Source organism: Daphnia magna, linkage group LG1 (assembly GCF_020631705.1).
Source record: "Daphnia magna isolate NIES linkage group LG1, ASM2063170v1.1, whole genome shotgun sequence".
In the NCBI taxonomy this organism is placed as follows: Eukaryota; Metazoa; Arthropoda; class Branchiopoda; order Diplostraca; family Daphniidae; genus Daphnia; species Daphnia magna.
The window spans coordinates 244,046-1,280,827 of record NC_059182.1 but is presented as its reverse complement, the minus strand read 5'-3'; the positions used below and the strand labels follow the sequence as shown (position 1 = coordinate 1,280,827).

General features: G+C 40.3%; 186 protein-coding genes, 43 long non-coding RNA genes, 3 other non-coding genes and 1 pseudogene across 483 annotated transcripts in view; 109 read left to right on the top strand and 124 right to left on the bottom strand.

Moving 5' to 3' along the window:
• Positions 1 to 10,283, bottom strand: part of LOC116918203 — a 12,878-nt gene extending 2,595 nt beyond the window's left edge. The window contains 6 exon segments of the mRNA XM_045167516.1: positions 41 to 391; positions 705 to 4,519; positions 4,521 to 4,714; positions 5,323 to 5,787; positions 7,274 to 7,481; positions 9,908 to 10,283. Coding sequence (XP_045023451.1) covers positions 41 to 391; positions 705 to 4,519; positions 4,521 to 4,714; positions 5,323 to 5,787; positions 7,274 to 7,330 — 4,882 coding nt within the window. The 5' untranslated portion in view covers positions 7,331 to 7,481; positions 9,908 to 10,283.
• A 2,147-nt stretch (positions 10,284 to 12,430) lies between these two features.
• On the bottom strand, positions 12,431 to 24,678 carry LOC116918261 (serine/threonine-protein kinase CST20). The gene is given in 12 exon segments (XM_032923942.2): positions 12,431 to 14,406; positions 14,408 to 15,048; positions 15,050 to 17,095; positions 17,097 to 17,462; positions 17,592 to 17,771; positions 18,359 to 18,556; positions 20,961 to 21,137; positions 21,713 to 21,885; positions 21,985 to 22,024; positions 22,986 to 23,426; positions 24,078 to 24,378; positions 24,458 to 24,678. Coding segments are annotated over 10 exon segments (4,833 nt in total). The 5' UTR covers positions 23,064 to 23,426; positions 24,078 to 24,378; positions 24,458 to 24,678; the 3' UTR covers positions 12,431 to 13,472.
• Positions 24,679 to 31,670: 6,992 nt separating this feature from the next.
• LOC116920130 (fatty acid hydroxylase domain-containing protein 2) lies at positions 31,671 to 33,810 on the top strand. Of its 4 annotated transcripts, none has more exons than XM_032926214.2 (6): positions 31,671 to 32,156; positions 32,235 to 32,341; positions 32,411 to 32,550; positions 32,627 to 32,811; positions 32,878 to 33,272; positions 33,363 to 33,810. In XM_032926214.2, the coding sequence occupies exons 1-5, from the start codon at positions 32,059 to 32,061 to the stop codon at positions 33,260 to 33,262; spliced, it is 915 nt and encodes a 304-aa protein (XP_032782105.2). In that variant the 5' UTR covers positions 31,671 to 32,058; the 3' UTR covers positions 33,263 to 33,272; positions 33,363 to 33,810. The 4 variants fall into 4 exon arrangements, with proteins under 4 accessions (XP_032782105.2, XP_032782114.2, XP_045023400.1 ...); XM_032926223.2 differs by having other exon boundaries at positions 33,346 to 33,810; XM_045167465.1 differs by having other exon boundaries at positions 32,878 to 33,275; positions 33,346 to 33,810.
• Positions 33,811 to 33,895: 85 nt separating this feature from the next.
• On the top strand, positions 33,896 to 35,548 carry LOC116920177 (fatty acid hydroxylase domain-containing protein 2). 5 transcript variants are annotated; one of them, XM_032926300.2, is made up of 7 exons: positions 33,896 to 33,930; positions 34,006 to 34,112; positions 34,196 to 34,348; positions 34,425 to 34,531; positions 34,590 to 34,699; positions 34,845 to 35,002; positions 35,067 to 35,548. In XM_032926300.2, exons 3-7 carry the CDS (start codon positions 34,251 to 34,253, stop codon positions 35,434 to 35,436), a joined length of 843 nt encoding a protein of 280 aa, XP_032782191.2. In that variant the 5' UTR covers positions 33,896 to 33,930; positions 34,006 to 34,112; positions 34,196 to 34,250; the 3' UTR covers positions 35,437 to 35,548. The 5 variants fall into 5 exon arrangements, with proteins under 5 accessions (XP_032782191.2, XP_032782180.2, XP_032782169.2 ...); XM_032926289.2 differs by having other exon boundaries at positions 34,818 to 35,002; XM_032926278.2 differs by having other exon boundaries at positions 34,590 to 34,729.
• A 45-nt stretch (positions 35,549 to 35,593) lies between these two features.
• On the bottom strand, positions 35,594 to 36,261 carry LOC116920235 (protein jagged-1). Its single transcript, XM_045179813.1, has 3 exons — positions 36,189 to 36,261; positions 35,795 to 36,121; positions 35,594 to 35,706 (listed from the first exon to the last, which is right to left on the bottom strand). Exons 1-3 carry the CDS (start codon positions 36,259 to 36,261, stop codon positions 35,594 to 35,596), a joined length of 513 nt encoding a protein of 170 aa, XP_045035748.1.
• Positions 36,262 to 38,248: 1,987 nt separating this feature from the next.
• Positions 38,249 to 39,105, top strand: LOC116920943. 2 transcript variants are annotated; one of them, XM_032927133.2, is made up of 3 exons: positions 38,249 to 38,407; positions 38,496 to 38,583; positions 38,664 to 39,105. In XM_032927133.2, the coding sequence occupies exons 1-3, from the start codon at positions 38,390 to 38,392 to the stop codon at positions 38,837 to 38,839; spliced, it is 282 nt and encodes a 93-aa protein (XP_032783024.2). In that variant the 5' UTR covers positions 38,249 to 38,389; the 3' UTR covers positions 38,840 to 39,105. The 2 variants fall into 2 exon arrangements, with proteins under 2 accessions (XP_032783024.2, XP_032783015.2); XM_032927124.2 differs by having other exon boundaries at positions 38,251 to 38,407; positions 38,661 to 39,105.
• Positions 39,106 to 39,485: 380 nt separating this feature from the next.
• Positions 39,486 to 41,937, bottom strand: LOC116919681 (SEC14-like protein 2). The gene is made up of 8 exons (XM_032925697.2): positions 41,584 to 41,937; positions 41,135 to 41,204; positions 41,012 to 41,055; positions 40,609 to 40,948; positions 40,220 to 40,500; positions 40,019 to 40,158; positions 39,806 to 39,954; positions 39,486 to 39,727 (listed from the first exon to the last, which is right to left on the bottom strand). Exons 1-8 carry the CDS (start codon positions 41,629 to 41,631, stop codon positions 39,630 to 39,632), a joined length of 1,170 nt encoding a protein of 389 aa, XP_032781588.2. The 5' UTR covers positions 41,632 to 41,937; the 3' UTR covers positions 39,486 to 39,629.
• A 214-nt stretch (positions 41,938 to 42,151) lies between these two features.
• On the bottom strand, positions 42,152 to 44,337 carry LOC116919554 (SEC14-like protein 4). The gene is made up of 8 exons (XM_032925574.2): positions 44,002 to 44,337; positions 43,709 to 43,778; positions 43,592 to 43,635; positions 43,183 to 43,522; positions 42,823 to 43,103; positions 42,623 to 42,762; positions 42,417 to 42,565; positions 42,152 to 42,348 (listed from the first exon to the last, which is right to left on the bottom strand). The coding sequence occupies exons 1-8, from the start codon at positions 44,047 to 44,049 to the stop codon at positions 42,236 to 42,238; spliced, it is 1,185 nt and encodes a 394-aa protein (XP_032781465.2). The 5' UTR covers positions 44,050 to 44,337; the 3' UTR covers positions 42,152 to 42,235.
• Positions 44,338 to 47,121: 2,784 nt separating this feature from the next.
• Positions 47,122 to 48,022, top strand: LOC116920963. Of its 2 annotated transcripts, none has more exons than XM_032927162.2 (3): positions 47,122 to 47,327; positions 47,413 to 47,500; positions 47,582 to 48,022. In XM_032927162.2, the coding sequence occupies exons 1-3, from the start codon at positions 47,148 to 47,150 to the stop codon at positions 47,749 to 47,751; spliced, it is 438 nt and encodes a 145-aa protein (XP_032783053.2). In that variant the 5' UTR covers positions 47,122 to 47,147; the 3' UTR covers positions 47,752 to 48,022. The 2 variants fall into 2 exon arrangements, with proteins under 2 accessions (XP_032783053.2, XP_032783046.2); XM_032927155.2 differs by having other exon boundaries at positions 47,163 to 47,327; positions 47,579 to 48,022.
• A 1,130-nt stretch (positions 48,023 to 49,152) lies between these two features.
• On the top strand, positions 49,153 to 49,960 carry LOC116920562. Of its 2 annotated transcripts, none has more exons than XM_032926713.2 (3): positions 49,153 to 49,311; positions 49,400 to 49,487; positions 49,569 to 49,960. In XM_032926713.2, exons 1-3 carry the CDS (start codon positions 49,294 to 49,296, stop codon positions 49,742 to 49,744), a joined length of 282 nt encoding a protein of 93 aa, XP_032782604.2. In that variant the 5' UTR covers positions 49,153 to 49,293; the 3' UTR covers positions 49,745 to 49,960. The 2 variants fall into 2 exon arrangements, with proteins under 2 accessions (XP_032782604.2, XP_032782597.2); XM_032926706.2 differs by having other exon boundaries at positions 49,156 to 49,311; positions 49,566 to 49,960.
• A 1,912-nt stretch (positions 49,961 to 51,872) lies between these two features.
• Positions 51,873 to 56,811, top strand: LOC116920551 (rab effector Noc2). 5 transcript variants are annotated; one of them, XM_045167434.1, is made up of 6 exons: positions 51,873 to 53,269; positions 54,196 to 54,403; positions 54,516 to 54,689; positions 54,825 to 54,892; positions 54,955 to 55,037; positions 56,205 to 56,811. In XM_045167434.1, exons 2-6 carry the CDS (start codon positions 54,333 to 54,335, stop codon positions 56,343 to 56,345), a joined length of 537 nt encoding a protein of 178 aa, XP_045023369.1. In that variant the 5' UTR covers positions 51,873 to 53,269; positions 54,196 to 54,332; the 3' UTR covers positions 56,346 to 56,811. The 5 variants fall into 5 exon arrangements, with proteins under 5 accessions (XP_045023369.1, XP_032782596.1, XP_045023381.1 ...); XM_032926705.2 differs by having other exon boundaries at positions 51,875 to 53,269; positions 55,579 to 56,811; XM_045167446.1 differs by having other exon boundaries at positions 51,875 to 53,269; positions 55,137 to 56,811.
• A 4,147-nt stretch (positions 56,812 to 60,958) lies between these two features.
• On the top strand, positions 60,959 to 68,691 carry LOC116918371 (transmembrane protein 132C). The gene is made up of 7 exons (XM_032924077.2): positions 60,959 to 61,498; positions 61,628 to 62,720; positions 63,790 to 63,939; positions 64,054 to 64,321; positions 64,431 to 64,574; positions 64,737 to 64,991; positions 65,097 to 68,691. Exons 1-7 carry the CDS (start codon positions 61,456 to 61,458, stop codon positions 67,365 to 67,367), a joined length of 4,224 nt encoding a protein of 1,407 aa, XP_032779968.2. The 5' UTR covers positions 60,959 to 61,455; the 3' UTR covers positions 67,368 to 68,691.
• On the bottom strand, positions 68,020 to 69,134 carry LOC116921660. Its single transcript, XR_004393490.2, has 2 exons — positions 69,025 to 69,134; positions 68,020 to 68,875 (listed from the first exon to the last, which is right to left on the bottom strand). It is a non-coding gene; the product is annotated as an uncharacterized LOC116921660 (long non-coding RNA).
• A 154-nt stretch (positions 69,135 to 69,288) lies between these two features.
• Positions 69,289 to 73,274, top strand: LOC116919520 (signal peptide peptidase-like 3). 3 transcript variants are annotated; one of them, XR_006641778.1, is made up of 10 exons: positions 69,289 to 69,592; positions 70,038 to 70,334; positions 70,758 to 70,835; positions 70,924 to 71,039; positions 71,098 to 71,217; positions 71,313 to 71,391; positions 71,459 to 71,574; positions 71,648 to 72,225; positions 72,313 to 72,450; positions 72,541 to 73,274. XR_006641778.1 is itself a non-coding variant. In XM_032925539.2 (9 exons), exons 2-9 carry the CDS (start codon positions 70,288 to 70,290, stop codon positions 72,379 to 72,381), a joined length of 1,203 nt encoding a protein of 400 aa, XP_032781430.1. In that variant the 5' UTR covers positions 69,290 to 69,592; positions 70,038 to 70,287; the 3' UTR covers positions 72,382 to 73,274. The 3 variants fall into 3 exon arrangements, 2 of the variants coding, with proteins under 2 accessions (XP_032781430.1, XP_032781439.1); XM_032925539.2 differs by having other exon boundaries at positions 69,290 to 69,592; positions 72,313 to 73,274; XM_032925548.2 differs by having other exon boundaries at positions 69,292 to 69,592; positions 70,924 to 71,027; positions 72,313 to 73,274.
• Positions 73,100 to 75,997, bottom strand: LOC116919571 (SEC14-like protein 2). Its single transcript, XM_032925594.2, has 10 exons — positions 75,865 to 75,997; positions 75,014 to 75,083; positions 74,896 to 74,939; positions 74,692 to 74,812; positions 74,410 to 74,628; positions 74,258 to 74,338; positions 73,961 to 74,160; positions 73,760 to 73,899; positions 73,529 to 73,677; positions 73,100 to 73,467 (listed from the first exon to the last, which is right to left on the bottom strand). Exons 1-10 carry the CDS (start codon positions 75,910 to 75,912, stop codon positions 73,349 to 73,351), a joined length of 1,191 nt encoding a protein of 396 aa, XP_032781485.1. The 5' UTR covers positions 75,913 to 75,997; the 3' UTR covers positions 73,100 to 73,348.
• Positions 75,998 to 76,122: 125 nt separating this feature from the next.
• On the top strand, positions 76,123 to 80,150 carry LOC116921543. Of its 7 annotated transcripts, none has more exons than XR_006641789.1 (9): positions 76,123 to 77,061; positions 77,124 to 77,185; positions 77,251 to 77,307; positions 77,369 to 77,533; positions 77,622 to 77,932; positions 78,002 to 78,503; positions 78,763 to 79,405; positions 79,479 to 79,566; positions 79,628 to 80,150. It is a non-coding gene; the product is annotated as an uncharacterized LOC116921543 (long non-coding RNA). The 7 variants fall into 7 exon arrangements; XR_006641788.1 differs by having other exon boundaries at positions 77,246 to 77,307; XR_006641796.1 differs by having other exon boundaries at positions 77,124 to 77,307; positions 78,002 to 78,085; positions 78,161 to 78,503.
• Positions 80,151 to 83,080: 2,930 nt separating this feature from the next.
• Positions 83,081 to 85,873, bottom strand: LOC116919654 (SEC14-like protein 2). 3 transcript variants are annotated; one of them, XM_045167397.1, is made up of 11 exons: positions 85,657 to 85,873; positions 85,446 to 85,598; positions 84,881 to 84,950; positions 84,766 to 84,809; positions 84,578 to 84,698; positions 84,300 to 84,518; positions 84,110 to 84,190; positions 83,856 to 84,055; positions 83,655 to 83,794; positions 83,437 to 83,585; positions 83,081 to 83,375 (listed from the first exon to the last, which is right to left on the bottom strand). In XM_045167397.1, exons 2-11 carry the CDS (start codon positions 85,491 to 85,493, stop codon positions 83,266 to 83,268), a joined length of 1,182 nt encoding a protein of 393 aa, XP_045023332.1. In that variant the 5' UTR covers positions 85,494 to 85,598; positions 85,657 to 85,873; the 3' UTR covers positions 83,081 to 83,265. The 3 variants fall into 3 exon arrangements, with proteins under 3 accessions (XP_045023332.1, XP_032781563.2, XP_045023334.1); XM_032925672.2 differs by lacking the exon at positions 85,657 to 85,873 and having other exon boundaries at positions 85,446 to 85,625; XM_045167399.1 differs by lacking the exons at positions 84,881 to 84,950; positions 85,657 to 85,873 and having other exon boundaries at positions 85,446 to 85,581.
• A 238-nt stretch (positions 85,874 to 86,111) lies between these two features.
• On the bottom strand, positions 86,112 to 88,587 carry LOC116919584 (SEC14-like protein 2). Its single transcript, XM_045167391.1, has 11 exons — positions 88,410 to 88,587; positions 88,102 to 88,296; positions 87,872 to 87,941; positions 87,766 to 87,809; positions 87,587 to 87,707; positions 87,302 to 87,520; positions 87,104 to 87,184; positions 86,843 to 87,042; positions 86,642 to 86,781; positions 86,422 to 86,570; positions 86,112 to 86,357 (listed from the first exon to the last, which is right to left on the bottom strand). Exons 2-11 carry the CDS (start codon positions 88,147 to 88,149, stop codon positions 86,239 to 86,241), a joined length of 1,191 nt encoding a protein of 396 aa, XP_045023326.1. The 5' UTR covers positions 88,150 to 88,296; positions 88,410 to 88,587; the 3' UTR covers positions 86,112 to 86,238.
• A 148-nt stretch (positions 88,588 to 88,735) lies between these two features.
• Positions 88,736 to 92,602, bottom strand: LOC116919622 (SEC14-like protein 2). 2 transcript variants are annotated; one of them, XM_032925644.2, is made up of 11 exons: positions 92,455 to 92,602; positions 92,269 to 92,360; positions 90,595 to 90,664; positions 90,479 to 90,522; positions 90,281 to 90,401; positions 89,981 to 90,199; positions 89,695 to 89,775; positions 89,427 to 89,626; positions 89,229 to 89,368; positions 88,995 to 89,143; positions 88,736 to 88,922 (listed from the first exon to the last, which is right to left on the bottom strand). In XM_032925644.2, exons 4-11 carry the CDS (start codon positions 90,488 to 90,490, stop codon positions 88,810 to 88,812), a joined length of 1,035 nt encoding a protein of 344 aa, XP_032781535.2. In that variant the 5' UTR covers positions 90,491 to 90,522; positions 90,595 to 90,664; positions 92,269 to 92,360; positions 92,455 to 92,602; the 3' UTR covers positions 88,736 to 88,809. The 2 variants fall into 2 exon arrangements, with proteins under 2 accessions (XP_032781535.2, XP_032781528.2); XM_032925637.2 differs by lacking the exons at positions 92,269 to 92,360; positions 92,455 to 92,602 and adding an exon at positions 91,084 to 91,227.
• Positions 92,603 to 93,209: 607 nt separating this feature from the next.
• Positions 93,210 to 95,651, bottom strand: LOC116919772 (SEC14-like protein 2). The gene is made up of 8 exons (XM_032925802.2): positions 95,208 to 95,651; positions 94,806 to 94,875; positions 94,698 to 94,741; positions 94,285 to 94,624; positions 93,933 to 94,213; positions 93,725 to 93,864; positions 93,500 to 93,648; positions 93,210 to 93,438 (listed from the first exon to the last, which is right to left on the bottom strand). Exons 1-8 carry the CDS (start codon positions 95,253 to 95,255, stop codon positions 93,365 to 93,367), a joined length of 1,146 nt encoding a protein of 381 aa, XP_032781693.2. The 5' UTR covers positions 95,256 to 95,651; the 3' UTR covers positions 93,210 to 93,364.
• A 324-nt stretch (positions 95,652 to 95,975) lies between these two features.
• On the bottom strand, positions 95,976 to 99,013 carry LOC116919495 (SEC14-like protein 2). The gene is made up of 8 exons (XM_045167385.1): positions 98,561 to 99,013; positions 97,901 to 97,970; positions 97,783 to 97,826; positions 97,372 to 97,711; positions 96,738 to 97,018; positions 96,536 to 96,675; positions 96,321 to 96,469; positions 95,976 to 96,258 (listed from the first exon to the last, which is right to left on the bottom strand). The coding sequence occupies exons 1-8, from the start codon at positions 98,606 to 98,608 to the stop codon at positions 96,113 to 96,115; spliced, it is 1,218 nt and encodes a 405-aa protein (XP_045023320.1). The 5' UTR covers positions 98,609 to 99,013; the 3' UTR covers positions 95,976 to 96,112.
• A 1,456-nt stretch (positions 99,014 to 100,469) lies between these two features.
• Positions 100,470 to 102,541, top strand: LOC116919113 (nucleolar complex protein 4 homolog). Its single transcript, XM_032924995.2, has 8 exons — positions 100,470 to 100,665; positions 100,744 to 101,058; positions 101,125 to 101,365; positions 101,423 to 101,614; positions 101,677 to 101,848; positions 101,910 to 102,073; positions 102,145 to 102,341; positions 102,407 to 102,541. The coding sequence occupies exons 1-8, from the start codon at positions 100,525 to 100,527 to the stop codon at positions 102,524 to 102,526; spliced, it is 1,542 nt and encodes a 513-aa protein (XP_032780886.1). The 5' UTR covers positions 100,470 to 100,524; the 3' UTR covers positions 102,527 to 102,541.
• A 202-nt stretch (positions 102,542 to 102,743) lies between these two features.
• Positions 102,744 to 106,034, top strand: LOC116918955 (solute carrier family 15 member 4). Of its 2 annotated transcripts, none has more exons than XM_032924779.2 (9): positions 102,744 to 103,738; positions 103,803 to 104,427; positions 104,488 to 104,726; positions 104,789 to 104,863; positions 104,951 to 105,077; positions 105,143 to 105,224; positions 105,283 to 105,401; positions 105,459 to 105,709; positions 105,773 to 106,034. In XM_032924779.2, exons 1-8 carry the CDS (start codon positions 103,553 to 103,555, stop codon positions 105,707 to 105,709), a joined length of 1,704 nt encoding a protein of 567 aa, XP_032780670.2. In that variant the 5' UTR covers positions 102,744 to 103,552; the 3' UTR covers positions 105,773 to 106,034. The 2 variants fall into 2 exon arrangements, with proteins under 2 accessions (XP_032780670.2, XP_032780660.2); XM_032924769.2 differs by having other exon boundaries at positions 102,745 to 103,738; positions 105,459 to 105,705.
• On the bottom strand, positions 102,967 to 103,057 carry Trnai-uau. The gene is given in 2 exon segments: positions 102,967 to 103,002; positions 103,020 to 103,057. It is a non-coding gene; the product is annotated as a tRNA-Ile (tRNA).
• On the bottom strand, positions 105,978 to 109,134 carry LOC116918692 (sphingomyelin phosphodiesterase 4). The gene is made up of 11 exons (XM_032924431.2): positions 108,990 to 109,134; positions 108,787 to 108,927; positions 108,561 to 108,719; positions 108,395 to 108,497; positions 108,104 to 108,326; positions 107,808 to 108,048; positions 107,625 to 107,746; positions 107,257 to 107,563; positions 106,790 to 107,191; positions 106,480 to 106,734; positions 105,978 to 106,419 (listed from the first exon to the last, which is right to left on the bottom strand). The coding sequence occupies exons 1-11, from the start codon at positions 109,077 to 109,079 to the stop codon at positions 106,054 to 106,056; spliced, it is 2,409 nt and encodes an 802-aa protein (XP_032780322.1). The 5' UTR covers positions 109,080 to 109,134; the 3' UTR covers positions 105,978 to 106,053.
• LOC116918756 (twinkle protein, mitochondrial) lies at positions 109,062 to 114,808 on the top strand. Of its 4 annotated transcripts, XM_032924532.2 has the most exons (11): positions 111,340 to 111,486; positions 111,558 to 111,862; positions 111,933 to 112,087; positions 112,157 to 112,286; positions 112,354 to 112,560; positions 112,643 to 112,787; positions 112,859 to 112,978; positions 113,059 to 113,437; positions 113,505 to 113,699; positions 114,223 to 114,351; positions 114,517 to 114,808. In XM_032924532.2, exons 2-11 carry the CDS (start codon positions 111,814 to 111,816, stop codon positions 114,709 to 114,711), a joined length of 1,704 nt encoding a protein of 567 aa, XP_032780423.2. In that variant the 5' UTR covers positions 111,340 to 111,486; positions 111,558 to 111,813; the 3' UTR covers positions 114,712 to 114,808. The 4 variants fall into 4 exon arrangements, with proteins under 4 accessions (XP_045023295.1, XP_032780406.2, XP_032780397.2 ...); XM_045167360.1 differs by lacking the exons at positions 111,340 to 111,486; positions 111,558 to 111,862 and adding an exon at positions 109,062 to 109,173; XM_032924515.2 differs by having other exon boundaries at positions 111,293 to 111,862; positions 112,157 to 112,283.
• An 11,917-nt stretch (positions 114,809 to 126,725) lies between these two features.
• Positions 126,726 to 126,972, bottom strand: LOC123467380. The gene is made up of 2 exons (XR_006641745.1): positions 126,839 to 126,972; positions 126,726 to 126,784 (listed from the first exon to the last, which is right to left on the bottom strand). It is a non-coding gene; the product is annotated as an uncharacterized LOC123467380 (long non-coding RNA).
• Positions 126,973 to 127,830: 858 nt separating this feature from the next.
• On the top strand, positions 127,831 to 132,600 carry LOC116918853 (cytochrome P450 306a1). Of its 2 annotated transcripts, none has more exons than XM_032924641.2 (9): positions 127,831 to 128,071; positions 128,157 to 128,261; positions 128,411 to 128,785; positions 128,867 to 129,009; positions 129,130 to 129,335; positions 129,427 to 129,551; positions 129,707 to 129,909; positions 131,788 to 131,958; positions 132,060 to 132,600. In XM_032924641.2, the coding sequence occupies exons 1-9, from the start codon at positions 128,065 to 128,067 to the stop codon at positions 132,480 to 132,482; spliced, it is 1,758 nt and encodes a 585-aa protein (XP_032780532.2). In that variant the 5' UTR covers positions 127,831 to 128,064; the 3' UTR covers positions 132,483 to 132,600. The 2 variants fall into 2 exon arrangements, with proteins under 2 accessions (XP_032780532.2, XP_032780534.2); XM_032924643.2 differs by having other exon boundaries at positions 127,833 to 128,067.
• Positions 132,601 to 133,836: 1,236 nt separating this feature from the next.
• LOC116919046 (cytochrome P450 18a1) lies at positions 133,837 to 137,050 on the bottom strand. Its single transcript, XM_032924914.2, has 6 exons — positions 136,303 to 137,050; positions 136,075 to 136,196; positions 135,733 to 135,999; positions 135,215 to 135,642; positions 134,791 to 135,127; positions 133,837 to 134,686 (listed from the first exon to the last, which is right to left on the bottom strand). Exons 1-6 carry the CDS (start codon positions 136,688 to 136,690, stop codon positions 134,573 to 134,575), a joined length of 1,656 nt encoding a protein of 551 aa, XP_032780805.2. The 5' UTR covers positions 136,691 to 137,050; the 3' UTR covers positions 133,837 to 134,572.
• Positions 137,051 to 150,240: 13,190 nt separating this feature from the next.
• Positions 150,241 to 151,860, bottom strand: LOC116920527 (transmembrane protein 17). The gene is made up of 4 exons (XM_032926654.2): positions 151,721 to 151,860; positions 151,537 to 151,640; positions 151,136 to 151,475; positions 150,241 to 151,061 (listed from the first exon to the last, which is right to left on the bottom strand). Exons 1-3 carry the CDS (start codon positions 151,830 to 151,832, stop codon positions 151,155 to 151,157), a joined length of 537 nt encoding a protein of 178 aa, XP_032782545.1. The 5' UTR covers positions 151,833 to 151,860; the 3' UTR covers positions 150,241 to 151,061; positions 151,136 to 151,154.
• A 1,485-nt stretch (positions 151,861 to 153,345) lies between these two features.
• LOC116919945 (derlin-2) lies at positions 153,346 to 154,768 on the bottom strand. Its single transcript, XM_045167306.1, has 6 exons — positions 154,396 to 154,768; positions 154,261 to 154,326; positions 154,022 to 154,189; positions 153,834 to 153,956; positions 153,614 to 153,777; positions 153,346 to 153,546 (listed from the first exon to the last, which is right to left on the bottom strand). Exons 1-6 carry the CDS (start codon positions 154,486 to 154,488, stop codon positions 153,411 to 153,413), a joined length of 750 nt encoding a protein of 249 aa, XP_045023241.1. The 5' UTR covers positions 154,489 to 154,768; the 3' UTR covers positions 153,346 to 153,410.
• A 164-nt stretch (positions 154,769 to 154,932) lies between these two features.
• Positions 154,933 to 158,727, top strand: LOC116919035 (high-affinity choline transporter 1). Of its 5 annotated transcripts, XM_045167274.1 has the most exons (13): positions 154,933 to 155,081; positions 155,566 to 155,723; positions 155,809 to 155,970; positions 156,235 to 156,444; positions 156,527 to 156,637; positions 156,724 to 156,891; positions 156,962 to 157,110; positions 157,176 to 157,455; positions 157,531 to 157,625; positions 157,697 to 157,819; positions 157,898 to 158,001; positions 158,080 to 158,210; positions 158,285 to 158,727. In XM_045167274.1, exons 4-13 carry the CDS (start codon positions 156,249 to 156,251, stop codon positions 158,608 to 158,610), a joined length of 1,683 nt encoding a protein of 560 aa, XP_045023209.1. In that variant the 5' UTR covers positions 154,933 to 155,081; positions 155,566 to 155,723; positions 155,809 to 155,970; positions 156,235 to 156,248; the 3' UTR covers positions 158,611 to 158,727. The 5 variants fall into 5 exon arrangements, with proteins under 5 accessions (XP_045023209.1, XP_045023210.1, XP_032780795.2 ...); XM_045167275.1 differs by lacking the exon at positions 155,566 to 155,723; XM_032924904.2 differs by lacking the exons at positions 154,933 to 155,081; positions 155,566 to 155,723; positions 155,809 to 155,970 and adding an exon at positions 155,977 to 156,129.
• Positions 158,728 to 158,792: 65 nt separating this feature from the next.
• On the top strand, positions 158,793 to 160,525 carry LOC116919637 (3-hydroxyisobutyryl-CoA hydrolase, mitochondrial). The gene is given in 7 exon segments (XM_032925660.2): positions 158,793 to 158,885; positions 158,978 to 159,535; positions 159,600 to 159,678; positions 159,745 to 159,845; positions 159,912 to 160,118; positions 160,120 to 160,234; positions 160,291 to 160,525. Coding segments are annotated over 6 exon segments (1,185 nt in total). The 5' UTR covers positions 158,793 to 158,885; the 3' UTR covers positions 160,416 to 160,525.
• LOC116919075 (proteoglycan Cow) lies at positions 160,453 to 163,773 on the bottom strand. Of its 2 annotated transcripts, none has more exons than XM_045167292.1 (10): positions 163,499 to 163,773; positions 162,868 to 162,922; positions 162,677 to 162,779; positions 162,501 to 162,612; positions 162,279 to 162,394; positions 161,796 to 162,220; positions 161,616 to 161,726; positions 161,394 to 161,553; positions 161,096 to 161,331; positions 160,453 to 161,018 (listed from the first exon to the last, which is right to left on the bottom strand). In XM_045167292.1, the coding sequence occupies exons 1-10, from the start codon at positions 163,607 to 163,609 to the stop codon at positions 160,903 to 160,905; spliced, it is 1,545 nt and encodes a 514-aa protein (XP_045023227.1). In that variant the 5' UTR covers positions 163,610 to 163,773; the 3' UTR covers positions 160,453 to 160,902. The 2 variants fall into 2 exon arrangements, with proteins under 2 accessions (XP_045023227.1, XP_032780839.2); XM_032924948.2 differs by having other exon boundaries at positions 162,459 to 162,612; positions 163,499 to 163,772.
• Positions 161,651 to 168,125, top strand: LOC116918583. Of its 6 annotated transcripts, none has more exons than XR_006641728.1 (7): positions 164,251 to 164,643; positions 164,752 to 164,920; positions 164,993 to 165,296; positions 165,356 to 166,144; positions 166,220 to 167,661; positions 167,742 to 167,848; positions 167,981 to 168,125. XR_006641728.1 is itself a non-coding variant. In XM_045167267.1 (6 exons), the coding sequence occupies exons 2-6, from the start codon at positions 164,756 to 164,758 to the stop codon at positions 167,772 to 167,774; spliced, it is 2,733 nt and encodes a 910-aa protein (XP_045023202.1). In that variant the 5' UTR covers positions 161,651 to 161,773; positions 164,752 to 164,755; the 3' UTR covers positions 167,775 to 167,896. The 6 variants fall into 6 exon arrangements, 4 of the variants coding, with proteins under 4 accessions (XP_045023202.1, XP_045023196.1, XP_032780207.2 ...); XR_006641727.1 differs by having other exon boundaries at positions 167,951 to 168,048; XM_045167267.1 differs by lacking the exons at positions 164,251 to 164,643; positions 167,981 to 168,125 and adding an exon at positions 161,651 to 161,773 and having other exon boundaries at positions 167,742 to 167,896.
• Positions 167,981 to 168,793, top strand: LOC116920732 (UPF0545 protein C22orf39 homolog). The gene is made up of 4 exons (XM_032926834.2): positions 167,981 to 168,061; positions 168,117 to 168,203; positions 168,272 to 168,436; positions 168,509 to 168,793. The coding sequence occupies exons 2-4, from the start codon at positions 168,129 to 168,131 to the stop codon at positions 168,698 to 168,700; spliced, it is 432 nt and encodes a 143-aa protein (XP_032782725.2). The 5' UTR covers positions 167,981 to 168,061; positions 168,117 to 168,128; the 3' UTR covers positions 168,701 to 168,793.
• A 161-nt stretch (positions 168,794 to 168,954) lies between these two features.
• On the top strand, positions 168,955 to 181,360 carry LOC116918306 (mucin-17). Its single transcript, XM_032923987.2, has 16 exons — positions 168,955 to 169,210; positions 169,287 to 169,396; positions 169,458 to 169,678; positions 169,743 to 169,931; positions 170,003 to 170,146; positions 170,227 to 170,323; positions 170,514 to 170,675; positions 175,143 to 175,942; positions 176,103 to 176,973; positions 177,825 to 177,964; positions 178,049 to 178,567; positions 178,636 to 178,728; positions 178,796 to 179,079; positions 179,147 to 179,619; positions 179,719 to 179,901; positions 180,009 to 181,360. Exons 1-16 carry the CDS (start codon positions 169,032 to 169,034, stop codon positions 180,215 to 180,217), a joined length of 4,674 nt encoding a protein of 1,557 aa, XP_032779878.2. The 5' UTR covers positions 168,955 to 169,031; the 3' UTR covers positions 180,218 to 181,360.
• Positions 181,361 to 193,170: 11,810 nt separating this feature from the next.
• LOC116919447 (probable serine hydrolase) lies at positions 193,171 to 195,070 on the top strand. Its single transcript, XM_032925449.2, has 4 exons — positions 193,171 to 193,690; positions 193,763 to 193,894; positions 193,959 to 194,401; positions 194,472 to 195,070. Exons 1-4 carry the CDS (start codon positions 193,294 to 193,296, stop codon positions 194,754 to 194,756), a joined length of 1,257 nt encoding a protein of 418 aa, XP_032781340.1. The 5' UTR covers positions 193,171 to 193,293; the 3' UTR covers positions 194,757 to 195,070.
• LOC116919271 (28S ribosomal protein S5, mitochondrial) lies at positions 195,002 to 197,009 on the bottom strand. The gene is made up of 9 exons (XM_045167170.1): positions 196,757 to 197,009; positions 196,571 to 196,696; positions 196,280 to 196,507; positions 196,185 to 196,219; positions 196,007 to 196,124; positions 195,868 to 195,945; positions 195,602 to 195,804; positions 195,371 to 195,511; positions 195,002 to 195,299 (listed from the first exon to the last, which is right to left on the bottom strand). Exons 1-9 carry the CDS (start codon positions 196,962 to 196,964, stop codon positions 195,075 to 195,077), a joined length of 1,362 nt encoding a protein of 453 aa, XP_045023105.1. The 5' UTR covers positions 196,965 to 197,009; the 3' UTR covers positions 195,002 to 195,074.
• A 1,343-nt stretch (positions 197,010 to 198,352) lies between these two features.
• LOC116921212 lies at positions 198,353 to 198,637 on the bottom strand. Its single transcript, XR_004393101.2, has 2 exons — positions 198,496 to 198,637; positions 198,353 to 198,425 (listed from the first exon to the last, which is right to left on the bottom strand). It is a non-coding gene; the product is annotated as an uncharacterized LOC116921212 (long non-coding RNA).
• A 619-nt stretch (positions 198,638 to 199,256) lies between these two features.
• On the bottom strand, positions 199,257 to 202,287 carry LOC123467253. 2 transcript variants are annotated; one of them, XR_006641710.1, is made up of 3 exons: positions 202,045 to 202,287; positions 200,117 to 200,294; positions 199,257 to 200,052 (listed from the first exon to the last, which is right to left on the bottom strand). It is a non-coding gene; the product is annotated as an uncharacterized LOC123467253 (long non-coding RNA). The 2 variants fall into 2 exon arrangements; XR_006641712.1 differs by having other exon boundaries at positions 199,257 to 200,034; positions 202,045 to 202,283.
• On the top strand, positions 199,944 to 201,476 carry LOC116919228 (serine/threonine-protein kinase Nek3). The gene is made up of 5 exons (XM_045167197.1): positions 199,944 to 200,343; positions 200,411 to 200,700; positions 200,823 to 200,873; positions 200,958 to 201,020; positions 201,089 to 201,476. The coding sequence occupies exons 1-5, from the start codon at positions 199,944 to 199,946 to the stop codon at positions 201,320 to 201,322; spliced, it is 1,038 nt and encodes a 345-aa protein (XP_045023132.1). The 3' UTR covers positions 201,323 to 201,476.
• A 34-nt stretch (positions 202,288 to 202,321) lies between the features above and the next one.
• On the top strand, positions 202,322 to 203,446 carry LOC116920033 (syntaxin-18). Its single transcript, XM_032926091.2, has one exon. The coding sequence runs from the start codon at positions 202,463 to 202,465 to the stop codon at positions 203,411 to 203,413; it is 951 nt and encodes a 316-aa protein (XP_032781982.2). The 5' UTR covers positions 202,322 to 202,462; the 3' UTR covers positions 203,414 to 203,446.
• On the bottom strand, positions 203,426 to 204,517 carry LOC116920280 (heme oxygenase). Its single transcript, XM_032926462.2, has 2 exons — positions 204,293 to 204,517; positions 203,426 to 204,225 (listed from the first exon to the last, which is right to left on the bottom strand). Exons 1-2 carry the CDS (start codon positions 204,393 to 204,395, stop codon positions 203,555 to 203,557), a joined length of 774 nt encoding a protein of 257 aa, XP_032782353.2. The 5' UTR covers positions 204,396 to 204,517; the 3' UTR covers positions 203,426 to 203,554.
• A 214-nt stretch (positions 204,518 to 204,731) lies between these two features.
• Positions 204,732 to 207,027, bottom strand: LOC116920325 (ubiquitin-conjugating enzyme E2 R2). Its single transcript, XM_032926542.2, has 6 exons — positions 206,437 to 207,027; positions 206,290 to 206,376; positions 206,124 to 206,221; positions 205,791 to 205,932; positions 205,640 to 205,727; positions 204,732 to 205,560 (listed from the first exon to the last, which is right to left on the bottom strand). Exons 1-6 carry the CDS (start codon positions 206,611 to 206,613, stop codon positions 205,433 to 205,435), a joined length of 720 nt encoding a protein of 239 aa, XP_032782433.1. The 5' UTR covers positions 206,614 to 207,027; the 3' UTR covers positions 204,732 to 205,432.
• A 157-nt stretch (positions 207,028 to 207,184) lies between these two features.
• LOC116918610 (long-chain-fatty-acid--CoA ligase ACSBG2) lies at positions 207,185 to 217,089 on the bottom strand. 3 transcript variants are annotated; one of them, XM_032924353.2, is made up of 20 exons: positions 216,941 to 217,089; positions 213,126 to 213,227; positions 212,212 to 212,354; positions 211,799 to 212,128; positions 211,587 to 211,714; positions 211,434 to 211,522; positions 210,887 to 211,068; positions 210,585 to 210,739; positions 210,265 to 210,460; positions 210,028 to 210,129; positions 209,783 to 209,929; positions 209,556 to 209,624; positions 209,317 to 209,453; positions 209,204 to 209,248; positions 208,944 to 209,109; positions 208,685 to 208,822; positions 208,473 to 208,622; positions 208,197 to 208,337; positions 207,790 to 208,090; positions 207,185 to 207,698 (listed from the first exon to the last, which is right to left on the bottom strand). In XM_032924353.2, the coding sequence occupies exons 3-20, from the start codon at positions 212,350 to 212,352 to the stop codon at positions 207,628 to 207,630; spliced, it is 2,688 nt and encodes an 895-aa protein (XP_032780244.2). In that variant the 5' UTR covers positions 212,353 to 212,354; positions 213,126 to 213,227; positions 216,941 to 217,089; the 3' UTR covers positions 207,185 to 207,627. The 3 variants fall into 3 exon arrangements, with proteins under 3 accessions (XP_032780244.2, XP_045023038.1, XP_032780235.2); XM_045167103.1 differs by lacking the exon at positions 216,941 to 217,089 and adding an exon at positions 213,606 to 213,861; XM_032924344.2 differs by lacking the exon at positions 216,941 to 217,089 and adding an exon at positions 213,611 to 213,861.
• Positions 217,090 to 217,549: 460 nt separating this feature from the next.
• Positions 217,550 to 222,529, top strand: LOC116918878. 10 transcript variants are annotated; one of them, XM_045167129.1, is made up of 6 exons: positions 217,550 to 217,697; positions 217,759 to 217,832; positions 218,016 to 218,112; positions 219,542 to 219,983; positions 220,540 to 220,988; positions 221,218 to 222,529. In XM_045167129.1, the coding sequence occupies exons 3-6, from the start codon at positions 218,060 to 218,062 to the stop codon at positions 222,251 to 222,253; spliced, it is 1,980 nt and encodes a 659-aa protein (XP_045023064.1). In that variant the 5' UTR covers positions 217,550 to 217,697; positions 217,759 to 217,832; positions 218,016 to 218,059; the 3' UTR covers positions 222,254 to 222,529. The 10 variants fall into 10 exon arrangements, with proteins under 10 accessions (XP_045023064.1, XP_045023058.1, XP_032780601.2 ...); XM_045167123.1 differs by having other exon boundaries at positions 218,011 to 218,112; XM_032924710.2 differs by lacking the exon at positions 217,759 to 217,832 and having other exon boundaries at positions 217,566 to 217,734.
• Positions 222,530 to 222,671: 142 nt separating this feature from the next.
• LOC123467009 lies at positions 222,672 to 243,507 on the top strand. Its single transcript, XM_045167072.1, has 11 exons — positions 222,672 to 222,942; positions 238,247 to 238,503; positions 238,583 to 238,838; positions 238,914 to 239,288; positions 239,341 to 239,469; positions 239,531 to 239,760; positions 239,830 to 240,613; positions 240,736 to 240,849; positions 240,910 to 241,041; positions 241,107 to 241,322; positions 241,447 to 243,507. The coding sequence occupies exons 2-11, from the start codon at positions 238,247 to 238,249 to the stop codon at positions 243,322 to 243,324; spliced, it is 4,371 nt and encodes a 1,456-aa protein (XP_045023007.1). The 5' UTR covers positions 222,672 to 222,942; the 3' UTR covers positions 243,325 to 243,507.
• LOC116918350 lies at positions 222,937 to 228,299 on the top strand. The gene is made up of 10 exons (XM_032924045.2): positions 222,937 to 223,199; positions 223,279 to 223,534; positions 223,610 to 223,984; positions 224,050 to 224,178; positions 224,237 to 224,463; positions 224,534 to 225,320; positions 225,401 to 225,517; positions 225,581 to 225,712; positions 225,782 to 225,997; positions 226,087 to 228,299. Exons 1-10 carry the CDS (start codon positions 222,943 to 222,945, stop codon positions 227,959 to 227,961), a joined length of 4,371 nt encoding a protein of 1,456 aa, XP_032779936.2. The 5' UTR covers positions 222,937 to 222,942; the 3' UTR covers positions 227,962 to 228,299.
• On the bottom strand, positions 223,283 to 244,723 carry LOC116921410. Of its 2 annotated transcripts, XR_006641704.1 has the most exons (16): positions 244,448 to 244,723; positions 244,212 to 244,367; positions 239,602 to 239,908; positions 239,093 to 239,452; positions 238,587 to 239,016; positions 238,452 to 238,529; positions 236,643 to 238,394; positions 236,406 to 236,561; positions 231,796 to 232,102; positions 231,287 to 231,646; positions 230,781 to 231,210; positions 229,491 to 230,723; positions 229,015 to 229,422; positions 223,789 to 223,972; positions 223,390 to 223,712; positions 223,283 to 223,320 (listed from the first exon to the last, which is right to left on the bottom strand). It is a non-coding gene; the product is annotated as an uncharacterized LOC116921410 (long non-coding RNA). The 2 variants fall into 2 exon arrangements; XR_004393248.2 differs by having other exon boundaries at positions 223,283 to 223,712.
• LOC116936354 lies at positions 230,450 to 235,701 on the top strand. The gene is made up of 10 exons (XM_045167076.1): positions 230,450 to 230,697; positions 230,777 to 231,032; positions 231,108 to 231,482; positions 231,535 to 231,663; positions 231,725 to 231,954; positions 232,024 to 232,807; positions 232,930 to 233,043; positions 233,104 to 233,235; positions 233,301 to 233,516; positions 233,641 to 235,701. Exons 1-10 carry the CDS (start codon positions 230,450 to 230,452, stop codon positions 235,516 to 235,518), a joined length of 4,362 nt encoding a protein of 1,453 aa, XP_045023011.1. The 3' UTR covers positions 235,519 to 235,701.
• A 1,675-nt stretch (positions 244,724 to 246,398) lies between the features above and the next one.
• Positions 246,399 to 250,661, top strand: LOC116918342. Its single transcript, XM_045167091.1, has 9 exons — positions 246,399 to 246,644; positions 246,720 to 247,094; positions 247,147 to 247,275; positions 247,337 to 247,566; positions 247,636 to 248,419; positions 248,542 to 248,655; positions 248,716 to 248,847; positions 248,913 to 249,128; positions 249,255 to 250,661. The coding sequence occupies exons 1-9, from the start codon at positions 246,399 to 246,401 to the stop codon at positions 250,659 to 250,661; spliced, it is 3,633 nt and encodes a 1,210-aa protein (XP_045023026.1).
• Positions 250,662 to 250,681: 20 nt separating this feature from the next.
• On the top strand, positions 250,682 to 251,314 carry LOC123467222 (ankyrin repeat domain-containing protein EMB506, chloroplastic-like). Its single transcript, XM_045167239.1, has one exon. The coding sequence runs from the start codon at positions 250,682 to 250,684 to the stop codon at positions 251,129 to 251,131; it is 450 nt and encodes a 149-aa protein (XP_045023174.1). The 3' UTR covers positions 251,132 to 251,314.
• Positions 251,315 to 255,028: 3,714 nt separating this feature from the next.
• On the top strand, positions 255,029 to 260,588 carry LOC116918833. The gene is made up of 10 exons (XM_045167084.1): positions 255,029 to 255,276; positions 255,356 to 255,611; positions 255,683 to 256,048; positions 256,133 to 256,258; positions 256,321 to 256,550; positions 256,618 to 257,401; positions 257,509 to 257,619; positions 257,681 to 257,812; positions 257,878 to 258,093; positions 258,221 to 260,588. Exons 1-10 carry the CDS (start codon positions 255,029 to 255,031, stop codon positions 260,096 to 260,098), a joined length of 4,347 nt encoding a protein of 1,448 aa, XP_045023019.1. The 3' UTR covers positions 260,099 to 260,588.
• Positions 260,589 to 261,692: 1,104 nt separating this feature from the next.
• LOC116918709 lies at positions 261,693 to 264,499 on the top strand. Its single transcript, XM_032924454.2, has one exon. It carries the CDS (start codon positions 262,124 to 262,126, stop codon positions 264,386 to 264,388), a length of 2,265 nt encoding a protein of 754 aa, XP_032780345.2. The 5' UTR covers positions 261,693 to 262,123; the 3' UTR covers positions 264,389 to 264,499.
• Positions 264,500 to 264,811: 312 nt separating this feature from the next.
• LOC116919031 (rho GTPase-activating protein 21-A) lies at positions 264,812 to 266,920 on the top strand. Its single transcript, XM_032924891.2, has 4 exons — positions 264,812 to 265,148; positions 265,213 to 265,685; positions 265,749 to 265,886; positions 265,954 to 266,920. The coding sequence occupies exons 1-4, from the start codon at positions 264,895 to 264,897 to the stop codon at positions 266,775 to 266,777; spliced, it is 1,689 nt and encodes a 562-aa protein (XP_032780782.2). The 5' UTR covers positions 264,812 to 264,894; the 3' UTR covers positions 266,778 to 266,920.
• Positions 266,921 to 267,972: 1,052 nt separating this feature from the next.
• Positions 267,973 to 269,419, top strand: LOC116919292. Its single transcript, XM_032925273.2, has one exon. The coding sequence runs from the start codon at positions 267,973 to 267,975 to the stop codon at positions 269,326 to 269,328; it is 1,356 nt and encodes a 451-aa protein (XP_032781164.2). The 3' UTR covers positions 269,329 to 269,419.
• Positions 269,420 to 269,587: 168 nt separating this feature from the next.
• LOC116920012 (putative exonuclease GOR) lies at positions 269,588 to 271,156 on the bottom strand. 2 transcript variants are annotated; one of them, XM_032926077.2, is made up of 5 exons: positions 271,019 to 271,156; positions 270,684 to 270,955; positions 270,131 to 270,620; positions 269,942 to 270,062; positions 269,588 to 269,883 (listed from the first exon to the last, which is right to left on the bottom strand). In XM_032926077.2, the coding sequence occupies exons 2-5, from the start codon at positions 270,944 to 270,946 to the stop codon at positions 269,804 to 269,806; spliced, it is 954 nt and encodes a 317-aa protein (XP_032781968.1). In that variant the 5' UTR covers positions 270,947 to 270,955; positions 271,019 to 271,156; the 3' UTR covers positions 269,588 to 269,803. The 2 variants fall into 2 exon arrangements, with proteins under 2 accessions (XP_032781968.1, XP_032781973.1); XM_032926082.2 differs by lacking the exon at positions 271,019 to 271,156 and having other exon boundaries at positions 270,684 to 270,981.
• Positions 271,112 to 272,495, bottom strand: LOC116919997 (putative exonuclease GOR). Its single transcript, XM_032926051.2, has 4 exons — positions 272,167 to 272,495; positions 271,631 to 272,105; positions 271,441 to 271,561; positions 271,112 to 271,376 (listed from the first exon to the last, which is right to left on the bottom strand). The coding sequence occupies exons 1-4, from the start codon at positions 272,397 to 272,399 to the stop codon at positions 271,303 to 271,305; spliced, it is 903 nt and encodes a 300-aa protein (XP_032781942.2). The 5' UTR covers positions 272,400 to 272,495; the 3' UTR covers positions 271,112 to 271,302.
• Positions 272,496 to 274,075: 1,580 nt separating this feature from the next.
• On the bottom strand, positions 274,076 to 275,764 carry LOC116920689. Its single transcript, XM_032926790.2, has 3 exons — positions 275,318 to 275,764; positions 274,863 to 275,021; positions 274,076 to 274,790 (listed from the first exon to the last, which is right to left on the bottom strand). Exons 2-3 carry the CDS (start codon positions 274,983 to 274,985, stop codon positions 274,440 to 274,442), a joined length of 474 nt encoding a protein of 157 aa, XP_032782681.1. The 5' UTR covers positions 274,986 to 275,021; positions 275,318 to 275,764; the 3' UTR covers positions 274,076 to 274,439.
• Positions 275,765 to 275,915: 151 nt separating this feature from the next.
• LOC116919216 (serine/threonine-protein kinase Chk2) lies at positions 275,916 to 278,115 on the bottom strand. 2 transcript variants are annotated; one of them, XM_032925164.2, is made up of 7 exons: positions 277,838 to 278,114; positions 277,413 to 277,769; positions 277,169 to 277,343; positions 276,862 to 277,098; positions 276,566 to 276,791; positions 276,347 to 276,489; positions 275,916 to 276,275 (listed from the first exon to the last, which is right to left on the bottom strand). In XM_032925164.2, the coding sequence occupies exons 1-7, from the start codon at positions 277,972 to 277,974 to the stop codon at positions 276,261 to 276,263; spliced, it is 1,290 nt and encodes a 429-aa protein (XP_032781055.2). In that variant the 5' UTR covers positions 277,975 to 278,114; the 3' UTR covers positions 275,916 to 276,260. The 2 variants fall into 2 exon arrangements, with proteins under 2 accessions (XP_032781055.2, XP_032781046.2); XM_032925155.2 differs by having other exon boundaries at positions 275,916 to 276,489; positions 277,838 to 278,115.
• A 204-nt stretch (positions 278,116 to 278,319) lies between these two features.
• On the top strand, positions 278,320 to 282,656 carry LOC116918423 (RNA exonuclease 1 homolog). Its single transcript, XM_032924132.2, is given in 8 exon segments — positions 278,320 to 278,556; positions 278,624 to 279,915; positions 279,986 to 280,005; positions 280,007 to 280,815; positions 280,892 to 281,228; positions 281,289 to 281,766; positions 281,844 to 281,964; positions 282,026 to 282,656. Coding segments are annotated over 8 exon segments (3,282 nt in total). The 5' UTR covers positions 278,320 to 278,420; the 3' UTR covers positions 282,115 to 282,656.
• LOC116918933 (CAP-Gly domain-containing linker protein 4) lies at positions 282,535 to 286,487 on the bottom strand. 2 transcript variants are annotated; one of them, XM_032924742.2, is made up of 13 exons: positions 286,234 to 286,487; positions 285,590 to 285,793; positions 285,303 to 285,518; positions 284,830 to 284,946; positions 284,465 to 284,747; positions 284,178 to 284,406; positions 283,987 to 284,108; positions 283,805 to 283,924; positions 283,494 to 283,743; positions 283,239 to 283,433; positions 282,995 to 283,170; positions 282,838 to 282,881; positions 282,535 to 282,760 (listed from the first exon to the last, which is right to left on the bottom strand). In XM_032924742.2, exons 2-13 carry the CDS (start codon positions 285,653 to 285,655, stop codon positions 282,740 to 282,742), a joined length of 1,839 nt encoding a protein of 612 aa, XP_032780633.1. In that variant the 5' UTR covers positions 285,656 to 285,793; positions 286,234 to 286,487; the 3' UTR covers positions 282,535 to 282,739. The 2 variants fall into 2 exon arrangements, with proteins under 2 accessions (XP_032780633.1, XP_032780625.1); XM_032924734.2 differs by having other exon boundaries at positions 282,838 to 282,909; positions 286,234 to 286,486.
• Positions 286,488 to 287,121: 634 nt separating this feature from the next.
• LOC116920393 (putative defense protein 3) lies at positions 287,122 to 288,402 on the bottom strand. The gene is made up of 6 exons (XM_032926618.2): positions 288,205 to 288,402; positions 288,071 to 288,124; positions 287,916 to 287,985; positions 287,740 to 287,852; positions 287,578 to 287,669; positions 287,122 to 287,514 (listed from the first exon to the last, which is right to left on the bottom strand). The coding sequence occupies exons 1-6, from the start codon at positions 288,316 to 288,318 to the stop codon at positions 287,316 to 287,318; spliced, it is 642 nt and encodes a 213-aa protein (XP_032782509.2). The 5' UTR covers positions 288,319 to 288,402; the 3' UTR covers positions 287,122 to 287,315.
• Positions 288,403 to 288,617: 215 nt separating this feature from the next.
• LOC116920451 lies at positions 288,618 to 292,000 on the bottom strand. Of its 3 annotated transcripts, XM_045167230.1 has the most exons (8): positions 291,862 to 292,000; positions 291,658 to 291,801; positions 290,866 to 291,087; positions 289,656 to 289,846; positions 289,329 to 289,591; positions 289,095 to 289,267; positions 288,954 to 289,017; positions 288,618 to 288,894 (listed from the first exon to the last, which is right to left on the bottom strand). In XM_045167230.1, the coding sequence occupies exons 5-8, from the start codon at positions 289,491 to 289,493 to the stop codon at positions 288,745 to 288,747; spliced, it is 552 nt and encodes a 183-aa protein (XP_045023165.1). In that variant the 5' UTR covers positions 289,494 to 289,591; positions 289,656 to 289,846; positions 290,866 to 291,087; positions 291,658 to 291,801; positions 291,862 to 292,000; the 3' UTR covers positions 288,618 to 288,744. The 3 variants fall into 3 exon arrangements, with proteins under 3 accessions (XP_045023165.1, XP_045023161.1, XP_045023170.1); XM_045167226.1 differs by having other exon boundaries at positions 289,329 to 289,846; XM_045167235.1 differs by having other exon boundaries at positions 288,618 to 288,891; positions 289,329 to 289,846.
• A 2,237-nt stretch (positions 292,001 to 294,237) lies between these two features.
• Positions 294,238 to 297,388, bottom strand: LOC116919123 (extensin). Its single transcript, XM_032925005.2, has 7 exons — positions 297,250 to 297,388; positions 296,938 to 297,184; positions 296,611 to 296,829; positions 296,269 to 296,522; positions 295,996 to 296,201; positions 295,742 to 295,840; positions 294,238 to 295,674 (listed from the first exon to the last, which is right to left on the bottom strand). Exons 5-7 carry the CDS (start codon positions 296,011 to 296,013, stop codon positions 294,409 to 294,411), a joined length of 1,383 nt encoding a protein of 460 aa, XP_032780896.2. The 5' UTR covers positions 296,014 to 296,201; positions 296,269 to 296,522; positions 296,611 to 296,829; positions 296,938 to 297,184; positions 297,250 to 297,388; the 3' UTR covers positions 294,238 to 294,408.
• Positions 297,389 to 298,656: 1,268 nt separating this feature from the next.
• LOC123475002 (F-box/LRR-repeat protein 20-like) lies at positions 298,657 to 300,761 on the bottom strand. 2 transcript variants are annotated; one of them, XM_045177509.1, is made up of 6 exons: positions 300,372 to 300,761; positions 300,104 to 300,285; positions 299,866 to 300,026; positions 299,469 to 299,805; positions 299,339 to 299,408; positions 298,657 to 299,275 (listed from the first exon to the last, which is right to left on the bottom strand). In XM_045177509.1, exons 1-6 carry the CDS (start codon positions 300,631 to 300,633, stop codon positions 298,719 to 298,721), a joined length of 1,569 nt encoding a protein of 522 aa, XP_045033444.1. In that variant the 5' UTR covers positions 300,634 to 300,761; the 3' UTR covers positions 298,657 to 298,718. The 2 variants fall into 2 exon arrangements, with proteins under 2 accessions (XP_045033444.1, XP_045033443.1); XM_045177508.1 differs by having other exon boundaries at positions 298,657 to 299,408; positions 300,372 to 300,757.
• A 77-nt stretch (positions 300,762 to 300,838) lies between these two features.
• Positions 300,839 to 304,365, bottom strand: LOC116920200 (heat shock protein beta-1). Of its 3 annotated transcripts, none has more exons than XM_045177514.1 (5): positions 304,223 to 304,365; positions 302,209 to 302,434; positions 301,811 to 301,915; positions 301,397 to 301,667; positions 300,839 to 301,308 (listed from the first exon to the last, which is right to left on the bottom strand). In XM_045177514.1, the coding sequence occupies exons 2-5, from the start codon at positions 302,421 to 302,423 to the stop codon at positions 301,231 to 301,233; spliced, it is 669 nt and encodes a 222-aa protein (XP_045033449.1). In that variant the 5' UTR covers positions 302,424 to 302,434; positions 304,223 to 304,365; the 3' UTR covers positions 300,839 to 301,230. The 3 variants fall into 3 exon arrangements, with proteins under 3 accessions (XP_045033449.1, XP_045033448.1, XP_045033450.1); XM_045177513.1 differs by lacking the exon at positions 304,223 to 304,365 and adding an exon at positions 302,917 to 303,111; XM_045177515.1 differs by lacking the exons at positions 301,811 to 301,915; positions 304,223 to 304,365 and adding an exon at positions 302,917 to 303,111.
• Positions 304,366 to 304,753: 388 nt separating this feature from the next.
• On the bottom strand, positions 304,754 to 313,626 carry LOC116918250 (E3 ubiquitin-protein ligase UBR2). Of its 2 annotated transcripts, none has more exons than XM_045177506.1 (21): positions 313,194 to 313,626; positions 312,902 to 312,973; positions 312,641 to 312,831; positions 312,314 to 312,559; positions 312,140 to 312,251; positions 311,843 to 312,079; positions 311,587 to 311,778; positions 311,373 to 311,519; positions 311,106 to 311,301; positions 310,799 to 311,040; positions 310,308 to 310,739; positions 309,876 to 310,238; positions 309,133 to 309,804; positions 308,840 to 309,059; positions 308,360 to 308,780; positions 307,913 to 308,294; positions 307,032 to 307,241; positions 306,790 to 306,969; positions 306,080 to 306,721; positions 305,842 to 305,980; positions 304,754 to 305,776 (listed from the first exon to the last, which is right to left on the bottom strand). In XM_045177506.1, the coding sequence occupies exons 1-21, from the start codon at positions 313,455 to 313,457 to the stop codon at positions 305,577 to 305,579; spliced, it is 5,760 nt and encodes a 1,919-aa protein (XP_045033441.1). In that variant the 5' UTR covers positions 313,458 to 313,626; the 3' UTR covers positions 304,754 to 305,576. The 2 variants fall into 2 exon arrangements, with proteins under 2 accessions (XP_045033441.1, XP_045033442.1); XM_045177507.1 differs by having other exon boundaries at positions 308,855 to 309,059.
• Trnap-ugg lies at positions 307,394 to 307,465 on the bottom strand. Its single transcript has one exon. It is a non-coding gene; the product is annotated as a tRNA-Pro (tRNA).
• Trnap-cgg lies at positions 307,822 to 307,893 on the bottom strand. Its single transcript has one exon. It is a non-coding gene; the product is annotated as a tRNA-Pro (tRNA).
• A 158-nt stretch (positions 313,627 to 313,784) lies between the features above and the next one.
• LOC123475194 lies at positions 313,785 to 315,816 on the top strand. The gene is made up of 2 exons (XR_006649980.1): positions 313,785 to 314,633; positions 314,882 to 315,816. It is a non-coding gene; the product is annotated as an uncharacterized LOC123475194 (long non-coding RNA).
• On the bottom strand, positions 315,330 to 316,100 carry LOC116921429. Of its 2 annotated transcripts, none has more exons than XR_004393287.2 (3): positions 315,768 to 316,099; positions 315,546 to 315,710; positions 315,330 to 315,470 (listed from the first exon to the last, which is right to left on the bottom strand). It is a non-coding gene; the product is annotated as an uncharacterized LOC116921429 (long non-coding RNA). The 2 variants fall into 2 exon arrangements; XR_004393289.2 differs by having other exon boundaries at positions 315,335 to 315,491; positions 315,557 to 315,710; positions 315,768 to 316,100.
• A 616-nt stretch (positions 316,101 to 316,716) lies between these two features.
• On the top strand, positions 316,717 to 317,676 carry LOC123475184. 3 transcript variants are annotated; one of them, XR_006649973.1, is made up of 3 exons: positions 316,718 to 316,981; positions 317,036 to 317,188; positions 317,390 to 317,448. It is a non-coding gene; the product is annotated as an uncharacterized LOC123475184 (long non-coding RNA). The 3 variants fall into 3 exon arrangements; XR_006649974.1 differs by adding an exon at positions 317,616 to 317,676 and having other exon boundaries at positions 316,720 to 317,188; positions 317,390 to 317,511; XR_006649972.1 differs by having other exon boundaries at positions 316,717 to 317,188.
• A 12,645-nt stretch (positions 317,677 to 330,321) lies between these two features.
• On the top strand, positions 330,322 to 334,668 carry LOC116919510. Of its 2 annotated transcripts, XM_045177512.1 has the most exons (4): positions 330,322 to 330,461; positions 331,444 to 331,596; positions 332,657 to 333,322; positions 334,199 to 334,668. In XM_045177512.1, exons 2-4 carry the CDS (start codon positions 331,483 to 331,485, stop codon positions 334,466 to 334,468), a joined length of 1,050 nt encoding a protein of 349 aa, XP_045033447.1. In that variant the 5' UTR covers positions 330,322 to 330,461; positions 331,444 to 331,482; the 3' UTR covers positions 334,469 to 334,668. The 2 variants fall into 2 exon arrangements, with proteins under 2 accessions (XP_045033447.1, XP_032781420.2); XM_032925529.2 differs by lacking the exon at positions 330,322 to 330,461 and having other exon boundaries at positions 330,501 to 331,596.
• On the bottom strand, positions 334,590 to 340,363 carry LOC116918381 (myb-binding protein 1A-like protein). The gene is made up of 15 exons (XM_045179654.1): positions 340,289 to 340,363; positions 339,946 to 340,134; positions 339,649 to 339,876; positions 339,395 to 339,580; positions 339,155 to 339,331; positions 338,877 to 339,092; positions 338,625 to 338,810; positions 338,357 to 338,564; positions 338,151 to 338,286; positions 337,839 to 338,082; positions 337,373 to 337,771; positions 336,641 to 337,304; positions 336,149 to 336,576; positions 335,056 to 335,827; positions 334,590 to 334,932 (listed from the first exon to the last, which is right to left on the bottom strand). The coding sequence occupies exons 1-15, from the start codon at positions 340,361 to 340,363 to the stop codon at positions 334,781 to 334,783; spliced, it is 4,260 nt and encodes a 1,419-aa protein (XP_045035589.1). The 3' UTR covers positions 334,590 to 334,780.
• Positions 340,244 to 341,970, top strand: LOC116919908 (eukaryotic translation initiation factor 4H). Its single transcript, XM_032925962.2, has 5 exons — positions 340,244 to 340,396; positions 340,652 to 340,826; positions 340,890 to 341,157; positions 341,227 to 341,628; positions 341,694 to 341,970. Exons 1-5 carry the CDS (start codon positions 340,362 to 340,364, stop codon positions 341,852 to 341,854), a joined length of 1,041 nt encoding a protein of 346 aa, XP_032781853.2. The 5' UTR covers positions 340,244 to 340,361; the 3' UTR covers positions 341,855 to 341,970.
• A 524-nt stretch (positions 341,971 to 342,494) lies between these two features.
• On the bottom strand, positions 342,495 to 348,383 carry LOC116918388 (integrator complex subunit 2). The gene is given in 17 exon segments (XM_032924092.2): positions 342,495 to 343,077; positions 343,079 to 343,575; positions 343,652 to 343,874; positions 343,939 to 344,049; positions 344,119 to 344,368; positions 344,437 to 344,617; positions 344,685 to 344,837; positions 344,910 to 345,065; positions 345,132 to 345,696; positions 345,765 to 346,013; positions 346,078 to 346,254; positions 346,319 to 346,468; positions 346,529 to 346,717; positions 346,785 to 346,915; positions 346,971 to 347,187; positions 347,250 to 347,388; positions 347,460 to 348,383. Coding segments are annotated over 17 exon segments (3,795 nt in total). The 5' UTR covers positions 347,762 to 348,383; the 3' UTR covers positions 342,495 to 342,972.
• A 143-nt stretch (positions 348,384 to 348,526) lies between these two features.
• Positions 348,527 to 351,275, bottom strand: LOC116919468. Its single transcript, XM_032925469.2, is given in 4 exon segments — positions 348,527 to 350,101; positions 350,103 to 350,807; positions 350,877 to 351,037; positions 351,133 to 351,275. Coding segments are annotated over 3 exon segments (1,236 nt in total). The 5' UTR covers positions 351,012 to 351,037; positions 351,133 to 351,275; the 3' UTR covers positions 348,527 to 349,705.
• A 291-nt stretch (positions 351,276 to 351,566) lies between these two features.
• On the top strand, positions 351,567 to 353,498 carry LOC116919297 (putative glycerol-3-phosphate transporter 5). Its single transcript, XM_032925280.2, has 2 exons — positions 351,567 to 352,695; positions 352,799 to 353,498. The coding sequence occupies exons 1-2, from the start codon at positions 351,567 to 351,569 to the stop codon at positions 353,011 to 353,013; spliced, it is 1,344 nt and encodes a 447-aa protein (XP_032781171.2). The 3' UTR covers positions 353,014 to 353,498.
• Positions 353,499 to 353,687: 189 nt separating this feature from the next.
• LOC116919394 lies at positions 353,688 to 372,824 on the bottom strand. Of its 3 annotated transcripts, XM_032925376.2 has the most exons (9): positions 372,694 to 372,824; positions 372,561 to 372,612; positions 371,891 to 371,945; positions 360,945 to 361,276; positions 359,288 to 359,575; positions 359,111 to 359,207; positions 355,546 to 355,712; positions 355,304 to 355,469; positions 353,688 to 354,355 (listed from the first exon to the last, which is right to left on the bottom strand). In XM_032925376.2, exons 4-9 carry the CDS (start codon positions 361,257 to 361,259, stop codon positions 354,180 to 354,182), a joined length of 1,209 nt encoding a protein of 402 aa, XP_032781267.2. In that variant the 5' UTR covers positions 361,260 to 361,276; positions 371,891 to 371,945; positions 372,561 to 372,612; positions 372,694 to 372,824; the 3' UTR covers positions 353,688 to 354,179. The 3 variants fall into 3 exon arrangements, with proteins under 3 accessions (XP_032781267.2, XP_045033446.1, XP_032781259.2); XM_045177511.1 differs by having other exon boundaries at positions 372,561 to 372,809; XM_032925368.2 differs by lacking the exons at positions 371,891 to 371,945; positions 372,561 to 372,612; positions 372,694 to 372,824 and adding an exon at positions 369,263 to 369,705.
• A 620-nt stretch (positions 372,825 to 373,444) lies between these two features.
• On the bottom strand, positions 373,445 to 374,827 carry LOC116919898 (cilia- and flagella-associated protein 251). The gene is made up of 2 exons (XM_032925959.2): positions 374,677 to 374,827; positions 373,445 to 374,612 (listed from the first exon to the last, which is right to left on the bottom strand). The coding sequence occupies exons 1-2, from the start codon at positions 374,698 to 374,700 to the stop codon at positions 373,581 to 373,583; spliced, it is 1,056 nt and encodes a 351-aa protein (XP_032781850.2). The 5' UTR covers positions 374,701 to 374,827; the 3' UTR covers positions 373,445 to 373,580.
• A 4,554-nt stretch (positions 374,828 to 379,381) lies between these two features.
• LOC123476792 (glutamic acid-rich protein-like) lies at positions 379,382 to 380,140 on the bottom strand (the record flags this gene model as incomplete). Its single annotated transcript, XM_045179501.1, has 2 exons — positions 380,042 to 380,140; positions 379,382 to 379,843 (listed from the first exon to the last, which is right to left on the bottom strand). Coding segments are annotated over exons 1-2 (561 nt in total), but the record flags the coding sequence as incomplete, so codon positions are not given.
• Positions 380,141 to 382,978: 2,838 nt separating this feature from the next.
• On the bottom strand, positions 382,979 to 385,131 carry LOC116919535 (transcriptional regulator ATRX homolog). The gene is made up of 2 exons (XM_045168229.1): positions 384,956 to 385,131; positions 382,979 to 384,852 (listed from the first exon to the last, which is right to left on the bottom strand). The coding sequence occupies exons 1-2, from the start codon at positions 384,956 to 384,958 to the stop codon at positions 383,341 to 383,343; spliced, it is 1,515 nt and encodes a 504-aa protein (XP_045024164.1). The 5' UTR covers positions 384,959 to 385,131; the 3' UTR covers positions 382,979 to 383,340.
• Positions 385,132 to 389,730: 4,599 nt separating this feature from the next.
• LOC116918814 (calcium-dependent protein kinase 5) lies at positions 389,731 to 393,326 on the top strand. Of its 3 annotated transcripts, none has more exons than XM_032924593.2 (11): positions 389,731 to 390,094; positions 390,190 to 390,680; positions 390,751 to 390,876; positions 390,983 to 391,230; positions 391,302 to 391,469; positions 391,549 to 391,782; positions 391,850 to 391,924; positions 391,985 to 392,130; positions 392,246 to 392,411; positions 392,492 to 392,602; positions 392,682 to 393,326. In XM_032924593.2, exons 1-11 carry the CDS (start codon positions 389,838 to 389,840, stop codon positions 392,715 to 392,717), a joined length of 2,058 nt encoding a protein of 685 aa, XP_032780484.2. In that variant the 5' UTR covers positions 389,731 to 389,837; the 3' UTR covers positions 392,718 to 393,326. The 3 variants fall into 3 exon arrangements, with proteins under 3 accessions (XP_032780484.2, XP_032780475.2, XP_032780493.2); XM_032924584.2 differs by having other exon boundaries at positions 391,549 to 391,785; positions 392,682 to 393,321; XM_032924602.2 differs by lacking the exons at positions 392,492 to 392,602; positions 392,682 to 393,326 and having other exon boundaries at positions 391,549 to 391,785; positions 392,190 to 392,324.
• A 1,994-nt stretch (positions 393,327 to 395,320) lies between these two features.
• On the top strand, positions 395,321 to 400,144 carry LOC116936060. Of its 11 annotated transcripts, XR_006645285.1 has the most exons (13): positions 395,321 to 395,440; positions 395,503 to 395,778; positions 395,864 to 395,987; positions 397,377 to 397,443; positions 397,498 to 397,621; positions 397,718 to 398,084; positions 398,147 to 398,271; positions 398,361 to 398,479; positions 398,585 to 398,690; positions 398,751 to 399,348; positions 399,410 to 399,481; positions 399,601 to 399,873; positions 399,953 to 400,144. It is a non-coding gene; the product is annotated as an uncharacterized LOC116936060 (long non-coding RNA). The 11 variants fall into 11 exon arrangements; XR_006645311.1 differs by having other exon boundaries at positions 395,891 to 395,987; positions 399,601 to 399,977; XR_006645315.1 differs by having other exon boundaries at positions 397,797 to 398,084; positions 399,601 to 399,977.
• A 324-nt stretch (positions 400,145 to 400,468) lies between these two features.
• On the bottom strand, positions 400,469 to 407,230 carry LOC116921255. 15 transcript variants are annotated; one of them, XR_006644680.1, is made up of 18 exons: positions 407,117 to 407,230; positions 406,779 to 407,054; positions 405,937 to 406,693; positions 405,294 to 405,881; positions 405,107 to 405,231; positions 404,888 to 405,013; positions 404,677 to 404,782; positions 404,444 to 404,616; positions 404,142 to 404,363; positions 402,733 to 404,078; positions 402,002 to 402,128; positions 401,823 to 401,937; positions 401,601 to 401,736; positions 401,419 to 401,542; positions 401,289 to 401,360; positions 401,140 to 401,181; positions 401,001 to 401,081; positions 400,805 to 400,908 (listed from the first exon to the last, which is right to left on the bottom strand). XR_006644680.1 is itself a non-coding variant. In XM_032926819.2 (5 exons), the coding sequence occupies exons 2-5, from the start codon at positions 401,328 to 401,330 to the stop codon at positions 400,557 to 400,559; spliced, it is 513 nt and encodes a 170-aa protein (XP_032782710.2). In that variant the 5' UTR covers positions 401,331 to 401,360; positions 401,419 to 401,594; the 3' UTR covers positions 400,469 to 400,556. The 15 variants fall into 15 exon arrangements, 1 of the variants encoding a protein (XP_032782710.2); XR_006644679.1 differs by having other exon boundaries at positions 404,142 to 404,616; positions 405,294 to 405,660; positions 405,757 to 405,881; XR_006644688.1 differs by having other exon boundaries at positions 404,142 to 404,616; positions 405,937 to 406,003; positions 406,263 to 406,693.
• Positions 407,231 to 409,302: 2,072 nt separating this feature from the next.
• On the bottom strand, positions 409,303 to 411,149 carry LOC116919503 (microtubule-associated protein RP/EB family member 1). Its single transcript, XM_032925517.2, has 2 exons — positions 410,966 to 411,149; positions 409,303 to 410,855 (listed from the first exon to the last, which is right to left on the bottom strand). Exons 1-2 carry the CDS (start codon positions 411,056 to 411,058, stop codon positions 409,746 to 409,748), a joined length of 1,203 nt encoding a protein of 400 aa, XP_032781408.2. The 5' UTR covers positions 411,059 to 411,149; the 3' UTR covers positions 409,303 to 409,745.
• Positions 411,150 to 412,637: 1,488 nt separating this feature from the next.
• LOC116920212 lies at positions 412,638 to 414,496 on the bottom strand. Its single transcript, XM_032926360.2, has 3 exons — positions 414,193 to 414,496; positions 413,797 to 414,039; positions 412,638 to 413,701 (listed from the first exon to the last, which is right to left on the bottom strand). Exons 2-3 carry the CDS (start codon positions 413,818 to 413,820, stop codon positions 412,871 to 412,873), a joined length of 855 nt encoding a protein of 284 aa, XP_032782251.2. The 5' UTR covers positions 413,821 to 414,039; positions 414,193 to 414,496; the 3' UTR covers positions 412,638 to 412,870.
• A 193-nt stretch (positions 414,497 to 414,689) lies between these two features.
• Positions 414,690 to 417,218, bottom strand: LOC116918739. Its single transcript, XM_032924482.2, has 2 exons — positions 417,069 to 417,218; positions 414,690 to 416,988 (listed from the first exon to the last, which is right to left on the bottom strand). The coding sequence occupies exons 1-2, from the start codon at positions 417,090 to 417,092 to the stop codon at positions 414,838 to 414,840; spliced, it is 2,175 nt and encodes a 724-aa protein (XP_032780373.2). The 5' UTR covers positions 417,093 to 417,218; the 3' UTR covers positions 414,690 to 414,837.
• Positions 417,219 to 418,208: 990 nt separating this feature from the next.
• Positions 418,209 to 419,832, bottom strand: LOC116920344. The gene is made up of 3 exons (XM_032926564.2): positions 419,404 to 419,832; positions 419,014 to 419,326; positions 418,209 to 418,927 (listed from the first exon to the last, which is right to left on the bottom strand). The coding sequence occupies exons 2-3, from the start codon at positions 419,176 to 419,178 to the stop codon at positions 418,382 to 418,384; spliced, it is 711 nt and encodes a 236-aa protein (XP_032782455.2). The 5' UTR covers positions 419,179 to 419,326; positions 419,404 to 419,832; the 3' UTR covers positions 418,209 to 418,381.
• A 243-nt stretch (positions 419,833 to 420,075) lies between these two features.
• LOC116920534 lies at positions 420,076 to 421,006 on the bottom strand. Its single transcript, XM_032926666.2, has 2 exons — positions 420,867 to 421,006; positions 420,076 to 420,794 (listed from the first exon to the last, which is right to left on the bottom strand). Exons 1-2 carry the CDS (start codon positions 420,888 to 420,890, stop codon positions 420,285 to 420,287), a joined length of 534 nt encoding a protein of 177 aa, XP_032782557.2. The 5' UTR covers positions 420,891 to 421,006; the 3' UTR covers positions 420,076 to 420,284.
• A 416-nt stretch (positions 421,007 to 421,422) lies between these two features.
• On the bottom strand, positions 421,423 to 422,753 carry LOC116920050. Its single transcript, XM_032926105.2, has 2 exons — positions 422,597 to 422,753; positions 421,423 to 422,492 (listed from the first exon to the last, which is right to left on the bottom strand). Exons 1-2 carry the CDS (start codon positions 422,618 to 422,620, stop codon positions 421,569 to 421,571), a joined length of 948 nt encoding a protein of 315 aa, XP_032781996.2. The 5' UTR covers positions 422,621 to 422,753; the 3' UTR covers positions 421,423 to 421,568.
• Positions 422,754 to 423,867: 1,114 nt separating this feature from the next.
• Positions 423,868 to 425,123, bottom strand: LOC116920067. The gene is made up of 2 exons (XM_032926134.2): positions 424,964 to 425,123; positions 423,868 to 424,892 (listed from the first exon to the last, which is right to left on the bottom strand). The coding sequence occupies exons 1-2, from the start codon at positions 424,985 to 424,987 to the stop codon at positions 423,975 to 423,977; spliced, it is 942 nt and encodes a 313-aa protein (XP_032782025.1). The 5' UTR covers positions 424,988 to 425,123; the 3' UTR covers positions 423,868 to 423,974.
• Positions 425,124 to 426,147: 1,024 nt separating this feature from the next.
• On the bottom strand, positions 426,148 to 429,578 carry LOC116918635. Its single transcript, XM_032924370.2, has 3 exons — positions 429,276 to 429,578; positions 426,760 to 429,186; positions 426,148 to 426,694 (listed from the first exon to the last, which is right to left on the bottom strand). The coding sequence occupies exons 1-3, from the start codon at positions 429,297 to 429,299 to the stop codon at positions 426,515 to 426,517; spliced, it is 2,631 nt and encodes an 876-aa protein (XP_032780261.2). The 5' UTR covers positions 429,300 to 429,578; the 3' UTR covers positions 426,148 to 426,514.
• Positions 429,579 to 429,727: 149 nt separating this feature from the next.
• On the bottom strand, positions 429,728 to 431,325 carry LOC116919239. Of its 2 annotated transcripts, XM_045175911.1 has the most exons (3): positions 431,166 to 431,325; positions 430,796 to 431,098; positions 429,728 to 430,726 (listed from the first exon to the last, which is right to left on the bottom strand). In XM_045175911.1, the coding sequence occupies exons 1-3, from the start codon at positions 431,187 to 431,189 to the stop codon at positions 429,866 to 429,868; spliced, it is 1,188 nt and encodes a 395-aa protein (XP_045031846.1). In that variant the 5' UTR covers positions 431,190 to 431,325; the 3' UTR covers positions 429,728 to 429,865. The 2 variants fall into 2 exon arrangements, with proteins under 2 accessions (XP_045031846.1, XP_045031843.1); XM_045175908.1 differs by having other exon boundaries at positions 429,728 to 431,098.
• A 916-nt stretch (positions 431,326 to 432,241) lies between these two features.
• Positions 432,242 to 436,418, bottom strand: LOC116918396 (mucin-22). The gene is made up of 2 exons (XM_032924104.2): positions 436,267 to 436,418; positions 432,242 to 436,161 (listed from the first exon to the last, which is right to left on the bottom strand). Exons 1-2 carry the CDS (start codon positions 436,360 to 436,362, stop codon positions 432,523 to 432,525), a joined length of 3,735 nt encoding a protein of 1,244 aa, XP_032779995.2. The 5' UTR covers positions 436,363 to 436,418; the 3' UTR covers positions 432,242 to 432,522.
• A 1,290-nt stretch (positions 436,419 to 437,708) lies between these two features.
• Positions 437,709 to 439,171, bottom strand: LOC116919939. Its single transcript, XM_045175916.1, has 2 exons — positions 438,743 to 439,171; positions 437,709 to 438,669 (listed from the first exon to the last, which is right to left on the bottom strand). The coding sequence occupies exons 1-2, from the start codon at positions 438,827 to 438,829 to the stop codon at positions 437,800 to 437,802; spliced, it is 957 nt and encodes a 318-aa protein (XP_045031851.1). The 5' UTR covers positions 438,830 to 439,171; the 3' UTR covers positions 437,709 to 437,799.
• Positions 439,172 to 439,851: 680 nt separating this feature from the next.
• Positions 439,852 to 443,114, bottom strand: LOC116918574. 2 transcript variants are annotated; one of them, XM_045175885.1, is made up of 3 exons: positions 442,928 to 443,114; positions 442,680 to 442,833; positions 439,852 to 442,616 (listed from the first exon to the last, which is right to left on the bottom strand). In XM_045175885.1, exons 1-3 carry the CDS (start codon positions 442,952 to 442,954, stop codon positions 440,047 to 440,049), a joined length of 2,751 nt encoding a protein of 916 aa, XP_045031820.1. In that variant the 5' UTR covers positions 442,955 to 443,114; the 3' UTR covers positions 439,852 to 440,046. The 2 variants fall into 2 exon arrangements, with proteins under 2 accessions (XP_045031820.1, XP_032780193.2); XM_032924302.2 differs by having other exon boundaries at positions 439,852 to 442,833.
• Positions 443,115 to 443,470: 356 nt separating this feature from the next.
• Positions 443,471 to 446,280, bottom strand: LOC116918663. 2 transcript variants are annotated; one of them, XM_045175902.1, is made up of 3 exons: positions 446,121 to 446,280; positions 445,882 to 446,044; positions 443,471 to 445,815 (listed from the first exon to the last, which is right to left on the bottom strand). In XM_045175902.1, exons 1-3 carry the CDS (start codon positions 446,142 to 446,144, stop codon positions 443,618 to 443,620), a joined length of 2,385 nt encoding a protein of 794 aa, XP_045031837.1. In that variant the 5' UTR covers positions 446,145 to 446,280; the 3' UTR covers positions 443,471 to 443,617. The 2 variants fall into 2 exon arrangements, with proteins under 2 accessions (XP_045031837.1, XP_032780289.2); XM_032924398.2 differs by having other exon boundaries at positions 443,471 to 446,044.
• Positions 446,281 to 449,370: 3,090 nt separating this feature from the next.
• Positions 449,371 to 450,977, bottom strand: LOC116919876. The gene is made up of 2 exons (XM_032925937.2): positions 450,818 to 450,977; positions 449,371 to 450,727 (listed from the first exon to the last, which is right to left on the bottom strand). The coding sequence occupies exons 1-2, from the start codon at positions 450,839 to 450,841 to the stop codon at positions 449,807 to 449,809; spliced, it is 945 nt and encodes a 314-aa protein (XP_032781828.2). The 5' UTR covers positions 450,842 to 450,977; the 3' UTR covers positions 449,371 to 449,806.
• Positions 450,978 to 452,428: 1,451 nt separating this feature from the next.
• LOC116918652 lies at positions 452,429 to 455,771 on the bottom strand. Its single transcript, XM_032924384.2, has 2 exons — positions 455,664 to 455,771; positions 452,429 to 455,577 (listed from the first exon to the last, which is right to left on the bottom strand). The coding sequence occupies exons 1-2, from the start codon at positions 455,769 to 455,771 to the stop codon at positions 453,121 to 453,123; spliced, it is 2,565 nt and encodes an 854-aa protein (XP_032780275.2). The 3' UTR covers positions 452,429 to 453,120.
• Positions 455,772 to 458,308: 2,537 nt separating this feature from the next.
• Positions 458,309 to 464,533, top strand: LOC116935378. 6 transcript variants are annotated; one of them, XM_045175861.1, is made up of 12 exons: positions 458,559 to 458,720; positions 458,785 to 458,934; positions 459,090 to 459,251; positions 459,406 to 459,729; positions 459,806 to 460,064; positions 460,129 to 460,491; positions 460,555 to 460,677; positions 460,738 to 460,964; positions 461,033 to 461,822; positions 461,883 to 461,996; positions 462,058 to 462,291; positions 462,358 to 464,533. In XM_045175861.1, the coding sequence occupies exons 4-12, from the start codon at positions 459,479 to 459,481 to the stop codon at positions 464,200 to 464,202; spliced, it is 4,206 nt and encodes a 1,401-aa protein (XP_045031796.1). In that variant the 5' UTR covers positions 458,559 to 458,720; positions 458,785 to 458,934; positions 459,090 to 459,251; positions 459,406 to 459,478; the 3' UTR covers positions 464,203 to 464,533. The 6 variants fall into 6 exon arrangements, with proteins under 6 accessions (XP_045031788.1, XP_045031796.1, XP_045031794.1 ...); XM_045175859.1 differs by having other exon boundaries at positions 458,785 to 459,251; XM_045175872.1 differs by lacking the exon at positions 458,785 to 458,934 and having other exon boundaries at positions 458,561 to 458,720.
• A 3,340-nt stretch (positions 464,534 to 467,873) lies between these two features.
• On the top strand, positions 467,874 to 469,738 carry LOC123474033. The gene is made up of 4 exons (XR_006648647.1): positions 467,874 to 468,087; positions 468,145 to 468,930; positions 468,988 to 469,185; positions 469,273 to 469,738. It is a non-coding gene; the product is annotated as an uncharacterized LOC123474033 (long non-coding RNA).
• A 7,703-nt stretch (positions 469,739 to 477,441) lies between these two features.
• On the top strand, positions 477,442 to 479,365 carry LOC123474031. The gene is made up of 4 exons (XR_006648643.1): positions 477,442 to 477,555; positions 477,756 to 478,645; positions 478,708 to 479,152; positions 479,225 to 479,365. It is a non-coding gene; the product is annotated as an uncharacterized LOC123474031 (long non-coding RNA).
• Positions 478,913 to 479,453, bottom strand: LOC123474037. Its single transcript, XR_006648654.1, has 3 exons — positions 479,312 to 479,453; positions 479,107 to 479,234; positions 478,913 to 479,032 (listed from the first exon to the last, which is right to left on the bottom strand). It is a non-coding gene; the product is annotated as an uncharacterized LOC123474037 (long non-coding RNA).
• A 7,392-nt stretch (positions 479,454 to 486,845) lies between these two features.
• Positions 486,846 to 489,076, top strand: LOC116935375. 4 transcript variants are annotated; one of them, XR_006648585.1, is made up of 7 exons: positions 486,846 to 487,006; positions 487,097 to 487,274; positions 487,413 to 487,580; positions 487,642 to 487,743; positions 487,803 to 487,890; positions 487,980 to 488,135; positions 488,460 to 489,076. It is a non-coding gene; the product is annotated as an uncharacterized LOC116935375 (long non-coding RNA). The 4 variants fall into 4 exon arrangements; XR_006648586.1 differs by having other exon boundaries at positions 487,803 to 487,903; XR_006648584.1 differs by having other exon boundaries at positions 487,803 to 488,135.
• Positions 489,077 to 489,207: 131 nt separating this feature from the next.
• LOC116921170 lies at positions 489,208 to 500,435 on the bottom strand. Of its 12 annotated transcripts, XR_006648599.1 has the most exons (16): positions 500,196 to 500,435; positions 499,668 to 499,995; positions 499,108 to 499,496; positions 498,601 to 499,045; positions 498,347 to 498,528; positions 497,725 to 498,258; positions 497,554 to 497,624; positions 496,775 to 497,047; positions 496,578 to 496,675; positions 493,269 to 493,537; positions 490,741 to 493,215; positions 490,473 to 490,650; positions 490,167 to 490,334; positions 490,003 to 490,105; positions 489,856 to 489,943; positions 489,208 to 489,786 (listed from the first exon to the last, which is right to left on the bottom strand). It is a non-coding gene; the product is annotated as an uncharacterized LOC116921170 (long non-coding RNA). The 12 variants fall into 12 exon arrangements; XR_006648601.1 differs by lacking the exon at positions 499,668 to 499,995 and having other exon boundaries at positions 490,741 to 493,537; positions 500,196 to 500,240; positions 500,306 to 500,435; XR_006648600.1 differs by lacking the exon at positions 499,668 to 499,995 and having other exon boundaries at positions 490,741 to 493,537.
• Positions 498,300 to 498,840, top strand: LOC123474038. The gene is made up of 3 exons (XR_006648655.1): positions 498,300 to 498,441; positions 498,519 to 498,646; positions 498,721 to 498,840. It is a non-coding gene; the product is annotated as an uncharacterized LOC123474038 (long non-coding RNA).
• A 194-nt stretch (positions 500,436 to 500,629) lies between the features above and the next one.
• LOC123474036 lies at positions 500,630 to 501,427 on the bottom strand. The gene is made up of 3 exons (XR_006648651.1): positions 501,285 to 501,427; positions 501,030 to 501,227; positions 500,630 to 500,943 (listed from the first exon to the last, which is right to left on the bottom strand). It is a non-coding gene; the product is annotated as an uncharacterized LOC123474036 (long non-coding RNA).
• Positions 500,873 to 501,531, top strand: LOC123474007. Its single transcript, XR_006648626.1, has 3 exons — positions 500,873 to 501,007; positions 501,067 to 501,256; positions 501,352 to 501,531. It is a non-coding gene; the product is annotated as an uncharacterized LOC123474007 (long non-coding RNA).
• Positions 501,532 to 501,929: 398 nt separating this feature from the next.
• Positions 501,930 to 503,313, bottom strand: LOC123474032. The gene is made up of 2 exons (XR_006648646.1): positions 502,128 to 503,313; positions 501,930 to 502,070 (listed from the first exon to the last, which is right to left on the bottom strand). It is a non-coding gene; the product is annotated as an uncharacterized LOC123474032 (long non-coding RNA).
• A 453-nt stretch (positions 503,314 to 503,766) lies between these two features.
• Positions 503,767 to 505,748, bottom strand: LOC123476789 (probable GPI-anchored adhesin-like protein PGA18). Its single transcript, XM_045179493.1, has 5 exons — positions 505,739 to 505,748; positions 505,569 to 505,654; positions 504,310 to 504,904; positions 504,109 to 504,241; positions 503,767 to 504,013 (listed from the first exon to the last, which is right to left on the bottom strand). Exons 1-5 carry the CDS (start codon positions 505,746 to 505,748, stop codon positions 503,914 to 503,916), a joined length of 924 nt encoding a protein of 307 aa, XP_045035428.1. The 3' UTR covers positions 503,767 to 503,913.
• On the bottom strand, positions 505,731 to 567,907 carry LOC116933765. Of its 9 annotated transcripts, none has more exons than XM_045175706.1 (16): positions 512,370 to 512,703; positions 512,152 to 512,288; positions 512,045 to 512,086; positions 510,521 to 510,863; positions 509,939 to 510,420; positions 509,726 to 509,878; positions 509,455 to 509,668; positions 508,895 to 509,385; positions 508,668 to 508,799; positions 508,381 to 508,601; positions 508,048 to 508,206; positions 507,358 to 507,642; positions 507,100 to 507,266; positions 506,373 to 506,535; positions 506,113 to 506,235; positions 505,731 to 505,997 (listed from the first exon to the last, which is right to left on the bottom strand). In XM_045175706.1, exons 4-16 carry the CDS (start codon positions 510,841 to 510,843, stop codon positions 505,839 to 505,841), a joined length of 3,072 nt encoding a protein of 1,023 aa, XP_045031641.1. In that variant the 5' UTR covers positions 510,844 to 510,863; positions 512,045 to 512,086; positions 512,152 to 512,288; positions 512,370 to 512,703; the 3' UTR covers positions 505,731 to 505,838. The 9 variants fall into 9 exon arrangements, with proteins under 9 accessions (XP_045031641.1, XP_045031644.1, XP_045031633.1 ...); XM_045175709.1 differs by having other exon boundaries at positions 512,045 to 512,103; positions 512,192 to 512,288; XM_045175698.1 differs by having other exon boundaries at positions 510,521 to 511,492; positions 512,370 to 512,702.
• Positions 513,429 to 516,096, bottom strand: LOC116936000. The gene is made up of 2 exons (XM_045175719.1): positions 515,938 to 516,096; positions 513,429 to 515,861 (listed from the first exon to the last, which is right to left on the bottom strand). Exons 1-2 carry the CDS (start codon positions 515,962 to 515,964, stop codon positions 513,573 to 513,575), a joined length of 2,316 nt encoding a protein of 771 aa, XP_045031654.1. The 5' UTR covers positions 515,965 to 516,096; the 3' UTR covers positions 513,429 to 513,572.
• Positions 517,622 to 523,567, top strand: LOC116936163. Its single transcript, XM_045175642.1, has 11 exons — positions 517,622 to 517,768; positions 517,827 to 518,291; positions 518,446 to 518,769; positions 518,846 to 519,104; positions 519,171 to 519,533; positions 519,597 to 519,719; positions 519,780 to 520,006; positions 520,075 to 520,864; positions 520,925 to 521,038; positions 521,100 to 521,333; positions 521,399 to 523,567. Exons 3-11 carry the CDS (start codon positions 518,519 to 518,521, stop codon positions 523,241 to 523,243), a joined length of 4,206 nt encoding a protein of 1,401 aa, XP_045031577.1. The 5' UTR covers positions 517,622 to 517,768; positions 517,827 to 518,291; positions 518,446 to 518,518; the 3' UTR covers positions 523,244 to 523,567.
• On the top strand, positions 524,681 to 525,928 carry LOC116920004. Its single transcript, XM_032926066.2, has 3 exons — positions 524,681 to 525,230; positions 525,291 to 525,401; positions 525,465 to 525,928. The coding sequence occupies exons 1-3, from the start codon at positions 525,095 to 525,097 to the stop codon at positions 525,911 to 525,913; spliced, it is 696 nt and encodes a 231-aa protein (XP_032781957.2). The 5' UTR covers positions 524,681 to 525,094; the 3' UTR covers positions 525,914 to 525,928.
• On the top strand, positions 527,010 to 535,319 carry LOC116918324. 4 transcript variants are annotated; one of them, XM_045175627.1, is made up of 13 exons: positions 527,010 to 527,159; positions 529,325 to 529,518; positions 529,577 to 529,724; positions 529,835 to 530,040; positions 530,195 to 530,518; positions 530,594 to 530,852; positions 530,920 to 531,282; positions 531,346 to 531,468; positions 531,529 to 531,755; positions 531,824 to 532,613; positions 532,674 to 532,787; positions 532,849 to 533,082; positions 533,148 to 535,319. In XM_045175627.1, exons 5-13 carry the CDS (start codon positions 530,268 to 530,270, stop codon positions 534,993 to 534,995), a joined length of 4,209 nt encoding a protein of 1,402 aa, XP_045031562.1. In that variant the 5' UTR covers positions 527,010 to 527,159; positions 529,325 to 529,518; positions 529,577 to 529,724; positions 529,835 to 530,040; positions 530,195 to 530,267; the 3' UTR covers positions 534,996 to 535,319. The 4 variants fall into 4 exon arrangements, with proteins under 4 accessions (XP_045031562.1, XP_045031575.1, XP_045031571.1 ...); XM_045175640.1 differs by lacking the exon at positions 529,577 to 529,724 and having other exon boundaries at positions 529,879 to 530,040; XM_045175636.1 differs by lacking the exon at positions 529,577 to 529,724.
• Positions 535,453 to 537,965, top strand: LOC116936288. Of its 3 annotated transcripts, XR_006648572.1 has the most exons (3): positions 535,777 to 536,891; positions 537,188 to 537,549; positions 537,828 to 537,965. XR_006648572.1 is itself a non-coding variant. In XM_045175737.1 (2 exons), the coding sequence occupies exon 2, from the start codon at positions 536,330 to 536,332 to the stop codon at positions 536,933 to 536,935; it is 606 nt and encodes a 201-aa protein (XP_045031672.1). In that variant the 5' UTR covers positions 535,453 to 535,871; positions 535,937 to 536,329; the 3' UTR covers positions 536,936 to 537,157. The 3 variants fall into 3 exon arrangements, 2 of the variants coding, with proteins under 2 accessions (XP_045031672.1, XP_045031678.1); XM_045175737.1 differs by lacking the exons at positions 537,188 to 537,549; positions 537,828 to 537,965 and having other exon boundaries at positions 535,453 to 535,871; positions 535,937 to 537,157; XM_045175743.1 differs by lacking the exon at positions 537,828 to 537,965 and having other exon boundaries at positions 537,188 to 537,584.
• On the top strand, positions 544,400 to 546,587 carry LOC116921119. Of its 5 annotated transcripts, none has more exons than XR_006648632.1 (4): positions 544,410 to 544,557; positions 545,060 to 545,350; positions 545,422 to 545,521; positions 545,948 to 546,587. It is a non-coding gene; the product is annotated as an uncharacterized LOC116921119 (long non-coding RNA). The 5 variants fall into 5 exon arrangements; XR_006648630.1 differs by having other exon boundaries at positions 544,414 to 544,557; positions 545,060 to 545,326; XR_006648635.1 differs by having other exon boundaries at positions 544,415 to 544,557; positions 545,060 to 545,521; positions 545,948 to 546,220; positions 546,276 to 546,587.
• LOC123474000 lies at positions 547,200 to 550,257 on the top strand. 3 transcript variants are annotated; one of them, XR_006648621.1, is made up of 7 exons: positions 547,200 to 547,214; positions 547,270 to 548,713; positions 548,804 to 548,981; positions 549,120 to 549,287; positions 549,349 to 549,450; positions 549,510 to 549,597; positions 550,230 to 550,243. It is a non-coding gene; the product is annotated as an uncharacterized LOC123474000 (long non-coding RNA). The 3 variants fall into 3 exon arrangements; XR_006648617.1 differs by lacking the exon at positions 547,200 to 547,214 and having other exon boundaries at positions 548,535 to 548,713; positions 550,230 to 550,254; XR_006648625.1 differs by lacking the exons at positions 547,200 to 547,214; positions 549,510 to 549,597 and having other exon boundaries at positions 548,550 to 548,713; positions 550,230 to 550,257.
• LOC123473961 lies at positions 561,246 to 568,580 on the bottom strand. Of its 7 annotated transcripts, none has more exons than XM_045175654.1 (16): positions 568,272 to 568,580; positions 566,843 to 567,185; positions 566,272 to 566,747; positions 566,074 to 566,211; positions 565,803 to 566,016; positions 565,243 to 565,733; positions 564,729 to 565,147; positions 564,391 to 564,549; positions 563,703 to 563,987; positions 563,477 to 563,631; positions 562,754 to 562,916; positions 562,474 to 562,611; positions 562,024 to 562,358; positions 561,811 to 561,908; positions 561,610 to 561,742; positions 561,246 to 561,514 (listed from the first exon to the last, which is right to left on the bottom strand). In XM_045175654.1, exons 1-13 carry the CDS (start codon positions 568,282 to 568,284, stop codon positions 562,167 to 562,169), a joined length of 3,186 nt encoding a protein of 1,061 aa, XP_045031589.1. In that variant the 5' UTR covers positions 568,285 to 568,580; the 3' UTR covers positions 561,246 to 561,514; positions 561,610 to 561,742; positions 561,811 to 561,908; positions 562,024 to 562,166. The 7 variants fall into 7 exon arrangements, with proteins under 7 accessions (XP_045031589.1, XP_045031603.1, XP_045031585.1 ...); XM_045175668.1 differs by having other exon boundaries at positions 561,811 to 562,358; positions 564,729 to 564,949; positions 565,019 to 565,147; XM_045175650.1 differs by having other exon boundaries at positions 561,811 to 562,358.
• A 756-nt stretch (positions 568,581 to 569,336) lies between these two features.
• Positions 569,337 to 571,980, bottom strand: LOC123473975. The gene is made up of 2 exons (XM_045175727.1): positions 571,837 to 571,980; positions 569,337 to 571,760 (listed from the first exon to the last, which is right to left on the bottom strand). The coding sequence occupies exons 1-2, from the start codon at positions 571,861 to 571,863 to the stop codon at positions 570,177 to 570,179; spliced, it is 1,611 nt and encodes a 536-aa protein (XP_045031662.1). The 5' UTR covers positions 571,864 to 571,980; the 3' UTR covers positions 569,337 to 570,176.
• A 1,400-nt stretch (positions 571,981 to 573,380) lies between these two features.
• LOC116921577 lies at positions 573,381 to 574,358 on the top strand. Its single transcript, XR_004393404.2, has 3 exons — positions 573,381 to 573,482; positions 573,594 to 573,770; positions 573,835 to 574,358. It is a non-coding gene; the product is annotated as an uncharacterized LOC116921577 (long non-coding RNA).
• An 844-nt stretch (positions 574,359 to 575,202) lies between these two features.
• LOC116920397 lies at positions 575,203 to 576,171 on the bottom strand. The gene is made up of 2 exons (XM_032926620.2): positions 576,019 to 576,171; positions 575,203 to 575,930 (listed from the first exon to the last, which is right to left on the bottom strand). Exons 1-2 carry the CDS (start codon positions 576,040 to 576,042, stop codon positions 575,337 to 575,339), a joined length of 618 nt encoding a protein of 205 aa, XP_032782511.2. The 5' UTR covers positions 576,043 to 576,171; the 3' UTR covers positions 575,203 to 575,336.
• Positions 576,172 to 577,518: 1,347 nt separating this feature from the next.
• On the top strand, positions 577,519 to 581,477 carry LOC116918509. The gene is made up of 4 exons (XM_032924232.2): positions 577,519 to 577,779; positions 577,952 to 578,213; positions 578,274 to 578,574; positions 578,649 to 581,477. Exons 2-4 carry the CDS (start codon positions 578,049 to 578,051, stop codon positions 581,198 to 581,200), a joined length of 3,018 nt encoding a protein of 1,005 aa, XP_032780123.2. The 5' UTR covers positions 577,519 to 577,779; positions 577,952 to 578,048; the 3' UTR covers positions 581,201 to 581,477.
• Positions 581,478 to 584,013: 2,536 nt separating this feature from the next.
• Positions 584,014 to 585,216, top strand: LOC116920709. Its single transcript, XM_032926806.2, has 2 exons — positions 584,014 to 584,168; positions 584,255 to 585,216. The coding sequence occupies exons 1-2, from the start codon at positions 584,148 to 584,150 to the stop codon at positions 584,684 to 584,686; spliced, it is 453 nt and encodes a 150-aa protein (XP_032782697.1). The 5' UTR covers positions 584,014 to 584,147; the 3' UTR covers positions 584,687 to 585,216.
• Positions 585,217 to 586,596: 1,380 nt separating this feature from the next.
• On the top strand, positions 586,597 to 587,857 carry LOC116920596. Of its 2 annotated transcripts, none has more exons than XM_032926737.2 (3): positions 586,597 to 586,750; positions 586,904 to 587,386; positions 587,567 to 587,857. In XM_032926737.2, exons 1-2 carry the CDS (start codon positions 586,730 to 586,732, stop codon positions 587,384 to 587,386), a joined length of 504 nt encoding a protein of 167 aa, XP_032782628.2. In that variant the 5' UTR covers positions 586,597 to 586,729; the 3' UTR covers positions 587,567 to 587,857. The 2 variants fall into 2 exon arrangements, with proteins under 2 accessions (XP_032782628.2, XP_032782631.2); XM_032926740.2 differs by having other exon boundaries at positions 587,485 to 587,857.
• Positions 587,858 to 591,167: 3,310 nt separating this feature from the next.
• LOC123474042 lies at positions 591,168 to 591,743 on the bottom strand. The gene is made up of 3 exons (XR_006648664.1): positions 591,690 to 591,743; positions 591,442 to 591,526; positions 591,168 to 591,332 (listed from the first exon to the last, which is right to left on the bottom strand). It is a non-coding gene; the product is annotated as an uncharacterized LOC123474042 (long non-coding RNA).
• A 1,331-nt stretch (positions 591,744 to 593,074) lies between these two features.
• On the bottom strand, positions 593,075 to 594,937 carry LOC123474039. 2 transcript variants are annotated; one of them, XR_006648663.1, is made up of 3 exons: positions 594,503 to 594,937; positions 593,892 to 593,994; positions 593,075 to 593,306 (listed from the first exon to the last, which is right to left on the bottom strand). It is a non-coding gene; the product is annotated as an uncharacterized LOC123474039 (long non-coding RNA). The 2 variants fall into 2 exon arrangements; XR_006648662.1 differs by having other exon boundaries at positions 594,543 to 594,937.
• Positions 594,938 to 597,797: 2,860 nt separating this feature from the next.
• LOC116921316 lies at positions 597,798 to 599,819 on the top strand. 13 transcript variants are annotated; one of them, XR_006648642.1, is made up of 4 exons: positions 597,901 to 598,434; positions 598,586 to 598,607; positions 598,782 to 599,170; positions 599,233 to 599,819. It is a non-coding gene; the product is annotated as an uncharacterized LOC116921316 (long non-coding RNA). The 13 variants fall into 13 exon arrangements; XR_004393200.2 differs by having other exon boundaries at positions 597,898 to 598,202; positions 598,333 to 599,170; XR_004393184.2 differs by having other exon boundaries at positions 597,898 to 598,202; positions 598,285 to 599,170.
• A 790-nt stretch (positions 599,820 to 600,609) lies between these two features.
• LOC116918501 (tyrosine-protein kinase HCK-like) lies at positions 600,610 to 646,986 on the top strand. 5 transcript variants are annotated; one of them, XM_045175554.1, is made up of 12 exons: positions 600,610 to 600,896; positions 602,018 to 602,360; positions 602,457 to 602,938; positions 602,998 to 603,135; positions 603,193 to 603,406; positions 643,955 to 644,440; positions 644,536 to 644,676; positions 644,743 to 645,017; positions 645,192 to 645,356; positions 645,887 to 646,049; positions 646,186 to 646,308; positions 646,424 to 646,986. In XM_045175554.1, the coding sequence occupies exons 1-7, from the start codon at positions 600,884 to 600,886 to the stop codon at positions 644,582 to 644,584; spliced, it is 1,725 nt and encodes a 574-aa protein (XP_045031489.1). In that variant the 5' UTR covers positions 600,610 to 600,883; the 3' UTR covers positions 644,585 to 644,676; positions 644,743 to 645,017; positions 645,192 to 645,356; positions 645,887 to 646,049; positions 646,186 to 646,308; positions 646,424 to 646,986. The 5 variants fall into 5 exon arrangements, with proteins under 5 accessions (XP_045031489.1, XP_045031491.1, XP_045031490.1 ...); XM_045175556.1 differs by having other exon boundaries at positions 600,611 to 600,896; positions 602,998 to 603,111; XM_045175555.1 differs by lacking the exons at positions 600,610 to 600,896; positions 602,018 to 602,360; positions 602,457 to 602,938; positions 602,998 to 603,135; positions 603,193 to 603,406 and adding exons at positions 641,072 to 641,366; positions 642,498 to 642,840; positions 642,937 to 643,418; positions 643,478 to 643,591; positions 643,672 to 643,885 and having other exon boundaries at positions 646,424 to 646,694.
• On the top strand, positions 603,504 to 607,345 carry LOC123473945. The gene is made up of 9 exons (XM_045175602.1): positions 603,504 to 603,971; positions 604,067 to 604,195; positions 604,263 to 604,489; positions 604,664 to 605,433; positions 605,529 to 605,589; positions 605,681 to 605,832; positions 606,251 to 606,410; positions 606,547 to 606,669; positions 606,785 to 607,345. Exons 4-9 carry the CDS (start codon positions 605,120 to 605,122, stop codon positions 606,830 to 606,832), a joined length of 858 nt encoding a protein of 285 aa, XP_045031537.1. The 5' UTR covers positions 603,504 to 603,971; positions 604,067 to 604,195; positions 604,263 to 604,489; positions 604,664 to 605,119; the 3' UTR covers positions 606,833 to 607,345.
• LOC116929504 lies at positions 609,664 to 614,296 on the top strand. Of its 5 annotated transcripts, none has more exons than XR_006648494.1 (10): positions 609,664 to 610,052; positions 610,111 to 610,501; positions 610,556 to 610,765; positions 610,842 to 611,612; positions 611,689 to 611,935; positions 612,041 to 612,137; positions 612,204 to 612,389; positions 613,572 to 613,790; positions 613,857 to 613,973; positions 614,255 to 614,296. It is a non-coding gene; the product is annotated as an uncharacterized LOC116929504 (long non-coding RNA). The 5 variants fall into 5 exon arrangements; XR_006648495.1 differs by lacking the exons at positions 612,041 to 612,137; positions 614,255 to 614,296 and adding an exon at positions 614,022 to 614,155 and having other exon boundaries at positions 609,830 to 610,052; positions 611,689 to 611,789; positions 611,863 to 611,935; positions 613,857 to 613,952; XR_006648492.1 differs by lacking the exon at positions 614,255 to 614,296 and adding an exon at positions 614,022 to 614,155 and having other exon boundaries at positions 609,830 to 610,052; positions 613,857 to 613,952.
• LOC116919081 lies at positions 614,219 to 616,364 on the bottom strand. Its single transcript, XM_032924961.2, has 7 exons — positions 616,209 to 616,364; positions 616,014 to 616,130; positions 615,660 to 615,901; positions 615,443 to 615,597; positions 615,173 to 615,374; positions 614,841 to 615,092; positions 614,219 to 614,760 (listed from the first exon to the last, which is right to left on the bottom strand). Exons 2-7 carry the CDS (start codon positions 616,022 to 616,024, stop codon positions 614,273 to 614,275), a joined length of 1,350 nt encoding a protein of 449 aa, XP_032780852.2. The 5' UTR covers positions 616,025 to 616,130; positions 616,209 to 616,364; the 3' UTR covers positions 614,219 to 614,272.
• On the top strand, positions 616,679 to 620,587 carry LOC116918945 (phosphoenolpyruvate carboxykinase, cytosolic [GTP]). Its single transcript, XM_032924754.2, has 13 exons — positions 616,679 to 617,480; positions 617,546 to 617,691; positions 617,751 to 617,963; positions 618,027 to 618,257; positions 618,327 to 618,459; positions 618,521 to 618,653; positions 618,714 to 618,774; positions 618,839 to 618,858; positions 618,938 to 619,038; positions 619,131 to 619,234; positions 619,635 to 619,983; positions 620,053 to 620,176; positions 620,240 to 620,587. The coding sequence occupies exons 1-13, from the start codon at positions 617,415 to 617,417 to the stop codon at positions 620,425 to 620,427; spliced, it is 1,869 nt and encodes a 622-aa protein (XP_032780645.2). The 5' UTR covers positions 616,679 to 617,414; the 3' UTR covers positions 620,428 to 620,587.
• Positions 620,614 to 624,532, top strand: LOC116918542 (puromycin-sensitive aminopeptidase). The gene is given in 11 exon segments (XM_045175617.1): positions 620,614 to 621,027; positions 621,180 to 621,263; positions 621,265 to 621,422; positions 621,488 to 621,638; positions 621,702 to 621,996; positions 622,059 to 622,207; positions 622,285 to 622,554; positions 622,620 to 623,280; positions 623,342 to 623,694; positions 623,759 to 623,992; positions 624,060 to 624,532. Coding segments are annotated over 11 exon segments (2,910 nt in total). The 3' UTR covers positions 624,201 to 624,532.
• On the top strand, positions 624,776 to 627,139 carry LOC123473927. The gene is made up of 7 exons (XM_045175565.1): positions 624,776 to 624,911; positions 625,012 to 625,093; positions 625,204 to 625,484; positions 625,548 to 626,082; positions 626,154 to 626,452; positions 626,541 to 626,803; positions 626,879 to 627,139. The coding sequence occupies exons 1-7, from the start codon at positions 624,861 to 624,863 to the stop codon at positions 626,997 to 626,999; spliced, it is 1,632 nt and encodes a 543-aa protein (XP_045031500.1). The 5' UTR covers positions 624,776 to 624,860; the 3' UTR covers positions 627,000 to 627,139.
• On the top strand, positions 627,759 to 637,327 carry LOC116918518. 3 transcript variants are annotated; one of them, XM_032924240.2, is made up of 18 exons: positions 627,759 to 628,409; positions 628,907 to 628,968; positions 629,336 to 629,409; positions 631,047 to 631,131; positions 631,890 to 631,981; positions 632,101 to 632,342; positions 632,722 to 632,808; positions 632,873 to 632,980; positions 633,047 to 633,202; positions 633,270 to 633,479; positions 633,597 to 633,713; positions 633,842 to 634,070; positions 634,142 to 634,423; positions 634,830 to 634,961; positions 635,144 to 635,281; positions 635,395 to 635,538; positions 635,604 to 636,079; positions 636,149 to 637,327. In XM_032924240.2, the coding sequence occupies exons 1-18, from the start codon at positions 628,326 to 628,328 to the stop codon at positions 636,434 to 636,436; spliced, it is 3,006 nt and encodes a 1,001-aa protein (XP_032780131.2). In that variant the 5' UTR covers positions 627,759 to 628,325; the 3' UTR covers positions 636,437 to 637,327. The 3 variants fall into 3 exon arrangements, with proteins under 3 accessions (XP_032780131.2, XP_032780138.2, XP_032780143.2); XM_032924247.2 differs by lacking the exon at positions 633,597 to 633,713; XM_032924252.2 differs by lacking the exon at positions 635,144 to 635,281.
• Positions 637,057 to 639,090, bottom strand: LOC116919476. The gene is made up of 5 exons (XM_032925473.2): positions 638,948 to 639,090; positions 638,496 to 638,883; positions 638,131 to 638,433; positions 637,924 to 638,064; positions 637,057 to 637,851 (listed from the first exon to the last, which is right to left on the bottom strand). Exons 1-5 carry the CDS (start codon positions 638,957 to 638,959, stop codon positions 637,463 to 637,465), a joined length of 1,233 nt encoding a protein of 410 aa, XP_032781364.2. The 5' UTR covers positions 638,960 to 639,090; the 3' UTR covers positions 637,057 to 637,462.
• Positions 638,958 to 640,848, top strand: LOC123473949. Its single transcript, XM_045175610.1, has 3 exons — positions 638,958 to 639,099; positions 640,347 to 640,475; positions 640,598 to 640,848. The coding sequence occupies exons 1-3, from the start codon at positions 638,958 to 638,960 to the stop codon at positions 640,798 to 640,800; spliced, it is 474 nt and encodes a 157-aa protein (XP_045031545.1). The 3' UTR covers positions 640,801 to 640,848.
• On the top strand, positions 639,437 to 654,274 carry LOC116919181. 6 transcript variants are annotated; one of them, XM_045175585.1, is made up of 17 exons: positions 639,437 to 640,058; positions 649,167 to 649,293; positions 649,389 to 649,527; positions 649,585 to 649,710; positions 649,776 to 650,065; positions 650,140 to 651,073; positions 651,224 to 651,411; positions 651,524 to 651,611; positions 651,929 to 651,957; positions 652,030 to 652,058; positions 652,125 to 652,317; positions 652,411 to 652,538; positions 652,670 to 652,868; positions 652,937 to 653,129; positions 653,197 to 653,447; positions 653,546 to 653,860; positions 654,005 to 654,274. In XM_045175585.1, the coding sequence occupies exons 7-17, from the start codon at positions 651,391 to 651,393 to the stop codon at positions 654,017 to 654,019; spliced, it is 1,461 nt and encodes a 486-aa protein (XP_045031520.1). In that variant the 5' UTR covers positions 639,437 to 640,058; positions 649,167 to 649,293; positions 649,389 to 649,527; positions 649,585 to 649,710; positions 649,776 to 650,065; positions 650,140 to 651,073; positions 651,224 to 651,390; the 3' UTR covers positions 654,020 to 654,274. The 6 variants fall into 6 exon arrangements, with proteins under 6 accessions (XP_045031520.1, XP_045031517.1, XP_045031514.1 ...); XM_045175582.1 differs by having other exon boundaries at positions 639,439 to 640,058; positions 650,140 to 650,287; positions 651,377 to 651,411; positions 653,546 to 654,274; XM_045175579.1 differs by having other exon boundaries at positions 639,440 to 640,058; positions 650,140 to 650,287; positions 651,230 to 651,411; positions 653,546 to 654,274.
• A 619-nt stretch (positions 654,275 to 654,893) lies between these two features.
• Positions 654,894 to 656,496, bottom strand: LOC116921472. The gene is made up of 3 exons (XR_004393307.2): positions 656,263 to 656,496; positions 655,740 to 656,204; positions 654,894 to 655,679 (listed from the first exon to the last, which is right to left on the bottom strand). It is a non-coding gene; the product is annotated as an uncharacterized LOC116921472 (long non-coding RNA).
• Positions 656,497 to 660,046: 3,550 nt separating this feature from the next.
• On the bottom strand, positions 660,047 to 662,732 carry LOC116934060 (thioredoxin domain-containing protein 3). 2 transcript variants are annotated; one of them, XM_032941691.2, is made up of 8 exons: positions 661,853 to 662,732; positions 661,669 to 661,768; positions 661,476 to 661,579; positions 661,346 to 661,417; positions 661,148 to 661,264; positions 661,004 to 661,061; positions 660,677 to 660,932; positions 660,047 to 660,608 (listed from the first exon to the last, which is right to left on the bottom strand). In XM_032941691.2, the coding sequence occupies exons 2-8, from the start codon at positions 661,766 to 661,768 to the stop codon at positions 660,335 to 660,337; spliced, it is 981 nt and encodes a 326-aa protein (XP_032797582.2). In that variant the 5' UTR covers positions 661,853 to 662,732; the 3' UTR covers positions 660,047 to 660,334. The 2 variants fall into 2 exon arrangements, with proteins under 2 accessions (XP_032797582.2, XP_032797581.2); XM_032941690.2 differs by having other exon boundaries at positions 661,669 to 662,732.
• A 144-nt stretch (positions 662,733 to 662,876) lies between these two features.
• Positions 662,877 to 664,566, bottom strand: LOC116920362 (pleckstrin homology domain-containing family A member 3). The gene is made up of 5 exons (XM_032926586.2): positions 664,184 to 664,566; positions 663,863 to 663,979; positions 663,628 to 663,786; positions 663,437 to 663,570; positions 662,877 to 663,372 (listed from the first exon to the last, which is right to left on the bottom strand). Exons 1-5 carry the CDS (start codon positions 664,221 to 664,223, stop codon positions 663,157 to 663,159), a joined length of 666 nt encoding a protein of 221 aa, XP_032782477.1. The 5' UTR covers positions 664,224 to 664,566; the 3' UTR covers positions 662,877 to 663,156.
• A 241-nt stretch (positions 664,567 to 664,807) lies between these two features.
• Positions 664,808 to 667,512, top strand: LOC116919820 (thioredoxin domain-containing protein 3 homolog). Of its 3 annotated transcripts, none has more exons than XM_045175189.1 (9): positions 664,808 to 664,963; positions 665,023 to 665,070; positions 665,578 to 665,685; positions 665,781 to 665,884; positions 665,951 to 666,022; positions 666,089 to 666,205; positions 666,272 to 666,329; positions 666,394 to 666,652; positions 666,721 to 667,512. In XM_045175189.1, the coding sequence occupies exons 3-9, from the start codon at positions 665,586 to 665,588 to the stop codon at positions 667,082 to 667,084; spliced, it is 1,074 nt and encodes a 357-aa protein (XP_045031124.1). In that variant the 5' UTR covers positions 664,808 to 664,963; positions 665,023 to 665,070; positions 665,578 to 665,585; the 3' UTR covers positions 667,085 to 667,512. The 3 variants fall into 3 exon arrangements, with proteins under 3 accessions (XP_045031124.1, XP_032781785.2, XP_032781802.2); XM_032925894.2 differs by having other exon boundaries at positions 666,391 to 666,652; XM_032925911.2 differs by having other exon boundaries at positions 664,824 to 664,963; positions 665,011 to 665,070; positions 666,391 to 666,652.
• On the bottom strand, positions 667,247 to 668,619 carry LOC116920354 (solute carrier family 66 member 3). The gene is made up of 4 exons (XM_032926575.2): positions 668,366 to 668,619; positions 668,014 to 668,236; positions 667,824 to 667,944; positions 667,247 to 667,737 (listed from the first exon to the last, which is right to left on the bottom strand). Exons 1-4 carry the CDS (start codon positions 668,515 to 668,517, stop codon positions 667,595 to 667,597), a joined length of 639 nt encoding a protein of 212 aa, XP_032782466.2. The 5' UTR covers positions 668,518 to 668,619; the 3' UTR covers positions 667,247 to 667,594.
• Positions 668,620 to 668,691: 72 nt separating this feature from the next.
• On the top strand, positions 668,692 to 669,382 carry LOC116920783 (39S ribosomal protein L42, mitochondrial). Its single transcript, XM_032926895.2, has 2 exons — positions 668,692 to 668,943; positions 669,087 to 669,382. Exons 1-2 carry the CDS (start codon positions 668,750 to 668,752, stop codon positions 669,307 to 669,309), a joined length of 417 nt encoding a protein of 138 aa, XP_032782786.2. The 5' UTR covers positions 668,692 to 668,749; the 3' UTR covers positions 669,310 to 669,382.
• Positions 669,290 to 671,558, bottom strand: LOC116919781 (cyclin-dependent kinase 10). 2 transcript variants are annotated; one of them, XM_032925813.2, is made up of 10 exons: positions 671,441 to 671,558; positions 671,252 to 671,362; positions 670,866 to 670,938; positions 670,628 to 670,802; positions 670,452 to 670,554; positions 670,293 to 670,392; positions 670,081 to 670,230; positions 669,711 to 670,007; positions 669,524 to 669,645; positions 669,290 to 669,452 (listed from the first exon to the last, which is right to left on the bottom strand). In XM_032925813.2, the coding sequence occupies exons 2-10, from the start codon at positions 671,339 to 671,341 to the stop codon at positions 669,420 to 669,422; spliced, it is 1,143 nt and encodes a 380-aa protein (XP_032781704.1). In that variant the 5' UTR covers positions 671,342 to 671,362; positions 671,441 to 671,558; the 3' UTR covers positions 669,290 to 669,419. The 2 variants fall into 2 exon arrangements, with proteins under 2 accessions (XP_032781704.1, XP_032781713.1); XM_032925822.2 differs by having other exon boundaries at positions 671,454 to 671,483.
• Positions 671,559 to 671,684: 126 nt separating this feature from the next.
• LOC116934063 (ubiquitin-conjugating enzyme E2 E1) lies at positions 671,685 to 673,608 on the top strand. Of its 3 annotated transcripts, none has more exons than XM_045175357.1 (5): positions 671,685 to 671,753; positions 672,203 to 672,457; positions 672,534 to 672,584; positions 672,653 to 672,785; positions 672,861 to 673,608. In XM_045175357.1, exons 2-5 carry the CDS (start codon positions 672,240 to 672,242, stop codon positions 673,104 to 673,106), a joined length of 648 nt encoding a protein of 215 aa, XP_045031292.1. In that variant the 5' UTR covers positions 671,685 to 671,753; positions 672,203 to 672,239; the 3' UTR covers positions 673,107 to 673,608. The 3 variants fall into 3 exon arrangements, with proteins under 3 accessions (XP_045031292.1, XP_045031276.1, XP_045031287.1); XM_045175341.1 differs by having other exon boundaries at positions 671,707 to 671,868; XM_045175352.1 differs by having other exon boundaries at positions 671,718 to 671,951.
• Positions 673,609 to 673,633: 25 nt separating this feature from the next.
• Positions 673,634 to 675,775, bottom strand: LOC116934064 (CD63 antigen). Its single transcript, XM_032941694.2, has 4 exons — positions 675,530 to 675,775; positions 674,700 to 674,888; positions 674,463 to 674,639; positions 673,634 to 674,389 (listed from the first exon to the last, which is right to left on the bottom strand). Exons 1-4 carry the CDS (start codon positions 675,587 to 675,589, stop codon positions 674,084 to 674,086), a joined length of 732 nt encoding a protein of 243 aa, XP_032797585.2. The 5' UTR covers positions 675,590 to 675,775; the 3' UTR covers positions 673,634 to 674,083.
• Positions 675,776 to 677,150: 1,375 nt separating this feature from the next.
• Positions 677,151 to 679,286, bottom strand: LOC116934061. Its single transcript, XR_006648313.1, has 6 exons — positions 679,064 to 679,286; positions 678,623 to 679,007; positions 678,321 to 678,558; positions 677,860 to 678,255; positions 677,713 to 677,797; positions 677,151 to 677,638 (listed from the first exon to the last, which is right to left on the bottom strand). It is a non-coding gene; the product is annotated as an uncharacterized LOC116934061 (long non-coding RNA).
• Positions 679,287 to 682,496: 3,210 nt separating this feature from the next.
• Positions 682,497 to 683,913, top strand: LOC116920188 (bis(5'-adenosyl)-triphosphatase). The gene is given in 7 exon segments (XM_032926314.2): positions 682,497 to 682,646; positions 682,706 to 682,848; positions 682,975 to 683,102; positions 683,192 to 683,336; positions 683,403 to 683,578; positions 683,668 to 683,793; positions 683,795 to 683,913. Coding segments are annotated over 6 exon segments (720 nt in total). The 5' UTR covers positions 682,497 to 682,646; positions 682,706 to 682,745; the 3' UTR covers positions 683,837 to 683,913.
• Positions 683,914 to 685,087: 1,174 nt separating this feature from the next.
• LOC116918624 (eukaryotic translation initiation factor 4 gamma 3) lies at positions 685,088 to 688,421 on the bottom strand. Its single transcript, XM_045179422.1, has 14 exons — positions 688,143 to 688,421; positions 687,964 to 688,082; positions 687,751 to 687,860; positions 687,593 to 687,693; positions 687,530 to 687,537; positions 687,155 to 687,221; positions 686,957 to 687,087; positions 686,802 to 686,867; positions 686,339 to 686,476; positions 685,945 to 686,279; positions 685,711 to 685,885; positions 685,360 to 685,604; positions 685,214 to 685,287; positions 685,088 to 685,154 (listed from the first exon to the last, which is right to left on the bottom strand). The coding sequence occupies exons 1-12, from the start codon at positions 688,252 to 688,254 to the stop codon at positions 685,371 to 685,373; spliced, it is 1,596 nt and encodes a 531-aa protein (XP_045035357.1). The 5' UTR covers positions 688,255 to 688,421; the 3' UTR covers positions 685,088 to 685,154; positions 685,214 to 685,287; positions 685,360 to 685,370.
• A 150-nt stretch (positions 688,422 to 688,571) lies between these two features.
• Positions 688,572 to 690,701, bottom strand: LOC116919152. Its single transcript, XM_045175122.1, has 7 exons — positions 690,541 to 690,701; positions 690,353 to 690,440; positions 689,927 to 690,288; positions 689,645 to 689,857; positions 689,303 to 689,575; positions 689,053 to 689,232; positions 688,572 to 688,959 (listed from the first exon to the last, which is right to left on the bottom strand). The coding sequence occupies exons 1-7, from the start codon at positions 690,628 to 690,630 to the stop codon at positions 688,693 to 688,695; spliced, it is 1,473 nt and encodes a 490-aa protein (XP_045031057.1). The 5' UTR covers positions 690,631 to 690,701; the 3' UTR covers positions 688,572 to 688,692.
• A 2,610-nt stretch (positions 690,702 to 693,311) lies between these two features.
• LOC116920700 (heme transporter hrg-1) lies at positions 693,312 to 694,608 on the top strand. The gene is made up of 5 exons (XM_032926796.2): positions 693,312 to 693,713; positions 693,773 to 693,867; positions 693,925 to 694,003; positions 694,057 to 694,099; positions 694,154 to 694,608. The coding sequence occupies exons 1-5, from the start codon at positions 693,566 to 693,568 to the stop codon at positions 694,254 to 694,256; spliced, it is 468 nt and encodes a 155-aa protein (XP_032782687.2). The 5' UTR covers positions 693,312 to 693,565; the 3' UTR covers positions 694,257 to 694,608.
• On the bottom strand, positions 694,319 to 697,418 carry LOC116933863 (elongation factor 1-alpha). 2 transcript variants are annotated; one of them, XM_045175140.1, is made up of 7 exons: positions 697,272 to 697,418; positions 696,390 to 696,573; positions 696,151 to 696,330; positions 695,743 to 696,091; positions 695,445 to 695,684; positions 694,967 to 695,385; positions 694,319 to 694,903 (listed from the first exon to the last, which is right to left on the bottom strand). In XM_045175140.1, exons 2-7 carry the CDS (start codon positions 696,531 to 696,533, stop codon positions 694,844 to 694,846), a joined length of 1,392 nt encoding a protein of 463 aa, XP_045031075.1. In that variant the 5' UTR covers positions 696,534 to 696,573; positions 697,272 to 697,418; the 3' UTR covers positions 694,319 to 694,843. The 2 variants fall into 2 exon arrangements, with proteins under 2 accessions (XP_045031075.1, XP_045031080.1); XM_045175145.1 differs by lacking the exon at positions 697,272 to 697,418 and having other exon boundaries at positions 696,390 to 696,595.
• A 304-nt stretch (positions 697,419 to 697,722) lies between these two features.
• On the top strand, positions 697,723 to 698,537 carry LOC116920742 (28S ribosomal protein S14, mitochondrial). Its single transcript, XM_032926845.2, has 3 exons — positions 697,723 to 697,812; positions 697,873 to 698,034; positions 698,309 to 698,537. The coding sequence occupies exons 1-3, from the start codon at positions 697,729 to 697,731 to the stop codon at positions 698,489 to 698,491; spliced, it is 429 nt and encodes a 142-aa protein (XP_032782736.1). The 5' UTR covers positions 697,723 to 697,728; the 3' UTR covers positions 698,492 to 698,537.
• LOC116920222 (uncharacterized RNA-binding protein C365.04c) lies at positions 698,231 to 699,935 on the bottom strand. 4 transcript variants are annotated; one of them, XM_045175263.1, is made up of 4 exons: positions 699,811 to 699,935; positions 699,075 to 699,744; positions 698,782 to 698,996; positions 698,231 to 698,505 (listed from the first exon to the last, which is right to left on the bottom strand). In XM_045175263.1, exons 2-3 carry the CDS (start codon positions 699,708 to 699,710, stop codon positions 698,790 to 698,792), a joined length of 843 nt encoding a protein of 280 aa, XP_045031198.1. In that variant the 5' UTR covers positions 699,711 to 699,744; positions 699,811 to 699,935; the 3' UTR covers positions 698,231 to 698,505; positions 698,782 to 698,789. The 4 variants fall into 4 exon arrangements, with proteins under 4 accessions (XP_045031198.1, XP_045031208.1, XP_045031193.1 ...); XM_045175273.1 differs by lacking the exon at positions 698,231 to 698,505 and adding an exon at positions 698,525 to 698,716; XM_045175258.1 differs by lacking the exon at positions 698,231 to 698,505 and adding an exon at positions 698,525 to 698,562.
• Positions 699,936 to 700,091: 156 nt separating this feature from the next.
• On the top strand, positions 700,092 to 703,905 carry LOC116918870 (MAGUK p55 subfamily member 7). Of its 5 annotated transcripts, none has more exons than XM_045175059.1 (11): positions 700,092 to 700,283; positions 700,354 to 700,682; positions 700,745 to 700,879; positions 700,967 to 700,990; positions 701,104 to 701,271; positions 701,346 to 701,468; positions 701,543 to 701,616; positions 701,684 to 701,808; positions 702,280 to 702,537; positions 702,599 to 702,801; positions 702,859 to 703,905. In XM_045175059.1, exons 1-11 carry the CDS (start codon positions 700,262 to 700,264, stop codon positions 703,174 to 703,176), a joined length of 1,779 nt encoding a protein of 592 aa, XP_045030994.1. In that variant the 5' UTR covers positions 700,092 to 700,261; the 3' UTR covers positions 703,177 to 703,905. The 5 variants fall into 5 exon arrangements, with proteins under 5 accessions (XP_045030994.1, XP_045030991.1, XP_045031003.1 ...); XM_045175056.1 differs by having other exon boundaries at positions 702,274 to 702,537; XM_045175068.1 differs by having other exon boundaries at positions 700,093 to 700,283; positions 702,361 to 702,537.
• A 188-nt stretch (positions 703,906 to 704,093) lies between these two features.
• LOC123476710 (trichohyalin-like) lies at positions 704,094 to 704,945 on the top strand. Its single transcript, XM_045179421.1, has 4 exons — positions 704,094 to 704,124; positions 704,187 to 704,239; positions 704,300 to 704,406; positions 704,468 to 704,945. The coding sequence occupies exons 1-4, from the start codon at positions 704,094 to 704,096 to the stop codon at positions 704,943 to 704,945; spliced, it is 669 nt and encodes a 222-aa protein (XP_045035356.1).
• A 298-nt stretch (positions 704,946 to 705,243) lies between these two features.
• On the bottom strand, positions 705,244 to 797,720 carry LOC116920420. The gene is made up of 16 exons (XM_045174899.1): positions 797,623 to 797,720; positions 746,371 to 746,716; positions 746,055 to 746,295; positions 733,919 to 733,997; positions 733,401 to 733,761; positions 732,844 to 733,325; positions 732,646 to 732,783; positions 708,982 to 709,195; positions 708,401 to 708,912; positions 708,174 to 708,305; positions 707,888 to 708,105; positions 707,555 to 707,713; positions 706,876 to 707,151; positions 706,622 to 706,784; positions 705,641 to 706,066; positions 705,244 to 705,525 (listed from the first exon to the last, which is right to left on the bottom strand). Exons 1-15 carry the CDS (start codon positions 797,627 to 797,629, stop codon positions 705,888 to 705,890), a joined length of 3,507 nt encoding a protein of 1,168 aa, XP_045030834.1. The 5' UTR covers positions 797,630 to 797,720; the 3' UTR covers positions 705,244 to 705,525; positions 705,641 to 705,887.
• On the bottom strand, positions 712,376 to 712,975 carry LOC123473856. Its single transcript, XM_045175408.1, has one exon. The coding sequence runs from the start codon at positions 712,937 to 712,939 to the stop codon at positions 712,490 to 712,492; it is 450 nt and encodes a 149-aa protein (XP_045031343.1). The 5' UTR covers positions 712,940 to 712,975; the 3' UTR covers positions 712,376 to 712,489.
• Positions 714,069 to 726,697, top strand: LOC123473814 (MAGUK p55 subfamily member 7-like). 2 transcript variants are annotated; one of them, XM_045175193.1, is made up of 7 exons: positions 714,069 to 714,304; positions 724,169 to 724,238; positions 724,313 to 724,386; positions 724,454 to 724,578; positions 725,061 to 725,324; positions 725,386 to 725,588; positions 725,646 to 726,697. In XM_045175193.1, the coding sequence occupies exons 1-7, from the start codon at positions 714,285 to 714,287 to the stop codon at positions 725,961 to 725,963; spliced, it is 1,074 nt and encodes a 357-aa protein (XP_045031128.1). In that variant the 5' UTR covers positions 714,069 to 714,284; the 3' UTR covers positions 725,964 to 726,697. The 2 variants fall into 2 exon arrangements, with proteins under 2 accessions (XP_045031128.1, XP_045031127.1); XM_045175192.1 differs by lacking the exon at positions 714,069 to 714,304 and having other exon boundaries at positions 723,917 to 724,238.
• On the bottom strand, positions 715,438 to 730,961 carry LOC123473819. Of its 2 annotated transcripts, XM_045175220.1 has the most exons (5): positions 730,290 to 730,951; positions 730,044 to 730,198; positions 729,332 to 729,491; positions 729,078 to 729,197; positions 727,381 to 728,962 (listed from the first exon to the last, which is right to left on the bottom strand). In XM_045175220.1, exons 1-5 carry the CDS (start codon positions 730,671 to 730,673, stop codon positions 728,804 to 728,806), a joined length of 978 nt encoding a protein of 325 aa, XP_045031155.1. In that variant the 5' UTR covers positions 730,674 to 730,951; the 3' UTR covers positions 727,381 to 728,803. The 2 variants fall into 2 exon arrangements, with proteins under 2 accessions (XP_045031160.1, XP_045031155.1); XM_045175225.1 differs by lacking the exons at positions 727,381 to 728,962; positions 729,078 to 729,197; positions 729,332 to 729,491 and adding exons at positions 715,438 to 715,683; positions 715,821 to 715,983 and having other exon boundaries at positions 730,290 to 730,961.
• LOC123473833 lies at positions 722,240 to 723,154 on the bottom strand. Its single transcript, XM_045175303.1, has 2 exons — positions 722,852 to 723,154; positions 722,240 to 722,788 (listed from the first exon to the last, which is right to left on the bottom strand). The coding sequence occupies exons 1-2, from the start codon at positions 723,152 to 723,154 to the stop codon at positions 722,354 to 722,356; spliced, it is 738 nt and encodes a 245-aa protein (XP_045031238.1). The 3' UTR covers positions 722,240 to 722,353.
• LOC123473897 lies at positions 734,982 to 735,752 on the top strand. Of its 2 annotated transcripts, none has more exons than XR_006648297.1 (2): positions 734,982 to 735,587; positions 735,658 to 735,752. It is a non-coding gene; the product is annotated as an uncharacterized LOC123473897 (long non-coding RNA). The 2 variants fall into 2 exon arrangements; XR_006648298.1 differs by having other exon boundaries at positions 734,982 to 735,591.
• LOC116935393 lies at positions 735,550 to 737,373 on the bottom strand. The gene is made up of 5 exons (XM_045175161.1): positions 737,036 to 737,373; positions 736,837 to 736,966; positions 736,704 to 736,780; positions 736,310 to 736,618; positions 735,550 to 736,246 (listed from the first exon to the last, which is right to left on the bottom strand). The coding sequence occupies exons 1-5, from the start codon at positions 737,237 to 737,239 to the stop codon at positions 735,812 to 735,814; spliced, it is 1,155 nt and encodes a 384-aa protein (XP_045031096.1). The 5' UTR covers positions 737,240 to 737,373; the 3' UTR covers positions 735,550 to 735,811.
• Positions 748,576 to 750,254, top strand: LOC123473823. The gene is made up of 4 exons (XM_045175248.1): positions 748,576 to 748,694; positions 748,762 to 748,890; positions 749,033 to 749,403; positions 749,465 to 750,254. The coding sequence occupies exons 3-4, from the start codon at positions 749,251 to 749,253 to the stop codon at positions 750,251 to 750,253; spliced, it is 942 nt and encodes a 313-aa protein (XP_045031183.1). The 5' UTR covers positions 748,576 to 748,694; positions 748,762 to 748,890; positions 749,033 to 749,250; the 3' UTR covers position 750,254.
• On the bottom strand, positions 750,962 to 752,661 carry LOC123473805. The gene is made up of 5 exons (XM_045175165.1): positions 752,327 to 752,661; positions 752,128 to 752,257; positions 751,995 to 752,071; positions 751,601 to 751,909; positions 750,962 to 751,537 (listed from the first exon to the last, which is right to left on the bottom strand). The coding sequence occupies exons 1-5, from the start codon at positions 752,528 to 752,530 to the stop codon at positions 751,103 to 751,105; spliced, it is 1,155 nt and encodes a 384-aa protein (XP_045031100.1). The 5' UTR covers positions 752,531 to 752,661; the 3' UTR covers positions 750,962 to 751,102.
• Positions 756,186 to 757,415, bottom strand: LOC116933425 (serine/threonine-protein kinase/endoribonuclease ire-1). The gene is made up of 4 exons (XM_045175287.1): positions 757,259 to 757,415; positions 756,953 to 757,196; positions 756,401 to 756,891; positions 756,186 to 756,328 (listed from the first exon to the last, which is right to left on the bottom strand). Exons 2-4 carry the CDS (start codon positions 757,159 to 757,161, stop codon positions 756,219 to 756,221), a joined length of 810 nt encoding a protein of 269 aa, XP_045031222.1. The 5' UTR covers positions 757,162 to 757,196; positions 757,259 to 757,415; the 3' UTR covers positions 756,186 to 756,218.
• On the bottom strand, positions 759,846 to 798,042 carry LOC116936145. Of its 2 annotated transcripts, none has more exons than XM_045174997.1 (14): positions 797,868 to 798,042; positions 797,059 to 797,419; positions 796,509 to 796,984; positions 796,336 to 796,449; positions 796,045 to 796,255; positions 795,497 to 795,975; positions 764,699 to 764,839; positions 764,412 to 764,632; positions 764,079 to 764,237; positions 763,407 to 763,673; positions 763,164 to 763,315; positions 761,621 to 761,864; positions 761,342 to 761,482; positions 759,846 to 761,226 (listed from the first exon to the last, which is right to left on the bottom strand). In XM_045174997.1, the coding sequence occupies exons 2-14, from the start codon at positions 797,397 to 797,399 to the stop codon at positions 761,071 to 761,073; spliced, it is 3,102 nt and encodes a 1,033-aa protein (XP_045030932.1). In that variant the 5' UTR covers positions 797,400 to 797,419; positions 797,868 to 798,042; the 3' UTR covers positions 759,846 to 761,070. The 2 variants fall into 2 exon arrangements, with proteins under 2 accessions (XP_045030932.1, XP_045030936.1); XM_045175001.1 differs by lacking the exons at positions 795,497 to 795,975; positions 796,045 to 796,255; positions 796,336 to 796,449; ... (1 more) ...; positions 797,059 to 797,419; positions 797,868 to 798,042 and adding exons at positions 764,936 to 765,435; positions 765,505 to 765,718; positions 765,800 to 765,913; ... (1 more) ...; positions 766,544 to 766,885; positions 767,335 to 767,899.
• Positions 759,888 to 760,605, top strand: LOC123473845 (meiosis-specific nuclear structural protein 1-like). Its single transcript, XM_045175376.1, has 3 exons — positions 759,888 to 760,030; positions 760,097 to 760,300; positions 760,372 to 760,605. The coding sequence occupies exons 1-3, from the start codon at positions 759,947 to 759,949 to the stop codon at positions 760,603 to 760,605; spliced, it is 522 nt and encodes a 173-aa protein (XP_045031311.1). The 5' UTR covers positions 759,888 to 759,946.
• LOC123473914 lies at positions 767,039 to 767,663 on the top strand. The gene is made up of 2 exons (XR_006648372.1): positions 767,039 to 767,127; positions 767,237 to 767,663. It is a non-coding gene; the product is annotated as an uncharacterized LOC123473914 (long non-coding RNA).
• LOC123473901 lies at positions 771,485 to 771,827 on the bottom strand. The gene is made up of 3 exons (XR_006648349.1): positions 771,814 to 771,827; positions 771,681 to 771,757; positions 771,485 to 771,595 (listed from the first exon to the last, which is right to left on the bottom strand). It is a non-coding gene; the product is annotated as an uncharacterized LOC123473901 (long non-coding RNA).
• LOC116934990 (MAGUK p55 subfamily member 7) lies at positions 771,864 to 775,458 on the top strand. 5 transcript variants are annotated; one of them, XM_045175094.1, is made up of 10 exons: positions 771,864 to 772,186; positions 772,249 to 772,383; positions 772,471 to 772,494; positions 772,608 to 772,775; positions 772,850 to 772,972; positions 773,047 to 773,120; positions 773,188 to 773,312; positions 773,885 to 774,061; positions 774,123 to 774,325; positions 774,383 to 775,458. In XM_045175094.1, the coding sequence occupies exons 1-10, from the start codon at positions 771,953 to 771,955 to the stop codon at positions 774,698 to 774,700; spliced, it is 1,581 nt and encodes a 526-aa protein (XP_045031029.1). In that variant the 5' UTR covers positions 771,864 to 771,952; the 3' UTR covers positions 774,701 to 775,458. The 5 variants fall into 5 exon arrangements, with proteins under 5 accessions (XP_045031029.1, XP_045031024.1, XP_045031022.1 ...); XM_045175089.1 differs by having other exon boundaries at positions 773,804 to 774,061; XM_045175087.1 differs by having other exon boundaries at positions 771,865 to 772,186; positions 773,798 to 774,061.
• Positions 776,319 to 785,061, bottom strand: LOC116918682. The gene is made up of 15 exons (XM_045175014.1): positions 784,885 to 785,061; positions 781,863 to 782,205; positions 781,277 to 781,766; positions 781,178 to 781,196; positions 781,003 to 781,116; positions 780,709 to 780,922; positions 780,149 to 780,639; positions 779,922 to 780,053; positions 779,634 to 779,854; positions 779,304 to 779,459; positions 778,593 to 778,898; positions 778,344 to 778,501; positions 777,573 to 777,768; positions 777,314 to 777,436; positions 776,319 to 777,198 (listed from the first exon to the last, which is right to left on the bottom strand). Exons 2-15 carry the CDS (start codon positions 782,183 to 782,185, stop codon positions 777,160 to 777,162), a joined length of 2,982 nt encoding a protein of 993 aa, XP_045030949.1. The 5' UTR covers positions 782,186 to 782,205; positions 784,885 to 785,061; the 3' UTR covers positions 776,319 to 777,159.
• On the bottom strand, positions 785,784 to 787,796 carry LOC123473764. The gene is made up of 6 exons (XM_045175083.1): positions 787,510 to 787,796; positions 787,122 to 787,446; positions 786,923 to 787,052; positions 786,790 to 786,866; positions 786,396 to 786,704; positions 785,784 to 786,332 (listed from the first exon to the last, which is right to left on the bottom strand). The coding sequence occupies exons 1-6, from the start codon at positions 787,779 to 787,781 to the stop codon at positions 785,898 to 785,900; spliced, it is 1,548 nt and encodes a 515-aa protein (XP_045031018.1). The 5' UTR covers positions 787,782 to 787,796; the 3' UTR covers positions 785,784 to 785,897.
• Positions 789,568 to 791,362, top strand: LOC116920857 (stress response protein NST1-like). The gene is made up of 4 exons (XM_045175400.1): positions 789,568 to 790,537; positions 790,599 to 790,842; positions 790,909 to 791,112; positions 791,184 to 791,362. The coding sequence occupies exons 2-4, from the start codon at positions 790,702 to 790,704 to the stop codon at positions 791,289 to 791,291; spliced, it is 453 nt and encodes a 150-aa protein (XP_045031335.1). The 5' UTR covers positions 789,568 to 790,537; positions 790,599 to 790,701; the 3' UTR covers positions 791,292 to 791,362.
• A 446-nt stretch (positions 798,043 to 798,488) lies between the features above and the next one.
• Positions 798,489 to 799,141, top strand: LOC123473909. The gene is made up of 2 exons (XR_006648361.1): positions 798,489 to 798,818; positions 798,913 to 799,141. It is a non-coding gene; the product is annotated as an uncharacterized LOC123473909 (long non-coding RNA).
• Positions 799,142 to 799,160: 19 nt separating this feature from the next.
• On the bottom strand, positions 799,161 to 801,828 carry LOC116918977. Of its 2 annotated transcripts, none has more exons than XM_032924802.2 (7): positions 801,232 to 801,828; positions 800,887 to 801,173; positions 800,499 to 800,823; positions 800,300 to 800,429; positions 800,167 to 800,243; positions 799,773 to 800,081; positions 799,161 to 799,709 (listed from the first exon to the last, which is right to left on the bottom strand). In XM_032924802.2, exons 1-7 carry the CDS (start codon positions 801,439 to 801,441, stop codon positions 799,275 to 799,277), a joined length of 1,773 nt encoding a protein of 590 aa, XP_032780693.2. In that variant the 5' UTR covers positions 801,442 to 801,828; the 3' UTR covers positions 799,161 to 799,274. The 2 variants fall into 2 exon arrangements, with proteins under 2 accessions (XP_032780693.2, XP_045031010.1); XM_045175075.1 differs by having other exon boundaries at positions 800,887 to 801,163; positions 801,232 to 801,371.
• A 512-nt stretch (positions 801,829 to 802,340) lies between these two features.
• Positions 802,341 to 819,420, top strand: LOC116918359 (serine-rich adhesin for platelets). Of its 2 annotated transcripts, XM_032924066.2 has the most exons (11): positions 802,341 to 802,483; positions 802,562 to 802,800; positions 808,292 to 809,465; positions 814,767 to 814,870; positions 815,007 to 815,076; positions 815,645 to 815,878; positions 816,015 to 817,287; positions 817,394 to 817,522; positions 817,596 to 818,584; positions 818,652 to 818,736; positions 818,803 to 819,420. In XM_032924066.2, exons 2-11 carry the CDS (start codon positions 802,736 to 802,738, stop codon positions 818,895 to 818,897), a joined length of 4,218 nt encoding a protein of 1,405 aa, XP_032779957.2. In that variant the 5' UTR covers positions 802,341 to 802,483; positions 802,562 to 802,735; the 3' UTR covers positions 818,898 to 819,420. The 2 variants fall into 2 exon arrangements, with proteins under 2 accessions (XP_032779957.2, XP_032779948.2); XM_032924057.2 differs by lacking the exons at positions 802,341 to 802,483; positions 802,562 to 802,800 and adding an exon at positions 803,944 to 804,627.
• A 189-nt stretch (positions 819,421 to 819,609) lies between these two features.
• LOC116920196 lies at positions 819,610 to 859,188 on the top strand. 5 transcript variants are annotated; one of them, XM_045174920.1, is made up of 19 exons: positions 819,610 to 819,761; positions 819,840 to 820,140; positions 820,222 to 820,346; positions 820,407 to 820,529; positions 820,594 to 820,711; positions 821,901 to 822,255; positions 822,334 to 822,836; positions 822,895 to 823,008; positions 823,089 to 823,299; positions 823,369 to 823,859; positions 823,955 to 824,086; positions 824,153 to 824,373; positions 824,548 to 824,706; positions 825,112 to 825,241; positions 857,376 to 857,548; positions 857,640 to 857,797; positions 858,314 to 858,497; positions 858,634 to 858,756; positions 858,872 to 859,188. In XM_045174920.1, the coding sequence occupies exons 4-19, from the start codon at positions 820,464 to 820,466 to the stop codon at positions 858,929 to 858,931; spliced, it is 3,198 nt and encodes a 1,065-aa protein (XP_045030855.1). In that variant the 5' UTR covers positions 819,610 to 819,761; positions 819,840 to 820,140; positions 820,222 to 820,346; positions 820,407 to 820,463; the 3' UTR covers positions 858,932 to 859,188. The 5 variants fall into 5 exon arrangements, with proteins under 5 accessions (XP_045030855.1, XP_045030872.1, XP_045030861.1 ...); XM_045174929.1 differs by lacking the exons at positions 819,610 to 819,761; positions 819,840 to 820,140; positions 820,222 to 820,346; ... (9 more) ...; positions 824,548 to 824,706; positions 825,112 to 825,241 and adding exons at positions 853,344 to 853,564; positions 853,809 to 853,977; positions 854,051 to 854,401; ... (5 more) ...; positions 856,291 to 856,508; positions 856,683 to 856,841 and having other exon boundaries at positions 857,246 to 857,548; XM_045174921.1 differs by lacking the exons at positions 819,610 to 819,761; positions 819,840 to 820,140; positions 820,222 to 820,346; ... (9 more) ...; positions 824,548 to 824,706; positions 825,112 to 825,241 and adding exons at positions 853,344 to 853,564; positions 853,666 to 853,977; positions 854,051 to 854,401; ... (5 more) ...; positions 856,291 to 856,508; positions 856,683 to 856,841 and having other exon boundaries at positions 857,246 to 857,548.
• LOC123473837 lies at positions 825,248 to 827,409 on the top strand. The gene is made up of 5 exons (XM_045175323.1): positions 825,248 to 825,450; positions 825,542 to 825,699; positions 826,271 to 826,424; positions 826,561 to 826,695; positions 826,811 to 827,409. The coding sequence occupies exons 1-5, from the start codon at positions 825,259 to 825,261 to the stop codon at positions 826,868 to 826,870; spliced, it is 699 nt and encodes a 232-aa protein (XP_045031258.1). The 5' UTR covers positions 825,248 to 825,258; the 3' UTR covers positions 826,871 to 827,409.
• Positions 829,062 to 829,833, bottom strand: LOC123473908. Its single transcript, XR_006648360.1, has 2 exons — positions 829,447 to 829,833; positions 829,062 to 829,367 (listed from the first exon to the last, which is right to left on the bottom strand). It is a non-coding gene; the product is annotated as an uncharacterized LOC123473908 (long non-coding RNA).
• On the top strand, positions 829,893 to 831,731 carry LOC123473840. Its single transcript, XM_045175328.1, has 3 exons — positions 829,893 to 830,898; positions 830,966 to 831,050; positions 831,117 to 831,731. The coding sequence occupies exons 1-3, from the start codon at positions 830,383 to 830,385 to the stop codon at positions 831,209 to 831,211; spliced, it is 696 nt and encodes a 231-aa protein (XP_045031263.1). The 5' UTR covers positions 829,893 to 830,382; the 3' UTR covers positions 831,212 to 831,731.
• On the top strand, positions 849,208 to 851,549 carry LOC123473782 (cyclic nucleotide-gated cation channel beta-1-like). The gene is made up of 5 exons (XM_045175118.1): positions 849,208 to 849,439; positions 849,548 to 849,676; positions 849,750 to 850,738; positions 850,806 to 850,890; positions 850,957 to 851,549. Exons 1-5 carry the CDS (start codon positions 849,241 to 849,243, stop codon positions 851,049 to 851,051), a joined length of 1,497 nt encoding a protein of 498 aa, XP_045031053.1. The 5' UTR covers positions 849,208 to 849,240; the 3' UTR covers positions 851,052 to 851,549.
• On the top strand, positions 851,772 to 868,392 carry LOC116918476. Of its 10 annotated transcripts, none has more exons than XM_045174981.1 (5): positions 851,772 to 851,914; positions 864,820 to 865,061; positions 865,131 to 865,398; positions 865,458 to 865,903; positions 865,966 to 868,392. In XM_045174981.1, exons 2-5 carry the CDS (start codon positions 864,882 to 864,884, stop codon positions 868,177 to 868,179), a joined length of 3,108 nt encoding a protein of 1,035 aa, XP_045030916.1. In that variant the 5' UTR covers positions 851,772 to 851,914; positions 864,820 to 864,881; the 3' UTR covers positions 868,180 to 868,392. The 10 variants fall into 10 exon arrangements, with proteins under 10 accessions (XP_045030916.1, XP_045030908.1, XP_045030913.1 ...); XM_045174973.1 differs by lacking the exon at positions 851,772 to 851,914 and adding an exon at positions 863,979 to 864,132; XM_045174978.1 differs by lacking the exon at positions 851,772 to 851,914 and adding an exon at positions 864,027 to 864,132 and having other exon boundaries at positions 864,755 to 865,061.
• LOC123473858 lies at positions 860,126 to 860,981 on the top strand. The gene is made up of 3 exons (XM_045175420.1): positions 860,126 to 860,499; positions 860,569 to 860,655; positions 860,746 to 860,981. The coding sequence occupies exons 1-3, from the start codon at positions 860,272 to 860,274 to the stop codon at positions 860,860 to 860,862; spliced, it is 432 nt and encodes a 143-aa protein (XP_045031355.1). The 5' UTR covers positions 860,126 to 860,271; the 3' UTR covers positions 860,863 to 860,981.
• On the bottom strand, positions 861,127 to 861,653 carry LOC123473904. The gene is made up of 2 exons (XR_006648359.1): positions 861,512 to 861,653; positions 861,127 to 861,432 (listed from the first exon to the last, which is right to left on the bottom strand). It is a non-coding gene; the product is annotated as an uncharacterized LOC123473904 (long non-coding RNA).
• LOC123473780 (cyclic nucleotide-gated cation channel beta-1-like) lies at positions 861,454 to 863,442 on the top strand. The gene is made up of 5 exons (XM_045175112.1): positions 861,454 to 861,667; positions 861,774 to 861,902; positions 861,976 to 862,964; positions 863,032 to 863,116; positions 863,183 to 863,442. Exons 1-5 carry the CDS (start codon positions 861,469 to 861,471, stop codon positions 863,275 to 863,277), a joined length of 1,497 nt encoding a protein of 498 aa, XP_045031047.1. The 5' UTR covers positions 861,454 to 861,468; the 3' UTR covers positions 863,278 to 863,442.
• LOC116921667 lies at positions 863,641 to 864,375 on the bottom strand. Its single transcript, XR_004393493.2, has 2 exons — positions 864,237 to 864,375; positions 863,641 to 864,069 (listed from the first exon to the last, which is right to left on the bottom strand). It is a non-coding gene; the product is annotated as an uncharacterized LOC116921667 (long non-coding RNA).
• A 51-nt stretch (positions 868,393 to 868,443) lies between the features above and the next one.
• LOC123473797 lies at positions 868,444 to 871,400 on the top strand. Of its 4 annotated transcripts, none has more exons than XM_045175154.1 (9): positions 868,444 to 868,569; positions 868,672 to 869,707; positions 869,772 to 869,873; positions 869,929 to 870,121; positions 870,200 to 870,356; positions 870,421 to 870,584; positions 870,634 to 870,808; positions 870,875 to 871,047; positions 871,154 to 871,400. In XM_045175154.1, the coding sequence occupies exons 3-9, from the start codon at positions 869,788 to 869,790 to the stop codon at positions 871,310 to 871,312; spliced, it is 1,107 nt and encodes a 368-aa protein (XP_045031089.1). In that variant the 5' UTR covers positions 868,444 to 868,569; positions 868,672 to 869,707; positions 869,772 to 869,787; the 3' UTR covers positions 871,313 to 871,400. The 4 variants fall into 4 exon arrangements, with proteins under 4 accessions (XP_045031089.1, XP_045031085.1, XP_045031086.1 ...); XM_045175150.1 differs by having other exon boundaries at positions 869,772 to 869,886; positions 869,949 to 870,121; XM_045175151.1 differs by lacking the exon at positions 868,444 to 868,569 and having other exon boundaries at positions 868,577 to 868,684; positions 869,499 to 869,707; positions 869,772 to 869,886; positions 869,949 to 870,121.
• Positions 871,401 to 873,140: 1,740 nt separating this feature from the next.
• Positions 873,141 to 876,630, top strand: LOC123473726. Its single transcript, XM_045175033.1, has 4 exons — positions 873,141 to 873,370; positions 873,460 to 873,677; positions 873,747 to 874,020; positions 874,079 to 876,630. The coding sequence occupies exons 2-4, from the start codon at positions 873,513 to 873,515 to the stop codon at positions 876,352 to 876,354; spliced, it is 2,715 nt and encodes a 904-aa protein (XP_045030968.1). The 5' UTR covers positions 873,141 to 873,370; positions 873,460 to 873,512; the 3' UTR covers positions 876,355 to 876,630.
• Positions 876,631 to 879,536, bottom strand: LOC116918927 (G8 domain-containing protein DDB_G0286311). Its single transcript, XM_032924724.2, has 6 exons — positions 879,382 to 879,536; positions 878,437 to 879,316; positions 878,237 to 878,368; positions 877,443 to 878,148; positions 877,294 to 877,371; positions 876,631 to 877,224 (listed from the first exon to the last, which is right to left on the bottom strand). The coding sequence occupies exons 1-6, from the start codon at positions 879,442 to 879,444 to the stop codon at positions 877,095 to 877,097; spliced, it is 1,989 nt and encodes a 662-aa protein (XP_032780615.2). The 5' UTR covers positions 879,445 to 879,536; the 3' UTR covers positions 876,631 to 877,094.
• Positions 879,537 to 880,660: 1,124 nt separating this feature from the next.
• Positions 880,661 to 881,405, top strand: LOC116920578. Its single transcript, XM_032926725.2, has 2 exons — positions 880,661 to 880,818; positions 880,881 to 881,405. Exons 1-2 carry the CDS (start codon positions 880,735 to 880,737, stop codon positions 881,307 to 881,309), a joined length of 513 nt encoding a protein of 170 aa, XP_032782616.2. The 5' UTR covers positions 880,661 to 880,734; the 3' UTR covers positions 881,310 to 881,405.
• Positions 881,406 to 881,522: 117 nt separating this feature from the next.
• LOC116918549 (DNA topoisomerase 2-binding protein 1) lies at positions 881,523 to 886,600 on the top strand. 3 transcript variants are annotated; one of them, XM_045175027.1, is made up of 6 exons: positions 881,523 to 881,678; positions 881,758 to 882,941; positions 883,007 to 883,655; positions 883,722 to 884,449; positions 884,511 to 884,725; positions 885,513 to 886,600. In XM_045175027.1, the coding sequence occupies exons 2-6, from the start codon at positions 881,779 to 881,781 to the stop codon at positions 885,545 to 885,547; spliced, it is 2,790 nt and encodes a 929-aa protein (XP_045030962.1). In that variant the 5' UTR covers positions 881,523 to 881,678; positions 881,758 to 881,778; the 3' UTR covers positions 885,548 to 886,600. The 3 variants fall into 3 exon arrangements, with proteins under 3 accessions (XP_045030962.1, XP_045030956.1, XP_032780158.2); XM_045175021.1 differs by lacking the exon at positions 885,513 to 886,600 and adding an exon at positions 885,028 to 885,236; XM_032924267.2 differs by lacking the exon at positions 885,513 to 886,600 and adding an exon at positions 885,028 to 885,234 and having other exon boundaries at positions 884,529 to 884,725.
• Positions 886,601 to 887,300: 700 nt separating this feature from the next.
• On the bottom strand, positions 887,301 to 917,080 carry LOC116918436. Of its 2 annotated transcripts, XM_045174907.1 has the most exons (16): positions 916,877 to 917,079; positions 896,221 to 896,226; positions 893,405 to 893,546; positions 892,322 to 892,795; positions 891,740 to 892,221; positions 891,257 to 891,470; positions 890,694 to 891,187; positions 890,579 to 890,620; positions 890,270 to 890,401; positions 889,983 to 890,203; positions 889,635 to 889,808; positions 888,957 to 889,229; positions 888,703 to 888,872; positions 887,983 to 888,148; positions 887,719 to 887,844; positions 887,301 to 887,603 (listed from the first exon to the last, which is right to left on the bottom strand). In XM_045174907.1, exons 1-16 carry the CDS (start codon positions 916,947 to 916,949, stop codon positions 887,538 to 887,540), a joined length of 3,255 nt encoding a protein of 1,084 aa, XP_045030842.1. In that variant the 5' UTR covers positions 916,950 to 917,079; the 3' UTR covers positions 887,301 to 887,537. The 2 variants fall into 2 exon arrangements, with proteins under 2 accessions (XP_045030842.1, XP_045030844.1); XM_045174909.1 differs by lacking the exons at positions 887,301 to 887,603; positions 887,719 to 887,844; positions 887,983 to 888,148 and adding an exon at positions 888,432 to 888,634 and having other exon boundaries at positions 916,877 to 917,080.
• LOC116920983 lies at positions 893,747 to 895,567 on the top strand. The gene is made up of 4 exons (XM_045175417.1): positions 893,747 to 893,896; positions 893,976 to 894,172; positions 894,595 to 894,835; positions 894,920 to 895,567. Exons 3-4 carry the CDS (start codon positions 894,815 to 894,817, stop codon positions 895,337 to 895,339), a joined length of 441 nt encoding a protein of 146 aa, XP_045031352.1. The 5' UTR covers positions 893,747 to 893,896; positions 893,976 to 894,172; positions 894,595 to 894,814; the 3' UTR covers positions 895,340 to 895,567.
• LOC116921217 lies at positions 895,794 to 903,427 on the top strand. Of its 19 annotated transcripts, XR_006648294.1 has the most exons (13): positions 895,794 to 896,036; positions 896,121 to 896,865; positions 896,944 to 897,145; positions 897,212 to 897,636; positions 897,728 to 898,344; positions 898,406 to 898,491; positions 898,563 to 899,217; positions 899,276 to 900,197; positions 900,297 to 901,129; positions 902,226 to 902,260; positions 902,400 to 902,619; positions 902,682 to 903,158; positions 903,226 to 903,427. It is a non-coding gene; the product is annotated as an uncharacterized LOC116921217 (long non-coding RNA). The 19 variants fall into 19 exon arrangements; XR_006648287.1 differs by having other exon boundaries at positions 895,794 to 896,006; positions 896,121 to 896,229; positions 896,299 to 896,865; positions 897,728 to 899,217; XR_006648286.1 differs by having other exon boundaries at positions 896,121 to 896,229; positions 896,299 to 896,865; positions 897,728 to 899,217.
• LOC123473727 (flocculation protein FLO11-like) lies at positions 898,669 to 901,897 on the bottom strand. Of its 3 annotated transcripts, XM_045175046.1 has the most exons (9): positions 901,431 to 901,897; positions 901,153 to 901,377; positions 900,248 to 901,076; positions 900,049 to 900,183; positions 899,762 to 899,971; positions 899,663 to 899,686; positions 899,290 to 899,458; positions 899,052 to 899,213; positions 898,669 to 898,946 (listed from the first exon to the last, which is right to left on the bottom strand). In XM_045175046.1, the coding sequence occupies exons 2-9, from the start codon at positions 901,204 to 901,206 to the stop codon at positions 898,808 to 898,810; spliced, it is 1,722 nt and encodes a 573-aa protein (XP_045030981.1). In that variant the 5' UTR covers positions 901,207 to 901,377; positions 901,431 to 901,897; the 3' UTR covers positions 898,669 to 898,807. The 3 variants fall into 3 exon arrangements, with proteins under 3 accessions (XP_045030981.1, XP_045030980.1, XP_045030975.1); XM_045175045.1 differs by having other exon boundaries at positions 899,663 to 899,971; XM_045175040.1 differs by having other exon boundaries at positions 899,290 to 899,686.
• Positions 906,255 to 910,182, bottom strand: LOC116936133 (lactosylceramide 1,3-N-acetyl-beta-D-glucosaminyltransferase). 3 transcript variants are annotated; one of them, XM_045175233.1, is made up of 10 exons: positions 909,956 to 910,182; positions 909,800 to 909,886; positions 909,674 to 909,709; positions 909,398 to 909,538; positions 909,084 to 909,304; positions 908,201 to 908,995; positions 907,858 to 908,115; positions 906,881 to 907,796; positions 906,664 to 906,757; positions 906,255 to 906,575 (listed from the first exon to the last, which is right to left on the bottom strand). In XM_045175233.1, the coding sequence occupies exons 6-7, from the start codon at positions 908,973 to 908,975 to the stop codon at positions 907,913 to 907,915; spliced, it is 978 nt and encodes a 325-aa protein (XP_045031168.1). In that variant the 5' UTR covers positions 908,976 to 908,995; positions 909,084 to 909,304; positions 909,398 to 909,538; positions 909,674 to 909,709; positions 909,800 to 909,886; positions 909,956 to 910,182; the 3' UTR covers positions 906,255 to 906,575; positions 906,664 to 906,757; positions 906,881 to 907,796; positions 907,858 to 907,912. The 3 variants fall into 3 exon arrangements, with proteins under 3 accessions (XP_045031168.1, XP_045031173.1, XP_045031163.1); XM_045175238.1 differs by having other exon boundaries at positions 907,899 to 908,115; positions 909,956 to 910,181; XM_045175228.1 differs by having other exon boundaries at positions 906,881 to 908,115.
• On the bottom strand, positions 910,379 to 913,456 carry LOC116936134 (F-box-like/WD repeat-containing protein TBL1XR1-A). The gene is made up of 8 exons (XM_045175172.1): positions 913,370 to 913,456; positions 913,044 to 913,264; positions 912,697 to 912,864; positions 912,031 to 912,300; positions 911,786 to 911,943; positions 911,043 to 911,205; positions 910,775 to 910,897; positions 910,379 to 910,659 (listed from the first exon to the last, which is right to left on the bottom strand). Exons 2-8 carry the CDS (start codon positions 913,230 to 913,232, stop codon positions 910,579 to 910,581), a joined length of 1,152 nt encoding a protein of 383 aa, XP_045031107.1. The 5' UTR covers positions 913,233 to 913,264; positions 913,370 to 913,456; the 3' UTR covers positions 910,379 to 910,578.
• Positions 914,342 to 915,525, bottom strand: LOC123473815 (serine/threonine-protein kinase/endoribonuclease IRE1-like). The gene is made up of 3 exons (XM_045175202.1): positions 915,202 to 915,525; positions 914,606 to 915,105; positions 914,342 to 914,545 (listed from the first exon to the last, which is right to left on the bottom strand). Exons 1-3 carry the CDS (start codon positions 915,522 to 915,524, stop codon positions 914,367 to 914,369), a joined length of 1,002 nt encoding a protein of 333 aa, XP_045031137.1. The 5' UTR covers position 915,525; the 3' UTR covers positions 914,342 to 914,366.
• Positions 917,081 to 917,387: 307 nt separating the features above from the next.
• Positions 917,388 to 918,289, bottom strand: LOC116920817 (glycine-rich cell wall structural protein). The gene is made up of 3 exons (XM_032926954.2): positions 918,130 to 918,289; positions 917,828 to 918,044; positions 917,388 to 917,747 (listed from the first exon to the last, which is right to left on the bottom strand). The coding sequence occupies exons 1-3, from the start codon at positions 918,145 to 918,147 to the stop codon at positions 917,578 to 917,580; spliced, it is 405 nt and encodes a 134-aa protein (XP_032782845.1). The 5' UTR covers positions 918,148 to 918,289; the 3' UTR covers positions 917,388 to 917,577.
• A 479-nt stretch (positions 918,290 to 918,768) lies between these two features.
• LOC116920436 lies at positions 918,769 to 919,798 on the bottom strand. Its single transcript, XM_045179420.1, has 4 exons — positions 919,643 to 919,798; positions 919,441 to 919,579; positions 919,187 to 919,357; positions 918,769 to 919,119 (listed from the first exon to the last, which is right to left on the bottom strand). Exons 1-4 carry the CDS (start codon positions 919,796 to 919,798, stop codon positions 918,908 to 918,910), a joined length of 678 nt encoding a protein of 225 aa, XP_045035355.1. The 3' UTR covers positions 918,769 to 918,907.
• Positions 919,799 to 919,987: 189 nt separating this feature from the next.
• Positions 919,988 to 920,776, bottom strand: LOC116920861 (metacaspase-1). The gene is made up of 2 exons (XM_032927021.2): positions 920,589 to 920,776; positions 919,988 to 920,504 (listed from the first exon to the last, which is right to left on the bottom strand). The coding sequence occupies exons 1-2, from the start codon at positions 920,607 to 920,609 to the stop codon at positions 920,151 to 920,153; spliced, it is 375 nt and encodes a 124-aa protein (XP_032782912.2). The 5' UTR covers positions 920,610 to 920,776; the 3' UTR covers positions 919,988 to 920,150.
• Positions 920,777 to 921,156: 380 nt separating this feature from the next.
• LOC116920774 lies at positions 921,157 to 922,038 on the bottom strand. Its single transcript, XR_006648368.1, has 2 exons — positions 921,557 to 922,038; positions 921,157 to 921,489 (listed from the first exon to the last, which is right to left on the bottom strand). It is a non-coding gene; the product is annotated as an uncharacterized LOC116920774 (long non-coding RNA).
• Positions 922,039 to 922,181: 143 nt separating this feature from the next.
• LOC123466522 lies at positions 922,182 to 923,012 on the top strand. Its single transcript, XM_045175383.1, has 2 exons — positions 922,182 to 922,343; positions 922,440 to 923,012. The coding sequence occupies exons 1-2, from the start codon at positions 922,323 to 922,325 to the stop codon at positions 922,917 to 922,919; spliced, it is 501 nt and encodes a 166-aa protein (XP_045031318.1). The 5' UTR covers positions 922,182 to 922,322; the 3' UTR covers positions 922,920 to 923,012.
• Positions 923,013 to 923,230: 218 nt separating this feature from the next.
• On the top strand, positions 923,231 to 925,248 carry LOC116920274 (3-oxoacyl-[acyl-carrier-protein] reductase FabG). Of its 3 annotated transcripts, XM_045175299.1 has the most exons (10): positions 923,239 to 923,374; positions 923,459 to 923,565; positions 923,626 to 923,735; positions 923,803 to 923,952; positions 924,014 to 924,176; positions 924,260 to 924,353; positions 924,501 to 924,570; positions 924,642 to 924,678; positions 924,756 to 924,819; positions 924,905 to 925,248. In XM_045175299.1, the coding sequence occupies exons 3-10, from the start codon at positions 923,696 to 923,698 to the stop codon at positions 925,061 to 925,063; spliced, it is 777 nt and encodes a 258-aa protein (XP_045031234.1). In that variant the 5' UTR covers positions 923,239 to 923,374; positions 923,459 to 923,565; positions 923,626 to 923,695; the 3' UTR covers positions 925,064 to 925,248. The 3 variants fall into 3 exon arrangements, with proteins under 3 accessions (XP_032782338.1, XP_045031234.1, XP_045031229.1); XM_032926447.2 differs by lacking the exon at positions 923,459 to 923,565 and having other exon boundaries at positions 923,231 to 923,374; XM_045175294.1 differs by lacking the exon at positions 923,239 to 923,374 and having other exon boundaries at positions 923,441 to 923,565.
• A 146-nt stretch (positions 925,249 to 925,394) lies between these two features.
• On the top strand, positions 925,395 to 927,040 carry LOC116933865 (postacrosomal sheath WW domain-binding protein). The gene is made up of 4 exons (XM_045175389.1): positions 925,395 to 926,067; positions 926,173 to 926,363; positions 926,442 to 926,540; positions 926,624 to 927,040. The coding sequence occupies exons 1-4, from the start codon at positions 925,975 to 925,977 to the stop codon at positions 926,712 to 926,714; spliced, it is 474 nt and encodes a 157-aa protein (XP_045031324.1). The 5' UTR covers positions 925,395 to 925,974; the 3' UTR covers positions 926,715 to 927,040.
• A 1,184-nt stretch (positions 927,041 to 928,224) lies between these two features.
• On the top strand, positions 928,225 to 929,167 carry LOC116920886 (cuticle protein 6.4). Its single transcript, XM_032927050.2, has 4 exons — positions 928,225 to 928,404; positions 928,499 to 928,665; positions 928,751 to 928,879; positions 928,964 to 929,167. Exons 1-4 carry the CDS (start codon positions 928,369 to 928,371, stop codon positions 928,977 to 928,979), a joined length of 348 nt encoding a protein of 115 aa, XP_032782941.2. The 5' UTR covers positions 928,225 to 928,368; the 3' UTR covers positions 928,980 to 929,167.
• A 1,457-nt stretch (positions 929,168 to 930,624) lies between these two features.
• On the top strand, positions 930,625 to 931,728 carry LOC116936132 (glycine-rich cell wall structural protein). Its single transcript, XM_032943328.2, has 2 exons — positions 930,625 to 930,824; positions 930,895 to 931,728. The coding sequence occupies exons 1-2, from the start codon at positions 930,798 to 930,800 to the stop codon at positions 931,606 to 931,608; spliced, it is 741 nt and encodes a 246-aa protein (XP_032799219.2). The 5' UTR covers positions 930,625 to 930,797; the 3' UTR covers positions 931,609 to 931,728.
• A 130-nt stretch (positions 931,729 to 931,858) lies between these two features.
• LOC116936131 (translocating chain-associated membrane protein 1) lies at positions 931,859 to 933,741 on the bottom strand. Its single transcript, XM_045175183.1, has 4 exons — positions 933,411 to 933,741; positions 933,162 to 933,341; positions 932,652 to 933,093; positions 931,859 to 932,588 (listed from the first exon to the last, which is right to left on the bottom strand). Exons 1-4 carry the CDS (start codon positions 933,537 to 933,539, stop codon positions 932,203 to 932,205), a joined length of 1,137 nt encoding a protein of 378 aa, XP_045031118.1. The 5' UTR covers positions 933,540 to 933,741; the 3' UTR covers positions 931,859 to 932,202.
• A 315-nt stretch (positions 933,742 to 934,056) lies between these two features.
• LOC116919458 (meiosis-specific nuclear structural protein 1) lies at positions 934,057 to 935,955 on the top strand. Its single transcript, XM_032925459.2, has 6 exons — positions 934,057 to 934,384; positions 934,453 to 934,576; positions 934,636 to 934,868; positions 934,930 to 935,173; positions 935,240 to 935,443; positions 935,515 to 935,955. Exons 1-6 carry the CDS (start codon positions 934,299 to 934,301, stop codon positions 935,875 to 935,877), a joined length of 1,254 nt encoding a protein of 417 aa, XP_032781350.2. The 5' UTR covers positions 934,057 to 934,298; the 3' UTR covers positions 935,878 to 935,955.
• A 366-nt stretch (positions 935,956 to 936,321) lies between these two features.
• On the bottom strand, positions 936,322 to 963,002 carry LOC116919760. 6 transcript variants are annotated; one of them, XM_045174952.1, is made up of 14 exons: positions 962,627 to 962,990; positions 962,216 to 962,553; positions 961,633 to 962,114; positions 940,409 to 940,546; positions 940,144 to 940,351; positions 939,584 to 940,074; positions 939,348 to 939,488; positions 939,065 to 939,282; positions 938,618 to 938,776; positions 937,881 to 938,174; positions 937,656 to 937,810; positions 936,940 to 937,102; positions 936,674 to 936,802; positions 936,322 to 936,553 (listed from the first exon to the last, which is right to left on the bottom strand). In XM_045174952.1, exons 1-14 carry the CDS (start codon positions 962,795 to 962,797, stop codon positions 936,542 to 936,544), a joined length of 3,099 nt encoding a protein of 1,032 aa, XP_045030887.1. In that variant the 5' UTR covers positions 962,798 to 962,990; the 3' UTR covers positions 936,322 to 936,541. The 6 variants fall into 6 exon arrangements, with proteins under 6 accessions (XP_045030887.1, XP_045030881.1, XP_045030893.1 ...); XM_045174946.1 differs by having other exon boundaries at positions 936,322 to 936,558; positions 962,627 to 962,986; XM_045174941.1 differs by lacking the exons at positions 936,322 to 936,553; positions 936,674 to 936,802; positions 936,940 to 937,102; ... (6 more) ...; positions 940,144 to 940,351; positions 940,409 to 940,546 and adding exons at positions 957,420 to 957,717; positions 957,833 to 957,961; positions 958,098 to 958,260; ... (6 more) ...; positions 961,164 to 961,377; positions 961,459 to 961,572 and having other exon boundaries at positions 962,627 to 963,001.
• Positions 943,061 to 944,030, top strand: LOC123473898. 4 transcript variants are annotated; one of them, XR_006648302.1, is made up of 4 exons: positions 943,061 to 943,313; positions 943,368 to 943,520; positions 943,644 to 943,845; positions 943,954 to 943,998. It is a non-coding gene; the product is annotated as an uncharacterized LOC123473898 (long non-coding RNA). The 4 variants fall into 4 exon arrangements; XR_006648301.1 differs by having other exon boundaries at positions 943,062 to 943,313; positions 943,973 to 944,030; XR_006648300.1 differs by having other exon boundaries at positions 943,063 to 943,313; positions 943,950 to 944,010.
• On the bottom strand, positions 954,250 to 955,026 carry LOC116936544. The gene is made up of 4 exons (XR_006648259.1): positions 954,870 to 955,026; positions 954,689 to 954,761; positions 954,468 to 954,623; positions 954,250 to 954,351 (listed from the first exon to the last, which is right to left on the bottom strand). It is a non-coding gene; the product is annotated as an uncharacterized LOC116936544 (long non-coding RNA).
• Positions 963,003 to 964,324: 1,322 nt separating the features above from the next.
• LOC123466523 lies at positions 964,325 to 965,094 on the bottom strand. The gene is made up of 4 exons (XR_006648258.1): positions 964,945 to 965,094; positions 964,761 to 964,833; positions 964,540 to 964,695; positions 964,325 to 964,423 (listed from the first exon to the last, which is right to left on the bottom strand). It is a non-coding gene; the product is annotated as an uncharacterized LOC123466523 (long non-coding RNA).
• Positions 965,095 to 966,366: 1,272 nt separating this feature from the next.
• Positions 966,367 to 969,108, top strand: LOC123473827 (annotated as a pseudogene).
• A 3,791-nt stretch (positions 969,109 to 972,899) lies between these two features.
• Positions 972,900 to 973,951, top strand: LOC116936537. Its single transcript, XM_045179405.1, has one exon. The coding sequence runs from the start codon at positions 972,900 to 972,902 to the stop codon at positions 973,914 to 973,916; it is 1,017 nt and encodes a 338-aa protein (XP_045035340.1). The 3' UTR covers positions 973,917 to 973,951.
• Positions 973,952 to 974,192: 241 nt separating this feature from the next.
• LOC123473864 (glycine and tyrosine-rich protein-like) lies at positions 974,193 to 976,372 on the bottom strand. Of its 3 annotated transcripts, XR_006648203.1 has the most exons (7): positions 975,978 to 976,371; positions 975,613 to 975,881; positions 975,524 to 975,538; positions 975,260 to 975,414; positions 975,078 to 975,192; positions 974,718 to 974,830; positions 974,193 to 974,633 (listed from the first exon to the last, which is right to left on the bottom strand). XR_006648203.1 is itself a non-coding variant. In XM_045175429.1 (4 exons), the coding sequence occupies exons 1-4, from the start codon at positions 975,999 to 976,001 to the stop codon at positions 975,363 to 975,365; spliced, it is 411 nt and encodes a 136-aa protein (XP_045031364.1). In that variant the 5' UTR covers positions 976,002 to 976,372; the 3' UTR covers positions 975,292 to 975,362. The 3 variants fall into 3 exon arrangements, 1 of the variants encoding a protein (XP_045031364.1); XR_006648202.1 differs by having other exon boundaries at positions 975,260 to 975,538; XM_045175429.1 differs by lacking the exons at positions 974,193 to 974,633; positions 974,718 to 974,830; positions 975,078 to 975,192 and having other exon boundaries at positions 975,292 to 975,465; positions 975,978 to 976,372.
• Positions 976,373 to 987,994: 11,622 nt separating this feature from the next.
• LOC116927727 lies at positions 987,995 to 990,331 on the bottom strand. Its single transcript, XM_032934772.2, has 8 exons — positions 990,190 to 990,331; positions 989,807 to 990,042; positions 989,583 to 989,746; positions 989,302 to 989,517; positions 989,014 to 989,227; positions 988,753 to 988,933; positions 988,440 to 988,576; positions 987,995 to 988,378 (listed from the first exon to the last, which is right to left on the bottom strand). Exons 1-8 carry the CDS (start codon positions 990,272 to 990,274, stop codon positions 988,031 to 988,033), a joined length of 1,581 nt encoding a protein of 526 aa, XP_032790663.2. The 5' UTR covers positions 990,275 to 990,331; the 3' UTR covers positions 987,995 to 988,030.
• Positions 990,332 to 990,680: 349 nt separating this feature from the next.
• On the bottom strand, positions 990,681 to 993,570 carry LOC116927490. The gene has a single exon (XM_032934538.2). The coding sequence runs from the start codon at positions 993,179 to 993,181 to the stop codon at positions 990,683 to 990,685; it is 2,499 nt and encodes an 832-aa protein (XP_032790429.2). The 5' UTR covers positions 993,182 to 993,570; the 3' UTR covers positions 990,681 to 990,682.
• A 639-nt stretch (positions 993,571 to 994,209) lies between these two features.
• LOC123476136 (serine/threonine-protein kinase ATG1b-like) lies at positions 994,210 to 996,611 on the bottom strand. Its single transcript, XM_045179402.1, has 6 exons — positions 996,532 to 996,611; positions 995,971 to 996,461; positions 995,747 to 995,875; positions 995,463 to 995,680; positions 995,130 to 995,288; positions 994,210 to 994,368 (listed from the first exon to the last, which is right to left on the bottom strand). Exons 1-6 carry the CDS (start codon positions 996,609 to 996,611, stop codon positions 994,210 to 994,212), a joined length of 1,236 nt encoding a protein of 411 aa, XP_045035337.1.
• On the bottom strand, positions 996,590 to 998,531 carry LOC123473822 (serine/threonine-protein kinase/endoribonuclease IRE1-like). Its single transcript, XM_045175243.1, has 5 exons — positions 998,378 to 998,531; positions 997,985 to 998,134; positions 997,569 to 997,911; positions 997,001 to 997,473; positions 996,590 to 996,940 (listed from the first exon to the last, which is right to left on the bottom strand). Exons 3-5 carry the CDS (start codon positions 997,889 to 997,891, stop codon positions 996,792 to 996,794), a joined length of 945 nt encoding a protein of 314 aa, XP_045031178.1. The 5' UTR covers positions 997,892 to 997,911; positions 997,985 to 998,134; positions 998,378 to 998,531; the 3' UTR covers positions 996,590 to 996,791.
• Positions 998,532 to 999,542: 1,011 nt separating this feature from the next.
• LOC116921613 lies at positions 999,543 to 1,006,260 on the bottom strand. The gene is made up of 5 exons (XR_004393455.2): positions 1,006,246 to 1,006,260; positions 1,005,601 to 1,006,122; positions 1,001,124 to 1,005,535; positions 999,725 to 1,000,115; positions 999,543 to 999,616 (listed from the first exon to the last, which is right to left on the bottom strand). It is a non-coding gene; the product is annotated as an uncharacterized LOC116921613 (long non-coding RNA).
• Positions 1,006,261 to 1,007,846: 1,586 nt separating this feature from the next.
• Positions 1,007,847 to 1,009,755, top strand: LOC116919265. Its single transcript, XM_032925231.2, has 4 exons — positions 1,007,847 to 1,008,009; positions 1,008,081 to 1,008,901; positions 1,008,978 to 1,009,019; positions 1,009,088 to 1,009,755. Exons 2-4 carry the CDS (start codon positions 1,008,736 to 1,008,738, stop codon positions 1,009,588 to 1,009,590), a joined length of 711 nt encoding a protein of 236 aa, XP_032781122.2. The 5' UTR covers positions 1,007,847 to 1,008,009; positions 1,008,081 to 1,008,735; the 3' UTR covers positions 1,009,591 to 1,009,755.
• Positions 1,009,756 to 1,010,565: 810 nt separating this feature from the next.
• Positions 1,010,566 to 1,012,646, top strand: LOC116919162 (translation initiation factor IF-2). The gene is given in 6 exon segments (XM_045175463.1): positions 1,010,566 to 1,010,727; positions 1,010,811 to 1,011,230; positions 1,011,331 to 1,011,658; positions 1,011,738 to 1,011,992; positions 1,012,063 to 1,012,150; positions 1,012,152 to 1,012,646. Coding segments are annotated over 6 exon segments (1,485 nt in total). The 5' UTR covers positions 1,010,566 to 1,010,679; the 3' UTR covers positions 1,012,498 to 1,012,646.
• Positions 1,012,647 to 1,016,195: 3,549 nt separating this feature from the next.
• Positions 1,016,196 to 1,022,765, bottom strand: LOC116921685. The gene is made up of 3 exons (XR_004393510.2): positions 1,022,633 to 1,022,765; positions 1,020,142 to 1,022,554; positions 1,016,196 to 1,020,077 (listed from the first exon to the last, which is right to left on the bottom strand). It is a non-coding gene; the product is annotated as an uncharacterized LOC116921685 (long non-coding RNA).
• A 44-nt stretch (positions 1,022,766 to 1,022,809) lies between these two features.
• LOC116920872 (neuropeptide-like protein 30) lies at positions 1,022,810 to 1,023,745 on the top strand. Its single transcript, XM_032927030.2, has 3 exons — positions 1,022,810 to 1,022,967; positions 1,023,051 to 1,023,174; positions 1,023,299 to 1,023,745. The coding sequence occupies exons 1-3, from the start codon at positions 1,022,950 to 1,022,952 to the stop codon at positions 1,023,508 to 1,023,510; spliced, it is 354 nt and encodes a 117-aa protein (XP_032782921.1). The 5' UTR covers positions 1,022,810 to 1,022,949; the 3' UTR covers positions 1,023,511 to 1,023,745.
• Positions 1,023,746 to 1,025,238: 1,493 nt separating this feature from the next.
• LOC116921031 lies at positions 1,025,239 to 1,028,680 on the top strand. Its single transcript, XR_006648260.1, has 7 exons — positions 1,025,239 to 1,025,396; positions 1,025,509 to 1,025,611; positions 1,025,691 to 1,025,844; positions 1,025,911 to 1,027,808; positions 1,027,931 to 1,028,081; positions 1,028,151 to 1,028,357; positions 1,028,433 to 1,028,680. It is a non-coding gene; the product is annotated as an uncharacterized LOC116921031 (long non-coding RNA).
• Positions 1,028,681 to 1,031,304: 2,624 nt separating this feature from the next.
• LOC116921417 (shematrin-like protein 1) lies at positions 1,031,305 to 1,033,871 on the top strand. Of its 5 annotated transcripts, none has more exons than XR_004393252.2 (7): positions 1,031,305 to 1,031,465; positions 1,031,575 to 1,031,849; positions 1,031,923 to 1,032,643; positions 1,033,002 to 1,033,122; positions 1,033,226 to 1,033,331; positions 1,033,445 to 1,033,589; positions 1,033,670 to 1,033,871. XR_004393252.2 is itself a non-coding variant. In XM_032927097.2 (3 exons), exons 1-3 carry the CDS (start codon positions 1,031,442 to 1,031,444, stop codon positions 1,031,948 to 1,031,950), a joined length of 327 nt encoding a protein of 108 aa, XP_032782988.2. In that variant the 5' UTR covers positions 1,031,305 to 1,031,441; the 3' UTR covers positions 1,031,951 to 1,032,183. The 5 variants fall into 5 exon arrangements, 1 of the variants encoding a protein (XP_032782988.2); XR_004393250.2 differs by having other exon boundaries at positions 1,031,923 to 1,032,896; XR_006648241.1 differs by having other exon boundaries at positions 1,031,923 to 1,033,122; positions 1,033,673 to 1,033,871.
• The last annotated feature ends 2,911 nt before the right edge of the window (positions 1,033,872 to 1,036,782 follow it).

Here is a 1,036,782-nt window from a genome sequence, read left to right as displayed (position 1 = left end):
ATTGACGCACCAATCACGGTCAATGATGCTCAGTACTAACCGGATGGTTTATGATGGACAACGGGAATGGTTGGCTCAACGTCGTGATGTTCGACTCCCGAGGTCATCACGAACGATTGCCGCCTCTTTTGCCCTGGGCTTGTTTTACTGGTTGGAATCTGCGACGTCGTCGCGTCGCCATTTTGGTTGATGTGGCGGCCCACGTTAGGGTTGGTTTCGTTCGGTTGGTTCAGTCTGGCATTGACGGCCAACTCCGCCCGCAGCTGCGGATGCCCTTCCGCCAGTAGCTTGGTGGTTTCCCGCAATCGCTGCAGCTGATGATTAGTCGCTTTGATTTCAGGCGCTTCCGCGAGTCGGCCGCCATCCGCTGAATCACGGCGATTCGAAGCCACTATTTAATTCGAAAGAATTAACCAAAAAAAACACAAGACTTTTATTTAAGTACAACTCATTTTTCCAGACATAAAAAATGGTGCGGAGAAAAGACAATTGGGGTTATGACTAACATCCTGGTAATTATATACACGTCACCTGATACCGTGTCACACAATACCGTAACAAGCCACCGTTATTATAATTTTCTTTTGAAATCATCTGATCTATGCGTCTCTCGTTTCAATTACCTCCCTCCCCTCTAATTCGGTTTAAATTCTGCGCAATTGCTGCATTTTAAATCATTGAAGGGATAACCTTAATCAGTTTACCTGTTGAACGATGGTGCGTCGTTTCGCCGGATGCCGTCGACTGGAAGAAAGTACGAGCCTCCTGGACACTGCCAGAAGGTCGGATTTCGCGAACGATGAACCGATTTTCCGGAATTTTGGAACCGCTCTTGGAATGCGGAAGTGCTGGATAAAAGGCACTCGGCTTATCTATTTTGATGGGGTAAGGACTGCTGCTGGCCGACGGATTGCCGATCTCCATTTTGGCGGCACAGACAGGAGCCTGAACGGTCGGAGTTGAATTGGTGCCGTTTCGTTCGAATTCCGCTTCCGGGCGGACGACGTCGAGCGAACGGATCTCTTCGATGGTTTCGTTAAGCTGCGCAATTGTCTCGTCGATTGTTCTCGTTTCATCCACCGTCGTCTGCTGCCGAACGGAAGACGATTGCTGCCTCTTGATGGCGCTGGATTCCGCTTCCGGCTCTAGGGAATGGTAGCCGTGGTCAGCCCTGACGGATGAAGGATCCGATTCCAACGGCAAAATGATCGTCTCCGGTTCCAGATCCGTGGAAACTGTTGGCCGGAAGACGGATTCTTTGACTTGGCAACGAGCCACCATCATGACGGGGTTGGGGCGGAGATTGCGGATCAGCTCGGCCGCCGACATGCCCGGAATGGTGGCCGTTGAAGACTCGGATGTCGTGGAACACGGCGATCTTCCGCGCGAGAAAAAATTGTCCGGCGTCGGAGCTCTGGCCACAAACGGCGGAGTCTTCTTCCGGTTGATATCCATCCTCCACGGAGGCGCGGTGGCTTCCGGCTCTGGCTGTTGCTGCACCGGAATCGAGTGTATCGTTGGCGGTTGTTCCACGTGCTTCAAATGAATCCGCCACGGTAGGATTTCCTGGTGCTCCGGCGGAGGTTCTTTCTTCTGATTGGTCATAGAAACGGTAATTCCGGAATGAACGGATTGACTGGCCGTCATCAGAACCGGAATGACCGCTGCCTGAGTAACTGCAATAACGGCCGGCTTAACTACAGGCTCGTTGGTGTTCCGCTCAATGTCCAGCAAATTCTCAACGCTCCTCTTTTTCAAGATGCTTTTCGGAGCCGGAATTGTTTCCTTTTCCTCCAAAATGACGATCTTCCGCTCCACGGACGAATCGAAATTGACGATTCCATTGCGGATGACCACCGGTGCCGGCCTGGACACCGGAATTTCTACCGAAGATGACGTAGAATAAGCTTTCATCATGGGCGGACAGCTGTCGACGATCACCGATTCCTTCACTGGAACAGCTGGATTGCCAGCCGGAGGGACAATGGCGTAGGGTTTCCTCGGCTGCAGTAAAGAGCGGAACGTGTCGCTCGTCGTGGAAGACGTCGCGGTCGAGCTGTTCGTCTGCGTATTCGATTCCGGAAGATTTTTGATGTCGTCACCGAACCGCCGCAGCGGCAAACCGCTGCCGGATGCCGTCGGATTCATTCCTGTTCCAAACTCGGTCGGCTGATGGACAGCCCCGGCTTGGTGGTGGTGGATAACGGTCGATTTGACCTCCTCCAATCTCTCCTGCCATTCGCGGAGACGCGATTCCGGGCTCCTGGAACGTATCCGCCGAGGTCTCGACCTCTTCTGATCGCTCTCCTCCTTGACGTCGGCGCCGAAGGCCACTTTTTTGGCCTTCCGCTGGCCTTCCGATTGATTCATTTGCGTCAGATCCTCGTTGGAATTCTTGACGGATGCGACGGCCGAGCTGGATTCCGTCCAGTCGCCCATCGAATAAACGGAACCCGTTTCCGTGTTGACGGCGGAGGCCGAATCCGTTCGATCGTGTCGCAGCGGAACGCCGTTAGTAGACACCAGGGGCGTCTCTTCCAGCATCCGCATCAATTCGATGGATCTGTGATGATTCAATTTACTGCTGGACGCCGTTTCGCACGTAAACGACGAGGACGAATCCACCGTGCCGACGCTGTGCAAACTCTCCCTCGACGAGTTGACGATCACAATCGAACTGGACGCCGCTTTCTGGCTGGACTTGGCCGGCACCAAGCGGAACGTGGTCGTGTTGTTGCTGTGACTGGATTCGATGACCGTCTGGGCCGTTTCTTCTTTGGATTCGCTGGAAGACGCGATGCTCGAAGCGGAGAACGTGCTCGTCACGGCCGCTTGCCTTTCTTCCGATTTCCTGCGGTTCGATTCCGGTGTCCGCTCCGCAGAGCTGCTGCAACTGGCCAGAAGGTTTTCGCGGGAGTTGCGCAAGTGCTGCTGGATCTTGCTGCTCGTTCCGGTGTTAGTGAACGTGAATATGGGCGTGTAGTGATGCGGTTTGGTAGGGGATGGTAAGTTGCAAGTGGAGGAAGCGGGTCCGACGGAAGGATCCGGATCGACGAGAGAAAGTCCGGTAGGACGGAGTTTAACGCCCAGCCAAATGGGCGTTTCCATCGGGGGTGGAGACTTGATGACGGGCGGTTTCCGGCGTCCATCGCGCAGACTCCGCCGGATTCTCAAATCTCGCAGCCAAATCGGTTCCGCCTCTTCCAGCACATTGGTGGCCGAGCGGCTGCTCTCCGAGCGCTGGATGGAAGTCGGCGTAGGCGTCCGTCTCGGCTGGCCATCAGGTTTGCGATCAGCCGTCGCGGATGAAGGCGCGTCTTTCGTCTTCATCCGGTTATCTTCCGACTCGTCATCAGCGGACACATCGTCCATCGATTGCTCGAAATACGAGAGACGGGACGATCCGCTGGGCGATTTGCCCGTCTCCTCTTCCGCCTGTTTGGGCGATGGATTCTTGATCCATGGCGGAATCATTTTCTCGATGGCGCTGGACGTCGAACGGACGGTGGAGCAGAGGCTGTCACAGGAGCGACTGACGGCCGTTCCAGTGATGGAAGGCACATCCGAACTGCCGGAAGTGTTGAGCAAACTCTGAAGCTTATCGGCCGCTTCGAATCCGTACGATTGGCGGCGTTCGTACCACGCTTCCGACCTGTTCCGGCCGCCCGATCGACGTTGCTGTTCCGTGATGGACGCGTTGCTATTCGACTCGTCGAGATCGTCGAACGACATCGAGATCGACATGGTTCGCAACGATGAACCCCCGAAACTGGAGGCCGGACTGCCCCTTTCGCCATAAAGGTACGTCGACGCCGGTAGGGTCTTGACATTGGTCGCCGCCGGTTCTGAACGTTCCGGTTCTTGCATTTCCTGCTCTTCTTCTTGCTGCTGTTGCTGACGTCGTTGCTCGATGGTTCGACGGGCATTGAAAGCGCTGGCCCGAGCATTGGAGCGGTGCGTTTCGTCCAGCGTTGTGCTCGAAACGGCCTGTTCCGTCACAGGTTTCGCTTTGGTCGCAAGCAAATCGCTCGACGGACTGGATGTGACTGGCCCGCCGTTGAGCAAAGTGATGTTGATGCTACTGGAAGATCCACCAGCGGCGGATGGAGATCCGCCAACCGTTCGCGGGCCTAACGTGATGATGGTCCGTCTTCGAACAACTTCGCCGTCCTCTCCAACCGACTCCTTGTCGTTGATTTCAACGACATCCGTCATGCCCGGATGTGGAGTGGACGAAGACTCGGAAGCGGAAGAGGACCCTTCATCCATGACGAAATCCAAGTCTTCCCGATCGGGAAGAGGTGGTGGGCTGTTGGCCGGAAGAGAAGGCGGAGTGCCGGATCGACTGCTGTTCCAGTCGGTGGCCGGTGGCGCTAAAGTCGGAATGACTGGAGCTGGTAACATTGCGCTTTGTTGTTCCAGCGGTTTCTGCTGGAACTTTGGCGGCGGAGGTCGAGGCGGAGGTGTTCTATTTTTACCGCTGCGGATGGGATCCGTTCCGTTCGTCGTTGGGACGGACAAGTGCCGTAGAAGGTGCCGCTGCAACGACTTCTTGTTGTTGCAACAGCTGATGTTGTTGCTCGTACGGCAGCGATCCTTGACTGTTAACTCGACGATATCGGACAGTGGGCGGCCTCCTTCCGCCCAGCGATCCCTTCCGGGCGATCGATCCTTTACCCAACTGGGCTGCCAGGTCCAGCTGTTGCGTCGGTAACTGCAATGGGACAAGAAATTGCGTCAATTATTCATCGTGTCGGAATGCCGTTTTCATCATGACGGATGTCTTAGTGACGTCAAACAATCACCGGACCTGGATGCCTTCCAATTCGTTGATTATAAGACAAAACAAAACAAAAACCCCGGATGCAAATTTCCCTTAGCTGATTGCTTCACTTAGGCGCTTTAAAACATTCCACCTCTTCTTATCGGTGACCTTGTCATTGATTAAATTCCTCGATTTGCATCATTTCGCCGAGATGATGATGGAATGTTTTGAGGGTCTCACAGGTCGTCCCAGCAGTTGTTAATTGAACTGGAACGACACCACAACAACAACAACAAAAAGAAAAACAACCCAGAAAAAGAAAAAGAAAACAGGTGTGTTCCAAATGCGATCTTGATTGCCATTCGGCTGTTACGCCAGCGGCAATACGGCGCTAACACACACGGTCACGCTCCAACACGGTCAGCATTCCCGTTCGTTTCGTGCTGAGCGCTGTTCGTTCTCTTCCGTCACGCATTCTTTTTCTTTCCCTATCTCTTCCGCATTTTTTTAAAACACGCATGCGCACCTGGAACTTTATCTTTCCCCTTTTTTTGTACCTGTAAGTCGTCCAGGTATTGAGCCGAAGACATTAGCGTTGGATTGGACGCTGCTCCAGTTGTGGACTGGGTGGTGCTGTTGCGTACCGTCTGGAACTGAGTGCTGGAACTTTGGCCTTGAAAGAGCCCCTCGGTCAAAGTTGTTGAATATTCGCTCCACTGGCTCGTGCTGACGGTGGCCGTAGTCGATCGGACAATCAGCCCGGGCGCCACTGTCGTTTTCGATTCCGCCCATTGGCTCGCGTGCTGGACGTGCCTGACCGGCCTCACTGGAGGGGTAGGGCCGTCCACCATGAAGACTGGTAGCATTGGATTGGCACCTGATCCTGCGTCCTCTTCGCCGTGTTGAGATTGGCCAGCACGAAATTGATGGCGATCCGCAGACGATGCACCTGTCGTTGCTGCCGCTCCAAACGCTGGCGCTGTGAAACCCTTCAAAGTCGACGCTCCGCCGGGCGGGAACATCTGCAAGTAAAATGCACATAATAATGCATTATTGATAAAGCAAGAACAAACGAGATGGGCCGTTTTGGGTCATATTTTTTTTTTTGTGTTTTTAAGTTTGAAAAATCCGAAATGCCGAGAGTCATGGAACAGGGTGGAGCCGTCAAACCGGTGAACAAAGACACGAATGACGTCATGACCATCACGTCCTCTGCCCATCTTATGAGTTCTCTTCCGTTTTCATGAATTTTCCATGAACAAATATTTATTCAAAGACAAGAAAAAGGAAAACAAAAAAGAAGGATGGGCTTATAGCTTAACTGACGTAACTAGCAGTTTATCTGTAAATGCAAATGAGAACAAACAAGAAACGCGACCCTCTTCGTCCTGTTCAATCATCATTTTATTTTTTCCTCATTGGATTTGAATCAATGTCATAACGGGGTCCCCCCTCTTCTTGTCAACGTCATCATTGCGGTACAGTCTCTGTCGTGGCATAACAAGGAAGTTAAAACTCGTTGCGTACGAAATAAAAAATAAAGCGAATGACAGGTGCAAGGACGAGAGGTGCGGACTTCACGGAACGGTGCAGCTCGATCGAGTTCGACATTCCGCCATTTGAATACGGGAATGCAGTCGCAACGTCATTGATTTCTCAGCCTCGGCTTCCCACCCGTTGCGATCGTGCGGGAAAGCCAAAAAAAATAAATACAAAATTCCGTTCAACATTGACCACAATCTTTCCAATCGTTTCTTTTCAGCGTCTCACGCGTAAACGCAACTGACGTGATCGTCTACACAAACGAAAGATTCCCGTTCGGTGCGTTCTGACGGATTGCTCGTGACGATCGTTCATCTGGAAAAGCCCAACATCCAAATGTTGTTGATTTGTTTTGCAGCATTTGACGGCGTCGCACACGCCTGATGACCATCCATTCTGAAAACATTGTCCTCCCAACTCTCGCGGCTTGCCATCAACGACTCAATCCATCACGAAAACAAAACGCGACCGACACAAGAAAATGGACTAGACATAATAAGTAAAAAAAAATCAGGGCTGGATTGAAAACAAAAACAAAAGAAAATCAAGGTTCCAGTTGAACTGGCGGCGTTCATGATTAAACCTGCCTCTGCGCGAACACGTATAGAGCTGCATTGCCCAAATTTGGGCACGGCATTAGATGAAAAGAAAAAAACACGATCCTCTTCCCTTTTTATTCCGCTCGATTTGATCAACACGATCCGACATTTGAGAAGGAAGATCACAAATTGGCCCATTTTTTCCTATTCTATTCAATTAAAAAATCATCGTTCCACAAATCCATTCGAATGAATGCTGATTATACTGTACGTTATCACTGCCAAAATTGCCCAACTACTCCTCGCAAGTAGACCAGTAAAGAGATGATCATAATTGCGTTGACATTCATAAAGGTTGAAAAAGAAGCCCAGCCAACAAACGCCCCTTAAAGAAAAGAAGAAGAAGGAAAACAAAAATACAACTGACCGTGAAGAGTTGAAGCGGCTGGTTGGTCTTAGTGGCCGTCGTTGCGAAGGTGGTCATGTTCCCGTGTGCCCGCAAGACGTGCTCGAATGTCCGAGACGTCGAGTTCGTTCACGACTCCAAGGACTTGTCCATAAGAAGATGTAGAAGCCAATTGGATCCTCTTTTGTGTATTGTTTGATTTCCTTCTTCTTCTATTCAAGAACCTGCGCTGATGGTACATGCACGAAAAAAACAAAGGCCAGGTGAATAATATTTGGGGAGTTGATCGCCTAAAAGGCAGCCAAACGTGAAGAATGAAACGGCTAATAGAAAAGAATGCAACACGCAGACAGCCATGTGGGAGAGAGAATTGGAATCTCGAGATTCAGGCCCCCCAAGGCCCCTTTTCGACTTCTTTTGTCTTGAGCCGCCGATGTTATATTCCTCCGCTGGTTTTTATTTATCCCTTTCGTTGCTTTATTTATTGATATATATTTTTCGTTATGAATTCTTAAGTAGAATGGAAGGGGGAAAGGTCGCCATGCGATGAATGGCTTTTTTTCTTCATTTCGGCAATAGTCATTTGTATTAAAATACTAAAAGGCTATTACTAACAAGTTTGCAACAATAGAGACGGAAAAAAAAAAATGAAAAGTTCATCGGTGAAGCGGCCGGTTTTTTCACGCGAGTTCAATGTCACTAGCATTCCATTTCGGGACTGTTTCCTTATGTAGCCAAGAGATGCTTTAGATGCTTATCGAATAGAACCACCTTTAATTCCCCCCCCTTTCCACGACTCTATCCTCACGGCTATTTACCTGGAAGTCACTCTTCGCAGAAAATAAGAAAATGAACGCCATCATCATCGTGTGTATATATCCAGCAGCAGCGAACTCTCACGGCCGCGCGCCTATTCGTCGCCACTAACGACGTCATCATCAACCAGAAAAAACGCTGCTGTTCTATTCAAGTTCTATACTCTTTTTTCATCCCCTCCATCTTTTCAAGGTTCCGAATTGAGAGAGAAAAAAAAAGAAAACCTTTTTTTATTTCAGGATACCGCCAACCAGCGATGGGTTCACGCGGGAATCTCACGTAGTACATCATCGCGCACGAAGATCACGCCGCAAAATTACGTATTGAACTTCTTCCGCATTGCACGTTTTTCTGGTGGCCCTGGGATCTTGTTTGATTTTTCGAGGCGACAATTTAAACTCTTGTTTGCGTTTTTTTCATGGAACATTTCCATTTCGGGATGAACGAAAATTACAAATCACTGAGATTTTTCTTAAAGGAACAACAAAACAGTTTTTTTTTGTGTTTTTTCCTTTTGGGTAATCAGAGAAGTTTTAACTTGAAGTAACACCAAGAATTAGAGAGAAAACAAAAGAAAACCGGTTGATTTTGCAAGCGCCGACGAGACGGACTGTGTGTAAACGTCACAGACTTTTTCTTTTTCGCTGTTCTCTCCGTCTTCTTTCGTTTTGCAATCGGACACCGCCGCATTATAACAAACCGGTAGATTTAAAAAATAAATTAAAGGCTAAATAAAACAAAACTTTTGCGTTCGTTTGTGCAGCAACAGCAGCAGTATAGTCTATACCTTTGATTGTGTTGATTAATCGCTGCGAGCGTGTTTAAACTGTCATGACCATAGTTCCACTTGTAACCCCCGTAGGAATGATTTCCTTTTTTTTTTTTTTAAAGCTGTGCTGGTTTTCCCCTGACCACTTTCAGATTTGGGAAAGAAAAACTCATTTTTTCTTAGAAATAAAAAGGGAAGACTGTGTGCATATATAACCACGAAAATGGTTAAACTAAAAAAAATGATCCTTTCTTCCTTTAAAGCTTATTTTTTTGATGACCGGAAGGGATTGGTGTTTGTACAGAATAACCACACACACAAACATAGTCGAGTTATTAAATAGCAAACTTTGCTGGTGTGGAGGACACGGCCTTGAATTTCTTTGAATGCTTTTAACATGACACCTTGTTTTTTTGTTATTATTATTTTTTTAATAAGAAAAAATTTTTATACAGAACAGGTAGTTTTTTTTTTTTGTTTTTGAAAATACAAGTGAGGCAATAAAATGAACTCCTTTGGTACAAAAGACGTTCGAAATTGTCTTTCATTTCTCGGTCATTTCGTCTTGTTTTGTCGCTATTATTGCTGTTCTTAAATGCACCGAAAAGGCCCTCCCCCCCCCAAAAAAAAACAAATGAAAAACGCAATATAGTTCGCGATTGTTAGTCTACCCAAACTCTAATTTCGCCAGTAAAATGGCGGCAAAGAAAAGGCGGGTTTTGTTTTATAGTGGTAATACGTAACACCGTCCAAAAGAAAAAAAAAAAGTCCAGGTGTACACAGTAAAAAAAAAGAAAAAAGGTAATGTCTCCCTGCCTCTGGCCACCTTGACTACCCTACCTCCTACCCGCACGCCATTTTCGTACATATTTTTTTTTTTTTACCTGGCTTTGTGGCACTCACGAATCAACGACTTGACGAGCCTCTGCCAAATGTAGCCGAAAGTTTTGAAAGGAAAAAAAACGGAGGATCAGCACGATAACCAATCGACCACACGCTTTCTCTTTATTCTTTTAAATTGCGCCCCCTCAAAAAAAAAAATTGAAAGGGAACTCTAGAAAAGGACTTACCTGTCATCGTGACGACCTGTCGTACATCCAAAGGTAAAAAGAAAACCCAAAAAAACGTGCGACGACGTCACTCGTTTGCACAAATTCAAATTGCAAAACACACAAAAATTGGCTACGAATTGAGAAACAAACTGAAACGCTGCGGCCGATGAACAGCAACGAAATGAATTCGTTTTTCGAGCTAAAATGTGCAACTTTGTTGGCCAATTGGCAATGGACGATGAACGAACACGGAGGAGAACGGGCGCGACGGCGCGGCGGGTTTTTGTGTGCTTCTTTTCACTTGGAACTCGGTGAGGGTAATAAGTTGGTTCGGCTATCCTATGCTCCGCTGCTGCTGCTCTCTTCGCTTCTTCTTCTCCTCCCAGGTGGAGTCCGAAGGCGAACACAGAGAAAGAGAGAGAGAGAGAGAGAATAAATTGACTCAAATATACAAGAAAAGGAAAGGAGAGAAAGAAAAAAAAAAAACATGCAAGGTGGGACTCCTCCCCCCCTTTTTTTTTTCTTCTGCCGGGAATGGTAAAAGAAAAAAAGAAAAAACTGAACAATCAAGGACAAACACTCACCTGTGGACGAGTCATCAACAGCCATCTAGTGAGTGACCTGTCAAACTTGGCGAGCATTTCGAATCGGCAAATGACGCGGAGCAAAATGAAAATTGGACATTTTCTCACTTTTGCCGACACGAAAATTGTTTGAAAAGAGACACACGCGTTTCTTTCTTTGATATACTGGTCGAGTACAAAAGTGTCAGCGTCTCATTCAAGTGAAATCGGCCGTCGCCAATGGAGAAATTGACGCTGGCGCGATCTCGACCCCGAAATGGGCAATGATTCGCCTTCAATTGCAATTTGCCATCCGAAAGTGGCAGCATATCAAAAAGAAGGTAGAGATGTATTCACGCGTTGGCTTGGCAAATAAATAAGGACGCTTCCTACGCCAGACGCACACGCGGTCAACGCCATCTAGGGTGCATACGAAAATGGAAACAAAGAAAAAAAAAAAATGGGTAAACAAAAATGTGTAATCATAATAATAATACAACAACAAACTATTGAAAATGCACACATGCCAGACGAAGGCTGTACACCATGAAATAAGGCCTTTCACTTTTGACTCGGTCTTGATGGTCTTTACCTTTCTCGTCACACATAAATCCTCGCCCTTTTTTTTACCTAAACATTTGTCGGGTCCCGCCCTAGAAAAAAAAAGAGTGAAAGTTTATGTCTCCCTTTGTGGTCGTTGGTTGTTTTCAAAAGAATGTGTTCGTTTTGCCTTCCCCCCCTATAATAGATCAAACGGGAAAGGTTGAATGCTTATCAGAACAGCCATCCATCGAACCTTTTTCGTTCCGTTTTGTGCCAACATGTTGGAGAACGGACAGCGCAATCCATTCGCCATTGGTCACGCCACTCGATTCGCACACGCCGCTCTCATGCGCGTACAGTTCTGCTGATCTCGAATGTAGCCGTGAATCTCTTATAATTCTTGGCCTTTCAACAGCACCCACTCTCTCTCTCTCCTTCAGCTAGATCAAAGCAAAAAATAAAAGGAAAGAAAGAAAGGCATGTCCTTAAAAGGTAACAACGTTTTCCCGCATATACAACTCACACACGCACACAACAGAGATAGGATAGCAGTGGAACATACAACTAACTCCCCTTTGGAATACTTTGCCCATTTAAGGTGTACCACTTCATATATATGCAGCTCTCTCTCTTCTCTCTGTTCCCTCTTTGATTTTTCTTTTAAAAATAAAATATATATACAGTATAAACACAGTTTGCGCGCACGGGGAAGAAAGACTTGTAGGCTCTGACGTTGGGTCATCATGGGAGTCTCCCATTTGTTGTCGACATTTTATTTAATAGTGTATAACGAGAGAGGGGCGATGAACACACCTTACGTTTGGGCTTGTGGTATTGGCTGTGTTAAAGTCTACCGATCAGCCGAAGAGAAAGTTTCTCTCCTCTGCAAGTTTCGGACGTCATAAATCTGAAAATGTGCAAGAATGGGCTGGAAGAAGAAGCACCTTGTTGTGTATAATCCATCTGTAATAGGCCGTCCGGCCATTATCCAATATGCTTGCGGTGTATAACAAACAACATCACACCACACACAAGGGATGATGGAAAAAAAAATAATAAAATAAAACTGATTTGAAGGTGAGGAGAGAGAGAGAAAAAAAAGAAAATGAGCTGACGGACCTTGGACTGACCATCTTTAGACATGGCAGCTCATCGCTTTCCACATGGGATGGTGCGTTGATGTCAACGATTGGCCGCCTTATATATCCAGTTTTATTTCTTATTTTCTTTCCTAACTGGCAGCCAATACAATTTTATTTTTTTTAAAGGGCTGAAATTCTTTTATTTATTTTTTTCTGTTTGCTCTTCTCATGCTACCATTTTAGATACATCGTCCAATCACGGACTGAAATCCAAATTTCTACAGCGCCTTATTTGTCCGTTTTGTTCGTTTCCCTTTTTCTTTTTTTTAAAAATTAATTGAAGGAAAAAAAAAAACAGCTGGAGTTCAATGTATTTGTTTAAAATCGGAATCCAAGTCGGGTCAATAAATTGCCAAAAAAGATTTTTGAAAACAAGAAACGGAGCAAAAAAAAAAATTTAAAAGAACTGGTATGGTGGGAGAAAGGAGAAAAGATAATAATAAAAGAAAATGAAATAATCCAACAGAAATCACAAACAAGTTTATCGATGCAGGCGAGCATTAAACTTATCCAGTTTAAATTTTTAATTAAGAAAAAAAAAGCGCACGCGCCATAACCCGGTTAAAGAAGGAAAAGAATCATTAAAAAATTAAGAACAATGCGCTTGTTGTTTTTAAAATTAGCATGTCAACGTAATTTTGGGCAATGGGTCAAAAGAAGAAGGTGGAGCATTTAAAAAAAAAGGAAAATGCTTTCGTAACTTATTGATAGTTGTGTTCCAAAAAAGCTTCGTTATACGACCGTTTTGGGGTTGGGTTGTGCTTTTGTTAATCGTTTCCTATGTTAACACCTGTTCGCAACGAAAATTACCATAAAGCAGGAAAAAAAACAAAAAAACCTTACATACAATATTTATAATATTTAGCTTTATATTCAAATGCTATGCCGTATTCATTATGAATTATTGGGCGTTTCTTTCGATCTGTTTAGGTCGTCGCTGTCTCCTTAAAATGCATATACATTTGCTGGTATAAGTAAGAGCTGTTTGGGTGTACATCATCCAAATTTATATATACTATTTATTTATATTAAAAAGTGATTAAAAAAATTTGTTTTTTAAAAGGCATAAAAAAAAAAAAATTTAGAGCCAAACAGAAAAAAAGAAGCTGAAATTCTTAATCCACCCCCCTTTCCATTTTAATGACGTTTTTAATGATTGTGGATCTGCTGTTGGATATTTTCTAGTAATTCTCATAAGCGATTCATTAAAAATTAAAAACGATCGAAATTAGAAAAAAGAATCGAAGGAATTAAAAAATAACAATTTAAAAAAAAAATAAAATATGGTTGGTGTAAACGTTAAAATGGCACGCTTCATTTAATTTTTGCTTTTCTTTACTGCCCATCGTTACCCCGAACGGTGATGATGACGCCACCCGACTGCTGCGGCCGGATCGAGTGGTAGATGGAAGGCGACAGGCGCGGCATGTCGGCGTGATCGCTCGGCCGATCGGACGTCGTGTACTCGGAACGGCTCATCGTCGTCTGCTGGCTGCTCTGCTTCGTTTCGCTGCTGAATCCATCGACGAACGGCTGCACCCGCTTAGAGTAGCTCTGAATCGAGTCGCTTTGGCTGTCCGGATCCTGGTTGGATTTGATGCGCACCGTCTCCGAGTAGTTGACCGGAGCCGGAATCTTGACAGCCGGAATGATGACGCCGCCATTGCTGCCGATCGAGCCGGCGTTGCTGAGCGTCAGCGAGCCGCGACGCAGCGGCGTCAGAAGGTCCCGTTGCGAGCCGAACGGACTTCCGCCGGAATTGTTGCGAATGAGCAAAGGAGGCGGAGTCAGCGGAGCTGGCTGGTTGATCTTGCCGCCGGCCACCGGAGTGCTGGTGTAGACGCGGTTGTTGTTGAATCCAGCCGCCGATTGGCTGGGCGGCGACGGAGTGCGCGGAAGGCGGCCCTCCGGCGATTTACCGTCGATCACATCCTCTCGATTGATGCGGATGTCTTTCAGGTTCTCGTCTCCGTGGATGTGCATGAAGAGTTCCGGAGCCGAGTTCAGCAGTCCCTCCAAGAATTTCTGCCTTTTCTCAATGGATTCCACTTCGGGCGATTCTTCCTTGGTCGCCATCCGCTCCGCTTTGCTCATCCCCGGCGGGGCGGGCGAGTTGTAAGTCTTCGGCGGAGTGGCCGGCGGAGGCGGTTTGGGTTTGCCTCCAACGACGCGGGGCAGCGTCTGCGCCGGATTGGCGTAATGAATGCCGGCGTTTTCCAGGAAGGCGATCCTATCTTTCAAACTCCTCGCTTCCGGTTCCAGTTCCGGGCTGTTGGCTCTCCTGCGTTTTGGTGTTGAGGCCTGCGCTTTCGTTCTCCTCTTTGATGGTGTCGCTGGTGACGCCGCGGAAGCTGCGGTGCGTCGATTTGGTCGAAGACTGGAAGCTCAACGGCTGAGCTGGCGGTTCGGTCGGTTGCGGGGGAGGCGGCGGAGGCGGCGGAGTGGAAGGACTGGCGGAAGAAACAGCCGCAGCGGCTGCCTGCATCTTGCGTCGATGCAGCGACGAGTAGCTCTCGCCTCTGGTCGAATCGTCGAGCGTCGGCGACGTCGGTGGTGACGACAGTTGGGCCAGACGCTCGCTGATGCCCGACTGCACTTTGCTGGACGTCTGAGCCGACTGCGACGGCTGGACGTCCACCGGCTGTCTGACCCACTCGGCGTCGGGTTCGGCAACTTTGGGGTTAGCGGCGGCGGTGGTTGATGTGGCGTTACTTCGACGCCTCGGCAACGTGTACAGCGCCGAACTGGAGTAGGGCTGCGGTTGCTGGAAGCTATTCAACTCTGTGGTCGATTTGTTCAGGTCCAGTTGACTCTTGCTGATGCTCGTCACGATGCCCGGACTCTTGAGCGATGCGAACGGCTGCTCCGCGCCGCTCGTCCGGTTCAAGAACGACGTCGACTTGTAGAGCGGGACTGTTCAAATTGGAGCCGCGGATCGAGACGGAGCGCAACGGGGTCGAACTCAACAGACTCGATCGCCGCTGTTGCAATCCGCCGGCCGGATTGTTATTGGCCGTCACGTTGGATGCGGTCGACGTGCTCTGATTGTGTCCCACTTGAAAGCTTTGGCTACGGTTGACGGCCGACGTTAAGTTGGTGACGCTCAAACTGTTGTTCCTGTTGCTGCTGATTGTGTTGTTGTTGTTGTTGTTGTTTGGAACGCTCTTGGACGGCGTGATTGGCACGATGCGGCTCGTTGATTTGTTGATGCCACTCGGGTTCAAAGCGGCGCCAATCGTCTCGTTCATGCTGCGGTCCTGGTCGGAAAAGAATCGCGAACTGCTCAGATTATTCGTCATGTTGTTGCTGATGTTGGCGCTGTTGTTCATCGACGTGTCGGACAGCAACGGCTGTTTGCTCGGCCGTCGCGGCAGCGTCTGAGAACGGACCACTTCATTCCGGGCCGCTCGATTCGGTTGAACGGGCGACAGTTTATCTACTTCCATTTTGCCGTTGACGACGACGGCCTTGCTGGCCGTGAACGGATCTTCGCCCATGTAGTACTTCTTCATCGGTTTCACGCCGGGCCTGTCCAGCGTTTGGCTCTGGTATTGCTGTTGCTGTTGCTGCTGTTGTTGCTGGAACGTGTCGTTGCGGATCGTTTGTGGATTGCACTGAGTTCCAGAGTCCGTTTTGACGGTAGTCGCATTGATCCTTTTCGATTGTTTGCGTCTAACCGGACGCACGGGCGGACTGGCCGGCTCTTCCACAGCGAACATGGGTGGCGATTTGGGGCTGCGGAACGATTCCGAAACGCGAACTTTGTTGTTGTTGTTGGGTCCGAGAAACATCGACGTTGGACTACCGTAGTGATTGGAAGATGGCGGAGCCGGCCTCGGCGGAGGCGTTTTAATTGCGTAAGACTGGATCCCCTTTGAATTGACGCTCGTGTTCGATCGGTTGAGGCTCTGGAACGATTTCTCCGTGTCGACGTAATAGCCCTGCGATTGGGACGAGTAATTATTGGACCTCTGCTCGCGTTCCGGCACCGACTGAAGCGAAGAGTTGAGCAAATTCATCCGGCTGGTCGTGTTGTGTTGTTGATTGACCATGTTGTTGCTGACCGGAGAGGAATACATCCTCTCCGGAGTGGCATCCTGCTGACTGAACGGCTGCTGCTTCGTTCCAGGCGTGTGCAACAAACTCTGCGTGCGAGTTATCCCCGAATTGGGGCCGGGCGGTTTGCGGCCGTTGCTGGACGAATAATCCAGCGTCGGTCCCAATCGGATGATCGTCCCGCCCGATCGGTTCGGAGTCTGATGTTGATGCGGGGCCTGGTAGACCGGAGTGGACGTGCGCAGATCTTCAGCGTCGTCATCATCGAGAGGTTTGACCGGAGGTGGCCATCTTCTGACTTGGCTGTTGGGGGCCGCGTATGTCGGCTGCTGGTTCATCTGCTGGCCCGCACTGGCAGGAGTGTGGTACTTTTCAGCCGGCATCGGCTTGTTCATGGATTGCAGGAATGATTGACGCGCAGCCAGCGGATTGCTCTGGTGACCTTTCAATTCTTCTTTATTCATCCACGAATAAGTTCCGGTGGCCCTTCCGGCCGAATGGTTGAACGACGTGGCCCGTTTCACCGGCTCTTGATCCCCGGCCGATAGGTTGCGGTACAATTCCGGTTTGCCATTGTTCACAGGGCTCTGATAGCTGGGCGGCGACATCTTCTTGTAGCTGGGCGACTGCGGTCCGGCCTGAATCCGCTGGGATTGTTGTTGCGTCGACGACCGGTTGAAGCCGGTGGAATAGATCCGCGCGTTGGCCAGCGGTTCGTTGGCTAATGGCTGCGATGGATCGTAGCGATCCGAGCCGGAAGGATCGGACTTCATCGTCACGTTGATCCCTCCGCTGGAGACTTGACTGGGCATCTTCTCCTTGGACGTTTTGCCCGTTTTCGATCCGGCTAGTCCTATTTTACTGCCTTTTGCGGATCCGCCTCCGCCGTCCGTCGAACTCGGGAGTCGACGATTCGCTGCCGAAATGGCTGTCCAGCCAACGCGACGTTTCCAACTTCCTCGTCTCCTCTTCGGCTTCCAAGTCGAGCGGTTTTTTGGTCAGCGCGTCCGTCCGCTCGGCCGTCTGCTCCGCAGTCTCTTGCGGAGTGCCAACGGGAGCTTGAGCCACCAACTTGCTGGGCTGGACGGGAGCAGGAGAAGCGAACTGCTGTTGCTCGGCAACGTAGCCGTTCAACCTGCTGGCCTGTTGGCCGTCTACGACGTCTGGATCGCCGTACTGCACCGTTTTCTGTGTCGTTTGAAGCGGCCCGTGTCCTAGTTTCACCCCGCCAGAGATATGGCCGCCCTTTGGCACCACAACGTATTCCACCTGAGGGCAAAAAGAAAGCCATTGACCATCTTGGAATCCCGAACGTTTTAGGCCAGCACCCCGAAACGGCCAGCCTCGAGATAGGAAAGAAAAAACGAATTAAAAAGGGCCAATCAAATAGGAATGAACCTGATCTTCGTCCTGGTGGGTCGTGTAATTATTTCGCGATTCTTTGACCACCTCGTGAATGGACGAAGTGTCGGACGCTGGACGTTCGTCTTCTGGCTCTTCGTTGTCGTCAATCTCTTCGTGATGTTCGTGACGTTTCGTTTCCGTTGTAATGCGACCGTCTTTTTCCTCGCTGCGCTCCTGCAATTTTCGCAATCAAACTCGATGATGAAATGCGCGTCCAACAGAAAAACAACGACATGTTTCACAAGATTTCACCGCCAAAGGGATTTTAAAATTTGGCGCTCAAAAAACAAACACAAACTCAACTTTTTCTTAACTAAACGAGATAACGTCGTATACTAGTCTGTTAACGTGGATTAATCGAAGGTCAAATCGGGTAACCAACTTAGTCGCCTTTTAAGGAATGCCTCCCCAAACGGGATTTTTTTATAGGGGGGGGGGGAGGATAGAAAAAATAAATAAATAAATAAAATTAAATAAAGAGAGAAAGTTGTCGACTTTTTTTTTAAAAAAAAACAAAAACAAAATGGCGTCTAACGGCAGCACATTCGACATTTTCGAAAACGTTTTGGGTGGGGTCGAGAGAGTCTATTGGGTTATCACGCACAGATGATTACGTTTTTCGGTGCCGACTCTCTTTTGTTTTGTCCTGGTTGAAGAACGAAAATGTCCGCTATCCAATCTAATCAAAGGTGGCAGACGAGGTGGAATAAATGCCATTCTGCATTCACTTACACGTTGCCAATTGGTGAACAATAGTTTACCTCAGTGTTGTCTTGGTCGATGATGCGCTTGTGCTTGCGTGACTGATGAACGATTCGCTTGCCCGTCGAATAGGGAGCCACCAACTGCCGTTCACCGCTCTCACTCCCGCTGCTCCCGCCGCTGACGGACGATTGACGCCGACGACAAGTCAACGCTTGGCCCGTCTCACGCTGCCTCTCCAAAGCCTCTTCCAATTCCTTATTTTGTTTCCGATGTTGTGTGGTTGTCGGACGTTAAACAGAGGCCAATTAGAGAGAGGAAAAAGAAAACGAAAGAAATTAATTGTCTTGTTTCTGTTTCAAGAATAGAATTCAAATGAGCTTAAAGAAGCACAAATGCAATCACGTTCATCGAGTATGCGTCACGCAATAACGAAAGTGGGAACGCAACAAAGGAAACAACAACAGACGTACGTAACGAACCTGTCGATAGAATTAGCATAAAATCCAATTTGACGCGAGGCTGAATAAATACGCGAAAGAAATGATTATTTATTTATTTTCTTTTCTTTTATCGGCTCGTTGAATTTTTTTCTTCCTTCAAGTTTTTCACCTGTGGCGTTTTGTTTAGGGCACGGCCGCAACACAAGTGACCCTCAACGATGGACACACAACACGCACAACCTTAACACACCTGTGGATGCTAGTGATCACGTCACTCGACTGCAGACCCCGTTCGCTTTGCTATGGCACCAACGTTCAAAATGAAAAATCTTAAAACACAAAATGAAAAAGGGCAACCTCGAAGGTGGAACACGGCCACTCGCGCAACACCAGTCCGGGCGGCCCTGTTTTCTTAACTCTCTGCGTGTGTGTGTGTGTGTGTATCGAAGCCCCAAACTCTCCAGTGGTAAAGTCTGTCGGAGGAGGGAGGCTGACTGCTGGGCCAGAAGCAGCTCAGCCAAAGGGAAGGAGTTTTAAAAATAAAAATAAAAAAAAACCCACTTTCTATATCCTCCCGCTCACGGCGATATCATATAGTCGTTGTTGTTTTCACCTTGCACGTTCGGCTCACGCCATGTAGGAGGCGGCCCAACGACTAACAGAGCAGCAGAGGGAATGAGAAATGCCATAATTGACAAAAGACGGCATTCCACCCAGTGGCGTCTACAAAATAATAAGGACAAGGGCCCTTTTTTTTTGGTGTTCTTTTGAAAAGAAAAGGACGAGCTTTTGTCTCGGATGAAACACTGCAAATATTGCGTCATCATTTCCATATTCAGTTGGCAACAAAGCGAAGAAATGATTGCAGCTTTTCGAGACGTTCAAGCAATTAACGCTCGCAATTGGCGCAGTTAACCGGATCACATGTGATAGGGCTCGTTAGATGGCTCTCGATGCGGGGCATCAAGAAAGACGTGCGCCAAAGTCATCCGGCCGGATGTCGATGTCAAACGGGCCGCTCGAAATCGCAGGTGGTCAAACGTTTTTGTTACGTAAAAACAAATGCCATCTTGCTGCGCGAGCGTTTATCCTTCACGTTTTGTTTTTTCTTTTTTGGCCAGACACGTTGGTCGTGATTGGACAGTTTGTTATTGGGGCCTCGCTGTTAGTCGTCCGGCCTTGATGCCAAAATACTGTTCAAGTCAAACGTCAAGGTCTTCTTTTAACAGACATGCAAAGATACTCGAGAGAGAGAGAGAGGATAGATCTCTCTGGTTGTACTTGTATGGAATCAGAGTCACGGACATTGGAGGAAAGTTGAAGTCCCTATGCGATCCTGTTTACGTCGAATTTTTTTGTATTTGTTTTGCATTTCTTGGCTCTATCTGCCTGACGATTGCCATGGGTTAGTTGGTCTTGACCGACAGACATTTCCAAAAAATTGCATTTTTTGGGAATTCCTTATTGGTGGAGTCGTGTGCACACATGACAGATTGATCGGTTTTGACTAACGATCGACGCGCTCTCTTTCATGTTGCCATTGAAAAAAATCAGAAATCTGATTTTTCCTTTCGGTTTTGTGTGCATCACGAGTAAACTTTCTAGGCTATTCAAAATTTAAAAAAAAAAAAACTATTCACAATGTTTCTCTTCTTGGCCGAATGCAATTCCCTATTTTTGGTGGCACATAATCGTGAGATAGTTTTGTTTTTTTTTAACGTTGAATTTCAAAAACTCATTGGCTATTGCGCAGCGTGAGGTGTGTCATATTTGAATAAGAATAATCAACTTAAAAAGTTATCCATTTTTTCTTTTCCCGAGCGACCACAACCGTCGATCAGCGACATCCTGGCTCAGGAAAACACTTTTCTTTGTCGGCAGCGGTTAGCGCCTTTTCTCTTGCCGACACATTTCGGAGAAAGTTCTACACACTTTCCGTTCTTTTCTTTTTTTTCTTTTTTTGGAAAAAAAAAAAAACAAACAAAATAGATGATGATGGTATCGGGTTGAAACAAAGTACTCAAAGATAATGGGACGTCTCTAAAACGCAATATAAGCACGCACGGAAACGCCTGAACCGGTTCTGTTTCGAACGCGCACACACACAGAGGGGGCACTCTTAAAATTCTTCGTGACACGAAGGAGGAACGTGAGAAGAGCAGGTGCTCCTGGGGCGTGATATAAATAATCGAAATGGCAACAACGCGGCGTACGATACCTGGTTAGTGAGATGACCCAAATGATGAACTTCTTCGGTTTCTAGTCGCTCGTCGATTTCGTCGCGAGTGTTGGATTTCTTTTCGTGCTTCTCGCGGACGATTACGGCACCAGGAATGGCCACCCAGCCCTCTGGCGGCAATGTCGCCACCGTCCCGTCTTCGTCACCGCCCGTTTTCTGAGAAAACCCAAACGAAACTAAATGGATAACGTAACAACCAAAACAAAACAAAACAAAAAAAGGGCAAAACAATTGGGGCCATCCGCCTCGTTCGTGTTGTCCAGTCGTTCACCTAGCGGTCGGTGTCTTGACTAGACAATAGACCAACATTTTCACGCAATCTACAAGTTTCCCGCCGTCATTAGACTGCGATCGTTAACGTAGACTGGCCCAATGATTGGTTAACATTCACTGACCCCGTAGGATGAACCTTCAAACAAATTTTAAAAAAAGGGGGGCCGTGACATCGATCAGCTTATCGCAGTCATCAAGTCAACAAGGGCAATTTGAATACCCGACTTTCCGTCTTGGCTTGCGGATGGTAAAAATATGGGTCACCTTTGCCTTTATTTCTTGTCGTCTGTTCTCCTTCTGCCCCCCCGTTTACTATACGCCGAATGACGCAACGACACGTGTCATTTAGCAGTTGCTCACGTTCTTCCCGATTCACAATTTTCGGTCGGTTGCGTTTGTTTACTGGGTGTTTTCTTTATTATTTTTTTAAAATTTCGTTATTAACATCAAATAGGTACCTCCGTGTGCTCCTCACGTTTGGTTTCCGTGTCTTCGGTCGTCCGGGTGGTCACCTGTGGCCCACTGTCGTCCAATACCTGACCATCTTCGTTGACGACCACTTGTCTCTTGACTCTCGTTTCGATTTGTTTTGTCGTCACCTGCTCCACTTTGCGTTTCTTGATCCATTCCTCTGCACACACACACACAGACACACACAAAAAGAAAGGTAATCAAACGATCGAAGTAGTTTATGAAAGAAAACAAACGACATGAAACCGTTATGCCTTACCTTGTTTCTCAATGGCCATCGTATCAAAATCGCCATCGTCCTGTCAAAAGATAAACAGAAAACAATGCAAACGAGACATTGTTTGAGATAAAAATCTGAAACTGAATCTCTGACAAATGGAAATTGGAGGAGAAATCAGGTTTTTATGAACGACAATGAAAGGCCAAGTGAAATGACAATTTTTATTACAATCAAGGAAGTAAAAAAAAATCAAAACAAATAAAAGAAAGAAATATCACGATGCCCATTCATGGTTATAAAACTATTTGGGCTGTCCCGAGAAAAAGCAAAATCCGATCAAACGATTTTCATTTGTTTTTATTTTTGGTGCTAATATTGTAAAAGAGCCAAGTCTTTGCCCAAATTTGAGAATACTACACATTGGTGGGGCAGGAACTGATTGTTATACATTTATACGTTTGTGCGTGTGTGTGTGTGTTAGAATTTAAAAAAAAAAAAACTGGAACCCTCCCAAAAGTTTTCTTTCGTTCAAAATAATAAAAGAAAAAAAGAGCCCAGAGCGTAAAGTTGTTGAGCGATGGATCAACACAGAGAGAGAGAGCGAATACGACGCGTACTCCACCCACACGGAGAAACAACGAAAATAGCCAAAGATAAAAGCCCAAAAACACACACACACACACACGGAAAAACACATAGGTGTGTCGCAATACACCTTTAGCCACAACGATTCACCAAATTTATCGCACAGATTTTGTTTTGTTATTTCCCACATCGTCTGGTACCTTTTTCTACGACAAAACATTTGATTTTCATTCAATTTCTCAATCGTAATTTTCGATTAGGTTTTTCGCAATGACGACAATGCGTTTACTCGAAACTAACGGCCAAAAGTGTGAACGCCGTACAATCAACTTTAATCGATTCGTTTTCTCGCTTTTGCAGACTTTCGAATTTCACGAGAGCGTGAAAAAACGTTGGGGTCGAGGGCGTGTGAAGTAGGTACACAAACGAATGTTGAGATTGAGATTTTGTTTTACCTTTAGAACGAGGGCTAACGGCGGGCCCGATGAAAAGTGTTGCGTAAAAGCGACGGCCTGGCCGTCGTTGTTGTCCATGTTGCCACTGATGGGCACGCGAGCCCAGTATCACGCACGCAAAAGCAGAACGTCTCGCGTTAGTGAACGCAACTATAAACCGAACTGATTGAACGATTGAAACGATCTAAAAATCGCAGTTGTGCGGTTTGACTGAGCTCGAGACGCCACCACCGCTGCCGACACCACCACCCATGTCAATCCCGGTAGAATGACGTCATACAAGACGTGTCTTGTGGCAATGTAAGAGAGTGAGGAGAGGGGGGGAAGGGCTCGCTTTTCAGCGGTGGGTGGTGGTCGCCGGACAGACGGGACTCTGCACACATGTAAAAACAAAATGCAGGAAGAAGTTTCTTGGCTGTTGCGAAAAGGAAATGGAACAACCTAGAACACCAACAACAACAATATTAAACAACAACCCACTTTTTTTTTCCAAAGGAGAATAAGAAAAAGAGAGAGAGATGAAGCACAGCAACGTCGATGTTGCTCCATACGCTAGCGGAGACTGGAACTCTGTAAGCCCTTGACAGGACCATAATTGGCGCTGCCGGAGCTCTCCTCCTTCTTGTTTCTCTGCCATAAGAGGCGGACGATATATAAAAAAAAATAAAATAAAAATACGTAGTCTCTCCCAACTCCCTCCCTCAAGGTCGGCACTTCATGTGTGTGTGTGTGTGTGGATAAGTTTTGGGGAGTTTTTGAGCGCATGGATGTGTGTGTGTGTCTTTATGCGGGAGGTCGAATCTCGGGAGAGAGAAAGAGGATTCAATGAGGTACCGGGACGAGCATCCCAAGTCTCTCCCCCCTTGTTCAGGTGTGTGTGTGTGTTGTGGGTTAGAATATTTTTGAACGGGGCTCTCCAGCGTAGACGAATAAGAAGGCGATGAGGGAGGAGGAATGTGCTGCAGCAGCTCTTAACAGGTACAGCGCCACAGGGCAAACGTCTTAAATATAATCCCCTTTCTCTCTCTCTCTCTCTCGGTTGGTCTTTTTTTTTCTTTCTCTTGTGCGTGTTATATTCAACCCACTTTATACCTTCTGTATTCGAATAACCCTCCTTTTCCTCCTCCTCGGTCGTGGGGGAATGGCGTATGACGCATCGTCAGGTAAGGTGGACTATAGCAAAGATGATGACGTGATCGGACGTCTTCCTATTCGTAAAGACAAAAAGAAAAGACGAACGCAAATTCTCATTTGTTTTGTTTATGTCATTTGACCGACCGGTTTTTCTGGTTGCAGATTGACATTATGTCGACATTTTCTCTTTTCCTCGTGTACATCTGCTCGTTCGTCTTTTTTAGTGGGGAAATTCCAAGTTTGAAAGGACACACACAGTCTGCAAAACACAAAAACAAACACAAAAACTTGACCAATTATTGAAAAAAATTCATAAAGTTGAATGAGCTTTTATGTACCGACGTAAATGTTCCATATTTGTAATCGGCGAGCTGCCTAATTAGTTTCCTTATAGTGCTGGCTGTGGGGCGTCTTTATAGTTAACTAGCCGTTGCGTGCGCATCGCCCATTTTGCATTTTGGCAACACTTTTTATCGATTCTTTATTTTAGAGTGGGGGAGCAGGGTATTGAAGATATTTTGTTTTATTATTATTTTACGATATTTCCTCTTTTTTTTCTTCCCGAAATGGCGACGTTCGTGAAAATGTCGAAAAACATACAAAGACGCTAAAAGAAGATGAATATCTCTTTCCGAGAGACGAGAAAATAAAAAAATCCGCACATAAAAAAAAAAAAAAGTCGGAATTTTTTTAAGACCTTTGATGGAATATCCGGAAATAGAAGAAAAAAAAACGGTTTTACTTGTGTACAGAAATGTCTTTATCAAATATATTAATATCTTGATGCAAAAGCGGTTTGGAATCCTAGATCTCCATTGTGACGTCTTGGCTTTTGAAACAGATGGACAAGCAAAAAGGATAGAAATAATCTGCGTTGTGGTAAAATTGCGAAACAAATATGGCCATTCGCCATATAGAAAAAGCCAAGTGCATTTGCATATTAGGCAGCTTATGCACACATAGATTAAGCGAGTGGGAGAATGTACACACACGAAATTTTGGCGGCATTGCATCATTGGATTATTTGGTATTACCATATTCGCTTGCGCCGATTTGATGGAAGAAGAAGAAGAAAAAATAAAACAGACGCATTTTTTTTTTTTTAATCTGAAAAGATCAAATCCATATGGCCACTGCCGACGGGGGCAGGCATCCCATAAAAGGCTGGAGATTTGAATGCAAGTATTTGAATATGATTATCAACATTTCTTTGAAATCTGTGCCGAATTTTCCTCACGTACGGCTACCGTGCAGAATTGCACCAACATCCTTTGTTTTGCCTGTACTGTGCCCTATGCAAATCTACCACCAAAAATTGCAAAAACATCCCTACAATTAAGAAAATGGGGGCTGTTATCCCATTTCGACCTATTGACGAGATGCGTGAAAAACGGGAGGTTGAAAAGATGTTAAACAAACACGTTATTTAGCCAAAGAAAATGGGTGTATGAGTTCAGAAGAAGAAAAAAAAAACTGCCAAATTCCCGTTGTTCCTTCTTTCATTATAAAAACGAAAAAATCCATCATGTCGTTTCGTCTAACTGCGTGGAAACAAGATAACTGAAGGGCAAGAAAAAGGAGGAGTTAACGACATTTCTAGCTGAATGCACACGCACGCGATTTTTTTTGACGTAATTCTCAGAGCGGGAACACAGCCGTTAAAACACACGAGGAATTGCAGTGGGCACAGTGACTTGTGCATAACCCTGTTTTCGACTGTTTGTTTTTTGGACGATATGAAACAGATTTTGACTTACCTCTTTGATAACGAATGTCGGTGAAAACAGATGGTTGAACAACGTAAACGATGCACACACAAAAAAAAAAAGTCTAAAGGAAAAACACGACGTATGAAAAATATATCGGTTTGTTATGGCAGAGGTAAAGCCGACATGCTTTCAATGGCTGCCATCAGATAAATGAGGTTGTCGAACAGGTGTTCACCATCTAACGGCTGTCTCGCGAAGCGCATGCCTTGCGTTGCAATCATCATCTAGCGATCTTCGGCGTAACTGCACGATTCGGGTTGCTTCAAGAATTCGATTGGGCATATCGTAAGATCGTTAGACAGTTGATCAAATTCGAGATCAAAGACTGGTAGGATGGCGGTCATGTCGCAAGAATTTCTTTTGATGATAACAATCTTTTTTTTTTTAACAAGACATGTTGACCGTAATCTGCCAAAATACGGAAATAATGATGTTTGGAAGTTATTTTCCCATGTGAGACCCGATAAAGCGATTATTAAGCTTGTCAGTTGCCATGTAACACTCGTTAGGCTTTTGCCGATAAGCACGCAACCTGTCCCAAGGTCAAAATGGCTCATATCCAATAAAAAATATCCAATCAATGTTGGAAACAAAAACGAAAGGTAAAACAAATTATCGAATGCGGGCCTCGCAAAAAGAAAAAACATTTTAAGCAACATAGACAAGGACACCCGGCAGGCCCACTTAAGGCCCACTATTTTGATTTCAAAAGGAAATGAGGGAGATGGGATTTAAAAAGGGGATTTAGAAGAAAGATAATTAAAAATTATTTGGGTTTGGCCAAAGGCCAGTTAGATAAAAAGATCATTGGAAAGAAAAAAATATTATGGCATGGGCAACCTTCCAAATACGCCACTCGCAGTGCTTCAGTGCAGACGACAGTTTTGTGTCAACCAGTGCCATCGCCCCAATCGGAATTGGGCGATCTCAAATATGAGAATCAACCATTTACATCATGTAGGATTTCATATTACTGCGATCTCTGATAGAAATCTCGTTCGATTTACGGATCCAGTTATGAGGTTGTTACTATGCTACATCCGGAAAATGCGCGAAATCTGAAACCTCGAACACTGAGTGCATTATTTGAAAGATTTACGGTTTTAAATAAGTTCTGTGATCGTTTAAAAACCGAAAAAGAATGGAATGCTCATGCCCTACTCCCTACGTCTGCTTTCGGGGTTCTAACTGAGTCCGCAGTTTTTCGCTTGCCTGCGGAAGAATATTGGCAAAAAGTTTTTGCAAATCACGAGGCCACTTTCGCTAACTTGTGCGTTTGCGTTTCAATGCTTTTTAGTTTAATCGTTAGTAACGTAATAGCAAAAAGAAAATTCAGTGAACTTAACAATACTAAAGCGGACAAAAGAACTAGTATAGATGATGATACCGTAGTTAGTCTAATGAGAATAAAGTCTTGGTTAAAAGCTCATGATAAGAGTGCTGATGAAGTCAATATCACCGACGAATTAGTCCAGGCCGTTATTAAAGTAAAATCCAATGCCACCATTCCAGATTCTAAGTCATTTTAAGTTTTGTGCAATAAACTTTTTACTAGTTTTATATGATGCGAAATTTCCCTCCCATGTGCCATGTCCTATATATTCCCTATGCCATTTGTTTCACCAAGACAGTTTAACGCTCGATAAATAAAATACAATTTAACCCTGAGTCAGAGACTTATATTTTGAAATAAAATTTTGGGAAAATAGGTGGGATTTCAAAAAAAAACAGGCGGGAAACGTTGGATTTTATAAAGAAAAAAGGTGGGATTTCCTTGGGATTTTTAATCGGAAAATGTGGGAAAATTGGGATTTTTTACATGGTTCCAGGGGATTCCGGGTTTTTTGGCGTGGCAGCACTGCTCGTCGGTGTAATGCTCTCTTAGTAGAAAATATCCTTTGCTCGTTAACCAGTTTTATTCCAAAAACAACTCCACACGGATTTCGTATACTGCAAGTGAAAACTTCGTGATCGGCAATCAAAGTGTCGATGTATTGCCAAGCGGCGATTTCACCTGAAGAAATCAAGTGAGAAAACCAGAAACATTAAAAAGCGGTTTTCGTACAACCAGCTGCATTCATGCGTAATGTACGACGCGTGCCCCTTTTTGGCAGCGCACAGCAAATTTCTTAAGATGCAATTTATTTAAGTAGATGTCAAAGGCTTCGCTTTTTGTTCCTCCGCCATCGTCTTATTCGCTGCGAGTGAAATGAAAAGCGGACGACTGTACCCAGCTAATTTGAATAACAGTTTGATTACCGTTTGGTGACACACTTTTGTTTTTTTTTTGTTTTTTTTAAGAGAAGAAACAAACTTTCATTCTTGGCTGTTAACGTCTATAATTGTTTCTTTTTGCCAAAAAAAAAATTACAAAATAAATGCTGCGGTTTGGCTGTTTAAACCGAGAGATTTCTACATCAGCTTTTAGCTATTTGTCTTTGTTTTCTTTGTACGTGATAAGCCACACGACTATATTTTGAAACATTTGCATTCGTACAATTGCGAAATGTGTTGATATTAAGCGCATAACCGGACAGGGAAAAAAAAAAAGAGTTAAAATAATTAGTAAAAAAAAAATTTTATTTGCAAAAAGCTATTCGATGTATTTTCATCGAACCTAAAAAATTCGAAGAGATCGCCAAGAATAATGGATCCCAATGTGTAAAACACGGCAACGATCTTTCAACGTCAGCGACGACAAGTTGGGGATGACGTGAAAGAATAGCGACACGCGAACTGCTCGCTTGTATAACATCAGCAACCAAATAACAATAGGATATTGCTCATTTTTTCACGCCATGCTACCGAATGACTGGTCTTTACTATACACGGTTGACAAGAATATATAAATGAAACCTACGACAATAAAATGGAATTCAAAACTCCCAAAAATTGGAAAACTTTTCGCGTGTGGATCTCTTGATGGACATTGACAACTGCCATGCCATTGATGGCCCTGGAATATGTTTTAAAAAAACTCCCCGTCTTGTTATGGGCGTTCCTTAAGACTCCAGCTTTCACTCAAGTAGTAGCTAGATTTTGTGACGTCGATGTGCTCGACACATGCGTAGTTTGTTGAATTATAAGTCGAAATTTCCCGCTCCGGATGGGCCGTTCTTAGGAAAATGTGTGGCCTACGTGACTAAGGTCACGTCATCTCTGTCTGATAATCATCTATAAGGATGAACTGTTGGTGCTGTTCCAGCAGGTTGCAGCCTTAAAAAAAAAATCAGGGAAATCTAGGTTATCGTCTAGAACCTGTGGCCAATGAGAGAGAAAAAGGAAGGTTCTTTTTTTTTGGCTCTTCTTTAGACATTTTTGTTTATTAGTTTTCTATATGACTCGAGGAGCTTTTTATCTGAATTTGCTGTATTTTTGTTTTGAAGTGAATTTGATAGACACGTTTTTCTTTGATTTTTTTTGGTTTCGTGCCAGTCCTAAACTATATACGAGTAGTATACAGAATCAAACGATCTCGGATTACAGCCAAGTTTGTTTACGATCGCTACACCTGACGTGTGTGTAATTTACTACGTTACTGTTTGATTGACATAGAAAACGAAAATTTTATCTTATATTAACTGATGTTGTATTTAAGTGCGCATTTTACTATTTGGCGAAGGGATAGAGTCTTATGCTCACTTGATGCAAGTAAATGTATTAGCCTATTAGTGTATAGAGTATTTACGTAGAGCAGCATTTAAGAGGCCGAATGTGAAAGTTAGAAAGAGAGAGGAGGACAAACGTGTAGAATAAAATGAACTAAAAATTTAGAATATCTATAAGGGACGTTCATTAGTGACGTACGGTGAATAAGGGTAGACTACTAGATATTGCCTAATCCGAGAAAAATTTGATCGGGCGAAATGTGCAAGTGAACGGCAGTCATCAACTTCTCGTTACGGGAGGACGTTGCGCAGCGCTTGCTACCTCGTACATACCTGCTGAGCTTTCACTCTCTATAGGATATTCATTCCACCTGCATCCTCACACGGTTCTATAATGTAAACTCACCTAGACTTCTAATAGTAGCTAACCCTTTCTATAGCCACCTCCCCCTTTTTTGTGTACTCGTTTTGCCTTTAAATAGCAGGGCAGTGTTCCAGCGCCGGTATCAGTGAGTATCCTACAGTCAGCCAGTTCATGTGAGACAAACCTTTTTTTCTTTGCTTTTTGGGCTGAATGCAAAAGCCGTTCCAAGAAGGATCGCTAAATTCATCCAAAGACATTCTTTTGGGTTCTTTTGAATAATTTTCTTATCAAGTTGGAGGGGCCCAATCATCAAACGCCGAGGAGGGCAGCAGAAGTTGGAATAATGGAAGCCATTTTGGAATCCAACAAGTCCCTCTGGAAGCGTACAGGAAACATGGCTCTTGTCGTCGTTGGGGCCCTCTCCATTTTCCTTGCTTCGGTGGAAGAAGTCCACCTGTATGTCAAGAAAATCCTATTTTTTAAAATTCAGATTTTTTAAAATGTCATCTATTTATTATATTCCAAGGGATCTGGAACAATTCTGGACAGATCTAGGAGTGCCATCTCTACTGCAGCGCATCTTACCCTACGTAGCGGCTGGTTAAATTCAATTTTTAAAAAACCAACGGAGGAAACCAAAACAAAACACACATTTAAAAAAATGTTGATTGGAAAATCACGTGATATTAATTCTTCAGCCAAAAACAAAAATAGTTAAATGACGAACGAAATACAATCTTATATTTTACGAGTTTTGATTTTTAGACTATATATCGATTGTCACTGCAAACAGCGTGTTGTGGGAAGTTGATGGAACTTGAACGCGAATACGTGAAACAATAACAATCGAAGGCGTTTTCTCTTTTGTTTTCTTTTCGACAATTGTAATGTGTCGAATCACGAAACACCAATTAAACGATGGCAATAATACGTCATTCGGCGACCCGTGCGACAGGTGTTGCAGCGGATACAACTCGTTATTTTCTCAAGCGTGCATAAAAAAGGCGACTTTCTCTTTCAAAAAGTAGAGAAACAATTTTTTACACCATAGCCCGGAAGGATTGGTGCAAATGATTCATGGAAACTCTTTGAGACGGATCGCTTTTGAAACATGACGGATTATTCTTGAGATTGTTAAATCAACCGCCCACATTGATTTTTTTTTTATTATTACGTGAATAAAATCTGCACGATCTAATATGTGCGGATCTTAGCTGTTTTTTGTTTTGTTTGCTTTCGGGATTCCGTAATTTTCTACATCCGGAGGCAGATATTAAAATGCTGGCAAACGCTTTTGACGTTTCTTGTATACAAAACCGTGTTACATTAAGGTAACTGGGAATACGTTCCCAGAAAAAAAATTTTCACCAAATATTTATCATCGTTGACCGCATTCCTTCCGGCTGTCACGCAGTTAAATTATTTTTTTTTTAATTTTGAGGCCGGAACGGCGCGTCTTTCCCGACAATGTTCAAAGAATCATTCCATTGCCGACGAAAAACGGGTATTTAGTGGTGGGTGGAATTAGTCACAAACACAAATGTATGTAGAAATGCAATTCAATCGTGAAAGGGAAATAAGGAAAAATAAAAATTGAAAAAAAAAAAAAAATGTCTACGTTGCCAATTTCCATTGTTGGATATATTGTGTTTCTAATCACGAAGCTAGACGTCTCTGCGTACATTAAGACTGGCGGCAGCAGACGACGTGTCTTGATTGTAAAAAAGAAAAAGAAAATGCCCGAGGAGAGTATCGTAAAAGGTTCCTCGAAATTGTGTTATTGTGTTAACATTTCATCCCTTTTTGTCTGTCTTGCATTTCCTTTCTTCGATTGAGCTACAGTTTAGCATTGGAACTGTTTAATATTCCGCAGATTTCACTGGCCAAATTTCCAAGAAAATTCCCGTAGAAGCAGACAACAGAATGGAACAAGACGATGGACATCAGGTGATGTCTATGACCTTTATTCTTCCCCTTTGACCTCAATAGAAGGAGGAAATCCCTTAAAGGGAAAAAACTATAGAACCACCGTTACAGGCAACCTATCCTTGAACAATACCCCGAGTTGCTGGAGGCCATTGTTAAGGTAGCAACAGCTGTGGAGTGCGTATCTCTCTCATTTCAGTCTTGGCTTCAGTCCCATGGACGTCAGTTTTCTGGTGGGGGTGCGTTCACGGTAACTTGTCGACCTTTACAAGATGAAAAACGGTTGGTTTTCATCGAATTCCAGTGACAAGTGGCGAGTTTTTTACGGCATTGTTCCTCTTATTCTCCTCTGCGTGGGTATCCCGTCATTGTGAGCTAAAAACGTTATTTTAACTATCCCAATGTGTTGTTCTCTTAACTCGGTTTCTTGTGTGGATGTACGTTATAGGAATCATGTGGCGAATGAGTGGAGCAGCCTTGGATTACGGATGCAATCTCGTTGGGAGAGAATACTCGACTTGATCGGAGACGACAGTTTCTATCTCTACGTTTACGGTATTTATTCAATGACAGAATATAAAGCAATCGATTTAAAATGAAGGATGAACACTTGGAGGAAAACAGGAATGAACGCGTGGAATATCATTTTGTATTGGTCTGTCGGGCTGACCTATTTAATGGTCGAGACTTGTACTTGGCCAAAGTGGCTCCAACTTTGCAAAATTCAACCTACGGCCGTCATCGATAAGAAACGTCTTTACTCGGTATTTGTGTTTGTTTTACTTGTAGAAACACACTGGTTTTATAACAAACCATGTTTTGCATGTGATCGAATCGCAGTTGATTACGGCCAATCTGTTCAATCAGTTTTTCGTTGCCGTTCCGTTCTCAATCTTAGGCTACTACGTACTGAAGTTTCAAGGAACTTCACCATCAATTCGAGAATTGCCAACATTTCTACGATTGATCACTACATTTGCCATTCTCATTCCCATTCAAGAAGTTCTAGCTTATTACACCCATCGGTAATGACAAGCACAAATCATCAAAGTCCCTCACATATCCACATGTTTTCTTCAAACTTTTCACAGGATGTTCCATCACCGACTGCTTTACAAATGGACCCATAAATTGCATCACGAATGGACGGCTCCCATAGCCTTGTCTTCCTATTACAATCATCCACTAGATCACCTGATTGGCAACATATTGCCATCCACTTTAGGCTTATCGCTGACGAACGCCCATTTTTTCACGTCTTGGCTATGGTTGACGTGGGCGACTCTTCGCACTCTGTCGGATCACAGCGGCTATCACGTGCTGCCCTTTCCGTCGCCGAGACGTCACGATTTCCATCATCTTAAATTTACAGAATGTTTCGGTGTTTGGGGACCCCTGGATTACCTGCACGGCACGGAGACCCTCTTTCGCGCTAGCCTATTGGCTTCAACCGAAACAACTAAGAAAAACCACTGACAATAAGATGGTTGTACTTAACCAACCAAATTAACCTAAAAGGAAATGAATAAAATTTTTAATTTGTATTTTTTTTTGTTTAGATTTGTATTATATTTAGATATGTGATAGTCCAACAGCACTTACGGAAGGATATATTGCGTTTGGGAATCCAAGTAAATTACACAATTTTTGTGGGTTCTTAATCCATAAGGCTCGTTGGGTTTGTTCCGGTGTCTTCACATGCGCATTGTATAGGGATAGAAGAAGAATTAAAAGGGGTGAATTTGTTCCAAAAAAGGGACATTACGGAAATGGAACACGAAAGCGGTTTGACTGTTGGAAGATCCCCAACGTGAAAGCAAAGATAATGTGCAAACACGAGCGACAAATGATTTTCTAAGGGACATCGTAATAACAGGAATTATTTTCCCACATTACATCGAGATCTAAATGTTTAAAAATTGTGAATTGTATGTCAACCCTTGAAAGTCGGATCGAACTAGAAATTATGCGGTTAATCGTGCTGCAGTAAAATGCGATCAAATAAATGCCAGTTAAGTATCTTATCTGACTGCATTACAAATTAGAATATCTTCCGAGGAAATGGAACTGAAAATTGTGTTTATGTGTCAACATCCCGTTTCTTGTTATCGCACAGTTCCTATTCTTCAATTGAAGCAATACAGGTTAAGTATATATTTGACTTGTTTCATTTTCCTCCAATTTCCATTTATTTATTTATTTTTTTTTTTGTACAAAAGGTTCTAGTACAGCAATCAGAATCATGTGCCTTTTACCTCCTTTACCTCTTTGGCCGGCCGTAATATGTGGAGAACTAGATAAACTACTTGGTCATCCTATACCCGTTGTAAGAAAACTGTCCTTAAACTAGAGCACAATGTAGTGGAAGACTCTTGAAAATTGTCATGTTTTTAAAATTTCTAATGTCAGTCTAGGCTCCAATCCCTCAAAAGGCAGTTGTCGTTGATGATTACGTTGTTTCAAGATGAAACGCGCTTGGTTAACGATGAATTCCAGTGACAAGTGGGGAGCTTTGCACGGCCTTGTTCCTCTTCTATTTCTTTGCGTCGTTATTCCTTACTGGTGAGAGCTAAATCGTGTTTCATTAGGGATTTTGTTTTTCATTTTAAAATGTTCAATTTCTGGATCATCGTTACAGGAGCCACGTTAAGAATGGGTGGGGCAACCTCGGATTAAGGATGCAAACTCTCTGGGAGCGAATGTTCGACACGATTGGCGATGACCAATTCAATCTCTACGTTTACGGTATTACATTTCATACTTAATTTTTAAAAAATAAGTCAATTGCAACGGTTAAGAAAAGGACTGAACGGCTGGACTTTTGTCTTGTACTGGTCCATCGGTTTGGCCTTTTTACTGGCGGAGACTTGTGCTAGGCCAAAGTGGTTGCTTCGTTACAAAGTTCAACCGAAGGTAATCGTCGATCAAAAACGTCTTTACTCGGTATTTATTTTTAATTAACATAAACACCTTGCATGAAAATAAATATTGTTTTATTTTGAATTACACCTCTGTCTATACCGAATTACAGTTGATAACGACCGTTCTGTTCAACCAGTTTTTTGTGATGCTCCCATTTTCAATCGTCAGCCACTACATTCTAGAATATCAAGGAACCTTACCACCAATCCGTGAATTGCCGACATTTCAACGATTTCTTGTCGTTTTTTTTATTCTTATTTCAACCCAAGAAGTTGTAGGTTACTACACCCATCGGTAATGAGAAGAACAAATCATCAAAGTCCTTCACATCCACGTGTCTTCTTCAAACTGTTAACAGGCTGTTCCATCACCGACTGATTTATAAATGGACCCACAAATTGCATCATCAATGGACGGCTCCCATAGCTTTGTCCGCCTATTACAATCGTCCATTAGATCACCTGATTGTTAACCTGATGCCGGCCACCATAGGATTGCCGCTGACCAACGCTCATTTTTTCACGTCTTGGCTATGGTTGACGTGGGCGACTCTTCGGACACTGTCGGATCACAGCGGTTATCATGTGCTGTCGTTTCCTTCACCCAGACGTCGTGATTTCCATCATCTCAAGTTTACAGAATGTTACGGTGTTTGGGGGCCTCTGGATTACCTGCACGGCACGGAGACACTCTTTCGCGCTAGTAAATCTTCAAGCAAAACAAACTAAGAAACGTCACTGACAATAAGATACTACCATTTTCTTTCCTTACTTTATTCACTTGGGTAATGCGAGCCAATGTATTGACCAATTAATCAATAAAAGGCCAATAATAACAGAAGAGACGAATAACCAATGCCTAAAGGCTACTCTAATTTGAGTCCGTTCAGCAAATTTCACACGATTTCTTGCAGTAATTGTGCATGTAGATTGGACTGCTGCTACAGTACCCTGCAGTTGCCAAGGATGAGCAATAGACGTTGTCGTCTTTGCAAGATGCTGTACAAAACAGTGCACGTCGAGTTAATTACAAACATATACAACGTATGGAGGTTTGTTGAAACGTTTAGTATAGAATCGTGCTTACTAGATATAAGGTGACAACCAGTTAGCGGATCACCACTCCTTCCAGACGGACAGACGCAAATTGGATTGTGGTTGACTACTTGACACTTTGCATCACGGCCACATGTCCCAGGACAAGGATCTTGGCATTTGAGGTTCACGCAGGCCTCAGACGGGGCGCACTCTGAGCTCGAGACACATTCCGGTCTACATTCTGGTGGTATTCCGGAATAACCCGGCTGACACGCACAAACCGCAGCGATGTCAACGGATCTGCATGTGCTATGCGGACCACAAGGAGAGGGATCACATTGTTTAGCATGTGGGGATCTTGGGGCTCTTGGGGGTACTAAATATGAGGTTGTAAACAAATCAGAAATGTTTCATCACGTAATCGCTCGAATTCATGTTCTTACCTTTCACGGGGATTGGCCTGCAAAAATCGTATGGATCTCCGTTGTACGATTCTTTGCAACTGCAGACGGGCATATGATTGGACACCGTGCAATTGGCATTTATCCCACAATACTCCACACAAGGATCAAACACAGTGGTTGTAAGAGCAGCGCAAATTATGAGGACAGTCCGTGTTCAGAACACAACCAAACCCATTCGACAGCTCTGCCAGTCGAACGACTTGCCAATTCAGCCCTTCAATCCTATAATGAAAACGTTGAAACTAACCCACCGTATTTGCTGTCTATAACGTACGGAACAATTCTGTTTGGCCCAAGGTTCGGCTTGTCATCCACAGATTGGCGATTCGTAGAATAGTCCGCGATATGAGATGAATTCACCAAGGAGAAAATGGAAGAAACACAAAGAAAAACACGAAACCCAAAATCCATTTCGTCCTTATGAAATGAATCTTACGAGTTATATAATATCTAGATGTAAAAAATGGACTCAACCCTGTAAAATTATCGAGTATTGTGTCAAGTGAAACTTACACGTTGGGTAGCACCTCAGTAAATGCCACGCAGATGATTTCAGGTAAGCATATAATCTGCCCAGCTATATGACGAATTAGTGCATCCGGGAATGGGATTCGTTTCGTTGACAAAAGGGAAGAGAGCTGACACGTCGCAGTGTCTGAAAAGGCACACCTGTTCGAATTGTGCATCAATGCCACTCTTTAAAATTCAGGTGTCTTACACCTGCGATTCGTCGCTCGCAAAGGCATGTCCAACCGAACGACCCTAGGATCCGTCTCAACCATCCAGCTATTATCTTGGATGTAATCCAAAGCTTTTAATAAGATCTTTAAGGTGTTTAAGCAAAACTTAAATGGCACTGTTATTCAAGCAATTCATTTTGCTATATTGACAATTATACCAAGAGAACAAACATAGCTAATCTAATGTTAGTCCATTCAGCAAATTTCGCAGATCCTGATCAGGAAGGCCGACCTCGAATTGATTTAGTTAATGTTTATATTTCTAATTTGCCTACTGGCGTTTCGTTGATGGTCGCCTTTCTGCATAGCACCTTCGGCAATCCTGGAGGGGGGGGTGCAATATTTTTCTTTGTCTTTTTGGCGTCCATATACTTCAATTTATTACTCGTAAAATGCTATTCTAGTTTCCAGGAAGAAGCACAGCTAAAGGTGGGCGTTAAAAATTAAGGACGGGGCCCAGACTTTCTCCTAAGAACGAAACTCAAAAGACAAACCGATGATGACAGGTATATGCAGGTGTTTCACTGAGTTTGGCTAGATCTGCTATACTCTGTACACAATCAGCCACGTAGGGTTCGGATAATGAGATACTTCACAGTTTTATGTAATTGAGTAGTATTAATACCTGCTGATATTGGGATGGCGTTCTCAATCAGGTGAAATCCAGCAGGTAAACGCAGTTTTCACGATGAACAAAAACTCTAAATAGTCGTGATGACTTACCAAACGCTTTTGGCAACACGAAGTTGTAAGGAAAAAAATTGTTTTCATAATTCCCAACATGTTTTTGCAATTCCTTCGCAAAAAAGCTTCTTCGCATTCTAGGAAAACTACTTGCGTATTGCATCGTAGGTCAGAGACTAAATTCGTGATCGTGACGAAAAGAACGAGGACAAGAAACTTCACGCGTCTTTTTCTCTCTCTCTCTATCTCTTTCATCTGCTCTTTTAATACGTTCAGATGTATGTCAATTGTGCTTCTATACTTCTACAGCATTTCAGGTAAAAGAAAAATGCCCAATATGGTCTGCCTGTGCCTCGGCTTTACCTATAAAACGAATATTAATGATCATATGCTAATGGATCCTCTAATATACGAGGAAAGAAGGAAAAAAATAATTGTAGTGTTTGCGAACAAGGACGAAAGAAGAACGTCTGGGCAAGCAGTGGCGTGTTTGGCCTTAAAAAAGAAGCTCATAACACGAACGTCTGAAACAAAGAAATGCGAGGAGTCCCGCGCCGATAGGAAGAGAAGTATACCGTGACCAACAACATACGGTATTTTCTAAATTACAGCACTGCAGGGCAGAGCATTCGCTCTTTGGAGAAAATTAGGTTTCCGTGCAGAAAATGTAGGCTGAAAAGCTGGGTATATAAGCAGCGGCTTCAGTTCTACATTTTCATCAGTCACTCGACGATTCAACGCAAACAACAAACAACAATGGCTTCTATCAAGATGGTAAGTCCCTCTTTTCTTGCATTCGCTGTTTGAACAATTAGGGATGATCATGTTTCGTGCAAATGTTTCATTCTTGCTATTGACGTAGATCGTTCTGTGGGCCTTCTTGGTCGTTTTGGTTGCTGCAGTCAATGCCGCTCCCCGCTATTTCATCATCGATGATGGCGAAGTTGATGGTAAATGCTATTCCATGATGTCATAAGGACAATCCATTGCTAACACTGTATCGTGAACAAACTTGATTGTTTTGCAGTAGCTGCTCCTGCTCCGTTGGTTCGCGTCCGTCGCCAGGACAAGTACGTTGCATCGGCCAGCGGTGGCAATTACGGCAAGGGAACTGTTGGCCCCGTCTACACATTCGTCAAAACCGACCCTAAGGCCAACTTCAAGTGGGGAGTCCGCCACAAGGCTGGAGTCCAATACGGTCGTTAAATAGCAATAGCCAGGCCGACGTTCCCCTAACCCAGATAATCTTCCTCAAGCTGGATCTTGAAACGATGAAAAAGACTTACATTTCACGCTATTTGTTCACCCATCCATTCATTTTTGTTTTTTTAAGTCACCCCGGCCTTAAAATCATAACACATGATCATTCATTTCAATTCTTTTGGATTGTCTGTCGTGAGTAACCCCTGTTATCTATTGTCAGTTGTTACTGTCTGCAGCGTTAAAAAAATACAAACCTAAATTTAAATTCATTTTTCTAACATCTCATTCCACATCAGTTTGATTTTCAAAATTTCGTCAGAGTTAAAATTCCAGAAAAGTTCAAGAAACTGTACGGAATGTTTTTGTTTTTTTCGTGTGCAAAATATTTTTACTGCGGGGGCATTGACTTTTGCGAAAAAGTAACGGATTCAAAAGCGCAAATAGTTATGGGCTTCTTCTGCAGGCAATTACGTATTCTATACAGAAATCCAACCACGGCCTGAGCTGTTGATTCTCGTTGGAATCCGCAGTTGCTTCTAAATCGAAAAGCCCATTATTTAACAATGATTTAAATAGCTTCAGTTCCAGTTCCACTTCTAAATAGAACATGCTGGCCACGATAGAACTCTATACATAGTTAGAAATCTACCACGTTTCATTGCGATTTATTTCACGCTGTAAATGTTTACAATGTACGAAACTAAAGTGTGTAAGATATTTAGGTTATTGTGTTCCATCACTCGCGCAGACTGTACGTTTAACTGCGATTCTTCTTCTACCCTAAAATTATTTATCATTCTAACGGACTGGTATCGAGGAGTTCAATCGTAATGGCGTACCAGATGTTCTTCGAACGGAAGTAACTGAAGCTATTGTCAAACTCAACGACATCTGCAGGTGTACATGTAGAATGAATCTTTTTAGATGAAATGAAACAGTTTGATTGGAAAAGAAAAACAACAAACTTACAGACACCGGTGCCATCGCAATGGATTTCGCCTTCTTCCGATGAAACATGACAATCCACACGTTCGTGAGGAACGACCGGAATCAACTGGCTATCCTCTTTGCGGTAAATGGCAAATGCGATATCGCCCCCTTCCGAATGGAAATCCCACCTTGAAGTAATAATAGTATAATATAAGAAATTGACTTCCGCAATTTAAAAAGAATATTTGTTACTTTAAAATGTCTCCGGCTTGTGTGACTTGAAATTCCAATTGCTCTTTGGATCCGCTGGAGATCGTCAAGCAATTCTTATTGGTCGCATCCAGTTTGCTCGTACGGTAGTAACACTTTGGAACTTCCCCACCCATATTCACCTGAAAATCCATAATGTTCTCATTTTAAAATTTTAAAGAATAAATAGAGCATTACTATCACCATAGTAATGCAATTGGGATTTCCATCGGGATCGGTCAGAGTTCCTCCGTAACAAGCAGGTAATTCTTGGGGATGGAAGTCTTCCAAAAGAGCTGCTTTCCATTGGTCAGCATCGTGACCGTAGATTCGAACTTTATTCCTCGTCTTCTCATGCATAAAAGGTTTCGACAACGAGTAGAGAATGGAATAAATCTTTGGAGCGTTGATCACGAAAACTCGTCGTAGAAATTCCGGATAGTTTGCCTCGTTCATCTGCAGCATTTCAAAGCTAATGTCGAGGGCTATACGCATATATAGATAAAAGCAAACTCGATTCATCTAAAATTCCTATAGCTTTGATCAAATATAGCAACTCAATTTATCTTTAGAAATGAATAAGAATAACGCACCCGGTTTGTAAGTGATGTGACGCATTGAAAATCCGGTCATGTCCAGGATGAGCGTACACTGGCCGATGGACGTAGGGGATGGAGTGTATCTCTCTGGATTGTTTTTAATTTCCAAGATGCTCTTCTCGAAATTCCGAATCACGTACATTAAATAATCTTTCTTCTTAAGGGAGAGGAGGAGGCCCTTCAAGTCCATCGCTCCGTACCGAACGATCAACGTGTAACTCTTGTACTTGTCGGCACCGGTGTGACCAACGGCGAAGTATTTAATCATCACTTCCGGTGACTCTGAATCATCTTTCATTGCGTCGATTCGATTTTTTTGGCGCCATTTCAGCGACTGGTTTAAAAAGATTTTATTTTGCGAACAACATGTCAAGGAGTTCGAATGAAATTTGCTTACGTTTCGCAACATCTTTTCGGCCTTGGCTACATCGAAATCACGAGCTACAAAACAAAGGATAAAATTCGTTGTGATCATTTTGGGCTCGTCCAATTTATGGTGGGGATAAATCAAACAATATACCGATAAGCCATCGAAGAAGGTAGACATCGTCCGAGTCCGGCAGTTTGCAATCTTTAACGGCCTCCCGAAACTGTGGGGAAAACGACGCAATATGACATCTATTAGAGTATAAGCAAATCGTGATGTTCAGCCAGACTAAGATTTACTTTCTTTAGGCTACCAATGAATCGTAACAGAATCGGTATTAAAAATCATCCCATTATCAAACATTTATCGTGAACCCCATCGAAAGAACGGATGGGATTGAGCATCCCAGATCATGTCCCTGGCAATTTAAAATGTGGGACGAATCATGTAATACACGTATCTTCTTATGAGGGAAGGTCATGCATTCACCTGATAATTCCAACCAAATAACCACACTCGTTTCTCGTTAGTAGATGAAAACATATCACACCTTTAGATCTTCTGATCTGCCACCGTAGAAGGAAAAATGAAGAAAATAGTACCTGCTTTAGGGTATCTCTTTGGTCGTTGTTAAGCTGCCTGAGATCCATTTTCTATACAGAAAGTAGAACTCATCAACGATGGAATGGGAACGAACGATGAACTTACAGGAAGTATATACGAGGCTGATAGAGACACTATAGACAGTGCGTTAACACCCCAAAATATTAATGAAGACGAGCAATTAAGAGAGGCTTGTACAAATCAAGAGGAAGAGAATCCCAGATGTGTATACCACCAAGGTATTAACAGATTGAAAACTAGCCGCCAAGTTCAATACGTTGCGACAGGGAGAACAAATGCCCCACAAACTGAGGTGACTGTTTCCCTCCAACTGAGGAATCACAAAAGAAAAAACGCGCTGCACTTGAAATAATCAACTTGTGCGAAGCAAAACCTGTTCCAGTGAGCGAGTTGTGCTTGTATTTTAAGGATGTTGCCCTACCCAGTTTGAGAATTCCCGAGATTCTTGCCTAGAGCGATCAAAAAAGGGCCCTCCAGAAAAACTAGTGCCCATCACGCAACAGAAAACACGTTTAGATGTGGACAAACAAATGAAAACAATTTTGGTTTAATATATTGTAAGCAGTTTATTATTTAGTGACATAGTGTTATGTTCTTGTTCGCATTTGATTAAATTGAATTTACTCCACGTTATTGACGGGAGCCATTCTGGTAACCATCAGGTTTCGCGGATTGTATTGAAATCGAATACCAAATCTTCTTTGAACGGAAGTAGCTGAAACTGTTGTCGAATTCCACAATATCTGAGAATGAAAAATGTTTGCTATTAAAGGTTAATTCGAATCTATAATCGTGTGTGAGACAGACTTACAGACACCAGCGTAATCACAACAGATTTCGCCTTCTTCCGGTGAAACGTGACAATCGACACGTTCGTGTGGAACGACCGGAATCATTTGGCCATCTCCTTTGCGGTAAATGGCAAACGCGATATCGCCTTCTTCCGAATGGAAATCCCACCTTGGGTAGTAATTAAACAATAGTATGAAATTCTCTTCTTCAATTCTTAAAAATTACTTTAGGATAAATCCAGTTTGAGTGACTTGAAATTCCAATTGCTCTTTGGACCCGTTAGAGACGGACACACAATTCTTATTGGTCGTATCGGGTTTGCTCATCAGATAGTAAGACTTTGGAACTTCACCACCCATATTCACCTAGAAATTCATCATATTCTATAATTAAGAAGCTTCAACAGTAAATAAGTCAATCATCACCATTGTAATGCAGTTGGGATTTCCATCGGGATCGGTCAGAGTTCCACCGAAACAAGCGGGCAATTCTTGGGGATCGAAATCTTCCAAAAGGGCTGCTTTCCATTGGTCAGCATCGTGACTGTAGATTTGAACTTTATTCCTCGTCTTCTCGTGCATGAAAGGTTTCGCCAACGAGTACAGAATGGAGAAAATCTTTGGAGCGTTGATGACGAAAACGCGTCGAAGAAATTCCGGATAGTTTGCCTCGTTCATCTGCAGCATTTGCATGGCAGTGTCAAGGGCTACGTCCAAAACGAAAATAGCGTGCAATTCAAACATTTTTTTTTGTGCAATAAAACATGGCAATGCTTTAAAGAATACCCGGTTTGTAGGTGATGTGACGCATTGAAAATCCGGCCATGTCTAAGATGAGAGCCGCCTGGCTGATGGTCGTCGGCGATGATGTGAACCTCGCCGGATTGTTTCTAGCTTCCACGATGCACTGCTCCACAATTTTAGTGACGTGCGTTAGATAACCTTTCTTCTTGACGGAGAGGAGGAGGCCCTTCAAGTCCATCGCTCCGTACCGAACGACCACCGTGTAACTCTTGTACTTGTCGGCACTGGTGTGGCCAACGGCACAGTATTTAGTCAGCACTTCGGGTGCCTTCCAGTCTTCTATGATTGTGTCTATTCGGTTTTTCTGACGCCATTCCATTGACTGATTTAAGCTACTTATTAATCGACAATTTAATTGAAAAAGATATGTGGAAAATGAAAACACGCTTACGTTTCGCAACATCTTTTCGGATTTGGCCAAATCAAAATCACGAGCTAGAAATGTACAGAGTGTCGTCATTCATTTCACATTAGAGACATTTTTAAGGGGATAAATCGTATACGATACCGACAAGCCATCGAAGAAGATAGACATCGTCCGAGTCTGGAAGTTTGCAGTCCTTAACGGCTTCACGAAACTGTTGGAGAAAAGAGTTTTTTAAAATCTTACTTGCTTAATATCAATGGAGTTAACAAACTAATGGAAATGGCGTTAGTTTATGATCTGTTTGCAACATTTTTATTCTTAAACTCATATCAAAATGCAACGTTTGAGATTTGGCACCTCAGGTGATGTTATTGAACAGAAAACTGTGCGCACGAAATGATGAATTAAATGGGAATGGTGTGTTTAATTAATACCTGCTTTAGGGTAGCTCTTTGGTCGTCGTTGAGCTGGCTGAGATCCATTTTCTCAGAACTGGAATTCAACGATGAAATGGGGACAAATGTTGACCTTACAGGAAATACAAGGGCTATATAACAGAGACACTAATGAATAAAACAAGTCGAAATATTAGTGACAAATATCAAGGTCGGCTTGGATAAATCACCACAGGAAAAGATTCACACTAATTCCAGGTAATGACACAAATTTAAGAAAAAATAGCCTTTGACTTTCAACGCGCTGACAGCGGGAAAGAACAAATGCCCTACTAACAGAGTCCACTGTTTATATCCTACTAAACAACGAGTAGAAGGAAAATAAAACACAACTGAAAACAATCAACTTGTACGAAGCGAACAAACCTGTTGCGTCGAGGTGTTTCAGGTTTCTTCCTCTTCTTTTTGATTTGTTTTGAAGGATCTTGTTATTCTATCTAGGTTTAGACTTTCTGAATTTCTTAGAGAACAATGCCCTGCAGAGCTCAAGCAGAATTTCAAAAAAGAAGAGAAGGTAACTGTTTGATGACACTCACATCACGGAGCATTTTTTCACCTTTTAATCAAATCAAAATCGTGGGATTTAATTGAATCGGAGGAGATAGTCATCGTTAGAGGATGGTAGAGTGCGATCTTTTAGTTTGATGGTGTGCAGAGAACGACCTTACCATCATCCAGCCCTCTAAGTGATGCGAATTCATTCTCGGAACTGCATGACTTTCTTATATTCGTAAGTCCATTTTTGATAGTGGAAATATTGTGTTATAGCAATCACACCAATGTCTCGAAACTTGTGCTGCATATAGGCAAATAAAAAGCTATAGGCTACTCGTTTTAAAGCCATTAGAAATCGGTGTCAAATTTAGTAACGTCATCGAGCCATCGTTTCATAGTGGAGATCTTGCTATGGCAATGCCCAGTTGGAATAAACTGTTTCCGTTCCAACTGAAAAAGTATTTCGCGGTTGACAACTTGTTGCAATCACGAATCCAAGGCGGGTGCGAAGCCAACGCGGAGTTGGTTATCCACTATCCTATACTCCTCCCAGCGGGTCTATTCAAATACTGCTTCAAGTGTCATTTTTTACCGCTAGATGGTAAAGCTAGTTATCTATTTATTTAGGAAATATACGGTCAACCACGATATAATAGGAATCAACTATGTAACAACAGGTGTCTACAAAAAAGTGGGTCAAACGGCGTACAATAGATCTATGCTCACCCATTAAAAGTCGTTTATAAATTTGCAATTCAACATACTGTCTTGGTTTTCTAGCTGGCAAAAAGCATAAAGAGTAAAAAATAAAGTTCACTGTTTCTTTTTGCTTCCATGTAATTCCAAAATTATATTCATCTACTTTTATACTGATATAGTGGCGATTTCAGCTGCAACGTTTTAGACCCTTGGATTCACGGTATGTAATTGGGTGACTAAGGAATCTTCCTTGGTACAATGGGCGACTGAGTGGAGATTGAAAGGTAAGGCTGGATGTGTGATCTGACGCGCAAAGTACATTTGGGCCCACCGTGGCATGTGGTGAGAAAGGGCTAGGTCGGAGACCGTCCAGACGCAGGCTGGGAGACATGATCGAATTTGTCGAGGATCATTTCCGTGGGATGCCCCCATCCATTACTGTGATATTCGTGAAGTGTATTAAGTATAACGCATTGATATGATGGTAAATCCCGTGACTATGTGAGAACAGATATTTATTCCGGTGGGAATACCCGGAAACCATCTGACTCCTGTGAGGATTACTACGCACACACTACGGTGGATCACTCAACTTTTGCGAGTCTAGTTTTAAAAAAAAACCCCTTCCTTAAATATTTTTCCTAGAAGCATTTTTTTTTTTATTAGGCCATATCCAGTTTCAAGCAGATTCTATCCTTTTAAATGAGTGTAGGTTTAGACTTTCTGAATTTCTTAGAGTCAATGCCAAATAAAAAAAAACTGTTTGCCACTGACACTGAATCGCAAGCAAAAATGTGCGTAAGTTATCGTTTAAAATGAACGATTGATTTACCGATCATCCATCGGAGGAGATAGTCATCGCTAGAGGATGGTAGAGTGCGATCTTTAGTTTGATGGTGTGCAGAGAACGCCCCTAAAATTCATTCTCAGTGACTTTCTTTTTTTTAAGGGATACGTAAGTCCATTTTTGATAGAAAAACATTGCGTTATAGCAATCACACCAATATCTCGGAACTTGGGCTGCATTAAAGCAAATAAAAAGCTATACTCGTTTTAAAGCCATTAGAAATCTAATGAAGTTTAAAGCATCATTCAATCCTGACTGCCAAACATCATTGGCTATATTATTCTTGGGCAATCTTTGATAATTTTGGGTTGCTGTACAGTTTTTTCTTTTGCTTATGAGTGCTATCGCAGGCCAGGTATGATTATGAGGTACAGTATGTATATATATATGCCCTCTCGGTCGTCTCGCGTCTTTGGTCGTTTTCATTGCAGTCAACACCAACGTCGAAAACAAGCCCAAGGCTAACTTTACGGGACACAATCACTCGTCCCGCGGGAGTCCAGTACGGTCGCTAAATTTATAAGAAATAATTTAAAAGATAAGATTAAATTTAAAAGATACAATTAAAAAGCTTTCATCTCACGCTAATATCTTGTACGTTCATACCGTCGTATTTAAGAATATCCGATATCTAAATCACGAGGCATCATCATTCAATTCATAATCAAACGCTACCATAAGCTGTGTCACTTTCCCGTAAGATTTCTTTTCTTTTCTGCGACCCCACTGGAATGCAAGGGAACAGCAAACAAACATGACGTGCGATATGACGAGTAAGCGCATCCGGGAATGAGATTCGTTCCGTTAAAGGGAAAGTGACCTTGCCACTTAGTGCATTTTAAACGCCATGCAGTTGTGTCCTTGCAACGTAGTAAGATATGCACCTGTACATATGTTCCAAATGTTCGCTTTTGGTTGGGAATTCAAGGGCCTTACACAGTCTGCAACTGTTCAGCTGGTTCGTTTTTTTTTGCCCAGCTGAACGTAACACTGTGGGTGCTGTAGTAGTACGTTCCATGCCCTCTATCATGTGTTTGTGGCAAACGTATTAGAACTGAAACAATCTCACGTGTTTGTGGTTAATATGCTCCCTGCAGGTTCGTTCGTTTTAACTCTTTTTTTCTTCAGGAAATATAGGTTTGCTGTGTGTGCACACACACAAGGAGCGAGGTATAAAAGCAACCGGCTCGGTTCCGAATTTATTTTCACCAGTCACTTGCCGATTCAGCACAAAGTACAACCAACAATGGCTTCTCTCAAGATGGTAAGTTCCCCTCTATTCCACCATTCCCTCTGTTTGCCAATTACATGTCGTCTGTGCAAATATTTGATTCTTGTTATTGACATAGATCGTTCTGTGGGCCTTCTTGGTCGTTTTGGTGGCTGCTGTCAATGCCGCTCCCCGTTATTTCGTTATCGACGATGGCGAAGTTGATGGTAACTGCTATTCCATAATGTCATAAGGACAATCCATTGCTGACACTGTATCGTGAACAAACTTGATTAATTTTACAGTAGCTGCTCCGTTGGTTCGCGTCCGTCGCCAGGACAAGTACGTTGCATCGGCCAGCGGTGGCAATTACGGCAAGGGACACGTTGGACCCGTCTACACTTTCGTCAAAACCGACCCTAAGGCCAACTTCAAGTGGGGAGTCCGCCACCGTGCTGGAGTCCAATACGGTCGTTAAATAGAAATAGTCCGGCCGATGTACCCTCAACCCAGATAATCCTCTTTCAAGCTGGCTCTTGAGAGTTGAAACGATGTCGAAGACCTACATCTTACGCTGTTTATACTCTCATTCCGTCCTGGATTTTATTTTTGCGAGTTCTGCACTAAATGTATGAGACGTCATCGTTTCAATTGCTTTTCAGTGCCTTTTGTGATACGTTGTTATCGTCTTGACATTTGTTACGTTTTTTTTTGCACAGCTATAAAATACAATTCTTTATTGAAGTTAATCTTTGTATTGTGAACGTACATTCTGTTTTGAACCGATCGGTTTGGCCTGGTATATTTAGACGTCGCCGATGGCACCGCTGGTAGACTCTGCTATAAGCGAAAAACCCGGAAGGAGTGTAGTCTTTTGATAATTGGTGCTGTGCAAAATTTTAGCCGGAGGAGTTGGATTTGCAGAAAACTAACGGTTTTTAGGTACAAGAATAGCTGAAGGTGAATCTTACAAGTATATAATGATTCGCATACGTACAGCATTAAAAAGTCAGTTACCCAAAGAAACTGAAATTTCAAACAAAGAAACATGAAACGATGGTGGTGTAGATTGCAAGAAATTAGTTTTGCGAACGTCGACGACTTGAGCTAAGATCTTCAAAGAAAAGTCGTTCTAACTGTAATTACACGCTAGCCAGAGTTAAGACGCCGTGAGCTACGATGAATTTAAAGAAGCAAATCATTAACCCCCACCACGTCCGTTTCGCTTTTCTATAACTTTGCGATGTCACCAAGACAACAGGTCTGATCAAAGGTCGTCCGAGCCGTCGGAGAAAATGTGCACTAAAGATCGTTTCATTACCGTCCAACCTTAGAATTGGAGCTGCTTTCTTCTAATCACTAAGTCTTTGCAATATCGAGAAGTACTAACCATTTTATGAAATGAACGATGGATAACAGCTCTGAACTAAATTTGTCGTGGATGTTACGGACTCAGCACATAACGGGAATTTTGAAAAATTCGCAATTCATTTTCGTTTGATTCTGACATTGCCATCTTCCCCTCTATCCTTGCCTTCTCGAATGCCTTTCCATCTTTACACGTCATGCATTCCTAGCGAGACGCTTGAACATTTAGGCGCTATATGTTAAGCCATCGCTTGATATCTTTCTGTTTAGAAAAATTTTACGTCCAGCAGCTTACGAATTTGAGCTGTTTCTCCTCTAGACTCTTCGTTTTTCTACGACTCCCTCTTGACTTTTTGAATACCTTAATTAACAGTGCACTTGGGCTGGGCTTAACTATCGGTCCAGCTCCAACCAGCTGATACAAACGCCAATGGGCACGGAATATCTTCCATACCCTGTATCATCTCTTGCGGCAAGCGCGTTTGGAAGTAAACTATCTCACATGTTTGCGGTCGATTTTTCCCTGGAGCTTCAGTTCACGTTACTAGCTTTTGGCAGAAAATGTAGGCCGCAAAGTTGGGTATATAAGCAGCGGCTTCAGTTCTACATTTTCATCAGTCACTCGACGATTCAACGCAAACAACAAACAACAATGGCTTCTATCAAGATGGTAAGTCCCTCTTTTCTTGCATTCGCTCTTTGAACAATTAGAGATGATCCTGTTTCGTGCAAATGTTTCATTCTTATTATTTACGTAGATCGTTCTGTGGGCCTTCTTGGTCGTTTTGGTTGCTGCAGTCAATGCCGCTCCCCGCTATTTCATCATCGATGATGGCGAAGTTGATGGTAACTGCTATTCCATAATGTCATAAGGACAATCCATTGCTGACACTGTATCGTGAACAAACTTGATTATTTTTACAGTAGCTGCTCCTTCTCCGTTGGTTCGCGTCCGTCGCCAGGACAAGTACGTTGCATCGGCCAGCGGTGGCAATTACGGCAAGGGAGCTGTTGGCCCCGTCTACACATTCGTCAAAACCGACCCTAAGGCCAACTTCAAGTGGGGAGTCCGCCACCGTGCTGGAGTCCAATACGGTCGTTAAATAGCAATAGCCAGGCCGATGCTCCCGTGACCCAGATAATCTTCCTCAAGCTGGCTCTTGAGGTGCTGAAAAAGACCTACATCCAATGTAATTCGTACATCATACCTTCTCTGTGTTATCACCACTTGCCCCACTTTTGTGAATCGTCTTTTCTGCGTGATGGGTGCCCCATTTGGTACTTGTCAAGCAATAAAAATCAATCTTTAAGTTCACTGACATCTTTGTTGGTCGAAGAATTTCTTTTCGTTGTCGAAGAACGTGAGTTCATTTTACAACCGACGATGTAACGAACAACGCAACAAAGATCAACTACTTTCTTGGTGGCCAACACGTTTCTTGTGGAAACACCAATTCAGACTGCATCAGTAAGAATCAGTCAGTTGGAACTGACTGTGGCCAGACGATTATCGAATATCACGTCCGAGCTAATGGATGTTGATTGAAAAACACGAGTAAGTCGATTCCCTCCTGTCTGATCCAAGGAATTCCAGAAAAAACAGCTCCGATTTCGCAGCGTATATAGAAGCTCTGAATTACGACCATCGAAAAACGACATATTACTAAATTAACATTCAGTATTTTTGAAGCCATTTTTGATGTTCAACTGTGAGTGGGTTGCCAGTAGGTCACGACTGAATGGATTCCAAGTATATATAGTTTTCGCCACGTAAGGCAATTGTCGTTTTGATTTCAAACACGATATCCCCGTTTGGACATAACGCCACGTAACGATCTTGACATCTATATAGACAGCCAACATGGGGCGTCCCTCTCTCCTCATTCAAACCAATGAAATGCAAAAATTATGTCTTACCATTTAAGGCCCAAATTTTGGTGAACCCGATTCAATGTTCATATAAAGACAGACGTTCCATCCCAGAGATATTTTCGCTGGCAGACTTCCATTTTTAGTAAGCGCCGAGTTTCGATTTTTCCTATTCAAAGAAAGAAATGGCGCTTGGCTGTTTTGAATAAGTTAACCATCACGACAACGCGTATACGTCATTCAAACCGCACGTCAGGATGGATCGATTGGATGGAAACTTGCGCATCTCCAAAGGAAAGTTCAATTTCCACGAACGGTTCCAGCATAAACGGAGGTTGGTGTTTAACCTAAACTATACTTGTGGTATAGGCTATATTGAATTAAATATTTCGTTATCATCAGCCATTTCATTGTCGAAATAGAATTCAACGCGTAACTGAAAGGCTATTTGTAAATGTCAGATGTTTGTCACCTGAAATTGTTAGTCACTGGGGGACGAGTCAGAGCAGCGCATCTCTATACCTGTGACGGTTGCGTAACAACCTAATCTTTAACGATCCATCGTTGAATTTTTTTAACCCAGAAAAATTCCTGGATCGTAGAGATACGATTCCAACGGAAGGCAATAGATGGCCTTCATGGGCTATGGAATCAAAGAAACAAGAAAAAGGAAACGCATAAATTTAATGCATTTCTAGTGATCTCTTCTGGATCGTGACATACTCGGGGAGGGAAAAAAAAAAATCGTTACTAAGCAAAAGCAAAACAGAAAATATAGTCATATACCGGTCTCTGACACAGAAAGTTGATTGACCCGTTTCTTTTTTTTTTTTTTCCTCTCAACGCTATCGATTTTGCCCCGCGCTTCAGTCTATGTACTTATTAGCTTTGATACGTACATCCGCTTTTTATGGCCACGAAATATAATCGTTCGTCGGGGCTGTATATACCAATCTCGTTTCCCTTTTACACAGAACCCACCGCAGCATAAAGCGTCTAATCTTCCACAGCATATTTCCCGTCGGATACATATATATATAAGTTATAGGAGCTATACAGAATATTGCAATATATCTATTCGCTGACTTTTACTTATGGATACAGATAATACAATCACGTCCATACGATGTTTTCTTATATGTCGTTGACCCAAGCATTTTCTTTTTTGTTCTTTAACGACACGTCTGTTTTTTTTTTAAAAAGTCTTTATTCTGAACGTACCAAATTTTCATGTAAATGAATTGCCCATTTCATCGAGAAAGGAAAAGCCTTTGAAAAATATAGATAGCTATCGGCGTGCGCATCAGTATAGATATATAGTTAAACCAAATTTCTTGATTAGTATAGAGCGTGCGCTGACCCTTTAAGGAAGGAAAGGATTGCTCGCCCGTGTGCCTCGTTGATTATAATTCAAAAGTTTGTTCGTCCCCTCTCCGAAAAGTGGCAAGACGCAGTGTTCGAGATCAAAGATGGATGCATTACACTTTGTATTATTAAAAGGGAAAAGTGGTTGGGGGAGGGGGTGACATGTAACCACTTTATTAAGTATGCTACCCTGAAAAGAGAACAGTCGCAAGACGCGTCCGGGATATAAATCCATCGGCACTCACGATGAATCCATTTTCAGTGCCTCTATATAGATGGCAGCTATACCATATAGCTCCTTCTATATCTGTCTCTCACGCTGGCAGCCAATAATCGATAAGTTTCTTCTCTGTGTAATAGAAGTAATTGTAAGAACAACCGTCTTTTTGCGAGTGTCTTTTCGCTTTGTTTTCGCTAGACGGCTTCGGATAATGTTCTATACATTTTCTTGCTCCCTCTGATATCAAACAAAGCGATCACGCGGGACGAGTGTGTCTGACGAAGCATGCGTGTTTCTGCTATCAAATAATAACGCCCACCATATCCGAGAACCGTATACACACAACACCAAAGCCCGTGCGGTTGAACTCATTCTCCTTATTGATAACACACAAGTGACGTCATGTATGGCGCAGGCGCGTGACTTGATCATCACTCTGATTTATTACACCTAACAATAACGTTAAATTTCACTTAAAAATAAACAAATTCTTGTTTAAAGAAAGTATTTCAACTGTTCAACTCCTCCCACCCGTATTTTCCTACATGCACAGTGCACGTTTTCTAAAAGAAAAAGTGAACCCAAACCCGTAACTAAATCTCGTCGGGTAATATATACTAGATTTTGAGATTAAGATAAAGTGGGGGACCTTCATCATACATACAAAGCTGTTAAGTACTATACGGGCATTTAATATATACGGGATAAGATTATAGAAGGATGGTAGATATATACATGAAAGATTGATATATACCGGCGTGCGCGCGGGTCTATAGTAAACACACCGCACACGCACAGTGTGTAAGTCCTGACTATATAGATGACAGGACGTGCTGCACGAAGCAACAGATGTTTACCCGTTCGTCCTTTGCATGGGTTGGATCCACCACCAGCCTCCTTTAAAGTGCTCCAAACCCTCTTGTGTTTCTTACATGTACGTTCATTGTTTTTCGTATAGTTTGACACGTTTATGTAGTCAAATAGAGGATTTGCTTTCGGTTTGTTTTGCTTTTGTGGGACATGTTGTTTTTTTTTGTAACTAAAGGTGTGATGCAAACTCCCGGAACCTCATCGTTTTTGTTGTTCATCCGGACATCGTATAGTAGATGTCATCAAGCACATCGGGATTTGACTTTGTAAACGCACCATCACGTCACCTGTGCCACATTTTCGTGTAAGTCTCTCTCTCTTTTTGTGATGATTTTCACATTTTCTTTTGTTACTCTGATGTTGATTGAGTGTCTATCACTGGGCGGCCTTTGGTGGTCGGATCCCGTCCTTTCGTTTTGAATAACAAATGAATGTAAAGATAAATTCAATGTTTCAAAACAAAAATGTAAACAATTTTACTTTTGTGCGCGCCAAGAATTGTGATTTAAAAAGGGGGTCTCACTTTAAACAACAACAAAAAAATGCTGTTGCCATCACGACTGTGATAAGCCAACTATCTTTCTGGCAAATATCCGGTTAAAGTTAAACAGTAACGAAGATAAATCCGTCGCTGACTGTAACACATTTCACGTATAGTAAATATCAAAAAATTTGGTTTTCTCGTTTCTCTTCTTTCCAATTGAACGCGTGTGGCATTTTTTCCCCCATACCCCTGTGTAGCTTCTTTTCTATATAACCCGACGTCAAATGGTTGACATTTTTGTAGCACGAAATTACTCTGCTAGCTTCACCGTAAAAATAATTGGGTTGTGACAGCGCGGCACGACAAATCAGTGTTGGACAGCCATAGGAAGGCTTTGTTGTTATGTAGGCCAATATATATACAGAAGCGAAAAAAAAAAAGAAGAACAACAACAACTACAACAAGGAGTGAACGCAATTTCCCGAAAGATATTTTTAGGATCAGGAAAAAAAAAAAACAAAGAGCCGAAAAAAGAAAAATCGTGTTATCTAAACGCCATTTTGTTTTTTTCGGCTCTTTGTCTCTGAAAATTGAGAAATGAACGTCAGTGTATTTATTATTATATATATAGGTCTATACAGTAGGTAACTGGGAAATAGAAGAATTTTATTGTAAAATGAAAAGGTTCTTGTATATACGAACGTTCTTAATTAACTTTTCTTCTAATGTTTATTTGTTCACGGCAGGAGGGATTAAAGAGAATTGCACTTACGCACAAAGCAGCTCTCCCGCTGTTGTTTGTGCGCTTCTCGAAGTGCTGCTTCGCTGGCCAGCCGAAATAGCAAAAACTATACAATAAAAAGAGAAAAGAAATTATATAATAATGGAGGATGACGGCAATGCTGGCGATGCGTGGGTTCCACCTAACGACCGCCAATTAGCCTTGAGAGCCAAGTAATATTGCGTTCTGCCTACCGTGCATTTAATCAAACTTTTTCAAGGATTTTCAAAGGCTTTTCCACAATGTTCCGTAAATATACATTTATTTTGTGCGATTGGTCATCAGATTACATTACGGATGGTCTTCTGCTAAATCGAAACGGATCGATAATAACGCCAGCAAATGCTGGTCACAGCCGACGGGCGCAAGCGAACCGCTGACTCGAGAGGAACAGGAAAAAGTCGTTCAAGTTATTCGGCGAGCCGAGGAGGTTAGCGGGAACGAGCAGCTTAGAGTGAGGTAAGTGTCTTTTTTTTAGGGGGGGGGAGGGCTAGTGAATTGATTTGGACTAGAAATCAGCCAACCGATGTAATGGTAGGCTAATATAATAAACAAGATTGTGCGCTCTTCTTTCCTGTTCGCATGATTTTGCAGTAAACTTGTTGATCGAGTGCGAAACATCCAGAAAAATGCGGTCGGAAGCGACGGGACCAATCAGTGCGGTAATTCGCCCTCAGGCATTTTCACGTGAAAACGGCTTCATTTGATTATTGGATTCCATTAGTTCTCTGTGGTGATTACGCGAGTGTCTTCCTCTCCTGGTCGTTGACATCAGCGCGTCACGTCACTTGCAAAGACTGCCTCAAGGTAATCCTATAGTTTAATTCTATATGCACTTTGACGATCGTTGAAACATTCGAAAATGGCCGCCAATGCAGTCCAGAAAGTTAACTGTCGTCTGTGTAGTTGAATGACGCGGTCATCGGACTTTTGACTTTCGAAATGTTGGATGAATAATTGTGGCTCCTTGTGACCAGTTCAGACGCATTTAGCGATCCCTTTGATCGGCTTGACCACATCACCGTCCATCAGCATCAGTTCAAAACATTCGCACGCGCGATAACGCACAAAGGGCCAACGTTTTGGCCTCGAGTCCTTTCTCTTTTAGCGCAGGCCGCTTCTTCTGAAATAGAAACAATTTTTTTTTTTAGCCACTTATGTGGCTCATTCCAATTCCATGGCACGTCCCTTGTTTAGTTTTTTTTTTTGCCTTTTCTCTTACATAGAGTCTGCGTCTGTGTGTGTGTGTCTATAATATCACTTAATTCTGCAAATAGAGAGACACAAAATGAAAGAGCGCCCCGCTGCTTGTAAGATGAGTTTATCGATTTTGTTTTGTTTTTTTCAGGCTCTTCTCTTACCATTGGTCCGCGTGAATTAGATTTTGTTTAGATAATTTGTGTGTGTGTGTGCCCTGGTATACTTTGTAGCTTCCATAATGTTGACAGGGTCCTATAGGAAGTGCAAAGCTAAAATTAGGGGAGGTGGGTTGCTCATTTTGAAGCCTTGAAACTTTTCTCGGTACAACTTCCATCAATCGATGACTGCGCTGTAGACGTCATATCGTATAGTTTTTCTTTCCGGGAATTGACGAAAAATGCTGGTTGTTATTGATCCAACTTGCCCTATGCCGACTGTCAACCTCCGTGTGCAGTTTAATCGTCTGAAAACAATTGTTTTCGAACACACACACACACACAAAGAAAAGACTTTTGATTAGCGATCTGGCAATGAATTCGGCTTTGTTCTATGTAAGTGAAGTACATTTATTACGCGGAGTATATATATAGCGATATAGAAAAGGCTCTTACGCGGCCGATGAATAAAACATGAGGCAACGATATAGCAAACAATTTCCTGGATCCCCCTTTCTTTTTTTTTCTTTCTTTCTCCATTTATATTCTACGATGGTCGTTCTTATTTTTCAAAATAAATGAATACGTAATGTCGTGTGTGACACATTTGTACAGTCAGTGTGCCAAAAATGCTCGGTGGATACATCCGTTCATCCGCGGGAACCCACTTACCTCTGCAAGTTGTGCTCGGAACGACGCGAAACATGGAAGAAATCCGGCGCTTGGTTCTACAAAATCACTTGATCCTTTTTTTTTTTAATCCTGTCTATATAGAACTTTCATTTGTCGATGTTATGTCAGAAAAAAAGCCGTCGTCCATGTCAATGTAATACGTGCCCTATCACCGAAGAGCTACAAAAGCTTCTTTCTAACTGAATTCTATACGAGGATTCTTATAGACTATGTGAAGAGGTTTAAGACAAAAACAAAAAAATATATATGTTTTTTTTTAATCCTCTGGCTTGCGGACAGTTCAAACGGTCACACACACAAAAATCTACGATGTAAAAAAAAAAATTATGTGGTTTGCAAAAGCGGTTGGACAGCATGATTGCGTCATTGTTTGCTGCTATCTAATTTATCAAAGGAAAATTTAAAAAAAAAACAAACGTATTTTTTAAATCTTTTTGATTCTCCATGTCCGGCATATTATGCAGCATCAGTGCTATATTTATATATTCAAAAAAAAAAAGGTACATAATAAAATACACGTGAAATCAATGTGATTGAAAATGTAGTGTCTATTGTGTATATACAAAGATGAGGGCACGATCTATAGCTACATGGCGTTGTAAATAGTTCTTTTCGACACATCGAACGGGAACAGCGATGATGATCACGCTTCGTGATATCATCTGATGGTGGAAGACGTATGGCCGTAGCTCAATCACGTTCGTATCATCGGACACACGTTTTTTTCCCCGACCCTATCTGTATATACACATGTTATCGTGTATAAAGAAGACGGGCTGTATGGTGTATTTTTAATATGGAATGAATAATGAAGCAGTCGGTCATCGTTGCCCGTCTGTCCGTCGAAGATTACAATCTTCTTCACGCAACGTGGAAAGAAGGAGGGTGATTCATGAATACATATCCACCAACACCACGAAGAGATAGATGATTGCGGGTGATAATCCAACAGCAGCACATCACTTTACAGAATTGACGGAGGCAATAAAACACACGAGTGGATTGTGTTACACGGTGTGGAAAAATGCTGAATAATATACCACCTAGATAATTAAATATAGACTTGATTCATGTAAAAATGAATCAGCGTTTTGTTATTAGTCGTGAGAAATTTACAGATTGGATGTAGTGTGTAGCAGTTGAGGTGTGTGTATAGTCTACCGCACGTGCGGGATTTTCTTTTCTCAAAGGCATAGTCTAAACACAAAACAAAATAAAATAAATTCTTTGGGTGTCGGAGGTATTTCCAGTATGTCTAGTTTCCTGCTGGAAGACGGGGGGATCGTATAGATATTGTGTATATTAAAGAATGTCCACAAAAAGAACTGATACTATGCAGGCAAAAAATAAAATATAAGAAGCAAGAAGAGAAGAACAGAGACGCCATCAGCTGCATATGTCTCTTTTCTTTTTTTTTTTTTTCGTCTTTTGTGTGTCGACACACAAAAGAGACGCCAACGAGGCAATCCGACAAACAGCAAAAACAAAAAGCAGAAAAACAAGAGAATTTTTTTTCCAGCAGAAATAGGAAGGATCTTTTCCATAAATTCTTCAGTTGAACCTCCACTGGAGTCGACGCTTAAAATAAAAAAGGAAAAAGGATTAAATTCAAACATGGATGAAAAACAAAGAAACACACAATTCCGACATTTCGTGTTTTGAAGGAATAAGAAACAAAAAAATGGGATGGTGGATTTTTATTTCTTTATATTTAAATCGGTCGATACAAAATAAATACATTTTTGTTTTGCTGAAAACATTCGATTTTCAAAAGGTTTTTCTTTCCTTTTCGGTACACCCGCATATCGATACTTTGTGTTTTTTAATCCTGTGGTGACAAAGGAAAGGGGGACACGAAAGACCTGAATTGACTGGCCCCAAAAACAGAAATGCCAAGCGCTTGATGATCTTTGTTAGTTCTATTTGCACGGGTTCTTGAGTGCAGCAGCAAATATGTACATGACCACCTCCCTTTTCTTCTTTTAATAATCCTCAACTCTTACGTATGTAGGCAGAATTCAACCTAATCCAGCAGCCGGCATTTTACGTCGTTAGAGTCTCTCGAGTTTCTTTAAACTTCTATATCTTTCAAGGAAACTTGAAACACGACAGTTTCCAATCTAAACCCCCCCCCCCCTTTTTTCCGGCATTTCGTGCTCTGCCAAATCGACCGATCGATAGTCTATAACAGCAACTTACGAGGTAGAAAAGAAAGTGTATGCCTTTCGTCATGGAAACAAGGCAACAACATTATAGTATTATGTATAGAAGAGCATCAATTCCATCCAATTATTGCACATCCGATGACATGGTGTATTCGGGTATCGTGTAGAATTTGCGCACTAGCAAAAGCCAAAATGCAAACAGTCGGATGTAATAATAGAAAGACGACAGGAAGACGCACTTCAATACGATGAGACTATATATACCGAAAATAGAATTCCACCGGCCAATAGGGAAGTCTTTAAAGTGAACAGCTGCAAGTCGCACGTTCTTTTAGCCGAAAAGAGAGAGAAAAAAAAAAAAGAAAAAAGGCAAACCAAAGAAAATAATTGGCTCGTAGGAACCAGAAATTATATACACAGCAGAAACGTGTGTAAATGCGGGCTTTTGTACTGGCGCCCGCCGCTGAAATCCGTTTAGCCAACGGTCATTTTCTTTTAATTTTTTTTTTATTTCGCAATTGGATTTAAAAAAAAAAAGAGAGACTGGATTATATAAAGCCACTATATACGTATGTAGGTTATATCTAAAAGACTTTGTGTGTTCGTAATGGTGAATATACATTTCGTGTCCGCTTTGAGTGCGATGAAACTGATGCGGGACACGCACTGCAGAGGTTGCAATACACGAGTCCCGGTATATTTTCATGGGGTCTCTTTAGCTCATAAAACATAAGTAGTTAAAGTATAATGCGTTGGTAAAATATATATTTTTATTTGTCCCATACGCCTTCCTTATTTCTTATATACCCTCTGAAAGATGATGATGATGACGTGCTTCTTCCCTTCATCGTTCACTCGTTCGTGATATGACATTATAACCTCAATCAGAAGCCGGAGGCGGGCAAGGCCCTCGTATTATTTATTTTTTTTTTTTTGTGTGTGTGTCCTTCATTGTGTGCCAAACAGAGGGGGGATGCTGTTTGCTTGTCTTCTCTGAGAACAAAAGGAGCTAAAAGGGAATAAGGGAAGGAGATTCCTTCCATAATTTATATAGACACACACGTGTATAAACACACGGCATATCACGCTAACTACCAATTAAACACATGCGGTAGTAATCGGGTAGAAAGATCTTTTAAAAGTTTAAGCATTTTTCAGAGTTTCTTTTTTGTTTCATTTGCTTATTCCATGCATCATTTTCTCTTTGTGTGTGTGTGTGTTGAAAACGGGCCAAGCTTAAAGAAAAGTTGTTCATATGGCGAGAGGCTTGTAGTGTACAACTTTAAAGAGCAGATGGTTCTCGTTGCTGCGAGAGGCAGTTGATAACACTTGTTTTTCTCATTTCCGAGAAAAGATGAAACGAAACAATTGGTGGAAAAAAAGAAAAAAACAAAACAAAAGGCGAGAAAAATGGTGCAACGTTTCTAACGTACATCTAATTTCATTTGTAATACACAAGGACCGGTCCGCTTCCTTTCTCGTTTGCTGCATAATAAATGACGAGGTAGGAGGCGGGACACGCCCGTGACACATCAAGGATGCGCCCACCAGCCTCCGAGCACGGGAAAGAAAGGCGAAATAGATCTCTCGCTATGTCTCCGTGTTACGAGCATCATTAAAGAAGAAATCAATACCTTCGAGTTTCGGAGAAACTAACCCACCCAACGGCAGTAAAACTTTATTTTACATTTAAAACAAATGAACTTTTACACCGAAAGTGTCCCTCGGTAGTTAAAAAAACTTTCACACACCCGAAGGCGAGAGAGAGAGAGCGATAAAACTTCAGAAGAGTTCTCGTTACATCTAAGCTACTTGTCCCCTCCCCTTGAACGAGAGCTATTATTATACGATTTCAGATGATTGCGTAAAAAAAAAAAAGTTGTGTAATACGTGAAAAAAAAAGAAAGAAAGAAAGAAAAACTTTGCATTCCGTCACGGATAATCATTGGGATAAATGTTCTTTATTTCATTTCTGTATGTGGGATTGATTGACTGTTGATTTTTCTTTTTACGTAGCTGGAATAGAAGAATGTGTGTTTTCCTTGAAAACAGAAACAGGAAAAAAAAAAAAAAAGGAAAAGAAGAGTTGACGAGAGAGACAAGCGGAGCCCCGCTGACGCCACACAGCAGTCGTCGTCGGGCACGGCCGCCGCCACCGCCGACACTTCCCTAAAAACACGTCGAAACATAAATAAGAGAAAACGTGTCCTCTAAAACTTTCATTACACACATTTCTAGGTCTTGTTGTTTTTCCCGTCTCTTTCCCTTTTTATTTTTTTATTTCCCTTTTCAGTATATTCACGTACTACTTGCGAGTCAGCTCAGCCGAATCGATTCTTTTCCTTGTTTGTTCGGCCGCTAGATGTCAGCGCGCCGAAGTTATGAATAAAAAAGAAGGAGAGGCATCTGATTGTTGGCTTTCCTTCCGTTGACCGCCATCAACTGTTAAGGCGCTGCAATCGCACACTGACTAGACTCCTTTACATTCATTGTCCGTGTGTATTCCAGCTCTGTGTGTGTTACTCCCCCCCCCACTGACAGTCTGTAGTCTCAGAACTCGAGAGATAGAGTGGCTGCTTCGAACTATTCTCTCACCCTCCACCCTCCTTTTTCAAGCACCAAGAAGGCCGAAAATTGTTGTGTGGCTTCTGTGTGTATGTGTGTGTGTCGGAATATCCAGGTGTTCCCAGCTCGTTTCATGAGATTTCAAGGAAAACCTATTCTACTTCAGTAACCACATCAAACGAGCAACAACAGCGACGACACAGAGGATTATAAAGTGTTTGGGGTCGAATCAAGAGACTGCATAGCTGGACATTTGAACGATATTTGGTGTTGTTTCAACTCCCCACTCCTAGAGCCTGTGTGTGTGTAAGAGACTCGCCTTCATCGATCGGGTGTGAATGTCAAACCCTGTGCTGCAGCGAGAAACTCGGTGCTTTTCGTTTTCACTTGGTGGCCTTTGTGCCAATATGTAACAAAAAAAGAAGGAAGGATAGTGATCTTACTGTCATGAAGGTGTTGTGGTTGGTGCTGTTCTCCGCTTTGCACTTTGGTGAGGGACTTCCCTCTTTTCAGAATTGTTCTCTTTGATTGACTGCATCATGTGGTTCCCTTTTTTTAAATATTTTTTACACATGTTGTGAATAACAAGTTTTCTTTTCTTTTTTTTCTTTGCATGCAGGTGCCTGTCTGGCTCTTGATCTCCATCTTGAAGGAGCAGATGCCGGATTTTTCTTCCAGCAGAGCCTGGGCTCTTCCCAGCAACCTTTGCTGAAATTCCCTACACATTCCTACTCATCTAATGCCTCTGCTGCTGACCCCCCGCCCCTGCTGAGAGAGAGGCTGGCCGTTTTGGGACCTTCTGCTCAGCCAGGCAGGATCTTGGTCACCTATGGCCCATTTGAAGCGAAACAGAGCCTACCAACCAAGTACCTCACCTTGTCGTTGGAGAATGCAACTGAAAGTGGTGCCGAACAGGCCACCTTGATGGACATAACAGCCCATGTGGTCAACTCTGAATTAAGAAGGGAGAGTCCCGTGCTGAGAGTCCTGTTCCACAGTGGCAGGCACTTTCATTCTCCTGGGCAAACTGTGGAAGAAGATCCAGACAGGAGTGCTGGCCCTGTAGCCCCTGAAGAATGGGAAGACGAGCCTAATGGCCGGCTGATGGAAACTTGCATCGCCTTGCGGGTCCACAATCCCACCGGTGGTACCCCATTGACGGGCACATGTGTTCCACAGGGACTGGATGGCGTCTGTCTTGCTTATCTAACGCTTCCGTTCGACTGGTGGGCATCTTCGCCCATCTCACCTACTTTTCCATCTCTCAATGCTGGAATTTTGGGTCTGCAACAACATCCGATAGTCACAGCCAAGCCAAGCAAAGCCGTCCGTAATGTGGTCGAGTTAAGTTACGCTGTTTACGAGACCAAAGCCGGACAGTGCGGATATTCCGATCCATCATCGTCCTACAGCGTTCGTGCCGGCCATCAAAAATCTCAACAGCAATCAAGAGCTTCTTCTTCAACAGCCAGCAGTTTCCCACCACCGTCCGCTGTTTTGATCCAGCCGTACAGACCCATCAATTCTATTCGTTTGTTGCCCAACGTGTACGCCCCTCGCGATCTACTCGTCCACGAAGAAGTCATTTCGCTGTCTCCGACGCTGCGCTTCATCGCGTCAGCCGCCCCCCTCTACCCACATTCGTACTTTTACGTCACGGTCCTGCTGGACTCGACCACGGCCAAAGACGAACCATACGCAGTCATTGTCAGGTTAGTGTAGCATTTGTGTGTGTCCCCCCTCTTTCTTTTCCTGGGCCCACTCTCTCTCTCTCTCGCTCCCCTTCACTATTTCTTTTGTTGCTGAAAAAAAAAAAATCTGAACGCGACAGATGTTATTGTTGTTGTTGTTGTTTCGCCGCTTGATGGTCGTAGCAGAAATGGCTGCCTCAAACGACTCTCTCTCTTTTGGAAAAGGGAGGTGGAGGGGAGAGATTGGAAAAACGAGTGCCCAGTAATGGTCATGAAGGAGGAGGAAAAAGAAAAAAAACGACCTCATTCATTTTTGAACCTTGCCCAGTTTTGGTCAATTGCCTTGGGCTGATTTATAACTCTTCATAAAGGGGAAAAAAAAAAAATACCGGCCAAAGTTGTTTGCCGGCACCGAAGAAAAGAGAGAGAGAGAAAGCCGGTCTTTTTTTTTTATTATTATTTTCTTGATTAACATCTCAAGTCAACTACCATTTGGAATCAGGCCGGCGGCGAGGATTCTTGTTCTCGTCCATCACATGGACACCCAATAAAAAAAAAAAAAAGATGTCGTCAACTTTAAACGGAAATAAAAACTTGATTTTTGTGTGTGTATCCAAGTTTCTCGTCGAAATCAAACCGAGGGAAAGAAGAAAAAAGGGCTCTTGTTATTGTGTTTGCTGACACAGGTGGTTTCCTTGTGGGATCGTAAAACGCGTCTTCCCCTTCACTTCAAGAATTTGTTGAGTTGCCTTTTTCTTTTCGTTGATGGATAGCGACAAGGAGAGGGGAAGGCATTCTAAAGAATGAAATAAGTAATCACTTTCTATGCTCTTTTAGTTGTAACCTTAGAGGCGTTTTAGAGTTTCCCCCACAAGGTTTCACCCCCTACGATCAAACACAGGAATCTCTTTTCTAATCTCATCGTTCACTTCTCCGGTTTCACACCCCATGAGAGGCGGAAGAATCACACACACGTTCTCTCTCCCCACGTTTGAGTGTGTGGTGTCACTCTAATGATTTTCTTTCTTTTTTTTTTCCTGTACCGAATTCTGTTTTAAAACGAATGATTTATTTTTCTCTTTTTTGACAGGGCCAAAGTTAAGAATGGTCTAAAAATCATCTCGACGCAGACGACGAATCCAGCTTGGTCACTCAATTTTGATGTCAATGGCAAACACATTGCAGCTGCTGTCTCGGCCGTCCGTAACTTTTCCGTCTCGACTCAACCTCATCAGCCGAGGTTCGTTATTTGTTCAGACACGTTGTTTGTTCTTGTTGCGGTTTTCGACTTTTGTAGGGCTTTTTCTTTCAATGATTTCCGGTTGCGTTTGTTGTTTTTCCTCCTCTTTCGCAGTCAGGAACTGTTTACATGGCTTCTGGCCGTCAACGTGGACCATCATCGCGATAGCTCCGAACTGGGTGATGGTGTTCGGGCCCTTTGGAGTTGGACCATCCGGACGCAATCGGCATCGCCGCCTTTGCCCTCTTCCATCTCCGGCCATCACCACCACTCCAACAACAAAGATTCGGCTGGTGCCCAGCTGGACGAAGTCAAAGGCAAACTGACTAGCCGCTTTGAAGTGTTGAAAGACGAAGTTCAGTCTGTCTTCCCCATCATCAAGGTGACGAATCTTTTATTGGCAAACTCTTGAAACAAAAATGTAGACAAAAGGTCCTTTGTTTAATCAATCATCTAAATCGATTTAATTCCAATTGTACACCGTTGTATAGCGTCGCGATTTGGTCAACACGGCCATTTTGACGTCACGCCAAGTGTCTGAACCGCTGCGGGTCTTCATGGTGACGCAGGCCGGTAAAGTGGCCGACGTGACTTTACAGGCAACGTGCTCTTCTGTCGACGAAAGTGTCCTCAAGGTATGCGTGGAACACACACACAAAAAAATGCCAAGTGGTAAACTGTAGAAACATTTTCTTTAAAAAAAAAAGTTTAATTCGTCACGAAACTTGCCAGCCAAAATAGGCCTTTTGTGTTACGTGAATGTTTGACATGGTTCAAGTTTCTTTGTTGATTTTTAGGTGTCGTCGTCGTGCACGTCCGTCTACCTGGACGGATCGGAGGTTCGTGGTTCGACCAATGCCACTCTAGTGGCCCGTTATGGAAATGTTGAAAGCACCAGCTCGTTGACCGTGTGGGTCCCAGAAATGCCATTAGACATCCAACTGGACGATGTCAAACTGAATCAAATTAGCGGATGGAAAGTAATGGCCAGCAATAGTGGAGCTACTGGTAGCAATCAATGCCGATTACGATATCAGCAATCGTCTTTCGAGGTCCGATTTTTTCCCCCCTTCTTTATTTCCGTCTTTAATTGGCTCATGAATTATTCATCGTTTAGCAAGTTGTGTGAACTTTTGCATCTCATTTACTCTCATCAGGTTTTCGCCCGTTTCTACGCCGAGGATCACGATTCGGGCCGCGTTAGTTACCTGATATCGCGCAAAACTTACTTACTCATCACGGACTTGGTTCGCAAAGTGATGCGCGTGGCCGATCCTCGCGTGGCCGTGTTGAAGATGATGACCGGCTACATCGAAGGTCTGAAGCCGGGCAAAACGGAAGTGCAAGTCTTGTCGCCCATGTCGGGCCACGTCATTGCCGCCCGTGAAGTTCGTGTTCTATCGGACAAGGTGGACGTGTCTAGCCTGTCCGTCCGACTCATCGCCGGCCTGTCTCTGAGTCTCACGCCCGATCCCGACCTCGATTCATGTTTCGTCGCCCAAGTAGACGCCAACGATCGGCTCCATTCGCGGTATCAAGAAGCCATTTTGGACATGACGGTGCATTTTAGCGACGGCACAGCCTCGCCCCTTCGCTTAACCGACCGCTCCCATTACAACTTGGTGGTCGAATCTCACAACACGACCATCTTGGCGCTGACGTCACCTGCCCGCGCCAACATTCCCAGGGTGCTGGCTCTCGGCGAGGGACGCGCCAGTCTGTCGGTGACTTTCTCGTCGGCCTGCACGGCGACGACCACCAACGGCCAACAGGAGGGCGATGGTAGTCATCATCGTCAAGCACCCGCCCATCCATTAGCCACGACCGTGGCTGTCATTCAACTAGCGCTCAACGGCCATCCAGCCACCAGCGTGCAGAATGACGCACGCACCGAGTCAAGCGGTCAGATGTACACGTTGGCTCACGGCGGCCATGTTGGCAACGCCAACCAAATCAATGGCGACTCGAGGCGCAATGGTGGCGGAGGCAAAATGGCGGCAGCATCGGCCGGAAACGCTGGCCGCTTAGGCCAACCCAATCAAGGCCAGCTGACCTTCTCCAAGCCGGGATCTATCGAATTTGGAGTGAATGAGAATCAATTGTCTTTGAAAGACGACAGTAACGCCGTGATGATGTCGAACGCGGGACGTGACTTGCAGCACGCCCATCCAGCCTATCCAGCCTCGTCGCATTATCCGGGAGGTGGCAGCGGTTTTTCGTCATCCAGTTTCCAGCATATGGGCCCATTGGAAATTGGCATGTACGTCCTATTGGCCATCTTTTGCGCCGCCATTGTCGTCTTCGTCGGTACGTGTATCGTTTACGCTTCGAGGGCTCGCAAAGGGCTGATCCCGACGGAGGACAGCGACCGTCACATCGATCGGCAAGCCCAAACGATCGATCCGTGGCCGTCCCTGTGGAATCGTCTCAAGAAAATGAATCCGAAAGGGGCCATCGGAGGAGGAGACGGCCACGACCGCCAAAGAGCCACGGCTGCGGATGAAAATGAAGACGAAGAAGAAGGAGCAGACAAGGGGTGGATTTGGTTAGGCCGCTCGACGCTGGATCCTGAAGTCCCTAGGCGACCTGTGTCGTCTGCAGCCACGAGGCCCGTCTCTTTGTCTGCCAATCCGGATCCCAGTCATCGATTGAGCGGCATTTCGTACGCCGGTTCGGAGGTGAGCGTCCGAATTGTCGGTCGACCCACTGGCCCGGACGGAAGCCGCCTCTCTTACAAAGCCCAGCTTTGTTTTGAGCCGTTGAAAGACACTGCAGATGATGGCGATATCGATCACATCGGCGATGCCAATCATCCGAATAGCTGGCCCGGATCGGTCGATTCCAAGACTTTCACCAAGAACAATGCGGGTGCAAGTCACCATCATCCCGGAGCGTTGCGGATCACCACCAATCAGTTGGCCGCAGCTGCCGCCGAGGAGCCGCTGTTGTCTGACGTTGTCCGTCGACCGAGCAATAACCGACGAGCGGCCAGACGTGCCAGCGAGCAAGACACTCGACGCTACGCCCGTTCGTGGCTGATGGCAGGAGAGGCCATTCCACGCGATTTCAATTCGAATCCGTCCATCATCACGGACTCTGATGCGGAAGAAGAGCTCGAGCATCAAGTACCCAATTCGAAGAATTTCAAGTTGGAACTGGACGTAGATGATACTGACAACGAGTACAACGTAGCGACGTTCTTGCGTCACGGCAGCCCTGATATCAAACAGGCCAACATCATCGAAAATCCTCGTTTCTCACCCACCACGACGTCGACCACCATCGACCCTGAAAACAATACAGAACTGTGCGAGCGCGCTGTCGGCGGCCAATCGGAGTCTGCCCATCCGGCGGCTACGTCTCCATTGGACGTTGACTACGACCGCATCATCTCTTATTTAGGAATTCTCAAAGAAACGAGCACTTGAATTTAAAAATCTAATTTTGAAAAAGAAACAAAAATCTCTTCTCCCTATAACCCCCCCGAGTTCAACAAACTAATAATGTTCGTTTGCACGTGTTGTGTCTACGACACGCGCGTGAGTAGAAAAATCATGAGTACGCTTAACGACTAAGCATCCGATCGTTTTCTTCCCCCCCCCCTGATTCCGTAAAGAGAGAGAGAGAAATCATTTAAACAAAAACAAACGAATAAAAAAAAAAAAGGGCAAAAAAAGAATTTAAAAATTTCTAGTCACATGTAAAACTCTTTTTTAAAAAATTACGCGCCATTTTTATCTACCCTCACGCCTGTCCACCTTACTCGTAACCTCCGCAAGCAGCTAGCCTGAAGTTATTATTCTAACTATTTTTTTTTTGTTATTTTTTTTTATTGTGTTTTTTTTTTTTTTAACGATGAAAATTCCTACACACACAATGCACGCTGGTCCATCCCTTTTATACATAAATATTCCCCTCGTCCCCCTTTTTGATTTCTTTATAACTAGAGAAGCAGGAGATTCACAAAAAGACAAATTAACCTTTGTAATACTTGTACGTGTGTGTGCTACAATAATCCTCCATGATGCTTTTTACCACCACCTTTCTCACTTCCCCTCGAAATTGTTGTTGATTATTATGTTTTTAATTAACTACTATTGAGACATTCGAATCGATATCAAAGAAGAATGTTGCAAAAGAAATTAAGTACCGCTTATTATTTTGAAAATTTTCCGTTTTTTTTTTGGGCTTATCTCCTTCTCATTGAGCCATTTTAAATATCGCCGTGTGTTCGTGTGTGTATGTATAACAACGTGTTTAGCACCGTTCTCTCCCATAGCATCTCAAAAACAACTTAACTAATTTTGAAAACATAACGCGTATTTGATTGTTTGTTTGTGTGTGTGTGTATTATTATTTAAAAAATCAGAATTCCTCGATCGAACAAGTTGTGTTAGTGAACACACGTCCTCGTAAAAACCCGCCCGATTTCTCGTATCACGTTCATCCCAACAACAACAACAAAAAGAAATTATGTATTCATTCGCTGTTGCTTTCGTATATATTTATCACTATTAAAAAAACAAAAAACAAAAATAATAATTACTGACGGATTGGGGAAGGAAAAAAATTACGCGAAAAAAAAAAGAATAACTTAAAGACAAATTTATTTTGTTCACTTGGTTTTCTTGAATTTTTTTTATATTTTTGTCCTGCCGTCAACCTGTGCACATTATTGACTTTCCTCTTTTTTTCCACTATCTCCCGCTCCATTCGGTCGAAACACTCAATACACGCATATTTGCCAATCGATTGGGGGTGCTGTGTATGTGCCCTCTTTGTTAGCAATGTAACTTGCTTCTATTTACCTTCGGCTTGAAGTGCATCCAAGAAAAAAGGGTGGTCACATTTCGAGTGAAATTCTCTTCCACCTTAACATCGATGTCAAACGAGATTGCTGCAGGGGAAAGATTCAACCATTGGCGACACTTTGTCACTAGCAAACAAGGAATTAAAAAAAACAAATATTTGACCTATTCTGATATCTCTTTCTCTTTTATCAAGAAAACAAAAACAGAGAAAATAGAACACGAAAAAAAAAAAAGAGAAATCTTGTATTTGTTAAGTGCAGACTTCTCTCGTTACCATGTAACAACCGACGAATGAACAACCTTTCTCCACGCTAATTGAGAACGAGATTGAATTATGCACGGTCGTGAAATTCATCATGAACTCGTCGTGACTCTTTGTTTGGTTTGAACTCAAAGAACGTGTTTCGAGTCGAATTGCTGTGTTTTTATTATTAAAAAAAAAGTAGGGCACCAGGCCAAATAGCAAATGCCATCTATCGGCAATAATGGTTATCTACGTACCTGACCACACACAGTCTCTTTGATGGCTTCGTCTTGTGTGTATGGCAATGATTAGATCGAGTCTTTGTATAGTCGTGTAAGAAAACTGTGTCGAGTAATTGCATTAAAAAGTCTTAATGGGTTCATCCTGATGAAATCATTACGATAGAGTTTTTGACGTGTTAGACGAGCCGAAAGCGTTTGCTTGTCTTACTTTTCGTTGTTGATCGAAGCGAATCAAATTGAAAGGCTCCTTTACTCTGCGTGTTGTAACAATAGTTCTACCGGAATGTAAACACTAATTCCACAACATTTCAAAACTGATGATCTGCAAAGGGTCTACTAAATATTCTAGGCTAAAGGTAAGCAGCGTGCCATTACACTGATTGCTACTAACGGGATAGCTTTTTTGCAGTTGCAGGATGTTTTTGTTGATTTAGTATCAGGACATGATGTAGCTGTAGCTTTCGTCTATAATGCAACTAACTTTGAAGATGAATGAGCAATTTTTGCTCTGTGGAGTGTGTCAAACCCACAGTAGGAGAGAGATACACTCAACTGGTGCAGAAGAAAGAATCGAGGAGAAAGTAGCTTTTACTGGGACGTTCTAACCCACTTTCCTTAACCAGTCACAGCCCACTGGTTCACTTTTCAGCATTTCAGAATGTTTTGCTTGCAGGAAAGAGAGGAAGGCTTCAGTGAGAGACTAGGGGGGGTTTTAGCTTGTTTGAACAGCTAGAATTCTTTCACTTCTTTCACTGCACAAGGAGAGACATTTATTCAATTTTCTCTTGTTCTCTTTGCCAGAAAGACAACAATCTGGGTTCCAGTAGTTGGCCAGTTGCTCTTCTGCCATCCAACAGTCAGGATCTCTCTTCATTGCCTCATGCCAAAGGAGAATTTCTTGCCCTGGATCATCATTTTGCTGATTATGTGCCAGTGAACTTTGCCACTTGTGGTTGTCACATTTGAGTTTCTGTGTATGTGAGTGGCTCATCATTTCTTCATCCTACAACTACATCATTTGAAATCAGTCAAAACAATCCATACTACAAAGATGAAGCCTGGTCTCCCTGCCTCAGTTTCTCCCGCCGAATACCAATGGTAAAACATCGCAACTTTTCAAAATCAAAACAAAAGTTCCGTTTATTGTTTATACATCGTAAACCCCTTTGTAAAACGAACGCGGTTCCTTCCTCGGGGTTATATACGTCAGTGTACCAGTAGGTCAGCGGTAGTTATCATGCAAACAATGTAAGCCCTCAATAGTGGAGGAAACAGGTTTTGCTTTCAAAGAGCTTGAGGCCAAATCTGCTGTTTGCTGGCCTGAATATTAACTCCATGACCGCTCGCAACGCTAGAGTAGTCTGGTTTTGTTTTGTTTTCGCCTTTCGCTTCCGGGTAAAGACCAGATATCCCTTTTCTTCTGTTTTCTCCCGTTGTTTTCCAGGGAGGAAATGAGAAAGTGCTCGTTAACGTTTCAATTGGATGACGCTTGCCATTTCTAAAATGCCTTTCATTTTGCAGGGCTTACTCGATTGTCGATTCGTCGCGAGTTTCTACTTTCCTCATCTCCATCTTGCTCATCGTCTACGGGAGTTTCAGGTAAATCCAGTTTGATTAGTTATTGAATATTTTAAAACAAGAGATAAGAACCTTTCACAATAATCGTGTGGCTTGTTTCGTTTTACAGATCGTTGAATCTGGAACAAGAAGCTCAAACTAAACAGTTGGAAAAAGACAAAGAACGGGCCACCTTGACGGGCATCACGACACCCACAGTTCCTTCTGAACCCAGTATTTATAGCTGTAAATATTAAAGCTCAATTCTTTTTGATTCGCTGATGTTCTTGCCTTTTCCAATCAGATGTTCAGACGTTGGATACGATGCAAGCGCTGTGCTTACCGCTTGGCGCATCCGTTTCCCTCCTTGTCATGTTCTTCTTCTTTGATTCGATGCAGCTGCTTTTCGCCGTCTGTACGGCCAGTAAGTTTTGGCATCTCGATCGATAGAACATGGACGGGCTAGTCGCCAATTTCGGTTGTTATTCTTCTTTTCTAATTGCATTTTTTATCGCACAGTTATCGCCACGGTAGCTTTGGCATTCCTATTGCTTCCCATGTGCCAGTATCTCAGCCGGCCGTGTACTTCTGGAACAAAGTTCGTTCGTCTTTTTGTGTCAACCGAGAAAATCGAGATTTAAATAAAAATTTCTTTTCTTCTACAGTAAAATCTCCTTTGGCATTTGCGGCCGTTTCACTGGCGCCGAGCTACTGTCCTTCAGTATGGCCCTGACTATCGTCTGCGTTTGGATCCTTACTGGCCATTGGCTGCTGATGGATGGTATAAAAGGATGACGATTTCTTTTCTGTCATGTTGTGGTTTTTCATTCGCCTCTTTGAATTATTCCATTTAGCTATGGGCATGGGTTTGTGCGTGGCATTCATTGCTTTCGTCCGTCTGCCCAGCCTCAAAGTGTCCACGCTCTTGCTGACTGGCCTGCTCGTTTATGACGTTTTCTGGGTCTTCTTCTCTTCGTACATCTTCAACGCCAACGTGATGGTCAAGGTAGCTACCCGCCCTGCTGATAATCCGGTTGGTGTCATGGCCAAGAAGTTCCATTTTACGTCTGGAATGGCCCGTGACGCACCCAAACTCTCACTGCCCGGCAAGCTCGTCTTCCCTAGCATGCATAATGTTGGCCATTTTTCCATGCTGGGCTTGGGTGATATTGTCATGCCCGGATTGTTGTTGTGCTTCGTTTTACGCTACGATGCCTACAAGAAGTCGCAATTGCTCCACTCTGCCGAAACGGGAGTCCCTCCGCCTAATCACTTCAACCGAATCACATACTTCCACTGCTCGCTGATTGGCTACTTTCTTGGCCTGCTGACAGCCACGCTCTCGTCCGAGTTCTTTAAAGCTGCCCAGCCTGCGTTGTTGTACCTAGTGCCATTTACGCTATTGCCGCTGCTTGTTATGGCCTATCTCAAGGTAAAAACGATGACAAATCTGGTCTTTTTTTATGCCAACAATGATAATTTAAGAATCAATTTTTATTTATGTTTTTGTTTTATTCAGGGTGATTTGAGGCGGATGTGGGATGAGCCTTTCATTGCTCCCCCGCAACCTAAACAACTGCATGTCTAAATACTAAAAACTCCTTGGTTATGTATACGGAGGTATAGCATCTGCATTTTTAATACCTGTGTGTGACTGGTATGTGTAGACGAGAAATCACTGGCGATTTCGCCTAGTGCCGGAATTTTGTTGTTCAAAATTTTTGGCTCTGATCGATTTTTTTTTAAGACGTTGGACATGAAGCAAAGAAAAGGTGAATCGTTTTTTCTTTTCGATTTGGAAACGCAGCGGACTCCTAGTCAAAAGCCCAGCCGCCGGACCGACGTGTCTTTCGACTACGGTGAAACTACAAAAAGTTTTTTCTTTCGTTTACAAAAATTGAAGTAGCTAAGCTAACGGTGAAAGTGGATGCATGCCACACTTGCCGACATTTTAATACCACACCCTCTTTTTTACTTTCTCTCAAATGAAGAACGAACAAAAAATTAATTAAGTCTTACAAATGAAATTGCGCAACTCAATGGTAAAATAGGACTATCGCAAACATTAGTGTGCATAAATTAAAAAGTAGAAAAAGCGGTCTTTTTTAATTACTTTTGCATGACCTTTTCCTCCTTGGAAATTCATTTTTTTTTAAATCCTTGCAACCAGCGACAAATGTATGGACGTTATATTATATATACTCGTGTGCGATGTTTTTATTTTCATTTTCTGGTACCCAACAGATGTTCTCTCTGGACCACAATCAATTCTCTTTTTAGCGAAGTAGAAACTTTGAAAAAGAATATTTCTCATGTTGTGTCAAATCTCACAACATCATCCGTTTTCTCATTTTATTTGTCTCGAAACATTTTGAAGATAATGTAGACATTTCCCTTCGATACCCCCGTTTCCCTCGTTTTTTTTTCTATGGTTTTGTTGCCCCCCGGAATATGGAAAATATAAAATTAATTGTCTTAAAACTTCTTGTTACAGATTCCCCCCCTCTTGACTATTAAAACAATATTCTCATTTCCTGATCCAGTTGTTTTTGCAGTTAAATGTTATCCAAGTCAGTGCCGTTTGCGCCTCTCGTCGAAGCTGCCGCTACCGAAATCGAATACCAAATCTTCTTGGAGCGAAGGTAACTAAAGTGGTTGTCGAACTCGATTACATCTATTAATGGCAGAAATAAGACCATCAATTAAACGCAATATTATGTTTGGCGGTGACTTACAGGTCCCGGCTTCGTCGCATTGAATTTCTCCCTCTTCAGCAGCCATGTGACAATCGACTCGATCGTGAGGTACAACGGGAACTAATTCGCTGCCTTTTTTGTAGTACACAGCGAACGCTATATCGCTGTCTTCGGAGTGGAAATCCCATCTGTAAATGGATTCAAATGAGATCAGGTTACATCTTCTTTTCCATCAATTTAATTAACTGTAAAAAGTAATGTTATGTGTACTTGAGTAGGGCGCCAGCGTCTTTCACTTGAATTTCCAAGTGCTCTTTGGAGCCGCTTGAAATCGTCAAAGACTTTTTATTAGTCGTATCTGGTTTGCCACTAAAATAGTACGATTTCGGGACCTCTCCTCCCATGTTGACCTATATTTTGCGGCTAAAATTTAGAAGGGAGAACTCAAGCGCAAACTAGCAATCAAATTACCAATGTAACGCAGTTTGGATTTCCATCGGGATCGGCTAAAGTTCCTCCATAGGAGGCGGGTGTTTCTTCGGCAATAACATTTGCCAAAACGACTGGTTTCCACTGCTTGACGTCGTGGCTGAAAATCTGGATCTTGTCTCGGGTTCGCTCGTGCAAGAATGGTTTTAACATGTTGTAGCAAACGTAAAAGATTTTTGGTGCTGCAAGGCAAGAAAAATCGTTGAAAAAGGATAGTCGGTCAGTCGTTTTGGGGTTAAATCAAGTAGAAGTAGCTCAACTATAACTAGCAGCACATACCGTTAACGATCAAAACACGACTGAGAAACTCAGGGTAATTCGCTTCGTACACCTGAAGAATTTTGATGGCAGAATCCATAGCTACGAGGAATGAAAGAGGCACATTTCAAAAGATGCTATATTATTGATAGTAAAGTAGAACATGTATATACCTTGTTTGGTAGTAATGTGAGACATGGAGAAACCCTCCATGTCAAAGATGATGGTCGACTGCACTATAGCCGTGGGAGAACGTTTGAATTTCTTGAGATCGGCGTTGACTCGGGCAATGCTGCTTTCAACCAGGTAAACGACGTACATGACGTAGTCTTTCTTCTTGACTGACCGAAGGATGCCCTTTACATCCGACATTCCGTACCGCACAATCCACACTGACAAAAAGCAGAATTTATTTAAATGTGGAGGGATTGGTTAATGCTGAAAGTTTTCCTTACGAGGACTTTGCGTGATGTCGCGACCGACGAAACCAGCCGAGAAGTACTTTGTCAATACTTCCGGCGGTTTGAAATCTTCTAGGATTCTGTCGATTTTATACTGGCGGCGCCATTCCAACGACTTGTTTTTATATTGGTCAATAATGCAAAAACGACGAGTTTTATTATTAACTAATTGATTTCAGGTTATGATGTTTTACTTACACTGCGGAGCATTTTCTCTGCCTTTGGGATATCGAAATCTCGCGCTAGATTGGAAAACAAAATCGATCAGACTTTTGGAAAAGGCAATAGTCCAAGCCAATGTAAACATGTAGCATACCGATGAGCCATCGTATAAGGTAGGCATCGTCTGAGTCAGGTAGTTTGCAGTCTTTGACAGCCTCACGGAACTGTTAAAGAAAACGATATGTAGGGTAAAATCATTGACAAATTATTGTATGCAGAGAAAAAAACAGTATAAAGTAAAAGTTAGGCATGGCTGGGTGACCGTATCACTTACAGTAAACAAAGTTTATGACTCCGTGACTTTGATCCACTATCTTGTTATCATTTGTATTGTTATGTACACAAATAGGTTTGCCCGTTTAACTTTATTTTTGTTGTTTCAACGATAGCCACACGTCAATGTTTTTGACAGTTTTCTAATCAAGGCTCGTGTTGTCTGTATCGAACCAACATAAACCGAAATGCAAGCGAATACAACCAACAATGGCCGTTTCGTGTCACTCTTTGGTTTCTCTTATATTATCCATCGTAAAATAGCTGCAGTCACGATGCTCTTTCTAGTACGTCTCATAAAATGCAAATAGAAAAAGCGTGAAGCGCAAGTTAAAGAAATTTATCATACCCGGACAACGGAATGAGTTTCCCCACAGTACTTGGTGGGAGAGATTTTACGTGTTTGTAATTGCTTTTTGTTAAAGTAACAAAATATTTGCCATCTTATAAGAAATAAATTGTAAACGGCTTTTCGATTATTATTACGTTTGATTTGCTGTGAAATGAGACTGAAGTGAAAAGGGACTTTTTCGTTTCAGTCGTATTTCAACTATAGTACCGTCGTTTATCATAATTCTTTATTTTATTAAACTTGAGTGACCGAATTGCATCCTATAATTAACGAAATCTCGTTCCGCACAATTGTAACAACAACAAACAAAAAACATATACCTGTTTCAAAATAGCCTTTTGGTTATCGCTGAACTGATTGAGATCCATCTCGTAACAAAGACACTGCCGTGACTGATGTGAACGCAAATGCGACCCTTTACTTGTTGAATTTTTTCTATGCTCAGCGATATTGATTGTGTCCTTGTTTATCCCGCACGTCAAGAAGATAAGATTATACCCTTTTATTTGTTGACCCCAGGATAATAAATGTTCGAGTTGTGTATGGCTGGTTTATTGGACTTTTATCCGACCTGACGCAGCTGACTGACTATTCTAATTCCGCCTTTAAGACTCAAATCTATATTGTTATCCCAATATAGATTTGAGCTGGAAGGGAAAAGCATCCTTAAAAACATCGATAAAGGATGTCTCAGTCCAAAAAATCCAAAAAAGGAGATTGTATTTACCTGGGTTGAGGCATACAATATTATTGACGTTTGTTTTTCTTTCTATCTCGTACATGTTATGACGGCTAGAGAACAAGTTACAGAAAAAAAACTAGAGGGTGTTATTATTCCCTAATGTATGACTGATCATTTGTAACATGTTTGTAACAAGCCATTAGCATGAAGTATATAATTTTCCGATAATGATTCTGTCTAGATGAACTCATGAGTACACCACCGACTACGATTTTTATTATATTTCTCTCAATAGGGCGTTAGCTGTAATAGGGATGTAACACAGGTTTGAGGCTTGAGGTAGTTCAGATATGTTTTATAAGTTTTGTGGGTTGTCGCACTGCCTTCCCGAACTAGTGTTTTTGTAAAGCTGACATAACGACGAATTGGACGGTCATGTTTTTGCGAGTTTTAGGCTTTTTAGTTACGAAGGAGAAAGCAATGAAATCCAATTTTAGGCTTGTATTCGTCGCTAGATGGCGTTCGGGTTGAAAAACGCACGCATAGTAACCATAGTAACCACAGGTGACAGGTATGAGAGAAAGAGTTTGTATATGCCTGTAACGTGTTTTTATGAAATAGATTTATTAATGATACAGTCTTTTAATTGGAAGGGGAAACGGGTATTAGGACTACACAGTATTAAAAGACTCTTCCCTGAAGGAAATTTGCAGTTGTGGACTTTCTTTAGATGACTCTTCTATCATAAATATTTTCCTGCTTCTTGGAACAAAAAACATATGATGTCTTGATGCCAACTAAGTGGCATTGGAAAGATTGTAAAAAGATGTTAAAGGTATTTGACAAATCTTTAATCATGTTAATAAAGTGACTTTTTTGGTACTCTTAAATTAAAAGGAAAAACCTAAAGTTGGAGGACGATACATTTGTTTCCTGTTACTAGTTTTCTAAAACAAATGGTAAATTGGTAAAATGAAACAACACATGACCTATTCCTTTAAATCAATTATTTTCACAAGTGGAGATGATTGATTCCACAATCTTCAGCTTCCCAGGCAGACACCCATCCACAAAGCCATGAGTGATAGATGATGTAAAAATGTACTAATTAAAAAATTTAGATTTTATGTTATTGATTGCAGAGTCAGCAACCAATGTGTGGAATCTGATATCCTAGCCCTCAAAGTCCCAGTTTATTAATATGCTTAGGGCTTCTTCGCGCGCTAATCCCATAAAGACTCATCATAACGATTCCGAAATGGTTCGTCAGTTGCGCCTTCACGGCCGTGTAGTAGAACCTATTAAAGGTAATTGCATTAAGGTGTTACCTGCTTTATGGCATTCCAGTAAGATCTTTAGTCTTTTCGCAATCTCTCCCAACATACTTCCATAAAGATGAAGTAAGGTTTTAGGTCGCGAGCTGGGTCTGTCCGCAGAATTACTGGAACGTCACCCGTTTCCTGGTCCCGGTTTGTCAATTGGAAATCATTTACGCCAAAGAACTGTTCGTGGAAGCTGATTTCGGTGAGACGCAAGTGCTGATTCGTTTGATGGTCGATTATGCTAACATTGCAGCCAAGGAACATGCGTTGCTCAATCGGATTGAAATCGTGACCTCGGAAGAAGAGCGTATACTTCTGGAAGAACCGTCCAGTCGCAACCAGTGTGTTGCCACGTTACTGCCTATTCGCACTGCCGGTGTTCAGGTACTTAGAGTTTCGCAATTTAGACGTTTTGTTGGCGGAATTTTATAAAGATTGTTCTTTTCCTTGCAGGGAGATTGCCGATCTTATAGCTATTGCGTAGCACTGAGCTCTGATCAGACACAACCAAACTGGAAAGTATTACTGTAGGAAAGGGTACGTAGGCTTCTAATAGTGAAGTACAGCTCTGACGTCTTTAGTAAGCGGAAAAGGTACTACTGTATATTGAAGTTTTAGATGACGATTTTAAGAATGGACTCTTTTAGCAGTGGCACCCAATCTTTATTCTTAAAACCCAGAGGTGTTCTTCACTATTCAGGATGATTGATTGATGATACTTGTTGGTTAAACCATGAAGAACACCAATACATGGATAAGTGGAAGGTTATAAAAGTATAAAACTGTAATTCCTTATGGCATTTTCATTCACGCATGCGCGGCAGTTCGTGAGCAGACGAAGCATCGAAAGAGCCTAGCGCAGTCTAGCTGCATCCTACCAGATACTAGTAGAACCCGAAACATTGTTTTGACAAGTACTGTCATATTTCGGTTGCAGATTTTCACTAAATACCAAGTAAGTCACGTGTTTAATCGTGTTAAATGTATGATTTTTCGATTCAAGTCTATTTAGGTGTCCGATTTGAAATTGTACTTTTAGAACTTCTAAGACACCACATAACTTTTATTACCAATAATTTACTTTTACGACTATCAAATCTTGTTAACCATTTAAAGGAGAACAAAGTTCATTTTTTAGATTTTCGGAATTTCAACTTCCGGTTTTACTGTCGATTTTGTAATGCTAAATAATTCCTTATTTGTTGGTCTTTCAGTAAAAAGATTCACATTTTCGTGATCCTCGTCAAATTTGGGGCCGACTCCATGTATCAGCTCAAAATACCCGAAAATCGTCAAAGAATCGCAAATTTTCCTGAACAAAAATAAAACGAAAACAAAGTGCCGATTTTTTGTACAAAAAAGTCGGGCTTAATAGCTGAAATATATTTCAATAGATGGCAGTGCATCTAAGGTCTAGTCGAATTTACATTCGTCTGAAGTGCGCCATCGCCATCGTGAACGAAGCATGGGTCACTACAAATCATCTTCTGATACGTGGTCCGGTTTATAAAAATCTTTTATTGCTTTAATATGTCATTTTGTAATTCCTTGGGCTTAAACACTCTCTAGTCAACAAAGAAACTGCTTTTCTCACTTTACTTTTACCAATTGTTTTTATACTCGTACATTTAGTTGATTATAGAAAACATCTTGCCATTCACACGAATGCCTTTGTCTTATCTGATCGTGTTAACATGCTAATTCGTTCTTGCCACTGACCGAAGCTTTTTTTTCAAATTTTGCATCTTTCTAAAATTTAATCACACACGAGCATTCTGGCATGTGTCAGGCAACAGGTTTCAGGAATGGCATGGTCCCCTGTTGAGCCTGGCCTACACCCTCGGTTATTGAAAAATGGTTATCCATGTTATAACTTTGCCATCATGAAGGATTTTGTTCATTTATTTGTTCTTCTTTTTCTTTTGTTTAGGTATTGGAACAAGTAATTACATGGAGCTGGAGCGTCAATTTGGGACTTGATTTGTCATCTTTTAGTTGAGGTGGAAAAACACAGATTGGTGAGAGTGGAAAGATAGGATCATTAACACCTCAACTCTTGTTATTTTGTCTATTTTCCAGGACTCACCATTTTATTCCCACACTTATCATTGGAATTCTGGGATGGTAGCTGTTGTTGCAGGACACTCTCCTTGGTTCGTTAGTGAAGTTCCAGAAAGCAGCATTCCAAGAGCAAGAATACAATTTGCCAGCCGTCAACTCAATATAGATTGTTTAACTTTGTTTTCTTGCCTTGATGGTGAAATTGAATTATATTGAGATTTAAAAAATTTTGAAGCTATTTGCCTACTAGTGAGAAAACATGTGAAGAGTTGCTGAAATGTGTCAACAGAGCAAAATGCTAAACATGGATTAAATTCGAAAATAACTAGTTTGAGTTGCAGTGGCAGAAATTTAAAGTTGGTGCCAGGATAATGGCTATCCATGTTGAGAATTTGAATTGCAAATTCTAATTCTACCTATAGGTAAAAGTATATAAGTACTTGTTGCCTATAGATTGCTCAATGTGAATCTAAGTTTGCATGTCTTGAAATTGGTTTTCTTCTTCAATTATAAAATTCAATACACAAAGATATAAATGGAATTGGTTTTGTATTATCCCACCTCCTCCCACAATTCCACCACAGTTTTACATCACATGTTATACAATATATACAATACATACATGCATACAAAAACAAACACTTAAGTTAACCCGTTGGCTGCCAAGCCATTACAACCCGTAGGTTGTTTTTCTACATTCGCTACGCATCGTTTCAGAGGGATCCGATGAAAGGGGGACTTGTCCGAAGACAAGTCCGGGCTGACTTGATGATGGAGACCTTTGCGGGAATGCACACCCCAGGTACTCCACCATCGCATCGACAAGGGGAAGTCCCTACTGGTGCATTGCCTACGGCGCCTTAAGGCGCAAGGCGACTGCCCCACCCCATGGGTGATCAACCATGGGGCAGAACAGCGCCGCCGGTCCCTACAACTAAAAAAAAAAGGGGAGCAAAATGGGTGGCAGCCAACGGGTTAACTTTAAACACACAACAATACAAAACAAAACAAAAAATACCAACAAAACAAAATACCAAAAACGCGACGTTCCACGATGAAACGGCGATGAGGAGAAGCCGGGCGCGAGCAAAGACGGTAAGGCGAGGATGGCGCTGCGAGGATGGCGTGGCGAAGACGGAGAGGCGAAGACGGAGAGGCGAAGACGGAGAGGGGAAGACGGCGAGGGGAAGACGGCGAGGGGAAGACGGCGAGGGGAAGACGGCGAGGCGAAGACGGCGAGGCAGGTTTGGTCCACACAACTGGTAGGATGCCCTTTTCAGCCTGGGTGAATGTTGCCTGAAGAGAAAATTGACAAATATGAGAATGACAACGCAATTTTTAATGCAAAAAACCCTTTTTATTTTATTTTTTTACTCACAGGGAAATTCCATGAGGAATCTAAAACTGCATGACTCGTACGGGAAGACGATTTGGCAGCAGGATTAACAATGACATTAGATGTATAAATGAGAAATCCAGATAACCCATCAAATGAAAACACCATGGTATGGCAATGGAGATGAACCTTTATTCCTGTCTGCATTTGGCAGGCTAAGAAGAGAGGAAGAGAAGCCTGTGTAGAGAAAATTGTTACAGGTGCATGTAGTGGAAGATAAGTAATATTCTGTAATACCATAATGAAGAGCTTAAGTGTATGGAGGATGGCTGGCTGAGCAGAGAAGCTTTAAAATCTGGATACATGGGATGATGAAGGCTGATGGTTAGCAACACATAGTAGACGAAGACTCTGTTGTTTAGTGATGAGAGAACACATCACGAAGCTAAAACAAAAGAGTTCAAGTCCATTAACAATACCTGAACAGGATGGTGATGTTCATTTCTCAGGCATAGTGGAGCCCAGATATGCACTTCAATTTATAAAAATGTTTATGTTTTATCTTCTAGATGAATCAGCGACTAAAGGTAACGTGCGGGTAGCGTCCTTTGAAATTTCTTCATGCCTTTCTAGCTGTTATCGTTTTAAAATCTTGTTCAAGTATGTACCTCTTTTGATTCAGTATTATTAACCTATGTTGGCCCAAAGGAAACGAAAAATTAATCAATATATAAACGATTGCCTATAAATATGTATTCAATAAAATCGTGCAATCCTTCCTTACCTTTTGTTCTGGAGATAGTATTCATTGTATTCAGCTAATGGTTCTCCAGATCTCCTTGAATTTTATCTTGCATTCATCTTACATTCTTACATTCATCTTGCATGGAAATCGTACAGTCGGCATTTGGTCATTACTTCCCTTGATTAATACATTCTGTTGCTGGATCGTAAGTTGCCGGACAAGGCGTATCTTAAGCGTTTGATTTGTTTGGATGCGGATGACTTGCTAATGCATAAAATTTCAGTTCTTTATGTCAAGGAAAAGAATACCATCTTCCGATTTGCCTTTACGAATCGATATAACTACGAGATAAGAACAATGCATCAAAGTTTTCTATTAAAAATTGAAGATTAGTATAACGTTTTTTGAAGCACAATGTTATTACATTACGTGAGCAATGACGTCGAGGAAGTGAACACCATTCTGATTGATGCATCTCTGATGGCATAGAAACTAAGCAAAAAGCGACTACTTTCTTAATACCTGTGCAAACAACACAATAAATTGCATTTCAATTATTTGAAATCATGGGTGTACAAGTAGAAAAAACCCACCTAGAATTTCAGCTTTGTCCTGATATGGTTCAAAATGTTCAACTTGATTTCAAGAGTTCTGCATCAGAATGACAAGCTGGGGAGGTCTGGTGTCGCAAACGGAGAGAGCCAATTTTGTTGAGACACATGATCTCTTTCACAGTAGACCCTTGATCTAAATCTGCTGTCCAATGAAGCAAAGAAGCAACATAATTCTATACAAAAATATTTTAAATGCCCTTTTGTTATACCTGTTTGGCTTTGTAAAAGTGATACCAATTTACAACACAGTCGTGCCCGCTGTGAATATCATCTATCACCCACGACTTTGTGGATGGGTGTCTGCCTGGGAAGCTGAAGATTTGGAATCAATCTCCACTTTTGAAAACAATTTATTTAAAGTAATAGGTCACATGATAACACAAAACACAACGACCTAACGTAAACGAAATTACTCATATACACGGCCTTTCATATGTTGCTAGGCGACGGCCGATGGCGGAAGCCCGGCCTTCTAATCTAAAGTAAGTTCACGGCCTGATTTTGCCTAGTCTTCGTGATTTTACTAAACGCCATCTATCATTTAAAAAATCATATCCAAAACTCGGGTCGGCCGTCTAAATTGCTCGGCAATCTCTCACCGTTCAGCCTAAAATAAAGGGGTACTCGACATTAACTGCAGCGTTATCTGCTCTACAAGACGATACCAATGTCCGCGTTCTAACTAGGAAAGTAAGAAAACGTATAATAGGATCTTTGCGAACGACGTCATCTATCGGGGAAAATCTCGGAAAAAACGTATGAAATGAAATGAGGAATTCCGTTTTGCAAGAATCCCTATCGGGAAATTTTGTATACACTGACAACCCCGTGGTTTGATAGAATCCCTATCGGGAAATTTACATACGTAAACAAACAAAATATAAATGTCGTAAAGTCCCTTTAAATTTCTTCTAAATTTCTTCTAAAAATTCTTCTAAATTTCTTTTTTCACTCAATAAAGTTAGTCCAAGTCGGTGCCATTTTTCATGGGTGAGGCCAATTCCACTTTAACTGAATACCAAATTTTCTTCGAGCGGAGGTAACTAAAGTTGTTGTCAAACTCCACCACATCTTTGACAAGAAAAATCGTCAATTAAGAAAAAAATGGCAATAAATGATGGCATTAACTTACAGACGCCATTTTCATCGCAGCGTATTTCTCCTTCTTCCGTTGACATGTCGCAATCGACTCTGTCGTAAAAAATGACTGGAATCATTTCACCTTCTTTCTTCCGATAGATGGCGAAGGTAATGTCCCCCTCTTCTGAATGGAAATCCCATCTGGAACAACAGAAAACAAATAAATAGTTAAATTCAGCCCACTCCATCGCTCCAAAAGAAATCTTTTACTTAAGGACGGATCCAACTTGCGCGACTGGGAATTCCAACTGCTCTTTGGAACCACTGGAAACCGTCAAAGACTTTTTATTGGTAGAGTCAGGCTTGCCGGCAAAATAATAAGATTTTGGAACTTCTCCTCCCATATTAACCTGCAGTTTAAAGACGAATTTCACGGAAAATGTAGAGGGTTATAACTCGTGAAAGTCATACCATTGTAGCGCAATTGGGGTTTCCGTCCGAATCAATCAAAGTTCCTCCGTATGCGAGAGGTAATTCTTCCGCATTTACTTCGGCTAATATGGCTGCTTTCCACTGTTGTGCGTCATGGCCATGGATTTGAATCTTATTTCTGGTTCGTTCGTTCAAAAACGGCTTTATCATGGAAAACCCAATGGAAAAGATGGTCGGTGCTGCAAGCGATCAACAATTAATAAATTTCTCTTTTAATGTTTTCTGAAATTTACCGTTAATGACGAAGACACGATGAAGATATTCGGGATAGTTTGCTTCGTAAATCTGTACCAGCTTGACAGCCGATTCCATAGCTAAAAGAAATTGATTAAACATTTAATACAATCACGTTAAAAGCACAAGACGTAATGCCAACTTTCGTTTCACGAGCAAGTTTCGCCTCTCCAATTAGTCGTTACACACCTTGCTTGTTCGTGATGTGTTGCATAGAGAAACCTTCCATATCAAAGATGATGGTTGATTGCACTATGGCGTCGGATGAACGCTTATATTTCTCGGGATTGGACTTGACTAGCCAGATGCTGCTCTCGACCAAGTGAATAACTTTCATGACGTAATCTCTTTTTTTGGTTGAACGCAGGATACCCTTCATATCCGTTCTTCCATACCGGACGACCCACACTGAAATTAAGGGCTAGTTAAGCTTTCGAGTTTCTGTGTTGCGCTGTAAAGATTCTTACGAGGATTTAAAAACTTGTCCCGTCCGACAAAACCAGCAGGGAAATATTTGGCTAACACTTCCGGTGGTTTGAAATCATCAAGAAGCGTATCGATTTTGTATTTACGCCGCCAATCCAGCGACTATCATAAAATTTTAAAATGTGTTATGCTAAGAAAAAATTTAATTAGAGATTATCAGAGTTCTTACATTGCGCAGCATTTTGCCAGCTCTGGCCAAATCAAAATCTCGGGCTAGAAAAATTAAAGAAGAAATATGATTTATAAATAAATAAACAAACGCAGTTTTTTTTCCTCTACCGTACCGATAAGCCAACGTATAAGGTAAGCATCTTCTGAATCGGGAAGTTGACAGTCTTTTAACTCTTCCCGAAACTATAATTGAAAAAAAAAAACAAAAAACGAAAGAGGATAGACACACGGATTCACGAAAAAGTACAAATGTCGTGAGGTAGAGAAAAAACAGGTTTGAAATGATTTCCCCTCAAGCGTCTTTTTTTTTAAATTGTTTTTTCCTGAGGGCAAAACACTTTAATCGAAACCAGGAAATGACGCTGAGATTTCACATCAGGACTACTTTCATCTATTTTGTTTTTAATAAATTGTCACCACCGTGAGAGAAAAAAGAAAGCCAAATTGATAGCCACAACTGTTTCCGAAGCGAATAAAGACGGTAGTTGCATCCCGTCGTGCGATAAAAGAAAATTCAAAACACAAATTTCACTAGTCTAAAAACTGAAGACGCAATACAAAGCTGTGCCACAAAAACGAAAAAACTTGCTACGTTTAACGGATGGCTAACCTGCAGCTGTCGGTCACGTGTGAATACACACAGTCCCTATACGCACATTCAAGAGAAAAAACACTTACCTGCTTTAAAACGGCCCTTTGTTTGTCGCTGAACTGATTGAGATCCATTACGTGTAACGGACGTGCATTGACTTTAAATCATGAACAGCAAACGTCGCCTTTCCGTATTTCGGTTAGATTTCTTTGGTCGTACTCGTAGGAACTTTCTCCTGCCTGCCCAAAGGGAACTACACAATAACCGACTTTCCAAAATGGAACCATCTACCGGTACCTGTTTGAGTTTGTTTTCGATCCGGAAGGGTTTGAGTTGACTTTGTCCTTATTTAACTCCAGATAAGATTGCAATTGCGCGTTAGGGTCAAATATCAAAGGTTGTAACTACTCTAGACGTCTAGTAAACTTTGCCTTTAACTAGTTCTGCTGACGTTACTTGGTGATTACTTTGAGAAAATTGATAGACGCGAATGCACTACTACACTGACGAAAAGACACACTCGTCTTGTTTGTAAACCTTTACGCAGAGTTGCCAACCCCAAAAATGCCCCCCCTTCGACTTACCTGAGGGAGAACAGAATGGTTCTTCTATCTGGGCAGGTGTATCAGGATGATCGAATATGTAGTTGACTCTCGGGATACAAAAACCAGGTATTGCTAATGGGATAACCTTCGAGAACATAAAGTCCTTGTGCTCTCAACCCTATTTTGTGGCAGGTTGGACAGTAGATCGAGGGTTATTTACTTTCTATATATTTCAGGTGATTGATACAATAAATAGGATAGACGTGTATCCAATTCTAGCTAGAAAAAAATATGAGCAAAACATTATTTTTCATGTTAAATAAAATTTGGGCGTTTAGAGCGAGTCGTAATGGTTGCCATTTTCCATCTTGGATGAAAAGGATTCCACTTTAATCGAGTACCAAATCTTCTTGGAGCGGAGGTAACTGAAGTTATTGTCAAACTCGACCACGTCTTAGAATATTCATCAATTGTTCAAGCATCAATTCAAATTAGGTCATTTAAAAATTAAACTTACAAACACCGGTTTCATCACAGTTGATTTCACCTTCTTCGGCTGACATTTGGCAATCGATCTTTTCGTGAGGGACGATCGGGATTAATTCGTTGTCTCTTTTACGATACACGGCAAAACATATGTCGCTATCTTCACAGTGAAAATTCCATCTTGTGTTTTAAAAGAAAATGTATTCAATTTCCCTTAATTGAAATACGTTTCCCTAATCAAGACGACTTACTTTAAGACATCACCTTGATGATCGACTTTAAATTCAAGGTGTTCCTTGCTCCCGCTAGTAATCGTCAAAGACTTCTTATTAGACGTGTCAGGTTTACCACTGAAATAATATGATTTTGGAACTTCTCCTCCCATGTTGACCTTCATTTAAAAAAAAAATAATATTAGTTAAATGTGTGGACTTTTTAATTTAGAAACTTGCCGTTGAAATGCAGTTGGGGTTTCCATCCGCATCGGTCATAGTTCCTCCGTAGCAAACGGGCAACTCTTCCGGATTGACTTCCGCTAGAATGGCAGCTTTCCATTGTTTCGAATCGTGGCCAAAGATTTTAATTTTGTTCCTCGTCCGCTCGTGAATAAATGGTTTTAAAATCGGGTAGCCAATGCTAAAAATCTTGGGTGCTGCAATAGATCGTTAAAGTATGTTTAATAAAACAAACTTACGTATTTGATATGAACTTACCGTTGATTACGAAAACACGACTGAGACATTCCGGATAATTTGCTTCGTATATCTGAATGATTTTAATGGCAGCATCAACAGCTATGCAAATAGACCAATATCAATTCTTTTAGTTTTAAGTCCCCGGAAGACATAATCTCGTTTCAGATAGAATTGATTTCGAAAATTGAAAACCAACACCAAACAAATGGTTTTTACCTTGCTTATTAGTGATGTGTTGCATGGACAAATCTTCCAAGTCGAATATGATGGTGGTTTGCACGATAGCACCGGGTGAACGCTTGTATTTCTGTGGGTCCGACATGACACGCCAAATACTCGTTTCCACCAGATAAACAACGTACATGACAAAGTCTTTTTTCTTGCTAGAACGTAAGATGCCCTTCATGTCCGACTTTCCGTACCTGGTAATCCACACTGAAAAATGAATCATATTATTCGATATTCCTTTAATTTAGCAAACGATTATGATGTCGTAGGTACAAGGACTTTGTAGCTTGTCTTGGCCAACAAATCCCGCAGAAAAGTATTTCCTCAGCACGTCTGGTGGCTTAAAATCTTCTCGGAGGCTGTCGATTTTGTAGCGACGTCGCCATTCTAATGACTTCATATGCAAAATCTTTCAATATTCAATTCTCTTTTAAGACTAGAATTTCACTTACATTTCGTAACATTTTTTCAGCTTTGGTCAAATCAAAATCTCGGGCTAAAAATAAAAACAGAACGTAAATTCCGTGTTATGTGAACGGTAATTGCTAATCATTGTACCAATAAGCCATCGCGCGAGGTAGGCATCTTCGGAATTAGGTAATTGACAATCTCTGACTATCTCTCGAAACTGCGACGAAAACGTGAAACAATTGAATTAATAAAACATTTATTCACGTTTATCTCACCCTGCCCATCCACCTTATCTATTCACCGAAAAATTCTTTTGTTTTTCAGACACAAATTTCAGTGTTAACATCTTGACAATTACATAGTAAGGAACTGTTTACCTGTTTCAGAATAGCCAATTGCTTATCGTTGAACTGACTGAGATCCATCTTTGCGATGTGAACAAGAATAGGAGCGATCGATTTGAATTCAAATCGACAAATGCGACGTTTTTCTCACAACTGTTTGTTACGATTCTCTTTGGAGAAATGAAGCCTTGCGCAAGGCGTAAGCAACAAGTTTCTTTTTTTTCTCCCCTATGAAAAATGAAAACTGGAGCTTGCACAACGAGCTTACCACATATTGCAACAGGTCTTTGGTACGGGATCTCAACGAAATCTTCCGACAACAAAGAAATGAAACAACTCACTTGTTAAGGCGGATACACCAGACTGGGCAAACAACCGTACGACATTCGTGGGACAAAAACGGAACTATGGTAGCATTGCTCTTCCTTCGGTAGCACCGGACACATCGTGCATCCAAAAGCGTGATCGAAAATCGTGAGGATTCAGGTGTAAAGAGGGTTGGAACACGAAACATTGTCAATGTTATTGACACAACCCTTAATTTATCCGGATTAGTCATTAACATTGACCATTGATCATTAAATACCAAGGTATTGCAAAAATAATGTGCAGATATTATCAAGTTATTTATATTCGCACCTTTGTTTGAATCTTGTTTGAAGACTTGTCTCTACTCGTCTATTGTATTAATGATAATAACCAGAACGTCTATTGCCAACAGTTTTTCAACATGTTCATACCCTAATCCAAAGAAATGCCATCCGCACCTCTTACCGTGGCTGATTCCACTGAAATCGCGTACCAAATCTTCTTTGAACGAAGGTAACTAAAGCCGTTATCAAACTCGACGACGTCTAGTAAAAAAAACCCGACAATTCAATTTAAAATGAAAACATGCCGCTAGTAGAAAATGCAGTTATACTTACAGACGCCGGTTTCATCGCAGTCAAGTTCTCCTTCTTCAGGTGACATCTGACAATCAACTCGATCGGCGGGAACAATCGGAATCAGGGCGCTTCCTTGTTTCCGGTACACGGCGAATACAATGTCGCCATCTTCGCAATGAAAATTCCACCTTGGATTAATCGTTTAGAAAGAAAATTATGAATTGGATTATCCTGTGACGTTCCTATAAAAAAAAAGAGGGAAACTGATTTTACTTCAAAACGCTGCCAGCTTTATCCACTTGAAACTCCAAATGTTCCTTAGAACCGCTCGAAACGGACAAAGTTTTTTTATTGGCCGTATCCGGTTTGCAACTAAAATAATAAGATTTTGGAACTTCTCCCCCCATATTCACCTGCATTTGTCGGAATGAATAATTGGAATAGCAGAACGTGTTTTTAAAGAAAACTTGCGATTGTTATGCAGTTCGGGTTGCCATCGGGGTCGGTCATACTTCCTCCGTATGCAGCCGGCAATTCTTCCGGATCAACTTCAGCCAAAATTGCAGCTTTCCATTGTTTCGAATCGTGACCAAAAATTTTAATCTTATCCCTAGTGCGTTCGTGTATGAATGGCTTTAGTATGGGATATGCAATGCTGAAGACCTTGGGCGCTGTAACACGTCGTTTAAAAAAAATACACGTAAAACAGGTAAGCAGTTCCAGCATATAAACTACGCACCGTTAATGACGAATACACGACTGAGATATTCAGGATAGTTGGCTTCATAGATTTGAATAATTTTTATGGCAGCATCCACAGCTAAATGACAGCAAAGAAATTTTCACAATTAAATAGGGTTTTTTAAGCGTGAAGCACGTTCAAAAATCACGCACAGTTACGAGAACTTTCCAGCTCTATACTTGTTCGTCGTAGAAAGCGTAAGAAATTATACTACAACGTTCTCTAGCTTTTTGTTACGTCACTCGTTTCAAACGTTTCGACATACCGACTCAGACGCATTTACCTTGCTTGTTAGTTATGTGCTGCATTGATAAACCTTCCAGGTCGAATATAACAGTGGTTTGAACCATGGTATCCGGAGAACGCTTATACTTTTGCGGATCTGAAATGACTCGCCAAATGCTGGTCTCTACCAGGTAGACGACGTACATGATGAAGTCCCTCTTCTTAGCCGAACGTAAAACGCCCTTCATATCCATCCTTCCGTATCGCGTAATCCATACTGCAAGGAAGAGAATGTTACATTTCCGAGCGTCAAATAAAAAAAAAAACTTAAGATTTAGTTTTAAAGATTATTGATTACAAGGACTTTGCGTTTTGTCCCGGCCGACCAGACTCGCAGACACGTAGTTTGTGAGCACTTCCGATGGTTTAAGATCATCCCGAATAGTGTCGATTTTGTGCTGACGGCGCCATTCCAACGACTGGAATTTAATCATTAATATAAGCAAATTAGTTTAATGTCGAAAAGAAAGATTCTTAGAGATTGTAGACTACATACATTTCGAAGCATTTTTTCAGCTTTAGGAATGTCGAAATCGCGGGCTGAATAGTTTTGTTTTTAAATCAAAAAATTAAAGTTATGAAAATTTAATTCAATCAGATAACGCATTATACCGATTAGCCAGCGTGCAAGGTACGCATCTTCGGAATTAGGCAGTTGACAGTCTTTGATCGTCTCACGAAACTGTTTGAAAACGAAACAAAGTCAACAAACACTCGCATGCGCGCAAAGATTAGATTGTAACATTAAATAAAGTAAATAAAGTTAGTTGGATGTGATCTAAAGTCCGTCTAACATTAGATGCTGTGTTATCTCCATGGTTTTAAACTGGGAAAATCCCAATTTACCGAGCGATTTCAGGTGGTGATAACATAGTGCACAAATATCGAACCCAATTCATGCGACTTACAGTAAGTCATTTCAAACACTAAATTAAGACATTTTAGCCAATTAACAGAATAAAATTTTGGTATATTCACGATTATAATTAAATACTACTGTTATAGAAATTATCAATTAAGCTAGCTCAAACAACTTTACCTATTTCTCACGATGCAAATTGGATTGAAAAGACGTAACAAATGCCAAATATAAAAAGATACCTGTTTCAAAATGGCTTTCTGGCTATCGCTTAATTGATTGAGATCCATCTCTTGAGACAGCACAAAGCAGTGACTGAGACAAAAACGGCAAATGCGATTCTTATTTATTACGTTTAGGTTGTTTAATGTAAATATATTGATTGAATATCCTTATCCATCGACGCGATTAGATATGACTGTCTAGTTTGTTGGATACATAATAGCAACTGTCCCCAAGTTTATGTTCCATCACTTTATCTATTGTGTATCCTTGCCATTTCACAAACTTAAATCATTTTTAAATGCAACAATTAATTATTTTCATTTAAAATATACTAGGCTACAAAATCATCTTTGATCTGAAGAACCTGCAACTACCGCCGAACAGGACCTGCATCGGGAGTCCGTTTGAAACTTCAGTTTTCTTTAGGGACCTTAAGAAGATACAATTACGTTTCGCAATTACAAGCAATTAATGCAGGCATTTTTAGATTCTATTGTACGTACAAGAAATACGGTGCATTCCCCCTCGGAATCACGTGCCAATAGAGTGCGTGGGAAAAGAAGAATGTAATGCAGAATTTAACACTTGAAATGCAATAAAACGTAACGGCGACTGTAGTCGTTTACTACATAACGAAACTGTTGAGAAACGGCAAAATTGAGCCACAAGAATAAGAAAAATTTTTAACGGATTTTGAGGTAATTACACCAGAATAATAGGCAAATAAGAGGTGCTTAACTCTCTACATGACTTTCACAATTCTTCCTGCTTGGCTGCATTTCTTCCAACAGCGAAAGCAATGTCGCACGCAACGATTGCAAACAAAATATGTAGAGCGAAAAAAAAAAGAGAAACTGAAACATGACGTTACGGTTTCATGATTTTATATACAAAGACTGTAAAGAATGGGATGAGCTCAGACGCAGATGAGAAACAAGTCCAATAGAAAGCAAAAAAAGAGGCAAAACGACATCCATTTTGAAACCATCCGTGCTATAAATGTGTTTAGTGCAGAAAAATATGAAATGGCTTTTAAAAGTTAGATGCAAGTCATTCATTGAAAACTGACTTATTATGGAAATGGTGTGATGAAAATTTTCTAAATCGATTTTAAGTACTACTATCTCACAAAAAACTTTAACCCCTTCTTGGTTAGCTATACTCAAAATTCCTTACAAGAGAAACGAATGTCAAAGATTTACCTGTTTCAAGCAGTTCTAGCTGGTGCCCGTCCAGCTGTTCTAAATCCATCCAGTGCCATCCAACTTTGACTTGATAGACGAACAGATAGTACCTTAAAACAAACACGCATAGCCTTAAAAAAAAGATTTACACAAAGAGAAACATCGAAAACTATGTGACTTTGGTACTGGTTTAATAAGACGTACTGTTAGATGTAATCTATTGACAGCGTTGAAACGAAAACATCGATCAGTTACGACTACGAGGAAAAGACATGGCGTTGCACACGTCTCTCTCGAAACAATGCGATAATTTTAGTACGTTCCGACAGAAGTAAACAAAATACAAACCTAACCTCTTTCTTTCAGAAAATGATAGCCTATCCCCTACACGTGTTTATATCTAACCTTGTGCGCATTTTCTGCAAAAATGAAATTTTTAGGGGAACGGTACGAATAAATAAAAGGGCTTTTATGTCGTGTTTTTTGCCGAAATATATTTTCTTATTAAATCAAATTCTTTTTTCCAGTTGTCAGTATTATTTTGATGCAATTAGATATTTTACGCTTTAGGGGATACTACGTTATATGTTTCTCCACCTGCCACGGGGCTTTAGAGCATCATCCAAACCAGGATTTCTCGGCTGCAGATTTTAATCCGCCACTGTTATCCACCATGACACGCACTACAAAATTGCACGCATCATGTCATAAATTATGTGATTGTTGTGTTTTACCACTCACCCTTTAGCGTTTCGTTTAGCTATAAGCTTGGACGCAATTGGAATTCATGTTAGCCGTGGGACACGTTTGATACAATGGGAATGTATACGTCTGCCCGCTGCGCAATAAACTTTTTGTTCTTGTGATTCGGTTGTAAAACAGCTCAATACAATACAACGGTTACGTTATATGTTCGATGCCAAAGTAATATAATTCATAAAAACTTGGGCACAATCGAAAACAAAAAAGAATTTCGTTTATTGTACTTTATTGCATTAATTGTATCATCTTATGGTTATGTGGCACCCATCATCTACAGTTTTACTACGTAACCTCCAAAAATTCAATCGCTTTTCGTAGTTTAAACATACCGTTCACGTTAATTTCCTTCTTGTTATTCGATCGTAATCGAATACCAAATCTTCTTTGAGCGAAGGTAACTGAAGCTATTGTCAAACTCTACCACATCTACGCAAATCAAAACAAAATCAATGAAAATAAAAGAGAATAACTGACCTAGATCACTTACAGACACCGCTAATATCACAATCGATTTCTCCCTCCTCGGAAGCTACGTCACAATCGACTCGATCGTGAGGAACGATCGGGATCAATTCACTGCCCTGCTTCCTATACACGGCGAATGCGATGTCACTATCTTCAGAATGGAAATCCCATCTGGAAAAAAATTAAATTTTTTTAAAAAGAACCGAAACTCTCAAGTTCTACCCGAAACGAATAAAAGTGTGTGTACCTTAGAACAGTGTCAGCTTGATTGACTTGGAATTCCAATAATTCTTTGGCTCCCCTGGAGATTGACAATGGCTGCTTGTTCCTAGTGTCAGGTTTGCAGCTAAAGTAGTACGACTTTGGAATGACTCCACCCATGTTAACCTGCCCGAAAAAAAAGGGGGGAATTTAGTCAGAAGATTAAAGATAAAGAGTCTTAAAGTCAAATCAACTTTTGTAGTGCAGTAAGGATTTCCGTTGGGATCGGTCATTGTTCCTCCGTAGCAAACGGGCAACTCTTGCGGATCAATGTCTGCCAAAAGAGCTGCTTTCCATTGGGTGGAATCTTGATTGAAGATGAGTATCTTATTCCTAGTCTGCTCGTGCATAAAAGGTACCAACATGGAGAACAGTATGGAAAAAATCTTGGGTGCGTTGATAATGAATACACGCCGGAGAAATTCCGGATAGTTTGCCTCATACAATTGGATCAATTGAATAACCGTATCGATGACTTTACGCAAATCGAGAATGTCAAATTAATGTAATGTTTTTACATATTAAAAATATGTATATATATTATACCTGGCTTGTAGGTGATGTGATTCATGGAGAATCCTTCCAAGTCTAGGATGACAGTTGTTTGGGAGATGGCATCTGCCGATCGCTTGAATTTAACTGGATCATTTTTCACGACTGAGAAGTAGTTCTCCACTAAAGTAAGCACATGCATAACACAATCTTTTTTTTTGGCTGAAAGGAGGATGCCCTTGACATCCGTCAATCCGTATCGCATGACCATCAGATAGCTGTGAAACTTATCGACGCCAATGTGGCCAGCAGCAAAGTATTTGGTCAACACTTCCGGAGACTGGTAACACTCTCGCAAAGAGTCGATTTTATACTTGCGTCGCCAATTCATCGACTTTTCGTGAAAAAAACAAATTGATTGTTTTTGAAACGGGAAAATTAAATGTCTTCATCAATGTATCACTTACGTTACGTAGCATTTTTTCAGATTTTGCCAAATCAAAGTCACGAGCTGTAAGAACAAAATGAAACGTTAACTGCAATCGAATTGCTTACAAACGTCGTGTATACGTTACCGACGAGCCATCGTAGAAGGTACACATCGTCCGATTCGGGTAAATTGCAATCCCTGACCGCTTCGCGAAACTATAGGAATACAACGAAGAGTCAATGTACCGCGTACTCCAATTAAAGGATAATGCGATAAAAACAAAAATTGATTGGTCAAAATCTCTATAGACTCAACGGCTGCAATTGCCTTGGCAATTAACTTCTTTCCTCGTGCAGAAGATCGAATTAATCACAGCACCTGGGATCGGACCAATTATTACTTAGAAAGAAAAGGTCAACCGCAGTCAAATCGCTTTGGATTACGCTGAACAAAACGACAACACGGTAGCGTATGAAACAAAATTTTTCATCAACGAAAACACAGTTGAATGGTAATACCCCAGTAATACCTGTCCAAAGGTCAGTACCTGTTTTAAAATGTTTTTCTGGTCAACGCTAAGCTGCCGTAGATCCATGATGAAGAGGTTACTGAGATGCGATAGATGTTGTGCGCGAATTTGACCTTGTAGAGTTCGTTCTTTACTGAATTTTTTCGCAGTTTAAAGTCAACAAATGGATTGTTGTTCTCGCAAATGTCGTTAAGCTGTTGGGTTTCTGCAAACTGCAACGAGTTTCTTCAGCCGCACTTCACGACCCATGCCACAGAGCCAACGACAATAACACTAAACAACGCGCCTTCCCAGAAATTTTTGAAGGTCGAGCAAGATACGTAGTATCGTCTGATAATGACGGAAGACACGCACATTAGATTTGGATAAAACAAAATAGACGATAGCTAGCGAGCCAGTCAAAGCCAAACAGACGTGGCGCAGCACAACAGACTTTGACGGCAGTTTCTTTCATACTGAAGAGTCTGAATGCGGAGTAAAATTGCATAAACTTGTTAATTGAAAAAGAAAACAAAATTATGCGCTTGTCACAATCATGTCGATTTTCCAGATGGAGCCAAATCGGATATTCGATATTTTCACGGTCAAATGCATGCAAGATGTTTTTTTTTTTTTTTAAGAAAACAAAGTCCAAAGGAAATCGTCCGTTTAAAAACAAAACTTCTCTGATTGTTGCAATCGGATCCATGAAAGTGGTGACAACTACAGTTTCAATTTCCATATCCGACTAGTTGATTTTCACACAAAATTAAACGAAAAGAGTAACACGAGAAAACTTAACTATAATTTTGGCAAATAACAAACGATGATGTATTTGTCCAACGTTATACAAGGGAAAAAAAAATATAATATCTATTTCATTCATTTCTTTTTTCCAATTTTTATTATGTAGTCCATTATACCCAATTATTTTATTATGGAGATTATTGATTCGCTTGAATTTCCGCATCCAAGTAATCCAAATTGTTACCGTTTAAGCAGACCGGTTTGGACGAGTGATCAACGGTGATCGAATACCAAATCTTCTTCGAACGAAGGTAGCTGAAGCTATTGTCGAATTCCACGACATCTAAACAATAATAAAAACATAATTGCATGATAATCAAAGGAGATGATGAATAAACAACTTACAAACACCAGCGTAGTCGCAATAGATTTCGCCTTCTTCGGGAGACATGTGACAATCGACGCGATCGTGAGGAACGACGGGAATCATTTCATTGCCTTGCTTCCTGTACACGGCAAAAGCGATGTCACTCTCTTCCGAATGGAAATCCCATCTACGAAAAGTGAACAAGATAACGTAAATGATCTCATTTCAAAGGTTGACATCTTTTGAAAGTTACTTTAATACAGTTCCAGCGTTTTTAACTTGAAATTCCAAATGTTCTTTGGAACCGCTTGGGATAAATAAGCACTTCTTGTCGTTGGTGCTAGATTTTCCATTTAGATAGTAAGACTTGGGTACTTCACCTCCCATACTGACCTGTAATTTATTTTAAGGGCGTTAAGATTAAATAGACAGCACGTTTTTGAAAGGTTAGTTGCCTTTGTGATGCAGTTGGGATTGCCATCGGGATCAGTCATTGTTCCTCCGTAGCAAACAGGCAATTGGTCCGCGGCGATATCTTCCAGGAGGGCTGCCTTCCATTGTTTGGCATCATGGCTAAAAATTTGAATTTTGTGTCTGGTTTTCTCGTGCATAAAAGGTTTCAGCATAGAGAAAAGGACAGAGAAAATCTTGGGGGCATTGATAATGAAGACACGTCGTAGCAGTTCCGGGTAGTTTCCCTCGTACAGCTGAACCAGTTGAATGGCCGTGTCTAAGGCTACGCAAAAATTGATTAAAAAAATAAATAAAAATTAGTTTGTACCGATTGACCTACATACCCACAAAGGTGAGCTAATAGTCTAAAGTTAGAGGCATTGGCCCAGTTTGTGGTTTTTTTAGTGGACAATTCAACAATTGTTTATTTTTTGCTTGAAAAAAAAAAAACAGACAGTTGTACTGTTGCATTCTCACACATCTGGAACACGCTGGACGTGTCCAGCAGGCAAGTCATCTTACGGAGACTTTCTACCGGAATCAGCAGCAATACTGGATTCCGTTTCACCGCTAACGGTTCGTAACGTGTAATTATAGTTGGCCGAAATTCTAAGCTACTAGAACAAGAAGAGATACCTGGTTTGTACGTGATGTGGCGCATTGAAAAACCGGCCATGTCAAAGATAACCGTTGACTGGGCAATGGCATCGGGAGAACGCTTGAATTTTTTTGGATCATTCCGAACTCTTTGGAAGCTCCTCTCAACTATTTCAATCACGTACGTAAGGTAGTCTCTCTTCTTGGCTGAAAGTAGGATGCCCTTCAAATCCATCAATCCGTATCGAACGACCACCGTGTAGCTATTCAATTTATCCACACCAATGTAGCCGGCAGCAAAGTACTTGGTCAACACTTCCGGCATTTCGTAGTCCTGTAGAACGGCGTCGACTTTGTATTTGCGGCGCCATTCCATCGACTTTATTTTAAACAACAACAAATGTCAAAATTAAAAATCTATCAGATTTTTAAAAATATAATTCGACTTACATTCCGGAGCATCTTTTCAGCCTTGACCAAATCGAAATCGCGAGCTTTTTGGAGAAAAAATAAAACAGAAAAGTGGAAATAACTTGAACAAGTGAAAATAAAAACAAGGTGTTATTACCGACAAGCCATCGCAGTAGATAGACATCATCAGATTCTGGTAGTTTGCAATCTTGAACCGCCTCGCGAAACTGCATAGAATGACAAGAAAAGTCAGCATACACTCGAAACAGATTTCAAAACAAAAATCAACAAGGGCTGCTCTTAACCTGATTTAACTCAACAACAGGAATATTATGCAATAACCTGGGCAACTGGATTTTTATTTAGGCTAGAGCGTCATGATTGTGATTGTAAAACTTGATTCAGAAAGAAAGAGAAAAGCAAGGTAACGATTTATGGTTTTATAGGACACTGTAAAATCGATTGAGGTAATAAAGCAATCAGACGAACAAGTGAAAGTCTACATGTGGGTAAGAAAATAGGCATACGCTTAAATTTTCTGCAAATTTTATCATCCAAAAACAAAGCGGGTAGCAGGTGTTAGTTTCGGATACGAGGTCACGCCGTAATAATGTAAGCCTCGAGATTGGGGATGAGAACTTTCAGGAAACGGAATGCGGGTAACCGCCTTCAGCCTTTAAAATGCTTTGACCACATTTCTTCGATAAGTTATTTAATTAATAAAGTCTGTCGGTTTCATTTGATCATCTTTTGATGTGCCACAGGCAAAATGTCCCAGATATCACGAGAAAAGAATGAGAAAATAAGGCCAGCATACCTGTTTTAAGACAGTTTTCTGATCATTGTTGAGCTGGCCGAGATTCATCTCGTGAAAGTAGAACCACTATGACGGAAATCGTATCTAATATGCTTGATAACGGTGTTTTCCTCCGGCGCTTTCTGTGCGATTTTCAATCTTAAAACAACAATTTTATTCTTCTCGTTTGCAACTAATTTCCTTTTCTCAAAACTTTTTTACTCAGAGAATGCAATACAACTGCACTCGCAACTTCGATGCAATCAAATACTTGAAATCTAAGCAATCAGATCGAAAATAAATCTTTGAACACGACCACAGTTTTAAAAAATCGATCAGGGAGAGCACGAGGTAACACACACGTAAAATGATGGACTAAAAACAAGCACTAGAATCGTAGACGTCGAGAAAGAGCCAAAGAGGCAACACACTGGGACGGCTGTTTGTATCCTACTGAGGAGTCTGGAGGAAAAGTAACACACTTGTAGCCTGACCAGCAACAGGTACACCTGCACCGGGCACGCATGCAACTTACATTTGCCGGAGGGTGTGACGAAATTCTTGGATAATCCTTAAAGGAACCCGTGTTTTATATCTCAAAGACAAAACTATAGGGTGAGCATAGACGCATATGCTGCTGAAAATGGTGATTTCAACAAGTTCTATTACTTCTCAATTGACTAAGTTTTAAAATGTTAGATGATCGTTAAACAATTTAATGCAACACAAAAAGTCGAACGACAAACGCATTGGGGCCATATCCAACTCGTTTTTCTTCTTATATTTTTTCTTTGAGCGAAAGCTGTATGATGTAGAGTAGATCACTAGACCAATCCTGCTAACAATGAGCAAAAAGAAACGTTGCCAGAAAACAACACGCGAATAATTGAAAATGATAAATATTAAGTTACGTTGCCTGTGACAGATTTAAAGCTAAAGAAACATAACAGAAATTGTAATGGGCAAGTAGTTGTGGAAAATATTACCAGTACCAGCATCGAAATCTCGAAGACCCTTGGACAGCATGCAGAGAAGGATTCCGAGGGAGTGGCCATCAGAAGTTCCATTTCCGACCGAAGAACTCTGCATTTCTTTCAAATCTTTCAACCTAATAAACGGAAGTCACAAGGTTTTTAACACGTTTAGAATTAGCCGATAATAGAACTCTTTGTTTCTAAAGAATTTCCCCCGTTGTGTTTAGGCAAAACTTCGACCTCAAATTGTATGATGACTACCGTCCAATAAGCGACCAACATCTTGCTCCTTTTTCATCCTTCATCATGCAACTACCGTTTTGCCACGAATAGACCAAATCAAAACATTGGTTAAACTTTTCGTACAAGATTTAATATGTTGACTAGCCATGTTTTTGCTGGTCAATAACAAAATATCCCCAACATCAACTGTCTGTGTCATGCCACCTCTCCCAAATCATAGAGAATGGAAATCAAGTCTCTTGTGGTTTGGAGGAACCAATTGTGTTCCCTGTGGTAATTTTTGCAGATCATAGGAATCTGTGGCCAGGTAACAGTCAAGCTCGTAAAAGTCTCAAAACCATGCTAAAATGAGAGATCAGACACCAGCAAAAAATGTTTTATGGGTGCCTTTTGCTTTCAAATAATGTAGCAGTGTAGCTACTTGCTGGCGTCCCACCGATGCTTGGTTACAATCCACTGGCTGAACTAAATTTCGCCAATTACCATACCAAACGCAGCTCTAGCTAACGCTAACAGGATTTCGCATTTGTTTTCAGCAGGGCATTGTTTTATTTTACTTAGTTTTAAGCGCAAATTTGCACATTGTTAGCCTGTGGCTTTGTGCCTTCTCTCCGAGTCTGGACTGGACTCGGCTTGCCGCTTTGCCGGATATGCGTGCGTTGCCGCCTTGCCGGACTGCCGCCTGCCGGTTGCCATCTTGCCAACTTTTCAAGTGTCGTGCGTAAGTGCCAGAATTTCAAAACAGTTGGCAACGGCACATCTAAAAAAATGGCGGCCTCGTCAACAAAACGTGAAAAATCCAAACAAAATCAACGTGAAATATTTGAAACCATCAAATTCCAAACTAAAGAAATTATTCAAAGTCGAAAAAACATCAACTACATCATTGACATTCAATCAAATCTAGAGGTATTTAGCTAAGACGAATTTAGTACCACGTGATCAAAATGCGCCTCATCCATAGCATTCCACGTTTTGTTTGTTTAGAGTGAAGAGAGTGCTGTCGTCAAAGCCAGTGTTAAAGCTCTTGATAAAATATTTTGTCATTTGACTTCAAATGGCTCGCTGTCTGAGCAAGGGCCCCCATTGGAAACAGAGGCAGACAAGACAGTCCGAGAATGGAGCAGAGAGCGGTATCAAGAATTCCAAGATCATGCTTTGAAACTTATTGCAGCAGAGCAAATAAGTCTTCAAGAACAAGCACTTCTTACTCTCATGCACCTTCTGCAAGCTGAAGGTCAGCATCCTCTTCAAAAGCTACCTGAAGGGAAGGAACATATGTTTCCACTTGACTTATTAGAGGTTTGTTTATTGAAATATAATTCATTTTTGCTGACCAAATCACCAAATCCTATTGTAAAAATGCAGAAACTAATGGTTCACATGCTGAGCCTTGAAAGAGAAGCTGCCCCAGTGATTACACGTTTCCAAGAATTCATGGAATATGAGGATGTTTTGTTCCATCTTCTTCGTGTGCTAGGAAAAATTCTAAAAGCACAAAACAATGTTGATGAAAAATTTCTCAAAAATCTTATTCATATCCTTGAACATATCACATTGCATAATTCACCCCTAAAGGAAGAAGAGAAAACTAAACTTTTTTGTTCTAGTAAGACTATATACCAATTGCTTCTATTGTATTGCAACCAAACTTTCTTGTTTATAGATAAAAAACACTTCAAGTGGAATTATGGACAAGCTAAAAAATACTTCAGTACCATTTGGCAACAATTACTAAGGCATCCTCTGACTCCCAGTCTCTACAAAAGAGTACTTGTTATTCTGCCTGATAAGGTTCTTCCTCATTTAGAGAAGCCCTTGTTACTCACAGACTTCCTTATGGAATCCTATCGAATTGGTAAAGAAAGACCTCAGCATTTCAACGTCAAGTTTTAGAATAATATTTTTATCGATTAATAGGCGGAGCTGTAAGCATCCTTGCTCTTCATGGAGTTTTCCTGCTAATGCAAAACTACAATTTGGAATACCCTGACTTCTACACAAAATTGTATGCCTTGTTAGAACCTGGCGTACTTTTCGTTAAATACCGCGCCCGCTTTTTTTATCTTTTGGATCTGTTTATGACCTCAACGTATGCTTTTCTTTTTTTCAGGGATCCTTTTCATTTCACTAATTTTAATTCGTTTGATCAGACATATTCCAGAATATATTGCCGCCGCCTTTGCAAAGCGCCTCTCTCGGTTGGCTCTCATTGCTCCGGCGAACGTCGTAATCTTGCTTCTGCATTTCGTAGGCAACTTGATGATTAGACATCGTGGACTGTCACGGTTGATGCATCATCCGGAGGATCAAAATGGTATCTTTTCTTTTTCCGCTGCAGTGTGTACCAACAATGTAAATGTCACTGACATTTCTGGATAATTTTAGATGTTACTGATGACCCGTACGTGATGAACGAGAATGATCTAACTGCTTGCAAAGCAACGGATAGTTCTCTGTGGGAAATCAAAACGTTGCAGTCACATGTTTTACCGGAGATAGCCAATACGGCCAAATTTATTGAAAGAGATTTGCCAAAGCTTGAATGGGATGTAAAGCAAGATCTAGAAACCACTTTGGAAGATGTGAGTCTTTTTAACAATTCTTGTTTTTTTTCTCGGTGTTTTATATAATTTCTCTTTGGTTACAGTTACTCGAGAAAGAGTTGAAACGTAAAATCCCGACTGACGATATACCGATCAACTTCGAAAAGCCAACCAAATTTGCTTGTGTAAAGCATGAAAAACTATCTGTTTACTTTGAATTGTGACTTTTCTCTTACATTTAAAATAAACCCTTGCAACAAATACTGCCTTATCATAAACGAGAATTTTGAAACAAGAAAGTCCACAACATATCGGTCTTCTCCTTGCAAATTTTTTGGAATACTTCTGTAGAGCAACAACAGGTTTTGCCTGACCTATTTCTGCCCCTTCCCTTTCCCTTACAAACCAAATTAGTATAGTCTGAAAGTAGTCGAAGCGGGGGCACGAACATTTACGTGTGAATCAAGCTCATTGTATTTTTTCGTACGTAACGCTACTAATTGGCTAACTGTACCGAGTGTGAACGAGTCGTTTAGTAAGTTCAAGATTGTAGTCATTTGGACATTAGAGCTCAAAAATAACCAGTCAACAGGAAGAATCATGTGAACTTTAGAGAAGCTGTCCACAGCTGGTGGTTGTTGGTGAAAATGTTATTTAAAAAGTTTGCCCTAGGTGAGGCTCGAACTCACAACCACGGCATAGCATAGAGTACTGTCATATAAGTACCGTGCGCTAACCAATTGCGCCACTAGGGCCTGGGAATCTTCGGCAAGTTGATCTACAGTACCATGAGATTTGGGGAAGATTCACGATTTGACTTTGAACTAAACTGTGCAGTAAAACTGACCTATTAACTAAAGATGGGTTGATAATGAATTCCCACTACTTCTATTGAACGATATTTGCCATACATGCTGAATTGCACCCCTGACGTAGATATGAAATGTCACAAAATAGAAAGTACACCATACAGAGATAATAATTGCTTTAGGTCTCTTTGACATAGGTATTAATGACACTGCTATTGTCTTTGTTGAGCCAACCTGTTAGGCAAATTAAATAAATAAAACAGCAGCCGAGGCATTTACTTCTCAAATTCTGGACTTCTGGTCTGTCATGTCACGGTTTGTGTCGTCTGCAAGGACTGTCTACGTGTTTGTTTATATTGTATTATTGGCAACCGGTCGAGAAGGATTCGCGAGCGGGTTCCAAATGGATGATTGTCACATTCTCGTGATAAATTAAAGATTATGGAAGGCGAAGTGCGACCGCTTCTTTTGGATTCACAATGCAGCCCAATGTTCATTCTTCCATGGGATCCTTTACGCGCAAAAAAAAGTGGTATTATGATTCTCGTGTCCGTCACATTGGAGAGGTTGGCATATTTTGCAGTTGTTATGAATTTATTTCTTTATCTCAACAAAGGTCAACCTGAGGTATGTATATTAGGATTTGCACAGTTTCATCCGATGAATTAAGAAACAATAATTATCTTTGCAGATTCAATCATGGGAACCTATTGAAGCTCTAACTGCAGTATATGTTATTCATGGTGTTTCTTGTATTTGTTCTCCCATTGGTGGCTGGTTATCAGACTCATTCATTGGGCGATACTGGGCAGTCATTTTAGGTTCTTTAGTTTACATAACAGGCTATACTTTTTTGACAGCCCTTTCTGTTAATGGGTTAACATCAATGGGCTGTGACTGGAAGACTGAAAATGATAGCCTTATTAGCAATACCAACTTTCATTGGCTAATTTTGGGCAAAGAATCCCATCCTTGTTCTGCCCATGTTTATGTCACCCTGGTTTTGATTGGTTTCGGAATAGGTTTCTTAAGAGCTAATGTTCCACCTTTTGGGGCAGAACAAGTCAGAGCTGGAGGTGACCATGCTGTCAGACAATTTTTTAATGCATATTACTGGTGTGTTAATGTTGGTGGATTCATTGGAATTGGTGTGTTGGCATACGTGGAACAAAATGTGGAAAATGGGTTTTTCATCTCATATCTCGTGGCAACTACTGCCTTGTGTGCATCTCTCGTAATTTTCTGTGCCGGGAAAGGTTTCTATATTGTGCATAGACCGGGGAACGCGGTGGTTATCAATTGCTTTCGAATAGTTGGTACATATACATGTTCGTTCGAAATTGGAATGTATTGATAAACTCTATATTTTGTGTTAGGTGAAGGATTGTACAATACGTGCAAGAAACAAGACAGTGTTCAAGGTTCTCCTATGTTTCGACGGCAATCCCACCAGCCAGTCTCCCTTGTTGCGCTTAAGGGCTCGTGTTGGATCGATCGGGCAAAAATTTCTCATGGGGGTTCTTTCCACGACACCACGGTAGAAGATGTGAAGTCGTTTTCCAAAACTCTGGTCTTCATTTTTGTGCTACTGCCTTACTGGTTAGTCTATTTCCAGGTAATTTGCATTTGGAACAAACAAAATGGTGAAATATTAACTCATTTATTTCTATACCGCAGATGTCCACCAGTTTTCAAGCCCAAGGCCTTCATATGAATCTTCACCTTAACAGAAGTAGCGCGACTGACTTTCAGGTAACGCAGGATGCAAAAAAAACATAAATACCAAATACTGAAATGCTTTAAACCATATCATGATATGGTGCATTTGCTGATAAGCAGATTCCTGCAGCTTGGTTAACCCTGTGCGACGATGCATTTGTCATATTGCTGATTCCTATTTTAAACCTGGTCGTCTACCCGTTCCTGGACAAGAAAAATATAACAACGGTTCCCTTATGTCGTATAGGTATTATTCTGTTGCTGCACATTTGTTGTGTTTTGAAGTTTTTGATTTCCTTTATCCTGGAGTAGTTGTAGGAATGATTATAAGCTTGATCGCCGTCATTGTGGCTGCTCTTGTTGAACATCTTCGCTTGGAAGACTGGAGACAAGGGTAAAATGCGAACGTTATATTTTATGAACCGAACATTTATATACTCCCCTTGGCATAGGAATTCTATCAACCAAATTATAAGTAATACCAACTACAACGCAAGTGCCATGTCCATCTTGTATCAGATACCTCAATATTGTTTGATCGGAACGGCTGAAGTTTTTGCCGGAGTTGCAGGTTAGTTCTCATGTCAGGTTAGTTCTCATGTTCGAATACTAATCTATGTTGGAATAGGACTGGAATATGCCTATACAACAGCTCCACGTACTTTCCAGGGCATCGTACTCGGTCTCTATTCAGCAATAGAGGGTCTGGGATCCTTTCTTGGCATTCTACTTGTTCACATAACTCGTTCTTTGCAGCTAGGCTGGATTGAAAGTGAAGTTCGCTTTAATCAAGGTCATTTGGATTACTTCTTTTACCTCCTTGCAGTCATTCAGTCAATTGTTGTCGTCGTGTCCGGACTAGTAATGTGTTTAAGGTAGGTGCGTTTCTGGTATTTGTGGTTTTAAAAATGTGAACCGGTTAGACAAACCAATTTTTTTTAGGTGGGAACCGCCTCGACGAAATGTACACGTGGAAGAAACTCTTGTCGCAAGTGCGTTGCATAGCGAATATTACCAATCTATTGAAACCCAACCCGTCCCAGAATCGCCAGTGACCTAAATGTCAATAATTGTTATGCATTTTGGACGTTTTTCCTCGTTTTCGTTATTGTTACTACTTTAAGCGCAACTATAACATGAACTCACGTACTCTCCTTTAATTGTAATTTGCCATATAGGGAAGAAAAAGGATTTGTGATTTAAATTGTTACATGGGATTTTTTTCAGTAGTGATCTGCGTCAGTATCCGCGACATCGATACAAATACGGCCCCCGGATTCTCGCCAAGTTTCATAGGAAGCCCGAACAAAGATTACAGCGCATGCACAGGATACCACCAATAGACATAGAATTTCTGGTGCAAATCCAAAGGTATACGACAAAACCAAAATGCCCAGCGTGTAACCAACCACCTGCTGGCTCGCTAACTTACGGAGACAGAGACGGGGGCCCAGCCGTTTCTGGATTACTTTTGGGGTACCGTATTTCTTAATAACTTCCTGGTACGTAGCCGGAGGTGTCAATAGCTGCCGAACTACTCGCCCAAGAAAATCGTGTCGCTCGTATGACTGTTCCAATTCTGGTCCAAACTAGTAGAAAGTCGGGGATAATTGCAAACTCTCTTTTAGTTTTTTCTTTGAAAATAGTACCTTGTCATTGATGTTGCTACAAATTTGATGAAACGTGCGGACTAGGAATGCTATTTCGTAGCTGCGTATGGGTTGCGTGTCAGGATTACCACGGTATGTCAAATCATATCGCTTTTGCGGACTAAGTGGAGATGCTAACAGCGACCCCTCTGAGGTCGAATTTTGCCATCCACGAACGGGAGTCCGGAAGATGGATGGACTTCCGTATGTCGTTTGAAGTACAGAATCCGGTTCAGGTTCGGAAGGAATTTCCACCTAAAGGTGAAATGTATATTGGAGGATTCGGTCAAGAGATCTCTAAACGACTTACTTCAAACAAGGCGGCAAGCTGTGAGGATGACTGTTCCAAGTGATTCAAAGCCTTTTTTAGATCTTCTCCATTTTCATCGGAGTCGGAGGACCCAGAAAGCATGAACCAATCAGATAACCAAGATAGGATGCTTCGTTTTTTTCCAAGCTTTTCGGGTTGAATTGATTTCCTTAAATTTGACTTCACTCGCGCCGAGCACGCCAATATCGTACGAATCTGTAGTGTGGTTTCTTGTCCAAAGAGAGGGACATAATTGAAAGACGGATTCTCCAAGTCATTAATATACTGGCGGACATTCACAGCGATATGGGGACTAATGCCACTTTTAAACGGTGAAAGGCTATCGCTCAATGACCGCTCTACAATAGAAATCATTTCTTTAAGATTCCGCTGAGAATAAACCTGCATTCGACACAAGCGAGAGTCATTAAATTAGGCCGTAAGGAATTCAATCTTAAGCGTATTACTTTTGAAATTCTGTAAAGCATCAATGAATTCTTTGGAGACGAAAGTTCCACCCGTAGAAATCTCAGTATGATTTTTTGTAGGAAAAGTGTATAAAAGAGAAGATTTTCAGCAACGAAATTTTGCCATTTCCAGTCGACCACTTTATCCCCGTCATTTCCTTTTTGTGTACTGGAAACATATCGCCACGGCTGAATATAGCTCAACCATGTTTCGAGAAAGAGGCGGAAAGACGCGTCCAGTGGCCAGTGTTCAAGCGTATGGCGTAAGAAAACGTAAAGCTTTTTCTGGAAATAAGTCCACACCGTACTGTAAAGAAACAACATTCAGAATAGCCAAGACAACCAAAGGATGAGAGTATTAAGCTTACCGCTTCAGTTCATCCATTCCGGATATGATGTTGGGCCCGACACTATTAGCAAAATAATGGAGATGCTTTACCAGCACTCTTACGGCTCTTAAGTGATCCAAGCTAGGAAGAAAGACGACTGCCTGAAAAGATTTTTAGCTGAAATAGAACTGATTTACACAACCAACCAGCTGATTTTCAAACCTGGAGGACATTGATTTGAGTTCGTGGAGGGCTTCCAGCTTGCAAGTTGGAATTTTCCTTTGAAGTTACGTGGCTTAACCATAATTCGTTGATCGCTTGCAGTATCATCATGGTTCGCCATGCGTCGTGATGAGACGTTCTTTCGGCTGCCAGCGAACTCGTCCCTGCTCCACTACTGCTCGGTGTGAGTGAGGATTTTTTGAGCAATGAAGGAGTCATTTGTCGCGTGGAGGTTTCGTATCTATGTAGGCTTCAATAAATCAAAATATTTCGGGTTTTACTCGATGATCGGCTACCGGGATTTTGGTGGAGTAGCATAGCCCGTAGATCCATACGACATCTGAGATGGCACTGGAATCATTTCTGGGTCACATCCATTGCAAGGTAAAAAGTATTGCAAGTAGTCTTCAAGTATTGTAAAGTAAACAGAATCACTTCCACATGAGTTTGTGGCATATTTCTGAAGATTTGGATTGACGAGGTAGTATAGAAAATTCATTATATAGTATTCAAATGCGTCTATAATAAGGGAAAGGCTGGTTTAATAATTTAAAAAAACATATGACAGAAACAAGTTTGTTTTATACTTAGAACCAGGGAAGATGGAACTCTCACGTGGGGATGATACTGTAGTTTTCCTACATAGAAAGAGGGCACCACACCTTCTTCAAGCAGATGTCTTATTGCAGCCTAGATAAAGCACAGTGTTTAACCAGAGCACAAAAATGATCTAAAATTTATATTATTTTGTACAGGTATGTAGCTCAGTGGAAACTCATATTTTATGGTGCTATCTCCTAGTAACTTGTAGCAAAGATGTACAACAGGTCCTCTGGGAGAAAGTAAATGAGCCACCATGTCAAAATCACGAGGGTTGTTGGCTTTTGTCAAGGTTCTCAAACTCCATCCTGACTGGGGAATGATAAGATCATCCATTTAAAATGCAGTTAGAATACGATTGCAAAGTACGATTGTCTACCTGAGCGTGTAGTTCAAAGAGGGTGTCGGTTAACAATGGCAATACGCTTTGCAATTCCTTGACACCGTATTCTTCAACAATTCTGCCTACTTCTTCGCACCAGTGATAGACCGTTGTTTTCGCTGCATTTTCTAGCCTAACCTGAGAAAGAATTGTTGGTTTAAGATATTACTCTCATATTTTATCTTTATAAAACGTTATACTATTGCAGGCAATTGCAGAGACATTTTCATGTTTGAACTGCCAGAGACGAATAGCAGACGACTGCCAAGGGAAAGCTCGCGTGCCAGCATGCGAGCAAGTATTTTAACATTCAAATTCAGTTCCTCGGTCTAGAAAAAATGAACACCTGATTATTCGATTCCAACAACACATTTGAGATTGAAGGTAATTCTTGCTAAACATCTTCCGACAACCATAACACTAGAAGTCAAATTTAGGTAAGCATGATCATCTTTATCTGTCGCTTTTATCATCATTTCCATTTGTATTTACCTTAAGTTCTATCAAAGGAAACCCTAGCATTGCCTGATCATTACCTTTTCTGAAATTGACCTGACAAACATGATAGTGTTACAGCAGTAAAATAGGAAAACCTTTTTTTTTAAATATTAGTTAAATTAAATCCAACCAAAAAAGAACGATTCTGACATGTGACGATTTTTTTAAACTGTAAGCCTAATGGTAACCGACTGATGGGCATTACGTCGAGGGACATTCCTTAGTGTCTGATGGTTAGAAGATTTTTGGACAGAACCACCAAAGAAAGATCTCCGATAACTAAGAGCTACACAGTTGGGCTTTGGGTGCACATTAATTTATAGTTTCCCCTTTTGGTTTCTACAGTAGAAGCAGACATTTTCGTTCGTCAACGTTTCAAAACGAAAATTCCTAATTAATTGTTTTCGTTCCGTTTCGTTAAGTTGCAAAATATGTTCGATTTTGTACGGTGGCAAGGGTAGACAGAAGTCTTTTCTCTCTTAATTTCTTTTCCTAATGTAATTCCGCAGTGAAAGGCGAAAAATATTCTATGGTTTGTCACGTACGCGTTTGCATACAAAATATCTCTTCTCTATGTAGAGAGCCCGTGTAGGATGCAATTTCGGTCATAGCCTAGACTTTTATGCCATTTTCGTCCATCACGTGACGATGGGCCGAGGAAACGTGATCACGAGATCACGTGCAAGTTAAAAGAATAGCATGTTAGCATAAATCTTAGCCGGCCAACGTACCTTATTAGATGTAACGTAATACACAAATGGACGGCGTAGTTTGGCTCACTGCCGGACGACCGGAGAAGTGACATCCAATCTGATATTATGCAATACTGCATACCATTGGCTCCTGTATCTATTAGGTACATTATACTGTTTACTGAAAGTTGGTTATAACAGAGTTTGCATACAAGTTAAACTTTCTCTCATTGCACAATAATCTGATTGTTACCGAATAGACTAGCCTTTCCTGGTTGGAATCTCCCTCCTTCTTTCCCGACCAAACCAAAAAAGGGCAACGTGTCATCCACCGCGTCCGGGAAAAACGTAAAGAATTGCGTACACGTGAGGTTTCATCTGCAATAGGTGGGAAGATGCAGTTGCTGGGGTCGTCCTGTTTACCGAATCGGCTAAAAAAGAAAATCAATGCCGACGTTGACGGCCATTTCGAATATTTCATCACCTTTTATAGGTGGCATCGTGTTGGCACAAAGAATCAGACACGTGCGGCACGTGTTCCAAACTAACCTTATAAAACTTTGTAACCTAGCTATCTTTTGGAATTCATCCCCATTTGATGGTTGGACAGAAAAGGAAAGGGCACAGAAAAAGAAAACAATCCCGAAATGTCCACGTTTGAATAAAATAACTGTTTTTACAAGAACTTTGACGCTACTAGAAAAAGTACTGTAGCTCGATTTGCAACTTGCAGTCAGTAGTTCTTTTTTTTCCGGTAGGTTAGGTTTTAAGTTTGACATGATGGCATATTGCACTAGGACGTTTGACTTCAATTTTGTGTTCGTATTGATCATTTGATTATCATCAAACAGAGCTGTAAATCGTGTCATTCATCACATGACTCCAGAATATGTTTTAAAGAAAGATTACCTTTTTCTGGAAACCTTTTTCTTTGATGACTAATTCCGATCGCCGAAATCCACGAACTGCCACATATATTTTTTTTTTTATGTTGCCTTTCTGAGGGTGACGGATCTGCTAATGGGAAAGATCATCCGCTGATCGATTTACACGTCCCGAATAACCTTTTTTTTTTGCAAAGGTGAATAGGGCAACACTTTGGCCAGCATTTCAACAAGCAATAATTGAAAATAACTCCAAAAGAATTCAAAATAAAAAAATTATGATTGCTTATCTAAAAGTTACTGCTCGGAATTGCGTATTTTTTCGGTAGTTCATTTGGTTTCATTTCCCAAACACGGTGAAGTAAGTTAAGTAATCAAAATTCCAGACTTTTTGTGAGTGTCGCAACTCTGGTAGCAGACTATATTTTCTCATCTTTCGTTATTCAAAACGTAGACGCTTAATGCACGCAAACGTGTTTATATTTTCTTAAACCCGGCGTCCTAGAATGAACGCTGTGTGTAAAGCTCATTTTCAGTCATTGAGCTATTCACGGAAGTTGGTGGTTAATCGGATGAAACGTGAACCTACCAGATTTGGTAGAATCTTGAGCTTTAATAACCAAGTATTATTATTGCCTTCTAGTCATACGTCATTCTCGAAATTAATTGTACCAAGTTCCGCCACCACTCACAGCCTTCATGTATTAGCTGATGAAGATCGATACGATATTTCATCCACTGAAATTCGAAGAGTTATTAAATCTCATTTTGGTGGTTACCAAGAAGGATTCACTTGTGTGACTGTCAACTGCCCATCATGCAACACACTGTCATCCACCAACAAAGAGGCCAGCAATGACCTTGGCAAATTGCACATCAATTTGAGAACAGGCTATTCTTTCTGCACACGTTGCTTTCTGTCTGGACCTTGGTCTAGTTTAGCATCATACATGAAAGCCCTAGGTGCATCTAAACTAAAATCTGAGAAGACAAAAATATGTAAAGGAACTGACATCAAATCATTTGATAGCGCTGACTGTGTATGACTCCCTTATTCCTTATCTTTCAGGTCCACCTGGCATCACCCAACACCTGTCACAGTACACTCCCACAGCCAGTACGGCAGAGGCAAATGAAATGAGACAGCTTTGGAATTCAGCACAACCAATCCACTCCTTGTCAGAAGAGACCCTGGTTCCATTTCTAGACAAATTACGTCTCGGGGTCGGTCGACGAACTCACCAACGCAATAATTGGCTACTAACTTAGGTAAATTTTTGGTTGTGTTTGCAGGACCTATCGATGGACACGCTGGAGAAAGTGGGTGCCAAAATCAACCTTAATCTCGAACAGCTCATTCTTCCATGTCTGACGACCAAAGACGCCCCATTTCATAGCATAAAGATAATCACGCCTAATCGTAGTACGTTATCCTTCTCGCAAATGGATCGGGCATGTCACTCACGGCACGTTTTCCTCGATCATTGCAGATCAATCAGATACGATTGAACCTGATTCCGGTCCGGAGTTGGACGAATACTACAGGGTAGAAGAGAAAAACATCCCTAAACAACATCCTTGGTTGCTGGGTTACCACCTGGCTAAGAATAAAGATGAAGTTATTGTGACCGCGACGGCCGCTGATACGCTGACCGCTTTGGACTGTTTGGCCGTCCCGGCCGTTTGCCTGCCTTCTGGTAATAGCGCCACTAGATGGCATTCGCAATCTAAATTTTTATTTTATTTTATTTTTTTGCTTTTCTTTCATTGGGTCATTAGGGATATCCAATTTACCGCTAGCAACGATGGCTTTTCTGGAATCCTTCCGTAAAATTACGCTTTGGCTAGGTCACGGGGTACAAGGGGCTGACTGTGCCCGAGCCTTTGCCAGGAAGCTCGGCGAAAAACGTTGCCGCTTGATCAGGTCCCAGTTTTCATGAATGATTTAAAAGAACGAGATTTTATTGGAAATGCCCTGGATTTGCATCTATACAGATCGTCAGAAGAGACACCATCGGCTCTCCAATGTCGGATGAAAGGGAAAAATGTGGCGCAGGTTCTCAAAACAGCCTTACCCATGACGCACAAAGCGGTGACGACCTTCTCCAGTTTAAGGTTGCCCACTTGAATTAGCCCAAATTTCGATTTTTTTGTTTTCAAGAAAGAGGTGAACCAATTGATTTGTAACCTTTTAGGAAAGACGTCTATGCTGAGATCACGCAGAGCAGCACAGTGGCCGGAGTACGTTGGCGTCGTTTTCCCGTTCTTTCCGACCTGCTGAAGGGCCACCGTCGCGGCGAATTGACGGTGTTCACTGGGCCGACGGGCGCTGGCAAAACGACGTTCCTCAGCGAGTACTCGCTCGATTTGTGCATGCAGGACGTGCGCACCCTGTGGGGCAGTTTTGAAATCCGCAACGTCCGGCTGGCAAAAATGATGTTGCAACAGTTTTCCGGTTTGATGTTGGAAAGCGAAACTCGCGAAATGTTCAACGTCGTGGCCGACGAATTTGAAAAATTGCCAATGTATTTCCTGGCATTCCACGGCCAGCAGGATGTCACGTCTGTCTTGGAGGTAAACAACGAACAGCACCAAATCAACAAAAAACGGAAAACGATTGATTGATCATTGAATTTTGCAGGCCATGTCGTACGCCGTGTACGTGCACGACATTTCGCACATCGTCATCGACAACCTGCAGTTTATGATGGGCACAAGTTCCAGCGAACATTCGTCGATGGACCGCTACTACAGGCAGGACCAAATCATCGGCTCGTTTCGCCGCTTCGCCACAGACAACAACGTCCACGTCACTCTAGTCATCCATCCGAGAAAGGTTTTCCTTTATTATTTTCGAGTTTGTTTGGCTTTTTTCTCCGTTGCATGACTGGCCTGTTTCCTCCCTTTTTCTTTTTTGTTTTTTGTTTTTGTGTGTGTGTGTGTGTGTGGATAAAATGAAAACAATACCGCTTCCTTTTCGAGAAGAGAGAGAGAAGAAAAGATAAGATAAAAAGGAGAAGAAGGGAGGAAAAAAAAGAATTACAACAAAAGAAATAGGACGAGATAGACACCACATTAACATCGACCACTCTTTGGTGCTCTGCCGACCAACCGACCAGTTTTCTCTTTTTGGGATCACTCACCTGATGTGGCGATGACGTGATTGTTGTCTTGTGCCACCTATCGCCCCCCTTTTTTTTTTTTTCCTATCTCTTTATTGTATTTTGGTTTTTGTTTTTTTAACGGAAAAACGGAAGAGTTTTGGATCGTGAGTTGAAATGAGTATAACAACGTTTTAATTTTGTTTTCCCTCTTTTTTATTGATTTCTTTTTGGGTTTCCACGTCGACCTAACATCAGGAAGCGATGGACGAACTGTCGGCCAGTTCCATCTTTGGTGGAGCGAAAGCCTCGCAGGAGGCGGACAACGTATTGATATTGCAGGATAAGCGAACGAACGATCCCACCTGTCGCCGTAAATACCTCGAGGTAAAAACTATTCATTTATTCAATTGATTTTGATTTGATTTTTGAGCGGCAAAAAAATAAGAAATGTAACGGATTCATTTTTTTTTTTTTTTTCATTTTGGGACTTGGGATTTGAAAATATCCTCTGAACTTGCCCCTCTTGTTCATTCCCCTTTGCTCGGACAGGTAGCCAAGAATCGGTACGCCGGAGATCTGGGAGTAATGCCGTTAGAATTCCACAAAGAGTCGCTGAGTTTCGCCCCGCGCAATAAGAGAACCGCATCCACCAAAGTGGCAGCAGCAGCCGCCGCCAACAACAACAACAAAGTCAACCAATTTACCTCATCATCCTTGCAGTCCGGACGAGGTCGAGCGCAGTAGTTGACCACTCCATTTAGACGACTGACTACTAATAAAACTCGTTTTGTACAGTATTATTATTATAATTTTTTTTTTTAAATATATACATTGAAAAGAATCATTTCATCTTTATAATAATTCATTTTCTTTTTTTTAAAGATTAGACGCGTTGGTGACTGACAGAAATTGTTATACAAAATCAAGAAACAAGTTTTTTTTTTTATTTAATTTGAAATTATTCATATTTAATTTTGGAAAAAAAAAGAAAAATTCAGGTCGAAAGACGATAAAGAGAAGAGACTTTCTCCTTTGGTATTTTCGTTGTTTCACTCTGTGAATTTTGTTTGACTGTATATGGGATTCCTAGCGAGCGTTTCTGTCCTGCGGAGATTTTCAAAGGACTCCACTTCAAAAACCACACAACACAATTTCCGTTGGGTGTTGTGGTTGTTGTCTGCCTCTTTTTTTTTTCCTTTTTTTTTTTTTTGCACGGTCAATCTCTCTCTCTCTTTTCGTCTATAGATTATAACCCCCTTGCACACAGACAGTGTGTTGTGTCTGTGAGGCTATATAGCAACAACAGTCTATATCTTCTTCTCTACACACTTGTGTATCCTATCCCTCAAGTCGCCGCCCCACTGTCTCGTCTTTCTCTTTTCTTTTTCAGGTGTCTATAGCTTTTTTGTTGTTTAATTTTCATTTATTTTCTTTACAAAAATAAAAATGAAATTCTTATTTCTCTATTGGACCACGACCATCCAGTTTGTGGTGTGTGTTGACTTGCTGGCCCTGTTTCCCTATATATACCGGTTCAGGTCGATGACCTCCAGCAGCTCACCCATATCAACTATGCACCACTGCTGGACTAATGTCCGTCTGTACAGCCGCATTTGGAGCGAGCAACCGTCTCTCTAGTGGACCCCGAGTCATTTCTCAAAATTTTATTTCGTTTTTTCTATTTTCAACATCTCGTCACCTTTGAGAATGAACGATAGAAATTCATCGCGCAGTGGACTCGCATCCATCTTTTTTTTGTTTTGTTTTTTTTTTTAGTTCTGGGAATAGCCCACCATTGGCGGGAATTTTTCGGGCAATTCAAAAAACAAAAAAACTTTCACCCAAAGAAAAATTATTCGTTGGCCATTTACGTCTTTTTTATTGTTCTCTCCTAGTCACCTTCGATTCGTCTGTCCCCCCCTAACAAATGCCGTGTGTGCACACCCATCTGATCCGATCCCACGATTGACAAGGAATACCTTTTTTTTTTTTCAAAATAAATGAATAATAATAGCAATAAAATCACGGTATAACGGAAAGATCGGACTACAATTGAAAGAAACGGTCAGTGTCTACTTTATTTTATTATTATTATTATTATTTCATTTCTTTCTTTAAAAATAGAAAACTTTTAAAGTGGCATACAATATGTTTTGTCAGGGTGGAGGGTTTTTTTTTTAAATAGCCTGAAAGGGGGGGTCCGGGGGCAAGCGCGCGGTCATTGCCTCCGCCCTGCCGCTCGCGCATAGCGCACTTTCCCTTTCGTCCGCGCGCGGGCGGCGCTTTGGCTGCGATCTCTTTATATATTTTTATAAATATATATTTCTCCCTTTTTTTTTTTTTTACATTAGAAAATGATTACTATCTTAACGTCTCTCCTCTCTCTCTTTTTGCTTTTCTTGCCCGCCCTTTAAGACCCCCGTATTTCGTGTAATAGCCGCCCTATTGTTTTGCGTGCGGGAGCGCATAATCGTTCCCTATTTCGACTGTTCGCGTGACTGTACCGCCCTATTTTTTCGCAGTTTCTCAACACTAGACCATTACAGCTATCTCTTTCTCGCTCATTTTTTTTTTTTTAAGTTTTTGGCTTGCCATTTTTGAACAGTGTTACCTATACGTCCTATCGTGGCGAATCTAGCGCCAAAAATCTTATTCTCTCTTTTTTTTTTTTTTTTCTCCCCTTTCTGTTATCGCCACGGAATCACGTGGACAGGTGGCATAAAGACAATTATTTTCGCCGATATCTCTTTGGCTCATCCGGTCCGGGAGAGTCAAGTCAAACGAGATAACTATAAAGAAGAGACATTTTGTTTAAAACAAAAAAATAGAAAGAGAGAGAGCTGTTGGAATATATAAAGAGACTATACTATCGAAGCTCTATACGGGAATTTAAAAAAAATACAAAAAAAAAAGAGTTGAATGAACTGCCAAGGTTTTTTTTTTTTTTTTATTATTATTTTTTGTCAGCGAGCTCCGGATCCAGATGCCTTTGCACTCTAAGTGTGCCAAGGATGCTGACTGCCCCTCATGCTTCGTTATGTGTTGCCTCCCCAACTGTTAAAAGAGCCACCCCGTGCGCACCGCGCGTCCCCAGCGCCAAATGGCAATGGCACAAAAAAAACACAAAAATCCCCAATTTTAAAAAGAATATTCAAAAAAAAAAACAAAAAGGATATGCGCAACAACGGAATTACAATAGAACAAAAAAGGGGGTGGACTCCAAGGACGCCTGTTGCGTCAAGCCAAAAAATCGACCAATATGGGCCAAAATGCAAACGGGACGGCATTGTTCGATTCTTTTGGTTTTTCAGCATAAAATTTCAATAATCAAACGACGGGCCAAGTGACGCACACTTGCCAAATGACATAAACACACTGCGCGTGTGTTTGTGTGTCTCTGCGTGTAACTGTGTGCTAATAGGATGGAAGTAGTCGTAGTAGTCGTTTGTAGTACTATACGACATACTACACGACACGGACAGGTCGATGAACTCTGTACACAAAAAAACCGCCTTTTTTTAAAATTCTCTATCTGTTATGGAACCATGCGTCTCTATACGAAGCTCTTTCATAAGAGCCAATGAAATTCGATTGTTTGTTGTCTGTATGCAGCGGGTCATTTCAAAGTGCCACTCAAAATAAGTCGGGAACACAAATCCCGAAAAATTCTAATAATATTAAATTGCGAAATATAAGAACGAACTCCTTGACCCAGTCACGCACATCGTTGCAGACGTGCTGATTATATACAGCGTGATTATAATTAGAAACGGTCACATTTGTATTAGCTTGTCTACACGTGGTTGGACACGAAGGTGTTGCCTTTCCAATCGTTTCGAATAGCGTCTGAAAATCGGTCTACATCATTGGCGATAATCAATTTGAATCAATTGCGAGGATCATTTCATTAATCGATAGGCGAAAGAATGAAATGAAACAGATTGACCGAAAAGGTCTTGGTGCATTTTTGGGCTTTTGCTTCACTTTATTTCAATTTTTGCTGTCCAGAGTTCATTGAACTCTGAAAGCACATAGAAGAGGAAAAAAGAAAAAGAAAAAAAAAAAACCGGTTCGGTGTTTTTCTGTCTCTCTCTCACCCAGTCATTAGCATAAATATACGTGTAGCTATCCTGCTAAATCAAAAGCAAAAACAAAAAAAAAGAAAATAGGAAAAGAAAACGTCGCTTCTTTACGGCGCGTATTGTTTGAAAATCTCTACAAAAGCAACAACGTTTTTGTTACATTTCTTTGTACCCTGCCCCTTGATTTCATACATAGGCTATATTCACCTCTATATAGACGTGTTTATAAGATAACACGTAAGATTTTCTCTTTTGTGATGTTTCTCTCTCTCTCTCTTTCCATTCGGGTTTCGGCGATCTTTTTGGCAATCGAACAGAAAACGAAGGCGATATAGCGATCGCCAAACGGAGAAATATGCACGGTCGTCCGTGTGTAACTGGGTCTCTAATGACACACACACACACACGCATATATTAAATGTCTAATTCAAATGATTTGGACTTGAAGTCAGTAGGTCCGGGAAAAATGGCCCGTCAATTGCAATTGAATTCGCTTTCCAAGAAATAGAAACAATATGCGTCTATTTTTATGTGTGTGTAGACCCTTTTTTACACACGTCAGTGTATATATAGCGGGACTTGTCATCACACAACCATCACTTCCGCTTCATCGATAAATTCGAATGTCTCGTTTTGAATATTTTGGTTTAATCAAAGCGTCAGCAGAGCCAACTGCTTTAGTTTTCGTTGCGAACGTGTCAATAGAGAAATGTATTTAAAACAAAACAAAACAAAACAAAACCAAAAACTTTGATTTCATTTGCGGGAAAGTGGGTCACACGTAAAGTGAGGCGTTCGATCACAAACCGAAGAAACTAAAGACACCACGATCACAGTTCAAACGCAGTCAAAAAGACTGTCGACACCCAGTGCGCAGACGGACGATGGCCAGATCATTGGCCAGCATTAATTTCCATTAAAAAAATAAAATAAAATAAAATTTATATGAAAACGCTTGGCTCGGATGTTTCGTTACGCACGAGTGCACGACCGGCATCTCAAACGATTCGCTCAATTTTATGTTTCGTTATAGACCTGAAAACAAGAACCCAGAAATCAATGTACATAGCGAAAATAAAACATTAAGAGATAAACATCAACTTGGTACACATCCGCTTGTGCGTATGCTTTTGTAGACACAGGAGAAGCAGCAGCAGCAGTGCAGTCCGCAGAGTTCAATGAACTCTGTCCAGAGAGGCTCTTTCTCTCGGCGCTGGCCAAAGAGCTCGTCCCATCTTGTGAACGTATTATTACAATTTGAATACATTATATGACCATGTGCTTTGTTTTCTTCTTCTTTCTTATTTTTGTTTTTCACACATGAAATCAGATAGAACAATGAAACGCCAACAGCCCATCGATGAAGACATCCCTACTCGGACGCAGAGGAGGACACAAGATGTCTCACACGAAGGACCGCATCGAGTCGTATATGTTTGACGATAACGTGACCTCTATTTATACGTCTATTTAAATGTCGTTGCTGCCAATCGAATAATCGTCCAACAATGTGACGTATATTATGTAACAAAAGACGGCGATCAATTTAAATATTTCAAATCAAATCAGTTTGGGGCTCGTTATAGTTTTCCAAAAGAAAAAAAGGGGATTGATTTCGTAATTCTTTTTTGGTTGGAAAACTGAAAGGATCGATAAGACAATTGACGTCATTAAAGGATCGGATGGATCTGGTCCCAATAAATATTATGAATTCTACATTTATTTTCTTGCCTCGTAAATCGTTCCCAGTAAATGTACACATTTTTCTTCGCGTCACGATCGTATCAAATGTCGATAATATCATCATTGAAACATAAAAAAAAAAAATATATAATCTTACTAACCTACATTTGCATGTACATTCAATGCGCTACGCGTTCAACAGCACGTCAATTCCATGCGACTGCGCGAGAGGTGTGTAGAATCAATGTCTTGATTATGATATACATACCGTCATTATTGTTTAAGTATCGATACATTATGGGCGGACGGGCAATATCCGTCCGTTTAACGCAAGTTTTTTTTAAATTTTTTTAAATTTATTTCTCCCTTTATTTTGTGTGTGTAAGTGTGTGTTGTTTCTTACGTATATACAAGTCATGATCGTTGCAACGGCCATCAAAGAGTTGAATGAACTTTCGAACGTTGCGGTTCGACTGCGGGCGTTTTGGAGCGATCGGTGCTGGGATTCCCGTGAAATAAACAAAAGAAAGCGCGACACACGCTAATCAATTTTGGGTTTGTTTTCCCGCTCACCATTGACTAACCTAGAAATCACATAACCCGTATAATGTTGTAGGCTATATATATATAGAGTATAGCCCAGCGTAGGCAGCATGTATTGTGAAAATGTTAGATATAAATGTGTGCTGTATATTGATAGAAATAAGCAGAGAGAGCATTTCGGGGAAGGCTGGAGAGAGTTAATGACGTATCTATGCGTATATCATTTATATAGTCATTACTGTGATGCCAGCTCATTATATATTCATATTTATATATAATAGTCTATATACGTTAGCCTATATTTTCACTTGTGTTCCACGTCGAGCTTTTCATAGGTCGTTGCTTCAGTCCTAGTTCAAAGACCCCTATCTCTCTTTTTATTTTCGAAATGTTGATTTATATATAGTATAGAGCTGAGAAACGTTACAGTCCATACCTGCAACACACGTTGGGTTATATAGCGTGTATAGACTATATAATTTCGTTGCTGTATATAACTATATATTATGTATAATTGTATCTATAGAGAGAGAGAGAGAGACTTGCCTAGGCCTGCATATATAGGTCTATACATACAAATTGTGTATATATAGCTATAGTGTTTTTGATTATGTATATATGGCATGACCCAGTTTGTTTTTTTATATGGTTCATTTTTTTTTTCTTTATAGAGAAAAATGTTATAGCGGTTTCGTATTTCGTTGTGATTTCTAAACGTATATTAACTGTCGCCTTTTATTTTTGAACCATTAAGATTTTGAATTAACGGGTGATTTGAGATGGCCCAAGAAGTGCTGCGTCATGGCGAGCAATTAGTCAATTGAAATTTGCATACACCAGATACATCCGGCCAATGTCGGACTCTTATAGTACACACATAGCCGCGAGGCTATTATTATAAAGTAGGCTATATATGTGTTGCGAAAGTGGCTAATAATAGCCCAACAGTGTAATGTAATCAACTCGTTTGTGTTCCTCCTTTCGACAACAACAAAAACAAGCTATAACCGTATTTTCAAATAAATGAGGTCTTGATTTATTTTCAAAACAATAATGATACGAAAGCACACACACACACAGTGTCCGATGCAAACACGGAATAAAATATAGTATATGTATATCTATACTGTGTACATAAAGGAGAAGGAAGAGCATTAGAAAATTAGGCCAAATCAGTTATATATATATAGTTTTAAAGCTGCAGGTCAACGAAAACCTTGCGGGCATTTCATTTTATTTTTCTCCCCTTTCCGACTCTCTTTTGGCCGGATGGTCTCTTTTATTCCGTCCTCAACTATAACCCTCTCTTTTTTATCTTTTCCCAACAGCTATATACCTTTTGTGCGGGCTGTTATTATGTTCCAAGTACCTGGCAATATAGGCCCTTCTATGTAGGCCTATACATATACTATATGCTGTGTGTGGAAGGACGATTGTGAGCAACACACAAAGAAGAAAAGCTGTTTGGGCCTATGGCTCGGCTCTTATTTTTTATTTTTTTTCCCCCATCGCTGTGAGGAAACACAAGTCAAAATTGGGGCGATGCCGGAATCATATCATCGGCCTCCATCTGCCGTAAAATCACGTTCCACTGGCCCTCTATATGTATTATAGACCTATACAGATAACACAACATGAACTTTGTTGTCTTATATATACAATCCCCTCGTCAAATCATAAAAATGAAATGTTTAATAGCTAACACGTTGAATTAAAGATGATTCCATATGCAAATTGAAAGAAAATGATGTCTGGGAATTCATCGACTTTTTGCTAGAAAAGACAAGGTTAATGTTAAAGACACACCACACACAAAAAACACACATCTTCAAGGTGATCAAGGTGATTATTGTTGATTAGGTTGTCATCCTTGATGGGACAAGAAAGCAGCAGCTGAATGATTAATTAAGGTTACTGGATCTAACATTCCTGTCTCTTTTTCTGTTTGCGTTGGTTGACATTTTATCTGCGTCTTTATTTACACAAGTGAAAAGAAACGCACGAAAGGTGTGGTCGCACACGAGACAAACGCATGGGCCGGCCAAATTTTATGTTTCTGGAAATCATTTGGAACATCACGTTGACGAGCAACGTGACCATAGGGAAAACAAAAGAAACAGTTGACACGAAAGAAATGGAATTGTCTAGAAACGCGTTCGATTTATAGACTGATTCCACAAAAACCAACTTTCCCGCTGTGTCTTTTTTTGAAGAGACACAATTTTATTTCGATACTTTGCCGGACTGACATCGATAGAATATAATCAATCGTAACACCAGTCCTTTTTGATGGGCTCTCTCTTATTTAACACAGACGTATATTATAGGGCGGTTCTATATTCTAAATAGGCACAATAATTATTGTGCATTAAATGGCAGCAAATTGAAAGTTTCACACGGACGGGCGAGTTCACAACAACAACAACAAAAAGAAAATAAATTATACGACATTCTTCTATATGCAAAAGAGAAGGGCATTGTCGCGACATGTGAATCGGAGCCACATGTGTCCGCGTGAGTCTAATCCTCGCTCACGTGGCGAAACATTGAGACTCGTTATATCGTATAGAGCCTCACGCTGTTGCCCACGTTCCAGCTGTTCACCTGTCGCCGTTTTTATTTTCAAAGCTCGTTTCTGCCGCTCACGTGGCTTTCAACGCAAGAAAACCTGAATCGTTCCGTTGCAAAGGTTGCCCCCACCCGCGGCCACCCAGCATCGCGGAATTATAAGCAGCAGGTGATCAAATCAAGTGGAACGGGAGATCATCAAGGTGGAAGCCGTTCACGTGCACCGAACAAAACTGGTCTGTATCTACATTTATAGGAAACATTTTTTTTTTTTTAATTTTTGGAAATGCAAATTTCATCGTCTTTTCGTCGAGTTCTTCCCTCGTGTTTAGCAATATCATTTCTAACGATTTCTAATTACTTGTACTAAGAACTTGATTGCGTTACGGACTGGTATATTTGGATGGCTTTAGAAAGGGAGAACAGTTTCATTTGTAGATCACGTGGTTGAATCCGTGGGATTGCCAAGTTGTTGGATATCGACTGATGTCGAGTCTGATCCATCGTCCACGTGAGCAAATGAACACGTTTGCGAGCAGCGTGTCAGCACGTTTGTGAGCAACGTGTCAGCACGTTTGTGAGCAACGTGTCAGCAACAAGTCCGTGAGCAACGTGTCAGCAACAAGTCCGTGAGCAACGTGTCAGCAACAAGTTCGTGAGCAACGTGTAATCACGTTGCAATATGGCGGAAGCCTTGAACGACACCAGTCTTCGGGATGGTTACAGTTCGCTCCTGATTAGTCTACATATATTTTAATTTCCGTTGTCGCAGTTTGGCAAATAGGAAGGCGTCGCCCACGCCATTTCAGAGCATCAAGGATTTTGCGATGCCCATATTTCGATTGTCCTTTCCTACACCTGTTCACGATCACGAGAAACAACGAAACAAAATGCAGCTGCTGTGTGTAATCAAATTGACATTGAACGAACTGCAATTTCTATATTGACAAAATGAAATGAATTTCTTTGCAAAATCGTTGCGCACTGATGATGTGGTCCTTGTTATTCTCTTCATCAGAAGCGACTTGGTGTACGTCGGAACCTTGGAGAGTTTATTCTTTTATTTATTATTAGGACGACCCTGGGAACGAATGAATTAACTCATTTTTATTTATTGATTTAACAGCTGCTTGCATCAGCAGTTCGATAGGGACGCCACTAGCGGCCATTTGGTCGTTAAAACAGTGTTTTATTGGTATATGGCTAGAGGGTGTTCTTCAAACGCGTCTATAAAATTAAAAATAAATACATTTATATTTGTCTCCTTCAGTCTTGAGTAAGATTGGCTTTCGGTGCGAGATGGCCGTTGGACTTATATGTAACAATAGAGAAAATCATGTGAGATACAATCACGACTTTGAATTCAAATAATTAAAAAAACTATAAATCCCGCGTGAAAACAAAGTCGATTTTATTGATCCTCGTTCGATTTCGAATCAAAATCATGTATTTTTAACTATTTTTCGATTTTGGCCAAAAATTGAAAAAGTGGGAAGGGTATAGCCTTACCACTTTAGTGAAAATCAGCCAAAAATGACATCTCTTCGAATTCGATGAAACTCACCCCCTACATTCAGAATTGAACGCTGATTCAGAATATGCGAGTAGTTTTCTCGCCAGTTGTTTGAATAAAACGCAATCAAAGTGGTTTTTAGCGCAACCCCTTTCAATTCGTTTAACTCAAAAACTGTAAATCCCGTGTAAAAACTAAGTTGATTTTCGTGATCAACGTTCAATTTCGAATCGAAATCATGTGTATTGATAGCTGCATCGGCGTTTTTTTGGTCAAAATTCAATTGCACGATTGAATTGACACATTTTGAATTTTCGCGCTCAAATGGTTCGATTCGATTAATTTTTTTTCTCGTCCTCCAATTTCACATTGTGATGCAATTTGACATTTCCGGGCGAGTAGTGCACGTGAGTGAGGTGGGGCATAAAACGCGTTGACCACATCCCAAAAGAAATGATTAAACAGAACACATGACATTTAAATAAAATCAACATTTTCTTTGCACTAAATAATTAAAACATATTATCCGTACATAGACTATAATTATACGATTGCAATTTGCGTTGTTGTCCTATATTAGATGTACATAGCGGAAGGCCGACACGCGGAATGATAACGACCAACTCCGGAATTCCGTTCGCTTTTCGTGTGTGCGTTATGTATCTAAACAAATTGCGTCATCTATACTACACGTTATATGGCGCTCCTTTCACTTTTGACGATCGCCTTATTATATATCGTTAAACAGCGTATTAGTCTATTATAAGAAAGAAACAATTGCGAAGGAGACCTAATATACGCAGATGGATAGACTACGCAACGGATGAATGAATGAGTCGGCTGAAACATTCCAAACTCTCCAGGCTTTCAACAACCAAAAAAACAGCAGAACAACAAGATTCGCTCAAGGTCAGCACTACGTTAGTTATTTTTTATTACACTCTCCATTTGCAATTGTGCATAACTGCCGCTCTTTTCAGCACGGGAGATGCGCAATAGTCGGCGTCTATATGCTGGTGAGAACCTTCACTTTTTCCTGTTTAAAAACCATCACGGCATTCAGCTGCTTGATTTTTCTTGGTATAACCACCCGTTAACGGCCTTCCTCGTGCGTCCTTGACGACCATTACACCTGCTGGGCGGGAGCACCCGCTGGTACGAGCCAAAAATGAAAGAAACACCATTTTGTTTTTGTTTTTGTTTTTTTTGTATATGTTTTATGAAAGGAAGAAATCATTGCGCCTGAGGGCGAAATAGCGTGTGATGCAATCCATAAATGCGACGCGAAAAATATCAGGTGCTTATAATTGAGCGGGACTGTATGCCAACGTTTTTGGCGGGAGTGCGCAGCATTTTCTAGATTCAAATAGAAGCGTGGACGCGTGAAAACAACAAAAAAAAAAGGCCGACCTTGACATTCCTGTATGATTTGTTTTTCTCCGTTCACTTTGTGATGGGCACAGGATAGAATTGCATCACCTTGTTTTCAATGGAATTTTCTCTTTCAAAGGCGTTTGGAATTGACCATACCACCCCCCGCACTCATTGCATCATCAACACGGATGGTGTCGATTTCGTCAGCGGTTAAATCTCGATGTTATTTCACCATCACCTGGTGTGGGTCTATAGCCCTCACCTTGAAGAAATTCCGCTTTCAATTTCAGTTTCCCTTTTGTTTTGTTTTCTTTTTATTTCATCGAATATCGCCATTAAACATTGGAAATCCGTTTAATTTAAAGACAAAGTGCACGGGAGAAGAGGGGGCCTTGAAAAATCGTCCGCACTTTGACGCTTAGCTACTTGGATCAATTGCACACCTGTGTCGATGTCATCGGGGTCGGTGTACGACCTCGCAAAAAACAAAAAAAATGGCCCTTATTCGTATACGATTAGCGCAAAGAGCAATGCATTCGAGAGAGATAAGACACGAAACAATTGAACAATTGAATGTGTGCACACACAATCGAAACTATTCCGCGCACATTGCGACTGTCCGTTGCGAAACATCACGTCCGGTTCGGTTGGCATATCCAAAAAAATAAAATAAATAAGTCAATAAAAGGGAAAAAACTTGGATGCCTGTGAGATGCAAATGACCTATAGTCAATTCGCCTTCCTCTCAAATGTAATTTGCGTAATGGAATGTAATGCGCGTATATATGCAGAGCGGCAACGAGTTCTTTTGCTCGAATGCATATATAATCATTTGCTGCGAATGGACCCTGAGCTTTGTTTGGTCTGCGTGTGTGCTAAATCTCCTATCCAATAAGCAATTCGGTAGAATTGATCAAGGATGTGGGCTACAGTATCTGGAAAACAAATGAATAACACATTATTTGATGTAGCAATTTAAAAAAAATAAATCAAATAAAGGAAATCTGTTTCTTGTATTTGCATATGGCGCTATCTCGTTGATTCGTCTATTGACCTTGTCAATGTAAAAAAATAAAATAAAATAAAATAAAATAAACAAAAAAACTACTCGAATGTTGGGGAAAGTCCGAAACGGAAATTGACGGGATGTTTCCGCGGGGATCGCATTTCCCGTCGTTGGGTGGCGCGACGACACGTACACACCGAAATCCAATTTTAATGTTTTTTGTTTTACAATTTTTCTTGTCCTTCATAATAAAAAAAAACATTTCAATGCAAATTTCAAACAAAATTAAACATTCATTGCATCGAATATTCTTTTCGTATTTGTTCCGAACGTTTTTGTAACATGACAACTAACCCGGGCCAGAATTCCAATCTCGTTTTCTCTATTTTATCAGAATCCAACCCGATTATAGAACTTTAAAACGGATGTTTATGATATTCTATCCCCAAATTTTAGTTTTTTTCTTCTTCTTCTTTCCCTCCTGCCCTGTTCACTGAGACACATGCAACAACTTGTTGACAAGTATATAATTCACCAGTTCCGGTGTGACTCACGACCCTGAACAAGAGTCGCATTCAAATCAAACAGGCATATATTTATAAATACATAACTCTACCCGTTTTTTTATTTTTTCGTGATGATTATCGTGTCGAATTGCGCCCGGGATTCAAACTCGCCCTATACATTTTTATTTTTTTCACGCTTGTGTAATTTGATTTAACCAACGGATTTTTTTCACGCATAGCGGATGAGTTCACGGTCAGAAGGAATTGATAAGTCACCAACCGGCAACTGGAAATAGTTATTGCAGTATCTGTACAGCGAAAAGGCCGCCATGTTTCAATGAACCATTTTGTCCAAGTGATCATTTGAATATTCAGCTCATTTGCATAATCGTTTCTTTGTAGGTTTGTTGTTTCCCTTTCGAACAGAAAAATGTTCGGCCATCGACTGTGCAACGATGGCAAAAGAAATTTTGGAAGTTTCGAATCGTTAGTGTGGAAAGAAAACACTTCGAATTTGGAGTAAAGATGGCGGATGAGTCGTGCTTGCCCAGGGGGGCCTCTAGAAACAAAAGAAGAAGAAGAAGAAAAGAAAAGGAAATGTCGTGTTTTGATTTTTGACTTGGCTTCCACCACTAGTCCACTACGTCTGGCACTGGCTTTTTTTTTTCTGTTTCAAGGTCCTTTCCTTTAACGTTAGTTTGCCCAGTTACCCAGTTGTGTGGTGCCATCATCCCTTTCCAGCCTTCCTACTCGGGACGGTCTAATTCAACTAGAAATCAACGTGGCTGACAAAACGAACAACTTGCTCTCGCAATTCGCCGTATGGTGGGTAATCATTTCTGCGTGGGTGCATAGAAAAAAACAAAAACTTACCAAGGCACACACACACTTTTACTTTGGTTTCTTGGAAACAGTTGCAAGGTCGCCCTACCCAAACGTAGAGGACATTCGTGACGTTTCATTCTTATTCTCTCCTTGCAAACTGAAACGGGAAAAGAACAGACACGTCGATCGTTCAAGTACGCCAAACTCCTTTTCTTTTTTATTTCTTTGAAAGCAGTGAAATCATTTTTTATTTGGAATTGCACTTGTCCCAATAATTTAAATGTTGGCCAAAATGGAATGTTTGATTTGATTTGTATTTGATGTGTTCCCCATTGTGTTGCAGGTGGCAAGAACAAGAAGAAAGAAGGAAGGAAGGAAGCCTGTTCTGACGACATGTGGGTCTGGCTGTGCCTGTCGAGTCTTCTGCTTGGATTGGTGGCGTTGCTATGGTTACGCGACGCCGCCAAACAACAACACTTGCCACCAGGACCGGTGGGCTTGCCTTTTCTCGGCTATTTGCCGTGGATCGACAGCGTGGCACCTTACGAAACATTTGCCCGTTTGAGCCACCGTTACGGCCGCATTTATTCTCTCCGATTGGGCAACATGTTGGCCATTTTCGTCACCGATCCGCAGCTAGTCCGCCAGGCTTTCAGTAGACCCGTTTTCAGCGGACGAGCACCGCTCTACTTAACCCACGGCATCATGAAAGGCCACGGTACAATAGCATTTTATTTCCTTTTTCATTTTCTGTTCTGCATAATCGAAAAGAGAGAGAACATTTCAATTTTGGCGCCAGGTTTGATTTGCGCTGAAGGCGACTCGTGGCGAGAGCATCGACGTTTCGTTATCAACGTTATGAAACAACTGGGCATGGCCGGACGTCAAGGCGCCTCACTGATGGAGTCACGTGTCATGGACCGTGTCCTGGAATTTGTGGACGTAATGAAAGAAACAAAACAAAACAACAAAAATTCCTTTTTTTTTTTTTTAATATTTGATTTTATTCTTTTCAACAACAACAACAACAACACACAATGTCCAAAACGTGTTGCATCAAAGGGATTGAAGAGCAAAGTGTCATCGACCAGCGGCGTCGACTTGGTGCCCGGCTTGCGTCACTGCATAGGCAACATCATCAACGGCGTCGTTTTCGGCCGGACGTACGCGGCCGACGATCCGACCTGGATTTGGCTGCAGCACCTGCTCGATGAGGGCGTCAAACAGGTGGCCGTCGCCGGGCCCATCAATTTCCTGGCCGTCCTCAGGTTACACTTTGCGCGCGAAATTCAAATCATTGCAAAATTGACGTGTTCATTTGGCTGTTTTTTGTTTTCTTTGGTTTTGGATCAATCGAAGGTTCTTGCCCAGATATCGCAACATCATGTCGTTCATCATTGACGGCCAAGTGGCAACTCATCGCCATTACCAAGAGATTATCGACGATCACGAGCGCCAGCTCAATCAGCTCGCCGACAATCAAGGTCATTGATTTCTCTCTCTCTTATTGATTTATTTCTGTTTTAATTTCAACATTTCAAGGGACCAGTTGCGTCCTTGCCCCTTTGGCCAGTCACGTTCATTTCATTTTCAAATTTATTTTTTTTTTGGGTGGGTCGGGGGTCTTTGAAATGTAAAGAATCGAGTCATGGATATACGGACGTGATCGAGGCTTACCTCATTGAAATGTCTCGTCGACGTCGTGCCAATGAAGCGGCTGGAACGTTCACCATCACTCAACTGTATCACGTGCTGGCCGACATGTTCGGTGCTGGAACAGACACGGCATTGACGACAATCAAATGGATCATCCTCTACGTCATTCTCTACCCGGACGTGCAAGTAAAAACATTCTTCTTTTACGTTTCATTTGTACAATTGGCAAAGGGGGGAACGGCGCTTCAGTTGAATGACCGCCTTAATCAACATCACATCTTGCCCGTCGTGAGAAAACAAAACAAACAAATGATTTCCTTTTTTTTATTTTCTTTTTTGGCATTGGCTGGAAGTTGAGTGCACTCAACAACAACAACAAGAAAAAACATTTCATATGCATTTGACTGCTAATGAGCTGCTTAGCTCTACAGTCGATAAGGAAGGGAGAAAAAATGTTTTTCTCTTTAATTTGTTTTTAAATATTTTGGTCAAGGCAGCTAGTTTAGCTGGTTAGAAAAAAAAAAAGGGGGGGAGGGGAAGTAGTTATAGACGTGTCGTTGACTCGTTCATTTTGCCAATCTCGCACACCCCGAAAATGCCGCAGAGAGCGTCGTCCTTGGTCGTCCGTCTACTCTTTCACGTTCTGCTCCGGCCATTGCAAAGACGCACGTTAATGGCCTTTCCTTTTTATTTTTTTATTTTTTATTTTAGCCTGGGCCATCCAACTCGGGACGGTTGAACCTTTTTTTGTTTTTGATTGGGTTCGTCTATCATCGGCACACTGGCAACGTTGGCACGAGAACAAATGAAATGGAATCAGTTGGACACAGGAGATTCTTTAGGGACAGTCTGGCCGGCAATGAAAAAGACCTTCGTTTTGAACGAAGGCCGTTCATTCGCCTCTCTGATCGTTTGGCGGCCTGTGTGTGCGTCGTTTATAGTTGGGGGGGGGGGGCACCTACGCCTTCGTAACACATCCATCTGGAATGTTCCACGCTTCTATGGGGGCCTCCCATGAATGGCCAAGGACGAAATGAATCTTTGATTTGTGTTTCAAAAAAAAAAACAAAAGACGAAAAATGTCGCGCCCTTTTTGATGTTTGCCGGCCTTGATGATGTCCATCTAAACATGGGCTGATGCAAATGTGTCCGCTGCTAACAAGCAGCAGCCCCCAACAATACAGAAAGGTTCGAGGCCATGATGGCTGGACCTAAACGGCGTTTGTCATTTTCTTTTTTAAAAACGCCAAACAGGAGGAGAAGTCCATTGGCTCGTTTCAATCCGTTTTCACATGCAAGCCGAAAATCTGAATGGGTTTTGAACGGGAAAAACCTTGGGACTCGGAAGAGGAGATTGCAACGAACTTTGGCCGTTTGCCTGGCCATCAGCGCACTGCAACCGAGCACTGCAGAGATCATTGCACTGTTTCATGGCTATTTTTCGCCGTGTCATACACTAATCTGCAAGATGATGGCCGTCCAGCAGAACCGCATTCGCTACAAGGTTGTCAACGACGCTCCATCGGATAGCCAATTTGCATGCCAACCGAAATGATCGCTAATTAAATCTATGGTTGGTCAGACGTTTGCCTTTGATCTCATTGACTTTTTCAAAAAATGGTGTGGCCAAGCGTCAAAGGTGATCTGACCTCATAGGTTCTTGTTTTGCTTTTTCCTATTTCTCATTTGCATTTGTGCGTGATTAATCAGAAAAAAACAAAAATGAAACGTCCTTGTGTCTGTCCGATGTGTTTGAAACGGATCGAATGATCAGCCGGTCATCGCACTGCAGTTTGATGCTCCTCCTGTGCCTTTTTCATCTTTCTAATTGGGAACGATTGGATGGAAATCTGCATTCGTAACGGGCCTTTACGTTTGGACTGAATGACGCACGAACGAAAGCCACGTGTAGTCGACCTTGACGTTTGGTCGTTATCGCCAACTGCGAGGAAAACAAACGGGTCGGGGCGCGCTGAATTCGTTTCGTTGTGATGCGACTCGTCTGAAAAAACAATTGCCAACCAGTTTGATTTTTGCGTCACTTTTCTTTTGTTTTTTTTCAAGACTCAAATTCACGAGGAAATCGATCGCGTCGTTGGCGAGGATGGCAAACGAGCCGGGACTCTTTGCTATGCCACCGATGCCCAGCGGATGCCCTGGACGGAGGCCGTCATTTGCGAAGTGCAGCGCATCAAGACCATCTTGCCTCTGGGAGTGCCTCATGGAACACTGGACGTATGGTTGTCTCCTCTTTCTGTTGTTGTTGTTGTTGTTGCTTTCATGTGGCATTCGCGTTGTTCCTGGAACAGATTCAATGTTTCAATGTTTGTTTCAAGGATTGTGAATTGGCCGGCTATCGTATTCCTAAAGGGGCCATGGTCGTGCCCGTCTGGTGGGCCATGAATCTCGATCCGACCTTGTGGAGCGATCCGTTGCAATTCCGGCCGGAGCGTTTCCTAGTGCGCGCATCGCACGGTGAATGGACGCTGATCAAACCGGACCATTTTCTACCGTTCCAGTCCGGAAGGCGGATGTGTATTGGCGATGAGTTGGGCAAGACGATCATCTTCCTGTTCACCGTGACGCTGCTCCAGCGCTTCCGGCTGACGTTCCCTCCCCAATTTGAAGATTATCAGCCCGTTGTCGCACCGGATGGCAAACGGACGGATGAAATGCCTCGTCCCGACTACGGGTTCACGCTCGTACCTCACCCATATCCAGTGGCTCTCCATCCGCGCTCTCCACCAACAACTGGATGAGTTCTCCAATTCCATTTTCTTTTTTTTTTGTGTGTGGCAGGGGGTTGGCCTTCTTTTGTTTTGATTTGTCTGTTTGTTTGTTTTGATGTTAAATGAAATAAATTGAAGGGCACACGCATTCAGGTAGTCCATTTTTTTTTTGGGTTTGTTTTTCATGTCCGGAGGGTTTGTTTTTTCCAATTTTATTACCCCTCCCCCCTACGTAAATGAATGGGCGTTACCTTTTTGAATTAGTTTATTTATTTATTTATTTTTTTCTTTCGAATTTTGTTTATTTTATTTATTTATTTTTTTTTTCTTCATTATCCACTGATTCGTTAACATTTCCAATGGGTTAGGTCACGTTGGCTATTGTTCCGGCGTTCCAGTTTCGTTCGTTCTTCCGACCAGGTAAAATGTCCATGTGACATTCCCCTTTTTAATTTAATTTTTTTTTTCCATTATTCTTCCACATTTTAATCAGTTCATTTCTATCAACCAAAAGCCAAGAGTGAAAAGGTCGGTTATTCAAATTTTCGATTGAAATTTGAATATTTTTACATTTTTGTTGGTGAACTTTGTCAGTTTTCCGATTCGAATTTGCCAAAACCTCTTTTCATTTTTTTTTTTCAATTTCGCTTTGATTTTGCGTTTCGAATAAGAAAAGATCGCAATTCAAAAGCACTCGGCAACACATTGGCCTTTACGTTATCGTTCATTGTAAACGATTCTATTTTTTCTTTCACTTGTTTTTGTTTTGTTTGGTTTTCTTTCAATTTTCGTTCTCATTAGAGAGACGTGCGTTCGTTAACGCAACGAATCTCTTTTGCAAACGGAAATTGACTGGCCAGGCCGCCCATCTGTAGACTTGAATCATCAAATTCAAAAGACTTGGATGTCCATTGAAATCGAGATGGTTCCTGTCTGTTCGTTTATGTTTTTTTTTAAATCCCCTATTCAAGGTTTTGATGATTGGACTTTACGATCTTAATTGGTAGCCTTGCCTGCAATATCCGTCAATTTTGTAGAATTTCAATTTTGAATTAAGACGTTGGCGGGAAAAGGGTGGCGAAAGAAAGAACTTTCAATTCGATCAAAGTGTCGACTGTGATCCGATTTATTTGGCTCCAATTGGTTTAATTTAAAATGAGATAATAAGGCGATTTCCTAAATGGAATGAACTCAATTCGCCTAGCGAAAGATTTGTTTTCAAATCAATTCATTTCAAATTCATTCATTTCATTCATTCAAATCAAACAAATTCATTTCCAATTCCATTTCGCATTCAAAATCGAAACGTTTCGGCTTATGTGCAAAGAAGCCGTGATGATGTTTTGTCGAAGGAAAAAAAGAAATCGAACGCGGGACTCGGTAATAATTGTGTGGTTCCTTATAATATGTACAGCCAACAACAACAACAACAACATTTTCTTTCTTTCTGTTTTTTCTTTTTTTTTCAAATGAATTCGCAAAGGGGAGCACTGACGTGGCGCATGTGAAAAGAGAGAGACAGAGCAGACACACACAAAAAGAGACGACGACGGTGACCGGTGAAAGAGGTAGAGATCGTCGTTGAAAAAAAAAACAAATTCTCTCTGCGGACTGGGGGAGGGGGAGGTGGATTTTTTTTTTTTTTTTTTTTTTTGTTAATTTAGAAAAAAAAAAAATCGGATGAGGAGAATGATACAAAAGAAGTACAAGAGATCCGATCATATATAAATGTGACGTTTTATATGTACAACTGGAAATTGAATTTTTTTTTTTGTTTTGAATAATGGCGGGTCTTTTTTTTTTCTCTTCGTTCGAAATGATTTTTTTCAGTTGGCCAAAATCAAAATCTTGCGTCTGTCGAACACAAAAAACAAAAAAACACACAATCACAGCGAATAGCATTTTTTCCTTTTTTTAAGTTTAAAAAAAAAAAACACAATTTTCACATCGCATTTATCAAAAAAAAAAAACATTTCACACAATTTTATGTACAAGAGAAAAGAATTCAAAAAAATTCGAGATTTGAGCTCTGTTGATCGCCATCACTCAAACGTCTTTATCTTCTTTATAATTATATAAGTTTTTTCAAAAAAAAAAACAAACTAAACAAAAAAACCGAATCACTGCACTGGACAGCTCAAATATGGAAGACACGGGAAAACGTTGAAAGGCTCTCGACTCGATTGCGTTTCACCTTCGACTACGTTCTCGACGTATCGAGCTTTTGCACACACCTGCCAATGGGCGATTTAAAAAAAGGACCCCGGTTAATATTTCAGCCAGAGTGACGTCATTCAATCGAATAGATCTAAAATCAAAAATCAAATAAGATAATGACCTGGAACGTTTGCGGAGAAACGGTGACGCCCGCTTGTCCTCTGAGGTCTGGAACGCTGGCCCCTTGCGGTACGGTCAACGTGAACGTGTGCAACAGGCTGGAGAAGAAGAGGAAGAGCTCGGCTTTGGCCAGGACGTCGCCCAGGCACACCCGCCGCCCCACGCCGAACGGAATGAAGTAGTCGGGTTTGACGACTTTGGTGCCGTCGGCGCTGAGGAACCGCTCCGGATTGAACACTTCCGGATCCTTCCACAAGGCAGGGTTCATGTGAACGGCGTGAATCAGCGGGATCACCTGGGTGCCTTTCGGTATGGTGAACCCGTTCAACGTTGTCGTTCTGTTTTTGTTTTTTTTTGGTTGAAAGAATGGAAAATTCGAAATTCAAATTTGGCGCGCAATTTTCAAACAAATACCCGAAACTGACCTGGACGTTGAATGGGTGGTGCCGAGGGGGACGGCAGTAGCTCGGCGCATCACTTCCAGCATGAAGGCCTCGGTGTAGGGCAAGTTGGGCAGGTCGTCCAGCATGGGCATCCGGAAGCGAGTGACGACGCGATCGAGCTCTTCCTGGACGCGCGCCTGCATGTGCGGCTCCCTCAAGGCGAAGACGGTGGCCCATTGGAGCGTCGTCTTGACCGTCTCCGTTCCAGCGCTGAACATGTCGCCGATGATTTGCTGCATCTGGCGGTCGCCGTTCTTGCCGTTGAACAGCTGCTCGCTGCGTCCCTCCTCTTTGGCGTTCTGGATCTCCAGGATGTAGCCGTCGATGATGTCGCGGATGTTGTTGGCGTCGAACGATCGCTTGTGGTCATCGACGATCTCCTGATAGAAGTTGCTGATTTCGCCGAAATTCTACACGTCGAAAGAGAAAGATCAGATCAGTCACGAGCCACGAAAAATGGTTTGGAAAAAAACAGCAGCAGAGCGAAACGGATGCGCTACCTGGCGGATTTTGTTGAATGCGTAATTGAACGCTGGCAGCAATTTGAGAATGGGGATGAAACCAGCGGCGGCCGTGACGGTGAACAGTTTGAAACCGTCGTCAATGAGGTTGGTGAATCGAATGAACTTGGGGTCGTCGTGGCGGAAACGGACGGACATGAGCAGCGAACAGATGACGTTGGAGACGGCCGACGACAGGTACGATCCCAACTCGACGGGCGCTGATTTCTTGTCGGCCAGCTCGGTGATCATTTGATACACTTCGATCTATTCGAATTTTTGTCATACAATTTGACATTATAGCCATCGATTGGACAACAATCAATCAACTAAACAACTCACCATAATTCGGTTCTCCATTTTCTCACGGCCGTCGCCCATGTGCTTCATGCCAAAATGGCGCAGACGTTCGTGCAAGAAGCGGCGTTGCTCCTTCCACATTTTGCCTTCCGTGTTGATGATACCTGCAAAGCGGCCAATCAAACGGATGGTTAGTAAATCAAACAAACAACAAGTCATGCAAGGAACACACACACACACACACACACAGAGAGACACACACACACGCACCATATCCATCCAAGAGCTTCATGAAGTCGTTGTCGGGCCGGCAGGCGAACTCTTCGCGGCGGAAGGCCTCGCGGATGATCTTGTGATCGCTGAGGACGACGATCAACTCGGATCCGAGTCGGACGCTGAAGACGCTGCCGAACTTGCGGCTGAGCGCCGTCAGCTCTTCGTGGAACTCGCGTTTGATGCGCATCAGGTAACCGACGATCGGGTAGCCGTACGGGCCGGGTGGCAAATTGCGCGACGTCCGCCACCACCTCCACAGGTACGAGGCCAACCAGGCGACGACGACGAACAACAGCGTCGTCCACAGCGACTCGCTGCACGACGTGTCGATGATCAGGTGTAGCATCCAGGTGGCCAGCCGTCCCAAACTCCACACGATCATTTTTTGTTTTGTTTTGTCTTTTGTTTTTTGTTTTTTTTTCAAGGTGGTCTCTTCTTTTTAGCCGAGATTGTTGTTTAGCACATGAAACGGTTCGATTTCGGTACGTGTGTCAAGCGCATTCAAAAAATTTTTCAAAAACAAATTGGCAATTGGCAAAAATCAGGGGGGGATTGGTAAAACAAATTTGTTTGGTTTGTTTTGACTTTTTTTTTTTTTTGAACAAAAACAAATCAGTGCGCTAACAAAATCAATGAGAGGGGGGGTGTGTAACAGATAAAAAAAAGTTTGGACTTTTTTTTTTTTTGCTTTCTCGATTTTGAATGGAGGAACGAGTTTTGAGTTGGTCAAGCTACGGGTGAAGCGCAAACTTCTATCGGACTCGATACTGGACCAACGGCTCTTTTTATACGGGCCGGAGACCCGGACCCCCTCCTCCTCCTCATTTGCCTCCTCCCTCCTACCGAGATACTGTGGGAGGAGGAGAGAGAGACACACACACACAAGGAGGTGGTGCCGATGGTAGAGGGAGAAACTCTTTTTTTTATTTATTTCTTATTCATTTATTTTTTATTATCTTTTTCTTAAAGGAAAACCCATCTTGAGGTGGATGGGGGGAGGGGGGGGAGGAGACGGCCACCAGACTGCGCTCTTTGACGTTGTGAGGTGGGTACACAGCTCCTTTTTTTTTTTATATTTTTGATATTTTGGCTGGACCCCCGTGCGCTGGACCCTTGATCCGACCTATCAGATGGACCGCCCTCTCTCTCTCTCTCTCTCTGCTCTTTCTTTCTCTCTTCTGTTTAGTTTTTATTTTTTATTTTTTTTGCTGGCGTCCCCATAACTCAACTCAGTGGCTCCTCCCCTTTTCGATTGGGACCTTTTTTTTTTAAATGAAAAATATTTTATATCTCTCTTTCATACGAACAGCTCTCCAGTGTCTTTTGATGACTGGCCATGTGAGGTCAGCACACAAACTGATCATTTATCTTTAAAGAAAAAATTGTTTTTTTTTTTTTTTTCAATTTTTGCCGTGATGTCAATCTCCTCTGAAATATTTGATGAACGCGCGATTTTTTGTTATTGCCATCATTTCTTTTTAAATTTTAATTCATTTTTTGTTTGTTTTTTAAATGGAATTATATATCGCAAAATAAAATGTATGTTTGATATTATTGCCTACACTCTGGTGCAAATTTTGTTTTTGTGTCTTTCCCAGCCGCCATTTCGCAATGAACCAATCGCAATTCTTCTATTCGAATTCGAATTTTGAATGAATTTTCCCGGCGCTTTCGACACATAATTAATTTATTGGCCGCGTTTAATCACTGTTTTTTTTTTTAATAAATATAATATAGTAAACACACACACACATAACAGGATGTGTTTAACTATAAATGTGTGCGTGTGTGTGTATACAGAAATCGACGGCGATGATGACGGGCCGACTTTTGACGCACATATGACGTCAATTGAAACCTCAATTTCAATTTGTTTTTCTTGTTCTTTTTCTTTTAATTTCTCATTTGCCGTTTGCTTTCCTTTAATCGGCTGCTGTGTATTTTGCTATCAATTTCCACGTACCGGCATCTATGCACAGGAATCCGCACAGAAACGAAGACATGAACGATGGACACACGCGTCCACGTGACAATAGCCGATTTTGCCTAACATTCGTGGAATTCAATGAACAAGGAACGTTTGTGTCCCCATTTGCCAGCAATTGATATCTCCTTTATTTTCTTCTTTCAAAGAAAAACAAACAAATGGACAAAGCAAATCAACACAAATGAATTAGCACATCAGCCCCAAATTATTTGATTGTGTTTCTCCTTTGAGGCCGAAGATTGAGAAGAAAAAAAACGGCGCGTGTCAACCAGATTTCAAACATTTTATTTTAATTTTTTTTTTATTTTGTTCCATTCCCAATCTTACGTGGAGGGGGAAATCAGTTTAATAAAAAAAACGGCGCGTGGCCGGACAAGACTCAATTTTCTAATAAAAATTGAGCTCAAAAAAAACAAAACAAAAACAAATGATTGAAATCCATTGGGGCATTAAAAAAAAACGCGCGTGGCAAGAACTTTTAATTTTTAAATCAATTTATTTATTGATAATTTAAAAAAATGGAAGCACAAAAAATTACATCACAACAATTCAAAGGATCCAAGTTCACTGATCGATCGTCGTTTTACTACGCGCCAAGTTCAAAAGGCGATTGCCGAGAAATGAGACAAAAAACGCACGCGCGTGGCTCTTCGTTTTCCATATCAAATCACACGATTAAAGCGTATAGCATTTAATATAAACGATATCCTCCCCCTTTTCTTGGGACAAAGACTCGGATCTTTTCGAAATGCAAACCCAAAACGTCTCACAACATCTCCAAATTTAGGTGATTTATTATTATTTTTTTTTTTAAAATCATTGTTATCGTATATTTGCGCACGAGAAGGAAGCAAAGTTCATCGGGCACGAGTCCATACACTTACGACATCGTATTGTTTTTATTGACGCATTATCGAAAAGGAATTAAAAAAAAAACAAAGGGGGACACACGGGCGCCTTACATTATAAAGACATTTCAATTTCAAATATACACGCGCCTTTTGTTTTTTGTTTTCTCGTTCAATAAAATCGCAGAAAGAGGAAGTCTTGGCCAAGTTTTCAAAATTTCGATTGATACGACAGCACGTGTGTGTGTGGGGGACGTTATATACCGAAACCAAATGTCATCATATCATTTCGATCATCACGGCCTACATTGAAATTCTATTGGCGAATTGCATTATGTATAGGTGTTGTAATATATTTGAATAACGTATATAGTCTACACAGGTATATAGATAACACACACACACACACACACACACAAAATATTTGAAAAAAAAAAGGTACGACAAAGAGGAAGGCCCTTTCTTTCCGATGGTGCCCTGCAAATAACTGGGTCACAGACAGCACCGGGCTGATGCCCTCTTCCTTATATTATCTCCCTCTATATATACTATGTAGATGTTTACCTTGATTATTTCGGTTTCCTATATAACACTCTGCTGCTTGCTGTGCGTTTCGAACCGTGTGGCCCTTTATTTCGTTCTCATATTCGCGCATGTTTGGTATGTTTTGATTTCGGTTAACGTCAGTTTGTGTTTGCCCGATGTGCATGCAAATCAGACGTCGAATTTGACCTACACACTTTCTTTCTTTAAGCAGTTAAGGCTGGATTTTTCTTTCTTTAATGACAGCCATTTATATAGAGGCTATAAATAGAAGTGCTGGCTATATCTATACATTTGTTATAAGCGTATACGGTTTCTATTTAAATCGTCAAAGACTTTGGCTTTCACGACCGATCGCGTATTTAGAATTTTTTATACGGTGGCCTTCTGTATCTATATAAAACATTTTGAATCATTAATGATTGCCATATATCTGATGTAGATGGAGAACGAATGTGATTTCGGTATCAGTCGGTATCAGCTTATGTATTTCCCCTTATTTAGATTGCATTTGGAAGAAATGACGTCGTTGCTTCGAGTCAGGGAAAGTCTCTATGGGTTTTCTTTTTCTCTTTCTCTCTTCTCTCTACACGAAAACATTTTTATTTGAATGTCAAAACCTTATAGGGGCGACTATGACGTCAATGCCTACAACACTGTTCTGTTTGTTTATTTTTTATGCGCCTATTTTTAATGGCATTTTGTGTAGATGGCGTACCCTTTTACCTTTGGCACATGACGTTACGCAACGCACCTTATTTAGTCCGAAAAAAAAATGATTCATTCCAACATGTTTGGTTTATGATTTATTTATAGTCTACGGTGTTATAATGTACAGACGTAGGGCAACAACTTTCCCAGCATGCCAAATGCATACGTGTCAAAAACTTTCTTTCTATTTTCAGTCGTTGACGTCATATTCGAGAAACGAAGAAAGAAAGAAAGAAAAAGGGAAAATGATGATCCATTGACATTTTGAAAGGCTATTTTACCTTATATACAAGCAGATGTATAATGTGTACTACGAGTGAAAGAGTCTGGGATGGGATGTATAGAGGCAGAAAAGACACGTAGATATATAGAGTATATATAACAACAAAGAGTACATAAGGATGCAGAGTAGGCCAAAGGTGAACGGCCTGTTTTGACCTAGTCTGTTAAATGAGCCCTTACACACACACACACACACCTGCACACAGCAAGTCAATATAGGCCTATACATATATACAACACTAGATAGATGTAGGCCTTCTTTTCAGTTCGGATAGCCTGGATACACATCAGCACAAACCCTCATTTCTTTTGTTTTTCAGGATAAAGGCATTTCCTCCTTTTCTTTTTAAAGGTGTTATATATTTGAAGGCATTTGTAAGAATGAATTGGAATAGGGAGAAGGGTATATAACAGAATTTCCTGGCGTTTTTTTTTTTTTTCAAATGAATCGTCTGTTTTGATGAGGCCATTGACCAGTGAAAGTGAAACTATTCATGATTTCAAATGCGTATGTATCGATCAATCTATTTTCTCTATCTATGCGTATAAGGATATAACGGATGGACTGAAAAAGGTATCAACGAGAAATCAAGTTTCTGTCTGACCCATTGAACTTGAGAATCCCCCATCGTTCGTACAGCAGGTCAATTGCCCCCCCTTCTTTTTTTTTGTGTTTTCCTTCTTTGTCCTATATATATATATATCTATTTAACTCAAAAATATATACATATTTATTTACTACCTTTTGTGTGTGTCTCTCCAAACGTCTCAACTTTGAACACGAGATTAAAAACTGAACATTTTCCAAACACAAAAAAAAAGGGGGGGGGGGATGTTTCGAGCCCCCATAACAATCATCCTATCACAGACCCGAGACACCAATAAAGAATCAATAAAATCTCTCACTTTTTTTTCTTTCTCGGTTGTGTAGCGCGTGTGTTGACCCCAGATGACCTCTTGAAAGCTCCACAGATGGTGCGTGTGTTATGACGGCTCAACCCCCTTTCTCTTATACATTCCCCCCCTTGTTTTTTGTGTTTTTATTTAAAAAAGGAAACTCGTACCTGATAAGAAATAAGAGACGAGTTTAAGAGAAGAAAAGAAGGACATGGCCTCAATATCTAATAAACCCCCGTGCATATATAGATACAAATAACCCTTGTACGAAACAAGCGTTCAAGCAGCCGAAATTTCAATGTTTTTTAAAAATAAAAATGACAATAGAATATTGTTAAAAATAAAATAGAGGAAGGAAGAGAAAGGTAGATCGTGTTCCAGCTGCTGCCGAACTTGACCTTTTCTCCGGAACATTCACACACAAAAATATTAATAATAGAAATATGGTGATGACCCGGATTGAGTTCCATCAAACAGTACAGGCTCTATACATCGGATACAGGCCGAATTATTTGTGTGTGTCCTATTTTTGAATGGTCCTATTTAAAGCGACCTTGAATGGACTATATTGCCTGTGCATAGCTATGTGTATTTGTAATGGCTTTCTTGTATTAAAAAAAAAGAAAAATACAGGAAAGAATTCAAACTTGTTGCGAACAGCAAGTTTCTCGGAAACGTAATAGATGTAGGAAAAATACTTTTAATCGGAAATTGAATCAGAAGAAAAAAAGGCGATTCGATTGCGAATGTGTCGACACAGATTGTTGAATGCATCAGGTATACGTGAAAACAAGGTTAATCAACGTTGAGTTTGTGGTGAATTTTGTGAGTGTGTTGGTCCATGTCGAGCCATAATTGCATAAAAATGCTGCGCACATGAACTGCAATGTCTTATTGTATGTAGAGAAACACAAAACGAACGAGATTTACATCAAACAGCCTTTTATAGAATGCGCTCAGGTATTCTAATTAAGTCGCTTCAAGGTTGTTCCGCGTGCGTTGTCAACGACATCAATCAAAACAGTTTGGACAATTCGGACCGACAGCAAGTGCGCAACGAAACTCGTATCATCTCAAACAAATGGATCTTTGTTAAATGGTGCGGATTGACACGAGGCTAGGAGTCACGTGACCTTCGTATTGTATATTTTTTTGAATTATTATTCTGTAAAATGATAGATGTCAATGCGACAATGCGAGTTAAAATCATTAATTAAAACAGGTAGTTACATCCAAAAATTGAGCATGGGCGTTGCGACCATAATTTTATACAATTCCTGGTATTTTCTGATCAATTTTCTTTATCTTTAATGACGAAGCATTTTGTTTTTTTCTCTGTCGGTCATTTTGAAAAGCCAATTCCCTCGTCTATTAAAAAAAAAAAAGAAAAAGTGAAATCTTGTAGATCGCGAAATGGAAAGAAGAAAAAAAACCGCAAACAATCCAAAGATTTATTTTGTAATCAGCGGCCATTATTATCAACCCTATTTGGAGATAGATGTAATTTCTTTAATTTATCGCCCTTTTCTATTACGAAAAGACGGCGGCCCTCTACATGTTTTTCTCTCCTAATATTTCATAATTTTTGGCTATATACAATCTTCTGTATAGAGGAGTCTGTTCAAATATCTAACACACACCGTGTGTGTACAGAATATTTTTGCATACATTGTGACATGGCGAGTCTCTCTCTCTCTTTTTCTTATTCAACACAAAATATTCTTTATCTATTTCTTGAAAATGCTGTTATCCTGCAGTCCAGCCGTGGCTTGAGGCAGGCCAGCGCATTCCAAATGTCGGTCACTCGGCCAAGGACTGGGACTAACCATACTATATACATACACGTCTGTGCGTATCGAAATCTAGGAGAAAAATACAAGCAGCAAGCAAAATTTCATAACGTTTATTAGAATTGATCAAAGTCCAGTGTCTGTCTGGCGTTAGCCTATTTAGCAATTGACGAACGCGCATTTTGAATGTTAAAAAAAAACAATGCTCAATACATTCGTTATAGTTTGATTAGCCTATTATACAGAGTGTGTTCAAACATTTACTTTGTTCGCCTATTTTGTTATAATAAAGAAAACACGAAACAAACGCCTGCTTTTTTATTAGACATACTCCTCCTCTGTCTTGTTTGATATGTCTTGTCCTTGCCCTACTATCGCGGCGATTCGCTCTCGCAAACAGCAGCAACATCCAATAAACAAGCGGCCATCTAGTCGGGCGCCAAAAAACATTCCAAGAATATATGTTTGAATTAAAACACACACAAAAAAAAACAAATATATTTTCTTTAAATCTGTCCTGGTTAATGAATGATTAATGAATTCGTACATTTGCATCTATAAGGTGCATGTTTATATGGGGCGTGATTGGAGGTGACCCAGTTCAGCCCCTCTAATATACAGACGCTGTTTCGCACACATTTATTATAACTTTATGTATGCAAAATTCTTTTTCTTTGTGGGGAGGGGGGGGTTTATTGGCGCTGGAAAGTGAAAGTCTACCTGCGAATCCCTAGCGTTTTGCCAATCAATAGGATTTTTTTTTTATCTTGTTGAATGTTTTTCTTCAGCAACATGTGGCCTGAAATGTATAAAGAAGATGTTATTTTGCGTTTTGCCATTATTTTGAGCTTTCATTTCTGCGAAATTCGATTCGATTCTATCGTTTCATCGTGCACCGTGCAATGGGAATTTCAAAATACAAGAGCCTCTCTCATTTTTTTTTCCCGTAAAAGAAACCAATCCCTTTTTCAAGAAAGAATAATAATTTTTAAAAAAAAGGAGGTTATCTTTCTATATAGCCCCCCCCCCCCAAAGTTGAAACGTTTAAAGGGCACCCATACAAGTTTATAGAGATGTATGGAAAAGTGCTGGTGGAGGAATAAACCCCCCCCCATCTCCTCCCCCTTCTTCTCCCAAAACAAAAACAAACAAAAAACTTTCACTCGCGTGTGGCTGATGTCAGTCGGGGGCCCGGTCGTGTCTGTGCTGTATATACATGCATTTGAAAAGATTCAACAGGTCGGTTTCTATGGACCTTCCCTCTAACAGAAAAAAAAGAGAAAGACGCAGCCCTTTTTGTTCAATTTGTCTATGTCTGTGCGCTTGTCTGCTGTTTCCCTTTCATCAGTCCTGACCTTTTCTTCGATTGTTCTTCATTAAATATAGCTATAGCTATAGAGTGACACATGTAAACGAAATGGTTAATCACATCTCGAATATATAGACCTATACCTGCATGTGCAACAATCAATGCACAACACAAGCAAGGACGTTCAATCACCTTTTTTGGTGGGGGGATGATCATAATTCCTGCCATTCATTAATGATTCCATTAACTGTTGTTGTTTGTTGTTATCGAAAGAGCCTCTCTGCCGTTTAAATTTGTTTATTATCGTGGAACTATGTGGCGCTCGTATATATATATATATAAAGAGCATTGACCACCAAACCTGATGTGCACAAAATGTGTAGACAACAACAACATGTTATAGGCCTTTTGGGTGTCTCTCTCTATCACAGCAGCGTATATATATACGTAGAAAGAGAAAATGAAAGAAAACCTTGAACTAGATTGTTCCAGGAGCTGTTATCTGTTTCACATTCTATGTATATAATGGACAATGTCAGTTGGGTATTTCCTCTTTCTTTCAATAAACGCGACAGGTTATCCCCTTTAACAAAAACAAAAGTGGGGGGGACGAGAATAAACACATTAGAACGAAAATGGTGAAAGTGTTGGAACATCTTCTGCTGTTGGATGACCTTTATAAAGCGCGACCTCAATCGCCCCCCACCTTGTTGATCATCATTAGCATTGAAATTTGAAAGAAACATTTCGTTGCTCCATAGAATCACAACTGAAATTGCATTTGATTTTTAAATGATTGTTTTTGTTTTAAATGTGCTATGAGGGGTGTGCAAATAATTTTGTTTTGTGGAACCAAGTTGATCTGAAAATTATATCTAATAGTTCCATGTAGACTTTAAGTCTCGTCCCGTAAGGCTTTGAATTTTCCGAGAATTCCGTTTGTGTGTACAGGTTTTTTTTGTTTGAAAAACGTGTACATTTTACACAAGGGGCAGCACAGCAGCAGCTGCTTGTGTTGATAGATTTGGTTTTTCTATTTAGGGTTCGTCTGGGAAGTATATAATATATCTAAGAAAATATATATAAGTGGAAACCAATGACAAAAGTGCACTTTAAGTTGCAATTGCATGTATAGGCTATAAATATAGTTATTCGTCTGCCTGTCTATATACTTTGAGTGCCCTTATTATTTCTCTATATATACATGAAAATAGATAAGCTTTGGTGGGTGGGTGATGTTTTCTTCATATAGGGCCTATATACTCAAGTATATACAAGAAAGACGAAAATAATTTTCGTGCCTGTGTACATTAACTGCTGTCGGTGCACATGCACAGAGGATGTCGTCTGCCTTCACTTCTTCTCTCATTGCTTTATAATTCCCAGTAATTTTTTATTGCAAAATATCTTCTTAGAAATCTATAAATGTCTATAAGAAAGTGTATATTGGGCAATCGCTGTTAAAAGAAGATTGCATTACTTTTGAAGTCATCAACTTGACGGGTATTTAAAATGATTCATCATATTGGGCACATCCTACATAGGATGTCACATCACGATACGTTGATCGCGTTCTAATCAGTATCGGTGTGCACGTGAACACCAAGAAAGAAAAACGCCCATGTGGCAATGCACGTGCAATCACGACGAAGACAAAGCCTCTACATTTTTCTAAATATAAATAAATAATGTCTACATATAATTTACAGCAACCGAAAAATAAAACTCATCACCTGGGGAATGGTGGTATATTATCTATATATTCTCTCCTATTCCCTAAAGGACACACATCAGTTCGCATTAAGTGGGTTCTTTATTCTTTCTTCTAAATTGAACACACCACCATTAACCGTGATGGATAGGCCTTATAGAAAAGAAAAAAATAAAAGGGTTTTAATTTCGTTCATTCTCGAATGTTCTCGATATAAATCGTACGAAATGAATTAAATAGACGGACATGCTGTATAACAAGCAGTGCACGAATATAAACAGGAACCTCTGCAACAACGAACGCAGACAGAGACGTCGTCCTTGACACATCCACGGCCATCCGCATCGGGTTTGTTTTGTTGTTTCGTGTCTGATGGGGTTTGTGACCGCTGCGACGAGTTCACCTGCACCACAAATGGATAACGCAATCAAAAGGTCGAGAAGGAGAGAGTGGTTTAAAGAGCCGAGATACCCACGTAAACTTAAATTTTTCTAAACTTGTACAAGAATATGTAAATTTATACCACGAGGAAATGAACAGCCGGGTTATAAATCATCTTGTATATATAACATTGTGTTTAGGGGGTTGCATGCATAAGAGGCCTAACCCGAAAATGGGATGGCCGGTTAGTCCCGCGTTCAACGGGCTAAATAAAAGAAGGGAAATTACTGTATAAATCACAGGGTTGATCAACCTTTTTATAAAAATTCGTCTGCGCATAGAGTAGACCCTGTGTGATGTGGATGGCCTGATTCGGGATCGCCCCGTTTTATTACACGCCCTACATTTAATCAAATCGAAAGCCCACGCGGCTAATTTAACCTTGGAAGAGGATCGCATTCAGCCTGTCGTGATGTCGTAAACGTTTGCCGAATGAATATATGGAACGGAGAGGTACATACAGGAGATGAAAAACGCGATGCGGATGTGTCTATATATACTAAATGGAATCGTATATGCAACGATTAGACACCTGTCCAGCGTGACAGACTTGGACGTTCACGCATATAAACGGACTGGATAAACTGGTTCCCCTCGACGTGTTTATCGGTTGACATCTTTTGTTGTCACTCGGCCAGTGGGGAAAGAGACAAATCAAATAACTGAAACTGAAACAAAATAATTAACACATTTCTCGGAATGTTCGAGAGTTGATACGGTTGGTTATAGCCTAACACAAGTGATTGATGGATCACAATTTCTGTTCCGATTCGAAAATTGACTCACAAATTAGGGTGAATAATCTCAGTCGACATTGAAACTCTTTCATTTTGAAAAGGCGGGGGTAACATTTGTATTCAATATGTCTATAATATAGGGGTGCATAGACCCGAAAGAGAAATGTTGTGTTTACGTAGAAAAAGGTATGACTTCCATATCAGATTTAACAAGAAAACGAATTTTTGGAGGACACGTAACGTCGGATGACCCAACAACAACCCTTTCCTTCCTCGTGTTTTTTGTTGTTTTGAAAGCCACCATCATTCTTCGTATGGGCTATATAAGTTTATATTCTGTTAGCCCCTTCTTTTCTTCTGGAAATCCCGCTCGACGGCTGTTACACGATCATCGCCCCCAATTTAAATATCTCGGACACAGCAGTAGACCTGCGACGGCGGTCAGATCGCTATAAGCTCACGCGTGCATCCAAGGTCTCCCGTCTAGTCCCGGGTTGAACGCACTCGTCTACTAGACTACGCTATTTTTTATTCGAATACATAAATCCTTTTCTTTTTTTTTTTCTTTTTTTCCCCCCCGATTTAAATGTACGCCTTCCAAGATTTTCCCTTATGATATCGATCGATATATACGACGCTCGTCACGTAAGCCTACACGGACCTGAATTTTACTACAAGGCGAAGGTATTTTAATTCATTCGGGAGGTTAATTCGAAACTTGGCACGAGATATTCATTTGTTTTGCGAATAGGGGAACTCAGGGTCCGATGACAGATAAATGAATAGCGGACAAATCAAGTGTGAGCTTAGTGATTTAAAAAGAAATGTGGGCCAAGTAACGAGAGAGCAGTTTGCGCATTTCCTGCAAAATAAATTCACCTAAAACGTCGACTTCACGTTTTTGTTTTTTTCTTCTTCTTCTTTTCCGAGGGAAGAACAAAAAGAAAATAAAAAATAATACTCAGAATTTCATTGAAGGAATGTTTCTAAGGGCGAACGAGGGCATTGGGTCGACAACATTGTTGGTCAATTTTAATAAGTTGGTTTTTGTTTTGTTTTTCGAAAAAATAAAAAAATTCTTTTTATTGGGGGGTATTCGATCGAGAATTTGCCTACGTGTATCGAAGCTCAGTGGATTTCAAACGTCATGGACTCTATGGATTTCGGACAAGTCATCGGTCCTTGTTTCTTGTCCACGTTTTTATCCGTGCGCGATGTATTTCAATCGTTTGTCACAATCATCTTGAGGGAATCATGCAAAGCGACGTAACCCCCCCGCGCCAAATGTCTGAAACTTCTATTCTAGAATTTGAAAATTGTCCCAGATCGGCGTCGGGCCGGCAATGCCGATAATCCGGCCGTCCTTTTCTTTCAAAGTTGAAGATAAATCTTAGAATAAATGCACCTCTAGTGATTTGAGATTGCGGCTGTGCGCGTTAGCGTGATAAAATATGTTACATAAAGAATAAAAGAAAGGAGGAGGCTTTAAAAAAATGAAATGAAATTATGTAAGTTTGGAAAGAGATTTGACGCCTTTCTTTTTCTGGGCGAGAGACAAGATACCGAGGCTTAGTAACCAAGGCCCGAAATAGGTTATTCTAACCACCCCAAACGGTAACTATGTGTGGTCAAATGCAATCGTTTGACAAACTCTGTTGATGCATAGTTCTCAATGTTATTTCAAGATCATATTTTGCTTCCATCCTGGGAATTGTCCTTTTTGTTCTTCTACTTTTTGTTCTTCTTTTTCTTTTTGGCGCAGACCCACGTGTATGGTAGTGTACCAGCACAGTATATAACTCAATAAATGCCGTATGGGAATTTGATTTTAATTCACCTTGAACTATCAGTTTTTCTTCTGTTTATTGCTTTTCCGCGTTTTTTTTCAGCAAAATGGCACGTAGTTTCAATTGAATTGACGACCCACCTTTTGTTTTTTTATTTTGAAGTCACGTAGCTTCAAATTAATCTTTTTAAAGTAAACCACGATCAATAACCTTTAAGTACTATCCACCCATCAATGACAGCCATTTTGCAAAACCATTTTTTTTTACGAATGACGACGCGTTTGGACACGTCACAACCTGTTTCCGCCCACCTGAAAGAACCCCCCCCCCCCTTTTTTTGGGGTCCCCTCCTGTAGTGTCCCCTAATTAATGTCGCAAGTGGATAAACGTGAAGAAAACTAGAGAGAGCGTAGAGAAAAGGCAAACACCTTTCGTACAGTCACCGACGTGTTTGAAATGTTGGAATTTCCACACACTCCTCGGGGAATTTTTGAGAGAAAACAAACACAAATGTTTTTTTTTAATTATATGGAATTAAAAGTCACGACCTCGTGTTTAAAAGTTCACTGGCCGGTTGGCCCTCAAAATCGTCGACTGTTGTTAAAAAAATAAATTTTTTAATGTTTCCAGATTTTTCCGAGTTGATTTTGTTTTCATCAGCAATTTCAATAATTGCAACAGCGGAATAGCGCGTCTCAGGTGGATCATTTTCATTTGAAGATGCCCGTCTCTGAGCATTGCTCCGGCATCATCCATCACACAGACGAGAAGCCATTTTTTTTTTTTTTCTCTCCATTTTCACTCTCTCTGTATAATATATCCACGTTATTGTGGCTGTGTAGTGTATGCATACAACTGGGAATTTCCCTCCTGCACAAATGACGTCGTCTGCCATGGCCAACGATGTATTTACATCCAAAATCAAAGCAAAAAAAAAAAAAGGGGAAAAACTCAACTGAAAACGATGAGAAGGCAAGGTAAAAACTTATACAAGTTAGAAGAAGGAAAGCAGGTCAAGGTATCATGAACAGGTCACACGGGCCATCCAAGAGTCCTTCAAAACTTCTTGTATAAGACGAAGATGAACTGAAGGCGAAACAGAATTTCCCACAAAACTCGTGGTGACCTCGTCGTGTACAGATGCCGATGACCTGTCGAATTGGTTTTTTACACGGAGTAAATTAAATGAACTCTTCAAGAAGTTGTTGTCCTTTTTTTTTCACACCGCCTCACCTCCCCCTACATTCCTCGTCATCCTTCCACGTTTCTCGGATCAATAGGTTTAAGAAACAATTTTTCACAACATTCCAATGCGATTAAACATTTTCTCCTCCCTTTTTTTCTCTTTCTCTATATACTCGGTCTCTATGATACCATATAGAGTGTTTTTTTTTGTGCGTGTTTACTACGACGACTATACTCTACTACAACAGCAATATGACTCATCGGACCTCCTTTCACTTATTGGCTGTAGTAGAGTCTATGTGTTTGCATCGCACCCATTCAGCCGTGTCAAGGTCGCTGGTTATTCGCCAGAAACTTAAATGAAGCAGAAGAATCAGTCCTCTCAAAGAAATTGAATCAAAAATAGTAATAGTTTCGGCAAGGGTTTTGCACGCATGTCCTATGATTAGATTACAGGACATTTTATTATCTCTATTCGTTTCGAAATGGATTGTCTTGTAACGCGTGATGCGCTTAATAAAATGCCTGTCAAAGGATAGGAATTATTATGAGAAAACTCCATGCTTTTAAGTGTGGTAGCTTATATGGCTATAACGTACTATTCGTTTCGTTTTTTGTTCAAGGTTTCAAAAATTGGCGCAGGCGGGAGACGTTGCGTAGTGTAGTAAACGAGACGCATAATTGGACCGCCATTAGAGATGTGGAAATTGACAAGGCGACTACCTCCATGACTTGGCTCAAGCTCAAAGCCACTATGAGGATGATGGCAACCAAAGGCAATTGAACAAGCAGCGTAGTGAACCAGAATGTGGAAAGCTCAGTCACTTGCTCGCTCATGTTGCCTGACATGCCAAGGTAAATCCTAGTGGCTTCCATTATTAGCATGGTTGACACCCCAATACCGAGGAGTAGATAAGAAAACCAGCCAAAGCACTGGGCCTGAAGATGCAAATGTGAAAGTTAACCAGAATAAAAAGATTGATCTGCCATTTCAGTGTACCTTTGTTACAAATGAAGTGAAGATGATTACCAACCACACTGGGTAATAGACCAAATTGAAATACAGTGACATTTGCAGTACCAAACTCGATTTAACATCGTATACTAAAATTGAAATATTCAAATAACATTGAACGTAAATTATCAAGTTTAGATTCCCACTTTGGAGAGATCTGATATGATACCTATGTCACTTTGGCCCGATACGAATGAGAAATCTTGGGGTACATCGGATAAACCTGGAAATATTTTATCATTGAAAGAATCTACAACATTTTGAACTGATTGTCGGCCCATTTCGTTTAAATTTTAGTGGTGTCCCAACAAAAATGTCAGTTGATTGTTTTGGGCATTTTAAACGCGGCGCCATGGCAACGGCTAGCAGAACAGAATTAAGCTCAGCTGTTTTCATTGCGTGACTTTCTCCCGCCACTGCACATGTGCTACGTTATTATCCTTGAGTTAAACTGTGTTTCCCGAATAAAGGCTTTTTGAAAAAGTGAAAATTGAAATATTTATTGTTTCTTCTCACCAATAAAATCAATTAACAAAGTTTTTCTTTCTATCAGATTACTGAATCTAAACATGGGAGGTTGGCAGCTAGAAGCAGCCAAAATGGCCCTGTATATGGTTTTCCCAGTTGGGCTGTTCTACTACTTTAACCAGGCAGAATATTTTGAAGATTGGATGATAAATCTGAGAAGAGAAATGTATCCTACTGAAAATAGAGTGAACAAGAAGGCCTTTGAGGACACTATACGTGAGATGAAGGAAAAGCGTGAACGAGAATATCTCAGGCTACTTGAAGAGAAAGAGAGTGGTAAAAGTAGTCACTGAATTGTTGTACAATCACCCATAGAGTTATGTATGTCAAAAAATGTATTAATTTCAATTCATGTTTGTTTGCATATTCCATCATTCTGCAGGATCAGTGTTTTGAACTGCAGTTTCAACTGAATGGCTGTCTGCTAACAGTCATTGGATGTTTTGAAGCTTTTAAGTGAGCTTCAGTCCTTGAAAGCGGAATTAAGCACTGTGTGTGATAAGGGCAGCGAACTTCTAGGTTAGCCTTCTAAAATTCAATTCCATGGAATGATTCAATGCTATAGAGTCAGGTTAGGATTCAAATAGCAAAATAAGCAGAAACAACCAAATAATCAAATAAGCAAACAATCCCCCCTCCCCCCCCCAAAAAAAAAAATCAAGTCGACTTAGTTTGACAGATTGGCGACCTTCGAGTTTGTATTTGGAAATCTTTGGCGCACTCCGAACAAGGCGCAGTACTTAACCAGTTATTTGGACATTTACTGGGAGTGGAAATGTATAATTTTCAAGGTTGAAAAACTGCTCCTTCCTCTTGATTATTTTTATGCACAAATCATGTACAGCGGTGTTTTGACGAAAAACAAAGATGGTTTGAAAGACCATCATTAGCAATTAATCATTTATCTACTAGAAATGTTTAAAAAATAATAATAATAATAATATTTTTCCCATTGCATCTTTGACCTGCAAGAGGAAAAGTATTGGTTTATTATTTAAAATACTTATCTGCTAATGCGCTCCGGATCGAATGTAGTGTCGTTGAATATTGGGATTTTCGATGGGCGAAGAGCTGCACCATGGACACTACGGTTGATTGCGTGTAAACTTGACACGCTTAAAAGATGGCCATAAAAGGAGAAAGGGGAAAGCGCCGGATAAATGTAAACGTTGCAACAAAGCAGTATGTCAATGCTAGTCGGTCATTGATAAGCGAAAGAAAACCGGGCCACAGTGAAGCACATAATGAGGGCAAACACCAGCTACATATTTAACAAATTTCCATTTATTTAGTTTTCTTTTTTATCATGTAGTAATTTTGAACAGATATTTTCACTGATTTTCGTTCTCTCTTGGTTGTTCTGCAGCTCCAGGCGCCCCTGCTGCACCCCAATCAAAACCTCCAGGACGCTCATCAGGGGCAGGATTATAAATGGGATCCTCGATGTGCGTGTCGAACAACAGTTTCCTAGAAATGCAGTAAGCCGAATGAAGTCACCAAATTTATAGCGAAATATGTTAAAATGTGTGAATACAGTAGGCGGGGCGTGGCCAAAAGTCTTCGACCACCTGGTTGATTGGGAAATACGTCTTCTAGGAAGAAATACAGGTGACCGATAGCGATTCCAAGAATGTCCACCAACACGCTGTTCCCCAATAGAACGGAAAAAGCCACGAGAACCCAGGGCAAGTATGGGGCCTGAAGATGGACAATTTTTTTAATGCGACACAGACGGATTGCATTATCTTATTTACTCGAAAAGGTAGAAGGCCGAAGAAATTCATCCTAACGTAAGGATTTCGTCGAGCCCATATATAGACAAACATAGTGGTAAGTGAGTGTCCCAGAAACAACAAGTTTACAAACCAGGCACATATCTAAGAAAACAAACAGTTAAGCATTAGAATGAGATATGTTGTTTCTTTTTTAAAAATGTAGTTACCACTGTAGTGATGCAGCCAAATATGAACATGTAAACAAAATCAGCTGTTCTACCTCTGAACGAGCCTTCCTCTAGCATTCTACAATAGCGATAGGTAAAAATCATGTTGAACAGAAAATTGAAACTGAAAGTCCCAAAGAAGAAGAAGGGAGTTAGTAGTCTCCATATCTAGAAAAAATTAAATCTTTTTCTTCACATTTTGAATAATAATAATTACAGATTTAGAATTTTTTTGCTACCTCAAACTTTTGAGTGATGAGCAAAGGATTGAAATATAGTTGGAAAGGTGATACTACATCCAGTTGCTAAAGAATAGAATTATTTGCAATTTAGTAGACACTATCTCAAGCTGGATTCAAGTATGTATTACTTACAACTGCAATGGAAGTGAGCAAACAAACAGTAGTGTAAGCCCGTGTTACTGGGGGCATCAACATATACTCTTGGCGTAATGTATGGTAAGCCATTTTATATAATTTTTTGCTGTTGTTGATTTCATCAACAGTAGAGATGGGGGGTGCCACTGATTGTTTACACCTTAAATTGAGTTTTGCCTACTCAAACGCGAACGTTAATCAATAGAAGAGTACAAAAACAGCTTTGAATAGCCACACATGCAATCAGACGAGCTATTATCCAAATTTGCAAGGATTTCATGGAACACATAAAATCATCGTTTTCAAGGATCAGATTAGTTTGTTTTGGGTAGTTGGGCAGTACCATACGTTGACGTGGACGAGTAGTATAGGCAGCGAGCCTGATCAAGAATTCAACAGAATTCAAGATGTCAAAAACGAAAACCCTGACAAAACCACCGGGTTTTCGTTAGTTTGGCAACCATGCCAATGGCCGCCACTTTTTGAAATATTCGTTGCAGACAACATTTCGATCCACACCATTTTGAAAATTGAATTCGAACAACTCGGATTTTGGATTATGTTCGTAGTTATTTAGATTAAGACTTTTAAACGAGTAATGTTCACACGATTTTTTTCTTGGTGTTTTGTATGATATTGTGAACAATAATATATCACAATTTTAATCGGGAATTCAAATGCAGGTATACAGTAGCCATTAATAACTAAAAAGATATGTTGGCTAGTGCTGATTAAACGCTTTAGGTACATATAAGCGTTGTGTTGCAAACTGGGTAAGTATAGTTGTTCGCTGAAATTTGCCGTGGTTATTAACGTTTGCGTATCTTGGTAAGTTCTGAATGTGAAAGGATATATATGTAACTTGAGCACCAACCCTGTCTAAAATGTGAGTTGGGAAGTAAGGAAAACCAAAGTCTACGATTGCATAACAATCTGAAGTTTGTTTCCTTTTGACTATTGTAAACCTGTTGACCCTTTAGATAATATCTACTATTTTCTAGAAATAGATAGTAATGGTAATACAGAAAGAGAATGGATCGGTAGTCATAAGATATATAGGTCCCAGAAGCTTTCATTCTTTTCTCTTTTTCTCCCCCCAACACTGTAATTGAGTCTGATGTAAGGACTTCAAGCTAAGAAAAAGTTTTTTCTTTTTCAATCTGGCAGAGCTGAATTGCATTGGAACAAGTCCAGCATACCTTCAGAAACTCTATTTTTAGTATAGCTATACCCTCATTTCTCCATCAAATAAGGGTCTCTTCCAACTGGTTTTTGCTTAGTCTGAAAAACCCTTCCTGCTTTTCTTCATATCGCCAATGCCAAACGTAAATTTTACACTACCATTGTATTTTCAAACTGCAATTTTTTAAAACAATAAAATCAATCCTAATCGATTTCTTAACTTTCTAGGAATATTGCATTAGGTCAATCAACTGTGTCGTTGCCGCCACGTCCGTGTGCAGAAAAGTGAACAAAGGAAACTAGTCAGTCGTTACTCCTGCTTCAGATATCACCAGCGGTACTGCATAACCTTCTAGCTGCCCATCACTAGATGCAAAGATCACGTGACAAGTGAGTATCGTTTACGACAACCGACTCGTCGCGACGGTCTAACATCCGCCGCACGTGCGCAGTCATATAGAGGGAGGACGTCACTAGCACACGCACTTACGCCGTCCAATCGGTTTTTGTTGTCTGCCCAAACTAGCCAGTTTGATAAGTTAGCCTATCGTAGGATATCTTTTGTTCTTTCTTTATTGGCCCTACATTGTTGTTATTGTTTCAGTTTTGTTTCACCGTCATAAAGCTTATCTTCGTCAATTTTTCGTTCTACAGCTTCGTTTGCACAGATGAACGTTAATATAGGCGGTGTAATTTCGGTGGCCCTGTTTTACTGTTTGATCCTTGCTGTCGGCATCTGGGTCGGATGGAAGCAAAAGAGGAAGTTCGAGCGAATGCGGGTCGTAAGCGGCGCCAACCGGTCCGAGAACATTATGCTAGCTGGACGTGACATGGGATTATTTGTCGGAGTTTTGACTATGACGGGTAACGATCAAATCTTTCCACGATTCAGTACACAAGAGGGGTAAGTTTGGTGTACAATGAACAGGTTTTTAACAACATACAGCCACATGGGTGGCGGGAGGTTACATCAACGGAACTTGCGAAAGCGCTTTCACCGGTGGCTTTCTCAAGTGTTCCACAATGGCTTTTGGATATTCCATGAGTCTTTTACTTGGTACGTATTCAATAATTAGTCCCTAAGTGTCCAAGTAAGGCGACGAACCAAATTTTGATTTTTATCTTCTTCAAACTGAACGTAAGGTGGAATGTTTTTCGCCAAACCGATGCGCATGGCTCATAAAGGTCGAGGATACGTTACCATGCTCGATCCGTTCCAGGAGAAATACGGATCCCGTGTTGGTGGACTATTGTTTTTGCCTGCCTTGTGTGGAGAGATATTCTGGTCCGCCGCTATCCTCTCAGCTCTAGGTAACACATCAGAAATACATTTTCAAAAATTTTTTGGCTGTCAAAATGTTTAATTTTAGCTGTGTTGAAGGATCCATTTTCACCGTTATGTTGGGACTGGACAATACTCTTTCGATAATTATCAGCGCAGCTGTAGCTGTTACCTACACACTGTTTGGTGGCCTTTACAGCGTTGCCTATACGGATGTCATTCAGCTCGCCTGTGTCCTCTTTGGCCTGGTATTAGATATTAATCGCACCCCGAATTGTTTTTATACAACGCAATTATTTTTTGTGTGTAATAGCTATTCTGCATTCCATTTGTTTGGACTCATCCAGCTGTTGACCACGAGGCTATGAGCCAAGTGGACTGGTTGGGCACCATTCCACTGTCTTCTGTTGGTAGCTACGTCGATATTTATTTGCTCATCATCCTTGGTGGCATCCCTTGGCAAGTGTACTTTCAGCGGGTGTTAGCATGTCGTTCTCCTCAACAGGCGCAGTACCTGTCCTACATTGCAGCCTTTGGCTGCCTTATCCTGGCCGTCCCACCGGCCATTCTGGGTTCCGTTGCTCGTGTTACTGGTAAAAAAATGAAATAACAAATTCCCAATGTTATCAAGAAAACATTAACGACTTTTATCCATTTTGCCTTTGCAGATTGGAAAAACGGGACGGAGTATGGCCAAGACATCACGACACCCGAAGAAATCAAATCGATTCTACCGTTGATTCTTCAATACCTGACGCCAAAGGTATTCACGAATGGATTTCTTTTTATTGCGTAATTTTTAAAAGTGTGTTTTTCCCATTCTTTTTCTCGTAGTGGGTATCGTTTATCGGTCTCGGCGCCGTGTCGGCAGCCATTATGTCGTCAGCAGATTCGACCGTGTTGTCCACTAGCTCCATGTTTGTTCATAACATCTACAAAACTGTATTTTTTCCCAAAGTAAAGAATGATGAACAAACGTATCTTTTTTCACATCTCATACGTGCTCAATAACCCTGTCTTTATTCCTCTTTCTAGTCTTCCGAGCATCATTTAGTCCACGTTATGTGGGTTTCAATCGTCGTATCAGCAGGTCTTGGCACTGTAATGGCTATTACAGTCAACACTATCTATGGGCTGACGTAATGTTTTGCTTGGCTCGCACCAGATTTTTGTTATTTTGTTTACTATGTGTAACAATAACAATCATATCTCAACAGATATCTGTGCGCCGATGTGGTCTACGTGGTTCTATTCCCTCAACTCCTCCTTGTCATTTACGCAGGAGACTATACCAACACTTACGGATGCATAACTGCTTTCGTAACAGGCTTTACCCTCAGGGTTTTAAGTACGTCGCAACCCATTTTTTTGTTTTTCTCTTTCCACTTTTATCTCTTGAATGATGAAAACTTTGAATTTTAGGCGGCGAGCAACTTCTAAATCTTCCAGCAGTCTTAAAATTTCCATTCTACGACGAAGAAACTCTGGAACAACGATTTCCTTTCCGCACGTTTTTAATGCTTGCATCAATTGTGCTGCAGTTGATTGTGTCAGCTGTCGCCAAAAATGTCTTCGTTCAGGGCTATTTGTCTCCAAAGTATGATGTCTTCAAGTGCTTTGATAGCAATAGTTCAATCATCGTTGCGATTGACAGTAAATTAAATTCGGGTGATGCTAAGGATATTGATGAGGAGACGTTCTTTTTGAACGATTCCCAACCCATTCCTCTACGCCAAAGCTCAAAATGATCATGTGATGGCATATGTAATTACACATCAAATTTTTAATGCAATATGACGCCAATTGGGCAATCCAGAGCTTAATTTGTTTCTATGTGTTTAATATACGGAAACGTTAAGAAATGATCAGTCGGAACTTTCTGCACATCTTAATAGATGGCGTAGATGAATACAATTTATTATCACTAGGTGGCGTTTAAGGTCAGGCAACAACAACTAGAATTTTTGAAGTTTATTCATCCGCTCCTAATTCGTAATCACCCACTTGTATTAAAAACGGTAAGGTAAGGACATTGAGAATTAAATCTTTCATTGTGAATGTTCGCATTAAAATTAAGTAGTTTTTATTTGTTAATTTTGTTTGGATTTTACATAGATGCTTGGGCACGCAGGAAGACTCTGTTTTTCCCGTAGCGTAGCCAAAATATCAACTAATGGTTACCGAAACTTAATCTCTAGGCAAATGAGCCAAGTTCGTCACGTCTCTGGTAACTCCAGTAGCAGCGAAGACGAGGTAATTTTAGAAACACATGGCAACAAATGTGTCATCACCCTCAACAGGCCCAAAGCATTAAATGCTTTAAACCTAAACATGATCAGAAAGATTACTCCTGTCCTGAAACAGTGGGAAAATGAAGAAAAAGTTTTGATAATTATTCATGGTGCTGGTGAAAAAGCCTTTTGTGCCGGTGGTGATGTTCGCAGCATCATTGAATCGAGAAACCAACCCACAAGCACTCTGTTCAGTGACTTCTTCCGGGAAGAATACCAGCTAAATTATCTGATTTCAACACTGCAAACACCCTATATAGCCCTCATTGATGGCATTACCATGGGTGGGGGGGTTGGACTGTCTGTGCATGGATATTACAGAGTCTCATCTGAAAAAACACTATTTGCTATGCCAGAAACAGCAATTGGCTTTGTGCCAGAGGTAAAAAACCTATGGTAGTCTAAGTAAAAAGAAAAGGATTTTATCTGTTTAAAGTTTGGATTAGGTTGGAGGTACATACTTCCTTCCTAGACTTACTGGCAAACTTGGCATGTTCCTTGCATTGACAGGCTACCGCCTGAAAGGTAAAATTTAAGCAAAGCTTAAACAGAAATGGACTAGAATCTAAATACATTTAAAATGGCTTTTAGGAGCTGATGTCTACCATGCTGGCATTTCCACTCATGCTGTGAATAATAAAGAAGTAGATGACATTAAGGAAGAACTTCTATCTTTGAAAATGAATTCACAGGCAAGATTTGTCAATGTTAAAACTCTAGTTTCTGGTCTAAGATTTTTTTTCATATTTTCTTTTCAGAATGTTGAGATTGAAGGCTGTCTAGCGAAATTTACGAAGTCAGCATCGTTTTTACAGCAGCCCTTCTCACTAGAGCCCCATCTGCCACTAATCAATGATTGCTTTTCAGCCCCTTCCGTCGAAGAAATAATTTCTCGATTGCAAGCTTCTAGCGACCCTTTTGCAAAGGATACATTAGTGACAATTCGAAAAATGTCACCGTTTGCGCTTAAAAGTCACGAAACGGGCCCTAGACGAGGGTTCGGAACAGACTCTCGCCGAATGCCTGCAAATGGAATACCGACTATCACAACGATTCGTTGCCGACCACGACTTCCCTGAAGGCAAAATACCTTATAATTTGTTTTGGTAATCGTAGCTCAATCATTTTTCCTTATAGGTGTCCGAGCCCTGTTGATCGATAAAGACCAAAACCCTAAATGGAAACCGTCCAGCTTAGAGGAGTGCACCCCTGAAAAGATCGAGTCTTATTTTGAACCGGTCAAGGATGAGTTGCATCTGTAATTATGTCCATATAGTTAAAAGAAATTAAAACAATCTATTTGGCGTTACAACTTAATTGTATTTGAATTAGTGATGCCGCCAAGATTAATTAAAACAACTGTCACACGAGACATATTCAAATTATGGAAATCATTGCTATGGATATAGAATGCTACGATAGTTAGGAATAACTCGGCAGAGACGGGCAGCAGCATGTCGGGTTACAAAGAGTATTGCATATTTGTTTCTCAGGGCAGGATTGATCATGGCGATGGTGAAAATTCGTGAGGTGTGTACAACGGCAGAAATGTTCACCGTGAGAACGCGGAATGCCTGATTTGAGATTCGAAACGGGTACTTTCAAATCATCTTAAAATTGACGTCTAGCCTAGTAAAATGAAATCTCATTACAAGCTGCGCGAACAAAGCTAGAGTTATAGTTTTAAAAAAGGAAAGGGGGACTTTAACAAAGAAACAAGGAACGAGAAACAAGCCTCTAAATATCTATTTAGTAATCTCCACTCCCCTCTTCCATCTCGTCGGAATCGTCAAGTTGGCTAATCGAATCTTCCTTATCATTGTCACCTAATGAATTCATAAGGCCATTCCTCTGCAAAACTCGTTCTATAGTAAAAAAAAAAAACAAAAATACAGGTAATTGGATTACTGTAAAAAATTTAAATTGTAATTATAAAATATACCGCAATCAGGTTTGCCTCTAGCCCGCGAACCGTTCTGCTCAACACCATGCTTATCCACACACCAGCAAGTACCAACAGCCGTGTGACACTGGGTAGGTAAAAAGAAACCGTCTGAATCGCAAGTTGGGATGTAAGCGCCCAACAATCCGGGCTTAGAACGCCTTCGCATTGCAACGCATGGACGGTCGGCTTTGCTGAAGCATCGGCACCATTCAGAGCTTGTTAAGAAGATATCCCTATTCGGTGAAAATGTTTACAGTAAGCATCGGTTATAACATTTTACTTTCGAAATGATTACCTATTGTCGTCGCATTTATCCAAGAAAGGTTTTAGACAGCTTTCACGTTCATTGTGTTCCAGATCATACAGCTCACTCATTGAGAGCTGATTGTCTTTATTGCTGTCCAAATAACCGAACATCCAAACGACTTCTTTGGCACAAGCTGAAGAGAAATGAGCTAAAACGACAGAAAAATCAGGTGGGTTGATAAACAAAAAGTACTTGGGGAAGAGGATCTACCTCTTGATTTTATGTGCTTCTTCTGTCCAGGTTGAGCCATGAGCACGGAAAACCAATCCAAGAGCCTGTTACCCATAGTGTTGAAAGTTGTATCGCTACATTCAGTGTCCACTGGGGAAGAAATCGATTAATGCTTACGGACGATGATAACCAAAAAGGTAAGGGCTATTTTTTAAATACCAGATGAAATTGGGGTTTCCTTCTTCTCAATCAAGACATCATTGTAACCTCGTTTCCTATATTTGTCAGTCGACGCATCAAACATTGATGCGGCATCGTTCACTTTAGACTTTTTCTTTCCAAAGAGCTCTTTCTTGAATTTGACCACATCGGGAGCAAAAATTACTTTGGGTTTAAAGGCCGAAGGCTCTTTAGCACCCTCGATGGTAGACTTGTATTTGCTCTCAAACTGCGAAAGTCGCATGGCCTGTTTTTCTTTTTTGAGCTGCGAGGCGGTGGGACAGGGGCAAAAACCCTTGCAAGCAACTTTGACGAGAGTGTCGTGCATGCAATTAGCGTAATCCATCTTGCAAATGGAGCTATATGTGGTGTTATCTGTTGCACAGATGTAGGACGGCTTAACAACCGGGCAAGGTGTACATTTTCTATAAGCAATATAGCGTTAAAATAATTATTTTAAGGCGAGAAAGAAGAAAATGGTACTTTAGCAGGGCCGAAGCTGGGGTAGTGAATTTCAGTTTTCGGGAATTGTTGTCTTCTCCTCCGTCAAGATCATAAAATTCCAAGCCGAGGTCATCATCTACATTGTTTTCTTCGTTCTACACCGAGGGATGTCAGGAACAAGAATAGTCGGCAACAATAATTAAAAATTTAGATTATTACCTCATTCAAATTTATTGTATCTTTATCGTCGATATCCATTACGTCATCATCTTCTTCATCGTCCTCGATATCGTAATCATCGTCCTCGTCGTCCAGCGAACGAGCAGTTGTGGTCGAGCTACTGCGGCTTTCGCTTTTGGGGATTACTACATCACTATAAAGATATGGCGTCAAAACCGGCAGTTTTAAAATTGACCATAAATTGAAAATAGCAATACCCATTTCGTTTTATCTCTGCTCGGCTGACGCAAACAGCGGTGTAGTCGTTCTCCAAAAGACACCGCTCCTCTTTGCGGCATTTCAATGCTTGGCACAGTTCACCTGTTTATTATTCAATGCAAGCGGGTGTTGAAGCTCTTGTTTTTATTTTTAAAACGAAATTTTCTTTGAAGGAGACAAAATGTCTTACTTTCGGGATCAAAAATCCACGTCTTCTTATCACCATTCCTTTTGGCACCGTCCAGCTAAAAGAAACCGAGAAAAAAGAATGTCAAGGAAACGTTATACATCTTCAATCTTAAATGGACTTTATCGATCGCTCGTTCGGTTAGCTGGATGAATTCCCGGGAGTCGACCCGGTTTTCCGAGTCCATGACATACACATCTTCAAGATCTTGGTTTCCCTGGTTGCTTGAATTTCTTTCTATCTATATTTATTTTTATACTAGACTATAAAATATATGACCTCCTTATATGACCTTTTAGATCTCTTTATCTTCTTTAGGAATCCTTTGCAATACTTTGTGCTATCACTATTTTGTTAAGTTCATTACAAATTTATAGTATATATTATTACCTAAACAGGCTTCCCCAATAAATGCATGGTGCTGTAAGCTGAAGCAAACTTGACAGCCTTTATATTCCTCAAACTCGTTTGCAAGGACTTCAGTTGACAAATATTTCAACTATCAACATCTTACACGAACACATTAACTAAACTACTTAAGGCAGGTAATCAGGAAGGTTTTGTTTGTTAAGTTTTCTTGTAAAGAGGGTGATAGTTAATACGTAAAGCTATCAAGGAATAATTTGGTAACTACCGCGTCATCTGCAAACTCGAAGTCGCCTTCGAACTTCTTCCGTTTCTTGGCTGCGTCTCCACAGCTTATGCTGAGAGCAAGAATGACGATCACTAAACAAACTGATCGCATTTCTTTGCGAATAAGTATGGTTGCTTCTATAATTGAACGCTATTCACGGATAAATTGAATGTAGGACAAGGTTGCGAAACAGAAACTCCGCTCAGATCAGGAACCACACACAACAACACACACCTGAACAGTGTTCGTGTCCCCGCTTCGGGGCGTTTTTTAAGAGGGTAGGGAGAATTGGAACTATTTTGACAACAAAAGAAAGACCTATGCGAAGCAGCGTTGCCATGACACTTCTCGGGATATTGACAGATTTTGATCTACTCAGTTCAGTGCTCACGACTCACGAGCTTCGATGTAATCCTGTTAGTGGTGCACTGAATTGAATAACACACAAAGCCGACTGCATTAGATTGAGCCGAAAACACATTATCGATTCAGAAATGCAAATAGACCACAGCTATTGGGTATTTTTTGAAACACCATCCGTTTCTATTGATTTGTCAAGACTTTAACATCTAAGGCGTTTGCAACTTTGCATCACACATTCACATAATCACATCTGCATACTGCATCTTACAGTCAGTTCACATGGTAAGATGGTATAATAACACGTGATTAAATTACAAACCTAAAAATATGACAAACTTTAGCATGTAAAAAATCTGCATAATCGGTTAGAATTCTTTTACTTTTACCTAAGGTTTTTTACTTTTAAAACGGTAATTGATAAATCGACAAACGATCAAATTCAAACCGATGTACCCATCAAACCAGAGTAATAGAATACGATGATGGTGATGATGATGATGATGAAGTCGATGATGGTTAAAAACGTGCCCATTTTACTGATCTGGCAACAGCTATATTTTGTTCGTACCTTCGGTGTTGGATTTTCGAACGGGGAATTCTCCTGGGATCAGATGAATCTTGCTGCTGTTCTCACTGATCCTTCGTTGATTACACATGTTTTTACTTCGTGAAAACAAGCTGTCGGTATTAGTTTGCTAGTATCCGCGATTTCAACTGAAACAAATTAATGTAGCAAAACTGTTTGAAATCAGTATTTTATCAGTTCCTTGTATAGACTACTTGTAAGTCAAACCTAATTACAAGTGCTAAATTTTTAATCATAAAGAATTTTTCAAATTTGGTGGGAAACTCTGCTTCATGTAATTGAGCTAACATTGTTTGTATTATAGAGCAATGAATGTGGATGAGGAAGGCTTGAGAGATGTTTTAAGAAGAGTTGAAGATGCTGAAAAGAAGAACTTTGAGTTTGCTGTTGGAACCCAAATGGTTGAAGAAAACATATTGCCCATGTTTAGCGTAGAAGGTTTGGGTACCATACCTGTGCCGGTAACAATTAAGGTAATCCCTGAAAATAATATTATGTTATCTTTACAATTAGTACAAAATAATTCTGCAAATTAAAAATTGCAGGATGTTAATCGTTTGAAAAAAGTTAGTGAACCCACCCTTTGCTGCAAGAGTAGTGATGGAATGATGTCTGGCAACAAGGGGAAGAAAGCCAGCTGGCAAATGGATGCAGGTCATATTATTCGTCATGGCGACATCGCGGAGATATTTTTTCGTCAAACGGTACCATCTTTGGCTGCCGTTGGGCTGCAACAATTAGGTTTGGTTGAGAATGAGCTTCCTCTAGTAGAAGTCCGACCACATAGTGTTTTAATAATTGAACGTGGTGGATGCGCACCTCGCCATCGCGACGCTGAATGCGAACCAGGTATACATCACTGCCTCTTAATTTAGCTGTAAAACGCATTACCATAAATCTCTATGCAGGAACATTTGGCGTGATGTTCCTGCAAATCCCCGTAAAAAATGGCTATGAAGGTGGAATTTTAAAAGTGAATCATCAAAAAGAAAGTCGTATCTTTGATAATTCTCAAAACAGTAAACGTTGCTTTTATACTACCATTTTTTTCACTGGCTGCGAACACGAGTTAACCGAGGTGAAGCAGGGCTGGAGAATTGTCTTTACTTTCAGCCTTGTCTGGAAATGGACTCGCTCACTATTTGTGCCGTTACCAGCTGACGCGTCGCTCCTTTTCGCAGCTAAGGAGATCGAACGGATCCTGTCTCCTTGGCGCCTTCCCGATGACGCTCAGCGGAGATGCTTGGCCATCCCGTTAGAGCACAATTATACAGTTGCCAATCTTTCATTTGCCGGACTTAAAGGTCGTGATCGCCTGACAGCCAGTCTTCTCCGATCTGTCAACTTTGTAGATCTCCATTTGGCTAGCGTTCGCCATCGCATGAAGCCTCCTACAAGCACAATTTCGAACACGGACAATCCTTTATTACAAAGAGTTTTGAAGAAAGAAGAATATCGTACCGAGTGTTGGGTTTCTTCTCACACGGACGCTCCTCTTGCGTACCAAGGTCTAGAAATCGATTTTGATTCGGAGGTGGTGTATCCTCTGTTTAGCCGTTTGCAAACCAACTGGGACGACACGGAATCTCGGAATTCAACGAACCACGAAGAGGAATCGTCATTGGATTGTATTTACTGCCAGGCGTTTCTAGTAGTTTGGCCGAAGACGAGCACTATTGATCTGGCTTGCCGAAGTGGTGCGATATCTATTTTTTTATTATTATTTCTTTTTAATGGAAGATAAAGTTCTATTTTAAATATACTTTACGTAGAGTTATTATTATTTATAGGTTTCATGGGAGCCCTAGACTTGCTCGAATGTTTAGCAAGGACATTACCCGCAGAAGAAGTACTTTTTGTATTGGGTAGAACCATGACTTTCTGTTGTGCCAATCCCCAGCTTGTATGGTGTCCTAGTAGGAAACCGTCCTCACCGGCCGGCCAAGTAACGTATCGCCTGCTGCAACTTTGTATCGATTTAGATGCTATCGACCAGGGACTAATTCTGCTCAACTTGATTACCGACGATCTCCAGACTGTTAGAAGCAAAATGTTGGCGAAGGATCAGCATGATATTGCAACGGCAGAAATTGAAGGGCTACAGACTAATGAAATTGCTGTCACCTTAGCTAAACTTATTGCCCTGGCAGGCTGGGATTCCTGTGAAGAAGCCATTAGGCGTTTTCTCACTCCCGTGAGGATGGCTAAACAAATGGAACCGTTGACTGTCTTCGTAACGTCGTTGATCAGTCACGGACTTCACGCAAATGCTGTCTACGTAGCCAACCATCTCTGCCCGGTTTTATTTGCATCTCCACTTTGTTGGAAATCGTCGACGTATAACACAGCAGCTGAAATGGTGTTTCGGCTCGAAGAATGGAGTGAATCAAGTAATCTATTGCGCGTTGAAGGATATCTAGAACTGGCTCGAGCAATCGAATCCACACATCTTTGTCAAGTCATTATCTACGTTCATAAGAAGTTAAGTCAGTTTGTGAAAAATATTCCTGGAATGAAACATTTCTACCAAGCACTTAGCCAAATTTTGGTTGAACGGGATTTTTTCAGCCTTCGGTCCGTTTCAGAGAAAGGCGAACCAATCGTCGTCAATGTATTCAAGTGTTTGCTCTGGCTAAATGATTCCGCTGTTCTCAAAGCATTTCTAAGGCAAATTACAATGCCTACTGGACGAAACAATTATTGTTTGCAAGTAGTGCTGGCTTCCTCAGCCATATGGAAGGTATGTTTAGCTTCAGAAGATGGCAAGAATGTTTTGCAAATGTTGATAGACAGTCGACTTCGAGAGCTTAGCCTTTTGAAACCGCCAGTCTTTTCTTGGCAGCAAATGGAAGCTGAAATACCAAATTGTCCGGAAGTGGAATATTTTCTACGATCACATCAGCTTTCAACGACCTTTTCTCGAAGATTTCCCACCGTCAACGAAGCGCGTCTTTGGGCTAATGAAATATTTGGATTCGGCTTTGAAGTGCTCGCCAGCCCCGATAGTCAATTTTTTGTCAACCATCGTTATAGCGCAACTGTTCATGTCAAGAAGATTGCCGGTGGATTTGCTGTTTGCGAAATAACCAAAAACCGACGTCTTTTCGAGTATGATGTCCGTCAATTTGAACTAAGGCAGGAGGAGATTGCCGAATTGATTGAGCGACGCCAAATGGAGATCCCTCATGAACCGACCGCTCGCCCTCAAAAAAGAGTGAAATTTCATCTTTCTTGAATTCTTATTTACTTTCCAAATTCTGAAACATTTAATGCAAATCCGTTCTTTTAATCTAGAGGAAGACAACGAATCAAGAAAGAATTTGCTGAAGAAATTGCTTTTGCTGTTTACCTCAGTTACAAGTCACCTTACAAAGAATGGCTTTTGGGTGACCTTTGATCTAGTAATGTTGTTTTGTTATTTAATAAACCAAGAAATTTTTTATCGCTTTTAATGGTGCGTGCATGTTTTAACTTTTCTAATTGAAAGAAATTATGCCCGCTAGATGGCTTTATAATGCGTTGCTGTTTTGCAGACGATCTCCTGACAAAACTTCACTCTGGGGCAAAAGGGAATTATTTCCGAAAAGTTCATTGGTTTAAATCCAACTTTCGACGTAAACAACGCATTTAAACGTGTACATTTCATTATAGCATAATTTTTTATTGAAGGTAAATAAAAGGATGTCTGAAGGAAAAGAGGAACCGAAACCTAGAACAGAGTATACTGATGGAAAAAATATTCCGAATGTTTGGTTGGTAGGTACGACGATATTTCGTATTTGGCCGATACCTCAAATTTTTTTCTATATCCTCTCTGTTTTCAGGTTCGGCCATGCGAGTCCTACAAAGATGAATATACAGAATGTGCATCGATTAGAGGGCGTTTTCACCAGTACTTTATATTTGGGGAAAACAGTGATTGCACACAGTGGAAGACAGATTATGAAAATTGCATGAAATATCGTCTTCATAATGACATCCCTGCATTGGTAATCCACAAAAAAATGGTACAAGAAATGAAACTATAGATTGGTTATCATCCCATCCTTTTTTTTTCTTAGGAAAGAGTCATTCAAAGTGAATCGAAACGACGTTACGAAAGATTGGCCCCTCACTATTATAATGATGTTTGGAAGCACCGCACGAGCCCCCCGGAAGATTGGAACAAACCACTGCCAACGAAAATGCAAGAGGAATACAAAAACACCTATCTTGATCACAAAGCTCGTGAATATAAAGCATCCCAGACGTGATGGCAACTTTTACTGCTGACAGCTGTTCATAGTTTTCTATAGTAGTACAAAATGTATCCTTGATGAGACAAAAAAAAAACACAAAAAGCTTTATCTGCTCTCCATTTTTTGTTTTTTGTTTTTTTTCGTCTTCATTATCGTAACTTCACGATTTGTTTACCGGTTTTACCCCAAAATCCGAAACCCGCCACTAGGAAAATGTTAGTTTGTATTAGAGCATCCCCAAAGTCGTGGGCATTGTTTGGCAGACGGACAGTGGGAGTGGTTAACACGGTTAGCGTTTTTTTTCTCTTGATCGGCTCAGCGACGGTTTTTTGTTTTTTATTTGACGATGGCGTCCAACGGTTCGACAATTGTTCCGGCGGATTTGTACAGACATTTCTTTGAAACTTTTCAATCGACAGTTAATTTAAATGACCCTCTACCAGTGAAAGTTGGTTCGCATAGCATCCGAGAGAATGAAGTCGATGGGGAAATCGTCGATTGGACTCTTCAGTACCTTCAGCAAAAGTACGGTGTAGATAAAAATGTCATGAGTCATCGATCTTATTAAATAATTTGCTTCTTTTCGTTTTGCTTGGTACAGAAATTGCCCTTCTAAACTGCTTGCCCATCTTGTAAGTCTTATATTGTGGGAAGTACGCTTTTGTATAAGCAAAGATGATGTTGATGGTGCTGTGAACAGAGATGTAAAAGGTAACCAAGATTCCATCACAGCCTCCTGTATATTTTATGCTCAATAGTTATTCTCGTATAGGATATGAACCTGTGAAGCTAATGCAGCTAGTGACATCGAAAATCAACAATGTCTGTTTTGAATTCCTGAACAACCAAAAGTTTGAGAGTCTTTGCACCGAATTATCATTCAGCAACAGACAGCTTCACCCAGTATCTGTTCATGCAATCAGAAATGGCAGGAGAAAAATGGAAGATAGGCATGTAGTCATTCAAGACCTGAACACAATTTGTTCCATCAGGGTAAGTGGGAAAATCCTGTTGGTCCTGCAAACAAAAGTAATTTAATAGGAATAAAAATTGACAGGATGATGTGCCCACAAGCTACTATGCGGTATTTGATGGACACGCGGGTACAGACGCCGCATTTTATGCAGCCTCTCAGCTTCACGAAAAGTTGGTTTCGAACGCCAAATTTGCCTCGGAGCCGAGTGAAGCCTTAAGAGAAGCCTTTTTAGCCACTGACTTGGCGTTTGTTACAGAACATGAAAATGAGGTAAGCAACATACACCCGTGTTGTTTAGTCCGATGGTTCTAATGCGTTTTCCGTTTTGGACAAAAACCCAGAGATTGAAAGGTGGATCGACAGCGGTGGTCAGCTTGATTAGGGGAAACTTACTTCTAACGGCTTGGTTGGGAGATTCTCAGGCTGTTTTGGTAAAAGATGGCGTCGCCACTCAGTTGGTCAATCCACACAAACCGGATCGAAGTGTAAGTTACTTCAACAGTCACAACAAAACCAAAACCCACTCTTTAGTCACGAAATGCTTATTTGGTTTCAATCATTACAGGACGAAAAGGAAAGGATCTCAAATCTTGGTGGTGAAGTGATTTTCTGGGATGGGGCCTACCGCGTTAACGGACAACTGGCTGTGTCTCGAGCCATCGGTGCGTAAAAAATCATTATTTTTTTCTTCTTTTCTTTCTTTAACCAACTGCTAGCCGCCACTAATAATTGAATCAGCGTTTAATGTAGCGTGTCGCTCAGGAAAACAAAACAAGTTTCCCAGCCCTAATAGACTGAATGATGTGTACAGCAAATAATGTTCTTCTTCCGTTTTCTTTTTTGGTATGGCAGGCGATGCCAGTTACAAGCCTTACGTGACGGCCGAGCCAGACATGGTGGCCATCACGTTGGATGGCCAAGAAGACTTCTTGATTATTGGTTGTGACGGCCTCTGGGACACGATCGGCGTGGATGAATCCGCTTTCATTGTGCTCCAATACTTACACCACGAGAGTAAGTGCTACATCTTTTTTTATTTTTACATACATATTTCCTTTTCCAGTCGCTATGCTACACCTGGAAATAGCCCACTCCCTCTATCTCTTTAAAAAAAGAAACACCTGGCTGACGTCAAGCTTCCGGTCCAGCCTTATTGCAGAAGAAAAAGAGGGGATAGGTGGGCCGGCGTAAGGGGGGAGGGGGACGGCGAAAAATATCCCTTGATTGATCCTATACATAAACCGCACACGGTCAAATTGAAATTATTATCTCCAGCGGGTATATTCGGTCCCCCCTTCTTGCTCGACCCCTCAGGGTTGTTCCAGCTAGACGTGGGCACTCGAGTGATTTTAAGCGTGGTGTGTATATTCTACGTTTTATGCGTAGTAGCCTGGGATGGGAAATAAGATTTGTCTAAAAATGTGGAAAAGTCCCGGACGTGGCAGTTGATCCCCCACGGAAACATTTGATATCAAAAACATTTTGTTTGCATGGCTGGCGGGGCTTTTCGATAGATTGGAAATGGGAGATGTCGCACGAGAGAAAAAAACTTGGGCGTGTCCCGCCCACGTCGTGACTCACTACTGTTCCCCTTCATGTATCCCGGCGTGCCTATAACCGGCGGGGCAACAAACATGGCATCATTTTAGTACCGTCTTTCAATTTGCTGATTTATGTTGATTGAAGTACTTGCTGAGTTGGCACCGTCGTCACTGATGGGAACAACTTTTACATTCGTTTATAAGTCTTCCTTGATGAATGGGATGTTTCCAAACGACCTACGACGGTTATTTTCGAGACAGTCTCGATTCTTTTCGTCTCGCGTTAAGCAAAAATGCGAAGCCATTTCGTTTAAGAACTGCGTTAGTTATTTTTTTTTCAAAAAAAACAAAAATCTTGTTTGTTTCCGTTCATTCATTTCGACTTAGCGACACGAAACGGGAGAGAAGATACGTTCCGGTGGGCGCATTTGCCTTCCAGCTCGAAAGACAGTCGTCGTGATTTAAAAAAAAAATCTCTGGAATTTCTTATAGCAGTACAATAAGGGTAAAAACCCAGTCGTAGTTGCATTTGATCGATGCTAAAACAAAATTATGGATGGGTCGGGGGGGGCACACGAAGAGACTCTTCCCCTTTATTCACGTTGAAAGACGAGAGGGGAGGGTTGAGACGGCGCGATGGCGTCGTTCGCGTTGCTGCCGTCGGATGGCTTCATGGCGGACGGGGGGGTTCCGCCCTTGAGCGTGTGTCGGACCCGGCCGGCTAGTGCTCTCCCCATCCCTCCTTTTCAGTCGTTGCCTGGGTGTGGTGGATACCGCTAGTCTCCCCGTCTTGGTCTTGTTCAACATTTCAACAACGCCGTTGTTTGTTTGCTTCTGACGAATCGACGATTCAATCGCCATTTCAACATCGCCAGTGAGAAAAGAGAAGGAAAACTTAATTCCGTGCCACCAATCCGATCCCGAAATTCCAACATCCGAGGGTGGCCTTTCGCAGAAGTTTTAGCGTTCAAAAAAAAAGGAAAGAGAAGGGTGTGCGTGTGTGTGTGTGGTAAGTGGCTCATTTTAAAGCTCCGTTTACGAAATTTAGCTTTTTGCCAATGTTATGACAGCGTATGAGTCAACATCAAAGATGGTGGTAGGTGAAGCTGCCGGTTTTGACGAATGGGTGTGGATTTAATTCTCTATCATGTTTGACTTGTCTTCCTGATAAATTTCTCATATTTTCCATCTATTCCTTAAATATTATTTTATTGCGCAGTTGACTTTAGACCTGTAGATGTAACACGATTCTTGCTGGCCAACAAGAAACTTAAAAGCTGCTGGTTACCAGTCAGTGCAACGTCCCCTTTTTTTTTTCCCTCTGGTTTGACCTTGCCCAGCGTGCGGAAAAGGAATGGGCTAATATATTTTATGAGCTGGAAGGCGGTAGATGTCGAAGTTGTCTCGACACCGGTCGTTATTTCAAAGAATTTAAAGAAAGAGAATTCCTCTTTCTTTTGAATTTCAATAGACTTTGGTGAGAAGTGGAAGAAGGAAAGTGTCAGAAGAACCCCACCTCAAACCACACACTCGTAATCTTTAATAATAACCCAACCGTGATGGCGTAGTAGTAGTAGTCGTTGTACACCGGTGTAGTTGTTAATAGCTCGGGCTGTATGTCGGGAATGCTGAGGTTCCAGATGGCCCCGGGTAGTAGTGACATTTCAATATGTGCGGGATTTGTGTGTGCACATAATTTTCTGCTAGAATGCGGTTGTAGGGGAGAAAGAAAAATAGAAAAAAAAAAGATGAGCTACTTTGGAATTGGGATGATTTAAGTTATACGACACGTCATCGTGATGGCCCCCTCTTCGTCAACGAGGGAGACTTCTCCGTTTACCCTTCGCTCTTCCTCTTTTACCCACTTTTTCTTTTCGTATGCGTCTCGCACTGCAAGGGAGAATCCTTTTTGGTGATGCCCCAGTCGTAGACATCCTTTTTGGTGATGCCCCAGTCGTAGACAGAGTTTCGAAATAGAGGGAGTCTTATTTCTCTCCCCTCCGTTTCTGCTCCGGCTCTCTCTCTCTCTCTTTCTCCCCCCCTCTGGCTCTTTTGCTCTTCGCCCGTCTGTTCAATATGGTTTCTACTCCGTCAGGGAAAGAAAGAAAAGAAAACGAGAGAGAAATGGGAATGAGAGGGGGATGTAAAAGAAGATCGATGAATTCCATTCCAAATGAGATGATGATTCACCGTCTCTCTCGTTTTTCTTTATGTGTATACGTACGCAGTGAAACAGAAGGAAAAGTTTGTATATGTACACAAGTCGGACCAGATATCCTTATGCTGTGCAGTGGAAATCGGTATTTTTAGATGCTGGACACGAGCAGGCGCAGCTGCCCATCCGCATTTTGCCTCCGCCTTCTATTGTTTTGGCAAATTTTAACGCTAATTATGTTGGTGTTAAACGCACGCACACACACAAAGAGGGAGACAAATGAGCTCGTGCTGTAATAAATTACCATATCCTTGATTTAGTTTGTCGGCTACGTTCTCCTTTTTTTTTTTTGGGCCATCCGGAGTTAATCCATCATCCGGATCGCTCAAAGACGGAAGAAGATGGCGCCTCCTTTTGTTTTCTTTTTTGTCTCTTTCTTTTTACTTCATTTGCAACGTCCTTATTTCTTGTCTCTCTCTCCTCCTTCATTTTGTTTTGAAGGGGGGAATGTTTTTGTGCCCTTTTTTTTCTTTTTCTTCTTCTTCTTCTCTTTGCTAAGCCAAGGTGACCGGATGCACTGGAGCCCGACGGTTCCTCCTTCCTAAGTAGCTTGAAAGTCGGTGGTGGTTGAAGGGAGGTCCGCCTTCCGGCCATTGGGCATCTTACAAGTATAAAAGTAAGAAAAAGAAGAAGAAAGTAACTAAAATCAGCCCGGTCTCCTTGTCCTTTTTCGGGGGGGGGGGTGTGTAAGGAAAAGAGTGGAAGAAGCGAGTCACGCACCACTAGATGCGTGTATCCATTCCGGCCGCAAAGCCTCTTGTCTTTTTTTCTCTCCATAATCTCCATCTAAGTTCATTTTTTTCTAGACACCCAACGCGACATTACTTAATGTGTATATTCACGTTTTGCGACGTGAAGGAATAAGATGGAATATTTAAGTATATTTCACAGTCGAGTTACTCCGCTGCTGGAACCATCACGCGCTGCTTATTCTTTTTTTTGTGTGTGTGTTTTTTCCCTTCTTTTTGCTACGTTGGTGTGCGTATGTCTCCCGCGAACATGCACACACACGCACTCGCAGCCACCGCAAGGCCTCGTTTTCTCCGCCGTCTTTTGTTTAGTTTGCACGCGGAAGTTGTTGATGCGGAGTTTGCGGACCCCCGGTTTTTTTTTTTCTCTCTCGTGTCTATTCTTGGAGGTCAGAGGTGTCGTGCAGAAAGACACACCAAGCATAACCACCAGGACGTCGACGCCATCGTCACCGTCTCTCTCTCTTTTCTTCTTCTTCTTTTTTCTTCTCCTTTTTTTCGATTGGAATTTGTGATTGGAGGTGGGATAGTGGTGAATGGCCAAAACCACACAATGGGGGGCAACTAGCGCTGGGCCCTTTTAGAATAAGAAGGGGAAGAGAGGAAGAGAGAGAGAGAAAAAAAGTCACGAAGCACGATGTGTCTGTTAACCATATGTGGAAAGATGGTGCCGAGCATGTGGTTTTCTTTTTCCTTTTTCACGAAGAAGAAATTCCATCGAGTTTTCTTCTTTTGTGTGTGTGTGTGGTGGCCTTGGATCAGTGAGTCCCGCATCGCGTTTCAACAAAATTACGAACCGGTGTTTTGTTTTTTTTTCTCTCTCCCGGCCATCTTGTCACGGACCATTTGATGCGAAAGATTGACATACGTCGTGTCTTTTCATTCCCCTCCCATGCCTTCTTCATATGTTATAGTGTCATTTCAATAATTTGTGTCTTATTCCTCGTTTCTTCCTTCTGTCGGGGTTTTGTTGCAGCTGACATAAGCGGACTTAGTGGCCGGTTGGTGCAGGCCGCCAAACAGAAAGGCTCTAGCGATAACATCAGCGTTATTGTCGTCTTCTTCCGTGAACCGGAACTGATTGCGCGCCGGCCGCTCCCACCCGCGCCGACCTCTGTCCTGGAAGACAACACACCCAGCATGGAACAACAGCAAGAGGAATACGAGAAATTGGCCGCCAAATGGGGATGGAATGAGTCGCAAGGTGGCGCCGTCTTTGCCGATGGAACGTCATCGTGGCAGCAACAGCAGCAGCCGGACGAGGAAGACGGACACCATCAGCAGCCGCAAAATCCGTTTGATTCGAGCAGCGGCAATCCGTTTGGAAACGGCGATCAAGGCGGCCTGATGATGGCCGAAGAGGAGCAAGACAATCATTTCTACCAGGGAGCCCATTCGTCGTCCGAATTCGATGCTGTCCATTCGCCTTCCGAATTCCACGCCATCAATTGGCAACAACAACAACAACAACAGCAACAAGATCACGCCTTTGGCGATTCGTTTAATGGCAGCGATTCGGCTGAAACGCCAGAAGTTTATGATGGATCAACGGCTCAATGGGGCTGGAAGGACCCGGAAATCGATGCTCTGGAAATCGAGGCTGGTCGTGACTCGGCCGAGCAACCCCAACATTTTGCCGCCACGTCCGTCGTTCCGCTACCCGATGCAGGCATCGATTTGGACGTAGCCCGCGATCAGTACGAGAAAGTTGCGGCCAAATGGGGACGTGAGCTGGAACTAGTTGATACCGACGTCGTGACTTTGGAGTCGAAATCGGTGAGTTTAATCAGAAAGTTAATCAATAATCCCTTTCCCTGTGCGTGTTGGGCCCATTTCTTCCCTTTTAAGGCAACAACAACAACGGGAAAAAAACAAACAAAACAAAGCGACTAATTATTCAGCCTCGTTTTGTCTGGGTTTTCCTTTGTTACATTAGGATTTCCACTTGAGCAGTGATGGATCGACATGGGACCAGACGCCTGGCAATACCCAGCCGGCAGGTGTCGACTGGAACCAATACGACGAAGAGCTCAGTGGCCAGCCTAGTCTGATCTTTGTAGACCAATCGGAAGAGACGGCATCCACCGAGCAAGTCATTAGTCCCATCGAAGATTTGATTAGCGTCAGCGACATGAACGGCCGTGCCATAACCGAAGCCGATCGTCAAATGTGGGCGTCTGAGGAGAATTCCGTCTCGTTCCCTCCAGTTACCGACCCAGTAGCCGAAGATGAAATGGTAGAGGAAGAAGAGGATGACGAGGAGGATGTGCAACAGGTTCATCGCGAAATGCAACAACCAGCCGCGGCCGTGTTCGATGATGGTTCGTTTGTGGACGAAGGCATCGCCGGAGACGAAGCGGATTTTGTTGTTAGCTCGTCGTGCATCGTCGAATCCGATGTTGCTGATTGTCAGCCAGATATCCTTGAAGCGACTGCAGCAACAGCAGAAGCAGCAACGACAGAGGCGGCTGTCATTCCTGCAACAGAAAACGATCCGGATTTTCACTGGAATCTACACGCCCCCGAATTCGAATTCCGCCCTACTGAGTCGTCGCCATTGGAAAACCAACAACAGCAACAGACCGAAGTGGAAGCGGAGGCGGCGGCGGCGGCGACGGTGGTGAGCTCCACTGAGCGTAAACTCTCCGCTACAGAATTGCTGATTCGCTCGTCCAACGATGCCGAGCTGGCCGTTCTTTTGGCTGCTGCTAACGACGACCCTGACGAAATGGAACCTCAGGAGCTGAACATTTCGCCTCGCTCCGACGCACTTGACGATATCCACAACGCGTCTAATGCAATTAACGGTACTTGTTCTCTTTTCCTTTTTCTTTTTTATTCTCAGACCCCCCCGTTTTTTTTCGTTATTGACCAATAGAAAAAGGAATCTGGTTTTAAATCACGTTTTATATAGCCTGTCGTGCCGAGCCGAACCGGCGTCCGTCTAATGGCTTGCTATTTATTTTCTTTTTGAAAATATTTGTTAATTTATTTTTATTATATCGTCTGACAGCTTGCTTCATACTGATTAATTCTAAAGCGGTGTGACATTCAGGTTAAGCAACTGGAGAAGAAATGTCGATTTTGGAAGGTTTCCGCGTTAAAATCAAAAGGGTGGGGGACTGACGATAATCTCTGTTTGTGTTGCACACGATGCAGCGTTTGTCAACTGCCAAGCTACCCCTGCCTCTGTGTTGAACGTTAAGCTTTTTTGCCACTTGCGCTTATCATATTTTTTTACGCGTTATTTTTACTTCGATATTTTTTGTTTTGTTTTCAAAGTCACCTTAGTCGTTTGATAAGCATTTAGCGCTTTTCACGCTAGGTGGCTTTTCACCTTCCATCATTTCCATTCGACTGTTCTCACCAGACTATTCCAGATACCGATTTCTCACAAAGCCGGCAAAGTGTCAATTACATCCCTGAACGTTATCCTTTTCTGTAGTGTTAAATCATGTCAGCCACGCAGAAAGTTGTTTTAGGTAGCTTTACCAGAAATCCTCCAAGTCTTTTGCCACTTAAGATCGTACTATGTTTTCCATAGCTTGTTGTCTAGTCTTGAAATGTTGCCATCATAGTCCTAGGGCGGTTGCCCCGCAATAATGTATTTGTATTTCTCGTTTGCTGATAACGTGACTCATTTTCTTTAATATCTCAGAGTCGAAAGCAGACGGTACCGTTGACGAGGTGGAAGATTCTGAGGACGATTGGACTTTCAGTGATTATAGGCAACCAGAAACCACAAAGGAGGAAAGTGTCACCAACATTGAAGCAGCAGATACAAGCTCTGGGCTTGAAGTAGGATTAACTTTTTTTTTAAATCATGGATTGTTAATCTTGAGCTTGATGTTAATATATTTTTTCTTTTATTCAACTGTCTAGTTGGAATCTGAAAGCAAGATGGATGAAACTTGCATCCAAACCAATTGCCAAGCTGGTGATCTCGGCAATCAACTGGAAAGGTTGACTGTTGAAGATGTTGAACTGGAGAACACCATTCCAGTTTCTGAGCAAGAAAAGGCTGTAGAAGTTGACACTGTTTCTCAAACTATTGAAGTTGAGGAAGCTGATGTTCCTCAGCCTACAGAAATTGTTCCTCAGCCTACAGAAATGGTTTCTCAGCCTACAGAAGTTGTTTCTCAGCCTACAGAAATTGTTTCTCAGCCTACAGAAATTGTTTCTCAGCCTACAGAAATTGTTCCTGAGCCATTGCAAATTGTTTCTGAGCAATTGCAAATTGTTTCTGAGCCAATGCAAATTGTGTCTGAGCCATTGCAAATTGTTTCTGAGCCATTGCAAATTGTTTCTGAGCCTGAAGAAGCTGTTTCACAGCCAGTTGAAGTTGAAGAAGCTTATGTTCCTCAATTGAAAGAAGAAGAGACCCCAGCAGCCATCCAACAGGTTTGAATAACAAAGAACAGGTTTTCATTAACACTAGACCTTTGTCAAGCCTGTACTTGCATTCTCAGGTAGAAGAAACTCAATCTACCGTCATTTCGTCAACTGTTCAAGAACCTGAGCCAGCAGCCGCTGTTGTTGAAGCCGTTCCGGAAGTCAAAGAGGTGACAATGATTACATGACTTGGCAAACTCAGTATTATGTAACTCTTCCCTCTCTTAACTCGGTTAGGTGGAAGTGACCAGCACGGAGGAAACGATTGAACCTCGACTTGTAGAGAGCCCAGTTTCCGACTCTGCTACAATTGGTTCCGAAGTACCTGCTTTGGTTGTTACCGGAACTGCAATCGGCGTTGCTACTGCGGCCGTTGCAGCAGCGAAAGCCAAGTCTCCTGCCGCTAAGAAACCTATAGCAGCTGCAAAGAAGACTTCAACAACCACTGCGAAATCGGCCTCCAGTCCAGCTGCCAAACCAGCTGCAAAGGAACCGGCCAAGAAACCGGAACCGACTACGCGGTATGTCGACATAGATAACATTGTCGGAATCCAGTGAATGTAAATTTTGACTTTTTTTATTCCATAGCCGAGTTGCGACCACTGAAGCCAAAACTTCATCGGCAGATGCTGCTAAACCAGCGCGCCCGACCAAACTGTCCCCATTGAGAAAGGCCACCCCAGCAGCACCGTCTTCAACGACTCCTTCCAAAACGACTAGCACGGCACCAAAGGCAGCTCCAGCAACTACTAGACCTGCTACCAAACCAATAGTTTCCGCGGCAACATCGACTGTTAAGAAGACGACCACCACCACTACAACGACCACGACTCGCACCGTTACCGCTGCCCCACCGAAGAGGGCCACATCGGCAGTGAATGGAACGTCCGCTGCATCACCGTCGAAGACTTCATCGCCGGCCAAACCAGCCGCGAGTACTTCAACGGCTCGTCCCGCGTCTGCCACCTCTTCCACGCCTACCCGCCGTGTCGTTTCCGCTCCTGCAAAAACTTCCAGTGCTCCTAGTCGCCCTGCCGCCACTTCGGCCGCTAAAACTGCTGGTAATTGTTTGTGCCTGTTCTTCTTATGTTTTTTCATCAATCTTTTAAAAATTATTTGCATTTTTCTAACGTGTTTGTATTTGAAATTGAAATGAGCAGCAGCTACTACCAATGGCGATATAAAGCCAAAACCCACTGCTTCGGCGACTCGCACTCCGACCAAACCCATTGCTAATGGTACAGCCGCTACGAAAACCGCTGCTCCTAGACCCACCGCAGCCAGCACGAAAACTGCGGCCGCTAAGCCCGCCACCGCCCCAGCACGCCCGGCACCTCTGAAAAGTAAGGCAATGTTTTTGCTGATGTACCTGCAGCAGTCAAACAGTGTGTGTGTGTGTGTGAAAGGGCGTTTTTTTAATTGAGTTTTAACGTATCTGGTTCTCCCTCAGGTGTTGCAAGTAGAACTGCCACGCCTGGTAAGCCGATCGCTAAGACGGCTGCTCCATCCAAGCCTGGTGCCACCAAAACCGGTGCGGGAACTCCATCTCGAGGAGGAACCAAATTAGCGACTACCACTTCGACTGAAACAGCCACAACCGCAGCCACCCCTCCTCCTGTGCCAGCCGCAGACATTAACGTAGAGGAAGTTAAAGAGTAAAAAGGAAAAATAATAAGTGTATTTCAACTTTGGGAGAATGGAGTAAAAAGAAGAATATTTGGGGAAAAAAATTTAAACACACAAAAAAAAATGAAAAAGAAAACGCCCAACCATTTTATAATACCCCTCCACCCTTTGCCTGCTATGTAAACCGCCCGTCTCTTTCATTCGCTCATGTTTCATTGTCCGCCAGCTTTGAACGTCTCGTTTTTAATTTTTTATCACTTGCGATTGCTAAAGGCAGAAAACAGCAAAAGAAAAACTTAGAAAAAAAAAAAAAATTGAAATAGTTGAATCCGAGCCGAAGGAGAGGAAGAAAGAAAGAAAAAAAACGAACAATTTGTACGAGGAAATGGAGAACGCCACGTGGAATTTTGTGATTGCGGGCCCTCCTTTTGTAAAGATAATAAGTGAGAGATTCAAGAATCATCAATCATATTTTTCCTGCGTGTGTAAGCGTGAGTGAGAGCGTGTGCGTGAGTTCATGTACTATTACCCAGTCGAATCCCCTTTCCCACATCTAATTTCTTTGGCAACATACACAACGTCGACAATGTGTGAGGACTGAAAAGCCTCGTAACCCCTCCCAATGGCTAAATATTACTGCCGCACGCCCCATCCACCCACCAACGCTCTTTCGGCTAATATTCACCTGTTTTATTAACTGTACGTGTCAAAGTCATGAAAAACAACAGAAAAAACAAAAATATTGTCTATTCGTTTTCCCCCTATTGCTCGATTCCACTTTCATTTTGTCTTTTGTTTATTCGTGGGGTTTCATGATTTTCTCTATCACATTCGCCACGCACAGCAATGGTTTGCCTTTGCTTTTCTTTTTTATTTTAATTTTTCTTTTTGTTGTTGATGATAGTCATGCCAATGCCCAGCCGAGGTGATTGTGTCCACTGCTGCCCCTCTCGTTCTTCTTACAGCCTGATGGTAGTTAATTTAAGGTACTGATTGCGCTTAAGTTTTTGTCGATTTTTTTTACTGGATGAGTTTCTGTTTTTATACTTATGAGGTAATTGTGTCTCCACGTTTTCTTTCCATATTTTCTTTTGATTCAAATCTTTTCACGGTCTGTCATCCAACGCAGAAGTGGAGTTACAATATTGTAGCGCAAATAAATTGAACAGCAATGGGGATAATAATCCTGATTCTTTAGTTATCGATAAATAAATTATGCAGATGAACACGAAGCGTAAAGTGCATCATTTCGATGGAAGCATGGAGCACTTGTGCCGTTGTGTGCGACATATTGATGGACACAGTAACGTGAGCCATAGGTCTTCATCTCTACCAATCATAATTGATCATAGGTACAAATTAAAAACAATTGTCTATTCTTCTTCATTTCTATTAGTTAATATCTATAACACTTCGCATTCTTAGGGCATGTTAATTCTTTGTTTTCTCATGTTAAGCATGCCCGTAAGCATGCCAGTGATGTATGTGTAATAGTGATTAAGATTACTGTCTCCGACCTTGAGAGATCATATACCACTATTGGAATTCATGAAGAAGCTGGCAAATGTTTTGAAACTTGTAGTGAAATGTCTTTACAGTAGAACAATCAAAACTCATAAAAGATGTTAAAATTGGTTTTTAAAAATGACAGTGAACATGTCCTCGACCATCAGTGTCTCCTGATTACATTGGCTGATAGATGCCAGTTAACCGTTATTGGTTTTCTTCTCAGATCATTCATCAGTCATTTCTGAAACAAAGGTAACTATAACGCAAAAATGAATGCAAATAACACTTTTTAAACAAAATTTAACGTTGATTTTGATACAATCATTTGTTTTCTTCACAAACCAACCGTTTTAGAAATAATTGTAATAAAGTTGACTGTAACGCAACATATCGGTTCATCCGTTTTTTACATTTATTTAAAAAACTACGAGTCCCATTCAAAAATATAGTCGATTGTCGTGATCCTCGTTGAATTTTGAATCGAAAACATGTATTTTTAACTATATCTAAAATTTGTCAAAAAATGGAAAAATGGGAAGGCTATACCCTTACCACTTTTGTCAAAATCCGCAAAAAACGACATCTCTTGGAATTGAATGGAAATCACACTTTTTAAACCAAATTTAACGCTGATTTTGATACAATCATTTGTTTTCTTCACAAACCAACCGTTTTAGAAATAATTGTAATAAAGTTGACTGTAACGCAACATATCGGTTCATCCGTTTTTTACATTTATTTAAAAAACTACGAGTCCCATTCAAAAATATAGTCGATTGTCGTGATCCTCGTTGAATTTTGAATCGAAAACATGTATTTTTAACTATATCTAAAATTTGTCAAAAAATGGAAAAATGGGAAGGCTATACCCTTACCACTTTTGTCAAAATCCGCAAAAAACGACATCTCTTGGAATTGAATGGAAATCACACTTTTTAAACCAAATTTAACGCTGATTTTGATACAATCATTTGTTTTCTTCACAAACCAACCGTTTTAGAAATAATTGTAATAAAGTTGACTGTAACGCAACATATCGGTTCATCCGTTTTTTACATTTATTTAAAAAACTACGAGTCCCATTCAAAAATATAGTCGATTGTCGTGATCCTCGTTGAATTTTGAATCGAAAACATGTATTTTTAACTATATCTAAAATTTGTCAAAAAATGGAAAAATGGGAAGGCTATACCCTTACCACTTTTGTCAAAATCCGCAAAAAACGACATCTCTTGGAATTGAATGGAAATCACACTTTTTAAACCAAATTTAACGCTGATTTTGATACAATCATTTGTTTTCTTCACAAACCAACCGTTTTAGAAATAATTGTAATAAAGTTGACTGTAACGCAACATATCGGTTCATCCGTTTTTTACATTTATTTAAAAAACTACGAGTCCCATTCAAAAATATAGTCGATTGTCGTGATCCTCGTTGAATTTTGAATCGAAAACATGTATTTTTAACTATATCTAAAATTTGTCAAAAAATGGAAAAATGGGAAGGCTATACCCTTACCACTTTTGTCAAAATCCGCAAAAAACGACATCTCTTGGAATTGAATGGAAATCACACTTTTTAAACCAAATTTAACGCTGATTTTGATACAATCATTTGTTTTCTTCACAAACCAACCGTTTTAGAAATAATTGTAATAAAGTTGACTGTAACGCAACATATCGGTTCATCCGTTTTTTACATTTATTTAAAAAACTACGAGTCCCATTCAAAAATATAGTCGATTGTCGTGATCCTCGTTGAATTTTGAATCGAAAACATGTATTTTTAACTATATCTAAAATTTGTCAAAAAATGGAAAAATGGGAAGGCTATACCCTTACCACTTTTGTCAAAATCCGCAAAAAACGACATCTCTTGGAATTGAATGGAAATCACACTTTTTAAACCAAATTTAACGCTGATTTTGATACAATCATTTGTTTTCTTCACAAACCAACCGTTTTAGAAATAATTGTAATAAAGTTGACTGTAACGCAACATATCGGTTCATCCGTTTTTTACATTTATTTAAAAAACTACGAGTCCCATTCAAAAATATAGTCGATTGTCGTGATCCTCGTTGAATTTTGAATCGAAAACATGTATTTTTAACTATATCTAAAATTTGTCAAAAAATGGAAAAATGGGAAGGCTATACCCTTACCACTTTTGTCAAAATCCGCAAAAAACGACATCTCTTGGAATTGAATGGAAATCACACTTTTTAAACCAAATTTAACGCTGATTTTGATACAATCATTTGTTTTCTTCACAAACCAACCGTTTTAGAAATAATTGTAATAAAGTTGACTGTAACGCAACATATCGGTTCATCCGTTTTTTACATTTATTTAAAAAACTACGAGTCCCATTCAAAAATATAGTCGATTGTCGTGATCCTCGTTGAATTTTGAATCGAAAACATGTATTTTTAACTATATCTAAAATTTGTCAAAAAATGGAAAAATGGGAAGGCTATACCCTTACCACTTTTGTCAAAATCCGCAAAAAACGACATCTCTTGGAATTGAATGGAAATCACACTTTTTAAACCAAATTTAACGCTGATTTTGATACAATCATTTGTTTTCTTCACAAACCAACCGTTTTAGAAATAATTGTAATAAAGTTGACTGTAACGCAACATATCGGTTCATCCGTTTTTTACATTTATTTAAAAACTACGAGTCCCATTCAAAAATATAGTCGATTGTCGTGATCCTCGTTGAATTTTGAATCGAAAACATGTATTTTTAACTATATCTAAAATTTGTCAAAAAATGGAAAAATGGGAAGGCTATACCCTTACCACTTTTGTCAAAATCCGCAAAAAACGACATCTCTTGGAATTGAATGGAAATCACACTTTTTAAACCAAATTTAACGCTGATTTTGATACAATCATTTGTTTTCTTCACAAACCAACCGTTTTAGAAATAATTGTAATAAAGTTGACTGTAACGCAACATATCGGTTCATCCGTTTTTTACATTTATTTAAAAAACTACGAGTCCCATTCAAAAATATAGTCGATTGTCGTGATCCTCGTTGAATTTTGAATCGAAAACATGTATTTTTAACTATATCTAAAATTTGTCAAAAAATGGAAAAATGGGAAGGCTATACCCTTACCACTTTTGTCAAAATCCGCAAAAAACGACATCTCTTGGAATTGAATGGAAATCACACTTTTTAAACCAAATTTAACGCTGATTTTGATACAATCATTTGTTTTCTTCACAAACCAACCGTTTTAGAAATAATTGTAATAAAGTTGACTGTAACGCAACATATCGGTTCATCCGTTTTTTACATTTATTTAAAAAACTACGAGTCCCATTCAAAAATATAGTCGATTGTCGTGATCCTCGTTGAATTTTGAATCGAAAACATGTATTTTTAACTATATCTAAAATTTGTCAAAAAATGGAAAAATGGGAAGGCTATACCCTTACCACTTTTGTCAAAATCCGCAAAAAACGACATCTCTTGGAATTGAATGGAAATCACACTTTTTAAACCAAATTTAACGCTGATTTTGATACAATCATTTGTTTTCTTCACAAACCAACCGTTTTAGAAATAATTGTAATAAAGTTGACTGTAACGCAACATATCGGTTCATCCGTTTTTTACATTTATTTAAAAACTACGAGTCCCATTCAAAAATATAGTCGATTGTCGTGATCCTCGTTGAATTTTGAATCGAAAACATGTATTTTTAACTATATCTAAAATTTGTCAAAAAATGGAAAAATGGGAAGGCTATACCCTTACCACTTTTGTCAAAATCCGCAAAAAACGACATCTCTTGGAATTGAATGGAAATCACACTTTTTAAACCAAATTTAACGCTGATTTTGATACAATCATTTGTTTTCTTCACAAACCAACCGTTTTAGAAATAATTGTAATAAAGTTGACTGTAACGCAACATATCGGTTCATCCGTTTTTTACATTTATTTAAAAAACTACGAGTCCCATTCAAAAATATAGTCGATTGTCGTGATCCTCGTTGAATTTTGAATCGAAAACATGTATTTTTAACTATATCTAAAATTTGTCAAAAAATGGAAAAATGGGAAGGCTATACCCTTACCACTTTTGTCAAAATCCGCAAAAAACGACATCTCTTGGAATTGAATGGAAATCACACTTTTTAAACCAAATTTAACGCTGATTTTGATACAATCATTTGTTTTCTTCACAAACCAACCGTTTTAGAAATAATTGTAATAAAGTTGACTGTAACGCAACATATCGGTTCATCCGTTTTTTACATTTATTTAAAAAACTACGAGTCCCATTCAAAAATATAGTCGATTGTCGTGATCCTCGTTGAATTTTGAATCGAAAACATGTATTTTTAACTATATCTAAAATTTGTCAAAAAATGGAAAAATGGGAAGGCTATACCCTTACCACTTTTGTCAAAATCCGCAAAAAACGACATCTCTTGGAATTGAATGGAAATCACACTTTTTAAACCAAATTTAACGCTGATTTTGATACAATCATTTGTTTTCTTCACAAACCAACCGTTTTAGAAATAATTGTAATAAAGTTGACTGTAACGCAACATATCGGTTCATCCGTTTTTTACATTTATTTAAAAAACTACGAGTCCCATTCAAAAATATAGTCGATTGTCGTGATCCTCGTTGAATTTTGAATCGAAAACATGTATTTTTAACTATATCTAAAATTTGTCAAAAAATGGAAAAATGGGAAGGCTATACCCTTACCACTTTTGTCAAAATCCGCAAAAAACGACATCTCTTGGAATTGAATGGAAATCACACTTTTTAAACCAAATTTAACGCTGATTTTGATACAATCATTTGTTTTCTTCACAAACCAACCGTTTTAGAAATAATTGTAATAAAGTTGACTGTAACGCAACATATCGGTTCATCCGTTTTTTACATTTATTTAAAAAACTACGAGTCCCATTCAAAAATATAGTCGATTGTCGTGATCCTCGTTGAATTTTGAATCGAAAACATGTATTTTTAACTATATCTAAAATTTGTCAAAAAATGGAAAAATGGGAAGGCTATACCCTTACCACTTTTGTCAAAATCCGCAAAAAACGACATCTCTTGGAATTGAATGGAAATCACACTTTTTAAACCAAATTTAACGCTGATTTTGATACAATCATTTGTTTTCTTCACAAACCAACCGTTTTAGAAATAATTGTAATAAAGTTGACTGTAACGCAACATATCGGTTCATCCGTTTTTTACATTTATTTAAAAAACTACGAGTCCCATTCAAAAATATAGTCGATTGTCGTGATCCTCGTTGAATTTTGAATCGAAAACATGTATTTTTAACTATATCTAAAATTTGTCAAAAAATGGAAAAATGGGAAGGCTATACCCTTACCACTTTTGTCAAAATCCGCAAAAAACGACATCTCTTGGAATTGAATGGAAATCACACTTTTTAAACCAAATTTAACGCTGATTTTGATACAATCATTTGTTTTCTTCACAAACCAACCGTTTTAGAAATAATTGTAATAAAGTTGACTGTAACGCAACATATCGGTTCATCCGTTTTTTACATTTATTTAAAAAACTACGAGTCCCATTCAAAAATATAGTCGATTGTCGTGATCCTCGTTGAATTTTGAATCGAAAACATGTATTTTTAACTATATCTAAAATTTGTCAAAAAATGGAAAAATGGGAAGGCTATACCCTTACCACTTTTGTCAAAATCCGCAAAAAACGACATCTCTTGGAATTGAATGGAAATCACACTTTTTAAACCAAATTTAACGCTGATTTTGATACAATCATTTGTTTTCTTCACAAACCAACCGTTTTAGAAATAATTGTAATAAAGTTGACTGTAACGCAACATATCGGTTCATCCGTTTTTTACATTTATTTAAAAAACTACGAGTCCCATTCAAAAATATAGTCGATTGTCGTGATCCTCGTTGAATTTTGAATCGAAAACATGTATTTTTAACTATATCTAAAATTTGTCAAAAAATGGAAAAATGGGAAGGCTATACCCTTACCACTTTTGTCAAAATCCGCAAAAAACGACATCTCTTGGAATTGAATGGAAATCACACTTTTTAAACCAAATTTAACGCTGATTTTGATACAATCATTTGTTTTCTTCACAAACCAACCGTTTTAGAAATAATTGTAATAAAGTTGACTGTAACGCAACATATCGGTTCATCCGTTTTTTACATTTATTTAAAAAACTACGAGTCCCATTCAAAAATATAGTCGATTGTCGTGATCCTCGTTGAATTTTGAATCGAAAACATGTATTTTTAACTATATCTAAAATTTGTCAAAAAATGGAAAAATGGGAAGGCTATACCCTTACCACTTTTGTCAAAATCCGCAAAAAACGACATCTCTTGGAATTGAATGGAAATCACACTTTTTAAACCAAATTTAACGCTGATTTTGATACAATCATTTGTTTTCTTCACAAACCAACCGTTTTAGAAATAATTGTAATAAAGTTGACTGTAACGCAACATATCGGTTCATCCGTTTTTTACATTTATTTAAAAAACTACGAGTCCCATTCAAAAATATAGTCGATTGTCGTGATCCTCGTTGAATTTTGAATCGAAAACATGTATTTTTAACTATATCTAAAATTTGTCAAAAAATGGAAAAATGGGAAGGCTATACCCTTACCACTTTTGTCAAAATCCGCAAAAAACGACATCTCTTGGAATTGAATGGAAATCACACTTTTTAAACCAAATTTAACGCTGATTTTGATACAATCATTTGTTTTCTTCACAAACCAACCGTTTTAGAAATAATTGTAATAAAGTTGACTGTAACGCAACATATCGGTTCATCCGTTTTTTACATTTATTTAAAAAACTACGAGTCCCATTCAAAAATATAGTCGATTGTCGTGATCCTCGTTGAATTTTGAATCGAAAACATGTATTTTTAACTATATCTAAAATTTGTCAAAAAATGGAAAAATGGGAAGGCTATACCCTTACCACTTTTGTCAAAATCCGCAAAAAACGACATCTCTTGGAATTGAATGGAAATCACACTTTTTAAACCAAATTTAACGCTGATTTTGATACAATCATTTGTTTTCTTCACAAACCAACCGTTTTAGAAATAATTGTAATAAAGTTGACTGTAACGCAACATATCGGTTCATCCGTTTTTTACATTTATTTAAAAAACTACGAGTCCCATTCAAAAATATAGTCGATTGTCGTGATCCTCGTTGAATTTTGAATCGAAAACATGTATTTTTAACTATATCTAAAATTTGTCAAAAAATGGAAAAATGGGAAGGCTATACCCTTACCACTTTTGTCAAAATCCGCAAAAAACGACATCTCTTGGAATTGAATGGAAATCACACTTTTTAAACCAAATTTAACGCTGATTTTGATACAATCATTTGTTTTCTTCACAAACCAACCGTTTTAGAAATAATTGTAATAAAGTTGACTGTAACGCAACATATCGGTTCATCCGTTTTTTACATTTATTTAAAAAACTACGAGTCCCATTCAAAAATATAGTCGATTGTCGTGATCCTCGTTGAATTTTGAATCGAAAACATGTATTTTTAACTATATCTAAAATTTGTCAAAAAATGGAAAAATGGGAAGGCTATACCCTTACCACTTTTGTCAAAATCCGCAAAAAACGACATCTCTTGGAATTGAATGGAAATCACACTTTTTAAACCAAATTTAACGCTGATTTTGATACAATCATTTGTTTTCTTCACAAACCAACCGTTTTAGAAATAATTGTAATAAAGTTGACTGTAACGCAACATATCGGTTCATCCGTTTTTTACATTTATTTAAAAAACTACGAGTCCCATTCAAAAATATAGTCGATTGTCGTGATCCTCGTTGAATTTTGAATCGAAAACATGTATTTTTAACTATATCTAAAATTTGTCAAAAAATGGAAAAATGGGAAGGCTATACCCTTACCACTTTTGTCAAAATCCGCAAAAAACGACATCTCTTGGAATTGAATGGAAATCACACTTTTTAAACCAAATTTAACGCTGATTTTGATACAATCATTTGTTTTCTTCACAAACCAACCGTTTTAGAAATAATTGTAATAAAGTTGACTGTAACGCAACATATCGGTTCATCCGTTTTTTACATTTATTTAAAAAACTACGAGTCCCATTCAAAAATATAGTCGATTGTCGTGATCCTCGTTGAATTTTGAATCGAAAACATGTATTTTTAACTATATCTAAAATTTGTCAAAAAATGGAAAAATGGGAAGGCTATACCCTTACCACTTTTGTCAAAATCCGCAAAAAACGACATCTCTTGGAATTGAATGGAAATCACACTTTTAAACCAAATTTAACGCTGATTTTGATACAATCATTTGTTTTCTTCACAAACCAACCGTTTTAGAAATAATTGTAATAAAGTTGACTGTAACGCAACATATCGGTTCATCCGTTTTTTACATTTATTTAAAAAACTACGAGTCCCATTCAAAAATATAGTCGATTGTCGTGATCCTCGTTGAATTTTGAATCGAAAACATGTATTTTTAACTATATCTAAAATTTGTCAAAAATGGAAAAATGGGAAGGCTATACCCTTACCACTTTTGTCAAAATCCGCAAAAAACGACATCTCTTGGAATTGAATGGAAATCACACTTTTTAAACCAAATTTAACGCTGATTTTGATACAATCATTTGTTTTCTTCACAAACCAACCGTTTTAGAAATAATTGTAATAAAGTTGACTGTAACGCAACATATCGGTTCATCCGTTTTTTACATTTATTTAAAAAACTACGAGTCCCATTCAAAAATATAGTCGATTGTCGTGATCCTCGTTGAATTTTGAATCGAAAACATGTATTTTTAACTATATCTAAAATTTGTCAAAAAATGGAAAAATGGGAAGGCTATACCCTTACCACTTTTGTCAAAATCCGCAAAAAACGACATCTCTTGGAATTGAATGGAAATCACACTTTTTAAACCAAATTTAACGCTGATTTTGATACAATCATTTGTTTTCTTCACAAACCAACCGTTTTAGAAATAATTGTAATAAAGTTGACTGTAACGCAACATATCGGTTCATCCGTTTTTTACATTTATTTAAAAAACTACGAGTCCCATTCAAAAATATAGTCGATTGTCGTGATCCTCGTTGAATTTTGAATCGAAAACATGTATTTTTAACTATATCTAAAATTTGTCAAAAAATGGAAAAATGGGAAGGCTATACCCTTACCACTTTTGTCAAAATCCGCAAAAAACGACATCTCTTGGAATTGAATGGAAATCACACTTTTTAAACCAAATTTAACGCTGATTTTGATACAATCATTTGTTTTCTTCACAAACCAACCGTTTTAGAAATAATTGTAATAAAGTTGACTGTAACGCAACATATCGGTTCATCCGTTTTTTACATTTATTTAAAAAACTACGAGTCCCATTCAAAAATATAGTCGATTGTCGTGATCCTCGTTGAATTTTGAATCGAAAACATGTATTTTTAACTATATCTAAAATTTGTCAAAAAGGAAAAATGGGAAGGCTATACCCTTACCACTTTTGTCAAAATCCGCAAAAAACGACATCTCTTGGAATTGAATGGAAATCACACTTTTAAACCAAATTTAACGCTGATTTTGATACAATCATTTGTTTTCTTCACAAACCAACCGTTTTAGAAATAATTGTAATAAAGTTGACTGTAACGCAACATATCGGTTCATCCGTTTTTTACATTTATTTAAAAAACTACGAGTCCCATTCAAAAATATAGTCGATTGTCGTGATCCTCGTTGAATTTTGAATCGAAAACATGTATTTTTAACTATATCTAAAATTTGTCAAAAAATGGAAAAATGGGAAGGCTATACCCTTACCACTTTTGTCAAAATCCGCAAAAAACGACATCTCTTGGAATTGAATGGAAAGCACACTTTTTAAACCAAATTTAACGCTGATTTTGATACAATCATTTGTTTTCTTCACAAACCAACCGTTTTAGAAATAATTGTAATAAAGTTGACTGTAACGCAACATATCGGTTCATCCGTTTTTTTACATTTATTTAAAAAACTACGAGTCCCATTCAAAAATATAGTCGATTGTCGTGATCCTCGTTGAATTTTGAATCGAAAACATGTATTTTTAACTATATCTAAAATTTGTCAAAAATGGAAAAATGGGAAGGCTAAACCCTTACCACTTTTGTCAAAATCCGCAAAAAACGACATCTCTTGGAATTGAATGGAAATCACACTTTTTAAACCAAATTTAACGCTGATTTTGATACAATCATTTGTTTTCTTCACAAACCAACCGTTTTAGAAATAATTGTAATAAAGTTGACTGTAACGCAACATATCGGTTCATCCGTTTTTTACATTTATTTAAAAAACTACGAGTCCCATTCAAAAATATAGTCGATTGTCGTGATCCTCGTTGAATTTTGAATCGAAAACATGTATTTTTAACTATATCTAAAATTTGTCAAAAAATGGAAAAATGGGAAGGCTATACCCTTACCACTTTTGTCAAAATCCGCAAAAAACGACATCTCTTGGAATTGAATGGAAATCACACTTTTTAAACCAAATTTAACGCTGATTTTGATACAATCATTTGTTTTCTTCACAAACCAACCGTTTTAGAAATAATTGTAATAAAGTTGACTGTAACGCAACATATCGGTTCATCCGTTTTTTACATTTATTTAAAAAACTACGAGTCCCATTCAAAAATATAGTCGATTGTCGTGATCCTCGTTGAATTTTGAATCGAAAACATGTATTTTTAACTATATCTAAAATTTGTCAAAAAATGGAAAAATGGGAAGGCTATACCCTTACCACTTTTGTCAAAATCCGCAAAAAACGACATCTCTTGGAATTGAATGGAAATCACACTTTTTAAACCAAATTTAACGCTGATTTTGATACAATCATTTGTTTTCTTCACAAACCAACCGTTTTAGAAATAATTGTAATAAAGTTGACTGTAACGCAACATATCGGTTCATCCGTTTTTTACATTTATTTAAAAAACTACGAGTCCCATTCAAAAATATAGTCGATTGTCGTGATCCTCGTTGAATTTTGAATCGAAAAGATGTATTTTTAACTATATCTAAAATTTGTCAAAAAATGGAAAAATGGGAAGGCTATACCCTTACCACTTTTGTCAAAATCCGCAAAAAACGACATCTCTTGGAATTGAATGGAAATCACACTTTTTAAACCAAATTTAACGCTGTAAGGGAAGGCAATTATGCACACTGGGTGTTGCATAAACGCCTTCTAACGTCCAAGAAATCCAAGAACGAAATAATCCCGACTTTTTAAGCCCGACCTTTTACACAGTGAGCAATGACTACTGCTGTTGTATACAAACGCCATCGGGCTTATTTCGTTTTTGGAGGCCGTGAGATGGCGTTTGTGTGCAACACTAGTAGTCACTGTATTCTGACATAAGCGGACAGGAGAATTAAGCAACCTTCTCACTCACCTTTTGCTTAGTCATGAAGTGATAAAGATTTAAATTCTTTCTGATAATCAAGGCTTCTATTAAAATGGTGAACTGGGTTTCATCTTCCGCAATCGGTGGCTTGAAGCGATTATTGATCGGTGCAACTTTATTGCGGGGCAAGTCCAGTAGACGACAGTCCTCTGTATACTATAGCCGGGATTCCCGGGATATTTGGCAAGTTACGATCAATACGACAAGGAGGCACCCGGTATCATTGGTTAGTTCTTTCTGGAAGCCGGCAGTCGCACCCTTCTACGTTCTCAATCGGCTGTCTTCCTTCACCTTTTGCAAGTCTAAGATGGTAAATTCAGTAGAAGCTGCATCAGTAGCAGAATCTAATGGTTATGATAATGGGCATAGTGCTGGACAAGAAGATCTAGTTGACAGTCCTACCTTATTCAAAGAAATCCAGATTCCTTTGTCTTGGGGTCATTTAGCAGGTATGTAGGAAGGTGGCTTTTTTTGTTTGCAACAAATAATACTCAAATAATCTATGCCTTTTTTTTTTCTAGCAAAAGTCTGGGGAACACCCAATGATCACCCCATTTTGGCATTACATGGCTGGCAGGATAATGCAGGCACTTTTGACAAGCTAATTCCATTGCTTCCGTCTGATTTGTATGTGGTATGCTTGGATTTCTGTGGTAAGTTAGAAAAGTTTATTGAAATATCTTAAGATAAAATAAAAGCTAAGTTTGCTTTTTCTAGGTCATGGACTATCAAGCCACTATCCTAAAGGCATGATGTACCATTACTGGGATCACATTGCTCATATACGCCTGGTGGCTGAATATTTTGGTTGGTCTCGTTTCTCTATCCTTGGTCATAGTCTTGGAGGAATTGTTGGTTCCATGTTCACTGCCATCAGTCCATCGATGGTTGAAAAACTCGTCATGATCGATATTGTTAAGCCTATCTCTACCCCAGCACGGTTCCAGCCTGACAAATCCGCTAAAGCTATAGAAAGCTACATTCAAGTGCTGAAAAAACTTGAGCAATGTCCTCCCTCTTATACGTATGAAGCGGCTCGTGAACGACTTGTTCAGGCAAACAATGGATCTATTGATGCCGAAGCAGCTGAGGTTTTAATGTGCCGTGGGACTAAAAGGCACGAAGATGGTGGTTATTATTATTCTCGTGATCTCCGCCACGTAAGAATAAATATTAATATACTTTTTAATCCTTCGGCGTCTTAGTAATATACGATTTCCTTTCTTCTAGGTAATCCCTACTGTGGCTTCTTACACTGCCGAACAACATGCTGAATACGCTAAGCGTGTCCACTGCCCTTTACTTCTGATCACGGCAAAAGGTGGATTAATCTACGAAGATAGATCCGTCATTGAAGACTTTATCAAGATTTACCGAGATGTTAGCAAAGGAGGATTTCAGCACGCACACGTCGATGGAACCCACCACGTCCACCTCGTAAATCCAGAAAACATTGCTTCCATTGTTGGCAAGTTTTTGTCCCATGATGCTCAGAAGTCAACCCTGGAGAATTGAAAATAGTAATCGGTAGATTATACCGATCGAATTTTACGTTAGGAAACAATTTATGAATTGAATTATTTACTGATTCCCTAAGCGCCAAGTCTGTCTAGTTCATTCTTCCTTAAAAGCACTTGCATCGTTATGCAACGATCTTCTAAAGGTCGCATTTAAACGCAACTGTTGTAACAAATATTATTACTCTTTAGCATTTAACCTTCGTTGACATTCTGTTAGATTTCGAAACATAATTCACGTGGTGTTGAAAAATCTTCAAATTGTACTATCCATTCTATAGACTCAATAAACAAGTACGAGTCGCATAATAACTCGTTAACTTTCTTCCATTTTCTTCATAAATTTGACTTGTCGACATTCTGGATATTTGTCAGCTAAAAAACTGCGCACTTCGCCGTGTTCTACAAGAAGATTTACCCTAACTTGATCTCGGTTGCGGAAACGTTCCGTTTTTGAAATATGATTTTTCCATGACGGATCTGATTCGTTGGGCTGAAAGCCCTTCTTCCTCTTGGAAACAACCTTGCCAGCGTTTAGGTGCTATCAAAGAAAATAAAGACGATACCATTTTGATAATATTTTAAAAAAAGAAGACTAAAAAAGATACGAACCAGATTCAAATCCATGTCATCAATCGCTTTTGTAGTCTTGACTTCAGATGGCTTTGCCATTATTTGTGGAAAGTAATCACGTTCTTTACGAAACTCAACAACGTGCAATTTCGTTTCTTCGGCGATCTTCTCGAACGTTTTCTGAAAAATGTTCACATAAAATAAAAATAATAATAATGATAATAATCTACTCAGTGTACAAAAATGGTCCCACGCCTTCGTGCTCTTTACCTGCCGAAGCAAGCCTACCATAAAGGCTTTGGCTACGTGCTGTACATTCTTGGTCGAACCTTCAACTTTGGCATAAATGTCCTTGATACCAATCGCTTTGCAAATCTCTCTGATGGCTCGATGGCAGACAAGTCCATAACCTTCAGGCTTCTTTTGCACGAAGACCCTCGTTTTGCCGAAGGCAGAGAAAAAATCGTGCAACACTGAATGAATAATTTCGTGGTGTTACATTTTGTTATGAATTTAGGGGCGAAAACAATGCAAACCTGTGTGTTCATTATATCGTTCCACGTACATAAGTTTCTGGGCGGCACGATTTTTAGCCTTCCTGAGTGCGGTCATACCTAGTGTGCAAATATATATATATATATATATAATATATATATTTATCAAATTCGATCATACCCATTTGAGCTTTTCCTGTAGCGAAGCCGGCAAGACCATTACCGTTACCCGTAACAACGAACGCACTCGTCCGTCGGGTGCGTCCCAAATTTCCTTTCATGTTGCACACTATTTTGAACTGTGACGAAACAGATGAATGAATACTTGAAAATAGAATCTAAAGAAAATTTAACTGTACTTCGAGGACGATGGTGTCAAATCCTTCGAAATTATCTAAGGGGTAATAAAATTCAGTCAACTGTGGCTTTAAATGATGAAAAAATCTGAGAGTACCTTCTCCAACAGGATCAGGAGGACCTACACTTCGACCAGGTAGCTTTGGACCAGACCAACCCCTTTCCAGAGGACTTAATCTCAGTAATCTAAATGCCCCCATTTCATCCCGTAGCTTCAACAATTTGGCCTCCCTGTCAGGATCATCTGGTAGTTTTTTCTGTTGGATAAGCTCTTTCCCCTGAATGATGGGGCTGTTCAGTCCAGGCCACAGCATATTTGTTTTACCTTTTAATGATTTGCTATTACTTCTGTACTATATATTGTATAATATTATCAAAGGGTTATTACCAACACCAACAACTTGTCCTTTGTTTAAATTTTTTGCCATTTTTTTTCCAACAGCCCTGCCTCTTCCACGTTTTTTACCAGCATTACTGACACTGGTTACTCCCTTCCATAAACTTTCAGCTGGCACTAAAAACAAACAAAATGATTTTAAAATACGAAAAAAAACTAGTTGGCGATTTGACTAACGTTTGTTGAAAAAACTCGTATTCCGTACGGCCGAAACGACTGGGTTGAACCGCTTAGAGGAAGTTATTGATGGAGTTGATTGAACCGTAGAAAATAATGTTATAGGTTGAATTGTAACTCCAATTGGTCTTAAAGACATTCTCAAACAACACACGTAATTGGGGGATAACTGAAGGAGACATTTTGCGGCATTCCAAAGTCCTGCCATGTTCTAACACTTTTGATTTCAGTCTAGAAATCGTCGTCTGCTCGAGCGGAAAGGGACTTATTTATTCACAGATGGTTTTTTTAAAAGGTTTTCAGCGGAATCGACGAGTTACCCCGAAAGTCTAGTTTTCACGAGTTTGATAGAAAAAACATTGGTGTAAACTTTAGAGCTGTAATGCTGTCGCAGTTGAAATTCGCAACAACGATTACATGATTCTGAACGTTTTTTTATTTTATGGGATTCTAAGTTGAAACTTGAAAGGCCCACAATTAGGGCTCGGTCCCGATTGGCCGAGATCGGGTAAACCGATCTGATCTACCCGAAAAATGATCGATCTGTTGAGATCGGTTCGGGTTCTCCAGAAACAGATCGGTTCCAGTGCGGTTCTTCGGTGCGATCGGTTAGATGTGCCGCCATTTTTTAAGATGGCGGCTTAAAAGAAGTTGGGTAAAATGTCCGGGTAAACGGGTAACAAACCGGTGTAACTAGTTTTTAGAACCGGGTCCAGGAACTGGTTCTAGGATCTGGGTCCTTTTTTTGTTTAGAACCGGTTTGGATCTGTTTACCCATGGGTAAGAAAATGGACGATTTTCTTTCTAACTGGATGGACGATGCGTCTTTAAACCGGGGCAACGGAAAGAAGATTTCATTCAGTTTGAATCAAACTTAGCAGTTTTCAGTACCTCAACAACATTGCAATAAGTTTACTGTAAATTAATTATTATTTATAATTTTTCTAAATTTTTCTCCTACTTGATCCTATTACAATCCATTTCAACCACGGAAATAAAAGTGCTGGTTTAAAAATTAGTACGTTGTTCACACACGATGTTCACTTTGATTCCTTATTGGTATTTTCACCCCATATGAGCAAGAAACCATTAAGCATTGACGTTTTATTTTTTTAAAATTTAGTTACGTGTGACAAAGCACGCTGTCGCTGTAAGGGACACAGGGTTCTAGCATTTACGCCCTAACCCCGAATCAGATGCCATCCTAACGCAGACAATTAAATTTTTGCTAACCTGTGCAAGACATGTTAAGATTTGTTATTTCCATGGTTTTATATTACAAAGCCTGGACTGGAATCATTGCAATTGATTTATTCTAAAATAATAGTTTTTCAAGTAAAGTATGACTACAAGGCAAACCTAGATGATAATCTTGATTACAGCGTATTCTCCTTTAGGATGGTTCATGCAGTTGTGAAGTACTTTTAACACTTTGCCTCAATGTAGTGGTATGTCTGTACACCAGGATTCTCTGGAAAATAAATACCTATTTTCAGTAAAAATATAGAACATTATAATCCATAGTCCAACTTTGTTTATTTATTTTTTTGCGATCAAAGTTTTACCTAGCGTTGGTGAATTACACTAAATGTTGAATCCAAGTTTCCTCATACATGTTAAATGGTCTTGAATGAGGGATGTACAATTTTCCTCGCCGTTTTCGATGATACTAAGAACAAGAACAGTCTGTCTTAAAGGAAATTCTTTCTAGCAAAACTGAATACCGGCATGGTACATACCACTGGTCTCTCGCTCTTTTGGTCTCAGGGCATGCACAACATGGCTTAAGTTTCTTCGCACCCTCTTCAGCAAGGCTCTTTTCTTTCTCATCACCTTTAGGCACAGATATTGGTTGTTCCGACATTTTATTCTACTCTTAGAGAATTCGAAATTTCCCAATCCAATGTGTATCAAAAACTTCGACGTGACTTGTCTGATCGTCTGCTAAATTTTACATAATTTTAAATTTTTTACAATATTACACCCAGCGCCTCTAGGGAGATAATCCTTTACTGCGTAGAAAATCAGACTCTCCGGCAACTTATAATAAGCAACACTTTGACAAAAACGACGATACCTGTGTCTTTTTCTCTATACTACAACAACCTTGCAATGATGAAGATAATTTTTTTTTCAATGGCCTTAAGTTTGTCTTAAACCTCAAGTATGTTTCTGCCGATCTATGGCTCAACAGTTGAATATCTCACGAAACTATCTTCATCATTTCTAGCCAATTCACCGCTGAAAAGTACATACCACAGTAGCAGAATTTCCAATGGAATGGAAAAAGCAAATGTTACATTTAACAAAAAACGCTCATCGGCAATTGCAATACGAAAAAATTTATTTTGATTTGTCCACCATTCAAGAAGTCTGAAAACGCTAGGACTTTCCGGAACGCGAAAGTGACATCAAATTAATTTTTCTTTCGTTTTTTTTATCTCATTTTCTAATGTACAAAATTCTTGCCAAGCTTCGCATCCGAACTTTACCAATGGGATTCAAGCACTTAATATATTTTTTTTCAGACAAAAAATAATAACATTAAAGCGCACAAATCATTATTTGCTTATATCTGTTGGCTCCAACATTTTCCCCTGCTAAGAAAGTTTTTGAAAAGGTTATCAAATTGAAGATTGTGAACATGATAAGTTATGCATTTAGCAGCTAAAGGACGATAAAGGTTGGGCTATATACACCGCTTTCAATGTTGATTATACTCAATTCTAACAAGTGTTTTCGTTCGCTCTCAAACCTTCACAAGTGTTACAGTTCTCTTACGGTAAAAAGATTTGAAATTTATTTGTAGTGGATTGCAGTGTTATGGGGTCGTATAAAGAAATCAGCGATACGGGAATCTTTTACTCGAAAAACGATGTGCTAGGTAAAGGCACTTATGGGGATGTTTATCGCGGGTTTTTCAATGGCGAAAGCGTTGCTGTAAAAAAAATCTTATTGAGTCGTTCGGAAAAAGAAGAGCGTGAAGTCAGTTTGCAAAATTAAACTTGATCACACGAACGTTTTGGCCATTCGGAAAGTAGCAGAAGATGACGATTTTCGGTATCTACATTCCTTATTTCCTAATTATCCAGACTTTAATAACAAGTCCTTTGCATTTAGGTATATCGTACTGGAACTTTGTGCGGGAACCCTTGAAGAAGTCATAGACAAAACGTTTGAAGGTCCAATGTTGCCGCCTGACCAAGTTGTTCTGTGCGAAATCGCAGACGGCCTTGATTACATCCACTCACAGAAACTTGTCCATCGCGATATCAAACCTGAAAATATTTTAATTTCTTCATCGGGTAAAATGAAATTGTCAGATTTTGGATTAAGCAAACAAATCAGCACACGGGATACCTGTTCGATGAGTGGACTTAAAGGAACCCTTTTATGGATGGCACCAGAACTGCGAGGTAATAACGAACCCAATAAAGCAACGCCCAAATGTGACGTCTTCCCGTGTGGATGCGTCTTTTTTGTTTTCCTCACGCGTGAAAATGGCGGTATTCATCCGTTTGGTGATAAGAAAGACCACCTGCAAGTACAGATCAATATCCGTGAGGGTAAACCAGTTAACATTGACGGTATGATCAGTTTAACTATAAACGCCTTGATGGTTTCTATAAAATTCGACCTAATAATTGTTTCCAGAATTAAGACGTGATCATTTTGCGACTGCTGTCATCCGACAAATGCTAGAAATTGATCCGTCGATTAGAACGTCTTCGGAGAAGGTTAAACGTTCGTTTCTAAAACTTCTACCCCCGCTTCTACCAAACTCTTTTATCCCTAATGTCAATATGAGCTCAAAAACGGATCAAATGCAGCAGCAGAAAAAAATATACGACCGACAGTTTCTGCTGGAACTACGGAACAAAACGGGAAACGAAAAACCGGAAGGACTACCCAGTCTGGAAATTGTTCGTGATAGACCAAAAAAAGTAATATTTAATTATGTCTCACCATCTTTTACGGTCCCAGCAGCTCTCAATCATTATGTTAATAAATCTTAAAGCGATTATTAATTAAAAAACTTAAAGGTATACTATTTTAAATTTTAAAGGTAGGGCTGACTGGCTCCATACCGGGTAGACCAACTCAGGGAAATAACCAGGTTTGTTAAATATCTAACTAGTCGCAGTGGATTTGTGTGTGTGTGTGTGTGTGTATGTAAAACGTTACTTAATTTTTGGTGCAGTTTTTTGGTCGCCCAAAAAGTCAAAGGAATCCGCACCTTACTTATGGTTATGGCCCAATTGTAGTACGTAAATATTTTATTCTAAGCTTTCATTATGGGTGGTTGGTTGATTCCTGCTTTTCATATAACAGCCATCTCCAGCGATTCCGGTGTTCATTGGAGGTTTTCAGCCTTTTTCTCAAGCCTCACGGAGGGGAAGTTCACCCGCATTACGTATTGTTGACCCCAATACGAATAGGGATGTTCTCACCGGTGAGATAGTGCCTCCGTCAGCCGTGGTTACTCCGACCACCACGACATCCCCTGAAATTACGACACGTGGTACAGGGGGTGCTGTACCGCTGTTTCTAGTGGATTCAGATTAAATTGAAGAATAATCATTGTTCTAGAGGTGAAGGGAACAGCTGCAACTCAAAACGAAAATGTTTTATTCTCCGCCAAAAAATTTAAATGTTAGAGGTGTTGAAAGAATTGCTGTAGAAAAAACTGTACCAAATATAAGAAGGATGACGGATCTAGTATCTTAGTATCTAGTATATTTCATGATGAATTGAAAGAGAACTTACGGAGCCAGCTAGGAGCCATAACGGAGTCGCGTTTTACTGTGTTTTCGCCATTTTGTTTGTAAAACTCTTTCGTGATCAGGATGTATCTCTTTAAATGCGTTTAAATGTGTCTATTTTCTTTAAAAGGGGAACCTCCCCAAAATAAATTATTCTCTGACGGTGATCTAACTGCAATCTTATGTTATTTTACAACAAGACATTATGTATAACTACAGTAAAAAAAATAACAGAAAATTTTAATCACAGAAAAACTTCGGATTCACGAGACCTACTTAAAAACAGAGAACCAACACACGCCGTTACAACAAGCCAACCACAAAATGGCCCTTTATCTGCAATGTCAGCCCTTAGTTATTGGCTGTGGAATTTGATAATAGGTAATAATATGTCCACAAGTTTGGCCAAAAGGAATATTCATTTCTCTAATTATCAATCAATGTAATAAAATTTCCTATTCTAGTCAACCAGATCTCTAATGATAAATTTCATATTGGATTGAAGGTAAACAAGTTATGACTTACATTACAGACATGTTCTCTATCGCCGACGACGACCCCACACCCAGGATTTCACAGTAAACACCTCTGTTTTTGGTATGGCTAAGAAAAATGCAGAAATACGATACTTGAAAACTGTTTTGAGAGAACATTAGCTCTGGAGAAGACTAGAAACTTGAACTCGTACAGGTCTAACTGGCCATCAAAACTTCAAAAGGTCTCTGACCATTTCAAATGTCAATGGTTGTCGGCTTGAATTTAAAAAATAAGCGCTAGATGGCGTATTGCTTCAACAACAAACTAGTGTGACGTATGAAGTGGACGACTGTTGACCAAGGGAAAGTACTACATGCTTGGCAATTTTGTAATGGTGATTAAACTGACCGTAACAAGTCTGAATTCCAACGAAGAAAAATCCTCTGTAGAGTGAAAATCATCCACCATGATGGATATAACATCGCTATTCAAAGCATCAATCAAGACCGTTCGGACACGCAATAAAGCTCTGGGATTAAACAGCAAACCCGAGGACCCAAACCGCATATTTCCACGACCTTCGAAAGACTTAACCAAGTTCCAGACAAAAGCGAAGGAGATTGTCTCCAATGTGGCCAAGCTAAAGGAGTTTTTGACCGAGAATCGTAAGGCATACCTAGACACAAGTGTTCAACTTTTCAATCAAGTTCCAAAGTTAAGTCAAGCTGATCGTGCAGAGTTTGATCACACCACTCAACTTATCATAAAAACAAGCAATCAATATTTACAGGAACTTAAGAGAGAAAATGCTACTCATAGTCATGCTAATGCTCAGACAAAAGAGCATCGCACAATTGTTATTAACAGCATTGAGCAATACTTCAAATCTGTGTGTAAAACTTACACTGAGTTGAAGGAGTTGTACTCTAAGCGCCAACATGAACTTAATAAAGTCACAAAACTTGAGGGAGATGGCATGGCAAGTTTCAGAAAATCCAGCTTAGGACTTGAAAGTCCCAGTGACAGTCCAAGGATCTATTCCAGCTATGATGATGATCACCAAAAAACTGATGAAGAAAAAATAAATTTTACTGTAGCTGAAGTTCAATTGTTTGAAAAAGAAAATTCCCTTTTGTTTAATGAACTCAATAGTCTTACGGAAGAAGTCAACCAGATTCAAGGACGTGTAGTCAAGATTGCCGAACTGCAGCAGGTCTTGACCGAGAAAGTTCTTGATCAAGAAAAGGACATTGAAAGGATCGCCACCACCACCGTCTCGGCAACTGAAAATATACGCGAAGGCAACGAGCAACTTCGACAAGCATTACAGAGCAATTCTGGCTTTCGAATCGCCATCATCTTTTTTATTCTTGTTCTGTTCTTTTCCATACTTTTCCTTGATTGGTATAATGATTGATCAATAGATAAATAAAGTTATATACTGACTGTATTTTTAGTTCATCGACTATCACAGTTTCTTTTTTACGATCCGTTAAAATTGACACAGTTTTGGCCAAGGAAATTTCGAGCCATGACCATGAATTTATTAAAAGAATGCCTAACTATTACTAAAATTACTAATCATTTTATAGCCAAAATAGATAGCAGCAACTGTAGGAACAACTATTAAAGCAAAGTTGCAGAATTTCTTTAAAACTATGCGGTTTGTGTTGATGGTTCGTATCATCTTGTTATTCATCCGGAAAACATTTTTGCTCTCTTCAATTAATTTCCATCTATCTTCTTCTCCAAGCTGTTCCGCAATATGTTCCATTGCTTCTACCATTTGTTTTTTTAATTTGAAGAGAGGAATATCCCCAAAATCAGTGACAGACTCACCCTGTTGTTGACTGCTAATGATAGTGGATGATTGGAATTTTAGACTAGCTTCAAGTGATCGCTTTTTGCGTAGGATTTGACCTCCCGAAAATAGTCCCATAAACAAATGATAAATGTAGGCAGCTAACATGTAGGGATTCTCTTTCTCTAGGCAAGCAAGATATTCAAGATAGGCAGTCACTGCACCATTTGGCTGATAGATGTTTTCAAGCCATTGTGCTCCATAATAGAAATGCAGGTCTTCTTCAAATGCTTTGGTTCTTCTCATCCCTTTTATATCCAATTCACTGAGCAGAGTATGGCTGAGACGATCTAAGGCCTGTTCAAGGAACTTGAAAATTTCATAAAAGCACAATAGCCCCTCAGCCCAAATTGAGTTGTCACTCATCGCTGTAAATAAATTAACTCGAGTTAAGAGCTATAGTAATTGAAATGATAAATTCATTAATGCAAATACCTATTCCAAGTTTTGCATTAACTAGGGCATCACTAATATCATGGATTTCCCTGGTTGCCTTCCTCATTTGCTTCGTAAATTCGAGTTTTCCTTCAGTTGCCATTACTCAAATTTTTATTTTGTTTTCCGGGCGACTTAAATAACAACTCGAACCCAATAAGAAGATCACCACAAGGTCTATTTGTAAACAATGCTCCAGAACAATCTATTATACTACTCTGCGGATTCGCGGAAGCCCCTTCTTTGAGGGCCAGTGCCTGACCTCTGGCTATTTGTTCTGTAAATCTGCAAATTTGCAATTTCAATTCTTAATTTCTTATATTCTCAACTCTATTTATTTTAGATTTTAAATTTTGTCAAAACTTTTATATCTAAGCTAAGATGCCAGTTACAACTCTGTTGCGTATTATAAGAAAAATAATTCTACATTCTCGACTCATAACGCACTAGATGACATGTATTTTCAGTGAAAACCCACGGGAGTAAATAAAGGACAAGAATACCAGCACAAATACAAAAAAGACCTCAAACGAGACGTTATCGAATAGCCATTGGGTTCATTATTTTTATTTTATTTTTTTTTTTTAATTTTGTTCTCTTCTTTTTGTCTTTTTTCTCACAAAAATTTTCTTTGCTCAAAAACGGGAGGAAATAAGTTTTTTTTTTCTTTCTTTTTTAAAACTGTAAACCAGCCTCTCCAAAATCCATCGATACTCACCAAGATTATTTTGCTAATATATATACGGGCGGAACGACGAACACGAATGCGTGTCGAGGTCAGTATAAAGGGATCGACTGAAACCAAGAGGGAAATTCATTATTATTGTCGTCTTTCTTTTTTGGGGGAGAGATGGGGCCTCATCCGCTCAGAGCAAATCTATAACACAAAAAAACCAAAAAAAACAAAAAAAAGGAAACCTTATGTGGGCTGTTTCGTGTTTAAACTAAGAAATTTCCACAGAACTTTTAGATCCGTACACTAATCACTTTAAGTCAGCAAGAAAAGACAATGAAGGTGATTTAAGATGTGTTGTGGAAGAATGGGAGTGTGGGGTGGGACAGTGGTGAACGAATGTTGATTCCAAATCGAGAGGGAGTGGAGGTGGTGGCATTAAGAGATCCGTGGGGCTAAGAGTCACTTCAAGCGTTTTCATTTCCGCTATCATCCGCTCCATCGGCCTCGTCATCTTGATCGGCATAGTCGGAATCTTCATCATCAATATCATAGCAGTCATCGTAGAAGTCATTCATGTCCAATGATTCCGTCACTGGAAAGATTAGTAATAATTAGTAAATTGAAAGGTTCGCACCAGAACTGGATTTCCATGAAAGCTAAAAAGAAAATACCTGGAGGCTTTGATTTGATGCAGTAATCCTCTATGGTCATCGGGACCACTACATTGTCTTTTTCAGCCTCTGCCCGGGAACCAGCAACCTAACAAAAACCCAATAATTGAAGTGGGGCAGCTACAAGTAAGAGGACGAGTAGAATTCCAACCTGTTTCTTGATGATATTGGCGTATTCGGCGTCTTTGCCTTTCGAGTCCTTCCACCTGCGGTACATAACCGATGCATCCACATTCGCTGGGCTGGATGTGTTGGGCTCGTTAAATAGAGATATTACCGAGAGTAATATTGTTCTGTTGGTGAGGAAAAACCAACAAAAAACAAAATAATAAGGACTGGAGAACAGGTGAGTAATTGGAAAGTATTACACCACACACAAGTATTGCACCTTAAGTCTAACTGTTTAAGAAGTCCTTTCAGTTTACATCTGTGTTTAGTTCTATTGACTATCAAACTATTGCAACGATAAAAAAAACCTGAATACCTGACATTCTGGGTAGGATTCCACCTTTCACAAGGCAATTCTCCACTCTGTGGATCATCCACTGGGGGGTGAAGGATAGAAATGCACAAGTCTCCGTTCTGCAATAAGCAACCCCAAAATACAGGTTTAACCAAATTTCAAAATTTTAATTTTGCTAAAATCTTACCTCATACACATTTGGATGCCAGACTTTGGTCAAAAATCTCATTGAAGGTGGTGAATAAGGGTAATCAGGTGGAAATTTGAGTTGAGCCTGTAGGACAAAAGAGAAAACTTTGGAATGAGAAAGTGAGTCGGAGATCTACAGAAATACCTTGAAATATCCTCCTTGGTAAAGAGTTTCAGGTGGGCCAAAAATGGCCACTTCCCAATCAAAGAGCACATCATCATTTGTCAATTTAATTCTGAATCCTTCAACAGGCTCTTCCTGGATTGTTTTGTACTCCAAGGCCAGAGCCCTGACAGCACTACTGCTGGGCTGGGCAGCCATATTCTTTTGCAAGTTTATTAAAATATAACTAGAAACTTCTTGTCTCAATACAACTGGTGTTGGGATGAGCACAACGTAATCGAAGAATAAAATAACAAGGAATACTCGGAAATATCCGAGCTGCGATTAATTCCTTTGTTACTCCTGGCGACGTGATGTATACGACGACACACAAGGACAGGAAACTTAGGAGCTCTGTTCCATATAGACTTTCAACAATAACTGCAACGTTTTGAGCGAGAGAAAAATAGGAAACCAGAAAACGAAAAAGAAAATGCAGGTGATTAAGACACGAAAAAGAAAACCGAGCACAGGACAGTGGATTTCCTCACAGTGGGACTTTTTTTTAGTGTTTGTTTCTACGTTTCTCTGGTGGACTGGTGGTCAGACCAGCTATTTTCCCTTCCCCCAGTGTTAATAAGTATCGATGTACAAAACCTTGATAATCGATATTGAAAGAACGACGTCACTACTTTCACGTTTCACCCTTGATTTGACTTGTATGTTCATTCCTTTTAGCTCAACCTCAACCATTTGTAGACGAATAACGTTTGGAATACTATTTTTATGATCTGCTTGTGCAACATTGTATTCAAAACGGATAAATGTATAACAGTTTCTCAATAGGGATTTCTTGCAACGTTATGGATTTGGAGATGGGGAAACAAAACTTGGTCATGGATAAACTGTCGAGAGGAACATGTAGTAACTAGACGAATTGCATGTAATTTCTTCTTTTCGTTGTTGTAGCAGCAGTAGTATCGACATCATTGCAAGATTCGAGGCGACACTATTGAGCAATCCTCTGACGCGTCTTGACGGACTAGAAACCTTTCAACAAAGAGAAAACAAATATAAAGCCCCAACATGTGATACAGCACCCAAATTCCTCCCCACGCCTTTATAGTTGAATGACGAAGGTCCCCCCTAAAGGAAAACAACAAAACTAGATTCATTTTATAAAGGCTGATTCCGTTAATGCGATTTCCCCAAAATGGCAGATTTTTTTAAAATTCAGTAAAAACGTTCGATGACGTCAGCGTATTTTTTGGCAACATAACTCCTCTTTACTTTCATAGTTGGACCTGAATCGAATCGAGCAAAATAATAAAGAGTTAAACGATTTCACACCGATAAACCGTGAAAACGGCTAATGGCTATTATTATTGTAAATACCAAGTTCTCCACCAGGAATGGAGAAATCGACTGGCAAAATGGTCCATTTTTGGACACGTTGCGCAGCCGAAATGGCTTTGCGGTTGGCCCGTTCAATGGCAGCGTCAATGACTTTAACAAATTTGACAGCTTCAGCATCTTGCCCGGTCACGGCACCCGCTGGAACAGTCATACCCCGCTCTGCCGCACTGATGACGTCCGTCACCGTTTCGGCCAGCGAAAGGCCATACTCTTCACACAGATCCCGAGTCGGCCGGGTCAAGATGGGCAGCGGCTCTTGCGTGTCTGAATCTACTTCCGTCTTCATTAATAAACCAAAATTAAAACCGAATCAAATGAGAAATTCCGTTGTTCAAGTTGGATCAGGAGCCTTGATTCTTTCGACAATGATTTTTTTCCCCACTTACCCTGAGAGTAAGGAGAACGGAAAGGAATTTGCGCCTATCGCCCACCACCATAGCCTGACTGACTATGGGTAATTCCGCTTTAATGTTATCTTCAATGAGAACCGGAGCCACGTTTTCGCCTCCGGCCGTAATGAGAATTTCCTAAAATTGCCGTCGCCACCACCACCACCGAAGAAAATGAGCCAGAAACACAAGAAAAATACAAAAATAAAAACCCAACGTTAATAATCAACACGAGGGATGTGATGAATGAGGTGTGGTAATATATCTACATACTTTAATGCGGCCTGTAATGTAGACGAAGCCAAACTTGTCCGTGTGACCAACATCACCGGTGCTGAGAAACCCGTCAGCGTTCACAACAGACGACGTGTTGCCAGGGTCATTCAAGTAACCCATGAAGACGTGCCGTCCGCCCATCAAAATCTTGGAAAGAACAAAACAAATCATACAAAATTCTTTATATTCTAAAAATAAAGAAACCCAACCTCTCCGTTGCCGTCCTTGTCCGGGTTAGCAATTTTCGTGATACAACCGGGCGCCGTTTTTCCAGCACTATTGATATGAAAACCTTTCGTTATATTGTTGATGGAGTGTGGCCCCGTTGACTCGCTCATTCCATAGACCTGCGGGAGAAACATAAAACCATAAAAAGAAAAACTCGAGCTGCCGCCATGCTCTTCCCCTTCTGTTGTTGCAAGTCATAATAATACGTTAGTTACATATATATATGTCTGTATACCATACCTCCATGATGGGAATATCCAGACTCGTAAAATATTCAGCCACTTCTCTGGAGAGAGGCGCGGCCCCCGACAATATCACCCGTGTTCTATCCAAACCCAATCCCTCACGCACTTTCTTGAAGACTAAAGCATTGGCAATGGAATATCCAAAAGGTCTCGAAGACCTCCTGCGTGTCATTGTAAAATAAAAAAAATTCAGCCTTTAAGTTCCGACCATTTTCCTTGATTTAGTTGTAAAAAGAATGTTTTTGCAGTCATTACCCTTCCATTCGACGCCGATTATAGGACGAGCCAACGCGTTTTGCCCTAAAACAAAATGAGGGGAAAATGACCAACAGTCGGCCAGGAATTTTGCTTTAAAATTTTTAACGAACCAAGTGGCAATCGTCTTTTTGATGCCCGTCGTCTGTTTGCCAATCGCTTGCATTTTCTCGAAGATTTTCTCCCAAACGCGAGGCACACCGAAAAAGGTCGTGGGCCTCACTTCACGCAACGTCTCCGCCAAACTGCCCTGTATATTTTTAACCATCATTATTTTAATGACCCCCTTATCAAATGGAATACAACCGATGAACGGTTTGACTTGCCTTGAAAATAAAGAAATACAACTCACCTTCAAAACATCGGGTTGGGCAAAGTAGACCGTCCCGCCTACAGATAACGGAACGTAGATGTCGGTGATCTGAGAGAAAACAAGGAAAATATTAAAATTGCCGCGCCATTTACTAATGGCACACCACGAACGCGGCACCCGTAATTAAAAAAAAGTTTAGGTAGAACAGAGCAAAATTCGTGCGTTGGTGAAACAGCCAACTAAAAAGCTATTTGTTAAGTACATACCTGAGCTGCTACATGACTGAGCGGCAGGTAACTGAGAAACGATTCTTTGCCGTCTCGCATGCCCATATAAGTGGCTAGGTTATGAGAAATCCATGTCAGGTTATCGTGGTTCAGCATGACGCCCTTTGGTGGGCCAGTCGTTCCAGACTGGTAAGAAAACAAAAGTACAAACGGTAATTTAGTTGTTCGGTATGTCCCGGAAACGAAAAATACCAAGTATTAAAAAAATATATATTTAAACTAACCGTGTAGATTAGTGTGCAGCATTGATTGACGGCCATCCTTTTTAAACGATCCTCGTAGACGTTGTCAGGCGTGGCGTTGCCCAAATGCATCAATTGAGACCACTACAAGAATTTCGAGTGTAAAGGAAGATATAAATAAGAGTTGCGCACGACTTGCGGTTGTTTTTGGAAAAAAAAATGCGTCGTTTTCTTTAGAGAATGATACGGAAAAGAAAAGGTGTGCATAAGTCAACTGACGGTGATGACTCCTTCGACGTGCGGTTTTCCGGTGTACTGGACGATCGCCTTCAAAGTCGGAATCTGGTCCTTGATGGAAAGGATTTTCTCCAGTTGTTTGCGGTCCTCGACCACGATGATGTCGGCCTGTCCATTTAGTGCGCAATGCAGACACGCCTCCGCCGAATTGGTCGTGTAGATCCCCGCGGCGAAACCACTGAACAGAAGAAAAAAAACATAAATCAAATGTGCATCATTGACATGAAACCACCAGAAATGTGGAATAAATAAGGGAAAAAATGGGTCAAAGTAAAAAAAAAAAAATGTAAATAATAACAAACCCAGCGTGAATGGCAGCCAAATCGGCGATGATCCATTCGGGTGAATTAAAGCCTAAAATGCAAACCGAATGGAAACGTTCCAGCCCCAAGCGGATGAAAGCCTTGGCACAGACCGTCACATCGTGCAAGTACTGCTTGTACGTCCACTTGATCCACTGTGATTCATTATCCCACGGCCGTAACAAAACGATCACATGAAACAAAAAGGGAAAGTTTGGGCATTATTCTTTGGTTTTAATTCAAATAGCGAAATTTACGATACTGTAGATGAATAAATAATATCCACGAATGAAAGTACGTACCTTTCCATCACGTTTGACGCAAAGCGCAGGATGATCCATATGTCTGGCTACGGTGCGCTGCAGTAAGGTCGGTACTGACAGCGGTGGAATCGACGCCATTCCTCGTTCATCAATCTTCAACTTGACAGCACCCATCGCTGTAGTTGTCGTGTAGGAATCGGCCGGGAAAAGTTGGTCGGGACCTGAAAAAGAAAAAACCCAGGCCAAGGGTGAAACACCACCAGAGTTGAGGTCGTTTTAATAACACGCTCAAGTCTCGTTCGTCATATTCCACACGAGTTTGATTATTAACTATTAACAGAAAAGACAATGTCGTTTCAAGGCCCTGTCGTTGCTAAGTCAGTTAAGACACGATGTCATCGCTTTTCTCAAAAGAAATGAAAAGACCTTTTTAAAAAATACATACACTTAAATACCTGGAGGCCATGTGTCTACAATGATGAATGGCTCTTTTTCAAAGCCTCCGTTTTCAACTAACCTCTTTATTAAGTCTCCGTGACCGAATACGGCCAAACCGGACAGGAAATAATACTCAATGTCTTCATACCTTTAATTAATTCCTTGTGTGGTTGACGAATTTCGACAGTAGCAGGTTTTGATTCGCTAACTTCTAGAACACTACTCGTTCTCTTTTTGCTATAAAAACATTGTGATTCATTGAAAATTGAAAAAAGAAATAGTATCAAGAAATGTCTTGTACCCCAAATCAGCGCAATCTTCGGCGACGTCAGCACTGACGATCGACGGCAGTGGAGTGCTGTGCAAATGTTCCAGCAATCTATGCTCCATCTTGCTTGGCGGTGTGATATTAATCACAGTCGTTCCACTCTTTGGTGTGTAAAACCGAAACAAATGTTTAAGCAACGCCCAATCACAAAGTGGGTCTACATTCCCGAGAGAAACATGGAATACCTTTTGGGTCGTGACGGTCATGTCGACCGGTGCAGCGATATCGGCAACATCGTTGGCAGCGGCCGTCGTGTTGGCCATTATCTTGATGCTAGAAGAATCGACGTCCAATTGAAAGCCGCTATCTTCACTCTCTATTCCATTATTACTATCCTGTTCGTCTTTGACCATCGTCAAATCCCAATCAGATCCTCTGGATTTCGATGAAAGTAATATAACACGTTTCGAGTCGCCAGAAGGAACAATCTTGTGAATGTGCGGATCTTCGTGATGGATCCGCTTCGATTCAAAAGACGTCTTGTTATTCATTTCACTTATGACGTCGCCGTAAGCCTAAAATTGAAGCGGCAAAAAAAGAGAAAAGTTTCACACTCGTTCAATTTCTTGGAAAGTATTCCTCTCATTCATCATTTTACCTGTTTTCGGCGTGGAGTCATCTCGACAACAGAAGACATTGGCTGTTGGCCCTGTAATGAAAGGTCGGCTGCTGAAATAACGTCTGCTTGATCGTGACTCGACGTCAACGAAGGCATGCTGCTCAACTGCTGCCTGGACATGCCTGTTTATTGTTGTTTTCGGTGGAGGTGAAATATACAAAGGAAAAAACCGCAAAATCAGATCGTGACACGCAAGAAAAATCACAACACTAAAGAATACACAAGATAGAGAACCTCCCGCAGTGTAAACACAAGGGAGAGACAAAAAAAATTCAGAAGAAAAAAAAATTTATAAAAAATGAGCTTCGATCTCAATTAAACGCTGATCGCCCACCAGGTGGAACAACAATAACATCTAGGAATGAAAAAATGTTCAAACCGAAAAACTTTCCCCGCTCAAACAAAAATGGGCGTATGACGCCAGCACGCAATACAACAAAGATTCCCACAAAAATTATTATAAAAACAAACCCAATTGTGGGATTAACAATTTAAAAAGTGCCAACTGGACAATGCAATCACTGTTTTTCTTTGTCGATTGGATTAAACCTCCATAAAAAGCTGAGACGACATTTTTTCTTTCACCCGACCCAAAAAGTCAACAACGAAACAATAACCCGCCAAAACCTCAACACCTCAAGAACCCACAATTGTGCATTTTCCGCCAATTCACGCTGGCCAGAAAGAAAAAAAGACAAGCAGCTGAGGAACTTCAATTAAAAATGGTCGACGCGTGGTTGCATAAGTACTGAGATCGGTTACGATCGTTAAAACAAAGAGACCGTAACGCGGGAACTCGATCCTCTTCCACCATTTTCTTTTTTTTTACGAGAAAAACACCTGCACACAAACATTCACGTGTTTCTTTACAAAATTAAAAAAAAATTTCTTACCTGTAGAAAAAACAAAGAATCACCAAACGAGAAAACGTTGTATGGACTTGTTTCGCACGACGTCAAGCTCTGTTGATCTTTCTCCACAACTGGCAAGTCTCTCTAACAACAAACATAAAAAAGAAAGAGAATTTATTAAAATTGCATCACACTAGCAAAACATGGGAGAAGCACTTAAGGACGGGGTAAATAATATGGGGTCGGCCATTTTGGATTTCACACACTTGCTCAAAATAGAGGTAGAGACATAAAACAGAATAAAAGAAATTCGATCGGCCATATTTCTTTTTCTGAAAGCTTATAACGAGGTAGAGAAATTGTAAAACAAAAGACGTGACGAAAAAGGCTAACCAAATATTAAACCACATATGGATAGATTAATGCCCTATGGCATCACAAAAATCCCCACGTGGTCGTCACATAAATTTCAACCTACTGACACACAAATTGATTGGGAAAAAAAGATTTTTTTCGTTTTACTCAACAATTGGGTGATGCTCCTTTGCACGTTTGCTTATTCAAACCAAAAAATCGAACGACGACACACAAAGGAATCCAAAGTTTAGCCGATGCTGCTGACGCAGAATCCCGCAGTGCGTGAACGTGTTCTTTTTTCTCTTGGGAAATTCAAGAAAAAAATAACAACGAACAGCGTATGCTCTCTGGACGGGATTCCGACTAGGACTGAAGGCAACAAGAAATTTTAAGTAGTTATGAAAGGGCTCTCTGCTTTAGGAGCCACTCGGAGATTGAGAAAGAAAGAACGTTTTGGCGGTTCTTAAACTTAATAAGCTCGGAGCAACGTTGCACATTTTTCAATCACAACTTAAATAATTTTTTGTTTTTTTTTCGCCTTTTTTTTTGTTGTCAGTCCGCGCCAAAATGAATTCCCAAAAATGTGGAAGGAGGAAAGGTTAAAAAAAAGAAAATGAAAAAATTTTCTTTATCTTTTTCAATTACGAGGCTACCAGTCTGACACGTGTCGATGCCCGTCGGCCAAAAGAACAAATCGACATGAGAAAATCGGTAGAAAGGGTAATTTCCAATTGCTACTTTCCATCCTAACGACCCCATGCAAGGCGTCTCTTTCAATTGCAAGTAAACAGTTAATTTTCTTTTTCAATTTATTTATTTTTAACGACGTGTGAGGCCGCCACTAATCGTCAGACACGATCACTTCTGCTAGTGAGACCCAAAAGACGAAAGCGATTGCATACGACTTGATTTTGATATCTTTTCAGCTAGTCATTTTAGTTTTGCCGATGAATGCATCTAACTTTTATGGTCGGTGCCATTTGCACTCATGAAAGAGTATCTCGTTTCGAAAAAAAAATGCAGTTGATTACAGCCAACCACACGGGCCATGTAAGTGACGAAAAACTGGAAAGTCATTGCTCGTAAATCAAGTCAAGCGTAGGCTAAGGGAAGAGACATTTTGTAACGGTTGTACATTTTTACTAGTGCGTCAGCTTAATCAGTTACAAAACTTGATTTTCCATGATAGTAGATAATGTTAGCCTGTAGTAAAACGTGAAACAATTTGAACACGAAAAAGAGAGAACGGAATGCGTACGATACGAATCTTGTTGAAAAAAACAAAACAAACAAGTGCCGAGACCGAAATAATATGGAAATTCAGCAACCATCACGGAATGAAAATCAGATATAATATTGGGACAATTTTGTGAAACTATTTGGCCGAGTACGAAAACGTTTTTCTTCTCCAAATGGCGTCCTTCTTTGCAGAACAATAACGAAATTCCCTTCACCTTCTCCGGCCATGCCTATACACCTTTCATTCAGGTGAGATTCCCGCAGGGCCTTCTTCTTGTAGTTGCTTTTTTTGAGAAAATAAAAACCAGAAGAAATTTTGAGATATCTATAAGAGGGGCGGGTCAAGGCTCGTCAGATTTGCATTGAGCCGACAACTGCACATATTTACGATTAAATAAATAAAAAAGGAAGAGTACTTACAACTATTGAGATGGGAAAACAAAAAGAACTCTTGGCAAGTTGATTACGAAAACAAAACGAACTTTCTCTCGATGGTTTAAACAAACAAAAAATGCAATTTTCTGGAATGAGTTTTTTTCGTATACACCTCGACTCAATGTCTATACGATGATCCGGTTGTGTTTATCGAACTTTTCAATCAGATAAGGGCGCGAAATGAGGAGCTATATATTTCCATAACGATTATTTCAATCGGTATATAGTAATAACATGAGCGTGCGTGTATAGCTCCTTCTATTGTTGTACATACAAAAGAAACTATGTGTGTATGTATAGACCAGATTTTCCAGACACTAAAAAGCCGAAAGGCACAAACTTCAAATTTTCTTGGTTATTCAAAATAATGATGCTCGGGCTGACGAGCAAAAACAGCAGCAAAAAAAAGTTCATTGATTTGAAAAGAAAAAAAAAAGGGCAATTTCACCTGTGGACTCATTTTCTAAAAGGAGAGCCGACAGAAGAAAAACAAAAAACAAATCACACAGCGCACCTGCCGGTTGAAAAACAAAATGTATAATGAAGTTTTAACTGATTCCGAACGCCATAATAATATGGGAACGCAGAATAGTGTGCAGTATATTACGCTAATGACGTCAACACACACGACAGATGGCGGTTGACGAGGAAAACCAAAAATCTGTGTCTCTTTCTGTTGGAAAGTTCCACACCGAAAAGAAAACCAAAGGGTCAAGACCTTCCCTGATTTTGCCACGAACCGGCGATGATGACTCACGGTCCAAACACCATCTTCAACCATTTTTCTAATCTAATCGGATGTCTATGACACACATTTTTATCAAGCAATTGTTCTTTTTTCTAGTCACGTAGACGTCAACAAGAGTTCTCTGCCAAAATGGATGGCCTCGAGCTGCTGAAGAAGATGTTCCACTGGTAATTAAATGGCTTATACTGCAGGTGTAACGTCATGCTTCATATGGTTGACAAAAGCTCTCAAGTTTTATTATTTCTTTTTTTTTTTTTTTACAACCTCTTTTGAGTTGGAAGAATATTAGAAGATTGGGGAGAAACTATTTCGCGCACGCTGCCCTGAAATGATCCCCAACAAAAATGGCGACTGTGGGCAATTATTTTTTCGCTGGATGGAATTGAGGTCTCCAAAAGGACATTGTAAATTTACTTTGGTCTCCACGACAGGTTGAAATATTGAAAACAAATCGAAGCAGCTGCGGATATAAATCACTTACAGAGTCGTAATGTCCTTAAAACTGAGTCTTTGGGTAACGGGTTTTTTTCCTGCGTCGGACGTAGTCTACCTTCGAAAGGTATAGGAAAAACAACACACACACAACTCATTAAGGCAAGCCCGTCTCATTGATATGCATAACCATCGTGTTATACATGCGTGGGACCGTGTAAAGTAAAAACCAGTCTCTAGAATGACGTCACGTAATGAAACGCAAGGCGGATAAATTGGGATCTAGACGAAAAATCGGAATGAAATTAAGTGTTTTTTCATTAACAAAGTAACTGGGACGACGGGATCTCAAAGACACCAGTTTTTTTTTTTTTTTAAATCCTCGTGGCAGACGTAAAAAGAGTTGATGTTACGCAATCAGGTAAGCTTTTCCATTTCCAAATCATTTGCTGCATTAAATTCGAGCGCAAAATGAGCGCAAAAAAAGGAAGCGAATTTGTACTGATCCGTCAGCTGACTTACTAATCAAAGAGTGGCTCAATGTCTAACATTTTCCTTATGCATTGTTGAATGTTAATGAGACTGATGTATCATTTGTTTGTTTTTTTGGGTTAATTTTTAAATTTTATTTTTTTTTTGCATTTACCTGGTTGTTGGTAGGTGAAATTTATTTGATGATGATGGAAGACGCCCAGCACTGTTAGATAGACGCGTTCCAGTAGAATAATTGGAGGTCGACGGAAACAGGAAAAAAAAAATGTGTTCTTCAACAATTTTCTCCCGCTGCGTTTTCACCTTAGATACAACACTGGTAACACGATATGTTGAAGAATTCAAAAAAAATAATAATAATCGCACAGGTGGATGTAATTAGACGCGGATGCTGTGGGCGCTTGTTTGGCACAAGCCCTCGTGTTCTTTTTCTTTTTTTTGTGAAAAAAATCGATAACTACACACCGGAACAAAACAAAAAAGAGGAGAGAAACAACTACACCCTAAAAAAAAATTAACCAAAGAGGAAGGAAACGTACACACAGAGGCACTGAAAAACCCCAAAAAATAACTGTTGCGTTCTTCGGGGTTTTTTTTATTATGATATTCTGAGGCTGACGCAAGTGGCGATGGCTTCATTTATATAGTGAAGTATAGCTCCGCTGTGTAGGAGGGGCTTCGCATATACCGCACAGAGCCATCTAGGGGTGAATTTCTCATTTTTTGAAAAATATTTATTTATGAGAGATTGTGCAACACAATAGGAGGGCGTGTGTCGCTACCATAACTAAAATGCGCATGATCGAAACCGGACATTGAAGAACATCCGGTTTGTGTTCAACTCACCGTGACAGGTGAGCTGTGAGGCCAATCGCACACGACACCCGGGGCCCAGCAACAAGCTCCTCACCGTAAGCTATCCGACAGTATATAATTTGGCCTGTGAAGGTACAGTTGCTTCATTTCCCGTAGTTTCACGTCATTCGACAAGAACCCGCACCATATTCGCCTGGACGGACACACAAAGACATTAATTAAGAGCCAAGGCGTGTGTTCTTATTTTTAAATTATGCGTATCACCTTAACATAGAAAAATTGTTATTGATCGAAAAAGAGGGAACCCAGGGTATTTTGAAAACAAAACAAAACAAAAAAAATACCTTATTTTCATTTCCGTGTTTAATATTGTAACCTTGTTTCTCATTTATCTATTTATTTTTTAAGTAAAGAAAGGTGGACACGGTGAGAGGGGGAGGGCTGGGGTTTTTTGTTTATGGAACTACCGGCTTTCCAGGAGAAATGCATTTGCCAAATCTGCACATGCGGGTAAGTGAAAAAATTTCCTTTTTCTCTTCCAACGTCGATTAGGTTACGTGTTAAAAACATGGACAAAGTGTAAAATAGGAAGTGGACACACCAAACATAGGAGGAAGGTCGTTTATACTGGCAAGACATTTCTGGATGATCACGAACTAGCCACGATGGCCTCTCGTGGACTCTGCGTCCTCGTGTAAATGTCATCTGATCTCTTGAAAGATACGAAACAAAATTCTTCCTCTTTTAGCTGTAAAAAATGATGGCAAACTGCGTTTTATCTCGACTGTTGGTGCGAGATAGAAACATTAGACCTTGTCACTTTCTCCTTTCGACCTCTTTCACTGCTCGTGCTTCAGTAACACAGAAATGGAAGATTAAATTTAATCAATTTATCTAATCGCGTATAGCACATGTGCTATGGCATAGTTAATTTCATGTCCAGTACTGAGTTATTTGTCCACACATTTGGAAAGATCAATGACGAGGGGGGGATGTAACACAGTTTGATCAATATTTAAAGACAGTGATAGATAAGGAGGTGGGGGAGTAAAAGCTACCTTACGTTTGAAATTGGCTTTTATGTGTACTTCATAAACACTAGCCACTGTGGTCCAGCAAAGGGGTGGGGCACTTGATTGAACGAAAAAAAAAGAATCCCCCCCTTCTTGTGTTTTACAGCTGACACACATACGGACTTGTTATGAAACGATGGCGAGTTGGTGACCATTTCTAAAAGAAGAAAGAAACGATACAGAAAAACAATGATTCTTTTTTTTTCGTTTTGACTGCCGAGAGGGTGGAATTCTTTTGGATCACGCACGGTAAGGAGAAGGCATCACGCAAGTGTATTTTCATGCGTTGCGTGACACGTGATGATGATGATCGCGAGAGAGGGGAGGCAAAAAAAAAAAGTTTCCAACTGTTTTTCGTTTTCTTTCTCGGTAGCCTATTTTTTTCTCGTTGAAAAGAGAAATCCGTAAGTCAATCATTTCGTTCTCTCCCCCTCGTCATGTGAGTCGTCCATGTCCTAATTCAATTCGACAAGTTTTAACCAAATTTTAGTGTTTAATTCGAAATGACTTGTGTCTCGTCATTGCAATATAGCCTCGATTATTAACCACTACATAAAAAAATTAACTAAGAAACACAACAAAAAACGCAACTAAATTCAAACTTGCCAACCGCACGTCGTTACATGGTTACAGATCAGTCAAGAAAATCTAACCAAAGTCCGGCAGAGTCAGGGTCGTCCTTTCTGGGGGCCATCATTGATTTATCGGTCCAGCAAAGGATCAAACTTGATTAATATTCTATCAATAGACGAATAGATTGTCTATGCAGCAGAGTCATGTACGTGTAAATGTTTAAAAAAAAAATAGTCTCAACAGACTGATTGAATTTCATTCGACTATCGGCTGGATCGACATTCGAATGACAGACGCCATCGTTGTCGCAAACATCCACAGCAAGCGACCTTGGATCTTGGACCTGTTACCCGATCTGCCGAATTGTTGATGAATTCCAGTCTGGCCCAAAACGACTACGCCCTGCCGGCCAAAGCAACCGAACGGCCCGTCATTAAGAAACTGGTAGACAATCTGCAGGTCGGCGGGCCTGGTGTCACTATGGAAGCCAAGCCTTCGCTCAGGACGGATTATCCGGAATTTCAAGTCAAGAGACCCGTCATTCATCGATTGGTCGATCAACTGAAGACGTCAGGTGGTGCGGCAAGTGAAGGCGAATTCGCCGCAACGACGCTCAGCCGAGATCAGTACAGGCCGTTCAGCAACGTCAAACGGCCGGAAGGTGGTCGAAAATTGCGCTCCTCGTTGAAAGTCAGAGGCAACCTTGACGCCGTGTCTACCAGTCATGATTATCAGGTATACTAAAATGTAAATAATCGAATCAAACGACCTCACCCGATCGGAGCAATTGTTTATAACTGCCATGAAAACGTCCAATTTTTGGTCCAAAATAGCGCAATCCAAACAATGGGCTGACGCTTTCGAAAGTAGGGAAGTTCAATTTGGGTCAAGTTCAAATTAAAGCTGATTTTTATGCGCAATCCTGCGCGCAATCAGCCCCTCGGGCTTGGCAACCGATCCATCAGGGTCTTTGAGTTTTTGTTCTATCGTGTAGGCCATAGGCTATCTGTATCGTCTACATTTGGAATTAACCGCCAATCAATCCAAAACAAATCAGAACAAAGACAAACAAACCAAAAAAAAATTATAATAATAATAAAGGAAATGTCTAAATTGATACGCTAGTCGACCTCGTCCTACTCTTATACCATCAACCGGTTCACTTCCACGTCTCCTTTTTTTGATAACTCGAGCCAATCAGTTCAAAAAAGGACTCCGCCACCGAATTGATAAAACCTAATTAATTAATGAAAGAAAGTAATTTTGTTTTGTTTACCTTTTCAATTACGAGGATCACGAGAATTACGTCCGGCCAGCCAATCACCGGATCCCCGACAGCATTCAAATAGAGAGCGGTAACGTTATCGACTCATCCGTGTCCAACGCCGATTTTCGTCAGTTCAGCGTGGAGCGTCCGACGATCCGTCGGCTTCAAAGTTCGTTGAAAATCCCTGCTGGATCGATGGAGCAGAATCAGTCTCTGTCGCAAGCCACTTACAAGGAGATGCCCGTCTCGCGACCTAAGCGCCATCTGTTGGCCGATCAAATCACCACCGGTGGTAACGGGCAGGAAATGGCTAAAGCTGGGCATCTGCACGAAGACTACAGGCAATTCACGGCCGAGCGTCCGGTCATCAAGAAATTGCAGGACAATCTCGCCATACCGCACTTGGCTAAATTCGAAGCGCACAATGTCGATTACCCGGAACATGTCGACTACGCCAAACCCATCCGCAAAAAGTATATAATATATATTTTTTTTTCACTTTCTCCTTTTTGTTTGTGGTTTAGTTTGAGACGGTTCAAACACCCGCCCTTTTTCTGAGGTTTTGTTTATAGCAGAGAGTTTACCGATTGGGTAGAACTGTTTTGTTTGTTATTTTTTCAACACACCCGAAATGTTAAAATGGCGTGTGCGGATCCATCGAAACTTGTTGCATTTCTCCTTTTTGTGTGTGCAAAATAATAGGATGGAAGACACGTTGAAATTCAGCGGATCCATGGAGCAAGCCTCGCAGTCACGCAAGGATTACGTCGAGTTTCACGCCGAGCGACCCGTCATCAAGAAACTGCAGGACAACATACCCGTGCATCCGACCAACGGCTACACAGACGGGCAGCAACAGTCGACTCAGCGGGACTACGGCCAGATGGAGGCCAAACGGCCCATTATCAACAAACTGCACGACAACCTGAAAATGGAAGGTGACGTCGACTTGCAAACGGCTTACATGCAATCCTACGTCCAAAAAGCTGATCCCGTGCGTCCAGAAATTAAGCGCATGCACAGCACGTTGGCCGTCGCCGCAGGAGATTTCGCTACGGAATCTGTTGTCAAAGCGGATTATCCGGAACATCGGGTCCAGCGGCCGACCATCGCCAAACCCGTTGGTCAGTTGCAGAGTAACGATTCATCTTGGGGTAGTAATGGGGCATCCCGACCAGCAGCCGGAGTTCGTCGAACGAGTCAACACACTGACGCTCCAGCCGGAATGAATTACTTTCAAGCCGGGCCCAACATGAATCGCGTCCGCCAGATGGAATCTTCAATTCAGTTCGGATCGGGTAATTCGCCGGCAATGATGAGCGAAGCCCAGGATTCTTTTATTCCGCTGGATGGCGCTCTGAAGAGTCAAATGATGAGGCCACGTACCAGCAATCGACTGCAAGATTGGAACGTTGGCGAACCAACCGCTAGGGGTCGGAGCCGAATGAACGCTGCCAACAACAATAGGCAACAATCACCGCCAATGACCAGGGACCAAGTAGTTGCCCAACAGGCGAGGAGGAAGCACCAAGCGACCGAATCGTCGTTGTCGTTCAATCAGGGCGGACAATCGGCCGTCGAGACGGACGGATCTCTTTACAAAAAGAGTTTCACGTTACCGGCCATCGAGCCATGTCCTGCCGCTGTGCTGCACGTTGATGACAAATCAAATTATCAGTTCACTAGAGAATTACATAATCATCGTTTCTATCGGCCCATCATTAACTCGATGGGTTGATAATTGAAATGATTTTTTAAATTAATCCCATTTAGAAATGACTTGATCATTAGTTTTCCATCCTAAAAAAAAAAAGTAGTGAAGAATCTTCAAGTTATTTACTTTTCCAAAATACTTTTTCGTATTTCCGGCTCTTAAGAAAAAAAAAAAAAAGGAAACTTAAATCGCCTTTTGACTTTTGTCTGCTCGATGTTTTATCATGCACTCTAACCGACCACAATACACTTCAAACTTGGAATCCCAATTCCAAATAAAAAAAAAAACTAAACAAAAAAAGGTAAACTTTGGATTTATCTAATTAAGAACAAATGAAGTAACTTGGTTTGATAACAAACTCCCAAATTTTGCTTCTACGCTCCAAATAATAATTAAGAAAGAATACAGACAAGTCAAAGTCAATTTACAATGGTACACTATAGTTGAACTGACAGGGAATATCAATACCTTCAGTTACCAGCTTCTTGAAAGACCAACTTAATAATTTTACACGTGATATTATCGTGATCAGAACTAGAATGTTCTGTTATCATAAACAAACTTACGTCTTAACTTTAAGTGGCGTATGGCGTGTTATCTTAAGATAAAAGAAAGAGATAGCGAGATTTTTAAGGCGCAGTACAGGGAAACACTTCCAGTCCCGCATTAGAAGCGAAATGAACTTAGTTCAAACTCTGTAAATTTGATTCAAGATGGCATTCTTCAGAAAAAAAAGTCAACCTTCTCCGAGTCTATTCAACCGCCGTTCGACTAGTTTTTTTACCAGCGCCAACAGCAACCGAATTATTCCCGGTTGGGATAAAGGTGAGAGAGTCGCTTTAAAAATAATTCCGTTTAAACCGGGCGAGATTGGGGATGAACAAATCGAGCGCTATTGGGAAAATCTAATCAAGTTACGTGATGATAATCTGGTCCAGTATCGCAGTTTTACGCTACAAAATGATGGCAGGTAATTGAAAACTTTGGTTTCTTTTTCTAAATTTTCAGTTAGAATTCAAGTTAACTGCACAATTGATTTGTATTAATAGATACCTTGCGATGGAGTTGTGTCAGGGATCAATGCTCGACTACTGTCGGGGGACATTAGACAGCGCAGTTGCGTCAATCGTTAAAGCAATCGACATTATGTGGCAAATTACCTGCGCTGTTGAGTACCTTGATCGCCAAAAAATTGGGCACGGAGATTTGAAACTGGAAAGTGTGCTCTTCAAAACAATCGATTCTGAACCCCGGCGGGTTGTTGCCAAGTTATCCGGCTATGGATACAACATTCTCCAGTCTGGGGTAGGAAAATGCATTATCTTTCAAGTCTCAAGTTAAGTAAATATTTTCCTTTTGCAACTGGATAATCTTCCAAAGAATAACGTCAAGACTGATTTCTCCAAACTCGGCTTCTTGTACATTTCCGCTGCAACTAAAAAGGAGATCAGACCAAGCGGAGCTCTCGCCACTTGGAATTTGACTGAAATCGACATAAACGCCCAAAAGCTTGCATTAGAATTGATTAATCTTGTGAGTAATGCCAGCAATCCGTTTACTTTTGCAGCTGGCACATTACTGCGCCACCCGTTTTTTATTCGTTACTGCCAATTTGCGTTAGCAAGGCTAATCAAAGAGCAGACGAATGAGGATATTAGAAGTGGATTGAACAATAACCACAACTTGGAAAAATGGAGGAAATCTTTGGGTGACGGCCAGCTCCCAAATGAAAATTTCAGTGACCTAAAGAAAATTGTAAGTTAGAATGTTTCACGTTTTTTCTTTTAATTACTATTACTTATTTATTATTTTTATTTTAGCTACTCTCTGACGATAAAAACTTAGAAACAGCGTTAACAGAGGCGTCAAAAATCGCCCCACAATTACTCGCACAATATATTTGGCATCTTTCTACTACCCCGGCCGCTATCCCTAAAGGAAATGATCAAGTAAGTACCCAAGTAATACGGTCCGCAGAGCAGTCAACTTAAATCACTGGATATTCAGAAATCAAATTTAGAGATAGTGAAACCTCTAGGGGAAGGAAGCTATGGAAGAGTGTACGAATGTTATTACACCAACAAAGATGGAATTAGATTTCCAGCCGCCTGCAAAAAATTTAAAACAAAAGCCGGCAAAAAGAATTCGTTTGATCGTGAAATCGCTACCCTTTCGCATTTGAACCATCTATTCATCATCAAGTACCTCGACGTCGTAGAAATGGATGACAAAAAGTAAAATCTCAAAAATCCTTATCGCAACGTTCATGCTAATTGGGTACGATTTGTCGACCTTCTGCGACAGGTATATGGTAATGGAACTATGCGAAGGATCCTTAAAAGAGTACGTTGAAGGAAAACTGGAACAAATACCTCAAAACTCACTGGATGACAAAATAATCATAAGTCAACTGGCTCTCGGCCTGGCCTACATCCACAGGAAAGGAATTGTCCACAAGGATTTAACTCTCGAAAATATCCTTCTCAAACGTCCATCACCGGAATCGCATGTCGTGTTGGCCAAAATCGCTGATTTCGTATTGGCTAGAGAACTGAGGCCGGATGCATCCGAATTTAGCGTCACGAAGCATCTTGGTACAGAAACTTACATGGCGCCTGAACTTCTTAAAGCTCCGATGCATGCTTATCCGGCCAATTTTGCTACCGACATTTATGCCTTTGGCATAATAATTGCGCGGATAGCATTGAAAGGAGATCATCCTTTCACTTCCGACAGACATTATCGATTCGCTTGCATGGCGGAGGGTCTGGTTCCGCCTAAACTTCAACATCTCAGCTGGGATCTCATTGATTTGATCGTCAAATTAACGGACAAAGATCCAGCGAAACGTCCCGTCATGGGCTTAGTATTGTACCATCCCTATTTCGTCTTGACCAATGACAAGACCAAAAGACATTTCGTCGATCATCTATGGGCACACATCAATTCAAAGGAGAATAAAAAAAAGTCAATGAAACAAATGTTCAACAACCACAACTTCCAAGGGTGGTACAAAAACATCATGGCTGAGACGTCATACACTGTCGAAGAGATTGCAGAAAGGGAGAAAACGCTTCGAGAGTTAATACAAGTAGGTGTTGGTTAATATTGTAAATAACATCATGCAAATTAAGTAAACATTGATGGAAACCACAAACCTGACTACTTTAGATTCAACCCGATTGCACAGTTGAAAGTTTGTACGGTCCGGCCGAACATTACAAACAAAAAATTCAAAACGCTTTGAAAGCGGAATACAATGATAAGATTGGAAATCAAATCAATCGGGTATATGCCAATTGTATATCAGCTGAATGTCAACATCAATCTGATTTTAAGCCAACATTTCAGATGTTTTCCAGTCACGCTCTGTTTGCTCACGATCATTCCCAAAGTCGCACAGTTTCACGGTTCGCTGCCGAATCGGTTCTCCATGCAGAAACATCGGAAAAGAATGCAAACTCCGGAAATGAAATTAATGAGGTATTCGTTACAGAGATAAAAATAACCTACTTTGATCAATTAAATAATGGCAAAAATGCCACATTTTAGACGAGTTCAGCGCAGTTTCTACAAAATCAATTTTCCCGAAAACGCTTGCACAACTTGGTTCAAAGCAATCCAGCGCTTTTGGTGTCGTATTTCTCGTTCTGCTTATTCGACGTGATCAACAACAAACCTGCCAATCCATCGGCGACTGCAACCAATCAGCAGAAACCGATTGCTTCTGGCAAAAGAAAGTATCAACTGGGGCAATTCAAACGATTGGTATTCAACCAATTTTTCTAGTTTAAATAAAATAAATTAATTGAGAAGATCATTGCCCCTTTCTAACTTGGTTGCAAATGTCTGCGCAGATTACCAAGGAGTTGCAATGGATCAATTTGTTCTACGACGATGACGAACAAATCGCCGACGAGCTGTGGAATATGAAGTATCCAGAAATAAACGAAATCTGGCAAGATGCCAAAAAAGAAATTATACGAACAGCGGCGAAATGCAACATCTCGACAGCTGTTTGGTCAAAATTGCTGAATTGGATTGGAGCAAGTGCCGATTCAATGCTGCTTCACGAAGTAGTTCAAAGTCACGTTCCAAATGCTCCGAAAATTGCAGAGATGATTCTACAAAAACATTGGTTCAAGGAAGAGAACCTATCGTCGTTTCATTTGGCGGCCTTTAATGAAGGAAACTACGCGGATGAAATCATGAAAGCGCTTTTCGATAACAACAGAATTCCAAAAGTGACTGAAGACGGACTTACTCCGGCACACATCGCAGCCCAAAACGAGTCCAATTGCGGATGGAGGCTGTTGAAACTTCTGCTGGATAACAATGCAGACCCAAACGCGAGTTTCCAAAACGGAACAACACCCGTCCATTGGGCAGCCATGAATCAAGGAAATTACGCAGCCGAAATTCTAAAATACCTACTCGATCACGGTGGCGATAGCGAAAAGATAGACAAAAATGGTCTCAAGCCAATTCATTATGCAACGTTGAATACTAATGATTTTGCATTCACACTGTTGGACGTGTTCCTTAAAGAACGAGATGCCAACGTCACTGACAGCACTGGAAGAACGTTACTACACTTTGCAGTGTTGAACGAAGGAGATCATGCACAAGAAATCGTGAATAAATTACTTGAAAATAGACAAAATCCCAATGTCGGAGATAACGAAGGACGTACCCCCCTTCATTTAGCAATAAATGACGAAAGGATTCAGCAAGTTGAAACTATTGGACTTCTTCTACGATACCGCAGCAATGCGAATGCTGTTGATCAATCAGGATTGACACCTGTTCACTACGCAGCAGCTAATGAAGGAGAACATGCTTCTAAAAACCTGCAACTTTTGTTGGCTTTCAATGGATCTTTGGCTATTAAGGATAAAGACGGACTCACCCCTATTCATTATGCCATAATGAATAAAGGAAAATGTGGGGACGAAATGAGAAAACTAGTTGGCGTAAACCCAGAAAAAACAAACGCTCACCTCAACAACAATGGTGAGGCGTTGCTTCATCACCTTGTCGGTAAAAATAAGACTCAACTGGATCTTGTTCAAATGGTAATCGACAGTGGAGGCGATCCGAACGCAACAGACAAGTTTGGACGTTCACCTGTCCATTCGGTCGTCCTGCTGAACGAATCACTTGCGGGACTAGACATTTTGCGTCTGCTGCTTGCAAAAGGAGGAAACGTTAACCTTCAGGACAAGGGAAAACAATTTACACCTGTACATTACGTGGCATCCAGTTTGAAACTGAGAGTACCTGAAAAGATGAAGATTCTCCTTAACAGCGGGGGCAATGTAAACATGCAAGGCAATGATGGGATCACGCCATTACATTTGGCGGTTGCAAATCCGGGAATTTACGGACCTCAACTGACGAGGATGTTACTCGAATTTGAAGCTGACGTGAATGCCATTGATGCTCAACAGCGAACGCCCTTGCATGTAGCAATCAGAAATGAAAACGATGACATTAGTTTCGACGCCATTCTGCAGTTGATCGAAAAAGGAGCAAATCCGAACGCTCCTGACATTAAAGGATGGACACCGGTCCATTACGCCATTCAACATAGAAGACGTAATTCGGTTAAAGTGGTGAATCTTCTGTTACAACACGGAGGAAGCATGAAGATCAAAGACAATAAAGGGATGACGCCACAACGTCTTGCCGAACATTGCCTGCCCGAATGCTTGACTGCTGATAAAATCTAAACAGCAGAAGGCGAATTTATCAACTTTACTTTAACGTAGTCGCTTTATTGGATTAAACCTCTCCTTGGTTATGCCAAAAAGCTGGAGCTTTATCGATATATAACTTCTTTCTTCAAACAAACATAATACTACTCCCATAAAAAATAATTCTGTTTAATCTAATTTCGTTGTACCACAACAGATAGCAATTCCGTTCTCAATTCGAACGTACAGGGCGTGGTTCAGCAACAAACCATCTTCATTAAAATTCGATTCAGAGTGCAGAATGCATCTTACGTGTAGCAACGATTTCTCTTTTTTCAAAAACAATTATAACTCAATACAATTGAAAAAGATAACGTTGGGCTGAATCGAAGCTCGGAGTATTGACTTGGCCATGCAAAACAGTGACACATCAGCTGTAATATCACAATACTCTAAATCAACACAAAATGCGATAGCTATCTCTATTCTCTTGCTGAACAGGCAACCATCAAAAACAGACTTCACTTGTTATCTCTTCGCATTCCTGATTCCCGCCACCTCCTCCCTTATCTCCGCCTTTTCCCCATCCCCCTCAACGCCCCGTCCCGCCGTTGGTTTTCTTACTTGTTGCTTATTCATGCCCGGATCAAACGTCTTTGTGATGGAGTCGACATACAACTAAATCAACAACTGCATGAAAACATCTATGCAACAATTCGATACGTGACAGACGCTGCCAACTCGATCTAGCAGTGCCGTTCATCCCTACACCCAATAACAATCAAACCCGTCAAGTTGGTAGAGATTGGGTAGTACGTAGGTTGTTCATTTTCCGACGAATCAAGAGATAAAGCACACCGGTCTCCCAGCCTAGGAGGTGGGCAGCTAACCATCGAATTATCACCCAACTGAATAACCTATCCTCACAATTTCACCCATTTACTACGATCCGGCATTCATCTATATGGAGCACTTAAAACCCTTGTGCAATAAACAGAGCAAGCATAACGTTTCGTAATCTAGAAAGCTTGCATCTGCGTCACAAACAAGTTCCCTAACTACACTGAACTATTCGAAATAACCACTGACCTTGCTAACGATGCTGGCTTCGCAGTACAATAGCCGTTCCAGTTTGACGTCCATGCAGCGAAGTGCGGCCAGCAGATCTCGCTGGCTGTCATTGGATGAGATTTTACTGCGGAATCTGCAGTCACAGCGGATCATCCGGAACATCAGACTCCAGCGACCGATCATCGCCAAACCCGTTGGTCAGTTGCAGAGTAACGATTCATCTTGGGGTAGTAATGGGGCATCCCGACCAGCAGCCGGAGTTCGTGGAACGAGTCAACACACTGACCAGCCGGAATGAAATATTTTCAAGCGGGGCCCAATATGAATAGCGTCCGCCAGATAAAATCTTCAATTCAGTTCGGATCGGGTAATTGGCCGGCAATGATGAGCGAAGCCCAGGATTCTTTTATTCCGCTGGATGGCGCTCTAAAAATTCAAATAATGAGTCGACATACCATCAATTGAATGTAAAGTTGGAATAGTGGGCAACTCACCGCAAGTGTCCGGAGCCGAATGAACGCTGCCAACAGCAATACACTACAATTGGACGTCGAGACGGACGGATCTCTTTACAAAACGAGTTTCACGTTACGGGCCATCGGGCTGAGCTCCACGTCGACGAAAAATCCAATCACCAGTTCAATAGAGAATTAAATAATCACCGTTTCTATCGATGGGTTGACAAGTTTTTAACATGGTTCATAATATTTAAAATACATTTTCCTATTTCCATCTCATAAAAAAAAAAAAAAAACCTCCTTTTGACCCGCTTTTGACCTTCGTCTGCTCGATGGTTTATCACACGTGCTAATCGTCCACAATTCACTTTACATTTTGAAACCCATTTTGAAAATAAGAAACAAAATGTCGAAACACCAAGCTTTGTTACTGATAGTTACGCTAAATCCCCGTGATAGATCAAGGTATTACATAAAAAAGATCAAATGAATTCAGAGCTTGGTTTCCTACAAAGCTATTAATTACTATTCTGAAAATGCAATAAAAAATGGAGAACGATTAAAGGTAGGTCAAAAATCAAAAGCCGGACATTGTTGGAATAAAATAGGATGTCAAGATCTCCAGTTTCCAGCTCTTTGGAAAACGAAAGTGACACGCGTAGAAATTATCTCGCAAAATGATCGTGAAACCTTTAGCTTTTATCAGCAAGGCAAAGTTTACAAACGATTTCAAATTTTAAATATAAAACTGACGTCAAATTTGCTTTATCTTTCCACCTTATTTTCGAACGAAAAACAAATAAATATACACGTAGGTGTCGTATTATTTACGCTACATAATAAAACCTAGCCTATTGATCGTGTTTGCTAAAGATAAAGGTCCAAACCGGGGCTTTTAAGACGCTGTGAAGTGTCCAAAAATTCGATTGTGTTACAGTCGCTCAACCCAAGCGGACTGCGTTCAATTCCAAGTTTTAATGTAAACTTCATTCAAGATGGCATTCAGAAATTATCCTCCTTGGAGTACATTCAACCGCCCTCCGGCTGGTGTTCTGGCCAGCGCCAACAGCAACCGAATTATTCTCGGTTGGGATAAAGGTGAGAGAGTCGCTTTAAAAATAATTCCGTTTAAACCGGGCGAGATTGGGGATGAACAAATCGAGCGCTATTGGGAAAATCTAATCAAGTTACGTGATGATAATCTGGTCCAGTATCGCAGTTTTACGCTACAAGATGATGGCAGGTAATTGAAAACTTTGGTTTCTTTTTCTAAATTTTCAGTTAGAATTCAAGTTAACTGCACAATTGAGTTGTATTAATAGATACCTTGCGATGGAGTTGTGTCAGGGATCAATGCTCGACTACTGTCGGGGGACATTAGACAGCGCAGTTGCGTCAATCGTAAAAGTTATCGACATTATGTGGCAAATTACCTGCGCTGTTGAGTACCTTGATCGCCAAAAAATTGGGCACGGAGATTTGAAACTGGAAAGTGTGCTCTTCAAAACAATCAATTCTGAACCCCGGCGGGTTGTTGCCAAGTTATCCGGCTATGGATACAACATTCTCCAGTCTGGGGTAGGAAAATGCATTATCTTTCAAGTCTCAAGTTAAGTAAATATTTTCCTTTTGCAACTGGATACTCTTCCAAAGAATAACGTCAAGACGGATTTCTCCAAACTCGGCTTCTTGTACATTTCCGCTGCAACTAAAAAGGAGATCAGACCAAACGGAGCTCTCGCCACCTGGAATTTGACTGAAATCGACATCAATGCCAATAAACTTGCGTTAGAATTGATTAATCTTGTGACTGATGTCGACAATCCATTTACTTTTGAAGCCGGCACATTGCTGCGACATCCATTTTTTATCCGTTATTGCCAATTTGCGTTACCAAGACTAATTAAAGAGCAGGCTAACGAGGAAATTGTGCAAAGGTTAAAAATTAGAGGAAACCTTTTAACGTGGAAGAAATCTTTAGGTAATGGCCGGCTCCCAAATGAAAATTTCAGCGATCTAGAGAGAATTGTAAGTTTAGATGTTTCTGATTGCTCTATTAACATATTAATTCTTTTGTTAGCTCTTTTCTGAAAATAGAGACATGGAAACTTCGTTAACTGAGGCGTTCAAAAGAACACCTCAATTACTTTCGCAATACATTTGGCATGTTTCCACCAACTTGGACGCCATCCCTGAAGGAAATAATCAAGTATAAAAGTTTTTACATTGATGGTGTACAGAGCAGCAAGCTTAAATAATTAAATATTTAGATATCAACTTTTGAGAAAGGGAAGTTTCTAGGAGAAGGGAGTTATGGAAAAGTATACGAATGTTATTATACCAACAAAGACGGAATACGAGTTCTGGCCGCCTGCAAAAAAGCGTCATTCCGGGTAGACGACGCAGGCAAAGTATTTGAACGTGAAATCCGTACCCTTTCGCAGCTGAACCATTTATTCGTCACCAAGTACCTAGAAGTCGTAGAAAAGGATGGCAAAAAGTAATATCTCATACTAACTACTGTAACTTTCATGTTTATTGGATGTAATTTGTTCATGCTCCGCGGCAGGTTTCTTGTTATGGAATTGTGCGATGGATCCTTAAAGCAGTACGTTCTAGGAAAGCTGGAACGAGTTCCTGCAGGCTCGCTGGACGACAAAATAATAATAAGTCAAGTATCCCATGGCCTGGCTTACATGCACAGCAAAGGCATTATCCACAAGGATTTAAAGCTGGAAAACATCCTTCTCAAACGTCATTCACCTGCATACCGTCTCGTGTTGGCCAAAATCGCTGATTTTGGATTTGCTAAAGAACTGAAACCAGAGTCGTCCAGTTTTAGTGCCACTGACCACCCAGGCACAGAATCTTACATGGCCCCCGAACTTCTTCTTGCTTCGCCTGGCACTTACCCGGCCGATTTTCTCAGCGACGTTTATGCTTTGGGCATGACAATTACGCGGATTATGTTGAAAGGAAAACATCCTTTCACCCCCAACAAATGTCAACAACTTCTTTCCATGGAACAGGGTCTGGTTCCGCCAAATCTTCAACATCTCAGCTGGGACTTGATTGATTTGATCGTCAAATTAACAGATAAAGATCCAGCAAAACGTCCTATCATGCCTCTGGTTCTGTGCCATCCTTATTTCACCTTGACAAATGACAAGACTAAAAGACATTTCGTCGACCAGCTTTTGACCAATTTAAATTCGGAGAATAGAAAAGATCAAATGAAAAAAATATTCAACAACCACAATTTCCAGGAATGGTACAACACCATCATTACTGATAAGCCAGAAACTGACGAAGAGATCATAGAAATGGAGCAAACCTTGCAAATGTTCAAAAGTGTAAGTATCATTTACTCAGATTTTTTTTTTTTTGCTTAACAAACTGCCATCGTAGCCTACTGAAATCAGTCATGCATTAACCATTTACGCAAATCCCAAACGTTTACTATTATGCATTTCAGATTCAACCAGATTCTACAGTCGAAAGCTTGTATCCGGCCAGACAATACAAGCAAACGATTAAGGATGCTTTGAAGGCGGAATACGATGCTAACGTTGGAAACGAGATCGATCAGGTATACAACAATTGCACAAGCTAAGTGTCAACGTACTTGTTATTTTACCCACCATTTTAGATCTCTTCAAATCACGGTCTGTGTGCTCACGAGCATTCCAAAAGTCGCACAATGTCGAGGCTTGATCCCACAATGGTTTTCAAAGAAGACAATTCAGAAAACGAAGACCACTCCGGAAACCAAACTAATCAGGTATTTTTTGTAAAGACCATAATGACGTACTATCGTCAACGTATGACAATATTACCATTTTTCAGAAAACTGTCAAACACTATCTTCAACAACAATTTTCCCGAAATCGATTGCACAAGATGGTTGAAAAGAAACCGGTGCTTATGGTGTCGTATTTCTGGTCTTGCTTAGCCAACATGATCAACAACCCGCCCATCAATGTGTCGACGACAACAACTGGTCAGCAAAAGCCGACTTCGTCGGGCGGAAGAAAACATCAATTGGCGCAATTGAAAAATTGGGTATTGAATAATTTTTTTAAAAATGAAAACTGACCAAAAAAAAAAAATACAATTAAACAATGGAATTTAAAATTGACAAGAATAATCTATGCCATTTCTAAACTGTTTGCAAATGTTTGTGCAGATTACCAACGAGTTGCAATGGGCCAGTTTGTTCTACGGCGATGACGAACAAATCGCCGATGAGCTATGGAAAATGAAATATCCCGGAACTAACGAAACCTCCCAAGAAAAAAGAAAAGAAATTATACGAACAGCGGCGAAATGCAACATCTCGACAGCTGTTTGGTCAGAACTACTCAAGTGGATGGAAAAAAACGCTGCAGCTCTGCTTCGTGAAGTAGTTCAAAGCCACGTTCCAAATGCTCCGAAAATTGCAGAGATGATTCTACAAAAACATTGGTTCAAGGAAGAAAAACTTTCTTCGTTTCATCTTGCAGCCTTTAATGAAGGAACTTGCGCAGACAAAATAATGGAAGCATTGTTTGATAACAAAAGAATTCCAACCGTGACTGAAGACGGACTTTCTCCGGCTCACATCGCAGCCCAAAACGAGTCGAATTGCGGATGGAAAATGTTGAAACTTCTTTTGGATAACGGAGCCGACCCAAACGCTAGTTTCCAAAACGGAACATCACCCGTCCATTGGGCAGCCATGAATCAAGGAAATTACGCAGCCGAAATTCTAAAATACCTACTCGATCACGGTGGCGATAGCGAAAAGATGGACAAAAATGGTCTCAAGCCAATTCATTACGCAACGTTGAATACTAGTGATTCAGCGGTGAAACTGTTGGACTTGCTCCTCAAAAATCGAGGTACCAACGTCGTCAAGAGTACTGGATCTACGTTACTTCACTTGGCAGTGTTGAACGAAGGAGATCGCGATCAAGGAATCCTGAAAAAGTTACTTGAAAATAGAGAAAACCCCAATGTCGGAGATAACGAAGGACGTATCCCTCTTCATTTAGCAATAAGTGACGAAAGAATTCAGCAAGTTGAAACTATTCGACTTCTTCTACGATACCGCAGCAATCCGAATGCTGTTGATCAATCAGGATTGACACCTGTTCACTACGCAGCAGCTAATGAAGGAGAATATGCTTCTAAAAACCTGCAACTTTTGTTGGCTTTCAATGGATCTTTGGCTATTAAGGATAAAGACGGACTCACCCCTATTCATTACACCATAACCAACAGAGGCAAATGTGGGGATGAAATGAGAAAACTAGTTGGCGTAAACCCGGCAAAAACAAACGCTCACCTCAACAGCAATGGTGAGGTGTTGCTTCATTACCTTGCCGGTAAAAATGACGGCCAACTGGAACTTGTTCAACTGGTAATCGACAATGGAGGCAATCCGAACGCAACAGACAAGTTTGGACGTTCACCTGTTCATTCAGTCGTCATGCTGAACGAATCACTTGCGGGACTAGACATTTTGCGGCTGCTGCTTGCAAAAGGAGGAAACGTTAACCTTCAGGACAGGGGAAAAAAATTTACGCCTGTTCATTATGTGGCATCTAGCTTGAGAGGAAGATTACCTGAAAAGATGAAAATTCTCCTTAACAGCGGTGGAGATGTAAACGTAGAGGGCAATGATGGGATCACGCCCCTACATTTGGCGGTTGCGAATTTGGGAATTTACGGACCTCAACTGACGAGAATGTTACTCAAATCTGGAGCTAACGTGAATGCCATTGATGCTAATCAACGAACACCATTGCATGAAGCAATTAGAAATGAAAACGATGACATTAGTTTCGACGCGATCCAGCAGCTGGTCGAAAAAGGAGCAAATTCGAACGCTCATGACGGCAAAGGCTTGACACCGGTCCATTATGCCGTTCAATACAGAAGAAGCAACTCGATCAAAGTGATGAAGCTTCTATTACAACACGGAGGAAACCTGAACATCGCAGACAATAAAGGGATGACGCCACAGCGCCTTGCCGAATATTTCCTGCCACCTGCCAATAAAAATCTAAGCAACGAAGAATAACAAAATTCTTCGTACATCTAAAGTGGTGGGGCAATTGCCTTGTTTTAACGTAGTCATTTTGTAGTATTGAAAAATTCATTCTTCATTATGCTAATAAACGACGAAGGATTTCCCTAGTGCTTAATAAGTTGAACAGTTAGACCCCCATTTTCTGATTAATACAACTCTATGCTCTCTCTTCTAGTTTATCCCGATTGATACACTTTATTGTTTGAGAATAGACGTTCTCGTTTCAAACCCAAAGGGAATGGTTCAGCAACAAACAATTTGTCGCTGTTGTCCCAGTGATCGTGAAAAATTTTACCAATTACTACATCACCTACAATTTGAATCAAACGAAAACGCAGAAGGTAACCACTTCTTTCGGCTAACACAATCCAAGAACTTCCCGACCCAAATTGGCAAGACTCTTACTGGAACAAAAACGAAATTCCAACCGCTAATGATGCCCATCGAAACATCTACGTCCTCCCGACACTTCAATGCAAAAACCAGGCAAGCACCTGTTGACAAACGACCTGAGTTAGTCAAAATGCTAAATCTTACTAGTCGTTCGTGGAAGACAAACCTTACACACAAAAAAGGCAAAGAGCGACACAAGAACAAATTGCGTGGGAAAAGGTTGTCGGATTTCCAATTTAAAAGAAAAACTTAATAGATTGGATGTAGCTAGGATGTTAAATAAGTCTCTAATTTACGGATTGGGGCAGATAATGGATTGTTGGAATTACGGGCAACAAACGGTATTCATGGTCATCAATTTTTCGTTTCGTCAAGTCATTAATTTTGACAGAACATGTCTTTCTATTTTGTAATCCCCAAAATGCTACCGAATACGTTATTGTTATCTCTCTAACTAAACAAAACTAATCGGCATGCCAACTGACCTTTTGCTGACGATGTTGACTCGTCGACCGGGTACTTTTCCAGGCTTTCGATCACCTTTCTTCTGTGAGCACCCGCTAGATGGGGTGACGAGACGAACACATGAAAACAGTTTTATGTCCAAATCCCACAGTATTCTTTTACATCGGGTCTTGTTTCTTAAAATGTTAGGCAACGACAACAAAATCAATGAAAAAAAAAAATACTCAATAAAAAATGTCTACGTTAGTGAATCTTACATTTTGTCAATTCTAATTAACTACCACCAAGGTCCATAATGTTTAACATCAATTGTAATGTATCGGACGTATAGTATGAAACACTGAAAAATTATGTTATGACTGAAATTCTAAACTTTGACAAACCCGTAAACACTCAGGCTTTAATTACGTCAAGTAAGTTCACTAAAGTAACATAGATAAAGCAATTGAACTACCCAACCGTTGCACATCTTACACCAACAAAGTCCAAAGTTCGACTGGTTGAATGGTGTAGCGACTGTAGAGCGAGAAAGAAAGCGGCCATTTTGATTTTTTTTCACTCTTCCCCCAGTTGACAAGTTCTTTTTCTGTAAACCTCGCTGTTTCTTGGAACTGTCGAAACAATAAAGGCAATCGCTCGAGGCGATTAAACAGGTGGACAATTATAGAATCACGCCATTGCATTTGGCGCTTGCGAATTCGGGATTTCAGACCTCAACTCACAAGAATGTTACTCGAATTTGGAGCTGACGTGAATGCCATTTATGCTCAACAGCGAACGCCCTTGTACAAAGCAATCAGAAATGAAGAGATTAAACCTTTTCCTAGTTCTGCTAAAAAGCTGGAGATTTATTGATATATAACTTTCTTCTTCGAATAAACGTAATGCTAAACCTAATAAAACAAAAACATTTCTGATTTATTTGCTTCCGTTGTTCGAAAATATATAACAATTCCGTTTTCCATAGTTCTCCTAACCATATTGTATGAAATCTGAATTGAGTCCAGAATGCCCATTACTTCCTCGCCATCGAAAAACAATTGGGTCTCAACTCGACTGAATTAAATAAAAAATTTAGTTGGCAGGAATCAAAGCCGGAGTAATGACGTTACAGTGCAAAACAGTAACACCTTGGCTATAATATCACAATACTCTAAACCAACAAAGTGTGACAGCTAATAAAAACAGACTTGTTATCTCTTCGCATTCCCAATTCCCGCCACCTCCCGATGCGCCATTATCTCCGCCTTCTCCCGAACACCCCATCCAGCCGTTTCCATGGTTTTCTTACTTGTTGCTTATACAAGCACGGATCAAACGTCTTCGCGATGGAGTCAACATACGACTAAATCAACAACTGCATGAAAACATCTATACAATAATTCGATACGTTACAGACGCTGACATCTCGATCGGTAGTGCCGTTCACTAAACCAATAACAATCAAATCCGTCAATTTGGGACAGTTTGTGTAGCACGTAGGTTTTTCAGTTTCCAGCTTCTTGGAAAATAAATGTAACTCGCGTAGAAATTTTCCCGCAAAATGATCGTGAAACCTTTAGCTTTTATCAGCAAGGCAAAGTTTACAAACGGTTCCCAATTTTAAATATAAAACTTACGTCAAATTTGCTTTATCTTTCCACCTTATTTTCGAATGAAAAACAAATAAATATACACGTAGGTGTCGTATTATTTACGCTACATCATAAAACCTAACCTATTGATCGTGTTTGCCAAAGATAAAGGTCCACACCGGGGCTTTTAAGACGCTGTGAAGTGTTCAAAAATTCGATTGTCTTACAGTCCCTCAAGGCGAGCGGACTGCGTTCAATTCCAAGTTTTAATGTAAACTTCATTCAAGATGGCATTCTTCAGAAAAAAAAGTCAACCTCCTCCGAGTCCATTCAACCGCCGTTCGACTAGTTTTTTTACCAGCGCCAACAGCAACCGAATTATTTCCGGTTGGGATAAAGGTGAGAGAGCCGCTATAAAAATAATTCCGTTTAATCCTGGAGAGAGTGGGAATGAACAAATCGAGCGCTATTGGGAAAATCTAATCAAGTTACGTGATGATAATCTGGTCCAGTATCGCAGTTTTACGCTACAAGATGATGGCAGGTAATTGAAAACTTTGGTTTCTTTTTCTAAATTTTCAGTTAGAATTCAAGTTAACTGCACAATTGAGTTGTATTAATAGATACCTTGCGATGGAGTTGTGTCAGGGATCAATGCTCGACTACTGTCGGGGGACATTAGACAGCGCAGTTGCGTCAATCGTAAAAGTTATCGACATTATGTGGCAAATTACCTGCGCTGTTGAGTACCTTGATCGCCAAAAAATTGGGCACGGAGATTTGAAACTGGAAAGTGTGCTCTTCAAAACAATCAATTCTGAACCCCGGCGGGTTGTTGCCAAGTTATCCGGCTATGGATACAACATTCTCCAGTCTGGGGTAGGAAAATGCATTATCTTTCAAGTCTCAAGTTAAGTAAATATTTTCCTTTTGCAACTGGATACTCTTCCAAAGAATAACGTCAAGACGGATTTCTCCAAACTCGGCTTCTTGTACATTTCCGCTGCAACTAAAAAGGAGATCAGACCAAACGGAGCTCTCGCCACCTGGAATTTGACTGAAATCGACATCAATGCCAATAAACTTGCGTTAGAATTGATTAATCTTGTGACTGATGTCGACAATCCATTTACTTTTGAAGCCGGCACATTGCTGCGACATCCATTTTTTATCCGTTATTGCCAATTTGCGTTACCAAGACTAATTAAAGAGCAGGCTAACGAGGAAATTGTGCAAAGGTTAAAAATTAGAGGAAACCTTTTAACGTGGAAGAAATCTTTAGGTAATGGCCGGCTCCCAAATGAAAATTTCAGCGATCTAGAGAGAATTGTAAGTTTAGATGTTTCTGATTGCTCTATTAACATATTAATTCTTTTGTTAGCTCTTTTCTGAAAATAGAGACATGGAAACTTCGTTAACTGAGGCGTTCAAAAGAACACCTCAATTACTTTCGCAATACATTTGGCATGTTTCCACCAACTTGGACGCCATCCCTGAAGGAAATAATCAAGTATAAAAGTTTTTACATTGATGGTGTACAGAGCAGCAAGCTTAAATAATTAAATATTTAGATATCAACTTTTGAGAAAGGGAAGTTTCTAGGAGAAGGGAGTTATGGAAAAGTATACGAATGTTATTATACCAACAAAGACGGAATACGAGTTCTGGCCGCCTGCAAAAAAGCGTCATTCCGGGTAGACGACGCAGGCAAAGTATTTGAACGTGAAATCCGTACCCTTTCGCAGCTGAACCATTTATTCGTCACCAAGTACCTAGAAGTCGTAGAAAAGGATGGCAAAAAGTAATATCTCATACTAACTACTGTAACTTTCATGTTTATTGGATGTAATTTGTTCATGCTCCGCGGCAGGTTTCTTGTTATGGAATTGTGCGATGGATCCTTAAAGCAGTACGTTCTAGGAAAGCTGGAACGAGTTCCTGCAGGCTCGCTGGACGACAAAATAATAATAAGTCAAGTATCCCATGGCCTGGCTTACATGCACAGCAAAGGCATTATCCACAAGGATTTAAAGCTGGAAAACATCCTTCTCAAACGTCATTCACCTGCATACCGTCTCGTGTTGGCCAAAATCGCTGATTTTGGATTTGCTAAAGAACTGAAACCAGAGTCGTCCAGTTTTAGTGCCACTGACCACCCAGGCACAGAATCTTACATGGCCCCCGAACTTCTTCTTGCTTCGCCTGGCACTTACCCGGCCGATTTTCTCAGCGACGTTTATGCTTTGGGCATGACAATTACGCGGATTATGTTGAAAGGAAAACATCCTTTCACCCCCAACAAATGTCAACAACTTCTTTCCATGGAACAGGGTCTGGTTCCGCCAAATCTTCAACATCTCAGCTGGGACTTGATTGATTTGATCGTCAAATTAACAGATAAAGATCCAGCAAAACGTCCTATCATGCCTCTGGTTCTGTGCCATCCTTATTTCACCTTGACAAATGACAAGACTAAAAGACATTTCGTCGACCAGCTTTTGACCAATTTAAATTCGGAGAATAGAAAAGATCAAATGAAAAAAATATTCAACAACCACAATTTCCAGGAATGGTACAACACCATCATTACTGATAAGCCAGAAACTGACGAAGAGATCATAGAAATGGAGCAAACCTTGCAAATGTTCAAAAGTGTAAGTATCATTTACTCAGATTTTTTTTTTTTTGCTTAACAAACTGCCATCGTAGCCTACTGAAATCAGTCATGCATTAACCATTTACGCAAATCCCAAACGTTTACTATTATGCATTTCAGATTCAACCAGATTCTACAGTCGAAAGCTTGTATCCGGCCAGACAATACAAGCAAACGATTAAGGATGCTTTGAAGGCGGAATACGATGCTAACGTTGGAAACGAGATCGATCAGGTATACAACAATTGCACAAGCTAAGTGTCAACGTACTTGTTATTTTACCCACCATTTTAGATCTCTTCAAATCACGGTCTGTGTGCTCACGAGCATTCCAAAAGTCGCACAATGTCGAGGCTTGATCCCACAATGGTTTTCAAAGAAGACAATTCAGAAAACGAAGACCACTCCGGAAACCAAACTAATCAGGTATTTTTTGTAAAGACCATAATGACGTACTATCGTCAACGTATGACAATATTACCATTTTTCAGAAAACTGTCAAACACTATCTTCAACAACAATTTTCCCGAAATCGATTGCACAAGATGGTTGAAAAGAAACCGGTGCTTATGGTGTCGTATTTCTGGTCTTGCTTAGCCAACATGATCAACAACCCGCCCATCAATGTGTCGACGACAACAACTGGTCAGCAAAAGCCGACTTCGTCGGGCGGAAGAAAACATCAATTGGCGCAATTGAAAAATTGGGTATTGAATAATTTTTTTAAAAATGAAAACTGACCAAAAAAAAAAAATACAATTAAACAATGGAATTTAAAATTGACAAGAATAATCTATGCCATTTCTAAACTGTTTGCAAATGTTTGTGCAGATTACCAACGAGTTGCAATGGGCCAGTTTGTTCTACGGCGATGACGAACAAATCGCCGATGAGCTATGGAAAATGAAATATCCCGGAACTAACGAAACCTCCCAAGAAAAAAGAAAAGAAATTATACGAACAGCGGCGAAATGCAACATCTCGACAGCTGTTTGGTCAGAACTACTCAAGTGGATGGAAAAAAACGCTGCAGCTCTGCTTCGTGAAGTAGTTCAAAGCCACGTTCCAAATGCTCCGAAAATTGCAGAGATGATTCTACAAAAACATTGGTTCAAGGAAGAAAAACTTTCTTCGTTTCATCTTGCAGCCTTTAATGAAGGAACTTGCGCAGACAAAATAATGGAAGCATTGTTTGATAACAAAAGAATTCCAACCGTGACTGAAGACGGACTTTCTCCGGCTCACATCGCAGCCCAAAACGAGTCGAATTGCGGATGGAAAATGTTGAAACTTCTTTTGGATAACGGAGCCGACCCAAACGCTAGTTTCCAAAACGGAACATCACCCGTCCATTGGGCAGCCATGAATCAAGGAAATTACGCAGCCGAAATTCTAAAATACCTACTCGATCACGGTGGCGATAGCGAAAAGATGGACAAAAATGGTCTCAAGCCAATTCATTACGCAACGTTGAATACTAGTGATTCAGCGGTGAAACTGTTGGACTTGCTCCTCAAAAATCGAGGTACCAACGTCGTCAAGAGTACTGGATCTACGTTACTTCACTTGGCAGTGTTGAACGAAGGAGATCGCGATCAAGGAATCCTGAAAAAGTTACTTGAAAATAGAGAAAACCCCAATGTCGGAGATAACGAAGGACGTATCCCTCTTCATTTAGCAATAAGTGACGAAAGAATTCAGCAAGTTGAAACTATTCGACTTCTTCTACGATACCGCAGCAATCCGAATGCTGTTGATCAATCAGGATTGACACCTGTTCACTACGCAGCAGCTAATGAAGGAGAATATGCTTCTAAAAACCTGCAACTTTTGTTGGCTTTCAATGGATCTTTGGCTATTAAGGATAAAGACGGACTCACCCCTATTCATTACACCATAACCAACAGAGGCAAATGTGGGGATGAAATGAGAAAACTAGTTGGCGTAAACCCGGCAAAAACAAACGCTCACCTCAACAGCAATGGTGAGGTGTTGCTTCATTACCTTGCCGGTAAAAATGACGGCCAACTGGAACTTGTTCAACTGGTAATCGACAATGGAGGCAATCCGAACGCAACAGACAAGTTTGGACGTTCACCTGTTCATTCAGTCGTCATGCTGAACGAATCACTTGCGGGACTAGACATTTTGCGGCTGCTGCTTGCAAAAGGAGGAAACGTTAACCTTCAGGACAGGGGAAAAAAATTTACGCCTGTTCATTATGTGGCATCTAGCTTGAGAGGAAGATTACCTGAAAAGATGAAAATTCTCCTTAACAGCGGTGGAGATGTAAACGTAGAGGGCAATGATGGGATCACGCCCCTACATTTGGCGGTTGCGAATTTGGGAATTTACGGACCTCAACTGACGAGAATGTTACTCAAATCTGGAGCTAACGTGAATGCCATTGATGCTAATCAACGAACACCATTGCATGAAGCAATTAGAAATGAAAACGATGACATTAGTTTCGACGCGATCCAGCAGCTGGTCGAAAAAGGAGCAAATTCGAACGCTCATGACGGCAAAGGCTTGACACCGGTCCATTATGCCGTTCAATACAGAAGAAGCAACTCGATCAAAGTGATGAAGCTTCTATTACAACACGGAGGAAACCTGAACATCGCAGACAATAAAGGGATGACGCCACAGCGCCTTGCCGAATATTTCCTGCCACCTGCCAATAAAAATCTAAGCAACGAAGAATAACAAAATTCTTCGTACATCTAAAGTGGTGGGGCAATTGCCTTGTTTTAACGTAGTCATTTTGTAGTATTGAAAAATTCATTCTTCATTATGCTAATAAACGACGAAGGATTTCCCTAGTGCTTAATAAGTTGAACAGTTAGACCCCCATTTTCTGATTAATACAACTCTATGCTCTCTCTTCTAGTTTATCCCGATTGATACACTTTATTGTTTGAGAATAGACGTTCTCGTTTCAAACCCAAAGGGAATGGTTCAGCAACAAACAATTTGTCGCTGTTGTCCCAGTGATCGTGAAAAATTTTACCAATTACTACATCACCTACAATTTGAATCAAACGAAAACGCAGAAGGTAACCACTTCTTTCGGCTAACACAATCCAAGAACTTCCCGACCCAAATTGGCAAGACTCTTACTGGAACAAAAACGAAATTCCAACCGCTAATGATGCCCATCGAAACATCTACGTCCTCCCGACACTTCAATGCAAAAACCAGGCAAGCACCTGTTGACAAACGACCTGAGTTAGTCAAAATGCTAAATCTTACTAGTCGTTCGTGGAAGACAAACCTTACACACAAAAAAGGCAAAGAGCGACACAAGAACAAATTGCGTGGGAAAAGGTTGTCGGATTTCCAATTTAAAAGAAAAACTTAATAGATTGGATGTAGCTAGGATGTTAAATAAGTCTCTAATTTACGGATTGGGGCAGATAATGGATTGTTGGAATTACGGGCAACAAACGGTATTCATGGTCATCAATTTTTCGTTTCGTCAAGTCATTAATTTTGACAGAACATGTCTTTCTATTTTGTAATCCCCAAAATGCTACCGAATACGTTATTGTTATCTCTCTAACTAAACAAAACTAATCGGCATGCCAACTGACCTTTTGCTGACGATGTTGACTCGTCGACCGGGTACTTTTCCAGGCTTTCGATCACCTTTCTTCTGTGAGCACCCGCTAGATGGGGTGACGAGACGAACACATGAAAACAGTTTTATGTCCAAATCCCACAGTATTCTTTTACATCGGGTCTTGTTTCTTAAAATGTTAGGCAACGACAACAAAATCAATGAAAAAAAAAATACTCAATAAAAAATGTCTACGTTAGTGAATCTTACATTTTGTCAATTCTAATTAACTACCACCAAGGTCCATAATGTTTAACATCAATTGTAATGTATCGGACGTATAGTATGAAACACTGAAAAATTATGTTATGACTGAAATTCTAAACTTTGACAAACCCGTAAACACTCAGGCTTTAATTACGTCAAGTAAGTTCACTAAAGTAACATAGATAAAGCAATTGAACTACCCAACCGTTGCACATCTTACACCAACAAAGTCCAAAGTTCGACTGGTTGAATGGTGTAGCGACTGTAGAGCGAGAAAGAAAGCGGCCATTTTGATTTTTTTCACTCTTCCCCCAGTTGACAAGTTCTTTTTCTGTAAACCTCGCTGTTTCTTGGAACTGTCGAAACAATAAAGGCAATCGCTCGAGGCGATTAAACAGGTGGACAATTATAGAATCACGCCATTGCATTTGGCGCTTGCGAATTCGGGATTTCAGACCTCAACTCACAAGAATGTTACTCGAATTTGGAGCTGACGTGAATGCCATTTATGCTCAACAGCGAACGCCCTTGTACAAAGCAATCAGAAATGAAGAGATTAAACCTTTTCCTAGTTCTGCTAAAAAGCTGGAGATTTATTGATATATAACTTTCTTCTTCGAATAAACGTAATGCTAAACCTAATAAAACAAAAACATTTCTGATTTATTTGCTTCCGTTGTTCGAAAATATATAACAATTCCGTTTTCCATAGTTCTCCTAACCATATTGTATGAAATCTGAATTGAGTCCAGAATGCCCATTACTTCCTCGCCATCGAAAAACAATTGGGTCTCAACTCGACTGAATTAAATAAAAAATTTAGTTGGCAGGAATCAAAGCCGGAGTAATGACGTTACAGTGCAAAACAGTAACACCTTGGCTATAATATCACAATACTCTAAACCAACAAAGTGTGACAGCTAATAAAAACAGACTTGTTATCTCTTCGCATTCCCAATTCCCGCCACCTCCCGATGCGCCATTATCTCCGCCTTCTCCCGAACACCCCATCCAGCCGTTTCCATGGTTTTCTTACTTGTTGCTTATACAAGCACGGATCAAACGTCTTCGCGATGGAGTCAACATACGACTAAATCAACAACTGCATGAAAACATCTATACAATAATTCGATACGTTACAGACGCTGACATCTCGATCGGTAGTGCCGTTCACTAAACCAATAACAATCAAATCCGTCAATTTGGGACAGTTTGTGTAGCACGTAGGTTTTTCAGTTTCCAGCTTCTTGGAAAATAAATGTAACTCGCGTAGAAATTTTCCCGCAAAATGATCGTGAAACCTTTAGCTTTTATCAGCAAGGCAAAGTTTACAAACGGTTCCCAATTTTAAATATAAAACTTACGTCAAATTTGCTTTATCTTTCCACCTTATTTTCGAATGAAAAACAAATAAATATACACGTAGGTGTCGTATTATTTACGCTACATCATAAAACCTAACCTATTGATCGTGTTTGCCAAAGATAAAGGTCCACACCGGGGCTTTTAAGACGCTGTGAAGTGTTCAAAAATTCGATTGTCTTACAGTCCCTCAAGGCGAGCGGACTGCGTTCAATTCCAAGTTTTAATGTAAACTTCATTCAAGATGGCATTCTTCAGAAAAAAAGTCAACCTCCTCCGAGTCCATTCAACCGCCGTTCGACTAGTTTTTTTACCAGCGCCAACAGCAACCGAATTATTTCCGGTTGGGATAAAGGTGAGAGAGCCGCTATAAAAATAATTCCGTTTAATCCTGGAGAGAGTGGGGGGAATGAACAAATCGAGCGCTATTGGGAAAATCTAATCAAGTTACGTGATGATAATCTGGTCCAGTATCGCAGTTTTACGCTACAAGATGATGGCAGGTAATTGAAAACTTTGGTTTCTTTTTCTAAATTTTCAGTTAGAATTCAAGTTAACTGCACAATTGAGTTGTATTAATAGATACCTTGCGATGGAGTTGTGTCAGGGATCAATGCTCGACTACTGTCGGGGGACATTAGACAGCGCAGTTGCGTCAATCGTAAAAGTTATCGACATTATGTGGCAAATTACCTGCGCTGTTGAGTACCTTGATCGCCAAAAAATTGGGCACGGAGATTTGAAACTGGAAAGTGTGCTCTTCAAAACAATCAATTCTGAACCCCGGCGGGTTGTTGCCAAGTTATCCGGCTATGGATACAACATTCTCCAGTCTGGGGTAGGAAAATGCATTATCTTTCAAGTCTCAAGTTAAGTAAATATTTTCCTTTTGCAACTGGATACTCTTCCAAAGAATAACGTCAAGACGGATTTCTCCAAACTCGGCTTCTTGTACATTTCCGCTGCAACTAAAAAGGAGATCAGACCAAACGGAGCTCTCGCCACCTGGAATTTGACTGAAATCGACATCAATGCCAATAAACTTGCGTTAGAATTGATTAATCTTGTGACTGATGTCGACAATCCATTTACTTTTGAAGCCGGCACATTGCTGCGACATCCATTTTTTATCCGTTATTGCCAATTTGCGTTACCAAGACTAATTAAAGAGCAGGCTAACGAGGAAATTGTGCAAAGGTTAAAAATTAGAGGAAACCTTTTAACGTGGAAGAAATCTTTAGGTAATGGCCGGCTCCCAAATGAAAATTTCAGCGATCTAGAGAGAATTGTAAGTTTAGATGTTTCTGATTGCTCTATTAACATATTAATTCTTTTGTTAGCTCTTTTCTGAAAATAGAGACATGGAAACTTCGTTAACTGAGGCGTTCAAAAGAACACCTCAATTACTTTCGCAATACATTTGGCATGTTTCCACCAACTTGGACGCCATCCCTGAAGGAAATAATCAAGTATAAAAGTTTTTACATTGATGGTGTACAGAGCAGCAAGCTTAAATAATTAAATATTTAGATATCAACTTTTGAGAAAGGGAAGTTTCTAGGAGAAGGGAGTTATGGAAAAGTATACGAATGTTATTATACCAACAAAGACGGAATACGAGTTCTGGCCGCCTGCAAAAAAGCGTCATTCCGGGTAGACGACGCAGGCAAAGTATTTGAACGTGAAATCCGTACCCTTTCGCAGCTGAACCATTTATTCGTCACCAAGTACCTAGAAGTCGTAGAAAAGGATGGCAAAAAGTAATATCTCATACTAACTACTGTAACTTTCATGTTTATTGGATGTAATTTGTTCATGCTCCGCGGCAGGTTTCTTGTTATGGAATTGTGCGATGGATCCTTAAAGCAGTACGTTCTAGGAAAGCTGGAACGAGTTCCTGCAGGCTCGCTGGACGACAAAATAATAATAAGTCAAGTATCCCATGGCCTGGCTTACATGCACAGCAAAGGCATTATCCACAAGGATTTAAAGCTGGAAAACATCCTTCTCAAACGTCATTCACCTGCATACCGTCTCGTGTTGGCCAAAATCGCTGATTTTGGATTTGCTAAAGAACTGAAACCAGAGTCGTCCAGTTTTAGTGCCACTGACCACCCAGGCACAGAATCTTACATGGCCCCCGAACTTCTTCTTGCTTCGCCTGGCACTTACCCGGCCGATTTTCTCAGCGACGTTTATGCTTTGGGCATGACAATTACGCGGATTATGTTGAAAGGAAAACATCCTTTCACCCCCAACAAATGTCAACAACTTCTTTCCATGGAACAGGGTCTGGTTCCGCCAAATCTTCAACATCTCAGCTGGGACTTGATTGATTTGATCGTCAAATTAACAGATAAAGATCCAGCAAAACGTCCTATCATGCCTCTGGTTCTGTGCCATCCTTATTTCACCTTGACAAATGACAAGACTAAAAGACATTTCGTCGACCAGCTTTTGACCAATTTAAATTCGGAGAATAGAAAAGATCAAATGAAAAAAATATTCAACAACCACAATTTCCAGGAATGGTACAACACCATCATTACTGATAAGCCAGAAACTGACGAAGAGATCATAGAAATGGAGCAAACCTTGCAAATGTTCAAAAGTGTAAGTATCATTTACTCAGATTTTTTTTTTTTTGCTTAACAAACTGCCATCGTAGCCTACTGAAATCAGTCATGCATTAACCATTTACGCAAATCCCAAACGTTTACTATTATGCATTTCAGATTCAACCAGATTCTACAGTCGAAAGCTTGTATCCGGCCAGACAATACAAGCAAACGATTAAGGATGCTTTGAAGGCGGAATACGATGCTAACGTTGGAAACGAGATCGATCAGGTATACAACAATTGCACAAGCTAAGTGTCAACGTACTTGTTATTTTACCCACCATTTTAGATCTCTTCAAATCACGGTCTGTGTGCTCACGAGCATTCCAAAAGTCGCACAATGTCGAGGCTTGATCCCACAATGGTTTTCAAAGAAGACAATTCAGAAAACGAAGACCACTCCGGAAACCAAACTAATCAGGTATTTTTTGTAAAGACCATAATGACGTACTATCGTCAACGTATGACAATATTACCATTTTTCAGAAAACTGTCAAACACTATCTTCAACAACAATTTTCCCGAAATCGATTGCACAAGATGGTTGAAAAGAAACCGGTGCTTATGGTGTCGTATTTCTGGTCTTGCTTAGCCAACATGATCAAAAACCCGCCCATCAATGTGTCGACGACAACAACTGGTCAGCAAAAGCCGACTTCGTCGGGCGGAAGAAAACATCAATTGGCGCAATTGAAAAATTGGGTATTGAATAATTTTTTTTAAAAATGAAAACTGACCAAAAAAAAAAAAATACAATTAAACAATGGAATTTAAAATTGACAAGAATAATCTATGCCATTTCTAAACTGTTTGCAAATGTTTGTGCAGATTACCAACGAGTTGCAATGGGCCAGTTTGTTCTACGGCGATGACGAACAAATCGCCGATGAGCTATGGAAAATGAAATATCCCGGAACTAACGAAACCTCCCAAGAAAAAAGAAAAGAAATTATACGAACAGCGGCGAAATGCAACATCTCGACAGCTGTTTGGTCAGAACTACTCAAGTGGATGGAAAAAAACGCTGCAGCTCTGCTTCGTGAAGTAGTTCAAAGCCACGTTCCAAATGCTCCGAAAATTGCAGAGATGATTCTACAAAAACATTGGTTCAAGGAAGAAAAACTTTCTTCGTTTCATCTTGCAGCCTTTAATGAAGGAACTTGCGCAGACAAAATAATGGAAGCATTGTTTGATAACAAAAGAATTCCAACCGTGACTGAAGACGGACTTTCTCCGGCTCACATCGCAGCCCAAAACGAGTCGAATTGCGGATGGAAAATGTTGAAACTTCTTTTGGATAACGGAGCCGACCCAAACGCTAGTTTCCAAAACGGAACATCACCCGTCCATTGGGCAGCCATGAATCAAGGAAATTACGCAGCCGAAATTCTAAAATACCTACTCGATCACGGTGGCGATAGCGAAAAGATGGACAAAAATGGTCTCAAGCCAATTCATTACGCAACGTTGAATACTAGTGATTCAGCGGTGAAACTGTTGGACTTGCTCCTCAAAAATCGAGGTACCAACGTCGTCAAGAGTACTGGATCTACGTTACTTCACTTGGCAGTGTTGAACGAAGGAGATCGCGATCAAGGAATCCTGAAAAAGTTACTTGAAAATAGAGAAAACCCCAATGTCGGAGATAACGAAGGACGTATCCCTCTTCATTTAGCAATAAGTGACGAAAGAATTCAGCAAGTTGAAACTATTCGACTTCTTCTACGATACCGCAGCAATCCGAATGCTGTTGATCAATCAGGATTGACACCTGTTCACTACGCAGCAGCTAATGAAGGAGAATATGCTTCTAAAAACCTGCAACTTTTGTTGGCTTTCAATGGATCTTTGGCTATTAAGGATAAAGACGGACTCACCCCTATTCATTACACCATAACCAACAGAGGCAAATGTGGGGATGAAATGAGAAAACTAGTTGGCGTAAACCCGGCAAAAACAAACGCTCACCTCAACAGCAATGGTGAGGTGTTGCTTCATTACCTTGCCGGTAAAAATGACGGCCAACTGGAACTTGTTCAACTGGTAATCGACAATGGAGGCAATCCGAACGCAACAGACAAGTTTGGACGTTCACCTGTTCATTCAGTCGTCATGCTGAACGAATCACTTGCGGGACTAGACATTTTGCGGCTGCTGCTTGCAAAAGGAGGAAACGTTAACCTTCAGGACAGGGGAAAAAATTTACGCCTGTTCATTATGTGGCATCTAGCTTGAGAGGAAGATTACCTGAAAAGATGAAAATTCTCCTTAACAGCGGTGGAGATGTAAACGTAGAGGGCAATGATGGGATCACGCCCCTACATTTGGCGGTTGCGAATTTGGGAATTTACGGACCTCAACTGACGAGAATGTTACTCAAATCTGGAGCTAACGTGAATGCCATTGATGCTAATCAACGAACACCATTGCATGAAGCAATTAGAAATGAAAACGATGACATTAGTTTCGACGCGATCCAGCAGCTGGTCGAAAAAGGAGCAAATTCGAACGCTCATGACGGCAAAGGCTTGACACCGGTCCATTATGCCGTTCAATACAGAAGAAGCAACTCGATCAAAGTGATGAAGCTTCTATTACAACACGGAGGAAACCTGAACATCGCAGACAATAAAGGGATGACGCCACAGCGCCTTGCCGAATATTTCCTGCCACCTGCCAATAAAAATCTAAGCAACGAAGAATAACAAAATTCTTCGTACATCTAAAGTGGTGGGGCAATTGCCTTGTTTTAACGTAGTCATTTTGTAGTATTGAAAAATTCATTCTTCATTATGCTAATAAACGACGAAGGATTTCCCTAGTGCTTAATAAGTTGAACAGTTAGACCCCCATTTTCTGATTAATACAACTCTATGCTCTCTCTTCTAGTTTATCCCGATTGATACACTTTATTGTTTGAGAATAGACGTTCTCGTTTCAAACCCAAAGGGAATGGTTCAGCAACAAACAATTTGTCGCTGTTGTCCCAGTGATCGTGAAAAATTTTACCAATTACTACATCACCTACAATTTGAATCAAACGAAAACGCAGAAGGTAACCACTTCTTTCGGCTAACACAATCCAAGAACTTCCCGACCCAAATTGGCAAGACTCTTACTGGAACAAAAACGAAATTCCAACCGCTAATGATGCCCATCGAAACATCTACGTCCTCCCGACACTTCAATGCAAAAACCAGGCAAGCACCTGTTGACAAACGACCTGAGTTAGTCAAAATGCTAAATCTTACTAGTCGTTCGTGGAAGACAAACCTTACACACAAAAAAGGCAAAGAGTGACACAAGAACAAATTGCGTGGGAAAAGGTTGTCGGATTCCCAATTTAAAAGAAAAACTTAATAGATTGGATGTGGCTAGGATGTTAAATAAGTCTATAATTTACGGATTGGGGCAGATAATGGATTGTTGGAATTACGGGCAACAAACGGTATTCATGGTCATCAATTTTTCGTTTCGTCAAGCCATTAATTTTAACAGAACATATCTTTCTATTTTGTAATCCCCAAAATGCTACCGAATACGTTATTGTTATCTCTCTAAATAAACAAAACTAATCGGCATGCCAACTGACCTTTTGCTGACGATGTTGACTCGTCGACCGGATACTTTTCCAGGCTTCCTATCACCTTTCTTCTGTGAGCACCCGCTAGATGGGGTGACGAGACGAACACATGAAAACAGTTATATGTCCAAATCCCACAGTATTCTTTTACATCGTGTCTTGTTTCTTAAAATGTAAGGCAACGACAACAAAATCAATGAAAAAAAAAATACTCAATAAAAAATGTCTACGTTAGTGAATCTTACATTTTGTCAATTCTAATTAACTACCACCAAGGTCCATAATGTTTAACATCAATTGTAATGTATCGGACGTATAGTATGAAACACTGAAAAATTATGTTATGACTGAAATTCTAAACTTTGACAAACCCGTAAACACTCAGGCTTTAATTACGTCAAGTAAGTTCACTTGAGTAACAGAGATAAAGCAATTGAACTACCCAACCGTGGCACATCTAACACCAACAAAGTCCAAAGTTCGACTGGTTGAATGATGTAGCGACTGTAGAGCAAGAAAGAAAGCGGCCATTTTGATTTTTTTTTCACTCTTCCCCCAGTTGACAAGTTCTTTTTCTGTAAACCTCGCTGTTTCTTGGAACTGTCGAAACAATAAAGGCAATCGCTCGAGGCGATTAAACAGGTGGACAATTATAGAATCACGCCATTGCATTTGGCGCTTGCGAATTCGGGATTTCAGACCTCAACTCACAAGAATGTTACTCGAATTTGGAGCTGACGTGAATGCCATTGATGCTCAACAGCGAACGCCCTTGTACAAAGCAATCAGAAATGAAGAGATTAAACCTTTTCCTAGTTCTGCCAAAAAGCTGGAGATTTATCGATATATAACTTTTTTCTTCGTATAAACGTAATGCTAAACCTAATAAAACAAAAACATTTCTGATTTATTTGCTTCCGTTGTTCGAAAATATATAACAATTCCGTTTTCCATAGTTCTCCTAACCATATTGTATGAAATCTGAATTGAGTCCAGAATGCCCATTACTTCCTCGCCATCGAAAAACAATTGGGTCTCAACTCGACTGAATAAAATAAAAAATTTTGTTGGCAGGAATCAAAGCCGGAGTAATGACGTTACAGTGCAAAACAGTAACACCTTGGCTATAATATCACAATACTCTAAACCAACAAAGTGCGACAGCTAATAAAAACAGACTTGTTATCTCTTCGCATTCCCAATTCCCGCCACCTCCCGATGCGCCATTATCTCCGCCTTCTCCCGAACACCCCATCCAGCCGTTTCCATGGTTTTCTGTTGCTTATACAAGCACGGATCAAACGTCTTCGCGATGGGGTCAACATACAACTAAATCAACAACTGCATGAAAACATCTATACAACAATTCGACACGTTACAGACGCTGACATCTCGATCGGTAGTGCCATTCACTACACCAATAACAATCAAATCCGTCAATTTGGGACAGGTTGTGTAGCACGTAGGTTGTTCAGTTTCCAGCTTCTTGGAAAATGAACGTAACACGCGTAGAAATTTTCCCGCAAAATGATCGTGAAACCTACAACAAACAAGTTCCCTAACTACACTGAACTATTCGAAATAACCACTGACCTTGCTGACGATCCTGGCTTCGCAGTACAAAAGCCATTCCAGTTTGACGTCCATGCAGCGAAGTGCGGCCAGCAGATCTCGCTGGCTGTCATCGGATGAGATTTTACTGCGGAATCTGCAGTCACAGCAGATCATCTGGAACAACAGACTCCAGCGACCGATCATCGCCAAACCCGTTGGTCAGTTGCAGAGTAACGATTCATCTTGGGGTAGTAATGGGGCATCCCGACCAGCAGCCGGAGTTCGTCGAACGAGTCAACACACTGACCAGCCGGAACGAAATATTTTCAAGCGGGGCCCAATATGAATAGCGTCCGCCAGATAAAATCTTCAATTCAGTTCGGATCGGGTAATTGGCCGGCAATGATGAGCGAAGCCCAGGATACTTTTATTCCGCTGGATGGCGCTCTAAAACTTCAAATAATGAGTCGACATACCATCAATTGAATGTAAAGTTGGAATAGTGGGCAACTCACCGCAAGTGTCCGGAGCCGAATGAACGCTGCCAACAGCAATACACTACAATGAGACGGACGGATATCTTTACTAAACGAGTCTCACGTTACGGGCCATCGGGCTGAGCTCCACGTCGACGAAAAATCCAATCACCAGTTCAATAGAGAATTAAATAATCACCGTTTCTATCGATGGGTTGACAAGTTTTTAACATGGTTCATAATATTTAAAATACATTTTCCTATTTCCATCTCATAAAAAAAAAAAAAAACCTCCTTTTGACCCGCTTTTGACCTTCGTCTGCTCGATGGTTTATCACACGTGCTAATCGTCCACAATTCACTTTACATTTTGAAACCCATTTTGAAAATAAGAAACAAAATGTCGAAACACCAAGCTTTGTTACTGATAGTTACGCTAAATCCCCGTGATAGATCAAGGTATTACATAAAAAAGATCAAATGAATTCAGAGCTTGGTTTCCTACAAAGCTATTAATTACTATTCTGAAAATGCAATAAAAAATGGAGAACGATTAAAGGTAGGTCAAAAATCAAAAGCCGGACATTGTTGGAATAAAATAGGATGTCAAGATCTCCAGTTTCCAGCTCTTTGGAAAACGAAAGTGACACGCGTAGAAATTATCTCGCAAAATGATCGTGAAACCTTTAGCTTTTATCAGCAAGGCAAAGTTTACAAACGATTTCAAATTTTAAATATAAAACTGACGTCAAATTTGCTTTATCTTTCCACCTTATTTTCGAACGAAAAACAAATAAATATACACGTAGGTGTCGTATTATTTACGCTACATAATAAAACCTAGCCTATTGATCGTGTTTGCTAAAGATAAAGGTCCAAACCGGGGCTTTTAAGACGCTGTGAAGTGTCCAAAAATTCGATTGTGTTACAGTCGCTCAACCCAAGCGGACTGCGTTCAATTCCAAGTTTTAATGTAAACTTCATTCAAGATGGCATTCAGAAATTATCCTCCTTGGAGTACATTCAACCGCCCTCCGGCTGGTGTTCTGGCCAGCGCCAACAGCAACCGAATTATTCTCGGTTGGGATAAAGGTGAGAGAGTCGCTTTAAAAATAATTCCGTTTAAACCGGGCGAGATTGGGGATGAACAAATCGAGCGCTATTGGGAAAATCTAATCAAGTTACGTGATGATAATCTGGTCCAGTATCGCAGTTTTACGCTACAAGATGATGGCAGGTAATTGAAAACTTTGGTTTCTTTTTCTAAATTTTCAGTTAGAATTCAAGTTAACTGCACAATTGAGTTGTATTAATAGATACCTTGCGATGGAGTTGTGTCAGGGATCAATGCTCGACTACTGTCGGGGGACATTAGACAGTGCAGTTGCGTCAATCGTTAAAGCAATCGACATTATGTGGCAAATTACCTGCGCTGTTGAGTACCTTGATCGCCAAAAAATAGGGCACGGAGATTTGAAACCGGAAAATGTGCTCTTCAAAATAATCGATTCTGAACCCCGGCGGGTTGTTGCCAAGTTATCCGGCTATGGATACAACCATCTGCAATCTAGGGTAAAAAAAAATAACTTTCTAATCTCTAGTAAATTAATTTTCTTAATTCTGACAATTGGGTTTGGCACAAGGATAACGTCAAGACTGATTTCTCTCAACTCAGCTACTTGTATGTTTCCGCTGCCACTAAAAAGGAGGTCAGACCAAACGGAGCTCTCGCCACCTCGAATTTGACAGAAATCGATATTGAGGCCAAAAAACTTGCGTTAGAATTGATTAATCTTGTGACTAATCCATTTAGTCTTGAAGCTGGCACATTGCTGCGACACCCATTTTTTATCCTTAACTGCCAATTCGCGTTACCAAGGCTAATCAAAGAGCAGACAAATGAGGATATTAGACGTGGATTGCAAAATTACGATAACTTGAAAAATTGGAAAACATCTTTGGTTAACCCCCAGCCCCTTCATGAAAATTTCAGCGTTCTAGAAACAATCGTAAGTCAAAACTTTTCGAAATGTTTCCTATAGAATCCTCTTCAACAATTTTATTTACTTTTTTTGTTTTTTATACTTTTATAGCTTTTAGACAATGATAACATAGAAACATCGTTAAATGATGCGTTCTCAAAAACACCTCAACTTCTTTCGCAATACATTTGGCATGTTTCCACTACCTTGGCAGCGCTCCCTAAAGGAGATAATCAAGTATAGAAGTATTACGTACATGCGGTGCGCTAAACAGTGTGCTGAAATCATTTAATATTTAGAGATCGCGTCTGGAACTAAGAAAGCCTCTAGGACATGGGAGTTTTGGAGAAGTGTACAAATGTTTTTATACCAATAATGAGGAAATACGATTTCTGGCCGCTTGCAAATATAGTAAACCGAACGACGACGACGCAGGCAAAGTATTTAAACGTGAAATCCGTACCCTTTCGCAGCTGAACCATTTATTCATCATCAAGTACCTAGAAGTCGTGGAAATGAAAAACAAACAGTAAATCTTCATACTTATACTACTGATTCATGTTCATTCGATGTGATTTGTTCATGTTCCATGGCAGATATATCGTAATGGAATTGTGCGAGGGCTCCTTAAGGGACTACGTTGAAGGAAAGCTGGTACAAGTTCCTGAAGGCTCGCTGAATGACAAAATAATAATAAGTCAAGTATCCCTTGGCCTTGCCTACATGCACAGCAAAGGAATTATCCACAAGGATTTAAAGCTGGAAAACATCCTTCTCAAACGTCATTCACCTGCATCCCGTCTCGTGTTGGCTAAAATCGCTGATTTCGGATTCGCTAAAGAACTGAAACCGGAATCTTCCAGTTTTAGTAACACCAACCATCCAGGCACACTATCTTACATGCCACCTGAACTTCTCTCAATTTCGCATGGTACTTATCCAGCCACTTTTGATAGCGACATTTATGCTTTGGGCATGACAATTGCGCGGATTGCGTTGAAAGGAAAACATCCTTTCACCCCCAACAGACAACAACAATTTGATTCCATGAGACAGGGTCTGGTTCTTCCAAATCTTCAACATCTCAGCTGGGACTTGATTGATTTAATCGTCAAATTAACAGATAAAGATCCAGCAAAACGTCCTATCATAGCCTTAGTTTTGTGCCATCCTTATTTCACCTTGACAAATAACAAGACCAGAAGACATTTCGTCGATCGGCTTTTGACTGATTTAAATTCGGAGAATAGAAAAGATCAAATGAAAAAAATATTCAACAACCACAATTTCCAGAAATGGTACAACACCATCATTACTGATAAGCCAGAAACTTTCGAAGAGACCCAAGAAATGGAGAAAACCTTAGAAATGTTCAAAAGCGTAAGTTTTTTTTTTTTTGCTTAGAAAACTGCCATCGTAGCCCGATGTAATCAGTCATACATTAAACATTCACGCAAAACCCAAACATTTCCTATTATGCATTTCAGATTCAACCAGATTCTACAGTCGAAAGCTTGTATACCAAACAATACAAGCAAACGATTAAGAATGCTTTGAAGGCGGAATACGATGCTAACGTTGGAAACGAGATCGATCAGGTATACAACAATTGCACAAGCTAAGTGTCAACGTACTTGTTATTTTACCCCACCATTTTAGATCTCTTCAAATCACGGTCTGTGTGGTCACGATTATTCCAAAAATCGCACAATCTCGAGGCTTGATCCCACAATGGTTTTCAAAGAAGATAATTCTGAAAACAAAGACCAATCCGGAATACAAACTAATCAGGTATTTTTTGTAAAGACCATAATGACGTACTATCGTCAACGTATGACAATATTACCATTTTTCAGAAAACTTCCAAACACTATCTTCAACAACAATTTTCCCGAAATCGATTGCACAAGATGGTTGAAAAGAAACCGGTGCTTATGGTGTCGTATTTCTGGTCTTGCTTAGCCGACATGATCAACAACTCGCCCATCAATCTGTCGGAGACAACAACTGATCAGCAAAACCTGACTTCGTCGGGCGGAAGAAGACACCAATTGGCGCAATTCAAAAATTGGGTATTGAACAATTTTTTTTTTTTTTTTTTTCAAGAAACTGATCAGAAAAATAAAATTAAACAGTGGAATTGAAAATTGACAAGAATAATTTATGTCATTTTTAAACTGTTTGCAAATGTTTGTGCAGATTACTAACGAGTTGCAATGGACCAGTTTTTTCTACGATAACGAACAAATCGCCGACGAGCTATGGAACATGAAGTATCCCGAAACTAACGAAACCTCCCAAGAAACAAAAAAAGAAATTATACGAACAGCGGCCAAATGCAACATCTCACCAGTCGTATGGTCAAAATTGCTGAATTGGATGGGAACAAACGCTACTTCAATGCTCCTTCGTGAAATAGTTCAAAGCCACCTTCAACATGCTCCGAAAATTGCAGAGATGATTCTACAAAAACATTGGTTCAAGGAAGAAAATCTCTCTTCATTTCATTTGGCGGCCTTTAATGAAGGAAACTACGCGGATGAAATCATGAAAGCGCTTTTCGATAACAACAGAAGTCCAACAGTGACTGAAGATGGACTTACTCCGGCTCACATCGCAGCCCAAAACGAGTCGAATTGCGGATGGAGGCTGTTAAAACTCCTGCTAGAGAAAGGTGCAAACCCAAACGCTAGGATTCAAAACGGAACCACACCCGTCCATTGGGCAGCCATGAATCAAGGGGAACAAGCAGCCGAAATTCTAAAACTCCTACTCGATTGTGGTGGCGATTACGATAAGATGGACAAAAGTGGTCACAAGCCAATTCATTATGCAACGATGAATACCAGTCATTCAGCGCTTAAACTATTGGACTTGCTCCTCAAAAAACGAGATGCCAACATCGTCGACAGCACTGGAAGGACATTACTTCACTTTGCAGTGTTAAACGAAGGAGACTGTGCACAAGAAATCGTGCAAAAACTACTAGAAAATGGGGGAAGTCCCAATATCAATGATAATGAAAAAAGTACCCCACTTCATCTAGCAGTAAGAAACGACAAAATTCATCAACTTAAATTGATGCGAATTCTTCTACAAAACAGCGGCGATCCGAATGCTGTTGACCAATCAGGATTGACACCTGTTCACTACGCAGCGGCTAGTGAAAATGAATATGCCCATGAAAAACTTAAACTTTTGTTAGCTTTTAAGGGAAATTTGATTTTTCAAGACAAAGACGGACTCACACCTATTCATTATACCATCATCAACAAAGGGAAATGTGGGGACGAAATGAGAAAACTAGTTTGCGTCGACCCGGAAAAAACAAACGCTCACCTCAACAGCAATGGTGAGACGCTCCTCCATCGCCTCGTCAGTAAAAATGACGGCCAACTGGAACTTGTTCAACTGGTAATCGACAATGGAGGCAATCCGAACGCAACAGACAAGTTTGGGCGTTCACCTGTTCATTCAGTCGTCCTGCTGAACGAATCACTTGCGGGACTAGACATTTTGCGTCTGCTGCTTGCAAACAGAGGAAACGTTAACCTTCAGGACAGGGGAAAAAAATTTACGCCTGTTCACTATGTGTCATCTAGCTTGAGAGGAAGATTACCTGAAAAATTGGAAATTCTCCTCGACCACGGCGGAGAAGCAAACACTCAGGGAAATGACGGGACCACGCCCCTACATTTGGCGGTTGCGAATTCAGGAATTTACGGACCTCAACTGACGAGAGTGTTACTCAAATCTGGAGCTAACGTGAATGCCATTGATGCTAATCAACGGACACCATTGCATGAAGCAATTAGAAATGAAAACGATGACATTGGTTTCGACGCGATCCAGCAGCTGGTCGAAAAAGGTGCAAATCCGAACGCTCGCGACAGCAAAGGATGCACGCCGATCCATTACGCTGTTCAACATAGAAGACGCAACTCGGTCAAAGTGGTGGAACTTCTGTTGCAACACGGAGGAAACCTGAACATCGCAGACAATGAAGGGATGACACCACACCGTCTAGCCAAATACTGCCTGCCCGAATGCTTGCCCCTCCAACAAACATCTAAATGACGAAGAATAAGACAATTCTTTGTACGGAAGGTGGTGCAGCAATTACCCTTTTTTAACGTAGTCATTTTATAGCATTAAAAATTCAATTTTCATTATGCTGATAAACGGGGAAAAAATTTTCTAGTGCTTAATCAAAGACAATACAATAACTGTTAACCGACAAATACTATCCAATAACTTCTGAACCTAAATTGGCAAGAGACTTACTTGAACACAGACGAATACCCAATTGCCCCTGATACCCATCTAAGTCCTCCCAACGTTTCTAAACGAAAAAGGACAATATCCAAGTAAAAATAACTGCCGGACAAATGCAAAAACCTAGCACGGTAGTGATAACTAATGTTGAATAAGAACCCATTAAGCAGTTGTTGACAAACGGCCTGAGTTAGTGAAATTGCCCGATCTCACTAGTTTGTGGAGTTTAAAAATGCAAAGTATGAGTGATTTAAGAACGAATTCCGTGGAAAAAGGTCACTGGATTTCAAATAGTAAAAATAAAATAAATTTTTGGGTGTGCTTCGGATATTTAAATTAAATTTTGATTTGCGGATTGGGGAAGATAATGAAATGTTTGAATTACGGGCAACAAACGGTCTTTGATTTCATGTTTTCTTAAGTCATTGATTTTAATACAAAATAAATTTCTATCTTGTTATCCCAAAATGTACCAAATACGTTACTGTAACTCTTCTAATAATATAGAACTACCGGGCATGCACACTGACCTTTCTCACGATGACTGAATTTTCCAGCTACCCAACAGCTTTCATATCTGGCCAGCTGTAGCATGGAGAACCGAGACTGTAGCAAAAGGGAGCAGTCCACATCCCACAGCACCTCACGTTTTGTTTCTTAAAATGTTATGAAACGATGGCAAGAGCAGTGGGGAAAAAAACAAACAATGTAAAATGTCCACGTCAGTGAAACTTGTCCTGTTGTCAGCTCTCAATCAACACCAGCATTGGTGTTATCATTTGACAACAATTGTAATGTGACGGGCGTAATATGACACAATGAAACAAAACGTCTGAAATTCTAATATTTAGTTGAAATACACAAATATCCATGAACACTCGAGCTTCAATTACATCAGGTTAATTCACTTGATTAACAGAGTTTTAAACAAATTAACCAGGCTACACCTTTCACCGACAGAGTCCAGAGATCGACTGGTTGGATGATGCAGAAAATGGGAAATGCAGGTGTAAAAAAGAAAGAAAGCGGCCATTTTGATTTTTGTTCACTCTTCCCCCAGCCGACAAGTCCCCTTTCTAAAAACTGTTTCTGGGAACTGTCGAAACAAAAAAGGTCAAACAGCAAATGACCGATGGGATGAAGGGAAAGGAAACCACTCGAGGCAATGAAACACATGGAGAAAACTAAATTACTAACAGTAAATGCCAACATCAATTCAAATTGTATTCAAATTTATTATCTCGTCCTCGAACAAGGACCCTGACTACAACCCAATTCTTGTTCGTGTCAACACCCAATATCTAATACGGATGCTGTGGTTGTCGATTTTTGTGGGCTTCCTTTACAACAATAGAGAACGATATATAGCAGCTTTCATCAAGATCCGTGTCGTTGAGTACGAAGTATTTTTCAATTTCAGTCTTTCTCCAACATTCTAAACATCGAAAAGTTTTATTAATCGCTACAAAAACTGTGTGCATTGGAATGCGAATTATTCTGGTGTTTTTGGATTTTCTCATGAAATTGTTCGACCAGTTTGATAGCCACTGATTGTGCAGACAAAACGTTAGGATTTGTAACTAAGTTGTTTACATACCGTTGACTTTAAAGAGTCAATCAGTTTCAGTAATAGTATTCGCGTTTTTCCAAGTAACAGCCGGTGAGACCTTGTCTTAAAAGCAATTATCTAGTGACCAAGTTGATGATGATGAACAGACTGATCGTTGAGTGGATTACCATGCAGTTGGAAATAATTAACTGAACATTGGAATTATTTGTCATTGCATTTATTTGCACATCACCAAGGATATATTCAAAATATCACAAATGAATTGCAGCAAAACGGGTGGAAAAAACAAAATGAATTGCAATCATACGGAACTAGAAATCAACACGTCAAACTGCACGAATACAGACGCATACGCTTACGGCATTTCAATCGACATTGGATGGTTTAACGAATGGATTGTATGGGAAGGTGGAATCGCTTTCAACACTGTCTATTGGCTACTCATTTTACTCATTTCCTTCATTGTTCTCCATATCCTCCGCTGGAAATTCAATTGCCGGCTCCTCACCGAACGCTTAGACGGACTAGAAGATCCCCCACCACCTGTAGAACGAACCAGCCATTGGGTAGATTGGCTGAATTTCTCCATCGATGAAGAAGCAATCGGCAAAGATGGAGCCACTTTTCTCTGGTTTCAATACCGATTGATCCAAATCGAATTACTCAGAATGGCCCTCAGCATCGTTCTGATAATTATGCATTTTCATAGCGACAAATTGGGTGAAAGGCCCAACAAAACTCTTCGTTCTACGGGTCTTTACAACAGTGGCATTAATGGGACTCACGGTGTCATCTGCAGCGCAATTCTAACAGTGTTGGCTTGGCTGATGAGGAAGCACGGACAACATCGCTTTATCCGCGCATTGGCCAGTCACGACGTTGATAGCTTTTCGAGCATTTGTAATCGCAGGTGGCTCATGATTACTGGACTTCCAATTAGCACAACTGTCGATTCGCTATTGGAATATTTGATGTGCACGTTTGAAAGCAGTTTTAGTGCGAAAGGTATTCACAGGGAACAGATTGTGATGGCCCATGATCTGAGTAAGTTGTTGCCTGTGGTCGATCGGTTGGATTTCATTAGGAATGTTAAGTTGCAGATAAATCGAAAAGCAAACAAAGGAAAAATTTTTCAACGAAGATTTTGGGATTTTAAATCTTACTTTAAAAAAGTTGACGCCTTTTCTTACTACAATAAGGCGGAAGAAATGCTCGCAATAGAAAAAGACAAAATCATCAACAATTTGGAATTTACTGGAACAGTTTTCATTCGTTTTGACAGCCCATCCGAAGCAAAAGCGACAAAGATCGCCATCACAAGATACCAATCCAATTTATTTTGGAAGAGAGGACAGCTGAAGAACAATCAATTCCAACCATCTCGATGGACAGTTCGATACGCTCCGCCCGGCTCGGATCTCAGTTGGATCCACATGAAAAAACCACGACCCATGTGGATGACGATGGCAGTGTGGCTCAGATTGGCCATCATTTATTCAATTTACATATTCATGATGGCCGCACCTGCCTCTATAGTCCGCTGGCTCCACCTGGAAGGTCACGGCCTGGATCACGGTTCAGTTTTTTGGAATCGATTCGTTTTACCCACTTTGGTCTCATTTTTTACCACCAAATTGACCAACTGGGTAACGCAACAAGATCAACACAGACGTCATTTAACTGTGACTAAGGCAAGCCTGGCCAGTTTTCGATCCATCTGCTTTTTGGAGATCATTCTCTACCTGGTGCGAATGATGGCCAGGAAACCCCTGCCTTTATTACTGGCGGGCGACTTCCACAGAGACGATTTCCGGCTGGAGTGCCTCTTCTTCCCAGTGCACGGTAGTTTCGTGGCCTGTTGCATCATCGTCAACACCATCGGTGGAATATTACTGAATCATTTACGCTTCGATTTCCTCTTGTCTTATGCGAAAAAATGGTTTACATTTCGATCAGAAGAAGAAAAGAATGTCTACATTACCTCGTATAGAGCCGAATATGATTTTGCATCCAATTACGCTGAATTAGTCAGCAATTTCGCTCTGACGAGTATTTTTATTATGATTTTCCCAGTGATCAGCCTAGTCTCGTGTGTCTTTTCGATCCTGCGATTCTTAAGCGACAGGGCAGCGCTAACTCAAATTTATCCCGTCAGTCAAATTGGCCACAATTTACATCGGGAATCGATTAATATGGCGCTGAAATTCGGCATTGCTTCACCATTGACCTTACTTATCTATCGAAGATTTCAAATCGGACCCAACAGAAACTTACTCGATCCTGGCATCGTAGCTCCGTTGTGTTTGACGATCCTCTATTTAACGTATTTGATTTATGCTCACTTTAAATCGAGGGGTGTCCTGCCGAAATGGTTCCGTCGTTTGCTGAGAATCCGACCGAGAAATGCACGTGCGAATGAAGAAGATGAAGAGGACGTGATTGATTCAATGAGTAATACTCAGAACGAGTATGATCCATTAGCCCAAATTCGAGAAGACGACCTGTGCAAGGCTCAAGTTTAGTTTAGAAAATCAATTTGTAAGACAAGTTTGCCGTATATGGCCAGATACTGTGTAAAGAACAGTTTGTTTTTTTTCGATAACAAGTTGTAATACAAAGAAATTCACATTTTGTTTCATCGCAAGGACATTTTCATAATTTTGATTTAAACATTTTATTTTGTTACGTTTGTGCATGTTTCCCTTCAGCACTGCCTTTAAGATCAACCCTTACCCAACCTTTACATAACAAAATTGCGTACACCCTTTTCCCCCCAAAAAAAATATGCATTCATTTAAATCAGTTTCTTTTTACTTGTTTACTATTCAAACCGTTTTTTTTTCCTCCCGCAATTTAATTCGTAACGGCTTCAAAAGATAACACGTTATCTTGTCGCCTACAACTTCGCTATCTATAACTGACAGATTTACGTGCCAGATTATTTAATGTCGAATTTTTACTAGTTTGGTCTTACACGATTTTCTAGTCGTCACTTGCGTTTCATTAGTGGACACCCACATCGTCTACAATGGCTTTCTTAAGCTCTTTGCATCCAAAAACTTTGAACAAGAAAACCGGTACTTACTACGTGAAAAAGGACGTCCTTGGTGTCGGTAGTTTTAGCATCGTTTTTCGTGGTTCTCATCGCGGCCTTGATGTGGCTGTCAAACGAATCGAGTTGCATCGGCTGGATCCAGACGACCGTGAAGCCAAGTTGCAGATGAAACTCGAACATGAAAATGTTTTGAAAATTTTCGCTGTAGAAAAGGATGACGATTACAGGTAACATATTTCGATTCAAAGCGTTTTCAAATCTTGTTACGTGCTACATTTTACGCTTTATCAGGTATATCGTGTTAGAACTGTGCGTTGGAACCCTTGATCAAGTGTACGAGAAGGGCAAAGTGTACGCAGGACCTGCCCTGCCACCTGATCAAACAGTCATGTACCAAATTGCTAACGGATTAGATTACATCCATTCGAAAAAGATGATCCATCGCGACGTCAAACCCGAAAATATCCTCATCTCCAAAACGGGTGAAGTGAAGTTATCCGATTTCGGTTTGTGCAAACAAATCTGCCCGAGGGAAACGTTCTCGATGAGCGGATTCAAAGGAACTGCGTCGTGGATAGCACCGGAACTTTTAAAGGCGGTCGATAACGAGGGACAAATTCCAATTAGAGGTACAACAAGTAGCGACATTTTCTCAGCGGGTTGCGTGTTTTTCGTGTTCGCTAGCCGCGGGACCCATCCGTTTGGGGACGATCACATCGCAGTGCAAATCAACATCCGCAATAATCAACAAGTCAACATCGACAGTCAGTACATAGGACATAATTTCTTTTTAATTTTTTTTAAATAACAGAAATTTATTTTTCAAGAATTAAATTCGGATCACTTTACGAGTTCTATCATACGTAAAATGATTGAACCTGAACCTTCACGCAGAATGCCTCTCACGCAAGTCAAAGAATTGTTCAAAATGATCCCGCGCAGACCTCGCGGGCTTGGCTCTTTAGGTGAGAAACAATTAAAAAATGCGGAATAAAAATTATCTTTTAATGATTTCTCTCTAACCAATGACAGGCTCGTTCAATGAGGCTGAACATCGGAACACGACGAGCAACAAGGAAGGCATTCCGCATACTCCGCCAGCAAGGCGGCGCACGAAATCGATTCAAAGTGAAAGACGCAAACTATTGACGCATAAATTTCACGAAATCCATTTAAGCAGTTCACCTACCACCGATGCTGGACAATTCTTTCCGATTGCCAAAGGGGCCACTTTAGGAGTCCCGCTGGAAAATTGCCCGCGTTCCACCAAACACGAGAACATTCCGAAGATAGTCGAAGTGTGTATCAGCATCATCGAAGACAACGGAATGGACAGTGTCGGTGTGTACCGTGTTCCAGGTAACGTGTTGGTCGTCAACGATATCTCCGATTCCCTCAACAACGGAGATTTCGATCAATTGCATCCGCGCGGGAATGAAGTCAACGTCATCTCGTCAGTCATCAAATCTTTCTTCCGCAAATTACCCGATCCATTGGTGACGTCGGAGCTTTACAGTTCTTTGATCGAAGCCAGCAAAATGGAACCGGATGAATTACGGTTGATGGCCATCAAACGGCTGGTGGAAGAACTGCCCGATCCTCACTACTCGACGTTGCGTTACCTCATCGTTCACCTGTCACGCGTGGCTCGTATGAGTAGTGTCAATAAAATGGATGCTCGAAATTTGGCTACAGTTTTTGGACCGACGCTGATCAGGCCAGGTGATAACAGCATGACCACCATGATGAACGATATGCCTTACCAATGTCGCATTGTTGAAATGCTGATCGATAAAGTGGACTTCTTTTTCCCGCCGCCATCCAATCCCGTGTTAAGCACTTCCCAGCCTATTTGAATGAATCTAGACTCACTCCAGTTTGCTACCTCAAATCACTCAAATCGAATATCCATGTTCGTGTGATCGTCCACAGCACCTAGTCCCATTGATTAGTATTACCTTTGTAAAGTCCATCACGCTCAATAAACTGTTGAATTATGTTTGATGAATTGGAATTGAATTAAATGTATCGCAATGGTCATCTCTACTACCTAATTCCCGTTGGAAATCAGGTGATGATAGCGAAAATGGCGGTTTGCTGACCAATGATTTTTAGATTAAAAGTTTACATAATCGATAATGACAAGAATGGCTCGAATACGCGGAGAAAATGAATCAAACGATGAACGTATCCGTAAATCCCGAACTACAAGTTAACACCTCAAATTGCTCTCAGCCAGATGCTTACGACATTTCAATTGAAATCGGTTGGTTCAACGAATGGATCGTCTGGGAAGGTGGGATCGCTTTTCACGCTGCGTACTGGTCCATCATTTTACTCATCTCTTTTTCTCTACTCTACTTCCTTAAATGGAAATTCAAATGGTGGTGTCTTTGTAAACGATTTGACGGAGAATCACGTCCACCGACGCACGTGAAAATGAGCTGGGCCGATTGGCTGAGTCTGTCCATCGACGAAGAGGCTGTCGGCAAAGATGGGGCTACTTTCCTCTGGTTTCAATATCGATTGATACAAGTTGACGTACTCAGAATTTCTCTTGGCATAATCTTGATTATTATGCACTACTATGGCGACAAGCTGGGCGAACGACCTAACAAGACTGTGCGTTCAACGGGACTGTATAACATCGGAGTTAACGGCACTCACGGTGTTTTCTGCAGCGCTATTCTAACGATGTTGGTTTGGCTGATGAGACAGCACGGACAAGATCGCCGCATCCGCTCATTGGCCAGCCACAAAGTCAATAGCATTTCGAGCGTTTGTAATCGCAAGTGGCTCATGATTACTGGAATTCCACTTAGCGCCACCGTCGATTCGCTCTTTGAATTCATGAAAAGTAGTTTCGATTTAAAGGGAATTAATCGTGAGAACATGGTAATGGCCAAAGATGTCAGTCAACTACTGCCCGTTGTGGATAAAATACATCTGATTAGGAAGACAAAGCAACATTTAAATGGGCCAGCTTTCATCCGACGTCCATTTTGGAAATTTTGGGATTGCCACGCTACTGACGATATAGTTGACACAGTTATGCACGGACCAGAGTTTAAACAACATTTACCTGAAGACGAGATGTCCAGTGATCAGGAAATCGATGCTGCTACGTACTACAACTTGAAAGAAGAGGCACTTTTGGTCAAAAAGGAAAGTCTCATCAACAATTTGGAATTCACAGGGGCAGTTTTCATCCGTTTCGACAGTCCAGCTGATGCAAAGGCCGCGAAAATGGCGCTCACTAAACGCACATCCAAATGGTTTTGGAATCGTAGCAATGAAGAAGATGCAGAGTTCCAGCCGTCGCAATGGACCGTACGATATCCTCCACCCAGCGCTGACATCAACTGGATCGATTTCAAAAAACCCCGCTCCACTTGGAGAACACTGGCCCTCTATCTGAGATTGGCACTGACCTATTCGATTTACATATTCCTAATGGCTGCACCGGCCAGTGTCATCCGCTGGCTCCATGTGGAAGGACACGGTTTGGATGAAGGCTCAATCTATTGGAAGCGATTCGTGTTGCCAACGATTGTATCTTTCTTTACTACCGAACTCACCGACTGGGTAACGGGGCAGGACCAACAACGACGTCATTTAACCGTAACTGCCATGTGTTTGGCCAGTTTACGATCTATCTGCTATTTGAACGTTATCCTGTACTTGATACGAATGTTGGCCATGAAACCGCTTCCCTTATTACTAGCGGGCAAGTTTTACAGCCAGGACTTCCGCCTGGAATGTCTTTTCTTCCCAGTGCACGGTAGTTTTGTTGCTTGTTGCATCATCGTCAACACGGCCAGCGGAATATTGATGAATCACTTGCGCATCGATTGTGTCCTTTCTTATCTCAAGAATTTGTTAACCTTTCGGTCGGATGCAGAACAAACGGCCTTCAAAGATGCGTACAGAATCGACTTTGACTTCGCTTCCAGTTATGCGGAATTGACTAGCAATTTTGCTCTGACGAGCTTTTTCATGATGATATTCCCCGTCATCAGCTTAGTCTCTTGCTTCTTTTCCATCCTGAGATTTTTGAGCGACAGGACTGCCTTAACTGAGATTTATCCCGTGAGTCATACTGGTCACGATTTACACAAAGAGTCGATCAACATGGTGCTGAAATTTGCAATTGCCTCACCTTTGGCCTTGATTGTGTACCGACGAATCCAGTTGGGTCCCACCGTTCAATTATTGGATCCAGGTGTTGTCGCTCCTCTGTCCTTACTCATTCTGTACGTTCTGTATCTGCTTTACGCTCACGTTAAATCACGTAGGAAAGAGGATTCCACTGAAGACGAGGAAGTCGATTCCATCCGAATTACGGCACACGAATATGACCCAGTAGCTCAAATTCGAGTCGAGGCACTTTTGGTGACTCGAGTTTAACTTGCAAATCAAAGGAATGACGTTGTGATTACCGACGATAAAAATGTGTTCACGTATCAATGTGCAATTGTATACGATTAAATAATTAATAAATCCGATTTGAAAACAAATTGCTGTCCCCTTTTTGTAATTTACTTTGCTGAACACTTTACAGTCGTGGGGGGCGTATCTTTCACTATGTTTTAAAACAGATATTTCTTTTACCGTTCCTTCTCTTGTCACTGAACAGACTTAACTAAAAAAAAAACGGGAAAAAAGAAAAGGAGGAGAAAGATTTATTTTCGCGCAAACGGATAAAAAGAGTTGGGGCGTGGTAATGAACAAAGAAAGGTGAAAGGCACGGTGAAAATCATTTACAGTGAAAGATACCCAAGGCTGTATATTAGTATTAGAAAAGAAAGGGGGAGTGGGTTGAATTACACGACACGTGGAAAAAGACCTTTACGTTTATGTAACCTATAAAACATAATTTCATTTACCCGAGGAGATATTTCACCTTCCATATCATTAGCTCCATGCACGCGATGGCGTCTTCCGTGCTGTTATGTCCACCGACTGATTAAAATGAATCATTTGACCAGCATTCTTAAAATAGATGAAAGATCTTTATTACCTTCTTTCTGAATGTCCTTTTCTAAAATATCGAGCGCCAATTTCTTCAATCCCTTTTTAAAGGGTGGCCCTCGAGCGTGCGGAAATACGATGCTCGTATCGACGACCGTGTCGTGGATCAACTGGAACACCATAAATCGAATTACTATTTCACAATGTAGTTGCCATTAAATCTAAGTCAAATATTAACTTTAAGGGCACGCAAATCAGTGCCGAAATCGTGTCCAATTAAAATAGCTTTGCTGGAAAGCAAATTAAGGAGGAAGGCCTGGACGTCTTCCAGCGTCGTTGTCACATTCCTCAAATCATTCTCTGTGATGCCACTGAAGCGTGTGTTGTAGTCGAGCACGGGATTGCTAGGTTTAACCAGCGTCTCGTAAACAATCCTGCAATCGGACGAGACAACCGTAATGCAAACCAAGTCGCTACCGGCTGTGGTGTAGCACATTTCGCAATCCAGCGCGTAGACACCGTAGTCGCCGTCGGCGGCCGACGGTTTTTCTATCGTTTGGACGTAGCCTTCCAAGTTGGTGAGATTTCCAATGTTGGAAATGTGCCATTTGCCCACCGTGCAACCTTTAGCATCACCATTTTGACCACAGCAGGTAAATGGAGATGATGTTTTGGTTTCAGGATTGCGGAAGGATCTACCCCAATGATAACAACACGCGCCTTGCTCCCTACAGGAAATTAGAAAAAGAAATATTAATTAAATGACAATGACGTTTAAAATTAGAAACAACCCTATGGGTGATCCTCGGGAATTCACGTTGTAACGAGTATTGCAGCGATCGCAAATACATTCATACAGTGCTAGAGAAACGGCAGGTTTCGAACGCAATTTGTTTAAATTGGCCGCGTTGATGATGGCACGGCTTTTGCAGTACGGATGCGGTCGTGGAAAACCATTTAATTCCTGTTTCGTTATGCTAATGACGTGACGTTGCATCACTTTATAAAAAGCAGGTCCTTTCAGAAGATTTTTGTCGATATTCGTCCAAGACATTGTCGCTGTCTGAGTTCAAAATAAAAGACCACTTCAATCTATTAGTACATTACATGATCAATGTTAACTTACCAACTGCGTTCTAGATTCTAAAATGCGTTTCGCTGGATAGGTGCGACTAGTCTAGGACCGAGAAATTAAGTCACTTGCTTTCCTTGTGTAACGAACGTTTTAACTGCGATTCTTTATTAGGAAAACATCGTCCAAACAACGTCATTTGCACTCTCTGGTGCTACAGTATAACCTTGTCGGAAGAGATCAACATGTTCTAGGAATAATACAGTACTACTAACCGATTAAGGGGTAATTCCACTACATGCGATAAAATAAAAGTATAGATAATAATGTTTAAGACATCAACAACTTTTAGCTTTCCACATCATGAGTTCCATACATGCGATAGCATCTTCGGCACAGCTATGCCCTCCACCTATTTAAAACGACAAAATTAAAAAAATACCAAATTCGCAAATTTGGAATTTGAATTGCTTTACCTTCTTTCTGAATATTTCTGCTCAAATATACCTGGCAGAGTGTCTTTAGAGCTCTTTTGAAAGGCGGACCTTGGGAATGCGGGAAAACGACACCAGTATCAATAACCGTATCGTGTATCAGCTGTATAATTCATTACGGAAAATTTAGAAATTAGACATTCTAACATTAAAAAGAGGCAACTCATATTACTCGTAAAGCTCGCAGGTCTCCATCTAAGCTATGCCCAATCAGAATGGTCTTGTTAGAAAACTTGTCGAGTAATATATCCTGCACATCTCGTAAAGTCGTTGTAACGCATCGTAAATCTTGTTCTGAAATTCCGCTGAATCGGGTGTTGTAATCGAGAACGGGATTGGTCGGCTTCACTAACGTGTCCAGGACTTTTTCGCATTCGGAAGAGACGACCGTCACGTGCAACACTTCGCCACCTTCGGTAGTGTAGCACATTTCGCAATCGAGCGCGTATACCCCGTAATTTCCATCCGCCGGCTGGGGCTTGTCCGTCGTGCGGATGAATCCTTTCAAATTGTCTAAATTTTCACTAATGTGCCATTGGTTTACCGTGCAGCCAATGGAGTTTGACTCGCGAGAGCAGCAGGTGTAGGGCGTCTTGTGTCCACGACGTTGATACGATCTACCCCAGTGATACGAACAAGGATCGTCTCTAAAATCAAACGAGTCAGAATTCGCATGATAATTTCAAAGTCTAAATTCAATTTATTTACCTTCTGATGGGCATCCCTTTGCAATCAACTCTAAAAACGGTAGTGCAACGATCGCAAATCCGTTCGTCAGGTGCCAATTTGAGACCTGGCATTGATTTTACTTGAGTGATGTTTTTCGAATTAATTACAGCACGATCCTTGTCGTAATGTGGCCGAGGATAACCATTAAATTCTTGTTGTTGTTGTGTTAAAACGTAATATTTCAGCGATCGATAAAGTGCACCTCCGTCCATTTTGGTCAAATAAAATACTTTACTTATCAGTTTTGGTGATATCAGTCCATTACCTGCTCCCTGAAAACAACAATAGCGACTAAAATGAGAAACAAATGACGACTAGCTCACCATATCCGATACTAAGTGCAAAATATTGGTTTACAGATGGCGCGGCATACAAGTTGGAAAAGTTTTGTTTCTAGAGGGCATTTCCTTTTAAATGACTGTAATCGAAACATTAACAATAATCTAAATGGAGTTGTGTCATTACGCATCAACAAGTCTACAAAAAGATTTGCTGTTTTGGCAAACGAAAATAGATGCGAAATTATTCCGGAGGCCACTGTTCATTATAATAATGATTGACGTGCGTAGCAACGTTTCGGCATTGTTATTGTGAAAGTACTTAGTGCAGCCGGATTCGTAACCATCAATCAACTAACTATACGCAATAATTCAGCTCTACCATAAACGATAGTTACAGCGGAGGAAAAGAAGAGGGTTCATTTGCATGCGATTACCATATAGTTCAACATTATAGAGCATCTTGCTCCAACCGAATCCACGTAGAAGGTCGTGCAATGACTTAACTTGCCAGGGTTTCCGGATTTCCTGGAACACGGTTAAAAGAATTTCAATTTTTTTTTTTTTTTACTTTCTTTTTTTTTAAATAAGAAATTTTACATCCGACAGGAGTGCCCGGACATTTCAACGTGTCCACACGAAAAAAAGAGCCGCCATGGACATCTTGCCCAGTTTCCGTATAGCGGAACTGCTGACGTTGCGCAAGTTTTCAACGTATAAGGAATTTTTGGAAAGTCATAGTCGCTGACTTTGATGTTGTCTAAGATACAACCAGCATGTAATTGTGGGTGCGACTTTCTTGTTTAGGATGGCACAAAAAAAAAAACGAAAGAATTTTTTTAATTTTTTTTTTTTGCTTCTTCCAAACCATTTGTCATTTCCTGAGCGGAAACGACGCGAATTTTTGCACCTGTAAGTAAAAAATGTAGGCAGATAAAAATAAGGTGGTTATTCAGTTAATCATATAACAGAAAAAAAAAAACAGTTAGGCATCGTTGGTTTTGACAGCTATTTCACAACCCAAATGCTTTTTTTTTATAGTGAAAATCTTCGCCGAGGTCTGATAGTTTTATCCGGATGAACACCACGTTGTCGATTATGACTTTGCCATAAGGCAATGCGCTGAAGGTCATAAAAATAAACGAAATTTAACACAAAACTCGAGGAGTCAAAGCTTACAAGACAGTAGCTTCTATTTTTGATGAGCCCAGATCCGTAAAAAAGACGAATCACGAACCGCAAAAACGAGGTCTTTCCGTGTCTATGGCGGATGAGACCACGTTTATGATGTCTTCTTTTTCCCTCGTCACCGCCCACTCACAAAGATACCGCCGGAAGCAAATTTGCATTTTCTTCCCCATCTATCAAAAACAAAAGAAATGAAGAGGTATTTGCCCTTAGTTCAATAGGTTTCATGCTATTCAAGACAGAAGCTGTTTGAGCCGGATGGTTGTTGGACTCGTGACGTAGGTTGCAGAAAACTCGAAACATGAAAGCCTGCATTCGTGCCTGCACGATAGCTGTTGAATTAGACATTCAATCCATTACATGGTTGACCGATAATGGAAAGAAACAATAGCAACGTTCTTTTTTGTTTTTCAAGCATCACGTTAAAAGGAAATATTTATATATTTTTTTTTTGTTTTCTATTTAAAAAATTGTAATAACATTTGAGATAATAGTATTTGACATAATTTTAAAATTCCGGTTATTACATACGTATGACGTATACATATAGGGTGATGATCATGTTATCTCGAGCCTCATATTGGTCAAGCAAATTTTAAATGAGATTTCGAAATGACGAGAACCAATACGTAGTTAACGGTGGACTTTTTCTGGAGAGTAAAAAGCTTCGCCTTTGTTTGGAAACAGCCCGATTGAAGCATTAAAAAAAAAAAAAACGAGTATTACGACCACTGGATGTTTCGATCTTTTTTGTCTGGTGTGTTGTTTCGCCTTTCTTCTTTTTGTTTAAATCACTTTTTCAGTTGAATACACTTCGGATGCACCCGGTTTGTTATCAACACTGGCAATCTCTTGTTGAAGGATTTGTCTCGGGGCACTCGTTCCGTTGTTGCCAACTGTTGTTAACGGCGTGACAACCCGCATAAACGCCTTCACGTTCTTCAGAATGATGGACTCTGCCGTTTCTGTTGTGACGCTGGCTACAGCAGCGGCAGTGACAGGCTGACCGATGAATCGCGGATGGCGGAGTTCTGTCGCTAATGAAGCTGCATTGTTTTCATATTGTTCCTGTCTCGTACTGTTCCTCGCTTGAGACGCAACCGTTACGACCAACACAGCCACGATGCTAACCACTAACTGTTCAATGAAAGTACAATTTGTTATTTTCCTGCATTACATTTGGGAACAAAATGGAAAAGTTAAACTTACCACACTAAAGACGGCGACCAAATATTTCGGTTTTCTCGTCGTTACCGGCGTCGGGTTTACTGTTTTCTCGACGGTGCTCGTCATGGTTTTGTTGTCGGATGTGGAATGATTGGTAGGAAACATTGTTCGGTGTGGTTATAGGTGGACCTACGTTCCTTTCTTTATAGCAAAAGAACAATGAGTCATCAGAATTTTGGCAAGAATAAGAAAAAAATCAGCAGACTATGACAGCAACGGTAGGAAGAGTCAAAGTCCACAATGTGGGCTTTTGTTTTTGAAATGTAAAATAAATTTACGCCCCGGCACGACACTTCCGTCCAATGAGTCACGTGAATCGACTCGGGAGTGTACATCACACGCAATGGGCATAGGCAATTAATTTCGTAAAGCGTACAGACACACACCATTCGTTTATAGCTATGACTTGGCTCCAATCAAAAATGGAATTCACTTACCAGCGTGAAAAGTAGTTGTCACGAAGGTTGTTATCTCCGTCGCTGGGAATCGTGTGCGGCTGGAATGACTGTTGGAGGTCGAATGGATCGTGTCTTCCTCCTGACGCTCGCTTTATTTCAGTCTTTCAGGAGGGAAAACAAAAATATCAATAAAGAACAAGAAAGGAAAGAGAAAAACCTGTTCCGTAGCGCTTCAGGGCAGGGGGGAAGTCCCTTGGCTCAGATATCTGCAGGTACGTTGAGGGAGAAGATGGATAAGCGACTGCTGCTGGAGAATTCAGCCTCGAAGCCTTCTTTAGTACAGTGTAGCGTGAGAACATTGAAAAATCTTACTTTCTTTTCGACAGCAGGATATACATAGCGCCCACTCATGCCTTATGGGCTCCAAACCATCAATCATCTTGACCTCCTCGCCCACCTCTTTCTGTAGCTTTCACTGTATATTTAGCCAAGCTATCCGTTTGAAGGGGATTCCGTTAATAGTTCCGGTGAATTTGTCAGATGAAAAACCGGTTGACCTGTTCCCAACTTGTTCTAGGGATTTTCCTTAATCCCTTGACTACCAGTTTTTCTTCAAATCTACGTCATACACATGATCTTAATACTGACTGCTTTTTTATTCCTTCCGGCGCAGAGACCAAGAAAAATATTTAAAAAAAAAAAGAAATTATAATTAAATTCCTGACTGAATTGAAACGGATCAAACTGACGAAAGGCCACGTCAACGAATTAATGTAACAGGGGGGAGGGAAACATGGGGGGGACAGGCGTCTTAAATATACAACTGTTTAATGACACGAGATCGTAGTTAGAACAAACAGAAATAAGCCACAACGGTTTTTATAGGCAATAATCCGAGCACAGCCTTTCAGGAGAACAAAAAGGACGATATTTTTAAAGTGATACTACCCGCTGTCGTTTACACCGAGGTTCATCTTTGGTCTCATTTTCTTTGAGACTGGCGAAGGGCATGGGAAGCGTATCAAAATCACTGTTTGCAAAGATTAATTCGTATACTTTGCTAATCACCTCGTCGTCCATCATCCAGGGATCCTCTATTATAGCCTCTAATGTAGGACGTTGAATGGGGTTGACTTCCAGCATTTTTCTGACCAAGGCTAATCCTTCGCTAGTCACTTTACTCCATCGTTCTTTTCTCAGCAGATAAGCTCCTACATTTAGATTGTTTAACCATGTAAAACGAAGCGGATGGAACGGAATTTTTGAAAAAGGATTAGGGGAACTAACCTTTCACAATGTTATCTTCAGCCGGATACGAATGAATAAATGGGTGGTACCCGGATAAGAGGAGAAACAGGATCACCCCTAGGCTCCAGACGTCAACAGCGCTGGTATAGGGTCGGTTGATGGTCCTGTTACAAATCACTTCCGGCGCCAAATACAGTGGCGTACCGCAGTATGTTTTGCATACCGTTTCTTCGTCAACGAATTTGGATAAACCGAAATCCGAGATCTAGCTCAAGGTAATACATTTGGTGTCAACGCTGTGCGCTAGTTTGGGCTAATATTGCGATATTATGTACTTTAAGAATGGCGTTATCGTCCTGACTAGACATCAAAATATTTTCCGGTTTTAAATCGCGGTGGACAATCCCTTGTTTGTGCAAATACTGGACGGACAACAACAACTGGAAAAAATAGTACTTTCCCGTCGATTCTTTGATCTGAGTTACACTCTTGATTCTTTTCTGCAAATCCCCTCCGTTCATCAATTCTAAAACGAGATGGATAGATTTGGCTTTGCAGATGCTATCTTCTACCTGATTATATAGACAGGACACAACTATAATTGCTAGAAAAATAAGTCGATGAATAAGTGAACATCCATACCTTAACAATGCCAGGATGTTCCAAAGTGCAGAGTAAATCAGACTCGTTCTTCAATTGTTGTACAGCGTCGGCACGTTTGGCTTCATTGTAACAATTCGTTTGGTGCCGTACACTTTTAATAGCATATTTTTTGTTTGACCTTTTATGAACAGCCAACCATACTTCACCAAACGACCTGGCGAGCCGAAATCGAGGCGTGAAAATATGTTAAAACCCAACCAAATTCATTTAACAAATAAAATACCCTTTTCCGAGATTTTCGACAATTACAAATTTCTTGTTTATGTCAGCAGGAAAGCCAGGATTTCTGTGCTGGGTGTCCAAGTAGATGAAGACTTTGCCCTTAGAACAAGTCATAGAGATTTCGTCTCCATGAGTCAGCAGCTTATTCTTCCCTTTCCCAATTTTGACACCATTTACAAATGTCCCGTTTGCTGAATAATCTTCTATGATTGTCTGATAATCAGCTGTCACATCCTTGATTCTTTTGAAACCACAGTGAACCCGACTAAGGTTATGTATATTAATTCTACAATTTTCTTGGCAGATAATAATATCATTCACTACCCCACGTCCCACTTTGTACAAATCTTTTCCATGTCTGGAATTATTAAAATAAAATTAAACATAGCGTACAATCATGCAAAAATATTGTCTAAAAATACAGACCTTAGCCTTTCGGTTTCCAGATCACGATTACTGGTCCAAAACAATAAACCCCACGAGGTTGAATCGTTCGTCGGTGCTACATTTTCTGCATCTTCGTCCACGTTTTGGCTCATTGGCTGCGTATCTTTTTCGGTCATCGTTGAAGATGATAAAACCAATTATGAAAGCACTTTTCAGACATTGAACAAAAGAAACTTGAGATGGGTCAAATTCGACGTTTAAATATTTCTTAAATTTTTGTATGTCCTTGAATCTTGAATGAAATGGGAAAACATTGGTAAAACGGGCGTTGCCAATTTTAGATGATTAAAAATTAAAAACGAAAAAAAAATTACCTTGACTTGGAGCAGGATTTAGCCAATAATAGTCACGTTCATTTTATAATTTTATTTTAACTAATTATATTTTACGCAATTTTATTTTGGCTTTAGACAAAAAACGCACTTCCACTGTTGTTATTGTCTAACGTTAGCGCCTCCTCTTTTCTACGCGCATTGATTTCGTGTGTAAAAAACTTTTTATTGTCATATTATTAATCGTCAAGAAGACCTTTATTGTAAATTAATATTAACCAGGAGGAAGCATGCTTCCGTCAGTTGGTTACTTTAAGAGTATCGTTTGTCCCTATTTCGAAAATGAATCGTGTGAGAGACCATACTGTCAATTTCGGCACGAACATTTGCCCGTTCGCCCAGCTAAGCCAACTGTCGTGCTCAGAAGTATGCATGTTTTTGTCTTTAATTCGGCCTGAAAAAGTCACTACTAACTGGATTTTTACGTTTTCAGCCCACGATCCTGGCCCGTCTCAAGGAACTCAGGAAGGAGGCAACTCATCAGCTATTGAGCAGATAGTTTCTGAAGCTGTCAAAAGGGTTCTAAAGGAAAATGGACAGCTTTTGGAGAATTTCGATGCCTCCAAAATCATGGAACTTGTGGGCCAACAGAAACTGGTTGAAAAGGTTGTGGAAAATCTTGCCCCTCCTTCAAGTCCTAAAAAAATTGATGGAAACTCTAAAGAATCTAGCCATAAAAGCAAAAATCACAAAATCTACAACATACCTGTTGGAACTCCTGCCTATACTCCCACACCTATTGCTGTCCTTAAGAAAACTATGACAATTCCCTCCAAGGTTGAAAATTATGAGCCTTCCAAGTCTTCTACTACTGGTTGTGTAGCCACCTATAAGCCCAGCAGTAAAGTTGCTTCCAAATCAGAAGAAACCTATGTACCAACGGCTCTGGAAAGTACTTCAATTCCATCTAGAGTTGATAATTATGTGCCTAGAAATTCATCCACTAGTTCAACTGCAACCTATAAGCCTAGTAAACGTGTCTCAAAATCAGAAGAAGGTTATACTCCACCCTCCACGTTGGAGAACATGCCCGACGTCAATTACACACCGAGCAGTAGAGATTCTGACAATATTATTAGCGATCGATACACGCCTCCATCCAATCTGGATTGTGACGTCGATTACCAGCCTACAACTCGGGAATTGATCTCCGTCGAACCGTCATATTCCCCTAGCTGTTCGACATTTGAATCGGGAATTGCTGATTATTCCCCCAGCTCAATCTCGACGTTATCCACTGAACCGAGTTATAGTCCTGCACCAACGAGTGGTAGCGTTTCATTGGATGTGGACTACACGCCAAGCTCTTTGACCAGCAGTCAACAGCTAACGCCTGAAAAGTACCTCGAATTGTTTGAAGATGGGGAACAGCCCAGTGAGGCTGAAGAGAAGAAAAAACACAAGAGCAGCAAAGAGGAGGATAGGCGGAAAAGAGAAAAGGAGAAAGAGCGTGAGAGAGAAAGGGAAAGACGTCGACGGAAAGAGAAGGAAAGAGAAAGAGAGAAGAAAAAGAGTCGGTCAAGCTCAGATCAAGATTCCAAATCCAAGCATTCAAGCAGCAAAAAGTCGAGCAGCTCCAGTCCTAGAAAAAGCAAATCGTCAGATGTTAAATCTTCAGACTCGCAAAAGTCAGAATCAAAATCATATGAATCTAAGTCATCGAAAAACGAAGTGGAAATGGAATCGGATTCTGACGTAGACGAGGAATGTTATCGAATATTCAAGGTGAGATTAATTGCCTTTTGTCATGTGCAACCTAAGAAATTAACGCAATTGTTGTGCGCAAACCATTTAGGAATACCAACCGAGTACGACGAAGCAGCAATGGGCAAAATGACGACCAAAAGAAGCGGAAATCGGAAGATGTCCCTCCTGTTTCCGAGGCCATTATTCCCGTGAAGAAACAACGGGTAGCTCACACATCCGTTGAAGCTCCGATCCGATCATCGAGCCTTGTTCCTCCTAAGCCTGCACCACGCCTTACACCGGGAATGATGATGATTGATCGTTACAAGGCTTTCCAAGAGGCCAAAACAGCCTCTGCGAGTGGGGCGCAGTCTTGGCCACAGCATTCTTCAACGTCACAACGAATCGCCGCTCCATCTTCTTCGTCATCTAGTGCCGAGAAGAAGCGAATCGCCCATGTTCCTAATGTGATGGGCTTACTTACTTCCAAACCTAAAAATACTCCGGCCGTAACTGCCCCTGGTCTGTCGGTAAGTTCTGCCTTACCGACTGGCCAACAACAACCAACAGCGCAACAGAAAGCCGTAGGAGGCAATGCTTTCCGGCGACCTGTTCCGAACAAAACGACCACTCCCACAGCTTCAACCGTTCCAGCAGTTAAAGCTCCACCTCCTAAACTTCCACGTCCTATGATAGCCATCGAATTGGGTTGTCGAGTGCCGGCCAACATTCGGCAAAAGTATCTGAATATCTTAGTGGATGAAACGCTCAAAATATACGATCGAGAGGAAGACGCCTACGAAAGAGCAGTCGAAGAAGAAAAACAGTCCTATGCAAAATGTAGCAGTAGGATTGTCTATGCTAACGTCATTACCAACGTGGTGCAGCGAATCCGCAAAGAGGCTGAAAATAGCAATAACCCGACGTCTGCTAATCACAGTATTTCAAATGATTTTTTTCGTTTTTTAAATTAACAATGAGTTTCACAGTTTTTAACGTTTTGTTTGTCGTCCAGACGAAAAGAAGACGATGTCTCACTCAGCTGTGTTGGCCGGAAAAGGAGGAGCCACTGTGTCTTGGAGTATTGAGAAACCAAAGTCTGCTAGGATCGACTCGAATCTATTAAGAGGCAGCACGTTGTACAAATTGATGGAACGATATCTCTTGACTCTTGAGCAACAAGATTTCAATGGCTATCCTCGGCCTGATCCCAGTGAAAAGGGTCGTGCAATTGTCAATCCGATTAATAAATTCCGCACAAAGCCTAGTGTCAACCTCGCACCTGATCAGCGCGTTTGCGATAGATGCAATACAATCTACAAAGTCAATAGCAAAGGCCTAGCAGTCAAAGAGTTGAGTCAATTAATTTTTATCACTTACTGAAATTCTTAATTTTTTTTTTCACGTTTTAGGGATGATACCTGTTCCTACCATTGGGGCAAGCCTTTTGCACGTCGTGGGGAAACTCGTTATACCTGCTGTAAAGGTGAAGCCAATTCCGACGGTTGTTCAGTGGGAAAATGGCACGTCAGCGATACCGGAAGTCTGCTCAATCTGAAGGGGTTTGTCCGCACGATGGCGAAAACACCACCACCTGACGGCAACTACGGGGTCTACGCCCTCGATTGTGAGATGTGCTACACAACAGAAGGGCCAGAACTAACCCGAGTCACTGTTATCTCATCCGATTGCAAGACGGTTTATGAAACGCTGGTCATGCCGGACAATCCCATTCTCGATCACAATACTCGATTCAGTGGAATCACAGAAGAGGACTTGCTGAACGTCAAGACGACCATTCGAGATGTGCAGGCCGTCTTGCTAAGCAAGTTTTCTGACAAGACCATTTTGATCGGGCACAGTTTCGATAGTGATTTACGAGCCTTGCGGGTAAATACGGAAAATTTCTTTTCTAATTTTCGTTTTTTTTTTTAACTCTCTCTTATGTGACCATCATCGTATTTCAGATGATACACGACACTGTTATTGATACTAGCGTCGTATTTCCGCATTCGAGGGGCCCGCCTTACAAGAAAGCTTTAAGGACATTGTGCGGCGATATTCTTCAAAAGATTATCCAGAACGATGGTATACTCGATTTAAGATTTTCCTATTTTAACTGAATTAAAACAAACACGTTTAAAATTAGTTGGAGGTCACGACAGTGCAGAAGACGCTATTGCGTGTATGGAACTAATGATGTGGAAAATCAAACAAGATTTAAAGCAACTCAAGTAAAGAGCTTAAGTCGCAAACAAAGACAAACTTACCGGACAAAGGAAAAGACAAACGTCGCCATTTTTCTCTCCCTCTCCTCCAACTTACAATTTTTTTTTTTGTTCCGTGGCGTTTATCGATGCAGGGTTATCACATCTTTAAAAATTTTGTGCATTCATTTTGCAGCTCATCATTTCCAATTTATTTTTTTTTTCTCCTATCTTTATTCAGAATTTTGTGCTTCCTGAAATAAGAGCCCGTCTCTGTTCGTGTTTTTTTCTTTCCTTGTTTCCAGTTCGATCTCCCGCACATAGTGTTGAAATTGGGAGATGCTCGTTTGTTTTCCTGTAAACCTATTAATACTTCATAATTTATCATTTAAAACAACGTACTACTGCCCGTCTGCTTATCGCTTCGGTTGGAGAAAAAGGAACTAAGTGATCGGTCCAATTTTCTATTTGTAGGACAACAAGCGTCAAATTACGAGGATAAAAGTATGTTTGTTACAAACGTCTCAAAAGAGTGAAAAGTGAAAAGCAAATAAAATAATATTAAAAACAAAACAGCTTAAAATAATGTTATCGTTACTATTCTGGTTTGATTAGTGTGGCGCCGTTGATGCCCCGGACGGTGACGGAAGATGGCCTCACCATAATTCCGCGATTAACTGGAGATACAAGGATTTCAATGAAAATGTTGGTTCATCAAGTGACAGAATAGTAAAAGATGGATCCAGTTTCTTACCTTTGCAATTAAAGTAGCGATGACCCTGAACGCAGCCATCATGCCTACCGACGTGATCACGCATTTCAAGACCTAATTACGTTAGTAGTTCATTTCACACGGAAACGTCATTTCATGGCTAATGTATAGAGAGGAGAATCAAATTATTGATTCTTACCTAACCAGATGCCTTCAGCGAATTGCACACGACCGATGTATTTAATAACGCCCACCTGGTGATTAAATAGAACGTTCATGCCGACGTCTAGCCAGTGCTGATTGGTCTTTTTCTTTGATGGCTTGATTGTTTCGATGGCCGTGATGCTTTGCCATCCTGGTTTATTGCTGTCAATCCTTTGTGTAAATAAAATAAAAAGAAGATTAGTAAAGAAAAAAATTCATTGATTTTGAGTAATTATTACTTGGAGCCAAGTGATCTCGGTTGGGACGTTGATGGCGTGGGATGAAATGGCGATTCATTGGTTCGATGTTGGGTCGAAAGGCTGCGTCGCATTGTAGTTGGGGCTGAGCTCGGTGAAGATTTCGCTGGTAAATTGAGACTAGAACGACGCGTAAGCGTCGTTGCCCGTCGTGGAGTTTCCGGCTCGACATGAATCCTGATGAGTAATTGCTCTTTATAAAAACACAGGCAAAGATTTGGGTCAAATGAAATTTACTTTTGAAGTTTGCTTGCTGTCGCAAAGACGCCGTGTTTATCTGGACAGGTGAAATAGCCAACACCTTGCACTGAGCCACTATTACGCCCTTCCGGCTTGTCCAGTTCAACACCGTACCACACCCCTGTAGCAAACTTGGTCTCCCCGCGGAAGCGGACAACTCCCCGATGACGAGTACCGTTCAGAGTCGTCACCATCACTTTATCTCCGACGTTAATTTCTTCCTGTTTTCCTGTTCCTTTGGTTACATCTGAAGTTGCAAATTACTATGAGAATACCCCGTTTTGCATAGAAAGTCTATCTGCTCTTACTAGTAGAACTTTTGGATACATTCAACTGGCGGCTGCTGGGCGTTTTTAAGATGCTGGCGGACTGAAATCCACTGGTAGAACTTGGGAATTTGGACACACGATTTAAAGGGACGAACAGACCTGAAAACAAAAAGAGAGTTTAAAGCAAAGAACATCATCACATAAACAAAATTAAGCAAAACCATGATTGGGTGAACACTTGAAGTAGATAGTGTCCTGGATTATGCCATCATTTTTCCCTTCTGGAGTGTCAAGCTCTACGCCAACCCAAACTCCGGACGCAAAATCAACTGTTCCGCAATACCTGCAACAACGTTAACAAACAGCTAATCGTTAGCAAATTCTCAATAACAGCAGCTGAAAAATCAAAAACCTGAGCGTGGCTCCTTTGGCTTTATCTACCAAGATTCGGTCCCCTACGTTCAACCACATCGTTTTGAGCATAGCCCTTCCGGCCACACTTTCCGCAGCTTTCTTGTAGCCATTTCTGCCTGGCGATTTGTTGTTCGACTTGATATCTCTTGACAGAATGTCTCGCAGCTGCACGATAATCTCTTCTGTGTGTGGAATGTGCTCGTATTTCGATCCATCCGGAATGCATTCTAAAAATCGTACACAAGTTCAATCACATCTAGACAAAAACAAATATGTCCCTAATACCTAATGGAGTGCGTCCTAAGTTATCTTTCAGCTTCGTGTTGGCCCCAAATTCGACCAGAACGAGGGCACTGTTGACAGCCAAATTATGAGCAGCGATATGGAGAGCAGAACCATTCTCGTACTCGTTACAAGGACTGTCAATATCGACGGATTGATTGGCATTGAGCAAAATCTTGGTGATGGGCTCCGAGTCGAACAGGGCGGCATAATGCAACGGTGTCATTTGCGTCCACCTACACCGGGCGTAAATATCAGCACCACGTGATATCAGGTCTTGAACAACCTTAACGATTTTGAAACAAAATAAATCCGTTGTTTTCATCCGACAACTAGAGTTCAAAATGTTAAAAGCGGACAAAACCAACCTCAGCAGCAACCTGGGGATCTCCAATACCAGCGGCCCCGGCTTTACAGGCGAAATGGAGCAACGTCATATCTGAGATGGAGTCACGGTCATTGACGTGCCCGTTACGCTCCAACACCTAACGACAATTGATCCATTGTTTTATATAGTCTAATATAACCTGATCTACCATTCAAAATTTACGATTTTGTTGACAATTGAGGTCTACGGCTTCGGATCGGTGCGGCTAACAAGTAACAACAGTACACGAGAAAGAAAGGAAAAAGGAAATCGTAATGGGCTTTTCCCTCCTTTAGCGTTTTAGATCCCGTTAGAGGGAAACAAACAAGACAAGTCCGACAGGAAGCGGAAGGCATTACAATTAATGGTTTATCTTTTCTTTAGACTGTTGGGAAAAGAAAGTAACCAAAAAGTCTTCCAGCCCGTTATTACAACTAAGTTGACTTTAGTAAACAGGAAAATTTCGTTTCTAACCTGTTGAATGCAGAATTTGATGGATCGTTGAGTGTGAGGATTCCATTGCCGCATGACGGCGAATATCTGCGAAATGGTGGTGTGCGGATTGACAAACACTTGCAAACATTTCAAACAACTAAGGTCGAAATAGGCTGCATCCGTCAACTGACACTGAGAGCAAAGCGGAGCCTCGGCTGGCGGATGGGTCACAGGATACGATCTCGTCTGATCAGCCTATTAATCAATTATTCAAATTATTTACCATTATAAGTTTAAACAAACATAAATCAATGATGTGATTTTACCTCGCTGTCGAACGAAGAGTCCACGTCATAGTCTAAATGAAGTGGTCGCTCGGACGGAATAATCATTTTTTTAAACGTTCTTATCGACCTCCAACGACGGTGTGAATGAGATTCGTGGTCACCGCACCTCAATATATACAGGGGAGAAAAAATCGAACGGCGTAGTCGGCGCTGCAGTCAGTCGAAGGTCCGTTCCAGGTGGTTCTAAATAATGTAGTATAAAAACAGCATGTATACGTTATACAGCGGCGAAAGAAAAGACAGGGAAGAAACTGCTTCCGCCGCCTCGAGCCGTCTGATTGTCTTACACACCGACCCAGGTGTTTCTTCGTCTTTTTCTATAACAATTGACCAGGTAGGTGGAACGATAGTTAAAAAGCGTGCAATTTCCCCTCTTTTTTTTGATTTTTTGGATAATCAAACAAGCAAAGGAATAAAGATTGTTTTGTTTCGACAGAAATAAAATGACAGTGAATTGTTTAGCGACCTTAATGGTTGGGGAATCAACTCAGTCATGCGTCATCTCTCGAGATTGTGTGTAAGTAAGAAGGGACATACGTTGGAGAGAATGCAGACGAAGCAAACAACATTCGACTATTCAATTGTAGGCCACTTGTTGATGAAAAGATTTTTAGAACACATACCGAGTTTTCCATGACTGTAGAAGAGCTCAACGCACGAATGATGTCACTTCCCAGAATTGATACTAGGTTTGAACTTGTTTTAGTTGACGTGAGCACATGAGATTGAAACTACACCTCACGATTCACATACACACCCAAACCGAGAGCTTGGAAAGTAAGACCGTGAGACGTGGAATCAAATGAACAGAGTGAATGTAAACACCAGCGGACAAGGGTTTTACTTGAAAGTTCCAATCCCCCTCCATTCGGCCATTCCCAAGGACGTCCGGGCGGGCCCGGCTTTTTCCAACTATACTTCCCGTCAAGCGAACACAGTAGCAGACGATATTTCGCTCTGTCGAAACATTAGCCGCATCAGCGATTGCTAATGGCGGTATTTGTTGATTGTTGGGTAAAAATTTAAACAGAATGACAGATTTCCACTGCGCTATCCAATACAAAATAAAAAAGATGTTATCACAATGACTAATTACGAACAGGGAAAAGTCAATTGAACAAAACTTGGAATATTTTCACGTTGCCTAGGTCGGTTGAATGAAATACTGGGAGTAGTGTTTCGACACTTTTAAACGTCTACGTCAAGTCAGTTTCGTGTAACTTTACTTTAATTTGGTGACATAAAAAAATCCATTTTTACTGGAGGTCTACTAATGCCTAGCTTGCCACCATTTTAAAGCAAGCCATCAGGTAGTGTATGAAGACATACTTGACAAACTCAGTAGAAACAAATAACCGGAAGCCCAAATCAGAAAAGAAGTGTTTTTCTTTTATCTTGCTACGTGGTTCAACACTGAATCTTTGTAGCCCACAAAGATATGAGGACAACTGCAATGATGTGAGACTGTTTTCAATCTTGCCGGTTGAATTGATCAGATCAACACAGCAATATGTCATTTAATTGGGACAGTGGGTTGCCTTGTATTCCAATAAATGTAGGTACACCTGGATGGCAAAGAAAACATTACAAATTTTCTAGAAGCTGAATACGCACGCTGTTTTCGATCCAACCATCCATCCCGCCAACCTAACCACATCTTCCTGTGTTAGTTTTGGTTTGTATTTGGAACGAAAAACCGGTACGGTTAAGGGTTTATATTGGCATTTGGTGTCCAGAACCAAATGCGCCATACAAAATAGTCGAATACAGTAACAAGAGGAATCAATGAGCTGCTGATCTTTTCACTGCCGCTCTTTTCATTGCTGGCCGGCTGACCAACTTGAACGCGTGTCGATGACGGAACTTGTACCCAGAAGGTTGTGAAATCGCGAAGAAACGTGCACCTATTTCCATCAAGCAGAATTTAGAACACAGAAACGGTTGTGGAAAAATTGAAATTTGCAGACCTGAATTCAATTTCGCCCTCGAAGTCTGGTGGCGCTACCCATGTGAATTCCAGCTTATCTTTTCCCTTGGCATCTCGGTGTGTCAGCGCATTCTGGTTTGCAAAATAGACACATGCAAATCAGTACACAAGAATCGGAATGCAAATGATTCGTCTATCAAACCGATTGTCCTGGACGGCAGTCGATGGAACGCGCTGGACGTGGACTATTCATGAAATGTCCTAGTGGTTGAGATGATGGCGAATCGCTTGGATTCACTGCCACAAACATGAATCCTGAGGTAAATTTAGCATTTAGTGGTAAAAATTAAAACATTTTATCATTTAAATCTTTTAAACCTTGAAAAGATCCTCTAGAACTTTTGGCCTCGATTGTAACCTTGACCGTTCCACCCTTTTCGATAATGCTCTAAGAGTTACGTGACAAAATAAAGAACTGTCATGTTATTAGGACATAAAATTAAGTTAATTTTCATTTCAGAATATCTTTTTACCTGTTGAGGAGTCACTGAGAAAGGTGCTGGTGTAGTTTGAGGTGAAGGACCGTGCTTTTTTTGTTGAAGAAAGAAAAATGATCATTATTCAAATTTTAAGCACACATAATTCTTGGATAACGTTCAAAATTTACTTGCGGTTCCATGGTGAGACAGGCTTCTTCAGGAGCACCTCGGCTATACGCATCCGCATATTTGCTGGCATTTGCCACTAAAACCAGCATCACCAATTTAACGAATGGCGACATTTTCTTCGATTAAAACTGGGAAAGCACAAGCGCCTTCTATTCGGCGAACAAGACAGCAACTAACTGTTAACTAAAGTTCACTAGAATATCTGTTTTCCGCACTTTACTGGCACAAACGCTGGTAGGCTACGTGATGCCGATAAGTCTGACTCCAAGTCAAAGAAGTCACAAAGGTCAGGCAGTACCAAAAACAAGAGATAAACATGATTTACCAATTCGCTGCATGACTGTCGGATTTTGTTTCATTTGTGGGCTGTATCTTTTATTATTTTTTAAAGAGTGCTCATCTCTCGTGCACGTTGATTTGCAGAAATATTTTATTGTTACATTAAGAACGAGGACGTTTCGTTTTCTACATCAAAACATTGCCTTAATTGGTCGCTTTTCTGCTGCAGTACAAATAAATTATTGGTGTCATTTAATAGTTCACAGGCTGTTTTGTATAGAACTATAGATCACTGGAGGGTGAATGGGCTGTGAATACACGGGATTGCAGATTTCCTGCTGAGCGTTCCCGTTTACAAGAAAAAACGCCTCGAACTTGAGTCTGACTATATCGCGCATTTGCCACATCTTCTAAGAAGAGAATAAGCTCAGTATTCCCGTATGCATAAAACGCCTTCAGATAAACTCACTTTAATCACCTCACGGTCGCCATTATTTGGTATTTTTGTGCGGACGATCGACAATTTGGGAAATCTGCGAAACACGCGTATCAACTTACGTACACGTATAAGTGAAACTAACTGTTCTAATTTCAACTGAAAAGCCCTTACTTGGCAATAAGGCAATCGTTCATTTTCAACACCTCTCCTTCTTGGTATTCGTTGATTTGAATTTGACTGCCAATTTTCTTTGCCAGTCGATGGAAGTGGGGCTTACGTTCGGGGCTGTCACTGACGAGAGAACACCTGACGCTGACCTCCTCTTCTCCTCGCCAATGTTTTAACTTTTGGAAATAAACAGATCGATTAAAACGGATAGATGTTCTGCAATTTGTAATGTCATACCTGTACATGTATCCAATTCTTGTCTGCGGCAGGATCGGCGTAAAGATATGCGTGATCTTTTCTCACTTCACTTTCGTAAAGAAAACTGTAAATCGGTTGTGGCTCTTGAAGAATTTTTAGACGAGCTCCTACGATCGAGTCACAGTCTTTATAACAAGATGTCATTTCTGAGAGGAATTCTCGCTAACTGCAAGTACATCCTGTGAAAACACGAACCACACTGCGATTGGCAAATGCCTTTTCATCGATCCGGTTTGAAAGGGCTAGTGCAAGTCACGACAGTTAAACTCAGAAACCCCAAACCTCTTTTTTGCGTATGTTCAATACCGGTTCACAATTTCGCGAACGGTTGCTCTATGAAGAACAGGAAATCCTATGCTCGGGTATTTCAGCGTGACTTGATAGGGTTGCAACAACATTTTACACGCAAATTTTGTGACTTTCCGCCGAGCATTTCGCATTCACATCGCAGCCAAGATATTCTTCGATGTGGATAAAAGAGTTTCACATTCTACCACCTTGAAGAGAAAAATTTCTTTCAAATCGATGCAATCGTTAGCATTAAAAACAAGTATAACGAACTGGTTTTTTTTAAAGAGCCCCGCTGCTGCGTCCCAGCGTTTCAATGCGACAATTTTGTTTACTACTTTTTCTATGTCCATTTCATCTAGCATTTGCAAATATTGCTGGGACCAAACACAGATCGGTGGTCGGAGAGGCCTTTTTTGGACCATATTCAGAAAAGCTTCAACGCTAGTTATTTAGTTAATCATATCTACATCTCGACTTTCACCGCTGCCCCCCTAAAAGAAAAATGCTGGATTTCACCATCGTGTGTTTAACTGATGGCGGCGTTGGTACGAAAGGCCAAAACTCTTCTTTTGTACAAAGAATGCAAATGCATTATTTCTTTCTCCTGTATTTTTATTCTATTGGTAGAGATCACGTTCAATTCGTTAGCTAACGAGCCCAGTGTAATGGCTAACCGCCAGACTATTTAAGAATCAGTTGGCTGCTGATTAGGTACACAGTAATTTCAGCTGATTAGCTAAACGAAAAAAAGAAAGCGACCCCCTTTTTCCCTTAAAAAACGACTGTCATGTTGTGGTAAGCGATGTGATGTTGATACGATAGATAGATCTCCCGTTGTTTCATTTACGGTGTTTTTCCAGAGATATTTCAAGTTGTTAACCCACATTTCAACACAAATGTTTGCCGCAATTTAAGCCACACACTAATCTTGTTTTTTTCAGTCTATTGAATGTGTCAGGCTGGGCAAATTACGGTCTTCAACAGACCTGAGCGTGTCCCGCCGTGAAATAGGCTAGGCATCGTGGGCAATGAAGTACAACAATCAGCAAATCTTGACTACGTAAAATAGGATTGAGAACCACAAGTAATCGTTACAGTCATAAATAAAGGTATTGTCAAACAAACGGCAAAGGGTCGGGCGAATATGGTAGACACATGATATTTTAACAAATAATACCCGTAACCATAACAGGACTGGACAGATAACTTAAAGATTCTCACTTACCTAACACGCAATGACGATCACTTTCAGCTTCTTGGTGTGCTGAACAGAAGGCCCGCCAAGCGACTATTCTTTCGGTTTACTTGCTCTTTTCAGATCATGCAGGAACTAACGAATGAGATCTTGTTTCTCTAGGATTCAATGCCAAATTGAAGAAAGACTGCAGTTCCCAATTATATACGCGTAATTCTTGTTGCCACATCCTGATGATCGACACGGCTCATTCTGCATAGTAAAAACAAAAACACGAGTTTAAAATGTAATATAAATGGATTCAATGGACAAATATGAAGTAATGCAGTTATTCACGCCTTAATTTGCTTCGATTCAAACAACACGTAAACGGATACAGTCAAACATATTCCCTTCATGGTATTTTACATCTTTGCAAGATTCCATTTTCACTTGGTAACTAACAAAACATTTCCCATTACATTTCCATAATGCTCCGTTCTTAACATTACATTTTTTTTTTTTTTTTTACAATCCAACTCCTTTTTTGTAGTGTTACACCAGTTACAGTTATGTAGGCAGTCCGTTTGGTGACTGGCCACAACACAACATGGACAGGCAAAGAATTTCAAATAAAAGAAATTCTTAAGAATGTGGTACATTTTAATGCAGACTATATACATCGATAAGATTGCCAAGGACATTTTTTTTTGCACTATCACTAGGTACTATTTATTTGGGAACTGCTCACAAAATCTATTTAGAAACTAAAATGAAATCAAATGTCTCACAAGTTTCACAACTTAAAAAAAAAAAAAAAAGGAGTGAACATGAATTTCCTACCGAGCTTCCCTGCTACGTTCTTTTAAATTCAAACCCAATTGGGATGGAACGAAAGTAAGAGTTGAAGGGCGAAGGACGAATGACGAATGACGAATGACCCTTCTTCACTGGGTAAAAAGTCTGATGCACTTTGGTGCACATTATCTAAAGAAAAACTAATTCCATAACCTATTTTAGAAGCTATTTGAAAATGCTTTTCCTTACCTAGGTTTTTGTCACATGTTAGGTCGTTGCAATTATTCGGGGCAAAATGAACGTATACAAGTTGTTTGTTTACGTATGTCGTTTCAACCTTTTCCCTCCTACAGTCCTACTGTAGGTCTACCTATCCTCTCCCCCCGTCTTCTAATCTTATTGGCTAAGAGTCGTAAGTCGGCCATCATGGATTTCAACAAGAGGTTGAGAAAAGGTTTCGGCAACAAGAGTTCAACTGATAGCAATTAGCAAAGAAAAAACATTTTCGGCTCTTGATATTGCCATAAAATTTATTAATTTTCAATTCATTTTACTAGTTGGCTATAACAGCATTACAAGGCTTACACGTAAAGACGTAAAATCTTTGCAACTCTAGCAGTTGTTGGGAAGCAGCTGCGAAATTTAACATGGGCTATTTAGTATACTGGACTCAATTACTACACAAGGTTTGTTCCATATAATGATAGGGAAGTCAAGGAGACTCGCAAAAGTTTGAAAAAAAAATGTCTTCATTTAATACGCACGTGTGTTAATGGTCGGGCCTGAATGATTGGAATAACTTATGTGCTTTCTGTTTAAACATTCTTGGAGTCCTCATTGAGACAAGTTAAGCCAAGCGTGGAAGTTCTTTGGGTTTTGTCTATTTTTAACTTTGCAGCTGCGTTTGTAATCTGTTTGTAATCTAGAAAGCTTCGGTCAGGTCGAAACTATACGTCTAACTAAAGGAATTTGTATAGTTTACCAAAACACTGTAGGGGCCTAGACAAAGAAGATTTTTTTTCTTTCTATCCCGCTACGTTAATCAGCTCTTTTTGTAACTGTTATTGGAATTTCTCATTTCATTAGTAACGCTGAAATCCCCTGTAGGTATAATCAGCTCATTCACCACATGATGGGAACTACATTCTGCCTTTAATCTTGCAGATAGAATCTCATCTCCTCCCTGGCCGAATCCAAGGTTGGAACAGTGGGCCAGGCTGGTGGTGAGCAAACGTTGTATCACATCTTCTAGCAATATTTTCTTTGGCATTTCTTACCTCTAACTGCCTTTTTGGTGTTGGTTTTCGGGCATTATATCGAACTGTAGTTCAACCTTGTAGCTCAGATTCTTTCTTGACGAGATAATAAGATTTGGGTCTGTTACTGTCAGTGCCAACGTCTGTTTTATTAGGAAAGGAACTGTAATTCAAAAGTCCCGTTTATTTCTTCAATTAATTCAAGAACCGTGCAAAGGTGTCAAGCAGAAATGGTTGGCTGCCATTGATTTATACCTGATGATCATCGCCCAAATAATCAGCCTAAGGGAAACGTTCGTTTCGTTCTTCCTGATTGCGAGGTGCAGAGTACCGTCGGAGTTCTGAAAATAGAAAAGCTAATCGACGGTTTCACCTTAAATTATGAAAAGAATAATTCTTACTGAATTCCACGGCAATTCTTGCGTGAAAAGCTAGCGTGAAAAAAAAATTCATTTTATCATGAGTCGCGTTCGTGACATGTGTTTCTTTCCACGCAAGATCAACAGTCGGATAAATCCAGTAAACGCTAACGGCCAACTTTTTCAATGTAATTAATCTACAAATGACACGTAGGCAATTCTGGGTAGTCCACCTGTCTGCCTTCACGTTACTACTTTAATTGGTAGTCTATGCTTGAAAGCCCTTTCTTCATCACATGTTGTAAGGGAAATGCCCGATTCGACTGTTGTCTCACATGAGCGTTGCGCTTCTCCATGCCCATTTTCAAACTCGGGAATAAAATGAAGGTGGGAAACGAAACCTTTTTTCATTTACTTTACTCATAATGGCAGGAGACTTACATATTGGGTATGGCTCACGAAGGAGCTGCGGGATTAACGGACGAGCTGCATGGAATAACAAAACTATCATCCCAGGATTTGTGAAAACAATTTCCATAAAGTTTCTCCCAAATACAGCAGAAGATTCAACTCTGACGAAGAAAATCTTCTGACTTGTATGGGTGTTTAAGCAGCTCTAACTTACGTGCACGTTGCAGAGCTCACTTTTCAACTGATGTCAACCTTCAAACTGTTAAAATTCCAGGCACGTCGAATCCAAATTCCTAATTCTATCTGGTTTTTTTTCGGTATTTCTCCTACACATACGAAAATTGAGGAAGAAATTTGGCGTACCTATAGAATCACACGTTTCAACACGCATAACAGAAATTAGTGGACAAGGCCGAATTCTTAATAGCTAATGTTTCCGCAAATATCTTCTTCAGCGACTACTAATTTCTACATCATAAATACCTTGAAATATTAGACGTAAGCTGTGTTCACTTGCATGGTCGGCCAGTCCATTGAGTTAAATGCCTTATAACATAGTGCAACTAGTTGGCCACATTCCTCTTTCAAACACCAAAACATAAAAGTAAAAACATGGCGCTGTATTGAGAGGGATCCTCACAATAGCATTGAACTGAGAGGATCAAGAAACGTCAAACCAAATGGAAGGAAAATAAACGAATGTCATGACACCCTGAAAACAATGTTAAGAAAACGAAAATCACACAAACAAAGTGACAAGATTAAAGACATTATGCTGATGGAAACGTATCGCTCAGTCTGACGTGCCTGGTAAACATTGTCCCATCATACGGTGATCCCGAGCTTGGACCAGCAGGCTCGAAACCAGGCTGATGCTGGGCAGATGCTAACGCGGCAGCAGATTGGTATAACATGGGCAGGAGATGTTCGGGATAAGATTCCTGTCTAACAGGATTGGAACTGACTTGTGATTGGCTTTGCTGGTACTCTGAAGAACCTTGCTGTTGAGACGGAGGTGGAATACCGAAGATTGGCACTTGCATGTCATGAATGGATGGACCTTCTACTTGTGACAGTCCTCCATTTGAAGGGGCGTAGGATTGAGCAGATGACGCAACGGCAAAAGATTGGGAGGATGAAGATGGACCAAACGTTTGCTGTGATTCAATGGGAGCAAACTGAGGCTCTACAGAGGTGGAAGATTGAGAGGTCTGGTAAGATTGAGCCGGGCTGTATGACTGGGAAGACTCAGACGGGCTGAATGATTGTTGAGGTGCTGGAATAGCAAAAGACTGAGGGGACGAAACGGGACCGAATGATTGGGATGACATAGAAGACACCTGGAACTGTTGGGGTGTTTCCACAGATCCATAAGATGAAGGGGCAGACGGACCAAACTGAGACGGACCGTAGGACTGAGCAGATTGACCATTTGAAGTCAGCTCCCTTTGAGGGATATTGCCGAACGAGAAAGACTCAGGGTTCTGCTGCATTTGCATCATAGAAGGTCCATTTCCATAGGTCGGCATAGATTGGGTGTACTGGTTGGGTTGGGCAACAGGAAACGATGGTTGCATAACAGGATTACCAGTAGGAACTCCAAATTGAACGGGAGCTGGAAACGAAGGCGGTGGAGGCGGAGAAAGGAATTTGGATGGTACAGATCCGAAAGAAGCCGTAGGTTGCTGTAAGTAAATGGAAGGAACTGCGTAGGATTGTGGCACACCTTGTTGCATAACAAATGGGGCGAAACTCATCTGCGGGGCTGGGATCGAACTAAATGAAGGTGCTGGTTGCCAAGGACGTTGGGATTGGAACGATGGTTGAGGTAATTGCTGGAAGGAGGAAGGCAATCCATTGGACTGACTTCCGTACGAGTAGGAAGGGCCTGACATTTGCCCAGCAGGTAAAGGTAGTGGACCTAATCCCGATGGTACAGGCAACGGTCCTAATCCAGCGCTCGGTTTGAAAATCGGGACAGAAGGTGCGAATGGTTTGTGTTGTTGTTTCTTGGGAGTTTGTCCGCCAAACAATGGCTGTGATAATCATGAAGAAAAGTTAAATGTTACGTCTATGAATTATAAATTTGAAGAAACAAATTACAGGTGGTGGTAGATGAACTGGATGTAGTTGAGGAGGCAGTGGAGCCGAACCGTACTGGGCAACGACCGCTGACAAAAGCATCGAAAATAGTAAGGCCCTCTGGTATGAAAGAATCGAATTTTGTCAGTAAATCATTGAACAGAAAAGTAGGAATCCAAAAGTACATAAAGAATAAATTTTAAGTAATTTAACGTAAAGGATGCAAGGTAAGGAAGCAGGTTAGCCAAAGTCTATACAAATATTGGACGTTTTACCTGTTTCGTGTGCGACATGTTGATTGTTGTGAAGCTGAAAGTGTTGTCTTCCTCACAGCACCATACGACTCCGTATTTATACTTTCAGCTCAACCGGACCTTTCCCTTTCCAATGGAAACTATAAGGTGAAATGTGAAAGGGCAGTAGAAAAAACTGAGTTGACCCCATTTTCCATCAACTGGTTGGGTCGTCTTCACTTCCGGATCTTAGATTTCATCAACACAATGCACTGAGATACTTATAAAAATGAAAGAAAAACACATTTTACAAACCTTCACATAAAGAAAATACTTACAGCAGCAATGGAATTCAATTATTTGAATGAAATCGAGATTAAATACATTTTCCCTTGATTCAAAAACATATAGGTTACTCTATTCAGGTTAGTGTGCCATGAGTAAAGGCAGGTCAGGTATCCAAATGGTAGGTCGGGTATCTTCACTTTTACAAATCCAGCTAGGTCAACAGGTGGTATTGCTCAGCACCGTTATTCTCCATTTCGTAGCTGTAGATTTCAAAAGGAAAACTGAAAAAAAAAAATAGGAAGACACATACGAATACACATAAGCTATTAAATAATCGATTTACTTTAGCTTTGAAATTGGGTTACTAACTTTAACAAAATAGAATTTTCTGTCTGTACAGGTAGCGCCCGTTCAATTGGCGGATGTTGGACTGTCTTCATTATGTTTGCTGTTCTGATGAACTCTATGAACGACCACGCACGAAACGAAATTTCCACCCACGAACGTTGATGGACGACATAGTCAGACTGCACAATTTAAAACTCTCGATCCTTAAGGTCAATGACATAACAAATCGAAAACCGCCAGCTGTGTAGATAGGAAAAGGTAAGGGGCGTTTTTTGCATCCGTTAATTATCAAGACCTTGAAAAAACCGAAAACGCATAAAATAAAGGGATGAGGTTTCAAAAGCTTACCTATCCCCGTCGTATTTCAGATAATGTGTTGTTGGGCTAAATTCCACGAAACAGTAATTTTTTTTCTTCCTTTTCGTATCTATGCAAATAAATATATAAAACCACTAGACCACGGCACATCATGAAATCAAAAGAGTTTTTTTTTTTGTGAAGAAATCCGTTCTAATCGTTGTGGGTATTCGTAACCAATGGGAAAAGAGGAACGCTCGAAAACTCTAGAAAAACCACTTCTTCCTTACTGATAAACCTGTAAGAAAAGACCGTACAAATACATGAAAACGGCATGTAACATTGTCTAATAAATGAGCTTACATAAAATAGAAAGGATGCCATCATTCGGGATTGCCATGCCAATCAATCGTCCATTTGGGCGTTGGTCAGTGTTGATTTCTTTCAGTGACGGCAACGCTCCGATTCTTATCGATGCCGAAGACGCTTATCTTTGTCGGCCGTCACATGTCGTAAAAAAGTTTCATTATGGAAAACACAAAAAGTGAACCGTTTGACAGCTATTACTAGCGAATAATTCAATTTAAGAAAAGTGCTACTGTGCTTTCCCATTTGCGTGAGTCTACACAAGATGTTGTCATTCACCTGTTGCAAGTACAATTGGTTTAAGCCTACCAACATTTATCATCGAAATTATTGGTTATAAATAACCTGTAATTGTGACCTTGCATTGCATAGCGATGCAATGTTGGATTTGATCTATAAATAAATGTAGGACATGGCGAATATATTGCACGACGAGGTGCACAGAGTACGTGAATAAGATCACGTAAATTAGTCGTTTCCTATGGGATGACGTACGTGCGTCTCGCCGTGTCTAATGTCAAAACTGGAGCAAATACCTGAAGACCTGGATTTATATATTTAGACGTTTGTCATATACTGCTGTCACATGCAGACGTCCAGACTGTCAAAAAGCCCGAGAGTCCATAAATATTAATAGCTTATGTCGTTGAAAGACGTTCACGCTCAACATTAGATTAGAATAGTTTGCTTTGATGTTTTCACAATTAACTTTCGGTTGATATAATTTTTAATTCAATTTTTCAACTTCTAAAATAAAAACTTGTTTCGAAATGATAGGAGTTGCTGTTTTCTAAAATTCCATGATGGTTCACTTTGCATTTCTACTGCAGCTGCGGATAATTTTGTGTTATTTTCGACCTCTCGTTTCACTCCAACATCTTTAATGTTCTCTTCTGAGGGAATACCACGTTGTCGAAAGAATGGGCTTCGCGAATTTCACAACGCTATACAGGCACACAACAAATTCATTGCGAAATAGAGTCACGTTCGCCGTCCGTCAAGTTCGTATACATCAATGATCTGGTTCAGTGTCGAGGTCGAATCAAACGACAACACTCCTCTCTATTACGTGACAAAGATATTCCGCACTGGATTTTTCTACTTTTATTCTGTTTCATCACCTGTCGTCGAGTGTAGACGGGAAATATGGAACCAACAAAAAACAACAACCGTCATCGATACAGCCACAACGACTACAAATCGTCCGTGCATGCTAAGTACAATGCAAAATTGCATTTTAATTAGAAAATGCTACCTCCTAATGATTTGAGTAAGTAAAACGCATTTTTCAAAACAAGTAAAATGTCTTCTAATTATTTCAGGATCTAATTCAACAATTGAACTTCAATTTTACGGCCTAGTGAAACTAACCCGAATAATTATTTCTTTCGCTTGAAGTAAAAATTTAAGAAAAGGTTTATTTTCAGGAATTTTTAGGAAATAAAAGAAAAATGGCACACTTACATTTAATCATCGCTATAGTAATCTACATCCAGGTCGCAATGCTGCTCATTGATGACTGCATAAAGTTCGGCGATTTCCCGATAGTTGACTAGTTGACATCGATACACTTTGAGGTTGGACAAACGTTCCGAACGTTCAGTCACGAGCCAAAGACTTTTCATCGAAATATTGGAACAAGATTCCAGTTCAAGAGTTTCAAGATTAGGCCCGACTAACGCATTGACTAAAATATCGTCATCCAGCGTCTGACAGGCTCGTATTTTTATCTGTTTCATGTTTTTGGATGAAATAAGAGCGCTCAGACACGATCCAGGGACGTCACGAACTGAATCATCCACGTCGACACGTTCACGATCGCGTATAATCACGTGAAACTTGGACAGACATTGGATGGTCTCCGTCGACGTCTCTGTATGGTCGTAGCTGTGATTCGATTCGAGGGATAAGGATGTGAGTTGGCGGCAGTAACGAGCAATCTGTTGCAGATTGACATTATGAATCCGACCAAGCGATAAGTGTTCCAACGTCGGACCGTGTTTGAGCAAAATTAAATCGAAACCTTCACGAAAATTCAATTGGAATTCGGAACTATTGTTACTGGCCAGTAGGACGTGTAGCTCACGGAGACAAACCAAATGTTCTAGGGATTGCAATTCCTTGGCCAATAAAAGAGACGGGCCGTCAATGATAACCTAGATGCACAAGGAATGGAAATGGTGATTTCTTTTTTAAATAGAAAAAAATAAACTTACCTGGACGGCGTGGCGGCAAAGCTGGACGGCTCCTGGAAGACTGCAAAGTCGATACGAATGATCACTGATGAGTTGATGGAGGGAAAAGCTGGGCGGGGTAGTCAATGACCTGTTGCCTGAAAGATCCCGATAAATTTGTCCTAAAACGTTAATCGTATTACGCCATTTAAGGCTTCGAAGCCCTGGGCAACGCTGTAAGGCAGAACGAATGCCCCGCTCGTCCACCTGTGTTTGCATCAAGTCCAGGTGTTGCAATTTCAGCCCCTCTTCAGCCTCCTCGCACAGATAGGAGATGCTCCAATTCGTTACGCGTTCGCAAAGCGAAAGGTCCAATTCCCTGAATGAATGAATAATTAAATAACAACTTCTACTAGGATAATCAACGTTTTACAAACACCTTAGATTGCGACAATGTTTAACGATCGTGAAAACTTGTTGATCACTACAGTTGGTTGAACGAAGACTAATGATTTGAAGTGAGGTCAGTGATTGTATTATGTGAGACCAAAAAATATCCGGAATGCGGAGGACGTTGGAAAAATTGATCCGGATCAGGTTCTTGAATTTGAATTTGAAATAAAAGGGAACGTTTAGATGATTATCTAATAACTGATGAAATCGGGATTATTGCCTACCGGTTTTCTAACACAAATAATATCTAGCACAGAATCAATGTACGAATCCCATTTGTCATGTTGATAAGGATTCGAAAGGTCAATGCAATTTACATGATCCGTTACAACCAATTGGAAATGCTCGACAGTTAAATCCGGCCTAGTTTTTAAGCGATTGAAAATCCGGCTGACCAAATCACTAGCTTAATTCAATAAAATACACACAAAAAAAAAAAAACAAATCGTAAAAAAAAAGAAGCAAAACAATTGATGAAAAACGAATGTTTACTGAGGCAAACAAATTGCTGGCGATGATGACTTGCGAACCAATCGATTGAAGAGCAAATCTCCTTCAAACACGTTAACACAAGCGTGGACGGTGAACGGCGCTTCGGCATGACTACACGTGATTCGGGCAGGTAATGCATTAAAGTAACATTTTTCACTATCTTTCTACGGGTGCTATCACGACACCAACGATGAGAGACACCTCTGACGACTACCACACACTGAATGAAAATGAAAAAAATAAAACCTGTTAACGCGGGCATTTTAGTATCCCTCCCCCGCCTTTTTTTTTTTCGAGTCGTTCATTGGACGACTATCCATGGGGAATCCCCGCTTTTTTCTTACGTTTTAATCTGTCCTTGTCTTTCGAAGAAAAGGAAAGGTCCCTCTAACGGACACTGTGTAAAAGATGACACGGTAAACACAGGGTAGGAGACCCTCCTTACAAAGAATAAACAGGTCTATTCGTAAGTGGGTGGTGTATGTGTATTTTGGGCAGTGAAAAAATACAAAAGAACAAAATATCATAACCTGTTTTGCAAATGTTTCTTATTTTTTCACCACCAACACTGACAGAAAGACAAAAAAAAAAAAAGTGGGTGGCTCCATTGGGTAACGAAGCACGTGCATCTTGCGGTTCAAACGATAAAAAGCGGAAAAAGTTTTTCATTCCAATTATGTAACCCCTTCCCCTCCATAAAAATGAGATTCCGGAGATAAATAAAGATTTTTTTTTCTTTTTTTTTCTTACTTAAAGCTGCTGTATGCGACCCCACAAAAAAAAAAGAGTCACATTTTTCAAAACGGTTGACATCAAAAACTGAAAAATTTTTCTTGGGGAAGGGAGATTCATATTTGCATCAATGCTGAGCAATGGGGATCATTTTTTCACCTGCAGCGATGGCTGGTAGAGGTGCTTCAATGGTCAGCACACCGTCCTAGAATATTTCAAAAAATAAGAAATCAATGCAAAACAGGTTTTCTAAAAAAAAAAGGCTAAAACTAGGACATAGAAAATGATTTTACCTTGGACAACGACGAACGGATCAATTCGGGATTGGTTCCCTTCGGCAAAAGGAACTCTCGGTTGTATTCTCTGTAGACGGATTTCGATTCGGATTTCTCTTCGTGTTTGGCGTGAACCAACAACTTGTTGTCCACCGTTTTGACGACAATCTCTTCGGGCGTGTACTGAGCCACGTCGAAACGCAACTTTAATTTCTTTTCTTCGCCATCCTCTTGAATCAGCGGAGAGTGGAGACCAGTCAACCAATCAGAGGCCGGAGCAGCCAAAGCACTAACATTCAAACGTTATTGCTTTAATCCATTATTATTAGATTTTTTTAAAGGAGACTATACACAAAGGGTAGTCATTTCAAGTCCCAATCAAAAAGCCCCTTTTGGTTATACACCTGTTTTTTTTATTAGTCGCATTTTTACCTGTGCATGTGAGAGGAAGAGGCAGAAGAAAGAGAAGACATTTGCTCCTTGACATCACCGATCCATTTGCGAGCCTCCGACATGTGCATACCCGGCAGCATAGAGCTTTTTATGTTGGTGTTACGCGTAAGAAGGTTAAAATAAGAAGCCATTGGTAAAGATGCACCGCGCGCGCGTGTATAAAGTTATGTTGTAGAGGTGGGGTTAGGTTTCCCAGCCAAGAGAAAGAAGAAATGAATAGTTAATGAGTGTTATTCCATTGCCAACGGCATCAGTGAATATCTAAGCGATGCCTAATTTTTTTTTTTCTTCTTGAAAGTCCCGGAAGACAACAGGATGATGGATGATGGAGGGGCTGGGTCCCCTCCCCCCCCCCCAAAAAAGAAGAGGTGGTTTACCTGTTAGTGCTGGAAGAGGTCGTGCTGCTAGAGGTGGACGAACGTGAAAAGAGCGACGATGATTGCTCGCGATTGAGCAATTCCGAGCGGAAACGAGTCATTTCGTCCTCCATTTTGCGCATTTCAGAGTCGAAACGCTCACGAATCGAATTGAATTCAGAATCAAGGACGCTGAAATCGCCCAGCTTGATGGGAATAATGTTCTTGCCGGCCATATTTGTTATACCTGTACAAACGAACACACACACAAAAAATGAATATATGCAATGACGTCAGGTAATTACGGGGCGGTGGCGGTCGACTGTCTCTCACAAAGAAATGGGAAAACGAAAAGATGAGAGAATTAATCCGACCCGACAACGGGCCAGCCCAGCAGGTAAGAAAATACCCGCTGTGTTTGTGAAAGAAAAACAACACCCAAATGTCTTTCTCCGCCAAGGTTACGTGACCATAAAAGGCGTTGAAAAGAGACACGGCCGGGCAAACACTCGGGGTGGTAGGCGAAACCCTCTCCCTATTCAAATATCCACGACCTGTTTCGTCTGTTTGTTTAGCTGCTAAACGAATAAGCCCACGACGTCAACTCTCACGTTAAAAAAAAAAAACCCATCGGCATATTAAAAAAATGAGTTTCAGTTGCCATAGCAACTGTTTACTAGAAAACTGTTTCAGCTATGCAAAACCTAAAATTCCCGATTGATTGTTTACCTGTATACTTGGAGAAAAAACACACACGTGTGAAATCAAATTAAAAGCTTGAATAAGCTGCAATAACGAATCGCAGAGAGATATGTAGTAGATACTGGGAGAGAGAGAGAGCGGGAGCACTGACTACGTGTGTCGAGGGCAGCGGGCAACTGAAGCACTTTGTTGTTTGGAACTGTCTGGTTGTTAGTCCCGGGAGTTCTTCTCCTTTTTATACATAGAAGAAAAATGCGCTGGGGGAGCCTCAGTCTCGGAAATAGCCGGGCGACGCAGCGGGAGAGAGTGGGGTGGGTTTATAACACAGAAACTGAGTGAATTGGGTAAGTCCTGTAGTAAGTGTGTAGCGCGTAGACGAAGCCCGTCTTTGGCGCTGGACCAAAATGAGAGACGCCCTTTTTGCCTTCCAGCAAATATTTTTCTTTCTCGCACCGTCTAGTAAGTTCGATCCAAACGGGATTCCAGCACCGCGACGTTTAAACCGGACTTGCCGAATGAAAACAACAACTTATTTTTTTTTCTTTCTGAGAAATGCGAAAAACTAAAAGAATGAATCATTGACTCATCGAAAACTCCAGAATTATCAAAATGACTCAATCAAGAGAAGGATATGCATCTTCTTTCAAAACAAAACTGGAGCAGCTGTTTGGGGTCAGGCTCTTTAATTATAATTAGAGAAAGAGGGCTGCTCTTTAACTTGTCACAAAAATAAACCTCAGACACAATAACGAACGGCACATACCAGACAACGCCCCGACTCGTGGAAACGCACACACGCATCAATTGATTTGCGTTTGCTTATCGTAAACAGAAAAAAAACATGTAATTTTTTTTTTGTTCAAAAGGCGTTGATGTTTCTAAAGGAAAAATTCTGATCGGCCACCGGTTGATGGATGCCAATGTCTAGTCGTGAGAGTCCACACCTAAAAAAGGTGTTGTTCTTGTCATTTCGTATGTAGATTTTCATGAATTCATAAGATGTGACGTCACGTGACGAGGTGTGATGTCACTGTACCAAGAATAGGTGGACGACGTCAGCGTTCAAGCCAACCGACCAATAGGTGAGCTGATCAATACCCCAAGGGAGGTAAACACACAGTGTGTATGACCCAAACACTCGCTTGAAAGAAAAAGACTAACGGAAAAGGGAGGAGTCGTCAAAATAAACGAATGTTGAATCAGAACCGGTCAGCCCGTGTCCACTGGGTTTGTTTCTGGTCCAAGAGTCACAGACAAACGCTTGATTCTCCCCAGAGGTTTTTTATACAACACAAAAACGAAACTTAAGTTGACATGCACGAATCAGCCTCACCTTAAATGGATACTTGCTTCACCAACTGTAAAGATTCAACAAAAATTTTATTTTTCGACGTGAACAAAGCAGACGGGGACAAGTAAAACGCTTTTGTTTACGGTGTAGTTGTCACTCGTCTGCTATGCAACCAATGTTGCCAATTTTTCAGGAATTTCATTACTTTTTTTTTTTTTTTCGTTTTCTTTGTTATCATTTTTTATTTTATTCATGCGTGATCGATCCGCCGTTCTTGGAACAAAGCCCGAAAATTATGCCGTGTCTCTAGACAATAAAAAAGAACTGACGAATGGTCCTTTCATGACTGTCACTATTTTTTGCATTGTTGTTATTGTTGTTGATGATCAGCTGTAGAAATTGCTGTTGCGTTCGTGTGTAAAATTGCGTTTTAATGACGATGAGTCCTGCAACATAACCAAATTTCCTTATGGGGGATTGAGAGAATTTTACGTGGCTGTAACACGGCCATCATCATCGACAGTGGGTGTGCGATGATGTCAGTTGTTCTCGATTGTCGGTGAAACACCCAACCACACGCAATAAGTGTATTCGTTTTTCTTCTTTCATCACCATCTTCAGTTTTTTTTTTCCATTTTATGCAAGTTAACTGATTTTGTTTTTTCACATCAAATTTGAAACAATATTTAAGTGGTTAAAGAGATAGAGAAACGGAGAAGGGGCCAAGAAATGGAGCAATAGGGAAAACAAAAATTATCATTTCTTAATTTTGCTTTTTCAAGGAGAAAACTTAAGCGCTTTATTCACGTTTTTAAATTCTACTAGATGTTTTTTTCTTTTTTTTTTTAAGATTTAAACTCAAAGTTCAAAACTTTCCAAAATGGTACGAAAGTACGTAGATGTTTTGTATGTTTCTATGCTTATCGAAACCAATTACCTAATAAGTGCAAAAAAAAAGGGATGAAATCGAGAATTAACTTTTACAAGAAAGCAAAAACAACATTGTCAAAAACAAACGGGGAAATAGAAAAAATAGATGGAGAGATGCACAGAAAAGAGAAAGAAAGATGAAGAAAGGAGGGTCAAACTTTGGTGGTTTTCTTTCCCTCAACAGCCCCCTTTTCCGCTTCTTTGCCCGGCATTGATTTTGCATTCAAACATTTTCCATTTTCCAACTAAGTGTTTCAGATCAAGGGAGAAGAAATCAACTATTTTTCTCTTATTGTTTTTTTTTTTTCTTTCTTTTTTTTGTTTTTGTTTTGCGATACGCACAACAAGACAAGCTTGTAGAAGTATAAGAGAGACAGAGAGATAGAACGTGAGAAAAAAGAATGAGAGGCGAGAGATTTGGGCGATTAAAACGTAGGGTGTATGTGTATGAGGGAATATGGGAGGATTAGAGGTGGTGCCACTCGGTCACGACGAGAGCCTGGGAGTTCTCCATGTATTTAGCCGCTTCGTTGTAAAGGCCGTGAGAGCGCCAGAGGAGCTCCAATTTACGGCGAGAGGCATCACAAAGATGAAGCGGATCGCCCCGTCTGAGGCCCTGATCCGTCTCGCCGTAGGCATCAACGTAAGGCGGAGGTAGGAAACAACCTAATCAAAAGACTCTTTGATAATCACCAACCAAATTTTGAAGTGAAAACGAAATGAATTTTCACCTTTGCTTTTCCCAGCCATCAAGAGAAGTTTGCATTCACGGACTCGTAAAAAGAGACAAGCTCCAAATCCACATAGTTGAGCGTGAGCCGTACAGGCACCCACTTGCTGCCCGTCCAATTCCGTTTGGCAACAATAGCTCTGAAAACACAAAGAAAAATAATTATAAATAAATTTTAAAAAAATCAATACATATTTTTAAAACATAAGAATAAAGAGATTTGTGTTTGATAGCATTACCTGAGAGCAAAGCATTTTGCCAGTCACGAGGCACATGGCCGGGGTACGCGCCTCGTCACCTTCGCTATTGGGGCACGTGAATAGAGAAGCTGCGTTAATGAGCTCACTATAGTCGGACGGAAGCGTAATGAGTCCGGAAGAGATAACGGGAAAGGTCCACGGTGGCCTTGGTTTGGCTAATGTCGCCTCTACTAACATGACGTCACTGGTGCTGGCCAATGGTGGAACAACCGACACGTTCCACAGAGACAGCAATGCTTTGGTCCAGCTTTCGGATACCAGCTGGCTTAAAGATTCGACGCCTAAATAGTGTAACCACAGGACGGCTTCGGCATAATTATCGTAAGCATCATCCAATTTCGGGTAAGGGATGTTGGTGATGAAATGGAAAAGGATGGCCGACGACCGGAAAAACGGAAGGCATTGCTCCGTGACCCACTTTTCCGTGTGATTTGTGTGGCTGGCAACATCAGGGCGGCCTAGCAATTGCAGGTAGGTCTGCCAACTTTCACTTGCCGAGGTTGTAAAGGTACTGCTGCTGCATGACGGCTGATCCATATCCATATGTTCGGATGCGGGCGCCATGGTAGCCGCAATTTGCGTCACGTGACAGAACAAACACAAACGGAAAACGTGCCAAGCCTAAATGAGACAACCCATTAGAGCGATATGATATAGCTGACCATTGTAATCAACGCGGCTTTAATTACCAGAATTGGGTTGAATTGCGGAACTCCTCGGACGTCACTTTCGAACGATGGCTCACTAAGTGAAGGTAAGGTACTAAAGAGACCAACCAACAGACCGAATGCGTCGATCTCCAAGACGGAAATTGTACTACTGGGGAGAAGAACCATACGCAACAAATGAAGGGCATAGTTCTTCATCACCTATTGAATAACGAAAATGTTATTTTGCTACTAAAACTATAATCGATTTATTGACGAATTACTTCATGTGAAGTGACGATAGACTCCATGGAAACCACCAACCGTAAAAGGGCTCTAAGACCCTCCTCTTGGCGGGCGGCCAGTCCAGATGAAGGACTGTGATTCTGATAGGCAAGTAAAGATTCCGTTGATAAGATGGTGAAAGCGGTCGCTTGGGCGATCGCCATGGGGACTCGGATATCATCTGCGTTAGGATTAGCTGCTACTGCCGTCTATATACACAAACATGGACATAATATTAAAATATTAATCGAGCGGATGAAGAAATCTACAAGCAATTACTTGTGATGAGTTTAACACGAAAAAGAAAATGATCAAACTACTCAGTAAACATTCAGAGGGAAAAAAAAGAATGATAAAAAGTGGGCCTGTCCGGGATTTGAACCCGGGACCTCTCGCACCCAAAGCGAGAATCATACCCCTAGACCAACAGGCCACATACTACTTCTGTTTCTAAGTGATGTAGTCGCACACTTGGTATAGTTGCTTCAACTTAAACAACAAATAAACGGCCAATGAAATAGTCTTTACTTTCATCACAGCATCAAGTAGACTGCAAAATATTAAAATAACGATTAAAAACTAATGGGGAAACTCTACAGTGATAAAAAAAGATTATCTTAGACAACGCTGCTTTACGATCGAGACATTGAGCGAACTACCGCTATTTGAACGAAACTGAAACAATAAAGAAACTTAAAAGAGTATTTATAAAATCCTATAAATAATAAAGAACTAAATTCTTGTCTAAAATGGCTTATTTAAAACAAAAAAAAGCAAAAAGAGTCGACTGGGCCTGACCGGGATTTGAACCCGGGACCTCTCGCACCCGAAGCGAGAATCATACCCCTAGACCATCAGGCCGATACAAAAGTAAGCTTACCGTGTATACCGATTGGACGAACAATGAAGCCATCTCCTTCAGAGTGGTTGCTATCTTTGGTCGGGTGCGAGCCATCAGCACATTCACAAACAACTTGGATTTCATGGATCCCAACTTAGTTTCCAACTCAGTGGGTCCGCATGTTTCGTAGATGTTGGTGTTATCCGTTTTGCTGTATTTAATTTCCCGACTGTTGTCAGCCAAGAGCTGCAGGCCCTCCAGCCAAATGCTCATATCAGCCTGGCCGGCTTCTGATCCATTGGGACGCACGCTCGACGCTGAACGATTAGGTAGAATGGGTAACACCGCATTGGACAAACTTTTACACAATGGGCAGAGAAACTCGTGGCGTTCCACGTCGAAACTGGCACTCTGTCGAGGTCTGTAATGGGAGAAGAAAACTTTTATCTCCGTGACGGAAAAAAGTTTATTCACACTGATTTTTACCGATACGATCTTCTGCGTTCCCGGCCCAGAAGAGAGTCGAAATGTTGCTGCCAGCACTGAAAATGCATGACGTGACCACACGTTGATATATGGGTCCCGATCCGCCGACCGCCATCAATTAGCATCGGCCACGTTTCAGGCAGCGGTTCTTCCACGGCATCCTTGTCATTCTTCCACCGTAAGACGGCCGATAGTTGGACGAAAGATGCCAATACCATGGCCGGTTGCTCGCCCGTTTGACGATGTTCTTCCTGGCAAACGATACACGTGTAGCTCGTATCTGACGTTGAAGGAGCCACCGTGAAGCCTGGACCGAGGCAAACTGGGAAGATTTGAGCCGTAGGCGGCGATTCTGACAAATCCATGGCTGATCCGCTCATAGTAGACCCGAGATTTGAAGTAGTCGACGCACCTCCACTCTCTGCAAGTTGAAAACGTCAATGAGAAGATGTGGAAGTGAGAGACAAGGTGACAAGAAACCTGAAATAGATGAACCTGTTTCTTGGAACAGTTTTGCATGCTCCTTGATAAAGCTCTTTTGCTGTGCTGACATTTGGGCCAAAATGGCAGCACGACGGGCTGCAGCCATTTCTGCTTTCCGCTGACGAGCAGCTGCTTCGGCCGGTGATTCTTGCCCAAGGCCTTCGGATGATTCGGCCTCCATCGTGGCGCCACCAGCTCCTTCTGCAGAACTGCTTGACTATTGAGAGATGAAAAAAGAAAGAAATTCGTGGCCTGTTCAGTCCCTATGACGTGATGGGATTGATGAATACCTGGGCAGCGGAGTGTACTGAACGGAATTTCCGAATAGTCCACATCAACAATGGACGATGAACGTCCACTCTGCCGTTTGTCTGCAACGACTCGAGCACGGTGAGCAATCCGAACTGTTCTTGAGCTTGTACGCTGAACGCAAAGGGCGGTCGAGTTTTGTCCTGCTGGCACGACTCTTCTTCGCGAAGCGCCAGACCAGTCAGATGCAAGGCGGCCTGCAGCTGGCCTTCCGAAAAGGTGCGCGAACGCAAGTCATAGGTCCTCGTCAAAACTTGGTGAATGAGGTGCATTGTAATCTGGCAATTCATCAATCCGACTAGACCACGCAGGGCAGGCGCCAAGACAATAGGTATGGGTGGCGGGCAACAATTCTCCTCGTTACGGGCACGGCGGATCTTGCGGACGTTATCTTCCGATCGCGACTGATCCTCGCGACTGTAGTGATAATGATAGACATTGTAATCACCGTAGAATTCGGGTTTGAGCGAAAAAACACCACGGCCTGTCCCTTGCAAAGGTTTTCGGAAGACGGCCACCTTGTCAGCTACGCGCTCCAATCCCGTCTCGTGATGCGCGTCTTCTGGAAGTGCTCGATTGAGAGCTGCGTGACCCTGGGATTCCACGCACAGCAAGTGCAACACCTCGTGGCTCAAACATTCGTCTTCGTCCACCTAATTTCAGACAATTTAGTCATCAAGTAAAATCAACGCTTGTGATTGTGCGGTCTCAAAGCAATTGTTACCTGTCCAATGCCGGGCGTAAATCTCTCTAGGGACAAGATGATTATGAGACGCAGAAACTCTTCGGCGATAAAGATTGTTTGGCGGAGCATGTCCTCTTCGGTATTGCTTTTTTTGGTCGAAGAGGAAATCTGTTTGGCCAGTTGCTGCTGATTAGCATCGAAATCCGCTTGCGCCCAGTTGAGCAGATTGAAGCGGTGAAGACAGGCCAGCAAAAACGAATTAGGAGAGTCAAAGAGAGCGGCGCTTAGCTGCAACAAGACAATATCGCGATCGTACATCTCTGTCCGGCATCGAACATTCTGATAAAAATAGAGCTGGTTGATCAGCGAATAACCGTTATGGCGCCACATCCCAGCTTGGACCTATACAAAATAAACAAGAATCAAGACATGTTTTCACTTGATTGGCTGCCAAAAAACTCAAAGACAAACCTGTGCCATCAAAACTTGAAGACGGAGAGGCGCTTCCATTAGTTGGAGCAGAGTCGGTTTCGAGTCCAATGCCATCTCCGAGCAATTCCAATCCAATCCGTGTTTGGGTAAAGCCAACAAGAGGCCAGAAATCATTCGCGACAGTGGAAGATGAACGCTGATCGGTTGCGATGATACGTCATAATCATAGCAAAGCTGCGTAAAGTTCAACAGCGTAACAGCGTTTTTCGGTTGCTGGTCCATGGGTTGCAATTCCTGGAATTTCTTTAGGGCAGCTCTAGTGGACTTGAGAAGGACTTTACGGTCTGATGCACACCACTGGACAATAAGCGTCAATACGGGCGCAAGTTTACAGTGAAGATTAAAGGCCGCTTCCCATTCAGCTTCGAATTCCACATGCTGACCCGTCTGACGAACGACACTGTCCATTCCCTATTAGGATTCGTTTGATTAGAACTGTTAAAAGATTTTTAAAACCAAAATTTTATTACCTCCATGGAAGCTAGCAGGGAAAGCAACATGTGAAGCCCGTGCAAAAATCCCTTGCGTAATGGCTCGCTCCACCGTCCAGATGTCGAATCAGTGTCATCAGCCAACTGCGGTTGCATTTGCGAACCTTCTTCCAACTCCGGCAGAGGCACCGCTGACAATAGGTATTTGATATCGTACAAGACGTACATGGCTCGTCGGAACGACTGCTGATTCCGGCTTCGATCGAAAGATAAAAGGCCGTCTACAAAGCAAACATTTCACATCATTTTTATAACAAGATGCAGTTACGTGATTGCGACGATTTACCCGAATTCTTTCGGCGATCAATCTCGCCAAGAAAGCAGCGCAATAATGCCGCCAAAGCTTCATGATGGCCCATCAGGTACTGGGCGAGCGTCGGAACCGTGAAGAGCTGGACTGATAGGGATGTCACGCTATGCGAATGATCATGATCATCCGAAATAAAGTCGCTCATCAGTCGTCCGTAGTGTCGAGTGAATATCTACAGTTTTTAAAATTGTTGTAGTCATTTTTTTGGGGGGTTGGGGGGATCATAATCAACCCAAAACTTACAGTGGCGAAATCCCGTTTCGCGTCAGGATCCATCAATAATCCAGCAATAAACAGTCGATGCCAAGCAGACCGCGCAGCTTTCCATAGCTGGGTGTCGGATAGAAGGACGGATTCCAATAGCGATACCTCAGAGTCCCGTGAGATGGGCTGAATTACAAAGAATTTGCACAACGTTAACAATTAGTGCTAACGAACGTATAGCGCTGTTGTGTACCTTCATAATGATATCGGCTAGGAGAAGGCGGAAACCTTCACAAATACCCATTAATTTGCGAAGCCAATTGAGGAGACGGAGGGCATGTCCCTGGTGAGCCAAGAAGGGTCCAAGAAGGACGCAGACTTTCAGAGCACGTGGAGGCAAACGTGACGTGTGTCGCTCAATAGCTGAACGTGCTTGATTGCAAGCCTGATTAAACAACTGGATTCATGCTGGCAATTCAGGAGTTAAGTTCGAATGAAGGTATGTTTACCTGAAATGATGAACAACGGACTATGCTTCTACCCTCACGATCAATGCACGTGGCAAGATCGACTGCTTCGCGAGAACTGACATCCAGCGAACGCTGTAGAGCTTGAATGACCTGCTCGAACGTGTGTGATTCGTCATTATAAACGGCCGTGGCGTAGACGGATGTGTATAACTCTGGTCCACAGGGGCCGAAATCACGCCGATCTACTGGCATCGATCCACTATCGCCTTCTTTGATCTAGATCAGAAATTGAAGCAAATCTCTTGATAATCGTCAAGCAAGATAATACCAACGCACTTTTAAGTCGGCTGGTAGATTGAGATTTGTGTTGGATCCTAACAACTCTTGAGCGTAATTCAGCACTGCCTCGATGACAATGCGGCAGCGATCACCCATGTTGACGGCAGCTCTGTAATCGATATAAAACATACTTGATCGGTGGTTGGTGGGGGGGGCAATTTAGTTGTTTACATTCGATCTAGACGATCTAAAGCTGCTTTCTTCCTGGCGGTAGGGTCAAGCAGTAGGGCGGATGCTGTGGCATCACACTGATGGAGTGAGCAGCGAGGAGCTTGACGCCAGGCTTCCGTGTCACCACAGTCACAATAACCCCCTCCAACCGACGTACTCAACTTGTAGCGATGTTGTTTGTGCTCTGAATTACGGAAACAGTCGGCGCATAGAACGCATGTGGGATCAGCTCCACAATCCCGACAGCTGGCAGCGAAGAAAGTCATTGTTATCCATATCCAAATAGCTAGATAATTTTTTTGTTCTCTAAATGTTAAAGTTAGTTACCTGTATGTGGGTTCTCCCATACGGAAAACACGCCCGCACAAAGCAGGCGGATTGTCATTTTTGGACAGTTCTTCCCACACTTTGTTGGGATCTCCAGTGGGAGCTGCACACAGGAATTGCTCAAGCGGAAGGATCATTTCTCTCACTACTTGTGCTTCATCATACAAGGACTCCATGCAATTATGCCCAGGCTAATTATAAATAGATTTTAATATTTTCAAAGTCTGAAAACACAACAAATTTCCTATTGTTTTCAATTACCACTGGACAAAAGTTGGGTGGGACAACCATTTTCCAAAATTCTCGTAGACACTGTGTGGTAAATGTTCCATCCTGCAATAAAAACACACCATCTTAATGACAAAACTGAATTTAATACATTAATAAAAGAGAAACTAGGTTATCTCATCAGTAAATTATAATATATTAGAGAGAGAAAAGGATTTTTTTGTCCTTTAATGTAACTTGTGTTTTCCAATGTCGACATAACCTTCAAACATTCTTGGGTATTTTGCCAAGAATGACATCAATGGACAGGGATAGTGAGACAAACCTGGTACATTTGGAGCCACCGTTCAACAACTTTAGGTTTGTCGTCCCATGGCATGTTGGGGCAGATTCCTGTATAGTGATCTTCATTGTCTGAAGGTGAAAACCGAAGTTCGACACTGGGAGATTCTGAGCTTTTAGTCATGTCAATCCCGCCGATATCCGAATTGGTCACATATAACTCGTCATTGCTATGTTCAAGTTCCATATCGTCTGTACTGTCTTCATCGCTGAACGAATGCAAAATCAAGTCCTCGATGGGATCCATGCTGGAGATTTACTAACGCAAATCGCGGGCCAACAAAGAGAGGATCTTGAGAAAGCCACAGGGAGAGTAAGAATCTCCTGTTTTGGCTGATACTTTACCTTACATTAAAACTTCACTTTCAGTTGATTTTGGCCTCGTTTAGAAATCGTCAGCATATAATCACTTTCACTAACCATCAGCTGTTGGGCTTTTGGATTGGACTTGATACTTGAACCGGTAGATGGCCTATGTCAATATATCGCGGCGGACGACGCACATAAACACATACGTTCTGTATCTAGCACCGTTATCGACTAAAAATCTTGCCCTACGTTACTAACACGTCTATCGGGGCTCTTTGGGCAATGAAGAAAAAACAATTATATAATCATAAAGCATCAAAGAGTCCTATCAAAATGAAAAAATACTGGTTTTCTAAACGAAAACTGTCTGGGTGACGAAAGCTAAGCCGTCGTGACGGCAGAGAAGCCACTGAAATAAACAGACAGATTGAACCATTCACTCTCCTGATTTCAAAACACTCTCGATTACAAGCTAATATAAGTGAAAAGTGAAGAGAGCGTTACGTCAATTCGACTCTATTTCTGTGGGTTATTTAAATCATGTTCTAGATTGTTCTACCTTGCTGTCTGTCGAAGGTTTATGTAACCTAACATTTCAGCCAAAAGTAATCACTTCGGGATAGTATTAAACCCAAAACAATACTGCTCTGCTTGGATTATACTGGTAATCGATGAAAAAGTGTCAGGAACATCATAAACTCTTTTTCCACGTCTTATGTGGTTTGCTATAAAGATTTACTAAATGTAGACGAGTTTTTCCCACAGCGTCTTACTCTTATGAACCTCATTATAATTTTCAGTCACGACCGACCAACCTTTTTGTATTTGATTCTGATGGTCTACGTGCAAAATACGGTAAAATGTAGTCTGAGCTAGAGAGCAATCAGCAATCTAATAAATAAAAGTTTTACTTCTTTTCTTCTATGCTTAATTCCTTACAGCTAGCAATAAATGCGAATGTATGTAGTGACGACTGTAGCGTCGTTTTGTATTCTCCGGGTTAAAACGTAATAAACAAATTGCTGAAATTGTTGACTACCAGCCAGTATTTATTGTCGTCATACTGCGTTCTCAATACCCTGCCCACGAACTTGCACAACAGAACGGAATCTTGGTAATTTCTTTTCAGGTTTATTTGGGTGATTCGTAACCTTTTTTTCTATTTATTTTCTATTTCTGAATTAATGGCCCTTTGATCTAACAAGCAAGATAAACATTTTTAAGGGTGGAAAATCTCGTTAGTTCTTTTTTTATAGGACGACATAAATTACAATATTTTTAGTTGACATTTTTTTCACTTCATTTTTACGGACCACAATGACGCCACCTATTTGCTTCTTCTTGGATTACGTTGAACCGTAGCTCTAGGCGAACGTGATTTTTCCAAGGCCTACTCAAAGGCCTGTAAACTTGAATATATTTAATGGCGGCGTTAGCTGTGGCCTGCGAGAGCCAATCAGAGCAAAAAATGGACTACGACTGCGCTATCTGGCGCTCGCTACTGCTACTGCATCGAAAATCTAAGTGCTAATTCAAGTACCAAAAAATGTACCTTTACTAACATGATTACAGATTTGTCAAATACCTTTAACATCTTTTTACAAATTTCCAACAATACTTAGTTGCCATCAAGCTATCCGCTATGTTCCTTGTTCCAAGAAGCACGAAAATATTTACTCTTTCTAAGAGTTACCTATCTAAAAAAAGTCAACAGATGCAAATTTCCTTAATGGAAGAGTCTTTTTGTGTAGTCCTATGTTCTATAACAGTGTAGCTAATATAAATATTTGTCATAGAATTGCATATAAAAGCCATATATAAACCAAAATTACTGTTGATAGGTCATTTCAAGATTGCTTACATGAAGCTGGCATGTGCACATCAGCACGGTGATCAGATTTTGTCCTCTATCTATTTTTGCACACTGTAGGGCTGCAGATAGGAATTGCACCTAAAGATATGAAAACATTGTCTGACAGCAAAAAAAAAACTGAAATAAATAACATGCAAATATACTGTACTGTACATTCAAATTACGTCGTGTGAAAATCAATCTTTCAAACAGTCGTGTGTCTAGTGTCCCTCATGTTGGTACGAAAAAAAGGCAAATTTCAATGTATTAACGAGTAGCGAAAAGAATGTTTAAAACGGAAACGGAACGCACTGAACACGTCTTGAATCTCTCGACTCACTATTGGAAACGATGAAATTGATAAAAACTTTAAAGGAAAATTTGAATCGATAGTACTTCTGATTTGTCCTATTCGTCGCAAAATAAATTTATTGTCCTTCCTGGGGTGCTGAAAATTTAGGTGTGTAATTTGGCGTTCCCTAGGCTTGACGAGAAAACCAATAACTTAAGCGAAATCTATGTTCAATTTCGATAGTACTGTGTGATTGTTTTTCTCGAAGGCTATCGGGAACTTCACGAACACCGGGAGCCGTTGAATTACATTAACGAACTGTTGGTGGCAACCTAGCTATGGTATTACTACCTAGTTTTGTCAAATTGAAATTTCCCGATAGGGATTCTATCAAAACTCGCATTTCCCAACCCCCTGATACAGGCACCCTTACCTTTCTACAACGACCGGTGGATCGACCGACACTTTTTCTGAGACTTTACCCCAGAGATGGCGCTGATGGCGCGGCGATTTCAGCATTTCGTAATCTTTCGTTCGTTTTTTTTTTAGATGCTGTGCCGCTGTGATTGGTCTCCATTTGTAGAGGAAATAACGCAGCAGCTCCCGGTCGAGTCCCCGTTTTTATCGGCTGAACGACGAAGGAGTGTGGAGCAGTTTAGTCAGCCAACTCGAGTCGATTTCAGGGTCTCGTACGTATCCTTTATACGTTTTCTTATTTTAGATGCTGCGTCGCAAAACTTGACGTCGTGTTGTAGAGGAGATAACGCGGAGATTAACGAAGGGGTCCTGTCAATTATCGGCTCAACAATAAAGGAATGCGGAGCAATCTAAGAGCGACTCGACATTTCTGGAGATTTTTTTTCAGAGAGATGGCGCGTCGGTCATGAAGATAGGGAAAAATCAGGCCGCGAAGTTATTTTTCAAGGCGAGGCTTTGTGCGTCGCCTGGCAACGGACAGGTTTTTTCACAGGCCGTGTGAGCTCCATTGTTTCGATCATGGTCGTCTACATAAAAAGGGGCAACTACGGAACGCCGTTTGATCCACTTTTTAATAGTTGTCCGTTTATTTAGCAAATAAATAAACAACTTGTACTGCCATGTAGCGATTTCGATAGACGACGCCTTCAAGGGAGGAGGAGTCTACAACATATTGAATTTATCGATCGATTGTTAGGCCGATTTCGATCAGCATTGTATAGTTAATGAATGACAACTTGACGAGATCTTGACACGCACGTTGGAAGTGTACGCGTGTTTGCACCTCGATGAGCGTTGCACAATAACAAAGCTCCGTTGGTGAGCGTATTGATTAATAAAGGTATTTAAGGCATTATCCAATTAGTCATGCCATAATGTCTCACTTTGTTGGCAGCTAGGTGAAGTCCTTGAGTGCCCCAAGGACTTTGTTTTGTTTTAGCAGTATTTTTTCCTTCAACAATTAATCTTGCATCTCCAACCGTGGAATGAGTTACATGTGACTCGAGACAAACAAACAGTGCAATTGCAACAATATAATTAGTCAGCGGTAAACAACACATTCTATCTGAGAATAGTTTAGACTTTTTGAGCGTATCTTTTGTTTATCACATGTTGCATTTTAATTACTGTTATTTTTAAATTTATATCCATGGTTTTTCTTCGACTAGATATAAATTTGCCATATCTTCATGCCAACCACTAGGATTCTGCTTTTGCACACACCTTCATTATTAATGTGTTTCTTCAGGTATGGTCACTATCAGCAGCTTTACACACAGTGTGCATCGTGAATACATCAATCCCAGAGAAAACATTCCAATGGAAAATATTGAGAATTTCTGCCCTTCTATCCTGAACTAAACAATGCTGGTTTGTATAAATAGGCATAAAAAAACCTATCAACAGTATTTTTAGTTTGCAGTTTGCTTTAACATACAACTCTATGGCATGTTGATATTGTCGCGGGTGAAAAGGGAGATTGGTTATCTCTTCACAGAGATGAGTCATCCGCTCCTTGGACAACGCTGCGATCGTGGTGAAGAAATTATCGGGAGAAGTCCGCTCTAAGAAAGATACGCAGATATGCAGTCCGGAAGGGGAGTAATTCGCGCGACGGTATAAAACGCTGCCCCGAATCTGCGTTAGATGAGTCTCCATCGGGTGAGCTCCCGGAGCTGGGCTCCGTAAGAGGAGTTCCCTGGTTTCTCAAGAGGTCTTCAGACGCTTCTCCAACTTTTGGTAATGGTTATCCCTTTTGTTTGAGTTAAACCATTGTTTAGAATTGATGTCATCACTTGTTGTATTCGTTTGTTCTTGTCCAAATACAACTCGTGTGACAATATTAGCTAAATTTTTATTATTTATAGTATTAGACGGTAAAAAAAATTCTTCTCTCGGAAGTTTATGACTTTGGACTTGCTTGAGATGACCCTTGAGCCAAGAAGCTTTTCCTGCTTTGTGTGGACAGGAATATTAGAGGCATTGATGTCTGAAACCAACAAATGTCTTGCAAAGAAAGTAAAAAGAAACATTGATGTTGGTCATCCTCTGAGTGATGCTGAAGCCTGGTAAAAAGAAAGAAGAGTATGAGTATTAGTGAGTGGTAAAATACATGATTTAGATTCAGAATTGAATGAAAATCACGGAAATCAGGTTTATTTTTCTATTGGTCTTATAGTTTTTCATTTACATTTTAAAAACCATAAATGAAGTTGGTGCGCTAACAGAACTGTTTTCGTTAATTTTTTAAACGGATAGTCTAAAGAGAAAACCAATGACTAAATCGAAATCAGCGTTCAATTTCGATTATACCGTCTGATTTTTGGAGAATTTCAAGAGATGTCATTTTTGGCCGATTTTGACAAAAGTGGAAAGGCTATACCCTTCCCACTTTTTCATTTTTGACCAAATTTCAAATTTGGCTTAAAATACATGATTTAGATTGAGAATTGAATGAAAATCACGGAAATCCGGTTTATTTTTCTATTGGTCTTATAATTTTTCATTTACATTTAAAAAACCATAAATGAAGTTGGTGCGCTAACAGAACTGTTTTCGTTAATTTTTTTAACGGCTAGTCTAAAGAGAAAACCAATGACTAAATCGAAATCAGCGTTCAATTTCGATTATACCGTCTGATTTTTGGAGAATTTCAAGAGATGTCGTTTTTGGTAGATTTTGACAAAAGTGGGAAGGCTATACCCTTCCCACTTTTTCATTTTTGGCCAAATTTCAAATTTTGCTTAAAATACATGAATTCGAATCAAAATTGAATGAAAATCACGAAAATCAGGTTTATTTTCCTATTGGTCTTATAGTTTTTGATTTAATCCTTAAAAACCCTAAATTAAGTTGTTGCGCTAACAGCACTGTTTGGTTAATTTTTGAAACGGCTGGTTTAACTTGAAAACCAATAACTAAATCGAAATCAGCGTTCAATTTCGATTATTCTGTGTGATTTTTGGAGAATTTCAAGAGATGTCGTTTTTGGTAGATTTTGACAAAAGTGGGAAGGCTATACCCTTCCCACTTTTTCATTTTTGGCCAAATTTCAAATTTTGCTTAAAATACATGAATTCGAATCAAAATTGAATGAAAATCACGAAAATCAGGTTTATTTTCCTATTGGTCTTATAGTTTTTGATTTAATCCTTAAAAACCCTAAATTAAGTTGTTGCGCTAACAGCACTGTTTCGTTAATTTTTGAAACGGCTGGTTTAACGAGAAAACCAATAACTAAATCGAAATCAGCGTTCAATTTCGATTATTCCGTGTGATTTTTGGAGAATTTCAAGAGATGTCGTTTTTGGTAGATTTTGACAAAAGTGGGAAGGCATATACCCTTCCCACTTTTTCATTTTTGGCCAAATTTTAATTTTGCTTAAAATACATGAATTCGAATCAAAATTGAATGAAAATCACGAAAATCAGGTTTATTTTCCTATTGGTTTTATAGTTTTTGATTTAATCCTTAAAAACCCTAAATTAAGTTGTTGCGCTAACAGCACTGTTTCGTTAATTTTTGAAACGGCTGGTTTAACGAGACAACCAATCACTAAATCGAAATCAGCGTTCAATTTCGATTATTCCGTGTGATTTTTGGAGAATTTCAAGAGATGTCGTTTTTGGTAGATTTTGACAAAAGTGGGAAGGCAATACCCTTCCCACTTTTTCATTTTTGGCCAAATTTCATATTTTGCTTAAAATACATGAATTCGAATCAAAATTGAATGAAAATAACGAAAATCAGGTTTATTTTCCTATTGGTCTTATAGTTTTTGATTTAATCTTTAAAAACCCTAAATTAAGTTGTTGCGCTAATAGCACTGTTTCGTTAATTTTTGAAACGGCTGGTTTAACGAGAAAACCAATAACTAAATCGAAATCAGCGTTCAATTTCGATTATTCCGTGTGATTTTTGGAGAATTTCAAGAGATGTCGTTTTTGGTAGATTTTGACAAAAGTGGGAAGGCTATACCCTTCCCACTTTTTATTTTTGGCCAAATTTCAAATTTTGCTTAAAATACATGAATTCGAATCAAAATTGAATGAAAATCACGAAAATCAGGTTTATTTTCCTATTGGTCTTATAGTTTTTGATTTAATCCTTAAAAACCCTAAATTAAGTTGTTGCGCTAACAGCACTGTTTCGTTAATTTTTGAAACGGCTGGTTTAACGAGAAAACCAATCACTAAATCGAAATCAGCGTTCAATTTCGATTATTCCGTGTGATTTTTGGAGAATTTCAAGAGATGTCGTTTTTGGTAGATTTTGACAAAAGTGGGAAGGTTTATACCCTTCCCACTTTTTCATTTTTGGCCAAATTTCAAATTTTGCTTAAAATACATGAATTCGAATCAAAATTGAATGAAAATCACGAAAATCAGGTTTATTTTCCTATTGGTCTTATAGTTTTTTATTTAATCCTTAAAAACCCTAAATTAAGTTGTTGCGCTAACAGCACTGTTTCGTTAATTTTTGAAACGGCTGGTTTAACGAGACAACCAATCACTAAATCGAAATCAGCGTTCAATTTCGATTATTCCGTGTGATTTTTGGAGAATTTCAAGAGATGTCGTTTTTGGTAGATTTTGACAAAAGTGGGAAGGCAATACCCTTCCCACTTTTTCATTTTTGGCCAAATTTCATATTTTGCTTAAAATACATGAATTCGAATCAAAATTGAATGAAAATAACGAAAATCAGGTTTATTTTCCTATTGGTCTTATAGTTTTTGATTTAATCTTTAAAAACCCTAAATTAAGTTGTTGCGCTAATAGCACTGTTTCGTTAATTTTTGAAACGGCTGGTTTAACGAGAAAACCAATAACTAAATCGAAATCAGCGTTCAATTTCGATTATTCCGTGTGATTTTTGGAGAATTTCAAGAGATGTCGTTTTTGGTAGATTTTGACAAAAGTGGGAAGGCTATACCCTTCCCACTTTTTCATTTTTGGCCAAATTTCAAATTTTGCTTAAAATACATGAATTCGAATCAAAACTGAATGAAAATCACGAAAATCAGGTTTATTTTCCTATTGGTTTTATAGTTTTTGATTTAATCCTTAAAAACCCTAAATTAAGTTGTTGCGCTAACAGCACTGTTTCGTTAATTTTTGAAACGGCTGGTTTAACGAGACAACCAATCACTAAATCGAAATCAGCGTTCAATTTCGATTATTCCGTGTGATTTTTGGAGAATTTCAAGAGATGTCGTTTTTGGTAGATTTTGACAAAAGTGGGAAGGCAATACCCTTCCCACTTTTTCATTTTTGGCCAAATTTCATATTTTGCTTAAAATACATGAATTCGAATCAAAATTGAATGAAAATAACGAAAATCAGGTTTATTTTCCTATTGGTCTTATAGTTTTTGATTTAATCCTTAAAAACCCTAAATTAAGTTGTTTCGCTAACAGCACTGTTTCGTTAATTTTTAAAACGGCTGGTTTAACGATAAAACCAATCACTTAATCGAAATCAGCGTTCAATTTCGATTATTCCGTGTGATTTTTGGAGAATTTCAAGAGATGTCGTTTTTGGTAGATTTTGACAAAAGTGGGAAGGCTATACCCTTCCCACTTTTTCATTTTTGGCCAAATTTCAAATTTTGCTTAAAATACATGAATTCGAATCAAAATTGAATGAAAATCACGAAAATCAGGTTTATTTTCCTATTGGTCTTATAGTTTTTGATTTAATCCTTAAAAACCCTAAATTAAGTTGTTGCGCTAACAGCACTGTTTCGTTAATTTTTGAAACGGCTGGTTTAACGATAAAACCAATCACTTAATCGAAATCAGCGTTCAATTTCGATTATTCCGTGTGATTTTTGGAGAATTTCAAGAGATGTCGTTTTTGGTAGATTTTGACAAAAGTGGGAAGGCTATACCCTTCCCACTTTTTCATTTTTGGCCAAATTTCAAATTTTGCTTAAAATACATGAATTCGAATCAAAATTGAATGAAAATCACGAAAATCAGGTTTATTTTCCTATTGGTCTTATAGTTTTTGATTTAATCCTTAAAAACCCTAAATTAAGTTGTTGCGCTAACAGCACTGTTTCGTTAATTTTTGAAACGGCTGGTTTAACGAGAAAACCAATAACTAAATCGAAATCAGCGTTCAATTTCGATTATTCCGTGTGATTTTTGGAGAATTTCAAGAGATGTCGTTTTTGGTAGATTTTGACAAAAGTGGGAAGGCTATACCCTTCCCACTTTTTCATTTTTGGCCAAATTTCAAATTTTGCTTAAAATACATGAATTCGAATCAAAATTGAATGAAAATCACGAAAATCAGGTTTATTTTCCTATTGGTCTTATAGTTTTTGATTTAATCCTTAAAAACCCTAAATTAAGTTGTTGCGCTAACAGCACTGTTTCGTTAATTTTTGAAACGGCTGGTTTAACGAGACAACCAATCACTAAATCGAAATCAGCGTTCAATTTCGATTATTCCGTGTGATTTTTGGAGAATTTCAAGAGATGTCGTTTTTGGTAGATTTTGACAAAAGTGGGAAGGCAATACCCTTCCCACTTTTTCATTTTTGGCCAAATTTCATATTTTGCTTAAAATACATGAATTCGAATCAAAATTGAATGAAAATAACGAAAATCAGGTTTATTTTCCTATTGGTCTTATAGTTTTTGATTTAATCTTTAAAAACCCTAAATTAAGTTGTTGCGCTAATAGCACTGTTTCGTTAATTTTTGAAACGGCTGGTTTAACGAGAAAACCAATCACTAAATCGAAATCAGCGTTCAATTTCGATTATTCCCTGTGATTTTTGGAGAATTTCAAGAGATGTCGTTTTTGGTAGATTTTGACAAAAGTGGGAAGGCTATACCCTTCCCACTTTTTCATTTTTGGCCAAATTTCAAATTTTGCTTAAAATACATGAATTCGAATCAAAATTGAATGAAAATCACGAAAATCAGGTTTATTTTCCTATTGGTTTTATAGTTTTTGATTTAATCCTTAAAAACCCTAAATTAAGTTGTTGCGCTAACAGCACTGTTTCGTTAATTTTTGAAACGGCTGGTTTAACGAGACAACCAATCACTAAATCGAAATCAGCGTTCAATTTCGATTATTCCGTGTGATTTTTGGAGAATTTCAAGAGATGTCGTTTTTGGTAGATTTTGACAAAAGTGGGAAGGCAATACCCTTCCCACTTTTTCATTTTTGGCCAAATTTCATATTTTGCTTAAAATACATGAATTCGAATCAAAATTGAATGAAAATAACGAAAATCAGGTTTATTTTCCTATTGGTCTTATAGTTTTTGATTTAATCTTTAAAAACCCTAAATTAAGTTGTTGCGCTAATAGCACTGTTTCGTTAATTTTTGAAACGGCTGGTTTAACGAGAAAACCAATAACTAAATCGAAATCAGCGTTCAATTTCGATTATTCCGTGTGATTTTTGGAGAATTTCAAGAGATGTCGTTTTTGGTAGATTTTGACAAAAGTGGGAAGGCTATACCCTTCCCACTTTTTCATTTTTGGCCAAATTTCAAATTTTGCTTAAAATACATGAATTCGAATCAAAATTGAATGAAAATCACGAAAATCAGGTTTATTTTCCTATTGGTCTTATAGTTTTTGATTTAATCCTTAAAAACCCTAAATTAAGTTGTTTCGCTAACAGCACTGTTTCGTTAATTTTTGAAACGGCTGGTTTAACGATAAAACCAATAACTAAATCGAAATCAGCGTTCAATTTCGATTATTCCGTGTGATTTTTGGAGAATTTCAAGAGATGTCGTTTTTGGTAGATTTTGACAAAAGTGGGAAGGCTATACCCTTCCCACTTTTTCATTTTTGGCCAAATTTAAAATTTTGCTTAAAATACATGAATTCGAATCAAAATTGAATGAAAATCACGAAAATCAGGTTTATTTTCCTATTGGTCTTATAGTTTTTGATTTAATCCTTAAAAACCCTAAATTAAGTTGTTGCGCTAACAGCACTGTTTCGTTAATTTTTGAAACGGCTGGTTTAACGAGAAAACCAATTACTAAATCGAAATCAGCGTTCAATTTCGATTATTCCGTGTGATTTTTGGAGAATTTCAAGAGATGTCGTTTTTGGTAGATTTTGACAAAAGTGGGAAGGCTATACCCTTCCCACTTTTTCATTTTTGGCCAAATTTAAAATTTTGCTTAAAATACATGAATTCGAATCAAAATTGAATGAAAATCACGAAAATCAGGTTTATTTTCCTATTGGTCTTATAGTTTTTGATTTAATCCTTAAAAACCCTAAATTAAGTTGTTGCGCTAACAGCACTGTTTCGTTAATTTTTGAAACGGCTGGTTTAACGATAAAACCAATAACTAAATCGAAATCAGCGTTCAATTTCGATTATTCCGTGTGATTTTTGGAGAATTTCAAGAGATGTCGTTTTTGGTAGATTTTGACAAAAGTGGGAAGGCTATACCCTTCCCACTTTTTCATTTTTGGCCAAATTTCAAATTTTGCTTAAAATACATGAATTCGAATCAAAATTGAATGAAAATCACGAAAATCAGGTTTATTTTCCTATTGGTTTTATAGTTTTTGATTTAATCCTTAAAAACCCTAAACTAAGTTGTTGCGCTAAAAGCACTGTTTCGTTAATTTTTGAAACGGCTGGTTTAACGAGAAAACCAATAACTAAATCGAAATCAGCGTTCAATTTCGATTATTCCGTGTGATTTTTGGAGAATTTCAAGAGATGTCGTTTTTGGTAGATTTTGACAAAAGTGGGAAGGCTATACCCTTCCCACTTTTTCATTTTTGGCCAAATTTCAAATTTTGCTTAAAATACATGAATTCGAATCAAAATTGAATGAAAATCACGAAAATCAGGTTTATTTTCCTATTGGTCTTATAGTTTTTGATTTAATCCTTAAAAACCCTAAATTAAGTTGTTGCGCTAACAGCACTGTTTCGTTAATTTTTGAAACGGCTGGTTTAACGAGAAAACCAATTACTAAATCGAAATCAGCGTTCAATTTCGATTATTCCGTGTGATTTTTGGAGAATTTCAAGAGATGTCGTTTTTGGTAGATTTTGACAAAAGTGGGAAGGCTATACCCTTCCCACTTTTTCATTTTTGGCCAAATTTCAAATTTTGCTTAAAATACATGAATTCGAATCAAAATTGAATGAAAATCACGAAAATCAGGTTTATTTTCCTATTGGTCTTATAGTTTTTGATTTAATCCTTAAAAACCCTAAATTAAGTTGTTGCGCTAACAGCACTGTTTCGTTAATTTTTGAAACGGCTGGTTTAACGAGAAAACCAATTACTTAATCGAAATCAGCGTTCAATTTCGATTATTCCGTGTGATTTTTGGAGAATTTCAAGAGATGTCGTTTTTGGTAGATTTTGACAAAAGTGGGAAGGCTATACCCTTCCCACTTTTTCATTTTTGGCCAAATTTCAAATTTTGCTTAAAATACATGAATTCGAATCAAAGTTGAATGAAAATCACGAAAATCAGGTTTATTTTCCTATTGGTCTTATAGTTTTTGATTTAATCCTTAAAAACCCTAAATTAAGTTGTTGCGCTAACAGCACTGTTTCGTTAATTTTTGAAACGGCTGGTTTAACGAGAAAACCAATTACTAAATCGAAATAAGCGTTCAATTTCGATTATTCCGTGTGATTTTTGGAGAATTTCAAGAGATGTCGTTTTTGGTAGATTTTGACAAAAGTGGGAAGGCGGGATGAAGGCGTTGATGATCAGCGCACGCCTCATAGGACATGTATACGGAGTCTGTTTTGCCGGAAGAGCAAACGTTTTCCGAGATATTATGGCGAATTGGCGACCAGGCCGTACCCTATCGGGAACTTCCTGAACGGAGTGAGGGCCCCTAGTTGACTTGGCTTTTCCCTTTGTGTAACCTCCAAGTTATTGTTACTTTTAGTTACTTTTATTTTTAAAGTATAGTACATTTTTGTCAACCGTAACAAAAGCGGCTGTAATGGAAATAGTTGATTGGAAGATATCAGCCGCACCGATTCGTATTTGTCAAAACTAGGTACCTAGCAATGCCACCAGTATTAACGAACACATTGAATCGCACAAGATGCTATCCTGTTGTTTGTTGCATTGTAAGTTTCGCCACAATGAGAAAATTCACTGTTGAGTGTTTACTTTTAGCACTAGGTGGCGTTTACGTTCATCAATTTTCAAATTTAATTACTACTCACATTTGTTTCATTTGAATCATTTATTCCTTTTGAAAAGCAAAACATGAAACGGAATGAAAAAAAAAAGAGACCAGTTTTGTTTCTGATTTACCATCTTATTGATTACTTCCTTGTGTTTGATTACACGCTCTATCCGTCACATTGGAAGCAACATCGGTTTGTGTAATACAAAACCCAGCGTAGGCAACTCGATTTGCTTTTCTCCGTAAATTGCGTGAGGTGCCCTCCTTCATCTAACCGCGTCCTCCAACCGGAGTAAAAAGAGAAGACTGACTCAGTTGGCGAAGAATAAATGAGAAAAGCGGTGGAAGTTTTTTTTTTTTTTTTTTCCTTTGACAAGGGCAAATAATAATAACTCGCGTCACAGCCAGCTGACTCTTCGTGCACAATCATACAGTATACAAACAAGCTTGTTATAACAAACGTCCGATAAGACTTGGACCTTGAGGGGCCACAATCAGTTGATGCCCTCTATTAAAAAAAGCTCTATCGGCAAAAGAAGAAGTGATTATAAAAACATAATAACAAATGTTCTCCCGCTGATGCCGCATCAGTCGACTATGTTCTGCATGAGAGAATTCTTGATTTTACAATTTGTTCTATCTACGGCTTCCTGTATTCAAATGCCAAACGTGCAAGCGGGTGGAGATACATATCACTTTGATGGTTTAGATCAAAGGATATTCTAAACGTATCTATGTACCACTGTCTGTATAACCCCTTGCACGAATCTTGCCTCCAGAATGAAATATTAAGAAGGCAGCGGAAATGCCACTGTGATCTGCATGCAGACGATGTTGCATGCGGATAATCCTCGGGCTCCGTTATAATGACGAAATAATAAATTACCCATGAAAGAAAATTCGATACGAGTTAAAAATCCATCATTTCAATTGAAGTTTGGATTCGGATAAAAAAATGTGGAGTGGGCGAGTTTGACGACAGGTCTTTAGCTACACAGAAAGGGAAGCCATGTCAAAGACACAATACGTAGCCAACAACACACAAAATAAAAAGAGCAACTATCTCGGATCGATTTATCTCAATTTCATTTTCTCTGTGTAAAAGTTTTTACACAACAGAAGCCGAACCCTGGCTCTTTTCAAAATCATCGAAAACTTTTGTTATTTTTATTTCTGTATAGTGTACGTGATTTTTTCTTGTCCGCACGAAAAACACGGTCAGAGAAAAGAGAGTTTCGACCCAAAGTTGTTGTCGTTCATCAAGGTTGCCCTTTCTACAGACCATTTCAATCTCGCTAAAATGTTTTTTTAAAGGGAAAAATAATGATTGATAATAATAGCGAGCTACAACAACGATGCGCTGTATTTTGTGTGTGTAGTCTCTAGCCATGTGAATTAGCATCATAATGAGCTGGAGCTGAGCTCAGCATAGTTTCTCAGCCGGCGTGCTGTTGGAGTCTAATGGACGAACGTGGGGGAGGTAGAATCTGACGGCCTTTATTGGACCCGATATGAAACGAACGAAGATAGAGACTCTGCACAGCCCCTCTGTTCTATAGAGATGTGCACACACAGACACTATTAATCAATAGAATAATCCTCTCTATATATCCAGTAGTATTTTCCCCGTTTTGCTCCAAACCTCTTGCGCCACCGCGAGCGCGTGTCGTGATTAGTGAAATACCTTAGGCTATATTGCAAGAAACGGAGCGGAACGGATGGCAAAAAAAATAAAATGGAAAGGCAAGGGTAACATAAGAAATACGAAACCTACCTTACAGTAATAATGATCCGAGGAGACAACGTGTGCAAGGCAAATCGAACACTTCTGAAAATGTATAACATGCGGGGGCTTACGGATGTTGCCATACCGGAAAAAAATAAAAATAAAAACGGATTTTTTATTCCGACATGTGATTTGAATATATTAGCACAAAAAAAAATATGATTCTACCGTGTAAAATGTTTAAGTGCGGGAAGAAAAATGTTTTTAAATATTCAAACCTCCGACAATTTTTTTTTTCAAGTTGCGCTATACATAACTGGCACATCAATCGATAGGTATCACTAGAGAGCAGGCAAAACAGTTTTGATTGATATTCTTAGCTTTATAGGAGAAAAAATATATACAGATTTTCCCCGAGAAGGTCATTTTCATGCAATGACACATCAAATATTAGGAGGTCGGCGGAAATTTCCTTGTGTTCTTTATTGGAATAATAAAATTGAATGATGGATGTATAATATACTGGCAAGCAATTTTATACTGGGAGGGTATATCTGGCGGAAGCAAGCACAACCATAAATATAAATCCCCCTCAGCTTTCAAAAGAAAAGAAAGGGAAGTTCAGCTTCACAGAATTCAGTTCAACAAAGAAACGATCATTGCACAAAAAATAAAAAATAAAGTATTTACAAGAAAAGATGTTCATGTAGAAAGGGGACAGTGAGATCCTATCGATCTGGCAGAACGATCTTTTCCCGCTTGTCTTCTTTTTTTTTTTTTCGTTCCGTGTTTTTCACGCTGCTCTAACGATGAAAGAAAAATTAGATTCACGACAAGCTCAAGGTGGGTCACGCATCCCTGAATTTTCTTATTCCCAGCGGGCAGAAGGTAACGATCGACTCAAATTCGCACCTCTCGAGAACAATTTCAACAGGTTACACATAATTGAGCGGGTAAAATATGCAAATAATATTTACTAATGATTTCAACAGCTTTTAATAGACGGAATAGTAAACTCACAATAGTTACTATAAGTGATAGCAATAGAAGGTCAACAGCTGGGAATTTTCATATCAGCACTTGAAATTTGTTATGCCAGTCAGGATGTTACGTACACCCAAGAGTGTGGCACAGCACCATATTGTCCCGTACGAATGTGTATATCTTAGGGGGTTTGTGGTGGTGATTTATACTTCCAATATTGTCTCGCCATATTCTTTTCAATTATTTGCTCTTTGCACACTTTTATCGTCCCACCCTACATCCAAATTAAATAAGAGCAAAAATACAGGGAAAAAGTATTAATTAGACAACGAAGAAATAAATCGATCTATTATTACTTGTGAATGGACATGCCACAGACCACATTATTTATAGATTCTTTCTTTTTGGCTGACGAACAAAAAACAAACGAAATGATAAATAGGTCAATCGGATTTGGCGCTATATGGCAGCCGTTATAATACGCTTAATAGCCAAATATTTTACTATCGATAGACCTATATTCTTTTACGGCAATTGTGTCATCTAATTCTGTCCTGCTGCTTGCTGCTATATAAGTGAATTTATTTAACTAGTTTTATATTTGATTGGTCGATCGCGTGATGGACCTTTTTTTTCCAAAAAAGAAACAGGAAAAAATCAAGCTAATCGATTTTTCTTCCCTTTTTCCCCCCGTATCATCTCGTCAACGTTGGAAGATTTTTTATAAAAGGGGCCTTCCATGACAACAAGTTCCGACGTCTCTGGCTCGTCAATATATAATCCTATCACGTCTTTCGCCCGCGTGCGCTCCCGAAAAAAAACAGGGGGCCTTTTTTTTCCCCTCTTTTACATTTATCATTCCTCCAACTTTCTGATGGTAGCATATCATTACACAAGACCATCTATTGGCAAACTGTCAAATACGATAGAGGATTACATCAGACACACACAACAAAAAAAAAGAAATTCAGATGACATTTTTCAAATGTCTTTTATCTCATTAGATTTTGGATCGAGGTTTTATGGGGGCGTCATGGGAGGCTCTCAAACATATCAACTTGTTGTTTGTTTGTTCACATCTCTCGTCTTTCCCCCATGTCCAGAAAAGTTCACAGAGGCTGTAGAAAATGGCCTGAAAAGATGAAAAGGAAATCTATACATATTCGATAGGGACGGAAAGAGGCTCCTCCTTGCTTTCGTCATGTTAGGTGTAGGTGTGTATAGTTCTTTCCCCTTTCCTTTTTCTTGCTTTAAAAGATATCTATAAAGGGCCTCTACGAGCAACTACATTGGCTCAGTTCCGGCTCAGCCTCGTACCGAGTCACAGCTCACAACTGTTTTCTTTCACTTAGGAAAATAAATTTAGTTGTTGTAACAGTGACTTGTTTCCAAGGATTTTTTTTATAAAAAGAACTTTTACTCGTTCAGATCAAGCGCATCAGGTATGGCTATTAATTACATAAGATGTTACGTAAACGATTGTGTTATAGATGAACGTAAATGTAATTTAGAGCTTTGGGAAAGTAGCAGATGGAGGACAAATAGACGTCGTCTAGGGGATCTCATTAGATCATGAAATAGTTGATGAGGACCCCATTTTTTAAATTACAAAATGCGTAGATGACTGGTCACCTTTGCACGGATAGTTTGCCCAGCTCTACGTTACGCGAATAGCCTCAAAAAGCAGTGGAAAGGAACATTTAAAAAAAAAGGAATTAATGTCACAGATCTTGTGTGTTGAATACTAAAGAATTTGGAGGCGAAAATGTATACATAAACACGTATCTAATATCGTCACATTGATGTAGAAGAACATGGAATTGCACTTTCCAGCCTCTTGCGGATCGATAGCAAAATAATAGGCTACATTACCACATAAATCCTAAATGCCTTTATGAACTATACACATGGAGTGAAATGCGAACGATGGGATTTGACAGCATAAAGTCATAACAGGATCATGTGGCAAAGATGATAGATAGGTGAAATAGTTTTCCCTTTTCTTCTGAAAAACAAACAAAGTTGATCAAATCCTGCAAAAGATAATTTTACCTCCGCCGAAAATCGTTTTCATCAATTGTTTCTTTTTCTATCGCTCTCTGCCATTCTTGTTTCCAAAATAAACAGAGTTCGAAGAGTAAAAAAGAAAGAAAAAGAAACAAGTGTGTAAACACGGAGATCTCAAGAAGCTCAAAGATGCCTCCCACTAGGATATAAACAGAATCCATTTGAAATACGCTATATAGCAAGCCAGTCCATAGCGAACGGAAGTAAAAAGCGGAAGAAGCTCTGGGTGGAAATTGGATCATGATAGCGATCTACGAAGCCGAGTCTCAAAGAAAATATTGCCCTTATCAAAAATACATTTTCTCCTATTTGGTTCGACTTTTTTTTTTTTACGAATTTCTTACTTTCCCCTTGAAGCATTGCAAGAAAAAAGAAATCAAGAAATCTGCCTCGTCAATGGCCGGAGGGTGCGATTTGAGTGGCGAAAATGGTGGCGGTACAAATAATACTAAAAGAATGACCATCGCCTTTATCGGTGCCAAAAGCGTCGGTAAGACTTCAATCATCCGCGTAAGTCCCAATCGCCTTTTTTTTTTTCTTCTTCTTTTTTCTTTCTCATTTCTATACCTATTTGATTTTTGGCCGCATCCCACTTTTGTGTGCGTGAATCGTGTCACTGCAGAGATGAAAAGACCGTCATCACAAAAGCTTCATCCTTTTCATCAGCTTCAAATCGAGGCGGACAATTCCTCGTCAGAAAAAGATGAACACAATTGTATAGATAATACCAGTTAAATCGGCGTGCGTTTTAAATCGGTATAACAATTTCCCGCAAAATGAAGACGAATTTGTCGGTGAATTCAAGACGATTTAAATAAAAAATTTAGGAGGGGGGTTAGTAACGAAAATGGGACCAACGCCACGAACTCTATCTCGGTAAAGTCATTTCTCTATATTCATTGCCAACTTTATCGTTAGACTATATACACAAGTTGCAAGACGCCTACAGCATCCCATGATGAATGGCTTTATTTCGCTTCTTATCGCCCCGGCAATAACAAAATTAAACTACAAGAAAACCGCATCAGATTGAAGATTGGTTTCGCCGATTTAAACGCAAAATAGCCCAATGCGAATACGATTTGGATAGGAAAAAAAAAAAAAAGAGAAATGACTTTGCCAATAAAACGCGCACAAGTGATTGACACAAGCTTTTGGGATTTTTGCGCACAAAAGATTTGTGTATAGGGAGCCTATTTCGAGCGTTTGATTGGCTGTACTCCAATCGATTGATTGACGCAACGAAGAAGGACGTGATTGATGTCCAACACACAGTTTCTGAAAAATAAAAGATTTTTCTAAAGAAAAGAGAAAAATGGATAAAAGGATTTCTACATCCTCATTTCTCTTTTGCGGGGTTTCGCTTGACGACATCCGACCCCAGCGACATTTTCCATTTACCAAACTGTCAACCGATTTATCTCTTACACATTCATCTCTTTTTTTATTTATTTTTTTTAAATCTTGCGCGCGTACTTTGTGTGTGTTAAGTTGCTTGCACGCCAAAACAAAAACAAGCCATTTACTATCTCGCAAAAAAAAATTTAAAAAAATGTTTCTCTTTAAATAGCAATTTGTGAGCAATCAATTCAGCAATGTTGTCGGACCGACTGTGCACCCGCAACGTTACGCCACCAGTTTGGTTTTATCCAATAATCGCATCGTTGAAATTCACATTTCCGATTTCCCGGCCATCGACACATTTCCGGAAGATTCGCTTCAAGAGTGGAACCTCCATTGCTCCTCGTCCGGCGCGAAACAAAACAGCAAAACAGTTCACAAACCTCCGCAATCATTTTGTCGATTAAGACAAGCATCCGCCTACGTGCTCGTATTCGACTCTTCCAGACCGGCGCCCACGTTCCAGTACATCCGTCAGATGCGCGATCAGATTCTCAGTCACGGTGGCAAAGATGTTTACAAGAAACCAATGGTCGTGGCGGCAAACAAACAGGATCTCGTTCACATGGCCAGAGGTCCGTCAGCTAGCGCCACATCGACATGGTCTAACCGTGGACCTTTAATGAAAAGCCGTCGACGAGGAGCACATGTGACTCACCAGCAGACGCCCGCTCACAACAACAACAACGGAATGAGTCACTCCGGCGGAGGTGGCAATAACGGCGGCAAAAATGGCCACAACGGAGCGAACGCAACATCCAGCGAATGGAGTTGCATAGTGCGAAAACAATGGCGCTGTCTCTACGTCGAATGCAGCGCCAAATTCAATTGGCAGGTCAGTTTCTTTTTCCCCACTAACTAGCTGCCATTTTTTTCCCTTTTAATTCTTCTCCCCGCAAGTTTCTTATTGATCCAATCAAACACACCAACCTCCCAGCCGTGCCAACATTAAAAGAAAAAAACGTAACAAAAGCTGCCCTTCCAATTTAGGCAGTTCCGATAGGTTATGAATTAATTGATACGAATGGCAGCGTAGTGCGCGCACACGGCTCATCAGCCACCAAATAAATAAATAAGAAAAAAAAAAAGAAGACTTTATGCGTAGGTCGAGTCTTTTCCGCACAAAGCTTTTCCCTAGAAACTACTGCGCAGACGGGAATTTACTCAATAATTAGTAACAGAGTTGATACGCACGGCTTATTAATCTTTAATTTGTTCCGGTCGTCTTTTTCCTTACTCCCTTGATAAATCGAATTTGCGTTTAAAGATAACGAGCATGACGGACATGTTCGTTTGTTATCTGGTTCGACCAGACTTAATTTTTGTTTTTTTTGGGTTTAAAGCAAATTAGAAAAGAAGATCGTTTGCAAGGGGACATTAAAAGCAGCTCCAACGTAGGTAGCCATTTTTGCTTCCATGGATCCCACTAATTAGCGCGCACGATCGATACAACTCTAGGAGAATGTAGATATAAAAAAGACTCACTCACCCACTATCCATCCTTTTTTCTTGTTAATATAGCGCAGCAAGAAAAAAAAAACATCTGTTGAACTCCCGCCTTCATGGTAGGTATCCCTTGGCACGATAACAAACTTGTTTATCCCGCTCGCAAAAGTTGTCCTACTAAAACGCGCACCTAATTACCCTAACATCAAAACAAGTGTCTCAAAACAACAAATGAACTTAGCTTGGTTTTATTTGGCGAGTATAGGTGGTGCATCTGTTCCAGCAGGTGGTCAACGCGATAGAGAGCTGCTCCGCGGATGGTCATCGGCATCAATCGGGGGGTGATCCATCGCGTCACCAATTGCCGCACTCGATCGCTCAACTCGTACATCTTGGTCAATTGGCTCATCTGGGTGGGTTCATCAACGTTCCTGGAGCGCCTCCCGTTGTTATGCCGTTGCCACCTCCGCCGAGAGCGTCTTCACCCGAACGACGTCGAACAATTGCCAGAAGATTACAATGCCCAGTCTGTTGATGAAATCCCCCCCTTTTTTTTTCTTTTCAACAAATTTAATTCTAAAATGATTTTCGCTTGTTCGCTGTGAATAAAAAACAAAAAGAAATTGAAAATGTAACTATGAGCAAAAAGACCTGTCTTTCCTAGAATTCCTTTTTTTTTCTTCTCTCATCGTCCGTCGCGATCCATTACACACAACCGTCAAGAAGAATACAAGGCAAAAAAAAAAAAAAAAGAAAGAAAGAGAATGTTTTTGTTGGGAGTTGAAGGGAGGGAACATCAAGCAAAAAAAAAAAAAAAAAGGGAAAAATATTTGAAGAAGAAATCCAATCAATCGATTGTAGACTTCCTCTTTTTCTTCTTTTTGGCTGGACTGGGTGTTCCGTCTGTGGTTTCGTCTCGTCGATCATCCGTTGTCGACTCGACTGTCGTCTGCCTCTTTTTCAGTTTTTTGGGTGTTGTAGACCCTGCCGACGCGTCTTCTGCAATCGATGTTAATCAAGTTGAAGTAGTAAAAGAGGGGCGACAAAAAGGAAAAAAAAAAGTAAATGATTTGAAAGTCAAACAGGTTTTTTTGAATAATAAAAAAAAAGGGGCTAAATTACCGGCAGCTGTAGGCACATCTTCCGAAACTTCTTCCACACTATTTTTATCCTTTTTCTTCAATTTTTTCTTCTTTTCCTTCTTCGATTTCGCTCCCTTTTCTTCTTCGCCAACCTCCTGCTCCACTTGATTGCCGTTTGTATCGTGACTTCCTGCTTTCATCGTCTCAGAATCCTTACGCCGTTTCTTCCGCTCGCCAACCTTTTCCTTCGCAACCACCGACGAAGATGGTTCCGCTTCGGGTGCCACGTCAATGTCCATATCAACTTGAGCAAAAGTTACACCGCCGAAACCCTCCCCCGACGCTGTCATCCGCCGCTTCTTAGCCTCTTTCTTTTCTTTGTCTCCAGGACGATTGGATTTCAGCTTTTTTTTTGTCGCCATCTCTCCCGCTTTCGATCCATTTGTAGTCGTCTTTGTCGATTTGGCTCCATCAGCTTCCGGCGACGAAGAAGAAGATGTCAATCGTTTTGAGCCACCGCCGCCGCAGGCCTGTGCCGGTTCGATTTCGTCAAGAGCCAGACCCATCAGTCTGGCCAGCATAGAGTGATTCTTTTTCAAGTCCTTTTGTTTGCCCAATCCTTTAGCTGTAAAGACCGTCAGCGCGTCTTTGAAAGGCTTCCAAGGTTCGCCGTCGTCTGTACCAACACCACCAGAAGTAGGCGAGCCTCCCCTCAGCTTGGCAACTTCGGGACAAAGCAGCACAACACGCAGCAGAATAAAAAGCTCGTTCAAGTACTTGGGTTTGGAATCGCTACCAGCTTCTTCGACGACCTTCGGGAAAAAAAAAGGGGGAGGAAGAGAGAAAGAACAAAAGCAAATTCAACATGTTAAAATCCTGTCGCTGTACTTTTTTTAACATATAAAAAAAAGATTCGAAGGAACTCAGACCCCTCCACAAATCGATCGATCGTTAAAGATCCCCCTCCTCCACACGAGATACCGATCGATCGGCAAACACACACTACACCCTCTCCATACAAAACGGAAAAGAACGCGAAAGCAGACAGCTGCAAGACGGTGCAAACGAAAGAGAAAAAAGAGAAGAAAATCGCTTTCCTCTCCTTTCACTGAGTCTACTGTAAGTGTAATTACCCGCTGAGAGCATTGCAACAGACTGTGTAACCGCTTTGTCAGTAGTGGCTCGCCTATGGCTGATACGGCAGTCGAGTTCCGGAAGAGCGCCGTCAACAGCTGGACGGCCAGCAACTTGCGATTCTTCAGGATCGTCGGACCGAAAGCGTATTCAATCAATGACTCGAGCAGGAATCCAGCATCCGGCCAAGGAAAGACAAGAGCTCGCGAAAAGACACCAAACGGGACGTGAGAGTCGCGTTTCAAGAAAAATTTCGATAAATTCGAGCGATACAGTTGATATACTCCGTCAACCTCGACGTGAGGTTCTTTTTGCTTCTTCTGGCCGCTGGTCGAATCGTTGACTCGACTCAGGTGCAACGTACACCTGAGAATAAACGAGCAACATTGAACCAAATCTTCACTGATGTAAGGCATCAGCGTTTTCTCTGCAAAACGAATTGAAAAATTCAATGAATTCATTTGAGGAGTGAATATCAAATCGTTTCTTACTGGCATAGGGTTTAGAGAAAAGAATCTGCAACAATTTGACCAAGTCTTCCATGACGACGTCTTTGGAATCGCTGAATCGTCGAATATTGGTCAATTTACGGAGGACGGATCTCGTACGGTCCATCAAGGGCTTTTGTAACGGTTCCTTGACCGTGACCTCTAGTAATGAGAGGAGCGGCATCATGGCGGCAGCTGATAAACTGATGCTCAATTCCTTGTCTGTCAGCACCTCAATAAGATCGAGACAGCGGAGGCGAAAGTGCATCAAGGCAGTTCCTTCTTTGGGTAATTTGTTCACATTCTTGCGAACAGGACGAGCTTTACGGAATTCCTGGAACGCCGAGCCGAGCGCTTTATCCAAACTCTCCATTTGGCCGTCTGAGAGATCGTCGATATCAACCGATTCCGTGTCTGTCAGAGCGGCGCTGTCACCTAGAGCCTCGTGAATCTTCATTCGAAGTTTGTCTGTAATCGTTTCTTCTTCGTCCATTCCGTCACTACATTCGTCGTCGCCGTCATCTTCCTCCTCAATTTCCGATTCTTCGTTCGCTTCTTTTTCTCCATTCGGACTTTCTTCTTCATCGCTCAGGTCGCTGTCTTCTAAATCCTCATCCTCCTCGTCGGCGTCGACTAACGGGGTATCCTTCTTCGATGGATCGATAACCTGTCAACGCAAGGCGGAAAAAGATATTATAGGAACTCTGCATCGAGAAAGAGAATTTTTGTTCCTACATCCAAGACTTGCTGCAAAGCGTTGGGGGTCACGTGTTCGGCCAGTAGCGACCAAACGGACACGACGATGCTGCGGAGCAAATGCTGATTCCGTGAAAGCAATGAAAGGAGAATATCGGTGACGACTTCCAACCAATGAGGATCTTCGGGCGTCTCCAACTGCTTCGCTTTAGCTGCCTTCGTTTTTCTATTGCTGTTCTCGGTGGCTTTACTATAACAGGTATCCAACTCGGCAATGATTTCAGAAGGCAAAGCCGGCTGGCGGAGCAATTCAAAACCCATGTTGATGTACAAGACCAAAAAGACCTGACCAGTCCAGCTGTCAGTTTCTTTAGTCGTCCGATTCTTCTTTTGAATCTTTTCAACAACTTTTTTTAAATTTTTCCAATATGCTTTCACCTATTTTGAATGGCGTCGAGAAAAATAATTTTAATGCGAGATTTACAAGTCTGAAATGAAAACGTACCTCATCAGTGATTTCACCGTCGACGTCGACAAGTTTGTTAACTTGGTCGAATGATTTGGACAAGAAAGTTGACAAATCTTCCAATTTCTTACATGGGTGATCAAGCGCACGGTGAAAAGTTTCTTTGGCCGCGGAAGAGAAGACTTTAGAGGCAGATGGGGTAAAATAGGCCCACTGAGCTAGAAACACTAACTGTGAAGCTTTCCACTCTACGTCGCGTTGCATAGCAGGGTGACTTATCAACCTGATTGAAAGATTAACACTTTAAATCCAGACAACGAATGAATTTTTTTAAAAATTATCACTCCATACTTGGTTAAATGTTGGATGAGTGTGATTTTGTCTTGCGTTCGACTACTGTCATTGACAAACTGGCGATACATTTCGACAATTTTCACAATTGTTTCCTTCTTTAGAGAAAAACTCACGTTTGCTATAAATCGAGTATCTACAAAAGAAAAAGAAATGTAAAAAAAATCATTGAAAAATAAAACTTCGTTTATCGAAGATATCCGTACTAGTGTTTTTGTCAAATGCAACGTGACCAGACAAGTTGAACAATTGCTCAATAATTGATATTTGCGAATCAGGAGAAATATCTTCTTTGGCCAACACCGTTTTGATTGATTCTAGAGTTTTATCCGCTAATTCAAAATTAGAATCCTCTTTTGCTTGTAGAATTGTTACCAAAATCGAAACGATGCTTTTCAAAAGCAGCTTGCCAACCTATTTTGAAAAATATTTTAAGCATGGACATTTAAAAACTGGAATGCTTGAAGTACTTACCATATCGTCATCCACGATTTTCAGCAGGCTATTAAACATCGTCAGGGCGGCGACTGATTTTAAATTGGTGGGAAACTCAAGAGCAGGATCAAAATGATCTGACCAAAAATCAAGAAGTTTTCCAGAATCGAACAAAATTTTGGCGATTTTGGCGAAGAGAGGATGGTCCCCCGAGGAAGAGTTAGTCTACAAAAAAACAAATGTGTTAAAGTAGGAGTCGGGAAAACCCCAGGTAAGCTATAAGTTGCTTACCAAAATCAATGTAGTCAGTTCACTAAAACACTCAGGTTTACTGATGTTAGAGGAGCCAAAAGTCTCCTTCCAAAAGCGTTTATCAACTATTTTCGGGAACTTGCTCTGCGCGACCAACAGCAAGTTCAAAGTGTCAAATGTTTGATCTCCCCATGGCAGAGAAAGTTCTGGTTTCAGAAGAGGCCAAACAGTTCCTTTAAAGGTTTCAGCATCCACCTGGTCGTGGTAGAGGTCAATAAAATTTCGCGTTCGTTGCAATCTTAAAAAAACTTCTTTACTTTTTGACAGAGCTCTTCAAGAAATCCATAAGCAACTGGTTGAATGTAGTTTTTAATCTTGGAACCAATAATCAACTGATTGATTACTAGAAGCATCTCTTCCTTATCATTTAGTCGCCCAGATTTCAACAACGCACCATAGGCTAGAACCTGACCCACATGTTGATCAATTCTTTCCTTGAAAAGGAATGAAAGCCTTAATATTGTTTAACATGGTATAGACAAAATTAATATTTTTACTTTTTTATTGCCTTCAGCCCCAAGTCGATTTTTGATGGCTTCATGGATTATTTGATTAGTTAGCTGTGTTGCATCTAGTGCTTTAAGAATACCAACTAGTGTGATGTAGTACCCATGTCTGGCACACTCTCTGTTTGAAGCAAGTCCTTGAACCAATCTGCCAATGGTGTAATTCAGCTGTGATGCCTGCAAGAAAACAATAAAATATTAATTAATAGTGTTTCAACAAAGAGACAGTAATTACTAGAACATACAGAGGAAAGAGCACTTTCAATATGCTTGATAATTTCCAACGAAGCAGTTAGTCTTATGCTTGCTTCCTTGTCAGCTAATTTCCAAAACAGATCCAAAAACTGCTGGCTCAATCCTTTTGATGATTTGGTATTAATAACAGGCTTTGAGGTTGTCAAAACAGCATTCGGCACATTATCAGACGCAGCTGTATCGTTCTCCGACTTGCCATCGAGCGTTCGCGCCTTTTGCTACATAAATATTAATATACATAAAATGGTTTAGCTTTTTTCGTTCTCGCAGAATAAAGCAACACATACCTCTTTATTGTCAGTTCCATTTAATGATGTGTCAATTTCTACTGGAACAACAGTCTTCACCGTCTTTTTCTTCATTTTCAAGAGGTTTGATTTCGAGCACGCGGCGAATTGGTCCAAACCTCGTGTGTGCTTTCCTCGTCTGCTTTTCAGGCCGTAATAATCAGCATTTAGCAAAAAGTCAGATTTATTCTGCTCAAAGTTTCAAACACTTTTATTTCCTCTGTGTTTGAATTTAGATTTTTTTAATTCAAAATTTTTTATTCTTTAATATATATTTGAATTAAATTTTGCATTCATATAGTTTTAAAGAAAGATTATTTTTTTTCCTCTCCCCTTCCCCCACCTCAGCAAAGTATTCCGCATAATTTTGCGCTCTTGGTGCAGTACAAGGGAGATTCAAGCTTGAAGCCTTCAACATGGCTGGTCGTTTTGAAGATGATTTCTCTGGAAGGTGATTACAAATTCGAATACCTGTTAAACCAAGCTGCGTACTTTTTCCACTTACCACAGTATTGTTCGAATGGATCTAGTGCATCGCTTTATAACGTTTTATCACTATTCTCTGACTGGATTATTTGTTACCTTTACCGGCATTTCCCTCCCCCCAAAACCTATAGGCATGGCAGATTGTGTGTGAATGGCGGAGTTGGCTCACTTGTCAGCGTGTATAGATATCCTAGTTTCTCACGATTCTATTTTACTTTAGGTCTTCAGGTTACCGTGATCAAGGAAACAGAGGAAGCAGGAGTGGAGGACAAAGTTACCGCAGTGGTAACTCGGGCAAGCCCCTCCCTGAGGAGCCTCCTTACACAGCTTACGTAGGAAACTTACCTGATGGAGCTGTACAGGGAGATTTGGAAAATATGTTCGAAAATCTTACAGTAAGTTCAAAGAAATTGGAATTCTTATAAAACATGTTACAGTTAAATTCATCTTTTTTTCAGGTAAAGAATGTGAGGATGGTTCGTGATAGAGAGACAGATCATTTCAAAGGTTTCTGTTACGTGGAATTTGAATCCCAAAAAGATTTGATTCATGCATTAGACTTGGATGGTGTACTGTGTGAAGGAAAAACCCTTCGTGTCGACATCGCTGAGGGTCGCAAAACTAACAACAGAGGAGGTGGCGACCGAGGTGGTGGTGGCGGCAGCAGTGACTGGGGCCGCGGTGGAGGCAGAGGGGGTCAGCGTGGTGGTCGTGGTGGATATGAAGGTAAGGTTTTAGCAATATTTAATAACCCCCTGTTAAAAAAACAAACAAATATTACATTTTGTTTTGCAGGTGGTGGATTCAGTGACGGCGGTCGAGGGCGCTCCGATCGTGGCGGTTATGGAGATCGAGGTGGAGGCTACAACGATCGTAGAGGAACCTCTTACGGAGGTGGCGATCGTGGAGGCGACCGAGGTGGTCGTTATGGAGACTCTGACAGAGGTAGTGATCGAGGATCATATGGTGGTGGTGGTGGCGGCGGCGGCTACAATGATCGTAGAAGCGATGCTGGTGGTTATGGTGACCGTCGTGGTGGTGGTGGAGGTCGCGGCGATGGAGATGGCAGCTATGGTGATAGACGTGGAGGTGGAGATCGTGGCGGAGGAGATCGTGGCTATTCCAATTTCGGAAGCCGGCCTAGGAGAGATTCGGATCGCAAAGCTCCGACAGAAGAATTCCGTGAGCCCAATGCTGGTTAGTTGTGTACGACTAGTTGTTTCGTTTTTCATTTTACGATAAACTTTTCTTACTTTCCGCAGAGGAAGCGGCAGCTCGTCCCAGATTGAATTTGCTTCCGCGCTCAGTTGGGGCCCCTCCGGCCGCACTTGCACCTACAAGCCAGACAGCGAGCATCTTCGGCGGAGCACGTCCACGAGAGGAAGTTTTGAAGTCCCGACCCGATGATCAAAACTCTTCATAAGAAAAAAAAGAAAAAAAAAGACGTCATAAGGAGGAAACGGAATGAAAGATAATTCGCACCCACCTATAAAGACAAGAAAACAACAACAAAAAACATTAATAAAACGAATTGAAATTATAAAAAAATGAAAATCTTAAAAAAAAAAAGCGCGAAATAATTCTCCTGATTAGCTAAACAAAAACATAGAGACTTGACAAACAAGTTTCTCGTGGCGCGGAAATTCTCTTTGCTGCTGCCGTGCCACCCTTCCACGCAATTCGCCGTCGTTTTGTGTACCTTTAGAAAAGAAAGAAGAAGAGGCCCCATGCGTTGTAATTCTCAAATGATCATGCTAACACGTAAACAAGTCTCTATTTTGACTCTTCTGGAGCCTATCGTGCTATGATGTTTGATTCCCTACCCCCTCACCAATAGAAGAAGTTTGATAGGAAAATTTTAATTTTCCATTCATGGGTGTTTTTCTCCAATTCCTGATTTATTTTGGTTTTGTTTTTTTTTTTTTCTCAATTCATGGCTGTATTGATATCATCTGGATCCTTCTACAAAAATCCATCAACCAATTTTCCTTTTGTATGTCTGGTAGATTTTTAAAGGACGACTGAGTTGATTGTTCACAAAAATCCTGTTTTTTTTTTTTGTTTCGTTCTGTTGGAGTTATTCTATCCTTTCTTTTCATTCACCTTTCCCTTGTGGAAAAAGGACGGCTGAAAAAACGCGGAAGAAAGGCTTCTGTTTGATACTTTTCTCCCAACATCTTTTTTTTCCTAAGTATTTAGTAAATGGGTCGCGTAATAATTTTGGTAAATCAGCACAACCGCTACCATAAAACAATCTGCCAGTTAACGTTCATTTCGGTGCGGTTTTTTAAGACAATTTCCCCCCTCTTGTCCCACGTTTCTTGCGAGTTGTTACTTCATTTTTTTTTCTTCGAAAAAGAGCACACGTCACTTCATGTTCTCGAGAAAAAGAAGGAAATTTCCTCCAGTTTTTTTTTTTTTCATAATCTTTTTGATTGTATTTACTTTACAATACACACGATTGCTTGTTACTCGACGAAGTAACAGGATCCATAAAACGAGCAGATTTTCTTCATTTCTATCCATTGTGCTGAGTTATTCTTAGTAGATTTTTTTGTGTAAAATGGCTTTGTTACACAGCTGTGAAAAAGTCCGAGATACTTCAGCACCCATTAAGCTCGATTCCGGAAGCAATTTAAAGAGCTGGACGGATTTGTGTTGGTGTGAAAGGTACAGAGAGGTCATTGGAGGTTGCAAAATCGAACGATTTCACTGTTTTGTTGTCCGATTGAATACGGTCGACGGGCGCAGTCGAGTTGCTGAGCACGTTATTCATTTTCGCGTCTGGCAATTCGCCCTCTTCCAGTTCTCCTTCCTCCCGTTCCTTCTTGATATCAACTTCCATAGGACAATCGTCCTGTGGAAGCGCGACGACTTCTTCTTTGACTTTCACCGGAACACTTTCTTCCTCCTCCTTATGTTCTTCCTCGTCGAGGACCATTTCTTGATCTAGTTGACGGAGAAGTGAGCTGACGATGCGGTGATCATACGAGCCGTGCAGACAAGACTGTGACAGACAAACACGACCCAGTTGAACTAAGAAGCTCACGATATCATCCACTAATGGTGGGAAAGCTGTGGCTATCCTCACTAGAGCAGGAAGAGCAGGCAGGTAAATCTCCGTCCTCCCATTACTCGGCAAAACTAAAGCCACAAAACAGATTGTTAAATGGAAAGTAACAATCACAAAACGTAGTGGCCTAAATTTTTTTTTTTGTACCACTGAGAAGCGTTGATAGGGTGTTGACTGCCAAACGTGCCACGTTAAAAGACCGGGGCAACGCATATTGCAAAGACAGGTGTGATATGAGATCAACAGCAAACAGTTGCTTAGCCAAGTCTCCAATAATAGGCTGGGCTAGCAACTCAGGTAAAAAATCAAGGCATATGTGCATGGAAGGAATACCCTGTGTCGTCAACGGCAATAGAGCTGATGGATAACCCTATTCAACACGAGGTAAAAGTATTAGCCACATTTTGCTTTAACTTGATAACCACTTAAAGTACCTGGAAGTGGACTAATTTGACCAAATTCGGGTCTGCGATAAAAAGCTGATGGAGGAATGAACACACAATGCTCTGGATCTCGCGCAACTCCGAAAGCCTTTGGTCGCTTGCCTAACAATTGAGGAGAGTCTTCCGTCAGATCCTTAGGTTCTATAGGATTTGAAATACGGGATGCCTTACCTCGTCCTCATCGGTTTGCAGACAAAGCTCGAGAACGATCTGAACAACGGAACTTTCCTGGGCAGCGATCAAGGCCATTTTGAGTTCTTCACGCTCACTGTCAGACGTGACTCCTGCCAAATTACCAGGGCCTTGGGCAGCAACTGGACCGCAAAGAGGTTTATCGAGTAAATGGCGCGATAAATGAGTCCGCGATGCACCTAACCATGCTTTGAGCATGTACAAAACAATTTGCATGGCCGGTGGACACCTGATGAAAACAAACGCGAACCGTTACTATTTCGCAAAATACAGAAACAATTTCGAAAATGAAATTACCGAAAGACGCGTGGGTCGCATCGCAATACATGAAGCGGGTCGAATGTCAAGTGATCCTGCGTCAGAGTAGGAGGAGGACAATCTTCTAACGAAAGCTGTAGCCGGACAGCGTTGGCCGTCATTACCCATAATTGCCGTGGGAGGATCGAATTGAGCTTTAACCACACTTGTCGATACATTTCTATGAACGAAACAGTACTTGTTTCATTTCAAGGACGATAAATAAATCTAAATAATTGTGTAAATACCTTGAACTTGTCGAGGAACAGCTTCACCCAGAATAGATCGAAACTGGGAGATGAAGGTGTGCGCAATTTGCCACAATGACTTGGAGGGCATCGCCAAGAGTTTTTGCATCAAAAGCATAGCCGGAGCTGGGCAGCCAACTAGGTCAGTAAAAGCTTTGGGGATAAAAAGAAAAAAAGAAGGATGACGATTTAAAAATTTTTCAGTCATCGCTTTTAAGTTCTTACCTTGAATAACGGTCTGCGATGAACAAGACGGAACGGATCCATGCGGGCTACATAACGAAGAAAGGCGATTATCGCTCGTTTCATACATCCAATCTTCAACCAAGCAGAGCTGGGGAAAATGAGTAGCCAGGAGTCGTAACAGTGGGGAAAAGAGTCCTGTCCATATTTTCAGAAAAATTTGTTAAACATTCATATCGATGAAATACAGTTCTTTAAACTTACCAGCATAAAGATGTTGTTCTTTTTCTGCTTGACTAATCAAATATCGAATAGGCAGATTGGCAAAAAACGACTGCGAATAAGATTTGACGTTGATACCGGCTATCATATAGTTCTTTACTTGGGTCAATCGCGTATCTTCGTAGAGTAGAGCGTAATACAAAAGCAGGAGCTGGGCCGTGACAGAGTATTCCTGGACATCTGTGCTAGCTCGACAAACGTTTTTTGAAAAAGAGTTGGCGAAAACAATTCGAATTTCTTCTTCACTGATTGGGTCATGGCCAAGATCGACTGAGCCAGTCGGTCCCGATTGGTTCTGGTTGTTCTTCGGTGGAGCTAAGGTCAAGATTGAGCTAACGTAGACTTCAACCAGGCTAGGAAGTAGTGGATGTAGTGGAGGACGACTCTCGCAGAGTTGTCGATAGACCCAAGTCTTAATTGGTACGCGATACTTGCTAAAAGCTCGGCTTTTCAATAATTGATAGATGCAATGAACCGGAAGAAATCCAGCAACGTCCGCGTTTAAACCGGGAGTGACTGGTACACGGACAGCATGGGAGGTAACAACCTAAACCATACCCAAAATTGAATTGAAGTTAACGCATGATTTTTAAAGTTGGTCCAGCTCGCACAAACCTGCTCTGGGAATATGTCTTGAGTGAAGGCTACCTTCATACGAGCAGTAGAGGCCGGCCGAAGTAACAGCCTCATGCCAAGCGTCGAACAGACCAGATCGCAAACGGCGCTCAACTGGCCGCTATGAAAGTGGATTGCCATTAACAATAACATTTCACCAAAACTACTGCGGGCTGTTTCCATACACTTGCCAGAAGAAGATGCTGGTGATTTTTCGAAATAGCTCTCTTCTCTTACCAACCACTTGACCTTTAAAATACAATGAATGAGTAAACAAACTGAATTGCTATTTAATATTGAAACATAGTTCTACCCATTGGAAGCCGCGCTGTTCTTGATCAGGGAGCGCGATTAGAGATGGACAAGCCATCAGCATGCACAGTCCAAGAGCAACAAAACGGAGGCCAGCTTCAGTTGGCGGTGGCCGGCAGGTTATTAATTGTAATAAAAGTAGACCTTCTTCGTCGTACAACTTCATTCCTGCTATACCCTGAAAATGACATATAAATTCTCAATTGAGAGGCCTTTTTCGAGACAGATGGTAAAACAATTACTTTTAGAGCACAATAAAGTCGTAGAAGGGCGGATGCATCAACAGCACAACGGTCAGGTAACGGCTCATCCACTGCCATTTGAACTAACGATTGTAGGCTTCTAAGGAGCTCTTCGCGCAATGTTTGCAATGCCGTAGCGCGATCATGGCGCTGTTGAACAAAAAAGAATTAAACATTGCGGGATTACTTCCCACAAATAAAAACGTTTACCTTTTGTCCATTTCTAATGAAAAGAGAGAACCAAGTGCGAACATTAGCATCACCTCCCAATAGTAGTCCAGAGATAAACGGTACAACATCTCCCAACTGGGTGTCTTTTTCTATTTTCATCATTTTTTGACAAGATGCATAGTCCAGGCTAAGTAAAACAGCAAGAGCTGGCATTCTGCACATCTCCACCTTATTGCACAATAAGCAAGGATGCTTTAAATTGCAGACTCTTATGAAAACTTTGACCAAACCTTACACATTTCAGTCGAATCATTAACATTTGATTTGGACACATCCTACAAAGGGATCGAAGTGTTTCTAGTCTTGCCCTCCCTAGAAAGGATTCCTCTTCATATCTTTCACCATTGCTAATTAAACTTTGACAAACTGCAGAAAAAAGTTGGTACTTTAACAAGAAAACAACATACTGATTAACAGTTACCTTCATTAAAAGTGTCAGGCATATTGGCCACTATTCGACAAATAAAAGATGGCCCATGAAGTGTTCTTAAGAGGGCCTCTGCAACTTCTGCTATGGGTAGAAGGATTGTCAATTCTGCTAGTGCAACACACAGAACATCGGCTACTTCATCAAAATATATTTCCTGATCTAGCAATTCACTGCTTTTAAAGGTAGTTTCTGGTTTCATTTCTTTGCTCTTGAATGAAACACAATTTAGTTGTTAAAAACAGTGAGAAAAATACAATAATGTAACCATACCTGAGCCATAAGTGTAAGAAGCTCACTGAGAAACAACCTTAACCTCCTGGTAGGATCACTCTTCTCAAACTCGAGAGCATAACTATGTGACAGTGACTGAATCAAGGCAGAATCTTCTGTCTGGTTGCCAAGCTTTTGTCTATTAAATAATATATATTTTTTTTTAAAGAAATAACAAAAACATAATATTTAGAAATGTGAATGACATACCGTAATGTTTGTTCTTTTTTTACATCAACTTCAAGAGCGTGGAAATCAATTGAAAGCAAACCAACTATAGAATTGACGGTTTCACGTCCTGATAATATTTTGAAAACCATTCTCCTGGATAGAGCACATTCAGGGGACTGGTCCAGAGGTCCGATCAAACTCATTCTGGCCAAACATGGCATAACGGCTCGAATTTCTTCTTCAGTGCATTCGGATAAACTATCCACATCCAAATTTTGCAAAGCTTGAAAGACACGCGGGGAAATATCCCGTCTTGAAACTGGTCGATACATTGGCGTCATCAGGATCTGGTGGACAGGATACAGTTTTTGTGGGGAAGTGATCTCCCCAAAATTCAGTTTACAAGTTCGATCTTCGATGGACTACAAGCCAAAGTCAGTCTAGCCGTAGCAGACTAAACATTTGCAAGCGCCGCGTTTTATAAAAACGTATGCTGTTTTGATCGACTGAAGGAGTTAATTAATCGACAGTAACTAACTACTAAGTACTAACCTTTGATCCATTAAACCGCAAAGGAAATTTTAAAAAAGAGTAGTAGATAAAGAAAAAAAACGAGTATCGTTATAAAAATATCTTTGGGAAGCAAATAAAATAGTCTATCTGTGTCAGTGATGACCTAAAACTATACACGGTGCACACCAGAGAAGAAAGGAAGGTTAAGTCCCTTCATCTCTGGTGCACACAGATCAATCACACTATTTTCAATCGAAACCTTTTTCAGTTTAACGCGTGAGTGAGATTTGAGCACATTGTTTCAATTTCCATAATCACCATCCTTGAAAGAATGAGAATTTTACTGGTCGTACTGTCTATATACGACTTTCAAGTACGACGTGAGCGAAGAAAACTTACAACAGATGACACATTTATACCGACTTACGTTCAAAGTATAAAAACAAATTAGCCTTTTGTTTATATTTTTTAGAATCTGGACGCAATTTTTAATAGGGGTTGGCACGTCATCTAAAGCTATAGGGAAGACAACACTTGGTTAAATGAAGTGTTGTATACTGAAATTTCACGTTCATTTTAACCGTACTGTAAAAGTCACTTAAATCACTCTTTATGTTACTATATCGTTGGAAGGAAAGAAAAAAACATAGCAAAATCGATCCGCAACATACACAGTTCACAGCATTCAAATAAAATTTACTAAGCCATATTGTGCAGTATTGTTTGTTTACAAAAATAATACCCGACAAGGACAACGATAACGAATAAACTGTTGTTTTCCAACGAAGACCCCTTCAATCGAAGCTTCGCAAAGTTCCGAGAAAATAATGAAAATATAGCCAGCTCATGATGTTTAAAGAAAAAAAAAAACGAAACGAGAGTGAAGGAGAAAGACAAAACATGAAAACAGATTTAAGGTAGATGTAAGAAGATGATATTCCTCTTCTGAAAATGTATATGAGAAAGAACCCTAGAACCCTCGTACGGCAACGTGAGAGCTTTTTACCTCTTTAAGTTTTAATTTTTGTAAACATTTCTTTTTTTTCCAACTTTTCGATTGGAGCCATTAGTGTAACAGGGAGCAGTGTTTGGCTTAGTTGTCGTCTGAGAATGAAAGTCGTGGAAGAACAAGCTTGTTTTATTTATTGGACGCGATATCGTTGATATGAAATAGCTCGTAGAGGTCCTCCAAATGATTTATGGAATCCATAAAAATAGCGGCGAAAGATTGCAAAGCGTCTACAATTTTGGATAACACCAGACAACTGCCTCTCTACTTGCTTGTTAAACATAACACCCCATCCTCTCCAAACGATTGTTTATTATGTGTCAAACTAAATTAGACACGTTTCGGGTGTCTAATGTTTGCCATCGATCGCGTGCGAAGCAGGCGCGCGCACCTGGAGAAATTTATCTGTTTCCAGTGATACAACTTAGTGTGACAGAGCTTCATTTCACACGCGAACAATGACAAAGCAGATGAAAGAGAGCTTTAAAAAAAAGGGGAGAGACAAATAGAGCTATAAAAAAACAAAAACAGAAACGGGCAAGACAACAGTTGCGTTTTTGGGACGAGGGTAAACGACGAACTGCATCTCCACTATAATCTATTAGCAATGCGTTTGACACATTACGTATGTCTATTGGGACCAAAAGAAGTTCGCTTTCCTTTGTTATAATATAGCCCGGGATTTCATCAGTTAACTACAGTCCTAAACGCTTGCGAGAGATATATTAAGAAAAAGAAAGAAACAACACTATCTTACCACCAGCTAATTGGTACTTGTCGTCCGACGTGTCATGCATTCCCAATCGAGTGGGTTTTCGAGTCCGGCCATAGCGCCAACTGCAGTAGCTGTCCGGAAACAGGAAGCTGAACAGAATAGTAAAGAGCAGACCACTGGCATGAGATCGTGGCCAGCACGTTCGTATTGAACGATTATTTTAGACAGGAAAACCGGATAAGCCGGTCCCCGGAAGATGAACGTTCGGCACCCAAGACAGATGGCGACAGGGCCATCCCGCAAGAGCTGAATCAGGGTGGACGGCAAACAAAATTCTCCGATTCGTTGATCGTAGCTGTGGTGATACGAGGATTCGAAGCGGTGGAGGTTCTGCTTCCGATCGAAATTTATGTTTAGCGGTTCGTTAAAGATCCGTGACGAAATTGGAACGCAAAGTGAGCTCAAGCAAGCTAGGAGGCGCATAAGTACAAATTAGGTCGATATCTGGCAGAAAACAGAGCGCTGCTGACGGTGAGTCTTTGACGAGGACGGTGGCTTCCTTCCGGTTGGACGGGTTGAAACACCCGAACAGGGTTGATATATGTAACACGTTACGTGTTGCCAGCGGCTGGGCTGGAGGTCGATTCATCTGACAAGCGAGCGGATACGGGAGGTAGGATATGCATGGATTGTTATCGCAATGAAAACGCTCGATACACGCAAAGGGTAGGTGAGGCAAATGAGTCAGCTGGTTTGAGCAGACGGATAAGCGTTTTAGTCGTGAAAGCCGCGTTAAAAAGTTGGGCAGACTAGTGAACTGGTTGAAATCAAGGTGGATCTGCTCTAGATTCTGGCACTGGTGAAGCGATTCTGGCAACTCTGTCAACTTGTTGCTGCTGACAAGTAGTGAAACTAGGCAAGGAAGACTTCCCAATGAGCTTGGTAGGCAAGCAAGTTGGTTTTGTGTCAGGACTAGAGTCTTCAAATTCACAAGCTTTCCAATTGATGAAGGAATTGTGGTTAAGTGGTTTTGGCTGACGTCAAGCGTTGTCAAACTTGTCAGGAATTGAATGGCTTCAGGCAGCTCTGTTAAGTAATTTGCTTGTAGGTAGATATTTGTCAAGTTGGTCATGTTTTCAATCCAGTTTGGCTACAATAAATGCAGAAACAGGTTAGCCACAAGAAAAACTGTAATGTTACTATATATTTCTATTTATACCAGTTCAGTAATGTTGTTGTATTTGAGATAGAGTTCACATACATGGTTACCACAGATGCAGAGCTCTTCTGGCAAGGAATAATATCCACGATAGTTCCAATGAAGAATAAGCCGTTCTGAAATTTCTTTGACCATTTCTGCATCGAATGCGAATTCGCGATCTAAAGAAAACATGACGATTAGACACTGCAACTGTTGCCATCCCTGAATTTGCTGGCTGATCATCAAGTGGCAAAGCTTAAATCTCTATATTTACCTAGGTGGTTTGTTTGTCTTATTTGCTAAAATTAGATGAACGTCACGCTGCAGCACAAATGTTTTGCTGGTTAACGTGCTCACTTGCGCATGCGTTTGTTTTGATATGCAGACGACCTTTAGTTGAATGCAGTCCGTCCGTCGTCATTCCGTCAGAGCCTCATTTTAAAAGATGTTAATAAAAAGGTTTATTTAACGTTTAGAACTTTGAGATTGTCACATGTTTGTAATATTAAGACCTCCGTTTGTAAAGTTGTAGTTGTATTCCCTAGTCCGCTTCATAGTGAGAACATAGTCAACATTTGGTAAGCTGTTATATTTCTCTCGCATGCTGTTTGCTTTATTAGAAGGCTGAATGGTTGCGTATTTTGCACGAATAAAAAAAAAAAAAACGTCGAACTTATGATCACCTTGCTCTGCCTATTACAGGATGATATGGAAATCCTGGCAGAGAGTCACTGGGCGTTGGTCCACCCCCTGCAGTCCATTTCGAAGAGAACATATCGAATCCTAGTCTTTATTGTGTTATGGGTTGGCTTTGGCTCCACGTACCTCTTGAAAAAGCCTCTGGGTGTCATCAAGTCAGACATAGCCGAGGACTTGCACCTGTCCAAATTCGAATTGGGCATGTTGGATACAGCTTTGCTCTTACCTTATGCCGCAATGCAGGTTTTTCTAGGGCCACTGGCAGACTACCTCGGCCCAAGGAGAACTTTGGCTTTTTGCCTCTGCTCTGCTGGAGTGTTTATGAGCTTTTTTGGGCTGACAAATTCGTTTCATTTTTCCCTCTTCCTACTCTTTCTCTGCGGTACGTGTCTTGCACCCACTTGGCCCGCGTGTTCCAAAGCATTAGCGTCTTATTTCGAGAAGCAGAGAGACACTGTTTTCGGCCTTTTCTCGACATCGGGCTCAGTCGGTGGCATATGTGGAACTGGGCTGGCCGTTTGTACTCTAAATGTTTACGGTTGGCAACTGTCTTATCTGGTACCATCCGCCTTCTCGATTGTGATGGCCGCGTTAACATTCGGCCTCGTTTATAGCCCAGAAGAGATGGGGCTGAGTGCTGGACATTTACAGCCGAGCAGTGAAACGATCACATCTTGTAAGAAATCCCCAACGACGATTAGAAGCTGGTTGAAATTATGGGCCATTCCGTTGATCCCGGAAATAACGTTGGCCGTTTTCACGCTCAAAGTCGTTCGCTATTGCATGTACATGTGGCTACCCTTGTTCTTGCTCGACTACTTGAACTACAACAAAGTTCAAGCCGGTTTGATGTCGACCGCCTTCGAAGTGGGCGGCGGACTGGGGAGCGCGGTGGTGGGTTTCTTGACGTCCAGGCTCTTTTCCGGCCGCTCACTTCCCACGCTCTGTCTATTGACTATCTTGAGCAGTTTATCTTTACTCTTGTTCGCCGTGACGGCCCACTTTGGAGCCACAATCAATATCGCCTGCCTCGTACTAGCTGGAGCCACAAATTGCGGACCCGATTCCCTACTCAGCGGATCCATACCGGCCAGACTGGGCGAACGCAACGGACTTGGAGCCGGAGGTGCCTTGACAGGTTCTGTCATATTTAATGGCACTTTAATTACAGAAAGAAAGTAAAACTTGAGCCTCATGTCTTGTTATTGTTCTCTTTTTGTTTTTGCCCTTTATTGTGTAAGGCCTCGTTAACGGAGCTGGAAGTGTAGGAACGGTTATAGAAGGCCCGATCATCGGTTTGGTTGCCCACCAATGGGGATGGATGGGTGTTTTGCTGCTAATGGTCGTGCTGTCATCGCTCGGAGCTCTGGCCCTGTTACGGGCCGCCTTGAGCGTTTGGAGCCTATCGCTGACGGCCAGTAACGACGACCAGAGTGAGCAGAGCTGGCCCGTCTAGCACTTGAACGAGAAAACTCGAGCAACAATTTAAAGAATACAATACCATCCGAACTAATTTGCCATGACAAATTCAAAAGATCTCATTTTGTTGTTCTATTTCCTTCGAAGTAAGCCCCGAAATTTCCTTTACTTGGGCGGGAGGATTTTCGCAACGCCATTTTCAATTATTCATGAGAGAAAAGAAAGGCTTTCGGTTTTATTTATTATTGTTTTTTTGGTCTACCCCCCTAGCGAACCCCAAAAACTTGTCCACAAAACAACCCGAATGCAATGCACAACAGAAAGGGACGGAGTCTTTGTTTGATGTGTTTCTTTGTTGTTGTATTGTGTACAGTATGTTATGTAAGTTTGAAGAAGAAGAAGAAAAACCTTCCGTCCCTAGTCCCTATAAAAATAAAAATAAACAAATCTAGTCGGCACGTGACGAGCAATAATGCTCTCCCCCCCCACCACTTCGATTTGAATAAATCACAAAAGAATGGATCACCATGAATAATCGTATTTCGTCATTTTAAATCGAGTTAAAGTTGGTGAAGAAAAAAGAGATAGACGCGCGTATCGTTTGTTTTTTTAAAGAGTGTTGTTATTATTATTTTTTTGGTTTTGTTTTTCGTATTTTTCTTCGATTCGACATCATCCGTTGTGTAATACAATATGGACCATCAAAAATTGTTTGAGGGGGGCCGGGATTTATATTTATTTATATATAAATATTTATGGATTATAAATGTAGGCTGGTGGACTGTTCAAAATGAATTTAAAGGAGAAAATGAAAAGAAAAAAAAACGGGAGGCGATGATGTTCCTCCGCGTAACAAACGACATGACAGTCAGAACACGCAGCGGTCCCTTCTCCCCAAATTCATGTGTACCGTATTTGGTAGATTAAAGGACGACCTTATTTAGTATAATTATATTCATAAATACTCACAGCAAAAGAATATCGATGACTGTTTTGTTTTTTTTCAGGAATGAGAAATTCGACTTTGAGGAACATAAATTGAAAAAAATAAATTAATTAATAATGTGTTTAAAAATCATTTTTTTTTTGTTTTTTGACTTGAATCTAAAATGAGAAACATTGAAAACGAATACGCGTAGAAAGAGCAAACAAAACAGAGTTGACAAAAACTTCAAACTTTTATATGGGAGACGACGACGGTTGTCAAGTGACATCACAGAGTTGAGATCGAGTTAACCAAGACGACGAAACGGCCAATGTGAGCAGAGCCGTCCAGCAAGAGACGGTAGACGTGCGGGCAACTATGCCCGGCAATGAAGTCCACCAAGGTGTCACAAGGCATGCAGCATTATCTCTCTGCATGGCCGCCGGTTGTTCACCTTTCGTATTATAATTTATTTTTAAAAAAATTAATCAATTAAAAATGAAGATGAAAACAGAAATCTCTTCCGGCCGGAATTCATTCCGGAAGACATTTTTTTTTTTTTCAAATCTTTACAATACGTAATAAAACAATGTACATCCATTTGTATGATGATGCGTCGGGGAAAATGGTTGAATGGCGGCCTTCGATAAAAAAACAAAAACTGAAAAGAAATAAAGACGGATGGGCGAAACTATCGAGCACCAAGTGCCTGTTTCACGTCCAAATGGTGTCGTTATCCATCAGAGAAATACGACCGAGCCCCCCCCCCCACTTCATCCTCTTTAACTTGCCACCCTATAAGCGATACTTGCCATCGACGAACTCAACGTTAAAAAAATGGCCAAAATCCTTTTGTTTTTTCTTCCCAGGATATCCTGTTATCAGATTATACTTATTGTTTATCGTTGTTATTGTTTTCCTCCCCCTATCGTATTGATCGTCCGTCTTTATTTCCGACTCCACTCCATCTAATAACTAAAAAAGGTAGCCCCCCTCCCCTCGCGGCGTCGACATGCGTCCGACTTTCCATCTGACATTTACACACAACATTAGAGTCGGTTGTTCACGCCAACCGCATTCCCTGATTGCCGATCGTATAACCGATTAGTGAGATTATAGAAAAAAAAAAAGAGAGAAACCAAACGTTCCTCCGAAACGAAAGATAAACACAAATATAAGGGGGGGGGGGAGACAGGAAAGTTACGTAAAGTTTGGCTCGGTAATCATCCTAAAATAATAGGGCCATCTGTTCGTTTCTTTCTTTGTGCCATGCGGCCAAAATCGAACTGCACTTTGAGCTGCTTGCTTGATATCGCCATACTCACATGATGGCGAAACACACACACACACACAATAACAAAAAAAAAGGCAAGGCAGGCCGATATTGTAACACATCAATTACCGTTGAGGACGTGGACGGTGACAGAGGCCGGTGTGGCTCCCGGGCCTGGCACGCACGTGTAATTGCCAGAATCACGAGGTGCCGCTCTGGCCAAGAGCAGACGACTCTGACCATCGATCGTGTCCGTCGTCACGCTCATCCCGCCGCGAGCCGAATAATTCAGCACCTTAGCACAAAAATTCCAACAACATAACCGATGCGAATGACAACGTTTTTAACGCATTTGCTTTGATTTTGTTTACCTGTCCGTTGTGGTGCCACGTGAAATAGTGCGGCGTCTTGTTGACGCCCATCGGCGCATTCTGCGAAGGCGGTTGATGCTCTTCAGTCAGCGTCACGCAAGTCAAATTGATGTCGCTGCCTTTCTTGACAAAGAGTTCGGCGCTGCCGAGAATCGACGCTTTCGAAACTGTCGTCAGAAAAAAAAAACAAAGTAAATGACACGCAAAATCAAAAAGAGAAAACCAATTGAAATAAAGTTTCTCCTTTCCCCCCCCCCAAAAAAAAAATTGAAACTTATTACGATTGAGATAAAGTTAGACTCGGCGATCTCCACGACGACGGAGATTTAAGGCAACACACAAAGTTGGGCATACTTTTATGTGTCGACTTTGATGACGAATTTCATTACGACTGAATCAATAATTGAAGAGCAAACGTCAACAACAACAAAAAAGTCAACCTTATTCTTCCAACAGCAAATCACATGTGACATTATAGAAGAGATTAAGAGTTTTTGTGTGCACTGCATTTAAGAACAATGTCAACCCCTCATTTTCTCTCGGCCCCGCGTCATCCTAACTTTCCATTTTCATTTCATTTTTATTTAGTTTCTGCATCGTTAAATAATTTTTTCTTAGAAATTATGCCCGGAACGTACTGTACATACATTATGCATAGCAATGTGCGTCAAACGAGCCAAAAAGAAAAATAAGGGAAAACATTAATCGCAATCGTTCGTCAACATGACGGTCGGTACTTGAAAGCCAATGCGAAGGGAACCCAAATGGGACTCGGGATTTGCAGTTAAAAACATTACCTTTCGCTTGACAAACGCTGCGCCCCCCACCGTATCCAACCCATCACATGTGGAATTTTTTAAAAATTTAAAACAGAATGGGCCACCGCATGTTAAAAGAGGCACAAATCGAGCCAACTTCCCTTGCTCTTTATTGTTTTTTATCAAGCAATAAGACATTTCCTTTTGCTCTTTAGAAACATGGACCTATAACACACACACACACACGCGAGAATAGACTCGCGTTATAAGACGATAAGACACGGGAATTAAATTCAATTGACATCTAAGAGCCTCTCATCTCTTTCTATACGATCCAACTACTTGGCAACACACACGAGATCTCTCTCTCTCTTTCTATAGGCAGACAGATATACACAAAACCCATCGCAAGTCCTTATGCATTTATCAAACTTTGTTTTTTTGTTGTTGTTCTTGTTGATAAACGCTGAAAGAATAAAAAAAAAAAGGTTTCATTAATAAATAAGAGATCCGTGCGTGGATCGTGAACAGTCTCTTGCCAGTTACAAAAAGGGGTGCAGGAGGGGAGGGATTGCACAAGGAGTAATAACCCTCTTTGGCTTAGAATATGATTAGCTCATAAAGCTCTAGACGCTTCATACATATCAAGTGTGTGTGTCTATAAAATGCAAGCACAAAAAAGAAGAAGAAAAAGATGAAAATGATTTTTCATCCATCCTCTTTGTGTGTAGAGCAGACGACAAGCGGAGTAGGTGGATGGGATCCAATCAATTTCATAAAAGCACTTTATAGTGGCGCACGTGCCTTTAACAAGCGCCGACCCCCCTTTTATTTGCGACATATTCAATAAGAAAACCACAAAATGCATGGCATAAAAAAAAGGGGGCTTTGAGTTTAAGCAGATCCGACTTGATTTTCTGCAATCCCTTTTACCTTGTAATTGAATTTGTTTTTTCTTAAGATTGCCATCAATGACGAACGTGCGTCAGCCATAATTATTTAGTCAGACCCCCCCCAAAAAAAACAAACACACGCGGATATAACAATTGCGTTGGCACATGTTATTATTCTTTTGGCCTACCCCAACCCGCCAACAAAGAGAAAAAGAAAAAAAAAAAGAAGAAATATGCAATTATTGATTGATTATCTGCTAAACAGATCGACTGGTACACGACGTTTATTTGGCTGGCGCTACAGTCCTTTTTTATGATGACGATGTCATTAGGCCACACAATAAGTCAAAGAAACAAATCATTGCGTGTCTCGTGATTTGGGAGCGCAGCTGCCACGACCTAATTGATGGGCGCAACACGCAAACTGTTCTCTCCCTCTTTTGACTCTAAACATTTGGCACTCGCCCCTCTCTCCTTTCGGCGAAACAAACAAAACAAAACAAAAATGGAAAGGCGATATAATTACGGCCCAAGTTATTGTCGTTTGGTGTACTCGACTTCGTCGGCTGCCTATCGCGTGGCACAAAGAAATGTGGGCGCGTCCGGGCCGGCCATCAATAAAACAAAAGGCTATTGGCTTCTCTCTCTTTCTGCCTGTCTATAAGAAACACAAACTTTATAGCGCCGAGTGTATCTCGTTTTTTGTGTGTAGAGAAAAGAAGAGGAAGAACAACAACAACAACAACAACAACAAAACAAGTGAAGGGCCAATAAATCGATTGGCTGTGTATCGCATTAACACCACTATATAGCCACAAGATGCGAGAAGGGTGAAACAAATGACCTGTACACGTTCACGTTCGTAACGTTGAATATAGATTTGGCTTTCGGAAGAGACCGATGGACTGGGCGCTGTCGAAACACAAAGAGATCGAACGTTACACGCCACTACTTATGGCGCGTACACAACTACTATCAAATGCAAGGCATTTCTTATATTCTTTTTTTCTTTTTGAAATACGATCTGTGCATAAAACGAGAAGCTGAAGCAAAGAGAATGGCATTTTGATGCGACTGCTGAGCTTGTACGACGAGAGATGGGGTGTTGAATGATTCACGAAGAAAGCCCCCACCCACCCCCTTCTGAATTCTGCGTGGAAATGATAAAAATAAAAGGGAGAGACAAACTTTGGGAAAGGGGGGCGATGTTTGAGAACGATGGAACTGAAAACATTTACGATTAGTCTTTCTCTGTCTACATGTGGGTCTTACTTTCTGTGCGCTTGCCATTCGAAATATGACACAGCCCACAAAACACGTGCCGACTAGCGATCTTTCAACATCAATAAATAAGAACGAGCGCCATCTTTAAATCCCGTCCAATGTTTTTTTGTTTTATTCTTTAAGTTTTTTAGAAATAAAAAGAGAAATACAAAGAAAAGTCACGCACAGTTTTCGTTTCGATATTATTGTTCTGAAATAAATGAATCAAAACGCAGAAGCGAAATGGCGATCATAATCCGGTAAAAGATTCATGTCCAAGCCGACGATAGCGAACTTTCCGCCCCACTTGTCCAGTTGGTGTCGTCGCTGTTCCTCGCGAGAATCAAACGCAGAAAAAGGGACACGCGCACCCAATGAATAATCGACAAACACGTCCGTACTTTTTAGATTGTTCAACGATCCTGTTTTTTTTTTTTTAATCTTTCTTTCCCCTCTTTGTTTGCCTAAATCTTGTTATTATTATTCGTATGATAGGACAACGCGTGTTCCAGAGAGCCTCGCGCGCACAAACTTTCGTTGTCTTTGATATCATTTTGAACGCAAACGTCGTATTGAAGCGAAGGTTTAAACACAAATTCGCTACTGGATGCAGAAGTGGATGAACGTAAGAGAGTTCAGAGGGCGGCTTACCGACAACGTGAAGTCGGTAGATCTTGGAGATTTTGGGCTCAGTGCTCACTTGACATTCGTAAAGGCCGGCGTCTTTGGCCTCTGTCGAACGGATCCTCTGCCCATGTCAAATGAAAACATTTTTTTAAAAAACGAAAATCAAATCAAAACAAAACAAAAAAATCATTTGAAAGTTACCAGAGTCCATTCACTCCAGACGCCGTCCTCGTCGTCCCAGACGGAGGAAGACGAATCTGCTGGGCCGGAAGCGTTTCGAGATGCAGACGATGCCATGGCCGCGTTGCCATTGGCCACCGGCGCAAACGACGGCGATGAAGAGACATCCTCTCCATTAGCCGGAACGACCGGTCCGCCTTGCGGTGGCTGACGGACCGTCACGTGAACGGCCGAAATTCGCCAATCGTTGGTGTACGTGTGAAGTCCAGACGTCAGTATATGCAAATCTCTTTGCCTCATCCAAAGTACCTGATTTTTGATTGTTTTTTTGTTTTTTTAAAAGAAGAAAATGAAGCGCCAAAATTCAAATTGGTTTTTGAAGGACACAATGTCAATAGCAAGGGCTGGTCAGGTACGGTGGACAGGTCAACAGAAATCGCTTGACAAAGGGAAGCCCATTCTCGTCTGTGCGCTGCGATCTATCAATCGGAAATCCCGCCAAGTTTGACGTCACGTGAACGCTCTAGCGCATTTGATGCGGCTTTTTCTTTTTCCCTTCTTCTTCTTCGTTCAACTCGCCGTTCCCAATCACACACACACAATAAACTTGGATTTTGAATCACATCAAAGTTTAGTGTCTGCTAGGATGGATCGGAAAAGGGACATGACGGAATGAAGGGCAACAACAAAAAGCGAAATAATAAAAAAAAAACTCATCTAGATATCGGGTCACGATGGTAACGGCGTTGCTTAGCAACGCTGGTCAAAGCCGACTCTATATATACGTAAGTCAACCTGATGTGTATGCCATGAATCACCCAACCTGTTCTCCCATTTGATTTTTATTCTGGAGTTTGTCCAGGGATGGACTAAACAAATCAGAAAATGAAATCCAATTTTTTTTTTGATTTTTAAACTTTAACACAACGTTGGCCTTTTTGTCGACAGATTGAACGCCCCCGATAAAGCCCAAACTCTTTTAACCGGATGTGTTCTCTCCCACTCTAGACGACAATAACGCAGAGTTGGAAATATCAGATGATGTGACACACACACACACAAAAAACACGTGGGAGAAATTAGAAAAGAAAAAAAAATAATAAAGTTGACAATTGATGCCATCGCATTTCGATTTTGATGCGAGCGGTTTTCTTTTACCTTCCTGGCTTCTCTTAGGAGACGCCACAAAGTTCTCGATCGCGTGTTGCTCAGCGGCGTCCTTCTTTTCTGTGCATGGGGGGGGACTATTTCTCTTCACTTAAAAAAAAAAAATTGGGTGTCAAACTGAAATTGACTCCTCCCTTAAAATAAAAATATACAACTTCACTTTTAAGTTCGTACATCTTCCCCCACCCCCCATTATTTTTTTATTCTGATGTTCTACACCCCTCCCCCCCTCCTTCCAAGAACTTTTTGATTTTATTTTTGATTTTTTTTAAATGGGCAAAATGGATCAAATAACGGCCATCCATTTCCAAGGCGACGTATATAGTTAATGACATTCTTTGTGACTCTGCCTACGAAATGAGATTCGAAATGATCGTGAGTGAGGGGGGGGGGCACTTTAGCACTCTGGTGTGTGTGTGTGTGTGTGTACCCTCATTTAAAAAAAAATTTAAAATTCAAATGAAAAATAAATAAAGGAGGTCCAAAAGCGAATGAAAGTGTGAAAACTTACTCGTCTGTCGGCCAGGTAGCGAACACGACAGTGAAGAAAAGCCGTTTGGCCCAAAGTGGTCGTCACTTCTTGAATGCGTTGATGTCCGTGTTCGGCGTGTCCCGTGCGCAACGAGTCCATCGACGACGACCAACTCGGCAATGGACTCGATTCCCAGTCAAAGAGGGGCGCTCTTTGATGTCCGGCCGCTTCGCTGCTTCCATTGGCGTAGCTCTTGTCCGCAACGTTATTAGCATCCCAATGGCCGAGCAAAGTGGGTCCTGCTGCCGCCGTTCCTTTAGAGTTGTGATGTCGTCCCTTGTGCGCTTCGATCATCCACTGCCAACCGAAACCTTTTCATTTCCATGTTTTTAAAAAAGACGTATCAATTCAGAGAAAGAAAAAAGAAAGAAAAAAAATCGAGCGTTGCCTATTCAAACTCATTTGCACACGACGTCATGTGAAATTGGTGGCTAGACGCCAAAAAGCCGACGATTTGAATAGACAAAATTGAACGGTGAGAGGCGGGGAGAAAGGGGGGAAGTCTTTGACGGCATTCGGTCGATGCCAGACGCGCTCAGAGTTGGGAATAAGGTTGCAAAAAAAAAACACAGAATAAAGGGGCAAAAATCATTTCATGATGAAAAGGGAAAAGGGAAGGAAACAAAACAAAACAAAAAAATTGCTATTCGATTGACACATTCAAATTGACTTGATTCGACATCTCTGCTGGCGTTCGCCTATTGCAAGGGAAGCAACAATTTCCGCATCACTCCCGTGCCATGAATTATTCATAGGCTTCATTAAATCAAAATAGCCTCAGACAAAAGACGAAGCAGGAAAATCAAATTCCTGGGCGGCACAACATCAGAAAATGGAAGAAGAATTTGAAAAAAATAAAAATTGGGAACAAAAGAAAATGAAAACTTTTTTGTTTTCCTTATCTCGGTTCTGTCTAATGTTTTCTATGACTGGGCGGCAGAACCCGAATGTACAACCAGAATAAAAGTTTGTCAGCCAAAAGAAAAAATAAATAAATAAATGCCGAGGTACAGACACGAGCAAAACAATAAAGTTGTGCCCAGTTATGGCGATTCGGCGAATTCCCAAAAGCCACTCAAAAAGAAATTCTGTTTTTTGGCTATAAAAAAAATGAAGAAATTTTGCATAAAAGTTAGTCGCTATTGTTTCTTGACGTGCACAAAATCCCCAACGCATCGAACCGTTTCAATAAACAAAAGCCTTTGGCACAAAATAAAAAAGAAAGAAATGCACATCGATCCATCATTATAGACGCGAATCGCAGCAGCCTGGCATTCATTATAAACGCAACGGTTGACTGGACGCTCAGATACGAGCAGAAGTGACATATGGTCCAGGAAGAGAGACACACACACACAAAAAAAATGAAGCCGAGCTGGAAACACGACACCAACCACCCCCCCCTAAAAAAAACAAACAACATCATCGTAAAAAAACATTATTTTGATTAGATTAAAGCTGACCAAAGAGGACTCTCTTTTTAAACGTCTACATCTTTCAACCAGGGGCCGTTGTGAACGTTATCCCCCCCCCCATTTGTGTGTGAGTGTCTTTGAAAATGATATTTTTTAAACAATTTTTTTGCTGATGATGATCGAATTTAGAGAAAATAAAATGATTCAACTTAGAAAGGCAAGTACACGAAGATTGGGACACCTAGCAATACGAGTGATCCTATTTATTGCTTGCCAAGGCCCGAACGACTCCGTTTAAAAAAAGAACTAACTTGTCTGATCTTTTGATTCGTTTCGTATTGATTTGCAAGTAGCCGACCAAGCTGGAAAAAAATGAAAACATTTTTTGGGGCCGAAATTCGATACATTGAGAAAAAAGATAAAAACGGGACAGAAAATGAATCGATATCGTTCCATGACGAAATGAGCAAACAAGTCGAAAGTATCGTCTTTCTCTTCTCTTTCTACCACAACAATAACAACGTGAAAGACTCTTTTTCTTTTCTTTTGAAAATAAAAGGGCAAAATGATTCGAGTTGTTTACGACATTTGTTCCGTCCTTTGGCCTTCCCCGTTTTTGTGTTCCTGTTTTATCAAGATGATTATCGTCATCCGCTTCGACTTCTTTCCAACCCCCCCGTCCGCCCTACTTGACTCTTGACAGTCAACTTGGCCGAGTACCCCCCCTCTCAAAGATTTATATCTAAAACATTTCTCACCCGTTTAACCCCGGAGACCCCAAACTGTTTGGCAAAAATAAAAAAAATTGCCGTCTGTGCAACGAAAATCAAATGAGCAAAGAACGTCCATTTCTCTCTCGAGTGTTACATGGCCCAGAAATTACATTCCCACAGTCATTACCTTAAATAAAGATTGTAAACCCTCCCCCCAAAAAATAAATACATATTCGTATATAAAAAAAAAAAAGGGGGAGGGAATAAATTCTCTGGAAATAAAACGATATGCTCATGACGACAGTTAGAAAAAATAATAACCATAATAATAACAAAAAAGGTCGTAGGGCTTTAACTGCACCATTCACGCACGATGACGTCATCGTGTACTTTGTTTCTTTGTCCTACATCGTACACAAATCCCTTTTAATTTGATTCCGTTCCACTAATCATTTAAAAAAATATATATCCCTTCCCCCAAAAAAGAATTCATGGAAAATCGTGAATGGATTAACTGAGATTTAAATCAGCGCACACATCAATTTGCTCCCTTTTCTTTTTAAATCTTTTTTTTCATTAAACGATTATTGCCGCATCGATAGAAATCTGTTGGCAGCTTTGATTACCCCCCCCTTCCATTTTCGCTTTGATTGTCATTATTTAAATAACGACGACAAACTGAAAGGGAGGACGGTTATCCGGCAATGTTTTTTTGTTTTTGAACGTTTCCATGGTGACTGGAGCACAAACCGAGTCTTTTTAATCCCGCCACCCACCACCCCTTCAAATGAGATGATGATGGATCATCATCGTCAGCACGAATGGGGAAAACGGGGGGGGGGCAAATCCTCTTTTTGGGGGTTTAGAACTTAACGTCCAGCACAAACTCAACAGACCCCTCCCCTTTCCTCAGGGGAGGGAGGTATTTGTTCCGTGAACTGGAATAACATTTCATCATCATTTCCGTTTAAACAGAAATAAAAAAAAAAAAATCCTCGTTTCGTTGCCATAGAATCAACGGCCTTGTTTTACACGAACCCTCCCATGTAAACAAACCTAATAGCCATTCCCCCCCCCACTCCCTCATTTTTTGTTTGTCTTCATTAATTCATCAACTTAAAAACACAAGTGGCAGTTTGCGATAAAAGCTCAAATGATTTCCTCTCTTCTCTTTTCTTTACCGGACAAAGCGAAATAGCGAAAACGTGGGCCCATTCGTCAATGATAAGTCAAGGGCAGCACTTATTTGATGCGGATCTCAATCGACGCCATCTCTGTGTACAAAATGACGGCAAAAAAAAAATAAACTATTGACAAAGGAACACAAATTTCCAATTCAAATGTGCCATCCCGTCGAAACCCTTGCAACTCTATACATATAACAACATCATACGTGTGCGTGCGTGCGTGCGTGTGCGTAAAGATGCCAACATTTCCCTACACACAACGGTAAAATAAAAATAAACATATTCCACATTTGCTATGCAATTGCAACGCACTAGTTCCTATTTCAAAAAAAAAAAGGCCAAAGAAAACGAAAGGGAAAATGAGAAGAGCGCAGCCAAATTTCATGAGAATCCGACCGGATGCGACGACATCGAAAGAGGGTGGGACGGCAAAAGAATGACACACACACACGTCCGTCTTGTGTGTACCGTGGCGTTCGCTTATCCAGTGATCGGTTACATGCTGACCCAGGCAGAGGCACTAGAACTATCGACCGGAAGCCGGAAATCGGCATTGCTCGCAGTTGTGCATCTCAATTGCGGGAAAAAAAAGATGAAACAATGGCCTGCGACAAAAGGGGGGCGGGAAAATCCACTTAAAAATAGATCATTAAAAAAAAAAGGGGGGCCGCGGTGGTAGCAGAGGATCTGTAAAAGAATTTGCATTTGACAATGTAACATCCGTGTAAACTGTGGAACAGGCAGGAAATGTGATTAGGAAGAGGCGAAATCCTTCTGGGAAATCGAACGAAAATTTGAAGCATTTAACTTTTTTATTTTGTGTTCACTCGTAATTCGATTGGACCGAAAAGAATCAGTCGAGTGGAGAGAGTCCGCCAATTGCGCAAAGTTTGCCATCGCATCCAGCGCTGGAAGAAAGCAAAAAAGGGAGGGATATCTATAACAATACGCTAACCTTCGTGTTCTATCCCGTTACACACGTCCAACCCTTCCCATCCCCCCTTTTTTTTTTCCCCCATCCCATCGATTCGAAATCCCGTCCCAAAAGGGAACGAACAAGAAGAAAAAAACAAAAACAAAAACAAAAACTGGACGGGTCAAGCCCGTCGCCGGTGGGTGCCCGGAAGGGAAGACGGATGATATTAGGCTTTGCCTATGCAATCGGACAGCTTTACGGACAACAAACAAAATCAAATAAATAAATAAAAAAGAAAATGAATAAATAAAAAATGGCAAATATTTCCCCGCCCGATCCAATCTGCTCTTGGTGGTGACGGATCGATTTCTTTTGTTACGGCACGTTATACGTCAAGGCCCTCCATCTTTTTTCTTGAACGTGTATCGATATACTGTCTATAAATATGTTTGCCATTGGTGCCCGTTGCCGGCCGTCTCTCTCACTTCGTCTTGATCCAAATGCTTTACAAAGTAGAGAAGGCGGCGGAGGCCAGGGCCGGGTCTAATCCATCATGCGGATGGATGAATTCGGGGAATATCGCATAAATACGGCAGGAATTCATCTGTGCGCCCTGCGTGCTGGTCGCAGCCAAAGGGAAGAGGTCGGCGGATGGCAGTCGGCCGAGAGAAAAGCGCGTAGCTCAAAAGATAAATCGAATCAATCAATAAACGAACACAACTCGCAACGCGCATCCGTCCAATATGCGGGGCACAAATGAAAATGAGAAATACATATTTACACACATAGTTTAGTCAAATTATAAAAAAAAGGGGAAAAGAAAGGGCTTTACGGAGAGACACCATCTGTTCCGTTACGATGGATAGACACAGTTGCACCGTTAAACTGGGTAGCATTTTCAAGTTTCTTTTTTTTTTAATCAAATCTTTTGTTTCATCTCCAATTCTGATAACGGCGTTGTCAGGAAAAAAACAAAAACAAACAAAAACAAATCATTTTTGATTTGAAACCAATTTTGTGTTTGTTTACATGAAATGCGGGCAAAAAGGGCGGCAATTTCGAATGTTTGAAATTTGTGTGTGCGTGGTGCAAAATCAAATCGAAAATGAATAAACATCAAAACTAAAAGTTGAAAATGCAACATTGACGTTTCTTAAAAACCACAAACAAAAGGAGACACACAGTTGGTCTACTGCGTCTAATCAAAATATTATGAAAAGCCTCCAGTTACAAACAGAAAGCAAATGAAACAAGACAAACTGTCTGTTGTCCTTCTTCCTTTCTATTTCTTATTTTTTTCTTTTCTTTTAGCCCATCATCCCCGACATATAAGAGGATTAAATGGATGAAGGAATGATTCTTTCTGTTTCCCCTGACCGAGTCTGGTTCGTATACATCACAAAAGCTCCAACAGAGAGGAGACTTTTATCTTCCGTCTTTCTTATCCATCAACCCTTTTTTCTTTCGATTTTCTTTTTGTTTTTTCCTCTTCATTTCTATTAAGAACAAACGCTAGGCAACGGCCTGTCCCCATCTTTCTAACGAATTGATGGAAAGTGATGAAAACAAAAAAAAGATTTTGACCCACCAATCATTTCAGGTGAATAGGAAGGAGATGAAAAAAAGGTACATCCATCACATCGCTCTTTTCACCGATGTGATGGATGATGCCGACAAAGACACACGGAGAAGAGTATTAACAGGCTCTACTTCATATCGATGTATATATATATATATATATCTACTATTTATATACGATTTGTTTTTAAATAAAATGCATTAGAACTCCGTGACTGGCGCACACGGACCATCTTTGCAGGGACGGCTCTATCCGGACGACGATGGATAGAAGCCTCAAGGAAAGAGAGATGGTGAGGATAGAAAGAAAAAGAGAAGAGAGAGGAGGACCTTAATGTCGACGACGACAACGTTTTTCGATGGCTGAAACGTAAAGAGAAACGAGATCGATGGATTTCTCTTCTTCACGCTCTCAAAGCTACCACTCCCGATCGATAATATCGGCGTTTTTCATAGACAGACAGGAAAGAATAAATTTTTTTTTTTGTATTTTTGCTTTATTCATTCACATGTTAAGGTCTTTTGTCGGATCATTTTTCCGACTTTTTTCTTCTTCTTCTTGAAAACGAGAGAAATGCCCTACATTACCGTCGTATTTCTATTCAACATTTTATTTAAATATTCGATTTAATAAATTTAAAAAACGCGCCTTTTTTTGTTGTTCCTTCCTGGCGCCCAAATCGAATCGTGCCGCCTTATACCTATCAAGGTAAAACTGTCAACTCGACCGTTACAAGTTTAAAAAAATAAACGCACGTTTTGACTGTTATTGAAAAAGAACGTCGATACGTCAGGCCGTTCATTACTATACGTTTGTAACATTTTCGTTGCCATCAAACGGGCATTTCGTTCTTCTTCACCTATCGATCTGACAGCTCGTTCCAAATGATTATGCCGAAAGAAGGTTGGGGGAGGGAGGGGGGAGCAAACTTGTTGATTTTTCTTACTGCGACTTGAGCTCGACTTTAGCCTTCTCTTGTTTCATTCGTAACGAAGAAGCTCGAAACATTTCACTTTCGACGTAAATGGATTATTGCTACTGGAGCCGTTTCCCTCTGCCAGCATATCCTGGAAAAAAGGAAGGGAAACTTGCAAACGCATTAGAAATGCCTCCCAGGTAACGACGTCAACGTCTTCTAATAATTCAACCCAACCCCCGTACTCATCATGTCTCTCTCTCTCTCCTTCATTTCTTTCCTATCCCTCCCAAGAAAAAGAATATATATTTTTTTTAAACTCTGTTAATCCAATTATCGTCAAAAAAACACGTGCGGGGCGGAAAGAAGTCAATACAACGGCTATATCGACGTGGCAAAAAGGCATAGTGTTAAAAAATGGTGTGTGAGATCGAGAGCCACTACCTTGCGATTCACTTGGCCATTGTTTACATTGGGAAATAAAAGAAAGCCCATCCACTCCAAAAAGTCCGTGCGTTCATAGTGGCAAAGATAATCGATCAAAACGTAAAAGAGCTTATTGTATACAGTGCTGCAGTCTCTTACTCGTGTTACTAGACACTGTTTATCAGGCCGTGTGTGTGTGGTGACTCATCGATCACACAGCAAGACGCAACCACCAGACAGACAGACACACGTAGACACACATGTTCCTCTTAAATAATAATAAATAAAAAAGAAACGTTTCCATTTCTGTTTCACTTGCAGATGACATCTATATATAGGATTCCGGTCAGTCCGCCATTCCTCTTTTTTTTTATACGTCCATGAAACAACTTCCAGATTGGAAAGTGCCATCGCAACGAGCATAAAAGAAGAGGAAGTGACATGGCGGATCGAACTCTGTCGCCTTGGAACGCACCCCCGTGTCCCTAATAGCGGAACCCCACCACCTTTTGTTGCGAGTGTCTATTGTATGGGAGATCTAATACAAGCGATTGTGTGTGTGTGTGTCTGTGTGTGTGTATTTGTTTCTTTTTCGTCGTCCAATGTCGACGAGAAATTTTGTCCTATCCACTAAGAGCAAAGTAATTCGTGTAATTTTTCGATGAAAATTGGCAATGATGTTCAAGTCAAAGGGGAACAATGGCCGTTTTGGTTGAGCCTCGTCCAAATCGAGTTCAACGAGACGTGAAAAACTAATTGGGACGTTAATTTTTACAATCAGTTTGTTTGTTTGTTTTTTTTTACAATGGCAACATCGCATTTCACCTAAGATTCCTCAAAAAATGTCCCGGAAACGAAGAAATTCACGGGGATGTCCGTGCACACGCGTCGCGATCTCCTTTTGTTCCATTCAACACCTCACCCCCCCCCCCACCCCTCCACAACGAACATTCGGCAATGGCATTTTCCCACAGACGTTCAACTTCCGATCAAATCTCTGAAAGCATCTCGGCAATGGCCACATATGCTCTCAGCCACAACTGTCAATGCGCCCCCCCCCCTTCCCATCCACCGCTTTTTAATTAAAACCGCACCGTCGAGTCAGCGAGCGAATTTTCAATTGGAATGAGACGAAAGCCACTGACCGATGATGATGAGGAAGAAACGCAGGAAAACGGGCGTCGACGACCAGCTGTTCATTGTGAATCAAAACAATAGAATTGCAAACTTTGCGTCCAAAAGTGATGCGATTTCAAACGACTTTTCGCAAGGCTCCGATTCAATTCGAATCCATTCCGAAATTCACATTTTCATCCCAATCACGCGTCACTTAGATGGCACTAATCTTTTTGTTTTTTTCTTTTTTAACTTGAAAAGAATCAATTTTTTAAACAAACAAAACACGGCGCAATTTTTTTTTTCAAACCACCCCCTTCCCCACGAAAATAAACAAAAATTAAAAATAAAAAAGCGACACAAGAACCGACACGGGGGGAAAAATGTTGAAGCGACCGGTTCGAGCTGCGTCACGTTGACGACTGCGGGCGGAAGTAAAAAAAAATAAATAAATAAAAGGGATGGGTGCGCGTATATACACACACACAAAAGCTACCCACCTCCCCCTCCGCCGGCGCGCGGTTGGAAGAGCACGAATCCTGCGCTCACCTTTGCCTACACACATCGAAAAACGAAGCTCAAACGATTGTAAAAAGAAAAAGAACGAAACATTTGAATTTGAAGAGAAACTCGTACGTCAAAACTTTTGCATCGAGAGTTTTCTTGAACGAGACGTTTCACGTTTGATCGCGCACTCGGTGGCATCGAGACTCACAAAAAAAAGGGTGGGGGGGAGGTAAATTGAATGCAACAAAGACTTTGATTTCTAGGCACAAGTAAGCTCCGCCCACTGCTCGTTTACTCCCGTTTCGCCACTCGAACATGTTGAAAGCGAACAGCTTTTGATCTCGCGGCCGTGATACTTGGTGCGATGCCACCCTCATCGTCCGTGCATAGAATAGGCAAATGCCACTCGTGCGTCTGTCTAATTGAGTATAGCCAAAAACAAAGTTGCTGCTCGAATCTCAAAGCCAGTCCATTCGCAATTGATGGAAGCGATTTAGAAAAACAATAAATTCGAAAAAACACATCGAGATTAGACGGAAACGAGAGAGATGGAGGGCGAGAAAGCTTCGTCAAGTTTCTGCTTTGGCCATTATCGGCCGAGACGTTCGGTCAACTGTGAAATGGGAAACGAGAGAGACCGCGGCCATAGACACACACACACACCAGGGACAATGAAAGGACCAGTGCCCTTGACGTCACTTATATATAGCAAAACAAAGGAAGACACGCCAGTAGAGCAGATGGCCGGTTTCGACGAAATTCACAATGGATACGCACCGATGCCTTTGCGAGTCTAATCGATTGACAATCCAATAGTTCCAGTATAGCAGCAGTAGTCGACAGTTAAGAGTCTTCCATGTTTCTACTACACCCTTGCCAACCCCCCTCCCCAAAAAAGAAAAAGACGAATCCCTTCCATGTGTCTTTCCTGCTCGTGTATCGTGTCGAGGCGGCCGAGGGAAAAGGAAAAAGAAAGGCAGACACTTATTTTCACACGAGCTGTTCATCTTACTTAACGGTGCGGAATCACCCAATAGCCTATGAGACCATCGACCGGCTGCAGGGCGGGCGGGGGGACGCAAGAAAATCGAGAACGAAAAAAAAAGCAAAAGAATCGATGCAACAATAAATTTTGAAGAAAGAAAAGTCTGTGATGTCTTCCGTGTTCCATTTGCAAATTGCAAATGGAAAATCAACAGTCAATCTTATACGACTCGAAAAGATATTCAAGCCATTGGAGATGGAAAACTAAAATTGCCTTTCCCTTATTTCCTAGTGTTGTGTGTGTGTGTGTGATGTATCGTATGTAAAAGATGTTGGTATAGTACCACCATAGATAATGGCCTGGAGAGGATGGATCCTTGAATTCTCTTTTTTGCAGCAGCAGCACAGGCAACGGCAGATCCCTAATTGATGCTACTATTCGTGCGGCAACAATTTCGTGGTGGGTCCTAATGAGAAAAATCCCTTTTCTATTTTTCAAGAGGCTCTTTGTCCCGATATAAAATATCTAAAAAAAAAAAGGGGGAGAGGGAGTTGGTCTATAACAAACAAGAACGTCTGCTGTCCCATTTTTACGAACTAAACTGAAGCTTTTCAGATGGCATATGTGTGTATGTATAGGCCTCTATAATACATGTCGAAAAAAAATAAAAGCAGGGCACATATATGCACTCGAAAGTTGCATCTATATAAATATATGCTTTGGGTAGTAGAATAAAAGAGTGTTATTATTATTCTCTCTAGCTGCTTTCTCTCTAGTTGATACTTATTTGCAACAACCCTAAGACGAAGAGTTTTACGACGCCCTTTTTCCCCACTCGTATGGCTTTTTCCTCCTTCATTCTCTCGTTTTTCTTTTGTTTCCAGCTTTTATGTACATATGGTGCGCACATGTGTAGGCAATATATGATATATATATTCCATGTACACGGGATAAGCCCTCTCGTGCGCACAAGTCATGCAGGCAACTTATTCAAAGATTCATGACGAAGCGACAACAGGGAGGCTCAATAAGTTTTGATTTGATGTCACATGTTTTTAGCGCAAAGGGGAATTGACGAGGGGACGCTAATATGCGGAACAATGTAGCACGACTTGACCCAAGTCGTCGTGGAAAACAATGGGATACATCATAATAGTGGCCCTACCTTTTGGCTGCTCACTTTGGTTTGGGATGTAGCATCAGTTATTGACCCAGCAGACCTGAAAGAAAGTTACAGTTTGTTAGGTGACATGTCAAAGTCTCGTATTTGCAAACATGCAAAATTCTGGGGAAATGAAAAGTTGGGCTACTGCTTAGTTGGACACAGACTATCTGAACCAGATATAATACTGTGTAGCACAACTTTATATCGTATTAGCCATAGCTAGGTTTGCAAACACAAATCCACTACGTCATGATGCAGGGTGGTTGTACAAATAAAACAAGCATGTTGTAATGTTTGTTTCATGTCAACTTGGAAATGCAGGACAAAGCAAAGTTTTCATTCTTTACAGTTTAGGCTCAACATTTTTCTATGGTCTTCTTTTTACTGTTGTTGTCACACACCTGACTGGGTTCGAAACCTCACAGAGATGATGGAATAAACTACGGTTAAGAAAACAACTTGTTTTCCATGATTGACATGAAATAAATATTCAACATGTCTATGATTACTTGTGCTTCCTTTCAAGGAATCAATTACACGAAAGATGTGAAAATCTAGAACTGGCTTACTATAATAAAATGGGATGAAGGTTGGTTATTTCATCTTTGGGAAAGAAAAATAAATACTTACTTTCACCCAATTTGTTCTAGGTTATTCAAGACTATTTTACCTGATACCACGTGTGAGAATTGGAATCCGAATGCCAGGGCAGGTCTATCGTTCTAGATATTAACAAAACGTGGTTGCCCTTCAACCGATTCACATACTCGAGAAATGCCAGTTTAATAATCTGTAGTGTCAACCTTTATGTTTTTTCTTGGAAACCTCGAATACCTCCGGTAGCTCTCAAATTCATCTACAAGCAAAACACAATCTAGAAACTAGAGAGAGCGAATTCCACGTTTTCAAATTATTTGGAAAAAAAAAGAAAAAATTTCTGGAATTTTCTGCCAACAACGCCATCCATCGGCTAAGATTAGAACGCAATGTCTTTATCGTAAAGAAAATAAAATCCCAAAACGTCGTGATCGTCTCGGTATTTCGTGACTCGTGGCGGATAATTAGCGCATCAACTATGGTAGAGGGGGAAAACAGATGACTCCACGAAGCGTGATGGTCAAATCAGATGGCACAAAAAAAACCACCGCCCCTGTAGCCACCCCAGAACACTGAAGGCCAAATTGACGCAATAAGCTAACCAGTGCCACCCAATTGTTTCGCAAACAACAATAAGAAAACACGAACAAAAGAACCAAAAGCCAGGAAACGTGCATTGAATCAGTCACTAGAATTCTTTCTTCAAGGTTGACAAAAAATAGAAGAACATCACAAAGAGCAACCGCCATTCAAGATCGCGAAGGATAAACCATCGTGATATCACCACCAATTTAAAAGGGGCGACTGCTGGGCGTCAACAGCGGATAATAATGCACGAGCACATTGAAAGAAACACAACGCGAAATCCTTTGTCTTCTGTCAAATTAAACACTGGCCTTGCTAATTAGTCAAGGGCTAATTTTACACGAGAAACGGAGAGCTGCAGAGCTAATTTCGTTCATGTTTTAAGCTCAAAAGAATTTTATTTTAAAAAATTGGAAGACAAGTGACATACAGTTTTCAAGCATGTAAATTCATAGAACTCTATATCTAAATAAACTTTTAAGTGTTTTGTTTTTTCAATGGCGGCTTGCTACAATTTCGCCCATAATTCCGCCTCTATTTCTTGTTCCAGTAATTTTTTAGCTTCGGCGTTGTGCAGACATTTACCGTATTTGCATACGTACGTTGTGGATGACCCTCCCAGACTTTTGGTAGGGCCGTTTTCTGTTATTTTGGGCGCGTCAGTCAGCATCTCTTCAACGATGGATTCTGTTTGTGATTGTGTCGTTATTTCCACAATCAAAGCCAAGCTAGATTCTTGACTAGGAGATTCCGTAGTTGGTGAATCTGTTGTCAGAGTTTCTTCCTCTATCTCGGATTCTTCTGTCACGGATTCCTCCTGCTCGTGTTCTGCCTCTTCCTCAGCTTCTGCTTCTTTCTCCGATTCACTCGCCACCTGTTCAGATTTTTTACTTTGCGATTCTTCTTCTTTCGGGGATTCTACGGAGGATGTCTTTTGTTCCGTTTTGGAACTCACTTCAGACTTTGCTTCTTTCAGACATTCTTTCTGGGGTTGCTCAGCTGATGGCTCTTCTTTTTTAACCACGTCTGCGACGCCGTCTGATTTCTTCTTCTCATTTTCTGTTTCCACTTGGAGTTTATCTTTAGCATCGTTCAAACGTTCGCTTTCCGTGTCTTCCCCTTTTTTGGATTCTGTTTGACTCACCTTTTCTCTGTCCTTCTGCTCCGATCGTTCTTCGTTTTTCGAACTGTCAGCAGTTGATTTCTTCATTTCTTTTTTGCCGAATTTCGATCCCTCTTTCGCTTCCTCCTCCATTTCTTCTTCAAGTTCTTCCTCTTCTTCTTCTTCCTCCGACGATTCGTCAAAAGCTGACCACGACGCTGGTTTGATCATACGCTGGAACGGACTGTTAAACGGAGACACCATTTGGTAGTAGACGAACGATGGCATCATCATCATCGTTGGGACGGCAGACACGTCGTCCATCGAACCGATCAAATGGTGGAAACCAGCGAATGGCGAAGAAGATCGACGTGCTGGAACAGGCTTAGCTTCCGTCAAGCGGATGGCAGCCATCAGGGTAGACGCACCTACCAAAAACTTGGCAATAAAAGGGTCATGATGAATATATTATAGGGACAATAGGTGCGAATTGCCAACTAACCAGAAGAAGATGATAATGAGCCATCACGTGGATCCAAATGTTTTAACGATTTTCTCTCTATTCTACTGCTGCCTGTCGTCGAGACGGACGCTGACGTTGGAATGAATAACACTACAGCGAAAGACGTTTCCGTATATAAACCTTTTAGCGAAGAGGGCAAAAAAATAACCAAACACAAAGTTGAACTTTCCAAATCCTTGGAAACAAGAAAATCCTCTCCCCCATCATCTTTGCCCATGTGGCAGGCTGTTTTGCGTATTGATAATATGTGCAACAACACAAATTTGATTATTTCTTTTTTAAACCGGTCGGTATTGTATATCTACGCACGTATTGTTTTATTCCCTTTATAGTTCAAAATGGTGTCATTCATTGATACGTGGACGTCAAACAGCAATGCGCCAGTGCCGTGCGTCTTACCTTGACGCTCGCACATTCGAAATTTGTCACTCCGACATGTGTGTGATTGATGAACGTTATGCCCTTCTTGCATTGATTATTTAATTCCTCGTATAGTATATCAAACTAAAGTGCTGTTCATTAGGCAAAGATAAACTGAAAGAAGAGGGGGGTGCTATAGTTTTTTTTTTTTGAGGGGAAAAAATCATTTTGATTAGATTTGAAAATATATATTTCTTTATAATAAGAGACCTGTATATGGATGCATATCGTATGTGTTTGTGATTAGACGGGAAATCCGACCGGTTTTTTTTTTTTGTTGTCGTGACCCTCAACAAAGGGACACATATGCTGGGCTGGGCCGTGATTGAGGCTGTGATATATGAAAAACAAAAAGAGAGAGAACGACGTCAAAAGATAAGTTTCAAGGATTTCGAAAGTTTCGCTTACATTTGTATGACGATGATTACGATGAAATGCAAAACGGAAGCTGATTCACTCCTGTGTAAAAACTCCCCTTTTTTTTTGTTAAGAAATTTAACGAAAACTCACACAATTGACATGTTTCCAGGTAAAAATTGTATTAGAGTATATAGATGTAGCCCCGTTTATCGCGAATGGGGGGCCCGTGCTGATCATCAGTTTGCCTCGAAAATGTCGATATAAATATATAAATACGACGCATTATAAATAGGACCCATTATTTCCAGCACGCTTTATATACAAGAGGTCACCCATATCGTTTATATAACCTAAATGCTTTTTTATTTGTCCACCAACAAAAGAGCGCAGACATGCCTGCCCCCTTTTTTTTTTTTCCTTTTTTCTTTTTGTCCAATACGGGTGGACATTCTTCTAGATGATGTGGCATAGTCCTTGATCTATTTTTATTCTAAACAATCTCGATTTACTCCTGCCAGCACCTCATATTTTGAAGATATGTCAGATTCCTTCCAAACGAAAACGGAATGGGATCAAATCAACGAAACCTTATAAATATTATAATGGGAATAACATAACATTCGAAACTTGTGTCAAGGGTATATGAATCAATATTTTATTGGGATGAAAAGAATGGTTGAAGAAGGTCCTCAAAAACGATTCCGTGAAACGTATGCACCACATAATTAAAAAGCAATCCAAAAATCACTGCGTGCCTTTTTCAAACTGCGTATATAGAATTCGATAGAACAATATCGATTTACATGTTCGCCTTCCTACGAAAAATCCTTGAATGCCAAAGTGTTTCTTTTGATCAATTCAATTTTATCGCAGTCTTTCTATAGCACGACTTTCAACATTTTTTACCCCAAACAATTGCGGACAGCATCTGTCTATTATCATTAGCGTCAACGTATATACATGCCGTTATACAGCTACAACATATAAGGTGACATTGGAAAATAAATGCATCCAAAAACACGTTAACGTTAACCTTGAACTTGATTCCATTTAAAACGACACCTTAATCAACTCGTCTCATGCGTGTTAAAATATTTAAAAAAAACCAAACTCACGGTGACCCTGTGAGTCGGCCGAAAATTGTTATAGTCACCTCATTCACCTTTTATGTCTCAAGGTGTATATTTGAAACGATATCCTGTTCAAATGTTGCTGTACATTTTCTTATCGATTTTTCTTGCTATTTCTTGTACATACTTGTGTAAGGTATATCCATTTATTTTTCTAAAAAAAGAAAAAGAATCACGGCGAATGGTTGAACCGGTTTTTTTCCTTTTCTTTTCTTTTCGGACATTCGTCGAAACGCGCTGCAACAAGGTTTCCTCTTTTACACCCGTCTGTTCAACAATTCGAGGTTGTGTGTATACTATTGAAAGTAGTTCGGCCCACAACAAATGGCTTCTATATACAACCAGGAAAACTGTCAAGATCTTCCAGCGCTAGATTATATTTTCAAAAGAATAGTGTGAAGGCTACGAACCCATCGAAAATGCACCAGCACACCTTACGGCAGTCCTTTACGTCTAATGCCTTTTTTTTTTCTTCCCTTAAAAACGGCATTGAAAAGTCTGCCTAAACTGTTCGAGGAACCGCCCTGCTCCTGACATTTTTGTTATAGCTGTTCTGTACACTTTCTAATATATAATGCAGGCCCGGACAATGAGCTGTGTATACACACAAGAGGTTCGTCTACAGAATATTTTGGATAATAAAAAGAATGAGTGTTATATTACCTGTGTAATAGAGGGCAACTATAAAGCGTATAGATAGCTTCCTGGAAATTTGCATACATCATGAATGTGGCTATACGGATGTAATGCCACCAACAGTTGGTGATTGCGCTGGTCGGTCAAAACAGATTATATACATAGAGTTAGTCATAAAGAGAGGGATGTTTTCTTAATCGACCGTAGCTCTGGCCGTTTGTATGTACAGCACGACCAAGGACAAATGATCTGTGATCGCGAAGCAGAACAATCGGCGGTGAAACCAGTGAACCGATGCCATCAGCAACATTCCCATTTAATTGAATACAGCCAAGGCATCAATTCAAAAATTTGCTGAATGGCACTTGGGTTTTATCTTGGCCAAAGTGTGTCGTCAAAAGACATCATTGAAGATGTTGTGACGTCAAAAGGGGACATTTTTGGGTTGGGTGCCGGGAGAAAACGACGTATATAGAATACGTACAGTATATACGTATAGGTTATATACGAATAATCACGTCTGCTGTCTTCTAGGTCGTTGTTTTTGTAATGCTCAGATTCTTCGTTCAAGGTTATAGCGCACAAAGAGTGCAGGTGATGGAGGCTATCTACACAATTGTCTTTATACTTTTGTAGTATACTGATGTATACGATCCCAAATGAACTGGCAATGTTATCTGGACCGTGACATCCTGTTCAATAGTCGATTATAGGCTGCCAATCGTGATGGCAACGCTGTCTTTGTTCACCTTTTGTGAAGAACATTTGTCACCCCTAGATCGACACGAATAACTCACACACCAAAAATGGAAACTTGATATATAAACCGACTTGTTTATTTGCTTTGACTACAAAATAAAATGGGCCTTTCGAGCATTTACATCACTCCTATTTGTTCTTACTCGCGTGTAAGTGTGCAGAATTATAGACATGAGTCATTTACAATATCATTATAGATGGAAAGATCGGGGAAACATTCAGAGCCGTTATACAATCGCGCAATTTAGTCCTAAAGGAAAACGGGAATTCGAATGTGTCGACAAGAAAACGAATTATTTCGAATGGTAATTGACCTTGCAGTTAACCATTTTTCTGTTCTCATCGCTCTATACGTTTTCTCGTGGCTTGCGGTGGTTTAGGTGCGGAATGCGGGTGGCGCTGCGGAGCGGAAAAAGTGCAGGCCGTTGCCTGCTGAATAATCGGCCGGTTGGTTGAAGGTGCTGGGCGCAAAGAAATCGACGACGTCATCCCAATCACCTAATTGCGTTCCGCCTGGCGTTACCATCGCGGATGGCTTCTGCATGGCCGATTGATTCACTTCGGCCGCCACGTGTTTTTCCGGTGCGCTATGTTCGGGTTTTGCCTGCACCGCCGAGAAAAACGAGTGTTGAGGTTGCACTTTGGCGATGGACGACGCCGCAGGGCTGTTGCTCTTCGATTGGAATTCCGGCAAGGATTTCAGCCAGGCGTTGAATAGCGCATTGATCGGTGCACGTGTTCCGGTCGGTTGTCGGATGCTAGCGGCCGGCGGCGGGGTACTATTAGTCATTGGAATGGATTGCATCCCTGATGCAGGTTCAATGGTGGATGATGAAGTCTTGTCGTCGATCAGATTGGATAATGGGTAGATTGCGGATGTGTCGAATAAAAGCTGATTTCCTTTCGTCTTGGACTCGAATGTCTCGTGCAGGCGTTTCATTTCAGAGAAAATGTCCATTGAGTCGGTCATGAGTTGCGTTCCGGCTGGTGTTAGGACGGCAGGCAATTGGTTAGGTTGCATCACATTGGGAGAATCAGCTTCTTCTTCTTCTTCTCTTTTTCGACTTCTTCTTCTTCTTCTTTCTCTTTTATTTCTTCTTTGTCGACTTCATTCTCCTTTTCTTTTTCCTCCTCTTCTTCTTCTTCATTATCTTCGTCTTTTTTCTCTTTTACTTCTTCATTTTCGACTTCATTCTCCTTATCTTCTTCGTTTTCAACTTCATTCTCCTTTTCTCCTTCTTCACCTTCTTCTTCACCTTCTTCTTTATCTTTATCTTTTTCTTCTTCACCTTCTTCTTTTCTTTTTCTTCTTCACCTTCTTCTTTATCCTTTTCTTTTTCTTCTTCACCTTCTTCTTTATCTTTTTCTTCTTCTTCTTCACCTTCTTCTTTATCTTTTTCTTTTTCTTCTTCACCTTCTTCTTTATCTTTTTCTTCTTCTTCTTCCTCTTCTTCCTCCTCTTCCTCTTCATCCTCCTCTTCCTCTTCATCCTCTTCTTCCTCCTCTTCCTCTTCATCCTCCTCTTCCTCTTCATCCTCTTCTTCCTCTTCATCCTCTTCTTCCTCCTCATCCTCTTCCTCCTCTTCCTCATCATCCTCTTCTTCCTCCTCTTCCTCTTCAGATGCTTCTTCTTCTTCGGATCCACCGTTCTCTTTTGAAGACTCTTCAGAGGATTCATCCGACGAATCAGCGGACGAAACACCTGTTTTTTCCCCTTCAGATTCTTCCGACGATTCTTCCGAATGAACTGCTATCTTCCGAAGATTCTTCCGATGAACTGCTATCTTCCGAAGATTCTTCCGATGAACTGCTATCTTCCGAAGATTCCTTCCGATGAACTGCTATCTTCCGATGAATCTTCCGAAGATTTCTTTTGAGCCACTTTCGATATCTTCTTGGACCAATCGAAACCAAACATTTCTGGCACTTCTCCAGCAAAAATGGCAGTCGATCCAATCGACGCTTCTTTCTTCACCTCATCAACCACGTTCGACACCTTCCCCAGCGTCGCAACGTCCGGAAACGTTGGACTTGGTCACCGTCGCCGGCGTCGACACGACAGTCTTGTTCTGCTCACCTGGCGCCGTCCGGTCTTTGAAGAAAGTCAGACGGTAGGGTCCCGTTTTGTGGCCGGCCATCTTCACCGTATCGGCCGCTGCATTCGTGATGGCCGCTGCCGTTGATCTGAAAACTGGTATCGCCTCTATGATCGGACTGGCTGTTAGCGCAAACACGAACAAAAGGCCCAATACTTTTGAGAGCAGCTGCAGCACATAATTAACATAGAAAGAAAAAAAAGAGAAACAAACAAGAAATGCAGATGAAACGAACGTGATGTTTTGAACGATTGAAAATGAAAATGGCCATTTCTTTTTGTAAGGAGATTTTGGTTATTGATGTGTTGCTGTAATGGCATTAACTGTGTATATACCATGATGGGGCTTTGGGAGACACGGTTACGTCCGCTTTTTTTTCTGCGTCTCTAAAACTCCCGAAGGAAACCGCAACAGAAGAACGATTGATCTCGTTTCCGTGCTATGCTCACACTTTTATAAGTTGCAGCACTGCCTGGTCTGCTGCCTGTCACGGAGGGCTTAGGGTGGGCCGTTTGGACAACTAGAGTAAAAATGTGGATCGAAAATGTCCTTGATGGACCTTTCTCTCATTTTTTTGCGCTAGTCCATGCTCTGCTATGGTCGAATATGTACCCACCTTGGGTATTGTATTATCGTTGAAAAAGAAAAAAGAAAAACTGCTTGGCCCACCCCGTCCAATGGCGACTGTTCTATAGACAATTATTTTTAAAAATAAACAAGAAAAAAACCCCCTTGTCGGGGGTTCTGTACTCCCGGAAATCTTTCTGGAATCGCCCACTTTTTCTTTCAGTTTTTCTTGTTAAACAATTTTTTGTTTTGATTTATTTATTTTTTATTTAAATAAAAATTTCTTGAATTCCTTGCTTGTTAAACTACGTGACATTACCGACGTTCTTGTCAGTTACAGACTTTTTTGCAATGATCGATGATGATTGGTTAAACTGAGGGCCTTTACAAGTTTTGTTATCCCGCTGTTCAGATGGAACATATTTATCTAATCGATTGAACGAGTTTCCCTCACTCGTGTGAGAGAAAAAACAAGAAAAAAACTCGTGATGTTCCAATCACGACGATATTCAAGTTCAAGGTATTTCTCCCACCGCAGTGGGAATCGTTCGTCCGTACAGGAGATATGGGACACGCACCTGTACGCACGTACTTGAAATGGCAAAACTAATACAGGCTATATACAATAAGCAAAGTCTTTGTAAACGAACACAATCAACAATCCGAAGACATTCATTTCTTGTCAAGTGCTATGATAGCTTGTTTAGCTGTCGGAGAATGAATCATGCGGGAAGTATATGCACGCATGTTGAGGAAGAATAAGAACGTGCTGGTCATCGTGAAAACAATCGACAATCAAACAGAAATTCGACACACACAAAAAGGAATTAAACGTTATTAAGTAGCACTTTCGAGTGTTGAGGCCTTGAAGAACAATCAACGCATATATTCACGTAACGTATTGTATATACATCGGTATACGAATAACATCATCTTTCGTGTAATCAACTTGCCTTGGCGTACGTGTATATAAAAATATGTTCACGTCATTATAGCCGGACCCCGCCATGCTAATTAAACTACGAAATGTGTTTAGATACCTGCCGGCTAAGAGCACCTGACCAACCAGCTGATGAAACCATTTTTGATGAAAAAGAAAGAACAAAACAACAAAAATGATCGTATAAATTCCGGACATGCCATCGCCTTTATTTTTCCTGGACGTGTCACACCCAATGTCATGGCCGTTTGATTGTTAGGCAAGCAAGGAAACAATACATCATTGCTCTTGCCTTTTCTCCCTGCTCAAAAAAGAAAAGAAAATCCAAACTTTCAATGTCGCGTTTATTAGACTCTGTTTTAGTAAGTTTATGGTAAGCTCCTCATTTCGCAACGTTTTTATTGGTAAGGCGAAATTTTTCAAACTAATTTGAAAGAAAAGGCGGGGCACAATCCATTTTAGTGAGACCAACAAAAAAAAATAACGGAAAAACCGAAAATTCTAACGAGAAAAAAAGGAAATTCTCAAAATCGGATAAGGATCAAGGTCTGTACCCAAGAAAAAAGCAGCTCATCTAATGATGAGATATGCATCAGACTTGTCCGTCAATCCGGTTCGGATTGCAATATATTAGTCTACCAAACTCAAATTTCTAACGAAATCACGAATAATTAATGAACCAATTTTCTTTTTTTACTTCGCTTTTCTGATTTCTTTATGTTCATAGTGATACATTCCGCCGTTGGGTGTATTGCTACACACATACGTGGCATTCGGTGTAATTCACAGTTGCCAAATGTATATATCTAATACGCACCAACGAGACAGACCGTGTTTTGTTTTTTTTTCTTGTTTCAACAGCAACGGGACGGAAAACCGGTTAATTCAACTGAGCATTTCGACGAAAACTGGGTTATGCGATTTTCCTTCGTGTATGTTACGTGTGCATGCGATAACACCTTTTCCTTGTTTATATATCTATGCTGTATATGCATTTTGGGACTATATAATTAATAACCGATGGCAAAGTAACCATTGTCTGCAGCGCGCAAAAATGTGAAAGCAATTGCAAGTGATTTGAAAACAAAACAAAACAATTGAAAGACATTTGGCACAGCAACAATCCTGTTTTCGACCTGGACTCGTATAAGCAGTCAGTCCGATCGTGCGTGAGTGGATTACAGCTTCTCGATTTCGATGATTTCTACAAAAAAAAAAAAAAAATAAAATAAATCAATCAAAATAAAATCTGTTTCATTTGTTTGTTTTATTGGGTGGGTTTCAACGACGAAAAGAGCGAAAGCGACGCGGCAATGGAAGGGAATGAAACAGATGGCAAAACATCAGCTCTTTTGTTTTTGTTTGGATGTATATACTGTGAAATTCGTTTATTGTTTCATTACAAAAAAATAGAAAAATTAAGCAAGGGAATGGTGAACTATTTTTTGATATCAAATAGAAGTAATTTATCCAAAATGTACAACGCAATTACATCGACGAATGTTTCAAACTCTCCACGTCCTTTTGAAAAAAACAAAAACAAAAACAAATTTGGTTATTATATACTCCAATGGCTGGACACATTTTGTTTTTGAAAAAAATGATCCAGCAGAGCATCAATAAATATGATACCAATAAAAATGCAAATTAAAGCAAATAAAAATTTGTCCTAGATATTACGAAAAGGTAGGTGCTGCTGGATGCCGCTAGACGGGGTGAAAGTCGACCTTGTCTTTCAACCAGTTTTCGCTAAAGTGCGGGCCCTCGTAGCCGATGCGGTTGAGCGGAAAAATCGCAACGCATTGTTATTGACAGGTTTCGATATGGATGGGAAGAAATCATCGTCCCAATTCGCTTGATGCGTCCCACCAGGTGTCAGGACGGTCGCCGTTCTCTGTCTCTGCTGCGAGGAAGGTCTTCCAGCCGCGTTCGGAGCTTGTACCGAGCTGTAGATACGCGCGTGCGATGTTGCCGCTTTGCTGGTCGTTGCTGCCTTGCCTCGATTCATCGCCGAAAAGAATAAATGTTGAGCGCGCACTTTCGGCTTGATTGGCACTTCAATCTGTTCGCCATTGGCTTTCAGGTCGGATGGCCATGGCACTTCAATCCGTTCGCCATTCGCTTTCAGGTCGGATGGCCAGTCCATGCGCCGTGTCTCATCCACCGCCGGTGCAAGGGCTTGGCTTTTCTTCTCGCTGGATTCGGTCGTAGACGTTGATGGCTGATTGTCGGTGGTGGAAGCGATCGATGGCTGACGGACGGCTTTATCCTTCTTTTTGGCTTCAGTAGGCCTAGTGTTTGACAACGATTTGTTATTGGATTGTTGCGATGGATGCAATCCAGAGATGAACAAGAGTTGAGTTCCCTTCGTCGTGATGCCGAATTTCTTGTGCAGACGTTGCATTTCGGGGAAGACGTCGGCCGAATCGACCATCAGTTGCGTTCCAGCTGGCGTCCGTCCCGATGTTTTCGATCCATCCGACTCTTTTTCTTCTTCTTCTTCTTCTCCTTCTAGCGAGGATTCACCTGAAGATTCTTCGGAAGACTCTTCCGACGACTCTTCCGAAGATTCTTCAGAAGATTCTTCCGACGATGAAGATCCTGATCCTTCTGACGATTCCTCCGAAGATTCTTCCGACGATTTGCCTTCCGCTTTCTCTTTGTCGGGTGATGATTCTTCTTCGGATTCCTCCTTGTCGGGTGATTCTTCCTCCGACTTCTCCGATTCCTTCACTTCAGTCAATTCCAACGGCCTTTGAATCGCCTTACCCTCCGTCGAGTTGGTCGATACCTTGACGATGGATTCCTTTTTTTCGGCGACATCGGCCGTAGGTCTCACTCGCGTTTGATTGGCAGCCAACGCAGCGGATGATTCTCTAAAGAATTTATCGATTTTTTTATGGTGATGATGATTCCCTTTCTTCAGCTCCACTAGATTGGCCTTCTTCGTTAACGTGTCGACCATCTCCGTTTTGTTGCGTCCGCCAGCCGGTTTGCGTTTGAAAAACGTCATTCCGTACGGTCCTGTTTTGGGCTTGTTAGTGACGACTTCGTCGTAGATCTTACCCGAGGCTGCCGTAGCCGAACGGTGCTGGGTGGGCTTGGCCGTTGTCGGCACCATTTCGTGATTATAGAGCAACTTGTTGCTCCGGCTGAAATAAGAGAATCCAGGAGACGGACGAGACACTGGATGCGCCTGACTGGCCATCACAACAAACAGAACAGCCAGTAGCACTTTTGTAGATAACTGCGTGCAAATTGAATTCAAAAAGAAAACCAAAAAATTATCCGTGAACGATCCAATCAGCGCGGGATCATTTGATTTGTTTGTTTTCTTATATATACTTTACCATGATGGAGTTTGAGACGACACTGTACGTTCTGGAACTTGCGTTGAATGCGACGGCTAAAGAACGTTTGAATTCATTCGCTAGAAACTCACACGTTTTTATAAATTTACGTGTCACGCGCTTGCGGCAGGGCTGTGGCTGTTGCGGCCGTAGCGGCGTGCCTTTAATGTCCTTGGTTCAGCCCTTTCTCTCTCTCTCTCTCTTGCTCATTTTTTTTTTTTTCTTTTCGATTACATGTGCGTCGCCGTCGCTTGTTGGCAAATAAGTTCCAATACAATGTGAAGCCCTCAAACATTTCGTCGCCAGCTGGGGGGCTTCAATTATTCGTTCAATCAAAGAAATCGGACATGCGAAATTGCGATGGAATTCCCCACCAAATGTCCATCACTCCCGGAAATCTCACGCATTGTTTTGTGAATCCAAGTTTATTTCATTTGTGCATCAGCGACGTATAGCGGCGAGAGGAAATTTTATTTGCGTTCAAAGTTCAAACGGGTTGGGCAACCCCAGACAAATGACGAAGTTCGATGCGGCCAAAGAAATTTCGCTGCCGCACATCAGAAAAAAAAATCAAAAACAAAAAAAGGGAAGGCCGAATGTTTTCACTTGCACCACCTTGATCCGTTTACCGTTGAACTGTTAAGTATGTACTGGATCGGAGATGATTGATACACGCTTTCAACAGGCTCATAAGTGTTGCTTTTTCGTTTGCTTTCTGAACCGTGTGTCTATATATAATGCGAGGTTATTATCAGATGGCCACACCCGCTGGACAATCGCCTTAAGCTACACGTAATAAGATTTTGAGAGTATAGACCGGACATATCGCGTCCAGTGGCCATCACCATCACTCTCTCTACGACCTCCGCAACCGCTGCTGCAAATAAAATTCCCTTTGTTTTTATTTTTGATTGTTATAGACTATTTCAATGTCAACGAGCTTTTTCAAATGTATTTGTTTTGTTTTTTTAATTCGCGAATTCTGTTTCTGGTTTTTCCGATGGTTTCATCCATACACGCTCATTATATATGGTGGCCGGCTGGGGTTTTGGGGTGTGGTGGTTCGTTAATTTTCTACGGGATAATGGCATTTATTTTATTCACAAAAAATAAAAAAAAATGAAATTCCTGTGGTTTTATTATATAAGGGGATCTCTCTGTATATGCCGATGGTTTGTATATATCTTTTAAACTTCCCGTTTTCAACCGAAAATGTCTACCGGTTGTCCGTGAAATTGCTCTGATGTCCAGTCCACCTGCTGCAGGAAAACCATTTTCATTTTTTTTATTTTTATGATCGACCGATTTATTGCTTTAAAAAAAAAATGTAGAGTGGCGCCAAAGTTCCTTGTATACACAATATCAAAAACCAAGAAAAAAAAGGGAAACCGGTTCGTGTTTTTTTTTCCCATTTTTGTTCAAGTTCGTTTTCCTTAAACTGGGTCAATTTTTTTTGTTTTGTTTGGCGCACTCCCGTTGATTTGTTGGTGCACATTACCCCACCCAAACAGCAAACGCCTGTTCTTAGACACGCATGATGCATCGCTCTCCTTTTCCAGTTAGACATGCGTAATATTTTTTGTAAAGACTCGCAGCAGGAAGGTCTATGGTAATAATGGCCAACTCATTCACAGAAGCGCACCGGCACCAGAAGCCCCTTCTGCAAAAATTGGAATAATGAAAAGGTAAACTGTTCTTATTTATTTTATTCTTCTCAAAATGGCTGAAGTAAAATAAAACCGGTGAGCTGGACAAAAGTCACCAATGATTTTCTCATGGCTTTTTGCTACTGTGTTTGGAGTTTGCATAAATCTAAATAGGAAGAAAATTTGAGAAACAAAAAACCAGTTGTTAATATCGTCCACGTATATAACGCAAAAAGTTTGAAATCAGCAAAAGAGAAAGCGCCCAGTTAATTGAATTGAAAAAAAAAGCGGGGTCAAACTAAAAAAAAAATTCTCATTATACCATCAGCCTATTTCGTGTGCAACACGCAAATGTTTGGAATATATATATTTTTTCTTGTTCACGCAGACGTGCTGTGATGGAACATTAATTTTACATATACGGGTAAAGCACGCAATATACCCCAAACAAAACAAAAACCAGATCATCGTGCTTTTGCCCTATTTATTTATTTATTTATCATTTTAGTTCATGCAAATCTGAAATTTCTTTCGCAAAAAATAAAATACAAAGGCATATATAAAGAAATCAGTTCAACAGTAATTGGAAATGATGGGCGGCGGCATTGAGAATTACATTTAAACACACACACAAAAGAATTGTCTGGGTGCTGCACAGCATTCATTTAAAATGAGCCCAAAGCAGAAACGTTAGATAATTATTCCATCATTCCTGAAAGAAAACAAGGCCAGCATATATATATATGTTAAGAAAAAACACTAACAGAGTCTATATATCTTTGTATATAAGAACAAGAACTGCCCGTGAATTCAGAGAATGTCTTGCGTTCGTTCATTTCCTCCGGACCCTACAGCGCACGCTGTGAATCGTAAAAGGAGAATCGTGTTGAATAATGTTGTGCTTTTATATCGGGCCGCCAGTGAAGACAACTCTACTGTATAGTTATATTTTCAAGGCCGATGAATGCCAACTGTGCCAATCATGAACAATGAACGCTCCACCAAAAGTGGCCCGTCTTATGTCCAAAGAAAAAACTTCATTTCTTTTCATGTCAACCGAATAAATGATTGAATGTATAATTGACTACTCATCATCCAGACTATTTGATTTTTACCATCCTAAAACCGCGTCAGCCTTGCACATCGCACGAAGACGAACGAAAAACAGTTCGATTCGTCGTTCGGATAACACGGCAAACGAAAATGTTTTTCATCTCCCGCGAGTCTTTGCGGTTAGACCACAGGATTTTTCTAAAAAAAAAAAAAAAGAAGCGTGTCTGCGTGAGGGCCATATACTTTTATAGGCTACATGTATATGTATATATTATATACTTTGAAGGAGCGACCTGGAAAAAAAAGGGACGTTTTGATGTGCCTTTATTGTCATCCATTTTCACCTTTCAAGGCGAAACAGAAACCTAACATACTTTTTGCGTGTCTGCTGTTATGATCGTCTCGCTCTTTTATTCCTCACCGATTTTGTTTTTTTTCTTCTGTCGGTGAACGAAATTATTTGGTGAGCCCTCGTTCCTTTTTTTCCGGCGAAACATAAGACAATATTAAAAATGGCACCGCCTAAAGAAAAGGCTCAGGTGTAGCGCTAATGATATGGCCAACCGTTAGTAGAGCAAAACTGCTGATTGCATACATTTTGTAGGCAGCCTAAAGGCCGTTTGGAGTTGAAAATCTTTTTTTTTCTTTTTCTTTTTCGGAAAGACAACCGTTTCCAATCAAAGACACCCCGCCTTGTGGCCTCTCGGAAGCCAAGGCTGATGCTATAAGGGACTTGCAAATTGTTGCTCTTTTCAGTCAAACAGCGATTTACTCTTTTTTCAGGATTTGGCTTTTTGATATATTCTTTTACAACGACTAAACAGCAAATTTCGCCGCCAGGCAATCGTGATAGGGCGTGTACGATGGCTGCGCTGACCCACAATGGAAAAGAAAAGAGAAAAACTTTGAATTTTCTGACTCAAAAGTTGAAGGTTTCGTGGGGTGTGTCAATCGATTGGAATTTTTGCATCTCTTTTGGACGAATGCTCAGCACCTTCAAGGCTGGATTTAATGAATATGGAATAAAACACTCAGAAAAGAGACCGCTGTATACTCTTGTAACAAGTTAATCAGGCACCAATGAATTGAACCAAATTGTATGAAGGAATAATGTCGCACTCAATGAATCGCTGCTCAAACCTTGGATTGTTTACAATAGTTGCACGTTTGTGGTGAAGAAAAGTGGACCCCCTTTGAGTTCACTTTCTGGTTTACGTGTAGACACGAGAGCAAATCGTTTGGTTAATCGAATTCGACCGAATTGATCTACCGTTCAAGATGTTTACAAAGGCTGTTATTATTTGGAGCAGGTGGGTAACCGTATATAGATTGATTGATAACACAGCCAACCAGATCCAATTTCTCACGCTGAGAAGTCATATTCAAGTCAATTGTTTTTGTTTTTTTTTCTTTCTTGCTTTGAAAGTAAAAATCGTGCATTCTAATGTTCTGAAAATAATAAGCGCCTTGTATCCGAATTCGCATTCCGAAAAACGCTATCGTTTTCCACACGTTGATGTGTATCGTTTTTCAAGAAAAATGGTGGTTGAGTTCACATGCTATATAGAAAGAGAAAAAAAAAAACGCGACCGCAAGTTGATTCTCACGTTACCTTTTCGTGGAGGTTGGAAATAGTTTTTGCGCGCGTTATTGAATATTTAGGCTCGGGTTATCTGCTATAGCCTACTTACCAAAGTCAGAATTTTTCGGTAATTTGCATTGTTGATAATAACTTGCGCCACCTGACAGAACAAAAATATATATACGCCATTGTTTCAGATTTCAAATGAAAAGCTCGCGATTGAAAAGGAATTTGGTACAAATCATGATGGCGATGTGATTGAAAACGGTGAGTTATATAACATCTGAAAATCGTATGTATAAGGAAAAGGGGAGCCAAAATTTCAATGCTGAAAAATGCCTAAGAACAGATAAGGCATTGAAATGTCTAATAAACTTATCTTGGGTCTTTGATAACTCGGCATAGATTTGGAAGGTAAATCGCAAAGATATACAGGAGCATATTCGAAGTAGATAAAATAAGGTGTTAACGCATTTGACAAGCATTTTCCCGCTTCTCGTATTATCGTGAAGTGAAAATTGCTTCGTCGTCAGTTACAACACGATTCATTGGTCATGATAGTATAGGCCTATACACATTTCTCTCAACAAACTGAAAGAGTATGGCACTTTCGAAGGCCGTTCAATGCGATTTCTCAAAGCCATGGTCGGGTAATATCGAATTCGAGAAGACCGATGTGCTCGGCAGAGGTGGTTTCGGGGTTGTGTATCGTGGCACTTACAACGGCGAAATCATCGCTGTTAAGAGAATCATTTTGGAAAATGTGGATCCACTTAACCGGGAAGTGATGTTGCAAACTCAGCTGGACCACGTAAACGTCTTGAAGATATTGACAGTCGAACAATCTAGTGATTTCAGGTAAATATATTTAAGCACATTAATATACAAGTCTATACTCGCGTATATATGTAAAAGAGTTGAACAGCAATTATTAAATTCTGCGCATTCATTAGGTATATCGTTCTAGAGCTGTGTACTGGAACATTGGAACAACTTTGCGATGGGACATACGTCGGTGCAGAATTACCGTCGGATGCCAAAATTTTGCTTCAGATCACGAAAGGGCTTCGTTACATTCACTCGAAGAAATTGGTCCATCGAGACATCAAGCCGGAGAACATTCTCTTTTCTAACAAGACGATGCCCGTGCTCGTTAAACTGTCCGATTTCGGATTGAGCAAGCAACTGAGCACTAACGATACATGCACAATGAGTGGATTCAAGGGAAGTCAACTGTGGATGCCGGCCGAATTGTTGATGTTAACCGACAATTCGTTGCAAATGAGCGTCTTGTTTGAAGCTAAAGGTTCGCCCAGTAGCGACATTTTTGCAACGGGGTGTGTCACTTTCTATTACGTCACTCGCGGAATTCATCCGTTTGGCAGTGGTGCTATTGAAGTACCCAAAAATATCCGCAAAAATAAGCCAGTCAACATAGAACAAGGTCTATATTTATTGTCTACCTTTCAAGCAAAATTGGTTTTAGTTTTACTGAAATGATTTGATTGAAACAGGCGATCCTGGGCTCAATTTTTTGCTCGACATCGCACGTGAAATGATCAAATTCAATCCGAAAGAAAGGCTGGGACTTGATAAGGTCTTGGAAAAACTCCGGTCACGCCAGCGATTAAGTTACACGTGTCAGATGAAGTCTATATATGCGGATAATGGCGTTCTTTTAATAGACCGCCATTAACCGAATTGCATATTTTATCGTCATTGACTGTATTACTTTTATATATGCAGGTAAAACACCCGAGTTTCACGTGAGGTCTAAATTGTGCAACCAGCAGCCGGTGCCCGATAATAAAGTGACGACATGTGTTTTTCATCCCATCGATCCCGTTTTAGCCGTTGGCTTCCACGATGGAAGTGTAGTTCTCATTGCAAATGAAACTGACGATCCACTTTTCCTGAACTGGGATCGTGAAACGTTGTCTGCCGTACATGATCACCTCCCGAATGCGTTCGCCCTGATCAATATGGAATGGAATGTGCGCGTTTCCTATATATACATTATATAACGTGAATTTTTCATTTCATTTGTTGTTTGTTTCTGATACAGATAAATGGAACTCTGCTAGCAGCTAGCACTGATAAAGGATCCGTCATTTTATGGACCTATCAAAACAAACAAATTCTTTTCGATAGCGTCCAGAATGGCGATGGCGTCGCAAACATCTTTTGGAGCCCATTTGCCACCCATTTGTTTGTGGCCAATTTTCGTCTAGAGGTTAATCCATTTGATTGATGTTTGATTGTCACGATTCTCTTATTTTGGACTCTAATCAGTTTTGATCTCGTTTGAAAAGACGCGTCGGAGGGCCAGGCGTGATTCCGGACGTAAGGGAGGACTTTTGGTTTGGAACGGAGCAATCGAGGAGGAAGAAACAGTTGAAACCAAATTAAGAACTACTTATAACATCAGAGATGTTGCCTGGATCTCGGACGTTGAAGTGGCCCTCGCTTGTCACGACGGAATCATCCGCATTTTCACCATTATGAACGGCACCAGTTTATCGGCCAGCCACAAACAGCTGCCTCACGTTGTAATTTTGAACTATATCGACAAGTATATCAATGATTTGTTTCAACTTATTTTTTAATATATAGGGTGAGGTTGGGGTTGTTGCTTGGAACGAACGCTCACAAATGCTGGCCAGCGGATCATCAGAAGGCACCGTGAAGGTAATCAATGACATTGTTGTTATTGATCTATTATGTCACCTTGTTGTATGCATAATACAGGTTTGGAAGAAAGATGGCACGCAGATTTCTCTGCGTTATGAGTTCAACGCGAAAGCCAGTTGCTTGTCTCTTTCGTGGTATCCATGTTCGGAAGCGAATACATCCTGTGCCGTGATGGATGCATCAAAAAATCATTTGATTGCGTGGTACGTTATACGTAACCTGACTATTTTAGGATGTGAAATAGTTTCTTTCTTGTATATAGGATTTGAAAGTGTTTAAGTGTTGGGGGTGCTGTTTTTGGTTTCTTTCTATATATAGTGGTCTGGGTAGCGGATGCATCACCGTATGGAAACCGGAGCTAGACTCCATTCCGACTACATTTCCGGCACACAATCAAATGGTACACGACGTGTCGTTTTCACCGAACGGTCAATTACTAGCAGCTATCGGTGCTGATGACAACCTTCACATATGGTCTACAAATGTAAGCCATTTCCACTTATTAGTATTATTTAATATCCATCAATTATGAATTAACATGGGTCATTTTTGCTGTTTCGCAAGTCGTGGGAGGAAATCGGCATTTTTGAAATGAAGAAGGAAGGCCCAAACAGACGCAAAATATCGTGGGATTCCACCAGTCAGCGATTGACAACAGCCTCGGAGCTTACCAAAGTATTTCGCAGAAATTTGATATATTTTCTGGACACGAAGTATATTAAATGAACTTCACTTTAACGTGCTTTCAAATCAGATTATCGTGGTCGAGTCTATCGCCGGAGTCGATTGATATTGAACGCCCTGATCAACAGAAGCCAGTCAACAATTGCCGAGTGAAAGAAAATGGTATTAATAAAAGGCAACAATTAAATTAAAGAATTTCCTGTATATTAGCTTATCAAACAAAGAGGACGTCATCATTTATATTACATCATTATCGGTTTAAGTAGGCTATAAATGTTGTAGATTGTGCTGCATTAGTGGCGTTATCGGACAATGACATGTTACATCATTCGTAAAAGCTTACGTTCGTAATAATCACGTAGACGAATAGCCAAACAAACAATAGGACAACAATATAAGATCTTTCTATATATTTGTTCACTAATGGCTTCTGCTGACAGTTGTTGATTTCTTGATTATACGTTTGCCGTCTGACAAGTGAAGTCGGATAGTTTCGTAAATAGTAAAGTCCACAAGAACAACCAGTTGCTTTCGGTCTGAATAGAAATTTCGATTGCAACAACTCAAATCGCTTTAATCCATTTAGCCATCGGCCGTTCTGAAAACCAATGAAAGTGAAAACTGTCGTCACGTAAATTTGCGGCCAGCCTACATAATATTTAGCGAAATGAAAAAACTCGGCGTGACAGTGCGCGTTGTTTACCAATCGGACGGACGTTGCGTCCGCATAAAAAGCTGATTTTGCAACAACGTCCGCTTCTGCTCAAGTGTCAGCAGTACTTTTGTCATGAAACATCTGCAATAAGCAAATGTTAACGCGCCCTTTACGAAAGAAAACTGGTGGATGTGACTATGTAAGGCTTATTTTGCATATATTGTAATGAAGCCAACCGGTTTAGGAGGAGACGTCAATATAGAGGAGACGTCAACGGCCCGGGCCAAAAGAATTTCATTTTCTTCAGCATTCTCACCCAAAAATTGCGTTCCCCTAACGGTCGATAGAGTAATACGAAAATATAACCTGTTTCCATAGTGCCGGATTCGAAAGTCACCGGTTGAAGACCTCATTAATTATCCAGTCAGCACCTTTTTACATGTGTAATGGTATGCGAATCGATGTTCTGTAATTACCATTTCTGATAGCAGGTAGTATGCGCATCACTTCATTTAATTTGCCGCCTTGTCAAAAATCTTTTACTTTCCCTAAAGCTCTTTTGTCAATGCCAATTACAGAGGTATGCTGTGACTCTGTTCAGCCATTAGTCATAAGGATGCATATTTGTTGAGGGCCTCTCAAAAGCCTGAACAGAGAGCGCGTCTGAGAAATCCTTGAAGCCAAATGGAGACGTAAAAAATGTTCACTAGAGACTATTTTTTACTGACATTTGTTATTGTCCTTAAATTTTAATTGTGTTCTCATGTATACAGGCGGACCGAGGCAGACTGGACATTTAACCAAATCTTTTTTTCGGGTACCAACTCAAACGTTGTGTGAAAAGTTGGAGTAATAACAGAGAAATATGAGAGCCCTAACTTCTACGTCATTTGCTTTAACCTTTTTCCTATGAAAATTTAAAGGGAAAAATATATAGGCTAGACGTAATTTAGAGTTGCCAACGCCTATACGTATATAGAGTTGTTTGTTACGCACGAAAATGCCGGCGGGATCTTTATTGGGAACGCGGCAATCGAACGCCATCTGTATGTAATGTTGAAAGCTCATTCGGGAGATTGTGCCGAATAAGGTATATTGCCATTCCCCTTGATTATGACTACTATTCACATACCTCCCTCTTTTTTCTTTTTTGGATAAAAATTTGAACCCCCTTCGGAGTTATATAAAGCCTAACAAACCCACATATCACCTTTAGTCTTTAATAGTGATTTTTATTTAGGTATGGCAACAGTCTAACCTGAAAACAAAGTCCATATTCATGATCCTCGTTCAATTTCGCGAATAACTTGAAAAATTAATTAAATCGAAGAGAAATTTGGCTTATTTTGTCGGGTTTGTTTTTTAAACAGAGTTTTATTTGAATAAAAGTACGAATTAAAATTACAATGAAAATTGACGTGTTATGACAAAATTTTAACGCTGGTTCCGAGTAAAATATCTATTTTCCCGTTAGTTTCGCAGTTCCCGAATAAAACGCAATCAAAGTGGTTTAAGTGCAACCACTTTGAATTCAAATAACTCAAAAACTATAAAGCCCATGTAAAAACAAAGTTGATTTTCGTAATCAGCGTTAAATTTTGAATCGAAACCATGTATAGTTAACTATATCTAGATTTTTGCCAAAAATTGAAAAAGTGGGAAGGGTATAGTCTTCCCACTTTTGTCAAAATCAACAAACCCGACATATCTTCGAATTCGATAAAAATCATGTTGTTCACTCAAAATTGAACGCTGAATTCGAAAATAATATTAGTTTATTCGTCAGCTAAGTAGATTTTGAAATAATTTGAACAAAAGTACTTTCAGCACATTAACTTTGTTCTTCCGTTTTCTAGGTTTCTACGGAACGCCGTTTGATTCATTTTTTTATAGACAACTCTTATCGCTAGCTGAACAAAAAATGTAAATTAATAGCTAACTATCATTCGCCATCTAACGGTAAAAAATAGCACTAATAGGAGGAATTTGAATAGACCATGCCTTCAACGAAGGAGGAGTCCACTGCATATAGAATTTATCGATCGATTGTTAGGCCCATTTCGATCGCTACTGTACAGTCAATGGCGGCATGGCGGAGTCGCGCATTGGAACTTGGAAGTGGATGCATGTACGACTTGAGGTGGCGTTGCATGTGGGAGGCCCCGTCGGTAATGGTAAGCGTATTAATAAATTAGGGTATGTAAGGCAATTAGTTATGCCATAATATCTCACTTAGTTCGCAGACTGGTCATTTGATGATACGTGTGCACAGTGGTAGTGATTGGGTGCCTCAAGAGGGAATCGCAGAGCATAACCACCCATAGAGCTAAAAGTCATGGAAGATTTTTAAAATTGTTATTTGATTTTGTGTTGTTACAGCAGTAGTATGTCCTTCAACAATCTGTTATGTCTAACCATGGAATGAGTTGCATGTGACTAAGTCAACCAAACGGGGCAACAACAATTAGTCAGCAATGGAATTAGTCAGTGGAGAACAACATTCATTCCTGAGGTTGGTTTTGGGTTTATCTATGCTTATCGTATGTTTAATTTTTAAGGGTAATATTTAAAAATTAATATCTGAGGTTTTTCTTTAGCATGATTGAAATTTGCCATGTTTTCAGGCCAACTGGAAGGATTTTTCTTTTTCACAGAACTTTACCATTTTCATGGTATACTTAATTGCTTGTCAGTGGATTGTCACTTGGCATCGTTTGAATGGTACAGTATATTTGCACATTATTTCTTTTAGTTTTTGTTTATAATATGTATAAACAAGCTTGAAATAACAAACCAACAGTATTTTTGGTTTGGCTTACACATGCAGCTCTATGACATGTTGATGTTAGCTAAAATGTTATTATTCATAGGACTAGGTAGTATGCAGTGTTGTCAAAATCTATTGCGATTTAAATCACAAATGATTTAAATCGCGATTTAAATCATTTTTTCATGATTTTGATTTTGATTTAAATCATTTTTAAATTTTGCGATTTTTGATTTGATTTATGCGAAAATAAATCGTTTTTTTAAATCAAAATCAGCGTTTTTTGGAAAAATATAAATTTTAATACAGATTACAGAATCTTCATCATTCTTTCTAAAATATAACGATCATTGTGGGAATTGCGCCTGATACTTTTAGTTTTGTACTGATTTTGTAGAGAGCATGGGGCCAATTGAAACGCGGAGTTAATTGAAACAAAAATCTAGCTCTTGACGTCTGACAAAAATTTTGAAAAATTGTTAAAGAATAGATAATTTTCTACAAAATTATACACTTTTTTGTTGAATTAAATCAGTACTTTAGTCAGAGGGACAAAAAATACACGAAGTGTTTCATTCTACCCTACACTAATTTCCCCCTTGCTATCAATCAATTGCAAAAAAAAAAAAAATACAAAAAATAATTACGAGTTTGTGAATGAAAATTACGAAAAGATTTCCCATTGCTTTGCTAACAAACATATGGTTATATTCAAGCAAAAAATGTTGAAGTGATTTTGATTTTGATTTTGAAATCGATTTAAATCGCGATTTAAATCATTTTTTTCATGATTTTGATTTATGATTTAAATAGCGATTTAAATCAATTCTAGAAAATGATTTGATTTGATTTAAGATTTAGATTTTAGCAATTTTGGCGAAATGATTTGATTTTGATTTAAATCATTTTTTCATTTGATTTTGACAACACTGGTAGTATGAAATGAAATATCTTCTCTTCGAAGTTTGTCTTTATGGATCTGTTTGAGATGACTCTTGGGGCAGGAAGCTTTTCCTGCTTATTACGAAAAGGGGTATTGGATGCCTTAATATCTAATACCAACCAAGTATCATTGCAAAGATAGGTAAAAGATATATCAATATAGATTATACTCTGAGTAATAGTGACATGGCAAAAAGAGAGAGCTGTATGAATATTTGCTGCATCATTTACTTCTATTATTTATATTTTCAAGGTATCTTACTGACTTCTATTGGTTTTATTTGTGGGAAGAATATCTTGAGTGGGAGAATTGAATCACAATTGACTAGATGTTTTACTATTTAAAATTAGTTTATCACAAAGAATTTTTTACTAATTCATGTTCTGTTTCTGTAATGTAGGTAGAATAATCGCAATGTCGTGGTAGTAATTCACGAGAGATATGCCAATAGGGTTTCGCTATTTTCAGTAAGTGTCTTGCAAGAATATTATACTGAAGCATACTTAATTTCTTTAATATAGATTCACAATAGTAATGGATTCGAAGAGGATATTGATGGAGTTTTGGTATAAAAAAGTATAAGTATATGTTCGTTGGAAGGGCAACCGAAGAGTTCCGGATCCTTTTACTATCGCACATGTTACGGTATTTTTACAAAATCATTGAAGTGCTTATCTGGACCCCTTTGATTTCTGTGGCCCCGTTTCTCCTTGACTTATATTATTTTTTTTAACCCTTTAGTGTGTGTAAAACTAAAGGCTAAAAGAAGAATGATTCAAAAATTGTGGGAGAGAATCATCAAAGAATTATACTCGTTTAGGTAATCCAAGGAAATAAGAAAGAGTATTAACTCGGCGTAGTCTTCGATTCCGTCTTTTTAAAAGCTGTTTTTTCTGTGCGTGGAACTTTTTTGGTCGAGACGTTATGGGTGTCTTAAAGGCACTGAAGGTTGCATTAGGTCCCAAACAAAAAGGGAACGCTGAAAATCGATGGCGATGGGAATTAGTGGCAATGTTACTGTGTAGATAACTTCAGAAAGTGTGACTCCAGCTAATGTAAACCGCACCAGCTCTGCTATTACCAAGTCTGTCTCACTTTTGCCGCCTAGGTATGTTTTCTAACAAAATATGTCTTATCAAATTTTCCTCTTGTTAACTGATTCTCATTTAGCAGGAAAAGGTTGTGAGAGTAGCAGAAGAATAGGAAATTGCAGTAAACCCGGTTTTGAAAGAAGCCAAACTTTCCGATGATATGGGAGCCCAGCCTGTGGAAACAAAAACCCTATGTTTCAGATAGTAAGCTATCTCGACATTCGACAAACCTAAAGTTTCACACATAGATCTGCTTAAACATTCTTTGTTTCTTAAATTTATATCGACATCAGGAAAGACAAAAGGAACACATCGTTCATAAGCTACTTCTGAGGACCACTGTCACCGAAAGAAAAATCACATCGCTTATAGACTCGACAGCGAGACCCAAAAACTTGCAACAACGAAGCAAGTAAAAAGTTTTTTGGCAGATTATCGTGCACGCAAAGCTAAATAGTCTTTCCAATAAACTTTCCTTAACACATTTTACATGACCATTCGCTTAAAACGATTTTAGGTGCTCCACTGTTACAGACCGCAATGTGTAAATGCGTCACATCCGGGAAATTAATACTGCAGTAACCAGAGCGGTTAAAAAAATGGCACCAACTCCTACATATCAGGTAGACTTATCCCATTCGAAAGCATTCGGAAAAAAAGATTTGTAGAAAAGTTCTGTGTAGATGATGAAAATCCTACTCGTTTTGTCATGGGATCACTATTTCCGGAGATATTGGCTACTTCCGGTTACTTCCGGAAAATTTTTGTGACAATCAGCAAAAAGGAAAAAATAAGCTGTATTTTTATAACAATTTCAAATACTTTTCTCGTATGCGTAAGGGTGTGGTAGCTATTATTCCATGTTTTTCTTGCTTAGACACTACAGGCTGATCCTACGAGCTACGGCAGTTTTACCTACAAATGTTTAGCGTTTCGTGCTGCAACTAGAGTTGATATTCCAGGATGTTATGCCTAAATTTGGAATTCAGCTATCAGAGATTAGCAAAATTGAAGTACTTAAACGCAAGTATTGTTCTTGACGGGATAGTTATATGGGACAGCTGACATACCTATACAAATTCTACGGAGTTAGTTATTTCTCCCCTAGATGTCTTGTAAGACATATATGATACGTCAGTTGTCCTGTCAGCTGTTCCATTTCGCGTGGCTTCGGACTGAGGATGTCTGCTGAAACAAACTTCTCTCTTCTTGAAAATTTTCCACCGATTCCGTCTGTTTTGAGTTGCATCTTGTGAATTCACTCAAGGCAGAGTCTTCAAGGTATTATGGCAAAAATGCATGTCAAAGAATCATCATACCACGTATAAATTAAATTTTTAAGGAGGAACATGGCTTGGCTTTGCTATCACATTTTTCCTCTACGTTAGTCTAATATACCCATTTTGCACCAAAGGTGATACGTTAAAAAAGTAGTTCATTATAAGCTTTTTCTCTATCTAAATATGTCAGGTGTCATCAGGTGATGTTAGAATTTATTGGCAATAGTTCAAGATTTTTAAATTGTGCTTTCAGGTCTTTGGGGGTGTACCTGATGTACTGTGGTGGTCGTAAAATCATTCAGTGATTTAGTTCAATCCAGGACTTGGTTTTTCGATAGTGGTTTACAGTTTTTATTTGCAGAGATCCTGGAGCCATCTGATGTGTTTCATTGACGTTGGAGTCAATCGGTGATAGAAGAGAATGCCGCTAAGGTTATGTTGTCAGTGTAAATAAAACATATCCAGTATCATTCTTGTATTTGTTGAATTATCACCTCATTCAATGGAAACAAAGAAGTTAAAGATGGTAATGGTTAATTCCTTTTGTGATGACACTATGTGAAGTTAGTTTTTTAAAGTCATTTTTTCCCTTTTTTTTTGCCAAGTGATTATACTTGAAGTCAAATGGAACAAAGAAAACAACTTATCCACTGATGTTTCACCGACCGTGAAATCTATTGAATTAAGTATTAGTGAGATGGCTGGACTTCGATTATTTATTTTCCAAACCTTTTTCACTCCAAGTTTATCTTTGATATGCATACATTCGAATAAGGCGAAATAAATTAAACATCAAGAATAAATTAAAATTGAAATTGTTTTTATTGTCCCACCTCCTCCCAACAATTCCACCACTTTTTATACAACAATAAATATACACACAAATATTTACACAAACATACATACACTTAACTAAATTAACCCGTTGGCTGCCAGGCCACGCAACCCGTAGGTTGCTTAAACTACAGTAACTAGATATCGCGTCTTAAGGATCGCGAACAAGGTGGGACTTGTCCGAAGACAAGTCCGGGCTGACACGGTGACGGAATCCATTACAGGGAATGCACACCCTCAGGAATCCGCCAACGTATCGACAAAGAGAAGTCCCTACTGGTGCATTGCCTAAGACGCCTTGCGGCGAAGGCCATTGCGGCCGGTCCCTATAAGCTACAAAAAAAATGGGACGCAAACGGGGTGGCAACCAACGGGTTAACTTAAACATAACCATTCAAAATAAAACAATACCAGGACGACGATCCACGGTGAATTCCCTACGTGAAGGGCGAAGGGAGAAGACGGCGACGAAGTGATGGCGTACAAAAAGACGACGATGAAACAAAGGCGAAGATGACGATGAATTAAAGGCGAAGACGACGAAGAAACAAAGGTGAAGACGGCCAAGACGACGATGAAACAAAGGCGAAGACGACCAAGACGATGAGACGGAGATGAAGGCGAAGACGACCAAGACGACGAGACGAAAATGAAGGCGAAGACGTCAACAAAGACAACGATGAGGTGAAGTCGTAGACAACAACAGGAAGACGAAGAAAATGTAGTTCTAAATAGATTAAATGAGGCAAAAAGAAGTAAGTGATTTTGAGCGGAAAATGCATTTGTCTGATAAAACGGTGAGAAAGACAAAGAACTTACCCGTGTGGTTCACTGGGGGCGAAACTACCGAAATTGTCAAAACGGCAGTGTTGTACCGAGGGAAGATGAATATTTGCGGTCCTATCACAGAAGTTTTTCTTACAACACAAAAAGTCCATAACATAGAAACTTAAAATACCAAAAAATGGAGATTTTGTTAAAGCCCATCCATGTGAGCTGGCTAAGTAATGGTGAGAAGAACAGCAGATTAACGATGAAGATTTTCCATTTATACAACAAAGATTTATTAAAAATGAGAAAACCAGATAATCCACCAAATTAAAATACCATGGAAAGGCAATGACGAGGAACCTTATTCAATGTTGGCATTCAGCAGACTAGGAAGAGAGGAAGAGAAGCCTGTGTAGAGAAAATTTAACAGATGTATGTAAGGAAGATAAGTAATGTTCTGATATACCACACTGAAGAGCTGAAGGGTATGGATGATGGTTGGCTAATCAGAGAAACTTGGAAATCTGGATACCTGGGATGCTGAGGGCTGATGATTAGCAACACAAAGTAGAAGAAGACTCTGTCGTTGACTGACAAGAGAACACGTCACTAAGCTTAAACAAAAGGCTTGAGGTACATTAACAGTACTTGAACTGGATGGTGATCTTCATGTAAGCAATAGTGGCCTTCTTAAAGTGTCAAGATCTCTTGTGGTACATTGATAGCAGAAATCCAGGCTGCTGGTTCAGCAGCTGGCATAACTGACAAGGCGAAACACCACCACCTACAAAAAAGCAATCTATTTCAAGGGTTTCCTTTTCATTACATATCCAACGATAGCAATGCTGAATAGATAACAACATTCCGTACATTTTTTGACGAAAAATCTTTTGAAACACAAAGCAGGGTAACGTAACACACCCATTTAACTTGTCACTCCTGATCTTCATCATAAACGCACATCAACGCCATCTAGAGTTTCTGCCTAGAACCAAAAATTACATTTTACTTCGAATGTTGAAATAAGTACAATACTTGCTTTTAAGTACTTCAATTTTGCTAATCTCTGATAGCTGAATTCCAAATTTAGGCATAACATCCTGGAATATCAACTCTAGTTGCAGCACGAAACGCTAAACATTTGTAGGTAAAACTACCGTAGCTCGTAGGATCAGCCTGTGGTGTTGAAAGCAAGAAAAACCTGGAATAATAGCTACCACACCCTTACGCATGCGAGAAAAGTATTTGAAATTGTTATAAAAGTACAGCTCATTTTTTCCTTTTTGCTGATTGTCACGAAAATTTTCCGGAAGTAACCGGAAGTAGCCAATATCTCCGGAAATAGTGATCCCATGACAAAACGAGTAGGATTTTCGTGATCCTTATTAAATTTGGGTTGGGAATGACTTGTTTTCAGATAAAAGTCGGATTTGACCAAAATCGCGATTTTCGGGTATTTTGAGTTGATACATGGAATCGACCCCAAATTTGACGAGGATCACGAAAATGTGAATTTTTTTCTGACAGACCAACAAATAAGGAGTTATTTGGCATTTTAAAACCGGAAGTAAAACCGGAAGTCGAAATTCCGGAAATCTAAAAAATGAACTTTGTTCTCCTTTAAATGGTTAACAAGATTTTGATAGTTGTAAAAATAAACTATTGTTAATAAAAGCTATGTGGTGCTTTAAAAGTTCTGAAATTACAATTTCAGTTCTGACACCTAAATAGACTAGAATCGAAAAATCATACATTTAACACGATTAAACCTCTTACTTACCTGGTATTTAGTGAAAAGCTGCAACCGAAATATGACAGTACTTGTCAAAACAATGTTTTCGGTTCTACTAGTATCTGGATGGATGCAGCTAGACTGCGCAAGGACCTTTCAATGGTTCGTCTGCTCACGAACTGCCGCGTATGCGTGATTTAAAATGCCACGAGGAATTACAGTTTCATACTTTTACTACCTTCCACTTATCCATGTATTGGTATTCTTCATGGATTAACCAACAAGTATCATCAATCAATTCCACTGAAAAGTGAAAAGCACCTCTGGGTTGTAAGAATAAAGATTGGGTGCCACTGCTAAACGCCACCTGCCAGTTCCAAGCATAGATTCATTGGGCAAAGGAAAGAGTCCCTTCTCAAAACCGTCATCTGACGCTTCAATTAGCAGTACCTCTTCCTCTTACCAAAGACTTCAGAGTTGTTCTTCACTTTTAGAAGCCGACGTACCCTTTCCTACAGTCATACTTTGTGGTACCACTCTGAATAGATCTTAACAATTTGCGAACATTTACATTTCCTGAATGTTTAATCTCAGGAAATGGCATAACGCCTTGAATAGCCTTTGGAGAGCAATAACAACCCACCTAGCTGCACATTAACAATGTTTAATTTGTTCCACGAAAACCAAATGCACCCATTATTTCCGACAAGTGTGCATGTATATTAAGGAATACTCAACAAGTCATCACGTGAATTTTTCCTAAGAAGCGAGTTTAAGAGATTTTCACGAGACGACAAAGCCGATTAATTTTTCAATTTCAAAAGTCTATATTGACTCCACTATTATAATATATACCATCTAAATCTGGTCAGTGATACAATTCCGCATCCGTGTCCTGTAAAGAGTGGCGGAGATCATTTGCCTAAGCAATGATAAGACGGCTTCAACCATCTTATCTACAACCTAATTAGCTGTATCCAACTATCCATGGTTACAGCAAGATCTGTTTAAAAATGTACCCATTTTTTACGTAACTCTTGGGGCAAATGGGTATCAGGAATTGCAGGAAGAAGAGCTGAATGGTCCAGAAAAGTATCTCAAGTTACCCGAAGATCGAGCTTGAGTTACTGTAAACTAGTGACGACTTGCTCGGATTCGTCTTTACGCAGGAAACCGTTATCGATTTGGATGTTCGTCACTCTGTAGAAGTGCTTTATGGAGAAGAGCAGCACAAACGGCGGAGATCGAATCCGCCACTTACCAGCATGAGCACGATCTTATTACGTCCGACCGTAAGCCGGACGTATGGATACACTGCTGCTCGCATTTCTCCGATGTGGAAACTCCTTGCAATCCACAGATGTCGAACAAGAAGTTATGCACCATTTTTCGTCCTGTAATTTTACACCAGCATTAAGATCAATGTTTCGCACTCAATGAAAAGGAAACCAACATACCGTTTTCAGTAAAATCAACTTCAGGATGGAATTGGACTCCGTAAAGATGGCGTTCAGTATCAGCAATGACGGAAATAATATGACGCGAATATTTTGCGACGCAACGCAACCCTTCTTCAATCTATTCGACGCTGTCACCACGGGTCAGCAATACCAGTTGCCGAGTCTCTGACCCTTTAAACAATGGGCACTCCTTTTCTTCTTGGATCTCACATTGCCCATCTTCGCGAAAATCTTTTCTCTTCATCATTCCACCTCAACAGAACAGAAATAAAAATTTTATATACAACAGAATTGGTTACCTAATTCCTTGTTGAGCAATTGCGTGCATAAAAGCATAACAAATTCCCGCCACTGGAAGACCGCAAGTAAAGATTGCTGGGTCGTATATTAAGAGCATCTGCTGCGTAATCTTAGTTGGGACCGAAGCCCTGCAAGTTGTTAAGCCCCATTCTTGGATGCGTTGCGGCAAAATCTACACAGAACTTTTCTACAAACCTTTTGTTCCGAATGCTTTCGAATGGGATAATTCTACCTTATATGTAGGAGTTGGTGCCATTTTTTTAACCGCTCTGGTTACTGCAGTATTAATTTCCCGGATGTGACGCATTTACACATTGCGGTCTGTAACAGTGGAGGACCTAAAATCGTTTTAAGCGAATGGTCATATAAAATGTGTTAAGGAAAGTTTATGGGAAAGACTATTGAGCTTTGCGTGCACGATAATCTGCCAAAAAACTTTTTACTTGCTTCGTTGTTGCAAATTTTTGGGTCTCGCTGTCACCTTCCGAGTCTATAAGCGATGTGATTTTTCTTTCGGTGACAGTGGTCCTCAGAAGTAGCTTATGAACGATGTGTTCCTTTTGTCTTTCCTGATGTCGATATAAATTTAAGAAACAAAGAATGTTTAAGCAGATCTATGTGTGAAACTTTAGGTTGATCGAATGTCGAGATAGCTAGCTTACTATCTGAAACATAGGGTTTTTGTTTCCACAGGCTGGGCTCCCATATCATCGGAAAGATTGGCTTCTTTCAAAACCGGGTTTACTGCAATTTCCAATTCTTCTGCTACTCTCACAACCTTTTCCTGCTAAATGAGAATCAGTTAACAAGAGGAAAATTTGATAAGACATATTTTGTTAGAAAACATACCTAGGCGGCAAAAGTGAGACAGACTTGGTAATAGCAGAGCTGGTGCGGTTTACATCAGCTGGAGTCACACTTTCTGAAGTTATCTACACAGTAACATTGCCACTAATTCCCATCGCAATCGATTTTCAGCGTTCCCTTTTTGTTTGGGATCTAATGCAACCTTCAGTGCCTTTAAGACAACCATAACGTCTCGACCAAAATAGTTCCACGCACAGAAAAAACAGCTTTTAAAAAGACGGAATCGAAGACTACGCCGAGTTAATACTCTTTCTTATTTCCTTGGATTACCTAAACGAGTATGATTCTTTGATGATTCTCTCCCACAATTTTTGAATCATTCTTCTTTTAGCCTTTAGTTTTACACACACTAAAGGGTTAAAGAAAATAATATAAGTCAAGGGGAAACGGGGCCACAGAAATCAAGGGGGTCCAGATAAGCACATCAAGGATTTTGTAAAAATACCATAACATGTGCGATAGTAAAAGGATCCGAAACTCTTCGGTTGCCCTTCCGCCGGAACATATACTTATACTTTTTTATACCAAAACTCCATCAATATCCTCTTCGAATCCATTACTATTGTGAATCTATATTAAAGAAATTAAGTATGCTTCAGTATAATATTCTTGCTGATACACTTACTGAAAACAGCGAAACCCTATTGGCATATCTCTCGCGAATTACTACCACGACATTGCGATTATTCCACCTACATTACAGAAACAGAACATGAATGAGTAAAAAATTCTTTGTGATAAACTAATTTAATATAGTAAAACATCTAGTCAATTGTGATTCAATTCTCCCACTCAAGATATTCTTTCCACAAATAAAACCAATAGAAGTCAGTAAGATACCTTGAAAATATAAATAATAGAAGTAAATGATGCAGCAAATATTCATACAGCTCTCTCTTTTTGCCATGTCACCATCACTCAGAGTATAATCTATATTGATATATCTTTTACCTATCTTTGCAATGATACTTGGTTGGTATTAGATATTAAGGCATCCAATGCCCCTTTTCGTAAGAAGCAGGAAAAGCTTCCTGCCTCAAGAGTCATCTCAAACAGATCCATAAACACAAACTTCCAAGAGAAGATATTTCATTTCATACTACCTAGTCCTATGATTAATAACATTTTAGCTAACATCAACATGTCATAGAGCTGCATGCGTAAGCCAAACTAAAAATACTGTTGGTTTGTTATTTCAAGCTTGTTTATACATATTATAAACAAAAACTAAAAGAAATAATGTGCAAATATACTGTACCATTCAAACGATACCAAGTGACAATCCACTGACAAGCAATTAAGTATACCATGAAAATGGTAAAGTTCTGTGAAAAAGAAAAATCCTTCCAGTTGGCCTGAAAACATGGCAAATTTCAATCATGCTAAAGAAAAACCTCAGATATTAATTTTTAAATATTAACCATAAAAATTAAACATACGATAAGCATAGATAAACTCAAAACCAACCTCAGGAATGAATGTTGTTCTCCACTGACTAATTCCATTGCTGACTAATTGTTGTTGCCCCGTTTGGTTGACTTAGTCACATGCGACTCATTCCATGGTTAGACATAACAGATTGTTGAAGGACATACTACTGCTGTAACAACACAAAATCAAATAACAATTTTAAAAATCTTCCATGACTTTTAGCTCTATGGGTGGTTATGCTCTGCGATTCCCTCTTGAGGCACCCAAGCACTACTACTGTGCACACGTATCATCAAATGACCAGTCTGCGAACTAAGTGAGATATTATAGCATAACTAATTGCCTTACATACCCTAATTTATTAATACGCTTACCATTACCGACGGGGCCTCCCACATGCAACGCCACATCAAGTCGCACATGCATCAACTTCCAACTTCCAATGCGCGTTGCCGCCATGCCGCCATTGACTGTACAGTAGCGATCGAAATGGGCCTAACAATCGATCGATAAATTCTATATGCAGTGGACTCCTCCTTCGTTGAAGGCATGGTCTATTCAAATTCCTCATATTAGTGTCATTTTTTCGGTGAGGTTCCGTACGTAGGTTTCTTTCAGAAACTATAAGCCAAACGCAAAAACTAAATTTATTTTCCAGCTCCTCGTTCAATTTTCAATCGAAATCGTGTATTTTATACTGAAACTATAATTTAACAAACTTTGCACCGTTGGGCCATCTACCGGGAAATCCTTAGCTTTTATATAAAAAACCGCAACAAATGAAAATCCGACCTTTTGGTGAACAAATTTTGACTTCTAACTTAATGAAACTTAACCTACCATAACCAAGATTGAATACTGGATCCGAATGAAATATTAATTTTCCCTTTAGTTAAGCAGTTAAAAAAAAACGAAATCAAAGTGGTTTAAGTGCAACCACTTTGAATTCGAATAGCTAAAAAACTATAAAGCCCATGTAAAAACAAAGTTGATTTTCGTAATCAGCGTGAAATTTTAAATCGAAATCATGTATAGTTAGCTATATCTAGATTTTTGCCAAAAATGAAAAAGTGGGAAGGCTATACCCTTCCCATTTTGTCAAAATCCGGAAAAAATGACATCTCTTGGAATTCGATGAAACTCAACAATAACAATCAGAATTGAATGCTGATTCCAAATATAGGTTTGGTTTTTCCGTTAGTCATGCAGTTTTCGAATAAAACGCGATCAAAGTGATTTTAGTTTGTTTTCTGTCATCAACGCCATCTATTAACCGAAATATCATAATAATCTGCGTCGGTGCTGGAAATATCAATCTATCTAGAATCTATACAAAATCCCTATCAAGAAATTAAAAAAGTGAATGAAACTAGATTTTCTACAAAACTGCAGCTGCAACTGTTGAATTTCCATGAAAGACCACATAAACATTAGTTACGTCTTTGTTTTTAAATAGCTAGAATATTGATCGTCTGCTTTTAAAATTGAATCCATTAATATAAATCGAACTGTTTTGATCCAACAAATACGACCCAATAGCTTATTAATAAGGGTTTCAGGTTTTCGTATAAACTACCTGTCAATCAGATCATGTTTTCCCGTTAGTTTTGACAGACAGAATATGGTGGGGGGGCTGCTGGCGGAACTAAATTACAACGAGAAAACAAATTCAAAAGATTCCAGAGGCCAGAAATTTGGTTCCAACCACACAAAATAGCCCAGAGCTTTTACATGTAGAAGCTCGCTCGTTTGAATTGTCTTTTAAAACATGTAAATTCTTTTAAATTGCTTTTTCGACCTCGAACCAGATTGATGTGTCTAAACTTCGTACTAGACAGAAACCCAAAGCTACCTCCACTGTCCCGAAAAACTGGGACAAACTGGAATTAGTTTTGGAGCTACTTTGGCAAGGAGAAAATGCTTTTTTATACAGACACGATTTTCCTATAGCCATTTGGCATTTTTATGTTGTTTTTTTTGTTTAGCTATAATAATTGTGCCTAATACGGGCTGACTAAACAGCTGATTTTACATTCACCGTACGTCAGCCACATCAGGACTGTTGATAGAAATCATTCGACACTCACAAAGGAAACAAAAGGGCGTGGTCCGCAACAACACGATTCAATATTTACCCACATCTTTCACCGACACGAATTACAATAAATATTTTGGATTCTATATGGACATGCATGAACGGGTCTTCATAATTCAAACAATGCCTCTCTTTTCGTAATACTGTTAATCTTTGTGTTTTCCAATGCAGACAGTTATGAGTCAGTGGCTATGACAAAGTAACTTGACACAGAGAAGACTATATCCAAGAGCAATATCTTGTTTCCACTCTAACGTTGGAATTTGAAAGATACCTTCTTGCCATTTGGTGTTCCATAAAAATTCTTTTCTGGCCCAAAAAAATTGCTCCCTCCAATTTTTATTTTCTTTAATCTGGATGATAGAATTCGTTTTTAAAAAGTCAATAATTAGTGGTAAAGCCGTTTACAGAGGACGTTGATGCTCCGCAGTAAAAAAAAAAGACATTCTTTAATCGACGATATGATGTGGGTCATTAAGAAACTGTATTGACCATAACGAGACTTTCGAGATTTTACCGCTCTTGTTACACAGACCGAGACCACAATAAAAAAGATATCGTTACACACTGAATAGACGCAATCGTTTCTCGTGGCTTTTTATTCAGCCTAAGCTCTTTACAATATAGTAGATATTTATTTGATCAATTGCACTTTTTTAAACCTTTAGCCTTTAAAAAAAAAAAATCTACGGGGCTACTAAGAAGAATATACGTCTGAACTACAAAGAATCGGACTAATGGCCGACAATAATTTTATGCTAATAAATACTGTAGATTATGTTCTAATTGAGGTAAAATAAATTATGAAATAAAATTATGGCCAAATAGTAAAAGCATAAAGAATCTTCATTGAGCATCCTTTTCCGTCGAATTCTATACGAATGTCTTCGTGTGGCAGGTGGAATAATTTATGCAGAGTTCGGTTTCGACCTCATCTTTTTAAATGCCAAAAACACTGGTTTCGTCTCCTTATTCTTCTCGTGAACGCTTTGAACGCCGTTGACGGTAGGCTTAGGAGAAGGCAAAATTCCAGTTGGTTTCTGTACCGATTTGACGTCCACTTTATCCTTGGGTTCTTCATTTTTAATTATTTTTTCGTCTTCTTTTTTATCTTCTTCCTTTCCCTCGACATTTTCCTTGTCATCTTCCTTTTCCTCCTCGTTCGATTCATTTCCCTCCTCGTTCTCTTCACCTTCTTGCGATGCCTCTTCCTCGCCTTTCTCCTCGGACGTACCCCCCTCTTCCGATGTTTCTTCCGACGATTCCGATGAACTTCCTAATCCACGACTTTCTTGCGACGATTCCTCTGACGACGACGATTCCTCTGACGACGAATCATTGGAGCTCAACTTGGCCGCGTGATTATCCAACGTAGGGACTTGAGTGGGAACAATGGCCGGCTTCTCCTTGAAATAGGTATTGGTGTACGACACTTTCTTCGCTGGTTTCACACCACCTTCGTTAACTGGCTCAGAGATTTTCACTGGACTAATTACCACCGACTTCGTTGTTGTCGCGGCTGTTGTTACCTTGTTGTAGTTGGTATCCACAGATGCCTTCAGCTTCTTCTTGAAAAACGTGTTGGCGTATAATTCGGTCTTCCCCTTTTCCGATGGATCAGACTGGACGTTGTTTCCAGCTGACGGAGGAGTATACTTCGTCACGGCTGGTGCTTTGGTCGGTTTTTCTAAAGACGTTCCCGCCGATTTGGGTTTGAAAAAAGTGTTTTTCGCGTACGATGCAACGATGGGAGCCTTTGATTGTGGGGATGTGACGGGCTTGTACGTCGTCGTCGGAAGCACAGTTACCGCTTTGTAAGTAGGCACGATCGTTGTTGGCTTCTTGGTTGTCACTGATGGAACAGTCGGTTTAAAGGTGACCGTTGGAACTGGTTTGTAGTCGGTCGTCGGTTTTGCGGAGTAGGACGGAGTCGATTTGTTTCTGAAAAAAGTGTTCGGATATGTCGTTCGAGTTTCTGCTGGTGCACAGCTGACCATCATCCCGCCCATAAACATTAACTGTAAACAGAGAAAGAAACCATTTTAAAAAAGATTAATCCGTTGAGTTAATAATCGAGCAAATATTATGAAGTTAATTGCTGATGCCGTGTGTTGTCTAATATACGTACCGTGAAAACTAAGCTGAACGAACGACACATTTTCTTGGCCGATGTTTGAGCACAGTGATTGCAGCACAGTAACCGAAAAACGATTGATCTCATTCTGAACGCTTGCTCCTACTTTTTATAAGTCGCACTGCTTTCAGCCACTGCCCCTTTTTTTTTTTCTCTCTTCGGGTTTGTCACCTGTTAACTCGTTAGGCGGTTCACCTGGTTCTGATCGTCCTTGGGTTGCGGATCAACCTTCCTCTCTCCCTCGCACCTTATAGCGACATGCACACCTATGCCAGCACACGGGGAGCTTTACCTTTCCAACAGATAGCGCGAGCTTATCCAACATCGAATGTAATTGTTTTTTGTTTGTTTGTTTTTTTCCTTTTGGCTCTGCCTCAAGGTAATGGGAACGAAAACTGAACACCCGTTTTCTATAGTGTGACTATTGGGTGGGATATGTATCGGCGTGTAAGAAAAACAAAATAGACGATCGCTTTGTTGATGGCCTGACCTCACCTTTCCTTTAATAGGATTTCACATTTTTATAGCTTTTTGCCAAAATTGCGATGGTCGTTGTTGAGTAATGAGCAGACGCCAGGTAAACTAGGTTATGATTTTATGTTCCTTCGCGTTGATTGATAACTCTCTGAGTTTTACCACGATCTCGTTGCTGTTCATACACGTACAAAATAATCCCGAAAGATGTCCATAAAAAAAAAACTGGAGCGTTTAATTCCGCGTTAATCCGCCTTGAAATGTATAGAAATTATTGCAACGTCGCTCCCGATATTTCAACCATGTGCGCTTTTGAAGCGAAATTGTTCAAAATCAAGCGTGACCTCACCCTTACGAACTTTCCCAAAACTATTTGGCAGGTTATAAAATTGGAATCGACGACCCGAAGAACTAGGTTGTAATTTTTATGCAACTCAAAATGGACTGCTCTTAAAAGATCAAAATGTTACATTGCGATAAAGATTCCAGTTCACATAATTCGCCGTCAGTTCGCTGAAAGTAAGAAAGGCGGCCATCCATTACGGCTGTCTCTTGTGCTTTACGACTAGCGCTCGCACTTTATATTGTTCATAAATCAATTGCTTACATTGACCATACTGAAATGGTCAGACGCCATGAGGGCGTTGGTTCATCGCGATGAATATATATTTGATCTTAAAGGCCAAACACGTAGACCACTTAGCCTTCAAAAAAGATTTTACTGTAATGTCCTCTAAACATTAACCCGTCGGACGTTGCGACGAACTCTGTTTTATTATTGAACATAAAAGTACAAACAAAAAACAAACAAAAAAAAGTAAATATGCGCAATATTTCATCAAAGGTGGAGGGAAGAACCCTGACATACTATAAGATAACTGGCACCTTAGATTTTTTAGGGCGGAGGCGGAGAGAGAAGGAAAACGAAAAGGAAAAGTGTGCGATGGCGGCGCCTATTTTCTCAAGTGTTAGATGTATAGATCACGCGGGCTAGAAGAGGTACAAGGTCTTCTGCTTCGTGCCCAGTTTGGTGAAAGAACAAACACACGCTGGGTTAAATGAGAAACTATTCAAACTCCTTATGTCGTCTCTAACTGCCCAGCATCTTCGTGATTTCATCTTGTTTTTGGAAAAAAAAACATCACAATTTTAGTCAAAACAAATGATTTTGTCTAATATAATTAGACTATAATAATTAGTCAATTTGTAATGTTCGTCGTACATACAATGACACGAAGAATTATAGGAGGAAAACACATGAATACATACAACCGGTCGAAAATCTGTAATTTACATAACGGAACTTGGTCACGTAATAATATTCAATAGACGTCTAAAACTTGCTGCAGGTTTTCGTCGAGAGCGTTATATATAGGAACCATCCCGCACATAGTTGGCAGACACTAAGTGGGCGTGCGTAATGAATTAATTCGACTCGTTCGACTCCTCGGCTGATTCTGAATCGAGTCTCTTTGAATGTTTAACCGGTTGCCAGAAATATTCTCCAGCCAATTCTTCGGCCGCGTTGCGAAAGTAATCGTCGTCCATGTACTGTTTGACAAGGAACCAGTCTTCGGATTCTGGCTGAATTAAAAATTCATTATCACGACGGTTATGGAAATCCGTCGCATCTAAACTAATAGGCGATCGTTCGTGTTCCAGCGGAGAAAGTTGATTGCCGTCTTTGACTGGACGTGCTCTTATAATATCTTCCAAACTGTCGTCTTCATCGTCACGTTCGTTAGAATGTCTTAAACGAACAACGTTCAATTGTGTGTCCTTGTTTGAGGCTCGGCCGTCAGCCACTTGATTAACGGGAAATGGAACACGATCGCCAAGTTCAGAGGAAATGTCAACAAGGACACCAAATGGCCTGGCAATGGATTTCCTGCTGTCGGCTGCCGGTGATTGAACGACGGCCGATTTCTGGGTAGTCGCCAAAAAGCTGTCGATTTGCGAACTCAAAATAACGTTGGAGAATCCCTTTTGTTCAACAATTTGCCGGAAAAACGGTCCGTCGATTATCTTTTTGGCATTGTCTTGCTCCGTTAACTGATCGCCCACTTCTGAAAACAAATCACCATCACGAGTGTTATCGCTGTCTAGAGGGGCTGGCTCCTGGGCACGTTCCACCTTATCTGTCGGGCCATCGTGAGAATTATGATCATCTAGATTGGCGATGAAAGAAACATTCCTTCCGAGATTAAAAGCTTGCGATTCTTTTAATCGTATCACCAGCACCGCTGCTCCGAAAAACTTGCATTCACAAATTTGCGTTGGCATTATTGGAAAGAAAAGACAATTAAACATGAAAGCTTGGTGATGTTTTGTTTTGAAATAAAATACTTTACCGTCAGAAAATCTGTGAAATGCATGACGATTGTAAGGCACTAGTCGCTTCTATGATTTGTGTGTGAATACGAGAATCTGTGCGAGGAGCTCCGTCTATTTATGCGAATGGCTTTGTCCTATGCTGTGATTATCAAAGGCCTTGGAGGTGGACGTATGCAAGGCTATCAATTGCCTTTGCTAGCGGCTGAGTTATTGTTGATGTTTTTTTTTTTTCAGTACAAGAAATGCGCCATGAAGATGACCTATAATTGAGCAACTGGTTTTTTTATTCTCGTTTTTTTCTTACTCGTCATTATCTCATGAATAATAACTCAACACTTCTCGCAAGTGAAAGTGGTGCTAAACGTCACTGACCTTTTCTTTCATTTCATTTCGTTTTCTTTTCTTTTTTTTACCTGCGGTAAGAAGACGAAGTCTCACTATTGAAATAGAAAGGATGAGTACACGTAAAAGTTCGCTCCAGGTAAAACAAAAATCGATCAAAAATGGCGGTAGCAAAACTTTCACCCGAGGCGCTTGCATTTGAAGTGAACATTGCGTGGAGGAGGTAAGTGATGGTTGCAGCACTTTCACTCTTACGCGAGCAATGTTACGTACACCTGATCGTTCTCGACTAACTTCACTGAGCGTTAACCACATCAATCGATCGGCCGTTAAGCACTTTGTTCAAAGACGTGTCGGCTTAGAGACACGAATATTTGGAATTTTTAAAAAATCGAGGACATATAGTCACTAATAAAACAGTGGAAAAGCAAATGAAAACTAGTCGACCTCGCCCTGTATAACGTGAAATAACAACGCCATCTCATTCGATAGTCGAGAACCCTGTATAGAATCATTGTGAAAATGTTGATCATTTTCTTTTTAAAAAAAAGAGAGAGAGACGCCAGAATGAAATAGAACCCTTGGTTTATTACAACATCATACAACCGAATTGAAATATTTAAATTAAAACGAAACCAATTATATTAATTATTCGTCTGGAAAGCTGGTGGTTGTCAGAAACTGACGTCACGGGGGGAGATCGCGCTCATTTCATTCTAGGCCGTTTTATCATCGGCCACGTCCGTCTTCTTGCTCGTGTCTTTCAGTGGTTGCCAAAAATATTCTCTGGCTAAATCACCTTCCAATTCCTCCGAAGAATAATCGTGATTCATGTACTGTTTGACGAGGAACCAATCGTCAGACTCTTGGACTGGATTTTCTTTCAAATTCGGTTCTTCTAAATGAACGGGTGTCAAATTCTTTTCCAACGAATAGTCATCGTCGTAATCTTGGGCTTGTTTTCGATTGTTCACGCTGCGCACCGATGGGGCCCGGTTAGTGCCCGGCTGTAAAAGGAAATCGGTTGCTAGGAGACGGAAGCCGTCGGCATTGCCGAGTTGATCTTCCAGAAAGAAAGTGTTGTCGTCATCGAAATCATCGTCACGGTCATCCTCCAGTGAGAAGTCGCCGTCAAATCGCTGGACAAATTGCTGGCCTTGATTGCCCGTCGTCTGAGCAGGATTTACTGCGGCCGGTTGCGCAACCAGTTGGGCAGGTGTGGCTCGTTGATTTTGAACGGGATTAATCAGTTCCAGTTCCACGGAGACATCGTCAAAGTCCTGGGAAAGAACCGGTCTGCTGATTACATTAACCGTTTGAGTTTGACCGTTGTTGTTGTTGTTAACCGGCGAGAAAACAGTCCTATCTCTGACTTCAATGGAATCGTCATCTAAATCAATCGTTTGTCTGAAAATTACATTTCGGAAACCCATGGGTACTGGCAATCGATCGGGTAGACCCACGGTTTGAGTGGGGACAACCCGATTAACAGTTTGGGTGGCGACAATTTGTGGAACATTTTGAGTCGGGACAATTCGGTTAACTGCTTGAGTAGGAGTCACTCGGTTAACCATTTGATTGGGAACGATTCGATTAACCGTTTGGGTAGGGACATTTTGACTAACCGCTCGAGTTGGAGTTACTCTGTTAACCGTTTGAATGGGAACAATTCGATTAACCGTTTGGGCGGGGACATTTCGGCCAACTGCTTGAGTCGGAACAACTCGGTTAACCGTTTGGGCAGGGACGATTCGACTAATGGGAGTGGGCGTAGCAGTGACGCGGTTGACGTTCACGTTCGATGGCCTTGCGTTTTGATTTATGAAACCCGTGGGTATCTGTAATCGGTTTGAAGCAGTTGCCGTTTGGGTTGGAGGAGTTGGCGTGATCGGTGTGGCGAAAGAGGCCAAGCTGGATCGTATAATTTCGTCGGAGAAATCATCGCGTTCGTCCGAATTCGTGAAAACTAGGTCGACGTTAGTAACGGCTGTCGTAGGCGTTCGAGTCACGACCGCAATTGGTGATTGCAATTGAGGTGTGGCGGTCACGACGACTCGGCGGACATTTTGAATGGGTTGAGCTCTGTTGTTCGTTGCCTGGACAGGACGCAGTGCCTGTTGCAGTTGACCGTTTTGATTGACAGTGAACACTTCCAAGGAGATGTCGTCACGTTCATCAGATTGCCTGAAAATGTTGGGTCTTCTAGCATTGACCACGCGATTAACCGTTTGGGTTGAAACGATTGGCTGAACGGGTGTGATGAAACGGTCCGTTATTTCAATGGAGTCATCGTCGAAATCGATTGTTTGCCTCAAAATTGGATTCCTGAAGCTGATCGGTACTGGAAGTCGATTGGGTAGACCCGTCGTCCTGACTGGAACAACTTGCTGGGCTGGCGTGGCAACAACTCGAGTCCTGATGATCTCCCTCGAATCGTCATCATCAAACTGCCTGATTCGTAGATTTCTGAAGCTGATGGGCACTGGCAGTCGATCAGGGAGGGATGGCGCTCGCGTTGGCGTAACCCGCGTGATTTGCGGAGTTGCCACAATGGATCGTACCGGTTGGGACGTTTGGGATGGGACGTTTTGCTGGAACCTGCGACGATCGTCGAGTTCAAATGAAACGTTGTCAAATTCATCGGAATCCCTTGAAAACTGAGCACTTCGCTTGACGATGTTGTCTTGCTCTTCTTCCGAAGAGTCACGACCATCTTCAGATTCATCCGAATTTTCCGTTGAAGTTTGATTGCGTGTCTTCTCCACATTTTCTACGGGCTCACGACTAGCGTCGCCACTGGCGTTGCGATCGAGAGCGAAAGAATCGACACCTTTCAAATGCGCCACTAGCAACGCAGCTCCTATGAGCTATTCATTTTAAAAAATAAAGAAATAAATAAGAAAAATTAGTAAACGCAAAATGTTATTGGAAATGTGTGATTCTTTACCGTGAGGTAAGTTGGAAGATGCATGAGGAATCGCTGTGAGTACTAGTCGCTTCAATTATTGCTGTGAGAATAATACCAGTTTTGGTGAGCGCTCGTCTATTTATTCGTTTGCTCTCCAGCGTAACGAAAATGCCACAGATTATTAGCGAAGGCCTTGTGCTCTACGCAAGGTCATTGATTGCACCGCTTACGGCTTTACACTGGACGCGTGATGAAGGTGCTCACAGCAAAGAGCGCCTTGGTTTTTATTTTGAATCATGCAACACCATTTAGAAGGGGCCTTTTCGGTTATCAATCAGTAATCCCTTGTTTCTAAACTGATTCAAATGATGAAATTTTCACCTTCTCCACACACACACACACACACAAAATATTGTTCCGATGTGTTCCCGAGGGGCGTTGTGCAAATGTTGATCGGGAGTGAGAGGCAAACTTTTGAAATTCAAATTGATATCGAAACAGTGGGAATAATCACATTAGCAAACAAATAATTCACGAACAAACAGACGGCCATCGGATATTGAGATTGAGGACAACCCGGATTCCAGCTGTGCAAGTCGAAAGGGAAATCAAAACAAGTCGACCTCGTCCCCTATGGAAATGAGCCATCTTAAGCATTACTTAAGAAAAAAAAATAAAGAACAATCCGCTGCCTCACACTCGAGTTTGTATTGAGCGTATTAAGAATTCTTTAAAAAAAAGGGAAATAAGAAAAAAGAGATCCCAGTTTATGCTATACTAGATTGGGCGGCCTGTTATATAATTCGCTACTGTACATTATTAGGATAGTATTTATTGAAACATTTGATATATTTCACAAGTACATCATTTCACTTTCGTTCACACACACACACACACACACACACACACACAAAAAGAGGTAGACCTTCTGTACAAAAAGCCTTGAATTTCCTGCGGAAACGACTTGCCCTACAAAATTCCAAGGCCTCCCACATCCTCACCCGTCCCGTCGGAGTTCAGCATCATTTGCAATTACGTAAAAAGTGGTGATGAAAATAAAGAAATGGCAGCTACTGTCACTAATAATTCCACCACACCCCCCGTCCCCCACACAAAGAAACGGATCATTAGTTTAGTTCAACACTCTTATCTCAAATGCCCTATTTGACTAGCATCACATAACAGAGAAACTGTTTTGTATTTCGCTTGATGTAATACTGTACAGAAAAGTGAGACAAAATATTTGTACACAATCAGATTCACGGTCACGTGGCGTGATGATTGGCTCGACAGGAGAACGCCCAACACTCCACACGATGCAGTCTAATAAATAAATGACAGCCAATTGTATTTCACCTTGTTTGCTGACTCAAAATCAAGCCAGTCAATATCCGTTGCAAGAAAAATTCTCTCGCGGACGAGTCCAATTCTCCAAACAAATAATCGTCCATGACGAAATCCTTAACAAGCAACCAATGCTCTGGTTCAATGAATCCTTTCGTTGGAAGATGACGTAATTCTAAATCCAGCGCTTGATTCGGTCGTCCGTTATTATGAGGTTCCAATGAGTCAACTGCGTTATCGTCTTGCTCGATGATTAACCTGGTGTTGGCTGATTTTTGAATATCCTCTTTGGTGACTTGAATGCTGATGACTGCCTCCACTTCGGTAGGAATTGAATCATCACGCAACGGAAACTGGTAGGTTCCAACTCGGGCAAGGTTCTTTGCCTTGTCATCGTATCCGGCAGGTCGATGGCTGTCAGCCAATAATGGACGGTTAACATCACCCTTAGCCATTCTTAAATTACGAGATTCATTGACAAGCGATCTGCTCCGACCGACGGGGAAGCTCTCTGTTCCTCTTAATATTGTCACAAGAACCGAAGCTGCAAAAATCTAATTTCAAAATGAAAAGAAACCAGTTTAAAGTAAAGACAATATAGGCACATTTTTTTTGTGATCCAGTTTGTGTTATGGCTTACCATTGTATTTAACACGCTAGTCATGGCGGTGTTTATTGCACTGGTCGTTTCATCTATATGGTTGTGGAAATAATGAGTCCTTTCTAGCGAGACTGTCCGAGTTTTATTCCGAACGCGAGAGGCTAATAGCGTGCTTAGTGTTTTTGATAGTATCACTATTACCATAAGGCCTTGCAATGTCTACCTTATCTAATTCGCAGTGGCAAGGCTAATACGCAATGGTCCTTTTTTTGGCATCGGTTTATGGCCTGAGAATGTGAACCAAAAAGGATGACCTAGGTGCGTTTCAGATGAAGTGGGAAACTGGTTTTGCCTTGTCCGGGACAAAACATTAAAACAAAATGATTAAATTTCTTTCCTGTTTTAAAAGAATATACTGTAAATCCTTACTTTTCATACGGATAATACGTAAAAACTCTTGGACGGTAGATATATAGTTATAAGACTGTTGAACTTTACGTGATTTCGTGACACATCATTCCTAGCAGTTTAATCGATTTCAATTGGCTCAACTTTGATCAATTGATTTGAATTAAGGGCACAACCTAAGAAAAAGGAAGTGGAACGAGTTTAACCTTGGCGGAATTTTGTCGACTATCCTTCAATAACCTCGGCAGTGCATGTGTAGATTATCACGCGAGAGTTACAGTGTTTTGGCCTGATTGCGGCTTACGACGCAGACGTGGAACAACAAGTGATACACTGACCTCCTTTTCCGGAAATTTCAATCCCAAGGAAAAAAAAAAAAGAGGTTTTTTCAATGCCTTTAAATTCACAATTTGTTGAATTGCAGACATTTCGTAGACTGTTATTACGACGCACAAGGTAAACACAAGAAAGAAAGAAAAAAACATGGTTATCTTTGGAATGGTACCACAGATCTGAAGGCCAGCGATGGATAGGTGGAAAAGATCGTGACCCGTTTCGCAGCAGATTATCTAACTGGTTATCATCATGTAGAAAGATTAAAAAAAAAAAAAACGGTTCCCATTTGACTTTGAAATTCAAAACAAAAGTGAGATTCAGTTTTACTAGTTTCCCACGACCGATTATACACATAAATAGATTGTAAACTTTTCTGTATTTAATGCAGCCTTTATCAGATAAATATTTTTAAACAAAACGTGTTCAAAAGTCAACTATATTTGTACAGAAATGAACACACTAGTGTAATGGGGGGGGGGGATAGTTCGCAGACCGCATCTTGAAATTAAGTTTTATATACATACAAGTTGAAGCTTCCAGTGTTTAATCGTTCGTTCTTCAAGTCTTCAAAATCTAGGAAACTCGAAATTCAAGCCATCCGTGCCGTCTTTCACCGGTTGCCACGAATGTTCTTTGCCCATTTCACGACCCATTTCACGAAAGTAGTAATCGTGCATGTGCTGCTTGACGTGGAACCAGTCGTTCGATTTCGCTGGTTTAAACATTCCAGTAACTGGCCGATGATGGAAATCACTTATGGCTGGTTGAATGGCGTCTAAATCGACGAAAGGGACGTAATCTTCCGATGAATAATCGTCGAAATTCTTCTGCGAAGGCAACAAAGTGCTGCTATCTGTCTGCGACTGAGCGTTCCGTCGAATTGAAACTTTCTTTCCGACGTCCTGAATAACAACATCATCTTCAGCTGAGCTTTGCTTTGCGGCCAACTCCGCACTTTCATCGTCTACGAGCGACGCCCGTGAATCGCGTCGATCGTTCTTTCCGGCGGCACTGCCGGAAGCGCTGCGTCCGAGCGGATAACAATCGGCAGCCAACAAAACGGCTGCTCCAACAAGCTATAATTTCCAAACAAGACGCAATAAAAGAAAAGGATTGTGAAATACGTTTTGATTGCAGGTGATGCATACCATGAAATAACCCAATGAATGCATGGCGATCCGATTTTATATAGTCAACTAGTTACTACAACTACGGTTGCTAGAAGAATAACTGTAGTCACCTGTAGTGTGTGGTTCATATTTATACGTTTCGTTGTTCAACCAACGTCAAGGACATTTTGATGCTGACAAGGTTAAGTCTTGCGTAATATAGACACGATCGTGTAACAACTCTGAGGAAGACGACCTATAGGTAGAAAGAAAAACATAGACAAACGAGTTCTTACATAGCTGATTATACGCAAAAATCATCACGATTTGAAAGTAGTGGATAATGGATTACCTTTTAAGAGTGCCGACAGCAGCTGATTGAAACTTTAAATCAGGTGCGTCAAGAATTAATTAAAAACTGGTCGACCTCGACAACCGGCCAAAACGCGAACCAACAAAATGGGTTGTGCAATGAAGTTGTAAACCAACAAACTGTCGGAAGTTTCATAACAATTAATTAGTGACAAAAGCCAAGCCGTTTTGCAATGTCACGTCTACTTTCGATTGAAAAAAAAAAAAACGTGAGTAGAAAGACTGAACACGAGGCAACTGTATTGACAGATGTAATAAAAAGCATACAGTCATAACGAAGCATAATTATTTACACTACAACAACCCTACGTAAGAGAACTGGCTACAAGAAATAGCAAAGAGATAAACAAAATCGCACCGCTCTCCATCTTAGAGCCGATCATCCCACAAGGATCGCACAGGTGTTAATTGCGCAACCTCATCTGTGCTGACTGTAACAGGTGAGCCTGCATTCAAATTATAACTGGATTTAACAGGTTGCCAGAAATATTCTTTGGCCAACTCGTCTCCCAATGCCCAGACGAAATCATCGTCCATGTAGTGTCTCATGAGGAACCAATCGTCCGAAGTCGGATGGGTAAACAAAGTGGCCGGCAAATGATGGAAATCCATTTTCGTTAGCTGCACAGCGTGTGGATTGATGATCTGGGCGTAATCTTCCAAAGAGAAATCATCGATTTGATCGTCGTCCTGGAACACGAGACGGACACTAGTCGTCTGCGGGACTTGACCGATTTTACTCGTCTGGACGACAGTCTGCTGGATCATTTTCACATCCTCCAACGAGTGGTCATCGTCCGGCGTTGATGATTCGACAGATGCGGGTTCGGTAGATGTTGGGATTTCGACGTTTAGATGGTCTGCGAGTTTTTCCAGCACATCTTCTAAAGAATCATCGTGATCTACCGTGACTTGAGCAACCTGCGTTGTTGATTGGCTCTTGTCTGGAACATCCACCTTCGCCAAATCTTTGACCAAATCATCCCACGAAAATCCGTCTCGTTCGTGAACGTTTAACTGCGGAACAGCTTGTTGCGTTTCAGCTGCAACCGCACCCACCGCTGGATTATTAGCACTAGCCATAACGTTAGCCGCTTTTACTAAACGATCGTCTTCAAGCGAATCGTCCTCTTCCAAGGTCTTGTTTAACGTCGACTCCATGCTATCTGGGAGGTCCATTGTAGTCGATGTTTCGTGAGAATCATCGACGTCTATTAAAATGGCAGCGTTGCGGTTTAGAGGGAAGCTGTTGGTTCCTCTGAAATGAGTCACGAGCATCGCTGCTCCGACCAGCTGGAAAAACAGAAATTAATTGTTCAAATAGCATTGAGAAAAACGTTTAGAACAATTAGCCATTAGTTCGGAAGTCACGAATTTTTTTTCAAAAAATAGTTTACCATAATAAAACTTAAAGTACTCATGGGAATAGGGTCTGCACAAGTTGCTAGAACAATCGCTGTGTAAAGAATAAAGCTATGATTATTGGTATTCCTCTATTTATACCATTCAGGGGGGGGGGATGCGGAATGAAAAAGCCTCGTCTCGTTCGCAAGGTTCCTTATTCTCTATTGCCTTATTCATTCGTTTAAACAAGGCATCAGGAAGATGACCTAGCGCACCATAAAACTTGTTTCGTTTTTTTGGTTTGTTTGTTACACAATGGCCTTGTTTAACTGAAGAACTTTGTTTTATGGAAACGCGAAAAACGAATTCGAGTTGGAGACAGAACTAGTTTACTCCGCCGATTGGCAGGGGTTGAATATAGGTCTAACCTTCGTCACTAATCAAATTCAGAAGCCTCGCGATGATTTTTGTATATGGAAAGATTTGTTCAGGAAACACAAGGCGTGTCTCATGGAATTAACATATGGCTATCACTGTCTTTCTGGGACGAGACATGTACAGCCAACTGAGTTGACATTGAATTTGACAAAAATTAAATAGAAAAGACAGGAACTCAAAGAGGAAAACTTGCCAACCTTGTTCAGTTTAGTAATTTTTAACACATCACCTATAAGTACCAGCCTTCTTACTTGGTCACCAACAGGAATGAGTTGACGTTGTAGGCCATCAGTAGAAAAACAGGTAATGCGATGGTATAGCCATTCCTTGGAATCAGCCAAGAAAGAAAATGAAACTGACGCAAATGTCAGCTCATTGGCCATGTATTAAAGCGTATAGGAAAGCGAAAGTTAAAAACACTGTTCTAATTCTCTTAAAAGTTAAACAGGTAAGGATAAAACAGAATACGGAAAATCCAGATTGGACTTGTTCATTGACTTTCCGTGAATTTCCTGGTTAAGAAAAATACGTTTAATCCCTCATTGAAATGAATTGAGAAACCAATAACTTGTTAGTCCTGTGCTACTAACCGTTCACTCTCTGTTTGTTCTGACGTAAATGCCAGCCATCGAGCATAGTCGTTTAATTTCCATATATTATACCTCTTCGTGCGAGTTCACTATAGCGCAAAGCTTCATCTTTCAGATGACATCTGTCACGTCTAACACGGCGTAGCGATTTTAGTTCGTGACTGCAATACATATATTATGTGTATTCTAGTCTTTGCGACTCTTCTTTTAGAACTCAGTCGATGTCAATGGCTAACTTTAAGTCAATCAGTTTTTTCCCGAAAGTTCTAATGAAATAAACACAGTGCAACGAATCATAACGATAAAAACATGAAATTGTATTCTTGAGAAACGTATGTACAAACAGTTAAAATAACAACCTGATGTTTAACAAAGCTCGTCACCCAATGAAAGATAACATAATTCAAACTGCAGCGGTGGTCGTTGGGAATCGATCATCCCACAGCGATCGCACCTGCGTAAACTTAGCAAACTGGGCTGCGTCTACTTTAATGGGTGAGTCAGAGTCCAACTTGATCACGTCTCTTACCGTTTGCAACAAGGAATCTCGAACCAATTCATGTTCCATTTCCCAAAAATAGTAATCACCTAAATATTCCTTAACGAGATACAAATCGTCGGATGCTGGATGGCCGAAAACTCCGATAATCGGCAGATTGTCGAATATCGATACTGGCGAAGGAAGAACGACGACGCGAGTTTGCAGCTGGTCAACATTTGCGGCCATCGGGACAATCTGTCGGGCAAGTTGATCTTCCAAAGAATCATCTTGAATATCAAAACGCTGGACGATGAGTTGCCCTTCAGTTGGCGATTGAACGGGATTTGCATCCGCATGGGGTGCGTTACGTTTCTTCACCAATTCATCTCGTACTTCCAACGTGTCGCTTTGCAGCTGAAACTCGTTGAAAACGTGTTCTGCTGTTGGGTTAGTTTGTTCGTGCTGGACGAAAACGACGTCCTCCGACGAGTGCGTGTCGTGAATATCGTCGTGATCTACTTCAAATGTTGTGCCGTTCACGCCGACAGAGTGAACTTCCAAGGAGACATCGTTACGACCATCGCCAGCCAATATTTGAGCCCCGTTTGTTTGGTTAAGGACTTTAACAAGCTGCAAATTGCTCTTGATTTCCAGCGAATCGTTATGGATATCGTCTTCTGCAGACGTCTGCTTTTGGGCGTGTTCCACGCTGTCTACGTAGTCGTCAGTTGCTGTCTCGTGAGAATCGCCATCGTCGATTAATATGGACAAGTTGCGACCGATCACGAACGAGTGGATTCCTCCGAAAAGAGTCAAGAACAAAACTGCTCCGACCGTAAGCTAAAGACCCAAAAAATAGATTTTAATTTGGGATTGAGAACGAATGTTAAAGATAATCAAGTGCCATTTACCGTGACAGAACTAGAGAGACGCATGATGATTGTGTTGTACTAGTTGCTGGAACTGTAAAAGTGAGAATAATGACAATCCATGATGTGGATGGCGTATTTATACGATCCCTTTTCAATGTGGGAAAACTAATGAGCGTATGGTAGGATAATAACCTTGTAATTTCACGCAAGGCTATCGAATCGTTCGTCTGAATTGCAAAATAAATTGTTCTCACAAGAAACATAAAACGAAGGATAATCTAAGGGTAAAGCAAACCATTCCGTTTCGCCCCAGGAACAGCCATAGTCAGTACATGATAAATTGTGTCAATTATTTGGATCTTGAAATATCTTAGACCACAACAACTGGTTTGCGTGAAATTACCTTTTTTTGGTTATCATCGATCGCGTGAGAGGAAGGAACTAAAGCATTCAAATTTAGGCCATCAAGGATACAACGTGACACAGAAACGAGGCACAGCAAGTTGCAAATGAGCACGTGAAACGACAGAAAAAAACAAACAAAAACAGCCCATTGGGATGCAACTAAGGACGGGGCACAGGAAATGCAAATGGAACGTGAATAATTACATCGCGATGACCTCGCGAAGGTGAAATGAAAAGTTTCCAAGAGAGCTGGAACGTTCGTCCTGAATCTACTAAATAACACATCGGCACGCCTAAATGAATTCGGCTTAACCACAAAGGCCGACAGGAGGTCATGAAAAATGGTCGAAGGAAAATAGAAATGTCTCTACCTTGGTACAAGGGACAGGGAAAGCAAATACACAGTGGATGTTTTAGAAACTCGGTGGTCCTGATTGAAAATCGAAAAACGTTGAATAATTTATGCATTTTCTCTTTTAGATGGACCACTTAGTTCTAGAGTCGTCTCGTCTCTTCTGACAGACGACAACTCGAATCAAATGTAACTCTGTGCAGAAGGAATTCGAATTTGCGCTCCATCTAACGTACAGTACGTACACACACTTTGACAACCAAACCACCATGTTTTTGGTTGCTGGTTTGGAAACTTTGTTTACCTTATTTTTTTTTGTTTATCGGTTAAAGTAACCATGACCCATTTTCTTTTATTTTTCACATAGTTTGAAATGTATTAGTACGGGTGCCGGAGGCAATCAACATCTTGCGTGGAATTCCATTGGCCACTACAGCGTAGAGATAGAAGGTTACGTAACAAAAGGTCTACGTATAAATAAAATGCTTTATTATCAACCTGCCGCACACGACAAATAGTAACAGACCGACATTGTCCATGGACAACTTTCACATTTCATATAAATACTTCAATAAATACTCTACTTGTTTGATCAATATAAACATTTGTTTTATAGCTTTATCACGTTACGGTTTTGCTTGATGGCGAGCCCCAACACGTAAGAGTTGTATATGGATGCCCAACCTGTGAGAGCATCCTTCCTTAACAGAATAGCCCGGAATGATTAACAAAGAATTTAAGTGCTAGTGAAGTTTACAGTTTAAGAAAACTGTTGTTGCATAGCCTGCGGCTAATTGGGGAACATATAAATAAAGATCGCTCCAACTATTCTGTCACAACACAAAAAAAAGGAATAACACAGAACCGACTGAAAGTGGAAGATTACATGAACTTGAAGCCAACGCGTGCGATGAGTCATAGTGGTAGTAAAAGTATGGGGATTCCTTCCTGGTATCACCTCGTTGGCCGTCGATTCTTCTTTCGTCATCATCCTCATTGACGATCACAACTTTCTGTTTGAAACAAGCATTTCAATAAATATAATTTCGCCCCCCTGTCGGACTGTATTGCCTCATACCTTCTTCTTGAAGTTGATTGGGTTCACCCTCATTAGTTTTGGCTCTAATGGAACGTCGTCTTCTTCATCGACGGGACGTAGCAAAAACACACCTCGCCTTTCGGAATTGCGGGAACTTGGTCTACGGATGCCAATTGCACGAACGCGGTCAACTTGCTTCTTTCTGGTTGTTACATCGTCATCCACCTCTATGGAAATCTCTTTGTCCGAATCGTTGGGCCTTCTGCGATCTATTGTTGTCGGTAATTTCACTGCAATCGTGTCAGCGTGTGTTCCTCCAATTGCCGGTATGTCTGCGCTCTCTTCCCGTACTGAACTCTGATCCGGAGTGGACGTAGTTATTTGCATACGAACCTCTTTATCAGATTCTTGATTCATTCGCATTTCATAGCCCAGTTCTGTTGAATCTTTTTCGGGCTCTTGAGAAGGTATTAGCCGTAATGGATTGGTTGTTGTTTGCAGAGGAACAGTAGCAACAGTTTCAGTTTTATTAACCAGCACTTCGGCTGTCGATTGAGCTTGGCCGTCATCAGCATTCAAATTTGGGGGCTGATGGACACTCGGCTGTTCTGTGGAGCTGAAACCGTGTTGCTCAAACCGAGGGTATATCGGATGGTAGGCCCTTGTTTCCGGACGTTTGGTCGTTTGAGTTTGAGTTCTGATGTTGACTACTTGCTTTGTTTGGGGATCCATTTGAACTTCAAAATCACCTATCGGGTCCCAGGGAAGCTCTCGGGATTCTTCAGGATGCAGTGAAATGCGAATGTGGCTGGTAGCCATAATGAAATGCACGCCGCTAGTCGTTTGAGATTTGATATTGACAACTTCCTTCGTTTGGGGGTTCATTTGGATTTCAATATCGCCTATCTTCTTCCAAGCGTTGGGATCTTCATCCTTTGAAGTCGCCATTGGTGGTTGTATTTCTGTAATAGGCAAGACATCCATGACAGCCTCTGTCGTAGCAATTTCATCAGAGACGTCAGGCTCATTAACAGCTGGAATGTGATCTAATAATGTTGGCGAGTTAACAGCCAAATTATTGGGTTGTAAATGACTAACTTCCATGACGGATGTCGTCAAATCACCAACCGGAGTTGTAATTTCGCTGGAGAAGTCACGATCAGCAACTGAATGTCTAAAAATAGGTTCATCAAATTTGGCTATTTCTTCTAGTTGGCCTTCGTTAAAAGAAAAAGCAATAACTGAACAATTACTGGCATTTACCGATGGAGCGTTATCGGTTTCCATCGTTGGTTTTGTTCCAGTTTCTTCGTTCTTGCCAAAAGAATCGCCTTGTTTGTTCTCTTCGTTTGTTTTCGATTTCCCCTGCTCGTTATCATATCCTCCATCTAACAACTTGTCGTTTTTCAAATGCCTTGAAACCGGTTCGGCTGTTGCTGTTGAATTTTGGGCAACTTGCGCAGTTAGCGTTCCCTTCACATGGAATTCTTGTCCGCCGGACTCCGGAGTGGGTGGCTTTCTCCTGTTTAATGGCAATGGTAACTTAACATCAACTGTTTTTGTAGGGATAATTTCTGCAGTCGGTTGTTGTTCGACGGCGAACTCATGTCCTACGATCGCCTGTCGAAAAATAGGAGCCTCAACTTGCTGCTCTTCTTTCAAATGACCATCTTGTTTAGAATGGATAAGGTCCGAGTTATGGGCATCATCCGATTGAGTTTCGTTTACCTTCACCTCATGATTTGCTGCAATTCTCAAGTTGATGACGTCAACATCTTTTGGCTGCTCTTGGAACACTGGCACTGTATCATTTGCGATCGCCGCTGGCTTTTGAATTTGCAGTGCCCTTGATTTATTGCGGCCATTATCAAATCCCTGTTCTACTAGTGCGAAATGGGTTTTCCAAGAATCCGTGGAAACAGGACTGCGCAATGTAGTTGTTCGAATTCGATTGATTCGTGGCCTGGAGCTCGTCGGGACCGTCTTCTTCAATGCCGGCCTTATTGATCCTTTAACATTTTGAGTTTTACGCGAGTCCCATCTCAAATCGTCCTCTTCTGCCGAGTTTTTCGATAGTGGGTAGCGGGCCGTTGTCGTTGATAAACGATTACCAAATCTATTCTTAGGGCGAGCTGTTGTTGTCCGTTTCACTTGACCTTCATTTGCTGATCGGTTTTTATTAGCCTCTTTAGTTCGAATTATGGCACCTCGATCCGCTAATTGCAACGAGAATTCCTCTTTGAAAGTAGCAGACATTTCTTTCCGATTGGGTCTCCGTCGATTAGCGAAAACCGTCCGCCTTCGGACAATTTCTTCTTCCGTCGGTTTAATACTCACAAGTAATTGCACAGTGAATTTCCCATCGATAACGAAAGTAGCCGCTTTTGAATTGTCCACAGTTTTAGGGCTTCCAAAATCCAGTCGTTCGTTAGCGTTTAACGAGTCGAGCGCCAACGTTCCGGCGAGCTAATGAAAGGAAACCGTATAGGAAATAGGCAGGACAAAGTCGTAAATGTTGGGCAATCATTTCACGGACGAATAATAACAAAACTTACCGTCATAAAAAAAATGAGTCGCATCGTTGCTTGTGACTTGTCTATGATAGTCGCACAAAGTCAACCCACAGTCTATATCACAGACGAAAGAGAGAGACGTGTTGTCAGCCGTGTAACTTAATATAGAATCGTGTTTTCGATAGGTGCACAACAAAAATTTATTTAGTGGACCTTGAGCTTGTCGAAGTTTAGAAAGGTTAGACCGGATCATTCCAAGCCTTATTTTCCTAGTATATATATACCACGTAGACACGGTAGATATACGTGTAAAATGACACACTAACCTCATTGGCTTCGTGATTAACTTGTACAGGCAATTCAAAGAATAAGAGAGACACATAATTCAGATTATTATTAAAGCGAACTGTTTTACACCACGATAACCAGTTCGATGAGAAATGTGAGGCTCTTTTGTTTGGTCGAATCAAATAAGAACTTGGAGCTAAGAGGAGTTATTGTTGTGTTGACCTGTATTTCAGCATACTATTAATAATACAATCGAACTATAGTGTAGAGAGAAAACCCAATGGGCAGAGAGGGAAAATGGTTCATTAAAATTGGAACGCAATGTACAACTGCTCTCGCCCCAGCTACGAAAGGCGAGCCAAAAGACAGGTGATAAAGAAGGGGAGGAAACAGGAAAACGTGACAGAAGTGCTCGCCATATTGAGGGACGGAGTTGAGTGAACGGCAAGAGCTTCAGCGTATTTCTCCATTAGACGCTTGCCGTTCGCTCCTGACGCCCTTTTCAAACGGTTGTCGATTTCCTGCATCTTTTGCTGGAAAATGGGATTTTCTAAGATGTCTTGCGTGCCCATCAATAAACCGCCGCCAGGCTCTTCGTAATGATTTATTACTTCTCCATGCCCGATAGTCGGTTCTAGAAAGCGTCGTATCTCAGGCAGCAAATCATAGTCCACTTCCAACGACATGTCTTGCTCGTAAGAATGATCGTAATCATATTCATCAGAATCGGTGATGACGTAAACACTTCTGCTGGATGGGGCAGGTGTTTGGCTTCTTCCTACGACGTGTTGCTTGGCAGCTTGATTTACAACGGGATGGGCTTCATGTTGGTCAGTCCTGACACGATCAGTCGGCGTGTTGGTTCGAACAAACTGCTTGATTTGGGCGAGCTGGACAGGCATCGGCATTTCGTCAGAGATGTCATCATCTTCGAAGCTATGGCTATCTTCGTCAGAATCATGAGAAAAAAAATACCGGCCGACTGTTCTTGGTGTTGGATTGCTAACTTGCACTGGGCTGGGACTCGCCGATTCAGTGAAAACACTGAAGAAAGATCGAATCATTTCAAAGAAGCCAACGTCTTTGGGAGGATGGCTCATTGTTGGCTCTTGATCTACGTCCGTCTTGGGTTGAATTTCTTCAGCAGGTGTGTCAGTCTCAACTGGAGAATCATCTCCCACATTGGGTTGTTGATTGGGTTGAATTTCTTCAGCAGGTGTGTCAGTCTCAACTGCAGAATCATCCCCCACATTGGGTTGTTGATTGGGTTGAATTTCTTCAGCAGGTGTGTCAACTGTTTCTACATTTTCAGCTGGACTCGGTTCATCATTGGTCGTCTCTAATAAAATCTCTTCTTCGGTTCCAGCCTCACTCCTCCCAGCATTTTCACCAAAGAAGACACCGATTTGATCTTCAGTTGTCTCCGATTGAGTCCCTTCTCCATCGACTTCTCCAACGTTAGGTTCTTGAGTTTGAGATTCTTCTTCAATCGTTGTCTCGGTCTGTACTTCATCTCCATTGGAATTGAAGGGATCAGCCTCACCGAAAGCAGATGCGAGCACAAATGCTCCGAAAAGCTATAGAATTGGAAAAAAGAAATATAATTGAAAATGAACGACGTGGAAAGCTTAAGATCAATCTTACCATCGTGTAGAAATGATGACGCATGGCGAACGAACTTGCTGGCGAAATAAAAGAGAGACAATAAAATCGCTCTGCTGGTTGCCACGTAGATTTATACCTTACGGTTATTGCAACGATTTAAACAGGAAAACCTTCGTCGACTGATATAGCAAGGCTATCGATTGTTAAACTCTCGCCTAGGTGATTTTACAAACATTTTTTTGTTTTTGAATTTCGAAAAACTGCAGTAGAACGGTCCATATTAGAAGCAGTTTCGTGTCGTAACCTTGCTCGTAGTGTGAATTTTCAAAAAAAACAAATACAAATTTAGCAAGCCATTTTTGTGATACTCGGAACGCGGAAACATCGAAATTCAATTGTGGGCTCAGCGTTACAAGTATACAGCTAAAGAAACAACAGTGAAACAACACCTTTTGATATCGTCCGCTTTGAAAGTGAATATGGACGGTTATGGAATTGATCAACGTGCATATTAAACAGGAAGTGAAAGGCAAGAAAAGCAGCTGACCTTGTGCATACCCGGTGACATATTACTCTAGACCTCATGCACATTACACATCAACACGGATCGAAGGACGTTAGCGTATTGGTTAAAGACGAAGTAAGAAACAGGTTGGTCCTAATTTTTAATGGAAACCGCCCAGTCTTCGGGGAATTGCAGAACCTGATTCGATGCAAATGAAAAATCATTAGTTTTCTATATAGCTAAGGAAATGGAAAAAGTGAATGTAGATTTTCACGCGCATGCGCGACCATAAACTTTTCCCCCATTTATGGCCATCGAGGCAATGATCAAAGTTGATGGCACATTGCACTCTTTAAACATCACCATAGTTGATATACACATTCCCATTTGATTGCCAGTCCAGCTGCCGGCCAATCAACTGGATGTGCTGCGTCCAGCCTGAGAGAGAAAAATACGCACCTTTCACATGCCCATAGGAGTTGTCGCTGTAACCTGTTGGCCACGACTTTCCAATTGTCAACTAATTGGAGGTTAGTGACTCTGCATTTATGCATTTTTTTTTTTCCAGCCTGAAGTCACACGAAAAGACACTGCTTTCAACGCATAAACATCTATCGTAGCTGAAACTGTATTTGAAATGTTTAGGAATGTGAAAATATGAAAAAGCAGGTTACAGAAATATCAAACAATACCACGAGTCCGGAGGGCTGAAAAAATAAAAACCTTGAAGGGTAGCCAATTTAATAATTATTTGGAAAATGAATAATATTGGTATTTGAGCAAGACCGTTATTTTTTTTTTTGTGTGTTTTTTTTTTTTACAGGAAACAAACAATGAGAGCAAACTGGACAGGAATGTACAGCGAGCAAACTGCTCGTTAGGTCGTTTAACTTATGAAAAGCCAAGCAAAAGACAAGTGGCCATCAACGGAAGGAGGACAGAGAAACTGAAGGATGTTGCAGAATTGGAAGATGGAGATAATTTGGCCAAAGCGGCCAAATATTTCTCTATGAGACGCTTAACTCTTGCGCTTTTCGAGTCCTTCAAACGACCGTCGATCGCTTGAAGCCTTTCCTGGAGCCTCTCCTGCACTTTCGGGTTGGTCAGCAGTTCTCTGATTTTCATGTTGACCTCTTTCTTCTTATTGGCTTCTTCGATTAGAGTCTGATTTGTGCTTCTGGCTGGTGCCGCCGTTTGGTTGTCGACATCCAATTTGAAGAGCTTCTCGATATCCGGGAACAAGACGTGACTTTCACTCTGCACCGCTGCTGTTTTGTCTTCGGCTTCTGTTGAGGACTCTCCGACGTCAGTCAACAGCCGTTTAATGTCAGGCAATTTACTGACGTCAACTTCCAAAGAGGATTCGTCTTTCTCGTCGGAATCCTGCGCCAGTTCGGCACTCGTTTTATTGACATCCTCCCTGTTATCGCTTAACGCGCCATTGTTGACCTCGACCTCCGCAGACGTGGTATTGCCCTCATCCGATTCCGTGACAAGATCAACATCTTGTTCAACAGACTCCGTTTGACTTTCCGTGTTCATCTTCACGCCGTGTTTGCTGCCCGACACTTCAGCGTCCGTCGAAACGTTGCTCAGCTCTTCCGATTCAACGATGCTTTGCTCCACCGGACTCGTTCGGTTCGTAATGTCACGTGATATTTCAGTCTCGGCAGAAGCGTCATCCCCTTCGTCAGACACAACACGAGCGTCTTGCTGTACTGGTGTTGTTTGATATTGGTTGATCTCTTCATTTGCAACGTCACCCGATCCTTCACCCTCCGTGGAGACGTCATTACCTTCGTCAGAGTCCATTAAGAGCTTCGCACCTCGAAGGAAGGCTGCTGTTTTGTTTCGGGTACTTTCCGAGTTGTTGGTGACCACGATAATGAATTCCGCTGAAACATCGTCACTTTTGTTGGCCGTGGAAACATCCTCGGGGGACACGATCGCAACCCGGTCATCGCCTGCGGCCTTGTGTTCGGGTTTCTCGGTGACCGAGTCCTTTGATTCCAAAGAAAAATCATCGACTTCTGCTGAATTGTCTTCGTCCACCTCACTTGCGGTTGGTAAGGCAGTCGTTCTAAATTCGATGTAGGTGTAAAGAATGCTGCTGATGTCTTCATCGTCGGAATCATCATCCAATTCGTCCGAATGCCGGGCCATAAAGTAGTTTTGAGTTATTGGCACCGATGTCGTAGTCTCTAACTTGTCGGGCTGGTTAACGATGACGTTGGTTTTAGCGTTGTAAATGATGGCACGGTCTTTCCTCTCTAGATTCGCTATTTCCGACGACACAGTGGCTTTATCTGCGACAAGTTTTGAGGCTGGCGTCAGAGGCGTAGTCTTCGTAGTCGATGGAATTTGAAAACTGCTCGTCATTTCGGTTGTACTAACCGAATCGTCCTCTTGTTCGTCGGAATTTTCCAAAGTCAAATTACGGACAGTTGTTGTCCGATAACGATTGGAATATTTTAAAGTCACTTGGCTACGATCTGTGGTTGTTTCAGTCCCGTTATTCATGTCGTCTTGCTCGTTGGAATCGCTAGATGTGGCTGCTGGTGTTTGACTTGATGGCGGAGTCGTTTGCGTTTCGGAATCGACTTGTTCGTCAGAATGGTCTGCAATTGGGATGCTGGTTGTTGTTGTTGTTGTTTGTAAACGACTCAATCGATTCCTCAAAAGGGAGTTACGCGCGTTCGTTTGAGTGCTGTTAACCGAACCGACTTGTTCTTCCGAATTTCTGGATGCTGGAGTTGTAATGCGGAAGCCTTTGAAACGGTTTGCTGCCGCCAAACTGCGAGCGGTGGTCGTTAGAGTTGCATTAACAACATCAATTTCTTCATCAGAGTGTTGGGAAGTTGTCGTTACCGATCGAAGAGTTGTTGTTCGTATAAGACCGAACCGATTCCCCACGAGAAACCTGCGTGTTGTTGTTGTTTCTGTCTTGTTAACGACATCGACATCCTCGTCGGAACTGATTGAAATTCGGGCAGGGACAGTTACCGTTCGAGGAAGACCAAACAGCTTTCTGGTTGGCAAACTGCGGACTGTCGTCGTCGATGTTTTGTTTACTAAATCTTCTTCTTCGATAGAATCTCGGGAGATCGGAGAACTTGTTGTCGTTCGTGTCCGACTGAACAGATTTCTAAACGCTGAAGGGCGTAATGTCGTCGTAGAGGTTACGTTGACCACATCGTCCTGCTCTTCTGAATCTTTCTTGGACGCTGGAGCAGACGTGGTCCGGAATCGGTTCAATCGGCTGCTGGATGTTGAAGTGCGTGACGTAGTTGTCTGAGTAACGTTAACCGATTCAGCTGTTTCGTCCGAAGTGTCGGAGATCGGGGCAGCGGCAGTGGTCGTGCGGATGCGATTGAATGGATTGCCTATTAATAATTTAAGAGGAACTGACGTCGAGGTAGTGACATTACTACCTTGCTCTTTAGACTCTTGCGTCACTGGCTTGGCCACTGTTGTTGTTTTGAAACGATTAAATCGATTGTTCGGTAATGGAGGACGGACGGTCGTCGTCTGGATTTCCTTGACCTCTTCATCTGAATCTTTGGAGACCGGAGTTGTGGTGCGGACACGACCGAATCGATTACCGAACGTTAAACTGGGGGCTGTTTTCACCTCACGAACCGATTGAATTTCTTCAGCAGAAGCATCGCGAGTTGAGACAGTTGTTGTCTGTACACGATTAAATCTGTTGCCGGTAGTTCGGACTGTCGTCGTTACAATTGGCTTCGTCAAACCGATTTCTTCATCGGAATTATTAGAGACCGGGATGGCGGACACGGTTGTCGTTCGGAAACGACCGAATTTTCCAGTTATCAGATTCCGTGTTGTTATTGTTGATTGGATGGGTTTTACGGTTGTTTGAATTGTTTTAACTGAATCGTCCTGCTCGCTGGATTCTTTGGAACTTCGGGCTGTTGTGATGCGGGAACTGCCAAATCGATTTGTCCGGGCTGTTGTTTTCCTATCGAAATCATCGCCCTCTTCATCCGAATGTCCAGAGATTGGATTAGCGGTTGTTGTTGTTGTTCTACTGCGATCTAATCGATTTTGCAACAACTTATTAGTGGCTATTGTTCTTTGGCCTTGGGCGCTAATTGCCATCCTCGTCTTGATTGCATCACTGGACGTTGTTGCGTTGACCACCTGCGCTGCTGGGTCAACTGTTACGCTCTGATTAACAGACGCAATCGTATGAGTTTCCAATTGAAGTGGATTGCCTTCCGAAGATAAGTCAAACGCCTCTTCTGAATTCTTCGAGTCTTGGTCTCCTTCGTTTGCATCTGAGACTTGAGGGCCCCCGCTGTCAATTGGAGGTAATTTAATTCGACCTGTTTGCGTATCCTTTGAAACGTTAACAGGTGAACGTAAGAAACTTTCAATTGTTGCCAAACTTTGCGCGTGGATCACTTTCTCGTTGTCGTCCGTTTGATCGTCGAACGTGGACCTTTCTAGACTTTCGCGCGTGGAATCGACCTCTCCGGATACATTGGCCAACACCAACGCTCCGAGTAGCTAATACATAAAAAAAAAACAAGAAAAAAGAATTAAAATGATGTTACACTTACCATTGGAAATAGTCAAAACAAAACAAAGGCCCAATAAAAATGTAGACGTTACCACTATGTTAAATAGAGAGCGCATGATGATTGTGAACGAACTAGCTGCATCGAGAATCGCAGAGGAAATAAAATCACTCGTGGAGCGGACCCACATTGTGCGTTGTCGTCAGTGCAAAAGCAAAAAAGGAAAAGTGAAAACCTTGGAGCTGCCTGAGCATTGCAGCCCGCGAGGTTTTTTTTGCCTTCCTTCGCTTTCAGTAACTATCTCTATACTCTAAACACGAAACAGCGCACTCGTACATGCTAAGGCAAAACCAGTTCCAGATGCCCGGTATTCGGAATGAATTCGTTTATGTTTGCGCATTTTTTCAGCCATTTGGAATTGCCGTGCATGTTTTCAAAATGACACGCAACTCTCTTGGCTATCTGCAGAGGTTTCTCAGTTCATTTACTTAGATGCAAAAAAGATTTCTAATTTAACTCACCTGCGTGCGTTTGTTTTTTTACTACGTTCGTGAACAGCACAAGGTTTCAACAAAAAGGTTGATCGTAAAACTCATTCTGATTTTGTTCCGATGGAACGTCAAGGATATGAGATGACGCTGTTTGGGCCTCTCCCAACAAAATCTGGAGTAGAGGTCACGCATATGATGGGCGTTGGATCACGACAGGCTTGCTAGACCCACTGCATCGAGAACTGACATTGAATTAAACGCGTTCCACACAGGGAACTAGAACGGCGAATGACGAAGACCTCGCCTCCGACGCCGCCAGATTGAGCAAAAAAGTAGGCCTTTCCTGGAAGGGAATGGAAAATTCCTTGAAGTCCTTGCTTCCCCTTTTTTTTTTTGAATTTCTAAGTCGATGTTGCACAAGCCTTTGCCCCAAATTGAGCGGATGTTAAAATTCAATGAAAAGTTAATGACCGAATAATGTAGTGCAGTTTCTTAATTTTGAGCCACAGTTTTTAATATGCGTGTATTCTTGTGCAATAGATGGAATTGACATATCAATGGAATAACCGGAATCGAACGCGAAAAAAGAAAGTACCAATGGAAATGCGGTGAGCTGTTTTACCCACGTCAGCCAGCACAAACAAATGAAGTAAAAAAGGGAAAGTTTTTTTTAAAATTTAATTCCCAATTCAAAAAGAAAAGAAATACGTAACTTCGTATGTTTATAAATTTTTTTTTAAAGATGATGAGATATGGTCGGTCTTGCAATAAATTATCGCGTGCACCAACTTTTCCTTGGATTCCAGGTCGTGATCCACCTGATAAAACCCCTAAAATATTGCAACTGTCAATCTGCCGTGAAATTGGAACACGTTGACAAGTCATTGCACCACGCGCGACTATTATGGGCGCACTCGACGACTTCAGCAACAAGTTGTCAAAATGGAAAAGGAATTCAACCGACAGACATTTCGTTAACACCACCAGGTAACCGGTTACCCATTCAACAGCATCGGCTCAATTCACAATCAACTCGAATCCAAAATAAAAGGAGCACGTGATTGTATTTTATATATGTACAACATGTAAAAAAAACCCAAATTTTTATACAACGGGATTCGTGAAATGTGCAACATCTAAAGTAGAGTGTGGAGCCGTTGATTTGGCAGAGATCGCACCGGCGTGAACCTGGCGAATTGATCTGCCTTCACTTTCAGGGGTGAATCAAAATCAGTTTTCGGAAAACCTTTGCCTGGATGCGTGAAATATTCTCTAGCTGAATCGTCTCCCATTTCCCAAACGTAATAATCGCCCATGTACTGCTTGACGATGTACAGATCGTCGGACGCTGGATGGCTAAACACGCCGATGACGGGCAGATGGTCGAACACCGACACGGTTGGCAAAGCCACACGTTTCGGCGAGTCGTCCTTGTTTTCTAATGATACGTCATCGTCATTAGCATCGGCAACATCTTCCGTCGATGTTTGATTTTTCACGATTTCCATGCTGTCCACCAGGTCGTCGAAAAGATCATCGTCGGTGGTTGTGCTTTGCATTTCATCGGAAATGTCGGCAGTGTGACCTTCCAACGAATCGAAATCAAAAAGCTGATGGCCGTTATCTTGGCTAGAGGCGATTGGGACGTTTCGTTTCATTAAACTATCCGCAATTTGCAGAGAATCGTTGGTAGCATCGAGATCGTCTTCGACCGATGTCTGATTCTTCAAGATCTCGACGCTATCGATAGGGTCGTCTTTGGTGTCCAATTTTTCCTTTGAATCGTCAACGATGCGGCCGTCAGGTTTGAAATTCCGCTTGATTAATCGACCCTGGACCTCTAATGAATCGTCTTCCGTTGAGGTTGCATTATTTTGACCGTGTTCCAGACTAGTTAGTGGGCTGTCTGTGGTGTTCTCGAGAGAATCGTGGTCGTCGACGTTGCGGTCGAGCGTGAACGAACGCGTGGCTTGAAAATTCGTTAAAAGCACTGCGGCTGCGATGAGCTAAATTTGAAGAAAAAGATCAATACCAAATGAAACCAATTGATTTGAAAAAAATGAGTGAAAATGTTTATACCATCACGTGGCTGAAGAGATGCATGATGATTGTTGCTGTACTATAGTCACTCGAATTGTCGCAGAGAGAATGATATCGAATGGCCATACAAGCGTCGTATTTATTCGATTTCTAAGGCGGAAAATAATTAAAGAGGACCTTGTTTCTGCAAGGTTACTACTGATAGTAAAATGAAGTAGACGATAGTGGTGGAAGACTGGTTTTCTCTTTCGTCCCGCCACGGCACGTTTCGATCGCACGGGTTCCTCCAAGGATATCACGCGATGAGAGGGAATCTATCGAATCAATCCTAAAATAGATGTCAAACTAGGGGGGGAATTTCGGCAAGTTTGGGCAGAACAATAAAAGTGAACGAAATTTGGAACTGGTTGGCCTCGCAAATTCATTTCCGTTGGCAATGGTTCGAAAAATCGCACAGTAAGCAGAGCTTTTGAACAACAGCAAAATGTTCGTTCTAGGGCTTAACGAAAATGAGACCATAAAGGTTGTTTGCAAACCGCAAGGTCAAACGAACCAGAGGTAGGGGGAGCAAATTGAAAAACGTTGAAAACGAAAATACTAAAATGTGGGGAAGGGCATAGAAAAAAGTTTTTTTTTTACATACCTTTTTATGTAAAACAGCTTTACCCCCCATGGGGAAAATGATCTCATTTTTTAGTTTTTTTTGTACCTACCATTTTATGTAAAACAGCTTTGCCCATGGGAAAAAGGATTGTTTCTACCTTTTTATGCAAAATAGCTATGCCCCTATTCTAAGGTCATTTATTATACAGTCGGTGCATACGCACAAGGAAGGCAGGTCCAAACCTGTCACGTCACATGATAGATTGTATCCATCAGTTACGGAAATATGATTAACAGGAAGCGGAAATAAACAGAACGAACGCAAATGTTGATCTGACTGGCCTCTAAAATAATAGCAATAGGGGGGCAACAACAAAAATTCTAAAAGGAATTCCTTATCCCGAAACATGTTTATTAGCCTTTCAATCACTTTCCTTGTCACGAAATTTTGATTTAAATATATAGCCCATGTGACTTTTAGTTGATCTACTTTCTCCTGCCTTCAACTTGCGGGGGCTGCACGCAATTCCATTAAATTATGGCTGTCATAGTTCCAGCAGTATATTTTCATGCATAATACATAAATATATCAATCATTTCATAAAACGTTCATACATTAGAGTTACGTCTGCTTTGAAATCAAATCGTTCCAACGAGAATATATTAATTTTTAAGAACATGTCTTTAATACAATGGCGTATAGATTGAGACGCGTAACAAGGAATATTCATAATTGAAAACTATGAAATTAAAAAGACAAGACATGCTACTAGCAACGCTGGATAACACGACAAACTAAACAATACGCTTGAACTGTGACTGTAATAGAAATAAGGAGAATCCCTTCCACGCCCACGTCTAGAAGCAATCCAGCTGTTGTCGTCGATTAAAACCAATTTTGCGTCACGATGAAACTGTTCTACTTCCAGCTGTTCCCACAGATCGTCGGCATAGCGGAAATAAAGAACGCCGTCGGCGTCAGAATGGCTAAAAATAGGCCTACGCATTTTCGTTCGTGAGCGGCTCACCGCCTTCCGGATGGCATCCTCGTTCGGATTCGGGACGGCCAAAACAGCGATGCGTGATCTCTGACCATCATCCAGCAGTTCATCGTCTATCCGGGCGGCATGTCCTCCGACGTCCTTTCGTCGAGGAAGGACCAACGTTTGGATTTTGCTATTCGAATTGCGAACATTTCCGGAAAGTTCCACAGAGACGTCATCATGTTCATCGTCGAGTGTAACAAATTCACTGATTTCAAACGTTCGCGTACGATCTCTAGTTTGAGATCGAACACGATCTCCATCAGGATCGTTAGCATCGTCAAAGTGTATCGATTTAGAAATCGGAGTGTGTGCTGTTGTGGTCGTTTGCAGACGAATGTTTACAATTTGTTTTGTTTTCGGATCAACTTGAACTTCGTAATCATCTCTCTGTTCCCAAGGAAAATCTTCTTCGGAAAGTTCAGCTATTGGAACAACAGTAGTCGTCATGTGGCTGCCATTTACTGGAACACTGAAATCGGGCACTTCTCGTGTCGGTAAATTCACTTTAGAATTCAAATCGGGTGTAGGAAATGATTCGTCTTTCTCACCATCCCCTTTTTGGCTGTTCGTTGTTTTCAACGTGATTGGAGTGGTGTTTGATTGTGTCTCATTCGTTTGAATTATGTCATCGCCTTCGTGTTGCTGTAGGAACACACCTGGATCTCGACGAGTTTCAAAAACCAATGTAGGTCCAGTAGTTGGTTGCGTGACGCTGTCCTGAACCGTTGCTTGTTCAACGTGAATGTTATCGGGAACGTAGCGTGAATGTTGCACAATTCGGACATTAACAACTTCTTTTGTGATGGGATTCATTTGAACTTCAAAGCCATCTCTCTGTTGCCATGGCAACTCGTTGGGCTCTCTAAGAGGCTGGGGTGTCGAGTAAGAGTTTGTCGTCGTTTGGACCGTTTCACTTTCTTTCGTGACTTGGTCAGGATCACGGCTGATCATTTGCTTTCTGTAATAAAACGGTAGTGGTAAAGGTGCTTCTCTAGTTACCATTTGCGTCCGAACAGCAGGTCGCTCTTGTGTTTGGGCGCTAGGACTTTCATAATAAGATGTGGGGCTTGTCGTTGTAGGAGTTTGCGTGCGGATATCGACCACTGGTCCCGTTTTGGGGTCTATTTGGACTTGGTGATGATCTCTCTGTAACCAAGGAAGCTCTTCGTGTTTGGTGTAGGTTTGTGGCAAAGCTCCCGATGCAGGTGTCACTGGTTTCTCAGCACTAGAATGTTCATACTCTACGTGAGGCCTGACAGCTGATTTACCTACTTGATCTGTTTTAGGGTTTATTTGGACTTGATAACCGTCTCTATGTTGCCAATGAAACTCTTCGTGTTTTCTAGAAGAGTCGGTTGGTGTTGTCTCCATTTTTCTCGAGTCTTTGTACTCGTGAGACGGCCCGACTGGTTTGCTATTTGGCTTCATTGTAGGCACACGAATGTTGACTATTTGCTTAGTTCTCGGATTGATTTGGACTTCAAAATTAGCTCTGCGTTCCAAGGCTTGCGGAACCAGATTGGAACCAGCGTAATTTCGATCCGGGTTTAAGTTGTCTTCTTCTGCTTCGGGTTGCGTAGTAATGGATTCAGGGCTGGTCGTTTGACTCAGGATATCGTCTGAGTATATCGTGATGGGTTTCTCAGAATCCCTAAAAATCGATTCATTAAATGGAGATGACTGTACCACATCGCCGTTTTTATCCGAATAATTAGCAACGGAATCATGGCTCGTTGGTTGACTCTTACGGTTGCCGTTCGAATCAGTTTCGTTTTGCTTCTGATGGAATAGATTGTCTGGTTCTTCGGCTCGTGATTGATTGTAGTCACCATTATCACTTGATTTCAGTAAAAGGAGATCTTCTTTAGCATTAGTCGGATTACGGGCTGTAGTAGTTTGGACACTTGGCTTGCGAGCTGACGTTCTACGGGCCCATTCGCCATTTACTGTTCGGGTTCTGTTAACTATCTGCTTTCTCGATGGTGATGTAGGTAACGGGTAGCGAACTGTTATCCTACTCGCCGACGTGCTATTTATCACTGGCTTATTCAAATAGCGGGGTGCAGCCGTTACACGTTTATCATTTTGAGTGTTTACCTTTTCATCGGCTGTCGTTTTCGATTGACTTTTGCTGATTGCAGGTGAGTCTACTGTTTGAAATGACAAGGAATAGTTACATTGCCTGCCTTGACAATGTCTCGCGTTCGGATGTGGCGCTGTGTATCGTCCACCGTTAATCTGTTGTAGACTCGCTTGTCCTGTAACTGGATCAACACTCACAATCAGCTGCACGGTAAACTTTGCATCAACAGTTGTCGTAACGGTACTAGTTCGCTTCTGTCGCTGCTCTTTTTGATTCCCTGTTGATTGTTTGTTTCCATTTAAGTAAATATTGACGCCATCTTGGAAATCAAATTCTCTTTGCCAGTCAAAAGAATCGGAGACTTGTATGTTAGTGACGAGCATCAACGCCCCAATCAGCTAAAAAAACATTTTTTTAAATGCAATAAGAAAAACAACAGTTAGATGTCACAGTTTCGTATGTATGGAAGCAATAGAAATGACACGCGCTTACCGTTACGTTAAAAAGTCCAAACATCATTCGTTGAACTTGTGTCCAGTGTCACAAACGAAACAAAATGACGACTACATTTGAATAGACCTTTAAAAAAAACAGATGAAGAAGGAGACGCCTAATATTGATGTTGATCATTCGAGGTTTCAACGAGAAAAGAAACGAACCTCTTTGCTGCATCTCACTTATAGCGCAGTTTCACCTGTGCGCCATCAAAAACCTGTAGACCCTAACAGACTGCCAAGGTTTAGAAAGGTCTATCGCACTTCGTATTCGCGCGAATGTTGGATGTGATACAAAACATTGACACACTTTCCCATAATTGCATCAGATATTGGTTAAGAAACGAACATGACCAAGGGCAATTGTAAATGATGCATGATAAAAAGAACAATCTGCATATATAAATTTACATGGAAATTTACAATTTCAATAGCCTTTTATTACTTAATTTCTTTTTTAAATGGCCCACTAGTTTATTACAATTTCGCAATGTAGGTTATGGAAGAATGTAATTAGACTTCCATGGCCAAAAAAGTGGGCTAGAGAATTGAATTCCATGTATTGTCGATACAAATTGCTACAAAAGTTAAACAGACTACATGAAATGATTTAAACGCCACTGGGAAAGCAAAGAATTGATCGAATTGAGAAAAATGTACAGTGAGCTTGTAGACGTGCAATTTCTGATTACCAACAAACTAAAAGACAAGCGATGAAGAATGGCAAAAAAGAGTTGATGATCGGAGACGAACTACTAGAAGATATCGCAAGAGCTTCGGCGTATTTCTCTATGAGGCGTTTACCTCTAGCTTCCGGCGCCGATTTCAAACGGCCGTCCATTTCGTGTATCTTTTGCTGGAACAAAGGGTTCTTTAAAATGTCGTTCAACTCCAAGGAAATGTCATTTTGCTCTTCCGAGTGTTGGAAGAATTCCATTTTAGGTCGTTTTTCTTGTTTGCGCAATTCAGTCCTCAAAATTCGTTTGATTTTCGATAGCAATCTGACATTGACTTCCAGCGAATGATCATCCTGTTCGTCAGAGTTTTGGGAAGGTGCTCTCTCTGCCGAACTATCGTCTCGCATTTCGTCGGAATGTTTTTTATTAACAGCTGCTTGAATTTGCTCAATTGTCACCGTTCGTAATTTGCCTTCCTGCCGATTTCCACCGAGACGTGCAGCTTTCATTGAAGGCCTTTCTTGCTGTTCTTGAGTTGGTCGGGAAAGATGAATCTTCCGATTTTCATCAATGTGGCCGATAATTTCGCTGGACACAAAGCCATCGTCCACTTCTACCACGACAGTTCTATTCCGGTGGGTAGCTGCCTGATTTGCTCCAACGCGGTGATTGGGTTCCCGGTCCAGGAATTCAATGGAGATGCTAGGCTCATCAACATCTCCGTCGATCATATGCCGATTAATTGGTCTTTGGCCATTGTTTGATCGTCGGCTTGAACTCGAAGCAAATGCGGATCTCATTGCTCTTTCGTCGGAGATTTGATTCTGTCCATCTGCAGGTTGATCCGTTTCAGTTTGATAACCAGTTGTATCTGTCATTTCGGTTCTCGGTTCGGTTTGACCTACAAAACTGTCAGTAGCCGTATGACTTTCGCCAATGTTCGTTTCCGGCTGGTACAGAGTTTCTTCTTTCATCTCAGTGTTATTCACAAAATCATCAGCTCTTCCTTCATTCATCTCAGGTTGGATTGGAATAGTTTGACCAACGTCTTCAGCAGTTTGGAATATGCCAGTGGCTACATTTGCCTGTGGTCGGATGGCGAGGATGACGCCCACATCCGTATCTTTATTATGAAACTGTTCCGCACTGCTAATGACGATGAAGCTATCGGTTCCGCCGGAATTGGTTCCTTGCTCGGCCGGACTTACCTGATCAACGACCGGATCAATTGGCACTTCATCTGGCGTCCCGATAACACGGTCGACGTCTACATTGATGGGCTCTACCTGGAATTGTACAGGTCCAGCGATATCTTCAGGTACGAAAGAGTCTACGTTACCTAAACTAGACTCTTCTTCAGTTCGAGCTAATCCGACAGCGTCTGGAACTTGAGGCTCTGGTTGAAACGGACCTGTTTCCAGCTGCACAAATTCCACAGATGAGTCGCCTTGGTTCCGTTGTGCTATGGGAAGTGATGGTCTAAAGGGTTGAACGCGGATGTTGAAAACATGTTTCACTTTTACCATCGGCAAATGTCTCCCTGCTCCAGACAAGTTCAAGTTGGTTGCCGTTTTGCTTCTCACGTTGACCCGTTCGTTAGTGTTGGGATTCATTTCTACAGCAAAATCACCTTTGTGTTCCATTTGAAATGTGCCAGGTTCTCCCGAATTTGCGGGAAATGGAGCCAAGTGATCACCGACGGCAATTTCAGTTTCTTGGACGTGAGTTATGTGATGGCCATCCGTTGATTGCCCCGTTTCTCCTGTTGTTTCGCTGATGACATCATCGGTAACGAAAGAATCGGATTTTTCAACATTTGTTGTTTCGTCGAGTGGAGAGACTTGCCCGCCATTTTGAATTTCTGGTGAGGATTCATCAATTCTGCTAATGGCGATCAATTCTCCAGTTGTTTCGTCCTGGACGTGGTCGTTTGGTTCAATGATTGAATCCAATTGGCTTTCAGCAACCGATTCACTCACGCTGTCGACGATTCGTGAATCTCCAGTCGGTTCTTCAGCATTCGGCTGTGGCTGAAGTTCGAAAACTGGAACTTCTATAGTCCCTGCTTGGACTTCTTGTGAAGGTTCGTTAGTAGTGAGGATAATAACAGAAGCGTCCGCAGAATGGTCAGTTCCTGCTTCTTGGTTTGTCAGTAGGGTACCGAACGTGTCTGCCGGGAATGTTCGACCATTGTTGGCGAACGAATTGGCTTCCCCGAAAAACAAATGAGTTGTTTGATCGTCTATTATTCCCTTTAAAGTTTCTCTTCCATTACCGGTGACAACGTCGTCGATTTGTCTGACTTTCGGCGATTGCACAGCAGCAGTTTGATTGGCTGTCGTCTTCGCGCTTGCCTTTTGTTCTCCCTTCGCTTTGCTGTCGATGGCCAAAGAATGAGTTCCTCTTAAATCGATGAGGACTACAACAACTCCCAGTAGCTGGAACGATTTTTAAAAAAAGGGAATGAAGATTTCAAAATGATTTGAATTGCAAAACGAAAAGTGTTATGCTTACCAATATGTAAAACAGACGGGGCATGGTGTTGGGAAACGAACTAGTCGCCGCTAAAACCACGCAGCATTTAAAATGGCTAGTTCGATTGTCAGTTCGGTTATAACCAAACGTTTCAACGCAATAAAAAAAAAGACAAGAAAACAAATATACAGCAAAAAACCTTGGCAAGTCTGATTATGGAAATATGGCAAGGTTAAGGCCTTTAAGCAACGTTCATTCCAGTCCAGCATTTGACAGAGATTGGCAAAGGACCTTATGATATTCCAAGTATCCCCGTTGTTGTTAACTTTCTGTTACACAAAAACGCCAGTGACCGTGACGTGTAATACGTAGCTACGTGGAAAATGTTTAACCCCTTCTTTTTTTAAAGAAAATTAATGTACCTACTGGATAGACAATACAAACCGATATTTGATATCGAAAACATGTCGCTGCGTCTAGAGTTATTCAGCAACAAAAAATGTTGCTGTATAAAAAATTGCATTGCTCTAGTATAATGCTATACCTTATATGTACATTGTTGACCTACCTAAATCAAAACAGATTTGTAATCGTTCGCTTTCGGTTTTGGAACATGAAAAAAGGGAACGTGAGTCATTACTACTTAAAATCGATCTATAAATTTCATCAACTAGTTCTATAAATGTTTTCAAACTTACACTGTCACGTACTTTTTATTGAACGGCTCAAGTTAGCAACGTCCGATGAGAAGGCAGCGCATAGTCAACTCACCCAGATTTCGACAAAGGGAAAGTTTAACTCGTAAACTGCAAGTTTTTTTTTTTTTTTCATAACCTTGTGCTTGACTGGAAATACGTTCATTTCTGGGCATTTTAGGTTCCCGCTAATTTCTTTTTTCGTAGAAGGACAATGCCGAAAAGGTTATGATTAGCTACATACGCCGGTGGAAAAGGTGGGGCAAACATAAAAAAACAAAAAAACAGGTAGCGTGATAAGAAAAATCAAATCGGTATATGTAAAACAGAATGTTTTTTCTGGAAGTAAACAGTCAGCTTCGCAACACCTTGGCCCACTATATAGAAGTAAAAATGAAATATTAAGAAACTCCCGATTATTTTTTAAGAAATATATAAGAGATCAACGAAAAAGGATTGAAATAAAACATTTATGTCTTTATGATTGAACGATGATATGAATACGTTAGAACACAATTGCCCGGAGATTTATAGAAGCCACAGTTTTATGTGACGTATATAAAATAAAAATGATTGTTCAAGTTTCACTGAACGAACGAAAGTATGTTCCTCCCTATTACAAACATCTTGAGGAACGAGCGGTTTTTACCAACGTTTTTAACGAGAAAGTGGAAATAGAAGCACATCGAATAAGGATGTTGACAAGCATTTTATTAATCGAAACATTCTTGTTTGGAATGAAAAGCAAAAAAAGAGGTTGCAGTTCTCCGTTGCTGTTTGTTATGATTTGTAGTTTTTCGATGGGCGATAGCTCCCAAATAATTTTTGACTTTCATCATCAGTCAAACCCAATTTTCGTTGTAATAGCTTTCCTTTCTTAAACGCAACACGCCCCGATCGAAAATTGACTATATATAGAATAGCACCCAACCCATAACGATTGAAGGCCATTTCTCTAAAATATTAGTTTGCTTTAAGCGTTTTGTTTAGAGTTATCGTACCCGGATATTAGACAGTGAAATCTGGGTTTTTCAGCAGAATTGTTTCAAAAGTTGATGTCACCTTTATACGTTATTAACTCTTTATACCTGTAAACACATGAATGCCACTGTCTACTCGTTACAATAACAAGATTTCTTTTCAAAAAGAATGTTAGAGTATAAATCATAATCAAAACCCTTTTTTGTTTCATGTCTTGTCATCTAAAACTTAAATTTAAATGGCTTGAATAAAAGAAAGAATCGGCGAACTGGTTTCAAGTGCCAAGGTATATTTTGCTATTTTTTATGTCTACTTCTCACGACGTAATTCTATACACGATCAACGATTTTCTGTATCAAATATAGCTAAGCTACTCTGTGCGGCCATTAAAATAACAAGTTGGTGCAAAAGCCCCCCTTCCCCCCAAAAAAAAGTCCCCTTCCTCCTGAACAAAGAATAACAATAAAACTTAATAAAAAAAAACAGAAATTTTTATACTAACCCCTTCATTTCTGGGCGTTTCCCACCCAAGGTTATAGTTATTCGTGAATAACACCGATGATGTCGATGATTGTTCTACTTATAAATAATGCTGCGCACACTTCTAATGTTTTACAAAGAAAAAAATATCGTCCCATTCGAGGGCTTGAGTAGATTTGTGTTTCTCTTTTGCCTTTGTTCTCTTACAACCAGAAACAGATTGGATTTTTGAAGTGGGTGCCTTTTGTGTTCGTTATAGCCTCACATACAACAACTCAGCATAATGGCATGCACAATCAAGGTTGCAATACACCCATAAAGAATTGAATGAATTAAAACAAATGGCTGTGGTTGTAACAATGGATTTGGTTAAAGGTCTTGCAATGCCCCACCCCTTTCATTGCACGTCGTTTGTAATATGTAGGCAGTATACTTGCTTGGACGATGCTGGCCCTGTTCAGACGGACAGAGTTTATAGCAAATTAGCAATGGTGTTTCACTCCAGACATTCAGCTGATTTTAAACATCCAAAACGTCCACAGAAAATATTGGCTTGTTCGTCCAAACAGAGCTATGTATACCGTTTTTGGAATCGACAAGATGGCCGTTAACTGTTGCATCACTGTTTCATCACGAGATTACGTCGAGGTGTATCAGCTGTTAGTCAAAATCAAAGAAGGAAACAGAGACTGAAATGCTTTTAAAAGCTATGCCTGTAAATGTTAATTAACCAATTCAATACGTAACATACAGCAATAAACAGATCATGAAAGAGATACACACGTACGTAATTTGATTGGTGATAGCATCTCCACGACTTGGAAATGCTGAAGGAACAAAACACAATTAGAGTTCAGGAAATGCACAGCGTGTCGTGTATTGCGACATGTTCAATGTCGTTGTTATGGAAATTCCATTTAGATGTTATCTCACATCCGTGAACATTGTCATTGCTGGAAGCATTATAATTCAAATGAGACTCTTAAAAATTAAAAATCAATCTTAATTCACGACCGAAATCAAATACGGGCACGTTCAAACGTACCCGGATTTCGTTTGGCATCAAAGTCAGTGCTGGACAAAGAGCTGGTCATTCTTCAGATGAGTAGAATTATGTTAACAGCAACGTTATATCACACAGAATACTGTGTATTTGCATAAAAATTTCAATCCCCCATAAAGTAACAATTGAAAAACAAAGGCGTTCATCCTATAGCAAAATGTTCCTACCCAATTTCCCAATGAAAATAACAATATTTAAAATGTTTATTTATATCGCTCTCTAATTCGTTCAAGCTCGCCTCTTTGTTTCGACGCATTATATACGCATTAACCATACTAAAAATTGTTGATCATTTTCTAGTGCTCGAAATAGGAAACAGAGTAAAGCAAGACCGTTGCACAATCCTTGAATAATTACAGTTGCTACAACCAACTGTTTTAAAGAAAAAAAAAAAACAAAAAAGTAAAAAATGAAAGTGTTGAAAAGAAAAGGAAGGAAGGAGAGGGAAGAGGCCAATTTAAAAAAAAACCCAAAAGATTTCGCTAAACCATATAAGAACAAAAAGGCTATAAAAACCACGCCCAAAAACAGGCAATCAAAAACGAAAGGTAGAACGATGAACTGACGGACGGGCTGGAATTTTCGCCGGGCGGGCTGGAATACACCGCAAGAGCGGTGGCGTATTTCTCGATCAGACGTTTGCCTCTGGGTCCGGAAGCCCTTTTCAGACGGTCGTCGATTTCTTGGATCCTTTGCTGGAACGTCGGATTGGCCAAGATCTCGTTAAACTCCAGGGAGACTTCGTGATGCTCGTTGTAATGCTGGTTGGGTGGCTGGGCCAGACGCTGGCCTTGACTCGGTGCCGCTGGCGTTGGGCTATGGACAGTCTCTTTGATGAGGCGAAGTAATTCCGGAAGTAAGTTGAAATCAACCTCGTACGAGTCATCGTCGTGTTCGTCGGAATCCCGGAAGCGACGGACGCCTTGCTGAGTTGCCGCTTGTTTGTTCTGCACATGTTGGCGATTGGGATTGCGGCCAACAAGGTCCTCCAAAGACAAATCTGGATGCTCATGACTTTCGATGGAATCGTCGGAGAAACGAAGACCTTGGCGGACTGGAACGATTGGCGGCCTTTGTTGAGCTCCTTGGGCTCCAACCATCGGCCGGTTGGGATTGCGGCCAATCAAGTCTTCCAGAGACAAGTCGTGACGCTCGTTAGAATCACGAGAAAATAGGACAACTTTCTGGGCTGGACGACTGGACGGTCTTTGCTGGCCTGTGGTCGTTTGTACATTCTGAGGGTTGGCAACACGCCCGATCACTTCCATCGAGATGTCATCGTGTTCGTGAGATTGGGACACGCTGACGACGTGCCCGTTTACCGTAAACGTTTGGCCCGGCCGCATTCCACGGTGATTAGCGGCCCCCTGAGTCGGGTTGCCCGACTGGCTGTTTACCGTAGTCAGAAGCATCAACGCTCCCACCAGCTAAACAACGATGCAATAGCGAGAATTCAATACTCTGTTTTTGAGAGGAGAAAACAATGATGTTAAGAAATTGTTAAGACATTGATATACCATTGTATTGAAAGAGGCGAACATGGCGGTTGTCTGGATCGAACTAGTCGTGTCAGTTTGACTCAACAACCTCAGTGGAAATAAGATCTCTTGTTCCCAGCCACAGCTTAGATATATATGTACATAGAGTTGCTGTAACCGAGATCGAATGCGGAAGACCTTGACTCGCTTCTGGGTCTACAAGGCTACCATCAATGCTGGTGTGCTGTTTTCTTATTCTGCGTGTTTTATGTTCAAGCCCATTTTGCTATACCTTTTTTCACACAGACATTCTGTTTACCCTGTTTGCACACGAACACACACACACACACAAAAAGGGGGTTTTCTTAACTTGATTAGGGTGGCGCCGTTAGGTTTTTTTTTCTTTTTTAACACATTGATGGCAGTCAATCCAATGAGAGCATAATGTAGGAAGTGAAAGGTATACTGCAAGCTTGTTGACCTTGCAGTCAGGTGCAGGTATCAAATGTTAAAAGACAAAAGTATTATTCTGCTGAAAAGAACAAGAACCTGTTGATTGGTGCTTGTTGTCGAACATTACATGCGCGCTAACGGGTTCGTTGGGTGCGCCCATATTTAATTGGAAATGATTGATGTCAAAGTGGCATCCAAAAGGACAATGGCAATCGTCTTGATGGCTTTGCCCTTTGTTCACGACGCAACACGAGCTAATAAATGTCGGAGATTGATCATTTTTTTTGTTAATTCTAGTCCATTTTTTGTTTTGCTGGAACATTAGACTTGTATCTTCCAAGAACATCTATATTTAAAATCGGAAGTTTAATGCTAGTCATTTTGTTGGCGTACGTCATTCATCACTGTTGCGTGTTGAGATCTCGTTGGAGAGACGGTGTCTTGATGGAACAAGATTATAAAGCCCTTTTCATTCTCAGAAATGAATTCTATCCGTGGAGGCCCTTTTGAGAAGGGGACAAGGGGAAAAAAGAGACGAAACTGGTTTGAGATGTTGAGAAATTTCGAATCGTTGTTTCAATTTCTGAGAGAATGGTCCTTTTGTTTCACGGGCACGTTCAATATAGTTCCCCCACCACCCCCATCTATGTAATAACAATGTAGTTATTGGCACAATTAAGCCAAACAGGAATTGAAACGAAGAATGGCCTTCAAAGAGAACAACTCTCACGCTTGCCCATATGTAGACTCGAAACTAAAATGATTCCGTTTTCCACCTCATTTCAATTAATGTTCGCATTCTGTTAGTGCCAGTTTAACGCGGCGTTAAATACGTTGTCCTGAAACCTGAGGTCCTCCGGTGCAAACCAAATCGAACTAGAGTGAACTGCATTAATATATGCGCGCATGGAACAGGGAATACCAGTTTGAAATGAACGAAAACCAATGACATTGACAGCTATGATGTTTGCTGTTAGTTAACCTTCAACTTGATACGATTATTCGCACAGACTGGCGAATATCCAGAGAAGAAGTTCGTGCATATAACCTGTTCTTATGTATACCTGTAATTATGCTACCCTTTTCGGGGGGGCAAGGGTGTGGCTTTTTTATGGGGGAATACAAACAATTCAAGTACTGGCTTTAATAAAAACCCTTTATGTTATTAGAAAAAGAAGAAATAAAATTATATGCAAATTTGATGGACGAATATATTTTTTGCCAAAAGGAGATTGCGAAACAAGTTTGCAAGAGAAACGAAACGTGTGCATCATTCTTTCAATTTCAAGGGGGGGAAACAAATTTTCAATTATTCAATAACCAATTGTTGACGATCGCTGTTGAGAGCGGGCAAGTTTACACCATTGACTAACTTTGCCATCGACGTCATGTAAATGTTTGTTTTGTTTGTTTTTTTTCTCTCTTTTCTTTGTCCTTTTAAATTTCCCATCTTCCAGGAATTGGTTATCGTGGCTGGAAACGTCATCCGCTATACCTTGAATATTAAACTAGTATTACTTTTTTAATTAGAAACGAAAAACAAATCATCACCGTTATACATGGCCCTTCCTATAACAGTCGGTGGTTTATCGCTGAGTCTGGTGTTTTTTTTCAGCACTAAAGTTTGGCTGTTAATTTCTACACACACACACACACACATAATAGACCGTGAATCCAATAGCAAGAAACACTTGTTTAAGATGAAACGAGTTGCATAGCTAAAACTGTATTTAGCTTTCTTGCTGGAACAAGAGAAAAAGAAGAAGGCTACATACCGCAATCACCACACCCAATGGTTACAGGGATTGAAAGCTGGCCAAGATGATATCCCTATATAGTTAACTGGTTAAATTGGTTATAGAACGAAAGGAAATAAAAAAGAAGGTCGTCTACGAAAACCAGACCAAAAGACAAGCGAATAAAAGCGGAAGGTAAAAAGACGATTGAATTGGGGCTGGTGCTGCGTTGAACGATGGAGAGGACAGAGCAAGAGCTTCGGCGTATTTCTCAATGAGACGCTTGCCCCTGGCGTCCGGCACCGATTTCAAACGGTCGTCGATTTCTTGAATCTTTCGCTGGAACAGCGGATTGGCTAGGATGTCTTCCAACTCGAGCGAAACATCCATTTCGACAGCTTTCCGAACGGCCTGATTTTCATGGCTTCTTCCAGCCACCGATGCCCCTACTCCCTCGTTCTGAACAGCTGATGCTGGTGCGGCCACCGCGTCCGTTCTCACGTCTGCGAAAAGCCGCTGGATTTCCGGAAGTAAACTAAAGTCGACTTCCAAGGACAGGTCTTCGTGCTCATCGGAATCGCGGTTAAGATGTACGGTCGTATTGATTTGACGGCCTTGGTGGTTGAGAAGGCGCCCTACCCTTTCCATAGAGTCATCGTGTTCATCAGAGTCTTTTGAAATGCGACCACCTGCTTGGACTGGCGCTGCTTGGATGCGACCATTCAGAGGCCGATTGCGGATGCCAATCACGTCTTCTATGGAGACGTCGTGTTCATCGGAGTGTCTTAAATGATGTCCCACACGAGCTGCTGTTGGAAGAAGGCCACCAACGGTAGGTGGCCGTTGACGTCCGACATGGTGAACTTCTAAAGAATCGTCATCGATTTCGTCAGAGTGTCTAATTATATGACCGCCGACCACCGTTGTTTCGGCAGGCGTAACAGCTGTCTTCCGCACGAGGCCGATCATTTCCATGGAATCATCACGCTCGTGCGATTGTCGTGACATGACACGTACCGCCTGCTGGCCTGTTGGCCCATTTCGGAGACTGCGACCGATTCCCACCCTTTCGTCAGACATGTCGTCACGTTCGTCGGAATGCCTCATCAAAGGCATTCTCTGGACCGTTGCCGTTCCGTTCCGGACATGCAAAATCACTTCCACCGACGTGTCGTCACGTTCGTCAGAATAGCTGACGAGGTGAACGCCTTGGCTTGAAGATCTCGTTGAGTTTCGGCCGTTTTGTTGATTGAGAATTCTTCTCACCACTTCCGATGACAGATCTCGTTCGTCAGAATCAATTGGAACGCCGCGATGAACTGCTGGAGTTGTTCGCGTTTGGCCGTTTCCTAAGCGACTGTGGATCACGTCCTCTAACGAGACATCGTGTTCGCTTGAATCGCTGAAAAGATGTAGCACATCCGTTGACCGATTGGCAGGCATGCCTACACCAGGGGCACCGGCCTGTGTTGGCATTCCAGACCGGACGTGATGGATTTCCAGAGAATGATCATCGACTTCGTCGGAATGATCGATTACGAGGCGTCCGACGACGGCCCGACCAGATCCAAGTGTTTCCGGTCGGATTTGAACGTTTTGTGGGTTCGAAACGCGCGCCCTAGTGTCAAATGTTTGCTGGGATAGCAGACGTCCGTTAATTGGTGTTTGAATTGCAGCGTTTAATTGGATCGGATTAGCTTTTAAGGCCGGTGTAAGCGATGAGGCGATGCGGGACCTTATGACTTCGTCGGAAAACAAATCGTCGTGTTCGACCGAGTCTTTCTGTTCGGCTCGGATGTTAACCACCTGTTTCGTGATGGGGTCAATTTGAACCTCAATGTCGTCACCGTGTTCTCTCCATGGCAAATGAGCGTGACCGCCAGAGCGCAGCCGATCAATGGCAGCTGGTTGAGGATTAGTCGTTTGACCAAGGCCAGCCCGATTGGCCGTTAGTGCTGGAACACTCTGAATGGAGGGCTTGTTCGAAACCAGAATTCTCGACACGATTTCATCAGAGTCATCGTCACGTTCGTCAGAATGTCTGAACATGGCCTTGTGGATCGGCGCGCTTTGAACGCTGACGGGAGTCGTGCCAGTTCGGATAATAACCTGTTTGCCCGGTTGCGCGGAAACAATTAGACGCTCGTCCGGATGCTTGGCAATCCTCTGGCCTGCTTGGCTTCCGGCATTCGGCGTCGTTTGAGTTGATACAGCCTGCTTATTAGGACCGAAAATACGAGCAATGGATCTTACTTCGTCGGACAGATCGTCGTCTTCGTCGGAATGGAAGGCGACCGGATGCCGGACATTGGCCGTTGGAGCTCGAGCCGCTTGGTTAACAGTACGCATCGTCGGCTTACGGGCAACAGCCGGTGCAGCAGCGCCAACAGCAATGTGGAACTCTGATGAATCATCATCTTCGTCGGAATGCCTGGAAACGACGTGTCTGTTAGTGGCCGGACGTTGAGGGGCGACCCTTCTCAGATGATCTTCTGCGGATGGGAACAGCTCACGACTTTCGTGAGACTCAAATCCACCGACTCCATCACTCGGAATAGCGAAAGAATCAGCTTCTTTAAAATTGATTACAATGAGTAGCGCGCCAGTCAGCTGCGGAAATGAAAATGGAATCATTAAAAACGAAATGCATATACGTTAACTTTATTTAAAGCACAATAATCAAATTTGCATTTTACCACTACGTAAATTTGACGGCGCACGGCAGTCGTCATCGAACTAGTTGCTTCAAGTATCACTGGGGGAATAACATTGCCTGTTCCGGGCACACCTGGATTTATACACATTGCGTGATACAGCGGAAAAAAACAATGAGAAAAAAAAAAATCAAGACCTTGAATCCCTCGGCATGTTACAGCGAGTTGTCAAGGTTAAACTGCCACGCGTTGTTTTTTGAACACCAGGTTTTTTACCCTAAGAATATTAGCGATAAATTCAAAAAAAACGAAAATGGCTGTATAGCGCTGCGTGTATATACATACCGGGACACGAGTATAATAGTTCCAAGTATACATTGGATTTAGCAAGATTTTGTTTGCTATTGGCACATTTCGACATCACGTTCCAAATCCGTTTCCCCATCACAGAAGAGATCAATGATTTTTGGAGACTTTCTGGAAAATCAGCATATCCTTGAATGACGTCAAACTGTTGTTTATATCGATACACCTTTCTTGTTGGATGGAATTCACCCAGAAATGAGACGCCGACGTTAGAATGTTCTTATACGGCATTAGAGGGCCTCATAAAATCGTGAACCTTGGCCTTTTTTGCGCGCTTGCTTATCGAGATAATAGCCCGTTGCAAAACGTCACAACAAAATGACAGCAAGGATTAGTTTTAATCTCTTTAATCCCCCCCATCATCCAGACATCTCAATTGAACTTTCATCCCACGCGGCGTATTGATGGTATATACGCTAATAATCAAAATGGTTGTTGCAGCACAGACAGGAAGTGAAAGGAAACTAGATTCCGGTGGCCTTGGCCGTCGGGCCTACCGACTTCTGCGGTGTAACGGTAGCATTGGCCGTTACAGAAACGTTGGCGGGTTACTCACACAAGGATACGATTATAACTATAGCGGGGCGACGTCAGCAACTGCCCCGTCATGATACCGTGAAAGGTGACACACCGAAAAAGAAGGTGTGGACAAAGGGCAGTGAGGCTGCAGATCGTTCGTTAAAAAAAAAAACAGGTCGTATTAACACGGTATTTTTAAAACTAAAGACCCACATTTATCTTGTCCTATTGCCCTGCATAGAAAATTGGCAACCAATTTAGAAATGAAATCAACGTAAACAATGAACTGAATTGAAGACGAAGGCTATATTGGGTTTAGCCTTTTGGTGTGCTCCAACAATAACAACAGCAATGATCGAATTGCAGTTGTGAATGTAGTTTTAAACAATCAGAATGACTTGTTGCAAAAAATTGAAACAAAAGGGTGGATTGCCCTTGCCGGACCTTTATCAATTCATTATCTCCCACTTTTATGAAAGGCAAGTGTAGCAAATCGTGTTGTGTCCGTCGGAGGTCACACTTCTCAGGTTGGTTGGGTACGAAATCGACACAACTGTCACGGATGGTAATGGAAACACGGAAATGACGGATATGCATCTGTATATCAGACAAAACAGATCTACGAATAAAGGCGACTCAAAAACGTTGCAATTCGGACACGGTCATAGTTCTTTTTAACCTGCTATAGAATCCTAGTCCAATTCGTTATCAACGCCAATCCGGATTTGCTCTGCGCTTGCGCATAACGTTCGAGAAAAGGAAATTTGGCAAACTACATCAGACTACACCAACATCTCAGCAGTAGACTGTAGGCGTTTTTCCTTGACGAAACAATGAAAGACAAAAATTGTTGTGGACAGTGTCGACCAAATGAAACGAACTAAGCCTCAGTCGAAACTAAAAACATGACGTGTAAGTGTAACACGAGGACGTCAAATCTGCGCAGTGGGGATCTAGAGGACAAAACGTGCTCTGCGGCGGTATGTTAGGTCCTTGACTTTTTAAAAATCTATCAGACAATAAGTCTATGTGTCCACAGTGCTGTTATATGAAAGAGACGTCGTTCAAGGTGTCCCAAGATTTTAGAGGTCGTTAAAACGGGGCATTATTCCATGATAGAAAGGAAAAGGTGCGCTGTAGGTTAGGGCGTTTTTCAACAGCTGACATGGCTTTAAGGCTTGATGACCTTCGAAACGATATTGTTACATTATCTGTGCATTAGTGAACCAACGAAAACAATATCAAACCCCGTAAAATAGAGCAATTATATGCCATTTTAACTGAACGTCTGGGAAAACGTTTTTGATTTGTGTATGGAATCGGCTAGAAAATGTGGTAAGATTCAATAGTCAGAGGCCATTTAAACTTTATGCTTAAATAATGGAGTATGAGTACCTATTCTGAAATATTATGGACTTCTCTCTTGGCCTTTAAGTTAGTGCTTCTCTCCAAACACTTAAGTGTCCCGTCCAAAGTCATAAGAGATGTAGAGTGATGAGGAAAGACAACGTTAATGGCAGATGTGGACGCCAAAAAGCAGATGAGCAGCTTTTTATACGACATCGTGATTTAATTAAGATGCACAATTGTACATCGTAGTCAGGCGTCTTCTTTTTGTGCAATAACCTATGCAGTATGCCTATCCTTATTGAATGTTGAATGGACAACATGGCGAAGCAATATACACTACGGCAGTTTGTTTGAATCTCCGAAGTCTACGTCTCAATAGAATTTTGTGCCATTCCCATACGTAGCTATTGGTCAATGCAATTTGTTTTTCAAGTTAACATAAGTAATTTCAAAAGTGAAACTTATCTGTTGTTTGTGATTTTGTACATCATCCCAGTTCCCTTAAGAATGATCGCCTATCCTCTACGTATTTATGTCTGCTTCCTTGCATATTACCTCCAGCACTTTAAGGGTTGTGGAACGGAAAAATTTGAAAAGAAAAGATGGTCTCTGTTGTTTTTCTTGAGGATAAAATTTAGTTTTCATCCCCATCCCTGTCTCATTGCCTAAGGACTCAAACGAGGTCATTTTCAGCTTTCCCTGCTGCTATTGTGCAGTCAGACTTTTGAATCGTGCAGGGAAGGTTCTACAGGAGGTGGGCAGATGGGTCGAATTGGCAGAAATGTTTGTGATTCTTCATCAATCATCAGGTACAGCAACCTTCCCGTCGTTGGCATCAGTCCGGAATCGTTCACCATTCACACGGTTAGCCACGACAACGTTTAGGTTTAGGATTACCGTTTTGCTACATTTCACTGTTTCTCACCAGATCTGCTCATATGTTTTAAGGACTACTCTAACTTAACAACCAGCCGCTGATGTTAAGTACCTACGGTCTGCGTCTATCAGTTTATATTTGATGATGTTTGCAGGAAAGTCTTGTTTCCCTAGTTACCCTAGTTTTCCTTTATGTCTTACGGTATGCTTACTGTTTACATTTTTTTTAAATTATCTGTTCGTTTTCAATTGTCATGATGTTTGACATGGCTTTACTCTACCGCTATTAAGACACGACATTTTCTTATTTCAGCACACGAAACCTATTTTCAAGATGCGTCAAATTTGTATTGGTAGTTTTTAGGTGCACGATTGCGGCCATACATGCCCCAGTCTTCTGAGATACGTCAAAGCACGAAACTGGTTTAAACAATTTGTTTACTTTTCCCCCATTCGTGATAACCAGCCGCATACGCGAACGATTGGGACAAAATGCGAAGAATAAAAGAAAAAGAAAAGGTAGGTCCCTTAATCTTTGTTTATTAACAAAGTTTATATTGACGGTTTATCAAGCATTGTGTGGTGAAACATCTTGAAATTCACACGGACATGTTCGGATAAGAAAAAGATATGATATCTTTGCCACTGCCTCTAAAACATTTATTCTTTGCAGAGTCCTACACGTAGTACACGCGTTGTTCTCACAGTCCCTACTTCTGAAACGAAAACCTTCGTTTTTATGGAACATGGCAGACAAGGGTGGTGGTTCTCTGTGCTTCGAGGACCAGCAGCTCATCTCTTTTTCTAGCCTTCAATGTGACGGCAACAACGAAAATATTTTCCTTAGGAAAATTAATGGTGAAACGCTCGCTATCAAGAAACTTGCACCCACCTGCGATGGTGTTGGCCAACAGGAGGATCAGTGGGAAAAGTTAATCAAGTTGCGCGATAACCACATAGTCCGTTATCGCCAATGTGTCGTCCATCAAGACGTCAGGTATTTGGCCGTTAAAACTTTGTAGCTCGTTAAAAAAACGATTTAAGCCATTTCAAAATCTAACATTTTCACGTAGATATCTAGTCATGGAATCATGTCAGGGATCGATGCTGAATTATTGCCGTAAAAATCTGGATGACAGTGTTGCATCCGCTGTCAAAGGCATCGATATTATGTGGCAAGTAACTTGCGGTGTTGATTATCTTCATCGCAATAAAATCAGCCACGGTGATTTAAACCTTGAAAATGTTTTGTTCTGGAGAAGAGATTTGAAATTCAAACGAGTTGTCGTTAAAATAACTGGTTACGGATACATCAAGGATTTCCAACCTCGGGTATGTAGAATGTGTCAATATTCCAGCCATGGTGGTATTAACCTTTCTTTTTTTTTTTTGCAAGGATAATGTCAAAAGTCGGCTTGGTATTTTGTATTATGCAGCTGCAACGAAGGAAGAAGTCTTTCCAAATGGGCCCATTACGCTGGAAAGTTTGACTGAAATTGACGAGAAACATAGGTCCCTTGCATTAGACTTAATCAGGGTTCCAACCAAGGCCGATTTTAGTGACTTGGAAGTGACTGGGTTGCTGCGACACCCATTTTTTATTCGTTGCAGTGAGGAAAGTCGATTGAGGCTTTTCAGAGAGCTGCAGATGGATGCGGAACTCTTCCGAGTACGCAACCAAGACGCACTTCAAGCGTGGAAAGGCTGTTTGGATAAAAGCGAATTCCCCGATGAAGAATTCGAAGAGTTAAAGGACACTGTAAGCATTAAGAGTTTTCGATGGTTAATGGTACTATTAACTATGCTCCTGTCCTTTTTCTAGATGCTTGCAGATAATGATGAAATTACATCATTGCTTATTGAGGCATTCAAAACTACGCCTCAGTTATTCTCGGCATATATTTGGCATATCACCACTAGCCTCAAAATTAGCAAGGACAACAAAGTAAGTAAAACTGAATCGTCGGCCGTGTTGCAGTCTAGTAATATTACGAATTGCTTTCAGAATCAATCCGTTGAAATTCTAGAAATATTGGGAAAAGGGAATTACGGCAAAGTCTTCAAATGTAATTATACCGATGAAAGTGGAAAAACGTATCTGGCAGCATGTAAAAAATGCAGCCCAAATCCAGACGCAGTAGATGTGTTCAACCGAGAAGTTCAAACCCTTCGTCAACTCAATCACCTGTTCGTCGTAAAATACCTGGATTTAGTAGAAAATCAATCCAAGAAGTATGATAAAATAAGAATTTTTATTGTCTGGAGCCATTCGTGTTAATCTGTTATTCTTTGTTGAATAGGTATATCGTCATGGAGTTATGCGAAGGCTCTTTAAAGGATTACGTTGAAGGAAAGCTGGAACGAATACCAATAGATTCGTTGGATGATAAAATCCTCATAAGCCAAGTGGCTCTTGGTGTTGCTTACATCCATAGCAAAGATATCATCCACAAAGATTTGAAACTTGCCAGCATCTTGCTCTGGTGTCAAACATCCAACTCCCGCCTAGTTTTGGCCAAAATTGCTGATTTTGGATTTGCTAAAAAACTGAAGCCAGGTCAAACCGAGTTTAGTTACACTGCTCATCCTGGAACGGAAAACTACATGGCACCTGAGCTGCTCAACGCGCAAGGGTCTGCCTATCCGGCATCTTTTGCTAGCGATGTTTACGCTTTTGGAATAATCATTGCAAGGATAGTTAAAAAAGGCGATCACCCATTCTCCTCGGGGGACGTGTGGCGAAAAGCGTCTATGGTTCACGGACTTCTTCCGCAAAATATTCAAGATCTCAGCTGGGATCTACAAGATTTGATTATCAAATTAACCGACAGAGATCCGGGCAAACGTCCCATGATGGCATTAGTGTTGCGCCATCCTTATTTTGTCTTAACAAACGAGCGAACTAAAAAATATTTTCTTGACCGACTTTGGGTCAATATTATATTGTGTGACGATGGAATCGATCTGTTCGCAGAAAAAATACTAAGCGCTCAAAGTTTGGACGAATGGTACCAGGGCTTGTCTGGTGATAAGCAGTTCACTACTGAAGACATTGACAGATTGGCAAAAATCTTTCAATTCTTCTGCGACGTAAGAAGTTGACTTTCCTATCGCTAATCTTACATAATTTAAACATTCTTAATATTTCAGCTTAAGCCAGATAGTCTGCCAGATATGGTATATCCTGAAAAAGAATATTCCCAAGCCATTAAGGAAGCTATTGCGATCGATTACGATGCTGATGTTGGATTCCAAGTTGATAAGGTTAATGGATTTTACACATTCTCGTGACACTGATGCCTAACATCCCTCACATGTCCCTTAGTTGAATCGGGGAATTTTCCTTACGCGCTATCGCTTGGGAAAATTGATTCTACAATCGCCAATACTTCTCGTGTCGTATTTCTGGGCACATTTACCTTTTATCCTTAGCCTTAATAAACCACTGGCTTCATCGGTAACGGGTAGGGAGGATGATAAACAGAATACTACCAACACCGCTAGTCGACCACAACGTCTGTCGAGAGAAATGGATCCTGAAGTGGAAAGGAATTCCAAAGTTTGTATTTAAGCTTTTTAAATATTCGTTTTGACGTTTATCTAGTTAACCTATGCCTGCACACAGCTTATTTCGGAAATCGAATGGAGTAGTTTGTTTTGTGAAGAGGAGGAATTCGTCAACGAACTATGGACTATCAAATATGGGGGGCAGTACAACAAATCTCCAGAAACAGCACGAGAAGTCATTGAACTAGTGGCAAACTGTAAGATAACGGAAGAAGTTTGGTCTGCTATGCTGAACCAATTTGAAAGCCAATTAGAGCTTCTGCTATTAAAAATAATTAAAAGCTCCGCTTGCAACGCACCGAAATTGACTCGAATGCTTTTGAAACGGAATGGAAGTCTCCTAGAGCTACAAGTGATGGATTCTTCTCGTTTCACTCCTTATGATGGCTTTGATGTGCTATACCCGGCTAATGAAATAGTGCGTATCTTTTTTAATGAGGTAATGAGGCGTATCCTTCTTGAAGCGGATGTGAACGCTACGGTTGATTCAGTGAAATTGGGATATCTTGCTATTCAGTATGCAGCTACTAAAAATTTCTCTTCATCACCGAAGATAATCGAGGTTCTTCTAGAACATGGAGCAAGTCCATCTAGTAATGGCTACACGCCATTTGTTGCAGCTGCCAGAAACGAAGGACATTACGCCCTTGAAATGATGAAGCAGCTGCTAGATTACAGAGGCAGTAGTAACGCGAATGAGCTTACTTTATTTCTCTGTTGCGCTTTGATCAACTACGGCGAGTGTGGCGTGGCATTAGTAGAACTGTTGCTCAAAAACATAAAAACCGAAGCAATCCAATTTCACGAAGAATTACTTATTGCGGGATTGGCTGATGAAGTCCACGGCCTAAAAAAAATGAAACTGATTCTTGAAAAGGGAGTGAAACCTAATCCCGCGAGTAAAGATAAATTCACAATACTTCACTTTGCTGCTTTGCACCAAACCACGCAAACGCTTGCTATTATTGAGACCCTGTTGAAATATGGTTCTGATCTTAATGCCTCTGATGAATCTGGCAACACGCCGATTCATTGTGCAGCCATCAATGAAGGAGAACATGCCTATGAAACGATGAAATTTTTGTTCAGCAAAGGAGGAGATGTCAACATCAAAAGAAAGGATGGGCTTGCCCCTGTTCACTTTGCGATGTTAAACAGGGGAATTTGCGGAGACAAAATGAGGAAATTACTTGGTGTCGATCAAGAAAGCTTTAACGTTCCCATTGACAACTCCGGGTTTACGCTACTTCATAACTTCGTGAGTGCCGATCATGCTGAAGTTGATGTCGTTCAACTGATACTCGACCATGGAGGGAATCCTAATACTGAGGACAAATCCGGAATTTCACCACTCCACTCCGCTCTCCAGAACCACAGCCAAATCGGACTGACCATTTTGCAGTTGCTGCTTCAAAAAGGAGGAAATCCTAATAGCTATATGGGTATTAAAGAGTTAAGACATCAACCTGTACATCACGTAGCCATGTCTCTAAACGAGAATGCAGGTGAGCAGATGGCGATCCTCCTTGAAAACAACGGAAACGCGAACGCAAGTAACAAAGACGGCTTAACGCCTATGCATGTGGCCGTCTATAACCCTGGAATTCACGCACCCAAGCTTGTGAAGATCCTGCTTAATCATGGAGGAAACCCAAATGCTGGTGACGCGGCCGGTCTCACACCAGTTCATTATGTCATTTCGAAGAAAAATAGTAATTCGTTGGAAATCTTGAAGCTTTTGGTGGAAAATGGAGGAAACATTTTTCAGCTCGATAATTGCAGAATGTCCCCGTTCATTTTTGCCATTCTACAAGGAAGTGAAAAATACTGTCTGCCCGAAGTAAAAAATTACCTTATGGAAAAGGTTTCTGGAAAATGTTTTCAAAGTCCTAGTGGAACGTAAGGGCTAAGAACAATTTCTAAACATGTAATGGTTGCAAACCTGGTAGGCGGGCTTTCAATTGTTATTTTATTTTAAATTGCTGTGGTATTCTTTATTTACTTCTATCTGCTATATTTTGTAACACTTTGGTCCTTGGCAGGAGAAGTTGTGTGGTGGGATATTGGGTTCAATAATTAAATTGGCTTGTTGTCTTTTAATAGTAACTCTACCCCAATATTAAGGTGTATTGTACTTCCCTTGTGCACAGTAGATTTGCACTTTTACATGCATTTAAACGTAGTCCTATGAAAAAAAAAATCACGGTTGAGTTACTACACCGTTCGTAAATTTTCTTTGAATTTCACCTTTTAGCTTTTACTATAAAAAAAATACTAATGCAAAAACGATGTACGGGAGGAGTACAAACTCGTATGATGCTACCAACAACTCTGGGTACCGTACGTCCGAAGCAGATAAGGTAGGTGGTGCTAGTGCTAGAGCATTTTCAAGGCGTTTGTTTCTTTGTGGCTGGTGACGGAATGATGTCACTAAAGTCCTATCCACTTTTCTTTATGGGGCCCTGTAAAAACAAAGAGATAATTCACGGTTGAGCGCCATGGGTCATACCCGTGATTCAAAGTAGGGAAACGGTTGAATGAGGTAACAACGGAATCAGGACTAGTGATGATAAAATTTCGACCGTCGTGCGTTTTGCATGTTTGTGTATTTTGTTGATGTTTTGAGATATCATCTCCGGATAATCGCTTTCGTTTTGTTGGGCTAGTTTAGGTTTTTCTAATCACATTTTTAGCCGCTTAGTGCCGGCTAAATCTGACCGGACACTGGCGTCCAGTACGATCGTGATCGTCAACTCGCCCAGGGAGAGTTTGCACAGCGTCGACACGGTGGTTTCTTCTTCTTCTTTTTATACGTGTGAAACGACGTCTAGTAGCAAACTGAATCGCACATATGCGTAAATACGATACACTGTTTTGCGTCCACCTCTTTTTCCTCAACATGAAAACGCTGTAATGAACTGATCGTAATCAGCCGGACCTAACGTGGCCCAGCTGCGAATGGCCGTCGTAAATCAAAGAGAAACTCGCGTCGATATTTAGAACCATTGCTCATAAAAAGATTCTCCCCTTTTTTGGCAAAAAGAAACCGAATTATGACTTGATTTCACTTAGACGCGCTTCGCTAATTGCACGTAATGATGTTTTGCTCATTTGATTATTGGCAGAATCGACCGAGATGAGAGACGACGCGAGCGTCGAAGAATTGATGAGCAAATTCGACGCAACGATAGATGAAGCTCTCTCGGATAATTGACGAGTTAAGGGATTCCATCATCCGCAAGAGCAGTTCGGTTAAATCGATGACGTCCACCACGTTCAGCAGCCGATCCAGCACGGCCGTCACCCGATTGCGGACGGCGTCTCCAAACAAAACGACGCAGTTTACGAAAGAAGAGAACACATCGTCCTTCACCTCTAGTTGAACACCACTTTCTTCCGGCAGAAGCAAACCGCAGCCGGCTAAGAGATCGAATTCCATCGAATTGACATCCGGCATGCCGGAAGAGAAGGCCGCTCTTTTAGTGCGTAAATTCTTCTGCAATTCCGTCATTGAGACGAAGATGTCGCGCATCGCAAAGACGGAAACCATCATGGAAGAATCCAGCGAATTCGGATGCTCTTCATCTTCGTTTAGCGAAGAGAAAACTCTGCTGGCGGTGGAAGCGTTCTCTTCTCCATCGCCGCAGTCGGCGGAAGCTTACGAATGTGACGTTTTCTTCCATCGTCCATCCAGCGAGGCGGAGGGGATGAGCACGTCGTCCTTCGGCTCCGTCCTGGACGTCATGGAAACGACGACCGATGATGAACGGAGCATCCGCACCACGTCTTCCACGACGATGACCAACACGACGCCCTTCGACACGAACTCAGCGACATCATCAATCGTCCGGATCGGCCGTCGTTGCTGGATTCGGCCATGTCCTCTTCGTGCGCCACTCCGGTGACGGATGAATTTCCTTGTGCCACTTCGGAATCGGCTTCCATCGCCATTAGCGTTTGTCAGACGACGACCGACTCATCGTCTGTGGGATCTGACTTTTCCAGGTCGGGATCGAACAGCATCCGCAGGAATAAAACTCAACGGCATCAAACTGTGATCAGGAAAGACAAGAACAGTGTTCCGGCTGTTTCGGTCAAGTCTTCGACGAGAACACCGCCCAGCAGAAGTCGATGCGGGGCTAGTAGTTCTCAATCGAGGGGGCCAATCATCGATCCAGCGCATCCCCTTCGCCATCTACCAGCTCAACGTCTGGACTCCGACGCCGCTCCAATGGCAGCGGTAGCTCGTTGAAAAAAAGTTTCAGGTGAGTGGTGAATTATTTTTGAAAAATTGGAGGAGAAAATCCGATTTGCGTTGAAGGAAGGGAAATTCCTTGTCAAATGAACCAAGCATTTCCGACAATCCAGGAAACGAGTTTCTTCGCCATCTGGAGTAAAGGATTTTCGCCTCGGAACAGGTTACGTTCATTTGTTCGTTGCTTTTATTGATACTTGCTTCTACGCGGTTTCCATCATATCCATCCGAGATCCGTGGAATGTGGAGGGGTGAAAGAGCATTTTTAAGGCGTTTGTCTCTTCGTCGTTTGCGAAAAAATGCCGTCATATTTGATTTCCCATCTCTATATGTAATCCTGCGTTTTCAAACACATTAGTCACGGTTGAGCGCCGTCGGGAACTTCCCCCTAGGCCCTGCCCGTGCTCCTTTTTGGTCCGTAGACCGAGGCGGAAGTTAGTTCCTCAAATTAAATCACATCAATTAAAATACCATGGCCGCTATGGCCTGTTGTTAAGTCCGTTGGAGTGATATCTACATGCTCGACGCGATACTATCACGACGGGCCACACGTACAATCCGTCTGCTCGTTGAGCGGCTCATACCATCCCTTGACTTAACTGGTATACTTACCTTTGGTAAAAGGCCGATTGAGTCCAGACGATACGTGTGTGCACTGGGATCAGTGTTTAACCTATTAGCATTGACCTAAAGACGATTCCCTAGGCCGATGTCGCATGTAGCCTACACTCATGTCCTTGTTGGTCCACCTATATCACCACGAGTCAAAAGGCAGGCCTAAAAATGCTCAAAAGAATTAGGGCCGTTTAGGCCTTCGTTGGGGAGTGATAGACGCACATGCTCGTCCTGATATTATCAAGACCGGCCACCGTAGCGCCATACCCATTGAACGACCGTTACCATTGACTTACCAATTGCTTATTTTTGGGGGTAACAGCCGGTTGGTGTATGAACGATACTAGTGTGCACTGGGACAGTGTTTAACCTTTCTACTTTTTATTACCATGTAGACTTCGGTAATATCGCATGCACGTTATCATTCCCATCATCCTCCTGCAAAATAAACATTTCGGATTAATACCGTAACCGAAAGCCTAATACCGTTTACAGAGTTTGGGAATCCCCGTCAAACTCATCTCCGACCGTAGCGACTCGCAGTTTGTCATAGGAGCGGACCAGGCTCGTGGCTACCATAATGTTTGGGAGCTTCTGGCGTCTGCCACCAGGGGGATATCGAACGTAGGTAGTCTTTTTCACACAACACAACACAGAACACCATTCAACACTCACCTGGTGGCGACGTCAGCAGTTACCCAACGTTATTGGAGACTTGGAGTCACGCTCTCAAGCACGCCACGTCATATAGGGCTGTTCGACATCTTTTTTAAGATTTGTTGAAATCGTGAAACGCAGCAACTCATGTATTTTTTCGTCTGCTACGAGTGACTTGTGTAGTTCTGCGAAATATTAATTTTTTAAAAAACAGTGATAGAAAAGGGGGTTAAGACCTCTTATGAACTCAGATACTTCAATGTAAGTAACAATACTGTTTTTAATGTCGGCTTCATTACTAATTATGAACCTTATTAGATCAACAATGAGGAAAAGGATGATGATGATGACAAGGAATAAGTTCGTCTCCCCGTTGTTTCGTTTTTGCTGTAAAGTAATAAACGATGACCATTATATTTGTACAATTGTTACTGCATTAAACTTGACACCATTCCTTGACACATACTTTCAGGGTTATTTTTACATAAAAAAATTGTCAGTTTAAGATTATTTGTATGGAACGTTAGTAGGCTGTGTACGAAGGGAATTATAATTTTGCATTAAGAAGATTCCAGGTTATGAAGGAACTTGGTCTAAGCATTTGCTAGTAAGATGTCGGATCCATTCATGTGGTTGCATGTTTCGATTTGACCAATAATTCATATCAGACATGAAGGCTGGGAAGACAGTGAAAGTGAAGTAAATGCATTCTGCGTAAAGCAATCGACCTTCAATACAACTGTTATCAAATTGAGGCAAGTAAAATATAATTAAGTGAAACTAAGCTAATTTTCTAGATCTCGAGTAATATTTTGTAAATATTTATCTAAACTCAAAATTGAAAGCCAGACAACAAGTAATGGAATGTCATGTATATTTCTCAATTAACAAAAATTTCATCACTTGAATCATAACAAAGAGCTTTATCGACGATTCAAATCTAAATCTTCCATGAAGTAAGTTAAGTTCAGCCGAATCTTTTTACTGCCTTGACTTACGCATTGAAGAAGATTCATCATCTGCCTAGGAGTATATTCCTTCAACAAAGGCATAAACAAAATTATTAGCTGCTGACGACGCGAATTTCTTAAATTAATGACAACGGTATTAATACTAAATTTGATTGAGTTACCGTTTGTTCTTGAATCCATTTTTCCAAAGAATTTTCAGGTAAATAATATGCCTTTATGTATGTTTCGACAATATGTGGGTCAGGAAGAGGTCTTAGACGTGTCAAGCTTTCCACTTTGACTTGAAAATGCCTGAAGTCTAACTGCATTAGTGCACGACCTTCGTTCGTGCATTTTCTTACAGCGGAAAATCTAAAGAATTTCAAATCGGATACGGTCTTACATAAAGGTGCGTAAAAAAAGGCCGAATACCCGTCAAGTAGTGTATGGTAACAGGCACGAAGAATTTTATCCCATAAAATGTTGCAAATTTCAGGAGGCAGAATCTGAGGGTAACAGACACGAAGGACACTCAAGTCGTAGTCACTGAGAACCTGCGAAAGAAATAAGAATTACATCATAGATGGAATATGATTTTGATAGCTTTTCGTTTCAACAAGATATATGAAGATATCTGAGGGAGCAATTTTTGGAACAATTGGACAACAGTCTAAACCGTGTTTCCACAGAGAATTAGGAATACAATATGGACAATCACTGTTAAACATTTGTAACTTTTCCAAATAACGTGTTTTGGCCTCAATACTAAGTCCACTGGCATAATTAGACAGTGACATAGTTAAACACTAACACTATAACGAACTAATATATAAAGAAAACACATCAGAACTTCAAAACAACCCCGTTTTCTATCACTGTTTTTTAAAAAAATTTATATTTCGCAGAACTACACAAGTCACTCGTAGCAGACGAAAAAATACATGAGTTGCCGCGTTTCACGATTTCAACAAATCTTAAAAAAGATGTCGAACAGCCCTATACGCGTCTCTGGTTTTAGTCATGATGGCGGGGAAAGTTTTCAGCAATCTGTTTCGCTTTTTCTTCATGTATGTGGTTGTGGCTTCTAGTGGATTATCAATAATCGTGCAGGGTGTTATTGTTGCGGATCACGACCCGCCACCTGACGGACAATTAACTAGGTCGGGCCGACTAGTTCGCAAGCCCACTATTTTTGATTTATAGTATGTGTAAGGCCGCCAGGGGTGCTGTGTTCAGCGTCTTCTTGGTGGCCGATCTCGGTTAATGTTCCTTCTTCGCAATTGTTCAACAAGGTAGAGCAGACGCTATTATAAGTTGTGTCAGAGTCTGAATAAAAGCTAGAGAATCAGCAACAATTTACCTGAGTCAAGTGTCTTCAAATCAGTAATTACTTATCAGGTATTATCAGTAAGAGTAATTATTGTCAATGGTCCTTCGAAACTAACTAGTTTTTAAACAGAATTCTGTACAACTCGATTAAGTAACACTGCTAATAGGTCAAGCCACGCTACAGTCGTGTCAAAGAAAGAGTGTTGAGCACCTTGCGTAAGCATTAGTTTTAATATACTTGATAATTTACACTTATTTAAGTATTGTCGTCCTAACTATCACTCCCTTTTTGAAAGAAGTTAGTCTAAAAGCTGAATTCAGCCACTCCAGGGATGTACCCGAGAAGAACTCCAATTAGTCATGAAGTATCTCAGCGTATCAATGTAATCTAAGTTACAAGATAGTTCTAAGTTAGTGTGTTAATCCTTCTGCAAACAGTATCTCAACAGAATCAGAAGACTTGGGGCATATCATGCTCGCATCAAATTTGGTGAATTTGGCCCAAGTCTCACCGAACCTGTAGAACCTGAATACAGGCCATTGCCCCACGGTGTAACAATTGATGCAAAACTAGGTGCCTACGAAGAAGGTTTCTATAGCATTGCAATCAAGTATCTTCCCCGTGACGAAGCTGTTGCCATCACCAACATCAGAGTGAATGCTGACTATAGAAGATATCTAAACTTCCTGAGAGGATTACCGACTCGTGAGCCAACGCCAAGGGAACAAATTCATCCAGAGATTCCCTTGCCAGCTGTGCTCCAGCACCCAACACCACGTGAACCAGACTACGGAAGCACTCCGATTGCAAGGTTTTACGGGTACCAAGGACCTAGAAGCCATCCGAGGTCGCGTGGTCAATCTACCGTTGCAGAGCAGTCAACATCTCTAGCAACCAGGAACGTGGTCGTTCGCAGCCTTCTCGAAAACGAAAGAAGAAGAGAGGCTGAGGTTATTGAACAAGAAGTCGGTGCAGAAGAAACTGAAGACATCACTGAAGTGGAGACCAATTTTTCGATCAGAACAAACGATTCTGAGACTATCATTCAAGAAGAAAGTGAAGTAGAGGAGACAGTGAAAGGAGAGAGTGAAGAAAGCGGTTCGACCACATCTGAGGAATTCATCTTGTCCATCAACGAACGAGAATTTTGAAAAACCTCAGCGAATTCGCTCAAGAAGAGGCTTCATTTTTTGTTTTAAGTTCCCTTCGTATTATGTTAAACTAAGATCTTAGCCATCTAGTGGTAACAAACAAATTTTTTGTAACTCGACGAATACGTCAATAGACTGGTTTTCAACAAGCATATTTTCTTGTTGCTTTCTGAGAATTTAAAATACTGCCTTGAACAACTTTAATTTCCTTTTCCTCAAGATCGATTCTCAAATTCGTAGATTACTGAAATCAGTCTAATTCCAAACAATGGCGACCGCAAACAAAAAGCAACAGGCGCAGACTTTAACGCTCTTAACAATAGAGACATTGGAAAGGGAATTACACAAGAATTTGAAAAGTTATGATGAAGCTTGCAGAGACAATTTGTTGGAAGCAGCAGAAACAGCTTACGAACTAGCTGATGACAGAGCGCTAAGGCTTCTTAAGCATTATAGAGATGTCATACCCCAACTAGACGCCGAGATGCAAGCAAGATATGTCGACAAACACGAAGAGTTTGTAGACCGTCATCATACAATGGTTATCGATTGGAAAAGAAGAAGGCCAACTGCACCTTCGGAAAGAGAACCCTCTGAACATTCGGAAAATTCGGATGAAGAGGAGACAACTCCGACAACAACAGGAAACGTTGCGCAAGCAACAGGTGTACAAGCAACCAATACAGTTGCACTGCAACAACAGCAAAACTTCATGAGCATTGCTCATCTGCTACCAAGAATTGAATTAGCCAAATTTGAAGGGGATTCAAACAAATGGAGAGATTGGTGGGCGATTTTTCGAACACTTATACACGAAAATCCATCACTACGACCCATCGAAAAATTCAGCAGATTGAAGATGCACATGAGCGAAGACGCTGCTGGTGCAATATCATACCTGGACTTAACAGAAGAAAATTACACCAAGGCAATCGACATTTTAAATGGGAAATACAACAGGCCGAGATCAGCAAGAGCAGACCACTACATCGCAATTACGGAATTGCCTAGGGTAGATCGAGTAGAAGACTACAAGGCAATGAGGAAGTTGCACGACAGAGCAATGGGTCACGCCTTGAATCTTGGCGACTTAGAAAAGAATTCTGCACAAAATGAAGCAATTTCAGAGATAATTACAAGAAAACTACCTCTTGAATTAGTTTCAAGATGGCATGGGGAAACAAGAAGATCCCGTAAAACGTTAAAAGATCTCTTTACCTTCATCGACAGTGTAGCAGAAGATTGGGAATATGCGTTCTCGACTGAAAAGAACGAGAAGAAAAAACCTAAGCAAGAGGCTACTGAAAAAGCAAATCGAGTAACATTTGCATCCACACCAACGGCAGCGGAATTAGCAGTGACAGGAACTACAACAATACATCCGAAAGATCGAAAAGAGAAGACCTCAACAACAATAAAAAGACCATGTTTGTTCTGCAAAGACAAACACCCCACGTACAAATGCGAAGTCGCAATAGAGAAGAAACTAGAGCAAGTTCGGAAGGAGAAAAGGTGTTGGAGGTGCCTCGGACAGAGTCACCAAGTGAGAGCCTGTTGGAAGACAAGCAATTGCGCCAAATGTGGCAAGGGTCACCATACAGCCATCTGTAATCAGACAGTTCGGGCGAAAACAGTGACAGCTACGGTAGCAGCGTCCCCAATGTTAAAGGCAGCAGATGACGCTCCACTCTCAATAGAAGCACGCCTATTCGGTGGCGTGTACGTCCAAACAGCAACTGTTATAGTGGAAGGGCCAAACGGTTGGCACAAAGCTATAGCGTACATTGATCAAGGATCAAATGCAACACTGATCCGAAGCGAACTCGCTCAAACTCTAGGACTTCAGGAAGTGGGAAAAATCAAATTGAAACTTCAGGCAGTGGGTCATCTACACCCAGAAAAGGAACGAAGTGTAAGAAAGTTACGACTACGCGGGATAATTCCGGATGCCGAATCAATTGATTTAGAGGCGATTGAGCAACCCGAAATAGGAAAGGTTGCTGGATCGACAAAGACCGAATTCGTCAGTGAACTCTGGAACCAAGGTTACAAGTTGGCTGATGATAGAATTTTGAGCGGGACAGCAGGACCTTGCCAAATAGACATTTTGATTGGAGCCAATCAAGTCTGGAAGGTACTAGGCTCAAAACAGATCGTTTCGAAGACTGGAATTAGAGCCATCGAAAGCAAATTGGGTTGGTTACTACTTGGGCAGGATGAGACAGTTGCGATTTCCACCACTACGGCGATCGGCTTCCTCCTAAAGGCAAAAGAAGGAACACCACAATACCCAATGCAAGGCCCGAATTCGAACAGAAACGATGAAATTGATTTTGCGAAGTGGTGGAAATTAGAAAGTCTAGATCCACTAGAAAATGTGCCACTTTCGGATCGCTGGAAATCTTATACAGACTCCATCAAACAAGACGAAGATGGACATTATGTCGCACCGCTCCCATGGAACGGGAACAAAAAATACCTCAGCAAGAATGACGCCATGGCAGAAGGTCAGGCAAGGGCGCTGATGAAAAGGATGGAGAAGGATAACGAGATGAAGACTTCATACGAAGCTGAGTTCAGAAAACTGAAAGAACTTAGATTCATCTCTAAAGCAGACACCAATTTTAAGGGTATCTACACGATTCTACCCCATCACCCAGTTGTCCGTAAAGACAAAATCACCAGCAAAGTGAGACCTGTTTTCAATGGTTCTGCGAAGCCGAAAACAGGATTCAGCGCCAACGACTGTCTCGAAGAAGGACCCAATCTGAATCCTGACATTCTTGATGTTATCCTGACGTTTAGGCTAAATCCAATTGCCTGGACAGCTGATATCCGACAAGCATTTTTAATGGTAAAATTGCTAAACGAGGACGCGGAAGCGTTAAGGTTCCTTTTAGAAGACGAAAACGTCCCAGGAACGCTGCAGACCTACAAATGGAATAGACTACCATTTGGGCTAACATGTAGCCCGGCAGTGCTCAGGACCGTCCTAAAGAAACACCTCGAGTCATACAAAGGCGAACTAGCAGTAAGCAGTCGCCAAATGTTACGGCATCTATATGTAGACGACTACTTGTCAAATGCGCCTACATTAGAAGCAGCAAAGACCGTAATCGGTACGGTACTCAAACTTTTTTCAGAGGCAAAGATGGAATTGAGAAAATGGGTAACAAACGACCCGCAGCTGCGAGAGTATCTACAACAGAGCAATTTGACAGACGACTCATCCGATTCGTACTCGTGTCTTAATTTAGACCCACAAAAGGTACTAGGAGTGAGGTGGAATACCAGCACAGATTGCTTCTATTTCAAGTCTGACGTAATCGTAGATGTAGCCGCAAAAGTAAAAGTGCTAACAAAAAGATCGTTTGCTAAAATCTCGACCAAGCTTTTCGACCCCCTTGGATTCATTGGACCCATAACACTACAGTTCAAGCTACTCTTCCAGGAATTGTGGCAAGAAAAAATCGGATGGGATGACAATGTGAATTCACAAACGGAGAGTCGATTCAGAGCTATAGTGGAAGATTTGAAAGGTATAGACAGAATCCAAATACCTCGCATGATCTCAACAGCACCGACAGATGTAATTCAAGAATTACATGTATTCTGCGACGCTTCAACAAAAGCGTACGGAGCTGTAGCATACGCCAAGTCAAGAAATCCTGGATTCATCCGACTTGTTTGCTGTAAAACTAGGGCAGCACCACTCCCGAAAAACGAAGTTTCACTACCAAGGCTAGAACTGCTTAGCGCCGAACTCGGCAGTGTCTTAGCTGAACGAATCGTAAACGCAATTGACAAAGTGAAGTGGGAAGTGACACTATGGACTGACTCTATGGCAGCGTTAGGTTGGATCAAAGGAGATCCAGGGCGATGGAAACTATTCGTACGGAATAGAGTAGAGACAATTCAGAAGAGATTCAAACCAGAACACTGGAAACACTGTCCTGGAAAAGACAACCCAGCGGATTTCGCATCTCGAAGTTGCTCCGTCAAGAAGTTGACAGAGGCTTTTTCCTGGTGGGGAGGTCCCTCCTGGCTGAAACAAGAATCGTCTGAATGGCCTCAGCAAGACAACCCAACTTCGGATGACCTACAATTAATGGAAGTCGAAACGAAATCCAAACAGAGAATGCAAATTCTAGCAGTTTTCAACATGCCAGATTGGTTGGATTCACTGGTTTTGAGAGTAAGCAGTTATCTGCGATTACTGAGAACAATAGCCTGGATGTACAGACTCATGAAGAAGTTACCGCCCGGTAAGGCAATAGAAACAGTCGGAGTAGCAGAAATTCATTGCCTCTCTGTCTGCGAAATCAGCACCGCCGAGAACTTCATTCTAAGGACTATTCAACAGAAAGCGTTCCCAGAAATTTATGGATCCCTTAAAGAAGGAAAATCCAACAAGAAACTGCTACGCGATCTCGACACATTACGACCAATTTGGGACGAAAAACAACAACTGATACGAGTGACAGGTAGAGTAGGTCCAGCCTTAAGAGATCTACTTATTGAACCACCGATACTTCTCCCTGCAAATGAGAGAATAGTCGACTTGCTGATCCACCATCATCATGTCAAACGGAAACACACCGGTGTTCAATCAACATTAACCTATCTCCGTAATCGGTTCTGGATTATTCGTGCTCGACAACGCATCAAGAGTGTCATCAAGCATTGTGGGAAATGCCAACGAGCTCAATCGCGCCCTTTCGACGAAGAAGCCGCTTCCATGCCTTTGGATCGTACCAAGAAGGCACAGCCATTCGAAATCATTGGAATTGATTATTTCGGGCCGATGTACGTTTTGGAAGAGGTCCTTTTGATTGAGAAAGACAAGGAAGGGAACGATGTCGAGAAAACTCGAATTGGTGAAAAGAAGGTGCACGCGTGTTTATTCACTTGTGCCGTCACAAGAGCTGTACATCTTGAGCTCGTGACAGACCTTACCACGAAAACGTTCATGCTCGCTCTACGCAGAATGATGTCCAGAAGAGAAGATTGTAAGACAATCTATAGCGATAACGCATCAACATTCACATGCGCCGCTAAACTTGTAACAGAAGACCCTACTTTAGCAAATTGGCTATCAAGTAAGGGAATTGAGTGGAAATTCTCTCCGAGCTTGGCACCCTGGTGGGGCGGGTTTTGGGAGAGAATGGTGCGTTCGGTAAAGGAACCGTTACGCAAGGTATTAGGGAAAATGAAGGTGAGCTACGATCAACTTCACACCATCCTGGTGGAAATTGAAGCAATCGTGAACTCACGACCCCTCACATATGTTTCCGGAGACGCACAAGCGTATGAAGTGCTATCTCCACAAAGACTTTTGACTGGAAGACAGCCTGGCGCCACGACGGAGACTTCCGAGCTGACCACAATGAGCCGCAACGAGCTGATCGACTTAGATAAGCAACGTAGCGAACACGCTCTAACTTGGTGGAGGCTATGGCAAGAATCTTACTTGTCCGACTTAAAAAGATTCCATTGTCGCAAGGGAAAGGGTACTAGAATCCCCCGCGTTGGCGAAATCGTCCTGCTAAAGGAGCCAAATATCAAGCGTGTTTCATGGCCTACGGCCATTATAACGGAATTGATTCCCGGCTATGACGGCAAGATACGAGCTGTAAAGTTACGTCTTCGTTCAGAAAAGGAAACAACACGAGGTCTCCAGACCATTTATCCATTGGAAATTCAACATGACGTGGATCCGCCCGTCAATGTTTCCGTAGACGGATCTAGAGAAGCCGAGGCTGGCCAAGAAGAAGGAGGTGCATCCGCGCCTAAGAAGAAACCCCCTGCAAGAAGAAAAAGGAATCGCCGAGGAGGACTCGCGATTCCGGCGGGGGAGGATGTTGCGGATCACGACCCGCCACCTGACGGACAATTAACTAGGTCGGGCCGACTAGTTCGCAAGCCCACTATTTTTGATTTATAGTATGTGTAAGGCCGCCAGGGGTGCTGTGTTCAGCGTCTTCTTGGTGGCCGATCTCGGTTAATGTTCCTTCTTCGCAATTGTTCAACAAGGTAGAGCAGACGCTATTATAAGTTGTGTCAGAGTCTGAATAAAAGCTAGAGAATCAGCAACAATTTACCTGAGTCAAGTGTCTTCAAATCAGTAATTACTTATCAGGTATTATCAGTAAGAGTAATTATTGTCAGTTATTTCAGTTCTATTTCATGTAATCTCCTTTAAAAACGTTTTTTCCCACTTTCTCATTTTTGCTCGAGTTCATCGTCTGACCAGGTCTGACCAGGGCTGACTGCCACACAAGGCTGGAAACTAAACCACGTAAGCAAATTCTACTGTAGTGCAAAGCTGCATATTTTGTAGACAGAGAAGCTGGCATGGTAATTAGGATTTCAGTTATTTAGTGCATCGTTAGTGGAACCAGCAAGTAAAGTACATCGTAATTTGTTACAATTTAATAGAAAAGAAAAGAAAAATCTTTGGTTTTTTACTGATGATAAAAATTTTTGGAACCTTTTTAGTCAGTGTGGATGAGCTAGTTGAATTCACATGTCCAAAATTGAATTGCAGATTCTCTGTACCACAGACTACATCTGTACAAATACTGCACTGTAAGTAAATTTGAATTTCCATCATGTTGGTTAGCACTAGCATAGACAACGAAGTGGTCTATGGTCGTTTTTTCCCAAGTCCACTTCGTTGTCTATGGCACTAGTACTAGCTGATAAGTCAACGACAGAAGAGTTGCTTAAAAGTAATTTTTAATTTCTTTTTCCAAGAATGGTTAATGGTGTAAAGTTTTAATTAAAACATTTTAGCTTCTACAGAAAAACCAATTCCGACAATCATGTGAGTGAACTGCTGATGGATATCTAATTGAAAAAATTTCTCTTCAGAATTCTTTTAAAAAAAATAAGACTGTAAAAAAAATAGTGATTTCCAATATTATTTAAAAGCTTTACCATGATGTAATAACAATTTGGTTCAGGACAGCCTTAAACAAAACTCTTCTTTAACCCCAGGTTTTTAAAATGAAGTGTAGCAGATATGACTTGGTTAACATAGTTATGGCTACGTCTACCCATGGCGGGAAAAGGTGAACAGCTGACTGTTGTATGTGTGACAGTGTGAGATTGAAGATTTCCTAGACAGAATTCTGGCTACTTGTTATTCGGTACCACCTTTTATGTAATTTTAGACAACATCCAGTAAGTCATATCAATTAAAATTGTAATCCTTATTATAAACACATCTGTGAACAAAGAGTTAGCTTCAGGATTGAGATTCCTCAACACATACAACAAGGACCCCATTTCAAGTTGTAGCATCCAGCCTTTTCTCAACTGCCATGTAGCTTCTTTTTACAGGATAGAACAAGGATTCTCCATTGCAGTTGGAGATGTTACATATGGTAATGCTTTTTCATAGAGTTAGTTTGGTTTTAATATTTTAAGCAAACATTTGTTGTATTAGGGCTGTTAGGCAGAGCACTGCTTAAGAAAGCAGTACAGTGGCAATTTGGTAAGTATGACTTCGGACGTTTCTGCTAGGAGTTCAAGAATCGCGAAGCAATTGAACAACCACATCTGTACTGGAATTAGTATGATGGGATATTGGTATGTAAATGATATTGCAAGTTTATTTCTTACAGGGTGATCAGAATAACCAAAAAATTGGGAACAGTGACCAAAACACGGAAATGTGAAGTTTATTTTCATGGATTCAAAGAAAGGCTAAAAAAACAAATAACCTATATATTGTTGAAAGCTTCCTTTGTGTAGTTTCAAATGCCAACAACCTTATTTTTGAAAAAGAAAAAAATAAGGCATTAATAAGGAATAGTATGTTGGAAGGAATGACTTTGGTCTTTACTCCTCTGTTGGAATTTGCATGCTACCATTGTCTTCGTCCGTCACAGGTATCTGGCCTTCTCAACCAGATTACGTGCTATTTTACTTATGGTTTTTATTCATTGTTGTTCAAATGCTAGGACAAAATCACTTCACAAGTAAAATCGGATTGTGATGTGATGAAATTAGTTCTCAATGTAGATGAGGATCTTGAAAAATCTCCATACCTTATGTCAGCTGTAAAAGTGTTGAAGGTGTTGGTGAATGGACATATTGAGTCCTAGAATAATGTCAATGACAGTGTAAACTATGAGTCAGCAAGGTAATTATCTTTAAAGCAATAAGCCATAGTTTCAAAATAAAGTTTTTATATCCCCATCAAACTCGTCGCTGACCGTTGCAACTCGTAGTGTTCTTCATAGGAGCGGACCGACTCCTACATTAGAGGAAATTGACACGCGTGATTCCAATAATGTTTGGGAACTTCTGGCTTCAGCCACCAGGGGGATGTCGAATGTTTCTAGTCTCTTGGATCACTTACATTAGATATCAGATTAAATCGGCCCTGTTCTTCTATTCCCATTGTTTTGTTCATCTGTTAATATTAGTTTTAAAAAAACGAGAAATAGATTTTACTATAAAGATAGCCGTTTATCGCCACACAGGCACAAAAAATTCAAACAAAAGGATAATAGGGAACTCTGAGAACTCAATATATTCGACGTCCCCCTGGTGGTGGACGCCAGAAGTTTTCAAACGTCATTGGAATCACACAAGACACAACTCGATTTCCTTGTTTTCACTCAGGTTTCAGGGTTTCCTTATTTTTAGATGATTCGTTGTTCGTTTCTCTCAATATGGCGCCAAAAGGTTTTCAACAATCTGTTTCGCTTTTTCTTTCGTTAATATGGTTTTGGATTTTGGTGGATCATCAATAATCGTGCAGGTATTCACATGTTATCTCAGTTTCACGTGATCCAATATATCTCCTTTAGATTTTCCCCCTCTTTCTCTGTTTTGCTTAACTTTATCTGACTTCACGGAAGGCTGAAAACGACGTAAGGAAATTCTACTGTAGTGCCAGGCTGCATATTTTGTAGACAGAGAAGCTGGCATGGTAATTATGCTTTAAGTTATTTAGCCAAATAGTTACAGTTCACAAGGGAATATCTGTTGTGGAATTCAATGTTAAATCCAACCTTAAACTGGAGGGGTTTTGCACCTCTTACACACAAAGACAGCTTTGATTGGTGCTCTGAATCAGCATTGTCTTGAAGAAATGGCTGCCCACCAGTAGCTTTTCTTTCTCTTAGGTTGTTGCACAGCGTGTAAGTGTTAAACAATGCAAAGATAGAAATTTAAAATATGTTGTTGATGTAAAAAAAAAAAATAGAAACATGGCCAACAGATTTCATACTGAACAGAAAACTTAAATTTCCATTCGAATGATTTACTAAAACTGACTATTTTGACATCTTGCATCAATAAAGGGCTAAAGGTTATTTTTATTGCAGATTTTCAGAGATTTAAGACATTTTAAAATCACTCGGCATCCAACCAAACCATACTTTTCAGGAATTATTTCTTTTAATATTTGTAATCATTTTCTTTATTTGTTAGCAGCAAAGAAAACCTGAATGCTGATGTAAAAGACCTTAAATGGATCTGATTAACACCAAAGAATTCCAGAGGAAGAATATTGAACTTGAGTACCATTATTGAAATTGTCAATGGTTCATCATCTCCGATTTTTAGCATAAATGATGTGGCAGTCGTTGTTAGTTATGGAGTAACTATATTTGGACGTCAAAGCGGCTGATGTTAGCGCCCATTTTTGGGCAATTTTGGAAGAAAAGCAGTTCCAACTAAGCCATTAGATGGTATCATCACTATCATGTATGTATGTAGTTCACAACAAAGGTTCAGTTATTAATTAATTAATTAATGGAGGAATCCAAACATTTCTATAAAACTGTACATTGCTTTTTAATGCAGGAATAGACAAACACAGAATAAGTGTTAGCAATACAATTGCTGTTGGCGAAAACGGATCTGGTTTGATGAGATGTCATTCTCGAGGATCACCTACATGGGTACGTATTGTAACAGATTCACTGGGTTTAAGGGATGTATTCAGTCATAGACAGCTTACACGACACACACACACAGCATTACACAGTAACAGCACTGACAGCACTAACAACTAGTCTGAATCACTACATTGGACTGCCCCTCTGGCCGGTCATAGACGGGCTTTTGAGTCCTCTGACATCCGGCCAGAGTGGCAAAGTCCATTGACATCGCACATTTGCATCTCCTAGCATCCGGTGCTAAGCGACAAAGTACATTGGCGCTACATCCCCCCTCCTACCTACTGACATGGGTTCCCTAAACTGGATAACAAACCCCACAAGGCATAACAAATAGAGTCCCCTATGTCTTCTACTTTACCATTTGGTAAAACTAATCCGGGTTAAACACCAATATTCAAACGACTGCATTCGGATCGGGCTTGCCTTGATCCTCTTCTTTCTCCTTCCTCTTCGAAGGATCTCCTGCCCGGGCTAGCTCGTCCCTCAGTTCTTGAATCTGGCGCTGTAGGTCTTGCACCTTGTCAAGGCCTACTGCCCCGACTGCCGGTTTCTCGCACTCTCTACGCGAATCCTCGTACCCCCTCTCATAGGCTGTTTTTACGGCATCTGCGTGAAGTCTCGCCTCCTCCAGGAATTCTTCACACGATTTAATGCCCAACACGTAAAGCCTCTCGTAGAGAGCCGGGCTCAATCCCCTGAAAAGGTGGTCTATGCGCACCTCTTCGGCCATGTCTGGCTGAACCATGCGACACATGTCCATAACATCATGGTAGTATTCCGTGATGTCTTCCTCCTTTCCTTGGACCCGCATGCGCAGCTTCCTTTCCGTCTGCCGCTTCAGGTTTACCGCCACGAACTGCTTCAGGAAAAGCGTCTTGAGCCCACGCACCTCTCTGTAGTGTGCTGGCTCGTCCTCAGTTCCGGCTACTTGGACCTCCCGGTCCTCCCAGTGCTCTGGGCGTGCGTTTCTCGCCTCAAGGCCTACAATCCATTTGTAGGCAGCACCCTCGAGCGAAACATCAATAGCCCTTGCAAGATCGTTATTCGACCAACGATTATGGCGACCAATCCTTTCGAACCGGTCTATCCACTCCATTGCGTTTTCCTTTGGCGTGCCCCGGAACTTTTCCGGCTCCTTGTAGTGGAACATTGGGCGTTCCGCCATGTCTTCCTCCTCTTCCAAAAACGGGTCCCACTCGAGTTCAGGATCTTCCAGAGACTGTCGGCTTGGCGATCCTCCTACGCTGAATCCGCCGCGTCCCTGTCTCACCGTTGCCGCTTCCTGTGGAGTACTAAACGCTCTAGGCCGTAGGCCTTCGCGCAGGCTTCTTCTTTCCAAGCCCACCCCTCGCTGCTCGTCGTTCCTCGCTTCCAACGGCTGTCCGCTGTCGCTACCCGACGATCTGTTGATGACCCCGGAGGTATCGGCTTCCACGCTAACTATGCGTTTCCTGTCGGCAGCGCCTTCCGCCCACGCCGACCCCTGCCACACCTCTCGGTTTCCAGTCACCGACCCCTGCGTTCCGAGCGAATTTGGGTCGTACGACTTCCTCCGCTGCTCGTCGATCCTTTCCTGGACACTGGAGACTGACACCTGCGGGATAAGCGACTCGCGGTCGTCGAACTCCGCCTGACGCGTGCGTGATCCCTGATCACGATCGACGACCCGCACTTCCTGCCGCTTCTCGTTACCCGCCCCGGTACGTGCGTTAACCCTTCCTTCGTTCCCTACCTCACGAGCCCCCTCGTGCTGGCTACGATGCAGCTACGGACTCGTATGCCCCTTCCGTCACCGCACCCCCTGCTTCCGGATTCCCAGAATCCTGGTAGCTCTGTGCGTCCTCGAATTCCTCGCCCCGTGGCTCGGAATCAGACTGGAATTGTGACGGATCTGGAACCTCCCGCGGTAGGGAAACTTCCCTGGACAACCACGTACCTTTCTGTCCCAAAGTGAGGTCACTCACTTCTCCAGGAGGGCCTCTCGAACGGCCCTTTGACCGAGCTGAAGCAGCGCTTGCTGCCTGCAATCCTGTTGAAGATCGTGCTAGAGGTGTTGCCGCCCTCAAACCCGAGTAATAGGTCTGAATCTCCTTGGCGGCCTCTTCAGCTGCTCGTCTACGGCTCCTTTCCCCAGCGTCTATTATCACACCTCTCCCGTGTGACATTCACACGAGGATCCGCTGCGATCCCACTTCCCAAATACACGCTCTCCCAGACCGTTGCTGTGGTCTCGTGCCCGGCAATAAATTGCCGAGTTCGATTTCCAGAGACCCCTCACAGCGAACGCCTACCTGAGTTAAAACGTGTACCTGATCAGTGAACAACGCAGTAGCATCTCCACCATGTAACAGATTCACTGGGTTTAAGGGATGTATTCAGTCATAGACAGCTTACACGACACACACACACAGCATTACACAGTAACAGCACTGACAGCACTAACAACTAGTCTGAATCACTACATTGGACTGCCCCTCTGGCCGGTCATAGACGGGCTTTTGAGTCCTCTGACATCCGGCCAGAGTGGCAAAGTCCATTGACATCGCACATTTGCATCTCCTAGCATCCGGTGCTAAGCGACAAAGTACATTGGCGCTACACACCTACATGGGTACGTATAATCATATTACGAATTGATATTTTGGTACTTCACTAAAGAAAAATTCTTTTAAAATGAAATTTAAAATTTCTGTTCATTCACAATCTGGCATAAAGGCAAATTTCTTATTCTGTGTTTGACTCACGGGTAAGCCTTCATATTTGTCGAAACAGTTTTTGCGAAGAGGAACTCTTTCTTAATTGAATATAATTCTTGTCAATTTTAGTAGCAAATTTCAGTTCAAATGAGACAAACTGGTCAGTTTGATGCATGCTTTTAAACTTTCTATTTGACATATTGATTACCGTATTAGTTTCATATCTGACGTAATTAGTCATGAATATTTGTAGTTACCATTTTTATCGTAAGCTGAGTGAGTCAATACTGTGTATAAATACTTGTTGGTAGGTACAGACATTTTCATATATTTTTTTCTCAGCAGCTTCTCGTCAAAATTTTCTACTGGAACCATTTGCCAAAGCGTGGATTAGCTTGACAATTGACTTCACAAATCACAACGACCAAGATTCTGGAATCAAGAATTAAAAGAGAACCGTCTGCGTACGTGCGTAGAGGACATTAGATGTGGATTCAACCGTTGGCCAATCGACTTTTGATTGATCGGGTTACTGGCCTTGGCTACGTGGATCTTGGGTCACATACCTGGAATTCAGAGAGAAACAGCTGTGATCTTTGGGATATGAAGTTATCAGGTATGTTTTTAGTCGCAATTGACCAAAGAATTCTGCTTATGTACAGTTGACAGAGCACAACAAAACTCGCGGTAATGAAGCCTGATTAACGTAAGCTGCCAAAATTCAGCAAAAATGCAACAGGGTAAGACCAGACTTTGGATGGAACAAAGAGCCGTTCGTCAGTGATGTTGATGGAATAACCGGCATCCTGATGTCTTCGCTGCTGCTATTTCTGCTATTATTGTTGCTATCCTGTGTTTAATGAGGTTTTTCCAGCACATTGGTGCGGTGACAAAATGTGTTTGATCATGTTGCATTCGTTACGTAACTTCTGAACAAACAGCAGCAGCTTCCGTTACGCCTCCGGTAACCAAATGGGTTATTACACCACATAAATTCCAACGGCTGCGAGATTTGCATGTACTATAGAACCGCAACAGGTAATTTTCGAAAGCGAGTTGAACGCTTTTATCCAAACACCCTAGCTATCAGCGGAGACATTCCCGAAATGGTGCAAGCTCGTGGGAAATTTGTGACTCTTATTGAGGAGGCGCGAAATCGCACTAGATTGTAATTAAGTTGTGTTTGCTTGACTGACAGGTTCGCGATCTGCATCCAAAAGAGTTGCAGTGTGTGCATGATAACCGCTTTCTTATTTTCTCCTAGCGTCTAAATTATTTCAAAATGACGTTGCCATAAATCCCGAGAGCAGGTGAATTACCAAATGTGCTGCAAGCCCAAGAGAGCGTCACTGGCCAAATATGCTTGAAATCCTAAGAGATGGCGTTATCGGCCAAATATGCTAGAAATCCTAAGAGATGGCGGTATGGTAAAATATGCAAGAAAGGCTATAAATGGCGCTAAGTACGGAACGGAATGAAAGCAGCAAAGATGGCGTTAACTACAAATGTGCCGAAATCCCAGAGAGGGCACTAACTACCATACGTGCAAGAAAGCCCAGAGATGGCACTGATGGCAAATGCATGGTTTCAACAATCCTTGAAGTTTAACAGTCGCTTATCGAATATTGCTTGGAATCGAAGTGTAAGTGAGGTTTCCACCAGCGCTCTTGAATCAAATCATTAAGAAAGATTAGCTGCTTAAATTTGTAGTAAAGGGGAATTATGTGTAGCAGCGAAGGGAGTATGCACGCACGTTCTGCACTTCAATTTGTTTGTTTGAAATACTTGTACATGGAAGGTGATGCAAGGAAAACTGCAATATCCAGTGTATGATCAAGCAAATTGTTTTCTGTGTAACGAAAGTATGCACAGAAATCAGAAAGCCTATAAATTGCTGCAACTGTTGCGAAATAAATAATGCAGACTATCTCAGGTCAATCAGGTGTATGTGGAATAAGAAGAATATCTCAAGTGAAGATTGAAACCTGCAAGTTAAGGAAGAGGCTCTCAATGTCCTCTATGGCAGATGCCCAAAATTTGGAAACAATGTTCAGCAACGAATTCTAGTAATTTGTTTTGCGAAAAAGTTGCAAGTATAACACCAGCTTTGAGATAACTCCCAGCTATAAGTTTTAGGCCAACAAAGTAGAAAGATCGTTTTGTTTGTTCGTAGTCTTGTTTGTGCAGTAACCTTATTCGTGAAGTTGGTATATGTGATACGAAAACTTGATTTTTTTCTTTGAATTTGTGGGTTTACTCGATTCTACGCTTCTATTTCAATTCCTTTGTTTATCTGTTAATATAAGATACAAAAATAGATGTGCAATAGTTTTAATATAAAGATAAAGATAGCCATTTATCGCCACACAGACACAAAATTCAAACAACAGGATAAGGGGGCATTCCAAAGTCCAGACCACTTAATACATTCGACTATTCTCCTGGTGGCGGACATGAGAAGTTCAACATGAATCTTGATTTTGTTTTTAATTTTTACGTGGAACCTGTTATCCACGTAAAAATGAAGTCGATTTTAATGATAGCTGTTAAATTTTGAATGAAAATCTAGTGTTTTTAACCAGGTCTAGAATTTAGTCAAAAATGAAAAAGTGAGAAGGCTATACCCTTCTCATTTTTGCCAAAATCGGCAAAAAACTAAATCTCTTGGAATCCGTTTAAAATCACACGTTATACTCAAAATCAATTGCTTATTTAGGAAAATTTATTTGTTTTCTCGTCAATTTATCTGTTTTCGAAATATTTTAAATAATTGACGCTAGTGCTACATTGTGCTAGCGCGCCAGCTTTTTTACCAATTTTTAACGTTTATTTTAGGAGTTTCAAGTCCCGCGAGACAACGAACTCAATTTTTTGAATTCTTGTTAAATTTTAAATGCAAATCACGTATTTTCTCATTAAACTGATGTTTAAAAAATACAAAATTGGCAATAAGTGGGGCTTATGTTGTCGGGCTTATTTCGAAGCTTGATATGTGATTGGGTTACAGATAGAAAAACAAGATGGCGTTATTGTTCTTCCAAGATGACTGAAAAGGTGTAACGAGTAAATTAGCTGTTAGCAAAGTTTCTTAACTTTCTTTTGCTTGAAAGGATTTCTCAAGTGAAAATTAACAGTAAGTTATCTACCATTCGATGTTTATAAGATTGTTATTTATGTGTTGGAAGTGTAACACTTCAACAAAATTGCTTTTTGTATCAAACAGGGTTTCCCTCATTATCAGCTATTCAGGCTGCTGATCCAGAAAATACTAAACTACCGATGTCTTTTTTCTGTTATGTCATCTCTCATTGAAGATGAGCTCAGCCCTTTTCAGTCTCCCATTTAACCAAATGGCATATCTCATTTCATTGAAATCATGATCTTTAAACTAAATGCACAAGGTGGGCTGTTGTTGAAGGAAGATCAATGATGAACATAGTTCCTTCGAATTAAATACCACCATCTTATTTCAATATTGTTTGTTGGCTCATAGTATTGAGTTAAAGTTTATTATATGAATTTTGTTTTTTTAATTTCAGTCTTCACTTACTTTGCATTGACATCTGATCAACCATTATCTAAATTATCCAGTCTACAGCAGTTTTCCATCCTAGCCAAAAATCAAACAGTAGTATCTCAATCATCCAGCCATCACTACTTCCGAACTTAAGTCAGCTATCGTTTATAGACTTCAACTTCTTTTCACGGTATCTTAGAATGGTCTATTTATCTGGAATTACAACAATCTGGTGTGATTTGTCCTCGTAGAACTTCGAAATTTTGGTCGTTGGATCCCGTCTTGACCATATCTTCACCTTTTTCCGTAGCTGACCAACACGCATAGACTTTAATGCTGTCGCCTTCATTGAGGTACTTCAATTTGATCTATTAGGACGTATTCTAATTTAAGGTTAAAATTCTCATCGTAGATTGTCAATTGTCCATCATCATCATGTCTGCCGAAAAATCGCTGTTCAATTCAAGTCATCAAGTCATGCCTCCTTACGGATCTTCCAAGTATGTTTAACTGGTGCCGTATTCAGAATTAATTACATTAATAAAAAATTTTGAGGTTGATTTATGGTTATTAAAATTTTAAATTCCAGCTTCCAGGTGTTTTTGTTTTCCTCTAAATCTCGTGTTTCTCTGCCTCAATTTGGCAAAGTCACAGAGAGACCATTCTTTTTTAGTGTTTCCGCCATGATTGTGACTAAAGGTTTCCTTTAGGTACGATCGCTTAATGCTCTGTCATATAGTCTACGGTAATTTAGTTTTCCTTTTTGAAATTTATTAGCTCTATTCTTATCTAGCGCCTGAACTAGTTTTAGTTTTTAATTGAGATATTCATTTGAACTTAAATTATCTGGGCACCCAAAATCATCAAGCTGTAAAATTTCTAGCACGAGGTATAGTGTTCGTTGTTATCTGAGAAATGTGGCGAATTTCTACTTTATAGACGAATTATTGCATTATGTATTGTGTTCTTCATGGTATGTGTTTTTACAGATGAGTATTATAGTTGGTTTTCTTTACTTGAGCTCAACATGTCTTTTCTAAAGTTCACCTTGTTTATTTTTTTGCTTTAGGCATCGGAAAGAGCAACTACATAGAGATAAACTGAGGATTTGGAGCTTGACATGTCACCTTGAAATGGGGACAGGAAAAAACAGCATGTTTCGTTAAGAATGGAGGGGAACCATCTTTCACATCTGACTTCCAGTTAAACTGGTCTGTTTTCCGAAAAAAAAGGCAACATTTTTTATTCAGACATTCTTCATTGGAATTCTCAAGTGATTGTGTTGGAACCTGTCACATACTCTGTCGACGATTTCCGTGGAACCTTTCGACGGCCTTCGAACATCGAGCCGATGTGACTGAACTGAATGAGGTTTCCGAAAGCAGCAATTGAAGAGTACAAATTTAATTTGAAAGTTTGTTAAGACAAAACATATTGTTGAACTTTGTTGGTTTTTTCTTGCCTTGATGGGTAGGGGGGTTGATGAAATGTACTACTAGAAAGTTTGAATTCTAAAAAGCGCTACAGCCAATAGTGAGATAACAAATTTTAGAACTTGACGGAATGTATGAACGAGTTGACTTGTAAACTTTGCATCGGCGTCGAGATAATAGCTATTGATATAGTAGCCTGAAAAGTGTAGTTGGGAATTGCAGGAAGTGCAAATATAAATTATGCTGCCAGCAAGGTAAATGTTAAGTATTTCTGATTCAATTCAAACACTAGGTGACAAAGTCCTCGTTCCTCTAGAATTACTAGAGGAAATATTTATTTAACTTCTTTTCTCTCGTATTATCTTTTAATAAATAGAAAATCTATAAATGGAATTAATTTTGTATTTACCCACCTCCACCCACAATTCCACCACTATTTCAAATTACATTTACATACACATACATACAAATACACATACATACATACATACATGCATACAATTAGTTAACCCGTTGGCTGCCACGCCATACAACCCATAGGTTGTTTTTCTACTTATTACGCATCGCGTCTGAAGGATCCACGAACAAAAGGGACTTGTCCGAAGACGAGTCCGGGCTGACACAGTGACGGAAACCTTTACAGGGAATGCACACCCTCGGGAATCCGCCACTGCATCGAACAAAGAGAAGTCCCTACTGGTGCATTGCCTACACGCCTTTCGGCGAAGGCCATTGCAACTGCCCCACCCCATGGGGTAGGACAGCGCGGCCGGTCCCTAAAGCTACAAAAAAAAGGGGAGCAAAATGGGTGGCAGCCAATGGGTTAACTCACAACCACAAAACAAAACAAACAATACCACAGAAGAAAGGGACGTTCCACGTTGCTCCGTACGCCACCACCATGAGTTTTTCGGGGATCACAAACCTTCCATAATGTTATCTACCAGTAGAAGTGGGCGTCACCTAAATAGCAAATACATAAATTTGAATACTGATGTAAACAATTCTTGAAACGGAGCCAGTTAAACTTACGTGGAAGATCCGTAAGGAGGCATGACTTGATGACTTGAATTGAACAGCGATTTTTCGGCAGAGATGATGATGATGAACAATTGACAATCTACGATGAGAATTTTAACCTTAAATTAGAATACGAGCTAATAGATCAAATTGAAGTACCTCAATGAAGGCGACAGCATTTAAAGTCTATGCGTGTTGGTCAGCTACGGAAAAAGGTGAAGATATGGTCAAGACGGGATCCAACGACCAAAATTTCGAAGTTCTACGAGGACAAATCACACCAGATTGTTGTAATTCCAGATAAATAGACCATTCTAAGATACCGTGAAAAGAAGTTGAAGTCTATAAACGATAGCTGACTTAAGTTCGGAAGTAGTGATGGCTGGATGATTGAGATACTACTGTTTGATTTTTGGCTAGGATGGAAAACTGCTGTAGACTGGATAATTTAGATAATGGTTGATCAGATGTCAATGCAAAGTAAGTGAAGACTGAAATTAAAAAAACAAAATTCTTATAATAAACTTTAACTCAATACTATGAGCCAACAAACAATATTGAAATAAGATGGTGGTATTTAATTCGAAGGAACTATGTTCATCATTGATCTTCCTTCAACAACAGCCCACCTTGTGCATTTAGTTTAAAGATCATGATTTCAATGAAATGAGATATGCCATTTGGTTAAATGGGAGACTGAAAAGGGCTGAGCTCATCTTCAATGAGAGATGACATAACAGAAAAAAGACATCGGTAGTTTAGTATTTTCTGGATCAGCAGCCTGAATAGCTGATAATGAGGGAAACCCTGTTTGATACAAAAAGCAATTTTGTTGAAGTGTTACACTTCCAACACATAAATAACAATGTTATAAACATCGAATGGTAGATAACTTACTGTTAATTTTCACGTGAGAAATCCTTTCAAGCACAAGAAAGTTAAGAAACATCGCTAACAGCTAATTTACTCGTTACACCTTGTCAGTCATCATGGAAGAACAATAACGCCATCTTGTTTTTCTATCTGTAACCCAATCACCTATCAAGCTTCGAAATAAGCCCGACAACATAAGCCCCACTTTTTTGCCAATTTTGTACTTTTTTAAACCTCAGTTTAATATGAAAATACGGGATTTGCATTTAAAATTTAACTAACAGATTCAAAAATTGAGTTCGTTGTCTCGTGGGACTTGAAACTCCTGAAATAAACGTTAAAAATGGGTAAAAAAGCTGGCGCGCTAGCACAATGTAGCGCTAGCGTCACACAGTACAATTATTTAAAATATTTCTAAAGCAGATAAATTGACGAGAAAACAAATCAATTTTCCTAAATAAGCAATTTATGTTTAGTATTACGTGTGATTTTAAACGGATTCCAAGAGATTTAGTTTTTTGCCGATTTTGGCAAAAATGAGAAGGGTATAGCCTTCTCACTTTTTCATTTTTGACTAAATTCTAGACCTGGTTAAAAACACCAGATTTTCATTCAAAATTTAACAGCTATCATTAAAATCGACATCATATTTACGTGGATAACAGGTTCCACGTAAAAATTTAAAACAAAATCAAGATTCATGTTGAACTTCTTATGTCCGCCACCAGGAGAGTAGTCGAATGTATTAAGTGCTCTGGATTCTGGAAAGTCTGGAATGCCCCATTATCCTGTTGTTTGAATTTTGTGTCTGTGTGGCGATAAATGGCTATCTTAAGTATCTTTATATTAAAACTATTTCACATCTATTTTTTATCTTATAAAAACAGATAAACAAAGGAATTGAAATAGAAGCGTAGAATCGAGTGAACCCATTAATTAAAAGCAAAAAAAAATCTAGTTTTCGTATCACATATATTGACTTCAGGGATAAGGTTACTGCACAAACAAGACTACGAACAAACAAAACGATCTTTCTTCTTTGTTGGCCTAAAACTTATAGCTGGTTGTTATCTCAAATCTGGTGTCATACTTGTAACTTTTTCGCAAAACAAATTACTGCTATTTTTTGCTGAACATTGTTTCTAAATTTAGGGCATCTGCCATAAAGAACATTGAGAGCCTCTTTCCTAAAGTTGCAGGTTTCAATCTTGACTTGAGATATTATTCTTATTCCACATATACCTGATCGACCTGAGATAGTCTGCATTATTTAATATCACAACAGTTGCAGCAATGTATAGGCTTTCTCATTTCTGTGCATACTTTCGTTACACAGAAAACAATTTGCTTGATCATACACTGGATATTGCCTTTTTCCTTGCATCACCTTCCATGTACAAGTATTTCAAACAAACAAATTGAAGTGCAGAACGTACGTGCATACTTCCTTCACTGCTGCACATTATTGCCCTTTACTACAAATTTTTCTTAATGATTTGATTCAAGAGCGCTGGAGGAAACGTCACTTACACTTCGATTCCAAGAAATATTTAATAAGTGACTGTTAAACTTCAGGGATTGTCGACACCATGCATTTGCCGTCAGTGCATCTCTGCTTTCTTGCACGTATGGTAGTTAGTGCCATCTCTGGGCTTTCTTGCACATTTGTAGTTAACGCCATCTTTGCTGCTTTCATTCCGTTCCGTACTTAGCGCCATTTATAGCCTTTCTTGCATATTTTACCACCGCCATCTCTTGGAGTTCTAGCATATTTGGCCGATAACGCCATCTCTTAGGATTGCAAGCACATTTGGCCAGTAACGTTCTCTTGGGCTTGCAGCACATTTGGTAAATCACCTGCTCTCGGGATTTATGGCAACGTCATTTTGAAATAATTTAGACGCTAGGAAAAAATAAGAAAGCGGTTATCATGCACACACTGCAACTCTTTTGGATGCAGATCGCGAACCTGTCAGTCAAGCAAACGCAACTTAATTACAATCTAGTGCGATTGCGGGCCTACTCAATAAGAGTTTAAAAATTTCCCACGAGCTTGCACCATTTCGGGAATGTCTCCGCTGATAGCTAGGGTGTTTGGATAAAAGAGTTCAACTCGCTTTCGAAAATTACCTGTTGCGGTTCTATAGTACATGCAAATCTCGCAGCCGTTGGAATTTATGTGGTGTAATAACCCATTTGGTTACCGGAGGCGTAACGGAAGCTGCTGCTGTTTGTTCAGAAGTTACGTAACGAATGCAACATGATCAAACACATTTTGTCACCGCACCAATGTGCTGGAAAAACCTCATTAAACACAGGATAGCAACAATAATAGCAGAAATAGCAGCAGCGAAGACATCAGGATGCCGGTTATTCCATCAACATCACTGACGAACGGCTCTTTGTTCCATCCAAAGTCTGGTCTTACCCTGTTGCATTTTTGCTGAATTTTGGCAGCTTACGTTAATCAGGCTTCATTACCGCGAGTTTTGTTGTGCTCTGTCAACTGTACATAAGCAGAATTCTTTGGTCAATTGCGAATAAAAACATACCTGATATTCATATCCCAAAGATCACAGCTGTTTCTCTCTGAATTCCAGGTATGTGACCCAAGATCCACGTAGCCAAGGCCAGTAACCCGATCAATCAAAAGTCGATTGGCCAACGGTTGAATCCACATCTAATGTCCTCTACGCACGTACGCAGACGGTTCTCTTTTAATTCTTGATTCCAGAATCTTGGTCGTTGTGATTTGTGAAGTCAATTGTCAAGCTAATCCACGCTTTGGCAAATGGTTCCAGTAGAAAATTTTGACGAGAAGCTGCTGAGAAAAAAATATATGAAAATGTCTGTACCTACCAACAAGTATTTATACACAGTATTGACTCACTCAGCTTACGATAAAAATGGTAACTACAAATATTCATGACTAATTACGTCAGATATGAAACTAATACGGTAATCAATATGTCAAATAGAAAGTTTAAAAGCATGCATCAAACTGACCAGTTTGTCTCATTTGAACTGAAATTTGCTACTAAAATTGACAAGAATTATATTCAATTAAGAAAGAGTTCCTCTTCGCAAAAACTGTTTCGACAAATATGAAGGCTTACCCGTGAGTCAAACACAGAATAAGAAATTTGCCTTTATGCCAGATTGTGAATGAACAGAAATTTTAAATTTCATTTTAAAAGAATTTTTCTTTAGTGAAGTACCAAAATATCAATTCGTAATATGATTATACGTACCCATGTAGGTGTGTAGCGCCAATGTACTTTGTCGCTTAGCACCGGATGCTAGGAGATGCAAATGTGCGATGTCAATGGACTTTGCCACTCTGGCCGGATGTCAGAGGACTCAAAAGCCCGTCTATGACCGGCCAGAGGGGCAGTCCAATGTAGTGATTCAGACTAGTTGTTAGTGCTGTCAGTGCTGTTACTGTGTAATGCTGTGTGTGTGTGTCGTGTAAGCTGTCTATGACTGAATACATCCCTTAAACCCAGTGAATCTGTTACATGGTGGAGATGCTACTGCGTTGTTCACTGATCAGGTACACGTTTTAACTCAGGTAGGCGTTCGCTGTGAGGGGTCTCTGGAAATCGAACTCGGCAATTTATTGCCGGGCACGAGACCACAGCAACGGTCTGGGAGAGCGTGTATTTGGGAAGTGGGATCGCAGCGGATCCTCGTGTGAATGTCACACGGGAGAGGTGTGATAATAGACGCTGGGGAAAGGAGCCGTAGACGAGCAGCTGAAGAGGCCGCCAAGGAGATTCAGACCTATTACTCGGGTTTGAGGGCGGCAACACCTCTAGCACGATCTTCAACAGGATTGCAGGCAGCAAGCGCTGCTTCAGCTCGGTCAAAGGGCCGTTCGAGAGGCCCTCCTGGAGAAGTGAGTGACCTCACTTTGGGACAGAAAGGTACGTGGTTGTCCAGGGAAGTTTCCCTACCGCGGGAGGTTCCAGATCCGTCACAATTCCAGTCTGATTCCGAGCCACGGGGCGAGGAATTCGAGGACGCACAGAGCTACCAGGATTCTGGGAATCCGGAAGCAGGGGGTGCGGTGACGGAAGGGGCATACGAGTCCGTAGCTGCACGTAGCCAGCACGAGGGGGCTCGTGAGGTAGGGAACGAAGGAAGGGTTAACGCACGTACCGGGGCGGGTAACGAGAAGCGGCAGGAAGTGCGGGTCGTCGATCGTGATCAGGGATCACGCACGCGTCAGGCGGAGTTCGACGACCGCGAGTCGCTTATCCCGCAGGTGTCAGTCTCCAGTGTCCAGGAAAGGATCGACGAGCAGCGGAGGAAGTCGTACGACCCAAATTCGCTCGGAACGCAGGGGTCGGTGACTGGAAACCGAGAGGTGTGGCAGGGGTCGGCGTGGGCGGAAGGCGCTGCCGACAGGAAACGCATAGTTAGCGTGGAAGCCGATACCTCCGGGGTCATCAACAGATCGTCGGGTAGCGACAGCGGACAGCCGTTGGAAGCGAGGAACGACGAGCAGCGAGGGGTGGGCTTGGAAAGAAGAAGCCTGCGCGAAGGCCTACGGCCTAGAGCGTTTAGTACTCCACAGGAAGCGGCAACGGTGAGACAGGGACGCGGCGGATTCAGCGTAGGAGGATCGCCAAGCCGACAGTCTCTGGAAGATCCTGAACTCGAGTGGGACCCGTTTTTGGAAGAGGAGGAAGACATGGCGGAACGCCCAATGTTCCACTACAAGGAGCCGGAAAAGTTCCGGGGCACGCCAAAGGAAAACGCAATGGAGTGGATAGACCGGTTCGAAAGGATTGGTCGCCATAATCGTTGGTCGAATAACGATCTTGCAAGGGCTATTGATGTTTCGCTCGAGGGTGCTGCCTACAAATGGATTGTAGGCCTTGAGGCGAGAAACGCACGCCCAGAGCACTGGGAGGACCGGGAGGTCCAAGTAGCCGGAACTGAGGACGAGCCAGCACACTACAGAGAGGTGCGTGGGCTCAAGACGCTTTTCCTGAAGCAGTTCGTGGCGGTAAACCTGAAGCGGCAGACGGAAAGGAAGCTGCGCATGCGGGTCCAAGGAAAGGAGGAAGACATCACGGAATACTACCATGATGTTATGGACATGTGTCGCATGGTTCAGCCAGACATGGCCGAAGAGGTGCGCATAGACCACCTTTTCAGGGGATTGAGCCCGGCTCTCTACGAGAGGCTTTACGTGTTGGGCATTAAATCGTGTGAAGAATTCCTGGAGGAGGCGAGACTTCACGCAGATGCCGTAAAAACAGCCTATGAGAGGGGGTACGAGGATTCGCGTAGAGAGTGCGAGAAACCGGCAGTCGGGGCAGTAGGCCTTGACAAGGTGCAAGACCTACAGCGCCAGATTCAAGAACTGAGGGACGAGCTAGCCCGGGCAGGAGATCCTTCGAAGAGGAAGGAGAAAGAAGAGGATCAAGGCAAGCCCGATCCGAATGCAGTCGTTTGAATATTGGTGTTTAACCCGGATTAGTTTTACCAAATGGTAAAGTAGAAGACATAGGGGACTCTATTTGTTATGCCTTGTGGGGTTTGTTATCCAGTTTAGGGAACCCATGTCAGTAGGTAGGAGGGGGGATGTAGCGCCAATGTACTTTGTCGCTTAGCACCGGATGCTAGGAGATGCAAATGTGCGATGTCAATGGACTTTGCCACTCTGGCCGGATGTCAGAGGACTCAAAAGCCCGTCTATGACCGGCCAGAGGGGCAGTCCAATGTAGTGATTCAGACTAGTTGTTAGTGCTGTCAGTGCTGTTACTGTGTAATGCTGTGTGTGTGTGTCGTGTAAGCTGTCTATGACTGAATACATCCCTTAAACCCAGTGAATCTGTTACAATACGTACCCATGTAGGTGATCCTCGAGAATGACATCTCATCAAACCAGATCCGTTTTCGCCAACAGCAATTGTATTGCTAACACTTATTCTGTGTTTGTCTATTCCTGCATTAAAAAGCAATGTACAGTTTTATAGAAATGTTTGGATTCCTCCATTAATTAATTAATTAATAACTGAACCTTTGTTGTGAACTACATACATACATGATAGTGATGATACCATCTAATGGCTTAGTTGGAACTGCTTTTCTTCCAAAATTGCCCAAAAATGGGCGCTAACATCAGCCGCTTTGACGTCCAAATATAGTTACTCCATAACTAACAACGACTGCCACATCATTTATGCTAAAAATCGGAGATGATGAACCATTGACAATTTCAATAATGGTACTCAAGTTCAATATTCTTCCTCTGGAATTCTTTGGTGTTAATCAGATCCATTTAAGGTCTTTTACATCAGCATTCAGGTTTTCTTTGCTGCTAACAAATAAAGAAAATGATTACAAATATTAAAAGAAATAATTCCTGAAAAGTATGGTTTGGTTGGATGCCGAGTGATTTTAAAATGTCTTAAATCTCTGAAAATCTGCAATAAAAATAACCTTTAGCCCTTTATTGATGCAAGATGTCAAAATAGTCAGTTTTAGTAAATCATTCGAATGGAAATTTAAGTTTTCTGTTCAGTATGAAATCTGTTGGCCATGTTTCTATTTTTTTTTTTTACATCAACAACATATTTTAAATTTCTATCTTTGCATTGTTTAACACTTACACGCTGTGCAACAACCTAAGAGAAAGAAAAGCTACTGGTGGGCAGCCATTTCTTCAAGACAATGCTGATTCAGAGCACCAATCAAAGCTGTCTTTGTGTGTAAGAGGTGCAAAACCCCTCCAGTTTAAGGTTGGATTTAACATTGAATTCCACAACAGATATTCCCTTGTGAACTGTAACTATTTGGCTAAATAACTTAAAGCATAATTACCATGCCAGCTTCTCTGTCTACAAAATATGCAGCCTGGCACTACAGTAGAATTTCCTTACGTCGTTTTCAGCCTTCCGTGAAGTCAGATAAAGTTAAGCAAAACAGAGAAAGAGGGGGAAAATCTAAAGGAGATATATTGGATCACGTGAAACTGAGATAACATGTGAATACCTGCACGATTATTGATGATCCACCAAAATCCAAAACCATATTAACGAAAGAAAAAGCGAAACAGATTGTTGAAAACCTTTTGGCGCCATATTGAGAGAAACGAACAACGAATCATCTAAAAATAAGGAAACCCTGAAACCTGAGTGAAAACAAGGAAATCGAGTTGTGTCTTGTGTGATTCCAATGACGTTTGAAAACTTCTGGCGTCCACCACCAGGGGGACGTCGAATATATTGAGTTCTCAGAGTTCCCTATTATCCTTTTGTTTGAATTTTTGTGCCTGTGTGGCGATAAACGGCTATCTTTATAGTAAAATCTATTTCTCGTTTTTTTAAACTAATATTAACAGATGAACAAAACAATGGGAATAGAAGAACAGGGCCGATTTAATCTGATATCTAATGTAAGTGATCCAAGAGACTAGAAACATTCGACATCCCCCTGGTGGCTGAAGCCAGAAGTTCCCAAACATTATTGGAATCACGCGTGTCAATTTCCTCTAATGTAGGAGTCGGTCCGCTCCTATGAAGAACACTACGAGTTGCAACGGTCAGCGACGAGTTTGATGGGGATATAAAAACTTTATTTTGAAACTATGGCTTATTGCTTTAAAGATAATTACCTTGCTGACTCATAGTTTACACTGTCATTGACATTATTCTAGGACTCAATATGTCCATTCACCAACACCTTCAACACTTTTACAGCTGACATAAGGTATGGAGATTTTTCAAGATCCTCATCTACATTGAGAACTAATTTCATCACATCACAATCCGATTTTACTTGTGAAGTGATTTTGTCCTAGCATTTGAACAACAATGAATAAAAACCATAAGTAAAATAGCACGTAATCTGGTTGAGAAGGCCAGATACCTGTGACGGACGAAGACAATGGTAGCATGCAAATTCCAACAGAGGAGTAAAGACCAAAGTCATTCCTTCCAACATACTATTCCTTATTAATGCCTTATTTTTTTCTTTTTCAAAAATAAGGTTGTTGGCATTTGAAACTACACAAAGGAAGCTTTCAACAATATATAGGTTATTTGTTTTTTTAGCCTTTCTTTGAATCCATGAAAATAAACTTCACATTTCCGTGTTTTGGTCACTGTTCCCAATTTTTTGGTTATTCTGATCACCCTGTAAGAAATAAACTTGCAATATCATTTACATACCAATATCCCATCATACTAATTCCAGTACAGATGTGGTTGTTCAATTGCTTCGCGATTCTTGAACTCCTAGCAGAAACGTCCGAAGTCATACTTACCAAATTGCCACTGTACTGCTTTCTTAAGCAGTGCTCTGCCTAACAGCCCTAATACAACAAATGTTTGCTTAAAATATTAAAACCAAACTAACTCTATGAAAAAGCATTACCATATGTAACATCTCCAACTGCAATGGAGAATCCTTGTTCTATCCTGTAAAAAGAAGCTACATGGCAGTTGAGAAAAGGCTGGATGCTACAACTTGAAATGGGGTCCTTGTTGTATGTGTTGAGGAATCTCAATCCTGAAGCTAACTCTTTGTTCACAGATGTGTTTATAATAAGGATTACAATTTTAATTGATATGACTTACTGGATGTTGTCTAAAATTACATAAAAGGTGGTACCGAATAACAAGTAGCCAGAATTCTGTCTAGGAAATCTTCAATCTCACACTGTCACACATACAACAGTCAGCTGTTCACCTTTTCCCGCCATGGGTAGACGTAGCCATAACTATGTTAACCAAGTCATATCTGCTACACTTCATTTTAAAAACCTGGGGTTAAAGAAGAGTTTTGTTTAAGGCTGTCCTGAACCAAATTGTTATTACATCATGGTAAAGCTTTTAAATAATATTGGAAATCACTATTTTTTTACAGTCTTATTTTTTTAAAAGAATTCTGAAGAGAAATTTTTTCAATTAGATATCCATCAGCAGTTCACTCACATGATTGTCGGAATTGGTTTTTCTGTAGAAGCTAAAATGTTTTAATTAAAACTTTACACCATTAACCATTCTTGGAAAAAGAAATTAAAAATTACTTTTAAGCAACTCTTCTGTCGTTGACTTATCAGCTAGTACTAGTGCCATAGACAACGAAGTGGACTTGGGAAAAAACGACCATAGACCACTTCGTTGTCTATGCTAGTGCTAACCAACATGATGGAAATTCAAATTTACTTACAGTGCAGTATTTGTACAGATGTAGTCTGTGGTACAGAGAATCTGCAATTCAATTTTGGACATGTGAATTCAACTAGCTCATCCACACTGACTAAAAAGGTTCCAAAAATTTTTATCATCAGTAAAAAACCAAAGATTTTTCTTTTCTTTTCTATTAAATTGTAACAAATTACGATGTACTTTACTTGCTGGTTCCACTAACGATGCACTAAATAACTGAAATCCTAATTACCATGCCAGCTTCTCTGTCTACAAAATATGCAGCTTTGCACTACAGTAGAATTTGCTTACGTGGTTTAGTTTCCAGCCTTGTGTGGCAGTCAGCCCTGGTCAGACCTGGTCAGACGATGAACTCGAGCAAAAATGAGAAAGTGGGAAAAAACGTTTTTAAAGGAGATTACATGAAATAGAACTGAAATAACACCCTGCACGATTATTGATAATCCACTAGAAGCCACAACCACATACATGAAGAAAAAGCGAAACAGATTGCTGAAAACTTTCCCCGCCATCATGACTAAAACCAGAGACGCGTATAGGGCTGTTCGACATCTTTTTTAAGATTTGTTGAAATCGTGAAACGCGGCAACTCATGTATTTTTTCGTCTGCTACGAGTGACTTGTGTAGTTCTGCGAAATATAAATTTTTTTAAAAAACAGTGATAGAAAACGGGGTTGTTTTGAAGTTCTGATGTGTTTTCTTTATATATTAGTTCGTTATAGTGTTAGTGTTTAACTATGTCACTGTCTAATTATGCCAGTGGACTTAGTATTGAGGCCAAAACACGTTATTTGGAAAAGTTACAAATGTTTAACAGTGATTGTCCATATTGTATTCCTAATTCTCTGTGGAAACACGGTTTAGACTGTTGTCCAATTGTTCCAAAAATTGCTCCCTCAGATATCTTCATATATCTTGTTGAAACGAAAAGCTATCAAAATCATATTCCATCTATGATGTAATTCTTATTTCTTTCGCAGGTTCTCAGTGACTACGACTTGAGTGTCCTTCGTGTCTGTTACCCTCAGATTCTGCCTCCTGAAATTTGCAACATTTTATGGGATAAAATTCTTCGTGCCTGTTACCATACACTACTTGACGGGTATTCGGCCTTTTTTACGCACCTTTATGTAAGACCGTATCCGATTTGAAATTCTTTAGATTTTCCGCTGTAAGAAAATGCACGAACGAAGGTCGTGCACTAATGCAGTTAGACTTCAGGCATTTTCAAGTCAAAGTGGAAAGCTTGACACGTCTAAGACCTCTTCCTGACCCACATATTGTCGAAACATACATAAAGGCATATTATTTACCTGAAAATTCTTTGGAAAAATGGATTCAAGAACAAACGGTAACTCAATCAAATTTAGTATTAATACCGTTGTCATTAATTTAAGAAATTCGCGTCGTCAGCAGCTAATAATTTTGTTTATGCCTTTGTTGAAGGAATATACTCCTAGGCAGATGATGAATCTTCTTCAATGCGTAAGTCAAGGCAGTAAAAAGATTCGGCTGAACTTAACTTACTTCATGGAAGATTTAGATTTGAATCGTCGATAAAGCTCTTTGTTATGATTCAAGTGATGAAATTTTTGTTAATTGAGAAATATACATGACATTCCATTACTTGTTGTCTGGCTTTCAATTTTGAGTTTAGATAAATATTTACAAAATATTACTCGAGATCTAGAAAATTAGCTTAGTTTCACTTAATTATATTTTACTTGCCTCAATTTGATAACAGTTGTATTGAAGGTCGATTGCTTTACGCAGAATGCATTTACTTCACTTTCACTGTCTTCCCAGCCTTCATGTCTGATATGAATTATTGGTCAAATCGAAACATGCAACCACATGAATGGATCCGACATCTTACTAGCAAATGCTTAGACCAAGTTCCTTCATAACCTGGAATCTTCTTAATGCAAAATTATAATTCCCTTCGTACACAGCCTACTAACGTTCCATACAAATAATCTTAAACTGACAATTTTTTTATGTAAAAATAACCCTGAAAGTATGTGTCAAGGAATGGTGTCAAGTTTAATGCAGTAACAATTGTACAAATATAATGGTCATCGTTTATTACTTTACAGCAAAAACGAAACAACGGGGAGACGAACTTATTCCTTGTCATCATCATCATCCTTTTCCTCATTGTTGATCTAATAAGGTTCATAATTAGTAATGAAGCCGACATTAAAAACAGTATTGTTACTTACATTGAAGTATCTGAGTTCATAAGAGGTCTTAACCCCCTTTTCTATCACTGTTTTTTAAAAAAATTAATATTTCGCAGAACTACACAAGTCACTCGTAGCAGACGAAAAAATACATGAGTTGCTGCGTTTCACGATTTCAACAAATCTTAAAAAAGATGTCGAACAGCCCTATATGACGTGGCGTGCTTGAGAGCGTGACTCCAAGTCTCCAATAACGTTGGGTAACTGCTGACGTCGCCACCAGGTGAGTGTTGAATGGTGTTCTGTGTTGTGTTGTGTGAAAAAAGACTACCTACGTTCGATATCCCCCTGGTGGCAGACGCCAGAAGCTCCCAAACATTATGGTAGCCACGAGCCTGGTCCGCTCCTATGACAAACTGCGAGTCGCTACGGTCGGAGATGAGTTTGACGGGGATTCCCAAACTCTGTAAACGGTATTAGGCTTTCGGTTACGGTATTAATCCGAAATGTTTATTTTGCAGGAGGATGATGGGAATGATAACGTGCATGCGATATTACCGAAGTCTACATGGTAATAAAAAAGTAGAAAGGTTAAACACTGTCCCAGTGCACACTAGTATCGTTCATACACCAACCGGCTGTTACCCCCAAAAATAAGCAATTGGTAAGTCAATGGTAACGGTCGTTCAATGGGTATGGCGCTACGGTGGCCGGTCTTGATAATATCAGGACGAGCATGTGCGTCTATCACTCCCCAACGAAGGCCTAAACGGCCCTAATTCTTTTGAGCATTTTTAGGCCTGCCTTTTGACTCGTGGTGATATAGGTGGACCAACAAGGACATGAGTGTAGGCTACATGCGACATCGGCCTAGGGAATCGTCTTTAGGTCAATGCTAATAGGTTAAACACTGATCCCAGTGCACACACGTATCGTCTGGACTCAATCGGCCTTTTACCAAAGGTAAGTATACCAGTTAAGTCAAGGGATGGTATGAGCCGCTCAACGAGCAGACGGATTGTACGTGTGGCCCGTCGTGATAGTATCGCGTCGAGCATGTAGATATCACTCCAACGGACTTAACAACAGGCCATAGCGGCCATGGTATTTTAATTGATGTGATTTAATTTGAGGAACTAACTTCCGCCTCGGTCTACGGACCAAAAAGGAGCACGGGCAGGGCCTAGGGGGAAGTTCCCGACGGCGCTCAACCGTGACTAATGTGTTTGAAAACGCAGGATTACATATAGAGATGAGAAATCAAATATGACGGCATTTTTTCGCAAACGACGAAGAGACAAACGCCTTAAAAATGCCCTTTCACCCCTCCACATTCCACGGATCTCGGATGGATATGATGGAAACCGCGTAGAAGCAAGTATCAATAAAAGCAACGAACAAATGAACGTAACCTGTTCCGAAGCGAAAATCCTTCACTCCAGATGGCGAAGAAACTCGTTTCCTGGATTGTCGGAAATGCTTGGTTCATTTTCATTTGATAAGGAATTTCCCTTCCTTCAACGCAAATCTGATTTTCTCCTCCAATTTTTCAAAAATAATTCACCACTCACCTGAAACTTTTTCAGCAAAAGAAAACGCTTACCCGAAAAACAGAGTAAACACAAACGATGGTAGCAAAATAAAACAAAAACAAAACAAAATACCGTCATGCAACATCTTTGATAATGACAAGCGTTTCGTCTTTAATTGGTCGTTGATGATCACTCAACACCGTCGACACCTATACACTACATTGATCCTGAACAAAAACTATTTTTAAAAAATTTTATAATGCTATTCTTTGTTTATAACGTGGATTGGTTCATCATTTGTCAGGTTTGACTGTCGTATTCCGGCTGCTCGATGTCGTGTTTGATCGTTTCTCCAACGTCGTTGTTGTCGTTTTTATTCCGTTAGTTCGTTGTCTACCTCGCCATAGCAGAATTAAGTAAAAATTGAGAGAATTGAAATTGAGAAATAGAATGAAAAATGCTATTCAAATTAAATGAAAATGAATTACGATGTTGTTGTTTTTTTCGTTGTGGTCGTCTTGGACGCCTTCTCCGCAGCTGCGGCTGCAATTCTCTGATCCATGCGGATTTTATAGCGGCCCGAACCCACTGCAACTGGTGTCACTTTGATTCCGCTCACGGCTGCGAAAGAAAACGAATCAAACATTCGGTTATTAAAACAATAAAATGTTTCACAATAACAAACATACCCGAAGCATCATCCTGTTTGACTGATGCGGAATTCCTACTCTTGTAGGACGAGTTGGTTACTAGACGGTTCGTCCTATTAGCCAGAGGTGTTCCTCCACCGCCGGAAGCGCTGACCAAAGTCTTGCGATCAGCCTGAGCGGCTGGAGATTTCCTGGCGGAACATGTCGGGGTCTTGGCGGATGAAGCTGCAGTTGCGGAGCGGAGCGTACTGCCACTGCTCGACGTCCGCACGCTCCTCTTTCTCACTTCCGTTGACTGGTTGACCGGCTGGAGCGTGCGTGGAGGTCGAACAGGTGCCGCAACGGGTGCGGAATGAACGCTTTTGCTTCCGCCGGATCTGTTGGCCGATGTCGATGCTTTCGCCGGATCGCCAGTTGATTTTGAGCTACCGCTGCCATTGGAGCGGCGTCGGAGTCCAGACGTTGAGCTGGTAGATGGCGAAGCGGATGCGCTGGATCGATGATTTGCCCCCCTCGATTGAGAACTACTAGCCCCGCATCGACTTCTGCTGGGCGGCGTTCTCGTCGAAGACTTGACCGAAACATGAGGAAGAACGACGCATGGAATAATTGCGTCAACAGGCCGAAGACGAAGCTATCGCAGAGGAAAGAAGAAGAATCTTGGAGCAACACGCTCCGCTTTTGATTGGTTTCTTGCCACCTGGTCTGTTCCGGAACATGGCAGAAATGAGTTCACTAGCCGAAAACTTCCAGGCCCAGTTCCGCCGGCACGTCACGACTCAAGACAATCCAGATTTATGGTAAAATGGCAATTATTCTGATTTACATTCCAGAAAATAGCAATGGCTGTGTGACAGTTTATACATAAAGAATTGAAAAATTATTTTTTCAGTCTGTCTGCTTTTGCCCTTGGTGAGAGAAAATGGTTTTTTATGGAACAAATTGACAGGGTTTCCTGATTCGACAAGGTTTTTTTTCCTTTTTTTACGTTATTAAATAATTTCAATGTGACATAATATCTAGAAGGCTACGTTTTGCATTGACAGTTGCAACGTTATCCGAATTTTTAAAAATTCTGGAAAAAGGAAGAAAAAAGCCATTACAATTATGAAATTTTAGTTACGACGGTAGCAGGTAGGCGTAAGAACGGCACGTGTTCACCATAAAACGATGGTCACGTCCTTAACTAAACAGGAATCTTGTAGGGTAGACAAACGAGAAGAAGTTGAAAAAGGCAAATGAAAAAGCATCTCGTAGGTCGTAGACAATGCGAAACAAAAAAAGAAACTTAAATTTACTGATGGAGATAGAATACGCAGTTTTCCACCAATCGCAATGCTTGTGAAATTTTCCTTCTCTTGCAATCGGTGAGATTCTTTCACCTCTAAATGAAAATCATATCAAATCTAGACGCACGATGCAGTGAAAACAATCAGAATGCAAAAATCAAACACGTTGCGTGAAGTACCCCAGTACATTTGGATAACAATATCATTGAAGCATGTTTTATTTCGAAAATATTAAATGGTTGTCTTTTGCAGGACATCCTGTTTTTCACTAGTTTCGATTTAGGGAAATGACCCCTTTAGGCGTTTTGGAGGACTAACTTCTTCCCTATCGGCGTCCACGTCTTCATCGTCGTCCTCGTCATCGGATTCTGTTGATATTTCACTGCTCGAATCAGAAATGTTACTTTCTTTGAACGCGAATTCAAATAAGCGGATGCCCTACATTGAAAGAAAATGGTTCGCACGAGCATAAATTGTGTGACATGGTCAAATAGTAAAATAATCGTCAGGTTGAATTATTTGAAATCCGTGGATCGAAGCAGATATCACTTACCTCATAATAATAATTGACTAAAAGTTTATTCTCGTAAAGGTTTGTAGATTTTGTGGTGAAAAATGATACATTCCTTGCCCTCTTTTTTATATCCATGTTGACTTTGTATATTTGTACCCAGTCCTGAAAAGCATAAAGTGGAAGAGAAAATAAAATTTTGTTTAAAGTTAAAAGAATTTTTGTAACTTTAAGCGCGTAGCATTGTTTGATTATGTTAAAGCATGGCTAAAACAATGATTTTGTTAATAGTTTTTTCTCACCTCCGCTGACCAAATCATTAATGTCTCAAGGCTTACGGCTGCAAGAAATCGACCGTCCGATGAAAAGGCGACCGTTTCTATGTATTTCTCATGGGAAAGACGTCGCGGCTGTTGTTCGCTTTCCAGAGGATTCCAAATAAAAACGCCGTTTTGTAGCGATGCACTAAATGACAAAAAGAAACCCATCAGAGAGTACCAAAACTGAAAACAAAAACATCGGACAAGGATTTTACACCAATTCACAAAGCGTTTTTTTTTTTTTATTAAAAAATGCCTATCCCCTAGTACGGACACCTTTTTAATTGCGGACATTTCCCTTCCTTGAGCTGCTTACTTTTCTTTGTTGATATTTAAATTTGGCAGATGGTAGACCAGCTGGAAAGTCTGTCAGGTTCCTTTACAGGACTAACAGGGAAACGCATTGGATTCGCCAATTCATTCGTTTGACTTTTTCCTTTAATTTATTTTCCTGTCGTTTTTTTTCATGTACGCCTTTCGCTTGGCATCCGCTATTGAATGACACTGCGTTCGTTAAATTTCAAGTTGAATTTACAAATTTCAGAAAAAAAAGTGTTCGAATCCCCGCCCCCGTGGCTAATAGTTTTTAATTCAGTCGCAACGATTCATCGGGTGATTCACGTTGAAAAGAATAGACGCGCACTTTCAAAAGGCCTTCGGTCAATCAAACAATTTGGTAGAACTTGAATTTAAGTTTTAAATGACTTACTAAGCAAAAGTGAAGTTTATGGCTGATTTCCTTGCCATTTCGATTCCGCCCTTTTCTTCCCCATTTCCTGTGCACAAGCGCCAAGCAAATTTTTTAACCCCATCCTCCTCCTCCTCCTCCTCCTCCTCCAAGTTATAAATTGGCTTGTCGTGGTCCATAGACCAAATCTGCCAAGAAGAAAAGAGACAAATCGAATAGGAAAAACCAAATTCAATTTCCTCAATTTCATTCCATTACGTCAATAAACAAATTATTTACATTGATCATTGATTCATTGATCCGCTTCTTATTACCACTGGCCAAATATTGGGTCCTTTCATTCCACTCCAGATGACGACAACTCATTCCATGTCTGAATTCTTTCACGAGTCGAGTTGTTGTCAAATTGTTTTCCTCCATTTCAAAAATTTTGATCATTTCATAAAAAGAAGAGACGGCGATTCGATTTTCAGAGATCCACTTCACAGCCGAAACGCGTTTACATTTAATTGTGGTGATCACGTCGCCAATGGATGAATCACATACGAAAACATGATTTTTGTCCTGGATGAAGAATGGAGAAGAAAAAGAAAATAAATTGGCCAAACGTAAAAATAAATTGACGAATAATGGGCATAAAAAGGCGCAGTTTTGACTTTGCTGAACTGACATCTCCGCACGTTCACTTTATGTAAATGGAGAATTCAATTTTGAATTTGAGGAATGAATCGTTAATTTCAAACATCAAATCTAAATGCTTTGACTGTAACAGTTTCTTTTTGACCCATTCAGAATAGCGACGATGTTAATGAAAGTATCCAATAAACTTCAACTCTTTTTGAATGGCGTCGTCAAGTAAATTTTAAGCATTTCGCAAAAAATAAATAAATAAAGTAAAGGACAGATATCTGACATGAAGATGAACCCAAGTTTGTTGATGGGCCAATCAAAATTGACATCGTAACTTACCATTTGACAAACAGCAAATAAGTTGGGCCTGGTTGGATTCCAATTTACTCTATCGATCCAAGCCGAAAATTCCTTTTGAAAGAGGATTTCGCACTCTGGGTAACTCCATACGACGAGAGTTTTGTCAATAAATCCAGCAGCTAGTTGTGTCCCGTTAATCTAATTCAAGATTTCACGTTATATTTTCTCTTAGTTGTACGGATAAATTATTTCTGTCTGTCCGTGATTTCGTTATACATTTATCCGTAACAACCAGATCAAATTCAGATGTTGTTGGGGGACTATGTTTCCGTACGAAATCAGGGATAAAAAGTCAGTCCATTATTGACTTACATTCCACTCAAGCGTACAATAACACTCAAACTTTAGAGGTTGAAATGGGATTTCTTTCTTCTTTCTCCAATTGGAAAACGGAATAGCCAAATTTTCGGCAGTGTAAAATATTAACTTTTCCTCATTGGCACATGCAAGAATCAGTTCAGTGGGGTGGGAACTGATGCTGTACTTCCCACCTAACGACACATCAACGAGCCTCAATTGACATTTGCTTTTGTCTAAAAAAAGAAATAAAAGAATCGTCAAAATCAATTCATTTTCAAATGAAACGATTGAGTTTTTACCCATCCCGTACAATACAGCGGCTAGTTGTTTTATAACCTCAGGCAATCCGATTCTTTCTTTTTCTTCAAATTGAATCATATCCTCAATCAAACGAACAAGGATTCTTCCGTTTACGTCGTCTGCCGCCAAATCTTTTTCAAACATTTTAATTCAGTAAATTTTAGATAAAAAGTGAAATCTTTGCTAAATTAAATGACGTAAAGAAATATCTATCGGAATGACCTACTTTGCTTGTAGCTGACGAGTTCCTCAGGTTTGTTTAGCGAAATATTGGCTGGAACAATGGCTTGATATTTCCCAAACGGATGTTTGCCACGCGTCAGGAAATAGAAAAATACACATCCGGATGAAAACGTGTCACTTTTGATTGTTCCATCTGGCAGATTGACTGGCAAGTTTTCAGGGTCACTTAAAACCTTAAGTCTTTCAGGTGCCAACCATAACAGAGTTCCTCTAATTTCGCTCTGCGAAAAAATATCTTCCCGAGTTTTCTTAACAAACGACAAATCAGAGACTTTCATTTGAACGGGCGACGTCATTGAAATGAGGATGTTTTCCGGTTTAATATCGCGATGCACCAAATTTCTCGAGTGGATGTAATGCAATCCATTGGCGATTTGATAAAGGACCAATTCGTCTGGTGGCAATTCCGGTCCGCTGTATTTCTTTTCGCAATAATCCGTCAATGTCCCGCCACACAATTCCAAAACCAGATGCCTGTCCAGAGGTTTCAACATATTGTTTAATTCCAATAAATTTGAAAATGAAATTAGATGGCCATTTTACGTGAATCTATTGTCGGCCGAATCAGCGACGTCCAAGAGTTTCACTACGTTTAAGTGATTCAATTCTATGTGCGTATTCATTTCTCTTTGAATAATTTCTTTTTCAGCTGTGGTCGTCGTCATTTGTTTGACTGCAACGGGATCGCCGTTAAATTTCCCTTCGAACACTTGTCCAAAAGAACCTTTGCCAAGTTGTTTGCCAGTGTTGACTTGGACTGCAAATTTAAGCAAAAAATTAATGACATTTTAGAAAATGATTACTTAGACTATACACGAAACGGAAATTCTTGACTTGCGTGAAAGGGCTTTTTTGAATTCCTTTTTGGCTATGTGCAACCAATTGAATCCTTTTCCTGGGGGATTTATCATATTTTTGATGGGCTCGTACGCAAAGTGATAGTCACCAAAATAATTTTCATCCAATCCTCAATGAACAAAAAAAGACAATTTAAAGTCGTAAATGCGGCGAATGTATGCAAACTTACTTTCTAAATTGACTGGATTGTTTTTCTTGAGGTTTATCAAGATTGACTCAAAGTCATCACCAAAAAGATGTCGACCACGCTTTAGATAATAAAACAAAATGCATCCAGCTGCAATGACATCTTCGGTGGCGTTTTTGATGCCTTCCAGGGAGTCAGTTTCCTCTGACAGTGTCCAATACTTTCTCAGACAGAGTTCCATCTCAAAAGGTTTTTCTCCTTCTTTCATCTTCTGCGACAGCTGTTTGCTGTAACTGAATTTGCTCAATCCAAAATCTGAAATTTTCATGCGCACAGGAAGGGACTGGGCAGCAATGACGACGTTTAACGGATTTAAATCGCCATGTACGATTCCTTTGCCATGCAGATAGCTGACGCCGTTGGTAATTTGATAAAGAACTTGCGATTCGTTTGGCATCGGTCCATTGTACCGGCCATTGCAATATTCGTAAAACGTGGCACTGTACGGTTCCAGAGCAAAATACCTGGACCACAAATAAAAAATTAGATTACTTTATTTTTTACTGCTCATTCCTTAGCCATTAATGTGAATATAAATAAATAAATAAAAAATAAAATAAAAACCTCCATCCATTGGCCACGTCTTCCTCATAACCGAAAACTCGTAGGATATTATTGTGATTCAGGTTGCCCTTGACGAGCTTATCGGCCACATCTTTCCACCCATCAAGGCAGTCTTCATTTTTTATTCTTCTTATCGCAACTTCTTTTTTTAGATTAGGGGCCTTCAATTTCACGCGTTCTTTTTCAGCACCTGCATTTTCATTTTCCTTCCAATACCCGTCAAACAAGAAAAAACCTACACCGAAAATCTTTTTTTTGCAATCCAATCTTTTCCCCTTAAAGATAAAATCCTCCGCTGGTTCCGGTTGTTCAGCATCTGTCATCTTTTCAGAACTGGTAGATACTAAAGAGAAAAACGAAATTTAAAAAATGTCACTTCGTATTGTAATTACGAACCTCCTCCCCCATCTCCCTACTTTACAAAGAGGATAACGGCTGTTAATGTTGAAGAGGAGGTCCCAACTGCCCAACACGCAGGACTGTGGGGCAGTCCCTGCCACCATCAGCCGTGGTCCTGTTTTGCTTTAGACTACTTTACTTTACTTTACCCTCTCCCCTAAACAAGCTCGTCTTCAACCGGATAAATAGTGACAAGATGGTGGCAGTTGATATAGCAAAAATAATCAAGCAAGTTGTTGTTGAATCTTTAAAATCTTCAATTGTTTAGAAACTTGTTTGTTATTTATGTATCAATTACAACGCCATTGAAAATATGCCAAACTGAAACAATTGAAAAAAAACTCATGTTCTTATTAGATTCATAGAAACAAAAGTTTACCTAAATTGCTATGCATCAAATTCATACAAACGCAAAGATTTACCTGGTTACGAAGCTGTGGTAATTACTTTAGTTCCCTTTGATAGATTTAACTAAAGTGACGCGACCAATGCCCCGTTTCACTTTTATTGTTTATCGCAAGGTAGTGTAAATTCAGGTAGATAACGTTATCTTTTTCTCGTGTTAGTCTCGGCCTGCAAAACCATTAGGCAACCACTGAAAATAATAACTTGCTCCTTTTTTTCTTATGACTTACGGCTACAACATTTTTCTTAATAAATTGACAAAAGTTTCCTTTCCACCCATTTCAATTCAATTTTGTTTTAGTCGTTCTAACAGGAAAACATCAAACCGGTGATTTAGGTATCAACGTACTACTTTTTACAAAACGCCACAAAATCTCGTAAAATATCTAATAGCAAAAACGAGACACGATCATGAGATTCTGGAATACAAATAAGACATTTCCATTGTCTTGTTTGTTTTGCGATAGGGCACTATAAGATAAAAAGATTCGTTGATAACTTATACCTACTACATTGAAAAGGAGAATTTTAATTGTAGCTGCAACTAATGTCCACCCAAATGTATTACTATTACCCCCAAAACAAGTTTATAGGTTGAATTTTAAAACTGAAAAAACACTAAAAAAAGGTCATTTCTAGCAAGTGTTTTTTTTCTCCTCACATGCACGATGATGAGAAGTCCCACATAATTTAGCAAAACCAAGGAGAGAAATTCTTTACCTTTCCTGGGGCATGCGGACAGGGGGCTGGTGTCGGGAGGGGCTGGTATTTAAAATTCACTAGCAATAAAATAAAAAAATCAAGAACAAGTGTGACGCTCTGCTTACTGTCTGTTGTCCCTTAATTCTTAGAATTTAGAGACAATACATTTTCCAATTCAGCTTCTCTGCATCGTTCACTCTCATTCGTCCTCAAAACGACTCTTACTAGCGTTAACTACAATTACATCCCGTGAAAAGTTTGCCTGAAAATAGAACACAAAAAGAAGTTTTAAACCGTTCTCGCAAATACAACATACGTTCAGTTGTTAAGAAATTAGACTTACTTTGAAACGCCATCAAGTATACACTAAACGGGCACCTTGACAAAGGATGCAACACGTTGGCGCTTACGGCAGCGTCCGACTTTTCATTTGACAGTCCAAGCAACTCTTTCAGGAAACAGCGAAAATGGGGCACAACAGTTCGAGGAGCTTGATCGTGTTACCAAGATTTCCAACGTGAAAACGATGGTTCCTGCTATTGTCAATCCCTTTTTCCATCTTATTTTCACACCATCGTTGTCCTAACTTATTATGTAACACAAACATTTCTTCCTAACCGCCCCCGTTTCCTGTAGAACCTTCCCTGCACGATTCACAATTCTGACCAGTGTGTCCACGGATCGGGGTTGTCAAATCCCAGAAATTTTCCCGAAATAAAAAAAAAATTCCGAAATGAAATATCCCGGAATTTTAAAAAGATCCCGCCAATTGTTAAAGAAATCCTAAATAAATTCACACGTTTTTTTTTTATAAATTTTTATTATAGAAGTAATCTTAATTTTGAAGAATATTTTTTCCCCTAAATTCCCACCAAGAAATGATTTATCCCGATATTTTCCGTTTTCCCATTTCATTCTCCGTTTACTTCAAATATCCCAAAATTTTGGATTTTCCCTGAAGAGTGGACACACTGATTCTAACTGACGTAAAGTAGAACAACGGAAAGCTGAAAATGTTTCCTTTCCACGACGCTAAAGATTCCACAGCTGCAGGTAATGTGCAAGGACAAGGGTGCGACTAGAGGATGGACGATCATTTTAATGAAGGCTAGGATATAGAAGGTCACAAACACCAGTACCACCCGTACAATTGATTAATCACACGTTTTTTCATCTGATTTTTTTTTTTAATCAGATATTATACTCGATTGAGCGCCTTCAGCAACTTACCCCTAGGCCCGTGCTCCTTTTGGCGAAGATCATATCGATGGTTGATTAATGGTTTGTGGTAATACGTTGGGCTTGCCATTTGGAGCAAGCGAAAGGGTTTGCAATGACCAAAAACTTTCGCATCGTCGACTGAAATTCGAAAAAAAACACGTTAAAGACAAGATCGAGCGACTTGGCTGCAGTACTTGTAATAATGACAAGACATCTCACAAAAAAACAAAAACACTTTCTGCTTAAACTAAATGGAATCATAGCATACAATTAGACGGGGCCATATACATTTACAGGCACACGGTTATAGATAAAATTCCAGACACTACATCTGAGAATTTTGTTTTCGTATCATCCTGACTCTCTTCGTCATCTGCATTAACGGTAGTTCCTCAGACTCCTTGGAGACGGGATTAAATGTCATCGAATGCAAAGCTTCGTCGTCGGGCAAGATATCCATTTGCAAAGATCCTGTAGCTGGAACAGCGGTTTCATCGATCAAAACCAAAGTCAAGTCGTCTTTTTCTCCAGACTCGCTGGAAACTGGATCCAACGTTGTCGTTCTTGGGGCTTCATCGCTGACATCTACGTCATGCACATCTTCAACGATCAGCGTGACGGCTGCCATCGGTGCAACTGGAACATCTACAATGTCATCGCGTTCGTCAGAATGTCTGGAAATTTCGCTCAAAGGAACAGCCATGTCGACAGGGACGGAAATGATGGCCGGCTGCTGAACCGACAGTTGTTCACCAGTCTTTCCTAATTCCTTCAGAACATCTTCCAGGGACAAGTCTTCGGCAGAGTGTCTGGAAATCGGCGTGGCAGTTGTTGTCGTTCTGCGACGACTACCTCGACCTCTGTTAACTGATGTAGTACCAGTTGACATTACCTTATTCGGACTGTTCAAAGTTATTTGTTGCAATGCAACATTAGCAGCCTTAATTTTGCTAAAATCATTAGCTAATAAAAAGCTGTCGTCCTCAACTGAATCTACGAGTACTGGAACGCGAGCTGTTGTCGATCTCACACGGCTGAATCGATTCCTGTTAATAGGAGTTTCGCTTTTTGGTGAGACGACTTCCTGTCCAACTGGAGCGGCTGTCGTTGTCCTGAATCGGCTGAAACGACTTCCCATTAGTGGACTGCGAGTCGTTGGTACAATAATAAGATCTTCCAGGGATACATCGTTCTGTTCAACGGAATCTCTCAAAACCGGAACACGGACAGTTGTCGATCTGAGTCGGCTGAATCGATTACCGGAAACCGAAGCATCACGGGACGTCGTTTGGGTCTCTTTAACAATTCCAGTTTGCTGTTCGTCAGAGGCTCTGGGCATGGAGCTCTTGACTTGATTCAATCGTATACGATTTACTCGATTCCTGGGTACTTGATTGATGGGTGTCGCTGATTGGAATCGACCTCGTCCTTTTGAGACAACAGGAGACCGAGTTACAGCTGGGGCCATTGTCGACGTTGTCACAGGAACGGTCCAGTCGTCTTGCTCATCAGATTGCTGGGAAATTAAGGTAGTCATGGCTGCATTGCTAACTTGATCAGTCAGCACCTGTGCTCCGTCTTGAGTTACAGCCAATTTTTCTACTCGTTCAAAGTCCATTTGCTCATCAGATTGAGTGGTTAATTGGACGACAGTGGCCGTTGTTTCGATTGCATCGTTGGTCGGCTCAGGTGCTACGGTAGTTCTGTCCGTAACGAAAACATCGTCTTGCTCATCAGATTGCAGAGAAACAGGAATTGTTGGCATTGCTGTAGTTCCGATTTCCTCAGTGCTAGCTGTTTCCACTTCTGTAACTGCCATAGTTGTTGTTGGGATATCAAAAGTCGTCTTCTCCAAGTCCTCCAATGAAATGTCGACCTTCTCCGTAGAATCTACAGGTGTTGTGGCCGCTAAAGTGCTAGGTGAAATTGAATCAAGTGAGCTTTTCATTTGGATTCTGCCTCTGGTCAAAGGTGCCGATAGGGCTCCATTTAACACAGGTTTGGCTACAACAATCAAATCCTCCAAAGATACATCGTTCTTCTCAGTAGAACCTCTAGAAACCGAGTTGACACGATTAAAACGGCCTCGGACCGGCGAACTTGTTTGTTCTGGTCCCGGTGCAGCTGCTGATTTTAGTGCCAAAACAACTGCGTCATCATCGTCTTGTTCCAAAGAATCTCTTCTAACGGATGTTGGGACAGCAGTTGTCGTCCGGAAACGATTAAATCGATTAGCAGCCATTGGATTGCGATTGACCACCGGCTTTGTCAAAACAAGGGCAATGTCATCGTTTTCCAGAGAATCTACTGAAATGGGTCTCGGGGTAGTAGATGTCCTCATTATTGTTTTAGCAATGGCCGGTTTGATGTTCAGCTCTTCCAGAGAAACATCCTGCTCAAGAGAATCTCTCAACACCACGTTACTGCGGACGGTGGTCGATCGGACGCGATTAATTCGTGGTCTTCGAACAGAAACCTCTGCAACATTCGCTAACGTCTTCATGTGGAACTTGATCTTACCCCTCGACGTCGTTTGGCTACGGTTTACAACCGATGCGTCTTCGGCATTGGCATCCGTGAAACTGGGCGCGATTAGCATGGCTCCGACAAGACACTGTTTTGAAAAATGCGTAAAATGTTTAAGTTCAAATCGAGAATTCCCCGAATTTCTACACATTTGATTTGCATACCATTAAAATGCTGTTGAACAGACGCATGATGATTGTGTTATAGTAGTTGTCACTCTAGCAAAAACTGAAAGAATAACGCTAGTGTCCGCAGGTGGACCACCTATATACGCGATTTGCTGGAACACACGATACGCTGAGAAATGAAATAAATCAAAAAGACCTTGGGCTACTACGAGGCTATTTGCCACGTCGGTTTGCTTTTACTCTCCACAACAATTTAAAAGAACCATGACTTGGGCATCCAATTCGAAATCTATTTTTTCTTTTACTTTATGACATGTTTTTTTTTAAGGATTACGTATAATGAAGAAGTTGCCGTAAGGACATTAAAAAGAGCAAACGAGTTACGTAGACCTTCTTTTTTCCTTCCAAAATGAACAGTCGTGGACGAACTTGACACCGTTCGGTATCCAACAAAACGAGACAAGTCGGTGTGCGTGTTGAACGCTACCTGTTTTTCGGTAATTGTTTGATCGACCCACTTGACACTTGGCCCCATAATTTCATGCTAAACTCGTGTGCAATTTGCGTGAGTAAATACTTTACCCAATTATACAATGGCGAGTGCTGAGTGTTCTAATTATCATTTTAAAAATCTCTGGCCTGCATATCATTTCACAGTGGCCTATACGCTAGGCTATACTCTTTATACAAAAGGAGTAATAGGCTAGCTATCGAAAAGGAAATCAGCCGGTACACACGACACCAGCCCCCCTTTACTTGAAAAATTTTAAAAAGGGGGCTGGTGTCGTGTAGCACGACACCAGCCCCCCATAACTTCAACGAATTTTACAAGGGGGGGGCTGTTGTCGGGGTGGGGCTAGTGTCGGGGGGGCTGGTGTCGGGGGTCCAATGTCACATTCCCGTCACTGGCACGAAATGTACTTGATTTTCGCATTAATCTTAATTTTACTGTCAAACATATGACAGTTCAATATGGAAGTGATTGCCATGGTGATTGCACTGCTCATCTCAAATAAATTGTTTTAAGATCAAACGACGACAATTTAATTATTATTATTATATTATAAATTAGGGCTGCAAACAATGGCGAATCGACCAGCCAAAATGTAAACAATCTACGTTCATTTACGAGACGCAAACGTAACTGCTCCAAAGAACAAATTCCGCATTATATATTAATAATGTGGAACTGTCTAGCAGAAGTGGAAAGTTAAAAACTTTCAGAAATTCTTGGACCATTTTTATTTTTTTTTAAATTATACAAACAATTTTAAATTAAAATCCAAAAAATAAACTTTACATAAAAATTAATTCTACGCACGATAAAAATTTTTCTAAATGAAAAAAAAAATTCAAACTCCTTAATGTAACAGTTCAAAAGGGGTAGTCCCATAAGAGCCTACGTTAAAGTAGGCCCTCTAGTTACACACCCGGCCAGAGTTGTCAAAATAGACGATTCCAATTTTTGTCCCACTTTCGCCCTCTCGAGTACGCGTACCATATAACTCCTATACCATGCCAACATGATGGAAATTCAAATTTACTTACAGTGCAGTATTTGCACAGATGTAGTCTGTGGTACATAGAATCTGCAATTCAATTTTGGACATGTGAATTCAACTAGCTCATCCACACTGACTAAAAAGGTTCCTAAAATTGTCTCATTGCCTAAGGACTCAAACGAGGTCATTTTCAGCTTTCCCTGCTGCTATTGTGCAGTCAGACTTTTGAATCGTGCAGGGAAGGTTGTACAGGAGGTGGGCAGATGGGTCGAGTTGGCAGAAATGTTTGTGATTCTTCATCAATCATCAGGTACAGCAACCTCCCCGTCGTTGGCATCAGTCCGGAATCGTTCACCATTCACACGGTAAGCCACGACAACGTTTAGGATAACCGTTTTGCTACATTTCACTGTTTCTCACAAGATGTGCTCATATGTTTTAAGGACTACTCTAACTTAACAACCAGACGCTGATGTTAAGTACCTACGGTCTGCGTCTATCAGTTTATTTGATGATGTTTGCAGGAAAGTCTTGTTTCCCTAGTTACCCTAGTTTTCCTTTATGTCTTACGGTATGCTTACTGTTTACATTTTTTTTTTATTATCTGTTCGTTTTCAATTGTCATGATGTTTGACATGGCTTTACTCTACCGCTATTAAGACACGACATTTTCTTATTTCGGCACATGAAACCTATTTTCAAGATGCGTCAAATTGGTATTGGTAGTTTTTAGGTGCACGATTGCGGCCATACATGCCCCAGTCTTCTGAGATACGTCAAAGCACGAAACTGGTTTAAACAATTTGTTTACTTTTCCCCCATTCGTGATAACCAGCCGCATACGCGAACGATTGGGACAAAATGCGAAGAATAAAAGAAAAAGGAAAGGTAGGTCCCTTAATCTTTGTTTATTAACAAAGTTTATATTGACGGTTTATCAAGCATTGTGTGGTGAAACATCTTGAAATTCACACGGACATGTTCGGATAAGAAAAAGATATGATATCTTTGCCACTGCCTCTAAAACATTTATTCTTTGCAGAGTCCTACACGTAGTACACGCGTTGTTCTCACAGTCCCTACTTCTGAAACGAAAACCTTCGTTTTTATGGAACATGGCAGACAAGGGTGGTGGTTCTCTGTGCTTCGAGGACCAGCAGCTCATCTCTTTTTCTAGCCTTCAATGTGACGGCAACAACGAAAATATTTTCCTTAGGAAAATTAATGGTGAAACGCTCGCTATCAAGAAACTTGCACCCACCTGCGATGGTGTTGGCCAACAGGAGGATCAGTGGGAAAAGTTAATCAAGTTGCGCGATAACCACATAGTCCGTTATCGCCAATGTGTCGTCCATCAAGACGTCAGGTATTTGGCCGTTAAAACTTTGTAGCTCGTTAAAAAAACGATTTAAGCCATTTCAAAATCTAACATTTTCACGTAGATATCTAGTCATGGAATCATGTCAGGGATCGATGCTGAATTATTGCCGTAAAAATCTGGATGACAGTGTTGCATCCGCTGTCAAAGGCATCGATATTATGTGGCAAGTAACTTGCGGTGTTGATTATCTTCATCGCAATAAAATCAGCCACGGTGATTTAAACCTTGAAAATGTTTTGTTCTGGAGAAGAGATTTGAAATTCAAACGAGTTGTCGTTAAAATAACTGGTTACGGATACATCAAGGATTTCCAACCTCGGGTATGTAGAATGTGTCAATATTCCAGCCATGGTGGTATTAACCTTTCTTTTTTTTTTTTTTGCAAGGATAATGTCAAAAGTCGGCTTAGTATTTTGTATTATGCAGCTGCAACGAAGGAAGAAGTCTTTCCAAATGGGCCCATTACGCTGGAAAGTTTGACTGAAATTGACGAGAAACATAGGGCCCTTGCATTAGACTTAATCAGGGTTCCAACCAAGGCCGATTTTAGTGACTTGGAAGTGACTGGGTTGCTGCGACACCCATTTTTTATTCGTTGCAGTGAGGAAAGTCGATCGAGGCTTTTCAGAGAGCTGCAGATGGATGCGGAACTCTTCCGAGTATGCAACCAAGACACACTTCAAGCGTGGGAAGGCTGTTTGGATAAAAGCAAATTCCCCGATGAAGAATTCGAAGAGTTAAAGTACACTGTAAGCATTAAGAGTTCTCGATGGTTAATGGCCCTATTAACTATGCTCCTGTCCTTTTTCTAGATGCTTGCAGATAATGATGAAATTACATCATCGCTTGTTGAGGCATTCAAAACTACGCCTCAGTTATTCTCGGCATATATTTGGCATATCACCACTAGCCTCAAAATTAGCAAGGACAACAAAGTAAGTAAAACTGAATCGTCGGCCGTGTTGCAGTCTAGTAATATTACGAATTGCTTTCAGAATCAATCCGTTGAAATTCTAGAAATATTGGGAAAAGGGAATTACGGCAAAGTCTTCAAATGTAATTATACCGATGAAAGTGGAAAAACATATCTGGCAGCATGTAAAAAATGCAGCCCAAATCCAGACGCAGTAGATGTGTTCAACCGAGAAGTTGAAACCCTTCGTCAACTCAATCACCTGTTCGTCGTAAAATACCTGGATTTAGTAGAAAATCAATCCAAGAAGTATGATAAAATAAGAATCGTTATTGTCTGGAGCCATTCGTGTTAATCTGTTATTCTTTGTTGAATAGGTATATCGTCATGGAGTTGTGCGAAGGCTCTTTAAAGGATTACGTTGAAGGAAAGCTGGAACGAATACCAATAGATTCGTTGGACGATAAAATCCTCATAAGCCAAGTGGCTCTTGGTGTTGCTTACATCCATAGCAAAGATATCATCCACAAAGATTTGAAACTAGCCAACATCTTGCTCTGGTGTCAAACATCCAACTCCCGCCTAGTTTTGGCCAAAATTGCTGATTTTGGATTTGCTAAAAAACTGAAGCCAGGTCAAACCGAGTTTAGTTACACTGCTCATCCTGGAACGGAGAACTACATGGCACCTGAGTTGCTCAATGCAAAAGACTTTGCCTATCCAGGATCTTTTGCTAGCGATGTTTACGCTTTTGGAATAATTATTGTACGGATAGCTAAGAAAGGCGCTCATCCTTACAGCTCGGAAGATATGTGGCGAAAACTTTCAATGGTTCATGGACTTGTTCCGCAAAATATTCAAGATCTCAGCTGGGATCTACAAGATTTGATTATCAAATTAACCGACAGAGATCCGGGCAAACGTCCCATGATGGCATTAGTGTTGCGCCATCCTTATTTTGTCTTAACAAACGAGCGAACTAAAAAATATTTTCTTGACCGACTTTGGGTCAATATTATATTGTGTGATGATGGAATTAAGCTGTTCGCAGAAAAAATACTCAGCGCTCAAAGTTTGGACGAATGGTACCAGGGCTTGTCTGGTGAGAAGCAGTTCACTATTGAAGACATTGAAAGAATGGCAAAAATCTTTCAATTCTTCAGGAACGTAAGAAGTTGACTTACCCATCGCTAATCTTACATAATTTAAACATTCTTAATATTTCAGCTTAAGCCGGATATTCTGCCAGATATGGTATATCCTGAAAAAGAATATTCCCGAGCCATTAAGGAAGTTATTGCGATCGATTACGATGCTGATGTTGGATTCCAAGTTGATAAGGTTAATGGATTTTACACATTCTCGTGACACTGATGCCTAACATCCCTCACATGTCCCTTAGTTGAAACGGAGGATGGCACTTACGCGCTATCACTTGGGCAAATTGATTCTACAATCGCCAATACTTCTCGTGTCGTATTTCTGGGCACATTTACCTTTTATCCTTAGCCTTAACAAACCACTGGCTTCATCGGTAACGGGTAGGGAGGATGATCAACAGAATACTACCAGCACCGCTAGTCGACCACAACGTCTGTCGAGAGAAATGGATCCTGAAGTGGAAAGGAATTCCAAAGTTTGTATTTAAGCTTTTTAAATTTCAATTTGACGTTTATCTAGTTAACCTATGCCTGCACACAGATTATTTCGGAAATCGAATGGAGTAGTTTGTTTTGTGAAGAGGAGGAATTCGTCAACGAACTATGGACTATCAAATATGGGGGGCAGTACAACAAATCTCCAGAAACAGCACGAGAAATCATTGGACTAGTGGCAAATTGTAAGATAACGGAAGAAGTTTGGTCTGCTATACTGAACCAATTTGAAAGCCAATTAGAGCTTATGCTATTAAAAATAGTTCAAAGCTCCGCTTGCAACGCACCGAAATTGACTCGAATGCTTTTGAAACGGAATGGAAGTCTCCTAGAGCTACAAGTGATGGTTTCTACTTGTTCCACTCCTTATGATGCCTTTGATGAGCTATACCCGGTTAATGAAAAAACGCGTATCCATGTTAATGAGTTAAACAAACGAACGAAATCAATTGAAACGGATGATTCAGTGAAATTGGGATATCTTGCTATTCAGTATGCAGCTACTAAACAATCCTTTTCAGCACCGAAGATAATCGAGGTTCTTCTAGAACATGGAGCAAGTCCATCTAGTAATGGCTACATGCCATTTGTTGAAGCTGCCAGAAACAAAGGACATTACGCCCTTGAAATGATGAAGCAGCTGCTAGATTACACAGGCAGTAGTAACGCGGACGATCTTATTTTTTTTCTCTGTGTCGCTTTATTCAACTACGGTGAGTGTGGCCTGGAATTAGTAGAACTGTTGCTCAAAAACATAAAAACCGAAGCAATCCAAATTTACGAAGAATTACTTTATTTGGTATTGCTTGATGAAGTCCACGGCCTAAAAAATATGAAAATGATTCTTGAAAAGGGAGTGAAACCTAATCCCGTGGGTAAAGATAAATTCACAATACTTCACTATGCTGTTATGGAACAAACCACGCAAACGCTTGCTATTATTGAGACCCTGTTGGAATATGGTTGTGATCTTAATGCCTCTGACGAATCTGGCAACACGCCGATTCATTGTGCAGCCATCAATCAAGGAGAACATGCCTATGAAACGATGAAATTTTTGCTCAGCAAAGGAGGAGATGTCAACATCAAAAGAAAGGATGGGCTTGCCCCTGTTCATTTTGCGCTGTTCAACAGGGGAATTTGCGGAGACAAAATGAGGAAATTACTTGGTGTCGATCAAGATAGCGTTAACGTTCCCATTGACAACATCGGGAATACGCTACTTCATTTCTTCGTGAGTGGCAAACGTGCTAAAGTTGATGTCGTTCAACTGATACTCGACCATGGAGGAAATCCTAATACTGAGAACAAATCCGGATTTTCACCAGTCCACTACGCTCTCTTTAACCACAGCCAAATTGGACTGACCATTTTGCAGTTGCTGCTTCAAAAAGGAGGAAATCCTAATAGCTTTGTGGTCAGTAAAGTGTTAGAACATACACTTACACCTGTACATCTCGTAGCCGCGTTCCTAAACGAGAATGCAGATGAGCAGATGGCGATCCTCCTTGAAAACAACGGAAACGCGAACGCAAGTGACAAAGACGGTGTAACGCCTATGCATGCGGCCGCCCTTAACCCTGGAATTCACGCACCCAAGCTTGTGAAGATCCTGCTTAATCATGGAGGAAACCCAAATGCTGGTGACACGGCCGGTCACACACCAGTTCATTATGTCGTTCGGGAGAAAAATAGTAATTCGTTGGAAGTATTGAAGCTTTTGGTGGAAAATGGAGGAAACATTTTTCAGCTCGATAATTGCAGAATATCGCCGTTCATTTATGCCATTCAACGAGAAAGTGAAAAAGACTGTCTGCCCGAAGTAAAAAATTACCTTGTGGAAAGGTTTCTGAAAAAGGTTTTCAAAGTCCTAGTGGAACGCAAGGGCTAAGAACAATTTCTAAACATGTAATGGTTGCAAACCTGGTAGGCGGGCTTTCAATTGTTATTTTATTTTCAATTGCTGTGGTATTCTTTATTTACTTCTATATGCTATATTTTGTAACACTTTGGTCCTTGGCTGGAGAAGTTGTGTGGTGGGATATTGGGTTCAATAATTAAATTGGCTTGTTGTCTTTTAATAGTAGCTCTACCCCAATATTAAGGTGTATTGTACTTCCCTTGTGCACAGTAGATTTGCACTTTTACATGCATTTAAACGTAGTCCTATGAAAAAAAAAATCACGGTTGAGTTACTACACCGTTCGTAAATTTTCTTTGAATTTCACCTTTTAGCTTTTACTATAAAAAAAATACTAATGCAAAAACGATGTACGGGAGGAGTACAAACTCGTATGATGGCACTAACAACAACTCTGGGTACCGTACGTCCGAAGCAGATAAGGTAGGTGGTGCTAGTGCTAGAGCATTTTCAAGGCGTTTGTTTCTTTGTGGCTCGTGACGGAATGACGTCACTAAAGTCCTATCCACTTTTCTTGATGGGGCCCTGTAAAAACAAAGAGATAATTCACGGTTGAGCGCCATGGGTCATACCCGTGATTCAAAGTAGGGAAACGGTTGAATGAGGTAACAACGGAATCAGGACTAGTGATGATAAAATTTCGACCGTCGTGCGTTTTGCATGTTTGTGTATTTTGTTGATGTTTTGAGATATCATCTCCGGATAATCGCTTTCGTTTTGTTGGGCTTGTTTAGGTTTTTCTAATCACTTTTTTAGCCGCTTAGTGCCGGCTAAATCTGACCGGACACCGGCGTCCAGTACGATCGTGATCGTCAACTCGCCCAGGGAGAATTTGCACAGCGTCGACACGGTGGTTTCTTCTTTTTTTTTTTTATACGTGCGAAACGACGTCTAGTAGCAAACTGAATTGCACAGATGCTGGAAGAAACCCCTGGTGTCTACTAGCCATGATGCCCTGCTACCATGGCAATTAAAACACTCGAAGCGACCTCAGTTTTTTTAATTTACTACTATTATAATTAATCTTTTCTCATAAAAAAAAATATCGTTTAGTAGCTGAGATAATAGGCTACAATTCTATATAATTTTTATATTAAATTTTTCAGTTTTTTTTTCAAGAAATACAAAAAACCAAAAAGTGTATCAATTGCCCCCACTCTCCCCTACATAGTTGCAGATGCACTTTTTCTTATGACCAAACTGCTGAACGCGCTTGGCATTAGTCATTTGTTTTTGTTTTTATCTTGACAAATAAAATAGACAAAATGGTCCCGATGTGCAAAGAAATTCAAAAAAAATTGGTATCTTTCATTAGATTTAAAGAAAGAGGAGACACGCTAAATGAAAAAAGAAAAAGCGATCGAATATTAAGTCGATCTGCTAGGACAGGGATGCGGTTCCGTGGTTTTTACAAAAACAAGAGTTTCACTTTCAAAAATAAAGAAGAAATTTAATGAAGATGACGCAGTAATTTTAGAAGCAACATTGGTCAATTCTTCAAAAACACTGGAAAGCTGTGTAGTTCAGTCTAGATCTAATAATGAAGCCGAGGACAATCTTGCTCAAAATCGCCTGGATTATCTTGACGAACAAGTTAATTTAATTGAATGTCAAGAAACTTTTATTCATGAAGAACCAGAAGAATCAAAATCTGCAAAGTCAGACTGGACACGAAGAACTAATGAGATTTATAAAGACTGGGCTGCTGTTAAACAAGATTTTTTAGAAGCTTTCGTGTCTTCAAAATCATTTGCTACTTCTTGGTGTGCGGACTGTCAAGCACCACTTCTGCAGTGCTACATTTCCTGTGACAATTGCCGTATGAAGAGATGTGAGAAATGTGATCAAGCTTTTCACAAATGTCATCCTTTTCATCTGCGTACTTTCTACGAAAAAGAAATTTCAAGGATTCTCCTACCTGAACAATTTATTTTGTCTGGCCAAGTTGTTGCCTGTGGTAAGTAGGCTTTCAACTTAAGTTCTTTTACCTTATTTTTTTTTAAATTTTGTTTTACAGATGTTCCAGTTCCATGTTTCCCAGTAATGTTCAGCTGCCAAACACGTGATTGCTTAACTGCTTTCTCATTAGCAGCTGGTAAAAGGAGAGTAGTCATCATCACAGAACGAGGTATGTGTTGTAGGCTGTCAAATTTCTATTTATCTAAACTTTTTCTTTGCATTTAATATATAGGAAGATTTGACCTTCATTCTTGCGTATTCCAGTGTGCTACATGTGGCGAAAAAAAGGATGCCAACGAGGCGGATTATGTCGTGTCTGGCTGGTGGCCAACGTTAGCAAGAAACGGCTCATATTTTGTATCTAGTACATTACTTAAAATATATAGCGCTGCGTGTATACATATACCGGGACACGAGTATAATAGTTCCAAGTATACATTGGATTTAGCAAGATTTTGTTTGCTATTGGCACATTTCGAAATCACGTTCCAAATCCGTTTCCCCATCACAGAAGAGATCAATGATTTTTGGAGACTTTCTGGAAAATCAGCATATCCTTGGATGACGTCAAACTCTTGTTTATATCGATACACCTTTCTTGTTGGATGGAATTCACCCAAAAATGAGACGCCGACGTTAGAATGTTCTTATACGGCATTAGAGGGCCTCATCAAATCGTGAACCTTGGCCTTTTTTGCGCGCTTGCTTATCGAGATAATAGCCCGTTGCAAAACGTCACAACAAAATGACAGCAAGGATTAGTTTTAATCTCTTTAATCCCCCCCCCCCATCATCCAGACATCTCAATTGAACTTTCATCCCACGCGGCGTATTGATGGTATATACGCTAATAATCAAAATGGTTGTTGCAGCACAGACAGGAAGTGAAAGGAAACTAGATTCCGGTGGCCTTGGCCGTCGGGCCTACCGACTTCTGCGGTGTAACGGTAGCATTGGCCGTTACAGAAACGTTGGCGGGTTACTCACACAAGGATACGATTATAACTATAGCGGGGCGACGTCAGCAACTGCCCCGTCATGATACCGTGAAAGGTGACACACCGAAAAAGAAGGTGTGGACAAAAGGGCAGTGAGGCTGCAGATCGTTCGTCTAAAAAAAAAACAGGTCGTATTAACACGGTATTTTTAAAACTAAAGACCCACATTTATCTTGTCCTATTGCCCTGCATAGAAAATTGGCAACCAATTTAGAAATGAAATCAACGTAAACAATGAACTGAATTGAAGACGAAGGCTATATTGGGTTTAGCCTTTTGGTGTGCTCCAACAATAACAACAGCAATGATCGAATTGCAGCTGTGAATGTAGTTTTGAACAATCAGAATGACTTGTTGCAAAAAATTGAAACAAAATGGTGGATTGCCCTTGCCGGACCTTTATCAATTCATTATCTCCCAGCACTTTTATGAAAGGCAAGTGTAGCAAATCGTGTTGTGTCCGTCGGAGGTCACACTTCTCAGGTTGGTTGGGTTTGAAATCGACACAACTGTCACGGATGGTAATGGAAACACGGAAATGACGGATATGCATCTGTATATCAGACAAAACAGATCTACGAATAAAGGCGACACAAAAACGTTGCAATTCGGACACGGTCATAGTTCTTTTTAACCTGCTATACAATCCTAGTCCAATTCGTTATCAACGCCAATCCGGATTTGCTCTGCGCTTGCGCATAACGTTCGAGAAAATGAAATTTGGCAAACTACATCAGACTACACCAACATCTCAGCAGTAGACTGTAGGCGTTTTTCCTTGACGAAACAATGAAAGACAAAATTGTTGTGGACAGTGTCGACCAAAAGAAACGAACTAAGCCTCAGTCGAAACTAAAAACATGACGTGTAACACGAGGACGTCAAATCTGCGCAGTGGGGATCTAGAGGACAAAACGTGCTCTGCGGCGGTATGTTAGGTCCTTGACTTTTTAAAAATCTATCAGACAATACAGTACCCACCAAACTATTAGGTACACCCCCCTTTTTTCAGTGCATTCTTATGGCACTACGTGTCTTGGAAAAAATGCAATAACTATTGAACCGCTTGGGCTAGATTTTTTTTCTTTTTTTCAGTGAGTAGATCTAATGATGATCTACATTTTTTATACACATGAAAACGTCGTAGGATTAACCCCCACGGCGCTACGGTATCGTTCACTTTATTAGGTACACCCCGTTTTCTCCGATATGCGCCGTGTTAAATACGGCGTTTTCAAAAATATACAAAAAATACTAAAAATAAAGCTAAAATCTTTTTCTTTGTGCCAAAAGATGCACAATTCTTCACTCTATACTAATCCAAAGTATGATTTACAGTCAAACCAACTAAAAGAACCCTTCTCTATACCCCGAAGTTTACCCCCCTCAACATTTTTACGGCAAAATCAAAACTGGCGATGTCGCCACCAGAGGCACTGCAAGATTCGGGCTGTTGCTACCAGCCGCCAGCTTTCACAGAATATGGTTTCAATTTTAATCTTAGTTCCATTAGAAAATAAACAATGAAATATGCTATATGCGATGCGAAAATGAAAATAATCAGATTTTTTTAAATATCTTGTGTGCCCCTCATCGCATTGGCGCAGCAACAGCTCGAATCCTGCAGTGCCTCTGGTGGCGACATCGCCAGTTTTGATTTTGCCGTAAAAATGTCGAGGGGGGTAAACTTCGGGGTATAGAGAAGGGTTCTTTTAATTGGTTTGACTGTAAATCATACTTCGGATTAGTATAGAGTGAAGAATTGTGCATCTTTTGGCACAAAGAAAAAGATTTTAGCTTTATTTTTAGTATTTTTTTGATATTTTTGAAAACACCGTATTTAACACGGCGCATATGGGGGAAAACGGGGTGTACCTAATAAAGTGAACGATACCGTAGCGCCGTGGGGGTTAATCCTACGACGACTTCATGTGTATAAAAAATGTAGATCATCATTAGATCTACTCACGGAAAAAAGGAAAAAAAATCTAGCCCAAGCGGTTCAAGAGTTATTGCATTTTTTCCAAGACACGTAGTGCCATAAGAATGTACTGAAAAAAGGGGGGTGTACCTAATAGTTTGGTGGGTACTGTAAGTCTATGTGTCAACAGTGCTGTTATATGAAAGAGACGTCGTTCAAGGTGTCCCAAGATTTTAGAGGTCGTTAAAACGGGGCATTATTCCATGATAGAAAGGAAAAGGTGCGCTGTAGGTTAGGGCGTTTTTCAACAGCTGAACATGGCTTTAAGGCTTGATGACCTTCGAAACGATATTGTTACATTAATATCTGTGCATTAGTGAACCAACGAAAACAAAATCACTCCCCGTAAAATAGAGCAATTATATGCCATTTTAACTGAACGTTGGGAAAACGTTTTTGATTTGTGTATGGAATCGGCTAGAAAATGTGGTAAGATTCAATAGTCAGAGGCCATTTAAACTTGATGCTTAAATAATGGAGTATGATTACTAGTCTGAAATATTATGGACTTTTCTCTTGGCCTTTAAGTTAGTGCTTCTCTCCAAACACTTAAGTTGTCCCGTCCAAAGTCATAAGAGATACAGAGTGATGAGGAAAGACAACGTTAATGGGAGATGTGGACGCCAAAAAGTAGATGAGCAGCTTTTTATACGACATCGTGATTTAATTAAGATGCACAATTGTACATCGTAGTCAGGCGTCTTCTTTTTGTGCAATAACCTATGTAGTATGCCTAGCCTTATTGAATGTTGAATGGACAACATGGCGAAGCAATATACACTACGGCAGTTTGTTTGAATCTCCGAAGTCTACGTCTCAATAGAATTTTGTGCCATTCCCATACGTAGCTATTTGTCAATGCAATTTGTTTTTAAAGTTAACATAAGTAATTTCAAAAGTGATACTTATCTGTTGTTTGCGATTTTGTACATCATCCCAGTCCCCTTAAGAATGATCGCCTATCCTCTACGTATTTATGTCTGCGTCCTTGCATATTACCTCCAGCACTTTAAGGGTTGTGGAACGGAAAATTTGAAAAGAAAAGATGGTCTCTGTTGTTTTTCTTGAGGATAAAATTTAGTTTTCATCCCCATCCCTGTCTCATTGCCTTAGGACTCAAACGAGGTCATTTTCAGCTTTCCCTGCTGCTATTGTGCAGTCAGACTTTTGAATCGTGCAGGGAAGGTTCTAAAGGAGATGGGCAGATGGGTCGAATTGGCAGAAATGTTTGTGATTCTTCATCAATCATCAGGTACAGCAACCTCCCCGTCGTTGGCATCAGTCCGGAATCGTTCACCATTCACACGGTAAGCCACGACAACGTTTAGGATAACCGTTTTGCTACATTTCACTGTTTCTCACCAGATCTGCTCATATGTTTTAAGGACTACTCTAACTTAACAACCAGACGCTGATGTTAAGTACCTACGGTCTGCGTCTATCAGTTTATATTTGATGATGTTTGCAGGAAAGTCTTGTTTCCCTAGTTACCCTAGTTTTCCTTTGTCTTACGGTATGCTTACCGTTTACATTTTTTAAAATTATCTGTTCGTTTTCAATTGTCATGATGTTTGACATGGCTTTACTCTACCGCTATTAAGACACGACATTTTCTTATTTCAGCACACGAAACCTATTTTCAAGATGCGTCAAATTGGTATTGGTAGTTTTTAGGTGCACGATTGCGGCCATACATGCCCCAGTCTTCTGAGATACGTCAAAGCACGAAACTGGTTTAAACAATTTGTTTACATTTCCCCCATTCGTGATAACCAGCCGCATACGCGAACGATTGGGACAAAATGCGAAGAATAAAAGAAAAAGAAAAGGTAGGTCCCTTAATCTTTGTTTATTAACAAAGTTTATATTGGTGGTTTATTAAGCATTGTGTGGTGAAACATCTTGAAATTCACACGGACATGTTCGGATAAGAAAAAGATATGATATCTTTGCCACTGTCTCTAAAACATTTATTCTTTGCAGAGTCCTACACGTAGTACACGCGTTGTTCTCACAGTCCCTACTTCTGAAACGAAAACCTTCGTTTTTATGGAACATGGCGGACAAGTGTGGTGGTTCTCTGTGCTTTGAGGACCTGCAGCTCATCTCTTTTTCTAGCCTTCAATGTGACGGCAACAACGAAAATATTTTCCTTAGGAAAATTAAAGGTGAAACGCTCGCTATCAAGAAACTTGTACCCACTTGCGATGGTGTTGGCCAACAGAAGGATCAGTGGGAAAAGTTAATCAAGTTGCGCGATAACCACATAGTCCGTTATCGTCAATGTGTCGTCCATCAAGACGTCAGGTATTTGGCCGTTAAGACTCTGTAGCTCGTTAAAAAACAATTTAAGCCATTTCAAAATCTAACATTTTCACGTAGATATCTAGTCATGGAATCATGTCAGGGATCGATGCTGAATTATTGCCGTAAAAATCTGGATGACAGTGTTGCATCCGCTGTCAAAGGCATCGATATTATGTGGCAAGTAACTTGCGGTGTTGATTATCTTCATCGCAATAAAATCAGCCACGGTGATTTAAACCTTGAAAATGTTTTGTTCTGGAGAAGAGATTTGAAATCCAAACGAGTTGTCGTTAAAATAACGGGTTACGGATACATCAAGGATTTCCAACCTCGGGTACGTAGAATGTGTCAATATTCCAGCAATGATGGTATTAACCTTTCTTTTTTTTTTTTTTTGCAAGGATAATGTCAAAAGTCGGCTTGGTATTTTGTATTATGCAGCTGCAACGAAGGAAGAAGTCTTTCCAAATGGGCCCATTACGCTGGAAAGTTTGACTGAAATTGACGAGAAACATAGGGCCCTTGCATTAGACTTAATCAGGGTTCCAACCAAGGCCGATTTTAGTGACTTGGAAGTGACTGGGTTGCTGCGACACCCATTTTTTATTCGTTGCAGTGAGGAAAGTCGATCGAGGCTTTTCACAGAGCTGCAGATGGATGCGGAACTCTTCCGAGTATGCAACCAAGACACACTTCAAGCGTGGGAAGGCTGTTTGGATAAAAGCGAATTCCCCGATGAAGAATTCGAAGAGTTAAAGGACACTGTAAGCATTAAGAGTTCTCGATGGTTAATGACACTATGAACTATGCTCCTGTCCTTTTTCTAGATGCTTGCAGATAATGATGAAATTACATCATTGCTTATTGAGGCATTCAAAACTACGCCTCAGTTATTCTCGGCATATATTTGGCATATCACCACTAGTCTCAAAATTAGCAAGGACAACAAAGTAAGTAAAACTGAATCGTCGGCCGTGTTGCAGTCAAGTAATATTACGAATTGCTTTCAGAATCAATCCGTTGAAATTCTAGAAATATTGGGAAAAGGGAATTACGGCAAAGTCTTCAAATGTAATTATACCGATGAAAGTGGAAAAACGTATCTGGCAGCATGTAAAAAATGCAGCCCAAATCCAGACGCAGTAGATGTGTTCAACCGAGAACTTCAAACCCTTCGTCAACTCAATCACCTGTTCGTCGTAAAATACCTGGATTTAGTAGAAAATCAATCCAAGAAGTATGATAAAATAAGAATTGTTATTGTCTGGAGCCATTCGTGTTAATCTGTTATTCTTTGTTGAATAGGTATATCGTCATGGAGTTATGCGAAGGCTCTTTAAAGGATTACGTTGAAGGAAAGCTGGAACGAATACCAATAGATTCGTTGGATGATAAAATCCTCATAAGCCAAGTGGCTCTTGGTGTTGCTTACATCCATAGCAAAGATATCATCCACAAAGATTTGAAACTTGCCAACATCTTGCTCTGGTGTCAATCATCCAACTCCCGCCTAGTTTTGGCCAAAATTGCTGATTTTGGATTTGCTAAAAAACTGAAGCTGGGTCAGTCAGAGTTCAGTGACACCACCCACCCCGGGACGGAAAACTACAGGGCACCTGAGGTGCTCAACGCGCAAGGGTCTGCCTATCCGGCATCTTTTGCTAGCGATGTTTACGCTTTTGGAATAATTATTTTACGGATAGCTAAGAAAGGTGCTCATGCTTACAGCTCGGAAGATATGTGGCGAAAACTTTCAATGGTTCATGGACTTGTTCCGCAAAATATTCAAGATCTCAGCTGGGATTTACAAGATTTGATTATCAAATTAACCGACAGAGATCCGGGCAAACGTCCCATGATGGCATTAGTGTTGCGCCATCCTTATTTTGTCTTAACAAACGAGCGAACTAAAAAATATTTTCTTGACCGACTTTGGGTCAATATTATATTGTGTGATGATGGAATCGATCTGTTCGCAGAAAAAATACTCAGCGCTCAAAGTTTGAAAGAATGGTACCATGGCTTGTCTGGTGAGAAGCAGTCCACTACTGAAGAAATTGAAAGAATGGCAAAAATCTTTCAATTCTTCTGCGACGTAAGAAGTTGACTTACCTATCGCTAATCTTACATAATTTAAACATTCTTAATATTTCAGCTTAAGCCAGATATTCTGCCAGATATGGTATATCCTGAAAAAGAATATTCCCGAACCATTAAGGAAGCTATTGCGATCGATTACGATGCTGATGTTGGATTCCAAGTTGATAAGGTTAATGGATTTTACACATTCTCGTGACACTGATGCCTAACATCCCTCACATGTTCATTAGTTGAAACGGAGAAGTGTACTTACGCGCAATCGCTTGGGCAAATTGATTCTACAATCGCCAATACTTCTCGTGTCGTATTTCTGGGAAAATTTACCTTTTATCCTTAGCCTTAACAAACCACTGGCTTCATCGGTAACGGGTAGGGAGGATGATCAACAGAATACTACCAGCACCGCTAGTCGACCACAACGTCTGTCGAGAGAAATGGATCCTGAAGTGCAAAGGAATTCCAAAGTTTGTATTTAAGCTTTTTAAATTTCAATTTGACGTTTATCTAGTTAACCTATGCCTGCACACAGATTATTTCGGAAATCGAATGGAGTAGTTTGTTTTGTGAAGAGGAGGAACTCGTCAACGAACTATGGACTATCAAATATGGGGGGCAGTACAACAAATCGCTAGAAACAGCACGAGAAATTATTGGACTAGTGGCAAACTGTAAGATAACGGAAGAAGTTTGGTCTGCTATACTGAACCAATTTGAAAGCCAATTAGAGCTTCTGCTATTAAAAATAGTTCAAAGCTCCGCTTGCAACGCACCGAAATTGACTCGAATGCTTTTGAAACGGAATGGAAGTCTCCTAGAGCTACAAGTGATGGTTTCTATTTGTTTCATTCTTGATAGCTTTGATGGGATGTACCCGGCTTCTGAAACATTGCGTATCACTTTGAATGAGGAGATGAGGCGTATGCTTCTTGAAGCGGATGTGAACGCTACGGTTGATTCAGTGAAATTGGGATATCTTGCTATTCAGTATGCAGCTACTAAAGAATCTTCTTCAGCACCGAAGATAATCGAGGTTCTTCTAGAACATGGAGCAAGTCCATCTAGTAATGGCTGCACGCCATTTGTTAAAGCTGCCAGAAACGAAGGAGATTACGCCCTTGAAATGATGAAGCAGCTGCTAGATAACAGAGGCAGTAGTAACGCGAACGAGCTTATTTTATCTCTCGCTTGCGCTTTGTTAAACTACGGCGAGTGTGGCGTGGCATTAGTAGAGCTGTTGCTCAAAAACATAAAAACCGAAGTAATCCAAATTCACGAAAAATTACTTTGTTTGGTATTGGTTGATGAAGTCCACGGCCTAAAAAAAATGAAACTGATTCTTGAAAAGGGAGTGAAACCTAATCCTGCGGGTAAAGATGAAATCACAGTACTTCACTATGCTGTTATGGAACAAACCACGCAAACGCTTGCTATTATTGAGACCCTGTTGGAATATGGTTTTGATCTTAATGCCTTTGATGAAACTGGCAACACGCCGATTCATTATGCAGCCAGCGATGAAGGAGAACATGCCTATGAAACGATGAAATTTTTGCTCAGTAAAGGAGGAGATGTTAACATCAAAAGAAAGAATGGGCTTGCCCCTGTTCATTTTGCGCTGTTGAACAGGGGAATTTGCGGAGACGAAATGAGGAAATTAGTTGGTGTCGATCAAGAAAGCTTTAACGTTCCCATTGACAATACCGGGATTACGCTACTTCATTTCTTTGTGAGTGCCGATCATGCTGAAGTTGATGTCGTTCAACTGATACTCGACCATGGAGGGAATCCTAATACTGAGGACAAATTCGGAATTTCACCACTCCACTCCGCTCTCCAGAACCACAGCCAAATCGGACTGACCATTTTGCAGTTGCTGCTTCAAAAAGGAGGAAATCCTAATAGCTATATGGGTATTAAAGAGTTAAGACTTCAACCTGTACATCACGTAGCCGGATTCCTAAACGAGAATGCAGATGAGCAGATGGCGACCCTCCTTGAAAACAACGGAAACGCGAACGCAAGTACCAAAGACGGTTTAACGCCTATGCATGTGGCCGCGCTTAACCCTGGAATTCACGCACCCAAGCTTGTGAAGATCCTGCTTTGTCATGGAGGAAACCCAAATGCTGGTGACACGGCCGGTCGCACACCAGTTCATGATGTCGTTTGGAAGAAACATAGTAATTCGTTGGAAATCTTGAAGCTTTTGGTGGAAAATGGAGGAAACATTTTTCAGCTCGATAATCGCAGAATGTCCCCGTTCATTTATGCCATTCTACGAGGAAGTGAAAAATACTGTCAGCCCGAAGTAAAAAATTACCTTGTGGAAAGGTTTCTGAAAAATGTTTTCAAAGTCCTAGTGGAACGTAAGGGCTAAGAACAATTTCTAAACATGTAATGGTTGCAAACCTGGTAGGCGGGCTTTCAATTGTTATTTTATTTTCAATTGCTGTGGTATTCTTTATTTACTTCTATCTGCTATATTTTGTAACACTTTGGTCCTTGGCTGGAGAAGTTGTGTGGTGGGATATTGGGTTCAATAATTAAATTGGCTTGTTGTGTTTTAATAGTAGCTCTACCCCAATATTAAGGTGTATTGTACTTCCCTTGTGCACAGTAGATTTGCACTTTTACATGCATTTAAACGTAGTCCTATGAAAAAAAAAATCACGGTTGAGTTACTACACCGTTCGTAAATTTTCTTTGAATTTCACCTTTTAGCTTTTACTATAAAAAAATACTAATGCAAAAACGATGTACGGGAGGAGTACAAACTCGTATGATGCTACCAACAACTCTGGGTACCGTACGTCCGAAGCAGATAAGGTAGGTGGTGCTAGTGCTAGAGCATTTTCAAGGCGTTTGTTTCTTTGTGGCTGGTGACGGAATGACGTCACTAAAGTCCTATCCACTTTTCTTAATGGGGCCCTGTAAAAACAAAGAGATAATTCACGGTTGAGCGCCATGGGTCATACCCGTGATTCAAAGTAGTGAAACGGTTGAATGAGGTAACAACGGAATCAGGACTAGTGATGATAAAATTTCGACCGTCGTGCGTTTTGCATGTTTGTGTATTTTGTTGATGTTTTGAGATATCATCTCCGGATAATCGCTTTCGTTTTGTTGGGCTAGTTTAGGTTGTTGTAATCACATTTTTAGCCGCTTAGTGCCGGCTAAATCTGACCGGACACCGGCGTCCAGTACGATCGTGATCGTCAACTCGCCCAGGGAGAGTTTGCACAGCGTCGACACGGTGGTTTCTTCTTTTTTTTTTTTATACGTGCGAAACGACGTCTAGTAGCAAACTGAATCGCACAGATGCTGGAAGAAACCCCTGGTGTCTACCAACGGCGCTCCGCTGCGTCACGATCGAACGGATTCGGCTTCCGCCGTCAACACGGAAATGGGTTCGGTTTATTCGATGAGCAACTGGATGGAATCCAGCTGGGCCGTCGCATACGTCAAGAATTCCAACGAAGATCTGACGCAAATGAATCAATCGGAAGGCCAGCGGAAGGCCAGAAAAGTCGCCTTCGGTGCGGATGTCAAGTAGGAGAGCGATCACCACCGTTCGTGGCCAGAGCTCCGACGCCGGACAATTTTTTCTCGCGCGGGAGATCGCCGTGTTCCACGACGTCCGAGTCGTCAACGGCCACTATTCCGGGCATGTCGGCGGCATAGCTCATCCGCAATCTACGCCCAAATCCGGTCATGATGGTGGCTCGCTGCGAAGTCAAAGAATCCGTCTTCCGGCCTCCAGTTTCTACGGAATTTGAAACGGAAACGCTTTTGCCGTTGGAAACGGATTCTTTATCCGTCAGGGCTGATCACGGCTATCATTCCCTAGAGCCTGAAGCGGAATCCAGTGCCATTAAGAGACACCAATCGTCCTCCATCCGGCAGCAGACGACGGTGGATGAAACGAGAACGATCGATGAAACAATCGCGCAGCTCAACGAAACCATCGAAAAGATCCGTTCGCTCGACGTCATCCGCCTGGAAGCGGAATCCGAACGAAATGGGACGAATCTAACTCCGATTCAGGCTCCTGTAACCAAAATGGACATGGGGAATCCGTCGGCCAGCAGCAGCCCTTACCCAGTCAAAATCGATAAACCAAGTGGATTTTATCCAGGACTTGCGCATCCCAAAAGCGGTTCCAAAATACCGGAAAATCGGTTCGTCATCCGCGAAATCCGGCCCTTCGGCAGCGTCCAGGAAGCTCGCACTTTCTTCCAGTCCACGGCATCCAGCGAAATGACGCGTTCAACAGGTAATATGTTTAAATGCAAGCACGAAAATTGCGTTAAAAGTTAAACCGAATTAGTGGGGAGGATAACTGAAACACGACACAGAGATCAGGTGATTTAAAAAATAATAACGGTAGCATATCACGATATTGTGTGACACGGTATCAGGTGACGTGTATATAATTACCAGCATGTTAGTCATAACCTCCAATTGCCGTTCCCCACAGTTGTTATGTAAATGATTGTCTTGAGAAATGAGTTGCATACTTAAATATTAGTCCTAAATTATTACCTATATTTTAATTCTTTTAAATGAAAGAGTGACATCGAATCACCGTGATTCAACTGAATTGGAAGGCGGTCGGCTGGCGGAAGCGCCTGAAATCAAGTCGGCTAATCATCAGCTGCAGCGCTTGCGGGAAACCACCAAGTTACTGGTGGAAGGGCATCCGCAGCTGCGGGCGGATTTGGCCGTCAATGCCAGATTGAGCCAAACGAACGAAACCAACCCTAACGTCGGCCGCCACGTCAACCAAAATGGCGACGTGGCGACGTCAGAGATGATTCTAACCAGTAAAACCAGCCCGGAGCAAAAGAGGCGGCAATCGTTCGTGATGACCTCGGGAGTCGAACATCACGCCGTCGAACCAACCATTCCCGTTGTTCATCATAAACCATCCGGTTAGTACTAGCAATCATTGACCATGATGCGTCCACCTCTTTTTCCTCAACATGAAAACGCTGTAATGAACTGATCGTAACCAGCCGGACCTAACGTGGCCCAGCTGCGAATGGCCGTCGTAAATCAAAGAGAAACTCGCGTAGATATTTAGAACCATTGCTCATAAAAAGATTCTTCCCCTTCTTTGGCAAAAAGAAACCGAATTATGACTTGATTTCACTTAGACGCGCTTCGCTAATTGCACGTGATGATGTTTTGCTCATTTGATTATTGGCAGAATCGACCGAGATGAGAGACGACGCGAGCGTCGAAGAATTGATGAGCAAATTCGACGCAACGATAGATGAAGCTCTCTCGGATAATTGACGAGTTAAGGGATTCCATCATCCGCAAGAGCAGTTCGGTTAAATCGATGACGTCCACCACGTTCAGCAGCCGATCCAGCACGGCCGTCACCCGATTGCGGAGGGCGTCTCCAAACAAAACGACGCAGTTTACGAAAGAAGAGAACACATCGTCCTTCACCTCTAGTTGAACACCACTTTCTTCCGGCAGAAGCAAACCGCAGCCGGCTAAGAGATCGAATTCCATCGAATTGACATCCGGCATGCCGGAAGAGAAGGCCGCTCTTTTAGTGCGTAAATTCTTCTGCAATTCCGTCATTGAGACGAAGATGTCGCGCATCGCAAAGACGGAAACCATCATGGAAGAATCCAGCGAATTCCGATGCTCTTCATCTTCGTTTAGCGAAGAAAAAACTCTGCTGGAAGCGGCGGTGGAAGCGTTCTCTTCTCCATCACCGCAGCCGGCGGAAGCTTACGAATGTGACGATTTCTTCCATCGTCCATCCAGCGAGGCGGAGGGGATGAGCACGTCGTCCTTCGGCTCCGTCCTGGACGTCATGGAAACGACGACCGATGATGAACGGAGCATCCGCACCACGTCTTCCACGACGATGACCAACACGACGCCCTATCGACACGAACTCAGCGACAATCATCAATCGTCCGGATCGGCCGTCGTTGCTGGATTCGGCCATGTCCTCTTCGTGCGCCACTCCGGTGACGGATGAATTTCCTTGTGCCACTTCGGAATCGGCTTCCATCGCCATTAGCGTTTGTCAGACGACGACCGACTCATCGTCTGTGGGATCTGACTTTTCCAGGTCGGGATCGAACAGCATCCGCAGGAATAAAACTCAACGGCATCAAACTGTGATCAGGAAAGACAAGAACAGTGTTCCGGCTGTTTTGGTCAAGTCTTCGACGAGAACACCGCCCAGCAGAAGTCGATACGGGGCTAGTAGTTCTCAATCGAGGGGGCCAATCATCGATCCAGCGCATCCCCTTCGCCATCTACCAGCTCAACGTCTGGACTCCGACGCCGCTCCAATGGCAGCGGTAGCTCGTTGAAAAAAAGTTTCAGGTGAGTGGTGAATTATTTTTGAAAAATTGGAGGAGAAAATCCGATTTGCGTTGAAGGAAGGGAAATTCCTTGTCAAATGAACCAAGCATTTCCGACAATCCAGGAAACGAGTTTCTTCGCCATCTGGAGTGAAGGATTTTCGCTTCGGAACAGGTTACGTTCATTTGTTCGTTGCTTTTATTGATACTTGCTTCTACGCGGTTTCCATCATATCCATCCGAGATCCGTGGAATGTGGAGGGGTGAAAGGGCATTTTTAAGGCGTTTGTCTCTTCGTCGTTTGCGAAAAAATGCCGTCATATTTGATTTCCCATCTCTATATGTAATCCTGCGTTTTCAAACACATTAGTCACGGTTGAGCGCCGTCGGGAACTTCCCCCTAGGCCCTGCCCGTGCTCCTTTTTGGTCCGTAGACCGAGGCGGAAGTTAGTTCCTCAAATTAAATCACATCAATTAAAATACCATGGCCGCTATGGCCTGTTGTTAAGTCCGTTGGAGTGATATCTACATGCTCGACGCGATACTATCACGACGGGCCACACGTACAATCCGTCTGCTCGTTGAGCGGCTCATACCATCCCTTGACTTAACTGGTATACTTACCTTTGGTAAAAGGCCGATTGAGTCCAGACGATACGTGTGTGCACTGGGATCAGTGTTTAACCTATTAGCATTGACCTAAAGACGATTCCCTAGGCCGATGTCGCATGTAGCCTACACTCATGTCCTTGTTGGTCCACCTATATCACCACGAGTCAAAAGGCAGGCCTAAAAATGCTCAAAAGAATTAGGGCCGTTTAGGCCTTCGTTGGGGAGTGATAGACGCACATGCTCGTCCTGATATTATCAAGACCGGCCACCGTAGCGCCATACCCATTGAACGACCGTTACCATTGACTTACCAATTGCTTATTTTTGGGGGTAACAGCCGGTTGGTGTATGAACGATACTAGTGTGCACTGGGACAGTGTTTAACCTTTCTACTTTTTTATTACCATGTAGACTTCGGTAATATCGCATGCACGTTATCATTCCCATCATCCTCCTGCAAAATAAACATTTCGGATTAATACCGTAACCGAAAGCCTAATACCGTTTACAGAGTTTGGGAATCCCCGTCAAACTCATCTCCGACCGTAGCGACTCGCAGTTTGTCATAGGAGCGGACCAGGCTCGTGGCTACCATAATGTTTGGGAGCTTCTGGCGTCTGCCACCAGGGGGATATCGAACGTAGGTAGTCTTTTTTCACACAACACAACACAGAACACAATTCAACACTCACCTGGTGGCGACGCCAGCAGTTACCCAACGTTATTGGAGACTTGGAGTCACGCTCTCAAGCCCGCCTCATATACAACACGAGTTGTAGCGAGCTAGCTCTGCCCGGGTGAGCTTTTCCATTCGCTCAGCCCGAGTGAGCGAATGTTCTAGGTTTTCAGCGCTCCTGGTGGCAGTTTCAGCAATCGCAACTGTAAATACTCTACAGTCAATGGTTTTGGGGAAAAAGAAGAAAAAATCCGTAGGAGTTTTGACATATGGAAATTTGGGTGGTACCCATAATGTTTCAAGAAAACCTTGAACCCCCTCGGCTCCCCCCGAAGCTGAGCTTCATGGAACATCACTCATGAACGAAGGTAATAAGTCAGCAGCAACATAAGCACACTAGTTACTAAGTAATAATCCATCTTCATAGAATGTTCAGGTAACATCCCACATGCTCTAGAGGAAACTGAATCTCCATCATCTTCACCAGCAAAAAGGGGGTGGGTTTCCTCCCCTTCCCCCCCTATTGTGGAAAGTTCACTCATGGACCATGGTATCAAACAATCTTAAAACACAAATTGCTTATTAGTTATACTAACATCTTTGGCCATACATTGTTTAGATGATTTTCACAGTGCTTTAGAGCAGAATGTTTTACAAGAATTCAACAACGTTCACTTCACGTCCAAAAACTTTAACGCAGAAACCAATGTGAAACTAAAGAAACTGCTTTTGAATCATGGAAATCCAAACAAGAAATCGTTTATGGATCTCTAGTGGATTCATACACAGCAAACCAGAATCTTTGTGGCCTTTGCAAGGCAATTTCTGGATATGGAATCATCAAATGTAAGGACTGTTAAATTTCCTTTTTTTTTTTTGTGAGAGAAAGGGGCATTCGTACGATCCATCCCATCAAAGGATGTATTTTAAGACAGATTCATCTTTCAAATCATTGCTTCCTACTGAATTTATCACTTCTCGTGGAGAAGTCGTCGAGCAACGTAATTGTTATCTTTTTATTTTTTCTTATCTGATGATTAAAATTTATTTTTCGTTTACGGGGGTTCATGTGCCGCTTTTTCCTCCCCCGATTTGCACCGAATGTGATAGCCGGGAAACAAGTTGCCTCATCGCAAGCTCAAAATCATGCTACGTAGTCACCAGAAAAGGTATCAAAGTTAATTGGCTTAAATTTCTTCTATAACGCGGATAATTTTCTCTAAAAATTATTTCAATACATAGGTAGATTGGACTTAAACTTACCAGTGTTCCATTGCCAAAACTGCGAAAAAGTCAACTTTCCCTACCGTAGAAGATTACATTTCATCCGGATTTTTGGCCTGGGACGCCAGAGCGTTTTTCCGTTTTTTTTTTTTTGGGTGTTTTTGTATTTTGGCTTCTTCTCGGGTTTTTGACGAAGAATGTTGTGTCTATCATGTTACGTGTAGTTTTTTTCCATCGCTACAAAGAATAAAACAATTTAAACCGATTTATAACTTGTCAATTCTTATTTTATTATACAGTTTATTATACTTTTCTGATTCCTGAACTTATCACCTTATGAGATGGTTATATTGTTTGGTTTTGGTTGCAAGTTTTAAAGATGTGTTGATAATAAATTTGAATTTCCCCCACTGGCGGAAGGGCATGTAATGCTCGTAGCTGATTAGCCATTCATTTAGTTCACTTTTCAATGAGAAAAACACGGAATAAAATGAATTTTTATGCATCATAAGATGCACTGATTCGTAAGGCATGTGAAAAATACAATCTAACGCACTAATTATGACAATAACTGCCCAAACGAACATGCCAAAATTCCATGTTTTCTGTCATTCCCCTTCCTCCCCAATTTAGACTAAAAAAAAGAATTTATTGTGACTTAGTTATTCGTCGTAACTTAATAAAATTTATAGAATTGGATAGATCTTAATGAGATCTTTTGCAATTATGCAAAATTTTAATTAAAAAAGTGGAAAAGAAAAAGGGTTTAAAACAAGTTTCAACTTTTTCGTTTTCTCAGTTAGGTCAAGTATTGCGCTAGACTACAAAAACGAAAAAGTTGAAACTGTTTTAAACCTTTTTCTTTTTCACTTTTTTAATTAAAATTTTGCATAATTGCAAAGATCTCATTAAGATCTATCCAATTCTATAAATTTTATTAAGTTACGACGAATAACTAAGTCACAATAAATCTTTTTAAGTTTTAGTCTAAATTGGGGAGGAAGGGGAATGACAGAAAACATGGAATTTTGGCATGTTCGTTTGGGCAGTTATTGTCATAATTAGTGCGTTAGATTGTATTTTTCACATGCCTTACGAATCAGTGCATCTTATGATGCATTAAAATTCATTTTATTCCGTGTTTTTCTCATTGAAAAGTGAACTAAATGAATGGCTAATCAGCTACGAGCATTACATGCCCTTCGCCAGTGGGGGAAATTCAAATTTATTATCAACACATCTTTAAAACTTGCAACAAAACCAAACAATATAACCATCTCATAAGGTGATAAGTTCAGGAATCAGAAAAGTATAATAAACTGTATAATAAAATAAGAATTGACAAGTTATAAATCGGTTTAAATTGTTTTATTCTTTGTAGCGATGGAAAAAAAACTACACGTAACATGATAGACACAACATTCTTCGTCAGAAGCCTGAGATGATGCCAGAATTCCAAAACATCCTGATGAAACAAGACGGTAAATCGCTCTGGCGTCCCAGGCCAAAATCCGGATGAAATGTAATCTTCTACGGTAGGGAAAGTTGACTTTTCGCAGTTTTGGCAATGGAACACTGGTAAGTTTAAGTCCAATCTACCTATGTATTGAAATAATTTTTAGAGAAAATTATCCGCGTTATAGAAGAAATTTAAGCCAATTAACTTTGATACCTTTTCTGGTGACTACGTAGCATGATTTTGAGCTTGCGATGAGGCAACTTGTTTCCCGGCTATCACATTCGGTGCAAATCGGGGGAGGAAAAAGCGGCACATGAACCCTGTAAACGAAAAATAAATTTTAATCATCGTAAGATAAAAAAAAAAGATAACAATTACGTTGCTCGACGACTTCTCCACGAGAAGTGATAAATTCAGTAGGAAGCAATGATTTGAAAGATGAATCTGTCTTAAAATACATCCTTTGATGGGATGGATCGTACGAATGCCGCTTTCTGTCACAACTAAAACAGAGGTAATTGCAACAGTCCTTACATTTGATGATTCCATATCCAGAAATTGCCTTGCAAAGGCCACAAAGATTCTGGTTTGCTGTGTATGAATCCACTAGAGATCCATAAACGATTTCTTGTTTGGATTTCCATGATTCAAAAGCAGTTTCTTTACACATTGGTTTCTGCGTTAAGTTTTTGGACGTGAAGTGAACGTTGTTGAATTCTTGTAAAACATTCTGCTCTAAAGCACTGTGAAAATCATCTAAACAATGTATGGCCAAAGATGTTAGTATAACTAATAAGCAATTTGTGTTTTAAGATTGTTTGATACCATGGTCCATGAGTGAACTTTCCACAATTGGTGGTGAAGGTGATCGAAGCTCACTTTCCTTTGCTGGTGAAGATGATGGAGATTCAGTTTCCTCTAGAGCATGTGGGATGTTACCTGAACATTCTATGAAGATGGATTATTACTTAGTAACTAGTGTGCTTATGTTGCTGCTGACTTATTACCTTCGTTCATGAGTGATGTTCCATGAAGCTCAGCTTCCTGTGTAGGGATGGTAGCTGCAAGGGACGAATTAGATTTCCGAGTCCAAGGTTTTCTTGAAACATTATGGGTACCACCCAAATTTCCATATGTCAAAACTCCTACGGGATTTTTTTCTTCTTTTACCCCAAAGCCATTGACTGTAGAGTATTTACAGTTGCGATTGCTGAAACTGCCACCAGGAGCGCTGAAAACCTAGAACATTCGCTCACTCGGGCTGAGCGAATGGAAAAGCTCACCCGGGCAGAGCTAGCTCGCTACAACTCGTGTTGCTCATATACGCGTCTCTGGTTTTAGTCATGATGGCGGGGAAAGTTTTCAGCAATCTGTTTCGCTTTTTCTTCATGTATGTGGTTGTGGCTTCTAGTGGATTATCAATAATCGTGCAGGGTGTTATTTCAGTTCTATTTCACTGACCAATATATCTCCTTTAAAAACGTTTTTTCCCACTTTCTCATTTTTGCTCGAGTTCATCGTCTGACCAGGTCTGACCAGGGCTGACTGCCACACAAGGCTGGAAACTAAACCACGTAAGCAAATTCTACTGTAGTGCAAAGCTGCATATTTTGTAGACAGAGAAGCTGGCATGGTAATTATGCTTTAAGTTATTTAGCCAAATAGTTACAGTTCACAAGGGAATATCTGTTGTGGAATTCAATGTTAAATCCAACCTTAAACTGGAGGGGTTTTGCACCTCTTACACACAAAGACAGCTTTGATTGGTGCTCTGAATCAGCATTGTCTTGAAGAAATGGCTGCCCACCAGTAGCTTTTCTTTCTCTTAGGTTGTTGCACAGCGTGTAAGTGTTAAACAATGCAAAGATAGAAATTTAAAATATGTTGTTGATGTAAAAAAAAAAATAGAAACATGGCCAACAGATTTCATACTGAACAGAAAACTTAAATTTCCATTCGAATGATTTACTAAAACTGACTATTTTGACATCTTGCATCAATAAAGGGCTAAAGGTTATTTTTATTGCAGATTTTCAGAGATTTAAGACATTTTAAAATCACTCGGCATCCAACCAAACCATACTTTTCAGGAATTATTTCTTTTAATATTTGTAATCATTTTCTTTATTTGTTAGGAGCAAAGAAAACCTGAATGCTGATGTAAGAGTCCTTAAGTGGATCTTATTAACACCAAAGAATTCCAGAGGAAGAATAGTGAACTTGAATGCCCTTATTGAAATTGTCAATGGTACATTATCTCCGATTTTTAGCATAAACGATGTGGCAGTCGTTGTTAGCCGTATGGAGTAACTATTTGGATGTCAAAGCGGCTGATGTTAGCGCCCATTTTTGGGCAATTTTGGAAGAAAAGCAGTTCCAACTAAGCCATTAGATGGTATCATGTATGTATGTAGTTCACAACAAAGGTTCAGTTATTAATTAATTAATGGAAGAATCCAAACATTTCTATAAAATTGTACATTGCTTTTTAATGCAGGAATAGACATAAACACAGAATAAGTGTTAGCTATACAACTGCTGTTGGCGAAAACGGATCTGGTTTGATGAGATGTCATTCTCGAGGATCAGCTACATGTGTACGTATAATCATATTACGAATTGATATTTTGGTACTTCACTAAAGAAAAATTCTTTTAAAATGAAATTTAAAATTTCTGTTCATTCACAATCTGGCATAAAGGCAAATTTCTTATTCTGTTTGACTCACGGGTAAGCCTTCATATTTGTCGAAACAGTTTTTGCGAAGAGGAACTCTTTCTTAATTGAATATAATTCTGTCAATTTTAGTAGCAAATTTCAGTTCAAATGAGACAAACTGGTCAGTTTGATGCATGCTTTTAAACTTTCTATTTGACATATTGATTACCGTATTAGTTTCATATCTGACGTAATTAGTCATGAATATTTGTAGTTACAATTTTTATCGTAAGCTGAGTGAGTCAATACTGTGTATAAATACTTGTTGGTAGGTACAAACATTTTCATATATTTTTTCTCAGCAGCTTCTCGTCAAATTTTTCTACTGGAACCATTTGCCAAAGCGTGGATTAGCTTGACAATGGACTTCGTAAATCACAACGACAAAGATTCATGAATCAAAAATTAAAAGAGAACCGTCTGCCTACATGCGTAGAGGACATTAGATGTGGATTCAACCGTTGGCCAATCGACTTTTGATTGATCAGGTGACTGGCCTTGGCTACGTGGATCTTGGGTCACATAGGTGGAATTCAGAGAGAAACAGCTGTGATCTTTGGGATATGAAATGTTTTAAGGTATGTTTTTATTCGCAATTGACCAAAGAATTTTCTGCTTATGTGCAGTTGACAGAGCACAACAAAACTCGCATTAATGAAACCTGATTAACGTAAGCTGCCAAAATTCAGCAAAGAGACGTTCGTCAGTGATGTTGATGAAATAACCGGCATCCTGATGTCTTCGCTGCTGCTATTTCCGCTATTATTGTTGTTATCCTGTGTATAATAAGGTTTTTTCCAGCACATTGGTGCGGTGACAAAATGTGTTTGATCATGTTGCATTCGTTACGTAACTTCTGAACAAACAGCAGCAGCTTCCGTTATGCCTCCGGTAACCAAATGGGTTATTACGCCACATAAATTCCAACGTCTGCGAGATTTGCATGTACTATAGAACCGCAACACATAATTTTCGAAAGCGAGTTGAACGCTTTTATCCAAACACCCTAGCTATGAGCGGAGACATTCCCGAGATGGTGCAAGCTCGTGGGAAATTTTTAAACTCTTATTGAGTAGGCCCGCAATCGCACTAGATTGTAATTAAGTTGCTGTGTTTGCTTGACTGACAGGTTCGCGATCTGCATCCAAAAGAGTTGCAGTGTGTGCATGATAACCGCTTTCTTATTTTTTCCTAGCGTCTAAATTATTTCAAAATGACGTTGCCATAAATCCCGAGAGCAGGTGATTTACCAAATGTGCTGCAAGCCCAAGAGAACGTTACTGGCCACATGTGCTTGCAATCCTAAGAGATGGCGTTATCGGCCAAATATGCTAGAACTCCAAGAGATGGCGGTATGGTAAAATATGCAAGAAAGGCTATAAATGGCGCTAAGTACGGAACGGAATGAAAGCAGCAAAGATGGCGTTAACTACAAATGTGCAAGAAAGCCCAGAGATGGCACTAACTACCATACGTGCAAGAAAGCCCAGAGATGCACTGACGGCAAATGCATGGTGTCGACAATCCCTGAAGTTTAACAGTCACTTATTAAATATTGCTTGGAATCGAAGTGTAAGTGACGTTTCCTCTAGCGCTCTTGAATCAAATCATTAAGAAAAATTTGTAGTAAAGGGCAATAATGTGCAGCAGTGAAGGAAGTATGCACGTACGTTCTGCACTTCAATTTGTTTGTTTGAAATACTTGTACATGGAAGGTGATGCAAGGAAAAAGGCAATATCCAGTGTATGATCAAGCAAATTGTTTTCTGTGTAACGAAAGTATGCACAGAAATGAGAAAGCCTATACATTGCTGCAACTGTTGTGATATTAAATAATGCAGACTATCTCAGGTCGATCAGGTATATGTGGAATAAGAATAATATCTCAAGTCAAGATTGAAACCTGCAACTTTAGGAAAGAGGCTCTCAATGTTCTTTATGGCAGATGCCCTAAATTTAGAAACAATGTTCAGCAAAAAATAGCAGTAATTTGTTTTGCGAAAAGGTTACAAGTATGACACCAGATTTGAGATAACAACCAGCTATAAGTTTTAGGCCAACAAAGAAGAAAGATCGTTTTGTTTGTTCGTAGTCTTGTTTGTGCAGTAACCTTATCCCTGAAGTCAATATATGTGATACGAAAACTAGATTTTTTTTTGCTTTTAATTAATGGGTTCACTCGATTCTACGCTTCTATTTCAATTCCTTTGTTTATCTGTTTTTATAAGATAAAAAATAGATGTGAAATAGTTTTAATATAAAGATAGCCATTTATCGCCACACAGACACAAAATTCAAACAACAGGATAATGGGGCATTCCAGACTTTCCAGAATCCAGAGCACTTAATACATTCGACTACTCTCCTGGTGGCGGACATAAGAAGTTCAACATGAATCTTGATTTTGTTTTAAATTTTTACGTGGAACCTGTTATCCACGTAAATATGATGTCGATTTTAATGATAGCTGTTAAATTTTGAATGAAAATCTGGTGTTTTTAACCAGGTCTAGAATTTAGTCAAAAATGAAAAAGTGAGAAGGCTATACCCTTCTCATTTTTGCCAAAATCGGCAAAAAACTAAATCTCTTGGAATCCGTTTAAAATCACACGTAATACTAAACATAAATTGCTTATTTAGGAAAATTGATTTGTTTTCTCGTCAATTTATCTGCTTTAGAAATATTTTAAATAATTGTACTGTGTGACGCTAGCGCTACATTGTGCTAGCGCGCCAGCTTTTTTACCCATTTTTAACGTTTATTTCAGGAGTTTCAAGTCCCACGAGACAACGAACTCAATTTTTTGAATCTGTTAGTTAAATTTTAAATGCAAATCCCGTATTTTCATATTAAACTGAGGTTTAAAAAAGTACAAAATTGGCAAAAAAAGTGGGGCTTATGTTGTCGGGCTTATTTCGAAGCTTGATAGGTGATTGGGTTACAGATAGAAAAACAAGATGGCGTTATTGTTCTTCCATGATGACTGACAAGGTGTAACGAGTAAATTAGCTGTTAGCGATGTTTCTTAACTTTCTTGTGCTTGAAAGGATTTCTCACGTGAAAATTAACAGTAAGTTATCTACCATTCGATGTTTATAACATTGTTATTTATGTGTTGGAAGTGTAACACTTCAACAAAATTGCTTTTTGTATCAAACAGGGTTTCCCTCATTATCAGCTATTCAGGCTGCTGATCCAGAAAATACTAAACTACCGATGTCTTTTTTCTGTTATGTCATCTCTCATTGAAGATGAGCTCAGCCCTTTTCAGTCTCCCATTTAACCAAATGGCATATCTCATTTCATTGAAATCATGATCTTTAAACTAAATGCACAAGGTGGGCTGTTGTTGAAGGAAGATCAATGATGAACATAGTTCCTTCGAATTAAATACCACCATCTTATTTCAATATTGTTTGTTGGCTCATAGTATTGAGTTAAAGTTTATTATATGAATTTTGTTTTTTTAATTTCAGTCTTCACTTACTTTGCATTGACATCTGATCAACCATTATCTAAATTATCCAGTCTTCAGCAGTTTTCCGCCCTAGCCAAAAATCAAACAGTAGTATCTCAATCATCCAGCCATCACTACTTCCGAACTTAAGTCAGCTATCGTTTATAGACTTCAACTTCTTTTCACGGTATCTTAGAATGGTCTATTTATCTGGAATTACAACAATCTGGTGTGATTTGTCCTCGTAGAACTTCGAAATTTTGGTCGTTGGATCCCGTCTTGACCATATCTTCACCTTTTTCCGTAGCTGACCAACACGCATAGACTTTAATGCTGTCGCCTTCATTGAGGTACTTCAATTTGATCTATTAGCTCGTATTCTAATTTAAGGTTAAAATTCTCATCGTAGATTGTCAATTGTCCATCATCATCATGTCTGCCGAAAAATCGCTGTTCAATTCAAGTCATCAAGTCATGCCTCCTTACGGATCTTCCACGTAAGTTTAACTGGTGCTCCGTTTCAAGAATTGTTTACATTAATAAAAAATTTTGTAGGTTGATTTATGGTTATTAAAATTTTAGAACCTTTCCAGCTTCCGTGGGTGTTTTGTTTTCCTCTAAATCTCGTGTTCTGGCTGCCACCCATTTGGCAAAGTCCCAGAGAGACCTTTCTTTTTAGTGGTTTCCGCCATGGGGTGGGGCAGTTGTGACTAAAGGTTTCCTTCGCCGAAAGGCGTGTAGATCGCTTAATGCTCTGTCAGTAGGGACTACTGTTTGTTCGATGCAGTGGCGGATTTCCTGTGTGCATTCCTGTAATAGGTCTATTCCTTATCTGTGTCAGCCTGGACTAGTTTTCGGACAAGTCCTTTTGTTCGTGAGATCCTTCATTTGAACGCGATTAAATTTCGCGTAAAAATCATCAAGTAGAAAAATTTCAAGCTATAGTGTTCGTTGTTATCTGAGAAATGTGGCGAACTTCTACTTTATAGACGAATTATTGCATTATGTATTGTATGTGTGTGTATTCATGGTATGGTGTTTTTACAGATGAGTTATTATAGTTGGTTTTCTTTACTTGAGCTCAACATGTCTTTTCTAAAGTTCACCTTGTTTATTTTTTTTGCTTTAGGCATCGGAAAGAGCAACTACATAGAAAACAGAGATAAACTGAGGATTTGGAGCTTGACATGTCACCTTGAAATGGGGAGCGAGGAAAAAACAGCATGTTTCGTTAAAATGGGGAGATGGGAAACCATCTTTCAATCTGACTTCCAGTTAAACTGGTCTGTTTTCCGAAAAAAAAGGCAACATTTTTTATTCAGACATTCTTCATTGGAATTCTCAAGTGATTGTGTTGAAAACATTTTATTCAGACATTCTCATGAACCGATTGTTTGAACCTGTCACATACTCTGTCGACGATTTCCGTGGAACCTTTCGACGGCCTTCGAACATCGAGCCGTGTGACTGAACTGAATGAGGTTTCCGAAAGCAGCAATTGAAGAGTACAAATTTAATTTGAAAGTTTGAATTTAAGACAAGTTTATTAAGACATAACATATTGTTGAACTTTGTTGGTTTTCTTTCTTCCTTGATGGGTAGGGGGTTGATGAAAGTACTACTAGAAAGTTTGAATTCTAAAAAGCGCTACTACAAGCCAATAGTTAGATAACAAATTTTAGAACTTGACGGAATGTAATGAACGAGTTGACTTGTAAACTTTGCATCGGCGTCGAGATAATAGCTAGTTGATAACATTGATATTAGTAGCCTGAAAAGTGTAGTTGGATTGAATTGCAGGAAGTGCAAATAAAATTATGCTGCCAGCAAGGTAAATGTTAAGGTAAATGTTAAGTATTTCTGGATTCAATTCAAACACTAGGTGACAAAGTCGCTCGTTCCTCTAGAATTACTAGAGGAAATATTCTATTTACTATATTTAATTCTTCTTTTCTCGTATTATCTTTTAATAAATAGAAAATCTATAAATGGAATTAATTTTTGTATTTACCCACCCTCCACCCACAATCAATCATCCACCACTATTTCAAATTACATTTACATACACATACATACAAATACACATACATACATACATTACATACACATACAATTTTAGTTAACCACCCGTTGGCTGCCCCCACGCCATACAACCCATAGGTTGATTTTTTCACTTCCATTACGCATCGCGTCTGAAGGATCCACGAACAAAGAGACTTCCGGACTTGACCGAAGTCCGGGCTCCGTGACACAGTGACGGAAACCTTTACAGGGAATGCACACCCTCGGAATCCGAACCGCCACTGCATCGAACAAAGAGAAGTCCCTACTGGTGCATTGCCTACACGCCTTTCGGCGAAGGCCATTATTGCAACTGCCCCACCCCATGGGGTAGGACAGCGCGGCCGGTCCCTAAAAAACTACAAAAAAAAGGGAGCAAAAGGTGGAGTGGCAGCCAATGGGTTAACTCACAACCACAAAACAAAACAAACAATACCACAGAAGAAAGGGACGTTCCACGTTGCTCCGTACGCCACCACCATGAGTTTTTCTGGGGATCACAAACCTTCCATAATGTTATCTACCAGTAGAAGTGGGCGTCACCTAAATAGCAAATACATAAATTTGAATACTGATGTAAACAATTCTTGAAACGGAGCCAGTTAAACTTACGTGGAAGATCCGTAAGGAGGCATGACTTGATGACTTGAATTGAACAGCGATTTTTCGGCAGAGATGATGATGATGAACAATTGACAATCTACGATGAGAATTTTAACCTTAAATTAGAATACGTCCTAATAGATCAAATTGAAGTACCTCAATGAAGGCGACAGCATTAAAGTCTATGCGTGTTGGTCAGCTACGGAAAAAGGTGAAGATATGGTCAAGACGGGATCCAACGACCAAAATTTCGAAGTTCTACGAGGACAAATCACACCAGATTGTTGTAATTCCAGATAAATAGACCATTCTAAGATACCGTGAAAAGAAGTTGAAGTCTATAAACGATAGCTGACTTAAGTTCGGAAGTAGTGATGGCTGGATGATTGAGATACTACTGTTTGATTTTTGGCTAGGATGGAAAACTGCTGTAGACTGGATAATTTAGATAATGGTTGATCAGATGTCAATGCAAAGTAAGTGAAGACTGAAATTAAAAAACAAAAATTCATATAATAAACTTTAACTCAATACTATGAGCCAACAAACAATATTGAAATAAGATGGTGGTATTTAATTCGAGAGGAACTATGTTCATCATTGATCTTCCTTCAACAACAGCCCACCTTGTGCATTTAGTTTAAAGATCATGATTTCAATGAAATGAGATATGCCATTTGGTTAAATGGGAGACTGAAAGGAGGCTGAGCCTCATCTTCAATGAGAGATGACATAACAGAAAAAAGACATTGGTAGTTTAGTATTTTCTGGATCAGCAGCCTGAATAGCTGATAATGAGGGAAACCCCTGTTTGATACAAAAAGCAATTTTGTTGAAGTGTTACACTTCCAACACATAAATAACAATGTTATAAACATCGAATGGTAGATAACTTACTGTTAATTTTCACGTGAGAAATCCTTTCAAGCACAAGAAAGTTAAGAAACATCGCTAACAGCTAATTTACTCGTTCCATCCTTCAGTCATCATGGAAGAACAATAACGCCATCTTGTTTTCTCTATAACCGTAACACACTATCCAAGCTTCACAATAAGCCCGACAACATAAGCCCCACTTTTTTTGCCAATTTTGTACTTTTTTAAACCTCAGTTTAATATGAAAATACGGGATTTGCATTTAAAAAATTTAACTAACAGATTCAAAAATTGAGTTCGTTGTCTCGTGGGACTTGAAACTCCTGAAATAAACGTTAAAAATGGGTAAAAAAGCTGGCGCGCTAGCACAATGTAGCGCTAGCGTCACACAGTACAATTATTTAAAATATTTCTAAAGCAGATAAATTGACGAGAAAACAAATCAATTTTCCTAAATAAGCAATTTATGTTTAGTATTACGTGTGATTTTAAACGGATTCCAAGAGATTTAGTTTTTTGCCGATTTTGGCAAAAATGAGAAGGGTATAGCCTTCCTCACTTTTTCATTTTTGACTAAATTCTAGACCTGGTTAAAAACACCAGATTTTCATTCAAAATTTAACAGCTATCATTAAAATCGACATCATATTTACGTGGATAACAGGTTCCACGTAAAAATTTAAAACAAAATCAAGATTCATGTTGAACTTCTTATGTCCGCCACCAGGAGAGTAGTCGAATGTATTAAGTGGTCTGGACTTTGGAATGCCCCCTTATCCTGTTGTTTGAATTTTGTGTCTGTATGGCGATAAATGGCTATCTTTCTATTAAAACTATTGCACATCTATTTTTGTATCTTATATTAACAGATAAACAAAGGAATTGAAATAGAAGCGTAGAATCGAGTGAACCCATTAATTAAAAGCAAAAAAAAATCTAGTTTTCGTATCACATATACCGACTTCAGGGATAAGGTTACTGCACAAACAAGACTACGATCAAACAAAAAGATCTTTCTACTTTGTTGGCCTAAAACTTATAGCTGGGAGTTATCTCAAAGCTGGTGTTATACTTGCAACTTTTTCGCAAAACAAATTACTGCTATTTTTTCTGAACATTGTTTCTAAATTTAGGGCATCTGCCATAAAGAACATTGAGAGCCTCTTTCCTAAAGTTGCAGGTTTCAATCTTGACTTGAGATATTATTCTTATTCCACATATAACCTGATCGACCTGAGATAGTCTGCATTATTTAATATCACAACAGTTGCAGCAATGTATAGGGGCTTTCTCATTTCTGTGCATACTTTCGTTACACAGAAAACAATTTGCTTGTGATCATACACTGGATATTGCCTTTTTCCTTGCATCACCTTCCATGTACAAGTATTTCAAACAAACAAATTGAAGTGCAGAACGTACGCGCATACTTCCTTCACTGCTGCACATTATTGCCCTTTACTACAAATTTTTCTTAATGATTTGATTCAAGAGCGCTAGAGGAAACGTCACTTACACTTCGATTCCAAGCAATATTTAATAAGTGACTGTTAAACTTCAGGGATTGTCGACACCATGCATTTGCCGTCAGTGCATCTCTGCTTTCTTGCACGTATGGTAGTTAGTGCCATCTCTGGGCTTTCTTTCACATGTTGTAGTTAACGCCATCTTTGCTGCTTTCATTCCGTTCCGTACTTAGCGCCATTTATAGCCTTTCTTGCATATTTTACCACCGCCATCTCTTGGAGTTCTAGCATATTTGGCCGATAACGCCATCTCTTAGGATTGCAAGCACATGTGGCCAGTAACGTTCTCTCTTGGGCTTGCAGCACATTTGGTAAATCACCTGCTCTCGGGATTTATGGCAACGTCATTTTGAAATAATTTAGACGCTAGGAAAAAATAAGAAAGCGGTTATCATGCACACACTGCAACTCTTCTGGATGCAGATCGCGAACCTGTCAGTCAAGCAAACGCAACTTAATTACAATCTAGTGCGATTGCGGCCAGGCCCACTCAATAAGAGTTTAAAATTTTCCCCGAGCCTTGCACCATTTCGGGAATGTCTCCGCTGATAGCTAGGGTGTTTGGATAAAAGAGTTCAACTCGCTTTCGAAAATTACCTGTTGCGGTTCTATAGTACATGCAAATCTCGCAGCCGTTGGAATTTATGTGGTGTAATAACCCATTTGGTTACCGGAGGCGTAACGGAAGCTGCTGCTGTTTGTTCAGAAGTTACGTAACGAATGCAACATGATCAAACACATTTTGTCACCGCACCAATGTGCTGGAAAAACCTCATTAAACACAGGATAGCAACAATAATAGCAGAAATAGCAGCAGCGAAGACATCAGGATGCCGGTTATTCCATCAACATCACTGACGAACGGCTCTTTGTTCCATCCAAAGTCTGGTCTTACCCTGTTGCATTTTTGCTGAATTTTGGCAGCTTACGTTAATCAGGCTTCATTACCGCGAGTTTTGTTGTGCTCTGTCAACTGTACATAAGCAGAATTCTTTGGTCAATTGCGAATAAAAACATACCTGGAATTTCATATCCCAAAGATCACAGCTGTTTCTCTCTGAATTCCAGGTATGTGACCCAAGATCCACGTAGCCAAGGCCAGTAACCCGATCAATCAAAAGTCGATTGGCCAACGGTTGAATCCACATCTAATGTCCTCGCACGCACGTACGCAGACGGTTCTCTTTTTAATTCTTGATTCCAGAATCTTGGTCGTTGTGATTTGTGAAGTCAATTGTCAAGCTAATCCACGCTTTGGCAAATGGTTCCAGTTCCAGAAAATTTTGACGAGAAGCTGCTGAGAAAAAAATATATGAAAATGTCTGTACCTACCAACAAGTATTTATACACAGTATTGACTCACTCAGCTTACGATAAAAATGGTAACTACAAATATTCATGACTAATTACGTCAGATATGAAACTAATACGGTAATCAATATGTCAAAATAGAAAGTTTAAAAGCATGCATCAAACTGACCAGTTTGTCTCATTTGAACTGAAATTTGCTACTAAAATTGACAAGAATTATATTCAATTAAGAAAGAGTTCCTCTTCGCAAAAACTGTTTCGACAAATATGAAGGCTTACCCGTGAGTCAAACACAGAATAAGAAATTTGCCTTTATGCCAGATTGTGAATAAACAGAAATTTTAAATTTCATTTTAAAAGAATTTTTCTTTAGTGAAGTACCAAAATATCAATTCGTAATATGATTATACGTACCCATGTAGGTGATCCTCGAGAATGACATCTCATCAAACCAGATCCGTTTTCGCCAACAGCAATTGTATTGCTAACACTTATTCTGTGTTTGTCTATTCCTGCATTAAAAAGCAATGTACAGTTTTATAGAAATGTTTGGATTCCTCCATTAATTAATTAATTAATAACTGAACCTTTGTTGTGAACTACATACATACATGATAGTGATGATACCATCTAATGGCTTAGTTGGAACTGCTTTTCTTCCAAAATTGCCCAAAATGAACGGGCGCTAACATCAGCCGCTTTGACGTCCAAATATAGTTACTCCATAACTAACAACGACTGCCACATCATTTATGCTAAAAATCGGAGATGATGAACCATTGACAATTTCAATAATGGTACTCAAGTTCAATATTCTTCCTCTGGAATTCTTTGGTGTTAATCAGATCCATTTAAGGTCTTTTACATCAGCATTCAGGTTTTCTTTGCTGCTAACAAATAAAGAAAATGATTACAAATATTAAAAGAAATAATTCCTGAAAAGTATGGTTTGGTTGGATGCCGAGTGATTTTAAAATGTCTTAAATCTCTGAAAATCTGCAATAAAAATAACCTTTAGCCCTTTATTGATGCAAGATGTCAAAATAGTCAGTTTTAGTAAATCATTCGAATGGAAATTTAAGTTTTCTGTTCAGTATGAAATCTGTTGGCCATGTTTCTATTTTTTTTTTTTTACATCAACAACATATTTTAAATTTCTATCTTTGCATTGTTTAACACTTACACGCTGTGCAACAACCTAAGAGAAAGAAAAGCTACTGGTGGGCAGCCATTTCTTCAAGACAATGCTGATTCAGAGCACCAATCAAAGCTGTCTTTGTGTGTAAGAGGTGCAAAACCCCTCCAGTTTAAGGTTGGATTTAACATTGAATTCCACAACAGATATTCCCTTGTGAACTGTAACTATTTGGCTAAATAACTTAAAGCATAATTACCATGCCAGCTTCTCTGTCTACAAAATATGCAGCCTGGCACTACAGTAGAATTTCCTTACGTCGTTTTCAGCCTTCCGTGAAGTCAGATAAAGTTAAGCAAAACAGAGAAAGAGGGGGGAAAATCTAAAGGAGATATATTGGATCACGTGAAACTGAGATAACATGTGAATACCTGCACGATTATTGATGATCCACCAAAATCCACAACCATATTAACGAAAGAAAAAGCGAAACAGATTGTTGAAAACCTTTTGGCGCCATATTGAGAGAAACGAACAACGAATCATCTAAAAATAAGGAAACCCTGAAGTCCTGAACCCTGAGTGAAAACAAGGAAATCGAGTTGTGTCTTGTGTGATTCCAATGATGTTTGAAAACTTCTGGCGTCCACCACCAGGGGGACGCCAGAATATATTGAGTTCTCAGAGTTCCCTATTATCCTTTTGTTTGAATTTTTTGTGCCTGTGTGGCGATAAACGGCTATCTTTATAGTAAAATCTATTTCTCGTTTTTTTTTAAACTAATATTAACAGATGAACAAAACAATGGGAATAGAAGAACAGGGCCGATTTAATCTGATATCTAATGTAAGTGATCCAAGAGACTAGAAACATTCGACATCCCCCTGGTGGCTGAAGCCAGAAGTTCCCAAACATTATTGGAATCACGCGTGTCAATTTCCTCTAATGTAGGAGTCGGTCCGCTCCTATGAAGAACACTACGAGTTGCAACGGTCAGCGACGAGTTTGACGGGGATATAAAAACTTTATTTTGAAACTATGGCTTATTGCTTTAAAGATAATTACCTTGCTGACTCATAGTTTACACTGTCATTGACATTATTCTAGGACTCAATATGTCCATTCACCAACACCTTCAACACTTTTACAGCTGACATAAGGTATGGAGATTTTTCAAGATCCTCATCTACATTGAGAACTAATTTCATCACATCACAATCCGATTTTACTTGTGAAGTGATTTTGTCCTAGCATTTGAACAACAATGAATAAAAACCATAAGTAAAATAGCACATAATCTGGTTGAGAAGGCCAGATACCTGTGACGGACGAAGACAATGGTAGCATGCAAATTCCAACAGAGGAGTAAAGACCAAAGTCATTCCTTCCAACATACTATTCCTTATTAATGCCTTTTTTTTTCTTTTTCAAAAATAAGGTTGTTGGCAGCATTTGAAACTACACAAAGGAAGCTTTCAACAATATATAGGTTATTTGTTTTTTAGCCTTTCTTTGAATCCATGAAAATAAACTTCACATTTCCGTGTTTTGGTCACTGTTCCCAATTTTTTGGTTATTCTGATCACCCTGTAAGAAATAAACTTGCAATATCATTTTCATACCAATATCCCATCATACTAATTCCAGTACAGATGTGGTTGTTCAATTGCTTCGCGATTCTTGAACTCCTAGCAGAAACGTCCGAAGTCATACTTACCAAATTGCCACTGTACTGCTTTCTTAAGCAGTGCTCTGCCTAACAGCCCTAATACAACAAATGTTTGCTTAAAATATTAAAACCAAACTAACTCTATGAAAAAGCATTACCATATGTAACATCTCCAACTGCAATGGAGAATCCTTGTTCTATCCTGTAAAAAGAAGCTACATGGCAGTTGAGAAAAGGCTGGATGCTACAACTTGAAATGGGGTCCTTGTTGTATGTGTTGAGGAATCTCAATCCTGAAGCTAACTCTTTGTTCACAGATGTGTTTATAATAAGGATTACAATTTTAATTGATATGACTTACTGGATGTTGTCTAAAATTACATAAAAGGTGGTACCAAATGACAAGTAGCCAGAATCCTGTCTAGGAAATCTTCAATCTCACACTGTCACACATACAACAGTCAGCTGTTCACCTTTTCCCGCCATGGGTAGACGTAGCCATAACTATGTTAACCAAGTCATATCTGCTACACTTCATTTTAAAAACCTGGGGTTAAAGAAGAGTTTTGTTTAAGGCTGTCCTGAACCAAATTGTTATTACATCATGGTAAAGCTTTTAAATAATATTGGAAATCACTATTTTTTTTACAGTCTTATTTTTTAAAAAAGAATTCTGAAGAGAAATTTTTTCAATTAGATATCCATCAGCAGTTCACTCACATGATTGTCGGAATTGGTTTTTTCTATGAAGCTAAAATGTTTTAATTAAAACTTTACACCATTAACCATTCTTGGAAAAGGAAATTAAAAATTACTTTTAAGCAACTCTTCTGTCGTTGACTTATCAGCTAGTACTAGTGCCATAGACAACGAAGTGGACTTGGGAAAAACGAACCATAGACCACTTCGTTGTCTATGCTAGTGCTAACCAACATGATGGAAATTCAAATTTACTTACAGTGCAGTATTTGTACAGATGTAGTCTGTGGTACAGAGAATCTGCAATTCAATTTTGGACATGTGAATTCAACTAGCTCATCCACACTGACTAAAAAGGTTCCAAAAATTTTTATCATCAGTAAAAAACCAAAGATTTTTCTTTTCTTTTCTATTAAATTGTAACAAATTACGATGTACTTTACTTGCTGGTTCCACTCACGATGCACTAAATAACTGAAATCCTAATTACCATGCCAGCTTCTCTGTCTACAAAATATGCAGCTTTGCACTACAGTAGAATTTGCTTACGTGGTTTAGTTTCCAGCCTTGTGTGGCAGTCATCACCCCTGGTCAGACCTGGTCAGACGATGAACTCGAGCAAAAATGAGAAAGTGGGAAAAAACGTTTTTAAAGGAGATTACATGAAATAGAACTGAAATAACACCCTGCACGATTATTGATAATCCACTAGAAGCCACAACCACATACATGAAGAAAAAGCGAAACAGATTGCTGAAAACTTTCCCCGCCATCATGACTAAAACCAGAGACGCGTATATGAGGCGCGCTTGAGAGCGTGACTCCAAGCCTCCAATAACGTTGGGTAACTGCTGGCGTCGCCACCAGGTGAGTGTTGAATTGTGTTCTGTGTTGTGTTGTGTGAAAAAAGACTACCTACGTTCGATATCCCCCTGGTGGCAGACGCCAGAAGCTCCCAAACATTATGGTAGCCACGAGCCTGGTCCGTAATTTTTTTTTAATTTTAATGTCCGCTCCTATGACAAACTGCGAGTCGCTACGGTCGGAGATGAGTTTGACGGGGATTCCCAAACTCTGTAAACGGTATTAGGCTTTCGGTTACGGTATTAATCCGAAATGTTTATTTTGCAGGAGGATGATGGGAATGATAACGTGCATGCGATATTACCGAAGTCTACATGGTAATAAAAAAGTAGAAAGGTTAAACACTGTCCCAGTGCACACTAGTATCGTTCATACACCAACCGGCTGTTACCCCCAAAAATAAGCAATTGGTAAGTCAATGGTAACGGTCGTTCAATGGGTATGGCGCTACGGTGGCCGGTCTTGATAATATCAGGACGAGCATGTGCGTCTATCACTCCCCAACGAAGGCCTAAACGGCCCTAATTCTTTTGAGCATTTTTAGGCCTGCCTTTTGACTCGTGGTGATATAGGTGGACCAACAAGGACATGAGTGTAGGTTACATGCGATATCGGCCTAGGGAATCGTCTTTAGGTCAATGCTAATAGGTTAAACACTGATCTCAGTGCACACACGTATCGTCTTGACTCAATCGGCCTTTTACCAAAGGTAAGTATACCAGTTAAGTCAAGGGATGGTATGAGCCGCTCAACGAGCAGACGGATTGTACGTGTGGCCCGTCGTGATAGTATCGCGTCGAGCATGTAGATATCACTCCAACGGACTTAACAACAGGCCATAGCGGCCATGGTATTTTAATTGATGTGATTTAATTTGAGGAACTAACTTCCGCCTCGGTCTACGGACCAAAAAGGAGCACGGGCAGGGCCTAGGGGGAAGTTCCCGACGGCGCTCAACCGTGACTAATCTGTTTGAAAACGCAGGATTACATGTAGAGATGGGAAATCAAATATGACGGCATTTTTTCGCAAACGACGAAGAGACAAACGCCTTAAAAATGCTCTTTCACCCATCCACATTCCACGGATCTCGGATGGATATGATGGAAACCGCGTAGAAGCAAGTATTAATAAAAGCAACGTACAAATGAACGTAACCTGTTCCGAGGCGAAAATCCTTCACTCCAGATGGCGAAGAAACTCGTTTCCTGGATTGTCGGAAATGCTTGGTTCATTTGATAAGGAATTTCCCTTCCTTCAACGCAAATCTGATTTTCTCCTCCAATTTTTCAAAAATAATTCACCACTCACCTGAAACTTTTTCAGCAAAAGAAAACGCTAACCCGAAAAACAGAGTAAACACAAACGGTGGTAGCAAAATAAAACAAAAACAAAACAAAATACCGTCATGCAACATCTTTGATTTGATAATGACAAGCGTTTCGTCTTTAATTGGTCGTTGATGATCACTCAACACCGTCGACACCTATACACTACATTGATTCTGAACAAAAACTATTTTTAAAAGATTTTATAATGCTATTCTTTGTTTATAACGTGGATTGGTTCATCATTTGTCAGGTTTGACTGTCGTATTCCGGCTGCTGGATGTCGTGTTTGATCGTTTCTCCAACGTCGTTGTTGTCGTTTTTATTCCGTTACGTCGTTGTCTACCTCGCCATAGCAGAATTAAGTAAAAATTGAGAGAATTGAAATTGAGAAATAGAATGAAAAATGCTATTCAAATTAAATTAAAATGAATTACAATGTTGTTGTTTTTTTCGTTGTGGTCGTCTTGGACGCCTTCTCCGCAGCTGCGGCTGCAATTCTCTGATCCATGCGGATTTTATAGTGTCCCGAACCCACTGCAACTGGTGTCACTTTGATTCCGCTCACGGCTGCGAAAGAAAACGAATCAAACATTCGGTTATTAAAACAATAAAATGTTTCACAATAACAAACATACCCGAAGCATCATCCGGTTTGACTGATGCGGAATTCCTACTCTTGTAGGACGTGATGGTTACTAGACGGTTCGTCCGGTTCGTCCGGAGGAATCTGAACCTAGCGGGTGTTTCTATTAACATGTGATTTACCATCATATGCGTGCGTAATACTCCGTAGTGGGGGTACACATTCACGAATATCATATCAGTAGTGGATGAGGGGACCTACTCACAGAAACGAATCATCTATAATTCTGCATCCCATGCTAGGCCATCCGGACGGACCCAGTACATTTGGATAAAATAGTCCTTGAAGCTTGTTTTATTTCGAAAATATTAAATGATTGTCTTTATTTGCAGGACATCCTGTTCTTCACTAGTTTCTATTTAGATGAATGACCCCTTTAGGCGTTTTAGAGGACCCTTCCCAACAGGAAGGAGGACCCAATTCTACAACAGGACTAACATCATCGTCCTCGTCGTCCTCGTCGTCGGATTCTGTTGATATTTCACTGCCTGAATCAGAAATGTTACTTTCTTCGAACACGCATTCAAGTACGATGCTGGACTACATTGAAAGAAAATGGTTCGCACGAGCATAAATTGTGTGACATGGTAAAATAGTAAAATAATCGTCAGGTTGAATTATTTGAAATCCGTGAATCGAAGCAGATATCACTTACTTTCAAGTGGATTCCTTGCCTAAAATTGACTATAAGTTTCTTCTCGTAAAGGTTTGTAGATTTTGTGGTAAAAAATGACATATTCTTTACGTCAAAATCCATTTCCTTGTTGTTGAGTTTGTATATTTGTACCCATTCCTGAAAAGGATAAAGTGGAAGAGAAAATAAAAGTTTGTTTAAAGTTAAAAGAATTTTTTAACTTTAAGCGCGTAGCATTGTGTGATTATGAAAATCATGGATAATACAATGATATTCTTATCAGTTTCTTTCAGTTTCTCACCTCCGCTGACCAAATAATTAATTTCTTATTGCCCCCGGCTACAAGAAATCGACCGTCCGATGAAAAGGCGAGCGTTTGTAAGTCTGTATCTTCGGAAAGACGTCGCGGCTTTGGTTCGATTTCCAGAGAATTCCAAATAAAAACGCCTTTGCCTATCGATGCACTAAATGACAAAAAGGATTCCATCAGAGAGTACTGGAAGGGAAAACAAAAACATCGGACATGGATTTTACACCAATTCATAACCTCTTATTTAAATTTTTTTTTTTTTTAATTAAAAAATTCCTATCTCTTCGTACGGGCTCCTTTTTAATTGCGGACATTTCCCCTCCTTGAGCTGCTTACTTTTCTTTATTGATATTTAAATTTGGCAGATGGTAGACCAGCTGAAAAGTCTGTCAGGTTCCTTTACAGGACTAACGGGGAAACGCATTGGATTCGCCAATTCATTTGTTTGACTTTTTCCTTTCGTTAATTTTCATGTACGCCTTTCGCTTGGCATTCGCTATCAAATGGACACTGCGTTCGTTAAACTTCAAGTTGAATTTACTAATTTCAGATAAAAATGTGTTCGAATCCCCGCCCCCGTGGCTAATAGTTTTTAATTCAGTCGCAACGATTCATCGGGTGATTCGCGTTGGTAAGAATAGACGCGCACTTTAAAAAGGCCTTCAATTGAAAAAAAAATTTGCTAAACCTGAATTTATATTTCAAATGAATTACCATACAAAAGTGAAGTTTTTGGCTGATTTCCTTGCCATTTCGATTCCGCCCTCTTCTTCCCCATTTCCTGTGCACGGACGCCAAGCAAAAGACCTGCGTTTCTCTACACGAGTCTTCAGGCTGTAAATATGCGTGTCACGGTCCATGGACCAAATCTGCCAAAAAGAAAAACGAATGAAGTCAATTTCGACCACGAGATGATACCTCCATTTCATTTGGTTGCTACAATTGAATTTTGTTTTACATTGATCCGGCCACCACCACCGCTGACCAAATAGCGAGTCCTTTCATTCCATTCCAGATAACAACAGTAGTGTTCATGTGTGAATTGTTTTATGAGACGCGTTGTTGTCAAATTATTTTCATCCATTTCAAAAATCTTAATCTTTCCTTTAAGAGAAGAGACGGCGATTCGATTTTCAGAGATCCACTTCACCGCACCAACATCTTCAGTGTTAATTGTAATCTTGTCGCCATTGGATGAATCACATAAGAAAACTTGGTAACCGTCCTGCATGAAGAATAGTGAAGCGAAAGGAAATAAACGGGCCAAACGTAAAAAAGAATTGCATCAGGATACTGGACATAAATAGGTGCATTATCCCCCTTGCCGAACTAACTAACTCCGCACGTTCACTTTATCAAAATGGAAGATTCAATTTTGAATTAAAAGAAGAAATCGTAAATGTAGAGCATCAAATAGTAAATGCTTTGTGACTGGAACAATTTCTTCCCAATTGAATCAGAATAACGAGGATGTTCACGAAACCATCCAGTGAACAGCGGTTAATTCTAAATATCGTCGTCAGGTAAATTTCCAAGCATTTCGCAACAAAAAAATGTGGACAGATTGTCGACAAAGAAATGGACTCAATGTTGTTGATGAACCAATCGAAATTGCCACTGAAACTTACATCTTGAAAAGTAGCCAGAAGGTTGTGCCTGAATGCATTCCACTCAATTTCATGGACACAAACCGGCAGTTTCCATCGAAAGAGATCTTCACATTCTGGGTAATTCCATATGACGAGGGTACCGCTAGCGTCTCCAACAGCTAGTTGTGTCCCGTTAATCTAATTCAAGATTTCACGTTATATTTTCTCCTAATTATACGGAAAAGTTATTTCTCTCTGCCCCTGACTTCGTTATACATTTATCCCACAACAACCAGATCAAATACGTATAGATGGCGTTAGGGGACTATGTTTTCCTCCAAAATCAGGGATAAAAAGTTCGCCGAGGATCGACTTACATTCCACTCAAGTGATTCCAATGTTCTCCAAGCGAGGTTTTGAGGTACACATGTGACTTTCTTTTTCCATCGGGCAAAAGGAATAGACGAATTTTCGGCAGTATAAAATATTACCCCAATCTTATTAGCACATGCAAGAATAGGTTCAGTGGGGTGGGAACGGATTCTGTAATCCCCAGATAACGACACATCAACGAGCCTCAATTGACATTTGCTTTTGTCTAAAAAAAGAAATAAAAGGATCGCCAGCATAATCAATTCATTTTCAAATGAAGCGGTTGAGTTTTTACCCATCCCGTACAATACAGCGGCTAGTTGTTTTATGACCTCAGGCAATCCGATTCTTTCTTCTTCAAATTGAATCATTTTTTCAATCAAACCAGCAAGGATTCTTCCGTCTACGTCGTCTGCCGCCAAATCTTTTTCAAACATTTTAATTAAGTAAATTTTAGATAAAAAGTGAAATCTTTGCTAAATTAAATGACGTAAAGAAATATCTATCGGAATGACCTACTTTGCTTGTAGCTGACCATTTCCTCCTGTTTGTTTTCCAAAATATTACCTGGAACAGTGGCTTGATTTTTCCCAAATGGATGTTTACCACGCGTCAGGAAATAGAAAAAAACACATCCGGATGAAAACGTGTCACTTTTGATTGTTCCATCTGGCAGTTCGGCAGGCATGTTTTCAGGGTCAATTAATAACATAAGTATCTCAGGTGCCATCCAGAGAAGACTTCCACGGATTTTACTCTGCGAAAACATATCGTCCCGAGTTTTCTCAACAAACGAAAAATCAGAGACTTTCATTTGAACGGGCGACGTCATTGAAATGAGGATGTTTTCCGGTTTAATATCGCGATGCACCAAATTTCTCGAGTGGATGTAATGCAATCCATTGGCGATTTGATAAAGGACCAATTCGTCTGGTGGCAATTCCGGTCCGCTGTATTTCTCTTTGCAATAATCTGCCAATGTCCCGCCACACAATTCCAAAGCCAGATGCCTGTCCAGAGGTTTCAACAAATTGTTTAATTCAAATAAATTTGGAAATGAAATTAGATGGACAGTTTACGTGAATCTATTGTCGGCCGAATCAGCGACGTCCAAGAGTTTCACTACGTTGACGTGATTCAATTCTATGTGTGTATTCATTTCTCTTTGAATAATTTCTTTTTGAGATGTTGTCGTCGTCATTTGTTTGACTGCAACGAGATCGCCGTTAAATTTCCCTTCGAACACATCTCCAAAAGTTCCACTACCAAGTAGTTTGCCAGTGTTGACTTGGACTGCAAATTTAATCAAAAAATTAATTACATTCTAGAAAATGATTACTTAGACTATACACGAAACGTAAATTCTTGACTTGCGTGAAAGGGCTTTTTTAAATTCCTTTTTGGCTATGTGCAACCAATTGAATCCTTTTCCTGGGGGATTTATCATATTTTTGATGGGCTCGTACGCAAAGTGATTTTCACCCAATTCTCAATAAACAAAAAAAGACAGTTTAGAGTCGTAAATGCGGTGAATGTATGCAAACTTACTTTCTAAATTGACTGGATACTTTTCCTTGAGGTTTATCAAAATTGACTTAGAATCATTACCAAAAAGGTGTTTGCCACGGGTTAGATAATAAAACAAAATGCATCCAGCTGCAATGACATCTTTGGGGATGTCTTTGATGCCTTCCACGGAGTTAGTTTCCTCTGACAGTGTCCAATACTTTCTCAGGCAGAGTTTCACTTTAAAGGAAATGTTTTCTCCTTTTTCCGACAGCTGTTTGCTGTAACTGAATTTGCTCAATCCAAAATCTGAGATTTTCATGCGCACAGGAAGGGACTGGGCAGCAATGACGACGTTTAACGGATTTAAATCGCCATGTACGATTCCTTTGTCATGCAGGTAGCTGACGCCGTTGGTAATTTGATAAAGAACTTGCGATTCGTTTGGCATGGCTCCCTTGTACTTGCCATTGCAATATTCGTATAACGTGGCACTGTACGGTTCTAGGGCAAAATACCTGGACCACAAATGAAAATGAGATGCCTTTATTTTTTACTGCTCATTCCTTAGCCATTAATGTGAATATAAATAAATAAAAAATAAAATAAAAACCTCCATCCATTGGCCACGTCCTCCTCATAACCGAATACTCGTAAGATATTATTGTGATTCAGGTTGCCCTTGACGAGCTTATCGGCCACATCTTTCCACCCATCAAGGCAGTCTTCATTTTTTATTCTTCTTATCGCAACTTCTTTTTTTAGATTAGGGGCCTTCAATTTCACGCGTTCTTTTTCAGCACCTGCATTTTCATTTTCCTTCCAATATCCGTCAAACAAGAAAAAACCTTTACCGAAAAAGTTGTTTTTGCAATCCAATCTTTTCCCCTTAAATAGAAAATCCTCCGCTGGTTCCGGTTGTTCAGCATCTGCCATCTTTTCAGAGCTGGTAGATACTAGAGAGAAAAACGAAATTTAAAAAATGTCACTTCGTATTGTAATTACGAACCTCCTCCCCCATCTCCCTACTTTACAAAGAGGATAACGGCTGTTAATGTTGAAGAGGAGGTCCCAACTGACTACATGCCCAACATGCAGGACTGTGGGGCAGTCCCTGCCGCCATCAGCCGTGGTCCTGTTTTGCTTTAGACTACTTTACTTTACTTTACCCTCTCCCCTAAACAAGCTCCCAACCTGATAACAATAGTGACAAGATGGTGGCAGTTGATATAGCAAAAATAATCAAGCAAGTTGTTGTTGAATCTTTAAAATCTTAAATTGTTTAGAAACTTGCTTGTTATTTATGTATCAATTACAACGCCATTGAAAATATGCCAAACTGAAACAATTGAAAAAAAACTCATGTTCTTATTAGATCCCGTTAGATCCCATAGAAACAAAAGTTTACCTAAATTGCTATGCATCAAATTCATACAAACACAAAGATTTACCTGGTTACGAAGCAGTGGTAATTACTTTAGTTCCCTTTGATAGATTTAAGCAAAGTGACGCGACCAACGCCCCGTTTCACTTATATTGTTTATCGCAAGGTAGTCTAAATTCAGGTAGATAACCTTATCTTTTTCTCGTGCTAGTCTCGGCCTGAAAAACCATTAGGCAACCACTGAAAAATAATAACTTGCTCCTTTTTTTCTAATGACTTACGGCTACAACATTTTTCTTAATAGATTGACAAAAGTTTCCTTTCTACCCATTTCAATTCAATTTTGTTTTAGTCGTTCTAACAGGAAAACCAAACCGATGATTTAGGTATCAAAGTATTACTTTTTACAAAACGCCACAAAATCTCGTAAAATATCTAATAGCAAAAACAGGACACAATCATGAGATTCTGGAATACAAATAAGACATTTCCATTGTCTTGTTTGTTTTGCGATAGGGCAACTAAAAGATGAGAAGATTCGTTGATAACTTATACCTACTACATGGAAAACGAGAATTTTAATTGTAGCTGCAACTAATGTCCAGCCAAATGCATTACTATTACCCCCAAAAATTCGCTAAATAGAAATTAGACTTACTTTGAAACGCCATCAAGTATACACTAAACGGGCACCTTGACAAAGGATGCAACACGTTGGCCCTTACGGCAGCGTCCGACTTTTCATTAGACAGTCCAAGCAAATCTTTCAGGAAACAGCGAAAATGGGGCACAACAGTTCGAGGAGCTTGATCGTGTTACCAAGATTTTCAACGTGAAAACGATGGTTGCTGCTATTGTCAATCCCTTTTCCCATCTTATTTTCACACCATCGTTGTCCTAACTTATTATGTAACACAAACATTTCTTCCTAACCGCCCCCGTTTCCTGTAGAACCTTCCCTGCACGTTTCACAATTCTGACCAGTGTGTCCACGGATCGGGGTTGTCAAATCCCAGAAATTTTCCCGAAATAAAAAAAAAATCCGAAATGAAATATCCCGGAATTTTAAAAAGATCCCACCAATTGTAAAAGAAATCCTAAATAAATTCACACGTTTTTTTAAAATAAATTTTTATTATAGAAGTAATCTTAATTTTAAGAATATTTTTTCCCCTAAATTCCCACCAAGAAATGATTTATCCCGATATTTCCCGTTTTCCCATTTCATTCCCCGTTTACTTCAAATATCCCAAAATTTGGGATTTTCCCTGAAGAGTGGACACACTGATTCTAACTGACGTAAAGTAGAACAACGGAAAGCTGAAAATGTTGAAGTTTCCTTTCCACGACGCTAAAGATTCCACAGCTGCAGGTAATGTGCAAGGACAAGGGTGCGACTAGAGGATGGACGATCATTTTAATGAAGGCTAGGATATAGAAGGTCACAAACACCAGTACCACCCGTACAATTGATTAATCACACGTCTTTTCATCTGATTATTTTTAAAATCAGATATTATACTCGATTGAGGGCCTTCAGCAACTTACCCCTAGGCCCGTGCTCCTTTTGGCAAAGATCATATCGATGGTTGATTAATGGTTTGTGGTAATACGTTGGGCTTGCCATTTGGAGCAAGCGAAAGGGTTTGCAATGACCAAAAACTTTCTCATCGTCGACTGAAATTCGAAAAAAACAAACACGTTAAAGACAAGATCGAGCGACTTGGCTGCAGTTCTTGTTATAATGACAAGACATCTCACAAAAAAACAAAAACACTTTCTGCTTAAACTAAATGGAATCATAGCATACAATTGGACGGTAGACATTTACAGGGACACGGTTATAGATAAAATTCCAGACACTACATCTGAGAATTTTGTTTTCGTATCATCCTGACTCTCTTCGTCATCTGCATTAACGGTAGTTCCTCAGACTCCTTGGAGACGGGATTAAATGTCATCGAATGCAAAGCTTCGTGGTCGGGCAAGATATCCATTTGCAAAGATCCTGTAGCTGGAACAGCGGTTTCATCGATCAAAACCAAAGTCAAGTCGTCTTTTTCTCCAGACTCGCTGGAAACTGGATCCAACGTTGTCGTTCTTGGGGCTTCATCGCTGACATCTACGTCATGCACATCTTCAACGATCAGCGGGACGGCTGCCATCGGTGCAACTGGAACATCTACAATGTCATCGCGTTCGTCAGAATGTTTGGAAATTTCGCTCAAAGGAACAGCCATGTCGACAGGGACGGAAATGATGGCCGGCTGCTGAACCGACAGTTGTTCACCAGTCTTTCCTAATTCCTTCAGAACATCTTCCAGGGACAAGTCTTCGGCAGAGTGTCTGGAAATCGGCGTGGCAGATGTTGTCGTTCTGCGACGACTACCTCGACCTCTGTTAACTGATGTAGTACCAGTTGACATTACCTTATTCGGACTGTTCAAAGTTATTTGTTGCAATGCAACATTAGCAGCCTTAATTTTGCTAAAATCATTAGCTAATAAAAAGCTGTCGTCCTCAACTGAATCTACGGGTACTGGAACGCGAGCTGTTGTCGATCTCACACGGCTGAATCGATTCCTGTTAATAAGAGTTTCGCTTTTTGGTGAGACGACTTCCTGTCCCGTCCAACTGGAGCGGCTGTCGTTGTCCTGAATCGGCTGAAACGACTTCCCATTAGTGGACTGCGAGTCGTTGGTACAATAATAAGATCTTCCAGGGATACATCGTTCTGTTCAACGGAATCTCTCAAAACCGGAACACGGACAGTTGTCGATCTGAGTCGGCTGAATCGATTACCGGAAACCGAAGCATCACTGGACGTCGTTTGGGTCTCTTTAACAATTCCAGTTTGCTGTTCGTCAGAGGCTCTGGGCATGGAGCTCTTGACTGGATTCAATCGTATGCGATTTACTCGATTCCTGGGTACTTGATTGATGGGTGTCGCTGATTGGAATCGACCTCGTCCTTTTGAGACAACAGGAGACCGAGTTACAGCTGGGGCCATTGTTGTCACAGGAACGGTCCAGTCGTCTTGCTCATCAGATTGCTGGGAAATTAAGGTAGTCATGGCTGCATTGCTAACTTGATCAGTCAGCATCTGTGCTCCATCTTGAGTTACAGCCAGTTTTTCTACTCGTTCAAAGTCCATTTGCTCATCAGATTGAGTGGTTAATTGGACGACAGTGGCCGTTGTTTCGATTGCATCGTTGGTCGGCTCAGGTGCTACGGTAGTTCTGTCCGTAACGAAAACATCGTCTTGCTCATCAGATTGCAGAGAAACAGGAATTGTTGGCATTGCTGTAGTTCCAATTTCCTCAGTGCTAGCTGTTTCCACTTCTGTAACTGCCATAGTTGTTGTTGGGATATCAAAAGTCGTTTTCTCCAAGTCCTCCAAAGAAATGTCGACCTTCTCCGTAGAATCTACAGGTGTTGTGGGCGCTAAAGTGCTAGGTGAAATTGAATCAAGTGAGCTTTTCATTTGGATTCTGCCTCTGGTCAAAGGTGCCGACAGGGCTCCATTTAACACAGGTTTGGCTACAACAATCAAATCCTCCAAAGATACATCGTTCTTCTCAGTAGAACCTCTAGAAACCGAGTTGACACGATTAAAACGGCCTCGGATCGGCGAACTTGTTTGTTCTGGTCCCGGTGCAGCTGATTTCAGTGCCAAAACAACTGCGTCATCATCGTCTTGTTCCAAAGAATCTCTTCTAACGGATGTTGGGACAGCAGTTGTCGTCCGGAAACGATTAAATCGATTAGCAGCCATTGGATTGCGATTGACCACCGGCTTTGTCAAAACAAGGGCAATGTCATCGTTTTCCAGAGAATCTACTGAAATGGGTCTCGGGGTAGTAGATGTCCTCATTATTGTTTTAGCAATGGCCGGTTTGATGTTCAGCTCTTCCAGAGAAACATCCTGCTCAAGAGAATCTCTCAACACCACGTTACTGCGGACGGTGGTCGATCGGACGCGATTAATTCGTGGTCTTCGAACAGAAACCTCTGCAACATTCGCTAACGTCTTCATGTGGAACTTGATCTTACCCCTCGACGTTGTTTGGCTACGGTTTGCAACCGATGCGTCTTCGGCATTGGCATCCGTGAAACTGGGCGCGATTAGCATGGCTCCGACAAGACACTGTTTTGAAAAATGCGTAAAATGTTTAAGCTCAAATCGAGAATTCCCCGAATTTCTACACATTTGATTTGCATACCATTAAAATGCTGTTGAACAGACGCATGATGATTGTGTTATAGTAGTTGTCACTCTAGCAAAAACTGAAAGAATAACGCTAGTGTCCGCAGGTGGACCACCTATATACGCGATTTGCTGGAACCACGATACGCTGAGAAATGAAATAAATCAAAAAGACCTTGGGCTACTACGAGGCTATTTGCCACGTCGGTTTGCTTTTACTCTCCACAACAATTTAAAAGAACAATGACTTGGGCATCCAATTCGAAATCTATTTTTTCTTTTACTTTATGACATGTTTTTTTTTAGGATTCCGTATAATGAAGAAGTTGCCGTAAGGACATTAAAAAGAGCAAACGAGTTACGTAGACCTTCTTTTTTCCTTCCAAAATGGACAGTCGTGGACGAACTTGACACCGTTCGGTATCCAACAAAACGAGACAAGTCGGTGTGCGTGTTGAACGCTACCTGTTTTTCGGTAATTGTTTGATCGACCCACTTGACACTTGGCCCCATAATTTCATGCTAAACTCGTGTGCAATTTGCGTGAGTAAATACTTTACCCAATTATACAATGGCGAGTGCTGAGTGTTCTAAATTTTATCATTTTAAAAATCCCTGGCCTGCATATCATTTCACAGAAGCCTATACACTATACTCTCTATACAAAAGGAGTAATAGGCTAGCTATCGAAAAGGAAATCAGCCGGTCTTCGAAAGCGGGTGAAATATGAAATCAGACCTCGCCCTTGTTGAGGAATACAAAATTATACGCGTTTTGACAACGAATTGTGAGCCGTCTGGGAATGTAAGTCACATCCTTACGGCAGACTTGCCTTTGGCTTACAGACATTTTCCCACCTTTAAGGATATCCGACAGTTTGTTGGTAAAAGTGGTCAACTCTTTTCGTCCTAAAAATAAAATTATAATGCATAGCCTAAAACCTTTTTAACATGCGTGTTTTGTTTGAATTTTCTTCGGTGGAAATGAGGACAAGTTTGGCTTCCAATGCGGCAATAAGTGAAAGGGAAACTGGAACACCGTGACCTAAACAATATCGGATAGAAACTACAAAGCTTTCATTTTGGCCAATAACCATCAGGTTTATACATAATGAGATTTGTTCAGAGTCGTATTATAGAGTCAAAGGTGAACATATATAGAAGCGCAGCGCTATGGGCTGTAGCAAATTTTCTGGGTTAGTGGAGCACGGACGAAAAGATGCGCAAAGAGTTCGATAAAAAAACAAACAAATGCGTTTTACTATTTCCTCAATGCCGCCATTTGAAAAAGGCGTGAAAGAAAATTTACGAACAAGGTCGGAATTCGACTGAACCCTCTGGCAGATTTCAAGTGTTGGGAGCGGCAAGGAAAAGTCAACACTCCATACTTTTACGAACAAAAGCGACACAGATCATTCGCCAAAAAATAGATATACGATTATTATGCAAGATGTGGTGCAATGGGCGTTGTCCATCTAACGCCCGACATTCATGGGTAAAATAGAGTGGTCATACACGATATATAGAGCAACTGCAGATATAAGTAACTTGTCCAAGTATATACAAACTTACTGCAGCATTTGTTGTCTTATCACTATGGTCACGGTGTCCAACTTGTTAGGCTACAATGTAGGCCCTATATCTTCTGATCTTCATTTTTATGGTATTTGAGTTTGGCAGGCCCTGTCGATTGTGATGGCCGTTTAGATACGTTGTCGACAAAAACGCTTTTGGCATGAGATTACATCTGTTTCGTGAATTTCTTATGCTGTAGTGGAACCTTCCAATGGCGTCCCGAAACCTCAGCGGGCGTCCCGATAATCGACATATCACAAACGCATTTTAACGGGGAGGAAAACGGCCGAGGACACAAACTATCGACTCACGCTTTTTCACGCGTATTTTTGGATGCATTGCCGCTAGGCATTCAAGGCCACCAACGTTGAAATTCGTATGAGCCAAATTTTAGATTTTTGTTTTCAGATTTGACTAAATTTGGTTAACTCAAATGCCAGAGTTCCGTTGATGCCGCCAGTTGTAATGCAATTTAGTATGCAGATGAGTCAAGTGATGGACTACTCACGCAGCATCATATAATGAATTCAAAACCATAATAAACATATTCTTCATATATTTCACATTAACTTTCCTTTGAAGTTTTAATGTGTGACACGTTCAGATTAAATTTTCAGTTGATTGATCGTGATTCACGTTTGATTTTAGATTGGGCTGTTATTTCGCCCACTTGCAGAGAAAGTACGGCAAAGCCATCTGTTTACGACATCTGGAACTTGTGGTCGAAAACGAAAGCGAGAGCTGCTCGATTTCCTTTACAGTCTATTTCGTTTGATAACTTTATTATGTAACATGTGCGTATGCAAATCTAATCATTGCATGGCATCCAGTTATATTCGGGTAACAGTTATTCAGGAATAGTTCCGATCAAACAGGTCTATATTCAAAGGGTTCGATGAATGATTACATAAAAATACCTGTATTCCGCAAATCAAACCAAAATACAAGATTTGTCTTCTAGGACGATTTAAGTTTATTCCGTTTCAAATGTTTGGATCCTGGCAATTTTCTATAACGAAATTTACAATTTCCGGCAGGGAGCACCCATACAAAAACACCCTAAACAAAAGTATATAATAGCTGAGTCATCTAAAAATGGAATTATCAGGTCTATCCCGATTGCCATTGGCCACTCCTTCCTATAGTTACAGGTATACTATACACTGTTTCCGTCTTGTTTTTGTTTTGTTTTTTAATATCCGTTATCAACAACACACCATGACTGGTTACAATTGTCTAACGTTACGCAATGATAACAAATTCCAATAGGAATCACACAATATTAGTTGCTGGCCCTTATAAATCTTTTGGCCGATATACGACTGAAGCACGCAGAAAAAGTAGTCACGTGTAATTCCGTTCCGCTGGATGAAAAGCCAACGTCTATCGATTACGGAGCTTGAATTCAGTGCATTCAAAAGAAATGTAATGTGTTTCTCTTTTGTTTTCTCGAAATTCACCAACTTCATGCCGCGTAACGTCATGGATTCCAATAATGGAAAATATCGAAAAATTTCCATTTTCTCCTCCGCTTTTTTCGCCGGCGTATCGAAATTTTTGCTACGGCCTTCTAACCGATCATTAAGAACAACATAAATAAGCAATGACGTCTTTTAATGGCCATTTTCGTATGCAACATCGGAAATTTGTTGTTGAAACAACCTCCTTATACCTCGTTAGCATTGCAAACTATTGCGTTTAGCGCATCTTCTTTTCTATTTTTGGCAAAACTTTTATTGGCATGTACGAAGAAAGAGACCCGATCCCTTTCGAATAAATCAGATAACTCGACAATCGTGAACGTCAAATTTGAATTGAAAGGCGCGGGAGATCTGTATTTGCATAAAGAGAATGTGCTGCACGGCATCGAATGTAATACAAAATAGGATAGATAGCAGGTACGTCGATAAAAGTAAAAACATTTGACTACTTCTATAAAAGCTTATGGCCTTTCGTCCCGCGCCAATCGTTGCGCATTATTTTGGTGGAGCCAAATTTCCATCAAATCTTCGACTGACGTGTGATCGAACCTCCTATCCTTGACCGACTCCCACGAATCTCCAAACAGTTTCTTTAACAACTCGACGTCTTTCACTTCCCAGCTTCCCTGCAGCTCGTCGCTGACATCTCTCGTCCACTGTCGACTCGCCAACAATCTTTGGAAATCCTCGGCCGTGTGGACGTTTTGCTGGAGGAAGAGCCTGTCCACTTCTTCCGAAGAATCGAAACGATCGCGATTCATTTCATGCTGGACGAGGAGTTGCCATTCTTCGGGTGTTAACTGATGAACGTTGCTTCGTTTAATTAATCGATGTTCCACTGATGAGCTGTCGTCGTGGGCATCCTCCTCCGAGCTGTGAACGAGCTGGCCCTGTAGACTGGCCAAACCTACAGCTGAATCAGATGTTGCTGGTCGGGTGTTGAAAAGAGTTTCGTGAGAATCATCACGGTCAAGATGGGAGGCGTCATTTAATCGATGGATGGCGAAAGAACTGGTTTCTTTCAAATGCGTTGCCAGCACCAAGGCTACGGCAATCTTGGGAACAAAGAAGTTGGAAAACAGGATTAATCAAATGAGCAATTTATTTGTCTAAATTTTGAGGTTCATAAAAATGTATGTATACCATTGTTGAAGTAAGACGGCACATGTTTGATTGTTAGCTCAGATGGCTTTAAAAAACGTTGGGAGAATATACTTTTTCTGTCTAGGTATCCAGGTATTTATACGATTTTTGATGTTTGCTGATTTGGGTCGCGGAAGACAACCTAGCGGAGTCCAATCTATAGCCACGGGGAAGTCACCTTGGATTAAAACAACGTGCAAGGTTGTCGAACTAACTTTAGCGGTCTTGGTTTCATTGCTAAAATTGTGTAGATATGATTAGCGATGACCTAGACACAAGCCACAGTACGTCCTTTCGACGAGCTGTCCAGGAACAAGCGAAACTGCTGTGAGTGATACAACGCTGTGTGTAGCTTTCGTGAATATCTTTGAATAATAAATAGGGGAATTTTCTCGGTGTGTAAACATACTAAATAAGAGGTGTGTTTCCTTGTTTCGTTTTTCTAGCTCTCCTGGTGTTCGTGTGATGAATCAATGTCTAACGTTCCTCAACTCGGCTGGATGCTCACATTCATGGGGTATGATGAGAGAGGCCATACCAAGAAGATTTATTTGCTAAATTTGCAGCTGCCGTTTCAGAAGCATCGCTTGGAAGTTGGGTAAAACAACATTTCGAATTTCAGTTGAAAAGTTTTGATATTGCAAAATAAACAAAATATTCAAGAGAAATAGAACACAGCCGCATATACGTATGTACACAAATAGGAGTTAGCGTTCAATCACTGTCACTCAAACGTGTAGCGGAGATTCGGGGTTGGTTTAATAAACTTGGGTTTCACATATTTTCTTGGTGGCTATTTATTTAGTTTTAATATGAGGAAAGAGTAACGGATTTCACCATAATTGCTATACTCGGCGTGCAAGTGAAAGGGCTTGACTTTGGTAACGGGCACACGACGGCCTCGTCCACTACCAGTGGCGATTCGTCAAGTCATTAGTGAAAATGAGGCGGACAGGCTTAAACTTAGCCGTGCCTTAAACTCATCCTTACAACAGATGAAGTATAGGAAAAGTATTTTCTTTAAACAGTCCCATAATTGTCTAAATAAACTCTCACTTTTAAATTGAAATTCCTTTTCTTTTTGTTTCAAAAAAATGTAAAAGGTTAGAAAACAATTAAATCAATGGCCGTTTATTTCTTTCACGACGTTTGAATCTTTTTGTGTACGTGGGAAGGTCATATCAATCAAACAAAAGAACCAATCAATTATGGATCTAGGTTTCATTGGATTTTGTCCTTATTCACTTTCACTTCCGCATCAAAGTTCCGTCCTTATAAAAAATTATTATTATTTTTGTTTGCCTCTCTCTTCGTTTCGCAAAACATAATCCGGAAATGATTTGTTTAGTGAATATCGGTGCCATCACTTCCACCAAAACCATTACGGCCATTACGGCTGACAACTGACTGCTTCATGTAAAATTACCATTGACCTTGAAAATCCAAACTTCACAGCTATTCAAGAATTTTGAAAAATCTATATTATCTAATAATAAGTTATAATAGATTTAAGGTTGGTTGTGGTAAACTTTCTGTGATAGCAATGGGTGCAAAGAAAAACTGTGTGTTGTGTTCTTAAATTGCACAACTTGATATCTCGAACAGAGGAATAGCTTACCATTCGTCTTTGCTGTTGAACTTGTGAGTCGCGACCTTGGATTAGAAAAAACATCTCGCTAGGGGTCAGCTCTCAGCTGGGTCAGCCGAGGTTCAAAATAGATTCGTATCGGCCATTTTCGTCTGTTAACAACGACACAATTCGTAAGTTACATAAATGTCTCAATGGAAATTTTTGAAACCTCAGTTTAAGATGTTTGGATGCTTAAAATATTCACCACTGTGAAATTTTGCCAATCAACAATATTATATACCAATGATTTGAGAAAGGTCTCCAGTGATTTCCCAATAATAAGCTTCTTTTCCCATTTTGCAGGCTGCTTTAATCTAGTTGATACCAAATTAATTCCAAAAGTTCCAACATATGAGCCATAAAGACATCATCTGGAAGAATAGTCAGTACTGTAGCAAAGATGGCATATGCACACCGCCAACAAGTGATTTTTACCCTTGAAGATCTCAAACAAAGCACTGAATTCCCAGTTAGTGCTTGTGGAACAGAGCTTGCCCCAGAAAATTTTCTGACATCTCTTAGTATTCATTCTGGTGACGAAATTTTAGTTCCTGTATCCAAGAATGTAAATAATTTGATTTCATTCTGTTAAAAATTTTACTACTACTATAAAATTATTTTCTAGGACCTTTGCTTGCTTGAAGAATTGGGAGAAAAAATAGAAATGAGCAATTGGCAAATTGAGTGGCGGATTGATGCATCAGAGATAATCTCAGTCTCTCCTTCAGACTTCTCTGTGTCTCTGCTGCGTGAGCTAATTGCCTTGTCACTTAGAGACTTCCAAGAATTTGGCCAAGGAATAGAATCTGTGGAAGCAAACTTGTCACATGTTGCCCTTTATAGGGCTGTTGAAGCTAATGATGATGTTAATTACGATGTTGAACCGAAACGCTTCACTTCTGTCATAAACAAAGCGAAATGGACAGGTAATAAAATAAATAAAAACAGAAAAGTCAATGAAGTGATAAGAGATCAGAAAAATGTTTGGATTTTATTGTAGGATCGTTTGGGACCCTTATGTTACAAATTCCTGTTATTGGTGGGTTTCGCGGTGGTGATTTCCGTTTAAAAAATCGGAAACAGCAGAGCAAATTATTCAGTACCTCTCGAAATAGCAATCGCGCTTTTCATGTGACTGCATTTTACGATGATTGTCAAGTGTTTATGGAACCCATAACGAAAGGCTCTCGCCTTGATTTGGTATTTAACCTACGACACAAAGAAACAACCACATGCATCGCCCGACCGTTGAGTGAAGATTATAGCAGCCCATTGTATCGAATATGGCAGTCGCCTGTAATGCTTCAGAAGGATACTCATTCAGGAGCCATTGCACAATTATCGAAGAATGAACAAAAACTCAGAGATCTGTTCAGTAATTGGCGAAAAATCGATCACTCTCCAGTGGAGCTGTATGCCTTGCCCCTAGAGCATGATTATTGCAAAAACAATTTATCATTTAACTCTCTGAAAGGCATCGACCGTTCCACGGTTAATCTCATCTTATCCACCCTGGGAGATTTTGTTGACGTGCACCTCGCCATCGTCACCAAATACATAGGATACAAAGAAGATGATTGGACAACGTCCGGAAGAGAGCATCTGATAAAAAGAAATCAAGGAAAAACTCCTAAATATTTCCGCGAAAACGACTGGGTTGAATTCTGGGCCGGAAATTGGTTGGATCTTCAGAATCGTCGTCTCGCATTGCCACCACTTTCGATCGTCGTTCCCGATGAGCTCTTAGGATTTAATGAAGCAGTTTTCCATTGCGATCCACCACCCGACTACGGTGGGAAATTTGACGGACATACGTTTGATCGAGCTGCCATCATTATGTGGCCCCGGAATCAAACCTTGTCTACTGCCATCCGGTTTGGATTAGATCAAGCGCTGGATGTTGTTGAGAACGCTCCGAAGGAAAGTGATCCATTCCTTGTCATCACCGAAACGAAAAAAACCCAAATGCTGCACTTGTTAGACCTTTGCAAAAAGGAACCGAACAAATCGTGGTTTGCATGTGCGTCAGAGTGTAGTGATCTGCGTTGCGATAGAGCCATTCCGGTCTCTGTGCACGTTGCATCCAAGAGGACCCTTCGCTTGATTCATCTATGTTTGATTTGGAATTTACCTGAATGTGGTCTAGAGCTGCTCTGTCTTCTCTTCACTCGTCTTGACTCAACGAATTACCGTTGCCACCAATGTTGCATGTCGGACGAATCAACCGCTTTTGTAGGCGGCATTTGTTCTCGGGAAGTGGCAGACAAACTAGCAGAATTGGTTGTAATGCTTGACACGTGGAGTTGCAGTATTGTCAACGATTGCTTTAAGCCGTTGATCAACGAAAACATGGTATTCGATCTGAGACAGACCGGACATCTCGCCCATTTCGCGACTTGTCTCTTCCACCGCCAATGCTTTGAAGCGGCAATTTATGTCAGCGATCAGGTTTTCCGAATGCTGACCGACTTTTATTTGATTGAACTTGCTGAAACCCAATCTACAGATAGCGTTGTGGGCTCTTGCATCGACATGCTGGTTTTGATTGATGGTCTACCATCGGAGTACAGCCGACTTATTCAACTTTTATTTCAGCTGAAATCGTTGAGCGTTCGCCATCCATCAGTCGTGATCGGTTGGCTTCAGCAAAGCGATGTGACTCTGCTCAAGTCTCTGCCTCCATACTGGGATTTCTATGTGGATCTTGTAACCAAACTGGAAAATCAGCTGATGGAATTGAATGATCCCACCAACAGTTACACGTCTTCGTTTGAAGCTCTGGAAAAGGCTGCCGCTCAATTGATGGTGTCTTTCCTGAAACTGCAAGAAACACAGAAGCTTGAGATACTGATAGACAGGATTGTAAACTCCAAAAATCAAGAGGCAAGAATTTTGTTGGCAGCGATTCTTTCGTCCAGCAACGTTTGGGCTGTTCCAACAGCATCATCGATGGAATCCACGTTAATCACCCTGAGCGCTGCACGCGTTCAGCAGCTTGTTCGCTTCAAATTCCCCATGTTCAAGTGGGAGCAGCCTGATGCAATTCTGAAAGAACATCCTGCGGTGGAGCTCTTCCTCCATTCAACCAAAGAATCGATGACGTACAACGCATTCGCAAGCGAACAAGAAGCTCAGGCGTTTGCGTCCAAGTATTTCGGAGGCCAGAGGACCGTAACAGGTTACAGTGCAAAGGTGTCGGACATCCGACGTGGCCCAGATGACGTGATTTCTGTGACAATTTCAAAGACCCCAGAAATCTACGAATCGTCGTTGAAGCAACTGGCGTCTTTGGAAGCGGCGCTGTCGGGTCCGATGACCTGTTCACCAAACATAAAACAAATTGAGAATGCAGCAGTAGTGGCACTTGAAGCTCCGCCTAGCGTTACAGACCCGATTAACGAATCGTCCGACCCGATCGTCGAACGTAAGCAATCGAGAGCTCGAGTTAGTAAGAAGAGTGCGGGTCCATTGGCACCTCCTGGCAAACGTTCGAAACGAATTTCAATCAAGAATCAAGTCAAACAAACAGAAGAAGAAGAATCTATGCCGTGATGGTATACGTTCATTTGTAACATTACATTATTCGTTCTAATGTTGTTCTCTTGGAAGATTTCATTGGCTTTCCTTGTTATTGTTTTGTTTGTGTTTTTAAGGTCCAACCAAGAAATTTCGTGTTTTAAACATATTGCTTTTTTTTAAATCTGTTGTCATTAACTTGTTTTTTGCATTTGCCACTTCAGCAACGTTTGTTTTCTCTGATAACCCGGTCTACAAGTTTTGTGACATTTCAATAAACATGACAATATTATTTGTCATGCTTGAAAGCTCAGTCAGATTGATTTTGTTTTCTAAATTTTGTCTGTTGCACCCACGATCGTCTATTTTGAAATGACATGATGTGCAGTATCCTTTTGGGTTCATTTAAACTGCTACCGGTACAAGCTTTCTAAATACGAGCATATGCGTACTTATCATTATGGACATAGACTCGTGTTCATTCCATATTGGTAAACGGTGAATATCTAATATTCACATCTAGATGTATAATTTTATTGTGGTTATGACCTTTCCTATTCGTGACGCTTACAAATAAAAATAGTCGTGATGTACTGCTTCGCTATTGGGCCATCCTTCCCGACCAGGATGCCCTTCACAATCTTCTTGGGATGTCACCTCCATATCCTTAACTCACCGCTATTGCTAACGATTTCTCTTCTTCCAACCGAGGTCATCGGCTACAATTCAAGGTTACAACAGTGTGTTATTATTGAAAAGGTATTGCTGTGTGTGAAAAAGGTGCTTTAAGGCCAAGGAGCTTCAATGGATGCCCCGAGTGATGCGTAAGAACAATAGCAAAAATATGTGAGAATTCTCTGATGAAGCACATTGGTCAGTCCAAACCAAAGGTAAGGTACGAACATGAATAGAGAAGAACTTCCGAGGATATAGGCTGTGCAAATAGAAATCATTTGAAATGCAGCAGAATGAGAAGTTGACCTGAATTGCATTTGATTTAGTGAAGATTAGGTTAGGTTTCACTTTCAATGACAAGTAATCCCAAACAAGTCGGCCATCATGATTGAACAAAGTCTATAGGGGGGCACCTACCGATCTAAAGTTAAAGATTAAAAACTGGCAGAAGAAAAAGACTGCAAGTTTTTGTTTCCTCTTGCAGATTGTCGGTAGACATAATCCCAAATATGGACGCAGACAATGAGCCACGTTTAGAGACATTAATCATCAGAAGAAAGTTTGACGTAATTTCTCTTTGTTTCAACAAGACTGCCGACACGTGTCCGTTAGCAAATGTCATTATGATCATTTCGTTTTCACCCTCCTTTGTTTTTCTCTTAATTGTTTTTAAGTTAGAGAAAGAAAAACTTTTACTCTTTAATTTTCAATCCGTACCACATCTGTTGCTTTAAAAAACAAAACAACAAATGTATCGTCTTTTTATCGTGTTCCTCGTTTTCTTTGGGTTTTTTCCAATTCAGGCCATTTCAGACAGGTTCTGAACGTGCCAGTGGATACCTGTCACGTATGCACCGGTCACCCCGCTTTGCTTCGCCAACTGGATCACGCACACGAATGTCATTTCACTTGAAATTCAGCAGAATTTTAACGTATGTATCTAAAAAACACTTTCACGAATATTCAAGTGGCTTCACATTTCAAATTTAATCTTCTTCTTCGCTGCGTGTGAGAGAATTGAGAATATGGGTGGAGTCGTAATTGTGGACTATATTTATAGAACATCATTTTTGAACACGTATAGATAGTAATTACACTGTATTATATGGTGTACTACAATCTCCTGTTGTTTGCTGGAAGGCTCTGCCGTCTTCGAAATAGGAAATTTCATCTCATCAGGGTTATAGATTCTGCACGTACGCACGGTTTAATTGGAATGCACCTTCGCTAGATACTGACTAGTTTCGCTTCCATTTTTAGATGAAATTGCAAAACTCGATGACCTTATTATACTTATCCCCACCCCACAGGTCTACCTTGAAGTAGTCTATCCATCGAAATTGATGGTTTATTAACTAACTCACTTTTAAGTTCTGTTTATATCTTCTCAACTCGCACAGTTGCGCTGCCTTAACTAAGAAATAATCGTTGCGGTGAAATGAAACCACCATGTACGATACAAATGTTGTACGCGCTTTGGCGTAATCTTTTTTTAAATGCATTGCCGCAATAGAAAGAAAGACATTAAAAAATAAAATGAAAACGTGAACTTTTTCACGGCATTGAGAGGATGAGTAGTCATGCATCTCGGGATTCGGGTCATCCATCGTGCGAATGGGAAACGCGCGAGTTTGGAACTTCCTTGAAAGCTCAAATGACGAACGGAAATTCGTCATTGCATTCCGTCATTGTCGACTCATTGTTTTTATTTTAAATATATACGGAATGCAATTTAAAGCAAGAAAAAGTACAAAAACAGCACCTGCTGTTGATTCAATTTAACACCTGTCAAAGTTTCAGTGTTTTGATCGGGATCATTTGACGAGATGGGGAGGCGTAACGGTGGCTATCGATGCGGATGACAGATTCACATGATATTCGTTTATGATTGGGTTTTCACGCTCGACTAACGAACCAGTTAAAATTCCGACTTTATCGATTTCGAAAACGCGAATATTTACGATTATTCAATTGAGAAAAACCAAAGAGTAAAGAAGACACGAAGAGGTTTGAGGATGTTGAATTAAAAACCCATGCTCATGGAAAAAAATGAAAAGAGAGAGGAGCTCCATGTCAAATTACATGCCCCCAGCACGAAAGAAGTTCCCGAACGCAAGAGCCACTGGAGTGCCAATCTCTTTTATTTGTATTTTTCAATTTTTTTTCAAGGATATCAAGATCAAGGTGCGTGTCGTACTGCTCAAGGTTCCCGGTGGTCGGCTCACCATCCTATAAAAATGGAATCCCAACAGAGCCTAAGACATCATTCTTCTTGTGCATTTCAATCCAAGCGAACTTCTCTCAAAAAATGTTGAGCTACTCTGCCTTGGTAACACATTTTAAAACACTAAAATCTAATTTTTCTACATATTTTTTAAGAGACCATCTTTTTAATTTATTTTTCTGCACTTTCAGCTCGTCGTCTCAAGCGTGGCCGTGATGCTGATGGATAACGGCGTCGAAGCGCAAAACACCTATTTTTACCGCCGTTTCGGGCAGAGCAATCCATCCGTCAGCCGCAATGTTTTCAGGCCACAAAATCCATCTTCCGCCTTCAACATCAATCCGGTCGTCGCCAGAAGCAACAACGGATGGGGCTGGCCGTCAGCAGTGCAACAGCAAAACAGATGGAGGGTGAATTTCGACAACTCCATCGAAGATAATTCAGTCGAATCAGTTGAATCCACCTTCCGTCGTCGTTCCTCTTCACCTCAGAGGCCCTCCATCACTAGCAACGCATGGAATCGTCCAACAGCTGCTCCTGTCCGGCAACAACAAACCAGATGGAACGTCCGCCATTCCGATGAAGATTCGTTTGAATCTCGCGAAAACAGACGTTGGTGGTAGTGGGCCCCCTTTTATTTTTTTTTTAATTTTTGGATTGGTGGGTTTACCCTTTTCTTAAAAAGTCTTTGGAAAAAAAAACAAGAGAATGCGGCAGCCATTTTTTAATATCTGGCAAACGAAGCGCTTCTTCAAAAAAATGCGTTGAGATGGGCCGCCTTTCTCTTTTTCTTGTTTGATCGCGGAATATTAGAGAGGATTTCTTCTGAGGATTGTGTATAGCGTTACATAGACGCCCTAAAGAGAAAAGCGTAGAAGTCTTTGTATTCTGGCCCCCACTGTATAACGTCGAGAAAAAAATGAGATCGATAACTGTGGAGGACGAAACAATTTAGCGGTGAATAATATATGGTCATGGAACTCGGTGAACACGAAGTACAAAAGCTCTTTTTCCTCTTAAAAAACAAAACAAAAAAGAAGTTTTTAAAGCAAAGTGAAAGTTCTCGAAATATGCATCCTCCAGATTCACCCGATATCTGTGCCTTGTTTTGCCTGCTGTACCTGTTCTATAATAATACACCACTTATCATGAACGACTTTCATCCTTGTTGCCTAAAACATTCAAAAAAGAAGAACGAAAATACCCTATACAGTTCTAAGCATTTGTCTTAATTGTGTGTAAAGGTATGCAGATTCTCTGCTAGATTTGAACGGACGTATTATAGACACGTACATGCTTTTGAGAGAACAATAAGGGTCGTGCTGTATGTGCGTTTCTTTAAAAACGCAACGTGAGATTTCGCAATGCCCTGCTATTGTGAACATCAACAGCAGTTTTCATATTTTGTTTTCTTGCGGGCAACCAGCATCGTCTTTTGTTGAGATTCTCATCTTTGTTTTTCACACCCTCGTCATGCTTTTTCACGATCGCTGTCGCATCGTTGTTTAGCTCTTTTTTATTATGCACGTAAAATTCTTGCGGCGGCTGTGGTATAAGGTCAGCCTTTTATGCCAGACGGCCGTTTTGCATTAAAGAAATTTGCTTTCGTGAGATTTGTATTATAATGTGGAGAATTTGCATACAGACAATGTCACGAACGTCCACGGACATGACGAGTGAATCGTAATTGGAAAATCTGCCAACTTTTATTGAAATGAGGATTGAATTTTGCTGTTTACCCGAAACGAGACTGACGGATGAACAAAAAATTTTAAATGAAAAACGCGAAATTTTGTAGAATTCACCTGGGTGATTGCCCAAGGGCAAAGATAGACGTGCTGCTGCGCAGTTAATTCAAAAATTGGTTATTAAATAGTCAATTTATTTGTTGATTTTTGCCAGCACGCAATCGTTGAATTCGGCACAATGGCCCGGCGTTTTTCTTTCAATATAAGACCAATCAAAAATAGGTAAAATTAAATCATAATAAAAACATCATTCGTCATCAAAACAAATTTAAAAAAAGGGTCGTTTTGTGCCCTTCACGGTATAATCTATGGATGAAAGTGCAAAGCTCATTTGTATGGAACGTCATCAAGCCACACACGAGGTTCAAAGCAATTTTCATTTCAAAACATTTCAAAATTTCTCTGCGCGCCAACATTTTCTAATTTTAACTTATTCGTTCTTGATCTCTTTTTTTTTTTTTAGTTTTCATTACACGCATGAATTCGCCATGCAAACATAATTAATTAAACTGCAAAAAAAAAAACCACAATTTTTGAATAGAGCCTTCCCAGATTGTGTGATGTTGCAAACATGCCACGCAACATTGTTGCAATCGAGGACCATAGAAAAAACAAAACTCTCCGCAAAGGACGTCACAGCGGCATCTGCCCTACCTGACGGGTGAGGTCATATGGGAACGAGGAATAAAAAAGGCAGAAGAAGAGAGAGGAACTGCCCCCATGTGATTGCGATTTGATAACAACAAGAGCCAAAAGACGAGAGGGTTGCCAAGGAAACGAGCACGATGGTCCATCGTTGATTGGCTTTTCTCGTTTGTTGCTTCAACGTCGTCGACACAGCACATTTTCATATAAAACTGACTGCGACCGAGAGCAGAGAGTTCATTCCATCAGTAGATTTTGAACGAACAACAGAGAATGTTACGCTGCTCGTTTATGGTAAAGAAAAAGAAAAGTCTGGCGTAGACATAAAAGAGAAAGTTTTTTTCTACCTCATTTCACTTTCATCGTTTTGTTTTAGATTGTTGATCACGCCCGGTATATTTTCTAATTCCTTTGTCTCGTTTTGAATCTCATTTTTGGGACGTACAGCTCGTCGTTTGCGCTGTGGTTGTCGTGACGGATAACTACGTCGCAGCGCAGAACACCTACTACTATCGGCCATCTTCCAACCGCTACAAGACCGTCCCTGCTCAGAAGAATTCCATCAACTCGATCAACTCGATCGATGGCGACTCGTTCAAGTCCTTCAACTCGTACATCAAACCTTACAACCCGTTCGCCAACGGTTGGGATCGTCCGGCAGTGCAACCGCAATACAAATGGAAATACGATTCGATCGAGTCCGACGAATCCGACGAAGTGTATCGAAGATTCGCCAAGATGACGCAGCCGATCCAGCCCGTCATCAAACCGACGTCGTACTACTACAGTTCAGACTCTCGTGAATCGGAAGAAGTCTACAGGAGAATTGCCAAACCGAGCAACAGGAAAACGACGTATTATCACTCGGATTCCGATGAATCGGACGAAGATGTTTACAGACGATTCTTGGCGCCGTATCGCAGGTTCTAGGTGAGTGCCACTCACTTTATAGAAAGGCCGTTAGGAGTACAGCGCAGCTGCTTGAACACGAATTCAAACGCGCCATTTTGTTCTTTTCTTTCTTTAAGGATCGCCTGACGTGATGCGCCCCTCTCAATTTTCTTGTTTTCGTGACGGTTTACCTTTCACTTTTTTTTGTTGGTCGAACAGGTCATCGAAGGTGCACCGCAATTACATACCTAATAGCCCGACACTGGAACGTGTAGTGTGTTTTGCTTGGGAAACTTCGAACGCTGGAAGATACGGGCACGGTGATTACAAATGCGCACCGGTTTTTTTCTTTTCGAACAGTGGAGGAATTATTTAAAAGAAACTTCAAAGTTTCCAAACGAATTTTCAATGGCTATAAAAATGTATTCGAGTAATACACCCCAGTGTTGTGACGTAATTCTGCCACTTGTATTTTGTAAGCATTGTATAATAATACACCATTTATCTCAATTCAGATGTTAAACACTTGCAGAATATGACATTTATTTGATTGTATCCGATTGACATGGATAAATTACGGTTGCCGATGATTTATTTGTTATGCATCAAAGACTCTTTTTAATTGATGCAGCGAGCTCCGATATACCCAAAGACCCCGTGACTCGCCCTTTTGCCGACAGCTAAAATGTAATATTTGGATACGAATTTGGAACATTGTTTCGTATCTATACGGATAACGAGTATTAGCTTTAAATGAGTCGACTCGTGCAGCCTTCAAACAAAAATGAGGACTGGATCTGACTTGAAATGTTGGTCTTCCTTCGCCTTCTTTCAAGACGAGGCCAAGTTAAGGTCGATAGATGTATAATTATGCGAAACGTGTTATATACAGAGGCTTGCAGCTATGCATCGAGATGGTGAGTTGTAGTATGCAAAGGCCATATAAAGATGTTCTCCGTGAGGTGAACACAGAAAAAAAAGGGCACCTTAAAAAGAGAGACGTACACATATATCCTTTACTGGGCATGAGCCATTCATCAGTTATGTAGGACTGTCAAAATAGAAACACGAATAGAACAGAAGAAGGAAGAGAAGACTCTTCTTCAGTTGTATTTCTAACCAGTTATCTCTCTTTCGAAAGCAAAAGTAAAATGGGCATTGCTTTTGGCAGAAGAAAGTGGAAACTTTCTACGTCATTCGACGTGATACGCAGGCCCACCATGACGCCGAATTAGAGATATGCCAGCAGAAATGTGTGACAAGCGGCTAACCTGTCGGTGAACTTTATACCTGAAAATATTTAAGAAGATGCCCATCTTTGGTGCGATGCTAAACGTGCTGGACATCCATCCTTACAACATGTCACCCCATTTTTTCTGTTTTAGGGATTGCCACATCAGTTACACATCAGATGTCAATCACAAATAGCGCGCATATATAGTGGCGGAACTTAAGATTTATTCACTCGATATCTTCCATAAACCGAAAAAAAAAAAAGAAGTTCCTCGTTTACCTTGAAATACCTTACAACTTTATTTTTTTTTGCTAAACGTTTTACATTAGAGAGGGTTATAGCATATCAATATGATGAACTCTTTTCTTTTGCATGGCCCTGAAGACGAATCGTGCCCAAATTTTGCGTCCTGTCATCATTATCGAATGCATTTAGAGAAGTGATAACGTAGAGGATGGAGATGCACAAAACAAGACATCAATAGAGTAAGAAAATATGATTCAATGCCACAGACTTTCAAATCTCAACTCGTAATATGTATAGCTAATCATCGTTTCATCGCAGCCCCTATATGCACGCATACCTGACTCATCCTCGAATGTCGATTGCAAAATGCTTTAAACTTAAATCTAAAAGAGACTGTGGTGAATGTTTTCATTTATGGCGCAATAATGTTTGGTGAAGCGGAAAGATGGAAATTACGTCTAGTTATTGGTACGTACACGATCTCCATTAATGCGGAACGATCTAAACTCACCCGCAAAACCATGAATTACAGCGTCCAAGGCCAAAAAAGAAGTACGGCAACCGAACAAAGATGACCTTGACATTTTTGTAAATTCACAGAAAACATTATAATTGCGTATCATTTGCAACTATCCGAAAATGTGCGTGTAAATAGATTCTATACCCGACGTGAGTCCAGCAATTTCCTTGCGCAAAAGTACCCCCCTTTTAGCTACATAGAACCGGATAACGCGGAATGGCTGACGTGAACATCCCAATCATTTACATAGTTTCAAAAGATAAATCGACAGCAATACGGGTAGTGCAGGATGAAAATCGAAAGAAGATCGGCATCAAGCAATTTCGATCCTATAGTATAATTGAATAGATGCATTTTTTCCATGATTGGCTCATCAATTGAATGAAATAATCGCGAAAAATGGAGAAAAAGGGCGTGTATCTTCTTCATCCACCTACTCAGCTTTACTTTGATAATAGTTTCTCATATCAAGAAACATCCGCCGATTCATGCGGGTTTTCCATAGGTAAAAAAAAAAATGTTTTTCCCCGGTTCGTGAGGGCGTTTCAGATATACCAGCAATTACAAAAACAAGAAAAAAGCGCATCACAGAAACGGAGGAGCAAAAAAAAAAAGAGGAGAGGAGCTCGTCTATCGAATTACACCACCCACAGAAGAGTCTAACCTCAAAAGTATTCTTCTCAAGGATGAATCGGACGTCATCGTTGCAAACTTGTTATTGTCTATATCCCCATCCGTTTCCTATAAAAACTGGAACCGAGGCACAATGAAAGACATTCCCAGTGTGCCTTCCAGTGCGAAACAACTTCCTCAACATGTCTCTCTACTCTTGCATGGTATAAACAAGACGACTTGAAATCTTTGAAAACCTTTTTTATTGTTTGCATCATTTTTTATTCATTTGAATATACTTATAGCTCGTTGCCTGTGTCATGACTGTGATGTTGATGGATAGCGGTGCCCAGGCCCAAGGTACCTACTACTATCGCAACGTCGTGCCCGTCACTGGTTACAGACCCAGCGCTCCATTGTACAATCGCAATTCTTACAACCCCTACACGGCAAATGTCAACCGCGGATGGAATCGGCCAGTAGCTGTCCAGCAATACTATTACGACTCGATCGAAAACAATTCCGGCGAATCGCGTGAAATCTATCGCGGGTACCGGTGGTAAATAAACAAACTTGGATCCCATGATGGTAAGTTGATTAATTCAAAGAGCCGCTCTTCAATATTTGTTTTGCATAGCTAATTTTGGCTTTTATTGTTTGGGTGCTGGTCGGCAGGTGCATCATTAACACGAACGATATCCGAAACTGTGCAATTTGCTGGCCAAATCAACGCGCGTTGAACTTTCGATCTTTAACTGGTGGTGGAATGTGATGACAAAACGAATTGGGAAAACCAAAATTCTTCTATGTAATTTGGAATTGGTACAAACAAAACAAATAGCAATAAATCATCTCAGAGCAAAAACACATTTTCTCGTGACTCAGTATTCACTTGTCTTTTGGTATAATCTCCTGACGTATATATAGCCCCCCAAGAAAAAACTGTCCAAATGAATTAGCAATTAATTGATTCAACTTTGTATAAACCTAATACGCTTTAAGACGGTCGTCGATACTATTCGAAAGAGATTTCGCGTGAATTCTGACCGATGAAATAGACAACGATTCGATCGGCCTTTGATGTCCGTATCCGACTCCGCCCAGTGAGCCTGGAAATCCGATATCAATGCCGAAGGCAACGATGCCTGTTTCTGGCGCCGTAGCCGAACTGCTGCTGCCTCTTGCGGATGACTCGTCCAGCGCCGTTTTAAACCGGAACGGAAAGAGCTTCACTTTGAAGAGGAACGAAACGGTTGCGTCATCGATAGACGTCAGGGTGGTCGTCGAGGCCGTCCGCTCGTCCAGCGCATTCGGCGGCTGCTGCTCGCGGGAACGAAAGTCCACTGATTTTGAATCGTCAGCTCATCGTTAGCCTGTTATTATTATACTCTTACATCAACATCTATTTATAGGTTATATCATTTCTTATATGTTCGGAAAAAAAGAAAAGAGAATTGAGAGTATAAATTCGAGGTCACGCACATGCAGGGTGAAGCATCCCGCAGACGACGGACGCCGGAATCATCCACCAAATAACCACCGTCAAGGTGACACTGCCAATGTGTTTCTGACATTGCCAAATGAATAATGTTCAGACAAAATGATGATGCGGTTTAGACTCTTTGCGTGAACGAAATTGCCCTTATTATTATTTTACAACATTTGCGGTTGGTTTGGGATAGATTTAAAACAAATCAACCGCAAATGGGAATGAGTTGAAATTGACATACCTGCGTGTTAGGATAAATAGTACTACGTGCACGCATAATGGACATGTTGTCTTTGAAACGCTGAGGGTGCGGAGAGCTCTACTGAACGGGTGTTTGACGGACACAACTGACACGGTGCGCCACTGCCGCACTTTTATAGGACCAATAACATGAAAGAAAACTCGAGGAAATGGATATAACAAAAAAAAACGAGGATTCGATTTAGGTTGAATTAAACGCATAGTGCGCGACTCGGTCAATGACTGCATTTCAAGATTATTTTGTTTACATTACACAAACATTTGGCGACGCTCTTTGAAACTAAGTGCGTAAAGTCTATTGAATAATATAAAAAAAACGGCTACCGACTTTCAACTATAAATCAGTCGGGTGCTGACACACACTTGTTCGCCAAATCCGCCATTGTACTGTTAGCCGCTTATCGATGCGCCCCCTATTTGCAAGTGCAATACGGAAACAAGACTTTTAGCTAACCGCCTTTTTTTTTTTAAACACGAAAACAGTACGATGTCGAAACCTCTGCACGTACGAAACGGGAAAACTCGTACGAGATTGTGTCATTTGCATAGTATGATATGCAAATATACCGTTGGCACACATAGTGTTCAAATTGCAAATAAGGGATTGCACACCGATCGTCTGAAGATATCATCATCATTTGTTATTCTTCCCTAGGATCTTCTCTACCCAGCGCAAAACTCTTCCTTTCCCCGACAAAATCGAGTCAGCTGATCGACAGTTGGCGTGCAAAAGCGGCAGCCATAATTTCTTCACTTCTTTTCTAGCTGACGAGACACCGTCATCCACTCGAAATGTCTCTACGTTCTGTTTTATCTAAAAATGTGAACCCCTCCCGCGCTCTGTCGAAGAGATCCAGTTGACCCTGTTGACTTTTTGTTCAAATTAACGTCTTAAAAACGAGTGGTGAATAATCAAGAAACGTGCCAACATTCTAATCATCTAATTATTCATTGGCAAACGAACGTTGAAAAGAAGAAAATCTTGCGCTCTGTTCCACTTGCTTCAAGGTGACTTTTCAAGGAATGCGGCCCCAGACGATTTTGCTCTCCAGCCAGATTGGCTCGGTCTGTTTCACTTCAATTCCCTTTTCGATTTTCCTGGAAATGAATTAAAACTATTGCTATTCCATTTGATGGAAGACTATCAGTTTGCCGAGGTAAAACTAAATAGACCAAATGTCCATGCACTTAAAAATTGCGCCATTGATCCACTGGCATCACTTGCCATGTTGGACATTGCGAAAGAGAATGGAAGTCTTGCGGCCGTATATGGAATCTAGTGCGTCCATCCATCACGTAGGCCCTACATTTGCATACACGTAGTACGACAAAAGAGCCGCGTCTGATAGCAAAATCTCTTTGAGGTATTGGGGGATGTGTCGTCTGTGTATAACCTTTTCCATGCATCATGAGACACTCTTTGGCTCACCGGATAATAAATCGAAGGTATCGGCTGGAAGGCGACATCGGCGGTCATCGCTGGAGCACGTACTCAAAAGATATCCCTCATTGCATATTTTTTTTTTCCTCCTGAAATTCACATCCTATTGAAGGCCAGGTGGAATAGCTGAAACTTTTCGTTTTCCTCTCGCCATATCTGTGACAATAAATGTGGAAAGAGAAAAGGGCATAATTTTAGTTCCTGTTCTTCTTTCGTATCATCCTCCAAGGCCGTGCGCTAATATTCAAAACGCATGGCCCGGATTAGGGCATATCGTGAATGGAAACAAAGTAGGGGGAAAACCTGGAACAATAGCAGTCATCCTTCGTGTGCTGCAGACAATGGAGAATCGTGCAAGTCGTTAAGCACAACAGAGAACCGGATGTGCTCATCTATCCAACTGCGAGAGACCCTTGACCTCTGACAATTTCAAATTATCTGAAGGGCATTCGGTTAATGCCACATTTAAAAAAGTCTTTTCGCCATATGCAATCGGGATATCGGAATTGTTAAACTTTCACAATTCGGTTATATAACTCGAGTTGCTGAAACCCATGTCCCGATGAATTTCAGTTGAAAACGAATAACGAAGGTAGAATCTCATGGCTAAGTCTAATATGCATTGATCAAGCAGATAACATTGGGGGCATGATTATGGACTGCAAGAGCGATGATGAATTGAGAGAAGAGTTGAGTTTAACATTTTTCTAGAATGTTTTTACAGCTCGTAGCAGTTCTTACCTTGAGAATATTTCTCTTGACATGTAGACGCCGTTGTGAATCAGACATCGCATTGTTCGTTCAGTGACAAAGACTCTCTCCCGACATTACACGCTAGGAAGACCTGCATGAGGAAATGAGAATTAGAATAAGAAAACCCGACAAAAGGCGACAGCGCATCTGATTGGCGAGCTACGCCCGCATGGTTTGTCCCGCTGTCTAAAGCCCATCACCCAACAGATTAGTTATGCAAATGGGGTAGATAATGCTTGCGGTTTTTGCTTCTACACAGCGGCTGGAAATCAACATAGAAATTCTATTATGTCGTATGCAAAATGTGACGGCTGCTAATACAAGTGCACGTTTGGATCGCTCATTGTCTTCTACGTTCTTGGGTAGTAGGCGGAGTGTGAATCCTAAAAGACTAGAGGCTAAAAAAGCATTTGGTTCCCACACCCACTGAAGAGGCCAGAGTCTAATGCAAACGTGACGGCTGCAGGGAAGGAATCTGACAGAGGGAAACCCGAATTGTACTGGAGATAATTAAGGAATTGAGCTAGGCAAACGAGTGTGGCATAGGTTCGTGTGAAAATGAATAAATGGCGGGGAACATTTCACAACTAATCACTTACTTGCCTGTCTTCACAACGTGTCAAGAAGTCAATAACTCACCGGGGAAAAGGGGAAACCCCTCATTTCGTTTTCTTTTTTTTTTCTTTAACGGATTGCCCAACAATTTGACTAGGCAAGTTATTTTCAATATACTCAAATATAAGTCGGAAATCTTTGTTGGGAAACAAAAGTGAGTCAACTGTTCACGACGAATGTTTTAAAAATGAACTAATCGAGATCACGTTACTTTATTATGATGTGTGCCTTGGAAAGTGTTGCCAGTTCGACGGGAAGATAAATTTGCACTATTGGATTGCTTCCGTAAATTTAAAAGGCGACTTGAGATGTTTTTATCTGCTAAAAATTAATAAAAGTGTAACGCACTGTCAGTTGCTAGTGAAGTTGTGTGGTAATGGTCGCATTTTGTACGTTACGCAACGCAGTAGCCCCAAACCAAATCCCTCACGGGAACCACCGGCTCGGGGACAATAGAAAGTGGTAGGGTTCGCCCCGACGACCGTAGGCACGGTAGCGCTCGTGGGGCGAAGGGCTACAACACACTGTCCTACAACATACTGTCAATATAAACAAGGTAAACAAAGCAGTTCAAAAGTGTCAATTCAGGTTTTATTGCTGGTTTAGTTCAGACCTGGCCAATTTTTAGTCTCAACGCTACATAAGTAGTTGACCCCCAGGTTGACCCAATGTACTGTGATGAGCATAAAGAAGGAAAAACTATCTTTGAACAATTTACCGTCTTACTAATTTGTGATGAACATAGGATTTTTCGCCATGATGATTGATGAAGTTCATTCCATCAGAACTGTGGCGGGTTCAAAACGATATGTATGCATTGTAACTCCATTAAAATATATTTTGATAAATGAAGAATTCAATCAAAATAAGTAACGTAGTCACGTAGATATAAGTACGTATTCACCAATATAAAAGTACAAATCCCATCACAATCACGTAAAATTTGTGGGGAAAAATCATTAGCTCCGATCAAGTATTTCTTGGGAAGTCGTTTACCGCATGCAAGTAAATAAAAGTTTTTATGCGTTTTTCATTGAATTATTAGCCAGCCGCATAATAGTGTGCGTGAAAATAAAATTATTTCGCAGTGAATTACACATGCGTATGTTCATATTAGGCTGATTCTGAATTGATATTTCGATTCAGCATAAAAATCTGAGTCGGAATTGTAATTTTCATTAATTTTGGTTGTCAGCCGCCTAGTAGCGCGCGTGAAAATAAAAATTCGTTCGCAGTGAATTACACTGCGTATGTTCATATTAGGCTGATTCTGAATTGATATTTCGATTCAGCATAAAAATCTGAGTCGGAATTGTAATTTTCATTAATTTTGGTTGTCAGCCGCCTAGTAGCGCGGTGAAAAAAAAATTCGTTCGCAGTGAATTACACATGCGTATGTTCATATTAGGCTGATTCTGAATTGATATTTCGATTCAGCATAAAAATCTGAGTCGGAATTGTAATTTTCATTAATTTTGGTTGTCAGCCGCCTAGTAGCGCGCGTGAAAATAAAAATTGTTCGCAGTGAATTACAATGCGTATGTTCATATTAGGCTGATTCTGAATTGATATTTCGATTCAGCATAAAAATCGAGTCGGAATTGTAATTTTCATTAATTTTGGTTGTCAGCCGCCTAGTAGCGTGCGTGAAAATAAAAATTCGTTCGCGGTTAATTACACAAACGTGTGTTCCTTTAAGGCTTATTCTGACCTGATATTCCGATTCAGCGTCAAAAGTTGAGTTAGAGGTGTAATTTTCATTCATATTGGTGGTAGCCTGCGGGAGTTATTGGTTTACGACACTTTTTTAAGGAAAAAAGCGCAGTAACTCGCTTACAGTTACAGGGCGGACTTTTTCAGTAAAAATTTGATCGCTAAAACTAAATCCCGCAGGCTACTACAAAATGAATGAAAATACACCCAACAACACGCGAATGGAATATCAGGTCAGAATAAGCAAATGAACAACGTTTGTGTAATTAACCGTGAACGAATTTATTTTCACGCACGCTATAGCGGCTGAACCACTAACATTAATAAAAATTACACCTCTAACTCAACTGACGCTGAATCGTAATATCATGTCAGATTAAGTTGATATCAACATAGGCATGTATAATTAACTGCGAAATAATTTTATTTTCACGCGCACTCGGATAGGCCTATAAGGATGACGAATAATGTTAATGAAACAAATCAAAACCTCATAATTATACTTTTATTCCCTTTCATCAATAGCTCCATTTCAAAAGTAGCCCTAATTACAGGATTAGCATAACTATATATAAGAGAGTTTTAAACGATCAATATTAATTGTTTCCTTCATTGTCCTCGTCAGCGTAGTCTTGATAATCGTTTGTCTCTTCGTCGCTGTAATCCTGGTAATCAGCAGTCTCCTCTTCGCTATCTTCTTCGTATGCTTCATTTTCCTCATCACCATCTTCTTGAATATTATCTAATAGAAGGTCTTCGATGCCATTTTCAATGTCGTAGGCGAACGTGTCTTCATCAAAAGTCGGATTCAACATCAGCCTGAATCTGTTCCTTTTCACTATAGAATATACAGGTAATTAAAAGTCTAATGAACAAAACATGTTACTTATCTAAACTACTTACATTGGTATTTTTAACCAACGCAGTCCAAGCGACTACGCAGCATGACATTCTGGTGTTTTCATAAACTCACCTGCAAGATTCCCATACCCACTGACGTCAGTGGACCATTCCTGTACATTTTGGGATGCAGACAGCGTAAAATGGTCCATTCCATTTCGAAGGCTGTTTTAGATTGCTTTAAAATTGTGAAGTGTTAATATGTGTCAGAAATATGGTAGCTTTATACTACAATCTGTGAATGGATGTACGTCTGGAGCTGCAGGTTCCTTTGGACTTTTAAAATCCAACCAAAGGGCTGGGCGGGTTGGATAACTGGGAATTCAACAAGGCCTTGTGCAGTTCTTCTTCTTGCCTTTCTTTTCCTAGATATTTCTCCTATAAGAAAAGAATTAAATTAAGTAACTTATAAGCATATACATCTTAAAAACATACCAATATCTTTAAAATAAGTTAAATCGTATCCTTTCCCAAACTCAAACTTTTCTGTTTCGGCTACATCATCGATGGATTTCCGTTCTTCCTCAGATGGCACACTTGTCAATGTAATAATAATGAAAATCTAAGATTCTAATCTAAAACTACAACTACATAAAGAATACTGAAAAGAAAATAACCAACAAATTAATCCATTGCAGACGCATGTAGCCTATTCGTGTTTATAATGTGTTGTAGCCCTTCGCCACCACGAGCGCTACCGTGCCTACGGTCGTCGGGGCGAACCCTACCACTTTCTATTGTCCCCCGAGAAGCCGGTAGGGTTCGCCCCGACGACCGAGATCAAGTTGAAATCCCTCCATGTCCTCTCTGGCAGTATTTCCCGCGCAGTTTCTCAGTACGTGGCGTTATCAGTCTGATGACCCTTTCGTTGTCAACCGCGACCTCGCTGTGAGGATGACAAGTGTTGTAGTGGGGAAATTCTTGTGATGAATTTTACCTTATGGATTCATCGCACGGGGAGTGGAACGTTAGTTTCAAAAATTATTGCTATTCCCCTATTTGTCAAAGTCAACTTGTTAGCGGTTGACCCATTGCAAAGCTGCATATTCTGTAGACAGAGAAGCTGGCATGGTAATTATGATTTCAGTTATTTAGTGCATCGTGAGTGGAACCAGCAAGTAAAGTACATCATAATTTGTTACAATTTAAATAGAAAAGAAAAGAAAAATCTTTGGTTTTTTACTGGTGATAAAAATTTTAGGAACCTTGTTAGTCAGTGTGGATGAGCTAGTTGAATTCACATGTCCAAAATTGAATTGCAGATTCTCTGTACCACAGACTACATCTGTACAAATACTGCACTGTAAGTAAATTTGAATTTCCATCATGTTGGTTAGCACTAGTACTAGCTAAAAGTCAACGACAGAAGAGTTGCTTAAAAGTAATTTTTAATTTGTTTTTCCAAGAATGGTTAATGGTGTAAAGTTTTAATTAAAACATTTTAGCTTCTACAGGAAAACCAATTCCGAAAATCATGTGAGTGAACTGCTGATGGATATCCAATTGAAAAAATTTCTCTTCAGAATTCTTTAAAAAAAAAATAAGACTGTAAAAAAAATAGTGATTTCCAATATTATTTAAAAGCTTTACCATGATGTAATAACAATTTGGTTCAGGACAGCCTTAAACAAAACTCTTCTTTAACCCCAGGTTTTTAAAATGAAGTGTAGCAGATATGACTTGTTTAACATAGTTATGGCTACGTCTACCCATGGCTGGAAAAGGTGAACAGCTGACTGTTGTATGTGTGACAGTGTGAGATTGAAGATTTCCTAGACAGAATTCTGGCTACTTGTCATTCGGTACCACCTTTTATGTAATTTTAGACAACATCCAGTAAGTCATATCAATTAAAATTGTAATCCTTATTATAAACACATCTGTGAACAAAGAGTTAGCTTCAGGATTGAGATTCCTCAACACATACAACAAGGACCCCATTTCAAGTTGTAGCATCCAGCCTTTTCTCAACTGCCATGTAGCTTCTTTTTACAGGATAGAACAAGGATTCTCCATTGCAGTTGGAGATGTTACATATGGTAATGCTTTTTCATAGAGTTAGTTTGGTTTTCTTATTTTAAGCAAACATTTGTCGTATTAGGGCTGTTAGGCAGAGCACTGCTTAAGAAAGCAGTGCAATTGGGTAAGTATGACTTCGGACGTTTCTGCTAGGAGTTCAAGAATCGCGAAGCAATTGGAACAACCACATCTGTACTGGAATTAGTATGATGGGATATTGGTATGAAAATGATATTGCAAGTTTATTTCTTACAGGGTGATCAGAATAACCAAAAAATTGGGAACAGTGACCAAAACACGGAAATGTGAAGTTTATTTTCATGGATTCTCTGAAATTGAATTTTGGTTTTGATCGATGAAACCGCTGTTCCAGCTACAGGATCTTTGCAAATGGATATCTTGCCCGACCACGAAGCTTTGCATTCGATGACATTTAATCCCGTCTCCAAGGAGTCTGAGGAACTACCGTTAATGCAGATGACGAAGAGAGTCAGGATGATACGAAAACTAAATTCTCAGATGTAGTGTCTGGAATTTTATCTATAACCGTGTGCCTGTAAATGTATATGGCCCCGTCCAATTGTATGCTATGATTCCCTTTAGTTTAAGCAGAAAGTGTTTTTGTTTTTTTGTGAGATGTCTTGTCATTATTACAAGTACTGCAGCCAAGTCGCTCGATCTTGTCTTTAACGTGTTTTTTTTCTCGAATTTCAGTCGACGATGAGAAAGTTTTGGTCATTGCAAACCCTTTCGCTTGCTCCAAATGGCAAGCCAAACGTATTACCAGAAACCCTTAATCAACCATCGATATGACATTCTTCATCTTCGCCAAAAGGAGCACGGCCCTTGGGGTAAGTTGCTGAAGGCGCTCAACCGAGTATTATATCTGATTTTTAAAAATAATCAGATGAAAAGACGTGTGATTAATCAATTGTACGGGTGGTACTGGTGTTTGTGACCTTCTATATCCTAGCCTTCATTAAAATGATCGTCCATCCTCTAGTCGCACCTTTGTCTTTGCACATTACCTGCAGATGTGGAATCTTTAGCGTCGTGGAAAGGAAACTTAAACATTTTCAGCTTTCTGTTGTTCTACTTTACGTCAGTCAGAATCAGTGTGTCCACTCTTTAGGGAAAATCCCAAATTTTTGGATATTTGAAGTAAACGGGGAATGAAATGGGAAAACGGGAAATATCGGGAAAAATTATTTCTTGGTGGGAATTTAGGGGGAAAAAATATTCTTAAAATTGAGATTACTTTGATATTAAAACTTTATTAAAAAAAAAAGTGTGAATTTATTTAGGATTTCTTTTACAATTGGTGGGATCTTTTTAAAATTCCGGGATATTTCATTTCGGAATTTTTTTTTTTTATTTCGGGAAAATTTCTGGGATTTGACAACCCCTATCCGTGGACACACTGGTCAGAATTGTGAATCGTGCAGGGAAGGTTCTACAGGAAACGGGGGCGGTTAGGAAGAAATGTTTGTGTTGCATAATAAGTTAGGACAACGATGGTGTGAAAATAAGATGGAAAAAGGGATTGACAATAGCAGGAACCATCGTTTTCACGTTGGAAATCTTGGTAACACGATCAAGCTCCTCGAACTGTTGTGCCCCATTTTCGCTGTTTCCTGAAAGATTTGCTTGGACTGTCTAATGAAAAGTCGGACGCTGCCGTAAGGGCCAACGTGTTGCATCCTTTGTCAAGGTGCCCGTTTAGTGTATACTTGATGGCGTTTCAAAGTAAGTCTAATTTCTATTTAGCGAATTTTTGGGGGTAATAGTAATGCATTTGGCTGGACATTAGTTGCAGCCACAATTAAAATTCTCCTTTTCCATGTAGTAGGTATAAGTTATCAACGAATTTCCTTATCTTTTAGTTGCCCTATCGCAAAACAAACAAGACAATGTAAATGTCTTTTTTGTATTCCAGAATCTCATGATTGTGTCTCGTTTTTGCTATTAGATATTTTACGAGATTTTGTGGCGTTTTGTAAAAAGTAATACTTTGATACCTAAATCATCGGTTTGATGTTTTCCTGTTAGAACGACTAAAACAAAATTGAATTGAAATGGGTGGAAAGAAAACTTTTGTCAATCTATTAAGAAAAATGTTGTAGCCGTAAGTCATAAGAAAAAGAGGGAGCAAGTTATTATTTTTCAGTTGTTGCCCAATGGTTTTGCAGACGGAGACTAACACAAGAAAAAGATAACGTTATCTACCTGAATTTAGACTACCTTGCGATAAACAATATAAGTGAAACGCCCGCGTTGGTCGCGTCACTTTGTTTAAATCTATCAATGGTAACTAAAGTAATTACCACTGCTTCGTAACCAGGTAAATCTTTGCGTTTATATGAATTTGATGCAGAGCAATTTAGGTAAACTTTTGTTTCTATGGGATCTAATAAAAACATGAGTTTTTTTTCAATTGTTTCAGTTACTATGATTTTTTTACGACTTTCCTGTTACAGCTCGTAAAAAATTGAATTGGCATATGTTCAATGGCGTTGTAATTGATACATGAATAACTAGCAAGTTTCTAAACAATTCAAGATTTTAAAGATTCAACAACAACTTGCTTGATTATTTTTGCTATATCAACTGCCACCATCTTGTCACTATTTATCATGTTGAAGACGAGCTTGTCTAGGGGAGAGGGTATAGTCTAAAGCAAAACAGGACCACGGCTGATGGCGGCAGGGACTGCCCCACAGTCCTGCGTGTTGGGCGTGTAGTCAGTTGGGACTACGTCTTCGATAACAGTAACAGCCGTTATCCTCTTTGTAGAGTAGGGAGATGGGGGAGGGGGTTCGTAATTACAATACGAAGTGACATTTTTTAAATTTCGTTTTTCTCTTTAGTATCTACCAGTTCTGAAAAGATGGCAGATGCTGAACAACCGGAACCAGCGGAGGATTTTATCTTTAAGGGGAAAAGATTGGATTGCAAAAACAAGATTTTCGGTAAAGGTTTTTTCTTGTTTGACGGATATTGGAAGGAAAAGGAAAATGCAGGTGCTGAAAAGGAACGCGGGAAATCGAAGACTTCTAGTCTAAAAAAACAAGTTGCGATAAGAAGAATTAAAAATGAAGACTGCCTTGATGGGTGGAAAGATGTGGCCGATAAGCTCGTCAAGGACAACCTGAATCACAATAATATCTTACGAGTATTCGGTTATGAGGAGGACGTGGCCAATGGATGGAGGTTTTTATTTTATTTTTCATTTATTTATATTCACATTAATGGCTAAGGAATGAGCAGTAAAAAATAAAGTCATCTCATTTGTTATTTGTGGTCCAGGTATTTTGCTCTGGAACCGTACAGTGCCACTTTATACGAATATTGCGATTACAAGTACGATGGACCGATGCCAAATGAATCGCAAGTTCTTTATCAAATTACCAACGGAATCTTCTATCTGCATGGAAAAAGAATTGTACATGGCGATTTAAATCCATTAAACGTCGTCATTGCTGCCCAGTCGCGTCCTGTGCGCATGAAAATTTCAGATTTTGGATTGAGCAAATTCAGTTACAGCAAACAGCTGTCGCAGAAGAAGAAAGAAGGAGAAAAACCTTTTGAGATGGAACTCTGTATGAGAAAGTATTGGACACTGTCAGAGGAAACTGACTCCCTGGAAGGCATCAAAGACGCCACCGAAGATGTCATTGCAACTGGATGCATTTTGTTTTATTATCTAAAGCGTGGCGAACACCTTTTTGGTAAAAACTTTGAGTCAATCTTGATAAACCTCAAGGAAAAGAATCCAGTCAATTTAAAAAGTAAGTTTGCATACATTCGCCGCTTTTACGACTCTAAATTGTCTTTTTTGTTCATTGAGAATTGGATGAAAATCACTTTGCGTACGAGCCCATCAAAAATATGATAAATCCCCCAGGAAAAGGATTCAATTGGTTACAAATAGCAAATGAGGAATTTAAAGAAGCCCTTTCACGCAAGTCAAGAATTTCCGTTTCGTGTATAGTCTAAGTAATCATTTTCTAAAATTTAATTAATTGTTTGATTAAATTTGCAGTCCAAGTCAACACCAGCAAACTACTTGGTAGCGGAACTTATGGATACGTGTATGAAGGGAAATTTGATGGCAATCGAGTTGCGGTCAAACAAATGACGACGACAACATCTCAAAAAGAAATTATTCAAAGAGAAATGAATACGCACATAGAATTGAATCACGTCAACGTAGTGAAACTCTTGGACGTCGCTGATTCGGCCGACAATAAATTCACGTAAATTGGCCATCCTAATTTTATTTCCAAATTTTTTCTCAGTAAATAATTTGTTGAAACCTCTGGACAGGCAACTGGCTCTGGAATTGTGCGGTGGTACATTGGCAGATTGGTGCAGACGAAAAGAAATACAACGGACCGAAATTGCCGCCAGACGAATTGGTCCTTTATCAAATCGCCAATGGATTGGATTACATCCACTCGAGAGATTTGGTGCATCGCGATATTAAACCGGAAAACATCCTCATTTCAATGACGACGCCCGTTCAGATGAAAGTCTCTGATTTGTCGTTTGTTAAGAAAACACGGGACGATATTTTTTCGCAGAGTAAAATCAGAGGAACTCTTCAGTGGATGGCACCTGAGAGACTTAAGGTTTTAACTGACAATGAAAACAAGTCTGCCGAGCTCCCAGATGGAACAATCAAAAGTGACACGTTTTCATCCGGATGTGTTTTTTTCTATTTCCTGACGCGTGGTAAACATCCATTTGGGAAAAACCAAGCCACTGTCCCTGCCAATATTTTGAAAAACAAACAGGAGGAACTCGTCAGCTACAAGCAAAGTAAGTCATTCCACTAGTTATTTCTTTACGTCATTAAATTTAGCAAAGATTTCACTCTTTTTCTAAAATTCACTTAATTAAAATGTTAAAAAAAGATTTGGTGGCAGATGACGTAAACGGAAGAATCCTTGCTGGTTTGATTGAGAAAATGATTCAATTTAAAGAAGAAGAAAGAATCGGATCGCCTGAGGTCATCAAACAACTCGCCGCATTGTACGGAATGGGTAAAAACTCAATCGCTTCCTCCGAAAATGAATTGATAATGGCGATTCTTTTATTTCTTTTTTTTAGACAAAGGCAAATGTCAATTGAGCCTCGTTGATGTGTCATTCAGTATAGATTACAAAATGAGTTCCCACCCCACTGAACCGATTCTTGCATGTGCCAATAAGGAAAAGTTAACATTTTACACTGCCGAAAATTTGGCTATTCCGTTTTCCAATTGGAGAAAGAAGAAAGAAGTCACATTCACATTTCAACATCTAAACTTTAAGGGAGTTTGGTCGCTTGATTGGAATGTAAGTCAATAATGGACTGACTTTTTATCCCTGATTTCGTACGGAAACATAGTCCCCTAACAACATCTGAATTTGATCTGGTTGTTACGGATAAATGTAAAACGAAATCACGGACAGACAGAAATAATTTATCCGTACAACTAAGAGAAAATATAACGTGAAATCTTGAATCAGATTAACGGGACACAACTAGCTGCTGGATTTCGTGACGATACTCTCGTCGTATGGAGTTACCCAAAGTGCGAAATCCTCTTTCAAAAGAAATTTCCGATATTAATCACTAAAATAAATTGGAATCCAACCAGGTCCAACTTATTTGCTGCTAATAATGAGGTAAGTTACAATGTCGATTTTGATTGGCCCATCAACAAACTTGGGTTCATCTTCATGTCAGTTATCTGTCCTTTACTTTATTTATTTATTTTTTGCGAAATGCTTAAAATTTACTTGACGACGCCATTCAAAAAGAGTTGAAGTTTATTGGATACTTTTATTAACATCGTCGCTATTCTGATTGCGTCAAAAAGAAACTGTTACAGTCAAAGTATTTAGATTTGATGTTTGAAATTAACGATTCATTCCTCAAATTCAAAATTGAATTCTCCATTTACGTAAAGTGAACGTGCGGAGATGTCAGTTCAGCAAAGTCAAAACTGCGCCTTTTTATGCCCATTATTCGTCAATTTATTTTTACGTTTGGCCAATTTATTTTCTTTTTCTTCACCATTCTTCATCCAGTTTGGTGGTAAAGTTTTCGTATGTGATTCATCCATTGGCGACGTGATCACCACAATTGACTGTGAAAACAGGGCTGTGAAGTGGATCTCTGAAAATCGAATCGCCGTCTCTTCTTTTTATGGAAAGATCAAAATTTTTGAAATGGAGGAAAACAATTTGACAACAACTCGACTCGTGAAAGAATTCACACATGGAGAACGTTGTTATTTTTTTTTTTTTTTATTTTTTTTTTTTTTTTTTATTTAAAAAATATAAAATAAAAAAAAAAAAAAAAAAAAAAAAAAAAAAAATTTTTTTTTTTTTGTCTGGAATGGAATGGAAGGACTCAATATTTGGCCAGTTTTGGTGATAAGGGGATCAAGGTAAATAATTTGTTTATTGACGTAATGGAATGAAATTGAGGAAATTGAATTTGGTTTTTTCTATTCGATTTGTCTTTTTTCTTCTTGGCAGGTTTGGTCTATGGACCACGACAAGCCAATTTATAGCCTGGAGTTAGAAGAATATCGAAGTGAATTTGCTTGGCGCTTGTGCACAGGAAATGGGGAAGAAATGGGCGGAATCGAAATGGCAAGGAAATCAGCCAAAAACTTCACTTTTGCTTAGTAAGTCATTTAAAACTTAAATTCTAGTTCTACCAAATTGTTTGTTTGACTGAAGGCCTTTTGAAAGTGCGCGTCTATTCTTTTCAACGCGAATCACGCGATGAATCGTTGCGACTGAATTAAAATCTATTAGCCACGGTGGCGGGGATTCGAACACATTTTTTTCTGAAATTAGTAAATTCAACTTGAAGTTTAACGAACGCAGTGTCATTCGATAGCGGATGCCAAGTGAAATATCATTAAAGAAAAGTAAGCAGCTCAAGGAGGGGAAATTTCCGCAATTAAAAATGAGTCCGTACGAGGGGATAGGCATTTTTTAATTAAAAAAAAAAAGCTTTGTGAATTGGTGTAAAATCCATGTCCGATGTTTCTGTTTTCAGTTCCTGTGTTCTCTGATGGGTTTCTTTTTGTCATTTAGTGGTTCGATGGAAGGCGTTTTTATTTGGAATCCTCTGGAAAGCGAACAACAGCCACGACGTCTTTCCGATGAGAAAAAGATAAAAACGGTCACCTTTTCATCGGACGGTCGATTTCTTGCAGCCGGGGGCAAAAAGAAATTATTGATTTGGTCAGCGGAGGTGAGAAAAAACTGATAAGAATATCATTGTTTAAGCCATGATTTAACATAATTAAAGAATGCTATGCGCTTTAAGTTAAAAAACTCTTTTAACTTTAAACAAAATTTTATTTTCTCTTCCACTTTATGCTTTTCAGGACTGGGTACAAATATACAAAGTCAACATGGATATGGAATTTGGCCCAAGGAATATGTCATGTTTTACCACAAAATCTACAAACCTTTACGAGAATAGACTTATAGTCAATTATAAGATTGTGGTAAGTGATATCTGCTTCGATCCACGGATTTAAAATAATTCAACCTGACGATTATTTTACTATTTGACCATGTCACACAATTTATGCTCGTGCGAACCATTTTCTTTCAATGTAGGGCAGCAGCTTATTTGAATTCGCGTTCGAAGAACGAAGACGACGATGACGAAGACGTTAGTCCTACAAAACGCCTAAAGGGTCATTCCTCAAAATAGAAACTAGTGAAAAACAGGATGTCCTGCAAAAGACAACCATTTAATATTTTCTAAATAAAATATGCTTCAATGATATTTTTATCCAAATGTACTGGGGCCCTTCAAACTACGTGTTTGATTTTTGCATTCTGATTGTTTTCACTGCATCGTGCGTCTAGATTTGATTTGATTTTCATTTAGAGGTGAAAAAATCTCACCGATTGCAAGAGAAGGAAAATTTCACAAGCATTGCGATTGGTGGAAAACTGCGTGTTCCATCTCCATCAGTAAATTTAAGTTTCTTTTTTGTTTCGCATTGTCTACGACCTACGAGATGCTTTTTCATTTGCCTTTTTCAGCTTCTTCTCGTTTGTCTACCCTACAAGATTCCTGTTTAGTTAAGGACGTGACCATCGTTTTATGGTGAACAAGTGCCGTTCTTACGCCTACCTGCTACCGTCGTAACTAAAATTTCATAATTGTAATGGCTTTTTTCTTCCTTTTTCCATAATTTTTAAAAATTCGGATAACGTTGCAACTGTCAATGCAAAACGTAGCCTTCTAGATATTATGTCACATTGAAATTGTTTAATAACGTAAACAAAAAGGAAAAAAAACCTTGGCGAATCAGGAAACCCTGTCAATTTGTTCCATAAAAAGCCATTTTCTCTCACCAAGGGCAAAAGCAGACAGACTGAAAAAATAATTTTCCAATTCTTTATGTATAAACTGTCACACATTCATTGGTATTTTCTGGAATGTAAATCAGAATAATTGGCATTTTACCATAAATCTGGATTGTCTTGAGTCGGGACGTGCCGGCGGAACTGGGCCTGGAAGTTTTCGGCTAGTAAACTCATCTTTGCCATGTTCCGGAACAGACCAGGTGGCAAGAAACCAATCAAAAGCGGAGCGTGTAGCTCCAAGATTCTTCTTCTTTCCTCTGCGATCGCTTCGTCCTCGGCCTGTTGACGCAATTATTCCATGCGTCGTTCTTCCTCATGTTTCATGTTCGACGAGAAGCCCCACAGAATGATCGGGCAGAGTTCCAATCGAGGGGCCAATCATCGATCCACATCCCCTTCGCCATCACCAGCCAACGTCTACCCACGCCCCCAATGCAGCGGAGCCGAAATCAACGGCGATCCGGCAAAGCCTCCATCGGCCAACAGATCGGCGGAAGCAAAGCGTTCATTCCGCACCCGTTGCGGCACCTGTTCGACCTCCACGCACGCTCCAGCCGGTCAACCAGTCAACGGAAGTGAGAAAGAGGAGCGTGTGGACGTCGAGCAGTGGCAGTACGCTCCGCAACGCAACTGCAGCTTCATCCGCCAAGACCCCGACATGTCCCGCCAGGAAATCTCCAGCCGCTCAGGCTGATCGCAAGACTTTGGTCAGCGCTTCCGGCGGTGGAGGAACACCTCTGGCTAATAGGACGAACCGTCTAGTAACCATCACGTCCTACAAGAGTAGGAATTCCGCATCAGTCAAACCGGATGATGCTTCGGGTATGTTTGTTGTTGTGAAACATTTTATTGTTTTAATAACCGAATGTTTGATTCGTTTTCTTTCGCAGCCGTGAGCGGAATCAAAGTGACACCAGTTGCAGTGGGTTCGAGCCGCTATAAAATCCGCATGGATCAGAGAATTGCAGCCGCAGCTGCGGAGAAGGCGTCCAAGACGACCACAACGAAAAAAACAACAACATCGTAATTCATTTTCATTTAATTTGAATAGCATTTTTCATTCTATTTCTCAATTTCAATTCTCTCAATTTTTACTTAATTCTGCTATGGCGAGGTAGACAACGAACTAACGGAATAAAAACGACAACAACGACGTTGGAGAAACGATCAAACACGACATCCAGCAGCCGGACCTGACAAATGATGAACCAATCCACGTTATAAACAAAGAATAGCATTATAAAATCTTTTAAAAATAGTTTTTGTTCAGGATCAATGTAGTGTATAGGTGTCGACGGTGTTGAGTGATCATCAACGACCAATTAAAGACGAAACGCTTGTCATTATCAAAGATGTTGCATGACGGTATTTTGTTTTGTTTTTGTTTTATTTTGCTACCACCGTTTGTGTTTACTCTGTTTTTCGGGTAAGCGTTTTCTTTTGCTGAAAAAGTTTCAGGTGAGTGGTGAATTATTTTTGAAAAATTGGAGGAGAAAATCAGATTTGCGTTGAAGGAAGGGAAATTCCTTGTCAAATGAACCAAGCATTTCCGACAATCCAGGAAACGAGTTTCTTCGCCATCTGGAATGAAGGATTTTCGCCTCGGAACAGGTTACGTTCATTTGTACGTTGCTTTTATTGATACTTGCTTCTACGCGGTTTCCATCATATCCATCCGAGATCCGTGGAATGTGGGGGTGAAAGAGCATTTTTAAGGCGTTTGTCTCTTCGTCGTTTGCGAAAAAATGCCGTCATATTTGATTTCCCATCTCTATATGTAATCCTGCGTTTTCAAACAGATTAGTCACGGTTGAGCGCCGTCGGGAACTTCCCCCTAGGCCCTGCCCGTGCTCCTTTTTGGTCCGTAGACCGAGGCGGAAGTTAGTTCCTCAAATTCAATCACATCAATTAAAATACCATGGCCGCTATGGCCTGTTGTTAAGTCCGTTGGAGTGATATCTACATGCTCGACGCGATACTATCACGACGGGCCACACGTACAATCCGTCTGCTCGTTGAGCGGCTCATACCATCCCTTGACTTAACTGGTATACTTACCTTTGGTAAAAGGCCGATTGAGTCCAGACGATACGTGTGTGCACTGGGATCAGTGTTTAACCTATTAGCATTGACCTAAAGACGATTCCCTAGGCCAATGTCGCATGTAGCCTAGGCCAAGCGCGCATTTTAGTGGTCCAAGCGCGCTGGGATTGCGCGCAGTTTAGGGGGTTCAGGCGCGCAGGCGCGTTGCGCGCATTTTAGGCACACCCCATTGACTGCAATTGTCGTTAAAGCAACATTGCCGCCACAGCAAACAAAGAAGCTCGTCTTCGATTCCTTTCAAGCAGATGAGGTTCTTAAACTGTTAAATTCTGTGCAAAAGAAAGAAAGAAACGCAGAAGAAAAAAGCAGCATTGCAGTCCAAAGAAAAAAACAATTTGATTGTTCAAGACTGACGATTACGGGATTCTTCACATTTTTGGTTTCGACGACGGTTGTTATCAATGTATTAAGTGTTTCTGTGAGTTGTTGTTTGAAACTGACTCTTTCATTTATTTATGTAGGTTGATTTGTTTACCCAACAAATATTTTGATGAAATTGCACAGTCCCATTTGGTACAATTCTCGAGGAGTCTATGAGCAATGTCAATGCCTTCCTACTCCAAAGTTTTAAGGCAAATATCAAAAGCCTGAAATTTACACCTGAAAGATGATTTTCTGTTATCAATGGAAATATAAATATTTTGGTTTCCAGGTTTTAAACGTGCCCCACTTCACAGCATAAGTTGAAACTAACTATCATATATAATTTTGTGGATAACATTTGACTTTCAGTGTTAAGTACAGAAACGACAAGTAATCGCGACACCGAAAAATATTGGATTCGGCTTAAAACTGATTTGTGAAGTGCGTAACCGATTCATTAGATTGATCTCCGGAGAGGTGTTTGCCGCTGTATGCTCTATGCAACTTAACATATGAGCACCTGATATTTCTTTTATTTTCCAGGAGAAATGCTGGTTTTGTCCAACATTGCATAATAGAATGCCATCAATGTATACATGTACTACCCATCCTATGATCTAATGTGATACTTTAAATTATTATATACGGACGTGAAAGCCATCCTGCTCTTCAGTTGATTAAGGATATGGCAGGAAAAGCACCAAAGGCAAGATACCGGATTTAGGATTGAGATAACTTCTAATCTTCGGAAATGTATTTATATCTGATTTAAAGTTCTGCATGTAGTGGTCTAAATAACATTCAGCGATTTTGAGATGTCCTCTTCTAGAAGCCAGCCACTGAAGTGTGTTTTAAAATCACCGTGCAAAGTAGCCCGGTTTGACATTGAGTCAATCTGCAACCAAATTTGATCTCCTGCTGGCAAAGGTAGTGTAGATTGCAAGGATATCGTTTCATAGCTAACGGTGCTATGCTCAACTACGTATCCATAGCATCTTGAATACAAACTATTGCCATTCTTGTAAATGCCACAATTAAGATATTCGTAAGAAGAATTTCCTGGAAACCTAGCCAGGCCGGTGAAAGTGAAAAAGTATTTCCCCGTTCGAGGTGCTGTGAATTTTCCCGACTGTAAGTTCATGGCTTCTCCAATGTTAAGTTTTTCAACGTCGAATGGAATTGGAGTTCTCGTTTGATTGTAAACCGTTGTGGATCTTTCAACACAGAAATAGATGGGGAATGATTTGACATCTACAAATGCGATCCACTTTTGTAAACCTGAAGTTCATAGCATATGCCAGTTTTATATGTTAAATAATTATTTAAATCGCTAATGTTGTTTATTTTACATCCCTTACCTGAATCATTAGGCAATTTCGTAAAGTCGCAGTAAACGCTTTCCACCATTGCATTTCCAGTGACCGAATATAATCCGCTCAAGCTGTGACCAGCCCTCCACAAATCTTCATATGACGAAGGCATCCCGATTACGGCCGTTTGACCCGAGCATTCAAATGGACCAAGCGTATGGACACCGGGGGAACTTTGTAATTGGGTTCGACCAAAATTTAGCCGGGTGATGGGCAGAATGTCTTTCCTTGTAATTATTCCTTCATGTTTGAAATAATTGCACGGAAGAATAAAACTATCAAATAACGAAAAGCATTTTTAAATAGGAAGCAACTTGCCCTGATGTGTTAGTGGAATGGGCGCCGCGGAATCGCAGTTGCATTTTAGCAGAGCATCAACGCAGTTGCCATCGATGCCGCACTGACAGGTATGAACGCTGGCGTCGCTGCCGGCCCAGAAGTATTCAGAGCTACCATCTTTGTTGTTCCACCACGCATAAGGAACATCATCGAATTCGAATGGCGCGAAGTTGCAGTCGTACTAGTTACATAACATAGAAGTTGATCAGAACCGGTAATTGACATTAATTTCACTTCAGAACCTTTTACTTGAATAGACTGATGACATTCAGCAGAAAGCTCAGCTAATGCTGCCATTTGTCTGCTGCTTGCATTATAGTTAACTGCCCTGGAATAGCATCCTGGTTCAGCGCAGTGGCCCAACATCAATGGCCGCTTCGTTATCTTGTGAAATAGATGTTATTCCTGGACAGAGTGTAATTGCGATTTATCTCCTCTATTTATCTCCTTTAATGGTAAAATTTGGAATTCTTACATCGCAGTAAACGTATATCGGGGCATTACCAACTCCCTGGCCGTCCGGATCGATTCATTACTTACCAGAAGAAAGGGATGGGTCGGCAAGGTGAGCATCTCGACACGTTCTTGGGATGCCGCTTCTTCCAGTTGACTGACGGGTAACTGCACCATCATTGACGACTACATTTTCGCCGGCCCCTCCGTACTGGGTACGTTACAACTGAGAAATTCTTTCCACTAGGATTATCTGCATCTTCCGAATAATAATTTTTAAAAAACTTAATGACCCATGATTAGTACTAGACATTATTTTGGATTAACGGTGGAGGGTAAATATCTTACGCTTTCGCGGTCCTTCTGCTCCATTTGCGTCTTCAGTAGAGTAATTTTTGTTTCCTAAACAGTCCGGATTTTATTCTTATTAACCAAATTCGAATAAGTTTAAACATGAATGACGATGAGGAACGGTTAAAAAGGAAAGGGCGATCAATACCTGTTCTTGAACTTGAGTCTGTAGTTCGAATACCTTTGAGTCAAGTTGAGCATCTTTGGTTTCCACGAATTCTTTGAGCTTAACCTAATAATTAAATAGAAATAAGTTAAGAAAAATAACCCAAAGAAAAATTGCACAAAATGGGGCAGCATGAAATAAAAGATTAACTTACATAGGTTGAGCCTAACTGCTGCAATTGTTCCTCTAAAATGAGACAAGCGGCGATTGAAGAAGTTGTCCAGGTACAAACTAAGAGACAAATTGGTGCTAGCGTCGCAAATAAGCGAGTCAACTTTCATTAGCTACGAATGCGTTTTGTACTACCCTCTTTTCGAACTGCGATATTTATTTTCCCAATGGAATGGTCGTCTCTCTTAAGAAATGGCAATGCAGAACGTGATAAATTCACAGTTAATCTCGTCTTTCTAATGGATTAGAACCACGGTTGTGAAATGTATAGCGTTGAAATGTTGTATGAAAAAAAAAAATTTATCGAAGGTTAGCTTGTTGTGGTGGGATAAAGCCCAGTTGTGTACTATCAGTTTATTGCAGCAAATCACAGTTAAAGTTTCAGATCGGCGCATGAAAGTGTGAAAAGCAAACAGTTACGACGTGACTTTGCGTAGATTCCGACAGGCCGCGTGGACGAGAAAGAACCAATAACCTGTTCGTACTACTGTTCACAACAGCGTTACCATTGATCAAATTTCTCTCAGCCCGTCACTTAGTTGTAGTTTTTACTTTACTTTCAATTTATCAACTGAAGAACATTTGGCGTTCGCTCCCGGAAAAAGGTGATTTTAATCTTTTAATCAAAGAACGCATTTCTGTTTGTACACCTTTAAATTTCCTTTTCAATGTATTGGCCTTTCTGGAACATGACGTTGAGCTATGCCAGCCTTCGTTTACCCACATATGTGATGGATCCGATGGAGTAAATCGACTCATGTTGGACATTTGATGGCCGAAGAAATTATCCAGCCGTTACCTAAATGCCAAAACTGGTAACACGAAATGAACCGAAAAAAGTCTGTTGTTTCCCAGCTGCCCAGTTTTCATGTTTTTGTTGTTCCAATGCTCTTTTCATCAACGGTGAAGTTATACACCACGTCACAGCGTAAGATTAAACTAACCATCATATTTAATTTTGTGGATAATATTTGACTTTCAGTTTAAGGTACAGATACGGACAAGGAATCGCGGCACCGAAAAATGGATTCGGCTCGAATTTGATTTGTGAAGAATAAATAACCGATTCATCAGATTCATCTCCGAAGAGGTATTTGCCGCTGTATGCCAGGTACAACATAACTCATGAGCACCTGTTCTTTCTTTTGCTTTCCTGAAGAAATGCTGGTTTTGCCCAACATTACGTAACAGAATGCCATCAATCTAAGGTGTATACATGTACTACCCATCCTATAATCTTATGTGATACTTCAAATTATGATCGAAGGACATAAAAGCCATTCTGCTCTTCAATCAATTAAGGATATGGTGGGAAAAGCACCAAGAGTGAAATACCAAATTGATGATTGAGAAAACTTAAAATCTTCAAAAATGTATTGATATCTGATTTAGAGCCCTTCCTGTAGTGGTCTAAATACCATTAAGCGATATTGATATGTCCTCTTCCAGAAGCAAACCACTGAAGTATGTGTAATTGGCACTCTCCAAGTAAACCCCGGATCCCCGGTAGTCAATCTGCACCCAGATTTGATCTCCTAATTGCAAAGGTAGTGTGGATTGTAAGATTAACGATTCATGTTCTGGTGGTCCCAGGATTGATTGACCAGGGTGGTCAGCGTAGCAAAAATGCAAACGATTGCCATTCTTAAAAAATTCACAACGTAAAGACTGGTGGTCAGTAGACGAAAAAGTAACCAGGCCGGAGAAGATGAAGGAGTATATCCCCGTTCGAGGTGCTGTGAATTTGCCCGATTGTAAGTTCATTGCTCCTCCAATGTTAAGTCTTTGAACGTTGAATGGAATTGGAGTAAAACTTTGATCGTAATGTGTGCCTAATTGAACATAGAAATAAGTGGGGGATGACTTGACATCTACAAATCCAATCCACTTTTGGAAACCTGGAGTCCATAGAATTTGACAGGTTTATATGTTAAATAATTATTTTAATTGCTAATGTTGTTTAATTTATATCCCTTACCTGCATCATTAGGCAATTTCGTAAAGTCGCAGTAAACGCTTTCCACCATTGCATTTCCGATGACCGAATATAATCCGCTCAAGCTGTGGCCAACCCTCCACAAATCTTCACACGAGGAAGGCATCCCGGCTATGGCCGTTTGTCCCGAGCATTCAAATGGACCAAGCGTGTGGACACCGGAGGAACTTTGTAGTTGGGTTCGACCAAAATTTAGTCGGCTGATGGGCAGAATGTCTTTCCTTGTAATTACCCCTTCATATTTCAAAATAATAACACGTAAAAATAAAACTATCAAGTAACGACAAAGCATTAAATAATCGAAAGCAACTTGCCTGTATCAGTCAGCGGAATGGGCGCTGCGGAATCACAGTTGCATTTTAGCGAAGCCTCAACACAGTTGCCATCGATGCCGCATTGACAGGTGTGCACGCTGTCGTCGCTGCCTGCCCAGAAGTATTCGGAGTTCCCATCTTTGTTGTTCCACCACGCATACGAAACGCCATTCAACTCGAAAGGCGCATAGTTGCAGTCGTACTAGTTACATAACATAGAAGTTGATCAGAACCGGTAATTGACATTAATTTCACTTCATAACGTTTTACTTGAATAGACTGATGACATTCAGCAGAAAGCTCAGCTAAAGCTGCCATTTGTCTGCTGCTTGCATTATAGTTAACTGCCCTGGAATAGCATCCAGGTTCAGCGCAGTGGCCCACATCCCTTGGCCCTTCGCTGTCGTGTAAAACTGATGTTGTTCCTGGACAGAGTATAATTGTAATTTATCTCCAATAATGGTAAGATTTCATATTCTTACTATACCTGATGTCATATCGCAGTAAACATATATCGGAGCATCACCAACCCCTTGGCCGTCCGGATCGATCCAGTACTTACCGGAAGAAAGTGATGGATCAATAAGGTGAGCTTCTAGACACGTTCTTGGGATGCCGCTTCTTCCAGATGACTGACGGGCAACTGCACCATTATTGACGGGTAAATTTCCGCCGGTCCGTCCGTGCTGGGTACGTTCCAAATTAACAATTCTTTCCTCTAGGATTTGTCTGCATGTTTCGAATTATTAAGATTTAAATTATTAAGAATTAAAAAAACGTAATGACTAATGATGAACACTTGATATTATTGTGAATTAACGGTGGAGGCGAAATGTTTTACGTATTCTCCATCTTTCTGTTCCATTTGCGTTTCCAGTAGAGACATTTTTGTTAGTAGTTCAGCCACCTTTGCCTCAAGTAGAGCATTTTTGGTTTCCACAATATCCTTGAGTGTAGCCTAAAAATACGACATAAATAAGCTACTACCCAAAGGAAAACTCCAAGAAAAAGACAGCATAAAAAAAGATTTACTTACATAGTTTGCGCCTAATTGTTGCAATTGTTCCTCACAAGTGAGACTGGCGGCAATCGAAGAAGTTGGCCAGGTACAAATTAAGAGACAGATAGGTGCTAGCGTCGCAAATAAGCGTTTCATCTTTCCTTAGCACCGTGTGCGTTTGGACTGTCCTCTTTTTCAACTGCGGCATTTATAATTCCAATGGAACGATGGTAAGGTAGCTCGAAAGATCTGTACTTGACAGAAGCAAAGTTAATCTTGTCACTTTGATGGATTAGGAAACCCAGACCTTGAACACACATAGCTGACAGGTTGAACAATAAAGTTATCACCAGAACTTTGGTTCTAGTGGTGGAATAAGGCCAGTTGTTGTACCACCAGTTTATTTGTTTTTGCTCAATAAAGCGAGTTGAAGTTTCAAATCAGCACATGAAAGTGTGTAAAGCAAACAGCTACAATAGAACTTTGTTTAGATTACGACAGGATGACGGGAAAGAACCCATAATCTGTTCGTGCTACTTTTCCCTAAAGCATTACCAACGATCAAAGTTCTCTCAGGCCTTTTCTTATTTTTGCTTGACTTCCACTTTATCAGCTGGAAAACATTTGAGTTAACGTCCATCAATTTCATGAGGGGGGGACGGGACTCTTCTACGTCCGTCACTTATTGATTTCAAAATCCTGTAACCTGTAGCCATTGAGTGTGATTGAATGCCATTGCACCATTTTGAGTAATTCTTGACGCGACATGACTGTAAGTCGCATGCGATGTGTTTCTACCCACGATCATTTACGACTTGATAACTCCCAAAAATGTCAACAATCTGACATGTCCACGACTCCACCATAACGTTGTTCCCTCTCTTTGTATTCGCAGGGGATTGTTATCACCTGCACCTTGCCAATGGTCTTCTAAACGCCAGAAAAAATACGACAGGTCAAAACAGTACTCAGAAAAATGATCGATCTGTTTAAAAGTAATACCCAGAAAAAAAGACGATGAACGGGATATATTGCAGAAACGAAAGTCTTGGTTGTGCAAACGTCGACTACATTCATCTCGATAACGTTTTTTTTGTACCCTACTTATTCGCCATTTAGTAAACAGGTATATTTGCTTGGTCAGTCGCAGTTGTGTGTCCACGTCCTACTGAAAATTCTGCCAAGCATCGAGTATCGAAAGTAAAAGTTATTGGAGAATTCACATCTTTGCACGATTTTACAATGAAACAAGTCACTTTCAAAGGAATTACCGTTGTTCGGGGTGAGGTGGATTCGCTCCCGGAAAAGGTGATTTTAATCTTCTTTTAATCAAAGAACGCATTTCTGATTGTTTACCTTATTTCCTTTTCAAGGTATTAGCCTTTCTGGAACATGACGTTGAGCTATGCCAGCCCTCGTTCATCCACATCTGTGATGGATCCGACGAAGAAAATCGACTTATGTTGGACATTTTGATGGCCGATGAAATTATCCAAACGTTGCCTAAATATGACAACTGGTAACACAAAATGAAAAACATCCATAATTTCCCAGCATTGAATTTTCGCGTTCGAATAGTGTGCTAGCTCATACTGATCCTCGCGATGTGGCCCGTGTCGAATCAAAGACGTTCATCTCCACTCAACTGCAGCGTGAGGCAGTTGCATTACCGAAAGCGGGAGTTAAAGGCCAGCTTGGCAATTGGATGTCACCCAAAGATCTCGAGACCGCAATTCAAGAACGATTCCCCGGATGTATGAAAGGAAGAACGATGTACCTGTTGGCTTATTGGTACCAAATCAATTTAAAAGCTTTTCTAATGGCCAAAGTTCAATTGATTTTAATCGTTTACAGCATGGGTCCTATGGGCTCGCCTCTCTCAAAATTCGGTATCCAGGTCACTGATTCTGCCTATGTCGTTGCTTGTATGCGGATTATGACCCGTATGGGCAAGCAAGTGTTGGATGCGATGGGTGACGGTGACTTTGTCCGCTGTTTGCATTCAGTCGGTTGTCCGTTACCTTTAAAAGAGCCACTTCAGCGCAACTGGCCTTGCAATCCTAAACTGACCTTCATCGCCCACAAGTTCGTTTTTTCCCCCACTTTAATGCACAAATTTTGATAAGCTAAATTTCAAAGTTGATTTAAACTCAGAACGGCTACCAACGAAGTCATGTCGTTCGGAAGCGGATACGGTGGCAATTCTCTGCTAGGCAAAAAATGTTTTTCCCTTCGCATCGGATCAGCTATTGCCCGTCGTGAAGGATGGCTAGCTGAACATATGCTAGTAAAGCTATAAAATGTATTCAGTTAAATAATAACTCACGGTTAATCGATGACGTCTTCAGATTGTCGGGGTAACCAATCCCGAAGGCGTGAAACGTTACCTGGTTGCTGCATTTCCTAGTCAATGTGGCAAAACTAATTTGGCCATGTTGACTGCCACGTTGCCTGGCTACAAAGTCGAATGCGTCGGAGATGGTAAAACAATTACTAAATATGACCGTCGCAATAAGTTCTAACGATAATTCTGTTTGGAAGATATTGCATGGATGAGGTTTGACGAAAAGGGCCAGCTCAGAGCCATCAATCCGGAAAATGGGTAAAATATCGTATAAACTTGATGAATATTTAAACAATTTATGCGAATTTAATTCATTTTTCAGGTTCTTTGGTGTTTGTCCAGGTTTCATTTCTACCTCAAATGTTTTAATTAAAGCTAGATTTATCTAAAATGATTTAATTTTCAACACCAACGTTACCAGGTACAAATTACAAGACTAATCCTGTCGCCATGCAAATGATCAAGAAAAACACAATTTTTACAAACGTAGCAAGAACTTCTGATGGCGGCGTATTTTGGGAGGTATTACTTTCTCTCATTCTGCACGAAACATAACGATGTGTGGCTTTTTCGGCCTTTACCAGAACATTGGTTGTCTTCATCGTTAACAACAGGGTTTAGAAAAGGACTTACCTGAAGGTGTTACCATTACCTCTTGGCTGGGCGAGGAAAATTGGCAGCCAGGCAGCGATCACCCTGCCGCTCATCCCAATTCCAGGTAAAAATGAAAGAAAACTCATCTCCCCAAAACATTTTGTTTTTTTGTTTTTGGTTCCGAGCGAAGAGAAGAGCTTAATGAGCTTTTCTTATCATCTCCCCTGGTGTTTGTGACAAAGATATATGGCCTTTTGCTTCTACTGTAGTAGTAAACATTTAGTGGAACTAGGGATTTAACTGCAAACACGTACCACCTGGAGCTCAGTGTCAATTAATGTCCAGATAATGAACACTGTGTGGACATCCTTTGCTGACAAGGAACTCGGCCGTTGTTAAGCCGCTTTCCCCGTAGCCTTGATTGCCTGTTTGGGTGATGCCCATGCGTAGAGATTAGACCTTTGCATACTATAAGCTGTTCAATTTCTCCAGCTATAAAAAAAAAACGTGCAATCTATTATTAGATTCTGTACGCCGGCTGGGCAATGTCCGACCATCGATCCAAACTGGGAAGATCCTGCTGGAGTCCCTATCGATGCCATCATATTTGGGGGACGTCGTCCGGTGGGCATCCCGTTAGTCTACGAGTCTTTAAACTGGCAACACGGGGTTTTCGTCGGCGCTACAGTCAGTTCAGAGGCCACATCGGCGGCTGAGTATGCGGGCCATGAAGTTATGCATGATCCGTTTTCAGCCCGTCCTTTCCTCAGCTACAATGCCGGCGATTACATTAACCATTGGCTGGAAATGGAGATGCCCGGAAGGCGGATGCCTAAAATCTTCCACGTCAATTGGTTCCGTCGTGATTCTAAAGTACTTTTAAAGCCCTCCGATAAAAGGTATTTGACTGGAATTAGATATATGTATTTATTATTTTTATAGGGGCAGTTTCTATGGCCTGGGTTCGGTGAAAACATTCGCGTTCTTGACTGGATCCTCCGCCGTTGTTCCAACGAGAAAGGCGATATCGCAGAGATGAGCCCCATCGGGTTCATTCCGAAACAAGGTGCGTTCAAGTTGAAAATCTAGTCAGAGTTGTTGGTCCGTATTATTAGCATTTGATATGCAGGCTCGATAAATATGGATGGATTAGAGAATCCGGTTGACTGGAAAAAACTTTTTGATTTGCCCAAGGACTTTTGGATAGCCGAGATGGACAACATTGAAAAATATTTAACAGACCAAATAAATGAAGATTTACCACGTGAAATGATTAAAGAAATTGAAGATCTTCGTCAGCGGTTTAATCAGTTTTGAATGAAAAAATTACCTTTTTTTTCGTTGGGACTATTAAATTGCCGGTAACAGCATTCATTGTAGAGAAGGGCTAAACAGTATCCCTCGATTCTCAGCTGACCGGCTAAAATTTTTCGAATTTTTCCTTTATTGTCCTAATACAACTGGCTTTTTAACATCATTTTGGTTTATTGCAACTGTTGAAGAATGACAACACTTTTTTATTTGTCAAGAGGGACACGTTTGGCTCTATCTCGGAACAGAATATTAGCCTCAGGGGAATTATTGCAAAGCTTTAAGCTTGATCGCTACCGCGTCGTCGTCTCCGGCCTCGTGCTGTCAAATCAGCTGGCCGTGTGTCCATTTACGACGTTAGCCTATCGGCCTGTCTATTCGTGTCAGAGGTTTTCACAGATACGTGGATTTGTGACAGGTAGATCAGAAACTAAAGCGAGCAGCGAATTCGAACAGCAAGGAAAAGAAGAATTGAATTGTAAAATGCTACCTGTCAAACCTTTTGAACGTCTGCCTAAGACCGTTGTACCCGTTCACTATGACATCACTATTAAGCCTGATTTGGTCAAACTCGTCTTCGAAGGGCATGAAAGTGTCACGCTGAAAGTAATCTATACGCAATCCTATTAACTCTCCAATCAATGTGTCTTGCATGTGTTTCTGATGATCTGATTTCTTTTTTACTAGTGTCTCATGTGCTGTGTTCTTGAAGCATATGCTTGGAATGTCTGTAAAATGTTTTCTTTTGTTCCAAACAGGTAGTTGAACCAGTGGACCAAATAATTTTGAACTCTCTGGAATTGGAACTCGAAAACATTAGGATTGTTGACGAAGCTGGTCAAGGAGACTAATATTAGCAAAGTTGTGCTTGATGTAGAAAATGAAAAGGCGATATTCAAGCTTGATTCTGTGCTGCAGCCCGGACAGTACCATTTGAAATTGGGTTTCAAGGGAGCCATTATTGACAAACTGAAAGGTTTCTATTGCAGCAAATACCTCAGGTTGGTTTCAGTTGATGAAGTTAACAGCCTAACTTGTCCACTAACACTTTTGTTATTCCCTGCAGTGCTGATGGAGAAGAACGGTACAGTGGGGTAACTCAGTTTGAACCCACAGATGCCAGACGTGCTTTCCCCTGCTGGGATGAACCGGCTGTCAAAGCTACTTTTGACATCACCTTGGTGGTGCCCAAGGACCGTGTGGCCTTATGCAACATGGTAACTAGTTGTAAACATATCTGAAATTTTCAACAGAATAACAGTTTGATTTGAAATAGCCAGTGGTGTTCCGAGTTGCCTTACGAAGCTGATCCTAACCTGCACGTCGTCAAGTTTGATCGCACACCGATCATGTCGACTTATCTCGTTGCGTACGTGGTTGGTGAATTTGACTATGTCGAAGAACGTTCTGCTGACGGCGTTTTGGTTCGCTGTTATACTCCAGTTGGCAAGAAAGAACAGGGTCGTTTCGGTCTCTATGTCGCCGCGAAAGTCTTGCCGTATTACAAAGAATATTTTGGAGTCGAATATCCCTTACCCAAAATGGATCTCGTTGCCGTAGCCGATTTCGCTGCTGGTACGTCAAGAATGTTTTAAACACTTTCTGTTGTACTATTCCGATACCTTCATTCTTACTAGGTGCTATGGAGAATTGGGGTCTAGTGACATACCGAGAAACTTGTCTCTTGGTTGATGATCAAAATACGTCAACACAAAGACGTCAGTGGGTGGCGATAGTCGTCGGTCACGAACTTGCCCACCAATGGTTCGGCAATCTTGTCACCATGGTATAGTCGCTCTTTTACAGCCAAAGACAAAAACAAATCTACGTATCTAAATTGTAATACCAATTAATTGAACACAGGAATGGTGGACTCACTTGTGGCTGAATGAAGGATACGCCACTTTTGTCGAGTCTCTTTGTGTCGACCACCTCTTCCCCGAGTTCAAAATCTGGACACAGTTTGTCACAGACACTTCGACACCAGCCTTGGATCTTGACAGTTTAAAAAATTCGCATCCCATCGAAGTCCCTATCGGTCATCCAGAAGAGATCGATGAGATTTTTGACGACATATCATACCACAAAGGTGCTGCCATAATCCGCATGTTGCACAACTACATTGGAGATGACGTAAGCAAACGATAATCGCCATTAAGATTGAACGAATAAACTCATTCGCGTGTCTATTCATTCAGGATTTCCGACGTGGAATGAAATTGTACCTGACACGACACAAGTACGGCAACACTTTCACCGAAGATCTGTGGGCAGCATTGAGTGAAGCCAGCAAAAAGCCGGTAGGAAGCATTATGTCTGGCTGGACCAAGCAGATGGGCTTCCCAGTGATTCGAGTGTCGGCCCGTCAAGAAGCAGACAAACGAATCTTGCAGTTAAGTCAGCAGCGATTCTTAGCTGATGGCACCAAAGATGAAAACAACACCATGTGGATGGTACCTATTGAAATCGCCACATCACGTTCGCCCACTACGCCCAGCAAGTCGTTCGTCTTGGAAGGAGAGACGGCTGAAGTTGTCCTAGATGATATTCGACCTGATGAATGGTTTAAGATGAACCCAGGCCAGGTTGGCTTCTATCGTACCTGCTATGAACCTGAACTGTTGAAGCACTTGGTCTCGGCTATCGACCATCAAACTCTTCCACCCCTCGATCGTCTCGGTCTATTGGATGATCTTTTCGCATTAGTTCAAGCCGGCCATTCGTCTACGGTCGAAGCGCTGACACTGTTGGAAGCGTTTGCCAACGAAGACCAGTACACTGTCTGGAACCGTGTCTGCAGTGCATTGAGCAAATTGTCGCACTTGCTGGCCTACACTGAACATCACGAACTGTTGAAAAGTAAAGAAATTCATAATTTATTTGTTTTAACCGTAAAGACTGATTTTTATATTTATGGAAGGTTTTGGTCGTCAATTGCTGGGCGGTATGACCCGTAAACTTGGCTGGGAATCAAAGCCCGACGAGGAACACTTGACGAAGCTCTTGCGCAGTTTACTTTTGGGCAGGATGGCCATGTTTGACGATCCGGAAGTGATCGCCGAAGCTGAGCGCCGTTTCCAGTTGCATATTAAGGGAGAAGAGCAAATTCCAGCCGATTTCCGTTCGACTGTCTATAAAGCTGTTTTACGAACGGGCAGCCGATCCAAGTATGAAGATCTCTTGCGAATTTATCGTGAGGCGAGTCTACACGAAGAAAAGGATCGTGTTGCTAGCGCATTGGGCACAATCAAGAACGAAGAAATCCTCAAAGAAGTTTGCCGTTTTATTTCTTTTGTTTTTGTTCCAAAAACAGTTTTTTAATGCGTTTGTTTGATAGGTGCTCGCGTTTGCCATGTCGAATGAAGTGAGATCACAAGACACAGTCTTTGTCATCTCTTCAGTAGCGTCCAGTAAACTTGGCCGGGACTTGGCCTGGAACTATTTCAAGGACAACTGGGATCTCTTCAACGAGCGTTTTAAAGGTGCCTTCCTTTTGGTGCGGCTCGTCAAATCTTTGACGGAGAATTTCGCTTCTGAAGAAAAGGCCATTGAAATTGAAAACTTTTTCAAGGTTTTTGATTATAGTACGAGAAAATCCCGGTGGGAAAAAATTCGATTGATTTTCTATTGATTTATAGGAGCATCATTGTGTCGGAACTGAGCGTACTGTCCAGCAGAGCGTTGAATCAGTACGCCTGAACGCAGCTTGGCTTGGCCGTGATGCTGAAGCCGTTGGCATTTACTTGACGAGCAAAACAAATGCTGCTGCAGTCGAATAGATTTTGAATAGGACGAACCCTTTTTTCGGTGTATTTGCCCTCCCTCCTTTGTGTTTATCACTGGAGCTAACAACAAAAAAACAAAAAGAGAACTACAACCAGTCAACCCGTTGATTATTGATCCTCTCGTTTTTTTTTTTCTTTCTTATCCATTTCTTGAATTGGTTTCAGTTATTCATTTTTGTTGTCATTGAAATTTCTTTTTGTATTTTCATTCACACTGCTGGAGGTGCTGTGATTTTTATTGCGGTCCATCTCCATCCCTCATCAAAGTGAAAGAAAAACGACAAAAACAAACCAATGCTCGAAAATACAATTTAGTTTTTTTTTTTTCCTTTTTCTTCTTTAAACTTTTTTTTGAATTGTTACGTTATTTCTCTTAGTATTTATGTGTTGTTCTAAATTCAATCTTTTGATCTTGAAATCATCCATAACCCGTTTTAGTAGTTTTTCAGGTTTGAAAAAAGAAAATCCCGCGTCCAACGGAGTTTAAAATTTCGTATTATCGCTCACCAAGCTGATTAAAAAAAAACCCAAGATAAAGGTACAATCTAAATGTAATCTGCCTTAACCTTCTTTTTTTTGTGTGTGTTATCAACCAAGGAAAGTAATTAAAGTTCCCCGCTGACGTTCACTTTTCGTCCGACAGTCACGAAAGAAATGCGTGCAGAATTTCGTTTCACTTTATTGTTACTGGCGCTGATCAGACAGGTATAATTTAGATTATTTATCAAGTCTAGTCAAACATTGTTGTGGCTTAAAGAAAAACCGCTCAAACGTGTACTTTTATTTATGTCACATACTTCTTAAGGCATCTACTACCCTACAGGAGAGCGGAGTAGTACAGGAGCAAGTGGACAAGAGAAAGTTGTCGACACAACACCAACCATCAGGTTTTTTTGTTTTTGGAAGGGAACAACATAAATTCCGAGTTGAACTTTTGCCAACATTTGACGACATTGGATTTCTTATCTCATTTTTTTTCTTCTTCTTGTTTATCCAGTCGATTACGATCCAAACAGCCGGACGGCGCTCCTGAACATAAATCTTGACCGGGCGGTTTTGGGCTATGGTTTGACATTAGGCCGGCAGTCTCGTCGATCTGTCAACAATTTCAACGTTGAAGTATTGCGATGGCAGACCAACAGCACCGAATGTCGACCCATCGAAACGTGTAGAAGTCGTCGGACAGTAGAGGTCGCCACATTTATCCAGTCACACCGAATTTGTTGGGCCGACGTGACAACTGGAATCCAATGCGATGAAACCATTCCAGCTGGCAAAGTAACTTTTAAATAAGATAATATTTTTTTTAAAAAAAAAAAAAAAAAAATTAGGTCATACAAGTTTCTTGATGATGACACACAGAGGCGAGCGTCAGTGTTGCTGGACCATATCTATACCGGATGCTACTGCTTTCGTTTGGCTTTTTACCACGATGACTCGATTCGCACAGCTTGTCAACTACTGGAGCGACCACTTTATTTGCATACCGACGTCGTCGAATATGACGTCTTCAAGTGGAACTTGAGCCTTGATTTATCGGCGACCAGCCAGCACGACCTGAGTCTGTTTATCAAACTACACGACGCGTCTGAATTTCGCTTGTATCACGTCCAACTGTTTCGACACGATGACATTGACGATGATCTGATAGAATGTCATGAAACGGACGACCCCATCAATAACCAATACTTGACCATCTCTTTGCCAGACCAAATCATCCATCATGTCGCACAGGAATGGCCAGTTGTTACATTCAACAATTTATCTCACGGCTATTATTGCGTCGTTGTCATCCCCGAAGACGATCGATGTCATCCACCATTGATTGATCCAGAACAGACTTGCGCCCGTTACAGCAACATTGTCCAACTAAGAGGTAAATCTAATCAATAATAATCATGATAAATATTTAATTGACGAGCATTGATTCACTATGGGAACAACAAGAAAAGAAGACCATGGTCCTGACTTCTTACTCCGAAATGGATGTTTGGCCTTACTGGATTGTTGCCGTCATCCTGTTTTCCATTTGCGTCATAATTGGCGTCTTGCTCAAGCGCAAAATGAATCTGATCTTGTTTGTCGACGATTTCCACAGCAGCGTTGACAGTCTTTTGAAAGAAAATGTTACACTCTCACCAGAAATTCCGATTCTGTTCTTGTACAGCAGCAGATCGATTGACCGATTAGCCCATCACGTTTCCTGTTTAAAAGAAGCAATTAGGAATTACGTGCCCAATGGACGGGTATGAAATCGATTAAGACATTTGTGTTAACATAGAAAATGTCCTTGACCATTTTTTTTTTTTTTGCCCACCCAAAAATGGGGGAAAGGTTTTGGATGATGCAGACGATGAAGATTTGGCAGCCATTGAGGGAGTTGAGTGGTTCTCTAATCACCTCCAAGTGGCAGAACCCAACAATATCCGCATCGTGATCTTCTTGTGCTCCGAGATGATGCGTTGTCAAGAATGGTTTCTAAGAAGTAAAAGCGGAGCAGATTATGGTGACGTCGATCAAGTTTGTTGTAACCGGCTCAATCAGCTGTTCCATCATATTGATGAAAATAACGTCTATCGGCAAGTTTTCGCTCTACGGTAACGGTTTTTTTATTTCTTTTGAAAGAAAAGGAAATCAAGTTTCTTCAACTGTTTTTAATGCTTCGTTTGCAGTTTTGAAGACGACCTCATTGTAGGAAACCCGAGTAGTTCTTCTGTTTGTATGCTGACGCCCTATCGATCGTATCGTTGGCCTCGTGATGAGTTAGCATTACTGATGGAACTTGGACGTTGAGAATATTCAAATCGTTAAAGAAATGTGTCAATCTTCTTTCTTAAAAGTGATCTCTCTTTATCGTTCTTATAATTCTTTCAACGTTCCCTCGCATTTTCTTTTTCAGAAGAAACTAAAATAAAATTGATTCTTTTCTTCCACGAAAATTGATACGAGAAACCGCAGGAGACGTGTCGGCAATCGATATCTCTTTGCAGTCTCTTACCACAGGGAAAAAGTAACTATTTGCGGATTTTTATTCACAGACATAGCCAAAATATTAGGAGACACGTCAAAGGGGTCACGTCATGGAAAAGTGATATCCGTTAGAAGGAGCCTCGTGTACCAAAAACAAACAAGAAAACGAGTTTGAAAATGTCAGGAAAACGTTGCATCAATAATCTGCAATGTCCGATTAGCAGTGGACCGTAAAAACCAAAAAAAAGGCTTTTTATTTTCTTCGCCAGTCAAGTTCAAATCGTTTCAAGTGGTTTAGCAATCACGCATTCAGTGGCCGTTTGTTGTCATGTCAAGTTTTTTATCCGTCCTTGAATACAAGAAGCTTGCACTCGAATAACAAACGTGAACAGATTCTCCTTGGCTGACGATGTTATCACGCATGGAACACATTTCGCATACATATATTTTTTTTTCATTATCGAACATGTGCGTTTTCCTTAAATCTTCGACTCGGTAATAAAATTGACCGCTAGATGGCTGGAAAGAGGAGGAGCTTCAAACCAAGAGGGAATACTATAGACCTCCCGTACAGCGCGAGTCGAAGCAAGTTAGTAGCAACGCGAGCTTCTGAGAAGTAGCGCCGTGCGTCGACGACCAACGTTTTGCCACCAAAAAAAAGCTTGAAGTTGGGGTGGAAATCAAAGGCATTTTCTCGTCTCACCCCTGATTACGGGTGTGCGTAATAGAGAGGAAATTAAAAATAAAGTCTACGCAAATAACCTCGACTACTAAGAAGTGTGTACTCGTAGTGTTTTTTGTGGTGGTAACGGTGAAAGAAAGTGTCGCCTGAAGGCTTAGCGTGTGTGATAGCCCTAACTGTTTTGGACACAGAAACAACACGAGGCAAACAACTCTACATCAGGACACGACCATAGAGTTGGACTCTGCCGCCATCTGAAAAAAAAAGCGAGTGTGGCGCAAAACGAGGGGTGGAAAGCTGCTGCTGTTTACGGGGGGAACGAATGGATTGGCGTATGGTGGGAGAGTGCAATTGCTAAGTGAAAATGAAAGTAGTTTGACATTCAAGAGCCACGTTGCGTCTAGAAACTTGAGAAAAAACAAGCCAAATTTGGAAGAAGAAAGAGAAAAAAAAAACATTTGTTTATTATGGAGACACTAACGGTGACGGTGGACAAGGAGTTTGGCAGCGCCATGGGTGCCCTGTTCCACCAAATCATCACCGACATGAAGGTAACGTGTCTTCTCTTTACGTTAAAACTCGTTTCTTTTAAGTCGATTGTAACGGGATCTCGTCTCGAGTTTTTTTTTTTGTGTGTGTTGCGCCTATAGCAAAGGCAAAACAACAACATCAAAATGGCGTTGTGGAGCGAGTTCGGATGGTGTGTAGACAGAAAAACTGTAGAAGGCGGCATATACACAACACATAGTGGTGTAGTGGTTTTCTGCAGTTGTGTAGAGTGTAGTAAACTTCCGGTGGAGGCAGATGTTTTGAAGGGTCTTGTGGAAAACTGGAACCGCCCAAGGCACTTAATTGCCCGCGCGCTCACTTTTTTTTTTCTTTCTTTTTTTTTTAGCCCTGCCACTGAATTTTTCTTCTTATTTTTTATGGGTGCGGTGGCTCGTAAAGAAATAAAAAATTATTAAACCAATTGAAGTGGGAAATTCATAGAAAAACATATTTTTGGTTTAAATTATGACAAATTGTTTTCTCTCGTTTTTTTTTACAGGTTGGCGCTCCACTCTGGGAAGATTTCTTATCGAAAGCCTCAAAACTTCACACAGCGCTCAAGTGAGTTGAACTATTTTGATAAATCTTTCATCATCATTTTCTGACGGGTTTGGGGAGGAGGATTTAAATGTTGGTCAACAACCCCTATCTCTTCCGGTCGAATGGAATTGAATTTTTTCAACAATTGGACCCTGAAGGTTTGGGCTATTGATTTCTGTGCACAAAAATGTTCTCCTCCCTCCCAGGAAAAGAAAAATATTAGAAAAAAGAAAACGACATTCTCAATGTCATGGACTGTGATCGTGTTGCGGTTTCGACCGCAATGCCCCATCGGCATGGCAGCGGGTGGTGTCAAATTCTCCAACCAAAATAATAAGAGAATCTTTACATCTCTAATCTTTAACGTTATCTTCTTTCTCCTAAACAGATCGACGTTATCAGTCATTGCCGCCTATTTGGATGCCTTTCAGAAGATTGCCGACTCGGCTACCAACGCTAAAGGTAAACAAAAAACATTCCATAGGTAACGTCATGTCTAGACAGTTGACACCTGTTTTAAAAACATGAGTTTTCATAGATAACATTTAAATTGTCGGGAAAAAACTAAATTCTTTGTCCTCTCCGAGCCCAGTACAGAGTTGTAGGGTACGATAGAGTTGGGTAGTTTTCGGTGTAGGCAAAGGCCGACGCCCCCCGACGACGCTGCAGTGTTGCCAAGTCTTCCAATGACGCTACAATCTAAACAGAAATGCGATGTAGAGTAAGCAGTCCAACCGTTTGATCGACGATGTGCATTAAGATGGAATGCTTGTACAAATAAGCCCCCAAAGGTCCCCCCCGTGCGTTCATGAATAAAAAGCTATCGATCACGAAAAGTCCCTTAAGAAAAGAAAGTAATAATAGTTTGAATCGCTTTTAAAAATGGATAATCTCATTTCCCTAATCATTCCTGTGCACCGAGCATAATTGCAGAATTCACACACTCACGCAGCGATCCGTCATTTTCGGCTGGATGTGTCGAAGCACATCGAAGAAAATACAAGGAATTAGCGATACAATGTTATGAAAATATTCTTGTCCAGTTGCGCGTGCTACGTCCCTGAAAGAAACAGGACAAAAAAGGCAGGAGCTACTAGGACAGATCAATAACCTTCCCCCCCCCGTAGTTGGATCCATCACTTTCACCCCTCTTCTTCCTTCATTCCACGACTTTTCTACACCCCATCCCCTACTCCTCTTTTGTATGCAGTTAGTTAAGTACTAGGCAAATCGAATAGAACACGACAAAACCATCTGTGAACGTCCCCCTATTCACAACTTTTGTTTTGATTACATTTTTTTTTTTTTTTTAATGAAAACTATTGTCCATAAATTCAAAGTACGTCGTTAAGAGGAAATGGGAGCGCTATCTTTATTTTAAAAAAACAACCCAATCTGTAAAATTTGATGATGATGGCATAAACAAGATTTTTTTGGGTCTTGCACGTTCCACCCTTTACTTAGACAAGAAAACCACAAGTTTTTCTTCTGTAATTCAATCAACGACATCCTCCGGAAGTACTTCTCTATGACGGCGTCGCCGCTCTTTTCTTTGAAAAGAAAAGTTCCTTTTTTTGGCTCCTTTATATAAGAAACAACAAGATGTCTCATTGTCGTGTTGTGATCTCCTCTATTCGTCACGATTTTTCTTTCTTTTAGTTGAAATAAAAAGGAGTTGGTATGTGTCTTCACCTTTTTGGAAAATGACCCATCACGATTGACTACTCCTCCCCCCAATACCACCTCCTCTTTTGTATGACTTGTGGGATAAAAGAAGATCCAACAACTTCTTTTCTTGGGGTTATTTGATTTCCTTTCAACTCCTCCCTTTTTCAGTTCTATTTATCCATTTCTATGTGTGTACACACTTTCTATTTTCGGATTTTTTCTTTCTTGACTTCCTCCCCTCTTCACGTCCTCTCCCCCAACGTTTCACCCTCACCAAACGTGTTATGTAGCGTTCATAACAAACGCCCTCTCGCTCTTCTTTATATTCTGGTCATCAGCTGTTTTTTATCTTTCATCCAGGATGCGTTCCATGAAAATCTCATGTTTATTATTTTGCCCCCATATTTTTTTTTTTCTGCCTCTATGAACAGGAGCCACCAAAGATATCGGCACGGTCCTCACACGAATCTGCCTGCGCCACAAAGCCGTCGAAGCCCGTCTTAAAACATTCACCAGGTACACACTCGTCAATGTCATCAATGACTTGCGACAGATTCACTTGTTTCTCTTCTATTTTTTCCGTGTGTCGTCGTAACAAAAAAACCCTGGACTCTCGTAAATTAGGTTTCACACACATCACAGTCCAGTGCACCAAATGGGAAAACTAAAATTAAATTCCATAGGGGGGAAGGGAGGGATGTTTTTTCAACGGATAACGGACTTGAAAATAAGCCCAGTAGTTCCTTTTTATTGTTATTATTTCTCTCCCTTTTTTTGTTTCCTCGTTCGGGAGACTTACGTTTCACGCGTGAACGGTCTAGTAACAAATAAAAAAGGCATTTTTTTCCCCCCCTTCAACCCCGCCCGGACTTTTTTCAAAATGATGATGAGAGAGAAAGAAAAAAAAAAAAATTCCAGGTATAGGGAGAGACGTGCCTGGTCATAAAAAGAAAACAAAACAAAAAATGGGAGGGGGGAAAGGCTCGGGTTATTGACACAGGCACGCATACGCACGATTCCTCCAACAAGCTGCAAATCCATATGATTATAATTTGATTTGGAAAGAAGAAAAAGGAATTGAAAAGGACACTGAAGAAATATTAAGTGTTTGGTGGGAAACGTGATCAGTCATACAAATCAGTTATTTACGGAAATTTGGTTGCTGCTTGTTGAAATATTTATTCTTCTCATTTGCATTTGTTTCTGTGATTTTTTTACCGGCTTGAATTTAATTCCTGTGAGAAAAAAAATAATAAAATGTGTTGAATTTACAGCGCCCTGATGGAGTGTCTTGTTCTTCCATTACACGACAAATTGGAAGAATGGAAGAAGATGGTGGTGAATCTTGACAAGGAGCACTCCAAAGGTACAAGAAAAGATGCCGGACTGTCTCATTACGACCCCGATGACTTGACATAAAAGCCTCTCCGCATGTGGGTAAATTTCATTGTGAGCTGATCGAATTTCTTTTTCCGACGAACGCAGAGTACAAGAAAGTGAGAGCGGATATTAAGAAGAGGACGGCCGAGGCTCAGCGATGGCAAAAGAAAGCTAAAAAGATCCGCAGCGGAATGGCTGGAGGAGGCAGTCACGCAACTGGAATGATGGCCCAACAAATGAACCCCACCGGTGCCAATGACCGCCAATTGAACGCTGCCAATCAGGAGCTTCTCCGTGCAGCTGATGCCGCTCAAATCGACCTCAATTCACGCCTTGCCCTTCTCCAGGTAACGCGCACACACTCAATAAACAGCCCTCAATCCGCCCATGTTTTTTACCCATTTTGTTTCAAACTGGCCCACGAAAATGAGAAGATTATCGCACCATTTGTGCGAGTAAAAGAATCGCCAAGGTTTTAGCACAGGAAAAGAATCCCAACGTGTGTGAATGAAATCCGTGGAACAAGAAAGGACTTTGTAATCTGACGCTAGAGGCTATTCTCCTCCTCCCCCCACTTCTGTGTTTCTTCTTTTCCGTCACTGGACTATTGATTATTGGTTTTCTGCTTTCCTCTCCCGTTTCCCTTCGTCGCCTCCTTTCGCTCTACTCTATTCCATTTAGATGCAATTCAATTTCGATTTTTTATTTTCTCTTGTTGTACAACAGGAAACGGAAAAGCAAGCGCTGAAATCAGCTCTGGTAGAAGAACGGAGTCGTTATTGCCTCTTTGTCGCTTGTCTCAAGCCCGTCATGGTACGTCACCAATTTCTAAATTCTTCATTTCCGTTTCGATAAACGAGACAATTATTACAAACAGAGCGAAGAAATGTCGATGATGGCCGAATTGAGTCACCTGGAGGAGATCATTACCCAACTGGACAAGCATACAGCTGATCCCTTCTCGCTGCCATCATCCACTGAACAAGTGAATTCATTGCATTTTCTCCTCTGAATCTTAATTAATTCAATTTCTCTCCATATAAAAAAATAGATGATTTCCGAATTAAAAGGCACGACGGACCACAATCACTGGGCTCTGCAGACGCCACCGAGTAGTCCCAGCTCGTTGGGATCGAGAAAGTCTTCCATGTGCAGTTTGGGCTCGATTCACAGCTCATCCAGCGGAAGCGTCGCTTCTCATTCCCAAGTAAAATTGTTCCTCTGCTTTCAAAAAGTTCATAAAATGATCGTTTCGTTGTTTGTTCGGGGGGTAGAATCACCAATTAATGAATTCGCCTAGTCATGCAATGCAGCAACAACAGCAACATATCCGGCACCGATCGCTGTCTCAAGTGGCCGGAGTCAACGCCGGAGTGAGACTGTCTAGCGTTTCTTCACAGGATTCCGGTTTCACTTCTCAAGACACGCTGGTTCTCTACAGACCCAATTCATCTCCGCCATCGAATCAATTGTTGGCCCAAGAGGTACTCAACGTTCCTTTTTTCTCACATGAATGGCCTTTCTTCTTTTCTTCTTCATTTTTTTCTTAAATCTTGTTTACTCAATCCATCCCTTTAAAACCAACAACAACAAAAAAAAAGGTGGAACTCGTGTCTTCGAGCAATTCCAGTGGAGAGTGTTCGAGTTCCAACAGCAACTCGAGCACGCCCTGCACGCCCTACCCGCCCGGCATGGGTTCTACCTGGCCTAACCTTCAAGTATTAACACTCAAAACTTCTTTTCTTTCTCTCTCTCTCTCTCTCTCTCTCACAAAACGAATCAAAGCGCCTTTTTTAAGTAATAGTTAATCTAATTTCCTCTCCCCCACCCTGTTGAATAAAATTAGGAAACGGTCCAATACGATAGACAAGCGAGCAATAGTACGGTAATGATCAATGAAAGACCTCACACTATTTCAACGGCTTACGAGAAAGGACATCATCAACGAGCTGCTCTGTCCGTCTACACATTCCAACCGCTGGAACAATACTCTTCATCGTCGTCGACCACTGGCCAAAGTTCGTGCACCAGCAGCACGGATAAATTCGATCGGGCTAATAATTCGACACCGACCGGTTATTATTACATTAGCAGACGAAAAATTCAGTTTTCAATTAAAAAAAAAATAAAAAATTTTGTTTTGCAGAATCGCCGGAATACGAGACGTTGAGACGATGTCGCGAATTAAAGACCGACGGCGGCAACAACGGAAGCCAAGAGAGTCTGGGAACGACGACAGGCACCGCGGGCAGGCCGCCGCTACCGCAACGTTGCTCGTCTCTGGAACGTCCTGTCGTGCCGCCGCCGGGTAAAACAAAATCGGAGAAAGTCAACAAGAAAAACTCTTTAGTTTTACAGCAACAGACGGACAATCAACAGCCCGCATCCTCAATCTTGCCCGATTTTCATCAAGCAGCGCCTGATATGAGTACGTGCAACTCCTTTGTATGCCCCTCAAGGGCTCACTTTTATTCCGTTGTGGATCCATCATCATCCGCAGGGGATCCACATATAATTATATCCGTCTCGTTCTCTTTGTCTTTTGCTAGTGGGGGGTGTCCAACATTTTGTTTTGTTTTTTTGCGTTTTTTCGTGAGGTATTTTTCTTTTTAAATTCCAAAATCGATTCAATGTTCGTTAGGGCAACCGCAATCAAAGGTGTGAACAAACAAAAAGCTATTTATTTTAATAGTTTCTTTCTTTCGGGTAACAATTTGGCGACGTCGTAAAAGAAAGCAATTTTCAAAAGTCCATTCTGATTATTTTCGTGCTAACCAAAACAATTGAAAAAATGTTGGCGGCTTTGTTCTAAAATTATTTACGCATTTTAACAGTTGTCCCTCAACCAGTTTATATGAACGCCAGTGAACTGCGACAACAGGCGGCCGCCATGAATGGAGACGATCCCGCTTCTCACGCCATCTATACATCGTTGGCTTCGTGCACCGTTTACGAGGATGGTCAAGGTATTTAGAATACAAACAACCGCACCTCAAATAGAGCCCTCGTCTTTAAAAATCCATTTCAAGTTTTTTGTTGTTGTTGTTGTTGTTGGCTGCTGTTTTGTAGAGATTCTCGTTGTTGCTTTTCATGTTTTTTTCTGTTTGGCTTTAATTTCGTTGTTGTTATTTCGCATTGGGCACGATAGCATGTTCGTGTCATGGCCCATCAAGAGACTCGATGTGGCGCCATCAACCTCAGCATCACAATCAAACCTTTCCTCCTCCTCCTCCTCCTCCGGCTTGTAGTTCGAGGCCACTTTTGCGCAGACCGGCCTCGTTTTCAGGTACAACAACCTTTCCCTTTATTATTTGTCCTTGCCGTCTCCCAATGATAATTTAATAGCGCATTCATAAATAAAAGAAGAAAATTCTATTAATAAACTCTCATCTCTGAAAGGCTACGTCGATCAGGGATCGATGGCCGGATCGGATTGGAATGCCAGGGGTAGTGTGCGCATGTCAACAATGAAACGGACGTCCATCCCATCGTTTGCTACCCTCCATGAAGTCAGCAATGTCGACGAAGCTCATCACACCGACGGTCAGCAAACCCAATTTTTGTTTTGTTTTTGTTTGTTTTTCATCTTTTCGTGATCAATCAAATAGACGTTAACCTGGTTCCGCCCCTTCCGGAAGTGAATGTGGTGGCGCCTTCGTCGGTCGACGAGATTGATTTGGCCGCTTTACCTCCTCCGCCGGATTTCCTACTAGAAACGGCCGAGGAAGATGTCAGCCCTGCGCCAGTCCCGAAAGAGGCCATCATTCCAGAGCGTTCCTTGAGCGTGGCGGATGCCGTCAAAACGTTGAACGAAATACGTCATCAACCGGCTAGTCCGGGTGTGGTCCGTCGAGCTCAGTCGATGCGAGCAACAACCGATTCATCATCGACGTTGATGCACGGCCGTGGCCATCATCCGCCGACCGTATTGGCTAAAACGCTGGGCACCACGCCCAAGGCCCAACGGCATTTGGATCAGCACCACGCCCATCATACGTTTACGTTGACTAAGAATTTGATGGCCAAAGCGACGCCGGTCAATCACAACAAGACGCTGCCCAAACAGATGCCCAGTCATCCTACCGTACGAAATATTTAATTCATTTCACATCAAAATCGGATTTTAATTGGACGATTATTTATTCGTTTGCAGGATGTCGGTGGTCAGAGTAAAGTCGTTTCAGGCTTGTTGTCAAAGTCCAGTTTTGTCCATCAACTGAATGCGAAATTAGCGCAACAGCAACATGGGCATTCGCCAGGTGGCCAAGCGGAATCCGCTTCGCACGGACAGCGCAACAGTCGCAATCATCACGATGGCCAACAACATCAACAGTCAAACGATCACCATCGCGAATCGTTGATGGATCAAATACGACGCGGCACTTCACTCCGCCGTGCTCGATCCACTTCCGATCGGTCCTCTCCCCACTTCAAACATTGAACTCTGTTTATTTTTTTTTTAGCGAGGATTCCTTCTATTTCCGTGCGGATATTGGAAGACGTTTGTGTAACAGGCAGCACAGTCAGGGATTTACCAAGTGCCACTAGAGCCCCCGAACTTTCTTTTTCTTCCTACACCCACAATAAATTTTGAAAAGAGAAAACTTAAAAAAAAAATAATAATAATTTTGTATCCTGCCCTTTCCAACTTTGATTTTTTTTTTTTAGTTTAAATTGATTTATTATTATTTAACTCTCGTAGAGACCTACACCTTCCTGCACGATTTGTTTATCTCTTTTTCGTTTTTTTTTTAAATAACTCTTCGTTTGCATTCAGTTGTGGATGTTGTTTGTGTACACAGAAGAGATGCCGCTGTCTTTAATCGATATGTTATGATTTTCTTTAATCGAAAAAGAAGTTTGGAAATTCCCTTTGTTCTTTTTACTTGTAATTGTAGATTTTCTTTTCTCTCTCGTGTTCGTGGTGTACCAAAGTCTCGTCCTATTTACTATGATACTACTGCCTCCCTATATTCTCCTCATCATCATATCTCTTAATTCTACAACAACAACAACAAAAAAACATTCTGAAATTGGCTAGAAATTTACGTTTTTTTTTTAAATTTTTATTTAATCAGTCATGGACGTTTTTTCTTTATCCCTGTCATTTTCTTTAGGTTCTGTGGCAAAAACAGGTGCGGTGTTAATTAATTTAATAACTTCAATTTCGGTTCTGCCCGCAAGAATTTGCGCATTTACCCCAAAAAAATAGACTTTTAACAAATTATTCTCCAATTTTTGCATATGTTGTATAACCCTGATCGTTTCCCACTTTAGTTTCACAACACGAGAAAAAAAAAAAACTAAACAAAATACATTGTTTTATGACAAACGTGTTCGAATTTTTTATTTATTCTTTATCGAAAAAAAAAAAAAAATTGCTAATTTCTTTAATTACATCATAGGGGGTAGGAACCAGGAAAATCTGAATTGGAGGAACGCTTTGTAGACAAGTAATTTTTCACAATTAAACCTGATATTGCGGATGATGGATGGGCGCCGGATGATCATTTTCCGTGTCGCTATTGTACGAATTTGTATGGGCCTGTTCCGCAATGCACAGCCCAGGTTCTTCGTCAGAGTCTCGATCTTCTTGTTCGTGATGCGATTGTTCTTGCGGTGAACGACTGTGCGAAGTTGCCTGTTTTATTCGTTGAGGGGGAGCACTGGATTGTGTTAAATCCAACGGATTACCGCCGGCATTCGTTTTCATCGATTTACTCCGTCGAGTCTGACTGCGTTTGACTCGTTTCTCTTCAATCTCTGGATGTGTATCTTTACGACGCCTGTTCTGGAACCAATGCGACACATTCTGCGCCGTTACTGACATGGACGTTCGTGATTTGCCGCTTTGATCTGCGATAGATTCAATATGTTAGACAATCAAATGAAAAAACGCCCAGTTAAAATATTTAAAAAAAAACTCACCTGTTTGAGGCACTTTAGAGAGTTGATTTGCATAGGCTTGACACTGGGCAAGATTTGGATACCTTGTCTCTCTTCCATACCAACTTTCTAGGTAGACTATGTGAGCCGGATCCCAGACCAGCCTTGAACGTAGTGCCGGACCTATTTTCAAATCGATAATTTCTTATTGAAAGACTCAATCAAAAGTAACAATAAAATAAATCATACTTGGTCCACTTGATGAAGGTTGTTTGGTCGATGGATTAAGAGGCGTTTGCTGGGCCAAAACCGACAGAAAAGCAGCCAATTGTTGTTGTTTCTGCTCTTCAAAATTGGAATGATCCACCATAGTGCCATGTGTCGGAAGACCTTCCTCGTGGTCTGAATCTGCAGGTTCTTCTTTTTCAATGTGGAGAGGAGCTTCTTCCTCTTTCTTCATCCGCTTACGAGTCGGTTCGCCGATCGGCTCCAATACAGGCGGTTCGCTGCATCCACTCGATTCCGGTGGCGAATCGACCGGTTCATCAATGTCTTTGAAAATAAAATAAATTAAAAACTGATTCAACAAAAACAATTAAAATTTAACTAATTACCTCTATTGAGGCCACGAATTTGCAAAATTCTCGCCGCATTAATGATGCCTGGCAACGTTTGATAGGTGACAGTCATGCTTCCTCTGTACATGAATTCGACCAGCACTTCCAAATCCTCAAAGTCGATATCGTTGAAATAGAGCATGGGATTTGTGTGAGATTGGACGGGCGAATGGGCCGGCGAAGTAAGCAGATTCTCAAGCAAAGCAGAACATGCACACAACACGAGGCGATGAGCACCTAAAGTCCTGTGCCCGCTGGCTAAAGTCACGTCCAAAAACAATTTCTTCTCCCAGGCGCGTGTCATTGTGTCGGCCAATTTGGCGTCATGATGGTGCCAACGAAGTGTAAACTCTGTGCTATCTCCCGTTGGAGATTCGTCTCTCCTCTTCAAACAAAAAAGAACTCTCAATTCACTGTTGAATTTAAATCATCAATTTCATTTTACTTACCTCCAGTTGCATGGCGGAGGGAACAACAGCTGGCACTGAGCAAAAATCAGGAAATTATAAGACAGTCGCCAAATGCAGGCCCGTACTTGTCCAGGGATTAAACGCAACTAAAACTGCAATTTGCCTTTCTTGCACAATCTTCTCTACAAAAGGTGACACAAATACAACGGTAAAAAGTTTTTTTTTTTTAAAGATGTGTGTCCAAAGGGGGGAAGGGCCATCAAACATACACGAGGGAAGTGAAATGACGAAATTACCAGCCAATCGTCTGCTGTTTTGTTAGTTTCATCTCTAGCCTTGAGGGAATGTTCTGTAATATAGAGTTTAAGAGGATGGGGGGGGCAAGTGAAAAGAACAAGTGAAATTTGCGTGTTATTAAGAAAAACCTATCCCCAGCATTTTTCAACACAGACTTCAACCTTTTGTCGACCTTGTCTACTCAGATATCTGAAATACGTGCGTGTGGGGGGGGCGGATTTTCTTTTGATGCGGAATTGCATTCGAATGTCATCAACGTTGATAGTCGCAATGAGTTTGTGTAGCTTAACCCTTCCATTACTCTTTTGTTAAACAAAGACAGATGACAAAGATAATGCGTGTGTAGCGAAATCCAAGGCCGGCTTATTTACATATTGCTAAATTTCCACGAAAAATCTCGATGATGATGTCGGCCATTTTGCCCATTCTGCCTTTTCCCGCGCGCATCTCGACGAACCTTCGTTTCTTTTCAGTTTGGGAAGGGTTTTCAGGCCCCACCTTGAAACGATCTTGCCATTCTGAACGTCACATCGTCAATTTCTGTGTTGGAGATTGTCATTTTTTCTTGCTCTTCCGATTTGCCTTCTTTTTGGGCTAGTTTTCCACGAAGTGCATTCCATTTTCTTAACTGTCAGCTTTCAATCGTTTTCCTGCTTCTTGGAAAAGTTCATCACCTCTCTTTCTATTACTAGAATTGTCTTTACTTGATTTCTAAAACAAATTGTTTTAAAAGTAAAGTATCGCAGTCTCTACCTCGATATATTTTTGGACGTTCCGCTGGAATAATCGTTTGCATCGTGCTATCGATATGTAATTGAAAAGTTCGTATTTTTGGCGGGCTTAGGAATGAAGGGTAAATGGGGTGTGCCTAAAATGCGCGCAACGTGCCTGCGCGCCTGAACCCCCTAAACTGCGCACTAAACCCCCCCCTAAACCCCCTAACTGACCACTAAAATGCGCGCTTTCATTTGCGCGCATTTCGCTCATTTCACGATGCCCCGTCTAATTGTATGCTATGATTCCCTTTAGTTTAAGCAGGAAGTGTTTTTGTTTTTTTGTGAGATGTCTTGTCATTATTACAAGTACTGCAGCCAAGTCGCTCGATCTTGTCTTTAACGTGTTTTTTTTTTTCGAATTTCAGTCGACGATGAGAAAGTTTTTGGTCATTGCAAACCCTTTCGCTTGCTCCAAATGGCAAGCCAAACGTATTACCAGAAACTCTTAATCAACCATCGATATGATCTTCGCAAAAAGGAGCACGGGCCTCGGGGTAAGTTCCTGAAGGCGCTCAATCGAGTATAATATCTGATTTTTTTAAATAATCAGATGAAAAAACGTGTGATTAATCAATTGTATGGGTGGTACTGGTGTTTGTGACCTTCTATATCCTAGCCTTCATAAAAATGATCGTCCATCCTCTAGTCGCACCCTTGTCCTTGCACATTACCTGCAGATGTGGAATCTTTAGCGTCGTGGAAAGGAAACTTCAACATTTTCAGCTTTCTGTTGTTCTGCTTTACGTCAGTCAGAATCAGTGTGTCCACTCTTCAGGGAAAATCCCAAATTTTGGGATATTTGAAGTAAACGGGGAATGAAATGGGAAAACGGGAAATATCGGGAAAAATCATTTCTTGGTGGGAATTTAGGGGAAAAAATATTCTTCAAAATTAAGATTACTTCTATAATAAAAATTTATAAAAAAAACGTGTGAATTTATTTAGGATTTCTTTTACAATTGGTGGGATCTTTTTAAAATTCCGGGATATTTCATTTCGGATTTTTTTTTTTATTTCGGGAAAATTTCTGGGATTTGACAACCCCGATCCGTGGACACACTGGTCAGAATTGTGAATCGTGCAGGGAAGGTTCTACAGGAAACGGGGGCGGTTAGGAAGAAATGTTTGTGTTACATAATAAGTTAGGACAACGATGGTGTGAAAATAAGATGGAAAAAGGGATTGACAATAGCAGCAACCATCGTTTTCACGTTGGAAATCTTGGTAACACGATCAAGCTCCTCGAACTGTTGTGCCCCATTTTCGCTGTTTCCTGAAAGATTTGCTTGGACTGTCTAATGAAAAGTCGGACGCTGCCGTAAGGGCCAACGTGTTGCATCCTTTGTCAAGGTGCCCGTTTAGTGTATACTTGATGGCGTTTCAAAGTAAGTCTAATTTCTATTTAGCGAATTTTTGGGGGTAATAGTAATGCATTTGGCTGGACATTAGTTGCAGCCACAATTAACATTCTCGTTTTCCATGTAGTTAAATAAGTTATCAAATGTTATTAAATAAGTTAAATTATAAGTTATCAACGAATCTCCTTATCTTTTAGTTGCCCTATCGCAAAACAAACAAGACAATGGAAATGTCTTATTTGTATTCCAGAATCTCATGATCGTGTCCCGTTTTTGCTATTAGATATTTTACGAGATTTTGTGGCGTTTTGTAAAAAGTAATACTTTGATACCTAAATCATCGGTTTGATGTTTTCCTGTTAGAACGACTAAAACAAAATTGAATTGAAATGGGTGGAAAGGAAACTTTTGTCAACCAATTAAGAAAAATGTTGTAGCCGTAAGTCATAAGAAAAAAAGGAACAAGTTATTATTTTTCAGTGGTTGCCCAATGGTTTTGCAGGCCGAGACTAGCACGAGAAAAAGATAAGGTTATCTACCTGAATTTAGACTACCTTGCGATAAACAATATAAGTGAAACGGGGCATTGGTCGCGTCACTTTAGTTAAATCTATCAAAGGGAACTAAAGTAATTACCACTGCTTCGTAACCAGGTAAATCTTTGCGTTTATATGAATTTGATGCATAGCAATTTAGGTAAACTTTTGTTTCTATGGGATCTAACGGGATCTAATAAGTACATGAGTTGTTTTCAATGTTTCAGTTTGGCATATTTTCAATGGCGTTGTAATTGATACATAAATAACAAACAAGTTTCTAAACAATTGAAGATTTTAAAGATTCAACAACAACTTGCTTGATTATTTTTGCTATATCAACTGCCACCATCTTGTCACTATTTATCAGGTTGAAGACGAGCTTGTTTAGGGGAGAGGGTAAAGTAAAGTAAAGTAAAGTAAAGTAGTCTAAAGCAAAACAGGACCACGGCCGATGGCGGCAGGGACTGCCCCACAGTCCTGAATGTTGGGCATGTAGTCAGTTGGGACCTCCTCTTCAACATTAACAGCCGTTATCCTCTTTGTAAAGTAGGGAGATGGGGGAGGGGGTTCGTAATTACAATACGAAGTGACATTTTTTAAATTTCGTTTTTCTCTTTAGTATCTACCAGTTCTGAAAAGATGACAGATGCTGAACAACCGAAACCAGCGGAGGATTTTTTCTTTAAGGGGAAAAGATTGGATTGCAAAAACAAGATTTTCGGTAAAGGTTTTTTCTTGTTTGACGGATATTGGAAGGAAAATGAAAATGCAGGTGCTGAAAAGGAACGCGGGAAATCGAAAACTTCTAATCTAAAAAAAGAAGTTGCGATAAGAAGAATTAAAAATGAAGACTGCCTTGATGGGTGGAAAGATGTGGCCGATAAGCTCGTCAAGGGCAACCTGAATCACAATAATATCTTACGAGTATTCGGTTATGAGGAGGACGTGGCCAATGGATGGAGGTTTTTATTTTATTTTTTATTTATTTATATTCACATTAATGGCTAAGGAATAAGCAGTAAAAAATAAAGTCATCTCATTTGTTATTTGTGGTCCAGGTATTTTGCTCTGGAACCGTACAGTGCCACTTTATACGGATATTGCAATGGCTGGTACAATGGACCGATGCCAAACGAATCGCAAGTTCTTTATCAAATTACCAACGGAATCTTCTATCTGCATGGAAAAAGAATTGTACATGGCGATTTAAATCCATTAAACGTCGTCATTGCTGCCCAGTCGCGTCCTGTGCGCATGAAAATTTCAGATTTTGGATTGAGCAAATTCAGTTACAGCAAACAGCTATCGCAGAAGAAGAAAGAAGGAGAAAAACCTTTTGAGATGGAACTCTGTCTGAGAAAGTATTGGACACTGTCAGAGGAAACTTACTCCCTGGAAGGCATCAAAGACGCCACCGAAGATGTCATTGCAACTGGATGCATTTTGTTTTATTATCTAAAGCGTGGCAAACACCTTTTTGGTAATGACTTTGAGTCAATCTTGATAAACCTCAAGGAAAAGAATCCAGTCAATTTAAAAAGTAAGTTTGCATACATTCGCCGCTTTTACGACTCTAAATTGTCTTTTTTGTTCATTGAGAATTGGATGAAAATCACTTTGCGTACGAGCCCATCAAAAATATGATAAATCCCCCAGAAAAAGGATTCAATTGGTTACAAATAGCAAATGAGGAATTTAAAGAAGCCCTTTCACGCAAGTCAAGAATTTCCGTTTCGTGTATAGTCTAAGTAATCATTTTCTAAAATGTAATTAATTTTTGATTAAATTTGCAGTCCAAGTCAACACTGGCAAACAACTTGGCAAAGGTTATTTTGGAGATGTGTTCGAAGGGAAATTTAACGGCGATCCCGTTGCAGTCAAACAAATAAAGACGACCACAGCTGAAAAAGAAATTATTCAAAGAGAAATGAATACGCACATAGAATTGAATCACGTCAACGTAGTGAAACTCTTGGACGTCGCTGATTCGGCCGACAATAGATTCACGTAAAATGGCCATCTAATTTCATTTCCAAATTTATTTGAATTAAACAATTTGTTGAAACCTCTGGACAGGCATCTGGTTTTGGAATTGTGTGGCGGTACATTGACGGATTATTGCCAAAAGAAATACAGCGGACCGAAATTGCCGCCAGACGAATTGGTCCTTTATCAAATCGCCAATGGATTGCATTACATCCACTCGAGAAATTTGGTGCATCGCGATATTAAACCGGAAAACATCCTCATTTCAATGACGTCGCCCGTTCAGATGAAAGTTTCTGATTTGTCGTTTGTTAAGAAAACTCGGGAAGATATTTTTTCGCAGAGTAAAATCAGAGGAACTCTTCAGTGGATGGCACCTGAGAGAATTAAGGTTTTAATTGACACTGAAAACAAGTCTGCCGAGCTCCCAGATGGAACAATCAAAAGTGACACGTTTTCATCCGGATGTGTATTTTTCTATTTCCTGACGCGTGGCACACATCCATTTGGGAAAAACCAAACCACTGTTCCAGGTAATATTTTGGAAAACAAACAGGAGGAAATGCTACAAGCAAAGTAAGTCATTCCACTAGTTATTTCTTTACGTCATTTTATTTAGCAAAGATTTCACTCTTTTTCTAAAATTCACTTAATTAAAATGTTTGAAAAAGATTTGGCGGCAGACGACGTAAACGGAAGAATCCCTGCTGGTTTGATTAAGTTGATTGAGGATATGATTCAATTTAAAGAAGAGGATAGAATCGGATTGCCTGAGGTCATGAAACAACTAGCCGCTGTATTGTACGGGATGGGTAAAAACTCAATCGTTTCATTTGAAAATGAATTGATAATGGCGATTCTTTTATTTCTTTTTTTAGACAAAAGCAAATGTCAATTGAGGCTCGTTGAAGCGTCGTTAGGTGGGAAGTACATGATCCGTTCCCACCCCACTGAACTGATTCTTGCATGTATCAATAGAAAAGAGTTAATATTTTACACTGCCGAAAATTTGGCTATTCCGTTTTCCAATTGGAGAAAGAAGAAAGAAGAAGTCACATTTCAACCTCTAAACTTTGAGAGACTTGTATCGCTTGTATCGAGAATGATGATAGATGAGATAGATGAGAGAGTTTGCTGTTGGCTTGAGTGGAATGTAAGTGAATAATGGACTGACTTTTTATCCCTGATTTCGTACGGAAACATAGTCCCCTAACAACATCTGAATTTGATCTGGTTGTTACGGATAAATGTAAAACGAAATCACGGACAGACAGAAATAATTTATCCGTACAACTAAGAGAAAATATAACGTGAAATCTTGAATTAGATTAACGGGACACAACTAGCTGCTGGATTTAATAAAGGTACTGTCGTCGTATGGAGTTACCCAGAGTGCGAAATCCTCTTTCAAAAGGAACTTCTGGTTCGTAGACCTATCGATGAAATAAATTGGAATCCAACCAGGCCCAACTCATTTGCTGCTTGTGAAACCGTAAGTTACAATGTCAGTTTTGATTGGCCCATCAACAAACTTGGGTTCATTTTCATGTCAGTTATCTGTCCTTTACTTTAATTATTTATTTTTTGCGAAATGCTTAAAATTTACTTAACGACGCCATTCAAAAAGAGTTGAAGTTTATTGGATACTTTCATTAACATCGTCGCTATTCTGATTGCGTCAAAAAGAAACTGTTACAGTCAAAGCATTTAGATTTGATGTTTGAAATTAACGATTCATTCCTCAAATTCAAAATTGAATTCTCCATTTACATAAAGTGAACGTGCGGAGATGTCAGTTCAGCAAAGTAAAAACTGCCCCTTTTTATGCCCATTATTCGTCAATTTATTTTTTCGTTTGGCCAATTAGGGGAAATGTCCGCAATTAAAAAGGAGTCCGTACGAGGGGATAGGCATTTTTTAATTTAAAAAAAAAATACGCTTTGTGAATTGGTGTAAAATCCATGTCCGATGTTTTTGTTTTCAGTTCCGGTACTCTCTTATGGGTTTCTTTTTGTCATTTAGTGCATCGAGAGGCAAAGGCGTTTTTATTTGGAATCCTCTGGAAAACGGACAACAGCCGCGACGTCTTTCCGAAGATACAGACTTACATAGACTCGCCTTTTCATCAGACGGTCGATTTCTTGCAACCGGAGGCAAAAAGAAATTAATGATTTTGTCAGCGGAGGTGAGAAAAAACTGATAAGAATATCATTGTTTTATCCATGATTTAACATAATCAAACAATGCTACGCGCTTAAAGTTAAAAAATTCTTTTAACTTTAAACAAAATTTTATTTTCTCTTCCACTTTATGCTTTTCAGGACTGGATACAAATATACAAAGTCAACATGGATATGAAATATGGCCCAAGGAATATGTCATTTTTTACCACAAAATCTACAAACCTTTACGAGAATAAACTTATAGTCCATTATATGGAAGGGGTAAGTGATATCTGCTTCAATCCACGGATTTCAAATAATTCAACCTGACGATTATTTTACTATTTGACCATGTCACACAATTTATGCTCGTGCGAACCATTTTCTTTCAATGTAGGGCGGGAGCTTAATTGAATGCGCGTTCGAAGAAAGTAACATTTCTGATTCGGCCAGTGAAATACCAACAAAAACCGATGACGAGGACGACGATGAAGACTTGGACGCCGATAGGGAAGACGTTAGTCCTCCAAAACGCCTAGAGGGGTCATTCCTCAAAATAGAAACTAGTGAAAAACAGGATGTCCTGCAAAAGACAACCATTTAATATTTTCGAAATAAAACATGCTTCAATGATATTTTTATCCAAATGTACTGGGTCCTTCAAACTACGTGTTTGATTTTTGCATTCTGATTGTTTTCACTGCATCGTGCGTCTAGATTTGATTTGATTTTCATTTAGAGGTGAAAGAATCTCACCGATTGCAAGAGAAAGAAAATTTCGCAAGCATTGCGATTGGTGGAAACTTACGAGTTCGATTTCCATCAGCAAATTGCATTTTTTTTTTCGTATTTTTTACGACCTACGAGATGCTTTTTCATTTCTTGCCTTCTAGATGTTATGTCACATTGAAATTGTTTAATAACGTAAAAAAGGAAAAAAAACCTTGTCGAATCAGGAAACCCTGTCAATTTGTTCCATAAAAACCATTTTCTCTCACCAAGGGCAAAAGCAGACAGACTGAAAAAATAATTTTTCAATTCTTTATGTATAAACTGTCACACAGCCATTGCTATTTTCTGGAATGTAAATCAGAATAATTGCCATTTTACCATAAATCTGGATTGTCTTGAGTCGGGACGTGCCGGCGGAACTGGGCCTGGAAGTTTTCGGCTAGTGAACTCATCTCTGCCATGTTCCGGAACAGACCAGGTGGCAAGAAACCAATCAAAAGCGGAGCGTGTTGCTCCAAGATTCTTCTTCTTTCCTCTGCGATAGCTTCGTCCTTTGCCTGTTGACGCAATTATTCCATGCGTCGTTCTTCCTCACGACCTCCACGCACGCTCCAGCCGGTCAACCAATCAACGGAAGTGAGAAAGAGGAGCGTGCGGACGTCGAGCAGTGGCAGTACGCTCCGCAACGCAACTGCAGCTTCATCCGCCAAGACCCCGACATGTTCCGCCAGGAAATCTCCAGCCGCTCAGGCTGATCGCAAGACTTTGGTCAGCGCTTCCGGCGGTGGAGGAACTCCTCTGGCTAATAGGACGAACCGTCTAGTAACCATCACGTCCTACAAGAGTAGGAATTCCGCATCAGTCAAACCGGATGATGCTTCGGGTATGTTTGTTATTGTGAAACATTTTATTGTTTTAATAACCGAATGTTTGATTCGTTTTCTTTCGCAGCCGTGAGCGGAATCAAAGTGACACCAGTTGCAGTGGGTTCGGGACGCTATAAAATCCGCATGGATCAGAGAATTGCAGCCGCAGGTGCGGAGAAGGCGACCACAACGAAAAAAACAACAACATCTTAATTCATTTTTATTTAATTTAAATAGCATTTTTCATTCTATTTCTCAATTTCAATTCTCTCAATTTTTACTTAATTCTGCTATGGCGAGGTAGACAACGAACTTACGGAATAAAAACGACAACAACGACGTTGGAGAAACGATCAAACACGACATCCAGCAGCCGGAATACGACAGTCAAACCTGACAAATGATGAACCAATCCACGTTATAAACAAAGAATAGAATTATAAAATTTTTAAAAAATAGTTTTTGTTCAGGATCAATGTAGTGTATAGGTGTCGACGGTGTTGAGTGATCATCAACGACCAATTAAAGACGAAACGCTTGTCATTATCAAAGATGTTGCATGACGGTATTTTGTTTTGTTTTTGTTTTATTTTACTACCACCGTTTGTGTTTACTCTGTTTTTCGGGTAAGCGTTTTCTTTTGCTGAGAAGGGTGAATTATTGCAGGTGAGTGGTGAATTATTTTTGAAAAATTGGAGGAGAAAATCAGATTTGCGTTGAAGGAAGGGAAATTCCTTATCAAATGAACCAAGCATTTCCGACAATCCAGGAAACGAGTTTCTTCGCCATCTGGAGTGAAAGATTTTCGCCTCGGAACAGGTTACGTTCATTTGTACGTTGCTTTTATTGATACTTGCTTCTACGCGGTTTCCATCATATCCATCCGAGATCCGTGGAATGTGGAGGGGTGAAAGAGCATTTTTAAGGCGTTTGTCTCTTCGTCGTTTGCGAAAAAATGCCGTCATATTTGATTTCCCATCTCTATATGTAATCCTGCGTTTTCAAACACATTAGTCACGGTTGAGCGCCGTCGGGAACTTCCCCCTAGGCCCTGCCCGTGCTCCTTTTTGGTCCGTAGACCGAGGCGGAAGTTAGTTCCTCAAATTAAATCACATCAATTAAAATACCATGGCCGCTATGGCCTGTTGTTAAGTCCGTTGGAGTGATATCTACATGCTCGACGCGATACTATCACGACGGGCCACACGTACAATCCGTCTGCTCGTTGAGCGGCTCATACCATCCCTTGACTTAACTGGTATACTTACCTTTGGTAAAAGGCCGATTGAGTCCAGACGATACGTGTGTGCACTGGGATCAGTGTTTAACCTATTAGCATTGACCTAAAGACGATTCCCTAGGCCAATGTCGCATGTAGCCTAGGCCAAGCGCGCATTTTAGTGGTCCAAGCGCGCTGGGATTGCGCGCAGTTTAGGGGGTTCAGGCGCGCAGGCGCGTTGCGCGCATTTTAGGCACACCCGGGTAAATGCACTTGTTTTCATGTACAATTTTTTTTCTTAACCGATTATTTCTGTTCAACAGATTGATATCAACAGGATTGAACTAGACAAGTGTAATCCGAACGCTTCATAATGGAGTTTGTGAAGAACTACCTGTTTGGATGGCTCTCAACTCAAAACTGCTTTTCTGGATGATGGCTTCACAAACTGTAATGTTTTGTGTACATTAAATTTTTAGTGACTTTAAGATTTCCATTTTTTAATTGTAAATGTATTCAGGTAATAATTTTTTCTTTGAACATAGGTTCATGTGAATGGTGGTTGCCAAAAGCCTTTGCTAGACAATTTGAGAACTCGGATTACTTAGCATTCAAATGATCAACCCGTAAGTCTTTGCACTTGAAAATAATCCCTTGTCAGTTGTCTGCAAAGTGCCTAGGATTGTAAGTCAAATGAAAAAAAAATATTATCTGTTCCAAGTTATAAGGTATTACATCTAGGAATTCCTGTAATCCTGCTGTGATTAAAAATAAGTGGTTGTTTAAACTCTGAGTAACCAGAAGAAGCAAACAGAGATTACTGTTCAGCTTGGAAGATTCCTGGTGATAGAGTACTGTGATGTTTAGGTAAAAAAGAATTATAAAGTTCCAAGTCTTACTTTTACGAAAACATTATCTAAGTGTTATTATAGGTATCACCCAGCAATGGGGCATTCTGCGACACCTAGCAATGCTTATTTCACTTTGGTTCCAGGGGGACAAAGCTATCCCCTGTTCAATTGGTACATCTTTCAGTGCTGAGGAGAAATTCATTGACAACACAGCACAAGATTGGTGCAAGACTTCCATTTTTAAATAAAAAATATTCGTCGGATTTGTTTTGTAGTGCGCATGGTAGATATAATTTGCAATGGCATCCAAATTAATTCTATCACAGGCAAAGGAAGAAACTGCACAAGGAATGACTAATTTGTGGCTCGAGGTGATAGCACATGATTCTTTCAAACTATGCTACGTAATGGGATTTAAATTCCTCACATTTCACGCCCAAAACAGGATTACCGGCTGTTTTTTCCCCCGTGAACTCACCTGTCTAAGAATCCAAGGCTTCGCTCCCGCGTTGAAATTTCCTGTTTTCCAAGAAGATGCCGATCAAATTACGAAGCCAATAAAAGCTTCCAAGCATCGTAACATTACGACCCAGGTAAAATGTGGCTGCAATATATTTATCCACTCTACGTTTCTAGCGATTAATTGGAAATGTGCACACCATCGGAAGATGTTATGTGAACTTCTTTCAATAGTCCTCCAAAATCTTTTGAATATCTAAGGTTATGCAGACTTAGGCAATCGAATCTATTTAACATGGGGCATTGACAAATCATAGGGCTTTTATTTTTGTGGCCAACGATAATCATCTTGGTTGGTGCAACACGTTTGTCTTAAACGGCTGCCATGGCAACTTTGACGACGCATGGAAGTTTCTGGAACTATAACAACCTCGTTGCTTATACCGAAGCTCAGGAGTACACTTCGCGTATGGTTCGATTGATTGGGTCTCATGATTTGCGGTGTGCAATAAGAACCGTATACGTTAACTTCAAATATTTGATTAGATTCCAGTAAACAAGTCTTCCGTTAATGAGTCTGGACATTAGCTAGAACAGTATCCTAGCCTTGATATTTCAGATCCTTGTCTATAGAGGCCTTATATATAGACTAGCAAAGTGAATTTAGCCCAATGTCTTCCCTTGGGGGTTTTCGCCGATGGAATCGTATGCGGCCGTCCGTCGTACGATGTCGCTCAGGTCGCTAGAATGCACATTTAACATGAGAGCCATAGAAACATGGTTCCTGGCTTGAAAGTTGAAACAACCCAGGGATAGTATACTGACAACATTTTTCTCTGGTTATGAATATGTGAGAAAACGTAACGGATCTTTTACATCCTCTGTTAAGTGTAGCCAAGTTACCGGGGGACGCCATTAAAGTAAGCTTTGTCCTAAAGACTCGTGTGAAGAAGTGAATTGTTAACATGGTCGATGAACGGATGATTCAATATGCGAAATATGAATTGACAAATCTGCCAAATGCAACAAAACTCGTGATTCATGAATTCATAATCATAATTCTATTCTAGTTATAGTTGTTACAGTGTGGCAACACCGAACACTTCCATGTTCCATCGTTGGTGTCATTTCCAAACTAGCTTGCCGGTGTCATGATAACACTTAAAGTGTTTTTACATCAGCTTTAATTGAAAATATCTTCTTCTTTTGTCTTTGACTTAAAGCATCGGACCTGAAAATGCCTCGTCAACACAAAAAGGTAAAAATGGTCAACGTATTCATTTTCTCACGTGTTCAATATCTCATTCACTGGTCATTTATCGAAATGCGTTTTAACTGAAATTGAGCTTTTTTGGGATTTTTTTAAATAGGCTAAATTGGATTTAGGTGCCAAGCAATCACAATCTGCTCCAGATAATGAAGCTGAAACCACTCCAGATCTTCTTCAAGAGGCCACTGGTATGAATAGTGTTTACTCTTTTCTGTAGGGATGCTTATTCTTTGATATTTACTGATTACTACTACTACTAGTCCATGTGTAATACCAAAATTTGTTGCTCAATACTAAGATATCATTAAATATATATGTAATGTAAAATATATACTCAACTAATAATATGTAATTAAATTTTAAAAATAGTACATGAATTGATCAGTCTGAGGCTTGAAATGGTGGATTATTTGCATTATAACTTGTGTTCCTTTTATGTCAAGCCACAAACATATTTAACATCTTTTGTTTCACATTTTAAAATTTATGTGTTATTCTCTTTCAGAGACACAAATCCTAACCCCACAATATGAGGTGAGTAAGATATTTTGTTTCAGTCAATTCAATCTATATCAATATAACTTATTAACCCTCAATTATTTTCAGGGCCTCCCAGTGCAGGCTATTTTTAGAAGGTAAATGATATACATTTGAAAATTTGTTAAAGATTTTAATGCCATACATTCATTCACATGAGAAAGGTTGCACGTTAGTGGATTCAAAGGTGTGCCGAGTGAAGCTGAAATTCGGCAGATTTTCCGTCCTTTTGGCCATATTGAAACAATCACTCTACGGTCCAATCGGTTGGCCTACGTTCAGTTTGAACTCCTTGATGCCGCGCAATTGGCTATCGAACAGTTGAATAGCGTAGTGGATGAAGAAGGAAAATTAGCGGTGCGTTCAAAATGATCTTAAGTGAACATTCGCGAAGGGCCATCAGAGGGAAGGCCACCAAAAAAATGCCTGATACACATTATTTTTTCACAGGTGGAGCGGCCAGACAATGCTCTATATCTAGAGCCAGCAAATAATCGGATGATCCAAGAATCGAAGCAATGGAATCGTATTTATATCGCCTCAGTGGATCCTGATAAGACAGAAGCAGATTTACGAAGGTATTTTCTATTGAATGATTTACGATCGTTCGATTGAACTTCCTTGATTTTATATCCTTAATTGCGTGGGAAGAATACCTAATCCTAAAAGCAATGCTGTCAGGATGTCTCTCACACATTTTTTGGAATAGTGTTTTTAGTGCATTTGGCACGATTAGATCCTGTCAGTTAATTCGGGGATCCAACCCAGAGAATATCGAGGGATACGCTTTCATGGAATATGACTCCGACGAATCAACGTGTGCTGCCATCGCCTCAATGAACAATGCAATATTTGGAAAATTCAACCTGCGAGTCGGTCACGCCATAACCCGTCCATCTACAGCCATAGTAAGAATTCCTTTTAAAAAAATATGTTTTATGAAACAGCATTCACCTAAGGTATACATGCTTTTTAGGCTTCATCTTCCGAGATGACAGTGCTGTTTCATGCAGCATTGGCAGATGGTGCCATGGCGGCAACTGAGGGGCGTGACCTGTCACCAATAGAAATTATTTCACAAAATGCTGTTCGTACTAAATTCCCTGAACTTCAATTCTGGGGCTACGATTCCAACGTCTCTCTAGTGCTGCATAATGATGGCCATTCCGGTACGTATCAATGATCTTGTATCACCTTTTCTCAATACTTCATATGCACCATTTTATTTATGTCTAGTGAAACTCTCGGTTGATGGTAAAAAATCCAATTCTGTACCTTACATAACGGGTGGATCCCTTGATGGCCGATATAAATTTCTTCAACTTCATTTCCACTGGGGATGTGATGCAGAAGGAAGTGAGCATACCGTAGACGGCGCGAAATTTGTGGCAGAAATGCACATTGTTCACCAGAATCAGGTTTTTGACTCCCTCCAAGAAGCAAAGAACCATCGTAATGGATTAGCTGTCGTAGCTGTAATGCTAAAGGTAGGCACTTTCACTTAGAGAGATATACAACGGCTAAATTTCAGTTTTTTAGCTAATGCTAACGAGGTACACAAATGCTGGTTAAACTTTATATGTAGGTTCAAGAAACTGAGAATGCCACTCTGCGCCCTGTGCTTCAAGGATGCCATCTATTTAAAGGTCATTCTAAAGATCTTCCTGTGCCTTCTCCACTCGAATTATTCCTTCCTGACCCTGAAACTCTTAATTGTTTCTTTACCTATTTTGGATCGCTGACAACACCTCCCTACAACGAAGTTGTAACATGGATCATCTTAAAAGAGCCCGTAGGTATATCTCTGAAGCAACTCGAGACGTTCAGAACTCTTCAAGGGGTTGATGGTCAGGCTGTGTTACAAAACTGCTCTTCTTGCAAGAACTTAAACAACCGAGAGGTATTTTCATCCTTTTAGACTAGAATTCTTCGCTCTGTTTGTCTTTGTCTTCTTTTGCCTTGTACGTTTCCGCTTTCTTGTTTTTACTGTCCCGTTTCTGCCGCACTTGAAATTCCTTTCTAACAGTTTCCGTTTCTGGATCAGTATCTTACGCCTTGATGAGAGGCCTTTCATGTAGACTAGCAAAGTGAATTTAGCCCAATGTCTTCCCTTTGTGGTTTTCGCTGATGAAATACGATGTGCGGTAGCCCGCCGTATAATGTCGCTCAAGTCGTCATTAGTGCACATCTAAGATGGGAGCCATGGAAACATGGTTCCTCGCTTGAAACAACCCAGGAAAAGCAGACTCGCTGTTGAAGTGTACGTCAAGCTTTTTTTTCGTTTCTCGTTTTAAGAATACATTAGAAAATGTAACATATCTTTTAGATACAGGTTGTGACCAAGGCACCGGCGGAGCATCATTAAAAGGTTGCTTTGGACAATTTTGACAACACTTGTTCATTTATGAACAGCGTGTTGCAATTAAGCCTTATCATTAATTTCTTAAATAAATCTAGGTAAAATCTATTGCCCTGTGGATTCCACGGGGCTTTAGTGTCAAAAAGTGCTGTTGTATTATTATAACTATACATTATTATTAAAATATCGTCATATTGTCCCGGGACTCTTGGGTTCAATTCCCAACAGAGGTAAAATGATGTATTAAAATGAAATTGGCGTATAAATTCCCTTCTTTCGTTGACAATTAGAATATTCCCAACACTCGTGCACAGTTAGGTTAATGTGTTGAAGACTGAAGACTCTTCATTATATCAGTCATAGCTCAATGGTAGAGCATTGGATATCTAAGCTAAAGGTCTTGGGTTCGATTCCCATGCAAGTGACGATAATTGATGAACTCCTGCATGAAAGATTTCAGTTTCAAACAGTGCATACTTATTTATAAAATAGTCCAGTTTTATTCTAGGTAAAACGAAATCTTTACAATTGAAATAAAAACCAAAGATGAATACAATAATAATTATATATCTGATTTGTTGAAGACAATTTTATTTAAAATTCTCCACATATTTTACGTGCATACCAGAAACCAGTGCAGGTAAACACTGCCTCAATTGGACCCCCGGGGAGATTACCCGGGGCGTGGCTAAGAGAAGCCGGAAGAAGAGAAGAGTGATGAATTCGAAGGACAAGTTTTAACGTGAGCGATTAACCGTTAATTCGGATTTGTGGGTAGCCCCACAGCCCTCCAATGATATCACAGAACCATGGGGACCCCCACGTCCCCTTTCCGGACAGCGCACTCACAACCTTCTCTGCTGATCACAGTAGCGGCATGACCCACTACGGGCTTATCACAAGTCAAGGGGAAACGGGGCCACAGAAAAGAAGGGAGCCCAGATATGCACTTTAATTTGTTTACAAGAAATACCACGACGTAGTAGAAGATTAGCAAATTATGGTAATTAACAGCCATGCCTCCCATCTTTATTATTCCTGATATGATTGGCATCAGTGGGAATCCTCTTCAAATTCATTATGAACATTAATCTGTAAAACAAAAAAACACATGAATTAGAAAAAAAAATGCGTTATAAATTTTCACTTCACTTCAAAACACTCAGAGAAATCCTGCTATTGACATTCTAAGCAGTTTTTGACCCTAACTAACTTGCCCTTATTTGTGGTACTTGTGAATCGAGAGAGCGTATAGCACTCTTGCGTTCAGCAACTAGTTTTATCTCTTCGTTTTCCTGGCGAAAATATTGTTGGAAGTGGCACAAATTCTTTTGGCGGCTCGTATTTTTAGCAATGCCATCTGGAAAGGAAAAGAACGTTACATACATATGTTGGATGTTTTAGTTTCTTTTAAGCTTACCGCGAACAAATATAAACCAAAGGAGTTAGATGGACATTTTCTCGAACTTTGAGAACTTATAAAAGTAAATTGCCAGCAAATGTCACCTCCAAATTTGTATTCCATTTATGCTACTCTTTGTCCAAGGAAGAGGAAAATAAAGGAGATAATTATGACATACTTGTGGTATATTCTTCAGTAGCCAGAGTTACATCTCAGTCGTGCAGCCACTTTTTTTGTAGAAACTGTTATGCTGCCAAAGGATCATCACTAGAAGACTTACTTCTGAACAATGAAATGGGTTCCTATCTCAAACCTCTTCAAATAGTAGTGCATGGAATGGTCTACAGCCTGTAAACTACCATTTGCTCACCCAAGCATTTTCTTTGTAAGCATTGTACATGTAAGAATGTTCATGTTTGGATAACAGTGGATCCGTTAGAAATAAGTTGGAACTTTATTCAGGAATTTCAACTGGTTCAACTCCTGAAAAAAACAAAGATTAAGTACAACTATTCTGGAAAAACATGTCAAATTTACTGACCTATTTTCTTTGATTCCTTTCATTTTTGGAAAGACAGACTTATTGTATTGAAAAAAGAACAAAACATGTACCAAAAATTTTTCTATCCATACCGTACTCCATTCCCCATGACTAGAAGATGATGAGGAATTTGTCCCTAATAATAAGAAATAAAATTGCCTACTTGATAAGCATGATGTAATAACTGATAAAAGATGACAATAATAAAGTGTGGCCCAAAGAGAAACACACTAAAGGCATGGTATAATAGGTTAGAAGGTACCTCAACTCTGAGAGGAGTCTCCTATCCCGATGTGGCCCCGATTTCAGGACGTTGGGTGGCGCTAGTTGCCAGAGTAGGCCGACTTTACATGGGAGAGATAGGGAATATGAACGTATTTTCAATTCTGTTAAGTAGGAAATAAAATTTTTACAATAATTTATTTTTTTTATTTTTTGAAATACTTTTAGCCACATAGTTCACTTTTTAATATAAAGATATGTTAAATACAATATTTTTAAAAAATTTATATGTGTTCGCTTTGCGGTTTTCCAGCAACAGCTGGTTTGCTAGAGTTCGCGGGGGGTTTAAAAAGGATAAAGGAAAAAAATTCTGTCAACGAGCAGAAACCATGGCAACCAAGCAGACAAATGGCTGTCATTAGAAAAAAAGTGCGCCAAATTTTTTTTAAGTGTTTTTGCTAGTGAAAGACTGTTTTTAAATTTAAAAAAATATTGTTGATACGCAAAATAAAAAGACACATGGTGTATAACCTATGTGGGTACTTATTGCACTCTAGGAAGTATTTATTGAAATGTGAAGATTGCCTAAATACCCTCGAAACGTCTTTGTAATCGCTTCCCCCTGATTTTTCTGAAGCAATTGCGACAAACAGAAAGGATCGCGGTGGTCTGAAGTACTGCACCAAAGAAATGTTCGACTTGTTCATCATAGTTGAAGAAGCTTACCGGGCAGAGGTACTTTTTGTTTTTAGGAAAAAACATTTCAAAACTATTGCATACTAAGTTTATTATTGATGAAATCATAAATTCTTACACACCTTCTCATACAACAGCTAAAATTAACTTTGCTCTATTAAACAGGTTGACTTAGGGAAACTGAACATCCTGGACTGGTTTGAGAGATCGATGGAAACTCTGGGTGTGCTGGTGAAGGAAAATAAATTCAATCCCACCATTTGCTGCGACACACACCGGAAGGAACTTGTCGGTAAATTAGTTTTAGAGTATTTAATCATCAGAAATCATTTGGAAACTAAAAAGTGGGTTAAGGAATTCAATCAACAATCAAAGTCAAAATCACTGCGAAAACAAGCAAAAGTGATTTCTTAGTCTCTTTTCCTTTTTTACTTTTACCGTACTGCCATTCTTACTGACTAATCTAAAGTTGTAACTAAGAAACGATTCAAGCAATAAAACTTGTTCAAAATGTGTTAAAACCTAGTTGTTTGATTATAATTACCGATATTTCATCGATGTGGTTTTCACAAAATAAAAACAAACGTAAATTGAGAAAATGACGGCCAACATAGTTCTTCTGCTTGGTTGTCATGGTTTCTGCTCGTTGACAGAATTTTTTTCCCCTTTATCCTTTTTATACCCCCCGCGAACTCTAGCAAACCAGCTGTTGCTGGAAAACCGCAAAGCGAACCCATATAAATTTTTTAAAAATATTGTATTTAACATATCTTTATATTAAAAAGTGAACTATGTGGCTAAAAATATTTCAAAAAATAAAAAAAATAAATTATTGTAAAAATTTTATTTCCTACTTAACAGAATTGAAAATACGATCATATTCCCTATCTCTCCCATGTAAAGTCGGCCTACTCTGGCAACTAGCGCCACCCAACGTCCTGAAATCGGGCCCAACCGGGAAGGGCCCAGTGGAGGTACCTTCTAACCTATTATACCATGCTAAAGGGATACAGTGATTTTTGGAAATAGAACTGTCACAATTCATCTGTCAAAATTTCCACAACTACCTCTAGTGTCCAGAGTAATTTGACTAAAATAATTAAGATGATGAAAGTAAGAATTGTCCAAAATGTTCTCTAATTCCATAATCGGTCTACTACGCACACTATGTGATGGTGATTCTTCAGTTAACTAATACGGTGGAGGCATGTGAAGAAAAGGTGCAAAGCTAAAGAGCAAAGAGCCTCAGGTTAAAAGTTGCCAAATGATAGAATTGAGTCTTAGACGAAAAACAAAATTTTTTTCTTTTGATTTGTTAATTTTGATTAATAACACGCGTTTATGTTATAAAAGAATTTTTTAAAATGTGCTTTTGTACTCTCATACAGTTCAAGACTTAATAACAGATTTCAAATTGATTAACGCCACTGGGTGTCGGTGTTCGAGATTTACTGTGGCGCTGCATGGAAAAAATCTGTTGCCATAACAACAGTTTGAAAAAAAAATGACAAACGAAATCCGCCCTCAACGTATTTAGCTAAAAAAAAAATACAAAATTTACAAAGAAATCTTTCGCAATAAAAAATAGCCTAGACAACGTAGTTTTATGTAACGAATCGAATAAAAAAAGAATGGATATGAAAAATGAAAATCCCATACGCAAAAACTTTCTCCGATTTCCAGCCAATCACAGCACGGCTGGATCCCCAAGAAAGACAAATAAACCATGGACTCTCAGGGATTTATATCTGACCTAATCCTATCCATAAGATGTGGCAATTCCACAGACAAAAACAAAGGACGAAAGCATTTCAAAGCATAAAATAAAAAGGAAAAGAAGATTTATTTTGTAACCTTAACCAAGGACGTCATTTACACTTACATTTACCTACACTTTATTACAATATTCAGAACGATTCAATAAATCTAACCCCGGAATCTGTGGGGCAAAATTGTTATGCTCGTGTTGTATGGTTAACAAGATTTGCCTTGTTGCTAAAATAAACTGTTGTAAATAAAGGTTATAAGGCTTCTAAAAATTTCTGAAAGTATGTTTCAGTAACGCCCGTTTAACCACTAACATAGTTTATAATCTGATGCTTATACTTGGGCAAGCTGGCACATATCTGCTCTAAACTCGCCAGAAATGGGAGTCGTTCTTCACTACTCGTATTCTTTCAAGTTTACCACAGCTGACTACGATGTATTTCTCTGGGTTTGGAGTTTTCTGTTAAGTAGTCCACCGTGTTCTTAAAAAAAAGAGAAGGTTAAATCCATTTATTGCAAGAACAGCAAAAAGGCGGAAAGTTCGAGGTAACGACGTCTACTTGCGGCCACGTACTTGCCCAGTTTACTTCTGCGTGACGGGTTGATTACATTTCAGATATGCAAGTCCATGCTCTACACCTACACCACATCGACCACCTTCCAAATGCAAAGTAAAGTCTGCGACGGGAATGCAGTAAAGGAAAGTTTTCTCTGATGCATTCGTGACATGACGATGGAACATCAAATGGAAAAATATTCTACGGTCGCCAAAGAAGCTCACTCTACCTGGATGTTAGCAATTGCTACTTTTACGATTTGGCAAGATTTTCACAGAGAATTCTTGTTTACTTTCGTTTTTTCTCTGCAACTCAAAAATTTTTTTTAATGACGATGTTGTTTCAACACTTCACCGTGTGCTAACTATTAAATTACTTCAGTGCTGAATTTGTGTCGTCATGTTTATGATATCGTTAACATGCCACTTGGGCGAGGAAGAATGCCAAATGAATACCAAACAGCATTGAAATATTTAATAGGGCAGTGAAGGTCGCAGCGTGTTGTTACTTAGCATTGCGTAGCAAAACTTAGCCATTGCATGTTGCGGTTACGACACGTGTATTCTAAGTTTTTTACCATCTTACACTCCAGTGAAATTTTCAGGAAGGTATAGCATATTTTGGAAGGATTTGATATGACTTTACAGTCGCAAATCATTGCATGATATCTTTCCCAAATGCAATTTTCTTAAGACAATTTGGTTTTTGCAAATTGTCCATCTAGATATTCGATTCCCAAATCGTAAAGGAAAGCCACTATGTAAAAATGTTTTCTCCACAGCTGGATTTACTTAAAAGTTAGCTCAAAGTAGCAATGACTCTCGCTACGATCAAACACTTTCGACAACTTTATCATCATCTTCTTTCATTCTGAGACTTTCAGATTCTACACTATCTTTCAATTCCTTTTCCAAACGTTTGACCAAATCGTCTCTTTCATCGGGATCAATTATTAGGCGAAATTCTATAGGTTGATAATCAGGTTCTCCATTATTCAGTTCGATATCGACAGACTTTACCTCCGAATCTACCGATGTATCAGCCAATTCTAATCCTTCTGTTTTTTCAGAAAGCTCTTCTTCCATTTCTTCCTCAAGTACAATCCTGAATCGACAACAAATAAATAGAAACATTTTCAAAACGTAGAAGTTACGAAACGATTGCGTGATTACTTGAGTTTAACTTCGGCGATAAGTGTTTCAATCGTTTCGTCAAACCATTCGTCCAGGCTGAAATAATCAACTGAAGATGGAAACCATAAAATGAGGCAATCTTTTTGGTTGAGACGAACGGCCGACTGTGCTGCTATTTTCAGGTTTCGTTTGGTTAGTGCATCAAACAATTTATCGATAATCAGATGATAGGATCCTTGTAAAGTTAAGCCGTCTAGCTCCCACCAATTATCTGGCGCAGTGGTCAATACAATTTCTTCATTTTTTTTTTTTTCAAACAATACATAATCATTAAAATTGCTTTAATTTACAGTTGACTGAACTTACGATTATTTTTCTCAGTGTCAGCCTTGAAGACAGGCAAATCAAAACTATCCCAGGATAACTAAATAGTTGCAGGTGTTTTAAAAGATTTCTAAATGAGTGGATCTTGCAAAAGTATGATAGTAAAAAAACATATGACGTGCCTACCGAAGCTCTTTGACGGGTTCCTTCTAGAACCTCCTTTTCTATTTGTAGTTCCTTCAATAACGTTTTGCGAATCAGTGGGGCATTAGCGCCTCTTATCAACACAACTGGTTCACCTCCCTTTTTAAAAAGGCGTTTAGTTACCACCTTATCAATGTCACGTCCACTGGTGTAAAACAGCATGTTAACTTAGTAGCTTACGGCCAAAAACAGCCACGTAGGCTCACTTCGGCCCCGGAATTTGGCGAGCCGGCTGATATTATCTGCTTTCGCCTTATAAACGGGTCAAATAAAGTTTACGAGCAGTGTGCAAAATGTATTAAAAACTTACCAGGGCGCAGTGAAGAAGATCATCCCCTAATAGAAGTTTGATCTCTTTCAAATAATTAGCCATGGCTGTGCACGGGCCGCACCACTCGGAGTATACATCCACCACTATGAGTCGGAGTAGAAGTTGAGTAGTTGGATAACTTTCGTTATCGAAATTTCAATATTAAAATTTCAATTAAAAATTGCCAAATTACCCACGAGGCCTTGAAGTTTGATGAGTTCTTCCCATTTTTCATCAGAAGCCACTTCAATTTGCCAAATTAAATGATCCACTTTCCTCTCCCATTCTGCCATCTTCTTAGGTACAAAAAGACTCATGTCGGCCATGCTGATAAATCGTGATTAAATTAATCAAAAAGAAATATATACTGTACGTACGTCAAACGGTGCTAAAGAGTGTCACTCACACTCTGACAGCGACTGGGCTTCACTACCTGATTTCGTTGAAGTTTTTATAGTTTTTAGGGGTACATGACTATCTCGAACAGGAAAGGTAAAAATATTATAATAACCGAGTCGGTCCTTCCAACATGCGCTATATTCCAATTTATGTAAAGGACCAAAAATCTGTTGTACCATCTGAAATTGGGTTTTTTTTTCTGCTTTTCTCAAGTGGGCTTGTGGCAAAAGGGAGAAAGACACGAGTCACAGGCCATCATGTCGCATTCCCGCTCACACGCACTCGGCTTGTTTACCATATTTTGGTTGGCGGCTGATTGCATTTCTTATACTCTACGACCGGGATTCTCAAAATATACAAAAACATCGACAACAACGAATGGTCTTACAGAACAGTTTGACGGACAAAAAAAATCGTCAACTTCCGATTGAGTTTAGTTTTTTGTTGAAGAGAAAATGGATCACGCTCGCGTGCATACACTAAATCGCACGACACTCGCTTGCTATAAGCATCATTATCAAACTTTTTCTCTGCTCTTTGTATGCGACATTTAACAACTGTGTAATCGATGGCGCACGAATCTTTTTGAAAATCCCTACCCCTAAAAAGTGCACCAGATTTTCTACATAAATGCACATCTTTAAGTAGGCGTGGGAATTTGTGGTAAATTCTTTAACGTTGGTCCGATTTCGTCGTAACAACAATTACCAATAGGATAGTACTGGGCAGGTGTTTTCCGTTATCGAAAAATACGTGCACAATAAATAGTACCTGAACAGATTTTCGCAATAAAGCAAACAAATAAAAAAAAAAATAACACAAGATAAACCCTTTTTGAAAAGGATAGAATCGGTAGGTGTGCCTCTATCGATTGTTGTTTGACACCCAAGTGTAACTTTGCAGTATAAACTTTAGTTGGCGTTTGTAAAGTAACACAGGAAGTGAGCTAAGAAAAATAGTATTCAAATAATGAAAAATTCGAATACAACATAAACAAGAGAATCAAAGTTCAAAGTTCTATTTGTCCTTTAAGAGTATTTAAAAAATGTAATTTTATGTCAAAAAAGGGTAAATTGGCCGAATAAAGATGCCATATTCGATGACTAGAGAGGAAGAGTGATGAAGAGTTATCATGATAAAGTTTCTCTTATTTTTTTGTTTTGTTTTTGTTGTCGCCATTGTTCTCAACGTTTGGAATGGTATAATAGTTGGCAAACGAATTCAAGGCTGAGAGAGATTTCTTTGCTATCTAAATTTTGTTTTCTCTTTTTCACATTTATTTCTACTTAGAACGTGAAGTTTTCCTACCGGACGGCGATACGGGTGCTGGAGAATGGGGTGGGTCATAACTGTAGCCATTGTTAGGCTTGTCGACTGAAGGATGTGTATGGGGCAACTGGTAGGTAAACTCCGCCTTAGCAAGCCGCAAACATTCTTCCAGTGTAGAAATGAAGGTGTCGCAAGTGGCTGTCAGTAAATGTGTGGATTCGTCCAATTTCTAACGCCCAACAATAAACGTTTGATCTAGAATGGCATGTAGATAATTTTGGTAAAGGTTTTACCTCAATATCAGGTGGTGCTTGTGTAGCTGCATGTTTTACTGAATGAACTTGCTGCATCAATAAATCACAGTAGAGCCTCAATTCACTTCGCTTTGATTTTAAATTATTTTTTTCTTCAGAAACTGGGAGGTACACTGCAAAAAGAAAACACTTAGTAAAACAAATTTGAACATTACAGATTCTCTTAAAACCTGGTTCAATAGTGGCATCCTTTGTCATCCCTTCACAGGCTTTGGCACTACCAAGTGCAACAAGCCACTGCTGCCTTTCATGTGATGTGGAAGCCCTCAGGTAGAAATGTTGTTCCCCTGGAACAGTTACGTCAAGTCGAAAAGGATCTGTTTGGCTCACTACAATAGTCATGTGGAATTTAGTGAAGAATAATCAATTTTACCAGTGAATTTTTAAAAAGCCCTTATTACTCACCTGAGATTTCACAAGCACTAATTTTAAGTGACCCCTTGCATCCTTGGTTCACTTCCTCTTGAGACTTGTAGTAAACCAAGATCCCATCGTCGAGCACAAACCAGCGTGGTTGCCAGCCTATTTGAATCAATAAATTACTGGAGACTACACCAAGTCCATGAAACAGCTAGTAAGTGTTAGTATCACAGTCACATGACAAATAGTCACAAAGGCTTCAAAAATTCGCCGAACTACAGTTGGAGCCATGGCAACACCACATAACAATGTAAGTACAGGGGTTGATGTCGTAAAGAAAAGGTAATAGTCGGCAAAAGTATTTACCTGTCCAATAATTTGTCCATTTCCATAGGACTCCTTCCATGTCGTGCTTCGATTTCCGTGTCGAGTGTTGCTGATGTGGCGTTATAAACTAGCCTGTGTACTTTTTCTAAGTGACACGTATTGAAAATTGCCCCCAGCAATGTTGTGTTTTTCGCTTGTTGTTTACGTCTGCAACTGGCTAGAACAACAGCTAGATATGCTAACCATTGTCGGTTTTTTATTTCTGTCTTTCTGCCTGATAATTTCAAGCTTCGTTTCAACAAATACCGGTAATTTATGGTCACGATAACTTCGAACACATAAATGAGCGCCGAATTAATGTCGGGTTAGGTAACACACTACTAACGTTTTTCACTGTCCCTTTGAGCAAAGCGTTGCTGGAAAATGAAAATCGATTACAATATTAGGATACGAGATGGCGCGTAAGATTGCTCGTTTTAAAAAAAGTAATTCAATAATATCTAATAACAGCAAATATAAATAAGAAAAACGATCGAACCATAAAGAATAAAAGGTTTGCATAGATCGTAAATTATGAAACAACATATCTGTGAAATTGACGTTGCTGTAATGGATCGATGGACAATTACTTAAGGGAAGCGAGGGATAAAAGAGGTTGGTACGGGTGTCGCAAAGACTAGATCGTCGCCATAAGTTCGGGCGTTACCCACAGCAACGAATCAACATCTCTCCTTCCTTACGACAGTTGGAACCGACTTGACCAGCCAAACCGTTTTTGAAGACTCGACAAAACTACTAAAAACTATTCACCTACAAAAGGTACAAGCAATTCCTTGTTTGCTATTTTGGTAATCACGAATTTGAAGTTTCTTTTTCAGGCGGATCGTTTCTTCCCTCCCATAAGTCATTATTCAACCATAAATAAGGTAAAAGTATGGCAAAAGATTGTCGCACATGACGTGTACCTCCCATACGAATTCGTGCTATTGTGTGATGCATAACCAAAGCAAGTGTAATAAGACACATGGCGGAGTTAATTACTTTTAGACGAACAAGTACGACACAGCCATACTTGTACAATAGTTTTAGCATTTCGTGTGCACTAAGTTTTCTCGTGACGAGACTGCGGATAGCGGCTGCGCTGATTTTCGTGTAACCTCACACTTGTTCCCAGTGGCTAAAAGTTATATACCTATACTACCCTTTTTCACTCTATATAAAACCAAAGGTGAAATGACCTACGAAAGCTCAGTCATTGTGACACTTCCAAGCGACCCAACACCTTTGCGAGCCTCACAGCTGATGCAGCACAAAGTTCTTGTTGGGAACACGCCTTACAATTAGTCGAATGTTTTAATCTAAGCATTTATCATTGTTCCTTTGCATCTGTATTTAATTGTGATTTACTATCAACATGGCGGGTGCCTTATTAGCAAGGAAAATGGCAGCCGGAAAGAAGCGAGTTGATCATGTGGCTTGGCAAATCGAAGTAGCCACCAATGAAGAGTGGGAGGAACTCACCAAGCTTCAAGGCCTTGTTGGTAATATATTTTAAATCTCAAATTCAAAGTTTTGGCTGACCTCAGCAGAAAATCTCTACCATCTGGAATTAACATATCGTCTACCCGGAGTGTAGTGGTGGATGTATACTCGGAATGGTGCGGCCCTTGCACGGCTATGGCAAGTCATTTAAAAGAGATTAAACTTCAATTAGGGGATGATTTTCTCCACTGCGCTCTGGTAACTTCATCACCATTAATAGTTCATTGCGTACAGCTGAAATTGTAATTAACTGTTTACCAAAAGGCTAAAGCGGATTGCATCGGTCAGCTCTCCAAGTTTAGGAGCCGGAGCGAACCAACTTGGCTTTTCCTGGCCGTAAGTGACCGATAGAATATGTATGCCATTTCACGCAAATGATGTTGCTTATTTTTTTTAAAAAAGGGTGGCGAACCTGTAGCGTTGATTAGGGGTGCTAATGCACCTCTCATCCGTAAAACTTTACTGGCTGAACTGCAAACGGAAAAGGAAGTGCTGGAAGGAACCCGTCAAAGGGTTTCGGTTAGTATAAGGGCATCGTAAAGTAAATATTTCTATACACTTTAACGTGTGTTGTGATCTATGCAGTTGTCATGGGATAGTTTTGATTTGCCAAACAGCAACCCCGAGACAGAGGAAACTAATCGTAAGCATTTTAAAATGCAACCTCTCTATAGATTTAGTTTAACTCTCTATTATCTAACAAGAAGAAGACGTTGAGTTGACTACTGCGCCAGATAATTGGTTAGAACTTGACGGATTGACTTTGAAAGGATCCTATCGCTTGATTCTCGATAAATTGGTTGAAGCATTGACCGAAAAAAATTTGCCGATCGCCGCCAGATCAGCTGTAAGTCTCGACAAAAAAGATTGTCTCATTCTGTGGTTCCCTTCGACGGTGGAAGACGAAAGCCTGGCAGAGTGGTTTGACCACACTATTAAATCACTGATTGCTGAAGTTGAACCAAAGTATTACAAATGTTCCCTCCTTTCATGAAAGAATTGAAAGATACTGACTATTTCCTTTCTTCATTAAGAACTGTACATGAAGAAGGCACAGAAGACGAGCTGACGGAAAACACGGAAGGATTGGAATTGGAGGAGAAAACGGAACCTACGGATGAAAACCCTTCCAGTGCCGAAGCCAATGCGGAGGAATCGGAATACCAGCCGATAGAATTCCATCTGATAGCCGATCCTGACGAAAAAGAGGCGCTGATCAAGCAATTGGAAAAGGAATCAACGGAAGACGGTGAAACTGGTGAGAACGAAACTCCCACCGTGGAAGAGGTCGCTGAAGAAGAAGAGGAAAAACAGCAGGAAGAAGAAGAACCCATTGAAAATCTGGATAAAATCGTCGAAGAAGAATTGGTTAAAGATGTTACCGAATCAGCCGAGTAGACCTTAAATTCTTTCAACTTTCTAAAACAAAACAAAAAATAATAATTCCAGTCGTAGAAAAAGTTCTACGTAGCCCTTTATACATAAACGGGAACTGCTTGCGATCAGGGATGAATCCATGTGATGTATCCCAACAGCTGTCTAGAAGAAAGGATCCGAAGCTTTGACTACAAGGCACCGTTTAATCACGTTCGTTTGCATCGATCATCAAAAGGAGGTGAGCACACGGCGGCAGTACGGAACAAGCTGTAGAAAATTGCATTCGGAAAACACATCCGACGATGGCGTGCAAGATGTGAGAGAGGAAGTATAACAACAGTCTCGAACAAAAGTTTGTGTGGATTCGTTTAAACTGTGCCCGCTTGGAAATCAAGAGGAAAGAAAACGTCAAAATAAACACGCGCCCGTATAGTGGTAGCAACACGCAATGGGTCTAACTTTCCAATGACTGGCACGCAATTGTCCTCATGATTCCACCACTAATGCCCCAAACATTTTGCTCTGTTTTATTCACTGTGTTTTCTTTTCCTGCTTCCGCGGTCTTCTCAGTTTTAAAGCCAGAGAAATAATGGCTAAATTAAGTATCAAACTGACGGAATAGTTAGCCAGAAGTGGGGCATCAAAACCTCGATCCAGAGTCGTAAAAATCCTCGCTGAGGTAAATCAATCAATGCCAAAGAAAAAATCAAACCCGTATTAAAAACAAACAAACTGGAATTTAGTAAATCACAGCACTTACTAATGCAAGTATACGCTGCGATAGACCAAGTCAAAACACTGACAGATTTTGAGTTTTGAGAGACGTGCATGGTTCGAAGTTGAGCCAGTTTGCTGGCAGCCGATATTGGAGTGCAAAGACTCTAAGATTCGATCGTCATATCAGTTGTCTAATCTGAGGAAATAGTGTTTTAGTAGTCCAAAGCAGTTACCATAAGTGTAATTAGTAGCCCGTTTGGAAACAGGCCTGTTGTCAAAGCGTAGACGACGGCCGCATAGGCGCCAAGTATGGCAAACCAAGTAGGACTTATTTGTTTGCTGTAATGAAGTACAAGAGCCAAAAGAAGAAGGTCTTGCCCAACGAGAAAGGGATACTCCAAGTATGACGAAAGTGCGTAACCGCTGGAAACACTGTAGCACAGCCCAATAGTAAACCTATATTTGATACAATGGCCTACTTAATCCCCTTACTAGATTAGACGTGACGATGTATACAATTGTTCAGACAAGGAAATCATCAATCATGCCCAGTACGAAATATTATAATTGAAAAACTAAACTTACGAAGTCAATTCAAGTAGTGTGCCCGGTAGACTGAGCCCCGTGGTGTTTTTGCTGCCCACGAGACTTATTATTTGCGGAATTTTTAACACAATACACAGTACAATTGTTGAAATGTTGGCAAATGTAATTAATAGAGAATATAGTTCAACCATTTTCCTTAACAAGAAGACCACTGAGAATGAAGCCACGATCAACTGATGTGATCAAAGTCCGTCGAAAGACTGACTTGTTACACGTTTAGGTTTTGACTTTCTCAAATTTACATCTGGCAAAACAATCGAGAATCGACTTTCATTTTTTAAATCCCACATCTCTGTATTTTCGTGTTTGTGGCAACGCTGAAGTGTTCGTCTGCTTCACTGTCAAATCACATTTTGCCGAAACATGGCTACATCTCTGAAAACTTTGAGCAATCTGGTTCAAAACAAAAATGTATTGAACTTCAGTGCTAGATACGTGCAGATGTTTGGCTATGGGTTCAAAAGGAATAGCCACATCCTCCGGAAAGAAAATCCTGAAGATAAAATTGTTATGGCTGACAATGGAGCCACAATTGTCTGCTGGCATCCCCAACCTAAGTAAGCATTTTCTTTAGTAAAAACGCCACCTTATAACAATTAAAGGCATATTGCTATCGTTTTAGGTGTTCTTCCTTCTGATATGTTTAAACTTATGATAATTACCACAAATTTGAGATTAATGATGAATTTTCCAATAACAGATTTCCCTATGAATGTAGCCTTCCCTTGCCAATCAAATCTAATGAAGTAACCCAGATCCTGAAGACAAAAGCTACAGATATAGCAGAAATATTTCATTTTGAGAAACCACAGCAGCAAAGGGAATATTTAATGAAAATGACAGCTACAACTAAACATCGCTGGTTTCCAAGGATTGCAAAGAAATACGCAAAGAAAACCAAACCAGATCGCGAATTTTTGTAATGCACCGTGAAATGCGTGTAGTTCAGTAAAAAGAAAAAAAAACCAAAATAATAATTAAAAAAATGACAAACAACGACAAATTCCAAACTTCTTCTGTTTCGCCATTGATTTTAATCGACACGACCACGCTTCGGCAGTTGGAGCTAAATAAAAGTAATTGACACGGTTGTGAATTATTCACATTTCAAAAGTAGAATGGCCTAGAAATTCTTACCAAGTCCGATAGACCGTCATTTGATTGATTTTCCTGTTGCCGTTGTTCCTGATTCATTTCTCTACGGCTAGATTTCATATTTCTATGCTGTGGAAATGACGGCATGAGCTTAGGATCACACGCTGTGGCAATGCAATTTAAAATATTAGATTAATGATAAGCTATCAGAAATATATATGAAACATACGAAGTGGTTGTTCCCTAAAATACGAGCTCTGTAGACACTCCTCGGCAGTGGCCCGTTTGGCTGGATCGTACATGAAGAGGAAATTGAGCAACCGGAGGCCCGCTGCACTCAAATAGGGAAATTTGTTTTTGAGATTGTTGTACGGTTGCGCCTTCAGAGTAAAATTCTGGAGAGCAGGAAGTTGGTCCATCTGAGGCCAAATAGCGGCATGGGGAGTTCCTAAGAGTTCGATGATCATATCCAACTGTTGGACTTCAGTTCGACCAGGTAAAAGAGGCTTATGAAGCAGCAGCTCCCCTTTATGATTGAATCAGGGATCATATTAGTCAAAGACGGAATAAGTAGGCATTTAATCAAGAATCATACGAACCGAGAATGCAGCCCGCTGCCCAAATATCAATTGCTGTTGTGTGAGTAGGGGAGTTGAGAAGCAATTCGGGGGCTCGATACCACAGTGTTACAACACGAGGAGTCATCGGTTTAATAGGTTCACCAAATCGACGTGCCAGTCCAAAATCGGCTAACCAACAGATTGTGATTAGATGAACAAATTCCTTTATATTAAAATAAGGTTTCCTGTACCAATTTTGACGCATCCTCGGTCGGTCATTAAAAGATTAGACACTTTCAAATCTCGATGAATGTAGTAGTGTTTATGAAGATAGGCAAGTCCTTGGAATACCTAAACAGAAAAGGATGTTAGGCAATCAATAATGTAACAACTAAAGTAAACAGGTATACTTGGAGACCAATGCATTTGACTTGTGCCTCAGTAAATGGGTTTGGCATATTGTCAAGTATAGAAGCCAGATCTTGCTCACAGTACTCCATTACTAGAAAAACACTAAATAAAATGACCACATAGTCAGTTAAATTTCAAAGGCAATATAATTAGGGGTTTTTTTTTGTGAATGTACCTTTCAAGACTTCTACCAACCACTACCTCTTTGATAGCCACAATGTTTTCATGCTGGCAATTCAATAGCAATGTAATTTCACGTATGGCGCTCAATGGAAGTCCGTCTTTCTCGCGCTCCATTCGCATTTTCTTTAGTGCAACAACTTCTCCATTTCGGGTATCTCTTGCTCTATCTAAAGATAATTAACGATGTGAAAATTTGCAATTCAACAGATGACTTAAAGTTGAATTCATACAGACGATGCCATAGGTTCCTTCACCAATGCGGTTTAACTTCTCAAATTCAGAGACAGACCTGCACTTGCCCAGCTGAATTGAAAACAAACAAATTGTTTAAAATTTAAATTTTTTAGAGCATTTCATAAATTCTCACAAAATAATGTATCTTATAATAAAGTAAAAATAAAATCTGTATTCTTGAGGTAAAACATAATTGTGACATCTTAAATTGCAAGGAAAAAACACCTTCGAACTGCAACACCCGAGTCATTTCCTGCTAAAAAGCTTTTTACTACTCTTAGGAAAGGATGCAATTATCAATCTTATTATTATTTATATACTGTCCATAAACACGCAAGTTCACGGATCCTACATTGTGACACATTGAGAAAAAGTGCAATACATTATCTTTTTCCGGGATCGGCATGGGCTGACCGGTGAGGAAAGAAGTTAAAACCCCTTTTTTGCTGACTGGAATGCTTGGATCTTGCATATCTCTTGCTTAACCGGAACGCTTTTTAAATGTAACAAATAGGAATAGTATTACACACAAAACTATTTTTATGGGTATAGGTTCCTCGTCAAAAATTACTTGAAAATTGTACCGGAGAAACACACGCGATTGAGCCGACAACAATAGTCAATGCCATTAGAAATTGTGGTGGCGGTAAATTCGCCGGCTGGAAAAAACAGATTCATTTTCAATATTGAATCGATATTCTTAGATTTATAGAGGGAACTCACAAAAAAATTATTTTCTGGTATACCAATTGTAATTAAATAAATTAATTGGCAAAATGAAAGAAGATAATTTAGATAAATGTACTGGTAAAACTGGCAACCTAAACTGTTCTTTAATGTCTTGTTGTATGTATTTCGGTGGCTGTATCGTTCCTGGGCGAGAAGTAAGAACGCCCCAATAAAACAATCCTTTTATTTTAAATTCATGTCCTGCTATTGAAGAATTAAATTTCGATCGAATAATTCATTCCTTCTGTAGTCGAGTTCAGTCATTGAGTGGTACGTTAAAATTCATTTGTACATTTTGTTGGTATTTTCTGGTCGTCGGCTTTGTCTCCTTCAGGCTTTGTGTGTTTGCTTGGGTAAGAATGGGTTGAAAAATATACTAAACGTTTAATAGGTCTTAATAATTGAAAACTCAGTGCTATATCATTGAATATTAAGACAGTGTTTAAAGAATAGAAGGGTAGACTCTTTCTCACCCAAATATTTTTGTGTAATGTGGTGTTATAAGTTCATAGACTGATGCTTGTCCTTAAAAAAAACTTAGCAGTTTCAATTTTCTGTACTGTTAATTGTTCCATTTATTTATTTTTTTTTTTACTTAACAAAGGTTGATCTGGAGATCTCACTACATTATCAGCTGCTCCATGTCCACATCTGGAGCAGGTCCGTCATCCAGCAGTAGAGTCCAACACCAGCAGGGCTCTAATAGCAGCAGTGGCCAGACTGAGGCCAACGGGAATACAACACCTCCACCTCAGTCCTCAGCCAACACAGCTGCCACAGCTACTCCTCCTGTAAAAGAAGCCAAAGAAGCTAAACCCAATCCCAAGATGTCAAAAGCACTCAGCACATCAGCCAAAAGGTATGATTATTGCAACACATGATGGTGTGGCTTTCCAGTAAAAAAAAAAATTATTATTTTAAATTTCATATTTCAGAATACAAAAAGAATTGGCAGAAATTACATTGGATCCCCCACCAAACTGCAGGTAAATCATGATTATGGAGGGTTCTGCAGAGGAAGGATTTTCACTATTTGCTTTTTGTATTGTTTCAGTGCCGGACCAAAAGGTGATAATTTATACGAGTGGGTTTCTACCATCCTAGGTCCGCCTGGTTCAGTCTACGAGGGCGGTGTATTTTTCCTTGACATTCACTTCTCCCCAGAGTATCCATTTAAACCACCCAAGGTAACTCGAGTTCACCAACCTCCTTCTTTCGGCATTCCACTGTGTGTTCTTTTAATACAATGTTCTTTTCTAAAGGTGACGTTTCGCACGAGAATCTACCATTGCAACATCAACAGCCAAGGTGTCATTTGCCTGGATATTCTTAAAGACAACTGGTCCCCAGCGTTGACCATCTCCAAAGTCTTGTTGTCAATTTGCTCGCTATTGACGGACTGCAATCCCGCCGATCCTCTCGTCGGTAGCATCGCCACACAGTACTTGCAAAACCGAGAAGAGCACGATCGTGTTGCTCGGCTCTGGACCAAACGTTACGCCACGTGATTTTCTCCTCTTTTTTTTTTTGTAAGCTTCTTTATTATTTTTTATTATTATTCTTTCATTTCTACTCCCCTTTAAAAAAATCTTTCAAAATCCGCCACTACTCATGGAACTACAGTTTTCTTTCTTTTAAAAAAATTAAAACAACACATCCTCATTGATTTGTTTGGTTGTTTTCTTTTTCGTAATTCCTATAACCCTCCAATTTTTCGGCACACCTAGAGGATTTTTCTTAAAGCTCTAGTCTGGTCCACATTCATTTTCTTTTAAAGTAAAAAAAAAGAATTCCCTCCTATCTATAAAAGACGCACATCTTGCTGTTTCAAAGCCGGACTTCGTCGTTTCGAAAATTACGCAAAACTCCTCAATGTCCCGTCGCAACGCCCACCCTCCCCTAGCCCCAATCCCTCACCGTTCTCGTGTCATAATTCGAAAATTCTTATTACTGGTTTGTGCCCTCTTGGAACTGCAGAGGTAGAAGAAAATACACAACTTTGTTTTAAAATTTTTCAATTAAATATCAATAGAAATGATGTAAAACCTTCATTTATTGATATCTACAACCATCATTCGTTTCTTTTCAAAGTTTCGCAAAAGAATTCCTTAGGGGAGAAGTGTGTTAAGGTGACAATACCGGGATAAACTTTTTTGAACGAAAGACAAACAGAAAATAGCATCCCTAAATATAATTCCAATCGAAATTTATAAAGTTTCCTTCTGAATGCCCAAGGTAAAAAGAAAAGGAAATAAAATTTCATATAATAGTTTTTTGTTTTGTTTTTTTAACTTTTCACTTGCCAAACTAGACTCGATTTTCAAGACATAACAAGAATAATAGAAAATATCGAAGACAGGCGGATTTCTTTCAAGTTCATTAAAAAAACGTGCCCATATTTTACGTTAGTGACGAGCTTCAAGTGCGGCTTCATTCAATGATTAAATCAATTTTGCTTTTTGCTTGGACACTCTTAATTATAAAGTTAAACGGAATGGTAACTACCACGAATGGCCTTGGCCAGAAGACAAGCGAAGACAATGCCTATCAACTGAATGAATGCAATGCCAACTCCAATGCCAGCAAATACACCAGCCTTGTGTTTTACTTGTTTTGCAAGTTCGGGTACGCAGCCAACAGTCCAAAGTCTCTCATCTGCGTCGGGACTCAAGATCATATTAAGACCGCAGCCGACTGTATACTCTTTGCAGCAGCTATCTGGAACATTTACTCCATGGCTGAAGGTTGTGTTGGCCCAGTCTGTGTAATTTTGAACACCACAGCAATGAACCTGTATGACAGTTTCAATCAAGGAAATCAAATAAGAAAATAATAACATGAAATATTATGTAAGTCCAACATACCTCATTCTGCATAATATTCCAGGTCTCTGTAACACCCTCATGGCCAGTAACATTATACTGTTGCTGAGCCTTGAACATGTTTTCTGTCAATGTGGCATCAACATCATTACGTAGGACATAGGCAGCAATGCCTCCAGCCAATTCACAGATGAAGATGAGCCCAAGGAAGACTGAGAACTACACAATTCAAAACTTCATCAGCACTTTTTTCAAACAAATATGTTGGTCAGGACATACTGTGATCATCATGCAGTTGTTTTCTCTGACAGCACCACAGCATCCAAAAAACGCCACCAAGAAGATGACCACACCAACAATGATGAAAAGCATGGGAGCTGAAAGAAATTCATTTCCCAGGAAATCCAGATACGTCGAGTACAATCCCTGAATAACTCCTGCCGTGATGATGAGCGTAATGCCCGAAACCTAAGATGAGAAAAAGTAACAAAAAAAGGCAATAAAAAGATTATTAACGTCGTATATATTATAAGGGGTTGGCTGCCCCAAAAGACTGCCAGGAAACACACGAGGATCGTGGTTTCCCAGGCACAATTTACGACCGAGAACCCCTGACACAAAATACAATAGCAAGAGAGCAGTCATCCACGCCACAAGATTGAACACGACTCTGCTACTGCAAAGGGTAGTTAAAAACTACAGAAAAAAGAAAAGAGAAACTAACCAAGAGACGTAGCTGAAACAAGTTTTCAAATACAGCTCAATGTGTTGACACGGTTGCCCGTGGCAGCAAATGGAAATTTGTCGGCCATTCGTTTTCAGGAGGAACTTATCAACCGTTACTTTTTTTTTCTTTCATTCCCGGAAAAGGTAAGACCAAGTTTAATAGATTTCAGACCATGTTGCAAACAAAAGCGACTCCCTTTTTTCCCGTGCTTTGAACTACATCAAGATAAAAAGTTGACGACGCGAAAAAAAAAAAATGGATTGCAACAACGGGAAAGCCACGTAACATATGGAATTAAAAACGACGCACACATACATGGCAAAAGACAAGGGGCGTTTTTCAAATCCAGATAAAGAGAAAATTTGACATAATTTTGACTTACGGCAAACAGCAGATTAAAGATGAAGAGTAAATACTTGATGAATTTCATTCCAGTCTCCATTTTTGAATAACTTGACTACGATACAAAGAGTAAAAACTCTTAATAAAAACCTAAATGACCAAGGACGTTTAACGTTGAAATCTACAGCTCGACCAAGACGTGGGGGGAATGTGTCGTACGTGTGCTGCGGTTGAACAAAGGCCCTTCGGTTATCAAGACGTCTGAGCAACGACTGAACGCTAAATTCTTTTTAAGGCGTTAGTCGAGTCATAAGAGACATTAGCGCCTCTAGCGGATACTTTGGTGGATGTACACGTAGGGAAAAAAAATGAAATAAAAATAACCAACTTAGAGATCCGTCTGAATACCAACAACGATGTGAAAAGTACGTGAAAGAGGGAAATCCATATTGATTAGAAACATGGAAATGCTTTATTGTCGTGTTCTATATCCGTTGTTCGCGTAATAGGAGGGTCCGGGTATTTTTTCGATCGATGTGTCTTTGCAAAGCAGCTCAGTCAGAGCTGAATGGGTGTAGAAAAGAAAAATTTTATGCAAAACGATAGGGGCCGCCACATAATGGTGACTCATGTTTTTTCCCAAATTCTTTTATGGGTCTCATTTCATCAGCAGGTTCCTTGTACCACAGTGCTTGTACTACCACCTGGCCCTGGTCCATCATCCGTGACAAACGTTTCATCGTCTGCATATGTACATATGGCATTACACACCACAAGTCGTCCTTGAAGTTCTCAGCAGAAAAAACTAAAAATTTTATTGACAATTATTTTCCACTTTGTGTCCATTTGTCTTGTTTCATGTTGGTTAATAATATTACAATAATGTCAAAGCAAACGTTGCCGTATGAGAAATATTGAATCGATAAAATCAATATGTTGTCTCATGACAAAGTGGTCAAAATGAATTGTCGCCCGCGTCATCATTGCGTCTTTCAGTGGAAGAGAGGGGAGGGCACGGAAATCAGTGAAGAAATCCCGGATGTTGATCCTTCCCCACACACACGCGCTGATTCACCAAAAATTCTTTATTCTAGAGCTGAAGCGTGTGTAAGTGAATCATCTTGGCTTTATAGCCTCATCACAGACGACAACAGAAAAATAATAAAATCCCATCAGATAAATAGCACTTAAACCCCCGATTATCGATCCGATTTCCTTTTACCCCACCCGCCCTAATAAACCCTTAACATATACGTAAAACACACTGTAAGCTATCGAATCTCATTTGAGAAAACCACTGGTAATAGGCTAATAAAAAGAACATCTGGAATCATTTCCACAATTTTTTTTTTCCAAGTGAAAATTTCTCTTTTATCGCTAGTCACCCTTCGTTTGAGTATAGCGAAATCACCTTACATCCTTCTTTTTCCCTTAAGAGTTGTGTTAACGATTTTCGACTTTCCGAGGGACAAAAAAAGTAAATGAAAAAGAAATGGCTTCTTTTTTTGTAGAACAAAAAAAAACAAAAAACGCAGGTCGGGTCCAACGGTGGATGTGTTTAGAATCCGTATACACACTTAATAGGGGAGACTTGAGAGCGTGCAAAAGAGTGACAGCTCAAGTAGCATGCACCTACGGCAAGTCCGACATGGTGAACACGCTTCTTGATTGCCTAATGGCCACACACATTTATTTTCGACTTTAATTCTCTTTTGCTATTTTACACGACATCGTTAACTCTACAGGAATACAAACATGAAAGAAAATGAAAGTCTTTCATCATTCAGACGATGTTTTTAAAGTTGAATCATTAATTCATGTCGTCTGCTGCAAAATATAAAGGATTCAAAATAATTTCCTCGTCTTTCTGGAATTGTTATTGCAATGGGTCCTTCTCGGATGATTAATTTTGTGCTCCTGTGTAGCACGGTACAATAGTTCTTGTCTCTTGATTCACTTAGCCTTTGACTCGCGTTTTTCCCCATTGTTTGATCTGACGTCAAGTTGGGATTTTTTACCCTCCTTTTCTTGTGTTGACGTTTCGAATCAATGAGATTCTGTTTCATCCAATAAACCGACTGTCGTCCGTTGACATACAAGTTATTGTTTTTTTTTCTTCTCTATCTCCAAAACTTATCCTGAAACTATTCTACGAAATGCCAAAATCAAGATATTGGGAAAATGATTGAGGAAAAAAACTTAAAAGAATTTACAAGTACTTACACATGACATGTACTTGTAATCCCCTTTTTTTTTCTCTCTCTCTCTCCCGGATCTTGTATGTCGTCGAGTTACTCTTTCACTTCACCTGTTTCAAGGAGGACACATGAAAATATTGATCGAAACTCAGCAAGCAGCAGTTTTACTCACGTTATAGTAATAAAGCCGGAGCTTTGTCTTCTCTTTAGTTGGTCACGCGGATAATCTTTGCCATCTCCCTCCGGACAAACTTTCCCCTATCGACGTTCACTCTCTTTTTTCTTTTTGGTATATCCAATAGAATAGCACGAACGTGCGTTACAGGGGAAACCCCGCCGTACAATGGAGAAAGAGCAAGCCGCTCAACAGCTCAGCTCTTTGCATATCGCCACACAAGATTGCGTGTCTGTGAGTTATTTTGTACTAGTCAGTAAACGTTAGTGCAATTGATACTTCTCGTAGAACTCGATCATCTCTCGAGGCGGAAATGTTATAAGGGATGGTGAATCTTACAATCAGCTTTGAGGCCTGTGTTCCATTGTCAGCTTGTAGGGTTCGTGTACTCCACTTGAAAAAAGAAAAGAAAACGCTATATCGCACAAGTTCTTTCTTTCGGCATCCCTTCGACTTACCCGTGTTGTGTATCCAATCAGTTTGGGGACACAACAAACTTGATTGCAAGACGATAGACCGCTATTGCCCTGGACGGCAATTTTATACGACACAGAGAGATAAATAGATTTCGTCCTGGATAGACTCCTTAACTCCTCCGTTCTCCGTTATCGATTGAAGAGAGAAAAGAATGATTCAGATAACATCCTTGTGTAGATAGTGGGTTAATTCCGCTCGATTCCGCAGATGGAATCTGGCCTAAAAATAAAAATAGATAACTTGGTTAGACGCTAATGGATGTATAGCATTTTTAGTAGATTACAGTGGATTCTTCCGGCCGGCCGGCTGTCGACGTCCGTATTTTTAGGATTCCGTTTCACGTCGCATCAGATGCGATTGCACGCACAAACTTGCACACACGTCACACACAAGACGTGCACGATGCGAGAGCACGGTTTTCCCACCGTCTTTCGTGTTGCCCAACAGATCCGGAAGGAAATTTGGGAAACGCTGATAACGTCCTTGCACGCCAAGAGATGTCTCAACTTGATTCGTTTCGTTACTACTATTCTAGACGCACGAACGAATTTGTGATCAAACTTTAGAATCAATCATACGAGCCGTCCTTCAGGCAAGAAAATAATTCGCGGTAGACGTGTGGGAAGTTATAGTAGGGGTCGATAATGCGAGTTCACTCATTGTCAAACCTGTGAGTTGTGTCAATAATGAAATTGCATTAATGAACTTTAAAAATAATACTTACTATACATTTCTGTTAAACACTGCTACAGCTTCGTCATTGAGATCAGTAAATGTTTTTCTTATTTGTTTAAATTTTAGTCTTGGCCGTTGGGCCTCCCTCCGCCCAACGGAAATGCCGAATTAAAACAATCGTCGTATCGATTTTTAAAGCCTGAGGGATCAAAACCAATGTTACGTAGAGAAACTTTACAAAATGGGGAGATAACTGTAACTAAAGAGGTAACGGAATAATTACGGAATATTACACGCCAAACATTTTTTCTTGCCTCGATAGAGCGGATGATTTATTTTCATCTAGATCCGTTGGTTCTAAAAAAAAAAAAATACTTAAGAGGCTTGCCAAATCCAGACGTTTTCGAAAAATAGTTTCTTAACTTCCGTCCAACGGATTTCGTGTGATGACTGAGCAGTTACAGTACGCCCCACTGTCTTCAAATGAACACCTTCTCGATTCAGCCTACGTGCATCACGCCTGGTTACGGTTTGCTGCCTCTAGTAAATTAAGAATAAAAATGTATGAATGGTTGATTATACGAAAAGTTAAACACTTGATCGCGCTGCGTTTGAGGGTTTCAATGACCAAATGCCTTTCCGGCCATTAAATGAGTTTCGATCCCAACACTTTCCGATCGACATGCGAAACATTTGAAGAAACCCACGAACACGGAAAGAACCAAAGAGTTGCGACTATTGGGTCGACTCGATTCCAGGAAATTGAGCGTTGACTTTCAATTACCTAGATAGCTTGCAAAGTTTGGCCTAGACGAGGAGAAACTATAAAATGTTCAATGACTTACAGTTTGGTACACAGTTGCAGTTCCTTTACGATTCTAACTTTAAACAACTTCCAGTTTGCTAGAAAAGATAGTTCCATATTCAGTTGCGAATAATCAGAGTCGATTTGCGACAGACAAGAATAAAAAAAAACCTTTTAATAGAAAGGGTAATACTTCCAATGCAGCTCTCGTCAATTCCAGGCCAACAATTAATTTTCAGGAGGTGATAAACTAATTTCCCTTAGGTGGTAATATATCTTGACACTTTTACTAACACCTTCTAGGACGGAGGTTCTATTCAAATGGGGAAAACGATTTTAATCCCACCGTGATTTGTTGTATTGTTCCAGGGTCCAGTGGACCGAATAAATCAGTATTTCTGGACTGTTTACTCCTAGAACTTCGACATCGATTTTGAAGATTTATTTCCAAATCAATTTTCTTGTGTGCGATATGGCCGCTTTGCCACGGCCATTAATTCCTGATTAATAGTTACACCTGAGAGCAGAACAAGTTTTCGGTAAGAGACATATGCCGAACGATTTAAGAAAGTGCAAAACAAAAACTTTACCTCTTTTTACATATGGCCATTTTCGTTAGAGTCTAAGATGCAGCAAAGGTTGTAGAAAAGGCTCTCCGGTATGTTAAAGAATGCTGGAGAAAACTGCTTTGCTCCGGCAGGATATTTTACTGCGGGTTCAAGCTACTCCGTGGGTGACTGCTAATTTCCGTTTGTCTCCTTTTTCCCCCGTCAGGAACGATGAGAAATGTCACAAAAAAAAAGAATGGATGTAGCGATCGAGGATAAAAGATCAGATTCCGGTAATGGGGCAGGAAGCGAAATATAGGCTCTTCCGGCTTGCCCTCTCTTAATGACGTTGGCTGCCGATCAAACATCAGTGATCAGCCTTCTAGATCAGTTAACCGATTAATGAAAACATTCAGCAAAAAAGAAAAAAATTATTTGAGTACCTTTTACACACAGCTTCCACACGAAGAAACAAACTGTTGAGGATTCGCTGCCCTTTTACGAAAATTGTAAAGCTGGACCTGTTAGAAAACGAAGAGGTCATGCAGGCGTTTTTTCTTTTTAACATTTTGTTAATATGGAATATTTTTTTCCCCAGTCCCCAGTCAAATTTCCGGCCTTCTTTTACCCAGCACTTGCCGCATATTCATTTCCTCTATGGAAAAAGATTTCCCTACTTCTCTTTATCATGTTCAAATTTCAGCTTGCCTTTTTCCAACCTACCAGTGTACACTCGTACAATATCAAAAACGGAAATATCTAGTATAGGAGGCGTTCTGTATAAAAAAGACGACATCTCTCGTGCAGTTTTATCACAAACTAAGATTAGTACGGCAAGTGCTTGTCCATTTAAATAAAATCAAACTAGCTTTAACAATAATAATTCCACTAACCGAATGAAAATGAATTAATTTTTGTTAACTAACCGAGTTGTTGATCGTCTTTGCCTTGTTTTTCCTCTTCACAAGACCATCTGTTTAAGTGGCATGGCCCTATGCATGTCGGCAAATATTTTTGCTATGCACCTCTTGAAGTGGAATGATAACCATTTTATTGAATTTTGATAAACTGCAATACAAAAAAAAAGGAAATTAAACAATCATATAGATAATTATCATGCATGAAAAGCCAAAACAATAGAAAAAAACAAGTTTCAAATTTCAGCGGACTCACCGTTTCACTGCCATGAATTAACATTTTAATGTACTTGCATTTTAACCCTTGCTGGATCAGCTGGGTTGAGGCAACAAGAATCTGACCATTTAAGTATCAATACAAGGCTACACATATTTTGACAATTATACAATCTGCAGCCTACGCTTAATAGGTTAAAATTCAAACGCAGCTTAATCCACAAAAAGAAATTACCTTTATAATTTTGTCACAGGGAATTTTATCCCGTGACAAAACAAAAACATTAAAAGCTTTTAAGATATTTTACAAGAAAAATAAATTATAATTTGGTTAAGGGACCCCCAAAATTTACAATGGCCAGATCGTCAATATACAACCCCTCGTTTTTCATATAAAAATAAGCCAACGCAAGATTGCGAAAGGGAAGAAAGTATTCGACAAGAATAAACAAGAAAGTATCGATCATCTGGGAAGATTTCCTTTTTTTCTTTACAACTACTTGAAATACTATACACCTCAGACGAAAATTCCCAAAATGTGAAGACGAGTTTCGTGAAGCTCTGCTTTCACTTCCAAACACGTAGCGGTGTGCAATTTCCCTAGCCTTAGTGAACCTTCAGCTGAAAAGCGTAAAATTTTAGGTTTTTTTTTTTTCAACTCGAACGATAACTTTTGCATTAATATTGAACAAACTCAGTTGGTTTGTTTTATGTTAAATAGAATCTAACTTCATGAATATTGACCTGATAAATCCGCTTAACAACCAACTTTCATTCGTGAAAAAGAAAACGAATTATTCTCCCTTCCATACATGTGCTGGCATGGATTTCCCTAAAGAATCTCCAGTTGAAAAAAAAAAAAAAAAAAAAACACGATCTCGGGTTTTTCCCAAAAATAAAAACCTGGACGGGGTGTACAGCGAACGGTTTTCCCCACTGCAAAATCTAATTTAAAAGAATATAATCGGCTATCTTTGATCACAAGCATTATGTGTTTTGGGGCATTGGAGCCACGTGACACCCAGAGGTAACTCGGTGGATTCACGGGGTATATAAGAGCCAGCAACAAGAAGCCAATCAAACTTGTGTGCCTTTGCTCATCAAGAACTGCTAAAAGTTCGATCAAACGACGATCCATCAATACTGGTAAATTACGCCCTTTCTATTGGTTTTAGTTACTGTTAAATAATCACTTCTTAATCTAGATTTTGAGTTAGACACAGCGAACTAAAGAAAGAAAAAAAAATGTCTCACGGTCCTCAATTGACAGTCTCAGCCTTCTTTTCAGTGGTTGTTCTTCTACTATGCTCCAACCCTGTCATCGGACGATGGGGCCCACGCGACGGAGGTAAAAATTTATTTCCAAATTCTTGTAAATAGTTCTGTCATAATGTTTGAAATAGCTGCCTCCTGAAGAAAGAAGAAGGAAAAAAGATTGCAATAAAACTAACATTATTTGCTTTGATTTTACAAGATGGTCATGACCTGGCACTTCAAGGCAAGGCTGTCGTCCATGCAGGGCATCGTCTTGAACGAGCGATCGTACCCGATTATGCTACTGCAAGAAAGGCGCATTTGATCGGCAAAAACGAGGACGTCATTGTGAGTTTTCCTTTTAATTCTGTTTTTAAAAAAATTAAATGGAAAATCGTTTGAAATAATCACATTATTGTTGATGAAACTTTGGGCAGTGTTTACCAAAATCACCTGCCTTGCCCCTACCGGAAGACGATGCTACATTCACGTTCGGTCAAGCAAATATTCAAGGATGGGCCATCTTCTACCAAAGCAACTATTCTGTAGCATTCGTCAAACCAAAATGTGTCGTTCCAGGACGTGAAGACATTATTTTTCATCGAATTATTTCTTTTGACTAACATACCTTTTTCAATTTAAATTCAGACGTACTGGTGATGCCATTAAAGTCAACTAAACGTATCCTCGACATGCAGCCGGAAGAACTAGCAGATTTATTTTTAACTGCACAACACGTTCAACGTGGCATGGAACTCTTCCACGGGGTTTCTTCGTCCATGATCGCCGTGCAAGACGGACCTGATGCTGGACAAAGCATTCAAGTTAGAAAAAACTAGAATTTAAGTTTTCAATTACCTTTCTAACGTGTCTTGTTTCATTTCCTTTGAACCTGATCTACCAATGAGCATAGCACGTGCACGTTCACATCATGCCTCGACGACCAAACGACTTCAAGGAAAACGACGAAGTCTACGATGAACTGAATAAACACGATAAGGAACCCGCCGCCGGCTGGCGCACGAAAGAGGAAATGAAGGAAAGAAGCCGATGAACTTCGTCCATTTTTCAAGTCCTTGTAGTTCCAAAAATTCAATGGTTGACTTGCTGTAGCGCTAGAAAGGCAGCGGTATCAAATAAAACGATTTAGCCACCGTTAGTTTGTTCAACGTAGTCTTGCAGTTGATCACCTATATTTCTTTCAACAAAAATATATTCGATTTCGACAACTATTATTTGTGTTAATCTTTGAAAACGTGAACAGTAAGAACGAACGGACAGGGTAGGTTAAACGGGGAAGGGACCATGCGAGACAGAAGTTGCAAAAATATTATCCAAACAAAACAAAAAGATACAAGGGCAACTTCACTCGGTTTCTTTAGCATTTAAAAACGAAAAACATGCATTCCATCACTTCGCAATGTTTTTGTTTTTTTCAGTTATGAGTCTGTTCAGTCTCTATGACCAACTCATTGAACCAAACCAGCAACTTCATCCCCAAGCTATCAAGATTCTCTTCCAGTAAGCTAGGATTAGCTTCAAACACCCAAGACTGAACGGATGCCTCAGAGATTACTTCACCATTACAGAGCGTCTCAAAGATACTACGAATTAAACCTGAATTTAAAAAAAAAAAAAGTTGTTACCTCATTTTCTAATGTAATGTAACACAAAAAACTCCAGCACCTTCAGGGTGTTGACATTTGTTGAGTAATGTCTGGACTACGGTAAGTACTTGAAGTTCACGGTCATTAACTTTGCCAACGTAACGACGCAATACCTCCACCCGTTGCTTAAAAACAGCGTGGTTCAATTTACTCTCCATTCCGCTTCCTACATGCAAACAGTTTATCGTGATAACACACGCGTAATTGAAACTAAGTAGGATCAAAACAAGTTGCCTTCGATGGAATTTTCTATAATGCAGGTCATCAATGCACGAATGAAAGTAGCATCAACTTCACCAACATATTCTTTCTAATAAAAAAAAATAAATACAAAAAAAATAGATCAACAAGCCTCGGTTTGGATAGCCGTGGAAATAGCTAACCTAAATAACAACGATACCTGAATCCAAATGCAAACTTCATCGGTAGTCGACTGATTTTCCTCTCGCAAGTACTGCTTCAGGCTTTGTTGAAAAGCGTTGCAGCTCGATTTCTCAGTTGGACTTTCACATGAAACATCACCGACATAACCGACATCATCGTATGTTTTCTCATTTTCCAGCCTTGCAGTGCCATTTTCTCGCTTATGGCCAACACTAGACTCACCGCCTCGAGTTTCTCCTTCGTCAAGAACGATTTCGATGCCTGATGAGGTAGCGGCTTCTTGTACCAAAGGGCAAACTTTTTCACCAGCTTCGGCTGAAGCGGCCGGTTTTTGATCAACTTTCGGTGTCTGTAAGAAAATTGTTTAGTTAGTCAATCTCTAAATAAGCTGGAAAATTTAGCGAGTACTTCAGGTATGTGTTCGATCTCCAGCTTGGCCCGTTCAGTTCCTTCACCATTCTGGAACGCATTATCAACAATGCCTAAATAAAAACGTAAAGTAGTTTAGCTTATTTGACTTAACGATGGTCACCGCATTTTCACTTCATCCTTACGAGAAAAATCATCAAGGCACTTTGGAAGAATTTTTGAATTGACGATCATTCTTTAAGTCCTGCTCTTCACATTCACTGGGATCTTGCTCGATTTTGACAAAACTGTTATCATGACGAGACAGCCATCCGCTATTGCGCATATCAATGACCTCTCGAATCAAGGCACGTACACGGTTTGACATTTCGGTGAAGTTCAAGATGGCTTCCAAAGCGCGGTAATAAGAAGATATATCCTCTAAATATTTCTGTATCGCGAAGGATAAAAAAAAATAATAATAATTCATTTCAGAGTGAACTCGTAAGTGAACTAGTGTAACGTAATAATATAGCGATTTCTATGTTTATAAGTACCGGATTCGCGGTTGGTCTTTCATTAGGGGTTTCCAGTTCCTTACCGATGGTAACCAGGACTGAACAGAGGCATTCGAGCGCGCTCTCGTCTTCATTTTGGTCCAGTAACCAAACTATACAGTCATGGATAACATGAACAGCAACTAATTTCACTTTGAACAATTCTGCCATAAATCTGGAACAATTATATATATCAAGGAAATGAACAATCCTCTATTAATAAAAATTCTTTACTTGATGTTGGCAAATGTATGTTTGCTTCCATTTTTTTCTCCAAGAGTAATTTCCAATTTTTCCGTCTCCTTGAAAACAGTGTTAATTCTATGATTTTCTTGGGGATCGTCGACAGAATTATGTTGTACCGTTTCTGCGCTTTTGACTTCCTCCTTTTCGGTTTTGGCTCCGGCGGTATTTGTGTTAGCCTTTTCAAATTCTTTCAGGACACGGGCCAGCATAAAGGCGCGAAAATTTGTAGTACCGCTTGGATTTGAGGCACAAGGTACTTTTCGGTACCACAAGACTCGACACAGTTTTGCATAAACGGGCAACAAATTCGGTTCCTCAATAGCCTAGAATTTTTTTTGTTAGAGATTTCCCCTCAATATTGTTCTGTCAATCCACGCAATACCTTGTCATAAATTAAGTCCGTGATTTCCAACAACCGTTTTTCATAGTTCATTCTGAAACCTTTGATCGTTGGTAACAGCTTTTTCCACGTTGATGGATTCAGTTCATTCAGCAGCTCGGTGAACTTCTTCAAGGCAACCTGGAAACCAATAAGTTAGATATATTCGATAAGCTGTTGAAATGGTTGAATTCTTGCATTGACTTGACTATCAGGTACATTCGTAAACCGATTTTCTCTTTGCATTTTTGAATTCACGTTATTCTGCGGTTTACGAGTATCATTTTCTGACTGTTCACGTATACTTAACGAATCGAAGCCAAGGTCTCTCATTTTGGGTGTCTGTAAGACATTTAGCCAGGAATGGAAAATACGTTTTATACATTGTTAACAAAAATAGTTACAATTCCAGAGATGAAGCAAAAAAAAAAAAATAAATAAATAAAAAAATAATAATAATACGAACCTTTGCCGGCCTCAGTTTAGGGGACACAGATAATTTTGGATCAATCCCTTTTTTAGAAATGTCCTCCTTTGATATAAATAAACATTTAGTGTAATGGAATCGCCAGTTTACGTTTCTCTCGCATTGAATTGAAAAAGAGCTAATGCAAGTAATACTTCACTCTGTCCACCACGCACAACTTCTTGAGTAAGCAATCCTAAGGGTTGCTTCATGGATGACGGTTTATTCCTCAAGTTTAATAGAAAGATTCGGTCGTATATCTTTTTTGCATCGAAACTCAGGTCATCTGTGAAATTAATTTCTTTTGTAATTTCTCATTAATGCATACCTCCAAGTTATAGAATTTTACTCACTATTTCCTGAAATAACAGGATGAGGGTCGGATTTGTGCTTCAATGTTGTCAATATGTTAGGCATCATCTAGAATAAAAATTGGGACAGGCATGATTATCTTATGCATTATCTTATAGATTCCACACAGAAATGGTGCTAAAGAATATTAAATATAAAAATTAAATAAATTTGTTACCGGTAGGAGTTGCAATTTTTCAACAACAAAAAATAAACAAAGAAATTTAAAAGAATATTTAAAATACTAAAACTCTCTCTATAGAGTACTTGAAAGGTACGTGGTACATTTCGTTGGACATCATTTTTGAAAATTGTATGAGATGTGGATCCTCTATGGAAATTTCACTGTTAGATCACTTTGACAACATGGTAAAAACTTGACATACTCTACAATATGCAGACATAATTGTTAAATTGAGACAACAAATTTATTTAAAAGCAGTTTTTTTTTTTCTTTTTGGCCATTTCATTGTTTAGCTCGCCAAATATTGAGCACACATCCAGCAATATTTTAGCACTGAAGAATGCCCCAACAACAATCCTATCATTGCATAAGTTTCTTTTAAACATGTGATAGGAAATCTAATATTCATCTCACTTGTTAAACTGATTAATGGGGAATAACTGGAATCCACTTTCAGCCCAGGTTAAAAGATTATGAGCAACATTTTCAACATGAAGTTGGGCCTCAACTAGGTCACATACTGTCTGAAACCACAATGATTTAAGGACAGAATTACAGTTTACCCTCCATCAATTAATAAGGTATCATGTCATTGGCATCATTATATTTTGTTAGTGGAACTTGTACCTTGAGGGACTTCAGTTCTTCTTTCTTTCCCCCAAGCCATTCCATTAGATCAAGCAAAAATTCCAAGTCTTCTCTATCTTTTAATTGACTAAATCCTTTCTGAAGAGCATATACGCGACCTGTGAAAGAAAATAATATAAACATTTGAGATGATAGACCATGCTTTTGAAAGTTCATACTCCAATAGCTAACAGATACATCGGTTGTTTCATAATCAGCAGCAACATCAAGGTATTCTTGAATACTTTTTAAATTCGTTGGTACGGAACCCAACAAAAAAGGGATTGGCATATTGAATCCAATGATAGATCTGATTTTGGCTGAATACGGAGACAAAGAGAAGATGCATGCAGCATGTGAGACAATGTAACGTCCCGCGCGTGGCAATTCCCTGATGAATGTTTTCTAACTGCCGTATGGGACTAGCATAGTTCGGAGCATTCCCGCCAGAAGTGGGAAAATGGCGCGTAGAAAAAAAAATGGAGGAAGGGCAGAGGCAGGGTAACTTTTCGCCGTTGACTGCATGAGCTGTTTCTGCGACTGATCATTAATGATGTATTATTTCAGGTAATTATTTAAAAAAAACCAACAATCCCACACATGTCGAATTTGCTTGAAAGCTGAGCTATATTTCTAACTGCAATACCGTTTCACCTTCACAACCATTTCATGATTAACATAAAGATTTAAAGAAGAACCCATACACAGTGGGGTTATGTATACAGTACCCTACTGGATGGTTATTTGACCAATTACATTAAAGCGTTCATTTTCGTCTTGGACTTTCTCACCATTAGCAAAGAGGATACTGTACTTTGGATCCTTTAATTTTTCATCAGGCAAATTCAAAATGACGTCATATTGACCCGGGGCAAGATCGGATGGGACCTGGACGTTCAAATTAACTGGCATCACTTTGCCAGGTGCAAACTTACGGGGATCAATCTTTGATTGACGAATAGGAGCAGATTTCTTGTTTCCTTTTCTCAGAATGACCTTTATAACATGAAACAAATTCTTATTTACCAAAATCGTCACGACAATAGCAATAGAAACTGTCAAATAGTTTGAAAAATAAAAATATCCAACCTCAACAGGGCGAGCATTGTAAAGCGGTGCTACACCTGAATTTTTAATTTTGAGAGAGGCGCAGAAACTGCCTCCCTTCTTCACTGTCGATTGTAATTTCCCTTCAACGAATTCGAAGCGATAACCCATTTTGTTACCGATCTTGTTATAGCATTTATTGTCTTTCCAATCCTTGATTACCTGAATTTTGAAGGATACAAACCAAATTTGATTATTTTTTCCTGATTGGACGTTTGGGCGGTTTTCCTACCTCTTTGTTGTAATCAGTGTTCAAGTAAGTGAATCGCTGTTCCCCTATTTGTTTGTTTGCCTCGGAGCATCCGGTTTTGGAATTTTTTTCGCAAGATTCCCCACCCACCATAACGCTGAGACCTTCTACTTTCAACCACGTTCTCTCCGATTTATCTGCGAATGTACCTTGATCTTCTTCGCGGGCTAAGAAACAGTCATTATGGATACCCAGACGCGAACGTTCAGTAGATCTATCATCCTCTGGTTTCGAGTTAGCCTTGCCGTATATTTTCTAGTGGAAATTGAAGGAACCGTTTAATTATGGGCTTACAAACATTAAGGTATAATGAACATCTCTTACCTGTTTTGCTGCTGGATAGCGAATCTGAAGCATCCGATTTTTGGGGACAGCCTTCATCATAGCTTTAACTATATCTTCGCGATCTTTCTGCTGTTGCCCAATCGCCTTCCAACCTTCATTACCCACTTTTGTTGCATAATTTTGCGAATAATACCATTCGCCCCAGTGTCCAATAAATCCAAGTTGGACGACAGTTATGACATCAACGTTGTTCTTTTGTAAAAAGAATATTTACCAACTTGTGGGCTAGTTTAAGATTTTTAATCAACTCTTCATACATACCTTGAAAACTTTTTCCAGCTGCTTAATGTGCTTCAAAAGTTGAGGTTTTTCTGCATCGGTCGTCTGGGGGAATTTGTGATCGTCGGGATTGCCTTCTATATCCGTATAATTATAGCTGAATCGCACAATGCCCTTCATACCAGCCTCCCGCAGTGTTTTGAAATCGAGGGCCATTTTCTTCAAGTCGTCATCGGTAAAGTCCTTCTTCACGAATTGCTCAATGTCGAAAATCATCAAAGCTAGAGTGATGCCCTCCTTGGCCCATTTTTTTATTTCCCCTTGGCTGATTGGTTTGCGCTTGGGAAATGTAATACGATGGAAATGATAGTAACCTCTCTCGGGATTGGCCAATAAAGTTTTGTCTGTACAGGTTAGGATAAAAATTCTTAAGAGTTCTTTTAAAAATGGTTTAGGTTTTAGTCTTACCACCAGAAGGTACGAACTTTAGAGTCTTTCCTTGTTCGCAAGACGGGTTGGTTTCTTGACGTACAGTTGGTTTTCCTTTCTTGGTTGGCTTTATAGGACAATTGAAATGATTGAAATGGCAAATAAGGATAAATGATTAGAATACGTTGTCAAGTAATATGATAAATAGATCAAATTGATGGTCTCACCGGTTGTTTCGGCTTTTTCGTTGTTTGCTGACTCTGCGCAAGATGACAGGCCAGCACAAAGAATGCTAAAAAAATTAATGTAATCTTCATTGTTGTACAACGAGCTACTATTCTACGGATAGACTAGAAGAGTTGTGCTGTCAGGATTAAACAGGCTAGCTATTTAATACACGTCTCTCCGGAAATCGCACAACGCAAAAAACGCCACGTTTTCGATGTACATTTACACCTCCTGGATAAATTAGAATAGTCTTGTTTACTCAGATGGACATACACCTACTGAAAATCAAACAAAATTAACATATTGGGCGATTGAGGCGTGCACACAGCTTTGGAAATTGGCAAATGTTTTATCAATGATGTGATGAGGGTCAAACGAACTGAATGGAAGGCACACACAGCTTTACCTGAACATGTGCGTCTCTTTTCCCCCGGAATTCCGTTTTGGACAGATATTCGCCACATCAGTTTGCGCATATGTACTCGTTTACAGAGGCACCCGTACATGAGATGAGGCGAACGCTGATCCTAGTTCCAGTAAACGGTGAGCGCCCACCTAACTAAATTCGTGCTTGAAGTTGTGCAACAATGAAGCGAATGAAGTGCCACCTGGACAAGGATACAAATAATTTTTTTGTAAGATTAGTTAAGATTAGAAACACTTTTAATAATAAAAATTGACAGAAAATAGTTTTACCATGCAACAATTCAATTTTTCAGAAAGGACGTGGCGGATAAATCAAAGTCGAATTTTTCACCTTGGAATGGGGAGTGACCGGGAGTGACCCATTCAACTCTGATTTGTAGGAGCTACTCCGTAGTGGATCGGCAGTTTTGGTCTGCTGCAATGGACACCGTTACAGGCAAGTTTAGCACAATTCCAAAAAATTTTATCCGAAATATAGAATGGCACAAGTATGGTAATCGTTACTGCATTACTGTCATCTGAATAAATTAGAAATAAAGGGTTGGATAAACAAAATACAAAAGAACAAAATAACCCTACACTATAAGTGTGTTTTGCAAAATTTCAGTACGAAACATTTTAAAAAAAAAAAAAATTTTTTTTTTTTTTTTTTTTTTTTTTTTTTTTTTTTTGGGGGTTGGAGGGGGGGGGGGGGGGGTTTGTTTTTTCCCAAAAGGGGGGAAATTCCTTGGTTTGGTTGTGGTTAAACGTAATTATGATTCACCGAATGCTTCATCTGCCATTTGTTTCGCTCCCTGCTGAGACCATAATTGGTGTTCTTCATATGAATGTAAACAATTTCTCCAAAACAACTTGGCAAAAAGCTGTATGAGTGGTGATTACTTACAAGACAGGGCTTGCATTCGTAGTAGTTAGGAAAGTTCACACGCAGCAACACCAAGTTCTCAAATTTTAAGCAGTACACGAGAAAATTCACAATTCTCCGGATGTCGAGGAAGGACGTTGAATCAAACTCGCACGACCCGAGTTCGAACCAATGGCCATCGTAATAGGAAGTGATCTTATTTTTGCATCCAACGAGAAGACGATAATCTAAGTAGCGAGGAAAATGGGAATCGTTAGATTGAATGGCGAGGAATTTGCACGGACATTACCGGATATACTTACGCCATTGTTGGCCGGATGGCGAGTTCTGTTAGCTATTTTTTCATCGTCATGAATCTACACCGAACCAAGGGAAGGACACAACGGATATAAACAATGATGTGTTTTATCAAACTGATTTTCGCTGCAGGCCTGAGGGTGGCCAGTCCACCACTTAAATTTTTCAACGTACACCGCCAGAATGGAAGTTGGCTTTGTCGCTTTTCACCCGAGAGTTTCGATTTCGATCGTATGGAGTCTCCATCCAGAAGGAACCCTTCTATGGTATGGTAAGTGTTCATTTCTCTGGAAAAAGAAAACATAGATCAAAATTGGCAAAGAAGAAAGCTTTGACAGCAACATGTAGGACTGTAGGAGAACCCAAATAAGCTTTTAAACTGGTATAATATGATGTGACCTACTTTTTAAATGTGTACAAATACTCAAGGATACTTAAATTCCTAGTTAACCGAATTTTTATTTAACCATTTGGTCGAGCCCAGGTCACAAAACGCTCGTACAAACCTCTGAAACGATGTGCGATCCTGATGATGAAGCCACTGCAGCTATAGCCGAAGAAACGTGGGCTACGTCAATAAGAAGTAGAATGCTTTCCGTTCTATGTTGGACGTATTTCTGGCAGGTTTCTTTCTGTACAGATTTCCTTCGTAAAATGACACTTTAAAACGAAGATAGAGTAGATCTGGGTTCACCACGCTTGAATTTTAATCGCCATTACACATGCACGAAGATTTTTAAAAACCGAAGAAATAGTGCCTCTCAGTTGAAACGAAGACCCTCCATATTAAATGGACATTAAACATCATAAAAATCTAGCTAAAACTTAATGTAATAGCTTTCAATTTCAGATACACGTGTAACATTTGTGGCGAGTCATGAAATAAATGGAATTCGTAATATGGAGACGGATTATGTAAAACGAGGGGCGTTTTTGTTTGCCAGATCAACCAATATCCTTATCTTTCAACAAGAATGTTAATATTCGTTATTGCCGAAGAACTCGATATGTCTTATTCTTTGCATGGAGATATTTATGTTTATGATTCTATAAAAGTATCGGAATATTTTGCATATTTAATTTACCAATCACCCTCGAAAAAGTGTCTGTAAAGGTAGACAACGACAACGGTAGATGTGGACGGTGGCTGTTAAGGGAATCGAAACCACGTTGAGAGACTCGAAAACTGAGCAGCATTCCCCACATCACCACATGAGCCTGTAGAAAACGTAAACAACCAGGCTGACAACAGAGTCGATAAAAAAAAAACTCCCCCGTTCGTAAACAACCGAAGGACACGTGCTTAGCAGCGAATAAAACATTTTTAGTTGAGCGATGCAGTGACAACGAAGAATTTTGGTTTGACGTTCCCCAAAAATTTCTTAACAAAAGCTTTCGTTTTGTTGCTGTGTAGAGCAGTAGGCTCCCAACAAAACATGGGTTGCTGTCAAAATAGAGATCGTTGTTGCTCAATTTGGCGAATCGTTCAGTCCTCACTTGGAATATTCATTGGCATTTCCACTGCCTTTGTTTTTTATCACAATTTTCATAATGCACAAGCAGCTGGTTGGGCTCTTGCATCAGGTATGTTATAAACATAAATTACATCTCATGCCCTTTTTGTACCGTGGTCTTTGTTCTAGGTGTGTTCGCTGCTGCTGCCCTACATTTGGCAATTTTGATTCACAAGAAAACTATAAGGAGTTGGTACTCGGTTTTACATTTAAGAAGCATTCAGGTAATCAATGGTGTCACATAAGCTGTTGTTCTTTCTTGAATTCTTGTTGTGTTATAGTTGCTGGCATTTTTAGTGACTGATATCAGTATGGCAGCCTTTGTTTGGTACCTTTTCTATGCAGCATACTACAAAATCCGTAAGTTAAACAGTAAATGAACACAACCATCTTACCAATTAATTCTTTTGCAGCCATGGTTCCAGTTGACAACAGTGCTATTGTTACTTCAGTCTGGTTAGTTGTGTTACAAATGTTGTATGAAGACTTACTAACAAATTTTCATCTTAGGGTGTTCATGACAGCCAAGTGGACATTTTTAATTTGGTTATTTGCCAGGCTTGGAATCAAAGAATTTAATTATGACCATTTATCTGAGACAGAAAACTTTTAAATAATTTTTGATTATACGTGAAGTTAAATAAAATTATTAAAACGATTAAACAGAAACACAAGTCAGTCCAAATTATCTTGTATTGGAGCTTGATTGAGGTGCATATACCAAAGCCCTTACACATACAGGGAGTAAGTAAAAACGATTCGAATAAACCAAGTGGAAAGTTAACAATTTACCAATAAAGCCACCTCAATAATGTACAAGATGACTAATAAAAGTAAAATGCACTCAGAAAATACACGAGGGCGCTGTTTTTCAATTAATCAAACCAAGATATCATTATTCTTCTCCAGGATTACCCACTCCAATAGCAGGAAACGCGCTAAAATTTCGTGTTAAAGGAAGAAAATTCGACACAAATTCAACAGGATACAAGCAAAGACATACTGTAGACAGATAGTCTAGTCCTACATAACAAAGTTGAAAACAAGTTGCTTCAACCAAACGCTTGCTTTTCTCCTGAATTCTTTTCTATGCCGATTGAAGAATTTTTTTACGGAAACTAAATGAAGAATTTCAAACTGTAGATGCTTCGGACCCGGTACATGACACTCTTGTCGGTTGGATGGAATAGTAGCCTCCATTCACTTCTTCTTGCCAGCCTTCTCGGCAGCCTTGGTAACCTTACCACCAGCGCCCAAATCCTGTTAAGGAAATGAAAGTTAGAAACACTGGAAACCAGTCAACGCAATCTAAAAATAAAATACCTTGAAGTTAACGGACTTGATGACACCGACAGCGACGGTTTGACGCATGTCACGTACGGCAAAACGACCCAAAGGAGGGAAGTCAGAGAAAGACTCAACGCACAAGGGCTTGCTGGGTACCAAGGTGATCATGGCTGCGTCACCAGACTTGATGAATTTGGGGTTCTCTTCAGTGGTTTTGCCAGTACGACGATCGCACTTTTCCTTGATCTCGGCGAATTTGCAAGCAATGTGGGCGGTGTGGCAATCCAACACGGGGGTGTAACCGTTACCGATCTGGCCAGGGTGGTTCAACACGATGACTTGGGCGAAGAAGTCGGCGGCACCCTTGGGTGGGTTGTTCTTGGAGTCACCGGCGACGAAACCACGGCGCAACTCCTTGACGGAGACGTTCTTGACGTTGAAACCAACGTTGTCACCTAGTTACAAATTTATTTTATTCAACTGCCATCATCGATCACATGATAAAAATAATTACCAGGGACGGCCTCTTCGAGGGCTTCGTGGTGCATCTCGACGGACTTAACTTCAGTGGTCAGTTGGCAAGGGGCGAAAGTAACGACCATACCAGGCTTGATGACACCGGTCTCAACTCGGCCGACGGGCACTGTACCAATACCACCGATCTTGTAGACATCTTGGAGGGGTAGACGGAGAGCCTTGTCGGTAGGGCGAGAAGGTGGGAGGATAGCATCCAAAGCTTCGAGCAGAGTCTTACCTACAAACAAAGGGTTAACTTCTAGAGCTAACAAGAAAACAAAAGTGATTGTTCGTACCGTCAGCCTTTCCTTCCTTGCGCTCAACAGCCCATCCCTTGTACCAAGGGAGGTTGGAGGAAGCCTCAATCATGTTGTCTCCATGGAAACCGGAAATAGGGACGAAGGGGACAGCAACTGGGTTGTAACCAATCTTCTTGATGTAGCTGCTGACTTCCTTCTTGATTTCCTCGTAGCGGGCCTCACTGAAGGGTGGCTCGGTGGAGTCCATCTTGTTGATACCAACGATCAATTGCTTGACACCCAAAGTGTAAGCCAACAAGGCGTGCTCGCGGGTCTGTCCGTTCTTGGAGATACCGGCTTCAAATTCACCGACACCACCAGCAACGATCAACACGGCGCAGTCAGCCTTAAAGGGCAAAAATAAGTTAGACCTGAACTTGAAGCCAAATGAATATCCAGATATACCTGGGAGGTTCCAGTAATCATGTTCTTGATAAAATCGCGATGGCCAGGGGCATCAATGATGGTGACGTAGAATTTGGCGGTTTCGAACTTCCACAAGGCAATATCGATGGTAATACCACGCTCGCGTTCAGCCTTAAGTTTGTCCAAGACCCAGGCATACTTGAAGGAGCCTTTGCCCATCTGCAAAAATTACCAATATTCATTTTGGAAACTCAATCATTATAACTGCTGTACATTACCTCTTGGGCCTCCTTCTCGAACTTTTCGATGGTACGTTTGTCGATACCACCACATTTGTAGATCAAGTGACCGGTGGTGGTCGACTTGCCAGAGTCTACGTGACCGATGACGACGATGTTGATGTGAGTCTTTTCCTTGCCCATTGTGATTGGAGTTTAGGATCGGTTGAACAAACTGAAACAGCTGCAACAAAGAAAGAACTTTAAATTTCTTGAAGACGAGCTGAACTCAACCGACCTACAAGGTAAAAGAGAATGAAAGATCCCTACAAAATTCACCCTATTTATATCGAATGACCACACCTCAGTAAAGTAAAACCACTTGAGGGCAACTAACCCCACACCCAGTAACCACCAGTTTATTAACCCCAACTGAAATTCGCCCCCACGACCTTGAACTAAAAAGATTAATGTTAAATGATTTTCAAGGGCAAATTATTCAAAAGAATTAGTGAAAATGTATGAAAGATTTAGCCATTGCCCAATTGGGACTACACCCCGGTAAATAAGTGGAGGCGCCACAGCATGAAGAAATACTGAAATCCTACAAAATGTCTAGAATGAAACCATGAAACTATTAATTCAATGTAATGAATGTTAACTTGTCCCTAGATTAGAACTGAAAAGTACGAAAACGAAAATCGCCCCGCAATGGCGACCAAGCCCCACATGTCGATTGAAACCGGCCCAATTGACAGTTGCACTGGACACTTTTCTCTACAAAAAAACCCATCACCTTCTCATCGTTATTATCCTAAAATAGCTTAATTAAACGAAGAATGAGTATTTCTATGCTTTGAAGACATTGTTACTAATGGATTGACAAAGAATACTTCGATTTGCGAGGATAAATTTGGGAGACGCGTCAAAACGTGTGCTTACCTGATGTTCCGTTGGAAGAGAAGAGAACGAACCTTGAAAGACACGAGAACGAGTGACGCTGGAAGTTGCTAGCCCCTACGGAGTAAAGTCTCTACAGGGGAGGGGAACAGAGTTGCATTGCGTTAAACATTGTTTAATTTTATAACATTTCAATTGATTAATGTTAGAAAAATGTAGATTATTAATTTTTGATTTTATCAAACAACCACAATCTATTTACTAATGCTTCTTTCAAGGTTATTTACATTTTTTTCTCCCTCGGATATTTCTCCCCCTCTCTAGGGGCTTTGCACAAGGTTGTTTTCAAGGTAAAAAAAAAAAACACATTGTTCCCAAATGAATTTTGGATTTTAAAATTTTTATCTTAACAACTATAAAGTTTAACGTTGTTTGAAAATGTTTTCTTGCAAGTCTGATTTGTCGATTTGACATCTCTTTGTTTACTCTTCAGAACAAAATGGCCATCACGACTACCATGAGCAAATTGTTAAATTTTTCAAGTTTTTTATTGCAAAACACCGCCCAACTACTTCGAAATGGAGTATGTTTTTATATTTTTCGTTTTATATATCAGTTACGTAAACAAAACAAAATTTCTTAGATGACAAATGCAGTAAAATTGAATCAACCAGTCAGAAATAATTGGACAGATTGGAGAATGATGAAGGATAACCGGCGACGAAAATTACTCGTCCAATACGCACCTGACCGTGTTCGCGCAAAAGCCCTAAAAAAAAATGATGTTTTGCCTGCTGAGATAATAGTAATTTAGAACTACCCTTCATTCTTAGTTGAACTAATCCTCTCACAGGCCTATTAAGTTATTTACCCAATATCGAGCTTTAACAAGTTTTGCATGGGATTTCACACTATTTTTTCATTAATTTTGTTGCGTTGGGTTTGCACTGTTGTTGAATTTTTATATAAATTTTTTAAAATATTAAGATCAATTCATGCAATCATAGGATAAGCATCAGTATATTCTTTAAAGTATACAACAAGTTTAAGAACCCCTCATTTAAAGATTTTGTTTGAAGGAGATTGGTACCAAAATGCTAGCTGAAATTCCTCGAGATGCGAGCTTAACCCGCGTACGCAATCGCTGTGCCATCACGTCCCGTCCAAGAGGCGTCGTCACGCGCTGGAGATTGAGTCGAATTGTTTGGCGTAGCTTGGCCGATTATAACAAACTGTCTGGAGTTCAACGAGCAATGTGGTGATCACGCATGTATTTCTAGAAAACAACCAATAAATTTCTCAATAGTCGTTGTATTGCTCCTTACATCACTTCCTGTATGAAATGACAATTACTTAGTGTAAATATTTACAAGCCAGAGGTGTTCTATGTAACTATAAGCCACTCTACATCTTGTAAATATTGCATTGTTTTCCCAGTATAAAGGAAGGGCACAGCTCCACGATTGTCGATCAATCTTACCAAATGACTGAAAGGAACGGCCCAGGGTGTAACTGGCTACAATTTGAAACAAGGCGATAAAAGCAACGTTACCTTTAAATTTAATCAATAGCTGTGTGAGTTGAAAATTTTCCCCAAGGTCGCTGCTTAGCCGAGCTAATTTTGCCTTCTCTTGAGAGAAATCTCAACTTGAGCGTTTTTTCTTTTATCAAAGCCATTCTCTTCAGACTGGTCTTGCTGCCACCAAATGTACACTCTACATTGATTCGTCTTCTCTTGAGGAAAGTATGATGCATACTCAGAACGTTCTAGACGAAACCGAATTATCGAACGTTATACCCAATGACAACTTTATGATGGAAGGAAAACATTAACTAGCTTTATACCTCGTACGTAACATGCTCTTCTACTTCAATGTAGCCGAAACCTCTGGGTTGATTGGTTATTTTTTCTAATGGAATCCGAACATTTTTTATGGCACCGCATTTAGCAAAATGACGGAGTACGTCCTCTTTTGTCGTGTCGTATGACAAATTACCAATAAATAAAGTGTAGCCCTGAAATTTCTGTTTTTTTCTTTTAGAGCTGTTAGATTCATTAGTTTCATCTCCTTCACCAGTTGTTTCAGGAAGTTTGCCTTCTGCTACATTTGTCTTTTTTTTCTTCTTGGGAGGCTTTACAGATTTTTCAGATGTATCCACATTTTTCTGGGAGACAGAAGAGTTCTGCAATAGCTCATCACTTGGTTCAACTTTAAAAAACTTGTGTTGGCTTTTAATATGATCTTCAGCTTCATCATTCTCTATCGTGGGTCTTCTTGATTTGGCACCATTAAAGGAAGAGTTTGTTCCTCTAGTGTCTGCTTTGAAACTGAAACTGTTTTGGAATCTCTTCTGCTCTTGGTTTTCAAAAGCACAGCTTTCACCAACTGTAGCGGTCGTAGAATTAGATGTTTTGAATCCTCTCGTTTTCCATTCATTGGTATTGTTTGGTGTGAACCTATTGGATTTCTTCGTGTTCATTTTCTTCACATCCACAACCAATTTAGGCAGCAATCTAAAAACTAAAATATTTTTAACCTGTACAGATGTAAAAAATCATTTTAATTAGATGTTTCCTTACACGAACTGGGTTCCAAAAATTTGTCAAAACACTTTAAAACGAGACTTGTAAACGCGTGGTGGAAATTTTTGACGTCTGTATCGATTACTTGTAATCGTCAGTTCCATGGATTGATCCTTAACGCAAAGTCCATGTCAAATCTTTTAATATGATATCTTAAATTAAAATTAAATAATACTAATTTATGATGTAAAATATAAAAAAAATTAATTTGAAATCTAACTGGTTTCAAATTCTTTTAAGAAATAAGTATTTTACGTAGCACAAATGGCAACAAGATGTTGCAGCCATTACAGAATTTCGGTACTGTCAAAGTAGATTGAGAGGGAAGGGAAGCCTGAAGGATATTTCGGCTGGATGTGTTTTGGTTTTGTTTTCCACCGTATTGATGGACCGTTAACGTTAATCTTCGACACCATTGGATAAACTGACGTTAGCTTTTTGGCGCAAAATGACGTCCCTCCCGAGTGAAGGTACACAAAAGATCTCCTTTGCTCCTTCTTTTAATAGCTCGTGCACATAATTAACCTCATTCGCTTGTAGATTTGTCCAGACTGCTAGCTACGCTACATCAGACTAGAAGTGGCGATGATCTACAAGAAATAAACTTCCTCAACCAGGTTCTCACTTCTAAAGGCATGACCAACTTGCTTCGGGTGCACAAGAAAATTAGTGCCATAGTGGGGAAGCCCCACTCTGCCTCAGATACCAATGGCACCCTGGAATATGAACCTGAGATGATTGTTCCTATAGTCTCAAATGTATTCCACATCTCCTGTGAAGTGATTGAAACTCTTCAGAGCTTTGTGCAACGGAGTGGAAGCAGGGACTCCAGGGAACTTATTTTGTTGCTGCAGCGCCCAGCTTTTCAAGTATAGATTGGCAACTCAAACAACCAATTTTCCTTATATTGATTGTATTCATGTTATTTCAGAGTCTGCTCTTGGTCCATGACACCATATCTCAGAAAGATTATGTACCCAAATTACCTGAACCTCCATTTAACACTGTTGATGAGGATGAAGAAACCATCAAGATTGTTCAACTTGTCAAAAGCAATGAGCCATTGGTAAAGAAACCATTGAAAATATTTTCTTCTTCATTAGCTTATCTCATTGACATTATGTAACTTTCTTTCTTATTGCCTCTGGAAAAGGCTCAGACGGCTGAGCCCATTGTGGTGAGTTTTCCGTATTTGTGTGTGCATAAGTTTTGAATGCTGCAATGCGTCGCCCTATCGTGAATGAAAATCAGCGTTCAAAAATTCTAATCGATTTGTAATTTGCACGATAGGGAGCGACGATCAAGACGGACGAGCGAACGGGAAAAATTGTCATCGCCCGCGTGATGCATGGCGGTGCAGCGGATCGGTCGGGATTAATCCATCCAGGGGACGAAGTTGTTGAGGTCAATGGTATCGATGTATTGGGCAAAACGCCCAACGATGTTCTCGAGATTCTCGTAAGTTATCGATCTTTCCGGTTTCGTGCGATTTGGCTCGTCGTTTCAACGCAACTTTTGATTCTTGTTGGCAGCAAAACGCCGAAGGAACCATCACATTCAAATTGATCCCGAGTGAAAGCCAAAGGCCATCTAGGGAGAACCGCGTCAGAGTTCGAGCACTTTTTGATTTCACGGCTGCCCTTGATCGATACATTGTAAGCGAATAATAATCAATTATAAAATGTCCTTTCAATACGCTCGTGGTTCTAATAATTTGTTTCTCCTGAAGCCGTGTAAGGAAGCCGGGCTCGATTTTCGAAGAGGAGACATTATTCATATCGTTAGTCAGGACGATCCTTACTGGTAAAACAACCAACAGTCAACTCATTTAGCTGTCCATTAAATGGGCCACAATTTCATGTTTTAATAGGTGGCAAGCGAGGCATGAAGGCGATAAACAGATGCGCGCTGGATTAATTCCTAGCCGCATGCTGCAGGAGAAGCGCATCGCTTATGAGAGGGCTCACTCGGCTAACAATAACAGCGATCAACAAGGTGACTTTGGCTTTTTTTTGTAAATTTATTTTCGCTCTCTTTGTAGCCATTTACAAATTCTCCGAAAAATACCAATTGCATGTACATTTAGTGATTATGGCCGTCCGCCAGTTTTCATATTCGTTCCTGCCTATGATTTTTATTATCAATTAAAAAACTCTAAAGAATCCCCGTGTGGAGGAACGCTTTTGGTGTCGTATTGAATCCCAGCGACCTCTTTTATGTTTGCCATCATAACAGTTTTATTGATGTTGCCTCTTGGATCGGCCTCCCTCTTTCTGCTCCAATAGAAATCAATACCCTTTGATGTTTGGATCGAGATCGATACATTCCTTGTTTAACTAGGGATTATAGTTTTCTGTTTGCTTGAATATTTTTGGTTTTTCTCGGCTGCTGATTCGTTTTCTTTGTGTGTTTTTCGGTTACTGCTGGCTGTTTGCTCCCCCTGTTGAATGAAACAAAAAGAAATAGGTTGCAGTCGAGCACGTTCAATTGGCTCTTTCAAAAGCGAAAAGAGCAGCCCCACTCAAAAAGTCATGTACGCTCTGGCAGAGAATGAAGATTTCGATCGGCAAGAAATTGTCACTTACGAAGAAGTGGCCCGTCTGATGCCCTACCCAGCTGTTCCTCGGCCGATTGTCCTCATCGGCCCGCCGGGTGTTGGACGCAACGAGCTAAAACGGCGTCTCATCGCACTTGACCCCGACAAGTTTAGAACCACCATCCCATGTAATTCCACGTGCGAAACTATTCAAAACGAACAATTCAAAAATGTTTGTCCATTTCGAAGATACTTCACGATTGCCGAAACCGGGCGAAGCGGACGGAGTCGACTATCATTTCCTCGATCGACAGCAGATGGAACGCGATATCGACGATGGCCTTTTTGTAGAATTCGGTGAATACAAGGGGAACTTGTACGGGACGGCCAATCGAAGTATCAAGGAAATTATCGAACTCGGTTACACTTGCATCCTGAATCCGCATCATCAGGCGAGTCATTTCGTTTCCTAATGATGATGCTCTTCTAATTCTCTTTTGATGATGCAGGCATTGAAAACATTGAGGACTGGCGAATTCAAGCCGCACGTTGTCTACATCAAACCGCCGGGATTCAACGTTTTGCGTGAAACACGTTCAGCTGCTTACGCTCGGTCGACGTTCGATGAGAATTCTTCACGTGGTTTCACCGACGACGAACTCGCCGAAATGATCCGCAGCGGCCAGCGGATCGAACTTCATTACGGCCACCTCTTTGACGACGTTATCGTCAATGGCGACCTGTCGACGGCCTTTGAGCAGTTGCTCGTCGTCGCTCGTAAACTGGACACCCAAGCCCAATGGGTTCCCGTTTCTTGGGTCGTCTGACCTCCTCGACTTCTCTCTTTCTCCCTCTCTCTCTCTCTTTCTTAATCTCTTTGATTCATTAGGCATTCCCTAAATCTAAATCATAAATCTTAAAAAAAGAAAAAAGACAAAGACATTCGTAACATTTTGCCAAGGAAGAATTTAAATACTCTCGCGAGTCGGGATAGGTCTGTTAGTTAATTTTATATACAAATAATTGTTAACCCTGCCATTTCCCCGTCCTTTAATTGTTTATTTTATTATTTATTCGAGCCCAAAGTTTTCAGAAAGCTCTGCCATATTATCCGCCCTCCTCCAAGTTTTGATTCCGTGCAGCAGAAACTCAAGTATAACAAGATAATTCACACAAGTTCTAGTCGCCGTTGTCTCTCTTTGACTCCCATTTCTTTTGTTGCCCGACTCTGCATTTTTCCATCAGATTTCTGAATATGTGTGTCTAACTCTCGAGCGATCCCTTATATTTTAGAAATCTCATTTCAACTAAAAATCAATATTATTTCATTTCAGTTATTTATAGTTTAAAAAACTGAATTGTTTGTGACGTTTCCCTTGTGGTCAGTATGAAATCCCAGTATGAAACCAAATTAACCCAAAAAAGAAAATCAATTCCATGTCCCCCTTTTCTCACATTATTCTATAGCTGCGCCCCTCTTTCATTCTATTATGACTGCCCCCTGTCATCTGTATCATTTGCGCCATTACCCATTTAATGTATAGGAGATTGTCAGACGTGGCCTCTTTCGTCTTTTTATTCAGAGATTTTGATTAGTTAACGTTTTTCGTCCAACATGGAAGACGTCTAAATTTCATACCTGAAAAAAGAATGGATATCTTATGCAATAATTTCGCCGCACTGACAAAAACGGTAATATTTTCGCGCACGAAATCACGGCTTAAAAGTGAGAAAACATTGAATCATGACCAAGAATGATGCACTGTGGTTTTCAGGTAGATATTTGACTCCGTTCTCCAATTGCAGTTTTCTACGCTGTACTTAATTTATCCTTTAGACAGGGAACCGTTAGAGAAAAGGCGAGCGTTTCATGCTTTGAAAGACGTTGCGGTTTTTTTTTTTTTTTCCAACAATTTCAAATAAAAACGCAACTGCATTTCGATGCACTAGATACGAGAAACCGTCAGAGAATACAGGAACAAACAGCAAACAACAGACAACATACTCGCACGAACTCCTTTTCAATTCCGGACATATTTCTTTCTTGAGTTGCTTAAGTAAGAGAAATCTACTGTTTTTAAAAGGAGTTGTCCTAAAGCGAAACATTTTAAATTCCAGGGAACGAGAAGATCGAGAGCGTAAGAAGCGTCGTCTAGCAGAAGAATTAGACCATTGTATCAGATTGCAGAATCAATGGAAAGCCATCCAGAAGTTTATTGAAATGGAGGAAGATAGATTAATTGAAGAATGCCAACTCCAACGACGTCGCTTGAGTCAAATGCAGCAGCAAGAAAGGAAAGAGAAAGCCGAGAAACTTGCTTCCATCCGCCATCGGCTTCAAAAGGCTTTAGAAGGTGAGGAGGTAGAAGTAGAAGCTGCGTTGGAGGAAAAGGCTGAACGAGAGGCCGCTGAACGAAGACACAAGGATCTCACGCAATTGCAGAAAGAACAGGCGGCCTTACTCGAAGAGCGACGTCAGCTGAAGAAATTGGAATTGGCCGAGAAGGAGGAAGAACGACGCATGGAAGAATTGCGTCAACAGGCCGAAGACGAAGCGATCGCAGAGGAAAAAAGAAGAATCTTGGAGCAATCATGAAATTCTAGTTACGATGTAGCAGGTAAGCACGGCATGTATCCACCACACGACGATGGGCACGTCCTTCCGACCTTCCCTAAATGTGAATGTAGGGTAGACATACGTGGCGACGCTGAAAAGGCAAGAAATCAAAAAGACCCTCGAAGTTAACAAGAAAAAAAAACGACTGCAATTTGCTGATGGCGATGGAACACTTAAGTTTCCACCAATCACGATAGTTGTGAAACATTCTTTTTTTTTGCAATTGGTGAGATGCTTTCAGTCCTAAATGAAATGCGGATTAACTATAGACGCACGATCCAGTGAAACAATCAGATTTAATAATGTAACATCTATAGTTTAGAAAAGGCACACTACATTTGGATAAAAATATCATTCAAGTTTTTTTTTTTTTTTTTTTTGCAGGAGTAAAGTTTCTTCACTTGGTTCTGTTTGGAAGATTAGCGCCTTTAGTCGTTTTAAAGGACCACTTCTTCTATCACTTAAGGTCTATGTCATCCTCAGCGGATTCTGTTGGTATTTCACTGGCCGAATCAGAAATGTTACTTTCTTCGAACGCTGATTCAAATAAGCTGCTGTCCTACATTGAAAGAAAATGGTTCGCACGAGCATAAATTGTGTGACATGGTCAAATAGTAAAATAATCGTCAGGTTGAATTATTTGAAATCCGTGGATCGAAGCAGATATCACTTACCCCACCGATATAATTGACTATAAGTTTATTTTCGTAAAGGTTTGTAGATTTTGTGCTGAAAAATGATATATTCATTGCGCTCCTTTTTTCCATATCCGTGTTGAGTTTGTATATTTGTACCCAGTGCTGAAAAGCATAAAGTGGAAGAGAAAATAAAATTTTGTTTAAAGTTAAAAGAATTTTTTAACTTAAAGCGCATAGCATTCTTTAATTATGTTAAATCATGGCTTAAACAATGATATTCTTATCAGTTTTTTCTCACCTCCTCTGACCAAATCATTAATATTCCAAAGCCTCCGGCTGCAAGAAATCGACCGTCCGATGAAAAGTCGACCGTTTTTATCTTTTTCTCATCGGAAAGACGTCGCGGCTGTTGTTCGCTTTCCAGAGGATTCCAAATAAAAACGCCTTTGAAACTCGAACAAACTAAATGACAAAAAGAAACCCATCAGAGGATAACGGAACTGAAAACAAAAACATCGGACAAGGATTTTACACCAATTCACAAAGCGTTTTTTTTTTTTTTTTTAAATTATAAAATGCCTATTTCCTCGTACGGACTCCTTTTTAATTGCGGACATTTCCCCTCCTTGAGCTGCTTACTTTCCTTTATTGATATTTAACTTTGGCAGATGGTAGACCAGCTGGAAAGTCTGTCAGGTTCCTTTACAGGACTAACGGGGAAACGCATTGGATTCGCCAATTCATTTGTTTGACTTTTTCCTTTCGTTTATTTTCCTGTATGCCTTTCGCTTGGCATCCGATGTCGAATGACACTGCGTTCGTTAAACTTCCAGTTGAATTTACTAATTTCAGAAAAAAATGTGTTTGAATCCCCGCCCCCGTGGCTAATAGTTTTTAATTCAGTCGCAACGATTCATCGGGGGATTCGCGTTGAAAAGAATAGACGCGCCCTTTAAAAAAGCCTTCAGTCAAACAAACAATTTGGTAGAACTTGAATTTAAGTTTCAAATGACTTACTAAGCAAAAGTGAAGTTTTTGGCTGATTTCCTTGCCCTTTCGATTCCGCCCTCTTCTTCCCCATTTCCTGTGCACAAGCGCCAAGCAAATTTTTTAACTCATCCTCCTTCTGTAGAGGAAACTTCAGGCTATAAATTGGCATGTCGTCGTCCATAGACAAAATCTGCCAAGAAGAAAAAAGACAAATCGAATAGGAAAAACAAAATTCAATTTCCTCAATTTCATTCCATTACGTCAATAAACAAATTATTTACATTGATCCGCTTCTCACTACCACTGGCCAAATATTGGGTCCTTTCATTCCACTCCAGATGACGACAACCGTTTCCATGTGTGAATTCTTTCACGAGTCGAGTTGTTGTCAAATTGTTTTCCTCAATTTCAAAAATTTTGATCTTTCCAGGCCAAGAAGATGCCACGGCGATTCGATTTTCAGAGATCCACTTCACAGCCGTAACGCCTTCACAGTCAATTGTGGTGATCACGTCGCCAATGGATGAATCACATACGAAAACTCGATCACTATATAACTGGATCAAGAATGGTGAAGAAAAAGAAAATAAATTGGCCAAACGTAAAAATAAATTGACGAATAATGGGCATAAAAAGGCGCAGTTTTGACTTTGCTGAACTGAAATCTCTGCACGTTCACTTTATGTAAATGGAGAATTCAATTTTGAATTTGAGGAATGAATCGTTAATTTCAAACATCAAATCTAAATGCTTTGACTGTAACAGTTTCTTTTTGACGCAATCAGAATAGCGATGATGTTAATGAAACTATCCAATAAACTTCAACTTTTTGAATGGCGTCGTCAAGTAAATTTTAAGCATTTGGCCAAAAATAAATAAATAAAGTAAAGGACAGATAACTGACATGAAGATGAACCCAAGTTTCTTGATGGGCCAATCAAAATTGACATTGTAACTTACCTCATAATGAGCAGCAAATAAGTTGGGCCTGGTTGGATTCCAATTTATTTCTTCGATACTATACCGAAGTTTGTTTTGAAAGAGGATTTCGCACTCTGGGTAACTCCATACGACGACAGTAAGGTTATCGAATCCAGCAGCTAGTTGTGTCCCGTTAATCTAATTCAAGATTTCACGTTATATTTTCTCTTAGTTGTACGGATAAATTATTTCTGTCTGTCCGTGATTTCGTTTTACATTTATCCGTAACAACCAGATCAAATACAGATGTTGTTAGGGGACTATGTTTCCGTACGAAATCAGGGATAAAAAGTCAGTCCATTATTGACTTACATTCCACTCAAGCAAACGAACGAAGTTTGGACGTTGAAATGTGACTTCTTCTTTCTTCTTTCTCCAATTGGAAAACGGAATAGCCAAATTTTCGGCAGTGTAAAATATTAACTTTTTCTCATTGGCCCATGCAAGAATCGGTTCAGTGGGGTGGGAACTGATGCTGTACTTCCTACCTAACGACACAGCAACGAGCCTCAATTGACATTTGCTTTTGTCTAAAAAAAAGAAATAAAAGAATCGCCAATAATCAATTCATTTTCAAATGAAACGATTGAGTTTTTACCCATCCCGTACAATACAGCGGCTAGTTGTTTTATGACCTCAGGCAATCCGATTCTTTCTTTTTCTTCAAATTGAATCATATCCTCAATCAAACGAGCAAGGATTCCTCCGTTTACGTCGTCTGCCGCCAAATCTTTTTCAAACATTTTAATTAAGTGAATTTTAGAAAAAGAGTGAAATCTTTGCTAAATTAAATGACGTAAAGAAATAACTAGTGGAATGGCTTACGTTTATTGTAATTGTCGAGTTCCTCCGGTTTGTTTTTTAAAATATTGGCAGGAACAGAGACTTTATTCTTCCCAAATGGATGTTTACCACGCGTCAGGAAATAGAAAAATACACATCCGGATGAAAACGTGTCACTTTTGATTGTTCCATCTGGGAGCTCGGCAGGCAGATCAGTAGACTTGTTTTCATTGTCAGTTAAAACCTTAAGTCTCTCAGGTGCTAGCCACTGGAGAGTTCCTCTAATTTCGCTCTGCGAAAAAATCTGCGAAAAATCTTCCCGAGTTTTCTTAACAAACGATAAATCAGAGACTTTCATCTGAACGGGCGTCGTCATTGAAATGAGGATGTTTTCCGGTTTAATATCGCGATGCACCAAATTTCTCGAATGGATGTAATGCAATCCATTGGCGATTTGATAAAGGACCAATTCGTCTGGTGGCAATTCCGGTCCGCTGTAGTTATTTTGGCAATAATCTGCCAATGTCCCGCCACACAATTCCAAAACCAGATGCCTGTCCAGAGGTTTCAACAAATTGTTTAATTCAAATTAATTTGGAAATGAAATAAGATGGACATTTTACGTGAATTTATTGTCGGCCGAATCAGCGACGTCCAAGAGTTTCACTACGTTGACGTGATTCAATTCTATGTGTGTACTCATTTCTCTTTGAATAATTTTTTTTTGAGCGGTTGTCGTCGTCATTTGTTTAACGGCAACAAGATCACCGTTAAATTTCCCCTCGAACACTTGTCCAAAAAATCCACTACCAAGTAGTTTGCTGGTGTTGACTTGGACTGCAAATTTAATCAAAAAATTAATTAAATTTTAGAAAATGATTCTTGACTTACGTGAAAGGGCTGTTTTGAATTCCTTTTTGGCTATGTGCAACCAATTGAATCCTTTTCCTGGGGGATTTATCATATTTTTGATGGGCTCGTACGCAAAGTGATTTTTACCCAATCCTCAATGAACAAAAAAGACAATTTAGAGTCGTAAATGCGGTGAATGTATGCAAACTTACTTTCTAAATTGACTGGCTTCTTTTCCTTGAGGTTTATCAAGATTGACTCAAAGTCATTACCAAAAAGGTGTCCGCCACGGGTTAGATAATAAAACAAAATGCATCCAGCTGCAATGACATCTTCGGTGGCGTCTTTGATGCCTTCCAGGGAGTCAGTTTCCTCTGACAGTGTCCAATACTTTCTGAGGCAGAGTTTTACTTCAGAGGAAATGTTGTTTTCTATTTCAGACAGCTGTTTGCTATAACTGAATTTGCTCAATCCAAAATCTGAAATTTTCATGCGCACAGGACGGGATTGGGCAGCAATGACGACGTTTAACGGATTTAAATCGCCATGTACGATTCCTTTGCCATGCAGATAGCTGACGCCGTTGGTAATTTGATAAAGAACTTGCGATTCGTTTGGCATGGCTCCCTTGTACTTGGTAATTGCAATATTCGTATAACGTGGCACTGTACGGTTCCAGAGCAAAATACCTGGACCACAAATAAAAAATGAGATTGTCTTTATTTTTTACTGCTCATTCCTTAGCCATTAATGTGAATATAAATAAATAAATAAATAAAATAAAAACCTCCATCCATTGGCCACGTCCTCCTCATAACTGTAAACTCGTAGGATATTGTTGTGATCGAAGATAATGAGGTTATCGGCCACATCTTTCCACCCATCAAGGCAGTCTTCATTTTTAATTCTTCTTATTGTGGCTTCTTTTTGTTCCACTTCGATCTTTTCCCATTTTTTCCCTGGGTCAAGGGGTTTCCTAGGATATTCCATGCGCCTCCAATATCCGTCATACATCCCGTCAACGTATGGATTTAAACGCTGATTCTTGCAAACCAATTTCTTCCCATTAAATAACAAAACCTGTTCTGATTTCAGCTGTTCAGCCTCTGCCATCTTTTTACAACTTGTAGATACTACAAAGAAAAACAAAAAAGTTGATAAATGTCACTTGTATTGTAATTACGAACCCTTATGTCACGAAGGGGGAATGGAGGAGGAGCTGCTCAGGGAAAATTTTGTGCCGATTCTTCCTCGTGCAGCAGCCAGTATGGGCACACAATTTACGACAGGGCTTTATGTGAGCCGCGCCTCCTCCTTTACTCCTTCATGACTCACTCTTCATCCATTGCTGCTCTCCTCGCAACTGCTGGCTAAGTAAATGGTTTTTACTGACGTAACGCCTAACGCCAACCGTCAGGGAATCAAAGGGCCTTAGTTAATGGAACTTCCTCTAAAAGTATCTTTGCTATTTCGAGATAGGCAACAGCCGTATCGTCCATCCCCAATTTAAGAATCGATCGATCTGCCCATATCAATGCCAAATGGCAAAGCAGGAGCAAGTCAACGAAGAATCTTACCTTGCAAGCATGCAGCCAATGCCTCTGGCGTATTTGGAACTTCAATTACTTCCGTCTTTTCAACTTCGTTGAGATTTGATTTGATCTGACCAAGACACAATTAGTCTTCCAATACGTCCAAACTCCAAACTACGACTATCCTACGCAATTACACGGGAGAGTGGAACCGTTTACACGAGAAAGAAGATCTGGTATTGAAGAAAGAGTAATATCCTGGTTTTGCTTGCCGTGCACAAACATGAAGTGAAACGACCACCGCCCCGTTTCCCGGATATTTTTGGGCGGTTGGCAATCTATTTCGCACGAAATGCACATGTAAACATTCTGCGTTGCCAGTTTGATTTAGGTAAAAAATTCGCTTTGTGGTATCATGGTGTAAAAGGGCTCTTACACCATTTGTTTCCCTTTTACACCATGGTGGATTAGCCCGGGTCTCGAAAACCCGGTTTACCCGCGGTTCGTCGCCAAAAACCCAGAGCGATCGGGTAGTCTATTTGCCAAAGTGGAGGCGGGCGGATTGAGGGCAACAGTAACCCACCGCCATCTTAAAATGGCAGCTTAAACCCAAGTTAAATTGAAAGGAGGGTAGCAAAACAAATTTTTGTGGGAAATTCAAAGGGCATCACTTGATTCATGGAAAACTGGTAATCGGGTAGGAAATCGGGGATAACCGGGTTTGAACCCGGGTAATGGAAACGGTTTTCAAATTGTGTTACCCACATGGTCCGGGTAGGTAGTGGGCACAAAGTCTTAGGAACCGTTACCCACCGGATCCAATTTTTGCTGAGAAGACACCCATTCGCCCAAATACCACCCATTGGACACGGGGTCGAGCCCTATGTAGTATACGCAAATTTATATCATAAATTACGTAATAACTAAGCCAGAGTAATAGATTAGGCTACAATTACAATATAATCTATCTAATTCTAATCTATGACTCTGACTAATAGAATACAATCTAAAAGTACCTAGGACTCTGCCCCTGGTGCAAATATGGGTTGACCTTGATGAGCTTAATAACGAAAAGTGCTGGCATGATGCTGGAAAAAAAGTGAAAAATAATACATTTTCTGTGTCGCCGTTCCAGCACGTTCCGTTGTTAGCTGGCCAGTCAACCCATATTTGCACCACCGGGATAGAACGCTAAGTAAATCTCTTTTACGGTGCGACCGGTGCGACGGTGCTGCGGAATGAGCAGAATTCTTGAAGTCGAAAGCAATGTCGAAATCCGCCATGATGTTTGGATGACGGTGTTTTTTGCTGTTCCCCCTCACTTTTCCACAGAGAATTATTTGACTGAATTTTCCCCTGCACAATAAACAACGTGTATACTAGTATTGTAACCTACTCCATTTACTTATCCTGTTGTAGAGATTCGATTAACGACGCAGCCAACATCTCAACAGTTAGCGATGCCAACAAACAAAGAAAATGAATAAATAAAAGTGAAAATTTACTTGGAAACCCACAGAGAGTTCGTATCATACAAAAACTTATTTTTCCGCTGCTTAATCACATGAATTTTTCTCAATAAATCCCTTGTAGGTTCCTCCTAAACCATGTTAATTTGTCACATCCATAGTTCTTTGTCGTTTTGTTTTGGTTTATGGACATCCATCACATTACATATTTTCAACACATTTTACTCACAATCATCTGTTTTTCAATTTTCAAGATTTACCTTCCCATTAAAAACATTTCAGGATCGAGTTGAACTCTTTGAACGTTGCCGGTTGCGGCTACTCGTTTGCGGTCTCATTTCGCCCGGTATAATTTTCGGTGTGCTGGACGGCGGTGGAGGGATGTTGCCTCCCACCGTATTGTTCCAGTAAGAGACTTGAATCCTGGGCACATTGAAAGAGGTCGGCGGATGATGCGATTGCGAACGACCTTGTGAACGATGTCGATCAAACAGTTCGGCAACAAAACCAGCAGCTCCGCCCGAGTTATTTGTTGGCAAGACGGGCATGGAAGATCTTCGAGACGGATCGCCGGGCAATAAAACACTGGCACCCATGACTCCACTGCCCGTCAATTGAGACGCAATGCTAAACGTCGATCCTTTACTGTTTCCATTTTGATCCGATCCTCCACCGCTTACAATTCGAATGGCTTTTTTCAGCGTATTTTTAACCTGTGGAAAGTGCATTCGTTTGAAAATCAAATGCAAATTCTCTTTTCAATTGAAACGAATTACCCAAGAGTCTTTGGTTTTGCCCGATGGGAGGAGGACGAGCGATGAGCGTTTAGAGAATTGCTGGAGGCTTGGCTCAGAAGAGGCTACAACTCCACCGTGATGAAACGTTTTCAATCCCAGTCCGGGATTCAATTGCATCTTGTCCATGTACTTGTCGATAATTTCAGCGCATTTAGTACGGCCCGTCAGACGGGCCCATTCCACCGAACATAATCCCCGGCCGAAATCTCTCAAGACGGGCGAAGCTCCGGCCAATAGAAGCAGCCGAGTGCATCGAACTCGGCCTTGCAAAGCAGCTTTCATTAAAGCCTTTATAAAACAAATGAAAATCAATTCAATTTACATGTCTGACATCACAACGTTTGGAAAACAAACGAGGTATAGAATTTGTTACAGTAAGGCCGGCGTTGTTACGTATGTCGATGGATAAATTTGGACACAATGTCAGTAGACTAACGACATCTGCGTGACCTGTTATGCAATCGCTTTTAGATTTCAGTGATTCATTTCATCATTAGTGAGTATACCTGCTTGTGAGGCCAGGTGAAGGGCAGTGTTACCCTCGTTATCAGCCAAATTGACTTCAAGGCCAGGTAATTTGATTAAAAGACGGCCGATGGCCACATTTCCTGTCATTGCCGCATGCAACAAACCTGACTGATTAACAGCAAAGAATAAAACACTGGCGTTTAACTAATATGTTAAACCACGAAGTTAATGATTTACTTTTCCCGTTTGATCTGTGGCATTTAAATTTCTGGCTGAAACTTTGTCGTGGTGGAGGCTGAGGTATCGGGACAAGGCGACAGCGTCACCATCTTGGCACAACTTCAAAACGCTGTGATCGACGAGCGACACGACGAACTGATTGAAAATCGCTGCTGGATGGCTGAACTGGATTATCGGTGGGCTGCTGGCGGCCGGACTCATCACCGCCTCCGACGGACTTTGACTTGGCGAGTTCAATACGGAAGTTAAAAGGCTGGACGAGTCAATGGCCTTTGCCGATGGCTGGACAACAATGTCCGATGGAAATACCAAAGTTCCGTGTTTTGTTGCATGTAAATTAAAGTTCACTTCTATTCGGCAATTGAATTAGATTATTAAGAAATACCGATAATGAAGGGTGTCGTGATGTTGATTGGATTTTTTGGGTCCGGTGGAGAGGACGGGCGTTACGGGAATTTTGCGACGGACGCCATTTGGTGATTCGAAGGTGAAACTCTTGGATAATAAAATCGGTTCGACGTCTGCGGGAGTCGTTACGTGGACAGAATTCAATTCAGTGGACAAATTGATGCCGAGTGAAAGCCAAAGGCCATCTAGGGAGTTTTTTTTTTTTTTTTTTTTTTTTTTTTTTTTTTTTATTTTTTTTTTTTTAAAAAAAAAAAAATAAATTTTTTTTTTTTTAAATTTTTTTTTTTTTTTTAAGAAGAAGAACAAGGAGGAAGAAGAACAGGCGGCCTTACTCGAAGATCGACGTCAGCTGAAGAAATTGGAATTGGCCGAGAAGGAGGAAGAACGACGCATGGAAGAATTGCGTCAACAGGCCGAAGACGAAGCGATCGCAGAGGAAAGAAGAAGAATCTTGGAGCAACACGCTACGCTTTTGATTGGTTTCTTGCCACCTGGTCTGTTTCGGAACATGGCAGAAATGAGTTCCCTATCCGAAAACATCCAGGCCCAGTTCCGTCGGCACGTCCCGATTCAAGACGATCCAGATTTATGGTAAAATGGCGATTATTCTGCTTTACATTCCAGAAAATACCAATGGCTGTGTGACAGTTTATACATAAAGAAGTGAAAATTATTTTTTCAGTCTGTCTGCTTTTGCCCTTGGTGAGAAAAAATGGTTTTTTATGGAACAAATTGGCAGGGTTTGCTGATTCGACAAGGGTTTTTTTTTCCTTTTTTTACGTTATTAAACAATTCTTTAAATGTGAAAGTAACATCTAGAAGGCAAGAAAAGAAAAAGCATCTCGTAGGTCGTAGACAATACGAAAAAAAAAAAAAAACTGCAATTTGCTGATGGAGATCGTACACGTTTCCACCAATCGCAATGCTTGTGAAATTTTCCTTCTCTTGCAATCAGTGAGATTCTTTTACCTCTAAATGAAAATCAAATCAAATCTAGACGCACGATGCAGTGAAAACAACCAGAATGCAAATAATCCAACATCGATAGTTTAGAAGGGCCCCAGTAAATTTGGATAAAAATATCATTGTAGCATATTTATTTAGAAATATTGAAGGTTGCTTTTGCAGGACATCCTTTTTTTTACTAGGTTCTATTTAGAAGGGATTAGTGACCCCTTTAGGCGTTTAGGAGGACTAACGTCTTCCCTATCAGCGTCCACGTCTTCATGATCGTCCTCGTCATCGGATTCTGTTGGATATTTCAATGGCCGAATCAGAAATGTTACTTTCTTCGAACGCGAATTCAAGTAAAGCTACTGTCCTACATTGAAAGAAAATGGTTCGCATGAGTATAAATTGTGTGACATGGTCAAATAGTAAAATAATCGTCAGGTTGAATTATTTGAAATCCGTGGATCGAAGCAGATATCACTTACCCGGATACAATGGACTATAAGTTTATTCTCGTAAAGGTTTGTAGATTTTGTGGTAAAAAATGATATTTTCCTTGGGCTGTGAAATGATTGCCTGTTGTTGACTTTGTATATTTGTACCCAGTCCTGAAAAGGATAAAGTGGAAGAGAAAATAAAATTTTGTTTAAAGTTAAAAGAATTTTTAAACTTTAAGCGCGTAGCATTGTTTGATTATGTTAAATCATGGCTAAAACAATGATTTTATAAACAGATTTTTTCTCACCTCCGCTGGCCAAATCATTAATTCCTCATCGCCCACGGCTACAAGAATTCGACCGTCCGATGAAAAGGCGAGCCTTTTTATGTATTTCTCATCGGAAAGACTTCGCGGCTGTTGTTCGCTTTCCAGAGGATTCCAAATAAAAATGCCTTTGACACTCGATGAACTAAATGACAAAAAGAAACCCATCAGAGGATAACGGAACTGAAAACAAAAACATCGGACAAGGATTTTACACCAAATTCACAAAGGGTTTTTTTTTTTAATTAAAAAATGCCTATCCCCTCGTACGGACTCCTTTTTAATTGCGGACATTTTCTCTCCTTGAGCTGTTTACTTTTCTTTGTTGATATTTAACTTTGGCAGATGGTAGACCAGCTGAAAAGTCTGTCAGGTTCCTTTACAGGACTAACAGGGAAACGCATTGGATTCGCCAATTCATTTGTTTGACTTTTTCCTTTCGTTGATTTTCCTGTATGCCTTTCGCTTGGCATCCGCTGTCGAATGACACTGTGTTCGTTAAACTTCAAGTTGAATTTACTAATTTCAGAAAAAAATGTGTTGGAATCCCCGCCCCCGTGGCTAATAGATTTTAATTCAGTCGCAACGATTCATCGGGTGATTCGCGTTGAAAAGAATAGACGCGCACTTTAAAGCCTTCAGTCAAACAAACAATTTGGTAGAACTAGAATTTAAGTTTTAAATGACTTACAAAGCAAAAGTGAAGTTTTTGGCTGATTTCCTTGCCATTTTGATTCCGCCCTTTTCTTCCCCATTTCCTGTGCACAAGCGCCAAGCAAATTTTTCCACGGTGTGCAGTAGATAAAATATACTGTAAAAATGAAACTCCAGGCTATAAATTGGCCAGTCGTGGTCCATAGACCATATCTGCCAAGAAGAAAAAAGACAAATCGAATACGAAAAACAAAATACAATTTCCTCCATTTCATTCCATTACGTCAATAAACAAATTATTTACATTGATTTCATAAATACCACCACTGGCCAAATATTGGGTTCTTTCATTCCACTCCAGATAATAACAATATTTATGTGTGAATTCTTTCACGAGTCGAGTCAAATTGTTTTCCTCCATTTCAAAAATTTTGATCTTTCCATGCCAAGAAGAATCCATGGCGATTCGATTTTCAGAGATCCACTTCACATCCGAAACGCCTTCAAAGTCAATTGTGGTGATCACGTCGCCAATGGATGAATCACATACGAAAACTTTTGGCCCTGGATGAAGAATGGTGAAGAAAAAGAAAATAAATTGGCCAAACGTAAAAATAAATTGACGAATAATGGGCATAAAAAGGCGCAGTTTTGACTTTGCTGAACTGACATCTCCGCACGTTCACTTTATGTAAATGGAGAATTCAATTTTGAATTTGAGGAATGAATCGTTAATTTCAAACATCAAATCTAAATGCTTTGACTGTAACAGTTTCTTTTTGACGCAATCAGAATAGCGACGATGTTAATGAAAGTATCCAATAAACTTCAACTCTTTTTGAATGGCGTCGTCAAGTAAATTTTAAGCATTTAGCAAAAAATAAATAAATAAAGTAAAGGACAGATAACTGACATGAAGATGAACCCAAGTTTGTTGATGGGCCAATCAAAATCGACATTGTAACTTACCACATAATGAACAGCAAATAAGTTGGGCCTGGTTGGATTCCAATTTATTTTTTCGATAGGTCTACGAACCGGAAGTATCTTTTGAAAGAGGATTTTGCACTCTGGGTAACTCCATACGACGACAGTACCTTCATAAAAACCAGCAGCTAGTTGTGTCCCGTTAATCTAATTGAAGATTTCACGTTATATTTTCTCTTAGTTGTACGGATAAATTATTTCTGTCTGTCCGTGATTTCGTTTTACATTTATCCGTAACAACCAGATCAAATTCAGATGTTGTTAGGGGACTATGTTTCCGTACGAAATCAGGGATAAAAAGTCAGCCCATTATTCACTTACATTCCACTCAAGCAACCGAACGAAGTTTGGAGGTTGAAATGTGAATTCTTTCTCTTTTCTCCAATTGGAAAACGGAATAGCCAAATTTTTGGCAGTGTAAAATATTAACTCTTTTCTATTGATACATGCAAGAATCAGTTCAGTGGGGTGGGAACGGATTATGTACTTCCCACCTAACGACGCTTCAACGAGCCTCAATTGACATTTGCTTTTGTCTAAAAAAAGAAATAAAAGGATCGCCATAATCAATTCATTTTCAAATGAAACGATTGAGTTTTTACCCATCCCGTCCAATACAGCGGCTAGTTGTTTTATGACCTCAGGCAATCCGATTCTTTCTTCTTCTTTAAATTTAATCATATCCTCAATCAAATCAGCAAGGATTCTTCCGTTTACGTCGTCTGCCGCCAAATCTTTTTCAAACATTTTAATTAAGTGAATTTTAGAAAAAGAGGGAATTTTTGCTGCATTAAATGACGTAAAGAAATATCTATCGGTATGACTTACTTTGCTTGTACTTGACGAATTCTATCGGATTTCCTATTAAAATATTGGCTTTGAAAGTGTCTTGATTTCCAAATGGATGTTTACCCCGCGTCAGGAAATATAAAAAAACACATCCGGATGAAAACGTGTCACTTTTGATTGTTCCATCTGGGAGCTCGGCAGGCCTGTTTTTATGGACCTCAAGTCTCTCAGGTGCCAACCATAGCGGAGTTCCTCTAATTTCGCTCTGAGAAAACATTTCTTTCCGTGTTTTCTTAACAAACGACAAATCAGAGACTTTCATCTGAACGGGCGTCGTCATTGAAATGAGGATGTTTTCCGGTTTAATATCGCGATGCACCAAATCTCTCGAGTGGATGTAATGCAATCCATTGACGATTTGATAAAGGACCAATTCGTCTGGCGGCAATTTCGGTCCGCTGTATTTGTTTTGGCAATAACCTTCCAATGTCCCGCCACACAATTCCAAAACCAGATGCCTGTCCAGAGGTTTCAACAAATTGTTTAATTCAAATAAATTTGGAAATTAAATGAGATGGCCATTTTACGTGAATTTATTGTCGGCCGAATCAGCGACGTCCAAGAGTTTCACTACGTTGACGTGATTTAACTCTTTGTGTGTACTCATTTCCCTTTGAATAGTTAGTTCTAGAGATTTTTTCTTCTCTATTTCTTTGACCGCTACAGGATCGCCGTTAAATTTCCCTTCGTATACATGTCCAAAACTCCCTTGACCAAGATGTTTGTTAGTGACTTGTACTAAAATTGCAATCAATTAATTAATTTCATTTTTGAAATTATTCTTTAAGTCTATACACGAAACGAACGTTTTTTTACTTACGTGAAAGTGCTTCTTCGAATTTCTTTTTGGCTTTGGTCAACGGATTGAGTCCATTTGATGCAGGAATAATCATTTTTTGGATGGGATCGTATGCAACATGATTATTACTCAATTCTGAATGAGCAATTGAAAATTGTTAAAGACACAAGTGCAGTGAACAAATGCAAACTTACCTTTTAAATTGACTGGTTTCTTTTCCTCGAGGTTTTTCAAGATAGATGTCAAGTCATTGCCAAAAACATGTTTGGCGCTCTTCAAATAATAAAACAGCAGACATCCAGCAGCAACAAAATCGTCATTGACGTGTTTTTCCATGACGTCTTTCTGTCCCGAAAGTGTCCAGTATTTACTTTGACAGAGTTCCAGGCTCTTCAAAGATGTTCCGTCACCAATCATTCTTTCTTCACTTCTCACTTCACTAAATGTGGTCAATCGGGAATCTGAAATTTTCATGAGCACAGGTTGAGAATGAGTGGCAACGACGACATTCAATGGATTTAAATCTCCGTGGATAATTTCGTTGTCATGTAGGTACCAGATGCCATTAACGATTTGATAAAGAACTTGCGATTCATTTGGCATCGCTCCCTTGTACCGGCCAGTGCAATATTCATATAACGTAGCACTGTACGGTTCTAGAGGCAAAATACCTGGACAACGAACAAAAAATAATTTGTCTTTACTTTGACACTACTAATACTTAAGCCAAAAAGGTGAATAAATATAAAAATGAAAACCTCCATCCGTTGGCAACGTCCTCCTCGTAACAAAAAACTCGTAGGATATTTTTGTGGGTTGTATTATTCAGGTTGTCCTTGACGAGTTTATCGGCCACATCTTTCCACCCATCAAGGCAGTCTTCATTTTTAATTCTTCTTATTGTGGCTTTTTTTTGTTCCTTTTCGATCATTTCCCATTTTTTCCCTGGCTCAAGGGGTTTACTAGGATATTCCATGCGCTTCCAATATCCGCCATACATCCCGTCAACGTATGGATTAAAAAGCTGATTGTTGCAAACCAATTTCTCCCCATTAAATAACAAATCCTGTTCAGCCTCTGCCATCTTCTTACAACTTGTAGATACTACAAAGAAAAACCAAAAAGTTGATAAATGTCACTTGTATTGTAATTACGAACCCTTATGTCATGAAGGGGGAATGGAGGAGGAGCTGCTCAGGGAAAATTTTGTGCCGATTCTTCCTCCGTGCAGCAGCCAGTATGGGCACACAATTTATTTACAGGGCTTTTTGTGAGCCGTGCCTCCTCCTTTAACTCCTTAATGACTCACTCTTCATCCATTGCTACTCTCCTCGCAACTGCTGGCTAAGTACATGGTTTGCTGAAAATTACGTAACGCCTAACGCCACCCAACGGGAACAAGCTTAGTTAATGGAACCTCTCAAATTGCCTTAGTTAATGGAAGCTACAAAGTATTTCGAGATAGGCAACAGCCGTATCGTCCATCTCTAATTTGAGAATCGATCGATCTGCCCTTATCAATGCCAAATGGCAAAGCAGGAACAAGTCAACGAAGAACCTTACCTTGCAAGCATGCAGCCAATGCCTCTGGAGTATTTGGAACTTCAATTACTTCCGTCTTTTCAACTCCGTTGAGATTTGATTTGATCTGACCAAGACACAATTAGTCTTCCAATACGTCCAAACTCCAAACTACGACTATCCTACTCAATTACACGGGAGAGTGGAACCGTTTACACGAGAAAGAAGATCTGGTATTGAAGAAAGAGTAATATCCTGGTTTTGCTTGCCGTGCACAAACATGAAGTGAAACGACCACCGCCCCGTTTCCCGGATATTTTTGGGCGGTTGGCAATCTATTTCGCAAGAAATGCACATGTAAACATTTGCGTTGCCAGTTTGATTTAGGTAAAATATTCGCTTTGTAGTATACACAAATTTATATCATAATTACGTAATAACTAAGCCAGAGCAATAGATTAGGCTACAATTACAATCTAATCTATCTAATTCTAATCTATGACTCTGACTAAGCAATCTAAAAGACCTAGGACTCTGCCCCGGTGCAAATATGGGTTGACCTTGATGAGCTTAATAACGAAAAGTGTTGGCATGATGCTGGAAAAAAAGTGAAAAATTATACATTTTCTGTGTCACCGTTCCAGCACGTTCCGTTGTTAGCTGGCCAGTAAACCCATATTTGCACCGGGCACCGGGGCCGAGCGCTAAGTAAACCTCTTTTACGGTGCGACCGGTGCGACGGTGCTGCCAGAGTAATAGAATACTGGTGTAGCCACGGCCATGTTAACTCCCCCTCTCGGATTTTTTCCCAAAAGTTGCTGCAAGTTTCGCGTATCGATTGTGAGAAAATGAGGCAAGATATCGATTTAAGTGTCCCTTAACCGTAACGCCACCTATGAATTGAGTTTTAAGGGTTGTTATTGTTATAACAACCCATATGTTTATACATACATTTTTTCAAACTAATTAATTTAGCCACTTTTTGTTTACTTTCTGAAGTACAGACGACGAAAATGAGCGAAAACATAGCGAAAACGTAATACATCACAAGTTCACAACACAGACGCTGTGGGGCCTTCGTTACGGGCCAGAAAGACTTTCAGGCCAAAAAGGTAATGGGAGGGCCCGCCATAAGCGTGGCTACACCATTATTCTATTACTCTGGTGCTGCGGAGTAGACCACGACCACAGCAGAATTCTTGAAGTCTGGCAATGTCAAAATCCGCCATGATGTTTGGATGACGGTGTTTTTCGCTGTTCCCCCTCACTTTTCCACAGAGAATTATTTGAGTATTTGACTGAATATTCCCCTGCACAATAATCAACGTGTATATTAGTATTGTAACCTACTCCATTTACTTATCCTGTTGTAGAGATTCGATTAACGACGCAGCCAACATTTCAACAGTTAACGATGACAACAAACAGAGAAAATGAATAAATAAAAGTGAAAATTTACTTGGAAACCCACAGAGAGTTCGTATCATACAATCCAATAGCTTATTTTTCCGGTGCTTAATCACATGAATTTTTCTCAATAAATCCTTGTAGGTACCTCCTAAACCATGTTAATTTGTCACATCCATAGTTCTTTGTCGTTTTGTTTTGGTTTATGGACATCCATCACATTACATATTTTCAACACATTTTACTCACAATCATCTGTTTTTCAATTTTCAAGATTTACCTTCCCATTAAAAACATTTCAGGATCGAGTTGAACTCTTTGAACGTTGCCGGTTGCGGCTACTCGTTTGCGGTCTCATTTCGCCCGGTATAATTTTCGGTGTGCTGGACGGCGGTGGAGGGATGTTGCCTCCCACCGTATTGTTCCAGTAAGAGACTTGAATCCTGGGCACGCTGAAAGAGGTCGGTGGATGATGCGATTGCGAACGGCCTTGTGAACGATGTCGATAAAACAGTTCGGCAACAAAACCAGCAGCTCCGCCCGAGTTATTTGTAGGCAAGACGGGCATGGAAGATCTTCGAGACGGATCGCCTGGCAATAAAACACTGGCGCCCATGACTCCACTGCCCGTCAATTGAGACGCAATGCTAAACGTCGATCCTTTACTGTTTCCATTTTGATCCGATCCTCCACCGCTTACAATTCGAATGGCTTTTTTCAGCGTATTTTTAACCTGTGGAAAGTGCATTCGTTTGAAAATCAAATGCAAATTCTCTTTTCAATTGAAAGGAATTACCCAAGAGTCTTTGGTTTTGCCCGATGGGAGGAGGACGAGCGATGAGCGTTTAGAGAATTGCTGGAGGCTTGGCTCAGAAGAGGCTACAACTCCACCGTGATGAAACGTTTTCAATCCCAGTCCGGGATTCAATTGCATCTTGTCCATGTACTTGTCGATAATTTCAGCGCATTTAGTACGGCCCGTCAGACGGGCCCATTCCACCGAACATAATCCCCGGCCGAAATCTCTCAGGACGGGCGAAGCTCCGGCCAATAGAAGCAGCCGAGTGCATCGAACTCGGCCTTGCAAAGCAGCTTTCATTAAAGCCTTTATAAAACAAATGAAAATGAATTCAATTTACATGTCTGACATCACAACGTTTGGAAAACAAACGAGGTATAGAATTTGTTACAGTAAGGCCGGCGTTGTTACGTATGTCGATGGATAAATTTGGACACAATGTCAGTAGACTAACGACATCTGCGTGACCTGTTATGCAATCGCTTTTAGATTTCAGTGATTCATTTCATCATTAGTGAGTATACCTGCTTGTGAGGCCAGGTGAAGGGCAGTGTTACCCTCGCTATCAGCCAAATTGACTTCAAGGCCAGGTAATTTGATTAAAAGACGGGCGATGGCCACATTTCCTGTCATTGCCGCATGCAACAAACCTGACTGATGAACAGCAAAGAATAAAACACTGGCGTTTAACTAATATGTGAAACCACGATGTTAATGATTTACTTTTCCCGTTTGATCTGTGGCATTTAAATTTCTGGCTGAAACTTTGTCGTGGTGGAGGCTGAGGTATCGGGACAAGGCGCCAGCGTCACCATCTTGGCACAACTTGAAAACGCTGTGATCGACGAGCGACACGACGAACTGATTGAAAATCGCTGCTGGATGGCTGAACTGGATTATCGGTGGGCTGCTGGCGGCCGGACTCATCACCGCCTCCGACGGACTTTGACTTGGCGAGTTCAATACGGAAGTTAAAAGGCTGGACGAGTCAATGGCCTTTGCCGATGGCTGGACAACAATGTCCGATGGTAATACCAAAGTTCCGTGTCTTGTTGCATGTAAATTAAAGTTCACTTCTATTCGGCAATTGAATTAGATTATTAGGAAATACCGATAATGAAGAGTGTCGTGATGTTGATTGGATTTTTTGGGTCCGGTGGAGAGGGCGGGCGTTACGGGAATTTTGCGACGGACGCCATTTGGTGATTCGAAGGTGAAACTCTTGGATAATAAAATCGGTTCGACGTCTGCGGGAGTCGTTACGTGGACAGAATTCAATTCAGTGGACAAATTGATGCCGAGTGAAAGCCAAAGGCCATCTAGGGAGAACCGCGTCAGAGTTCGAGCACTTTTTGATTTCACGGCTGCCCTTGATCGATACATTGTAAGCGAATAATAATCAATTATAAAATGTCCTTTCAATACGCTCGTGGTTCTAATAATTTGTTTCTCCTGAAGCCGTGTAAGGAAGCCGGGCTCGATTTTCGAAGAGGAGACATTATTCATATCGTTAGTCAGGACGATCCTTACTGGTAAAACAACCAACAGTCAACTCATTTAGCTGTCCATTAAATGGGCCACAATTTCATGTTTTAATAGGTGGCAAGCGAGGCATGAAGGCGATAAACAGATGCGCGCTGGATTAATTCCTAGCCGCATGCTGCAGGAGAAGCGCATCGCTTATGAGAGGGCTCACTCGGCTAACAATAACAGCGATCAACAAGGTGAGTCTGGCTTTTTTTTTTATATTTATTTTCGCTCTCTTTGTAGCCATTTACAAATTCTCCGAAAAATACCAATTGCATGTACATTTAGTGATTATGGCCGTCCGCCAGTTTTCATATTCGTTCTGCCTATGAATTTGTAATTGTCTATGATTTTTATTATCAATTAAAAAACTCTAAAGAATCCCCGTGTGGAGGAACGCTTTTGGTGTCGTATTGAATCCCAGCGACCTCTTTTATGTTTGCCATCATAACAGTTTTATTGATGTTGCCTCTTGGATCGGCCTCCCTCTTTCTGCTCCAATAGAAATCAATACCCTTTGATGTTTGGATCGAGATCGATACATTCCTTGTTTAACTAGGGATTATAGTTTTCTGTTTGCTTGAATATTTTTTTGTTTTTCTCGGCTGCTGATTCGTTTTCTTTGTGTGTTTTTCGGTTACTGCTGGCTGTTTGCTCCCCCTGTTGAATGAAACAAAAGAAATAGGTTGCAGTCGAGCACGTTCAATTGGCTCTTTCAAAAGCGAAAAGAGCAGCCCCACTCAAAAAGTCATGTACGCTCTGGCAGAGAATGAAGATTTCGATCGGCAAGAAATTGTCACTTACGAAGAAGTGGCCCGTCTGATGCCCTACCCAGCTGTTCCTCGGCCGATTGTCCTCATCGGCCCGCCGGGTGTTGGACGCAACGAGCTAAAACGGCGTCTCATCGCACTTGACCCCGACAAGTTTAGAACCACCATCCCATGTAATTCCACGTGCGAAACTATTCAAAACGAACAATTCAAAAATGTTTGTCCATTTCGAAGATACTTCACGATTGCCGAAACCGGGCGAAGCGGACGGAGTCGACTATCATTTCCTCGATCGACAGCAGATGGAACGCGATATCGACGATGGCCTTTTTGTAGAATTCGGTGAATACAAGGGGAACTTGTACGGGACGGCCAATCGAAGTATCAAGGAAATTATCGAACTCGGTTACACTTGCATCCTGAATCCGCATCATCAGGCGAGTCATTTCGTTTCCTAATGATGATGCTCTTCTAATTCTCTTTTGATGATGCAGGCATTGAAAACATTGAGGACTGGCGAATTCAAGCCGCACGTTGTCTACATCAAACCGCCGGGATTCAACGTTTTGCGTGAAACACGTTCAGCTGCTTACGCTCGGTCGACGTTCGATGAGAATTCTTCACGTGGTTTCACCGACGACGAACTCGCCGAAATGATCCGCAGCGGCCAGCGGATCGAACTTCATTACGGCCACCTCTTTGACGACGTTATCGTCAATGGCGACCTGTCGACGGCCTTTGAGCAGTTGCTCGTCGTCGCTCGTAAACTGGACACCCAAGCCCAATGGGTTCCCGTTTCTTGGGTCGTCTGACCTCCTCGACTTCTCTCTTTCTCCCTCTCTCTCTTTTTCTTAATCTCTTTGATTCATTAGGCATTCCCTAAATCTAAATCTTAAATCTTAAAAAAAGAAAAAAGAAAAAAGACAAAGACATTCGTAACATTTTGCCAAGGAAGAATTTAAATACTCTCGCGAGTCGGGATAGGTCTGTTAGTTAATTTTATATACAAATAATTGTTAACCCTGCCATTTCCCCGTCCTTTAATTGTTTATTTTATTATTTATTCGAGCCCAAAGTTTTCAGAAAGCTCTGCCATATTATCCGCCCTCCTCCAAGTTTTGATTCCGTGCAGCTGAAACTCAAGTATAACAAGATAATTCACACAAGTTCTAGTCGCCGTTGTCTCTCTTTGACTCCCATTTTTTTGTTGCCCGACTCTGCATTTTTCCTTCAGATTTCTGAATATGTGTGTCTAACTCTCGAGCCATCCCTTATATTTTAGAAATCTCATTTCAACTAGAAATCAATATTATTTCATTTCAGTTATTTATAGTTTAAAAAACAGAATTGTTTGTGAAGTTTCCCTTGTGGTCAGTATGAAATCCCAGTATGAAACCAAATTAACCCAAACAAGAAAATCAATTCCATGTCCCCCTTTTTCTCACATTATTCTATAGCTGCGCCCCTCTTTCATTCTATTATGACTGCCCCCTGTCATCTGTATCATTTGCGCCATTACCCATTTAATGTATAGGAGATTGTCAGACGTGGCCTCTTTCGTCTTTTTATTCAGAGATTTTGATAAGTTAACGCTTTTCGTTTCCCCCGTCCAACATGGAAGACGTCTAAATTTCATACCTGAAAAAAGAATGGATATCTTATGCAATAATTTCGCCGCACTGACAAAAACGGTAATATTTTCGCGCACGAAATCATGACTTAAAAGTGAGAAAATCATTTGAATCATGGCCCACAGCAATGATGGCACTTCGTGGTTTTCAGGTAGATATTTGACTTCCGTTCTCCAATTGCTAAACGGATAGTCGAGTTTTCTACGCTGTACTTAATTAATCCTTAATGACAGGGAACCGTTAGAGGTAAAGGCGAGCGTTTCTATGTCTTTGAAAGACGTTGCGGCTTTTGTTCGCTTTCCAGACAATTCCAAGTAAAAACGCAACTGGATTTCGATGCACTAGATACGAGAAACCGTCAGATAATACTGGAACAAACAGCAAACAACAGACAACATACTCGCACAAACTCCTTTCCAATTCCGGACATTTTTCTTCCTTGACTTGCTTAAGTAAGAGAAATCCTTGCGACAGTAAGAGAAATCTTCTGTTTTTAAAAAGAGTTGTCCTAAAGCGAAACATTTTAAATTCCAGGGAACGAGAAGATCGAGAGCGAAAGAAGCGTCGTCTAGCAGAAGGATTAGACCATTGTATCAGATTGCAGAATCAATGGAAAGCCATCCAGAAGTTTATTGAAATGGAGGAAGATAGATTAATTGAAGAATGCCAACTCCAACGACGTCGCTTGAGTCAAATGCAGCAGCAAGAAAGGAAAGAGAAAGCCGAGAAACTTGCTGCTATCCGCCATCGGCTTCAAAAGGTTTTAGAAGTCGAGGAGGTACATCATAAACACGTGAGAAATGACATTTTTCTAAATATTTTTTCTTCAATCAAATAAACATAGCACCGGCGTCGTGAAAGAGAAGAGTTATGGATCGAATACGGTTGTGAAGAGAAGGAAGAACTGGAGAACAAAAAAGCTGAAGAATTAGAGAAGATGACTCAAGCCCAACGAATCAAATGGAATGAAGATATGGCTGAACAATTGCGCCAGCTCGAGCTTAAGAAGAAAGCGCAGAAAGAAGAAGAACTTAACGAACGTTCATGGGTAAACATACTGACGATTTTCTAATTTCTAGCAAAAATGGGATTGATATACTATTCGAATTTTCTTGATAGATGCTGGAGCAAGCTGTGTTGGAGGAAAAGGCTGAACGAGAGGCCGCTGAACGAAGACACAAGGATCTCACGCAATTGCAGAAAGAACAGGCGGCCTTACTCGAAGAGCGACGTCAGCTGAAGAAATTGGAATTGGCCGAGAAGGAGGAAGAACGACGCATGGAAGAATTGCGTCAACAGGCCGAAGACGAAGCGATCGCAGAGGAAAGAAGAAAAATCTTGGAGCAACACGCTCCGCTTTTGATTGGTTTCTTGCCACCTGGTCTGTTCCGGAACGTGACAGAAATGAGTTCCCTACCCGAAAACATCCAGGCCCAGTTCCGTCGGCATGTCCCGATTCAAGACAATCCGGATTTATGGTAAAATGGCAATTATTCTGCTTTACATTCCAGAAAATAGCAATGGCTGTGTGACAGTTTATACATAAAGAAGTGAAAATTATTTTTTTCAGTCTGTCTGCTTTTGCCCTTGGTGAGAGAAAATTGTTTTTTATGGAACAAATTGACAGGGTTTCCTGATTCGACAATGTTTTTTCCTTTGTTTTGTCTTATTGAAAACATTTCAATGTGACATAACATCTAGAAGGCAAGAAATGAAAAAGCAGCTCGTACAAACAAAAAACTGCAATTTGCTGATGGAGATCGAACACGTAAGTTTCCACCAATAGCATATGTTTGCGAAATTTTCCTTCTCTTGCAATCAGTGAGATTCTTTTACCTCTAAATGAAAATCAAATCAAATCTAGACGCACGATGCAGTGAAAACAACCAGAATGCAAAAATACAACACGTAGTTTGAAGGGCCCCAGTACATTTGGATAAAAATATCATTGAAGCATATTTGTTTAGAAAATATTAAATGGTTGTCTTTTGCAGGACATCCTGTTTTTCACTAGTTTCTATTTAGGGGAATGACCCCTTTAGGCGTTTTGGAGGACTAATGTCTTCCCTATCGGCGTCCACGTCTTCATCGTCGTCCTCGTCATCGTTTTTTGTTGATATTTCAATGGTCGAATCAGAAATGTTACTTTCTTCGAACGCGAATTCAAATAAGCTGCTGCCCTACATTGAAAGAAAATGGTTCGCACGAGCATAAATTGTGTGACATGGTCAAATAGTAAAATAATCGTCAGGTTGAATTATTTGAAATCCGTGGATCGAAGCAGATATCACTTACCTCATACCCATAATTGACAATTAATTTATTCTCGTAAAGGTTTGTAGATTTTGTTGTAAAAAATGATATATTCGTTGGGTCCCCAAAACGTTTGTTGACTTTGTATATTTGTACCCAGTCCTGAAAAGCATAAAGTGGAAGAAATAAAATTTTGTTTAAAGTTAAAAGAATTTTTTTAACTTTAAGCGCGAAGCATTATTTGATTATGTTAACTCATGGCTAAAACAATGATTTTCTTAATAGTTTTTTCTCACCTCCGTTGACCAAATCATTAAATTCTCAGGGCCTACGGCTGCAAGAAATCGACCGTCCGATGAAAAGGCGACCATTTCTATGTATTTCTCATGCGAAAGACGTCGCGGCTGTTGTTCGTTTTCCAGAGGATTCCAAATAAAAACGCCTTTCATCGAACAACTAAATCACAAAAAGAAACCCATCAGAGGATACCGGAACTGAAAACAAAAACATCGAACATGGATTTTACACCAATTCACAAAGCGTTTTTTTTTTTTTAAATTAAAAAATGCCTATCCCCTCGTGCGGACTCCTTTTTAATTGCGGAAATTTTCCCTCCTTGGGCTGCTTACTTTTCTTTGTTGATATTTAGCTTTGGCAGATGGTAGACCAGCTGGAAAGTCTGTCAGGTTCCTTTACAGGACTAACAGGGAAACGCATTGGATTCGCCAATTCATTCGTTTGACTTTTTCCTTTCGTTTATTTTCCTGTATGCCTTTCGCTTGGCATCCGCTATCGAATGACACTGCGTTCGTTAAACTTCAAGTTGAATTTACTAATTTCAGAAAAAAATGTGTTCGAATCCCCGCCCCCGTGGCTAATAGTTTTTAATTCAGTCGCAACGATTCATCGGGTGATTCGCGTTTGAAAAGAATAGACGCGCACTTTAAAAAGGCCTTCAGTCAAACAAACAATTTGGTAGAACTTGAATTAAAGTTTTAAATGACTTACAAAGCAAAAGTGAAGTTTTTGGCTGATTTCCTTGCCATTTCGATTCCGCCCTCTTCTTCCCCATTTCCTGTGCACAAGCGCCAAGCAAATCTTTTATCCTCCTCCTCCTCCTGCTCCAAGTTATAAATTGGCCTGTCGTGGTCCATAGACAAAATCTGCCAAGAAGAAAAAAGACAAATCGAATAGGAAAAACAAAATTCAATTTCCTCAATTTCATTCCATTACGTCAATAAACAAATTATTTACATTGATCAACTTCTCACTACCACTGGCCAAATATTGGGTCCTTTCACTCCACTCCAGATAATCACAATATTTGATTGATATTGTGAATTCTTTCACGAGTCGAGTTGTTGTCAAATTGTTTTCCTCCATTTCAAAAATTTTGGTCGTTCCATATAAAGAAGAGACGGCGATTCGATTTTCAGAGATCCACTTCACAGACGTAACTTTTATACTATTAATTATGGTGATCACGTCGCCAATGGATGAATCACATACGAAAACTTGATCACTCCAGAACTGGATGAAGAATGGTGAAGAAAAAGAAAATAAATTGGCCAAACGTAAAAATAAATTGACGAATAATGGGCATAAAAAGGCGCAGTTTTGACTTTGCTGAACTGACATCTCCGCACGTTCACTTTATGTAAATGGAGAATTCAATTTTCAATTTGAGGAATAAATCGTTAATTTCAAACATCAAATCTAAATGAATTGACTGTAACAGTTTCTTTTTGACGCAATCAGAATAGCGACGATGTTAATGAAACTATCCAATAAACTTCAACTCTTTTTGAATGGCGTCGCCAAGTAAATTTTAAGCATTTCGCAAAAAATAAATAAATAAAGTAAAGAACAGATAACTGACATGAAGATGAATCCAAGTTTGTTGATGGGCCAATCAAAATTGACATTGTTACTTACCGCATAAGCAGCAAATAAGTTGGGCCTGGTTGGATTCCAATTTATAACTCCGATATCCGAAAATTTCTTTTGAAAGAGGATTTAGCACTCTGGGTAACTCCATACGATGACAGTACCTTCATTAAATCCAGCAGCTAGTCGTGTCCCGGTAATCTAATTCAAGATTTCACGTTATATTTTCTCTTAGTTGTACGGATAAATTATTTCTGTCTGTCCGTGATTTCGTTTTACATTTATCCGTAACAACCAGATCAAATTCAGATGTTGTTAGGGGACTATGTTTCCGTACGAAATCAGGGATAAAAAGTCAGTCCATTATTGACTTACATTCCACTCAAGCAATTCAAGTTCCTCAAAGTTTAGATGTTGAAATGTGACTTCTTTCTTCTTTCTCCAATTGGAAAACGGAATAGCCAAATTTTCGGCTGTGTAAAATATTAACTTTTTCTCATTGGCACATGCAAGAATCGGTTCAGTGGGATGGGAACTCATTCCGTAATACCCACTTAACGACGCTTCAACGAGCCTCAATTGAAAATTGCTTTTGTCTAAAAAAAGAAATAAAAGAAGAATCACCATAATCAATTCATTTTCAAATGAAGCTGTTGAGTTTTTACCCATCCCGTACAATACAGCGGCTAGTTGTTTTATGACCTCAGGCAATCCGATTCTTTCTTTTTTTTCAAATTGAATCAGTTTTTCAATCAAACCAGCAATGAGTCTTCCGTTTACGTCGTCTGCCACCAAATCTTTTTCAAACATTTTAATTAAGTGAATTTTAGAAAAAGAGTGAAATCTTTGCTAAATTAAATGACGTAAAGAAATAACTAGTGGAATGACTTACTTTGCTTGTAGCTGACGAGTTCCTCCGGGTTGTTTTTCGAAATATTGGCAGGGGCAGAGACTTGATTTTTCCCAAATGGATGTGTGCCACGCGTCAGGAAATAGAAAAAAACACATCCGGATGAAAACGTGTCACTTTTGATTGTTCCATTTGGGAGCTCGGCAGACTTGTTTTCAGTGTCAATTAAAACCTTAAGTGTCTCAGGTGCCATCCAGGGAAGAGTTCCTCGGATTTTACTCTGCGAAAAAATATCGTCCCGAGTTTTCTTAACAAACGACAAATCAGAGACTTTCATCTGAACGGGCGTCGTCATTGAAATGAGGATGTTTTCCGGTTTAATATCGCGATGAACTAAATTTCTCGAGTGGATGTAATGCAATCCATTGGTGATTTGATAAAGGACCAATTCGTCTGGTGGCAATTCCGGTCCGCTGTATTTATTTTCGCAATAATCCGTCAATGTCCCGCCACACAATTCCAAAACCTGATGCCTGTCCAGAGGTTTCAACAAATTGTTTAATTCCAATAAATTTGGAAATGAAATAAGATGGACAGTTTACGTGAATCTATTGTCGGCCGAATCAGCGACGTCCAAGAGTTTCACTACGTTGACGTGATTCAATTCTATGTGTGTATTCATTTCTCTTTGAATGATTTGTTTTTGAGCGGTTGTCGTCGTCATTTGTTTGACTGCAACGGGATCGCCGTTAAATTTCCCCTCGACCACTTGTCCAAAAGTTCCACTACCAAGTAGTTTGTTGGTGTTGACTTGGACTGCAAATTTAATCAAAAAATTAATTAAATTTTAGAAAATGATTACTTAGACTATACACGAAACGGAAATTCTTGACTTGCGTGAAAGGGCTTCTTTAAATTTCTCATTTGCTATGTGCAACCAATTGAATCCTTTTCCTGGGGGATTTATCATATTTTTGATGGGCTCGTACGCAAAATGATTTTTACCCAAATCTCAATGAACAAAAAAAGACAATTTAGAGTCGTAAATGCGGCGAATGTATGCAAACTTACTTGGTAAATTGACTGGATTCTTTTTATTGAGGTTTTCCAAGATTGACTTAGAATCATTACCAAAAAGGTGTTTGCCACGCTTTAGATAATAAAACAAAATGCATCCAACTGCAATGACATCTTCGGTGGCGTCTTCGATGCCTTCCAGGGAGTCAGTTTCCTCTGACAGTGTCCAATACTTTCTCAGGCAGAGTTCCCTCTCAAAAGGTTTTTCTTTTTCTTTCATCTTCTGCGACAGCTGTTTGCTGTAACTGAATTTGCTCAATCCAAAATCTGATATTTTAATGCGCACAGGACGCGACTGGGCAGCAATGACGACGTTTAATGGATTTAAATCGCCATGAACAATTCCTTGGCCATGCAGATAGAAGATTCCGTTGGTAATTTGATAAATAACTAGCGATTGATTTGGCATCGCTCCCTTGTACCGGTCAGTGCAATATTCATATAACGTAGCACTGTACGGTTCTAGGGCAAAATACCTGGACAACGAACAAAAATAATTTCTTTTACTTGACACTACTAATACTTTAGCCAAAAAGGTGAAAAATTATGACCTATATCCGTTGGCAACGTCCTCCTCGTAACAAAAAACTCGTAGGATATTATTGTGGGTTGTATTATTCAGGTTGTCCTTGACGAGCTTGTCAGCCACATCTTTCCACCCATCAAGGCAGTCTTCATTTTTAATTCTTCTTATTGTGGCTTCTTTTTTTTCCACTTCGATCATTTCCGACTTTTTCCCTGGGTCAAGGGGTTCCCTAGGATATTCCATGCGCCTCCAATATCCGCCATACATCCCGTCAACGTATGGATTAAAAAGCTGATTGTTGCAAACCAATTTCGCCCCATTAAATAACAAATCCTGTTCTGATTTCGGCTGTTCAGCCTCTGCCATCTTCTTACAACTTGTAGATACTACAAAGAAAAACAAAAAAGTTGATAAATGTCACTTGTATTGTAATTACGAACCCTTATGTCATGAAGGGGAAATGGAGGAGGAGCTGCTCAGGGAAAATTTTGTGCCGATTCTTCCTCGTGCAGCAGCTAGTATGGGAACATAATTTCATGACACTCTTCATCCATTGCTGCTCTCCTCGCAACTGCTGGCTAAGTACATGGTTTTTACTGACGTAACGCCTAACGCCACACGTCAGGGAATCCAAGGGCCTTAGTTAATGGAACTTCCTCTAAAAGTATCTTTGCTATTTCGAGATAGGCAACAGCCGTATCGTCCATCCCCAATTTAAGAATCGATCGATCTGCCCATATCAATGCCAAACGGCAAAGCAGGAGCAAGTCAACGAAGAATCTTACCTTGCAAGCATGCAGCCAATGCCTCTGGCGTATTTGGAACTTCAATTACTTCCGTCTTTTCAAACTTCTTCGAGATTTGATTTGATCTGACCAAGACACAATTAGTCTTCCAATACGTCCAAACTCCAAACTACGACTATCCTACGCAAATACACGGGAGAGTGGAACCGTTTACACGAGAAAGAAGATCTGGTATTGAAGAAAGAGTAATATCCTGGTTTTGCTTGCCGTGCACAAACATGAAGTGAAACGACCACCGCCCCGTTTCCCGGATATTTTGGGGCGATTGGCAATCTATTTCGCACGAAATGCTCATGTAAACATTCTGCGTTGCCAGTTTGATTTAGGTAAAAAAATTCGCTTTGTAGTATTTAGTACACGCAAATTCATATCATAATTACGTAATAACTAAGCCAGAGTAATATATTAGGCTACAATTGCAATCTAATCTATCTAATTCTAATCTATGACTCTGACCAGAGTAATAGAATAATGGTGTAGCCACGCTTATGGCGGGCCCTTCCATTGCCTTTTTGGCCTGAAAGTCTTTCTGTCCTATAACGAAAGCGCCACAGCGGCTGTGTTGTGAACTTGTGATGTATTACGTTTTCGCTATGATTTCGCTCATTTTCGTCGTCTGTACTTCAGAAAGTAAACAAAAAGTGGCTTAATTAATTAGTGTGAAAAAAGTAAGAGCATGAAGAGATTTCTTAACAACCCTTAAAACTCAATTCATAGGTGGCAGTTACGGTTATTGGACACTTAAATCGATATCTTGCCTCATTTTCTCACAATCGATACGCGAAATTGGCAACAACTTTTGGGAAAAATTCCGAGAGGGGGAGTTAACATGGCCGTGGCTACACCAGTATTCTATTACTCTGCTCTGACTAAGCAATCTAAAAGACCTAGGATTCTGCCCCGGTGCAAATATGGGTTGACCTTGATGAGCTTAATAACGAAAAGTGCTGGCATAATGCTGAAAAAAAAGTGAAAAATAATACATTTTCTGTGTCACCGTACCAGCACGTTCCGTTGTTAGCTGGCCAGTCAACCCATATTTGCACCGGGCACCGGGGCCGAGCGCTAAGTAAACCTCTTTTACGGTGCGACCGGTGCGACGGTGCTGCGGAGTAGACCACGACCACAGCAGAATTCTTGAAGTCTGGCAATGTCGAAATCCGCCATGATGTTTGGATGACGGTGTTTTTCGCTGTTCCCCCTCACTTTTCCACAGAGAATTATTTGAGTGAATTTTCCCCTGCACAATAAACAACGTGTATACTAGTATTGTAACCTACTCCATTTACTTATCCTGTTGTAGAGATTCGATTAACGACGCAGCCAACATTTCAACAGTTAACGATGCCAACAAACAGAGAAAATGAATAAATAAAAGTGAAAATTTACTTGGAAACCCACAGAGAGTTCGTATCATACAAAAGCTTATTTTTCCGGTGCTTAATCACATGAATTTTTCTCAATAAATCCTTGTAGGTACCTCCTAAACCATGTTAATTTGTCACATCCATAGTTCTTTGTCGTTTTGTTTTGGTTTATGGACATCCATCACATTACATATTTTCAACACATTTTACTCACAATCATCTGTTTTTCAATTTTCAAGATTTACCTTCCCAATATAAACATTTCAGGATCGAGTTGAACTCTTTGAACGTTGCCGGTTGCGGCTACTCGTTTGCGGTCTCATTTCGCCCGGTATAATTTTCGGTGTGCTGGACGGTGGTGGAGGGATGTTGCCTCCTACCGTATTGTTCCAGTAAGAGACTTGAATCCTGGGCACGTTGAAAGAGGTCGGCGGATGATGCGATTGCGAACGACCTTGTGAACGATGTCGATCAAACAGTTCGGCAACAAAACCAGCAGCTCCGCCCGAGTTATTTGTAGGCAAGACGGGCATGGAAGATCTTCGAGAAGGATCGCCGGGCAATAAAACACTGGCGCCCATGACTCCACTGCCCGTCAATTGAGACGCAATGCTAAACGTCGATCCTTTACTGTTTCCATTTTGATCCGATCCTCCACCGCTTACAATTCGAATGGCTTTTTTCAGCGTATTTTTAACCTGTGGAAAGTGCATTCGTTTGAAAATCAAATGCAAATTCTCTTTTCAATTGAAACGAATTACCCAAGAGTCTTTGGTTTTGCCCGATGGGAGGAGGACGAGCGATGAGCGTTTAGAGAATTGCTGGAGGCTTGGCTCAGAAGAGGCTACAACTCCACCGTGATGAAACGTTTTCAATCCCAGTCCGGGATTCAATTGCATCTTGTCCATGTACTTGTCGATAATTTCAGCGCATTTAGTACGGCCCGTCAGACGGGCCCATTCCACCGAACATAATCCCCGGCCGAAATCTCTCAGGACGGGCGAAGCTCCGGCCAATAGAAGCAGCCGAGTGCATCGAACTCGGCCTTGCAAAGCAGCTTTCATTAAAGCCTTTATAAAACAAATGAAAATCAATTCAATTTACATGTCTGACATCACAACGTTTGGAAAACAAACGAGGTATAGAATTTGTTACAGTAAGGCCGGCGTTGTTACGTATGTCGATGGATAAATTTGGACACAATGTCAGTAGACTAACGACATCTGCGTGACCTGTTATGCAATCGCTTTTAGATTTCAGTGATTCATTTCATCATTAGTGAGTATACCTGCTTGTGATGCCAGGTGAAGGGCAGTGTTACCCTCATTATCAGCCAAATTGACTTCAAGGCCAGGTAATTTGATTAAAAGACGGGCGATGGCCACATTTCCTGTCATTGCCGCATGCAACAAACCTGACTGATGAACAGCAACGAATAAAACACTGGCGTTTAACTAATAAGTTAAACCACGAATTTAATGATTTACTTTTCCCGTTTGATCTGGGGCATTTAAATTTCTGGCTGAAACTTTGTCGTGGTGGAGGCTGAGGTATCGGGACAAGGCGCCAGCGTCACCATCTTGGCACAACTTCAAAACGCTGTGATCGACGAGCGACACTACGAACTGATTGAAAATCGCTGCTGGATGGCTGAACTGGATTATCGGTGGGCTGCTGGCGGCCGGACTCATCACCGCCTCCGACGGACTTTGACTTGGCGAGTTCAATACGGAAGTTAAAAGGCTGGACGAGTCAATGGCCTTTGCCGATGGCTGGACAACAATGTCCGATGGAAATACCAAAGTTCCGTGTCTTGTTGCACGTAAATTAAAGTTCACTTCTATTCGGCAATTGAATTAGATTATTAGGAAATACCGATAATGAAGGGTGTCGTGATGTTGATTGGATTTTTTGGGTGCGGTGGAGAGGACGGGCGTTACGGGAATTTTGCGACGGACGCCATTTGGTGATTCGAAGGTGAAACTCTTGGATAATAAAATCGGTTCGACGTCTGCGGGAGTCGTTACGTGGACAGAATTCAATTCAGTGGACAAATTGATGCCGAGTGAAAGCCAAAGGCCATCTAGGGAGAACCGCGTCAGAGTTCGAGCACTTTTTGATTTCGCGGCTGCCCTTGATCGATACATTGTAAGCGAATAATAATCAATTATAAAATGTCCTTTCAATACGCTCGTGGTTCTAATAATTTGTTTCTCCTGAAGCCGTGTAAGGAAGCCGGGCTCGATTTTCGAAGAGGAGACATTATTCATATCGTTAGTCAGGACGATCCTTACTGGTAAAACAACCAACAGTCAACTCATTTAGCTGTCCATTAAATGGGCCACAATTTCATGTTTTAATAGGTGGCAAGCGAGGCATGAAGGCGATAAACAGATGCGCGCTGGATTAATTCCTAGCCGCATGCTGCAGGAGAAGCGCATCGCTTATGAGAGGGCTCACTCGGCTAACAATAACAGCGATCAACAAGGTGAGTCTGGCTTTTTTTTTGTAAATTTATTTTCGCTCTCTTTGTAGCCATTTACAAATTCTCCGAAAAATACCAATTGCATGTACATTTAGTGATTATGGCCGTCCGCCAGTTTTCATATTCGTTCTGCCTATGAATTTGTAATTGTCTATGATTTTTATTATCAATTAAAAAACTCTAAAGAATCCCCGTGTGGAGGAACGCTTTTGGTGTCGTATTGAATCCCAGCGACCTCTTTTATGTTTGCCATCATAACAGTTTTATTGATGTTGCCTCTTGGATCGGCCTCCCTCTTTCTGCTCCAATAGAAATCAATACCCTTTGATGTTTGGATCGAGATCGATACATTCCTTGTTTAACTAGGGATTATAGTTTTCTGTTTGCTTGAATATTTTTTTGTTTTTCTCGGCTGCTGATTCGTTTTCTTTGTGTGTTTTTCGGTTACTGCTGGCTGTTTGCTCCCCCTGTTGAATGAAACAAAAAGAAATAGGTTGCAGTCGAGCACGTTCAATTGGCTCTTTCAAAAGCGAAAAGAGCAGCCCCACTCAAAAAGTCATGTACGCTCTGGCAGAGAATGAAGATTTCGATCGGCAAGAAATTGTCACTTACGAAGAAGTGGCCCGTCTGATGCCCTACCCAGCTGTTCCTCGGCCTATTGTCCTCATCGGCCCGCCGGGTGTTGGACGCAACGAGCTAAAACGGCGTCTCATCGCACTTGACCCCGACAAGTTTAGAACCACCATCCCATGTAATTCCACGTGCGAAACTATTCAAAACGAACAATTCAAAAATGTTTGTCCATTTCGAAGATACTTCACGATTGCCGAAACCGGGCGAAGCGGACGGAGTCGACTATCATTTCCTCGATCGACAGCAGATGGAACGCGATATCGACGATGGCCTTTTTGTAGAATTCGGTGAATACAAGGGGAACTTGTACGGGACGGCCAATCGAAGTATCAAGGAAATTATCGAACTCGGTTACACTTGCATCCTGAATCCGCATCATCAGGCGAGTCATTTCGTTTCCTAATGATGATGCTCTTCTAATTCTCTTTTGATGATGCAGGCATTGAAAACATTGAGGACTGGCGAATTCAAGCCGCACGTTGTCTACATCAAACCGCCGGGATTTAACGTTTTGCGTGAAACACGTTCAGCTGCTTACGCTCGCTCGACGTTCGATGAGAATTCTTCACGTGGTTTCACCGACGACGAACTCGCCGAAATGATCCGCAGCGGCCAGCGGATCGAACTTCATTACGGCCACCTCTTTGACGACGTTATCGTCAATGGCGACCTGTCGACGGCCTTTGAGCAGTTGCTCGTCGTCGCTCGTAAACTGGACACCCAAGCCCAATGGGTTCCCGTTTCTTGGGTCGTCTGACCTCCTCGACTTCTCTCTTTCTCCCTCTCTCTCTCTCTCTTTCTTAATCTCTTTGATTCATTAGGCATTCCCTAAATCTAAATCTTAAAAAAAGAAAAAAGAAAAAAGACAAAGACATTCGTAACATTTAGCCAAGGAAGAATTTAAATACTCTCGCCAGTCGGGATAGGTCTGTTAGTTAATTTTATATACAAATAATTGTTAACCCTGCCATTTCCCCGTCCTTTAATTGTTTATTTTATTATTTATTCGAGCCCAAAGTTTTCAGAAAGCTCTGCCATATTATCCGCCCTCCTCCAAGTTTTGATTCCGTGCAGCAGAAACTCAAGTATAACAAGATAATTCACACAAGTTCTAGTCGCCGTTGTCTCTCTTTGACTCCCATTTCTTTTGTTGCCCGACTCTGCATTTTTCCATCAGATTTCTGAATATGTGTGTCTAACTCTCGAGCGATCCCTTATATTTTAGAAATCTCATTTCAACTAAAAATCAATATTATTTCATTTCAGTTATTTATAGTTTAAAAAACAGAATTTGTTTAGTTTCGTTTTGTTTGTGACGTTTCCCTTGTGGTCAGTATGAAATCCCAGTATGAAACCAAATTAACCCAAACAAGAAAATCAATTCCATGTCTCCCTTTTCCTCACATTATTCTATAGCTGCGCCCCTCTTTCATTCTATTATGACTGCCCCCTGTCATCTGTATTATTTGCGCCATTACCCATTTAATGTATAGGAGATTGTCAGACGTGGCCTCTTTCGTCTTTTTATTCAGAGATTTTGATTAGTTAACGCTTTTTGTTTCCCCCGTCCAACATGGAAGACGGGTAAATTTCATACCTGAAAAAAGAATGGATATCTTATGCAATAGTTTCGCCGCACTGACAAAAACGGTAATATTTTCGCGCATGAAATCACGGCTTAAAAGTGAGAAAATCATTTGAATCATGACCCACATCAATGATGGCACTTCGTGGTTTGCTAAACGGATAGGCGAGTTTTCTACGCTGTACTTAATTAATGTTTAATGACAGGTATTCAGCAGCGATAGATACTAACCTTCCTTTAATGGAAAGGCGGGGTAGACAGAATTGGGAAAAAGAAAAAAAAATAAATGAGAAAGTGCTACGTAACAAATACTAAAAGACGCTTGCAATTTATTCGTGGCAATTAAACATGAACAGCGAAAATTTCTTTTTTTAGTTCTATAAAAAAAGTTAAAAACTAAAATAAAAAAATGGCTTGGAAAAAATAAGAGTTGATCAATGTTAAAAATTTTTTTCACTTTAAGTGCGAAGTAGTGTGATAATGTAAAATCATGGCTAAAACGATGACATTCTAAACAATTCTCACCTTCATCACTGACCAAATGATTAAAGTCCCACGGCTTCTGGCTGCAAGAAATTGACCGTTAGAGAAAAAGACGGATTTCTATGTCTTTGAAAGACGTCGCGGCTTTTGTTCGCTTTCCAGACAATTCCAAGTAAAAACGCAACTGGATTTCGATGCACTAGATACGAGAAACCGTCAGAGAATACAGTAACAAACAGCAAACAACAGACAACATACGAGGCCCTACTAGAGGAGCGACGTCAACTGAAGACGCCGGAATTGGCTGAAAAGGAGGAAGAACGACGCATGAAAATGTAATAACAAACTCAGAAATGAGTTCCCTACCCGAAAACATCCAGGCCCAGTTACGCCGACACGTCCAGATTCAAGACGATCCAGATTTATGGTAAAATGGCAATTATTCTGCTTTGCATTCCAGAAAATAGCAATGGCTGTGTGACAGTTTATACATAAAGAAGTGAAAATTATTTTTTCAGTCTGTCTGCTTTTGCCCTTGGTGAGAGAAAATGGTTTTTTATGGAACAAATCGGCAGGATTTGCTGATTCGACAAGGTTTTTTTTTTTTCCTTTTTTTACGTTATTAAACAATTTCAATGTGACATAACATCTAGAAGGCAAGAAAAGAAAAAGCATCTCGTAGGTCGTAGAAAATACGAAAAAAACTGCAATTTGCTGATGGAGATCGAACACGTAAGTTTCCACCAATCGCAATGCTTGTGAAATTTTCCTTCTCTTGCAATCAGTGAGATTCTTTCACCTCTAAATGAAAATCAAATCAAATCTAGACGCACGATGCAGTGAAAACAATCAGAATGCAAAAATCCAACACGTAGTTTGAAGGGCCCCAGTACATTTGGATAAAAATATCATTGAAGCATGTTTTATTTCGAAAATATTAAATGGTTGTCTTTTGCAGGACATCTTGTTTTTCACTAGTTCCTATTTAGAGGAATGACCCCTTTAGGCGTTTTGGAGGACTAACGTCTTCGCTATTGGCGTCCACGTCTTCATCGTCGTCCTCGTTATCGGTTTTTGTTGATATTTCAATGGCCGAATCAGAAATGTTACTTTCTTCGAACGCGAATTCAAGTAAGCTGCTGCTGTCCTACATTGAAAGAAAATGGTTCGCACGAGCATAAATTGTGTGACATGGTCAAATAGTAAAATAATCGTCAGGTTGAATTATTTGAAATCCGTGGATCGAAGCAGATATCACTTACCCCAACCCGATAATTGACTATAAGTTTATTCTCGTAATGGTTTGTAGATTTTGTGGTGAAAAATGACATATTCCTTGGGCCATATTTCATATCCATGTTGACTTTGTATATTTGTACCCAGTCCTGTAAAGCATAAAGTGGAGGAGAAAATAAAATTTTGTTTAAAGTTAAAAGAATTTTTGTAACTTTAAGCGCGTAGCATTGTTTGATCATGTTTAATTATGGCTAAAACAATGATTTTCTTAATAGTTTTTTCTCACCTCCGCTGACCAAATCATTAAATTCGTCTCACGGCTTACGGCTGCAAGAAATCGACCGTCCGATGAAAAGGCGACCGTTCCTATGTCTGTATCTTTGGAAAGACGTCGCGGCAGTTGTTCGCATTCCAGAGGATTCCAAATAAAAACGCCTTTCATCGAACAACTAAATGACAAAAAGAAACCCATCAGAGAGTACCGGAACTGAAAACAAAAACATCGAACAAGGATTTTACACCAAATCACAAAGAGTTTTTTTTTTTAATTAAAAAATGCCTATCTCTTCGTCCGGATTCCTTTTTAATTGCGGACATTTTCCCTCCTTGAGCTGCTTACTTTTCTTTCTTGATATTTAACTTTGGCAGATGGTAGACTGAAAAGTTTGTCAGGTTCCTTTACAGGACTAACGCATTGGATTCGCCAATTCATTTGTTTGACTTTTTCCTTTCGTTTATTTTCCTATATGCCTTTCGCTTGGCATCCGCTATCGAATGACACTGCGTTCGTTAAACTTCAAGTTGAATTTACAAATTTCAGAAAAAAATGTGTTCGAATCCGCGCCCCCGTGGCTAATAGATTTTAATTCAGTCGCAACGATTCATCGGGTGATTCGCGTTGAAAAGAATAGACGCGCACTTTTAAAAAGCCTTCAGTCAAACAAACAATTTGGTAGAACTAGAATTTAAGTTTTAAATGACTTACTAAGCAAAAGTGAAGTTTTTGGCTGATTTCCTTGCCATTTCGATTCCGCCCTTTTCTTCCCCATTTCCTGTGCACAAGCGCCAAGCAAAATTTTTTAACTCCTCCTCCTCCTCCTCCAAGTTATAAATTGGCATGTCGTCGTCCATAGACCAAATCTGCAAAGAAGAAAAAAGACAAATCGAATAGGAAAAAAAAAATTCAATTTCCTCAATTTCATTCCATAACATCAATAAACAAATTATTTACATCTATCCCCTGATCACCACCACTGGCCAAATATTTGGTCCTTTCATTCCATTCCAGAAAATCACAATATTTTCCATGTGTGAATTCTTTCACGAGTCGAGTTGTTGTCAAATTGTTTTCCTCCATTTCAAAAATTTTGATCGTTCCATCGTTACAAGAGACGGCGATTCGATTTTCAGAGATCCACTTCACAGCCGAAACGCTGAATTCACTTTTAATTGTGGTGATGACGTCACCAATGGATGAATCACATACGAAAACTTGATTTCGCCCCTGGATGAAGAATGGCGAAAAAAAAGAAAATAAATTGGCCAAACGTAAAAATAAATTGACGAATGATGGGCATAAAAAGGCGCAGTTTTGACTTTGCTGAACTGACATCTCCGCACGTTCACTTTATGTAAATGGAGAATTCAATTTTGAATTTGAGGAATGAATCGTTAATTTCAAACATCAAATCTAAATGCTTTGACTGTAACAGTTTCTTTTTGACGCAATCAGAATAGCGACGATGTTAATGAAACTATCCAATAAACTTCAACTCTTTTTGAATGGCGTCGTCAAGTAAATTTTAAGCATTTAGCAAAAAATAAATAAATAAAGTAAAGGACAGATAACTGACATGAAGATGAACCCAAGTTTGTTGATGGGCCAATCAAAATTGACATTGTAACTTACAAAATTATAAGCAGCAAATAAGTTGGGCCTGGTTGGATTCCAATTTATTTCTTCAATACGATCAGGAAGTTCCTTTTGAAAGAGGATTTCGCACTCTGGGTAACTCCATACGACGACAGTACCTTTATGAAATCCAGCAGCTAGTTGTGTACCGTTAATCTAATTCAAGATTTCACGTTATATTTTCTCTTAGTTGTACGGATGAATTATTTCTGTCTGTCCGTGATTTCGTTTTACATTTATCCGTAACAACCCGATCAAATGCAGATGTTGTTAGGGGACTATGTTTCCGTACGAAATCAGGGATAAAAAGTCAGTCCATTATTGACTTACATTCCACTCAAGCGAATAAACTCTCCTAAAGTTTAGATGTTGAAATGTGACTTCTTCTTTCTTCTTTCTCCAATTGGAAAACGGAATAGCCAAATTTTCGGCAGTGTAAAATATTAACTTTTTCTCATTGGCACATGCAAGAATCGGTTCAGTGGGGTGGGAACTGATTCTGTCATACACAATAAACGACACATCAGCGAGGTTCAATTGACATTTGATTTTGTCTAAAAAAAGGAAATAAAAGAATCGTCATAATCAATTCATTTTCGAAGGAAGTGGTTGAGTTTTTACCCATCCCGTCCAATACAACGGCTAGTTGTTTTATGACCTCAGGCAATCCAATTCTTTCTTCTTCTTTAAATTGAATCATTTTTTCAATCAACTTAATCAAACCAGCAGGGATTCTTCCGTTTACGTCGTCTGCCGCCAAATCTTTTTCAAACATTTTAATTAAGTACATTTCAGAAAAAGAGTGAAATCTTTGCTAAATTAAATGACGTAAAGAAATATCTAGTGAAATGGCTTACATTTATTGTAATTGTCGAGTTCCTCCGGTTTGTTTAGAACAATATTAGCAGGGACAGAGACTTGATTTTTCCCAAATGGATGTGTGCCACGCGTCAGGAAATAGAAAAAAACACATCCGGATGAAAACGTGTCACTTTTGATTGTTCCATCTGGGAGCTCGGCAGGCTTTTCAGGGTCAATTAAAACCTTAAGTCTTTCAGGTGCCAACCAGAGAAGAGTTCCTCTAATTTTACTCTGCGAAAAAATATCGTCCCGAGTTTTCTTAACAAACGACAAATCAGAGACTTTCATCCTAACGGGCGACGTCATTGAAATGAGGATGTTTTCCGGTTTAATATCGCGATGAACTAAATTTCTCGAGTGGATGTAATGCAATCCATTGGCGATTTGATAAAGGACCAATTCGTCTGGTGGCAATTTCGGTCCGCTGTATTTCTCTTGGCAATAATCCGTCAATGTCCCGGCACACAATTCCAAAGCCAGATGCCTGTCCAGAGGTTTCAACAAATTGTTTTATTCCAATAAATTTGGAAATGAAATGAGATGGCCATTTTACGTGAATCTATTGTCGGCCGAATCAGCGACGTCCAAGAGTTTCACTACGTTGACGTGATTTAACTCTTTGTGTGTACTCATTTCTCTTTGAATAGTTTGTTTTAGAGATGTTGTCTTCGTCATTTGTTTTACCGCAACAAGATCGCCGTTAAATTTCCCTTCGAAAACATCTCCAAAAAACCCTTGACCAAGCAGTTTGTTAGTGACTTGTACTAAAATTGCAATCAATTAATTAATTTCATTTTTTAAATTATTCTTTAAGTCATAAGAAACGAACATTTTTTTACTTACGTGAAAGTGCTTTTTCGAATTTTGTTTTGGCTGTGGTCAACGGATTGAGTCCATTTGATGGAGGAATAATCATATTTTTGATGGGATCATACGCTACGGGATCTTTACTCAATTCTGAATGAGCAATTGAAAATTGTTAAAGACACAAGTGCAGTGAACGAATGCAAACTTACCTTTTAAATTGACTGGATTCTTTTCCTTGAGGTTTTTCAAAACAGATTCCAAGTTACCACCAAACAAATGTCTGCCTTTCGTCAAATAATAAAACAGCAGACATCCAGCAGCAACAAAATCGTCATTGACGTGTTTTTCCATGACGTCTTTCTGTCCCGACAGCGTCCAGAATTTACTTTGACAGAGTTCCAGGCTCTTCAAAGATGTTCCGTCATCATCATCAGATGTTCCGTCATCATCATCATCGTCATCATCGCCAGATGTTCTTTCTTCACTTACCAGCTCCGATAGCTGTTTGTTGTAACTAAATTTGGTCAATCCGGAATCTGAAATTTTCATGCGCACAGGTTGAGAATGAGCGGCAACGACGACATACAATGGATTTAAATCTCCGTGGATAATTCCGTTGTCATGTAGGTAACAGATGCCATTAACGATTTGATAAAGAACTTGCGATTGATTTGGCATGGCTCCCTTGTACCAGCCAGTGCAATATTCATATAACGTAGCACTGTACGGTTCTAGGGCAAAATACCTGGACAAAGAACAAAAATAATTTATTTTACTTGACACTACTAATACTTTAGCCAAAAAGGTGAAAAATTATGACCTCCATCCGTTGGCAACGTCCTCCTCGTAACAAAAAACTCGTAGGATGTTATTATGTTCAAGTTCGATGAGTTTGTCGACATTTTTCTCCCACCCATCAAGGCAGTCTTCATTTTTAATTCTTCTTATTGTGACTTTTTTTTGTTCCACTTCGATCATTTCCCATTTTTTCCTTGGGTCACGGGGTTTACTAGGATATTCCATGAGCTTCCAATATCCGCCATACATCCCGTCAACGTATGGATTTAAACGCTTATTGTTGCAAACAAATTTCTTCCCATTAAATAACAAATGCTGTTCTGATTTTGGCTGTTCAGCCTCTGCCATCTTCTTACAACTTGTAGATACTACAAAGAAAAACAAAAAAGTTGATAAAAGTCACTTGTATTGTAATTACGAACCCTTATGTCATGAAGGGGTAATGGAGGAGGAGCTGCTCAGGGAAAATTTTGTACCGATTCTTCCTCGTGCAGCAGCCAGTATGGGCACACAATTTACGACAGGGCTTTATGTGAGCCGCGCCACCTCCTTTACTCCTTCATGACTCACTCTTCATCCATTGCTGCTCTCCTCGCAACTGCTGGCTAAGGAGAAGGACATGGTTTTTACTGACGTAACGCCTAACGCCACACGTCAGGGAATCCAAGGGCCTTAGTTAATGGAACTTCCTCTAAAAGTATCTTTGCTATTTCGAGATAGGCAACAGCCGTATCGTCCATCTCCAATTTAAGAATCGATCGATCTGCCCTTATCAATGCCAAATGGCAAAGCAGGAGCAAGTCAACGAAGAATCTTACCTTGCAAGCATGCAGCCAATGCCTCTGGCGTATTTGTTACTTCAATTACTTCCGTCTTTTCAACTTCGTTGAGATTTGATTTGATCTGACCAAGACACAATTAGTCTTCCAATACGTCCAAACTCCAAACTACGACTATCCTACGCAATTACACGGGAGAGTGGAACCGTTTACACGAGAAAGAAGATCTGGTATTGAAGAAAGAGTAATATCCTGGTTTTGCTTGCCGTGCACAAACATGAAGTGAAACGACCACCGCCCCGTTTCCCGGATATTTTTGGGCGGTTGGCAATCTATTTCGCACGAAATGCACATGTAAACATTCTGCGTTGCCAGTTTGATTTAGGTAAAATATTCGCTTTGTAGTATACACAAATTTATATCATAATTACGTAATAACTAAGCCAGAGTAATAGATTAGGCTACAATTACAATATAATCTATCTAATTCTAATCTATGACTCTGACCAGAGTAATAGAATACAATGTAATGTATTCTATTACTCACAATAGAATACAATGTAATGTATTCTATTACTCTGCCAGAGTAATAGAGGTTTTTCCATTTGGTTCGTGTAGGTAGAGGGAAAAAGTCGTGCGGCTAGTCGACTAGTGCGCACCATGGCGGGGGATAGCCGAAACTTGCTACAGACTTTGCTTGATCCAACATATAGACACAGTTGTGTCTATTGCTTGATCCAACCTATAGACACAGTTGTGTCTATATGTTGGATCAAGCAAAGTCTGCAGTAAGTTTCGGCTATCCACCGCCATGGTGCGCACTAGTCGACTAGCCGCACGACTTTTTCCCTCTACTTACACGAACCAAATGGAAAAACCTCTATAGAATACTGGTGTAGCCACGCTTATGGCGGGCCCTCCCATTGCCTTTTTGGCCTGAAAGTCTTTCTGGCACGTAACGAAAGCGCCACAGCGGCTGTGTTGTGAATTTGTGATGTATTACGTTTTCGCTATGTTTTCGCTCATTTTCGTCGTCTGTACTTCAGAAAGTAAACAAAAAGTGGCTAAATTAATTAGTTTGAAAAAATGTATGTATAAACATATGGGTTGTTATAACAATAACAACCCTTAAAACTCAATTCATAGGTGGCGTTACGGTTAAGGGACACTTAAATCGATATCTTGCCTCATTTTCTCACAATCGATACGCGAAACTTGCAGCAACTTTTGGGAAAAAATCCGAGAGTGGGAGTTAACATGGCCGTGGCTACACCAGTATTCTATTACTCTGCTATTACCATGGTGTAAAAGGGAGGTGTACCAACTCTTCAGTTAAGAAGGGTATCTCTTGTGAAGCCTCTTTGTGGTACCAGTAGGCATTGCTAGGTTCTCTATAGTAAACGCCATCTCTTGAGCTTGTGAGCAAATGTTACCTTCGGATCAGTCGTCAACGGTTTTCCATTAGTCGTACTGAAAGTTTGAACACATTAATGGCGTCGTTTGGTTGACGCCTTGATAGCGTCATTCCAAAAATGGTGAATAAATTGTGCTTCAAAAAATTGCTCAGGTTGTAAATGTGCTTAAAGTATACTTAAGCAAATGGAGACTAATACTTTCCTTTTTATGTTTCTCAGATTACCGGGCACACTGTCTACCACATGTTCTATCAGAGAGTATTTGAGCATCAAAGGTTGCTTGGTTTGAAATTGGTTCCCAAGTTAAAACTTGCTCACATTTGGCCATCAACCTGGCAGAGAATGACGGTAAGCTTGGCCACACAGCTGTACTCCAAACATATGTCCATGGCTTTAAAATTTTTAAGAGAAGACAAAAAAACAGCGCATTTATTCAATTTTACCTTATTAAATCTTCCAAATTTCTAAATCTAACTCATTATTTTATTAGGATCGGAAGCTACAGAAAAGCTTACAAAGCTTATTAATGACACATTTGACATTATGAATGGACGACACAAGGGTGAGTCAATTAATGGGAACAACTGGAATAATTTAGTCGAAATGGAGGGAAAGGTAACAAAGGGGAAAAAATCTGTACTCGAAGACATGCTAAAAATAATAGAGTTAACTGAGGAGTGACATCGCAATCCTGGAAAACGTCCAATAATGGCCGCATTTGCGTCAGATACGACTCTAGATGGCTGGCGCTTGTCTATCCGTAGCACCATTGTCTTGACAGAAGAGTTATTGAATCCAAAAAACCCTTTAGAGAAATACGATTTCGTACTGACAGCAAAATGGAACCAAGACGCCTTAGAGGTATATATTTGAAAAAAAAAATGCAAATAATCGTTTAATGAACTATCCTTTTTGCCTATAGATGACTTTTGGGCGCATACGTTCAGTCGATACACATCCAACGGCTGCAAGTTTTCTACATATTATCAGGATGATGTCATTGTACACACCCGCGAAGGTACTATTGCGGAACGCAAATGTAGAAAATGATGACCATATTAGGGTGCTCGTCGATTTTAAGGAGTGTCTCATTAAAAAATTCCCGGACAATGCTAAGGCTGCTACTGATTTAAGGGTAGCAATGAAAGATGATTTAATGGAAGAGCTGGGAAAGCGTTACGTGAACGAGTTGCCCTTGTCCAAAGAAGATAGAATCGGTAACTTTCTCATATACGATGTAGCAGGTTACATGGTGAAAACGAGAGAAAACCTTTTCGAGTGTGAGGCATGCAGACAGACCGTAATTACCAAAGAAGCAGATCTACCAAGTGATTTTGACGCAGATGCATACACGAGAGCTCGAACCAAAGGTGGACTGGTGTTTGTCACCCTGTCAATGTACCAAACTTTGTGCGCAATTGAAAAAGTTGTCTCAAACCACTTTAAGTCACTTAATCATATTTATATCACTGATACATTCCAAGAGTGTATAGCAAAAGTTAAATTAACCAATGTACTGCCCCTTTTTTGTGATACTCATCGCCATTGTAATATGGGAACTTTAATAATGGAGTATGTAAAAGTGAGATATTATTTTGAATCTAAACGTTTGAAAGATGTTTTATTGTCCAAAGAACAAACAACAGTCCAGGCGAGTTTCAAACTGGCCAAAAATGCCCATACAAGAAATTTAATACAAAGTAATACTTAAACTATCTTTTAATTTCTTTTTAAATATTGAGTGTGATCATACAGTACTTGAAATATTTTTTTTCCAAACAAGAAAGATAATAACATTAATTTTGAAATGCCATCTTATTGCCATAGGCCGTAGCGATTGCCGATAGGGATGGATCCACTGTTTTGGACTTAGAATATTTTTCAAGTGGGTTTTTCATTTAGTTCAAGATCGGCCACCAGGCGTCTCTGACGATAGATAACCTTGTACCACGAAGAGGCTTCAGCTGAGATACCCTTCTTAACTGAAGAGTTGGTACACCTCCCTTTTACACCATGCTATTACTCTGGTGCTGCGGAGTAGACCACGACCACAGCAGAATTCTTGAAGTCTGGCAATGTCGAAATCCGCCATGATGTTTGGATGACGGTGTTTTTCGCTGTTCCCCCTCACTTTTCCACAGAGAATTATTTGAGTGAATTTTCCCCTGCACAATAAACAACGTGTATACTAGTATTGTAACCTACTCCATTTACTTATCCTGTTGTAGAGATTCGATTAACGACGCAGCCAACATCTCTACGGTTAGCGATGCCATCAAACAAAGAAAATGAATAAATAAAAGTGAAAATTTACTTGGAAACCCACAGAGAGTTCGTATCATACAATCCAATAGCTTATTTTTCCGGTGCTTAATTACATGAATTTTTCTCAATAAATCCTTGTAGGTACCTCCTAAACCATGTTAATTTGTCACATCCATAGTTCTTTGTCGTTTTGTTTTGGTTTATGGACATCCATCACATTACATATTTTCAACACATTTAACTCACAATCATCTGTTTTTCAATTTTCAAGATTTACCTTCCCATTATAAACATTTCAGGATCGAGTTGAACTCTTTGAACGTTGCCGGTTGCGGCTACTCGTTTGCGGTCTCATTTCGCCCGGTATAATTTTCGGTGTGCTGGACGGCGGTGGAGGGATGTTGCCTCCCACCGTATTGTTCCAGTAAGAGACTTGAATCCTGGGCACATTGAAAGAGGTCGGCGGATGATGCGATTGCGAACGACCTTGTGAACGATGTCGATCAAACAGTTCGGCAACAAAACCAGCAGCTCCGCCCGAGTTATTTGTAGGCAAGACGGGCATGGAAGATCTTCGAGACGGATCGCCGGGCAATAAAACACTGGCGCCCATGACTCCACTGCCCGTCAATTGAGACGCAATGCTAAACGTCGATCCTTTACTGTTTCCATTTTGATCCGATCCTCCACCGCTTACAATTCGAATGGTTTTTTTCAGCGTATTTTTAACCTGTGGAAAGTGCATTCGTTTGAAAATAAAATGCAAATTCTCTTTTCAATTGAAACGAATTACCCAAGAGTCTTTGGTTTTGCCCGATGGGAGGAGGACGAGCGATGAGCGTTTAGAGAATTGCTGGAGGCTTGGCTCAGAAGAGGCTACAACTCCACCGTGATGAAACGTTTTCAATCCCAGTCCGGGATTCAATTGCATCTTGTCCATGTACTTGTCGATAATTTCAGCGCATTTAGTACGGCCCGTCAGACGGGCCCATTCCACCGAACATAATCCCCGGCCGAAATCTCTCAGGACGGGCGAAGCTCCGGCCAATAGAAGCAGCCGAGTGCATCGAACTCGGCCTTGCAAAGCAGCTTTCATTAAAGCCTTTATAAAACAAATGAAAATGAATTCAATTTACATGTCTGACATCACAACGTTTGGAAAACAAACGAGGTATAGAATTTGTTACAGTAAGGCCGGCGTTGTTACGTATGTCGATGGATAAATTTGGACACAATGTCAGTAGACTAACGACATCTGCGTGACCTGTTATGCAATCGCTTTTAGATTTCAGTGATTCATTTCATCATTAGTGAGTATACCTGCTTGTGAGGCCAGGTGAAGGGCAGTGTTACCCTCGTTATCAGCCAAATTGACTTCAAGGCCAGGTAATTTGATTAAAAGACGGGCGATGGCCACATTTCCTGTCATTGCCGCATGCAACAAACCTGACTGGTGAACAGCAACGAATAAAACACTGGCGTTTAACTAATAAGTTAAACCACGAATTTAATGATTTACTTTTCCCGTTTGATCTGGGGCATTTAAATTTCTGGCTGAAACTTTGTCGTGGTGGAGGCTGAGGTATCGGGACAAGGCGCCAGCGTCACCATCTTGGCACAACTTCAAAACGCTGTGATCGACGAGCGACACTACGAACTGATTGAAAATCGCTGCTGGATGGCTGAACTGGATTATCGGTGGGCTGCTGGCGGCCGGACTCATCACCGCCTCCGACGGACTTTGACTTGGCGAGTTCAATACGGAAGTTAAAAGGCTGGACGAGTCAATGGCCTTTGCCGATGGCTGGACAACAATGTCCGATGGAAATACCAAAGTTCCGTGTCTTGTTGCACGTAAATTAAAGTTCACTTCTATTCGGCAATTGAATTAGATTATTAGGAAATACCGATAATGAAGGGTGTCGTGATGTTGATTGGATTTTTTGGGTGCGGTGGAGAGGACGGGCGTTACGGGAATTTTGCGACGGACGCCATTTGGTGATTCGAAGGTGAAACTCTTGGATAATAAAATCGGTTCGACGTCTGCGGGAGTCGTTACGTGGACAGAATTCAATTCAGTGGACAAATTGATGCCGAGTGAAAGCCAAAGGCCATCTAGGGAGAACCGCGTCAGAGTTCGAGCACTTTTTGATTTCGCGGCTGCCCTTGATCGATACATTGTAAGCGAATAATAATCAATTATAAAATGTCCTTTCAATACGCTCGTGGTTCTAATAATTTGTTTCTCCTGAAGCCGTGTAAGGAAGCCGGGCTCGATTTTCGAAGAGGAGACATTATTCATATCGTTAGTCAGGACGATCCTTACTGGTAAAACAACCAACAGTCAACTCATTTAGCTGTCCATTAAATGGGCCACAATTTCATGTTTTAATAGGTGGCAAGCGAGGCATGAAGGCGATAAACAGATGCGCGCTGGATTAATTCCTAGCCGCATGCTGCAGGAGAAGCGCATCGCTTATGAGAGGGCTCACTCGGCTAACAATAACAGCGATCAACAAGGTGAGTCTGGCTTTTTTTTTGTAAATTTATTTTCGCTCTCTTTGTAGCCATTTACAAATTCTCCGAAAAATACCAATTGCATGTACATTTAGTGATTATGGCCGTCCGCCAGTTTTCATATTCGTTCTGCCTATGAATTTGTAATTGTCTATGATTTTTATTATCAATTAAAAAACTCTAAAGAATCCCCGTGTGGAGGAACGCTTTTGGTGTCGTATTGAATCCCAGCGACCTCTTTTATGTTTGCCATCATAACAGTTTTATTGATGTTGCCTCTTGGATCGGCCTCCCTCTTTCTGCTCCAATAGAAATCAATACCCTTTGATGTTTGGATCGAGATCGATACATTCCTTGTTTAACTAGGGATTATAGTTTTCTGTTTGCTTGAATATTTTTTTGTTTTTCTCGGCTGCTGATTCGTTTTCTTTGTGTGTTTTTCGGTTACTGCTGGCTGTTTGCTCCCCCTGTTGAATGAAACAAAAAGAAATAGGTTGCAGTCCAGCACGTTCAATTGGCTCTTTCAAAAGCGAAAAGAGCAGCCCCACTCAAAAAGTCATGTACGCTCTGGCAGAGAATGAAGATTTCGATCGGCAAGAAATTGTCACTTACGAAGAAGTGGCCCGTCTGATGCCCTACCCAGCTGTTCCTCGGCCGATTGTCCTCATCGGCCCGCCGGGTGTTGGACGCAACGAGCTAAAACGGCGTCTCATCGCACTTGACCCCGACAAGTTTAGAACCACCATCCCATGTAATTCCACGTGCGAAACTATTCAAAACGAACAATTCAAAAATGTTTGTCCATTTCGAAGATACTTCACGATTGCCGAAACCGGGCGAAGCGGACGGAGTCGACTATCATTTCCTCGATCGACAGCAGATGGAACGCGATATCGACGATGGCCTTTTTGTAGAATTCGGTGAATACAAGGGGAACTTGTACGGGACGGCCAATCGAAGTATCAAGGAAATTATCGAACTCGGTTACACTTGCATCCTGAATCCGCATCATCAGGCGAGTCATTTCGTTTCCTAATGATGATGCTCTTCTAATTCTCTTTTGATGATGCAGGCATTGAAAACATTGAGGACTGGCGAATTCAAGCCGCACGTTGTCTACATCAAACCGCCGGGATTTAACGTTTTGCGTGAAACACGTTCAGCTGCTTACGCTCGGTCGACGTTCGATGAGAATTCTTCACGTGGTTTCACCGACGACGAACTCGCCGAAATGATCCGCAGCGGCCAGCGGATCGAACTTCATTACGGCCACCTCTTTGACGACGTTATCGTCAATGGCGACCTGTCGACGGCCTTTGAGCAGTTGCTCGTCGTCGCTCGTAAACTGGACACCCAAGCCCAATGGGTTCCCGTTTCTTGGGTCGTCTGACCTCCTCGACTTCTCTCTTTCTCCCTCTCTCTCTCTCTTTCTTAATCTCTTTGATTCATTAGGCATTCCCTAAATCTAAATCTTAAATCTTAAAAAAAGAAAAAAGAAAAAAGACATTCGTAACATTTTGCCAAGGAAGAATTTAAATACTCTCGCCAGTCGGGATAGGTCTGTTAGTTAATTTGATATACAAATAATTGTTAACCCTGCCATTTCCCCGTCCTTTAATTGTTTATTTTATTATTTATTCGAGCCCAAAGTTTTCAGAAAGCTCTGCCATATTATCCGCCCTCCTCCAAGTTTTGATTCCGTGCAGCAGAAACTCAAGTATAACAAGATAATTCACACAAGTTCTAGTCGCCGTTGTCTCTCTTTGACTCCCATTTCTTTTGTTGCCCGACTCTGCATTTTTCCATCAGATTTCTGAATATGTGTGTCTAACTCTCGAGCGATCCCTTATATTTTAGAAATCTCATTTCAACTAAAAATCAATATTATTTCATTTCAGTTATTTATAGTTTAAAAAACTGAATTTGTTTAGTTTCGTTATGTTTGTGACGTTTCCATTGGCCTTTTAGCCATTTTATTCCAGTAAAATAGCACAAAATAAAAAAAACATCGAAGATCCTATTGGATTTTCAGATACAGAACCAAAAACAGTTGCTGAATCTTGGCGAAGAATACCGGAATTGGCATCCAAGGCCCATCCTAGTTACCCGATAAGAAAACGAATGGCCATCATTAACGTAAGTCAAAACATGTCGCAAGAATTTTAAGTATGTATACGTGTTTAACGCTTCCGGGCTGCTGGAACAGCTTAACGCATAAAGAAGCATTTCTTTTTCACTGGACAAATCTGTCGATAAGTAGCGCTCCAAGGCGAAATCCCATTCTTCATCACCGCTGTTGGCGATTACAGCGCAGGCAACGGCTCGTTTGTAATTCGGTTTGATCCAAATGTGTACTAGAGATTTCTAGAGACAGTTAAAGGTTTGACAAGGATTCCTTCCAGACCACTCGCTTTAACGTCCATCGATCTATTTGAAAGAGCCGATTGCGTCTTTTGTTGTCTGTTTGAAGCAGACCTTTCCATTCCGTTTTTTTTTTTATTGTAGAATGAACAACTTTTCCCGGAAGTCGAATTGGTCAATGAGCGGACGGGATCCAGTATTTTCGCGTTGCACCTGTGTACCTATACCGGCATTAATTGCCTTATAGACGTTACGGTGTTTCATCGTCTTGCAACATTCTTGTGGGGCAATCTCATTTGCATTGCCTGTACTTTACTTGAAAGTAAGAACGTCATGTAGCCCACACAGATTTAATCAAGGGGGCCACAAAAACAAGAAAACGTGGTAACATTTCGTGTTGCGATGCACACGTCGTCTTGTCTACCAGTGTTCTTTCTTGTTTAAGATATGATTGTTTTCCTAACTGCAGTAAAAACTGGCAAACGCATGTCTTAAAAATGTGCTTTTGATTGAATTTATTCCGTTTCAATTCTTTAAGCTTCATTAAGAATTTCTAGGGCTAGTTTTAATTGCCAACGTTTACCGGGATCTTTATCAGTCATTCCGTCAATCATGTCATAAGCATAATGATTCTCCGGTAAACCTAATAAGAAAAACATTTCACTTGCGCTTTTAAAACTCGTTATTCATTCACAATTCTTTCTGATATGCTTACCCATCCTGCCATTGAGGATCTTTTCACCGTTTTTAATATTAGCGGGAGTGAAAATTTCATTGGGACGCTCTCCATTGGCAAACGGATGACCGCCCTTCGTAAGGTAATTGAAAAAGAGACATCCCAGTGAAAAGACGTCAATCGAAACGTCAACGCGGATTTTTTCTTTCTCTTCTTTGGTTTTCTCTTCCGTCGAAAGGAATTCTGGGGAGCAATAGACTCGTGTGCCTTTCGGCTCACTGGACATAGAAAAACTTCCGGAGCCTGTGACTCCCCGGCTGAATCCAAAATCCGATATTTTCAAAATGAATGTTGGAGAAATCAATACGTTTGATGGCTTAATGTCTCGATGGACAAAATGATTGGAATGGATGTAATGCAATCCTCTAGCCATTTGAATCATTCCGTCGATCTCGGAAGGCATTTTGCCCTTATAGTATCCTTCGACGTAATCGAAAAGTGTACTGACGCATAGTTCCAAAATCAGATACCTTATAATGAAATCAACAAACTGAGTGAACTGTGTCGAATAATTGTTACGATCATAGATACTTGAAATTTTGGTCTTGCTGAACATCAAGGAGCTTGAGAACGTTAGGATGGTCCAGATTTTGCATGGTGTACTCTTCCCTTTCCTGAGCAATGTCGTCTAACGTCCATTTGTCAATCTTCTTATACGCAACTTTTTCTCCTTTAAAAGTGCCTCCGTAAACACAGGCAAAACCACCCTTGCCCAAAACATCTTCCTCCTTGTAATCCATGTGTCTATTTTTAGATGTGGACCCTATTCAAGAGCCTAATTGTAAGCAAAATAACTGTTAATATACATTTTTTATATAAAATTCTCTTTCTTTTTACCTAAATATGACTTGTTTTCAGAAGTATTCAGTCCATCAGTTACGCACAACCATTTAAGGCACTGTAGAGTTGGCTAACGTCCGAAGTTGCCAGTTCGATGAAATTGTGAAAAAAAATTGGACACTAACCAGTAGGCAGAGTAATAGAATACAGTGCCGGTCCAGTTATAGAACCGCCTAGCTATGGAACCGGCTCGGTTATCGAACCGATTTTTCTTTGCCGTGTTTCAGCGCCACCGTTGGCCGTATTATGAACTATATTGATTTTCTATGGCGGGAATGAATGGGTTTTGCCTTTTAAAACATGCAAAAAAATATTACTGTAATGGGTTTTATCTTTTTAGGCAATGTTGTACATCGGTTCAATGACCCAACTAATAATAATAGGCGTTAAAGTTATTCATACCAAATACAATAATAATAGGCGGTAACGTTATTCCTACCAAATACAATAGAATACAATAGCTTCCACTATTCATTCTTATCTTCTAGCATCTTGTTCCATTCCAGTCCTTCTACCAACTCTAATTCCTTTTTCCTTCTGGTATGACAACAGTTCTTCTAGTTCATCAAACCACTTCCTCTGTGAATGGTCCCCCACCAATGAAGATACACTAGTATCTCACCATTCATAGCCATAGACTATATTACACATATATTAAAAATCTTTTTAAGTTAGTCATAGCAGCGGTTCGAACACGGGATTCTAGATCTATAGCGAATAGCATTACCACTCTGCTGTGTGCTCTTACATTCTAAGACCGTCAAAGTTTGAGGGATAAAAGAACCGACGATAGGTGGCACTAAGATCGGGTGCTTGGTTATAGAACCATTCAGTTATAGAACCGCGCACAGGCCGGTTCTATAACTGGACCGGCACTGTACTGGTGTAGCCACGGTCATGTTAACTCCCCCTCTCGGATTTTTTCCCAAAAGTTGCTGCAAGTTTCGCGTATCGATTGTGAGAAAATGAGGCAAGATATCGATTTAAGTGTCCCTTAACCGTAACGCCACCTATGAATTGAGTTTTAAGGGTTGTTATTGTTATAACAACCCATATGTTTATACATACATTTTTTAAAACTAATTCATTTAGCCACCTTTTGTTTACTTTCTGAAGTACAGACGACGAAAATGAGCGAAAACATAGCGAAAACGTAATACATCACAAGTTCACAACACAGCCGCTGTGGCGCTTTCGTTACGGGCCAGAAAGACTTTCAGGCCAAAAAGGCAATGGGAGGGCCCGCCATAAGCGTGGCTACACCAGTATTCTATTACTCTGCAGTAGGGCTCGGCCCCGTGTCCAATGGGTAGGTATTTGGGCGAATGGGTAGGTCTTCTCGGCAAAAAAATTGGATCCGGTGGGTAACGGTTCCTAAGACTTTGTACCCACTACCTACCCGGGTACCATGTGGGTAACACAATTTCGAAAACCGTTTCCATTACCCGGGTTCAAAACCCGGTTATCCCCGATTTCCTACCCGATTACCCGAGTTTTTCCCTGAAATCAAGTAACGCCCTTTGAATTTCCCGCCACAAAAATTTTTTTTTGCTATCCTCCCTGAAACCAAATTAACCCAAACAAGAAAATCAATTCCATGTCCCCCTTTTTCTCACATTATTCTATAGCTGCGCCCCTCTTTCATTCTATTATGACTGCCCCCTGTCATCTGTATCATTTGCGCCATTACCCATTTAATGTATAGGAGATTGTCAGACGTGGCCTCTTTCGTCTTTTTATTCAGAGATTTTGATTAGTTAACGCTTTTCGTTTCCCCCGTCCAACATGGAAGACGTCTAAATTTCATACCTGAAAAAAGAATGGATATCTTATGCAATAATTTTGCCGCACTGACAAAAACGGTTATATTTTCGCGCACGAAATCACGGCTTAAAAGTGAGAAAATCATTTGAATCATGGCCCACAGCAATGATGGCACTTCGTGGTTTTCAGGTAGATATTTGACTTCCGTTCTCCAATTGCTAAACGGATAGTCGAGTTTTCTACGCTGTACTTAATTAATCCTTAATGACAGGGAACCGTTAGAGGAAAATCGTCGGGGGACCCCTCCGGGGGCGACGTTAACGAAAGCGCCCCTCCCTCGTGAACGCTATAGCGTGAAAGCACTGAAAAAAACAAGGAAAACGGTCTTAAACGGCCTTCCCGCCATGAAGCCATAAGCAGTTTTGACAGGCAAAGGTAACGTGACGATTTCTGGCCCTCTGATTGGTTTGCGATGCATGTCAAAACTGTTTTTGACGTCAAGGGAGATCAGGCTGGGCTTTTGTTCGCTTTCCAGACAATTCCAAGTAAAAACGCAACTGGATTTCGATGCACTAGATACGAGAAACCGTCAGAGAATACAGGAACAAACAGCAAACAACAGACAACATCCTCGCACAAACTCCTTTTCAATTCCGGACATTTTCTTCCTTGAGTTGCTAAAGTAAGAGAAATCCTTGCAACAGTAAGAGAAATCTACTGTTTTTTTAAAGAGTCCTAAAGCGAAACATTTTAAATTCCAGGGAACGAGAAGATCGAGAGCGTAAGAAGCGTCGCCTAGCAGAAGAATTAGACCATTGTATCAGATTGCAGAATCAATGGAAAGCCATCCAGAAGTTTATTGAAATGGAGGAAGATAGATTAATTGAAGAATGCCAACTCTAACGACGTCGCTTGAGTCAAATGCAGCAGCAAGGAAGGAAAGAGAAAGCCGAGAAACTTGCTTCCATCCGCCATCGGCTTCAAAAGGCTTTAGAAGTCGAGGAGGTACATCATAAACACGTGAGAAATGACATTTTTCAAATTTTTTCTTCTTCAATCAATTAAACTTAGCGCCGGCGACGTGAAAGAGAAGAGTTATGGATCGAATACGGTTGTGAAGAGAAGGGAGAACTGGAGGACAAAAAAGCTGAAGAATTAGAAAAGATGACTCAAGCCCAACGAATCAAATGGAATGAAGATATGGCTGAACAATTGCGCCAGCTCGAGCTTAAAAAGAAAGCGCAGAAAGAAGAAGAACTTAACGAACGTTTATGGGTAAACATACTGACGATTTTCTAATTTCTAGCAAAAATGGGATTGATATACTTTTCGAATTTTCTTGATAGATGCTGGAGCAAGCTGCGTTGGAGGAAAAGGCTGAACGAGAGGCCGCTGAACGAAGACACAAGGATCTCACGCAATTGCAGAAAGAACAGGCGGCCTTACTCGAAGAGCGACGTCAGCTGAAGAAATTGGAATTGGCCGAGAAGGAGGAAGAACGACGCATGGAAGAATTGCGTCAACAGGCCGAAGACGAAGCGATCGCAGAGGAAAAAAGAAGAATCTTGGAGCAATCATAAAATTCTAGTTACGATGTAGCAGGTAAGCACGGCATGTATTCACCACACGACGATGGGCACGTCCTTCCGACCTTCTCTAAATGTGAATGTAGGGTAGACATACGTGGCGACGCTGAAAAGGCAAGAAATAAAAAAGACCCTCGAAGTTAACAAGAAAAAAAAAACGACTGCAATTTGCTGATGGCGATGGAACACGTAAGTTTCCACCAATCGCGATCACGATTTCATTTCCATCACGATTTTTATCTCCAATCACGAAATATTCTTTTTTTTGCAATTGGTGAGATGCTTTCAGTCCTAAATGAAAAGCGGATTAACTATAGACGCACGAGCCAGTGAAACAATCAGATTTAATAATCTAACATCTATAGTTTAAAAAAGGCAAACTACATTTGGATAAAAATATCATTCAAGTTTTTTTTTTTTTTTTTTTTGCAGGACTAAATTTTCTTCACTTGGTTCTGTTTAGAAGATTAGCGCCTTTAGTCGTTTAAAAGGACCACGTCTTCTATCACTTAAGGTCCATGTCAATATGTCATCCTCATCGGATTCTGTTGATATTTCACTGCCCGAATCAGAAATGTTACTTTCTTCGAACGCGAATTCAAGTAAGCGGCTGAACTACATTGAAAGAAAATGGTTCGCCCGATTATAGATTGTGTGACATGGTCAAATAGTATAATAATCGTCAGGTTGAATTATTTGAAATCTGTGGATCGAAGCAGATATCACTTACCCCGAAATAATGGACTATAAGTTTATTCTCGTAAAGGTTTGTAGATTTTGTGGTGAAAAATGATATATTCATTGCGCTCTTTTTTATATCCATGTTGACTATATCTATTTTATATCCATGTTGACATATTTGTACCCAGTCCTGAAAAGCATAAAGTGGAAGAGAAAATAAAATTTTGTTTAAAGTTAAAAGAATTTTTGTAACTTTAAGCGCGTAGCATTGTTTGATTATGTTAAATTATGGCTAAAACAATGATTTTCTAAACAGATTTTTTCTCACCTCCGCTGACCAAATCATTAAATTCTTATTGCCCCCGGCTACAAGAAATCGACCGTCCGATGAAAAGGCGACCGTTTCTATGACGACCGTTTCTAAGGCGACCGTTTCTATGACCGTATCTTCGATCGCGGCTGTTGTCCGTTTTCCAGAGGATTCCAAATAAAAACGCCGTTTAGTGGCGATGTAGGGGAGAGTGGGGGCAATTGATACACTTTTTGGTTTTTTGTATTTCTTGAAAAAAAAACTAAAAAGTTTAATATAAAAATTATATAGAATTGTAGCCTATTATCTCAGCTACTAAACGATATTTTTTTTATGAGAAAAGATTAATTTTAATAGTAGTAAATTGTAAAAAACTGAGGTCGCTTCGAGTGTTTCAATTGCCATGGTAGCAGGGCAATTGAAACGGTGTGTCGACGCAATTGCAACGTGGGTTTTCCCATAAGGAAGCTTCTTCATACCCACATAAAATGAAAATCACGATATCTCAGCAGCCACAACTGCTAGTGTGATCAAATTTTACCATTAGGTACAATGCGATATACAGATTTTTAAAATATGCTTAAAGTAGATCGTAATTTAGTTTAAAATATTTAAATAATTAAATTTAAAAAAAAACCATTAAGCAACATGCTTTTTTAAATAAATCCCAAACAGGGAATACAAGTATTGTAGTTGTGTTAACATGATGATTTACATTTGTTTAAATGAATTACATCAAATACTTGCAAAAAAAATGCAACCAGTGAATATAAACAAAGTGTTTCAATTGCCCTGCAATAGGGTCATCGTTACATTTAATTATTTAAAATTATTTAAGAGTGCAGGGAAAAATTTAAAGGCATTAAATTGTAGAAAAATGAATTGCAAATCATCTGAAACTAATTTTATTACTAAAATGTAGCGTTTTAGGGGTTAAAACAAAAAAATTGAAAACGCAAATTTAACAGACGAAGAACAAAAAACAGTTTTTTCGAGATATCTTAAAAAGTTTTTAATAAAAAAACTCGTAAATTTTTCTAAACTTGTAAACCCCCTCATTCTATTAACCCTAATTTTTTCAAGAAAATTCCTCTTATACGGCGAGAGAAACAATTTTTGTTTCAATTGCCCTGTGTCTCAATTGCCCCCACTCTCCTCTACTAAATGACAAAAAGAAACCCATCAGAGGATACCGGAACTGAAAACAAAAACATCGGACAAGGATTTTACACCAATTCACAAAGCGTTTTCTTTTTTTTAATTAAAAAATGCCTATCCCCTCGTACGGACTCCTTTTTAATTGCGGACATTTCCCCTCCTTGAGCTGCTTACTTTCCATTATTGATATTTAAATTTGGCAGATACCAGCTGACAAGTCTGCATTTACTAATTTCAGAAAAAAAATTGTTCGAATCCCCGCCCCCGTGGCTAATAGATTTTAATTCAGTCGCAACGATTCATCGGGTGATTCGCATTGAAAAGAATAGACGCGCACTTTCAAAAGGCCTTCGGTCAAACAAACAATTTGGTAGAACTAGAATTTAAGTTTTAAATGACTTACTAAGCAAAAGTGAAGTTTTTGGCCGATTTCCTTGCCATTTCGATTCCGCCCTCTTCTTCCCCATTTCCTGTGCATAAGCGCCAAGCAAATTCACTTCGATGTTCTTCTAACTCCAGGCTATAAATTGGCTTGTCGTCGTCCATAGACCAAATCTGCCAAGAAGAAAAACGACGAATCGAATAGAAAAAACAAAATTCAATTTCCTCAAAATCATTCCATTACGTCAATAAACAAATTATTTACCTTGATCCCCTTATCACCACCACTGGCCAAATATTGGGTCCTTTCATTCCACTCCAGATAATAACATTTTTTTCCATGTGTGAATTCTTTCAAGAGTCGAGTTGTTGTCAAATTGTTTTCCTCCATTTCAAAAATTTTGATCGTTCCATTAAAAGAAGAGACGGCGATTCGATTTTCAGAGATCCACTTCACAGCCACGTTTTCACAGTCAATTGTGGTGATCACGTCGCCAATGGATGAATCACATACGAAAAGGTGATAATTCAACTGGATGAAGAATGGTGAAGAAAAAGAAAATAAATTGGCCAAACGTAAAAATAAATTGACGAATAATGGGCATAAAAAGGCGCAGTTTTGACTTTGCTGAACTGACATCTCCGCACGTTCACTTTATGTAAATGGAGAATTCAATTTTCAATTTGAGGAATGAATCGTTAATTTCAAACATCAAATCTAAATGCTTTGACTGTAACAGTTTCTTTTTGACCCATTCAGAATAGTGACGATGTTAATGAAACTATCCAATAAACTTCAACTCTTTTTGAATGGCTTCGTCAAGTAAATTTTAAGCATTTCCCAAAAATTAAATAAATAAAGTAAAGGACAGATAACTGACATGAAGATGAACCCAAGTTTGTTGATGGGCCAATCAAAGCTGACATTGTAACTTACCTTATGATAAGCAGCAAATAAGTTGGGCCTAGTTGAATTCCAATTTATTTGAGTCATAAAACCCAGAAATTTCTTTTGAAAGAGGATTTCGCACTCTGGGTAACTCCATACGACGAGAGTTAGATCAAAAAATCGAGCAGCTAGTCGTGTCCCGTTAATCTAATTCAAGATTTCACGTTATATTTTCTCTTAGTTGTACGGATAAATTATTTCTGTCTGTCCGTGATTTCGTTTTACATTTATCCGTAACAACCAGATCAAATTCAGATGTTGTTAGGGGACTATGTTTCCGTACGAAATCAGGGATAAAAAGTCAGTCCATTATTGACTTACATTCCACTCAAGCGAATAAACTCTCTTAAAGTTTAGATGATGAAATGGGATTTCTTTCTTTTTTCTCCAATTGGAAAACGGAATAGTCAAATTTTCTGTAGTGTAAAATATTAACTTTTTCTCATTGGCATATACAAGAATCGGTTCAGTGGGGTGGGAACGGATTATGTAATCCCCACCTAACGACGCTTCAACGAGCCTCAATTGACATTTGCTTTTGTCTAAAAAAAGAAATAAAAGAATCGTCATAATCAATTCATTTTCAAATGAAACGATTGAGTTTTTACCCATCCCGTACAATACAGCGGCTAGTTGTTTTATGACCTCAGGCAATCCGATTCTTTCTTCTTCTTTAAATTGAATCATATCCTCAATCAACTTAATCAAACCAGCAGGGATTCTTCCGTTTACGTCGTCTGCCGCCAAATCTTTTTCAAACATTTTAATTAAGTAAATTTTAGATAAAGAGTGAAATTCTTTGCTGCATTAAATGAAGTAAAGAAATAACTAGTGGAATGACTTACTTTGCTTGTAGTTGTCGAGTTCCTCCGGTTTGTTTTGAACAATATTAGTAGGGACAGAGACTTGATTTTTCCCAAATGGATGTGTGCCACGCGTCAGGAAATAGAAAAATACACATCCGGATGAAAACGTGTCACTTTTGATTGTTCCATGTGGCAGATCGGTAGACTTGTTTTCAGTGTCCATTAAAACCACAAGTCTCTCAGGTGCTAGCCACTGAAAAGCTCCTCTAATTTCGCTCTGCGAAAAAGTCTCCGAAAAATCTTCCCGAGTTTTCTTAACAAACGACAAATCAGAGACTTTCATCTGAACGGGCGCCGTCATTGAAATGAGGATGTTTTCCGGTTTAATATCGCGATGCACCAAATTTCTCGAGTGGATGTAATGCAATCCATTGGCGATTTGATAAAGGACCAATTCGTCTGGTGGCAATTTCGGTCCGCTGTATTTATTTTGGCAATAATCCATCAATGTCCCGGCACACAATTCCAAAGCCAGATGCCTGTCCAGAGGTTTCAACAAATTGTTTAATTCAAATAAATTTGGGAATGAAATTAGATGGCCATTTTACGTGAATTTATTGTCGGCAGAATCAGCGACGTGCCAGAGTTTCACCACATTGACGTGACTCAATTCTATGTGTGTACTCATTTCTCTTTGAATAATTTCTCTTTCAGCTGTTGTCGTCGACATTTGTTTGACTGCAACGGGATCGCCGTTAAATGTCCCCTCGAACACTTGTCCAAAAGTTCCACTACCAAGTCGTTTGCTGGTGTTGACTTGGACTGCAAATTTAATCAAAAAATTAATTACATTTTAGAAAATGATTACTTAGACTATACACGAAACGGAAATTCTTGACTTGCGTGAAAGTGCTTCTTTAAATTCCTCATTTGCTACTTGTAACCAATTGAATCCTTTTCCTGGGGGATTTATCATATTTTTGATGGGCTCGTACGCAAAATGATTTTTACCCAAATCTCAATGAACAAAAAAAGACAATTTAGAGTCGTAAATGCGGTGAATGTATGCAAATTTACTTTCTAAATTGACTGGATTGTTTTTCTTGAGGTTTATCAAGATTGACTTAGAATCACAACCAAAAAGGTGTCCGCCACGGGTAAGATAATAAAACAAAATGCATCCAGCTGCAACGACATCTTCGGTGGCGTCTTTGATGCCTTCCAGGGAGTCAGTTTCCTCTGACAGTGTCCAATACTTTCTCAGGCAGAGTTTCACTTCAGAGGAAATGTTTTCTCCTTTTTCCAACAGCCGTTTGCTATAACTGAATTTGCTCAATCCAAAATCTGAAATTTTCATGCGCACAGGACGGGACTGGGCAGCAATGACGACGTTTAACGGATTTAAATCGCCATGTACGATTCTTTTGCCATGCAGATAGCTGACGCCGTTGGTAATTTGATAAAGAACTTGCGATTCATTTGGCATGGCTCCCTTGTACTTGCTATTGCAATAATCGTATAACGTGGCACTGTACGGTTCCAGAGCAAAATACCTGGACCACAAATAAAAAATGAGATTGTCTTTATTTTATACTGCTCATTCCTTAGCCATTAATGTGAATATAAATAAATAAATAAAATAAAAACCTCCATCCATTGGCCACGTCCTCCTCATAACTGTAAACTCGTAGGATATTGTTGTGATTGAAGATAATGAGCATGTCAGCCACGTCTTTCCACCCATCAAGGCAGTCTTCATTGTTCTTCTTATTGGGGCTTCTTTTTGTTCCACTTCGATCATTTCCCATTTTTCCCTTCGGTCACGGGGTTTACTAGGATATTCCATGCGCTTCCAATATCCGCCATACATCCCGTCAACGTATGGATTTAAACGCTGATTGTTGCAAACCAATTTCTTCCCATTAAATAACAAATCCTGTTCTGATTTCAGCTGTTCAGCCTCTGCCATCTTCTAACAACTTGTAGATACTACAAAGAAAAACAAAAAAGTTGATAAATGTCACTTGTATTGTAATTACGAACCCTTATGTCATGAAGGAGGAATGAAGGAGGAGCTGCTCAGGGAAAATTTTGTGCCGATTCTTCCTCGTGCAGCAGCCAGTATGGGCACACAATTTACGACAGGGCTTGATGTGAGCAACGCCTCCTCCTTTACTCCTTCATGGCCCTACTCTTCATCCATTGCTGCTCTCCTCGCAACTGCTGGCTAAGTACGTACATGGTTTTTACTTACGTAACGCCTAACGCCACACGTCAGGGAATCCAATGGCCTTAGTTAATGGAACTTCCTCTAAAAGTATCTTTGCTATTTCGAGATAGGCAACAGCCGTATCGTCCATCCCCAATTTAAGAATCGATCGATCTGCCCTTATCAATGCCAAATGGCAAAGCAGGAGCAAGTCAACGAAGAACCTTACCTTGCAAGCATGCAGCCAATGCCTCTGGCGTATTTGGAACTTCAATTACTTCCGTCTTTTCAACTTCGTTGAGATTTGATTTGATCTGACCAAGACACAATTAGTCTTCCAATACGTCCAAACTCCAAACTACTACTATCCTACGCAATTACACGGGAGAGTGGAACCGTTTACACGAGAAAGAAGATCTGGTATTGAAGAAAGGGTAATATCCTGGTTTTGCTTGCCGTGCACAAACATGAAGTGAAACGACCACCGCCCCGTTTCCCGGATATTTTTGGGCGGTTGGTTGGCAATCTATTTCGCACGAAATACACATGTAAACATTCTGCGTTGCCAGTTTGATTTAGGTAAAAAATTCGCTTTGTAGTATACGCAAATTCATATCATAATTACGTAATAACTAAGCCAGAGTAATAGATTAGGCTACAATTACAATATAATCTATCTAATTCTAATCTATGACTCTGACTAAGCAATCTAAAAGACCTAGGACTCTGCCCCGGTGCAAATATGGGTTGACCTTGATGAGCTTAATAACGAAAAGTGTTGGCATGATGCTGGAAAAAAAGTGAAAAATTATACATTTTCTGTGTCACCGTTCCAGCACGTTCCGTTGTTAGCTGGCCAGTAAACCCATATTTGCACCGGGCACCGGGGCCGAGCACTAAGTAAACCTCTTTTACGGTGCGACCGGTGCGACGGTGCTGCGGAGTAGACCACGACCACCATGGTGTAAAAGGGAGGTGTACCAACTCTTCAGTTAAGAAGGGTATCTCAGCTGAAGCCTCTTCGTGGTACAAGGTTATCAATCGTCAGAGACGCCTGGTGGCCGATCTTGAACTAAATGAAAAACCCACTTGAAAAATATTCTAAGTCCAAAACAGTGGATCCATCCCTATCGGCATTCGCTACGGGCCTACGGCCCATGGCAATAAGATGGCATTTCAAAATTAATGTTATTATCTTTCTTGTTTGGAAAAAAAAATATTTAAAGTACTGTATGATCACACTCTATATTTAAAAAGAAATTAAAAGATAGTTTAAGTATTACTTTGTATTAAATTTCTTGTATGGGCATTTTTGGCCAGTTTGAAACTCGCCTGGACTGTTGTTTGTTCTTTGGACAATAAAACATCTTTCAAACGTTTAGATTCAAAATAATATCTCACTTTTACATACTCCATTATTAAAGTTCCCATATTACAATGGCGATGAGTATCACAAAAAAGGGGCAGTACATTGGTTAATTTAACTTTTGCTATACACTCTTGGAATGTATCAGTGATATAAATATGATTAAGTGACTTAAAGTGGTTTGAGACAACTTTTTCAATTGCGCACAAAGTTTGGTACATTGACAGGGTGACAAACACCAGTCCACCTTTGGTTCGAGCTCTCGTGTATGCATCTGCGTCAAAATCACTTGGTAGATCTGCTTCTTTGGTAATTACGGTCTGTCTGCATGCCTCACACTCGAAAAGGTTTTCTCTCGTTTTCACCATGTAACCTGCTACATCGTATATGAGAAAGTTACCGATTCTATCTTCTTTGGACAAGGGCAACTCGTTCACGTAACGCTTTCCCAGCTCTTCCATTAAATCATCTTTCATTGCTACCCTTAAATCAGCAGCAGCCTTAGCATTGTCGCGGAATTTTTTAATGAGACACTCCTTAAAATCGACGAGCACCCTAAAATGGTCATCATTTTCTACATTTGCGTTCCGCAATAGTATCTTCGCGGGTGTGTACAATGACATCATCCTGATAATATGTAGAAAACTTGTAGCCGTTGGATGTGTATCGACTGAACGTATGCGCCCAAAAGTCATCTATAGGCAAAAAAGGATAGTTCATTAAACGATTATTTGCATTTTTTTTTTACAAATATATACCTCTAAGGCGTCTTGGTTCCATTTTGCTGTCAGTAAGAAATCGTATTTCTCTAAAGGGTTTTTTGGATTCAATAACTCTTCTGTCAAGTCAATGGTGCTACGGATAGACAAGCGCCAGCCATCTAGAGTCGTATCTGACGCAAATGCGGCCATTATTGGACGTTTTCCAGGATTGCGATGGCACTCCTCAGTTAACTCTATTATTTTTAGCATGTCTTCGAGTACAGATTTTTTCCCCTTTGTTACCTTTCCCTCCATTTCGACTAAATTATTCCAGTTGTTCCCATTAATTGACTCACCCTTGTGTCGTCCATTCATAATGTCAAATGTGTCATTAATAAGCTTTGTAAGCTTTTCTGTAGCTTCCGATCCTAATAAAATAATGAGTTAGATTTAGAAATCTGGAAGATTTAATAAGGTACCATTGAATAAATGCGCTGTTTTTTTGTCTTCTCTTAAAAATTTTAAAGCCATGGCCATATGTTTGGAGTACAGCTGTGTGGCCAAGCTTACCGTCATTCTCTGCCAGGTTGATGGCCAAATGTGAGCAAGTTTTAACTTGGGAACCAATTTCAAACCAAGCAACCTTTGATGCTCAAATACTCTCTGATAGAACATGTGGTAGACAGTGTGCCCGGCAAACTGAGAAACATAAAAAGGAAAGTGTTAGTCTCCATTTGCTTAAGTATACTTTAAGCACATTTACAACCTGAGCAATTTTGTGATGGAGAAAATGATTTCTAGTGCATATCGTGCATATCCATGTTATCACTTCGAGTTTGACAACCATCGACGAAGCACAATTTATTCACCATTTTTGGAAAGACGCTATCAAGGCGTCAACCAAACGACGCCATTAATGTGTTCAAACTTTCAGTACGACTAATGGAAAACCGTTGACGACTGATCCGAAGGTAACATTTGCTCACAAGCTCAAGAGATGGCGTTTACTATTGAGAACCTAGCAATGCCTACTGGTACCACAAAGAGGCTTCACAAGAGATACCCTTCTTAACTGAAGAGTTGGTACACCTCCCTTTTACACCATGCGACCACAGCAGAATTCTTGAAGTCTGGCAATGTCGAAATCCGCCATAATGTCTGGATGACGGTGTTTTTCGCTGTTCCCCCTCACTTTTGCATAGAGAATTATTTGAGTGAATTTTCCCCTGCACAATAAACAACGTGTATATTAGTATTGTAACCTACTCCATTTACTTATCCTGTTGTAGAGATTCGATTAACGACGCAGCCAACAATTCAACAGTTAACGATGCCAACAAACAGAGAAAATGAATAAATAAAAGTGAAAATTTACTTGGAAACACACAGAGAGTTCGTATCATACAAAAGCTTATTTTACCGGTGCTTAATCACATGAATTTTTCTCAATAAATCCTTGTAGGTACCTCCTAAACCATGTTAATTTGTCACATCCATAGTTCTTTGTCGTTTTGTTTTGGTTTATGGACATCCATCACATTACATATTTTCAACACATTTAACTCACAATCATCTGTTTTTCAATTTTCAAGATTTACCTTCCCAATATAAACATTTCAGGATCGAGTTGAACTCTTTGAACGTTGCCGGTTGCGGCTACTCGTTTGCGGTCTCATTTCGCCCGGTATAATTTTCGGTGTGCTGGACGGTGGTGGAGGGATGTTGCCTCCTACCGTATTGTTCCAGTAAGAGACTTGAATCCTGGGCACGTTGAAAGAGGTCGGCGGATGATGCGATTGCGAACGACCTTGTGAACGATGTCGATCAAACAGTTCGGCAACAAAACCAGCAGCTCCGCCCGAGTTATTTGTAGGCAAGACGGGCATGGAAGATCTTCGAGACGGATCGCCTGGCAATAAAACACTGGCGCCCATGATTCCACTGCCCGTCAATTGAGACGCAATGCTAAACGTCGATCCTTAACTGTTTCCATTTTGATCCGATCCTCCACCGCTTACAATTCGAATGGCTTTTTTCAGCGTATTTTTAACCTGTGGAAAGTGCATTCGTTTGAAAATCAAATGCAAATTCTCTTTTCAATTGAAACGAATTACCCAAGAGTTTTTGGTTTTGCCCGATGGGAGGAGGACGAGCGATGAGCGTTTAGAGAATTGCTGGAGGCTTGGCTCAGAAGAGGCTACAACTCCACCATGATGAAACGTTTTCAATCCCAGTCCGGGATTCAATTGCATCTTGTCCATGTACTTGTAGATAATTTCAGCGCATTTAGTACGGCCCGTCAGACGGGCCCCTTCCACCGAACATAATCCCCGGCCGAAATCTCTCAGGACGGGCGAAGCTCCGGCCAATAGAAGCAGCCGAGTGCATCGAACTCGGCCTTGCAAAGCAGCTTTCATTAAAGCCTTTATAAAACAAATGAAAATGAATTCAATTTACATGTCTGACATCACAACGTTTGGAAAACAAACGAGGTATAGAATTTGTTACAGTAAGGCCGGCGTTGTTACGTATGTCGATGGATAAATTTGGACACAATGTCAGTAGACTAACGACATCTGCGTGACCTGTTATGCAATCGCTTTTAGATTTCAGTGATTCATTTCATCATTAGTGAGTATACCTGCTTGTGAGGCCGTGCACATAATTAACCTCATTTGCTTGTAGATTTGTCCAGACTGCTAGCTACGCTACATCAGACTAGAAGTGGCGATGATCTACAAGAAATAAACTTCCTCAACCAGGTTCTCACTTCTAAAGGCATGACCAACTTGCTTCGGGTGCACAAGAAAATTAGTGCCATAGTGGGGAAGCCCCACTCTGCCTCAGATACCAATGGCACCCTGGAATATGAGCCTGAGATGATTGTTCCTATAGTCTCAAATGTATTCCACATCTCCTGTGAAGTGATTGAAACTCTTCAGAGCTTTGTGCAACGGAGTGGAAGCAGGGACTCCAGGGAACTTATTTTGTTGCTGCAGCGCCCAGCTTTTCAAGTATAGATTGGCAACTCAAACAACCAATTTTCCTTATATTGATTGTATTCATGTTATTTCAGAGTCTGCTATTGGTCCATGACACCATATCTCAGAAAGATTATGTACCCAAATTACCTGAACCTCCATTTAACACTGTTGATGAGGATGAAGAAACCATCAAGATTGTTCAACTTGTCAAAAGCAATGAGCCATTGGTAAAGAAACCATTGAAAATATTTTCTTCTTCATTAGCTTATCTCATTGACATTATGTAACTTTCTTTCTTATTGCCTCTGGAAAAGGCTCAGACGGCTGAGCCCATTGTGGTGAGTTTTCCGTATTTGTGTGTGCATAAGTTTTGAATGCTGCAATGCGTCGCCCTATCGTGAATGAAAATCAGCGTTCAAAAATTCTAATCGATTTGTAATTTGCACGATAGGGAGCGACGATCAAGACGGACGAGCGAACGGGAAAAATTGTCATCGCCCGCGTGATGCATGGCGGTGCAGCGGATCGGTCGGGATTAATCCATCCAGGGGACGAAGTTGTTGAGGTCAATGGTATCGATGTATTGGGCAAAACGCCCAACGATGTTCTCGAGATTCTCGTAAGTTATCGATCTTTCCGGTTTCGTGCGATTTGGCTCGTCGTTTCAACGCAACTTTTGATTCTTGTTGGCAGCAAAACGCCGAAGGAACCATCACATTCAAATTGATCCCGAGTGAAAGCCAAAGGCCATCTAGGGAGAACCGCGTCAGAGTTCGAGCACTTTTTGATTTCACGGCTGCCCTTGATCGATACATTGTAAGCGAATAATAATCAATTATAAAATGTCCTTTCAATACGCTCGTGGTTCTAATCATTTGTTTCTCCTGAAGCCGTGTAAGGAAGCCGGGCTCGATTTTCGAAGAGGAGACATTATTCATATCGTTAGTCAGGACGATCCTTACTGGTAAAACAACCAACAGTCAACTCATTTAGCTGTCCATTAAATGGGCCACAATTTCATGTTTTAATAGGTGGCAAGCGAGGCATGAAGGCGATAAACAGATGCGCGCTGGATTAATTCCTAGCCGCATGCTGCAGGAGAAGCGCATCGCTTATGAGAGGGCTCACTCGGCTAACAATAACAGCGATCAACAAGGTGAGTCTGGCTTTTTTTTTTGTAAATTTATTTTCGCTCTCTTTGTAGCCATTTACAAATTCTCCGAAAAATACCAATTGCATGTACATTTAGTGATTATGGCCGTCCGCCAGTTTTCATATTCGTTCTGCCTATGAATTTGTAATTGTCTATGATTTTTATTATCAATTAAAAAACTCTAAAGAATCCCCGTGTGGAGGAACGCTTTTGGTGTCGTATTGAATCCCAGCGACCTCTTTTATGTTTGCCATCATAACAGTTTTATTGATGTTGCCTCTTGGATCGGCCTCCCTCTTTCTGCTCCAATAGAAATCAATACCCTTTGATGTTTGGATCGAGATCGATACATTCCTTGTTTAACTAGGGATTATAGTTTTCTGTTTGCTTGAATATTTTTTTGTTTTTCTCGGCTGCTGATTCGTTTTCTTTGTGTGTTTTTCGGTTACTGCTGGCTGTTTGCTCCCCCTGTTGAATGAAACAAAAAGAAATAGGTTGCAGTCCAGCACGTTCAATTGGCTCTTTCAAAAGCGAAAAGAGCAGCCCCACTCAAAAAGTCATGTACGCTCTGGCAGAGAATGAAGATTTCGATCGGCAAGAAATTGTCACTTACGAAGAAGTGGCCCGTCTGATGCCCTACCCAGCTGTTCCTCGGCCGATTGTCCTCATCGGCCCGCCGGGTGTTGGACGCAACGAGCTAAAACGGCGTCTCATCGCACTTGACCCCGACAAGTTTAGAACCACCATCCCATGTAATTCCACGTGCGAAACTATTCAAAACGAACAATTCAAAAATGTTTGTCCATTTCGAAGATACTTCACGATTGCCGAAACCGGGCGAAGCGGACGGAGTCGACTATCATTTCCTCGATCGACAGCAGATGGAACGCGATATCGACGATGGCCTTTTTGTAGAATTCGGTGAATACAAGGGGAACTTGTACGGGACGGCCAATCGAAGTATCAAGGAAATTATCGAACTCGGTTACACTTGCATCCTGAATCCGCATCATCAGGCGAGTCATTTCGTTTCCTAATGATGATGCTCTTCTAATTCTCTTTTGATGATGCAGGCATTGAAAACATTGAGGACTGGCGAATTCAAGCCGCACGTTGTCTACATCAAACCGCCGGGATTTAACGTTTTGCGTGAAACACGTTCAGCTGCTTACGCTCGGTCGACGTTCGATGAGAATTCTTCACGTGGTTTCACCGACGACGAACTCGCCGAAATGATCCGCAGCGGCCAGCGGATCGAACTTCATTACGGCCACCTCTTTGACGACGTTATCGTCAATGGCGACCTGTCGACGGCCTTTGAGCAGTTGCTCGTCGTCGCTCGTAAACTGGACACCCAAGCCCAATGGGTTCCCGTTTCTTGGGTCGTCTGACCTCCTCGACTTCTCTCTTTCTCCCTCTCTCTCTCTTTCTTAATCTCTTTGATTCATTAGGCATTCCCTAAATCTAAATCTTAAATCTTAAAAAAAGAAAAAAGAAAAAAGACATTCGTAACATTTTGCCAAGGAAGAATTTAAATACTCTCGCGAGTCGGGATAGGTCTGTTAGTTAATTTTATATACAAATAATTGTTAACCCTGCCATTTTCCCGTCCTTTAATTGTTTATTTTATTATTTATTCGAGCCCAAAGTTTTCAGAAAGCTCTGCCATATTATCCGCCCTCCTCCAAGTTTTGATTCCGTGCAGCAGAAACTCAAGTATAACAAGATAATTCACACAAGTTCTAGTCGCCGTTGTCTCTCTTTGACTCCCATTTCTTTTGTTGCCCGACTATGCATTTTTCCATCAGATTTCTGAATATGTGTGTCTAACTCTCGAGCGATCCCTTATATTTTAGAAATCTCATTTCAACTAAAAATCAATATTATTTCATTTCAGTTATTTAGAGTTTAAAAAACAGAATTTTTTTAGTTTCGTTTTGTTTGTGACGTTTTCCTTGTGGTCAGTATGAAATCCCAGTATGAAATCCCAGTATGAAACCAAATTAACCCAAAAAAGAAAATCAATTCCATGTCCCCCTTTTTCTCACATTATTCTTTAGCTGCGCCCCTCTTTCATTCTATTATGACTGCCCCCTGTCATCTGTATCATTTGCGCCATTACCCATTTAATGTATAGGAGATTGTCAGACGTGGCCTCTTTCGTCTTTTTATTCAGAGATTTTGATTAGTTAACGCTTTTCGTTTCCCCCGTCCAACATGGAAGACGTCTAAATTTCATACCTGAAAAAAGAATGGATATCTTATGCAATAATTTTGCCGCACTGACAAAAACGGTTATATTTTCGCGCACGAAATCACGGCTTAAAAGTGAGAAAATCATTTGAATCATGACCCACAGCAATGATGGCACTTCGTGGTTTTCAGGTAGATATTTGACTTCCGTTCTCCAATTGCTAAACGGATAGTCGAGTTTTCTACGCTGTACTTAATTAATCCTTAATGACAGGGAACCGTTAGAGGTAAAGGCGAGCGTTTCTATGTCTTTGAAAGACGTTGCGGCTTTTGTTCGCTTTCCAGACAATTCCAAGTAAAAACGCAACTGGATTTCGATGCACTAGATACGAGAAACCGTCAGATAATACTGGAACAAACAGCAAACAACAGACAACATACTCGCACAAACTCCTTTCCAATTCCGGACATTTTTCTTCCTTGACTTGCTTAAGTAAGAGAAATCCTTGCGACAGTAAGAGAAATCTTCTGTTTTTAAAAAGAGTTGTCCTAAAGCGAAACATTTTAAATTCCAGGGAACGAGAAGATCGAGAGCGAAAGAAGCGTCGTCTAGCAGAAGGAGCGACGTCAACTGAAGACGCCGGAATTGGCTGAGAAGGAGGAAGAACGACGCATGAAAATGTAATAACAAACTCAGAAATGAGTTCCCTACCACAAAACATCCAGGCCCAGTTCCGCCGGCACGTCCCGACTAAAGACAATCCAGATTTATGGTAAAATGGCAATTATTCTGATTTACATTCCAGAAAATACTAATGGCTGTGTGACAGTTTATTCATAAAGAATTGAAAAATTATTTTTTCAGTCTGTCTGCTTTTGCCCTTGGTGAGAGAAAATTGTTTTTTATGGAACAAATTGACAGGGTTTCCTGATTCGACAAGGTTTTTTTTCCTTTTTTTACGTTATTAAATAATTTCAATGTGACATAATATCTAGAATGCTACGTTTTGCTTTGACAGTTGCAACGTTATCCGAATTTTTAAAAATTATGGAAAAAGGAAGAAAAAAGCCATTACAATTATGAAATTTTAGTTACGACGGTAGCAGGTAGGCGTAAGAACGGCACTTGTTCACCATAAAACGATGGTCACGTCCTTAACTAAACAGGAATCTTGTAGGGTAGACAAACAAGAAGAAGCTGAAAAAGGCAAATGAAAAAGCATCTCGTAGGTCGTAGACAATGCGAAACAAAAAACAACTTAAATTTACTGATGGAGATGGAACACGCAGTTTTCCACCAATCGCAATGCTTGTGAAATTTTCCTTCTCTTGCAATCGGTGAGATTTTTTCACCTCTAAATGAAAATCAAATCAAATCTAGACGCACGATGCAGTGAAAACAATCAGAATGCAAAAATCAAACACGTAGTTTGAAGGGCCCCAGTACATTTGGATAAAAATATCATTGAAGCATATTTATTTCGAAAATATTAAATGGTTGTCTTTTGCAGGACATCCTGTTTTTCATTAGTTTCTATTTTGAGGAAGACCCCTTTAGGCGTTTTGGAGGACTAACGTCTTCGCTATCGGCGTCCACGTCTTCATCGTCGTCCTCGTCATCGGTTTTTGTTGATATTTCAATGGCCGAATCATAAATTTAACTTTCTTCGAACGCGAATTCAAATAAGCCGTTGGTCTACATTGAAAGAAAATGGTTCGCACGAGCATAAATTGTGTGACATGGTCAAATAGTAAAATAATCGTCAGGTTGAATTATTTGAAATCCGTGGATAGAAGCAGATATTACTTACCTCATACTCATAATTGACTATAAGTTTATTCTCGTGAAGGTTTGTAGATTTTGTGGTGAAAAATGATATATTCATTGGGCCATATTTCATATCCGTGATGACTTTGTATATTTGTACCCAGTCCTGAAAAGGATAAAGTGGAAGAGAAAATAAAATTTTGTTTTAAGTTAAAAGAATTTTTTAACTTTAAGCGCGTAGCATTGTTTGATTGTGTTAAATCATGGCTTAAACAATGATTTTCTTAATAGTTTTTTCTCACCTCCGTTGACCAAATCATTAAATTCTTATTGCCCCCGGCTGCAAGAAATCGACCGTCCGATGAAAAGGCGACCGTTTTTATGAGATGTCTCTGGAAAGACATGTCTGTCCGAAGACATGTCATGTCTTCGGAAAGACATCGCGGCTGTTGTTTTTTTTCCAGAGGATTCCAAATAGAAACGTTATGCATTCGAACACTAAATGACATAAAGAAACCCATCAGAGGATATCGGAACTGAAAACAAAAACATCGGACATGGATTTTACACCAATTCACAAAGCGTTTTTTTTGGTTTTTTTTTGTTTTTTTTTGGTTTTTTTTCATTAAAAAATGCCTATCCCCTCGTATGGACTCCTTTTTAATTGCGGACATTTAACCTCCTTGAGCTGCTTACTTTTCTTTATTGATATTTAAATTTGGCAGATGGTAGACCAGCTGGAAAGTCTGTCAGGTTCCTTTACAGGACTAACAGGGAAACGCATTGGATTAGGCAATTCATTTTTTAACTTTTTCCTTTCGTTTATTTTCCTGTATGCCATTCGCTTGGCATCCGCTATCGAATGACACTGCGTTCGTTAAACTTCAAGTTGAATTTACTAATTTCAGAAAAAAAAATGTTCGAATCCCCGCCCCCGTGGCTAATAGTTTTTAATTCAGTCGCAACGATTCATCGGGTGATTCGCGTTGAAAAGAATAGACGCGCACTTTAAAAAGGCCTTCGGTCAAACAAACAATTTGGTAGAACTTGAATTTAAGTTTTAAATGACTTACCAAGCAAAAGTGAAGTTTTTGGCTGATTTCCTTGCCATTTCGATTCCGCCCTCTTCTTCCCCATTTCCTGTGCACAAGCGCCAAGCAATTTTTTTCCCGCCGTCATCCAGAGGACACTCCAGGCTATAAATTGGCCTGTCGTGGTCCATAGACCAAATCTGCCAAGAAGAAAAAAGACAAATCGAATAGGAAAAACCAAATTCAATTTCCTCAATTTCATTCCATTACGTCAATAAACAAATTATTTACATGGATTTTGTTATCCCCACCACTGGCCAAATATTGGGTCCTTCCATTCCATTCCAGATTATCACAATGTTCTCCATGTGTGAATACTTTCACGGGTCGAGTTGTTGTCAAATTGTTTTCCTCCATTTCAAAAATTTCGATCATTCCAGGCCAAGAAGATGCCACGGCGATTCGATTTTCAGAGATCCACTTCACAGCCGAAACGCATTCACATTTAATTGTGGTGATCACGTCGCCAATGGATGAATCACATACGAAAACTTGACAATCGCCCTGGATGGTTAGCTCATTTAAGGATGGCAAGAACTGGACGAAAAATGGTGAAGAAAAAGAAAATAAATTGGCCAAACGTAAAAATAAATTGACGAATAATGGGCATAAAAAGGCGCAGTTTTGACTTTGCTGAACTGACATCTCCGCACGTTCACTTTATGTAAATGGAGAATTCAATTTTGAATTTGAGGAATGAATCGTTAATTTCAAACATCAAATCTAAATGCTTTGACTGTAACAGTTTCTTTTTGACGCAATCAGAATAGCGACGATGTTAATGAAAGTATCCAATAAACTTCAACTATTTTTGAATGGCGTCGTCAAGTAAATTTTAAGTATTTCGCAAAAAATAAATAAATAAAGTAAAGGACAGATAACTGACATGAAGATGAACCCAAGTTTGTTGATGGGCCAATCAAAACTGACATTGTTACTTACCGCATAAGCAGCAAATAAGTTGGTCTTGGTTGGATTCCAATTTATTTCATTGATAATTTTCGGAAGTTTCTCTTTAAAGAGGATTTCGCACTCTGGGTAACTCCATACGACGACAGTACCGCCTTCGAATCCAGCAGCTAATTGTGTCCCGTTAATCTAATTCAAGATTTCACGTTATATTTTCTCTTAGTTGTACGGATAAATTATTTCTGTCTGTCCGTGATTTCGTTATACATTTATCCGTAACAACCAGATCAAATTCAGATGTTGTTAGGGGACTATGTTTCCGTACGAAATCAGGGATAAAAAATCAGTCCATTATTGACTTACATTCCACTCAAGCGATTTAAGACTCCAAAAGTTTAGATGTTGAAATATGACTTCTTTCTTCTTTCTCCAATTGGAAAACGGAATAGCCAAATTTTCGGCAGTGTAAAATATTAACTTTTCCTCATTGGCACATGCAAGAATCAGTTCAGTGGGGTGGGAACTGATTATGTAATCCCCACCTAACGACGCTTCAACGAGGCTCAATTGACATTTGCTTTTGTCTAAAAAAAAGAAATAAAAGAATCGCCATTATCAATTCATTTTTGAAGGAAGCGATTGAGTTTTTACCCATCCCGTACAATACAGCGGCTAGTTGTTTGATGACCTCAGGCAATCCGATTCTTTCTTTTTCTTCAAATTGAATCATATCCTCAATCAATTGAGCAAGGATTCCTCCGTTTACGTCGTCTGCTGCCAAATCTTTTTCAAACATTTTAATTAAGTGAATTTTAGAAAAAGAGTGAAATCTTTGCTAAATTAAATGACGTAAAGAAATATCTATCGGAATGACTTACTTTGCTTGTAGCTGACGAGTTCCTCCGGGTTGTTTTTCGAAATATTGGCAGGGGCAGAGACTTGATTTTTCCCAAATGGATGTGTGCCACGCGTCAGGAAATAGAAAAAAACACATCCGGATGAAAACGTGTCACTTTTGATTGTTCCATTTGGGAGCTCGGCAGACTTGTTTTCAGTGTCAATTAAAACCTTAAGTGTCTCAGGTGCCATCCAGGGAAGAGTTCCTCTGATTTTACTCTGCGAAAAAATATCGTCCCGTGTTTTCTTAACAAACGACAAATCAGAGACTTTCATCTGAACGGGCGTCGTCATTGAAATGAGGATGTTTTCCGGTTTAATATCGCGATGAACTAAATTTCTCGAGTGGATGTAATGCAATCCATTGGCGATTTGATAAAGGACCAATTCGTCTGGCGGCAATTTCGGTCCGCTGTATTTCTTTTCGCAATAATCCATCAATGTCCCGGCACACAATTCCAAAGCCAGATGCCTGTCCAGAGGTTTCAACAAATTGTTTAATTCAAATAAATTTGAAAATGAAATTAGATTTCCATTTTACGTGAATCTATTGTCGGCCGAATCAGCGACGTCCAAAAGTTTCACTACGTTGACGTGATCCAAGTCGATGTGTGTATTCATTTCTCTTTGAATATATTCTTTTTGAGTTGTTGTCGTTGGCATTTGTTTGACTGCAACGGAATCGCCGTTAAATTTCCCCTCGAACACTAGTCCAAAAGTTCCTCTACCAAGTTGTTTGTTGGTGTTGACTTGGACTGCAAATTTTATCAAAAATTAATTACATTTTAGAAAATGATTACTTAGACTATACACGAAACGGAAATTCTTGACTTGCGTGAAAGGGCTTTATTAAATTCCTCATTGGCTATGTGCAACCAATTGAATCCTTTTCGTGGGGGATTTATCATATTTTTGATGGGCTCGTACGCAAAGTGATTTTCATCCAATCCTCAATTAACAAAAAAAGACAGTATATAGACGTAAATGCGGTGAATGTGTGAAAAACTTACCCGGTAAATTAACTGTATTCTTTTCCATGAGGTTTATCAAGATAGACTCAAAGTCATTACCAAAAAAGTATTTGCCACGCTTCGCCAAATTTGAATTACCTGAATTACCCTGACCTCTTGTAAATTAACTGGATTGTTTTCCTTGATGTTTATCAAGATTGACTCAAAGTCATTACCAAAAAGGTGTTTGCCACGCTTTAGATAATAAAACAAAATGCATCCAGCTGCAATGACATCTTCGGTGGCATCTTTGATGCCTTCCAGGGAGTCAGTTTCCTCTGACAGTGTCCAATACTTTCTCAGGCAGAGTTTCACTTTAGAGGAAATGTCTTCTATTTCAGACAGCTGTTTGCTATAACTGAATTTGCTCAATCCAAAATCTGAAATTTTCATGCGCACAGGACGGGACTGGGCAGCAATGACGACGTTTAATGGATTTAAATCGCCATGTACAATTGCGTTAAGATGCAGGTAGCTGACGCCGTTGGTAATTTGATAAAGAACTTGCGATTCGTTTGGCATGGCTCCCTTGTACTTGCCATTGCAATATTCGTATAAAGTGGCACTGTACGGTTCCAGAGCAAAATACCTGGACCACAAATAACAAATGAGATGCCTTTATTTTATACTGCTCATTCCTTAGCCATTAATGTGAATATAAATAAATAAAAAATAAAATTAAAACCTCCATCCTTTGGCCACGTCCTCCTCATAACAGAATACTCGTAGGATATTGTTGTGATTCAGGTTGCCCTTGACGAGCTTATCGGCCACATCTTTCCACCCATCAAGGCAGTCTTCATTTTTAATTCTTCTTATCGCAACTTGTTTTTTTAGATTAGAAGTTTTCGATTTCACGCTTTCCTTTTCAGCGCCTGCATTTTCATTTTCCTTCCAATATCCGTCAAACAAGAAAAAACCTTCACCAAAAATCTTGTTTTTGCAATCAAATCTTTTCCCCTTAAAGATAAAATCCTCCGCTGGTTCCGGTTGTTCAGCATCTGCCATCTTTTCAAAACTGGTAGATACTAAAGAGAAAAATAAAATTTAAAAAAATGTCACTTCGTATTGTAATTACGAACCCCCCACCCCTCATCTCCCTACTTCACAAAGAGGATAACGGCTGTTAATGTTGAAGAGGAGGTCCCAACTGATCTTAGTTGTCCATAGAAACAAAACTATATAGTTATTTAGCAACTTATAGCATATTATGCTTTATGTTATGTATAGGTCGTAACATAAATTATCCGGCATTTTTTTACCAATGCATTAGTCACATGACTGGTAACACAAAAACAAAAAAGATCGGGAATCCATAAAGGCATTTCTGAGTTCCCATTATTTTTTCGTCAAAATCATAAACTTTTATGTTTTGAATTTTTTGGAATTGCATTAACTCAGTATTGCGCGGAATCTCTTTTCATTAGAGGAATAGTGCTGGCGTGTAAAAGTAGCTACTAGCTATTGTGAAAAATTCGTTGGAAAATTCTCACCCATATAAGCGACTTATTGAACAACTTTGATTTTACACTCACATTTTTTTAGGGTCATCGAAGATGCTTCGAACTCGATGCGAAATGAAGAGTGCGTCGAATTCGGAGGGGTATTGCTTCGAAACAGGAAGACCCCTTCTTCGAAGACCTATCAACTAACATTCGATGATAGTATTCGTTGACCCCTTCGATGCATTTGTCGAAGATAGGAGAATTGAAATAAAAGATTTGGATGGGACTGGTATTGAACACGGGACTCCCGGGTCGCAGTCGGATACTCATCCACTGCACTAATCTAGACATATTATTTTGTCTTCACAATCATATGGTATTAGACGATAGGCGTTGGGACTTAGAAATTTTTCCGAAAATCCGAACATCACTTCCAATTCGCTTCCTACCACCAATCATAAACACCACACAAATGAAGATCTAATGGACAACGGTGCTGTGTTATGAAACTTGAATAAAAGGAGGTGAAATCTAATAAAATCCACATTTCTTTATCTTTTAGCCATATTGGTTGCCAGATGAAACTATTTATAGCATAGCTTCGAATTTGTAGCTTCGCAATAACATTGCTACATAGCTTCGGAGCTTGTTGTGGTATAAAATGGACGCTACGATGAATACGTCTACGAACTTTGAATGTAATAGCTCGTTTCGAAGCATAGGGGGTCTACGAATTAGGGGGCCTCCCTTCGAAGCTCGAACTTGGTGCTACGAAGCCTTCGACGCATGCGATGGTCATCGAAAGGGTCTCCGAAGCGACTATCCACTTCCTTCGGTGACCTTACAAAATGTGATTGTCGTTTCGAAGCATAGGGGATCTACGAATTAGGGGGCCTCCCTTCGAAGCTCGAACATGGTGCTACGAAGCCTTTGAAGCATGCGATGGTCATCGAAAGGGTCTCCGAAGCGACTATCCACTTCCTTCGGTGACCCTAAAAAATTGTGAGTGTAACTCTCAATTCCCATAAGGAATGCATTGCTGTTTGGGTAACTTTACACACCCATTTTCATCTGTTTATATCAGCCCCCCTACAACAGATATCGAGATGGAACAGATGCACGTGAATTCGTCATCTCTTTTTCTATACACACATTTTTTTCTGCTTTAGTTTTACTAGACCAGTACGGGAGTTATGGTAAAAAAACAGCGAAAAATTGGCATTTTTTGTGTACACTGTTAAAAAAGCCATTCGTTTTTCGAACGAAAAAACCTTCGAATCGTCAACAACCCAGATCGAAGGCTAATAAACTTCGAAAATTGAATTAGTTTCCAAGTTTCGATTTAAACCAACGAAACTTTCATTTTTTGAAGTATTTAACCTTCGAAAAATGCACAGCGGTTGTAGAGTACTTATACTTAAATACGAAAAAAAGTATTCTTTGTAGGGGTTTGTACTCTATATCTCTTTACATCGGCTTTGCTAGTCAGCCGCTCTAACCACAAAGCTATTTACTTTTAAATTCGATAATTTATTTTGCTATAAATGATTGGGGATTTGAATAAAGACTTGAAAAAAATTGTTTCTTCACAAAAAAGTGAGGTAATTGAGAAATGTGAGAGTGTGAGGTAACGTAGGCGACGGGAAATTGAAATAAAAGTATGAAAGCCCTTGCTTTTCTATAAAATACTTAAATGAAAAGTTTTTGTTTTACAAATAAGTATGTAAATAAAAATAAAGTACCTTGACTTATGCACTTTATTTTTTTAAGAACTTCATTTCTTGAAAAATACTTATCTAAAAACCTAACTATTTTTTTAAGTATGTTCAATGTGATAAGTGTAATCATTTTAGTTTAAGTATTGTAAAAACGAATAAAAGTATGGGATTTTCCTATTTCGGTACGCTAAAATCCCGTTATACCGTCGATATTAGACAGTAGTTTGAAAATCGAAGGTTTTAAACATTCAAATAACGAAAAAGTTTTTTTCGTTCGAATTTCGTTCGAACTTCGCAGTGTATTTTATACGTTTTTCAATTTTCGAAACCTCCTACAAATTTTCGAAGGTTAAAAACCCTTCGAAAAATAAAACCCTTTTTAACAGTGTAAAGTAGCCCCAGTCTACGGTACAAATTGGATAGTATTATTTCTTTTGCAATACGTGCAGACCATTGATTAGTCTAATTGACATTTGATTAATTGTACATAAATTGGGAAAAATAAATTAAACATATTTTAATATACAACTAAATGATAGCTTGCCGTAGAATTCCGATGAATACAGATACGTGGAACCGTTTACACGAGAAAGAAGATCTGGTATCGAAGAAAGAGTAATATCCTGGTTTTGCTAGCCGTGCACAAACATGAAGTGAAACGACCACCGCCCCGTTTCCCGGATATTTTTGGGCGGTTGGCAATCTACATGTAAACATTCTGCGTTGCCAGTTTGATTTAGGTAAAAAATTCGCTTTGTAGTATACGCAAAATTATATCATAATTACGTAATAACTAAGCCAGAACAATAGATTAGGCTACAATTACAATTTAATCTATCTAATTCTAATCTATGACTCTGACTAACCAATCTAAAAGACCTAGGACTCTGCCCCGGTGCAAATATGGGTTGACCTTGATGAGGTTAATAACGAAAAGTGTTGGCATGCCAGTCAACCCATATTTGCACCGGGCACCGGGGCCGAGCGCTAAGTAAACCTCTTTTACGGTGCGACCGGTGCGACGGTGCTGCGGAGTAGACCACGACCACAGCAGAATTCTTGAAGTCTGGCAATGTCAAAATCCGCCATGATGTTTGGATGACGGTGTTTTTCGCTGTTCCCCCTCACTTTTCCACAGAGAATTATTTGACTGAATATTCCCCTGCACAATAAACAACGTGTATATTAGTATTGTAACCTACTCCATTTACTTATCCTGTTGTAGAGATTCGATTAACGACGCAGCCAAAATTTCAACAGTTAACGATGACAACAAACAGAGAAAATGAATAAATAAAAGTGAAAATTTACTTGGAAACCCACAGAGAGTTCGTATCATACAATCCAATAGCTTATTTTTTCGGTGCTTAATCACATGAATTTTTCTATATAACTAGGTACCCACTTAACCATGTTAATCCTAATTTGTCACATCCATAGTTCTTTGTCGTTTTGTTTTGGTTTATGGACATCCATCACATTACATATTTTCAACACATTTTACTCACAATCATCTGTTTTTCAATTTTCAAGATTTACCTTCCCATTAAAAACATTTCAGGATCGAGTTGAACTCTTTGAACGTTGCCGGTTGCGGCTACTCGTTTGCGGTCTCATTTCGCCCGGTATAATTTTCGGTGTGCTGGACGGCGGTGGAGGGATGTTGCCTCCCACCGTATTGTTCCAGTAAGAGACTTGAATCCTGGGCACGTTGAAAGAGGTCGGCGGATGATGCGATTGCGAACGACCTTGTGAACGATGTCGATCAAACAGTTCGGCAACAAAACCAGCAGCTCCGCCCGAGTTATTTGTAGGCAAGACGGGCATGGAAGATCTTCGAGACGGATCGCCGGGCAATAAAACACTGGCGCCCATGACTCCACTGCCCGTCAATTGAGACGCAATGCTAAACGTCAATCCTTTACTGTTTCCATTTTGATCCGATCCTCCACCGCTTACAATTCGAATGGCTTTTTTCAGCGTATTTTTAACCTGTGGAAAGTGCATTCGTTTGAAAATCAAATGCAAATTCTCTTTTCAATTGAAACGAATTACCCAAGAGTCTTTGGTTTTGCCCGATGGGAGGAGGACGAGCGATGAGCGTTTAGAGAATTGCTGGAGGCTTGGCTCAGAAGAGGCTACAACTCCACCGTGATGAAACGTTTTCAATCCCAGTCCGGGATTCAATTGCATCTTGTCCATGTACTTGTCGATAATTTCAGCGCATTTAGTACGGCCCGTCAGACGGGCCCATTCCACCGAACATAATCCCCGGCCGAAATCTCTCAGGACGGGCGAAGCTCCGGCCAATAGAAGCAGCCGAGTGCATCGAACTCGGCCTTGCAAAGCAGCTTTCATTAAAGCCTTTATAAAACAAATGAAAATGAATTCAATTTACATGTCTGACATCACAACGTTTGGAAAACAAACGAGGTATAGAATTTGTTACAGTAAGGCCGGCGTTGTTACGTATGTCGATGGATAAATTTGGACACAATGTCAGTAGACTAACGACATCTGCGTGACCTGTTATGCAATCGCTTTTAGATTTCAGTGATTCATTTCATCATTAGTGAGTATACCTGCTTGTGAGGCCAGGTGAAGGGCAGTGTTACCCTCGCTATCAGCCAAATTGACTTCAAGGCCAGGTAATTTGATTAAAAGACGGCCGATGGCCACATTTCCTGTCATTGCCACATGCAACAAACCTGACTGATGAACAGCAAAGAATAAAACACTGGCGTTTAACTAATATGTTAAACCACGAAGTTAATGATTTACTTTTCCCGTTTGATCTGTGGCATTTAAATTTCTGGCTGAAACTTTGTCGTGGTGGAGGCTGAGGTATCGGGACAAGGCGCCAGCGTCACCATCTTGGCACAACTTCAAAACGCTGTGATCGACGAGCGACACGATGAACTGATTGAAAATCGCTGCTGGATGGCTGAACTGGATTATCGGTGGGCTGCTGGCGGCCGGACTCATCACCGCCTCCGACGGACTTTGACTTGGCGAGTTCAATACGGAAGTTAAAAGGCTGGACGAGTCAATGGCCTTTGCCGATGGCTGGACAACAATGTCCGATGGAAATACCAAAGTTCCGTGTCTTGTTGCATGTAAATTAAAGTTCACTTCTATTCGACAATTGAATTAGATTATTAGGAAATACCGATAATGAAGAGTGTCGTGATGTTGATTGGATTTTTTGGGTCCGGTGGAGAGGACGGGCGTTACGGGAATTTTGCGACGGACGCCATTTGGTGATTCGAAGGTGAAACTCTTGGATAATAAAATCGGTTCGACGTCTGCGGGAGTCGTTACGTGGACAGAATTCAATTCAGTGGACAAATTGATGCCGAGTGAAAGCCAAAGGCCATCTAGGGAGAACCGCGTCAGAGTTCGAGCACTTTTTGATTTCACGGCTGCCCTTGATCGATACATTGTAAGCGAATAATAATCAATTATAAAATGTCCTTTCAATACGCTCGTGCTGGTTCTAATAATTTGTTTCTCCTGAAGTCGTGTAAGGAAGCCGGGCTCGATTTTCGAAGAGGAGACATTATTCATATCGTTAGTCAGGACGATCCTTACTGGTAAAACAACCAACAGTCAACTCATTTAGCTGTCCATTAAATGGGCCACAATTTCATGTTTTAATAGGTGGCAAGCGAGGCATGAAGGCGATAAACAGATGCGCGCTGGATTAATTCCTAGCCGCATGCTGCAGGAGAAGCGCATCGCTTATGAGAGGGCTCACTCGGCTAACAATAACAGCGATCAACAAGGTGAGTCTGGCTTTTTTTTGTAAATTTATTTTCGCTCTCTTTGTAGCCATTTACAAATTCTCCGAAAAATACCAATTGCATGTACATTTAGTGATTATGGCCGTCCGCCAGTTTTCATATTCGTTCCTGCCTATGATTTTTATTCTCAATTAAAAAACTCTAAAGAATCCCTGTGTGGAGGAACGCTTTTGGTGTCGTATTGAATCCCAGCGACCTCTTTTATGTTTGCCATCATAACAGTTTTATTGATGTTGCCTCTTGGATCGGCCTCCCTCTTTCTGCTCCAATAGAAATCAATACCCTTTGATGTTTGGATCGAGATCGATACATTCCTTGTTTAACTAGGGATTATAGTTTTCTGTTTGCTTGAATATGTTTTTGTTTTTCTCGGCTGCTGATTCGTTTTCTTTGTGTGTTTTTCGGTTACTGCTGGCTGTTTGCTCCCCCTGTTGAATGAAACAAAAAGAAATAGGTTGCAGTCCAGCACGTTCAATTGGCTCTTTCAAAAGCGAAAAGAGCAGCCCCACTCAAAAAGTCATGTACGCTCTGGCAGAGAATGAAGATTTCGATCGGCAAGAAATTGTCACTTACGAAGAAGTGGCCCGTCTGATGCCCTACCCAGCTGTTCCTCGGCCGATTGTCCTCATCGGCCCGCCGGGTGTTGGACGCAACGAGCTAAAACGGCGTCTCATCGCACTTGACCCCGACAAGTTTAGAACCACCATCCCATGTAATTCCACGTGCGAAACTATTCAAAACGAACAATTCAAAAATGTTTGTCCATTTCGAAGATACTTCACGATTGCCGAAACCGGGCGAAGCGGACGGAGTCGACTATCATTTCCTCGATCGACAGCAGATGGAACGCGATATCGACGATGGCCTTTTTGTAGAATTCGGTGAATACAAGGGGAACTTGTACGGGACGGCCAATCGAAGTATCAAGGAAATTATCGAACTCGGTTACACTTGCATCCTGAATCCGCATCATCAGGCGAGTCATTTCGTTTCCTAATGATGATGCTCTTCTAATTCTCTTTTGATGATGCAGGCATTGAAAACATTGAGGACTGGCGAATTCAAGCCGCACGTTGTCTACATCAAACCGCCGGGATTTAACGTTTTGCGTGAAACACGTTCAGCTGCTTACGCTCGGTCGACGTTCGATGAGAATTCTTCACGTGGTTTCACCGACGACGAACTCGCCGAAATGATCCGCAGCGGCCAGCGGATCGAACTTCATTACGGCCACCTCTTTGACGACGTTATCGTCAATGGCGACCTGTCGACGGCCTTTGAGCAGTTGCTCGTCGTCGCTCGTAAACTGGACACCCAAGCCCAATGGGTTCCCGTTTCTTGGGTCGTCTGACCTCCTCGACTTCTCTCTTTCTCCCTCTCTCTCTCTCTTTCTTAATCTCTTTGATTCATTAGGCATTCCCTAAATCTAAATCTTAAATCTTAAAAAAGAAAAAAGAAAAAAGACATTCGTAACATTTTGCCAAGGAAGAATTTAAATACTCTCGCCAGTCGGGATAGGTCTGTTAGTTAATTTTATATACAAATAATTGTTAACCCTGCCATTTCCCCGTCCTTTAATTGTTTATTTTATTATTTATTCGAGCCCAAAGTTTTCAGAAAGCTCTGCCATATTATCCGCCCTCCTCCAAGTTTTGATTCCGTGCAGCAGAAACTCAAGTATAACAAGATAATTCACACAAGTTCTAGTCGCCGTTGTCTCTCTTTGACTCCCATTTCTTTTGTTGCCCGACTCTGCATTTTTCCATCAGATTTCTGAATATGTGTGTCTAACTCTCGAGCGATCCCTTATATTTTAGAAATCTCATTTCAACTAAAAATCAATATTATTTCATTTCAGTTATTTATAGTTTAAAAAACAGAATTTGTTTAGTTTCGTTTTGTTTGTGACGTTTCCCTTGTGGTCAGTATGAAATCCCAGTATGAAACCAAATTAACCCAAAAAAGAAAATCAATTCCATGTCCCCCTTTTTCTCACATTATTCTATAGCTGCGCCCCTCTTTCATTCTATTATGACTGCCCCCTGTCATCTGTATCATTTGCGCCATTACCCATTTAATGTATAGGAGATTGTCAGACGTGGCCTCTTTCGTCTTTTTATTCAGAGATTTTGATTAGTTAACGTGTTTCGTCCAACATGGAAGACGTCTAAATTTCATACCTGAAAAAAGAATGGATATCTTATGCAATAATTTCGCCGCACTGACAAAAACGGTAATATTTTCGCGCAAGAAATCACGGCTTAAAAACTGGATTTCGATGCACTAGATACGAGAAACCGTCAGAGAATACAGGGACAAACAGCAAACAACAGACAACATCCTCGCACAAACTCCTTTTCAATTCCGGACATTTTTCTTCCTTGAGTTGCTTAAGTAAGAGAAATCTACTGTTTTTAAAAGGAGTTGTCCTAAAGCGAAACATTTTTAATTCCAGGGAACGAGAAGATCGAGAGCGTAAGAAGCGTCGCCTAGCAGAAGAATTAGACCATTGTATCAGATTGCAGAATCAATGGAAAGCCATCCAGAAGTTTATTGAAATGGAGGAAGATAGATTAATTGAAGAATGCCAACTCCAACGACGTCGCTTGAGTCAAATGCAGCAGCAAGAAAGGAAAGAGAAAGCCGAGAAACTTGCTGCTATCCGCCATCGGCTTCAAAAGGCTTTAGAAGTCGAGGATGTACATCATAAACACGTGAGAAATGACATTTTTCTAAATTTTTCTTCTTCAATCAATTAAACATAGCGCCGGCGTCGTGAAAGAGAAGAGTTATGGATCGAATACGGTTGTGAAGAGAAGGGAGAACTGGAGGACAAAAAAGCTGAAGAATTAGAGAAGATGACTCAAGCCCAACGAATCAAATGGAATGAAGATATGGCTGAACAATTGCGCCAGCTCGAGCTTAAGAAGAAAGCGCAGAAAGAAGAAGAACTTAACGAACGTTTATGGGTAAACATACTGACGATTTTCTAATTTCTAGCAAAAATGGGATTGATATACTTTTCGAATTTTCTTGATAGATGCTGGAGCAAGATGCGTTGGAGGAAAAGGCTGAACGAGAGGCCGCAAGGATCTCACGCAATTGCAGAAAGAACAGGCGGCCTTACTCGAAGAGCGACGTCAGCTGAAGAAATTGGAATTGGCCGAGAAGGAGGAAGAACGACGTATGGAAGAATTGCGTCAACAGGCCGAAGACGAAGCTATCGCAGAGGAACGAAGAAGAATCTTGGAGCAACACGCTCCGCTTTTGATTGGTTTCTTGCCACCTGGTCTGTTCCGGAACATAGCAGAAATGAGTTCCCTACCCGAAAACATCCAGGCCCAGTTCCGTCGGCACGTCCCGATTCAAGACGATCCAGATTTATGGTAAAATGGCGATTATTCTGCTTTACGTTCCAGAAAATAGCGATGATGTGTGATATTTTCTCGGCTTCCACTGCTCCACGTACCATTTGCCCCAGTTCAAATATTTTTGGTTTCAGTGTATTTCAAATCTATTTACTTATCTTTGCATAGTTGAAGTGTTTGTGTATTTTCTTGGTGTGGGTTCGTTGATTCGTTCGTCCTGATGTCGTGTGTCCACAATCCAAATCTCTCCTAAATGATCCATACCCTAAACTCAAACATGAGTCAATTACAATGCAAAATAGCCGTGTAATTCTGTTCGATGGTGAAATGAAGATTTGATTCATTAATGTGCTGTCAATGGCAAGATGATTAGGGATAACGCAAAAAGAATTGGATTGTTTCGTTTGTCTCATTTCCTTGAACTCTTCCCCACTCTTCCTCCTCAACGCTTCCCATTTCTTCCTTGTCCATGACGTCTTTGCAATTCTTTGGTCAATCTCCGACCCTTGTTCCCTATGTCATTCAAAAGTCACCTTTGGGAATTCTACTTCGGATTGTAAAACTCACTATTTTTGAGCTCCTTCTGTCACGCTGTTGTCACTAATTATTTGCCTCTCCCCTTTTATTGACGGCCCACTTCTTCAGACACCCCTGAAATGCAAAAATCGATTTAATGAACTTACCAAAGACGCCAAAATCCATTACAATCATGAAATTCTAGTTACGATGTAGCAGGTAAGCACGGCATGTATTCACCACACGACGATGGGCACGTCCTTCCCTAAATGTGAAGGTAGGGTAGACATACGTGGCGACGCTGAAAAGGCAAGAAATCAAAAAGACCCTCGAAGTTAACAAAAAAAAAAAAACGACTGCAATTTGCTGATGACGATAGTTATGAAATATTCTTTTTTTTATTGGTGAGATGCTTTCATTCCTAAATGAAATGCGGATTAACTATAGACGGACGATACAGTGAAACAATCAGATTTAATAATCTAACATCTATAGTTTAAAAAAGGCACACAACATTTGGATAAAAATATCATTCAATTTTTTTTTTTAGTTTAAATTGATTTTTTTTTTTGCAGGACTCAATTTTCTTCCCTTAGTTCTGTTTAGAAGATAAGCGCCTTTAGGTATTTAAAAGGACCACGTCTTCTATCACTTAAGGTCCATGACATCCTCAGCGGATTCTGTTGGTATTTCACTGGCCGAATCAGAAATGTTACTTTCTTCGAACGCGAATTCAAGTAAACTACTTTCCTACATTGAAAGAAAAGGGTTCGCACGATTATAAATTGTGTGACATGGTCAAATAGTAAAATAATCGTAAGGTTGAATTATTTGAAATCCGTGGATCGAAGAAGATATCACTTACCGAGAAATAATGGACTATAAGTTTATTCTCGTAAAGGTTTGTAGATTTTGTGGCGAAAAATGATATATTCTTTGGGCCATAGTTCTTATTCGTGTTGAATTTGTATATTTGTACCCAGTCCTGAAAAGCATAAAGTGGAAGAGAAAATAAAATTTTGTTTAAAGTTAAAAGAATTTTTTAACTTTAAGCGCGTAGCATTGTTTGATTATGTTAAATCATGGCTAAAACAATGATATTCTAAAAATATTTTTTCTCACCTCCACTGACCAAATCATTAATTTTGTATAGCTCCCGGCTAGAAGAAATCGATCGTCCGATGAAAAAGCCACCGTTACTATCTTTTTCTCATCGGAAAAACGTCGCGGCTGTTGTTCGCTTTCCAGAGGATTCCAAATAAAAACGCCTTTGTCTCTCGATGCACTAAATGACAAAAAGAAACCCATCAGAGGATACCGGAACTGAAAACAAAAACATCGGACAAGGATTTTACACCAATTCACAAAACGTTTTTTTTTTTTATTAAAAAATGCCTATCCCCTCGTACGGACTCCTTTTTAATTGCGGACATTCCCCCTCCTTGAGCTGTTTACTTTTCTTTGTTGATATTTAAATTTGGCAGATGGTAGACTGAAAAGTCTGCATTTACTAATTTCAGAAAAAAAAATTTCGAATCCCCGCCCCCGTGGCTAATAGTTTTTAATTCAGTCGCAACGATTCATCTGGTGATTCGCGTTGAAAAGAATAGACGCGCACTTTAAAAAAGCCTTCAGTCAAACAAACAATTTGGTAGAACTTGAATTTAAGTTTCAAATGACTTACTAAGCAAAAGTGAAGTTTTTGGCTGATTTCCTTGCCATTTCGATTCCGCCCTCTTCTTCCCCATTTCCTGTGCACAAGCGCCAAGCAAAACCTTTAACCTCATACTTATCCTCCTTCGGTAGAGGAAACTCTAGGCTGTTGATTGGCATGTCGTCGTCCATAGACCAAATCTGCCAAGAAGAAAAAAGACAAATCGAATAGGAAAAAAAAAAAAATTCAATTTCCTCCATTTCATTCCATTACGTCAATAAACAAATTATTTACCTTGATCCCCTTATAACCACCACTGGCCAAATATTGGGTCCTTTCATTCCACTCCAGATTATCACAATAACCTTTTCCATGTTTGAATTCTTTCACGAGTCGAGTTGTTGTCAAATTGTTTTCCTCCATTTCAAAAATTTTGATCGTTCCATCATTATAAAAGACGGCGATTCGATTTTCAGAGATCCACTTCACAGCCCCGTTTTCACAGTCAATTGTGGTGATCACGTCGCCAATGGATGAATCACATACGAAAACTTGACGATACAACTGGACGAAGAATGGTGAAGAAAAAGAAAATAAATTGGCCAAACGTAAAAATAAATTGACGAATAATGGGCATAAAAAGGCGCAGTTTTGACTTTGCTGAACTGACATCTCCGCACGTTCACTTTATGTAAATGGAGAATTCAATTTTTAATTTGAGGAATGAATCGTTAATTTAAAACATCAAATCTAAATGCTTTGACTGTAACAGTTTCTTTTGACGCAATCAGAATAGCGACGATGTTAATGAAATTATCCAATAAACTTCAACTCTTTTTGAATGGCGTCGTCAAGTAAATTTTAAGCATTTCGCAAAAAATAAATAAATAAAGTAAAGGACAGATAACTGACATGAAGATGAACCCAAGTTTGTTCATGGACCAATCAAAACTGACATTGTAACTCACCGTTAGCCATACAGCAAATAAGCTGGGCCTGGTTGGATTCCAATTTATTTCAGTGAAACAATCCAAAAATTCCTTTTGAAAGAGGATTTTGCACTCTGGGTAACTCCATACGACGAGAGCATCGTAACTAAATCCAGCAGCTAGTTGTGTCCCGTTAATCTAATTCAAGATTTCCCGTTATATTTTCTCTTAGTTGTACGGATAAATTATTTCTGTCTGTCCGTGATTTCGTTTTACATTTATCCGTAACAACCAGATCAAATTCAGATGTTGTTAGGGGACTATGTTTCCGTACGAAATCAGGGATAAAAAGTCAGCCCATTAATCACTTACGTTCCACTCAAGCGAATCAAGTTGCTGAAAGTTTAGATGTTGAAATGTGACTTCTTTCTTCTTTCTCCAATTGGAAAACGGAATAGCCAAATTTTCGGCAGTGTAAAATATTAACTTTTTCTCATTGGCCCATGCAAGAATCAGTTCAGTGGGGTGGGAACGGATTATGTAATCCCCACCTAACGACGCTTCAACGAGGCTCAATTGACATTTTCTTTTGTCTAAAAAAGGAAATAAAAGAATCGTCATAATCAATTCATTTTCAAATGAAGCGATTGAGTTTTTACCCATCCCGTCCAATACAGCGGCTAGTTGTTTTATGACCTCAGGCAATCCGATTCTTTCTTCTTCTTTAAATTGAATCATATCCTCAATCAAACCAGCAAGGATTCTTCCGTTTACGTCGTCTGCCGCCAAATCTTTTTCAAACATTTTAATTAAGTAAATTTTAGAAAAAGAGTGAAATCTTTGCTAAATTAAATGACGTAAAGAAATATCTATCGGAATGACTTACTTTGCTTGTAGCTGACGAGTTCCTCCTGTTTGTTTTTCAAAATATTACCTGGAACATCGACTACATTTTTCCCAAATGGATGTTTACCACGCGTCAGGAAATAGAAAAAAACACATCCGGATGAAAACGTGTCGCTTTTGATTGTTGCATCTGGGAGCTCAGAGTCACCTAAAAACTTAAGTCTCTCAGGTGCCAACCATAGCAGAGTTCCTCTAATTTCGCTCTGAGAATAAATATCTTTTCGCGTTTTCTTAACAAACGATAAATCAGAGACTTTCATCTGAACGGGCGTCGTCGTTGAAATGAGGATGTTATCCGGTTTAATATCGCGATGCACCAAATTTCTCGAGTGGATGTAATGCAATCCATTGGCGATTTGATAAAGGACCAATTCGTCTGGCGGCAATTTCGGTCCGTTGTATTTGTTTTTGTCTGCCCAATCTTCCAACGTCCCAGCGCACAATTCCAAAACCAGTTGCCTATTCAGAGGTTTCAACAAATTATTTACTGAGACGAAATTTGGAAATGAAATTAGGCTGCCAATTCACGTTAATCTATTGTCGGCAGAATCAGCGACGTCCAAGAGTTTCACTACGTTTACATGATTTAATTCCATGTGTATACTCATTTCTCTTTGAATAATTTTTCTTTCAGCTGTTGTCGTCGTCATTTGTTTGACCGCAACAGGATCGCCGTTAAATTTTCCTTCGTATACATTTCCAAAACTCCCATGACCAAGCAGTTTGTCAGTGACTTGTACTAAAATTGCAATCAATTAATTAATTTCATTTTTTAAATTATTCTTTAAGTCATAAGAAACGAACGTTTTTTTTACTTACGTGAAAGTGCTTTTTCGAATTTTTCTTTGACTTTGGGCAACGGACTGAGTCCATTTGTTGGAGGAATAATCATTTTTTGGATGGGATCGTATGCAACATGATTATTACTCAATTCTGAATGAGCAATTGAAAATTGTTAAAGACACAAGTGCAGTGAACAAATGCAAACTTACCTTTTAAATTGACTGGATTCTTTTCCTTGAGGTTTTTCAAGATAGATTCCAAGTCATCGCCAAAAACATGTTTCGCGCTCTTCAAATAATAAAACAGTAGACATCCAGCAGCAACAAAATCGACATCGGCTTTTTTTTCCACGACGTCTTTCTGTTCCGGCAGTGTCCAGTATTTACTTTGACAGAGTTCCAGGTTCTTCAAAGATGTTCCGTCACCAATCATTCTTTCTTCACTTCTCACTTCACTAAATGTGGTCAATCGGGAATCTGAAATTTTCATGCGCACAGGTTGAGAATGAGCGGCAACGACGACATTCAATGGATTTAAATCTCCGTGGATAATTCCTTCGACATGTAGGTAACAGATGCCATTAACGATTTGATAAAGAACTTGCGATTGATTTGGCATCGCTCCCTTGTACCGGCCAGTGCAATATTCATATAACGTAGCACTGTACGGTTCTAGGGCAAAATACCTGGACAACGAACAAAAATAATTTATTTTACTTAAACTACAAATTCCTTAGCCAAAAAGGTGAAAAATTATGACCTCCATCCGTTGGTAACGTCCTCCTCGTAACAAAAAACTCGTAGGATATTATTGTGGGTTCTTTTATACAGGTTGTCCTCGACGAGCTTATCGGCCACAACTTTCCACCCATCAAGGCAGTCTTCATTTTTAATTCTTCTTATTGTGGCTTCTTTTTGTTCCACTTCGATCATTTCCAGTTTTGCCCCCGGGTCACGGGGATTCCTATGATATTTCTTAGGCTTCCAATATCCGCCATACATCCCGTCAACGTATGGATTAAAAAGCTGCTCGTTGCAAACCAATTCCTTCCCAGTAAAAAAAAAAAGCGGTTCTGATTTCAGCTGTTCAGTCTCTGCCATCTTTTTACAACTTGTAGATACTACAAAGAAAAACAAAAAAGTTGATAAATGTCACTTGTGTTGTAATTACGAACCCTTATGTCATGAAGGGGGAATGGAGGAGGAGCTGCTCAGGGAAAATTTTGTGCCGATTCTTCCTCCGTGCAGCAGCCAGTATCGGCACACAATTTACGACAGGGCTTTATGTGAGCCGCGCCTCCTCCTTTACTCCTTCATGACTCACTCTTCATCCATTGCTGCTCTCCTCGCAACTGCTGGCTAAGTACATGGTTTTTACTGACGTAACGCCTAACGCCACACGTCAGGGAATCCAAGGGCCTTAGTTAATGGAACTTCCTCTAAAATTATCTTTGCGATTTCGAGATAGGTAACAGCCGTATCATCCATCCCCAATTTGAGAATCGATCGATTTGCCCTTATCAATGCCAAATGGCAATAAAGCAGGAGCAAGTCAACGAAGAACCTTACCTTGCAAGCATGCAGCCAATGCCTCTGGCGTATTTGGAACTTCAATTACTTCCGTCTTTTCAACTCCGTTGAGATTTGATTTGATCTGACCAAGACACAATTAGTCTTCCAATACGTCCAAACTCCAAACTACTACCATTGTAAAGTAGCCCCAGTCTACGGTACAAATTGGATAGTATTATTTCTTTTGCAATACGTGCAGACCATTGATTAGTCTAATTGGCATTTGATTAATTGTACATGAATTGGGAAAAATAAAGTAAACATATTTTAATATACAACTAAATGATAGCTTGCCGTAGAATTCCGATGAATACAGATACGTGGAACCGTTTACACGAGAAAGAAGATCTGGTATCGAAGAAAGAGTAATATCCTGGTTTTGCTAGCCGTGCACAAACATGAAGTGAAACGACCACCGCCCCGTTTCCCGGATATTTTTGGGCGGTTGGCAATCTACATGTAAACATTCTGCGTTGCCAGTTTGATTTAGGTAAAAAATTCGCTTTGTAGTATACGCAAAATTATATCATAATTACGTAATAACTAAGCCAGAGCAATAGATTAGGCTACAATTACAATCTAATCTATCTAATTCTAATCTATGACTCTGACTAAGCAATCTAAAAGACCTAGGACTCTGCCCCGGTGCAAATATGGGTTGACCTTGATGAGCTGAAAAATGAGTTGATGAGAGAAAAAAGTGAAAAATAATACATTTTCTGTGTCACCGTTCCAGCACGTTCCGTTGTTAGCTGGCCAGTCAACCCATATTTGCACCGGGCACCGGGGCCGAGCGCTAAGTAAACCTCTTTTACGGTGCGGCCGGTGCGACGGTGCTGCGGAGTAGACCACGACCACAGCAGAATTCTTGAAGTCTGGCAATGTCAAAATCCGCCATGATGTTTGGATGAAGGTGTTTTTCGCTGTTCGCCCTCACTTTTCCATAGAGTATTATTTCATTATTTGACTGAATTTTCCACTGCACAATAAACAACGTGTATACTAGTATTGTAACCTACTCCATTTACTTATCCTGTTGTAGAGATTCGATTAACGACGCAGCCAACATCTCAACAGTTAACGATGCCAACAAACAGAGAAAATGAAAAAATAAAAGTGAAAATTTACTTGGAAACCCACAGAGAGTTCGTATCATGGTATGGTATAATACCATGGTTCGTATTATACAATCCAATAGCTTATTTTTCCGGTGCTTAATCACAGGAATTTTTCGAAATAAATCCTTGTAGGTATCTCCTAAACCATGTTAATTTGTCACATCCATAGTTCTTTGTCGTTTTGTTTTGGTTTATGGACATCCATCACATTACATATTTTCAACACATTTTACTCGCAATCATCTGTTTTTCAATTTTCAAGATTTACCTTCCCATTAAAAACATTTCAGGATCGAGTTGAACTCTTTGAACATTGCCGGTTGCGGCTACTCGTTTGCGGTCTCATTTCGCCCGGTATAATTTTCGGTGTGCTGGACGGTGGTGGAGGGATGTTGCCTCCTACCGTATTGTTCCAGTAAGAGACTTGAATCCTGGGCACGTTGAAAGAGGTCGGCGGATGATGCGATTGCGAACGACCTTGTGAACGATGTCGATCAAACAGTTCGGCAACAAAACCAGCAGCTCCGCCCGAGTTATTTGTAGGCAAGACGGGCATGGAAGATCTTCGAGACGGATCGCCGGGCAATAAAACACTGGCGCCCATGACTCCACTGCCCGTCAATTGAGACGCAATGCTAAACGTCGATCCTTTACTGTTTCCATTTTGATCCGATCCTCCACCGCTTACAATTCGAATGGCTTTTTTCAGCGTATTTTTAACCTGTGGAAAGTGCATTCGTTTGAAAATCAAATGCAAATTCTCTTTTCAATTGAAACGAATTACCCAAGAGTCTTTGGTTTTGCCCGATGGGAGGAGGACGAGCGATGAGCGTTTAGAGAATTGCTGGAGGCTTGGCTCAGAAGAGGCTACAACTCCACCGTGATGAAACGTTTTCAATCCCAGTCCGGGATTCAATTGCATCTTGTCCATGTACTTGTCGATAATTTCAGCGCATTTAGTACGGCCCGTCAGACGGGCCCATTCCACCGAACATAATCCCCGGCCGAAATCTCTTAGGACGGGCGAAGCTCCGGCCAATAGAAGCAGCCGAGTGCATCGAACTCGGCCTTGCAAAGCAGCTTTCATTAAAGCCTTTATAAAACAAATGAAAATGAATTCAATTTACATGTCTGACATCACAACGTTTGGAAAACAAACGAGGTATAGAATTTGTTACAGTAAGGCCGGCGTTGTTACGTATGTCGATGGATAAATTTGGACACAATGTCAGTAGACTAACGACATCTGCGTGACCTGTTATGCAATCGCTTTTAGATTTCAGTGATTCATTTCATCATTAGTGAGTATACCTGCTTGTGAGGCCAGGTGAAGGGCAGTGTTACCCTCGTTATCAGCCAAATTGACTTCAAGGCCAGGTAATTTGATTAAAAGACGGGCGATGGCCACATTTCCTGTCATTGCCGCATGCAACAAACCTGACTGATGAACAGCAAAGAATAAAACACTGGTGTTTAACTAATATGTGAAACCACGAATTTAATGATTTACTTTTCCCGTTTGATCTGTGGCATTTAAATTTCTGGCTGAAACTTTGTCGTGGTGGAGGCTGAGGTATCGGGACAAGGCGCCAGCGTCACCATCTTGGCACAACTTCAAAACGCTGTGATCGACGAGCGACACGACGAACTGATTGAAAATCGCTGCTGGATGGCTGAACTGGATTATCGGTGGGCTGCTGGCGGCCGGACTCATCACCGCCTCCGACGGACTTTGACTTGGCGAGTTCAATACGGAAGTTAAAAGGCTGGACGAGTCAATGGCCTTTGCCGATGGCTGGACAACAATGTCCGATGGAAATACCAAAGTTCCGTGTCTTGTTGCATGTAAATTAAAGTTCACTCCTATTCGACAATTGAATTAGATTATTAGGAAATACCGATAATGAAGAGTGTCGTGATGTTGATTGGATTTTTTGGGTCCGGTGGAGAGGACGGGCGTTACGGGAATTTTGCGACGGACGCCATTTGGTGATTCGAAGGTGAAACTCTTGGATAATAAAATCGGTTCGACGTCTGCGGGAGTCGTTGCGTGGACAGAATTCTGTCGGTGTTCTTTGTTGTTGTTGTTGTTGTTGTTTTGGTGGTTGTTGCCTCCAGCGGACGGATCGTGGTGGTTGACCTTTACGAACGGAGCTGACGGCAATGACGTCATTACTTGAATACCCTTGCATAACAAACACATCAATTGCAAAAGCCAATTTTTGTCCATCACTTAATGGTACCTGTTGTTGTTGTTGGTAGAGTTGAGCACTTTTACTACGTATGAGCGAGTTTCTTGGAACGGGCGGCGGTTTGTTGTTGTTCTGTGACGACGACGAGGACATGGTCGGCACTTGGGAAGCGGATACACTTCGGACGTAGGACGGCGAACGACTTCGACCGGGAACCACTGGTGGCATGTCATCGTTGCCGAGACTGAACCTTTGTGCCATGTTTTGTTCACGGCCACAAATGAAATATGGGCGTTGCACCTCTCTTTCTCTGAGATACACAGAAGAAACTATCTCAACTTGTTGTCCTTGTCTTCAACGGCCGATGGAAGCCATATTTTTTGTTGTTTTGGTTGAGTGTGTGAGTGCTGGCGGATGGTTTTTTTTTAAAAGGCTGGCAGCTGCTGTTGCTGCGTTGTTCCAGTTGTTCCAGCTACGGACGCAATAATACTGGCGCCTGTTGGCGTGTGCTTTTGTGAAAAGCAAAGGATCTGCAAAGGGGTGCGTGGCAAACCAGCATATCCGCTGGATGGCTCGTCGTCTTATTTATAGAAAAAAGGGTCTCTTGAAGGATTTCAGCTGCATGTCGGTTGGGGAGTGAGAGAAAGATGGAAGAGTGAAAACTGGTAGACGCCAGCGCCACCACTATTCGCAATTTTGGATTTCTTCGTTTTTTCTTAAACATCCGAGTTTTTTAAATATTTTATTTTAACTATTATCGGTCGTGTTATCATTTGCAGAACTGAAATTCCATTCGTTTGTTTTCATTTTCCTGTAGTGACACCTATCGTACAATTTAACAACTAATAACACGCCATCTATACGTCAACAGCAAAAGAACGTTCTTTAAAAAAAAAGTTTTTAAAACGACTACGCCCGCCATGTGGAAAACTGGTAAGAGTTTCTCTCGAGAATATTACATGTTTTCTTTCTTTTATGTCGATGTAGGTGTTGACTGATTATATAAAAACAGGTCTTGTCTAATGGATTTACTCGTCGATGGCAACCCAAATCGCGGGATCAGGTTTTCACGTCCGAGTAAATAATAGTAATAACCTGTTGTGTAGCTACGATAGTGGGTAGATATGTGTACACGACCCGTTATGGGTTACCTTGTAACACCAATCCATTCTGGTTGAAAGCAGGCCAATCGATATTTGGGAGGGACGGGGGGAGATAACGCATTTATTTCGATCCGGCGTTTGTGTGTGTGATGCATTCTTGGAATCTCATCAGTCACGATTGATTTACAACAACAACCCCTGTAATATAACAAGTCCATAAATTCACTACCCAAACTGATTGAAACATGCATTATTAATGTGGCCCTTTTTGTTTCTAGATTGATTTATACTTGTGTTTGCCGGCAGCTGTATCATTGAACAACTCAACCCCCTCGAGCATATCATGTTTCATTTCCACATCATCGAAGGAACATTATCAGCCATTGATACTACGTTTTATAATCAGTCAGCTGAGCAATCACATCCTGGAATTGAAGGAGAGATGATGAATAATGAAAACAAACCTTCACAGAATTATTCATCAACAATCAGCTGGAACGGAGAAGCAGCTGCTTTTGTGAGTATCTTCATTTCTAATATATTATTAGCTGCCCTCTTGGTCGTCAACGGCTCAATTAGACTCGGCCCTTGTCATCATCTTGAGGAAAAATCCAAACAGACACACACACACACACACAAACAAAAAAGCATGGGTGGAGTGGGTGGTTATTTGGGAAAAGGAAAAAAAAAAAAAGGCTTGCAGACGACGCGTGATGAAATGAGATTATGCACGCCCATCTTAAAGCTATGCATAATCTATCGAAAATGATTATGCACGTCTTATAAATCACGGGGCGACGACGTACGTCCCAAGAATTTTTCTTTATCAACTACACACAAAAAACCCCCCAAAGAAAACGGAGAATGAAAAGAAAAACAAACATCTGTTCAACTGGGTCAGCTGCTGCGACGAGCTAATGCGACTTTAATTTCAGGTCGAAAGGCCGACAAAGTAAACAAGAGAAAAAATCGGTCCATTGTGGCCGGGGCAAGAGAGAGGCGTGAGAAAGCCAACTATGGGGTTCCCTTGATTATGAAAGTCGTGCAAAAATAAAAAGTACGATACATATTTGACGAATACTATATATGGATGGTCTCGTTCTCTATACGTGAGTCGAATGAAAATATCGGGCCGAGACGAGTCAAGGTTGACATATTCCCTACTTTTGTTGTGTTTTTCGCCTTGCCTATTGGATGGTATTTCTCGTGTATATTCATCGTGAACGCACACGAAACGTATTTTTATGTGATGGATGGGCAGCACAAGTCACAGCTGTGTGACCATAAGGCGATGATGATGCGCTTCTATTGCAGGTCGCCATTTTCAGAGGCAAAACGACTCGAGATTTTGTCTTTAATGATAATACTTTTTCATTGACTAATATAGTAGTAGTGGCCCGTTAAAAAAGAAGAAAACATTATTATTATTTTTTTCATTGATGTTTACACGATTTATCAATCACCGTGAAAAAATGTTCTCTCTCCGAATTATTATTATTATTTTTTTTTTTATTTTGGCATCGTGCCCGGAAGTCTAAAACTCTTTTTCTGTGTTGTTGTTGAGTGAGAGTCGTGTTTTTGAATGGATTCTTAATGTTTCTTCCGTCTGATCACTAGAGGCGCTCGTGTCTTCCCCCCTCCAAACACTTAAATCCCTTCCCTTTTTCAGTTCAGTCGCCTTTGGGCTCTCGTCGAACGAGGACCGTGTTTCATCCGGTTTCCTCACACAATTCTTCCATCCCCCACTTTTCGTTCACGTTCAAACAGTTGCCAACACCAACAATTCCAAAAAAACTTCCCCCCCAGTAAAAGAAAACAAAATAAATAAAAGTTCACTGCCAATTGCACCAAACTCATCCGCGTAAACTGTGGGGGAAAGGGGGACCAAAAAAAAACAACATGGCCACTCGTTCGAAACTGGTCCGAAAACAACCGAAACCTTCCAGTGTGTAGTGTTGATTTGTTTTATTTCAAAAAGATAAAAAAAAAAAAAACCCCGACACACACAGAGAAAGAAGTTAAAAATCGTCGGTGTGTGTGTATGTGTGTGTGTGTGTGTGTATAGCGTGGAATTTTTCTGTTAGGTTGTTGTTGTTGGCTTTAGGGGCGACCCCTGTGGGAGAGAGACTGGTGGCCGCCACCGTTGTGTCGCGCAGGTGTGCGTGCGTGACTTGACAAGTGAACGACTTTCCTTTTGTTTCTTTTCAACAACAACAACACACACACACGAATATATATTTTTTAAAAAAGAAGGGCCTACCAACATGGTGCTCAACCTGTTTAAAACGTTGGCCAGCAAGAACGAAGCCGCCCACCGCACCCAAAATCACCACCAATCGGCCAGGTAAAAAAAAAAAAAACAAAACAAAACACTAACAACAAAAAAATACAAAACAATCGACAGGGAAAACTCTTTTTTCTTTTACTTTCAGGGGGAGGGTGTTTTTTCATGACGTGTCGTATCTCCCCTTTGAACAATAAAAGATGGTTATCGGTGTGTGTGTGTGTGTGTAGACTGAGAGACCATATACGGTAGCGTGAATTTTTCATTCACTAAAAGAAAACGAAAGAAAAAAAAAAGGGAGGCCTGTGTAGAAAAACTGCGACCGCCACAATTCATTTGTCGAGTTGTTGTTGGTAACAACAACAAAAGTCGAAGAGGATATTGAAATGAGGCTGCACCTTTTATGTGCGTTGTGTGTCTACTGACTTCCTAAATTGGCCAAAAAGGTTATGCGTTCTCTTACTCATACCCTCTCTCTCTCTCTCTTTCTCTCTCTGTGCGTGTGTATCTCTCTCTCTGTGTGTGTGTATGAGTCATTCATTCATAATTCAGTTTGTCGTGTGCAACATTTTTTTTTTCTTTTTCTTTCTCCGGCAATCTCTTTAGATGCGGGATTCATTATTAGGTCTATCCCCAAAAATGGTTTGACCACCTAATCAGATCCACTTGGGAGGTTTCTGACCGCTTCATTCCCTCTCTTTCTTTACCCGCACACACACACACACACGGAGGAAATCAAAATTTAAATAATTCCCTGTGAAAAAAAGGGGGGAGGAAGAGCTCCTAGTAATTACCTGGGCTGTATTGAACACGCGCTTGTCCCGATGTACTCGACGCGCAAACTTTGTTGTTTACATTTTTGGATTGAAAACCGCAAATATGCGTTCGACCGCAAAACAAATCATGGCTCTATGGTGGTTGGGGGGAGTGGAGAAAAAACAAACAATTTGACCAGACCCACACGCGCGTCGTTTGTTTTGATAACAAAGAACAGGTGTCTTGATTGCGTCACAGCAGATAGCAATGCGAAAATGGATTATTTCATAGACAGAGAGATGGAGGGGACGGAAATGATGCAAGACACGCAATCGATGAAACAAAACGGGATTGGCATTTTTGCGGTTTGATCGAAACAGGTGAGCCACCACCCAAAAGAGCAAATACCTGGCAATTATATTTGTATTTATGCTAATCTTTTGTTGTTTTTTTTTTTGCTGACGTTTAGTTCTAGATTTTGTGTGTGTGTGTGTGTGTGTGTCCTGACCAATTATGGGGTGGGTGTGCGGTGTTGCAAAGTCGGGAGGTAGGATCAATAACCTGTGAACCACTTGTGGTGTGTGTTTGGAGGATCGCACCTTAATTGGATCTAACCAATTGCTCCCTAACACCATTTGTGTGTGTGTGTGTGTGTGTGTTTTTAGACGTCGGGGATGGGAAAGGCCATTGAGAGAAGGTCCCGATGAATCATCCCCTCTCTCTTGAGCCACTGCGCAGCTCAAAGAGTTAACACTGGAGGTCACACACACACACACACCGTCGTCCGTCGCAAAAAAAAAATAGAACCTGAGGCTTTTTTGACTGCTGCACCTGGTCTCTCCCTTTTTCTTACCTTTAAAAAGAAAAAAAAAAAGAATTTTGGAGTGAGCGCGCGTGAGTTGAGTGAGTCACACCATTTTCTTTTTTTTTTCTGAATCAACAAGGAAGTCGCTCTCTTTTTTATGATTACGATTATTTGCCTTTGAGATTATATTACACACACGCAGACATTTCTAGTTTTTTTTTTTTTGCTTTGGGGACGTCAAGTCCAGGGACAGAATCTTTTAAAGCGAAATAAAAGATTGGTGTTTTCTTTATTCAACGGGAAAATAGAAGCCCACCTGTCTATACGACCTTGGGGGTGGTTATTTGGCGGCAACGTGTCTCTTTTTGCTTGCGTGAGTGTCTATTCCTTTTTTAGAAAGCCGTTTGGTGTGTGTGTGTGTGTGTGTCTGGTGTGGCCCCATCATATCACACAGAGAGAGAGAGAGAAAACGTGAAAAGAGAGAAATATTTATAAGATAGAACACGCCAACAAGTCTCGGACACCTGGGCCAAGGTTGTCGTTTTCTTTTCTTTTTTGGTTCTCTCAATGAGTCATACCCGCAAAGTCATCATATCTTTCACTGCTCTGACTTCTTTTTGCTTTTTTTTTTTTTTTTCAAAGAAATTCCCAAAGTAGGACATCATTTAGAGAATTCCATTAACGACTCGCAGTTCATTGGAAATGGACAGCGATTTTAATGTAAATGTCATTAGGATTGTTGACATTTTTTTTTTTGCTCCTTCCTTTCTTTGTTAATTACTATCATTAAGAGGTGCAATTCAAGGGAAATGAATATTTTTAAAAGAATGGAGTGCGAAAAAAAAAAATTAATAATTAAGTGGGTGACTGGAATGAATTTTTTTGATTGATCCCCATATGGTCACATGACTCGACACAAGTCATTAGCGATCGCTTGTTACGCGCGTGTGTGTTAAACCTTTTTTATTTTTTATTTTTTATATTTTTATTTTGAAGTGTGTAAGCTCCCTGTTTGATAGACTCTTCCTTCCTTTTGATGATGCGATTATTTATTATGTCACGCGTCGAGGAAATAAATTTCCTTGTAAAAAAAAAGAAAGAAAGAAAAAGTGCGGGAAAAATGTTGATTTTCCTCTTTGTTTATTGACGCAATCTGATGTGTTTACGTCATCGATACACACACACACAGACACACAAACACATTGAAGTTTTGAACGAGGCCCGCGTGATGATTTGTTGATTTTAGTCGGTCGTTGTGTGCGTGAACTCGCCAGCCAGACGCTTTTCATCAAATTTAATTGCCATCTCTCTCTCTCTCTCTCTCTCTCTCTGCCCAAGTGCTCGAATATGATCATCATTTTGAATGAGGACGGGCCGAAAATGAAACGGTGATTTATTATCGATTTATTTGTTTTGTTTCTTTCTATTACGGTGGAGAAGTAAGAAAAAGAAAAAAGAAAAAAGAGCTGCTCGTTCGGGAGAGAAATACGGGGAACGTGAAAGACCGGGACGTCGTGACCGTATAAGGCAGTGGGTAATGAGCGGGGGCCAGGAGAGAGGAGGGGGGGGGGTGGTGGAGAAAGAGAGTCAGCTGCTGCTGCTTATGCCACTATCGATACATAAGCGTTTGCTCGTTTCTTATCTTTATCTATCGATCTCGGGAAACGGGGCTCCCGCTGCTGTTTCTCTTCGCCCAATTTGGGTCGGGATCTCCACACATTTTTTTTGTTGTGGGCCGCTATAGGGCAAACGTTTGGCAGCTGTTCGTTTTGTGTGTGTGTGTGTGTTTGAACAAGAAAAATAAATCAAAAGAAACAAACAAAAAACGGGGAAGAGAAAAACAGGTGATTGAGACTCGTTTTGGAACGGCTGGAACATCTTTTTGTTTGTTTGTTGACTGTTGCCACCTTTTCGAGTCCTTTCTTGTTCTAGTGATCGAATAACCGTTTTTAATGAGCTCGTGACTCACGCCGAGAAGTCGAGGTCGTCCTCACGATGTTGCCTGTCAAATCAATAACATTGGTCTTATGGTCTAGTACTATGTGTCTTCCTCTTGTTGTCCATGTGCGCTTGTGCTTCTCAGACGGTGTGGCCCACATTTGCATAATATTTTAATGATGTTTTTTTTCTTTGTCTCCACATTGAAATTCAATTGGAAAACAGGGCGAATCAAGACATTGCGGCTGGATATCAGCGATCGGCAGCCACGACCGGATCGACTTCGTCGGCAGGAAGGATTTCGCGCATGGCTCGATCGCTACCCCAACACGTGCCGGAAGTGTTGACGCGTCCCGACTCGGCTTCCGGCGGTTGCAGCAAGGCGACGAGCCACAGCCTGACGGGCGGATCAGCCATGATGAACCGCCTGCAGGTCAACAGCACTAGCCCGACCGCGCCGGCCCAGCAGCACCAACTCTTGACGGGCTCCCTTTCGGCGCCCAGTTCTCCGTCGCAGCTCGTCAAGTCGTCGTCGATTCCGTTGAAGATGCGCCAAGGCGTCGTCGGGCGGCACCACGCGCCTCCGCCCAACATCATCGTCGAGAAGGGGCGCATCGAATTCGTCAAAAGCGGCGATGCGGCCGCGCTGGCCGCACTGGCAGCCAGTCCGGCCACGTCGCCTCCGTCGCCGCTGGTGGCCAACGAGAAGCACAAGTTGGTGATGGGCACCAAGATATTCCGGCCGCCAACCTCGTCGTCCTCGTCCTCGTCGTCGTCTTCGCCTTCGTCCAAGAAAACGCCGGAAGCGACGGAAGAGATGCCGCCCAAGGGGCAGGCCAAGTCGAAAGATTGCGCCGGCAGCATCTCGTTCCGCGATCGATCGGCCAGCCCGAAATTCAATTCGACGAGGGAATCCACTCCGCCGCTGCCCGACTCGAGGATCCCGTCCGGAATGGGGTCGCGCGCCAAAGGGTCCACCGCTCCGGACGTTTGCCGCAATCTGATCCCGCGGCCGGGCTTCGTCAATAAATCGCGCGAGACGAGCCCGTCGCCTCAGTCGAGTGCCAAAACGTTGTCGATTCCGGCCGCCGCGTGCAAAAGTGGCGCTAGTAGTTCGTCGGTTCCGGTCAGTCCCAATCTGATTCGCTGGAGGGCCAAACTGTCTGGTTCTAGTGGTCCGTGTGTCGCCAATCATTTGAATGTCGCCTCGTCTGCCATTGCCGCTGCTGCCTCCTCCTCCTCCTCATCCTCCGTAGCCGGAAGCCATCCTCCTAAAAAGACTACGGCACCAACATCACCACCAGTTGGCATGGTGAAATTATCTGGCAACAGCGCCAAATCTTGTCCTTTGTCGTCGTCGTCGTCGTCGTCGGCCAGCAAACCAACTGCCGTTGCCCAGGTAAATTTGCATTTTCATTTCGAGTCTGGACACATGTGGGTAAAGAGGTTCGAATGCGATGATGCTCAGCTTGAATGAATGACATCATAGAGGTCACGTGAAAGGCCCAACCCCGACCCCGAAACTGATTTTCTCACCAACGACCCAGACTGCTCACGTTCGCATCCATAAATATAGGGCCGACCAATAAATGTTGAGGTGTGCCCCCTCCGCTCTTGTAAACCACAACAACCGCTGCAATTATGATCAGTTTTTATTTATTTCTTTTTGTTTTTTTTTTTCGAAACAAGACCAAAAGGAGAAGAAGAAGAAGAAGACGAACGAAATAAGATGATGTGGGAGGGGCTGCTTATTGTGTGTCTGCTCCTGCTCAACTTTTTCTTCCTTTTTTCTTTTCATTTTGGCCTTTGCCCAGTCGGCTCCTTTTTCGTCAGATTTTTCTTTTCCAAGTCATTTTTTTTTTAAATTTTAAATAAGAAAATTGCTCAGGTAAAAAGAAAAAGAGATGGGGTACATTCCCAGAAGCTTTCCCACATACACACACCCCCCCCCCTTCCTCTGAAAGAAAAGAAAATCCTCACGGGGGTCATGTCAATAAAGTTGTTCCAGTCGCGGGGTAAAATGTCGTCGCTTTTTCTGTTCAAAGAAAAATGTCGGACATGTTAGACGATCATCAAAGTAGAGACACACGGGGCATTTCTTTTCCCTTTTTCAGAAAAAAAATATCAATAGACACACAGTAGGAGGGGGGTAGAGAGAGACGTTAACCCCCTGCTGGATTGTCGGCAGCACATTTTTTCTTCTTCTTTTTCTTCTTCCGATCGGAATTTATTTCTTCTTCTTTTTTTTTTATGTTTTTATTTTTGAAAGAAGCAAAGAAAGGGAGAGGGAAAATGTGTGTGTGAGAGAGAAGGAGAGAGAGACAGGAGAGGGAAAGCATATCTTTAATAAAGAAAAGGGTTGAATGTCCGATATCATTTCGGGATTATCGAATTTCACGCTACTTTGGGAAAAATGACTCCCCCTCCTCGTTGGTGGTCTTTTAATTTTCTTTCTTTTTCTTTACAAGAAGAAAAAACAAAAATAAATAAATAAAAATGAGAAATTTGAAGGGGAAAGAAAAAAAAAGAAGAGGAAAACACGCACGTAAACTGCACGCAACACGCAACGTCTCCTTAACTGGAGAAAAACAAGCGTGGAGTAATAATTATAGCGCGCGCACTCTTGCCCCGCCGTCTACGCGGAATATATAGGGCGACCGAAAAAATAAAAAATGACGTCATGCGTTAGACATTTTTTTTTTTTAACAAAACAAAAACAAAAAATTCTTGCTTCTCTTGTCTGTTAGTGAAAAAAGAATCAAACGAAAAGATATACCCGGCAGCTGTGTCGTGACCTTCTTCTTCTTTTCACGATGGCCAAGGAATATTCACGAGGTCGTCGGCGATATTCGCGTGATTACCATTTGTCTTGCGTGTGTGTCTGTGTGTGTAATCAATTGGAATTTTGTTTTTTTTTTGCTGCTACTACTATTACTACAAATGTTTTGCTCACAGTTTGGCACGATCGTCTGAAAGGGAGGGTTTCGTGATTGGATTCTTTCAAAAAAAAACAAAACAAAACACCTTTGGGGAAAGAATTCGCCCCTAGGCGCTATATTTATCCGGTTAGCTTTCGTGGCCTTTTAACAAATTGGGATGTTTCCATTAAAAAAGAAAAAAAAAAAAGGGGGGAAGGAGTTGATCGATTTCTATAAATATCAAATGTGACCCAGAGAGCTCGTGAAAACACACACACACACACGGAACATACAAATTGGGCATTCCCGGCCAGCTCGTTTTGAGCTGGAAAAAAAATAAAATAAAAGAGAAGCGGATTCGAACGCGTGCCAAAATAAAATCAAATATTCTCTGCAGCAAAATATTTATAAAAAAAAGACGACCGCAAACACAGTGGGGGGAGAGGAGGGAAACACAAAATCGATCCTGCCCTACCCCTACTGGATTGTGTGTGCGTTCCCACGCCGTGTGCGCGGATGCTGGCCCCCATCTGGAAAAATACAGTCAACATGGCGCGCTAAAACGGAAGTCTATTGTGTCATTTTTCTTTTTTTCTTTTTTACCCCACATCGTTTTAGGGGGTAGGTGGGTGGGGTGAAGCATCAAAGAAAAAATCTTGGCAAAAGTTTGGATTTTTTGGGTTGGGTTGGGTTGGGGATGATGAGACGGTAACAATTTCAACGTAACTTCATTTTTCGGTATAATTTCTAAAATTGCGTTTCTCTCCCGTCCCCCCACACCCTCGCCCATTCGTCGCTTTCTAAGTCGATGCCGAAAACTATTATCCAGTTTTAATATCTAAATCCAACAGACACGCTCTCTCTCTCTCTCTCCCCCCTCTTCTCTTATCCTGGTCACAGACACACACACGCGCGCGCGTGTGGAATTATATTAGGACGTGATTTGTTATTGGCCAGCCGTCTACTATAACGAAAATGTAAAGAGTCGTAGTAGTTTGCAGTTTGTTTTGTAAGTTTTACTTTGTCAGCATTTTCTTTCCTCGTTTGCTTGACTGGCTACTTTCGTTCCCATGAAAAATTGATTTTCTCTTTTTTTCTCCATCTTGTTTTTGTTTTTTTCCTTGTTTTGTTTGGAAATTGATTATTATTTTAGGCAATTTGCTTCGATAAATTGTTTGAATCACATTTTGTGAATTGCCATTCGTTTTGCGTCTGGCCCGCATCGATCGATATAGGTTGTGTCAGAGACATCTAGCGGTGATGATTGACTTTTTAGCAGACGAAAATTAGTTTTTTTTTTTTTCAAAGTTTAAAAGAAGAAGATGAAAAAAAATTTATCTTTCGTGAAAAGGAAGTGACGCGTGAAGATTCTTTTTTTTTTTTCTTTTCTTTTTTTTTCCATTTCGAGGATAAATAAAAGAAAAGGAGAACAATGGAGTTGAAGGAAATGGGAAGAGGGAACTCTCGGCTCGTTTGCTCTTTATCTCTTTCAACTGTGCGTGGCGTTGGCCTGTCTGTGTCTCTCTCTCTATATTTATTTATTTATTTATTTATATATAGAGATAGAGACAGGGGTCCCGGGTGGACTGGTAATGGCCGCCATTGACCCCGCGCCGTTGACCTTTTCTCGTCATATTTTCCTTTCTTTTAAAAAAGATTTTCTGTGTGTGTGTGTGTTGTTTTTCGTGGGAAGGAACAAGAAATGAAAGAAGATGACACTTGAATTTTCCTTTTTTCTTCTTCTTCTTCTTCTTTTAAATTTCCCCCTCTCTGTTGCCTTCCTCTTTTGCCCAAACGCTTTACAGACACCCGTCGTGTTTATGCATTTGATAGATAAATAAATAAGAGACAGGCCCGAACGAAAATGCTTTGACCATCGCTAAAGAATTTTCGTCTCTCGAGAAATTTCATTTCCAGTTGGGCAAGGATTAGAAAAAAAAAATTGGGACAAGAAACTCACCAAAAAAATTCAATGTCGATTGCCGTTTTCCGATTGGCTGTTTGCCGGAGAAAATGTGGGAATCGACCTCAATTGAATTTCTCTTTGCGTCGTCGTCAACGTTAACATTCAATTGTTTTCCTTTCTGGTTTTTCTCGATTTTTTTAGTTTTTTTTTCTAAATTGTCGTTTGGTTGTTCCGCCGACAAATTTTCTCCTCCCAGGATGTTGAACAAAATCAAAAGGTCATGGACAACATTTTTTTGTTTTTTGTTTTCCCCCATGTGTTTAGACAATAAAGGCAATGACCTTTTTTTTTTTTAAATTCTTCTTTTGTGCGTATGCAAAAACAATTGAAAAAATAAAAATCCTTAAGCTGCGAAAGAATGCGACATTTTTCGAAATTAAATGACGCCCATTTACCCATCGTTTTCCTCTTCTCTTGAAGAAAAAAACTCTTTGGGCAATGGGTTTGAGGGGCGTGAGTTCGTTTGGACGTGGTTTCACGATTTTTCAAACGTTCCCGCCACTTTTCACACGATTTCCTCCACCCTTGACGTGAAATAGACACCTCTTCTTTTCTTTGCTTTTTTCCACTTGACTTTGGGTGTGTGTGTGTGTGTGTGTCACGCCGTCGATGTGAAATAAATCTACCGCCCTTGAAAAATTAAAATGATCGTAATAAACATTTGATGGATTATTTCTTTGTTTCTGGTCTTCCGCCGGGCCGCAATGGAACTTTGTAAAAAACGCCTTTGTTTTGTTTTATTTTTTCTTGTCGGAAAAAAATTCGTTTTCTTACATTTCCCCCTTAAAATTCTAGAAATGCTATCATTTCATCGCGGATCAACAAAAAAAAAGAAAGAAAGAAAAGAATTTGTTTTTTAAAAGAAATAATAACATTCTTCCATCAGCAACACAAAGAAGAGTTTCACAATGCAAGAAAAAGTCAAACGTGTAGATTATTATTTGTGTGTATGTGCGTTTGTAAATTCACTTTGATTCTTTTTTTTTTTAAAAAGAAAGAAAGAAAAAAAATAGTTTATAATTTTTTTGTTTGGCTTGAACAATCGAATCAAGATGTCGCCGCAGTTTTTCTCCTTCCACGCGCAGTTTAACAACAAAAAAATTGGGGGAGATGGGATGGGAAAGAGAAGTCACGAACACGATTTCGTGGCGTTGATAAAAACGAACGAACCTCATAAGTCGTCTACATTCCCCCCCCTTTTTTTCTCGTTCTCTCTCTCTCTCTTGCTCGTAACGTTTGTCCCCCCACCCCCTTCAGCCCCAGATTTCAATCCAATCACGCGGGACTATCGACATGGACGCGTCCCGAATTATTTCCAACGACTTTTTCTTTTGATTCTGCACGATGGCATATCCCATTTTTTTTTTCATAGGGAAACGAAACCCCTTCCCCCCCAAAAAAAATGAACATTCTTCTACTCCCCCTCTATCGTATCGTTTCAGTGTCTGTCGTATAACGCACTTGATGGGCGGCCGGCCCGTCCTTCTTCAGCAACTTTTTGTTGCAAGAGGGAGAGAACTCGTTGGCTTGAGTGGCTCTCTATGTGCGTTATTACCGCCGACGCCCTCCTTCTTCTTCTCCTTTGCGTTTATCTCAGGAAATGGAAGAGAGAAAGGGAGGGGGGGAACTCTCGTTCCGTCTTTGCCAGCAGGTCGTAAACAAGAAATGTGGACTCGTCGTGCTCGTCATATGCGCAGTTTTTTTTTTTGCCCTTCTTACCATTTTGTGTGTGTGTGTGTGTGTGTGTGTCATCTTTTGTTTATAGTCGCATATCGATTGAACAAGGCGCTCTCTCCTTTTTGTTTCAAACTATCAGGTGGAGGAAGAGACGCCAGCTGACGCTGATGCGACCGGTTCTACAACTACGACTGCCACCAACAATCAAATGCAGCTGCTCAACTTGCATTACGAAGTCAAACGGTGAGCGATTTAAAGAAATAAAAATTTAAAAAAAGAGAAATAGTTTAGTAGAACGACCGAACATCGAACTTGATCGTCTTGTTTCGTGGCAATTAACAACTTGACCATCTGCGTTTCTCTTTGAAATGTTGAATAGACTGGAAGAGACGGTGCACACGCTGTTGCCATTACGTCACCAACAAACGGCCCTCATCCAATCGTACGAGGTAAAAATGCATTTCGAAACGTCGAATGAACAGAGTTTGATGGTTGAACCGAATCGTAACGAACAATTGAATCGCCTGTAATTACCATTTCCGCCTTTTTATTTTGGAAATTAAACGAACCGTCACGTTTCCTCGTTAAATAAATAATTTTTTAAAAAAATATGAAAAGAAAAAAAAAAAGGTCCTCTGTTGTTTGTTTTTTAAGAGAAGTTGAAGATGAAAGGGCGGAGTCTCAATTTGTGCGTGATGATGACCATGTTTTCGGCTCTTCTGTGCTCAACAGTAACGAGCCCATCATTGTGTCCAGCCATTACAAACAAAATGAAGACGGTTTTTGTTTTTTGTTTTGTTTTTTCTCTTTCAAAATTATAATGAGGACCCCCTAAAATAATAAAAAACAAAAAGGAAAAAGAAAGATGAGGACAAATGTTGAATTGCATTCAAACACGAACTTGTTGTTCTTTTGTTTTCGTTTCTTGATTGTTATCGTCTCTTTTGGTTTTTCAAAAGAAAATATTTTATTTATTTATTTATTTGTTTATTTTTTTCAAAATCCTTTGTTTTGAAGGAGAGGTTGAGCGAAGCGCAAACGCGATTGGCTGCAGCCGAAGCGGAAGTGGCTCAGCTGAAGGAGCGGCTGGCCCGTTGCGAAGGGGCCGAAGTTGACGGTCGTCAAGTCATCCAGCAGCTGGAAGCCGATAAGTCGTCCATGGCAGCAAGTCACGAACAGCAGCGCATCGTGTTCGACAAGTGCCTCGACGAGATTGCCAATCACGTCGTTCAGGCTCTCATCTCACAAAAGGTGTGTGTGTGTTTGGTGTGGGGGCCTCCTCACGCCATCTAGCGGACAAAATAAGAGTCTATTACAAAAACAAACCAAATATTTTCTTTTTAAAATAATAAAAATAATAAAAATAAATATCAAAAAACATTTACAGAATTTACAAGGAGAATGTCGTCGTCTTCGATCGCAAGTCTCCGACCTGGAACAGCGCAACGTGGCCCTGAATTTGTTGCTCACGCAGAGCCTTCGTGATTCAATGTTGGAAAATAATAAGAAACCGATGGGACCGGCGATGACGACGGATGGGATGGTCAAGTCCAACTCGTACGACCTCCCGCCGGTTACGTCCAATAGTAACCAACGCGACTCGCTTTGTTCCACGGTCAGCGACAGCGAAATTCGAATGAACAGCAGCTCGTCCATCTTTGAAACGGGCTCCACTGTCCGGCCGCTCGTTTCCAAAGATTCCAATTGGACCTTGTCCTCGTCGAGTAGCTCGTCCTCTTCCACGGCATCGCAAGCGGCCCTGGCCGTCCAACAGCCGTCGGAGCAAAACAATCCGGTGGAACGCGCCGAGAAGTTACTGGCCGTTCTCAAGCATCGCCTTTTCAGTGCCCAGCTCAACAGTTACAAGAGCATCCGCATGCAGCCGAGATACAACGGCGAGGTCCGCCGCAGTCTCGTCCTGCCCGCCCAGCAGCAGGCCGAAGTGTCCCTTCCGGCCAGGCCCAGCACTCTGTCCTTTTGTCCTAGTGCCTCAGTCAGCAATAAAGAAACGGCCATGGCGTCCGTCAACGATCCGTCCACGCCCTCTGTGCGCGCTTTGGTGCAAGTCCTGGAGAAACGAGTGGCCAATCCGCTTCCGTCCAGCAGCAGCAGCAGCCTGGAAAAGGCGGACAAATCGCCTCGGCCTCCGCTTCCTATCGCTCCCGGATTGGTGCGATCCATCCGCAATGCGGCCGTCTCTCAGGGAGACAGCAGCAGCGACAGTCCGGCCAGCAAGGACGAGGGGTATTCCACCATGTCCAGTGACGTCCAGGTGGATTCCTCGTCTTCCAGCTCGTCTTCTTTCATTGCGTCCGGCTGCTCGTCCCCGGCCACGCTGCGTCGCAGCGCCAGCGGATCGACGCCCAGCTCGACGACCCGTTCACTGCCCATGGCCAAGCGCAAGACCTTGCTCAATTCGTCTTCCAGTTCGTCAGCCAATTCTTCGTCCCTGTCGTCCTCGGACTCGCGTCCGTCTCAACCCAATCGCTCCATTTCCCTCCAGGAGACGCATTCCGGCGCTGTTGGATTAGAAGAGCTCAAAGAGGAAGCATCCGACGAGACCAACGACGACGGCATCGTTGGTGGCAAATGTCCAGAATCATCGCCTGCGCCATCTAGCGGTCAATTTTCAGACTACGGCGCTTCATCTTTTAAGCGAGGTATGTTTTCAATTGTTTTTTTCTGTTTTGTTTGTTCTTTTCGTTTCATTGTCACGGAAGCAACTAACACACGGGACGTTGTACAACTTCAAAATTGAACGAACAGAATGGCCAGGTGTGCAGCTGGGAACGCTGTGCGAAGACTGGTCACCCAGTTCGGTGGCTAGCGATTCTGAAGATGTAGAAAGTGACAGAGACGGAATCTTTTCACCTGCACGGAACCAAGAAGATCACAGTAAATAACGAATTTCGAAAATTCGAAAAGAAGTGTTTTCTTTTCAACTAACATTTTCAATTCATTCCATCAGATGTACCGAAATGGAAGTCGGACGATGAATTGTACAAAGCCGATCAAGAGGAGGATGTCGCTACCGGTGAAGAAAGTTGGAAAACGTTGGACTTGAGGAACAAATCGCACCAGTCGGAACACGACTCTCAGCATCCGTTGCGCAGGACTCGGGCCCAAGTTCAACTATCCAGCGATCCGTCAGGTGGAGAAGAAGTCAGCAGCAACCGTTCCATCGCTCCTGAGCCACCGTCGCAAAATGAAGAGCGCGTACCGCCCAACTATAGCGAGCATGAAATGGAGGACTGGATTCTGGACGATAGAGAGCACGAACCATCTCCTTCCGAGTCGGAAGAGACGGCAGGAGCCACGGCTTTGCCCGCCATCAGCGAAAATAGTTACGAGTCAGATGGCGATGATGAGGAGGAGGAGGAAGAAGAGGAAGAAGAAGAAGAAGAATTTTTTGTTCCGGAAATTTACAGTCCAACGTGTGAAATGGCAACGCAAGAAGCGACCGAAAGCGATGCAGACGAAGAAGCGGAAGAAGAAAGTCTGGACACTGAATTCACCCGCGACTATTACAGACTAGTCAAATTCGAATCCAATCGGAGTCTGGCCAATTCGGAAAAGTACGACCATTGCCCGCCGGGAACTGAGGCGGCCGCAGCCGAGTCTGGCGGACCTTTTCCGCCACCCGATCGGCAAGTGGCTCTGCAAACGGTGCTGGATTTTATTGCAGAACAGCAGCGTTACTGCGCCATCCGTGAGACGGCCGACGCCGTCACGCCCGAATTGCCGCATCCCAATGGGCTGGACAAAGAGCCGACAACCGGCACTAGTTCGTTGCTCCAGTTGCGTCATCTTCTCGCTGACGACGACAGTTCCAGGGAGGCGGACAGCAGTGGCGATGAGGACAGAGACGGAAGTGCTGACCTCCACACCGGATTCTCCACTAATTGGATGCCCGTCCACAGCAACGGGGCGGAACTTGTCGATCTAAGCAACGCCGAGGTACGTCCGTCTTCTATTTACAACTGCAACCAGATCATTACTCAATACTCACGTCTCTGTTTTCTAGGTGAGGGCTTCGATGCTGGAAAAGCTGCTTAGATCCACTTCCACTTCTAGCATCAACGAGTCCAGCTCTAGCGATTCGTTTGAAGGTAAAAGACGTGGCTTTTTTCCTGTAGAGGTTGGACTTGACTATTAAATTCCCATTTGAATTGTAGGAAATGATGAAAAAGAGTTCAGTCTCGACACTAGCCAGGAATCTTGTCCGCCACCCATTGCCAGTCCAGCGGCGGGCGAGGAAAGCCAATGCTAAACAGAACAAAACAAACGAACAATGCAAACAATAAAGGACCTTCATCAGTTTTTTGAGGGATGAATCAATTTGACGGAAATTAATAACGTGCTGCTATTAATTCAATCAGCTTTGATGGTGAAAATTTTGTAAAAAAAAAAATAAATAAAAAAAATGTGAAATTCAGCAAGACAATAACTCGTCGTCGTCTCGTCACAGGGTGCGGAGATTATAATTGACAAAAAAGAATGTACCTGTTTGTGATTTATTTTTCTTTCTTTCTTTCTTTTTCCTTTTTTTGTTTGTTTGTCCACATTTTGCATCCTTGACATGGTGTCTAGCCTGACCCTTCATGTTGCTCTTTTTCACTGAATTCAATTCATAATGTCTTTCGTTGTGATATGCGTTTCACTATTATTTTGATTATGACCTTCTCTTCATATTAACACGCCCTTCAACTGCAACCGGCTCGAGTGTACAAAAACAAAAGTCTAATTACTGATACAAAAATAAGCACAAACAATACAACAAAAAATGACTGCCATTCTTAACGCGTTTGCCAATTTGTTCAAATGTAATCTCAGTGTAATGGAAAAAAGAAAATTTTAAACTTTAAATGATTGGTGATTATTATTGGTTGATTTTGCATATGTTTGAAAAGGGCACCTAGTTAATTCAAAAGGTCAGTATTCTTACTTTTTGAAGAGGAACTTGAAAGGTGAAGGACGAAAGATGGCGGCTAATCTTGACCTGGCAGCAGCAAGCAAATAGCAAACATTGATGCCCGGTGGTGGTTTTTATAGTTAAACTGTGTCTGAAGACTTGAAGAGAAAAAGCAAGACGTGACTTTTCGTCAACACGATTGAACCTCATGCAACAAATCTGGTAAAAGTCCTTGCTTATAAATATTCATAGCACTAAAGCTGCGTTAATGCTTCGAGAGCTATTTCTATATTCGTGCAGAGAAGGTTCTACAGGAAATGGGGGCGTTTAGGAAGAAATGTTTGTGTTATATAATAAGTTACGACAACGATGGTGTGAAAATAAGATGGAAAAAGGGATTCACAATAGCAGGAACCATCGTTTTCACGTTGGAAATCTTGGTAACACGATCAAGCTCCTCGAACTGTTGTGCCCCATTTTCGCTGTTCCCACAAAGATTTGCTTGGACTGTTTAACGACAAGTCGGACGCTGCCGTAAGTGCCAACGTGTTGCATCCTTTGTCAAGGTGCCCGTTTAGTGTATACTTGATGGCGTTTCAAAGTAAGTCTAATTTCTTAACAACTGAACGTATGTTGTATTTGCGAGAACGGTTGAAAACTTCTTTTTGTGTTCTATTTTCAGGCAAACTTTTCACGGGATGTAATTGTAGTTAACGCTAGTAAGAGTCGTTTTGAGGACGAATGAGAGTGAACGATGCAGAGAAGCTGAATTGGAAAATGTATTGTCTCTAAATTCTAAGAATTAAGGGACAACAGACAGTAAGCAGAACGTCACACTTGTTCTTGATCTTTTTATTTTATTGCTAGTGAATTTTAAATATTCGTAATGTTGGCTATGGCTCAAGTTTAACGCTATCGAGACTCATGGACATTTTCATATTTCAGCCCGTCAATTCACCGGTTTTCAATCGTTACAAGACGGGCACGCTGGTATATACGATTTGTTTACTTTTCTCCTACTTGTGGTAATTGAATAATGTGAGTTACAAAAAAGACGAGAAATAGATTTTACTGTAAAGATAGCCGTTTATCGCCGCAGGGAATGCGACATTGGACCTCCCGACACCAGCCCCACTCCGACACCAGCCCCCTGTCCGCATGCCCCAGGAAAGGTAAAGAATTTCTCTCCTCGGTTTTGCTAAATTATGTGGGACTTCTCACCATCGTGCATGTGAGGAGAAAAAAAACACTTGCTAGAAATGTCCTTTTTTTAGGGTTTTTTCAGTTTTAAAATTCAACCTATAAACTTGTTTTGGGGGTAATAGTAATGCATTTGGGTGGACATTAGTTGCAGCTACAATTAAAATTCTCCTTTTCAATGTAGTAGGTATAAATCAACGAATCTTCTTATCTTTTAGTTGCCCTATCGCAAAAGAAACAAGACAATGGAAATGTCTTATTTGTATTCCAGAATCTCATGATTGTGTCCCGTTTTTGCTATTAGATATTTTACGAGATTTTGTGGCGTTTTGTAAAAAGTAATACTTTGATACCTAAATCATCGGTTTGATGTTTTCCTGTTAGAATGACTAAAACAAAATTGAATTGAAATGGGTGGAAAGGAAAACTTTTGTCAATCTATTAAGAAAAATGTTGTAGCCGTAAGTCATAAGAAAAAAAGGAGCAAGTTATTATTTTTCAGTAGTTGCCTTATGGTTTTGCAGGCAGAGACTAGCACGAGAAAAAGATAACGTTATCTACCTGAATTTCGACTACCTTGCGATAAACAATATAAGTGAAACGGGGTGTTGGTCGCGTCTTTTTGTTTAAATCTATCAAAGGGAACTAAAGTAATTACCACTGCTTCGTAACCAGGTAAATCTTTGCGTTTGTATGAATTTGATGCATAGCAATTTAGGTAAACTTTTGTTTCTATTAATCTAATAAGAACATGAGTTTTTTTTCAATTGTTTCAGTTTGGCATATTTTCAATGGCGTTGTAATTGATACATAAATAACAAACAAGTTTCTAAACAATTGAAGATTTTAAAGATTCAACAACAACTTGCTTGATTATTTTTGCTATATCAACTGCCACCATCTTGTCACTATTTATCAGGTTGAAGACGAGCTTCTTTAGGGGAGAGGGTAAAGTAAAGTAAAGTAGTCTAAAGCAAAACAGGACCACGGCTGATGGCGGCAGGGACTGCCCCACAGTCCTGCATGTTGGGCATGTAGTCAGTTGGGACCTCCTCTTCAACATAAACAGCCGTTATCCTCTTTGCAAAGTAGGGAGATGGGGGAGGGGGTTCGTAATTACAATACGAAGTGACATTTTTTAAATTTCATTTTTCTCTTTAGTATATACTACCAGTTCTGAAAAGATGGCAGATGCTGAACAACCGGAACCAGCGGAGGATTTTCTATTTAAGGGGAAAAGATTGGATTGCAAAAAAAAGATTTTCGGTGAAGGTTTTTTCTTGTTTGACGGATATTGGAAGGAAAATGAAAATGCAGGGGCTGAAAAGGAACGCGTGAAATCAAAGACTTCTAATCTAAAAAAAGAAGCTGCGATAAGAAGAATAAAAAATGAAGACTGCCTTGATGGGTGGAAAGATGTGGCCGATAAGCTCGTCAAGGACAACCTGAATAATACAACCCACAATAATATCCTACGAGTCTTTTGTTACGAGGAGGACGTTGCCAACGAATGGAGGTCATGATTTTTTCACCTTTATTGGCTAAAGTATTAGTAGTGTCAAGTAAAGACAAATTATTTTTGTTCGTTGTCCAGGTATTTTGCCCTAGAACCGTACAGTGCTACGTTATATGAATATTGCACTGGCCGGTACAAGGGAGCGATGCCAAATCAATCGCAAGTTCTTTATCAAATCGTTAATGGCATCTGTTACCTACATGAAAACGGAATTATCCACGGAGATTTAAATCCATTGAATGTCGTCGTTGTCGCTCATTCTCAACCTGTGCGCATGAAAATTTCAGATTCCGGATTAACCAAATTTAGTTCCAGTAAACAGCTACCGGAGCTGATAAAGAGAAGTGAAGAAAGAATGAGGACTGGTGACGGAACATCTTTGAAGAGCCTGGAACTCTGTCAAAGTAAATACTGGACACTTTCGGGACAGAAAGACGTCATGGAAAAACACGTCAATGACGATTTTGTTGCTGCTGGATGTCTACTGTTTTATTATTTGAAGAGCGCCAAACATGTTTTTGGTGATGACTTGGAATCTATCTTGAAAAACCTCAAGGAAAAGAATCCAGTCAATTTAAAAAGTAAGTTTGCATTCGTTCATTGACTTGTGTCTTTAACAATTTTCAATTGCTCATTCAGAATTGAGTAATAATCATGTTGCATACGATCCCATCCAAAGAATGATTATTCCTGCATCAAATGGACTCAATCCGTTGCCCACAAACAAAAAGAAATTCGAAGAAGCACTTTCACGTAAGTAAAAAAACGTTCGTTTCTTATGACTTAAAGAATAATTTAAAAAATGAAATTAATTAATTCATTGCAATTTTTAGTACAAGTCACTAACAAACTGCTTGGTCAAGGGTTTTTTGGAGATGTTTTTGAAGGGAAATTTAACGGCGATCTTGTGGCGGTCAAAGAAATGACGAAGACAACATCTCTAAAACAAACTATTCAAAGAGAAATGAGTACACACAAAGAGTTAAATCACGTCAACGTAGTTCAACTCTTGGACGTCGCTGATTCTGCCGACAATAGATTCACGTAAAATGGTCATCTAATTTCATTTCCAAATTTATTTGAATTAAACAATTTGTTGAAACCTCTGGATAGGCATCTGGTTTTGGAATTGTGTACCGGGACATTGACGGATTATTGCGAAAAGAAATACAACGGACCGAAATTGCCACCAGACGAATTGGTCCTTTATCAAATCGCCAATGGATTGCATTACATCCACTCGAGAAATTTGGTGCATCGCGATATTAAACCGGATAACATCCTCATTTCAATGACGTCGCCCGTTCAAATGAAAGTCTCTGATTTATCGTTTGTTAAGAAAACACACCTAGATATTTTTTCGCAGAGCGAAATTAGAGGAACTCTTCAGTGGATGGCACCTGAGAGACTTAAGGTTTTAATTGACACTGAAAACATGCCTGCTGATCTGCCAGATGGAACAATCAAAAGTGACACGTTTTCATCCGGATGTGTTTTTTTCTATTTCCTGACGCGTGGCACACATCCATTTGGGAAGAATAAAGTCTCTGTCCCTGCCAATATTTTGCTAAACAAACCGGAGGAACTCGACAATTACAATAAACGTAAGCCATTCCACTAGATATTTCTTTACTCCATTTAAAACAGCAAAGATGTCACTCTTTTTCTAAAATGTACTTAATTAAAATGTTTGAAAAAGATTTGGCGGAAGACGACGTAAACGGAAGAATCCTTGCTCATTTGATTGAGGATATGATTCAATTTGAAGAAAAAGAAAGAATCGGATTGCCTGAGGTCATAAAACAACTAGCCGCTGTATTGGACGGGATGGGTAAAAACTCAATCGTTTCATTTGAAAATGAATTGATTAAGACGATTCTTTTATTTCTTTTTTTAGACAAAAGCAAATGTCAATTGAGGCTCGTTGAAGCGTCGTTAGGTGGGAAGTACATAATCCGTTCCCATCCCACCGAACTGATTCTTGCATGTGCCAATAGAAAAGAGTTAATATTTTACACTGCCGAAAATTTTGCTATTCCGTTTTCCAATTGGAGAAAGAAGAAAGAAGTCACATTTCAACATCTAAACTTAAGGAGTGTTGAATCGCTTGAGTGGAATGTAAGTCAATAATGGACTGACTTTTTATCCCTGATTTCGTACGGAAACATAGTCCCCTAACAACATCTGAGTTTGATCTGGTTGTTACGGATTAATGTAAAACGAAATCACGGACAGACAGAAATAATTTATCCGTACAACTAAGAGAAAATATAACGTGAAATCTTGAATTAGATTAACGGGACACAACTAGCTGCTGGATTCGAAGGCGGTACTGTCGTCGTATGGAGTTACCCAGAGTGCAAAATCCTCTTTCAAAAGAAACTTCCGAATTTTATCAAAGAAATAAATTGGAATCCAACCAGGCCCAACTTATTTGCTGTTTGTGATGAGGTAAGTTACAATGTCAATTTTGATTGGCCCATCAACAAACTTGGGTTCATCTTCATGTCAGTTATCTGTCCTTTCCTTTATTTATCTATTTTTTGCGAAATGCTTAAAATTTACTTGACGACGCCATTCAAAAAGAGTTGAAGTTTATTGGATACTTTCATTAACATCGTCGCTATTCTGATTGCGTCAAAAAGAAACTGTTACAGTTAAAGCATTTAGATTTGATGTTTGAAATTAACGATTCATTCCTCAAATTCAAAATTGAATTCTCCATTTACATAAAGTGAACGTGCGGAGATGTCAGTTCAGCAAAGTCAAAACTGCGCCTTTTTATGCCCATCATTCGTCAATTTATTTTTACGTTTGGCCAATTTATTTTCTTTTTCTTCACCATTTTTCGTCCAGTTCTTGCCATCCTTATATGAGCTAACCATCCAGGGCGATTGTCAAGTTTTCGTATGTGATTCATCCATTGGCGACGTGATCACCACAATTGACTGTAAACGCGTTTCGGCTGTGAAGTGGATCTCTGAAAATCGAATCGCCGTCTCAATGGAAGAAGAGACTTCTTCCATTCCAAGAAGGAAAGGAAGGAAAGGAACGATAAAAATTTTTGAAATGGAGGAAAACAATTTGACAACAACTCGACCCGTGAAAGAATTCACACATGGAAAATATTGTGATTATCTGGAATGGAGTGAAAGGACCCAATATTTGGCCAGTGGTGGGGATAACAAAATCCATGTAAATAATTTGTTTATTGACGTAATGGAATGAAATTGAGGAAATTGAATTTGGTTTTTCCTATTCGATTTGTCTTTTTTCTTCTTGGCAGATTTGGTCTATGGACCACGACTGGCCAATTTATAGGCTGAGGTGTCCTCTGGATGACGGCGGGAAAAAAATTGCTTGGCGCTTGTGCACAGGAAATGGGGAAGAAGAGGGCGGACTCGAAATGGCAAGGAAATCAGCCAAAAACTTCACTTTTGCTTTGTAAGTCATTTAAAACTTAAATTCTAGTTCTACCAAATTGTTTGTTTGAATGGAGGCCTTTTTAAAGTGCGCGTCTATTCTTTTCAACGCGAATCACCCGATGAATCGTTGCGACTGAATTAAAAACTATTAGCCACGGGGGCGGGGATTCGAACATTTTTTTTTCTGAAATTAGTAAATTCAACTTGAAGTTTAACGAACGCAGTGTCATTCGATAGCGGATGCCAAGCGAATGGCATACAGGAAAATAAACGAAAGGAAAAAGTTAAAAAATGAATTGCCTAATCCAATGCGTTTCCCTGTTAGTCCTGTAAAGGAACCTGACAGACTTTCCAGCTGGTCTACCATCTGCCAAATTTAAATATCAATAAAGAAAAGTAAGCAGCTCAAGGAGGTTAAATGTCCGCAATTAAAAAGGAGTCCATACGAGGGGATAGGCATTTTTAATGAAAAAAAAAAAAAACAAAAAAAAAAAAAAAAAAAAACGCTTTGTGAATTGGTGTAAAATCCTTGTCCGATGTTTTTGTTTTCAGTTCCGATATCCTCTGATGGGTTTCTTTATGTCATTTAGTGTTTCGACGTTTGATGACGTTTCTATTTGGAATCCTCTGGAAATACAAGGACGTCTTTCCGATGACACAGACATAGAAACGCTCGCCTTTTCATCGGACGGTCGATTTCTTGCAGCCGGAGGCAAAAAGAAATTAATGATTTGGTCAACGGAGGTGAGAAAAAACTATTAAGAAAATCATTGTTTAAGCCATGATTTAACACAATCAAACAATGCTACGCGCTTAAAGTTAAAAAATTCTTTTAACTTTAAACAAAATTTTATTTTCTCTTCCACTTTATGTTTTTCAGGACTGGGTACAAATAGGCCTACACAAACATAACTACAGAATTATTCAATCGAGAGACCCAAAGAATATATCATTTTTCACCACAAAATCTACAAACCTTTACGAGAATAAAATTATAGTCAATTATATCGGAGGGGTAAGTGATATCTGATTCGATCAACGGATTTCAAATAATTCAACCTGACGATTATTTTACTATTTGACCATGTCACACAATTTATGCTCGTGCGAATCATTTTCTTTCAATGTAGGGCAGGAGATTATTTGAATTCGCGTTCGAAGAAAGTAACATTTCTGAATTGGCCAGTTAATTATCAACAGAATACGATGACAAGGACGAGGATGATGACGTGGGCGCCGATAGGGAAGACGTTAGTCCTCCAAAACGCCTAGAGGGGTCATTCCTCTAAATGGAAACTAGTGAAAAACAGGATGTCCTGCAAAAGACAACCATTTAATATTTTCGAAATAAATCAATGATATTTTTATCCAAATGTACTGGGGCCCTTCAAACTACGTGTTGGATTTTTGCATTCTGATTGTTTTCACTGCATCGTGCGTCTAGATTTGATTGTTCGATTTCGATTTCGGTCGTGTTCGATTTCCATCAGCAAATTGCATTTTTTTTTCTGTATTTTCTACGACCTACGAGATTTTTCATTTCTTGCCTTCTAGATGTTATGTCACATTGAAATTGTTTCAATAACATAAAAAAATGGAAAAACATTGTCGAATCAGGAAACCCTGTCAATTTGTTCCATAAAAAAACCATTTTCTCTCACCAAGGGCAAAAGCAGACAGACTGAAAAAATAATTTTCACTTCTTTGTTAATAAACTGTCACACATCCATTGCTATTTACTGGAATGTAAGGCAGAATAATCGCCATTTTACCATAAATCTGGATCGTCTTGAATCGGGACGTGCCGACGGAACTGGGCCTGGATGTTTTCGGGTAGGGAACTCATTTCTACCATGTTCCGAAACAGACCAGGTGGCAAGAAACCAATCAAAAGCGTAGCGTGTTGCTCCAAGATTCTTCTTCGTTCCTCTGCGATCGCTTCGTCTTCGGCCTGTTGACGCAATTCTTCCATGCGTCGTTCTTCCTCCTTCTCACCCAATTCCAATTTCTTCAGCTGACGTCGCTCCTCTAGTAGGTTAGAGGAGGAATCCTCTGGAAAACGAACAAAAGTCACGACGCCTTACTGATGATCCGCGATAAATGCGCTAGCATTTTCATCGTATGGTCGATTTCTTGAAGCCGGAAGTCGTGGGACATAAATCATTTGGTCAGCGGAGGTGAGAAAACAATCGGTTTAGAATGTCATTGTTTTAGCCATGATTTTACAGAATCACACAATGCTACGCGCTTAAAGTTAAAAGAATTCTTTTTACTTTTATTTTTTACTTTTTTCATCCAAATGTATTGTAGCATTTTAAAATACTTGTTTGATTGTTGCATTCTGATTGTATCCACTGCATTGTGCATCTAGATTTGATCTGATTTTCATTTAGAGGTGAAAGAATCTAACCGATTGCAAGAGAAGGAATATTTCACAAGCATTTTCTCAGACGACGGACATTCGGTTTGTGATTGTCGCTGAGGTAGTCGTCTATTTGGGCTAAATGGAAGTGTCTTACATCCGATATGAAGTTAATGTTCTTTAACGTCCTTTTGAACTCGTCCCAATGGCTTCAAATGTTGACGAGTTCACTGGATTTCGCCCCCATTGCGGCACCTGGAACGGATGTCATTGGCTGCTGTGTTGTCCGCATTTGTTCCAGCAGGATTCACTTGTATCTGGAACTTCTTCTACCTGAAGCCACTGGAAGAGCACGTCTGATTCACCTTATAAACTTTAGAACTCCGCGCTACGTAAAAAGGCTATTTAACGAAATTCATTCGTGCAAAATTATGTCTAATATTTTGTCATTTTTGTTTTAGGTTTTGGGCGCTGCCAAGTTGTTGCGATGGTTTCCTCTGTCTGGCAATCGACACGCATGCCTACGCCAACAAGTAAAGAAGCTTAAGGTAAGCTTCAATATCTTACTACTCTGACTCATGATGATGAGAAGAGACGATACACTTTGATATTTTTTATTCCCGTTTGTCCTTATACAGGTGGTGCCATTAGGGTCTACTTATTTCCTTCTTCTGGTATGTACACCATGTCGTCATTATTATTTCGGATTTTGCTGTCTAAGATTATGGTTTCATTTAATGTGGGCAACCTCCTGATTGTCCCATTTTTTCTCTTTACCAATTTCATGCGGCTGTCGATGACGTGAACAAGATCACTACCTACTTTTTCTAGTGGCAAATTTTACGATTCAATTCATTGCTATTTGTTTCTTAGAACAACTTTTTAGACTAAAAAGACTAAATTTTAATAAATGATTAAAATAGCACAGCGTGGTTTCGATCCACGGACATCTGGGTTATGGGCACAGCACGCTTCCGCTGCGCCACTCTGCTATATCTACTCCTACACTTTTCCTGTTCTAACCAGTATGACTTGTTTATTTTCGCCAAATGTTTTCAATTGGAAGAAGAACATTTAACGAAGACGACTAATAATTTAAACATAATCAAGAACTAGTGAAAGGCATACTTGAAAGATAAGGAAGGAACACTGGCAAAACTGATTCACTCCATTGCAGCTTGTTGCCCACGGCCAGGATAAGATTCCTCAGATAGACGGGCGGGACGCAATATAAGCCTTTACTGGCATACAAGGAAAGTTGACGTTTCTTAATTTCCCGATTTTCTACAATGCAGAGATTGGTTTTGCTATTATCCAACAATGACCTAAAGCAGAAGATTGAACTGTTAAAGCTTTAAAAAATGAATGCGTTTTCAATTTGTCTACAAATAAAATTTAACTTACCCTGGGGAAACCACCTCTCCTCCTTAGAAGAGCTCAAAGAGGAGGCATCCGACGAGACCAACGACGACGGCATCGTTGGTGGCAAATGTCCAGAATCGTCGCTTGCGCCATCTAGCGGTCAATTTTCAGACTACGGCGCTTCATCTTTTAAGCGAGGTATGTTTTCAATTGTTTTTTTCTGTTTTGTTTGTTCTTTTCGTTTCATTGTCACGGAAGCAACTAACACACGGGACGTTGTACAACTTCAAAATTGAACGAACAGAATGGCCAGGTGTGCAGCTGGGAACGCTGTGCGAAGACTGGTCACCCAGTTCGGTGGCTAGCGATTCTGAAGATGTAGAAAGTGACAGAGACGGAATCTTTTCACCTGCACGGAACCAAGAAGATCACAGTAAATAACGAATTTTGAAAATTCGAAAAGAAGTGTTTTCTTTTCAACTAACATTTTCAATTCATTCCATCAGATTTACCGAAATGGAAGTCGGACGATGAATTGTACAAAGCCGATCAAGAGGAGGATGTCGCTACCGGTGAAGAAAGTTGGAAAACGTTGGACTTGAGGAACAAATCGCACCAGTCGGAACACGACTCTCAGCATCCGTTGCGCAGGACTCGGGCCCAAGTTCAACTATCCAGCGATCCGTCAGGTGGAGAAGAAGTCAGCAGCAACCGTTCCATCGCTCCTGAGCCACCGTCGCAAAATGAAGAGCGCGTACCGCCCAACTATAGCGAGCATGAAATGGAGGACTGGATTCTGGACGATAGAGAGCACGAACCATCTCCTTCCGAGTCGGAAGAGACGGCAGGAGCCACGGCTTTGCCCGCCATCAGCGAAAATAGTTACGAGTCAGATGGCGATGATGAGGAGGAGGAGGAAGAAGAGGAAGAAGAAGAAGAAGAATTTTTGTTCCGGAAATTTACAGTCCAACGTGTGAAATGGCAACGCAAGAAGCGACCGAAAGCGATGCAGACGAAGAAGCGGAAGAAGAAAGTCTGGACACTGAATTCACCCGCGACTATTACAGACTAGTCAAATTCGAATCCAATCGGAGTCTGGCCAATTCGGAAAAGTACGACCATTGCCCGCCGGGAACTGAGGCGGCCGCAGCCGAGTCTGGCGGACCTTTTCCGCCACCCGATCGGCAAGTGGCTCTGCAAACGGTGCTGGATTTTATTGCAGAACAGCAGCGTTACTGCGCCATCCGTGAGACGGCCGACGCCGTCACGCCCGAATTGCCGCATCCCAATGGGCTGGACAAAGAGCCGACAACCGGCACTAGTTCGTTGCTCCAGTTGCGTCATCTTCTCGCTGACGACGACAGTTCCAGGGAGGCGGACAGCAGTGGCGATGAGGACAGAGACGGAAGTGCTGACCTCCACACCGGATTCTCCACTAATTGGATGCCCGTCCACAGCAACGGGGCGGAACTTGTCGATCTAAGCAACGCCGAGGTACGTCCGTCTTCTATTTACAACTGCAACCAGATCATTACTCAATACTCACGTCTCTGTTTTCTAGGTGAGGGCTTCGATGCTGGAAAAGCTGCTTAGATCCACTTCCACTTCTAGCATCAACGAGTCCAGCTCTAGCGATTCGTTTGAAGGTAAAAGACGTGGCTTTTTTCCTGTAGAGGTTGGACTTGACTATTAAATTCCCATTTGAATTGTAGGAAATGATGAAAAAGAGTTCAGTCTCGACACTAGCCAGGAATCTTGTCCGCCACCCATTGCCAGTCCAGCGGCGGGCGAGGAAAGCCAATGCTAAACAGAACAAAACAAACGAACAATGCAAACAATAAAGGACCTTCATCAGTTTTTTGAGGGATGAATCAATTTGACGGAAATTAATAACGTGCTGCTATTAATTCAATCAGCTTTGATGGTGAAAATTTTGTAAAAAAAAAATAAATAAAAAAATGTGAAATTCAGCAAGACAATAACTCGTCGTCGTCTCGTCACAGGGTGCGGAGATTATAATTGACAAAAAAGAATGTACCTGTTTGTGATTTATTTTTCTTTCTTTCTTTCTTTTTCTTTTTTTGTTTGTTTGTCCACATTTTGCATCCTTGACATGGTGTCTAGCCTGACCCTTCATGTTGCTCTTTTTCACTGAATTCAATTCATAATGTCTGTCGTTGTGATATGCGTTTCACTATTATTTTGATTATGACCTTCTCTTCATATTAACACGCCCTTCAACTGCAACCGGCTCGAGTGTACAAAAACAAAAGTCTAATTACTGATACAAAAATAAGCACAAACAATACAACAAAAAATGACTGCCATTCTTAACGCGTTTGCCAATTTGTTCAAATGTAATCTCAATGTAATGGAAAAAAGCAAATTTTAAACTTTAAATGATTGGTGATTATTATTGGTTGATTTTGCATATGTTTGAAAAGGGCACCTAGTTAATTCAAATGGGTAGTATTCTTTCTTTTTGAACAGGAACAGAGGAACTTGCAAGGTGAAGGACGAAAGATGGCGGCTAATCTTGACCTGGCAGCAGCAAGCAAATAGCAAACATTGATGCCCGGTGGTGGTGGTGGCGGTGGCGGTGGTGGTTTTTATAGTTAAACTGTGTCTGAAGAGAAAAAGAAAGACGTGACTTTTCGTCAACACGATTGAACCTCATGCAACAAATCTGGTAAAAGTCCTTGCTTATAAATATTCATAGCACTAAAGCTGCGTTATATATTAAAAATTAATTAAAAAATTAATTTTATGTGACCCCCTTTTCCCTTGAATATATTTCGTTTTAAAACGTTATACATTCAAGGGAAAAGGGGGTCACATAAAATTAATTTTTTCTACACCCGAACTTGTAAGTAAAATTAAGCAAAAATTCAAGGGACACGGGGAAGGGCTATTTAAATTAATGGTATAAAGTTTCCCGATAGGGATTCTATCAAAACTCGCATTTCCCAACCCCCTGATACAGGCACCCCTACCCTTCTACAACGACCGGTGGATCGACCGACACTTTTTCTGAGACTTTACCCCAGAGATGGCGCTGATGGCGCGGCGATTTCAGGGGTGTCTCCACTAATCTTTCGTTCATTTTTTTATTTTAGATGCTGTGCCGCTGAGATTGGTCTCCTTTTGTAGAGGAAATAACGCAGCAGCTCCCGGTCGAGTCCCCGTTTTTATCGGCTGAACGACGAAGGAGTGTAGAGCAGTTTAGTCAGCCAACACGAGTCGATTTCAGGGTCTCGTACGTATCCTTTATACGTTTTCTTATTTCAGATGCTGCGTCGCAAAACTTGACGTCGTGTTGTAGAGGAGATAACGCGGAGATTAACGAAGGGGTCCTGTCAATTATCGGCTCAACAATAAAGGAATGCGGAGCAATCTAAGAGCGACTCGACATTTCTGGAGATTTTTTTTCAGAGAGATGGCGCGTCGGTCATGAAGATAGGGAAAAATCAGGCCGCGAAGTTATTTTTCAAGGCGAGGCTTTGTGCGTCGCCCGGCAACGGACAGGTTTTTTCACAGGCCGTGTGAGCTCCATTGTTTCGATCATGGTCGTCTACATAAAAAGGGGCAACTACGGAACGCCATTTGATCCACTTTTTAATAGACAACTCTTTTTCGATAGTTGTCCGTTTATTTAGCAAATAAATAAAAAACTTGTTCTGCCATGTAGCGATTTCGATAGACGACGCCTTCAAGGGAGGAGAAGTCTACAACATATTGAATTTATCGATCGATTGTTAGGCCGATTTCGATTATACCGTGTGATTTTTGGAGAATTTCAAGAGATGTCGTTTTTGGCCGATTTTGACAAAAGTGCTGCCCTTCCCACTTTTTCATTTTTGGCCAAATTTCAAATTTTGCTTAAAATACATGAATTCGAATCAAAATTGAATGAAAATCACGAAAATCAGGTTTATTTTCCTATTGGTCTTATAGTTTTTGATTTAATCCTTAAAAACCCTAAATTAAGTTGTTGCGCTAACAGCACTGTTTCGTTAATTTTTGAAACGGCTGGTTTAACGAGAAAACCAATAACTAAATCGAAATCAGCGTTCAATTTCGATTATTCCGTGTGATTTTTGGAGAATTTCAAGGGATGTCGTTTTTGGTAGATTTTGACAAAAGTGGGAAGGCTATACCCTTCCCACTTTTTCATTTTTGGCCAAATTTCAAATTTTGCTTAAAATACATGAATTCGAATCAAATTGAATGAAAATCACGAAAATCAGGTTTATTTTTCTATTGGTCTTATAGTTTTTGATTTAATCCTTAAAAACCCTAAATTAAGTTGTTGCGCTAAGAGCACTGTTTCGTTAATTTTTGAAACGGCTGGTTAAACGAGAAAACCAATAACTAAATCGAAATCAGCGTTCAATTTCGATTATTCAGTGTGATTTTTGGAGAATTTAAAGAGATGTCGTTTTTGGTAGATTTTGACAAAAGTGGGAAGGCTATACCCTTCCCACTTTTTCATTTTTGGCCAAATTTCAAACTTTGCTTAAAATACAGGATTTCGATTCAGAATTGAATGAAAATAACGAAAATCAGGTTTATTTTTCTATTGGTCTTATAGTTTTTGATTTAAACGTTAAAAATCCTAAATTAAGTTGTTGCGCTAACAGCACTGTTTCGTTAATTTTTGAAACGGCTGGTTTAACGAGAAAACCAATAACTAAATCGAATTCAGCGTTCAATTTCGATTATTCCGTGTGATTTTTGGAGAATTTCAAGAGATGTCGTTTTTGGTAGATTTTGAAAAAAGTGGGAAGGCTATACCCTTCCCACTTTTTCATTTTTGGCCAAATTTCAAATTTTGCTTAAAATACATGAATTCGAATCAAAATTGAATGAAAATCACGAAAATCAGGTTTATTTTCCTATTGGTCTTATAGTTTTTGATTTAATTCTTAAAAACCCTAAATTAAGTTGTTGCGCTAACAGCACTGTTTCGTTAATTTTTGAAACGGCTGGTTTAACGAGAAAACCAATTACTAAATCGAAATCAGCGTTCAATTTCGATTATTCCGTGTGATTTTTGGAGAATTTCAAGAGATGTCGTTTTTGGTAGATTTTGACAAAAGTGGGAAGGCTATACCCTTCCCACTTTTTCATTTTTGGCCAAATTTCAAATTTTGCTTAAAATACATGAATTCGAATCAAAATTGAATGAAAATCACGAAAATCAGGCTTATTTTCCTATTGGTCTTATAGTTTTTGATTTAATCCTTAAAAACCCTAAATTAAGTTGTTGCGCTAACAGCACTGTTTCGTTAATTTTTGAAACGGCTGGTTTAACGAGAAACCAATAACTAAATCGAAATCAGCGTTCAATTTCGATTAATCCGTGTGATTTTTGGAGAATTTCAAGAGATGTCGTTTTTGGTAGATTTTGACAAAAGTGGGAAGGCTATACCCTTCCCACTTTCTCATTTTTGGCCAAATTTCAAATTTTGCTTAAAATACATGAATTCGAATCAAAATTGAATGAAAATCACGAAAATCAGGCTTATTTTCCTATTGGTCTTATAGTTTTTGATTTAATCCTTAAAAACCCTAAATTAAGTTGTTGCGCTAACAGCACTGTTTCGTTAATTTTTGAAACGGCTGGTTTAACGAGAAAACCAATAACTAAATCGAAATCAGCGTTCAATTTCGATTATTCCGTGTGATTTTTGGAGAATTTCAAAGGATGTCGTTTTTGGTAGATTTTGACAAAAGTGGGAAGGCTATACCCTTCCCACTTTTTCATTTTTGGCCAAATTTCAAATTTTGCTTAAAATACATGAATTCGAATCAAAATTGAATGAAAATCACGAAAATCAGGTATATTTTCCTATTGGTCTTATAGTTTTGATTTAATCCTTAAAATCCCTAAATTAAGTTGTTGCGCTAACAGCACTGTTTCGTTAATTTTTGAGACGGCTGGTTTAACGATAAAACCAATAACTAAATCGAAATCAGCGTTCAATTTCGATTATTCCGTGTGATTTTTGGAGAATTTCAAAGGATGTCGTTTTTGGTAGATTTTGACAAAAGTGGGAAGGCAATACCCTTCCCACTTTTTCATTTTTGGCCAAATTTCAAATTTTGCTTAAAATACATGAATTCGAATCAAAATTGAATGAAAATCACGAAAATCAGGTATATTTTCCTATTGGTCTTATAGTTTTTGATTTAATCCTTAAAAACCCTAAATTAAGTTGTTGCGCTAACAGCACTGTTTCGTTAATTTTTGAAACGGCTGGTTTAACGATAAAACCAATAACTAAATCGAAATCAGCGTTCAATTTCGATTATTCCGTGTGATTTTTGGTGAATTTCAAGAGATGTCGTTTTTGGTAGATTTTGACAAAAGTGGGAAGGCTATACCCTTCCCACTTTTTCATTTTTGGCCAAATTTCAAATTTTGCTTAAAATACATGAATTCGAATCAAATTGAATGAAAATCACGAAAATCAGGTTTATTTTTCTATTGGTCTTATAGTTTTTGATTTAATCCTTAAAAACCCTAAATTAAGTTTTTGCGAAAACTGCACTGTTTCGTTAATTTTTGAAACGGGTGGTTTAACGAGAAAACCAATAACTAAATCAAAATCAGCGTTCAATTTCGATTATTCCGTGTGATTTTTGGAGAATTTCAAGAGATGTCGTTTTTGGTAGATTTTGACAAAAGTGGGAAGGCTATACCCTTCCCACTTTTTCATTTTTGGCCAAATTTCAAATTTTGCTTAAAATACATGAATTCGAATCAAAATTGAATGAAAATCACGAAAATCAGGTTTATTTTCCTATTGGTCTTATAGTTTTTGATTTAATTCTTAAAAACCCTAAATTAAGTTGTTGCGCTAACAGCACTGTTTCGTTAATTTTTGAAACGGCTGGTTTAACGAGAAAACCAATTACTAAATCGAAATCAGCGTTCAATTTCGATTATTCCTTTCGATTGGTTTTTGGTAGATTTTGACAAAAGTGGGAAGGCTATACCCTTCCCACTTTTTCATTTTTGGCCAAATTTCAAATTTTGCTTAAAATACATGAATTCGAATCAAAATTGAATGAAAATCACGAAAATCAGGCTTATATTCCTATTGGTCTTATAGTTTTTGATTTAATCCTTAAAAACCCTAAATTAAGTTGTTGCGCTAACAGCACTGTTTCGTTAATTTTTGAAACGGCTGGTTTAACGAGAAACCAATAACTAAATCGAAATCAGCGTTCAATTTCGATTAATCCGTGTGATTTTTGGAGAATTTCAAGAGATGTCGTTTTTGGTAGATTTTGACAAAAGTGGGAAGGCTATACCCTTCCCACTTTCTCATTTTTGGCCAAATTTCAAATTTTGCTTAAAATACATGAATTCGAATCAAAATTGAATGAAAATCACGAAAATCAGGCTTATTTTCCTATTGGTCTTATAGTTTTTGATTTAATCCTTAAAAACCCTAAATTAAGTTGTTGCGCTAACAGCACTGTTTCGTTAATTTTTGAAACGGCTGGTTTAACGATAAAACCAATAACTAAATCGAAATCAGCGTTCAATTTCGATTATTCCGTGTGATTTTTGGAGAATTTCAAAGGATGTCGTTTTTGGTAGATTTTGACAAAAGTGGGAAGGCAATACCCTTCCCACTTTTTTATTTAGGCCAAATTTCAAATTTTGCTTAAAATACATGAATTCGAATCAAAATTGAATGAAAATCACGAAAATCAGGTATATTTTCCTATTGGTCTTATAGTTTTTGATTTAATCCTTAAAAACCCTAAATTAAGTTGTTGCGCTAACAGCACTGTTTCGTTAATTTTTGAAACGGCTGGTTTAACGATAAAACCAATAACTAAATCGAAATCAGCGTTCAATTTCGATTATTCCGTGTGATTTTTGGTGAATTTCAAGAGATGTCGTTTTTGGTAGATTTTGACAAAAGTGGGAAGGCTATACCCTTCCCACTTTTTCATTTTTGGCCAAATTTCAAATTTTGCTTAAAATACATGAATTCGAATCAAATTGAATGAAAATCACGAAAATCAGGTTTATTTTTCTATTGGTCTTATAGTTTTTGATTTAATCCTTAAAAACCCTAAATTAAGTTTTTGCGAAAACTGCACTGTTTCGTTAATTTTTGAAACGGCTGGTTTAACGAGAAAACCAATAACTAAATCAAAATCAGCGTTCAATTTCGATTATTCCGTGTGATTTTTGGAGAATTTCAAGAGATGTCGTTTTTGGTAGATTTTGACAAAAGTGGGAAGGCTATACCCTTCCCACTTTTTCATTTTTGGCCAAATTTCAAATTTTGCTTAAAATACATGAATTCGAATCAAAATTGAATGAAAATCACGAAAATCAGGTTTATTTTCCTATTGGTCTTATAGTTTTTGATTTAATTCTTAAAAACCCTAAATTAAGTTGTTGCGCTAACAGCACTGTTTCGTTAATTTTTGAAACGGCTGGTTTAACGAGAAAACCAATTACTAAATCGAAATCAGCGTTCAATTTCGATTATTCCGTGTGATTTTTGGAGAATTTCAAGAGATGTCGTTTTTGGTAGATTTTGACAAAAGTGGGAAGGCTATACCCTTCCCACTTTTTCATTCTTGGCCAAATTTCAAATTTTGCTTAAAATACATGAATTCGAATCAAAATTGAATGAAAATCACGAAAATCAGGTTTATTTTCCTATTGGTCTTATAGTTTTTGATTTAATCCTTAAAAACCCTAAATTAAGTTGTTGCGCTAACAGCACTGTTTCGTTAATTTTTGAAACGGCTGGTTTAACGAGAAAACCAATAACTAAATCGAAATCAGCGTTCAATTTCGATTATTCCGTGTGATTTTTGGAGAATTTCAAGAGATGTCGTTTTTGGTAGATTTTGACAAAAGTGGGAAGGCTATACCCTTCCCACTTTTTCATTTTTGGCCAAATTTCAAATTTTGCTTAAAATACATGAATTCGAATCAAAATTGAATGAAAATCACGAAAATCAGGCTTATTTTCCTATTGGTCTTATAGTTTTTGATTTAATCCTTAAAAACCCTAAATTAAGTTGTTGCGCTAACAGCACTGTTTCGTTAATTTTTGAAACGGCTGGTTTAACGAGAAAACCAATAACTAAATCGAAATCAGCGTTCAATTTCGATTATTCCGTGTGATTTTTGGAGAATTTCAAAGGATGTCGTTTTTGGTAGATTTTGACAAAAGTGGGAAGGCTATACCCTTCCCACTTTTTCATTTTTGGCCAAATTTCAAATTTTGCTTAAAATACATGAATTCGAATCAAAATTGAATGAAAATCACGAAAATCAGGCTTATTTTCCTATTGGTCTTATAGTTTTTGATTTAATCCTTAAAAACCCTAAATTAAGTTGTTGCGCTAACAGCACTGTTTCGTTAATTTTTGAAACGGCTGGTTTAACGAGAAAACCAATAACTAAATCGAAATCAGCGTTCAATTTCGATTATTCCGTGTGATTTTTGGAGAATTTCAAAGGATGTCGTTTTTGGTAGATTTTGACAAAAGTGGAAAGGCTATACCCTTCCCACTTTTTCATTTTTGGCCAAATTTCAAATTTTGCTTAAAATACATGAATTCGAATCAAAATTGAATGAAAATCACGAAAATCAGGTTTATTTTCCTATTGGTCTTATAGTTTTTGATTTAATCCTTAAAAACCCTAAATTAAGTTGTTGCGCTAACAGCACTGTTTCGTTAATTTTTGAAACGGCTGGTTTAACGATAAAACCAATAACTAAATCGAAATCAGCGTTCAATTTCGATTATTCCGTGTGATTTTTGGAGAATTTCAAGAGATGTCGTTTTTGGTTGATTTTGACAAAAGTGGGAAGGCTATACCCTTTTTGGAATTTATTTCATTTTTGGCCAAATTTCAAATTTTGCTTAAAATACATGAATTCGAATCAAAATTGAATGAAAATCACGAAAATCAGGTATATTTTCCTATTGATCTTATAGTTTTTGATTTAATCCTTAAAAACCCTAAATTAAGTTATTGCGCTAACAGCACTGTTTCGTTAATTTTTGAAACGGCTGGTTTAACGATAAAACCAATAACTAAATCGAAATCAGCGTTCAATTTCGATTATTCCGTGTGATTTTTGGTGAATTTCAAGAGATGTCGTTTTTGGTAGATTTTGACAAAAGTGGGAAGGCTATACCCTTCCCACTTTTTCATTTTTGGCCAAATTTCAAATTTTGCTTAAAATACATGAATTCGAATCAAAATTGAATGAAAATCACGAAAATCAGGCTTATTTTCCTATTGGTCTTATAGTTTTTGATTTAATCCTTAAAAACCCTAAATTAAGTTGTTGCGCTAACAGCACTGTTTCGTTAATTTTTGAAACGGCTGGTTTAACGATAAAACCAATAACTAAATCGAAATCAGCGTTCAATTTCGATTATTCCGTGTGATTTTTGGAGAATTTCAAAGGATGTCGTTTTTGGTAGATTTTGACAAAAGTGGGAAGGCTATACCATTCCCACTTTTTCATTTTTGGCCAAATTTCAAATTTTGCTTAAAATACATGAATTCGAATCAAAATTGAATGAAAATCACGAAAATCAGGTATATTTTCCTATTGGTCTTTTAGTTTTTGATTTAATCCTTAAAAACCCTAAATTAAGTTGTTGCGCTAACAGCACTGTTTCGTTAATTTTTGAAACGGCTGGTTTAACGATAAAACCAATAACTAAATCGAAATCAGCGTTCAATTTCGATTATTCCGTGTGATTTTTGGAGAATTTCAAGAGATGTCGTTTTTGGTAGATTTTGACAAAAGTGGGAAGGCTATACCCTTTTTGGAATTTATTTCATTTTTGGCCAAATTTCAAATTTTGCTTAAAATACATGAATTCGAATCAAAATTGAATGAAAATCACGAAAATCAGGTTTATTTTCCTATTGGTCTGATAGTTTTTGATTTAATCCTTAAAAACCCTAAATTAAGTTGTTGCGCTAACAGCACTGTTTCGTTAATTTTTGAAACGGTTGGTTTAACGAGAAAACCAATAACTAAATCGAAATCAGCGTTCAATTTCGATTATTCCGTGTGATTTTTGGAGAATTTCAAGAGATGTCGTTTTTGGTAGATTTTGACAAAAGTGGGAAGGCTATACCCTTCCCACTTTTTCATTTTTGGCCAAATTTCAAATTTTGCTTAAAATACATGAATTCGAATCAAAATTGAATGAAAATCACGAAAATCAGGTTTATTTTCCTATTGGTCTGATAGTTTTTGATTTAATCCTTAAAAACCCATAAATTAAGTTGTTGCGCTAACAGCACTGTTTCGTTAATTTTTGAAACGGCTGGTTTAACGAGAAAACCAATAACTAAATCGAAATCAGCGTTCAATTTCGATTATTCCGTGTGATTTTTTGAGAATTTCAAAGGATGTCGTTTTTGGTAGATTTTGACAAAAGTGGGAAGGCTATACCCTTCCCACTTTTTCATTTTTGGCCAAATTTCAAATTTTGCTTAAAATACATGAATTCGAATCAAAATTGAATGAAAATCACGAAAATCAGGCTTATTTTCCTATTGGTCTTATAGTTTTTGATTTAATCCTTAAAAACCTAAATTAAGTTGTTGCGCTAACAGCACTGTTTCGTTAATTTTTGAAACGGCTGGTTTAACGAGAAAACCAATAACTAAATCGAATTCAGCGTTCAATTTCGATTATTCCGTGTGATTTTTGGAGAATTTCAAGAGATGTCGTTTTTGGTAGATTTTGAAAAAAGTGGGAAGGCTATACCCTTCCCACTTTTTCATTTTTGCCAAATTTCAAATTTTGCTTAAAATACATGAATTCGAATCAAAATTGAATGAAAATCACGAAAATCAGGTTTATTTTCCTATTGGTCTTATAGTTTTTGATTTAATCCTTAAAAACCCTAAATTAAGTTGTTGCGCTAACAGCACTGTTTCGTTAATTTTTGAAACGGCTGGTTTAACGAGAAAACCAATAACTAAATCGAAATCAGCGTTCAATTTCGATTATTCCGTGTGATTTTTGGAGAATTTAAAAGGATGTCGTTTTTCGTAGATTTTGACAAAAGTGGGAAGGCTATACCCTTCCCACTTTTTCATTTTTGGCCAAATTTCAAATTTTGCTTAAAATACATGAATTCGAATCAAAATTGAATGAAAATCACGAAAATCAGGTTTATTTTCCTATTGGTCTTATAGTTTTTGATTTAATCCTTAAAAACCCTAAATTAAGTTGTTGCGCTAACAGCACTGTTTCGTTAATTTTTGAAACGGCTGGTTTAACGATAAAACCAATAACTAAATCGAAATCAGCGTTCAATTTCGATTATTCCGTGTGATTTTTGGAGAATTTCAAAGGATGTCGTTTTTGGTAGATTTTGACAAAAGTGGGAAGGCTATACCCTTCCCACTTTTTCATTTTTGGCCAAATTTCAAATTTTGCTTAAAATACATAAATTCGAATCAAAATTGAATGAAAATCACGAAAATCAGGCTTATTTTCCTATTGGTCTTATAGTTTTTGATTTAATCCTTAAAAACCCTAAATTAAGTTGTTGCGCTAACAGCACTGTTTCGTTAATTTTTGAAACGGCTGGTTTAACGAGAAAACCAATAACTAAATCGAAATCAGCGTTCAATTTCGATTATTCCGTGTGATTTTTGGAGAATTTCAAAGGATGTCGTTTTTGGTAGATTTTGACAAAAGTGGGAAGGCTATACCCTTCCCACTTTTTCATTTTTGGCCAAATTTCAAATTTTGCTTAAAATACATGAATTGGAATCAAAATTGAATGAAAATCACGAAAATCAGGTTTATTTTCCTATTGGTCTTATAGTTTTTGATTTAATCCTTAAAAACCCTAAATTAAGTTGTTGCGCTAACAGCACTGTTTCGTTAATTTTTGAAACGGCTGGTTAAACGAGAAAACCAATAACTAAATCGAAATCAGCGTTCAATTTCGATTATTCAGTGTGATTTTTGGAGAATTTCAAGAGATGTCGTTTTTGGTAGATTTTGACAAAAGTGGGAAGGCTATACCCTTCCCACTTTTTCATTTTTGGCCAAATTTCAAATTTTGCTTAAAATACAGGATTTCGATTCAGAATTGAATGAAAATAACGAAAATCAGGTTTATTTTTCTATTGGTCTTATAGTTTTTGATTTAAACGTTAAAAATCCTAAATTAAGTTGTTGCGCTAACAGCACTGTTTTCGTTAATTTTTGAAACGGCTGGTATAATGAGAAAACCAATCACTAAATCGCAATCAGCGTTTAATTTCGATTATGCCGTGTGATTTTTGGATAATTTCAAGAGATGTCGTTTTTGGCCGATTTTGACAAAAGTGGGAAGGCTATACCCTTCCCACTTTTTCATTTTTGGCCAAATTTCAAATTTTGCTTAAAATACAGGATTTCGATTCAGAATTGAATGAAAATAACGAAAATCAGGTTTATTTTTCTATTGGTCTTATAGTTTTTGATTTAAACGTTAAAAATCCTAAATTAAGTTGTTGCGCTAACAGCACTGTTTTCGTTAATTTTTGAAACGGCTGGTATAATGAGAAAACCAATCACTAAATCGGAATCAGCGTTTAATTTCGATTATGCCGTGTGATTTTTGGATAATTTCAAGAGATGTCGTTTTTGGCCGATTTTGACAAAAGTGGGAAGGCCTTTCCCAATTTTTCATTTTTGGCCAAATTTCAAATTTTGCTTAAAATACAGGATTTCGATTCAGAATTGAATGAAAATAACGAAAATCAGGTTTATTTTTCTATTGGTCTTATAGTTTTTGATTTAAACGTTAAAAATCCTAAATTAAGTTGTTGTGCTAACAGCACTGTTTTCATTAATTTTTGAAACGGCTGGTATAATGAGAAAACCAATCACTAAATCGCAATCAGCGTTTAATTTCGATTATGCCGTGTGATTTTTGGATAATTTCAAGAGATGTCGTTTTTGGCAGATTTTGACAAAAGTGGGAAGGCTATACCCTTCCCACTTTTTCATTTTTGGCCAAATTTCAAATTTTGCTTAAAATACATGAATTCGAATCAAAATTGAATGAAAATCACGAAAATCAGGCTTATTTTCCTATTGGTCTTATAGTTTTTGATTTAATCCTTAAAAACCCTAAATTAAGTTGTTGCGCTAACAGCACTGTTTCGTTAATTTTTGAAACGGCTGGTTTAACGAGAAAACCAATAACTAAATCGAAATCAGCGTTCAATTTCGATTATTCCGTGTGATTTTTGGAGAATTTCAAAGGATGTCGTTTTTGGTAGATTTTGACAAAAGTGGGAAGGCTATACCCTTCCCACTTTTTCATTTTTGGCCAAATTTCAAATTTTGCTTAAAATACATGAATTCGAATCAAAATTGAATGAAAATCACGAAAATCAGGTTTATTTTCCTATTGGTCTTATAGTTTTTGATTTAATCCTTAAAAACCCTAAATTAAGTTGTTGCGCTAACAGCACTGTTTCGTTAATTTTTGAAACGGCTGGTTTAACGAGAAAACCAATAACTAAATCGAAATCAGCGTTCAATTTCGATTATTCCGTGTGATTTTTGGAGAATTTAAAAGGATGTCGTTTTTCGTAGATTTTGACAAAAGTGGGAAGGCTATACCCTTCCCACTTTTTCATTTTTGGCCAAATTTCAAATTTTGCTTAAAATACATGAATTCGAATCAAAATTGAATGAAAATCACGAAAATCAGGTTTATTTTCCTATTGGTCTTATAGTTTTTGATTTAATCCTTAAAAACCCTAAATTAAGTTGTTGCGCTAACAGCACTGTTTCGTTAATTTTTGAAACGGCTGGTTTAACGATAAAACCAATAACTAAATCGAAATCAGCGTTCAATTTCGATTATTCCGTGTGATTTTTGGAGAATTTCAAAGGATGTCGTTTTTGGTAGATTTTGACAAAAGTGGGAAGGCTATACCCTTCCCACTTTTTCATTTTTGGCCAAATTTCAAATTTTGCTTAAAATACATAAATTCGAATCAAAATTGAATGAAAATCACGAAAATCAGGCTTATTTTCCTATTGGTCTTATAGTTTTTGATTTAATCCTTAAAAACCCTAAATTAAGTTGTTGCGCTAACAGCACTGTTTCGTTAATTTTTGAAACGGCTGGTTTAACGAGAAAACCAATAACTAAATCGAAATCAGCGTTCAATTTCGATTATTCCGTGTGATTTTTGGAGAATTTCAAAGGATGTCGTTTTTGGTAGATTTTGACAAAAGTGGGAAGGCTATACCCTTCCCACTTTTTCATTTTTGGCCAAATTTCAAATTTTGCTTAAAATACATGAATTGGAATCAAAATTGAATGAAAATCACGAAAATCAGGTTTATTTTCCTATTGGTCTTATAGTTTTTGATTTAATCCTTAAAAACCCTAAATTAAGTTGTTGCGCTAACAGCACTGTTTCGTTAATTTTTGAAACGGCTGGTTAAACGAGAAAACCAATAACTAAATCGAAATCAGCGTTCAATTTCGATTATTCAGTGTGATTTTTGGAGAATTTCAAGAGATGTCGTTTTTGGTAGATTTTGACAAAAGTGGGAAGGCTATACCCTTCCCACTTTTTCATTTTTGGCCAAATTTCAAATTTTGCTTAAAATACAGGATTTCGATTCAGAATTGAATGAAAATAACGAAAATCAGGTTTATTTTTCTATTGGTCTTATAGTTTTTGATTTAAACGTTAAAAATCCTAAATTAAGTTGTTGCGCTAACAGCACTGTTTTCGTTAATTTTTGAAACGGCTGGTATAATGAGAAAACCAATCACTAAATCGCAATCAGCGTTTAATTTCGATTATGCCGTGTGATTTTTGGATAATTTCAAGAGATGTCGTTTTTGGCCGATTTTGACAAAAGTGGGAAGGCTATACCCTTCCCACTTTTTCATTTTTGGCCAAATTTCAAATTTTGCTTAAAATATAGGATTTCGATTCAGAATTGAATGAAAATAACGAAAATCAGGTTTATTTTTCTATTGGTCTTATAGTTTTTGATTTAAACGTTAAAAATCCTAAATTAAGTTGTTGCGCTAACAGCACTGTTTTCGTTAATTTTTGAAACGGCTGGTATAATGAGAAAACCAATCACTAAATCGGAATCAGCGTTTAATTTCGATTATGCCGTGTGATTTTTGGATAATTTCAAGAGATGTCGTTTTTGGCCGATTTTGACAAAAGTGGGAAGGCCTTTCCCAATTTTTCATTTTTGGCCAAATTTCAAATTTTGCTTAAAATACAGGATTTCGATTCAGAATTGAATGAAAATAACGAAAATCAGGTTTATTTTTCTATTGGTCTTATAGTTTTTGATTTAAACGTTAAAAATCCTAAATTAAGTTGTTGTGCTAACAGCACTGTTTTCATTAATTTTTGAAACGGCTGGTATAATGAGAAAACCAATCACTAAATCGCAATCAGCGTTTAATTTCGATTATGCCGTGTGATTTTTGGATAATTTCAAGAGATGTCGTTTTTGGCAGATTTTGACAAAAGTGGGAAGGCTATACCCTTCCCACTTTTTCATTTTTGGCCAAATTTCAAATTTTGCTTAAAATACATGAATTCGAATCAAAATTGAATGAAAATCACGAAAATCAGGCTTATTTTCCTATTGGTCTTATAGTTTTTGATTTAATCCTTAAAAACCCTAAATTAAGTTGTTGCGCTAACAGCACTGTTTCGTTAATTTTTGAAACGGCTGGTTTAACGAGAAAACCAATAACTAAATCGAAATCAGCGTTCAATTTCGATTATTCCGTGTGATTTTTGGAGAATTTCAAAGGATGTCGTTTTTGGTAGATTTTGACAAAAGTGGGAAGGCTATACCCTTCCCACTTTTTCATTTTTGGCCAAATTTCAAATTTTGCTTAAAATACATGAATTGGAATCAAAATTGAATGAAAATCACGAAAATCAGGTTTATTTTCCTATTGGTCTTATAGTTTTTGATTTAATCCTTAAAAACCCTAAATTAAGTTGTTGCGCTAACAGCACTGTTTCGTTAATTTTTGAAACGGCTGGTTAAACGAGAAAACCAATAACTAAATCGAAATCAGCGTTCAATTTCGATTATTCAGTGTGATTTTTGGAGAATTTCAAGAGATGTCGTTTTTGGTAGATTTTGACAAAAGTGGGAAGGCTATACCCTTCCCACTTTTTCATTTTTGGCCAAATTTCAAATTTTGCTTAAAATACATGAATTGGAATCAAAATTGAATGAAAATCACGAAAATCAGGTTTATTTTCCTATTGGTCTTATAGTTTTTGATTTAATCCTTAAAAACCCTAAATTAAGTTGTTGCGCTAACAGCACTGTTTCGTTAATTTTTGAAACGGCTGGTTAAACGAGAAAACCAATAACTAAATCGAAATCAGCGTTCAATTTCGATTATTCAGTGTGATTTTTGGAGAATTTCAAGAGATGTCGTTTTTGGTAGATTTTGACAAAAGTGGGAAGGCTATACCCTTCCCACTTTTTCATTTTTGGCCAAATTTCAAATTTTGCTTAAAATACAGGATTTCGATTCAGAATTGAATGAAAATAACGAAAATCAGGTTTATTTTTCTATTGGTCTTATAGTTTTTGATTTAAACGTTAAAAATCCTAAATTAAGTTGTTGCGCTAACAGCACTGTTTTCATTAATTTTTGAAACGGCTGGTATAATGAGAAAACCAATCACTAAATCGCAATCAGCGTTTAATTTCGATTATGCCGTGTGATTTTTGGATAATTTCAAGAGATGTCGTTTTTGGCCGATTTTGACAAAAGTGGGAAGGCTATACCCTTCCCACTTTTTCATTTTTGGCCAAATTTCAAATTTTGCTTAAAATACATGAATTCGAATCAAAATTGAATGAAAATCACGAAAATCAGGCTTATTTTCCTATTGGTCTTATAGTTTTTGATTTAATCCTTAAAAACCCTAAATTAAGTTGTTGCGCTAACAGCACTGTTTCGTTAATTTTTGAAACGGCTGGTTTAACGAGAAAACCAATAACTAAATCGAAATCAGCGTTCAATTTCGATTATTCCGTGTGATTTTTTGAGAATTTCAAAGGATGTCGTTTTTGGTAGATTTTGACAAAAGTGGGAAGGCTATACCCTTCCCACTTTTTCATTTTTGGCCAAATTTCAAATTTTGCTTAAAATACATGAATTCGAATCAAAATTGAATGAAAATCACGAAAATCAGGTTTATTTTCCTATTGGTCTTATAGTTTTTGATTTAATCCTTAAAAACCCTAAATTAAGTTGTTGCGCTAACAGCACTGTTTCGTTAATTTTTGAAACGGCTGGTTAAACGAGAAAACCAATAACTAAATCGAAATCAGCGTTCAATTTCGATTATTCAGTGTGATTTTTGGAGAATTTCAAGAGATGTCGTTTTTGGTAGATTTTGACAAAAGTGGGAAGGCTATACCCTTCCCACTTTTTCATTTTTGGCCAAATTTCAAATTTTGCTTAAAATACAGGATTTCGATTCAGAATTGAATGAAAATAACGAAAATCAGGTTTATTTTTCTATTGGTCTTATAGTTTTTGATTTAAACGTTAAAAATCCTAAATTAAGTTGTTGCGCTAACAGCACTGTTTTCGTTAATTTTTGAAACGGCTGGTATAATGAGAAAACCAATCACTAAATCGCAATCAGCGTTTAATTTCGATTATGCCGTGTGATTTTTGGATAATTTCAAGAGATGTCGTTTTTGGCCGATTTTGACAAAAGTGGGAAGGCTATACCCTTCCCACTTTTTCATTTTTGGCCAAATTTCAAATTTTGCTTAAAATACAGGATTTCGATTCAGAATTGAATGAAAATAACGAAAATCAGGTTTATTTTTCTATTGGTCTTATAGTTTTTGATTTAAACGTTAAAAATCCTAAATTAAGTTGTTGCGCTAACAGCACTGTTTTCGTTAATTTTTGAAACGGCTGGTATAATGAGAAAACCAATCACTAAATCGGAATCAGCGTTTAATTTCGATTATGCCGTGTGATTTTTGGATAATTTCAAGAGATGTCGTTTTTGGCCGATTTTGACAAAAGTGGGAAGGCTATACCCTTCCCAATTTTTCATTTTTGGCCAAATTTCAAATTTTGCTTAAAATACAGGATTTCGATTCAGAATTGAATGAAAATAACGAAAATCAGGTTTATTTTTCTATTGGTCTTATAGTTTTTGATTTAAACGTTAAAAATCCTAAATTAAGTTGTTGTGCTAACAGCACTGTTTTCATTAATTTTTGAAACGGCTGGTATAATGAGAAAACCAATCACTAAATCGCAATCAGCGTTTAATTTCGATTATGCCGTGTGATTTTTGGATAATTTCAAGAGATGTCGTTTTTGGCCGATTTTGACAAAAGTGGGAAGGCTATACCCTTCCCACTTTTTCATTTTGGCCAAATTTAAAATTTTGCTTAAAATACATGAATTCGATTCAGAATTGAATGAAAATAACGAAAATCAGGTTTATTTTTCTATTGGTCTTATAGTTTTTGATTTAAACGTTAAAAATCCTAATTTCAAGAGATGTCGTTTTTGGCCGATTTTGACAAAAGTGGGAAGGCGGGGTGAAGCGGGGATGATTACTTCACACTTCGTTTTCATCCTACATGGATACGTTGTCAGTTTTGCCGTAAGGACAAACGGTTTCCGAGATTCCATGGCGAATTGGCGACCAGGCCGGACCCTATCGGGAACTTCCTGAACGGAGTGAGGGCCCCTAGTGACCTAAAGCAGAAGATTGAACTGTTAAAGCTTTAAAAAATGAATGCGTTTTCAATTTGCCTACAAATAAAATTTAACTTACCCTGGGGAAACCACCTCTCCTCCTTAGAAGAGATCAAAGAGGAGGCATCCGACGAGACCAACGACGACGGCATCGTTGGTGGCAAATGTCCAGAATCGTCGCCTGCGCCATCTAGCGGTCAATTTTCAGACTACGGCGCTTCATCTTTTAAGCGAGGTATGTTTTCAAATTTTTTTTTTTCTGTTTTGTTTGTTCTTTTCGTTTCATCGTCACGGAAGTAACTAACACACGGGACGTTGTACAACTTCAAAATTGAACGAACAGAATGGCCAGGTGTGCAGCTGGGAACGCTGTGCGAAGACTGGTCACCCAGTTCGGTGGCTAGCGATTCTGAAGATGTAGAAAGTGACAGAGACGGAATCTTTTCACCTGCACGGAACCAAGAAGATCACAGTAAATAACGAATTTCGAAAATTCGAAAAGAAGTGTTTTCTTTTCAACTAACATTTTCAATTCATTCCATCAGATGTACCGAAATGGAAGTCGGACGATGAATTGTACAAAGCCGATCAAGAGGAGGATGTCGCTACCGGTGAAGAAAGTTGGAAAACGTTGGACTTGAGGAACAAATCGCACCAGTCGGAACACGACTCTCAGCATCCGTTGCGCAGGACTCGGGCCCAAGTTCAACTATCCAGCGATCCGTCAGGTGGAGAAGAAGTCAGCAGCAACCGTTCCATCGCTCCTGAGCCACCGTCGCAAAATGAAGAGCGCGTACCGCCCAACTATAGCGAGCATGAAATGGAGGACTGGATTCTGGACGATAGAGAGCACGAACCATCTCCTTCCGAGTCGGAAGAGACGGCAGGAGCCACGGCTTTGCCCGCCATCAGCGAAAATAGTTACGAGTCAGATGGCGATGATGAGGAGGAGGAGGAAGAAGAGGAAGAAGAAGAAGAAGAATTTTTTGTTCCGGAAATTTACAGTCCAACGTGTGAAATGGCAACGCAAGAAGCGACCGAAAGCGATGCAGACGAAGAAGCGGAAGAAGAAAGTCTGGACACTGAATTCACCCGCGACTATTACAGACTAGTCAAATTCGAATCCAATCGGAGTCTGGCCAATTCGGAAAAGTACGACCATTGCCCGCCGGGAACTGAGGCGGCCGCAGCCGAGTCTGGCGGACCTTTTCCGCCACCCGATCGGCAAGTGGCTCTGCAAACGGTGCTGGATTTTATTGCAGAACAGCAGCGTTACTGCGCCATCCGTGAGACGGCCGACGCCGTCACGCCCGAATTGCCGCATCCCAATGGGCTGGACAAAGAGCCGACAACCGGCACTAGTTCGTTGCTCCAGTTGCGTCATCTTCTCGCTGACGACGACAGTTCCAGGGAGGCGGACAGCAGTGGCGATGAGGACAGAGACGGAAGTGCTGACCTCCACACCGGATTCTCCACTAATTGGATGCCCGTCCACAGCAACGGGGCGGAACTTGTCGATCTAAGCAACGCCGAGGTACGTCCGTCTTCTATTTACAACTGCAACCAGATCATTACTCAATACTCACGTCTCTGTTTTCTAGGTGAGGGCTTCGATGCTGGAAAAGCTGCTTAGATCCACTTCCACTTCTAGCATCAACGAGTCCAGCTCTAGCGATTCGTTTGAAGGTAAAAGACGTGGCTTTTTTCCTGTAGAGGTTGGACTTGACTATTAAATTCCCATTTGAATTGTAGGAAATGATGAAAAAGAGTTCAGTCTCGACACTAGCCAGGAATCTTGTCCGCCACCCATTGCCAGTCCAGCGGCGGGCGAGGAAAGCCAATGCTAAACAGAACAAAACAAACGAACAATGCAAACAATAAAGGACCTTCATCAGTTTTTTGAGGGATGAATCAATTTGACGGAAATTAATAACGTGCTGCTATTAATTCAATCAGCTTTGATGGTGAAAATTTTGTAAAAAAAAAATAAATAAAAAAAATGTGAAATTCAGCAAGACAATAACTCGTCGTCGTCTCGTCACAGGGTGCGGAGATTATAATTGACAAAAAAGAATGTACCTGTTTGTGATTTATTTTTCTTTCTTTCTTTCTTTTTCCTTTTTTTGTTTGTTTGTCCACATTTTGCATCCTTGACATGGTGTCTAGCCTGACCCTTCATGTTGCTCTTTTTCACTGAATTCAATTCATAATGTCTGTCGTTGTGATATGCGTTTCACTATTATTTTGATTATGACCTTCTCTTCATATTAACACGCCCTTCAACTGCAACCGGCTCGAGTGTACAAAAACAAAAGTCTAATTACTGATACAAAAATAAGCACAAACAATACAACAAAAATTGACTGCCATTCTTAACGCGTTTGCCAATTTGTTCAAATGTAATCTCAGTGTAATGAAAAAAAGAAAATTTTAAACTTTAAATGATTGGTGATTATTATTGGTTGATTTTGCATATGTTTGAAAAGGGCACCTAGTTAATTCAAAAGGTCAGTATTCTTACTTTTTGAAGAGGAACTTGAAAGGTGAAGGACGAAAGATGGCGGCTAATCTTGACCTGGCAGCAGCAAGCAAATAGCAAACATTGATGCCCGGTGGTGGTTTATATAGTTAAACTGTGTCTGAAGACTTGAAAAGAAAAAGAAAGACGTGACTTTTCGTCAACACGATTGAACCTCATGCAACAAATCTGGTAAAAGTCCTTGCTTATAAATATTCATAGCACTAAAGCTGCGTTAATGCTTCGAGAGCTATTTCTATATTCGTGCAGAGAAGGTTCTACAGGAAATAAGGGCGTTTAGGAAGAAATGTTTGTGTTATATAATAAGTTACGACAACGATGGTGTGAAAATAAGATGGAAAAAGGGATTGACAATAGCAGGAACCATCGTTTTCACGTTGGAAATCTTGGTAACACGATCAAGCTCCTCGAACTGTTGTGCCCCATTTTCGCTGTTCCCACAAAGATTTGCTTGGACTGTTTAACGACAAGTCGGACGCTGCCGTAAGTGCCAACGTGTTACATCCTTTGTCAAGGTGCCCGTTTAGTGTATACTTGATGGCGTTTCAAAGTAAGTCTAATTTCTTAACAACTGAACGCATGTTGTATTTGCGACAACGGTTGAAAACTTCTTTTTGTGTTCTATTTTCAGGCAAACTTTTCGCGGGATGTAATTACAGTTAACACTAGTAAGAGTCGTTTTGAGGACGAATGAGAGGGAACGATGCAGAGAAGCTGAATTGGAAAATGTATTGTCTCTAAATTCTAAGAATTAAGGGACAACAGACAGTAAGCAGAGCGTCACACTTGTTCTTGATCTTTTTATTTTATTGCTAGTGAATTTTAAATATTCGTAATGTTGGCTATGGCTCAAGTTTAACGCTATCGAGACTCATGGACATTTTCATATTTCAGCACGTCAATTCACCGGTTTTCAATCGTTACAACACGGGTACGCTGGTATATACGATTTGTTTACTTTTCTCCTACTTGTGGTAATTGAATAATGTGAGTTACAAAAAAGACGAGAAATAGATTTTACTGTAAAGATAGCCGTTTATCGCCGCAGGGAATGCGACATTGGACCTCACGACACCAGCCCCTCCCGACACCAGTCCCCTGTCCGCATGCCCTAAAGAATTTCTCTCCTTGGTTTTGCTAAATTATGTGGAACTTCTCACCAACGTGCATGTGAGGAGAAAAAAAACACTTGCTAGAAATGTCCTTTTTTTAGGGTTTTTTCAGTTTTAAAATTCAACCTATAAACTTGTTTTGGGGGTAATAGTAGCTAATACATTTGGGTGGACATTAGTTGCAGCTACAATTGAAATTCTCCTTTTCAATGTAGTAGGTATAAGTTGTCAACGAATTTCCTTATCTTTTAGTTGCCCTATCGGAAAACAAACAAGACAATGGAAATGTCTTATTTGTATTCCAGAATCTCATGATTGTGTCCCGTTTTTGCTATTAGATATTTTACGAGATTTTGTGGCGTTTTGTAAAAAGTAATACTTTGATACCTAAATCATCGGTTTGATGTTTTCCTGTTAGAACGACTAAAACAAAATTGAATTGAAATGGGTGGAAAGGAAAACTTTTGTCAATCTATTAAGAAAAATGTTGTAGCCGTAAGTCATAAGAAAAAAAGGAGCAAGTTATTATTTTTCAGTAGTTGCCTTATGGTTTTGCAGGCAGAGACTAGCACGAGAAAAAGATAACGTTATCTACCTGAATTTAGACTACCTTGCGATAAACAATATAAGTGAAACGGGGTGTTGGTCGCGTCTTTTTGTTTAAATCTATCAAAGGGAACTAAAGTAATTACCACAGCTTCGTAACCAGGTAAATCTTTGCGTTTATGTGAATTTGATGCATAGCAATTTAAGTAAACTTTTGTTTCTATGAATCTAATAAGAACATGAGTTTTTTTTCAATTGTTTCAGTTTGGCATATTTTCAATGGCGTTGTAATTGATACATAAATAACAAACAAGTTTCTAAACAATTGAAGATTTTAAAGATTCAACAACAACTTGCTTGATTATTTTTGCTATATCAACTGCCACCATCTTGTCACTATTTATCAGGTTGAAGACGAGCTTGTTTAGGGGAGAGGGTAAAGTAAAGTAAAGTAGTCTAAAGCAAAACAGGACCACGGTTGATGGCGGCAGGGACTGCCCCACAGTCCTGCATGTTGGGCATGTAGTCAGTTGGGACCTCCTCTTCAACATAAACAGCCGTTATCCTCTTTGCAAAGTAGGGAGATGGGGGAGGGGGTTCGTAATTACAATACGAAGTGACATTTTTTAAATTTCGTTTTTCTCTTTAGTATCTACCAGTCTGAAAAGATGGCAGATGCTGAACAACCGGAACCAGCGGAGGATTTTCTATTTAAGGGGAAAAGATTGGATTGCAAAAAAAAGATTTTCGGTGAAGGTTTTTTCTTGTTTGACGGATATTGGAAGGAAAATGAAAATGCAGGGGCTGAAAAGGAACGCGTGAAATCAAAGACTTCTAATCTAAAAAAAGAAGCTGCGATAAGAAGAATAAAAAATGAAGACTGCCTTGATGGGTGGAAAGATGTGGCCGATAAGCTCGTCAAGGACAACCTGAATAATACAACCCACAATAATATCCTACGAGTCTTTTGTTACGAGGAGGACGTTGCCAACGAATGGAGGTCATGATTTTTCACCTTTTTGGCTAAAGTATTAGTAGTGTCAAGTAAAACAAATTATTTTTGTTCGTTGTCCAGGTATTTCGCCCTAGAACCGTACAGTGCTACGTTATATGAATATTGCACTGGCCGGTACAAGGGAGCGATGCCAAATCAATCGCAAGTTCTTTATCAAATCGTTAATGGCATCTGTTACCTACATGAAAACGGAATTATCCACGGAGATTTAAATCCATTGAATGTCGTCGTTGCCGCTCATTCTCAACCTGTGCGCATGAAAATTTCAGATTCCCGATTGACCAAATTTAGTTACAGCAAACAGCTACCGGAGCTGATGAAGAGAAGTGAAGAAAGAATGATTGGTGACGGAACATCTTTGAAGAGTCTGGAATTATGTCAAAGTAAATACTGGACAATGTCGGGACAGAAAGACGTCGTGGAAAAACACGTCAATGACGATTTTGTTGCTGCTGGATGTCTACTGTTTTATTATTTGAAGAGCGCCAAACATGTTTTTGGTGATGACTTGGAATCTATCTTGAAAAACCTCAAGGAAAAGAATCCAGTCAATTTAAAAGGTAAGTTTGCATTCGTTCTTTGACTTGTGTCTTTAACAATTTTCAATTGCTCATTCAGAATTGAGTAATAATCATGTTGCATACGATCCCATCCAAAGAATGATTATTCCTGCATCAAATGGACTCAATCCGTTGCCCACAAACAAAAAGAAATTCGAAGAAGCACTTTCACGTAAGTAAAAAAACGTTCGTTTCTTATGACTTAAAGAATAATTTAAAAAATGAAATTAATTAATTCATTGCAATTTTAGTACAAGTCACTAACAAACTGCTTGGTCAAGGGTTTTTTGGAGATGTTTTTGAAGGGAAATTTAACGGCGATCTTGTGGCGGTCAAAGAAATGACGAAGACAACATCTCTAAAACAAACTATTCAAAGAGAAATGAGTACACACAAAGAGTTAAATCACGCCAACGTAGTGAAACTCTTGGACGTCGCTGATTCTGCCGACAATAGATTCACGTAAAATGGTCATCTAATTTCATTTCCAAATTTATTTGAATTAAACAATTTGTTGAAACCTCCGGATAGGCATCTGGTTTTGGAATTGTGTACCGGGACATTGACGGATTATTGCGAAAAGAAATACAACGGACCGAAATTGCCACCAGACGAATTGGTCCTTTATCAAATCGCCAATGGATTGCATTACATCCACTCGAGAAATTTGGTGCATCGCGATATTAAACCGGATAACATCCTCATTTCAATGACGTCGCCCGTTCAAATGAAAGTCTCTGATTTATCGTTTGTTAAGAAAACACACCTAGATATTTTTTCGCAGAGCGAAATTAGAGGAACTCTTCAGTGGATGGCACCTGAGAGACTTAAGGTTTTAAGTGACCCTGAAAACATGCCTGCCGAGCTCCCAGATGGAACAATCAAAAGTGACACGTTTTCATCCGGATGTTTATTTTTCTATTTCCTGACGCGTGGTAAACATCCATTTGGGAAGAATAAAGTCTCTGTCCCTGCCAATATTTTGCTAAACAAACCGGAGGAACTCGACAATTACAAGAAACGTAAGCCATTCCACTAGATATTTCTTTACGTCATTTAATGCAGCAAAGATTTCACTCTTTTTCTAAAATTCACTTAATTAAAATGTTTGAAAAAGATTTGGCGGCAGACGACGTAAACGGAAGAATCCTTGCTCATTTGATTGAGGATATGATTCAATTTGAAGAAAAAGAAAGAATCGGATTGCCTGAGGTCATAAAACAACTAGCCGCTGTATTGGACGGGATGGGTAAAAACTCAATCGTTTCATTTGAAAATGAATTGATTAAGACGATTCTTTTATTTCTTTTTTAGACAAAAGCAAATGTCAATTGAGCCTCGTTGATGTGTCGTTAGGTGGGAATTACAGAATCAGTTCCCACCCCACTGAACTGATTCTTGCATGGGCCAATGAGAAAAAGTTAATATTTTACACTGCCGAAAATTTGGCTGTTCCGTTTTCCAATTGGAGAAAGAAGAAAGAAGAAGTCACATATCAACGTCCAAACTTCGTTCGTTTGCTTGAGTGGAATGTAAGTCAATAATGGACTGACTTTTTATCCCTGATTTCGTACGGAAACATAGTCCCCTAACAACATCTGCATTTGATCTGGTTGTTACGGATAAATCTAAAACGAAATCACGGACAGACAGAAATAATTTATCCGTACAACTAAGAGAAAATATAACGTGAAATCTTGAATTAGATTAACGGGACACAACTAGCTGCTCGATTCGAAGGCGGTACTGTCGTCGTATGGAGTTACCCAGAGTGCAAAATCCTCTTTCAAAAGAAAATTCCGGATTTGATCGAAGAAATAAATTGGAATCCAACCAGACCCAACTTATTTGCTGCTTATCATAAGGTAAGTTACAATGTCAGTTTTGATTGGCCCATCAACAAACTTGGGTCCATCTTCATGTCAGTTATCTGTCCTTTACTTTATTTATTTATTTTTTGCGAAATGCTTGAAATTTCTTGGCGACGCCATTCAAAAAGAGTTGAAGTTTATTGAATACTTTCATTAACATCGTCGCTATTCTGAATGGGTCAAAAAGAAACTGTTACAGTCAAAGCATTTAGATTTGATGTTTGAAATTAACGATTCATTCCTCAAATTCAAAATTGAATTCTCCATTTACATAAAGTGAACGTGCGGAGATGTCAGTTCAGCAAAGTCAAAACTGCGCCTTTTTATGCCCATTATTCGTCAATTTATTTTTACGTTTGGCCAATTTATTTTCTTTTTCTTCACCATTTTTCGTCCAGTTCTTGCCACCCTTCTATGACCTAACCATCCAGGGCGATTGTCAAGTTTTCGTATGTGATTCATCCATTGGCGACGTCATCACCACAATTGACTGTAAAAACGTTTCGGCTGTGAAGTGGATCTCTGAAAATCGAATCGCCGTCTCTTCTTCTGGTGGAAAGATCGAAATTTTTGAAATGGAGGAAAACAATTTGACAACAACTCGACTCGTGAAAGAATTCAAACATGGAAAAGGTTGTTATAATCTGGAATGGAATGAAAGGACCCAATATTTGGCCAGTGGTGGTGATTACCAAATCAATGTAAATAATTTGTTTATTGACGTAATGGAATGAAATGGAGGAAATTGAATTTGGTTTTTCCTATTCGATTTGTCTTTTTTCTTCTTGGCAGATTTGGTCTATGGACCACGACTGGCCAATTTATAGGCTGAGGTGTCCTCTGGATGACGGCGGGAAAAAAATTGCTTGGCGCTTGTGCACAGGAAATGGGGAAGAAGAGGGCGGAATCGAAATGGCAAGGAAATCAGCCAAAAACTTCACTTTTGCTTAGTAAGTCATTTAAAACTTAAATTCTAGTTCTACCAAATTGTTTGTTTGACTGAAGGCCTTTGAAAGTGCGCGTCTATTCTTTTCAACGCGAATCACCCGATGAATCGTTGCGACTGAATTAAAATCTATTGGCCACGGGGGCGGGGATTCGAACATTTTTTTTTCTGAAATTAGTAAATTCAACTTGAAGTTTAACGAACGCAGTGTCATTCGATAGCGGATGCCAAGCGAATGGCATACAGGAAAATAAACGAAAGGAAAAAGTTAAAATGAATTGCCTAATCCAATGCGTTTCCCTGTTAGTCGTGTAAAGGAACCTGACAGACTTTCCAGCTGGTCTACCATCTGCCAAATTTAAATATCAATAAAGAAAAGTAAGCAGCTCAAGGAGGTTAAATGTCCGCAATTAAAAAGGAGTCCATACGAGGGGATAGGCATTTTTTAATGAAAAAAAAAAAAAAAAAAAAACGCTTTGTGAATTGGTGTAAAATCCTTGTCCGATGTTTTTGTTTTCAGTTACGGGTTCTTCTCATTTAGTACATCGCCCAGACAAGGTGTTTCTATTTGGAATCCTCTGGAAAGAGAACAACAACCGCGACGTCTTTCCGAAGACACAAGAATAGAAACGGTCGACTTTTCATCGGACGGTCGATTTCTTGTAGCCCGAGGCAATGAGAATTTAATGATTTGGTCAACGGAGGTGAGAAAAAACTATTAAGAAAATCATTGTTTAAGCCATGATTTAACACAATCAAACAATGCTACGCGCTTAAAGTTAAAAAATTCTTTTAACTTTAAACAAAATTTTATTTTCTCTTCCACTTTATGCTTTTCAGGACTGGGTACAAATATACGTCAACACGAAAAAGACATATAGACCAAAGAAGAATATATCATTTTTTACCACAAAATCTACAAACCTTTACGAGAATAAATTAACAGTCAATTATGAGTATGGGGTAAGTGATATCTGCTTCGATCCACGGATTTCAAATAATTCAACCTGACGATTATTTTACTATTTGACCATGTCACACAATTTATGCTCGTGCAAACCATTTTCTTTCAATGTAGGACTGTAGCTTATTTGAATTCGCGTTCGAAGAAAGTAACATTTCTGAATTGGCCAGTTAATTATCAACAGAATACGATGACAAGGACGAGGATGATGACGTGGGCGCCGATAGGGAAGACGTTAGTCCTCCAAAACGCCTAGAGGGGTCATTCCTCTAAATGGAAACTAGTGAAAAACAGGATGTCCTGCAAAAGACAAGCATTTAATATTTTCGAAATAAATCAATGATATTTTTATCCAAATGTACTGGGGCCCTTCAAACTACGTGTTGGATTTTTGCATTCTGATTGTTTTCACTGCATCGTGCGTCTAGATTTGATTGTTCGATTTCGATTTCGGTAAACGTGTTCGATTTCCATCAGCAAATTGCATTTTTTTTTTCTGTATTTTCTACGACCTACGAGATTTTTCATTTCTTGCCTTCTAGATGTTATGTCACATTGAAATTGTTTCAATAACATAAAAAAATGGAAAAACATTGTCGAATCAGGAAACTCTGTCAATTTGTTCCATAAAAAAACCATTTTCTCTCACCAAGGGCAAAAGCAGACAGACTGAAAAAATAATTTTCACTTCTTTGTTAATAAACTGTCACACATCCATTGCTATTTACTGGAATGTAAGGCAGAATACTCGCCATTTTACCATAAATCTGGATCGTCTTGAATCGGGACGTACCGACGGAACTGGGCCTGGATGTTTTCGGGTAGGGAACTCATTTCTACCATGTTCCGAAACAGACCAGGTGGCAAGAAACCAATCAAAAGCGTAGCGTGTTGCTCCATGATTCTTCTTCGTTCCTCTGCGATCGCTTCGTCTTCGGCCTGTTGACGCAATTCTTCCATGCGTCGTTCTTCCTCCTTCTCACCCAATTCCAATTTCTTCAGCTGACGTCGCTCCTCTAGTAGGTTAGAGGAGGAATCCTCTGGAAAACGAACAAAAGTCACGACGCCTTACTGATGATCCGCGATAAATGCGCTAGCATTTTCATCGTATGGTCGATTTCTTGAAGCCGGAAGTCGTGGGACATAAATCATTTGGTCAGCGGAGGTGAGAAAACAATCGGTTTAGAATGTCATTGTTTTAGCCATGATTTTACAGAATCACACAATGCTACGCGCTTAAAGTTAAAAGAATTCTTTTTACTTTTATTTTTTACTTTTTTCATCCAAATGTATTGTAGCATTTTAAAATACTTGTTTGATTGTTGCATTCTGATTGTATCCACTGCATTGTGCATCTAGATTTGATCTGATTTTCATTTAGAGGTGAAAGAATCTAACCGATTGCAAGAGAAGGAATATTTCACAAGCATTTTCTCAGACGACGGACATTCGGTTTGTGATTGTCGCTGAGGTAGTCGTCTATTTGGGCTAAATGGAAGTGTCTTACATCCGATATGAAGTTAATGTTCTTTAACGTCCTTTTGAACTCGTCCCAATGGCTTCAAATGTTGACGAGTTCACTGGATTTCGCCCCCATTGCGGCACCTGGAACGGATGTCATTGGCTGCTGTGTTGTCCGCATTTGTTCCAGCAGGATTCACTTGTATCTGGAACTTCTTCTACCTGAAGCCACTGGAAGAGCACGTCTGATTCACCTTATAAACTTTAGAACTCCGCGCTACGTAAAAAGGCTATTTAACGAAATTCATTCGTGCAAAATTATGTCTAATATTTTGTCATTTTTGTTTTAGGTTTTGGGCGCTGCCAAGTTGTTGCGATGGTTTCCTCTGTCTGGCAATCGACACGCATGCCTACGCCAACAAGTAAAGAAGCTTAAGGTAAGCTTCAATATCTTACTACTCTGACTCATGATGATGAGAAGAGACGATACACTTTGATATTTTTTATTCCCGTTTGTCCTTATACAGGTGGTGCCATTAGGGTCTACTTATTTCCTTCTTCTGGTATGTACACCATGTCGTCATTATTATTTCGGATTTTGCTGTCTAAGATTATGGTTTCATTTAATGTGGGCAACCTCCTGATTGTCCCATTTTTTTTCTTTACCAATTTCATGCGGCTGTCGATGACGTGAACAAGATCACTACCTACTTTTTCTAGTGGCAAATTTTACGATTCAATTCATTGCTATTTGTTTCTTAGAACAACTTTTTAGACTAAAAAGACTAAATTTTAATAAATGATTAAAATAGCACAGCGTGGTTTCGATCCACGGACATCTGGGTTATGGGCACAGCACGCTTCCGCTGCGCCACTCTGCTATATCTACTCCTACACTTTTCCTGTTCTAACCAGTATGACTTGTTTATTTTCGCCAAATGTTTTCAATTGGAAGAAGAACATTTAACGAAGACGACTAATAATTTAAACATAATCAAGAACTAGTGAAAGGCATACTTGAAAGATAAGGAAGGAACACTGGCAAAACTGATTCACTCCATTGCAGCTTGTTGCCCACGGCCAGGATAAGATTCCTCAGATAGACGGGCGGGACGCAATATAAGCCTTTACTGGCATACAAGGAAAGTTGACGTTTCTTAATTTCCCGATTTTCTACAATGCAGAGATTGGTTTTGCTATTATCCAACAATGACCTAAAGCAGAAGATTGAACTGTTAAAGCTTTAAAAAATGAATGCGTTTTCAATTTGTCTACAAATAAAATTTAACTTACCCTGGGGAAACCACCTCTCCTCCTTAGAAGAGCTCAAAGAGGAGGCATCCGACGAGACCAACGACGACGGCATCGTTGGTGGCAAATGTCCAGAATCGTCGCCTGCGCCATCTAGCGGTCAATTTTCAGACTACGGCGCTTCATCTTTTAAGCGAGGTATGTTTTCAATTGTTTTTTTCTGTTTTGTTTGTTCTTTTCGTTTCATCGTCACGGAAGTAACTAACACACGGGACGTTGTACAACTTCAAAATTGAACAAACAGAATGGCCAGGTGTGCAGCTGGGAACGCTGTGCGAAGACTGGTCACCCAGTTCGGTGGCTAGCGATTCTGAAGATGTAGAAAGTGACAGAGACGGAATCTTTTCACCTGCACGGAACCAAGAAGATCACAGTAAATAACGAATTTCAAAAATTTGAAAAGAAGTGTTTTCTTTTCAACTAACATTATCAATTCATTCCATCAGATGTACCGAAATGGAAGTCGGACGATGAATTGTACAAAGCCGATCAAGAGGAGGATGTCGCTACCGGTGAAGAAAGTTGGAAAACGTTGGACTTGAGGAACAAATCGCACCAGTCGGAACACGACTCTCAGCATCCGTTGCGCAGGACTCGGGCCCAAGTTCAACTATCCAGCGATCCGTCAGGTGGAGAAGAAGTCAGCAGCAACCGTTCCATCGCTCCTGAGCCACCGTCGCAAAATGAAGAGCGCGTACCGCCCAACTATAGCGAGCATGAAATGGAGGACTGGATTCTGGACGATAGAGAGCACGAACCATCTCCTTCCGAGTCGGAAGAGACGGCAGGAGCCACGGCTTTGCCCGCCATCAGCGAAAATAGTTACGAGTCAGATGGCGATGATGAGGAGGAGGAGGAAGAAGAGGAAGAAGAAGAAGAAGAATTTTTTGTTCCGGAAATTTACAGTCCAACGTGTGAAATGGCAACGCAAGAAGCGACCGAAAGCGATGCAGACGAAGAAGCGGAAGAAGAAAGTCTGGACACTGAATTCACCCGCGACTATTACAGACTAGTCAAATTCGAATCCAATCGGAGTCTGGCCAATTCGGAAAAGTACGACCATTGCCCGCCGGGAACTGAGGCGGCCGCAGCCGAGTCTGGCGGACCTTTTCCGCCACCCGATCGGCAAGTGGCTCTGCAAACGGTGCTGGATTTTATTGCAGAACAGCAGCGTTACTGCGCCATCCGTGAGACGGCCGACGCCGTCACGCCCGAATTGCCGCATCCCAATGGGCTGGACAAAGAGCCGACAACCGGCACTAGTTCGTTGCTCCAGTTGCGTCATCTTCTCGCTGACGACGACAGTTCCAGGGAGGCGGACAGCAGTGGCGATGAGGACAGAGACGGAAGTGCTGACCTCCACACCGGATTCTCCACTAATTGGATGCCCGTCCACAGCAACGGGGCGGAACTTGTCGATCTAAGCAACGCCGAGGTACGTCCGTCTTCTATTTACAACTGCAACCAGATCATTACTCAATACTCACGTCTCTGTTTTCTAGGTGAGGGCTTCGATGCTGGAAAAGCTGCTTAGATCCACTTCCACTTCTAGCATCAACGAGTCCAGCTCTAGCGATTCGTTTGAAGGTAAAAGACGTGGCTTTTTTCCTGTAGAGGTTGGACTTGACTATTAAATTCCCATTTGAATTGTAGGAAATGATGAAAAAGAGTTCAGTCTCGACACTAGCCAGGAATCTTGTCCGCCACCCATTGCCAGTCCAGCGGCGGGCGAGGAAAGCCAATGCTAAACAGAACAAAACAAACGAACAATGCAAACAATAAAGGACCTTCATCAGTTTTTTGAGGGATGAATCAATTTGACGGAAATTAATAACGTGCTGCTATTAATTCAATCAGCTTTGATGGTGAAAATTTTGTAAAAAAAAAAATAAATAAAAAAAATGTGAAATTCAGCAAGACAATAACTCGTCGTCGTCTCGTCACAGGGTGCGGAGATTATAATTGACAAAAAAGAATGTACCTGTTTGTGATTTATTTTTCTTTCTTTCTTTCTTTTTCTTTTTTTGTTTGTTTGTCCACATTTTGCATCCTTGACATGGTGTCTAGCCTGACCCTTCATGTTGCTCTTTTTCACTGAATTCAATTCATAATGTCTGTCGTTGTGATATGCGTTTCACTATTATTTTGATTATGACCTTCTCTTCATATTAACACGCCCTTCAACTGCAACCGGCTCGAGTGTACAAAAACAAAAGTCTAATTACTGATACAAAAATAAGCACAAACAATACAACAAAAATTGACTGCCATTCTTAACGCGTTTGCCAATTTGTTCAAATGTAATCTCAGTGTAATGAAAAAAAGAAAATTTTAAACTTTAAATGATTGGTGATTATTATTGGTTGATTTTGCATATGTTTAAAAAGGGAACCTAGTTAATTCAAAAGGGTAGTATTCTTACTTTTTGAACAGGAACTTGAAAGGTGAAGGACGAAAGATGGCGGCTAATCTTGACCTGGCAGCAGCAAGCAAATAGCAAACATTGATGCCCGGTGGTGGTTTTTATAGTTAAACTGTGTCTGAAGAGAAAAAGAAAGACGTGACTTTTCGTCAACACGATTGAACCTCATGCAACAAATCTGGTAAAAGTCCTTGGTTATAAATATTCATAGCACTAAAGCTGCGTTAATGCTTCGAGAGCTATTCCTAGATAACGTGGATCATTAGCGTCTTAAGGTACACCCACCCACACTGGAACTTTATAGGGCGTTTTGTGGCTGTCCACTTGAACAAAACAAGACGTCCACACGGAAAATTTAGGGCGATATAAGTAGACAACGATATAATAGCCAAAAGGCGTCAGAAGTTCAATCGTGGACGTAGCTTAAATCATGTAATGAAATTTGAATGGAGGCAAACCGGGAGTTAAATAGATTTTGGGATTCTAGAAAGCCTTTGTGCTGCACTCCCTGGTGGTCAAAATCAGCAGTCCTTGAGATTCGTATTCAAATTCACATGTGGGCTAGATAAGAAGAGAAAGAGAGGAGTTGTGGCAGGCAAATCTGTCTTACCTTCTCCTGCTAATACCGCCAAAATGGAAGACTCGTGTTTTTAGTAAATGGTATAAATTGACGCGTTTTTCAACAAAATTTCCTGATTAATGTGAGCAAAGGTATTAGTCGTATTACCCATTCCAAACTTATCTTCATATGTTTTGTCGGAAGTCATTGTTGAAATAACTACGTTTTCCACATGTTTGTTTAGTACAAGTATGCTGTGAAGATTTCAACCAAAAAGAGACACAAAATTAATGTTATTTGATTTAACAGCCAGATCCATCTTGGAGTTTTCCTAAGTTTCAGTAAAGGACACTGTTATTTCATCATCCATAATGCAAGTAGATCGTAAATTATTTGCTGAGAAGCTTAAAGCTTTTAAAGATGGGCCAAATCAGCAAACACAAAGTAGTCCGGGTTTTGGAATGAAGGTTCTGGAGAATGTTAATCAACGGATGCTACCAAGCTTATCCTTCAAAAGCTTAGGAGAAGTTTCCGTTCCAATTCTTTCAGAGGTTAAAATCAAACAAAAATTATTATCTACCTTGAACTTTTTTAAAACTTTGTTTCCTTTTTTTCTCAAGGATTTAGTAAAATTGAAATCAATTTCAGAACCTGTTCACAACCTGAAAGGACTGTGGGAAATAGAACTACAATCTGATATAATGAAGAAGGAGGATTCTCACTTCGCTAAATATCTCAACCAAACTATTCCCCTTATGATTGACCTGGTACTAAGGCACTTAAAACTGAGCAGAGAACAAGTGCATGGATTGAGTGTCCGACCACGAAAATTAACGATTATGGAACCTGGAACTGGGACGAGAATCTATCCGACGAATAACACCCCTGGTAAAAAAACAGTAACTTGGCATAAAGCAACTTATCGAATCCTATTAATTTGTTTTCAGAAGTCTTTGCCACTATGATTGTCCAACTTCCGTTTCAAGGTGGCCATGAAGGTGGCGCTATCAAAGTGACTCGAGAAGATCAACTATGCTCATTCGAAAACTCACGGGATAGCAGCAGATTGTTCTACTACACGATTTTTGTGTCAAACGCTTCGTGTCAAATGACCGAATTGAACAGCGGGTCGAGGGTGATGATAATCTTCGATCTTCTTTGTTCTAACCCTTCAACGTTATTTCCTTCAACTACATACTTGAAAGATGTTGCTAGTATTTTGCTAGAACTGAGTCCTAGAGGTCCTGATCGCCTTTTGGCCATTCCGTTAGAAAAGGAAGAAATTTCGTTTTCTTCCTTGGCTCCTGGAACTCGTCGTCTGCTTGATCTATTTATTTCTATGAATTTTCTTCATGTTCGGTTGGCCCTTGTCTGCCACTACCGCATGGGCAAGGTTAATAATTTCATTATACGTCATCGGCTTAGTTCGCTATTTAACCACCTTTCTTTCTGTAGGCAAACCAACGAATGGGATGCCCCTGTTGTCTGAGACGTAAATGTCCCTGCGAAGAAGTTGTTATGGTCGGAATATCCAAAGAAAAGATTTCCACGACCAAGTGGCTCGACCCGTTGAATCAAGAAATGCATTTCGATAATCTAAACATCAACATGGAAACAGAAATAGTGGGCGATGGGCCTATCTTTTTCGAAAAACCGACCGAAGAACTTCTTCAAGCTGGGTCGTGTTTACTGGAACAATGGTTTTATCGGCCCATGCTAGTTATCTGGCACAAGGAGCGCTCTGTGCAACTTGACTGTTTCCATAGGTTTGATATTCTACTGGAAACCCTAGAACAACAAACAAAAGAGGAAGTTGTACGTTCTTTGGATGAAGTCATAACGTTCTGCCAGCAACATCCTGGTATTGCCTGGAAGACAGAAAATGCTAGCACCCGTTTGCTGAAACTCTGTCTCCGACATGGTGCGAATGACAAGGTCATTCGGTTATTGGAAATTCTAGGAGATACTGAAGGAATTCTTACTGAATCCCTGGCGGATCTCCTAGCCGAAGTGATTTCATCCATCGACTGGAATTTATGCAAGAGTTCCATAGAAAAACTGATCTGTTGCCATCGTGCTCAAGAACAAATGCGCCACTATTCGCGCTTGACCCTCACGTTGCTGAACGTGGGAAGTTACCAAGCCGCTACGGTGATCATGAGCAAGATCTGCACGATCTTGTCCACTGGCAACGTCATGGCTCTACTCGAAATCCCTGTTTTGGCTGCCTGTATTGACGTGATGGTAACGTTCGACGAAAATCTCGTAACCAAACATCCACAGCGACTAGCCAATCTCGCAGCGCATATGAAAGAAAAATGGACAAGTTTCGTGACTGTATTCCAATTGTTAACTCATGTCCAACAATTCCTGGACGCGCGACCATCCGAACGCATTCCAGACACCGCGGTTTTATGGTATTACAATCTTTGTCTTCATCTTACTGGATTAGTTATACTATCCACTCCGCCGGAAACAGTACTCTCAGCTTTAAAGCTTCTCGTTTCCAGCGGCGATTCCACATTATCCGAAGCCCTTGTCAGCCAACTCTCTAGCAAAGATAACCAGGAAAATGGAGTTCTGCGTCGTGTAATTGCAACAGAAGCCTTCTGGAAATTCGTTGAAGAGTCTACGGAGTATAAGAAAATTGCGACTCCATTAATCGATAATCGGATTCAATGGCTGGTTGCTATTCCTAAACCTGTAGCCACTTGGGCAGTCCCTAATGCCTCAGTTGTTGGCCACCCTTTAGTTGAACAGTTTATGCGCTCAAACGAGAGATCAATGACCTACTCCAATTTCAACAACATCCAACATGCCCGCAATTGGATGAGAAAGCATTATCATGAGATCTGCCATTATGCTGAACTTGAAGTGGGAGGCGCTGGAGGCAGGGCTTATTGTGAAATCACCAAGTCGAAAATGCGTTACGTTGGAAGTGACGTGAAGGCTGCTCTATGCCATAAAGAATTGATGGAGTTAATTGAACAGCGTCTGAAGAAACTTGGTGACGCTCTCTACTCTGTCGTCAAGAATGAAGAAACCAATGAGATCTGCGCGGTCGAGGTTCTCCAATCTAGAGGACCAGTAACTGAAACTGCCCATGCATCGGTAAAGAGTGGTCCCTACACAACCGTATTGCCACATACCCTTGTTACCTCAAATCCCGTGTTCCTGAATGGAGCAGGGACGCAGTCAGTTAGGCTCATGTCCAACGTCCAGCTGGCCGTGAAGACGCCTACTTCTGCTGTTCAACAAATGATCGTCAAACCCACTGCAACTCCTCCAAAACCGGCAAGTACGGAAAGTTGTGCTGCTGCAAAGACAACCGTAAAGAATGTGGCAGTCATTACAAAATCCAATGCTGCCATGATTCTTCCTCTGAATCAAGTGAATCATCAAGCTTTTCCTTCCCCACAGTCAATCAAATTTCCTGTAGAACACAAGTCTAATATTCCTGTTGTCAAACCCTTGTTATCCGCTAAAGCCTCCTCGCCAATATCAACTCCCAAAAGGCCACGAGTAGCTAAGAGACCCCTCGCCTCGGTCATGATTTTGCCATCCAACGTTAATCCTTCAGCAGCTGCCGCTAATCCGCATGAAGCCCTCCATGCAAAAGAAGAATCGATTTCCTCGCCTGCCAAACGAATAAAATCGGATCTTGTTTAATTATTTGAGTATCAATAACTTGGAAGCGTACTTCATATTGTGAAAGTGTTCATTGAATCATTTACGTTTTACTGTTTTTTGCCGGTTTTTGTTTCTCTGTTCACCTGATCAAGTTTAGCCTTGTACTTTTTAATGTGACGTCTATAATACTGTTTTAATGTGTGTTTTTTTTTAATATGGACCAAGATAAAGTTACTTTTCAACCTTTTCCAACATCAGTGTCAGCATCAGTTTTTCTTCTTTTGCAAAATAATGATAGAAAAACTTTTTCTTTATTCTCAACGCCATCTATTAGGCTCTCCTTCCCGCTATGTTTGTCGTTGTCGCTACTTGGAGGGAACGCGAAAAACTATGCAGAGCTCCACCATTGACCACGTTGACTTGTTCAAGGTAACCAAGCCTGTGCCCCTGTGGATTTAACTTTTAGAAATCAAGTTACTCTTTTTACCAAAGACTAAATCTGGTTTTCTTTTTATCGATTGGGAAATTCAGCCTGACATCCTTGGTAGGTTGTTGGTCGCCCATATCCAATGGAATAACTGATATTTTACCTGTCTGGCGACTAAACGTGATTGAAATGAGTCTGCAATCTGCATTTGTCCGAAAATAACATTCTCGCAGATATCGAGTATAGACTCTATTTGGTTACTACTCTATCACCACTTTTCTTGTCTGTAAAGTCTTTGTTCTAAAAATGGTGACGCCTGCGTTGATGGAACAGGAACCGTCGTTTGCATTGGTTAAAGGAATTGATCGATTGCTAATTTAAAAGTGTGCTCTAGAAGCAAACGGGTTTGTTAGGTCAAAGTGAGATGACACAAGGTAAAATGTGTTGTGTCTGGAAAACTGTCCATGGAAAGGTGTTGGTGGTGTGACGTTGTTGTTTTATTCTTTCGCTGCGTAATTGTTCCCTTCTCGTGTTGTAGTTCAGAAAATCTTTCAAGCAAATTAATCAAGTCGTTCAATGCATCTTAGGAGGTATCCTTTAATCTCGTCGAATCGCGACATTCTTATCGTCTATTGTTGCACATGTTGAAAACTTGTTTTCGTAGTTATTGACAGCAGTTGATTATTTTTTTGCATGATGCTGTGTTTCTTGAGTGTCACGGAGTCTGTCGGAAGACCGGTCTAAAGACACGTCTTACGATTGCACGCAAGTTTATTTCACAATTCAGTTATCAGTAACATCATTTTGACGCCGGGATTCGAAAGAATTCCTCCAATCAGCCGCAAAGTTTCCAAAGATTATTTTTTATTTTTAGTTTTATTGAATTTGTCTTTCTATCATGTCTTTTACTGCATATTTAAATGAATTCAAGGGAATTGGAGATCACAGGTTTTGGGCACCAAAAATACTGTCTCATCTTCAATGCCTTTCGTCCATGGTAATCCTGTCGATGACCGCCGACCAAACAGTCGTGTTTGGTCTCGGATCTCGTAGCTTCCTTTTTTTGTGTTCTTTTTTACCGAATTCCCACGTAGTCAAATGGCGAATGTGACTGCCAGGCACAATATTCTTAGTCTGTTGGTGAGTAATCAGTTCTTAAATGGTAATTTAAAAAAAATTTTAATTGGCTAATGGTTTTTCAAAGATTTGCTTAGTGGTGAATGCTTTGCAATCCGAGAATAATCTACAGGTTGTGGATCGAAAGCCAACAGCAGAGTGGCAGCTTTCTCCTCGTAGAAGTGATTACGTAATTTCCTACGGTACATCTTCCAACTATGTCTCTTTATCTTCATCTTAATAAGGTTGGCAATCGTTTGTCCAGTCGGCCGTAATGGTCGGGCAATGTCCTACGGTACCATTCAACCCTATTTAGATTCCAGGAAACATCTAAAGTTACAAACCGGACATACCGTTACCGTCATCGCACTTCATGGCCAGCGTATTCAAATATCATGCTCGGTTGTCAACCTCACTAGCAGCGGAAGTTATTTGGAAGTGAGTTCCCTTATTTCTCCTAGTTCTTCATTGATCACATTCGCTTAATTTTTCGATTACAATTTATGTTGGTGATAGTTCAGAGAGAAAGACGGAGACATCGCTAAACAACCTGTCATCAACCGAGTGTACACATCAAAGAGCAATACAATGGCCGTCTATTCTCAAATCGTCAAAGATGCTGATTGGTTTAATTGCAAGTGGAAGACCACCGATTCCTATCCCATCCATAAACGTAACTATTGATGTTTTAGACCTTCTTGGTTGTTATGTAACCTGAAATCACTTTTCACTTCCAGTTTGTCGTGACATCGAGGCAAAAACCATTAATGGAGCCATCCAGTCCATGGATTTAGCAGAAGAATCGCACAGATTTTGCACGTTCTCGATCGTCGTACCTCTTGATCAACACGTTCAAATATCTTGCTCTGTCGTTAGCCTCGCCAGCGGATGCGGATTGAAAGTGAGACAGTTAAATAATCACAATAATCGTTAAAATAACTTTATCATAGTTCCACGAGGAAAGGGGCTGGATGAACGAGGCCGGCTTGATTTCTACCCGGCCAATCATAGACAGGAATTATACTTCAAAAGGAAATAAAATGGTCATACAAGCTGATAGCTTCGACAACAAACGATGTCGGTTTGACTGCACGTGGAAGACGACCACAACACCTACATACCGACGTAATTGCAATTAACACAAAGTTAATACCCTAGACTGAAATGCATGCCTACTTTTGTTATTTTCAGTTTGTTTCGATAAGAGAGCAAAATCTCCCAATGGAACCATCCAACCATTAGACGATGCAGGAATGGATGGGCCTAGATTTTGTCCCTTTACTATTACCGCAGCACGCACTGATCAGTTGATACGAATTTCATGCTCGGTCGTCAAACTCACAACTGTACTAAGTTCACTGAGAGTGAGTTGCTTTTCCATTCGTTTGAAAGAACCTTTCGTTGTTTCGTGTCTATGAGTCTTTAGATGAATGTTCTTTATTATTAATCGACACGTTGCTTTGTTATCAGTTTTACGACGGGCGGGATGCCGGAGCCAATGTTATTGCTTATCCACCAATCGCCAACAAAGTTTACACTTCAAAAGGTAATACACTTGTTGTATTTTCCTGGAAGTTTGATGATGACTGGTTTGATTGCGAGTGGGCGACTGTTCAAGCATCTAGTTAATTCTACTATTGTCATGAATTGGGATGATTTAAAGGTTCGGACGTCTTGGATGGTACTATTTAACTCAATAAAGTGTATTGGACTTTGATTTATCGCATCTGTTTGTGCTCTTACTAACTAAGCGGGGATAAATATCTCGGTTCAACCTCAATTGTCATTTATCCAGCAGTTTCAAGGCTCCGAGACCATCTGGGACGGGTAGTCGTCATTAATAACGACTATGAGAAAGCCTTTTTAAATATTTCTAATCTAGCAAAGACAATGTTGCAAAAGTCTGGGGTGAATTCCAACTGTCATTCCCTATTCCGTTACGCCAATAAAACTAGTTTTCCTTCGAGGGAGTACTTATCTTAGGTCTTCGGGGCGTCAACCTATATATATGTTGAAGACTGATGATGCATGATTCCCGAAAGTGAAACATTTCAAAATCTAGTTCGTTCCAGAGATGAAAAGATCCCCTCCTATTTCACCACTTTTGTCTTTTTTTTTGTCTAACAACAGAAAAATAGTCATAATTAGATTATGACATCTTTTTCTGTAGTTGATCGCTCTAATTTAATGAGGATCGAGTGGAAGTAAATGCATTCCTGCTTTGTTGCTTTGGCGCCATTGTTACAACACAATACAGCTTGGTGTCGTTTATTCACGGGAAGTTTTCGCTTCAAATCATTTTCAACATGTATTTTTCTTTCCGATTCTCACGTGATTCACTGATTTTCAAAGTGGCCTAGCAAGTAAGAAAGTACTTATAGTTTTAGACTTATTTTTTTTTTTCGATATTCATGAGGTTGCAAGGTGATGAGGACAACCAGGAGACAAGTAATCAGAAGAAACCTGTTTCAATGCAAATCAAACTTCAGAACCGTGTCTAGATCGATATCATTCTAATTTTGGCGTTCCTTTCCAAATTCTAACTGTTTCAACAACAGGGCTGGTACTACTCACGGTTTTGTGAATATCTTAACAGCAACTAAAGAGTTCGCAAACTGCTTTGGTATTTCAGGATGCCATCGGATTTGTAACAGTTATTTCTAAGACGATATCAGGATTGTCCCGTTTGTTTGGTTTCAGATTGCACCTAGTATAATCATAGCCCACTGGATGTAATAGCTAAAGCCTGGAGCTTCCCTATCTTGCCCGTTCAATCGTTTTGACGCACTCCCACCTCCTTTTTCCAACTTGGAATGGACTTCAGCGCGTTCTACTGGTGTCGAAGAACAACATTTTTCAAAATATAAACATGCCGTTTTTACAAATACTTCGCTATATATATAACAATTGTGTTTTACGTTTATTTTCAAATTTTGTCTTTGTTGTATGAATACAAATGCAATGTAATTATTTTTTGAAATTTTCGTTTATTTAATGTAAATATTGTATAAAATGGTGCTAACACTGAAAAAAAAGGCAAGAATCAGATAGGGTCTGGACCTAAAACCTATTCTCATTTAATGCACTTGTCAGACACGTTAACCACTCAGCTATGCTATACCTGAAATATATAATATAACTAATAAGATAACTCTACTACTAATAAGAATAATAATTAGTCTTTTTGGATTGAAAATTTTTATTCTTGATAATACAGGGCCTTTTCGTAACTTGACGTTTAGCAATAATAAACACAAGATAAAATTGATGCTTAATAATTTTTGTTTACTTACATCCTTGTTATTCAATTAAACAGGAGAACACTTGCAATGAAAAATATTCCAAACCCGTAACTTTTGTCTTCAATTTCAACACTTTCAAAAAGTAAAAAGAACTCTAACATCAAAACGCTAAAACGACAACTAACTGTTTTTTTGTGTTTTTTGTTTTGTTAACGATTGTTCAATGAAGTTCCAAGAATCTTTGGTGGTGGTGCTAGTGTCCATTCGAGAATAAGCTCCTCCCATCGCCGGAGGGGTGAGTCACTTTTACAGTTCTAGACTTCAGGCTTGAACTATTACATTCAGTGGGCTATGGTATAATATAATGACTAACAGATGGCGTTTGTGTCAGAGGGTTACATCGGGTTCATGGGGGCATGTAGACGTTAAATAACAATATTGCTAGGTAAAAGAAGGCAATGATCTTTAATTTGAGCTGAGCAATGTCGATCATTTAACCGTTGTAATAACTTTTGTCTTAATTGTATTTTTTAGTTTCTTTCTTCCGGATATTTTTAAAATATACAGCCTTGATTTTACCGGTCGAAATGAACGACTGTTTTAAAGGAGATGTTGAGGAGGCCATACAAACTCATCTTGATATTCTGTCAGAAAAATCTCAGTTTGCTGTAAATTTAAAACAGGATAAAGGGTTGTTCAACAAAATAAGCATCCTGCATCTTACTGATATTGATGTTCCAGTGTCCCTAAATGTGAGTGAATAGTTGTTTTTCTTTGTTCTTTCAAGATTTCCCCCTAAAGTTCAATGTTTTGAAATTTAGAATGTGTCGAAGCTTGTTCAAGCTGCTTCCAAGAGCAGTCCAGAAGCAAAAAGTTCTCCTTGTGTAAAGTATGGACAAATGTGGCAGATCCGTCAGTGTGAGGCACTTAAAGCTCAAAGTGAAAAGTGGTCTGACCTTTTACCAGAGTTAACAAACAAAATGTTATTACTCATGGGCCTAAACCCTTTGGTTGTAAAGGTCAAAACCATCTTACGAGACTTTTTCATTTGTGGTACTGATGGCTTAGCAAAATTTCATTTCGAAGAAGAGAATGGTACTAATTTTCTATTTTTAGTAATTTTAGAAGTGAAACTTACTCTTATTCTTTACAGCTGGATTTATTAAGATGATTTTACAAATCCCTGTTGAGGGTGGCCATGAAGAAGGCCGGATCAAAGTGGAACTTAACGAAAAAATACAGTTGTTCAACGTCTGTGAAGATAGTGATCGTCATTACCACGTGACGGCTTTCTATTCCGACTGCGACCATCAACTGGAAAAGGTGACGTTTGGCTGGCGGTTGGCCATGGTCTTTGACTTGGTACTCGAGGAGAAAATGGTTCATAACCCCTTATGCCCACCAGCGAATCTCCATTCCTTTCTAGCCGTCGGTCACATTCAAGAGACTTTAGCGCAATGGGCCACGAATGAGAATGATTACCCCAGTATGCTAGCCTTAGTACTTGATCACCGCTACAGTTCAACTCAGCTCAATTTTCATAGCCTGAAAGGCAGGGATCATCTTTTGGCCGGACTGCTCCGATCTGTTGATAGTATCAATACGTATCTGAGTCACTTTCAAGCGCATGGACGTAGCATTACCCTCTCGGACCAAGAAGACAGTGAGAACACGGATTCAGACTGTACCAATTCCATCTGCATCTGCTGCGTTACCAAAGGTTGTAGCTGTCAGAAGCGTCGGAGAGCCGAGTCACAACCTAACCTGAGAAATGGTGTCAAGATTCTTAGCCTGACAGGTGTGGATGGCAAAACAATGGAATGCATCCCAATCGATGTCGACCTCGATTCGGAAATGATTCTTTTCAACCGAAATGTGCACAACATCCGTCCCAATGTAACCGTCTTCGACTGTGATAATATGGAATATGATATCCCCGACGGCCATACAGAATTGGGCCTGTTGCGTTGGTTACGGGAGCCGCGAGCTGTGCTCATTATCTTTCCGAAGAACTCTCTGAAAATGTTCTTACTCGGCAATTTCACGGCTGCGCTGGATCGACTCGAAACGCATCCGGATGTGAGAACCCTGAATGAAGTAATAGCATTCTGCGAAGACTATCCGGAACGAGTATGGATGGGCGCGAACGACAGAGAAGAGAGGACGAAACGATTGTTATCTCTTTGCGTTCAACTGAGAGCCAAAACAGAAGGTTTGACGTTACTGGAAATATTGGGTTCGGATTTCGTGGGAAGGGAACCAGCCGATTACGAAGGAATCCGCAATAAAGCAATCGCCATTGAAATCGCCAATCTGATAATGGTTATCGGATGGAATTCGGCCTCAATCATTTCTGTCGAAAAACTTTTGTCACTCAACCGTACCAAAGATCAAATGGAAAATTTCGCTCATTTTGCATTGGCCTTCTTCGATCTCGGACTCCCTGAAATCGGCAAAAATATCGGCAATAGGCTCGTTGCAATGCTGCTAACCAAAGCTTACAACGTGTTGCCTAATTTGACCGTTTCCGCCATTGTCGCCTGTGCATCCATCGTTTTTCGCATACAACAGTTCGATGGCAGTGGACCGTTTCGGATATATTCTCTTGGCATCGAACTCAAATCACTTCCGCTCCAAAAGCTCTTCCCAGTGATCGAAGGCATTCAGAAAATATGCAGCGTCTACCTGGAAAACAACCAGGTGTGTCAGAGATTTCAAAGGGATTTGCATAGACATTTACTGTCTTGTTACATTCCGGAAGAATTGGCCGTGGGCGTTATGCTCTTCTATCTCGAGCTGGACGACGCCATATTGCTGAAGGAATTTACTCACGCCATCACTAATCAGAAAAACGCTATTCAGTTGATCGTCTCCTCCCCTGAAATCTGGAATAAGGCTGTAACCACGCTAGGCGGCAGATGGGCTCTGAGCCTTCTAGTCAACATCCGCATTGGCCACCTTGAGAAAATGACTCTTCCGGTTTTCACTTGGAGCCAAAAAAGCACGGCTTTCATTGCCAATCCTTGTTTGGATGATTTTTTCTCTTCGTCGTCTGTGAGGCACAATGTTAGTGGTTTCAACAGTCGACGCCAAGCAGAGAAATGGATTGAGCTCCTATTTGGACCCGACCAGCTCGAGTCTGGGCACAGTGCTGATGTCGAAATTAAATGTCAAGACTCAAAGATCGTTTGTGCCATTACCAAAAATCGCGATTTGCACTGGCGTCATTTGAACTTGTTTCAACGGTCGCGTGCGGAACTGTTGGCTCTGCGGGATCGGCGCCGGCGAAGACTTGGCGAAGACATTTCCGGTTCAAAAGTCAAAGTCTTCACAACATCGAGGAGCTCTTCCACAGCGTCGCAGACCTCACCTCTCTTGTCTCCTCCGGCTGCGAAACGATTGCGCATCATCGACCAAGATTATAAATAAGTATTTTTCTTTTTTTTTTCGTTTGTTCCCCGTAAGAATCTAAAATCAGCCATGTTGTTGGTAGTAATTTCGCGTTTTGTTTTCCTATTCGTAGATTTAGAGAAAATTTGCGTTTAAAACTTTTGGACAGTTTTAGTCTAACTCGTGTATGTTCGTGGAAACCCAGTTCGATACTAAGTTGAAAAATTGCAGATCATTGAAATTGTTTTTTTTTTTATCTCTCGCGGAGTAAAAAAATGAACAGTTTTGGAATACAGAAACCTTTTCTATGTGAAATTCAAAGTGATTTTTTTTTATTTTCAAAAACGCCATTTTTCTTCCATTGCCAATGATTGGAAGGAACTGTCAAGTATTAAGCAAAACTGTGAACATAGTAAACAAAGATCGAAAAAGATAAAAGATGTTGATTAGAAAGAGGACTGAATTCCATTGTGTCAAGACGTTAACCAACTGATTATTTCAGTCTGTATACACAATGACATCAAACAGAAAAACAAAAAATGTGTGCGTTATCAGTTGGTTCGTACGAGTCACATTGGTTTCCAGTCGCTTATTATTCACACAAAGATCAAGAGCCTTGTCCTATTTCCATGAATTATCTTTTCGATAATTTGTTTTAGAAACTGCAATAGTCTAACATATTGTTGGAAGGCTAACGTACCATTGATTAAAATTAGGTAAAACTCAAGACATGTCTAATGGTTGTCCTGATGCATGTGGGTAGGTTTCACCTGATCTTGTTATTTGCTTTTAACTGGATTGTTGGCTGCTCCAGCGGTTTTGTTCGCACCAGCACTTGATTTATACCACTTGCCTCCTGGTCCCTGAACAACAATGGGGCTGGTCAGGGGCAATCCTGAGGTCGGTTTGCTGCCGGAATGCATAATATTTTAGTTTTTTTACAGTTGACGCAGGGACCGACTATCTTGAAATGCATACCTGGCGGGGAGAACAGGTGCTCCGCGTACATTAGTCGAGTTGTCAAGAACCTCGGGTATGGAAGATTTCCGGTTGTTCCTGCATTTGTAACGTTGATTAAATGAATTATTATTAGCAGCTGCAATCAACGGAAACAACTGATGACTTACTTGCGCTTCTTCCTCGAGATAATCATGTAAATGCAGCTGAACATCAGGATCAGAAGGCTGACACCGACTAAACCCACAATGATGTACAACAACAAAAGCAGTAAATCGTCTTTGTTATTAGGCTGGACCGTAGTTGTCGAAGTGCTTTGAGTCGTCGTAACTTCGTCGAGTGGGTCTTTCGTGGTTGAAGCTTCCGTCGTTGAGGTAACAGTCGTTGGTGTTGTCGTTGGTGTTGTAGTTGGTGTTGTCGTTGGTGTTGTCGTTGGTGTTGTCGTTGGGGTTGTCGTTGGTGTTGTCGTTGGGGTTGTCGTTGGTGTTGTCGTTGGTGTTGTTGTTGGTGTTGTCGTCGGTGTTGTAGTTGGCGTTGTAGTTGGTGTTGTCGTTGGTGTTGTCGTTGGTGTTGTCGTCGGTGTTGTCGTCGGTGTTGTCGTCGGTGTTGTAGTTGGTGTTGTCGTTGGTGTTGTCGTTGGTGTTGTCGTTGTTACCGTTGTTGATGTTACGGTTGTGGTCGGTACAGTCGTTGGAATTTCTGTGGTGGAAGTAGTTTCCGGAGTAGGAGTGATAACAGCACAAGAGGAATCGAAGTTGCCAGGATCAACATCTTCGAATGCAGTTCCATCTACACAAGCGCCACCAGACACCCACTGCAACAAATTGGGGTTGTCACGGATGAGCCAGGCCAAATCACACCCGATACAAATGATTCCTTTTTTTTTTTAAATATTAACATGTAATAACTTTGCTTTTCAACAAGATTTTTCTATTTGTATTAATTAGGTAAATGAAACGCTTACCGTTGTTGGCGATGGAAACTATTCCGGAACCACCAGAGCGGTTCATTTCATCAAGAACCTCCAGGAAAGCGTTCGATTCAAATTTGGTAAGTAGGTTGTTGTCAAGTTGAATGGTGGCTTCACCGTAGTCTCCTGAAAGATAGATCACGTTATTACGTGGCCCTTCAAAGCCAAAATGAGGTACACAAGAAAGATAAAACCTTGACTGAAGGCATCAGGTGAAACAGTCGCGATTAAATTGTTTGACAGGTCGATTAAACGAACGGAGAGATCGCTCGAAAAGAAAAAGGCATCCGAGCCAACGGATCCGATGGAATTGGACGATAAATTGACCGACTTCAACGTCAAAACATCGCCGATATTCTCAGGTACTTGAGTTATCAATGGTGAATTAATAAGCGTGAAACTTTCCAGTTGGACGGCGTTGGAGGCTATTGTTGACATGATAGTACCAGTAACTTCATTATTGAGGTCACTGTTTCCATCCAGGACGAGCGTCGCTAACGACACCAAAGATTTGGCAGGAAAGTCGAGCAAAGGATCGGAAAAACCCGTAGAATCGGTAAAAGACAATTGCTTAATATTATTCAAAGTGGGTAGAGAATTGATGGACTTGATGCCGTCCACACTGCCCAACTGGATTTCTTTTAGCTCACGAAAGTCACTGAGAAAACTCCAGTTCACTCTGTTGATTTCACAATCGATAATGATGAATTTCTGGGCGTAGTCGCTAGACGAACGGAATGCATCCGGGTGGATTTGCAGTGGTCTGGAGGCATCGTCCGGACAGCTTCCAATTTGGATTGTTCTTGCGCGTTTGCCGGACAAGAGGTCTTCATCGATGTCAAGTTGATTGAATGACCCGGCAAACGGCACCAAAGCGAACCGGTTGATTTCAGGTGCTTCCGAATCCCGGAAAATGTCTTTAATTTTCCGGTTGCTCACTCCTAAGCAGGTGATGTTCAAATTTCCTTCTCCAGTTCCATCGCAGAGACAAGGATAGTAAATGGATATATCCTGGTCATCGAAACATCTGGACTGCTGTGCGTAACTGGAACTCCATAAACCCAACAGCAACACCTGATACATAAAAAGCGGTACATTAAAGTCGAATGCTACTTCTGGCGCCGATGGAATTACATTACCCAACTGAAATTGGCCATTGAGAATAGAAGACGGACACTTGAGATCAACACAAAAATCCGCATTGGGCGTGGTTCAAGCTTGTCCCTAAAAAAAAAACGTGTTAAGCGTGCAACGTCAGTTGATCGATTGACTCTATGTGGGAATAAATCAAGTGTTTGGATACCGATAGTCTTTGAGCTTTAGTTCAAAGCTGCCAATCAGTTGGCTAAAAGTTATCTATAATTGACGTTGTCCAACTTATCTATAGTTGGGCTGGGGATGTGCTTTTGAACAGGTTTTAGCTGTGTTGACATTATGTTAACTAATAGCATCGGCTTCATAATGGATTCTGTATCTGCATGTTAGTGCACTCAGGTGGATGTTCGGTTAATTTTCTAATTTCTAAGTCTGTCGCAATCAGCCAATTAAGAAGAAAACATAAAGCAAATGGATTGACAAGTGTTACGAAAACTAGATTAGACCGCTTCAAATAACTTTTACTAAAATATTTCACAATAAAGACTTCCTTGTCGGTCCAAGGTTAAAAATTTCACGCACTGACAGTGTTGCGGTTGATAATTTTCCTTTGTCCTATTCCACGTGAGCCCTTGATCATTTTGATCTGGCATCGAGTACCTTATCTACGATATACTTTTGTACACGTTGATTGCTTTTGTTTGCTTTTCTCTAAAATTAGCTGTGACGCGTGCAAGTGTTGCTGATTTTCTCCGGCCTGTTTGGAGGTAATTTAATTTGATTATTCCAATTTTAACTTGCGAACAAACGGTAGCATGATTTATATAGCTATGCCATGCTTGTTCGAATTAGAGTTTTGCTCATGAGATGTTTGGTCGATTAACTAATAAATTCAGGAAGTTTAAACGGATTTTAGTACTCCAGAGACGACAATTTATGCGTTAAAGTACAAGAATGTCCATTTAAGCGCTCACAGTGACGCAATACGAATCGATTGCAGACCGTCAGTTTCTTTTTTTGAACATGTGTCTCATTGCATTTCTATTTTACGATAAGATTGCAAGGTGTCCGAACCAAATTGAGTCACATTGTGAATAAATTTCATTTAAATCATGAAAGTTGGGAAATCCCATCACATTTCGTGAGTGCAATTTCACAGTGACACGATTACATAACTTTTGCATTTTGATTAACTGCCATGTCATACCCCGGGAATAACTTCTGAATTCTCTAACAATTTGTTCGTGCCAAGAAAAGTAAATCTGGAAAGACCCAGCAAAGACTTTGGAAAATCCCAAAACCGTAATGCAAAACAGGTTCGGAAGCAGAATCGCTCGCGGCGGGACGCCTTTTTTGCGTGCGCAACACATCGCTATAAAACGCGACGAGCACTTGGAATGGAGCATCAGTTTCTTCTTTGCTCAATTCAGCAGCAAACAAGCGCTAAACTCAGTCTCGTCATGATCCAATTGAACACTTTGGTAACTTAATCTATTCTACAATAACTAATGTGAATTTTTAACTAATTTCATTGAATGTTCAGGTGGTACTTTCCGTGGCTATTTACGCCGTCGTTGCCCGACCAACGGAATCTTCAATTAAATCTACCACCACACTTGAATCCGCTGAATCGGTCGATGTCCGTCAAGGATGGAGTCAAGGGCAGAAGTATGCAAACTCTTATCCTATCGGACAATCTGGAACTGGTTATTACTCAAATCCTGCTGTCGCTACTGGATCTTATCCGGCAGGGAACACTCGTCCTGCTTATGCCTACGACAACGCGTTTCCCGATCAGGTAAACTTTGCCGGTGCTGACGCCCATCGCGAAATCGCATCGATGTTCACCATTCCAAACGGTGGATTGGTTTCTAACCCTGTTCGAAATCAAGTGGCTGGATTCGCTCCGACTGGATACCAAGCACAAGCTGGAGTCGCCGCTTCTGCATCGGCCATCTCCGTTTCATCTTGAATCTTCAAATTTCAGATTCTTACACTACACAGAATTTTCCGTCTAGTGCATTGTATAAATTAACACTTTGGGCGTCAATATATTGTTTACATCATATCGTTTGAATTTTGAATTACCTTGTCGCAAAACAAATACTACAGGATTAATTTCAGCTGTGTTCTTGGCGGTGGCGCCATCATCGGCCGAATTAAGTCGTAACTCGTAAGGGACTGTGATCTGTTATTGTTCAGTTGACAATTGACATATTAGGTCATCATTGCTGTCACGTTGTCAGTCCCAATTGCTCCCGTTTCGTGGCTGAACTAACTCTGGAGACTAGGTCTATCACACTTTTAACTAGCAATACCATTGAAAGTTTCAGATGCCAAGGTATATTTTGTCATTTAGCTTAATTACAAAGTGAATGCATTAAAGTTACATTTTAATTATTACTGTTTAATTTAAACAGTAAGGGCTTGGAGATTTAAGAATGAATGGCAAGGTTTGCCTAAATGTCATCTGTGTTATTCCCAAGAATTCAACTATTTATCCCCAAAGTTTGGCGCTTGCCCAGAAATGCTGCAAGGAACATGGATTTAATGTTGATCGGATCACAGAAGAAGATTGCATGAAGTTACAGCCCTGCAGAAAAGATATCTTCATTTTAGCTGAATTTGATGGACCATTATTTGAATTCCTCAAAAGTTGCAATTCTAAAGTTGTTGGTCCCCAATGTATGTTGGCTTTCATTAACAATGAAGAACCCCTTCCTGATGTCTCAATGTCAGTCTTCAATTTTGCCATGAAAGGGATAGTGGTGACATCAACAGGATTATCCTCACAAGAGAAGAAGACAATTCAAGAGAAAATCCAATTCATGGGTGGTAATTACTCACCAGAGTTTTCTGCCAACATCACTCATCTCATTGTCAAAAGTGTGGCCGACTTTAGCCCGAAATTCAAAGTAGCCGTGGGGAGACGAATCCCAAGAATGATTCCAGACTGGATCGACGCTGTTTGGGATGCAAATTTAGAAGAAACTATCCATGCAACAGATCCTATCTTTACCAGGTTACATTGCCCTATTTTCCATGGATGTATAGTGTCTGCTTCACAAATCTCGGTCGAAGAGCGTGAATCCATCAAGAAAATTATTCGAGCCAACGGTGGTCAATACTCTGCTAAACTCGAGAGAGGTAAAACGAATATTGTTATCATACCCTCGGCCGAAGGAGAAAAGTACAGACATGCTAGACAGTGGAAGATCCTCTGCCTCAAACCAGAATGGATTCAAGCTTCGTTAGAAGAAGGCTACGCTGTAGATCCGAAATGCTTCACTTTAAATGAGACTAATACCACACTGCCTTCTAATAAGTCTTCTACCCTAAAAGCCCATAGCCGTTCTTTTGCAAATTTGGGCAATAGTAGCGTGAACAGTACCATTTTTGACGAAAACCAACAAACGTGTCAACCAATTGATGAAACTGCTATTGGGTACCCGTGTTCGTTCTCCAAGCCTCAACGATATGGTTCTCTGCAAAGAGAACCTCTGGACTGTTTGAATTTAACTCTGTCTGTTAACGCAGGACCCTTTCTGAAAGGTTGCAAAATTTTCCTAAGCGGTTTCAATAGCCCCCAATTGGAGAAACTTCGGTATGTTTTGGAATTGTGGCACGTTTTCAAAAGTCCAATATTAAAAATCTATTTTCAATGTTAAGGCGGATTCTCAGCAATGCCGGCGTGACCCGATCCTTCGTCGTTAACAAATCAATATCTCATGTTATCGTGGGAGAAACAGTGAAAGTAGATTGGGATCAACTGATGAGGTTGGAAAACAAGCCTCACGTTGTAACAGTCGAATGGCTAGCACAGAGTCTGCGCTTGAAAAGTGCTGCACCCGAAGCTGATTACCTACACCCAGAATGGGAGGACCTTAGCAATTTCTGTGATACAAAGGGGGCGTCAAAGGATCATCCGCCTATAGAGAAAATTGATGATTCTCTAGAAGAGATGCAGTTAACTCTACAAACTTTGATCACAGACCAAATAGAGGAAGAAGAAGCTGAAAAGTCCCTTCCAACCGAGGCAGTCCTATCCGATTTGACTTTGAAAAGTGACAGTCTGGAAACATATTCAGTTAGTTCCATGAATGGCCTCATTGCATCAAGCAAGCGTAGTCCAGTGGTAACGAAGAATCACCTGTGCATAGTGACTGAGTCAATGTTCGGTGAATCAGCGAACTGTGACACTCCATCGTATTTACATCCTTCCAGAAATGGTACAAATACTTTGTGTATAACCCCTGAACCCCGGCCAGCTCTTTGTAATATGCTCACACCTGATACTCCATACGGACGCTTACTCAATGTAACTTTCCCCGTCTGTACTTCTTCTATGTAGTTCTAAATATTTATTTTTATTGTTAATTTCTAGCCGGACCCTTCACCTGGCACGCGAAAAATGTGGAAACACGCTTTAGATAATCGGGTCCGCTTGACGCCCCGTGCAGATGAATCCGTGGATGTTTCTACATCACCCCACGTATTTCATCCTATCGAGATTTTCCCTGGAATTACCGAGTATTTCCATAATTTAACAAAGCGAATGCTACGTGATTGTCTATCGGCTGGAGATGCTGCGGATAACACAGCATCGACTGATTTAAGCAAAACGCAGAAGACTGTCGCATCCCAATCGGTTGCTTCCGCGTATTGCGTCATGTTTTCTGGCATGTCACAAGAAGATCGTGACAGCTGCACAGAAATCCTTGAAAATTTAGGCGGAACAGTGATCAGTGCTAATCAGTACGATCCTGCATGTACTCACCTTGTCGTTGCTAAACTTGGGTGTAACGAGAAGCTGTTGACGTCGATGGCCGCCGGCAAGTGGATCGTTCATCCCGGATGGGTGTACGAGAGTGAAAAAATGCGTCGTTTTGTTGACGAACGCAAATACGAATGGGGAAATCCTACGTGCAATGATTCCATCTCTAAGGAGGAAGCGAAAATTGCTGCGGCTGCTTATTATTGGCGCGTTAATCGAAATCGAGACTTCCCGGCCGGCCCGTTCCAAGGCATCACAGCCGAGCTTCACCTTGGCGATGAAAACGATTCCTTTCAGCGTTTACTTGAAGCCGGCGGAGGAGAGGTGGTTTCCCCAGGGTAAGTTAAATTTTATTTGTAGGCAAATTGAAAACGCATTCATTTTTTAAAGCTTTAACAGTTCAATCTTCTGCTTTAGGTCAGCGTTGGATAATAGCAAAACCAATCTCTGCATTGTAGAAAATCGGGAAATGAAGAAACGTCAACTTTCCTTGTATGCCAGTAAAGGCTTATATTGCGTCCCGCCCGTCTATCTGAGGAATCTTATCCTGGCCGTGGGCAACAAGCTGCAATGGAGTGAATCAGTTTTGCCAGTGTTCCTTCCTTATCTTTCAAGTATGCCTTTCACCTAGTTCTTGATTATGTTTAAATTATTAGTCGTCTTCGTTAAATGTTCTTCTTCCAATTGAAAACATTTGGCGAAAATAAACAAGTCATACTGGTTAGAACAGGAAAAGTGTAGGTGTAGGTATAGCTGAGTGGCGCAGCGGAAGCGTGCTGGGCCCATAACCCAGAGGTCCGTGGATCGAAACCACGCTCTGCTATTTTAATCATTTATTAAAATTTAGTCTTTTTAGTCGAGAAAGTTGTTCTAAGAAACAAATAGCAATGAATTGAATCGTAAAATTTGCCACTAGAAAAAGTAGGTAGTGATCTTGTTCACGTCATCGACAGCCGCATGAAATTGGTAAAGAAAAAAAATGGGACAATCAGGAGGTTGCCCACATTAAATGAAACCATAATCTTAGACAGAAAAATCCGAAATAATAATGACGACATGGTGTACATACCAGAAGAAGGAAATAAGTAGACCCTAATGGCACCAACTGTATAAGGACAAACGGGAATAAAAAATATCAAAGTGTATCTTCTCTTCTCGTCATCATGAGTCAGAGTAGTAAGATATTGAATCTTACCTTAAGCTTCTTTACTTGTTGGCGTATGCATGCGTGTCGATTACCAGACAGAGGAAACCATCGCAACAAATTGGCAGCGCCCAAAACCTAAAACAAAAATGACAAAATATTAGACATAATTTTGCACGAATGAATTTCGTTAAATAGCCTTTTTACGTAGCGCGGAGTTCTAAAGTTTATGAGGTGAATCAGACGTGCTCTTCCAGTGGCTTCAGGTAGAAGAAGTTCCAGATACAAGTGAATCCTGCTGGAACAAATGCGGACAACACAGCAGCCAATGACATCCGTTCCAGGTGCCGCAATGGGGGCGAAATCCAGTGAACTCGGCAACATTTGAAGCCATTGGGACGAGTTCATAAGGAAGTTAAAGAACATTAACTTCATATCGGATGTAAGACACTTCCATTTAGCCCAAATAGACGACTACCTCAGCGACAATCACAAACCGAATGTCCGTCGTCTGAGAAAATGCTTGTGAAATATTCCTTCTCTTGCAATCGGTTAGATTCTTTCACCTCTAAATGAAAATCAGATCAAATCTAGATGCACAATGCAGTGAAAACAATCAGAATGCCAAAATCCAACAAGTATTTTAAATTGCTACAATACATTTGGATGAAAAAAGTAAAAAATAAAAGTAAAAAGAATTCTTTTAACTTTAAGCGCGTAGCATTGTGTGATTCTGTAAAATCATGGCTAAAACAATGACATTCTAAACAGATTGTTTTCTCACCTCCGCTGACCAAATGATTTATGTCCCACGACTTCCGGATTCAAGAAATCGACCATACGATGAAAATGCTAGCGCATTTATCGCGGATCATCAGTAAGGCGTCGTGACTTTTGTTCGTTTTCCAGAGGATTCCTCCTCTAACCTACTAGAGGAGCGACGTCAGCTGAAGACGCTGGAATTGGCTGAGAAGGAGGAAGAACGACGCATGGAAGAATTGCGTCAACAGGCCGAAGACGAAGCTATCGCAGAGGAACGAAGAAGAATCTTGGAGCAACACGCTCCGCTTTTGATTGGTTTCTTGCCACCTGGTCTGTTTTGGAACATGGCAGAAATGAGTTCCCTACCCGAAAACATCCAGGCCCAGTTCCGTCGGTACGTCCCGATTCAAGACAATCCAGATTTATGGTTAATTTCGAATCTATTTACTTATCTTTGCATAGTTGAAGTGTTTGTGTATTTTCTTGGTGTGGGTTCGTTGATTCGTTCGTCCTGATATCGTGTGTCCACAATCCAAATCTCTACTAAATGATCCATACCCTAAACTCAAACATGAGTCAATTACAATGCAAAGTAGCGGTGTAATTCTGTTCGATGGTGAAATGAAGATTTGATTCATTAATGTGGTGTCAATGGCAAGATGATTAGGGATAACGCAAAAACAATTGGATCGTTTCCTTGAACTCTTCCCCGCTCTTCCTCCTCAACGCTTCCCATTTCTTCCTTGTCCATGAGGTCATTGCAATTCTTTGGTCAATCTCCGACCCTTGATCCCCATGTCATTCAAAAGTCACCTTCGTGAATTCTACTTCGGATTGTAAAACTCACTATTTTTGAGTTCCTTCTGTCACGCTGTTGTTACTAATTATTTGCCTCTCCCCTTTCATTGACGGCCCACTTTTTCAGACCCCCTGAAATGCAAAAATCGATTTAATGAACTTACCAAAGACGCCAAAATCCATTACAATCATGAAATTCTAGTTACGATGTAGCAGGTAAGCACGGCATGTATTCACCACACGACGATAGGCACGTCCTTCCCTAAATGTGAAGGTAGGGTAGACATACGTGGCGACGCTGAAAAGGCAAGAAATCAAAAAGACCCTCGAAGTTAACAAGAAAAATAAAACGACTGCAATTTGCTGATGGCGATGGAACACGTAAATTTCCACCAATCGCGATAGTTGTGAAATATTCTTTTTTTTTGCAATTGGTGAGATGCTTTCAGTACTAAATGAAATGCGGATTAACTATAGACGGACGATACAGTGAAACAATCAGATTTAATAATCTAACATCTATAGTTAAAAAAAGGCACACTACATTTGGATAAAAATATCATTTAAGTTTTTTTTTTGTTTTTAATTTAAATTGATATGGTTTTTTTTGCAGGACTAAATTTTCTTCACTTGGTTCTGTTTAGAAGATTAGCGCCTTTAGTCGTTTAAAAGGACCACGTCTTCTATCACGTAAGGTCCATGACATCCTCATCGGATTCTGTTTATATTTCACTGGCCGAATCAGAAATGTTACTTTCTTCGAACACGAATTCAAGTATGGTGCTGTCCTACATTGAAAGAAAATGGTTCGCACGAGCATAAATTGTGTGACATGGTCAAATAGTAAAATAATCGTCAGGTTGAATTATTTGAAATCCGTGGATCGAAGCAGATATCACTTACCTCCAACTTATAATTGACTACTAAAAGTTTATTCTCGTAAAGGTTTGTAGATTTTGTGGTAAAAAATGATATATTCTTGAGGCCATATTTCTTATTCGTGTTGAATTTGTATATTTGTACCCATTCCTGAAAAGGATAAAGTTGAAGAGAAAATAAAATTTTGTTTAAAATAAAAAGAATTTTTGTAACTTTAAGCGCGTAGCATTGTTTGATTATGTTAAATCATGGCTAAAACAATGATTTTCTAAACAGATTTTTTCTCACCTCCGCTGACCAAATCATTAAATTCTTTTTGCCCCCGGCTACAAGAAATCGACCGTCCGATGAAAAGGCGACCGGCGTTTCTATGTCTGTATCTTCGGAAAGACATCGCGGCTGTTGTTCGCTTTCCAGAGGATTCCAAATAAAAACGCCTTTGCCTTTCAATGCACTAAATGACAAAAAGAAACCCATCAGAGGATACCGGAACTGAAAACAAAAACATCGGACAAGGATTTTACACCAATTCACAAAGCGTTTTTTTTTTTTTTAAATTTAAAAAATGCCTATCCCCTCGTACGGACTCCATTTTAATTGTGGACATTTCTCCTCCTTGAGCTTCTTACTTTTCTTTATTGATATTTAAATTTGGCAGATGATAGACGAACTGAAAAGTCTGTCAGGTTCCTTTACAGGACTAACAGGGAAACGCATTGGATTCGCCAATTCATTCGTTTGACTTTTTCCTTTCGTTTATTTTCCTGTATGCCTTTCGCTTGGCATCCGCTATCGAATGACACTGCGTTCGTTAAACTTCAAGTTGAATTTACTAATTTCAGAAAAAAATGTGTTCGAATCCCCGCCCCCGTGGCTAATAGATTTTAATTCAGTCGCAACGATTCATCGGGTGATTCGCGTTGAAAAGAATAGACGCGCACTTTCAAAAAGGCCTTCAGTCAAACAAACAATTTGGTAGAACTAGAATTTAAGTTTTAAATGACTTACTAAGCAAAAGTGAAGTTTTTGGCTGATTTCCTTGCCATTTCGATTCCGCCCTCTTCTTCCCCATTTCCTGTGCACAAGCGCCAAGCAAAATCTTTAACCTTCTCCTTCTCCTCCTTCTGTAGAGGAAACTTCAGGCTATAAATTGGCATGTCGTAGTCCATAGACCAAATCTGCCAAGAAGAAAAACGACGAATAGAAAAAAAAATTCAATTTCCTCCATTTCATTCCATTACGTCAATAAACAAATTATTTACCTTGATCCGCTCCTCACCACCACTGGCCAAATATTGTGTCCTTTCATTCCACTCCAGATAACGACAAATGCTTCCATGTGTGAATTCTTTCACGAGTCGAGTTGTTGTCAAATTGTTTTCCTCCATTTCAAAAATTTCGATCGTTCCATAAAAAGAAGAGACGGCGATTCGATTTTCAGAGATCCACTTCACAGCAAAAACGCTTTTACAGTCAATTGTGGTGATCACGTCGCCAATAGATGAATCATATACGAAAACTTGTTGATTCAATAACTGGATGAAGAATGGTGAAGAAAAAGAAAATAAATTGGCCAAACGTAAAAATAAATTGACGAATGATGGGCATAAAAAGGCGCAGTTTTGACTTTGCTGAACTGACATCTCCGCACGTTCACTTTATGTAAATGGAGAATTCAATTTTGAATTTGAGGAATGAATCGTTAATTTCAAACATCAAATCTAAATGCTTTGTCTGTAACAGTTTCTTTTTGACGCAATCAGAATAGCGACGATGTTAATGAAAGTATCCAATAAACTTCAACTCTTTTTGAATGGCGTCGTCAAGTAAATTTTAAGCATTTGGCAAAAAATAAATAAATAAAGTAAAGGACAGATAACTGACATGAAGATGAACCCAAGTTTGTTGATGGGCCAATCAAAATTGACATTGTAACTTACCTTTCCCCATACAGCAAAAAAGTTGGGCCTGGTTGGATTCCAATTTATTTTAGTGATAAATATCGGAAATTCCTTTTGAAAGAGGATTTCACACTTTGGGTAACTCCGTACGACGAGAGTATATATACCCATTACAGCATCACCAAATACAGCAGCTAGTTGTGTCCCGTTAATCTAATTCAAGATTTCACGTTATATTTTCTCTCAGTTGTACGGATAAATTATTTCTGTCTGTCCGTGATTTCGTTACACATTTATCCGTAACAACCAGATCAAATTCAGATGTTGTTAGGGGACTATGTTTCCGTACGAAATCAGGGATAAAAAGTCCGTCCATTATTGACTTACATTCCACTCAAGTGACAGAACTCTCCATCCACCGAATAAGTTTAGATGTTGAAATGTGACTTTCTTTCTCCAATTGGAAAACGGAATAGCCAAATTTTCGGCAGTGTAAAATATTAACTTTTCGTCATCGGCACATGCAAGAATCAGTTCAGTGGGGTGGGAACGGATACTGTCAAACCCAGATAACTCATCAACGAGCCTCAATTGACATTTGCTTTTGTCTAAAAAAAGAAATAAAAGAATCGCCATTATCAATTCATTTTCAAATGAAACGATTGAGTTTTTACCCATCCCGTACAATACAGCGGCAAGTTGTTTTATGACCTCAGGCAATCCGATTCTTTCTTCTTCTTTAAATTTAATCATATCCTCAATCAAACGAGCAAGGATTCTTCCGTTTACATCGTCTGCCGCCAAATCTTTTTCAAACATTTTAATTAAGTGAATTTTAGAAAAAGAGTGAATAGATTATTTTATGAAGTAGATAAAGTTAGTAAAATATTAAAGTTTTACGAATGTGGAGAAGGAGAGATTTGATATGAGCTACACGAGTAAAATAATGTTCTATATTTTTTTTTTGTTGACAATTATCTTACCATCATAACAATCACCAGAGTGGCCAATTGGTATATCAAAATCTAACTCATCATATACATCATAAATCTTTGCTAAATTAAATGACGTAAAGAAATATCTATCGAAATTACTTACTTTGTTTGTAGCTGACGAGTTCCTCCTGTTTGTTTTCCAAAATATTGGCTGGAACAATGGCTTGGTTTTTCCCAAATGGATGTTTACCACGCGTCAGGAAATAGAAAAAAACACATCCGGATGAAAACGTGTCACTTTTGATTGTTCCATCTGGGAGCTCGGCAGACTTGTTTTCATTGTCATTTAAAACCTTAAGTCTCTCAGGTGCCATCCAGAGAAGAGTTCCTCTGATTTTACTCTGCGAAAAAATATCGTCCCGTGTTTTCTTAACAAACGACAAATCAGAGACTTTCATTTGAACGGGCGTCGTCATTGAAATGAGGATGTTATCCGGTTTAATATCGCGATGCACCAAATCTCTCGAGTGGATGTAATGCAATCCATTGGCGATTTGATAAAGGACCAATTCGTCTGGCGGCAATTTCGGTCCGTTGTATTTCTTTTCGTCTGCCCAATCTGCCAACGTACCAGCGCACAATTCCAGCGCCAGTTGCCTGTTCAGAGGTTTCAACAAATTATTTACTGAGACAAAATTTGGAAATGAAATTAGGATGCCAATTCACGTGAATCTATTGTCGGCCGAATCAGCGACGTCCAAGAGTTTCACTACGTTGACGTGATTCAATTCTATGTGCGTATTCATTTCTCTTTGAATAATTTCTTTTTGAGATGTTGTCGTCGTCATTTGTTTGACCGCAACTCGATTGCCATCAAATTTCCCTTCATACACGTATCCATAAGTTCCGCTACCAAGTAGTTTGCTGGTGTTGACTTGGACTGCAAATTTAATCAAACAATTAATTAAATTTTAGAAAATGATTACTTAGACTATACACGAAACGGAAATTCTTGACTTGCGTGAAAGGGCTTTTTTAAATTTCTCATTTGCTATGTGCAACAAATTAAATCCTTTTCCTGGGGGATTTATCATATTTTTGATGGGCTCGTACGCAAAGTGATTTTTTCCAACCCAATTTCTAAATGAACAAAAAAAAAACAAAAAAACAATTTAGTACTAAAAATGCGGTGAATGTATGCAAACTTACCTTCTAAATTGACTGGATTCTTTTCCTTGAGGTTTATCAAGATTGACTCAAAGTCATTACCAAAAAGGTGTTGTCCACGCTTTAGATAATAAAACAAAATGCACCCAGCTGCAATGAAATCTTTGGTGGCGTCTTTGATGCCTTCCAGGGAGTCAGTTTCCTCTGACAGTGTCCAATACTTTCTCAGACAGAGTTCCATCTTAAAACGTTTTTCTCCTTCTTTCTTCTTCTGCGACAGCTGTTTGCTGTAACTGAATTTGCTCAATCCAAAATCTGAAATTTTCATGCGCACAGGACGCGACTGGGCAGCAATGACGACGTTTAACGGATTTAAATCGCCATGTACGATTCCTTCGCCATGCAGATAGTTGACGCCGTTGGTAATTTGATAAAGAACTTGCGATTCGTTTGGCATGGCTCCCTTGTACTTGCCATTGCAATATTCGTATAACGTTGCGCTGTACGGTTCCAGAGCAAAATACCTGGACCACAAATAACAAATGAGATGTCTTTATTTTATACTGCTCATTCCTTAGCCATTAATGGGAATATAAATAAATAAATAAAAAATAAAATAAAAACCTCCATCCATTGGCCACGTCTTCCTCATAACCGAATACTCGTAGGATATTATTGTGATTCAGGTTGCCCTTGACGAGCTTATCGGACACATCTTTCCACCCATCAAGGCAGTCTTCATTTTTAATTCTTCTTATCGCAACTTCTTTTTTTAGATTAGGGGCCTTTAATTTCACGCGTTCCAATTCAGCATCTGCATTTCCTTTTTCCTCGCTCCTCCAATATCCGTCAAATAGTAAAATACCTCCACCGAAAAACTGGTTTTTGCACTCCAATTTTTTCCCCTGAAACGGAAGATGCTCTTCTGACTTGGGTTGTTCGACGGTTGCCATCCAAGTGCCCCTTATGTTGCTCATTCTGTTGCTCATCCTATTGCCCATCCTGTTGAATGTGGTTTCATGTCTCATGTCTTCTGACTTGGGTTGTTCCTCGGTTGCCATCCTATTGCCCGTCCAGTAGCTCATCCAGTTGCCCATCCTGTTGCATGTTGTTTAAGAACTCGTAAATATACAAAGAGAAAATTTTTGGAAATGTTCACCATATTCTAAACTACAATTACGAACAAGTGATTCCACTGGTTCCAGAAACAAAAATTATAATTACAATAACACTGATAAATAAAAGATACTTTCTCGACTGAAATGCTAATTTGAACTATTACATTAAATACGATAGCAAGACAATGGTTGTTGCAATAGGGAAGAAAACAAGACAAATAGCTTATGGATTTTTTTAAAGATAAAAATTTTGAATAGATGGAAGTTATAGAATAGATTCTATTCTATAACGTTATAGTTATAATATAGTTATAGAATAGATTCTATTCTATAACTCTGGATAAACTTTTAACTGTTAAGTAAACCTTTTTTTTCATTAATTAGACTTTTGGATTAATTAGAGTGAAAGAAAATCTAAAAAATTCCTTAATTTTCTTACAAGCTGCATGACAAAGCAACAAAAAAAGAAAACATGTTATAATGAAAAGAATTGGAACTTAACAAGTGTTTGGTACGTATTTAAATAAATGTTTAGGTAAATTACTATATATAAACTCTAAACCAATCAAATAAAAACGGAAACATTTACCTGACTGTGTAGAAATTGTGAATTCTTTGGTTTCTATTGACGGGTTTAGACAAACTTGAAATGCCCAACGTCTCGTATCTCGCATCTAGTCTTGGCCCATCGTGAAGATAATCAAAATCCAGGCAGCAGATAATATGGTTATCTTATTCAAATACAGAAAGCGAGTTTCGACATAACAATTTAGGTAACGAGCGAAAAACAACTCCTTAATCTTTTTTTTTATGCCTTTATTTGATGAATTGAATTCGCATCAGCTATATCTTAATTCATTTACGCAGTTCCTGTCCTACCCGTTTGATTCGAAAGCTCTATGACCTCATTTTACTACATAATTACTTTTTATTACTTTACTACATAATGGCGCGTCAATCGCAATCGAGACTTCCCGGCCGGCCCGTTCCATGGCATCACAGCCGAGCTTCACCTTGGCGATGAAAACGATTCCTTTCAGTGTTTACTTGAAGCCGGCGGAGGAGAGGTGGTTTCCCCAGGGTAAGTAAAATTTTATTTGTAGGCAAATTGAAAACGCATTCATTTTTTAAAGCTTTAACAGTTCAATCTTCTGCTTTAGGTCAGCGTTGGATAATAGCAAAACCAATCTCTGCATTGTAGAAAATCGGGAAATTAAGAAACGTCAACTTTCCTTGTATGCCAGTAAAGGCTTATATTGCGTCCCGCCCGTCTATCTGAGGAATCTTATCCTGGCCGTGGGCAACAAGCTGCAATGGAGTGAATCAGTTTTGCCAGTGTTCCTTCCTTATCTTTCAAGTATGCCTTTCACTAGTTCTTGATTATGTTTAAATTATTAGTCGTCTTCGTTAAATGTTCTTCTTCCAATTGAAAACATTTGGCGACAATAAACAAGTCATACTGGTTAGAACAGGAAAAGTGGTAGGTGTAGGTATAGCAGAGTGGCGCAGCGGAAGCGTGCTGGGCCCATAACCCAGAGGTCCGTGGATCGAAACCACGCTCTGCTATTTTTAATCATTTATTAAAATTTAGTCTTTTTAGTCTAAAAAGTTGTCCTAAAAAACAAATAGCAATGAATTGAATCGTAAAATATGCCACTAATAGTAAACCAAAAACATAATTTCAACTCGTTTAACAAAGAAGTAGCGGAAAACGTAGATTTACTCCCACATAACATAGTACGCCCTTTTACTCTTGATTGCGATTCCATCTTTAAAAAGACTTCACCGTTTCACTCTGGAAAGTCCCAAACAAATCGTGGTATTCCCATTCAAGGAAATAACAGTGACGTAAGACAAGACAAAACCGGTCTAACTTTTGGCACTAGACATGAAAAGCTTGCGGCGCAGGTATTCTGGTATAAAAGACGAGTGAGACCTTGGATGGACCATCAGTTTACTATCTCATTTCAGCTGCAAAACAAACCAGCAACGCAACACTATGCTCCTATTGAACGCATTGGTAAGTTTGACAGTTGTACTCTCTTTTTTTTATATCGCAAATATCGTTAAAACATCATTTCCATTTCTCTTGTCGATATTTTAGGTGATCCTTATGGTGTCAGCTTATGCGGTCAATGGCCGGCCAACTGAAACTTCAAAGATCACCAGTTCATCCGGGTCTGTCGTGGAAAACCAAGGTTGGAATGAGAGCCAGCGGCCAACACCAAACATCCATCCCGTCAGTCAGACTGTGGCCAGCACCGCCGATTCCATTCCGAATGGATCCTCTTCCACCGGAAGCAGCAGCAGCCTACCATCTAACGTCAACCACGATGTCTTTTCAAATCAGGTAGACTTTGCAGGTGCCGATGCTCATCGTGCTTTTGCGTCACTCTTCGGTATCCCGAGTAGCGGTTTCCTTGCCAATCCTGTAGAAAACCAAGTTGCTGGATTCGTTCCAAGGGGATTCCGAGCAGGGTCCGGTGTCTCCGCCTCTGCCGCCGCCGTTTCTATTTCCTCATAAACAATCTATAAATGCTTGAATCATGATCCACAAAGCTTTCCAACTGTTAATAGTTAATATTATGTTCAACTGTAAAAAGTAACTAGACATCATCATCATTGTTTTTTCACCTCATAAATCTGTACTTTCATTTTCTACTGCGTAAGGAAATGCCATGAACTGATGAACAGCGCCATTTTCTTTGTTATTGCGTCCGCTAGAATAATAAATGGTGGCTTCTACTCCAAATTTGTTTATAACTAACCACACCTCATTTTCCTTTGAAAATTCAATACTTTCTGTGAAGAAAAATTCTTTTTGCTTCAGACACTTTTGATGACCCAGTGAAAGGGCAGAGGTAAGTTATTTTATGGCGTCTTAAGTCAAATCGTTTAGAAAATGTGAAACAAATGACGGACGGCCAACGTCAAAAAGGGGGTGAGGTACGTGCCCAAAGGCTATGAATAAAAGAAGAAAGCCGCCAAGGCTTCAGTGTGTCAAGAGATCTCACAGTCGTCTGGTCTCATTTTAGTCTAACGTTTGAACAAGTGATGATTCGAAAGTGCACTGTGTTACACGATTTTCAACGACATGCAGTACAACTTCTTCATCTTGCCATTTGGTTTTCTTCAGTTGATCTCTCGCATACAGTTACACTGAGATTTCATCAGCAGTATTCGCTATTCGGGTAGGATTATGGACTTCATTATGCCAGCCAGTAAGCCATTTTGTTTTTTGTTGTTACAACAAGTGTGAGTTGTTTAAAGGAAAAGTCAGTGTAATACTTTATGTTTTTGAATAGCCTGCTGCATTCATTAGACCCCTTCTTTTGTGTCAGAAGTGTGAAAAATATCCTCTGCTTACAATGGCAGCAATACTTTTCACCTGGCACCCCACTGCACCTTTTTCTGGTATTTTCTACACGTGAATTTACAAAACAATGGAGACACATTGATATGTGTTCAACTGTTCATTTCAAGATAAATGTATTTCAATTTGTAGTCGCAATTCGGGATAGGAGATATTGTGAAACGCCAACATGTAGAATCACGGTACAAAGATGTCTTCTTCAAGCAAGATGCCTGTGAAATGGACCAACGGTCCGTTCTTGTCATCACTGTAGAGAGTTCCAGAAGTGATGGTTAATTTCACGGTGTCTCCTTTGGCAAGATGCCAAATAGAAGGAAGGGTCATCGTAAATTGTCCCGGATCATCAGCAAACGTCGAAGCCTTTTTCACATCGTTGACTTGAAATACTACACTGAAAGCTCCGCCGACCGGATCGTTGATACCCGAAAAGTCAAACAAGTACGTGCCAGTTATAGGAACGGTGAATATGCCCGATGCCATGTCCATGGCTCCTCCTTCGTTCAGTATTTTGACATTGAACGTTATCTCTAATGGAATTGGCGATGAATACGGTTTGGATCTTTGCACGTAGAATTCGACGGCCTGCGTTTTCACATCCGCGTACCCTATCGTTTCCTGTTTGACATTTTGACCTGTTATCAGTTTACGCCGAAAAAAAAGTTCGTGAGCAATTACAGGTACATATAATTTTAATTATCTTGTACCTAAGGAAAAATCGCAGTAAATGAACTGGACACGCTTTGATCCTCGAACAGGATACAACCCGTTGAGAGTGTAGCCGATTCGCCACAGATCCGCACAGCTGCTTGGGTAGAATGCATAGGTTGGTTTTCCAGAACACGTGAATTTTCCCAGGGTGTGGCTGCCTCCGTTGTGATTTATCTGCCCGAAATTTAATTTCGTCACCGGTAGAACTCCCTTCAGTGTAATATTTCCTGGAAGCAGCAAACGCAAAAGGTAAATAGCAAATTTTCCATATTTTCAGAAATAATCTTCAGTCTATTTATACCATTATCTGATAAGGGGACAGCTACGTTAGCGTCACAGTTGCATTCGAGATCCGGACGAACACAATTGTTTTCAATGCCGCATTGACAGGTGTGATCGGATTCATCTGAACCCGACCAAAAGGTTTGTTTATTATCACTAACATCGGTCCACCAGGCATAGTCAATGCCGTTTACCGTAAATGGTCCTCCAAGACAATTCACCTATACAATTTAATTTATCGTTAGTTGAACGAACAATATTAAAATGTAAAAAGGTCTAACTTGTATAGTTTGATGACAATCTGCGGAAATTTCTGCCAAGGCTTTCATTTGCTTGAGAGATCCGCCATTGTACACTATCGGTCGTGAATAGCAACCAGCGGGACTGCATTTAGGAATGTCAATAGTTGCCTCACTATCATGGCCAACGCTAGTCGCTCCTGTGGATTAAAGAACTGGGTAACGATTGAAAATTTATTGTCATTTTTGGATGGCTAAAACCTGTAGTCATGTTGCAATAGACGTAAATAGCTCCATCTCCAATTTTCAGACCGTCGGGATCGATCCAATACATTCCGGACTCTTTGAATTCCGGAAGGCCACTTTCACGAGCTTCGTGGCACGTCCTCGGGACAAACAGTGCCGAAGATGTAGCAGCCATGGCTTTATGGGCCACGATTGGATTACCGTCAACACTGCGCGATTTCGTCTTGGCATTTTCCTCCAAGACGGGCTCGAGTCGCTGGACTTTGGTCTTCAACGAAAGGATCTCATCTCTGGCCGTCTTCAGTTGAATCTCTTGATCTCGAACTTTGGCTTCTAATTGATCAAATTTCGCCATGATCATGACCTGAAAAGATTTGTATTTGCAACAATCAAATCGTTAGGGTTACCAAAAAAAACAAATATCTTACGTCAAATTGTCGCTGGAATTCATCTGGAAAAACTTCTCCACCGGCAACTGTAATGACTAACAAGCAGCTGATAAAAATGGTGACCGACATGTTCAACGCGATTCGTTCGACTGGAGCACTGGGTCTCTTGCCTTAAGCTTAATTGCGACATCGAACGCTTGTAGGAAATCGCGCAAGAGTGCGACACATCCCTATTTAAACAGGGATTTAAATTGAAGAAAGGCCTCCACAACCGCGATGGTTAAGCTATCAAGTAAATTCCCGTCGCTTGTACCTGTTTATTGACTACAAATGCCACTTAATCTCACACGCAGTGCAAGCCAAAGATGATCGTTAACGTTCATCAATGACGGCCGGCCTACATGCGTCAGCAAAAGAACCCCATCAGACATTAAACCGGGTAAGCCTGAGCCGATAGCCATGTAGGATTTAGGGCAACGTGGGATTAATTGGATTTTCCATGTGTACAAGTGACGTGATGGGCCTTTTTATCACTAAAAACGTGCTGTCGGTTGCCACTATCGGAAATTTTCTGGCGTGCCATGAACAAACACAGATGCAAAACGAGTACGAGAAAGAATGTCGACGGTTTTTATTATTGCTTCATTTCTTACACAAAGGTCAAAGAGTTGGGAAAATTGTTAATAATGTGTACGTGACGTGTTTACATGTTATTTGCTTTATTTGTTCTCGTGCCAACTGCCTAGGAAACGGAATTAAAACTGAACTCGTTTCAGTCCTCGTACTCGACCACTTTGTTCGGCCGTTGGGGGTTGGTGTGCTGAAGATGTTGGACGATAAGGCGTGATAATGGTAGCTGTAGCTTTATGATACTGTTTTCCAGTCGGATGTTGACTGCAATGATTTATAATGAATTGTAATAGTTATAAAGATTTTGCAAATGACTGATTATTCACATTTAGTTCCTAATTTTCCGCGTTCTTCTGCACTATCACTCACTTAAAGTTATTGGAAGCGGTACGTGGCGGAACAGGCTCATTCATCGGGGCGTATGACGCACGATGATTTACTGCTAGCGGGTCCGGAACGGGATGCAACCCAGGAGCGATGGAAGAGTTGAGGGAAGAGACGTCGCTGCTTCTTGCCCTTGCCTTTCGTCTCCTTCGTAATGATTTTTTTTTAAGTCATTACAGTTGAATTACGTGTCTATTGAATTTATTCAGGAATTGCGGCTTACCTGGCGAGCATCCAGCCTAGATAGACGAAACCGATGATTAAAATCAAGCCAATACCACCCAAGATGCCGTAGAGAATGTAAAATAAGGTGTCGTAGCTCTCTGCGTCAGGTGGGGCTAGTGTAGAGATGTTTGTGGATCCGGACCCAGTCGACGAAATTGATGGCAATGTTGCGCCGCTGGTAGGCCTGCTCGTCGTCGTTGTCTGAACCCCTATCGTCGACGAGGTAGTTTCCCCAAGGCCAGTACTTCCACCCGTATTACCAGTAGACGTTGGATACACTTGACTACCTGACTGTGTTGTAACGGATGTTGGCGATTCAGTAGTCATGGTAGATGTCGGGGACGCAGTCGTTGACACGGGATCGATGGTTGCTGCAGTGCTAGTACTTTCACTCGGATTAACAGTAGACGTTGAAGACATTTCACTACTCGACTGCGTTCCGGTGGAAGTTGTTTGTTCAGTAGTTACCGTAGATGTTGGTTCGATAGACGTAGAGATCGACGTCAGCGTTGTCGGTAGTGGCGTGGTAGTGAGGGTATCGCAGGATTGGTCGTCGTACCAACTAGGAATGAGATCCCTAAAATTCGTCCCGTTAGAGCAGGCACCGTTAACGAATGGAAGCAATTCTCGAGAATCGCGAATGAGCCAGGCTAGTTGACAATCGTCACATTTGATTGGATCTGATGGGGAAAACAATTTACCGAATTAGAAAAAAATGGCAAAAATAAATAAATAGGGAGCATGTCTAGGTCGTAACTGTTTGTGACTGAGAGGCTGCCAATCTCTCCGGTCGTTGCAGTCTTCATATCCACCAGGATTTTGAAGTAGATGGATGAACGGAATTCTTGCAAGTTGTTGCCGTCGAGGAGGACTTTTGCATTCCCGTAATATCCTTCACGAGAAAAGGTAAAATTTTGAAATTTTCTTTGAAAAATCGTGCAAAAGGTATGGCATACTATTGTTAAACGTATTGTCAACGATGGTTGATAATGAAGTTTTTTCAAGGTTTAGCGCTTTGACGGCCGGAGCGGTGAAGGAAAGGGAACTTGATGACACTATCGGAATCGAACACAGTGAAAGATCCAGCGTATGTAAAGCGGATAGCACAGATAATGCGCTCGGGATGCGGCTCATACCCGTATTATTTGTCAATTTTAACACTTGGAAACTTTTGGCATTAACCAATGTCGCCAGGATGGAATCGAGCTTTTCATTCGTCAGTTCTGCGCCATTATCGGTCATGATGAGAGTCTGCAATCCAGTCAACGACGTCCCCGGGAAACTCAGAGGTGCAAATCCTTGGCAGTTGGTAATAGTGAACCGTTTAAGGCTGGGAAGTGATGGAAGAGATCCCAGTGATTGAATTTTAGTGACACCTTCCAGTTGTAGGAAATTCAGACTAGTAAATCCATTGAGGAAAGACCACGTCAACTTGCCAACATCGCAAACAAAACTGGTAAATTCTTCTGTAGTTCTCATTGATGTCTTGAAAGCATCAGAATGGATTTCCATGGGATTTATTCCGCAACTGGCCAGGTGAATGATCCGTGCACGATGGTTGCCCAGCAAATTCGCTGGGATTATGGAATCACACACTTCTGGGACGACATCGAACCGATTGATATCGACAAATCCAGTGTTTCCAGCGAATATCGACTTGATTTCTGTGAACGGAATTCCAAGACAAAGGACATTCTGATACCCGGTAGCAACATTCTTGGTGCATACGCAACGGCCACAGTCGATCGCTTCCGTCAGGCCGATGCCACCAATCAGCAATAGGAGCTGTCGCAATTGAAGAAAATAATGTAACAGATTAGACACGCTACAAGTTAATGGTATGTGATCAAGTTAGACTAACGAAGAGTACGATTACTGTAAGTCTAGGAACGAGTTCTGATCTCATCGATTTCATTGCGAAAACCCAGTGAATAATGATGTACGTTTTCAGGTAGATATCAATACTAATCAGGTTAATTTAAAACCAAATCTTCTAGGTAAGTCTGCAATTTCAAACCACGTTGGGCTAGAACTGCGCTGCTCAACGAGCTCCGACACTCACTGTGTTCGGATAGATCTCAGCAGTCTACTATAAAGAAGTTAGACTCAAGGAACTTATTTTTGTGGTTATCTACGTACGGTTGTAATGCTCAGGGTGAAGGAAGTCAATCGTCACCTATTACGTTGCTCCTCCAAGGGCGTATTGAGGCAAATGTTATTATCTCAGTGAGCTCGGAGGAGAGATTTAACGTTTCGTATGTTGAAATAACAAAAGATAAGGGCTGACTAAAATAAGTCCCCAAAAGTCAACCGTTTCACACATAAGTTAAGAGCTTAAATGTGTAAAACTGGTAGCCTTATCCGTTCAATTTATCTTGTTTCGTCACTTAATTGTCGTTTATCCCGGAACTTGAAATTTGGAGGTCTAACCTTGTATTTTTGCGGAATGTCTCCATTCATTTTCATTTGTTTACAACTGAACAGTTCGGAATACGGTACGGCACTGTAAACACTTTTTTTTTATGGTTGAATAATTTTCTTTTGGTTTTTATAGAGAACTACTGTTTCGTAGTCCTAGTTCTGTTGTTATTTGGGTAAATTGATTGAGACCTTTTTTTTTTTTTTTTTTTTTTTTTTTTTTTTTTTTTTTTTTTTTTTTTTTTTTTTTTTTTTTTTTTTTTTTTTTTTCTTCTTCTCTCCCCCTGAACGTCATCTAGTGACCTTAAAATAAGTAAGATACCACCCTTTTAGCTAATGAATGTAGATGAAATTGCGTTCTAAACATTCTTTTGATTACTACACTGATATCTGCCACTTTTTCGTGCCGATGTGAGGGACAACTTTTTTTTAAAATTACATTTAACATTACAGTATGTTTGCACATTATTTCTTTCAGCTTTTATTTGCCGTCACTCAATGTTTCAATTTCTTCAGGTACGACACCTATCAGCCACATTACAGAGCTCTTCGTAAGTACATCAACCTCTGAGATAACATTCTAAATTGAAAGTTGTGAAAATTTTTGCCCTTCATGCTGAAGTGCAGAATTATGGCTTTACGTAACTAGCTTGCAATAACCTATCAAAAGTACTTTTGGCTTTCATGCAGCTCTATGACAAATGCTTATATTAGTCAAAGTCAAACTGTTTTTGAACATGGGACAGAATGAAAAAACTCATCCCTTAAGGAAATTTGTGGATGTGGACCTCATTGGGATAACTCTTGCGGCAAAAAACATTTTTGTGCTTATTGGATAAAGGAACATTGGATGCTTTGATGTTTGATGCCAACCAAGTGCCATTGAAAAGTTTGGAAAACGATGTTAAAGGTATTTGACAAAACCATCATCTTGTTAGTAAAGTGATTTATTTAGTATGCTTTTATTGGCAGGTAATACATAGAATTCTTATAGTTGGAGGACAGTACATTTGTATCTTGTCGCTACTTGAACATATTTTTTGCTTTGTATAATACTTTCACGACTGAGGTGATACGTATGAAAGGTTTCATGATGTAGCTATGATTTTAACACCATTACAGGATGGACATTGAATTCCATGATGTAGCTATGATTTTAACACCATTACAGGATGGACATTGAATTCCATGATGTCTGAAAACAACCAAATTTCATCTGAAAGATTGTAAAAAATGTTTAAGATATTTTATAAAACCATAATTGTGTTAGTAAAGTGACTCATTTGGTATGCATATATTGGCAGACAATACTTAGAATTCTAAAAGTTGGAGTGCAAAGTACATGGTAGATTGGTGAAACAAAACATGACACATGGACATCCTATTATATTCGGATCCATTGTTATCATAAGTGGGAGTCAAATCCACAATCTTCAGCTCCACAGGCAGGTACTTATCCAGAAAGACATGAATGATAGATGGTATAAAAATGAATAGATTTTCTTGTCATTTAAAGACAACCTGTATATTATTCATACGCGTTGCCATAGTTTATAAACTCATTGGTATGTAGCTCAATGCAGAGGAGCGTTGGATTCGTAACCTAAAGTTCGTGGTTTCAAATCCACCATAACTGTTTCAAACAACAACAAACAATCAGGATCAACGGTTGAGCACTGGCGTGGTATGCTGACGGATTAGGGTTCGATTCCCAGTTAAAGGTAATGTAAATATATATCATACAAATTCTGAATAATACGCATATTTCCACACTGCATGTAGAGGAAAATTGAATTGCAATACCATATCCACAATTCATTAACTGGAGTTTCAGTGTGGAGAACTTGAAAATACTGCGATACTCGAACACTACACCTTCAAATGATGCATTTCTACAAAACTTGAACCTTGCATTAGGAAAGTGGAATATAAACAAATCAGGATAAAATCAAATGAAATATAACACGAAAAGATAGTTTTCAGTTTTAGGTCTATCGATTGATGTTTGTATTGTTTTTACATGCATGTAATATTCTCCAGCCGTCAATTAATTTTTTTATGATTTAAAACTTTTATTTTGGGGAGGGAAAAGAACCATAAAACTGCCTCAATCTTTGACCACTAGTGTTTGGCTAAGAGAAGCCGGAAGAAGAGAAGAGTGATGCAAATTCGAAGGAAACAAGTTTTAACGTGAGCGATTAACCTTGGGGTAGCCCCTACAAAACCCCTTCCAATGATATAAACCCGGGGACCGCCACGTCGCCTAATTCAAATATAAATGACAGCGCACTCTACAATTAAAACCTCTACACAAATCAAGATATCTTTTATGCAGTAAAACCAGATATGCAATCTCCTTAATTTGTTTACTAAGAAAAAACACGACGTAGGCGAACAGAAGATTAATGTATTTTTAAATTATGTAGTAATTAACAGCCATGCCTCCAATCTAAAAATTATTATTCCTGAGTATGATTGGCATCAGTGGGAATCCTCTTCATCCATGCCATGCAATAATTATGAACATTAATCTGTATAAATAAAAAATACAAAAAAACAATTGATTTATGGAAAAAAAAATGCGTAATAATTTATTTTCGACATCACTCATTAAAACTACTCAAGAAATCCTGCTATTGAGTTATTCTTTAAAGACAATTTACTAAAAAAAATAAAATAATGTAACCTAAAGTAACTTGCTATAACATGAGAAATACTTTGATTGTTACCCTTGAGAATTGTTGATAAAATATTTTTTTTTTTTTTTTTTTTTTGGTAAAATTTTTTGGTAAGTGGCAAACCTACGATATTATGGAACAAGGGCCTCGTATCAAAAGAGATTATGTCACCAGAGCCATGTGCAGCAAAAGGAAAAGAACGTTACAATAAATATATTGGATGTTTTAGTTTCTTTTAAGCTTACCGCGAACATCTGCAAACCAAAGGAGTTAGTACTTGGACAGTCATTTAAAATAAAAATATCACCTCCAAACTTTTTGGTGATATAAACAATGTACCTACAATCTTTGTCCAAGGAAGAGAAAATAAAAGGAGATAATTATGATCATACTTGTGGTATATTCTTCAGTAGCCTAAGAGCTACATCTCAATTGTGCAGCCCAACTTTTTGGTGTAGAAACTGGTTTTGCTTTTAAAGGGGTAGAATCATCACATTGAAGACTTACTGTCTGAACTAATGAAATGGGTATCCCATCTCCAAACCTCTTCAAATAGTTAGTGGATGGAATGGTTTACAGCCTGTAAACTATCATTTGCTACATGACGCCAAGCATTTTCTTCCCTGTTCAGCATTGTACATGTAAGAATGTTAATGTTTGGCTAACTGTTGAGGGCTCCGTGCAGTAGAATATAGGAGTTGGAATCTTTTTCAGGAATTTCAATCTACTTGTATCCATACTCCTGAAAAAAACAACCCGATTAAGTACAACAATTCTGGAAAAAATTCAAATTTACTGACCTACTTAATTTTAATTCCTTTCAGATTTTTGGAAAGACAGACTTATGCCTGTATTAAAAAAAAGAAAAAACAGTACCAAACTCTCGTGTCAGTTCTACTCTAAAAAAAAAAAGCATGAAGTAAAAAAGCTGATAAAAGTAAAAAGAATAATAAAAAAGTTGTGTGGCCCAAAGAGGAAACATACTAATAGGGATACAGTGATTTTTGATGAAATAGAACTGTCATAATTCATACCTTTTGTCGACAAAATGTTTCCCAGCCAATCTATAAATTCCATCGTTCTCTTCTAGTGTCCGAGAGGTAAGCCCTTTGACTAAAATAAAATATTTATTCATTTTAAAGAAAGGCCGCCATTAAAAGAATGAAAGTAAGAATTGTCCAAAATATTCTCTAATTCCATAATCGGTCTACTACGCACACTATGTGACGGTGATTCTTCAGTTTACCAGCCTCTCTGTCATAACCATGGTCATAATGTCATAACGTTCCTTACACAGAACAGCAATAACAGTCAAATATGTCTGGCATTGATAACTAGAGGCACCCCTTATTAGGCCATCTACCGTTACACTCTTAGCTTTTATATCAAAAGCCGCAAACAAAAGTAAAAAATCAGGCTATATTTTTTAAGCCCGATTTTTTGGTGGAAAAAAAAATCGGGATTAAAATTTTGACGCTAAATTCAATAAAGTTTAACCTTTCACAACCAAATTTGAATGCTGGCTTCGAATAAAATATTAGTTTTCACGTTATTTAGTCGCAGTTTTTGAATAAAACGAAATCAAAGGGGTTTTTAACGCTACCTCTTTGAATTCGATTAACTCAAAAACTATAAAGCCCGTATTAAAACAGAATTGATAATCGTTATTAGCGTTAATTTTGAATGGAAATCAGGCCTTTCTACCTATAATAAGACTTTTGTCAAAATCCGCAAAAAGTGGCATCTCTTGGAATTCAATAAAAATCATTCGTAACATACAAAATTTTACGCTGATTTAGAAAAAAACATTCGTTTTCTTGTCAAACTAATCAATGTTGAAATAAACGGGGAAAAAACACCTCTATCACAAATTCACAAAAAATTTGTGTATTCGTTTTTTACATTGATTTCAAAAACTTTGACGAACTTGATGAAAGCATCGGGGCTGTCGCAAGATTTATTGATTGCACCGCTGTAGAAGTTGTCGATCTCCTCGTGGAACAGCGGTGATACCCAGTCGTCCCATGCGATCAATCATCAACAATCAAATGGCGAATGAGCAGCATAGATGCTGTTTGTTATTTGGATGGATACCGGAGGGCCGCTAACGTCTGCTAGTGTCAAAATTGTCTATTTCCCCCCAGCAGCTAAGGAGTACAAAGTACCTATAAAGCCTATACTAGCCTAACTATACTAGTGAAAAAAGTATACGAATTACGAAATGACTCGTTTAGGGATGCTGCCATTAGTGAATATGAAATCATCAATGACGTCACCTTTTTTCAAATACCCCGTCACCGTTTCTTCGCGTAAAGGAGCCCAACTAGTCGCAGTGTATTCGTAGCTGTCGTTTCAGCAACCGAAAATGCTCTGAAAAGGGAAAAAAAAACTGTTGTTACTCGTAGGGTCAGCCTGGGCCAATTTCAGTTCTAACACCTAAATAGACTCGAATCGAAAAATTATAGATTTAACACGATTAAACCCGTTATTTACTTGGTTTTTAGCGAAAACCTGTAACCAAAGTATGACAGTACTTGTCAAAACAATGTTTCTGGTTCTACTAGCATATGGTTGGATGTTGTTAAAGTACGCAAGGCTCTTTCAATGGTTCGTCTGCTCACGAACGAATTCGAATAACTCAAAAACTATAAAGCCCATGTGAAAACAAAGTTGATTTTCGTAATCAGCGTAAAATTTTGAATCGAAATCAAATATTTTTAGCTATATTTAGATTTTTGCAAAAATGAAAAAGTGGGAAGGCTATACCCTTCCCACTTTTGTCAAAATTCGCAAAAAGTGACATCTCTTAGAATCCCCTAAAAACTCGCCTATCACAATCAAAATTGAATGCTGATTCCGAATAAATCATTAGTTTTACTCGTTAGTAACACATAGCTTTGAATAAAACGTAATAAAAGTGGTTTTGACGCTACCACATTTAAATTCACATCACTCAAAAACTAAAAGATTCACATGAAAACAAGGTAGATTTTGTGCGATCTTCGTTCAATTTCTTATGTTTTTCATGTGATTTTATAGCTCGATCTAGATCTTTAGAAAAAAAAACGAATCAAGTCTGACTTTTTGCCACAGATCTCCCATGACGTGGAAGTGATAACTTTCCATTGATGACATTCTCTTACAATGAATAATATAAAGTTTTGATGACAATATTCAGGAGGTCCAATCTTTACCTCAACAGCACAAAGTTGCACGCGTTCAAGGATAAGTAGAATAATTGCTTCTGAAGTTAAACTTGATGGAAGCATTGGGGCTGTCACATGATTTATTGGTTGCACCGCTGTAGAGGTTGCCGATCTGTTCGTGGGACAGCGGTGATAACCAATCGTCCCATGCGAGATATTTCCGTGCCTCACATTGGTCATCAAATGGCGAATGAGCATACAAGCTGTTTGTTATTTGAACAGGATATCACGTCAGTCTGTGTTGAGCCATTTACTGATACCCGCCTCATACTGGCGGAAGAGATGGCACTAACAATCAAACTCACCTTGTGGTACCAGACTAAAAAAGGACTTTAATCCCAGCTTTTTCTGAACAAATTCCCGTCACGTAAACATCCTCGAAAGGATTCACGGGCGTCGTCTGCATAGCGGCTAATAAGGGAAGGATTGAGCTGCCGTGTATCATATAGACTGGCCCGATTATGTAATCAGGATACGTATGCCACGGCCAAGCTTCCAATGTTATTTGATACCGATTTGGATCTGTCGAATCAAAAGTGTTACATTAAATTTGGAATATTGACGTAATTTTAGTAAGCCATACAACCAGTCCATTAGTTTCACGTACCTCTTGCTGGTCCAAAATTGTTTAAGCGATCAGGAGGGAATCCATAATTCTGACTGCGACCAAACATAGAGAACTTGCCCGTTTGGTGGTAGGATTCAACCATCTTTGCAACATTGTGCACGTTGACGTAGACATCATCATCAACTTTCAGCAAAAAGCTAATTTTCGGGCAATTGATGTTCATCCAGTTCAGCAATCCTGCCATTTTAAAAGGTAAATTTCTGTAAAAGTCCAAAATGTCTAACTGAAGGATATCTCTAAGAAACGTGCTCTCCCCTCGAATTTTGCCCTGCAACAGACTGTCGCTCGACCTTCCTAAAACAAAGACAAAACGGGCCACGCTCAGCAAACCTTTGCCAACAACAACGGAGACGTGGTTTTTCCATGTTTTACGGATTTTTTCCCTATTCAGAACATTTTCTGTTGCCGAAATGACAGCTATGAATACACTGCGACTAGTTGGGTTCCTTTTACACGATGAAACGGTGATGGGGTATTTGAAAGAGGTGACGTCGTTGATGATTGGGCCCAGTTTAGGAATGAGTGGTTTGACATTCACTAATGGCAGCATCCCTAAACGAGCCATTTCGTAGTGCGTATACTTTTCCACTCCTGGATATGGATTATCATGCAAATATGGAACTGCGTAATTGTACAGAACTTTCCTTTCTTCATTGAGGATTTTAACGATATAATCCGTCTGATTTGGCAGCATTTGAAAGTCAGCTACGTGACACATAATAACCAATATGGCCGTTATGATCCCCAGTTCCATTTTCAGTCGATAATTACTCGCTACGATTAACACAGAGAATTTGTTAATAAAATGAATTTTGGCAGGAGTAAAAGGCCTTTTAATGCCAAGCGGTAGATAGGAACTGACCTTGTTACACTTATACAAATCGGTTGGTCGCAGTGTAGGCTATGGATCGTCTCAAAGCTGAGTGTCCAAGTGAGAAAACAATTGCCATTAGCTGAATTTAGATGAAGCAGATTAAATGCTGAAAGCTAAACCCCGTCACTGCAATTGATTGAAGGAGACTTCGTGCGTGCTGTATTGTACAGGTGGTCAAATTGCTTGCATCACGAACCTGTGTTTGAAACCTATACAGCCAATCGATGTAGTTTTATTACCTTTCAATTAAGAACACGCATTGTTCCATCGTGAAGGCTCTCTTGTCTGAGCTGTCAACATACCCATGAAAAGTAAACACTGCGTGCGCTGATGTGAGGCAATTCAATTTGACTATTGATACCGGAGTCGAAGGACAAGTTTCATTCAAGGGGAAGTCGACTATCGTTTTCCATCAGCCATTTATCCATCGCTGCGAAGCGGATCTTGTGCACGTCATCGACAGCCGCATGAAATTGGTAAAGAAAAAAATGGGACAATCAGGAGGTTGCCCACATTAAATGAAACCATAATCTTAGACAGCAAAATCCGAAATAATAATGACGACATGGTGTACATACCAGAAGAAGGAAATAAGTAGACCCTAATGGCGCCACCTGTATAAGGACAAACGGGAATAAAAAATATCAAAGTGTATCTTCTCTTCTCGTCATCATTAGTCAGAGTAGTAAGATATTGAAACTTACCTTAAGCTTCTTTACCTGTTGGCGTAGGTATGCGTATCGATTGCCAGATAGAGAAAACCATCACACCAACTTGGCAACGCCCAAAACCTAAAACAAAAATGACAAAATATTAGACATAATTTTGCACGAATGAATTTCGTTAAATAGCCTTTTTACGTAGCGCGGAGTTCTAAAGTTTATGAGGCGAATCAGACGTGCTCTTCCAGTGGCTTTATGTAGAAGAAGTTCCAGATGCAAGTGAATCCTGCTGGAACAAATGCGGACAACACAGCAGCCAATGACATTCGTTCCAGGTGCCGCAATGGGGGCGAAATCCAGTGAACTCGTCAACATTTGAAGCCCTTGGGACGAGTTCATAAGGACGTTAAAGAACATTAACTTCATATCGGATGTAAGACACTTCCATTTAGCCCAAATAGAAGACTACCTCAGCGACAATCACAAACCGAATGTCCGTCGTCTGAGAAAATGCTTGTGAAATATTCCTTCTCTTGCAATCGGTTAGATTCTTTCACCTCTAAATGAAAATCAGATCAAATCTAAATGCACAATGCAGTGAAAACAATCAGAATGCAAAAATCCAATAAAGTATTTTAAATTGCTACAATAGGCTACATTTGGATGAAAAAAGTAACTGAAACATCTTTGATTTCGAAAATATGACGTTGTCTTTTGCAGGACTTCTTCACTTGGTTATATTTAGGGGAATGACCTCTTTAGGCGTTTTGGAGGACGTCGTCGCTATCAGCATCCACGTCCTCGTCTCATCCTCGTAATTGCTAATTGGATTCTGTTAATATTTGATTGGCTGAATCAGAAACTTCACTTTCTTCGAACGCGTATTCAAGTACGGCAATGGGCTACATAGAAAGAAAATGGTGCGAACGAGCATTAATTGTGTGACATGGTAAAATTGTAAATTGCTAGTCAGGTAGAATGATTTGAAATCCGTGGATCTAAGCAGGTATCACTTACCCCATATCCATGATTGACTATTAATTTATTCTCGTAAAGGTTTGTAGATGTTTTAGTGCAAAGCCAAGAGAAATCCGTTATTTCGTCATTACATTTCGAGTGGGTGTCAATTTGTTCCCAATCCTGAAAAGAAAAAAAAAATAGGCGTGGAAGGTAAAAACTATTTGATAAAGTTAAAAGAATCCTTTTAACTTTAAGCGCGTAGCATTGTGTGATTCTATAAAATCATGGCTAAAACAATGACATTCTAAACAGATTGTTTTCTCACCTCCGCTGACCAAATCATTAATTTCCCACGGCTTCCGGCTGCAAGAAATCGACCGTCCGATGAAAAGGCGACCGTTCCTATGTCTGTATCTTCTGAAAGACGTCGCGGCTGTTGTTCACTTTCCAGGGGATTCCAAATAAAAACGCCATTGGAGATCGATGCACTAAATGACAAAAAGAAACCCATCAGAGAATACCAGAACTGAAAACAAAAACATCGGGCATGGATTTTACATCAATTCACAAAGTGATTTTTTTAAAATAAAAAATGCCTATCCCCTCGTAGGGATTTTTCTTTTCAATTGGAGACATTTTCCCTCCTTGAGCTTATGCATTTTATTAGTTGATATTCAACGCTGGCAGTTCATCGAACAAAAGCCCGAAAGACGTTCCTTTAAAAGACTAGACAGGGAAACGGATTGGATTCGTGAATATATTTGTTAGAATTTTTCCTTTTTTTTCCCTTTCGCTGATTTTCATGCATGCGTTTCGGTTGGCGTCCAACCATCGAATGGCACTGTGTTCGTTAACCTTCAAGTTGAACTAACTAATACCAGAAAAAGTTTTTTGTTCAACCTCGAATCCGCGTCCCCGTAGTCAAGGGTTTTGAATTCAGTCGCAACGATTCCCCGGGTGATTCACGTTGGAAAAAAACAAAACAAAACAAAATACGTGCACGTTACAAAGGTCTACAGTCGAACAAACAATATCGTCGAACTAGAATTGACGTTTTAAATGACTTACTAAGCAAAAAAGAAGTTTTTAACGGATTTCCTTGCCATTTCGATTCCGTCCTTTTCTTCCCCATTTCCTATGCACGGACGCCAAGCAAATGAGTGAATTTCGTCCACTTCAAGAGTCTTCATGCTATAAATTGGTGTGTCATGATCCATGGACCAAATCTGCCAAGAAAAAAAAACAGACAAATTGAATAAAAAAGTAATTTTCTCCATTTCTTTCTGTTACGTCAGAATAAACAAATGATTTACATTGATCCGGCCACCACCAACACTGGCTAAATATTGGGTCCTTTCATTCCATTCCAGATAATGACAACCGTATCCATTTCTGAATTCTTTAACGAGTCGATTTATTGTCAAATTGTTTTCATCTATTTCAAAAATCTGAATCGTTCTTCTAAAAGAAGAGACGGCGATACGATTTTCAGAGATCCAATTCACAGCCCTAACGCCTTCACTGTCAATTGTGGTGATGACGTCGCCAACGGATGAATCACATAACAACACTTGATTCTCGTCCTGCACGAACAATAGTGAAGTGAAAGAAAATAAACGGATCAAATGTAAAATGATTTGCATCAGAATAAATTTGCATAAAAAGGTACAATTTTTACTTTGCTGAACTGGCACCTCCACACGTTCACTTTATGGAAATGGAAAATTTAATTTTGAATTTAAGGAATGAAACGTTAATTTAAAACATCAAATCGTAAATGCTTTAACACTAACAGTTTCTTTTCGACGCAATCAGAATAACGACGATATTGTGATGAACTTTAATGATTTTCAAATGGCGTAAGCGTTCAAGTAAATTTTAATCATTGCGCAACAAAAACACAAAAAAGGACGGATAATCGATATGAAAACGAACCCAAGTTTGTTGAAGGGCCACTCAAAATTAACGTTTCAACTTACACAAAGAAAAGTAGCGAACAAGTTGGGCCTGGTTGGATTCCATTCCATAAGTGGACGGTAATCGAAACGAACATAAATGCTCCTTTGGAAGAGAATTTCGCACTTTGGGTAACTCCATACGACGAGAGTACCGTCACCAACTCCAAAAGCTAGTTGTGTCCCGTTAATCTAATTCAAAGTTTCGCGTTATATTTTCACTTAATTATACAAAAAAATGATTTCTGTCTGTCCCTGATTTCGTTACCCGTTACATTTATCCGTAACATGCAGATCAAATAAAGATTTCGTTAGGGGACTACGTTTCCGTCCGAAATCAGGGATAAATAATCAGCCCATTATTGACTTACATTCCACTCAGGAGCTTTCACTCTTTTCCCAACGAGGTTTAGAGGTAGACATCTGACTTCCTTTCTCCAATTGGAAAACGGAATAGACGAATTTTCTGCAGTGTAAAATATTAACTCTTTGTTATCGGCACAAGCAACAATCAGTTTAGTGGGGTGGAAACGGATGCTATACTTCCCGTGTAACGACATGTCAACGCTCTGGAATTGACATTTGATTTTATCTAAAACGAAATCAAAGAATCGACATTATTAATTCACTTTCAAAATAAACGGTTGAGTTCTTTACCCTTCTTCTCGTACAATACAGTGGATAGTTGTTTGATTACCTCAGGCAATCCGATTCTTTCTTCTTTTTCAAATTGAATCATTTCCTCAACCAAACCAACAAGGATTCTTCCGTTTAAGTCGTCTGCCGCGAAATCTTCTTCAAACATTTTAATTAAGTAAATTTGATAAAAAGACAGAATCTTTGCTGTTTTAAATGGAGTAAAGAAATATCTATCGGAATGATTTACTTTGCTTGTAGCTGACGATTTCCTCCTGTTTGTTTTTCAAAATATTGGCTGGAACAATGGCTTGATTTTTCCCAAATGGATGTGTGCCACGCGTCAGGAAATAGAAAAATACACACCCGGATGAAAACGTGTCACTTTTGATTGTTCCATCTGGGAGCTCGGCAGACTTGTTATCAGGGTCACTTAAAAACACAAGTCTCTCAGGTGCTAGCCAGTGGAGAGTTCCTCTTATTTTACTCTGCGAAAAAATATCGTGCTGAGTTTTCTTAACAAACGACAAATCAGAGACTTTCATCTGAACGGGCGTCGTCATTGAAATGAGGATATTTTCCGGTTTAATATCGCGATGCACCAATTTTCTCGAGTGGATGTAATGCAATCCATTGGCGATTTGATAAAGGACCAATTCGTCTGGCGGCAATTTCGGTCCGTTGTATTTCTTTTCGTCTGCCCAATCTGCCAACGTCCCAGGGCACAATTCCAAAACCAGTTGTCTGTCCGGAGGTTTCAACAAATTGTTTAATTCAAATAAATTTGGAAATGAAATTAGATGGCAATTTTACGTGAATCTATTGTCGGCAGAATCAGCGACGTCCAAAAGTTTCACTACGTTGACGTGATTCAATTCTATGTGTGTATTCATTTCTCTTTGAATGATTGTTTTTTGAGCGGTTGTCGTCGTCATTTGTTTAACGGCAACAAGATCGCCGTTAAATTTCCCTTCGAACACTTGTCCAAAAGTTCCACTACCAAGTAGTTTTCTGGTGTTGACTTGGACTGCAAATTTAATCAAAAAATTTATTACATTTTAGAAAATGATTACTAAGACTATACACGAAACGGAAATTCTTGACTTGCGTGAAAGGGCTTCTTTAAATTTCTCATTGGCTATGTGCAACCAATTGAATCCTTTTCCTGGGGGATTTATCATATTTTTGATGGGCTCGTACGCAAAGTGATTTTCACCTAAATGATTTTTACCCAATCCTCAATGAACACAAAAAGACAATTTAGAGTCGTAAATGCGGTAAATGTATGCAAACTTACCTGGTAAATTGACTGGATTCTTTTCCTTGAGGTTTATCAAGATTGACTCAAAGTCATTACCAAAAAGGTGTTTGCCACGCTTTAGATAATAAAACAAAATGCATCCAGCTGCAATAACATCTTCGCTGGCGTCTTTGATGCCTTTCAGGGAGTCAGTTTTCTTTGACAGTGTCCAAGACCAATAACAATACCAATACTTTCTCAGACAGAGTTCCATCTCAAAAGGTATTTCTCCTTCTTTCATCTTCTGCGACAGCTGTTTGCTGTAACTGAATTTGCTCAATCCAAAATCTGAAATTTTCATGCGCACAGGACGGGACTGGGCAGCAATGACGACGTTTAACGGATTTAAATCGCCATGTACGATTCCTTTGCCATGCAGATAGCTGACGCCGTTGGTAATTTGATAAAGAACTTGCGATTCGTTTGGCATCGGTCCATTGTACTCGTAATCGCAATATTCGTATAACGTGGCACTATAAGGTTCCAGAGCAAAATACCTGGACCACAAATAAAAATGAGATTGCCTTTATTTTTCACTGCTTATTCCTTAGCCATTAATGTGAATATAAATAAATAAAAAATAAAATAAAAACCTCCATCCATTGGCCACGTCCTCCTCATAACCGAAAACTCGTAGGATATTGTTGTGATTGAGGCAAATGAGTTTGTCGGCCGCAACTGTCCACCCATCAAGGCAGTCTTCATTTTTAATTCTTCTTATCGCAACTTGTTTTTTTAGATTAGGGGCCTTTAATTTCACGCGTTCCAATTCAGCATCTGCATTTCCATTTTCCTCGCCCCTCCAATATCCGTCAAATAGTAAAATACCTCCAACGAAAAACTGGTTTTTGCACTCCAATGTTTTCCCCTGAAACGGAAGATGCTCTTCTGACTTGGGTTGTTCCTCGGTTGCCATCCTATTGCCCCTTCTGTTGGTCATCCTATTGCCCCATCCAGATCCAGTTGGTCATCCTATTGCCCAATCTATTGCCCATCCAGTTGCTCATCCAGTTGCTCATCCAGTTGCCCATCCTGTTGCATGTGGTTTAAGAACTAGTAAATATACAAAGAGAAAATTTTTGGAAATGTTCACCATATTCTAAACTACAATTACAAACAAGTGGTTCCACTGGTTCCAGAAAAAAAAAATTATAATTACAATAACATTAATAAATAAAAGATACTTTCTCGACTAAAATGCTAATTTAAACTATTACATTAAATACAAAAGCAAGACAATGGTTGTTGCAATAGGGAAGAAAACCAGACAAATAGCTTATGGATTTTTTGAAAGATAAAATTTTGAATAGATGGAAGTTATAGAATAGATTCTATTCTATAACTCTGGTTAAACTTTTAACTGTTAAGTGAACCATGGTTTTTTTTATTAATTTGACTTTTGGATTGATTAGAGTGCAAGAAAATCTAGAAAATTCATTAATTTTCTTGCTAGATGTATGACAAAGCAACAAAAAAAGAAAACATGTTATAATGAAAAGAATTGGAACTTAAGAAGTGTTTGGTACGTATTTAAACTAATGTTTAGGTAAATTGCTATATATAAACTCTAAACCAATCAAATAGAAACGGAAACATTTACCTGACTGTGTAGAAATTGTGTATTCTTTGGTTTCTATGACGGGTTTAGACAAACTTGAAATGCCCAACGTCTCGTGTCTCGCATCTACTCTATGGCCCATTGTGAAGATAATTAAAATCCAGGCAGCAGATACCGCTATCATTTTCTAATATAAAAAGCGAGTTTTGACACTTTAATTCAAACAACGAGCGATAAATAATTCCTTAAGCCGTTTTTTTATGGCTTTACTTGATGAACTGAATTTTCATCAGCCATATCTTAATTCATTTACGCAGTTCCCGTCCTACTCGTTTGATTCGAAAGCTCTATGACCTCATTTTAACCACATAGACAACGAGGCCCACATTTCAAACTTAAAATTTATATTACGAATTAAAACGTAAAATTTTTTGAAATGTCTACCATGGTTTTTGTTGTGCCCGTCATCATTACTCCTGCCACGACTAAGTTACAGTATAAACCGTAAAGAACAACAACCCTCCCCCTTGGCTTATAAAACAATCAGTTGATCTTGCAGCGAAAACATTGAAACGACGTGTGACGAAATAAAACGCCCCTTCATCTCGTATAAAAGTTAAGACAAAGAAAGACTGACACAAATTACACAATCGCAAACAAACCACATCCAATTCATTACAACTAAAGCAAATTTTAGAGATTTTACAAACTGTCTTTGAACTTTGAAGCAACCGAGTCATGGCATGGCGTTCGACTGCTAGACGACTTTATCCTTTCATTCATTTCAGTACAAAATGGCGAATACTGTGCACATTGACGACGAGCTATGTCCCAATTTTAATGAATTAGATTCCGAACTGACTGAGCTCATGTAGAGACGACATGAGACGAAAGGAACTGCCAACATAGAGATGGCTGTGATCCAATTTCGCCAAAAGTAATTTCTGCCAGCGTTGACAAGAATAATTAAATCCACTAAGGTCGTTTCGATTTTGGAATTGTTGATTTTAAATAAAATGTACAATGGCAATTAGATGGCGATTGAAAGACGTCATGTATTCGAAAGTAATTCGAACGATGAGTCTCCAAATGATCAACAATTGCCATCAGCTAAATTGATGTGTAGCAGACTAAATGCTGAAATCAGAACCGGTCACTGTAACTGATTAAAGGAGATGTCGTGCATGCTGTGCTCAATGAAATATAAGATGTACTCAGAAAAAGGATTAAAGTCGATTTATTGGTCGGATTTAACATTCAGTCAGCTGATCAACAGCAAACTGAATTAGACTTTGATTGTTGTTGAAAAAGTAAATCCGATTCGATTACAACAGACAGTGAATTCGTGGCTCTTAGATGCGATTGGTGATTGAAGCGATTGAAAAGACATCAGGTAAAAAATGTTGAATTTCTATTCGAAGGTAACTTGTCCGCTGGCGGGAGCTGCTGCGGCATCAACGGGCACGGCTGCAGCATCAGGAGCGGCTTCTCCGGGTTTCTGTCCCTCACGCCAGCCGAGCCCGTAACCTCCGTGACCACCATAACCTCCGTGGCCACCATAACCTCCGTACGTTGGGTATCCTAAACGATATGAATACGATGGATTTTTAAGACTCGAACAAACGTATGAAAACGAAAGTCCATTGGTGATGATGACTTACTGTTATATTGGTTTCCGTATCCGGCGTAGCCGCCATGATGATGGTGTCCATGGCCGTGTCCATGGCCGCCGTACGAAGGACGCAATAGGAAGAAACGTTCGTCCACCTTTTCTTCGCCAGGAGCAGGGCCACCGTCGACGGGAGCAACTACATCAGCGGGAACGGCGGCATCTTGCGGATAAGGGAAGGCAACAGTTACACCCACCAACAGCATCAACTGTTTGCAAAAATAATGTCTTTGTTATGTTTGAATCGTTTGAATTTAATTTTTTAGTGTTTAAAAATGTATGTTTTGAACTTACCATCAGAATTCGAGACATTCTGGAGTAGGATTGTTCGACTGAGCTCTGGAGCAATCGAGTGAACAGAGTGTGATGATTGTTGAAGTAGAATTCATCCTTTTTATATACAGGAGCTGTTTTGCAAAGGGTATAGAGCTGAGAATCGTTTGCCTAGGTTTTCCCCTTGTTCTATACGGTTTCGACTATAGCAACCCACCCGAGGCTAGGCAATGTTGTTGTTGTTGTTTGGGCTTGTACCTGATGAAGGGGAACACGGGGCAGAAGGCTGGAAAAACCCATGGCGACATGGGCTGGGAGAAAACCAAAGAACAAGAAGAACGATGGGTATTTCCTTATGGATAAAACGTGCCTCTTCCCTTATACAAGAATTGAAAACAAAAGACAGTTGAACTGCTTTTCTTATTTATCCCCCTTTGTTTCACGTGTTTGCCTTCTTTTGGGATAAAGCCTTTGTCCTTACCTGTCCAGTTCTTTGCCTTTCCTATAACGTCAATTTTTCAACTCATATCTTTTTCGCTTTAAATTGATCGTAATTTTCTTTAAGTTTTCTAATAAAAATATCTTTGACGATCTCTGATTCTCCGCAGCTTTAACCAGCAGTTACCGAAAATGTTTAAGGAATGTACAGAAGAAATTTAGTTTTAATGGAACAATCAATTCTATTCAGAACAACATGTAAGATCACGACATAAAGGGATAGGTGGGGTTAACTGGATACACACTGAATTAATCAAATGGACGCGTAATCAAGTCGTGATTCATTTTGCCGCGTTTCTGTTCACTGGAAAACGACTCCATCGCCACCGCTGGCGATTTCTGAAGCTGGTGCGGAGTCCACGGCAGCCGCCGGAGGCTGTGCGTCGGCGGGAGCAACGACGCCATCGGTCGGTTGTTTCTTTTCACCTTCACGCAAACCCAAAAGTCCATCCAACACGTTGCCTACAGTGCCCAGAAGGCCTTGCGGCCTTCCGTAATAGTACCCGGGATATCCTTTAAACGATAACCATCCAACATCAAATCATAGTTCATCGTGAATAGTCTAATGATATATTTATACGATTGTAGCCGTATCCGTTAGGGCGATCGTAATAATCGTGGCCATAATAAGGCTGATGTCCATATCCGTAATTTTGATGACCATAAGAATGTCCGTACTGTTGGCTGCTGTAATGGCTTTGATATTGTTGATTGCTGTAATAATTACTTCCATATTGTTGGCCACCGTAACCTTGTAGAGAATTCCATTCAAAACGTGTTCGTAAATCTATACAAGCTTTAATTTTAAATGATTAAAAGTCTGTTGTTGTATACCGTAAGGACGATGAACAGGTCGATAACGCGTGTCGACCGATTCGCCTTCCCCTGATGGAGCTGAAGCCTCGGGACTAACCGCAACCGCTGAATCGTCGCTATTCGGCTGAGGGAAAGCGAAAACGACCGCAAGCACCAACTAATAAAAATCCATAGTTTAATCTAAGTCCATTTAAATCCACGTTAATTATATATGGCATACCGTGAAAACCAAAGAAAACTCGAGACTAACCATAGCTGTCACCGTTTGAACGTATATCCTGTTGGTGAGACGAACGCGTGAACTTGAACTGAGCCCCGAGTCGAGTGTGGCCTCCAAACTATATACACGTTCCTCTCCCCCAGCATTCACGTCCATTCCTCTTTTTTTTTTTAATATTCCTTAAAAGGTATGATTGGCTGATGGGCTTCGTGCGTTCGTGTGTTAACCGTTATGGAGCTAGAAGAGCTTTAAAAGAAATTTACGACTTTGAGGAAGTGGAAGAACATCATCATCTAAAGAAATGGCATCATAAATCAGCCAACAAATTCGGAGTTGGTACAACAATTGGCAAGTCAAATTTTATTGTTTCACCAGTTGAAGCTTTTACACAATTAAAATGGGTGCGGCTTATATTATTTGGAATTTAGAATTGTATAATTATCTATAAGGGATCTCCCCATTTGTCTTTGATTGGCTCGAATGAAATCAATCAAGTCCATCGATTTCGTTAGTATGGTGAATTTCCGTACGCGGGATTCGTTCCGTAGGTGCTAGGAAATGGCGAGCCGTAAAATCCGTTGTTGGATCCTTGATAGGAAGGGCCGTAAGGGCTCGTTGGTTGGTGATGCTGATGTGAACCGTAAGACCCTCCGTAATAGTTTGTTGGCTGAACTACGGGCACGTAACCACCGCCGTATTGATTGTTAGCCAACGGGTAAACTGCACCGTGACTTCCAGCAGCTCCTCCGTAATAATCCGGTTGGCTATAAGCTCCGCCGTGATAATAACGCGATCTGGCACTCACCGTCGAATCTTTGGCCGCCATTGAGCCAACGATCACAGCCAAAACGGCCATCAAAATCTGTTTACAATCAACGAATTTCAACATGTTGGAACATCTTTGAAGAGTTACATACAATTCAATTGCTAAAGAAATAGAAATTACCGTAGAGAATGAAGGAGACATGGTGTTTCAAACTTGTGTTTGGAGTTACTGGCGAATTCTTGATCTTTATATACGACAGCAGACAGGTAATATAAGAGAAAGAAAAAGAGAAATTGAATCGCATTAAGTGTAAAGTTCGTCCATGTCACTGTGTCACCAGTGTCGTCCGGAGTCATCCATTCTTTTGCGTTTTATGGACCGAGGTCAATCCTGGTGCAATACGTCACTCTAATGCACTTAAAAGTCAATAAAAGTCGCAGTACGTCGAATCTGGTGCAGAGTTCCATGAAGAGTAGGACAAAAAAAAAAAAAATTATAGTTCCAGGGTCTTGTTCACCGCATCGATGTGTGATGCCCTTGACGCTATACTCTGCCAATTTTGTTTAAAATATTTGAATGCTTATGAATGAAGAAACCACTTGTCATAGCCGCCGGATGTTTGGCTTTATGGTTCCGTGAAATCAGAATTGAAAACATTTTTATGGCAAGTGAGTAAAAAAAAGGAAAAAAAACCTTGGCGAATCTATTGCAGACTTTATTAGTAGAGAACAATAAAAAGAAAAGTGGATTAAATGATCAGTGCAAGTTTATTTCAAACTCGATCGTCGTGTACATTAGAAATGCAATTGTTAAGGAGAGCCGAAAGAAAAAGCCGAGGTGATTACATCTTTTGATTGTAATAAAGCGGAAGAATGGACGCTGGAGGAGGCTGCCAGAGGCGCATTAACTTTGAAAACATGCTGGTTACATTCTTCATTAGGTAACAGACCACGTCTTTCGGAAAATTTCCAGAATCCACTGGTTTCTTTGTTGCGGGTTGCTGTTCTTCAATCTGCACCAGAACGCCCAGAGGAACCGTGGCTGGTCTCGATCGCTTAATCAAATCCGTTTTCACCTTGATCTTGTTGATAAAAGGTAGATCGCATGTGCTCTTGGATCGTTTGCCTTCTTCATCTTGAAAAAATCACCATTTTCAGCAGTCAATAAAGATGATCTCAGACGATCCAGTTGGTGTAACAAATCAGAGGTAACCTGCAACATCGTATGCAGATCGTCGCTCTTCTTCAATTGGATTTCGACGTGGTACCAGGTGACGTTCGAACGAACTGAAAACATGGTCTTGCGATGAAGCATCACACGAGAAATAGTTGGATTCAGCCATTTTTGCGAAATGATTTCTGCAAAGCGAATTGAACCAACGTGTTATGGACGAAGACGAACGTCCCTAGTGAAGCGAAACCATTGAATGGGCCTTCGTTGTGTAGGAAATAGTTTAAAAACTTCTTAATTGAACTATGAAATAAACAAACAGATGCCCAAGAGTTTTAGACACGATATTCAAGCATTTTAAAATTTATTCGTCACAAATCGAAAGCGAAAAAAGGGATATCCCGTCCCCCGACTGCGCTAAATGTTAAGGGAAATGTCATCGTATAACACAAAGGAAATTTCCCCAACGTAAAATCTGGAAAATCCCCAAAAAACAAGCAAAAAAAAAAAAGGGGCTGGGAAATTCTAGGACGTAATTTAAAAAGCCCGGAAAACCAAAGACACGATGATCATCATTCGTTCGACAAAGAAACCAGGTAGAACCAGTTCGGCAACCGCGGGAAAACGCTTCAGGCCATTGCACGCTGTTTTGCATATGACTGCGGCTATAAACTCGCATATAAAACTGCGAGCAAAACTTTCGATTCGGCATCATTCTCTCGTTTCCAACAGCGACAACTCGACATGTCCACACTAAACAATTTGGTAAGTTTTTTAATTAAACATTTGCATTTCAAAATTTGCCGTCTTTTTCTAACTAAAGTTCTATTCTATAACTTTAAAAAAAAATTAAATTAATAGGTGGTTATCCTTTTGGTGTCCGTTTCGGCTGTTGTTGCCCGGCCAACTGAAACATCGGAATCTGTGGACGGACGTCAAGGTTACAACTTATCAAACCAAGGCCAGCAGATCTCAGGTGGATTTCCCGGCTCAGCACCGGGCTATCCAATCGGAGCCAGTTTCCCTACCATTCCAAACGTTGCTCCTGGATCGTATCCAGCCGGAAACAGCAACACTCCACTCGGACCGATTGCACCTTTCCCAGCCGTGCCCGTCGCATCCTCTGCATCGTATCCGGCTGGGAGCAATACTCGCCCGGCCTACGGATATGACAACGCATTTCCCGATCAAGTCAATTTTTCAGGTGCCGATCCGAACCGCAACGTTGCCGCTAGCGTCTCCGCCCCGATTCACAATCAAGCGAGTGGATTGATTCCACCCAACTTGTCCGGAATCTCAACCAGTGCCTTCTCATCCGTTTTCTCCAACTTCAAAGTTTAATTAGGATGCACACACCGTCCAACACACTCCTAAGTTTTGTTGTATAAATTTGTAATCCAACCGTCAATACATTGTTACGTTCCTTGTGTTAAATTGCGTTTTAATTTAATTTTCGCTATCGACTCAATCGTTTAGTCCGATCGTTACCAAGACGAATGTTATTCTATGCTCGTTGCTAGAGGTATAATAAGAACAGCTTGTTACACGGGATTCTGCCACGCCCACGAACATTTTTTGTTTGTTTCTACGAATATGTATCAAGTCTTCGCACTTTTGCAGAGTCGAATCTTTTTTAACTCCGTCGTTGTTTCGGCTAGACCAACCCCGTTGCATGCTTTGATCACGTGATCGTCCGATCGACATCCATACTCGCGCGTTTGTTGCCAGGGCAGTTCGAATTCCTTTTCTGAGACTTCAGTGCAACTTTGAAATCTGTCGATGACATTTCAATACAGGTAATTCTTTTCTTTCTGAGAATACATGTTCTTAATAACCCTAAATTGTACTTTAAGCCATTTGATATGCCTTCTTATATAAAGAGTCAAATGACCTTGAATTACGCATCAAGTCCATACGTTGTGTCAGAACAATGCCTTTTAAACTTGCTTAAGGACAGTTTTACCGATCCAGTTTAGATTAAACTAAAGTAATGAAAATTTGAGTTGATAACTTGATGTGTCTGAAAATAACTTTTTTGATGCAACAGGTTTCGACTGACAATTGATATGATTAACATCTAGATTTATTCCTAAAATAAATTCACCACAACCACCACAATGCCTTCAATGTTCCTGAACAAAGTTGTGTTGATAACAGGTTCGCACATTGCTTTAATTAAATTTCACAAAACATTTTGATTAATTTTAGTTGTTGTATTTATCAGGGGCCAGTTCAGGAATCGGTGCTGCTACTGCGTCTTTGATGGCTCTTCAAGGTGCTCATTTGATTCTCACAGGAAGGAATGATGCCAACTTGTCGCAGGTGGCAGAAAAGTGCTACGAAGAGACGTGGAACCGTCCCAAGACAGTGCTCGGTATATGCTGCTGAGACTTGTTCCTTGTACATTTTTCACTGATTTATTTTGCACTTTACAGGTGATCTGACTGATGAAGAAGATGTGAGGCGCATTTTCCACTCGACTTTATCTTTCTTCGGCCGAATTGACGTACTTATAAACAATGCCGGAATCCTGGAACAAGGTTCTATTGAAAGCACTTCGTTGGATCAGTTGGATCGAATGATGAAAACTAACGTCCGGTATATACCCACGTTATTTGGTCCTCATAGCCTCACTTGGCCCATTAAAAATCTCCGTCTTTTTGAAACTTTATGTATTGCAGTTCCATGTACCAATTAACTATGCTGGCTGTTCCCCATTTGATAAATTCTCGTGGCAATATCGTCAACGTATCAAGTGTCAACGGCATCCGTCCGGTGAGTTGATGTTGTACACATTTGTCTGTAGATGGTGTTGCCTTTTGTAACAACAAACCTCGAACGGGAGGGAAATATTCGAATTTTGAAAATACGCAGGTATTTGAAACAAAGCAGTTGAAAATGTTTTTTCTCTTTAATTTCTAGTTTACCAATGTGTTGGCATACAACATGTCAAAGGCAGCCGTCAATCAATTCACGCAATGCGTAGCCATGGGTAAACAGCTACTTTGTAAAGCAACACGTTATCTTAAACAAATGTTTTTTGTATGTCTTATTTACTTACAGAACTAGCTGGAAAACTTGTTCGGGTTAATGCAGTCAAGTATGAAGGATAAATTGTGCCCATTTGAGCATCTTGGATGTTTTTCAAATAATTCTTTCCCCGTTTTTTCTAAATAGTCCTGGTGTGATATTGACCGAGCTTCAAAAACGAGGTGGAATGACCACCGACATCTACAGGAAGGTATGATAACAACCTTCAGTTTTTTTGCAATCACCCGATTAAGCATTTCTATTTGAAAAACTAAATATTTCGCGTTCATTTGCAGTTTATTCGCCGTTGCCAAGAGACGCACCCTTTAGGACGTCCGGGATTCGCTCAGGAAGTCGCTGAAGCCATCGCTTTTCTTGCTTCTGACAAAGCTAGTTTCATTACTGGTGTTACGCTACCAGTGGACGGAGGACGCCATGCTCTTTCTCCTCGTTAAAAAAAAGAAACGCATCCCCCTTCTTTGATGATTTTTCTGCCTTACTAACGATCGTTTGTCAACAAAGGCTGTCCTGGAGTTGATGTTCTCTGTTGACAATTGTCTCATCAGTCTCAATGCAATTTTACAATATTCTTGTATTTCTACTAAAGTTGGCTAAACATAAAAATTTAGTTTGATTGACATTTCAGATTACGTCATTAGGCAGCGATTATATGGTCATGGCCCTTTTGTTCAAACTTTCTTTTCCACGCAAGAGAAAACCAGGATATGTCTCCCGACATCGTTTAGCTACGCTTCGCATTTTCGATCTCATCTCCGAAAAAGGGCATAGAACAACTGAAAGAGAAAACTTTCCCTTTCTTCTTTCTCCAAGCTCTGGCCGTTTTTGAACGTTTTTCCGCCTCAATTCACAAGCACCTCGTCACCATTTGAAAGTTTGCACTGAAAAAACTCTCCATTTCATCGGGCGTCTGTTGTGATCCGTTTTCTTTTTGTTTTGGAATTCATTTGACACCAACAGGTTCGTTTGTCTTTAGGGCTTGTTCTGCATTCAGCCAATCAGTTCAAGGTTCACCCATCGACGTTTCGCAGTCCTATAGAGTTTGGCTATCTATATGACAGATTTGCATTAGTGACCTCGTCCCGTTTACCCTCTTTCTCATTTCAGAGTTCTCATTTTGACGTTTAACTAGAAATAGCCGTACCCTTTTGAAAAAGAAAAGTTACGTTTCATGAAAGAAAAAAAAAACATTTTTTTTTTGCTCGTGGGTTGCCAAACGATGCCGTCTGTTACACCTACAAGCGAAAACGAAAGGAAGAATATAAAGTGAAAGCTGAAGCTGACCGGCTGAAAATAAAAACTATTGGGAGATCTCCCAACCGGCAGTGCTAGAACATAAAAGAAGCAAATGGGGAGTTCGACCTGGTCAGTTGTCTTTCAGAAGTTCGAGAGTTCAGATAAACGCTGCACGGAAATGTCCAATTTGTGTTGTTGGTACCTGGTGAGTTCGCGACGCAACGAAATTGGGACATTTTAAAAACCAAAAAAAAAACACACACATTTCTGTTTGCCTTTAATGTTTTCTGTGTGTTGTGTGGAACGGCAGATGTTGGTGGTGTCGGCTGGTTTGATATCGCCGATCGTATCGTCTCCGTTGCCAGCAGATCCAGCTCCTGCAGCGGCCGACCCAGCCAAATCAGCCGCCGCAAGTCCTAGCGCTGGAACGGGCGTCGCCACGGCAAGGACCCACCATAAGAAACATGGATTCGGAGGCTTTGGCTACGGTGGAGGTATCGGGTAAGCAAAACGTCATCGGATTATTTTAATTTTGCCTCGACCTCAACGATCTAATTTCGTGTGTTTGGGGTTAAATAGATATCCCGGATTAGGTTATGGATTTGGCATTCCTAGTTATGGACTTCCTCTGGGCTACGGTTTACCTCTGCCTACTTATCCTTTGTACGGAGGCATCGGGTAAGTTTCGAATTGTTGCAAATGATCAGATATAGCCATTCAACTGTAAATATGTTAATGCATTTCTGTGTGATGGAATATAGGTATCCATTAGGAGGATATGGGTACGGACTCGGTGGATTCGGTTACGGACTCGGAGGATTCGGCTACCCGGGTTTCGGCTACGGCTTCTAGAACTTGTGTGTCCACAAGTCGACATCGTTTTGCCGATTCATGTATTTATTACGACTGCAGTGACTGCAGCTTTATTTTTTTTTTACACTCGACGGTTTGTCATGAAGAGAAAATTGTTCTACATAGACCTGATATTATGATGATTGAGTGATTTTGCATTTAAAAGGCGCCGCAGACATTTACCACGCCTCGATTTCTATATAGTCTCTATATGATTGTGTACACTGTGACCCACATGTAATTCTATCGTCGTCTTATTGTCTCACCTCATTGTTAAAAATAGCACGTAAGAAAGGGATAAGAATATAAAGAGCCATCATCGTTCAGACCGCGTTCTCAATCCATCTCGTTATGGATAATTTTGTTGTCGTTGGATTTTAAACCTGCAATGCGGGAGACAGCTGTTTTAAGTTCGTATGATCTAGTTTTGTTGTGTTGGCCGACCTCTTCCAGCATTTGAAAATGAAATCGTGCGTGTGCGATGTAATACGAAAAAAAAAATAAAACAATGGGATAGTGAGAGTGAAAATTCATGCCGGTAAGAGAGAAATTGGAGCACGACTGTTTATGTGAAACAAGTTCCTTTTAAGAATTGACTTGCTCCAGACGTTGCGATTCAGTGGATCGAATCATTGATGCTTGCTGAAACTTAAAATTAGTGCTATACTAGTATTAAAGTGGCCTTCAATTTCGGTGGGCCGGAAGCCCCGACATCCGATGTCCTCAAGACGTGATAACGCCGTGCATTATTCTTTTGGAATAACACAAAGACAAGGATGCGTATTAGATGATGATACTATGATTATATTATACCATGTTTGGGTTTTCCTACATCACTTTTGTATTCCGTCGCAAGGTTTAAATATAGGCCACGGTTCTCCTTCCCTTCGCCTAACCTTTGCATGTGCTGATACCGTGACAGAGAAGCGCAACATCACGTTCAACATTTCTTCGTCTTTCCTTGATTGGGCATATCATCATGAAAAAAAAAAACACACACACAATAGAATTGCAAAATGATTGGGAGGTGGTAAAGAACGAAACGATGGGCGTGATTTTTAATATTCTAAAAAAAAAAAAAAGAAATTGGCGAGGATGAGTTCATTCGTGCGCAGTTCAGCAAAACTTTCCTCGTGATGATTTCATCGCGTGATGGGGGTAAAAGAAATTTTGTTTTTAATCTCACATTTAAAACAAATTACAGATTATTATAATTTTGTTCTTGTATCCTAATCATGTCGTAAAAAGGACTTGCCATTGTTAATCAAAACACGAGTTTAATATGAGTGCTGTGTATTCTGTAGATAAAAAGCGAGACTTCCGCCGTAGTCTACAGAAATCTATTCCTAAGTGAAGTTGCCTAAAGGAATTGAGTTCAAGGTGAAGGTTCATTCTTTTTCCTTATATTCTCGGCTGAAGAAACGCTATTTCCCATCCTGTTAACCAAGATCTTTTGATTGTTATGACCGGCGTTCAGACAATGCGCTCCAAGGTCCCATAGGCCACTCACTCACCTGGGTCACTAGTACCTTACGGATGCGTATAAAACGGTGTTGTGGTTGGCGGTCCCTCGGCATTCATTCTACGACACGACAAGAGAAGCGAACAGTCAAGGCCTGGGCTCGTTTTCTGTGTTAACTAATCAAAGGAAAGGATGAAGAATCGATTCGTTTTCTTCGCTGTTTTGTTGGTAACAATTGAAATGAATTCATCGAGTTTTCAATCAACGCATTTTTTTAAATAATTTGGTTCGTGTTTTGTTTTTGTTTTTTTTCAAATTCAAGTTGACGTTGGCAGCTGTTTTGAATGGCGTCTCTTGCGATGAAGGACAGCAAGGAGCAGCCGTGAGATCCGAAGGTGGCGGTGAAGCTCAAGGAAGACATTTGGGAGGAATTCTAGGAAGTTTGATTGGTGGAGCTGCTTACGGGTACGGCTATCCCGGCCAATATGGGTACGTAAATAAATTGTAATGCACTAGGAAACACATAGATTCACATGAATGATGTGCAACTTTTTGTTTTCCTCTTTTATGGTAGATATGGAGGATACCCGCCCTCTTATGGTGGATACCATGGGTTTGTGCCTCATAGTGCCTACGGTGGCTATGGCTATCAGCCTTTTGGTTATGGTGGTTTTGGTGGTTATGCACCTTACGGCTACAACGGGTTAGTATTATACAGTGCTAAAATAAGCGAATATAATTGATGAGCAAAATGAAATCAACGTTGATCCATCATTCGTTTTTACAGGCCGTATTATGGTTAAACCGTGTGGATCACCAGTCTTCCGTCTCTATATTTATAAATGAATTGACCTCAAAAGAAATACGATTGCTTTCTTTCATAATTTTCGAGATCATGCCCGGATAGGGTTGAGCCCTCCTTATTTTTGTAAGAACAAACTTGACTTTATACTAATTGAAATATACAAAATAGAAAAAAAGTAAAACAAAATTGTGTCTCTTGATGTTTGATTTCTAAACCGCAATGATAAACGAAGTGCCGTTTGACCCCCGTTTTTCTCCAAAAATCCTGTTGTCTATAGTTTAAGTTTTGTGGAGATCCTGCACTGCAGTTAATGATTATCTACACCTTCCAGCAATTCCACATTATAGCCCGTGCACGTTTGATTCCGCCCAATGTCAGTTCAAAACTAACAACGCCCCAACGTTCGATGATGTAATAAGAAATGAAAAAAACCAAACTCTGTATAGCAAAGATCTAGAAGAGTCACAAGTTCCAGGACATGCGTCAGTCTCCATACGACCACTTTCTCCTCGTTTGCCACTACATCATATGTAACGTGCAGAATAAATAGAAAGCTGTGCTGCTGTCGTTAACCTCGATCTGTGTCTCGGAACCTCCATACTAATTTCACCTACAGATCGTCATCGTTTTCATTAGCAAAATAGTGTGAGGGAAGGCCCTCGTTGCGTATTATGAGCGAGGTCATTGCGCCTTTCTGAAAGCTCGTGTTTTCAAACGATAAGGGCTTTTTATTCGCGAAAAACCGAAATCTTATGATGTTGCTTAAAGTCAAAGGTCTACTGGCTTTTATATAATGACATCATGTTTGGAAAATCACGACCGGAACTCGTCCATATCCGCCGTGTTCCAGTGAGACGTTTTCTTCACAAACATTCAGCGAAACGTTAAACGCCATTATTATCCTATCAAGTTGCGTGTTTCTTAATGTCTCTGCACATTTGATGGCGAAATGATGGAACGACCGACAACATCCGTTCAAAATTGTGGTCAAAGTGCTTGACAGCATCCCGTTCTTGTGGAACCCATTTGGCAAATCCACCCTATATATTATGCTCAACATGTATTTGCATACACGCGGCAGCTTCGAATTAAAAGAATTCTTCGGCCAAACTTTCTCCTATGGATCACCTGGCGTCAAAGTTTTTTCGCTTTGAGCTCACACACTTATTGGTCGACGCCTGAAAAAGGGAATGTCTGATCTTTCCATTTAAAAATCAAAGAATCGAAGAGCTTTCCTTTAGAAAGTCAAGTCAGAATATGTTTGACCAACAGTCGCGATCGCGTGCGGTGCGCAATTCCGACCTTTGTTTAGTCTGTCCATTCTTTTGCCTTCAATTCAATTCACAGAATTTATTTGAATGTAATATTTAAAAAAAAAACGATTTCCTCCACAGAAAAAAAAAGAACCGGTCATTTAATTGTTTGGTTCAAGGTGAAGGTGGAAGAATTACAAAGATGTTGTTATGACATAAATCTTTACAGACGCTGTTAGTGCACAAAGGATCCTATCGATATTGTAGTCATGAGGGACGCTCATCGAGCACATTATGCGTACACGAACGACGAAACAATCGAAGGACATGTGCGTAAGCAACGACAAAAAATGCAGGATGCCTCCGCCAGGTATATACAGCTGCCAGGTATAAAACCTCGTCTGTCGACCAGCATTGATCAACCAGTCGAGTTCTATCTTCTTTCCTCCGAGCTTTCTCCCGTTCTTATTCGCTCGATTTCTCCCATTATACGTTTCCAAACAGAAGTGCGTGTGGGTGATACGTTTCAGTGCGCAAGAAAAAAACAAAACAAAACAAACAACATGTTTTACGTCACTCAGTGGATTTTGGTATTAAAGCATCTCCTTCTTTCTTGTAAAAAAAAATCTAAGTTTTAAACGATTCTTTGGTTTGATTTAGGTGACTGTGGCGGTGTGTTGGAGCACAGCATCGGCCGAGGAAAGGTCAGCTGCTAGTAGTGACCAACAGCCTGCGGGGAGGAATCTTTTGGGCGGATTCGGAAGCATTTTAGGTGGTGGTGGTGGTGGTTTCGGTACGGGGGTAGGAGGATTCGGAGGAGCATCCGCATTTCCATCCTACGGGGGTTTGAGTTCACCGTATTCTTCCGGCTCGCTGTACGGCAGCCAAGCGGCAATCGGCTACAACCAGCAGAGCCTTTACGGCCAACAGGCTGTGGCTGGCTATCCATCGTCAGCTTTCGGCGGCCAGCAACAGTTCGGTGGTGCCGGACTGGGAGGATTTGGTGCCTCCTATCCAGGAGGTTTCGGCAGCGCTGGTTACGGACAGCAAGGATTCGGTGGTGGATCACTTTACGGAGCTAGTGGATATCCCAGTTACGGAGTTGGAAGTTTCCCAGGTTTCGGTGGCTCAGGTTTCGGTGCTGCAGGAGGTTTTCCGGCGAGTCTTTATGGCCAGCAGAGTGGACTCTACGGTCAATACGGCCAACAAAGCCCTTACGGACAGTACGGCCTCTACAATCAACAGAGTCTGTACGGTCAGAGTGCTTTCAATCCCTACGGCTACGGCAGCCAACAGCGGCCTTATCGTTCATCCTCGGATGCGTCATCTTCTTCCTATGAAGGCGGAGATTCTGCAGCCAATGAACGACAATAAATTCATTTTTAACTGATACTAATTGAACCACGAGTAACATGTTTTTGAAAATTTTCGTTATCATCAAATTTGTGACTTAAATTAATTCTCACGCAATATAAACGCAATTCATTGAACGAATTCAATTTTTTTTTTTCTGTAAAGAAGAGAAAAACAAAAAAGGTTGTATTTTTACCTTTTTTTTGTTGTTGTTGTTGGACCAACAATTAGAATAACAAAATTTAGAAAAAAAAAACATGTCCAAGAATAATTCATTTCAACGATTTTCTTTTCATCCGCACACAAACGCGCAAACACACACCTGGAAAAGGGGGAGGAGTGGATCAGAGGAGTGGGGAAAGGAGTTTTTGCTTTCTTTCTTTCATATAGTCTCGTAAAAATCTATTTTTTTTGTCTTTATTAATATAGGAAATTTGATATTGGTTGTATAAGTTCCCCTCACCCGCACATTTTAAACTTCATTTCAATTTTTTAATAACTTCTTTTATTTTTTTTTTGCAATTTTTTGTTTGTTTGTTGCTGTTGTTGTGGCGCTTAAGATTTGTGAGTTTTTGCTTCATGTTCCTCTCAATCAAGCTCTTCTTTTCAGTATTTTTATTTGGACTTTGCAGCTCCGCGTTGGCGCAAGCTCTTGCTGGTGTTTTGGTCAACTTCAGGCAATTCGCTAATTTCCTTCTCTTCTGTGCTCTTCTTGCTAGCCGCTTCACGAGCCTTCTTAGCCTTCTTGTCCTGTTTGGCCTTCTTAGCCTCAGCCTCGGCAGTGGCCGTCAATCGGGAAGCTTCACGACGTCGGCTCAAATGGAAAGTCAAGAAGCGTTGGAGCATGTAAACTTGGAGGGAGACTACAGCAGCCAATCCAGAAACTCGGACAACAAAGCTAACCGATTCATTGTCGGCCAGACCAAACCAAAAGGTTGAAACGGACAGGATGATGGAAGCAAGGCGAGTGACAACAAACAAGGTGTTCCAAACGGAGAATGCTGCAAAACGAACCGTTTAAATTGGTATCTTGGAGAAAATGTCAATTATTTGTACATCAATACCTTTGGCGGCGATGGAAGGTTTATCGGCGAAATGAATCAGACGAGCGACATGGAAAACCGTCTCGGCCGCATAGTGGAGGACGAGAAGGCAGAGAGCGAGTCGAGTAAAGTTCATTGCGTAAGCAGCGGCGATGGTAACCAGGTAGATTGTGGCATATGTGATTCTTGCTGGCATATCTTCACGCTTGACCTTCTGGAAATACAGCTCTGGGTAGCAGTGAAGCCAGTAAGCCATTTGAACAATGAAGAAAAATTTGAACATGAAAGTCATGGCAATGTTGGGATAGTCCCTCCAAAGGGCTGAAACGTTAAAGAGGAGTCCTTCACGGAAGATGACGTCTCCACCCCAAAGGACAGCCACAACGTAGAAGAGAAGCAACTGTCCAGATTCATTGAACTTGCTCTGCTTGACTTTTGATAGATGAAGCTTGGTCTTGATTTTCTATATTAACAAAGAACAATCGTTTAATTTGTTACAAGTTGCCCACTATGACAGTGTCTAAGACTTACATCTAGAATGTATTCCTGAATAACAGCGTGAACAACAACCCCAATAAGAGTGTAAAAGAACACGGCACAAAGATCCTTAAGACCTGTTGTGTAAGTCATTTCTTGTCCATATGTTAGTTCTTCAACAGGTGTCGCATTGTGATGCATCGCAATAAAGATTGAAGCAAGTGGCTGGGTGGTCTGTAAATTTTTAAAAATCATTTTATCATCATCAAAAGAATGTCCATATAAAGATACTAAATTTTTTACCTGGAACATCAGACCGACGACAAAAACCATCGCAACACATGAGACAATATCGGCATGATTCTGAATCACGAATTCATGGCTTAGAATTGGGGGGTTTTTGGACGAGGTTTTGCGCGGCTTCACAACCATTTTTATTTAATATGCTTTTATACTAATTTAGGTTAATTTGATGGTTAAGGGGAGCTATGACAGGAGACTAACTCCGGGTCCAGCGGGAAAGAGAAGTAAGCGATAGGAAACGATGAACTCAAGAAAAGCTGTGTGAAAGCAAATACAGACCAAACAGCTGGAGCCGGTGACAGATTCGAATCACACCGAAACCCGTAGGCTATGCCACAAATGCCACGTCAGATGGCAGAAGAGCAATGCCATCTAGTTATGGAGAAAATACGTTGTTTTATTAATTTTCTAATCTATTCAGAAATGAATTGGGTAAAGAAAACAGTCTTTCTATTCAGAATCGTCATAATTAAATAGTGTACTAACATGTATCTTGCAAATTTATTCGATAAATAGCAATTAGCTTGAATGCCTTCCACGTCTCATTTCCACGTTTCAGAGGGTGAACGCTATATCGCCATCTAGAGATAAACGCCAGCTCTCTCCTTTCTGATTGACTACTTTAGTCAGTTTTTAGTCAATGACGACTTAATAAGGAAACAATAAAAATGATTTCAGTCTAATTGAATTTAAAAAACTGAAAAAATGCAAGAATAAATTTTTCATTGCATTGCAGAGAGCGCGTTAGTTTAGATTTTAGTCTGAACAGTAGGTTGTTGCCCATAGCAACGAATAAAAGCGTATAAATAACATGATCTTGAACGTTTCGATTGCCACTTTTCTATTCACAACAATCATTTAAAAGCGATTATCTTTCATAGACTAAGGATGAGCCACAGGGATTCGCAGAACAAGTTTCTGTCACGGAAACTGTCAACTGCTACAGCCGAAGATCTTAAAAATGAAGCGTTCAGGTATAGTTGGTTAAGTTTACAATAATACCAGGCCTCAATCCTCATAACATGTCGTGTTTACCGTAAAGGCGTAAAATTATCGAAAGTAGCATTGAAATCAGAGAGCTAGAATCCAAATTGAAAATGGCGTACATACTGAAAGAGAGAAAGAAGCAACTGGATGAGAAGGAATCATTGAGGGTGATGGAGAAGGTCTGTAAATATCTGCATTTATTTTACTTATACTATTAAGTAAATGGAATTTTGTTTAGCAAAACACATTACAAGAAAGAGAAGAAATGGAAAAGCAGCTCAAACTGGACCATGAATTAGAAATTAGGAAGCTTCTGTATGAGAAGTGGAAGAAGGAAAAGTATTGCCAAGAGCTGGTGAAACAAGCCCAACAGTACAGGGCTGCCAAGCAGCTTGAGATGATGGAGGAGCGGCAATTGGATGACATGTATCTGCAAGAGATCCTCATGGCTGAACTGAGAAGAGAGCGACAGTAAGAGAAATCTACTGTTTTTAAAAGGAGTTGTCCTAAAGCGAAACATTTTAAATTCCAGGGAACGAGAAGATCGAGAGCGAAAGAAGCGTCGCCTAGCAGAAGAATTAGACCATTGTATCAGATTGCAGAATCAATGGAAAGCCATCCAGAAGTTTATTGAAATGGAGGAAGATAGATTAGTTGAAGAATGCCAACTCCAACGACGTCGCTTGAGTCAAATGCAGCAGCAAGAAAGGAAAGAGAAAGCCGAGAAACTTGCTGCTATCCGCCATCGGCTTCAAAAGGCTTTAGAAGTCGAGGAGGTACATCATAAACACGTGAGAAATGACATTTTTCTAAATTTTTCTTCTTCAATCAATTAAACATAGCGCCGGCGTCGTGAAAGAGAAGAGTTATGGATCGAATACGGTTGTGAAGAGAAGGAAGAACTGGAGAACAAAAAAGCTGAAGAATTAGAGAAGATGACTCAAGCCCAACGAATCAAATGGAATGAAGATATGGCTGAACAATTGCGCCAGCTCGAGCTTAAGAAGAAAGCGCAGAAAGAAGAAGAACTTAACGAACGTTTATGGGTAAACATACTGACGATTTTCTAATTTCTAGCAAAAATGGGATTGATATACTTTTCGAATTTTCTTGATAGATGCTGGAGCAAGCTGCGTTGGAGGAAAAGGCTGAACGAGAGGCCGCTGAACGAAGACACAAGGATCTTACGCAATGGCAGAAAGAACAGGCGGCCTTACTCGAAGAGCGACGTCAGCTGAAGAAATTGGAATTCGCCGAGAAGGAGGAAGAACGACGCATGGAAGAATTGCGTCAACAGGTCGAAGACGAAGCGATCGCAGAGGAACGAAGAAGAATCTTGGAGCAACACGCTCCGCTATTGATTGGTTTCTTGCCACCTGGTCTGTTCCGGAACATGGCAGAAATGAGTTCCCTACCTGAAAACATCCAGGCCCAGTTCCGTCGGCACGTCCCGATTCAAGACGATCCAGATTTATGGTAAAATGGCGATTATTCTGCTTGACATTCCAGAAAATACCAATGGCTGTGTGACAGTTTATACATAAAGAAGTGAAAATTATTTTTTTCAGTCTGTCTGCTTTTGCCCTTGGTGAGAGAAAATGGTTTTTTTTTTAACACATTGACAGGGTTTCCTGATTCGACAAGGTTTTTTTTCCTTTTTTTACGTTATTAAACAATTTCAATGTGACATAACATCTAGAAGGCAAGAAATGAAAAAGCATCTCGTAGGTCGTAGACAATACGAAACAAAAAAAAACTGCAATTTGCTGATGGACATCGAACACGTAAGTTTCCACCCATTGCAATGCTTGCGAAATATTTCTTCTCTTGCAATCGGTGATATTCTTTCACCTCTAAATGAAAATCAAATCAAATCTAGACGCACGATGCAGTGAAAACAATAAGAATGCAAAAATCCAACACGTAGTTTGAAGGGCCCCAGTGCATTTGGATAAAAATATCATTGAAGCATATTTTATTTCGAAAATATCAGATAATTGTCTTTTGCAGGACATCCTGTTTTTCACTAGTTTCTATTTAGAGGAATGACCCCTCTAGGCGTTTTGGAGGACTAACGTCCTCGTCATCGTCGTCCTCGTCATCGGATTCTGTTGATATTTCACTGGCTTTCTTCGAACGCGAATTCAAGTAAGCGGCTGAACTACATTGAAAGGAAATGGTTCGCACGAGCATAAATTGTGTGACATGGTCAAATAGTAAAATAATCGTCAGGTTGAATTATTTGAAATCCGTGGATCGAAGAAGATATCACTTACCACATACTTATAATTGACTATAAGTTTATTCTCGTGAAGGTTTGTAGATTTTGTTGTAAAAAATGATACATTCCTTGGGTCACCAAATTCAATATGCTTGTTGTTGAGTTCGTATATTTGCACCCATTCCTGAAAAGGATAAAGTGGAAGAGAAAATAAAATTTTGTTTACAGTTAAAAGAATTTTTTAACTTAAAGCGCGTAGCATTGTTTGATTATGTTAAATCATGGCTAAACCAATGATTTTCTAAACAGATTTTTTCTCACCTCCGCTGACCAAATCTTTAATGTTCCACGGCTTACGGCTGCAAGAAATCGACCGTCTGATGAAAAGGCGAGCGTTTCTATGTCTGTATCTTCGGAAAGACGTCGCAGCTGTTGTTCGCTTTCCAGAGGATTCCAAATAAAAACGCCTTTGCCTATCAATGCACTAAATGACAAAAAGAAACCCATCAGAGAGTACCGGAACTGAAAACAAAAACATCGGACATGGATTTTACACCAATTCACAAAGCGTTTTTTTTTTATTATTGAAAAATGTCTATCCCCTCGTGCGGACTCCTTTTTAATTGCGGACATTTCCCTTCCTTAAGCTTCCTACTTTTCTTTGTTGATATTTAAATTTGGCAGATGGTAGACCGGGAACAGAGGAAAGTCTGTCAGGTTCCTTTACAGGACTAACAGGGAAACGCATTGGATTCGCCAATTCATTTGTTTGACTTTTTCCTTTAATTTTTTTTCCTGTATGCCTTTCGCTTGGCATCCGCTATCGAATGACACTGCGTTCGTTAAACTTCAAGTTGAGTTTACTAATTTCAGAAAAAAATGTGTTCGAATCCCCGCCTCCGTGGCTAATAGTTTTTAATTCAGTCGCAACGATTCATCGGGTGATTCGCGCTGAAAAGAATAGACGCGCACTTTAAAAAGCCTTCAGTTAAACAAACAATTTGGTAGAACTTGAATTTAAGTTTTAAATGACTTACTAAGCAAAAGTGAAGTTTTTGGCTGATTTCCTTGCCATTTCGATTCCGCCCTCTTCTTCCCCATTTCCTGTGCACAAGCGCCAAGCAAAATTTTTTAAGTCCTCCTTCTCCTCCTCCAAGTTATAAATTGGCCTGTCGTCGTCCATAGACCAAATCTGCCAAGAAGAAAAGAGACAATTCGAATAGGAAAAACAAAATTCAATTTCCTCAATTTCATTCCATTACGTCGATAAACAAATTATTTACATTGATCCGCTTGTCACCACAACTGGCCAAATATTGGGTCCTTTCATTCCACTCCAGATAATGACAATATTCTCCATGTGTGAATTCTTTCACGAGTCGATTTGTTGTCAAATTGTTTTCCTCCATTTCAAAAATTTTGATCGTTCCATTCCAAGAAGAGACGGCGATTCGATTTTCAGAGATCCACTTCACAGCCGTAACGTTTTTACAGTCAATTGTGGTGATCACGTCTTCAATGGATGAATCACATACGAAAACTCGATCACTATATAACTGGATCAAGAATGGTGAAGAAAAAGAAAATAAATTGGCCAAACGTAAAAATAAATTGTGGAATAATGGGCATAAAAAGGCGCAGTTTTGACTTTGCTGAACTGACATCTTCGCACGTTCACTTTATGTAAATGGCGAATTCAATTTTGAATTTGAGGAATGAATCGTAAAATTAAACCATCAAATCTAAATGCTTTGACTGTAACAGTTTCTTTTTGACGCAATCAGAATAGCGACGATGTTAATGAAAGTATCCAATAAACTTCAACTCTTTTTGAATAGCGTCGTCAAGTAAATTTCGCAAAAAATAAATAAATAAAGTAAAGGACAGTAAATTTTAAGCATTTTGCAAAAAATAAATAAAAAAGGGAAGGACAGATAACTGACATGAAGATGAACCCAAGTTTGTTGATGGGCCAATCAAAATCGACATTGTAACTTACCCCATAATAAACAGCAAATAAGTTGGGCCTGGTTGGATTCCAATTTATTTCAGTGAAACAATCCGGAAGTTCCTTTTGAAAGAGGATTTCGCACTCTGGGTAACTCCATACGACGAGAGTATCGTCACGAAATCCAGCAGCTAGTTGTGTCCCGTTAATCTGATTCAAGATTTCACGTTATATTTTCTCCTAGTTATACGGATAAATTATTTCTGTCTGTCCGTGATTTTGTTATACATTTGTCCGTAACAACCAGATCAAATACAGAATTGAAAATTTTTCTCTCTTCCCGAAATCGAAATTTCGAGGGGTGAGCAAGACTTTTCATTTTTACAGTCTAGAGCCCAAAGTGATTCGGATTCATCGACCGGTCTTTTTTTTTCCCCTTTAGGGAACTATGTTTCCGTACGAAATCAGGGATAAAAAGTCAGTCCATTATTGCCTTACATTCCACTCAAGCGGCTGAACGAAGTTTAGATGTTGAAATGTGACTTCTTCTTTCTTCTTTCTCCAATTGGAAAACGGAATAGCCAAATTTTCGGAAGTGTAAAATATTAACTTTTTCTCATTGGCACATGCAAGAATCAGTTCAGTGGGGTGGGAACTGATTGTGGAATCCTCACCAAACGACACATCAACGAGCCTGAATTGACATTTGCTTTTGTCTAAAAAAGAAATAAAAGAATCGTCAAAATCAATTCATTTTCAAATGAAACGATTGGGTTTTTACCTATCCCGTACAATACAGCGGCTAGTTGTTTTATGACCTCAGGCAATCCAATTCTTTCTTCTTCTTTAAATTGAATCATTTTTTCAATCAACTTAATCAAACCAGCAGGGATTCTTCCGTTTACGTCGTCTGCCGCCAAATCTTTTTTTAACATTTTAATTAAGTGAATTTTAGAAAAAGAGTGAAATCTTTGCTAAATTTAATGACGTAAAGAAATAACTAGTGGAATGACTTACTTTGCTTGTAGCTGACGAGTTCCTCCTGTTTGTTTTTCAAAATATTCCCTGGAACATCGACTTGATTTTTCCCAAATGGATGTTTACCACGCGTCAGGAAATAGAAAAAAACACATCCGGATGAAAACGTGTCACTTTTGATTGTTCCATCTGGGAGCTCGGTAGACTTGTTTTCAGTGTCAATTAAAACCTTAAGTCTCTCAGGTGCCATCCACCGAAGAGTTCCTCTACTTTTGCTCTGAGAAAAAATACCTTGGCGTGTTTTCTTAACAAACGACAAATCAGAGACTTTCATCTGTACGGGCGTCTTCATTGAAATGAGGATGTTATCCGGTTTAATATCGCGATGCACCAAATCTCTCGAGTGGATGTAATGCAATCCATTGGCGATTTGATAAAGGACCAATTCGTCTGGTGGCAATTTCGGTCCGCTGTATTTCTTTTCGCAATAATCCGTCAATGTCCCGGCACACAATTCCAAAACCAGATACCTGTCCAGAGGTTTCAACAAATCGTTTAATTCAAATAAATGTGGAAATGAAATGAGATGGCCATTTTACGTGAATCTATTGTCGGCCGAATCAGCGACGTCAAAGAGTTTCACTACGTTGACGTGATTCAATTCTATGTGTGTTCTCATTTCTCTTTGAATAATTTCAGCTGTTGTCGTCGGCATTTGTTTGACTGCAACGGGATTGTCGTTAAATGTCCCCTCGAACACTTGTCCAAAAGTTCCACTACCAAGTAGTTTGTTGGTGTTGACTTGGACTGCAAATTTAATCAAATAATTTATTACATTTTAGAAAATGATTACTTAGACTATACACGAAACGGAAATTCTTGACTTGCGTGAAAGGGCTTCTTTAAATTTCTCATTTGCTACTTGTAACCAATTGAATTCTTTTCCTGGGGGATTTATCATATTTTTGATGGGCTTGTACGCAAAGTGATTTTCATCCAATCCTCAATGAGCAAAAAAAGACAATTTAGAGTCGTAAATGCGATGAATGTATGCAAACTTACTTGGTAAATTGACTGGATTCTTTTTCTTGAGGTTTATCAAAATTGACCTAGAATCATTACCAAAAGGGTGTTTGCCAAGCTTTAGATAATAAAACAAAATGCATCCAGCTGCAATGACATCTTCGGTGGCGTCTTTGATGCCTTCCAGGGAGTCAGTTTTCTTGGAGAATGTCCAATATTTTCTCAGGCAGAGTTTCATTTCAGAGGAAATGTTTTCTCCTTTTTCCAACAGCTGTTTGCTATAACTGAATTTGCTCAATCCAAAATCTGAAATTTTCATGCGCACAGGAAGGGACTGGGCAGCAATGACGACGTTTAACGGATTTAAATCGCCATGTACAATTCCTTTGCCATGCAGATAGTTGACGCCGTTGGTAATTTGATAAAGAACTTGCGATTCATTTGGCATGGCTCCCTTGTACTTGCCATTGCAATATTCGTATAACGTGGCACTGTATGGTTCTAGGGCAAAATACCTGGACCACAAATGAAAATGAGATGCCTTTATTTTTTACTGCTCATTCCTTAGCCATTAATGTGAATATAAATAAATATAAAATAAAATAAAAACCTCCATCCATTGGCCACGTCCTCCTCATAACCGAAAACTCGTAGGATATTATTGTGATTCAGGTTGCCCTTGACGAGCTTGTCGGCCACATCTTTCCACCCATCAAGGCAGTCTTCATTTTTAATTCTTCTTACCGCAACTTCTTTTATTAGATAAGAAGTTTTCGATTTCACGCGTTCTTTTTCAGCACCTGCATTTTCATTTTCCTTCCAATATCCGTCAAACAAGAAAAAACCTTCACCGAAAGTCTTTTTATTGCAATCCAATCTTTTCCCCTTAAAGAGAAAATCCTCCGCTGGTTCCGGTTGTTCAGCATCTGCCATCTTTTCAGAACTGGTAGATACTAAAGAGAAAAACGAAATTTAAAAAATGTCACTTCGTATTGTAATTACGAACCCCCTCCCCCATCTCCCTACTTTACAAAGAGGATAACGGCTGTTAATGTTGAAGAGGAGGTCCCAACTGACTACATGCCCAACACGCAGGACTGTGGGGCAGTCCCTGTCGCCATCAGCCGTGGTCCTGTTTTGCTTTAGACTACCCTCTCCCCTAAACAAGCTCGTATCCTACATGATAAATAATGACAAGAGCTTAAAATCTTGAATTGTTTAGAAATTTGCTAGTTATTTATATATCAATTACAATGCCATTGAAAATATGGCAATTCAATTATTTACGAGCTGTAACAAAAAAGTCATAAAAAAATCATGGTAACTGAAACAATTGAAAAAAAATCATGTTCTTATTAGATCCCATAGAAAAAAAAGTTTAACTAAATTGCTATGCATCAAATTCACATAAACTCAAAGATCTACCTGGTTACGAAGCAGTGGTAATTACTTTAGTTACCTTTGATAGATTTAAACAAAGTGACGCGACCAACGCCCCGTTTCACTTATATTGTTTATCGCAAGGTAGTCTAAATTCAGGTAGATAACGTTATCTTTTTCTCGTGCTAGTCTCGACCTGCAAAACCATTGGGCAACCACTGAAAATAATAACTTGCTTTTTTTTTTCTATGACTTACGGCTACAACATTTTTCTTAATTGGTTGACAAAGTTTCCTTTCCTCCCATTTCAATTCAACATTTTTTTTTGTTCTAACAGGAAAACATCAAATCGATGATTTAGGTATTAGTAGTACTTTTTACAAAACGCCACAAAATCTCGTAAAATATCTAATTTCCCGATAGGGATTCTATCAAAACTCGCATTTCCCAACCCCCTGATACAGGCACCCTTACCTTTCTACAACGACCGGTGGATCGACCGACACTTTTTCTGAGACTTTACCCCAGAGATGGCGCTGATGGCGCGGCGATTTCAGGGGTGTCCGCACTAATCTTTCGTTCGTTTTTTTTTTTTTAGATGCTGTGCCGCTGAGATTGGTCTCCATTTGTAGAGGAAATAACGCAGCAGCTCCCGGTCGAGTCCCCGTTTTTATCGGCTGAACGACGAAGGAGTGTGGAGCAGTTTAGTCAGCCAACTCGAGTCGATTTCAGGGTCTCGTACGTATCCTTTATACGTTTTCTTATTTTAGATGCTGCGTCGCAAAACTTGACGTCGTGTTGTAGAGGAGATAACGCGGAGATTAACGAAGGGGTCCTGTCAATTATCGGCTCAACAATAAAGGAATGCGGAGCAATCTAAGAGCGACTCGACATTTCTGGAGATTTTTTTCAGAGAGATGGCGCGTCGGTCATGAAGATAGGGAAAAATCAGGCCGCGAAGTTATTTTTCAAGGCGAGGCTTTGTGCGTCGCCCGGCAACGGACAGGTTTTTTCACAGGCCGTGTGAGCTCCATTGTTTCGATCATGGTCGTCTACATAAAAAGGGGCAACTACGGAACGCCGTTTCATCCACTTTTTAATAGTTGTCCGTTTATTTAGCAAATAAATAAACAACTTGTACTGCCATGTAGCGATTTCGATAGACGACGCCTTCAAGGGAGGAGGAGTCTACAACATATTGAATTTATCGATCGATTGTTAGGCCGATTTCGATCAGCATTGTATAGTTAATGAATGACAACTTGACAAGATCTTGACACGCACGTTGGAAGTGTACGCGTGTTTGCACCTCGATGAGCGTTGCACAATAACAAAGCTCCGTTGGTGAGCGTATTGATTAATAAAGGTATTTAAGGCATTATCCAATTAGTCATGCCATAATGTCTCACTTTGTTGGCAGCTAGGTGAAGTCCTTGAGTGCCTCAAGGACTTTGTTTTGTTTTAGCAGTATTTTTTCCTTCAACAATTAATCTTGCATCTCCAACCGTGGAATGAGTTACATGTGACTCGAGACAAACAAACAGTGCAATTGCAACAATATAATTAGTCAGCGGTAAACAACACATTCTTCATCTGAGAATAGTTTAGACTTTTTGAGCGTATCTTTTGTTTATCACATGTTGCATTTTAATTACTGTTATTTTTAAATTTATATCCATGGTTTTTCTTCGACTAGATATAAATTTGCCATATCTTCATGCCAACCACAAGGATTCTGCTTTTGCACACACCTTCATTATTAATGTGTTTCTTCAGGTATGGTCACTATCAGCAGCTTTACACACAGTGTGCATCGTGAATACATCAATCCCAGAGAAAACATTCCAATGGAAAATATTGAGAATTTCTGCCCTTCTATCCTGAACTAAACAATGCTGGTTTGTATAAATAGGCATAAAAAAACCTATCAACAGTATTTTTAGTTTGCAGTTTGCTTTAACATACAACTCTATGGCATGTTGATATTGCCGCGGGTGAAAAGGGAGATTGGTTATCTCTTCACAGAGATGAGTCATCCGCTCCTTGGACAACGCTGCGATCGTGGTGAAGAAATTATCGGGAGAAGTCCGCTCTAAGAAAGATACGCAGATATGCAGTCCGGAAGGGGAGTAATTCGCGCGACGGTATAAAACGCTGCCCCGAATCTGCGTTAGATGAGTCTCCATCGGGTGAGCTCCCGGAGCTGGGCTCCGTAAGAGGAGTTCCCTGGTTTCCCAAGAGGTCTTCAGACTCTTCTCCAACTTTTGGTAATGGTTATCCCTTTTGTTTGAGTTAAACCATTGTTTAGAATTGATGTCATCACTTGTTGTATTCGTTTGTTCTTGTCCAAATACAACTCGTGTGACAATATTAGCTAAATTTTTATTATTTATAGTATTAGACGGTAAAAAAAATTCTTCTCTCGGAAGTTTATGACTTTGGACTTGCTTGAGATGACCCTTGAGCCAAGAAGCTTTTCCTGCTTTGTGTGGACAGGAATATTAGAGGCATTGATGTCTGAAACCAACAAGTGTCTTGCAAAAAAAGTAAAAAGAAACATTGATGTTGGTCATCCTCTGCGTGATGCTGAAGCCTGGTAAGAAGAAAGAAGAGTATGAGTATTAGTGAGTGGTAAAATACATGATTTAGATTCAGAATTGAATGAAAATCACGGAAATCCGGTTTATTTTTCTATTGGTCTTATAGTTTTTCATTTACATTTAAAAAACCATAAATGAAGTTGGTGCGCTAACAGAACTGTTTTCGTTAATTTTTTTAAAAGGCTAGTCTAAAGAGAAAACCAATGACTAAATCGAAATCAGCGTTCAATTTCGATTATACCGTCTGATTTTTGGAGAATTTCAAGAGATGTCATTTTTGGCCGATTTTGACAAAAGTGGAAAGGCTATACCCTTCCCACTTTTTCATTTTTGACCAAATTTCAAATTTGGCTTAAAATACATGATTTAGATTCAGAATTAAATGAAAATCACGGAAATCTGGTTTATTTTTCTATTAGTCTTATAATTTTTCATTTACATTTTAAAAACCATAAATGAAGTTGGTGCGCTAACAGAACTGTTTTCGTTAATTTTTTTAACGGCTGGTTTAACGAGAAAACCAATTACTAAATCGAAAATACATGAATTCGAATCAAAATTGAATGAAAATCACGAAAATCAGGTTTATTTTCCTATTGGTCTTATAGTTTTTGATTTAATCCTTAAAAACCCTAAATTAAGTTGTTGCGCTAACAGCACTGTTTCGTTAATTTTTGAAACGGCTGGTTTAACGAGAAAACCAATTACTAAATCGAAATCAGCGTTCAATTTCGATTATTCCGTGTGATTTTTGGAGAATTTCAAGAGATGTCGTTTTTGGTAGATTTTGACAAAAGTGGGAAGGCTATACCCTTCCCACTTTTTCATTTTTGGCCAAATTTCAAATTTTGCTTAAAATACATGAATTCGAATCAAAATTGAATGAAAATCACGAAAATCAGGTTTATTTTCCTATTGGTCTTATAGTTTTTGATTTAATCCTTAAAAACCCTAAATTAAGTTGTTGCGCTAACAGCACTGTTTCGTTAATTTTTGAAACGGCTGGTTTAACGAGAAAACCAATAACTAAATCGAAATCAGCGTTCAATTTTGATTATCCCGTGTGATTTTTGGAGAATTTCAAGAGATGTCGTTTTTGGTAGATTTTGACAAAAGTGGGAAGGCTATACCCTTCCCACTTTTTCATTTTTGGCCAAATTTCAAATTTTGCTTAAAATACATGAATTCGAATCAAAATTGAATGAAAATCACGAAAATCAGGCTTATTTTCCTATTGGTCTTATAGTTTTTGATTTAATCCTTAAAAACCCTAAATTAAGTTGTTGCGCTAACAGCACTGTTTCGTTAATTTTTGAAACGGCTGGTTTAACGAGAAAACCAATAACTAAATCGAAATCAGCGTTCAATTTCGATTATTCCGTGTGATTTTTGGAGAATTTCAAGAGATGTCGTTTTTGGTAGATTTTGACAAAAGTGGGAAGGCTATACCCTTCCCACTTTTTCATTTTTGGCCAAATTTCAAATTTTGCTTAAAATACATGAATTCGAATCAAAATTGAATGAAAATCACGAAAATCAGGCTTATTTTCCTATTGGTCTTATAGTTTTTGATTTAATCCTTAAAAACCCTAAATTAAGTTGTTGCGCTAACAGCACTGTTTCGTTAATTTTTGAAACGGCTGGTTTAACGAGAAAACCAATAACTAAATCGAAATCAGCGTTCAATTTCGATTATTCCGTGTGATTTTTGGAGAATTTCAAGAGATGTCGTTTTTGGTAGATTTTGAAAAAAGTGGGAAGGCTATACCCTTCCCACTTTCCAATTAATTTTGCTAAAAACAAATTCGAATCAAAATGAATGAAAATCATTTTTTTTTCTTTTTTTTTTTTTTTTTGTTTTAATCCTTTTTTTTTTTTAAAAACCCTAAATTAAGTTGTTGCGCTAACAGCACTGTTTCGTTAATTTTTGAAACGGCTGGTTTAACGAAAAACCAATAACTAAATCGAAATCAGCGTTCAATTTCGATTATTCCGTGTGATTTTGGAGAATTTCAATTTTTTTTTTTTTTTTTTTTAAAGGAGGGGGTTTCCCCCCCCCCTTTTTTTTTTTTTCCAAATTTCAAATTTTGCTTAAAATACATGAATTCGAATCAAAATTGAATGAAAATCACGAAAATCAGGTTTATTTTCCTATTGGTCTTTTTTTTATTAATCCTTTGAACTAAATTTTAATCCGTAAACCTTATAGTTGTTAACTAACAGCAAACTGTATAATCACGTTCAATTTCGATTATTAATGGCAATTTTGTTTAAATACATGAATCGAATCAAAATTAATGAAAATCGAAAATCAATTTTCCAATTGATTCGTGAGTTTTGGAAAAATTCAAGAGATGTCGTTTTTGGTAGATTTTGAAAAAAGTGGGAAGGCTATACCCTTCCCCTTTTTTTTTTTTTGCCAAATTTCAAATTTTGCTTAAAATACATGAATTCGAATCAAAATTGAATGAAAATCACGAAAATCAGGTTTATTTTCCTATTGGTCTTATAGTTTTTGATTTAATCCTTAAAAACCCTAAATTAAGTTGTTGCGCTAACAGCACTGTTTCGTTAATTTTTGAAACGGCTGGTTTAACGAGAAAACCAATAACTAAATCGAAATCAGCGTTCAATTTCGATTATTCCGTGTGATTTTTGGAGAATTTCAAGAGATGTCGTTTTTGGTAGATTTTGACAAAAGTGGGAAGGCTATACCCTTCCCACTTTTTCATTTTTGGCCAAATCAAATTTCAAATTTTGCTTAAAATACATGAATTCGAATCAAAATTGAATGAAAATCACGAAAATCAGGCTTTATTTTCCTATTGGTCTTATAGTTTTTGATTTAATCCTTAAAAACCCTAAATTAAGTTGTTGCGCTAACAGCACTGTTTCGTTAATTTTTGAAACGGCTGGTTTAACGAGAAAACCAATAACTAAATCGAAATCAGCGTTCAATTTCGATTATTCCGTGTGATTTTTGGAGAATTTCAAGAGATGTCGTTTTTGGTAGATTTTGACAAAAGTGGGAAGGCTATACCCTTCCCACTTTTTCATTTTTGGCCAAATTTCAAATTTTGCTTAAAATACATGAATTCGAATCAAAATTGAATGAAAATCACGAAAATCAGGTTTATTTTCCTATTGGTCTTATAGTTTTTGATTTAATCCTTAAAAACCCTAAATTAAGTTGTTGCGCTAACAGCACTGTTTCGTTAATTTTTGAAACGGCTGGTTTAACGAGAAAACCAATTACTAAATCGAAATCAGCGTTCAATTTCGATTATTCCGTGTGATTTTTGGAGAATTTCAAGAGATGTCGTTTTTGGTAGATTTTGACAAAAGTGGGAAGGCTATACCCTTCCCACTTTTTCATTTTTGGCCAAATTTCAAATTTTGCTTAAAATACATGAATTCGAATCAAAATTGAATGAAAATCACGAAAATCAGGTTTATTTTCCTATTGGTCTTATAGTTTTTGATTTAATCCTTAAAAACCCTAAATTAAGTTGTTGCGCTAACAGCACTGTTTCGTTAATTTTTGAAACGGCTGGTTTAACGAGAAAAACCAATAACTAAATCGAAATCAGCGTTCAATTTCGATTATTCCGTGTGATTTTTGGAGAATTTCAAGAGATGTCGTTTTTGGTAGATTTTGACAAAAGTGGGAAGGCTATACCCTTCCCACTTTTTCATTTTTGGCCAAATTTCAAATTTTGCTTAAAATACATGAATTCGAATCAAAATTGAATGAAAATCACGAAAATCAGGTTTATTTTCCTATTGGTCTTATAGTTTTTGATTTAATCCTTAAAAACCCTAAATTAAGTTGTTGCGCTAACAGCACTGTTTCGTTAATTTTTGAAACGGCTGGTTTAACGAGAAAACCAATAACTAAATCGAAATCAGCGTTCAATTTCGATTATTCCGTGTGATTTTTGGAGAATTTCAAGAGATGTCGTTTTTGGTAGATTTTGACAAAAGTGGGAAGGCTATACCCTTCCCACTTTTTCATTTTTGGCCAAATTTCAAATTTTGCTTAAAATACATGAATTCGAATCAAAATTGAATGAAAATCACGAAAATCAGGTTTATTTTCCTATTGGTCTTATAGTTTTTGATTTAATCCTTAAAAACCCTAAATTAAGTTGTTGCGCTAACAGCACTGTTTCGTTAATTTTTGAAACGGCTGGTTGAACGAGAAAACCAATAACTAAATCGAAATCAGCGTTCAAATTCGATTATTCCATGTGATTTTTGGAGAATTTCAAGAGATGTCGTTTTTGGTAGATTTTGACAAAAGTGGGAAGGCTATACCCTTCCCACTTTTTCATTTTTGGCCAAATTTCAAATTTTGCTTAAAATACATGAATTCGAATCAAAATTGAATGAAAATCACGAAAATCAGGCTTATTTTCCTATTGGTCTTATAGTTTTTGATTTAATCCTTAAAAACCCTAAATTAAGTTGTTGCGCTAACAGCACTGTTTCGTTAATTTTTGAAACGGCTGGTTTAACGAGAAAACCAATAACTAAATCGAAATCAGCGTTCAATTTCGATTATTCCGTGTGATTTTTGGAGAATTTCAAGAGATGTCGTTTTTGGTAGATTTTGACAAAAGTGGGAAGGCTATACCCTTCCCACTTTTTCATTTTAGCCAAATGGCCAAATTTCAAATTTTGCTTAAAATACATGAATTCGAATCAAAATTGAATGAAAATCACGAAAATCAGGTTTATTTTCCTATTGGTCTTATAGTTTTTGATTTAATCCTTAAAAACCCTAAATTAAGTTGTTGCGCTAACAGCACTGTTTCGTTAATTTTTGAAACGGCTGGTTTAACGAGAAAACCAATTAACTAAATCGAAATCAGCGTTCAATTTCGATTATTCCGTGTGATTTTTGGAGAATTTCAAGAGATGTCGTTTTTGGTAGATTTTGACAAAAGTGGGAAGGCTATACCCTTCCCACTTTTTCATTTTTGGCCAAATTTCAAATTTTGCTTAAAATACATGAATTCGAATCAAAATTGAATGAAAATCACGAAAATCAGGTTTATTTTCCTATTGGTCTTATAGTTTTTGATTTAATCCTTAAAAACCCTAAATTAAGTTGTTGCGCTAACAGCACTGTTTCGTTAATTTTTGAAACGGCTGGTTTAACGAAAAAACCAATAACTAAATCGAAATCAGCGTTCAATTTCGATTATTCCGTGTGATTTTTGGAGAATTTCAAGAGATGTCGTTTTTGGTAGATTTTGACAAAAGTGGGAAGGCTATACCCTTCCCACTTTTTCATTTTTGGCCAAATTTCAAATTTTGCTTAAAATACATGAATTCGAATCAAAATTGAATGAAAATCACGAAAATCAGGTTTATTTTCCTATTGGTCTTATAGTTTTTGATTTAATCCTTAAAAACCCTAAATTAAGTTGTTGCGCTAACAGCACTGTTTCGTTAATTTTTGAAACGGCTGGTTTAACGAGAAAACCAATTACTAAATCAAAATCATCGTTCAATTTCGATTATTCCGTGTGATTTTTGGAGAATTTCAAGAGATGTCGTTTTTGGTAGATTTTGACAAAAGTGGGAAGGCTATACCCTTCCCACTTTTTCATTTTTGGCCAAATTTCAAATTTTGCTTAAAATACATGAATTCGAATCAAAATTGAATGAAAATCACGAAAATCAGGTTTATTTTCCTATTGGTCTTATAGTTTTTGATTTAATCCTTAAAAACCCTAAATTAAGTTGTTGCGCTAACAGCACTGTTTCGTTAATTTTTGAAACGGCTGGTTTAACGAGAAAACCAATAACTAAATCGAAATCAGCGTTCAATTTCGATTATTCCGTGTGATTTTTGGAGAATTTCAAGAGATGTCGTTTTTGGTAGATTTTGACAAAAGTGGGAAGGCTATACCCTTCCCACTTTTTCATTTTTGGCCAAATTTCAAATTTTGCTTAAAATACATGAATTCGAATCAAAATTGAATGAAAATCACGAAAATCAGGTTTATTCTCCTATTGGTCTTATAGTTTTTGATTTAATCTCTAAAAACCCTAAATTAAGTTGTTGCGCTAACAGCACTGTTTCGTTAATTTTTGAAACGGCTTGTTTAACGAGAAAACCAATAACTAAATCGAAATCAGCGTTCAATTTCGATTATTCCGTGTGATTTTTGGAGAATTTCAAGAGATGTCGTTTTTGGTAGATTTTGACAAAAGTGGGAAGGCTATACCCTTCCCACTTTTTCATTTTTGGCCAAATTTCAAATTTTGCTTAAAATACATGAATTCGAATCAAAATTGAATGAAAATCACGAAAATCAGGCTTATTTTCCTATTGGTCTTATAGTTTTTGATTTAATCCTTAAAAACCCTAAATTAAGTTGTTGCGCTAACAGCACTGTTTCGTTAATTTTTGAAACGGCTGGTTTAACGAGAAAACCAATTACTAAATCAAAATCAGCGTTCAATTTCGATTATTCCGTGTGATTTTTGGAGAATTTCAAGAGATGTCGTTTTTGGTAGATTTTGACAAAAGTGGGAAGGCTATACCCTTCCCACTTTTTCATTTTTGGCCAAATTTCAAATTTTGCTTAAAATACATGAATTCGAATCAAAATTGAATGAAAATCACGAAAATCAGGTTTATTTTCCTATTAGTCTTATAGTTTTTGATTTAATCCTTAAAAACCCCAAATTAAGTTGTTGCGCTAACAGCACTGTTTCGTTAATTTTTGAAACGGCTGGTTTAACGAGAAAACCAATAACTAAATCGAAATCAGCGTTCAATTTCGATTATTCCGTGTGATTTTTGGAGAATTTCAAGAGATGTCGTTTTTGGTAGATTTTGACAAAAGTGGGAAGGCTATACCCTTCCCACTTTTTCATTTTTGGCCAAATTTCAAATTTTTCTTAAAATACATGAATTTAAATCAAAATTGAATGAAAAATCACGAAAATCAGGTTTATTTTCCTATTGGTCTTATAGTTTTTGATTTAATCCTTAAAAACCCTAAATTAAGTTGTTGCGCTAACAGCACTGTTTCGTTAATTTTTGAAACGGCTGGTTTAACGAGAAAACCAATAACTAAATCGAAATCAGCGTTCAATTTCGATTATTCCGTGTGATTTTTGGAGAATTTCAAGAGATGTCGTTTTTGGTAGATTTTGACAAAAGTGGGAAGGCTATACCCTTCCCACTTTTTCAATTTTTAATTTTGGCCAAATTTAATTTTGCTTAAAATACATGAATTCGAATCAAAATTGAATGAAAATCACGAAAATCAGGTTTATTTTCCTATTGGTCTTATAGTTTTTGATTTAATCCTTAAAAACCCTAAATTAAGTTTTTGCGCTAACAGCACTGTTTCGTTAATTTTTGAAACGGCTGGTTTAACGAGAAAACCAATAACTAAATCGAAATCAGCGTTCAATTTCGATTATTCCGTGTGATTTTTGGAGAATTTCAAGAGATGTCGTTTTTGGTAGATTTTGACAAAAGTGGGAAGGCTATACCCTTCCCACTTTTTCATTTTTGGCCAAATTTCAAATTTTGCTTAAAATACATGAATTCGAATCAAAATTGAATGAAAATCACGAAAATCAGGCTTATTTTCCTATTGGTCTTATAGTTTTTGATTTAATCCTTAAAAACCCTAAATTAAGTTGTTGCGCTAACAGCACTGTTTCGTTAATTTTTGAAACGGCTGGTTTAACGAGAAAACCAATTACTAAATCAAAATCAGCGTTCAATTTCGATTATTCCGTGTGATTTTTGGAGAATTTCAAGAGATGTCGTTTTTGGTAGATTTTGACAAAAGTGGGAAGGCTATACCCTTACCACTTTTTCATTTTTGGCCAAATTTCAAATTTTGCTTAAAATACATGAATTCGAATCAAAATTGAATGAAAATCACGAAAATCAGGTTTATTTTCCTATTAGTCTTATAGTTTTTGATTTAATCCTTAAAAACCCCAAATTAAGTTGTTGCGCTAACAGCACTGTTTCGTTAATTTTTGAAACGGCTGGTTTAACGAGAAAACCAATAACTAAATCGAAATCAGCGTTCAATTTCGATTATTCCGTGTGATTTTTGGAGAATTTCAAGAGATGTCGTTTTTAGTAGATTTTGACAAAAGTGGGAAGGCTATACCCTTCCCACTTTTTCATTTTTGGCAAAATTTCAAATTTTTCTTAAAATACATGAATTCGAATCAAAATTGAATGAAATTCACGAAAATCAGGTTTATTTTCCTATTGGTCTTATAGTTTTTGATTTAATCCTTAAAAACCCTAAATTAAGTTGTTGCGCTAACAGCACTGTTTCGTTAATTTTTGAAACGGCTGGTTTAACGAGAAAACCAATAACTAAATCGAAATCAGCGTTCAATTTCGATTATTCCGTGTGATTTTTGGAGAATTTCAAGAGATGTCGTTTTTGGTAGATTTTGACAAAAGTGGGAAGGCTATACCCTTCCCACTTTTTCATTTTTGGCCAAATTTCAAATTTTGCTTAAAATACATGAATTCGAATCAAAATTGAATGAAAATCACGAAAATCAGGTTTATTTTCCTATTGGTCTTATAGTTTTTGATTTAATCCTTAAAAACCCTAAATTAAGTTGTTGCGCTAACAGCACTGTTTCGTTAATTTTTGAAACGGCTGGTTTAACGAGAAAACCAATAACTAAATCGAAATCAGCGTTCAATTTCGATTATTCCGTGTGATTTTTGGAGAATTTCAAGAGATGTCGTTTTTGGTAGATTTTGACAAAAGTTGGAAGGCTACACCCTTCCCACTTTTTCATTTTTGGCCAAATTTCAAATTTTGCTTAAAATACATGAATTCGAATCAAAATTGAATGAAAATCACGAAAATCAGGTTTATTTTCCTATTGGTCTTATAGTTTTTGATTTAATCCTTAAAAACCCTAAATTAAGTTGTTGCGCTAACAGCACTGTTTCGTTAATTTTTGAAACGGCTGGTTTAACGAGAAAACCAATTACTAAATCGAAATCAGCGTACAATTTCGATTATTCCATGTGATTTTTGGAGAATTTCAAGAGATGTCGTTTTTGGTAGATTTTGACAAAAGTGGGAAGGCTATACCCTTCCCACTTTTTCATTTTTGACCAAATTTCAAATTTTGCTTAAAATACATGATTTAGATTCAGAATTGAATGAAAATCACGGAAATCCGGTTTATTTTTCTATTGGTCTTATAATTTTTCATATACATTTTAAAAACCATGAATGAAGTTGGTGCGCTAACAGAATTGTTTTCGTTAATTTCTTAAACGGCTAGTCTAAAGAGAAAACCAATGACTAAATCGAAATCAGCGTTTAATTTCGATGATACCGTCTGATTTTTGGAGAATTTCAAGAGATGTCATTTTTGGCCGATTTTGACACAAGTGGAAAGGCGGGATGAAGGCGTTGATGATCAGCGCACGCCTCATAGGACATGTATACGGAGTCTGTTTTGCCGGAAGAGCAAACGGTTTCCGAGATATTATGGGAAATTGGCGACCAGGCCGTACCCTATCGGGAACTTCCTGAACGGAGTGAGGGCCCCTAGTCCCGCGTCCATGGCAATCTGTTAAACCGCGGAATAAATAATCTCTACGTCTTTCGAAGCTGTGCGGGAAATACCAGACATTCGAACTGATTCATGAAATTAGGGAAAACAATTTGATTAAATGCTTCTATTCTATGTGTATTAGCCACTTAAAAACAAGACAGTAGAGGACGCTGAGGGTTGTTCTGCCCTTAAACGGAAGAAACATATGTTCAGCGTCTAGGCGGTGTCCAGATCCATATCGGGCAGAAATGAAACAAGATTCCAATTAGTTTATTGATGTGTTCTGTTAACGGCAAAATTGAATAGCACAACATTTAATAGAATCGTCTTACCTTAGCATCCATTTAGTAGGCAATGATCCCTGCATTGAAGCAACGGCAATTTGTTAAAGCATTTTGCAAAGCACTTGTCGAACTTCCTGGGATCGCATGGTCCTTTATCAAGTTCTTCTTGCAAGTCACCGAGGATGCCTCTCACAAACATTGTAGCTAACCGGGAAACGTCTTGTTAGTTTCGTCTCATTGCTGTATCGTATAAAAGAGAAAGAAATCACCTTGTTGATCGTTGTCTACCGGGTCTGCGTCAACTCGAGAATAAAGGGCCGCACAAATAGTGACGAGCAGTACCTTTTGATCACAAAGCGAAAACAGAAGTGGCTCGATTGAACATTTATCAATCATTTCAATAGCCATCTTGTGAATCTAATCGTAATACATTTTTTAAGAGAGACTTACCAGCTGGATGATGAAACGCATTTTCGTGAGAGCACTCGTTGGAAATGAATGGCCTATCGAAGTCAGCGATGAAGCTCGATGTCCATTTTCCATCACATCGGACGTCATTTTATACCCCGTTCACGTTTGCTTATTGCCGCAGACGCGTGGCCATTGGAAAGGTGAAACAAGGTGTTGCTGATAATTGCATTTTGTATTGACACAAGCCACTCAAGGATATTTTCCCAATTGCTTTGCGTTAGTTTCGTTTAAGCGCGTTTAAGTGGGTGCGCAGTATTCTTTTCAATCAGCTGCGTCCTTGATTCAATGTTGACAAATGTCTCCCAAGTCTGATACTACATGAACGTGTGCATCATGTTATTCCTGTTTGAGGGAGATATCCAATGAACGCATTGGAACACACCTGTCAAAATTGTTGGAGCATATCGATATAATTTGTCCATGCCAATAAGTGATTCTATTCCCAGCCTCTATAGATGCGTAGATACGTATCTGGCCGTATACATATAGCGCATTTGATGAGATCATATCCATAATCTGGCAAATGAGTCATGCATGACCCATCTTTCGATTTGAACAGGTGTTGACAAAGTACGTGGGATGCGTTTCTTGCTTGCGCTATATTTTCGCTTTAAAAGTACGGTACAGCAGAGTACAGCACATGTGGTCTCAGCTTCAATCTATATGCTAGGCGGACGAGATTTGAATGGAGCTTTATGGCTAATGGCGCCGGGCGCCTTGTTCAACGAACCAACGACATCGATTCGTTCGTCCTGATGTCGTGTGTCCACAATCCAAATCTATACTAAATGATCCATACCCTAAACTCAAACATGTGTCAATTACAATGCAAAACAGCCGTGTAATTCTGTTCGATGGTGAAATGAAGATTTGATTCATTAATGTGGTGTCAATAACAAGATGATTAGGGATAACGCAAAAACAATTGGATCGTTTCCTTGAACTCTTCCCCACTCTTCCTCCTCAACGCTTACCATTTCTTCCTTGTCCATGACGTCATTGCAATTCTTTGGTCAATCTCAGACCCTTGTTCCCCCATGTCATTCAAAAGTCACCTTCGTGAATTCTACTTCGGATTGTAAAACTCCCTATTTTTTAGCTCCTTCTGTCACGCTGTTGTCACTAATTATTTACCTCTCCCCTTTCATTGACGGCCCACATTTTCAGACCCCCCTGAAATGCACAAATCGATTTAATGAACTTACCAAAGACGCCAAAATCCATTACAATCATGAAATTCTAGTTACGATGTAGCAGGTAAGCACGGCATGTATTCACCACACGACGATGGGCACGTCTTCCCTAAATGTGAAGGTAAGGTAGACATAGTAGGGGAGGGTGGGGCTAGTTGGTACAATTTTTTTAATTTCTTCTCTGGTTTCTTTAATTTTTCATATTTTGACACCTAAAAAATTGTAAAAGAAAGCTCAGATAACCAGCTTTCTCGTGCTATTTTTTATTTGATCTACGTTGAAGAATTCTTATCGAAATCAACGTTCAAAAAGCTAAAACAATTTGCCTACATGCCCCACTAACGGGGTAAGTTGGCAGTGGTAGTGGGGTAAGTTGGCCCCATGTATTTTAAATACGGATTTCAGTGAAATGTTGATGTTGTAAACAAACTAGAATAACATTACAATAAACAAAAATCCTATAGTTATTTTAGAGTGGGAAAATCAGAAATAAGTTGTGATAACTTACATAAAGATTAATAGCCTTAAATGCAAAAAATAAAAAATAATATACATAATTCAGGCAAACATTTCACAGGTGAACATCGTATAAAGTGAAACACTTAAAATTTGCCAAATTTTGGCCCTTAATGCATACCACTGTTCACCATAAGTCATATCTAGCAAAAATTCGACTTACAATTCCCTGACATTTTGACAGGCCATGTACTATACATATGCATGTATAATGCCTATGCCGACATGCCCCATGTTGCAATGTATCAACTTGCCCCAACCCGGGGTTTATTCAAATAAAAATTTTTATTACTCCTTTGTAATTAATTAAAACAAATCCATTGTTACAGTTCGATAGAGGACACAATTTTCTATAAAACTAATATTTTTTTAAAATTATATGCATACCAAGAAAAGATAAAATTGATGAATACCAAGCACGCAACTATTGTGGATTTGACGCAAAAAATTTCGTTATTTTCTATTTCCTAAACTATTTGGGATAAATTCATAAAACTTTGCACAAATGTGCGCACGATAAACATCTTTGACTATGAATTATTTCAATAAAACCTCTTTCACACAATTCGTCTAAATTAAGAATTGCAAACTTGCCCTCCTGCCAACTAGCCCCACTCTCCCCTACGTGGCGACGCTGAAAAGGCAAGAAATCAAAAAGACCCTCGAAGTTAACAAGAAAAAGAAAACGACTGCAATTTGCTGATGACGATGGAACACGTAAGTTTCCACCAATCACAATAGTTGTGAAATTTTCTTTTTTTTTGCATTGGTGAGATGCTGTCAGTCCTAAATGAAATGCGGATTAACTATAGACGGACGATACAGTGAAACAATCAGATTTAATAATCTAACATCTATAGTTTAAAAAAGGCAAACTGCATTTGGATAAAAATATCATTCAAGTTTTTTTTTAGTTTAAATTGATATGGTTTTTTTTTTGCAGGACAATTTTTTCTTCACTTGGTTCTGTTTAGAAGATAAGCCCCTTTAGGCGTTTTAAAGGACCACGTCTTCTATCACGTATGGTCCATGTCATCCTCATCGGATTCTGTTGGTATTTCAATGGCCGAATCAGAAATGTTACTTTCTTCGAACGCGAATTCAAATAATCTGCTGGTCTACATTGAAAGAAAATGGTTCGCACGAGCATAAATTGTGTGACATGGTAAAATAGTAAAATAATCGTCATGTTGAATTATTTGAAATCCGTGGATCGAAGCAGATATCACTTACCTCATGCCAATAATTGACTATAAGTTTATTCTCGTAAAGGTTTGTAGATTTTGTGGTAAAAAATGATATATTCCTTGGTCCGTCAAATTTATTAGTACAGTTGTTGAGTTCGTATATTTGTACCCAGTCCTGAAAAGCATAAAGTGGAAGAGAAAATAAAATTTTGTTTAAAGTTAAAAGAATTTTTTAACTTTAAGCGCGTAGCATTGTTGGATTATGTTGAATTATGGCTAAACAATTATATTCTAAACAGATTTTTTCTCACCTCTGCTGACCAAATCATATATTTCTTATCGCCCCCGGCTACAAGAAATCGACCGTCTGATGAAAAGGCGAGCATTTTTATGTCTGCATCTTTGGAAAGACTTCGCGGCTGTTGTTCGCTTTCCAGAGGATTCCAAATAAAAACGCCTTTGCCTCTCAATGCACTAAATGACAAAAAGAAACCCATCAGAGGATACCGGAACTGAAAACAAAAACATCGGACATGGATTTTACACCAATCCACAAAGCGTTTATTTTTTTTTTTTTTTTATTATTTTTTTTTAAATAAAAAAATGCCTATCCCCTCGTACGGACTCCTTTTTAAATGCGGACATTTCCCCTCCTTGAGCTGCTTACTTTCCTTTATTGATAATTAAATTTGGCAGATGGTAGACCAGCTGAAAAGTCTGTCAGGTTCCTTTACAGGACTAACAGGGAAACGCATTGGATTCACCAATTCATTCGTTTGACTTTTTCCTTTCGTTTATTTTCCTGTATGCCTTTCGCTTGGCATCCGCTGTCAAATGACACTGTGTTGTCGTTAGAATTCAAGTTGAATATACTAATTTCAGAAAAAAATCCCCGAAAAGAATCCCCGCCCCCGTGGCTAATAGATTTTAATTCAGTCGCAACGATTCATCGGGTGATTCGCGTTGAAAAGAATAGACGCGCACTTTAAAAAGGCCTTCAGTCAAACAAACAATTTAGTAGAACTAGAATTTAAGTTTTAAATGACTTACTAAGCAAAAGTGAAGTTTTTGGCTGATTTCCTTGCCATTTCGATTCCGCCCTCTTCTTCCCCATTTCCTGTGCACAAGTGCCAAGCAAATTTTCCCACGGAGTCCTGCAGAGGAAACTTGATCGGAATTGGCATGTCCATGGACCAAATCTGCCAAGAAGAAAAAAGACAAATCGAATAGGAAAAACAAAATTCAATTTCCTCCATTTCATTCCATTCCATTACGTCAATAAACAAATTATTTACATTGATTTGGTAATCACCACCACTGGCCAAATATTGGGTCCTTTCATTCCACTCCAGATGACGACAACTCATTCCATGTGTGAATTCTTTCACGAGTCGAGTTGTTGTCAAATTGTTTTCCACAATTTCAAAAATTTCGATCTTTCCATCATAAGAAGAGACGGCGATTCGATTTTCAGAGATCCACTTCACAGACGTAACTTTTTCACAGTCAATTGTGGTGATCACGTCGACATTGGATGAATCACATACGACAACTTGATGATACAACTGGATGAAGAATGGTGAAGAAAAAGAAAATAAATTGGCCAAACGTAAAAATAAATTGACGAATGATGGGCATAAAAAGGCACAGTTTTGACTTTGCTGAACTGACATCTCCGCACGTTCACTTTATGTAAATGGAGAATTCAATTTTGAATTTGAGGAATGAATCGTTAATTTCAAACATCAAATCTAAATGCTTTGACTGTAACAGTTTCTTTTTGACGCAATCAGAATAGCGACGATGTTAATGAAACTATCCAATAAACTTCAACTCTTTTTGAATGGCGTCGTCAAGTAAATTTTAAGCATTTCGCAAAAAATAGATAAATAAAGTAAAGGACAAATAACTGACATGAAGATGAACCCAAGTTTGTTGATGGGCCAATCAAAATTGACATTGTAACTTACCCAAATAGCAAATAAGTTGGGCCTGGTTGGATTCCAATTTATTTTAGTGATAATTCTCGGAAGTTTCTTTTGAAAGAAGATTTTGCACTCTGGGTAACTCCATACGACGACAGTACCGTCATCGAATCCAGCAGCTAGTTGTGTCCCGTCAATCTAATTCAAGATTTCACGTTATATTTTCTCTTAGTTGTACGGATAAATTATTTCTGTCTGTCCGTGATTTCGAATTACATTTATCCGTAACAACCAGATCAAATTCAGATGTTGTTAGGGGACTATGTTTCCGTACGAAATCAGGGATAAAAAGTCAGTCCATTATTGACTTACATTCCACTCAAGTGACCGAACTCTCTCATACATGTTTAGATGTTGAAATGGGATGTCTTTCTTCTTTCTCCAATTGGAAAACGGAATAGCCAAATTTTCGGCAGTGTAAAATTTTAACTTTTCCTCATTGGCACATGCAAAAATCGGTTCAGTGGGGTGGGAACGGATCATGTACTTCCCACCTAACGACGCTTCAACGAGCCTCAATTGACATTTCCTTTTGTCTAAAAAAAGAAATAAAAGAATCGCCATAATCAATTCAATTTCAAATGAAGCGGTTGAGTTTTTACCCATCCCGTACAATACAGCGGCTAGTTGTTTTATGACCTCAGGCAATCCGATTCTTTCTTTTTCTTCAAATTGAATCATATCCTCAATCAAACCAGCAAGGATTCTTCCGTTTACGTCGTCTGCCCCCAAATCTTTTTCAAACATTTTAATTAAGTGAATTTTAGAAAAAGAGTGAAATCTTTGCTAAATTAAATGACGTAAAGAAATAACTAGTGGAATGCCTTACTTTGCTTGTAGTTGACGATTTCCTCCTGTTTGTTTTCCAAAATATTACCTGGAACAGTGGCTTGGTTTTTCCCAAATGGATGTTTACCACGCGTCAGGAAATAGAAAAAAACACATCCGGATGAAAACGTGTCACTTTTGATTGTTCCATCCGGCAGATTGACTGGCATGTTTTCAGTGTCATTTAAAACCTTAAGTCTCTCAGGTGCCATCCACTGAAGAGTTCCTCTAATTTTACTCTGCGAAAAAATATCTTCCTGAGTTTTCTTAACAAACGACAAATCAGAGACTTTCATTTCAACGGGCGACGTCATTGAAATGAGGATATTTTCCGGTTTAATATCGCGATGCACCAAATTTCTCGAGTGGATGTAATGCAATCCATTGGCGATTTGATAAAGGACCAATTCGTCTGGCGGCAATTTCGGTCCGTTGTATTTCTTTTCGTCTGCCCAATCTGCCAACGTACCAGCGCACAATTCCAGCGCCAGTTGCCTGTTCAGAGGTTTCAACAAATTATTTACTGAGACGAAATTTGGAAACGAAATTAGGCTGCCAATTCACGTGAATCTATTGTCGGCCGAATCAGCGACGTCCAAGAGTTTCACTACGTTGACGTGATTCAATTCTATGTGCGTATTCATTTCTCTTTGAATAATTTCTTTTTGAGCTGTGGTCGTCTTTATTTGTTTGACTGCAACGAGATCGCCGTTAAATTTCCCTTCGAACACATCTCCAAAAGTTCCACTACCAAGTAGTTTGTTGGTGTTGACTTGGACTGCAAATTTAATCAAAAAATTAATTAAATTTTAGAAAATGATTACTTAGACTATACACGAAACGGAAATTCTTGACTTGCGTGAAAGTGCTTCTTTAAATTCCTCATTTGCTACTTGTAACCAATTGAATCCTTTTCCTGGGGGATTTATCATATTTTTGATGGGCTCGTACGCAAAGTGATTTTCACACAATCCTCAATGAACAAAAAAAAACAATTTAGAGTCGTAAATGCGGTGAAAGTATACAAACTTACTTGGTAAATTGACTGGATTCTTTTTATTGAGATTTATCAAGATTGACTTAGAATCATAACCAAAAAGGTGTTCGCCACGGGTTAGATAATAAAACAAAATGCATCCAGCTGCAATGAAATCTTCGGTGGCGTCTTTGATGCCTTCCAGGGTTTCCTCTGACAGTGTCCAATACCAATACTTTCTCAGACAGAGTTCCATCTCAAAAGATTTTTCTCCTTCTTTCATCTTCTGCGACAGCTGTTTGCTGTAACTGAATTTGCTCAATCCAAAATCAGAAATTTTCATGCGCACAGGACGGGACTGGGCAGCAATGACGACGTTTAACGGATTTAAATCGCCATGTACAATTCTTTTGCCATGCAGATAGCTGACGCCGTTGGTAATTTGATAAAGAACTTGCGATTCATTTGGCATCGGTCCATTGTACCAGCCATTACAATATACGTATAAAGTGGCACTGTACGGTTCCAGAGCAAAATACCTGGACCACAAATAAAAAATGAGATTGTCTTTATTTTATACTGCTCATTCCTTAGCCATTAATGTGAATATAAATAAATAAATAAAAAATTAAATAAAAACCTCCATCCATTGGCCACGTCCTCCTCATAACCAAAAACTCGTAGGATATTGTTGTGATTGAGGTAAATGAGTTTGTCGGCCACATCTTTCCACCCATCAAGGCAGTCTTCATTTTGAATTCTTCTTATCGCAACTTCTTTTTTTAGATTAGGGGCCTTCAATTTCACGCCTTCTTTTTCAGCACCTGCATTTTCATTTTCCTTCCAATATCCGTCAAACAAGAAAGAACCATAACCGAAAATCTTTTTTTTGCAATCCAATCTTTTCCCCTTAAAGAGAAAATCCTCCGCTAGTTGCGGTTGTTCAGCATCTGCCATCTTTTTCAGAACTGGTAGATACTAAAGAGAAAAACTAAATTTTAAAAATGTCACTTCATATTGTAATTATGAACCCCCTCCCCCATCTCCCTACTTTGCAAAGAGGATAACGGCTGTTAATGTTGAAGAGGAGGTCACAACTGACTACATTCCCAACACGCAGGACTGTGGGGCAGTCCCTGCCGCCATCAGACGTGGTCCTGTTTTGTTTTAGACTACCCTCTCCCCTAAACAAGCTCGTCTCCAACATGACAAATAATGACATGAGCTTAAAATCTTGAATTGTTTAGAAACTTGCTTGTATTTTATGTATCAATTACAACGCCATTGAAAATATGGCAATTCAATTTTTTACGAGCTTTAACAAGAAAGTCGTAAAAAAATCAACAAAAAAAACCAAAAAAAACAAAGAAACAATCGAAAAAACACACTCATGTTCTTAGTAGTACATAGAAACAAAAGTTTACCTAAATTGCTGTGCATCAAATTCATAAAAACGCAAAGATTTACCTGGTTACGAAGCAGTGGTAATTAGGCCTACTTTAGTTCCCTTTGATAGATTTAAACAAAGTGACGCGACCAACGCCCCGTTTCACTTATATTGTTTATCGCAAGGTAGTCTAAATTCAGGTAGATAGCGTTATCTTTTTCTCGTGTTAGTCTCGGCCTGCAAAACCATTGGGCAACCACTGAAAATAATAACTTGCTCCTTTTTTTCTTATGACTTACGGCTACAACATTTTTCTTAATTGATTGACAAAGTTTCCTTTTCTCCCATTTCAATTCAATTTTGTTTTAGTCGTTCTAACAGGAAAACATCAAATCGATGATTTAGGTATTAGTAGTAGCCTACTTTTTACAAAACGCCACAAAATCTCGTAAAATATCTAATAGCAAAGACGAGACACGATCATGAGATTCTGGAATACAAATAAGACATTTCCATTGTCTTGTTTGTTTTGCGATAGGGCAACTAAAAGATAAGTAGATTTGTTGATAACTTCGGGGGGTTGTCGACTCGTAATTTGGGTGTACGAATTTAAGAATATTGTCGCGGGTGAAAAGGGATATTGGTTATCTCTTCGCAGAGATGAGTCATCCGCTCCTTGGACAAAGCTGCGATCGTGGTGAAGAAATTATCGGGAGAAGTCCGCTCCAAGAAAGATACGCAGATATGCAGTCCGGAAGGGGAGTAATTCGCGCGACGGTATAAAACGCTGCCCTGAATCTGCGTTAGATGAGTCTCCATCGGGTGAGCTCCCGGAGCTGGGCTCCGTAAGAGGAGTTCCCTGGTAGTTCCCTGGAGTCTTCAGACGCTCTCCGAGTTTGGTATGGTCATCCCTTATTGTTATTAGTTAAAAGTGAATAATTGTCTAGAATTAAAGTCATCACTTGTTGTATTTGTGTATTCTTGTTCCAATACAACTCGTGTGACAATATTAAATGTTTGTATTTTTTCAAATTTTTCATATTTTTTCATATTTTTTCGTATTTTTTCGTATTTTTTGCTTAAAAATATTAGGGTGTACCAATATTTGTTCGAGTTGGCAACCCCCCGCAACTTATTTGTATATAAATTTCAACTTCCGGTCCGAGAAAAGAAGTTTCAAGATGAGATTGGGAAGAAAATAGGTTAGGTAAGCCAATAGCTGCATTCGTTAGTGATAGAATCCTGCGTCCATGGCAATCTGTTAAACCGCGGAATAAACAAACTCTATACGTCTTTCGAAGCTGTGCGGGAAATACCAGACATTCGAACTGATTCATGAAATCAGGGAACACAATTTGATTTAATGTTTCTATTCTATGTGTATTAGCCACTTAAAAACAAGACAGTAGAGGACGCTGAGGGTTGTTCTGCCCTTAAACGGAAGAAACATGTGTTCAGCGTCTAGGCGGTGTCCAGATCCATATCGGGCAGAAATGAAACAACATTCCAATTAGTTCACTGATGTGTTCTGTTAACGGCAAAATTGAATAGCACAACATTTGATAGAATCGTCTTACCTTAGCATGCATTTAGTAGGCAATGATCCTTGCATTTAGGCAACGGCAATTTGTTAAAGCATTTTGCAAAGCACTTGTCGAACTTCCTGGGATCGCATGGTCCTTTATCAAGTTCTTCTTGCAAGTCACCCAGGATGCCTCTCACAAACATTGTAGCTAACCGGGAAACGTCTTGTTAGTTTCGTCTCATTGCTGTATCGTATAAAAGAGAAAGAAATCACCTTGTTGATCGTTGTCTACCGGGTCTGCGTCAACTCGAGAATAAAGGGCCGCACAAATAGTGACGAGCAGTACCTTTTGATCACAAAGCGAAAGCAGAAGAGGCTCGATTGAATAACGTTTATCAATAATTTCAATACCCATCTTGTGAATCTAATCGTAATACATTTTTCAAGAGAAACTTACCAGCTGGATGATGAAACGCATTTTCGTGAGAGCACTCGTTGGAAATGAATGGCCTATCGAAGTCAGCGATGAAGCTCGATGTCCCTTTTCCATCTCATCGGACGTCATTTTATACCCCATTCACGTTTGCTTTGCCGCAGACGCGTGGCCATTGGAAACGTGAAACAAGGTGTTGCTGATAATTGCATTTTGTATTGACACAAGCCACTCAAGGATATTTTTCCAATTGCTTTGCGTTAATTTCGTTTAAGCGGGTGCGCAGTATTCTTTTCAATCAGCTGCGTCCTTGATTCAATGTTGACAAATGTCTCCCAAGTCTAATACTACATGAACGTGTGCATGTTATTCCTGTTTGAGGGAGATATCCAATGAACGCATTGGAACACACCTGTCAAAGCTGTTAGAGCATATCGATATAATTTGTCCATGCCAATAAGTGATTCTATTCCCAGCCTCTATAGATGCGTAGATACGTATCTGTCCGTATACATATAGTGCATTTGATGAGATCATATCCAAAATCTGGCAAATGAGTCATGCATGACCCAGCTTTCGATTTGAACAGGTGTTGACAAAGTACGTGGGATGCGTTTCTTGCTTGCGCTATATTTTCGCTTTAAAAGTACAGTACAGCAGGGTACAGCATATGTGGTCTCAGCTTCAATCTATAGGCTAGGCGGACGAGATTTGAATGGAGCTTTATGTTAGATTTCCTTTTACCGGCATCACAACATAATCGATCGACAAAAAAGAAATAGCCGGGATCTATTAGTTGATGTAAACGCTACCAAGAATTTCCTTTTACTCGTTCCGTATGTTCTCGCAAAGCGTAGGAAAGCGTTCTCGGAAGCCAATAATCTTCAGTCATCCTCAATTGAATTTTAACATGTAAAACAATTGGATTTAGTTTTCATTGCGTTGGCAGAGAAGCGGATGTGGTTGTTTTGCTCATGCGAATATCCGCTGCCAAAGATTTTGCTGAGGGTCTGCTGTTTCATTCACTTGTGTTTCGCATGGATTGTTTGATAATCGATAATGATAATCGATGTTGTTGATGTCATCATGGAGGAAAACCCGGCTCACATAACCGATCTATCAATTCCTCGGGCTATCACGTGTATCGTGGTGGCCATTCCCGCACAAATCAGCCCAGGTACACCAACACCTCAACATGTTTTTCTTTTTCTTTTTTACGAGCATAAGTGCATGGATTCGGTCTCTCCCCCCCTCTTTTTTTAGTGCGTACTTTGCTCGATAGGCAGCATAACACCCCACAAAAGGTGTTGGGTTTTTCCCATAGCTTCGGTCGTTTTCCTTATTCTTCACACGCACACACACACACACACACACACACACACAGGTCATTAAGTTCTTCTTACCTATACGCCGCATCGACCTTCGTATGCTGACGCTGTTCCTTTGTTCACATGGCTCGGTACAGCCGGTTTGACTATAAATACGGCACCATCCAAAGCGTGTAGGACACATCCGCACACGAACCGTCCAAGCGATCACATCATCCGCCGGAAGAGAAGCTCTCCATAATCCTAGGGAAAAAATGTTTCGCTTCATTTTAACGGTAAGTCATTTTCGTTTTACTTTTTGTTATTTTCCAATTTCATTTCTGATTTGAAATGTCTCACGTTTGATGTTTGTTTGTTTTGATTTTCATTCAACATGTTGTATCGATAGTTATTGATGTTGGCGTTGGCTGTTGCCATGCCGTACCCTGAAGAAGAGGCTCCCATTGTTGTCTCACCGGAGGTATTGGATGCTGTGGCACCTGTGGACGAGCTGGCCAATCCAGCAGCCGCCCCATCCGAATTGGCTGAAGGTGAAAAGGTTGACGAGCGATACCGTCCCAATTATGGCCACCAAGCAGGTAATGAGAGAATCTAATTTAAATGAACAATGGAATTTTGAAAACAAAACATTTTTGGGGGGTGGATAGGTCAATTACAGAGCAGTACAGTTTATCAACAACAGAGCAGCATTCATCAGCAGCAAAGTAGCAGTCTGACCATGCAGCAACAGCTTGGCCACCAAAACGCTGGCTACCACACCAACAACGCTGCCGGTGGTAATCATTTACGATTAAACTCTTGAGACTTGTGATCAAGAATTGATAAAGCGAAATTTTTGAATAATGGGTTGGCATTGCTGTTGGGTTTGTACCAGGATTTGGCGGAAGTGGTTACCATACTCCGGGAGCCAGTGCCGGATACGGGCAAAACATCAACCACGGCGGAAGTAAGTTTAATCTTATTCATGAAAAAAAGAAAACAAAGTGAGCAATGCTATTTAAAAAATCATATGTGTTGTACAGCTTTCGGTGGTAACGCTGGATACGGTCAGAGCGATTACGGCAACACCGGCTATGGTATACGGGATCCGGAATAAACACGGGTTACGGATCGAACGCAGCTTATGGTACCAATACCGGTTATGGAACGAACGTTGGGTACGGAACGAACACTGGATACAGAACTAACGCTGGATACGGAACGGACGCTGGTTACGGCACAAATGCAGGTTATGGAACCAATACTGGGTACGCAACAAATACTGGGTACGGAACCAATAGTGGATTCAATACTGGATACGGAGGCAATAGCGGCTATGGCACCAACGCTGGCTACGGAAATACCGGATACGATACGGGACTGTACGGCAACAACGCTGGTGGTGGCGGACATGTCGCGTATGGAAACTCAGGATACAACAGCCTTAGCATGGTGTAAAAAGGGTACGCTAAAATTCTCTCTCATTCATTACACGCAAATTCGAATTGATTTCAATCCGCTTTTTTGCCATTTCAGCTGCTTTTGGTTGTACAATTATCGGCCAGCATAAGTGTTAAAGGACGTCCGGTCGCTTCGCCTGTCGCTTCGCCTGTCGCGAAGGCTGACCAGGAAGTCAAGGCTGTCAAGGCTCCACAGGTTGTTGCATCCGATCCTTTGCCCGCCAAGGTCCAACAGAAAGTTGTCGAGCCTGTTCAGAAAGAGAAAACTGTCGAACTCGTTCAAAAGGAAAACGTTGTCGATCCCGTGCCGGAAACGTCAGCTGACGCATCTCAGAAAGTGAACAAAGATGAAACGAAATCGGTGGAAGAAGCCAAACAAACGCAATTAGAGGCTGGACAGAACATGCAAGGAGACGGTCCGTTTGTCGTCAATGCCCAGCAATGGCCACCTGACGTCCGAGAGGAAATTATGAGGCAATTGAACAGCCAGTACCGTCTGTCTCAGTAGAAGAAACAACAGCAATAACAGCAGAAAATCAAAGAACCAATGGCTCAAGTGAAAAGCGATCACGCACCAACATCGGAAGTTGAATCTTTCGATCCTGAATTGGCTGCCGGAATCGCCGAACTGCTCACTCGCATGGCTGTCGAAGATGACGTCGGCAACCAGTACATCGATTTGGAAGAACTGCCGGCCGCGCTCAAACTCCAGGTGTCTCAGTATTTGACGAAGCAGCAGGTGATGGACGAGGAAAAGCAATTCCAGGAGCAATTGAAATTGAAGCAAAAAGCAGAGAAGCTGAAAGCGCAAGGGACTAGTTTCGCCAGCCTTTTGAACAAGCAAAGTGACGGCCAAATTGATGACCTCTTGAGCAGTTTGCTGCAGGGAACTCTCGCAGATTATCCAACTAAAAATAACACCATTTGCATCGCCAACCTAGAAAATTCTTATGTTTTTCGTTCTTCAAAAATAATTTAGCACTAACAGCCGGTTATTATCCTCAACGCTATGCACCTTACGGTAAGAATGGCATTACACATTTCCTATCAGAAATTTTATAGCCTAACGATTCGTCAATGAATAGCCTATCCCAAAAGACCGGTCTATTCTTCCGGATATCCCCTGTACGGATTTTACCCTCAATACGGAGAGTACCACGGCAGTTTCAGACCTTATTCCGGACTAGAAAGTTATCCGTACGCCGCTCTGAAAGGCTACTACCCCTTCTCCAATGGCAACCGACCCTACCGTCCGCAAAGTTCGTTGATGACTCGCGGACAATTGCAGAATTTGTACGGCGGATCCGTCGGACCCAGTCCTTCCCAGCCTTACCGCATGGTTGACGTACCACCCGGCTAATTAAATAAGCATTTTTAACGGCACGAGCGTCATGCATATAAATGACAGAATGAACGGCCCATTTAACGAAAAAGGAGAAAACCAGTCCAGCAGATATGGGTCACTGGCCGTTGCTTCAAACCAGTTTTCTTCTTTTTCTTGGAAATGAATTGTTAGTAACGAAACGTGACGCACGATATCAACAGTTATAATAACAGCGCAAAAAAAAATGTATCAAACTTTAAGGTTGAAAAACCATATTTTAATATACACCTTTGGCTCTCTCCTTCTACCAGCAGGTTCTGAGCAACTGTCGTGACTCGAATTTTGTCTTCTTCTTTTTCTTCTTCCTTATCTGTTGGCCATCCTTTTTTTCTTCGCTTTTCGGTTGGGTTTTCCTTTCCTCCTCCTACTCCCGGCTCCGGCTCCTGCTGCAGTTCTATACGTCAGTTGGGAACACATTGGACTCAACCCAAAGTATTTCAATCCGATGATGAACGCTTATAACTTGCCTAACATTTTGACATTTCAGGTATAAGACGCCAGAGAATAACCGTGACATTAAAGACGAATCGATTTGGAACAGCAAAACTCGCCAATTGAGAGTCGATTGTATTGGAGCTTCTAAGGGACTTTTTATCGGCCTCTTTTTCCTGACAGCTTCGTTCTCTGTCTCGTTTTATTCTTCAATTTTGTACCAATTCCGCAATTCAAACGACTGGGACTCATCCTGGCGGCGCGGCTCATTGCACTTTGCTTCTCGTCTCCATTCTCGCCATGGCTTTAGGGGCGTTGTGTTTCTGGTTAATAAGACAACAGTCAGATGTGGAGTTAATGGTTGCCTCTTTAGATAAGTAATAATCTGATTTTGAGGAAGAAGACAGTCGGCAAATGGTAGAAAAACTCGATATTCTGGATATAGGTAAGGCAAATTCCATAACTACTCTATTATAAATGTTCGCACGAATATATGCGTGACCTAGCGATGGTTACTCCCGAATTTAATTTTTTAATTCTAATATTTTTCATCATCTTGATTAGTTAATCAACTGTCCTACAATTGTAACGTCAAACAACGACGGTAGTTTTCAAATTTCTAGTGGACGGCAGTTTGTAAAAAAGCACTACAAATTAGAGTCCCGTTTCTGCTCATTTTCAATGCAAACTTCAATTAGACTAAAAGCAATTTGACGATGGACGGAGATGACATTGTTTCTGATATTTATTTTTTTTTCAATGTGACGCCATCTCTTTTCAACAAGACAAATTTAGTTAACGACAAATTTAGTTCTCACATCGACATCTTGTTTTGTCGGAAGCAGTTATTGTCATACCGATTAAAATAGATAGCCCTTGAAAATAGAAATGATTTAACAGAATAATTTTTTGGAAAAAAATAGAAGAAGAAAAGGAAAAATAATAAGGGAAGGAACTCGTTCGTGTAACTCAACTCGCAACAGTTGAGTGACCACCGCAGTGTGTGTGTAATAATCTTCACAGGAAGCAACTTGAGTTTACCGGAGCCCCCCCCGGCTCTCAGCCGTGTCTTGACCCAGACGAATCTGAACCTAGCGGATTTATTTTTCAACAGCTGTGTCTCACATAGTCACGTGATTTTACTATCATATACATGCGTAATACTCCGTAGGGGTACACATTCATGAATATCACAGTAATGGATCAGGGTCATCCTCACGCTCGGTTGGTCATTAACACCTCGGTATCCATCTCCAGACCTAGGCCATCTGGACGGTCTACAACCTAGCCAACACCATGACTATTACTACAACACACATGCAACACAGTGGGCTCAACTGCTGGTTCAAGCCGGCTTCATGACTAGAATGTCTAATGAAAGGTACTTTGCGCGTCAGATCACACATCCAGCCTTACCTTTCCTTCTCCACTCAGTCGCCCATTGTACCAAGGAAGATTCCTTAGTCACTAGCTTGTCCCAACCCAATTACTACATGCTTTATCAACCCTTATATACCGTGAATCCAAGGGTCTAAAACGTTGCAGCTGAAATCACCACCATTTCAGTCTAAAAGTGGATGGATATAATTTTGGAATTACATCGTAGCAAAAAGAAACAGTGAACTTTATTGTTTAACTGTTATTCTTTTTGCCTGAAGGAAAACGAGACTGTGTGTTGAATTGCAAATTTTCAAAACAACTTTTAATGGTGAACACATATCTAGGTATCGGCCCCGATTAGCCATAATCGGGTTAACCGCCCCGCCCCGGGAAAAGGCAATCGGGGCTTAATCGGGTTACCATTTCGTCAGCCAGGGCGGGGCAGGGCAAAAATCGAGGTTAACCCACTTGCCCCGACGCCATTTGGAAAAATGGTGCCTGAATTTTAACTACGAATTTTGGTCGGGTTTTAATAGTTAATATAACTCATAGTGTATGCAACATTTTCACAGGTAGTTATTTTTATTTTATTGATGATGAGTTCAATGTGGCGAGTCTTAACCTTTTATCTAAATAAACCAGATTTTAAAAAACTGTATCAACAACTTCATGTTGTGTTACCCATCATTTGTCCAAAGACCAATTGTATTTTTTTGTTTGTATTTTGGGAACTTCACTTAGATGAGGAATGCTTCCAAGGATTAATCAACACCTTTTGCAAAATAAAAAACACATAACGTTACTATTATATTAAGATACTAACACGCGTTTTTCTCGTCATTCATGATCTTTATCAAAGTGCACGTCAATGCCATCTAGTTTTTCCTCCTAAAACCTAACGAAAATAGATGTTATTTTTAAATCAGAATAATTTTTACTTTTAAGTGCTTGAACTTTACTAACATCAGACGTTTGATTCAAGTTTCAAATATAAAAACCTATGATATCAACTACTAGTTTCAAGACGAGGCGTAAAATATTTGTAGCTAAGACCATGGTTGGTATATGCTAAAACTGTCATTGCTCGTAGGGTCAGCCTGTACTGTTGATAGCGAAAAAACAAAAAAAACAAAGAACAATACAGCAATTTTTTCTGCAAAGTTCAACGCTCGAAATTGAATCATGTAACGTTTAAGAGATCTCCTCGTTGGTGCGGTTTTTCAGGACTGAAGTACCGTTGTTGTATATGATACAAACATAACATCATGAGATATTTTACATTCAGAACAGATTTATCTGTATAAGGACATATATTTGCTATACGAATCGTTTTAATAGACTCTGTATGAAACCGAACCCAACTTCTTCAGCCCACCAGGCCGAAGCACGACCACTGAGCTACGAGTCATGTTTAATATCTCACTGTTTCTAATTCTGGCTAAACGGCGAACTTTGTAGACTTACATTACAGTTTTTCTAAAGGACGTAAGGTAAATTGATGAAATATGGTATGACTTCGGAAATTGTCCAATATCAATAATAGATTTTCTAGAATATCAATTGTATCTTGGTGGATTTGAACTACTACTGAGAATTAACAAAAAGCGCGCTAGTACCTACCGATATAAGGTCTCAGACGATCAAGAGTTAAGACATGTTAGGAATACACATAATAATGTTTCTCGTCTTTATTTTTCAGAAAACTTGCTTGAACAACTCGTTTCGACGTTTTATCTGGGTGGCTATAACGAGACCCGTCTCGGTTAGAGATTAAAACTCGCCTAACAGCGAGGGGGTTCCGGCCTTTTCGCTCCGTTTCGGATTGTTGAATAATATCCCTAATATGTGAACGTGAATAATCCATGTTACTTTTGAAGCAAAAAATGACATAAGAATAGATTTTATGTCGAAAACCTGTTCGCCAATAGACGAGATATGCACCTTTTGCATAAAGATGAAATAATCGTTTAAATTAAATAATTTTCCTCGTCCCGAGTTCTTCTAACAGAATTCAAAATGGTGAACAAGAGAAACAGTGATAAAAGCCAGACGCCACCAAGGAGAATAAGAACGCAAGTAAGAGAGCAAGAATTGAAAAACGCACCAACCGGCCAACGCGTAGCCACACGACAGCTAGTTCCACCTGATGTGAGTTTTGCAGAAAACATCTATATAACGGAAGCGCTATTTTTTTGTCTGACATATTATGTCACCCCAGCAGTTCCCAGCTTTTTATGCAGAAAACGTCTCGTTTCACGAACGGCGACCGATTACGACTATGCGGACATGATTCAGACATTAAGGTACTATAAAAACATTGACAGAAATCTTCTTCACGCTCCCATCTGCAACGTGGAAATCGGCAAAGCCATCCGTGCCAGAAACGAAATCTGCCACCTCAACCTAGAAGCAATCAAACAAAATTGGGCCAGTAATCTATCAACATGGACAATCCTTTGTCGAAGCGTCGGTGATGCACATGGTGCCAGTAATGTGCAAACTGTTTACAATCGCCTTAGGAGAGGTCAGTATCAACAGGCGATCGACGAAAAACCATTTCGTTTCACAGTTGGCGCTTACAATGAAAACACGGCATTTGGATTAAGTTTAATTCTTTACAGTTGTCTCGCTAGATACGTTGGACCATCTCTTCGCAAATTTTTGATCAGAGATAAACAGCAAACTACATCAACGAGCTTCGATGTTTATAAAAATTTGAAGGATACTATCGAACAGCAAAAAATTGATCAAAATTATCTCGCAAAAGGTGCGTCCAAGCGAATTGATATGGAGCTGCTAAGAGTTGCAATGGAAGGTAGGAATACAATATGCCACGGCAAATATTCTCTTGTTTTTAGCCAATGGAAAACGTACCTTCAGTCGTGGGTAAGGCTATTGAAAATTATTAATATGAAAGCGGCAGCTGAGGAAATGCAAGAAGTTCTCGACTTTCTAGCTGTTTCCAGGAGTCATTTTCGACAGATTCGACCTTCAAGGATATTTTGTCCAATGCAATCATCCTGTTCAGCGTAGCGACAAAATTATCAATAACATTCTCTTTGTACGGCTATGTCAATTTGGAACTTCATATGAAAACCGTAAAGTTTTCTCAAAATTTTTCAAACTTTAATTATATTTAAAATTCTTCTGTTGCAGAAAAAAATGTTTTTGCTTAAATAAACTGTTCTGTGTATTATTTTGTTTGCTCATTCAATTCAGAACCAAACCACTTTCAATTCAGCCGCTGGTTCCTGTTAAATCCTTAATATTTACGCAAAAGAAAAAAGATTCACTGGTATATCCCAGAAATACTTCAAAATTTCATTTATTCTATAACAGTATTAATCAACATCCATGCTCGACATTTAAATCTGAACCATCACCAAAACAAGCTAAGCATAATTAATCCACTTTTACCTCTTTTTCATAAAAATAGTTCCTCGTCGTGTGTGCAGTAATTTTCTTTTAAGAATTTCACAATCTGTATTCATTCCAACGATGACCATAATAATCGTATGGTCTATGTGCGCGTTAAAAAACAAAAATCGTTTGGATTCCTGTCAATATTTACACTAAAAATGTCGTTTAAAGATCGCCTACCCATAAGCTGGTCTATGTCCAACGTAAGGTTACTGATAGCCGTAATACGAATAGCGTCCATATCCGTATCCAGGATAGCCGTATCCATACAAAAACCCGTTTAATAATCCATGCGCGCCGCCAAATTGTCTCTTTAGGCGAGTGTCCTCCCTTAGATCATTAGCAAAGATCACGGCCACCATCACCAAGAGAACCTCGCAAGATTTACAATTTCACCAAACTAATAGAATTTACCTGAGTACGAATACCAGGCGACTCATATCGTTGTGCTGGAAGGAGGGTCGAAACCCAACAAGGAATAAGACGCGAAAGCATCACCTCTCATGCCATTTTGCCAGCTGCAATGCCTAAAAGGGAACAGGTCGAACTTGTCACGAAAGTCATTGACATGCCACTGAAATTTTTTCTTTTGTTCAATTTAGTCTTTCTAATCAACTTGAAAGAAAATCCATATTTTTTTTTATTATTTCGTGTGCTGGTGTATCAAAAGTTTTTCGGAGCCGCAGGTAAATGCAGTTTTTTTCGTCCGGCACTAGAACGCGGCTGACAGAAATGCACCTCTCTCGAGATTTTATAAGAAGGTATGTTTTTTACTTGATGTGGTGTTGTTGTGACGCTCATGGAGCTCATTGGTCCTGGGACGTCGTATCACACATGGCGCCTACGTATGTGGAAGTGATGACCGCAGGATGGCCGTGAAAAAAGTGACCTTGAAACAAGATAAGATACTAAATGGATTTGAACCCTAAAAAAATACATTAATAAATGAAGTATACAAACGGTTTCCAAGAGCGGATCCTAGTTTTTGCAGACGTCATGCATCAGGTCTATTCACGCACGTTTTACAATAGCAAGTCTTGGGGAAATGTTAAATTTTCCTTATATGGAGGTGCTGATAACAAATTTATTCTGTCCATTCATTCCAGTCGTTCTGTGGGAAATGTTGAATGCAGTAACGTTGTAAAATGGCACTGGCTCGGAACTATTCGATCCTGTAAATCAGCTCGTTTATTTCGAAAAGACAATGTTGAAATACATACCAGTTATGGTAGCCTCTGCTTACACATAAAAAGTAATATTTTAAATTGATTTCAAAAAATGAATTTTTATTAGCAAAACATGAACGTACCCGTATCCGTAATCGCCGTAAGGACCAGGATAGCCGTAGCCACGATAGGAGTGTCCATATCCGCCATAGTAAGCTGAACGACCTAATCCATAACCGTATCCAGCTCCAAGAGCTTTTCCTATCAAGAGTCCAGCAAGAAACTGTCGTTTAAGTCTTGCATTTTCAACTGTTGGGTCTGTTGAGACTACGGCGGAAACTGCAGACTCTTCGACTTCAACTGCTGGTATGGCGGAGCAATTGGCCACTAGCACAGCGAGGAACAAAGCGACCTTGTAAACGTAGAGTGTATGGTGAGATTGTTGGAATATAAATAAGATTAAAAAATGTAATTTGAATTGTCAGAATGCTTATCAAACATAGCCTACCAAGAAAAAGTGACTGCGCGACATGTCTGCTACGTTCGCTGGTAAACGCTGGAATGCGGTACTGTCTTAGAGGGAAGTCCATCACTGTTTATATATTCAACTGCCAAGGTTTGCGTGAGATAAACGCAACTGGCAAGATACTGTTTGCTGGGTTTAACGAAGCCATTTTCGAGACAAAGGTGGAAAAATGAGACGAAGAGACGAAGACGGCGTTGAGACGATGAAACGAAGACGACGATGAGACGATGACGGGCCGGATTTAGGTGGATACGCGGTTATCTTTTTCTTTTCATGGCGGACTGAGACGAGGCGACCCACGTGTGACTGGTGTGTCACACGTGGGTCGCGGTGTGACACCAGATCGGAGTCTCTGACGAGACTGAAAAAAGTAGTCATTAAATATGTTTCAATTTAAAGACTTTGACTGTCTCAGGCAAATGAGACTCTACCTTCTCCCTTCCTTCACTGAATAGTCGGTGGGCCAGCAAGTGAACGCCATCTATCAGCCACATTTCCACAAATTATTCTCGACATTCATCTGTTTCCAGTTCAAGGTCATCCGAGGAATACAAGATATTATAGCAGGGTAATCCTTGCTGGAAAACAGAGTTTGATCGATAAACTCATTTCAGCGATCAATTTTTCATATGCCATCTAGCGGTGAATAAAACGAACATGTACAGTAAAACAAAAAAACCTTAAACATTGCGAGCTAAATTATGGGAACATATTTCCACGAATTATCAGTAGATGGCGTGGACGAATTATCAGTAGATGGCGTGGAATAAGAAATTTTGAGCGCAGAAATGAGTTTGATCGCGATCAAAATTTTTGATTTTGATCGATCGATCATTTTTTGAGTTTGAGTTTGATCGCGATCAAAAATTGATTTCGATCACGGCAAGTCTGGTTGGAACACACCTGTCAAAGTTGTTGGAGCATATCGATATAATTTGTCCATGCCAAGTGATTCTATTCCCAGCCTCTATAGATGCGTAGATACGTATCTGTCCGTATACATATACTGCATTTGATGAGATCATATCCAAAATCTGGCAAATGAGTCATGCCCATCTATCGATTTGAACAGGTGTTGACAAAGTACGTGGGATGCGTTTCTTGCTTTCGCTATATTTTCGCTTTAAAAGTACGGTACAGCAGGGTACAGCACATGTGGTCTCAGCTTCAATCTATAGGCTAGGCGGACGAGATTTGAATGGAGCTTTATGGATAATGGCGCCGGGCGCCTTGTTCAACGAACCAACGACATCGATTCATTCGTCCTGATGTCGTGTGCCCACAATCCAAATCTCTACTAAATGATCCATACCCTAAACTCAAACATGAGTCAATTACAATGCAAAATAGCCGTGTAATTCTGTTCGATGGTGAAATGAAGATTTGATTCATTAATGTGGTGTCAATGGCAAGATGATTAGGGATAACGCAAAAACAATTGTATCGTTTCCTTGAACTCTTCCCCACTCTTCCTCCTCAACGCTTCCCATTTCTTCCTTGTCCATGACGTCATTGCAATTCTTTGGTCAATCTCCGACCCTTGTTCCCCATGTCATTCAAAAGTCACCTTCGTGAATTCTACTTCGGATTGTAAAACTCCCTATTTTTGAGCTCCTTCTGTCACGCTGTTGTCACTAATTATTTGCCTCTCCCCTTTCATTGACGGCCCACATTTTCAGACCCCCCTGAAATGCACAAATCGATTTAATGAACTTACCAAAGACGCCAAAATCCATTACAATCATGAAATTCTAGTTACGCTGTAGCAGGTAAGCATGGCATGTATTCACCACACGACGATGAGCACGTCCTTCCCTAAATGTGAAGGTAGGGTAGACATACGTGGCGACGCTGAAAAGACAAGAAATCAAAAAGACCCTCGAAGTTAACAAGAAAAAAAAACCGACTGCAATTTGCTGATGGCGAAAGTTGTGAAATATTCTTTTTTTTTGCAATTGGTGAGATGCTTTCAGTCCAAAATGAAATGCGGATTAACTATAGACGCACGATCCAGTGAAACAATCAGATTTCATAATCTAACATCTATAGTTTTAAAAAGGCACACTACATTTGGATAAAAATAGTTTTTAGTTTAAATTGATATGGTTTTTTTTTGCAGGACTAAATTTTCTTCATTTGGTTCTGTTTAGAAGATTAGCGCCTTTAGTCGTTTAAAAGGACCACGTCTTTATCACTTAAGGTCCATGTCATCCTCATCCTCGGATTCTGTTGGTATTTCACTGGCCGAATAAGAAATGTTACTTTCTTCGAAATTGAATTCAAATAAGCTGCTGATCTACATTGAAAGAAAAGAGTTCGCACGATTATAAATTGTGTGACATGGTTAAATAGTAAAATAATCGTCAAAATGAATTATTTGAAATCCGTGGATCAAAGCAGATATCACTTACCCTAGTCCAAGAATTGACTATAAGCTTATTCTCGTAAAGGTTTGTAGATTTTGAGGTAAAAAATGATCTATTCCTTGGTTCATATTTCATATCCCTGTTGACTTTGTATATTTGTACCCAGTCCTGAGAAGCATAAAGTAGAAGAGAAAATAAAAAATGTTTTAAAGATAAAAGAATTTTTTTAACTTTAAGCGCGTAGCATTGTTTGATCATGTTCAATTATGGCTAAAACAATGATATTCTAAACAGATTTTTCTTCACCTCCGCCGACCAAATCATTAAATTCTCAGGGCCTCCGGCTGCAAGAAATCGACCATCCGATGAAAAGGCGACCGTATTTATGTATTCATCTTCGGAAAGACTTCGCGGCTGTTTTTCGCTTTCCAGAGGATTCCAAATAAAAACGCCATTCATCAAACAACTAAATCACAAAAAGAAACCCATCAGAGGATACCGGAACTGAAAACAAAAACATCGGACAAGGATTTTAAACCCATTCACAAAGCGTTTTTTTTTTTAAATTAAAAAATGCCTATCTCCTTGTACGGACTCCTTTTTCATTGCGGACATCTCCCCTCCTTGAGCTGCTTACTTTTCTTTATTGATATTTGACTTTGGCAGATGGTACACCAGCTGAAAAGTCTGTCAGGTTCCTTTACAGGACTAACAGGGAAACGCATTGGATTCGCCAATTCATTTGTTTGACTTTTTCCTTTAATTTATTTTCCTGTATGCCTTTCGCTTGGCATTCGCTGTCGAATGACACTGCGTTCGTTAAACTTCAAGTTGAATTTACTAATTTCAGAAAAAAATGTGTTCGAATCCCCGCCCCCGTGGCTAATAGTTTTTAATTCAGTCGCAACGATTCATCGGGTGATTCGCGTTGAAAAGAATAGACGCGCACTTTAAAAAGGCCTTCAGTCAAACAAACAATTAGGTAGAACTTGAATTTAAGTTTCAAATGACTTACATAACAAAAGTGAAGTTTTTGACTGATTTCCTTGCCATTTCGATTCCGCCCTTGTCTTCCCCATTTCCTGTGCACAAGCGCCAAGCTAATTCCCTTCGATTTTCTTCTAACTCCAGGCTATAAATTGGCCTGTCGTTGTCCATAGACCAAATCTGCCAAGAAAAAAAAAGACAAATCGAAAAGGAAAAAAAAAAATTCAATTTCCTCTATTTCATTCCATTACGTCAATAAACAAATTATTTACATTGATTTCATAAATACCACCACTGGCCAAATATTGGGTTCTTTCATTCCACTCCAGATAATAACAATATTTATGTGTGAATTCTTTCACGAGTCGAGTCAAATTGTTTTCCTCCATTTCAAAAATTTCGATCTTTCCACCAGAAGAAGAGACGGCGATTCGATTTTCAGAGATCCACTTCACAGTCATAACGCCTTCAAAGTCAATTGTGGTGATCACGTCGCCAATGGATGAATCACATACGAAAACTTGAAAACCGCACTGGATGAAGAATGGTGAAGAAAAAGAAAATAAATTGGCCAAACGTAAAATAAATTGACGAATAATGGGCATAAAAAGGCGCAGTTTTGACTTTGCTGAACTGACATCTCCGCACGTTCACTTTATGTAAATGGAGAATTCAATTTTGAATTTGAGGAATGAATCGTTAATTTCAAACATCAAATCTAAATGCTTTGACTGTAACAGTTTCTTTTTGACGCAATCAGAATAGCGACGATGTTAATGAAAGTATCCAATAAACTTCAACTCTTTTTTAATGGCGTCGCAAAGTAAATATTAAGCTTTTCGCAAAAAATAAATAAATAAAGTAAAGGACAAATAACTGACATGAAGATGTACCCAAGTGCGTTGATGGGCCAATCAAAATTGACATTGTAACTTACATATTTATAAGCAGCAAATAAGTTGGGCCTGGTTGGATTCCAATTTATTTCTTCGATATGACCCGGAAGTTTCTTTTGAAAGAGGATTTTGCACTCTGGGTAACTCCATACGACGTGAGTACCTTCATCGAATCTAGGAGCTAGTTCATCGAATTTAGCAGCTATTTCATCGAATCCATTCATTAGTTGATCGAATCTAGCAGCTAGTTGTGTCCCGTTAATCTAATTCAAGATTTCACGTTATATTTTCTCTAAGTTGTACGGATAAATTATTTCTGTCTGTCCGTGATTTCGTTTTACATTTATCCGTAACAACCCGATCAAATTCAGATGTTGTTAGGGGACTATGTTTCCGTACGAAATCAGGGATAAAAAGTCAGCCCATTATTCACTTACATTCCACTCAAGCGATTCAACTCTCCCAAAGTTTAGATGTTGAAATGGGATTTCTTTCTTCTTTCTCCAATTGGAAAACGGAATAGCCAAATTTTCGGCAGTGTAAAATATTAACTCTTTTCTATTGATACATGCAAGAATCAGTTCAGTGGGGTGGGAACGGATTATGTAATCCCCACCTAACGACGCTTCAACGAGCCTTAATTGACATTTGCTTTTGTCTAAAAAAAGAAATAAAAGAATCGCCATTATCAATTCATTTTCGAAGGAAGCGATTGAGTTTTTACCCATCCCGTACAATACTGCGGCTAGTTGTTTCATGACCTCAGGCAATCCTATTCTTTCTTTTTCTTCAAATTGAATCATATCCTCAATCAAACGAGAAAGGATTCCTCCGTTTACGTCGTCTGCCGCCAAATCTTTTTCAAACATTTTAATTAAGTGAATTTTAGAAAAAGAGTGAAATCTTTGCTGCATTAAATGACGTAAAGAAATATCTAGTGGAATGGCTTACGTTTATTGTAATTGTCGAGTTCCTCCGGTTTGTTTAGCAAAATATTGGCAGGGACAGAGACTTTATTCTTCCCAAATGGATGTGTGCCACGCGTCAGGAAATAGAAAAATAAACATCCGGATGAAAACGTGTCACTTTTGATTGTTCCATCTGGGAGCTCGGCAGGCATGTTTTCAGGGTCACTTAAAACCTTAAGTCTCTCAGGTGCCATCCACTGAAGAGTTCCTCTGATTTTACTCTGTGAAAAAATATCTTCCCGAGTTTTCTTAACAAACGATAAATCAGAGACTTTCATCTGAACGGGCGTCGTCATTGAAATGAGGATGTTTTCCGGTTTAATATCGCGATGCACCAAATTTCTCGAGTGGATGTAATGCAATCCATTGGCGATTTGATAAAGGACCAATTCGTCTGGTGGCAATTTAGGTCCGTTGTATTTCTTTTCGCAATAATCCGTCAATGTCCCGGTACACAATTCCAAAACCAGATGCCTGTCCGGAGGTTTCAACAAATTGTTTAATTCAAATAAATTTGGAAATGAAATTAGATGACCATTTTACGTAAATCTATTGTCGGCAGAATCAGCGACGTCCAAGAGTTGAACTAGGTTGACGTGATTTAACTCTTTGTGTGTACTCATTTCTCTTTGAATAGTTTGTTTTAGAGATGTTGTCTTCGTCATTTCTTTGACCGCCACAAGATCGCCGTTAAATTTCCCTTCAAAAACATCTCCAAAAAACCCTTGACCAAGCAGTTTGTTAGTGACTTGTACTAAAATTGCAATGAATTAATTAATTTCATTTTTTAAATTATTCTTTAAGTCATAAGAAACGAACGTTTTTTTACTTACGTGAAAGTGCTTCTTCGAATTTCTTTCTTGCTGTGGGCAACGGATTGAGTCCATTTGATGGAGGAATAATCATATTTTGGATGGGATCGTATGCAACATGATTATTACTCAATTCTGAATGAGCAATTGAAAATTGTTAAAGACACAAGTCAATGAACGAATGCAAACTTACCTTTTAAATTGACTGGATTCTTTTCCTTGAGGTTTTTCAAGATAGATTCCAAGTCATCACCAAAAACATGTTTGGCGCTCTTCAAATAATAAAACAGTAGACATCCAGCAGCAACAAAATCGTCATTGACGTGTTTTTCCACGACGTCTTTCTGTCCCGACATTGTCCAGTATTTACTTTGACATAATTCCAGACTCTTCAAAGATGTTCCGTCACCAATCATTCTTTCTTCACTTCTCTTCATCAGCTCCGGTAGCTGTTTGCTGTAACTAAATTTGGTCAATCGGGAATCTGAAATTTTCATGCGCACAGGTTGAGAATGAGCGGCAACGACGACATTCAATGGATTTAAATCTCCGTGGATAATTCCGTTGTCATGTAGGTAACAGATGCCATTAACGATTTGATAAAGAACTTGTGATTCATTTGGCATGGCTCCCTTGTACTTGCCATTGCAATATTCGTATAACGTAGCACTGTACGGTTCTAGGGCAAAATACCTGGACAACGAACAGAAATAATTTGTTTTACTTGACACTATACAAATTCCTTAGCCAAAAAGGTGAAAAATTATGACCTCCATCCGTTGGCAACGTCCTCCTCGTAACAAAAAACTCGAAGGATATTATTGTGGGTTGTATTATTCAGGTTGTCCTTGACGAGCTTATCGGCCACATCTTTCCACCCATCGAGGCAGTCTTCATTTTTAATTCTTCTTATTGTGGCTTCTTTTTGTTCCACTTCGATCATTTCCCATTCTTCCAGCGGGTCACGGCGTTTCCTATGATATTCCATGGGCTTCCAATATCCGCCATACATCCCGTCAACGTATGGATTAAAAAGCTGCTTGTTGCAAACCAATTTCTCCCCATTAAATAACAAATCCTGTTCTGATTTCGGCTGTTCAGCCTCTGCCATCCTCTTACAACTTGTAGATACTACAAAGAAAAACAAAAAAGTTGATAAAAGTCACTTGTATTGTAATTACGAACCCTTATGTCATGAAGGGGGAATGGAGGAGGAGCTGCTCAGGGAAATTTTTTTGCCGATTCTTCCTCATGCAGCAGCCAGTATGGGCACACAATTTACGACAGGGCTTTATGTGAGCCACGCCTCCTCCTTTACTCCTTCATGACTCACTCTTCATCCATTGCTGCTCTCCTCGCAACTGCTGGCCAAGTACATGGTTTTTACTGACGTAACGCCTAATGCCACACGTCAGGGAATCCAAGGAACTTAGTTGATGGAACTTCCTCTAAAAGTATCTTTGCTATTTCGAGATAGGCAACAGCCGTATCGTCCATCTCCAATTTAAGAATCGATCGATCTGCCCTTATCAATGCCAAATGGCAAAGCAGGAGCAAATCAACGAACAATCGTACCTTGCAAGCATGCAGCCAATGCCTCTGGCGTATTTGGAACTTCAATTACTTCCGTCTTTTCAACTCCGTTGAGATTTGATTTGATCTAACCAAGACACAATTACTTTTCCAATACGTCCAAACTACGACTATCCTACGCAATTACACGGGAGACACCGTAATAAGAAAGAAAACCAGGCAAATAGCTTCTCGATTTTATGAATGTTTAACTGTGCTTAACAAGTGTTTAATTTACAAACAAATGTTTATGTAAATTGCGTAAACTAATCAACCAGAAACAGAAACATTACCTGACTGCGTAGAAATTGTGAATTCTTTGGTTCCTATGACGGGTTTAGACAAACTTCAAATGCTCAACGTCTCGTATCTTGCATCTACTCTTGGCCCATCGCGAAGATAATCAAAATCCAGGCAGCAGATAATATGGTTATCTTATTCAAATACAGAAAGCGAGTTTCGACATAACAATTTCGGTAACGAGCGAAAAACAACTCCTTGATCTATTTTTTTATGGCTTTATTTGATGAATTGAATTACCGTCAGCTTTATCTAAATCCATTTGAGTAGATCTCGTTTTAATACACGATCTCTTTAACCACACAACGTCCATTATTTCTGATGGGTTCGACATTTTCTCTTGACAAATCCTTCAACAATTTTAAATTATCTAGTACAACAAAAGGAAATTAGTTGCGGACTTATTTCCTTTACGGAATACAGTAAATAGTAGGTACACCATCCCTGCATCTGTGATAATGCGATTGAAGATAAGAAGAGATTGTTAGGATTTCAGCCAACAGTCTTACGTTACGAAGCTAATAGGGTCCCAAAGCGTTGCTGGAACAATACGGGCCCTTCTAAACAAGGCAGTCAACATGAATTTTTGTTTTACCGCCGTTAAAACTGTCGTCACAACTAAGTTACAGGACAAACGATGAAAAACAACAACCCCTCCCCCTTGAAGAAAACAACTCATCCCCATTAGTATAGACTGTAAAGGTAAAAACAAAAAAGATAAAAAATAATTAGCCAACACTCTCACAAAGGTAATTAAGGCAGAGTACGAAAACTCAAACAATCGGTTTATCTTACGGCGAAACCATGGAAACGACGTGGGACAAAATCAAACGCCCCTTTATCTCGCCAGAATGTTACGACAAACAGAGCTTGACACAAATTACACACTCGCAAACAAAACACATCCAATTCATTACAACTAATAGCAAAATGCAGAGAGTTTACAAACTGTCTTTGGAGCAAACGGTGAAAGCCATGGCCACTTCGTAGTCTGTGGGCATGGCGTTCGGCTGTTGTACGACTTCATCCTTTCACTCATTTCAGTACAAAATGGCGGATGATGTGCACCTTGAGGGAGAGATATTTTCCACTAAAACCACTGATACATTCGAACTAACTGGGCGAATCACGAGACTGCTGTTAATGACGAAACACGAAAGAAACTGCCAAGAAATGGCTCTGATCCTATTTCGTCAAAAGCAATTTGTGCCAGTGTTGACAAGAATAAGAAAATCAATTAAGATCGTTTAGATTTTGGAGTTGTTGATTACTTATTTAAAATAAAATGTTCATTGGCATTTAGATGGTGATTGAAAGACATTTAATTTTCTATTGGAAAGTAACCAACAATTGCCTTCAGCTAAATCGATGTGGATCAGACTAAATGCTGAAATCAAAACCCAAAGATATTAAATGGTTGTCTTTTCCAGGACCTGCTTTTCTTCATTGTTCTGTTTAGGCTTTAGAGGGACGATCTCTTTCGGCCTCATCCTCGTAATTGCTAATTGGATTGTGGTAATACTGGATTGGCTGAATCAGACACTTCACTTTCTTCGAACGCGTATTCAAGTAAGACGCTGCTCTACATTGGAACTTCCAATGTTTTCTTCCCATTTGGAAGAAAACAGTGCGCACGAGCATAAATTGTATGACATGGTCAAATAGTAAAATAATCGTTATGTTGAATTATTAGAAAACCGTGGCTCGAAACGGATATCACTTACCACGACAAACTGAAAATTATTGGCTATATATTTATAGTCGTAAGGTAAAGGTTTGTAGATGTTGTGGTGCCAACCCACGACAAGTCCATTATGTCATCAACTATCATATAGTTGAGTTGAGTTGAGTTGAGTTGAATCCCAGTCCTGAAAAGGATAAATTGTAAGAGAAAAAAAAAAAAAAAAAACGTGGACATGGATAAAAAGGTTTGTTTCAAGATAATTTTTTTTTTCACTTTACGCGCGTAGCCTTGTGTGATTATGCAAAATAGTGGCAAAAACAATGACATTCTAAGCCGATTGTTTTCTCACCTCCGCTGACCAAATGATTTATGTCCCACGGCTTCCGGCTTCAAGAAATCGACAGTCCGATGAAAATGCTAACGCATTTATCGCGGATCATCAGTAAGGCGTCGTGACTTTTGTTCGTTTTCCAGAGAATTCCTCCTCTAACCTACTAGAGGAGCGACGTCAGCTGAAGACGCTGGAATTGGCTGAGAAGGAGGAAGAACGACGCATAGAAGAATTGCGTCAACAGGCCGAGGACGAAGCGATCGCACAGGAAAGAAGAAGAATCTTGGAGCAACACGCTCCACTTTTGATTGGTTTCTTGCCACCTGGTCTGTTCCAGAATATGGCAGAAATGAGTTCACTAGCCGAAAACATCCAGGCCCAGTTCCGTCGGCACGTCCCGATTCAAGACGATCCAGATTTATGGTAAAATGGCGATTATTCTGCTTTACATTCCAGAAAATAGCAATGGATATGTGACAGTTTATACATAACGAAGTGAAAATTATTTTTTCAGTCTGTCTGCTTTTGCTCTTGGTGAGAGAAAATGGTTTTTTATGGAACAAATTGACAGGGTTTGCTGATTCGACAATGTTTTTTTCCTTTTTTATGTTATTGAAAAAATTTCAATGTGACATAACATCTAGAAGGCAAGAAATGAAAAATCTCGTATATCGTAGAAAATACGAAAAAAAAAATGCAATTTACTGATGGAAATCGAACAATCAAATCTAGACGCACAATGCAGTGAAAACAATCAGAATGCAAAAATCCAACACGTAGTTTGAAGGGCCCCAGCACATTTGGATAAAAATATTGATTGCATATTTTATTTCGAAAATATTAAATGGTTGTCTTTTGCAGGACATACTGTTTTTCACTAGTTTCTATTTAGGGAAATAACCCCTTTAGGCGTTTTGGAGGACTAATGTCCTTGTCATCGTCATCCTCGTCATCGGATTCTGTTGATATTTCACTGGCCGAATCAGAAATGTTATTTTCTTCGAACGCGAATTCAAGTAAGCTCTTGCCCTACATTGAAAGAAAATGGTTCGCACGAGCATAAATTGTGTGACATGGTCAAATAGTAAAATAATCGTCAGGTTGAATTATTTGAAATCCCTGGATCGAAGAAGATATCACTTACCACATACTTATAATTGACTATAAGTTTATTCTCGTAAAGGTTTGTAGATTTTGTGGTAAAAAATGATACATTCCTTGGGTCACCAAATTCAATATGCCTGTTGTTGAGTTCGTATATTTGTACCCATTCCTGAAAAGGATAAAGTGGAAGAGAAAATAAAATTTTGTTTAAAGTTAAAAGAATTTTTTAACTATAAGCGCGTAGCATTGTTTGATTATGTCAAATCATGGCTAAAACAATGATATTCTAAACAGATTTTTCCTCACCTCCGCTGACCAAATCATTAATATTCCAAAGCCTCCGGCTGCAAGAAATCGACCGTCCGATGAAAAGGCGACCGTTTGTAGGCCTATGTCTACTCTCTAAGAAATATGTCGGGATTTTTACCGAGAAGAAACTCGGTAATCGACGTCCAGACTTCAATCTCGGTATTTTTTGCCGAGATTAAACTAGGAAAAAATTCAGAAAATTTTTCTCGGTGTTGCTTCATTGTACCGATTTTTATTATCGGTTTTTGCGCATGACTAAAGGGCAAACACACCCCCCTATTATTTCTAAGGTTAATTAGTCTGGCTGTCTGGTTCCCCCTTCCCCAAGTCTCGATTTCTCAAGGACAGTCTCTGTCTACATGTATGCATATGTCCTTCGTTATTATACAATACTGTGGTATGTCATAACACTTAAAGACATTATGTTATTGTTATTAGATTAAATTAACGAAATTATCATTAGATGAAATTGATGTTATTGTTATTAGATACAATTAATTTAATTGTTACTACATAATGTTTATTTAACTGTTATTTGATATAATTAATTTAATTCAGTAAATATTTGTACGCATGTAAAGTATTATTTAAATGCTTCTCCCCTTTAATCAAGTATTATGTTTTTCATAATTATGAATCATAGAATAAAAAATGGCCGAAGGAGGTGAAATAGGAGAAAAAGTAGTTGTATTTTTTTTTCCGAGTTTTATTCCGGCTTCAAAAGTTGTAGAATTTTCAATGAAAAATCGTTGACAACCAAAGATTTACATGTTTTCTTTTTTTTGTTGTTGGGTAAAGCCTCTTTTTCCCTCCCATACTCCATCATATTTTGCAAAAAAATATACACCAGGTTGAGGTTTTCGGGAAAAATTAAATTGAATATATGATATACAGCAAACAAAATTGCAATAGATTCAGCAGCCGATGGAGTATTAATTTTGATTGGGATGAGATCCGCTTTTATGTAACGGCGATTTCCAATAACAATTAATCCGGGTTGGATCATTCCATCGGTCTCACACCGTTGCAAGGCTTCTGATAAATTTGTTCCAACCTGAGGTAAAAAAATGTCTTCTCACTTTTCAGTTAATTTTTATTTCAATTATTATACTTACCGGGAACCGACGAACAAGGATTTGGGAAATATTTTTCAGATTCGGAAGTGTAAACCCTTTCGAGGCCCTAGACGGGCGAGGTGGAAAAAGAATTGGAAGAGATGAAAATATTATAAGTGTCCTGTCGTTGGCCGTATCTAAAATCATATAAAAAAATACTGTAAGTAAAAATATAAACAAATATAATATATAATATTTATATGTAGTATCTATATAGAGTATCTATCTATCTATATATATATAGTATCTATATAGAGTATCTATATATGTATAGATAGATATATATACATATTTGAAGTTTTGAAATTTTTACCAAGTCCGAGCAGTGAATTTTCATAAGAATCTACTAGATCCATGGTGAGCTCTGCAAACGGCTCCAAAGATTCTCCGTGTTTTTTCAATAGCTCCACTGCCAAAGATTTTTCAATTTTTTTCCACCTTTCGGTAAATTCCTCTGTTCGCCACCCTTCCACAAATTTCAGGTCACAATCAACCTGTAAAAATAGAAAGAACAACTTATAAATATTTTATATATTAACCACAGGGATAGGCCCGATAATTATTATTTTGTTACCGCTCCCTTTAGTGACGTGAATCTGGGAAACCTTGTCAGAATGTCTGTCACGGTAGGTTTCTTCTCGAGGATCCATTTTCTACGGGATTCGAGCGTGCCAAAATGACACTGCATCATTTTTTCTTTATTTTCGGCGGTTACTTGGTTCTCGCGCATAAATCTTTCTTGGTCTTGTAAAGTAATGTCGAATTCATCTTCAAAATTTTCAGTTTGTCTGCATGCAGAAAAACATAAAAAAATTAAAAATGTATGCGCGCACTGTCAAAAATATTATTTTGAAATACGTACCTTTTATTGTAGCTCCTTACAATGGCCCCTTTATTCTTATTATTGGATCTGCGATCCCTGACGTAATTTGATAAACGTCCAACGTTTGTATTTACATCATACCACGAAGAGTGAATGATGTTATCGGCAGTGCTTGATGCATCCTTTGCTATCGGAAAATGCGCTACAATCGACTTGGCAGCCATGTCAAATTCTGCTGGCTTTGGCATGCCATTCCTGTTAATAATTTTAATCAAATTAAATAACATTAAGATGAAATTTGAATAAAAAATCCTACTTACATTCCCTTATGTTTGTAGAGCCATTTACCGACTGCAATATTAATAGCAGAACGATCCTTTTTACTGAGCTCCGCGTCCTCGGCATCTAAGCGGCATAACAAAGCATCAACGCGGCTTTTATCCCACCCGTTTTCACGAATTATGTCGCGAATCGGGTAATAATCCTAGTAATGAAAAAAAAATAGTGTGAATAAAATGTTTAGGAATTTATAAAACTAAGGTACCTCTAAAGATATATCGATCCCAGTCTCAGACGTTGATGGTTCTGGATCTAATTCGTTGCCCAAATCTGGTAGGCCTCTATGGTCATTGTAGCGTTCACGGCCTTCAAGGATAGTGACAGTGAATGTTAAAGGACCAGCAACAATACTCAGGCACAAAAAGTCGTCATCGCACACAACAGGAAATCCGTCGCTATGCAGCTCTAGGAGATCGACAGGTGCCAGGAATCTTTGAGAAACTAAAAAAAAAAGTATTAAATATGGATTCGAACTTCAGACCTTTGCATTTGTCAGCCAGACACGCTTCCACTTAGCCAACGTTAGCACATTTGTGTAATATTTAAAAATAAAATATACGTAAAAAATGGTATTGAATGAGTACTTACTTTTATTTTTCAAGTCAAGCAGCGTTTCTTCGTTGAATATACCAGTTTGTCCCGTACCTTTTATCATTATTTTACACAGAGGCATTGCGTATGTTTGATATTCACTTCACTGCTTTGTCACTGTTTACTTGTCTTGATTTTTTTTTATATTCACTATTTGCTCTTTAACAGACACTCTAGTTTGCTACCAAACTCAGTTTTGTGAGGAGAAATTAATAGGCCACGGCAGACACCTACGCACAAATGAGCAATAGCGTGGAAAATTTGGGAATAATGATAGACCCACAGCTACTGCAGCTCCCGCCACCCCCAACCCCCACCAAAAAAGAGCTTTATCTAAAATAATGTTTTCTATATGGCAACGTTTACTCGAAAGGAGTAATTTTGCTATTGACTCTTACGACAGTAAAATGAACTAAACGTGTTTAATGGAGTATATTAAAATTAATGTGAGTCATAAAATGGATTTAAATTATTTTTCATACGGTTGTTTTTAAAAGAGGTGATATTTCAATCTGACGTAGTAATTATCGTCAGATATACTATAATAGAGGTCCAAAGGATGGTAATCAAAAAGTTCAGTGAAATGAATGCAAATAAGTTCAGTAGTTGTTGGTCTTTTTACCTTAAATACGTGCAAGTGTGAATTAAAACCAACAGTTTCAAATTTTTGGACCAATATAACGCATTGCTTCTTTTCTCGAATAATAGACTGTACTTCACCAAATTTTAATTCAAAATTTTCTTTACTAATAACGACTATATTTCCTACTGAATAAGTTACGCCATAATAATCAACGTGTTTTACAATGTCAACAGTCGTGGTTAATGGTATGTTAAGTTTTTGGGCTACGATTTTTGAGGATTCAATTGACTGTAAAACGCATGTTTTTTGTTGACCTGAGAAAACAAACTCGTCGCGTAAGATATCTCCTATAATAGAGTGAGCAAGGGTTGTATATTGATTTCGAGTGGTCAAGGTTTTGCTAATATTTTTGAAATTACAAACGACATGGCTCAAACGTTTAAAAAATCCGTTTCGTAGTTCATATTTCAAACAAGAAAGGTTACGGGTAGGTCCATTTTCTTTAACAATTGTTTTAAAATGGACCAAAAAGTGCTGCTTGGGTTTAACCGCGATTTCAGGATAAAGTTCTTTATACAACAACATGTGATCTTCATAAAGTTCTTCAAAGTAATCTAATATCACGTCTGTAAGTTTAGGAGCATATGCGATGTCTACAAGCATTTGCAACTGAACAAACAAAGCCCAAAACTTGTCGCCCGTAGGGATAAATGGCCCAAGGATAACAGGTAAATACCTAAAAAGACAAAGCATTTCATTAGCGGTAAGTTTAGGTGATAACCCTTTCCCCGGTGGCTTGAGGCTGTTCAGTTCAGGGGGCGTATTACCTTTGTCTACTTTGAGGCAAGCAAAAACCCATCGAATTTTTCTATTTAAATCAGTCAATGACATAACTTTCCGGATAGTAATAAATTCATGTAAAATATTCCCAGATACAAGAGGTAAGATTCCCTCAGGCAATAAGTGCATGATGTCAGCGGTACGATTTGTTGACGTATGGAAAAATTTTAGTTCGTTTAAGACGCTGTTTTTTTTAACACCCCGAACATGAAGTAATTCATCATCAGAATGCAGCATTTCTAAGTCGTCCTTGTGCAACTCTTTGTTACGTAAACGAAACGCGGATTCCCAAAAGTATGTACTTCGTTCCTGGATATTACCGTAACAAATCGCGCAACAGTATTCCGTCCTACTAAAATTTTCCACAAGTCCAAATACTTCGTTTGTTGCGAGACTGTCCCCACAAAACTGACTTATCGATCCAAATATTTGCACTGTTCCTTTATTTTTTATTTCTACGGGAATTCCTGTAGTTTCAAGAATTTTAATGTCATCAGTAATTTTTCTTAAAATAACATCGAAACCATACGTTTTAACATCTAAAGTATTAATCATAGCAAGGAGATGTACTTTTTGAAAATTAAAGCTGTACTTCTCATGTACATTTTCAAAAGTAATATAAAATACACCAACACTGTGAATTGATGCATGGCCACGAAGAGGATTTGTTGTTCCCATGCCATCATAAAACAATTGAATTCTCAAACTAATTTTAGTTTTGTCGGAAAAGAGACCGTGTTGCTTGAACTTAGTAGAATCACAATAATTTGAATATACTCCGTCAGCTGTTTTGCGAAACAATTTTTCATTGAAAATATGTGTTGCAAATTTTTCGTCAGACAACAAATTTCTTATAATACTGAAAATGGGAACGTAGTAAGCTTTATCTTTAACAGTGACATTATTGATTGAGGCCCCATCCTGCAAATGCACTTCCTCTCTTTCACCCAGCACAATCTCTATGGGATTTATAAACAAATTATGTTGAGTTATTGAATTCTTTATTTTGTAATCGGTGTTAAGAGAAGAAATGCATTGCCTTGATTTATTGATTTCGTCTAGTACAATGGACAAAGTAGGGGTATGATAGGCATTTTCAATTTGCTCTAATTTGTTGTGTATGTTGGCAAGTGTAGATTGCAGGTAATTATCAAAAATTGCAAGCACTTCAGTCACGCAATTAAATGTCACCGAGCTTTTACTAACTAAACACAGTATTAATTTCATAGCCTCATTGCTATAACACTTATCTGATTCAATGTCACTCGGATGCGGCATTTCTTGCATTTCATGGTCTCCATTATCCCCTTCGGGGACGTAGCCGTCAAGGTTATCGCAGTCATTAGCTACGGGAGCAATATTGCTATATTGTCCGCTATGCTTTTTATCCATATGTTTCACAAACGCATCCAAGGAAGAGTAAATAGAATGACATCTCTGTTGGCAACACCGTATTGGGAAAGACACTGGATAATCAAGCGTACGAATATGCATTCGCATATGTCTCCCAACATCTAAACGCGAACCAACTTCCACATTTTTCTTACACACGGGGCAGTTAAACATGATGATAAACAATAACTCTATTATAACTTAACTTGTAAACGTTAGAATGACGTGGGTAGCCAAGTATAACTGACTTATTGCCCATGTAGCCTACCCTTAACAAACATGCGACCACGAATTTTTTTGCAATCCAAGGCCATGGTCTGGTGGTACTTATTCTTTTATTTCTTTGTTATGGATGCCACCCCCCCCCCCTTCCAAGGAAACTCATAAGCGTCTCTACCTCCAAACAAATCCCGAGATAACTTGTCGGATTTGACTCTTGGTTAAAGAAAACCACGACTGTGGTGGTTTTGGCGCTAAAAATTGCGGGAAATCCGAGAAATATGTCGGTAAAATTAGGAAAAAATATACCGAGATACAATCTCGAAATATTTTTCCGACATATTTCTTAGAGAGTATGTCTTCGGAAAGACATCGCGGCTGTTGTTCACTTTCCAGAGGATTCCAAATAAAAACGTCATTCATCGAAACACTAAATGACATAAAGAAACCCATCAGAGGATATCGGAACTGAAAACAAAAACATCGGACATGGATTTTACACCAATTCACAAAGCATTTTTTTTTTTTTTTTTTAATTAAAAAATGCCTATCTCTTCATCCGGATTCCTTTTTAATTGCAGACATTTCCCCTCCTTGAGCTGCTTACTTTTCTTTATTGATATTTAACTTTGGCAGATGGTAGACCAGCTGGAAAGTCTGTCAGGTTCCTTTACAAGACTAACGGGGAAACGCATTGGATTCGCCAATTCATTTGATTGAATTTTTACTTAAATTTATTTTCCTGTATGCCTTTCGCTTGGCATCCGCTATCGAATGACACTGCGTTCGTTAAACTTCAAGTTGAATTTACTAATTTCAGAAAAAAATGTGTTCGAATCCCTGCCCCCGTGGCTAATAGTTTTTAATTCAGTCGCAACGATTCATCGGGTGATTCGCGTTGAAAAGAATAGACGTGCACTTTAAAAGGCCTTCAGTCAAACAAACAATTTGGTAGAACTTGAATTTAAGTTTTAAATTACTTACTAAGCAAAAATGAAGTTTTTGGCTGATTTCCTTGCCATTTCGATTCCGCCCTCTTCTTCCCCATCTCCTGTGCACAAGCGCCAAGCAAATTCACTCCCGATGTTCTTTAGTGGAAACTCCAGGCTATAAATTGGCTTGTCGTCGTCCATAGACCAAATCTGCCAAGAAGAAAAGAGACAAATCGAATAGGAAAAACAAAATTCAATTTCCTCTATTTCATTCCATTACGTCAATAAACAAATTATTTACATTGATTTCGTTATCCCCACCACTGGCCAAATATTGGGTCCTTTCATTCCATTCCAGATAATAACAATATTCATGTGTGAATTCTTTCACGAGTCGAGTTGTTGTCAAATTGTTTTCTACCATATCAAAAATTTTGATTGTTCCATTCCAAGAAGAGACGGCGATTCGATTTTCAGAGATCCACTTCATAGCCTCAACGACTGCACTGTCAATTGTGGTGATCACGTCGCCAATGGATGAATCACATACGAAAACTTGATTTCGCCACTGGATGAAGAATGGTGAAGAAAAAGAAAATAAATTGGCCAAACGTAGAAATAAATTGACGAACGATGGGCATAAAAAGGCGCAGTTTTGACTTTGCTGAACTGACATCTCCGCACGTTCACTTTATGTAAATGGAGAATTCAATTTTTAATTTGAGGAATGAATCGTTAATTTAAAACATCAAATCTAAATGCTTTGACTGTAACAGTTTCTTTTTTACCCATTCAGAATAGCGACGATGTTAATGAAAGTATCCAATACATTTCAACTATTTTTGAATGGACGTCAAGTAAATTTAAAGCATTTAGCAAAAAATAAATAAATAAAGTAAAGGACAAATAACTGACATGAAGATGAACCCAAGTTTATTGATGGACCAATCAAAACTGACATTGTAACTTACCTTATGATAAGCAGCAAATAAGTTAGGCCTGGTTGAATTCCAATTTATTTCAGTGAAACAATCCGAAAATTTCTTTTGAAAGAGGATTTCGCACTCTGGGTAACTCCATACGACGAGAGTATCGTCACGAAATCCAGCAGCTAGTCGTGTCCCGTTAATCTAATTCAAGATTTCACGTTATATTTTCTCTTAGTTGTACGGATAAATTATTTCTGTCTGTCCTTGATTTCGTTTTACATTTATCCGTAACAACCAGATCAAATTCAGATGTTGTTAGGGGACTATGTTTCCGTACGAAATCAGGGATAAATAGTCAGTCCATTATTGACTTACATTCCACTCAAGCGGCTGAACGAAGGTTAGATGTTGAAATGTGACTTCTTCTTTCTTCTTTCTCCAATTGGAAAACGGAATAGCCAAATTTTCGGCAGTGTAAAATATTAACTTTTTCTCATTGGCACATGCAAGGATCAGCTCAGTGGGGTGGGAACTGATGCTGTACTTCCCACCTAACGACACATCAACGGGGCTCAATTGACATTTGCTTTTGTCTAAAAAAAGAAATAAAAGAATCGCCATAATCAATTCATTTTCAAATTAAGCGGTTGAGTTTTTACCCATTCCGTACAATGCGGCGAGTTGTTTGATGACCTCAGGCGATCCAATTCTTTCTTCTTCTTTAAATTGAATCATTTTCTCAATCAAACCAGCAAGGATTTTTCCGTTTACCTCGTCTGCCGCCAAATCTTTTTCAAACATTTTAATTATGTGGATTTTAGAAAAAGAGTGAAATCTTTGCTAAATTAAATGACGTAAAGAAATATCTATCGGAATGACTTACTTTGCTTGTAGCTGACGAGTTCCTCCTGTTTGTTTTTTAAAATGTTACCTGGAACAATGGCTTGGTTCTTCCCAAATGGATGTTTACCACGCGTCAGGAAATAGAAAAAAACACATCCGGATGAAAACGTGTCACTTTTGATTGTTCCATCTGGGAGCTCGGCAGACTTGTTTTCAGTGTCAATTAAAACCTTAAGTCTCTCAGGTGCCATCCAGAGAAGAGTTCCTCTGATTTTACTCTGCGAAAAAATATCTTGGTGTGTTTTCTTAACAAACGACAAATCAGAGACTTTCATTTGAACGGGCGACGTCATTGAAATGAGGATGTTTTCCGGTTTAATATCGCGATGCACCAAATTTCTCGAGTGGATGTAATGCAATCCATTGGCGATTTGATAAAGGACCAATTCGTCTGGCGGCAATTTCGGTCCGCTGTATTTCTTTTCGCAATAATCCATCAATGTCCCGGCACACAATTCCAAAGCCAGATGCCTGTCCAGAGGTTTCAACAAATTGTTTAATTCAAATAAATTTTGAAAATGAAATTAGATGGCCATTTTACGTGGAGCTATTGTCGGCAGAATCAGCGACGTGCCAGAGTTTCACCACATTGACGTGACTCAATTCTATGTGTGTACTCATTTCTCTTTGAATAATTTCTTTTTCAACTGTTGTCGTTGGCATTTGTTTGACTGCAACGGGATCGCCGTTAAATTTTCCCTCGAACACTTGTCCAAAAAATCCACTACCAAGTAGTTTGCTGGTGTTGACTTGGACTGCAAATTTAATCAAAAAATTAATTACATTTTAGAAAATGATTACTTAAACTATACACGAAACGGAAATTCTTGACTTGCGTGAAAGGGCTTCTTTAAATTCCTCATTTGCTACTTGTAACCAATTGAATCCTTTTCGTGGGGGATTTATCATATTTTTGATGGGCTCGTAAGCAAAGTGTTTTTTACCCAAATCTCAATGAACAAAAAAAGACAATTTAGAGTCGTAAATGCGGCGAATGTATGCAAACTTACTTTCTAAATTGACTGAATTCTTTTCCTTGAGGTTTATCAAGATTGACTCAAAGTCATTACCAAAAAGGTGTTTGCCACACTTTAGATAATAAAACAAAATGCATCCAGCTGCAATGACATCTTCGGTGGCGTCTTCGATGCCTTCCAGCGAGTTAGTTTCCTCTGACAGTGTCCAATACTTTCTCATACAGAGTTTCACTTCAGAGGAAAGGTTTTTTATTTCCAACAGCTGTTTGCTATAACTGAATTTGCTCCATCCAAAATCTGAAATTTTCATGCGCACAGGAAGGGACTGGGCAGCAATGACGACGTTTAACGGATTTAAATCGCCATGTACAATTCCTTTGCCATGCAGATAGTTGACGCCGTTGGTAATTTGATAAAGAACTTGCGATTCATTTGGCATGGCTCCCTTGTACTTGCCATTGCAATATTCGTATAACGTGGCACTGTATGGTTCTAGGGCAAAATACCTGGACCACAAATGAAAATGAGATGCCTTTATTTTTGACTGCTCATTCCTTAGCCATTAATGTGAATATAAATAAATATAAAATAAAATAAAAACCTCCATCCATTGGCCACGTCCTCCTCATAACCGAAAACTCGTAGGATATTATTGTGATTCAGGTTGCCCTTGACGAGCTTGTCGGCCACATCTTTCCACCCATCAAGGCAGTCTTCATTTTTAATTCTTCTTACCGCAACTTCTTTTATTAGATAAGAAGTTTTCGATTTCACGCGTTCCTTTTCAGCACCTGCATTTTCATTTTCCTTCCAATATCCGTCAAACAAGAAAAAACCTTTACCGAAAATCTTTTTTTTGCAATCCAATCTTTTCCCTTTAAAGAGAAAATCCTCGACTGGTTTCGGTTGTTCAGCATCTGTCATCTTTTCAGAACTGGTAGATACTAAAGAGAAAAACGAAATTTAAAAAATGTCACTTCGTATTGTAATTACGAACCCCCTCCCCCATCTCCCTACTTTACAAAGAGGATAACGGCTGTTAATGTTGAAGAGGAGGTCCCAACTGACTACATGCCCAACACGCAGGACTGTGGGGCAGTCCCTGTCGCCATCAGCCGTGGTCCTGTTTTGCTTTAGACTACCCTCTCCCCTAAACAAGCTCGTATCCTACATGATAAATAATGACAAGAGCTTAAAATCTTGAATTGTTTAGAAATTTGCTTTATATATCAATTACAATGCCATTGAAAATATGGCAATTCAATTATTTACGAGCTGTAACAAAAAAGTCATAAAAAAATCATAGTAACTGAAACAATTGAAAAAAAATCATGTTCTTATTAGATCCCATAGAAAAAAAAGTTTAACTAAATTGCTATGCATCAAATTCACATAAACTCAAAGATTTACCTGGTTACGAAGCAGTGGTAATTACTTTAGTTACCTTTGATAGATTTAAACAAAGTGACGCGACCAACGCCCCGTTTCACTTATATTGTTTATCGCAAGGTAGTCTAAATTCAGGTAGATAACGTTATCTTTTTCTCGTGCTAGTCTCGACCTGCAAAACCATTGGGCAACCACTGAAAATAATAACTTGCTTTTTTTTTTCTATGACTTACGGCTACAACATTTTTCTTAATTGGTTGACAAAGTTTCCTTTCCTCCCATTTCAATTCAACATTTTTTTTTGTTCCAACAGGAAAACATCAAATCGATGATTTAGGTATCAGTAGTACTTTTTACAAAACGCCACAAAATCTCGTAAAATATCTAATAGCAAAAACGAGACACGATCATGAGATTCTGGAATACAAATAAGACATTTCCATTGTCTTGTTTGTTTTGGGATAGGGCAAGTAAAAGATAAGTAGATTTGTTGATAACTTCGGAGGGTTGTCGACTCGTAATTTGAGTGTACGAATTTAAAAATATAAAATATTTGTATTTTTTTCAAGATGAGATTGGGAAGAAAATAGGTAAGGTAAGCCAATAGCTGCATTCGTTAGTGATAGAATCCCGCGTCCATGGCAATCTGTTAAACCGCGGAATAAATAATCTCTACGTCTTTCGAAGCTGTGCGGGAAATACCAGACATTCGAACTGATTCATGAAATTAGGGAAAACAATTTGATTAAATGCTTCTATTCTATGTGTATTAGCCACTTAAAAACAAGACAGTAGAGGACGCTGAGGGTTGTTCTGCCCTTAAACGGAAGAAACATGTGTTCAGCGTCTAGGCGGTGTCCAGATCCATATCGGGCAGAAATGAGACAAGATTCCAATTAGTTCACCGATGTGTTCTGTTAACGGCAAAATTGAATAGCACAACATTTGATAGAATCGTCTTACCTTAGCATCCATTTAGTAGGCAATGATCCCTGCATTGAAGCAACGGCAATTTGTTAAAGCATTTTGCAAAGCACTTGTCGAACTTCCTGGGATCGCATGGTCCTTTATCAAGTTCTTCTTGCAAGTCACTGAGGATGCCTCTCACAAACATTGTAGCTAACCGGGAAACGTCTTGTTAGTTTCGTCTCATTGCTGTATCGTAATATAAAAGAGAAAGAAATCACCTTGATGATCGTTGTCTACCGGGTCTGCGTCAACTCGAGAATAAAGGGCCGCACAAATAGTGACGAGCAGTACCTTGTGATCACAAAGCGAAAACAGAAGTGGCTCGATTGAACATTTATCAATCATTTCAATAGCCATCTTGTGAATCTAATCGTAATACATTTTTTAAGAGAGACTTACCAGCTGGATGATGAAACGCATTTTCGTGAGAGCACTCGTTGGAAATGAATGGCCTATCGAAGTCAGCGATGAAGCTCGATGTCCCTTTTCCATCTCATCGGACGTCATTTTATACCCCGTTCACGTTTGCTTTGCCGCAGACGCGTGTCCATTAGAAAGGTGAAACAAGGTGTTGCTGATAATTGCATTTTGTATTGACACAAGCCACTCAAGGATATTTTTCCAATTGCTTTGCGTTAATTTCGTTTAAGCGGGTGCGCAGTATTCTTTTCAATCAGCTGCGTCCTTGATTCAATGTTGACAAATGTCTCCCAAGTCTGATACTACATGAACGTGTGCATCATGTTATTCCTGTTTGAGGGAGATATCCAATGAACGCATTGGAACACACCTGTCAAAATTGTTGGAGCATATCGATATAATTTGTCCATGCCAATAAGTGATTCTATTCCCAGCCTCTATAGATGCGTAGATACGTATCTGGCCGTATACATATAGTGCATTTGATGAGATCATGTCCAAAATCTGGCAAATGAGTCATGCATGACCCATCTTTCGATTTGAACAGGTGTTGACAAAGTACGTGGGATGCGTTTCTTGCTTGCGCTATATTTTCGCTTTAAAAGTACAGTACAGCAGGGTACAGCACATGTGGTCTCAGCTTCAATCTATAGGCTAGGCGGACGAGATTTGAATGGAGCTTTATGTTAGATTTCCTTTTACCGGCATCACAACATAATCGATCGACAAAAAAGAAATAGCCGGGATCTATTAGTTGTTGTAAACGCTACCAAGAATTTCCTTATACTCGTTCCGTATGTTCTCGCAAAGCGTAGGAAAGCGTTCTCGGAAGCCAATAATCTTCAGTCTTCCTCAATTGAATTTTAACATGTAAAACAATTGGATTTAGTTTTCATTGCGTTGGCAGAGAAGCGGATGTGGTTGTTTTGCTCATGCGAACATCCGCTGCCAAAGATTTTGCTGAGGGTTTGCTGTTTCATTCACTTGTGTTTCGCATGGATTGTTTGATAATCGATAATGATATCGATGTTGTTGATGTCATCATGGAGGAAAACCCGGCTCACATGACCGATCTATCAATTCCTCGGGCCATCACGTGTAACGTGATGGCCATTCCCCCACAAATCAGCCCAGGTACACCAACACCTCAAGATGTTTTTTTTTCCTTTTTTACGAGCATAAGTGCATGGATTCGGTCTCTCCTCCCCCCCCCCCCTCTTTTTTTTAGTGCGTACTTTGCTCGATAGGCAGCATAACACCCCACAAAAGGTGTTGGGTTTTTCCCATAGCTTCGGTCGTTTTCCTTATTCTTCACACGCACACACACACACACACACACACACACACACACACACACAGGTCATTAAGTTCTTCTTACCTATACGCCGCATCGACCTTCGTATGCTGACGCTGTTGCTTTGTTCACATGGCTCGGTACAGTCGGTTTGACTATAAATACGGCACCATCCAAAGCGAGTAGGACACATCCGCACACGAACCGTCCAAGCGATCACATCATCCGCCGGAAGAGAAGCTCTCCATAATCCTAGGGAAAAAATGTTTCGCTTCATTTTAACGGTAAGTCATTTTCATTTTACTTTTTGTTATTTTCCAATTTCATTTCTGATTTGAAATGTCTCACGTTTGATGTTGGTTTGTTTCAATTTTCATTCAACATGTTGTATCGATAGTTATTGATGTTGGCGTTGGCTGTTGCCATGCCGTACCCTGAAGAAGAGGCTCCCATTGTTGTCTCACCGGAGGTATTGGATGCTGTGGCACCTGTGGACGAGCTGGCCAATCCAGCAGCCGCCCCATCCGAATTGGCTGAAGGTGAAAAGGTTGACGAGCGATACCGTCCCAATTATGGCCACCAAGCAGGTAATGAGAGAATCTAATTTAAATGAACAATTGAATTTTGAAAACAAAACATTTTCGGGGGTGGATAGGTCAATTACAGAGCAGTACAGTTTATCAACAACAGAGCAGCATTCATCAGCAGCAAAGTAGCAGTCTGACCATGCAGCAACAGCTTGGCCACCAAAACGCTGGCTACCACGCCAACAACGCTGCCGGTGGTAATCATTTACGATAAAACTCTTGAGACTTGTGATCAAGAATTGATAAAACGAAATTTTTAAATAATGGGTTGGCATTGCTGTTGGGTTTGTATCAGGATTTGGCGGAAGTGGTTACCATACTCCGGGAGCCAGTGCCGGATACGGGCAAAACATCAACCACGGAGGAAGTAAGTTTGATCTTTTTCGTGGAAATCAGTTAACAATAAGGTGAACAATGTTATTAAAATCATATGTGTTGCATAGCTTTCGGTGGTAACGCGGGATACGGTCACAGCGGCTACGGCAATACCGGCCACGGCAATACCGGATACGGCAACACCGGCTACGGCAGCACAGGCTACGGTACGGGTTCCGGAATAAACACGGGTTACGGATCGAACGCGGGTTATGCAACCAATACCGGCTTTGGAACGAACACTGGACATGGAACTAACGCTGGATACGGAACTAACGCTGGATACGGAACTAACGTTGGCTACGGAACTAACGCTGGATACGGAACGAACACTGGATACGGAACAAATACTGGAATCAATACTGGATACGGAAACACCGGATTTGGAACGAACACTGGATACGGAACGAACACTGGATACAATACGGGACTGTACGGGGACAACGTTGGCGGAGGACATGTCGCGTATGGAAACTCGGGATACAACAGCCTTAGCATTGGTATGTAAAAACAAAATGGCAGCGTCCTCTGTGCCATTCTTTTTTCAGGTTAAAAATTAATCGAGCCTTGAAACATGTTTCTTTCATACTTGAATGACTTGATTGTTAACGATTTCCTTATTTTGCTAATTTCGGCCATTATCTACAGAAAGTGGTTACGGCAGCAATTACCTAGGATGGCGTGAAGGACAAAAGTCCAACGGCACTGCGGTCGCTGAGGCCGGCGTTGCTCCCTCCGCCGATTCCAGTCCGGCCAGCGGCGGCGAAATCGACTTCGCCAACCAACAGGAATAAAACGATTGTGATGTTGTTCAATCGATTTTGGATCGAAAAAAACCTATCGATTGAAAACAACGCCAGCGATTGCCTTTCATTGTTCGTTTAGAAAACGTAAGGTGGCTAATGGCGCCGGGCGCCTTGTTCAACGAACCAACGACATCTTCATAATCTACACGTATTATCTTGTCCACTTAAACGGTTGTTGAATTACTCATTGTGTTACATCGATTTCTGCGATCGCTTTTTTGCCAATAAAATTTCCCAACTCGAAGCTGAAAATTCTTTTTCTTTTCTTGTCGTTTGATCAGCGATTTGGTTGAATCTCAGTTGTCGCTGTTGACCAAAGTGTTTCATCGTTGGATGAACGTCCGCATCGAACAAGAAAGAGGTCCATCACCCAACCAGTTTGAAACAGCGAAAACAACAAACGGGTTGGTTCAGTTTTATGTGGCAAAGATCGCACACAGTGGACAACGTTCGGGATGAAGCTCCTCGGCAAAGAATCTTACGTCGTTGCTTTGGCAACAGCAGGTCTCGTGCTTCTCTCATTACAGCGGTCAAACTACGAAGAATCGCGCGAGGTCGACTGCCAATGATGAAGAAACTACCCTCGTTCCCGGGAAGTGGAGTGACGTGTACACGTCATCTGATCCAACGTGTAACAGGGTGAGTTTGATCAAATATGGCATCCAATCGCACAAGTCTTTTCTATACATTGTCTTGCTTTGTACACTCGTCTCCGATTGGCGGGAAACTGCTAGTACCACTGCAATTTTTGTTCAAGGTTAACATTACTGCAGCGACATGGAGAAAAACATCGTTTTCTTTTTAGAAAGTGAGAGGGAGGGGGTTAGAAAACAACCCTTTGCAAACACAATAGCGACACACAGCTTTTCCCGCCACTTGGAAGGGTCGGATATTTATGGAAAAATCGTGTCTAGACTTGAAATATCCATTCTACCTCAATTTGAAAAGTAAATGATTAAATATACACAATAATATAAATATGTTGTGGTCCACAGATGGCACAACGTGTCTAGACTTGAATATAATTAAATATGTAATAATCTAGATATGTTGTCCACAGATGGCTTTAAAAAAACTGTTTTGCATTTTGTGCAGGATTCATTACACACACACACACCTGTTGATGTGTACTGTGAAACATTTGACAACTGCTTTTCAAATTTAGGACAATTTTAAAAAGTCAGTGAATTAACACTCAGGACGTTTACAGGTGTCTTGTTGGTTTTTTTCAGTTTTTGTTTCCCTTCGGCATTCTAGACGAAGTTCCCTCACAATGTACAGTACTACACAGTTCAAGATGAAACTCTGTCGTAAACAATCGATTCTAGTCCCACAATAAATGCAAAAATGAAGTTATCCGGGAAAATATTTTGTTTGTCATAATTTACATTTAAAAAATAAAATAAAAGGATACAGTTAACAATCGTTTTTGTAGAGATACACACGCAAACCATGATTCGAAAAGCCCCACTTTGGAGTCTGGAAACAGGAACTAGAAACAGCTGTCATTGTTACGCAAGTACATACGTGGAGACTTAGTAATGTTCAATATGTTTGTCATACGTTGTCATGTAGATATTAGAACGGAAGGTGAATTTGCGGCATTCAATCACGCAAGTCTATCGATATTCTGTGCTTGCAAACAATTTCTTTTGTTTCTCATTCCTTCGTTGATGGTCAGGTGAACGCTCGCCAGATCGAGTTCCAAACACACAACCAGTTCAACAGCGAATCAAAAGAACGGGTTTTGTTTCACGACACGCCAGCAATGTTTATATAATGATGGATCGAGCAATTACAATTGATGGGAATATAAGTAAAGTATTTTACATTTACAAAACGCCAGAGTCTGAAAGTCGAATGAAAGTCACGAACGAACTCGAATTGCGTTGTCTGATTTAGCCGACTCCATTCCACCCTTCACACCAGTTACTTTGTCATTACAACTGTGGTTGTTTTTTCTTCTTCAAAACTATGGCGAATTTCTATCCCACGCATTTTTATCGTCAGATTGCTTCGCTCTTTGGCTGAGACTGAAAATATAAACATTAAAAATTGCGACTGCATGTTGTTATTCGTGAGACTTCCTTTGACAATGGAAACGCGCACTAATGAATGCGAGAGAATGACGATCGCAATCAGACATCACCCCAAAGTCAATTGAATGTCGCTGGCGAATTTGGCATGCTGGGTATTTGCACTTTGATTTTAGTTAGTTCATCAGCACCAAAAGTCGTTATGGAATGCAGCCAAGATGCCGAGGGGATTACTATGCAGATTTATTCAAACAAGGTAGGAATCACCCGCTACACATAACGGGGAATGCCTTTTTCGCCCATGCACAAAAAAACTCAAATAATAATAATTAAAGAAAAAAACGGCTCCCTTCATTAAATTATACAAATTAAATTAAAGGTGTCCTGGTCCTTGTCAATAAACGTATTTAATGACCGACAACGTGTTATCAGCTGGACTACAGCAAACTGTTTTATTGTTGTAGATCGTATAAATCATATGATTATAATACACTGCGTCGTAGCTATTTTAACAATTGCACGCTCTCGAAATGCTTTTCTACATCGTATAGAACACCACAAGGCTGCGGGCTAGGCCGTCGAACCGGCAGTGTTCCATGGTCAGACTATAGGAACAAAGAAGGTGGACATCGTTTGATTCTAATAGTTCAACTGATAGCCATTCCTGCTAAGTCTGTCGAGTGTTTTGTTTTCTTTTTGAGAAGAATATTTGCATTTGGAGTGGTGATGGCGCAAAACTAATTTGAATATTTTGTACCTTTTAGTTGTAATGGCTTTTCTTCCTTTGCACTCTTCCATGTTCACGGGTGAACACGAGAATGGAAGCATCTCGAGATAAACAATACACTTCAATGGCTTGCAATCTATTTCTCCAACCGGCGTCCTGATTGCAACTCAAACGGCCAACAACACAGTCCGCATCGTATTCAACAGATTTCGTTTTCTCCAAGGCTATACGTGGAAGAATAAATCTGAATAAGCCTCTGGCGTCAACTGATCTTGAAAACAATCCCCTTCAGAAAACGAGAAAATATATGGTCTGACTTTAAGCGGAGCGTGAAATAATATAATTGCAATTTGCGTTTGGCGCTGCTAAATGCAGTTCGAAGGCCATCGTGATAGAGAGAGAGAGAAACAAAAATAAGAATCACACGCTTGGCTATTGGAAATGTCACCTTTGGCTATCCAAGGGGATTCACCTGTTTGTTTATACGTTCTTCCTTTTTTGAAAATCTTGACATTTTGCTGCCCACCTTTGAGTTGTCCATTTGTTATCCATCTATAAAAGACCTCCAAGATTAATTTTTTTCTTTGACTGATCAAGTGTCTTAAAAGTGATGAATGCGACAATCATTTCGAATAGTCACAGACTACACCCAATCAATCACGTTTGTAGATTTACCTGCTGGACCCATCACCCCGTAGTTGCTACTTAGCGTCGCCAGAGCTGATTCCCGAACGGATAGTGGCAACAACCGACGGTGAAGGTGAAACCATCCGACCTTCGTCAACCTCTAGAAAAACGGCTAGGGGGTTGGTAATGGACATGTCTCGCTCTAAACGAGTTGCCATGGCAACGGGGTAATACCGCGCCACTTGCGGTTCCGATATAATTATTAGCCGCAAATTCAGTCCTAAAAATCACTACCTGAGTTAACGATTATAGCGGTCAGTACCGGTAGTATACGGATATATATGAAGTTAGTAGAATAATAACAGTAACTATAGCAACGTAAACTATTGTGACCTTGAATATCGTGAGGGAGTCGGAAGAACTCCCGAAGCAGTTCTTCCCGTACAAGGATGTCAAATGCGATTGAATTCAATGAATCAAGGGCACTAAAGTTGTTGATTGCTAAATTAGTGGGGAGTATATAACAACCATTAAGAGACTACATAAAGCAGAAACATTGAAATACGAATGAATTCTCTATAGAACAAAGTCAAACTCAACTTTTAATGAAATACCTGGAAATGCTGGCGGATTCAGGAGATTGTTTGCTTGAAAAAAACTAAAAAAAAATCTAAACAATTTTCTGTTTGTGCTGTTGGTGTTTGGCTGCGCGTGACTCGTCGTTTTACCCCAACGGCGTCGGTCACGGACTTGTTTCTTTTTTGTTTTTTTTTGTTTAGCATCTCCGTGTGTGTGCAACCAGACATTTTGGGGAGAAACAAGATTTAGAAACACAGAAATACAGCAGAAAGGGGAAGACAGATGGATACGGAGGGATGGACTTTTAGGAGCGTGCGGACGGGGGGCAGGTCAATAGCCGTCTAAACTGTTATTGCATGGTCATACTTAATTTTCTTGATGTTCGCATCTGTTCTTTTTTTTGAAATTTCTTTTGCAAAGGGATTGAAACTTGGGACCATGACGCCGCACCGAATTGTACACAGTGAACTAGTTTTCCACTGTTTTGATGGTCCCGAAATAAAAAATTCCGATTCAAGGACGTAGATCACGTGAATTATCGTGCTGTGGCTGCATCAAGGCCAGTTACTTATATCAACTATATTTGCTTTCTTGTTATATCATTCGTTTGTTGTGCCATCTTGGCTACTCGTTGCTCCGAGAAACGAAGCTCATGTGCCCTGGTCAATGGCCACACACATCACCGAGTTCATCAACCAAATCAGGTTTTGATGTTTCTCATTTTGAAAACAGTCAATCTTGAGAAACAACGCCGACCATTGCTGACAGTTTGATAGAAAACTAAACACAAACCAGTTTCTATGTGTAATGATCGTATAGGTATGAATCGAAGTCGAAAGCAAAAGAGGCAGCCATATTTTTGTTGTTCTTATCGTTGCAGTAGATGTGCATTGCGCGGTTCAGAGAGCGGTCGAACCGGTTTGATGCAACAATCGAAATCTCTGCGGCGATCGAAACGTTCGTCAAGTTGATAGCCAACTACTCCTCCCACTCAACTCTTTGCCTCCCATTTTCGTCTCGTGCCCCCTGTGAAACACAAAAGGCTGCGTACATATAAAGGAAGGACAATATGCGAGAAGAGCGGTCATACGTTTGCGCCAACTAGTCGAGGAATCAACCAAACAAGTCCTCTCTCTCTCAGAGGTCATCAAGTGCTGCTCACGAACGAACGGCTCAAACGAATCGCGGGGAAAGATGACCAACGCCTTGGCAAGAGTTGCGGCTGTTTTCACGGTATCATTCTTGCCTTAATTTCACGCAAATCGAATTGATTTTCAATCAGCTCTTTCGCCTTACATTTCCAGCTGCTTTTGGTTGTACAATTATCGGCCAGCGCAAGCGTTAAAGGCCGTCCGGTCGCTTCTGTCGTCAAGACTGAGCCGGAAGTTAAGGCCGTCAAGGCTCCGCAAGTTGTTGCATCCGATCCTGTGCCCGCTAAGGTCCAGCAGAAAACGGCCGTGCCTGTCCAGAAAGAGAAAACCGTCGAGCTCGTTCAAAAAGAAAAGGTTGTCGAGCCCGTGCCGCAGACGTCGGCCGACGCACCTCAGAAATTGAACGTCGACGCAACCAAATCGGCGGAAGACGCCAAAAAAGCCGAAGTGGATGCTGGACACCACATCCAGGGAGACGGTCCATTTGTGGTCAACGCCCAGCAATTGCCACCCGACGTCCGAGAGGAAATTATGAGGCAATTGAACACCCAGTACCGCCTCTCCCAGGAGAAGAAACAACAGCAAAAACAGCAGACAGTCAAAGGACATCCAGGTGTTCAAGTGAAAAGCGATTACGTACCGACACCGGAGAATGAATCTTTCGATCCGGAATTGGCGGCCGGAATCGCCGAACTGCTCACCCGCATGGCTGTCGAGGATGACGTGGGCAACCAGTACATCGATTTGGAGGAACTGCCGGCCGCGCTCAAACTCCAGGTGATCTGAATACTTGACCAAGCAGCAAACGATGGACGAGCAAAAGGAAGTGCTAGACCAGTTGAAATTGCAACAGCACGCAGAGAAGGTGAAAGCCCAAGAGGCCAGTTTTGCCAGCCTTTTGAACAAGCAAACTGACAGCCAAATCGATGAACTGTTGAGTAGTTTGCTTCAGGGATATCTCGAAGATTATCCAGGTATGAAAAAAAATTTGCATCTCTGTGTAGACGTAGAAATTCTAATATTTCTCGTTCATTTTGATTCTTCGAAAAGGGCCAGCAGCCGGTTATTACCCTCAACGCTTGTCACCTTACGGTATGAATCGCAGTTCACATTTCCTATCGTAAATGCTGTATAACTAATCGATTCTTCATTGATGATAGCCTATCCGCAAAGACCCGCCTTTCCTTCCAGATACCCCCCGTACGGAGTTCAGCCTCAATACGGAGGCTATCCAGGTGGAAATCAGTACCACGGCAGTTTCCGACCTTATTCCGGACTAGCGGCTTATCCCTCCGCCGCCCTTGGAGGTTTCCATCCCGCCTCGTATGGCATCCAGCCCTACGTCCTGCAAAGTTCGTTGATTGCTCGCGAACCATTTCCCCAATTGTACGATGGATCCGTCGCAACAAAACCTTTGCCTCACCGCACGATTGGCGGACCGGTGGCCGGCTTTTCAGCTGTGCCAATCGATTACGTCGAGTATCTGAAGCCCGAAGACCAGCCTAATCCATTAGCCGCCTACTACGCCTATTACCGCCAACTCTACGAATCGCAGGCTCAAGCGGTGGGTTCGAGATACGCGCAGGTGCCCCGCATTCATCCGGCAGATTTGGCCGCCCAGCAGCCGAGGCCCTACGTCAATTACAAGTTCCGTCGTTATTGAATCATTTAGACGATGGACCTTGTAACAAGGTGGAGGGTGTTGCTGCATCACCAGTTATTTATTTTTGGCCAGGATATACGAACTGAATGTTGTTGGGGTTTGATTGATTAAAGGGCTCAAGTTGTGTGCAACGACAATAATATAAATACCGGTTTCTAAATGCAATTCAAGGTTATTTGTATACATGTCTCGTCAAAGAGATTCTTCTTTTATTTTTTTTTAAATGTCCCTAAAAAGGATTTGAATGAGCAACGGAAATGGTTCCGCTGCCTCACGAGAAACATGAACCCGTCGTGCAACTTTGAACTGCACGACGGGATACAGGAGATTTCGTGTTGTTGGATGTGAAAATTGAAAAATGTGAGTGCGATCCTTTCAGAAGTCAAGGTGAGTTTTTTTAAAACATGAAATGATGAAGGCTTTTTCTTTTTTTCAATTAGTCTTTGATTGTCATCCTTTCCAATTGAATACGCATTTTGAACGGTACGAGCGTCATACATGTAAATTAGGGAATGAACGGCCACTTTACGAAAAGGAGAGAACCAGCCGATGGGTGAATGGCCGCTGCCTCAAACCAGTTTTCCTCGGAAACGATTTGTTAGTTGGGAAACGTGACGCACGATATCAACAGTTACAACAACAGGCACAACAAAGAACAAACGAACGTATTCAGGTTGAAACACATCATTTTGAATCGACTTCTTTTCTATAAATACCTTTGGGTCTCTTGTTATATTCCTTTAACCAGCACGTTCACATCTTTTCTGAGCAATCAAGTTTTCTTCCTTTTTCTCTCTTCCTTATCTGTTATAGCCATCCTCTTTCTTCTTCGGTTCTTGGTTAGGGTTTTTATTCTTTTCTTTCGTTCCCTCCTCCTACCCCCAGCCGTGTGCCCACCTTAACTGGCCGTGAAAAGGAAAAGGTGTATCCTATTCTTTGTGTGTGTCTCTGTGTGTGTGTGGGTAGTCGGTGTTCACGTACACGTGTATATAAAGGACAATTTGGCGAGTAGAGTGGCCATACGTTTGCTGTAACTAGTCGAGTAACCAACTCGGCTTGTTCCTGGAAACATATTCAGTTGATACAAAAATGGCAGCCATTTGCAGCAACGGAAGAGTGGCTCTCCTCTTCGTCACGGTAATTGATTATTCATTTCTTTCACATTCATTTCAGCCGAGACAACAATTTAAAAAAACTGGTTTCTTTTTAACGTTCTAAAGTTGCTGGTGGCGATGCAAGTTGCAACCGGTTTGGACGTGGCGTCCGGTGCGTTCGATTCGACCGTCGTAACGGCCAACAAGCAGCCGATCACAATCAGCAACAACGCCAATTCTCAGATTTTCCAATTCGACGATTTGCCACGAGAAGTCCAGCAGCAAGTGGTGGAAGCCCTCCATCAACAGCAGGCGGGCAACAAGCTGGAACAGCAACAACCACGTCCCGATCAGGTCGTCAAAGATCAATCGGTTGTCGTGTTCGAGGTGGAAAAAGGATCGCCACAGAATGCGGATCGCAAAGATCCGGCCAACGAAAATGTCCAGCTGACTGAAGAGCAACAGGGCCAGCTGGCCCTGATGCTTTTGCGCGAGCAAGAAGTCCTCCAGCAAATCCAAGAGCAGCAGCAAGGCGGCCAGTCATTGGTCGATCCAGCGCTTGCCGATGCTGGACCTTTCATTGTCGATTCGGATCAACTGCCACCGGAGGTCAAAGAAGAAGGTCATGAGGCAGTTGAACGAACAGTTCCAGCAGGCCCAGCAAGAGCAGCTTGGCGAAGGCGGACAATCGGCGGACGGTGGCCAACCTTCTGACGATGAACTGGCCCAAGTGTTGGCTCGCATGGCTGTCGATGATGGAAACGGAAATCAGTTTGTCGACATGGACGGCCTTTCGGACGAGTTGCGGACTCAAGTGACTGAATACCTGATCAGGCAGCAACTGGACAAAGTTGGCAACGAAGAAGACAAACAACAACAAGTCAAGCAAACGTCCAACGCGGACAAACAAAGCGGCAGCCAAGTGGGAGGAATCATCGGCAGTTTGATTGGCGGAGCTGTCGGAGGCTATCCCAGTAAGACTTATAGGCCTATGCTGCACCACCACATCGCATTTAATGATCACATTCAATCAATCTTTACTATGTTCAACAGCGCAAGGAAACTACGGCTATCCCCAGCAAGGGAATTACCCTGGTGGTGGATATCCTCAACAAGTTGGACATCCAGGTGGCTATCCAGGTGGGGGTTATCCTCAATACGGAGGTTATCCCGGTGGAGGTTATCCGGGTGGAGGTTATCCGGGTGGAGGTTATCCAGGTGGAGGTTATCCGGGTGGAGGTTATCCAGGAGGCGGCTATCCTGGATCATACCCATCTGGTTATCCCCAACAAGGCGTTTATCCTGGAGGTATGTCCTCGAAGGAATGTCTAGTCTCTTTAAACTTGAACTAAACGGAACATTTTGAACGATCATTCAGGACCATACCGTCCGTCTGGTTCTGGCCATCGTCCCAACAGGCCGTTGGGATCCGGTTACGGCAGACCTTTCTGGGGTCTGAATGTCCCTACAATTCCAGGGACAGCAAAGGCCGTACGGAATCCTAGTCACTCGTGAACAACTAGCCGCCATGATGGGCGCATCTGCCCCGTCCATGGATGATGGTCAAGTGGTCGTTGCCCAGCCGAGTTTCGTCGGACAGGCGAAGCCGCAGGATCCGTTTGCTGTCATTTATCAACAGCTTTACCAGCAATCTCAAGCCGACTGGTGTCCGACCAGCCGGCCGTTATCGAGCCCTACCTGTCGCTGTCCAGCGGAAACAGCCAATGCACTTGAAACATCAATCTCAGACTGTTGGCCACCAATATCCCTATTGAAACTGAGTGTTGTTGATTTTTATTGTATACGTTTTTGACGATTCGTTAACGCATCATATTCTCTCATTTTTTTTTTTTGGTTTTGTTTTGTTTATGGTTGGAAAGGAAGCGTGGCTTTGAATTTCGGTAATTGCCTTTGGTTGTTCATTTTCTTAAAATGGAAATACATTTGGAGCTTTTTCACACAGAGACGAGTCAATAAGAAATGCACTCGGCATCGTGCGTCATCCATCACGGTGGATGTTAAGTATACTCGCAGCACAAAGAAAAATGGCCGACCCATGATTACACTTTCATTTGTGGTAGCTCTTCAAGGTCACATCGCCTTCAGGTTGTTGTTCTCACTCACCCAACGTGAAATTGTTTGTCATTTACTCTCTTTATAGCTGGTTGAGTGAATCACCGACTGCCTTAAGGACACGAGTCGAAATAGTCATATAATAGTTTTGTTTTGATTTTATCCAGTCTCGATTTTGAAATGGTACGTCATAATAAATCAAGATTGGCTTCGTTGCCTGTTCGTTGATCAGATCTAATTTACGACGACGATTGTTTTCCATCGTTGAACATGGCCATCGCAGAGCGTGACATAGTCTTACATCGTGAATTCTGATAGTGGATTCACGTTCTGGCCATCTCTTAGTTCCTCTATGGCTGCCAGGTAAGTATATGTTGAAGGAGAGCTGCAGCACGACAAGAGTCACTGACTCGCACGTTTGCTTAGAAGCCTGGAAGCTGAAATTGGCTTGACTTGACGACCACAACAACGTAGGAAAGCCAAGCTGGATGTATATTGACTTGCATTTCTCATATTATCTATAGGTGGGGCATGTTGCCTTTATTTTGTTTCTCTCTTTTATTCAAATGTGTTTGTTTTCTCAGTTGGTTAGACAGAAAGGGAAAGAGGTGCATCCTTTTCTATGTGTGTAACCATCTAAGCGAAGCAACCGGCAAAGCGCCAAAGGGCAAGTTCTTCAAAGTTCCTTGAACCGCAGGTGCTCAATTTGGGTTCCTCTTCCTATGCGTGTGTAATCATTAATTGTAGGTTTCGTATTTGCCATTGTGTGGATCAACGTAATAGGCTGCATAATTAACACGTAAGAATTGGATAACGTTTTCTGACTGATTCTTTCATGTTGTCTCGATTTTAAAAAAATACTCACGAAATTGGATGTACGGACTAGCTTGTGATTCACGCTCGGGACTTTAAATTTTGTCTTTTTTTTTAATTCCAGAAATTGTGATGGAAAAGGGCAGCTGTGTGATGTCACTGAACTTTTGAAGGTGCCTTTCAGCCACGCTCGTTTTGCTTTGAAAGACAAAAGAACAAGAAGAACCCCTGAAAGGACCAACTCATCCGACACAATGACATTAAAAAAAAAAATAGACGTTGTGCCAAGTATCTTGTAGACATCTTTTATCGAATACGGTTGTTTTTTTCCTGATTTCCTTTTATAGTTAGTTGCTCAAGTAGGAGCCCATTCCACTACATTTAAACAGGTACGTTTAGTTCTTTGTCCAGAACACATTTGACTATCGCGACTTTACCAACGCACCTCTTCGCCACAAACCGGGTCTTTCATCGTTGTCGCATTCTTTTCGATGGATGGCGTGCGCGGACGTGAGGAAATATAGCCGCAATGCATCCGGATGCGAATGCGCGAAGAAAGACAACAGCCAACTCCGACATGTTACCTCGTTTGGTTTTCTGCCTGGTAAAGAAAAGCATTCAACATAACGCAGCGATTAGCATTTCTACTTATTGATTTATTCTTTCTAATTGGTACTAGGGTTTCAACTTCTGGCAGCCCCTGGTTGCGTTGTGGCTACCTGTTCTAACAACGGCTGTGAATGGGACGGACGCAGGCGAATGGACCCCGTTTAGCTCATTTGACGATGAGAATGACGATGACATGGCAGCCAGTGGACGCATGCACTCATCGGCTTCGATGCAATTCAGTTCAATCTTCCATTGTGCAGCATGGCTATCAACACGATACACAAATAAAAGGACACAGAAAAGCTCGTTTTTCTCATAGATCCAGTGCGACCGCTCTGCCTCCACTGAAACCATCAACAGATCAAAGTGAAACAGACATCATTTCGTCAAAAGATGACGGGACACATCAATTCTTGACCGAAATTGATTCGTTCAGAGCCAAAAGAGTAGCTCTAGGTGGACATTTTGACGACGACTGGTCCAGCAGCCGATCGAGCTGAACATCCAGATCACGTTCAAGTTATTCGTCTAGCTGGTCATCGAGATGGGCCTATGAAAGGCAAAGGTAATATACCATTTTATCACGTACGTCCCTTGATTGGACGAGGTTCTATGGACATTATCAGCAGCGCTAATTGCGGTGGATATGCGCAGTACAACTACTGCGGTTATTACGACCGACCTTATTACAAGGTGGACACAGACGCTATTATTATCACGGCTAGCTATGAGCTATAGCTTTGAGCCAAGACACTGAAACAAAGTCGACACCTGTTCACTCGTTTAAATTGCCTTGCAGCAGCGACAATGTCTCTATTTATAATCTTATCGTTATTGTTGTGCAACAAATCAAAACTATTGCTGTATGTTTGGATTTCCGTGCAAAAACACCCGACAAATCGGTCTCATTTGAATCTCATCATTCCGAATTCATAATTTGAATACTCATCAATCGTATTACGCACGTATCGGCCGGGGATGAGCCATTGCGTCATCCAGACAGACTTCTTAATTGTCATAACAATTTGAGAAAACAACGGAATCCCAAACAAACACAGAGCCGAGTTGTAAAAGGCTTTGTGTGTGGTTCTTTTTGGCAACGTCTTCATGTACAGTTATCCCCCTTACACCATCAACGCATGTACATGGCCGCGGTTTGTTGTTTCTTCTCTCTGCTTTTTGGTTGTTTTACCATCACTGGGTATCGTAATGTGAAGAGTTGATATTGCACGAAGCATGTGGCCGTATAAAAACAAGACATATCAGTTCTCTGTCCGCATTCAGCCGCCAACTTCCTCCTCTGTCTGTCGGACATTTAACGAACGCCATGCTCCAACGTCTCTTCCATTGCCAGGTAGACGCTTTTTGAAACGCCCATTCGTTTTGTGACAGTCCCTTTCGCTGATGGATCTGTTGTTGCATCTTGATGCCCCCTTTGGATTTGTTGCACAGGTAGGCCTGCTAACGTTGCTATTGACGCTGGTCGTGTTGGCTGTCGTGAAGGCAGCTGTTGTCGTCGTCCCCGATCAGGAAACGTCGATTCCAACAGATGGACCAAGTGAACGAACATTCGGACTCATCGGACTTGTCGCATCCATCTGGGCTGTTCTTCGCCGGACAATGGGCTGACCCCCCCTCGCCATTTGTTTTTTCAATGCCTACACAGTTATCTTGCAAAAAAAACAAACAAACAAAAAGAACATGTTCAAATCCATCAGCGTTGCCTTGAAATGCAAATAAACAGAGTTTTTATCTATGGATGTGTCAAATGGACATTCGCGCTGCTGTTGGGACTTGAATGCGAGTTGATCTTTATCGTTTCTGCTGCACACACAGTTGGATATACTTTCTTCATTTTGCAAAAGGGGGTGACCCTTGACGAGACGCCCATATAAACTGGCACAGCCCACAAGAAAATGAAACTAGTTGTGCGTTGGGTTTAGACGAGGTGTGTATGCCCAATAGAGGCTCTACTGACCGGCCAAAAATGAATCCCCCTATTCGTGTGATGGTAAGTTCCCATGTAAAACAGACCATTTATTTATGTGTCAATATTTTTAAAGACAAATTTTTCTAGTGGGGTTTCCTTGTTGCAATAACGTTGCCATTGATGACGTCATCAGCGAAGGCTGCGGATCACGGAGCACGTCCCAAACGCCAGCCGCAATTGCTGGGCGGGCTATTGCAAGGTGTCCTCACTGATGATGGGCATACTGGTGTTGCTGGAATCCCCGGCTACGGTATAAGACGATCCAGTAATTATAGCACGTCGTGGTCATGTGATATGGTAATCTGTCATTTTTTAATGGACAGTGCCTGGCTATTCACCTCTGCATGCGGCTCGTTTCGGAAGCCATGGTCATCGTGGTCACAGGCCTGTCGGATCCGGTGATTTCTACGGTGGTTCTTCCAGTCACGGAAGTCATCATGGCGGACACCACGGTGGTCACGTTAGCTACGGCGGACACGGGCACGGACATGGATCAGGATCGTTTGGGCATCTAAGTGGTATTCACGCGAGTGGTGGACACGGACAAGGAACAGCTCATGGCTACGGATCAGGTGGGCATGGAGCGGGCAGTCACGTCCACGGAACAGGATCAACCGGGCACGGAGTTGGTCATGGACACGGTGGAATCGGCGGCCATGGAACTGGTGGACACGTTCACGGAGCAGCATCGACTTGGCACGGAACTGGTGGGCATGGTCATCATATCCATTAATATCTTTCGTACGAGTATTCGGCTCAATTGAGTAGGTAGGGCGACAGTTCAAAATCCCTGAAAATGCCATGGAACAAGGGATGTATCGTATACTCTGTTGTCTAATAAAAAACATGTTTTGAAGACAATCCTCTTGTTTAGCTTATCAATCTTTTGAAATCGCCTAATTACAACATGAGAGAGTCGTGTGGCTTATTCTTCGAGCTGGAATACATCGTGCTGGAAATGGCTGCCCGTTACACAGAATCTCGTTCTTTTTTCCTGCTTTATTGAAATCATCAAAGCAATAACAACCAAAACCTTGAAAAAAAAAGGCAAAACTAGAACAAAGACCTCTGTTGACCTCGCGATTGACAGGGTAATGTACGTATGCGAGGGTTGATGTTTATTCCTCGCGATGGACCAATCCCTCGTTTTGTGAACTTTCAAAGGTGGACTGCTGATGCGACCATATAAATTACGTGGCTCAATTCAAGACGTTAGCCAGTTGCTTTCGACGAGTTGGGGTCGTTATAGTCGAGTCTTTATCTGCCACCCGCCCTTGAAATGAATTGGTCAATTTACCTGGTAAGAACTGGAGACAAAGGCCGCTCTTCTTTCTTTCGTTATTCGCGAATGATTCGATTGCTGACATCTCGCTACGACATTTTCATTCCAGTTGTGTTTGGTAGCCGCAGCGCTGTCCGTCGAAGCCGCCAAGAACGATGTCGCAGCTCGTCCTAAATGGGAGCCGCAAGTCGTGAATGGAGGATTGGTGGTCGCTCTGCGTGCAAGTGCACTCGCTGGACAAAGATACGGTTATGGCCACTACGGTTTGTACATGTCGACATTTACACTTGTCACGTGTTTAATCGGTGCGCTAATGAAAACTTGATATAGGTCATCTTCCATCTTACCATGGGCATGGCGGTCACGGACACGGACATGGATTTGGCTTCGGTGGCCATCATGGAGGGTACCTTTGACATGGTAGATTTCCGTCATGTTGTAATTCAATTCTTTTGTGCAGACACCATGGCGGACACGGCCATCACGAGCACGGACACGGACATCATCATGGCCATCATTGATGAGAAGGATGCAACTGATTGGCTCATCCATAGCTGTTTCCAACATCCGTTTCACAATTTTGAATCAATTTATCGTTTTTTGCACGGCCCTAAATCGCGCAGTCCATTTCAATTTCCCTGATCCTGTTTACACACACTGGCCAGGGACGCTTTCCAATTCATGCATTTATCTTCCGGCTGTTTTAGGACAGGCTTATATTTATATCTCACATTTCCCATCTCAAGAGTTGGGATTCAACATCTAGGGGTCATTGATCCACGGAATACACACACACTGACTTTGGTAGATTTAATACCATCCGCTTTTTCCCTTTAAAACTGAATTGTGTGACCATTAAAAGGTGGGGGTTGAACTCCCCCCCCCCAAAACAAAAACGAGTACCTGTGCCTTCTTCTTTTATTTGTTTTTTTTGCTGGAATGAGGAAGAAGCTGCTAGTTGGAGGTTAGTCACCCCCAATAAATGTCACCCGTGTAAACTGTGAACCGTTTAAGGTTGAAGCGTGTAACCTCCTCCGCCAATCCGCTTTCAAAAGAGGCGATGTAAAAAACCCGGAAAACCAGACAAGGCAGCCCACCTTTTCCCTGTGGGGATCTACACATTTTCCAGGAAAGTCATTGAACAGCTCGGCCTCTCGTCAGTCGCAGTTGGTGTTTGTGACACGCACGTAAGACGTTCCTGCGATCCACGCAAAGAAATGATTCGCTCCTTCCGTTTGGTAAACAGTGCTGAACTCTGCAATCGAGGAAACAAATGAAAACACATGTTGACTGATGAATTTTGTTTGAACTTCTTCTCATTTCCAGGGGAGGTCGACAGCTGTTCTATTAGCGATGGCGCTTTTCCTGATGCAGACCAACGCCGAAGAGTCGGTTGTCCGCCAGAAACGCGAACCTCAGCGTTTCTTGGGCGTAATCATTGAAAGCGCTCTGACGGGCCAACACCACGGTTTCGGTAATCCTGCACAGAACGATAAGCTCAGCTTGAAATTGGAATCATTGATTAGATGCATTGACGTCTGACAGGTCATCGGCCACCTTTTTATGGCTATGGAAATGTCCAAGGAGATCATCAAAGGCACTGGTGGCTGCCCAGTTGGTGGCCATCGCGAAAGGTACAGACAATCTCTCTCTCGACTATAGAAATGTCCTGATTGCACAATTTCTAACTGTTTAGGAATGATGGCGATAGTCACTTTCACGTCGCGGCTAAACAGGACGGGCTGTTGCAATCCTTGATATTCACGAGAGATTTCTCTATCCTTTTGTACATGCAAGTGTGTCTTTTCTCGTTTTTTTTTTTTAAATCCACCGTGTGCATTTCATGGCGATTACACGATGATTCCGAATCCAACCGCAGTCATTCACTCCATCAATCAACGCACAAAACAAAGGAAAACAAAGAAAACTGTCGTAATAAATAGCCCTCTGTATCAACAACGAGTTATAAAGCGTCTGTTTGCCATGAGGTGTGTGATTTCGTCACAAATGATAATGGGTGCATGTTCTCTGATCATCCGCAATCGGATCCTATATTTCTATGTGCAATCTTGATTGCAAAACAAACCCGACAATGACCGCACGGATCGAATATAGCTACAACTGCGGCTAAAAATATTAAAAAAACTGAACATTAATGGCGAAATCGCGTGAATAGGTGCGATCTATAAAGGTCCATGTATATGCAAATAGATATAAGTAGCGGGAATTCTGGAGCTGTTTATGCTAATGTCGGCCGACAACGAATTGAGTGGCATTGACCAACTGCCTCTTGACAATTGGAGCATAAATTATAAAAAAGAAAAAGTGACATTAAAAAAACACGTCACTTTCGAGTCCCAAAAACCTTCCAACAAGGAAGTGGCGTTTACCTCTTTTGTCACCATCCCCCGCATAAAAAAACAGGGACCATGACCTTCAATTGAGGGTTTCAGAGCTTTAAAAGTTCTTGTTATGTTTTAGTAGCTTTCAACATTGTGATGGATCTACAGTCATTACAAAGAAGAAGAACAAAATCTAGCGGGGCAAACAGCCACCAGGAAGCCAAATGTTTTTCTTCTTCGTTGTGCACGTGCTGCTTGAAATGCAGGGGATTCTAATCTGCCACCTGTCAGTCAACGAAGGTCGCAGTTGCTCTTATCATATCCAAAAGAAAAGCACAAGAGAATCACCTTGTGCGAAGCTATGCTTGATGCCATGGAGCCAACTGCGACAGCTTTCCTTTGGCTTGCCCTCGTCCCCTCAGATTGTTCCACCTTGATTGCAAAGATTCGCCAAAATAACGTATACAGCTGAATCCGGCACAGAACGTGTCCATCAGGTGGAACAGGCATCGATTGGGCAAACCGGACAAGCAGATTCGGAAATGCTGGTGGAGGAAAAACAAAAGAGCGAGACACATTTGCAATCAAGAGGTCGTTGTACCTTCAGTCAGGCCAGAGAGATATAAAGCGACACGTCCAGTGTCCGCACCACTGACGGACAGGTAGAGCGACAGAGACCGACGTGAGGTCAACAAAGGGCGAAACGAGAACTTGCCAGTCGACTGAGGTCAAAGAACGCGACAGGATGCTGCTTCTCTCCGCAATTCAACGCTGGTTCTCCTCGACTACGTTACTGGTAAGCATAGCACATAACAACTATCTAATCCACAAGCTTCTCCCTTGACTTGTTTATGACTTTAAAACGCCCCCATTGTCCTCGGGTGGTTCAATTTCTTTTACGTCGTTTGTCCTTGTCGTTTCAAGTGTCACGTCATCCGGGCTGGTGGCAACCAAAGTTCCTTTCCCCCACGTCTACCTTTCCTCTTACTCTCATTTGAATAGTTGTCGTGTTCATTTTCCCGCCCTTTGCAGTCGGATTGATTAACTTTGTTTCACTTGTAATCGCTCCCTATATCCAGCTGTCTGTGATTTCGACGGCTCTGATTGTCGAGGCTCGACCCAATGCCAACGGTGAAGACTGGCCAGATCGCGAAGCAACAGGTGCATTGGGAATCGAGCAAGACGCAAACGACCCGCGTTCATCACAATTCATAGTGGACGATAAAAGAAATGAAGAGAAACACGAGTCGACAGGAAGCGGATTTGTGGCCAACGCGTTGGCCGCTGGAGTGGGAACGCTTTTGGCCAGTGGTATTGCCAATTACGGTAGCAATGCTGGCTATCCCTACGCATCGGGTAATAATAAACACGTTGGAGTCGTAACAGTTAATGCATTTTGCTATTAAAGAAAGTCTGATGATTGAACTTGCTCGTCCATTGGTACAGGTGTTGGGTTCAACAACATGGCTGGCGCTTACGTGCCACCAGGGGCTTACGTTTCCGGAGCTGGCGCTTACATCCCCGGTGCTGGGGCTTTCGGGCCCGGTGCTGGGGCTTTCGGGCCTGGTGCTGGCGCTTACATGCCTGGATCTTACGTTCCTGCAGCTGGCCCTTATTTTCCAGTGGCGCCAGGCTACGGTGTAATGCCAACAGGTACATTACATAATCCTTTATCGATAAGTTTCAACGGAGACCATCTTTGTTCACTAATTATTCATTCGATCCAAAATGTTTGATATGAAAAAAAAAGGATACCGTCCTCAAGTTCAGCCGATTTACGGAGACCGGGACGATACCGACGTCCCTGATTCCACTTCTGATTTGGCCGATTTCGGCAATAGCTATCCGGCTTATTATTCTGAACTTTTGAGCGGAGACGCACCTCCGACGAAGGAGACTGAGGCTTCTACTCTCCCCGTCGACGCGGATGCGGAATCGTCCGTAGTGAGGCAGCAAGACATCCGCATTACACCAGGTCGTGTTACGTACCCGATCGACTGGTCTGCGGTGGCTCACCATTACTATCCTTCAATGGATGCAGAATGGGACAGTCGTTCATCGTCCGAAGCTGACAGCGAAGACGTGGCCACAGTTAACGACGAATCTTATCCACTGTAGATGTGGAAGGATGCGACGTCATTTGCATTTGAGGTTCACGGGAGAATATGTTAAGTGCATTTTTTAATCAAAGATCTAAATCATTCGTAATACAAAAGAATTTGGACTTGAATTGTGTGCGTCGCTTCGTGCATTTGTTATTCAAGGCAGAATGTTGTGTGTACATCGCATCGCTGAAATATCTGGTTGAAGTTGATGGATTTGCTGGCGTGCCATCCGCCGGCTATGGCCGAACGAAAACACACGAGAAATGAAGTGCATAATACAAGGTGATGTGAATGTATCCGCAATCGTTGGTCGATTGATTTACGCTTCTTTGCGCCTTCATTTCAAATGGCGGCACTATCAAATTGCGGCGATATCGAAGGTTTGTTCAACCTCGACCACAGGTAGCTTGTTTCGATATTCCCAGGGCTATTTCCTTACTCGGTTTGTTGTTGCTGCGTTGCAGTCGAATAAAGACGTTTGGTGTGTGTTCTCAGGGATGAAGGTTGAACATGTTGTGTTGCTAGGTGCCGCAGAATTCTCTCAAATGCCGACGTGATGTCGAGAGCTGTTCCTTGCGTACGTATACAGACAGACGAAGAACAAAAGGTACGAAGAGGCGATGGACGTTTGCCGTCGTACGTTCTGTCGTTATTGGCTGAAAAATGGAATAAATACGTTGTATATGTAATAAACAAACTTCTTATTCAACAATCCCAACTAAAAACTTACTTACCCTTGAAAAAAAAAAAAACTAGAAAGACTCGGGGGTGCCTTGGGCTTTCCTGTGGAAACCATGAACCGACAAAGAGCTTTTCCTAACAATCTTAGCATACCCACACACCTCCCGTATACTGTGCATGCGTGTGTGTGTGTGTCTTGTTTACGATCACGCGGTTGAGATTGCCCGATTCCCACTTTTTATTTTCCCCCGCCCTTTCTGCTATACGAGGCCATTGCCTTGCGTTTCCAAGTATAAAAAGCCCTGGAACGATGGTTGTAAGGCATCAGTAGACAGTCGTCAATCCTGATAGACAGTCGCTGTATAACATCATGAGTCGTCGTATCCTGGTAAGACGTGCCTTGAATTTTGAATCTTATTATCTTTATGTTTATGCTAATGTATTTCACAATTCGCTGACGGCAAACAATAGTTGAGTCTGTGCGTCCTGGTTGCCGTGTTGGCCCTCGTCAGCGTCGCGGAAGCCGCTCGTGAACGTCGCCAACTTGTCAACGCCATTCTGGGAGCAGCTTTGGGCTCTCCCGGCTACGGCTACGGTATTTGCATTGCTTTCGGCTGAATAAGTGCCATATAGAGGCCTATTTGACACTGAAATTGAACCCAAACCTTTGTACGAGATAGAGGCGCTAATCGTTTTTCAATTGTTCTTCGAAACAATAGGGCAACAGTACGGAGGTTACGGTCATCAAGGCTACGGAAATTACGGAGGCTACGGTGGACGTCCCAGTGGATATGGTGGATATGGTGGATACTCTGGATACAATCAGGGATATGGCAATTATGGTGGCCGTCCAAGTGGCTACGGTGGATACGGAAACCAGGGCTACTACGGTGGATACGGTGGATACGGTGGAAGGCCCACCTATGGTTAATTTCTATCACCATGACGATATTAAATGTATGTTCGTATACTGTAAGTTTGTTGCCGTTACAAGTCCGATCCCTTAATTATTCGTCATCCCGCTACTCCTTGCATGATCAAAACAACAGCAAAACACAAGAGGCAGGATGTGTCTCCCACCTGTTATGCGCACATAAGAAACACGTTGTCGATTCTGACGTACAAAACAAAATAAATGAAGGCTGTGCCCTTTTTAAATAATTAAACAACAAAAATTGTCTTTCTTGTACAGGTTCACCAACTATTTAAACAGTTGAGTGAAGTCGTAAATGGATGATCGTAAACGATACGGACGAGAATTGGTTGTTGAACCCTACGCACGCATCACAAGTCATAAAATAACCTTTTCCTCGGTTGTGTTTTATAAGAGCCTTGACGGCCCTTTTAAAAACGGCCAAATACAAAGAAATACAATTGACGCCTATCACCAGGTAGGCCCTAATGCAGGTAATGGAGGCCAGAATGCCAAGTGCACCTACTACAGTTTGGGTCTTTCCCACAATAGCTCACAATAGAATATACAGTTTTAAATGAGGCAAAACGTTCCAACGAACTCTGCATTTACAATCGGTTTCTTTAAAAAGTCGAATCACACACGTGAAGATGGGAGAAATGGAGTAAGGCTAGTCCAGGGCCAAGAGATTCGTTCCCCCCGCAGAACATCAGTCATCGTCCGTCACGCATATACAAGAATCGTCATGGCAACCTATACATTCTTCACCTAGGAATTATTTGAATGCTTTGGCCACTACGTACAACTGACCAGGAACTAAAGCGAACGTGAAGAGGGCAAAAAACAAATTCATCTCATACCAAAAGCAAATGGTCGTGCAAAAATTCAATTCCAATGTGACCTTGCAAATCCACTTTTGTCTGTACGCCATTGCCGCTCATCCGCCATATGGCAGATCATCAACATCAATTGCTTTGTATAAGTATAAGGCCATATAACCGGTTTACACAAGAGATTGACCTTAAAATCTATTTGAAAATTGCGCTTCAGATTATTGACACACAGCTGTGAAAATTATTGATGGCCGTGGAATCCAACTCGTCCACGGATCATGTGATGAAATTTCAAAGCGTCTTTTGCTTTGTTGTCTTGAATTCACGATATATTGAAGCTCACCATGAGAAGGCAAACTAGCACGAGACTTTTATGTTTGGTGGGCGTGATTCTACACGTTCATAACAGATTTTCCGTTGATGAAATGATCTTCCTTTTTCAACATCACACCATAAAATGAACGGCCAAGGTTAATTGAGATCTAGGATAAAGGGGATGTATAAATAAATCCATCAGTATAATTGCCTTTTCCGATATTGCGCACACAAGTTTGCCCATGTCCAACAGACGCTGCTGAATACCTAAACAGCCTGGCCATTATATTACGGACGCTGATTTCAGATGTCGCAAAGTTCCATTGTACTATATCTTCATTCAGTTCCGCTGTGACGAAACGGAACTGAAACTCAGCCAAGGAACACAGCAGTGATGTGTAGGCTGAGAATGGATTCATCCCGCATCGTTCGGCTTATAGAACAAATCACATGAAATCATTACCAAATGCGGATAGGTTTCTCTGTCGGCTTTATCTATCCTATATAATCTGATGCATATAATATGTCGACCTATAATCTGATGCAGCAAAGTGAAAGCTCCCTGCTGGATGTTTCTTTTTTTTCCTTGTTTTCTCTTGTTACTCCTCCTTTCGAGCACCAAGTAGAAGACCCTTTCCGATACACATAGTGTTGACGAGTTTTATATAGTTGCAGTTCTTCCTCAGTCTCCCCGACAGTATCACGCAACGTATAAACCAACGTTCTTAAATGAGTTTTTGTCTTTCCAAATTCAAGGTATTGTCTTTATCCACTAACTCCTTTGAAACAACAAGTTCATACGTAGTCTAATGGTGTCCCTTTTTTTGTTCCATTTTTTTTTTAAATTCTGTGACGTGACAACTTCAAGGGGCGGCTGTTTGTCCTGTTGGTCTCCTTACAGGTGCTAGCCAGTATGAACACGCTGAATAGTCACGCGGTCGATGCTTCCGTTTTTCAAACCCTTTTAAAACGTACGTTAAAAAACCCAGTTGATATACATATTGGGCAACTTAACTTTGAATTTAACTGGATACATCTATATCTATATAGGAAGACCGTTTGATTACAAAGGTGGACATTTCGGCAGCAATCCGAATCGTGGCTTTATAAAAGGACATTTGCGTCCCGAAGAATACCAATACGGTCCTGACGAAATACCTTTCATACTCTACAGTTGATTTTTATACCCGTAGTAGGAGGAAAGGTACACCACAGCACTGTATAGCCAAAATGAACTTTAAGTCATTTTTTAAATCTCTCTGTATTTCAGGATAAAGTCCTTTTTTTTCAAGCCATACGATATATCACAAGACACATAACCAACTGAATCACACCGCCATATCAGTTTCTCTCTACGGAATTCCTACAAAATGAACTCTTTAACGGATTTAAACAGATAAAATACTGTAGTTACTAATATGCTTAATAATTTGTTGTGCATTCGATTACATTCCGCGCTCTGGCTCTTACATATATATACGTGTACTATTTAGTGTTTATATAGTTGTAAGACACAACGTCAAAGCTTTCACCAGCGAGGCTTTTCGATTAGAAAGTCATGTTTTTGTGTGCTGGTTTATTTCAGCAGGGTTGGATCACGCATGATGGAAAATCAAGTTGGATGTCTTGCAGGAACCAAAGGCCTCTTTTAAGGGCTTGCATTAATGAAGACTCATTAAAAATGGGCGAGTCTCTTTCAATGCAAAACTCATCAGAAGAAGACAAACGTCTCTTGTCGTCATGATCGACGTTGCCGGGATGCGTTTGGGAACAAGGAAAATCCGATTTTCTCATGGCTCCACTCGGTCGGCCTTTAATTGGTCATGTAACACTTCTCTAACGACAATGCTACTTATTGATTGGTATGCTGCAAATATTGTTTAGACATAATGGAATAACGAGATAACATGTTGCCCAAAAAACTAAACATCCAACGTTGTTTAATCGTAGAAAGCTGTAAGTTGTTTAGTTCTTACAAGGCGGAATGGAATGGTCTGCACAATTTCAATGTATCCATTTTTCTCGCTACTGCTGATGGTCGTTCTTCTGAATATCTGAAACGTCTGTCAGTCCACGAGCGATCCGGACAATAGGCCTACCCATCATGGAATGACGGGCTTACGTCATCTTACCTATACGAGTATGACTTTGTTTTCCTTTACCGAGTTGTTATAAAAACATCAGTAGTCTATAACCACTACTCAGTGAGAATGCTAACATGTTATAGGCTATCATCCCCCCAGCAAGAAGAATGACTCAACTGGAAAGTTTTACCATGTACGACTAATTGTAGGCCAAGGAACAATATCAAGGTTTACGTCTTATGTGAAGGACATGTCATCATATGTAGAATCTTAAGTCAAATGATAAAACGAAGAGGTTGTATAGATTCGTCCCTTATTTTAATCCTTACAGCTTTCAGTTGCAAGTATCATTTTCATTCAGGAATTCACAGCCACCTGCTAACCGTGTCAGAATTTGATAATGAACTGGACTACTCGTTAAGTGATCAGGGCCGTGCTGATGCAAGAGTTTGTCCGCACTCTTTCTGCTGCCAATGCCCATTGATTGTAGAGCAAACGTACGTCCACAAACGTGACTGGCATTTGTTATTGTTGTTTGTATTGACAAGATCATTCGATTCGAGATGATAATTGGAGACGGAAGCTGCTGACGTAGAAACTGGGAGGCCAATGTTTTGCGTCAGTAAAGGTGCACGTGACGGGTGCACACATAAGTACGCATACGCCTTATGTACGTAATTCAGCTTTCACAACATTCTGGAAAAATGGCTCGCTCTAAATTTGAGGGCGTGTAAATATCGAATTGGTACATCATTTACGTAGGCCAATCACGTCTTTGCATCCAAATAACTGCACTACAGTATTTTTCTTTCCGTGGTTCTAGTTAACTATAGCCTAGAACAACAATGCTATTATGGTTTCACCGATTGGGTATGCCGTCCGAGAGTCACGTGACGCTGCATCTTCGTTGATCATTCCAAACACACCTGTTGTTTCAATTCGAACGCACTGTCCTTTACTATTTAAACCTCTGTCCAGTCTTCAGGTCAGATTCACATAGTATTTCGAGCTCACGATACCGCACTGCTGAGATTCAGCGCTAGCTTTTCCTATACTGAATTATCCGATGAAGCTCCATCATTTGGTAAGGCAATCCCACTTGGTTTCTATATTGAATACAACACATATTATATGTACTATACAGTATGGAATTTTAATCATTTTTTCGTTTGTATCGGACTCGTTTGATTGTTTGGTTTCATTTAGTCCATCTTCCTGTTAGTCGTGCTGTTGACGCTAGCCTCATCATCAGTTGAAGCGGGACGTCGACGCCGTCAACTGGACGCTAGTCCCACTGTTTACAGGGCTCGGTTTAATCGTCCTTTAGTGACTAGAAATTCGGTTAGGCAGCCTTCCGGTAAGCGAGAAACAATCCAGTTGAAAAACTTCACTGCTGATTGGACGTCGTTTTTAATTATTGCAACAGCACGTCAGCCTGTGCGCTATCGCGCTTACATCCGTGACACTGCGGATTTAAGCAATTTGCGCTACCGAATCCGCATTCCCAGACGGCCGGACGTGATTAATGCAGGAAGACCCATCCATAACCCGCGAAGGTACATGAAATTTGACTACGAGCATCCAGACCACTATCACATCTATCACAGCTAATCGACACGTATAGACTTGTGAGGTAAACACAATTCATATTAACCCTCTTAGTCGTTGGTCAGAAGTTGATTTTTGTTTTTCTTCTTTTTTTAATCAGTTTTATTGCGTCTCATCAGTTGGGAGGTATATATAGGTGTAGCTACATCTCATAAAATGGAGAAATCTTTGGCGTTACTCTTTATCCCGGATGCAATGTGCGTTAGATTCCTAGCGTCATTTTTCATCTTCAGCCCATAATTGCAACATTTTATGTATATATACACATTATTTGATCCCTATATGCCATAACTTTAAATAAATTGTATTCTTATCTAAATGTGTGGCCAATAAATGATCCAAAGCTAATACGTGACGTGTGGCGAACGATGTTTCATGATCAACATTTACAAATTAAAACGACCTGATATAGCTCAACGTCTTTGTCATAGTACCTAGCTAAAAACTTGTATGCACAGCGACATCAAAGGCTCGGTGCTAGCCTTGTTTTTGCTGTACCAAGTCACGCAACGCAAGTGGCTGACGGTCAGTTCTATCAAACCTACGGCTCTTTGTCGCCTTTGTTGGACGCTAAAGCGGATTATATATACGTAAAAGAAAGACAGGAGCCCCGATGGATTCAATCATGATTTGCGCCATTGCTATATAGACTGCATTAATGACACATATTATAATTTAAACGTTCGTTAACGACGTACACAAACAGATCTGTTTTCGAGCCTGCCTCTTATAGCTTCGGGTTTATTACACAAAACATGAAGCGAATGATTCCTGGTAAATTCGAAATGGAATAACACTGCATCTTATACATATGTTGGCCTACGATAAATTTCTCGCGTATTACTAAAATGTGTCCAATCATCGCGTGATGCCATTATTTTTCTGCGTGCAATATGAACGTCAAACGGTCGGCCCATTGTAGTAGAGGTGAAATGGGTCGCGTCATCGTGACTAAGCATTTTTCTTTTCTTCCAATAAACCACAGCAGCGCCTTCAGCAAACTTGTTTTACACAGTTGATAGTTAGACAATGGCTACAATATAGCCAACCATTTCCGTACTTGTCAGTAATGATTCCAATCCAATTTTATCCAGATTTTGTCCGCGGAGTCATTCCTCGGCATATATGGTTGGTTATCAGCGATCTAATGGCATCACGTCCGTATAATTCGCATTCAGTTGGAGAGGTAAGCACAGCACGAGATCTTCTTGAATAACAAGTGCTGCCATATGTATCACATTCGATCAAATACACTCTAATATCTATACGCGCTGTGGTCAATGAAGATTCAAGATGATCATTAACAAAAAAGGGGGTCACATTGTGCGTGACAACCATCCGGAGTTCGATGACCCGGAACTGCTATATTCTGTTGCCGATGGCTAGGAGGAGGATGGAACCTGATCGGGTTTTCCCTGAACCATTATAATAGAAAAGGGGAAAACCCCTTATCCCTCTGAATGTTGATTTGAAGAAATTGTCCTCAGCCTCGTAGGACTGTGTGTGGGAGCACAAAATCACACGAAGAACATCGCGTATTGAACACAAGTATACGTAGCCTTAAGAAGACCAGCTTTGTCATGGCTTAAGACTTACATGGGCCGTTGATGATTTACGGTTCTCTTGTGTACAATACCTGTGTGCTTATGTAGTATACGCTTTGTAATGGTGGCTACTTTGCATTTACTATTGAAGGCATTCAGAAGACATGCAAGATGACAAGTGTTACACTGCGTTGCACATTTATTTGCCAGTCATGTGGACGCCAACGATCGCGTATATAAACCTGGTCGGCATTCGTGTTAACGACATCGCACTTTGACGATAGACAAGTGAAGCATCAAGACGACAAAATGTCCCGCCATCTCTTCTTTTTGGTAATTCATTTAAATTAATTTAAATCTGTTTCTAATCGTCTACTAGACTACTTGGAATTCATATTCTTTTATGTACTGGGTTTCAATGTGTTGATTTATTTTTTTTTTTAAAGATCGTCTTGTTGTCCACGTTCATGGCTGCATTTTGCGCCAGCCTGGGCAGCGATGAAATTGCTCCCATGGAAACCGAAGGAGAAAATTCAATTCGTTCAGCGGCTGTTGCCGATGTCATCCCCGACGGACGGCCGAAACGCCATCGACCCTTCCTCGCCGGATTGTTGGTTGGATCAGCACTCCGTCGTCCTTATTATGGAGGATACGGCGGTTATGGGGGATACGGTGGCTACGGTGGATACGGAGGATATGGTGGATACGGAGGATACGGCGGATACGGGTGATTTTGATTTTTAGCGCATTATTTGAGTTGGAGCTGACGTATTTATTTTTGCTATTATTCGTATATTTTGTTGAGCAGTGGTCACGGTTACTACGGTTAAGCACACGTTCTTTAAAAGACGCACGAAATGCTACGGATTGCGACTTGCAGTCACTACGTGACGAAGAATTTGTTGTTTATTTTTTCCTCCTCCGTTTCATCTTCTCTACCTTTCTTTGTTATTTGCGCTTGCATTATTTGTTATTGCAATCGACTCTTCGCACCCTGTTCCTAATTTAATAGACAGTCGTTACATCCGTTTCCCAGCCAAGAGAAAAAAACATGACTTTATTGCAAAAAGAAAATCTTTGAAAAACTCAGAAAAAAAGAGAAGAAAATCCAGCTCGTTCTTGTTTGTACGTTGGGTATGAAGCCCGAATGCTGGGCAGGTTTGTGGGCAATTTCAAGGTGACCCCTTCGTCTTTGTCCGTAGCTATTCTGCGCCATAACCACGAAAATAGGCAGCGTAGCCAATTCAAAAGCGCTTCCTCATGACTTGCCTGTGTGTGAATGTTCGACTGGGATGGAATATGCTGGAAAAAAATGAAGCAGCCGAAGGGTTCTTGGCTGAATTTCTTGTTCCACGCTAGTTGTCAGGAAAAGAAAAAAAACCCCTCCTTGTACTGCGTCCTGAACGACCTCACGGACAGGTAAGCTGTAGTTGCTTTAGACAAGATATATTAGAGTGTGTACCTTGCGGGCAGTGAGCAGTGAGCAATCAGGTATAAAAGCCTGAAAGGCCAGGTGCATCGCATCGCAGTCGGGCGATTGGAAGCGAAGGAAGCGCAACCACAACATGTCTCGCGTTCTATTCGTTTTGGTAAGTGTTTTTCTTTCAATTCATTTCTCTTGAATATTCTCAAAATTCTAAAATTCCGCCGAGAATCAAAAGTGGACTAGTGTTTTCAAATTGTTGTGTTTATACAAAGGTTGTTTTGTCGGTTGTGGCGTGTAGCGCTGCCCAGCAGAATGTTCCAGTCGTGCCATCGGAAGCTGCTGATGCCGCAGTTCCAGTCAATCCAGCATTAGTGGCTGGTGATGCACGACCCAAACGTCAATTCGGACTCGGCTTTTTGCTCGGATCCGCTCTCGGTGGTGGTTACGGCTATGGCTATCCCTACGGCGGATATGGTTACAACCATGGCTATGGCCATGGCCATTATCATCATCGTTATCCCGGTTACCCAAGACCTTACAGATACGGGTAGGCTAAACATGTCGATTGCTGAAACTTGTATTGAACATATGGATTCACATTTGTTTCTTTGTCTGTTTAGCGGAAGCTATTACGGTTATGGACGGTAAACGATTCACTGATTGCTGCAGCACCGTTCTAATGATGATAGTATGTCGACCTTAAATTATAATCCGACTCGAAGGAAAATTGTTTCTCTTTACACGAGCTTGGGAACGAAATCGCTTCACATCTTAACTATTTTTCTCATTTTTTGCATTTATCTATTTTTACTGATTTTCTTTTGACGTTTAATCGATGCGTTTTGCCAGGATTTTTTGAATAATACATTGTTATCATTTGATTCGGTGTTCTGTTAAAAATGGCTTTCGTTTCCTTATTCAGCTTCGTTTGGCCTGCTGTCTGGATGTCGTTTGAAGTTCAAGGTCTGCCCTCTCGTGGGTTGTCACTGGTTGTTGTTACGTAATCGAACGTTGTTTGCTAGTTCTTCAATTTTCCTTTCATAACCCCAGGTGATTTTTGTTCGCCCATCCCTTCTTCCTGAGCCATTACCACGCAGTTGGAGGCAGAGTGTATGTTACATAGGTCAGTCGGCCGTAGTATACGTCCCTCTGCATGTTGTCATGCAGACGAACTTTCCTCTTTTTGCGTAAACGAAGCAAACCGAGTTCATTTTCCAAATGCAGATATGTATACTTGTATAGTCTTTGCCATTGTTGATGCCTTTTCGGTGTAATCACATGGAACCTTCAGAAACAATTGAGGATCAGCATCCAGTTCGTGAATCGGTAGCAGAAGCAATGGTGACTATGGCCAAACTATAGCAGAAGGATTCTTGCTGCACAACGCTATGTGTCAATGTTTTGTCTACATGGTTATCTATGAAATCGTTTCCGGATGCATGAAATCACACCAATTCCTCAGCTCCACTCTATTTTATTATTGGCACTCCTGTGTTTCTAAAAGTATTTAGGCAGTCAACAGTGACTTCCGGAGCCTATCTATGTCTATAATGAGACCGGTTATATGTATTATTTGTTGCATCATCTGAAAAATGTTTGTTGCAATTTCTTGCATGCTGCCCATATTGCCATAGTTGTCTTGATAACGATTTTATCCTTGTTTCGGTACTCTGCTGCTTTCTACTTCCTACGCATATAGAAATGTGTTATAAAGATCAGCCTATGGATGCCCAGTTCGGCAGTAAGCCTTCACCCTCGTAACCCGGCACGTCAATCTCGAAAGCGCTCCAACGATGGTTCGTAATACTTCAGAGTTTAAGGTAAAAATAGTCAAATGCTCACTGACCATTGCGATGCTTGAGTTGCACAGTTTCTTCTTTACGTGTCCAAGTAATTGTTTTCTCCTTTCATCTAAAATACTAGTGGCGAGTGATGGTTTTGTTGCTGGCCTTTCAGGCGTTGGCCGTTTTGGACATTGAACGTTGTCCTGTCGTTGACGCTACGTTTTACAAGCGCGTTTATAAAATCAGTAATTCAAACATAATCGTCTTACTTAACGTATCTTTGACAAGTTCAATGAAAATTGGATGAAGCTGCCTTGTATAACGTCCCACTGATGCAGTAACGATTTCATACGTTTAGGGCGTCCGTACGGTTATGGAAGTCGACCCGTGAACGAACTTTATGGAAACCAACAGGGTTTTGTCATCCGTCCTACGCGTCCCGACGAAGAGTACCAGTATGGACCTGACGAAATACCTTATATTTATTACAGTTAATTAAAAAGGTAATCATTAAAGTAAGCCGTCACATACAGCAATTGCACTGGGACTATACCTGTTCAAATCGCCTTTAACTCTTCAATAGCAGGTATGCGTACGTACCAGGAAGCTTTATGATCCAAAACCATTTTCTGCAACCACTTCGTTTAAAGGAATTGGTGTTGGCTATCTAATCATTCACATATTCACTCGTTCGTCATTTATTTTTACTCATATTTACGAAACATTGGTTTAATACGTACAGTATGTAGCCAACCAATATCCATACACGTCAATTTTATTATAAAGGTTATTGTCAAACGATCGGTTACTCTATGAATTATATTTTGGATATCTTGGCTGTATATTTGGGCGGGGATACAGCTATGTCGTGACATTGATAGCTACAGCAATCATGTTGTTCTTCTTCAATAAATGCCCAAACATCCCAGCAGATCTCCATTTTCCAAAAATTGGAAAAAAGGCCACGAAGCATTTCCCCATCAAGCCTCGTTACTAATATGCTTCAGGAATATTTAAACCTTAAACGATTCAGAGTGTTTGCGAAGTTTTCGAAGGCCAAAAATTCGAAAACTTTGCGCAGTGCCGTGAGTGGCGCAAGTGTCCCCGAGTGCGATATTGCGGACAGCAATTGTGGATGGAAAGGATGGAAAGCGAAAGCTGATTGGCAAATTCCACGAAATATCATAATATTCCAACTTTCGGTGCTGTGATGTTGCTGTGTGCAAATTACTATTGTTCTCTACAGAAATAAATGAAACAATCCCATAATATCTACCTTTTAGACATCTCCGTTTAGAAATCAGGAAACACTGATCGTCAAAAAAATAGCTTCCCGATAGGGATTCTTGCAAAACGGAATTCCTCATCATTTCATCTCCACCGACCCACTTTTTTTCTGAGATTTTTCCCGATAGATAGCGCGATTTTCGCAAAGGGTCCTACATTAATCTTTTATACGTTTTCTTACTTTTCAAGTTAGAACGCTGACATTTGTATCATCTTGTAGAGCAGATAACGTTGAGTTAACCTCAACTACCCCGTAATTTTAGGCTGAACGGTGAGAGATTGCCGAGCAATTTACACGACCGAACCGAGTTTTAGATATATGATTTTTTACGATAGATGGCGTTTAGAGAAATCACGAAGACTGCGAAATCAGGCCGCGAAGTTACTTTTGAAGGCCGGGCTTCCACGTTGCCTAGCAAGTAGCAACGGACTTCATATAAAAGGTGTATATGAGTAATTTCGTGTACGTTAGGTAGCTGTGTTTGTGTTTCGTTAATCCCGTTGCTTCGCCGCGTGTGGAACTTACTAGGGGCCCTCACTCCGTTCAGGAAGTTAGCGATAGGGTCCGGCATGGTCGCCAATTCACCATATTATCTCGGAAACCGTTTGCTCTTCCGCAAAACTGACTCCGTATCTATGTCCTATGAAGCGTGCGGTGATCATCCCCACCTTCATCCCGCCTTCCCACTTTTGTCAAAATCGGCAAAAAAAAACTAGGGGCCCTAACTCCGTTCAGGAAGTTCCCGATAGGGTAGGGCCTGGTCGCCAATTCGCCATAATATCTCGGAAACCGTTTGCTCTTCCGGCAAAACAGACTCCGTATACATATCCTATGAGGCGTGCGCTGATCATCAACGCCTTCATCCCGCCTTCCCACTTTTGTCAAAATCGGCAAAAAACGACATCTCTTGAAATTCTCCTAAAATCACATGTCAGAATCGAAATTGAACGCTGAATTTGATTTAGTGATTGGTTTTCTCGTTGAACCAGCCGTTTCAAAAATGATTGAAAACAGTTCTGTTAGCGCACCATCTTAATTTATGGTTTTTAACATTTAAATGAAAAACTATAAGACCAATAGAAAAATAAACTTAATTTTCGTGATTTTCATTCAATTCGGAATCTAAATCATGTATTTTAAGCAAAGTTTGAAATTTGGCCAAAAATGAAAAAGTGGGAAGGGTATAGCCTTCCCACTTTTGTCAAAATCGGCCAAAAACGATATCTCTTGAAATTCTCCTAAAATCACATGTCAGAATCGAAATTGAACGCTGAATTTGATTTAGTGATTGGTTTTCTCGTTGAACCAGCCGTTTCAAAAATGATTGAAAACAGTTCTGTTAGCGCACCATCTTAATTTATGGTTTTTAACATTTAAATGAAAAACTATAAGACCAATAGAAAAATAAACTTAATTTTCGTGATTTCCATTCAATTCTGAATCTAAATCATGTATTTTAAGCAAAATTTGAAATTTGGCCAAAAACGAAAAAGTGGGAAGGGTAAGCCTTCCCACTTTTGTCAAAATCGGCCAAAAACGACATCTCTTGAAATTCTCCAAAATTCACATGTCAGAATCGAAATTGAACGCTGATTTTGATTTAGTCATTGGTTTTCTCTTTAAACAAGCCGTTTTAAAAATTATCGAAAACAGTTCTGTTAGCGCACCATCTTAATTTATGGTTTTTAACATTTAAATGAAAAAATATAAGACCAATAGAAAAATAAACTTAATTTTCGTGATTTTCATTCAATTCGGAATCTAAATCATGTATTTTAAGCAAAATTTGAAATTTGGCCAAAAATGAAAAAGTGGGAAGGGTATAGCCTTCCCACTTTTGTCAAAATCGGCCAAAAACGACATCTCTTGAAATTCTCCTAAATTCACATGTCAGAATCGAAATTGAACGCTGATTTTGATTTAGTCATTGGTTTTCTCTTTAAACAAGCCGTTTTAAAAATTATCGAAAACAGTTCTGTTAGCGCACCATCTTAATTTATGGTTTTTAACATTTAAATGAAAAACTATAAGACCAATAGAAAAATAAACTTAATTTTCGTGATTTTCATTCAATTTTGAATCTAAATCATGTATTTTAAGCAAAATTTGAATTTTGGCCAAAAATGAAAAAGTGGGAAGGGTATAGCCTTCCCACTTTTGTCAAAATCGGCCAAAAACGACATCCCTGGAAATTCTCCTAAAATCAAATGTCAGAATCGAAATTGAACGCTGATTTTGATTTAGTCATTGGTTTTCTCTTTAAACAAGCCGTTTTAAAAATTATCGAAAACAGTTCTGTTAGCGCACCATCTTAATTTATGGTTTTTAACATTTAAATGAAAAACTATTAGACCAATAGAAAAATAAACTTAATTTTCGTGATTTTTATTCAATTCTGAATCTAAATC

What these genes read in the sequence shown, in the direction of transcription:
- LOC116920130 (XM_032926214.2), top strand. Translation starts at nt 32,059, where the DNA reads ATGAAAAACGGTTGGTTTTCATCGAATTCCAGTGACAAGTGGCGAGTT. An exon ending in TTTCTATCTCTACGTTTACG is followed by an intron (nt 32,342 to 32,410) that starts GTATTTATTCAA and finishes GGAGGAAAACAG; the next exon opens with GAATGAACGCGTGGAATATC. An exon ending in CTAGCTTATTACACCCATCG is followed by an intron (nt 32,812 to 32,877) that starts GTAATGACAAGC and finishes AACTTTTCACAG; the next exon opens with GATGTTCCATCACCGACTGC.
- LOC116920177 (XM_032926269.2), top strand. Translation starts at nt 34,251, where the DNA reads ATGAAACGCGCTTGGTTAACGATGAATTCCAGTGACAAGTGGGGAGCT. An exon ending in ATCAAAAACGTCTTTACTCG is followed by an intron (nt 34,730 to 34,817) that starts GTATTTATTTTT and finishes ACCGAATTACAG; the next exon opens with TTGATAACGACCGTTCTGTT. An exon ending in GTAGGTTACTACACCCATCG is followed by an intron (nt 35,003 to 35,066) that starts GTAATGAGAAGA and finishes AACTGTTAACAG; the next exon opens with GCTGTTCCATCACCGACTGA.
- LOC116920235 (XM_045179813.1), bottom strand. Translation starts at nt 36,261, where the DNA reads ATGCCCGTCTGCAGTTGCAAAGAATCGTACAACGGAGATCCATACGAT. An exon ending in CAGGCCAATCCCCGTGAAAG is followed by an intron (nt 36,122 to 36,188) that starts GTAAGAACATGA and finishes CCTCATATTTAG; the next exon opens with TACCCCCAAGAGCCCCAAGA. An exon ending in TGGTTGTCACCTTATATCTA is followed by an intron (nt 35,707 to 35,794) that starts GTAAGCACGATT and finishes TGTTTTGTACAG; the next exon opens with CATCTTGCAAAGACGACAAC.
- LOC116920943 (XM_032927124.2), top strand. An exon ending in CGATGATGGCGAAGTTGATG is followed by an intron (nt 38,584 to 38,660) that starts GTAAATGCTATT and finishes ATTGTTTTGCAG; the next exon opens with TAGCTGCTCCTGCTCCGTTG.
- LOC116919681 (XM_032925697.2), bottom strand. Translation starts at nt 41,631, where the DNA reads ATGGATCTCAGGCAGCTTAACAACGACCAAAGAGATACCCTAAAGCAG. An exon ending in TCACATCACTTACAAACCGG is followed by an intron (nt 40,501 to 40,608) that starts GTGCGTTATTCT and finishes ATATGCGTATAG; the next exon opens with CCCTCGACATTAGCTTTGAA. An exon ending in TTGCGATGGCACCGGTGTCT is followed by an intron (nt 39,728 to 39,805) that starts GTAAGTTTGTTG and finishes GTACACCTGCAG; the next exon opens with ATGTCGTTGAGTTTGACAAT.
- LOC116919554 (XM_032925574.2), bottom strand. Translation starts at nt 44,049, where the DNA reads ATGGATCTCAGCCAGCTCAACGACGACCAAAGAGCTACCCTAAAGCAG. An exon ending in TCTTCTTCGATGGCTTGTCG is followed by an intron (nt 43,636 to 43,708) that starts GTATCGTATACG and finishes GTACATTTCTAG; the next exon opens with CTCGTGATTTTGATTTGGCC. An exon ending in TTGTGATTACGCTGGTGTCT is followed by an intron (nt 42,349 to 42,416) that starts GTAAGTCTGTCT and finishes TTTCATTCTCAG; the next exon opens with ATATTGTGGAATTCGACAAC.
- LOC116920963 (XM_032927162.2), top strand. Translation starts at nt 47,148, where the DNA reads ATGCTCCCTGCAGGTTCGTTCGTTTTAACTCTTTTTTTCTTCAGGAAA. An exon ending in CAATGGCTTCTCTCAAGATG is followed by an intron (nt 47,328 to 47,412) that starts GTAAGTTCCCCT and finishes TTATTGACATAG; the next exon opens with ATCGTTCTGTGGGCCTTCTT. An exon ending in CGACGATGGCGAAGTTGATG is followed by an intron (nt 47,501 to 47,581) that starts GTAACTGCTATT and finishes ATTTTACAGTAG; the next exon opens with CTGCTCCGTTGGTTCGCGTC.
- LOC116920562 (XM_032926706.2), top strand. An exon ending in CGATGATGGCGAAGTTGATG is followed by an intron (nt 49,488 to 49,565) that starts GTAACTGCTATT and finishes TTATTTTTACAG; the next exon opens with TAGCTGCTCCTTCTCCGTTG.
- LOC116920551 (XM_045167434.1), top strand. Translation starts at nt 54,333, where the DNA reads ATGGAGGATGACGGCAATGCTGGCGATGCGTGGGTTCCACCTAACGAC. An exon ending in CAATTAGCCTTGAGAGCCAA is followed by an intron (nt 54,404 to 54,515) that starts GTAATATTGCGT and finishes ATTGGTCATCAG; the next exon opens with ATTACATTACGGATGGTCTT. An exon ending in CGACGGGACCAATCAGTGCG is followed by an intron (nt 54,893 to 54,954) that starts GTAATTCGCCCT and finishes GGATTCCATTAG; the next exon opens with TTCTCTGTGGTGATTACGCG.
- LOC116918371 (XM_032924077.2), top strand. Translation starts at nt 61,456, where the DNA reads ATGAAGGTGTTGTGGTTGGTGCTGTTCTCCGCTTTGCACTTTG. An exon ending in GTTCTCCGCTTTGCACTTTG is followed by an intron (nt 61,499 to 61,627) that starts GTGAGGGACTTC and finishes CTTTGCATGCAG; the next exon opens with GTGCCTGTCTGGCTCTTGAT. An exon ending in ATCAGCAATCGTCTTTCGAG is followed by an intron (nt 64,992 to 65,096) that starts GTCCGATTTTTT and finishes TACTCTCATCAG; the next exon opens with GTTTTCGCCCGTTTCTACGC.
- LOC116919520 (XM_032925539.2), top strand. Translation starts at nt 70,288, where the DNA reads ATGAAGCCTGGTCTCCCTGCCTCAGTTTCTCCCGCCGAATACCAATG. An exon ending in TCTCCCGCCGAATACCAATG is followed by an intron (nt 70,335 to 70,757) that starts GTAAAACATCGC and finishes TTCATTTTGCAG; the next exon opens with GGCTTACTCGATTGTCGATT. An exon ending in CCATTGGCTGCTGATGGATG is followed by an intron (nt 71,575 to 71,647) that starts GTATAAAAGGAT and finishes TATTCCATTTAG; the next exon opens with CTATGGGCATGGGTTTGTGC.
- LOC116919571 (XM_032925594.2), bottom strand. Translation starts at nt 75,912, where the DNA reads ATGGATCTCAATCAGTTCAGCGATAACCAAAAGGCTATTTTGAAACAG. An exon ending in CCTTATACGATGGCTCATCG is followed by an intron (nt 74,940 to 75,013) that starts GTATGCTACATG and finishes TTTCCAATCTAG; the next exon opens with CGCGAGATTTCGATATCCCA. An exon ending in GACGCTGGCGCCCTACTCAA is followed by an intron (nt 73,678 to 73,759) that starts GTACACATAACA and finishes ATCCATTTACAG; the next exon opens with ATGGGATTTCCACTCCGAAG.
- LOC116919654 (XM_045167397.1), bottom strand. Translation starts at nt 85,493, where the DNA reads ATGGATCTCAATCAGTTCAGCGACAAACAAAGGGCCGTTTTAAAGCAG. An exon ending in CTGGCAAAATGCTGCGCAAT is followed by an intron (nt 84,699 to 84,765) that starts GTAAGAACTCTG and finishes ATTTTATGATAG; the next exon opens with TCGCTGGATTGGCGGCGTAA. An exon ending in CTGCGATGAAAATGGCGTCT is followed by an intron (nt 83,376 to 83,436) that starts GTAAGTTAATGC and finishes TTCTTGTCAAAG; the next exon opens with ATGTGGTGGAGTTTGACAAC.
- LOC116919584 (XM_045167391.1), bottom strand. Translation starts at nt 88,149, where the DNA reads ATGGATCTCAGTCAGTTCAACGATAAGCAATTGGCTATTCTGAAACAG. An exon ending in CCTCGCGCGATGGCTTATTG is followed by an intron (nt 87,810 to 87,871) that starts GTACAATGATTA and finishes TTTTATTTTTAG; the next exon opens with CCCGAGATTTTGATTTGACC. An exon ending in AGACAAGCTACAAAGTCCTT is followed by an intron (nt 87,521 to 87,586) that starts GTACCTACGACA and finishes TTCATTTTTCAG; the next exon opens with TGTGGATTACCAGGTACGGA.
- LOC116919622 (XM_032925637.2), bottom strand. Translation starts at nt 91,131, where the DNA reads ATGGATCTCAATCAATTAAGCGATAGCCAGAAAGCCATTTTGAAACAG. An exon ending in GGACAAAACGCAAAGTCCTT is followed by an intron (nt 90,200 to 90,280) that starts GTAATCAATAAT and finishes TCTTCCTTGCAG; the next exon opens with TATGGATTACGCGATACGGA. An exon ending in CTGCGATGAAACCGGCGTCT is followed by an intron (nt 88,923 to 88,994) that starts GTAAGTATAACT and finishes TTTTTTTACTAG; the next exon opens with ACGTCGTCGAGTTTGATAAC.
- LOC116919772 (XM_032925802.2), bottom strand. Translation starts at nt 95,255, where the DNA reads ATGGATCTACGGCAGCTTAGCGTTGACCAGAAAAACATTTTAAAACAG. An exon ending in AGAAAAACATTTTAAAACAG is followed by an intron (nt 94,876 to 95,207) that starts GTACTGACCTTT and finishes GTATTCCTATAG; the next exon opens with TTTCGCGAAGCGGTCAGGGA. An exon ending in TCACATCACCTACAAGCCAG is followed by an intron (nt 94,214 to 94,284) that starts GTATAATATATA and finishes ATTTGCGTAAAG; the next exon opens with TCATCGATACGGTTATTCAA.
- LOC116919495 (XM_045167385.1), bottom strand. Translation starts at nt 98,608, where the DNA reads ATGAATCTCGGCCAGCTCAACAATGATCAGAAAACTGTCTTAAAACAG. An exon ending in AGAAAACTGTCTTAAAACAG is followed by an intron (nt 97,971 to 98,560) that starts GTATGCTGGCCT and finishes CATTCTATGCAG; the next exon opens with TTTCGCGAGGCGGTTCAAGA. An exon ending in AACGCTGGAACTGTATTAAA is followed by an intron (nt 96,470 to 96,535) that starts GTAACTTTCAAA and finishes CACTTTTCGTAG; the next exon opens with ATGGGATTTCCATTCGGAAG.
- LOC116919113 (XM_032924995.2), top strand. Translation starts at nt 100,525, where the DNA reads ATGGCGGCCTCGTCAACAAAACGTGAAAAATCCAAACAAAATCAACGT. An exon ending in TTCCACTTGACTTATTAGAG is followed by an intron (nt 101,059 to 101,124) that starts GTTTGTTTATTG and finishes GTAAAAATGCAG; the next exon opens with AAACTAATGGTTCACATGCT. An exon ending in GATCTGTTTATGACCTCAAC is followed by an intron (nt 101,849 to 101,909) that starts GTATGCTTTTCT and finishes TCGTTTGATCAG; the next exon opens with ACATATTCCAGAATATATTG.
- LOC116918955 (XM_032924769.2), top strand. Translation starts at nt 103,553, where the DNA reads ATGGAAGGCGAAGTGCGACCGCTTCTTTTGGATTCACAATGCAGCCCA. An exon ending in GTAGCGCGACTGACTTTCAG is followed by an intron (nt 104,864 to 104,950) that starts GTAACGCAGGAT and finishes GCTGATAAGCAG; the next exon opens with ATTCCTGCAGCTTGGTTAAC. An exon ending in GGTTCCCTTATGTCGTATAG is followed by an intron (nt 105,078 to 105,142) that starts GTATTATTCTGT and finishes ATCCTGGAGTAG; the next exon opens with TTGTAGGAATGATTATAAGC.
- LOC116918692 (XM_032924431.2), bottom strand. Translation starts at nt 109,079, where the DNA reads ATGCTGGCACGCGAGCTTTCCCTTGGCAGTCGTCTGCTATTCGTCTCT. An exon ending in CTCAAATCAATGTCCTCCAG is followed by an intron (nt 107,747 to 107,807) that starts GTTTGAAAATCA and finishes AAATCTTTTCAG; the next exon opens with GCAGTCGTCTTTCTTCCTAG. An exon ending in GTAGCAACATCAATGACAAG is followed by an intron (nt 106,420 to 106,479) that starts GTACTATTTTCA and finishes ACTTTCTACTAG; the next exon opens with TTTGGACCAGAATTGGAACA.
- LOC116918756 (XM_032924506.2), top strand. Translation starts at nt 111,370, where the DNA reads ATGAACGCTGTGTGTAAAGCTCATTTTCAGTCATTGAGCTATTCACGG. An exon ending in AAACGTTGCCGCTTGATCAG is followed by an intron (nt 112,788 to 112,858) that starts GTCCCAGTTTTC and finishes GCATCTATACAG; the next exon opens with ATCGTCAGAAGAGACACCAT. An exon ending in ATGTCACGTCTGTCTTGGAG is followed by an intron (nt 113,438 to 113,504) that starts GTAAACAACGAA and finishes TGAATTTTGCAG; the next exon opens with GCCATGTCGTACGCCGTGTA.
- LOC116918853 (XM_032924641.2), top strand. An exon ending in CGGCATCATGAAAGGCCACG is followed by an intron (nt 128,786 to 128,866) that starts GTACAATAGCAT and finishes TTTTGGCGCCAG; the next exon opens with GTTTGATTTGCGCTGAAGGC. An exon ending in AATTTCCTGGCCGTCCTCAG is followed by an intron (nt 129,336 to 129,426) that starts GTTACACTTTGC and finishes GATCAATCGAAG; the next exon opens with GTTCTTGCCCAGATATCGCA.
- LOC116919046 (XM_032924914.2), bottom strand. Translation starts at nt 136,690, where the DNA reads ATGATCGTGTGGAGTTTGGGACGGCTGGCCACCTGGATGCTACACCTG. An exon ending in AAATGGAGAACCGAATTATG is followed by an intron (nt 136,000 to 136,074) that starts GTGAGTTGTTTA and finishes AAATTCGAATAG; the next exon opens with ATCGAAGTGTATCAAATGAT. An exon ending in ACCACCCATTCAACGTCCAG is followed by an intron (nt 135,128 to 135,214) that starts GTCAGTTTCGGG and finishes AAACAAAAACAG; the next exon opens with AACGACAACGTTGAACGGGT.
- LOC116920527 (XM_032926654.2), bottom strand. Translation starts at nt 151,832, where the DNA reads ATGGGCCGACAATCAGTTCAAAATGTTGTAGATTCTTTCAATGATAAA. An exon ending in ATCGGGCCAAAGTGACATAG is followed by an intron (nt 151,641 to 151,720) that starts GTATCATATCAG and finishes TTTCAATTTTAG; the next exon opens with TATACGATGTTAAATCGAGT. An exon ending in TCACTTCATTTGTAACAAAG is followed by an intron (nt 151,476 to 151,536) that starts GTACACTGAAAT and finishes TTGCATCTTCAG; the next exon opens with GCCCAGTGCTTTGGCTGGTT.
- LOC116919945 (XM_045167306.1), bottom strand. Translation starts at nt 154,488, where the DNA reads ATGGCTTACCATACATTACGCCAAGAGTATATGTTGATGCCCCCAGTA. An exon ending in TTGGCTGCATCACTACAGTG is followed by an intron (nt 153,957 to 154,021) that starts GTAACTACATTT and finishes TTGTTTTCTTAG; the next exon opens with ATATGTGCCTGGTTTGTAAA. An exon ending in TTGGCCACGCCCCGCCTACT is followed by an intron (nt 153,547 to 153,613) that starts GTATTCACACAT and finishes CTGCATTTCTAG; the next exon opens with GAAACTGTTGTTCGACACGC.
- LOC116919035 (XM_045167275.1), top strand. Translation starts at nt 156,249, where the DNA reads ATGAACGTTAATATAGGCGGTGTAATTTCGGTGGCCCTGTTTTACTGT. An exon ending in TTCCATGAGTCTTTTACTTG is followed by an intron (nt 156,638 to 156,723) that starts GTACGTATTCAA and finishes ACTGAACGTAAG; the next exon opens with GTGGAATGTTTTTCGCCAAA. An exon ending in AAACTGTATTTTTTCCCAAA is followed by an intron (nt 157,820 to 157,897) that starts GTAAAGAATGAT and finishes TCCTCTTTCTAG; the next exon opens with TCTTCCGAGCATCATTTAGT.
- LOC116919075 (XM_032924948.2), bottom strand. Translation starts at nt 163,609, where the DNA reads ATGCGATCAGTTTGTTTAGTGATCGTCATTCTTGCTCTCAGCATAAGC. An exon ending in TCGAGTTTGCAGATGACGCG is followed by an intron (nt 162,923 to 163,498) that starts GTAGTTACCAAA and finishes GGTTTCTTTTAG; the next exon opens with CTGGACGGTGCCAAAAGGAA. An exon ending in CCAGCTTCGGCCCTGCTAAA is followed by an intron (nt 162,221 to 162,278) that starts GTACCATTTTCT and finishes TATTGCTTATAG; the next exon opens with AAAATGTACACCTTGCCCGG.
- LOC116918583 (XM_045167267.1), top strand. Translation starts at nt 164,756, where the DNA reads ATGAATGTGGATGAGGAAGGCTTGAGAGATGTTTTAAGAAGAGTTGAA. An exon ending in CTGTGCCGGTAACAATTAAG is followed by an intron (nt 164,921 to 164,992) that starts GTAATCCCTGAA and finishes TAAAAATTGCAG; the next exon opens with GATGTTAATCGTTTGAAAAA. An exon ending in CCGCTCGCCCTCAAAAAAGA is followed by an intron (nt 167,662 to 167,741) that starts GTGAAATTTCAT and finishes CTTTTAATCTAG; the next exon opens with AGGAAGACAACGAATCAAGA.
- LOC116920732 (XM_032926834.2), top strand. Translation starts at nt 168,129, where the DNA reads ATGTCTGAAGGAAAAGAGGAACCGAAACCTAGAACAGAGTATACTGAT. An exon ending in ATATTCCGAATGTTTGGTTG is followed by an intron (nt 168,204 to 168,271) that starts GTAGGTACGACG and finishes CTCTGTTTTCAG; the next exon opens with GTTCGGCCATGCGAGTCCTA. An exon ending in ATAATGACATCCCTGCATTG is followed by an intron (nt 168,437 to 168,508) that starts GTAATCCACAAA and finishes TTTTTTTCTTAG; the next exon opens with GAAAGAGTCATTCAAAGTGA.
- LOC116918306 (XM_032923987.2), top strand. Translation starts at nt 169,032, where the DNA reads ATGGCGTCCAACGGTTCGACAATTGTTCCGGCGGATTTGTACAGACAT. An exon ending in CTTCAGTACCTTCAGCAAAA is followed by an intron (nt 169,211 to 169,286) that starts GTACGGTGTAGA and finishes TGCTTGGTACAG; the next exon opens with AAATTGCCCTTCTAAACTGC. An exon ending in CCAATACTTACACCACGAGA is followed by an intron (nt 170,676 to 175,142) that starts GTAAGTGCTACA and finishes GTTTTGTTGCAG; the next exon opens with CTGACATAAGCGGACTTAGT.
- LOC116919447 (XM_032925449.2), top strand. Translation starts at nt 193,294, where the DNA reads ATGGTGAACTGGGTTTCATCTTCCGCAATCGGTGGCTTGAAGCGATTA. An exon ending in GTCTTGGGGTCATTTAGCAG is followed by an intron (nt 193,691 to 193,762) that starts GTATGTAGGAAG and finishes TTTTTTTTCTAG; the next exon opens with CAAAAGTCTGGGGAACACCC. An exon ending in ATTCTCGTGATCTCCGCCAC is followed by an intron (nt 194,402 to 194,471) that starts GTAAGAATAAAT and finishes CCTTTCTTCTAG; the next exon opens with GTAATCCCTACTGTGGCTTC.
- LOC116919271 (XM_045167170.1), bottom strand. Translation starts at nt 196,964, where the DNA reads ATGGCAGGACTTTGGAATGCCGCAAAATGTCTCCTTCAGTTATCCCCC. An exon ending in ACGATATAATGAACACACAG is followed by an intron (nt 195,805 to 195,867) that starts GTTTGCATTGTT and finishes TTATTCATTCAG; the next exon opens with TGTTGCACGATTTTTTCTCT. An exon ending in TGGTAGGCTTGCTTCGGCAG is followed by an intron (nt 195,512 to 195,601) that starts GTAAAGAGCACG and finishes AACATTTTTCAG; the next exon opens with AAAACGTTCGAGAAGATCGC.
- LOC116919228 (XM_045167197.1), top strand. Translation starts at nt 199,944, where the DNA reads ATGTTGCCGCCTGACCAAGTTGTTCTGTGCGAAATCGCAGACGGCCTT. An exon ending in TTCGTGATAGACCAAAAAAA is followed by an intron (nt 200,701 to 200,822) that starts GTAATATTTAAT and finishes TAAATTTTAAAG; the next exon opens with GTAGGGCTGACTGGCTCCAT. An exon ending in CAACTCAGGGAAATAACCAG is followed by an intron (nt 200,874 to 200,957) that starts GTTTGTTAAATA and finishes TTTTTGGTGCAG; the next exon opens with TTTTTTGGTCGCCCAAAAAG.
- LOC116920033 (XM_032926091.2), top strand. Translation starts at nt 202,463, where the DNA reads ATGATGGATATAACATCGCTATTCAAAGCATCAATCAAGACCGTTCGG.
- LOC116920280 (XM_032926462.2), bottom strand. Translation starts at nt 204,395, where the DNA reads ATGGCAACTGAAGGAAAACTCGAATTTACGAAGCAAATGAGGAAGGCA. An exon ending in TAATGCAAAACTTGGAATAG is followed by an intron (nt 204,226 to 204,292) that starts GTATTTGCATTA and finishes ATTTATTTACAG; the next exon opens with CGATGAGTGACAACTCAATT.
- LOC116920325 (XM_032926542.2), bottom strand. Translation starts at nt 206,613, where the DNA reads ATGGCTGCCCAGCCCAGCAGTAGTGCTGTCAGGGCTCTGGCCTTGGAG. An exon ending in ACCAAGGAGGATATTTCAAG is followed by an intron (nt 206,377 to 206,436) that starts GTATTTCTGTAG and finishes TTTGTCCTACAG; the next exon opens with GCTCAACTCAAATTTCCACC. An exon ending in AATCCTACCCAGAATGTCAG is followed by an intron (nt 205,933 to 206,123) that starts GTATTCAGGTTT and finishes CCTCACCAACAG; the next exon opens with AACAATATTACTCTCGGTAA.
- LOC116918610 (XM_032924353.2), bottom strand. Translation starts at nt 212,352, where the DNA reads ATGTCCAGGCAGCAGTTGAGCAGCATGCCTTCGTTGACGTCGAGTCAC. An exon ending in GCGTCAAACGTGATGGAAAG is followed by an intron (nt 210,740 to 210,886) that starts GTACGTACTTTC and finishes AATGAATCACAG; the next exon opens with TGGATCAAGTGGACGTACAA. An exon ending in TGGATATTCCCATCATGGAG is followed by an intron (nt 208,823 to 208,943) that starts GTATGGTATACA and finishes TTTCTCCCGCAG; the next exon opens with GTCTATGGAATGAGCGAGTC.
- LOC116918878 (XM_045167129.1), top strand. Translation starts at nt 218,060, where the DNA reads ATGGAACTACCGGCTTTCCAGGAGAAATGCATTTGCCAAATCTGCACA. An exon ending in TGCCAAATCTGCACATGCGG is followed by an intron (nt 218,113 to 219,541) that starts GTAAGTGAAAAA and finishes TTCGAATGACAG; the next exon opens with ACGCCATCGTTGTCGCAAAC. An exon ending in CTACCAGTCATGATTATCAG is followed by an intron (nt 219,984 to 220,539) that starts GTATACTAAAAT and finishes TTCAATTACGAG; the next exon opens with GATCACGAGAATTACGTCCG.
- LOC116918350 (XM_032924045.2), top strand. Translation starts at nt 222,943, where the DNA reads ATGGCATTCTTCAGAAAAAAAAGTCAACCTTCTCCGAGTCTATTCAAC. An exon ending in TCAGTGACCTAAAGAAAATT is followed by an intron (nt 223,985 to 224,049) that starts GTAAGTTAGAAT and finishes TTTTTATTTTAG; the next exon opens with CTACTCTCTGACGATAAAAA. An exon ending in CGCTTCGAGAGTTAATACAA is followed by an intron (nt 225,321 to 225,400) that starts GTAGGTGTTGGT and finishes TGACTACTTTAG; the next exon opens with ATTCAACCCGATTGCACAGT.
- LOC116936354 (XM_045167076.1), top strand. Translation starts at nt 230,450, where the DNA reads ATGGCATTCAGAAATTATCCTCCTTGGAGTACATTCAACCGCCCTCCG. An exon ending in ACAACATTCTCCAGTCTGGG is followed by an intron (nt 231,033 to 231,107) that starts GTAGGAAAATGC and finishes ACTCTTCCAAAG; the next exon opens with AATAACGTCAAGACGGATTT. An exon ending in TTGGAAACGAGATCGATCAG is followed by an intron (nt 233,044 to 233,103) that starts GTATACAACAAT and finishes CCACCATTTTAG; the next exon opens with ATCTCTTCAAATCACGGTCT.
- LOC123467009 (XM_045167072.1), top strand. Translation starts at nt 238,247, where the DNA reads ATGGCATTCTTCAGAAAAAAAAGTCAACCTCCTCCGAGTCCATTCAAC. An exon ending in ACAACATTCTCCAGTCTGGG is followed by an intron (nt 238,839 to 238,913) that starts GTAGGAAAATGC and finishes ACTCTTCCAAAG; the next exon opens with AATAACGTCAAGACGGATTT. An exon ending in CCTTGCAAATGTTCAAAAGT is followed by an intron (nt 240,614 to 240,735) that starts GTAAGTATCATT and finishes TATGCATTTCAG; the next exon opens with ATTCAACCAGATTCTACAGT.
- LOC116918342 (XM_045167091.1), top strand. Translation starts at nt 246,399, where the DNA reads ATGGAGTTGTGTCAGGGATCAATGCTCGACTACTGTCGGGGGACATTA. An exon ending in GTAGAAAAGGATGGCAAAAA is followed by an intron (nt 247,567 to 247,635) that starts GTAATATCTCAT and finishes GCTCCGCGGCAG; the next exon opens with GTTTCTTGTTATGGAATTGT. An exon ending in TGGCGCAATTGAAAAATTGG is followed by an intron (nt 249,129 to 249,254) that starts GTATTGAATAAT and finishes ATGTTTGTGCAG; the next exon opens with ATTACCAACGAGTTGCAATG.
- LOC123467222 (XM_045167239.1), top strand. Translation starts at nt 250,682, where the DNA reads ATGAAAATTCTCCTTAACAGCGGTGGAGATGTAAACGTAGAGGGCAAT.
- LOC116918833 (XM_045167084.1), top strand. Translation starts at nt 255,029, where the DNA reads ATGGCATTCAGAAATTATCCTCCTTGGAGTACATTCAACCGCCCTCCG. An exon ending in TCCCTAAAGGAGATAATCAA is followed by an intron (nt 256,259 to 256,320) that starts GTATAGAAGTAT and finishes TTTAATATTTAG; the next exon opens with AGATCGCGTCTGGAACTAAG. An exon ending in CCTTAGAAATGTTCAAAAGC is followed by an intron (nt 257,402 to 257,508) that starts GTAAGTTTTTTT and finishes TATGCATTTCAG; the next exon opens with ATTCAACCAGATTCTACAGT.
- LOC116918709 (XM_032924454.2), top strand. Translation starts at nt 262,124, where the DNA reads ATGAATTGCAGCAAAACGGGTGGAAAAAACAAAATGAATTGCAATCAT.
- LOC116919031 (XM_032924891.2), top strand. Translation starts at nt 264,895, where the DNA reads ATGGCTTTCTTAAGCTCTTTGCATCCAAAAACTTTGAACAAGAAAACC. An exon ending in GAAAAGGATGACGATTACAG is followed by an intron (nt 265,149 to 265,212) that starts GTAACATATTTC and finishes ACGCTTTATCAG; the next exon opens with GTATATCGTGTTAGAACTGT. An exon ending in TCGCGGGCTTGGCTCTTTAG is followed by an intron (nt 265,887 to 265,953) that starts GTGAGAAACAAT and finishes AACCAATGACAG; the next exon opens with GCTCGTTCAATGAGGCTGAA.
- LOC116919292 (XM_032925273.2), top strand. Translation starts at nt 267,973, where the DNA reads ATGCACGGACCAGAGTTTAAACAACATTTACCTGAAGACGAGATGTCC.
- LOC116920012 (XM_032926077.2), bottom strand. Translation starts at nt 270,946, where the DNA reads ATGTCTTGGACGAATATCGACAAAAATCTTCTGAAAGGACCTGCTTTT. An exon ending in CTGATTTGCGTGCCCTTAAA is followed by an intron (nt 270,063 to 270,130) that starts GTTAATATTTGA and finishes ATGGTGTTCCAG; the next exon opens with TTGATCCACGACACGGTCGT. An exon ending in AAAGGACATTCAGAAAGAAG is followed by an intron (nt 269,884 to 269,941) that starts GTAATAAAGATC and finishes CATTTTAATCAG; the next exon opens with TCGGTGGACATAACAGCACG.
- LOC116919997 (XM_032926051.2), bottom strand. Translation starts at nt 272,399, where the DNA reads ATGGACGGAGGTGCACTTTATCGATCGCTGAAATATTACGTTTTAACA. An exon ending in GAGACCTGCGAGCTTTACGA is followed by an intron (nt 271,562 to 271,630) that starts GTAATATGAGTT and finishes TGAATTATACAG; the next exon opens with CTGATACACGATACGGTTAT. An exon ending in CAGAAATATTCAGAAAGAAG is followed by an intron (nt 271,377 to 271,440) that starts GTAAAGCAATTC and finishes CGTTTTAAATAG; the next exon opens with GTGGAGGGCATAGCTGTGCC.
- LOC116920689 (XM_032926790.2), bottom strand. Translation starts at nt 274,985, where the DNA reads ATGTTTCCTACCAATCATTCCACATCCGACAACAAAACCATGACGAGC. An exon ending in TGGTCGCCGTCTTTAGTGTG is followed by an intron (nt 274,791 to 274,862) that starts GTAAGTTTAACT and finishes TTCATTGAACAG; the next exon opens with TTAGTGGTTAGCATCGTGGC.
- LOC116919216 (XM_032925155.2), bottom strand. Translation starts at nt 277,974, where the DNA reads ATGACCGAAAAAGATACGCAGCCAATGAGCCAAAACGTGGACGAAGAT. An exon ending in GTCGAAAATCTCGGAAAAGG is followed by an intron (nt 277,344 to 277,412) that starts GTATTTTATTTG and finishes TCGGCTCGCCAG; the next exon opens with GTCGTTTGGTGAAGTATGGT. An exon ending in AACATCCTGGCATTGTTAAG is followed by an intron (nt 277,099 to 277,168) that starts GTATGGATGTTC and finishes CTATATAATCAG; the next exon opens with GTAGAAGATAGCATCTGCAA.
- LOC116918933 (XM_032924734.2), bottom strand. Translation starts at nt 285,655, where the DNA reads ATGATTATTCCGTCCGAGCGACCACTTCATTTAGACTATGACGTGGAC. An exon ending in ATCCCCAGGTTGCTGCTGAG is followed by an intron (nt 284,748 to 284,829) that starts GTTGGTTTTGTC and finishes AAAATCGTTAAG; the next exon opens with GTTGTTCAAGACCTGATATC. An exon ending in ACAGCAAGCAAACTTCAAAA is followed by an intron (nt 283,434 to 283,493) that starts GTAAATTTCATT and finishes ATTACTCATCAG; the next exon opens with GATTCATGTCGAGCCGGAAA.
- LOC116920393 (XM_032926618.2), bottom strand. Translation starts at nt 288,318, where the DNA reads ATGTCGCCATTCGTTAAATTGGTGATGCTGGTTTTAGTGGCAAATGCC. An exon ending in ACTGCCGTCCAGGACAATCG is followed by an intron (nt 287,670 to 287,739) that starts GTTTGATAGACG and finishes TTTGCAAACCAG; the next exon opens with AATGCGCTGACACACCGAGA. An exon ending in GAGGGCGAAATTGAATTCAG is followed by an intron (nt 287,515 to 287,577) that starts GTCTGCAAATTT and finishes TGATGGAAATAG; the next exon opens with GTGCACGTTTCTTCGCGATT.
- LOC116920451 (XM_045167226.1), bottom strand. Translation starts at nt 289,493, where the DNA reads ATGACATCTTGTTATAAAGACTGTGACTCGATCGTAGGAGCTCGTCTA. An exon ending in AGAATTGGATACATGTACAG is followed by an intron (nt 289,268 to 289,328) that starts GTATGACATTAC and finishes TATTTCCAAAAG; the next exon opens with TTAAAACATTGGCGAGGAGA. An exon ending in AACGATTGCCTTATTGCCAA is followed by an intron (nt 289,018 to 289,094) that starts GTAAGGGCTTTT and finishes CGTGTTTCGCAG; the next exon opens with ATTTCCCAAATTGTCGATCG.
- LOC116919123 (XM_032925005.2), bottom strand. An exon ending in CAGTTCATCTACCACCACCT is followed by an intron (nt 295,675 to 295,741) that starts GTAATTTGTTTC and finishes TGATTATCACAG; the next exon opens with CCATTGTTTGGCGGACAAAC.
- LOC123475002 (XM_045177508.1), bottom strand. Translation starts at nt 300,633, where the DNA reads ATGCCCGCGTTAACAGGTTTTATTTTTTTCATTTTCATTCAGTGTGTG. An exon ending in TTATTTGTGTTAGAAAACCG is followed by an intron (nt 300,027 to 300,103) that starts GTAGGCAATAAT and finishes TTCAAATTCAAG; the next exon opens with AACCTGATCCGGATCAATTT. An exon ending in TTTGCCGCCACGCCGTCCAG is followed by an intron (nt 299,409 to 299,468) that starts GTAAGTTTATTT and finishes TTGTGCATCTAG; the next exon opens with GTTATCATTGACGGCCCGTC.
- LOC116920200 (XM_045177514.1), bottom strand. Translation starts at nt 302,423, where the DNA reads ATGGCCGGCAAGAACATTATTCCCATCAAGCTGGGCGATTTCAGCGTC. An exon ending in TCTTCCTCTCACATGCACAG is followed by an intron (nt 301,668 to 301,810) that starts GTAAAAATGCGA and finishes TTTGAATGTTAG; the next exon opens with TGCTTTGGCTGCTCCGGCCT. An exon ending in TCCGTTCGTCGTTGTCCAAG is followed by an intron (nt 301,309 to 301,396) that starts GTAAAATCATTT and finishes GAAATATTCTAG; the next exon opens with GACGGTGTGCTGACCATTGA.
- LOC116918250 (XM_045177506.1), bottom strand. Translation starts at nt 313,457, where the DNA reads ATGGATCCCATCGAGGACTTGATTTTGCATTCGTTCAGCGATGAAGAC. An exon ending in CACCCAACTTTTGTCCAGTG is followed by an intron (nt 312,832 to 312,901) that starts GTAATTGAAAAC and finishes ATTTATAATTAG; the next exon opens with CCTGGGCATAATTGCATGGA. An exon ending in GAACGCAGAAGATCGTATCG is followed by an intron (nt 308,295 to 308,359) that starts GTAAAAATCAGT and finishes CTCCCATTACAG; the next exon opens with ACCTCGACAGAGTGCCAGTT.
- LOC116919510 (XM_032925529.2), top strand. Translation starts at nt 331,327, where the DNA reads ATGATAGCGATCTACGAAGCCGAGTCTCAAAGAAAATATTGCCCTTAT. An exon ending in GTAAGACTTCAATCATCCGC is followed by an intron (nt 331,597 to 332,656) that starts GTAAGTCCCAAT and finishes CTCTTTAAATAG; the next exon opens with CAATTTGTGAGCAATCAATT. An exon ending in GCGCCAAATTCAATTGGCAG is followed by an intron (nt 333,323 to 334,198) that starts GTCAGTTTCTTT and finishes TGGCGAGTATAG; the next exon opens with GTGGTGCATCTGTTCCAGCA.
- LOC116919908 (XM_032925962.2), top strand. Translation starts at nt 340,362, where the DNA reads ATGGCTGGTCGTTTTGAAGATGATTTCTCTGGAAG. An exon ending in ATATGTTCGAAAATCTTACA is followed by an intron (nt 340,827 to 340,889) that starts GTAAGTTCAAAG and finishes TCTTTTTTTCAG; the next exon opens with GTAAAGAATGTGAGGATGGT. An exon ending in TGGTCGTGGTGGATATGAAG is followed by an intron (nt 341,158 to 341,226) that starts GTAAGGTTTTAG and finishes TTTGTTTTGCAG; the next exon opens with GTGGTGGATTCAGTGACGGC.
- LOC116918381 (XM_045179654.1), bottom strand. Translation starts at nt 340,363, where the DNA reads ATGTTGAAGGCTTCAAGCTTGAATCTCCCTTGTACTGCACCAAGAGCG. An exon ending in TTGAAGAGCTCTGTCAAAAA is followed by an intron (nt 339,093 to 339,154) that starts GTAAAGAAGTTT and finishes TACCACGACCAG; the next exon opens with GTGGATGCTGAAACCTTTAA. An exon ending in AACTGACTACATTGATTTTG is followed by an intron (nt 338,811 to 338,876) that starts GTAAGCAACTTA and finishes GTTTTTTTGTAG; the next exon opens with ACTAACTCTTCCTCGGGGGA.
- LOC116919297 (XM_032925280.2), top strand. Translation starts at nt 351,567, where the DNA reads ATGGAAATCCTGGCAGAGAGTCACTGGGCGTTGGTCCACCCCCTGCAG. An exon ending in AGCCGGAGGTGCCTTGACAG is followed by an intron (nt 352,696 to 352,798) that starts GTTCTGTCATAT and finishes TTATTGTGTAAG; the next exon opens with GCCTCGTTAACGGAGCTGGA.
- LOC116919394 (XM_032925368.2), bottom strand. Translation starts at nt 369,317, where the DNA reads ATGAACAGCTGGTCGTCGACGCCCGTTTTCCTGCGTTTCTTCCTCATC. An exon ending in CGTGGCACCACAACGGACAG is followed by an intron (nt 355,470 to 355,545) that starts GTAAACAAAATC and finishes TTTTGTGCTAAG; the next exon opens with GTGCTGAATTATTCGGCTCG. An exon ending in CACCGTCCACGTCCTCAACG is followed by an intron (nt 354,356 to 355,303) that starts GTAATTGATGTG and finishes ATAATACGAAAG; the next exon opens with GTGAACAACCGGCGGCCATG.
- LOC116919898 (XM_032925959.2), bottom strand. Translation starts at nt 374,700, where the DNA reads ATGGCTCATTATCATCTTCTTCTG. An exon ending in CTCATTATCATCTTCTTCTG is followed by an intron (nt 374,613 to 374,676) that starts GTTAGTTGGCAA and finishes TTTATTGCCAAG; the next exon opens with TTTTTGGTAGGTGCGTCTAC.
- LOC116918814 (XM_032924584.2), top strand. Translation starts at nt 389,838, where the DNA reads ATGGCACTTTCGAAGGCCGTTCAATGCGATTTCTCAAAGCCATGGTCG. An exon ending in TGATCAATATGGAATGGAAT is followed by an intron (nt 391,231 to 391,301) that starts GTGCGCGTTTCC and finishes TTTCTGATACAG; the next exon opens with ATAAATGGAACTCTGCTAGC. An exon ending in TGGCCAATTTTCGTCTAGAG is followed by an intron (nt 391,470 to 391,548) that starts GTTAATCCATTT and finishes TCGTTTGAAAAG; the next exon opens with ACGCGTCGGAGGGCCAGGCG.
- LOC116921255 (XM_032926819.2), bottom strand. Translation starts at nt 401,330, where the DNA reads ATGCCAACATTGAATAAGGTTCCTCGTCATTGCCTTTCCATG. An exon ending in AACAAAATCTCCATTTTTTG is followed by an intron (nt 401,082 to 401,139) that starts GTATTTTAAGTT and finishes CTTCTGTGATAG; the next exon opens with GACCGCAAATATTCATCTTC. An exon ending in GCCCCCAGTGAACCACACGG is followed by an intron (nt 400,909 to 401,000) that starts GTAAGTTCTTTG and finishes TAATCTATTTAG; the next exon opens with AACTACATTTTCTTCGTCTT.
- LOC116919503 (XM_032925517.2), bottom strand. Translation starts at nt 411,058, where the DNA reads ATGAGATCAATCGTTTTTCGGTTACTGTGCTGCAATCACTGTGCTCAA. An exon ending in CGTTCAGCTTAGTTTTCACG is followed by an intron (nt 410,856 to 410,965) that starts GTACGTATATTA and finishes CTCTGTTTACAG; the next exon opens with TTAATGTTTATGGGCGGGAT.
- LOC116920212 (XM_032926360.2), bottom strand. Translation starts at nt 413,820, where the DNA reads ATGCATTTCACAGATTTTCTGACG. An exon ending in ATTTCACAGATTTTCTGACG is followed by an intron (nt 413,702 to 413,796) that starts GTAAAGTATTTT and finishes TGTGAATGCAAG; the next exon opens with TTTTTCGGAGCAGCGGTGCT.
- LOC116918739 (XM_032924482.2), bottom strand. Translation starts at nt 417,092, where the DNA reads ATGCATCTTCCAACTTACCTCACG. An exon ending in ATCTTCCAACTTACCTCACG is followed by an intron (nt 416,989 to 417,068) that starts GTAAAGAATCAC and finishes TAAAATGAATAG; the next exon opens with CTCATAGGAGCTGCGTTGCT.
- LOC116920344 (XM_032926564.2), bottom strand. Translation starts at nt 419,178, where the DNA reads ATGGTAATAGTGATACTATCAAAAACACTAAGCACGCTATTAGCCTCT. An exon ending in CTAGCGTGTTAAATACAATG is followed by an intron (nt 418,928 to 419,013) that starts GTAAGCCATAAC and finishes TTTTGAAATTAG; the next exon opens with ATTTTTGCAGCTTCGGTTCT.
- LOC116920534 (XM_032926666.2), bottom strand. Translation starts at nt 420,890, where the DNA reads ATGCATTCATTGGGTTATTTCATG. An exon ending in ATTCATTGGGTTATTTCATG is followed by an intron (nt 420,795 to 420,866) that starts GTATGCATCACC and finishes TGGAAATTATAG; the next exon opens with CTTGTTGGAGCAGCCGTTTT.
- LOC116920050 (XM_032926105.2), bottom strand. Translation starts at nt 422,620, where the DNA reads ATGAGTACTTTAAGTTTTATTATG. An exon ending in GTACTTTAAGTTTTATTATG is followed by an intron (nt 422,493 to 422,596) that starts GTAAACTATTTT and finishes CTGTTTTTCCAG; the next exon opens with CTGGTCGGAGCAGCGATGCT.
- LOC116920067 (XM_032926134.2), bottom strand. Translation starts at nt 424,987, where the DNA reads ATGCGTCTCTCTAGTTCTGTCACG. An exon ending in GTCTCTCTAGTTCTGTCACG is followed by an intron (nt 424,893 to 424,963) that starts GTAAATGGCACT and finishes TTGGGTCTTTAG; the next exon opens with CTTACGGTCGGAGCAGTTTT.
- LOC116918635 (XM_032924370.2), bottom strand. Translation starts at nt 429,299, where the DNA reads ATGCGACTCATTTTTTTTATGACG. An exon ending in GACTCATTTTTTTTATGACG is followed by an intron (nt 429,187 to 429,275) that starts GTAAGTTTTGTT and finishes TCCTTTCATTAG; the next exon opens with CTCGCCGGAACGTTGGCGCT. An exon ending in CAATCAACTTCAAGAAGAAG is followed by an intron (nt 426,695 to 426,759) that starts GTATGAGGCAAT and finishes TGTTTCAAACAG; the next exon opens with AAAGTTGTGATCGTCAATGA.
- LOC116919239 (XM_045175908.1), bottom strand. Translation starts at nt 431,189, where the DNA reads ATGCGTCATCATTTCTACACGATG. An exon ending in GTCATCATTTCTACACGATG is followed by an intron (nt 431,099 to 431,165) that starts GTAAGATTGATC and finishes CCAATTCTATAG; the next exon opens with CTTTTCGGAGCATTTGTGCT.
- LOC116918396 (XM_032924104.2), bottom strand. Translation starts at nt 436,362, where the DNA reads ATGTGGGTCCGCTCCACGAGTGATTTTATTTCCTCTGCGATTCTCGAT. An exon ending in GCTCTCTATTTAACATAGTG is followed by an intron (nt 436,162 to 436,266) that starts GTAACGTCTACA and finishes TTTATGTATTAG; the next exon opens with CTACTCGGAGCGTTGGTGTT.
- LOC116919939 (XM_045175916.1), bottom strand. Translation starts at nt 438,829, where the DNA reads ATGGCCATTCGATATCATTCTCTCTGCGACAATTCGAGTGACTATAGT. An exon ending in ATCTCTTCAGCCACGTGATG is followed by an intron (nt 438,670 to 438,742) that starts GTATAAACATTT and finishes CTTCAAATTTAG; the next exon opens with CTCATCGCAGCCGCAGTGCT.
- LOC116918574 (XM_032924302.2), bottom strand. Translation starts at nt 442,954, where the DNA reads ATGATGTTTGGACTTTTTAACGTAACG. An exon ending in TTGGACTTTTTAACGTAACG is followed by an intron (nt 442,834 to 442,927) that starts GTAAGCGCGTGT and finishes ATGTTTTTTTAG; the next exon opens with CTGATTGGGGCGTTGATGCT.
- LOC116918663 (XM_032924398.2), bottom strand. Translation starts at nt 446,144, where the DNA reads ATGCCCCGTCTGTTTTACATATTG. An exon ending in CCCGTCTGTTTTACATATTG is followed by an intron (nt 446,045 to 446,120) that starts GTAAGCATAACA and finishes AAATCGTTCCAG; the next exon opens with CTACTGGGAGTTGTTGTAGT.
- LOC116919876 (XM_032925937.2), bottom strand. Translation starts at nt 450,841, where the DNA reads ATGTTCGCCTCTTTCAATACAATG. An exon ending in TCGCCTCTTTCAATACAATG is followed by an intron (nt 450,728 to 450,817) that starts GTATATCAATGT and finishes ATCGTTGTTTAG; the next exon opens with CTGGTGGGAGCGTTGATGCT.
- LOC116918652 (XM_032924384.2), bottom strand. Translation starts at nt 455,771, where the DNA reads ATGTGTATAAATCCAGGTGTGCCCGGAACAGGCAATGTTATTCCCCCA. An exon ending in GCCGTCAAATTTACGTAGTG is followed by an intron (nt 455,578 to 455,663) that starts GTAAAATGCAAA and finishes TCATTTCCGCAG; the next exon opens with CTGACTGGCGCGCTACTCAT.
- LOC116935378 (XM_045175853.1), top strand. Translation starts at nt 458,638, where the DNA reads ATGTTTGTGATTCTTCATCAATCATCAGGTACAGCAACCTTCCCGTCG. An exon ending in TCAAGGATTTCCAACCTCGG is followed by an intron (nt 460,065 to 460,128) that starts GTATGTAGAATG and finishes TTTTTTTGCAAG; the next exon opens with GATAATGTCAAAAGTCGGCT. An exon ending in AAATTAGCAAGGACAACAAA is followed by an intron (nt 460,678 to 460,737) that starts GTAAGTAAAACT and finishes AATTGCTTTCAG; the next exon opens with AATCAATCCGTTGAAATTCT.
- LOC123476789 (XM_045179493.1), bottom strand. An exon ending in CAAACAGGATGATGCTTCGG is followed by an intron (nt 504,242 to 504,309) that starts GTATGTTTGTTA and finishes TTTCTTTCGCAG; the next exon opens with CCGTGAGCGGAATCAAAGTG. An exon ending in ACGAAAAAAACAACAACATC is followed by an intron (nt 504,014 to 504,108) that starts GTAATTCATTTT and finishes ATGGCGAGGTAG; the next exon opens with ACAACGAACTAACGGAATAA.
- LOC116933765 (XM_045175710.1), bottom strand. Translation starts at nt 510,843, where the DNA reads ATGACAGATGCTGAACAACCGGAACCAGCGGAGGATTTTATCTTTAAG. An exon ending in ATAAACTTCACTTTTGCTTA is followed by an intron (nt 506,536 to 507,099) that starts GTAAGTCATTTA and finishes TTTGTCATTTAG; the next exon opens with TGCATCGCTACAAAACGGCG. An exon ending in TAATGATTTGGTCAGCGGAG is followed by an intron (nt 506,236 to 506,372) that starts GTGAGAAAAAAC and finishes TATGCTTTTCAG; the next exon opens with GACTGGGTACAAATATACAA.
- LOC116936000 (XM_045175719.1), bottom strand. Translation starts at nt 515,964, where the DNA reads ATGCGTCTGTTCAACAGCATTTTAATG. An exon ending in TGTTCAACAGCATTTTAATG is followed by an intron (nt 515,862 to 515,937) that starts GTATGCAAATCA and finishes TTTTCAAAACAG; the next exon opens with TGTCTTGTCGGAGCCATGCT.
- LOC116936163 (XM_045175642.1), top strand. Translation starts at nt 518,519, where the DNA reads ATGGCAGACAAGGGTGGTGGTTCTCTGTGCTTCGAGGACCAGCAGCTC. An exon ending in GTCGTCCATCAAGACGTCAG is followed by an intron (nt 518,770 to 518,845) that starts GTATTTGGCCGT and finishes ATTTTCACGTAG; the next exon opens with ATATCTAGTCATGGAATCAT. An exon ending in TCTTTCAATTCTTCAGGAAC is followed by an intron (nt 520,865 to 520,924) that starts GTAAGAAGTTGA and finishes TTAATATTTCAG; the next exon opens with CTTAAGCCGGATATTCTGCC.
- LOC116920004 (XM_032926066.2), top strand. Translation starts at nt 525,095, where the DNA reads ATGAAGAGATGTGAGAAATGTGATCAAGCTTTTCACAAATGTCATCCT. An exon ending in TGGCCAAGTTGTTGCCTGTG is followed by an intron (nt 525,231 to 525,290) that starts GTAAGTAGGCTT and finishes TTTGTTTTACAG; the next exon opens with ATGTTCCAGTTCCATGTTTC. An exon ending in AGTCATCATCACAGAACGAG is followed by an intron (nt 525,402 to 525,464) that starts GTATGTGTTGTA and finishes TTTAATATATAG; the next exon opens with GAAGATTTGACCTTCATTCT.
- LOC116918324 (XM_045175640.1), top strand. Translation starts at nt 530,268, where the DNA reads ATGGCGGACAAGTGTGGTGGTTCTCTGTGCTTTGAGGACCTGCAGCTC. An exon ending in TTGGATTCCAAGTTGATAAG is followed by an intron (nt 532,788 to 532,848) that starts GTTAATGGATTT and finishes CATGTTCATTAG; the next exon opens with TTGAAACGGAGAAGTGTACT. An exon ending in AAGTGCAAAGGAATTCCAAA is followed by an intron (nt 533,083 to 533,147) that starts GTTTGTATTTAA and finishes GCCTGCACACAG; the next exon opens with ATTATTTCGGAAATCGAATG.
- LOC116936288 (XM_045175737.1), top strand. Translation starts at nt 536,330, where the DNA reads ATGATGGTGGCTCGCTGCGAAGTCAAAGAATCCGTCTTCCGGCCTCCA.
- LOC123473961 (XM_045175650.1), bottom strand. An exon ending in AATGGTCAGCTACAAGCAAA is followed by an intron (nt 565,148 to 565,242) that starts GTAGGTCATTCC and finishes TGTTTGAAAAAG; the next exon opens with ATTTGGCGGCAGACGACGTA. An exon ending in TGGAATCACTTGAGTGGAAT is followed by an intron (nt 564,550 to 564,728) that starts GTAAGTCGATCC and finishes ATCTTGAATTAG; the next exon opens with ATTAACGGGACACAACTAGC.
- LOC123473975 (XM_045175727.1), bottom strand. Translation starts at nt 571,863, where the DNA reads ATGCGTCTGTTCAACAGCATTTTAATG. An exon ending in TGTTCAACAGCATTTTAATG is followed by an intron (nt 571,761 to 571,836) that starts GTATGCAAATCA and finishes TTTTCAAAACAG; the next exon opens with TGTCTTGTCGGAGCCATGCT.
- LOC116920397 (XM_032926620.2), bottom strand. Translation starts at nt 576,042, where the DNA reads ATGTGCCGTCTTACTTCAACAATG. An exon ending in GCCGTCTTACTTCAACAATG is followed by an intron (nt 575,931 to 576,018) that starts GTATACATACAT and finishes TTTGTTCCCAAG; the next exon opens with ATTGCCGTAGCCTTGGTGCT.
- LOC116918509 (XM_032924232.2), top strand. Translation starts at nt 578,049, where the DNA reads ATGGCATATGCACACCGCCAACAAGTGATTTTTACCCTTGAAGATCTC. An exon ending in TAGTTCCTGTATCCAAGAAT is followed by an intron (nt 578,214 to 578,273) that starts GTAAATAATTTG and finishes ATTATTTTCTAG; the next exon opens with GACCTTTGCTTGCTTGAAGA. An exon ending in AAACAAAGCGAAATGGACAG is followed by an intron (nt 578,575 to 578,648) that starts GTAATAAAATAA and finishes ATTTTATTGTAG; the next exon opens with GATCGTTTGGGACCCTTATG.
- LOC116920709 (XM_032926806.2), top strand. Translation starts at nt 584,148, where the DNA reads ATGTTGAGCTACTCTGCCTTG. An exon ending in TGTTGAGCTACTCTGCCTTG is followed by an intron (nt 584,169 to 584,254) that starts GTAACACATTTT and finishes CTGCACTTTCAG; the next exon opens with CTCGTCGTCTCAAGCGTGGC.
- LOC116920596 (XM_032926737.2), top strand. Translation starts at nt 586,730, where the DNA reads ATGTTACGCTGCTCGTTTATG. An exon ending in TGTTACGCTGCTCGTTTATG is followed by an intron (nt 586,751 to 586,903) that starts GTAAAGAAAAAG and finishes TGGGACGTACAG; the next exon opens with CTCGTCGTTTGCGCTGTGGT.
- LOC116918501 (XM_045175554.1), top strand. An exon ending in GACGTGGCCAATGGATGGAG is followed by an intron (nt 602,361 to 602,456) that starts GTTTTTATTTTA and finishes TTTGTGGTCCAG; the next exon opens with GTATTTTGCTCTGGAACCGT. An exon ending in GTCAAGAATTTCCGTTTCGT is followed by an intron (nt 603,136 to 603,192) that starts GTATAGTCTAAG and finishes TTAAATTTGCAG; the next exon opens with TCCAAGTCAACACCAGCAAA.
- LOC123473945 (XM_045175602.1), top strand. Translation starts at nt 605,120, where the DNA reads ATGTCAGTTCAGCAAAGTCAAAACTGCGCCTTTTTATGCCCATTATTC. An exon ending in ACACATGGAGAACGTTGTTA is followed by an intron (nt 605,434 to 605,528) that starts TTTTTTTTTTTT and finishes ATTTTTTTTTTT; the next exon opens with TTGTCTGGAATGGAATGGAA. An exon ending in TAGTCAATTATAAGATTGTG is followed by an intron (nt 606,670 to 606,784) that starts GTAAGTGATATC and finishes CTTTCAATGTAG; the next exon opens with GGCAGCAGCTTATTTGAATT.
- LOC116919081 (XM_032924961.2), bottom strand. An exon ending in AATGTCATCAGTCTATTCAA is followed by an intron (nt 615,375 to 615,442) that starts GTAAAACGTTAT and finishes TTATGTAACTAG; the next exon opens with TACGACTGCAACTATGCGCC. An exon ending in GAAATTGCCTAATGATGCAG is followed by an intron (nt 614,761 to 614,840) that starts GTAAGGGATATA and finishes TATGGACTCCAG; the next exon opens with GTTTCCAAAAGTGGATTGGA.
- LOC116918945 (XM_032924754.2), top strand. Translation starts at nt 617,415, where the DNA reads ATGAAACAAGTCACTTTCAAAGGAATTACCGTTGTTCGGGGTGAGGTG. An exon ending in GCCATCAATCCGGAAAATGG is followed by an intron (nt 618,775 to 618,838) that starts GTAAAATATCGT and finishes TTCATTTTTCAG; the next exon opens with GTTCTTTGGTGTTTGTCCAG. An exon ending in GTTCTTTGGTGTTTGTCCAG is followed by an intron (nt 618,859 to 618,937) that starts GTTTCATTTCTA and finishes CAACGTTACCAG; the next exon opens with GTACAAATTACAAGACTAAT.
- LOC123473927 (XM_045175565.1), top strand. Translation starts at nt 624,861, where the DNA reads ATGCGTGCAGAATTTCGTTTCACTTTATTGTTACTGGCGCTGATCAGA. An exon ending in GACACAACACCAACCATCAG is followed by an intron (nt 625,094 to 625,203) that starts GTTTTTTTGTTT and finishes TTGTTTATCCAG; the next exon opens with TCGATTACGATCCAAACAGC. An exon ending in AAACCATTCCAGCTGGCAAA is followed by an intron (nt 625,485 to 625,547) that starts GTAACTTTTAAA and finishes AGGTCATACAAG; the next exon opens with TTTCTTGATGATGACACACA.
- LOC116918518 (XM_032924240.2), top strand. Translation starts at nt 628,326, where the DNA reads ATGGAGACACTAACGGTGACGGTGGACAAGGAGTTTGGCAGCGCCATG. An exon ending in CACGCCTTGCCCTTCTCCAG is followed by an intron (nt 632,343 to 632,721) that starts GTAACGCGCACA and finishes GTTGTACAACAG; the next exon opens with GAAACGGAAAAGCAAGCGCT. An exon ending in TAATAATTCGACACCGACCG is followed by an intron (nt 634,071 to 634,141) that starts GTTATTATTACA and finishes TTTGTTTTGCAG; the next exon opens with AATCGCCGGAATACGAGACG.
- LOC123473949 (XM_045175610.1), top strand. Translation starts at nt 638,958, where the DNA reads ATGGCGGAGGGAACAACAGCTGGCACTGAGCAAAAATCAGGAAATTAT. An exon ending in CACAATCTTCTCTACAAAAG is followed by an intron (nt 639,100 to 640,346) that starts GTGACACAAATA and finishes TTCGAATTTCAG; the next exon opens with TCGACGATGAGAAAGTTTTT. An exon ending in AAAGGAGCACGGGCCTCGGG is followed by an intron (nt 640,476 to 640,597) that starts GTAAGTTCCTGA and finishes TCTATATCCTAG; the next exon opens with CCTTCATAAAAATGATCGTC.
- LOC116919476 (XM_032925473.2), bottom strand. An exon ending in AATTCGTGGCCTCAATAGAG is followed by an intron (nt 638,434 to 638,495) that starts GTAATTAGTTAA and finishes TTATTTTCAAAG; the next exon opens with ACATTGATGAACCGGTCGAT. An exon ending in CTCTAAAGTGCCTCAAACAG is followed by an intron (nt 637,852 to 637,923) that starts GTGAGTTTTTTT and finishes AATCTATCGCAG; the next exon opens with ATCAAAGCGGCAAATCACGA.
- LOC116919181 (XM_045175582.1), top strand. Translation starts at nt 651,391, where the DNA reads ATGCCTCGTCAACACAAAAAG. An exon ending in GTGCAGGCTATTTTTAGAAG is followed by an intron (nt 652,059 to 652,124) that starts GTAAATGATATA and finishes CACATGAGAAAG; the next exon opens with GTTGCACGTTAGTGGATTCA. An exon ending in CCCGTCCATCTACAGCCATA is followed by an intron (nt 652,869 to 652,936) that starts GTAAGAATTCCT and finishes CATGCTTTTTAG; the next exon opens with GCTTCATCTTCCGAGATGAC.
- LOC116934060 (XM_032941690.2), bottom strand. Translation starts at nt 661,801, where the DNA reads ATGGCCGACATGAGTCTTTTTGTACCTAAGAAGATGGCAGAATGGGAG. An exon ending in CTACGTGGCTGTTTTTGGCC is followed by an intron (nt 661,265 to 661,345) that starts GTAAGCTACTAA and finishes CTTTTTAAAAAG; the next exon opens with GGAGGTGAACCAGTTGTGTT. An exon ending in TGACACTGAGAAAAATAATC is followed by an intron (nt 660,933 to 661,003) that starts GTAAGTTCAGTC and finishes AAAAAAATGAAG; the next exon opens with AAATTGTATTGACCACTGCG.
- LOC116920362 (XM_032926586.2), bottom strand. Translation starts at nt 664,223, where the DNA reads ATGGAAGGAGTCCTATGGAAATGGACAAATTATTGGACAG. An exon ending in GGATGCCACTATTGAACCAG is followed by an intron (nt 663,571 to 663,627) that starts GTTTTAAGAGAA and finishes TTCTTTTTGCAG; the next exon opens with TGTACCTCCCAGTTTCTGAA. An exon ending in AAGCACCACCTGATATTGAG is followed by an intron (nt 663,373 to 663,436) that starts GTAAAACCTTTA and finishes GTTGGGCGTTAG; the next exon opens with AAATTGGACGAATCCACACA.
- LOC116919820 (XM_032925894.2), top strand. Translation starts at nt 665,586, where the DNA reads ATGGCAGCCGGAAAGAAGCGAGTTGATCATGTGGCTTGGCAAATCGAA. An exon ending in CAACTTGGCTTTTCCTGGCC is followed by an intron (nt 666,023 to 666,088) that starts GTAAGTGACCGA and finishes TTTTTAAAAAAG; the next exon opens with GGTGGCGAACCTGTAGCGTT. An exon ending in GAACCCGTCAAAGGGTTTCG is followed by an intron (nt 666,206 to 666,271) that starts GTTAGTATAAGG and finishes TGATCTATGCAG; the next exon opens with TTGTCATGGGATAGTTTTGA.
- LOC116920354 (XM_032926575.2), bottom strand. Translation starts at nt 668,517, where the DNA reads ATGGTTGAACTATATTCTCTATTAATTACATTTGCCAACATTTCAACA. An exon ending in ACACTACTTGAATTGACTTC is followed by an intron (nt 668,237 to 668,365) that starts GTAAGTTTAGTT and finishes TATCAAATATAG; the next exon opens with GTTTACTATTGGGCTGTGCT. An exon ending in CGCAGCGTATACTTGCATTA is followed by an intron (nt 667,738 to 667,823) that starts GTAAGTGCTGTG and finishes GATTTACCTCAG; the next exon opens with CGAGGATTTTTACGACTCTG.
- LOC116920783 (XM_032926895.2), top strand. Translation starts at nt 668,750, where the DNA reads ATGGCTACATCTCTGAAAACTTTGAGCAATCTGGTTCAAAACAAAAAT. An exon ending in TGCTGGCATCCCCAACCTAA is followed by an intron (nt 668,944 to 669,086) that starts GTAAGCATTTTC and finishes TTCCAATAACAG; the next exon opens with ATTTCCCTATGAATGTAGCC.
- LOC116919781 (XM_032925813.2), bottom strand. Translation starts at nt 671,341, where the DNA reads ATGCAAGATCCAAGCATTCCAGTCAGCAAAAAAGGGGTTTTAACTTCT. An exon ending in CGATCCCGGAAAAAGATAAT is followed by an intron (nt 670,939 to 671,251) that starts GTATTGCACTTT and finishes TTTTCAATTCAG; the next exon opens with CTGGGCAAGTGCAGGTCTGT. An exon ending in AGGAACCTATGGCATCGTCT is followed by an intron (nt 670,803 to 670,865) that starts GTATGAATTCAA and finishes AATTATCTTTAG; the next exon opens with ATAGAGCAAGAGATACCCGA.
- LOC116934063 (XM_045175357.1), top strand. Translation starts at nt 672,240, where the DNA reads ATGTCCACATCTGGAGCAGGTCCGTCATCCAGCAGTAGAGTCCAACAC. An exon ending in CTCAGCACATCAGCCAAAAG is followed by an intron (nt 672,458 to 672,533) that starts GTATGATTATTG and finishes TTCATATTTCAG; the next exon opens with AATACAAAAAGAATTGGCAG. An exon ending in GATCCCCCACCAAACTGCAG is followed by an intron (nt 672,585 to 672,652) that starts GTAAATCATGAT and finishes GTATTGTTTCAG; the next exon opens with TGCCGGACCAAAAGGTGATA.
- LOC116934064 (XM_032941694.2), bottom strand. Translation starts at nt 675,589, where the DNA reads ATGGAGACTGGAATGAAATTCATCAAGTATTTACTCTTCATCTTTAAT. An exon ending in ACAACTGCATGATGATCACA is followed by an intron (nt 674,640 to 674,699) that starts GTATGTCCTGAC and finishes TGAATTGTGTAG; the next exon opens with TTCTCAGTCTTCCTTGGGCT. An exon ending in GGAATATTATGCAGAATGAG is followed by an intron (nt 674,390 to 674,462) that starts GTATGTTGGACT and finishes ACTGTCATACAG; the next exon opens with GTTCATTGCTGTGGTGTTCA.
- LOC116918624 (XM_045179422.1), bottom strand. Translation starts at nt 688,254, where the DNA reads ATGCCAATCCCTTTTTTGTTGGGTTCCGTACCAACGAATTTAAAAAGT. An exon ending in TCCTGTTATTTCAGGAAATA is followed by an intron (nt 687,088 to 687,154) that starts GTGAGTAAAATT and finishes TTAATTTCACAG; the next exon opens with ATGACCTGAGTTTCGATGCA. An exon ending in CTAAACTGAGGCCGGCAAAG is followed by an intron (nt 686,477 to 686,801) that starts GTTCGTATTATT and finishes ATTGGTTTCCAG; the next exon opens with GTTGCCTTGAAGAAGTTCAC.
- LOC116919152 (XM_045175122.1), bottom strand. Translation starts at nt 690,630, where the DNA reads ATGAAGATTACATTAATTTTTTTAGCATTCTTTGTGCTGGCCTGTCAT. An exon ending in GCTATCCAGCAGCAAAACAG is followed by an intron (nt 689,576 to 689,644) that starts GTAAGAGATGTT and finishes AATTTCCACTAG; the next exon opens with AAAATATACGGCAAGGCTAA. An exon ending in ACACTGATTACAACAAAGAG is followed by an intron (nt 689,233 to 689,302) that starts GTAGGAAAACCG and finishes TTCAAAATTCAG; the next exon opens with GTAATCAAGGATTGGAAAGA.
- LOC116920700 (XM_032926796.2), top strand. Translation starts at nt 693,566, where the DNA reads ATGGGTTGCTGTCAAAATAGAGATCGTTGTTGCTCAATTTGGCGAATC. An exon ending in TGCAGCATACTACAAAATCC is followed by an intron (nt 694,004 to 694,056) that starts GTAAGTTAAACA and finishes ATTCTTTTGCAG; the next exon opens with CCATGGTTCCAGTTGACAAC. An exon ending in GCTATTGTTACTTCAGTCTG is followed by an intron (nt 694,100 to 694,153) that starts GTTAGTTGTGTT and finishes TTTTCATCTTAG; the next exon opens with GGTGTTCATGACAGCCAAGT.
- LOC116933863 (XM_045175140.1), bottom strand. Translation starts at nt 696,533, where the DNA reads ATGGGCAAGGAAAAGACTCACATCAACATCGTCGTCATCGGTCACGTA. An exon ending in TGATTACTGGAACCTCCCAG is followed by an intron (nt 696,092 to 696,150) that starts GTATATCTGGAT and finishes TTGCCCTTTAAG; the next exon opens with GCTGACTGCGCCGTGTTGAT. An exon ending in TCAAGTCCGTTAACTTCAAG is followed by an intron (nt 694,904 to 694,966) that starts GTATTTTATTTT and finishes TTTCCTTAACAG; the next exon opens with GATTTGGGCGCTGGTGGTAA.
- LOC116920742 (XM_032926845.2), top strand. Translation starts at nt 697,729, where the DNA reads ATGGCCATCACGACTACCATGAGCAAATTGTTAAATTTTTCAAGTTTT. An exon ending in CCCAACTACTTCGAAATGGA is followed by an intron (nt 697,813 to 697,872) that starts GTATGTTTTTAT and finishes AAAATTTCTTAG; the next exon opens with ATGACAAATGCAGTAAAATT. An exon ending in TTTTGCCTGCTGAGATAATA is followed by an intron (nt 698,035 to 698,308) that starts GTAATTTAGAAC and finishes TTTTGTTTGAAG; the next exon opens with GAGATTGGTACCAAAATGCT.
- LOC116920222 (XM_045175263.1), bottom strand. Translation starts at nt 699,710, where the DNA reads ATGAACACGAAGAAATCCAATAGGTTCACACCAAACAATACCAATGAA. An exon ending in AAGAGCATGTTACGTACGAG is followed by an intron (nt 698,997 to 699,074) that starts GTATAAAGCTAG and finishes GGTTTCGTCTAG; the next exon opens with AACGTTCTGAGTATGCATCA.
- LOC116918870 (XM_045175056.1), top strand. Translation starts at nt 700,262, where the DNA reads ATGACGTCCCTCCCGAGTGAAG. An exon ending in TGCAGCGCCCAGCTTTTCAA is followed by an intron (nt 700,683 to 700,744) that starts GTATAGATTGGC and finishes ATGTTATTTCAG; the next exon opens with AGTCTGCTCTTGGTCCATGA. An exon ending in TCCTGAATCCGCATCATCAG is followed by an intron (nt 702,802 to 702,858) that starts GCGAGTCATTTC and finishes TTGATGATGCAG; the next exon opens with GCATTGAAAACATTGAGGAC.
- LOC123476710 (XM_045179421.1), top strand. Translation starts at nt 704,094, where the DNA reads ATGACCAAGAATGATGCACTGTGGTTTTCAG. An exon ending in ATGCTTTGAAAGACGTTGCG is followed by an intron (nt 704,240 to 704,299) that starts GTTTTTTTTTTT and finishes TCGATGCACTAG; the next exon opens with ATACGAGAAACCGTCAGAGA. An exon ending in TTCTTTCTTGAGTTGCTTAA is followed by an intron (nt 704,407 to 704,467) that starts GTAAGAGAAATC and finishes TTTAAATTCCAG; the next exon opens with GGAACGAGAAGATCGAGAGC.
- LOC123473856 (XM_045175408.1), bottom strand. Translation starts at nt 712,939, where the DNA reads ATGCACTTTCCACAGGTTAAAAATACGCTGAAAAAAGCCATTCGAATT.
- LOC123473814 (XM_045175193.1), top strand. Translation starts at nt 714,285, where the DNA reads ATGCCGAGTGAAAGCCAAAG. An exon ending in CAATAACAGCGATCAACAAG is followed by an intron (nt 724,579 to 725,060) that starts GTGAGTCTGGCT and finishes ATGAAACAAAAG; the next exon opens with AAATAGGTTGCAGTCGAGCA. An exon ending in TCCTGAATCCGCATCATCAG is followed by an intron (nt 725,589 to 725,645) that starts GCGAGTCATTTC and finishes TTGATGATGCAG; the next exon opens with GCATTGAAAACATTGAGGAC.
- LOC123473833 (XM_045175303.1), bottom strand. Translation starts at nt 723,154, where the DNA reads ATGAAAGCTGCTTTGCAAGGCCGAGTTCGATGCACTCGGCTGCTTCTA. An exon ending in GCAAAACCAAAGACTCTTGG is followed by an intron (nt 722,789 to 722,851) that starts GTAATTCCTTTC and finishes CACTTTCCACAG; the next exon opens with GTTAAAAATACGCTGAAAAA.
- LOC123473819 (XM_045175220.1), bottom strand. Translation starts at nt 730,673, where the DNA reads ATGTCAGTTCAGCAAAGTCAAAACTGCGCCTTTTTATGCCCATTATTC. An exon ending in GTAGTGAGAAGTTGATCAAT is followed by an intron (nt 730,199 to 730,289) that starts GTAAATAATTTG and finishes TCTTCTTGGCAG; the next exon opens with ATTTTGTCTATGGACCACGA. An exon ending in TAATGATTTGGTCAACGGAG is followed by an intron (nt 729,198 to 729,331) that starts GTGAGAAAAAAC and finishes TATGCTTTTCAG; the next exon opens with GACTGGGTACAAATATACAA.
- LOC116935393 (XM_045175161.1), bottom strand. Translation starts at nt 737,239, where the DNA reads ATGAGTCCGGCCGCCAGCAGCCCACCGATAATCCAGTTCAGCCATCCA. An exon ending in GTAACAACGCCGGCCTTACT is followed by an intron (nt 736,619 to 736,703) that starts GTAACAAATTCT and finishes TGTTTTATAAAG; the next exon opens with GCTTTAATGAAAGCTGCTTT. An exon ending in GCAAAACCAAAGACTCTTGG is followed by an intron (nt 736,247 to 736,309) that starts GTAATTCGTTTC and finishes CACTTTCCACAG; the next exon opens with GTTAAAAATACGCTGAAAAA.
- LOC123473823 (XM_045175248.1), top strand. Translation starts at nt 749,251, where the DNA reads ATGGCCGCATTTGCGTCAGATACGACTCTAGATGGCTGGCGCTTGTCT. An exon ending in GGAACCAAGACGCCTTAGAG is followed by an intron (nt 749,404 to 749,464) that starts GTATATATTTGA and finishes TTTTGCCTATAG; the next exon opens with ATGACTTTTGGGCGCATACG.
- LOC123473805 (XM_045175165.1), bottom strand. Translation starts at nt 752,530, where the DNA reads ATGAGTCCGGCCGCCAGCAGCCCACCGATAATCCAGTTCAGCCATCCA. An exon ending in TCACCTGGCCTCACAAGCAG is followed by an intron (nt 752,072 to 752,127) that starts GTATACTCACTA and finishes ATTGCATAACAG; the next exon opens with GTCACGCAGATGTCGTTAGT. An exon ending in GTAACAACGCCGGCCTTACT is followed by an intron (nt 751,910 to 751,994) that starts GTAACAAATTCT and finishes TGTTTTATAAAG; the next exon opens with GCTTTAATGAAAGCTGCTTT.
- LOC116933425 (XM_045175287.1), bottom strand. Translation starts at nt 757,161, where the DNA reads ATGGATTACAAGGAGGAAGATGTTTTGGGCAAGGGTGGTTTTGCCTGT. An exon ending in CAGCAAGACCAAAATTTCAA is followed by an intron (nt 756,892 to 756,952) that starts GTATCTATGATC and finishes TTTCATTATAAG; the next exon opens with GTATCTGATTTTGGAACTAT. An exon ending in GATCCTCAATGGCAGGATGG is followed by an intron (nt 756,329 to 756,400) that starts GTAAGCATATCA and finishes TTTTCTTATTAG; the next exon opens with GTTTACCGGAGAATCATTAT.
- LOC123473845 (XM_045175376.1), top strand. Translation starts at nt 759,947, where the DNA reads ATGCAGCAGCAAGGAAGGAAAGAGAAAGCCGAGAAACTTGCTTCCATC. An exon ending in AGGCTTTAGAAGTCGAGGAG is followed by an intron (nt 760,031 to 760,096) that starts GTACATCATAAA and finishes AATTAAACTTAG; the next exon opens with CGCCGGCGACGTGAAAGAGA. An exon ending in AACTTAACGAACGTTTATGG is followed by an intron (nt 760,301 to 760,371) that starts GTAAACATACTG and finishes TTTTCTTGATAG; the next exon opens with ATGCTGGAGCAAGCTGCGTT.
- LOC116934990 (XM_045175087.1), top strand. Translation starts at nt 771,953, where the DNA reads ATGACCAACTTGCTTCGGGTGCACAAGAAAATTAGTGCCATAGTGGGG. An exon ending in AGACGGCTGAGCCCATTGTG is followed by an intron (nt 772,495 to 772,607) that starts GTGAGTTTTCCG and finishes TTTGCACGATAG; the next exon opens with GGAGCGACGATCAAGACGGA. An exon ending in GTTTAGAACCACCATCCCAT is followed by an intron (nt 774,062 to 774,122) that starts GTAATTCCACGT and finishes TCCATTTCGAAG; the next exon opens with ATACTTCACGATTGCCGAAA.
- LOC116918682 (XM_045175014.1), bottom strand. Translation starts at nt 782,185, where the DNA reads ATGGCAGATGCTGAACAACCGGAACCAGCGGAGGATTTTATCTTTAAG. An exon ending in ATTTAATAAAGCCCTTTCAC is followed by an intron (nt 780,923 to 781,002) that starts GCAAGTCAAGAA and finishes TAAAATTTGCAG; the next exon opens with TCCAAGTCAACACCAACAAA. An exon ending in TCGGCCGACAATAGATTCAC is followed by an intron (nt 780,640 to 780,708) that starts GTAAAATGGAAA and finishes ACCTCTGGACAG; the next exon opens with GCATCTGGCTTTGGAATTGT.
- LOC123473764 (XM_045175083.1), bottom strand. Translation starts at nt 787,781, where the DNA reads ATGTATCGATCAAGGGCAGCCGTGAAATCAAAAAGTGCTCGAACTCTG. An exon ending in CACGACACTCTTCATTATCG is followed by an intron (nt 787,447 to 787,509) that starts GTATTTCCTAAT and finishes ACATGCAACAAG; the next exon opens with ACACGGAACTTTGGTATTTC. An exon ending in GCAAAACCAAAGACTCTTGG is followed by an intron (nt 786,333 to 786,395) that starts GTAATTCGTTTC and finishes CACTTTCCACAG; the next exon opens with GTTAAAAATACGCTGAAAAA.
- LOC116920857 (XM_045175400.1), top strand. Translation starts at nt 790,702, where the DNA reads ATGGAGGAAGATAGATTAATTGAAGAATGCCAACTCCAACGACGTCGC. An exon ending in AGGCTTTAGAAGTCGAGGAT is followed by an intron (nt 790,843 to 790,908) that starts GTACATCATAAA and finishes AATTAAACATAG; the next exon opens with CGCCGGCGTCGTGAAAGAGA. An exon ending in AACTTAACGAACGTTTATGG is followed by an intron (nt 791,113 to 791,183) that starts GTAAACATACTG and finishes TTTTCTTGATAG; the next exon opens with ATGCTGGAGCAAGATGCGTT.
- LOC116936145 (XM_045174997.1), bottom strand. Translation starts at nt 797,399, where the DNA reads ATGGCAGAGACTGAACAGCTGAAATCAGAACCGCTTTTTTTTTTTACT. An exon ending in GACGTTACCAACGGATGGAG is followed by an intron (nt 796,985 to 797,058) that starts GTCATAATTTTT and finishes TTCGTTGTCCAG; the next exon opens with GTATTTTGCCCTAGAACCGT. An exon ending in AAAAACTTCACTTTTGCTTA is followed by an intron (nt 761,865 to 763,163) that starts GTAAGTCATTTA and finishes TAAACTTTTTAG; the next exon opens with TTTTTTTTTCAAGAAATACA.
- LOC116920420 (XM_045174899.1), bottom strand. An exon ending in GAATCCAGTCAATTTACCAA is followed by an intron (nt 732,784 to 732,843) that starts GTAAGTTTGCAT and finishes TTGTTCATTGAG; the next exon opens with ATTTGGGTAAAAATCATTTT. An exon ending in TCGGCCGACAATAAATTCAC is followed by an intron (nt 708,913 to 708,981) that starts GTAAAATGTCCA and finishes ACCTCTGGACAG; the next exon opens with GCATCTGGTTTTGGAATTGT.
- LOC116918977 (XM_032924802.2), bottom strand. Translation starts at nt 801,441, where the DNA reads ATGGCACAAAGGTTCAGTCTCGGCAACGATGACATGCCACCAGTGGTT. An exon ending in CACGACACTCTTCATTATCG is followed by an intron (nt 800,824 to 800,886) that starts GTATTTCCTAAT and finishes ACATGCAACAAG; the next exon opens with ACACGGAACTTTGGTATTTC. An exon ending in GCAAAACCAAAGACTCTTGG is followed by an intron (nt 799,710 to 799,772) that starts GTAATTCGTTTC and finishes CACTTTCCACAG; the next exon opens with GTTAAAAATACGCTGAAAAA.
- LOC116918359 (XM_032924057.2), top strand. Translation starts at nt 804,548, where the DNA reads ATGGTGCTCAACCTGTTTAAAACGTTGGCCAGCAAGAACGAAGCCGCC. An exon ending in CCCTCATCCAATCGTACGAG is followed by an intron (nt 815,077 to 815,644) that starts GTAAAAATGCAT and finishes TTTGTTTTGAAG; the next exon opens with GAGAGGTTGAGCGAAGCGCA. An exon ending in CGCTTCATCTTTTAAGCGAG is followed by an intron (nt 817,288 to 817,393) that starts GTATGTTTTCAA and finishes TTGAACGAACAG; the next exon opens with AATGGCCAGGTGTGCAGCTG.
- LOC116920196 (XM_045174920.1), top strand. Translation starts at nt 820,464, where the DNA reads ATGGACATTTTCATATTTCAGCCCGTCAATTCACCGGTTTTCAATCGT. An exon ending in GAATCCAGTCAATTTAAAAA is followed by an intron (nt 822,837 to 822,894) that starts GTAAGTTTGCAT and finishes TTGCTCATTCAG; the next exon opens with AATTGAGTAATAATCATGTT. An exon ending in CGCTGTATTGGACGGGATGG is followed by an intron (nt 824,087 to 824,152) that starts GTAAAAACTCAA and finishes TTCTTTTTTTAG; the next exon opens with ACAAAAGCAAATGTCAATTG.
- LOC123473837 (XM_045175323.1), top strand. Translation starts at nt 825,259, where the DNA reads ATGGAAGAAGAGACTTCTTCCATTCCAAGAAGGAAAGGAAGGAAAGGA. An exon ending in AAAAACTTCACTTTTGCTTT is followed by an intron (nt 825,700 to 826,270) that starts GTAAGTCATTTA and finishes TATGTCATTTAG; the next exon opens with TGTTTCGACGTTTGATGACG. An exon ending in TAGTCAATTATATCGGAGGG is followed by an intron (nt 826,696 to 826,810) that starts GTAAGTGATATC and finishes CTTTCAATGTAG; the next exon opens with GGCAGGAGATTATTTGAATT.
- LOC123473840 (XM_045175328.1), top strand. Translation starts at nt 830,383, where the DNA reads ATGGCAACGCAAGAAGCGACCGAAAGCGATGCAGACGAAGAAGCGGAA. An exon ending in TCGATCTAAGCAACGCCGAG is followed by an intron (nt 830,899 to 830,965) that starts GTACGTCCGTCT and finishes TCTGTTTTCTAG; the next exon opens with GTGAGGGCTTCGATGCTGGA. An exon ending in CTCTAGCGATTCGTTTGAAG is followed by an intron (nt 831,051 to 831,116) that starts GTAAAAGACGTG and finishes TTTGAATTGTAG; the next exon opens with GAAATGATGAAAAAGAGTTC.
- LOC123473782 (XM_045175118.1), top strand. Translation starts at nt 849,241, where the DNA reads ATGAATGCGTTTTCAATTTGCCTACAAATAAAATTTAACTTACCCTGG. An exon ending in ACGGAACCAAGAAGATCACA is followed by an intron (nt 849,677 to 849,749) that starts GTAAATAACGAA and finishes TCATTCCATCAG; the next exon opens with ATGTACCGAAATGGAAGTCG. An exon ending in CTCTAGCGATTCGTTTGAAG is followed by an intron (nt 850,891 to 850,956) that starts GTAAAAGACGTG and finishes TTTGAATTGTAG; the next exon opens with GAAATGATGAAAAAGAGTTC.
- LOC123473858 (XM_045175420.1), top strand. Translation starts at nt 860,272, where the DNA reads ATGAAGTTAATGTTCTTTAACGTCCTTTTGAACTCGTCCCAATGGCTT. An exon ending in ACTTTAGAACTCCGCGCTAC is followed by an intron (nt 860,500 to 860,568) that starts GTAAAAAGGCTA and finishes TTTTTGTTTTAG; the next exon opens with GTTTTGGGCGCTGCCAAGTT. An exon ending in AACAAGTAAAGAAGCTTAAG is followed by an intron (nt 860,656 to 860,745) that starts GTAAGCTTCAAT and finishes GTCCTTATACAG; the next exon opens with GTGGTGCCATTAGGGTCTAC.
- LOC123473780 (XM_045175112.1), top strand. Translation starts at nt 861,469, where the DNA reads ATGAATGCGTTTTCAATTTGTCTACAAATAAAATTTAACTTACCCTGG. An exon ending in ACGGAACCAAGAAGATCACA is followed by an intron (nt 861,903 to 861,975) that starts GTAAATAACGAA and finishes TCATTCCATCAG; the next exon opens with ATGTACCGAAATGGAAGTCG. An exon ending in TCGATCTAAGCAACGCCGAG is followed by an intron (nt 862,965 to 863,031) that starts GTACGTCCGTCT and finishes TCTGTTTTCTAG; the next exon opens with GTGAGGGCTTCGATGCTGGA.
- LOC116918476 (XM_045174981.1), top strand. Translation starts at nt 864,882, where the DNA reads ATGCAAGTAGATCGTAAATTATTTGCTGAGAAGCTTAAAGCTTTTAAA. An exon ending in CCGTTCCAATTCTTTCAGAG is followed by an intron (nt 865,062 to 865,130) that starts GTTAAAATCAAA and finishes TTTTTTCTCAAG; the next exon opens with GATTTAGTAAAATTGAAATC. An exon ending in GCCACTACCGCATGGGCAAG is followed by an intron (nt 865,904 to 865,965) that starts GTTAATAATTTC and finishes TTCTTTCTGTAG; the next exon opens with GCAAACCAACGAATGGGATG.
- LOC123473797 (XM_045175150.1), top strand. Translation starts at nt 869,666, where the DNA reads ATGGCGAATGTGACTGCCAGGCACAATATTCTTAGTCTGTTG. An exon ending in TGATTACGTAATTTCCTACG is followed by an intron (nt 869,887 to 869,948) that starts GTACATCTTCCA and finishes TCGTTTGTCCAG; the next exon opens with TCGGCCGTAATGGTCGGGCA. An exon ending in TTCCTATCCCATCCATAAAC is followed by an intron (nt 870,357 to 870,420) that starts GTAACTATTGAT and finishes TTTCACTTCCAG; the next exon opens with TTTGTCGTGACATCGAGGCA.
- LOC123473726 (XM_045175033.1), top strand. Translation starts at nt 873,513, where the DNA reads ATGAACGACTGTTTTAAAGGAGATGTTGAGGAGGCCATACAAACTCAT. An exon ending in ATGTTCCAGTGTCCCTAAAT is followed by an intron (nt 873,678 to 873,746) that starts GTGAGTGAATAG and finishes TTTGAAATTTAG; the next exon opens with AATGTGTCGAAGCTTGTTCA. An exon ending in TCATTTCGAAGAAGAGAATG is followed by an intron (nt 874,021 to 874,078) that starts GTACTAATTTTC and finishes TATTCTTTACAG; the next exon opens with CTGGATTTATTAAGATGATT.
- LOC116918927 (XM_032924724.2), bottom strand. Translation starts at nt 879,444, where the DNA reads ATGCGGATTTTTGTGTTGATCTCAAGTGTCCGTCTTCTATTCTCAATG. An exon ending in ATCTCGAGGAAGAAGCGCAA is followed by an intron (nt 877,372 to 877,442) that starts GTAAGTCATCAG and finishes TTACAAATGCAG; the next exon opens with GAACAACCGGAAATCTTCCA. An exon ending in GCACCTGTTCTCCCCGCCAG is followed by an intron (nt 877,225 to 877,293) that starts GTATGCATTTCA and finishes GCATTCCGGCAG; the next exon opens with CAAACCGACCTCAGGATTGC.
- LOC116920578 (XM_032926725.2), top strand. Translation starts at nt 880,735, where the DNA reads ATGGAGCATCAGTTTCTTCTTTGCTCAATTCAGCAGCAAACAAGCGCT. An exon ending in TGATCCAATTGAACACTTTG is followed by an intron (nt 880,819 to 880,880) that starts GTAACTTAATCT and finishes TTGAATGTTCAG; the next exon opens with GTGGTACTTTCCGTGGCTAT.
- LOC116918549 (XM_045175021.1), top strand. Translation starts at nt 881,779, where the DNA reads ATGAATGGCAAGGTTTGCCTAAATGTCATCTGTGTTATTCCCAAGAAT. An exon ending in CCCCAATTGGAGAAACTTCG is followed by an intron (nt 882,942 to 883,006) that starts GTATGTTTTGGA and finishes TTCAATGTTAAG; the next exon opens with GCGGATTCTCAGCAATGCCG. An exon ending in CATACGGACGCTTACTCAAT is followed by an intron (nt 883,656 to 883,721) that starts GTAACTTTCCCC and finishes GTTAATTTCTAG; the next exon opens with CCGGACCCTTCACCTGGCAC.
- LOC116920983 (XM_045175417.1), top strand. Translation starts at nt 894,815, where the DNA reads ATGCTCCTATTGAACGCATTG. An exon ending in TGCTCCTATTGAACGCATTG is followed by an intron (nt 894,836 to 894,919) that starts GTAAGTTTGACA and finishes TCGATATTTTAG; the next exon opens with GTGATCCTTATGGTGTCAGC.
- LOC123473727 (XM_045175040.1), bottom strand. Translation starts at nt 901,206, where the DNA reads ATGAAATCGATGAGATCAGAACTCGTTCCTAGACTTACAGTAATCGTA. An exon ending in GTCTATCGAACCAACATCTA is followed by an intron (nt 899,687 to 899,761) that starts CGGTAACTACTG and finishes CTACTGTTAATC; the next exon opens with CGAGTGAAAGTACTAGCACT. An exon ending in CTAGGCTGGATGCTCGCCAG is followed by an intron (nt 899,214 to 899,289) that starts GTAAGCCGCAAT and finishes ATCATTACGAAG; the next exon opens with GAGACGAAAGGCAAGGGCAA.
- LOC116936133 (XM_045175228.1), bottom strand. Translation starts at nt 908,975, where the DNA reads ATGGAACTGGGGATCATAACGGCCATATTGGTTATTATGTGTCACGTA. An exon ending in CAATTTTGGACCAGCAAGAG is followed by an intron (nt 908,116 to 908,200) that starts GTACGTGAAACT and finishes TTGATTCGACAG; the next exon opens with ATCCAAATCGGTATCAAATA.
- LOC116936134 (XM_045175172.1), bottom strand. Translation starts at nt 913,232, where the DNA reads ATGTCGTTACACGGGAAGTATAGCATCCGTTTCCACCCCACTAAACTG. An exon ending in TTGGTGGTGGCCGGATCAAT is followed by an intron (nt 911,944 to 912,030) that starts GTAAATCATTTG and finishes TTTTCTTGGCAG; the next exon opens with ATTTGGTCCATGGATCATGA. An exon ending in TAGTCAATCATGGATATGGG is followed by an intron (nt 910,660 to 910,774) that starts GTAAGTGATACC and finishes CTTTCTATGTAG; the next exon opens with CCCATTGCCGTACTTGAATA.
- LOC123473815 (XM_045175202.1), bottom strand. Translation starts at nt 915,524, where the DNA reads ATGGCAACCGAGGAACAACCCAAGTCAGAAGAGCATCTTCCGTTTCAG. An exon ending in GACGTGGCCAATGGATGGAG is followed by an intron (nt 915,106 to 915,201) that starts GTTTTTATTTTA and finishes TTTGTGGTCCAG; the next exon opens with GTATTTTGCTCTGGAACCTT. An exon ending in GAATCCAGTCAATTTACCAG is followed by an intron (nt 914,546 to 914,605) that starts GTAAGTTTGCAT and finishes GTGTTCATTGAG; the next exon opens with GATTGGGTAAAAATCATTTA.
- LOC116918436 (XM_045174907.1), bottom strand. Translation starts at nt 916,949, where the DNA reads ATGAATGAAAGGATAAAGTCGTCTAGCAGTCGAACGCCATGCCATGAC. An exon ending in ACTCGTCAGCTACAAACAAA is followed by an intron (nt 890,621 to 890,693) that starts GTAAGTAATTTC and finishes ATGATGAGTTAG; the next exon opens with ATTTTGATATACCAATTGGC. An exon ending in AAAAACTTCACTTTTGCTTA is followed by an intron (nt 888,149 to 888,702) that starts GTAAGTCATTTA and finishes TTTGTCATTTAG; the next exon opens with TGCATTGAAAGGCAAAGGCG.
- LOC116920817 (XM_032926954.2), bottom strand. An exon ending in ATACGGAAACCAATATAACA is followed by an intron (nt 917,748 to 917,827) that starts GTAAGTCATCAT and finishes CATATCGTTTAG; the next exon opens with GATACCCAACGTACGGAGGT.
- LOC116920436 (XM_045179420.1), bottom strand. Translation starts at nt 919,798, where the DNA reads ATGGACGTGAATGCTGGGGGAGAGGAACGTGTATATAGTTTGGAGGCC. An exon ending in AGTTTTCTTTGGTTTTCACG is followed by an intron (nt 919,580 to 919,642) that starts GTATGCCATATA and finishes GATTTTTATTAG; the next exon opens with TTGGTGCTTGCGGTCGTTTT. An exon ending in TAACGGATACGGCTACAATC is followed by an intron (nt 919,120 to 919,186) that starts GTATAAATATAT and finishes TATCGTTTAAAG; the next exon opens with GATATCCCGGGTACTATTAC.
- LOC116920861 (XM_032927021.2), bottom strand. Translation starts at nt 920,609, where the DNA reads ATGTCTCCTTCATTCTCTACG. An exon ending in TGTCTCCTTCATTCTCTACG is followed by an intron (nt 920,505 to 920,588) that starts GTAATTTCTATT and finishes GATTGTAAACAG; the next exon opens with ATTTTGATGGCCGTTTTGGC.
- LOC123466522 (XM_045175383.1), top strand. Translation starts at nt 922,323, where the DNA reads ATGTCCACACTAAACAATTTG. An exon ending in TGTCCACACTAAACAATTTG is followed by an intron (nt 922,344 to 922,439) that starts GTAAGTTTTTTA and finishes TTAAATTAATAG; the next exon opens with GTGGTTATCCTTTTGGTGTC.
- LOC116920274 (XM_032926447.2), top strand. Translation starts at nt 923,696, where the DNA reads ATGCCTTCAATGTTCCTGAACAAAGTTGTGTTGATAACAG. An exon ending in CCGTCCCAAGACAGTGCTCG is followed by an intron (nt 923,953 to 924,013) that starts GTATATGCTGCT and finishes TGCACTTTACAG; the next exon opens with GTGATCTGACTGATGAAGAA. An exon ending in CCACCGACATCTACAGGAAG is followed by an intron (nt 924,820 to 924,904) that starts GTATGATAACAA and finishes GTTCATTTGCAG; the next exon opens with TTTATTCGCCGTTGCCAAGA.
- LOC116933865 (XM_045175389.1), top strand. Translation starts at nt 925,975, where the DNA reads ATGGGGAGTTCGACCTGGTCAGTTGTCTTTCAGAAGTTCGAGAGTTCA. An exon ending in GGCTACGGTGGAGGTATCGG is followed by an intron (nt 926,364 to 926,441) that starts GTAAGCAAAACG and finishes GGGGTTAAATAG; the next exon opens with ATATCCCGGATTAGGTTATG. An exon ending in CCTTTGTACGGAGGCATCGG is followed by an intron (nt 926,541 to 926,623) that starts GTAAGTTTCGAA and finishes GATGGAATATAG; the next exon opens with GTATCCATTAGGAGGATATG.
- LOC116920886 (XM_032927050.2), top strand. Translation starts at nt 928,369, where the DNA reads ATGAAGAATCGATTCGTTTTCTTCGCTGTTTTGTTG. An exon ending in TTTTCTTCGCTGTTTTGTTG is followed by an intron (nt 928,405 to 928,498) that starts GTAACAATTGAA and finishes TTCAAATTCAAG; the next exon opens with TTGACGTTGGCAGCTGTTTT. An exon ending in GGCTATCCCGGCCAATATGG is followed by an intron (nt 928,666 to 928,750) that starts GTACGTAAATAA and finishes CTTTTATGGTAG; the next exon opens with ATATGGAGGATACCCGCCCT.
- LOC116936132 (XM_032943328.2), top strand. Translation starts at nt 930,798, where the DNA reads ATGTTTTACGTCACTCAGTGGATTTTG. An exon ending in ACGTCACTCAGTGGATTTTG is followed by an intron (nt 930,825 to 930,894) that starts GTATTAAAGCAT and finishes GGTTTGATTTAG; the next exon opens with GTGACTGTGGCGGTGTGTTG.
- LOC116936131 (XM_045175183.1), bottom strand. Translation starts at nt 933,539, where the DNA reads ATGGTTGTGAAGCCGCGCAAAACCTCGTCCAAAAACCCCCCAATTCTA. An exon ending in TTCAGGAATACATTCTAGAT is followed by an intron (nt 933,094 to 933,161) that starts GTAAGTCTTAGA and finishes TTGTTAATATAG; the next exon opens with AAAATCAAGACCAAGCTTCA. An exon ending in ACCTTCCATCGCCGCCAAAG is followed by an intron (nt 932,589 to 932,651) that starts GTATTGATGTAC and finishes TTCGTTTTGCAG; the next exon opens with CATTCTCCGTTTGGAACACC.
- LOC116919458 (XM_032925459.2), top strand. Translation starts at nt 934,299, where the DNA reads ATGAGCCACAGGGATTCGCAGAACAAGTTTCTGTCACGGAAACTGTCA. An exon ending in CTTAAAAATGAAGCGTTCAG is followed by an intron (nt 934,385 to 934,452) that starts GTATAGTTGGTT and finishes TTTACCGTAAAG; the next exon opens with GCGTAAAATTATCGAAAGTA. An exon ending in CATTGAGGGTGATGGAGAAG is followed by an intron (nt 934,577 to 934,635) that starts GTCTGTAAATAT and finishes AATTTTGTTTAG; the next exon opens with CAAAACACATTACAAGAAAG.
- LOC116919760 (XM_045174941.1), bottom strand. Translation starts at nt 962,797, where the DNA reads ATGTCATTATTTGTCATGTTGGAGACGAGCTTGTTTAGGGGAGAGGGT. An exon ending in TTCGGTCACTTGAGTGGAAT is followed by an intron (nt 959,910 to 960,083) that starts GTAAGTCAATAA and finishes ATCTTGAATTAG; the next exon opens with ATTGACGGGACACAACTAGC. An exon ending in TAGTCAATTATTGGCATGAG is followed by an intron (nt 957,718 to 957,832) that starts GTAAGTGATATC and finishes CTTTCAATGTAG; the next exon opens with ACCAGCAGATTATTTGAATT.
- LOC116936537 (XM_045179405.1), top strand. Translation starts at nt 972,900, where the DNA reads ATGGTGAACAAGAGAAACAGTGATAAAAGCCAGACGCCACCAAGGAGA.
- LOC123473864 (XM_045175429.1), bottom strand. Translation starts at nt 976,001, where the DNA reads ATGTCGCGCAGTCACTTTTTCTTG. An exon ending in CGCGCAGTCACTTTTTCTTG is followed by an intron (nt 975,882 to 975,977) that starts GTAGGCTATGTT and finishes TACGTTTACAAG; the next exon opens with GTCGCTTTGTTCCTCGCTGT.
- LOC116927727 (XM_032934772.2), bottom strand. Translation starts at nt 990,274, where the DNA reads ATGCCTCTGTGTAAAATAATGATAAAAGGTACGGGACAAACTGGTATA. An exon ending in GCTTGACTTGAAAAATAAAA is followed by an intron (nt 990,043 to 990,189) that starts GTAAGTACTCAT and finishes TTTTTTTTTTAG; the next exon opens with TTTCTCAAAGATTCCTGGCA. An exon ending in GTAAGGAGCTACAATAAAAG is followed by an intron (nt 989,228 to 989,301) that starts GTACGTATTTCA and finishes TTCTGCATGCAG; the next exon opens with ACAAACTGAAAATTTTGAAG.
- LOC116927490 (XM_032934538.2), bottom strand. Translation starts at nt 993,181, where the DNA reads ATGTTTAACTGCCCCGTGTGTAAGAAAAATGTGGAAGTTGGTTCGCGT.
- LOC123476136 (XM_045179402.1), bottom strand. Translation starts at nt 996,611, where the DNA reads ATGAGTACACACATAGAATTGAGTCACGTCAATGTGGTGAAACTCTGG. An exon ending in CGCCGCATTGTACGGAATGG is followed by an intron (nt 995,681 to 995,746) that starts GTAAAAACTCAA and finishes TTCTTTTTTTAG; the next exon opens with ACAAAAGCAAATGTCAATTG. An exon ending in TATTTGCTGCTTATCATAAG is followed by an intron (nt 994,369 to 995,129) that starts GTAAGTTACAAT and finishes TCTTCTTGGCAG; the next exon opens with ATTTGGTCTATGGACGACGA.
- LOC123473822 (XM_045175243.1), bottom strand. Translation starts at nt 997,891, where the DNA reads ATGACAGATGCTGAACAACCGAAACCAGTCGAGGATTTTCTCTTTAAA. An exon ending in GACGTGGCCAATGGATGGAG is followed by an intron (nt 997,474 to 997,568) that starts GTTTTTATTTTA and finishes TTTGTGGTCCAG; the next exon opens with GTATTTTGCCCTAGAACCAT. An exon ending in GAATTCAGTCAATTTAGAAA is followed by an intron (nt 996,941 to 997,000) that starts GTAAGTTTGCAT and finishes TTGTTCATTGAG; the next exon opens with ATTTGGGTAAAAAACACTTT.
- LOC116919265 (XM_032925231.2), top strand. Translation starts at nt 1,008,736, where the DNA reads ATGGACGAGCAAAAGGAAGTGCTAGACCAGTTGAAATTGCAACAGCAC. An exon ending in ATATCTCGAAGATTATCCAG is followed by an intron (nt 1,008,902 to 1,008,977) that starts GTATGAAAAAAA and finishes TTCTTCGAAAAG; the next exon opens with GGCCAGCAGCCGGTTATTAC. An exon ending in TCAACGCTTGTCACCTTACG is followed by an intron (nt 1,009,020 to 1,009,087) that starts GTATGAATCGCA and finishes CATTGATGATAG; the next exon opens with CCTATCCGCAAAGACCCGCC.
- LOC116920872 (XM_032927030.2), top strand. An exon ending in CTCTCCCGGCTACGGCTACG is followed by an intron (nt 1,023,175 to 1,023,298) that starts GTATTTGCATTG and finishes TCGAAACAATAG; the next exon opens with GGCAACAGTACGGAGGTTAC.
- LOC116921417 (XM_032927097.2), top strand. Translation starts at nt 1,031,442, where the DNA reads ATGTCTCGCGTTCTATTCGTTTTG. An exon ending in CTCGCGTTCTATTCGTTTTG is followed by an intron (nt 1,031,466 to 1,031,574) that starts GTAAGTGTTTTT and finishes GTTTATACAAAG; the next exon opens with GTTGTTTTGTCGGTTGTGGC. An exon ending in CCAAGACCTTACAGATACGG is followed by an intron (nt 1,031,850 to 1,031,922) that starts GTAGGCTAAACA and finishes TTGTCTGTTTAG; the next exon opens with CGGAAGCTATTACGGTTATG.